The sequence below is a fragment of the Balaenoptera borealis genome (genome assembly GCF_965194805.1).
Source record: "Balaenoptera borealis genome assembly, chromosome: 7".
NCBI lineage: Eukaryota > Metazoa > Chordata > Mammalia > Artiodactyla > Balaenopteridae > Balaenoptera > Balaenoptera borealis.
This window is the reverse complement of record NC_138864.1, coordinates 84,383,971-85,359,145: the sequence shown is the minus strand read 5'-3', so window position 1 is coordinate 85,359,145 and position 975,175 is coordinate 84,383,971. Positions and strand designations below refer to the sequence as shown.

Sequence of the window (975,175 nt, the reverse complement as noted above, 5' to 3'; positions counted from 1 at the left end):
GGACACCGCCCGGGTTTTCCTCAGTCCCCGGCGTGGGCGCGCAGCCCTCCCTGCCGCCTTCTCCTCCTCCGCCGCCGAGGAGGGGCTGCAACCCGCGGAGTCATAGGAGGAGCACAGGCTGGGGGCGCTCCGGCGCGAGGAGAGAGTGAACCTTTGGCAGGCGAGGGGTGTGGGTCCCACCGGGAGCCTTGGCCGCTCCGCTGGGCCCAGCCCGGCCCTCCGAGATGGGCTCCGTCTCCTCGGCGCTGGCGCGGTCCCGCAGCGCCTCGGTGCAGTTGGGCTGGTCGCCGCCGCAGCCCGAGGCGCCACCGGCTGCTCCCGCTGCTCGCAGAGACCCTGTCGCGCTCCCCAAGACCCGGAGGCTTGGGCCAGGGCGTGGAGAGGCCGCCCTCCGGCCCGCAGCCGGGGAGGCACAGCGGGCCGCGCCGAGCTCGGAAGGGCGCGAGAAGTTAGAGAGTTCGGAACTGTCCCCGGTGCTGAAGCGTGCGGCAAGTATGTCCCGGCCCCATGTGTCCGGAAGCCCCCGCGCCGCGGGTAAGTCTCCTTCTCTTGCGTAAGGATCGCGGGGAGCTGCTCCGTGGAGACCTATGGGGGCCCTCTTTACCGTCAGGGGGAGACATGAAGGCTCTGTCTCCCAACAGGATTTCGGTTTTCTTGTCCTCTTGCCCATAACTTGCCCATAACCTCTTGCCCATAAAACTTGCCCATTAACTTTCACAGGTTAAGACTCATTTCTGACTCATGTCAATAAGGCGTTATTTCATAAGGATCATCTTTCACAGGGGTTTACAGAGAAGCTGGCAAGGCAGTTTACACCCTAAGGATCCCTTTCCCCGTCTTTGTACTGGTGTCGGCACCATGGGGAGACGTCTTCCTTGTTGTCTTGGAAAGACAAGGATAAAGGAGGTGCACCTTTCTCCCAGGGGAAGTGGGAAAAGGGCAGGAGATTCCAGCTTGTCCAAGACTTATCCATGTGTGAAGAAGGAAACCAGTATTTGAGCTAGTCTCTTCTGAAGGGACTTGGGGGTTGTGTGGCTGGGGAGGACATTTTAAGGGTAGGCAGCAAGGGAGAAGTGAAAAGAGCACATGAGATTTGGAGTCGGTGGTGGGTCTGAGTCTCCATCTCCTGCTTTCATTGTGGTCTTGGGCAGGATACCCTCCTTGTGCCTCAGTTTTATCATCTCTGACATAGGGATGATAATAATACATTTCTCACTAGGTAGCTGGAAAATCTAACCAGACACAGTGCATGCAGTAGTACTTTGAAACTGTCAAGTGCTGTGCAAATACTGAGTATGATGCCTGAACCAGATCTCTAAAACTCTTCAGCTGAAACTGAAGGGGATTGTGAAACGTTTCAATTTTTAGTTTGAGATACTCAAAGGTCCATTTCATAGGGTAAGTCCTGTTTTGTGTAAGTGGGAGGAAAAGTTCTCAGTTGGTACATGTAATTAAAAAAATCACACTAGAAAAGTTACCAAATACATCAGCTGGGCTTTTGGTCTCATACATAAATCCCCACTTCATCCCAGGCAAGGTTGTGATGCTCATTGCTATTGTCTGTTGAGTGTTCAAGAGGGATTCAGTAGATTCAGTGGGCAATATTAGTTCCCCTGAAGAGAAAGATGAGGTTAGTGGAGAGGGGGATTGGCTCACACTCTGACTCATGAGAGGTCAGTATACGTGTAACCTTATTCCCTTGAGAATTTCCTTTAAAAAAAAAAAATAGTGTGAGTTTATCTAATAGCTTTTATTTGTTCTCGTTTCACTCAAACAGCGTTTTAAAACAAAAATTAAAAGAAGATACATGTACATTATGCTTGCAAGGGGGGATTTATCATTATAAAATGTTTTTTTTTTGCATTCATAAGATATCTTGTGGTGTTAATGGAAAGAGAACCAGATTTGGAGTCAGAGTATCTGGGTCCTGCTAAGGTCTGCATCCTAGGCTAGGAGACCTACATTTTCTAAGCCTGTACTATCAGCTCTTTTAAAATGAGTACAAATAGAGTTGTGCCATCTCCTATGCCATGAAGCTGAAAGGAAATTATGGAGATAAAATTGGTTTGTGAACTATAAGTACTATACAAGTGTAAGGCATTATTAAAGTATCTGGAGACTTAATATTTTCTAATGTGTAGGATGGAAATTTCATTTTTATATAATCTTATCATAGTTACATTGGATGAAACATGGACTTTGTTTATGAAACAATTCAATACTAGATTGTGTGTGTGTGATATCAGTTGAATTACAAATATATATATGTCTGTGGAAGAATATTACCATATTTTTTCCTCATGCTTTTGATGACGTGGACAGAAGAGTTATATATTGCAGTTAATTCACACATTTGTAATTCCTGAAAACTAATTTCTAGGAATTTGCATTGAATTAATTTCTGTTCTGGATTTGATGAATACACCTTGGGAATACTTTTAACTTTAACTTTTTGATTGTACGAGAATTCCTTTTTTCCATTCCCTCCATTTTATTTCATAAAGAATATCTCAAATTAAAGATAACAGAGTTTTATGTCACCTAGGATACACAAAGTTATTCAATTGCTATATTTTGCTCTTAAAAAAAAAAGAATGGTATTTGAGCTTGAATCTTTGAAGTGTGGTGGGTTTAGATAGTTGGAATTGCAGATGAGGCTCAGTTTTATCATCTTTAAAAGTGAGGTGAGTTGCCCTTACCTGTGAATCTGGGTGGCCCTTTGTTGGACTAGATTGGATTTCTCCAGATATTGGGTCGAATAGCACAGAACTTGTGAATCTGGGAGAAAAGTAGATATGCTGCAAACTAAAACTTGTACTTTACAAACCAAACTGAATATATACATGTGTGCTATGTGCCAGATGTTATTTTATGAGATGGTGGGATGGGTCCTTTAATTATCATTTTACAGATGAAGATATCAAGGCACAGAGAGGTTAAGTAACTGGTCACACAGCTAGTAAATGACAGCCAGAATTTAAACCTTGGTAGTCTAGTTCTGGAATTATATTCTTACCTACTTCTCTATACTACTTGTCTTAAGTGCTATGGGTTTATTTCCCATTTTCTAGTCCTTTACTTTACTAGTATTTAGTAACATCCTTTGAAAGCTTTGTCTTGTCTGAGCTATACTCAGGGGAACCAAGGGAAAGTACGTTGGTCCTGGGAGGGAGATGTCAGAGTATTAAGGAAGAAACAGTTACCTTGGATATTATTGCGGTGGTAATTAAAGTGAAAAAACTTTAAGCGGAAAGACTCTGCGCAGAGTCAGGGCAGTAAGGCCAGCTGTTTCTCCTCATCTTCATTAAAGGCGTTGAGCCTCTGAGATTTATTTTACTACAGATGGTGATAATTCCCTACTCCTCTCTCATGATACTATTGTGAAGGTAAGGTATCAAAACCCAAGTGGGGACCTGGCTTATATTAAGCATGGGTGTTTTGTATGTTTGTATTTTAGAGCTTTGCGGCCCTGCTCACTGGTAGAAAGTAAGGATCAGGTTGACACATTTTCAATAAAAAGGTATCTCAGAATAAACCAATAACCAGATAAACAAAAAACCTTCCACAGCTACCTGTCTATTGTGTAATAATCAGCAGTAGATTATCTGAGGCTCCTAGCTTTTGTCAGAAATTCCCCTGTATGGGGAGAGACTTTGACATTATTGATTAAGATGGTTTTTGGTTAATAATCTGTGTATTAAAATTATTGGGGCTTTTTCAATTTTCAGTTGTTATTTCCCCCTGCCTTTTTTTTGTCCTGCTGTTTTAACGTTTGGAAAAGGTGTATCCTACAAGAGGTAGTTTCATACTGCAACCGATATTTGTCAAATGATGGTCTTGGAACATTGTCTTGCTGAATTTTTTTTTTTTTTTTGGCTACGCCTCACAGCTCGTGGGATCTTAGTTCCCTGACCAGGGACCAAACCCGGGCCCTGGCAGTGAAAGCACCGAGTCCTAACCACTGGACCACCAGGGAATTCCCTGTCTTGCTGAATTTTATTTTCTGGTTCTTGGTTTTCATCTAAATCCTCTGTGACTCCTGAAAAGATTACTGCTGTTGGGAGGAAAAGTTTTCTTCTGCCCACATAGAATTATAGTCAGGAGCCTGCAAGTTAACTGACAGTAGTTTAAGAGGAGAAAAGACAAGGTTTAATTATATTCACCTGAGGGAGTACTTAGTAATGAGTAACTTGCTGAATAGCTAGAGATAAAGGTTTATATACCAACTTGACAAAAAAAGAGAGGCTGTTTAGGCCTTCAATGGGAAAATATGAAAGGTTTTATTGGGCTTTTTGATGCTAATGGACAGCTGAATTTGTGTACTTCCCAGTGCTAAGGGTTAGTCTTTTCCCAATCTGGAAACTCCCTCAGGGTGGGGGTGGTGGTCGAGGGCAGCTGTATTTTCAGGAGGCTCTGCTTAAGTTTAGAAAGTGTTTCTTGCTGTTGCTGCTGATCAGATGTTTTCAGTTTAAAGTAAATGTCATACCACTTTGGTGGGCTATTAATCCCTTTATCACTGTTTGCCTCTAACTTCAGTCCTCTCATATGTTAGGATCGGTGGTTTTCAAATCGTGGTGTTTATCTTAATCACTCGGAGAGCTCATTTCCGAAGCCCAGGCTTGTGGGTATGAGATAGGGCTGGGGGTGTTAATTACTCTAACCAAATTTCCCAGGTGACTCAGTTACCACCAATGTTATGTCTCATAGTCACCTGGAGGCTGGACAGAACACAGGCTCCTGGGCCCCAACTCCAGAGTTTCTGATGAGTAAGTCTGGCAGGCAGTCTGAGAATTTGCATTCATAACAAGTTCCGAAATGCTGTTGATGCTGCATGCAGGTCAAGGGATCACACTTTGAAAAACACTGGTCAGTGCATAGAAACCACCTAGAAGGAACAATATTCTTAGATACATTGTGTTATAGCCATTACTGAATTCTTGATTTGGGATCTTGACAGATTTCCAAAAAGAGACTCTGGATCCTAGGCAGCTTTCATTGGCCCAGTCTCTTTGCTTCACCTGCCCAGCCCCTTAGCAACCACTATGGCTAATTTCTAAAATGACAGGATAATTATGATTCTTTACCAGTGATGCTTTTAATTTGGGATTAAATTTTTTGGAAATTTTTAGCTGAACTAAAAGGACTGATTAATATAAAAATAAAACAAAAGGTTTTATCATTTTTAAAGACCAGAGGGTGGATGGTGATGCCACTAGTGTCTTAATCTTTAACACTCACAGCATCTTCTAAGGTATTTCCCTGTTCCAAGTTAATTTAAACAGACACAAATGGCCTTCTAAAAGCTTAGGTTAGTGACAGGCAATACTGATGAGAACGGAGGTGTGATGGGCAAGTGCTGGACCCCTGTGGATTTGGCATTACCTGCAGGAACTGGCCCCACTTCCACACTGTCTTCCCGGTAGGGAGGCCAGCCCGGGTCCCAGTGCCCTATCAAGGCTGAAAAGTCTCTGAGTCACTTTTCTTTGATTCTCTTTCCTGGCAGTTGCTTGAGTCATTGCTTGCAAAGCCAGTCTCAGCTTAGGGCAGGATTGAGTAACCTGTTTAGCTCTGAGCCACCAGTGGTGTATTTGCTCCTGTTGGGTGGAGAACTTGGGGAAGGATGCTTCACAGCTGTACAGCACTTTACGGCTTGAAATCCCCTAGAGAGTCTCTTTATCTTTGATCTTCAGGACAGCTTTCTGTGGTAGGTGAGACACGTGGCCTTATTGCTGGCCTTTAATAAAGAAAGATTTAAATCAACTTTTATTTTTTATTGATGACGTGCTTTATCCTAGATCACTTGCAGTTAGTTAGACTTTCAGGTGGCCCATTGTTAATTCTTCCAGCAAGTGGGTACCAGGAAAATAGGCTCTGGAATCTTAATCCTTGGCTCTGATACATCCTGGCTATAGGAACTTGCCTTCTCTGAGCCCATTTCCTTATCTGGGAAATGGAAATGGAAACGGTATTGGTATTGACCACACCTACACAAGGTAATTTATGCAAGGAACTTAGTACATGCCTTGGGACATGATACAATTAATTAAATATTAATTACCTTTACAGATAAATAAACAATCAGAGATGTAGACTCTGTACATGTAGATGTACAGATATGGGACTCTCCCCTGGGGTCCCACAGTCCCACTGGCAGAGCTAGCGTAGAGATCTTTTGATTTCTAGTCCGGTTCTCTTTTCACAGTGTCATGGTGATTCTTCTGTGGAAATAAAACAATAACTGTAGTGAGAAAGATAGGACAGAGAAGGATGTAGAACCAGAGAAATACTGGAGACAAAGGGGAAGAAAGCAAGAAAACACAAAGCCTTTGGTGTTAGGGGGCTGGGGCCCTCGATCACCTACTTCTGAGGTAAGGACATAGATCCCACATACATATGTCACCCTTGATGTTACATTGTCTGTAATTTACTCAAACTCTTCAGCCTATGCAGTGGTGCGTGTGTGTGTGTGTGTGTGTGCGCGCGCACGCGCGCGCATGTGCGTGTGTTTCAATCTGCTTTCTAGGGGCAGGTAGTTAACACCCTATTCAGAAATATTCAATAAGACGTGTATTCCTACATTCTTCATCTATTCCTCCAACTGTTCCAATTATGTAATGCCTAATTGTGTTAAAGATTTTAAAATCAGAATAAAGGTAATTGGGAATAATTTTTCATTGGTCACAATGAGTGATGTTGAAGGTATGCCAGGGAACTTCTGCCCTTGCATGAGCGAGGAGTAAGAATCTGACGAGTCCAGTGTGCTATACCTGCCTGAGTGACAACCTAATCCTACGTCTCTGATTTGGGTGGGAGACAAAGGCTGAGGCTAGCTGATTAAGTTGTGCATATTGCTTATAATAACTGTTTTAAAAAACAGTTGGCCACATCAAAACAGCCATGTCAAAAAGAAAAAAAACAAAGACAAAAACCAAAAACAAGACAACCATGTCAAAATGGACATCAGAATGTCCCTTTGTTTCTAATGCACGGGTGTGGTGTGTTTCTTCGTAGAGAGTAACCACTTGGCCAAATCCCTCCAAGGTTATATTTTGAGTTTCCTAGTGGCGCGGGGCAGGGGATGTCTCCACCTCTCTTTCCCTTCCAGACCACACACTGAGGGCAGGGATTTCCCAGAGGCCCTTCTCACCCCTGCCCCTGAATAAATATCTAGGTCATTCCCAAGCACACTCTGAGCCTCTGCATCCCAGAAGGAGGGAGAGAGGATGGGAGGAGGGTTCTGGGAAGATCCTGTGATCTTAGATTAAGATTCTCAATGTGTCCTGTCAGCTCGGCCCAGACCCCTATTTACATATCAGCACCCATCAGCCCTGAGCGCCCTGACCCACTCCAAGGCTCCAGTGGCAGGTACATCGGGTCTCATCACACCTGAAGGCTGCAGGGGTGGTGAGGGGGTCCCATGCAGCATGCAGCCCCTCTGCACTGCTGAGGGAGGGACGGAGGAAAGCTCTCAGCCCTCCACCCACTGCCCTGGTTTTTCAGAATTCTGAGGTCCCTTCCCTAAGAACCAGCCCCTGCCCAACTCAGGGGAAAACTCTTCTTCTGCAGGGATTTTCACTCACCATGTGGCCTTGGCAATGACTAGCCTGTAGGCCAGCCAGCAAGAGTTTTTGCTTTTTCTGCCCTGTCACTTTTTCCACAGCCATACTAATTGTGGCCTCCCCAGGGAGAAGGAAAGGAGGCGTGTGCTGTCTGCTCCAGCCCTCTCCAGCTTCCAGCCTTTTGCTTTGTTATTATGTCCTGAGATTTGGGCTCCACTGGGTTGGGAAAGGGAGAGAGGATGAGAGTGCCAGGTAAGTAGGGGCCCCAGATCACTGCCTGCACCCCACGTCGCTTTTCAAGCTGTCTCATAATGAAATGACCCCCAATACAAGGTGAGTTCTCTTTTTCCCCTTTGAGGATTCCTCAAAAAATTTTTTTTAAATGGCATACTTGAACATACAGACTTCGAGGGGACTAGAAAAAAAATCACATGTATTTTTAATATTTATTTTACTTTGTTATACCTATTTAAAAATCTCAAGAGGCAGAAAATACATTAGTTTAAAATATTCCTTTTTCCACTCTTACATTTCATAAAACACTTTTTTTTTTTTGGTTTTCCTGAGACCTGATTTATTCAATAACTTAACAGATATCTGCATGTTCGTTATGTGCCCAAAACACTTTTATTTGCTCTTCTTACATGCCTTTTTATCACTAGTATTATTGTTTTTACTGAAGTCATTTTGGGATCATCTGACAGTTTTGCAGAGCACATCATCTTCACCTGTGTCTAAGCTGTTTGTATGACAGCACTTTTGGAATCTGTGAGTAATGCTGTCCTGGAACTTTTACAAGGCATGGACTGACCGAGGTTTAGCTTTCAGACATTCAGATTCACTTCTCCTCCTCCTTTCGTGAAGTCTGACCTCTAACCTGCTAGAAAGGAGAGACTTGAGAGCTCAAGTTTCAGTGAGCCCTTCTTTCCTGAGGGCTAACTTGACGTGCGTGCGTGCGTGCGCAGAGACACACACACAGACACACGCACACAATCCTTGCTCGTCAGTTGGGCATACATGGCATTAATGAATCTTCATAGCTGGAAGAGACCAAGGAGATCGTCTGGTAGCAGATAGTACCAACTTCTTTTAGTATTTTAGTATGAGTTGAAAATGGCTTTATTGTTGTTATAAAAATAATACAAACTTGTTGCAAAAATGTCAAAGAATGTAGAATAGTGCAAAGAATAAAGCAGTAACAAACTACCAGCCAAAGATAACCACTGTTAACATTTTGGTGAACATCCTTCCAAGTATCTCTTTAGGCGTGTGTGCACGCACACACACACACACATTTTACATAAATGATATCATTTTATACATGCTATTTTATAATATAATGCTTTCCATTCAATAATATTTTGTGAGCATTATTCATATCAATATAAACATCATTGTTTTTAAAGGGTGCTCTTCTGTGTATATGGTATAATTTACTTCTCACTCTCCAATTGATGGATTTTGGGGTTGTTTCCAGTTTTTTAAAAATAAATTTATTTATTTATTTATTTATTTTTGGCTGCATTGGGTCTTCCTTGCTGTGCGCGGGCTTTCTCTAATTGCAGCGAGTGGGGGCTACTCTTCGTTGCGTTGCGCGGGCTTCTCACTGCGGTGGCTTCTCTTGTTGCGGAGCACGGGCTCTAGGTGTGTGGGCTTCAGTAGTTGTGGTACGTGGGCTCTAGAGCGCAGGCTCAGTAGTTGTGGTGCACGGACTTAGTTGCTCCACGGCATGTGGTATCTTCCTGGACCAGGGCTCGAACCTGTGTCCCCTACATTGGCAGGCGGATTCTTAACCTCTGCGCCACCAGGGAAGTCTCTCCAGTTTTTTTTTCTTTGTTATCAATTTTATACACATCAGCATATACATGTCAATTCCAATCCCCCAATTCATCACACCAGCACCACCACCCCCGCTGCTTTCCCCCCTTGGTGCCCATACGTTTGTTCTCTACATCTGTGTCTCAATTTCTGCCCTGCAAACCTGTTCATCTGTACCATTTTTCTAGGTTCCACATATATGCGTTAACATACCATATTTGTTTTTCTCTTTCTGACTTACTTCACTCTGTATGACAGTCTCTAGATCCATCCACGTCTCAACAAATGACCCAATTTCATTCCTTTTTATGGCTTAGTAATATTCCATTGTAAATATGTACCACAACTTCTTTATCCATTTGTCTGTCGATGGGCATTTAGGTTGCTTCCATGACCTGGCTATTGTAAATAGTGCTGCAATGAACATTGGGGTGCATGTGTCTTTTTGAATTATGGTTTTCTCTGGATATATGCCCAGGAGTGGGATTGCTGGGTCATATGGTAATTCTATTTTTACTTTTTTAAGGAACCTCCATACTGTTCTCCATAGTGGCTGTATCAATTTACATTCCCAGCAACAGTGCAAGAGGGTTCCCTTTTCTCCACACCCTCTCCAGCATTTGTTGTTTGTAGATTTTCTGATGATGCCCATTCTAACTGGTGTGAGGTGATACCTCATTGTAGTTTTGATTTGCATTTCTCTAATAATTAGTGATGTTGAGCAGCTTTTCATGTGCTTCTTGGCCATCTGTATGTCTTCTATGCAGAAATGTCTATTTAGGTCTTCTGCCCATTTTTGGATTGGGTTGTTAGTTTTTTTTAATACTGAGCTTCATGAGCTGTTTATATATTTTGGAGATTAATCCTTTGTCCACTGATTTGTTTGCAAATATTTTCTCCCATTCTGAGGGTTGTCTTTTCGTCTTGTTTATGGTTTCCTTTGCTGTGCAAAAGCTTTTAAGTTTCATTAGGTCCCATTTATTTATTATTGTTTTTATTTCCATTACTCTAGGAGGTGGATCAAAAAAGATCTTGCTGTGATTTATGTCCAAGAGTGTTCTTCCTATGTTTTCCTCTAAGAGTTTTATAGTGTCCAGTCTTACATTTAGGTCTCAAATCCATTTTGAGTTTATTTTTGTGTATGGTGTTAGGGAGTGTTCTAATTTCATTCTTTTACATGTAGCTGTCCAGTTTTCCCAGCACCACTTATTGAAGAGACTGTCTTTTCTCCATTGTATATCCTTGCCTCCTTTGTCATAGATTAGTTGACTATAGCTGCATGGATTTATCTCTGGGCTTTCTATCCTGTTCCATTGATCTATATTTCTGTTTCTGTGCCAGTACCATATTGTCTTGATTACTGTAGCTTTGTAGTACAGTCTGAAGTCAGGGAGTCTGATTCCTCCAGCTCCGTTTTTATCCCTCAAGACTGCTTTGGCTATTCGGGGTCTTTTGTGTCTCCATTACAAATTTTAAGATTTCTTGTTCTAGTTCCATAAAAAATACCATTGATAATTTGATAGGGATTGCATTGAATCTGTAGATTGCTTTGGGTAGTATAGTCATTTTCACAGTATTGATTCTTCCAATCCAAGAACATGGTATATCTCTCCATCTGTTTGTATCATCTTTAATTTTTTTCATCAGTGTCTTATAGTTTTTTGCATACAAGTCTTTTGTCTCCCTAGGTATTTTATTCTTTTTGTTGCAGTAGTAAATGGGAGTGTTTCCTTATTTCTCTTTCAGATTTTTCATCAATAGTGTATAGGACTGCAAGAGATTTCTGTGCATTAATTTTGTATCCTGCAACTTTACCAAATTCATTGATTAGCTCTAGTCGTTTTCTGGTGGTATCTTTAGGATTGTCTATGTATAGTATCATGTCATCTGCAAACAGTGACAGTTTTACTTCTTCTTTTCCAATTTGGATTCGTTTTAGTTCTTTTTCTTCTCTGATTGCCATGGCTAGGACTTCCAAAACTATGTTGAATAATAGTGGCAAGAGTGAACATCCTTGTCTTGTTCCTGATCTTAGAGGAAATGCTTTCAGTTTTTCACCATTGAGAATGATGTTTGCTGTGGGTTTGTCGTATATGGCCTTTATTATGTTGAGGTAGGTTCCCTCTATGCCCACTTTCTGGAGAGTTTTTATCATAAATGGGTGTTGAATTTTGTCAAAAGCTTTTTCTGCATCTACTGAGATGATCATATAGTTTTCCTTCTTCAGTTTGTTAATATGGTGTATCTTTGCATATATTGAAGAATCCTTGCATCCCTGGGATAAATCTCACTTGATCATGGTGTATGATCCTTTTAATGTGTTGTTGGATTCTGTTTGCTAGTATTTTGTTGAGGATTTTTGCATCTATATTCATCAGTGATATTGGTCTGTGATTTTCTTTTTTTGTAGTATCTTTGTCTGGTTTTGGTATCAGGGTGATGGTGGCCTCATAGAATGAGTTTGGGAGTGTTCCTTCCTCTGCAATTTTTTGGAAGAGTTTGAGAAAGATGGGTGTTAGCTCTTCTCTAAATGTTTGATAGAATTCACTTGTGAAGCCATCTGGTCCTGGACTTTTGTTTGTTGGAAGATTTTTAATCACAGTTTCAATTTCATTACTTGTGATTGGTCTGTTCATACTTTCTGTTTCTTCCTGGTTCAGTCTTGGAAGGTTATACCTTTCTAAGAATCTGTCCATTTCTTCCAGGTTGTCCATTTTATTGGCATAGAGTTGCTTGTAGTAGTCTCTTAGGATGCTTTGTATTTCTGCGGTGTCTGTTGTAACTTCTCCTTTTTCATTTCTAATTTTATTGATTTGAGTCCTCTCCCTCTTTTTCTTGATGAGTCTGGCTAATGGTTTATCAATTTTGTTTATCTTCTCAAAGAACCAGCTTTTAGTTTTATTGATCTTTGCTATTGTTTTCTTTGTTTCTATTTCGTTTATTTCTGCTCTGATCTTTATGATTTCTTTCCTTCTGCTAACTGGGTTTTGTTTGTTCTTCTTTCTCTGCTTCCTTTAGGTGTAATGTTAGCTTGTTTATTTGAGTTGTTTCTTGTTTCTTGAGGTAGGCTTGTATTGCTATAAACTTCCCTCTTAGAACTGCTTTTGCTGCATCCCATAGGTTTTGGATCGTCGTGTTTTCATTGTCATTTGTCTCTAGGTATTTTCTGATTTCCTCTTTGATTCTTCAGTGATCTCTTGGTTATTTAATAACGTATTGTTTAGCCTCCATGTGTTTGTGTTTTTTATGTTTTTTTCCCTGTAATTCATTTCTAATCTCATAGCATTGTGGTGAGAAAAGATGCTTGATATGATTTCAATTTTCTTAAATTTACTGAGGCTTGATTTGTGAGCCAAGATGTGATCTATCCTGGAGAATGTTCCGTGTGCACTTGAGAAGAAAGTGTAATCTGCTGTTTTTGTATGGAATGTCCTATAAATATCAATTAAATCTATCTGGTCTGTTGTGTCATTTAAAGCTTCTGTTTCCTTATTTATTTTCATTTTGTATGATCTGTCCATTGGTGTAAGTGAGGTGTTAAAGTCCCCCACTATTATTGTGTTACTGTCGATTTCCTCTTTTATAGCTGTTAGCAGTTGCCTTATGTATTGAGGTGCTCCTATGTTGGGTGCATATATATTTATAATTGTTATATCTTCTTCTTGGATTGATCCCTTGATCATTATGTAGTGTCCTTCTTTGTCTCTTGTAACATTCTTTATTTTAAAGTCTATTTTATCTGATATGAGTATAGCTACTCCAGCTTTCTTTTGATTTCCATTTGCATGGAATATCTTTTTCCATCCCCTCACTTTCAGTCTGTATGTGTCCCTAGGTCTGAAGTGGGTCTCTTGTAGACAGCATATATATGGGTCTTGTTTTTGTATCCATTCAGCAAGCCTTTGTCTTTTGGTTGGGCATTTAATCCATTCACATTTAAGGTAATTATCGATATGTATGTTCCTATGACCATTTTCTTAACTGTTTTGGGTTTGTTTCTGTAGGTCCCTTTCTTCTCTTGTGTTTCCCACTTAGAGAAGTTCCTTTAGCATTTGTTGTAGAGCTGGTTTTGTGGTGCTGAATTGTCTTAGCTTTTGCTTGTCTGTAAAGCTTTTGATTTCTCCATCGAATCTGAATGCGATCCTTGCCAGGTAGAGTAATCTTGGTTGTAGGTTCTTCCCTTTCATCACTTTAAATATGTCATGCCACTCCCTTCTGGCTTGTAGAGTTTCTTCTGAGAAATCAGCTGTTAACCTTATGGGAGTTCCCTTGTATGTGATTTGTCATTTTTCCCTTACTGCTTTCAATAATTTTTCTTTGTCTTTAACTTTTGCCAATTTGATTACTGTGTGTCTTGGTGTGTTTCTCCTTGGGTTTATCCTGTATGGGACTCTTTGTGCTTCCTGGACTTGGGTGGCTATTTCCTTTCCCATGTTAGGGAAGTTTTCGACTATAATCTCTTCAAGTATTTTCTTGGGCCCTTTCTCTCTCTCTTCTCCTTCTGGGACCCCTGAAATGCGAATGTTGTTGCGTTTAATGTTGTCCCAGAGGTCTCTTAGGCTGCCTTCGTTTCTTTTCATTCCTTTTTCTTTATTATGTTCCAAAGCAGCAAATTCCACCATTTTGTCTTCCAGGTCACTTATCCGTTCTTCTGCCTCAGTTATTCTGCTATTGATTCCTTCTAGTGTAGTTTTCATTTCAGTTATTGTATTGTTCATCTCTGATTGTTTGTTCTTTAATTCTTCTACGTCTTTGTTAATCATTTCTTGCATCTTCTCAATCTTTGCCTCCATTCTTTTTCCGAGGTCCTGGATCATCTTCACTATCATTATTCTGAATTCTTTTTCTGGAAGGTTGCCTATCTCCACTTCATTTAGTTGTTTTTCTGGGGTTTTATGTTGTTCCTTCATCTGGTACATAGCCCTCTGCCTTTTCATTTTGTGTATCTTTCTGTGAATGTGGTTTTTGTTCCACAGGCTGCAGGATTGTAGTTCTTCTTGCTTCTGCTCAGGAAGCTCCTTGACATCAGTCTTGGCAATGATTTTTTTTGGATTTGACATCAAAAGCACAAGCAACTTTTTATTTCTTTTCCTTTGTGCTTCGTCTAGTTTCACTTGCTCACAGGGGACCATGTTCAGAGGCCTCGCATGCGGCGCTTCAGATTGTGAAACGGCAGCACTGGCACTTAAAGATGGCGGCGGCGGGCTGCCTGCGGAGCTAGTTTTCTTTATTAGAGACAATTCTGTGATAAACATCTCTGGTTTCTGAGTCATAGTTATAAAGATAAAGGCCTTCTCATCTTATCCAAGGTTATAAAGGAATTCTCCCATATTTTTCCTAGTTTTATTTTTACTTTAAAAAATTATTTTTGTTATTTTGGTAAAATATGCACAACATAAAATTCACCATTTTAATAATTTTAAAGTGTACAGTTTAGTGAGTGGCATTAAGTGCATTCACATTGTTGTTCAACCATCACCACTATCCATCCAAAGAACTTTTTTCATCTTGTCAAACTGAAACTCTGTTCCCATTGAGAAATACCTCCCCATTACCACCCTTGCCATCCCCTGGCAACCACTATTCCACTTTCTACATTCAGATTCATCTCTCTTCCCCTTTTTGTGAAACCTGAGTTTTAATCTGCTGGAAAGGAGAGACTTCAGAAGTCAAGTCTCTACAAAGTGACTATATTACCATATGTAAGTGGAATCACGTGGTATTTGTCCTTTTGTGACTGGCTTATTTCACTTATTATAATATCTTCGAGGTTCATCCATGTTGTAGCAGTGTCAGAATTTTTTCTTCTAGTATTTTTTTTAAAAAACCTTTTATTAAAAATTTAAAACATAGAGCAAAGTTGAAAGAATTTTATAGGAAACACTCCTATACCCAACATCTGGATACAACCATTAACATTTTACTATACTTGCTCTATCATGTATCTATCTATCTGTCCCTCTATTCATCCCTTCATTTATCTTATTTTTTTATTTTTTATTTTTAAAAATTATTTATTTATTTATTTATTTTTGGCTGTATTGGGTCTTCGTTTCTGTGTGAGGGCTTTTCTTTCTAGTTGTGGCAAGCGGGGGCCACTCTTCATCGCGGTGCGTGGGCCTCTCACTATCGCAGCCTCTCTTGTTGCAGAGCACAGGCTCCAGACGCGCAGGCTCAGTTGTTGTGGCTCACGGGCCTAGTTGCTCCGCGGCATGTGGGATTTTCCCAGACCAGGGCTTGAACCCGTGTCCCCTGCATTGGCAGGCAGATTCTCAAGCACTGCGCCACCAAGGAAGCCCCATTTATCTTACTTTTGCATTTAAAATTAAATTGCAGATATCAGTACACTCCTTCCTAACTAAATCCACATGCATACCACTAACTAGAGTTTGATATTTGTTGACCCTTTTTTTGTTTTGATGTAAAATCTACATATGACAAAATATGAAAATATTAACGGTATGTTTGCTGAGTTTTGAGAAACACATACACTTATGTAACCTAAACCCGTATCAAGATACAGACGCTTACCATCATCCCAGAAAGTTCCCTTATGCCCCTTTCCAGTCTCCACCCCATTCCCACCCACAGATTCACTCTTCTGACTCACTGTTCTGACTTTTCCCCACTCTACATTCATTTTTACCTCTTCTAGAATGTCCTATAAGTGGAATATCATACAGCACAAATTATTTTATGTAAACCTTCTATCATTCCACATGTTTTTGAGATTCATCTCTGTTGATGGGTGTATCAACAATTCATTTCTTTAGCTGAGTAGTATTCCATTGTATGACTATACTACAGTTATGATTTTATTTTGTTTCAATTTAATTACATTTGGAGTTTACCCTGGTGTACCATGTCAGGTAAGGGTTTATCCTAATATTTTTCCAGATGGCTCTCCATTTATCTCAATGGTATTTATTAAAATGTCCATCTTTATTCCATTGATTTGAGAGGCTAACTTTATTATACAGTAACTTCCTATATACGTTTGAGTCTATTTCTGGATTGTCTATTCCATTTCATTGTCTATTTATCAGTCAAGTTCCTGGAAGGAAACAGAATTCCACTCACATGGTTCAAATGAAGGGACTTTAATGGAAGTGTGGTCAAGGTTCAAGGAACCTGCAAGGGATGATAAAGCATCCAGAGACTAGCAGTGTTGGAAAGCCATTGCACTCCTAGGCCTGAAGGAGAAGGGAGCACAGAGAGTGTTATCAGGGTCCTGTGAGAGCTATGCAGGAGGGAGCACCCAGTAGTATGGAGGGAGCAGAGCCATTGCCTGAAAAGCAGTGAGGGATCAGGGGGGAAACACCCTGACCTTTCTACTCTCACCCTCTGATCTCCAGCCAGGACCTCCTCTTGACTGAACCCACAGGAAGCCAGAGGGCAAAGGTCCACTGATGCATGGGGAAAACCGGGGAGGGGCAGAGAAGGCAGAAAATGAAGTGTGGGTAATGGCCAGTGGAGGAAAAGCAGGAAAGTCCACCTGTCTGTTCTGTGCCAGAACCACATTATTCTAATTATTGAGGCTTTAGTAAGAGTAGTGCCTGCTCATTGCTTTCCTTCCTCAGAGATTTTCTGGCTGTTTAAATTTCCATGTGAATATTAGAATCAATTTGTCTAGTTAAAAATGAAATAGAGATAAAACTCAATTTGTTGATATTTTTGTTTGGATTAAGAAATTTGTGTATTAGCCTAGGAGGAAATTGACATCTCGATGATGCTGAATTGTCCTTTCTACGAACATGTCTTTACATTTATTCAAGTGTTTCATATATATATATATATACACACACATATGCATGCACACACATGGAGTTATTCAAAGATTCCTACTTTATTTGGCTTAAAAAATCAAGAATAGCCATTGAAGTTTGTCAAATTCCCTTTTAGTCTCTAAGGAATCAGTCTGACTTTTCTCCTTGAATCAATAAATATAAATAATCAATAGATTTCCAATATTGAACCATTTCTGCCTTTGTAGAATCAACTTTACTTGGATATGACAGATTATTGTTTTAATGTGGTATTGCATTCTGTTGGTTAATATTTTATTTAGGATTTTTGTATTGATATTCTTAAGTGACATTTGTCTTTAGTTTTTAATGTATATGAAATTTTTTTTTTTTAAGAAGAGGATTTGGCTTTCTTTTTTCTTTTTTCTTTTTAAAAAAATATTTATTTATTTATTTATTTTGGCTGCTCTGGGTCTTAGCTGCCGCATGCGGGATCTTCATTGTGGCATGAGGGCTCATAGTTGTGGCATGTGAACTCTTAGTTGTGGCATGTGAACTCTTAGTTGCGGCATGCATACGGGATCTAGTTCCCCAACCAGGGATCGAACCCGGGCCCCCTGCATTGGGAGCACAGAGTCTTACCCACTGGACCACCAGGGAAATACGTGAAATATTTATTAGATTTTGATATCGATGTAATACTCTCTTTATAAAAATAACTTAGAAGATTTCTTTTTCTTTCTAAACTCTAGACAAGTTCAGATACCACTGAAATTACCTGCTCTTTGAAAGTTTGTATAATTCTGCTGGAAACCTTGGACCTGGTGCTTTTTTGAGGGGCAATTTTTTGGATAGCTTCCTTTCTTTCTTCTCCAGAAACTGGAGCAGTTAGATATTTGGTTTCTTCTGAGAAATCTTTAGGCAAACTATGTTCTCCTAGAAAATTATCTATTCCATTCAGATTTCAAGGTGTATTTATTTAGGGCTGACTAGTTTTTTATACTTCTTTGAATTTTATTTAATGTTTAAGCAGGGTGCGCTCAGAATTCCCTACCAATTAGTAGGCTGTGCATATTCCTCCCAGTCACCCCAAGTTTCTGATTTCTAGATTCTGCAAAGTTGTCCATTTCTTCCCTCTGCATGTTATCGCTTGCACATCACCACACTGAAGACACATGGGATACTGCTCTGATTCCATCACTCCCCAAAGTACCACTGACCCAGGATTGTGGGCATAGCTGTTTACAGAAGTTTTAGGGACAGAGGAAATGGGTAACATTGAGCTTAGCACAGCAAACCGCTTAAAATCATACATTAAACTCCTCTGTTGTTTTCTTCGCCTCATCTCTTGGCCTGCCTCTTGTTGCTTTGCTCTTTTCTCTTTCCTGCCTAGTAGCATCTTCCCACCCCTCAGAATTCATCTTACCTATTATGGATAGTTTTCTAGTTCTCTCAGTCTTACTTCTCCAGTTGATATGCTGGAGCTGATCATTTCACAAGTAAACATAATAAAGCCCAGCAATGATGGCGCCCTGGGATGATGAAATTCAGATGTAACCCAACTGACAATCTCTTCCTCCCTCTGCCCAGCTGGATTTTAAATTCCAGTCACTTGTGGGGGTGAGGGAGTGTGGTGAGGTGTGGAAGTGACTCCTCTGTGATCACGTGGAGCTTTCTCAGTTTCATGTCAAGCGTTCCTGACTCCCTGTCTGAGCCAAGAAATGTCCTCATCAGGATACTGTCTGTCTTCCAGGGGGAGGATGCCACCACCCTGCCTTCCCTGGCTGGTCAGGCGCAGAGTCTGAGGCCTGTGTGATCCTGGCTCTTCCCTTCCTCTCCTGAGCTGTGCAGGGTTTTAACTGGAGCTGTGTCTCCCTGTGTCCCTGTCTCAGCCAAGAAGACCAGCAGCTTCAAGGAGCATCCCCACAGTCCCACGCACATGCACGTTATAAAGTAACTGCAAACTCTTCTGAAAAATATTGCTTTTCATTAACCTTGCAATAATGCAACTTAAGCATTTCATGCAGTTGGATTTTCTGGATTCCATTTTTTGCATATGGCGGGGTTTTATTGTAAACATCAATATGTTATGCTGAACAAGAGAAAATCTGCAGCCAGCTTTGAATAGCAAGTTTTTCTCCATCATACACTAGAAATAGAGGTCATCAATGGCATCTAGGTGAATTTGGTGTTCTTCTCCTTACTGTTCTCTCTACAGTTTGTACCTGAGTGGAGTATACTTGAGCATTTTACTTATTTTCCTCTTCCAACCTAGGAGCTCCTAGGAAAGACTTCCTTTTCTTCTCTTTAGTTTTTCAGTCTCAGTTCCTGACCCTGAGTCTGGTTCGTGGTAGGAGCTCAGGAAGCGTGGAGGAAGAATCCATAGGCAAGACCAGGGACTAAATCTCAGTGTATTGCTACGACAGGAGCCTGATGGTGCAGTGGAAAGACAGTGGGTGAAACCAGGAGGCTGCTCCTGGTTTTGCTTCCAGTTGCTTTTTGGCCTCGGTGAGATAAGACACGTAGCTTCTCTAGGCATCTATTTCTTTTCTATAAAATGAAGATAATCATACCTGTAATGTCTACCTTATGGGGTTGTTGAGTTTACCAAAGAAAATAGTAAGCATGAAAGGCACTTATAAAAGTATTCTGAGCTCCACAAGCGTGATGACTCATTTATCTAACGTGTGAGGGACAGGTGTGCATCTGATGGGTACACAGGTGTACAAATAGGCTTCTGAGTTCCATCCAATCTTTTCAGTGAAATAGGTATCCTGAAAAAGTCTTCTTACGAATTCCTAGAATAGTTAATAAAGCACAGCAAACATCTTTTTAAATGCCGAGCTGAGCTTGCAGGAAATTCAGGGAACCTCTTGGAGGCCAAAGTAGTGAGGTGGGGCTGCAGATCTCTGTAACCAGGGTTTAACCTCTCTGGGGGACAGGAGACAAGGCCTCAGGCCTGAGTTAACTAGGGGATGGGAACTGAAACCCCTGTATAAAGCTAAGGCCCTTGTGGAGGAATGTGCTAAAAGAAATTTTGCCCACCAGCAATAAGAAAAAAATAACAATATGTCATTTATTTTATCTTGGGTTTGAGTGGAGAAAAAAAAATCTCTTTTAAGTCTTTATCTCTGCAGGTTTGCTATTGCTTGAGTTTGAATTCTTGATTCCTGAGCCTGTACTCCCTGTAGGCTCTGGGACATCACAAAGTAGACTTTATAATATTCGATACGTATAAAACGCAAATATATACGTTTGTATAATATATGGTAACATACAAAATAAAGTAGACTTGGGTTGCTAGTTCCTGGGTTCCATACAAAGAAAATTTAACACTTGCTGGAGAGATGTATCCTCAATCCATGCCCCACAGGGCTCCCCCAGTCTTGCTGAAATAAATGCTCCATCTAAAATTGTAAGTACAGACTTACGAAGAAACAAGCCACCTTCAGCTGAGGTATTTTAAATGAGAGAAGCAAGATGCATAGAAACGTATTATATAGCATAATCCCATTTCTAAGAGAACAAACACTTGTCTCTCACAGACACATACTCATATATACCCCTCTCTGTGTAAACTTGCATATGATGAGATAAGCATAAATAAAGTACAAGATATGCATGAATTGTTAACATGGTGATCTGTAGGGGGTGCTGTACCAGGAAAAGGGGCAAAGGGACAAGCAAAAATGAAAAAGAGGTTTATACGGTCCTGGCTCCTTCCTTCTTCTGCCCACTCACTCTGCATCACCCTGTGCAGGATTTAGACTGGAGGGCGTGTCTCCCTGCTTCCCTGTTTCAGCCAAGAAAAACCAAACAGCTCCAAGGAGCACCCCTATGGCGCACACGGGCACAAAGAATATGTAGAGTCTTCAATGCCAGTGGACAAATAAATAACAGCTATTGAAAGTTTAAACACTAGTGTAGATGCCATAATTAACAGCCCCCATTTATTTATTCATTGCTATGTGGCAGGCACTTTCCAAATGCTTTACATGTATAACTATTCTATGAGGTAGGGACCACCACTGTGATTCCCATTTTACCCACAAGTAAAGGGAAGGACAGAGTCCAGAGAACTTGTCCAAGGTCTCAGGTCCACCTGCCTGACTGGAGGAGACAGGATCCAGACCCAGCAGTTCACTCCCCAGCCCAGGCGCTTAGTCACTGGGCTAATATGTATGTATGTATCGAAATATGGAGGATTTGATGTACTAGTGACAATTTTTTTGTGTCGGGGTGGTAATATGAGTAAGTTTTGAATTACTATTGTAATTTCATTTTTCCTTAAACTTGCTACCCTTAAAATAAAAAAAAAAAGGAGAAATGGAAAAAAGGACATCTGTCCTTTTACAGCCCTCTCCCTCACCCCCAGTACCTAACACCGTGGTTGGTACTAAATAAGAATGATTACTGCTTGCATTGTTGAATCTGTCAACATAAAATGTGATTTAGGGAGCTCCCTGCCAAAGTGTAGGGGTATAAGAAATGTTTATTGAATGGAGTCAAATTGAATCATGGAGGGCTTTCACGTTGATTGCAAATCGAATCAACGGCAAATCGAATCAACGGCAAACCGAGAAGGGCAAACTGAGCCAATATTTCTACAAATTTAGAGAGGACAGGAGTGTGATTGTTGAAAAACCTTTATGTTTCCATGCCTCAGGTTACCTTTAATGATTAAAGTGATGAGTGATTTTAGGACTAGTTTACATTTATGACATGTCTTCTTCTTTATGAGTGTCACTACTCCTCTCATTGCTGGGAACCAACATTGATTCATTCATAAGCGAGAAAGTGGTGAGGCAGATTTAAGTGCCACAGTTTTAGAGCTCAGAAAAGGGCAAAGGGACAATAGAAATTTTGGGGAAGTGGAAGTCTGCAATAGAGAGAGGTGGGAATAAATGATGCTGTAAAATCACATAGCTGTCCAGGAAGCAAGGAGTCCAGGTCTTTAGGCTTATGGTCTTTCTCCCACACCTTGGAGTTTAAATGATGTCAATTTATTAATTTAGTTGCCCTGTTATAGAACATTCCTGCTCAGTGAATTCTCTCTATGGAGGACTGAAATGCTTTCAGAAATCTGTGTGATGACCATGGAGTCAGAGTAGAAGTAGCTGATGATCTTAAAGCCGGGAGTCATGAAGCTGGGAAGGTCCCAGGCTTCCATCTCCGATTCAGGTGGGTCTGCCTGGCCACGGGATAGGGCAGGGCAGGGCACATGCCCACACATTCTTGCCCTCACTGGGGCTCCCTGTAACCCCCTTTCTAACACCTTCTTTTGTCAGCCAGGGCCTGACATGATTAACTTTCTTTACACTCTTATCCTGATGACTCACCTTGGCACCTTTCTGGGAACTCACCTCAGGGTTTAGCAATACCTGCTGACATTTATTGAACCCAGGTGCTGTGCTCACACTATACAAGTCCTATTTCTCTCCATTTCAGATAGAAAACAACAGAGGCGGGTGACGCAAGAGGGAGGAGATATGGGGATATATGTATATGTATAGCTGATTCACTTTGTTATACGGTAGAAACTAACACACCATTGTAAAGAAATTATACTCCAATAAAGATGTTAAAAAAAATTTTCAGAAAAAAAATAGACATTAAAAAAAAAAAAAAAGAAAACAACAGAGGCTCAGAGAGGGTGAGTGTGGTAGGCAGTAGAGTGGGCAGGTCAGGAGTCAGGAATGTGGAGTCAGGTAGACATGGGCCTCACTTTAGGCCATTGATGTAGCCTTTTAGTGCCTGTGTTTCCTGAGTTATTAAATGGAGATAACAGTAAGTTCATTGCATGACAGACATAAGGATAGATAGCTAATGTGTATCGAAGGGCTTAGCAGACTGCCTGATACCTAGTAAATCCCTAATAAATGAGAGATACTATTAGCACTTAATGGTATGTGCCCAAAGTCACATGCCAGCAGGGAGATGCAATCAGAATTTGAACACAGGCCCAGTTCAAGCTGAAGCCCATATTATCCCACACTCCGCTGAAACGCTGCAGATTCTCCCACAAAGGCTGGGTCACCTCTCTCAGAAGTAAGAAGGGCCACTTTAGCAGGGCTTGTCTGCTCAGCTTGGGAGCCTGAGGCTGCCTCTCCTTTTGCTTCCTTTAGGCTGGTAACCTCTGGGAGAGCTTGGGGTTGAGCACAGAAGTCTCCAGAGTGAGGAGCATGCACAGCAGGGGAGCCCAAGGCAACCTGCTGAAACATTAGAACTTTTACTTCTGTTTGTTTCCTCATCTGATTTACATTTCTATTTTCATGAGTTTTATGAAGTCATACTGTATTAGGACAGCAGAACTTACCCATACTTTATAAATAAATACATTGTGCATATCAAAATATTTTTATTGGTTTGCATATACAATCAAAACACTTTCGGACTTCCCTGATGGTCCAGTGGGTAAAACTCCACGCTCCCAAAGCAGGGGGCCCGGGTTCAATCTTTGGTCAGGGAACTAGATCCTGCATGCCTGCCGCAACTAAGAGTTCACATGCTGCAACTAAGAAGCCCGAGTGCCTCAATGAAGACCCTGCATGCTGCAACTAAGACCTGGCACAAAAAAAAAAAAAAAAAAGAATATATATATATATATATATATATATATATATACACACACATATAGATACACACACACACACATATATATATACACACACACACATATATATATATATATATATATATATATATATATACACATATATATATATATTTTAAAAAGGAAAAGGAAAAAAAGCACTTTGGAGGCCACTAGTTTAGATAATGGTCCATCAGTTAGGTCCAGTCCATGGCAATTTGCCAAGGGTAAGCAAATGGGAAGCCGGTGTTTGCTGGGAGCTTGGATGGAAGATTGATACATTTTACTCAAGAACCACTTAGGCAAAGTGAAGGTGGATTCTCAGAGTCATAGTGAAGAGCACAGGTCATCTGGGTGACTTTGGCTTGATGTGTGAAGGTGGGAGCTTGCTCAGCAGTGACCATATCAGGGACATGGAAGGGGACCTTCTGTATTATGACCCTACAAATACAAACACTATCTAACAGTATGTTCATGATTTCACTGTCTTAACATTTGTGATTTCATTTCCACTGTCTAGCTTGAGTATTTTTCAAATTCACTTGGAGCTATTCTGTGACAAACCCGTAAAACGTCAGAGCAGGAAAGAGCCTTGAATGCCTTTCTAGTTCAGCATTTTCCAGCACCACTAACTCCATGAGAAGAGAAAGGTTTCCATGGCCAAATGCATGTGAAAATTGCTGGTAAGACAAAGTTAAACAGGTTTTCTCACTGCTGGACTTCTCAGATGCTTTGTTCTAGAAATGTGCATTGTGACTCCAAGAGCAGAATCTAGCCTGAAGATTTCCCAGTATTCCCCCCTCCTTTTTTTTTTTTTTTTTTTTTTTGCATAGAGCATTTCTCCATGGGATACACTTAGGAAAAATGGATGAGGAAATTCAGATTTAGAGAAGGAGACTGATTTCCCAAAAGTCATGCCTTGAGTAAGAGGCAGATTTGGGATTAGAACTCAGGTGTCTTCATTCTCCATTCATGCAATTAAAAAATCATTCTCTGTGACAGACATTTCTGTGCCGGGTACCGTGCTATAAACCTGAGTAAGAAAGAGTGTTTTTCTGTGGAGAGCTTACACTTCTGTTGGGGAGACAGTTATAACATGGCGTGAATTTAGAGACATACGCAGCGTGCTAGGTTCCTCAGAGAAGGGAACAATGAACTTTCCAGGTTTAGAGCTCTATCTACTACATCAGGCTATTCCAGGACTTTAAAAATTAGTCTTGTTCAGTTCATATAAGGATCCCACAAAGTATTTGCATCTATTATTCCATCATTCTACATCAATGAGTTTATTTTAAGAATAGAATCCAACGTGCGGACAAGGCTTTAAGGACAAGCAGTGGTGTGTTAGAGATGGCTTGCCCTCTTGTAAGAACCCCTCGTGCACATCTCTTCCCAATTCCTCATTCAGTGACCTCATGAGGGTAGCTTGAAATCAGCCATGATGAGAGTATTTACACCACGGAAGACACTACAAATCAGGGTCCCTGTCCCAGTTGTTAAATTTTTGCCAGCATAGTGCTAAATAAGGATGTTCACTCTTTATAATAGTCAAGAATTGGATATAAATTGAACGTCCGGCAAGAGGGAATGTTAAATTATGTGCTGGTTATCTTCCGTTTTATCTTCCAAACCCACCCGCTACTCTTCTCCACCCTCCTCTAGTCTGGGTGGTGACCTTTATTGTCTGCTTTTACCTTCTGACTTCTGTTTGTGTTGGACCAATGAGAAGCACATGCAGAAAGTTGGAGGGTGGAAGAGAGTGATATCAGGTCATTTATTCCTCCAGTTCAATACCTGCGGGGTCACCGTTGGCTAGCTGTCCCTCAGCTGAAGGTCACAGCTCCTATCAAGTGATCCTGGAAATCATTCCGTGTCTGTTCATAGTGGTCTTCTCCCACCTGCCTTTTATAAAAATTTAAACAGCTCCAGAATCTTCTATTGTGTGGATGTCCCAGAGTTTATTCAACCACTCTCCCATGTATGGGCATTAGGTTGTTTCCAACATATTGCAATTACCAATAAACCTGTAATGAATAACCTTGGGCATTCATTTCGTATTGTTGTATTTTCATATTGTTGGAGGTATTATCATATTGTTGGAGGTATTATCTTCAGGGTAAGTGTCTAGAAATGAGATTGCGGAATCAAAAGCCAAACGCGTATGTAATTTATTACTAAATTCCCCTCCATAAGAGTTGTACCAGTTTGCATTCCTACCAGCAATGAATAAGAATGTCTATTTGCCCCCAGCCTTGCCAACAGAATATGCTGTCAAGCGTTTTAATTTTCGTCAGTCTGTAACGTGAGAAATGGTATGTCAGTGTAGATTTAGTTTGCATTAAAATAATTATGGATGAAGTTTAATATCTTTTTGCATGAATTATCTGTTCATGTATTTTGCTTATTTTTCTATCATGTTTCTGGTATTTCTTTCCTCAATTTTTAAGAATTAACAATAGATTAGGACATTAGCCCTTTGTGATATATGTTGCAATTTTTTTCTTTTGGCTTTGGTTTTGGTATATTTTTGTTGTGTAAAAGTATGTTTCTATGTAGTCAAATTTATTTCTCTTTTTATTTTTTGTACCTGGTTTTTGAATTATAGTTAGGAAACTTTTTCCTGCATTGAGGTTATAGAGGAATTCACCCATATTTTCATGTAGTACTTGCTTGGTTTCATTTTTTACCTTTAGATCTCTGATCTTTTTGGAGTTTTTCCTTGTCTATGGTGTGAGATACAGATCTATTTTCATCTTTTTCCAAATAGCTATCAAGTTGTCCCCAAGTCATTTATTAAAATGTCCATCTCTGCTTTAAGTGGTTTGAGATGCTACCTTTATCAAATATTAAACTTCCGTATTTACTGGGAACTATTTCTGGAATTTGTAATTTATTGTACTTGCTTGTGTGTCTATTCATGTGCTGGTGTGACATTGTTATGCCATTTTTTTTTCAGATTTTTTTCAACATTTTACTATACAATTTTCAAACATACATAAAAGTTGAAAGAATTTTACAGTGAATACCTGCTTACATACCCATTAGATTCTACCATTTCACCATACTTGCTATATCACATATCTATCCATCTATCTGTCCCTCTGTTCATTCATCAATCCATCTTATTTTCTGATGCATTTCCAGGGGAGTTGCAGGCATTATAACACTTCCCCCCAACTTCAATATGCATATCAGTTTTAATTATAGAGGCTTAGTAATATATTTTGCTATCTGGCAGGGCTAGTTCCCCCTCACACCTTTTCTTCTTTGGATTTTCCTAGCTATTCCTAGCTATTGAAAAAATGTTCTTTTTCCATATGAACATTAGACTCAATTTTTCTAGCTTTATTAAAAAAAAGGCTTGTTAGTTATTTTTATTGTGATTGCATTTATTTTTAAAATTAGAGAATTATAAAAATTTAAATATTTTAAAAATATTTAAAAGTTTATAATTAACTTTTAAAATGATATTATGTTGTTCTGTCTAAGAAGAAAGGATGTCTTTCAGTTGTTCAAGTCAGTAGTGTTTTAAAGTTTTCCTCATATAGGTTTTGCTGGGAATCTTTCTATTAGATCTCTAACAAATTTTATTATATCTCTGAGAAATAGCTCTGGTTGCTACCGGTGATCAGTATTCTGCAGAACAACTGCTTGGCGTTATGGCTCTAGCTAATTAAAATGTTTTTCCTTATACTGACCCAATATCTTTTTTCCTGTGTATTACAACTTTACCCCAGGTTTTCGTTCAGTTCGACTAGAATAACATGTAAGAACTATAATTTCCCTTCCTGGTTTGCTGGTAGGAGTTTAAGCCCATCCTAATTGGCCTCTGTGCACCTCTTCACCTCCTCTGCCACTACCTTCCACCCTCACTTTGCATCCTAGCATATGGAATCACAAATATCCCCACACGTCCCACCCCTTTTCATCCTCTGTGCCTCTCCTCCTGGCTTTGCCTGTGGTTCCTTGCCCCTTCGTCTTTCTAGTAAACTTCAATTTCTCTCTGTAAACTCAGTTGATGAGTCACCTTTTCTAAGAAGCCTTCCCTGATTTTCCACAGCACATCTACTGTCATAGCAGACTCTTCCCTATACCGTTTCGACTGCTGCTTTTATGGCATGGTGAGGTGATGTGTTTTACGTGTCTTTTTGTCCTTTGTGCGTGGTGTCTCCCCGTTCTTGTATTACTAGCATCTAGTATAGTTCCTGGCACATGGTATGTACTCAAATGTTTGTTGAATAAATGAATAGTTACAGGCCAATTTATCACCTTTTCTGTACAGCAGCCCTTCAAATAGTTGGAGATCCCTGTCATGCCTATTCTTCAGCCTCTTTTATTCAGCTCTTTTAACAGTTTCCCCTGTGATGTTCTTTCCAGATAATCCCTTACTGTTCGAAGAAACATTTAACCAGAGCCATTTCGTAGTTTTCCACAACCTTTGCCTTACTAGCAGACCATGCACCTTAATTACTAACCCCAAGGGGTCCCAATGGAGGGTCAGACAACCCAGAAGCTTTTTGTGTACTTATTTCTCAACAATTAAATTTTCCACAAACAGCCTTGTACAATGACAGCTCTATATGACGTCATTTCTGAGTCATTAGTAACCTGATTTTTTTTTTCTATCATTCTGAAGCAAAGCATAAAAGGTATGTATTTCCCAAAAATAATGAACTGTTTGTGACATTGGGAAAGTATCTCATAAAATGTGGTTAGGGGAAGACATAAAAGTGTTAATGTTCTCTTGGCAACAGTAAGACAAAAATATATGATTTGAGTGTTGGCACAAATTCAGGCAAAATACTTGGCAGGAATTCTGAAGAGGACTCCAAATTCAAGTGGTATAAGGTTACTTTTTTAAATTATATGAAGGCCAGGTCTATGCTTTCTAAAAATTCTGAGTATTTCAGGCTCCTAGTGGCTGAAGCAAGCATGCTTCCTGGAATTATTCAGGAAATAATTACTGAATAGGATGGCTGATCCCTCCTAGGGAAATGGCAATAATTTACAATTGAAACAAAGGCCAGTATTGTCGCTTTAAGTCAGAGCCTTGTAGATTAACTTAAACAATGAAAACAATTAAATGATAGACCACAGAATTTTCTTTAGATCTGCAGAGCATTAAACATACTAGATAGGTTAGAAGGAGAAGAAATCTGTAAAATATTTTAGATACTTCTTCTTTATGTTTTTTCAGATTATCTGTTTCTGCTTGAGTCAATTTCAGTAAATTGTATCTTTTTGGGGATTTGTTCATTTCAGCTAACTTGCCTAATTTGTTGCCATAAAGTTCTTTATAGTAGTCCTTATAATTCTTTTTATTTATGTAATATTGTGTAAGGACACATTGAGGGATATTTTGGTAGTGAGATTTGAAAGTTGCCTTAAGACCCAGTGGTGAGAGGCCTTGAATGGGGTGCTTAGGTACTGGGAAAGCCACAGGAATTACTGAGCGGGGGAGAGTGACAATCTCTTATGAGTTTTAAGATTAACTAAGGAATAATTTGGTTATTATACTATTATTCAAATGATCCAATCATGCGTATACATACATATATGGTTAATACAATTTTCATTACAACATAATTTATGAGAGTGAAAAATTAGAAACATCCAATTCCCATTTCCAAGAATATGTTGGATCAGGTTAATTCAACCAAACTTTCCCCTTAAAGCAATTAAAAATACTAGGCACAAAAATAATGCTGTGGCCTGGACTTCAAGACAGGAGTCAAGGAGAAATGGGCCCAACTCTAGGGAGCTGACTGGGGTCTTCCCAGAAAGCCCACTCTCAGAGACCAGGAGTGATGTCTGTGGACACCTCCAAGGTCAGGACTGGAGGTGGATGGGGGAGAAAAAAGGGTGTAAGTTGGGCTTCAAAGGGAGGGCTTTCATTTCTTTCTGTTAACTCAGACAAGGTAAAGCCTTTCTGGGCTCTCCTCAGCTTCATTTGCTTCTGACTGGTTTGTCTTTCTGCTTGCCCACCTCTTCCTTCCCACGGTGGGGTGGGGTGGGGGGGGGAGGGGGCAGAATGGGGGAGGGAGAAAAAAGTAACAATTATTGGCTACCTACTAAATATCAGGCACTATGCCAGTGTTTTACAAACATGATCTTGTTTAATCCTCATAAGCATGGTATGAGAAAGGTGTGATTATCTCCATTTTACAGATTAGGGACCTGATGCCCAGACAGAACTGACTTGTTAAAGGTTATTCAGCCTGGTTTAGGGATGGCAAATGTATGGTAGAACTAGGACTTGAATGAAGGCTGTCTGATTTAGGGGCTCATGATTTTTCTATTACCCCTGGTATGTTAATACACATATATATATATATCTTGATATATCACATTCTGACCTTTTGATAAGACAACCATGTCTTTAATTTTCTGGGTTATTCCCAATTTAAAACGTTTTGTCCTTTGGTCATCATAACTATCCTCATACTTGTTATATTCATATGCCCTGATTTTTAAAAATAGAACTGCCTGAGGGCCTGCTCTTCTTGTTTACTCCCTGTTCCAGAATTATGACTGGAAGGTCATAATCTGATCTGTTAGTGATAGATCTTTCCATGAATGACACCCATAGTTACTGTTATTTCTTAAAATATGTGTCTTTTGTTCCATCACGGAACAAACTGAACTGTGATATGTTTTGTAATTCATATAGCTGATTGCATGTTACTGTCATCCTTATAGTTCTGTCACACTTTGGATGGTTACAATTTTCTTTGTCTCTAAAGATGTTGGAACCTTGCATTATTTACTATATAGGAGAGGAAATTGTAGCCTTATAGGGAGATGTGGTAATTTTCTCTCCCTGTTACTGTATTTCTGAGAGAAAGCATCTAGTAAGAGCCAAATGCAAGCTAAGGACATAGATAGAAGTATAAATGAAACTTTCAGACCTGTGAGGGACCTTAGAATTCTTCAAATTCAAATCTGTTTTTTAAAATTGAGGGCTCAGAGAAGAGAAGGTACTTACACAAAGTCATAAAGCTAATAAATAGTGGTGCCAGAACAATGTTCCTTTACTTTCAATATAATGCTTTTTCCACCCTAACCCAAAGTAAAATGTTACAGGGTTAATTGGGCCTCTACTCTGGAGCTATGACAGCCAAATTAGGAATTATTACTGACATTTCTTAGGTTCCCCTTTGTGCTGAATGGAATAATATTGGGGGAAAAAAAGAAGATAGAACCCACAGAGCAAGAGAGAAGAGATGGCTCTAAGAGGGTGCTTCCCTGCTCTTCTCCAGGAGGAGATTTATGCCACATGAAAGGGAGGTGGGTATGCTAATCACCTGGTGGGCCTAGATAGGCTGAAATTCATACATTTCATGTAATTCCACCATTTTTAACTTCCATTGTTAGGAGAAAAGTCAGCTGCCAGTCTAATGGTTGTTTGACTACAGATAATCAGCCTTTTCATTTTGTCTGCTTTTTAAGATTTTCTCTCTATATTTAATGATTTATAGTTTGAACACAGTGTGTTTGGTATGGTATTTTTGTTGTTGTTTTCATTCTGCTTGGAATTTTCTGGTTAACCTGGGATCACTTTAAACTAATGTTTGAGTTGGGATTTTTTTATCCCCACAGGTAGTGTAGATTCCATCTCTGAATCCACGTGAGTAAAGCCTTGTGATGAAGAGTTCTTTAGGGAGATTCCCCCTCCCCGTTGTTCATACTTTAGCCAGAGACAAAGTCAAATCAGTCAGGGTATCCACTGTTTACCCATACTGTGGGAAAGATTTTTTTTTTAAAAATCTACTTCATACAATTGAGGATGGTGCTTTTTTTGGAGGTCCAATTTTTTGGTGAGAGCGCTACTTTAGCATTCCACCCCTTTTTGGTTCCAGACTTTATTTCCTGTCCTTTCATGCTCATGAGGCCAATTAAAATCAGTTCCTAAGCCAATAGAGATTGACAGATCTCTCCAGAGAGAATGCCAGTTTCAGTACTTGCTTATCTCTCTGGATTTTTGGTTTCTCATTGTTCCTAACCTCTGAGCCTTTCTATAACTCTCATGCCAGCTCAGACACGTCAATGAGAAGAGGTTTAAAAATGTTTTAGTAGCATTTTTGGTATCCCTGTGTCAGGAGTCTTTTTCCTTGACTTCCAAGTCTGTCATATTGTTGAAAATGAAAGTCAGTCTATTTATATTCAGCAGAAGAGTTTGGCTAGTACATTTGGATGTTATCTTGATATCACTCCAGTGCAACAGCCGTATGGAACTCACAATCTATTGAAGGAGGTAGTCATTAAACCATTATACACAATAAATTGATGTGAAGGATATGTTGGTCATCTATACAGGGTAAATGGGGACACAAAGACATGAACAGAGGGCCCAGGGAAGTCTTCTGGCAAAAGCTGACTTGAGCTGGGGTTTGAAAGGAAAGGGTGGAGAGATGAAGGAAAGAGTGGAGTGAGCTGAGTCAGTAAAGGCAGCGGGGGTTGTGAAATAGCATCTTTCCAACCCTACAGTCAGAGCTACTTGGTCACCCCAGTCTTTGAAACAGGTCCCAGTCTTGGTCAGTCCCATTCCCACATTCAAAAAATCATCGCCTAGACAAACATCAAGGAGCTTCTTCCCTACGTTTTCCTTTAGGAATTTTATGGTATCATGTCTTATGTTTAAGTGTTTAATTCATTTCAAGTTAACTTTTCTGAGTGGTGTAAGATAAGGGTCCTGTTTAATTTTTCTGCACGTGGTTATCCAGTTTCCCTACACCATTTGTTGAAGAGACCATTTTCTTCCCCATTGAGTATTCTTGGATCCTTTGTTAAATATTAATTGACTGTATATGTGGGGCTTCCTCCTGTATTTCTTGTTTCCTGTGCCTGCTCCTTTCTGGGGCTTGTTTGACCTTCTGGGACTTAAGCCCTGCCAAGTTCTTGCTAGTCCTCCTGGACATGGTACTGCATGTGACTACAGCCTAGCTCCCTCTCGCCACTCTCTGCTAGGCATTATGCCAGACACCCTTCATAATCTTCTCTTATTTCCTTTTCTCAAATAGTCTATGAAGGAGATTGAATTTGGATTTCAGTGGGTAGAAATAAAGTCCCCGGATGAGCTTCCCACCAGCCTCTGTGAGGGAGCACTCTTCTCCCTAGCAGATCCCAACCATGTTTGCTTGTGGCGAACCTTGAGGGAGCAGTAGACAAGCTTAAGAAGGGGAGTGGCATGGAGCTACCAGCTACCCGCTCCCTGCCCCATTATATTGGAAATATTTCAGAAGGAAGGAGATTGCAGCTCTAGCTTCTTTGGCATTTCAGAGAAGAGAAAAAAATATATACCTGCTGCTGGCTCCCAGTTATATGTCTGTGATCTAGAACTCTCTTCTGAACTCTCTGTCTGTATATTCAGCTGCTTACTTGATATCTCTGCTTAAAAATTTTAGAGGAACCTCATAAGAACAATGTGTACAAAGATAAATTCATCTTCTCTCCCGAACTTGGCTTCTCCTTCTGGACCCCTTTCTCGGTGAATGCCACCTTGATTCACACAGATGCCTAAGCCAGGAACAGGAACGTCATTCTTGGCTTCCTCTCCCCTGACAAATCCTGTAATATTCCATCTCTGCTCATCTATTTCTGTTCCATTTGCCACTTCCTCAGCCCATTTCCTCACTATCACTTATCCAGCTGGTGTCCCTGTCTCCTTGGTTCTGCTCTCTTCCAATTCATTTATCAAAACTAGCTAGAGTGATCACTCTAAAACCTTGGTACTCAAAGTGTGGTCCATGGACCAGCACCATTAGCATCACCTGGGAGCTCATTAGAAATGCAGAATCCTAGGCCCCACCCCAGATCTGCTGAATCAGAATTTGCCTTTATAAAACACCCAGATGATACATACCTAAGTACACTGGGACTTGAGAAGCATAGCTCTGAAATAAATGTCTCATGATATCTCTGCCTTGTAAAATCCCTTAAAGGCTTTCTACTGCCCTCAGGAAAATCCATACTCCTTAAATGAGCCCGTAATGTCTTTTAAGATCTAGTCCCTATGGACCTAGGCAGATACGTCTCTTTTCTTGGTACTGTGGTGACCTCTGAGCAACAGTCACTGCCCCGCTTTCAGTTCTCTGTGTCTTTTCTCCAGGATTTGCATGTGCTTTTCCCTCTGCCTGGAATATTCTTTCTCTGAAACATTTCTTCCCCAAGGAAGCCTTTGTGACCTCCCATATCTGATCTTGGTTTCCCTTCTGTGTGTTCCTATGGATTTCCCTTATCTTGCTAATTAATTCTTTTTTTAACTTTATCAAATAATATTTATACAGTACATGTACCTGTTTGCTCTGTGCTGGGATGCAAGCTGCTGAGAATACCCTGTAGGTGCTGTGTTCACCTCCGTCTCCCCCTCTAGACTTGAAGCTTAGTGTAGATGGAAGCCATGTTTATTTATTCACTTGTGATCCTGAGACCTGTAATATTCCATCTCTGCTCATCTATTTCTGTTCCATTTGCCACTTCCTCAGCCCATTTCCTCACTATCACTTATCACTAGCATAATACCTGGAACAAAATGACACTCAAAAATGCAAATCAAAACTACAATGAGGTATCACCTCACACTGGTCAGAATGGGCATCATCAAAAAATCTACAAACAATCTACAAACAAAATCTGCAAAATCTACCAACAAATCTCCTGCTGGAGAGGGTGTGGAGAAAGGGAACCCTCTTGCACTGTTGGTGGGAATGTAAATTGATACAGCCACTATGGAGGTTCCTTAAAAAACTAAAAATAGAACTACCATATGACCCAGCATTCCCACTATTGGGCATATTCCCTGAGAAAACCATAATTCAAAAAGAGACATGTACCACAATGTTCATTGCAGCACTATTTACAATAACCAGGGCATGGAAGCAACCTAAGTGTCCATTGACAGATGAATGGATAAAGAAGATGTGGCACGTATATACAATGGAATATTACTCAGCCATAAAAAGAAACGAACCTGAGTTATTTGTAGTGAGGTGGATGGACCTAGAGTCTGTCATACAGAGTGAAGTAAGTCAGAAAGAGAAAAACAAATACCATATGCTAACACAGGTATATGGAATCTAAAAAAAAAATGTTTTTGGTGAACCTAGCGGCAGGACAGGAATAAAGACGCAGACATAGAGAATGGACTTGAGGACATGGGGAGGGGGAGGGGGAAGGGTAAGCTGGGATGAAATGAGAGAGTGGCATGGACATATGTACACTACCAAATGTAAAATAGATAGCTAGTGGGAAGCAGCCGCATAGCACAGGGAAATCAGCTCGATGCTTTGTGACCACCTAGAGGGGTGGGATAGGGAGAATGGGAGGGAGGGAGACGCAAGAGGGAAGAGATATGGGGATATATGTATACATACAGCTGATTCAATTTGTTATACAGCAGAAACTAGCACAACATTGTAAAGCAATTATACTCCAATAAAGATGTTAAAAAAAAGATATAAAATAAATATATAATTAGGAAAAAAATGACACTCAATAAAAACTTGTTAAATGGATGGGGAGCCCCAGGTATATATTGATGGAATATGGAGTATGGAATATAAAGGACCTATTTGGTGAATTAAGGGGGGAGTGGTGACAAACTTTTACTCCCTTTAATCTGAGTGTGCTCAAAGAGAGGTCTATTCTCAGTCTTCTGGAGACTGGGAAATGGAGGCGATGGGAACAATTATTTCATTTTAAAGATACAGAAACTGAGGTTCAGAGAGGTTAACCAACTTGCCAAGGGTTCCACTGATTGTAAGAGTTGGAGCTGCGACTCCAACCCAGGGGTGGCTGACTCCAAAGCTGGGAACATTTTCCAGAGTCAGGACCTGAGTAAAGGTCAGTTTGGCCACTCCTGTCCTGAATGAATGAATGAGTGAATGAGTGCATACAGGCATCTGTCCATCATTCTGATAGTTATTTTAGTATGTCAGGCATTTCACATTCAAAAGGCCAACCATCTCTAACATAGAACAATCCTTTCTGGTGTTTTCCATGGACAGCAGACTCCCCCAAAGAAAACTTTCCTTTGGCCCCTACTGTGTGGGATCTGAAGCCTCTTTGCCTCTCCATAGAATGCCAAATGTAGAAGAGATCTCATTAGAATCCAGTTGGTTCCATCTCTCTTTTCATCAAGGCTCAGAGACACAGAGTGACTTACCCAAGGTAACACAGCAAATAAGTGACTGCGCTGGAGCTTAAACCTGGACCTTTGAGTAGTCCGTTCAGAGCTCTATCCACTGGACTTTGCCACCTCGTATGCAATAGGTATTCAAGAAATGCTTGTTGGTAGTCTTGTGATTGTTGCTCACTGCTGGGAGCTCTGGCAGTGTATGGAATGACTCAGGCCTCAGTCAGAGGCAAGTCCCCTGTGATTTTTAGTAAGCAAAAGAGAAGTTCATGTCCTGAGCTATGATTATCTGTTCAAATTCCTGCAATTAGTGTCAAAGATAATAACTTGATTGTTATTATTAAATGTAAATGGGGATAGTCCTGAGATGCCCCAATGCAGATGTCTGTTAATTTTGAACAGAGACATGCACTGGCTGAGGCCTTGCCTCATGACTCCGCGAGAGGTGGGGGGGTTGGGGGAGGGGAGAGAAAGAGAGAGAGAGAGAGAGAGAGATGGAGAAAATGTGTGTGTGTGTGGGGGGGGCAGACAAATAATAAACAAATACACAAATACATATATACTGTTAAGGGATAATAGGTAAGGCAGGCTGAGATGGGCAGAAAGATCGAAGGGGAGGAAGTTTTTTTTTTTTTTAATATTTATTTATTTATTTATCTTTGGCTGTGTTGGGTCTTCGCTGCTGTGCGCGGGGTTTCTCTAGTTGCAGTGAGCGGGGACCACTCCTCGCTGCGGTGCACAGGCCTCTCATTGCGGTGGCCTCTCCCAATGTGGAGCACGGGCTCCAGGCACGCGGGCCCCAGCAGTTGTGGCATGTGGGCTCAGGAGTTGTGGCTCGTGGGCTCTAGAGCGCAGCCTCAGTAGTTGTGGTGCACAGGCTTAGTTGCTCCGTGGCATGTGGGATCTTCCCGGACCAGGGCTCGAACCCGTGTCCCCTGCATTGGCAGGCGGATTCTTAACCACTGCACCACCAGGGAAGCCCTGGAGGAAGTATTTTGGATGAAGTGGTCAGGGAAAGCCTCTCTGGCTAGGAGACTTGAGAAGAGGCATGAGTAATTGAGAGAGTCGTGTGGATATTAGAGGAGAGTAGCTTTCCAGGCTGAAGAAAGAGTAACTGGGGGGGCCTGAGGTGGAAGCATGCTTGGGCATTCAGAAAACAGTCAGGAGGCCAGTGCAGCCGGAGTTGGGGGGGGAACCAGCAGGACAGTGGGGAGTGAGGTTGGAGAAGTAATTGAGGCAAGTGCACATAGACCCAGGCGAAGCCACAGTGAGGATTATAAGGGAGATGGAAGGCCATGGAGGGCAGGCAATTGAGCAGTTGAGCTGTCGGTTTCACCCAGGGTGCCTGAGTGGAGAATAGACTGGTGCGGTGGGGAAATGGGGCAACCTTTGAAGCTATTGCAGTAGTACAGGCCAGACAGAGCGGTGGCTTGAATTAGAGAAGAAGTGATGGGTGGTAAGGAGTAACCACACTCTGATGTAGTTTGAAGGCAGAGTGGATGTGGAGTAAGAAAGAGCGGAGTCAAGGATCACTCTTAACACCTTCGGTCTGAGCGACTGGAAAAATGGCGTTGCTGTATCCTATCTCCTTGGATATAAAGAAGATGGGGAGGAGAAGGGGTTGAGGGGAAAACAGTCCTGCTCTGGCCATGTTAAGCTTGAGAATAGTGGGAGACGTCTAACTGAGGTTGCCAGGAAGCTGTTCAGGGGAGAGGCTGGAACTGGAGGTGTGGAACGGGGCATGGTTAGCATGTGTGTGGGCAAGTCCCCTGGGGAGTGAGACTAAATAGAGAACTCAGCCCTGGGGCTCCCCAAAGTTGGAGGTCAGAAGGATGAGGACAGTCCTCAAAGGAGGCTGGGAAGGAATGGCCAGTGAGGAGGGAGGAAAACCAGGAGCATGGTGTCCGGAAGCCAGTGAGGTGCGTGTTTCCGGAAGGGGATAGCGATCAAACATGTCACAGGCTTCGGAGGCCCCGTGAGGTGAGGCTTGAGGCTGACCATTGATTTGGGAACACAGAGCCATTGCTGAGCTTGATAAGAGCAGCGCCAGACGAGTGGTGGGGTGAAAGTCCAGCTGGGGCAGGTTCAAGAGAGGCTGGGAAGAGAGGAGAAGAGGCGATAATTATAGACACGTCCTCTGAAGAGTGTTATTATAAAAGGGAGCAGAGAAGGGAACAGCATGTGGAAGAGCATGTAGTCAAGTGAGAGAGGGTTTTCCTTTATGATGGAAGAAATGACAGATTTGTGCACTGATGAGAATGATCCAGTAAAGGGAGGGACACTGAGAGTGCAGGAGACAGGGGGCAATGGCAGGAGCTGTGTCCTTGAGTAGACAACAGGGGACGGACCTGTGTGCCCTGGGGAGGCACTGGCCTTGCACAGCTGCTGACACCCCCAATGGAGCCCTAGGTGCTGACTGGGCACTTCCTGGGGGAGGGGCGGCAGTGGCACAGGGAGTCCAGCAGAGAATGTTGAAAGGCTCATTCCAGAGACCAACGCTAAATTCTTTTTATAGCTTCAGAGTTTTGGTCTTACATGTACAGTGAATTTGATGAACTTATTACCGGAAACCAGACAGGGCAGCCGCTAATAGCAGCTGTAGGAAGTTCTTGGCTTCCAAATTATGCAGTTGTCCATCAACAGCTCAATTAAAGCTCTCAGGCAGCAGTGGTTCGTCAGCATTAAAAAGGGTCAGAGTGAAACCCTCAGGAAAATTAATGAGATGCAAGTCCACCCGTTGGGCTTATTTTTAGATATTCTAGGCAACTCTTTAAGGGTGGAATCTTGGGCTGCTTTATGTCAACGTCGCCACGCCAGGAACTGACAATCTGAGAGGCTGGCCCTTCAAATAGCAGACAACTTCCTGCGGCTCATGGGCAAGCGTCTTACTTTTTTACCCCAAGGCACAATTTCTTTCACTTTTTATTTTCAGGAATCCTGAGTTGTAGGCAGTCTCTATTTGCCAGCCCTAATTATGGCTTATAACCTTGCAAATTGGCTGGGGTAGCTTGTGGCATCGTCCTCAAACAGGGCATTTGGGGATTTTGCTGTGGCTGAGAGCAGTTCTGTCTCTGTTTCTGAGGTTGTTTCTGTTTTTCTTCATTATTGAAAGCCCAACCTTCCCTCTTTGTCCCTTTGGTTTGCAGCCCAAGCGATCGTCTTGGTTGGTACCTCTGATCTTTCTGTCCTTAGCTCAAGGGGTCTCCACCTATGCTGTCCTAAGCGGTGTCCTGTTGTCTGGACTTGGGCTCTGTCTATCCTACCTGCCTGCAGGTCTTGCCCTATATGGCTACTGAGTTTCTGGTGGTCAGCCCCAAGATCTGACTGGCAGAGGAATGGTGCCCCAGGCCCTACCTGAGCCCAGAGGAGATCCACCTGGCTGCCTGGACCAGCCTCATACCTATATTGATACTCTATGCTGGGTCAGGGCCATGCTTGGCCTTGGGGACTCAGAGACAATTGGGACATGCCCTCAAGGGTCTGACAGTACAGTGGGGAGACGAGCCACAGCGGGGAGTCACCATCCTTCTCTCAGGGAACTGCAAGTCCTTCGGGGCTGGAGCTGAAGTGTGATGGAGCTGGAGCTGGGGAAGTAGGCGGGCCAGAGCTGGGACTTCACGCTGAGGGCAAGGGGGAGCCATTGAGGTTTTAAGAAGGTCAATGACATGTCATATTTGCATTGAGATTTGCATATCTCTCTGGCTTCTGCTGCTGCTGTGAGGAGCACAGGTTGGAGGGGACCTGAAGACCGGTGAGGAGGCTTCGCTCATCTCTGTACCTGTCTGAGCCAAGGAGGTGGCGGAGGAGATGTGGAGGCAGACATCAAAGAGAGTAAATGCACTCAGTTGGCAGGACTCCCAGCTCGGCTTCAGAACACGATGCTGCTGAAGTTCCGTGCACAAACCTGATTTCCTTCAGTCCTTATACAAACCCCTTACTCTCCCAAACGTAGGGGCTTGGCAGTGCTGTGACTTTAAATACTGTTTCCTCCTCCCAGAAATATTCTCTCTTTGAAGAGACTAGTGGAAAGGATTATCTTTCTTTGTGGATTCCTGTGACCCAGAAATTACAATCCCAGCCTATGGACCATTGAGACAAAACCGAAGAGGAAACTCATGTGCTGTTTCCACCTTTCCTTCCTCTGTTGCTGCTTTGTTTTGCTCAATGAGAGGTAGCAGCGTATAGTGTTGGAAAGCACACATTTTGTAACTGGACTGCCTGAATCCCAGCTCCACCATTTACTAGTGACTCTGGGCAAGTTACTGAACCTCCCCTGTTTCAACTTCCTCATCTCTAAAATAAGGATAATAATAGTAACCTATATCATATTGTTACTGTGAAGGTTAAGTGAAATAATACCTGTAGGGTACCTAGACTAGGGCTTGGTCGTAGTAGGACTTACTGCATCTTACCTGTTATTATTGGTGACTAGGAACGTTTGAGGACCAGAGGGCAAGGATGAAATGCTTCTCAGTGGCAAAGCGACTATAAAAAGACTCACCAAACTAGTCCTTCCCAACTGGGGTACCAAAGAGGCAGTGATGGGGCCCATAGACTATTTTAAAATAGCTAATAGAAAGTGCACATTAATCTAAGGCAAGCTTCACAGGTGCATTTTACTGCAATGCACTGTGGTTACAATGTTGATATAAACAAGGTGCTTGGGAAAACAGAGTGATGCTCAACACTGCTTTTGGTGGGAAGGGTGTGGGCAGGGAGGGAGGTTACCAGGTTCCCCGATCTCCTTTCCAGAGACTCAGCCTTACCCACTGTGACTATCTGGACCACCCTGGGGCAGCTTCCACTTTGCTCAGCTACTGAATATCCTGGGGTCATTGTCTCATCCTTTCCATTTCATTCTTAGATTGACTGGAGAGTGGAAGGGTAGGGGGAGAGGTGGCTGCAGTAGGGAACAGGGTGATTCTTACCTGGGCCCCTAAAGGGGGCCCACACTCAGGGAATGGCTACAGGAGGATCTTTGAAAAGGGGAAGGCATTGTATTTTTATGTTTATACAAAGAGATATGGGCTTAGGAGGCCCCAGCAAATGCTGATTTAGTCCACCCCGGGGTCCCTCACACCCTCCCGCACTCAGACCACTATGCCTGCTTTTAACAGCTCCCAGTCAGCAATGTTTTATTTCACTAAGCAGGCACTTATCTCTTAATACCATCAAGGCAAGGTCATTGTAATTAACAAAGGGCAGAAGTTTTTTCTTTCTTTGCTGTCCCAGTGCATGGGAAACACTAAGTTTACCAAGGAGACATTATGGTGTCTTTGCCAGTTGACCAGTGTCTTGGATTTCCTGTAGTTCTAAAGTCTGAGGGTTGGCTAGAGCCTAGGTGATCATCTGCTCCAACATTCCATCCCCGTCCTCTGACAGACCATCCATTCATTCTCCGATGGAACAGAGAATTTTTTCCATCTGAAGGTGTTTCTTAGTTCCCCTAATGTCCACTTTGTGCATGGGTCAGATCCTATTGTACAATCATCTTTCAAGATATTTTCAATGGATTTCTTCTTCTCAATGAGGAACACATCCCAGTGAAATGAAAAATGGTGGCCAAGTGAGTTATACTTTACACTCAAGAGTATCATGGGGGGGGAACTTTCCTGGTGGCGCAGTGGTTGAGACTCCATGCTCCCGATGCAGGGGGCCTGGGTTCGATCCCTGGTCAGGACACTAGATCCCACATGCGTGCTGCGACTAAAAGTTTGCCTGCTGCAACTAAGGAGCCCATGTGCCACAACTAAGGAGCCTGCCTGCCACAATTAAGACCCGGCACAACCAAATAAATAAGTAAGTGAAAAAGAAAAAAAAAGAGTATCATGGGGGAACTTGGGAAAAAATTTATATCTTAGCTTAGATGGGGCCTTTGAGAAAAGCTATCTCTAATATTTATAAAACCTTGAAGCTCCTTTAGGAAATATCTTTCATAAAGTTGCAGTGATAAGAATGACTGTAATTCAATTTCATTTTAATTCAGCTGACATATGTTGAGTACCTCCCTTTTGCCAGACCCTGGGATAAACCAGGAGGCTGCAAAGATAAATAAGGTCCCTGTCCCTGGGGAGTTCATGGTCTGCCTAGGATGCAGATGAATAAACAAATAACTATAGTACAGCACATTGGGAGATATCTTAGAAATAGGAACAAACTGCTAAGGGAACTCAGATGAGGGAGCGCCACACCTGGAGCGTTCACTCCAGGTGTGGAGAGGCAAGGAGAGCTAAGACAGGTGATGCTATTTATGATGGAACTTCCTAGATCTTGAAACATGGGGAGGAGTTGACTGGATTTGGTGGAGAAGCAGAAGCAGTGGAAGAGAACTGGTGAGGTGGAGACACCTAGTAGGAAAGGGAACAGTATTGTGACACTCTAAGGAGTGAGTGCCATGATGCCTTCTCTTTGTTTCGGTAGAAATCCTTTCACCTAGTGAGGTGCTACAGTGCATGCTTGGAGCCTGACTGCTTCTCCTGGGTGGGGTTGTGTGTTTTCTATTTACGGTAAGTCTGTGGTGAGGAATAAGGGAGGCTTGGCTTGCTTCAGGACTGGGCTGATCCCAGCAATCTTGCCTTACCTAGATTCTTTAGTTAAGCAAAAATTCAGAGCTCCCCTTTTAACTGCAAGTACAGTTTAAATGGTGGTGATTGGCTTTCACACTTAGGCCTCCCTTTACCCGACAGAGCCATCTCTGGCTTTCTGAACTTCTTTGTGGGTGAAGGAGCTGCGGTGAGTTGCCTGCGACCCTTTGAGTGCTGCAAGAGCCTCAGGGGGTTGGAAGGGCCTGAGAAAGACTTTGTAAAGAAGGTTTTAGAATTAAAAAGAAAGTCTTAAAGAGTGGTCAGGATTCTTAGACCTTGTAGAAATCTTCTAGCTCTGGGACAGCAAGTGTGTTTCCTCGTTTGTACTGTCTCTCATTGAATGGTGGTGGTTGTTTGGAAGGCTGGCTTGAGGATGCTCTGGACAAATGGGAAAGGGTCTCATGTGAGGTGAGTTGGCAACGACAGAATCCAGATCTCGTGATTCCTGGGCGGAACTTCGGGACACGTGGCGTGGCCGTTCTGAACCCATGGGGCATAGGTTCTTTCCACGCGAGGATTTTTACAACCTCATAAAAGTCAGAAAAATTCAGAGATCTCTGGGAGTCAACTAGATAACAGCATCCTGACAAATGTCATGAATGAAGAGAAGAAGAGGATTCTCCACGTAAATCTTCACTGGCCAGATATTTACATTTTATCAGAGCTCAAGGGGGTGGCCTGGGGTCTGGCGTATTTTATTCTCCTGCAATCATTTGGTAGTTAGGTCTTTTCTAAGAGATTTAGATGTCATACTAATCAGTGAGGATTACAGTCTTGTGAAGGAAAGAGGACAGGTGAATGTCAAAGGAATGAATATGCCCAAGAGTCCTGCCATTGTTGTGCATTGTTCCCTGCACTGGGGCACTCTCTCAGTAGTTTTGGTCCTTTGAGATCCGGGATTGACTTTGAAGGAGACAACATCTGACTTGTAGGATCAGAAGAGATTGTATTGATGTCATGATACTCAGTTGGGCACACTGGGAGTGAGGATACGAATGTCCCTATCTCAGCTCCAAAACGGACATTGCTAAAATAAGACTAATATGAGAAAGAGAAAAATATCTTCTTCTCTAAGATCATTTCATAGACTCCTCCAAGCTTCAGATCCTGTAACATACGAAATTTAAGCAATCTAAAAGGCAACAAAATAATACTCAGCAAATTAATTGCATGGAAAATAAAGAATGGAGGTGATACCTATAGACTAAAAGAGATTTCAGCAAGTATCAATCAAGTGCCATGTACAGACTTTAGTTGGACCCTGATTCTAACAAACTAAAAAGGAACACCGCAAGCATTTGACTTTTAGGGGACAATTTGGATATTAGAACACTGAATATTTGATGATATTAAGGAATTGTTCTTCACTTGGTTTAAGTATGGTGATGGTATTGTGGTTATATTAAAAGAGAGCGACCCTTTATGTTTTAGAGATACGTATTGTAGTATGTAAGATGAAATGATATGACATCTGGGGTTTGCTTCAAAATGATACCAGAGGAGGAGAGCTGGATGGAGGTGTATAGAGGACAAAATTGGTGGTAGATTACTGGTAGTTGGGGCTGGTCAATGAGTACATGGGAGTTCATCGTATTGTTTTGTCTACTTTTGGGTATGTCCAAAAAAGACAATACAGAGGAACGCCACAAGGCAGGACACGGTTATGTATCATGTAATTATAACATATCAGGGATATGAATACAAAGTAAGGAGCATACTGTTGTTCATAGAGTAAAGAAACTTATTGCTCGCAGAATATTATTTTTTTAAAGATTTTTTTAAATTAAATTTTTTTTGTTAAAAAGGAACCATTTTTAAAAATGGAAGCATAGTTAATTTATAATGTGTTTCAAGTGTACAGCACAGTGATTTTTATATATATATATATATATATATTCTTTTTCAGATTCTTTTCCATTATAGGTTATTATAAGATATTGAGTATAGTTTCCTGTGCTATACAGTAGGTCTCACAGAATATTCTAAACAGAGCTTTTTTGGATCCACTTTAATGAATAGAGGAGACAGCTCTAATTGACAAATGCATTCCTTAATAGATGTTATAAAGGTCAGTTTTGAAAATCCTTTGCTCTCAGTGTTCTTGGAAGACAGTTCTCTAGAGAGTACAAAAGTTAACTTTAGCCCATACGTTTCTGGGTGAATTTAATTTTGGATCTCCTCTCTGGAACAGGCAGTCCTGCTCTTTCCCCCACTCCTCCTCCCTCATCTGTGTCTTTATAGATCAAGCATATTTGCCCTGTGCCATGGTCTGCCCTACTGTCCCGAGTTCCTTAAGAGCAAGGATGTGCCTCAATCCCACTCTGTGTCCCCAGCCACAGCCCAGGGCCTGGAGCACCGTGGGGTTCAATAGAGATGAACTGAACTTAATTGAATAACATTTGGTTCAGTCTCTGAACTTTCTGCCATATCTAGAGGACTCCCAGGAGGCCACAGGTCACCCTGAGGGCTGCCTCTGTGGAGGGGCTTGGAAAAGGGGTCGTTGACATTTGAGAATGAATTTGAAGTGATCCCTGTTTGAGGAGCCGGTTCGTTGTTTCTGTGATGGTGTGACGCCCCCTGGTGGTTCGCTGTTAGAATAGCTTCTTCAAGGAGCTGTCATTCACTGCTTGGGCTGTGCGGTAGAAGAGAATTTAGAATCCTTTGTCATAAATCCAAGCTGCAACTGGCAGCTCTTGTCATTAATTGCTCTTTAATGTAGGAGTGGCCAGTATAGGTGAGCCCACCTGCATATGCCAGGCCATTGGATGGTGCAAATGGGGTGGCCACGTACAGCTCTATAATAAGAGCTTCAGGGAGTCACTGGCTTAAGGTACATCCTTTGCTGACCTCCTAGGGAGTCCTCCTACCCTAGATAAGAGAACGAAGCTGGATCTATTGCCTCCAGAAGGTCACTGTTAAAATGCACACTGACATTTTGGGTTAGGCAGAGAGGAGGAGTCTTCACATGAGTAAAGAGTAAAGTAACGCTTAACTGCGTACCTGTTGTGTGCCAGATATTGCTGTAGGCCCTTTCACATACCTTCCCATTTTAAGCTATGGCAACCACCCATTCTGATGTTCATGGGATAAAATTGATTTCAGACCCAGTCCCATTTCCCCTGTAAAGTCACTTGTAGTTCTCAGACTATGGATGCTAATATTCAGTTCAGTAAACACGGTTGCCGCACTTATAGTGTACTCCCATGAGCACAGCAGCTCAAGTGCCTTGATAAGATGTAACAATCTGTCTCAGGGTTGGACAGAGTTAAGGATGCCTCTTTTGTATGGGCAATGAATATTTTTCTTTCTTTCTTGTTTACGATAATGAATTGCCATAAACATAGCTGTTGAAAACAACATACATTTATTATCTCCCAGTTTCAGTGGGTCTGGAGGTTAGTATAGCTTAGCTGGGTCCTCTGCTGGCGAGCTCATGAGGCTGCAGTTAAGGTGTTGGCTGGACTTCATTCTCATCTGGAGAAGTATCTGCCTCTAAGCTCCTCCAGGTTGTTGGCAGAATTCATTTCCTTACAGCCCTGTAACTGAGGGCTCCAGCTTTTTGTTGGCTTTCAGCTGAAGGCTGCCTTCAGATCCTAGAGTTCACCTGCAACTCCCTGCCTGTGGGTTTCCTTGACATGCTGGCTTACTTCATTAAGCCAGCAAGGAGAATCCCTGACCTCGGGAAAAGCTCTCACCTGATTAAACCAGGCCCACCCTTGATAATCTCCCTTTCGATGAACACAAAATCAACTGATTTGGAACCTTAATTACATCTGCAGTGTCTTCACCTTTGCCATATTCTATTGGCTGGAAGCAAGTCACAGATCCCGCCCACACTGAAGGAAAGAGATTATATAGGGAATGACCACGAGGGGTCAGGGATCCATGGGGGCCATCTTAAAAATTCTGTCTACCACAGTAAGATTGTTCTTGATTCTTTTGTATTCCAGTATCACAGAAAATGCAGGTTCCATAAAGACAGACTGGCAAATAGGGTTCCACTCTTCCTTGATTCCTTAAAAAATTTCAGTACCCCTTACTACCCGGGTATTGGCTGTACTGTTCCCCCTCTTGGCAGAAGGTGGGGGGATCTTCAGTTGCCCAGGTGTTCTCAGCCTCAGGGCTGATAGTGTTTCCTTGGCTTTGGACTGAGGTCTCCCTGTCCTGTTCACCTGAGTCTGCCGGCCTGACCAGGCTACCTTACAAGATGTGTGGGTCAGTTGTGGGAAATAGGAGTGAGGACTTCAGATTCTTTTTTAAGCAACTTTATTGAGATACAATTTGAATACCATAAAATTTACCCATCTTAAGTGTACAGTTCAATGAGTTTTCATTTGTTTATACATTTAAACCAGCATCACAATCCAGTTTTAGGATACCTCCATTACCCTGAAAGTTCCCTTGAGCCTTTTGTACTCAACCTCTGCTCCCACCCCCCAGCCCCAGATAACCACTGATCTGCTGTCTGACTCTATAGTTTTGCCTTTTTTTCCCTAGAAATATTATATAAGTAGAATCATGTAATATGTGGTCTTTGGTGTCAGCTTGTTTTATCAAGCAGAATGGTTGTGAGGTTCACTTATGTTGTTGCATGTATCATTACTTTATTCTTCTTTATTACTGCATACTATTTCTTTCAGGTCTGGCTACATAACTTGTAGGCCCAGTGCAAAATGCAAATGCCAGTCCCCTTGTTCAAAAAGCAGGAAAAAGTGCCATTAACAGTGTTAAAATATAAAGCTTTTCCTTTTCTTCTTGCGGTCTCTTTCTTAGTCTGCCATGGTGCTTTTTATTTGCTCTTTGGTGTTGTGTTTAGCACGTGGATACTTACCGTGGCTCACTGTGTGCACATGGTCCTCCAGCTGCTGGGTTGCCTTTCCCACCAGCCACTGGACTAATGTGCTGTGACTTGGCTGGGGGTGTGGAAGTTGAGCCAGGCATCTCTCTTTCACATGGATCTATTGCCCCAACCCATGGGGACAGGTAACCCCCAAGGGTAGTGCAAGCTTTATGCTGGGATGTGCTGGAAACCTAGATCTGTCCCATGTCCCATTGGACTTCACTTACCAAACACAGATTCAAAGGTAAACTTACTAAGAAGTTCAAGATGGTGACCACAGAGCATGAAACCCTATGTGTGGGGTCCTTCTGAGCGTGGTTCACGTGCATCTACCCTGGCTGCTTGCCCACGAAGCTGGCCCGGATTCCACTGTTTGATACATCATTTTGTTTATCCATTCAGAAAATGATGGACATTTAAGTTGTTCTAGTTTTTAGTCATTATGAATGTTCATTTATGAGAGCCTTCGTGTAGACATGTTTTCCTTCCTCTTGAGTGGATACCTAAGAGTGTAATTGCTGGGTCATATGGAAAGTGTGGGTTTAACTTTTTGAGAAATTGTCAAATTGTTTTCCAAAGTGGCTGTAGCATTTTACATTTCCACTAGCAATGTCTGAGGGTTTCTTCCTATCCTCACCAACACTTATTATCTGTCTTTTTGATTATAGCCTTTCTGCTGGAGGAGTTGTGATGGTTTTTCATTATGGTTTTGATTTGCATTTTCACAATGACCAGTGATACTGAACATCTTTTCATGTATTTATTTGCTATCCGTATATTTTCTTTGGTGAAGTATCTATTTAAATCTTTTGCCCATTTGCTTTAACATTGGGCATTGGGCATTGCTCATTGTTTTGCCCATCCGGTTATTTGGCTTATTATTGAATTGTGAGAATTAAAAAAACGTTCTGGATACAAGTTGTTCTAGTTATATGATTTGTAAATATTTTCTCCTGGGCCGTGACTTATCTTTTCATTTTCTTAATGATGTCTTTTGAACAGCAAATGTTTTTAATTTTAATGAAGTCCAATTAATAAAAAATTTTTTTCTTTTATGGTCCATACTTTTGGTGACATCTGATTCTTTTTATTACTCTCTTCAGGGGAGAAATTGGGGGCCATGGTGAAAGACAGTCACTGCTTTCTTATTTGTTTGGGGGCGTTGAGGGACTGATTTATCTTGATTGTTTTATAGAAACACACAGAGAAAATGAACGTGATTTTTAGATGAACAGGACTTTTGCAGCCTCCCCTTGCCTTCCTCCCCATTGCAGACGTGCAGTACAATGTGTCTGGGGAGAGTCTTGTGGGGAGACTTAGAGATGATGGAGAAGAGTCATAGCCTGACAGTTCCACTCTCCACATGAAATGGGAAAACATCACATGGAAATTTCAGGCATCGTGGGATCCTCCAACCCTGCATGAGGGATTTTTCCAGAAGATCTGACCTCGTGATTATGCTGGAAGGGGAATGGTTTGAAGCTGAAGCTCTAGTTTTTCTTTTTTTCAAAATCGAAGCACCTTTCAAAGTGAATGATTAGCAGAAACCTCAGTTTTAGCTAAAACTGCAAATAGGATGATAGATGCGATACTCATAATGTAAATGGTGAAGAGACATTTTATGACTCAGGATATTTTTATATTATTAATATCTTTCAGTTAGCTTAAAAAGTATTTATTGAACACCCGTTATGTGCAGGCACTGTTCTAGGCTCCCTTTGTCTGAAAAAGGACAAAGCAAACAAAAATCCTTGCTCTTGTGGAGCTTATATTCCAGGAGGGGGAGACAGACAGTACATAAAAAGTAAGGGAAGTGACACAGTATGATAGAAGTGACAGATGTTATGGGAAAAAATAGCAGGGGATGGGGGGTGAGGGGTGCTGAAGATGTTTCATATCATATAGGGTGGTCAGGAGAGAACTCACTGAAGGGGTGCTATTTGAAGTAAGGAAGTGTTATCTGGGGAAAGAGCAAAAAAGGAAGAGGCCCCAGACGGTGCAGAAGCTCCAAGACGATGGTTTGCCCAGCGTGTTCATGGGCTGGTGTGGAGGTCTGGGTAGAAAGAGCAGGGAAGAGTGACGCAGGAGACACACCAGAGAGGAAATGGGGCCGGATAATGTCGGCCTCAAAACCCATTAAGATCTGAGCTCTTGCAGAGAGTGAACTAGATAGAACACATTTTGTGCAACTGTAATATCCAAGTTTCTTTTCCATTCAGGTGTTTAACAGTTACATTTTCCTCAAATGATTTCCCGAACAATACAAGGAGTTCAGTGCGTGACTGAATAATAGTTAACTTTTAAAAATGGCAAATGATGCTGTGTGGATAATAAAAGATAACAAGTGGATCTAAAATGTTATTATGGAGCTGCCAAAAAGATGAAAATACTGGCCTATGTACAAATGAATAAAATTTAAATATAAAAATGCATCTATTTTCTTTGAAATAGGTTTTAAATGGGTTATTAAAAATGGAGACTGGGAAATTACAAAAGATAATTTATTACAAAGCAGGCTATAAATGGGGAAGTACAATGTTACAGTGAAGTCGTAGATTTAAAAAGTGACTCACCAGAATATGCAATTATTAGGTACAAGTAAGATGAACGCTTAAAGATATTTTTACTTATACTTGAGTAATATGGAATAATATGGACAGTGATTCAGTCAGAGTATCTCCCTGTGCACTGGGGGAAGAAAGGTACAGCATGAACACACTAACTCCTTAGGGAGTGGGCTGGGCCCACCGTTGGTGGTTTGTGAACCCAGCTCACCATGTACGAGAAAGTATGCGTCTTGCAACCAGATCTATAACTCAGGTGACAACGTGACTCTTAGAAAAAGGTGTGGGCTATGTGGCTTAAAACTCAAACAAATATCAATCATTTAGACCAGAAAGTTCTCCAAGCCGAAACTGGACCTTTAAATGTAAAGAAAATATCCTGCCTCAGAGGGACTGGAGTAGACCCAGAAGTCATTCTGGTGTAAATTGACCTGTTTCTGCCTTTCCAGGTGTTCATTTTTTTGTGTTGGGTCTTCGTTTCTGTGTGAGGGCTTTCCCCAGTTGCGGCAAGCAGGGGCCACTCTTCATCGCGGTGCGCGGGCCTCTCACTATCGCGGCCTCTCCTGTTGCGGAGCACAGGCTCCAGAGCGCAGGCTCAGTAGTTGTGGCTCACGGGCCCAGCCGCTTCGCGGCATGTGGGATCTTCCCAGACCAGGGCTCAAACCCGTGTTCCCTGAACTGGCAGGCAGATTCTCAACCACTGTGCCACCAGGGAAGGCCCCGGGTGTTCATTTTTGCACAGCTTTGTCAGAAACCCATTGTTGGCGCCCTCTGGTGGCAGATTCAAGATGAGGCCTAGTGACTGGCAACACCTTGTAGTTAACATGGCCTAACAGCCCTTACTTCATGAGAAATGACTGTACCAACTCACTGCTTGTAAAATCTAGCATTTCCCTTTGTTAGTGATGCATATTCCAGAGTTTAATAAAATTACTTGAACACTGATTTGGGCTTACAAATAAAGAAGCACGTGGAATATTTCTGCATGATAATAGCTAGTACTTTTGGGGTTCTTACTATTCTGAGTGCTTCATGTTTATTAACTTATTTAAGTCATACAACAATTGTATGAGGTGCTATTATTATTATTACTTTAAACATCTTTATTGGAGTATAATTGCTTAACAGTGGTGTGTTAGTTTCTGCTTTATAACAAAGTGAATCAGCTATACATATACATATATCCCCATATCTCCTCCCTCTTACATCTCCCTCTCACCCTCCCTATCCCACCCCTCTAGGTGGTCACAAAGCACCGAGCTGATCTCCCTGTGCTATGCGGCTGCTTCCCACTAGCTATCGGTTTTACATTTGGTAGCATATATATGTCCATGCCACTCTCTCACTTCATCCCAGCTTACCCTTCCCCCTCCCCACGTCCTCAAGTCCATTCTCTAGTAGGTCTGCATCTTTATTCCCGTCCTGCCCCTAGGTTCTTCATGACCTTTTTTTTTTTTTTTTTAGATTCCATATATATGTGTTAGCATATGGTATTTGTTTTTCTCTTTCTGACTTACTTCACTCTGTATGACAGACTCTAGGTCCATCCACCTCACTACAAACAACTCAATTTCGTTTCTTTTTATGGCTGAGTAATATTCCATTGTATATATGTGCCACATCTTCTTTATCCATTCATCTGTCAGTGGACACTTAGGTTGCTTCCATGTCCTGGCTATTGTAAATAGAGCTGCAATGAACATTGTGGTACATGACTCTTTTTGAATTATGGTTTTCTCAGGGTATATGCCCAGTAGTGGGATTGCTGGGTCATATGGTAGTTCTATTTTTAGTTTTTTAAGGAACCTCCATACTGTTCTCCATAGTAGCTGTATCAATTCACATTCCCACCAACAGTGCAAGAGGGTTCCCTTTTCTCCATACCCTCTCCAGCATTTATTGTTTGTAGATTTTTTGATGATGGCCATTCTGACTGATGTGAGATGATATCTCATTGTAGTTTTGATTTGCATTTCTCTAATGATTATAATGTTGAGCATTCTTTCATGTGTTTGTTGGCAATCTGTATATCTTCTTTGAAGAAATGTCTATTTAGGTCTTCTGCCCATTTTTGGATTGGGTTGTTTGTTTTTTTGATATTGAGCTGAATGAGCTGCTTGTAAATTTTGGAGACTAATCCTCTGTCAGTTGCTTCATTTGCAAATACTTTCTCCCATTCTGAGGGTTGTCTTTTTGTCTTGTTCATGGTTTCCTTTGCTGTGCAAAAGCTTTTAAGTTTCATTAGGTCCCATTTGTTTATTTGTGTTTTTATTTCCATTTCTCTAGGAGGTGGATCAAAAAGGATCTTGCTGTGATTTATGTCATAGAGTGTTCTGCCTATGTTTTCCTCTAAGAGTTTGATAGTGTCTGGCCTTACATTTAGGTCTTGAATCCATTTTGAGTTTATTTTTGTGTATGGTGTTAGGGAGTGTTCTAATTTCATTTTTCTACATGTAGCTGTCCAGTTTTCCCAGCACCACTTATTGAAGAGGCATGAGGTGCTATTATATTCCCATTTTACAGAAGGGGAAACTGAGGTACAAAGAGGTCTCATTTGCACAAGGTCACACAGCTAGTAAGTGGGAGAGCTGGGATTTAAACTCAGGAAGTCTTCTTCCAGATTCTGTGCTCTTAATCACTACAGTATACCATCGATTATTTGGCTGGGTACACAGTTGGTTTTGTCAATGCCTGGTTCTTTAGCATTGACTGTCATTCTTCAAATACTTTGCTTTTTATTTTTATTTATTATTTATTTATTTTTATTAATTTTTTTTGGAGTATAGTTGCTTTACAGTGTTGTGTTAGTTTCTGCTGTACAGCAGAGTGAATCAACTATACATATACATATATCCCCTCTTTTTTGGATTTCCTTCCCATTTAGGCCACCATAGAGCATTCAGTAGAGTTCCCTGTGCTATACAGTAGGTTCTCATTAGTTATCTATTTTATACATAGTATCAGTAGTGTATACATGTCAATCCCAATCTCCCAGTTCATCCCCCCGCTCCCCCCGCCCTGCCTTTCCCCCTTGGTATCCATACGTTTGCTGTTCTCTATGTCTGTGTCTCTATTTCTGCTTTTCAAATAAGATCTATAACATTTTTCCAGATTCCACATATATGCATTAATATATAATATTTGCTTTTCTCTTTCTGACTTACTTCACTCTGTATGACAGTCTCTAGGTCCATCCACATCTCTACAAATAACCCAATTTCATTCCTTTTTATGGCTGAGTAGTATACCATTGTATATATGTACCACATCTTCTTTATCCATTCCTCTGTTGTTGAACTTTTAGGTTGTTTCCATGTCCTGGCTCTTGTAAAGAGTGCAGCAGTGAACATTGGGGTGCATGTGTCTTTTTGAATTATGGTTTTCTCTGGGTACTTTGCTTTTTAAAAGCAAAGCAAGGTGAAATACTTGTGTATATTTGTGCGTACACACACTTAAAATATATATTAAGTTAAATATATCATTTAAAGACAGCTATATAAAAAGGAAGATTATATATATGAAGGAAGATAAATACATCGCTTTGACTTCAAAAGTATTTGAATTTTTTTCTTTGTGGTGATGCGTATGTTCCGATAACACTTGCTGTCATTTATTAATTCAAGTTGTTCTTCAGGTTGGGGTTGAAAATGTAAAGTTTGCATGTCTTAATCTCTGTGTCTAGGTTTCTTGAGAGTAGAATTAGGATATGATTTATCTTTGAGTGCCAGTAGTGGGGAATCTATCAATACTTATTGAATGAATGAATAATGGAGTAAATATATGAGCCAAACCTTATTCAAAGGTAGTGAGTATTCATAGTATTGATAGAATAGGCTCATATGCTGTTGATGGTTCATTACTTTCCTTGCTACTTTACATGTACTAACTCAATCTACAGCAACCTTATGAGGTAGGTACTGCTCTTACTCAACATTCTATAGGTAAAGAAACTGAGGCACAGAGGTTAAATAAATTGTCCAAGCTGGTAAGTGGCAGAGCTAAGATTCAAACCGGGAAGTTTGGCTCTGGCGTCCATGAGCTCAACCACCATGCTACATGGCCTCGTGCAAACAGGCCTGAGCTGGCCTTGGCTATGATGATTGTGTTTACAGAGCTAAAGGGGTGCACCCTGCATGGCTTTTTCTGTGCTTAGTGCTTATGATGGAGAAAGTATTAGGCATGGACTCCTTTCAGCTCCGGGAAGCTCAGATTTCACACGCCTCTCCCCACCCCACAACTGAACTCACCATGCCCTTCCCCCAGTCCCTAAACTCACTCCTTTTCTCTGCTCCCTGTCTCAGCAGGTGGCAACAACAGTCTCTTGTCAGGGCTTCCTTTCTCCAAGGTTACCCCTGTCCCATCCATGCGCCACACAGCACTCCAGAGTGATTAAAAAAAAACAGACTTAAATTTTTCTAGGAGTTTTAGGTTCACAGTAAAATAGAACATAAAGTACAGAGTTCTCATATGCCCCCTCCACACAGCCGGCCTCCTGCACTGGCTTCTGCCAGGAGTGCGTTTGTTACAATTGATGAACCTATGTTGACACATTATTGCCCATGTCCATAGTTTACCTTAGGGTTCACTCTTGGAGTTGTGTGTTCTGTGGGTTTGGACAAATCTATAATGACATGTATCCACCATTACAGCAGCATACAGAGTAGTTTCACTGCCTTAAAAAGCCCCTGTGCTCTGCCTATTCATTCCGTTTTCTCCCCTAACTCGTGGTAACTGCTGATCTTTTCTTTTTCCTGTCTCCATAGTTTTGCCTTTTCCAGAATGTCACATAGTTGGATTCATACAGGATGTAGCCTTTTCAGATTGGCTTCTTTCGCTTAGAAATATGCCTTTAAGGTTCCTCCATGTCTTTTCATGGCTTGATTGCTCATTTCTTTTTAGCACTGAATAATACTCCATTGTCTGATGTATCAGTTTATTTATCAGAGTGATCTTTCAAAAACACAAATCTGATTGTAGTTCTCTCTGCTTAAAATCCTTTAATAGCTTCCCTGTGGATAAAAAAATAAACTCATTTGCATGTGTTCCAAAGTCTTCACAAAAATAGCCTTGCATTCTATCCATTACCTTCCCCATGGTACTCAGTTTTCCATCCTTAATGAACTTCTTTCTGTTCCTCAAAGTGACATATTCTCACTTACCCCAGGGCCTTTGCACATGCTGTTTCCCCCTGGCTTCACATCCTCCCCCTACTCTAGCTCTTTGTTCTCCTCCTGTCTTGTCATTCTTCAGGGTGACTTTAGCATCAGTGTAGGTGGTCCATTCAATATTCTGGACTCTCAGTTCCTTGACCTCCGGCTCCAAAGACCTTTCATTTGACCTGATTAAGCCACCCATTCGCAAAGTCATGGACAATAACTGCCCCACCTCTTAAATCTGGATTTCTGGCATCCTGCTCTCTGATCCTTCCCTCCTGTGTCTCCAGCTCACTTGTTTAAATGGGACTCCCACCCAGGCAATTCCCAGACCACAGTGCAGCCTCTACTTCTGTACCCATCCCCCTCCTCATACCCTCACTTCCCTCTCTGTGCAGCGTAGATTCTATGGCCTGGCATTTAAGCCTTCCCTTGCAAAGTCTTATAAACCTGTTGCCTCTCTCTCTCCTCTATTGTCCTTGCCTATAAAAAACCACAACCTGGTTAAAGCCAGGTTAAAGCCACTAACTCTGCCCCTGCCCCTGTGCAGCTGTGCTCTGCTGGAGAAAAGGCCATAACCACTTGTTTCAATACATAAGACCGGAGAACCCAAACGGCGGCACCACGGTTCCCCACGAACAGCCTTTAATCTTGCTCATCTTCACCCTGCCAGCCTTGACCCTGCCTCCTCCTCCAGTTATGGCCGCATCTCTGTGCTTCTGTTCAAAGCTAAGAAGTTTGAGAAGTCATGTGTCCTCACTCGCTTGATTTCCTCACCTCCTGGTCTCTCTCCTCCCTACGTTTCCATAAGGCTCCATAACTCACTATACTGGAAGGGCTTTATCAAAGCCTCCAATGCCATATCTTGCCACAGACAGTTCTGTCCTCATCTTGTTCAACCTGTTAGTAAAATGGACTACTTATTCATTTTTTTTATCCTTCAAAAACATTAAAATTGTGGTAAAATACATGTGATGCACAATTTACCATATTAACCATGTTTAAGTGCACAGTTCAGCAGTGTTGGGCACATTCACGTTGTTGGGCAGCCAGTCTCCAGCAGTCTTTTCTCTGTACTCATTAAACAACAACTCCCCATTCCTCTCTCCCTCCAGCCCCGGCAACCAGCATTCTACTTTCTGTCCCTGTGGTTTTGACTACTTTAAGTACTGCATATAAGTGGAATCATACAGTATTTGTCCTTTCGTGACTGACTTATTTCACTTAACGTAATGTCCTCAAGGTTCATGCATGTGGTAGCATGTGGCAGGATTTCCTTCTTTTTTAAGGCTGTGAAATAGTCCATTGTATGTATATAGTATATTTTCCTTATCCGTCCACCCGTTGATGGACATGTAGATTTGCCACCACCCTTTGGCTATTGTCAATAAAGCTGCTATGAACATGGGTGTACAAATATCTGTTCAAGTCCCTGCTTTCAGTTCTTTGGAGTATATACCCAGAAGTGGAATTGCTGGATCATATGGTAATTCTATATGTAATTTTTTTATGAACCTCCAAAACTCTTTTCCTTAGTGGCTGCGTCATTTTACATCCCAACCAGCAGTGTACAAGAGTTCCAATTTCTCCACATCCTTGTCAACACTTGTTATGTTCTGTTTTTTTTTTGATAGTAGCTGTCCTAATGAGTGTGAGGTGATATCTCACTGTGGTTTTGATATTAATTTTTCTAACAATTAGTGATGTTGAGTATCTTTTCATGTGCTTGTTGGCCATTTCCATATCTTCCTTGGAGAAATGTCTATTCAAGTCCTTCATCCATTTTTAAATTGGATTGTTGGGTTTGTTGTTGTTGAGTTGAATGAGAGTTCTTTATATATTCTAGGTATTAACTCCTTATCCGATATATGATTTGCAAATATCTTCTCCCATTCTTTAGGTTGTCTCCTCATTCTACTGATTGTGTCCTTTGACACACAGAAGTTTTACATTTTGATATAGTCCAGTTTATCTATTTTTTCTTTTGTTGCCTGTGCTTTTGGTGTCATATCCAAGAAATCATTGCCAATTCCATGTCATGAAGCTTTCCCCCTATGTTTTCTTCTGAGAGCTTTATAGTTTTAGCCCTTATGTCTACATTTTTGATCCATTTTGAGTTAATTTTGATATGTAGCATAAGGATCCAAATTCTTTTTTTGCATGTGGATATTTCATTTTCCCAGCGCCATTTGTTGAAAAGACTCCACTTCACTTCTCAAACACTTGCTTTTCTAGTGCTCTGTGATTCTGCATGTTCCTGCCTTGCCTCTTACCTCAGTGACTGTTCCTTCTCCATCTATTATGCTGGTTCCTCTTCTTTCTGACCTCCAAATACTGGATCTCTATAAGCTCAGTACCTGTCTCTTTCCCTTCCCTTCCCTCCCTTCCCTAGGTGATCTCATTCAATTCCATGTCTTTAAATCATGACAACCCCCAATTCTCTATCTCCATCCCAGATCCTGTATTCCGGGCTCACACATCCACTCATCTTTTTGATATCTTCATTCAGATGTATAAGAAACATCTTAACCTCACAGTATTGATTACCCCGTCAAAGTCTGCTCCTTCCTTGTTCCCACCATCTCCCACTTTGCTGATCTTTCCCAAGAAAGAATATGTATAGCAATAATCATTTTTTAACAGCAACTTTTTTTCTTTTCATTTTGCTGCACTGGTTTGGGTCTCCCAATTACCTGCTCCCATAGCATGTGTTCTTACCTACCAAAGCACTCATGACTCTAGTTTATCGTAATTATTTGTTTCTAGCAATTGGCTGTCTCCTACACTAGACTATCACCTCCAGGGGTGTGCCTGCTTTGTTAAAGATAGAATCCCCAGCCCTCAGCGTATTGTCTGGGACATAGTAGGGGCTCAATAAATACCTGTTGATTGAACGAATGAATGATCTGGCAGTGGAGTATGAGAGGTCTAGAGGTGAGGAGACTGGAGTTAGGGAACCCATTTAGGAATCTCTCTACGTAAGAGGTGATAAATATCTGAGCTAGAAAAGTCGGGGTGGAAAGGAAGAGATATAGTTAAGAATCATGAAAGCTGAATCCATGGAATATGAATGTCTGGGGATGGGGGATGAGGAGGGAGGGGTGACTCAGAACTTGTACAGAAAGTATGCTTCAGTGATGTGGCTTGGTACTTGATAAATCATGCTCACCAGAGTTGTTTAATATAATTTACTGAAACACTGTTAGCAAAGAACTATATTAGGTGGTTTCCTACTTTTCTGTAGAGAATTCTCTTCTTCTGTGTAGAAAATTTCTTTTGCTATGGAAAGTTCTTTTCTATAGGCAGTTCCTGAAAAACTGTACAAATGTTAAATGTATGAAGGCTGTATAAGGTATTTGGATGCTACAGGGGAAACTCCATTCTCCGAGAGCTAAGACACGCTTCCCAGGTTACATCTTGTCTTCTAGGTCCAATCTTGGATCACCTGGTTTTAGAACCTAATCTGTGTTCTTTAGCTTTTTTTCTTTTTCTGTCACAGATGTGCACACATCAGCTTAAGTTCAGTGAACTCCAGTTGAGAGAGTCCCTGATTCAAGCTCAAATGACAATTCCCATTTTTGTGTCAACTGTAGTAAGGTTATGAGACTTAATGTGTCTAATCACTATAGTTCCAGTCTGTCATTTTCCCATTGTCTACACCTTTATTTGACATAATAAGGGCAAAATGCAGTAAAATATTCAAATAAGTGTGTAAATAATCTCTAATGGATAGAAGTGGGGTGCTGCTAAAATTGAACTATGAGCTGTTGGCTGGCATGACAGTTTGAGCGGTTTTGCTTGTTGGGTAATATACAAAAGATCCCCCATGCTGAGGGGCACCTTTGTTAAGAAGTGCCCTGCTGTAAAAGGGTTGCGAAGAAAATGGAACTCTACTTATATTTCAGGAAATTTGCAGGTAGTTCTGTATAATGCCTTTAATTGGACTCTCCTGCTTCTATCAGAGCTAGTCTTTCTATTCACTTTGTTCGTTTCTTTGACAGGAACCTGTTATGGGCTGAACTGTGCTCCACCCCCTCCCCCCAGCTGAATTCAAATGTTGAAGTTCTAGCCCCTAGTACCTTAGAATGTGACTGTATTTGGAGATAAGGCATTTAAAGAAGTAATTACGGTAAAAGGAGGTTATATGGATGGGCCCCAATCCAATATGACTTTTAAGAAGAGGAGATTAGGACATACACACACACAGGGAAAACCATGTGAAGACCCAGGGAGGAGATGGCCATCTGCAAGCCAAAGAGAGAGGCCTCAGAAGAAACCAGTTCTGCCAACATCTTGATCTAGGACTTCTAGCCTGCAGAACTGTTTGAACATTAATTTCTGTTGTTTAAGCCTCCCAGTCTGTGGTACTTGGTTATGGCTGCCCCAGCACACTAATACAGAGCTCCTTGACCAAATGCCACCAGCCTTGCTGAGACCCCTTAGACACCCTCTCAGCCTCGCAGGGTCCTCTGGGCCTTAGAGGTGGAGAAGCATTCCCTTAGGGCCCAAGCAAGGCATAGAGGTTATGAGTGGTAGGACGACTTGCCCAGAAGCACACGCCCAGGAGGAGGCCAGATTGTAGACTTGAGTTTACTGTTCACCACCTAGCCCCCTTAAGAGATTTCGACCTGTCAATTTTTTAGTCTATTTGATAAAATGCTGGTTAAGGCATACCATTTTGAATACATCCATGTAATCACTTGCAGACAGATGCTATCCTTCTTTAGATTTCATGATAACGTTCTTAAACGTTTCACACGAATGGCCAAAATGAAAGAAGTTGTAAGGGAGAGAGCAATGATGGGGGAGGGGAGATATTACAAACCTACACTTAGATCTCTGCCAAGATGTAAAAAACACCAAAAAAGTAAAAATCAATTAAAGGTCATTTTTAAAAAGAAGAATATTTTCTTATGTTATTATAAAAGTAATAAATATTTATGGTGCAACATTTGCAAAAGGCAAAAGTTTAAAGACAGAAACATGTATCTCTCACAATCTGACCATTCAAAGATAACTCTTAGGAACAATTAAATAGCTGTCTTTCCAAAATTTTATTCTGTGCCTATGCAAACATACGTATGTATCACAAAAATGAAATTACAGTGTACACGTACAATTTTATAGCGTCTATTTTATCCGTTTGGAAATATATATATTTTTAAATTTTATTTATTTATTTATTTTTGGCTGTGTTGGGTCTTCATTGCCGCATGTGGGCTTTCTCCAGTTGCTGCGAGCCGGGGCTACTCTTCGTGATGGTGTGCAGGCTTCTCATTGCGGTGGCTTCTCTTGTTGCGGAGCACAGGCTCTAGGTGCGTGGGCTTCAGTAGTTGTGGCACGCGGGCTCAGTAGTTGTGGCTTGTGGGCTCTAGAGCGCAGGCTCAGTAGTGGCGCACGGGCTTAGTTGCTCCGTAGCATGTGGGATCTTCCCAGACCAGGGCTCGAGCCCGTGTCCCCTGCATTGGCAGGTGGATTCTTAACCACTGCACCACCAGGGAAGTCCCCGTTTGGAAATATTTTATGGACATTCTCCCAAATCATCAAATAGTCTTTGAAAACACAACTCTTTTTTTTTTTTTTTAATTTATTTATTTTATTTTTGGCTGTGTTGGGTCTTCGTTTCTGTGTGAGGGCTTTCTCTAGTTGCGGCAAGCGGGGGCCACTCTTCATCGCGGTGCACGGGCCTCTCACTGTCGCGGCCTCTCCCGTTACGGAGCACAGGCTCCAGACGCGCAGGCTCAGTAGTTGTGGCTCATGGGCTTAGTTGCTCCGCGGCATGTGGGATCTTCCCAGACCAGGGCTCGAACCCGTGTCCCCTGCATTGGCAGGCAGATTCCTAACCACTGCGCCACCAGGGAAGCCCCGAAAACACAACTCTTATGGTTACATTTTAAGTGTCCATTATACAAATATGCCACACTTTATTTAATTAATATCCTAGTATTCAGGTAAAGTAAGTTCATTTTCTTTTTTTTTTTTTACCATTTTATTTATTTATTTTTGAAGCATAAAATACATTTATTGGAAGAGTATTAGGTAGCTGACAGATTCAAAGGTGACCCTATTGAATGAGGCTCGTTGAGGAACCAAAACTGGCAATGCTTGGGCAAAATTCTGCCACTGAAATAGTCATCTTGGAACAATGCAGCTGGCTCTTCAGCCCCAGGAACTTTTCCCTGACAAGGCTTGGCTAGTATGTGGCCACTGGAAACTCACTGTGGCTCCCTTCTCCTCTTCACTAAGTTCATTTTCTAATCACAAATATGGTCAAAATGTTAGTGAAATTATGTTGAAAAAATATAGGTCAGGAAAAATTTTTAAAGGACATATTATATATTTAGTTACCCTCAAATTAAGGACTTTTATTTAGACAATTGCAATTGAAGTTATTCTTTCTCACTAATTATGTATTGTCACTGTAGGTAGTTTAGTTTTATTGAAAGAAATTTGATTAAATTATGAAATTTGGGTAAATTTACTTTTATGACTTTTATTTTGAACCTTCTTTTCATTGAATCGTTAATTGGTGGTTCATTTTATTTTTAGTGTTAGTGTGTGTACCTGAAATGGTGTCTGTTCCATGAATTCCAATTTAAGGTTCCAATGCTTTTCCTCCTTGTATTTGTCTGCTTTTCTTTCTGAAATGACAGGGCCTGGCACGTTTTTAAACATTTTCTGAAAATGTCTATGAAGCAAGTTCAAAAGACCTGAACTTTTGTCCTCATTAAGTTGTGGAGAAAATAGAGAATGTTAATGTGTTTACTTTAAAATGAGTAGAATTGCAAGATCAACTATCTGCTATGTTACTGCAACTCTCTAGCATTTGTCAAGGGCTTAATACATGGCAGGCACTTTCCTGTAAATTATTTCATTTAATTCTCACTCCAGTCTCACAATTTATGTAGAATTTCCTCCATTTTATATGAGCAGAAACTGAGTCAGAGAGGTTGAATCACTTGTCCAGAGGCACGTAGATAAGTGGTGGGCTCCAAAGCGTGTGTTTTTCTTCATCACACAGCACAGTTTTTTGATGACCAGGACACAGCTCCTCAGATCGTGTTTGGACTTCTTTAACGGGCATTCAGTGGCAAGGAGCATGCACACATAGACCAGGTGTGATGATAAAATAAACAGACTCATTTTGTGGGCGGTTATGGGAATCATCCTCATTGTTTTATAGTCACAGACTTACATTATGTACAGTATATATCCTTGTGGGTAGATGGGTGTGTACATATATACAGGTACAAAAGCCTACCTTGAAAGGGATAGAATGATGCCTTTGTAAACCTCCAAAACCAAGCCAAATCCTATAGTCAGAACACAAGTTGGCAGCCAAATGCTGTAATAACAGTCCATCAAGGTTCAGAAAATTAATATTTGAAAATAAAGAGGTTTTACTATTTATTATTGTTTTTTCATCCTCATTCTTTTAACTTGGTGCTTGGCACTGATTGGCTATGACCTTGGTTTACCTTGACTGTGCTTTTGGTTATTTATAGCAGCTGTATTGCCCCTGGCTGCCATAGGCAAACACTCTTCCGAGATGTTTTCTAGAGTCCATTTTTTTTGATGTATAACATAAATATGTTTCAGTGTAGACAGATCACAAGGTACAGGTTGATGGATTTTCATGAAATGGACTCACCCGTGTAGCTGACATCCAGATTGAGAAAAAGAACATTACCAGCATCAGAGAAACGCCCTCATACCCAGTGTTAATCACCACCACCCCCTCCCCAAAGGCTTCCACTCTCCTGACTTTTATCACCAGTTTTGCCTGTTTTTGAACTTCATGTAAGTTGATTCGTAGAAAATTTTGCATTTGGTTTCATTTTTCAATGTTATTTTGTGAGATTCATCCATGCTCTTACATGCAGTATTTGTTTATCCACTTTCATTTCTACACAGCATTACTTTGTCTGAATAAGTCACAATTTATTTTATCCATTCTCTTATGGATGGACACTTGAGTTTTCCCCCGTTTTTGGCTATTCTGAATAGTGCCCCTAAAAACATTCTCATACATATCTTCTGATACAAATACATATATGTTTCATTGGATAAATGCCTAGGAGTGGATTGCTAGGTTATGGGCTATATACATATTCAGCTTTAGTAGATGCTGCCAAACACTTTTTTCCAGAGTAGTTGTACCAATTTAAATTCCCATTCATAATATATAAGAGATTTTGCTGCTCTGGATCTTTGCCCAAAATCGATACTGTTAGTCTTTTTCATCTTAGCTATTTAGTGGGTAGGCTCATTATGGTTTTAGTCTGTGTTTCTCTAATAACTAATGAAGTCGAGCACCTTTTTGTATGTTTATTGGCAACTTGGATATCCTTTTTTTGTGAAATGCCTGTTCAGATCTCTTGCCCATTTTCTATTGGGTTGTTTATGTTTTTTTTATTGATTGCAGGAATTCTTTGTATATATATATATATATCTCTCAGATATTGTAGCAGCTAGAGGCAGCATGAAAGTCCTGGGATCCTGGAAGGTGTGGTACCGAGGGGAGAAGAACAGAAAGGAGGTTGGGGCACCTGGGTAGAACCCCATTTGCTTCTCCTTTCAGCCCTGACATGGGAAAGGTATTTTAGGCGGCGATGCCTTTAGTCCCTGGTGGCTCTGTGCTTCACCGAGGGGTAGGCTGGCCCCACCTCTTGCCTATTGATCTGGGTTTTGAAGCCCCATCGTCTGGGAATCTATACATTATTCTAAACTCACAATTTCAGATGCTCTTGTCCGGTCCCAAACTTGGGCGTCGTCTCTGTTTCCTCACCTCTCCTCCAAGCCCTCACCTCTCCAGTCCCACCAAGTCCTGGCGATTCTATGTCCAAAATATGCATCCAGTTGGATCACTGTGCCCCGCTTCTACCACCAGCACCTGGTTCAAGGCACATCGCTCTTCCCCAAGGCCAATGAGATGGCTTCCATATGGGCCTCCAACTGCCGCAGTGAACTGTTTCAAAACACAAAGTGAACCTTCCTTGAAGTTCTTTATTCTCCCTGTTATTATTCCTCATAGCCCCTTTTCTTTCCCTCATAGCGCTATCACAGTTGGTAATTACATGCTTCTTTCTGCCTTTGTTTTCATGGCTGTCTTCTCCACTGACCTGTCAATTCCATGAAGGGATCAGACCTACTTTGTACACCAGTGCAGCTCAATAGTTGTTGCATTTGAACACGAGAGATTGAATGAACACCTCATGTCAAATCTGAATCAAGTTCCCAGTGCCCCTTTCAGGTGGTTATCCAGCCTCTTCTGGATACTTCAAGGGATGGAGTTCTCACTACCCCTGAGGCCACCTGTCCTGTATTTGAAAGAAAAGCAACATACCTAACTTCAGTGTTCAAAGAGGAGGCAAGTGTGCAAGCTGAAGGAAGGCTGAGGTCCCGGTAAGACCGGAAATAGGAAAATCTTCCCAAGGCACCAGTGTCCTTGCTTAATTGTTTTAGTTGGAAAACTCCCCTTAGTCATCAGATGCAGTTCCTGGCTCTTTGGCCCTAACTTCCGTCCCACCCACAGTGTTTCTAGGGAACACAGTGCACTTCTGTTTTGGGGGCAATACAAGCTTGGGGGGCGGTGTCGATCTTGTTCCCATGCCATGCCTCTGACCTCTCCCTCTGGAACTGAGGTCCAGAGTGGAACACATCATGACCTGGGGCTCCAAAATGGGCCTCACCCATCTCTCAATGGCTCAGCTCCTTACCCGAATGTGGATTACTGAACTCACTTTCATCAAAGGTGGTGGCAGGGAGCTAGATATCCAAATGCATCCCCTGAAAGAGACAAGGCTGCAGTTTGAAATTCTGGCTGTATTGAGGCTGTGTCCCCAGTGTTTAGTTAGTCTATTAAGTAGGAATCTCACCCTATGATGATCTCAATTAATTTGACGTTTTCCCCAGTTCCCTTTAGATAGTCTGTACTGAGCACTGGGGGTTCATGAGCAATTTTAAATCCAACACAGGAAAGGTCCTCCTTGTATCCCCACAGTTCACAGCCAAGGCTAAGTCTATCCGTGTAGCTCAACAAGGCCTTGGAGCCAGAGAGAGCTGCGTTCCAGCTTGATCAAGCCACTTGTCAAGTGGGACCCCAGACATTCACTTATCTTGCTGAATCTCAATGTCCTCATCTGCAAAGTGGAGCTAATTCTTACCTCCAGGGCCATCGTGAAGATTAAGTAAGTTATGGAAGGTGTCCAGAGCTGTAGCTAGTGTGACTAGGTGTCCTGTATGAGATGATTCTTTTTCCAAACAGAGTCTCCCATCTTCTGGGAAAGATGGTCTAATACGGCTTACTGAATCCCTTCGGTTGTTCTGGGAGATAACTACATTTACTCCTGATTCTAGGACAGTATTTGCCGAATTGCTGTACTGCAAGGTACTGCCAGCCTCCTTGGCATCCTTGATGGGGAGACAAAGGCAAGGTGTAGAAGCTGATTTGAGCAAATGAGCTGGAAACAGGCCCAAACCCTGAAGCTTTTAATAATCTATCTTCAGTTCATTCCCAATTAATTCCCACCAGTTATGGGCGTAGAGGACTTTAATTCCCTCCACTCCTAGCACAGGCCTGAATAATTAGAATCCCCCAAATGCCCTACTTTATTCAGTAGTTCTGGGCATGTGCTCTTGTGAGCCTTTAGAGCAACACTGACAGTAAAGGGAAAAAGAAAAAGCGAAGACTTGGAAGAGATCTGCTGATTTTTCCTGGGTAATAGAAGTATGGATGGTTACTATTTTTGTCATCAATGTCCCACATTTTGTAAGTGATCATTTATTAGCATTATTATCAGAATCCCCTTCCCCCCAAACTTTCTGAATTAAAACACCGGGCAAGTTAATTTAAATGCTGCTGCACTTCTGAAGTAAGGGTGAGCCTATGTAAAGTGGTCGAAGCAGGGAGCAGGAGGCCCAGGGCACCTCAAGGTCATACATACTGGATTAAAAGCTCATCAGCATAAAGAGGGAACATGAATGTGATTTCTGTTGCAGAGTACAAGAGGCTTATTCCATTCATAGTAGGTGCTCAGTAAACAGTGGCTAAGGTGATGAGTGAATGATGCTCTCTTCCGTTGATCTCAGAACATTTTGCTCTCTCAATTTTCCTCAGTGAGAAATGCCTGCTTAGCTTAGATTCCCCCCAGATAGGGATACTATTTTTAAACCAACCAGCTGATAAAAATTTATTGAGTTCTTATTATGTGCCAGGTACTGGGTATGCAGTAGTGAACAAGAGAGTCATGTCCTTGCTGCCTTGGACCTCATAAGCTGGTGGAGAAGACAGAATGTGGTCAAATAAAGAAATAAGATGTGTAGATGTGTAGGTGCTGCAGAGGAAATAAACTCTTGATAGGGAAGTCAAGTAAGAGTTCCCATCTAAGGAGGTGACTTGTAAGTTGAGACCTGAAAGATTAAAGCAAGAAGGTGGGGTGGGGATGGAGAATGGGGCTGTGTTCCAGGCAGAGAGGACAACATACACAGAGCCCCTCAACTGGGACAGAGCTTCGCTTGCTCCAGGCAGCGAAGGAGACGGGTGTACCTGGAGCACAGCGAAAGACGGGGAGTGTGGTTGGCGTGAGATGAAGTGGACAGGTGGGTAGAAGCCAGATCATGCAGGCACTTGGAGGCTGTGGTTATGTGCTTGGGTTTATTCTGAATGCAGTGGGAGCCCGCCCTTCTTCCCCCAAACCTACTTCACCTGCAGTTTTTCCATTTCAGTTTTTGGCAATTCCATCTTTCCAGTTGTTCAGGTCAGAAAGTTTGGCATTATCCTTGACTCCTTTTTTCCCTCTCAGACCACACCTGCCCTGCCAGCAAATCCAGCTGCCTCCTCCTTTAAGTTATAATAGAATCTCACCACTCCTCCCCACGTCCACTCCTCCACCCTGATCCAAGCCACCATCTCTCTAGTCTGAATTATTGCAATCACTTCCCAGCAGCTTGGCTAAGAATGCTGTCACATTATCTACCTCTTGTGGTCAAAACCTTCCAATGTTTCCCCATCTCAGAGTGAAAGCAAACTTTCTTACCGTTGTACAGTCTGGCCCCTCCCTTTACCTCTTAGATCCTGGGTACAAAGCCAGTGGGTACATACCGTTCAGAATGGCCATCATCAAAAAATCTACAAACAATACATGCTGGAGAGGGTGTGGAGAAAAGGGAACTCTCCTACACTGTTGGTGGGAATGTAAATTGATACAGCCACTATGGAGAACAGTATAGGGGTTCCTTAAAAAAACTAAAAATAGAGCTACCATATGATCCAGCAATCCCACTCCTGGGCATATATCTGGAGAAAACTCTCATTTGAAAAGATACATGCACCCCAATGTTCATTGCAGCACTGTTTACAATAGCCAGGACATGGAAGAAACCTAAATGTCCATCAACAGAGGAATGGATAAAGAAGATGTGGTACATATATACAATGGCATATTACTCAGCCATAAAAAAGAACTAAATAATGCCATTTGCAGCAACATGGATGGACCTAGAGATTGTCATACTGAGTGAAGTGAGTCAGACAGAGAAAGACAAATATCATATGATATAACTTATATGTGGAATCTAAAAAAATGGTACAAATGGACTTATTTACAAAACAGAAATAGAGTCACAGATGTAGAAAACACACTTATGGTTACCAGGGGAAAGTGGGGTGGGGAGGGATAAATTGGGAGATTGGGATTGACATATACACATTACTATATATAAAATAGATAAGTAATAAGGACCTACTGTATATCACAGGGAACTCTACTCAGTACTCTGTCATGGCCTATATGGAAAAAGAATCTAAAAAAGAGTGGATATATGTATATGTATAACAGATTTACTTTGCTGTACACCTGAAACTAACACAACATTGTAAATCAACTATACTCCAATAAAAATTAAAGAAAATATTAGATATGTGGACACCTCAAAAAAAAAAAGCCAGTGGGTAAAACACTGGAGGGGGAAATCAGTGGCTATAACCATTTATTCATTCAGTCATTCCTTCAACAAATAGTTATTGAGAGCCTGCCACGTGCCAGGCACTCCTCTAGGTGCTTGGGACATGCTAGTGACAAATCAGATAAGAAGTCTCTGCCTCATGGAACTTACATAGTAAATAACTAAATTACATAATTTGTTAGAAGGAAATAAGTGTTGGGGGAAAAAGTAGTTAGGGTAAGGAGAAATCCAGAGTCTTGGGTGGGGGGAGAGTGTGGTCTTTTGAGTTTTTTAAAATTTAATTAATTAATTAATTAATTATTTTTGGGCCTGTTGGGTCTTCCTTGCTGCACACAGGCTTTCTCTAGTTGCAGTGAGTGGGGGCCACTCTTTGTTGTGGTGTGCAGGCTTCTCATTGTGGTGGCTTCTCTTGTTGTGGAGCACGGGCTCTAGGCGTGCAGGCTTCAGTAGTTGTGGTTCGCGGGCTCCAGAGAGCAGGCTCAGTAGTTGTGGCGCACGGGCTTAGTCGCTCCGCGGCATGTGGGATCTTACCGGACCAGGGCTCAAACCTGTGTCCCCTGCATTGGCAGGCGGATTCTTAACCACTGCGCCACCAGGGAGGTCCGAGAGTGTGGTTTTAAATAAGGTGGGCTTGCTGAGAAGGTGATATCTCAGCAAAGCCTTGTAGGAGTGGGGGGAGTTAGCACGGCAAGTGACAGTGGTGATGAGGTCTTCAGGAAGTGGCCATGCTGGGAGTGGAGCAGTGTCTGCTCCCTCCAGCGTGATGCAGGCTGAAGCTGCCATGGAGATTATGCTACCCACAGCCAAGGAGTGGGAGTGGTGGTCATGGTTAAGCCAAATAAGTTAGGTCAGAACAATGAGCTCTCCATGTAGCCTTGATGGCAATATATTTGTCAGATCCCTACTTCCTTTAGAATCAGATTCCCAAAGTGGATTCTGAGCAACAGTTCGCAGCAAAACGATTTCATGGGCCAAGAGTTTGGGAAATATTCCTTGGAGTTTCACAGGGAACGTCAGCATCTTAAAGGCTTTGTGGGATTCTGTGCTAAAGAAGCATGTTTAGCTCAACATTTATTAAGCTTATTTAGTCGTGGAATCCTTTTTTTTTTTTTTAATGGAACTTCTAGTTAAATTCCATAGAACTACAAACTTGGAAATAACTTACATAGACAGATTGGAGCCAACCAATCTGGGAAGATTTGATTGGGCTCTCACTAGGAGCAAAGTGCTTGCAGGAGCTGGAAAACAAAGCTAGTTGCTAGGGTGAGTGGGGTCCTCCAACCAGGAAAGTCTAGATAGTTATGAGATTAAGAATGGCTGGGAATGCATCTAGGGTCAAATAATTATTAATCAAACATTTGTTCAATGTTTCCTTCCTTGTGGCGTCTACGTGCTGAGAGTTGGCAGACTTTTTCTGTAAAGGACCAGAGAGTAAGCATTTTAGGTTTTGTGGGCCATATGGTAGTATGAAAGCAGCTATAGATAATACATTAATGAAGGAGCATGGCTGTGTTTCAATAAAACTTTGTTTATGGATAGTGAAATTTGAATTTCACATAATTTACATGTATCATAAAATATTATTTTTCTTTTTTTTCTTTTCCCAACCATTTAAAGTTGTAAAAACCATTCTTGGCTTGTATACCCTTTATTTATTTATTTATTTTTTAAAAATTATTTATGTATTTATTTTTGGCTGTGTTGGGTCTTCATTGTTGCGCGCGGGCTTTCTCTAGTTGCGGCGAGCGGGGGCTACTCTTCATTCTCTTCATTGTGGTGTACGGCCTTCTCATTGCAGTGGCTTCTCTTGTTGCAGAGCACGGGCTCTAGGCGCATGGGCTTCATCAGTTGTGGCATGCAGGCTCAGTAGTTGTGGCTCGCGGGCTCTAGAGCGCAGGCTCAGTAGTTGTGGCGCCTGAGCTTAGTTGCTCCACGGCATGTGGGATCTTCCCGGACCAGGGCTCGAACCTGTGTCCCCTGCATTTACAGGTGGATTCTTAACCAGTGTGCCACCAGGGAAGTCCCTGCATACCCTTTAAAGGCAAGTGGTGGGCCACATTTGGCCCACTGGTTTGCCAACATCATGTGCTATATGCCTTCAGGAGCTCCCAGCCTAGTGGGAGACATCTACATGGGTAATTACAGTGTGTTGTGGAAAAGGTTGTAGTGGAGGTCAGCACGGGATGCTCTGAGAGCCCAGAGGAGGCGCTGGGAGGGAGTTGGATGGGTGAGGAGGGGAGCTAACAGCGAAGGCACTCTGGATTCTCTGCTTTGTCTTCAAGACCTGGTTGGATGTTGCCTGGAGGATATGCCTGCCTGAACTCAGTGTTTCCTCTTCTGACTGGGCATTAGTGTTCACCTAGAGTCTCTTTTCTGGTGCTACTATTTTCCTTTTGCCTCCTTGACTTGTTTCTGTGGTTTTATATCCTCATTTGCCCCCAGTTTACTTTGGGGGCTTTAACTTTCGAGTACCCTCCTGGCTGCTGCAGCCTCCTAGAGATTGAGCATGTGTTCCCTCCCTCCTGAGTGCCCTCGGCCTGTCTCCCTCAGGGGTGGTATTTCCCCACACCTAGCTCTTGGCTCCCTCAGTTTCTGACACTCACTACAGGAACTTCACACAGTGGTGTGCTGGTGCCAGTGCAGATCAGCTCATGAGACCCAAACGTACACGTCTCATCCCAAATGAGTTCAGTGACGTTTGGTTGGTAGCTTGAAATCTGCTGTGGTGGAAGTATTTACCCCATAGTAATTGGCAAAGAAAACCTGCAAATACAAATCAGCACCACCCCCCGCCCCTTCCCCTCGGCTGTGGCCATTTCTGCCCTGGAGAACGGTTTTACCGGCACAGCACTCTTTATAAGCCCAGGCAAGATTATTTTTTAGGATATTATACAACCCTACTCAGCCTGGGAGAAATTTGGATCTAGGTGTAGTGTCAGTTACTCAACTGTTAAAAATGCCTGGAAGGTACCGCCGTCCTGTACCTTCCTGACACATTCCTACTAGACTCTCCCGGTTTGTGTTGGTCCCTCTTCCTTGGTGTGTTCAATCATATCACACTTTTGTGTCATCTTCTGATTCTATGTGTGTCTTTCATTCAACTGTGATCTCCTGGAATGTGGGCCTGGAGAGGCAGCCGTAGAGTAGTGATTAATTGCCAGGACTATAGAGTCAGGCTGTCTGGGTCCAAATTCTGGTTCCATCGCTTATGATCCGAGTAACCCTGAGCAAGTTGTTAAGTAACTCAGTTTACTTCATCTGTATAATTGGTCCGATTTGCAAGGACTAAATAATTTCACGTACACAAAAGCACGTAGAACAATATCTGCCCTTAGTAAGCATTCAGTGAATTCAGCTATTATTGGTAATCATTTTGTTTTCAATTCCCATCTATTGTCTGGCACATGTTGTATGGTACACACTTAATACATTTAATATGTATATTAAATACTAATTGTATGAGCAAAATTACAAATAGAGGTAGAGAAGGGAGTGATCCTTGCGGGCTGTAGTAAGGAGATTTGAACAACTGATGGGGTTTGAAATAGGGCTTGAAGGGTTGGTTGAGTGTGGATAGCTGGGGAAAGTTAATGGTTAATTCAGTTGGCACTCCAAAAGTTAGGCCATTTGGTAAATATAGAAACTGAATGTGAAAAATAATTAGCATTAAGCTGATTTCATCTCAAGTTAGTAGCAGACCTGCTATCAAAATTTCATTTCTCTCCTCCCCAGTGTCTGCTGAGGTGTTACCAAGTGTTTTGCTTTAGGAATATAATAGATTTTAATTATTGAACGATGCACTTGAAGAGAAAGCAGGAAGTCAGGAATGTTCTGTAACTCTGGAGCATCAATTTTATGCATTCTGGAGAAATTAACATAAGATGGTGACATTTCCACAGCATCCAAAAGTAATTTTACAGTGACTGAGAGATTGTGACCCCTTGACCCTTTCCATTCTCATGTGCATTGTCACTTTGCCTTTTGTGAATTATTTTTCCTTTCGGAACTCACTTGTGCTGTCTTTTGGCAAATCAAAGCCAAGCTAACTAATAATGCATGGCTCTGCCCCGTGATTGTGTTAAAAGAAAGGCTGCTTCCCCACAGAAGGGAGGGGTATTAATTTGCCTTTTTTAGGACCTGCACAGTGATTGAGGTTGACATAATTCTCTTTGAGGTTTTTATTCCTTTGTCATTGAGTAATTGTTTTTCAGCTGCTAGGAGTAGATCAGAGCAAGGGGATGAGGACTGCTGTAGACAAAGAATCAGGACTGTTGTGAAATTTATCCTTTGTCTTCCCCCCACTCCAAAATTCATAGCCTCTGGGGCAAGACAGATCTGGTTTGAATGAGGACTCTGTCACTTTGCAGTGAGTGATCTAGGACCTGTGATGCACCTTTTATTTTGAGCCTCACTTTTGTCTTCTGTAAACAGGGATTATGACACCTACCTGGCTGGAGGTGTGGGTTTCAGTGAGATGGAGCTCTGCGGTGACAGTATGAGGCAGAGCCCCAGTGGCTTAGTAGGTGCTCAAGAAATGCTTCTTTCCTCACGTTTCAAAGTTTTTTTTTCTCCCAGAAAGTGTCCTATGAATGGTAGGATTTTCCTTAAACGTATTTAAATTGACAAAGATATGTGAAAATTAACATCCAGATGAAACATCTATTGTGTGAATGTGTACAGGACTATGGGTGTACATGTTTGTGTGTGTTTGCTCTTGGAGGGCAGGCACGTGCAAGAGTGACAATATTTCTAGAACAATTACTTGCATACTACCTTCAACTCCCCCTTTTTCTTCTCTTCCATCAAGAAAGCAAATCCATTAACAAAGAGGAACAGAAAAAAGTAGCAGACAGGTCTGAAAAGGCATCGGACAAGAAAACCCCATTCCATTCTTACAAAATCTTTGCTATTTGTGACAAGCATGATACTTGAAATTCACAATACACAAGCAGTTGTCATTCTCAAAATATAGTATACACTGTGTAGTCTCAGTGACACCCCAAATTTGTGAATTTTACGGCATGTCACTACAGACAAGAGTCTGTCAGTAATCTGCCAATTAGCAGGTTGAAGATTAACTGTTTGGGAAATTATCATTTTTAAAATGATAAAATTATTAAAATGATAAAATTATTATAGAATTGACTTAAAATCACAAGTTGGCTGGGTTGTGGGCAGGGAAGCTTTGCTCTGTGTCCAAGGCCGTGGCATTCTGGAGGGTCTTTTACCCACCCTGTTCATTAGGATTTTGGGATAATAAAATGTATAATTATTATTATTTTTTTTTAAACACTTTGCTTTTTTAAATTCACTTTATTTATTTATTTATTTTTTAAATTTTATAGCTACTTTATTTATTTATTTATTTATTTTTGGCTGTGTTGGGTCTTCGGTTCGTGCGAGGGCTTTCTCTAGTTGCGGCAAGTGGGGGCCACTCTTCATCGCGGTGCGGGGACCGCTCTTCATCGCGGTGCGCGGGCCTTTCACTATCGCGGCCCCTCCCGTTGCGGGGCACAGGCTCCAGACGCGCAGGCTCAGTAGTTGTGGCTCACGGGCCCAGCTGCTCTGTGGCATGTGGGATCTTCCCAGACCAGGGCTCGAACCCGTGTCTCCTGCATTAGCAGGCAGATTCTCAACCACTGCGCCACCAGGGAAGCCCTATAATTATGTTTTATTTATCTATGCTCAGGAGGCATAAAAACTATAGAAAACAGAGAAAATTCTTTGTCATTGTAAAATACGTGCAATTAAACACCATCTTAAGAAAAATTTCTGTAGGAGTATTTTCACTTTAGAATGGACTTAACTTTCCAGCCTTCGTATTCAGAGGGGTGGCTGCGGGGAGGAAGAGAGTGCGCTAGACCTGTTGAAGACCCGTGTTCAAACCCTGACTTGCCTCTTATGAGCTCCGTGACCTTGAGCATATGACTCAACCTCTCTGAGTTTATTTTTCCACTTGAAAAATGGGAGTCATTATAACTACTCACAAAGTTGCAGCAAGTGATATTCTATACCGAAGTTTGTCCTGTGTTTCTATTCCTGTCTCCTCTGGACCTGTGCTCTCAAGATGCAGGAATATTTGCCTCCTGAAAAATGATTTGTGGGGATCATTCCAAGGGTCTGGAGGAAGCTCCTCTCACTTTTCCAACTGGTCCCTTTCCAGGGTTGGTTTGCCCATTGTCCAGATGGCTCAGTCCCTTCCTGTGCTGGCTGAAGAGATTAGGAGTCAATAGCACCCGAGGGAGTGGATGCCATCACTTGGAGAGTGAGAAGAGAAAAAGGGTCTGGAACAGAACACCAGTGTTTAGGGTGCAGAGGAGGGTCAAAGGCCAGCCAGGAGGGAGCTAGGCATGGGAGTGCAGGAAGACCCAAAGTCGAAAGTGAAGGCAGAAGAACTAGTCAACTGCAGCAGACACCCCAGAGAGGTCAGCGAGGATGGGCTCCTCTGGTTATCTTCAGGTGGCTGACGGGCATGTTTCTTTTCTTTGCGGATAGAGGCAGGAGCCAGGAGGACAACCGTGGAAGAAGAGTGGAACAGCCCGGGGGAAACCAAGGAGAAACTCGAAGATGCAGGAGAGCAAGGTCAGTCCCCCTGTGCGCAACTGACTTGGTTCAGAATCCTCCAAACACTCTTCTTTCCCCAGCTCTTGCAACAGCTTAAGGGAACACAGAAGTGACCAGTACTATCAGTTTCAATGAAATGATGGAAAAATCGGGACTCAGAGTGCTAATGCTTTTTTTCAGCCATGGAGAAGTTAGGTTTGAATCCACCTCTTCTGTACCTTAGTCCTGAGCCCTTCTCACTGAACCGGCCGCGTCTTTCGGGAGTTTCCTAAGCGTGTACCAAAGCAGCAGCGCAGCGCTTCCTGCAGGTCTCTTGGCCATGCAAAAGGCCACTATGTAGGACTCCATGCTGTCTCTCCCCATGGAAAAATAGCCAAGCAAATGTGGTCCATCTTAACATCCTCATGGCTAATCACTTCATGATTTCTTGCCTTTACTCCTGCTTCTGTGCTCACTGCCCTTCGCCCTGATCACATCTGCCAGTTAAGTCGGGGGTGGGGGAGGAGGGGGGTCCCTTCGTCCCGGTGAGAAGAGACCAGGGGCAGCCCGAAATTGTGCTAGGAGTCCTGCCAGCACACAGGCGCCCCCCAGCGGTGCTGGAGGTAAGCACAGCTGTGTGGACGGCACCCTAAGGACCTGGGCAGGGGAGGGAGAGCCTGTGTTTTCCAAATTGAGGTTCCTGGTGCTGAGGTCTGTGGCAGTTTGGGGGATGTTGGACAGAGGAACCCCGTGAGACTTTGCAGGGATTTTTCTCACACTCAGAAGGACATTTGGTTTGGACTCTAAGTATTCCCAAATTAACCTTAGGTGTGGGGTCCTCCAATCTGTTGAATGTTGACAGTCACATTGTCTCCTAGTGCCGTTTCCCTCCTTGTTTATGTGAAAATTAAGGCTTTTAAAGGAACTTTCATCTAAGAGCTCAGGGTTTTTTTAAAAAAAAGTAGTATTTTGTAGTTGATTTACAATGTTGTGTTAAGAGTTCAGGTTTTTAAAACAATTTTATAAAGTGTTGTGAAGCGTTAGAAATAACATGGGCTGTCAGAAGTTCTGGTTCTGGAACTGCGCTAACTAGTTGTTAGGACAACCTGTTTCCCTCTCTGACCCTGCCACTTCACCTATGACTTCCTACCCTTCACAGGTTACTACTGTGCACAAGTGCACTGAAATGCATAAGGTGTGAAAACAAAGTAACAATGACATGATAGCAGCAGCTGATATTTGTTGAGTGGTTACTGTGTGCTAGATACCGCTCTAAGCACCTTTCATGTGTTAAGTCATTTAGTCCTCACAGCAGTCAAATAAGGAAACTGAGGCAAAGCTCAAGGGCATACAGCCAGTAAGAGTAGCACCAGGATTTGACCGTGGCAGGTCAGCTTCAGAACTTGTGCTGTTCATCGTTGATGTTTTACTGCATTAACATGAGTGAGATAGGATGAAAATGAGTCTGGTTAGGGTGAAAATGACACCAATATTGTTATAAAAACAAACAAACAAACAAAAGACAAAAAGACCTTATCATTTTTGCTCACCTCTTTTTATCACTCTTATCTCAAAAAAAAGAGACTAGTGTGGATGTTATCTCCTCCAGGAAATTGTGGGCTGGACTAACGGCCCCATGCTGGGCTCCCCCCACCTCCTGGACATCCCTCTGTCTATTCATCATGTTCAGTTATCATTTGTTCACTTGTGGGTCAGTCCACCTAGACAGTGAGCTGCCTGAAGGCAGGGACAATGAGCCTGGCAGGTAGATTGTGGAGCTTGGACACTGGGCCTCTGGGTACTGTTGGCATTTTCTCCCCTTCCTCTCTCCCGGCCACTCCTTTGAGGCAACTAGATCTCCCTCCCATCTTCCCAGGAGAGTCCCTGTTAAGTGGTTTCCAGGGTCCATCTGGGTATCAGGGAGGCAGGTCTGCAGTCCTCTAAGGGGCTGCTGACTTTAGGTGAATCATCTTCATGACGCTTGGGTTTTCTCACTTCCCCTTGTGTAGCAGGAAGCTGAAGGTGGTCAGTGCGGCTGGGGCCTGGCCAGTATTGTGGATGGGAACCAGGACCACATAAGGTACTTGGAGGATGGGCTGGAGGAGAGGCTTGGGAGGTGGCTAAGGGCTCCTCTCCCAGGGACAGAAACCTCAAGGACAGCTCAAGGGCACAGTTCTGTTTTCCAGGTGGGAGATGCGAAAGGAATAGGGCCTACTCTGTGGGCTCTAACTAGCACCTGTCTCCTCTCTGCTTATTTATTTCTTTGGACTTGATTAAACAAGGGAGAGGTTGAAAAAGTAAGAATGGGTGGAAGGGCCCACAGATGGGAGTGTCTGGAACTTTGCACCTTCTGAGAAGATGAAGACAGGCAGCCTAGCATGGTGGATGGAGGTCTGGGGAGAAGTCAGATTGGTCTCCATTTAGATGTCACATCCACCTTGCTGCACCTGGCCTCAGTTTCTTAATGTGCAACATGGGAATTGTTGTGAGGGCTAAGATTCTTTCTGGAGATGAAAGGGTCTGTCACAGTGGTTGGACCACAGTGAGGACCTCGACAAACAGGAGTTGAAATGAGGACCCACTGAGTCTTCTCTTCTTTCAATTTAATCACTGAGTTAACACCTCATTTTTACCCTTTTTCACTTCTTTTTTTTTTTTTTTTCTTTTTTCACTTTTTTTTTTTTTTTTTTTTTTTTTTATTTATTTTTATGGCTGTGTTGGGTCTTCATTTCTGTGTGAGGGCTTTCTCTAGTTGTGGCAAGCGGGGGCCACTCTTCATCGCGGTGCGCAGGCCTCTCACTATCGCGGCCTCTCTCGTTGCGGAGCACAGGCTCCAGATGCGCAGGCTCAGTAATTGTGGCTCACGGGCCCAGTTGCTCCGTGGCATGTGGGATCTTCCCAGACCAGGGCTCGAACCCATGTCCCCTGCATTGGCAGGCAGATTCTCAACCACTGCGCCACCAGGGAAGCCCCTCACTTCTTTTTTTTATAGGTATTTTTTATAGTGGGTAATGTGAAGACTTCAGATGAAATAGATTGAGAAACTGATTGGAAATTGAATGCAAACTAAGACCACTTGACTGTTACTGAAATGAATAGCCCAGTTTGCTTTTTTTTTTTTTTTAAAGAAATTCACGTTCTTTTATTTATTTATTTATTTATATATGGCTGTGTTGGATCTTCGTTTCTGTGCTAGGGCTTTCTCTAGTTGCGGCAAGTGGGGACCACTCTTCATCGTGGTGCGCAGGCCTCTCACCATCGCGGCCTCTCTTGTTGCGGAGCACAGGCTCCAGACGCGCAGGCTCAGTAATTGTGGCTCACGGGCCCAGTTGCTCCGTGGCATGTGGGATCTTCCCAGACCAGGGCCCGAACCCGTGTCCCACGCACTGGCAGGCAGATTCTCAACCACTGCGCCACCAGGGAAGCCCTACCCTTTTTCACTTCTTATTTCCAGCAAGTGGTCTTGATTTCCAGCATACTTCAACAATTCAATTTTCTTGTGATTTGCTTCAGTTGTCACACATTTTGAGTCAATCCCATAACCGTTTGCTGAATGCAGGCCGTGTGTCAGTGACAGTGCTTTGTGGTTTGGAGGATATCTTCAAAATCACAGGGAGATTAATTAAGCCAAGAGGCAACTCATGTGAAAAGGGGAAACCAAATTGCTTCCATTCTCTCAAATGCCCTTTGTTGGCCTGAGAGGCATTTTGTTAAAAATTCAGTTGCCAAATGTATGTGTAAGAATTTATCACAATTAAAAAAATGCCTTTTGGTAACTTAAATACCTGACAAAAGCATCTCAGCATTAAATCGTTAATACTCCCACCTGCTGCCAACATAACTGCTTTCTTTTGTCATGATAATACAGACTGTCTGATTTTCTGGTAGAGTTTTTGGGCGGCAGCATAATCAACATCTGGAAAAATGTGCTTGTGATTCTGAGATTTCAGTCATCTTGTCAATGTAGACTTTGTGCTTTCCCCACCCAGGTTTTTATAATTTAAGATCGTAATTTAGAATTTCCACTACACAAGTCTACAATCTCTTTTTGCACCAGCTTGCCTTGTATGGTGAACATGCCTAATATTTTTTAAAGTACCAGTAAATAAGGTGTCACTGATAATGTGGTAGCAGGACTTTTCCATTAAGTCCTGGTATGATGGAAGAATGAAATCTCTTCTGAGAAGAGGAGCCCAAGAGTTTTTAGACAATGAATATGAATTCTCCTTTACGCAATTGGTGGTAAAGATGGACCATTTATCCTGATTCATGGAGGCTGGTTAGAGCACATCCTTGACTGAGAAGGCTGACATGTTAATTTCCATATTTCTTCTTAAAGCTACTGTCAGAACCAGAATATTCATTCAACAAGTATTTATTAACTGCCTACTCAGTGCCAAGATTGTTCTAGGTATTTGGAATACATCAGTGAACAAAACAGACATAGCCCTCATGAAGCTTACAGTCTAGGCATGGGTCATTGATCTGGCTCAGGATAATTTACTTTAATATATTTTTTAAATCATAAAATTTTTAAAACAGGACAAATACAGGAAATAATTTAGAGACCCGTGTTTGCATTGACAACTGACTTCTTATTTATTTTATTATTATTTTATTTTTTTGACTGCTCCTTGAGGCTTGCAGGATCTTAGTTCCCCGACCAGGGATTGAACCCGGGCCACAGCAGTGAAAGTGCCAAGTCCTAACCACTGGACTGCCAGGGAATTCCCAACAACTGACTTTTTAAATGTTTTTCTTTTTTTCTAATAATGGGCAGAGTAAAAAATTTGGAGGACACATAAAAGAAGAAACTAAATTCTACCAAGGTTCCTGGGTGGAAGGATAAGCCTGAACTTGTTGCCTCTGGGTAACCAGGTTACCTGTAATTCCAGCACTAAACTATAATCACTATCACCATTTTGGTGTGTTTTCTCCCTGTCTTTCTGAAGTGCATTTTTTACATAGTTGTGACCATATTGTATGCTACTTTGCTCTTTTTCTTAAATATAGTTTTTTACTCTCACTAACTCTGTTTTTCTGTGACATCTTCTCCAAAACCCCAGCATCCTTATCATTATCATCAGCAGCAGAGACCACATCCAGGACACAAAGTGTGGGTGGTGTGTGTGTGTGTGTGTGTGTGTGTGTGTGTAGCTAGCTGTGTATATCTGTGTGGGTGTGTGTTTGCTGGTGATAAGGGACATGTTTGTTATTCTGTTTGAACTGAATCACTAAGCTGGAACAAAGTCCTGGATGAATTTAGCTGCTAGTGAACAACAGATGGGAGAGAAACTCTCTATTACAAGTCATTCCCACAAATAGTTGGATCCACTCTGGTGTCAGAAATCCCCTTTTGAGCTGCCTGTCTGTTCTCTTTGGTTCCAGTGTTCTTGGTGCTCTTGATGATTCTGTTGCAAGGTTGCCACTGAGAGGAGTTACCTTCTCCAGGGATTTCAGAACCACAGTAAGAAAGATTTTCTAACTAAATCTAACACCATAATTCCATTCTTTGTTATTGGAGGGCTTGAAATGAGATGCATGCGTAAAATACTTAGCACAGAGCCTGGCACATGGTGGCTGTTAGATCCCTAAGGCCACTATGTTAGACCCCTAAGAAACCATGCTCCCTTCCCCACGTTCAAGTGCAGGTGCGTGCTGACTCTACCTTTAACAGGTATCCATCTGGGACCTGTTGCTGTGCACGTTGTAACCCTGGCTACTCTGTATTTATTCTAATCCCTATTCCCCAGAGCCTCGTCAGATATCTTGGACGTGGCAGATTTTGCTGGCCTACAGAAGATTCTTCACCGAGTTTCCCTCTGTTTTGCCCCTTGCCTCATAACATACTGACATTTTTGTATTTCTGTATATTTATGTTTTCTATTTACAGAAAGGAAAAAATCATATGTCATAAGATGATGTAATTTTCAACTACTACTAATGAATTATTCTTTTGGCTTGCTTACTAAAGCCAGAGCTATAATGTACTATTAAAATTGTCTATAATCTTAAACCTTCTGTAAGTGATAATACCAACATCAGGCCACATGAAAAAGAGGTGTTCTTTCTGGGGCAAAGCTTTAATTTATATATCATGGCGGTAGGCTTAGGTACTCTTTTCAACTTCAGACCGAAAGGTTACAGCTGTGATTTGGGGGCAGATTTTTCCCTCAGCCCTTGGCAGACAGGTGTACTATGTCTGCACCTGGTGAATTGGAAATTTGGTCAAAACGGTGAAGAGGGTAGGGTTTCAAACGGATCCACATGTTTACCAAACCCTCTTTTCTTTCCTAATTTCATTTCCTGGAGCCCCTCTTGCAGTTTGATGGGGCCATATGACTAATTTCTGGCTAATGGAATGTAGGAAGAAGGGATATGTGTTTTCTTCCAGGCTCTTGGGGGAGGTCTTTGAGGAGATGTGACCGCTGGTTGACCTGTGAGCTGGACCCAGGCAACTGGAGGCTCCCCACCACCTCCCCTGTCCTTGGCCCCTTGCCTTCTGCATTTTCAGAAGCTTCTCTACTATCTGGATGGTATATGTGACTGAACCCAGCTGAGTCCTCTATATAAACTTTTAAGATTTGGCGGGTGTGTGCAGAAACTTACTCATCTCGTGGCTGCCGAAGACAGGCCTGGTAAGAAAGTTCCCTTGTTTATTAAACCTGCCACCCACCAGTCTGGAGTGGTCTGCCTCTTTCTTCAATCTCTCCCTGCCCTCTGCATATAGGGCTTTATAATGAGCAAGAAATAAACCTTTAAGTGGTGTCAGGCCACTGAGACTTTGGATAGTTGTTATAGAAATTAGCTACACAAACTAATACAGGATTTGGCACGTGAATATTAGTTCAGTAAATACTAGTGTGTTTTTCTTTTGGTCCTCAGGAAGCACAGAATGTCAGAATCCTCTCAAGGAAATCTGAACTGAGAAGAGTTGATACGTCTAAGCAAAGTCCTTGAGAGAAAGTCAGCAGTCAAGCAGTAAAGCCAAATACATCGCCAATGGCATATGGTGGGGTTTGCGAGGAAGACAGGGCTTCGGGCCAGGACCAGATAGGAACATCATGATGGAAACAGTTTGGAAATAGACCAGGAGTATTTGGGATGAATGTTGCAAACTGGCAGTGGTTCTGATCCTTGGCTTCTCCCTAGAATCATCTGGTGAGCTTTAAAAAATACCAATGCTTAGCCTCCCATCCCCATTCAGACCAGTGAATCATAATCTGTTTTGGTGAGCCCTGATGTCTATATGATCGACTCATTCCACAGGTGATTTCAGCATGCTGTTGTTGTTGAGAACCGCTGCTGTGAACAGTATTGAAGCGTCTGTGCCTCATCTTTACTGAGCAGTGGGTACTAGTGTGAGGCATACTTGGATGACCCAAAGGTACTGAGTAATATTATGGCATGCTAAATAAAGGTCAGAGATAGTTGCAGCCAGAAGAAATTACGGCTCAAACACACCGGGACATCTATGACTTTTTTGTCCTTGGCATTCAGACCTTCCTTGAGGTGTAGAATATGATCCCTGCAGGTTCTCTGATTCCTGGGTCCTCTCAAGCTGCTTGATGGCCACTAGTATCCATTTCCCATCTTCTCCAAATTCCTTCTTATTACCTTTTTATTAGTCAGAGAAACAGAACCAACAGGATGCACCCATCCATCTATCTATCAACCTGTCTGTCTGTCTGTCTGTCTATCTTTCTATCTCTCCAGAGAGAGGTTGGTTTATTTTAAGGAGTTGGCTCATGTGATTGTAGAGGCTTGGCAAGTCCAAAATTTGCAGGGTAGATTGACAGGCTGGAGACCCAGGGAAGAGTTGCAGTTTGAGTGCAAAGGCTGTCTGTTGGTAGAATTCCTTCTTGCTAGGGGGAGGTCAGGCTTTTTTGTAGTAAGATCTTCAACTGATTGGATGAGGCTCGCCTACATTATGGAGTGTAATCAGCTTTCCTCAGAGTCCACTAATTTAAATGTTAATCTCATCGCCCCCCACCACCCCAGATATTCACAAAGCATCCAGAATGTTTGACCACAGAGCTGGGTACCATGGCCTGGCCCAATTGACATAAAATTAGCCATCACAATCCTCTTGCCCCTCACATGCACTCTCTACCTGTCAAAGTGTGCATGAAAAATGAAACATCCGAATGCCCATTCTCTGGCTTGTTCTCTGCAACTGTAGTTAGAGTCTTCTTTATACAAAGCAAATCAGATGAGCGCAATGTAGCAGATTCTGTCAAGGCCCGGTCGTCTCTGTCCCACGCTCTTACCACTCCCAATTGCTGAACTGGCATTTCTTTGCTTGAAACCTTCATCTGTCCACCAGATCTTGCTCTGCTGCCATTTCAGCAGGCCAGGAATACAGTTCATCTTCTGTTTCCACGGTTCTGCATCTGTGGATTCAGCTAACAGCATATTGAAAATATTTGAATAAAAATTCCAGAAAGTTCCTAAAAAGCAGAACTTGAATTTGCCATGCTCAGTCAACTATTTATATAGCATTTATATCATTTAAGGTATTATAAGTAATCTAGAGATGATTTAAAGTTTATAGGAGGATATGTGTAGGTTATATGCAAATGCTATACCTTTTATGTGACACTTGAGCATCTGAGGATTTTGGCATCCGAGGGGGTTTCTGGAATCAATCCCCTGCAGACAGCAGGGGGTGACTGTGCCAGGGAATTGGTGTCTTCTGGGAGCAGCACTTCACCAGTGACTGAAGGAATGCCCCGGCTCCTTCTCTCTTCTGGTTGACAACTGAGGCAGGTGCCTCACACTGGCTCCTGATGTTGTGTAGAGGATTAAGCTGCAGTTGCCCACAGAACTAGCTTGTCTTTACTGCTGCTTTCCCTACCCTTTCCCACTCCCTTCCTGATAGTCCCCATCTCCTATAAAAGCATTTCGTGCTTTCTACTTTCTATAGGGGAAAGTCCAAACTTCCCATCATGAAAACCAAGGTCCCTCATGATCTGACTCAGACTTACCTCTCCCAGTATCACCTATACTCCCCTGGACCACTCCCAGTTCCCCCCAAGATTCTGTAGGGCCTTATGAGCCAAGGTAAGGAGGTGGTTTTTTTGTTTGTTTGTTTGTTTGAACTAACTTTTAAGTGTTTATTCTGTTAGTTTATTCTAAGAGATTTAACTTTGTCCTGCGAGTTATTCTAGAGTGTTGGGGAGTCTCTGAAGTGTTTTAGGCAGAGAAAGGACAGGACTAAATTTTTGTTTAAAATGGTCATCTTGGCTGCTGGATAGACAAAGGCTTGGAGCAAGAATGTCAGCAGGTTGCAGGGTTAGGAGGCTGTTGGGACAGTTCACATGAGAGACAGTGGAGCATGGACTGGGGAGGGGGAGCATGGAGAGGGGTGGATGGATGCCAGACATTTAGGTGGTAGTTCTGTCAGGACTTAGTGGCTGTTTAGATGAGGAGGCAGAGGGGACAGTCATGACTCATAGGTTCTGATCCGATGGTAGAGTGCACGGGAGGACCATTTACAGAGATGGGGCGATTGGAGGTTAAGAGTGAGGCTTTGATGATATTCTGGAGGCATTATGGCGAGGAACCCCCAAATGCCTGAGGACTACAAGGACAGTATGGGAGCAACACTCGGCCCATGTCCACTCACCAAGCTCTGTGTTCGTCCTTGCCTGGGCTGCTTCCCCCAGGGGAAGGGGACCCTTTTCTAACTCTCACAAAGGTGCCGGGTGGCTCTTCCTAGCAGAGATCCTTGTCCTACTGAGTTTGGCCCGAGGAATGCCTTGGAACCCTTATCAGCCAGAGAAGAAATTCGAAGGAGGGTGATAAAGGTGGGCCTGGCCTGGGAAGGGGAGTATAGAAGCATTATCCCCCTTCTCCAACACCCCAAGGGAACTCTGGAGGTGGATTAGGAAGATGAAGAGTTCAGATTTGGATGAGTCGAGGTTAGGTGCCTATAAGACCTTCTGAAGAGAAAGGAGATACCCTGTTGCTTGGGGAAGTGATCTGAGCTGGAAATAGATACTTGAGGGTCATTAACAGAGCTATCAAAGTGAAGAGGATTGCTCAGCAGAGAGGGAATAGAGTGAGAAGAGGTTCCTGGATAAGAGCTTCTCTGGTTAACAACAGTAAAGGAAGTGGCTAAGAAAGCTAGAGGGAAAACCAGGAGCAGGTTGTGCCCTGGATGCCCAGAGAACAAAAGAAATCCGAAATGATGCAGCTGTGGTCCACAGAGTTAAACGCTGCCGAGAGGCTGAGAAGATGAAGGCCACAACATGTCCACTAAATGCAGTGATGCCTAGGTGACAGAAGTGTCGTGGAACAGGGAGGGGGACGGAGGCTGGTGGGTGGGAGAGTACCTGAGCATTTCCTGAGGGTGCTTTCTGAGCCAGGCCCTGTCCATGCTCCAGACTCCAGCTCTCAGGAAGCCCGTGGGTGTCTGCAGCTCAGTTGAGTGATGGAGGCTTAGAACCTCTGGCTCCATTGCTCACGGGGTGATTGATACTCTGGGGCCTTGGGCCCAGGGTGAGTGAGCTCTGAGCCTGTTCCTCTTGCCTCTGAGTATGCATTATCTCAAGCACTCTATGCAGGAAACAAGCACAAAAGGGACCTAGTGTCCTAGTGATGATGATGATGTTAAAAAATAACATATATTGATGGGAATTCCCTGGCGGTCCAGTGGTTAGGACTCCACGCTTTCACTGCTGAGGGCGTGGGTTCAATCCCTGGTAGGGGAACTAAGATCCTGCAAGCCGCATGGTGTGGCCAAATTAAAAAAAAAAAAAATACACCATATATTGAAAGTTTACTATGGGTCAGGTTCAGGGAACGTCTTTAACTTATCTCGGTATAACTCACATATTCCCTATAAGGTAGTTATCACATCTCCGTTTTACAGAAGAAAAAATCGAGACTCAGAGAGGCTAAGCAACTTGCTCAAGGTCACACAGCTAGCAAACAGAGGAGCTTTTTGTTTTATTTATTAGTTTTTTTAAAACATCTTTATTGGAGTATAATTGCTTTACAATGGTGTGTTAGTTTCTGCTGTATCACAAAGTGAATCAGCTATACGTATACATATATCCCCATATCCCCTCCCTCTTGCATCTCCCTCCCACCCTCCCTAACCCACCCCTCTAGGTGGTCACAAAGCACCAAGCTGATCTCCCTGTATTTATTAGTTTTAAATGTTGTTAACTTGTTTATTATGAGCTGGCTCCAAAGCTCATCACAGGAAGATAGAGGGTGAATGGAGAGAGGGAATGACTGAGAATGACTCTTCTGCCCCAGTCACGTCACCTGCTGGCTGTGCAGCATTGCATGTTACATCTGTGTTCTCTCCTTAATTGATCAGATGTTTTAGCGAGGGCCTACTCTGTGCCAGGCACTGCTGGGGCTGAGATGGAAGACCCATCTCTGCTACCAGCAGCTTATATCCTTGTGGGGTGACCAGCGTGCAAACAAGCAGTGTGAGTGCGGTGTGATGGTTCTAGTATGGAGATGTGGAACGGGGTCCAGGGGAGGCTTAAAGTGGAGTGGCCACCTCCCTCCAGAAGAGGCAGGCAGGAAATGCTTTCTGGAGGACCTGGGACATCAGCGGAGACTTGAAGGAGGAGGACGAGGTGTCTAGGCAAACCAGGTGGGCTGAGGGGGGAAGAATAGTCCAGGCTTGATATTCAGGATTATGAAAAAGAAATTCAAGGCCATCATTTTGGTCTCTCCACCTCCACTGCAGAGTGTCTCCAGTTCTAAAAATCTCCTAACTGCAAAGGCTACCAGAAAATTCTCCCTAAATTCTTAGAGCAAAAAAGAATTAATTTACTCTAATTTGCTCCTGATGTTATGGGGGAAGCATCGCTCAGCTAATATTTTTTGAGACATGGAAGGATTTTTTGAGACACTGAAGGCAGGTATAGAAAAACAGTCATCTCCACGGATGCACTAATGATGTGTAAACTTAGAAAAGAAGTTGAAAAATAGACAGTGGCCATTCCTATCACAAAGAAAAATTGCCTCATTGTGCAAATAGAATTCTGTAATTTTCATCAGGGCTTTCGAGTCATCTTTCTGGGAACTTTCTCTGACCCTCAAGTGTGTAGGCACTTTGCTTTTTATTCTCTCTATTTATTTAGATAGTCGCTGCCATCCCTGGGCCTAATTAATACGAGAAACAAAGAATAGGCTCTAGGGAAGCAATAGGTAGAAGCAAAATGAAACAGAGAAGGGTGTTAGTGACAGCTGAAGGGAGTCACTTCCACAGATACAGATTTTCTGAGACTGCTCTCTTATTTGGACCCCTGGTTCCAGAGACTGTTCTGGGACTTTCTCTTCTTGTAAAGTCCTCAAAGGCAGGGACTGTTTCTTGGTTAGCACAATGCCTAACACATAGTTGGCACTCAGTAATGTTAATTTAATTCCACCCTTTCTTTCTCTGTTTATTTTTTCCTTCTCTCCTTGAAAGGGAGCGTGTTTGATGGATTAGTTAGGACTCATGTTTGCAAGCAGCAGAAACTCCCTTATGCTGGGTCACTCACAAAAAGGGAATGTAGTAAAAGGTACTAGGGCATCTCATAGAATTTGGGAGGAGCTGATTTTTAGATGCAGGCTGGAACTGGGACTGGAATTTCCTGGAACTTTCTCTTCACTTCTTACAATTCCTACTCGCAGCAAAGATACTCATTAGCCTTATCTGGACTGTACTAGTTACAGCCAGAAGAACAGGGTTGCAATTCAGAAACTTCATTGCCTGTGGCCATTTCTGTGATGATGTGAATGCAAGGGGGTCCTCTCCAAAAACTGGAGTAGTTGTCAGAGAGCTGAGGATGTCCATAAGGGGTATAAACAATGCTCTTATTGGGGCAACTTGGGTTTACAATTCTTGGGCCATTGGCTGTTGGGAGAATTCCAAATGGTAGATGGCTTCCTATCTGAGAACGGTTGAAATGCATTAATGAAGTGCTGAGTAGCTGTCTTCTCTTTGGTATCACAAATAAAAAGTTATTTTCTTAGAAAACTGACTTTTTTGATAACATATGCTACACATATATATATGCTCATCTTTTTCTAGAGGTTTAAAACCAATGAACAATAAGTACTTTCCACTGACACTCTTTCTCTTACATAGAAACAGTTATAAGCCCCTTCACAAGGAGTATCAAAGGACATGATATTAGCACCTGAGTCAGAGGAGTATCCTGCCAGATTAAAACTTTTCCTTTATAGTTGTTATAGTTTGAAGGACATTATTTGATCCATGAGCTATGAACTAATTTAGGTACTGAATTCATTTCCTATTCTGCTTTCTTGGGATGAAACCAGGGTCATGCATTATCTTGGGAGAAATTAATTCTAACCTAATTAATCCTGGCTAATAACTGGATCAAACTATTATTATGTATATTGTTTCTTTCCTTCCTTCTTCCATTCATCAAGCATTTGTTGCTGTGCCTTCCTTGTTAGAATTCATTCCAGTAATTAAAAGCAGATCAATGACTTTCCAAACTTATTTTAAAGTAAATATAATAAAACTAGAAGTTATCTAAGCCTGGACAGGTGTAAGATATTTACTATAATCTAGGAATCAGCAAACATTTCCCGTAAAGGGACAGACAGCCTTTTTTGGCTTTGTAGGCCATGAAGTTTTGGGCACAACTGCTCAACTCTGCCTGTTGGTTTCAAAGCAGCCATACACAATATGTAAATAAATGAGCGTAGTTATGTTCCAATAAAACTTTATTTGTGGACACTGAAATTAGAATTTCATGCAGTTTTAATGTGTCACATGTTCTTTTGAATTTTTTTTTCAATCACTTAATCACTTCTTAGCTTGAAGACTGTACAAAAACAGGTGACAGGCTGGATCTGACCTGCAGGTCTGTTTGCTGACCCCTGCTCTAACAGTAAGAGCATAGGATTCACCCATCTGCTTGGGTATCTTGGTTTAGTTTCCTTACTTCACAGGCATTCTTAAAGGAGCATTTCTGAAAGAACAAGCAAAAGCAATGCTTCTTTTGATCTTGGTCTTGAACTCATTCTTTCTCGGCTTATGTAATGTCAGCACTCGACTTCACTTGGTTTCGTGTAAGAGCCCCACACTGAGAAGGCTGCTTTCAGACTTTGCACTTGAAGCAGTGCATTCAGTGGTTCTGTAGGTGTGCAATCTCTAAAACCAGGGAGAGAGAGAAGATTCCGGGGAGAAGCAATTTAAAAACAGTTCTAATTGTTCAGGCAAGTTATTTTTACCAGTCTTTAGGGGACAGATAAATGATCACATTGTTATTATTTTTATAGATTATATTTCAAAAAGCTTTTCTGCCAGGAGTGATTAAATACCAAGTTTTAATTTCACTCACTCAGGGAAAATTTTCCATCACATTAGGATTCTTTTTTCTTGATAACTTAACCATAGGAGACTATAACTCAGGGCTTTCAGGATCCTCATTCCAGAACTTACAGAGCCAGAAAAGAAGGCATGTGATTCTGCTGAAGGTTTGGGAAAGTGGGAGAAATACAGGGAAATGAGAACGATAAGAAACTTTTGGGGGTACTATATTTAAAATACATTATATATAATATATATAAACATTTTACGTATAAAATTTTCTTATAAAATTAATGATAACAGGGGCTTCCCTGGTGGCTCAGTGGTTAAGAATCTGCCTGCCAATGCAGGGGACACGGGTTCGAGCCCGGGTCCGGGAAGATCCCACATGCTGCGGAGCAACTAAGCCCATGAGCCACAACTACTGAGCCTGTGCTCCAGAGCCCACGAGTCACAACTGCTGAGCCCGTGTGCCACAACTACTGAAGCCTGCATGCCTAGAGCCCGTGCTCTGCAACAAGAGAAGCCACCGCAAGGAGAAGACAGTGCACCACAACGAAGAGTAGCCCCCGCTCCCTGCAACTAGAGAAAGCCCGTGCGCAGCAACGAAGACCCAATGCAGCCAAAAAAAAAAAAAATTAATGATAACAGTAATGAAAACATATTATTGCTGTGAAGAATTTTCTGCACTGTCTACATAATGAAACTTGGGAGTCACCTGGTGGTTGCAATAACTGAATGCCCACCGCATGCCTAGGTTTCACCCATTTCCTCTCCTTAATTCACATTGTAAGATGAGGAAAGCAGACTCAGGGAGGTCTAGCTTCTTGCTCAAGGTCATATAGCTGGTAAGTGGTAAGTGGTGGAGCCACATTTCAGACCCAGGTCTGTTTGTTCCTAGAGCCTTTTTCATGCTTTTGTGTTGTAACAAGTTCCAGTCTCAAGGAGTGCCTCAGGGTTTGAAGCACTCTCTTACTTCCAAGCTGGGACATGCCATTCTGTGTAACACGGGGTCTGTGACATCCATTGCCTTTTGGATCAATTAATCTTGCCATTGACCTGAGAAAACTATTAATGTGGTTCTAGGTCTTACCAGAGAGAATTTATAATTGATGTTCCAACTACATCTGACATTAAAAAAATACCCATTTCTCTAAAAATATATGGTAAATTGAAGAAGATTCAATTCCTGAGATATTCACTAACCTGGTTGCCAGTGGGCTTGAGGGTTTTATGGGTCCCCTGAAATTGCATGTGGAATACTGCACATGTGTGTATATGTGCCTTTGTTTTTGGAGAAGACTTATAATTTTAGTTAGATTCTGAAGACGTGTGGACGCACTGTTCTCTCAGAAACAACGAGGAATATACCTGATTGACTCTGTTAGTATTGACAAGTGTTTGGTAATTGTGTCAAATTCCATCATGACAAATGAGGTTAAATTAACTGTAGTCCCTTAATAACCTGAGCGTAGCACTGTCATTCCATGTACTACACTGTGTGGACTCCACCAAGGGACTCAGCTCTGGTCTCCTCATTACACGAGCTCCCCAGCCCGGGACACAGAACACTGCAGCTGTAAATCCTTAGCAATTGCTTGCTGGCTGGAGGGAATGATTTTCCCTGTACAAACCTTGCCTAACTCAGTCATTTCAGGTACTGGAAGGACCAGTGATTGATTTGATGTCATAAAGTGAAACTCCTCTGTCCAAACGCTGCCACTTTTTACCTGTAGGACCTTAGTCAAGCCCCCTTCGACCTCAGTTTCCTCTTCTGTAACAAGAGGGGTTAGCTGTAGGATTGGTTAAATTTCTGCCACCTCCACAAATTCCAGGAATCTTTACTTGGCAACACATTCCAGGAGTCTCTATTTGGCAAAACCAAATTGGAAAGCGCTTGGACAATTCGTTTGGAATCGACTAGAACTTGCACATCTTAGAGCCTCTGTGTGAAAGCGCTTAGCCACAAATATGGGTTACTTTGATAATTACCTTCTGGCCAGGGACTGCCGAGAAGTAATCTTACCGGGGTTCCAGGCTAGTTACGGAGACAGCTGCTGGGAGGAAGTGGGCGTGGCGATCTTCCCGACTTCCTTGTTTGGAGCAAACTTTGGCAGCATCTGACCGGCTTAGATGTTTGCTTTTCAATCTGTTGATGTGCTTTTTGGGAGTTCTCTTGTCCGCCAGAGAAAACATCTAGAAGAAGCCCGACGCCAAATCTTAGCCATTCCCTGGAGTCCCCAAACCCCACCAGCCTCCAGAGAGGGGAAGGCGAAGCTGAGAGAAATCAGGCGTGCCTGAAGCGTGCCGGCTTCAGCGGCTCCCAGGGAGTAGGGTGGCAAAGACAGGGATTTCGGCACCCACCCACCCACCGGCCTGCGTCCACGCGCACCGGTCCGCGTCGCCTGCCTTTCTTAGCACTCCTCTCGTGGTATCTGGAACCTGGCACTGGAGATGGAGCAGTTGCGACGCTCGCTGGTTGCGCCGTGTGCCTAGTGCGTTAGTCGACCTCGCGGTCGCGGCGCCTGCAGCCGGCGCGCTCCGCTCGCAGCGAGCGGCGGACCAGTGGGGACAGCGCGCGGCGCGCAGGAGGAGGGGACGCGGCTGAGCGCGGGGCGCCGGCGCGGGGCTGCGCGCTGCGCCGCGAGGGACCCCGGGACGCCGCCGGCCGAGCCATGACGGACGCCAGCAACAGGAAAGAGGGCTTCAAAAAATGCCGGAGTGCCACTTTCAGCATCGATGGCTACAGCTTCACCATCGGTGAGAACTTTCCGCCCTCTGTTCTACTCCCGGCTGGGGCAAACCCCCTCTCCGGTGGCGCCGAGGGTCCTCGGGGTCGGGCTGGGCCGCGAGGCGAGGCGAGGCGAGGCGTTCGCCAGGCGGGAGACCCGGGGTGCGGCAACGGGGCCGGGGAGTCGCGTGTGTGGCCCGGCCGCCTCACCGGGGTTGTCCCCGCGGTGCCCCTCCCGCCGCTCTAACCCGACATCCTGCTGAAGCTGGTTTTTAGGGTCACAGCTTTTGGAACTGCTCGATATCCTCTTTGCGATTTTAGTAACACAAGCCGGGAGAGGAGGGATAGAGACAGAGATGGAGGCAGAGAGATGGAAATACCAGGAGAGAGAGAGAGTGACAGAAAGACGGAGGCATGACAGGCACTAAGACAGAGACACAGAGACACATAGAGAGACAGAATGACAGAGACATCTAGACAGAGACATTAGTAGAAACACCTAGACAGAAGGTTAGAAATACAAAGTCGGAGATGCCAAGACAGAGACTGACTGATAGAATGTCAAAGACGTGGAGACGGTTATAGAAACAGAGAGGTAGAGGCTTTGAGAGACAGACACATAGAGATAGAGAGATTCAGAGAAAGAGACTGAAGGATAGGTTCTACAAAAATTGAAGCAAGAAGAGAAAGGGACACAAGGAGAGAGAGAGAAAGAGACAGGAAGGAGGGAGGGAGGGAGAGAGTGAAGATAAAGCAGAAAAAGAGGCACATTTAGAGAGAGAGAGAGAGAAGGCAGGGAGGGAAGGATATATCATGCTACTGAAATATTTGAGAAAAATCTGTTTGCTGTCCTCTGGACTCCTAGTGGCTCCTTTCCCAAACCCTTTACCAAGAGGGGTACCAGAGGGGGCTGGGGGTGTCTTCATGGCTATTGGAGGGAGCAGGACCACAGGGCTGACCCTCTGGAAGCTGAATTTGAAGAGCTCAGTTCTTGGTGCTTTTACTGCCCATTCCATGCTGTACACCAGCTGGTCCAGGGATTGCCTCCTCATCTTCCCAGGAGATGGGCTAAGCCAGGGTAGGTTCCTCTCTGGAATGTCAGAGTTTGGAGAATGGCAGGGCAGAGCCAGGTGTCAAGGAGCTGCTTCAGCATTTCTACTTCTTTGTGTGCTCAGGTCACTATGGCTTTAAAATCTGAACTTCACCCCAGAGCCTTTGAAAGTGAGGGGTGTATTAATGTGCTTTTTGGAAGTGTAGCAGGAATTTGCCAGGGGCAAGAAGAGGCTGATGGACGGGAGCTCATCTCTGGACCACTTTTGCTCCTTCTAACGAAGTGGCCCAAGATTTGGGGGGCATGGGCTGAACAAATATTACCAGAATGAAGTCTAAACTCCTTTGCCTGCTTCCCAAGCCTCTCCATTCTGGCTTGAACTTGCTTTTCCTGCCTCAACTGTCACTTCAAACCTGTTTCTTCCACACACTCGTGATTGTTTGCCCTTGCCCACATCCCACCCCTCAGAGCCTCTGCTCAGGCTGTTCCCTCAGCCAGGAATGCCATTTCCCCCGACTCTGCTTTGAGAAATCTTGTCTATCCTGGCTCTCACTTGCCACCTTCTCTGCTCTTCTTCCCCATCAGAAAGAATTTCTCCCTCTGCACTCCTCTCAGCCTCTTAGTCCTCTGTGAGAGCTCACACCCGGCCTTGAATCACTTATTTCAGCAACTATTCGTTGTCCTCTTGCATTACAGATTCCTTAAGGATGAGACTGTGTCTGATGTATCTTTCATAATGGTGATGGTGGGTACTTGGGAGTTTTTGTAGGAATGAATTAAAGGTTGCCAAGGTCAAAAGTGATTCATTAAAAGACCGTTAAAAAAAAAAAAAAGACCGTTGCCGTGTTAATGTTAGTTTTTTTGAATCTGATAAGGAAGCTCCCAAAAATTATTTTGAAGTTTTACCTGGCAGTTCCCTGTGAAATCTTATCTTCCAAAAAGTGTGGCTTCTAAAACGCAGGTTTACAGTGTAACCCTCCCCTCCCCTCTTTTTGCTCCCATCCTCACTAGAGGAAATGGTCTGGCACATTGGTGTGGTCTGCTAGTCAGAAGGGACCTCAAAAGTGAGCAGGTCACTTCCTGGTGAGAGAGCTGCCAGCTTGTTTCAGATCTTTGGGCATTTATTCATTCACTCCTTTCCATCTGCCCTCCTCCTTTCCTCCCTTCTTCAAAAAATGCTTATTGAATTTTACTGTATTAAAAGATACAATTTAGTACAATGCCTGCCATATGGCAAACATTCAATAAATTGTAATTGATGTAATTATTCAAGGCCCTAAGCTAATATCATGGGGAGTTTATGATGATGAATCAGACTTAGAACCCAGTGTTCAAGGAATTTGTACTCTTGGGGTGATGCAATGTGTTCATACATAACATTTTACAAAGTAGAAGCTACTAAATGCCATAAGAGACATTTTAGAAGTTTTAGGCCAATATAGACATTTTAGCAAACAGATAATCAAAAAGAAAGAAAGAAAATCACTTGTAATTTTATCACCCAATGCTAAACATTATTAATATTGTATAGACTTCCAGTACTTTTTTTGTATATACACAGTTTTTTTAACAAAATGCAGTCATAATGTTTGGTAATGTTATTTAATATCATAGTAGCTTTGTTTCAAGCTATATACAGAGTTTTTATTTTAAAAATTTTCTATTCTTGGCTATTTAGGTTGCTTTTAATTTTTGCCATAATAGACAATGAAAACAGGCTCAATCTTTGAGTACATCCATTAATACTTCTGAGAATAAATTTCTAGAAGTATGATTGCTTGGTCCAAGACTATGTATATTTTTAGGGATTTTAAAACATATTGCTCAACTACCCTCTGGAAATACCAACTTACACTCCCATCAGCAACATATCAGGTGCTCACACACGCTCATGAGACCGGACACTATAATTTTTCAAAAGCTGTTGGTTTGAGAGGTGGAAGGTAGTATCTTACTTCCACATGTTATTTCACTTCTTTTGTGAAATTGCCATTTTATGTTCTTTGTCTGTATGTTTTTCCTCTGGGGGAATTTCATCATTTATTTTTAATTTGCAAGTACAGTTGACCCTTGAACAACGTGGGTTTGAATTGCGCAGGTCCACTTACACGAGAATTTTTTTCTATAGTAAATATTACAGTACTATATGATCTGCAGTTGGCTGAATCTGCGGATGTGGAATTGGGGATATGGAGGAATCACATATAGGGAAGGCTGACAGTTAGTTATAATGCAGATTTTCAACTAACCATAACCCCTGAGTTGTTCAAGAGTCAACTGTACTCTTAATGTACATAATACATGTTAGTTATACATATAATCAATATATTAATTACACGTAATATATAATTATAATCACTATATATTAATTATACAATATACTAATCACATAATTATATAATTAATATGTATAATAATACACATATACAAACATGTACGTGTGTGTATGATTTGCAAGTGCTGTCTGTCATATATGTTACAGGGGACTTCATATTACTGCAACGTCAGTGTGTGGCAGGTAGGACTTGATTTCAGGACATACAGATATCTTGTAGCCCGTGCCCATGGTTGCCAGCTTGTCCCATGGTTTCAGCAGGGTGTAATAGGTGGACAGTCCCCCTCTTACCACGTGAGAGAAGAATCCTGAAGAGATCCTGGTGCCCAGATCACTCCCTTTCTCAAGTGTCTGACATTCTGTCATCAAGAATCACCTTCTCTTCCAGTCTGTTAATTATGCAAAATTTCCAGGTCAGAGAACTTTACTAAAGGAATTTATGTCATGGTCCTGGTGAGTCAAGAGATTCTTACCAGGGGAGGCTTATGAGGACAATGGGGGTCTTGAGGGTTCTTCAGAAGGGGAGGCGTGACCCACCCCTGTGGCAAGGTCAAGGATCACGTTTCCTTGGAGGGCTCCTGACAGAACTTCTGTCTGTTAAATGGATGTCTCTGGGATAAGAGAAGGCATCTGGCTCAGAGACTTGTGGTTCAGATTGGCAGGGAGAAGGCTTCAGCTGTGGTTCTCTGCCTGGAATGATACTCCCCAGGGGGTGTTTGGACACACATGGTACACTATTAGTAGTTGAGTTCTAAGGGGCTGGGGACAGGCTCTACAGACAGTTAGTGAGCAGAGGTCAGAGGGGTTAAATGTTCTGCAGTGTGAGGGACAGTCCTGCACAGTGAGGAATTGCCCTAAACGCCAGTGACACCCCCAGGGAGAAACCCTGTGAGGGTTCCCTCTGACATGGAAGCCTGGGGCTCCTGAGCTGGCCTATGCCCTGGCTGCAGGGACTCTGGGACACTGACGGTCAAGGCTGCACAAAGAACAGGCCCTGCCATTTGCCATGCATAGCTATGGGGCGTGGGCCAGGCACTGAGCTAGGTGCTCTACTCAGCTCATTTGACCACCTTTCACAACGACTCTGAAAGGTATGTGTCATGACCCCCATTTTAGGAGAAGAACCTCCTGAGACTCCGAGAGGAAGTAATCTGCCGGAAGTCACAAGCTAGGAAGTGGCAGAGTTGGATTCAGACCACATCTGCCCTGACTCCTCAGCCCAGGGTTTGTCCCAACCGTGCTCCCTCCCATGGTGGACTTTATTTGTGCCTGAGCCTTGGGACCAGCCCATCATCCCCATGAGGACAGGTCAGGGAGTTTGCCAAGGTCTGATGAGTGAGCACAGGCTGGGGCAAAACCAGAAAAAGATGGACCATTGTCACAGGTAGGGGAGGGCTGCTCCTGAGAGGAATATCAGGTTGAAGAAATAGGCTTGTTAATCGCCTCCCACCAGGGCCGCCTGTTCAGCACTCCCTTCATGTACCTGGGAAATGGTCTTGTGTCCTCTCTGTATGATGTTCTCAGGTCATGAAATCAGGTATGCAGTCAAGAGGTCTGGGAAACGAGACCATGAGCTTGAACACATGCCACATCCAGAAAGCACTACTGTCATCAGCCTTCGTGATTTGAGGGTCCCATCCCTAGGAAACCACTGAAGTTATGATTGTAGACAACGATTATAACTGTTAACATTAATTGAAGCCCATATGTAGAAGTTCAAGTGTAGTTTGACTGTGAACTCGCATTTGAATATGAAACGAATGGTTGTTGTGGGAGTTGCAGTATCGCTGGTTTCCAGAAGAACTTTCCTCGTCTTCAGGGGCTTGGTTATATGTTTAGGTTGTATTCAGTGGATTTGCAGATTCTTACTTTCTCCATGAGGCTGCCTGAAGTACAAGCACACACCTTTTCCCCCAAAGCGAAGTATGTGCGCAGAAAACAAAAGCACTTTTTTTTTTTTTCCAGCTGCCTGAGGGGGCCTCCCTCGATCTCCCTTGGTGCTACTCACTACTCAGTTTATAGCTGAGAAAATTGGGCTCGGGGGATCCTCATTTCCCCTTCTCCCCTCGGCGATGACCTCCAGGGTGTCAGAAGGAAGTGGGTGAAGCCATGGGCTGGGAGGATGTGAAGTTGGTGGGACGTATGGAAAAGAAGCTGCCTCCTTCGAAAATGAACCTGGTGGTGTTGTGGAAAATTCTAGGCCTGTACTGAAGAAGTGTTGCTAACAGAGGGAGGCGTTTCCTGTAGCAGCTGCCACTGGCTCCCTTGCCCCTGTGTTTCTCTCTGCAGGGTTGTCCCAGAGGAGGAAAAACAAGGGGCCCCTAGACAGCAATCAGAGGCCCAAGGGGCTAGGAGTGAGGGTTCCCTGTCCCACCCTGGGACTGCCGGGTGCTGGGAAGTCCTGCTAAGTGGGGAGGTCTGCTGGAGGTTGCTCCTTTCACAGGGGTTCTGGGTGGGCAGGGCTCCATGGGTGGCTGGGGTGATGGAGCTGCATGCACCGGGGGTGTGGCCCCTCTCCAGCCCAGGCATAGCGGCCCCTGGCCTCCCTAGGTGCATATGGCTGGGGACTTTCTCAGCCCAGACCGGTCTCAGTGCTCTCTTGGCTGAGTGTCACGTCTGCCTGCTAGTTTGTCTGGGTGGAGGCGAGACCTTTGGGCATTGTACGCCTGGTTGGGGGTGATGGTGGGTCGCAAGGAACTGAATAAGGATCCAAGGCAAACTGTCCTACTGCCACCTCCCAGTGCCCATTGCCCTAATTCCCTCCTTCTCCTCACATCCCTGGGAAGACTGGAGCAGAGTGAGGTGAGGTGGTGTGTGGACTGAGGGCTCACGCAGACTGGGACTGCAGTCTCTACTCTGGCTTTCACCTGCCCCCCTCGATCCCCCCCTCCTGCATCTGAGCCTCAGTTCCTCACATGTAAGATGCGGAGTGTGATCCTTAGTTACGGGATGTGGTGAGGATCAAGTGAAGTTACGCATGAAAAAATTGTTTGTTAACCCTGAAATGCCATTAAAATGCTTCCTGTTATTAGGGGAGACTTAAATACTGGTTAAAACTTGTGCACCCCTCTGCACAGCATTTGCACTTCAACAAAGGGAAGCTTGAGGAATGAGGCTCTCATGACGGGGTTCTGATTGTCAGCCAGCAACTGGAGTGCATAGCTTTAGGGATGTCTGTCAGCTGAGAGGGGGCATTTGTAGTGGGAAACCCTGGGCTTTGGAGTCACACAAAGACTTACTGTGCTGGTCAGGCAAGTCAGTTAGCTTCTCTGAGCCTCGGTTTCCTTCTTAGAATAAACGGGGCTAGTGACACCTTCCTCGTGCGTGAACGCGGCCTGGGGAGTGAAGTTCTATGCACAGTGCCTGCTGTCACACTGCCTGTTTGCTCAGCAACCCTTCCCTTCCCCTGAAATTATACTGACTAGAGCTGGCTCTGGCTGCGAGTAGGTGAGGGTCGGTGGTGTGATCCTGAGGGTTTGTGGGTGTGTTCTGGGGCAGGCTTAGACGTGGGTCACTACTGGTCTGTGCTGGTGCGGGCGTGGCCACCAGGAAACCCTGTACTGTATCCTGGCCCCTGACGCCAGATGGGAACAAGAGCAGAGTGGGCACTGGACACCCTCCTGCCCTCCCATGGACCGATGCACCTTCCGGGGCCACATGGTGTCCCTGGCATGTCTCCCAAGCCTCATGGACCTAGCAGAGCAATGGGCACAGTCCACCCAGGGCCATGGGGACGTTGGGGGTAGTGGGGAGAACAGCATTGCAGGAAAGAGCTTCTGAACTTGACTTGGGGATTGGCCGTGGGACACAGAAAGAAAAGGGGACCGGGATGGTGAAATTGGGCCTAATAGAGTCCAGAATATAACAAGCTCTGGGGTTAGACACTTGGGGTTCAGATTCTGAACCTCATGTTTTGCCATGATCTTGGAGAGGTGGCATGAAATGGCTAAAGTTTAGTGGTTTAAGCTGTAAAATGGACATAATACATATAGTATCTACCTTGCTGGGTTGGGCAATTAAATGAGATAATGCAAGCAGAGCTCCTAGGCATTATCTTAGTCCATTCAGGCTACCACAACAGAATACCATAGATGGGGTGGCTTAACAGAAATGTATTTCTCACAGCTCTGGAGGCTGGGAAGATTTGGTGTCTGGTGAGGGCCTGCTTCTGGTTCATAGAGGGCTGTCTTCTCACTGTGGGCTGTCCTCACATGGCAGAAGGGGTGAAGGAGCTCTCTGGGGTCTCTTTTATAAGGGTGCTAATCCCATTTCTGAGGCTCCACCCTCATGACCTAATTACCTTCCAAAGACCCCACCACCTAATACCATCACAGTGGGGATTAGGTTACAACATATGATTTTGAAGGGACACAAAATCAGTCTATAGCACTATTATTATTGGGGGTTAATAAACATTTGCTGAATATAGCACTGTAGAAGGGCCAGGGGAGCCACAGGGGAAAAAAATGCACAGTGTAGTGGAAAACATATACCAGACTCAGAATTGAAAGTTAGGGTTAGTTTCTTCCTAACTCGCTCTGTATTCCTGGGCAAGTCTCTTAACATGGGCGACAGTTTCTCCACCTGTAAGTGAGCTGGTTGGGTACAAAAATCTCTGTGGTTCCTGCCACTCCGGGAAGGGAAGGCGGTGAACTTTGAGTCCTGAAGGCCACCGTAGCCGTCCCAGAGCCGGAAGGTGCAGGGGAATGGCTAAGTTAGGCACTCTCAGGATTTCTGGTGAAAGAAATTTGCAGAGTTCAGAACAACGCAGAGGCAAATTGAATGTAGGACTAGCAAAGAGCTGAAATTATTCTTGAAGTAAGTAGACTAGATTTTGTGTACACAACTTTGTATGGTAATTCACAGTACTCACAGTGAAGTTTGATAACCGCTGAGCTCTAACCAAAGACAAGTCAATGTGTAGCTGCCTGGGCCTTCCAGCTGTTTCACCTTTGTGATATCAAATCCCAGTGAGAAATGGGGGGCTGGGTGGAGATTTCCAAGTGTTTCTGCTTGCCTGCAGGGTTAGCTCCATTCTGATGTGTTATGAAGCCTTCATGGCTTCCGTTCATGTTGCTAGATTTGTTTGTAATGAACAATAAATGTGATAATAGATAATAGTCATGGAAGCACCTAGCATGGATCCTGCTTAATAGATGTTTGCTGTATTTGAGAGGCAGTAGGTGTAGAGGTTAAGAGTATGGATTCTGGAGCTTGACTACCTTGGTTTGAATTTTGGCTTCACAGTTTATTAGCTGTGTGATCACTGTGACCTTGGACAAGCTACTTACCCATTCTGTATCTCAATGTGCTCATCTGTTAAATAGAGATAATTATATTACCTGTCTCCTAGGGTGTTGGAGGATTAAATGAGTTAATGTACATCAAGCACTCTGAACAGCACCTGGTACATAGTAAGTTCTCTATAAAATGTTATGATATTTTTCCATATTATTATTATAATATTTATACTGTATGTAGTAATAATAATAATAAAATTCTATAACAATATTATTAACATGAAGATAATAATAACCATCTCTGAGTCCTGCTTGATCAAACACCCATTTATGCTGTTCCTTGAAAAGCTGTAGGGATAACCTTAGTCTTCTGCTTTCTGTTCAAAACTGGCATTTCCTGCCAAAAGGCATTCACTTCTGTGTGTTCTTGGACACTGGCGTCCCAGTGCTGTACAGTTGTTCTTGATGAATCCGTGGTGGACCTACAAATGTTCCCATCTTCTTAACCAGTTAATCATCTTTTAGGACTTAGTGTGTCACTTGTGATGGCTTTGCAGAGTGAGTCCCTAACTGCCAGGCCCTTTTTAGGCGGTTAGCTCTCCTAGGTCAGGATGTGATGCGGAAAGGAAGGAGAGGCAGAAGACCCCGGCTCTAGATCCAGCCCTGGGGCTTCCTGTCTCTGTGACTGTGGGAAAGAGCATCAATCTTTCTGAGCCTCGGGTCCCTCATTTGTAAATGAGGCTAACACTTCCTTCTTTGTTGTGTTGTTGGGGGAATTCAGTAGGATGGGCAACGATGGAACCCAGCATACTGTAGATGCCCAGTAATCAGTAGCTGTTGGTTGTGACTATGGAGAGGCTCTGAAATCAGGGAGCGGGCAAGTCTCCCGGACCCACAGCTGCTTCCCTGGCTGGTGCTCCCCGGCCTGCCCCCTGGCTGCCACTCATAGCCCCCGACCAGCCACTTACGTTGGATGCTGGCGCGGCTGCAAGGCTGTCTTTGTTTTAGTGTAGGATTTCCCATCAGGCCAGGGATCTGGAGCCCAGACGAGTGTTTCCAGCTGGCTCTGGGTAATTGGTGCCAGCTACTCTGGGGAGAGCTGGCTGGCACTTCCTGTGCTGTTTGGCAGGCAGGCTCTGGAGTGTGGCAGCAGCTTGGCCTGAGAACCAGGCCTTCCCCAAGGGGCCCTGGGGGGTCTTGGAAGCCGAGCTGCTGGAAGTTGGTTTTTACTTGTCGGAGGGCAGTATCTGCCGGATGAAGGTCCAAACCACTCAAGACTCCATCTATGAGTATTAGTCCACTAACACTGCTGCCGAGGTTCGTTTCTCGGAGAGGAAATCACGTTAATTGATTTGCTGATTCCTGCCTTTTCGCTTTGCTTCTTCAGACAGCTGTGTTTCCTCTCTTCTTGATAACAGCATAGAGTGGCTCAGGTGTGATTCCCTGGGCTTGGAGAAGAAAGTAGGAGAAGGATCAGCTATGCTGGACTTGCATCACTACTAACTACCAGTGTTTGTTTAGCCTTTAAAAAGGGACCTCTGGGGACTTCCCTGGCAGTCCAGAGGTTAAGACTCCGAGCTTCCACTGCAGGGGGCATGGGTTCGATCCCTGGTCGGGGAACTAGGGATCGACTGCTTGGTTTTTTTGCACAAACCAGAAGTTGAATTGCTGAGCTCTGATGTTCACCATTGATGAGCTATCTGACTACAGTCTTCACCTTCCTGAATCTTGTAAGGTAGGAATAATAATATCTATATTCGATTATGCCATTTATAAAGTGCTGGCCTAGTAATGAGACCATCCCAGGTACTTATAAATCTTAATTCCTTTCCCTTCTCTATTCTCCTTCCTTAGCTCATGCCAAACCTGAAGGCATTTTGGCTGGGTTAGATGTTCACCTGTGATACAAAGTATGGGAACCCTCCAGCGCTTTGGAAACTTCATCTCTCTGAGAGGCCCCCTGGAAAAAGCTGGCATTGATTTACTCCCGACTCCTGGGCACGAGGATCCCAAATGAACACATGGGATTTAGGCAGCGAGTGGGAAAGTGGATGGATTTCTATTTTAAAGTCATTAGTTTACAATTTCCAAGAAAGGCTCATTGTGTCTAGTGACTCATCTTTCTTTAACAGTTGGAAGTTTAGATTTTCAAAATTTGTCAAGTCAGTAAGTATTGAAGGGGAATCCAGCATCTCTTAAAGAGAGAACCAACAGCACTCTGAACCGGACCAGATCCCAGCCATCTGGAGGGCCCCAGAGAAACCCAACTTTCCAACAAGATGCCTTTTCTTCTTTTCTTATCTGGGTCATTCATGAGGCTAACTGTTTAAAACTTTAAAAGTTTAAAAGACGCAGAAATTTGGCCAGTTGTGTAAGACTGTAAGCCTGATCTTGGTGACTATTCCAAGGAGGCTGTTTTTTTTTTGAATAGTGGTCTTGCACAACTTTTTTTCAGATTTATTCCTAGGTATTTGTTGTGTTCTTTTTAAAAAATTAATTAATTAATTATTTTTGGCTGCGTTGGGTCTTCGTTGCTGCGCGCCAGCTTTCTCTAGTTGCGGTGAGTGGAGGCTACTCTTCGTTGCGGTGCATGGGCTTCTCATTGCGGTGGCTTCTCGTTGCAGAGCATGGGCTCTAGGTGTGCGGGCTTCAGTAGTTGCAGCCTGCAGGCTCAGTAGTTGTGGCTCGCGGGCTCTAGAGTGCAGGCTCAGTAGTTGTGGCACATGGGCTTAGTTGCTCCGTGGCATGTGGGATCTTCCCAGACCCGGTCTCGAACCCTTGTCCCCTGCATTGGCAGGAGGATTCTTAACCACAGAGCCACCGGGGAAGTCCCCCAAGGAAGTTGTTTTCTGGAGGTCATTATGCAGTTGTTTTGTAAGCTGTTACCCCCATGTTGATGATGATAATAATAAGGTATTACCATTTGTGAAGCACTTTTCCAAACAGCAGCTCATTTGATTCTACCAATAACCCTGCAAGAGAACTATGAGCAGCTCCATTTCAAGGGGGCTTCAAGAAGTCAAAGTGACTTATTTCAAGAGCAGTGACCTAAATCCAGTTTCTGCATTTTGGAAAGCTCATGCATCTGAAGCAGAAATCGGGGAACCATCTTAATAGATTCCTTTTTCTGTGTCCCTACATCTAGTTAGTCATCAGGTCCTGTGGATTTTCTTCTCTCAGCTCTTTCCTCTTCATACTTTGCCCTCCATCTCCCCTGCCTTAGTTTAGATCCCCTTTTCTCTCCCCGAGTCTACTGCAATATTTCCAAGTGGTCTCCCCACCTCCCCAACTTGCCTCCCCTCCAAACGCCTCTCAGCACCACAGCTAGAATGTTCTTCTGGAACACACAGCTGATCCTGCTGCCCTGCAGTTTAAAACTGTCCAGTAGCTTCCCGTCGCGTGCAGGATGAAGCCCACATTCCCAAGTAAGGCTTGCAGGCCTTCTGTGATCTGGTCTTTTCTCTAGGCTCACACTTTGCAGTGTCCCTGCCTACCCGTGGATGGTAATCATTCACTTGGCCTTTCTTTATGGGGTGCCCACCACATGCTAGCTATTGTGTTAGGCAGTAGGGATACAATGTGAGTCAAACTGACCAGTCCAGTGGAGCCCACAGTGGTGTAACTGTGCTCTGATGGAATGGCTGGGGTGCTGTGCAAGTGCCCGGAAATGGCATGGAACCTAGTCTGGGGGGGGTTGGGATGGGCTCCCCTGATGAAGGGGGTGGGAGAAGGAGGTGGGGAAGCATCCAGATGGAGCGGGCAGCCCAGGCTCTGCGCCTGGAGGGTGGGTAGAGGAGGAATGTGGGTTAAGAAGAGTCCGGAAAGGTGGGCAGAGGTTCTTGTGGACCAGCTGAAGGGTTTGGTCTTTTTCGCAAGAGCAGTGGGAGGCAACTAATAGTTTTAAGCAGAAGTGACTCGATCAGATTTGTGTTCACCAATGCAGGGGCTGGCTGCACTGGGGCGAATCACTGTGTGAGTGTTTGTTGACTGGTCCTGCTGTTGTGTCATAATGGGCAACTACCGTGCACATGGCGTTCCTCCTCTGTATCTGGGCCTTCCTATACCCTTCTGAGTATTCATTCCCTCTTCGGAACAAACCAGACAAACTTTCAGGCTGCCAGAGAGGCAGGTGGTCCGTGGGGGCAGGAGGCTTTCTTCACTTTCCTAATTACTTAATTCATTTTTTAAACACAATGACGATGGGATTATTAATTTAATTTGCCTGTAAAAATGATCCATATTCATTTTGGGAACTCAGGAAAGAAAAACTCATTATCCAGAGATGACCTCTGTTAATATTTAGGTGAATCTGCTTCCATATTTTTTTTATCTTAAATTCACATAATATTCTATAGCAGTTTTATATTTAAATGGGATCATCCATGTTGTTCTGTTATCTGCATTTTAAAACTTAATTGTATGCATGGACATTTAAAATTACTCAGCTGCCTCTCTGTCTTAGTGCCTTGGCCCTCTTTTGCGCTGTTCTTGGCTTCTTCAACCTGGATACCTCACGAGCCATGTGAAACTTATCTGAGCATCTCACAATGTGGCCTGTTTGGGCAGTGCTGTCTCACCAATTATACACACACACATTTTATGTGCAAACACACACATAACCACATACACTTATTTTCTCTCTCTCTGTGATTGAGCATTTGCTGTTCGCCAGGCAGTATTCTAAGGGCTTTGAAAACACTAGCTCATTTAATTCCCCATTTTCTGATGAGGAAGCAGACACTTGCCCTGGGAAGTGAAGAGCCCAGGGCTTGAATCTGGGGCATCTGAAGCTAACATGGTTGTGTGTGAGCCTGACCATGCATGGGAGATGTCAGAAGAAGGGCCTTCTTACACCTGTGGCACACGCCTTTGGTAAAAATTCAAAGCACTTTTGGGACATCCAGCATCTCCTCTTAGCCTCCCAGTGAGAGGGTTTATGACCTTGAATGGGGGAGGCAACTGCGTATGAAGGTCTTAGGACCAGAATGTTTCTTAGAGTTTATTTCAACAGAAAGCTTGGTCAGCCACTCATTCCTTCTCTTACAAACATTTGCTAGGCGCCCTTTGACTGCCCTGCAAATATAAGGAGACATTAGACAATTTTCTCATTCTTGAAAAGTGTATGGGCTTGTGAGGAGACTGATATTAAAAAAATAACATCCATGGGCCAAGTGTTGTTTGAGGGATTTATGAAGAACGAGGATAACACAAGTGCAGGAGGGGCTCACTGCCTGCAGGAGTTTGGACCCAGTTTCTTCCTGTCTTGTCTTCCTTTTCCCTCCCCCTTCCCTTCCATTCATTCAGATTTATTCAATTTTTATTCAATTTGCATACCATAAAATTGACCCATTTAAAAAGTACAATTCGTGATTTTTAGTAAATTTACAGAGTTGCGCAATCATTACCATGTATAACTACTTCACTGTTTCCATTTTTTGGCTACTACGAATAATGCTGCTATAAACATTCACATACAAGTCTTTGTGTGCACACGTATTGTCATTTTCTTAGGTAGATTCCTAAGAGTGGAATTGCTGGGTTGTATGATAAATTAATGTTTAACTTTTGATGAACTGCCAAACTGTTTTCCAAAGTGGTCGTACCATTTTACAATTCTACCAGCTTGTATGAGAGTCCCAGTTTTAAACGAAGTTTTAAAGAGATAGGAATTAGCTATATCAGTGGTTTTCAGATACTGCAAGGGCAGGGCTGGCTGCATACGAACCAAATGGGGAGGTTGTTAAAGATTTCTGGGCCCCATGCTTCGGAGCTTCTGCTTCTGTAGTTATGGAGTGGGACCTGGGCATGTGCATTTTTAGGAAGCTGTCTAAGTAACTCTGATGTGTGGTTTTGTTTGGGAATCACTGAACTGGATGAGGTTCAGGAGGGGATGGGAAGGGGAGAGATTCTGGGAAAATTCTAGGCAGAGAAAATGGCATGTGTAAGAAGAGCATAATATGTGCTTGTAATGAATGGTTAGCAGTAGGAGTGGCCAGAGAGAGAGGCCAGTTAGGAGATTTTTGCCTTGGTCCAGTCAAGACCAATTAATTTGTTGACCTATCCATTTAGTTTTCTGTGAAAATTTTTTAGGAGAACTAACTTTTCTTGAGTACCAGGCACTAGGCTCAGAGCTTTATATTTAATTTTCAACACTCCTTTTTAAACCTTATTATTCTCAGTGTACAGGTAAGGAAACTGAGGCTTAGGAGATTAAGTAATAGGGTTGGGAATTGAAACCGGGTTTGTCTCGCTCTTTCCATTATGGCAATTTGCCCCAACTCTGTGCAGAGCACTGTGTGAACAGGGTCTTGGGATTTCATATTCATTGTAGAAGAATTCATTATGCATTTTCATATTACACTTGATTCTCCAGCTTGCTATGTGATCACTGCTATTTGCTCTTCCTTTCTGTGGGTGAGAGGTGTATTAGATTTTCTCTAATGGAAATGACAATATTTAAACATTCTAAACACCTTGAGACTTTATGTCTGCTTCACTGCAAGTCCTCTGGCTGCTGCTTCTTGCCTGGTCCCTGTTGATCCAGGTTGCATTTACTGACTGTGCCAACACTTGACCGGGATCTCTGGTGGCTGTCAGTCTGCGCTGTACAGAAGGGGGAGATTAAGCCCTCTGTGAATCAGGAGTTGGGAGTTCTGCGGTAGGGCTGTTTTCAGAGTTGGATGCATGATGAGGGGAAACTTCTAGTAATTACCGAACAGATGCTCTTAATGAGGTCTCTGCTGGATTTCCAGCTGTCAGTGAGAGCTCTGCATTGGGACAGGGACATTGCAGTCACTGGATCATTATGTGACATCACATCCTTCCCTTGTTGTCATAGCAGCATAATCATCTCACTGAGAGTGTCCCTCAGGGTGATGGCAAGCCACATCTTTTTTCATTAATGGGAATTCATGGTGCTTTCTTCCATGATGAGGAGAAAAAGAACTAGCATATTAATGCTCTTTGAAAGGAGAATAAAGCTTAATGATTTTCAACATGATATTACTTCTATTGTTGTTATTATTTTAACAATTATGCAAGTTGTACATGTTGATTGTGGAAAAATTTATAAAATAAAGATTGGCAAAGAGAACACAAAATCCTACTTATAATATCAACACGTACAGAGAATTACTGTTAACATTTTGAGAAATGTGTTTTCTGCTTGAGTTTTAACACATATGAACATTCATTATTATTTTTTCAAATATGAGACCATTATTGTATTGTTGTTTACTTTTTTCCTCCTACCTAACAGTGTGTAATTAATATCATTTCATTTCAATAGTCTTCCTCAACAGAGTTTTTAAGGTACCATGGTTTATTTAACTGGTCTCTATTGTTGGACGTTTAAGTTCTTTCTGCTTTCTTGCTGTCACAAATACTGCTCAGTGACTACCATCGTTTTTACATCTTTATAAATCCTTTTTTTTTTTTAATTTAATTTTTATTTTTGGCTGCGTTGGGTCTTCGTTGCTGTGCACGGGCTTTCTCTAATTGCGGCGAGCGGGGGCTACTCTTCGTTGTGGTGCGCGGGCTTCTCATTGCGGTGGCTTCTCTTGTTGCGGAGCACGGGCTCTAGGCACACAGGCTTCAGTAGTTGTGGCATGCGGCCTCAGTAGTTGTAGCTCGCGGGCTCTAGAGCACAGGCTCAGTAGTTGTGGCACACGGGCTTAGTTGCTCCGCGGCATGTGGGATCTTCCCGGACCAGGGCTCGAACCCGTGTCCCCTGCATTGGCAGGTGGATTCGTAACCACTGTGCCACCAGGGAAGCCCTATAAATCCTTTTTGCCTTAGGATAAATTCTTAGAAGTAAAGTTGTTGAGTAGAAAGAGTTGAATAATTTTGAAGCATTTGAAATATATATTCTACCCCCGCAGTATTGAACCAGTTTACAATTCCACACACAAGTGTGACTTTGCCTGTTGACCCTTATATTGGATCTCAACCTTTAAAAAAAGCTATAATTTGGTAGGTCAAAAAATGGCATATAACCCTTCTGTTAATTTGTTTGATTATTTGTGAATTTGAACCTTTATTTCTTACCTGTTATTTCTTTTATAAATAGCATACTTGTTTTTCTATTGGGGAGTTCTCTGATTTCTATAAACTTTTTATATATTAAGGCTATTTAAACTTTGGTGATATTTGCTGCAAATAATTTTTACCATTTGTAAATATGCCTTTTAACCCTTTTTTATGTTCAGGCTTTAAATTTAAAAATAAACCAATCAGTTTTTTTTTCCATTTTTGGTTCATATTTAGAAAAACCTTCTAAATTGAAGAGATTATGAAAATATGTATCACTGTTTTTCTTCTAGTACTTTATAGTTTTATTTTTATAAAATTTTTGATTGAAATCTTTGAATTCATCTAAAATTCATTTTGTGATGAGGTAGAGATTTAATTTTGTTTCCCCTCTATATTTATCCATTTTTCTCTGCACTGATTTAAAATATTAACTTTATAATATAATGTTACACTCACATACATACACACATTCAGGTGTCCCTTTGGAATTTCTATTCCATTCTTCTATCAGTCAGTCTTTTCCTATGCTGGTGTGATGCTCTTTAGTTATTGTAGCTTTGTGATACATTTTAATATCCAGTATGGCAAGGCTATACTCGTTCAGCTTTTTCAAAAAGTTATTGGCTATTCTTGCTTATTTTTCTTCTTGATGGACTTTAAATTTGCTAGTTTGCATTTTAAAGTCCTTAGGATTTTTGATAAGGTTGTAGTTAAGAGCATGAATTAGCAACTTCCCAGGTGGCCTAATTCTAAATAAACTTTTAAAAATATGCATGGGTGCTGAAAAATGGAGGTTATTTTCTGTTTTCATGTGTATCATTCAATATATTTATTAAATTAATTTAATTATATTGTAATTATATAATCCAGACTAATTATATAGATTAGTAATTATATTAATACTATTATTCGGGTCCTGCTATTTTTTTGGCTGCTTGACCTGAAGAAGACTACTTGTTTTTTTATAAATTTCTCGTCATATTTTCAGTTTTAGCCTTCATGTATATTTTGGTACACTGTAACTTGTTTTGTAGAATTTATGAGAATTATAAGAATTATATATTCATTATCAATTTGTTCTCTTTCAGTGTAAATGATTCTCTGGATACATACCACTTAAGTGGTGTTTACCATTTTCTTTTTTCAGTTTACAGTATCCTTTCGTGTGTGTGTGTGTGTGTGTGTGTGTGTGTGTGTGTGTGAGAATATATTTCATTATTAAAAATGCAAGTTAAACAACCTCCCCCCCACTTCCAAAAGCATTAAACTTTCCCTAAACCTACTTCTGACATCTTGGTGAACACCCTTTATTATTCTATTGGGTGTGTGTGCACATGAACACACACATTCACGATTTGCCATGGGGTCATTCTGTATACGCTGGTATGAAATCTGCATTTTTTTTCCACTTAAAATTTGTTGTAGTCATCTTTCTGTTGCAATGGACATTTAAAAAACCATTTAAAATTAAGTTCTTCTTGGTAAGAAATGTTTATATTTTTCATCAGATCAAGCAATTAGGCGTCTCATTTTTTGTCCTTTTCTTGTTTGTTTTACTGTGCTTTATGTACAATATTTTGGTTTTTTGCTCCAATCTGATAGTTTTAATTTTAAATTGGGGAGACTAATATAAATATCATTACAGTCTTTATAGTTGCTCTTATTTCTGTAACATGAACAATATTTTCTACTGAAAAAAAATCTTGCGTTCTCTTTCCTATTTTTTTTTTTGGTATATGGACTGCATTTTCTTTTATCTTTTCTAGTGTTTGGAAGACATTATATTAGTAGTTAACTTTCATTTTTCAAAAGTTTCTTTAATCAACTTTTTCAGATTGTCAGAGTCAAGTGTGAAATGGTACCTTTAGTGATAAGGTATTTGGCACACTTTTACTTGTCTTGCCCACTTCTTAGGCTATGTTGATATAACCTTGGCTTTGAAAATCCAGATGATTTTTATATTATTATTTTTAGCATTATAAAATTTTCTCTTTGAATACATTTTTAAATTTGATTTTTGAAAGCAATGTGATGGTTAATTTTATGCGTCAACTTGACTGGGCTCAGGGATGCCCAGATAGCTGGAAAAACATAATTTCTGGGTGTGTCTGTGAGGGTGTTTATGGAAAAGATTAGCTTTTGAATTGGTAGACTGAGTATAGACCACCCTTACTAGTGCTGGTGGGCATCATCCAATTTGTGGCAGATCATGGGACTTCTTGCCTCCGTGATTGTGTGAGCCAATTCCTATAATAAATCTCCTCCTATATATCTCCATATGTAGCCTATTGGTTCTGTTTCTTTGGAGAATTCAGATTAATACAAACAGCTTTATCGAGGTGTAATTTACCATAAACTTAACCTACTTTAAGAATACAACTAAATGGGCTTCCCTGGTGGAGCAGTGGTTAAGAATCTGCCTGCCAATGCAGGGGACACAGGTTTGAGCTCTGGGTGGGGAAGATCCCACATGCTGCGGAGCAGTTAAGCCCGCGCGCCACAACTACTGAGCCTGCGCTCTAGAGCCCACGAGCCACAACTACTGAAACCCATGTGCCACAACTACTGAAGCCCGGGGGCCTAGAGCCCGCGCTTCACAACAAGAGAAGCCACCGCAATGAGAAGCCCATGCACCGCAACGAAGAGTAGCCCACGCACTGCAACGAAGAGTAGCCCCTGCTCGCTGCAACTAGAGAAAGCCTGCACGCAGCAACGAAGACCCAATGCAGCCAAAAATAAATAAATAAATAAATAAATTTATAAGGAAAAAAAAAGAATACAACTAAATGATTTTTAGTAAATTTACAGAATTGTGTCACCATCACTACCATCCAATTTTAGAACATTTCCATCACCCCCCAGAGAGCTCTTATAACCATTTGTAGTACTTGAATCTGGTTTCATAGCCAGCTTTCTGCCAATTGATTATCTCTTTAACTAGTTTTACTTTTTACTGCCAGTCACTTTCGTGCCTTTCTGGAACTCTTGTCTTAATATTCAGATTGTTGGATTACAAATTCAAGAGATTTTCTAGAAGCTCCTGTGTGAGCTTAAGAGCTCACATACCTGAAAATCCCTTCCTAACATAACAAATAAATTGGTGGCATAAAATTGCTGCATGGTAACTTTTTTCTTCTTTAAAATTCTGTAAGCATTGATTCAGTATCTCCTTGAATTTAGCCTAGCATTGGGGAAATCTGGGGCCTGACTTATTTTTCATATTTTCTAGGCAAGCTGGTTTATCTGCCTGAGTACTTAAATATTTTTTTAATTAAAAAATTTATCCTTGTAATTAAATAGTTGTGCAAGCATGTGTAGTTGTGGGTTTCTCTTAATTGACATTTTTTTTTAAAACATCTTTATTGGAGTATAATTGCTTTACAATGGTGTGTTAGTTTCTGCTTTATAACAACGTGAATCAGTTATACATATACATATATCCCCATATCTCTTCCCTCTTGCGTCTCCCTCCCTCCCATCCTCCCTATCCCACCCCTCTAGGTGGTCACACAGCACCGAGCTGATCTCCTTGTGCTATGCGGCTGCTTCCCACTAGCTATCTGTTTTACATTTGGTAGTGTATATATGTCCATGCTACTCTCTCACTTTGTCCCAGCTTACCCTTCCCCCTCCCTGTGTCCTCAAGTCCGTTCTCTAGTAGGTCTGCGTCTTTATTCCTGTCTTGCCCCTAGGTTCTTCATAACCATTTTTTTTTTTGTAGATTCCATATGTATGTGTTAGCATATGGTATTTGTTTTTCTCTTTCTGACTTACTTCACTCTGTATGATAGACTCTAGGTCCATCCACCTCACAACAAATAACTCAATTTCGTTTCTTTTTATGGCTGAGTAATATTCCATTGTATATATGTGCCACATCTTCTTTATCCGTTCATCTGTCGATGGACACTTCGGTTGCTTCCATGTCCTGGCTATTGTAAATAGAGCTGCAATGAACACTATGGTACATGACTCTTTTTGAATTATGGTTTTCAGGGTATATGCCCAGTAGTGGGATTGCTGGGTTGTATCGTAGTTCTATTTTTAGTTTTTTAAGGAACCTCCATACTGTTCTCCATAGTGGCTGTATCAATTTACATTCCCACCAACAGTGCAAGAGGGTTCCCTTTTCTCCACACCCTCTCCAGCATTTATTGTTTGTGGATTTTTTGATGACCATTCTGACTGGTGTGAGATGATATCTCATTGTAGTTTTGATTTGCATTTCTCTAATGATTAATGATGTTGAGCATTCTTTCATGTGTTTGTTGGCAATCTGTATATCTTCTTTGAAGAAATGTCCATTTAGGTCTTCTGCTCATTTTTGGATTGGGTTGTTTGTTTTTTTGATATTGAGCTGCATGAGCTGCTGCTGTAAATTTTGGAGGTTAATCCTTTGTCAGTTGCTTCATTTGCAAATATTTTCTCCCATTCTGAGGGTTGTCTTTTCATCTTGTTTATGGTTTCCTTTGCTGTGCAAAAGCTCTTAAGTTTCATTAGGTCCCATTTGTTTATTTTTGTTGTTATTTCCATTTCTCTAGGAGGTGGGTCAAAAAGGATCTTGCTGTGATTTATGTCAGAGAATATTTTGCTTATGTATTCCTCTAAGAGTTTGATAGTGTCTGGCCTTGCATTTAGGTCTTTAATCCATTTTGAGTTTATTTTTGTGTATGGTGTTAGGGAGTGTTCTAATTTCATTCTTTTACATGTAGCTGTCCAGTTTTCCCAGAACCACTTATTGAAGAGGCTGTCTTTTCTCCACTGTACATGCTTGCCTCCTTTATCAAAAATAAGATGAACATATGTGCGTGGGTTTATCTCTGGGCTTTCTATCTTGTTCCATTGATCTATATTTCTCTTTTTGTGCCAGTACCATACTGTCTTGGTTACTGTAGCTTTGTAGTATAGTCTGAAGTCAGGGAACCTGATTCCTCCAGCTCCTTTTTTCTTTCTCAAGATTGCTTTGGCTATTCGGGGTCTTTTGTGTTTCCATACAAATTGTGAAATTTTTTGTTCTAGTTCTGTGAAAAATGCCATTGGTAGTTTGATAGGGATTGCTTTGAATCTGTAGATTGCTTTGGGGGCATAGTCAGTGTCACAATGTTGATATTTCCAATCCAAGAACATGGTATATCTCTCCACCTATTTGTATCATCTTTAATTTCTTTCATCAGTGTCTTATAATTTTCTGCATACATGTCTTTTGTCTCCTTGGGTAGGTTTATTCCTAGATATTTTATTCTTTTTGTTGCAATGGTAAATGGGAGTGTTTTCTTAATTTCACTTTCAGAGTTTTCATCATTAGTGTATAGGAATGCAAGAGATTTCTGTGCATTAATTTTGTATCCTGCTACTTTACCAAATTCATTGATTAGCTCTAGTAGTTTTCTGGTAGCATCTTTAGGATTCTCTATGTATAGTATCATGTCATCTGCAAACAGCGACAGCTTTACTTCTTCTTTTCCGATTTGGATTCCTTTTATTTCTTTTTCTTCTTTGATTGCCGTGGTTAAAACTTCCAAAACTATGTTGAATAATAGTGGTGAGAGTGGGCAACCTTGTCTTGTTCCTGATCTTAGTGGAAATGGTTTCAGTTTTTCACCATTGAGGACGATGTTGGCTGTGGGTTTGTCATATATGGCCTTTATTATGTTGAGGTAAGTTCCCTCTATGCCTACTTTCTGGAGGTTTTTTTGTCGTAAATGGGTGTTGAATTTTATCGAAAGCTTTCTCTGCATCTATTGAGATGATCATATGGTTTTTCTCCTTCAATTTGTTAATATGGTGTATCACATTGATTGATTTGCATCTGTTGAAGAATCCTTGCGTTCCTGGGTTAAACCCCACTTGATCATGGTGTATGATCCTTTTGATGTGCTGTTGGATTCTGTTTGCTAGTATTTTGTTGAGGATTTTTGCATCTGTGTTCATCAGTGATATTGGCCTGTAGTTTTCTTTCTTTGTGACATCTTTGTCTGGTTTTGGTATCAGGGTGATGGTAGCCTTGTAGAATGAGTTTGGGAGTGTTCCTCCCTCTGGTATATTTTGGAAGAGTTTGAGAAGGATAGGTGTTAGCTCTTCTCTAAATGTTTGGTAGAATTCGCCTGTGAAGCCATCTGGTCCTGGGCTTTTGTTTGTTGGAAGATTTTTAATCAACAGTTTCAATTTCATTACTTGTGATTGGTCTGTTCATATTTTCTATTTCTTCCTGGTTCAGTCTCGGAAGGTTGTGCTTTTCTAAGAATTTGGCCATTTCTTCCAGGTTGTCCATTTTATTGGAATATAGTTGCTTGTAGTAATCTCTCACGATCCTTTGTATTTCTGCAGTGTCAGTTGTTACTTCTCCTTTTTCATTTCTAATTCTATTGATTTGAGTCTTCTCCCTTTTTTCCTTGATGAGTCTGGCTAATGGTTTATCAATTTTGTTTATCTTCTCAAAGAACCAGCTTTTAGTTTTATTGATCTTTGCTATCATTTCCTTCATTTCTTTTTCATTTATTTCTGATCTGATCTTTATGATTTCTTTCCTTCTGCTAACTTTGGTTTTTTTTTGTTCTTCTTTCTTTAATTGCTTTAGGTGTAAGGTTAGGTTGTTTATTTGAGATTTTTCTTAAATTTACCAAGGCTTGATTTGTGACCCAAGATATGATCTATCCTGGAGAATGTTCCATGAGCACTTGAGAAGAAAGTGTATTCTATTCTTTTTGGATAGAATGTCCTATAAATACCAGTTAAGTCCATCTTGTTTAATGTATCGTTTAAAGCTTGTGTGTCCTTATTTTTTTTCATTTTGGATGATTTGTCCATTGGTGAAAGTGGGGTGTTAAAGTCCCCTACTATGATTGTGTTACTGTCAATTTCCCCTTTTATGGCTGTTGGTATTTGCCTTATGTATTGAGGTGCTCCTATGTTGGGTGCATTTATATTTACAATTGTTATATCTTCTTCTTGGATTGATCCCTTGATCATTATGTAGTGTCCTTCTTTGTCTCTTGTAATAGTCTTTGTTTTAAAGTCTATTTTGTCTAATATGAGAATTGCTCCTCCAGCTTTCTTTTGATTTCCATTTGCACGGAATATATTTTTCCATCCCCTCACTTTCAGTCTGTATGTGTCCCTAGGTCTGAAGTGGGTCTCTTGTAGACAGCATATATACAGGTCTTGTTTTTGTATCCATTCAGCCAGTCTGTGTCTTTTGGTTGGAGCATTTAATCCATTTACATTTAAGGTAATTATCAGTATGTATGTTCCTATTATCATTTTCTTAATTCTTTTGAGTTTGTTATTGTAGGTCTTTTTCTTCTCTTGTGTTTCCTGCCTAGAGAAGTTCCTTTAGCATTTGTTGTAAAACTGGTTTGGTGGTGCTGAATTCTCTTAGGTTTTGCTTGTCTGTAAAGGCTTTAATTTCTCCATCAAATCTGAATGAGATCCTTGCTTGTAGAGTAATCTTGGTTGTAGGTTTTTCTCCTTCATCACTTTAAATATGTCCTGCCACTCCCTTCTGGCTTGCAGAGTTTCTGCTGAAAGATCAGATGTTAACCTTATGCGGATTCCATTGTGTGTTATTTGTTGTTTTTCCCTTGCTGCTTTTAATATTTTTTCTTTGTATTTAATTTTTGATAGTTTGATTAATATGTGTCTTGGAGCGTTTCTCCTTGGATTTATCCTGTATGGGACTCTCTGTGATTCCTGGACTTGATTAACTATTTCCTTTCCCATATTAGAGAAGTTTTCAACTATAATCTCTTCAAATATTTTCTCAGTCCCTTTCTTTTTCTCTTCTTCTTCTGGGACCCCTATAATTCGAATGTTGGTGCGTTTAATGTTGTCCCAGAGGTCTCTGAGACTGTCCTCAATTCTTCTCATTCTTTTTCTTTATTCTGCTCTGCAGTAGTTATTTCCACTATTTTATCTTCCAGGTCACTTATCTGTTCTTCTGCCTCAGTTATTCTGCTATTGATCCCTTCTAGAGAATTTTTAATTTCATTTATTGTGTTGTTCATCACTGTTTGTTTGTTCTTTAGTTCTTCTAGGTCCTTGTTAAATGTTTCTTGTATTTTCTCCATTGTATTTCCCAGATTTTGGATCATCTTTACTATCATTATTCTGAAATCTTTTTCAGGTAGACTGCCTATTTCCTCTTCATTTGTTAGGTCTGGTGGGTTTTTGCCTTGCTCCTTCATCTGCGGTGTGTTTTTCTGTCTTCTCATATTGCTTAACTTACTGTGTTTGGGGTCTCCTTTTCGCAGGCTCCAGGTTCGTAGTTCCTGTTGTTTTTGGTGTCTGTCCCCAGTGGCCAAGGTTGGTTCAGTGGGTTGTGTAGGCTTCCTGGTGGAGGGGACTGGTCCCTGTGTTCTGGTAGATGAGGCTGAATCTTGTCTTTCTGGTGGGCAGGTCCACGTCTGGTGGTGTGTTTTGGGGTGTCTGTGGCCTTGTTATGATTTTAGGCAGCCTCTCTGCTAAAGGGTGGAGTTGTGTTCCTGTCTTGCTAGTTGTTTGGCATAGGGTGTCCAGCAGTGTAGGTTGCTGGTTGTTGAGTGGAGGTGGGTCTTGGCGTTGAGATGGAGATCTCTGGGACATTTTCGCCGTTTGATATTACATGGAGCTGGGAGGTCTCTGGTGAACCCATGTCCAGAACTTGGCTCTTCCACCTCAGAGGCACAGCCCTGACGCTTGGCTGGAGCGCCAACAGCCTGTCATCCACACGGCTCAGAATAAAAGGGAGTCAAAAAAGAAGATAGAAGAAGGTAAAATAAAATAAAATAAAGGTTATTAAAATAAAAAATAAATATTAAAAAAATTTTTTAAAACATAATAAAAAAAAGAAAGAAAGAAGAGAGCAACCAAACCAAAAAAACAAATCCACCAATGATAACAAGCGCTAACATCTATACTAAAAAAACCCAAAAAAACCAAAAAGAAACCGGACAGACAGAACCCTAGGACAAATGGTAAGAGCAAAGCTATACAGACAAAATCACACACAGAAGCATACACATACACACTCACAAAAAGAGAAAAAGGGAAAAGAAAATATATATCATTGCTCCCAAAGTCCACCTCCTCAATTTGGGATGATTCGTTGTCTATTCAGGTATTCCACAGATGCAGGGTACATCAAGTTGATTGTGGAAATTTAATCCGCTGCCCCTGAGGCTGCTGGGAGAGATTTCCCTTTCTCTTCTTTGTTCGCACAGCTCCCGGGATTCAGCTTTGGATTTGGCCCCGCCTCTGCGTGTAGGTCGCCTGAAGGCTTCTGTTCTTCGCTCAGACAGGACAGGTTAAAGGAACAGCTGATTCAGGGGCTCTGGCTCACTCAGGCCGGGGGGAGGGAGGAGTACGGATGCGGGGCGAGCCTGCGGCGGCAGAGGCCGGCGTGACGTTGCAGCAGCCTGAGGTGCACTGTGTGTTCTCCCAGGAAGTTATCCCTGGATCACGGGACCCTGGCAGGCTGCACAGGCTCCCGGGAGGGGAGGTGTGGACAGTGACCTGGGCTTGCACACAGGCTTCTTGGTGGCTGCAGCAGCAGCCTTAGCGTCCCATGCCCATCTCTGGGGTCTGTGCTCATAGCCACGGCTCGCGCCTGTCTCTGGAGCTCCATTAAGCGGCGCTCTGAATCCCCTCTCCTCGCGCACCAGGAAACAAAGAGGCAAGAAAAAGTCTCTTGCTTCTTCAGCAGCTCCAGACTTTTTCCCTGACTCCCTCCTGGCTAGCCGTGGCGCACTAGCCCCCTTCAGGCTGCGTTCAGGCAGCCAACCTCAGTCCTGTCCCTGGGATCCGACCTCCGAAGCCTGAGCCTCAGCTCCCAGCCCCCGCCCGTCCCGGCGGGTGAGCAGACAAGCCTCTCGGGCTGGTGAGTGCTGCTCGGCACCGATCCTCTGTGCGGGAATCTCTCTGCTTTGCCCTCCGCACCCCTGTTGCTGTGCTCTCCTCTGTGGCTCCGAAGCTTACCCCCTCCGCCACCCGCAGTCTCCGCCCGCGAAGGGCCTTCCTAGTGTGTGGAAACCTTTCCTCCTGCACAGCTCCCTCCCACTGGTGCAGGTCCTATCCCTATTCTTTTGTCTTTGTTTTTTTCTTTTTTCTTTTGCCCTATCCAGGTACGTGGGGAGTTTCTTGCCTTTTGGGAGGTCTGAGGTTTTCTGCCAGCGTTCAGAAGGTGTTCTGTAGGAGTTGTTCCACTTGTAGATGTATTTCTTTTTTATTTATTTATTTATTTATTTATTTATTTATTTATTTATTTATTTATTTATTTATTTATTTATGGCTGTGTTGGGTCTTCGTTTCTGTGTGAGGGCTTTCTCTAGTTGCGGCAAGTGGGGACCACTCTTCATCGCGGTGCACGGGCCTCTCACTATCGTGGCCTCTCCCGTTGCGGAGCACAGGCTCCAGACGCACAGGCTCAGCAATTGTGGCTCACGGGCTTAGTCGCTCCGCGGCATGTGGGATCTTCCCAGACCAGGGCTCGAACCCGTGTCCCCTGCATTGGCAGGCAGATTCTCAACCACTGCGCCACCAGGGAAGCCCCAGATGTATTTCTTATGTATTTGTGGGGAGGAAAGTGATCTCCACGTCTTACTCTTCCGCCATCTTGAAGCTCCCCCCCAGAAATTACCAGCCAAGTATTTATCGATCAAGTCACTATGCACCAGGGAAAGACAGAGTAAATTGCTGAGCAGGAAATCACTCTATGAAACTATCCTCCAGAGAACGTTGGACAAATTCCATTGTTTCTATCAGTGAGGAGTTGTTCCTTTTTCTTCTAGATCTTTGAAAATCAGAGTGAGAGTTTAGGTCTCAGGGTACACCTAAAAGTTGTTTTTTGACTTTCCACTTCAAACGCTGGCATTGGAGGACAAGGTTAAAATAATAATAAGGGATATGCATCCTCGGGTGGTGACACACAGGCACGGAGATATTCAAGCAGAAATTCTGGGTGACCATCTATCAAGAATGAGTTCTGGAGGCTGAAAGTCCAAGATCAAGATGCCAGCAGTGTTGATGTCTCCCGAGGCCTTCTTAGCTTGTACTCGTCATGTTGGTCATCCCTCTGTGCACGAGTCCCTGGTTTCTAATTGACTTTTAAAGGAATCCAAAGGCCCATTTGATCTGCTAATGCAGTTTCTCTTCAGGTTAGGAATGATTTCTTCTATTATATCTTTGATTATTCTTTTCCATTTGTTCTAAATTCTCCTTCAGGAAGACCCATCATCCCTATATTGACTTTCCATTCTCTGTTTTCCACAACTAGAATCACTTTAGGTTCCATGTTCTTCCCCTCTAATTCCTCTTTGATTTGACCACTGAATGGATTTCCTACAGCATCAATTCGTTTCTTTAACTGTTTCCAGTGTGTACATTACTTGTGCTATTGAATTTTTTTTTCTTGAAATCCTTCTTTCTCTTCTGCATTTGTTTTTTTTGCAATTTTAATTGCATTTTAATTTCCATCTGTTCATGTTTCTACTTTTTTTTTTTTTGCCGTATAGTCTGATCCTCTTACCGTGTTTGGGGCATGCTGGTGTGCGTCACTCTCAGTACAGTTTCCCGTTTCCATTAGGCCATTACCTGTGAGTCCTGCTCTGTGACGTGGCATCTTTTATCTCCTCTCACTGCCTGGTTCTCTGGCACTCTGAGCATGAACAAGCCACAGTTACCAGCATGCACTGCTATCAGGGCTCATCCTGATGGTACAATGCCTTCATCTAAGAGGTATGTACTGTGCTGTCATTAAGTCTCTTCTCACCCACATCAATGTCGTACTTTCTAGGATTTGTGGTTTCTGCTTACATTTGGAAGAGGTAGGGGGTGCAGTTGGGGATGAGGATAAGGCAACAGAACCTAAGACTAAGATGAAAGGGGAAGTTTGAAGCTTCTCTCTCTCTCTCTCTCGTCTTGTGGTCTTTGTTTCATTCATCAAAGCCCCTGTGTCAAGAGCTGAAGTCTCAGCAGCTGTTGTCTTAATCCAGTGTCATCTATTCTATAATCCTCATCAGTTGCTCCCAGGTTCTGGTATTGGGCTGTGATCAATTTTAGTTTTGTTATGACTTTTTTCTATGCCTTCTTTGCTGTTAATGAGAACAAAGGAGCATCTGCATTGAGGACTTGTGGCATTCTACCGTTTCGGGCCAGAAGCATCGTATTTGGTTTTCTAAGACTATTGTACAGCTTTTAAAATGCCACTTGGCAATTTGTGAAGACTTTGTAAAAGTGAGGTTTATAGAAGATTAAAAGAGATAACTATATCTGAGTAGTGTCATATGTTGCTTATTGTGGGAAAACTTGGCATGAATGCAGTTTTTAAGTGACATGGGGTGTAGGGATTTTTTTTTTTTCTTTAAGAGTGTATCTAGGAGCAGAATAGTGAACAGTTGCTTTATAGAAGCCAGGATTTTGTTCTTTCTATGCTAACCAAAGCCACATTTTCCAGTTCTTTCTTTCTCCAGTGGTGGTAGTAGTGGTAACTGGTGTTGGTTGAGTGGTTCTTGTGGACCAGGTACCATGTTAAGGCTTCATGTGTAGTAGCTCATTTAATCCACACAACAACCCTGTGAGATAGTTGTTAGTATTATTCCCACAGAAAGGTCAAACGATTTGCTTAAGATCCCAGAGCTTATAAGTGGCAGAGCCAGGGTTAGAATCCAGGCTGTCTGGCTCTGGGGCCCCAACTCCTAACCATCACATAGCACAGTCTCTCAAAATAGTTGCCTTTCCTGTAGTTACTCAGCCCTCCTCCTAGATCCTGAGGTTCCATTTAACCCCTAACTCTATCATTTAATGACTTTCTGTTCTTGCGTTAAAATGTCTCTCACTTGTGTTAACAGGAGAGCTGAAGATGATGTTTGGGATGTTTAAGCTTTTTCTCTACCATGTTTTTTGAGTCATGGGTAGATACCAGTTAATATCTACATAGGAAAAGGCACATGTTCATTTAAGTTCAGTTTATACTTGTTTTTGTCAGTTCTGATATTTCATTTCTTGTCTTTGGCTCAGTTTTCTTTGCTGTAAAATGGGGCTGGTAGTAGTATCTATTTCTTAGGGTTACAGTGAAAATTAAAGAGGTAATAAATGTAGAGTGCTTATAACTGGTACATGGTAAATGATCAATAAATCTAGCTATTATTGATAATATTAGTAGTATTATTGTAATACAGTTTTCTACTTTCATTATAGCCATTTATGCCCCAAGTAAGTGAAAATATGTTTGCATTTTCATAAACTGGATACCTTGCAGTTCATAATTAAGGTCTGCCAACTTGATGATTGTTTACCAGCAATTATAGGGTCTTACTAAGTGAGCATGAATCATGTATCATGTCATCATGTCAATGAATTTGCTGGATGTTTTTACCCAAATATACCAATTTTCTTGGACACATCAGCAGTTGTAAACATGTTAACTTAAGTTGCAAGATTAGTTGTTTTTCTAGTGGAACTCGAAATAAAGCTTTTTCTATTATTTCAATTTATTTGAGATTGCAGGGTGAGTAGCAAAACTCCTCCAGTTTGTTCCTACTGATATGTACCAATCAGTTTTTTTGGGGGGGGATCCTGTGTAACCAGTACATGACAGAGAAATACATTGGATGCTGAAGCGGATATAACACATAACCATCATCCTTAACCCCCAGTTTGAAAATTTCACATCCAACAAGATAGCATCTAGTTGATCTCATTTGCCTACTTAACAGTAAATATAAAAGTTTTCACTTTTAAATAAAATGATGATAAGTAAATACCATTATATCCATATTGGGGTTCTGTGTAAAATTCGATTTGAATAAAAGTTTTACTGTTAAAAATATTTGAGACATACTGGACGGTTCTAAGTGTCCTTCTATTCTAAAACCCTCTTAAGATTTAACGTTAAGCCTTCCTGTTGTCCCTTGGTATATGTTTGTCACTACGCAATCCTCCGTTTCCCTCTTCTATGGTGAGAATAGTGCTCACATCATGTTTTGAGATCTCTAGAAAAGAGCCAGCAGCAGGAGTTGATATTCTAAGTGTATTATTCTCCTTAGGAACCCAATGAGGTGGTGCTACTAGGAATCAGTGTTTTTAGATTTGGGGCACTTTCATATTTGACTTTTGTGTCACCACAATTATGGTGTCTACACAGTTGATTTTGTTAACAAATCAGTCGGCTTCATGCTGACTACAGACACAACTACGGCTGCAGTGCTTCCACGAATTGGTTGTACTAGCCTTTGAAGGCAAAATTCAAACTTCATCCTCTGAGTCTCAAGGATGTCCTCCTCTGATCATCACTATGCTCAGCTGTCCAGTCGACTGAGCCCTAAAGTGAATTCTGTCTTACTATCAAACAAATGCAAAGACCCAGTGGGTTTTGAAACTGAGTTCCAGTTCTCACTGTGATAACTCTGTGTCTGCTGTGGCTAAGGAAATAGTTGTGGGATGACATCTATCCTTTGCTGTAGCCCCAAAATACTTTTCAGAAGCACTGTAATTACAGGAAGTTCTTGGTTTATGTTTATACGTTGACTCAAAGCACAGGACCAAAACTTTATCAATTAATTTTTTATGAATGGTTTTGCTTTCCTCTGATATGTTTTGCAAAATATTGGCTGCCTCCTTCGCTGGTAGGAAGCAAGGCAGGCTCTACATTATCAGCCTCTGACTGGGCACCCTTTGCCCCATGTCTGTCATTGCTGCTACTGCAACTATTGTTCTTTTTTGCAACTAATATTATTTGAGTGCTGTGCTGCAAGAGTCACTCCCTGGGTAAGCTCCAAGCTGAAGTAGATTTCTCCATTGCCAGGTGTTAGGGCATTTCCTCTTTAATAACCTGCCCCCCATCTCCATTTTGAGGCTGATGCTACAGAAGTTACTGATTAATTATTCTATATCTAATATCATAGGGTTAACTAAGCATATGGTAGATGCTTAATGAACACTTGTTAAAATTATAGCATGGGCCTGTCTTTTACCAAATGTATTCTTTTACATTGTTACATTTGACATGTATGTCCAATTAGAAAACTTTTCAATTCTCAGCTTTTGTTCTCCAGCTCATCACTTAATAGTGGCCATGTGGATGTCTCAGCAGTTATCCCCTTAAATCTCATTGGCTACAACTGGGTCACATGCACATTCCTAGGCCAATCACTGGCTTAGTTGTCATTGTTCACTTAGACCAGTCATGAGTCATTCCATGGGCTGGGTCCATTGCACCCAAACATAATCAGGATTCTGTTTGCTAGTCTTTGAAGGGAGAATGGCTTTTGGTTAGACAACAGGCAACCTAACTCTGAATATTTTTCTGGTTGAAAAGTCAAAGTTTTTGCTATGTAATAAATCTCACTGCAGGCAATGAACTTTGGCCTTGAGACTCTACTGATTTGTGCAAATAAGTGTTTAGAATTTTCAGAATTTACTTAAAAATGGGAGAATTACATCTTTGTTGGTTCAGTGTGATGTAACTTAGTTTCCGAAATTTCCCTGTGAAACAGGTGGGTGTATATATGTATGATCTGGTCTGATGGGATGTTTGGAATGTTTGTGCTGGATGTGTGAGAATTTAGTCACTTCTTAGTCTGGCTGCATCCCCCAGCACAGGTCAGTCAAGCTGGGTTATGAGAGCTCCCACTAAGTCTGGATCTCACCCTGCTCCACGTGCCTCATCATTCACTCCTGGCCCTGCCGCTCTTTCGAACCCATCTGTCTAGTCTCCATCCTCTTGACTGATCACAAGGGGCAGGGAGATCTGGCTAAGTTTCAGGACGCTACATTGCTGCACTCTCCAATCTACTCACCCAAGCTAATGAGCATCTTCACTTCTCAGGCAGGGTCCCTCCCAGGCTATGTAATAAATGATGCTGCTGGGGTGAACAGGTGAGACAAAGTGGAGGCGATTTATAGGTACTTGGTGCAACTAAATCAGTGGAAGAAACAGCAGGTCTGCAGTATCCCAGAAATTCTCCAGCAAGAAAGCCCAGTTTATGTCCTCAAATTCTTCCCTTCATTGCTTCATCCTTTATTTGCAACAAAAAGCCCTCCCAGTTACCTCCCCAGATGTTCTCCGAGGTGGAGCTAGATAGACCACAGGAGGCTGCACCTCTGCCTGGCATTCATTTCATTTGCAAGCATTTTCCCCTTTGTCATTATCCTAGGCTAGAGGCCCTGTTGTCTAGTCAGGAAAGTTGGTGCAAAACCTGAGACAGGTGTGCCAGCTTCTTCCTGTTTTGCCTATTTGTCCATAAGGTCTTGTGGGACTATTAATTTTCCATATTTTCACAAGTAATTTATTTAAGTTCAACTAACTGATCTGATACCATAACTTCCTCTGATGTAATGGATTTCATTCTGATGAAAATTACCCATTTCATAGCATCATTCCTATTTCAGAAGTGATTGTGTCCCTGGATAAAAAAATTCTTATTTTTATTTATTTATTTAATTTTATTTTAACATTTTTATTGGAGTATAATTGCTTTATAATGGTGTGTTAGTTTCTGCTTTATAACAAAGTGAATCAGTTATACATATACATATATCCCCATATCTCTTCCCTCTTGTGTCTCCTTTCCTCCTACCCTCCCTATCCCACCCTTCTAGCTGGTCACAAAGCACCGAGCTGATCTCCCTGTGCTATGTGACTGCTTCCCACTAGCTATCTGTTTTACATTTGGTAGTGTATATATGTCCCTGCCACTCTCTCACTTTGTCCCAGCTTACCCTTCCTCCTCCCCGTGTCCTCAAGTCCATTCTCTAGTAGGTCTGTGTCTTTATTCCCGTCTTGCCCCTAGGTTCTTCATGACCACTTTTTTTTTTTTTTAGATTCCATGTATATGTGTTAGCATACGGTATTTGTTTTTCTCTTTCTGACTTACTTCACTCTGTATGACAGACTCTAGGTTCATCCACCTCAAAATAACTCAATTTCGTTTCTTTTTATGGCTGAGTAATATTGCATTGTATATATGTGCCACATCTTCTTTATCCATTCCTCTGTCAATGGACACTTAGGTTGCTTCCATATCCTGGCTATTGTAAATAGAGCTGCAATGAACATTGTGGTACATGACTCATTTTGAATTATGGTTTTCTCAGGGTATATGCCCAGTAGTGGAATTGCTGGGTCGTATCGTAGTTCTATTTTTAGTTTTTTAAGGAACCTCCATACTGTTCTCCATAGTGACTGTATCAATTTACATGCCCACCAACAGTGTATGAGGGTTCCCTTTTCTCCACACCCTCTCCAGCATTTATTGTTTGTAGAAAAACTTCTTATTTTTAAACGTTTTCTCTTACAAATATTTCTTTAAAAAATGGTAGCTCTTCTTGTTTATTCTAGAATATCATAGCATTCTATCCTCCTACACACTCATCCAAAGGAAGGGATGTTTACCTGGTTTAGCGCAACAATATGTACTTAGGTTAAAAAAATCTGAAAGGATACATGCACCCCAGTGTTCATTGCAGCACTGTTTACAGTAGCCAAGACATGGAAGCAACCTAAATGTCCATCGACAGGGGAGTGGATAAAGAAAATGTGGTATATATATACAATGGAATATTACTCAGCCATAAAAAAGAATGGAATAATGCCATTTGCAGCAACATGGATGGACCCAGAGATTGTCATACTGAGTGAAGTAAGTCAGACAGAGAAAGAGAAATATTGTATGATATTGCTTACATGTGGAATCTAAAAAGAAATGATACAAATGAACGTATTTACCAAATAGAAATGGACTCAAAGACTTAGAGAATGAACTTATGGTTACCGGGGCGGGGGTTGGGGGAAGGGTGGAGGGAAGGGATAGTTAGGGAGTTTGGGATTGACATGTACACACTGCTATATTTAAAAAGGATAACCAACAAGGACCTACTGTATAGCACAGGGAACTCTGCTCAATGTTATGTGGCAGCCTGGATGGGAGGGGAGTCTGGGGGAGAATGGATACGTGTATATAGATGGTTGTTGCTTTGCTGTGCATCTGAAACTATCACAACATCACTTATACTCCAATATAAAATAAAAAGTTAAAAAAAAAATTTCCTCCATGGGCACTGCCTGAAGTTGATTAGGTTGTCCAGAGGGCTGGCATTGTGGAGGGGACTTCTCAAAGGTCTCTCATTGCACGATTCATCCAAGCCCTGTTTGTACCTCTATATTGCATGTGAGGAAATGGAGACATAGAGAGCAGTTAAAGGACTTCTGCCAAATGGCAAAGCTGGATCTGAATCTGGGTCCCAGCCACTCCAAAGCCCATGCCCCTGCACCGTGCAGCCCGTGTGCCAGAGATTGTTGACTAGGATCTTGAGGGTCACGGCATCCAAGCTAGGGGTGCCTCAGTTTTCAAGGCCAGGTGGCACCTTGGCCGCTGTTCCTAACCAGCTCCTTATTTGTGGAGTTTTGAGTTTTCATGTATAAAGTTCTTTCCTCAGGTCAGGCCCCTGGAGACCAATTTCATTTTCTAAAGGCCTTTTGGGGGACCTTGATGGGCAGCGTGAGCACATTTGAAATCAGCCTGACTTCCTGAGAAGTCTTTCATCTCTTTCCTTTCTTGACTCTGCTTGTAGATGTATTCTTGCCTATTGATCCAGTGAGAAAGCCTTCTCCTTGGCCTCAGAACCTTTTGCAGATTTCTTTCTTGCTCTCTCTCCCCCACTGTTTTCTTCCTCCTTCCCTCCCTCTCTTCCTCTCTCTCTTTCAACTCAAATGCTACTTGATTATTGTAAAAAGAAAAAACGTTAGAAAATACAGTTGCACAAACAGAAAAATTAATTAAAATCACTCTAAAGTCCACCACCTGGAGATAAATACTGTTAGATTTTGTAGTGTATTATTTTAGATTTTTTACATGCAAAATTTGCATATAAAATTGTTATGTATATACTGTTTATGCTCTGCTTTTAAATATTTTTAATCGGATGGCCTCCTTTTATTGCCTAACAATATATCCTAAACACCTGTCTGTATGAATATATGTAGATCCACATCATCATTTTTAACAGGTGCACATTATTCCTACATACATTGGTTATTGTGTAAGCAAGGCCTTGCTACTCAAAGTGTGGTTTGTGGGTCAGCAGTGTTGTCTCATCAGGAAGCTTGTTAGAGATGCAGAATCTTGCTACAGCCAGGCCTGCTGGCTTGGAATCTGCAGTTTAGCACGACTCCCAGGTGATTCGTGTCACATTAATGCGTGAGGAGCAGTGGTTGAATGCAGTCTTCCTCGTGGAACATTCCAGTCTTTTAACTGTAAACAACACTGTGATGAACACATGTTTAGCAGGCATTTTTCAGGAGGTCTCTATATACTGCATTGTCACAGCTGTCATGGCAACGTGAGTTCAGCACTTTCTGGCAACTTGTGTTTTATAACTCACTGACTCTTTGAGGCCTCATGGGGAAAGAATTCACAAGATTTGAGAGGTTCTCGCCAAGTCAGGATAACTAATAATTCATCATTGGGGGTGCTAGCTGCTTCTGTGTCCTCTCTTGCCCCCTCCCTGACCGGCATCCATGCATCCCTTCATGTGCATGAGTTTGAGGATGGGGGACGAGAGGTTTAGTTCAATGCTATGAATTAGTGAAAAGCTGCATGTTATTTGAAATGTTACCTATTATCCTAAGTGCATTTAAACACTAGACTATTTCTCCCCTTCCCAGTGAAAAGCTGGGATTCAAATCATTGATATTAAAAACAACCTAACGAATTTCACTGTAGGCAATTTTTCCTCATTTTCTCCTTGAGTCTCTCTGTGGGAGAGCAGGCTCATTAGTCTCTCTTTCACATTTACTCAGTCAACAAATATTTATCATGTGCCAGCTGCCTTAACTGTCTTTAGAACAAGGCAAGGTAGAAATAAATAAATGCGGAGCCTCTACTTTTTGTTTTTTTTAACTGTAGCATTTCCTGTATCCTCCAAATGCTGTGCTTTATATGTTGTTATTCAATCCTTCCATCATTCCAAAAGGAGAGGTATCATTAGTCTCATTTTTCTAGTAAAGGAACAGGGGCTGGAGCGGTTGGTGATTGGCCCATAGCCATAGGGTCAGTATTCGGTGGGGCTAGAGTTGGAACCCAGGTCTGTCTCCACTTCCCGCCCCGCCCCTGACCCAATCTGTGCTCAGCAAGGCAGCCTCCTAAGCCTTTTGGGAAAATGTAGGGATGAATCCTCAGAAACGTCGAGACCTAACTGAATTTAAATTCCTGACATCAGGTCTTACCCTCAGCACCTCAAGGCAAAGTCTAGGAAAGAACGACCACAGCTGGGGCTCCGCGTCTGGCGCAGCCCGTGTGGCCGGGTTGGCAGCCCTGCAGGAGCCTGCTGCTTCCCCAGCTCCCTGTGACCATATCTGGTGCGCTTGCCACGTCCCCGGAGCACTGCCAGCCTCTTTCTTTACTGACGGGCACATGGTATCACTTTTAGGACAGTTGTCCTCACTAAGCCTCTCTGAGCCTCTGTTTCCACTTCTGTAAAGTGGGGAGAATAATCCCTAATTCCTAGGAGTGCTGTGACGATTAAAAATAATAATGAATGTTAAAGTGCCAAGTGCTCCGGTAGAGGAGGTATTGTGATTGCTGTTTGTGGGTGGCCCCTGCTGGATAGAGAAAGGAGACGGTGACCAGGAGAAAAAGAAGTGATTTTGGAGGGGATTTCCTCCACTGTGACATTATATCCCTTACCTGCCAAGAGTGTGAGAAGAGACTCCACTTCGGGTGGTTGAGGGTGTCATTTGCTGGGATGTTAGGGGGAGAGAGACAGAGACAGTGACAGAGAGACAGAGAGAGAGAGAGGGATTCTTCTGCAGTTTGAGGGGAAAAGGCCCTTTGGCTCCCTCTCCTCCCGGAAGCTTCCCTGCCTCCAGTGCTTGGTGGGTGCCCCCCTTCCACCTGGCTCCTGTTTCTCGACCTGTTCCTTACATGGAGGTGCCCTGGGTTTGGGTCTCAGCTCACCCTCTTTTCGCAGTACACAATCTGAGGGTTCCCATCCACTTCAAGGTTGTGCCAGAGATTCCCAGAGCTCCCTCCCCAGCCCCAAGATCTCTCTCAAACTCCTGACCCCTGCTCCCCGCCGCCCACTGGACATCTCCACCCTCGTGTCCCTAGATGCGTCCCGCTCAACTTGCCCCAAACTGAACACACTCCCGTTCTCCCTCTGCCCTTAGATGAAGTCCCCTAACCCCAGCCTGTGGTCTGGCCTCTGCATCCCTTTCTGACCCCATCTCCACACTAGGTAGGCCTTGCTCACAGAGGCTTTCCCCCTCACCGGATCTGTAACTAAGGAGAGTAACTGACCGAGGGCCACTCTGCAGTGTTTAGTGGCATTGGTGCTGAGGATGTGCCTCCCAGGGCCTCTCCCAGCCAGTGACTGAGCTGCAGGGAGACCGAGGCAGACAGGTTCCCTGAGCCGAGCCAGGGACTCCTCTGACTGCTGACTCTGGCTCCGGTACTGCCCTGCCAGGCCTCCTTTAGACTGCTCGGTGGTCTAGGATACCTCCACCCAGCCTTCTCTTCCTCTTCCCCTGGGGTCAAGCTCTTGCATTGCACAGTCAGTGGGCTCTTCCAGCCTTTCCAGCTCCCTCCCTCTCTTTACTCACAGGCATCTCATCTCACGATATTCTTGCCTGTTTAATCCCATTTTGCACTGAGGATTGAGCTAACACACTCATTCACACCCCAGGGCCTTTGCGCTTGTGGTTCCCTCTGCCTTGAATGTTCATCCTCAGGGCTAGCTCATCTCCTCATTCAGGTCTCTGCTCAAATGACATGTCCTCAGAGAGGCCTGCTCTGACCTTTGTATCTAAAGAAGAAAGAAGGCCACCCCTCACCCCTGGCCACCGACCTTATCTGTCACATCATGGATTTTAATTCCTTCACAGCCTTCTGAATTCTTTTTATTTGCCAAACTTGCCTTTGTTGCTACTCCTCTCTCTCACCCATCAATTAGAATGTAAGCTCTAAAAGGACAGGGATTTTGTCTGTCTTGTTCTCACCTGGGTTCCAGTGTAAGGAGCACTGCCTGCATATGGCAGGTTTCTCCAAAATGGTTTCTTGAATTGTTAATTTGTTCTTTTCCAAGTCTCTCTTCTGCTTCTGCTAATGGGGCCACTTGCTCACCCTACCTTTACCTTAATCAGAAAGTTGGTATTCATCCTTGATTCCTCTCCTGGAGATTTCCTCTCTTACATATTCTCAAATCCACCCTTCTCTCCATCTCTACAGCCTCTTTCTTATCTGTGTTTCTCATCAGGATGCCCTGATTGGCTAGGCTTAAATCAGGTGACCACCCCTAGAGCTGAGGAGCTTCATCAAACCTCATCAAGTGAGAGGTCTTGAGTGTGTGCCCTGCCTAGATTTGCTCATTAGCTGTTAGTAACAATGTAATTATCTGAGCCAAAGGGTAGTGAGACAGCTCAGAGTGCTGGTGAAATGAATTCCCTTCTCTCTTCTTTCTTGCTAATCTTGCCTTCTCTGAGTGGTCCAGCTATTCTGTTTTGTTAACTGCTTAAACTCATTAATACTCTTTTTTAAAAAACACTTTTTATTAAAAATTTTTTTTATTGAGGTATAATTGACATAACATTATATTAGTTCAGGTGTCCAATGTTTATGACTATTCTTAATTTTATATATCTGAATGAGTTTTTTCACAAACTGGACTATTGCCCGTTTCTTGGCAAAGTCAGCCCGGATTCCAAAGGGAAATGTAATTTGGATTAAAGAACAATAGGGGGCATTGTAGTATGAACTGGAGGAACAAAAAAGCATCTGTTCTGGCATTTTGGAAAAGCCTGCTTGAAAAGGGAGGGAGAAGTTCAGAAGGCTTCTAGGCAGGACCTTTGTTAGTGCTGGATGGTTGGTTGTTTTCTAGCTCCATGATAGGCCTAGAGAATGTGGGGTGTGGAACACTCTGGTTCATCAACGTTAGGACAGATAGGAAAAAGGATAGGATCAATGTGAGCACCGAATCCAGTGGATCCATTTGAATAATTCCTGGTGGGCTTTTGTTTTTTTAAATAAATTTATTTTATTTTATCTATTTATCTTTGGCTGCGTTGGGTCTTTGTTGCTGCACATGGGCTTTCTCTAGTTGCGGCAAGCGAGGGCTACTCTTCGTTGTGGTGCACGGGCTTCTCACTGCGGTGGCTTCTCTTATTGTGGAGCACAGGCTCTAGGCGCATGGGCTTCAGTAGCTGTAGTTGTGGCTGAGTTGTGGCTCGCGGGCTCTAGAGCGCAGGCTCAGTAGTTGTGGCACACGGGCTTAGTTGCTTTGTGGAATGTGGGATCTTCCTGGCCTAGGGATCGAACTCGTGTCCCCTGCATTGGCAGACAGATTCTTAACCACTGCGCCACCAGGGAAGTCCCTTCCTGGTGGACTTTATTGGCCATTCCTTGAGCATTGTATGTGGGCTGCACCCAGCCAGAGTCCTGGGTGGCATGGGGTGTTCCTGACTGAGGTCTCCAACCCCAGTGGACACAGTGTGATGAGACCTAACAGCTTGGATCCATTTCGGAGGGAATCAGAAACTAGCTGTGAAAGTAGTAGTGTGTCAAAGGCACAGTCTTGAGTCAGATGGACCTACATAAAAATCTCACTGCAGTCACTTGGTAGTTGTTTGACTCTGGGCATGTTAGCTAATCCCTCTGAGCCTGAGTGTGTTAATCTGTGAAAAAATAAAAACACCTACCTCATAGGGTCATTGAGATAATGTATATAAAGGGCTTGAAAATAGTAGGTGCTTGATAAATGTTGGCTTCCGTTCCTTCAAACATTATCTTTTATGACCCCTGTAGTTTGCACATTAAATCTTCAACACCTACCAGTGTTTTTGGTGTTCTCTACCTAGTGGTTCTCAATTGTTTGGAGGATAGTGATACCCTAGAGACCTCTCTGTGGGAAGTGGGAGCATTTAATCATAATTTTGCAAATATCATAGTAAAGATTGGCTCAGGCAAGAATCATCAGTGGATATGTACTAAATCTAGGGGGTTGGGTGGGGTTTTGATGAAGGATATTTGCATGGTCCTAAAGCATCTTGCAAGGGAAGAAATAAAACAATAGGGATATTGAGAAAAAAATCTGACATCCCCCTTGATCAAGTGTTCAAAATTAAAATGACTTATGAAGGACAGATGGACATCACGTGCCTCTGACTGTGAGACCCATAGAGGGAAATGTCTGTGCAGTGTTCTGGCTGAGAATGCAAACCTCAATCTAATCACAAGGAAACTTCAGACACACAAAATGAGGAACATTCTCTTATAATAAAGAAAAAGGAGATTGGCTCAAGATGGTGGACATCTCTCTCTTGTGAGAGCACCGGAATCACAACTAACTGCTGAACAGTCATCAACAGGAAGACACTGGAACTCACCAAAAAAGATACCCCACATCCAAAGACAAAGGAGAAGCTGCAATGAGACAGTAGGAGAGGCACAATCACAATAAAATCAAATCCCATAACCGCTGGGTGGGTGACTCACAAATTGGAGAAGAATTATACCACAGAAGCCCACCCACTGGCGTGAAGGTTCTGAGCCCCACATCAGGCTTCCCAACCTGGGTGTCTGGCAATGGGAGGAGGAATTCCTAGAGAATCAGACTTTGAAGGCTAGTGGGATATGATTGCAGGACTTTGACAGGACTGGGGGAAACAGAGACCCCACTCTTTGAGGGCACACACAAAGTAGTGTGTGCATCAGGACCCAGGGGGAAGGAGCAGTGACCTGATAGGAGACTGAACCAGACCTACCTGCTAGTGTTGGAGGGTCTCTACAGAGGCAGGGGGTGGCTGTGGCTCATGCAGGGACAAGGACACTGGCAGCAGAAGTTCTGGGAAGTACTCCTTGGCATGAGCTCTCCTGGAGTCCACCATTAGTCCCACTAAAGAGCCTGTAGCCTCCAATGCTGAGTCGCCTCAGGCCAAACAAACAACAGGGAGGGAACTCAGCCCCACTCCTCAGCAGACAAGCGGATTAGTTTTACTGAGTCCTGCCTACCAGAGCAACACCCAGCTCTACCACCACCACTCTCTCCCATCAGGAAGCTTGCAGAAGCCTCTTAGATAGCCTCATCCACCAGAGGGCAGAGAGCAGAAGCAAGAACTACAATCCTGCAGCCTGTGGAATGGAAACCACATTCACAGAAAGACAGACAAGATGAAAAGGCAGAGGACTGTGTACCAGATGAAGGAAAAAGATAAAACCCCAGAAAAACAACTGATTGAAGTGGAGATAGGCAATTTTCCAGAAAAAGAATTCAGAATAATGATAGAGAAGATGATCCAGGACCTCGGAAAAAGAATGGAGGCAAAGATCGAGAAGATGCAAGAAATATTTAACAAAGACCTAGAAGAATTAAAGAACAAACACCTAGAAGAATTAAAGAACAAATAAACAGAGATGAACAATATAATAACTGAAATGAAAAATACACTAGAAGGAATCAGGAGCAGAATAACTGAGGCAGAAGAAAGGATAAGTGCCCTGGAAGACAGAATGGTGGAATTCACTGCCACTGTAAAGAACAGAATAAAGAAGAAAGAATGCAAAGAAATGGAGACAGCCTAAGAGACCTCTGGGACAACATTAAGTGCACCAACATTTGCATTATAGGGGTCCCAGAAGAAGAGAGAGAGAAAGGACCCAAGAAAATATTTGAAGAAATTATAGTCGAAAACTTTCCTAACATGGGAAAGGAAATAGCCACCCAAGTCCAGGAAGCGCAGAGTCCCAGGCAGGATAGACACAAGGAGAAACACACCAAGACACATAGTAATCAAGTTGACAAAAATTAAAGACAAAGAAAAATTATTAAAAGCAACAAGGGAAAAACAACAAATAGCATACAAGGGAATTTGCATAAGGTTAACAGCTGATTTCTCAGCAGAAACTCTACAAGCCAGAAGGGAGTGGAACTACATATTTAAAGTGATGAAAGGGAAGAATCTACAACCAAGATTACTCTACCAGGCAAAGATCTCATTCAGATTCAATGAAGAAATCAAGCTTTACAGACAAGCAAAAGCTAAGAGAATTCAGCAGTACCAAACCAGCTCTACAACAAATGCTAAAGGAACTTCTCTAAGTGGGAAACACAAGAGAAGAAAAGGACCTACAGAAACAAACCCAAAACAATTAAGAAAATGGTAATAGGAACATACATATCAATAATTACCTTAAATGTGAATGGATTAAATGCCCCCACCAAAAGACAAAGGCTCACTGAATGGATACAAAAACAAGACCCATATATATGCTGTCTACAAGAGACCCACTTTAGACCTAGGGACACATACAGACTGAAAGTGAGGGGATGGAAAAAGATATTCCATGCAAATGGAAATCAAAAGAAAGCTGGTGTAGTGATACTCATATCAGATAAAATAGACTTTAAAATAAAGAATGTTACAAGAGACAAGGAAGGACACTACATAATGATCAAGGAATCAATCCAAGAAGAAGATATAACAATTGTAAATATATATGCACCCAACCTAGGAGCACCTCAATGCATAAGGCAACTGCTAACAGCTATAAAAGAGGAAATCGACAGTAACACAATAATAGTGGGGGGACTTTAACACCTCACTTACACCAATGGACAGATCAGTCAGACAGAAAATTAATAAGGAAACACAAGCTCTAAATGACACAATAGACCAGATAGATTTAATTGATATTTGTAGGACATTTCATCTGAAAACAGCAGATTAGACTTTCTTCTCAAGTGCACACAGAACGTTCTCCAGGATAGATCACATCTTGGGTCACAAATCAAGCCTCAGTAAATTTAAGAAAATTAAAATCATATCAAGCATCTTTTCTGACCACAACACTATGAGATTAGAAATCAATAACAGGGAAAAAAGCGTAAAAAACACAAACACATGGAGGCTAAACAATACGTTACTAAATAACCAAGAGACCACTGAAGAAATCAAAGAGAAAATAAAAAAGTACCTAGAGACAAAAGTACCTAGTGAAAACACGACAATCCAAAACCTATGGGATGCAGCAAAAGCAGTTCTAAGAGGGAAGTTTATAGCAATACAAGCCTACCTCAAGAGACAAGAAAAATCTCAAATAAACAAGCTAACATTACACCTAAAGGAACTAGAGAAAGAAGAACAAACAAAACCCAGAGTTAGTAGGAGGAAAGAAATCATAAAGATCAGAGCAGAAATAAATGAAATAGAAAGAAAGAAAACAATAGCAAAGATCAATAAAACTAAAAGCTGGTTCTTTGAGAAGATAAACAAAATTGATATACCTTTATCCAGACTCACCAAGAAAAAGAGGGAGAGGACTCAATAAAATTAGAAATTAAAAAGGAGAAGTTACAACAGACACTGCAGAAATACAAAGCATCCTAAGAGACTACTACAAGCAACTCTATGCCAATAAAATGGACAACCTGGAAGAAATGGACAAATTCTTAGAAAGGTATAACCTTCCAAGACTGAACCAGGAAGAAACAGAAAATATGAACAGACCAATCACAAGTAATGAAATTGAAAAATCTTCCAACAAACAGAAGTCCAGGACTAGATGGCTTCACAGGTGAATTCTATCAAACATTTAGAGAAGAGCTAACACCCATCCTTCTCAAACTCTTCCAAAAAATTGCAGAGGAAGGAACACTCCCAAACTCATTCTATGAGGCCACCATCACCCTGATACCAAAACCAGACAAAGATACTACAAAAAAAGAAAATTACAGACCAATATCACTGATGAATATGGATGCAAAAATCCTCAACAAAATACTAGCAAACAGAATCCAACAACACATCAAAAGGATCATACACCATGATCAAGTGGGATTTATCCCGGGGATGCGAGGATTCTTCAGTGTATGCAAATCAATGTGATACACCATATTAACAAATTGAAGAATAAAAACCATATGATCATCTCAATAGATGCAGGAAAAGCTTTTGATATTTATGATAAAAACTCTCCAGAAAGTGGGCATAGAGAGAACCTACCTCAACATAATAAAGGCCATGTACAGCAAACCCACAGCAAACATCATTCTCAATGGTGAGAAACTGAAAGCATTTACTCTAAGGTCAGGAACAAGATAAGGATGTCCACTCTCACCACTATTATTCAACAGTTTTGGAAGTCCTAGCCATGGCAATCAGAGAAGAAAAATAAATAAAAGGAATCCAAATCGGAAAAGAAGAAGTAAAACTGTCTCTGTTTGCAGATGACATGATACTATACATAGAGAATCCTAAAGATGCCACCAGAAAACTACTAGAGCTAATCAATGAATTTGGTAAAGTTGCAGGATACAAAATTAATGCACAGAAATCTCTTGCATTTCTATACACTAACAATGAAAGGTCAGAAAGAGAATTTAAGGAAACACTCCCATTTACCATTGCAACAAAAAGAATAAAATACCTAGGAATAAACCTACCTGAGGAGGTAAAAAACCTGTACTCAGAAAAGTATAAGACACTGATGAAAGAAATCAAAGATGACACAAACAGATGGAGACATATACCCTGTTCTTGGAAGAATCAATATTGTGAAAATGACTATACTACCCAAAGCAATCTACAGATTCAATGCAATCCCTATCAAATTACCAATGGCATTTTTTTACAGAACTAGAACAAAAAATCTATATAAATTTATATATCCACAGCTACATCCACACCCATATATACACATTACATATAAATGAACATATACATATGGAGAGAGGAGAGAGGAGAAGGGACGGCTGAGAGAGAGAGAGAGAGAGAGGGAGAGAGAGAGAAAGGAAAGCAAATGAGGTAAAATGTTAACAATAGGTGAATCTGGGTGAAGTGTTTATGGGTGTTCCTTGTACCATTTTTTGGGCAACTTTTTGCAAAATTTCTCGACATTTAAAAATAATTCATCATGCTTTTCTCACCTTCCCTGCCCCCAGAGACCTGGAGCACAAAGGATGTTGGCGTGGTGGAGATGAACAGGTGTGCATAAGGAAAACTGTCAAGGTGATTCTGATATCCTCCCAACCATGCCTGATTGAAAGGTGGGAGCTGGACTCTGCGGGAGGAATCCCACTTCACATCTTAGTTCTTTAATCACGACTCAGAGGTGGTAAAATCAACAATCATAATTTTGCAGAGTCTTGAATGAAACGGTATTTGTGATTGAGGACTAGAGGATCCAGGAAAGAAAGAGGGAATCGAGGCCGTAAGGGGCAAGGAGAGCATTTGGGTAGAAATTTTCACCCGCACACCTAGGTGTGCAAGACATATTATCTTTCTAAAAATTATTTAAAGCTTTATTCCAATCTCCTATCCCAGTTGGTTGGCAGGAAGTTCAAAGAGTCATTACGGGGGCTCCACTTCCTAGGTCCTAGGAATGAGAGTGTCACTGGTCCTCACTGGGGGGGAGTTCCACACTGGGGACCGTGGAGTTGCCTGGTCCCAGCCTGGTTCCCTGCAGGTCCCACCCTGGCTGGTGGCTTGGCTGGCTGATTCTCCACCGTGTTCAATGCACAGGGAGTCTTTGGCCAGTCTGGGCACCTGTGTGCCAGGGGTGCTGCCATGCTGGGGGACTCTTGCGGTCACTCCTGTGAGGTCTTCCCACTACCACCCTGGTGCACTGCCACATGGCAGGGTGTGGGCCACTGCTCCCCATGGGACCCCATCCCCAGTCTGGATCACTTACCATCTGGGGGATTGTCTGCCTTTCCTTCCTCAGAACCTTCAAAGTTACACAGCACCCTCTGTGCCATCCTCCCAGACTAGCTACTCACCCATCAGCATAATTTTTTCAGTGAGTTTAGGATTTTACAAAAGACAAGATGGGACCACAGACTTAGCCACCTAGTTACTTGCTTGGAATTGGGTGTGAGGTGGAGGTGGGAACCACAGAAAAAAACAAATGAATGTCAAAAAATATCTTGACATGCAACTTTTTATCTCCTATGTATACATAGTCCAATTTCAAATTTTAAAAATATTCCCATCAATACGGGCAAATCAGGGGCAGTTCTACCGGGTCTTTAGAAGCTGTTTTCTCACCAGCCACTAGGTGTCACATCTGAAAAATCTCACAGCAGCCCCAGGTGTGAACCTTCTGTTTTGGGGTCAGCACACAATTTTATAAATATTTTGGTGTTCAGAATGGAAGGCTCAGGATAACTTTAGTCCATCAGGGATTTTTTTTTTTTTTCACTAAGGACAATACTTTAAGACTGGTAGCATATTAAAAGGAAACTCTACAAAGTAGTGATATTGAACTGATGCGGAGGGAATGAATGATTTCAAAGTAGTGAATGACTTACACCCACCAAAATGTCTGTGTAGCTCTTTTGATCCCCATTGTTTTCCTGTCACGTGACTAGACACTTACTGGCAGGTTCAGTATAAAAATCACAGCTGACTTAATTTCTGGCTTCTGATCCTAGAGGCCAGAAGTGAACTCACCGCGCAGAGATGGGAACTTTCTGGCTCCTCTCGGTCCCCCAGGGGTGAGGAAGATGAGATCTCTGCCCAGAGAAAACCCATGGAGGGTTGCCCTCCACGGGCTGACCCCTCTGCCCATGAAACAAAGAATTGGGGTGGGTGGAATTTGAGGGAAAAGTGACTCATGTTTCGTCGGGACCTTCTCTGTGCCACGTGTTTTACTGATACGTCGTCCCATAATGCTTACAGCAGTCCTGAAGAGTAGAGGTAATTACGCATGCCCATTTTGCACATGGGAACACTGAGGCCCAGAAAACTGCATGGCTTTTCCAAGGTCATGTAGCTCATGAGGGGTGGAGCCAGGCTTGCCTACCTCTCCACTGCTGACTGGTTAGTTCACTTACTTTCGGTTGGACGGTGTTAAATTCAGTTACTGCCCCTCCCGTCATTACCTCCCTCCCCGACCTTGACTCTAATATTCACAGACTTCCTGCTTGGGGTCAGACACTTGAAGCCAAAGTTCCTAATCACTGAAGTCTCCTCTGGCGAGGTGACCCTCGTCAGTGAGCCTGGACACAGGAAGATCCACGTAGCACCTCTCAGGAGACTGGTTAGGCCCAGTCCTTGGGGTCTGACCACAGTTCTTGGGGAACAGCCCACTGTTTAGGTGGGACAGAGAATTTCTGGGCGCCCGTCCATGGCTGGGTGAAAGAAAGGACACACTAGGGGTTTGTTTGTGCAGTGACTCTGACAGATGTGCGGAGCGGAAGTGCCGAGAAGTCAGCCTGCAGAATAAATCGGCTCATCCTCTGTTTGGAGGCTGGAGGAGCGAGTTGGGGTGACAGGTGGCCTCTGTTGACAGTGTTCTCTATCTTTAGATTAATTGGGTCCACTTTGGCTACCTGTCTCGATATCACAGGGTGGAAATGTGACGATGTTTGCTCAAGGCGTTTCTCTGGGAGTGGATGAGGGAATAAGTAAAATCCTTCCTGAAGAGCAGTGTTTCTGCTTGTTTGTTTGTTTGTTTGTTTTGCTTTTTAAAACTTAAACCCAGTGTAGTGAGGAAACTGTGAGATTTTAAGTCAGATCAAGATTCAAGTCCCAGGAATACCTCATCCTCCCTACGAGGACACGTAGAGGTTTGAGAACTTGCCCAAGGTCCCCCTGCTGCTGAGAGGCGGAGCCCAAATTGGATGCACTTGTCCTGATTCCAAGGCAGTATCCTGTCTGGAGCAGAGACTTGTCCCGGGCCCACGAACATGAGGCATTTGTCCTGTACCTTTGGGGCACTTGTCCAGTCATGCCTACCTGTGCCAGTGCATGGGTGGAATTTAAGGATGTGCTGACGAAGGCAGAGAGGAGAAGGAAGAAAAAGGCAGGAGAGGGAAATTCTCCAGCTGGGGTCTCGCTACTGCCCCTCACCAGCCTTGGCCCTGTCATCCTCCTTGTTTAGAGTATGGGACAGCAGTTTATCAAAACTTCTTTTTGGCAGGATAAAAATGCTGGCGTCACCTCTGAGTCTGGGGCGTTGGGAAACACACACCATATGAAATGTTTAAAAATCAGGACTGTAAAAATGTCTTTTTCTCTTTGATAAACTTTTGCTGATTGCCTACCGTGTGCGATGATCCACTGAGGTCCAAACCATAGAGTGAGGTAGGGGACCTGCTGAGGACCTCCACGCTGGGCATGACGAATATGTCAGCTCCTTCAATCCCATAGTTGTTCTGAGAGGTAGATCCAGTTGTTTCCAATTCACAGGTGAGAAGACTGAGGCTCCGGGAGGGTCACTGACTTGGGTCTAGCAGCCCTTTTGAGAGCAAGAGCTGCCCCACGAAGGAGCTGATTCTTTTGGAGAATTCTTTGAGGTTATGACGAAGGATATTCTTTGGCTTCAGTAAAAAAAAATGACAGAAGGCTGCAAGCTTGGCCGGAATAAAGTTTCAGGAAGTTGACTGCCTTGCCTACTGGGTTTCCTGGAGCTTCCATGTGTGATCAAGTCCCTAAATTGAGTCACTTGCATTCACTGGCCTGGCTATTTTTTTAAAAACATGATGATTCCTCAGAGACCCCAAAATCTTTTTTTTTTTTTTTTTTTTTGGGGGGGGTTTATTTATTTATTTATTTATTTATTTTTTTGTCTGTGTTGGGTCTTCGTTTCTGTGCGAGGGCTGTCTCTAGTTGCGGCAAGTGGGGGCCACTCTTCATCGCGGTGCGCGGGCCTCTCACTATCGTGGCCTCTCTTGTTGCGGAGCACAGGCTCCAGACGCGCAGGCTCAGTAATTGTGGCTCACGGGCCTAGTTGCTCCGCGGCATGTGGGATCTTCCCAGACCAGGGCTCGAACCCGTGTGCCCTGCATTGGCAGGCCGATTCTCAACCACTGCGCCACCAGGGAAGCCCAGACCCCAAAATCTTGAATTCCCTTGGCTGGCACAGGGTGTGCTCGGCACACAAAGCTTGTTAGCTGAGAATTCGCGAAGGGCATGCCCTTGCCCTTGTCCCTCTGCACACCAGTCATCTCCGTCATGCCACGTGCAGGGGCCAAGCTCTCACGAGGGAGAAGGGAAGCACGTGGAAGATGTGTTGGTGAGAGAGTCATTGTCAGGCTTCTGTGTTTTGAATTGGCAGGTTAACAGACAAGGGCCAATATTCATACCAGATTCCGTAGAGATTCCATTTCCTCTTACAGTTTGGAATGTCTCTGATGTGCTGGACCTTGTGCTATGACATGATTTAATTTTGAGAAGTTTTTTTTTTATCCCCATTATATAGATGAAGACACATGGATTCTAAGAGGTTAGGGAACTTGCCCAAAGGCCCCAGCTGGTGGAAGGCTGAGAGCAAAGTCGAATTCAGAGGCATTTGTCCTGTACCTTTGGGGCACTTGTTCCTTCATTTGCTGCCCCTGGAAACTCTGCAGAGGGGTCTGGTGTCTTTGAGTCTGTCTGTCTGGCTCCTTGGAGATCAGCCAACTTGCCGGGCATGTAGATGGGATGGATAGCACGTAGCCTGCTGAACCTATCTCCTTGGCTGCAGGACGGCCCTGTTTAGGGCTGGTCTCTGTTTCTTGCAGATGCATTGTCAGGATGCAGTGAACGTATTTGGTTCCGCTCCCAGAGACAGAATGTGGCCAAGCAAAGTCAGAGAGTGCCAGGCAGGGCTTTTCTGGTGTCTGGTAGGCTGGGGGCAGCGCCCCCCCCCCCCCCCCCCGCCACTGGGGCTCTACTCTCGCCAGGAGCCTGTGCTGGGCTTGGGCAATTGAGATGAACGTGAACTTGAGTGCACTGTCTGGCCTGCTGCCCAAGAGACAGCCGCCACCTCTTCCATTTCACGATTGCTTAAGAATTGATAATAATAATAGTGATAATAATGATGACAACAACAATAATAAAAACACTCATAGAATGATTATGTTGCCAAGCACTGTTCTGAGCATTTTATAAATATTTACTCATTTTAATCTTCACAACAACACTTTAAAGTAGGTGCAACCATCATCTATCTCTTTTATAGATGAAGATGCCGAGGCATAGACAAGTCACATAATTTGCCCATGATCACCCAGTAAATGATGGAACTGGGATTTGAATTTAGGGAGTTGGTTTCTGACGCATCATTTAAGTATAAGTAAGTCTTCATTGAGCCTCCCTGGTCATCAAACTCTGGCTGAGAGGCTTCTCTGTGAGCTCCTGGAGGTCGGGAACCGTGTGCCTAGTCATCTCAGCAGCTGCACAAAAGCTTGATGCATAAACTGTTCTTGGTACATGTTTGTAGAACAGGGTGGTGGAAGGATGGACGGATGGACTGATGAATTGGCTAAAAGTGACAAGCAAGAAGCTGAAACTAGGAGGCTGGGTTGGAAGTAGAAAGAATGAACCATTTACTGATTTGCAGATCAGAAAACATTTTTATATACATTGTCATATTTAATCCTCACAATAGCCCACTTTAGGGGTAGAGCAGATGCTCCTGCTTCCATTTTACAGATGAGGAAACTGAGGGCAGGAGAAGTGACTTGCCCAAGGTCACACTACTGTGTATCCAGTGGTTTTCCTACTACTCCGTGGGACTAGCCAGACCCGGAGTAGGGCAGGGGTGCCAGGTGAGCCGCTGAGCACCCCTGTGGCCAGGTGAGGCTGAGTGGGCAGCAGGAATCCCTTGGCTAGGCTGGTAAAAGTGTCGGCAGAGGGAACTGGCTGCTTGTGACAGACATACAGGCCCCCTGGTGAGTTGGCTGCCATTCAGCTCATGCTTTGGAGGAAGGGGAGCTAGGATGTGGATGCCTAGGGCTTTGCCACTGGACAGCTGGCTTGGCACTCCCTCTCTTGGGCCTTCCACTCTTGTCAGCTGGCAGGACAGTCATACTGCCAGGCTCACAGTGGGAGCCCCTTATCTCTAACTCCAAATAGGAGGTCTACACTAAGCTTTCAGAAAGCTTCATTAAACAAGCTGCTTATACCTTGTACCCACTTGAGTGAAACCTTCTGGGAGATTCCGTTTGTTAAAGTTCAGATGCTTAGGTCTCTGAGGATTAACTCCTTATGTGAACCTTGCCTTACGTGAGCTAATAAAACACATAGGAAGCAGTGAGGGCAAGTCTTGTGAAATGTCTTTTGGTTTCCTTCCCGCCTCTCCTTCCCCATGTAATGACTCTGGGTCAGACTTTTGCCATCTTGCCCCCTGAAAGGTTTTCCTACTTCTAATCTCGGTCCTCCAGCCCACCTCCACAGCGGCCACAGCGCTCAGTCCAAAACACAGGTATGATTGTGTCACTTCTTTGCGTCAACGTTCCGTGTGTCTTTATTCCCCTGAAATCCTGAGGTATGTCTCAGCACAGTCTCCCAGGCCCTTCCTGTGTCTGAACTAGCCTCTGCCCCTCCTGTCCACGCATACGTACGTGTGTCTGGACACACAACAGTGCGAGCCAGTTCACTCGCAGGCTTGCCATCTCTTGTCCTGCCTGTGCTCTTGTTTCCGCCCGGGGTGTCCTTTCTCCTCTTCCCGTGGCTCCTTCAAGGCTTGTTGCCAGGCACCTTCCTCGGTGAAGCTTTTCAAATGCTTTGCTTCCTTGCAGGCAGGACAAATACACGCTCTTCTTTGGTTTCCGTAGCATTTCATAATATTTCCAGTGTTGTACTTAAAACAATGCATTTTAGTCATCTGCTTGTTCCTGGCTCCATGATATTCTCAGGGACAGGAGAGGGGGGGCCTGTTCAGCTCAGTCCCCAGTGCCCAGCACAGACTGTGGCTCCTTCTGATGAATGTTTCATGACTGGATGATGGTGAAGCCAGAGTCCAGTAGGGCTGTCCTCTGTAGCTGCGTTCTTTCTTCTCAAGAAGAGGTAAACCTCAAGGAACCCAGAGATTTGATAATATTTTAGTAAATGAAGGGGCGTGTGTGTGTGTGTGTGTGCGCGTGTGCGCGTGTGTGCGCACGAGCATGCATGCGCACAATAATTTATTTCTGAGATTCGGGCTTCAGGGCCCCAGGATTCCACTTGTATTAGTACCTTGGGAGCTTGTGGCTCTCTTGGTGTAAAATTCTAGATTCCATGTAAAAGTCTAGATTCCATTTATGGAATGCTTCTGACGTGCTAGTCACTGAAAGACAGGTTCTCCCATGCGATGCCCATGGTGACTCTAGGTGACAGGTACTGTTATGCTCATTCAGAAGATGAGGAAACTGAAACTTCCAAAATATACAAACAGCTCATGGGGCTCAATATCAAAAAAGTAAACAACCCAATTAAAGACCTAAATAGACATTTCACCAAAGAAGACATACAGATGGCCAAGGGGCACATGAAAAGCTGTTCAGCATCACTAATTACTAGAGAAATGCAAATCAAAACTACAATGAGGTATCACCTCACACCGGTCAGAATGGCCATCATCAAAAAATCTACAAACAATAAATGCTGGAGAGGGTGTGGAGAAAAGGGAACCCTTTTGCAGTGTTGGTGGGAATGTAAATTGATACAGCCACTATGGAGAACAGTATGGAGGTTCCTTAAAGAACTAAAAATAGAACTACCATACGACCCAGCGATCCCACTACTTGACATATACCCTGAGAAAACCGTAATTCAAAAGGACACATGTACCCCAATGTTCATTGCAGCACTATTTGCAATAGCTAGGACTTGCAAGCAACCTAAATGTCCAATGATAGATGAGTGGATAAAGAAGATGTGGTACATATATACAATGGAATATTACTCAGCCATAAAAGGGAACGAAATTGGGCCATTTGTAGAGATGTGGATGGACCTAGAGTCTGTCATACAGAGTGAAGTAAGCCAGAAAGAGGAAAACAAATATCATATATTAACGCAGATATGTGGAATCTAGAAAAATGGTACAGGTGAACCTTTTTGTAGGGCAGGAATAGAGACGTAGACATAGAGAATGGACGTGTGGACACAAGGTGGGAAGGGGAGGGTGGGACGAATTGGGAGATTAGATTTGACATAAATACACTACCATGTGTAAAATAGATAGTGGGAACCTGCTATATAGCACAGGGAGCTCAGCTTGGTGCCCTGTGACGACCTAGATGGGTGGGACGGGGGGGGGAATGGGAGGGAGGTCCAAGAGGGAGGGGATATATGTATACATATAGCTGATTCGCTTCATTATACAGCAGAAACTAACACAACTTTGTAAAGCAATTATACTCCAATTAAAAAAAACCCCAAAAGATGAGGAAACTGAGGCCTAGGGAAGTTAGGTAACTTGGCACAGGTCACAGAGGTAGTAAGTGGTAGCCCAGGGCTGCTCAAAATGTGGTCCACAGGCTGGGCTGCACTGACCTCACCTGGGAGCTCGGGCAAAATGCAAATTCTCAGGCCTACACCAGCCTCACTGAATCAGAAACTCTAGGGGTGAGGCCCAGGAATCTGTGTTTTAACAAACTCTCCAGGCAGCTCTGATGGACACTCAAGTTTAAGAATTTTAGGTATGCTGGCCATATTCAAACTGAGGTATACGCATCTCCGAAGCCTTCTCCTTCCCTCCCTGTGTGTGCTCTCTCAGCGAGAAAAGGGAAGAATGTGGGAAAGGACCCCTCTGGCATAGAAATAAATCTGGGCAGTTTATGTTGGTGTCTCCCATCTGAGTGGCCTTGACCCCCGTTAACTCATTAATGCTCTTAACAGCTCTGCAAGGCGATGCCAGCCACCCTGGGTTCATGCTCTGGGCTCTCACCCACCTCTGGGACCTGTTGTTATCAATGTGGGTGATTTCCACAACAGAGAGTCTTGGGTTTCATAGCTCTTCTAGGAAGAGTTTGGCAACGGGAAAAGTTTGAGTGTTTCAGTTACTTTAGAATGGCTGCTTTTGACAGACTTCTAAGAGAAAGGAAAGATGTTTCTCCAAGTCAGATTTAAGAATGTGCATTTGACTTTCTGGGGGAGCCTTTATTTCCTGAGAGAATTTCATCAGCAGGAAAGGCTGTGTTGGTAGCATAGAGTTGATTGTAGGGTCCTAGACCCCTTTCTACGGCAGTCCTTCCTAGAAGTGGACAGCTTCTCCTAGCGGGGGTCTCTGAGATGTCCTCTGCGCTCCCCTTGCTCACCTACACATGTGTGCACACACGTGCATGTACAGGCACTCAGACATGCACACACATTCACATGTGCATACACATACACACATGCCAGTGCACAGAGACATGCACATGTCTCCCCCCCACACCACACACACATTCACCCACTGTGGATGGATTTCCCTAAGTAGATGCTATTTCTGATGAATAGTAGAGAGAAAAAGTCAGGATCTTTCTCTCTTCCCCATCTGCCTAAAAAATAGCATTTATTGATTGCTTTGGGAATCTGGTGATATCACTGAAGGAAGCTGTTGGGCTTTCTGGCTACATTTTAAAGTTGGGAGGAAGGGTGAGTGTTTTTTCCTTGCTCTCTCAGGGGGCTGAGTAGAGAAAAGTTGTTCTTTCCCACCGGGCACCACCCAGAGTTTTGTACCTTCTTATAAATGTGCAGAGAACCGGAGTTTCCTGGATCTGTCAGTACCCATGAGGTCACATTAGCAAGTCAGATGTCACTGGCTTTTGCCCCAACCTGCATATCATAGGACTTCCAGCCCCCTCAGAGTCTCACTGTTGTTTCTGGAGGTATCCACGAAGGGGTGTCATGAGTACACAACCACTTTTTGGTGCTCTTTCAGCTACAACAAATAATGCCAAAAATGACCCACACTCAAATGTGGAGTCTGGTCCAGCCCAGATCCTCAGACATGCTCTGTATTGTCTCATCTCCTTGTTTCATTGGTGCACAAGGCCCTTTGTGATACCCCTGTCCTTGTCCTGCCTTATTCCTTTTCCCTTATTCCCATACATTTTCACGGTAGTGAGCTTCCTGTGGTTTCCAAATGCATCATTGCTGATCTCGCTGCCCAGGGTGGTGTTCTTAGGAGTGTCTGCTTGGGAAATTCCTTTCCCTGCTTTAAAGATCAGCCACCACCTCATCCAGGAAGGCTTCCCTGACCCACTGTCCCCTACCCTCAGAGTGGACACTCCCTCTTCCAGGTGTGTGTGTCTGTGTAGGGCATTCACCCTGCAGCATTGCCTTTTATTATTTACACATTGTCGCCCTGTGTCTGTAAGCTCAGGGTCCAGCTCAATGCCTGGCACATTGCTCGTGCCACAGCAATGTTTGTTTGAATGAAATTGAAACCATCTTTACATGAGCCCTGTGAGTGAGCCAGAGCAGAGATCATTGGCTCCGTTTTGTAGATGAGGAAACCAAGTCTCAGAGAGGCTGAGTGATGGGCACTGGGTCTTGCGGCAGATGCATGATAGAGGCGAGTCTCAGGTGCCTCCCATCTGTAAAGGCAGAGTCCTCTGCTCTTGTTCTTGAGCTGGGCTGCTTCTTGGCCCCCCCTGAACCCTTCCCTTCCCCAGCTGCATAAACTCAATTGTCTCCTTTTAAAAGTCATCAGGACCTTTTGGAAATCCATCAGCTTAAGAGAGATGAGAAAATGGTGAAAAGCACAGCCCATTATAAGCAGATTCTCTTTCTACCTCTGGGGTTTCATTCACTGCAAGGCATTTGCATGAAGAATGGCAGCTGTGTTCTCTGGAAGGCTGGGTAATGCTGATGGATCACTGTGGGGTTTCAGTAAAGGCCAGTCGGCTGTAGATGGCATAGAAAGGCTATTTACAGAAGCAGCAATAAAGATCTTGTTATAAGGTCACCAATAAGGTGGCCCTAAGAACTGTATTTAAATAAGGCTTCAGAGAGCCTGGATTTACCAGGTTTTGGGAAATGTGAATGCTACTTCTGGAGATGACCTTAAATCTCACTTAATAATGAATGTTGATGACTACTTCGTAGGTTATTGCAAGTGTTAAATATCATTCCCGCTAAGGAATATCATCTTTCACCAAGACATCTGCAAGAGCCCCAGTTGCCCCTCTGGCCCCAAAGGCATTACCCCCACACCAGCCAGAGTGATCTCTGAAACCCAATTCTGAACTTACCTTACCCAGGCTTAAAGCCTTTGATGGCTTCCCATCCACCGTGCCTCTCAAAATGTGGTCTGTGGACAAGTGCCTGCTTGTTACCGGTAAGCCCTGAGAAAGGACACACATTGAGAGCAAGCATTTAGAAGCTCTTATAGTAACTGGCAGAATCATTTTATGTCTGTTAAATCTAATAGTGAAAAAAATTGGGCTTGTATTTTCTATGTCTTTTAATTTTTATGCTATTTTATAAAAGTCTGGGACACATTTGCGCAGCACTGGCCTGCAAGGCCTGAAAGTTCTGGCGCTGTCTGCCTCCCTAGAGGTCCTCTCACACCCTCCTTTGTGCTGCAGCCACACTGACCTCCTCGCGTTCATTCTCCTTCCACGTGGAGATTTAGAGACGCTGTTCCCTCTGCTTGGAATGCCTCCTCCCTGCCTGTCTTCCCCACAGATTTAATTCCCGCTTATTCTTCAGGTCTCAGCTCACTCATCAATTTCCCAAAGAAGTCTTCTTTTTTTCTTTTTCCCTCCAGACTGGCTAGTTATATGCTCTCCTTGCACCTGGTTCTTCTTTATAATACTTTACAAAATCATCATCAAATAATTAATTGTATAACTTGTTTAAAGCCTATTTTCCGACTAGGATATTGTTCCATGAGGAAAGGGGCTGTTCCTGCTTTGCAGACTGCCCTGTAATCTTGGGATAGTGCACAGTGCCGGGCACCTAGTATATGCTCAATAAAGTTACTGAGTGAGTGAATGCAGAATCAGCTGGCAAATGTTCTTGGTACCCATTGTTTATCTGATTATATTGGCTATAATTTTAAAACAAGAGAGCAGTTGCCTAAGAGTAGGCAAGTGAGACAGGACGGGATGCAGGTGATCTGTACGTCACACGATTAGATCATCACCCCTGGAATAATTAGAATTTGCCTAAAATACTCATAATCCCTGAGTATAATAGAGAAATACAAAATGGAATCCTCCCTGGACACATTAGCCATCAGTTGGGTTTCTTTACAACCCCAGGCTGAAATCTGATTGATACAGTCCATCAGATGAGATCTCAGCTAAAAGAATTTCACTTTGGCTGGAGTGTAGAGTGGGATAAGGGAAGTGGAAAACAACATACCTGGAGAGATGACTATGACCAACCTTTGTAAGCAATCACAAGGAGCTTGGGCTTTATTTTAATAGCACGAGGGAGCTGTGAAAGTTTAAGGGGTTTGGAGTAGAGAATGGAGAATGGGGGAAGGGCAAGAGGCTATAAATATTTTTAGCTCTTTGTTATTCATGGATCTATGGTTTAGTGTGCATATCACCCTCCTCTGAGCCAGGTACGTCCTCTGTGCAGGTGCTGGGGAGAGAGCAATCCACAAGACAGGGAAGAATCTTGAGGCAGGAGTGCAGTTAGGAGACTGTTACAGTAATCCTGTGAGGGAGCATAGCGGCTAGAACAGGAAGCTAGGATCGTCCTGGTAGTGGTGGGATGGAAAGAGGCAGACAGACTAGGTAAAATTGACAGGACTTGGTAATGGATTCAATGTGGAAGGTGAGGGAAAAGGAGCGAAGGATGGTGGATGACTTAGGTGCCTGGTCTGGAAAGCTGGGTGGATGATGGTGCCTTTCCCTGAGCTGCAGCTTCCGGCTGCTTGTGCTATGCTTAGATTGGGCCAACCCAGCTTCAAATGTGCAGGCAGAGGTGGGTTGGAAGAGGACCTAAGGGGCTTAGCCTGGGTTGTTTGCCTTAGGCCTAAGCGTACTTGTCTGTGGACATGCCAGCTGCAGGTGAATGGATGCAGAAGAATATCCAGCTGTGAGGGGCTGGGGACTGCAGAGGCCGGGAGCAGAGCTAGGCTGATGGGGATTCTGCCGCCACAGTTCAAAGAATTTAGCGTTAGCTGTGTGTGTGTGTGTGTGTGTATGTGTGTTTAATCCATCATTTTCTTTATCTGCATCATGCTTCACTAAAGCTCTTGACTTAATCTAGCTTGACTTGTACAAATGTCACCATCTGGCACTAGATCGTGTGCCTTTTCAATCAAAAAGAGTGGAATGATTCCATTCAGAAATGTAAGTCCATGACTGAATGCCTTCGTGGTGTGTTATGGCCAAACTCAAACTTGTAATCAGCCTTTGGGGTATCTTTTAAGTAAAAAGCTTGTTTGGATTAACCATAAAACAGACTTCATGCAGGAAAAGTTCTCACAATCTCAGGGGCTTTACTCTGCCCTGAATCATTAAAGTAGACCCCGGGCAGCAGGATGTGCTTTTGGAAGGACTCGGGGCACGTTGCCTCCGAGATGAGTGGTAAGAAGATGTGGCTATAGTATTATCAGTCATCATCATCAAGCATTTTATCAATAGCCCTGACAGCACCAGGCAGGCAGCACAAACGTGTGGTTTAGTAGAAAGTGTATAAAGCAGGGAGTTAGAGCCTACAGCAGGATTTCTCAAAGTGTGGTCGGTGGTTATTCCACATCAGACAGAATCCACTGGGGAAGGGAGCCAGGATTCTGAGTCCATTGGTCTGAGATGGACCTAGGAAACTCCATTTTTAACATTTTGCTCCCTAGGTGATTCTGATGCAGAATCACCTGATTTGAGAATCACACCTGTAAGCCCATGTTTTTGAATCATACAGACCTTTGGCTCCAGCTCTGCTACTTATTGGCTGTGTGTGTGACCCAGGGTCACTGCTTCCTTTCACCCTCAAATGTGTCATCTGTAAAATGAGGATAGGAGCAGTGTCTACCCCATAGATGGGTGGTAGAGAGGATTCAATAAAATGCTCAGCGCAGAGCTTAGCAGGCAGTAGGTGCCCAGTAAATGGAAACCATTCAGCTCCTGCCAGGCTAGCCGACATAGGGCAGCTCCTCTGTCTTAATACAAAGCTATAGAGTTTAATAGGCTATGCATATGGTGGAGTGGTAGCATATGCACGCTTGATTTACAAAAACTTAACTGTACATGCTCATTTTCCTCTCTTTTATGTAATTTAAAATTCTCCAAATTTACAGTTTGCATGTATATGCTTTATAAACACTCTACCTAACTGCATGCATTGATCTCAGGCACTGTTTAGGATTGTATACGTAAGACCAAAGAGACTCTACTTTACAATTGATTTAAGGGATTTTCAAAGGCAATGCTTGAGCACATGTGATATTTGTCTTCTGAGCTAACTTTAGAACCTCACCCCCACGGAAGGTGTGACTCCGCTATACTTAAGACACAATGATTGACTTATTTTTGTGCCTTGATTTTTTTTTTTTTTAATCTGCAAAATTGAAACCATCTCATGGGATGTTGGGTGGATACATGAGATCGCGGTTGTGAAAGGCACTTATTTCTTAAAAAGAAAAAGTTTTAAATTAGTCCAAAGTAGAATTGACAAAAATAGTCACCAGTGTGGTGGGATGGCCCTTTATGATCAACTCCCACAAACTGATCTGGGGCATCTTTTGGCCCCTTCCCACAGCTGTGAATAGCATTTTTATTAGGCTGGTGTTCAAGGGGCCTTTCTCCTTTCCCCCAGCATCCCATGGAGGAACTGAGGGGACACCCTTATTTACAGCACTAGTGCCATTTCCCATGGTCCAAGTAAGGTGTGGACGTTATTGTTGACCAGATCCTCTAATGTGCAGTTAAATGCCCACTTCTGTGGGCCTGCATTTACCCACTGTAAGGAAAGGAGAGACCCACCGCTGGTTCTCCAAGCCATATTTTGAAGCATTTAGAAGCACCACCTTTAGTGAAATGATCTAGATTCTTTGCTTAAGAACTGTAAAACCTTAGAATCTTAGAAGGGATTTTCTGTGACATACTGGAATGTGCTTCATAGCGTCCCTGATAAGAGGTTGTCCAGACCCTGCTTGGACAATTCCAGTGATGACGGGGAATCACTTGTCCTGTTTTCGCCCAGGGTGGCCCACTTTCTTCTGAATATCTTTGACTATTGGATATTTTCTTTTCTTTATAATGTTTCATGAAACATTTAACTCCCAAGAGCTTCCATCCATTGGTACCTTAGAACCTATGTCCAGTCCCTCTTCTGCATGGCAGCCTTTCATACATTTGAAGACTGTAGACACTTCTCTTCTTGAGCATAAACAACTTTACTGCTGCTCCCACCCAGCATGTCTCCTGCCTGTTCTTTACGTATGTGCAATGCACAGAAACAAAAGGAAGCTTTTCACAACGTCTTTCTCTCCAAGTGTTTTGTTTCCCAAGTGTTGATGCCATTTTGCCCATCAGTATGGTTAGAAGTTAATAATGCTGCAACATCTGGGTCAGAGAGTATTTGCTGCAGCAGTGGGTCCTGGCATGTCTGTTTGATGAGAGGCAGTAGTGGTTATTTGTAGAGGTTGTATTTTTCTGTAGTGAATCTTACCTGTCCTTCTAGGTCTCTGCTGAGCTTACCTCCTCTGGAGGTCTCCTGTCATTCTGTCATGTCATCTGGCTTTGTATCTATGTAATTCACTGTGTAGGCATTCTTCCAGGTCCTGGGAAATCCCTTCTGGGGCTGAATCAAGCTGTTGTTTCAATTTTACATGCTGTTTTCATTGTCCATATGTTTCTCTCTTGACTCCCCTGCTAGATTATAAGCTCATTTAAGGTCAGGATTCTGGCTTGTACATGTGAGTATTTCTAGTCCATTGATTTTCATATTCTTGGTGTTCAATGACTATGATATTGATTTGAAGAGGATTTGGTCTTCCCTTCAATACTAAATTCTTTTCCTTTGGAACCTCACCTGTTGCAGTGGTTTCTGTATGGAGTCCCTCGTTGCCTATATCAAACCGCAGACCCGTGCGTCCCATTGTCACCTGAATCTCTGTATTTATACATCCCCCAGGGACCTCAAATGCAACATATACCATATTAACTAAGTATGTTTTAAACCCTCACCTGGGCCCCCCAAGCCTGTCCTGCATGGCAACATCTCTTACTTCAACTAACAGCCAGCCCTTGACCATAACCCATATAGTATATTCAGTTATTTATTGAGTTGAGGTAATCCAACTTTGGAGATGTCTGTGAAATCCATTCTCTCCTCTCCATCCCTGCTGTCATGCCTCCCTGGAGGCCCTCCCTACTACCATAGAGCTGACATTGTTTGGAGAGACAGGCAATAAATCAAAAATCCCGAGCGTGGCCAACAAGGCCCTTGGCTCTCAAGCCCTAGCCCTTGTTCCCTGCTCCATCTTATACAGCATCTCTGCTAGTCATTCCCAAACACACCACACTCATAAATGCTTCTTGGCCTTTGCACATGCTGCACTCTTTTTTTCATCTATTAACTCCTACTTCTCCTTTATAGGTTCAAGTGTCATCTCTTCTGTGGAGACTTCCTTAACTTTCCCAAGGAGGTTAGTCACTCCTTCCGGATCTCCACAGCACTAACTTTTGTACTTCTATTATTGAACCTGTAAGGTTATGATTATGATTATTTGTTTACATGACTATCTCTTCCACTGAGTGTTTCTTAACGAGCATTTTAAAAAATTAATTAATTAATTAGGCTGCATCGGGTCTTAGTTGCGGCATGCAGGATCTTCATTACGGCATGCAGGCTTCTCTCTAGTTGTGGCGTGCAGGCTCCAGAGCTCGTGGGCTCAGTAGTTGTGGCACGTGGGCTTAGTTGCTCCACGGCATGTGGGATCTTAGTTCCCCGACCAGGGATCGAACCCACGTCCCCTGCATTGGAAGGTGGATTCTTAACCACTGGACCAACAGGGAAGTCCCCACTGAGTGCTTCTTGAAGGCAGGCACTATGTTTTATTTATCTCATCAGCCTCAGCACAGTATTGTGCTTGGCACAGAGAAGTCACCCAGTTCATTTAATAAAAATTATAGCCATTGTTTATTGACCTCTTAAGTGCTGTGCATTGTGACAAGAAGTTATTAACACGAGTTATCTCATTTTGTTTTCATAGCGGTCTTCTGAGGGAGACATTATTATGAAACCCATTTACACCTGAGGAAGCTGAGGCTTTACAATGTTAACGTGCCTAAGGTCACACAGCTGGTAATTAGGAGAGCCAGGGTTGACCGCTCATCTCTTGGACTCCAGAGCCCCTTTTCTTCACAAATGTGCCTCCCTGCCTCTTGCAATAGATATTTCTTGAATGTGTCAATGACACGACTTTCCAGAAGTTATACATTTCCAGGTTTCTATACCACTGGCTCACTTTTGCCAAGTGCTGCTTCTCTGGGTTCTAAGAAGATTCCAAATACATAAACATGGAATAGTATGGCCAATAGCCAATTAGGGCTGTGTTCCCTGCAGGAGCTCTGAACATCCAGGTTTTCTTGGCATTATCTAGTTGGCTTTGGGGCAGGGAGAGTATACACCCCATCCCCTGCTCCTGCCTCTGACCTGCCTCTAAGGGGGCAAAGCCCTTCTTTCATCATGAGTTTGAGTCCATGCCTGATGCACTTGGAAGAGAACACAGGAGCACAGAATGCTCAGTGGGCTGTCATTCGCTGGTGAGCAGAGAGCAGAGGTGGGATGGGAGGGGGCGGGGGTGAGAGGGGGGAGTGGAAGGGGCTGGGCTGGACTAGGGCCAGAAAATGGCATGAGGCAGCAGAGCTCACAGAAGTGAATTCTGCTTTCTTCATAAATGGACTTAGGATTAGCTTTGTGCAACCAAGGAGCTCATTATGTTGCATAATTATTTTATAAATGCAGGGTATTTCAGGATTGGAAGGGGTCTTAGAGGTTTTGCTGTTTCAGCTAAAGAAAAGCCAAGAGAGGAGCTGTCTGTCTGTCTGCTTGGGCAAGACTGGATGGTAGTGCCAGGACAGGGTTACCACGGCTCCCACCAATTTACTTATTTACAGGGAGAAATTTAACTTTCAAGGGCACTAGCACTGTCGTGTTGAGGCCAGTGCATTTTCTCCTGGGGAGCACACATGGCAAAGGAGAGAGCGCGGCCTTTGGGTTCCCTCTAGCCTTGGCTGGATCCTGCCCTGCCACACACTGGTTGTGCAAGCTTGGCCCAGTCCAACAGCACGAGGAGAGAGGGCCTGCCTTGCACGGCTTTCCCAGGGTCCCCATGAGCTAACATGTGCAGAGCACCCAGCACTGCTCCAACGGGAGGCTGTGCTCAAAGAGATTAGCTCTTCAGTTTGACAGTTTGTGTGAAAAGCCATATGACCCTTGGAAGTGTGCTTGCTGAGATTATAGAGTTCCCATTGAAAAATATATGCTTTTAATGGCTCCTCTTGTCAAGTTGTGACCAGCTGAGGCAGCTTGCTTCCACCTGGGAGTGTCCCTGCTGTTGGGACTGTAAAAATACTGGCTGTTGTCAAGGCAGTTTCCCGAAAAGTGTTGGTGTTCTAGCGTGTAACTGACACGTTCCTTTTCTTGGGCTTCCTTTGTTGTTAGTCACCATGAATTTGATGCCATCAATTTCTGCTCTTGGTTTCTTAAAGTCATGCCTTTCCCCAAAACTCTTTGTGAACTCCATTTTTTTATGATTCTTTTTTTTTTTTAATTGAAGTATAGTTGATTTACAGTGTTGTGTTGTGAACTCTTAATAGTTTTGGAAATCCGGGTTCAGTGGTTTTCAGACACAAGCATGAGTCAGAATCATGTGGGGGAAGCCTGCTTAAAATGCAGATTCCTAGGACACCCTCCCCTCTAATTCTGATCCAGAAGGTCTGAGTGGACTTGGGAGTGTGCATTTTATCAAGCTTCTTTTGTGATTCCAACACAGGAGGTAGGGTGATGACACACTGAGAAATATTTGCCCTACTCCCGTTAACAACATTTTTACCCACGGTCTTTTAATTCATGTGATATTTTTCAGTCCATGGATTTATGGGAAAAATGGTAGGTTTTTTTTTTTTTTTATAAATTTATTTATTCAGTTATTTTTGGCTGTGTTGGGTCTTCTCCTCTGTGCGAGAGCTTTCTCTAGTTGTGGCGAGCGGGGGCCACTCTTCATCGCGGTGCGCGGGCCTCTCACTATCGCAGCCTCTCTTGTTGCGGAGCACAGGCTCCAGACACACAGGCTCAGTAGTTGTGGCTCACGGGCCCAGTCGCTCCACGGCATGTGGGATCCTCCCAGACCAGGGCTCGAACCCGTGTCCCCTGCATTGGCAGGCAGACTCCCAACCACTGCGCCACCAGGGAAGCCCAAAATGGTAGTTTTGAGGCACAGGTATAAAGTACCTATCCTCACAGTGAGGTTGGTTAATGGCCCTAGATACTCATGTGACAATCAAAGAGAAACCTTAAAATTGAGATGGTCTTCACGATGCCTTCCTTCTAAGAATATTCTCGGTTCAGCAAAATTGTCAACCTTCCCCTCTTCTAAAGTCTTGGAGCATCTTGTCTGTTCCTCTTTCATGATGCCAACATCTTTTAAAGAATCTTTGCACTCTTTCCATTAATTTGTGGGATGAAGGAGTTCAGAGTCTCCTCGCTTTTGCAGAGTCCAAATCTTTAGCTTAGGTCTGTTTGGTGGGAAGACACCCTTCCTGCATGGACTGTCTTGCAGTGTTGGTATTCCATAGAATGCTCATTGGAAAACAGTGCCCCAGGCTGAGGGAGCCAGTGATTAGGTAGAAATAGTGAACACCCACAAAGGAAAAAGAACTAAAGTGGACTCCATTTCCCACGTTCAATGTCAGGGCTCACAGACACCTGCTGTCAGAATGCTGCTTCAGTGCAGGACTGGCCCAGGTCAGGGCAGTAGGTTCTGGAATATTGAGTGTGCTCTGGAGGCCCGCTTCCACGTGTGATTTTTGGCTGCATGACTGCATGGCCTTCAACTGCACTGGAAGCTTTAAGAACCAGTCTGGGCTCTTGTCTTGTTTCTTGTTATCTAGCACTACTACTTGTGCCTCCTGCCTCTGTGCTCCTGCCTGGGGCCCCATGTGGCTACTTTTACATGTCCTTCTCCTTTCTCTTCCCCCCATCTCTGCGTGAAGGAAAAACACAGCATTCATTCATTCATTCATTCATTCCACAAACTGGGCGTGGAGGTGTTGCCTTCGCATCCTGCTTCTAGGCCTTCTCCTCCTACATCTCCATCGATGGTCAGAATGTAGAAAGAGCTCTCGGAGAGCAGGAGCGTGATGTTATCTTGTTTTTGTAGAGGAAGTGAGTCTCATAGTAGCTTTTGTAAAATTTATCTCCTTGGAAACCCACTGACACATAAATCCTCATCTTGAAGGCTTTTGAGACGTGCTTCGTTCTACAGCCAGTTCAGAAACTCTTGTGGCTAAGTGTGCTTCCTGATCAGGAACACCGATATTTTCTTGTCCTCTTACTCAGGTCTGTATGTCCCGGATTTCAGTGTTTCTTTCTGGGAAAGAAGGTGATAAAGAAAACTAGCACTGATTTAGTCCTAAGAGCTCAGTAGACTTTCTCTTCACAGCTACTCTCAAATGTGAATATCATTATCCCCTATATTTACATGGAGAGGAACTAAAACTTGGAGAAATGACTTCCCCCACGAAAGAGGCAGGATTTGAACCCAGGCCTGCTAACTCTTACCTTCAGCTGTTGATTATTAGAAGGACTTTTCCAGGCCCCACTATCACCAACTCTACCCCCAACCACACTGTTCTTGAAGACCCGACTTTCCTGCTGATCTGTGTGATGGAGGAGGACTGTTTTGTTATTTTGTTTGTTTGTTTTATTTTTGTTTTTTTCTTCCAGTTTTATTGAGGTACAATTGACATACAGTGTTTTGTTATTTCTGATGTGCAGTTTGAACGATTTTAAGTCCACCCAGAGCCAGTTCCCGTGACAGGTGGGTCAAGGAAAGTGTGACTCATTGAAAACCACAGAAGATTTCCACATTCCATTTTAAACTAGTGTCATCAGCTTCCTCCCACTCAAAAACATCACCCCAAGCTGCTGATATTTAAGGACTCAAAGGGCTAATCTGAGTGTTCCTTGTTCTCCCTGCCTTGTAAGTAGTCTGTGCACGTCAACCCAGGAAGACAGGCACTGCCTGTGCGTGGAGCCGCCCCTTACAGCATTCATATGTAAAAAGCTATTTGTCTTGGAGCCATTTCCCTAAAAATATACATCATGCATGTGTTCACTGCGCAAGAGTGTGTAGTGCCCATGTGATCCAGGCAAGCCCCACTCTCCCTCCTCCTAACTGTCCCCCCCACCTTCCCACCCCAGTCTGCCCAATAGACCATCTCTCCCTAGTTGTCCATTGGGAGTAACTCATTTGTATCAGGCACTCCAGGAAGTCAAGACTCCGGGTCATCCATCACCATCTCCTGGACACTCATCTCCATATGGCTCTTGTATCTTTTAATCGGACTAAATCTCTCTCTTCTCCCTGTTCCCTTAAACCTTCCACAGGGCCCTATGGAACCCTCAGTATCTTATCAGTAAAATCCCCTGTGTCCTCAGTCTTTTCTTTGAATGACCACTTTACCTTTTTTGCTCCAATTTAAACTGGGCTGTCTTCTGAGGACATTGCTTCCACTGGCGGTTTTATTCTCCCGTGCCCACCAGGCTCAGCGGCGTGTACGTGAACTTCTCACTCCTCATGGCCACTTCAGGCCGTTGTTCTTGCCTCCTCCTGAGAAGCCCCCAGGTCTTTTGAGGCTCCTTCCTCAGTTGGTACTGTCTACCACTCTTCCTCATTATAGTCATCTATAAACCCTCTCTAGTCATTCCTTGCAGACTTCTGTACCTGATTCACTACTCTTGTCACAGTTTTTGGTGGTTTTGAGATACCCAGTAGGTGATCCTCGATCTCTATTAATTTATTTCCTCACCTTGAATGATCTTGTCCTTTCTCAGCCACTCATTCCCTTGGGTATACCCCAGACTTTGTCGCTACCAATCATTGTACTCTCCACTCCCAACCCATAGTTTCATTAACAATATCCCACTCGTTGACTGATCCTTTCCTTCCTTCCAGATCATTCCTTCTAGAAGCCCACCTCCCAACAGTTATTCAGCCCCCTGGCAACTCCAAACTATTGAACCTACTTTCTTTTCACTGGCCATTGCCCCTGTCAGATCATCAGTTTCCTTCTTACCCATCTCATTTCCATGGGCCACCATTATAATCACTCCTTTGCCTACCGTTTCTACTTACCCTCTATTTTACTTGCCTAGCACAACCCCATAGCCAGGTAAGCCAGCAACCCTCCGCCTGCTCTCTGGCAGCTGAATGTGGCTGAGAAGAACATATAACCAGGTTGACTGTCTTGTTTAAAAATTCATGACCACGAGATGGACTTGGAGGGTATTATGCCAAGTGAAATAAGTCAGACAAAGACAAATACTGTATGATATCACTTATATATGGAATCTAAAAAATAAAACAAACTAGTGAGCATAACAAAAATGAAATAGACTCACAGATATAGAGAACAAACTAGTGGTTTACTAGTGAGGAGAGGGAAGGGGCAGGCGATAGGAGTAGGAGCTTAAGAAGTACAAACTACTATGTATGAAATAAATAAGCTACAAGGATATATAGTACAACACAGGGAATGTAGCCACTCTTTTATAATCACTATAAATGGAATATAACCTTTAAAAATTGTGAAATCACTCTGTTGTATACCTGAAACATATAATATTATACAACAGTTATACCTCAGTAAGAAAAATTCATGACCATGAATGAATCTCATATTGGATGCTTATACTTCCTGGCAAATCTTAATACCTTCTCCCACTGTGAGAGACAACTGTTTTATATACTCTCTTCTCTCCTCAAAATTTTCACTCTATCTCCTCCTCATTCTCTACTGATGACCTTGCCTCTTATTTCCCTGAGAAAATAGAAGCAATCAGAAGAGAACTTCCACATGCTCCCATTGCCACGTCTTCCACCCTCCTGCATTTGTACTCATAGACTCTGCATTTATATCCTACACCTGCTGTTTCTCCCCACGTACTCTCTCCTGGTACAGCACATGGGCTGTGTCTAAGGCCAACATCTCCACTTGTGCAGTGGACCCTGTATCCTCTCACCTTCTCAGGAACTTTGCTCACAGTAATTCTCCTCCATTTCTTCATCAATTTTTCTCTTTCCATGGGGTCATTCTCACTAGCATGCAAACATGCTCTAAAAGCTTCTGTCTTAAAAAGAAAGAAAGAAATCCTGTGTGAACATAACATTCTCCAGTGATTGCCCCATTTCTTGGATCTCCTTGGTAGAAAAATTTCTCAGCATAATTTTTATACATGCTGACTCAGTTTTCTCTTTTTTTCAATTGAAATATAGTTGACATGTAGTATTATGTTTGCTTCAGGTGAACTACATAGTGATTTGACATTTGCATTCATTATGAAGTGATAACCACGGTAAGTCTGATAACCATCTGTCCCCATACAAAGTTATTACAATATTATTGACCATATTTCTTATGCTGTATATTTCATCCCCATGGCTTATTTATTTTATAGCTGGAGGTTTATACCTCTTAATCCCCTTCACCTAATTTCTACCATTCCTGACCTCCCTCCCTTCTGGCAACCTCATGTTTGTTCTCTGCATTTATGAGATTATTTTCATTTTGTTTGTTTGTTTTGTTTTTTAGATTCCACAAATAGTGAAATCATATGGTATTTGTCTTTCTCTGTCTTATTTCACTTAGCAAAATACACTCTAGATACATCCATGTTGTCACAAATGGCAAGATTTCATTTTTTTGTTGGCTGAATAATATTCTGTTGTATATATATACCACATCTTCTTTATCTATTCATCTGTTGATGGACACTGAAGTTCCTCCCATATCTTGGCTATTGTAAATAGTGCTGCAGTGAACATTGGGGTGCATATATCTTTTCAAATTAGTGTTTTTTGTTTTCTTTGGGTAAATACCCAGAAGTGAAATTGCTGGGTCACATGGTAGTTCTATTTATAATTTTTTTTTAAACTCAAATTTTCTTTTTCTTTTCTTTTCTTTTCTTTATTTTTATTTTTGGCTGTGTCGGGTCTTCGTTGCTGCACGCAGGCTTTCTCTAGTTGTGGTGAGTGGGGGCTACTCTTTGTTGCAGTGCACGGGCATCTTATTGCGGTGGCTTCTCTTGTTGTGGAGCACGGGCTCTAGGTGCGTGGGCTTCAGTAGTTGTGGCTCACAGGCTCAGTAGTTGTGGCTCGTGGGCTCTAGAGCGCAGGCTCAATAGTTGTGGCACACGGGCTTTGTTGCTCTGTGGCATGTGGGATCTTCCCGGACCAGGGCTCAAACCCATGTCCCCTGCATTGGCAGGCTGATCCTTAACCACTGTGCCACCAGGGCAGCCCTATTTATAATTTTTTGAGGGACCCCCTTATTGTTTTCCATAGTGCCTGCACCAAGTTACATTCTCACCAACAGTGCACGAGGGTTCCCTTTTCTTCTCATCCTTGCCAATACTTGTTAGTTGTTGCCTTTTTGATGATAGCCATTCTGACAGGTATGAGGAGGTACCTTGTGGTTTTGATTTGCATTTTCCTGATGATTGGTATATCGAGCATCTTTTCATGTGCCTGTTGGCCAGGTGGTCTTCTTTGGAAAAATGTTTCTTCAGGTTCTCTACTCATTTTTTAATCAAGTTTTTTTTTTTTTTTTTTTGTTGGGTGGTATGAATTCTTTGTATATTTTGGATTAAGTCCTTATTGGATATATCATTTGCAAATACATTAAAGTCTTTAATCCATTTTGAGTTTATTTTTGTATATAATGTGATAAAGTACTCCAGTTTGATTCTTTTGCATGTTGCAAAAGTTGAGTGTCCTCAACTTTTATTGAAGAGGAAACACCATTTATTGAAGAGGCTGTCTTTTCCCCATCATATACTCTTACCTCTTTTTGGAGATTAAAAAAAAATTAATTTTTATTGGAGTATAGTTGCTTTACAATGTTGTGTTAGTTTCTGCTCTACAGCAAAGTGAATCAGTTATACATATACATGTATCCCCTCTTTTTTAGATTTCCTTCCCATTTAGGTCACCACAGAGCACTGAGTAGAGTTCCCTGTGCTATACAGAAGGTTCTCATTAGTTATTTATTTTATACATAGTAGAGTATATATGTCAATCCCAGTCTCCCAATTCTCCTTTTCATAGATTAATTGACCCTATAAGCATGAGTTTATTTCTGGGCTGTCTATTCTGTTCCATTGATCTGTGTCTGTTTTTGTGCCAGTACCATACTGTTTTGATTACTATAACTTTGTAGTAGAGTTTGAAATCAGGGAGCATGAAATCAGGGAGCTAGTTAATGCTGCTGTAACAAACAGCTCTCACATTTATTTTTATTTATTTATTTATTTAACATCTTTATTGGAGTATAATTGCTTTACAATTGTGTGTTAGTTTCTGCTTGTATAACAAAGTGAGTCAGCTATGCGTATACATATATCCCCATATCCCCTCCCTCTTGCATCTCCCTCCCACCCTCCCTAACCCACCCCTCTAGGTGGTTACAAAGCATCACAGCTCTCACATTTAAGTGGCTTAAGACAAATTGATAAACAAGTAGTCATGTTGCAAGTCCATTCATGGGCTGGCAGAGGCCCAGTCCAGGGTCCAGGCTGAGAGCATTGTTGTCAGTCACACAAAGGGAAAGAGAGATGACAGATTGCATACTGACTCAAAGGTTTCTACCTACAAGTGACACCTCTGCATACACTTGCTTGGCAGAAGCAAATCACACATACTTGCCTAGCTTAACAGGGTGGGGAAGTGCAATCCTACTGTGTACTCGGAGGAGGGGAACTCAAACATTTATGAATAGGTCTAATAACTGTCACATTTACACGTATAGTTATAGCCCTCTGTGAACCCCTTCCTGGCCTCATTTTTCCCTGTCTCTAGAGACTATCACTATGCTTAATCTGGTGATATCTCATTGTGTTAATTTTTATTTCCCTGATTATAATTGAATTTGAGCATCATTTTATATTTATTAACTATTTTGGTTTTCTCTTTGTGAGTTGCCTGTTTATATAAACGTATATAATTTTAAAAATTATATTATTTGTTGCTTTTATATTGATTTATTAGAGTTCTTTATGTATTTTGGATACTAGCACTCTGTTGGTTATTTGTTATAAATATATTCTACTCCATGGTTTATATTACCCTTTATTTATGGAATCTTTTGAAACACAGAAGTTTTAAAACACTTTGTTTACTTTTTAATCTTTTGTTTTATGGTTTGTGATTTTTGCATCTTGCTTAAGAAATCTTTTTCTACCCTGAGGAAATAATACTTTCTTTTGAAAGTTTTGCTTTTCAAATATAGGTCTTTATTCTACCTTGAGTTGAAAGTTGTACATGGTGTGAATTAGGACTTTATTTCTTCTCCAGTAAGGGTAATGAACAGTTCCAGCATCCACTAATTTATAATGCTTTTTCTCTTATATATCAAGTTTTCATATAGCAAATATTCCAGGACTCTTTATTCTGTTCCATTACTCTGTGTGTCTGCTCCGGGGCTAATTAAAACATTCTTAATGACTTCATAATTAAGTGCTAATGTCTAATAGAATGAGAATTATCCTTCTTCCCACCTCTGTTCTTCAAGATTGCTTTGGCTATTTTTGGACCATTGTTCTGCCTTAAAAATTTTTACAACAAGCTTGTCAAGTTCCATGGAAAGCCTTGGTGGAATTTTGATTTATTTGTTTAACAACAGTTATATATCACTTATTATGTGCCAGGCACTGTTCTAAATGCTTTATGAATACTTATTCAGTTAAAACGTATACTTTTATTTGGAGAGAATTGACATCTTTATGCTGTTGAGTCTTCCCATTCATGGCAAAGATCTGGCCTTCTTTAATATCTTTTAATAACTTTTTATAATTTTCTCCATAATGATCTTGATTGTTCAGCTAGATTTATTCCTTGGCACTTTGTAAATTTTTATTGCTGTTGTAGAGGATATCATTTGAAAAATTACACTTCCTAATTGTACATTGCTGGTGTAAAGGAAGCCAGTGCAAATAGATTCTTATTGTTAACCTTAAATCCAGCAACTTTGCTTAACTCTCTTGTTAATTATAATTATTTGCCTGTGAATTTTCTTGGATTTCCTAGGTGAAAATTATAACCTCTGCTGGTTAGGACTCCTGGTTGAGCAGAAGTGGTGATAACGGGCCTCTTTACTTCATTCCTGACTTTAAAGAGAATCTTTCTCATTTTTCACCACTAAGGAGAAGTTTTCTCTAGTTGTCTGGTAGGTTCTTTTTATCAGATTAAGGAAGTATCCTTATAATTTTAGTTTGCTGAGAGAGTTTTGTTTTGTTTTGTTTTGAATTTTATTTTTTAACACAGAATTTTTTCTGGTGTATGGTTCTAAATATTTTTTTTTTTTTTTTAAACAAAGGCTGTTCTTTTTTTTTTTTTAAATTTTTATTTATTTATTTATTTATTTATGGCTGTGTTGGGTCTTCGTTTCTGTGCGAGGGCTTTCTCCAGTTGCGGCAAGTGGGGGCCACTCTTCATCGCGTTGCGCGGGCCTCTCACTATCGCGGCCTCTCTTGTTGGGGAGCACAGGCTCCAGACGCGCAGGCTCAGTAATTGTGGCTCACGGGCCCAGTTGCTCCGCGGCATGTGGGATCTTCCCAGACCAGGGCTCGAACCCGTGTCCCCTGCATTGGCAGGCGGATTCTTAACCACTGCGCCACCAGGGAAGCCCCTAAATATTTTAACTTATGCTTAGATTTGTATAAGCACTGCCAGCGAGTTTATAGAACAGTTCTAGCGTCCCAAATACCTCCCTCATGCTATTCTTTAAACCCTCTCTCCAGCTCTAACGTCTGGCAACCACTAATCTCTTCTCTGTCACTATAATTTTATTCTTTTCAAGAATGATACATGATTGGAATCTTACAGTATATAACCTTTGAGACTTTTTTCATTTGGCCTAATGCCTGTGAGATTCATCCAAGTTGCAAATATCAGAAGTTTGTTGTGTGGCCGAGCAGTAACCCATTGCGTGGAGGTACCACAGTCTGTCTCTTTACTCACTGAAGGGCATATGGGTTGTTTCTGGGTTTTGATGATTATGAGTAGAGCTGCCATAAACATTTGTATATAGGTTTTTGTGTGGCCTAAATTTTCATTTCTTTAGATAAATACTTAAGTGTATGTGGAACTTTGTAAGGAGGTGCCAGGTTATTTTCCAGAGTGGCTCTACCAGTTTGCATTCTCACCATGTTTGAGAGTTTCAGTTGCTCTGCACTTTCGCTAGCACTTCATATTGTCAAAGTTTTTTATTTTAGCCATCTTATTTGTCCTAAGAAGTGTGTAGTGATATCTCATAGTGGTTTTAATTTGTACTTCTCTAATGGCTAATCATGTTGATCATCTTTTTATGTGCTTTTTAAGCCTACTGTATATATTTTTTGGTGAAGTGGCTATGTTTTTGCCCAGTTTTTAATCGTGTTTTTTCTTTTCCTACTATTGGGTTTTTTAAAAATTATGGTAAAATTTATATAACATAAAATTTACCATTTTAACCATTTTTAAGTTTATAACTTAGTGGCATTAAGTACATTCCCAATGTTGTACAACCATCACTACCATCTATTTCCAGAACTCTTTCATCAGCCCAAACAGAAATTGTACCCATTACATAATAACTCCCCATTCCCTGCTCCCTCCACTCCCTGGTAACCTCTATTCTGCTCTCTATCTCTATGAATTTGCCCATTCTGGGTATCTCATATAAGTAGAATCATACAACATTTGTCCTTTTGTGTCTGGCTTATATTACTTAGCATAATGCTTTCAAGGTATATACATGTTGTAGCATGTATCAATATCAGAATTCCATTCCTTTTTATGAATGAAAAATGTTCCACTATATGGGTGTACTACATTTTGTTTATTTATTCATCTGTTGATGGACATTTGGGTTGTTTCCATTTTTTGGCTATTGTAAATAATGCTACTGTGAACATTGGTATACAAGTATCACTTTGAATCCTGGCTTTCAGTTCTTTTGGGTATATACCTAGGAGTGGAATTGCTGGATCATCATTTTTGTTTTGTTTTTGTTTGTGTTCTTTTATTCATTTTAAAAAATTGAAGTATAGTTGATTTACGATGTTGTGTTAATTTCTGCTGTATGGCAAAGTGACTCGGTTATACATATATATATATATATATATATATATATATATATATATATATATATATATATATACATACATATTCTTTTTTCCATTATGGTTTATCTCAGGATATTGAATATAGTTTCCTGTGCTATACAGTAGGACCTTGTTGTTTATTCTGTTCTTTTATTCATGAATAAGTATTCTTTGATTTTTTTCAAAGACTCTTCCTACATCTATGGATATGGTATTTTTGTTTTCTTCTATAATTTCTTAGTATGCTAAATTATAAGATTAATAGATTCTCTAATATTATTCTTACACCTCTGTGATAAGCCGAATTTGTTTAAGCTGTATTATAAAAAACAGTTTTGCTTTCAGTTTACTAACTGGTGTTGGCTCTGGTGTTTTTTACTATTATTTCACCTATGTGCATGTTTATGTTAGTAACATGAAAATATTAAACTTTCCCATACTCTTTCAATGTATTTCTCTTTTAAATAATTATCCCCACATGCTGGCTTTAAGATTTACTTTGCCCCTGTGAAAAGGTAAGCTGGTCTTCCTACTTTATAAAAATTGGACTCTTAAGTGTAATGGAAGCATGCTAAACTAGAAGACAGCTGTGCAGAGAGAACTGTTAGTGGTCACTAGGCCCTTGTTCTAGGAGTTACATAAAAGCTTCTTCCAGCATCAGTTTGCAGGTAACTCACTAGTCTCTTCCCTCCTGGGCTGTGTGCAAGGTGTGGAACCTGGGAGCCTGGAGTCCTGGATCTTCTTCCTGCCTGGTTCCTAACTAGCTGTGTGCTGGGTCAGTGTCAGTGACTCAAGCAGAGAATGGATGGGCCAGCTTCATGGAAGATGGGCGTGACTGTGTTCAGTGATGTCTAAAATGTCATCTCGTGAATGCTGTTGAGCCAGGAAGGACCAGCTCAGTGATTTCGAGCAGGTCACGCTGGCTCCCTAAGCTTCAGTGTCCAGGGGGAGTCTCCATGGTTCTAGAGGTTTTTAAGGCCATCATGCTGTTTAGCTTACCTTGGGGATTCTTGGGCTCCACTGTCTGGGAAGGAAGCTGGGTGGGCCTTAGGGCATCTGGAAGGGGCTGTTAATGAGGCACCAACAGGAGCAGGGCTGAAAGCAGCCTCAGAAGGGTGAAGCGTTTTAATTGGCATCTTCCACGGAATAGGAAATTAAGTGCTCAGATTTCCTACCTGTGTTCTTTCTCCCTTGGCTCCTGTCATGCTGGCTGGAGCCCAGACAGAACTGAGTTGCTGCTTGGGGACCGTCACCATGGTTTTTAGGGGCTCCCAGGGAGGCCTGTGCAGAGTCTGAGTTCTCCCTTCAAGGTGGATGCCTACTGCCTTGAAAACCATTGGGGAGGGCCCGGAAGCTTCCACTTAGCAACAGTTTCCCTCCCAGGACCTGGCAGGCCTACAGAGGAATGTACTTCTTGCCTATGCTGGAGAGGCTTCTGAGCTGTGGCCCCTTCAGCTCCCCCTTCCCTCCAACCTCCTTTGTTCTTAAGCTTGGACTTTAGAAAGTTGTCTGGTAAGGGATACTCGCTAAGACCATTCACTCACTGCCTCCACCTACAAAAAAAAGTGATTCTGATGCAAGAAGTTGAGACTCTAGCCTAGATAATCTAGCTCTGATCATCTGTGGTTGTGCTTAGAACAACTTTGTATCAGGGCTGGACCTGCCTTTAGTTGCACAAGATGCAAGTCCCAGCTGTGTCATAGCTAGCTGTGTGATCTTGGGCAGCTCACTTCCCCTCTCTGGGCCTTGTATTCTTTCAATGCAGAAGGAAAGTTTTGAGGTAGATTATTGATTGTCAACATTTTTTGCAGCTGAGATGGTCTTGAGGTCTATGACTCCATCTCTGCCAGTTGAACTGTGAAGATATGGAAATGCTTGGAGTTATCCTAAGGAAGGTATAGACATCTGGGGGAAAGAGCAAGGGCTTTGGAGTCAGACATACATAGGGTCAAATCGCCACCTACCAGCAAGGTGGTGGTTATCTAGTAGAACCATTGCTGACTCATATGAGCCTTTGTGCAGATTAGAAAAAGATTTCTAAAGTCACTTTCTGCTGGAAGATTTTCATGACAAATATATAAATCTACAGTGACTATGATGTGACTTGTGCTTCCTAGAGTTGTGCAGTGCCCAACCTGGCCAGCTGTACACAACAGCTGTCTGTGTCCTTGGGCAAGTTACTCAACCTCTTTGGAACTCTGTTTGCTCATCTGGAAAAAGAAGATACGATGTCTATCTCACAGGGTAGTGGTGAGGATAGAATTGTGTGTAAAAAGCCCAGGGCTCGTATAGAGTAGTTGCTCTGGAAATATAAATTTCCCTTTTCTTTCTCGAGGCATAGTCTCCCTGGGATGTAGTCTTCAGGGCCCAAAGCACCTCCTCCTGCCAAAAGAGCAGCAGGTGGTGGCTTAGTGTTTCCAAGGTGGGTTTGGAGCTTGGAATCACATTCTGTCAGTTTGCCTCAGCTTCTGATGCTGTCTTGGGAGTTCATTCCAAGATGCCTTGGAATGTTGCCTTGGTTTGCCCCCAGCGGCAGGGCAGTTACCTGGGGCATAGAGTGGCGTCACTATTGCAAGGCAGTGGGGAGGCTCAGGAGAGCAGGGCCAGAAAGGACGAGTGGCACAGACTGCAAGGAGTTCTTGCCTGGCCTGGGGGTACCCTGGAGAGCCCTCTGCATGGGCAGGGCAAGCGAGACACACAGGCAGTTCATGCCTCGTCCTGCTCCTCCCGGCAGGTAGGGCAGAAGCACTGGTCGCCCACTGAGACAGGGGAGCTGGGGTGGAGGCTGCTGTGGCCCCTGGTTGGAGTCATGGAGCTCTCCTAACACAGAGGTGTTGGTAAGAGCACCGACTCTGGTGTTAGTTCCTCCTGCCTTTGAGTTTCAGGACTGCTACTTTTGTCCCCGCCCCCCTCCCAAGTGATATGAATCAATGAATGAGATGGTATTTGGAGGTGGGGCCTTTGAGAGGTAATTAGGTCATGAGAGTGTAGCCCCCGTGATGGAATTAGTGTCGTTATATGAAGAGGAAGAGAGCTAGCCCTCCTTTCCCCACCCCTGTCTCTCATCCACGCAAGGATACAAAAAGAAGGCAGGTGCCCTTGGACAAATTCCTTAACCTTTCTGAGCTTCAATTGCTTCACTTATAAGATGTAAATAATTATTATTCCCACCTCTAAAGAGATCAGACCCTTTAGTTTAATATTCAAGGACCGTCAGGACCCAGCCCCAACCTACCTTTTTCAGTATCATTCCTGGTACCTTGCACTCTGGCCATCTGAGATGCTCTCCCATTTCCCAAACACACAATCCACATGCACTCTCCATGCCTTTCCTTATTTTTTCCCCTCTGCAGGAAATACAGGGTTTGTCTCTTCTGGGCCTGGTGAAATCCTCCTTGTTCTTCAAAGCCCTGTTCTCTGAAGGTTCTTTAGTCCTTTCCCGTATCAGTTATCTATTGCTGAGTAACAAATTACGCTGCAGCTTAGTAGCTGAAAGCAACAATGAACACATATTTCACTCAGTTCTGTGGGTCAAGAATCTAGAATCAGATTAGCTAGGTGGGTTTTGGCTCAGGGTCTCTCATGAAGTCACATTCAAGATGTTAGCTGGGGCTGCATTCATCTGAAGCCTTGACTAGGCCTGGAGGACCTGTTTCCATATGGCCGCTCACGACTGGCAAGTTGACGTTGGCTTTTGGTGGGAGGCCTCAGCTCTTCACCATGCGGACCTCTCCACAGGGCTGCTTGAGTGTCTTCACAGCATGGCTGCCTGGTTTCCCCAGAGAAGGGATCCAAGAGAGAGCAAGGTGTGAGTAGCAATGTTTCTATGACCAGGACTTGGAAGCCATACACCATCCCTACCCCAGTATTTTGCTGGTCCCTGGTTTACTACTGACTCAGTGTGAGAAGGGAGCACACAAGGGTGTGAGCATTAGGAGGTGAGGCTCACTGGGAGCCGTCTTAGAGGCCGATATCACGTTTCCCCAACAGAATTCAGTGTTCCGGTGTTCAGCCACATTCATTTATTTACAGGGTCTTTCTGTGCTATACAGTAGATACTTGTGTGCTAGTTTTATTTATTGGATGCATTTGATCTGTTCAGGCTGCAGGCAGCTGGTAACGATGTGGTGATTTATGGTGCTGGATGTAACAGTGCTGGCAGTGCATGTCTGAGCAATGTTTAGGGTGTGTGTTTGTGTGTGTGTGTGTGGTGTGTGGTGTGTGCTTGCACTTGTGCCTGGGCACATTGGCTCTCATGAGCTCAACTTACTGCAAGGTGCTTGGAGAGAAATGGAGCAGCTCTGGTTAGTCGTGGCTGTGTGGTTGACTCGTACCCCAGATCTGAGGACCTCCTTGTTTGATTCGGGTTTTGCGCCCTGCTGGTGGCTTGGCCAGGGTGGGCAGTGATCTTCTAGGTCAGCTGTTCTATTTAATGCCTGCAGAGGGGGGTGTGTTTCCCTTGCCCTCTCTGCTTGGACCCTCCTTCTCACATGCACACCCTCTCAGCATCTATCCTCAAGTAGGTTTCAAAGTCGTGCTGGTAACTGTTCTTTCTCACAGCATGGCTGAAAGAAACCAAGGGAATTGGACATTGAATTCAATAGTGTGCATTTTCAAAACCACCCAGGGGCTTGTCAGGGAGCTCTTAGAAAGTGTGCTTGGCTGTTCCTTTTCAAGGTGGGTTACATCCTTCAACACCTTGCTTCTGGACCAGTACCATCAGCACCACCTGGGAGCTCGTTTGAGATGCAGAATCGCAGGCCCCACCCGAAACCGACTGAGACAGAATCTGCAGTTTAACAGGATCCCCAAGTGGTTTTCATGCCTGGGGAAGTCTGAGATGCAGTGTTTTGGAAGGCAACCTTCTGGAAAATTCAGTCCCTTTGGATAGCTCCTGAATGTACAACGCAGAAGAAGGTTCCCAGGCGCCTTGTGTATCTCCTGAGAATCAAGCAAAAAAAGAGACTTGGCTGAGGAGGTGGAGATTTGGCTTCGCCTGGAGATCATTGTGGAAGTGAATGTTAACCAGTGGGTTGCTGAGGCTTATTTAAAATAAAAACATCTCTCTTTTCTTTTGGCAATGATTTAAGTGATTTTACTTTTGTGGGTAAAGGGTTTGGGATATTTTTGTCAAATGAGGAGTGAATGGGGCTTGTCAGTCTGGAGAAGAGGGGGCTCAAAGGGCTGAGGCCATGATGGTTGTCATCAAATGTTGGAAGGACCCTGAAAAGGAATGGGAATCAGGCTTGTTCTGTGAGGGCAGAAGGAAGACCTTCAGAAGGATTCCATAATCATGAAGAAGACCTTGCTAAGGTTGCAGAACTAATTAGAGGTGAAGGGGGGCCTATCTCCACAGGGGCTGAGCTGCCATCTGTAGGGGCAGTCCAGGCATGAGCTGGACCTGCCCTTGTTTGGGAGGTTGCAGGGGGTCTAAGCAGGACATGTGGAGCTGGACCAGTTCCAGTCCTGTGAACTGTCGAGAAAAGAAAAGGGCTCACAGAACTGGGTTCAGTTCCAGCTTTCCCATTTACTAGACCTGATTTGGGCAAGTTATTTAACTTTTCTAAGCCTCAGTTTCCTTATCTGAAAATGGGAATAATAATACTCACCTCATGGGATGGTGTGAAAATTAAATAAAAATTATGGGTATAAAAAATTATGGGTGTAAAGTTCTTGCCAGTGCCTGGCATGAAGTAAGGCTTCATACACTACAGTGTTTTTCCTTCCTCTTCTCTGTACTTATTTCCTTTGCCTTATTTGGGTTGGACTTAATTAGTTAACAGTTTGAACAGCTGGCTTGATACTGGATTTTAATCTTGTTCATTTCTGTTTCTTGTTAACTGCTAGTGGTACTGGTTTGCTCAACTGGGGTGTTTTAATGAGGCCAGAGTAGTAAGGTGGCCCTGTATGGGCACTGCTTTGGTCACTAAGGCGTCACCCTTGTTGTGGGCCAGCAGTCCTGCAGCCCGGGGTCTGTGGTTGTCACCAGGGCGTCAGCCAGGAGGGCTGGACAGAGCCCCACAGGCTGTTACCATTGGGAAGCAGCCGGGTGCATGTCGGGTGGTGGTGCTTTGGAGTGACTGCTGACTCTGGACTGGTGTACCAGCACCTGAATTTAGAGCATGTTTAGACATATCTGCTCTTGGATAAATTCATGTGTCCATCTGCAGATGCAACACTTTTGTAGATGGGAATAGGAAAGAAGGCAGAGTTGCAGTGAGAGGCATTTTATAATGTATCAAGAGAGGAGAGAGCTCTTTTCTCTGCTTTTTACTACCCCCTCCCTCAATTAAAAGCTTTTCTTGCCTGAGAAAGGGAGAGATTTAGGGTAGGGTTGGTCCATCTCAGTCTGCTCCCAGGCCTTGAATGTACCACACTTCTCCCCCCTCCCTGGAACAGATCCCATCATCCTCTCCACCTCCCTGGCTCTCACCTGCCCTGGGTCTCCTAGAAGCCTTCTGTTCTCCTCACTCCAGACCACCACAGTCTCTACCTTCTGTGAACAAGGACCCTTCATTTGGCATTCAGCAGAGGTTAGATCATGTCATGTATTAATATTATGTTTCCCCAACTTGGGCTCGGGCTTCCTGAGGTCAGGACCTGGTAGCTTGGCCAGGTGATTTCTGCAGAAATACCAGGTACCGTAATAAATTTGTATTGCAATAACTCCAGTAATCTGTGTCAGGAAGCTCAGTGCCAGGCCTTCGGTCTCAGTGGACTCCTGCCCACCCAAGGACCAGTTGTATCCATCCTTGAGTCCAGCAAGACATGGGGAGGAAGGGGCTCAGGGAGTGAGTGCTCAGTAGAGGTTAATAGATTGTTTGATCTGAGTAACTGGAAGCCCTGGAAAGTCAGTCTGAAACCTGGCAACTTGGAAAGAGAGGCCAGGGAAAGGGAGCCAGGAAGTGATTGAAAAACGTAAAATTCACTTTTATTAATATCCCACTTTGTTACATAAAGGATTGGTGTACAGAGCAAAATAGAAATAAAATATAATTTGTGGAGTGAGGTTGGATATAGATAAATAAACAAATGTATACAATTAGGGCGAGGGAGGAAAGAAATATATTACATGAGCTTTTTCGTATGACCCCAATTCCTTCAAATTAATTTAAAAAAAACATAAAGGGCAATCTGTTTCCCAAGCTGTCTTCTCAGGTTGGCAAAGACTTATTTGATTTTCCTCTCTGTCTGTATTTCATCGCACCCTGGGTTGAATGAGCTGGCGAACCACTCTGCCCTCTGGCAGGCAAGCCTTGCCCTCTGCAAGGATTTGCCCATTATTCCAGGAGAGAAGGGCCTGGAAGGTGCACCATCCCTTCCACTCTCAAATTACCAGCACTGATGAGTCATCACTACAACTAGGTTTTATTTTCTTTTGTGCAAGAGCCTGATTCGGAGTCTATTTGACAGGCAGATGGGCCCAAAAGGTATAATGAGACAATGCCGAGCATTTCTGAATAAAGAAGTGGAGAAAGGAACAGGCTGAGGGGTGGCGAGGCCTTTTATGTCTCTGGGGCACACAGTCCAGTTGGACTGCAGAGCTCTGTTCTGTTCATGGAGCAGGAGAACAGAGTGTCTCCCTCTGTGGTGCTTCTGCCCTGAGGCTCAGTGGAGGGGAGGCAAGGGGTTCTCCTGCCAGGGCTGGGTTTCTTGGCAGTAAGGCTCGTCAAACAGTACTGATACTCACATGCTAAAAGTGTGATGGGTAGCATGCAGGTTAAGAGCACTGGCTCTGGAATAAGGTGCTACTGGATTCAGTTTCCAATCTGCCATTCACTAGTTGTTTCATCACAGGGAATTTACTTAAGTTCTCAAAGACTCAGTTTCCGTATCTGGAAAATAGGGAAATAATAGTGATAACCTCAGAGAGTTGCTGTGAAGATAAAATTAGGTAATGAACGATCAGTGCTTAGTCCGGTCCTTAGTTATATAGCAGATCTCATTTTAAGCAAGTCAAGTAATATATTTTTATATAAGTATTTAATTAATTCAGTTATCTTTGTGAATTGTCCATTTTTTTGGCCCTATTATTTTATGGTCTACGCAACCTGGCAGAGATTTTCCCACACACCCATCCTGCCTTCCCCCTCCAGCCTCTCCCCATCCCGCCCATGACAGGCTTTGGTAACGTATCACAGACACATCTTGCTAAACTCAGACTCAGCATCAGAAGGCTTCCTAACACAGTACTCTACTCGGCCATTGCCAGTCGGAGTTGTATATGTTTATGCTTAAAACATATCCTGGGGTTGTCAAGCATCAATATTTATTAAACCCAATGGGGGCAAAGGAAACCAAGTCCTTTACTTTTACCCTTGACAAACCACTACGAGGGAGTTAAAGAGATGGGGTACATTCCCTTCTCTGAGAATGCTGGACTTGGAGCCAGAAGAAATGGATGGCATTTCCAACTCTGATGCTTGGCCTTGGTCTCATCTTGGACAAGCCACTTGATCTCTTGGAATGTCAGTTTCTTCCCCTGTTAAGAGAATAGGTCTTGCCTCCTGGGAGCTGGTTTTAAGAGTTCTACTGTTTTCACGCGAAGATGAATTTGATTGTAGTTCCTATTCCCTTGTTACTGTTTTCTAACTGTGGAAGATTTAATAGGGTTAGGGAGACACCTGGTAGCTGGGGTTCTTGCGTGAATGTGGCAATGAAGCTCCTCTCTTTGTAACTAGATTCTTCCTCTTCTGGATCCTGTTATTGTGAGCCCTGGCCCCTGTGACCATCTCACAAAAGGGTCCCTCTCTGCTGACTACCTCCTGGTCTTGTGCCAGGTACGAAATCCCCAGGCAGGTGACCTCCCCCAATCTCTGTAGGCTGGTACATGGCTCTCACTGGGGCTAGAGCCATGGGGTAGAGGGTCAGGACTTAGCGTGACTTTTCTCTAGGGGTAGCTCTCTCTGGAGTACAGCTCTTATCTGCCTACCTTTCTTGGAAGGCAGAGAGGCTAAATGGAAAGAACCTGGGCTTTCGAGCCAGGCATACCTTGATTTGGAATTCTGACACACAACTTCGTGGTCTTGGAAAAGTTACCTGACTTTTCTGAGTTCCAATGCCCTGTCTATCAAATGGGAATGACAGTCTTACTCAGTGTGAAGGCAGGGACCATGACTGATTGTTCAGGGCTTTATCTGCAGTTTAGTCAATGCTTTATAAGTATTCCTGAAGGACAGAATGGATACTTTTTAAAAAAAATATTTATTGGGCTTCCCTGGTGGCACAGTGGTTAAGAATCCGCCTGCCAATGCAAGGGACACGAGTTCGATCCCTGGCCTGGGAAGATCCCACATGCCACGGAGCAACTAAGCCCGTGCGCCACAGCTACTGAGCCTGCGCCCTAGAGCTTGCGTGCCACAACTACTGAAGCCCGTGCGCCTAGAGCCCATGCTCCCCAACAAGAGAAACCACCACAATGAGAAGCCCGTGCACCTCAATGAAGAGTAGCCCCCGCTCGCCACAACTAGAGAATGCCAGTGTGCAGCAACGAAGACCCAACACAGCCAAAGATAAAAACAAATAAATAAATAAATTTCTAAAAAAAAAATTATTTATTTATTTATTTGGATGTGCCGGGTCTTAGTTGTGGCATGTGGGACCTTTGTTGCCGTGTGTGGGATCTTCATTGCAGCATGTGGGATCTTTAGTTGCAGCATGCGGGATCTAGTTCCCTGACCAGAGATCGAACCTGGGCCCCCTGCATTGGGAGTGCAGACTCTTAGCCACTGGACCACCAGCGAGTCCCCAGAATGAACACTTATAGAACATTTAAATGCTCGGTGGGTGTTCATGTCCTTGTACCATCTTCTTATTCTGCCTCCAGTTCTTGGCCCCCACCGCACTCTGCATGGTAGGAGGTTGGTCATTGATTCAATGCTGTGTGCCAGGCATTTAGGCATTAGGGATATAGTAGTTTTTTCATTGGCAGAGAATCTGTGCTTGTGTGGGGATTAGACTGTAGTGGAAGGAAAACGCAGTAAACCCAGTGAATGAAGAACAGAGCATATGAGAAGGTGGTAAGTGCTTCCAGGAGGGATCGTGCAGGGAAGGGGGATGAGGCAGAGTGAGAAGGGGGGTCGGGAGCTGCGATCTTAATAAGGTGGTCATGGAACGCCTTAATTAGAAGGTGACAGCTAGGTAAGCTGTCACTTGATCTTGGACGGAGTCTCTCCCCAGTATTCCATTCGGTTTTCCTTGCTTGGGTCTTTGCAAGTGGAAGGCAAGGTGAGGTGAGGCCAAGCATCTGTGAGCAATGCCGAGCTTCACCTTCTACAGAAACTAGGAGGGTGCCTGGAACCTCATTCCAACACTCTCTTCTCTGAAGTCCCTTGTGTGTGGTTTTCCAGCCAGCAGGCTTCCCAAAGGACCTCACCTGGAGAGGGTCCCTGGCAAGCCCCAGAGCTCGTGGTAGAGCAGCAGCCAGCCAGCCTGCCAGGCAGATTTCCTTGCAGGAAGCAAGGCTCTCCTGTGGAACTGCTTTCTCATTGTGTGTTTGCCCTGGCACCCAGCACCCCAGCTGCATTTATGCTCACCCAGGTGCCAGGGTTTTCAAAACAAGGGTGGCAGTGTTTTTGGTGCTAGTTTTGGTTACAAAGCAGTGTGTACCTGCCCATGCCACCACTATGACTGTTTGGACCACCCTCCCCATCTTTTTCTGATGGCCTGGAATGTTTGTGACTCAGTTGGGGTTGGGATGTTCATTGCTCTGAGTTAACTTCCTTTCTCAGCATCCTGTCTCACCTGCCTCTCCCCACTGGTCTCCTTTGGAGAATCTTTACTTTAAGATTTGTTTCTGGCCAGTTTTCTGGGGGGGAAACATAAAGCAAACATACCAGGGGCACACTTCATTTAGAATGCTGCTTCTCAAACATTAAGTAGCTTTCGAGGCAGTTGTTTAAATTCTAGAATCTTGTCTTCCCTTGCAGGATTCCATTTCAGTGGGTCTGGAATGGAACCAAGGAATCTGTATCATATCATCATCATCATTATCTTAAAGTCAGTTCCCTAGCTGAACACACTTGGATAAACCCAGATTGAGAGACATAGTTTACCTCCCTAACTTGCTTGTATGTCAAAGCTGAATGAAGTCGACTGTTGCAGTCCTCCCAGAGTTTAGCCCGGTGTTGAGCTCCCAGGTGGCTCTCAGTACACAGGTATTGAAGGTTAGAGGCAATGTGAGGTGAATCCTTTTATAAAGAACCCTTCACAGTGTGAAGAGTTGCCCACTAATTGATCTCCATAGTTATGTTTGCAGTCTTAACTGTTGAATTTTTCATAAAGCAGAGGCATGTCTCTGTTCAGGATTTTAATGACAAAACAATAGCATCCTGAAAAGAAGAACTGAATAGGGGTAATTATTTTTGAAGGCATCTTCCTCCCTGAATGTTGCTTTGATAAAGGTGTCTGAAGTTAACACCATTTGTTAGTGCTTCTCAGCCTTAGCTGCTCATTGGAATCATCTGGGAACTTGGAAAGTATGGATGCTTGGGTCCCGCCCGCTGAGGCCCTATTTAATTGGTCTGGGCATCAGGAGTTTTTTAAACTTCTCCAGTGATTCTTACATGTGGCCAGGACTGCAAACCACTGACCTAGAAAGTGTGGAACCCCCTGGAGAGGGGAGTAGGTGATTCATTTCTTGAGACTTATAGGGAGTCCCCTTGGACTAAAGATAGAAGGTCCCCTGGATTCTGTGATCCAAGACTGCTCTGAAATCTGAATCTAAAATATGTTTCATATAAATAAATATACATACATATATAATGACCCAAACTATATATAATAGTTAATTGTTTTCTACCCCTTTAATTAAAAACATTTGTTTCTGATTATAAGGATGGCATGTGCTTATCCAACTGTTGGGTTTATGTAGAAAAGTATAAAAAAGGCTGATAATCTCCCCAAATGCCAGCACATGGAAGAAATAACTGTTAATATATCTGGTGCACATCCTTCCACTCATTTCTCTGTGGCTAAATACACACGGCAGCCTAGATATACAATTCAACACCAATGGAATTAATAATACATATTGGTCTACGTGTTATACCCAACATGACTTTCGGTAAATCTACATAATAACTTTCCTTAAATGGCTAACTTTCCTTAAATCTACAGAATCATTTTTATGAGATCTTGCCAAATTCAAGCTCTAATTGCACTTGATAAATGGAACATCTACTTCATTGTTGAAGCTTGCTAGATATTTTTTTAAAATAAAAGGCAGACAGCAGTGTAGGAAGGCCCCTCTGCTGGTCAAGAAGCCCCCGTGTGTCTGAGCCGGCCAGCATTGTGCTGGTGGACCATCGAACATGTCGGGGCAGTTTGTGGGCTCGGAACAGAGGGGCTTAGCAAGCTTGGCCGCAACCACTCCTTGTAGTGCTGGTCTCTGTTGAGTCTTAGTTTCATTCTTTAAGACCTTTAAGAGGTCCTGTGTTCACCTGCCTTCTGGACCCACGCCAAGGGTATAGAAAGCCCACGCCAGTCAGCAAAGAGCTGCCTCCCGAACATCCAGGAGCTGGACTCACCCATAGGGGGCGTCTCAGTGGTGACCCATTGCTGGCCCATGGGTCTGGACAGTTACTCAGTTATTAAGCTGACAATCTGCATTTATATTTGAAACCTCTTGATTTTTAAATGCAGACAACTAATTGTTTAAAAATTAAAGACATTGTAGGGGCCAAGCAGAACACACCTGGGGCTTTTTATAGTCCTCTGGAAGCCAATCTGAGGGCTCTCTCTACAGAGCCATCTGTGGCACTTGGTATCAATTTCAGTCTATTTCATTCAGTTCTAAAAATATTGACTGAATGCATTATTCTGCGTGCCAGTCACTGTTTGAAAGATTGGAAACAAAAAGATGAAAAGTTATGATCCTTGTCTTGGGTGGGGTAATTTATAGTTTAGAGCAGCTGTTCTCAAAATATGGTCCCCAGACGTGCATTCTCAGTATCACCTGGAAACTTGTTAGAAATGCAGATTCTCGGGCCCCATCCCCGACCCACTGAATCAGAACTTGCATTTTAAAAAACCCTGCAATTTATTTTAACAAACCTTCCTGGTAGCTCTGGTGCCTGCGCGGGGCACCGCTGGTCTCACCGCTGAAGTTTGAGAACCACTGGTCTGCGCGGGGAGTGAGGAGCACGGGCAGAGATCTGTGGAATGCAGAAGCCGTGCTGGGAGCCAGGGGAGCTTTTCAGAAATGAATGGCTCCTCCAGAATCCTAAAGGATGAGCAGGAGTGAAGCAGTGGGGAGGGGTGTGTAGAGGGGAGGGGGCAAAGGAGCAGTAGCAAAGGGAACAGAGAGTATGTAGGGCGTGTTTGGGACTTGTCCATTTAGAGCGTGTGGCTGGGCCCTGAAGGAAGCGCTGGGAAATGCAGTGAGCTGAGAAGACTAGGCGGTGCCAGGTTTTCAGTACTAGGTCAGGTTAGCTGGATTGCGTCTTGTGGATGTTGGGACATCATGGGAGACCTTGGGGCACTGGGTCTGCATTTAGGAAAATAATGCTGGTAGCAGGGTTCGAATTCCTTCTGGGTAGAGACAACTCTCACTGGCCTAGATCTTGATTCCTGCCTCTCCTGGCGTGACTTGGATCTGGGTCAGCAATTCCCACCCTTGGATAGGGTGGCGGGAGGGGAGGAAAAAGCCTGTGGGTGAGGAAGCAGCCGTGGCTGCATGTGAAACTGTGACGGTGTTGTGACCACCCCTCCTTCTTCCCTCAGGGAAAACGTGAGCTCTCCAAGCTGAACATTTTAGTGCCTGCTGGTGTTCTCAGCAATGGCGATGGTCTTCATATTCCTACTTTAAAAGCAGCCCGTCAGTTTCTGCAGCAAACATAACCTTGCTCTATTTCTTTCTTTAGAGATCTGTAGTGTCCAAAGAGGAAACAGTTTGAACTCAAGGCCAGGAAACTCACGTCAATAGCCACCTAGGTCTTGCTCCTTTCTCCCCCCTCCCTCTCTGTCTTCCACTCTCCATTTCTCTCTCTTTCTTTCCAAAATGCTGGGGTGTGAGAGATAATGGGAGCAGGATGCAATGTCACCTCCCCCTGCTGGTTGTTTTGTATAATGTCTTGTTTGTAATATATACAAAGAGTGCAGACAGTGGGGCAGTGCAAATGACAGAAGCACGAAGTAGACTGAGATTAAATTCATTAATTTAAAAAATTATGGTAAATTTAAAAATTTTCACCCTTTTGAAAGGGTGAAAGGAATTTTTTGACTCCTTGCATTCTTTGCAAAATGATGTAATACATTTCTGAAGTAGTTACTTCTTTTGTCCTGTACTGCAAATTCTCATAGATGAGAATGATTTTAATGATGACATTAGCAATCTCCTTTATTCTGCATATGTATTGGATGTTCTTTCCTAAACTAAAATGAACAGATTTTTCCAATTGATTGCTTTGAATGTTCATTCAAGTTGATCACAAATATCTACAAAACATCCAAGGTTTATAGTCATTATGGGCATTAAAAGTGATATTTAAAGCGGATGAAACTTGTGTTTCAATTTAACAATTGATATCTTTTTTATCCATGAAGATGGTGTTCGTAAATATAGGGGATAGTAATTATGACCCTATCAAGATGATAAATTATATAGAGGCTTTTCAGAGGAGGGTGAACGACCCTGCTGAGAAGCGTTAGGGGTAAGGTTTTCTAGGGCAGCTCTCTGGACAATTTTCTCGATCCTCCTATTCGTTAGACTCTAAATTTAAATATCCTTCTTAACAGTCACCAACCTTACTATCTTCTGAAATCCCTGCCTTGCTTTGCGCCATGGATCAAGAAAATCAGACCGATGTCAGGTGGTTGGGGTGCATTTGTGTGCTGAAGGACATCCCGGTGAGAGGACGCTTAAAGCAGGAGGATGTGCACTGGCTTTGGAGCCTGGTGTGCACGGCTCTTACTCAGTGCGTGCAAGCCAGTTAACTCCTGTAAGCCCAGTAAACTAGGTATTGTTTAGGTCGTCTCCAGCTTAATTCACTATTCTAATCAGAATGATTAAGACTTTTGACCTCGTTTAGACATTGAGAGCAGCACTGGAAATATAGAAAGAGAGGGAGTGAAGTTGCTTTTATCCTCTTACAAAGACTCTCAGAAACAGCTTAATAGTGAATCATCCAGAGGATTAGCTGTAGGTTGGGCATATTCTATGGACACACGTGCCTTGCTCTTAATTGTATCTTCCATTTTTTTTTTTTTTCCAGTTGCAAATGAAGCCGGAGATAAGACTGCCAGACCACTTGCCCGCTTCTCCCGTGAGTAAATCTTGTTTCCCTCCTTTCCTGGGCTCCTTCAGAGCCTTTTTGCCTGTGTGGTTCACCCTGCCAGGTGTCAGTAAAACACTGCCAGTAAAAGAGTAATATAGGAAATGTCTTCAGTGGGTTATTACTCCATTTGAGCCCCATCACCAGTGAGTTATTCTTTGCTATTGCCTTTTCAATCCTTAGAATTGTGTTTTATCAAACCATGTTCTAGGGCTTTGCTATTCGAAGTGTGGACCTGGGAGCAGCAGAATCGACATTGCCTCGTGGCTTTTTAGAAAAGCAGAACCCCAGGCTCACCCCAGACCTACTGAATCAGGGTCTGGATTTCAACAAATCCCCAAATTCCTGTGCACAGTTGAGTTTGAGAAACACTGCACTGGAGAATCCCCTCAGAGTACCTTGCTGTGGGGTGGGCTTTTTCTGAAGAATGAGTGCAGAAGAGTCTATGAAATGCTTGTAGTTGTCAAGGTCCGTTACACGTGTGGAAGCATCGTCACCTCCCAGCGTGGACTTAAGGCCTAGCTCCACTGGCTTTTCCTCAGTTTGGTGATATTTTGAAGCTCAGATGGAATCTGTAACTGGTTCTCCTTTGGCACTGGGATGTTTGTAAGGGCCTAGGAGCTCCCCATCAATTTCACTCGACTCCTTTGTCTCCAGGTCTTCATTCCCAATGGGTGAGCAAGAGTCAAAAGCCTCTTGATGTTTTCTGTGCCAGAGTGATCAGCAAATAATACATTTGCCAAGTTAATGCATTCCCTGGGATGAAAACCCAGATCCCAATGAAGGGAGTGGAAATACCAAGGGAGATTGAGTAGGGTTGGGTGGAGATGCTCCCCAAATGGGCTGAGCATCCAGTGGAGAAATAGTGGAACTGTAAATCAAAATAGATGGATTTTTCTTTCCAGCACCATCACTACTTGCTGGCTTTCACTTAAAGTAATTTCACTTATGCTTTCCGAGCCTCAGTTTTCCCATCTGAAAAATAGGAAACTCATACCCATCTTCTCTCTTTTATAAAAAAGTTACCATCTTTTGAAGTGATGGCATGAGAGTCACTGCGTTGTTCACATAGGGCTGACCAAGTCTTGTGTGTGGGTTCTGCCAAGATAAGTCTTAACATGTAGAGTCGAAAGTATCATTTCTTTATTTCGGGGGCTTCTTCCAAATTCTGCCTTCTAGCTCTTTTGGGGGGGGGGCTTCAGAACTTTGGGATTGATTCCTAAAAACGATTTTTATAGAACTGTAATAATAGATGATAATGAAAGAGCATTAAGTGCTCACATTTTAGAAACTGTGTAATAAAACACTTGCTTCTCACAGGCCCCATTTTTCACTGCCCTCCTACCTGGAATCGTTATTTCCAAAATAAGTATTTCATCCCACAGCTCAGTGAGGATGATGAATATGCTTTTAGTTCCTGTATTTCTTCGTCTCCTGAGCAGTAGTCAGGCAAATTAATAAGCTGGGGTGGTAATCCGACCACGCTGTGCAGGCTGCACCCCCATGGGAGTTTCTGCCCTTCAGAGGCTCATCACAAGGTTTGGGAAGGGGATGGAGCCCTTTAACCGAGAAGCTAGAATGAAACCTGGAGCAGTTTGGCCCTTCACAGAGAGAAGAGGGTACCTTCTCTTGTAAACAGCTTCTACAGATTCTAAATTGTGTGACTGGGTTGGAGGGATGGTGTGTCACTTGAAAGCTCATTAGTAGGAGCTAAGTGAGGATATGAGGGAAAATAATATCTATATAGGAAAAAAGTAATTAGTGGCAAACCAATTAAATTGGGCTGATTCTGAAAAGAAAAAAAGAAAGGAAAAAAGTCTCCTGACTTAGTGCAATGTCCTGGAAAAAAGTCAGATGGCACATTAGCTACTAAATCTTTTTGTAGCAAACACTAGAGGGAAAAAATTAGGTGGTTTTTAGGAAGGGAAAAAATTCCTTAATGTAGCATTGTCTGATTGACACTCACCTCACTTCCCCACATTGAAAATGACGTTTTTCATGTGAATGAAGTGTTCAGTTTGGGAAGACTGGAAGGATTTGGATGATGGACTTTCGTTTGGAAGCTGGAAAATGAAATACTGCAGCATTCTCTAACTTTTGCACCTTGCAAGACATATGAAAGCCCTGACAGTGTTTGTGGCCCAGCATGTAATTAGGAGGAATTCAGAGTGGGAGGCAAGAACACAGGTCGGTAATGTTGTGAAAACTGGACCCTCTGGGGGTTAAGCAGAAAAGAGCTCAGGGTAGGGAGGAAGGGGCTGGCCCAGTGGCCACTCAAGTAGTCCCAAGATTTTCATCCCCTTTGGGGTTTTCACATGCTAATTCCCAGTGCCTCTGAAATATGTTCATTTCTCTGTAGATTTTGCCCCTGCTTGAATCCATATACTTTTCTTGGCTACCCTCTACTGCAATGGAAATGAGCTATGATGATTATAGTAAGAAATCCTAAAGGAGAACCAGAGGAAATAGAGTGTAGGAGTCATGAAGACATCTGGCTTTTCCAAGGGCTGGCTTCCCATCCTACCTTGGCCATCTAGTTTACCAGCCTTGCAAGCTCATTCCAGTCCGTTTCCAAAGAGGGTCGCTTCCACAATACAACCCTGTGCTTGGCTTTCTTCTCTATGTGACTGACACTACCACCCAGGACACTGTGCTTTCCTCAAAGAAATTGATTCCAAAACCTATGGGTCAAGCTTACTTCCTATGACTTTTAGACTGGAGACACTTGCTGTGCCATCAAACAGCAGTGCTGAGGTGGTGGGTGCCGTGGAGTGAGTCCTGTGAGACTCTGGATCCTATCAGGACCCTTTGCCACCCCATCTTCATCACTTTAGTCTTAGCAGTGACTTTTGATCGACTCAGCCTTAGTCAGAGCATCTACCTAACAACCACGGACACATAGAGTAACAAGGAAGTCATCCTCCTAGGAGTGGGCTGGGGAAGGAGCAGGAGGGAGGGAGGGGAGCGGTATTCAAAAGAAGTGGAGAATATTATCTTTCCCTCCAAAACCTACAGAAGAATGACAGTGTCAAGGAGAATGAAGGATTGAGAGTGACCCCGACTCTAAGGCACCGTGTGAGCCCAAAGCACGTTGGCTTTACGTCAACAGATGGTTTAGAATGGCTCCCACCATGAGGCTATCTATCCTTGGGTTGGAGTCCCTGTGTGTGGGGACCACCCCTCTCTGTGCGGTGGGTGGGGTGAGTGGGCAGAGCATCTCCCATGGGTACTGCATGCAAAGCTTTCTGACAGGCAGTGCTCACACAGCTATGCGCTGTCTCCATTTTTACAAATGAGGACAATGAGGCCGGGAGAAAACACTGAGAATCGCTCACTGCTGGAATTCTAGGTCTTCCAACTCCAAATCTTGGCTGTTCCCAGGGCACATGACTTCCTCCTTGGTCTAGGGGTTAGAGTTTGCTGATTCTGGGACTTGGGGATTGGGGGTCTTCCAGCTCAGTCATGGAGGTACTCAAGCTTTACCACAGGGCAGGCTTCAGAGATCCACGTGGCTACAGTTGGTCTCATCTGGGGCGGGAAGACTTTTCCTCCAACATGCCCTTCCACCAGCTTACTTATATCAGAAATTGCCTAAAATAAGGGAAAAACTTGATATACACATCCCCTCGGGAGTGGGAACACAGGGATTCATTCTTACTGTGGTGAAAATGATTGATAGCAGGCCTTTTAATTGTTTTCTCCAGATACCTGAAAATGTATTCTCAGTGTGTAAATAGAGGGGACAAAGGGGTTTCTTCATTTAATTGTTCACTCGCTCATTCATTTAGTTGCTCATTCAAATAGGTACTGAACACTCACCAGGGGCCTGGCTCATCCTTGTGCTGAGGATACAAATGCTGATGAAAACAAGATCCCTGCCATCCAGGAGTGTAAAGCCTGATGTGAGAAGACAGAAAAGTTAGTCCACAGTGAGGATTGTGCTGTCAGAGGGGGTCAGGAAGTGGGGGCAGAGGGAACACAGGGCAGGGCCTCTAAACAGGTTAGATCGGGTTTCCCTGGGAAGGGCATGCTTGCCTTGAGTGTTGAAGGGTGCTTTTGAGGAAGGTGTGGGAAGCGTGTCCCAGGCAGAGAGAACACATGGGCACAGAGGAGCCTCGCACGTTAGGGAAACTGGCTGGAGAGGCAGCCCGGGGTCAGGCTAAGAGGGGTCTTTGTGCTAGCCCACGGAGTGGACCCTGATTCTGGGGAAGCCTTTGAAGAGTGTCACACTTGGCCAGCGTCTCCCCCTCCTCCTGGAGCTGTAGGTGGCCTCTGGGGACCAGAGCTGTGTGGTGAAGAACTGGACCTCCCAGCCCAGCTCCAGACCCCAGTCAGGGGACGAGCTCCTGGAGCCCCCTGACACTGGGCTCCTGACATCGGGACTGTTGGGATGGAGTCAGCTGGCCCTGGGGCCGGGGTGACTCCTGCTGGTCCAGATGTCTGGGATGCTGGGAGGCTGCCCTCCAGCGCCAGCCCCAGAGAGCCCTCCTCTCTGGAGAGGTCTGTTTTATGTGCATGTCTGTCTCCCATTAGACAGTAGGCTCCTGGAGGCCAGCGGACCCCTGGTTGAGCATGTATTGACTGTGCCTAGTGCAGGAACAACTGCCTGTTGAATGAAGACTGAGTAAACTACTACCCTGCCTGCAGCTTCTCCCCACTCCTCCTTATCCTAACTTCTTAGGCAGGGTAGGCTCTCCCACTGCCAGCACACACACTCCCGGATCCCTCTGGATCCAGGCCTCCCTCAAGGGGCTCCCATATACTAACGTGAGGGTCCTCAGAAGCCACGAGGGACATGGGCTCTGGTGTCAGGCCTGGGTTTGGGTTCTGAGTCCAGGAATTCTGAATTCTGTGTGAACTTGTGCAGGTAACTTAATTACTCTAGGTAGGAATGAGTGCTAAAATGCTTAAAAACATGTGACGTGGTCACCGACCAATCAGAACAGATGTTGGCCATGGGTGATGTGAAGGAGGGTGCAGGAGGTCCTGATAGGCCAGTCACTGGATGGGGCGGGGGCAGCTGAGGTGGATATTGGCCCTGATTGCTTGGGGTAAATAATATAAAGCATAGTGTTTGCACACTGTAAGTGCTCAGTAAGTGTGGGTGATTGTCATTACGTATATTATTACCCTGAGTCATTTTCCTCTCCCCGCCCACCTCTCTCCCTCCCTCCCTTCCTCCTTTCCTCCCTCCGTTCCTCCCTCCCTTCCTTTCACATGTGTTTATTGAAGATTTTTCTCTGCTAGGCCCTGGGGACACACAGATGAGTAAGTTTGTCTTCCAAGAGCTCACAGTCTAATCAGGGAGTTGGAGAAGTAAGTGGCTCCAGTGCGGTGTGTGGAGGGAAATGCGAGAGATTGGTACGGGGGTGGTGGGAGCTAGATGGGGGAGACTTCATCTGGCCTGGGTTGGGGGTGGGTTCAAGGGAGTCTTCCTGGAGGAGACAAGCATTAGCTGAGGCTTGGGGAGTGTGTGTGGGTTAACAGGTAGAAAAGGTAGGGGAAAAAAAAAAAAAAAAGCGATACCACTCTTCAAGGAATAAAGGCCATGTGTAGTGTTCAGAGGTGGCCACAGTGTGGCAGGAAAAGCTCAGATTTGGGTGTACATCTCTACTCCAGGAGGCTTAAAAGAGTCTGCATGCAGTGCAATGGACAGAGCACCTTTTGAGAAGGGAGTGCACGGCATTGGAAGAGACTGTCCTGAGGGAGGGGTTGGCCCCAGAACTTGTGTAGCTGGGCAGCTCCATCCTGGTGTTTTGATTGCTTCCCTAATTGAGGAAGAACAGTTTCTCCCCTGAGATGAGTAATGATTGAAAAGAAAATAGTGGTGTCAAAAGCAGTAAGAAAATGGACCCTAATTAGTAATGCCTGCAAATTTGGCCTCTTTTGCTTTGGGAGGTAATAATCCAGATAGTGTTGAAAATAGATTATTCTATAAAAAAGCTGGAGTAGTTTCGGTGGATGGATGATAAAGCAAAGGGAGGTCGCCTAGTATTTTTATATTGGGTGTATGATTGGGTGAATGGTCCCCTTTCCTGGGCAGAGATGGGCAGGGGCAGGCAGGGATGTACAGCTAGGGTGGGTGCAGGGTGAGCCTAGTACCTGTTACACGGTAATGGCCATTGTGGAGCCCCAAGGCAAATTCAAATCACGTCTGACAGAGCGCTCAAGTCCAGCCAGAGATTTTTTTCTAAACTGACTGTCACAGCAAGGAGGGTTTGTCACAAGCATCGAGAACTTGAGTTGGGGGTGGATGGGTTACAGAACCAAGATGATGAGAACAAGGATAGGATAAAATGGGTGGGAGTGAGGGCTGAGAAATGCCACGAGCAGTGATGGGCTGTGGCTGCCGGCTGGGTGTTCAGCGTTCTCAGGGGTGTGTACTGTGAGCTAGAGCCATATAAAGGGCCCAGCACAGGGCAGGAAGCAGATATGGAGATTTCCTGGTTTGTCTTAAACAACTGTAACTATTTCCAAAATGTTCAGATCCTCTGTAGAGCTCTAGGTCCCACCTCAGTAGTATTCACAGACCGAGCCTCTTCATTTCCTACTTGCTCCCGCAGAAAGTTACCTTCAGCTTTGGCAGCTCTAGGGGCTTAGGGGTAGCAATGCAGCTCAGTGGTCTTCAAAGTGGGGTCCCTGGGAACTTGTTAGAGATATGAGTATTTGAGCCCTTTACCAGATCTGCTGAATCAGAAACTCCTGGGGGTGGGTCTCAGCAATATGTGTTTTAACAGACTCTAGTGGTGATTCTGATGCATGTCAGTATTTGAGAACCACTGCTGTAGTTGGAAGGACTGTGTTATGGTGGTGGCAGAGATAGAGGTAGAGGTAAAAGGCAGCATGCAGAGCAGTACAATGGTTTTATTTAGTTTATACATTACAGAATAATACAATTAGCAGTTTTCGACAGCTGCTTGTAATATGTAATTGCATACAGACATAAGACAGAGCAAATGTTTATTGTCAAAGAATAGTATATTATTATTATTTTATTTTATTTTTATTGGAGGAGTTTGTGGGGGCTGATGGAGATTATGGGAAGATGATCTAAAGGTCCCCCTAATCCTCCCTTGTGACTGGCACTGCTCTGCATCATCTCTTGAATCTAATCCTCTCTTTTCTAAGATCATCTCCTATCTGGCCCTGGCCTTTGCTACTCCACAACAAGGTCATTATAAGAACTGCTTGGTTGGCCCCTAGCTTCTTGCTTGTAGCTTCAGATCACCCTCCACACAGTAACCTGTACTGTCACGCTCTAGTTTTTGTCATGACATACTTGTGTTTCAGAACCACAGGGAGTTACTCCCTAACTTGCGTTCATCCAAGATTTATCTGCCTGACCACAAGGGTCCCACTGCTCTTTCTTACCCCCTTTCTCCATCCCTTTCATCAAATATAGTCGTTATCAGCCATGCAAATCTGCTTGGTTCAGTAAACAGATATATCAACCCATTATCTTAGATTTGAAAAATTTCAAGTTAGACTAGAACTTGAACATGATCCAGTCCAAACCTCACTACTTCCTGTAAAACTCATCCTCTTTGTGACATCCCTGTCAGGGGGTCATGAGCTCTCTGAAGGAACCTATCCAGTGATGGGAAACTCACCTTGTCTTAGTGAGGGTTGATGGCAGTGGTCATAGTGATGGACTGGAGTGTTATGTGTTTGGGGAACTGAAACCCACTCTGCTTTTCTTTTTTTGAATGCGTTTGAGCAAGTCTTTGAATACGTCCACTATATCACTTGGTCCCCAGTATGTTAGTCATTGGTCCACCAGTGGATGGCCAATGATACTATAAGTAGCTTCTAGAAACTTGTGGACAATATGTAACCCAGATGTTAGCTGGAGGCTCTTGGTCCATTGAGATCTAGTTAAATAGGCTCAAATCACTGTTGTGTGCCCTTTGGAGATTCAGAGCAGACCTCAGTGTTTCCGTGAATATCTGGGATGACTTAGTGTTCTTCTGGCCCTGATTTCCTACCCTCCCTTGATTGTGTTCCTCTGTATGCTTCTGGCTATTTTTATATCTGCTCTGACATAGACTCAGATGCAGGCCAAAGCCCCTTCCTCTTCTCTTCTTCCCGTGTAACCAGAGGCTATTGGTCAAAGCAAGACTTGACTGAAGATTAGGGAAAGAGAGATCACAATATGCAATTGTGTGCAGACAATTTAAAGTCATAGTTCTCTTCTCAACCGTTCTTTCACCCATCCCACAGCCAGTAATTTTTTTAAAGACCACGCTGCCCATGTAGCTCCTGGCCTACCACCCCTTGATCCTCCTCTATCCACCGTCCTCCATTCTTTACCCTTTATTTCCACTTCTCTTTTAGGAATTAAAAGACACTCCTCCCAGTCTCTCATGCAGAGCAGCATGACCATCATGTTAGTTGCTTTGGTATTTGCTGACACCCTTGCCTTCACCATCTCTCCTTTACTTTCAACTTATTTCTTTTCCTCCATGAAGGCCAGTTTCTTCTTCTTTAATGGGAATTGTGGTCCAACCTGTTGAGATACTAACAGATATGTAACTCCTTGCCACAAGTGTATAAGCTTACACAATTAAAAAATCTGATGAGAATTTTGTGTGTGTGTGTGTGTGTGTGTAATGTGACCCCAGGGAGGGCAGGGAAGACATGGATTGGCTGTTGTATGCCAAGCACCTCCTCCCCTCCCCTCTCAATGTATACTCCTTTGAATAAAGTTAGGATAAAGTTTCTGATTCCAGGGGCTTCCCTGGTGGCGCAGTGGTTGAGAATCTGCCTGCTAATGCGGGAGACACGGGTTCGCGCCCTGGTCTGGGAGGATCCCACATGCCGCGGAGCAACTGGGCCCGTGAGCCACAATTACTGAGCCTGCGCGTCTGGAGCCTGTGCTCCGCAACGGGAGAGGCCGCGATGGTGAGAGGCCCGCGCACCGCGATGAAGAGTGGCCCCCACTTGCCGCAACTGGAGAAAGCCCTCTCACAGAAACGAAGACCCAGCACAGCAATCAATCAATCAATCAATTAAAAAAAAAAAAAAAGTTTCTGATTCCAGTAAGAGGTGGACTAAGAAAACCTGAAAATCCTCCAATTTTTATAAGCCCGTAGGAATGCTGAGTAAAATATTTTTTTAAATGCCCTTAAATGCATAGTTAAACTTGCAATATAGAAAGGGAACTCTGCAGGTGGTAGAAATGAAAGAGGAATTTAATATCAGTACAGCAAGCTGTAAACATGCCTGCTGATTCTGCAGCTATGCTGCATGGGGGTGGTGCTGCTAGTTCCATGGGGTCTAGTAACACATGTTTTAACATCCACCTGGGGAAAGAAGTTAAGGCCTTGGCCTGTGCAGCCTGGGGAGTTGGATATGAGACTTCTGCCTGAACTTGACTCTTAAAACATATGGCAGATCGTGTTTTCCAAAAATATTTGCAGCTCTATCTCCCATCCCACATGCTCTTCTTGCAGAGTGATGTTGACAAGCCTCCCACTGAGATGTGAAGCCTATGTTCCCTCCCCTTGAATTTGGGTGGCCTATAACTGTGGCAGAATGTTGCTACGTGACTTGCAAAGGTAGATCATCAAAAGTGATGCTGCTTCCACCTGGGGCCTGTTGGGATGCTTGTTCTTGGAACACTGTCATCATGCTGTGAGGAAACAGAGAGGCCATATGGTGAGCCCACTGCTGCACCACCCATCCCAAAGTACAGGTTTGTGAGCAAAATAAATGGTTGTTGTTGTGGTTTGAAGCCACTAAGTTTGGGGTGATTTGTTATGCAGCAATAGATAACTGGAACAAAGGGCTACATACTCAGTGAAAGAGGGACCTGAAAAACAAAATACATCCATTAGCATAGGGAGATAACAAGGAAACTTGTTTGCCTCCTCTTGCTCTTGAGGAAAAGTCTCCTCTGGGCAATGGAAACTACCTGCCTGGTCCAGGTACCCTTTCAAACTAAGAAATTAGTAAAAATTGGTTCTGTGGGCTAGTAATGGCAGAATCAAATGGAAAGATGCAGTAAAATCAATTGCAAAAATATTCTGAAATATTAACCCAAGTTAATATTTTCATATTAAAATTTTCATATTTCAACCCAAGTCATAATGTATTTTCATAAAGAAAACAATGAGCACTAAATATCAGCTCACAATCAAAATTTAAAAAAAATCCACAGGGGCAGCAATCCACCAGGATGAACGAGAGTCAGTGAGCACAATGAATAGAGAATTAGAACCCTAAGACCTCGAGGTAATATATTGACAAACTGAAAGAAAACATGAACTATATATATTTAAAAATAAAGATATAAAAAGAATTGACACTCTAAGAAAGGAACAAAAAGGAAGATTTTTAAGAGAACCTGTAGAACGTCCAGAAATGTGAAAGTTAACATTAACAACAAACAAACAGACAAATAAACCCAAACACAGTTTATCCACCTGTGTTGGGTAGGAATAAAAAGGGAAATAATGAACTGGAAGATATATCTGAGGAAATTATCCAGAATGCCGCACAGGCAAACATGAAAGAATGGTTAAGCAATATGGAAGATAGAACGAGAAGGTCAAACATACATCAAATAGGAATTCTAGAATGAAAGACCAGAGAGAATATGGGAAAACTAGTAACGGAAAATCTAGTAGCTGAGAGTCCTGCAGAATTGATTAGTGATATGAATCATCAGATTGAAGAATCATACCTAGTTTCAAGCCCCAAAATAAAAATTAACCCATTGTTAGACACATAATAATGAAACTGTACAACATAAGCAATGAGAAAAAACTAAAAACAATTGGAGAGAAGAAAGATTACCTACTGTGTCTGAAACTGTAAGTTTAGTTCTTCTATATTAAAAGAACCTTGATTTTTTAGTGGGGCCTATGTCCCCATCTTTCCAAATAGAGTGCATTTCTCAGGTTCTCTTGAAGCTAGGTATGATGACATAACTAAGGTCTGGTCAATGAAGTGTAAGCAGAACTGTTGGGGCAGATTTCTGGAAACTTTCTTGAGGCTCTTGTGCTCCCTTTTTTCCTTTTCTTATTTATCCCTTCTCCACCCTGCTGCCTGGAACACAAATGTGATACTGAAAGCTCTAGCTGCCACCTTGGACCACAGGGATAATGGTCACACCAAGGGTTGGTAGTGTGGTCATAAGAAGACTTTGTGGAACAGAGCTGCTATATCAGCCATGAAATGCTTACCGCTAGATTTTAGAGAGCTTAACATAAACTTCTATCATGTTTGATATTTTCAAATTTTGAGTCTCTGTTATGCAGACATGTATAATCCTAACTAATGCATCTACCAAGAGTAATAATTAGATTGACTGCATACTTCTCAATAGCATATTTAGAAGTCAGAAGACAAACTGAATATTTGTGAAATGATGAGGGAAAAGAACTGCCAACCTGGAATACTATACTGAGAGAAATATCATTCAAGGGTGAGGCCAAAATAAAGACATTTTTCAGGCCAAGAAATTCTGAGAGAATTTATTGTATGTATACCCTTGCATAGAGAATTACTAAATGCTATATCTCAGGAAGAAGACAACTGAACCCAGAAATAAGACTAAATTATGTTTAACAATTAGTTAAAAAGAATATTGGGTTGTTTTTAGTTTTTTAAAACACAGCTTTATTGAGATATAATTCATATACCATAAGGTTTCCCTGTTAAAAGTGTACAATTCAATGGCTTTTAATGTATTTGTGGAGTTGTGCAACCATCACCATAATCTAATTTTAGAAAACTTTTGTCATTCCTGAAAGAAATCTTGTGCCCAATAGCAGTCACTTTTCATTGAGACTCCTACTCCTAGTCCTAGTATATCACAAATCTACTTTGTGTTTCTATATATTTGTCTATTCTGGCCCTTGTATATATTATAAAAGGAGTCATATAATATATGGTCTTTTGTGATTGGCTTTTTTGACTTAGCATAGTGTTTTCAAGGTTCATCCACGTCGTAGCATGTATCAGAATATCATTCCTTTAAATTGCTGAATGATATTCCATAGTATGGATATTCCACATTTTATTTTTCTTTTTATTTGAGTTGATTCCACTGTGAATAATGTTGCTATGAATATTTGTGTTCAAGTTTTTGTGTGGATGTATGTTTTCATTCAGCTTGGATGTATACCTAGGAGTGGAATTGTTAGATCATAAGGTAACACTAAGTTCAACATTTTGAGAAACTGCCCAGATCTTTTTCAAAGTGGCTAGACAATTTTATATTCCTATCACCAATATATGAGGGTTATAGTTTCTCTAAATCCTCCCTTACACTTGGTATGGTTATTCTTTAAAATTTTAAACCTAGTAGGTGTGAAGTTGTATCATATTGTGGCTTTGATTTCCATTTACCTAATTACTAATAACATTAAGCATCTTTTCATATGCTCTTTGGCCATTTGTATATCTTCTCTGGAGAGCTAGTTAGTTTTTAAGACAAAAGGCAGCATTCCATTCTCTGATTTTCTAGTTGAAGGAAGTACAATAAAATGAAAAACAGTCATCACAAGGAAGCTGCCAATTATTTGTGAATAAAAAGTGGAAGAAAACAGAGACCTCAAAAGCATCAGTTCCCACACTGGACTCATCATCTCTATACAAGTTCCTACTCCTGTGTTTCCTAACTGAATTGGTGCCATTTTATTCACTAGGCAACATCAACCAAAAACCTGGAAATCATATGTGCATCCCTCTTCTCCCTCACCAGTCACCAAATTGTACTGGATCCGTCTCGTGAATTCTGTTTCCTTCAGATCCTTTCACTCCATTCTCACTGCCACAGCTTTATTTTAGCCCCTTGTCATCTCCTACCTAATAGATTTCACTGAGCCTCCATTTTCCTCTGTGAAGTCTGTTCTCTTCCCTGCCAGAACAATCTTCCAAAAGATAAAGCTGACCATGTCATTCCTCTCCTTAAAAGCCTTCAGATGTCTGCTTCTGGGAAGATGGAGTAGACATACTTTTCCCTATCACTCTTGTTAAGTACAACTAAAAACTCTGGTCATTGTATATAAGACAAGCAAAAAACAAAAACAAACAAACAAACAAAAGACTCTGAAAGATGAAGAGAAGAAGCCAGACCAGCTAGAGATAATTGGGACCTGGGGAATGAAACAGTGGTGAATTCTCTGGATTTTCTTTTTGCCTTATACATCCCATTCTTGGAGATGGAGAAGCCAGAATCCTGGAAATGCCAACAGATCAGACAACAAAAGGCCCAGCAAAACCCTGCTCTCTGTATCCAAAGGACCAGGGAAGGGACAGTCTAGCAAGACAGGAAACGTTTAGACAATAACTAGACACTCCACTCCAACCAAATACCACAGAAAAACTGGGGCCCCATCCTCACCCATGCCAACAATGGCTGGGTAGGGAAACTGACTGTCTAGCCTCACATGACTATGAGGTGCCCTAACACCCCCACTGTGGTGGCCTTGGAGAAGGCCAAGCAGGGAGCTGGCCGGTAATGAGGTCTCTTTCCCACCATGGTATCAGTGGAGAACATGTGGGGAACATGGAGTTCCACTTCCAACTGGTAGTGAGGCATCCTTCTTCCCTGTTGAGGTGATGTCACAGGAGGACTAGTGAAGAATCAGGACTCCATAACTGCCAAATGGGACAGAGGCCAAACTCATCAGATGTCACTAGAGGTCACTTGGGGAGCTGGAATGCTCATCCTTTTCCAGCAGTAACAAATTTGCCTCCCCTCCTTAGGTGTCAAAGAAACTAGAATAGTTAAAATAATTTTGAAAAAGAAGAATAAGGTGCAAAGAATCAGTGTATTTGATTTTAAAACAATGTATAAATAAGGACTAGGTGGTGCTGGTGAAAGGATAGATCCAGGATCGATGGAACACAATAGAGAAGCCAGAAATAGATCCATACAGAATATGCCCAACTGATTTTTGACAAAAGCGTAAAAGTAATTCAATTGAGATAATATGGTCAAATGGTGTTGGAATATTTGATCATTCATAGGCAAAAATTCAAACCTCAACCTATGTTTCAAAACGTATACAAAAATGGACTTCAATGTAAAATGTAATACTGATACTATGAAACTTAGAAAAACAAAACAGGAGAAAATCTTTGGGATATAGGGCTAGGAAAGAAAGATGTTATTGAGAACATGATCTATAACAGGAAAAAAATGGATAAGTTGGACTTCATCAACATAAAACCTTTCTTCTACAAAATATTCTGTTAAGAGGTTGAAAAGACAAGCTACAGTCGGGGAGAAAATATTTGCAAGTAATGGCTGCTATCCAAGAAAGTTCTGGTATCTATAATTCTCAAAACTCAAAAGTAAAAAAGTAAACAATCCATGTAGAGTATGACCAAAAGATATGAAGAGACATTTTACCAAAGAAGGTGTACAGGTGGCAAACAAGCACTTGAAAAGATGTTCAACATCAGTAGCCATTAGGGAAATGCAAATTAAAACCACAGTGAGATACCTCTATATACCTATCAGAATGACTAAAATATGGAGAAAACCATGGTTGGAAAGGATACATGCACCCCGATGTTCATTGCAGTGCTGTTTACAATAGCCAAGACATGGAAGCAAACCTGAATGTCCATCGACAGATGAATGGATAAAGGAAATGTGGTACATATATATGCTATGGAATATTACTCAGCCATTAAACAAATGAAATAATGCCATTTGCAGCAACATGGGTGGACCTGGAGATTATCATACTAAGTGAAGTAAGTCAGACAGAGAAGGACAAATGTCATATGATATCGCTTATATGCGGAATCTAAAAAAAAAAATGATACAAATTAACTTATTTACAAAACAGAAACACTCAGAGACTTAGGGAACGAATTTATGGTTACCAGGGGGAAAGGGTCGGGGGGGGACAGATTGGGAGTTTGGGATTGACATGTACACACTACTGTATTTAAAACAGATAACCAGCAAGGACCTACTGTACAGCACAGGGAACTTGGCTCAATATTTTGTAATAACCTAAATGGGAAAAGAGTTTGAAAAAGAATGGATACTTGTATAGATATAACTGAATCACTTTGCTGTACACCTGTGACTAATACATCATTGTTAATCACCTATACTCCAATATAAAATAAAAATTAGAAAAAACAAATACATGATTTAAACATATGCAATTTATTACATGTCAGTTATACTTCAGTAAAGCTATTTAAAAAGTCTTAAGAGAAAGAAAAAAGAGTGGCTAAAATAAAAAAATAGTGATCACATCAAATCCTGGTGTGAGGATACAGAGAAACCACATCATTCACACATTGCTGGTGGTACAGCCACTCTGAAAAAGTTTGGCTGTTACTTAAAAAGCTAACATGCAACTACCATATGACCCAACAATTGCACTCCTTGGAATTTATCCCAGAGAAATGAAGTCTTACATTCACACAAAAATCTGTACATGAGATCTCACACCTATTAGGATGGCTAGATACAGGGGTTGGTCAGGATGTGGAGAAATTAGAACCTTTGTTCACTGTTGGTGGGAATGTAAGATGGTGTAGCCACTGTGGAAAACAGTTTGATGGCACCTCAAAAAATTAAAACTAGAATTACCATATGATCCAGCAATTTCCCTTCTGGATATATACCCCAAAGAATTGAAAACAAGGACTTGAAAAGATATTTGTACTCTCTTGTTCATAGCAGCATTATTCACAGCAGCCAAGAGGTAGAAGCAACCCAATTGTCCATTGATGGATGAATGAATAAACAAAATATGGTAAGTACATACAATGGAATATTATTCATTCATGAAAGCAAAGGAAATTTTGACATGTTGCAACATGAATGAACCTTGAGGACTTTATGTTAAATGAAACTAGCCAGTCACAAAAAGACAAATGCTATATGTTCTAGTTGTATGAGGTATCTAGAGTAGTCAGATACATAGAGACAGAAAGTAGAATCACAGATGCCGGGGACTCAGAGGAGGGGAGAAAATTTAGTGGGTACACAGCTTCAATTCTGCAAGGTGAAAAGAGTTCTGGAGATGATTGGTGGTGATGGTTGTACCACAGTGTGGATGTACTTCATGCCACTAAACTGTATACTTAAAAATGGTTAAGATGGTAAATTTTATGTTACGTGTATTTTAACCACAATTTAAAAAACCCTATACATGAATATTTATAAAAGCTTTATTCATAATGACCTCAAATTGGAAACAACTCAGATATATTTATCGAGTGAATGGTTAAACAGACCGTGGTTCGTTTCTACCATGGAATGCTACTCAGCAATTAAAAGAACAAACTATTGGTACGTGCAGCAACCTGGATGAATCTCCAGAGAATGATGCTGAGTGAAAAAGCCAACCCCAAAAGGTTATAAATTCCGTGTATATAGCGTTCTTGAAATGATGAAAATATAGAAACGGAGAACAGATTAGTGGTTGCCAGGAGTTAAAGAGGGAGTGAGGTGGGAGGGAAGTGGGTGTGGCTGTAAGTGGGCAACGTGAGGGATCCTGGTGGTGATGGCAGTGTTCTGCGTCTGTGTCAGCATCCTAGTTGTGATGTTGTACTATAGTGTTACAAAATGTTACCATCAGGGGAAACTGGGTAAGGGTACGAGGGATCTTCGTATTACCTGTTACAAAGTTCTTGGCATACCACGCAATGCCCTTCAAAATCTGGCCCCAGCTGACCTCTTCTGTCACGCTAATTCATCATTTAAGCCCCAGAAACATGAAAGTACTTGCCTGTCCACGCTGCTTCACTCCTCCGTGCCTTTGCACGTGTGTTTCCCTCTGCTGATCACCAAGCCAACCCATTCATCTCTCAAAACTCTGGTCAGGGGGCACCTTTTCTATAAAGCCTGGTCTGACCCCCCAGGACAAAATTATCACTCCCTCATTTGTTTGACATCTATATATTTCTACACAATTATATTATTACTTGTTTCATACTGTATTATAAATAGCTCTTTATTGACTGTTTCCCTACTAGATTTTGAGTTATTTGAAGGCAGAAACTATGCCTTGCCAGTCAGTATATATAAATGTTCAATAAATGTTTGTTTAGTTGGACTGAAAGCAGAGTGAATGGGAATGTTCCGGATCTGTAACAATTCCAGACAAGGGGAGGAATCCCACTCATTGCCTGGACAGCTCTTAGGGATCCATACTCAGTTACCTAACTAGAAAGAAGTCAGATGCATTTTAACTTACAGGACTCCCATGATTTACCAGTCACAACATCCTGTGATGCCTTCTTTTCAACAACTATTTATGGAGCACCTATTGTGTGCCAAGTACTGTGTCTACTCCCCTCCTTGGACAGGCAGGTAGGTGAAGGTGGTGCAGTGATTACTGCCATCATGTGCATTAGGCCCTGGCTGAGTCTTGGATTGAAGCACAGGGTAGACACCTATAGTCCTGTAGGCTGTGAAATGTGTGACTCCAAGGACATCATCCTACAAACTAAGCTATGAACTACTTCCTCTGCAACTGTACAGTCCTGGAGGCTCTGTTGAAATTCTCATGTTTGCAGGTGCAGTTCTTGCAACTTGTGAAAGAATTGCCTCGGTTCCAAGTCTGTAAATTTTAGCTTTAGGGAAGCTAGGTTCCCTAATATAGGGCAAGATAGGAAGGGAGGTCAAGGTGTGAAGCCAGTTAGGTGAGAAACTGAAGAAAACTCATGCATGTTACAATTAAAACACGTAGAAGAAAAGACTGACAAGAGATTCATGTTTTTAATATTGGTTTACAGCCTCAGAAGCAGATATCTTAGAAGCAGATAAAAAAAAAGTTAACCTTGGGTTTCCTGGTGGCGCAGTGGTTGAGAATCTGCCTGCCAATGCAGGGGACACGGGTTCGAGTCCTGGTCTGGGAAGATCCCACATGCCGCGGAGCAACTGGGCCCGTGAGCCACAATTACTGAGCCTGCGCGTCTGGAGCCTGTGCTCCGCAACAAGGGAGGCCGCGATAGTGAGAGGCCCGCGCACCGCGATGAAGAGCAGCCCCCGCTTGCCACAACTGGAGAAAGCCCTCGCACAGAAACGAAGACCCAACACAGCCATAAATAAATAAATAAATAGAAATGGAAAAAAAAAAAAAGTTAACCTTGAAGGACATTTTGGGTGCAGGAGTGTGAAAATGAGTAAATCACAGTCCTTTCCCTAAAGGAATTTACTGCCAACAGATGATCCGTTGTTCTTATTTTATTCCCGGCAATGGCTAGTTTGGGCCAGAATTAGAAAGAGTTCTTCTCTGTGACTAATATATTGTCCCCAAAGCCTCTGTTTTTCTGGAACTTTTGATTAAAATCTCCAAATCTCCAAGCGATTACTTTCAAACACTTATATTTTTGATCACAGTATACATATCATTTAAACATGTCTAGGATGAACGTGGCACATTCTTCCAAGTGCTCAGAGCACTTTCATATAGACTATATTACCGAATTCATTCACACCAAGTTTTTATAATAAGGTTAAAAATCAATCCTGGAACTTCCCAAAGGAATACTAGGCAGATTTACAAATGAATCATCCAGCAGATGGTAAGACTTGGGTTTTTGCATGCTTTGCAGACGTTAGCATACTTCAAGGTAGTTATGCATTGAAAAATTTTCACGATTATGGGGGAGGTGGTATCTGAATTAGCGATAGTCTAAGTTACAGAAAACTTAAAAAATACTATCTTCTAACTCTCAAGTACCCAACTTACACTAACCATTAACAGTGTTTGTCAAGTAGATTTCACTCTTAGTAGGTAAAGCTTCTCTTTTAATTAGTATACTAAATGAATGCTGTCAAATTTCTTGAAAACAGTCTCCCTTTAATCTTGTCTACATCATTACTCTGCTGAACAGACTCATTCTTTTGATGTGTGACAAAGAGTAATCGAGACATTTCCTCTTGGAATTGATGGTCTCACTGTATAGGTATCCACTGTACCAGATGAATTTCTAAATAGACTTTGAAAATTATGTAGGAGCTCTGCCCATCAGTTGGGTAAAGACAGATGCAAGGCTTTGCTTCAAAGCAGATTGGGCACTGTTCTTACTGTTCTCTTTAGGCTTGGGTTATGTGTTACTTATTGTGAAAACTAGCTGTTTGAATAGGAATGTCAGTCTTACTCTTGGTTCTTTCTGCTGAATTTATCTGGCAGCCGAGGTAGACAGTGAGTGAAACCTAGAGTGACGTACATACCTTGCCTTTCAGAAAACAACAGGCTCTGTATCAATCTTTTTGCATCCCAGAATGATTAAACTAGGGTTAAATCCAAAATAAAACTCCAAACAAAATATGAAGAACTAGGGAAATGAAACACCATCCTAAAGACTTTGGGAAAAGGTAGACTTCTGAAAAATGACCTAATATAGGAGCCAAAAGAAAAAATGTAAATGCTACTTTGCATTCTCCGTAAGAAGCAAAAAGACATAGACCCTGTGAGATAGGAGCAGAAAGCCGTTAAGAAGAAAAGCAGGTTGATTTTGAGTTGAGATGCAAAAAGGAACAGTGCACAGAAAGTAAATATGAAACATAGGAATTAAAATCCTCACTGAAATATAGAAATGGCACTGAAAAGATTTTAATCAATGATTGGAAGACACACTTGAGAAACTGTGTGTTAGACTATAGAGGAAAGTGATGAAGAATTGGAAACTCTGAGAAAGGATAGTAGGAGGTCAGAGAAGAAAGAACCAACACAAATAAATTAATCATAGATATCCTGAGACTAAAGCCACACAGTTGGAACAGAAGCAGTAATCAAAGATAAAGTTGAAGGCAGCTTGCCTGAACAGAAAAAATTAAGGTCTGAATTTGCATATTGAAAGGGCTTGTTGTGTTCCAGAAAAAAATGAAAAATCAGTAAAAGTAACCCACAGTTACATATACGCTAGCAAAATTTTTGAAATACGAAGATAAAGAAAAATGTCTGCCTACAAAGGGAAAAAACACTATCAGACTTGGTTCCTAATTCTCTTCTACAGCATATAAATAGCAGAAGATAATTGAGAAATTGTTCAGAGTTTAATGTAAATTCAATAAATCTGTCCCTAAATTGTTGTTCACGTGTATCTCATTAACCAACATATCATTCTTGGAAAGAATTATTCGAGGATATACTTAAGCCAACTGAAACATGAGTCAAAATAAATTCTGTAGAGCTGTTCTGTCCCATTAAATGTGGCTATTGGGCACTTGAAATGTGGCTAGTCCTAACTAAGATCTGTAAGTGTAAATACACATTGGGTTTTGAAAAAAATATATATATATAAAAATCTCATTAATAATTTTTATGTTGATTACTTATTTAAGTGTAATATTTTGGATTTATTGACTTAAAGAACATAATTTATTAAAATTAATTTCATTTGCTTGTCTTTAATAAATGTAGCTACAGAAAATTTAAAACTACACATGTGGCTTATATCTATTCTATTGGACAGTGCTGCTCTTGAAGATAAATTATTATGTTGAAGAACTGTTGAGCACCAAAACCAGGTAAATTTATCCTTAAGTTCAAATAGCTATTGGACATAAAGTTAGAAAACAAAATGTAATGTGAAACACAATTCTTAACAGCGGAACTTCTTAATATTAAAATAACAATTTAGAAATAAAATTCAAAAATTCACATAACATCAGTGAAAGTGAATAGAGGAATAGGAAGTCTAGGAAGACTAATTTAATCATCTCATACAGGCAAGAGTCAATGGAAACTGTGTTGTTATTGATGTTGGCAGTAAGATAATAAGAGAAAGAATAGAATAATGTATATTCTTAAATTTAAAAGTAACTATCATAGTTTTCCAATTATTACAACTACATATTATTTCAAAAGGCAAACTTAAAACAAAAAAATGATAAGCAAGAATGTTTCAGGTGAGTACAAAGGAAAAGGAGATAGCTGTGGCAGTATTAAACTTGATAAAATGCAGAACTCAAGAAATAAAGAGCGGAGTCATTTTCTACTGATAAAGGATGTAGTCGACAATGCAGATGTGATAGCTCTATACCTTGTTTTCTACACATAGAGTGAATCTTTTCTTTAAATTCAGTGCCCATGAAATAGTTACAAAAATTACCATGTGTTGGATGACAGATGACATCAATAGATTCCCCAAATCAAGATTAGATCACATAGAACATAATCTCTGACTCTATTGTTATAAAATCTAGAAAGTAAAAAGAAAAAAAAGAGTTAAAGAAGGAAGGAAAAAAGGAAGGAAGAAAGAAAAAAGGAGAATGGAAGAAAGAAAGAAGAAAAGCTTAAATTACAACAACCAAAAATACTTTAACGACTTGAAATATTTTTTCAGAAGTAGTCAACTTCTGGGTCAAAAAGGACATGAAAATTCCCATTGCAGTCTTCTTAGAAAGGATATTCAATGAGAAATTGGCATATCAAAACTGATGACATGTATCCAAAGCCATAGACACAAATGCTCTGATTTAAAAAAATAAATTATGGAAAAAAGAGGAATATAAACTTATTCAAAGTAGGGGAATGAAAATATCAATCTAAAAGCCAAAACAAGTGAATTAGAAATGAGAAAAGCAGTAGAATGTATAGATTCAAGAGCTAGCTCCTTAAGGCAATAAAAGTAACTTATGGAACGGCACTGTCCAGAAAACATTCTATGATTATAGAATGTTCTATATTGGCACTGTCCAATACAGTAGCTACTAGTCACATGTGTCTGTTAAACACTTGAAGTGTGACTGGTGCAACCGAGGAAGTAAATTTTTAATTTTATTCCATTTTTATTTTATTTTAATTTTTTAATTGAAGTATAGTTGATTTACAATGTTGTGTTAGTTTCAGTGATTCATACATAATCTGAATCACTTGCTGTACACTTGAAACTAACACATTGTAAATCAACTATACTTTAATATATATATATATATTCTTTTTCAGATTCTTTTCCATTATAGGTTATTATAAGATATTGAATACAATTTTATCCAGTTTTAATTGATCTAAATTTAAGTCACCACATATGATTAATGGCTACCATATTGGACAAAACAGCTCTAGAAAATAAACAGAGAAGAAAATAAACAAATAAAGAAATACTCAAAACTATTAATATATAGGCGAAGATTAAAGTACAAAATGCCCTAGAAATCTGTGCTAACAAAATTGAATATCTCTACAAACTGGTAATTTCTAAAGGAAAATATTGACTCCAAAAGAAATAGATACTCTGAATGCAGCAATAACAAAAGAAGACATTGAAAAATTTGTGAAATGATTACTTTGCTAAAGATACTTTGGATCCTAAGAGTTTTATAGGCAATTTTATTCAAATACCAGGGAATAGGTTATTCCCATGATGATGACTATATAAGAGATGAAACTAATGGCTTATTTCCTTTATGAATATAATATGCAAAGAGTCTTAAATAGAATTCTAGCAACGCAAATCTCTAAGTATACTACAATAACAATACAACATGACCAAATAGAACTTATTTGAGTAATGCAAGGTGGCTTCACTATTAAGAACCATTTTATAGTATAATTCAGATGTCGTATAGACATGACTTTTAAGACCTATGCATGGTTGTCTCAAATCCCCATCCCACATCAGTTTCAATCTCTAAAATTCAATCAGCAGATTTTTCAGGAGTTTCTCTAGGTTTCTTCTCATTATCTCTGGCTCTCTTTTCCTGAATCTGTTGAATTTTCCCCTACACTTTGCATCTTGCAGATGTTGATTTACTCTTTTCAGACAACAAACAAGTATGGGACACAGGCCATTCTTCATAATTTCTGAATCGTCTCCCCAATATCACTTTCACAAAGCAACCTGTGTGTGAGATCTTTACTGTTCTAGAGAGGTGGTTACATTGCATTTCCACACAGCATTCAGTTTAAACATGGATGTCAGACTTACATGTTCTTTGAAAGTTCTTCACTGATTTTTTGCCAGCTATGGTTCCAGCAGCTATATTGCTCTGCCTTCTCTCTCTCCTCTCCTTCTTTTCCCCTCTCTTTTGTTCTTGCCCTTCTCTAAATTGTGTGCATTTTGTATGAAGAATAGTTTAACTCTTTCCTTGTTGTTTCTCTGTCCCTTAATCACTCTCTGTCATAACAAGATATTTTTCCCACAAAGTTCCCTAGAGGAAACTTGATTCCATCTGGAAAATAAGTTTTTTTCCATTTTGCTACTAGTTTAACACATCAATAGGTGAGAGTGAGAGAGTGAGAGAGAGATAGAAAGATGAGAGAGAGAGAGAGAGAGAGAGAAGAAACAACACACAATCATCTCAGTAGATGGTAAAGCCGTTACCATTAAATCTTTTATTTCTTGCAGCAATAACCCAAACAACTAGCTTATCAAAGGGAATTTATAATAATGCTACAACAGAAAATTTCATAGACATTTCACAAATAGAAAATGAAGTGAAGCCAGCAAAATGATAAGGTTGCTTGCTATTGGCAATATGGTTTAAAATTCTTCTGGAAGTTTTAGCAAATGCAGTAAGACATGAAACAGAAATAAGAGGCATAACTATTTGAACAGAGAATGAAAAAGTACTATCGATGATATATATGCTTACCAAATTGAAACAAAGAAACAAGGAAAAATTCTTAGAAAGAGTAAGAGTTTAGTAAGGATCCAGACTATTAAGTAAATACACCAAATGAATACCTATTTTATATTCCACCAATAACAATTTAAAATATATAATCTAAAAATGTACTCTATTAATGAGTGACAAGCATATAAAATGCCCAGGAAACAAAGTTATTAAGAATTTCCAAGACAGAAGAACATTGAAACTTTACCGAAGGAAATTAAAGTCTGAAGTACATGGGAAGACTTTTGGTTGGTAGGCGACAGAAACTCAACACAAACTCTCTTAAGTTCAAAAGGGGATTTGCTGGAAGGATACCATAGTAGTTCACAGACTTGTAGAAGAGCTGTAGAAAACTCATAGATCTGGGAATATAAGGCATTAGAACCAGCACATGCCACTCTCATTCTTTTTTCCTCCTTTCCTTAGGCGACTGGCTTCATTTTCTCAGGCTCCTCCATGCATTGACTGGGACATGGTTGCTGGCACTAGCAATCTAAAGGGAAGGAAGTGACTTTCCTCTTTGGTTTCAGTATGAAAAATACCACAGGGAAGAACTGTGATTATCTGAGATTGGGTTGTATACCCACTCCTTGACTCATTACTGAGGCTAGGGCCATGGAATAGTATAGCTAGAAAGCCCACCAGACTCACATGGGATGAGTAATGGGGGAGGAGACATGCCCAAAATAAAGTGAGGGGGGCTGTTACAAGTAGGGAGGAAATGGTGCTTGGGTAAACAAATATGATAGATATTCCATGCTGAAAGGACATTTCATCTACCTGGATATGAACATGATATATTGTGAAGATGATAATGCTTATGAGAAATAAATTAATGAAACAATTAATTATACTTTTATTAAATACCATCTCAATATAAATTCAGAAGGGAGATTTCTCTTTAGAAATTAAAAGAAGTGATTTTAACTAAGGTTTTCTTATAGACTTAAACAAGTAAGAAAAACTGAAAGAAAGGGGGAGGTCTTGCACTATCAGATATTATAAAGTTATAATAATAATGTGATTCAGCTGTTTAAAAGGTTAATTTAACATGATAACTCAGAAATAAACCCTAACATATTTGAGAATTTAGAATATGTCATCACAAATCAAGTTGTATTCTTATATTTTGCTAGCCCCGCTGCCCCACCTCAGTGTGTATGATATCTGAAATGGAATTAAATTTTCAAATCTCTTCGAAATTGCAGGTAGCAGAATTTCTGAAAAGTTTCTAAAACCAAGGCTTAGTATCTTGAAAATAACAGAGCAGTACCTGTGTGACTCTTTTAAAGATATTCAAAACATCATTGACACTTTACGTTCTGTACCATCATTATTGTTTTATTTTAGTCAGCATAAAACTCTTCATCTGGGCTTTATTAGGTTCATTCCGGACCTCTGTACCCAAGCCCCAATTTTCCTACCCCCTGGGAATTTTAGGAGCCTTATCCTCGCAAAAATAGAGAATGCCTATGAATGCCACGTCATAGATATTTTGAGAATCGTTGAAGGTTTCCAAGGTTTTTTCTTTTTTCTTTTTTTTTTTACCTTCCTGGAGAATTAAGTCTCTTCTTTCCTTTGTAGGACTCTAACTTCTCAGCCTTCTGCCAGCATAATGCTTGTGTATTTTTTTTTTTTTAATCAGGAACCCAGGTGATAAGTCACTTGTCAGATTTCAATAGGATTACCACATCACCTTGGGCTCCTCATGCCAGCAGTTTATCAGGCTGCCACCATTAGACACGCTTCAAAATGAATCTGTAGTTATTTCGGATTTAGATTCTTCTCATCTCATTTTCTTGCCTTCTTGTCTTTTCTTAACCCATTAAACTCACCTTGCATTATTCATTTCTCCCTGCAGCCTGAACCTCCTTCTTTAAAAGAAGCTGCAAACATGCAAGAGACTACACATCAAGGTTCTCTCTAGTTGCAGATGGGGTGTATCTTACTTCTCATGTAAAAGGATGTCTTTTCATAGTAAAAAATGCAGAATATTTTGCTTGATCTATACTATGTGTGTGTTTATTTACTCATAAATAAAATACAAACAGTGTGATGTATCACCCTGAGCCCTGGATTAGGAGAATGAGAATTTGGGGTCAAAGCAATTTGTGTTTTCTAACTCTATGATCTAGGTGGTTTGATCTCTTGGAGCCTTAATGTCCTAGTGTTCAATAGTGTTTCAATAATACTTACTTTGGAGGGTTGATGTGATGATTAAATGACGTAATGCAGATGAAGGCATCATGACAATGCCCAGCACATAGCAAATACTGAACAAATGTTGGTTCATCTGAATCTGAGAGCTTGTTCTCCTGATAAGCTCAGTGATAAGGATGCTGCTACCAGAGTTCGTGACTCTGGAAAATTTATACTCAATCTGGAGTGTTCATAGAGTATACAAAAAGTTGTCTTCGTGAAGAGAAGAGAGAAGATTTATGGCAGGGACAGAGGGGGTGATAACAGGAAAGGTGAATGTAATGGGCATTTAGTGAGAGTCAGGAACAAGTCAAAGGAGAGAGGAAAGCTGGGATGGGGAGGAGAGGGGAGTGGGCAGAAGCAGATGAGATGGAGTGGGCTGAATGGAGTTGCTCATCTCCTGCACCTGAGCCACATTATTTTTGGTACCCTGAAGGCTTAGTTTATCTATGATTTCCCTCGTGGGGTTTTTGATATTATTAAGAGAGACCTGTGTGACTGTTTCCATATTTTTGCTTCTACTTAGTCAGAAACATTTCATGCCTTCAAAGTCAACTTAAAATAAATTAGAGCAGGGGAATTTTTTTTTTTTTTTTTTGTCAGAACAGACCATTCCAGTGTCCCTGGAGATTGCTCTGCCCACGTTTGTGGAGAATCAGAGGAAGAGTTCTTTCCCATTCTCTCGGATTTCAAAGAGGAGAGTGCCCAAAAGGCTCACATCAAATTGAGTTGGGATGAGCCGTGTCAGGGGGCTGTGATCCTCCTAAGGCAGGAATGAGTAGCAGATGGAATTCTGGTTGTATTCTCTAGGATCCAAAGACTGTGTGGAAACTCTATGAGTTGGGTACCTTTTGAACTCAGTGTCACTCCTGTTGGCCCCCTTTTAAAGCTCTAGCTCTACTGCGTTCTCTTTATTTCTGTCCCAGGGAGTCTCTTGATGATGTGGAAGTGGCGCCACAGTCATGCACAGTAGACCCAGAGAGCTAGGGAATTAATACCCTATGTTGTTACCCTTGTCCATGGGATGAGAGCCTGTAGATAAATGCCGTCTCTTCCATTCCTCGGGAGGATCATTCTGAGCGTGACCTACAGCTCCTCTGAAGATCTCTGACAGCAATAATATAAGAGATGGGAGGGAAGAGTTAGGATTATTTTGTTATTATAAGGTACTCAAACTACCTGTGAAGGGGTATGGTATTATTTGAAAGTGGACTTGGATTAGCTGTAAATGTATATTGTGAACTCTAGGGCAACAACTAAAAACAGTTAACAGAATAACTATAAGCAATATGCTAAGAAAGAGGAATCATGTAAGATGCTCATTTAAAACCATAAAAGGCAGAAAAACAGTGGAAGACAAAAATAAGAACAAAACAAAGGCAACAAAGAGAAAACAGTAATAAATATGGTAGCTATTAATCCAATTATATAAATAATCATTTAAATGTCACTGGTCTAAATTGACCAATGGTTTCAATGTACTGATTAAAACATGGTTAATAACCAACCATGGTGATAGCTCAACATTGCACCTGTGTGCTGGCTTTCTCTTGTTGTACCCTGATTCACTCTCTCTGTCCTCCACTCACTCCTGCTTCCTGAAATCACTTCCAAATAACCTACTTGCCACGAGCCCTTGTCTCAGGATCTACTTTCTAAAAGGAAACTAGGCCACGACCCTACATTGGAAGCAATTCAGGATGGGCTAAGAAAGGCCCCTTTCTCTGGATATGGTGGTATTCTTTGTTTCACTCTTAATATGTTTCCTGTGATATATTTTTTACTTAAAATTGTTGAAACCATTCTGTTCACCTTTTGCCTTAAAGGTTTATTTTTTAAAAAATAGTCCGTCATTGCTAATTAATTTACTCAGCAAACATCTCTTCAAGGCCTGTTGAGAACAATCATAAGTTCATACTGATAGTTCTAATTCAGATCCCAAACGACAAGAGTCTTGTTCACATTCTCCTGTTGCCTACTTGTATTTTCCTTCTCCTGAAGTGAGAACTCTGATTCCCTGCACCCTCATGACAGCTGCTCATTTGCTCTTTCCTACGATATGTATGACATAGTTTAGATTACTACTTTATGATTACTACTGACTAGAAACCTGCTAATGCAAGTTCAAGATTTCTTTGCAGTGTATATGTTTGTGTGTGTGCCCTTAGAATTGGTCTCTGAGGATGTATAGTTGGAGTACGGTATTCAAAAGATATTTAAATTAATTCTTGTTTTCCATTATGGTTATGTTACCAATTTGATATACAGTTAGATTTGATAGTTTCTGTTTGTATTCAGTTTTAGGATTTCTTTATTCCTTGCCAATTTGATCTTCTTTTCGAATATTAAAACATTTACATAGTTCAAAAGTAAAAACTATCTGCAAATGCGAAGTCTTTCTGTCATCTTTAGTGTATTCTGCCTACTCTCAACCCATCCCCCTGTAGATAACCATTTTCATAGTTTCTAGTCTGTTATTCTTGTTTGTCTTTTTGCAAAAATATGCAAAGACATTTCCCCTATCTTTTACTCCAGAGATAGCATGATACACGATCAAATACTAGATAGCATAATATACAACTCATGCATGTTGCTTTTTCCCGACTTAGAATACGTATTGGAAATCACTCCTCTTCAGTTTACAGACTTTGGGATATTAGTAGCTCATTATATATATGTAGCATAGTTAATTCAATTGACTAGTATGGTTAGGTTAATTATAGGAATTTCTCAAGGGGTGCAGCAAATATTGGTTATGGACAGCATGAGGACTTTGGTATTGCTAAAGGATAATTTTAAAAAATCGTAAGAATCCAAAGTGAATATATGTTAAAGATCTTATTTAACTCACTAATTGATGAAGAAACCAGTAAGATGTTACAACTGGTTTGAAGGAGAATCCAAAGAGCGAATATACAAATCTGTCAGGAAAGCTGAGATAAATTTTCTTATTAGATGTAAAACTGGCAAAATGCATCATATCTACAGGGCAATAATTAATTGCATTCCATGGGACAACTTTACATTTCTAAAACCAAAAATCATTCACATTACTGTTAGTTTTCTCCAATTTTCAGAACTGTGAAATAGCTACAAGATAATAGAAAATGGAGACAACTGAGATGGGTGAGCTAGACAGGATATTCACTAAACTTTTTTGTCCGTTTCAAATCTTTAACCATTTTTCTTAACAATGTTTATGGAGGGGATGGGGATGAGGGGTAGGGGAAAACAGATTTATTTTTCTGAAGACTGGCTGTAGTCTGAACCACTCAGTAGCTGCCTTGCATTATTCTGCCTCTCCAAAGTTTCTTGAGGGCAGGGATGGTGTAATAAAAGTTTCTGTATGTCTTGGAGGATCCAGCACAGAGCTCTAAAGTGCTCCACACTGTGCTAGAGTGTTGGGGGCACAATCGTAAATCCCCTTCTATTGATGGTTGGCATATATCAGTGGACTCATGCCCCAGGCATATCCACTATTTTTGTCTTCCCATTTTGTGCTGTGTTGTTCACGTACAGCAGACTGTTGTCAATAATTTACCTTCTGAAAGAGATTAAAACAGAAATAGCAAAATTCTCCTCATAATGTTTCGTGTTATGCCAGCTTCCTGGATCTCTCTCGGGTTTGTGCCTTAGGCCAGGTTATAGGTGATATGGTACTAATGAGCTGTTATAATTAGATCCTTGTGATTGGAGCCCAAGTTCTACTTAAATTACAGCTTTTATCAAGTCAGATAATGGCTGGAACACTCCAGGACAGGGCTGGGGCTTTGATATTGCCCTTCTTTAAAACATTTATTATTATTATAGTTTTAAAAAAATTATTGTTTGGGTTCAGTGAGAAGGGTAATTTATTCCCCATTTTATCCTGCTCTGAAAAATTTTCTTACCTCAGTCACGATAGAAGTGTTTGCTGAAATAGAATATTTTCATTTGAATCACGTATTCATCATCTGTGTGCTTCCTCTTCATGAATATGGAGGGGATCTTTGCTTATATTTTCTATCTTGAAATACAGCTTTTCAGAGCACGGTTCAACTGCAGGCCCACGAGCTGCTCCACCCCCAGCATTTTCTAACGGCATCACAGTCTACCTGGCTGCTTAACCAGAAACCTCAATCCATCTTGCCACTTCTCTCTTCATCGTCTACACCCAATCAGTTACCAAATCCTACTGATTCTCCTTGCTTATCTCCTAAATCCACCTGTTTCTGTCTTCATTATCACTGTGCTTTTCCAGACCCCTCATTTTCTCACGGCCAATTTGCCTTTTGGTTGATCACCCAGTTCTAGGCTCACGTACACCTCCCAACTGGAACATCCTCTGTATTGCTGGTTCCCAATATTTTTTTGAACAAAGACCTCCCCCGCCCCCCCTTAAGTTAAAAAACAAAACAAAACAAAAACCAAATCAAAGACTATCCCATGAGAGTGATTGTTCTCTGGGTTCTCAAAGGTCAAGAGAACCAGGCCATTTCCATTTTTTGAGTTTCCCAGAATATTAAAAAATGTGAGGAAATGCCAAAATAAGCTATAAAAATTGTAGTGTGTTATAACTGTTTGCATTTAACAAATTAATAATTTTAACATGAGAAAACTGTGCAGTGTAGTTAATGCCTTTCACAAGATAATTGGAGGATTTATTAAAATGTCAGTCCCTAGTACTTTATAGAGGGTGTATCATTTGGATATGGGGAACACCTTTATGTTAATATGCTGAGCACACATATAACATTTAGGAAAGCATTTGGCTACAAACAACCAAATACCTAAGAATGTAATAAGTCAGTATTCATATGTCTCACATCTAGAAATCTGGAGATGAGGGAGACCAGGGAAGCTGTTCAGCTGTGTTGTCGGGGATTCAGGTTCTTTCCACTTTTCTATTTTTCCATATGCAAGATGTAAGCTTTTGTTATAATGCTTGTCACCTCATGGTCACGAGATGGCTGCTGTAGCTCTAACACACGTTCACCTTCCAGTAAGAAGAAGAAAGAAAGCAAAGGGGAAAATAAGGAAAGGCAAAATTTAAAGGGACAAAAATGTTTTTCTCCTGTTGAGACTTTACTTTTTTATTGGGACAGAGACACTAGTCCCGGGGATTTCCACCTACATTTCATTGGCCAGAATTATAACATATGGTTAGCCATAGCAGTAAGGGAGGCTGGGAAATTGAGTATATTGTTTTCTAGCCTCTTTGGAAGAGGAAGGCAAGTAAAAAGGGAGTTGGGAATGAATGTTGAGTAAATCCTATTTATAGCTTCTGCCACAGTCATCGTCTTTTATTTTTTTTCTTCCTTTTTATATATTTTTTTTTATTGAGGTGACGTTTACTTAAAATTAACCTTAAAAAATTATTTTTATTTTTATTTTTTTAAACATCTTTATTGGAGTATAATTGCTTTACATTGTTGTGTTAGATTCTGCTGTATAACAAAGTGAATCAGCTATACATATACATATATCCCCATATCCCCTCCCTCTTGTGTCTCTCTCCTAGCCTCCCTATCCCACCCCTCTAGGTGGTCACAAAGCACGGAGCTGATCTCCCTGTGCTATGCGGCTGCTTCCCACTAGCTATCTGTTTTACATTTGGTAGTGTATATATGTAAATGCCACTCTCTCACTTTGTCCCAGCCTACCCTTACCCTATCTTCAGAACCATTTTTTTTTTTTAGATTCCATATATATGTGTTAGCATACAGTATTTGTTTTTCTCTTTCTGACTTACTTCACTCTGTATGACAGACACTGGGTCCATCCACCTCACTACAAATAACTCAATTTCGTTTCTCTTTATGGCTGAGTAATATTCCATTGTATATATGTGCCACATCTTCTTTATCCATTCATCTGTCGATGGACACTTAGGTTGCTTCCATGTCCTGGCGATTGTAAATAGTGCTGCAATGAACATTTTGGTACATGAGTCTTTTTGAATTATGGTTTTCTCAGGGTATATGCCCAGTAGTGGGATTGCTGGGTTGTATGGTAGTTCTATTTTTAGTTTTTTAAGGAACCTCCATACTGTTCTCCATAGCGGCTGCCTTCTTTTAAACTTGCCAGTGTATCTTTGTAGCTGCTGGTACAACTTCTGAAGGTGTTATTGCATGTCCATCTGGGACCCCTGATGGAGAAATAGCTTGGATCACATGACCCTTCTGATTCACTGACTGAGAAAATGAAAAACCTATTATGCATTCATTAGTGCTTTTACATAAATTTCTAGTTTATTAATCATATCTATATATACTTAAAAATTAGTCATATATATAGACTTCGTTATTTCATCTACAGATACAGTGGATTCACAGACCTCTTCATATAGCCTTGCTAGTCACCACAGGTTCACTACTCTACAGCACCCTAGTTTCCTTTCAGGAACACAGAAATGGTCATGTCACCATAACCTTGGTTAAAAATCTTTAGTTCTTTTTTGCCTACAGAAGAAATTCTAAAATGATCAGCATTTTATTCAAGGTCCTATACAACCAATCTTTGGCCTTATCTCTGGTCACTGTCCTCTCTCTCGAGCTGCTTTGTTCTGCCGCTGAGCCTTTGCACATGCTATTTGCACTGAATGCTCTTCTCTCTCTTCCCCATCTGCTGAAGATCTGTTCCTGCTTTAGACCCATATCAGACGTCACGTTCGCTGTGTGGCTTTCCCCAGGGCCCTGAGGCAGAGTGGGGGAGCTCTCCTCTGCCCCTTCTAGCACTTCTTTGTCCCTTAGTTATGGTTCATTGCCCATTTATTGTGATTGCTTATAGGCTGACTCATCCCAAGGGAACCAGTCTCATTCATCTTTCTATTTCGAGAGCCCAGAATGGAATCTGGCATATTGAGGCAATTCAAAATTTGTATGTTGAATGAGTAAATGAAAGAATGAAGGGAAATAGGCAGGGAGTTCATTGTAAGGTCTTCGCTTAGATGAGATCTAAGAAAACAGGCTGCTGCTTTTGTCTTCCTCCTAGAACCAGACCTTTGTTAACACAAAACCAGACTTTCATTAATAGGACCAGATCTTATTAAGATATGTGTTTAGGACTTTGAAAAAGCTGTCTTCCGTTTCAGGAGTTGGAGGCTCTGTTTCCTGCTCTTAATGTGCCTTAATTTTCTCTGGATTGACACAAAAGCAGTTTGGATGTGGGACACCCCCAAGGGTCATTCGTGACCATGGTCATTAAAAGAGTTGTTTTCGGACCCATGGGTGTCCTTGGTGAAGGTTCAGCGGTCCTCATGAGGTGCTCCCTTTTGTGTGTGAAGTTCTCTTGATCTTAGCTGCAGAGACAACCTTCAAGCACAACAAACTACGGTGATTTCTTCTGTTGTGGGCTGTGGATGGTTGATCACGGAGGCATCCCCACGAGCATACGAATGTGTTCTCTACCCACCGATCACATGCATGTGCATTAGCTGGCACTGCTCCTTACCCCTCCATGCCCGCCTCCTCATGCCCCATAAAGAGTCTTTGTGTGAATTATAAAAAGGTCCTCCTTCTGCACAGATGGGATAGAAAAAGCCAACCCCCTCTGGATGGACACAGCTCCATGGGTGCATGACTCAGAGACCTGACAGTATATCTGAGTGAAGATAAAGGGTTTCTTTCCTCTGGGAAGAGGAATAACCAGCACCGGCCAATGGTAACTGGGTAATGATAGTGGTCATGCCCTCAGTCTCTACCTTAAAAATATAACTTGCTCATAGACATTTAAAATAATAACTATTTTTATTATTTATTTTTAATACTTATTTGTATTTTTATAATAACTCTTAATTTTAGAACATTTTTAGATTTACAGAAAATTTGCAAAGATAGTACAAAGAGCTCCCAAATACCCCATTCCCAGTTTCCCCAATTATTAAGCTTTTATATTAGTATGGTACATTTGTCACAATTAATGAACCAATATCGATATACATTATTATTAACTAATGTACATACTTTATTCAGATTTCCTTAGTTTTTCCTAATGTCCTTTCTTAGTTTCAGGACCCCATCAGGATACCACGTTTAGTTATCATGTCTTCTTAGGCTCCTCTAGGCTGTGACAGTTTTTCAGACTTTCCTTGTTTTTTGATTACCTTGACGGTTTTGAGGAGTACTGGTCAGATGTTTTGCAGAGTGTCTGTCAGTTGGGATTTGTCTTTTCCCTATGACTAGACTGAGTGTTTTAATGGGTTTTATTATTTTTAGGTGTGGTAAAGCCAACAGATCAGGGGATGACTGCCATTGAAAAGATAGTTTGTTAGTATTCACAGATCCCAAAAGAGGGGGTACACGTCTTACCACAGAGGCCATGCTGAGAAGCATTGGGGTTGTTGTGAGGCGGAGGGAGGGAGGAACTATGGGCAAGAGTCTTTACTGTGGTTTCTGTGGGAAGGAATGGGTTCTGCCAGGTAAGCAGGCTTAGGATTGGCTAGTTGGAATAATTTTAGTGGGCTCTGGGGCATAGGGGCTGTCCCTAGATGTCTGGTACCTGTCTGGGGTTATCGGGGCAGGTGGAGAGTGGCTCAGGATGTGAAAGCTTGGTGAGGGAGGTGTTGGGGTGTGGGTGCTGGTTTGGTTGGCTGGTATCTGAAAAGCATGCCCCTTGGAGGAGGGACTCTTCCTGAGGAATGGAGGGGAGGGAGGAAGGGGGAGGTGACGGAGGCAGGAGGCCAAGGCAAGATGACTCAAGGGTATTTTCTGGTTGTCCAAACAGGGCATGTCTGGCATACGCATGTAGGGCAGATGTTAAAGTATTAAGTTTACAGAAGATAGGAACATGCTTAGTACTCTCGGGTTATATATTTTGGGGAGAAAGACCATGGAGGTAAAGTGCCATTTTCATCACATCATATCAAGGATATAACTTATCACTGTTGATATTGACCTTGATTACCTGGCTGATCAGGCCCTATTTTGTGGCACCATATCTACTCATGTCTGCCTTTAATGTTCATCTCATATGTTTGAAGTGTTTGTAGGGTAGGGTATTGGTAAACATCCAGTGTAGTTTTCCTTGAGTCTTGATCTTCCAGAAGAATGAACCTGCCTGTGGTGGGTTCTGGTTCTTAGATGGGGGGGCCCTCTTTGGGGTAGGTGTCTCCACAGAATACAGTATTGAAACTTGGGCCTTAGGCAAGATAAGTTCACAGGGGAGACTTGTGTCTGAATATCCTGCTGTTCTCTAAAATGGTAGTCCTTTGTATACTTCCAGTTGCTGAATAAATACTTCAGTAAATACCGACAACTCTGTCAGGAGTTGGAGTTGATTACCACTGAAATGAGACAGGATATATATTCATAATACTTAGCTGTGAGTTAAAATGCTCAGAGTATTAACCTATTTTTGTATATAAATTTAAAAAATCCTGGTTACTCCATAAGTTGCCTGACCAAAACCTTTTGGAGCCCTCTGATGTTGGTGGAGATCATGAAAGATATGTCAGTGTTCCTGCTCTGCTTTTGAAAATCCCGAGTTGGGCAAGGCAGGCCATTGAGTTGGTTGGTAACTCACCTTCACCCCTTTTTCCCCCTCATGCCTCAGGGTCTAAGTCGCAGAACTGTCTGTGGAACTCCCTCATCGACGGTCTCACAGGGAATGTCAAGGAGAAGCCACGGCCAACGATTGTCCATGACCCCCGGCCACCGGAGGAAATCCTAGCTGATGAATTGCCTCAGCTTGATAGCCCGGAAGCCTTGGTGAAAACGTCCTTCAGGTTTGGTGCATTGCAACTCAGTTTGTTCCTTCTTATTTGCTTGTGGAGTTATTTCAGTCCAGTTGGATGCCACGTCAGCGTGGCCAGCAAATTACCTCATTTCTCTGCACTAAGTAAATTAGAATTGATGAAGTAGTGTCGGAAGTAATGCCCGCTAAACTTCTGGCTGGATTTCCTGAAGGTAGTGAAGACCATATCAGTAGTTAAGTTGCTGTTGGTATTTAATTGGTATTGGCATGTAAATGCTGAGGCAAAGGATTTACTGACATTGGCAATTTGAGTTGGATTAATGAGTCTTTTGCGTCAAAGGAGGATGACGCAGGGAGATAAGTGCACAGGGGAAACGCACGTGGTGGGAATTAACTCAGCCCCGTGCCTTTAGAGTCCCTTGCTGGGGGAAGTTTTCTAGTTGTAAGAGAAGTGAGAGCTGCTGCCTTCTGAAATGCAGTGCGGATCTTCTTGTGTGGTTTCCCAGGTGGCTGTTGACTCTGTTCTTGTTCATCGTTTAGTCCTGCGTTTTCCCGCAAAGTTCTCTGGTGTTTTCTTTTTGTATTGTGCTCCACTTCCATCATGAGGCGTCTCCTTACCTTCTCACCTGTATTAAATAAAAATCAGTCTGGGTATGGATGCGGTACAGAAAAGTGATTCTTTTTTCTGAATGGGTCTTTCAAACTCACTTTTGAAATACGCAGTCGTACTGGTATCAGAAATTAAGATTTAATGATTTTGCCAGCCTGCCTTCCTCCCCTCCTTTCCCCCTGTTATTCTAGTTTTACTTCTTTCATTTTTCTTTCCATTATATAAGGCTTTCATACTCTCCACATGGCTAGTAGTACATGTAAGCTTCCCTTTTCTTCCCTCATAAACAAATCAGACAGGATTTGGAGTCCAGGAAATATACTTGAAAATTGTGCTCTCTTTTGCATCCAGGTGATGTGTGTAATCGCCCAGTAAAAGCCATTTCACTGTGTGAAGGTTCTTAGTGTGGACTGAGTTATAGATGAGTTCTGAAAAGGAGTGAATAAGGGTTTGGATTTCTTTATGTAATGTGACTGATGCAGTGGCGGGACCAGAATTGCAAGGCAGATGCTTTTCTTATTCCTAGTAAGGGTTTACTGCATTGTGAGGTTTAAATAAAATAAAAACCACTCCAGTAGAGAGAAATACATTCTATGAACCTGTGATTCTCTGCAAGTGACTGTGGGGGGAAGAGGGGAGGGTGAATGGGTCTCATGGTCTGTGTGTTCTCATCTCCAAGTGTCTCTGGTGGAGTCAACCCCTTCATATACTGTCTTCTGGTAATTACACCTTCCACCTCAAACCAGGTTCATCGTCTTCTTCAGTGAATAGCTAAAGAGCTGCTCCCATGAAAAGAACATATTATTTGCTAGCCCAACTCCATTACCATCATCCCTTCTCTTTGCATTCCTTCTGTGCTCTTTAACAGAGAAAAGGTACTGATGGCCATGAACTTCTTTTGATTTGCTAGTTGTATTATGTGCCAATGTCTTGGTTCCAGAAAGAGATTAAGTTCTAAGTTTGTTAAGGTCAGGATTTATTTCTGGTTCCTTGTAGCACTTGGTGTGTAGTAGGAAAAACACAGTAGGTATAAATATGCCAGTCCTATAGCAGTGGAAGCCAGAAATGTATTGGCATTTGTTGTTCATTTACTGGTCTCCTTAATACAATTCTGTGCTATCCTGGAACCATCCTTTCTTCCAAAGAAGATAGTTGATTTCAACAGCAATGTTAGACGGTAAATATTCTCTAATGCAGTTGTCCTTAATTGTGGTAGTAACGTCAGTTGTGAGATTTGTTGCAGATAACTTATTATAAGCAAAATGTGGGAACAGCTTACTTATCAAGAAATAATTTAGAGCAGAATCAAGGTTGCTCTTGTAGCAGAAGACCTAAATAGACATATCTCCAAAGAAGACATACAGATGGCCAAGAGGCACATGAAAAGCTTCTCAACATCACTAATCATTAGAGAAATGCAAATCAAAACTACAGTGAGGTATCACCTCACACCAGTTAGAATGGGCATCATCAGAAAATCTACAAACAACAAATGCTGGAGAGGGTGTGGAGAAAAGGGAACCCTCTTGCACTGTTGGTGGGAATGTAAATTGATACAGCCACTACGGAGAACAGTATGGAGGTTCCTTAAAAAACTAAAAATAGAATTACCATATGACCCAGCAATCCCACTCCTGGGCATATACCCAGAGAAAACCATAATTCAAAAAGACACATGCACCCCAATGTTCATTGCAGCACTATTTACAATAGCCAGTACATGGAAGCAACCTAAATGCCCATCGACAGACGAATGGATAAAGAAGATGTGGTACACATATACAATGAAATATTACTCAGCCATAAAAAGGAACGAAATTGCGTCATTTGTAGAGACTGTCATACAGAGTGAAGTAAGTCAGAAAGAGAAAAACATCATATATTAACGCATATATGTGGAATCTAGAAAAATGGTACAGATGAACCAGTTTGCAAGGCAGAAATAGAGACACAGATTTAGAGAACAAACATATGGACACCAAGGGGGGAAAGCAGGGGTGGTGGTGGTGGGATGAATTAGGAGGTTGGGATTGACATATATACACTAATATGTATAAAATAGATAACTAATAAGAACCTGCTGTATGAAAAATAAATAAAATAAAATTCAAAAAAAAAAAAAAAGGTCGCCCTTGTAATAATACCACTTGTTTTCTAGATGCCTTTTGGATTGCAGAGAAGGAATGAGTTATAGCTGGATATTAAATAATGTGATAGGAATATATCACAGTGTGTTCCCCTCCACCTCCCTTTTTACTCCAGGAGTGAAAAAACCTGGTAATTGCCGACTCCAATATTAGTGACTCTGGAAAATCTAGGACGACCAGTGCATTATGCTCCTAGAGTTTTAGACTTCAGGGGTGCATCCATGATCCGCGCTCTCAGTCCCTACGATAACTTCTTTAACCAAGCAGTACAGTCGTCCCTTTGCTGAGACTGAGGTGCTGGGTTCTTTTTTCTGACTCTGAAATTCAGTCTCTCAGCCACCGTGCCGTGTGTGTGTGTGTGTGTGTGTGTGTGGTGTGTGGACACACTTATACACAACCCCACACACAATTAAGGGATCCGGGCATGTGACTGTGAACATCCTGCCCTTCGCAGTTCTGCGGAGTCTTGTTTGCTGCGGGGGAACACATGGTTCTCGTGAATTGGCATCCTCTGTCCTCATAGATCCTCTGCAGGATCGTTACCACCGAGCAACAGGGGAGAAGTGATAGCTTTGCCTACTCCCTTCTCTTTCTCCTTGTTCACACTTGGAGGGCATTTGGAATTTGGGGCCACAAAATATGGTCATCATTTTTTTTTTTTTTGCTTGGGCAAGGAAATGCCTCTTTATTGGTGCTGGAGCTGTTCCTGAGGCAGTCAGACCATGGGACCCTCATTGGGACCCTTGCCCTCAGCTACTTCCATCTGTGGGAGATACTCTGTCCCAAGGGCACCTCTTCTATCAGCTTCTGTACCTGATGCAGAAGTGGGCGTGGTAGGTGGGGGTATCCTTCCGGGCAGCAGCTGGGGACGCACGTGCTGGTAGCGCTCGACAGCCACCTCCCGCTCCTCCACGCCTTTGAGCGGATTCACACAGAGTGAATAAGATCAGACTTGGGTTTTGTGGGTCCAGGTGCAGACCCTGTGGGCTCTGAAAGCTCAGGAAGCCTCTGGCATGAAAAAGTCTGCTTTCAAAACCCGAGACTTTTGAAAAGAGGAAAGTGGGAACCATAACTAGATAAAAAGGCTTGAATGTCTCGAAAGTAGACACTTCTGGGAACTGTACCCCAGGTGCCTGTTCTCCTTGTTCCTCACGGCCTGTCCCTTTGAACCTTGTTCTGCTCAGGTTTTTCTTAAAAGTGATGAGAGAATATGCTGAGCCTGAAGCTTAAGGAAGATAGACCAGTCCAGCCAGTCTGATTAGTGACCAGAATCTTAGTACTTACCACTAGAGGACCCAAGAGAACAGGAAAGGGCTGGCTGCTGAGAACCCTTTATCTCCCCAGCTTCTAGTGTGCACATTTGCAAAGGTGAGACCCAGCCCAGATTGTACTGAAAGTCAAGGAAACCAGTGTTTATTGAGCATCTGCTATGTCTAGGAACTGTATATTCGTTTGCTCACTTAATCTCCCCAAACCCTGGCAAGGTGTGTATTGCTATCCCAGTTGTGCAGGTCAGGAAACTGAGGCTCAGAGAGATCAAGTAACTTACCCAAAGCCACCCAGCAGGTGACAGAGCTAGAAATTTCAACCCAGTCCACCTGGCTCCAAAGCCTTACCTGTCCACCATGTTCTACCACCACATCACCTTGGCTTTCCTGCTTCTGGGTTTGCTGTTGGTGAAATAAGGTAGCGTGATTGGTTCTGCTAATCTGGATGTGCAATTTGGATATATACTTTGAGGCTTATCCTATGAGACTGACCCTGTTCTATTGCACTAAATCTTTTTTCTAGTCCAAACTTATGTTTTTGATCCACCTACCCCTTTCTGGTAGGAGCCCATTAAGGTAAACTTTATGTCCAATAAATTCGTTGAGGGATCTTGTTAAATGCAGACCCACATTCAGTAGGTCTGGGCTGCAGCCTGTGAATCTGTGTTTCTAACAAGCTCCCAAGTGATGTGATGGTCCAAGGACCACCCTCTGGGGAGTGAGGCATGGGCTTTGGAATACCACAGGCATGAATTCGCAAATGCTTTTCTAAACTGTGTGATTTTGAGTCATGGTTTTAATTCTCAGTTGCCTCATTTTACAAATGGAAACAGTGAAATAACAGCAGTGGCCTTGGGTCCTGTTGCTAGGATTAAGTGGGAGATGAATATGACAGCCCCTAATTCCTTCTCTCCCAGTTTTCAAAATCCTGTTTAGGAGTGGATTGATCCTCTGCACCTTGACCCCTTCTTCTGTGACTGGGCTGTGCAATGCGCCCCAGGCTGGAAATATGAGCCCAGTAGGTACTTTGTGAGCAAGGCTGGCCTGACCTCCTTGGGCAGTAGTGGAAATTCTAAAGCCATCCAGCACGTTGGCCATCTCAGTTACTTACCTTGAATTGTGTGACTCAACATAGGTTTTGATCATTTTGCATTTGGAAGAAGAGTGTGCTCACTCCCTGGAGAGTCACAGGGGGATTGATGAACTTCTCTTCCCACATAGAATGGACTTATTTGGGCTTTGGCAAAAGCGTTCCTGATTCTATACATAACTTACTAAGAATATGTTCCAGAGAGCAGAACTGCATTGGGCCAACACCCTCGGCCGCAGATGAGATTAAGTCCTTGTCAGATCCCATTTAATGGATTGCGTTTTCCACGCAGAATTAAATCGTTGAACTCATCCTCATTTTGGCTTTTGGCAGTCATTTTTCCACCAACAGCTATAGCCAGGAAGCCAGTTTCTGACTTGATTACTTTCAGGAAATGTGCAATCTGGCTGATGATATGGCTTGGTGTGGGGTAGCGTCCCCTGCAGCTTCAGACCCCACCCCGGGATGAGTCATGGGTTAAAATTCCCAATTAGCTCATGGGAAGTCTGGTCACATGTCTTTCTCTATCACCATATGTTGGTCACCCACTGGGAACTTCGGGGGGCCCCTACTTCCGTGACTTAGTGCTGTCTCCCTGGAGTTGACATTTTTCCTTTCTAGTCTTCGCTAATCCAAAGCAGTAAAGTTTTGCTCAGGTCTGTGAAGGGGAAAAATGAAAGAATGAATTCTGATTTTTTTTAAAACTCAGAAGAGTTTCTGTTGCAACTTTGCCTTCCCACAAGGGAAATATTTAGGCTTCTCTTTGCAAAGCAAGTTTTTATAGACAGGTTTTCCAATGTTGGAAATTGACAAAGCATATATCATGCAGACACCGTTCCGTTTGCATTCTTCCTGGTCCTTCCACTAGTATTTTGGGAAAGAGGGAGTTTGTCTCTGTGGTGGCCATGTGAATGCACCTCTCACATCTCTGACCACAGGGAATGTACTTGACCCATGTCCCCAGCTTCTGTGCGAGGATATTTGTTCCTGTGATGGCTCTGGCTGTGTTTCTCAAGGGCACTTTCAGCCAATGACTAAGAGTGCCAGGTATCCTAAGGGTGGCCATTCCTGGGAGACATGGGACTCCTCTGATGGTGACTTCAGCTCGAGGACTCCAAGTTCCTTGGTGAACTTTCTTTAGAACTGCACTGTGATCTAAGATGCTCCCACCCAACCTGCCGTCCTTCTCTCCTTCACTGGGAGTCAGACCTGCATCTCGCCTCTCCCTGCCTCCTCTGGCTCCTTCCCCATTTTCTCTTTCAGATGGTCCCCCTGATAAATTTCTTGCATGTCTAATCCTTCCTTGGCACCTGCTTCTCAGAAGGCCCCGGCTAACGCAGTCTCCCACCATGCTGTGATCCTCTGCTGGCCCACCACTGCCAGCTCTGTGCTGTGGGCACAGCTTCAGCTTCAAGGCTACTGGCCTAGAAATCCTGGACCAGTTTTCTGTACTTGATTTTATATTTGATGCTGCATCTTCCCCATGGGCTCTAGTGGTGGGGTGAACATGGGGCAGGCCACAATTTTTTTTAGTCTTTTGTACTTTTATTGCTCACTGGAGACTTTGCTGAAACATTGAGATTAACTAAAGAAACTACAACATGAGAAGGGAGCACTTAAAATCGTACCCCAAATATAATTGTTTCTTTTGTACAAGGGAAATGCTAAAGAATGTTGGACATTGTACTGTTGGTTTGAACACTTTGGTTGCCAGCCAGTGGACCTGTCTCCAAGGCTAACTTCCCCTTAAGAGCGTATCCTTTTTCAAACCAGACACATTCTCATCAGGCTATTGGAGAAGCCAGGGTTCTACCATAGGAATGACACTCATCTGAGGTGTCCTCAACTCCTTGGTATATGCCTAAATCAGAATAACTCGTAGCAGCACATTTTACAAAGTGTGAGTGAGTCATCCTAGGAGAATCCCACAGGGAGGAGTGGGGAGCTTCAGTACTGTCAGGTGGGGGAGAGGCTCGGATACTCCTGGAGTTTCATCTCCATCTCTCTGCCAGTGTGCAGCGTGGGTCCACCTCCTGTGCTTCCTGATGAGCAACAGGAACTTCTGTCCTTGGTCACACAGAGACCTGAAGTGTGCTAGGAGTCTCTGAAGTTCTCTCTAAATGAAGGAAGGCCTCCCATCTCTCTGTGGCAGTGCTTTGCATCCCATCGAGGTCTGGTCATGATTCTCATGTGCTTCTGGATCAGATGGTCTGGGCTTTAGCCCTTCGGTACTTTGTCCCCATGTCAACCTCATGGGCCAACTCCCCAATCACAATCCCTGGTAACTTCTGAGGTTCAACCTCAGGAGCTTGTGGGAACCTCTGGGGCCTGTCCAAACCACACAGAACCCAAGAGACAACTTGGGGAAGCTAAAACCCAGCCTCCTTCTACCTGACTCTACTGGCCACAGAGTTTACTCAGACGTGGACCTTCTGGTTTATGGGTAGATGTCCCTCTAGAAAGAGAAGAGGAAGTCTCACTCCTGCCCCGTCTGCCTCGTCTCCCTATAATCCCCCAAGTCTGAAAAGCTGGGTCTCTGGCTTCCTGCTTCTCCTACATTATATCCTCCTCTTCCCCAGGACCAGGCCTTGGGCTAAGTCTTAATGGTGGATGAGGTAAAGAGACAGATTGGCCTAACTGATATGGGACCCTACACTGGGAAATACCTCAGAAGCACCATATGTTATGCCTTAGAAACTTTCAGTGATGAATGACTTTACCTCATTGGTTTTTCTGCAGTAAAATTAAGGTTCCCTATATAAAAATAGAGCAGAACCCTTTGAAACTGTGCCCTGTGGTAATGCAAGTCTGGATATCCCTTGATTGGTGATTGGTCCCTGTCCTCAGCAGTGGGGGATCCCGGGTTATGTTATGAACCTCACGATAATGTTACCTTGTGTTTTACTGTGTAGAAATTTTTGTTCCCACTTGCATCCTTAAGGCAGGGTTTCTGCCCTTGCTAGCAGGAAAGGAGAGATTTCCTTCTTATTGAATCTTTCTAATAACAGATGCTCTCTTCCCATTCAAGTGCTCAGTGCTGGTTCTGCAGTCACATCCCATGCCCGGCATTGGAGCCACTTGAGGTGAACTAGACCAGCACATACCCTTGCCCCTGGACCTCACGTGGATCAGTGAATATGTTGAATGGCACTTGGTGTAACCATTGAAACAGGCCAGACTGGATCATGGTGGACATAAAAGGGAAGCAAAAGGAACGGTGTTAGCCAGGGTCAGGAGGCAGGAAGACACGGCATATGTTGAAGGAACTGTTGGATTTGTGTCTAAGGCATGTGAAAGTGAGACAGTATTGGAAAAGTAAAGTTGAGACCAAATATGGCAGGGCATTGTTTGCCACGAGAAGAAGGTTCACTTTTATTCCATAAGCAGAGATCTTCGGAGCTTTTGGAAATCTTTGGGGAAGCAGAAAGAAGACTGCATATTTTTTTCTAATTAAATTACAGAATTAGGATTTATATTTTCATGCCTCTGCCCTCTATACACAGAACATCAAGACTAAGGTTTTCTGCCCGGCAGCAGAGATGGAGTAATGGAGCTGGACAACAGCATGGGATTTAAAAACCTATGGAGGAAGAGCATGGACAATCTGGGGAAGACACTTGTGAATATATGTCTTCCCACATGGATTGGAACAGGGACCGTTGTTTTTTTATTACTTCTAAATGTAGTAGCAGCTAATGGTTATTGAATAGACAGCCCCATAACTGTAGTCTAGCTGCTCCCCATTTATTGATTACCGTTAAGTGCAGCAGGAGTTGAATTTGCCAAGATGAATTACCTCTAGACCCCAGAGGCCAGCTCGGTTGGGGAAGGATGGTTATTTGAACAAGAGCTGTAGACATGCTTGTCCTCCTTTGGAAGGGATGGTGATTCTGGCTCAGGTGATTCTGGCTCAGGTGATGGGGTCAAGTACTCGGAGGCAGACACATTGCAAACTGCCCGAGAGTATAACTTGTGCACACTCTGCAAAGCCAGAAACAGGAGGATGTGAATCAAATAGCAAACCTGGATTCCGGGATCCAAACCTTGATCTGTACATCAGTTTCATTCTTCGAAAATGGTCCAGATTGAGAATTAGAAAGGGGATGTATGCAGGGGGCTGAATTATATTTATTAAATTTTGTGTTTCTCTACTGTTTTGATAATTATTCTATCTTCGACCCTGTCTGGCCCTGTTGGGGCTGAGTTTCCTTGGTCATTAGGTTTCTATGGGTAGCACTGAATCAGGCTTTTGTGTCTAGCTCTAAGCCAACTGGTAGGTACCTACATTGTTTTTCAAAAAACTATTTTGACAATTTTTAAACCTTCAGAGAAGTTGTAAGACTAGTAAAATGAACAACTGTCTATCTTCCACCTAGAGTCTCTTTTGCTTGCTTGCTATCAAATCTATCATCTATTTATCTTTTTTTTTTCCCAAATCTTTTGACCTTAAGTTGTAGACATCATGACCTTTCAGCTTCAGCTTGTATCGCTTAAGAGTGAGACCATTTTCTTACACACACAGTATAATTACCAAATTCAGGAAGCTTAACTTTGATATAATACTATTATCTAATATACAGCCCACATTCAGATTTCACCAGATGTTCCAATAATGTCTTTTATGACAATCTTTTTTTCTGATCCAGAACCCGTTCCTGAAGCACACATTACATTTAGTTGTCAGTCTCCTTTAATTTGAAGCAGTTTTTTAGTCTTTCTTTGTCTTGCATGGCATTAATATTTTGAAGCAAACGGGTCACATGTTTTGTGCTGCAGAATGTTCCTCAATTTGGGATTGTCTGATCGTTGCCTTGCGATTTGATTCAGGTTATTCATGTTGACAGGAATACTATATAAGTGATGTAGATGTTGCATCCTCCATGCAGCACTGGAAGAGGGCTGTCGATCGTCCCATTACTGGTGATGTTAGCTTTGATTATTTCATTAAGGTTGTTTCCCCTAATGTGTCCCCGGTAAAGGTGCCGTTCTGCCCTTTGTAGGTAATAAGCTATCTGCAGGGAGATAACTTTGAGACGATGAAGATAATCTCTTCTTTCTTTCTTTCTTTTTTTTTTTTTTAACATCTTTATTGGAGTATAATTGCTTTACAATGGTGTGTTAGTTTCTGCTTTATAAAAAAGTGAATCAGCTATACATATACATATATCCCCATATCTCCTCCCTCTTGTGTCTCCCTCCCTCCCACCCTATCCCACCCCTCTAGGTGGTCACAAAGCACCAAGCTGATCTCCCTGTGCTATGCGGCTGCTGATAATCTCTTTCTTAACAAACTTTTATGCAGTGGTTTTAGCATCACTTGATGATTCTTGCCTGAATCAATGGTAATTTCTAACTATTATTCTTTCTCCATTTATTAAATGACATTTGACGGTAAATAAGAGCTTTCCCTTTCCTTCCTCTCTTGCTCCCTTTCTAGATTGTAGTGTCAGTATGGACTCTGGATTTTTCTTTCATCCATTGTTTTATAAGCTGTTATATCTTCATCCTACCTGGAGCCCAAGGAGGGTGTTTGTGAGAGAAAGGACACAAAGAAGGGTGGTATGGGCAGTCCTTTAGTCTAAAATGCATCAACCCTAATGGGCATAAATAAGTTTGACTTGGAATATGAAGAAGTGTATCAGCAGATCCAGGCTCTAAATAATCCCCTGTCCTGCAGGTAGGGGCTCCGTGGGGTGCTCTAATCTGGTGGAAGGCAGTATCTTGACCTGAACCTGGTGGTGCCACTGGAATTATGGGAAATTGCAGAGTGGCGAGAGTGACATGGAGTGGGTTGGGGGAGGCGTTACTTAGCCAGAGAAAGGAGTGTGAATGTATTGTCTGGACTTTTAACTGGGTCTCCAAGTCTTTTCTCCTTGCCTCTTTCTGCCATGTAGCACTGCTCCCTGCTCCCACTCCTGCTGGCCAGTGTCTGATATCTATGCCCAACCCCATGGTCTGAAGAGGTGCCTACATCTTATCACTGACGGGTATAGTGAGAATGCCTGAGCTCTGGTTTTAATCCCAGCTCCACTCCTCGCCTGCTGTGTGACCTTGAGCAGGCAGTTTAAGCTGAGCCTCAGTTTCCTCAACCGTTTAATGGGATTAAATCTTCTTTTCCTCGAGGGATACCTGGAGGAGTCAAGGGGGCTGTGCATGTGGAGCAGTGAGCACAGTGTCTGGTACCAGCAAGTGCCTTATAATAGTAGGTAACGCGATTCCGCATCAGCATCCTGCTGAGTGCTGTTGGTAGATGTACAGTTAGCTGTAGGCCCTGTGTTGTGTGAAGGAATTCACTTTATCTGGCTGTCCCTCAGGTGTGTCCCTTAGTACTGAAAAGCCACTCTGACACCAGGGGCCTTTGAGGCACCCTCTCCCTCTCTTTAGTTTCCAGCGTTTTCCTCTTAATCCTTGTCCAGTCACGTTGTGTGTAATAACAGTAGCTAACCCGACTGAAGGTGACGTGTCAAGCACTTTTCTACACGCTTTACATGCTGTCTATTCAATCTGCACAGCAATCCTGGGAGATTTTTAAATTTTTATTACTTTAAATTTACAGATGGAGAAACTGAGGCGCAAAGTTAACTTGCCAAAAGTCAGACCACCAGTTGGTAGGTGTGGGTGGGATTTAGAGCCACACATTCTGGCTCCAGAACCCACATATAACCGCTAGACCACACTTCCTCCCTGGTCTAGCATGGACGAGTGGGTCTGTGTCTTCTGGTTTGGTTGTTGGTGTGGATTTGCTTTCTAGCTAGGCTCCTGCTTCCTGCCTGCTTCCCAGTGAAGTGCCAGCATCAGCCTACTCTCTTCATTTCCTGCCATTTCCTCATGCCCAGTATGGACTCTTACTTCATCGCCTGCTGACCTGCTGTCTTGGGCTTCATTCCCTGCCTGCCCCTTCCTCCTGCAGAACATAGCTCAGCCTACAAATGGCGCTTTAGCTGCTGGGCTGGAGAACTAGAAGGCCCTTCTTAAGACTTACTGCTCTCCTGGCTGTGACCTCACACACTTGCTACCCACAGGCCTCTCCTATGAGCTTGTCACCAGCATCACCCTGCAGTCTTGCCAGAGCCCTTTGTCCCCAGCGGCCATGAACCATGGTGGTGTGTGTGTGCAATACAGGGACCTGGTAGAGGAAGGTGGTTTAGAGCTGGAGCTTGGAATCAGGCAAAGCTGAGTTTCTATCCTAATCCTGTCACTTACCACCTTGGGAAAGTTACTCAGCTTCTCCTGGCCTCAGTTTTCTTTTCTGCAAAATGGAAATAGTAATGATGGGAGGATGAGATGAGAAAGTGTATGTCAAAACGCTTAGCATAAAAACTCCTGAAATCTGAGTAAGGTCATAGGCTAGGTAATTGTACTGTGTCAATGTCAACTTCCTGGCTTTGATAACATACTGTAGTTGTGTAAGATGTTATCATTGGCAGAAACTGGGTAATGGGTATGTCGAAGCTCTCTGTCCTAGTTTTGGAACTTACTGTGTGTCTACAATCATTTCAAAAAAAGATTTAAAAAACATTTAGCATAGTCCCAAATCTCAATTAATTGTAATTTTTTAAATTATAAAATATCACCAAGAATTCAGTTACTTGGCTCAAGTTCAACTTTCTGAGGTGTGTGTATTTGTGTGTGTGTGTGTGTGTGTGTGTGTGTGTGAGACAGAGAGAGAGAAAGATCTAAGATAAAGTAGACCAGACAGTTTCTAAAATTATTTCCCTTTTCTAATGAATAATATCAGTGGCCTCAGCAGCAACCACAGGCGAATTCCCTCCATGTTGTAGTTTCATCTTCTCCCAGTTGAAAACCTTGTCTTTTACTTAGTAATCTCTCTTCTCTTCAGATTTATTATTTACCTTCTATTTCAGTGGTTCTTAATCCAGGCTTCACAGTATACTCACGAGTGATTAAACCAGCATCCCTGGGGTAGCGCCCAGAGAGCTGTATGATTTGAAAGCTTCTTTGGTTTGTGGAGTGCAGCAGGCCTGAGAACCACGGTTCTACCTGCATTGCAAGCTCTCCTTCAGCCCTTTCTCCCTTCCCTCCTTCTCCCACATCCACATTGCCTTGGTGTGTGCTGCTTCCACAGGGCGCCATTTTTCTAATGACTGTCAAGGCCTTTCCTGACCATGGTTCCCGGATACAGACGTTGCTCCCTTCTCTTGACAGTATTTATCTGGAGCGGATGTCTGGAGTTCTGGAATCATCACAGAATGAGCTCTCCCACCCCTCAAGATGCCATATGTCCATGCCATTTTAGATAACTGAAGTGTCACCAAATGTCCCTTATGTCATCTTTCTCCAAAAGCCAGTTCAACAGAATTCAGGCGATGTACATGTTTTCTTTTGGGAATGTGATAGGTGGAAGTTTTCAGAAGGCACTGACTACTTTTGCTTACAGTTTCAGTGGCTGACGTGTTTTCACCACCTTCTGGATAAACTCACTTTGCGACATTGTCTCAGTTTCTTAGTCACCAGTCCTCCTTTATTCATCTTTTACAAAATGAGATTTTGTCATAAAAATAATATACTTATCTTCTAGAACATTTGATAAAGGGTAAAAGAAAAAAATCCTGAATATAATCCCTGCTGTCATTTTGGCATCCTTCCTGAAGTCTTTATATCTATGACTTATTCTTACAGTCATAATTACAGTGTGGATACAGTTTTGTATTCTAACTTTTAAAAAAAATTTTTTTTTTACTGAATGTTTTACCTTAAGCATTTTTCCAAGTTGCCACATAATGTGCGTGTGTGTGTATGTGTGTGTGTGTGTGTGTGTGTGTGTGTGTGAATATATGTTGGACATTTAGGTTGTCTCCAGTTTTTCATTCTTTACAGGAATGCTGTGATAAAAATCCTCATGCCTCTAGATATTCCCATATTTTAAGCTGTATCCCTAAGAGTAGGTAACTAAAAGTGGAAACACTGGCTCAGAGGGCATCTTGACCCTTAATAAACTGTACCAGAAGAGGAGCCCTGGGTGCTCTTTTCAGTGGGACTTCTTCCAGCAGTTCCAATCAGTGCTGAACCCCTTAGGTTGAGTGGAATGGTGCTCATTCCTCACAACTTTGAATTGACTATTATTACTATTTTTTTTCAAGATAGCTTGTCCTTTCTTAAAGCTGTATAGTGCCAGTGCTGATGATTTTTGTGTATTTTGCTGACGTACTGCTCACGGGAATAGTATAGTCACTTTTTGATCTGCTCCTGGTAGATGTCAATATCATCCCTCTTTTATGTATGAGCAAAGGTTCAGAAGAATTAAGTGACCTGCCCAAGGGCACACAACTGAGAAAGAGCAGAACCAGGAGTTAAACCTGCACCATTTTGGCCCCAAAGCCTGTGTGCTTTCCACCCCACTCCACCCCACCCCCAATCTGGAAACAGGGCACAGAAATAGAGTCATAAATTGTTCCTGGGGGGGAGGCGTTGGAGGCAAAGGAGAGGAGAAAATATCTGCCTAGGATAGACTTCAGAAAGGTTCTTGCCCACAAGGAACCTAGAGTTTAGTGGAAGAAATATAAGTAAATCAATAATTGGGACTTCCCTGGTTGCACAGTGGTTAAGAATCCGCCTGCCAATGCAGGGGACACGGGTTCGAGCCCTGGTCCAGGAAGATCCCACATGCTGTGGAGCAACTAAGCCCGTGCACCACAACTACTGAGCCTGCACTCTAGAGCCCGGGAGCCGCAACTACTGAGCCTGTGTGCCACAACTACTGAAGCCCGCACGCCTAAAGCCCGTGCTCCACAACAAGAGAAGCCACTGCAATGAGAGGCCCGCGCACCACAGCGAAGAGTAGCCCCTGCTCGCCGCAACTAGAGAAAGCACGTGCGCAGCAACGAAGACCCAACGCAGCCATAAATAAATAAATTAATAAATTCATAAACTAATTAATTAAAAAGAGAAATTGAGTCTTTAAAAAATTACTGTGCAGTAGCCTTTGTTTTATTTATTAAAATATTAATTGCTTTATATAGTTAATATTAAATACAACAAAAATAAATGCTGTTATAGGAATAAACAGAGAAGAGCATTTTTACAAAGTTTTATTAAGATTTAATTGACATAGAAAAAAACTGCACATATTCAAATACATTTGGCATTTGTATACATGTGTGAAACTGTCACCATAATCAAGGTAATGAACACATCCATCACTCTCAGAATTTCCTTGCGCTCTTTGTAACTCCTCCTTCCAGCCCCTCCATACTAGCCCCAGTGGATCCCCAGGCAACCACTGGTTTGCTTTCTGTTGCTATAGATTATATTAATTACTTTTGCATTTTCTAAATTTTTGTATAACTGGAATCATACAGTATGTATCCCTTTAAAAAAAAGCTGGCGTTTTTCACTTAGTCTAACTATTTTAAGAGTCCTACATGTTTTTGCATTTATCAGTAGATCCTTTCCATTAATTGCTGAGTAGTATTCTGCTGTGTGGCTATACCATGATTTGTTTATCCATTCAACTGTTGTTGGACGTTGGCCTTTGCCAATTTCTGTAGTGGAAATATTCCCACCATGGCCAATTTCAAGTTACCAATGTGAAGTCACAGAATGTGGAGTTGGGAAGAGATGCAAGAAACTGTCTGCTCCATATATTCTAGGAAATTTGTCCTGGGCAGTAAATAGGCATGGAGTGGAGGGAACTGGAGCATCTCATGAATGGAGCACCTTCATCTTGGGGAGTTCTCTGTCATGCTACTTGTGAGGATAGGGCTTGTTCCGACTTACAGATAGATGGTTTGGGACTTTGCCCATATGATTACTGAGAAACACTATTGTGTTTACAAAGACTATTTGGTTTGAAGGAAGATTTATTGCTTAGGAAATAACTATTGATTTTGGGTAGGACCGAGAACTGTTTTAAGGATTTTATACATTTATAATGATTTTTAAGAATTAAAGTAAATATATGAATCCTTTTGGGGAAGAGGCTTTCTTTATACATTCCCTGCCTGGACATATTGTTGTTTTAACTTCATTTTAGATATCATGTGGAATGCAAAAGAGCTAATTTTCAAAGTTAATAGAAAAAATATAGAAAAAAGCCCTGAACTGCTCTACTTTGTCCTTCAGTATTTTATACATCTTCCTCTCTGTGAATATTAATCCATGTTTATAGGGTAACAATTTACAGTTATAGGATTGCTTTTTATTCCACATGATCCCAAAATGTTCCTCTCTGATCTCTGCATTCATCATTGAATAGCAGCAGTTACCTGGCAGAAACACCACTGAACTGTGTCCAAGGCACAGAGGAAGTCCAATCAGGAAATGTGGTCAGATGTGCCATGTAGAGGAGGTGGCTTAGAAAAGAGCAAGTTTTGAAAAGTAGGGGAATCAGGTCAGGCATGGATGTGGGAACTGCTTAGGGTTCATTCATTCATGATAAGGATTGTTGAACTCCTACCACATGCCAGGCACTGTAGTAGGCATTAGGTTTAACATGGAAACAAAATAGGCGTGGTCCCTGTCCTCGTAGAGTTTATAGCTCTAGTACATGGCAGGGAGCTAAGGACTTCCTCAAGTCTGGACTCAAAGAGGCCTTCCAAAGTGACCGTTTTTATTCTGATCAAACATCAAAGAAACCATTGGACTAAAACCTAGCTTTTCTGCCCTGAGAAATTTAGGTCCTGTGGTCACTGGGTGTTTACCCCAGAAAGGCATTTCTGGAACTTAGAGTTACCAGGCATTCTTTGAAGGTACAAGAGAATCCCTCACTTCCCTGTCCCACACTGACTAAAGCAAAACAATGTGGAGGATTTTTTTCTTGAGGATTCTATCCTGACCAAGGCCTTGGCACCTCCCTGTGGCTCCTGATCTTCAGTTTTTCTCCCTTGGGTTAGTATGGATGGGCGTTGAGTGTAGTGCAGGCTCTTAACCTGGGGTCAGGCACTAGTGGATGACTTCAGGGGGTCTGGGAATGCCTCAAAGAGGGCCTAGGGTTACATATTTATTTTTCAGGGAATCTGAACCTTTCAACTGATTGTCACGAGAATTTGTGATTCAAGAAAAGCTTCAGAACCTTCAGTGCTTTGGAAAGAGCACTGTAGGTGGCAAGAAACCTGGGTCCTTCTCTAGCCATATATCAGGCAAGTTGTTAACTCCCGGTACCTCAGTTTTATCATCTGTACAACAGGGATAAATATTTTCCCTTTCTACCCATCGGGATCATTGTGAGATCAAAGGAGATGATTGTACATGAAAGTGGTTAGAAAATGCCCAGTACCGTGGAAAATCAAGTACACTGTTGCTGCTATTACCATGGCAGATCATGGTGGGGTTAGTAGCTGGGGCAGGGGGTGCAGGACAGGGAGAGGAGTTGAATTTGGACAAGGCATCTTTCCCCATCATCAGGGAAAGGATTAGCAATCTTTCCTAGTGCCTCAGTGTCCTTAATTCACCCAAGCCCTGGGGCCTTTGCTGTGAGCTCCAATTCATCCTGGGGTGAGAAACAGGAGTCAGGAGAAGGAAGAGAAAATCTTGTGTGGATGACATACGCAGGAAGGAGCAGAACCCCACACCAAAGAGAGAACACTTAACAGAGTAAGCAAACCTTAACAAGTAAGTATGATAGAGAAATGTACTTATTTCTCCTAAATACGTTTACTCTGAGTCTGGGCCTCACCTGGGAAGACCTTTTGTTTTTGGATCCTGAGAGACCTGGGTTTGAATGGGGCCTCTGTCATACGTGACCCGGGCAAGCTGCTTAATCCCAACCCCCCCACCCCCCCCACCCCCCGCAGCACTAGTTTCCTCATGTGTAGAACAGAAATAATCATCCTTATGCTTTGGGGCTATTGTGAGGATTAAAAACAATACAGTATGTAAAGCTCAGCACAGTGCTTGATGAACTGCAAATGGTCCTGGTACTAGGAGGTGGTCAGCCAATATTGCAAATGAAGGATCCTTTCATGGTTCTTACTAAGGGCCTGGCCCTATTCTAAATGTTCCTTTAATCCTTATAATAATCTTTTGGGATAGGTACTACTAGCGTGCTCATTTGACAGATGGGAATACTGAAATGTAGTTAAATAACTTGTCCAAGATCACTTAGCTCTCAAGTGTTGGAGCTGGGTTTTGAACCTCTGTTCTGTCTGTCTCCAGAATCCAAGTGATTAATCACTGAACTATGCTTAACCCCTCAGCTGAGTTTGAATGGTTCTGCCTGTCCCTCTGGAAGCCCATCAGCAAGATGTGAGACTTTGTCTTCTTGGCAGGGATCCTTCTGCATTTTAGCCCTTGCTCATCCTTGGGATATCCTACCAAACTCGGAAGAAGGATGGTCTATTTCATAGGCAAGGCCAGAGAGAAGCCTAGGAGGTTTGGGAGTGGTCTTTGCCAGCTTTTGGCTTGCTGCGAGGGCATTTCGTATCCCAGTCTCTTTATCACTGAGAACTCAATGTGGTTGATTCTCTTAAAATAGTGTGAACAACATCTCCCAGAGCTGGGAGGTGATCAGCCAAGTGTGTAAGGCAGCCCCACACTGTTGTGGCCCAGTGGGAAGTGGATCTGCTGGAAGCCAGCCAGAGTACTTCGGGAATATGTGCAGCTCTGATGTGACAGTTGAGTGCATCTGTGGGCTGGACTCAGTTCTGCAGAGCTGTGTGACCTTGGGCATCAAGTTAGACTGTGGCCCTGCAGTTGTCACATCCTTCCAAAGGGTGATGATAGTTCTTGCTTGACTCAGTAGCTTAGACCAACAATTCAGAGAAAAGGATGATCTCCTTGATTACAAGTGGAAGCCCATTTTCTAAACAAAAAGTAGAAGAAGCTTTTCCTTTACTTGGGCTTCATTATCCATGGTGAGGGATGGGCAAGGGGTATTGAGATGTGTTTACCTGTTTGTTTAAAGGAAGCTTTTTCTTTAAAAAATATGTTTCTATTATAAATGTGATGCATGCTCATAGAAAAAGGAAGAGGGAAAATGTTACCCATTTTTCTTTCTTTTCAGATTGCTAAAATTTGATTTCCTCTATGAATATGTTTAACTTCTCTTTAATCACACAGTATCATGTTCTAAAATTTAACATTATGACCCACCCAACATTTCTCCATGTTTAAACTTTTATGAGCATCAAAAACTCTTAAATTTAGTCACTTAGTGGATGTACTGTGGTTTAGTAAACCATTTGCTGATATTTTCCAGTGTTTGCAAATGTAATATAAACAATGCTGTGAGGGACATCTTTGTGTAAATAGATGGTTGTAGATTTAGGATCATTTACTTGGGTTAGATTCTCATACCCCAGGCAGATTTGTGGAACTCCCCAGAAGCACAGTGTGGTCTGAGATAAGAGGTGCTCTGGCTGTTAATGCCTTTGATGTTCTTCTTTAGATACTGTTCTAACTCTCCTTCACTTGGCATTTTCTTATCAAACAGGTATTAACTGTAATCTCTTTGGTCTTAAAATATTTTGACTTGACTTTTGTCAAGCAACCATATCTTCCTCTAATTGACGCACAGGATCTATGTAATTTTGATATTCATATTATCTATTGATACAGGACATTGGAGAGAATCCTTTCACAGCTGTACTGAGCATTCTTTGTGCACTCTGAAGTGTTTAATTCAATTCTGCATACGTTTGTTGATCACTAAAGAGCAGCTGCCAGTGAATTTGAAGGAGTGTTAATTGGGAGTCAGAAAATGTAGGTTCAAAATTTGGCTCTGCCCTTTATTAAGTGACCTTACACACAGAGACTAAGCTTGTTCTAGTTTTGTTTTCTGCCTAAGATATGGAAATAATATCTCTCTCGGTGGGTATTCATGAAGATGAATAGATGATGACCTTAGTAAACTGTGTAGTGTTATATAAGTAAGAGGCACAATTATTGTCATACATGGAAAGTGTTCTGCTGGATACTGTGGGCGATACTAAGAGGAACCATTCATGCATTCATTTATTCAACAAACATTTATTGAGTAACTACTATGTGCAGGGCAATGACCTGAATGCTGGGCATACAGTGGTGAATAAGGCCCTGTAAACCATTGAGGAGTTTATAATCTAGTTGTATAGATAGCTGTACTGTCCAATATGGTGGCCATTTCCTACATATGGCTAGTGCCAGTGAGGAACTGAATTTTAAATTTTATTTAATTTTAAGCAATTTAAATATAAGCTTGAAAAAAGAGATCATTCAGTAACCGTTATTGGAAAACTAATGTTTTCCATTGAGAATTATGTCTGGAACAACTTGAGTATGTGAATCTACATTTTAAGCTGTACATTGTATGAAATCTAAATACAATCAAAGATTTCCAATGAAAATTTAGCCTCCTAATTGAGATATGCTGCAAGAGTAAAATCTACACTGATTTCTAAGACTTAACATGTACAAAAAAGTGAAATATTTAATTAATAATTTCAATATTGTTTATATGTTCAAATAATATTTTGGATGTTATTAGGTTAAATAAAATATATTATTAATTCACCTACTTCTTTTTACTTTCTTAAATGTGGCTACTGGAAAATTAGGCATGCAGGTTGCATTAAGTTTCTACTGGCAGCACCAATGTAAGTAGAGATGAGTGAGCCACAGTGTGAGCTCTAGTGCAGGCTGCACTGAGGTGCAAAATGCTCTGGGAATTTTGGAGGTGGAGAAGAGAAGCATTTCACCTGCGGGGGGTTCAGCAAAGCTTCTTGGAACAATGTCATCTGACTGAGCCTTGAAGGCAAGCTATATGGCTATTTTTAAGGTTAGGTTTTATTAAGGAAGAGCAAGTTCCAGTAAGAGGAAACAGCTTTCACAAAAGCATAGTGGTCAGAGGGTTTGGGGCCTGTTATTAGGAAGTATAATGGATTTTTTTTTTTTTTTTTAATGTCATCACCTTCTGCTCTGCCTTATCTGGAAGCCTCAGGGTTTTAAAGTTCTCTTATGCTGAGCTCTGCCCAGGTATCATGCAATGTCGTCCTGATCCCCCAGGGGGTGATAGAAAATATATACTCTTCCCGAAAGCACATTAGCTGGGGCATTCTGGACATAGGTCTGTAACAGAAATACAGACAGGTAGTTTCTGGGGCCGTAGTGACTTTGGGACAGTCTTGTGGTGCTCTTGTGCCAGAGTGACTTTGAGACAGGATTCTTGTGGGATCCTTAAGACCAAACCACTTGGCAGCCATCTGCCATCTGCCCTTAGGGCTGAGTATTAGCTTCTACTTTCCCCAAACTACCTATACCTCATTCCTCCTGATTTAAATGTTCTTTTTGGGCAGATGTGAGTAGCTAAAAATCTAAAAGCTAAATGTTGATCCAGTTCTCAGACTGGGAATACAGTTTTTATTTATTAATTTTTACTGCAAGTAATGAGGACCAAAACCAAGTGGAAAAATCATGGTCCTAGGAATCAGAAATCTGGAGTTTCAACCCTGCCCCTGCCACTTATCCGTTGTATGATTTGGGGCAAGTCACTCATTCTGATAAAGTTTGTGGAATGGGATCAATAATACTTGTTTCAGAATTATTGTGAAAATGAAATAAATGGAGATAAATAAAAGTGTAAAGTTGGCAAAGTGCTATAAAACCTAAGGCACTGTTTTGAGTTGTCAGTAATAATAATTCTGTAATAATTGGCAATTACAATTATAGGTATTATTAGCAATGCCCACACAATCGTTAATAATCACATAAAATCACCAACAATTATTGTTACAAATTATAATTTGACTATATTTTAAAGTACAATTAATAAGCAGTTATGAAGAAACACTCTTTTGAACCTGAGAGGAAGAACTTTGTTTAGATAGGGATCTCCATATCTGCTCCCCATCATTTGCTTTTTTTTTTCCATGTGAATGTTATAGCTGGGAGGCAAGTGAAGAGTGAAGGGGAGGAGGGATGAGAATGGTTGATTTGGAAGCTGTCAGCTAAACCTGAAGCGTCCTCTGTTGCTGTTCTCCATTCAGTAAGTAGTTACATCCTGTGCAATAGCTCTGTAGTTAGTTTCTCCTTTTCCATACTCTCCAGCTATTAGTTTGGCTCAAGTCCTTGACACCCCTCACCTTTCTACTCTAATAGCCTCCCAACTGGCCTCTTTGCCTTGAGAATCTCCTCATCTGACCCATCCTACCTTTAAAAACCTTCAGTGGCTCCCCATTTTCTACAGCATCTGTGCTCATCTGAGGCATTGGGAAACATTGTTGAATCAAAAGTCTGTGAATAACTTATTCTCTTTTTGTTTTACTCTTTAAAAACCCACTAGAGCAGGGTTCACTGTATCACTCTGTCTAGCGTGAGAGCGTAAGGGTGGAATTGGAGCTAATGCCTGGAAAAATCGCAAATAAACCCCAGATATGCCTGCAAGATGGTGCCATCCATCATTTATGTTATGGGAGAAAATAGTTGAGAAATGGTAGCCTGAAGAATAAAATCCGTGTTCCCTTGCGTATCATAAAAATGATCTATGTTAAGTCCTTATTTCGTCTTGATCCTCCCCCATTCCCCCACCTCACCACTCCTGCCATCCTTACCCGCTGTGTTATCCCCCAGCCCTACCGGTTGTGGTGACCTTTGTTTCCTACCCAGCATGTGTTCTTTCTTCTGTGGGAACAGCAGCCTCATTCCCTTTAGGGAAGCTCTGTTCCTCTACCTTCCACCCGCATGGCTTGGGTGGGGCTGACCCCACCTTCAGCCTCCTGGGTTGGCCCTGTATCTCAAGCCTGACTGGCAGAAGTACAGGATTCCTGCAACCATGGGGATTGGCTGGAGATGGGCAGGTGCCTCTAGCTGGGCCAATCAGAACCAACCTGTGGGTTTGTAGGAAGTATTGGGAGTGTGGTGCGGAGCTGGTAGGATGTGTTGGGTCCTTCCAGGGGCTGTGTTGCTGCCTGGGGAAAAGGCTGTCTGGGTATGAAGCTGACACAGAAGGTAGGAACACTGAGAGAGAAGTGGACACAGAGTCTTGGCGGCATCACTTGAGCCCCTGCATCCTCTTGAAGCTAGATAAATCTTGGTTTTATGAACCGATTTAGTGTCTGTCTGTCTGTCTTGCTTAAGTCTGTTTGAGTGGAGTTTCTGTCATCTCAAACCGAGTCCTGACCAATATACTAGACTCCTTACCATCTGCAGTCTTGGCAAGCCCATTACCATGACATGTTTTTGCTCATGGCCTGGAATGCTCCTCCCCGTCTCTCAGCCCAGCAGTGTTCTATGGATCTTTCTCCGCCCAGGTCAGGTATCCCCACTGCCTTCCCTTCCTGCCCGGGCAGAATGAGTCTCCTCTGTGAGTTCCTATAGCCCGGGGTCACACAAGTCATTACACTTTGTCTTACAGTTGCTACACGTGCATTGGAATTTCTGACCCCTTACTTATGAGATACTTACTAATTTCAGACACTTCCTTATTTAAATGTATGTCCCGAACACTTTGCATAGCTTCTGTGAATAGACAATAAATATTTTTTATCTGAATTTAGTAGAAAAAGAGAACTAATAAAAGTAAGAAATAAAGAAAGAAAAAGAAAGAGAAAAAGTGCATTTTGCCCTTTAAAATGTGAGTCTTGGTCTTGGACTGTGGATAAAGGAAGATGGGAACAACTTGTTGAATAACAAGTTAAACCTATTTAATCTCTTTTTCTGAGAACTGTTTGTACTTGACAGCTGCAAAATATTTGGTAGCCCGAAGATGGGAGGAGTTTAGCCTAGCATACGGGGATGGTAAAAAGAGAGGCTGAAGAGATGATTCTAAGTTACATTAAGTCACCGTCAGTGATACTGTGTCCTGCACAGCTGAATAACTCCTACCAGCTGATGGGATGTCAACTCTGGAATGTCTCTCAGGACTCTTTCCTTTTCATATTCCCTGGTTCAGGCCGTCCCTAACCTTGGACTACTGAAGAAGTCTTCTCACTGGGCTCCTTACCCACCTTCTTTCACACATAGTTCATCCTGTATGTTGGGTCAGAATGATCCTGTAAATCTGCCCCTGTCACACCGTTGCTTGCAAGCTTTAAGTCCCTAAGATATCTCTTTAAAGCATCACCTAGGACTTGCTATGGTAGGGCCTGAACTTTCTTTTACAGGCTCATTTTCCAGGACTCCCATTCTTCCCTGTAGTGTTCCAGCTAAAGTGAACCATATGCCATATGGTTCAACAGTCATATGTCCTGACTGTTGACCATGCCCTGCTGTTTTCTGTTTTGGTAGTTCTCTTAGGGAGATCGCTCCACCTGGAATATTCAATTCCCAACTCTGCAAGACCAATAGCTGTCATCCTTTGATGCCACAGATGAATGCCACCCCCTCCCTTGTCCGCATTTGGAACTGCCCTAGAATGTTTTAGTCATTAGGGTCATTTGTATATACATTCTGTATTAGGATAGGGTTGCCACTGTAATAAACAAGACAAGCCTCAAATCTCAGTGGCTTAACACAATAAAACTTTATTTCTCACTTGGCCACCATCCTATGCAGCTTGAACATCTCTTCTCTCTGGCAACTTCCAACTCAGAAACTCAGGAATCTGGGCATCTTCCATAATGTGGCTTTACCATCTCAGAGACCTTAGCTTCCAACGGTCTGTCTAGAGAGCAGGAGAGAAAGAGAGAGAGGATGGTGGATGGTGTGAGATGTTTTAGAGGCCAGACTGGGAAGTGGCACATGTTATTTCCATCTACATGCTGCTGGCCAGAACTGAGTCTTATGGTACCAGTCTAAAAGCAAGGGTGGCTGGGGAATGCAGTTTCCGTGTGAGCCCTGGAAGAGGAAATGGAATCGGTGAGCCTCTGGCCAGTCACTTCCAGCTTCCTACTGGAGAAATTTGTCTCATCATTTCTGCACCCTTTGGCATTTCTGAACAAAGTGCCCTAAACATATAAGGTGACAGTGAAATCGACACCCATGAGGACCTGTGTACGGGCAGGGCTGCACACATTATCTTTTGCTACTTTATTTTGCTTTCTTGCTCCTGAGCAGGGATAAAACCCTTAGTGCCTTCACTTTATACCTTCTCCCCACTTCTCCTCCCCCTTCTCCTCCTCTTTCTTCTGTCTACATTTTTCCTCCTTATTATCTAAATTTTTCCTATTCTCTTTGCCTTCTCTTAACCTACTTTAATTCTCAAAGCCAATTGCAGAAGGCGTAAGTACACACAGAGTCAGGAATGGATATGTTTGTGTTCTTGGGCAGGTAGAAAAGATGGTAACCACTCCAATTCCTTCTATTCATTTTTTTGGGGGGGAGGTGTTAAATAAACCTTTTATTTGGGAATAGTTTTAGATTTTCAGAAAAGTTGCAAAGGTGATAGAGCATCTCCATATACCCCTCACCCAGTTTCCCCTAACGTTAACATATTATATTTATGGGATACTTTTGTCAAAACTAAGAAACTAACATTAGTACAGTGCTATGAACTGAATTCCAAACTTTATTTGGATTGTGCCAATTTTTCCACCAATGTCCTTTTTCTGTTGCAGGATCCCATTCAGGGTACCACATTGCATTTGGTTTTCATGTCTCCTTAAGTCTCATCTAGTCAGTAATAGTTTCGCAGTCTTTCTTTGTTTTGGATGACCTTGACACTTTTGAGGCGAACTGGTCAGATATTGTGTAGAATGTCCCTCAATGTGGGTTTATCTGATATTTTTCATATGATTAGTCTGGGTTCTTGGGAGGAAGACCACAGAGGTGAAGTTCTGTCCCCATCACATCATATCCAGGGATAAATGATATCCACATGATATCACTCATTATAATAAACTTGATCACTTAGTTTAAGGTAGTGTTTGCTAAATTTCTCTACTGTAGTGTTACTGTTTTCTTCTTTCCATACCCTTATTCACTGGCTACCACTCACTAAGTCCAGCTCAAGGGGGAATGGGATTAAGCTCCACTTCCTGAAAGGGAGAATATCTACTTAATATTATTTGGAGCATCCTATTCTTTATGCCTCCCCATTAAATGCTTTCAAAGCCCCCATAAATAGATTAGTGCCTCAATGGCAGACATAAATCATGGCCTCAAAAACTATCTCTCTGACAACTAAATGAAGAGCCTTGCACATTCTTATCCCATAGGTAAGAGGAAGAGTCCATCCTGAGGAATCAAAACAAAGCGAGCAAATGAACCTATTAGCATCTAACCCTTCTGTGAAGTAGCACACCTTGGAGCCGGCTAATGACTGCAAAACGCTGCTTGACTCATCACCACCTCCATTACTCATGAATGCGCACACGCTCACTCTTGGGTGAAGTGGTGAGGTGCCTAAGCTTTCCGAAACTGCTCCCGTTCGTTGTGGCAGGCTAAGGTGCTGACGTATTCTGTTGGTGGGTAAGGGAAGTGGGCAGGAGGGTGCATTTTGCCGCTGTAACAGCCACAATCATGCCCTCCCTAGCTAGCTAAGAGCATCAGGGATGTCAGAGAGGAACCTTAGAATGTTTGATGGGAGGTGGAGTTTCTCGCTTCAAAGCCCCCTTTCTCAGCTGTCAGGAAAAGTGTGAAGAGAATGCTTTTGAAATAAAAATTGAAATGAATCACAGCTCTAATTGTTTTCCATTTATAATCATAGTTGGGTGAGATCATCTAGATGGATCACTTTATTCTACATGTGAGAATCTACAGATGATGTGAAAAGTAATGCAGCTGAGTGCAGGAACCAGGCCACCTTAAGACATACCTGCTAATTCACATGCTCATTGGGACATACAGTTCTGAGAGGCAAGAGCTGGAAGAGAAAGCAGAATGTGGGTTTTGGCATCAGGCACACCCAAGTTTCAATCTTTTTAAGAAAATTTGTTTTATTGAAGTATAGTTGATTTACAATGTTGTGTTAATTTCTGCTGTACAGCAAAGTGATTCAGTTATACATATATATACATTCTTTTTCATATTCTTTTCCATTATGGTTTATCACAGGATGTTGAATATAGTTCCCTGTGCTATACAGTAGGACCTTGTTGTTTATCCATTCTATATATAATAGTTTGCATCTGCTAATCCCAAGCTCCCAATCCATCCCTCCCTCACCCTCCTCCCCCTTGACAACCACAAGTCTGTTCTCTATGTCTGTGCATCTGTTTCTATTTAGTAGATAGGTTCATTTGTGTCATATTTTAGATTCCACATAAAAGTGATATCATACGGTATTTGTCTTTCTCTTTCTGACTCACTCCATTTAGTATGATAATCTCTAGGTCCATCCATGTTGCTGCAGACGGCATTATTTCATTCTTTGTTATGGCTGAGTAGTATTCCGTTGTATATATATGTACCACACCGTCTTTATCTGTTCATTTGTCATTGGACATTTAGGTTGCTTCCATGTCTTGGCTATTGTAAATAATGCTGCAATGAACATTGGGGTGCATGTATCTTTTTGAATGAGAGTTTTCTCTGGATATATGCCCAAGAGTGTGATTGCAGGATTGTACGGCAACTGAGTTTCAATCTTGACACTGCCATTTATATTAGTCAAGTAACCTTTGCAACTTTATCTCTCTTGAGCCTCAGATTTCTCAGCTGCAAAGTGGAGTTGCTGAAATTTTCTTAGGACAGTTGTTGCAAGGATTAAATGAGGAAATACCTGTTATGTACCTACCTGGTATTTAATAGATGGCAGCTGCATCAGAATGCTTTTGGTGCAAATAACAGAAAATCCAACTGAAAATGGGCAAAAGAATCAAAAGAGTATTTATGTTATTTCACATGAATAGAAGAGCAGTAGTAGGATTACTCCAAGATTGGTTGTTTCAGAGGCTCAACATTGTTATCAAAAGTCCAGGTTCTTTCCATTTTTCTGCTCTGTTGTCCTCAGCAGGATGGGTTAGTCTTCAGAGTAGCTCTCCTCACAGTCATAACATGGCTGCTGACTTCCAGGCATCACGTTCATAGATGACACCCCAGAGGAAGATGAGGTATCTCTCCCAGTGTCTTTCTTAAGGGTGAGGAAACCATTTCCAAAAGCAACCCATCCCCATTCTTCCTTTCCTAGTTGACTACTCTTCACATCTCATTGACGAGAATTACACCACAGATTTGTGTCTAAATCATGGGTCACCATAATTGGTTTAGACCAATCAGGATCCACTCCTGGGACACTGTAATTGGTTAGACCAATCAGGATCCATCCTGAGGCAAATGCTGGTCCAGCCTCCCTAATACCTGAAAAAAAATATGAATACTGTTAAGAAGGAGGAGCATCTGACTATGTCAAAACTTTTCAGGTTCAGCAAACAAGGTTATTGTGGTAATTCATGAGGATGGACATTGACCTGATTGATTAAAATGTAGATATCTCTTCCTCCCCTTTAAATTGGTTCACTCTTTAATATGGTAGGATGTCAAAGTTTGAAGGAATCTCTTTAAAGCATGTCTAAAGAATGATTACTTCCTCTTCTTAAACTCTCACCAGTATACAGGAGTCTGTCCCTGAAGCATGGATGAATGGCTTCTGGTGAACCAACCCTGGGGTTATATCTTGAGGTGATTATTTACATCAAAATTAATTGAAGTTAAATAAAGTTACAAGTTCAGTTCCTCAGTTATGCTAGGCACATTTCAAGTGCTCGATAGCCACATGTGGCTAGTACGTACTGTATTAAACAATGCCAATTATATAACATTTCCATCATTGCAGAAAGTTCTTCTGGACACCACTGCTATAGGTTATCCTCCAGACCGTTCCAGTTTTAAAATTCTGAAGAACAGACTCAGGATTACCAATGTCTATGTACAGATTTAATAATTTGATGGGTGTATTGATTGGTTGGAAAAAAAACAAAAATAATTTATGGGTCAACGTTTAGAAATTCTTACCATAAATTATTTGTCAGCTGATCCATGTGAAGCAGAATTAATGATTCTCAGTGTGCCTAAATCTATAATACGAGTTTTAATTAATTAGTATTTAATTTCTTTTGTGCTTACTCATTTATTCCTACAAACCTCAATTCTTGCATATTCTGGGAGTGATAATTTCTGACCTATTATTTTCTCTCTTGTCTTGGTCTGCCCAGTACTCTGCATTTCCCAGCTGTTAACATCTTCATCAACCAGAAGATGGGGAAAGGAGAGTATATTGAATTCAAATAGTGAAAAATTACAGCTTGTCAGTGTCTTGGGTGGAGGTTTGGTGAGAGAATATTGGTTCAAATAAGGAGTTTGGACCATCTGTTGGTTTAACTATATACTGGTATTATTACTAATAGTACCTTATATAGGCATCTCCCTTTCACATTTTTTATTTCATTTAATCTTCCTGTAAGTTATTGCATTATCCTCATTTTCATACAAGAAGAGAGACTAAATTACTATTGTGTAATGTGGTACATTAGTTGGGGTTAATGTTTTTTAATTTTATTTAATTTTATTTGAATTTGGCGTAATAAAACACACACTGAATACACACACACACATATAGCACGTGTTTCAAAAGGTTATAAAACTAGAATTTGAACACGGAACTTCTGATTCAAAATTTGGTGCTATTCATATCTGTGGCTGCTTTCTTTGTTCTTTTCTATACTTTGTACCTTTCCCCTTTGCCAGAGATAATTGACACATGGCCATGCTAAACTCTCATAGGAAGTTGTGAAATACAAAATAAAGGGACTCACTTCATAAATAATCATGAAAGAGCTTGGGGATCTTGACATGAAAGGTATGCTGAATTATAATTATATAGAGGTACATAGATTATAATAGAATTTCCTTCTTCAGTCAGAGATGTAAACACTTATGGGTTGATGCAAGCCTCTTATTCACCATAAGTAGCCATTTCTATGTACATGCTGGGATAATGTCAAAGAGAATGGAGGGTAGGAGTAGGAGATGGTGAATTGAATGGACTGACATGTCTTTTTTTCTCTAATGTATTCTCTGTTAATATTGTTTCCAGAGAGGAAACACTCTTTCAACTGATGTAGACAAAACTTGAATAATAGGTCGAGTGAACTGGATAACAAATATTGAAGTGGAAAATGGTTATTGGATCTTTTCATTATTTAATCTGATGATGAACATCCTTTGTCACCTCCCCTTCTGTTTCTTATCCAGTGGACAGAGGAGATACAACAGCTGGCAATGAATCCATCCCTCACATGGTTGATTATTCAATTTTAGGACCTTTATTTAGCTGTGGTTGCTAATCAGCTTTTTTCCAGGCAGTCTCCACATTGCTTTTTAATAATGGTGGCACCCAAGCAAAGCATGTGACAGGGATTAATTTAATTGTGTTGTCCAGAAAATGGAGCATAGGCTCTAAGGATGCGGCAGTTGTACAGCCCTTGAAGAACCAGGTGATGCTGACATTTTTCCTAATGGGGAGTGAAGTTGGAAAGTGCTGGGGCTGGAGGTGGATCTTGGTTTATTTTTAGATTGCTGTGGATTACTTGCTGTGCATCTTTGCTTGCAGCAGGAAAGCTGGTTTCTGGAAGCAAACTTCTCTTCATAATACATATTGTGTTTTGTATCTTGCAGGGTCTTTATTGAACCAGACCCTTACTCTGTAAAAACACTGTGATATTCTCATGCCCCATCACGAATTACTATAGATAGGAATAAAATGGATGAATGGATGAATGAATACATGACTCTGTGAGTAGGGGTGAACTACATAAAGAAATTGCAATGCTTTATAACTACTGAGTTTAAAAAAAGCCTCTTGGGTGTAATTGCTTCCTTCTTTTTCTACTAAGGACTGCTAAATAAACAACACCAAACTACTTCCAATTAAACAAGTGAACTTTGCATGCCTTTTCACATGAAGGCAACTAGGCAACTTTTTGGAAAAGGAGGCAGACATTTTAGATTCTCTGAGGCTCAGACACTTCCTCTGTTTAATTATGATGCAGTAGAGATTTTTTAAATTGAAATATAATTTTATACTTGTTTCAGGTGTACAACATAATGATTTGATATTTGTATATATTGTGAATGATGCAGTATAGATTTATCCTGGGAACAAAGAACTGAGCTAAAGCCTCCTCAACATGGATCAACGTTTCAGCAACTTTGGCCTGCTGTTATTGATACATGCTTGTTTTGGCCCCTCTCTCTTTGTAACTAAATAATCATTTTTATCAGAAAGAGTCCTTTGATGAGAGATAAAACCAAGAGAGAAGTAACATTGAGCACTTTGAATCAATTCATTCTTTCAACAAATATTTATTAGGCGTTTACTATGTGCTAGACACTTCTGGGCGCAGAGGAAGCAAAAACGGATGAATGAATTAAGGTTAAGTTAGCAGAGTTGACCATAGAGGGCTATCTGTGCTTCCTTCAAAATTTACTTTGAGAGGTCTCACTTCTCACCATCACTACCCCAAAAGGTCTTTTTCAAAGTATTGCCAACAACCTACAGGATTCGCTATGAGAGGAGTTCTGGTAATGTAATTTTCTCTATTGTATCACATTTCCCTTGATGCTTTAGTCTTCCTTCTAGATTGGCATGTTGGGAAGCAACACTTAAGACTCTTAATCTGCTGTGAACTCTTTTTGGGGAAGACTTTAGATCTCTGTATGCAGGTCACTGAATGGTTTTGCTTAGGAGCAAGGCATAATGAGTTTTGCAATTTAGAAGAAGTTTTCTATCATCAGAGTGAAGGATGGAAGTCCTTGCCTCTCTTCTTTGCCTTCCTTTCTTTCTTCAACCTCTTCCTGTTGCACTTTTCTCTCTATCCCTTCTTTGGGACTGCTCTTGTCTAGGTTCCTACTGATTCCCACATTGCCAAATCTGATTGCAGCTTGTTTGCCTTCATCTCATTTGGTCCATGCCAAAGGAATTAACCAATTCCTTCTTCTTAAAACACTTTTTCTCTTGGCTAATGTGACCACCACATTCTCCTGGTTTTTAAAAAATACCTCATTGGCCATTTTTTTTCTCAGTCTTCTTTACCAGCTCTTCATCCTCTATTTGACCTCTCCATCTCAGAGGATCTTAGGGCTTAGTCTTCAGCTTCTTCTCTCGGCTTACCTTTGCTGATTTTATCTGTCCCAAGTCTTTATCTTTTGTTTCAATACTTAGACTATTATGTGCCTAGGTGCGGTTTTCTTGAATGTGCTCTTAAGTCCGTACATTTTTGTTTTTTACTAACTTTGGGAAGTTTGGGCCATTTTTTTCTATTATTTTTTTTCTGGCCCAATTTCTTTCTCTTCTCCTTCTGGGATTCCAACTACCTTTATGATGGACCTTTTGAAATTTCCCACAAGTCCCTGAGGCTCTTTTAATTTTTTTCAATTTTTTTCCTTGTTCTTCAGATTAGGTGATTTCTATGACATCTACCTTCAAATTCACCGAATCTTCTTTGTCTGTCTGCCCCTACTATAAACTTAATGAAGTTAGGGTCCTTGTCTATCTTGGTCACTGCTGTGTCTTCACTATCTAGAACAATGTCTGGCAAGGAAAGAAGGTAATGTCTGTGGTCTAGAGTGATACAAGGAGAAGCTGAACTAGGGCACTGGCAATCAGGAGGAAGAGAAGATAGACCCAGTAAGGTATCTTATCATCAGTAATATTATCAGATCAGTTTGAAATCCAATTCAAGCAAATTATCCTAAGGCAGAGATTGAGTGAATTAGGTTTAAATAGATCTTATTGACTCTAATGAGGTGGCTTCATTAGGGCTCCTAAGGGTCACTAATTCATTCATGGGGGCCCAAGGCTTGGCTCTGATGTACAAATGACAGAGCATTTGCTTCTTTCTAAACATTTAAGGATTTAAAATTTTCAGTTCATCCATCCAATGAACCAATCATCTAACCAACAAATTATTACCCTTACTGAGAGTTGGATCCTGGGCCAGATCCTGAGTATACAGTGGTGATTATGTACGTACCTTATGTTATAAGACTAGTAGAGTCAGAAGTTCAAAACAGTCAGTGCCATCCAGCATGATAAAATGCTCTAAACAGGGTATGTGCCAGGGCCTGTCACTTTGAGAATGTGTATGAAGGGTTCAGGGAGCATTTTGAAAGGAGATGCTTGAGTTGTGACATTTGAAGGACAAGTAAAACTCCTCAGACATCATGGGAAAAGCTTGTGTGCAGATCCATGCAGAGAAACCATGAAGATGTCCATAACCAGTGGGAAAATTCCAGTACCCTGTGGTGGAATGTGGCAGTCTTGATTCATATAGGTTTATCCTGACTCCCTCAACTTGAAGAAACTAAGAACATGAAGCAGGGATTAGGATCCAAAATGCCCAATAAAAGCTTGCAGTAATAATGGCACATATTACCATTATTACTATAATAGGGACTGGGCAGAGATGAGCTCAGGAGTTTCTCTTGTACTTCTTTTTTTTTTTTTTTTTTAATTTTTATTTATTTATTTATTTAATTTATTTATGGCTGTGTTGGGTCTTCGTTTCTGTGCGAGGGCTTTCTCCAGTTGCGGCAAGCCGGGGCCACTCTTCATCGCGGTGCGCGGGCCTTCTCACTACCGCGGCCTCTCTTGTTGCGGAGCACAGGCTCCAGACGCGCAGGCTCAGCAATTGTGGCTCACGGGCCTTAGTCGCTCCGCAGCATGTGGGATCTTCCCAGACCAGGGCTCGAACCCGTGTCCCCTGCATTGGCAGGCAGATTCTCAACCGCTGCGCCACCAGGGAAGCCCTCTCTTGTACTTCTTGTCATCACTTGCCCAGCTGGGAGGTAGTAAGGGCAGAGGGGCTGTCATTTTCCAGGGTCTGGCTTCTCTCCTTTTCCTCAATATATCAATAATATTCATGGCGATGCCATCGAAGTACTTCATTATCTCTTGCACCACAGTTGATCAAGGAGGAGAGAGAGGCACAAGGGAATTGGCTTTCTACTGGTTAGGTTGTTGGTGAGTGCTGCAGGGCCAGAGGAGTTTGGTCATACGTAGTTAGGGAGGTAAAGGACTGTGATCGTTTTGCAGCTCAGGAACCAGGGGGTCTAATGAGGGAAATTCATCATGCTGAGATTACAGATACGAATAATGGCCGTACCAGGACAGTAATACCCAAGTATTCTAACTCCTGCTCAGGTACTTTTCCCCAGAATACCACAGGGAAGGGAGGAAGAGAGAAAGAAAGGAAGAGGGGAGAGGAGAAAAAGGGAGGAGAGGAAGAAATCCTTAATTAACATTCATATTTTGACCAAGTTTGCAATGTACTTTCCTGGTCTTAGTTACTTAGCTTCTGTACTTTGTAATAGAGAATTGTTAGTTCGCATTTCTTTCAGGAAAAAACTGTGGTATTTTTCCTTTGGAAGATAGATAGATACGTAGCTTCTGTAATGAGAGAGAGAAAGAGAGTTGTTTTGAACGTGAGTGAAAAACTGTTCCTGTAGGCTCTGCCTTTCCTATTTGCACATGTTAGCACTATTTTCTGAAAATAAGAACAAACAACAACTGGAAAGAGAAATCTCTATTAAAACTATTTAATCTAAGTAAGTGGTCAGCTTCGTTTTTGGACTTGTGTATTGGAAATATTCTTTCATTATTATTGTATGAGGTATGTTGTTTCCAGGTAATAAGGAAGAAAAAGCTTGGAAGTTCAGAATCACAATTTTATAATTCTCTAACTTTGTAAAGTACCATATAAGAGAACTTTAGGCTTAGTTATATTGGAACAATGTGTGCTCTATTTTAATCCTGAACTGAGATAACAGAGTCATTGGGAAGATTATTTCTGTCTTAACTTAGTAGACGAAGAAAAAAAATATAAGCCCATTAAAACAACTTAGGGTCTTTGAAAGCAGTAAAGAAGTTATACTATTACAAGACTGTTTTTGTGTTATTTCAAGTTAATGTGGAGTGACTTGAAGAGATTAAATGCAAAAAGCTTTGAATCTGAGGAAAACTATTTAACAGCAAGGCAATTGAAAAAGCAAGAGTGAGTTTATTAGCATTGTTTTTTTCTTTTGATAAATTGCAACTAATGTAATGCCTTGATAAAAAGAAACTTGAGAGCTACTATTATATTTTAACAAATTAAAAATAATTTGTTTTCCTGTTACTAAAGTATTACGTCACATGTGTGCTAATATACTGAATTTGGTAAGCAAGTAAGTATACATTAGATGACCCAGTAATCACACAACTGGGCATATACCCTGAGAAAACCATAATTCAAAAAGAGTCATGCACCACGATGTTCACTGCAGCACTATTTACAATAGCCAGGACATGGAAGCAACCTGAGTGTCCATCGACAGATAGATGGATAAAGAAGATATGGCACATATATACAATGGAATATTACTTAGCCATAAAAAGAAATGAAATTGAGTTACTTGTAGTGAGGTAGATGGACCTAGAGTCTGTCATACAGTGAAGTAAGTCAGAAAGAGAAAAAGAAATACTGTATGCTAACACATATATATGGAATCTAAAAAAAAAGAAATGGTTCTGAAGAACCTAGGGGTGGGACAGGAATAAAGACGCAGACATAGAGAATAGACTTGAGGACATGGGGAGAGGGAAGGGTAAGCTGGGACGAAGTGAGAGAGTGGCACTGACATATATACACTACCAAATGTAAAATAGATAGCTAGTGGGAAGCAGCTGCATAGCACAGGGAGGTCAGCTTGGTGCTTTGTGACACCTTGAGGGGTGGGATAGGGAGGGTGGGAGGGAGACGCAAGAGGGAAGGGATATGGGGATATATGTATATGTGTAGCTGATTCACTTTGGTATACAGCAGAAACTAATGCAACATTGTAAAGCAATTATACTCCAATAAAGATGTTAAAAAAAAAGAGTATACATTAGTATATTGAAATTAGTATACAAATAATAAGAAGAAAAAATTTAAAATATAATTCCAATACCCAGATATAACCATTGCAGTGTCTTTTATATAGTTTTACTGTTTTCGTATGTGTTTCTCAAGAACAACTTTATAATTTAAATTTCTAATTAAATTTTATTATAAATTATAATTATAAAGCAAATTATAATGTGTTCTTTGCACGAACACTATATCAGGGGCATCTTCCCATATCAGTAGATGTACATCTTCAATACAGTGGTCTCAACAATTTTGTTTTACTCCAGCACAACTGAGGGATTAAACACAGTATCGATAGCGGTATTCTGTCAACTCTTCTTTTAAGGGGTGAGGAGATGGGGTGGAGAGGAGGGAGGAAAAATGGTCAGTTTATGTCGAAAAAGCTCCACGTGACAAATACCTATCTGTAACATCACTTTTAATGATTGTATAAATTATAATGTTTTAAAAACAAATTCCCAATTGTTGGCCATTTAGGTTGTTTCTAATTTTTAAACATAATGTGTAATATTGTGATAAACACTCCTCCCCACCCCCATCTGATTATTTCCTTACAATAAATTTCTAGGCGTAGAATTACACTATCAAAGAGCCTTTCCTGCATTAGCAGTACCTTGATTTCAGGCCATTGCCAAATTGTTCCCAGAAGTGTCGTTCCAGTTGATACTATTGCTAGTAGTTTATGAGATTGTCCATATTCTACCATTTAGGCCAAGATCATTTAAAAAAATCGATGCCAATTTGATGACAGAAAAAAGTTATCATTGTTTCATTTACATTTTAAAACTGAATGATGAAGGTGAACATTTTTATAATTTTATAGACTATTTGAATTTCTTTTTATATGTGTTTCATAATATATATTTATCTTGTGAATTGTAAAAATTATGACATTACTCCATTTTTATGTCATTAACATGTTACAGTTTCTCCCTCGTATGTTGTTTACTTTTAATTTTATGTTGGGTGTTGACATGTAAGAATTCTTACAAAGCCAAATTTCTTAACTATTTTCTTTGTTTTTCATGCTTAGAAAAATAAATTTTCTAAGTAAAATTTCTGAATAAAATGTTCACTTTCATATCATATACACAGTTCCTTAAGCTTTAATTTAGCATATATGTATTTCAAAGTTTTTCCATTTCTATCTTTAATGTACTGGTGTTTATTTTGGTGTTTTGCATAAGATAGGTACTAAATTAATTTTTTTACCAAATTGCTGTATAGCTAATACAATATTAAAATTCTTTCTCCACCAATGTTAAATGCCACCTTTTCATATTCTAAATTCTGAAGTTTACTTCAGTTCTTTCTTGACTTCAAATTCTAAGCTGTTAATCTGCCTTATTTTTTCTGCACTAGTATCACATTATTTGACTTACTGTAGCTTTAGAAAACATCTGTTAGTTTCTGGTTGGGTAAGTTTCCTTTCATTACTGTTCTTTTCTTTTTTCCAGAAACATCTTAATCGATGTATACATTTAACCTTCCAAGAAAAAATTAGAGTATCTTTTACATACATCTCAAAATCCAATTGAGATGGCATTAAATGTATAGATTATTTGGGGGATAGTTTCCATCTGTACAATATTGAATCTTTCAGTTCAGGGATTGGTGTGCTCTCTACTTATTCTAGTCCTCTTCTGTGTTCTTCAAGAAGGTTTTATTATTTTTTTATATGGTACTTGTTACGCTATTTCTAGGTATTTTATATTTATTGTTGCTATTAGAAGATCCCCACCTTCCACATTATGTTGTCTTGATTATTGTTGATATATATAGGAAATTTTTTATACTACATTTTGTTATTTTTCTTCCAGAGTTCTTACTGGTCCTCTTTTGAGTTTTCCTGGTAGACAATCACAGCATTTGCAGATCAACCCAGAAAAGTTATCTTCTCTTATGTCTTTGATTATTACTCTTGTTTCATTAGTTCTGCTCCTTCATTAGGAGCTACTATTATATTAAAGTATAATGGTCCCTAAGTATCCACGGGAGATTGGTTTCAGGAGTCCCTGTGGATACCAAAATCCATGGATGCTCAAGTCCCTGATATAAAATAGTACAATGAATACAGGGGGCCCTCCATATCTGGAGGATTCAACTAAAGGATGAGAAACCCGAGGATATGGAGGGTTGACTGTACTTTCTCAGTGTTTTTCTTTGCATTCTGAAGAGCTCTTAATTTGGTCTTCCACATTAATCTCTATATTAGTTAGGGTTCACTACAGATACAGAACTAATAGGATGTATGTATAGATAGAAAGAGATTTTAAGGAATTGGTTCACGTGATTATGGAGGCTGACAAGTCCCAGGACCTGCATTTGCCGTGCCAGTGACCCTGGAGAGTCGATGTTATGGTTCTAGTACAAATGCTGAGAGGCTTGAGACCCAGGAAGGGTAATTTGAGTCCGAAGGCAGAAAAGAACCAATGTCCTCGCTGAAGAAAGTCAGGCAGGGGCTATTCCCTCTTACTCACCAGAGGGTCAGTTTCAGGCTGTTAACGAAAACTGGAACCTTTCCTATTAGGCTGTTGCTTTTCTGAGACTCCTCTGTCAGCTCTCAGTAGGAGCCTTAAGTGAGGCAAGCTTAGACTTGCATTTAAGACTTTGGCTTAACCTGGGGCTCTTCAGTGTCATCCTGTATGTTTCCAGTTGACAGTTTTGGCTTACTAGCTTGAGTGTTTCCAGTCTCCCTTCGTTTCTTCCAGTTTCCTGAGAATCTTCTTGAGCTTTTTGTAGACTTAGAATTTTAGTATAAACAAAGGATGTCCAAATATATCCATGGTCATTGTGAAAGGCAGGGATTCAGTGAGGGAGGGAGAAAAGAGAAAATAAAAACTGACTTTCAGTTTGCCATTGAGGCTGGTATTTTTCAGCTCCTCAGTCTCCATGCCTTGGATACCCTCTCACACATTATATGGCTTGGCATTGGTGCTACTCCCCCCATCCTGGAGGAGTCCTTATAGAAGAAATTCTGGATCAGGTCAGAAGTCAGCCATATCACCATAGTATCATAAAGAACACAGAGCAACTGCAAAATGCTTTATGACCTCAAGGTACAAGTACTGTCATGTTTTATTTTTATTTTTAAAATAAAATCAAACCTGGCTTTAAGCGCTGCTACCTATGGTGGGGGAGGAATCTAATGTTCCTTTTTATTGGGGCTCTCTTTCTTCTCTACTGAATCATGCAGGGACCTCAGCAGTTATATGTGCCTCGTGAAATGGAGGAACGAACTGGCCTGAAGTCCACAGTGGTCAGCATTATCAGTATCCTTCCATCTGCTCCTACGTGCTCCACTTGACACCTGGTCCTTCATTCTGTCAGGCTCTGCTTCTGGACTTGCATGTGAGGATGCTCACAGGATCCCTTCCTACTTGACCGTGGGGCGCTGTACAGCCCCCTCACTTCCTTCTCCCTACCCCTCACTTCCTAAAACATACTCACATGACTTCCCAGGCTCTGGGAACCCAACCCTTAGGGAGAGGACAAGTCTGTCTTCCTCTTGTTGCACCAGTGTTTTTCCTGTCCTCCTTTGGACAGTCTTTCCTAAAGTATTGTCTTGTTAACTTTTCCCTGAGGGCTACAGAAACCAGCCTTTAAGGACACAGACCCCAGTTCCCTCTTGAGTGGAGAATGCAAGAATAGCTTTTGTTCTTGCAGCTAATGAATTCACAACAACATCCTGGCCCCGCCCCCCCCCCAAATTAAAAGCATGGTACCAATTTAATTTTTCAGTAACTTACCCGATTCCAGAATTTTTTTAGACATTTAGGGGAGAAAAGGTGAGCAGTGCATTTTGAACTTTCCTTTCCACAACCTATGATAACAAATAGACCTAGCTAGACTGATCAAGAAAATAAGAGAGAAGACAAGTGGCCAATATCAGGAATGAAGGATGGGATATCATTATAGATCCTGGTACACATACATGTATTTGTGCCCCGTGTGTGCCCAGTTATGTGGTGAACTAACTGTTATAATAAACTTGAAAGACTTAAGACACAAAGAGATGAAAGAGTACTTACTATGCTGGAGTTAGAAGTCTTATGTTCCTGTTTTATCTCTGATAATAATTTTTAGCAAGTCTCTCAACTGCTATGGGTCTCTGTTTTATTATCTATAAAAGAGTGTAATAAACCTGCACTCACAGACTCTGAGACCCAAAAGGAATCACATACATGAAATCACCATACAAACTGTAAAGTTCCATTTACACATGAGATAGTTTTCTTATAGTTGTTATTACTATTAGCAGAGTTTGGTCAAATAACTCTTGGTCAAATAGTTTGGAAAGCCTAGCCAGATAAACAGCTTGAGATGAATATTTTTCTCTTGACCTTTAAAACAAAATCTCTTTGAGGGGTTGAATAGAAAGAAAAGTTGATCATGTCAAGGGGGTGAGAAATTTCAAGGCTGTTTTCCCTCTGATGGGCTTCCAGATGCATACCAAGTAACAGTTTTGATTTCTGCATTTTGCATCTGCCTACTCCCAAGAGCAGAGAAGCAGAGATTTTCACTTGCATTGCTGAGTAATAACTTGCAAATGAGAATGCTCTTTCCCGTATGGTCCAGGAAGTCAAGTGAGATGAGGAGTGCTAGCACTTCATTTTAATGTTTAGTTTATTGCCATGAAATGGGCTATAGGGTGCTGTTGATGAACTTGTCCAGAGATGTGACTGAAGCTCTGGACAGAAATAACTATGTAGCTATAAGGGGCACAAGTTTTATAATTCTGTAGTTTTATAGTCCAGAACAATAGCAAAAGAGGACCCAAATCACCTAACAGGGAATGTGGACTGAAAGGGCTTTCAGGTCCACCTCTCTTGTTCTGGCTTCCTCTCACTCTCCGGCTCCCTCAGCTCCCAGTTTTCCAAGGTTACTGCACCTTCTATGTTTCCAATAGCTCATCATCCTTCTCACCCTAGGTGGTGGAATCGGGAGAAGAAAGTACAGGTGGCAGAAAAATTCTGGCACCTTCTCTTTTGTGTTTTACCTATGTATGTGCCTGTTATGAGCAGCCCCCCTGCCATTTGGGGAGATCATCAAGGTGTTTACGTGGAATAAATCTGACAAACCCCGCCTGCTTCTTCGTTATTAGGATGCATCAGCTTTAATCAGAAGCAGCAAGGACACAGTCCTCCCATCCCCTGAGAATAGCAGGTGTATTATCTTCTGGGATTTGCTGAGCATATTAGGAGTGTCCTTTGGCAGTGAGGTAGGTACAGCTCTGTGCTAGGAAGAAAAGTATGCCAAATCTCCTATAAACTGAGTAGCATATGAGCACCCCATAGCAGACGTAGATGCAGGAATAAAAAGGGGGATGGATTGACTAAGATGATGCTTCTAAAACATCCCCTGAAGTTTCAAAGCACCCTATAGTTGCATCCCAGGGAAATGTCACATTTAAGGACAAAACTTTCTTAACTTATACTTTTGTAACGTTTCAGGGATTTTAAAGGCTTGGTCTAAGGAAACTCAATTAAAAACCCCTCATTCTCTCTTTATTTTTTATTGAAGTATATTTGATTTACAATATTATATTAGTTTCAGGTGTACAATAGAGTGATTCAATATTTTTATAGATTATTCACCATTTCATTCTCTCTTTTTAATAACCCCAATCTCCTGGGATTTCCTTACACTTTTACTTGAGCAGACCTCTTTCATCCATGCCATTTTGTCCCCACCAGCTTGGTCCCTTTGCATGATGGACTTCTGAGAAGTCACATCTTTCCACTGTGCAGAGCATTTGGGAGGTGTAGTTCTTCCCTCTGATGGCTGTTCTCTTCAGAATCTGCCCGTGCAGCTTTCATCCTTTCTCTCCTCAGAGAGTTGGGGGCAAGGAAGAAGGTAAGAGAGCAAAGAAATTGAGGAAATATGGTAAAATACCCTACATTTATAATTGTATCTTATAAAGATTAAGTTATCACACTTGTTGACCAACTATTTGGCAGATTGCCTAGACTCATAGGCTTTTTTGGCTTATCTTTCCTCATTAGGACTGTTTAGTCTCCCAGAGTTTAGAGACTGGGAGATTTACAGTGAGCTCAACTTTGCAGATCTTGGTTATAATTTTTCTTAGAAATTGTACCTCAGAGGCAACTACTGGCCAATCTCGTTTCTGAATACAGATGTGAAAAATTCTAAGAACGTTATCAAATTAAGTCTAGTAGTATAATGACCAAGTGAAGTGTAGGCCAGAAATGCAAGGATAGTTCAGTACTAGAAATGCATTATATTACAAGATAAATTGACTTTATTTTTTTATTTTTTTAAATAAATTTATTTATTTATTTATTTTTGGCTGTGTTGGGTCTTCGTTGCTGCGCGCAGGCTTTCTCTAGTTGTGGTGAGCGGGGACTACTTTTCGTTGCGGTGTGCAGGCTTCTCATTGCGGTGGCTTCTCTTGTTGTGGAGTACGGGCTCTAGGCTCATGGGCTTCAGTAGTTGTGGCATATGGGCTCAGTAGTTGTGGCTCACCGGCTCTAGAGCACAGGCCCAGTAGTTGTGGCGCACGGGCTTAGTTGCTCCGTGGCATGTGGGATCTTCCCGGACCAGGGCTCGAACCTGTGTCCCCTGCAATGGCAGGCAGATTCTTAACCACTGTGCCTCCAGGGAAGCCTGATAAATTGACTTTAAAAGGCAATATCCGTTTCTTTTCTTTTTTTCTGTTATTTAAAAAAATTGTGGTAAGAACACTTAACAAGAGATCTACCCTCTTAACAGATTTTTAAGTGTAATGTTGGCAGTATCCATTTCTAAGTTATCTCCTACAAAAGTAGAATAGAAGGATAGTTATTTTTAGAACACAAAAAATAGTAATGGAGGAAGATTTTCATTGTTAGAAATATGTATTATAAAGCTATAATGATTAAAATGCTGTGTACAGATTCAAATGTAGACAAACAGAGATGATGAAAACAGAGTAAAAAGTCCAGAAATGGACCCAAGTATATATGAGTTTTATGTGTAATAAAGAAGGTTATTTAATTGGTGGGTGAAGGTTAGCGAGGTCAATAAAATATATTGGGATTACTGGCAAAACATTTGCTAAGAATGAAGTTGGAGCACTTATGTCATTCATACAATAAGCTTCAGAAAGAAAAAAAAAATATAAAAAGAGGAAGAGGAGGGAGAGGATGAAGAAGCATGAGGAGGAGGAGGAAGAAGAGGAAGACAAGGAAAATAACCTAAGGAAGTGGGAGAAAGCGTAGAAAACATCATTTCCGAGGTGAGGAAGACTGAATGGGGGGCTCTTCAGCAGCCTGGGGTAAAGACCTGAAATTGTGGGAAGATCCATGAGAGGCCTCATAGCCACCTTGAGGGAGACACACTCTCTTTAAAACAGAGATTCCCTTATGATTCCCAGGGTGTTTAGAAAGTTTAGGTTTCTGATGACTCATCTTTTGGGAACAGAGAATCTGGTTTCGTGATTGAAGGGTAATATTATAGCCATGAAGGAGTTCAAGCAGTGTTGGAAGAAGATACCAAGATAAGGTTGGGAGCACATCAAGGAAAACCATCTTTATTTATTTTCCATTGATATTTTCTTGTAAAGTAGGCAGGCAAGTAACTTATAGGGGCTTATTACTGAATCTTGTTCTGTCTACCCTTCTGCCCCTATGCCATTCATGTGCTGACCCATAAAGGTGAGGTCCCAGCCTTTAAAGAGTGGTGGTACACCTCCCTCATTCCCAAGCTGTTCTTGTTCTCATCCTGTCTCCTTAGCTCTGACTTTTTCCCCTGCAGTTCTGATTGCTGCCTGACTGTGGTCCGAAGGTCTCCTGGCCTGAACCTCAGTCTCCCAAACAGACTTTGACTTGGGGGCTCATGGCTCCTACCACTTCTGTGGCAGAAGAACCCACCCCCCAACTGTGGTTCTACAGTCTCAGGCTAATTGGTTGTGACGAAGCCATCCTTGCCTGCTACCTCACTCCACCTCTATTCCCTGCACCACTTCCCATGATGAGAGAGGCGTTCCAGCAAGTTAAATATGACCAACACCCCACACTCATACATTTTTGTGTCTTTAAAATGCTATGAGTGTGGTCATCGTTAGAAGATTTCAGGGTCTGTAATCAAATGTACCATCTTCGGTGTCGCAGAAACATCCTTATTGTCACTTCACACCTGCCTTCTCTGCTCGAAGCTTGAAAATCTAGAGACTTGGAACTGGTCATATGTAATTTTTGAAGCTTCTGATTACATTTGCTTACATTTTTTCGAACTTCTAAGAGGTTTCGTCCTTTTGAGCCTGACTCCGAGAGGGCTCTTGAGTTTGCTGCGGGACAGAGAAGGATGGAACAGCAGCCTTGTTTTGCCACCTGGCTACAGCCCCCTTTTCTTGCTGCCGCGTGTGTGAAAGGCCTCACAACACGAGTTTAATTCGTGTCAGTTCACTCCCTCCCTTGCCTCTGCCAACAGCAGCCTCCAGCTTTGTTCACTTAACGAGAGTATGTTCGACGTGAGATGTCTTATTTCTAGCAAACGTGTAGCTGTCCTTGGAGGCGCTCTGGAGGTTTTGAGATTTCTCTGGGGAGTTGAAGGAGATTTCTAGTTTTCTTCTCAGGCAGTTAAAGTTGTCTTCTCATAAGCGGAGTTTTTACTTCCCCACCTGGTTCTGAGATTTTAAACGCAGTTGTTTGGAAAATACCACCCGTCTCTGGGGTTTAATCAGGTGGCAGGCTCTGAAAAGCTGCTGGCTTGGTGGCAGCGGTACCATCTTGAGGGACGATGACTCATTGGCATCATCATGACAGTGTGTATGGAGTGAGGTTAGTCTTTCACTTTAAATTAGGCAGAGAGAGAGGGAAAGGGCGGGGAGGGAAAGGGATGGTGACAGAAAGGACCAGGGAAGTGGGACTTGGTGAGACCACTGTGTAGCTACCGCCTTCTTTTGGTCAGTCAAGGGAAAGACCCATTCTTCCTTAGTTGTCATGGTTTCTTCAGGAGAGGCATCAGGACTTTGTAATGAAAGTGATGCTGAATTATGTATCTTACTATGTGCTGGGCACTGCTCTAAGCTCTTTATGATAGATACCATTTTGGAGAAAGTTCACGGGCTTTGAAGACAGACACACCTGGATCTATCACTTGTGTGTTGTAATTCTGGGAGAGTGACTTTTCTAAGCCTCGGTTTCCTCATCTATAGCCTTACTCTGAAGGGTAGTAAGAGAACGTGCTGTAACACTGGCCGGTGGCAGGCTCTCCATGGCAGTTTTGTTTCATGATCCTTCATTGATTCTTCTTGTCCTGGTGTGGTACACCTCATCTCAGCCCCAAACATGTCCTCATCTTGCCGCTGTGAAATATCCTTCCCTCACTTTGTGCATCACCTAGATCTGTTACTCCCCATCCATGTGATGGTCTAGTGATTTTGTTTGGCCGTCCATCCCTCTGTCCTGTGCACATTCACATGTCTGTCTTGAAAGTGAAGCCCTGCAGAGGGCAGTGGTCAGCTCTCTGCTGCTCTCTCTGTGCTGGGCCAGGCTGGGGCCAGGCAGAGCTAAATAGATCATGAAAGTGCTGTGACAACTCTCTCAGGGATTCATGAAGGTAGTGGGTGAGAATGCCTACACACTTGCCCAGCCAGAACCCACTCTCTGTGGCCTCAAGAAAGCTAATTCATGCGCATATACGAGTGTATTGGGAGGAACATGTGTACCCCTGCTGGTGAATTTGCATGCTTGATATTCAGGTATTTATTTAGAACATTGGCATGTGCCAGGCACCGTTCTAGGCACTGGGCATACCGCAGTGAACAAAATAGACACAAGTCCCTGGTCATTTTTAGCTCACATTCTATAGCTAGTAGTAAATAACTAAAACACAGAGTGTATCACATGGAGAAGGGCTATGGGAAAAAAGTCAAAAACAAAACAAAACAGGGAAAGGAGTGTGTGGAGAGTGCTGGAGTGGGGAGAGGGGTTACATTGTCAATTCCGGCCTCCCTGAGAAGGTGAATTTGAGCAGAGACCTGAGAGAGGTGAGGGAATGAGTCAGGCAGACCTGTGAGAGAGAACTTCAGGCCAAAGCAAGGGCCAGTGCAAAGGCCTGGAGGAGGGAGTTGGTTGAGGAACAGTGAGGAGGACGGCGTGTGGGCTGGAGCAGAGTGGGGAGGGTGGAGGTGGAGGACGTGAGGGGGAGGTAGGGGGACTAGAGGGTCACTAGAGATCCCTTCCATCTCTGAAATTCTGTTATTCACTGAATGAAAAATCATCTCCATTTCAGGTATATCTAAGCATGGACATTCAAGGTCCAAGCACAGAAATAGTACGTTTCATTTTGGGTTTATCAACAAACTCCACTGACCCAGGCGGGTTCTTTGTTTCAACTTGAATATGCAGTATTTTAAAAATATTAATAACTCCTTAAGAAATACATGTTTAAGCTATAAAAATCTGAAGGTACCTCAGAGGACAACCTCACTCTAAAATGAAGAAAAGATGAATCACCTGTTATCTTACCAAGCAGAGACAGCCATGGTGAAGACTTGGCTGACTAGTAAATACCAAAATCTACACTGTGTGCCCTCCAGGCTTCTTCATTTAGGGCAGTGATTCTCAACTGGGGACAGTTTTGCTACTGAGGTACATTTGGCAATGTCCGGAAACATTTTGGGTTGTCACAGCTTGGGAGTAGCTATTGGCACCTGGTGGGTGGAGTCCAGGGATGCTATTAAAAATCCTGCAACGCACAGGACAGCCCCACAACAAATTATCTGGTACAAGACGTCAATAGTTGTGAAGCTGAAAAACCCTCATTTAGACCTATTAGGTGTGCTCTCTTTACTTTTATTAAAAAACAAAAATGGAATCAAAGATATATATTATTTTGTAATCTTTTCCCTCACATAGTGATAAACATCTATCCTTGTATATAAACCCATCTCTCTGTTATTATTAGAGTCTGTGTTATCCTTTCCTTCGTATGGATGTGCTGTGACTTAAATAACCTCTTCTAAATTTTCAGCTATTTGGGTTATTTCCAGCTTTTTGTTTCTGATTTTTCTGATCATAAAAACAGTTATGAGGAGAATTCTTGTACATAAATATTTATGCATTTTGTTAAATTTTGTACCCCAGTGACTCACACTGTGCCCAGAGAAGGGTGGGAACTTGATAAATGTATCACAAGGCTGAACTTCCATCTCTCTCAATCCTCTGCTTCTACAGTATTTGTGACCAATTCCCTGCGTGTTCCTTTGGCCCAGGGTTCTTATTTTATGTAAAGTCCTGGAGTGAGGACCAGATGAATCAGAGTATGTGTGTGCCAGGGGTAAGGTTGAACTGAAGAGAAGGCACGAACATTGGAACAGTAGCATGTGGTAGCTGGAGTTCTGCACTGAGTGACTCAGATTCCATTTCAAATCTCCAAGCTCTGGCACAACCCATAGGCCTGGTTCTGTGGGCCTAGATCAGGCCAGGGAGGACCTTGGTTGATATTTGACAACGTGGAATACAGGAAAAAAACATGGCCAGGTTTTCTAAATCATGATCATTTATGCTGTGCATCCTATATGCTTATTAGAACAAGGAAGGAGCAAGTTGATACAGGTTTGGAGCCAAATGTTGGTCTTTGTCATGGTACTGGGAACATAGTAAGTGCTCAGTAAACACTTAGGGAAGGATTGGGGTTGTGTGTCTTGCATCTCTATAATTTTCTTCTGGCATCATGGCCTAGGCAAATCCTTAGAGCTTTCACTTTCTTCTGAATTGATCCTCTAATTTTCTCAGATTTTCTATTTCTGCTTATGCATATTTTCTTTTTTGCCCTATTCTGTGGAATAATTCCTCAACATATATTATGAGCTTTGATTGCATTTTAATTGTGCCCAGTTCAGGGAAATGTGTGGTATCATTCCTCTGATAATTTTTCCCTTCCGTTTTCTCTTTATCCAGAACTCTCCTCCGTGAGGTGTTGGATATTCTGCATTGTCCTCTCATTTTAAAAGATCTTTTCTAGGATTTTCCATGTCTTTGTCTTTTGCTTAACTTTATATTAGATTTTTCCAACCTTATCTTCTATCCTTTGTGTTGAATCTTTTTATTTTTTCTAACATACTTTAAATATTTTATAGCTTTCTTGTTCTCTTTCTTTTTATTTGAGTAGCATCCTATTCTTGTGTCTTGCCTGCAATATTTCCTCATATCTCTGCAGATATTAGTTATTGTTTACCTTCAGAAGTTTCTTCTCTTTCCCTCGTTGTATTGATTACCCCCTCTCACGTTTCTTTTTGTTTTTTGTTTTTGATTCTTATCATGTTGAAGGATTTTCTTGAATATATGACAGTCCTTGCCTGTCCATTCATATTTAAGAGCACTAAAAGCTGACAGCAAGCCCTGTCTACATGATTAGGCTTGTCAACTATTGGGCTTTACTGTAGGGTAACTGCGCAGGTTTCTGGCTCATCATCTCTTTTTGGGGAATCGCATCTTAATACCTAGTGGTATTTTCTCTGAAGCTCTTCCAATTCTCAAGAAAGAATTTTCCAGTCTCCCAGCCGGGCAGGAGTGGGTGGGAGATATCTGTCTGGCTGCCAGCATCCTGGGGATAAGAAGTGGGCTAAGACTTGTGTCCTCAGCCCCATCCTCATCCCTACCTTCTGCTGAACTTGACTTCTCTGGTCTCAGATTTTCCCAGTGTTCTGCAGGATGAATCAACTCACTCCTCTTTTAGATTGTAGTGTTCTCTGCTCTGGTAGCATAGCCAGACTTTATCTTTAGCCCTCCAATGATCTGTTGGAATCTTTCACCCTCTGGTACCTCCTCCATATTCTTTTTGCCCATTTTTACTCTTGTGGGGTATGGAGGGGGAGAGGCGAGATGATAAAACCCTGAACTTAATTGATTATATTTAACCAGCATTCCCTGGACCTGTGCTTTTAGCCCAAGCAACTCTCTGTTACTTGTAAGTGACCTCTGAGTTTCAGCTGGTCTAGGCAGAAACCTCTTTCTTTATTGAATAGGATGTGGTTTTATGTGGCTTGTCACATGCTCCTCAGTCACCTGGAGAAACCCCTCAGTCCTGACTTCTCTATGCGAAGCAATCCCACTGAGGCCCAGGGAAGGCTGAGAGGTCTCCAGGTATACATTGCAGAGAGCAAAACGCCTGTAATGAACCGTCTTCTCCATGGCCTGCCCTTGGCAGCAGGTGAGTGGCCAGTGGCTCTGGCAGCAGTCTCCAGGAGGCCACACCAGAAACACAGTGGCTAAATAGCAGTCGCCTCAAAAGTCATCCTTTGCCCCCTGCCTTCCTTTTGGCAGCGTGCCATGCTGTGCAAGCACTTGTCACTCCAGACCCTTCAGGAATGAGGGCAGATTTTCCTGGACAGTTGCCTCCTGCCAGATAGGAAAGGAAGGAGGGAAAGGCATTGACATTGCCTGAGGTTGGCACCATGCCAGGTGCTTTATATAGGCTTGCTTACCTCATTTTTGTAACAATCCTTTGGGAATAGGATTGCTACACTCATGTTATAGAGGAGGAAGCTGAGATTCAGGGAAGTTAAATAGCTTGCCCAAGGACATGGTCGTTAAGTGGCAGAATGGGGATTTGAACCCCAGTTTGTCAAGCTCAAAACTAGTAGACCCTCCACAGACCACTGTGGATGATGGTGAAAAAGGGGGCCTCCATTCCCAGGAGACCTCAGAGGAACCCTATTCTGTTAGGTGTGTACCCAGGAGGTGTTAAATAAATGTGGTCCAAGTGAACAAATGTGATGGAAGGACTTTCCTTTTCTAATTACTTTTAGAGCTTTAAGAATACCTGAAATGATAGATTATTGTTTAGAAGAATCCAGAAATTTAAGTGCCCAACCAACTTTCAATTGTCCTTCTTGACCAAAGAAATGTATATTGGGTATCTGAGAATACTCAAATCAAATTTTGATCATTACTTTCAAGTAATTCCCTCTGTGGAGAATTCATTATAAGAATAACTTTGTTGGTTGATGTCACATCCCTGTCCTTGAGAGGCAGGTTGATCTCCTTTTTGTGATAGTTTTTGCAAGAACATTTAAAAAAGTAACAAGGAAAAAAACATATTCGGGGGGCAGGAGGATTTGGATTTGGGTCATGTTTCTTAATTTCCAGCACTATGGTCCTATGTTTAGCCAGGGATCCCAGTGTGAGAAGTGACATCAAGTGTGACCAAAACATTCAGTTGATCCTGTCTATTGTGCCATGTGGAAATTCCATTAGTTAGAACAGGGTGATGGTGAAGCAAGTCAGTCAGTTCTTAAGGGCATGTTTGTCCAATTCTTTCTTTTTCTCCAGCACATTTGTTCAAGGGCTGGGGAGAACATAGGAACACCAGGTCTGGTCCCAGGTGGGGACGTTGGGACTAAGCTGCTCAGCAAAGAGAAAGTCAGAAGCAGGAAAACAAGTGTGTGTGTGCGTGTGTGTGTGCATTTGTACATGCTTGTGCATGTGTGTGTGGTCATCCCAGGCATTGCTTCACATACTGTTTGGAGTTTGGGGCTCACCTTTCTTATTCTGGAAAGTAGGTAGGTCATGAATGGGTCAGTCTAGATTAAAGGGGAAGGTCAATGTCTAACTCTAAACGGCATTGTATATTGCTTTAGCCAAAACTGCAGTGTTTATGTGGCTTTCTGAAAAATTCAAGTAAAACGTCATCTTTGCTTTCTCCTTAATTTAGTAGAGATTGGCAGCTCAAAGCATATGGCATGAGTGTGTAATTTAAGAGAAAGTAAATTAATATGCCACCAGGCAGGAGTTTATGGTGTTGGATGACTAATGGCAGCAACCAGAACTATGTACTTATTTTCCTATCAAACATAGCAGAATTTATACCACTTATTTCCTCAAATAAGAAATTCTTCTTTAGGAATGTCATAGTGAAACAGCCTGAAGTTTGATGGGACATCCAGAAATGTTGCCTGCCTGCCTCCCTCTCTCCTTCCCTTTCTTCCTTCTTTTTATTCTGTCCACAAAAACTCAGAGGTGGCCACATGCCACCTGCTGTGCTGGGCACCTGGGAGTGGAGTGGGGTCTGAGGGGCTGTTCCCGGGCACAGACTCGTCACCGAGGAAATAGGCATATTTTTAAAAAGTGCATCATGAGCACAACTGATAGTGGGATGTAGAAAATGGGGATGCATGATGTTTACTAAACTTACTGTAGTAATCATCTCACAGTATATACATATATCAAATCATTATTTTTTATACCTAAAACGAATGCAGTGTTGTATATCAATTATATCTCAATTAAAAAACAAAACAAACAACAAAAACCCAAACAAACAAAAAATAAAGTAGAGATGCAGAAGGTAGAACAAACTGCTTTTATGTTGGTGGTGAGAATGATGAAGGGTGGGGGCCTGAGAAGGTGAAAGTCCCAGAAGACGTCACCGAAGAGGTGACAGTTGAGTTGGGTTAAAGGAAGAGTCAGGGTAAACTGGGGGAAGTGCACCCAAGTTGTGAGGGGAGAGGAGGCAGAGCATGGACTTCTAACCAGTGGAAAGAGCATACTTGACGGCAGGTGAGTGGTACACTTGAGAAGAGGCCATGACTGTAGCCTATAAAGTGTAAGAGTCATGGGAGATGGGGAGCTGGAACAGCAAGCTTGCAGGGCCTTATTTGCCATGCTCAGGAGCTCAGGATGGATTTTGCAGACAAGAGGGATCCAGCAGACATTTTTGGGTTTTGGGTTTGGTTTTTTTTAGTCAATTAATTTAGTATTTATTTAACCATGTAATGTATAAGGACTTGTACAAAATACACAAAGTATTCCACAACTTATGAAAATGTTAGAGTTGAGAAGGACCTGAAGTATCACTCAATCTGCCGCTTTTCTTCCAGATGACAACAGAACACAGTGGAGGTGAAACACACATGAACACAGTGTTTTGCAGAATAGCACACAGATGCTGAGTATAAATTTTTAGAAGCAAAATCAGATTTCCTGATTCAGTCCAGGGTTCTTTATAAGGTCGAAGATAATGTTTTCTCCCTTTAGGTACTTTCTTCTATTGAAACCAAAGAATCTGTGAATAACTTTCTTTTGTAAAGACCTACGCCTTTTTTTTTCCGGAGGGGCGGAATTTTTTTTAAATTAATTTCTTTTAAATTAAAAATTTAATATATTTTACTTCGTTTTTTTCATGCTTATGTAGAAATATTAGTGAATCTCTTTTATCGTTCTATCCTTTTTGTATATTGTTAAGAGCCATTATTGTTGCTACAGCAATTTTTCAGAATAATTCACCCCCACAGCATTTACTTAACTATACTGTGATAAGGTATACATAATATACATTTTACCATTTAAACTCTTTAAGAGTGTACAGTTCAGTGGCATTAAGTACATTCTCATTTTTGTGCAACCATCACTGCTGTCCATCTCCAGATAGATTTTCACCTGGATCTGATTTTTCATCATCTCAAACTGAAACTCTCCCCCAACCTCTGGCACCCTCTATGAATCTCCAATATTTTTAGTGAAAAATTTCAAATACGTAGTTTAGGTAATGGAATTGTGCAGAGAACATCATATATCTACCACCTCGACTGTACAATTAACAATTGCTATATTTGCTTTCCCACAAATCTGTGCGTCTATCCATCTCTCTGTCATTCATCAATCCATGTGATTCTCCCCCCTCCACACACACACGTTATTTGTTGATGCATTTCAAAGTAGGTTGCAGACATCAGTATCCTCTCCCCTAACACTGCGGCAATGAACATCTTTTGAGTTCCACATTTGTTTATGGCAGTAAATAGATGTTTTTCATTTCAACAATGGGGGACTGACTTGTTCAGAAAAAGTGTTCTGAGCCCATTCAATAGAAGAGATATGAAGGGAATGATCTTAGGGGAAATTACTCAAAGGTCTATCGCCCTAGAAAGGCCTGAAGGATGCATGAGCAGAACAAAACAACAAAACAAAAACCTAATTGAGCAATTCTCTCCAACTTAATTAAGTAAAGGGAGGAAAATCCTTAGAATCAGATAAATCTGGATCATCGTCCCCAGATGTCCTATACATTCATTTTTCTACTCATCCTTCTACTTTGATTCATAAAGGATTTGATTGTGGCTTATAAGAACGCAAGAAAAAAAATTGAAATTAAATAAAATCCATAAACAGGGATTATATTAAGATCATTTGAATTTGAGTTTCATGGCATCTTTAACGAAGGGGCAAATACAATCATTTATATAATTCTCATTGTCCATAAGGAGAAAGGCTCTCCAAGGTCGTATAACCTTGGGCAAGTCACCTAACTTCTGTGAACCCCAGTTCTCCCATCTATAAAATGAGGGAAACAAATGCTTACCTGCCTCAGGGTGGTGGTGAGAATTATGTGGGTCAGTGTGTTTAAAGGACTTGACACACTGCCTGGCACATCAGTGCTCAGCAATTGTTAGTTCCTGTTTGCTTTCATGTCATGTTACCTTGTGACTTGTGTTCCTACTATAAAAGTGAAGTGTAAACAATGTTCATTGCAGCTCTATTTACTATAGCCAGGACATGGAAGCAGCCTAAGTGTCCATCGACAGATGAATGGATAAAGAAGACGTGGCACATATATACAATGGAATATTACTCAGCCATAAAAAGAAACGAAATTGAGGTATTTGTAGTCAGGTGGATGGACCTAGAGACTGTCATACAGAGTGAAGTAAGTCAGAAAGAGAAAAACAAATACCGTATGCTAACACATATATATGGAATCTAAAAAAAAAAAAAAAAAAAGGTTCTGAAGAACCTAGGGGCAGGACGGGAATAAAGATGCAGATGTAGAGAATGGACTTGAGGACACGGGGAGGGGGAAAGGTAAGCTGGGATGAAGGGAGGGAGTGGCATGGACATTTTTACACTACGAAATATAAAATAGATAGATAGTGGGAAGCAGCTGCATAGCACAGGGAGATCAGCTTGGTGCTTTGTGACCACCTAGAGGGGTGGGATAGGGAGGGTGGGAGGGAGATGCAAGAGGGAGGAGATATGGGGATATATGTATATGTATAGCTGATTCACTTTGTTATAAAGCAGAAGCTAACACACCATTGTAAAGCAATTATACTCCAATAAAGATGTTAAAAAAAAAAAAGAAAAAGTGAAGTGTAAAGAGCCTAGCAGAATGGGGTCTTAGTTGGAGTCTCACTAATTGAGGCTTTAGTGCTTGCGGCAACTGTTCTTCCTCTTGACCCACCCATTTCCCAGTGGCAGTCTCATTTTTTCAGGGCTGGCAGAAGTTTTCTAGGATGCTTCATTGTTTTTTCCTTTTAATACACACCAACAGGGTAGGGCTATATGATTAAAAAAAAACAAACCCATTGCTCTCAGTGTAGGATGCTTTGTTTGATGACAGAGCATTTTCTCTTTCATTTATGGTTCTCTAAGTGTTGGCATTGAAATTGGAGCCACAGTCAGCTGATCTTTGGGGTCAGTCAGGGGGCAGCCGATAAGATTGTTAAATAGTTCATTCTAGCTATTTTATTAAAGGATTCCTTCAGTTATTTAGGCATCTTGGCACTGGAGTTGGGTTGTCATTTGGCATTCCAACTTGCTGCTTGGCACTTTGGTCTTCTGACAGCCCCAAATCCCAGATTTACTCAACCTGGTTAATTTGTAGCTGTATTTAGATTTTGTGATGGTTAATTTTATGTGTCAACTTGATTGGGCTATGAGTAGTCAAAACTTTTGGCCAAATATTATTCTAGGTGTGCCTGTGAGAGCGTTTCTAGGTGAGATTAGCATTTGAACTGGTAGCCTGAGTAAAGCAGATTGCCCTCTGCAATGTGGGTGGGCCTCATCCAATCAATGGAAGACCTGAATAGAATAAAAAGGCTGAGTAAGAGGGAACTTCTCTTGTCTGACTGCATGATCAGAGACATTGTTCTTCTCTGGCCTTTAGACTGAGACTGAAACATCTGCTTTTTTGGGTTCTCAAGGCTGCTGGCTTTCAGACTAGAACTTATACCACTGGTTCAGCTGGGTCTCCAGCTTACCAACTGCAGATCTTGAGACTTCTCAGCTTCCAGTTAGCATGAGCCAATGCCTTGTAATAAACCTCTCTATCTCTGTCTCTCTATCTCTGTCTGTCTGTGTATACATGTCTCCTATTTGTTCTGTTTCTATGGAGAACCTTTACTAACACAGATTTGTCCTGTTCCAGGACATATACCAGAGCTTGGAATAGAACCATCACTTCTGTATAGATAGAGCATATGTTATTTGCATTAAGACATTATGGGATGTTTTCCATATCACAGAAAAATAATAATTTTAAATCATGTATTAATTCTTTTTTATTATGAAATGGTGTTCGTTATCTTATTGAATTCTCACAACAGCCCTACAAGTCAAGATTTGAAAATAGATGTATCTAATTCCCGAACCTGTGCTCATTCCACCATGATGAGAATTGATAAGATGTCAGGGGAAATGAACAGTTTATTCTCTTGACAGTATTTGATGCTCACTATGGCCCTAAACTGGGGATTAAAAAATTTTTGTTTCAGAGATCCTTTAACGTTTTCTGTTTAACATTCTGTTGTCTAAATTCACCCTGTATACCTCTGATGAGGGCTTTAAAGAACATCTTCCAAAACCATTAATGCTTTCTTCCTCTGGCTTTGGGTGACGTCCCTCACCTGCTCAGTGATTGAATGAGTTCACGAGGCTAGAGCTGAATTCCCAAAGTTATGCTAGGAGAGCAGCAATGCCTTAAGATGATGCACCAGAGAAGGAGGTGATGAGGATTCCCATGGTCCATTAAGTCTGGGAAACACTGCATACTGTACCCCATTTTGGAGGTTCATAATACACCTTAGCATGTTAAAGCTCTCAGATGTCCTCCGGTAAAGACACCCTCTTCATATTCTGTAACCCAGCATTTCCATAACTTATTTGACCAAAGGCCATTTTTATGGTGCCAGTTTATAATTCTTTGCAACATAATATTATGGGAAATATTGGCCTAAGCATGGGATAGGTGTTTGAACTGGCACCTGTTGAGACTGGGGAGGGGCCAGGTGTGAGGGACATTGGATTGTGCTATTCTGTAGGCACTTTACTTACGGCCTGGTTTGTTCTGGTCTTATTTGGGGTGAAGGCCTGGAGGATATACCCACATTTGCATAAGGATAGTCTGATGCATCCAGTTTCTAAAATTCAAAAAGCATAAAGAAAAGCTTCCCTAGAAGCAGTGTTCTAATTCTGCAAATTGAGTTGATGAGGAACGTCCGTGCTTGAAGCAGCATTTTGGCTATACTAGAAGTATGTAGCAAAGCTGCACATACGTTTGAGAGCCAAAGTGGGCTGTACAACTATGAGAATAGACACTCATGTCCTGCTTGGGATACCCTGACCCAGGTCAAGGCCAGTGTGATGGTGGCCAAGCTGCATACACAGCAGCAAAGGGCAGGCCAGTCCAGCTGAGGAAGTCTGCTGGGAGGGACACATCTCAGATGCCATTGTCTGGAGGGAAGAAACTGAAGATAAGGTGGGATTTCCTGTGCACCCATAGAGGGGTGCCAGATCTGCCCATCCTGGGAACACAGTCTTTGGTTGTTGTTTGACTTCAGCCTCATCAGAAATACCTCGGCTGATTTCTTTCTAAGGAGATTTTCAGTCTTTAGGCAATCTGAGCATGAAAACTGTTCTTCTTAATGAAATAACAAGATGATTCAGCAAGCATTTGTTAAATTTTTCGTATATGTTCTGGAGGAAAAATTAGCCTAGTCCTTGCCTTCAAAGGGTTTATTTAGTATAGAGGGCTAGACTGTCTTTTAAAGAACTAAGGACAATAAATGAGTGGAAAGATGCGTAATGATGAGTGAGCAGTACTAGCAAATCGTGCAAGCCAGGCTCTGGAGAATGCTCCAAGTTCTAGGTTCTAAGCAGCTGACTCTTATCCCAAGCAGCTGAATTCATTGATGTCCCCTTAGCAAGATATTGGGCCAGAGTCCTCCGGTAAATTAGTCAAGGATATAAATTACAATGACCAGAGCAAGAGATCTAGTTGACATTTTGCAGCAAACAGATGCAAAAGGGAACTGGATTTGGGGAACACACACTGGCAAGCTTGCTTTGGGAGTCAGCTGGCGGAATCGATCCCAGTAAAATGTGTAGGAAATTGGGGATTAATGTTCTGTAGCAAATTCTCACCAAGGACTCCACTCTTATAATTGCAGAAGACTGACTTTTAACTGGGTGGGAAAGAAACCTGCTTTTCTTAAAGGTGAACCCCGTAGGAGCCCATATTTACCTTGACTAAAGGTGTGTATTTATAACTCTCTCAATGATGTTTTGAAAGACTTCAGTTATTCTACTGAATTGTCTAGGTATTTGTGAAATGACTGCACTTTACATGTGCATATTTTCATTTAAAGAGGCAGCTAGGGTGCTAGGGTGACTCTCTGGTCATGGTTTGCCCTACACTTTCCTGCATTTAAAACTGAAAGTCCAGCATCCCAGGAACCCGCTCAGTCCCAGGCACATGGAGACTGTCAATCACCCTAGAGGCAGTTGTGGTGAAAGCTCTACTTTGAAGTCGGACATCTGTGCTGACTAGCTGGGTCACTTTGGGCAAGTTGCTTAACCTCTCTGAAACTTTCCTTCTCAGAAAAATGGAGAAAATTATGCTGACTTCTCAGATGTTGTGTAGATTCAGCAACACAGTGCTTTTAAAAAACACCCAGCACCGTGCCAGGCACCTAGTAGACGTGCAATAAATTTTTCCTTCCAGAAATATAGTTTGTCTATCATCTTGGCTTTTCTATTTTGGCATTTTTAAAAGCAAACCCTCAAAGGAAAAAGTGGGACACTTACCCTCTGCAAAGCCTTCAGCACTTTCTGCTTTAACCTCCTGTGGAGTATCTCCTTGGCTGAGCAGTGTGGTCTGGGAGTGAGCTCCAGATTCACTCTTGATTGTGTCCAGAGCCGATGCTCAACATTTGCCTGGCAGCCTAGCCTAGGCTAACCAGGAATGCTGGTCGGGGAGAGACAGCCCTGACTTCCCACTCTGGGTGTCAGATTCAGGTCACCCGGAAGTCAGCATCTGTCTAGAGCTCCCGGTTTCAGAAAGCTGTTTGAAAGCACCAGCGTTTCGTGGCCAGCATGGGTGTGTGTGTGTCCAGGTACTGACCTGGGGTCTAGCAGAGCAGGAGAGAAGATTTTGTAGCCTTCCACAGGAGAGAGCATTGTGCAGCCTTAGACATGAAGGGAGGGAGTAAGACAAAGGAAACGCTTTCCAAAGCTTGCTTTCCAAAACTTAAATCAAGTGAATAACATAGACTTTTAAAGGAATTCCTTCCTGCCTCTTGTCACAGGGCTACATGGAGTGACATCTCTCTTATGCAAAGAAAAAGGGAAACATCTTTGGAAACTTTAAACATCATATTATTTCTCCCAGGTTGATTCTGAGGCTTTGAGAATAAGACAGCAGGCTTTTAAGGCTTGTCTTCTTAGAATGTAGGGATGAGCCTAAACAGATGTCAGTTCTGTTGCTTGGGCCAAAAACCTTAGAGTCATCCTTAACTCCCTCTTGCACATCAGGGATATGCTTCTCTCCATCTCCACTGCTACCACCTGGCCAAGCCACCATCATCTCTTGCCTGAATAACTGGATGTGGCCTCCCGCCTGGACTCCCCACTCTTGCCCTGGCCCCTGCTACGCTCCGGCCTCGTGCCAGCGGCCAAAGACGTCTTTGCAGGCTGGAAGTCAGACTATGCTCCCACCCTGCTCTGAGTCTTGCAGCGAGTTCCCATTTCACTCCGAGTAAAGGCCAGAGTCCTTGCAGTGACTGACATGTGGCCTTTCACAGCCCCCCGTTACCTCTCCGCACCCCCTCGCGTGATTCTGTCACGCTGTAGCTCCTTGGTCCTTGAGCCACCAGGCATGCTACCACGCTGGGGCCTGGCTTGAGCTGTTCCTCTGTGCCCCTGCACAGTTCACCCCTTCACCTCCTTCAAGGTTTTGCTCAAATCTCACCTCCGGAGAGGCTGACACTCACCGCCCCGGTCAGAGCTCTAACGGGCCCCTCCCGCATACTCTCAGTCCCTCCTGCTTGTCTTCTCCTGTTTCCCACAGCACTGGCCTCCAACACTGTATATAATTTATTTGTGTTCGTGTCTTTGCTTTAGTCTCAGAGAAGATCACATCAAATGTTCATCAAGGTGCAGGGGAAAGGGGACAGACAGATCTGAGTTCAAATTCCACCTCTACCACTCATTCCCTGTCTGATTTGTGTAAGTTAATCTCTTGGAGGCTCTGTTGCCTCAGCTACAAATTAGTAATAATTAATTCACTCAAATACTCAGTAAGCACCAGCACTGTGAAAGGCACTGGGGACAGAGAGGTGAATATGAAAGACACCGTCCTTGTTGTTATACAATTATGAAGCGGATTACATGCAAAAATGCATGTCATATGCCTGGTAGAGAACTTGACATATATTTGTTGCTCATTAAGCACAGTTCCTTTTTTTTTTTTTTGAAGAACTTGAATATACTTTTAATTTTCTTCTCTTTTTAGTTCATACCATTTTCTTTTGGTGCTATGAAGAGCAAACACACACACACACACACACACGCACACACACACACACACACACACACACACACACAAAACCCATGTCATTAAGCTACAGCAGGATTTTTGGGAAAGGGGGCTGGATGAGCTCTGGGAGGGTCAAAGAGCCTCCTAAAAATATATGCAAATCATGGTATACACATTTTATTTAAATAGATAGAAACAAAGTCTGTAACTTTTATCAGATTCTCAAAGGGTGCCCTTGATCCTTCAAAGTTGAAAACATTTCCAACACCCAATGATTGGTCTGCTTTTCTGGGCTTCTCTAAACAAAGATTTGTAATGGAAACTCCAAAATGATGATTAATTCCAGGGTGGAAGATAGCTTTTGTCTAGTCTTGGTGCTAAGCTTCGTGGGTGGTGAGAGGAGAGCCTGTGTATGTCAAGGTCATTGCCTTTTGAATCCCTGGTACCACTGGAATTTAGAGGCTTGCTCCCACGCGGATGAAACCACCCCTGAGATGACTGGGATGACAGTGCAGGAAGTGTAGGCACAGGTGTTACGAATGCTTCATTAATCTAGGTTGAGTACAGATCACAGAGGGCAGAACCCCTCCAGCCCTCAGCGTAATTCTGGGCTGTGATTTTGGGAAGCCTGAGAAAAGGACCATCCCAAAGAGAGTTAAATGCAGAAGCGTTATTACTTTATTATGACTGTTATTTATGTTATTAACAATAGGGCTGCTGGCTCACTTAGCCCCATGCATTATTTTCAGCTCTGTAGCATTTAATCCCAGTTCCCATCATTTTGTCTTCATTTACGTGTATCATTCCAGGAAAACATTTTGTTTTGATTTCTTGCTTCTTGCAAGAGAAAAATTAGATGAAAGGAATGAGAGGAGTTTAAAGGCAAGAAAGTGGTACCAAGAAACTGCTTTGCCTTGCCTTAATGAAGCAAGCAAGTAAAATTTTTACTGTGGTCTTCTCTCTGCTTGGAGAGTAGGAAAAATGCTGCCAGGCTAAAGCAAAAACCGGAGTGGGTGATGGAGGAGTTTCCCGGGAGATATGGGGATATATGTATATGTATAGCTGATTCACTTTGATATAAAGCAGAAACTAACACACCATTGTAAAGCAATTATACTCCAATAAAGATGTTAAAAAAAAAATGTGGGATATATTCACAATGGAACATTACTCAGCCGTAAAGAAGAATGAAATAATGCCAATTGCAGCAACATGGATGGACCTAGAGATTATCATATTAAATGAAGCAAGTCAGACAGAGAAAGACAAATATCATATGATATGGCTTATATGTGGAATCTAAAAAATGATACAAATGAACTTATTTACAAAACAGAAATAGACTCACAGGCATAGAAAAAAACTTACAGTTATTAAAGGGGAAAGAGCAGGGGAGGGATAAATTAGGAGTTTGGTATTAAAATATATACACTACTATATATAAAATAGATAACCAACAAGGACCTACTGTATAGCACAGGCAACTATACTCAATATCTTATAATAGCCTATAATGGAAAAGAATCTAAAAAAGTATCTATCTCTATATATACACATGTATGTATATATCACTTTGCTGTACATCTGAAACTAACAGAACATTGTAAATCAACTATATTTTAATAAAAATTGAAAAAAAATGCCAAAACAGAGATTTACTCTCTTAGCAGTCCAACAGAGAGTAGCAGAGAGTGGGATAGTGGTTGCCAGGGGTGGGGGGAAAGGGGAAATGGGGAGATGCTGGTCAAAGGGTACAAAGTTTCAGCTATGCAGGATGAATAAGCTCTGGAGATGTAATGCACAGCATGGCAACTGTAGTTAATAACACTGTATTGTGTACCTGAGATTTGCCCTCAGGTGTTCTCACTGCAGGCTTCTTTTTATTCCAGCACTGCCACTGTCTGCAAGTGTGGCCTTGGGCTAGCGGTCTCTACTGTACTCATTCTTGTTTGTACAGCTGCTTAAACATGGCTTGAAGTGGTTGGTAACTGCAAAGTTCTGGTACCGTCATCAGAAGGCTTTGGGTCAGAGGGCTGTTAGTTGTTCAGACACAGAGAGTTAGCCTCCCAACTTATACAAAAACCCCGATGTCTGAGAGAACCCGTAGTGGGGCAGGTCAATGACAGCCTTCAGTTAAAATCCAGTTCTGCCCCTTACAATGTGACCTTGGGCCAGTTAAGTGTCAGTGTGAGGGTTTCATGGGATATCGTACTTGCAAAGAGAGAAGTACACACATACATACAATAGAGAGTAGCCATCATTATTACTATTATTAATTGTACTACTACTGTTACTGTTACTACTCATGTTGGGAGCAATATTTATGTCTGGGGAAAGAAGAGGGATTGGATAGGTCCTCTAGATATCATCCAGGGTTAAACCTGCCCTTTCAGTAACAGTGATGGCTTTGTCCACACGTGGCCTTTTAGAGCTGTATTTTGACCACTGCTCAATTACCCAGATAGCTGAAAAATGTCAGCCATGGGTCCCGATGCATTATTGATGTTGGCCCATTTTCTTCCAGCTGCATTGCACGCTCCTTGTCTGCCGAGAACAGGAAGGGTATTCTCTCTCTCCTGTGTCCCTTGGAGGCAGGCCAGGGTGGAATCCTGCTCCAAAATGTTACTTCCCTCCAAAGGTGAAAAGCGTGAGTCACATCTGGTCGTCCCGGTGGGTGATTATCGCGCAGCCTCTCCTCCGCGCAGCTTCTGTCCTGTACCATTTCACGGGTGATTAAAGGCAGGCCAGCGCGCTCCGCTCCGCTGGAGTGAGGTCAGAGCCCGACGATGCGAAGAGGGATTTTCCTCCGCTTTGCAAACACCGGGCGACGTCACGGAGCCTCGGGGGCGCTATCAGTTGCGGCGGTGAAAGCGCAGGCTGACGGAATATGGGTTCGGTGCGAGGGTTCGCAGCAGCTGGGACAAATGGGGCCTCCTCGCCGCTGCGGGGCTCCGGCCGCCTTTGCGACCCAAAGACAAGAAGAGCGTGGCCGAGTGTTTGCAAATGCCAGGCGGGATGGGCTCAGCCAGCGGCACGAAATGACGCGAGCCAGGTTACAGCCAGCATGCCCAGAATAATGCGTTCACGTGTACTTTTGCAGAGCAAACTCAGATAAGCTCTCAAATGTAAGCACCTGCTTAATTGGCTTAAAAAAAGAGAGAAAGAAAGTCCAGTCACTACTTTTCAGAAGTCCTTTTGCCTTGAAATATTCCGTAGCTTTTTAAGGAGTGGTTTTTGTTCCTTCTTTCCTTTTTTTCCCCCCTTTCTTTCGTGTTTTAAATGGTTTATGATGATGCATTTATTAGTCGTGGCCTCCAGGGCTAGATAGTGACCGTGGAAAGTAGGCTGTCACTGAAATTCTAATCAAAATTTATAATCAAATTGAATGGTGTAAGTCTCCCTGCCAGTATTCTGACATAAACACATTTTCATTTTAATGGGAACGTTGTTTCTAAAAGCCACAGTTACCAAATAAAACTCCCGAGGTTACCAGTAGTAAATGACCAGCCTTCTGTCAGTAAACCCTTAACCAAGTTTGGCTTTGCTATGGGAGGTGGAGAGGTTTTGAAAAGGTCATGCATTAAAATTTCCTCTCTGACCAGCTGGCTCTGGCACACACAGGCAGATAAGTCCTGCAATAAATTAATAGGAAAAGTGGTCCCAAGTCTCAGGCAATGGTAGCATCTTGAGGAATTGCGTGGAACTGATCTGGCAGAAATGGTTGGTTTCTGGTGAATTGAATCATATACTATAGAATTGGAGTACATGTATGGGAAATTATTATGAACATTAAAATTCTGATCATTAAAATTCCAACCTCCACGGCAGATGAGACTGGTTTCTGCACACGATGCAGAGGGCACTTCTGTTACGTTGTACGGATGGGTGAGGTGGGGACCGATTTTCACGCATGCTCTCTGTGCTTGGGTGGGGAAAGGGAAGTATTAAATGAAGTCTTTCTTATTTAGAGACTAATTGATTCAGAAGGCTCTGTTTGGTTTGCCCATAGTGAAAGCAGAATGGCTTCTAATTGACTTACAATTGATCTTAATTGACTTGATTGGAGGTATTTTCAAGGACTCAGCACTCTTCCCTTTCAACACTTTAGTTAAAATTCTCACGTGCCTCCTCAATCCCATTGAGGAGAGTAATTTTCATGTCTTCATTTACATTAGCCCAGGCTGTGGGGAAGTCACATAACCATATGTGTGAGGGTCCCCCTGGTTGCATGGTGGTAATGGAGGCATCTAGCACTTTTAGTCTTTTGCTAATTTGTTTTGCGTGCTAATTACTTTTAAACTGTGTCCATAAGTTTCCATTCCTCTCCATAAACCAAGTCCCACTCCCTGCTTATAGGAGTCTGTTTATTTCTTAGAAGTAGAAATGTAAGCATATATCAACTTCTGATGGGTCTGACAGTCTGTAAGTGTGAAGGATTATGGGCCAAATCAAGGTGCCTTCAGGGTCTTTTTTATTAGACTGAATCTGTCAAAAGTGTGTGGGTGGAAGGCATTCATGGTGCTGTTGTTCTTTAACTCTCCTGGGTCTTAAAAATCCTTTCACTTCTGAGAACCACAGGGACTAGAATGGACCATTTAGATGTACTCAAGGACAATTTTGAAAATACTGTCAGGAGTAGTTAATAGCCCTCATTCCCCTTGTGTGCTGAATCACACAGAAAAGTAACATTTCACTTCTCTGGAGGTACAGCTGCCAGATAATTGAAAGTTAACATTTTATGCACCAAAATGTAACCTGGGCAATGCTTTATTGCCTTTCCCTGGATAATCCCACATTGGCTTCTGGTCTTGTTGAAGGTTCATTTGTTTCCATGTCTGGGGTTTGCTCTTTGAATATAGTTTATATGGCAGGAATCATCGTGCACCATAATGAAATAAATTTTACAGTCCTTCTCTGAGAAGCCCATTTGGTCATTTGTCATTTGGTCTGTTATGCACTCGAGGGACAGTGATGGACAAGGCAGTTGTGACCTCTGTCCTCCAGGAGAGTAGTCTAGTGAATCCTGTAGTAACCCTACCAACAGGGAAATTAGTTCATCATCAGTGACGAATTAGTTCCGTATTGTCACTGTGGATTTTGAATGCTGGAGCTCATGTGTCTAGAGTCTGTCCTCAGTTCAGGTCACTTCTTGAGATCATTTAGCATCTTTGATTAAGCCAGGGGACATTCTTGCTCCTTTCCGGCCATTCTTCACATAGCAACCAGAGTGATCCTTTATGAACACACAGCTCTTGTAATCCCTAATGATTTCCCATTGCACTTCAAGTGGAAGCTGGTCTGTAAATCTGCCCTCAAGTCTCTGCTGTGGCCCTAGCCACCTGCTTCCTCCACCTAATCCCAGGCCAGTCTTCCCTTGGCCGCATCTCTCCAGTCACAACTAACTTGCCTCCTTCCAGTTCCTTGACCCCATCAAATGCTTCTTTCTGCCCCAGAATCTTTGCATTTGCTGTTCCCTTTTGTCGGAAATGCTTTTCTTCTGCTTATTACCTGGATGACTCCTTTACCTCCTTCAGGTCTTGGCTCAGATGTCACCTGCTCACGGAGGCCATCCCTGACCACCTAGGTGGAGTAAAGATGGCTGTAAAATCTGTCACTTCCACCCTCCCCTCTGCCTTGGGAGGTGGAGTTTATTTCTCCTGCCGTTGAATCAGAGCTAGTCTGTGTGGTTGTTTTAATCAGCCAAATGCAGTAGAAATGATGCTGTGCCAGTTCTGGGCCTGGCCTTTAAGATGATGGACGCTTCTACCTCCTCCCACTTAGAACGCTTGCTCTGGCAATGAACTTGCCATCTAAAGAAGTCTCAGCATGGCCATCATCAAAAAATCTACAAACAATAAATGCTGGAGAGGGTGTGGAGAAAAGGGAACCCTCTTGCACTGTTGGTGGGAATGCAAATTGATACAGCCACTATGGAAAACAGTATGGAGGTTCCTTAAAAAACTAAAAATAGAACTACCATATGACCCAGCAATCCCACTACTGGGCATAAACCCTGAGAAAACCATAATTCAAAAAGAGTCATGTACCACAATGTTCATTGCAGCTCTGTTTACAATAGCCAGGACATGGAAGCAACCTAAGTGTCCATCGACAGATGAATGGATAAAGAAGACGTGGCACATATATACAATGGAATATTACTCAGCCGTAAAAAGAAATGAAATTGAGTTATTTGTAGTGAGGTGGATGGACCTAGAGTCTGTCATACAGAGTGAAGTAAGTCAGAAAGAGAAAAACAAATACCGTATGCTAACACATATATATGGAATTTAAGAAGAAAAAATTGTTATGAAGAACCTAGGGGCAGGACAGGAATAAAGACGCAGATGTAGAGAATGGACTTGAGGACACGGGGAGGGGGAAGGGTAAGCTGGGACAAAGTGAGAGAGTGGCATGGACTTATAAATACTACCAAATGTAAAATAGATAGCTAGTGGGAAGCAGCCTCATAGCACAGGGAGATCAGCTCGGTGCTTTGTGACCACCTAGAGGGGTGGGATAGGGGGGGTGGGATAGGGAGGGTGGGAGGGAGATGCAAGAGGGAGGAGATATGGGGATGTATGTATATGTAAAGCTGATTCCCTTTGTTATAAAGCAGAAACTAACACACCATTGTAAAGCAATTATACTCCAATAAAGATGTTAAAAAAAATTAAAAAAAAATAAAGAAGTCTCAGCAAACCACATGGAGACCATGTGGACAGAGGAGAGGGGAGGGAGTGGGGGAAGGGAGAGAGAGGGAGGTGGAGGAGGGAGAGGGGGGAGAGAGAGGGAGAGAGAGGGAGAGAGAGAGAGATGTCCCTGCCAAGGCCCCAGAGATGTGAGTGAAACCATATTGGTTATTCTAGCCCCAACAGACATCGGACTGCAACTGCATGAGAGACCCCAAACAAGACCAGCAGCAGAACTGCCTGGTCAACCCACAGAATCATGAGAGATAAAAGATGGTTTTGCTGTTGTCCTAAATTTTAGCCACTGAATCTTAGAGGGTCGTTTGTTACATAGCAATAGTTGGCTGAAGTGCCCAACTTATTTATAAATAGGTCCCACCCCCAATGTTTTCTATACTGGAGAAAACAGTTTCTGTTTATTTTCTTTTCAGCACTTTTCACAGCTGATATTGATGTATTTATTGTTTTATAATCTGTTTAGCATCTGTTACCCTAATTAGACTGTTGCTCCTTGCTGCAGGCACTGGATTTTTTATTGACCACTGCATACCTACTATCACAGAGTGCCTGGCACATAATAAGCACTAAGAAAAGGTTTGTTGAATGAATGGATTTAAAAGTTTCCAGCATTTATTTGTGAGATTGTCTCCCCCCACCCCCCTAGATACAGAGACAAGCATCTGCAAATCTTTTCTGGTGGCAGTTCAAAATCAATTTTTAAAATTTCTTTTTATCTTTCTTTATAAATCATACTTGTTAGATCACAATTCTACTTTGCATCTGCTACACACCTGCTCAACAGATTTTAATGATTCCCTATCGGCAAGAGCATAAAAAGACTATGCTTTCCTATGGTAGTTCAGGCCCACCTCAGTCTGCAGATCCAGCCTTTCTCCACTGTCCCTTTCCTGGCCCCCTTACACCCGTCACTCCTGGTTATGACCTGAGCCACCACACACATTTCCACTTTCCTGGAGTCTCTCTTCCTCTATTTTCCTTCAGGAAACCTTTGCCAGTGGCCTATGGTTGTAGTGGGCATTTCTTCTTCTTATCTGTGAACAAACCCTTGAATCAAATCCTCAGGTGGAAGCAGGAGCTGTTCTTGAGACCCGGGAAGGAAGTTCAGAGATAAAGGAGCCTTGGGCCGGGGGTCTGGGGACATGGCTTCTGGTCCTGGCTTTGCCAAAATCAAGCGCTGGGCCTTGTGCATTTATCTAACCTGCTGGGGCTGCCCTTTTTTCTCAGAATTTGGAGCTTAGGTAAAGGGATAGCTAAGTTCCCTTTCAGCACTGAGGTTTTCCACATTCAAATTTGCTTTACAGTGACAGAAGAACAACGTGCTGATTTATGTGCATTTGGGTCAGAATTTGGCTGACTGTAGCATCAGCAGTTTTACGTGAACAAAATTTTCAATTTCATTAGTACAACCAAGTTAATTTTGCTGGGTTGGCAATTTTTCTGAGAGGCAGAGTGGCCACTGGGGCCAGGAGTCAGGAAAGCCTTGTGCTGTCATGTTTCCCTGCCACTAGCTGGAGGGTAGGCTATCCGGAGGGCACCGAGAGACCTCTCAGATCTCATCCACTTCCTTTCTAAACTGGGGATGAAAATAATATGTGTTTTATTCACTCTAGGGTTGTTTGGAGGGGCTAATGTGTGTAATATGGCAATGCTTTGAGAGGCCATTATCAAAAAATTATTGAAACACAATTTTTGACCTGTCTATTTATCAGGATAATAAAGTCTCTTTATATTTACCTTGGGTGCTCTGCACGCCAAGGTTCCTGTACCGTTTTCCATCTTTCCTTCCTTCATGTGCTGTTGGATAGATGAGATGGGGGAGGAACTACTGTCTCACGAGAGCCTTCAGTGTTTAAGGCACTGGTCATACGTGTTGTTGTTTTTTTTTTAATTCCTTACAGTAGTCCTCTAAGGGAGGAGTTGTATTAATTAGGATTCTCTTAGTCGTCAGTGACAGAAATTTGATTCAAGCTAGTTTAAGTGAAAAAAAAAAATGGGGGGGGCGTGGAGGAGATATTTATTTTGTTCATATAACTTAAAAGTCCATGGGTAGTTCTGGCTTCAGGCATAGCAGGATCAAGGGGCTCGAAAGACCCTTTCATATTTTTTTCTTTGTCTTTTTAGTTCTTCTGTCTGCTTTTCTCTGTTATCCCAAAGAAAAGACAAATAGACCTCCTCTCTCTTTCCCAGGGACCACATCAAATCTCCCATAAAGAACTGGTGTTGAATCTGCTTTAGTTACATGTCGCTCTCGGACCAATCACTTTGTTCAGAGATAGGAGGTGGATGCCTCTGATTGGCCAACCTAGGCCATGTTTGTTATAGTCAAATCTAGCCAGGGGCTAGACTCCAGGTTTTCCTACAGCTTTTTTGGGTCAATGAAAAGCTTGGTTAGCTCAGGTCAGGCTGTGGGTTTTGAATCAGGGCATGTGAGAGCTGGGAAAAGATCCAGAGGTCACTGAGCCCAACCCAGCCATGGCCAGAGAAGAGAAGAGAAGGGTCTTGTTCTGGGTCACAGACGATTCAGTGCTACTCCTAGTCCTTTCCTTTTCCTGTATTTACCTCCACTGGAAGGGTTACATGAACTTCTCCTGTCAGAGCAACTGAAGGATCCTTCCAGAGATAGGGGCAAAAACTGGATCACATGCAGGTTACATCAGACCACCCCTGAGCTGGGACTCCATCCTGTCTCTCCCATCTCCTCTCCCTGCCTCACTGGGCTACACTCTGGATACTTGAGCCCCATTTCACATGGGGCTGAGAATATGTCCTCTGGGCTTCGTCAGTCCACTGTCTCTTTTTGCATCTTTTTTTTTTTCCTGGTGGAGGTAGTTCCTAGTATAGAATCTGCCCCAAACTATGAAACCAAAAAGAGAAGACATCAAAGGGAAAACCAGTGTGACTGTCACCAAAGAGGCCCCTTGCTGGAAAGAAAAGCCCATGGGAGAGAAGAGCCTGTGTTGACTGTGTGTCCTGGGGGCTGGCTCACATCTGGTGTGGGCAGGAAGGAGGGGCTGCTGTGCCTGGTGGTGCTACTTCCAATGTCCTAAATGCCTCTCCAGAATTTTCCCATCAAAAGACTCTAGATGACGCCATTGCCAAATTATGAAAAATGTATCAGGGACACTGGCTTGCTTCATGGAGGTCAAAGCAAGCAGTCATAATCTTGTAGCTAGAAGATGGGTGTTCATGGGAGATAATGCTGTGCTTTTTCTGATTTTGTCTGTTTTCTTTGTCTAGCTCTTCCTTGGTAAGCTGAGGAGCTTGTTTGCATTTGGTAGTTGGATTCCTCTTATGGAACCCTGGTTATCATTTGCCCCATGGTTGTTGCATGGTCCTGAGGCAGGTTCCCTGAGCTGACCTCAGTATATGATGCATATTCAGGCAGCAGGTACCCTCCACATATGACCATGCTTCCCTCTGCCTAGAGCCACCCATAGCTCCCTATCATCTGCAGAAGAGAGCCCAAACTTCTTCCATGACCACACAGGTCTGGCTGACACTGCCAGCATTTTTCTCCTGTTCTTCTTAGTCATGCACTTATAGTCAAGCCACAAAATTGTTTGTGGATCGCTGGCCACTCCACCCCTTCTCACGCTTCTGTGTATCCTCCCATACAGTTCCCTCTTTCTAGAATCACCTGCCTCCACCCACCTTCCACCTTCAAGATCCAGTTCAGATGTTATCTCCACTACGTAGCTGCTGTAATTCCCCCGCAGTTTTCGGGACCCCTCATCTGTGCTCCTGCAGCTCCACCCTCTCTGTTATATACCTTTTAATTTGTCTTTTTATGTGTCTGCAGGGAGGAGGTATAACAAAGGGAAAAGAACTTTGTACTCTAGTCTTGGTTTAAAACCTGGCTTTGCCACTTTAGCAGTACATCTTTGCAAAATTGATCTGACCTTTGGGAGCCGCTTCTGTCTTTACTTGTAAATGGACATAATGAATTCTTCTGAAGTGTTTTGTTGAGGGTGAAAATGAACCAACCTGTGATGTGCTTTTAGCATGGTGCTTGGCACAGGGTAGTTCTCAATAGCCAGTAAGGGTAGTGGTTGTTTTTATTGCGGTTATTGTTGAATCGTGGCATTGTAGCGATGAAAGGGAACTGAGGGGTCATTCTCATGCTTGTGAAGCCTGATTCCTGCTCCCTTGTCTGATAGTCATGCAGCTTCTCCTTGAACTCTGCCATGTACAGGGAGTTCACTTTCTTTCTGATCTTCTGATACTTAATGCTGATTATGCAGAGGTTTGATAGTACTTAGGCTAAGTTACTCTTTGTCTATTTGGGGGACTATTTTATTTTATTTTTTTTCTTGAGCCAAAGGTTTTATTTATTTCTTTTGTTTTTATTTTTTATACAGTTTTAAAGGTTATACTCCACTTCACAGTTATTACAAAATATTGGCTATATTCCCTGTGTTGTACAATACATCTCTGTAGCCTATCTTACACCCAATAGTTTGCATTCCCCCTCCCCCATCCCTCTATTGCCTCTCCCCACCTCTCCCCACTGGTAACCACTAGTTTGTTCTCTATATCTGTGAGTCTGCTTCTTTTTTGTTTTATTCACTAGTTTGTTGTATTTTCTTAGATTCCACATATAAGAGAGATCATACAGTATTTGTCTTTCTCTGTGTGACTTATTTCATTTAGCATAGTGCCCTCCAAGTCCATCCATATTGCTGCAAATGGCAAAATTTCATTCTTTTTTATGGCTGAGTAGTATTCCATTGTGTATATATACATCACGTCTTTAGACATTCATCTGTTGATGGACACTTAGGTTGCTTCATACCTTGGTAGTTGTAAATAATGCTGTTACGAACATTGGGTGCCCATATCTTCTCTTTCTTTTTTTTTTGGCCGTGCTGTGCAGTTTGTGGGGTCTGAGTTCCCTAACCAAGGATCAAACCCATACCCCCTGCAGTGGAAGTGCGCAGTCCTAACCACTGGACCACCAGGGAAGTCCCCGTGCACGTATCTTTTCGAATTAGTGTTTTTGTTTTTTTTTTCTGATATATAGCGAGGAGTAGAATTGCTGGGTCATATGGTAGTTCTATTGTTAGTTTTTCGAGAAATCTCCAAAATGTTTTCCACAGTGGCTGCACCAATTTACATTCCCACAAACAGTGTACAAAGATTCCCTTTTCTCCACATCCTCGCCAACATTTGTTATTTGTGTTCTTTTTGATGATAGCCATTCTGACAGGTGTGAGGTGATATCTCATTGTGGTTTTGATGTGAATTTCCCTGATGACTAGTAATGTTGAGCATCTTTTCATGTGCCTGTTGGCCATCTGCATTTCCTCTTTGAAAAAATGTCAATTCAGTTTTTCTGCCCAGTTTTTAATCGGGTTGTTTGTTTTTTTGATGTTGAGTTGTATGAACTGTTTATATATGTTGGATATTAATCTCTTATCGGTCATATCATTTGCAAATATTTTCGCCTATTCAGTAGGTTGTCTTTTCGTTTTGTCAGTGGTTTCCTTTGCTGTGCAAAAGCTTTTAAGTTTGATTAGGTCCCATTTGTTTATTTTTGCTTTTTTTCCCTTTATTTTAGGAGACGGATCCAAAAAAATATTTCTATGATTTATGTCAAAGAGTGTTCTGCCTGTGCTTTCCTCTAGAGTTTTATAGTATCCAATCTTAAATTTAGGTCTTTAATCCATTTTGAGTTTATTTTTGTATACGGTGTTAGAGAATGTTCTAATTTCATTTTTTAACATGTAGCTGTCCAGTTTTCCCAGCACCACTTATTGAAGAGACTGTCTTTTCTCCACTGTATATTCTTGCCTCCTTTGTTTAGATTAATTGACCGTTAGTGCGTGGGTTTATTTCTGGGCTCTCTATCCTGTTCCATTGATCTCTGTGTCTATTTTTGTGCCAGTACCATACTGTTTTGATTACTGTGGCTTTGTAGTATTATGTGAAGTCAGGGAGCATGATTCCTCTAGCTCTGTTCTTCTTTCTCAAGATTGTTTTGGCTATTCAGGGACTTTTGTGTTTCCATACAAATTTTAAAATTATTTGTTCTATTTCTGTGAAAAATGCCATTGGTATTTCGATAGGGATTGCATTGAATCTGTAGATTGCCTTGGGTAATGTGGTCATTTTAACAATACTGCTTCTTCTAAACCAAGAACACAGTATATCTTTCCATCTGCTTGTGTCATCTTTAATTTCTTTCATTAGTGTCTTATAGTTTTTCAAGTACAGGTCTTTTTCCTCCTTAGGTAGGTTGATTTGGCAGACTACCTTAAATTGGCAATTATAAGTATGTATATATGTGAGTGTGTATATATATGTTATATATAATATATTTATGTATATATGCATGTCTATGTATAATTAATGATGTTTCACCATATAAGATTTTCTAAAAAGTCTTACTCAAAAAGCTGGGATAGGAAGTCACCATGGAAATTGACCTCCAAAGCAAGGTTGAGAGTGGCTTTGTGTTTTCCTAGATCTTTTGTTTCTGGGTGGATTTGTATCTAATTTTTTTTTTTTTTTTTTTTTTGCTTGCCTCTGAGCAGGATGCCAGTAGAAATTGTGGCTTGTAATGTTGCTACAACATACAAGCATACCCTGTCTGTGATAGATAAAGAGAAAATAAAATCTGAGTAACATAATAACATGGTGTATCTAAAAGCAGTAATATTTTGTTGGCGGAGAGAAGGCAAACTCTTCCTAGTGTAGTTTAGAAAGAACCCTGAATGAGAAGCAAGGAATCCTGTGGTGTTTTGTGGTACTTTGGCCTCAGTGTTCTCATCTGTGAAGTGGGAGCATTGGTCACTCAGAGATGGGATATGGAGAAGGCAGAGGTGGACTCTGACCCTGAGAACTAAGTACTCCACTGCCTCATTCAACCAGAGCAGCTCTTTCTTTACTTTTAAAATCTGAGGTAGGCATTAGAATCCCTTATAAGATGTCAATTTGAAATAAAATATTGTGTTGCTTAAGACATTCGAAGATGTCTAAATTAGATTATCTTTAAGGTTCCTCCAGCTCCAAAAACGACTATGGTTCTAAAATAAAGAAAAGTTATATCCTTATTAACTTTCTCATACGTGTTTACTTTTTAAGTTTTCTAAAATGAAACAAAATCATGTTTCACAAACTTTTTTAAAGACTATTTTTGGTTCTCCTTCTCTGATTAGCTTACTTAAAGTGAAAGACTATTCTTTTCCTTTTTCTTTCAAAATTTGCTTTTCTCTGACTTGATCAAAATCCCACTAATATGAGGAAAAGTGATAGGTATGGTGGAGGGCAGGAAGTTGAGTATCATCCTTTATCATTCCCTTCTATCCTTTCATTGTAGGCCAGCCCTTGGAGAAACCATGATGTAGTTAAAGTATGTATTCAGCAATACGCATCTGCCTTTTCAGCATTTCCTTTCCCCACTTCTCTCCAGATGACCTCATAGAATCATGAAGCTGGAACAGACATAAAAAACTTTTTGCATAAATTCTTTACTTTAAAGATGTGGAAAATGGGATCCTGTGAGAGGGACAGTTTTGTCTTGGATACAGTAATGTCATAACTCAAACTCTGGTCTTTTCCAGTTCAGTTCTCTTTCTGGTAGGTCGAGATAACCTCCTTGTGCTTCAGTTTTCTGCTATAAAATGGAGATGATAATAATAGCTTTTGCTTCATAACATTGTTGCTGGTGTTATGTGAGTGTAGAGCCCTTAGAACAGTACGGACCGGACCATAGGAAGTTTCGGATATAAGGTCGCCATTATTCTCATTACTAGCTTCCATATTCTGACAGCACGCTGCACAAGGTGCACAGTCTGATGGATACTGTATGTGCTTCCAGAAAATCCTTAAGGACTGACTTTAATGAGGTGACTTCAGCTTGTGTGGTAGGTGAGTGTGTAAGTTCTTTTCAATCAAAAAGGTCTGTCATCTCACCTTGAGGCAGGTACCTTCTCCACTGCAGTGAATGGGGCTAGCCATGCCGTCCTCATCACTCTCATCTCTAATTTCTGGAAAGTAAATGCCCACTTCCAAATGGATGAGCATTTAGGATTTAAACACTGTTTTTAAAATTTCTTTATCAAGGCCACTTGAATGGAACTTTACTTGAGCAATGGAGAAAAACTAGTTCTCACCTTTAAGTTTATCTGAATTTTGAGAAGCAGGCAAATATCTGATGGATAGAATAAGAATGCTGGGAGTGTGACTGAAAGAATCATTAACTGCCAGTGAGGGACAGTACCTTTATAGGGCAAGCTGCGTCCTGAATCTCAGGAGCCCCGAGTCCCAGGTTTGAAATGGCCCCTGGGAAGCGGTGGTGGCTGCGTCTAGAAGGGAGCTCGACCACCAGTTCCTGTGATGTCCGGGCCTCAGTCAGCTTGAGCCAGGATCTTTTCTTTCTTTTCTTTTTCTGTCTTTGGTCTTTCTTTTAATCCCACCTCTCTCTCGTCCCCTCTTAACTGCATTACCTGGATCCACTCTGCCTGAGCATTACACTTTATTGACATTGTGAATGACCTAGGGGGACGCAGATACTGAGTTGTAGCTTCGTGGAGCTGAAACTCCTCTCCAGTGTCAGCATCTGCCCAGGGACCCTTTAGGGAGTCTGTCATGAATCAGTGGAAACTCCAACCTCCTTACTTTTGTTTATATTTTCCTTTTCTCACACCATTTTGGGTAGAGAGAGAGAGAGAGAGGTGACTCCCACTAGCAAGAACATATTGGGACTTTCTAAGTGTGGTGTGTGGTTACTTTAGTCCCTGTCAATTGCTTTAATATTTCAAAATGGAACCGGCTCTCTGGCGGGCGTGGAAGTGAGCGCTGTGAATGAAAGCTCCAAGCGCAAACTCCGCGGAACCTCGCCGTGGCTGTTTGCCCCACCGGCCCCCTGGGAGGACACGGACCTCGGTTCCCTGGGATTTCCGCGCGCGGTGCCGTGCTATTCATTTTGTGCGGGCTTCGGGAGCCATCGGCGCGCCGGGCCGCCCTGGCGCGCGCGGGTCTCCGGGTGCGGGGCTGGAGCCCGGCAAGCGTGTGCCCTGCCGCCGGCGGTGCCCGGCGCGCCCCTCCCTCCGCGCCCGCGGGTGCCAGACCAGACGCCGGTCCCGGCGCGCTCGCAGAAGACTCTTCTCAGTTGTCAGTTTTCTCGCTTGTCAGCAGAGCTGCTGGTAAGTGACACAAAACAGAGAGGGGGCGGGAAGGCAGCATGGCTGGGCAGAGAACGACCGGGAGGGGGAGCCGCGGGGCCCCCCAGGGCAGGGGGCGCGGGTGGAGCCGGGGTGCACGGCCTCCGGGTCGGACCGCCCAGCCCCGCGTCGGCTCCCCCTAGACTCCCCCCCGCCTCCCCGCTCTCCCCTTCTCACGTTCTCCCTCCTCGCCGCCTCTCCTCCCCACTCGGTCCTCCCTTTCCCCCCCTGCAGTCCTTCAGCTGCCAAACTGTTCGCTTCCTTGGCTTTGTTTGAGAAAAAAAAAAAAAAAGAATCCGAATAGGTCTGAGGTGTTTTCTCCTAGATCAGGAGCACAATTCCGACCCTTGGCATTAGCCCAGCAGCATGGCTGGTTCCCGCAGCTGCCTCCGGGGGGCACGTGGGCCTGGGGTCCCCGGCCCTCCGGGCCCGCTTTAAGCCATGATTTGGGGGTCGCAGAAGGGGGAGCGCACGCAGAAAGTGACAGGCAGACGCGCGCGCCACCTGACTGGGGCTCGAGGGCAGGGCTGGGCAAAGAGGCGGGAGGGGACAGCCCAAACTCTCTCGGCCTCACTCCCCGTGATAACCTGCAGCTATGGAGTCGCCAACCAAGGAGATTGAAGAATTTGAGAGCAACTCTCTGAAATACCTGCAACCCGAACAGATCGAGAAAATCTGGCTTCGGCTCCGAGGGCTGTAAGTAGATCTGTTTACTTCTCTTGCCCTATTTCCCTCTCATCAGTATTTTACTACACAGCCACAGTCACGACTGCTCACCCCCATTCCTGCATGACCCTTAAAAATACAGCCCTAGAAGTTCCACAACCGCTTCTCTGTTAATTACAGTCACTGCTACCTTCCTTTCAACAGCGAGACTTGTCTTTCTGAGTGCTTCGGAATGCCTTGCTGTTTCCAAGTCATGCTTTCTTTGGGGAAGAGGAGATGTCCTTAGATTTCAGTTATAGTGGCTCAATATTCATGGAGATATTTCTGTTTGTTTGTTTGTCAGGGGAGAAAAGTTTGGGGACTCAGGTCACTGACTTTTGATCAAAGGAAGAGTTATTCTCTGCAGAATGCTTGCAGACACCTTGGCAGGTGGTCCAAGAACTTAACAACAGTTCAAATTCAGCATGCATTCTGGCTGTTAGATTTTCCTCTCCCTCTCCCTAGCCTACTTCAACTTCTGATATTTTCTTAGGATTCTTTCTAGCAAGAAAATAGTTACTGAAAGGAAGGACTAGTTTTGGAGAAAGTAGGGTTCAGAACCAATATTGGAGTTTCCTAGTAATATTTGAAGAGTGAAATAGGGCGTTTGCTTTCAATACAATGGCCAGAATTCTAGTTGGACTGGTGAACAGAGATCTCTGAATTTCATTCACTTCATCGGGTGCTGTCTGTTTTGGGGTACTGAGGAGAGGTGACCTGAAAATACGTGTTATTTTCTGTGAAAAGATTTCATAAACAATGAACTGCTGGTTATCCCAGTCAGGAAGCTGTAGTGACAGCTGTACGGTTACAGCTTGCTCCTCAGTTGACCAGGCAGCTCCCAAAGATACCTTCCATAACCACCAGATACTCATTTCCCAGATATTTGGCATCAAATATCTAGTGCAGATAAAAAAAAATAGGTTTTCTCCAAGTATATTCTCCAGACCTTCTGTTCCTACCAAGGGCAGTGATGGGAAAACCAGCTCCTTGGCAGTTTGTTTTGCTGCAGTTATTGTTTTTGAAAGCACACACACACACACACACACACACACACACACACACATGCACACACACCCCAAAACAAATCAGAAAGGCACTGATCTAAGTTATCTTTATCTTGGGGGAGACCACATTCCAACCAGGATATTCACAGTTTCTAAAGGGAAGCAATAAGGTAGGTGTTTCTTCAAGGTATCCCCATTTAAAGTGCAATTTATAAAAGCCCTTCCATCAATAATCAAAGTGCGTTTCATTGCCATTGATGTAAATGGGAAACCATGCCAAATAACATGACTTTTGGGTTGTCTGGCTGCTGTAAGCAGAGGCTGTAAACTTATTTGGAAATCTTGTCTTTCTGGCTGGCAGGCTCTTCCAACAGTTGAGATGCACGCAATGCAGCACCTCTTTCGGGAGAGGTGTTTACAATAAGCTCATGTTATATGTGATGAACACTCCATGTGATCATATTATGGTGCACACAGAAAGTTTGTTGCATCCACAAAATCTGGGTACAAAATATGCAATGTCAAAGTGTTGTCAAGCTGGTCTCCTTGACATCCCGGCTGGAGGGACTCGTGTGCACACACTCAGGAACTGCTTCTCTCAGGCTGCTTTACGATTCCAACCAACTCCACGGAGCTACTCAGGCTGGGGAAGAGTGTTTGGGCAAATCAGCCAGGTTGAGGTGGGAAACTTGTGCGAGAAAGCATTTAGAGCTTACAACGCACTGTCTTGTAGCTTCCTCTGTTTCATCTGTTAGGCTTCTCTCCCCAAATTGTTGTCTGCATTTTTGTTTTCAAGTCTCTCGTGTTTACCTAGCACCCTGTACCTTTGAACATAAAAGGTGTGGGTTGATTCTTTTCCAAATATGTGTTTTTGAATCCTTCTCTTTTTACCCTTCCTACTGAAACACCCTGGCCAACAGCAGTCCCAGGAGATGTGTAGCTTCACTTTCTGATTTGAAAAATGACATGTTACTATTGTTATGACTTTTTTTTTTACTACTGTTATGGTTCTTACTACCACGTTTTTTTTTTTTTTTAAACAAAACAATAGTGCTATAATAAGTTGCTAAAGACTCTGGAAACCAAAGCGCATGCTTTTTTACACAACTTGGAATAACACTTTTGCAGTTAACAAAATAGAAACCTTAGGAGATGGAAGGGTGTGTGTCTCTTTGTTCCCACAGTGGATTAACAGTAAGAGAAAGGAAGCTGTTCTTTCAACATTTTAGAAAAACTCAATAGCCACAATTGAATTTTCATACCAATTTATTACCATGACACCTGTATAGAAGGGGCTTTACAGGTGACCACAGATAGTCAGGAATTTGGTTCACCTTGTTTGAGAGCCATCTAAGTTTCAGGACTTGATCATCTCATGCCTGGACTATTTACTGGTATTGTCAGTATCTCGCCTACTTAATCTATCCTTGAATTTTTCATCTCCTCCAGTAGAATGTCAGTTCCTTAGGACAGACACTTTGTGTGTCTTGCTCACTGCTGTACCTCCAGTGCCTAGAGCAGGGTTTGGCACATAGTAGGTGCTCAATGAATAGGTGATGAAGGAAGCATAAAGACCCAAAGGTGAACTTTTCAGTATTCAAAATGAAGGTAAATGTATATCTGGGTCAGCTTATAGGCCACGTGATACTATCAACACAATATTCCATGAACTAGATGGGAGATGGATTTAATTAACATCATTACCCAGGTTGGGCACAGTAATCTAAACTGAAGCGGAAACTGGGCAAGATGTGGCAAAGCCACGACCCAGGGCAGAATCCCACTCTTACGTTTACCCAGGTTCTCTCTTCTCCTCCCCTTTTCTGCACTGGCCTGGAGTGGTCTTTACCAGCAGCAAGAGGATTGTTGCCAAAAATCTACAGTGTGGAGAATATAGGGGATGGTCCTCTCTATATTACAAGCCCCACACATCCCCCTTTCCACGCTTTCCTTTTTTCTCTAGCACGTTTCACTGTCTTAATACTATATATTTAATTTATTTATTATGCTTATTGTCTGTTTCCTCCAATTAAAATAGAAGTTCCTTGAGGAAGGAGCCTCTTTTTTTGTGTTTCCATTTTCTCAGTTGTCCCCCAAGTGCTGTTGTCCTTACTCTATCCTCTGTAGGAGTGGGTGGAATTGTTAAGAGCCCCTCCCAACGCCTGTTTTGTTAGGGAATCTTCCAGTCAGGGAAAATATGACAACTGCACTTGCTTCCTCTGATGATGAGAGGGAGCCTCACGGCTGTATGGTTTTGAGTCGTAACTTGTGCCTTGGGTCCCGACCAAGAGTTTTTCCTGTTATATGATGACAAAAGGGTGCTTCTATACTTTTTTTAAAAAAAAAAATTGAGAGCAAGAGAACAGGTTTCACTTATTTCTTGGCATTTATTGTCACAATTGTAATTAAGCTATTGTATATCTGTTTTGCCCAACTATGAGGTAATCAGTACAATAAACTTTATGCTTTTTTAACACTCTATGAAGATGATGATGCCTTTTTTGCATGATCTAAAATAGTACTATGAACATAAACGGAGGTATGGTTTATTATGTTTACTGTCTGTTTCCTCCAACTAAAATATAAGTTCCGTGAGGACATAGTTTTTTTTTTTTTTTTTGATCTGTTTTGGTTACTGGAGTATCCCCAGGTGTATGGTTATTAGGGTCACAGACTGGGATTATTGTTTCTGTCTATTCAGCAAGCTTTCCCATCCCCCTTATTATGGCAGTAGACCCTCCCCCCTGCCTCCCAGCCCTCCATGGGCTCAGGATCCAGGATCGGCCAATCATAGAATTTCACCGTTCTGGCAACAGTGGTTGGTCTCAAGTGTGGCACAGGACCCAAGCAGAAGCAGTAGAGTCTTCCACTGAGATTCTCTATTGGCTGGGGGAGAGTGCTGCTTTCTCTGCTGGGTTTTCCTGGTGGCCGCTGCTGGCTCCATTTCTCACTGCGTGGAGAAGAGCTTTCAGTGACAGGAGACAGACCAGAACTTACAGAGAAGCAGAGGGGAGAAGATGGAGTGGAAGTCCCTGGGTCTGCTCCCACAAGCCCCAGTTCCTGCAGTTGTTTCTCTGATTCTTTCTGCTGTCCCAGCTACGCGAATACGTCAGGCTGTGTTCCTGCATAGGTTACTTTGAGTTTGTTGTCTCTGAAAGTCTTCACTAATACCCCCACTGAAGTACAGAGAACTTAAGTGACTTTTCCAAAGTATACATCAAAGGCGGGGGGAAAATCCAGAGGCAAAGAAGCCCGGATCTTTGGTTTTGTATTTCTTATTTAATAAAGGCTTCTCAATCTGTATTTTCTTTCTACTCATCTGAAATTTTTAATAGGGTCATCAGTGTTCAGGCAACAGAAGTTCAGTCGGTTAACGTTTACTGAGTGTCTGTTATGTGCCGAGCACTTTGATAAACTCTGTGCAAAAGTAGGTAAGCCATAAAGCTGTAAGATATAAGGCTATAGCTAAAGAAATGAACACCCGGAAGTGTTGACTGTCGTTACAGAGGATACACGGGGAGCTACCTCTGCCTGGGAGGGCCAGAGAAGGTGTGAGCAGTGAGCTGCAGACTTACTTGGAGCGGAGTCCTTAGAGTCACAAGGAAGAAACTTGCACAGATTCCTTTCATTCATGTCAGCCTTTTGCAGAGATGTGAGGAAAACAAGGAGTCATCCAGTCAGCACAGAGTACATCAGCTCAGAATTCTGAGCTGTTTTTATGCACAACTGGAAAAGCTGTGTCTACTTACTAGGAATATAGCCTGGGTCCTAGTGCCCTTCCCTATGCTCACCTCTTACCGGTAATCCCAAAAGAGAGGGTGTGGTTGGGTCTAGTTGCTGTCATTCAACATGGAGCTATTGGACAGAAATCTCCCAGGTCACCTCAGAAGCAGTTGGCCCCTACATTGGTCCCTGGTCCATCAGCTGTCCAGGTAACAGGGTTACCTTGCCTGACAAACCAATCCTCAGAGGTCTTAGATATTTTCCTTAAAAGGTAGTTGTGAGGTATCCTCTTGCAGCTCATCTAGTGCAATATTGAGGGATAGATAAAGCTAGTGAATGGAGGTAACAGTGTACAAAGGTGCAGAGGTATGGGAGACATTGGCACATCAAGGAGGAGTGAGAGATAAAGTTGGAATAAAAGGCATGGGCCAGGTAGTGATACATGGAATTTTAAAAAATTTACTTTTTGTTTTATTCAAAACTATACATGCTCATAGTTTAAGGAGGCAGGTCTTCGAACACATTACATACACATACAAATGTGTTCCAGACACTCTCCATTCATCTTTCAGGGAATCTTTTTTTGAATGCATGTAATTTTAAGGAGTTTACATCTTGTCCCTTAAGTTCTAAGGAATTGTTAAAAGACTTTAAGCTAGAGAGTAACACAATGAGATTTGAATTTTAGGATGGCTATTCTGGAAGAAGTATGGAGGACAGATTGGAGATGAGACTTGAGGCCTGGAGATCAGTTGGAGAAGATTCTTCAGTTATGGTAGTGCCACTAAGGAGGAAAAAATAAGGGGCACATTTGACATTAGAATGGAGCAGAGAGAAAGAAGGAGAAGTTGTCTTCCAAGCTTGTTTTGTCTCAGATGTATTAGTGAGTTTGGTGCCATTTGCCTTGTTAGAGACCACGGAGAGAAGTGCAGGCTTGGATACAGCAGAATGATAAATTTGGGTTTAGACGTGCTGAACTGGAGCAGCCTCTGGAAGGTTCAAGTAGCTGGTGGTGATAGCAGCCTGGAACTATGGAGAGACCTTTGGCCTAGAGCCTCGGGTCTGAGAGTCATGGTTCTGAGTTAAAGCCTTGTGAACAGATGACCCAGGGAAGAGGGGCTTCACCTGAATCTCACTAATAAAGCAATTCCAAAAGAATAATTTTTTAAAATTGATGTTTATTTCCCCCAGATTACATATTTTAGGGTGTTAATTGGGGCCTTCCACTCTCCCATTTAATTGCAAATGTCAGATGGTTCAGCATAATTTTATTGGGCTCTTATTCTATACCGGATATTAGGAGCTTCAGAAGAGAAATGAAAGTATCAGAAGAAAAGCCCTGCTTTCAGGAAACTTAGAGTCTAGTTAGGGAGACAAGATAATTCTTTATAGAAGTGAAAAGTTATACAACAACAATAAAATTATGGGCAATAATTAACTGCTAGGTAAACGACATTGACACAATGTCCTAGGATTTAGAGAAGGAAGACATTTGTGTTTGAGGGATTGTTTTTGAGTCTTTCTTTTCCTAATAAAGGCCAGTTAAGTCTCCCTGAATTATGTTCTTAATGTATATTGAAGGGGAGAAAGAGGTGAATATCAAAAAGGGTTAAGTGGATTCTTATATTTAGAATGAAATTTTCTTTACTTGAATACTAATGTCGTATATTAGTACATCATCACTTGCTTATCAGAATTTGGTTGTGCTAGCTTATTAGCTAATTACAACTCAGTATTTAGCAGCTGTTTATTATTTTGGCTAAGTTTTACAGCGTCTGTCTGTTGGGAAGCAGCCCTAAGCAAAGAGATTTCTTCATTTCTAGCTCCATTTTCCATCTTTAATTTTCTTTGGTTCATAGAAAACTACTTTCCTTGGTTCCAGTTTCCCCATATGGAGGGAAAGTGTTCACATGACCCACTTCATAGCTTTTTGAGAGATGACAAGAAAAATAATGATTAAATGTGAGACACATAATGTAGTCTGTAACAGCTTTGAGAATGACCATCACAATTTCCCATTAGTAATACAAATGAATTCTACAACAAATAAAATACTCTATTTCTGGAGAACGTATACTGAATCCATGCAAAGTGCTATATTCTTCAGGTTTATTGGAATGTACTCTTTATTTAAAGACCTTTTGACAGCTCTTATTAAATAAAATAAACGAATATAAGAAAAATCTAGATGTTCCTAGGTTGTGAAATCATGAAAAATCTTAAGAGAATAATTCAGTCAAGAAGACATCATTCATAACTATAGGTAATGAGTTTTATTTATAAATTTGTATGAATACACGCTCGTCTATATGCAGGAATCTCATCTATCACTCATTCACTCAGCAAACATTTCTCTAGCACTTACCATGTGGCAGGCACTATGCTAGGCACCAGGGATACAGTGGGAAACAAGACAAGTGTCCCCTCCTTTAGGGAGCATTCAGTCTACAGGTAGAGGCAAATGTTAAACATCTAATTCGCCAAATAGATATTTACTGTGATGAGTGCCGCAAAGAAGTACAGGGTGCTGTGGAAACGTGTAAGAGGGGGCCCACACCAGGTCTAAGAATCAGGGACGCCTTCTCTGAAGAAGTGAGATTTAAGCTGAGATATGAAGAATAAGTAGGTGTTAGTTAAGAGTTGAGGAAGAGTCTTCTAAGGTATCCAAGGCCTGGGAAAATAGCATGTGCAAAGAGCCAAAGGGACATGACACCTCCGAGAAGACAAAAGAAGGCCAAGTGGCTGCAGCAAAAACAGTGTGGAGACAGGAGGCTCAAGGCACAGCTGGAGAGAGGGGCAGATCTTGCCTTTTCTTTTAGGCCAGGGAGCCTTAGCAATGGGAAACCACTGTAGGTCTGTGGGGATGGATTTGAGAGATTTTTAGGAGATAGACTCAACAGGATTTGGACTTGGCATGTGAGGGAGAATGTGGAATTTAGAATAACTCCCAGGTTTTTAGCTTGAATCCACAGGTACTATTTACTTAGATCAGGATCACTGAGGGGGGATCAAGTTTGCAAGTTTGGTTGTGTGTGGCAGCAGAATGAATGAGGAGTAGAAATCATGAGCTCAGTTTTGGACATACTGAATATGAGGGGCCTATAAGATGTCCCTGAGGAGACGTGAGCAGTTGGATAAGAGGGCCTGGAGATTTAAGGAAAGGTCTGTGTTGGAGATATAAGGTACAGCCCAACAAAGTAAGAAGAAAAAATTATATATATATATAAAATAATGATATAATACATATTATACATAATATATATAATGTGTGTATATATGTATATGTGAATATGTGTATTCATGTATGTGTCTGAATGATGCTAAATTAATACTCCTATAAATTTTACAAGTAGAGAGAACATAGTTTAGTGTGACCTCTCTAAATAGTCTGACAGAAGTTGCCAGAAGACTATGAGTTTACATATATTTTCTCATTGGCATTTACTTGTTCAACATTTGGGAAAGACCAGCTAGTAGTCAATCTACGTGGCTTTGCTTGGAACCCTTGTACTGACTGCTTGGTGTCATGTCCACCACAACATGGGTTTGGAGCCAAGACAGAAACCTGAGGGCTAGGCAGGGTCATTTCCAGTATTCCAGAGGCAGAAAGAGACCATGACCCAAGAAGCTAAATGGAATGAGGCCCTCATCACGGACCCTGTGGGGACTGTCAGGCATGAGCCAGGCAGTGGGGCTCGGAGCTTGGAGCCCAGCCCCCTGCAGAAGGGTCTGGTGGAGCTTGGCTGGATGGGGGCTCCCTAGACCCTGCAGGAGGCTGTCCTGTTGTCTAGGCTTGTCCAGTGGGCGCCGCCTCGCGCTGCTGCTCCCAGGGGGTCCTACGTGCGCACACCGGGCCTCCGTCTCTTGGCGCACCCACAGTTCTGCCATGGTGCTCCGCCTCCACATCAGCTCTGCCTCATTCATGGCCTCTTCCCCGGAAGCTCTTTAAGGCCTTCCAAAAATGGACCTTCCTCCCTTTTTTTCCACTCCCTTCCAAAGACCTATTGCAGGGACCCAGTATTCAATATTCTGCCAAAATACAGCTTTCCTTTCCCTTAAGGCCAGTAGAAGAGTGAGAAGCAACGTGAGGATGCATTTTGACAGAAAGTCACTATTAGACATCCAAAGAGCGTTAAATTCTGTTTATCCAGATTCCAAACAACCAAAATTCTTAAATAAGCAAGACTTTTCCTACACTCTAGAGACACTGAGTAAATCTGGTAGTGAAAGATTAGTCTTCGAAAGCTACTTCCAGGTGTGTTTTTAGGAGTAGTTCAAATTCAGATTAATATCCCACCCCTTTTTTTCCTCTACCTCTCTGAGTCTTGTCTGAGGATGACTCTAAGGGGTCTTACAATACCTTTAAATTAACTCCCCCAAAGTATTTTATATTTAGTATACTACTCTAGGTTGTTACTTGGAACCCTGTCTGCTAACTATGAGAAACTATAAACACTTTCATGAACAGGGTCCTGTGTAGCTCATTTGTGAAATATAAGGATGAATTATTGTAAATCAGGCTTCATAAATGTTTAGAACCGCCATTCTGTCTATAAAACTACTAACTGAAATTAGTCATGGTTAAAAAAATGAAAGAATTGTTCCAAGCACCCATTTCTGGGAGTCTTGGATACTTTCAATGAGCATAACTGTAGCTGAGGAGAATCTGATTCGAATGCTCAACTGATTCAGTTGACAGTGGCGCTCAAAATGGTCCCTAAGAGTGCATCTGCTAGCTGAGTGGGTTTTTTTTTTTTTCTTTTTTCTGTATTTTGGGGATCGGCCTTACTTTTGCCATATTTAAATTGTTGAAATTTACAGAGCCTATGTCCAGAGAAGAGCCTTCTATAGATGATTCTACTGTGAGAGAAGATTTTAGAGGAAATAGGAAGGACATCTGCTTTCAAGGAGCTGTTGTATTGACTTACATTCACCTGGAATTGTAAATGGCCAATAGCTGCTTTCTGCCGGGAGTAGGTTTTGATAACAAGTTGGGAGGAAGGGTGGAGGAGAGGAGGAAGGAGGTACTACTTGGGGAGATAGGAAAGGCTTAAAAACATTAGACTGGTCACTGAAGTTAAACTTGGCAGAAGATACAGTTTTTGTTCTGGCTAAATCTACATGGGGATAACAGAGTAGAGAATTCAAGCATCTCTCTGGATAATTCAATTAAAAAACCTACCCCTCCCCTAATTACAGGGAAATATCTGTGAAGAGGGAGGTTTTGTCTCAGTCCTTTGGATTTATCTCCACTCTGGCAGTGTTGTCACAGATATTAAGAAATATTTTTGTTTGCAGCCTTTCTCATTGATGTTTATAGAAACAGAAGACAGGCTCCCAGGAAGGAGGTCACAAAGATCTCTTCCATTCCCACCCACACAGTTTTATTGTACTTGTAACGCTGCAAGTGGTTGTAAATATGTGAATGGAGGGATAGGTCATTTATGCAAAAAAGTACTACTTGGACTTCTACAAGCATGACATTTACTTTCTGTTTTCTTTAACAACCTTTCCATATTTTTTCATTGGCGCCACTGATTAGCTCACTGCCCAGCTTTAAGCAGTAGATTTTAAGCTAGAGGGAAATGGTCCTTGGTTTGCTCAAAAATAATGCTCTTCAGAGGAAGATTTCAGCTTTCTTTGGGGAGGGGTCCTATTTTGGGGCCTTTTAGACAGTAATCTGAGTGCTGGAATTTTTAACCCAGGCCCAGGAGAGAAACAAGCATGAACAGGAGATTTGGATTTTTGTGTCTGGCCAGCTGTCTGCAGCTAGACGAGGGGTCTGGGGAGGGGAAGCAATGAAGACACAGCCCTGTGGGAATGTGGGCACATCCGGCGCGGGGTGGATTGACTGTGAGTTGGTGCCAGTCCAGGTGGGGCTTCCTGTGGGGTTGTTTAGTTTGAACTAAACCTTCTCCTCAAGGATTTCTCCTGTTTCCACTGCCCAGCCGGCATTAGATAGAAACACATTTGCTTCCAGAAGTGAGTTAAACATTGATCATCTTATTTACAGCTGTGTTTCGGATTAGCATTCTCTCATTTTTCTGATTTACCATGCTCAACCCCAAACCACACTCTCGAAGGCTTCCTTCATTTGAATTTGATCTCATCACTTTGGGTTAAACATATTGGAATTTTGTACTTTGGGAGTTGCTGTCCCCAAACATGATCTTCCTTTTCTAAGAGCCCTAAATGAAAGGGTGTGAATCTGTAGGACAATTTTCCCCAATAGACAACCTGGCAGAAAAATTCTGTAGAAAATTTAAGCAAAACCAACTCCCTCCTAATTATTGGGTTATTCCAAGTGAAAGTGAGTTTATATTATTTCATTATTTTTTATTTTTTGTCCTGCCTTGGATCTTTGGCCAACCAGGAAAATAGAATTGTTGCCCACATGGATTTTCATTCTGTAGCTCATCAGTTAAGAAATATTTGAGCTAGTAAGAGAAGAAAGTTTCTCATTTTCTCTAATATCTTTCTTCTCCCCGCCCCTTCCCCAAATAGTCTCCTGGAAGGTGCCAGGAAACCGCAATTTATATGTATTTTCTCATTGGCATTTACTTGTTAAAAATATGGGAAAGGCCATAAAGCAATCAGTATATATAGCTTTGCAAATCTAGGTTTTAACATGGGTATCATGGAAATGAAATCACTGGGAGAAATGAGAAGAAATGTACAAGGACCTTCCATTCTCAGCAACATCTAAAGTAGTTCATACAAATGATTTAAGACAGATTCGGTGGAAGTTTCTAGCGATATCCAGTTTTGTTCAGTCGGCACCCCATATGCCAGTAAAAAACAAAACCAGAGGATCAGAGGATCATTCAGATCCTCGATCATTTCACGGATATTTGTGGCATTTTATCTCAGTCCACTTTCCCACGAGTGAGCCGCATGTGACCTGAACTCGTGAGAACATGTACTTAACTCCCTGAGTTTTGCTGTGCACTTTTTTTTCTGAGCCTGTCCCCCAATCTCCTCTCCCTTGAGGGAACTTGAGGCCTGAGAACCAGGCTATCTGTGCATTTCCAAAGCTATCTGTGCATCGGCAGCAGTAGTGACCTCAGTAAGGAAGGATGGAGACGAGATCTGATGGGATCTGGAGCAGAGTGAGTCATTATTGCCCAGAAACCCTGGAGAACATTGCAGACAGAACTGGACTTCTCACTGTGTGTGTGGAGTTGTTGCATATTCAACTTCCCAGATCAGAAAATCTTCTTGTGCTCAACTGGGAGGTATCTTGCTGTCAACTTAGAGACCAAGCACAAGTTTTGGTTTTTCTAAGCCAGCTTGTTTGAATATTAAGCCTACTTATAAACCTCATTATTGCAGCAACCATATGGCTCTTAAAGATACTCACTTTAAAAAAGTGAAAGACTGCCAGGTGCTTCATGATATAACCTCAACGCTTAATTGACTCTCACTCACCCAGGCTATCAGGAATGATTCCCAAGTCATCTGTTTGACTTTGGAGTCTGTGAAACTTACGTGTGATTGTGGGTATGCCCAGTATTTTGCAAACTGCTAGCCATCAAAAAGCAAACAAAGCTCTTTAAAAGCATCCTGCGTCTGCCACACTGTTGTCTCTTTTTTGCTATTTCCTTGCTGTCTCTACTCTGCCCTTAGGCAGGTCCAGGTGTACTGTGGCCGGAATCACTCCTTATGCTTGCTTAGTTTCGTCCCTTCTCTCCCTAATTGGGGCCAAGAGAGGTAAAATGAAGTGCAGGGTCTTGAAGTTCAAGGTCTAGATGACACAGCCATGGACAGCTTTGGGGAACCGTTTTAAATATTGGAGGTCAATGCTCTTTGCTCTTTGATGATACTCCCGTCTCAGTAGCCACTTGTCAGAATGTGATCAGCTGGATGTAAATGGACTGAAGCCTTCCAGGGGAGATTTTTCCAGCTTATCACTTCCCCTGTTCTGTACACACGCATGCACACATAACACATACACACTATTTGATACTTCTTGGGCAATCCACGATTTCATAGAAACATTCCAGAGTTAAACAGACATTGATTTTCAGTGAAGACCAGGAGTCTTTTAATTTGCCTAATAGGTAAGTGGATGTGGTCAATCAGTAATTCTAGTTATAGCATGATATCTCTGTGCTGAGTTATAACTTCTAGAGGATGCTTAGGGATTCTGTGTAAGCAACTCACTGGGCTTCAGTTTTTAGGGAATTATCGATAAAAAGGTTTTTTCTTAAAAGATAATTTTAGATATTTCTAAGGATTATCATGGTGTCCAGTTCCTAAATATCTAATTTTACTTTCTTTTTTTCCTGCTTTCTGAGCAACGACCCAGCTTTTGACATTAGAGGAAAGTGTGTGGGTCTGCTAGGCTAACAGGGACCACTGCTGGGTGGGTGTCAGAGTGTATACAGCCTGCAGCTCCCTTGGGCATGGGGGGAGTGAGGAGAGCTGGGCAGAGTTTCAGTTCCTCTGCTTAGTAGGACTGAGATTAGCACCTGCTTTCTTTGTGGCTCAAGTGTTCTAAGATGAGGAGAACTGGGAGTATTCAATTTTTCTACTTTAGAAAACAATCTTAAACTTCTTTTTAAAACTTTTTTAATCAACGAAAGGCTTTTTTTTTTAAACAAAATTTGGAAACCTATGGAATTATAATACCGTTATTACTTATGCAGTACTATTGTTATAAATATAGTAGCTGACTCGTTCTTGAACATTTACTGGATGCCCAACACTGTGCTAAAACTTTACATTCATTATTACATTCAACTCTCACATCAACCTGTGAAGTGCGTATTATTGTTACCCAACTTTTACAGATAAGGAAACTGGTGGTTGGGAAAGTGATGTAAGTTGCCAAAGGTCACATAGCTTGTTGGACACAGTAAGTTGAAGAAGGGATTTAGCTTAAGTAAGTGATCCTAAGCACTATACTGTAATGCCTCTCTTTAAAAAACAAATGAATAGACAAACAATGCCATGTATGTATGTATGTATGTGTGTGTGTGTGTGTGTGAGTGAGTGAAGGGTAGAGGGCATTCCGGGTAGAGGGCATTCCGGGGAACAGGGTTTGCAAAGTGCTCTAGGCCTTCATCCATGCGGTTTCCTCAGCCTGGCCTCGTGAAGATGGCCTGCCTTCTGCCTCAGTGTGCAGGTGTGCTCTCTCCATCTCCCACACTGCCGAGACACCAGAGCACAGCAGCTCCTGGTCGTTCTCTGTGGTCTGAATTAGCTCAGTCTAGCTACGTGAATCTTGAGACTTGTGATGTATTGTTATAAGTTTCAAAAAATTATAAATTTAAAGTAAGTTTGAGAAACCAAAACAGAACATTTAAATACATTCCCTTTGTCTTTAAGATTATGAATCAGGGGCAAATTCTGTTGAAGTTCTTAAAAACAAAAGGCCAAGAATAAACTAGGTTCTTTTCCAGCTCATTTCCTGCGTTTGGATGGAAAGAGCCCAGTATGTTCTGTGGTTGGTTTTGTTTGTTTTTGTCGAGGGTCTAAATTTCCTCCAGGCATCCTTTGACTTCTTTGACTAATTTCCTCAATTTTCTTTGAGGGCTTCAGAGTTTGCTTTCTGTCTCAACCAGTTCAAGGTTCTGTGTCCTTAGTCAAGTTACTTAACCTCTCTGAGCCTCATTGCCATCAAGTATAAAGTGAGGTAAACCTCCTAGGGTCTGTAGGAGGTCAAAGTGAGTTAATTTATGTAACACACATGGAACAGAGGAGATGCTCAACAACTGTGACCCTCCTCCCCAGCTTGCCCCCGCCAGCCTTCTCTCATTGCATTCCTCCTGTGTGTAGAAAACCGTGACTGTGGTAGATGGCCTCACTGCTTGTAGTAACTCATCACTAAACAGAAAAAAAATGAGTAGAAAGAAAGCATTTTGATCAGTGTCTTGATAAATTCACTCATTCACGCAACAGCAGTATATTGAACAGCTGTCATTTGTCAAGCACCATGTTAGGCAAGGGAGAAACACTAGCAGATAGTGGACAAGCCGTCGATCTTGCCATCAGCGTAACAGACGAGCTCTGGCCACCATGGAACACACAAAAGGGATGATCCAGTTTGGGAGGCCCTAGAAGGTTTTCGGGAGAAAGTGATGACTCAGCTGAAAGCTGAAAGCTGAAGGATGAGTAGGACTCAAGCCTCACCATCTCGCCCAGTCAAGATGATCTGTGAGTAGGACCTTGAGTAGAGTAATTTCCGTGGATCTGTATTTTCTCTTGTGCTTTAAGTGCTGACCTTCCAGCTCCAGTGTAAGATGACACTGTTTGGGTTGGGTCTCTTTGGACATGGGGGCTGTCTGTCTAAATGGGACAAGATGGGAAGGGAGAGCTTCAGAATCTGTGAAGTCAGGAATGCATCTATGAAGGTGGGAAGTGAATGTTGGGAAGGTGAGTTGGACTGAAAATCAGATTTTTTGGTCTCTCTTTTTTGGGTCTACCAAACGCACAACCCATGTTTTGATATGTGTGGGTGGCAGCTACAAATGATGTATTTATTTTGCCAGCAGACATTTGTTGTGTACCAACCATGTGCCAGTCGATGTGCATGCCCTTGGGATAGGTACAGAGACCCATATGACAGGACCCCTGAGCTCAAGAAACTCAAAACAAGGGGAAAGGGTCCTAAACCTTTTAGAATTCCCCTTACATGGCATGCATGGTACCTGGCAAATTCAGTGCATTATGTTCTCTGAGATAATTCCTCCCATTTTATAGATGTGGAAGCTAAAGCTTGCTTTAGTGTAGAGCTTGTGTGAGTCTCGCAGCTAGAGAGGGAGAAGTTGGATTTTGAACCAGGTTTATCACATTCCAGAACCCTATTGTCTTTCCACAAGGCAATGCAACAGGTGACCCCTTCTCTCAGGTGTCATCTTTTAAAAAAAAGTATGCATTTTATTACTTTTCTTGATTAGCTCAGTACTTTTTAGCCTTAGAACCTGCTATCTGCCTCTGAATCTGGCTGGGCTGGGCTGGTTTGAGGTCATTAGGCACGCCCTTCTTACCTGCTTGCCCCACGTACTTACATATTTCTCCTTGTTGAACTCCTGCCCATCAATCAAAGCTACCTCTTTCACAAAGCTTCCTGAGCCACCACCCCTTGTCTTGGTTGTTATAATAGAACACTTTTGGTAACATGTATTAATTTCCTTTTTTAGGATTCAGATTCTTTCAGAGAGTGGATCTTAGTAGAGTTATTATGAGGATTAGTGATGTATGTTAAGTGCTTGTTACTAGTAGGTGCTGAAATTGGAAGCTATTCTTATTTTTGTTCATTTTGATGCACTCAGCGTTCCCAGCAGTGCCTTTGTATGATCCTTGGCAAATGTTGGGAGAATTCTGTGGAAGCCAATAGCAAAGGTTGTCTTCTTCTGGCCTCTGAAGATACACTCTGTTGACAGAACTAGTTGAGTTTCTGGGTAGGAACCAGGGGCATCCATGTGCCCCGACTGCCCCCTTACCTTTGGTCCTTGCACACTCTCACTGGGTTATTTTCCAGTCTTGCCAGAGACTCCTGAGCCTGGTTCATTAGACAGCAGTTCGAACGAGGGCCAAGGGCGTGGGTCACACCCACAGCTCACTGTGCTCTGTGCCTGTGGATGAAACCTCTGCCTTTGCTACTGCCTACAGCGTGTGAGCTATCACTGCTGGGGTGGGGGGGGTGGTCCAGGATGGTCAGTGCACACCCGTCACAGCTTTCGGAGGGAGTGCAAAACACTGTTTTAAGCAGTGGGATACAGTGGGGCGGCATACAAAGAATCTGCCTTCGGGGAGCTGACATTCAGGTGGGTTATCTCATTTATTTCTCACCACAAGGTCTTGAGAGAGGTGCTCTGATTATTCCCACTTTACAGATAAAGAAAGTGAGGCTCAGAGGGGTTGAATATCTGGTCCAACACTGTAGAGCTGAGTGCCACAGCCAAGATCGAACACAGGTAGTTTGCTCTCAAGCCCAAGCCCTAACCCATCTGTTAGTTGACCTTCCTCCCTACATATATGATATAATTCAAACTTGTAAATATCTCTGTATATTCTTCCTATAGATGTATATATCTGTATATGTGACTGTATGTGAATATTTTACAAATTTTTATAATTATTCTAATTATAATCATAATGCTCATTTAAAATAGAAAATATAGAAAATTCATAGAAGTAAAAATAAAAGTAATGATTCATTAACCTGCTACCCTGGGCTCATGATTATCACTCTGGTGTTTTTCCTTATAGATAAATAGGTATCAGTACCTATCAGGTCAAGATCACATTGTGGGTTCGGTGCTGCATGCTGCTTACTTCCCTTAATATGTCACACTGCCATGTATGTTTTCATTTAAACAGAGATGTCACAGGTCATAGGGATTCTGAATTTGAAACATCTGTGCCTTTTTTAAAAGCATGTGTGACATGTAGCTCTATTAGCAAATCAGTGGCTTGGCTTCCTGGTGCAGTGACTGTAATGGGAATGTCGGTGTGGAACCAAGGACAGCTGCATTGCCCTTCCTGGAGATGCTACCGGGAGATGGGTTTTCCTTTCCCAGCACTTCCTTTCCTTTAATCCCCTCCATTAAAGAGTCTTTAAAAACTCTTCTGAGGGTCTTCAGAGCCTACAAAAGCTGACACAAATATGAAAAACATTGAGATACACTGGAAAATAAACTTTTATGGCCATTTCCTCCTCAAATGCCACTGTGACCCAGGTGAGATAGCCCCAGCAGATGTGACCTCCATTTGATAGATTAAGAAGCCCTGCACCCAGTAGATTTGTCCAAGGCTAAGTGAGGACTGTAAATAGCAGAGGTGGAGTAGAACTCCAGCTGCTTGTGCTTCCTGGGGACGTGTTCTTCCAGGGGCCTGAGCCCACAGCTTAGCCAGTAGCAAGTTCCTGATTCTGCTCTCACTATTTTTGCTTCTAGACTTTCTCATTGTCCCTTTTCTCACGTCTTCCTTCTCTGAAGACCTTATGTCTGGTCTTAATGGTTTAGTTGCATGATTACACATTTACATTTTAAAAGGCAGGTCTTTAAAGGGACTTCAGTGCTAGCTGATGGGGATGATAGTAACAGTAATGACGGTACAAATAGCTAAGAGTTGTGGACCATTTAATACGTGCCAGATACAAGACACGCTTCACAGCCTCTGCCCACTTACTCCACAACAACTCCATGAACCTGGTGAATGAAGGGCTGATATATGAACCTGGATCTTGCCGTCTTTAAGGTCTGATCTCAACCCAGATGCTACAGTGCTCTCAGAGGGGAAAGAGCAGAATATCGGGGGCAGAGCCGTTGAGCTCTTGGGATGCTGTGTGTAGCTGATAAGACTATGATTCTCTGCATCCAACCACAATGTAACACAATAATCCAAAACTTTTAAGTGGGCTTCGAGACCCACAAGCCTCACAGAGAGGACTTTCTACAAAGTGTTCACCTCTGCATCCATCCCCGCTGAAGCTATCTTTTTCTAACCTACCACCTGCCGCAAACTCTTTTCTGATGTGTGTTTATGCTTCTTTTCCCACAGGAGGAAATATAAGAAAACGTCCCAGAGGTAAGAGCGTCCCTCTGAGAAAGGGGAACTGGTTGGTTGACTCCTTTGTGTCACAACTCTTCGCAAGTCTGGCTCATGGTGGATGTTCATTGTAATAAACAGTCTCTCAGATCCTTCTCAGCGAGTTGCCTGCTTTATCTTCGAGTCGCTACTGTTTCTGTAATTGAAAATTGATTGCAGGCATTTAGTGTGGCACAGTAAGTGTACACCTTCACATGAGAGTGGATCCAGTGGCTTAAAAAGCTTGTTACTGCTGAGTTATCTAGTGATTTTATTAAAACCTTGACCAGAGTGGGGCTGGGCTGAGGGCATGTGTGAAGCCCATATAGGTGGAGCAGAAAAGGTTTGCAAATGCATGTTTAGTGTTTGGATTCTCCTTTGCCTGATTTGCTGACAAAATGCTGTTGAGCTCAAAACATAGATGCAAATTCCTTTAAGGGCAGTCTTTTGATTTAACCATGGAAAGGGTAATTTAAAGTAGAATATCATCTGTCTTCACCCGCCATTACTCTGTTTTATTGAGAAGAGTTTGGAAAGCACATTCCAAAGAAATAGAGTTGCTTAGACCTTCTGTTCACCAAGCAGCAGAAGACTACAGCTCAGTCTAAAAGGCTAGTGTCTGCTTTTCATTGATTGACTTTGGTATTATGGCTTTAAACAGATTATATGAGATCAAAAATTGCTGTTGCAATTAAAATCTTCCAATAGGTCTCAACAATGGTACTTTCAGTGACGACTTTAATCTGACCTTTTCTAGTGGGTCTCATCTCATAGTAGAGGCTCCTATGTCCTATGGTTTCCAAATAAAGTCAGTAATCCAAAGTAGTGGTGTCATCATTTGATGTGCATTGTGCAGGTGCACAAATCATTGAGAGAAAATGAACTAAAACTTTAAAAGCTTCCTAGAGGTTGCTATACTTTTCTAAATATAGCGAGCTTATACAGATGGCCGAATAATTCTGTCTTGTTCAGGTTCATCAGGCTCATGGTAGTAATTGCATGTGAACCACTGAGCAGGGCGTAAATTAATCACTCAGATTAGAGGGTATAGTAGTCTTTAGTAGTAAAAGGTAATTTATCATTTTCACATGTAGTTAACTTGGGGTATGAGATGTTTCAAAGTTGCCTCAATTTTAAGGGGAGATAAATAGACAGGTAAGAGGGAGTTTCTCAAGAGAACTGCTCAAACCTGTCAGGTTTCAAATTACTGTGTCAATTTTTTGGGAAAGCATAGTTTTGCATATCTGATGTGAAAGCTGTTGCATTTTTATGTCGATGTAAAAAAAAACTGGTTTGTGTCAGCTTTATTGAAGTCTTATAAAGTGCAAATTAATAGAGGCTTGGTGTGAGCTCTTCTGCTTTTAATCACATGCATATTCTCATGTGAAATATATCCATGTCTACTAATCTGTCATTGAGTAACAAACCATCCCCACACTTATGGCTTAGAACAAGGGTTTTACTTTGCTCATGATTTTATAGGTCAGGAATTCAGGAAGGACTTGTCTGGGTGGTTTGGATCTGACCCACCTGGTGTCAGCTGGGACTGATGTGGATGGAGGATCCACTTTCAAGATTGATTCTTCACTCGCGTGTTGGGAGCTTCGGTGCTCCTTCTTTCTTTCTCTCTCTGCACATGGCTTTCATCCTCCAGAATGTCTCCAGGAGTTTGGGCTTCTACTGCATGGTGGTCTCAGGGGTGTTGCACTCTTAGCTGGCTTCCTAGGCCACGTGTTCCAAGAGAAAAGGAGTGGAAGGTGCTAGTCTCCCTGAAACTGGCTTAATGTCACTTCTTCTGTATCTTACTGGTCAAGCTATTGCAGAATCCACCCAGAGTCAAGAGAAGGGGATATAGATTACATCTCTTGATGGAAGAGTGTTAAAGAATTTGAGGCCCTTTTCATGTATCAAACCTTCAACCTTTATCAGAATGATCTTGCTTGAGACCTTTTCCAGGGATCTGTAAGTTTGGAGTATGTGGATACCTCATTTGATGAATGGTAGACACTTGTAAATATATCTTGATACCCCATCAGATGCTGGTCTCTTTGAATATATGCTTGTCTATTGGATGATTCATTTGGACTGGGAATAGCTGTGATTCCTTTTTCATGTTAGGGGCAGGTGTACTAGTGTGGACTCAGCTGGTTAGTTGAATTTTAAGTGCAGTTATTTGGCTTCAGTCAATAATTAGTCAGGTAAAGTTGGTGGCTTCATGTAGGAAAACTAAATGACACAAATGCTACATTAAAAAGCTTTAGATCTTGTAGGTTTGCTTTGGACATTAGGGGAAAAACAGCCCAGGATACAAAAATAATCTACCTTTGTTTAAACTTTTCTTGCTAAGTTTCATTTCGTTTTACTCATGTATTTATTTACCTTCTACAGCCATGTTAAAGAAAAAAAAATTGACTAGCTTTCAAAGTCATCATTATCCCACTACAACTCAACTGAGGTAGATATATTTCTTTAAATATTTCATAAAGTACTAGGCAGATTTTAGTAACCCACAAGAATATTTTTTTAACATCTTTATTGGAGTATAATTGCTTTATAATGGTGTGTTAGTTTCTGCTATATAACAAAGTGAATCAGTTATACATATACATATATCCCCATATCCCCTCCCACTTGCGTCTCCCTCCCACCCTCCCTATCCCACCCCTCTAGGTGGTCACAAAGCACGGAGCTGATCTCCCTGTGCTATGTGGCTGCTTCCCACTAGCTATCTGTTTTACATTTGGTAGTGTATATATGTAAATGCCACTCTCTCACTTTGTCCCAGCCTACCCTTACCCCTCCCCGTGTCCTCAAGTCCATTCTCTAGTAGGTCTGCATCTTTATTCCCGTCCACAAGAATATTTTGATGATAGTGATTCTACTAAGTCTCACTTTTAGTGTTAAGGGAAATGTACTCATGTCTTTCAAGATCAGAATTTCAACCGAAAGAGTGATAAGTACTCTTTACTGGGTTAGCAAGGGCACCTGTAGGTAGGAGGTAAGCTTCTCCCTGCACAACTTTATTAGATTGGGCTTTAAATAAACACAATTAAGGGGAACCATCCTTTTGCTTTCTGAATGGGGCTTGTCCACGAAGGCCAATCATTTCAAGAGATTTGCTGAAGTGGTGAAATGGTAATTTGACAGCTAGAGTGGATTACACCTGAAACCTGCTTCCCCATAAAATTCTCATCAGGTTGTTTTCAATACAGCTGCAGCTTCAAGTTATCAGGTCTGGCTTTGAGAAGTTTGTATCTTTGAGAAAGCATGCCAGACCATGTACAAAATAATCACAAATACCTATAAATAATCTACTATTCCAGGGCTGCCCCTGAAGAAAAGAATTTCTATGAGGGATGATGTTATAAGCTGAGTCTATATTAGAAGAGCTTCCAACACACACACATGCACACACACTCACTCCCTGTTTCAATGTGCTAGGGAATCTGTGAATGGTCAGCACAATTAGAGGCAGAGATACAAATAAAGACATAGCCACAAACCTGAGGAACCTCCACAGACAATTGTTCTGTTTTCATATGTGTGGGAGGTGGAAATACTTTGGTCAGGATGGCCAGGGGTTGGAGTTTTAAGGCCACCAGATAGCAAAATTCTCAGTGGCATGAAGGTTTTTGTTGATTTGTTTGTTACTAACCCTAGCTCTGTTAAGATCATTTAAGTAGAAGTTCTGGTTCTGACTCTATCTGATTTACTCATTTTATAAATCTATACATGTCTGTGAACAGTTAACTTTAGCCAAAGTTGTCTCTCTTTTTGTTGATAATCATATTAGATTGATAGTCACATGCATAGCACTTTACAAAAATCTCCCATTTTAACAAAAGTTTACTGAATACTTACTGTTGCCATACACTGAAATAAATACTGGAAATAAAAAGATACATAAAAAATAGCCTCTGTGAGGAGGTACACAGGCTTGTAGGTGTGACTATGAAAAAATTATAATAAAATTTGGTAAGTACTATAATAGATGTAAATACTGAATGTCATTGGGAACAATTAGATCTTTGGGGAGGATTCTTACATTATCGTATGGTCTTCTTTCACTAGATCACAAAAGAGAGCTGACAGTATTTTTTATTATTCATGGTGCTTGAACGTATGGGCGTATTAAAGTCTAATGGGATAGTTGAGAATTTTTTTTCTTCATGTTTTCAGTTATTTTAAACATGTATTTTTTTTTTAAAGTTATACAATTTTTATTTATTTATTTATTTATGGCTGTGTTGGGTCTTCGTTTCTGTGCGAGGGCTTTCTCTAGTTGCGGCAAGTGGGGACCAGTCTTCATCGCGGTGCGCGGGCCTTTCATTATTGCGGCCTCTCTTGTTGCGGAGCACAGGCTCCAGACGCGCAGGCTCAGTAATTGTGGCTCACGGGCCTAGTTGCTCCGCGGCATGTGGGATCTTCCCAGACCAGGGCTCGAACCCGTGTCCCCTGCATTGGCAGGCAGATTCTCAACCACTGCGCCACCAGGGAAGCCCCTAAACATGTATGTTTTGCTGATTCTTTAGGCTTTTTCTCAAAGGGGCAGATGGCTCAAAAATATTCTGGACATTAGGAGGAAGACAGCCCAGGATACAAACGTGTGGAAATAATCGATAAAGTGCGTCTTGCACATGTAGATAACAGAATGGCCTCTATCTGTTGCAAGGCATAACAAGGAGTTATTTTTTTCCCTCAAGTGTCTAATGCCTTCTTTTACTTGGATTTTTATGTGGCTCAGTAATCACATTTGATAAGCCCAATAATTGATTAAATCCAGCAAATGATTCGTTTAGTCAGGTCTGCCCATGTCATCCTTCACGAATCAGCATACTTAATGAGTCATCAGGAGAACCTCCACCTTTGCTGTTAATAATAGATTGTCGTGTGTGGGCGGGGATGGGTAGGAAGGTGAGTGGATATCACCCTTTGGCAAGACTGCCTTCCAAACACTCATATTCTTGTGTTAGCGGGTGCATCTTTTGGTGAACTGTGTCCCGTTTCATTCCGGACATATTAAGACTCATTGGTGAATCCTGAAGCTCTTTTGGCGTCACTGACATAGACTCAGTGGATGTCGTCCCCTACCTTTGTGGTAAAAAAAGACAGCCAAGTAACTTGTGGGGGAAGTTAAAGGGGTGATAGGGTATATCAACGCACATATTTGTGCATGCTTATGGATAACCAATCTTGCACACTACTACTTACTCAGTAGTATTGACATTTAGAGCCCAAGTATTAGTGGTGAAATCAGGGGCAAGAGGATCTTCTAAGAAATAAAATCCTTTAAAAAATATTTTCCTATATGTATTGGCGATGACTAAAATTCCCAAAGTAGTAGGAATGTGTGCATCAGCTATGAGAATACGTCCAGTTTACATTCCAAGTTTGCCAGCTGAGTCAGGGTGACTTTACAATGAATGGTGGCAGACAGAGTGCCAGAGAAAGGAGCAAAGTGGTCTGGTTAGGGCACAAATCACAGATGGACACTGAGAATTAGCCACAAAGGATAATGCCCAAGGCAGTTAACATGGGAAATGGCCTACAAGTACTGTGATTTCAGGTGAAACAGCCAGGGGAGAAAGGAGGGTGATGGAGGGTCCACATAGATAGTTTGGTCAGATTTCAGAGTATCAGGCAACTGCCACTCATCATCCCTTACTCACTTATTCGCCTTCTTCATAGACCAGCAGGAGTCTGGGGAGCACAGGTGCAGGCATCTAGACTCAGGGTCTGTGTAGCAGGAGTTGGGAACGAGGTATGGTGAGAGGGTGCTCAGGTGGAGTGAGTAGCTCAGGCACTGAATCCGGGTAGTATATTTAGACACTAGTAACAGGAATGACCTTGGCATTGAGCTGTCATTTTCTGAATCAAGAGGATCGTCTAGGCACAATTCAATCTTCTTTTCTTTTCCATCTTCAGGTCTGATAATTACTACCATTCTCCCACTCACCCAGGATCAACACTTTTGAGTCCTTTTATATGAGCTTCTGTTGTGTGTGTTTCTTCAACTTTGCCTTTTTGTTCTCCCCTTTCACCTGTGACACATGGGTCTCTTAACAGGTTGTGGGCTTTTCCTCCTCACTATTTTCATTCTCATCATCTTGGTCCAGTCTCATTATCCATCTCTCAGAGTCTTGAATAGCCTCCTAACCACTCTTGTTATTCTGGTTTCTTCATCTCCATTCTGCTTACCCATGTCTGATTCCTTTTCCCACAGTGTCTCTGATGGTGTCACATCTGTTTAGAAAAAAGCAGCAGTAACTCAACAGCAGCAAACCTCCACTGGCTTCATTTCAGCTAGTAAAGACTATCTTCTTGTCTGGGATTTTAAGGGTTTCTTCCTCTACCTCCATCTCAATTTTCCTGTTTGTCTCTGTTATTCTCTTTCATTCACCCTGAGTTTCAGTCAAGCTCAACTCCTTGCTGACGGTCGTATTTGCCTTGTGTTTTCTATCATCCTTTCTTCATTAACAATCTTTCCTTACATTTAGGTCTTTAACCCATTTTGAGTTTATTTTTGTGTATGGTGTTAGGAAGTGTTCTAATTTCATTCTTTTACATGTAGCTGTCCAGTCTTCCCAGCACCACTTATTGAAGAGGCTGTCTTTTTTTTTTTTGAATTTTATTTTATTTTATTTTTAATATAGCAGGTTCTTATTAGTTATCTATTTTATACATATTAGTGTATATATGTCAATCCCAGTCTCCCAGTTCATCCCACCACCACCACCCACCCCCCGCTTTCCCCCCCTTGGTGTCCGTACGTTCTCTACATCTGTGTCTCTATTTCTGCCTTGCAAACCGGTTCATCCGTACCATTTTTCTAGATTCCACATATATGCGTTAACATACAATATTTGTTTTTCTCTTTCTGACTTACTTCACTCTGTATGACAGTCTCTATGTCCATCCACGTCTCTACAAATGACCCAATTTCGTTCCTTTTTATGGCTGAGTAATATTCCATTGTATATATGTACCACATCTTCTTTATCCATTCATCTGTCAATGGGCATTTAGGTTGCTTCCATGTCCTGGCTATTGTAAATAGTGCTGCAGTGAACATTGGGGTGCATGTGTCTTTTTTTTTTTTTTTTTGGCTGTGTTGGGTCTTTGTTTCTGTGCGAGGGCTTTCTCTAGTTGTGGCGAGTGGGGTCCACTCTTCATCGCGGTGCGCAGGCCTCTCACTGTCGCGGCCTCTCTTGTTGCGGAGCATAGGCTCCAGATGCGCAGGCTCAGTAGTTGTGGCTCATGGGCCTAGTTGCTCCGCAGCATGTGGGATCTTCCCAGACCAGGGCTCGAACCCATGTCCCCTGCATTGGCAGGCAGATTCTCAACCACTGCGCCACCAGGGAAGCCCAAGGGCCTGTCTTTTTGAATTATGGTTTTCTCTGGGTATATGCCCAGGAGTGGGATTGCTGGGTCATATGGTAGTTCTAATTTTAGTTTTTTAAGGAACCTCCATACCGTTCTCCATAGTGGCTGTATCAATTTACATTCCCACCAACAGTGCAAGAGGGTTCCCTTTTCTCCACACCCTCTCCAGCATTTGTTGTTTGTAGATTTTCTGATGATGGCCATTCTGACTGGTGTGAGGTGATACCTCATTGTTGTTTTTTTTTTTTCCAAACATCTTTATTGGAGTATAATTGCTTTACAATGTTATGTTAGTTTCTGCTATATAACAAAGTGAATCAGCTGTATGTATACATATAACCCCATATCCCCTCCCCTAAGAGTATATGTTTAGAAAACCAGAATTCCAAAGAAAAGTCACGTGCACCCAAGTGTGCCCGTCAGCGCCATTTACAATACCCAAGGTGTGGAGAGATACAAAATGTCCATGGACAGATGAACAGATAAAAAAGAAGTGATATATGTACACAATAGTATATGACTCCACTGTGTCAAAGAATGAAATAATGTCATTTACAGGAATATAAATAAACATAGAGGTAATCATACTAAGTAAAGTAAGTCAGAATCAGAAAGACAAGTGTTATATGATATCACTTATAGGTGGAATCAAAAAACACACACCACTGAAATCATTGCGAAAACATAAACAGACTCAGGGACGTAAAAAACAAACATATGGCTTTCCTGGCGGCGGGGACGGAGGTGGGCCTGGCGGGTCCGGGCGGCCTCGGGGCTGGGGCCCGGGTCCCCGCCCGCCCCAGCGCCCGCCCCAGCACCCCCCGCCGGCCGAGCCCCGCGCCCCGCGCCTCCGTCCTGGGTCCCGGTGGCCGGAGGTGCGCCCGGGTCCCCGGGACAGGCGGGCTCAGAGGTCGCTTGTGTTGGGGAAGGGTGCGGCGAGGTTCCGGCGCCTCCGCGGAGCATCGCGGGTCGGGGGCTGGGGACGCCTCGGCTTGCTATGTTCTCCGCCCTTTCCCGGCTCTGAAGCCGCGTCTGTTGGCCTGTGAACCATGTACAAGAATTAGTTGGGTGCATGTCATTCTTCTTGGCATCATTGTGATTTTTTTTTTGAGTAAGGACTATGCTCCCCCAAAGCATGATGCCTTGGACATGATTAGTGTTTATTACTGTGGATTGAATTTATGAGTGTATCAGATTGGGATCCTTCATGTATTTCTACCATAGGTCAAAACTAAAGCCAGAATTACCAGGTGGAACTGCGGGTAAATAAGCTCAGATTGATAAATGATTCATACTTGCAGATCACCACGTACTCCCACATTCAGGCTCTATTTGGCCCTCACACTGGCCAGGGTGGGGACCTATGAGGTCAGCAAGCCAGATGGCATGCATGGACAGGAATCAAAAAATATGCAGTTGCTTGGATCATTGACTCTGCTTTTCTGTTTAAGTTCTTTCAATATGGGTCTCTAGCTCTGGGTGGAAACTCTGAGAGTATTTTTGCTCTACATCAGTGCTTCAATCTCTACCTCTCCTCCAGTCAAACCATTAGTCCTGGCGATGTTTAGTGCAGTGTCAGTGTATTTGTTTGTGGTGCATTATTCTGAATATTTGATAGCTGTGTGGTGTACATCATTTGACTGTTCTGTGGAGTTTTGCGAATCATTTTCTTAGATTGCCTAATAAGACCTAAGTGCTTCTTTAAGACTTCAGCAGCACTCATGCTGGGCATATCACTGTACTTCAGAAGTTAAGCCCAGACTTTCAGTTGCCCAAGTAGGCAAGTCTATAAATCCCTCCTAATTCCAGTAGCCTTCAATACTAAAGAGGCAGAATTAACTTGATCAGTTCAGTCATTGGTGAGAGCTTCCAAATTGGGGCCAAGTCCAGTGCCCAACAGCAGCTTAAGAGGCAGCTTTTGGAGTATCGGGAGACACTGGGTCCAGTAGTGTAGATCAGAGTTTCTCAACCTTGGTACTATTGGTGTTTTCATTGTAGGGACTGTCCTGTGCATTGTAGGGTGTTTTGTAACATCCCTGGCCTCTACTCACTAGATTCCAATAGCAAACCCCCTATACCTAGTTGTGGCAACCAGAAATGTCCCTTGGGGGGCAAAGTCATCTCTGGTTGAAAACCACTGGTATAGATGAAAGATTAAGAATCAGATTTGTATTCTGTCACTAGTTTAGCTTTGCAGTTTACTCCTCTCTGATCTCAGTGTCCTCATCTATAAAGGGATGAGGTTGAACACAAGAACTTCTATGGTTCCTTTTGGCTCGAGAATGATACTCTCTGATTCTAATTACTAAGGTTTTCTACAAGAAAACCCAGACCACCAAACAACATTTCCAGTGATGACAAGCACTCTATGACCTATAACTGAATCACTAGGGAGGAATAACATTGCTGATTAGCATGGAGGTCATTGGGCAGGTAACACGGTCTGGCCTCATAGTGATGGTCCTTTGGCCACCAGCCAGATTACCCATGATTTAGATACTTCTAATTTCACCTGAATAGTGTGAACTAATCATGAGAAAGACATTAAAAGGACAAATGCCAAAACATAAACTGTGGCAAAAACAGAGATCTGTCTAAAAGGCATTTTATTGATTAAATTTACTGTGTGTCTACCATGTGGCAGGGCTTCACATGCATTATCTTATTTAATCTTCACAGTGATCCTTTTACAGATGAAGAACCCAGGGAAAATAAGTAACTTGACTGATGTCACAAAGCAGAGAAATGGTTGGGCTAGGGTTTAAAGGCAGGTATTTGAGATGCTAAAAATGTCTTGTTTTTTTTCCATTCCGGTGGTTTTATAATTTTTTACAGCTGTGGAACCTCCCCGCCCCCAAATGAAGCAGCTTAAAGCTGAATAAAATCAAAAGGTCAGAAAAATATGCCTTTTGGAGTTCATTTCCCTACTCTGCCAATTTTTATTTTCTCATCAAGACATTTTACATTTGAAATTTTTCATATTTTGCCTCATCCCACAAGTTGAAGTTCTCAGGAAAATTCAATGAAGACTTAAAAAAAAAAAACCAACAAGCAATAGTGATATTTAAATAATGTGATTGAAAGGGGAAAAATACTTCACCTCTACCACCAGGTTTTTTTTCAAAATCGTCTGTTTTAGTACTTAACTGCTTAAAGTGCTTTGTAGCAATGTGATCAGTCATACATGAATGCATAACTCTTTATGCATAAAAAGTAAACAACAAAATAGAATCAGATAAAGGAAAATTTGTCCTGTATTTTTCTACCCTCTGATTTAATATGACAATGCCTTTTCAAAATTCATGAGATCACTGCTTGAATTTTTTCCCTTTGTCTCTGCACAAGTAGAATGACGCTCTGCACTGTATTGTTTATTCCCATAACTTTGAGGAGAGGGGACCTGCATGAAAATTTCTAAGCAAGCTGGAGGGAGTAGACTAAGCCGAGAATGTGCTTCGGAAGAGGCATGTCTGTAGTCTTTGCTCATCCATGAAAGAAGGGCAGAAAGTTGGGTCAAGAGCAGGAGTTGGGAGTCACCCATTTCTAGATTGAAATATGAGTACTTACCAGAACCTTCGTTTCCTGTAGGTCAGATGGAAATAATGATACTTCCTAGGGTTCTTGGGAGCCCAGAATGATATAGTACATGTGAAGCACATAGGAAGGCTTTGGTACTTGGAAAGTGCTTAGTCACTGAAGGCTCGGGGGATCCCTCAGAGAGAAACCAGCATTCAGTGGCCACTGTGCAAATGGCTTGCACTTTGAGACAGAGTAGGGTCAAGTAAGGGAACTGGTAGGAAGCAGATGGCCCTGCTCTGTAGGGGCAGAGATTGTGTCTTATTTACTGAAGAATGGAATCAGCCTTAACCAAGTGATTGGTGACCATCTTTTGGAAAGAAGGTTGGAGTAGGTGGGGTAGGGGAGCCCTATGCAAGGTCAGCAGCCACTGGGACATGGGCCTTAATTAGGAAAAAAAACTTGGAAGGGCCCAGTTGGGTGTAGTCATGGAAAATCTTTCCACAGGAAGACACTTATAGTTCATCTTCATATTCAGTTTTCTATTTTGAGGGAAAATCTATGTCCTTTAAACCATCACAGAGTGAATAGCACTATGTTTTATTGGTTGATGGCATGCCTTCTAGACCCAGCATGCCTGGCTTCTAATCCCTGCTCTACTATTTCCTAAGTATGTGACCTTTAGTAAATTCCTTAATTTCTCTAAGCCAGTGGTTCTCAAGTGGAGGCGATTTTTCCCCCAGGGGACATTTGGCAGTATTGAAGACATTTTTGGTTGTCACATCTGGGAGTGGGATATACTACTGGCATCTGGTAGATAGAGGCCCAGGATGCTGCTAAACATCCTACAATATACAGAACATCCCCCCCCCCCATAACAAAGAATTATCTGGTCCAAAATGTCAACAGTGCCAAGGTTGAGAAACCTTGCTCTAAGCCTTACTTTCTTCATCTGTACAGAGGGAATAATAATAGTACTTACCTCATAGGGCTGTTGTAAAGGTTAAATGAGAGAAAGATTAAACACATTCAGTGCACTTTCTGGCTTTTAATAAGTGTAAAGAGTATTTTTGCCATTATTATTAACATTACTATTTTGACCTATGATTCATTGTTTATGTAGCAGATTTATGAATTCTGTTTCATAGTTTATGGAGCTGACATGTAAAACTTTACAGGTGTTTAGATGCATTTAAATTTTATAAGGAAAAAATTTTGAAGTACTTTAGATCATGCATTAAAAGAGATTTTGAAGTTGTCTTGAAGGGATAATATTGTTTGGCTTCTGTATACTCTGTGCTGAAACAAATCAGAAATCATAAGTTCTACATGCTGTTATAGTCTGTTAGACCTAAAAAGCATAAAATCACAGATCTTAAAAGAAATAATTTGATATTATTGCATATTGTTACATAGACAATAAAACAGAACAAATTTACTGAGAAATCAAGTCCCATCTCTTACATGCGGGGGTAGAGAAAGTTAATTATCATAGTAATTGGAGTGAAAGCTGGTAACTACAAAGTGAGCCTCAATATAAATTGGGATGGATTCCTACTTAGTACACCAGACAACAAAAATTGATACTCATACAAGTCCAGAGCCAGTGCAACACCTCTGAAAGCTTGGCTCTATCCGGAGTCACAGGGCAAGCTCCTCTCTGCTGTGAGTTTGTGAATTGCAGTGCTCAGCTGCTAGGGGATAGGGTTGCCCTGGTTGTCTTGTCGCCCTCTGATATAAATTCAAATGGTTGACTTTTTAATAATCAGTTTCTTAATCTTTAAGGTATGTTTTATCATTTACATCATAATCAAGAGTTTCCTAGAGTTAGCACAACAATTAAATAGCTTAAGAAAAGAATGTGATGTGTGCAATGTGTACTGTGAGGTATGTAATCACCTGCTGGTATGCCAAGTCCATCATTCCAAATAATGTTGTCATGATTTTGTGATAAGTTTACTAATTCTAGTGTACTGTGTTGTTAGTAAGAGTAATATATTTGCTAGCTACCACTGCTCACTCATGACCCATTATTAAGAAAGATCGAAAATTAACCCTTTTGGTAGTGTAAACAGTGCCTGTTTGATGGGTAAACAGAAGCCTCATTCATTAGAGGTCATAGTGCTCCCCCTTGGGAATGAAGGTACTTTATAATAACAATACCAGTGACGGTGATGCTGGTGGTGATGGTGATGACGATGGTGGTGGTGGTGGTGTTGGTGGTGGCCCACGAGCACAGCTATTCATTAAGACTGTAGCTTATGCTCGTTAGATCACACTAACTTCATACTTTCACCTGTTTGCTTTACATCTGCTTTTTTCCCCTGCTGATTTCTCTGCGTTGAGAAATGTGTTCCGAGAGCATGATTTAGGGATTTGACAGATGAGGTTCTGATGAAGCCATTGTAAAGCTAAATTGCTTTTCATTTAGCACCATTATTTTGAATAGAAAGAAAATTTCCTTAAATTAGTCTCTTATGTGGAAAATGAATCACGTTTAAAGGGTACTTTTGATCTTTAAATTGGTGGGGTGGATGGTTCCTCCTCCTTGATATCAGTGACTTACTTCTGCCATTGGTTTGCATGGGACCTTGTAGGGGCATAATTACACCAGAAGTCTGTAAGCAAGACAATACAGCATTGGCACTCAGAGCATAGACTTGAGGGTCTGAGAGGCCTAAATTTAAATCTCATTTTCACCCCTCCTTAACTTTGTGATTTTTCAGCTGGTTAAACATAAATATTCTCAGGATATGGGCTACTGATAGTACCTAACTCATAAGGTTGTTGATAAGGATTAAATGAGACAATGTATGTATGGTTTGTGACCCAGTTCTAGGTATAGAGTAAGTGCCTAATAAATATTAGCTGTTAATATAATGCCCTCCCTTCCAATAAAAATTAACGGCCACAGAATGCCATTCTTCATCATAATTAAGAATGAGACCTTGCATGTCCTCTGCAAAACTTGACCTCCCTCAAGGACTTATTCTACTTGTACAGGAGATTAATTCTTCATGATCTCATGTGGCAGAGGAGTAGTTGGAATGGTGCCAGCAAATTATGGGCAGGGGGTGGGAGAAGTTGCCGCCTTTTGCTTCAGGCTGATCCACAAAGCGTGAAGATAAAGTACAGGTCTGTAGAAAGAGCCTAAAAGAAGGAATCCAGCCATTTTAGCCAGAGATTCTAGGTGTCCTCTGTTCACTGCTGCTCTCTTGGTCCCTGTATTCATTCTCAGAGAGGTCCTGCAATGCACAGGTCAATGGGCAGACACCTAACACACCCACCAGAGTTTTTAAAAAGGAAGGTCAAGTATGCAAAATGGAAGCCAGTCCACGTGGTTTGCATTGACAGTGTTATCGAGATGTTGAATGAAGAGTACATTAGAGGTGTTCAATTTTAAAAATGAGTTCTACCAAAAGTATTGAGTAAAATCAAGTTAAGCATATTTTATTTATGGATGTGGATTTTGGCCTGTCTGACTCCACTTGCGGACTCTTTATTTCACTTCATGTTTACTGAGTGTCAACTATGTGATGGTCAGGTACTGTGAGACATTCAAAAATAAAAAGAGTAAGATGTGGTTTCTACCCTTTCTACCCTACCCTTTACTGAACCCAAACCCTTCTTAGTTTGGGTTCAGTTAAGGCTTGCTGGAGGTGATGCCTGAGCTGAGACTTCAGGATGAATAAGCGAAAACAGGCAGATGTGGAAAGGTCGTGTGGGTATTTATTTAGAGGGAATAACATGAGCAGATAGTCGATTTTAATCAGTTTTGTTACCTGAGCTCCAGTCTCTGCTCTGGCTTGAGTGAGGTTTGGTATGACAGCTTAAGGCAGGGTCACTGTGCTGTGGGTATCCTTGTGGGTGAGCTTTGAGCCTTAGCTGCTGCACAGAGAAGTAGATAATCACTCCTCTAAGGGCTGCAAGCAAAGGAAAGAAGACAATTCATAAAGACTTCTCTACTTGAAAGCACACGGTGTGGCCACCTGGGCAGTGTGGACCTATTGTCTGTCAGAACGGCTCATCCCAAAGAAACTAAGAGTCACTTCAAAACAAGAATCAAAGGGCGGATTAAAAAAATCTACATCTTCCATAAGGGAGTAGAAATTAAAAGTAATGATGAGAAGTGTTCTGTCCTCTATTTTCTCAAAGAGTTTTTGTAAGGCTGGTATTTTCCTTTCTTCTGTGTCTGGTAAAATTTATTAGCCAAAACCATCTGGGCCTGCATTTCTTGTGGGAAGATGGTATTCAAGCAATTTTCAAATGATATCAGGATCACCAGGAGAGCCTGTTAAAACACAACTGGCTGAGACTGCACCCCCAAATTCTGATTCCGTAGGTCTGGAGTGGGTCCTGAGGATTTACCTTTCAAAAAGTTCCCAGGTGTACCTGATGGTGCCATTCTGGAGAACCACGCTTGGATAACCACTGCCTTAATAGGAATAGGGCTATTTGGATTTTCTGTTTCTTCTATGTCATTCTTGATAAGCTGTATTTGTCAAGAAATTTGTTCATTTCATCTGTGTTGTGATATTCATTGGTATAATGTTGCTTACCATCTTTTTAATGTCTGTAAAATCTGCAGTGATGTTCCTTCTTTCATTCCTGGTATTGGTAATTTGTGCTTTTTTCTCATTATTTCTTGATCAATCTCTCTGCTTGTTTATTACTTTTGTTAATGTTTTTAAAAACCTAACTTTTTCTATTGATTATCTGTTTTATATTTCATTGCCTTATGTTCTTATTTTGATTATTTCTTCTGTTTACCTTGGGTTTAATTTTCTAACTTCTTAAGATGAAACTTAGAGCATTGACTTTAAACTTTCATCTTTTCTAATACAAGCATCTAAGCTATGCAGTTCCCTCTGAGTTCTGTTTCTCCTCTGTACCTCCCTGGTACCTCATCCATACTTGTAGTGTTACAATTGTCAACTGGATTCTTGTTTCTCTCCATAATGGTCCCATAAACTCCTTCATAGAAAAGACCCTCCTACTCATTTTTGTCTCCCTAATAAACTCATAGGATGAGTACGTTGCAGCAGGTGGATGTGTGAAGGTATTTGATCTGGTGGCTAAATGCTTCCTCCTTTGTTCTTGTTTCTTGCATGTGTGGTTCTCAGACCACACCACTTATAGGAGGAAAAGTCATTTCTGAAGCAAGCTACGTGAGAGTAGAGCTGTCCTTGTTTTGAAAAACTGTTACAGTAGGTGTCGGCCGGCCTGGCACTCAGAGAACACTGTTCCACTGCCTAAGTTGGTTGTTGGTTGAAGTTTCTCTGAGCTTCCCCGCCTCTGGCATTTCCTTGGAGGCCAGGCTACCCTTCGTGCTCAATACCAAGTGGAGTCAAGATGAGATTTCTCTCCATTCAAGTCGGATTTCACAATTGACCAGGTGCACTGTAGCTGAAAAGTGGGGCTGCTTTTCCCATTTCCTCAGCAGCAGCTGGTATCTGTGGCTGTGAGAGGCACAAACAGCCCTCTGCTAACGTACTCCCATCCGAGGGCAGATGCGGAGCCATCCTGTTGGAATTTCTAGCTCCTGGCTCTTCAGAGACAAAAACTCTCAAGTGCATGGATTTTCTGACTTTTGGCAACTCCTTTAAAGGTAGAAGAATTAGGGTGTTCGTTTCCCAGGGGAAAATGGGAACTTCCCTGGGGGATTGAGTTTTGGGGCCCATCACTGTGCAAATCATTTACAATAAACAATTATAACAAAATATTCTTTTTTATTCTCACATTTCAAAATCTACACCAGTGGTATAGATCTCAAAACAAACAAGCTAGGCTGAGAAGAAATCAAACTTTGATTTGAAATGCTAACGACTGTGATGGTAATAATAATAATAATAGCCATAATAATACATGATAATACATGATAGTTATTATGTTCCTGGCACTGGGTTATGTGCTTTCCACATGTATCTCATTTAGTTTTTACTATAGCCTCCGAGGTAGGGACTATTATTGTCCCTATTTTATGGGTGAGAAAACGGAGTCTTAGAGAATATAACTTTCTCAAGGTAGAAAATAGTTGGGCTTGGTTTCAAATGATGTTGGTTTGGCTCTTGACCCCAAACCTTTAAGCCCTGTGCTATCCTGCCTCTGTGTTTGACTTTGGGGACATTGGGATATGGTGACAAAAGTGGGGTTATGACTTGGTGTTTGCATTAAAATTCATCATAAGTGCTGATTACAGTCATTCTGCTATAGATGATTTGTACATCTTCTTAATTCCTCTGTTTAGTTTTCCTGTGCATTTGTGACTGGGGGCTACCATGAACATACCCAGGGCAGAAAAGGAAAATAATCTTTGTAGAGAACGAGGACCTTAATGAAAACTCTGTTGAAGAAAAGGATCTCCGTGTTGTTGAGGCTTTCTTTTTTCTTCTACTGCTAAGGGAAGTCCACACGCCAGATTGGCGCCTCTGTGCCAGGCTCAAATCTGTGAAGAAAAGCACAAGTCAGCTTTTCTTCCTTTTAGTGAGATTTATGAGATGTGGCCTCTGATTGAGCTGTAATTGGGGAATGGGACGGAGGAAAGAGGAGAGTACCTAGAAGCTCCAGTCCCATCTGTCTGGCCACAGGAGGACTTGATTTCTTCCTTTGTCTGTTTATATAAGCTTATTATATGAGGAAACTGGTTTTTCCTGTTCTCTTCCCATGATTCTTCCCTTCTCTTTTCAGCAAGGGGCCGATCTGCAGGTGCTGTAAGGCAGCAAGTACCTTTCCTGCTTACTGTGACCCACAGTGAAAAACACATGAACACACACTGTGGCTCAGTGTGTGTTCATACTCATACACACACATATGCTGTCACACACACACACACACACACACACATTCTCTCTCTCTCACACTCACACGGAAATAAAAGATTTATCTTACTACCGATGACTACATCTGATATTTCCTATTCTATTCTGTTTTATTTTTATTTATTTATTTATTTTTGTAGAAGGTGAAAAATAATACACCATTTATTCACAGCTTTTAGCACAGTGCCTGGCACTGAGATGGAACTCAATTCATTTTCTTTTTTTTTAAATTAATTAATTAATTAATTATGTTGTTGAGGTATAATTGTTTTACAAAGTTGTTTTAGTTTCCACTGTACAGCAAAGTGAAGTAGAGTTCCATGTGCGATACAGCAGGGTTTTTTTTTTAACATCTTTATTGGAGTATAATTGCTTTACAATGGTGTGTTAGTTTCTGCTTTATAACAAAGTGAATCAGTTATACATATACATATGTTCCCATATCTCTTCCCTCTTGCGTCTCCCTCCCTCCCACCCTCCCTATCCCACCCCTCTAGGTGGTCACAAAGCACCGAGCTGATCTCCCTGTGCTATGCGGCTGCTTCCCACTAGCTGTCTATTTTATGTTTGGTAGTGTATATATGTCCATGCCACGCTCTCACTTTGTCACAGCTTACCCTTCCCCCTCCCCATATCCTCAAGTCCATTCTCTAGTAGGTCTGTGTCTTTATTCCCATCTTGCCCCTAGCTTCTTCATGACCTCTTTTTTTATTTTCCTTAGATTCCATATATATGTGTTAGCATACGGTATTTGTTTTTCTCTTTCTGACTTACTTCACTCTGTATGACAGACTCTAGGTCCATCCACCTCACTACAAATAACTCACTTTCGTTTCTTTTTATGGCTGAGTAATATCCATTGTATATATGTGCCACATCTTCTTTATCCATTCATCTGTTGATGGACACTTAGGTTGCTTCATGTCCTGGCTATTGTAAATAGAGCTGCAATGAACATTTTGGTACATGAGTCTTTTTGAATTATGGTTTTCTCAGGGTATATGCCCAGTAGTGGGATTGCTGGGTCATATGGTAGTTCTAGTTTTAGTTTTTTAAGGAACCTCCATACTGTTCTCCATAGTGGCTGTATCAATTTACATTCCCACCAACAGTGCAAGAGGGTTCCCTTTTCTCCACATCCTCTCTAGCATTTATTGTTTGTAGATTTTCTGATGATGGCCATTCTGACCGGTGTGAGATGATATCTCATTGTAGTTTTGATTTGCATTTCTCTAATGATTAATGATGTTGAGCATTCTTTCATGTGTTTGTTGGCAATCTTATACAGCAGGTTCTTATTAGTTATCTAATTTACACATATTAGTGTATGTATGTCAATCCTAATCTCCCAATTCATCCCACCACCACCACCCTCTGCTTTTCCCCTTCGGTGTCCATATGTTTGTTCTCTACATCTGTGTCTCTATTTCTGCCTTGCAAACCGGTTCATCTGTACCATTTTCTAGGTTCCACATATATGCGTTAATATACGATATCTGTTTTTTTTCTTTCTGACTTACTTCACTCTGTATGATGGGCTCTAGGTCCATCCACATCTCTACAAATGACCCAATTTCGTTCCTTTTTATGGCTGAATAATATTCCATTGTATATATGTACCACATCTTCTTTATCCATTTGTCTGTCGATGGGCATTTAGGTTGCTTCCATGACCTGACTATTGTAAATAGTGCTGCAATGAACATTGGGGTGCATGTTTCTTTTTGAATTATGGTTTTCTCTGGGTATACGCCCAGTAGTGGGATTGCTGGGTCATATGGTAATTCTATTTTTAGTTTTTTAAGGAAGCTCCATACTGTTCTCCATAGTGGCTGCATCAGTTTACATTGCCAGCAACAGTGCAAGAGGGTTCCCTTTTCTCCACACCCTCTCCAGCATTTGTTGTTTGTAGATTTTCTGATGATGCCCATCCTAATCGGTGTGAGGTGATAGCTCATTGTAGTTTTCATTTGCATTTCTCTAATGATTAGTGATGTTGAGCAGCTTTTCATGTGCCCCTTGGCCATCTGTATGTCTTCTTTGGAGAAATGTCTATGTAGGTCTTCTGCCCATTTTTTGATTAGGTTGTTTTCTTGATATTGAGCTGCATGAGCTGTTTATATATTTTGGAGATTAGTCCTTTGTCCGTTGATTTGTTTGCAAATATTTTCTCCCATTCTGAGGATTGTCCTTTCCTCTTGTTTATGGTTTCCTTTGCTGTGCAAAATCTTTTAAGTTTCGTTAGGTCCCATTTGTTTATTTTTGTTTTAATTTCCATTACTCTAGGAGGTGGGTCAAAAAAGATCTTGCTGTGATTTATGTCAAAGACTGTTCTTCCTACGTTTTCCTCTAAGAGTTTTATAGTGTCTGGTCTTACATTTAGGTCTATAATCCAATTTGAGTTTATTTTTGTGTATGGTGTTAGGGAGTGCTCTAATTTCATTCTTTTACATGTAGCTGTCCAGTTTTCCCAGCACCACTTATTGAAGAGGCTGTCTTTTCTCCATTGTATATCCTTGCCTCCTTTGTCATAGATGAGTTGACCATAGATGCGTGGTTTTATCTCTGGGCTTTCTATCCTGTCCCATTGATCTATATTTCTGTTTCTGCGCCAGTACCATATTGTCTTGGTTGCTGTAGCTTTGTAGTATAGTCTGAAGTCAGGGAGCCTGATTCCTCCAGCTCCGTTTTTTTCCCTCAAGATTGCTTTGGCTATTTGGGGTCTTTTGTGTCTCCATACATATTTTAAGATTTTTTGTTCTAGTTGTGTAAAAAATGTCATTGGTAATTTGATAGGGATTGCATTGAATCTGTAGATTGCTTTGGGTAGTATAGTCATTTTCACAGTATTGATTCTTCCAATCCAAGAACATGGTATATCTCTCCATCTGTTTGTGTCATCTTTGATTTCTTTCATCAGTGTCTTATAGTTTTCTGAGTACAGGTCTTTTACCTCCTTAGGTAGTTTTATTCCTAGGTATTTTATTCTTTTTGTTGCAATGATGAATGGGATTGTTTCCTTAATTTCTCTTTCTGATCTTTCATTGTTAGTGTATAGGAATGCAAGATATTTCTGTGCATTAATTTTGTATCCTGCAACTTTTCCAGATTCATTGATTAGCTGTAGTATTTTTCTGGTGGCATCTTTAGGATTCTCTATGTATAGTATCATGTCATCTGCAAACAGTGACAATCATACTTCTTCCTTTCCAGTTTGTATTCCTTTTATTTCTTTTTCTTCTCTGATTGCCATAGCTAGGACTTCAAGAGCTATGTTGAATAATAGTGGCGAGAGTGGACATCCTTGTCTTGTTCCTGATCTTAGAGGAAATGCTTTCAGTTTTTCACCTTTGAGAATGATATATGCCATGGGTTTGTCATATATGGCCTTTATTATGTTGAGGTAGGTTCCCTCTATGCCCACTTTCTGGAGAGTTTTTATTATAAATGGGTGTTGAATTTTGTCAAAAGTTTTTTCTGCATCTATTTAGATGATCACATGGTTTTTATTCTTTACTTTGTTAATATGGTGTATCACGTTGATTGATTTGTGTATATTGAAGAATCCTTGCATCCCTGGGATAAATCCCACTTGATCATGGTGAATGATCCTTTTAATGTGTTGTTGGATTCTGTTTGCTAGTATTTTGTTGAGGAGTTTTGCATCTATATTCATCAGTGATATTGGTCTGTAATCTTTTTTTTTTGTAGTATCTTTGTCTGGTTTTGGTATCAGGGTGATGGTGGCCTCATAGAATGAGTTTGGGAGTGTTCCTTCCTCTGTAATTTTTTGGAAGAGTTTGAGAAGGATGGGTGTTAGCTCTTCTCTAAATGTGTGATAGAATTCACCTGTGAAGCCATCTGGTCCTGGACTTTTGTTTGTTGGAAGATTTTTAATCACAGTTTCAATTTCATTACTTGTGATTGGTCTGTTCATATTTTTTATTTCTTCCTGGTTCAGTCTTGGAAGGTTATCCCTTTCTAAGAATTTGTCCATTTCTTCCAGGTTGTCCATTTTATTGGCATAGAGTTGCTTGTAGTAGTCTCTTAGAATGCTTTGTATTTCTGTGGTGTCTGTTGTAACTTCTCCTTTTTCATTTCTAATTTTAATGATTTGAGTCCTCTCCCTCTTTTTCTTAATGAGTCTGGCTAATGGTTTATCAATTTTGTTTATCTTCTCAAAGGACCAGCTTTTAGTTTTATTGATCTTTGCTATTGTTTTCTTTGTTTCTATTTCATTTATTTCTGCTCTGATCTTTATGATTTCTTTCCTTCTACTAACTTTGGGTTTTATTTGTTCTTCTTTCTCTAGTTCCTTTAGGTGTAAGGTTAGATTGTTTATTTGAGATTTTTCTTGTTTCTTGAAGTAGGTTTATATCACTATAAACTTCCCTCTTAGAACTGCTTTTGCTGCATCCTGTAGGTTTTGGATCATCGTGTTTTTGTTGTCATTTGTCTCTAGGTATTTTTTGATTTCCTCTTTGATTTCTTCAGTGATCACTTGGTTATTTAGTAATGTATTATTTAGCCTCCGTGTGTTTGTGTCTTCTACGTTTTTTTCCCTGTAATTGATTTCTAATCTCATAGCGTTGTGGTCAGAAAAGATACTTGATATGATTTCAGTTTTCTTAAATTTACTGAGGCTTGATTTGTGACCCAAGATGTGATCTATCCTGGAGAATGTTCCGTGTGCACTTGAGAAGAGAGTGTATTCTGTTGTTTTGGGATGGAATGTCCTATAAATATCAATTAAGTCCATCTTGTTTAATGTATCATTTAAAGCTTGGTTTTCCTTATTAATTTTCTGTCTGGATGATCTGTCCATTGGTGTAAGTGAGGTGCCAGAGTCCCCCACTATTATTGTGTTACTGTTGATTTCCCCTTTTATAGCTGTTAATATTTGCCTTATGTATTGAGGTGCTCCTATGTTGGGTGTATATGTATTTATAATTGTTATATCTTCTTCTTGGATTGATCCCTTGAGCATTATGTAGTGTCCTTCCTTGTCTCTTGTAACATTCTTTATTTTAAAGTCTATTTTATCTGTTATGAGTATTGCTACTCCAGCTTTTTGATTTGCATTTGCATGGAATATCTTTTTCCATCCCCTCACTTTCAGTCTGTATGTGTCCCTAGGTCTGAAGTGGGTCTTTTGTAGACAGCATATATATGGGTCTGCTTTTTGCATCCATTCAGTGAACTTATGTCTTTTGGTTGGAGCATTTAATCCATTCACATTTAAGGTAATTATCAATATGTATGTTCCTATGACCATTTTCTTAATTGTTTTGGGTTTGTTTTTGTAGGTCCTTTTCTTCTCTTGTGTTTCCCATTTAGAGAAGTTCCTTTAGCATTTGTTGTGGAGCTGGTTTGGTGGTGCTGAATTCTCTTAGCTTTTGCTTGTCTGTAAAGCTTTTGGTTTCTCCGTTGAATCTGAATGAGATCCTTGCTGGGTAGAGTAATCTTGGTTGTAGATTTTTCCCTTTCATCACTTTAAATATATGGTGCTACTCCCTTCTGGCTTCTAGGATTTCTGCTGAGAAATCAGCTGTTAACCTTATGGAAGTTCCCTTGTATGTTATTTGTTGTTTCTCCCTTGTTGCTTTCAATAATTTTTCTTTGTCTTTAATTTTTGTCAGTTTGATTACTGTGTCTCTTGGTGTGTTTCTCCCTCCATTTATCCTGCCTGGGACTCTCTGCAGGACTTGGGTGGCTATTTCCTTTCCCATGTTAGGGAAGTTTTTGACTACAGTCTCTTCAAATATTTTCTCTGGTCATTTCTGTCTCTCTTCTCCTTCTGTGACCCCTATAATGCAAATGTTTGTGCATTTAATGTTGTCCCAGAGGTCTCTTAGGCTGTCTTCATTTCTTTTCAGTCTTTTTTCTTTATTCTATTCTTTACGGCAACAGTGAATTCCACCATTCTGTCTTCCAGGTCACTTATCCATTCTTCTGCCTCAGTATTCTGCTATTGATTCCTTCTAGTGTATTTTTCATTTCAGTTATTGTATTGTTCATCTCTGTTTGTTTGTTCTTTAATTCTTCTAGGTCTTTGTTAAACATTTCTTGCATCTTCTTGATCTTTGCCTCCATTCTTTTTCCAAGGTCCTGGATCATCTTCACTATCATTATTCTGAATTCTTTTTCTGGAAGGTTGCCTATCTCCACTTCATTTAGTTGTTTTTCTGGGGTTTTATCTTTTTGCTTCATCTGGTACACAGCCCTCTGCCTTTTCATTTTGTCTATCTTTCTGTGAATGTGGGTTTCGTTCCACAGGCTGCGGGATTGTAGTTCTTCTTGCTTCTGATGTCTGCCCTCTGGTGGGTGAGGCTATCTAGGAGGCTTGTGCAAGTTTCCTGATGGGAGGGACTGGTGGTGGGTAGAGCTGGGTGTTGCTCTGGTGGGCAGAGCTCAGTAAAACTTTAATCTGCTTGTCTGCTAATGGGTGGGGCTGAGTTCCCTCCCTGTTGGTTGTTTGGCCTGAAGCGACCCAGCACTGGAGTGTACAGGCTGTTTGGTGGAGCTAATGGTGGACTCTGGGAGGGCTCATGCCAAGGGGTGCTTCCCAGAACTTCTGCTGCCAGTGTCCTTGTCCCTGCGGTGAGCCACAGACACCCCCTGCCTCTGCAGGAGACCCTCCAACACTAGCAGGTAGGTCTGGTTTAGTCTCCTATGGGGTCACTGCTCCTTCCCCCCTGGGTCCTGGTGTCCACACTACTTTGTGTGTGCCCTCCAAGAGTGGAGTCTCTGTTTCCCCCAGTCCTGTTGAAGTCCTGCAGTCAAATCCTACTAGCCTTCGAAGTCTGATTCTCTGGGAATTCCTCCTCTCGTTGCTGGACCCCCAGGTTGGGAAGCCTGATGTGGGGCTCAGAACCTTCACTCCAGTGGGTGGACTTCTGTGGTGTAATTGGTCTCCAGTTTGTGAGTCGCCCATCCAGCAGTTGTGGGATTTGATTTTATTGTGATTGCGCCCTTCCTACTGTCTCCTTGCGCTTCTCCTTTGTCTTTGGATGTGGGGTATCTTTTTTGGTGAGTTCCAGTGTCTTCCTGTCGATGATTGTTTAGCAGTTAGTTGTGATTCTGGTGCTCTCGCAAGAGGGAGTGAGTGCACCTCCTTCTACTCCGGCATCTTGAACCCATCTCCTCTATTCTGTTTTATTAACATACAAAATGTTGAGTGTGACCCAGCAAACTGATGTTCTTATTCACTGATGGGTGGCACACCATAATTTGAAAATTACTGATGGTGATTGGTGGGACCTGAGTATAAGAGCATAAACTGTATCCTTTTGTGGATATATTTGAATGTCCATGTCCAGCCTGAGTGCATTAATAAACCCGGGCACCATATTTTTTTTCTGTGGCTATCTCAATATCCTTTCAGGAGTCTCTAGATTTTCCTCTAACCTGAATTAGATGCAAGTCATTTGAACACCTCTCTCAGGTCTGTGGGTCAAGCCAAAGGAAGTAGCCCACAGAGAAGGAACCTGGTGGAGTTGCACAGTGAAGGCCCAGGGCCCTTGGCCTTCGCCTGCCTACATGGTGCAAGGTGGCATAAGTTATGGGAGTTGACTGTGTCTTGGGAACCACTTCTTACTCTAATAAGCCCTTGACAATCTGCATTCTTTGGGACTTCAGGGTAGATAACAGCAATAATGGAAAGCAATTTTTGTTTTTTTCCTTTGCCAAAGTACTGACGGGGGAAGGACATTTATCCCTTTAATGACAAAGGGAATTGGGCTTCTCTGATGCACAGAGTGGCATGACATGCTTGCTGCTAACATATTCCATATGCGTTCTTCACCCTGCCTTCCAGACTGTAAGTTCCTTAAAACTACTGAATGAATTCCAGGGTAGGGAAGATTAAGCTGTAATTGACTATATTTCATGGCTCGCTTCTCCCTTTTCTTTAAGCTCATTCAGCTGTGGCTGAGTCACAGAGAGACAGCAAATTCACCACAGTGCATCCCGCATCCTAAGACAGCTTTGGGAACTGACGTTTGATTCTGCTGGGATGCAATCAAGAGAGATACAGCCCCTCCCCTCTTGCTTCTCCCTGTCTGTGGGTTCTGTCCTCAGTTCACCGTGGGAGGGTCTTAGAGTTGTCAGCCGATCTCAGTTGAGGATGAGTTTTGAGAAGTCACCTTCTGGATGGATTGTGCTGGTAATAGAGCTCCTGTTTTCCAGTTCATGGCCTGGTCTTCCCCATCTCCATCTCTTTGCTTGTTAGTCCTTTGTATACCCATGCTTTGCTGCCTCATCACTCCTAGACACTCTACAAGCAGCACTTCTCAAACTTTAATGTGATCGTCTGGCAAGGTTGCTAAAATGCAAATTTTGATCTAGTAGGTCTGGGGTAGGGCCTGAGACTCTGAATTTCTAATGGATGGTGCTGGTGCCCTGGGTCCTTGGCCCTTCTGTGAATAGCAAGACTCAACAGGTTGGTGTGTAGATGGCTGAGAGGGCACTGTCTGTGTGTGTGTTTATCGTTTTCATAACGATATATATGTGACTGTGGGGTGGTAGATTTTAATCTATGAGAAGAGAATCAGGACTGATCATTCCTTCTAGGTAGAGTTGCTCTGTGCCCTCCAGTCTGATCACTTCTCTTTATGCATTCATCTTGTATTTCACATTTGCCTTTTGGGAATAAAGGTCCTGTTTCCTGGCAGTGGCTGTCTCCACACACCCTTGGCAGTGAATGGATTCACTGTGACCTCGATTCTTGCCTTGCAGTTGTGAGGAGCATGGTATGCCCAGGTGGCAGAGAGATGGGAAAACTCTCAGGGTGTGAGAAATTCTTGATAGTGACACATTAAGCCAGAAAAAAGCAGCCTAGGCTTGTTGTGAAGTTCCTGCTGATCTGAGACAGAGCCTAACAGTCAGTCGAGTGACAGCAAGTAGCTTTGTTTTCCTCTTTAAGCCCTGGGGTTTCCACTCCTCTTCAAAAAACCCCTCAATGCAGCCTGTTTTCTCCAGGACAGCACATGGCTTTTCTAACTAGTTATGGCATCCTGGATTTCTGTAACACATGCGATTATAATGCAACACACCACCACCATCAATTTAGGAGGAATCTTAAATCTTATCTGTTCTTTTGACCTTGCTGTAGCTTTGGTCCTAGAAGGAATCTTAGATGTCATCTTGTTCAGCCTCAGGTGAGGCAAAAAGCTCATATGGTGAAGGGTTGTGCCCAAAGTCATACAGCCTTGCATCTCATCTCCTGACCTCTAGGAAAGTAGAGAGCTCACTTCACAGCCTCTTGGTGTTTTTCCACCAAGCAGAGCTGCTCCTCCAATGCACACCTGTGGCTTCTGCTCTTTGGTGCCTCTGACAACGTCTGGATGCAGAGCCTCCTTGCCCACCTCCTCCCACTTTCACACCCCCTGCTATGTACATGCCCTTGGACCTTGTGGTGATGGTGGTGGGGTTTCCCTTTTTTGCCATACCACATATCCACACTGTGTCCTTACGTCTGTTTCCTGTGTCCTGCCAACTCTATTGATTCTGCTTATCCATCAAGACCCTGGTCAAATACAACTTCTTCCTTGAACCCAAGATCACGGGGCTGGGTGTCAGGAGCCCTGAGTTCTAGTCTCTACCCAAAATAAACTATGTGGCATGCACAAAATCTTTAGGCCTTTGTGCCCCAGTTCCCTCCTATGACAAAGGAACTGGACCTTGATATTTCTCTGATTTCGCGATACTACAGTTCCACACTCGTCACTCCTTTCTCAGAATAGTGGCGCTTCTCTCAACTAGACTTGAGTTTAGATTTCCAGCTCTACTGTTTATCACTGTGTGGCTTTATGCAAGTTGTTTAATCTCTGGGTCTCCATTTCATCATTGGTAAAAGATGGGGCTGTTAGGAGGATTAAATGCATAGTAAAATTATCTAATGCATATTAACACTGTTAAGATAATTTTTTTAAAAAGTAAAATTATAACTCATTCAGATGTAAAATAAATGTGTGTTAAAGATTTTCGTTGACGCATTATTTATGAGGGAACTGGGAAGAAGTTACAAGCAGTTCAGATGACAATCCAAAGAATAGACTCATTTATAGATTAGAAATGTGCAAATGGCCGGGCAAAACTTCTTCCACCATGGAGGAGGGAAGTCGACTGATTCTCCACCAGACAGAATGTATTTGCATGTCTATAGACAAGGATTATTTTGTATTATTATCAGTTATCCACAATTTACAAAGTTGTAAAATAGCTCAAAGGCTATGTGGGATGTGCCTCTTGTGGTGAGGACAGAAGCAAGAGAAAGACAAACCACTTGGTCACCTTTAAAGCTTTTGCTTCGTTGCAGTGTATGCCATGACTCACATTCCTTTGGATAAAACAAATCTTATGGCCGAATCCAACATCAGTGGATGGAGGAGTGTAGTCCTCCCGTGGAGGGAGAAGAGGTCCATATTAGCAAATGACAATAGCATCTTCAGCAGTTAGCATTTATTTTATAAATTCTTAATCAGATTTATTATAAATTCTAAATCAGGTTTATTATAAAGTTGATCAAAGATGATGAAGAGCTGTGAATCACAGTTGCAATCTTGCATCAAGCTCATCTGGTTTATTTCTCCGTTTTATTTTTATTTCATAGTATCACCAAGACCCTGATTCATACACAGATATGTAGAAGCATACTGATGAGTTCAGTTTTACATGAGAAGACTTGCAGAGATCTGAATTTTTTAAAATAAGCAATTCAGAGGAACTACTTCTCTGTATTCAAAATCCATCCACATGTTCAAATACACACACAGATATAGTGGGAGAAGCTTTATTCTTAGGTGAGCACAAACACCTAAGCCTGAGTATGGTGGGTTCTAATATATTAAATTTTGATTTTGGATAAGCACATTTGAGGGTGTGCCTTGTTGTTTTAAATTCTTTTTTTTCTCTGCAAGTAAAATATGAATACATTCTCTATAAAGAAATTAAAAGATTGCTGAGAAGGCTGAAGTGTCCAATCTCCTTTGACTCCCTGTCTGTCCCCTCGACCATCCTTCTCCCACGTTCCTCCTCAGATAGTGTAACTTTCATCAGCATGGGATGTATACATATTTTATATAATAGGTATTTTTCTGCAACTTGCTTTTTTTACTCAATGATATCTTGGAAAGTTCTATATGTCAGCTCATAAAAGTTTACCTCTTTAAAAAAATTCATAATATGGGTAATCATAATTAATTGGGTTGTCCTCCTAACGATAGGCATTTAGGTTGTTTCCGGTTCTTTGCTGGGATAAGTTATGCTGCAATGAAGTAGGAAGGCCCATTATGTGTTTATTAAGCGACAGTCTTTAAAATGCACAAATGCAATGGCTAAAACTCTGCTTTCTTGTTCTTTCAGATGTATTGGTGCATGTAATTAAGGTTCATTGCTCTGAAAACCCCTTTTATAACATTTACACGGTTTTTTAAAACCCAGGTCACATTACCTGTTTGGGTGAAAGTCATTCAGTATGAACATCCTGCTCTTAAACTCTTGATTCCTTGAATTTATTTGTATGAAATGATGTTATATCTGCCCTCCACCTCAGCTTTCTCCCCTCTGCTCCTTTCCTTTCCTCTCGCCTCTCACTGCACTTATATCCACTTTTTATGCAGGCCCCAAATAGCATTGCACATGATATTTCTTGATTTATTCTGCATCTTGAAAATCTGTAGATTATTGTTAAGACAGAACTATGTACAACATCACTATGAAACCCAAAGATAAACTTGAGATGAGAAATTCTTTGCTTTTTCAAACAGCGTGGGAAGAATATGAACTGTAAATAAAATTAATAATAATAAAAATTGAAGTTGAACTGGTTTTCACATTAAAATAGATCTTAACCTTTTTTTAAGGTTTGCATAGATTGAAGCGGTGACTTAAGTCTATTACTGCCTCCTCTGGTGAAGTCCTTGTAGCAAGAATAATGACATGTATGAAGAGGTTCAATAAGTGTATTTGAATGAATAAATTAATATTTGAGAAGGGGAAGCTTGGGACCATTTAGATTTCCACTGCAAGTCAAAATATGTGCTGTTCAATATGGTAACCACTAGCCACATGTGGCTATTGATCCCTTGAAATATGGCTGCTGCTGCCACATATTAAAATGGTAAACATTTGGCTACATTGAATTAAATAAAATATACCATTAGTATTAATTTCATTTGTTTATTTTTAAAAATGTAGGTACTAGGAAGTTTAAAATGCCGTATGTGACGGGCAGTATCTGTCTTTTGGACAGCACTGCTCTAGTTGTTAACTGGCCAGGACTGCTTTTGCATCACCCTCTTGGTTAAGGACATACTTAAATTCTAATCCTACCTTTAGTTCCTAAAGATGATTAAGTCAAAATCCCAAGAAGACTTGCTTATTCTTTCTTTCCAATTAGTTTTTGAAGATTTAATTAATGTGGTTTCAGTGTAAGACTTATTATATCATATTTTTGCTGCTCTGAAAATGTAAAGTGAAGAATTTGAGGAAATGGTAATCACTACCTTAGCCTAACAGATAAAAACAATTCCTTTTCCAAGTTTTCCTGCAGTAGTTTGTAATGCAGCTCATAGCAGTGAGGCTTATTTTGATAGAGAATCAGAGTTGTGGTTTTTGATTGATAAAAACTCCCTCCTTTAGCCTCTTTACCATTTTTTTATGGGCTCCTTTGCCTTTGCAAAGAAAACTGAAGCAGTTGCATTCATTTCTGACCTACTTGAAGTCTTATAGTTTCCCACATCTGGGAAAACCAGCATTCCTTTAGAGTGCTATAACTTAGTATCTATTCGAACACACACATAAACGCACAACACACCACTGATTTTGTATGTCAGTATTTTTGGTTTGGTTTGGCTTTGTCAGTCTCTGAAGTGTTTTTTTTTAATCAATAAGCTTTATTGTTTTAAGTCAGTTTTAGGTTCACAGCAAAAGTGAATAATGGAACGCACAGGGAGTTCCCATATACCCCTGCTCCTACGCACGTACAGCCTCCCCACTCTCAATCAAGGAACCTGCACTGACACGTCGTTATCATCCAAAGTCCGCAGTTTACATTGGGGGTCACTCTTGGAGTTGTTTTTTCTATGGATTTGGACAAATGCGTAATGACATGTATCCATTCATTACGGTATCATATAGAGTAATTTCACTGCCCCCAAAATCCTCTGTGCTCCGTCTATTCATCCATTCCTCCCCCAACCTCTGGCAGCCACTGATCTTTTTACCGTCTTCATAATTTTGTCTTTTCCATAATGTCATATAGTTGGAGTCAGACAGTGTTTAGCCTTTTCGGATTGGATTCTTTCACTTAACTAACATGCACTTAAAGTTTCCTCCATGTCCTTTCATGGCTTGATAGCTCATTTCTTTTTAGCAATGAATGCTGTTTCATCGTCTGGATGTACCACAGTTTATCCATTCACCTACTGAAGGACATTTTGCTGCTTCTAAGTTTTGGCAATTATAAATAAAGCTGCTGTAAACATCTGTTTGCAGGTTTTTGTGTGGATGAGTTTTCCATTCATTTGGGTAAATACCAAGGAGCATAATTGTAAGATGAGTATATTTAGTTTGGTAAGAAATGACCAAACTGTCTTCCAAAGTTGTTGAACCATTTTGCATTCCCACTAGCAATGAATGAGAGTTCCTGTTGCTCCACATCCTCTCCAGCATTTGGTGTTATCAGCATTCTGGATTTTGGCCGTTCTAGTAGGTGGGTAGTGGTGACAGTTGCTTTAATATGACCAGATCAGTGAGTGATTCAGTTGGAATTCTCTTGTCCCAGCAGAATGCTGTTCTTAGAGGGATGAGGTATGTTCTTGATGTTCTGAGATGGACAGTGCGTCCCTTCTGCGGTGGCTATTGAGAGAGAAGAGAAGATGGCAGACCAGAAGATGGGACACCCACATTTCACCCAGAATTGCAAGTTGTGGTGAGCTCTGCTCTATGGGTGAACATAAGTATAGCACAGGCTGTGGACCTGGCAAAGGAAAAAGTGGGAATTCTGAGTCTAAGCTGGAGGCAGCCCTTATTCTATTTGGTGCTGGGTTCATTCTGACCACAGTTTATGAATTGTACTGTTGTGTGTGTGCATGTGTGTGCACGTAGGGGAATACTGGTTACTTCAACATGCAGCTTTTGTTTTCTGAGAGCAGCTTGTGTAACCAGCTGTCGGTTGGAGGGGTCTCATTAGTGGAGCAAATTCCCAGGAAGTTATTACAAGGAAACGCACTGCCAGGGCTTGGTTGGCCTGAAAAGACACAGCTGTGTAGGTGTTCTGATCCTCCTCCTTCTGGTCAAAAAGAGACTGAAAGAGAATGTGCTCCCCTGTGAACAGAGCGCTGGAGGGGGGCCTCCACCCTGACTGTGTGACCTTTGGCTGTAAGAATGGATTGGGAACTGCATCCGTAACATGGGTGCTGAATGAGTAATTACAGGCACGCCAGTTTGAGTCAGCCAATAATTGACCTTAAGCATCCTCTCCCCACTGTGGTGAAATCTCACCCATGGCGAGCCTACCTCGTAGCTCTGCCTCAGTTCTGACGCTATTAGAATTGGCTCACCTGGAGCTGCTGTTCCCACTCTCCCAGGCACCTCCCACTTCTGCCAGGCTCCTCTGGTTGTCTGTCCCATCTTGGAAGCCTCAGCCAGCCCTGCTGGCATCAGCTACTCGTGTTCTGAGTGGAAGCAGGCGGCCGTCTCAGTGATGTCTTCACGCCATGAATACATACACGCCCCTGCTTCCTGTCTTCATGCTCCTCGGTTTCTGCTGAGTGTCCCTCCCCCACCCCCTACTGTTTTATTCCACCTCCACCTCCTCTCCACCCCCCTGGCCCCTGGCCTTGGGTTTCAGCCTGTCCTTGTGTCTGACCTCTCTCTTACACTGTCTTTTTGGTGTCTCACGTACAAATTAATGTAAAGAAGTAGGCACATTTAGAGATGGGAAAGTTTTCTGAAAAGATGGCAACGTGATACGAAGATGACTCTCATTGTGCTACCCATTTTCTGCTGTGTCTGCTTTGACCCTTGAGGTCAGCAAGGACCCAGTGACCTTGGCATATTTGCCTCTCCGTCAGCTGATCCTGGGACCATTTCCTGCTTTGCTGGTCCTTGACCTGCTCGACTGTGACATTTTAAGCCCCCTGGATGGATTCCCTCATTGGGCCGGTACTTGAAGGCATCACTTTTCTAGTGTTCTGTTTGCCATCTGCACAGGTTATAATAATTCACTGAAAGCAAAAAAAAGGTGGGGAGAGATTATATTCACTGAGAGAAGTGGAATTGCAGTTACCTTGGGAAGGAGACAGAGGTAGAGAGCTTAGGTGTTAAATGTTCAAAGCATGGCTCTTGTTAAAGTGCTATAACATTTCAGCCCCGTGGCTGAATTGTGTATGGGATTCTGTGCTTCTGAGAGCTTATAGAACTGTGACTCTGTAGTTCAGTGATTAAACTTAGGCCTACTTATAACAGATGTGCCTGGATGAAATGAGCTCTGATTTTATGTTTAATCTTTGCTGTCTCTGATGGTTGTTGAAGGAAGAAGAAATAATTCTGTCAAGAAATAAGGTCATGCAATTAGGGAATAAGGAAAGAAGAATAAAATGATAGAGAATTTTCTTTTTCTTTTGTTTTGCTTACTGGAAGAGAGTGAATACTTACTGATTCCCAAGCTGTTAGTAAATGCCATGGGTGTTTCTTTAATTTGCACAACTACCTTACAAAGTTGATGGTAGTGTCCCCATTGTATAAAGGTATACTGAAAACTTAAGACAACTTTGTAACGTTCTCCAAATCAGGTTTTCATCAATTTTAGACCTGCTAGGGTTGTTGTACATCTTCCTCCCTTTCCCCTCTCTCCCTTCTTTTCTTCAAAAAGCATTTACAGTCAGCCCTGCATATCCGTGGGTTCTGCATCCATGGATTCAACCAACCATGGATTCATCCCACAGATGCAGAACCCGAGGATACAGAGGGCCAACTGTACTACATCATGTTACATAAGGGACTTGAGCATCTGTAGGTTTGGTATCTGTGGGGGTGGGTCCTGCAATCAATCTCCCCTGGATACAGAGGGCTGCTGTATTTTGTATCTTAATCTTCTCTCAGTACTGGATTTAGTACTGTTGGAGTTCAGTAGAAGTGATCCTCTGACACATTCTGATATGAATTGACCATATATTTAAAACATTAAAAAAATTTTTTTTTTAAACAGAAGCATTCTTTTATTTATTTATTTATTTATTTATAGCTGTGTTGGGTCTTCGTTTCTGTGCGAGGGCTTTCTCTAGTTGCGGTGAGCGGGGGCCACTCTTCATCGCGGTGCGCGGTCCTCTCACTATCGCGGCCTCTCTTGTTGCGGAGCACAAGCTCCAGACACGCAGGCTTGGTAGTTGTGGCTCACGGGCCTAGTCCCTCCGCGGCATGTGGGATCTTCCCAGACCAGGGCTCGAACCCGCGTCCCCTGCATTGGCAGGCAGATTCTCAACCACTGCGCCACCAGGGAAGCCCTTAATTTTTAAATAATAATAGATTCATAGGAGGGTATGAAGAAATGTACAGGGAAGCCCTGTGCATCCATCCTCTAGCCTCCCCCAGAGTTAACATCTTACATGACTATAGCATGATATCAACAGTAAGAAATTAGCATTGGTGCAATCCTTAGAGCTTATTCAGATTTTATGCATGCGCTCATTCACGTGTGTGTGTGTAGCTCTATGCAATTTTGTCGCATGTATAACCTTGTGTAATGACCCCCACAACCAAAAGGCTGTTGTACCATTACTATGAGACTCCTTCATGTTATTCCTTTATAGCTATATTCATCTCCTCTCCTCCATCTCTCATCCCTGGCAACTACTAATCTGTTCTTCATCTTTATAGTTTTATTTAATGAGGGTTCCATAAATGGAATCATACAGTATGTATCATTTTATGACTAGCTTTTTCTCCACTCAGCACAATTTCCTTGAGGTTCATTTAAGTTGTTGTACATGACAATACTTCCTTTTTATGGCTGAGTAGCAGTTCATGGTATGGATGGACCACAGTTTGTTTAATCATTCACTCATTGTAAGATGTCTGGGTAGCTTCCAGTTTGGGACTATTACAAATAAATCGGCTCTGAACATTTGTGTACATAAAAATGAGATTAAGTTCTTCTGACGTATGTTTAAAATTTCATTTGAACTGAGGCATGAAAATAAATCGTCATGTTGTATAGGAAGTTTGACGTAGAGTGAAAACTCCATTAGAACTTGATAGTGGCTGAGGTTGTTTTTCAGCAAATATAATCTTTAACAAACATCGCTGTCAGAAGAGGTTTCCCCCGTTGTAAGCCGTATGTTAAAGCTTTCACTAATCTCACCAGCTTTTATATGATTTTGCTTTATCCATCTTACTCTAGAGTCAATATTTCTGCCAGGACCAGTTGTGCAGCAGCGTGTCCTATTTCTTAGTTCTTTAATAGAAATAACTCAGCCATAAAAGCCAACAGGAGAAGTACTTCGTTGACCCATTGGTTGGCCAGTCTTTAACGTGTACATGTAATAAATGGTGGGGAACAAACAGGCAAGCGGAAGAATAGGAACAGAGCCTTTTTTGTTGACTTTTAAATGTTAGAAAATATCAGAAATAAAAAGAAAGGCACGAATAGCAAACTCACACTGGATTTCTGTATTGGTAACAGGAAAATAACAATCTATTTCATATTGATTTCCCATATCCTTGGGATTCAAATAAAATGGCATGCAAACGTGAAATAATTAAAATTGTCATTCTTTTTTTTTTTAACATCTTTATTGGAGTATAATTGCTTTACAATGGTGTGTTAGTTTCTGCTTTATAACAAGTGAATCAGTTATACATATACATATGTTCCCATATCTCTTCCCTCTTGCATCTCCCTCCCTCCCACCCCTCTAGGTGGTCACAAAGCACAGAGCTGATCTCCCTGTACTATGCGGTTGCTTCCCACTAGCTATCTATTTTACGTTTGGTAGTGTATATATGTCCATGCCACTCTCTCACTTTGTCACATCTTACCCTTCCCCCTCCCCATATCCTCAAGTCCATTCTCGAGTAGGTCTGTGTCTTTATTCCCGTCTTGCCACTAGGTTCTTCATGACCTTTTTTTTTTTTTTCCCTTAGATTCCATATATATGTGTTAGCATACTATATTTGTTTTTCTCTTTCTAACTTACTTCACTCTGTGTAAAATTGTCATTCTTTTTTATTGTAGTACAGTTGATTTACAATGTTATGCTAGTTTCAGGTGTACAACATAGTGATTGAATATTTTTATAGATTATACTCCATTTAAAGTGATTATAAAATAATGACTACATTTCCCTGTCTTGTACAATATATTCTTGCTGCTTATTTATTTTATACATAGTAGTTTGTATCTCTTAATTCCACACCACTATCTTGCCCCTCCCTCCTTCCCTCCCCTAACTGGTAGCCACTAGTTTGTTCTTTATATCTGTGAGTCTGTTTCTGTTTTGTTTTATTAATTTGTTTTATTTTTAAGATTCCACATATAAGTGATAACACAGAATATTTGTCTTTCTCTATCTGACATTTCACTAAGCATAATACCTTCTAGGTCCATCTATGTTGCTGCAAATGGCAGAATTTCATTCTGTTTTATGGCTGAGTAATATTCCATTGTATATATAGATCACATCTTCTTCATCCGTTCATCTATTGGTGGACACTTAGGTTGCTTCCATATCTTTGCTATTGTAAATAATGCTGCTGTGAACACTGGGGTGTGTGCATCTTTTTGAATTAGTGTTTTCATTTTCTTTGGGTATATACCCAGCAGTGGACTTGTGGGATCATATGGTAGCTCTGTTTTTACTTTTTTGAGGAACCTCCATCCTGTTTTCCATAGTGGCTGCACCAATTTACATTCCCACCAATAGTGTACTAGGGTTCCCTTTTATCCATATCCTTGCCAACATTTGTTATTTGTAGAATTTTTGATGATAGCCATTTTGACAGGTACAAAGTGATATCTCATTATGGTTTTGATTTGTATTTCTCTAATAATTAGTGATATTGAGCATCTTTTCATGTGCCTCTTGGCCGTCTGTATGTCTTCTTTGGAGAAATGTCTATTTAGGTCTTCCACCCATTTTTTGATTGGGTTGTTTGTTTTTTTTGATATTGAGTTGTATGAGCTGTTTATATATTTTGGATATAAACCGCTTATCAGTCATATCATTTGCAGACATTTTCTCCCATTCAGTAGGTTGTCTTTTCATTTTGTTGATGGTTTCCTTTGCTGTGCAAAAGCTTTTAAGTTTAATTAGGTCCCATTTGTTTATTTTTGTTTTTGTTTCTTTTGTCTTACGAGACAGATCCAAAAAAATATTTCTGTGATTCATGTCAAAGAGTGTTCTGCCTATGTTCTCTTCTAAGAGTTTTATGGTTTCTGGTCTTACATTTAGGTCTTTAATCCATTTTGAGTTTATTTATTTATTTATTTATTTTATGTTTTTTTTTGTTGCATCGGGTCTTAGCTGTGGCACGCAGGATCTTCCTTGAGACATGCCAGACCTTTTGTTGCAGCGCGGGCTCAACGTTGCAGCGTGCAGGCTTCTCTCTAGTTGTGCCATGTGGGTTTTCTCTTCCCTAGTTGTGGTGCGTGGGCTCCAGAGCGCATGGGCTCTGTAGTTGTGGCATGTGGGCTTAGTTGCCCTGCAGCATGTGGGATCTTAGTTCCCTGACCAGGGATCGAACCCAGGTCCCCTGCATTGTAAGGCATATTCTTTACCACTGGACCACCAGGGAAGTCCCTTGAGTTTATTTTTTTATATGGTGTGAGAAAATGTTCTGATAAAATTTCATTCTTTTACGTGAAACTGTCCAGTTTTCCCAACACCACTTACTGAAGAGAGTGTCTTTTCTCCATTATATATTCCTGCCTCCTATGTTGTAGAACAATTGACCATGAGTGTGTGGGTTTATTTCTGGACTCTCTATTCTGCTCCATTGATCTATGTGTCTGTTTTTTTGCCAGTACTGCGCTATTTTGATTGTAGCTTTGTAGTATAGTCTAAAGTCAGGGAGTGTGATACCTCCAGCCTTGTTCTTTTTTCTCAAGATTGCTTTGGCATTCATTTTTTTAAATTCAAGTAGACCCAATTTGATGGAAGAAGGCTTTCCCAAAAGATCCCTTACAGAGAGATAGAAGTGTAATTTGCAATTGACATCAGCAGATGGATAGTAGAAGCCATATTCATATTCCTCTTTTATTAAACTTTTGTTAAAGTGCCAGGCCTAACCTAATTCATTTGTTTATTCATTTGTTCATTCATTCATTTCCTTACTCATTCAAATGGTCTCCCAAATCATTAGTAATACTTCTGCTATATCATTATAAGCCTGGATACTAAAGGAACTCCTTTCCATATTCTTTACTCCCTGAAAATACTTTATTTCTCATCCCGTGATTTCTCACATTCATGACTTCTGCTTGGATTACATTTTCCCCTTATGATCACTTGTCTGAATTCTACCTGTTCTTCAAGGCACCTCAAATGTTTTCTCTGTTGACTTGCTCCTGACCTCTCTTATCTAGAAATTACATAACTTTCTTTTGATTTTCCCCAACACTTTATCTGTAGCCCTTTAATATTTTCTACTTTGTATTATGATTATTTAGGTACATTTCACATCTTTGCTACCTACTGTTAATTGCTTGAATGCTGAATTCATGTTTGATTCTTCTTAGTATTTATTTGTTCTCTCCTTCTCTCCCTTTCCTTTCTTCCTTCCTCCTTCTTGCTCTTTCTTCTGCCTTTTCTTCCATGTCTCCCTCTATTCATTTTTTTCTCTCTTATGGGTATTCATTAAATATTTGCTTACCACCTGCTATGTGCCAGAGACTATAATAGGGGTTTGGGGTAGAGAGAATAAAAACAAATACTAGGTCCCTGGGTTAACTTGATTATATATTTAAGTTACACATTAGGAATAAAAAAAATCTGATTGGTATATTGAGAGATCAGGGACATATTAAAAGAGAGAGTATGGAATATTCCTCTTCAGAAATTTTACACAAAGGTAAATTGTTTTTTTCCTGAGAGAGGGGCATGTAAATGTAGTCTTCCTTAAATAGGACCAATTTCACTCCTAGATTCAGGATTCTGTGAGTTTAAGAAAAATTATTGTGTTCCTAAGTTTTGTTGACAGAAATCAAGAGAGTGTCCGCTGATGATACAAATTGAAAATGTCAAATAAGACATGACTGGAATTCAAATTATGTGTTAAAATAACTTTTATTGGTACATAAAATGCTTCAGCCAAGCATTTTGGAAGCTCTGAAAATGTAAAAAAGATAAGAGGAAGTAGAGAATAAGCATTTGTTTTGCTTATCACTTACCTGTATGGTATCTGATGTTGTATCTTGTCCCCTGATGGAGGTGCTTGATAAATGGTAAACAGGAACTGTGTCTATAACAGGTAGATGTGTTTTCCTCATGGCATCCTCTAACTCTTCTCTAAAAAAGTTACTGTGGAAAAAACATACACAAAACTGAGAACTTTCACTGAGTATAATTTGTTTAAAGAGAAGTCAGCAAGGTAGGGATTTCTAGGGAAATGTCTACAAAGCTGTCAGAAGTTGAGTACCCTGGATTTCAAGAAAAAAATTGTAAGGAGACTGAATAAGTCCATTTCTAAACAAAGTCTCGGGGAAATGTTCCTTTCAGTGAAGCTTGAGGAAGGCCTATGGAACGATTATTGTGGGAATCTCAAGGAGATGGGCTGAGAAAGTGCAGATTCAGGGCAGCCTTTGATGACTGGCTTCACGTGGGATAAAATGGGCAGTGAGGCTACCAGCATAACTGGATCATAGTGCAAGATAGGAAGGAATGTAGAGGGATGGATTGAGGAGCTCTTTCTAAAATTCACTTATATGTCCTCCTCCAGTGTTAGTTTTGTGGAGTTTTTCTTCTGCGGGTAATTGGCCTCTGTCCAGAGCAGAGCATTTGGCAGCAGAGAAATATAGCTGCCCCACCTGTCACTGGTCATAAGAGTTTTACCACATCGAGGGTATAGAAATTAGTGCAATGCAAAACATGGCTTTGAATTTTATGTTCCTGGCAGTCACGAGGAAAACAAACACTATAGGATCTGTACTTTGTCAGGAAGATTTTGATTTGCTCCCCAGAGTAAAATTTTAGATTTGTGTAAAATTCGTACGACACAGACTGAACCCTTTTGGGCCTTGTTTGAATACAGTCTATCCTTGTACAGATTGCCTGGATTTGAGGCTCTGGTGTGCTTTTCAGAAAATATAACTGCAATTTTACTCTAAATGTTTTTACTCTGTAAAACCAAGGATCTTTTTTTTTTTTCTGTCTTGATTTTAAAATATCTCCAAATTTCTGTGCTTTTAGATCTGTGGGATTTGTCCTAAGTGTCCAATTTTGAGAAGAGGATCTATTAAAATTTTGGTATTTTGGAAGTCCTTGTATCACTGTATGTGCTTACTATTTCAGAAAAACAAATCCAGAATTTATAAAATTAAATTACCTTCTTCGGGTTTTTGTACACAAAAAAAGGAGGAAAAAATATGGGGAATTTCTGTATGTTTGTTTTTGGTTATTGTTTTAGGTGTAATGAAAAGGTGCAGAAATTGTAAATGTGTTGGTGGATAAGCTACCTGGGAGATGTTGGTCCCCTTTTGGCTAGCACAGCTGCTCCTTGAGTTATTAGAATTTCTATGAGTGCATTCACATATAGCAAAATGATTATAGACTAACATTTGTATTGCACTTTTGAAAGGCACCCTGGTGAGCGGGACCTGGGTCTGGCTCATGGATTAGAATTTTCCTTTTAGTGCTTGCTTGTTAAAAACACAAACCTCATCAAAGCACTATCTGACTCAAAATCCTTCAGTGATTTCCCCCTTCTTGAGATAAAAGGATTTCTTCACTTGTGCTTTGAGCTACAGCCATTCTGAAATACTTGCACCCCCTAAACGTTTCTGGGTGTGTTTTACTTAGGTGTGTTTGATTTCTCCCCTTCCTCTAAAATACACAGACTGGAAGCACTCTTTGCTGGGACCTGCCTGTACTTCCTGAGTAGAAGTGTGGGTGTGGCCCTCACTAGAGGCACTTGCCACGTGGGCCTGATGTCACTTGCATTCTTTTTGTCTCCCTGCCCAACTAGGTGGTTTCATGGCAGGGGATCTGTTGGCTTCTTTATATCCCAGCAGCCAGGACAGTGCTTGGCACATAGCCTCGTTTAATATTCTTGGGACGAAAGCTCATCGAAGGGGCACGAAGGGCTAGGATGTCTGTGGGCTAAGGAAGGAAGAGCAAATCCTTCAGTGGTCAGGCCATAAGTGCCCAGGCTGACCAAGCTCACCACTGTGGTCTTTTGTGTTTGGCTTCTTTCAGTTAGCATAATGTCTTCAAGATTCATCCATGTTGTAGCATGTATCAGTATTTTATTCCTTGTTATTGCCAAATAATATTCCATCTAATGGATATATCATTATCCATTCATCAGTTGATAATGATGACTTTATCCATTCATCAGTTGATAGACATTTGGGTTGTTTCCACATATTGGCTATTATGAATAATGCTGCTATGAAAATTCCTCTGTAAGTTTTTGTGTGGACTGTTTTTAATGTTTTCATTTCTACTGAGTATATAACTAGGTGTGTATTTGCTGGGTCATGTGGTAACTCTATGTTTAACATTTTGAGAAATTTCCAAATAGTTTTCAAAAGCAGCTGTATAATATTACATTCCTATCAACAAGGAATGTGGGTTTCAACTTCTTCACATTATCAACAACACTTGTTATTATCTGTTTTTTTGGATTGTTGCCATCCTAGTGGTTGTGAAGTGGTATCTCATTGTGGTTTTGATTTGCATTTCCTTAATGGATAATTATATTGAGCATTTTTTCGTGTGCTTATTGGCCATTTGTATATTTTCTTTGGAGAAATATCTATTCAGATCCTTTGCCCATTTTTAATTGGGTTATTTGTCTTTTTAATTATTAAGTTTTAAGAGTTCTTTATATACAAGTTCCTTATCAAATATATGATTTGGAAATATTTTCTTCCATTCTGTGTGTTGTCTTTGTATTTTCTTGATGGTATTCTCTGAAGCACAAAGGCTTTCAGTTAGTCCTGTTTTTCAGTTTTTTTGTTTTGTCACTTATGTTTTTGGTGTCATATTTGAGAAAATATCTAATCCAACTTGAGATTTACTCCTATGTTTTTTACTAAGAGTTTTATAGTTTTAACTCTTACATTTAGGTCTATAATCCATTTTGAGTTGATTTTTGTGTATAATGAAAGGTAGCAGTCCAACTTCATTCTTTTGTGTGCAAATATTCAGTTGTTCCAGGATCACTTGCTGAAAAGACTTTGATTTTCTCATTCAATTCTCTTGGCATTCTTCTCAGTGTCCAGGTATTTTCGTCTTACTTGTTCTCAATGTTATTATTATTATTATTTATATAAGTAATACATGGCAGAAAGCAGTAATAATAATTAGCATTATTAAGTTTTTACTAGGTATCAGGCACTGTGCTAGGAGATCTACCATTTAGTCCTCATGATAACTCTGTGAGATAGGCACTGTTATCCCCATTTTACAGATAAGGAAGCATGGGAAAGTTAAATAACTTGAAAAAGGACACACAGCTGGTAAATGTTGGAGCCAGGATTTGGACACAGGCAGCCTGACTCTACAGCCTGTGTTCTTAACCATTATGCTTTGTCTGACTGTGTCTTGTTCTCAGTAAAAATAAAAATTTAAAACAGCCAAAATTCAATCTCCAGAGTACTAATGTTGACATTTTTATATACATCCTTCCAAACTTTGTTCAATGTAAAAAATGTTATAACAATAGGATTAGACTACATATACATTATTGAGGTGGTTTTATTCAGCTTATTGATATATTATTACTGACTTTCCTTGTCTTTAAATCTGCATCTAAAGCATCATTCTTAATGGCTGCAAACTATTCTGCCGCATGTGTGCACCATCACTGATTTAACCAATCCACTGTTGTTGGATGTTTAGGTTGCTTTCAGTTTTTCATTTCATAAACAGTGTTCTGATGCATGTATTCATTTATGTACTTTTCCACTTTTTTTTTCTTAGGATAGGGGAAAAATTCCTTTAGTGGGAATTTAAGGAGTATGAAAAATCTGTAGGGGTTTTAATACATATTGAAAACTTGTTCTCCAAGAAGTTTCCATATGCTTACCATTGATATTTTATATTTGATAGGTGACTCTGATCCTACATTGCTTTAGTGTACATCTTTTCTGTTATCAGTGAGATTGAACATGTATCAACGACTGTAATTTTTCTTTTGTGATTTACCTATTCATATTTTATTCCTATTTTCATCTAAGAGCTCTTTATATATTAAAATATATTAACCCTGTGTCCTTTTTTTGCATTCCCTTCTAGTTTATCATTGTTTTTAAAATTTTTCTCATGACTTTTTTTTTTTTAACATCTTTATTGAAGTATAATTGCTTTACAATGGTGTGTTAGTTTCTGCTTTAAAACAAAGTGAATCAGTTATACATATACATATGTTCCCATATCTCTTCCCTCTTGCATCTCCCTCCCTCCCACCCTCCCTATCCCACCCCTCTAGGTGGTCACAAAGCACCGAGCTGATCTCCCTGTGCTATGTGGCTGCTTCCCACTAGCTATCTATTTTACATCTGGTAGTGTATATATGTCCATGCCACTCTCTCACTTTGTCACATCTCACCCCTCCCCCCCCCCCCCCCATATCCTCAAGTCCATTCTCTAGTAGGTCTGTGTCTTTATTCCCATCTTGCCACTAGGTTCTTCATGTCCTTTTTTTTTTTTTTTTCCTTAGATTCCATATATATGTGTTAGCATACTGTATTTGTTTTTCTCTTTCTGACTTACTTCACTCTGTATGACAGACTCTAACTCCATCCACCTCATTACAGATACCTCCATTTCATTTCTTTTTATGGCTGAGTAATGTGGCACATATATACAATGGAATATTACTCATGACTTTTTTGATGTATAGAAAATTAAATTTCTTAGTAGTAAAATATAGTAGCAAAAATATATTAAGCCTTTCCTTTATGGCATCTTTGTATTTAAAAATAAAGTGTCAAAATACTGTTTTCAGTGTCTGGCTTCCATGAGCTGGGGCAGGATATGAGAAATAGTAATTTTCCCTTATATTTCCCCAACTTGTTTTATTTTAAACATTGGTTATCTATATTCCTTTAGCTTATAGAGAAAATAAACCATCAATTTAACCATTTGGCATTAAAATGTTAGCCGTGAGACAGGCTGGGATGGAGAACTCAGGTCTCCTGTAAATTGCATGGTATATGGTTTTCGGCAGTATTTTAACTGCCCCCTCCATGGTGTGTACTCATTTAAGTTTGCTGCTAGTGTTTAGACATGATATCTTAAAACTCAAACAACTTAATTTGTATGAGATAATGTGGACTTTCTTGGCAACATAGGTTAGAAAAATCGCATACTATCCAACTGTGAGCTTCACTCATGTGCCATCTCAGTTAGCATAACATGGAGATTTGGGATCTTCTGCCTGAGTCAACTGGTTATTCTTCAAGCAGTGGAACAATTTTCTGGTCTCCTAATCTGATTTGTGGTTAAGATGATAAGCAGATTGATTTCACACAATTGATTTAGAAAATGCATTTTTTTTCACTTTAGTCTGGTTTTCTCACATGGATGAAATACATTGCTAATTTTCTCCCAGCTCTATTTCAGATTTATTCTCTTTCAAAGGGTTTAGACAGAGGACTGGAAATGTGCCTGCCTTAAATAGAAGCTAATACTAAGTATTTTCTTTTGCAAAGCACTGTTAAACACTTTATCAGCTTTATCTCATTTAATCCTCACAATAAAAATATGCTATTTTTATGCCGGTTTTGCATAGGAGGAAACTGAGTGAGGTCAAGTTAAGCTGCCCAAGATCAAAGATCTAGGAAAAAGTTCTACAGATTCAAATCCATGTCTCCAGAGTAGGGCTGTGCAGTAGCACGTAGGGGAAAGGAGTTAGATAACAATTTTGACTTAAAGTATAGTTGAAACCTTACACGTATGGAGATAAACTTTAGTGCCTGTACGTACTAGAAACCCATTATTTTTTTTTAACTTTTATTTTTTTATCTTAAATTCTTTTTTTAATGTACCCTTTTTATCTTTTTAACATCTTTATTGGAGTATAATTGCTTTACAATAGAAATCCATTATTATTATAGGTGTTATTATATCTGTAAAAACCTACAGACTAGAGGGCCACCATTTATAAATTTTTTTTTTCAGTTTTTAAAAATTGAAGTATATAGTTGATGTACAATATTATATAAGTTAAAGGTGTAAAAGGGCCACCATTTATATTGTCATCTAAGCATTTGATTCCTCATTTTTTGGTCATTTGTTCACTAATGTTTGTTTTGCCTCTGAAAGTTATAAATATACACACTTAGAAAGCTAAGCTTTCAGCAGCATACATATAATTGAGATTTCTGTGCAGGACTGTAGACCCTGTCTTTTTCTATGAGCTTGGAAAATATGTGCTAGGAATAAATGAGTACTTTATAATCTCAGAGTTAAAAAAAAGACGTTAATATATTTCTTAGAGATTCAGTAAATAAAAGTTCTTGAAGGTGTTTGTTCCTCAACAAACCAGATCTGTAGGCATTAAAGTGTCGTTGCTTTTTCGTTATCCATTGCTGTGAAGGTGTGATCTTTTCAGTCAGATTACACCAGAGATTTTTGTTTTGGTTTGTTTTGTTGACTGTATAGGTTTTAAATGTTTTCAAACTATCTTCTTACTGGCTTGACATTTGATGCCTTTTGCATATAAATTTTCCTTACTTTATTTTCCAAAGTCTCAGCAAAGTACTTGTGTATCTTGCATTTTTACTGAATTATTGCAGTGGTTAAGGGCATCTTTCTAGGCTTGGTCTTCCAGCCACATATTATGAGGACATTAATCAGACCTGTTTTTTCTCTTTGCACAATCCCACAGACCTACCCACCAGTCTATGGGAGAGAACAGCAATCATGCATGGTTTCTTTCTTGATGGTCTAAACCGCACATGTGTAAAAAGACCTTTAAAGTTGAACATTTTGATATGTGTGTGGGGATGTGTGTGTGTATTTGTGTGTGTGTGTTTAAAACTTGAAATGTGGTTTTGCCAACTGCAGTTGAAGAAGGATTACATATGTATGAAGAGTGTTATTTTGCTGAGACTGTATCACCATTTATACCAGGGTAGGTCACAAGTCACATTTGAAAATATGATTTTAAAGAATCCGAAAAACACACTTTTGACTTTCTGCCAGTGCACCTTTGATTTAGCAAAATTCACATTAGCACTATCTGAAACACTGAAGAAAGGGGAGAAGACTCAGCTTTCTAGGTTCTAAAAATATGGACTGTATGTCTTACCTTTCACGTTAGCTTTTATAGGAGGTTAAGTAAGAATGGGTAATGTTATTATTGTTATTATTAATAATAGCTGCAAGTTATTGAGTAACTCATGTTTCACTGAGTTAGTTATCAACTGACATCTGCAATAACTGTGGAAAATAAGTATTATGAATTACCATTTTTATACTTGGACAGTATAAGGCTCAGAGATAACTTGCTTGAGGTAACAAAGCTGGAAGGAGAGCCAGGACTTGAAACAGGAGGCCATCTGAATGTGAAATACACATTTAAAAATCAGCTTTATTGAGTATAATTCACATGTAATGCACTGTACTTAAAGTACACAATATAAATTTTGACACATGCATACACCCGTGAAACCATTACCACGTTCAAGAAAGGACATATCCATCACCTCCAGAACTTTGCTCAGGACGCTTTTGAATGCCTCCCTCCAGCTCCACCCTGCCCTTCTCTCCCCATAAGCCCATTTCCAGGCAGCCAATTATCTACTTTCCAGCTCTGTAGATTATTTGCATTTTCTAGAATTTTACATATATGGATTTATACAGTGTGTGCTTTTTAAAAACTGGCTTCTTTTACTTACTGTAACTGTTTTGAGAGTCGTCCATGTCTTTGCATGCATCAGTGGTTCAGTCCTTATATTGTGAAATATTATTCCATTGTATGGATTATATGCCACAGTATTTTATTCATTCACTGTTGATGGGCATTTGAGTTGTTTGAAGCTTGGGGCTGTTACAAAGTTGTTAAGAATATTCATAGGCAAGTTTTTGTATGGACATAGACTTTTATTTCTCTAGAGTAAATACGTAAAAGTAGAATAGCTAAATCATATCATAGCCACATGTTTAAAGTTTTAAGAAACTGCCAAAGTGTTTTCCAAACTTGTGCCAGTTTACATTCCCACCAGCAGAGTATGAGAGCTCCATGTGATCCATGTCCTTGAAGCACTTTTGAAGCACTTGGTATGGCCAGTCTTTTTTTTTTTTTTTTTGTTAGTTTCTGCTTCATAACAAAGTGAATCAGGTATACATATTCATGTATCCCCGTATCTCCTCCCTCTTGCGTCTCCCTCCCACCCTCCCTATCCCACCCCTCTAGGTGGTCACAAAGCACCAAGCTGATCTCCCTGTGCTATGCAGCTGCTTCCCACTAGCTATCTATTTTACGTTTGGTAGTGTATATATGTCCATGCCACTCTCTCACTTTGTCCCAGCTTACCCTTCCCCCTCCCCATGTCCTCAAGTCCATTCTCTGGTAGGTCTGCGTCTTTATTCCTGTCCTGCCCCTAGGTTCTTCATAACCATTTTTTTTTGGCCAGTCTTTTTTTTTTTTTTTTTAATTTTTTTAAATAAATTTATTTATTTTTGGCTGTGTTGGGTCTTCGTTTCTGTGCGAGGGCTTTCTCCAGTTGCGGCGAGCGGGGGCCATTGTTCATCGCGGTGCGCGGGGCCTCTCACCATCGCGGCCTCTCTTGTTGCGGAGCACAGGCTCCAGACGCGCAGGCTCAGTTGTTGTGGCTCACGGGCTTAGTTGCTCCGCGGCATGTGGGATCTTCCCGGACCAGGGCACGAACCCGTCTCCCCTGCATTGGCAGGCGGATTCTTAACCACTGCGCCACCAGGGAAGCCCTGGCCAGTCTTTTTAATTTTAGCTGTCCTAATAGATGAGCAGTGGTATCTCATTGTCGTTTTAATTTGTATTTCTGTAACATCTTATGATGTTGAAGCTTTTTTCATGTGCTTATTTGCCACCTGAATATCTTCTTTGGTAAAATACCTGTTCCACTCTTTTGCTTGTTTTAAAAATTGTTAATTATTATTGCTTTTTGAGAGTCTTTGTATATTTTATTTTATTATTTTTTTAAAATTTATTTATTTATTTTGGCTGTGTTGGGTCTTCGTTTCTGTGCGAGGGCTTTCTCCAGTGTGGCAAGCGGGGGCCACTCTTAATCGCGGTGCGCGGGCCTCTCACTATCGCGGCCTCTCTTGTTGCAGAGCACAGGCTCCAGACGCGCAGGCTCAGTAGTTGTGGCTCACGGGCCTAGTCGCTCCGCGGCACGTGGGATCCTCCCAGACCAGGGCTCGAACCCGCGTCCCCTGCATTGGCAGGCAGACTCTCAACCACTGCGCCACCAGGGAGCCCGTCTTTGTATATTTTAGACACAATTTTTTTTATCAGATATGTGATATGAAAATATTTTCTTGCAGTCTGTGGCTTGCTTGTCATATCCTTAACACTGTTTTTTAAAGAGTAGATGGTCTTACTTTTGATGAAGGCCAGTTTATCAATTTGTTCTTTTTATGAATTGTGCTTTTGGTGTTTATTATAGGCAGAATTATGTCTCACCCCAAAAAGATATGTTGGAGTCCTAGCCTTTGTACCTCAGAATATGACCTTATTTATACCTACTAAAGATAGGGTCTTTACAGAGGTAATCAAGTTAAGATGAGTCATTAGGATGGGTGATAATCCAGTCTGACTGGTATCCTTATAAAATGGGGAAATTTGGATACAGAGACAGATACACACATAGGGAAGACGATGTAAAGAGACACAGGGTAAAGATGGCCATTTTCAAGCCGAGGAGAGAGGCCTGGAACAGATCTTTTCCTCACAGTCCTCAGAAGGAACCAACCTGTCAACATCTTGACCTCAGACTTCTAGCCTCCAAAACTATGAGACGATAAATTTCTGTTGTTTAAGTCACCCAGTTTTGTTATGCAATAACAAACTAATTCGGCATCGCAAAGATATTCGCCTGTATTTTATTTTAGAAGTTTTATAGTTCTAGGACTTATATGTAGGTCTATATACATTTTGAGTTGATTTTTGTATGTGGTGGGAGGTATGGATTGAAGCTTAATTTTTTTTTAACATCTTTATTGGAGTATAATTGCATTACAGTGTTGTGTTAGTTTCTGTTGCATAACAAAGTGAATCAGCTATATGCATACGTATATCCCCATATCCCCTCCCTCTTGTGTCGCCCTCCCACCCTCCTTATCCCACCCCTCTAGGTGGTCACAAAGCACCAAGCTGATCTCCCTGTGGAAGCAGCTGCTTCCCACTAGCTATTTATTTTACATTTGGTAGTGTATATATGTCAATGCTACTCTCTTACATCGTCCCAGCTTACCCTTCCCCCTCCCCGTGTCCTCAAGTCCATTCTCTACGTCTGTGTCTTTTTTTTTTTAAATAAATTTATTCAATTAATTTATTTGGCTGTATTGGGTCTTTGTTGCTGCGCCCATGCTTTCTCTAGTTGCGGCGAGCGGGGGCCACTCTTCGTTGTGGTGCGTGGACTTCATGGGCTTCTCATTGCAGTGGCTTCTCTTGTTGCGGAGCACAGGCTCTAGGCGCACGGGCTTCAGTAGTTGTGGCTCGTGGGCTCTAGAGCGCAGGCTCAGTAGTTGTGGCGCACGGGCTTAGTTGCTCCGCGGCATGTGAGATCTTCCGGGACAAGGGCTCGAACCCATGTCCCCTGCATCGGCAGGCGGACTCTCAACCACTGTGCCACCAGGGAAGCCCTCTATGTCTGTGTCTTTATTCCTGTCCTGCCCCTGGGTTCATCAGAACCACTGTTTTTTAGATTCCAGGTATATATGTTAGCATACGGTATTTGTTTTTCTCTTTCTGACTTACTTCACTCTGTATGACAGACTCTAGGTCCATCCACCTCACTACAAATAACTCAATTTCGTTTCTTTTTATGGCTGAGTAATATTCCATTGTATATATGTACCACATCTTCTTTATCCATTCATCTGTCGATGGACACTTAGGTTGCTTCCATGTCCTGGCTATTGTAAATAGTGTTGAAGCCTAATTTTTTGCACATGAATATCCAGTAGTTCCAGCCCCATTTGTTGAAAAGACTATCCTTTCTCCACTGAATTGCTATTACATCTTTGATTAAAATCAGTTTTCATGCATTTGTATGTCTGTTTTAAGACATTCTGTTCCATTGCTTTGTCTATCTGTATGCTAATACCAAACTAACATTATGATAAGACTTGAAAACAGGTTGCATTAGTCTTCTATCTTTCTTCTTTTTCATAGTTGCTTTGGCTATTTTAGGACCTTTATGTTTCCATATGATTTTTAGAATCAGTTTGTCCATTTCTACAAAATGTCCCTCTGTGATTTTGATTTGGATTGTGCTGAATATATAGATAAATTTGCAGAGGCTTGACATCTTAACAACATTGAGTCTTTTGACCCATAAGCATGGTCTATCTCATCATTATTTTAGGTTTTCTTTAATTTTTCTCAGCAACATTTTGTAATTTTCTGTATTCAGGTCTTGACAACCTTTTATCAGATTTATTAGTGTTTCATATTTTTGATATTATTATAAATGGTAGTACTTTTTTTAAAATTAATTTTTATTGGCGTATGGTTGCTTTACAATGTTGTGTTAGCCTTCATTGCACAACAAAATGAATCAGCCATACACATGCAGATATCCCCTCCCTTTTGGACTTCACTCCCATTTAGGTCACCACAGTGCATTAGGAAGAGTTCCCTGTGCTATACAGTATGTTCCCATCAGTTGTCTATTTTATACATAGTATCAATAATGTATATGTGTCAATCCCTGTCTCCCAGTTCCTCTCACCCCACCCCTTTCCCCCTTGGTACCCATACATTTGTTCTCTACATCTGTGTCTCTATTTCTGCTTTGCAAGTAAGATCATCTATATAAATGGTATTACTTTAAAATTTCAACTTCTGATTGTTCATTTATAGTATATATAAATACAATTGATTGTTGTATGATGATCTTGTATCCTGAAAGCTTGAAAACTGATTGATTAGTTCTAGTAGCTTTTTGGTAGATTCCATCAAGTTTTCAATATAAAAGATCATGTTGTCTGTAAATACAGTTTAACTTCTTCCCTTCCAATCTGTATGCCTTTTGTTTCTTTCTCTTGCCTTCATGCACTGGGTACAACCTCCAGAGGAATGTTGAATGGAGGTAGTGAGAGGGGACATCCTTGTCTTGTTCCTGATCTTAGGAGGAAAGTGTTCAGTCTTTTACTGTTAAGTATGATGTTAGTCAGGAGTTGCCAATTTTTTTTCTGTAAAGAGCCAAATAGTACATTTTTGGCTTTGAGGACCACATGGTCTCCATTGTAACTACTCGACTCTGACACGGTAGTACAGAAGCAGCCATATCTTCCTCACGTATATGCACTGACATTACTTTGCTGCATACTCAGGTGGGATTCTCTGCAGATCTCTGGTGTTTTCTCTTTGTGCAGTTCTTCTTTCTCAGGTAGTGTTTCCTGCACGTTCTAGCTGCCTTGGTCTCTCTGGAATCTCAAATCCCTCTCCTAACTCAGAGAGTGCATGGGCCTTCAGCTGGGTTACCCCTCCTTGCACTGAGCCCTGGAAACTTTCTCAAGGCTGTAAGCTGTGGCAGTCATAGAGCTCCCCTTGTTTGTTTCCCGAGTCTTAAATACCACTCTTCCTTACCTATTCTGTGTTGCCTTGATGTCCAGTGGAGTAGGGGATTGGGCCCATCAATCCAGACGGCACTAGGAATATCCATGGTTACCATTTTTTATGTCTAAAAACCATACATGAATTGCTATCAGAAGATTTTGTTTGTAGAAAACATGCTTCTACCACTTATCTTGGAAGTTTCCCTGAAACCTATTATTTAGTATTTTTCATATTATATTAGCTTTTACTTTTTATGACCTTCTTTTTAAAGAGAAGATCTCTAAGAAATATTAGATCTGACCATTCATTCAGCAAATATTTTTGAGCACCTGCTCTGTGCCAGATAGTGTTTTAGGGATGGAGCGTATAGAGGTGAAAATAACCAAATTGATTTTTTCAAGCTTTCATTTGAATAGCATGACACATAAAATGAAGACAGTAAATAAGTAAAATATGTGGAACCACCAGTGCTATGGAGAAAAATAAGGCTAGTTGGGACTGGTGATGATGGTGGTGGTGTTAGTGGTATTGGGGTGCAAATAAAAACAGTGAGGCAGGGTAAGGGAAAGACCTGAAGTGGGTGGTCATTATTTATATCATTAGCTATTTTGATTATTTATCTTGTGGTAAACATCCATGATGTATTCAAAATAACAATTAAAATCATTTTTCAAGCTCAGTTCTTTTCAGTAGCCTCCTTTATTCATAATCCTGATCCTAGCCAAGGGAATTAGGAATACGGCAGATCTGATTTACAATATTCTAAAAGCCACTGGGTGGAGCCTTTGTTAGGAAAAAAAAAGGTGGAGGGGGGGTGCGGAGTTCCCTGGCAGTCCAGTGGTTAGGACTCGGCACTCTCACTGCCAAGGGCCCAGGTTTAATCCCTGGTTGGGGAACTAAGATCCTGTAAGCCGCATGGCGCAGCCCAAAAAAACCCCAAAAAAACAAAAAAGTATATGTGGCAGGCCAATATGGTAGGTATGCTGAGGTGGCTCTTTGGGGGAAAGGAATTAATGGGGCATATGTGAGGGTAAAACTTGTTTCTGAGGCCACAAGGCTTAGGTACAGACAGAAGTATTGAATAGACAACGGCATACAATTAACTTTGACACAGGTTAAGTTCTAGTTTTAAAACCTCTCTGGGTCCTGATAGAGTTAATTAGGCTAATTTAATGAAAAATATGTTGCTATGGGCTTTCAAATCCTGTACTCATTAGTTTAGTCGTGGTACCTGCACTTGAATATCACCAACAATAAGGTAAACCTTGGAAGACATGGGACTTTGATTATACAAAGGACCATCATAGGAATTGGGTGGGTTTTTTAAGTAATCTTTGTACTGTTCTCCATAGTGGGTACACCAATTTACATTCCCACCAACAATGTAGGAGGGTTCCCTTTCTACATACCCTCTCCAACATTTATTATTTGCAGACTTTTTGATGATGGCCATTCTGACAAGTGTGAAGTGATACCTCATTGTGGTTCTGACTTGCATTTCTCTAATAATTAGCAGTGTTGAGCATCATTTCATGTGTCCGTGGGCCATCTGTATGTCTAATTTGTAAAAGTGTCTATTCAGGTCTTCTGCCCATTTTTTGATTGGGTTGTTTGGCTTTTTTTGAGATTGAGTTTTATGAGCTGTTTGTATATTTTGGATACTAACCTATTGTTGGTCGCATCATTTGCAAACTCATTTTGATCTACCATATGATTCAGCAATTCCACTCTTGGGTATATCTGGAAAAAACAAAAACTCAAATTCAAGAAGATATATGCAGCCCAGAGTTCATAGCAGCACTATTTACAATAGCCAAGACATGGTAGCAGCCGAAGTGCCCATCAACAGAGGATTGGCTTAAGAAGATGTGATATATATATATGTGTGTGTGTATATATATACATACATGCACACACACAATGGTATACTACTCAGTCATGACAAAGAATAAACTAGTGCCATTTGCAGCAATGTGGATGGATCTAGAGAATATTTTGCTTATTGAAATGTCAAATAGAGAAAGAAAAATACTATATGATATCACTTATATGTAGAATCTAAAAAATAATACAAATCAATGTATATACACAACAGAAACAGACTCACAGACATGGAAAACAAACTTATGTTTACCAAAGGGGAGGTCGGGGAGGGATAGTTTAAGAGTATGGGATTGACAGATACGAACTACTATATTTAAAATAGCTAAGCAACCAGGATTTACTCTATAGCACAGGGAATTATACCCAATATCTTGTGATAACCTATAATGGAATATAATCAGCAAAAAAAAAAAGAATCGTTGTGCTGTATACCTGAAATTAACACAACATTGTAAATCAACTATAGTGGGGCGGGGAGAAAGGGAGACCAGTACCACCGAAGTGTTGATGTGCCAGGCGTTGGACGCTTCATATTCTTGTCTTGCTATTTGACAGTGAAGCTGGAGTGTAGCAGAGCTGGGACTTAGACCTGCCCTGGCTCACTCCATGGATCGAGCACTTTGTGTCATGGCTGCCCCTTTTTTTCTGATTATATTTGGTGGCTCCAGGGCCCACAGCATCATCTTCTGTCTTATGTCTATTGGCCCTAAGTGCACCTCATTGCCAGTGTCAATCATGTATCTCTTCCACACCCAACCTACCCATATATGGAATTTCACCATGTTTTTGTTTCCTGCTGCGCCTCTGGGTAGAAGGAAAGCATTCCAACATTGAGCGCTTATCCTCCTATGGAAAATGTCACCAATCTCCTGTACTGCCAGCACCAACTGTAAGTGATGGGCCTGGCAGTGGAGCACAGGGCTTCTGATCCAGGACACCCATCTACTGGTGTCTGAAGGATCTGGGACCCAGGCCATGGTTTATTTCCCCTGTAAACATCCGCTACTGTAGAGGCATTTCTTTTCTTTTACTCATATCCTCCACCCCCTTGGCTTGTATAGTGTGGGAGAGGATTTTGTATTTTAAGGTGAAGAAGACAATTTTTCTAAATTGATCAGCCAAGGCAGAGAATGTTAATTCTTCTGAGAGCATCTTTCCTGTAAAGTGAAACTGCTTCACCAATTTAGCATGCCAGAAGAACAAGAGAAGAGTCATTTCAGGCAAAGAAGTAGAAATCAATTACCTGTAAAAATGTTAAAGTCCCTTTTTTAGGTGAATTTATTTATAGATTAAATAAATGAAACTCCTTACCTTTTCCTGCCTGATTGGTTTCAGTCAGAACCAGTGGAACCAAGAAAGTGATAATAGTGATATTGATCTGCAAAAAGAAAATGCCACCAAAGAAAGGCAGCAATGACATTTTAAAGAAGTGACTTTTGAAAAAAATTCTTTCTTCATGAATACTTTAAGCTATCTCCTCTTGTTGCACTGGAAAAATCTGATTTAAGTCTGGCTTGAGTATTTCAGTGTCTGCAGATCTCTTTAAAATGACCACATTCAAAGATGCCAAATCAGCAATTGGCTAGAAGCAATCCCATAAACTCTGGCTCCATGCTTAGTGGTAAAGTGTCTGTTCTGAACTACACACCTTTCAAATATACCAGCCAGTCTGGTGTAGTTCCTTGCTGGTGTGATTGGAGGAACTCCTTGTATACATTTATGGACAGGCCCGTGAGGGGTGTGGGGAGCACACAGTTAGAATTTTGGATCTGGAACTCACTAGTTGTGAGGTTTGGGTGATTTCTCAGAATCTCCACTTCCTTGTTCAGTGTGCAGGTGCTGTGTGATGAGGAGAGTAAGGCGTTGGTGGGGACTCAATAAAAAGGCCCATGTGTGGGGCAGTGGTGAGAGTTCATAAACTAAGGATTTGGATGAATCTAGTCTGATTCTCTGCACCTGCACTTCAATGTTTTAGAAGTGCTCTATATCCTAGAAAGCTCTATGAATTAGTAAAGTTTTAGTAATTGTGATAGATTGTAGGATATACACTTTCAGGCCAGGGAAGCAATGTTGTATACATTTTCAACCTCTGTAGGGGCTGGCACCAATAGGGACACATAATATGTGCCAAATAAAGAATTATTGATTAATAGAAATCAGAAGAGACCTCGTTTTTCTCTTATAACAAATGGCTGTTTGGATATATTGAGAGGTGTGTTCAGTTCTCAATAACTTGGTATTAAGGAGAATTTACCTATGATATGTGTTTGGACTCTTTTTGTGGCATGTGATTAAAAAAAAAACCCATCTTCAACTAGAATGGGAAAAAAAAGAGTTAATTAACCAATGATTTTGAGAGTCTGAGAACCTATTGGATTTAAGTGTGGCTTGATCCAGGTGCTCAGATGAAGGCATCTAGGCCCAGCGTCTCACTCTGTCTTCCCACATCCTGCTCCACAGAGGCTCTGTTCTCTGCCAGGCTTACCTGTTGCAGCGAGGGCTCACATACCTCCAGGTTCAGTCCAGCAGAAAAAAATGTTGTCTGTAGGAACTCTTACACAAATCTCAGGACTTACGTGGACTGGAGAAGCTTGGGCCACATGCCTGTTGCTTGCCAGTTCCTGTGGAAGGGAGGGGATTCAGGATGCCCACTGGCAGGTCTGGGTGAGGCATGCCCGCCTGGAGCTGGGAGTGGGTTCCTCTGAAAGCAGGTGATCTGAGAATGGGGGATGAAAGAGTGAGCTACTGCCAGAAGACAGGGAGAGGGGACACCAGGTGGCCAATATACAGCCAGCGTTCACTGCATCTGTGGACCCCTTGGTTGTCCTCTTCAGGCCTTTGTAACCCATTCCTGCTCAGGTAAAGTTTAGAGAAGGGATATTATCCTTAACGAGGTAGTGACAATTCAAAACAGTCTATTTTGTTATATGATTCCTATCTGTTTTCAGGTATCTTGGGGGTCATTTAAACAACAGAGGCTTTCCCCAAATGTCTAAACTACACTTAAGGGTCTGACATGATCTCTCTAGGGATCCAGAGATTTTGGTGCTTGGAATTGAGTTCAAGTGTTCACAATCCATCTTAGCTTTGACTTTCTGGCAAACTGAGCAATAGCTCCACGGAAGCTCCACGGAAGTGTGAACTGAATAGCCATGTTAAATTCTGGGCAAAGGGCAGTTCTTTGCATAGATGGCCCTTTCTTGTCATCCATATTTCACTTCATCAGAAAGGCCTTCCTGATTCTTAACAATACATCATTATCTGAAAATAGCTTTTGTTTTATTTTATTTATTTTTTCCTCACTAATGTTAAACTCCATAAGAGCAAAAAATTTTTTTCTATTTTGTTTTGTTCAGTAGCCATAGCACCTGGAACAGTGTATGACACATAGAAGGCACTCAGCAAACACTAAGGCATGAATGAATGGCTCCTACAAACCATTCTTCTACTGGCTCACTAGGCGCGAAGTGTCCTCTGTAAATGAGGTTGGCTGGAGTAAATACAGTAGCTGAATCCAGCTATAGCTATGTTGTTATAATGGATGGGCCGTGTAATATGGTGAAGTTATTAACTCCCAAAGTTTGTACTTTATCCGAAAGACATATTACTGGCTTTAGGCAAGGAATGAGTCTGGCCTCCATGATAGATGGGGCTTACACTTCAAGACAATAAACATTGTACTTGGGACTTTTTTATCTTGAACAATACAATTGCATATGAGGACAAGCATGATTGACTATGTAGAAATGGAATAAGGTTTGTTATTAATGCAGTCTTGGAGCTCACGGTCTCACAATCTACTTGGCGGAGATTTCTAATTCGTTACCCACAGAATTTTACCATAGTGCCTGGAAGTGAGTTAGAGTTTCCATTGTTAATTCCTCCACACATGCCTCCCTCCTCTCAGCAAGCCGTGAGAAAGAGAACTGATTCCAGCGACTGCACTTGTTAAAGGGGGTCTGCACTTCCCCATTCTAGAGAGAACCTAGAGATTGGATCTCTGTGTAGGTTTGTGGCAGGCTGGGCTCCTTGACAGATTGGATTCATTTGGTCAAATGTGTTGGCTTAAACTTTGCAGAAATGAAGTTGAATGGGCATCAAGAGAAGCTACAGGGCTGATGGTGTAGCACATTAGTAGACCTCAGAGTATAAGTTGGCTTTATTTATAGATATTGCTTTTATGGTGAACTAGCTAAAAAGACATCAACAAAATGAAAAGAAACTGAATTTCAGTTGTCAGAATATTGCTTGTAGTCATCACTCTGTGAGTCTAAATGTTTCAAAAATTTTCACTCCATTTTGACATTTTTAACGAACATATATGAGCACTTTCCAAGTACTAAGCACTAAGGATATAAATTTGAATAAGATAAATCTGTTTTGGTTTCAGAAAAACACTCAGTCTAGAAAGGAGAGACAGATCTGCACACACCTAATTTGAAAATCTATGGTAAGTAGTATGATAGAAGTCTGTGCAAAATACCATAGGAGGTGGCAAGTAATTCTTCTTGGAGTGGGGTGTGTGTGTATATATGCATGTGGTATTTATGCCCTGCCTATGGCTTTTTATCTCTAATAATAATGGAAGCAATAAATACACAACTAACATTCATTGAGTGCTTTTTATGTCAGGCGCTGTCCTAATTACTTTATACCTATTATCTCATTTAATCCTTGTAGTAGCTTCTATGGAGAAGGTATCCGGATCTTCCTCATTTTGCAAAAGAGGACACTGAGGCTCACAGAGGATCAGTAACTTGTTCAGGTTCATGAGGCAGAGCCTGTATTCATCTAGGTGACTCTTGTTACCTGTGGCCTCCCAGCACCACTGGACCCCTTGCTTCCATGCTAGTTGACAGGAGTCTCCTGGAAGTGCTCTCTGTGGATCCTAAGGGGTTGTTTCCTTCCCGTATGGGTTACTCTCTTCCTGTGTGGAATCCATCATATGTGTGTGCCTCTAAGGTGACTTTACTAACGTGATGGTTCATTTTGTGCGTCAGCCTGACTGGCTATGGAGTGCCTAGATTAAACATTGTTCTGGGTGTGTCGGTGAGGATGCTTCCAAATGAGATGAGCATTTGACATGGTAAACTCAGTAAAGTAGCTCGCCTTCCCCATTGTGTGTGGGCATCATCCAATCCATTGAGGACCTGAATAGAACAAAGGGTGGAGGAAGGAGGAATTTGCCTCTTTTTTCTTTCCCACTACTTGAGCGGGAACATCTCGCCTTATCTTCTCCTGCCTTTGGACTGAAATTTATGCCATCAGCTTCCCTGGTTCTCAGGCCTTCACACTTGGACTGAATTACACCACCGGCCTTCCAGGGTCTCCAGCTTGAGAAGAGCAGATCATCCGTAATTGCGTGAGCCAATTCCTCGTGATAAATCTCCTTTTATGTGTGTGTGTATGTATACATCCCACTGGTTCTTTTTCTCTGGAGAATCCTGACTAATACAGCTCGTGTCAGGGGAATATCTTACTACATGTGTGTGCAATGAAATGACATTGTTGGTCTGTTTTAGAAAGCTCACTTCCTAGTAGTCTGAGCTGTGGTTCTCACTGGGTTCTCAGTATTAGTCTCCAGCACTGAGTCCAATCTGTTGTGTTTGAATGTGCCCACTACTGCTGATAGAAAGTTCTGCCTGGAAGTCTTGGGGACCTGGATTTTTCTTGAGCTCCTCTCCCAACTTTTTGACTTTTGGCCATTCACATGACTCCACTGGACCTCAGTTTCCACATCTGCAAAATGGGCATAAGGATGAGTTTGCTCCCTCACCTAGGGGCTGTGGGCAGGACATTTATTCCTGTGTGTTGGTTCACTCAACTAGTCTGTGATGATGATCTCATGTGTGGGAGACACTGTGTATCCTGTGCGAGTACAGGCCTGTCCAGACAGGAGCTGTCCCCATGGAGCTCACAGCCTCACTGGGGGGATCTGATGCACATAACTGAGCTTGAGCACAGTTATTACTGTACACATAGTTATCATACAAGTAATTATACCTTACTTATTAATTATGCAATAGTTAGTGGTAGTGCAACAGGCAGCTGCCATTTACCAACAACACTTAACTATGTGTCAGGAAAATGTACTTTTATTTAGGCATTAGAATCAACTTCTGACGTGAGATTTCTTGCTTGTTTTTTAAAATCACTTAAAAATTTTAAATAGGACACGTGTGGTATAAAATTAAGATACAAAAGTGCATTAAATGAAAAGTTTGTCTCTTTTTCACTGTAGATTTCTCAGTCCTACTCTCCAAAGTAAACTCATTGTAAACTTTTTTTGTATCCTTCAAGAACTCTCATTCAGGTACTGGCAATATACTCATATCCATTCTTTCACACAGATGCGACCATATTGTGTACAATTCTACATCTTCTTTTTATACTCCATGCACTTTCTTTCTGTCTCTGCCTCTGTCTGTCTCACTACACACACACACACACACACACATAGTCACACACACACGTACACAGAGAGAGGTCAATCTCCACCTCATTACTTTTGATAGTGATTACTTCTCTTTCTCGGGGAATCAGTAGGTTAAAAAAGTCGTATCATGTGAAGGTATTCTGTAACCGTAAAAATATAAAAGAGTAAACATAACCCCTAAGAACTGGCCGGGGTCTTGGAGCTAGAGCTAAGTGGCATCATGAAAGGACTCTGGTTCTGGGGTGGCTTACCTAAGGAGGTGGAACGTGGCTCTGGGGGCAAGTGGGTGGATGTGGAGAGAGTGTTGCTGGGCAGTGCGTGTCCAGGGCTCATCTCAGGCACCTGCTCTGTGGGGAAAGCACTGATCCCCACCCCTCTGGCTGGTGGCTGAGGCTGGTGAGAGGGTGCTGTGCTGGTCAGGGTTGGCTTGGGAACTGGGTGGGACAGTGCAGCTGATGGCAGGGACCTGAGAGGGAAAGGGCTGCCATCTTGGGCCCCAGGCCTCCCAGACCACTTTCCTGGTCTGTTCCCCACGACCCCTTTCTGCATTTCTCCTCCTCCCCCCAACCCAGGCTGTCATCAACCTTCCTTGGTGAAATCCTACTCTTCCTTCAAAACCTTCCCCTGCACCTTCATAGCTCCCTTTTAAAACACTGGGAGTGTAGCAGTGGTAAGAGCTGAATTGTTCCAAGTTCTCACTACATTCCAGACACTAAGTTCTTTACATGAATTTACTCATTGAATCCTCACTACCACCCTATGAGAGACTCGTATCATCCTCATTTTATAGATGAGGAAGGCTGAGACGCAGAAAGTTCACGCATTTAATCAGTGGTGAAGCCCAGTCTCAAATTATGGCAGTCCAATGAACTGTCTGATGTAACAGCCGTAATTGCTACCATTTGGCCCTCACAATGACCTTGAATTAGGTGTGGTTATCTCCATTTTTACAGATGAGGAAATGGGAGCAAAGCAACTTGGCAAAGGCATGCAGTAGTAAGAGGCAGAACTGGGTTTTTTCCATCTGGTTCTCATGTTCTTTCCCCTCTAACTTGCTGTCTCTGCACATACACCTAGGGTACTAGAGGCCCTTGTGCCTGATGTCCTCACCGCTACTGTAGTCTTCTTCTCTCCCCCAGCAACAGCCGTGCTTGGCACTGCTCCTGGCATATAGCCGATGCTCAGTAAGTAATTGTTTCATGACCAGTCTCTCTGTTGGCTGTGTGAGGGTTCTTACCTTACCTAAACTGAAAGGCATGTCTCACTGCAATCATTTTGAAATTATAGATGGAAAAGTCAAAACCTGTGATTGCTTATTGTTGTCATGTCACCTGGAGTTCATCTGTGTGTTTTTTTTTTTTTATAGATTTATTTATTTATTTATTTTTGGCTGCATTGGGTCTTCGTTGCTGCACGCGGGCTTTCTTTTTAGTTGCAGCAAGCGGGGGCTACTCTTCTTTGCGGTGCACAGGCCTCTCATTAAGGTGGCTTCTCTGTTGCGGAGCACAGGCTCTAGGCACGTGGGCTTCAGTAGTTGTGGCAGATGGGCTCAGTAGTTGTGGCTCGCGGGCTCTAGAGCGCAGGCTCAGTAGTTGTGGCGCGTGGGCTTAGTTGCCCAGCGGCACGTGGGATTCTCCCGGACCAGGGCTCGAACCCGTGTCCCCTGCATTGGCAGGCAGATTCTTAACCACTGCACCACCAGGGAAGCCCTCATCTGTGTTCTTGCCCAAAGATGTTTTTACATCCATGTGGGAGTGCCTTTCCTTCCACATTGCTGACGTTGCATGAAATCAACAGATTTAATAATTTATCAGTGTCACATGGGGCTTGTCCTGTGAAGTGGCTTCAGGGTCCAAGAGCTGGGGAACCACAGGGATTCCTGGCGCTTCTTCCGGGTTCTGCTGTGCTCTACTGAGGGTGTTTTACACAGATCCCCTGGCCAAACCCACATACACCTGGCTGTGCAGACCCTGAGATGGGCGTTTGGATGGAGTTGTCATAAAGTGTATATCAGTTACGTTGGGTCAGTTTCCCAAGTGCAACTTGAGCATGTTGAACAAGTGATGTGCCTTTATGAAGAGCATATTTGCATTATTAATGTGCCTGCATTTTGATTCTAAGCCCTTTACTTCCTTAGGACTGTGCCACTGAAGTTTGTGCTTAGGTCTGAGAATATCTGTAAGTTCTAGCAGAGCCAAGCCTGTGTCTAATGTAACTCTGTCCCCTGGCACAGTACCTGGCACACAGTAAGCTACCATAACATAAATATTGAGTGAATTAATGGTTGTGTCTTTAGGGAGGTGAGAATGGTTCTGGGTGGGAAAGAGTTTCTCAAAACGCTGCAAGTATATCAGTTCCTCTGTTACTGAACCCTGACATTTCCTTCATGTTTCTTTACTTGCAAATGATTCGTGGTGTTTCTGACCACAGCCATTAGGAGGTGGCACAGTAACCTTGGCTGTAACATTCTTGGTGCATTGGCTTTTGGACAGAGAGTTGCTAAAATTAAACTGTTGCTTTGGCTTAGTGCTGCTGACCTGCCTTCATCATTTGAGAAAAAGTGCATATATTAGAAAATTTGCCAGGGCCCAGAATTTGCCTATGGAAATGAATTTCAGTTAATCCCACCTTTAACTAAAGAACTTCTAGCCATGTGTTAATCAAATTGTTAATTATGCTCAAAGCAGTGTATATGATGACTAAATTACCATAATTTTGCTACTAATGGTTATTTTCTGCTTCTGTCCCTTCAGTTGTATTATGGACCATATATACAATCATGTAGCATTCGTTAGTTTAACAGTTCTTTTATGAATCACTGATATAATCTTATAGTTGTACCTAGATGTGTACAAGCGTAATTAATGATGATAATCCAGTGTATTACGTTTATTTTCCTGTTGCTGGAATTAATTGAAATAATATACATGCAAAGGCCTAGCACAGAGTCAGACATATGGTAGAGGATTGCTAAGTATTTAGTCATCTATCTAATATGCATACATCCATTTTCCCATCTGGTGGTAGTGCTATTAAAATATTTTTTAGCAGCCATATAGAAGCATTTTATTTTTTGTTGTTTTTTTAAAGTAGGTGGCATTTATTCTTAAATATTCCAAGTTCAAATTATTGCTGCAGAGATCTATGATACAGAGTTCTAGAATCCCAATTCATTACTGTCTAAGCATTTGACTAGTTTACGATATATATTTTCTCTGAGACAAAGAATTAGCTTTGTCTGTAATCATGCCTATAGTCAGCCCTCTATGTGGAGGTAGGATGGCCCACTATCTGGGTGAGACAGTCCAAAAGATGTTAATCCCACCACTTGGCAGTGAGTCCTGCAACAACTCTCTGATTGTGGTCGAGACCATTGTCAATCTAAGAGACAGACCAGCCACCATTTCTTCGGGTTCTCTGTTGTTGAGTCTGTCTAACAATTTATTTAGACTGTTGTAATATCTACACTTTGAGTGGAATGTCTTCAAGGGCCTTAGGTCTCTGACTTTTGTTCCATTCATACAAAGACCTGAATCTAACCATTGTGAGTGGGGGCAAGAGATGGGAGATGGAACCAATATTTTGTACATCTGCTATTCAGGTACTATGTAAGATCCTTTGCCTGTGTTATCTCATTTAATCCTCATGACAACCTTAAGAGGGAGGTACCATCACCTCCATTTTAGAGATGAGGAATCAGAAGTCTCATGTGCTTATGTAGCTTGACCAATGTTCTAGTTACTAATTTGAACTCAGGTTTGTCTACTGCAGAACCCATACTCCAAAGTTCTATGCTGACTTGCTTCATGCAGCACTGTTTGTTGTTATTTAATGTTTTGTTAATACTTGTCAACCTATCAATTCATTCTCTACATTTTCATGCAGTAAATTTCTCCTGAATTCTGTGCCAGAAAGACTGATCTTTCTATAAGCTGATGATGCTCCTTTTTATTAGATCATGAGGGTTATTTCACTTCTCAGAGTTTCTTTTTGCTTGACTGGAGAGCCAAATTGAGTGCTCAGTTGTAACAATTCTCATCTCTGATTTCTGGTACTATTATCTCCCCCTTTCTATCTAGAATTTTCTGTCGATCTTTTTCTCTTATTTTAACTTGCCTCTTAAGCTTCCAAATCATTTCTTAAAGTATAAATTATAAAATCATCATAGTATTTTTCAAACATTTAAACAGCTTTACTCATCTTAGAAATCAGCTTAAAAATGTTCAACAAATAGGGAGATACTGGATCCATTTAAGCAATAGCTTTATATCTTGTCTTTTCATGCACAAACGTGCGCACGAGCAGATCCATGTGCACGCACACACACTATTAGTGGGACATGCCGTTTGAGTCTCCTGCCCATGGAGACTTGCATCTGTCTGTCTTGTGTGGCATTGGTTTCACTGACCCTATTCTCTGGTCACCTGATCTGACCAACCACACAGTGTAGCTAAAGGTCATCCATCCAGAGGACACTCCCTCTCACTCCTCTAACTCCCTCGTATTAAAGCTGTTTAAAAGAGGCAATTTCTGAGTATTTGAAGACTTTACAGTAGATCTATGACCTTGAAATTTAGTTTTGGACATTATCTTGGTTGATCTTTAAGTCTTTCAGGCTATAAATTACTACTCTAGCCTGGGGGCTGCGGCTGGAGTGGAGCATGAGCAGGTGAGGTCCTGGTCCTCCCAGGCAACGACAAGTCTGTATAGTAATCATGGTGGTTCTTCATTGTTCAACATTTAACGTTGCCAGCTTCTCTCTCCAGCTTGGGTTTCATACGCAGTCAATGCATAGAGGAGTGTGTGAGTGTGTGTGTGTGTGTGTGTGTGTGTGTGTGTGTGTGTGTGTGTCCTGAAGCATAAAGAGGCAGATGGTTCTGAAGGCTGGCACAAAGTGGGAACTTCCTGCTGAACAGCTCTCCCTCTTGGGGTAATGCCGGCTGCCCAATAAACCTATGTTTTCTGGCACCTAAACCCATTGCCAAGGATCCTTCCTCTGCATAGGCAACCTGCACCTCAAGTAACATGAACAAGCACAAAGGCCTTTGTTTGGCCTGAATGCTGATGACAATTTAGAATTGATGCTTTTTGTTTCTTTGTTTTGGTCCTTGAATTTGGTGCTTTCTGCTAGGAGACCAGTTGGCCTATCAGCTATAAGCAGCACTCCCTCTGTATAGATATCAACTCTATGAGATTCTTTGGGGAATTTAAGAGTTGAGTAGATAATCAGTTCTTGCTCCCAAGAAGCTTGTGAGCCAAACAATTTTTCCAATGCCCAAATCTAAGGGAGTTAGGAAAAAAAAACACCCTTTGCTGCAAAATTTGGCATGCAATATGATAATTACATTGTAATTTAAAAAATGGTTTACTATTAAATAGATTTAGTTGCAGAGTTGGAAAAATGCTGAAGAAATATTCTCTACTATAGAACAGGGCTTCTGGGCATTGGAGGTGTGGTGGAGAATGAGTCGCTGCAGATGGGTGTGTAAGTCTGTATTTCGGGTCCTCAAAAGTTGCAGAATGGACTATCTTGTCCGTTAAGTATTTTACAAAATAGACCTCCGACCAAGAGGGGCCTCGCTGGCTCTCTTCCTTCCCCTTATCTTTTCACTATAATTTTAGGAGGACCTTGCTCAGTAAGTATACCTGTAATTACAGGCATTACAGGGGGGTACTCAGGGGAAAGAAAAAGCTTCTTTTTTGAATAAGGAAAAATATCCAAAATAGTATCTAGAAACAAGAATAACCATGAAATGAGCAAAGATCATCTAGGATTATTTGGGCTTCTCTCCAGGATGGTCCTGTTTAGGATACAGGATGGAAAACATTTCTAGAAAGCGTTATCATGGTCCAGTCAGTCCTGACAACGTGGGTTTTTGTTCCATGGGTGAAGACCCATATCATTACAGACTAGCTCTTGCGACATTTTGAGTGGGACCTGGGATTTTGCTGTAATCATTGGTAAATAAGCATTTGCTAGCCCCTCTACTGCTGTCGTTTTACAAACCAGTTAAGAATGATGGCTAAACAGATTCTGACAAGAATCAGTTACTCTTCCTATATTCGCATAAAGCTATGAACCTTAGGTTGAATTCACTTCCTTCGTAGATGTTCTTTTACCTTCTGAGGATCCTGAAGTTCCCTGTTGCCCAGTTTTTGGACCTGTGAAACTGAATGGCTAAAGGAGAGTGGGAAAATGGTCATTAGGTTCCTTCCGATTGTGATGATCTATCAAGAACTCACTTTTTATCGCCTGCTGTAGTTCAAAGAATGCCATACATTTCATAATCTCATTTGAATTTGGCAACCTTGAGGTGGACAGGGAAGATTTTACAGTTTGCCCTTATTAGGTGAGAAAACTGAGAGAGAGAGGTCAGGAGGTCATCCAGCTCATTGATAGTAAACCTGCTATAAATCAGTTTTTTATTCCAAGTTCAGTGCTATTTCCATTAAGCACATTAGCTCTCAAAACTAGTTGTACTTTCTGTTCTTTAATGCTTTGATTTTGAATATCTTAAAAATATTTATTCTTTTGATGACAAAGGTAGTTTAGATAATATTAATTACATATCCAGATGAGAAAACTAAGGCATAAGGAAATTTGGGGGCTTACTCAAGGTCATAAAATGAAATTAGAGGCAGAGCCTCAGAGAATTTGGCCTTTTCTACCGCACATTGCGATTGTTGTTTGCCTTTGTGTCCTGCCTCCTCTGGCTTGAAGCACTTGCTGCTACTTGAGATATTGAAGAAATACAGGAAAAGGGGACTTGGGTATCTGACACGGACTGTGATTCAGCAACATTATGGAATTTCCATTTTCTAGTTTCTCTGCCTTGGAGGTTAATGATTTATTCTGTCTTCTACATAGGGCGATTGAGAAGGGGGTTGTATGCTTTTTTACATAAATATTGTCCAAAAAGGGAAAATGCAGGACTGTTACATTTGGCCAGCAACAAAAGAGTTTTTTAGTTTTGTTTATTTTTAAGAGATCACTTTTATCCATCATTTTCTTTTTACTGATAAGGAAAGAGACTAAGAGAGGTGAAAAGACTTGTTAAGCTTACAAACTTTAACACCAGGACTCAAACCTTCTCATTTTCTGTTCTATTCACTTTTTACTCTATTACATCTTTTTGCATATGTTGGCATGCAAACTATTTGTTATTTAATAATATTTCCTACAGTTTTGTAAGATTTTATGAGACTTCTCCCTCCAAAATTTCTTCCTTCAATTTCCCATATCCAAAGCTTTTATATCTATAAACGATTTTGTTGTGTAATAGGAAAAAAATAGACTTATAAAGGGTATCCATTCATCCTCCTGATTTCTAGTCGATCACTTAGGAGATTTGAAAATATATTCCTCGCATCCCTATGTTTCTCTTTCTTGTTCTTCCCAAGTTCCAGTTCTGAATGCCTGCCAACCAGGCCCTCCAGCACTCTGCGTTTGCCCTCCTCCCCTCATTTCTAGCTCAAACTGTGATCCTTTGTGTATGTTAGAATGCTTTGCATACCCCAGAATACTCTTAAATCAGCCAACTCAAGTATTAGCCTGGAAAACAGCAATTATTTATTGGGTTAAACATTCATATTGAATGATCACGAATGATCATGTTCTAGTTCAGACAGAGAGTAATGCCACAGCTATTCTCTCTATGTCAGACATAGCTGAGGCATATTCACAGCATGGTTTTATAGTATCTCAGTGTGAAACCACTTAAATATTAACCAGTATGTATTGGCAAGTATTGGAAGACACCAAAAGCATAATTATTTTTTTTTAGATTCCATATATATGTGTTAGCATATGGTATTTGCTTTTCTCTTTCTGACTTATTTCACTCTGTATGACAGACTCTAGGTCCATCCATCTCACTACAAATAACTCAGTTTCGTTTCTTTTTATATCTGAGTCATATTCCATTGTATATATGTGCCACATCTTCTTTTTCCATTCATCTGTCAGTGGACACTTAGGTTGCTTCCATATCCTGGCTATTGTAAATAGTGCTGCAATGAACATTGTGGTACATGACTCTTTTTGAATTATGGTTTTCTCAGGATATATGCCCAGTAGTGGGATTGCTGGGTCATATGGTAGTTCTAGTCTTAGTTTTTTAAGGAACCTCCATCCCTTTTAAGAAATGTTCCCAGAGCAACTGGCATAAACTAATCAGAGTTTAAGTATTATAGACAATACACTACATAGGTGCTGCTTGTATGGTGTGAAGATTAGAGATCAAAACTTCATTATCTTCTGTATAAAATGCCACTGTAGAATGGAAAACAATAAAACTTCAACTGCTTGTAATTGATATTTATATAGTGTCTTTCTCCCAAGATCTGGACAAGCCATCATTATCTGTCGTTTCTGTGTGGCAGTGAACAATAAGGGTTCAGCATATGTTTGCTGAAAAAAGTCAAGCTTACTAATATTGGTGCCATGATATTTAGAAACTATGTTATTTACACAGCTATAATGTAGCCATTTACTCTGTTCTGCTCTCAAGCCATTGAAACTGAGCTCCCCCAATGACTCTGAGCACGGCTGCAGACACCCCTTACTTAAGGTGCTGGACTTCTTAGATGTACCCTTCTCTCTGCACCCCTCCTCAGACCTTCCCAGCCTGTGATGCAAAATGAATCACATCGAGGGAATTCAAATTTTCCTGGCTGGCCTTGCTACTGAGGAGGTATTACCACCTCCCTGCTCCCCAACGAAGTCTTCCCCAGTTGTTTGGGAGTTCCAAGGGGTGTCTCAGATGGGATCATGAGAAGTCCTTTCATGGTTTTCCTCTGTGAACCCTTTCTTCCCTGATGTCCAAATTGCTTGGAACCCCAGGTACTAGTGCCTCACTCATCCTTGCCCCTGTGGCTGGTGTCCTCTTTAGGAAAATGGCTTTCCCTGGACCGGTATAGATTTCTGTTTCTCCTAAAAGTGCAAACTCTGTGATAGTCCAATGATGTTGTGGTCCCTTGGGTGTCACTGAGCTGAAGTCACGGGTGTTCCGTGCATACACGAGAGGGGTTTCTCTTCTGCATTTTCTCACACCCTGGATATCCTTGTGAAGATACTCCTACAGCCTCTGACTACATTCCTCCTCTCAAATGGGCTCATGCCTGGTGTGTGGGGCACCCACTGGGGGACACATACTCTTTACAGGTCATTCTCTTTATACTCACCCCTGACTCCAAAGCCTTTTTCAGGCCTTGCAAATCAACTCATGGAAACAGATGTCTCCAGGCTGCCTCCCTACCCCTTTTCCAGATTAACCCAGAGATCTGGAACCAACTAGCAACCCTATAACATATTATCAGCCATGACAATGGCTTTGTGACTGTTAGAAGAAACAGTGTGATTCATACTGCAGAGGCTCAGGGGCAGAATGGTGAGCAAGAATTTACAGGCTGTATCAGTGGAAAAGGAAGCACGCTGTTCAGTAGATTGCTTCGAGCTGGTGCAAAAATAAACCAGTATTTACTGAGTTCTTACCATTCACTGGACCATGTACTTAGTATTGATATTTACTAACTTCATACACACAGGTACATATGCACACAATGCATGCACACACATATATATGCACATAAACACATATATGCATGCATTTCGTTGAATTTTTTTTTTCAGTCCTACAATGGAGGTCATTTTCTCTGTACGCTAGGACAGGTGACAGGTTCAGAAAGCAGAGGAAGGAAAGGAAGGGAGCCAGTACGTACTGAGTGCTGCTCTGCGCCAGGCATCGTGGAGGTGTAGTGCATATGTTACGTTACTTAGTCCTCATAGCTATTCCCATTTTGCCGGTACAGATATAAAGACACAGAGAATGTAATTTGTCAATGGCCACAAAGTTAGTAACTGATAAATCTGAGATTCCGACCCTGGTCAGAATCAAGACAAGAGCCGTGGAGACCTCATTTAGCTCTGTACCCACTACCCATTTCCAACTTTTGCCTCCGAGGCCCTAACGTTATTTAACTTCATCAGAACCAGGGCTCAAAGCCTCTGAATTTGACCATTGCCCATATTTTCTCCATGCAGGTGTTTGATTTGGTGACCAGATGCTATAGTTTAACAGACTTTTTAAAAAGAAATTGAAGTATAGTTGATGTACACTATTATTTTCAGACGTACAGCATAGTGTTTCAGTATTTTTGCAGATTAGCGTAATAGACTTTTGAGGGCTAGCCTGGAAACCTCAGCACTATTAAATATCATTTCTATAGGAAAATGCATGTCACATTCCAATTAAACAACTTACAAATAAACTTTGAATATGTAATAGATATTCAAACATATATATGTAATAAACTTTGAAAATTTGTTAGTTGGCTATACATAGCATTAAATGAGTTAAATTTATTAGAAAAAAAGAGAACTGTCTTCTTCAGCGTCCATCAACCCTCTTTCGTGGTCACGTGTGAGGACTTTAGGAGCCAGGATGGAGGCAGCTCAGAGTTGCTGGTAAAAGTCATGTAGGAGGCTCCCTGATATGAGAAGAAAATTCTTGTGGTTTAAACATGAAATAAATAGTAAGATCACAATGATGTATTGAACTTTTAAGTGTACTTCTCATTTAAATGAGTTTTTCCCCTACATCTTGCTGCTCGAAGGGAATCTCCAGTAGAGGAACAATTTAATTTTGAAGCTGAATTAAGTTCAGTAGTCAGACTCAGCAAAGCAGAAAATTTCTCTTTACACATATAGAATTCAAGTAAAGTTGTATTAATTTCAGTTGAAGAAAGCATCTTTTGGCTATTGCCACCGTGACTGATATTGTTTCCATAATTCTCAAAATCAACCAGATATTGAGGGTGTTTTTTAATCTGTCTAATTCCACTTAGCACTAGGGACTTGGTTTAGTGGCCCCTTCTTCTGGGAAGTCCTCTCTCATCCCTGCCCACCAGCCAACTGGAAGACGCCCTCCTGTGTGCTCCCACATGGCCCTGCACTAACACCCATCTTGTTCCCAGACCACACGCACTGTAGTGGTCTTTCTGTTCCTCTGGGCCCCCACCAGACTGCAGGCTCATTGTCGGAGGGGCTGCTTCAGATCCACCCCTTCCCTGTGCCCCGCACTGTGTCTAACCCTCCATAAGCGGTTACTGAATAATCAAATCAGTGAATGGCTAAATGATTCCCATTTTTTTCTAGTTGGGGAAAGCAAAGCTCAGACAGGATAATTGACTGTGATTGTATAAGTAAGTGATGGAGAAAGTGCCTGCCCAGAAGAAGGCTAAAGACAAAGACACAGCTGGTGTCTGGAGTTATCATAGGCAGAGAGACCAAAGACAGTTCACCCATCAGGGGCCAACTACGGCTGTAATGAGCAACATTGATGGGGTCTCGTTAAAGCAAAAAGGGAGAAAGTAAATTTTCTCTGGGAAACACTGAAGAGACGCTGAAGAGACACTGAAGAGACAGAGACACTGAAGAGACACTGAAGTATAAGAATGTATAAAGTGTTTGGAAAACTGCTTGACCAAAGATGGAAGCTTTTTTATATCTCTATCTCTATCCCTATATCTGTATTTGTATCTGTATCATCTATCTACATGTATATATGTCAAAATGGAAGAGGAAAAGTTGATTTAACAAGAAAATTTCAGTGTACGGTGTGTATGTGGATACAGAAGATATAATGTATGTATGTAATATATAAAAACCTGCTATGCATATTTATGGAAATGTTCTTGGTTTCCTGGTGATTTATGATTGACAGTACCCACCTGGCTAGAGCTTACAGCAACAGCACACATTTATTGAGTATGTGTCTGGCACTGAACTAGTTACTGGCGTGGGAGGAGATATAAAAATTAGGACTATTTTATCGTTGATCTTAAGGAGTTATTAGCCAGAGAAAGAGGATTTGACCTGAATACAAATGAAAATAAAGCAGAATGAGGAAAAATACCATAAGTAGAATCCAAAATAATACAATTTTAAAAAACATAGAGGCCCAAATGTGGAAGAAACTGTATGCAGTTAGAAAATTTGTTAAAAGATGGTTCTCGAAGCATGGGCAAAATTTCAATAGGTGAAGGTGGAATGGAGAGAAGGCAGGTAAGGTGAAGTCTGTCGTCTTATGAGTTGTTGTGATTGTTTATTTGAATTACATGGACATATTTAAAATAGACTTACAGATGTTGGCATTGTTACTTATCAGTCCTGGTTCTGGCTGGAAACCAATGGCGCATCTAAGGGTTTAACTCAGGGCCGTTTAATGAAGGTACTCTTTACAGACATGTGGGCAGAGTTAACAGAACCGAAAGGAATGGTAAGGCACCCAGGGACTGGCAATAGCAGGAAGCTGTCACTGCCTGGGCCTGATGGGGCAGGGGGAGGCTGGAGATAGCTCAGAGCTGTGTGAACAGTGGCAGTTCCACCTGTCACTGTTGGAACAATAGTGATCTCGGGATAGGTCCTGTCATAAGTACTCCAGCTTCCTTCTCTTTCCACTCTCTGATCTTCTACTGGTGCCTCCAACAGAAACTCAACAGGGAGTGGAGGGCCAGAGTGATGCACAGGCCATGGGAGTCACCCCCATAGGAGCTGGCAGAGGATAACCAGCACAGATACATAGTATTTTCTGCGGATTCCAGCTTTAAACTGAAAGTTCATTAGAGAACTGTTTGCATCAGAGAACTCAGAAAAATAGCTCCATATTGGGTATCACTCAAAGAGATTTTATTACTGAAGCTACCAGAAATAACCTCTTTTAAGTCTACTTTGTATGCTAATGAAGCTATAACATGGTTCTCCAGGGGAAAAATTGTAATTATGCTTCAATAAGTTAGTTTTATTAGGGAAGGGGATATTTTGTTATCCAAGACCCTGCCCCTTCATTTCATCCTGGTACTTTGCAGAGGTGGGACTGAGAGAACAAAGCCCTGCAAGGAGACTGTAGCTGGAGACATTTTCTTGGTTTCAAAGCTCTTTCTTTTCCCTTTAGGCCAGGTGTGGTTTTCTCTTTAGGCAATATAAGAAGTTCCAGATCCTCTGTAGTATCTTCCAGTGCTCCTGAGAAGGGATTGAGGAAGGATTTAACTTAGAGATGTTCTGAAAGAGTGAGATGGATGCAAGATGAGCTCAGCTGGGTGGACCCACTCTGTCCTGGTTCCTCAGCCCACTGGGAATAAGTGCTTTCAATTGCACATCTCTTTGTTTTCTTTTCTTAGTCTCCTCAAGAATCCTTAGTGCATTAAGAGCTGGTTGTTTCTTTAGCAGGGATTTCCTGATAAACAGTTTAAAGGTCCCTTTTTAAAAAAACACTCCACTAAATAAATAAATACATGAATGAATAAATAAAGAAAGAAAATATTAGCTTAATCCTAGTCCAAACAAGAATGCTTTTTTCCACTCAGCTGTTTAAGGCACAGATTCAATGAAATTTAAATCGTCCTGACTCTTATATTCCTCTGATTTAATCAGTGTTGATATTAAATTATATAAGTTTGGATTTTTGTCTTGAAACAGATGTATTTCCCCTTCCCTCTTTCCTTCCTTCCTTCCTCCCTTCCTCCCTCCCTCCCTTCCTCCCTTCCTCCCTCCCTCCCTCCCTCCCTTCCTTCCTCCCTTCCTTCCATTTTTCTTTTGGAAAATGGAAGCTTGAGTAAGTGTTGCAATAATTAATCTTCATCAACCTTTCATCCCCCCAGTTAGTTCCTAGGGCTGCTGCAACAAATTGCCACAAACTTGGTGGTTTCAAACAATAGGAATTTATTCCCTCACAGTTCTGTTGGCTGGAAGTCCAGAATCAAGGTGTTGGTGGGCCATGCTCCCTCTGATAACTCTAGGGAAGAATCTTTCCTTGACTCTTCCAGCTTCTGGTGACTCCACATCTCTTGGTTTGGGGGCTGCATGGCCCCAATCTCTTGTCTCAATTTTCACTCTGTGTCCTGTCATCTTCTTATAGGGACAGCAGTCATCAGATTTAGGGGAAACCCTATTCCAGTATGCTCTCACCTTAATCCTTAACTAATTACATCTGCAAGGACCTGTTTCCAAATAAGATCACTGTAATGGGTTGAATAATGTCCCCCCAAAATTCATGTCCACCTGGAACCTCAGGATGTGCCTTTATTTGGAAATAGAGTCTTTGCACATGTAATTAGTTAAATTAACATGAGGTCATATTGGATTAGTGTGGACCTAAATCCAATGACTGGTGTCTTTATAAGAAGGGCAGAGGACCCAGAGAGAAGAAGGCATGTGAAGTAGGAGGAAGAGATTGGAATAATGCAGCCACAAGCCAAGGAACATGAAGGATTGTTGGGGGCCACTAGAAGCTAGGAAGGGAAAAGGAAGGATTCTTCTCAAGTCTGCAGAGAGAGCATGGCCCTGCCAAAACCTAGATTTTGGCATTCGGGAGTCCGGAATTGTGAGAGAATAAATTTCTGCTGTTTTAAACCACCGAGTTTGTGGTCATTTGTTATGTGGTCCTAGGAAACTAACAATCACGCTCCGGTTTTCCAGGTCAGCATGAATTTGCCGAACCCTATTCAATCCACCATACCTCCTTCGCCTACTCCTCTTCTTTGCCACTTTTCAAACATTTACTGAGCATCTACTCTTGCCAGGCACTGTGCCGAGTGAAAACCTCCCCAAAATAAAATAAACACAGGTCCTGCCTTCCAGGAGCTCCCAGTCTGGTGAGGGGGAGAAAAACACCACCTGGAGGATACTATTATGATATACTGCTCCAAGTGCTATGGTACGGTTGAAGGCAGAGTGGTGTGGAAGAATGCAGGGATGCCATTACGTCAGGAGTGTGTGTGCGCGTGCGCAGGCATGCGCTGCACACGTGTATTAGGGAAGACTTCTTGGAAGAAGTGACACTGTATGTGGTAAACTAGCCCGTAGTTTATGACCAGGTCTGGCTTTGGAAAAGACCAGGAATGAGAGTTATAACATATGGAACTTATTTGGGAAGTAATTCTTAGCTATGACTAAGAGCCTGTGCTCAAATGCCTGGGAAAGTTGAAAAGAAAATGTTTGCAAAATAAGTATCTCTTGTTTGCTAAATTGTAGGACTTAGATAACTTTTGGGTACTCATGGACTTCTGTATTTCTGTATTAAAGCTCTGAAGTTTTCTCTTTTTTTAAAAAAAAAAAGAAGTGACATTGTAACCAACATCCAAATTGAAATCGGAAGAATGAACCCTCATTTCAGGAAACCAGGAAGCCAGAACAGTGTGTGCATTGAAGGGGTCAGAGAGAGCCACTGGTAGAGGACATGTCCGGGCTTGGCTGGGGTCACACTCTGCTTATGCCGGTTTGGGGGTCTAGTGCAGGTGCCCTAATTCCAAAGCTGTCCTGCTGGTGAAGAGGGAGATCCTGGGCAGCACCTGTAGCTGGGGCAGGGCAGGGGCAGGCAGGGGCTGACAGGCTTAGTCTGAGTGAGGAAAAGGGTGTCTTAGGACATCTTGAGTTATAGGGAAGAAAGGGAGCTGTCCCAGGTAGGAAGAGCAACACTTTGCATTAGCGACTATTCACCCAGCTTAATTCAGAAACACCTTCATATAAATGAGCTTTTTATTTGGCTCTTAGGACTGCTTACTGTGAGGGGAGTTGGCCAGTGTTGTTCTACCTGTTACACAAATGAGGCACTAAAGGAAAGCACAGAGCAAGAACTTGAGTTTATTTTATATTTTATTTTATTTTACATTACTTTGTTCTGTTTTCTAAATTGAAGTTCAAAACTCTTTTCTCTTGGAGATAAGAATTCTTGTTTTCTGAGAAACCATTTCTTTGGGTTCAGTTATAAATTTGATTTATCTGATTATATAAACAACACTGCTATTTAAAGAATGTGACCTAAGACCCTTCAGTGCAGTGGTCCCCAACCTTTTTGTCACCAGGGACCAGTTTCATGGAAGGCAATTTTTCCACCGATGGGGTTGTGGGGGTTGGTTCAGGTGGTAATGTGAGTGAGGGGGAGCGAGGGGGAGAGAGGGGGAGAGAGGGGGAGCGATGGGGAGAGAGGGGGAGCGATGGGGAGGGAGGGGGAGCGAGGGGGAGCGATGGGGAGCGAGGGGGAGAGAGGGGGAGAGGGGGAGAGGGGGAGCGGGGGGAGAGGGGGAGAGAGGGGGAGGGAGGGGGAGCCATGGGGAGAGAGGGGGAGCGATGGGGAGGGAGGGGGAGCCATGGGGAGAGAGGGGGAGCGATGGGGAGGGAGGGGGAGCGAGGGGGAGCGAGGGGGAGAGAGGGGGAGAGGGGGAGAGAGGGGGAGCGGGGGGAGAGGGGGAGAGAGGGGGAGCGGGGGAGAGAGGGGGAGAGGGGGAGAGAGGGGGAGGGAGGGGGAGCCATGGGGAGAGAGGGGGAGCGATGGGGAGGGAGGGGGAGAGAGGGGGAGCGATGGGGAGCGAGGGGGAGAGAGGGGGAGCGATGGGGAGCGAGGGGGAGAGAGGGGGAGAGGGGGAGAGAGGGGGAGCGGGGGGAGAGGGGGAGAGAGGGGGAGGGAGGGGGAGCCATGGGGAGAGAGGGGGAGCGATGGGGAGGGAGGGGGAGCGAGGGGGAGCGATGGGGAGCGAGGGGGAGAGGGGGGGAGAGGGGGAGAGAGGGGGAGGGAGGGGGAGCCATGGGGAGAGAGGGGGAGCGATGGGGAGGGAGGGGGAGCGAGGGGGAGAGAGGGGGAGAGGGGGGGAGAGGGGGAGAGAGGGGGAGGGAGGGGGAGCCATGGGGAGAGAGGGGGAGTGATGGGGAGCGAGGGGGAGAGAGGAGGAGAGGGGGAGAGCGGGGGAGCAGGGGGAGCGGGGGGAGAGGGGGAGGGAGGGGGAGCCATGGGGAGAGAGGGGGAGTGATGGGGAGGGAGGGGGAGAGAGGGGGAGAGGGGGAGAGAGGGGGAGCGATGGGGAGCGAGGGGGAGCGAGGGGGAGAGAGGGGGAGAGGGGGAGAGAGGGGGAGGGAGGGGGAGCCATGGGGAGAGAGGGGGAGCGATGGGGAGGGAGGGGGAGCGAGGGGGAGGTATGGGGAGCGAGGGGGAGAGGGGGAGAGGGGGAGAGAGGGGGAGAGGGGGGGAGAGGGGGCAGAGGGGAGGGGAGAGGGGGAGCGAGGGGGAGAGGGGGCAGAGGGGAGGGGAGAGGGGGAGCGAGGGGGAGAACGAGGGGGAGAGAGGGGCAGCGACAGATGAAGCTTCGCTTGCTCGCCCACCACTCACCTCCTGCTGTGCAGCCGGGTTCCTAACAGGCCCCAGACCTGTACTGGTCCACAGCCCGGGGGTTGGGGACCCCTGCTTTTTAGTGCTTTGGTGGAGCGAAGGAGAATCATGGGGAAGCTCATCCCTTCCCTTCCCTGTGAGGATGTGGTATTTTATTTCATGACCGTTATGGTACTGATTGACTCTCTCAGCCCTTCTCCCTGGACTGATAAATCTTTCCTCAGAAGAGAAATTATACACTCATGGCTTGATGGTTCTCAACAGCAGTCCCCCAGTGCTTTTCCTTTAAGCGTCAATTTTTAATCATCATTTCCCTACACTTCTCCTCTAGTATTTTGAAGCAAGGATCATCTTTCTTTCAGAGGAGCTGAGGAATGAACCTGGGCTAAGGAGTTTAATGTACAGCTGCTCTGAAGGACGATGTCTTGTTAACTTCCTGGCTTTCCTGTCTGAGGCTTCCATATTGCAATTTGTTGATTTACTGGAATTTCTGAGACAGAAAATGAGTTTGTATTCCTCATGACAAGTTCCATTTATGTGAGCATTTAATTCAGCAGTCAGTGTTTTTAGAAACTGAGGTTATAGAGAATCCCCAAACTGAATCAATTTTTAAAAGATCATTGCACCAGAGGTGACCTTTCTCAGGAGTTATTTCCCAGAACTCTCCGTCCAGACTGGCGAATCCCTAAATCTTCTTGGCAGGACCAGCTGCATAATTTGTGCGACCCAGTGCAAAATGAAAACATGGGGCCCCTTGTTCAAAAATTATTAAGAATTTCAAGACGACGACACCAGAGCATTAAATCAAGTGCAGCGGCTGATGAATCCTGGCAGGCTTCCAGGATGATGACCCAGGATGAGAGAGTAGAGTGGAGGGTACACGTGGGGTGGGATCCGTTAAAGATGCTGAAGTCTGGCCAGAAGGCACAAGCAAAGAATAAGGCAAAAAAAGACAGGAAAATAAAGGGGTGGGGAAAGACAGTCAAAAGGGAAGGAGGAGGAAGAGTGAGTGAAAGATGGTACCAGAGAGAAGGAGAGGCAAAGGGCTAGATGGTCTGGACGCAGTTTGCCACTGATGTTGCCTCGAACTTGTTGTGCTTGTTTTTCTCTTTCCCTAGGATCCTCACACCATCTTCTAACCTGAGCATCACTTTCTCTTCATGAAGAGTCAGTGCAGAGTTCTGCTTCTCATGCAGACGTTCCTGAATTCCCTGGCTGAGTGTGGGAGAGCAAGATACTTTCAAGGCTTTGCTGATAACTCAGTATTTGCAATTTGACTTTCAGCTTTGCTAGACCTCTCCTCTTTTCCACCTTCCCACCCTCACACTGTGTTGCATCCTGAGTGCGTGTCTGCTGGAAGGCTTAGGGCGTCTCCAGCCTGGAAGGACGATTCTGGAAAACAGAGCCTGGACAGAGATCATTCTTTTTTTTCCATAGCAACCAGAACCTACCTTGGTTATAGTTCTAATCAATTGACTGGAAACTCCATCAGGTCAGGCTGTGTGTCAGGGTTTTTCATTGCTCTGTTTCCAGGGTCTAGCACTGGGCCACGTACTTAGTAGGCATTAAATTATATATCTGTTTAATGCATGAGTAAACACTCCAGATGATTACTGTTGGCTTACTCATATATTTACACTCTAGGCTTTGAGTTATTTCCTGTAGCAGTGACTACAGGCATACCTTGTTTTATTGTGCTTCCCAGATAATGTGTTTTTTACAAATTGAAGGTTTGTGGCAACCCTGCATCGAGCAAGTCTATCAGTGCCATTTTTCCTACAGCATTTGCTCACGTTGTGTCTCTGTCACATTTTGGTAATTCTCAAAATATTTCACATTTTTCATTATTTTTACATTTGGTATGGTGATCTGTGATCAGTGATCTTTGATGTTACTACTGTAAATCACTGAAGGCCCAGATGATGGTTAGCATTTTTTAGCAATAAGTATTTTTTAGTTAAGGCATGTACATTGTTTTTTTAGACATAATGCTACTGTACATTTAACAGACTACAGTATAAGGTAAACATAACTTTTACATACACTGGGAAACCAAAAAATTCAGTCTTGCTTTATTGTAACATTCGCTTTATTGCAGTGGTCTAGAACCAAACCTGCAATATCTCAGAGGTATGCCTGTGTATTTTATTTCTCTCCAAGTTCCCAGTGAAGGAATGTATGAATGATTCACTCATTGATAAGGGCCACCATAATATGAGAGGGAAATAGCCCAACTGTGTGGAAGAAATGCATTTTCCTCATTGTGGGTGAAAGTATTGCCCCAGAGATACAGCAAGGCGGAAGGTGGTGTTGGGGTGGGGAAGTGCTTCTAAAACAGTGATTCTCACCCTTGCTGCACACTGGGATCACCTAGGGAGTGTGTGAGATCCTCAGTGCCCAGGCCGCACCCCAGAAGGCTTAAATAAGAAGCTCAGGCATCAGGATTGTTTAAGGTAATGCAAACATGAAGTCAAATTTGGGACCCACCGGTGTTGACAATGACTCTGATCTCTCCCAGGGAGGGGTAGGCTTCAGCTTCATGACCAGGGTGTCCTAAAGTTTGGCTGACAACACATGCAAAACGCTGTCACGATGCCTGGTGTTCACTAACCCACCTGCGTATTGTTTATTTTACTGAATGTATACCAGGGGTCCTTTTATGGATACTCTCCTTTTCCTCTTGCTTTGTTCTATAGATGTTATCTCCTTGCTACAGATAAAACAACAAAGCTCAGAAAGCTTTGCCCAAGGTTTCCCAGCTGGGTGGTGCCCCAGATCTGTCTATTCCAAAGTCACTGGTCTTTCTAAGACAAATACTGCCTTTCAAAAGTTGGTAATCCTCAATTAATGTTTTTACAGAGGGTTTCAGGTAACTTAGTTTTTAAAGCCTTGTGTATGCCCTGAATACCTTCTTCACCTACATTTGGTTGGGTTGGCCACTTATTGGAGATTCATCTGCTTGTTGAAGGTTCGTTTGCAAAGGATAAGCAGGACTCTTCTTATCCTTTCTTTACAATGTCCTATATAGTTCGGTCACTCGTTCTATGTAGTTTGGTCACTAATTTCTAAAATGACTTTCTGTGTGGTTTGGTCACTTAATTCCTGCCAGTGTTATTATTTCTTTAGAACTGACTATAGCTAGCTGGGATGGCCATATGCTTGTGGCTGCAGGTTGCCTAAAAGGAGCAGGCAAAAATAGAAAGACAAAAGTGGAAAAGAAATGCTGGAATACAAGGGATGGTAGTGGACCTGAGAGATGAGGTGGGAGAGAAGGAAGAGGTCAGGGCGTGAGGTGTGTGGAGAATGAAGTTTGCCACCTGGAGTAACTCAGAGGTTCTTGGCACCTTTGCCAAGAGTTACTCTTTTTTTTTTCCTGCTTAGTTGGTTTTACAAGCAAAATATGTAAGGTGTTGGAATTATAAATCCCAGGGTTTCCTGGTGTTTACATTAACTCTCATGTTTAGTGAAAAGGATAAAGAGGCATTTGCATCACTCTTTGGGATGTGAAAGTTCTGTATAGCAGTAGCAGTGTTCTTCCCTGTAAACTATGGCACTTTTTTAAGATTTTTTGATGTGGACCATTTTTAAAGTCTTTTATTGAATTTGTTAAAATATTGCTTCTATTTTATGTTTTGGTTTTTTGGCCCCGAGGCATGTGGGAATCTTAGTTCCCCAACCAGGGATCAAACCCACACCCCCTGCATTGGAAGGCAAAGTCTTAAACCACTGGTCCGCCAGGGAAGTCCCAACCATGGCACTTTTTGATTCTCATTTCACTTTTTCAGGAGCACTTGTTTCACTTTCTAATGACAAAATGTTTTGGGTTATCAGCCGTGATAGTAAAGGGAATTCACATTTCAATGCATTTGCTTTTGTGCCGGATTTTCTGTGTGTGTTAAGGAGTCATCCATCAACTGGTCTTAAGTAAAGGCTCTTTTTGTATCTCTCTCCTGGGTTATTCCTCCCCAACCCCTTTCCTGTCTTATTTCCTTCCTCTTTCACAGAAGCTTTCATGAGACTCTTTTTGATCATTCATTGTTTTGGGAAATTTGAGTTCACTAAGGAGTGTGCAGGCATTAGAATGTTCATCGTCCCTATCTCTGAGTCTGTGTAATGAGGAGCAATTGGGAGATGTTTCTGTCATTGCTTAGCCCCGGGGCAATTTGTTCTCTGACTTAAAGGGTGTGACAAGGACAGTTACATGAAGAGGGGGATGGGCTTAGACTATTTTAATTGCTGTTCTAGTACATGTCAGTATGACATGATCTGCAAAAGGAAATTTCTCTAAAGAATTTAACCCTATGCCAGTCACGTTTTGTCATTCAGGAGAGGTATGAAGCAATGTGGATTTCCAGTTTCTCACGTGGTAGATTTTATGTAAAAATTTTGGGGGGGATGGGGCCATACGTGGAGAGACGAAGTAACTGGTTTGTCTGAATATGCCCCAAATTTATGCAAATTTCTCAAAGTTCATGTTTCAAAAAATTTCTTATGAATTATTTCTTTTTCTATTTTACTTTTTTATTTCCAACTTTTGATTTTGAATTTTTTCCAAACATAAAGGAAAGTTAAAAGAGTAATGTAATGAACACCCTTACACCTACCACCTAGATTCAACAATTATTATAGTGAGTTGGATCTTGACTCCAATTAGGCAATTTTTGTGTGTGTGTTATTCACAGGCCCCTTTCAAAATCTATTGGTTTTGGCTTGTCACTAAGAATTTTCCAAACTAAGAGGAACCCATTGACTTCTGCCTGTATGCAAGAAAAAAAAAAAAAGAAAAAAGCATAGAACCTTCTATAATAATATCTTTAATGACAGGAAGTTGTTACACCTATTGGTTCCAATTAAGTATTCTTAGTTTTTTGAATTTTGTTTATCTTTATCCTTTCACCTTCTTTTATATAGACTACCGAGAGTAGACTGTTATGCCTAGCTGAAAAGAGAGGTTGACATTAAATTCCTGGTTTGTATCTGACAATCAGATGAATATCATAGAGAACTGTTTTTCATTCTTTTGAATTCATACTGATGTGCTTGTTGAGAGAAATGTCTGAACAGCAGGAACCTCACTGGGACTTCTGCTGGCAGCCACCTGTGACTAAATGGCTGCCAGATCTGGGGGCAAGTTGAGAGCCCTTCCCTGGGTTGCCTTTGGTTCCTTGGCAGAGACGCTTAATCTCCACATAACTCTGTTTGGATGTTTACACATGGAAAGAACAGTGCTCTACTCTGCACTTCAGGTAGAACATCAGACCCGATAGTGAGTGAATTGTGTTGTGCAGCTTAGAAGAGGGTTATCTAAGGTAATCTAATAGGCTATTTTTAAGGCACTGACGAATGGTATGATAGATTGGAGAATGGCTGTTTGAGTAGAGCACCTGGAACAAAGTCTCACACGTGAAATGTGCTCAGAAAAGGTTCTATTCCCACTTGCCAGGCATCAAGTTCATCTGTAAGATATGGAACTTTCTTTTTTCTATCTCGTATTTAACTTTCAGATATAACACTTTCTAAATTGCTTCAATGCCATGAAAAGATATAATATATGCAGGTAACACTTTCCCAGTTATCTCCTCTTTTCTTTTATGTGTTTTGACACATACAACTGTATGTATTGCTATATAAGTATCATCTCCTTAAGCTAAGAAAGTAGGCATGGCTGTCTAGAAAAAGTGCTTGTAGGCAGACATAAGTTTTAAAACTAAAGCAGTGATTAAAATTTTGTCATTTGAGGTAGTGGGGAAACTGTAGATCATGGTTTGTAAGGTCTTTATTCTTGAGTAAAAATTTTATTGATCAAAATCCAGAGAGAAAACTTGCTTTAGACTGATGGATCTATTGGAACATTTGAGCAAAGATTTTTTTGTTAGCAAAGAATTTTATAATTAAAATATATGAAATGGGCTAAAGACAAGTGATATGCTATAATGTTAAATTTACTTAGAACTTGGTCTACCAAATCTCAATTATCTATAAATTCTTAAGTATATAAATGCACAAAAACAGAACTTAAGATTTAAATTTTTTTTGCTATACTTTTACACAGTTGATATTATAATGCCAATAGTCTTGGCTGTAGTCTAACATAACTTTCTATTATAGGGTTGAGATGCTAGATGAGGACAAAGTGGTGTATAGTTGCAAAAATAACTTAAAACTTAGTATTTTGGGCATTTAGTGGTTTTATAGAGTAAGAGAAAAGACTTTAAGAATTAAAGTCTTAAGCGTCAAGTGGCAGGTAGAATAATGACCCTGCCCTCCACCTCGCCCCCCCCAACTAAAGTTGTCCACATCCTGACCCTTGAAATCTGTGAATATGTTACCTTTGGTGGCAAAAAGGACTTTGTAGGTGTGATTAAGTTAAGCATCTTGAGCTGGGAAGATTATTCTGGATTATCCGAGTGAGCCCAATGTAGTTGTAAGGCTACTCATAAGAGGGGGGCAGGAGTGCCAGAGATCAAGAGAGACTGAAAATGCCACACTGGCTGGCTTTAAGAGGAAGGAAAGGGCCATTAAACCATGGAACGCAGGTGGTCTCTAGAAGATAGAAAAGGCAAGGAAATAGAGCCACCAGAAGGAACTCAACACTGCTGATGTCTTGTTTTTAGCCCAGTGAAACCCATTTTAGATTTCTGACCTCCAGAACTGCAATATACGATTTGTGTTGTTTTAAGCCACTGAGTTTAGTCAGGAAGCAGGTTGGTCATAGGTATAAATGTGTTTTTGATCAAGAAGGTGAAACCAGTTTGTGGCTCATTTCCTAGAGTAGTAAACCAAAGATCTTATAAAATATAGAAAAAAATTGGTAATCCTGCTACCCAGGATTTACTGAAGCCCTTGGAATTCATCAGTTAGGAGGTGTTCGGCAAATTCAAAGTACTTTTATCAAGATTGGTCATCATAATTATATTAGTAGGTGGAAATTAAGCCATAATTTAAATCATTCTGCATAGGATAAAGCTTTAATTTCTATATTTCTTAAAATTAAATATTATTTCTAAAAAATAATGACTTCCTGAAATCTTAATCCCCGATACTTATGGACTCACTTTTTATTTGTGACTCACCTGAAACCTTGTGATGAAGTGGATCTGCACAGCTTTATGCTGGGGTACCAGCAGAACGCTAGATTGAATTGCTAGAAGAAGCCATCATCTGGCTGGAAGGCTCATCATTTGCAGAGCAGAGGAGAGCTGACAGCCGCAGGGTGCCTCCTTCCTGAAGTCTGAGCAAGTGTGAAGAAGGCTACTTTTTGCTAAAGGAGCTCATTCCTGGAACACTTACGTAGGCCTCTATCTCCCCATGGTGATTAATATGTTATTTCTCCCCTACTGTCAGGGTAAGATGAGTATTTTGAGGTCTTATGGTTTGAGAAGGTTGGTCCTGTCACCTGTCAAGAAGATGGAGACCAGCGTCTACTATAGCTGTTGACCTGTAGCAAAATAACCGTACTTGGGTCCAAACAATCCTGCCGCTTCTGTTTCTCCTGTCTAGGACTTGGAGTAATAATTATGTATTTTTCTAGGAATTTTCACATGGAGATCTCAAAGCAAAGCCTGCAAAATATGGATAATCCACCATCCGTCTACCTCATCTGAAAGAGCTTAGCTCAATCCTTCAGCCCCAGGGTTTAGATGTCTTACTCTGGCTCATCCTTTGCTCTGAACCACCTGGCCTTCTTAGCAAGCACGCACTTCTTTCATTCTGACCCAGCTTCCCAAAAAGACCAGTTTGGTCTGCCTGAATGTCAGCTTACCGCTTCCTAATTTGACACTCATCTTCCAAACATCTGTACTCAATTTAAGAGTCTTCTGGAACGTACATTCTCTAAGTGCCGATCAGTTAACGTAATAACTTCGTGAGGTTTGGAGGGCAGAATTGGCTACTCCTGTGCCCAGCTTCCATCTGTAGGAGATCAGACTTGGGGCATCGCCACAGAGAGAAGGCCGCAACGCATGTTGAAGATATCCGGGCAGGGTCATGTGGTGGTTAAGAGTATGAACTTTGGAATTGGACAGGCTGGGTTTGAACCCTGGCTCTGTAAATACCAGCTCTGTAGTCTCAGGCAGTTGAATTAACTTCTCTACATCTCAGTGTCTTCATCTCTAAAGTGGGGATGATGATGATTCTACCTCACTGAGCTCTAGGGAGAATTAAAGGGAAAATACCAGGAAAGATTCAACCCAAGGACTGGCCCATAGTAAGCAGGCAATTTGGATCATTGTTGTTTTAAGTCAGGATTGAGTCTTTATCACTGTTATTGTTCTAACTTTATGTTAAGTGAGTTTATATTGGGTTTATTTATTAACTTATTTAGTAGCTGTTAAGCAACTATTGTGTTTAACCCATTGGGGCCCCAGGGGTTGATTAGACAGACAAGTTCCTTGCTCTCAAGGCAGTCATGTTTTAGTGTATAGACAGAAAATCAACACATGAAGCAAATGAGACAAAATCAGATTGGGCTAAGTGTTATGATGGAAGTAAATAGTGTCATATGATAGAGAGCAACTAGGGTCAGATGCAGTTTTTACACGTCCATGGGGAAAGGGTAATCAAGGTAGTGATCTGGGGTAGGCACATTCTAGGCAGAGCTACAGTAAAATGCAAAGCCCCTGAGATGGAAAAGAACTTGGAATTTTCTGACAATAGAAAGAAGGCTAATGAATCTAGAGCAGTGGTTCTCAAATTCTGTTTTTCTGAATCATTTGGAGGGCTTGTCGAAACACAACTTTCTGGGCCTCAAACCCAGAGTCTGTGATTCAGCAGATCTGAAATGGGGTCTGAGAATCTGATTTTCTAAAAAGGTCTCAGGTAATGTTGATGCTGCTGATTTTGGGACCACACCTTGGCTGGTGAGTGGTAGATGATGCTAAAGAGGAAGGTAGAGGCCAGGACATGAGGGCCATGGGCCCATGAGAAGGGATTTGCTTGTTATTCCAAGTACAAAGGGAAGCCTTTGATAAGTGTTAATCTGGGGCATGATACAATTTGATATGTTTTCAAAGCTTCACTCTGCTTTGAGGGAGACTGGTTAGGAGGCTACCAGACTTGTCCCTATGAGGGACTGTAGTGACATGGTCCAGATGGTGGCAGAGGGGTGCACAGGTTCAACAAGCACTTTGGAGGTAGACCCTCCAGTGGTTGCTGGTAGTTTGGATATGGCTAGAGGAAAAGGTACTAAGTAAGGATGACTTAGTCAATATTGAATATTTAATGGAGACCCCATATCTGCTTAGATATGTTCATCTTTCATTCTTTTACATACTTATTATGAATTTAATGATCACTGACTGTGAATCTTTTATTAATTCTGAGATTAAGGGCCCAATAGCATTCTTCTTATGCTCCACTGTAATAAACATTCCACCTTCTGGACTGGTGCTTTTGCCCTTTCATTTGTCATTTGTTCAACAGATGTTTGAATTGGTTGTTGAATGAATAAATTTCTTCTTCCCTAAACTAGATTGCATACAGAGATCCCATAATTTTTCACCTACTGTAGGAACATGCAATTACATATTATGTGATTTCCCAGGTTGTATGTTAATTCTTTACATGCTAAAATGTTATTTTCCTTTGAAGGAAACCTGCTTATAGCCCATATATATTTCCCTGCCTTCTTACACAGTGTTCTAAGCAGAATTGAGTATTCTCTTGATGGCTCATGGCCTGATGATGGACATTGTCTATTGGAATAAGCTCTACAGACTTGTGGCTTTAAAAGCAGATGGAGATGCTATGGGAGGTGAGACTGGCTGCATCAGTCTCAGTTGTGATGCTCTTTTGGTTGGTCACCTCTGGGTCAAACACGGAGGAGAGTGTAAGTCAGTGATGTGGTTCTTAGCACATCTGGTTTTCAATAATGGTAATTATTGACCCAGCAGCCTAAATAAGGAAATAGAAGTGAAATGACATCTGTAAATAGTGGAACTATTCCTTATAATAAACTGTGAGGTGTAGGTACAGCTCCATTTTACAGATGAGAAAGTTATGTGCTTGTCTTAGTTCAGGCTGCTGTAATGAAGTACTATAGACTGAGTAGCTTATGAACGACAAAAATTTATTTCTTGCCCTTCTGGAGTCTGGAAGTCTGAGACCAGGGTACCCGCATGGTTGGGTTCTGACGAAAACCCTCTTCTGGGATGCATATTACCAGCTTCTCATCGTGGCCTCACATGGTGGGCAGCAGAGAGAGTGAACTCACTCTCTGGCCTCTTCTTATAAGGGCACCCTCAGGACCTAATTACCTTCCAGAGGCGCCACCTGTTAATACCATTACACTGGGGATTAGATTTCAGCAAACTCCGTAACAGTGCTCCTTGGGGAGGTTAAGTAACTTGGATATAACTAGTAAGTGGTGGAGTAGGGTTTGAACTCAGGTCCCTGACTTCAAAGTTTGTCCTTACTACTGTACGTGAGAGGGTTTTCCTTGTTGTTGTTGTTGTTTTAAGCCATTTTTTTTATTGCTGCTGACATAGTTCTTTGACTTGTGTACTGCAAGCAGAATATAAACTTTATTCTTTCGGCTCCCTTCCACAGTGGATCACCTTCTTTTTAGCCTCAGTACATCTTGCTCATTATCTTTTTAGGTCTGAGGAGGAAAGGAGTGGTGCTACATGGATATTTTGATAGAATTGTGAGTGTCTTTGTCATCTGTAAGGAAGAAGTCTTTATAGACAGTGACTTAGCGGGTGCTTTGAGGGTACACAAGAAGAAATGGCCAATTCTACCAAGAGAGTCAGGAAAGCTTCCAGAATAGGGATTAGATTGAGCTGTGTCTTCTACCCCCATTCCGTGTTTGACAGGCAGCTGCAGTGAGGAAGACTCAAAGGCGGAAGGCGAAGGAGCAAGGTGAGCAGATACATGGGGATGTAAAACGCCTCGGATTTTATGGGAACTGTGGGTTGTTCAGCAGACAGAAGATAAGCGGAATGGTGGGTCAGAGGGTTGGGGGAACACGGGCAGTAAAAAAGATACGCAGGAGACTTATCATTAAGGATCTTACGTGCTTTCATGAATTTGGCAATCCCATTACTTTTTTTTCAAAATATCCCGGCACTAAGACCTGTGGTTTGCAGTTGGACTTCACCTGTGTCTGACAATACCGATAAGACTTACTGTAACACCACATGTGTTTGTAGCACTTTCTTGCCATTATCATTTCATTTGGTCCCTAGAACAGGTCTGTGAGGTAGAAAAGGCTAGTACTGTCTACAGCATCCCCCCATATCCAGAAGATGACACCAAGGCCCAGGGAGGGGAAGGGACTTCTGTTCAGTTACACAGCCTGCAGGAGGGGGCAGCAGGGTGGGGCTGGAGCTAGGATTTTGGTTGTCATCTTGTCCTGACCCAGTAGGTTCATTTGGTGTGCCCTCTTCTTCATCTCCCTAGAGCTCTGTAATATTGGAGTCTTCTGAAGTGGAGGGTCTAAGGGTGTGTTAGTCAGCTCGGGCTGCCATAACAAAATACCACACAGACTAGGTGGCTTACACAAAAGAAAGTTATTTTCTCACGGTTCTGGGGGCTGGAAATCCAAGATCAAGATGCTGGCAAGTTTGGTTTCCTCTGAGGCTTCTCTCCTTGGCTTGTAGATGGCCATCCTTTTGCGGTTTCTTCTCAATGCCTTCCCTCTGTGCAAGGCACCCTGGTGTCTCTCTGTATGTCCTAATTTCCTCTTCTTATAAGGACACCAGTCAGATTGGATAAGGGCCTGCCCTAACCGCCTCATTTTAACTTAATTGCCTCTTTAAAGACCTTCTCTCCAAATACAGTCACATTCTGAGGCACTGGGGGTTGGAACTTCAACCTACGAATTTTGAGGGGACACAATTCAGCCCATGACAGAGGGGTATCATGTGTGTCATGCACACTTTGACAAACCCTGGACTACATACACTGCATCCTCATCAGTGAGGAGATGCTCTGCATAAGGACCGGTAGGAGGGGAACATCAGCTTTAAAAGTGTTACTTTCTCATTTCCTGCTCTTGCCGTGAAGTGATTCAACCTAACTTCCCTTTGGTCTTGCTCATCACCTGTTCTTCCTCCCCTTCCCTCTTTTCCAGCTTAGGGAGCTGGAAGCTCAGCGTATGACTCTGCTGTTAATTAGCTCTGTGACATTGGCTTGGAAGCATCACCTTTGTGGACCTGAGTTTCTTTAGCTTTAGAAAGGAAGGGGCTGAATGAACTCCGTGCTCTATACTTTTCCTTCCAAATGGAAACAATTCCATGATTTTGTTGACATCTCCATGCCAGCTTTGCTCTTTTCTCCTCATGTTTTGGCTTGGTACCATTGTTTAACTTTATCTGCTGTTATTTCCAATATGTAAATGACTTCTGTGAAAAAGATGTGGGAAAAGTTGACAGGTGCATCTTAAGTCACTCATATAGCACTCAGATGAGGGTACAGCATTTGTTAAAATGTTCATACTGACGATAGTGAACATTTGTTGAGTAATTGCTCTCTGCCAGGTATGGTTCCTCCTGTAGTGGCTGATTGCCGTGGGTCTGGCACGGGGAGTGCAGAGGTAGACAGGAGGTGGAGCTCTGATAGCAGAGGTGTCAAGCACAGGCTGGGTTCTCTGAGTGTGTGCAAACCAGGTAGGGTCTGATGGGTATAGGATGCCCATGACATTTGGTGTGGAACAATGAGCGATGCTTTGATGTGGAACACATTAATTAGATGGCAAAGTGAGCTAAGTTTTGAGACATCCAGGTGGACTCATTCATTCATTCGTCCATTCAATTGTTCATTTATCCATTTATCAAGTATTTATTTTTTCCTGCTATGTGCTAGGCAGTAACCCAAGAGCTAAATAGGGGTTGGCAGCTGGAAAGATGAATGTAAATACAGAAGCATCCTGACAAAAAGGATGAATAGGTCTGGATGAATAGAGTGTGCACGGAAGGAGGCCCAGATGATGAGGAAGTGTGGCTTAGGTGGCCTCATTCTTCATGGGCCCATCTGACTCCAAAATATTCTGATGGCATATCTCTCTAATAGGAAGGAATTTTAATTTAAGCATAACTTAATCCACAGTGGAATACCCTAGCATCTGGGGCAAAACCCGGCAGCTGTGTGGTCGTGTGGTGCAGTGTACAGGGCAGGGAGTTGGTAAAAGTTATGTATCCAGCTGACATTGCAGCTGGGAATTAAGAGTGGCAGAACATACTTATTGAAAGTGGCAAGCTGCCAGGTTCTCAGAGCTCATACTCTGTGCCTGCCTTGCCAGCTTGTTGATGACCAGCAATTGTCAAGACCACTCTTTTATTGCTCCATTCCAAAATGGGAAATTTTCAATGATTCACTAATAATGTGAGGTCACTTATAAAATTGCTTCAAATCATCAAAACTGATTACAGTCATGTGAAACACTATGGCACATTACTTTGAATGTTTCATCTAATGTGCCTAAGCTTCACACAGCAAAACTGCACCAAAACAAAAGCTATAAAAAGATCTGCAGAAACAGCAAAAAGGAAACACTGAAGCAAACACAAATTTGAGTCTTTGAAAACATACACTACGCCTCTTTTGGATATTGCATCCAATATCCCTTGAGCTTGGAGTGTACAAATAAATGCCCATATAGTTACTCTTTAACTAAGTAATTACATGCTTATTCATGCCCTGTGGGTTGATTAGCAATTACACATGGAATTGCTAGGGAAAAGAATGAGACCTGCTGAAGTGGTTTCTGTCAAGTGGTAACTGAACATGGTTGAAAATGATTGTTTGCAAAATGACTCTGGTGGTTATTTCGATAATGATGGTTTCCAGAACTTGAAGTTTGTGATAAACAGTTTTCAGAAGGACCTGAGAAAAACTGTGCTGGCTACAGCTGGGGAGTCTTTCTCAAGATTCTATCAAGAGTCTTGGTCTTCCTTTTTCTCAGAGTAAAGTCATATCGACATTTCACAGAAAGAAAGTTGGATTGTAGTTGGTGCTATGTGTGGGACTGGGTTTGGACCAACCTGTGTAATTGTGGTAGGGCTTTTGGAATGAGACAGAGAATGTTTCCAATATCATCAAGTCACCAAATGGGTTTTTCTGTAATTGCTAGTTATACTCTAACAATGCTCCTCTCCCTTCTAAGAATGGTTATTTAATAATATTTGGTCGTTTATAAACTTCTGCTGTACTGTAAATTACCATTGGCAATGAATCTTAGCGGTAGCTGGGTCCCTCACTTACTAACATGAATTTTGAGTTTGGGTATCACAAAGGGTTTGGCAGGGAGCAGACTCCAACTCAGATGGTTCAAGAGATTTTTAAGGAAGTGGCTACTTGCAAGCATGGGCACAGGGTAAGGGTATTTGTGTTCCCAGAGACTAGTAACAATGGGAAGCTGTTACTACCCTTAGTTCTGAAGGCACAAGGAGAAGAACTAGCATTACAGGAAGCCAGTGAGAGACAGGAGCTGGAGTCTCGGAGGGCCACAGACAGTGCCAGAAAATGTAGCTCACTGGAAGAAGACAGTGGGAGGAGATTCCTCAACTTCTCTCCTCCTGACCTGACCTCTAGTTAGCGGCTCCCGTTGGTCTTGTCCAACCAGAAGCCTGCCAGTAAGGGGGCTCTGGGGTAATGTATCTTTAGGAGGACGTCTCAGGTCATAGAACAGGGCAGAGGAGGCAGGAGGATGATCCAGAGTGGAGGTGAAAGCAAACAGAAGAATCCACGCAGATCCTAGTAATACTGGCTGCCATCTGTCGTGTTCTTGCTATATGCCAGGCACTGTGCAAACTGCTGTTTATCCACAATCGGCATAGTGGTCCTAGACCCTCATAGTGCTCTGTATCCATAATTCTCAGTGACTGTAGACCCTCATAGTACTCTATATACATAATTCTCATAGTGAGGCTCAGACTAGTTATAGCATAAGTGAGGCATATACACACAGGCTTGGGAACATGAAACTAGGGTTTGAATATCAGCTCTGCTGTTTACTAGCAAAAAAAAAGTTTTCTCCCCATTTTATTAATGAAGAAACTAAGCCTCAGTGTGATTATGTAACTCTCTCAAGATCACACAGCTAGTAAGAACATATATGAAGAACAAAACACCGTAGTTCTTTACTGAGAGAAGCTCTGAATAAATTGGCAAATATTCCATGTTTTTGAATGGGAAGACTTCAACTTTTAAGACAGAAATCATTTTATCACTCAATAAGTGTCTAAGTGCATAACAACAAACAAACAACCCAGCAAATGTATGCTACACAATATAACCTTGCGACGCAGCATGGCATTTGGTCTCAAATATCTGTAAAATAGGCTTCACAACTGTTTTCCTTTCCTTCTTTCTTTTTTTTAAAGTTTTACCACGAGGATTAAATAAGATAGTATTTGTATGCTTAATAGGGTGTCTGACATACAGTAATTGATCAATTGATCAATAAATATAGGCAGTTATACTTTTTTTAACATCTTTATTGGAGTATAATTGCTTTACAATGGTGTGTTAGTTTTCACAAAGTGAATCAGCTATACATATACATATATCCCCATATCTCCTCCCTCTTGTGTCTCCTTCCCACCCTCCCTATCCCACCCCTCTAGGTGGTCACAAAGCACTGAGCTGATCTCCCTGTGCTATGCGGCTCCTTCCCACTAGCTATCTATTTTACATTTGGTAGTGTATATATGTCCATGCCACTCTCTCACTTCGTCCCAGCTTACCCTTCCCCGCCCCCCACCCCGCCGTGTCCTCAAGTCCATTCTCTATGTCTGTGGCTTTATTCCTGTCCTGCCCCTAGGTTCTTCTAACCATTTTTTTAGATTCCATGTATATGTGTTAGCATATGGTATTTGTTTTTCTCTTTCTGACTTACTTCACTCTGTATGACAGACTCTAGGTCCATCCACCTCACTACAAATAACTCAATTTCATTTCTTTTTATGGCTGAGTAATATTCCATTGTATATATGTGCTACATCTTCTTTATCCATTCATCTGTCAGTGGACACTTAGGTTGCTTCCATGTCCTGGCTATTGTAAATAGTGCTGCAATGAACATTGTGGTACATGACTCTTTTTGAATTATGGTTTTCTCAGGGTATATGCCCAATAGTGGGATTGCTGGGTCATATGGTAGTTCTAGTTTTAGTTTTTTAAGGAACCTCCAGACTGTTCTCCATAGTGGCTGTATTAATTTACATTCCCACCAACAGCGCAAGAGGGTTCCCTTTTCTCCACACCCTCTCCAGCATTTATTGTTTGTAGATTTTTTGATGTTGACCATTCTTGATGTTGACTGGTGTGAGGTGATATCTCATTGTAGTTTTGATTTGCATTTCTCTAATGATTAGTGATGTTGAGCATTCTTTCATGTGTTTGTTGGCAATCTGTATATCTTCTTTGGAGAAATGTCTATTTAGGCCTTCTGCCCATTTTTGGATTGGGTTGTTTGTTTTTTTGATATTGAGCTGCTTGTAAATTTTGGAGATTAATCCTTTGTCAGTTGCTTTGTTTGCAAATATTTTCTCCCATTCTGATGGTTGTCTTTTCATCTTGTTTATGGTTTCCTTTGCTGTGCAAAAGCTTTTAAGTTTCAATAGGTCCCATTTGTTTATTTTTGTTTTTATTTCCACTTCTGTAGGAGGTGGGTCAAAAAGGATCTTGCTGTGATTTATATCATAGAGTGTTCTGCCTGTGTTTTCCTCTAAGAGTTTGATAGTGTCTGGCCTTACATTTAGAAGATAAAAGACCTATATGCAGAAAACTATAAGACACTGATGAAAGAAGTTAAAGACGATACAAACAGATGGAGAGATATACCATGTTCTTGGATTGGAAGAATCAACATTGTGAAAATGACTATACTACCCAAAGCAATCTACAGATTCAGTGCAATCCCTATCAAACTACCAACGGCATTTTTCACAGCACTAGAACAAAAAATTTCACAATTCGTTTGGAAACACAAAGACCCCGAATAGTCAAAGCAATCTTGAGAAAGATAAATGGAGCTGGAGGAATCAGGCTCCCTGACTTCAGACTATACTACAAAGCTACAGTAATCAAGACAGTATGGTACTGGCACAAAAACAGAAATATAGATCAATGGAACAGGATAGAAAGCCCAGAGATAAACCCACACACATATGGTCAGCTTATCTTTGATAAAGAGGCAAGAATATACAATGGAGAAAAGACAGCCTCTTCAAAGAGTGGTGCTGGGAAAACTGGACAGCTGCATGTAAAAGAATGAAATTAGAACACTTCCTAACACCATACACAAAAATGAACTCAAGATGGATCAAAGGCCCTTCTTGTCTGTGTCACATGGTTTGGCTCTAGCATGGATGCAAGGTAATTTACCCTGCAGATGTTTGCATAAGAAAACATTGTACAACATTAACTTTAGAACAGTTTGTAAACCAGAGAGGCTTTTTATTTAATCGCTGCAGTATATTCAAGGTTTAGAACTCCTCAGCGAGTGGAAAGCCAACTCACTGGCATATCTAGCATCCCATGTGGGGCCAACTGGAGAGCCTTGGCTAGAAACTGTGCTTTTAATAAAACCCAGTTGATTTTCAGTCATTTATCATATGAATGGAAACTTGTTAAAAAATATATAGCACTTCAGGTCTTGGTTGCTGCGCAGTGACGTGATAGAGATGATGTTTTCTACTTGCCCTGTCCTCAGCCTCTGCCACTGCCACCGGTGACCAAAGCCACACCTGAGAAGTGAACTGCTGAGAAAATGCATGTTTGCTAAGCTACTCAGGAAGGGAACACCAGTGTAGGTAATGCTGCCTGAAAACTAATGTAGCCAGTGTTTCCCATTTTAAGAAAACGACAGTGCTAATAGCAAAAGGAAGAATTCTCTTGTTATATCTTACAGAGGACCAATCTAAATGTGCCAGTGATGGCACAGCTCCCAGATACTGAGTCATTTCCTACTGTCCTCTTGCTATGCACCTTGACTGTTAGAACCCAGTGCATCAGTGAGAGTTAGGTGGTTTGTTCTGTCCATACAAGAAATGGACTACCTAGATTCTACTGTCTGTAGCTGTTTTCAGGGACCACATAGAAAGACACTTTTGAATGACAGAATTGGGTGATGCCAGGGTTACAGGAAGAGGTTTATATTTGTGTCTGAGCCACAGGTTAGTTAATGTCCACAGTAAAAGAACAAATGAAAAACTGACACGTTACCTTATGCTTGAAATGCCAAATATTTGGTTGCATAAAACTTCTTATGTCAGCGTCAGAGGAGTTAACTGACTTGGCTGTTAATGAAATGAAATGTAAGACTGGGGAAAATCATATACATTTTAAAACTTCTATTTTAGGGACTTCCCTGGTGGCGCAGTGGTTAAGAGTCCGCCTGCCAATGCAGGGGACACAGGTTCAATCCCTAGTCCTGGAAGATCCCACATCCCGCGGAGCAAATAGGCCCGTGCGCCACAACTACTGAGCCTGTGTTCTAGAGCCCACGTGCCACAACTACTGAGCCCGCACGCAGAGCCCGTGCTCCACAACAAGAGAAGCCACTGCAAGCCTGCGCACCGCAACGAAGAGTAGCCCCCGCTCACCACAACTAGAGAAAGCCTGCGTGCAGCAACGAAGACCCAAAGCAGCCAAAAATAAATTTAAAAAAAAAAGAAGCTTTAAAAAAAGAAACAAAACTTCTATGTTAATAGCACTATGGTTTTAATACAGAACATTTTTTTTGCCTCCTTAAACAGGATTATTAATGAGTTTTCCAATTTTTATTCCTTATAGTGCACATATTAGCCAATTTTGCCTCTGGCACTGGCATACGTTTAGATTATGATCTCTTTGTAGAGAAATAGGTGGGCTTAGGAAGAATATTTGTACTACAGGAGAAAAATCTCTTCTGCATAATTGGACATGTCAGTTTATAAAAGGGTAGCAGAAACCTGTACAAATATAAATTGGTTTCATTGTTTATCTGCCCATGATTTTGACTGATTGATTTTCAATTTTCTGTTTGTGGATATTTTGAAAAACTCTTATAGTTGTGATGAAGGTTAGGAATTTTGGTTTGGTTGTTGAGTCTTCGATTCTTGGAAAACAAGTGAGTTTGATTTTAGTTTGGATTTTTGCTTGATTAACTCATTCTGAATGTTCTTTTCCCTGGGTGGCTGCAGGTGACGTGGATCAGTAAGTAAATTAGAAGCAAATTTCAAGGCAAGATTCCTGAAAGGGCAAGTGTGAGGTGACTCACACATTGACCCTGTGGTGAGAAAGAGAGAAACTTATTAATTACAAATCACTTCCATTCAAACCCCATTTAAGAAATTTTCACCTAGCTTAACTTATCTCTGCCTACTGAGAGATTTAAATAGCACATTCTCCCTGACAAGAAGGTTCGTGCACACATGTGGAAGTTCATTTTATTTGTAAATCTGTTATTGATCACACTATGACCATACATTTAACTCTGTGTTTTAAATATTAAAACATTAAAAGTGTAAATATTAAAAGTTTAAAAATGTTTCATCTTTCATGACTTGCCCTCCAAGTCAAATTGATCATCTTCACCTTTAACTTGGGAAAGTATAAGCAGAGACAGACTTTTGAACTAATTCACATGGGGACAGTTCCTTAAGCCTTCAAATTCACATCTAAAGTAGGAAGAAGGGTTTTCTCCCTCCTTGAGCAGGGCCCTTCTGCTTGTTTGCGTATGGGCACTTCCATATATATCTGAGTTGCAGCCTTCTTTTTTTTTCTTTTTTTTTTTAAACCAGAATCCTCTCAGTAATGTTCAAAGAAATAGATCAGTCAGAAGGGGCTTTCCCTACTGTAATAGATTGTCTGACTGGATGTTCAGTCAGACAGTCTATGTTCAAAAAAAAAAAAAAAAAAAGGCAGACACTTGCTGAAGCCACATTCAGTGCCAGGACAGAAGGCTCCACGGGTCCCCATCACATCCCCCAATTTAGGTCCTCTTATTAATCCCATTTTACTGCTGGGGAAACTGAACCTCAGTAAGGATGTGACTGGGTCACGGTTACTCAGCGCGAATCAGGTCATGATTTCCCCAGAGCCCTCAACATTGTCTGTATTGCCTCTAAAGGAAGATGGTTCAGACAGAAGAGGAGCTCTGTCCACAGTGAGCTTCTGGCACCAGAGTGCCATGTAGCCCCGTGAGTGGGACTCGCTTGGCTGTTACCTGGTAAATCAGTATGTTCCCTCAGTGACCACGGGCAAGTCACTTCATCTCCTGGGGCCTCAGTTTCCTTACTTTTAAAATGACACAGTTGGACAGAATGCCATCTGGGCTTGATAATATTCTTTAAGTGTCCAAGTATGTACTTGCATAGGTTAAATGTCCAGTCTGGAGTACTTCAATTACTTATTGAGAGTGGGGGATTTTTTCCATTTTAAGACAGTTAATCAGTATAAACTTCATACTGCCCCCACTCCATTTTGGGCACAAGGAAATTTGTTTTTGAACCTACTCTCTGGAAATTGCCTTCTGAAGGCCACACTTTTTGACTGCTCTGTTGGACTAGCTCACATTTAACTGATGGTTTCAGCATGTGGTTTTGATTTGAGGGTGAGTAGTTTTACCAGTGAGGGTGAAACTTTAGCCCTATTTCCTTAACTGCCAGAATAAGGAGGAGGAAAACATCTGAAATGGGTATCCATGAATGTGTCCTGTTTCAGCGAGAAGGATTTAATGAAATGGGCCTAGTCAATATCAGTTTGACAAATGAATGAGCAGCCACATCAAATTGTACATAACATAATCCAAATTGGGGGTGGGGAAGACTGTCAGGATAAACCTGCGTCGGATCACATGCGGCTGCTTCCAGATGTGCTTCTCATCTGTTACGTCAAACAAGATTCCTTAGTACCAGAACTATTGCCAAGTCTGTTGGGTGATGATTCAAAGTTGAAGAAAGATATGTATGAGACTGTTTGGGGACTAAGTGAAAAGTTATCTCTTCACATATTGAGATGAGAGAATGAAATGTCAAAAGAGAGATAAAATGTGTTATTGTCCTTTTACAAAGGAAGAAACTGAGGCTCGGCAAAAGTAAATAATTTGCCCATGGTTACCCAGAATCAGCTGTTAAACTTACATCTATACACTACACTACAACTCTATTTTAATCACTTCCATCACATAGTAGTAGTGTAGTATGGTAAGCCAAGCTGCTACGGATGAATGGAGAAAATAACAGATAGATAACTATTTCAGTAAGCCAGAGGGACAAATTCTTGGCAATCCACGCTACATAAAAGCCAGGAATAGATCAGGGAATCAAATTGTTAGTTATAGAGCAATAGACTCATTAAAAGACACGTCAAAATGAAAAGTTGTTTAATAGATAGAAAACTGAAATAGCAAATTAGGCCAGTTAGGGTAAAGCTAGCTGCATAACAAACACCAGACTGTCGGTGCCTCAGTGTTACTGAACTTTACTTCTTGCTCTCATGTTCCTGGTCAAGTGGGTGACCACCCATCTAATCAGTGATTTGGGTACGTGGGCTCTTTCTGTTCTTTGTGCAGTCTGTGAAACCTCTGCATTCGGCAGAGAGTGGGGAAAAAGAGTGAAGATAGGGCAGTTGCTCCTTAATATTCCTGGTCCTAAAGTGACATACATCGCTATCACTCAAGAACTAGTCCCGTGGCCTCCTCACCTCGGTACAAGGGGGGTTGGGAAATATAGCCCCTGACTGTGCAGCCACTTCCCAGAAACAACTCTACACTATGGAAGAGGCAGCATGAGTCTTTGGGAGATCATCAGCCACTTGGCTACACAAATGGGCCTTCTAGACCTCACCTAAATGAGTCCCACTTACTTGTCACAGCAGAGGATTGAATTGGAGAATATATTTGGGAAAGGGGCAGCGTGGTGCTTAACTTCAAATGGCGACATTTCCAGTCATCACAATTTAAAATATTCCCATCAAAATATTGTGCACCAAGGTCCTAAGATACCCTATTTCTGTAGCTCTACTTCTCCTGTTTTGTTGTTGTTTTTTTCTTAACATTTTACAAACTCAAAAGAACAGGACTTACTGCCTTTTTTTTTTTTCTTTCTTTTTTCTATTTTTTTCATGCAAGAGATCATGAAATGGTTTCTGAGTTGTAGCTCTCTAAACACAGAGGCTTGCTAAGAGTGTTTTTAATGGCATCATCTGTGACACTTTCTACAGCTCTTCTGATGTGTCAAAATGCATTTCTCTTAGCATGAAACTCCTGTGTCAGAGTAGCTGGCAGGATGAATAGATATTTTCTCTGGAGAGACTGGTTTGAAATGAAAGCGAAATCTGAGCTTATTGAGAAATCTAGCAAAGAGTCTTCCTAGTGAAGGTGTTCTTATATAGAGCTGTCAAGTACCCTGATTGTTACCAGTTTCCAGTTTTGGCTCTTATACTTTCAGTAATTTTGCTGAGAATCTGTCGATATCAAACTTACACAGTGGGGCAAATTGTTTTCCATTTACTTGGAGACTAAAGAGTCAGAACCTCCCTCTTCACTCCCAAGGTTCCCCCTCTGCCTTCAGAATGGAGTGTGGGGTCCCTTAGCTATGGAAATGGGATATAAATGGTGGAGTCCATTAAGCCGAGTTATGGGTAGAACCTCCTGCGGTTACTAATTGAATCAGTGCAGTTGCAAATCTGTGTTCTTGTAGGCCTGAACAGCTTTAGGCATGTTGGTCAAAGATGCAGTTAGTAAACATGCAGTTAATTTTGAAATACCTTTTAATCTGCTGTTTTAAATGGCTGCCAGTTAATACCAGCTTTCTGGCTGTGACAGTAAATATACATATTTATTATCAATTCAACCACATGATATTTTTTGAATATCTATCATATGAAAGCATGCAGGGCACACTATTGGAAATACTAAGAATAATGAGCAAACATAATCTCCAAATTCGAGGTATTTATGGTTCATCCATGTTGCTAGATAGATGCATGTTAATAATACCAGCTGTGGCATTTGTCCTAGGGCCAAGAGAGTGAAACAAATGGAATTCTTAGACGACTTTGGAGGAGGGAGCGAACTTGGACGGCTAGGATTGTTATGTCAAGGGAGATACCGTGGGGAATGGTATTCTTCCTTGAATTTTGATTAATATAAATGACTTAAGTTTATTTAACTTTTTGATTGACTGTTTATTGATTTTCCTCAAAACGAACGCATTCACATGCAGCGTCACATTTGTATTGTTTCAGCTGTTTGTAAATGTGAAGAGCAGGTATTATTGGTCTGTTTTCCAGATGTGGAAATTGAAGCACAGAAAGTCATAGCAGGCGCCCCACCAGAGATCCAGAGTGTGTGAAATCCAGGACTAAACCAGAAGTAGTATTTTTTCTATGAGACCTTTGTACCTCCCTATATAATAAACTTTTGCTAAAAATAAATAGTTCCCTAGTAGAGGTACCTTCTTATACCTAAGTTGGTAGAAAATTTATGCTTGAGTAAGCAGGGAAAGATAGTAGATAAAGCTTGAGTGTTGGAAATAAAGGGGTTAGAATATTCACTCTGCCATTTACTAGTTATATGATCCTGGGGGAGTTACTTAACCTCTCTGAGTCTCAGTTCTCACTTCTGTAAATACTTGGATTTGTTGAGAGGATTTGCAAAACAATATAAGGGAAACAGCACAGTGCCTAGCAAGCAGTAGGCACTCACTGACTAGTACTTCTTAGTTTATTTTTAAAGTATTTTTTCCAGTTTTATTGAGATATAATTGACATACATCTCTGTATAAGGTATACAGCCTAATGGTTCGACTTACACGTAGTGTGACATGATTACTGCAATAAGTTTAGGTCGATCCATCATCTTGTATAGGCATAGTAAAAGAAAAAGCAAAAAGAGCAAAAATTGTTTTTCCTTGTGGTGACAAATCTTAGGATTTACTGTCTTAACAACTTTCATATATAACATACAGCAGTGTTCATTATATTTGTCTTGTTGTACATTACATCTGCAGTACTTATTTATCTTATAACTGGAAGTTTGTACCTTTTGACCACCTTCCTCCAATTTCCTCCCTCCTACCCCTGCCCTTGGATAACCACAAATCTGATCTCTTTTCCTGTGAGCTGGTTGCTTTTTTAAAAGATTCCACATGTAAGTGAGAAAATACAGTAGTATATGTAGCTTGAAATCAGGAAGTGCATTATATTCCAAATAGTGTATGGATTTCATAATAGTGGTAGGGCAAGCGGAACTGTAAGTTGGTGTCTCCTTGTGGAAGATCAAAGGGAGGGTGGGAAAGGTTAGTGCACCAACCTTTCCATGGAAGGCACAGAGAGAGAGAGAGAGAGAGGCCAGACTAGCTCTCTCACACACGTGGTTTAGGCTTAGCTACCATTGGGATCAGATATTAGGCCAAGTAAAACAGAACTATTCTCCATGGAGAAGACCCATGAGGGTATGCTGGATAAAAGGCCCTGCCAACTTGTGGTTAGCTATGAGGGGGAAGTCTCAGCCTACTGAGTGATGCCCACAGTTGGGAAGAAAAACTGAGAATTGTGCAGTAGCAAGTGAAATAACTGTTAGTTTCACCATTTCTCCTTTGCCTCATTGCTCAGACTTACTGGCTACAAATAAATGTTGATAGCAACCTCCAGTGAGAAAGAGCAAACTTGGGGAGGGAAAGACAGCTTAACTGAGGGCCGAAAAGTTTAGGAGCTAGTGGCTGAACTACCACATGTAGTTGGTAGGTTCCAAATCACTTAATAGGTTTGGAATCTACTTTTCTTTGAATCTATTCATGAATACTTTCTGGGTCAGATGGCTCTTACATTAATAGGAATAATAGCTAAACTCCTGGGACGTTATCATGCAGTTAGGGTACTCTGTACCTTGGTGAAGATACTGAAATTTCTAATCTTCTTTAATTCTATTTCAAGTTGAGGTCTTTATTCTTTTTTAATATGTAGCATTTACATGAGATTAGAGTCTCTGGGTAATGTCCACTGTGGATTGATCTTGTGGGGTGTCACAAGTAATTTGTTATTAATAGGAAAACAGTAAAGTTTGTGAATGATTCACTTAAATTAATAAGTGGACTCAAAGCTATTCCTGTAACTCTTACTTTCCTTCAAATATACTTTTCATGAGTGAGAGAGAAAGGGAGTGGAGTGATAACAGGAACATACTTAGAACATACAAGAACATATGTGTGTGCATGCTTAAACTCACACTCACATGTACTGAAAGTCTCTGCCAAAGAGATCCCTTATCTGACATGTGGTTAGCAATTATGGCAATAACAATTTATTAGTTCTATTCTGCTCTGCATATTTTTAGGGTGTTAGGGAAATTGGGGTGAGCTATGAGAGTATGCTTCAATTTAGTGTTGACATTGGGGTGGGCTATACAAGTGTGTTTCACGTTATCAAAATTAGGATGGGCTGTGAGAATGTGTTTCACGTGTTTTATATTGATTAATGGTCAGCCCTTAAAAAGACCTCTGTTTTTATGTCACACTCTCTCGGACCCCTTGGGAGACCTTTGCATGCAGTGCTGATTGATCGCAGTGCCAGAGAGATTTATAAATATTTAAACGGGAATTTCAATTTTTTAACTTGCAGAAGGATAGCTTAAGGACTAGGTTAGTTAACTGTTACCAAAATAAAGCAAGAGAAATGGGCAAGAAACACTGTCTGCTCTAGTATAGAGCTTTTCTTTATTAAGTGAGAATAGAAAGACATGTACATTTTTTTAATGTGGTAGCTGAAAAATTATACTTTCAAGCTTATGAAGCCTTCAGACCTCACTAGAGAGGGTCTTTGAAGACACAGGAAAGTCAAACACCAGTTAATCAGGAAAAAAGAAACTAAACTAGCAACTGTTTGTGATAACAGTTGGCTGCTTTCTTGAGCTCTCCGTATGCCTGAGTATATAGTTCATTTATGATCAGGCATCTTTGGAGAACAAAGTGCTCCTTGTAACATAATTTTCTAGGTTACCCCTTTACGTCAAATTAAGAGATAAAAATGCTTTATTTCGGGTGAAAATTCCTGTAAAATATTGAAAGTTCTCAATCCAGAGGACAGTGAACCCAGTTCAACCTTTTAATGCATATTAATGACTTCATTTCTTCTATTCTAGATTGTAAGATATATCATTACTGAATTTCATTAAAGGAAAGAAATACTACTATGTTAAAGGAACACATCAGTTCCAAGACTGATTTCAATTTCAGAAACACTAAAAAGTGAAAACGTAGAGGAAAATGATAGTAATTAAGACCAAACTGGATAGAGCTATTGAAAATAGTTCATCAGTGTAAAAGACCCCAGACTTCGTTGTTTGAGCAATTTTGTTTGCTCATTGTAGGTTTTCTCATGCCCGGTAAAACCTCCCACTGGAGACAGCATGTCAGCCTACTGCTTTTGCCCACCCCTTAAGTTTGCAATTTCTAATATGCTTGGGAGTGGTGAACCAGTGGTTACACAGTTAGGGCTATCTGTAAGATTAGGGACCTTCCAGAAAACTGCACAAATTTGGGGGCTCTCTTTTTGCTGTGCTCCAGCTTGGGGCTTGTCATGGATCTTAGCTGCCAGATTTGTGATTGCTACTAAACTGTGATCTGTAGCTTTAACAAAATATCCCTCACCTAGATGATCAGGAAAGAGTACTAGGTGTTAGGATGATAATTAAAAAAAATAAAAAACCCAAACATAAAAATGTCCCCCTCCCCAAACAGATACGTCCCTCCCCCCAAAAGTATAAGTAATACTAAAACATCCAGGACATGGAAAAGTAAGGAAAGAAAGTTGGGAGAAGGAAAAAAGTCTGGAGAAGATGTCAAGAAGTGGTAATTTTGAACATCACTTTATTTTATGCTTAAAATCACAAGAATATGATTCACAACCTTCATGGAGCTAAGTGAATGTAAAGGAATGAATCATTTCCAAATGATATTAATAAAATAAAATTCAACTATCACTTTAAATAATTGTTTTTAAACTTCAGATGATATTTTTTCAGCCAGTATCTAGACTGTTGTATTAAAAGTAAACCGAACTATACTTGTGCAGAGTTTATCATTTACAGCTCCTTTTCCTGGTTGCCAATCAACTAAGATATCTATGTTTACCGAGTAAGAGAGTTCCTATTAGTCAGGTCCAAAGTATACATAACTGTATTGATAAGGGAGGAACTCTCAAATGAGTCCCTAAAAGTGACATCTCTAGGGGAATTGGAATGTATTTTTATATGAGTGTTTGAAAAGATGTCAGCTAGTTGCCTGGTGAGCTGGGTTGTTAAAAAGTCCCAGAGAGAAGTTGTGGTTGAGGACTAGCAATGTTTCAGGAGCTGTACCAGTGGGCAGGACCTCACGGCTGATCTGGTTAGTATTGGGGTTTAGTCTCCCAATCTTTGACATGATCCTGAAAATAGAGGTAAATCTCTTAACATTGTTTGTCACATTTTACCATAGTCACCTGTGCCTCTGACTGCGTTTTCTTTCAACTAGTAATATAGCTAGAGTGGACCTCTCCAGGTAAATATACCTAGTATCTGGACTTGACCTCTCCTTAAGAGTATGTGTTGAACTGATGCATTATATCTTATCTCTGCAACTACATTTTAAGTTCCTTGAGGTACTTACTACCGTTTATCTCCTACAATGACTTGATTATAATAGATGTTCAATCAATATTTTGAGTGAATGCTGAATTAATTTTCTAAAAGCTACTTCAGGACAAGGGACTATGAGAACATTTATCATTGGTGACCCTGACTATATGAAGATCACTGACACAGATCAGTAAAATGATATTTGGAGTTCTTTGCTTAGCAGCGGGGAATGATTGGAGGCTTTTCCCCTGTGGTGAATGGAGAACTGTGAAGGCCTGGCTGACTTTGGAGGTGTGCAGTGATGCCTTTGGAAGTGAAAAAGATGCTGCCTAACTTGGCCTCAAAGGCCTGCCAGTTGTTAAAGGTTAATTTTTTTTTTTCTTTAATAGAGGTAAATCATGGCTCTCATTCAGGTATAACATGGACATATGTTGTAATGGTTAATTTTATGTGTCAACTTGGCGAGACCATGGGACCCAGATATTTGATCAAACATTATTTAGATGTTTCTGTGAAGGTACTTTTCTTAAATGAGATTAACACTTAAATCAGTAGACTTTGAATACAGCAGATTACCCTTCATTCTGTGGGTGAGCCTTATCCAGTCAGTATATCCAATCAGTTGAAGGCCTTAAAAGAAAATATACTGACTTCCTGGAGGAAGAGGAAATTCTTCCAACAGACTGCCTTCAGCCTCAAGCTACAATATTAACTCTTTCCTGGGTCTCCAGCCTGCTGGCCTACCCTGCAGAGTTTGGACTTACCAGAGTCTACAGAAGCCAGTTCCTTAAAATCAGTCTCTCAGGCTCTCTCATCTCTATCTACAGATATAGATTATATATATATATTCTCCCTAGACATATCATATATATATAGTATATACAGTAGTCTGTCCCTCCTTATCTGTGGGAGATATGTTCCACTACCTCCAGTGGATGCCTGAAACCTCGAATAGTACCAAATCCTATATATACTATGTTTTTTCCTATACTGATGGGTAGGTAGTGTACACAGGTAGTGGATGAAGGTAATTCACGTCCTGGGTGCGATGGAGAAGGATGGCTCAAGCTTTCATCATGCTACTTAGAATGGCACACAGTTTAAAACTGATGAATTGTTTATTTCTGGAATTTTCCATTTAATATTTTTGGACTGTGTTTGACTGGATAACTAAAACTGCAGAAATCATGGATGGGGGGGGACTACTGTGTAGTATATCTATACATCTCTATATATCTAATGATAATTTTAAAACCCTAAATATACTATATATATATATATCTACTATTGGTTCTGTTTCTCTGGAGAACCCTGACTAATATACATGCCAAATATTTTATTTAACTCACTTATTAATGAGGGAACTAGTAAGATGTTACAACTGGTTCAAAGGAGAACTCAAAGTACCAACACTTTGATAAACAAAGAATGATTTAAGAATAACTACATTTACAGGTAATCTGGGCCTTGGAAAATGTTAACATCGGTCAAGAGATTTGAGAGATTTTATTTTTAAGCAAATTCCATTTGTGAGAGTGAGTGTGAATGTATGTTGTTGAAACAGATTTAGTGACTGAATAGAACTGTTCACTAAATTTCCTTAGAACTATATCTCTTCAAACATTGCTGATATGGCCGCTAGGGCTATCTCACTTGAAGGAATTTAAAACTTCCACAACCTGAAATTTGATTCTTCCATATTTAGGCAACCAAATCTATTTGGCATTACTAGAACTTAGTATAACATTTATAGAGCTAAAGAGTGCACCTATTTAGATGGTTTAGGGATGGAGGATTATGATTCTTCTGTTAAAAACTTTTCCTACATCATTTGATAAAATGGTGGATTTCTATACTCAGTTATACATAAATGGCAAATCTTAAAGTAAAAGCAATAAAATGGTAAAATAGTAAGCTAGTCAAATTCTTGTGTTATGAAAATAATTCACAAAGAACCAGACAAAAGCCTGTACTAAATATTAAAGAAGGGCAATTTATTATAGCTGTAAATACAGATAATGACCACTTTATTAATTTTCTATTGTTGCTGTAACAAATTACCACAAATTTAGTGGGTTGAAACAACACAACCATTTTCTTGCTGACCGTTGGCCAGGGGTGGTTCTCACCTTCTGGAGGTTACCCACATTCCTTGGCTTGTGGTTCGTTTCCTATCTTCAAAGCCAGCAATGGTGGGTTGAGTCTCTCTCATGCTTCAAATTTCTCCTGCCTCTTCTTCCGCCTCATCTTGCTACTGCAGCGGGGAAAGGTTCTCAGCTTTCAAAGACTCATTTGATTAGATTTGATCCTCCTGGATAACCCAGGACACACTCTCCATTCTAAGGTTCATAACCTTAATCATATCTGCATTCTTTCTTTGCTGTGTATTCAGAGGTTCTGGGAATTAACATGTGGATATCTTTGGGGGACCATTATTCTGCCAGGTCCTAGCCATGTTGTGAATCATGTGCCACGTACTTGTTGACCCTGATGTAGGGGAATGCTTGAGCACGATAGTGATGGGGAGAGAAAATCAGCAAGAGCAGAGTAAGATGAGGAAGTCTCAAAAGAATTTGAAAGTGGTAAAGGATGTCTTTTGATGGGTCTTGTTTTGGTGGTTTGAAAAGTGGGGTTTGGCCTAAGTGAAGTTTAAATACAAGGTAAGAAGGAACTCATTTTAGTTGAGGCAAAGCCATTGGTCTGGGGACGGGAGGGCAGGGAACTGTGCTGAGAGTAATGGGCAGCTTCTGTTGGAGAGCTCTACTTGACCACAGGATGACTGGGGTTGGGGTCCCACTGTGAGGATGGGGGGAGATTTAACAAATATGAATTTTGTCCTACTTGATGTTTATTTGATGAGATTCTGATATTCTTTGTTTTTTATCTACTCTCCATATCATTAAGAAATAGTATCTTAGAGATTCCACTATAGTTTTTCTGAACTTACTGTTCTTTCACTGGTAGGGATTCAATAAAATCCTCTAACAGTTTTGATCTGAAATTCTGATCCTATTCCAATGAAATATGTAGTTTCCCATTCCTTGAGAGGAAGCCCTCATCACATGCCTCTGGAAAGAAGACCTCTGTGTGTACAGAAATTCTGGGGAGAGTTAGTTAAATACCTTGGAAACCCCTATTATTTAGGGGTTTATATTAATGGTAATTGATGTTTATGAGGCTACTATTGGTGGACTTGCTCTTACCTTAAGATTTGAGTACTAATTTTAGATTGACAGACAATGAGGACTCTGATATCTCCAGGTGTATTACCCTGGGTTAGGCAAATCAGTTTATTTATCTATTTCATAAAAAAAATAGAAAATGAATCAACAATCAATATATCTCTTTGTTGAATGAGACTTCCCTTGGAACAAATTCCCTGAAGTGGCTCCTACAGGTTTCTGATCCCCCGTTGTCTGGTGAGCAGTGACTGCAGGACAGAGGTCAAACCTCATGTGTTCCGAGCCTCACTGGGCTAGACTTCATATATGCTTTTGATGTTGGGAGATAGATTATAGGCATATGGCTCTTAATTGTTACCTCACATGGAACTAATCCAGCAGCACTTGCTCTGCATTTATAGCTCTTCCACGTGCACCCTGTACCCTGGAGCTCAAAGTTTTCCAAACTGCCAAAGGACAAGGTCTTTTTTAAGGGAAGCCTAACCAGGAGGCACTCCTAGCATAGGAAATTTGCATGCTTTCAGGCGTTGGGAATTTCTTTTATACTGTGGATGTGTTCTTGGACACCTCAGCTACTACAGTTATTTATTCTCCACCAATCACGGCCATTTGTGTTTTTTGTTTTTTTTTTTCTAAAGTGCTTTTTTGTTGTTGTTATCACATTTTATTCTTTTTTTTTTAATTAATTAATTTATATATTTTATGGCTATGTTGGGTCTTCGTTTCTGTGCGAGGGCTTTCTCTAGTTGTGGCAAGTGGGGGCCACTCTTCATCGCGGTGCGCGGGCCTCTCACTATCGCGGCCTCTCTTGTTGCGGAGCACAGGCTCCAGACGCGCAGGCTCCGTAATTGTGGCTCATGGGCCCATTTGCTCCGTGGCATGTGGGATCATCCCAGACCAGGGCTCGAACCCATCTGCCCTGCATTGGCAGGCGGATTCTCAACCACTGAGCCACCAGGGAAGCCCTGTGTTTTTGAATATTGTGGACACCTCACTTCTAAAATAGCCCACATAGTAGCATTTTTTTTTTCTTGTATACATGTGTCTTTATTTTTTTATTTTTTGTAACAGCTTTACTGAGATACGGTTCCATGGGTTTATGCATATGTCTAAACTCAACAAATTGTATACATTAAAAATGTGTAGTTTTTGTATATCAACAACAATAACTATTTTTAAAAGCATCTTAGTGACAGGAACAAGATTGTTAGACTTATCAGCGGAAAAAAATTTCTTCAGTGAATGAAGAAATATTTTGTTATTGCATGTGAGGATCAGCTCTACTGGATGAAATGTAAATGAGGACAATATAGATTGTGTTTGCTTTTTATATTTGAACATATCCTAAGGATAGCAATTGACCATAATGATAGATCTAATCTAGGCGAGACTATGCTTTCTTATTACTGCCTCTAGGCAGTAACTATCACTTGCCTCTAGAAATAAGTGGCTTCCAAGAAGAATGATCTCAAGTTACTATCTCAGATCCTTCTAATATTTTGCATTGCTGCTTACTTGTACAGCATCATTTATTACCTATGAGACAAAGTGCAGCACACATCCATTTTAATACCCCTTGGATCAATTTCAATCCATGTCATTTCTAGGGTGTATTTCTTCTGGGAATTCAAATGGCTTTGGCATCATTTTGCCAGGTTCATAAATTATTGAGGGTCTTAACTTAAAAAATGTACCCTTTTCTTGGGCAACACTGGCAGCATGAGGGAATTGGGTTATGATAAAAGGCTAGTTTAAGGGCATAAGTTGGGAGCTAGCAACCCTTAAACTGATAACTGTTCCTGGAGAAGTTTGGAGGGGGTCATGATTCAGATTGACACAAAACACAATGCTTGATACAGCTTATGATTTCCCTCCTGAGCTTTGAAATGAGGTATCCGTGGACTCTTCCACTTGAGTCTGTATCACACCAGGCTCTTATTAGCGTGGTTTCCTCAGGCTGCTCTTGAAGGGAAAAAATGGGCTTTTTTCTTTATTCTTAGGAAGATGTTTAGTTACTGTCTTTAGAGGTGAATGTAAAAAGAAAACCCAGAAAGGTTATCTACCTCCCCTCTATGTATTCACATGAGTAGATATCTGTTTCACAGATATATACCGGATTCTCAGCTGGAAGAATATTCCTTGTTTCATGCATCTTTGCATTTTTAATTTTAAGTATCAACATCATTTTTATCAAATAAGACCACTCAAAATACCACTAAATTGTGATTAACAGTTTTCAAGGCACTTTCATACATCATCTTATTTGGCCAACATTGGAACCCTGAGAGGCTCACATCATCGTAAGATTACAAATGACAAAGTCCTTGATGTCAGAAGGTAAGGGATATGCCCAGGTCACTGGGTTAAAGAGCAGTAGAGATAAAATTAGAAACCAGGTTCCCTGACAACTTTAGTCCAATGCTCTTTTCTCAAAATGTCTGAAAGATTTCGATTAGGGATGACTAACGGGAGGAGGATGTTGGGAGCGCAACAAAATCCTTGATATTTACATATTAATTTAGAGTACTGACATTATTTGGTACCTCCTCCCTGGATCTGTCAAGATCTCAGGAGCAGATATGATACCCTTTGATTCAATTCTGGGAGCAAGGAGTGGGGCCGTTATTAAGGAGAATAAAGGTTACTTGAACACAAGCACTTTGATACCATGATTGTTGATCTGATAACCCAGATGGCTACTAAGTGAATAATAGGTGGTATATGCTAGACGAAGTGATGATTCATGTCCTGGGCTGGACGAAGCAGGATGGGGTGAGATTTCATCATGCTACTCAGAATGGCGCATAATTTAAAACTTATGAATTGTTTATCTGGAATTTTCCATTTAATATTTTCAGATCACATTTGACTGCGGGTAACTGAAACTGTGGAAAGTGAAACCGTGAATAAATGGTGGGGGGGACCACTGTGTTCATCTTTAACAGCCCTTCCATTAGAGAGTGTGTTGTTTCTAAAAGCACACTGTTTGGAGAGACTAATGATCGGTTCTTTGAGAAAGGGTAGGCATACTTTTCACTACTTGACAGATGAAAAGCTCAAGGACCAGAGAGCACAGATACAGACCTGGGAGAAGGACAGTGGTTTGCAGACTTTTATTTCTAAACTCCCTTCCTAGAATCCAATGTCCAGTTTCCCAGACAAACATACCCCTGGGAGTAGCTACATCCTGCCCAGGCAGGTGGGTCTGCTTGGTGCATTCTAGGATGAGCACTTCCCCAGAGTAAAGACATTGCTTTGAAAAATTGGGCCTCCCACTTACAGGACCACAGTCATGCCATCAGGGCTCTGTTCTTCTTCCCTTCCTGTAAGAGCTAGTGACGTTGTCCAGGGGTTTTTTCTCTTCCCCCACTCTGCTTGTTGTATTCCACATCTTCCTCTTTCTTAGATTCATTCCTTTTACTAATCTTTAATTCTTTGAGAGATGGTCTGTGGAGATACATTCTCTGAATTCTGGAATGTCTGAAAAATATCTTTTTTTGCCTTTCTATTTGAATGTTATTTTGATGGGGTTCCAATTCAAAATAATATCTTGTTTATATTCAAAAAGAGTTGTCCTTTCTCTCTTAGCACCCGATGTTGGCAATAAGAAATTTGATGTCAATTTGTACCTTTGTAGGCTATCTGTTTCTTCTCTTTTTAAGTTTGTATTATTCTCTTCCTCGCTAACTTTGATGTTCTAAAATTTCACCACAGTATACAATGTGTGGTTTAATTCATCCTGCTTGGCACTTGATGAGCCCTTTCAAGTTGAGTCTTGAGTTTTTACCTCTGGGATTTTTTTTTCCTTTAAAATTCTTTCACTTCTTCCTTTGTTTTTTCTCCTTTTGAACACTATTATTACATATATTGAAATATCTTGCTTGATCCTCCACGTCTTTTAACTTTTCTTTCATATTTAGGAACTCTATATTTTTTTGTTCTGCATTCTGGGAGAGTTCCTTGACTTGTTCTTTCAGTTTCCCAAGTTTCTATTCAGTTGAATACCATCTACTTTTTAGTCCCTCATTTGGTTTTCTTCCAGTGATTAAAATTTTAATTTAAAAGATCTCTAGTTAATCTATTTATGGATATAATATCAAATCCCATCTCTTGAAATAAGTAAATATATTTATTCTAAGTTTATCTTCTCTTTGCTCTATTTCCTCAGGTGTTAGTTCTGTTGAGTTTGGCATGAGTTTCCTAAAACATTTGATGATTCTTATTCATCTCTTTGTCTTTGTACTTGAAAATCCCTGTTTTCCCTACCATACTGTATTTCCAGTTAATGTGGAGAGGATTAGGATATTCTCTGGGAGATGTTTGCTGGTAACTTGTCTTTTGGGTATCAGCAAATTGCTGCCTTTCCTAGTTTTCAGTAACTACTCTGCCTCTATGACCCTAGCTCCACATCCACTGATTTAGCTAGTGGTCAGTGTCCCTGCTGTCTGTTGCTTAGCACAAGAGAGACAGTAGTGAGGGGTTAAGTGGCAAGAAACTACAAATCTAGTTTCCTAGTAGATCACTCTGATGAATACCCCAGGGGCTTCTTCTATATCCTGCCTCAGTTGACCTTGAGTTTGGCTTTCCCCAAACATTTCTACTTTATAAGCAGTTTTTGCCTCTCTGGGTTTTGGGGTGTGGTTTCTTTCTGGTTTTGCTTCTGAGTCGAGCTGATCCTGCCTGTTTCTGATCTTTCCTTAAACTCTTTGCTTCATCATGGAACCCTTTCTTTGTTTGCAAGGATGTTTCACACGTTTAAAAATACATTTTTAGTTATTTCGCGGGGTTTTAGGTGGGAGATAGGGAAGATTTATGTGCTCAGTCGGTCATCAACCTCCCCCTCCCATTTTTCTCATGCATGGGAGAAACAGACTTTTAAAAATTTCTCTTTGATTGGTTACATCACACGTTGTAACATCAGTGAGAAATCTCATTAGAGCTAGAGGCTTATCAGAGTGTAGCAGAGCAAACTCTTTTGAGGTGGGAAGTGGTAGAGGGTCCTCTGAGGTAGCAGGATAAATGTCTGACAGCAGTGTTCCTCAGTCTCACCCTCTAGTACAGAGGTTGGCAAACGTTTTCTGTAAAGGGCCATATAGCAAATATTTTAAGCTTTATGAGCCATATAGTCTTGTTGCAGCTACTCAACTCTGCTGTTGTGGTGTGAAAGCAGCCATAGACAGTATACAAATGAGTTAGTGTAGCTGTGTTCAAATAAAACTTAATTTTCAAAAACAGTCCTGTGGGCTAGATTTGACTCAAGCCATAGTTTGCCAGCTCCTGCTGATTCAATTTGGGGTCTAGAGTATTATTTAGAATATAAAGTATTTCTCAGACCAGAATTTTAGGAGAAAGTTGATCCATCAGGTAGATCCCATGTATAGAATTTCAATATCAACATAATTTTTAAAATGTCATTTATCATTCTGTTTTTGCCTTGAATTATCTTCAGAGTTAAAGAACACTTATTATTATTGGAGAGCTTAAAAAAGGTTGTGGTCTGGGTCATGTCTGAAAATATTCTGATGCAGAATTTATGGATGTTAGAGAAAGCCCTCTCATAAATACTGTTATGAGTTTCTGAAATGAAGAAGGAAGAGCCTCCTTCATGTTCCATGAATAACCTTGGTGTAGGGAGATGAGTGGGTATCAGCTGATGGTGATGTAGAAATGGTGGTGATGTAAATCTGCTGATAACTCAAAAGACTTTGATAGGACCAGTGAAGAAGATGAGAAGCTACTTTGGAGGAAGCTACTTGAGCAAGAAAATAGCTTCCCTATACTGCAGAGGAGTTTGTGTAACTGCCTGGCTCTTCACTTTATTTTTACAGAATGGAAAGACATGCCTGAGGTGATGTAGGTGAATCAGGACTTGGAGTGAGGGCTCTGGTTTCCCAGTTTGTTGTCTGTTTCATGACATGTAATATCAATAGATGCCAAGAGATAGCTTTAGAGAAAAAAGTCAGAAAATTGTTCAAGAAGATGAATTCCAAACCCCCTTTGGCTGTGGTTTCTTTTCTATCAAACGATAAGAATGAAATCATGGTTCTCAGCCCTGACTTTGTATTAAAATCACCTGGACGTTTTAAAAATAATTTCTGTACACAGATTTAACCTGAATCAAATGAATCAGTCTCTCCAGGTGGGTCTGGGCATCGGTATTTTTTTTTTTTTTTAAACATCTTTATTGAAGTATAATTGCTTCACAATGGTGTGTTAGTTTCTGCTTTATAACAAAGTGAATCAGCTATACATATACATATATCCCCATATCTCCTCCCTCCCGCATCTCCCTCCCTCCCACCCTCCTCATCCCACCCCCCCAGGAGGTCACAAAGCACCGAGCTGATCTCCCTGTGCTATGCGGCTGCTTCCCACTAGCTATCTATTTTACATTTGGTAGTGTATATATGTCCATGACAGTCTCTCACCCTGTCACATCTCAACTCTCTCCCTCCCCATATCCTCAAGTCCATTCTCTAGTAGGTCTGTGTCTTTATTCCCATCTTGCCACTAGGTTCTTCATGACCTTTTTTTTTTTTTTCCTTAGATTCCATATATATGTGTTAGCATACTGTATTTGTTTTTCTCTTTCTGACTTACTTCACTCTGTATGACAGACTCTAACTCCATCTACCTCATTACAAATACCTCCATTTCATTTCTTTTTATGGCTGGTAATATTCCATTGTATATATGTGCCACATCTTCTTTATCCATTCATCTGATGATGGACATTTAGGTTGCTTCCATGTCCTGGCTATTGTAAATAGAGCTGCAATGAACATTTTGGTACATGACTCTTTTTGAATTATGGTTTTCTCAGGGTATATGGGCATCGGTATTTTTTAAGTTCCCCAGGCAATTCTAATGTACAGCCAGAGCTGGATACCATTGGTCTGACATTTCTCCCATTTACATCCCCCAGTTTAGGGGGAATATCCTAGTTTCACAGTTTCTGTTTTGCACATCTCTGTGATGATGGGTGACTCATCCTTTCTCCAGGCTGTGGATGGCCAAACATGTTTCCTCTTTATGAATTTCAGTTGGTTCTAATTGGAGTCTTCTTTGGGCATTGCTGATACTTTTTATCTTTCTAGATGACTTCTTTTCATTCTGCATTGACCTTTGTCATGTACTGTCTTGTGTCTTCCCTCTTCTTTCCTTTCTATTATTTTGATCAGTTTCTGTCTTATTTTATTAGTCCATTCGGTATAGAAGAGATAAAATGATTTTCTTTCCTGAGCATCGCCTGATGAGTTAAGCAGAGTGAGAACTGTTCTTGCATGTCCTGAAGCTGCTCTTTGAAATCTTTTTTTACATTCCTCATCCCCTCCCCCAACACCAATTCTTTCCCCCTTAAAAATCCCTTGCTTTTCTCAACTCTTAGATGTATTTCTTATTTGTCTCATGTAAGATGCTTATCAATGTCTCTTCTCTGTTTTCTGGCATTATGGCAAAATAGTAATATCATTAAATATTAAAGAAGATCATATAACTCAATATTAAAAACAAAGCAAGGGTTTACCCTTAACAGTAATTTTTCCTTTATTTTTTTTATTTGTTTATTTATTTTTGGCTGCAATGGGTCTTCGTTGCTGCGCGCAGGCTTTCTTTAGTTGTGGTGAGTGGGGGCTACTCTTGGTTGCAGTGCGTGGGCTTCTCATTGTGGTGGCTTCTCTTGTTGCAGAGCGCAGGCTCTAGGCACGCAGGCTTCAGTAGTTGTGGCGCACAGGTTTAGTTGCTCTGGGGCATGGGGGATCTTCCTGGACCAGGGCTTGAACCCGTGTCCCCTGCATTGGCAGGCGGATTCTTAACCACTGAGCCACCAGGGAAGCCCTAATTTTTCCTTTTAACTCCTGTCAAACTCTGTCAACTTTATGAATATCAACCTTGAAAGCTCAGTGAGTCTGTCTACTCATTGTCCACCCAGGTCAGTTACACATAGGTTAATAACCATGTAAATGATTTAGCTCCTTTCTTTACTCTCTGTATGTGTATGTCTTGAAAAAATAAAAAACAGTCTAACCACCTAAATAGTTTTGTCCCCGTAATGCTAGAGCAATAATTTTAAATTAAGTATTTTGCTGGTGCTTGGGCTTGTTTAATTTGGACTCTCTTAAAGGTCTTGGATAATGTGTCTGAATTTTTCTGTGCGATCCTTAGAACATACCACTAGGAGCTAAAAATACTTTGGTGTTGGTAGTGGTGTTGCTGAGGGCTTGACAATGATGCTGTATCCTCAGTGCACTATAAGCACAATTAAGATTAGAAATATACCATTTGCCTTTGTGCCACTGGGACCTGTAAGGTAAACCACTCATTCAATTTTTCATTCTACCAAAAATTTAAATTATTAAATACTTATATGTGCTAGGAACTAATCATGATGTATGAAGATTTTAATAAAACTTTACAGTAAACTTTTGTCAATGGTTTTGGCATTAGTGAGGGAGAGGCACATAATTATAGCACTGAACACATGATTAAAAGGGAGGTATTCTAAGAGTAAATATTATATTAGGTATAAAGGGCTTTTTACCACTAAAATTGATACTGGCTTTAAGCTGTTTGGTCTGTTGATCCCCACTTTATCCAGTTGGCCTGCTCTTTTTTGAGATATTTTGCAAGACAAAAGCCACAAAGAAACTATTTGGGATTACCAAAATTTGTGAATAGTTTTGGAAATTGCAAATTCTAGACCTCTACAAACCAATTTAAAATGTGTTAGATGCCTATTGATTTTTTTTCAGGACACTAGATTAATAACCATTATTGAATCAGAAATGGATCCATCTTCCAAAATGACATTCTTGCAAGAATTTCAAAGTCGCTTGCAAGACCTATAATAGGTGTTAGATTGTATCTACACAATATGAAATGTGTGGTGAGTAATTAGCCAGAGGGCTCAATCAATATAGATTTCTAATCTGGATGATTAAGGATAAAAAAGGGCTTTTTCTTCATCATGAGGGGCTTTTTAAAAATGAGTACGAAACACCTAAGTAAAGCAGTTTTTTTCTTCCAGTTGTATGGAGATATAATTGATATACAGCACTATATAAGTTCAAGGTGTACATACATCATGAAATGATTATCACCGTAAGTTTAGTGAGCATTCATCATCTCATATAGATACAAAAAAAAGAAACAGAAAATTTTTTCTTGTGATGAGAACTCTTAGGATTTACTTTCTTGACAACTTACATATATAACACATAGCAGTGTTAATTATATTTATCATGTTGTACATTATATCCATAGTACTTATTTATCTTATAACTGGAAGTTTGTACCTTTTGACCCACTTCATCTAATTCCCCCTCCACCTACCTCCTGACTCTTGTAACCACAAATCTGATCTCTTTTTCAATGAGTTTGTTTTTGAAGTATAATTGACCTGCAACACTGTGTTAGTTCCTATTACATAACATAGTGATTTGGTATTTCTATACATTTCAAAATGATCACCACAGTAAGTCTAGTTACAATATGTCACCAAAAATATTACATAGTTATTGACTATATTCCCCACACTGTACATTTCATACCCATGAATCATTTACTTTGCAGCTGGGAGTTTGTACCTCTTAATCTCCATCACCTCCTTCTTTCTTCCCCCACCCACTTCCCATCTGGCAACTACCTGTTTGTTCTCCATATCTATAACTATTTCTGATTAGTTATGTTTGTTCATTTGTTTTTTTTTCTTAAAAATTATACAGTATTTGTCTTTCTCTTTATGATTTATTTCACTTAGTGTAACACCCTCTAAGTCTATCCATGGTCTTGCAAATGGCAAGATTTCATTTTTATGGCTGAGTAATACTCCATTTTATATTTACATATACCACGTTTTCTGTATCCCTTCATCTATTGATGGGCACTTGGGTTGCTTCTGTACCTTGGCTATTGTAAATAATGGTGCAGTGACGTAGGGGTGTATATATCTTTTCTAACTAGTGTTTTTGTTTTCTTTGATTAAATAGCCAGGAGTGGAATTGCTAGATCATATGGTGGTTCTATTTTTAATTTTTTGATAAGTCTCATACTGTTTGCCACAGTGGCTGCATCAATTTACATTCCCACCAACAGTTCACAATGGTTCCCTTTTCTCCACATCCTTGCCAGCACTTCTTATTTGTTGTCTTTTTGATAATAGCCATTCTGACAAGTGTGAGGTGATATCTCATTGTGGTTTTGATTTGCATTTCCTTGATGATTAGTGATGTTGAGCATCTTTTCATGGGCTTGTTGGCCATCTGTATGTCTTCTTTGGGAATATGTCTATTTAGATCCTCTGTCCATTTAAAAAAATCAGGTTGTTTGGGGGTTTTTTTAATGTTGGATTGTATGAGTTCTTTGTATATTTTAGGTATTAACCCCTTATCAGATATATAATTTGCAAAGGTCTTCTCCCATTTAGGAGGTGGCCTTTTCATTTTGTTGGTAGTTTTCCTCACTGTGCAGGAGCTAAAGTTTGATATACTTTCATTTGTTTATTAAGACCAATGTCAGGGAGAGTACTGCCTATATTTTCTGCCAAAGTTTTATGGTTTTAGGTCTTACATTTAAGTTTTTAATTCATTTTGTATTTATTTTTGTGTGTGGTGTGAGAGAGTAGTCCAGTTTGCTTCTTTTGCTTGTAGCTGTCCAGTTTTCCCAACACTATTTATTGAAGATTGTCATGGATTAATTACCCATGTAAGTGTTGGTTTATTTCTGGGCTCTCTATTCTGTTCCATTCGTCTGTGTGTTTGTTTTTGTGCCAGTACCACACTGTTTTGATGACTGTAACTTTGTAGTATAATTTGAAATCAAGGAGCATGATACCTCCAGCTTTGTTCTTCTTTCTCAAGATTGTTTTGGCTATTGTTTGGTCTTTTGTGTTTCCATACAAATTTTAGGCTTCTTTGTTCTAGTTCTGTGAAAAATGCCCTTGGTATTTTGATAGAGATTGCATTGAATCTGTAGTTTGCCTTGCGTATTACAGTCATTTCGACAATATTGATTCTTCCGATTCATGAACATGCTGTATCTTCTCATCTCTTTGTTTTGTTTTCAGTTTCTTTCATAAGTGTCTTATAGTTTTTAGAGTACAAGTCTTTTACCTACTTAGATTTATTCCTAGATATTTTATTCTTTTTGATAAAATGGTAAATGGGGTTATTTCCTTAATTTCTCTTTCTGATAGTTCATTGTTGGTGTATTGAAATGCAACAGATTTCTGTATATTTATTTTGTCTCCTGAAACTTTACCAAATTCATTGATGACCTCTAGTAGTTTTTTGGTAGTGTCTTGAGGATTTTCTATGTATATACCATGTCATCTGCAAACAGTGACAGTTTTAATTCTCCCTTTTCAATTTAGATTCTTTAATTTCTTTTTGTTCTCTGATTGCTGTGACTAGGACTTCCAAAACAATGTTGAATAAAAGTGGTGAGAGTGAGCACCCTTGTCTTGTTCCTGATCTTAGAGGAAATGCTTTCAGCTTTTCACCATTGAGTATGGGCTTATCATATATGGCCTTTATTATGTTGATGTATATTCCCTCTAATCCCACTTTCTGGAGAATTTTTATCATAAATGGATGTTGAATTTTGTCAAAAGCTTTTTCTGCATTTATTGAGATAATCATATGATCTTTATTCTTCAATTTGTTAATGTGGTGTATCACATTGTTTGATTTGTGAATAGTGAACAATCTTTGCTTACACGGGATACATCCCACTTGATCATAGTGTGTGATCTTCTTAATGTATTGTTGAATTAGGTTTGCTGATATTTTGTTGAAGATTTTTGCATCTATGTTTATCAGTGATATTGACCTGTAATTTTCTTTTTTTGTGATATCTTTGTCTGGTTTTGGTGTCAGGGTGATGCTGGCCTCATAGAATGAGTTTAGAAGCATTCTTTCCTCCACAACTTTTTGGAATAGTTTGAGAAGGATAGGTGTTAACTATTCTCTAAATGTTTGGTAGAATTCACCTGTAAAGGCATCCCGCCTTGGACTCTTGTTTTGGGGGGATGTTGTCTTATTATTGATTCAGTTTCATTACTGGTAACTGGTCTGTTCATATTTTCTATTTCTTCCTGGTTCAGTCTTGGGAGATTGTACATCTATAGGAATCTGTCTGTTTCTTCTAGGTTGTTCATCTTATTGGTGTGTAATTGTTTGTAGTAACTTCTTATGATCCTTTGTATTTCTGTGATGTTGATTATAATTTCTGCTTTTTCATTTCTGATTTTATTGATTTGGGCCCCCCTCTCTTTTTTTCTCTATGAGTCTGGCTAAAGGTTTATCAATTTTGTTTATCTTTTCAAAGATCCAGTTCTTAGTTTGATCTTTTCTATTTTTTAGTCTCTATTTTATTTATTTCTAGTCCTATCTTTATGATTAATTTCCTTCTACTAATGTTGGGTTTTGTTTGTTTTTCTTTTTCTGGTTCCTTTAGATGTAAGTTAGGTTGTTTATTGGAGATTTTTCTTGTTTCCTGAGGTAGACTTGTATCACTATAGACTTCCCTCTTAGAACTGCTTTTGCTGCATCCCATAGATTTTGGATTGTTGTGTTTTCATTTTCATTTTTCTCCAGGTATTTGTTTTTTTATTTCTTCGTGATTGATTGGTTGTTTAGTAGCCTATTGTTTAGCCTCCACGTGTTTGTGTTTTTTGCATTTTTTTCTTATAGTTGATTTCTAGTCTCATAGCATTGTGGTCAGAAAATTTGCTTGTTATGATTTCAGTTTTCTTGAATTTACTCAGACTTGTTTTGTGCCCTAGCATGTGATCTGTCCTAGAAAATGTTCCATGTGCACTTGAAAAGAATGTGTATTCTGCTGTTTTTAGGTGGAATGTTCTATATATATCAATAAAGTTTACACCATTGTAAAGCAATTATACTCCAATAAAGATGTTAAAAAAAGAAAGTTCAACTGGTCTAATGTGTCATTTAAGGCCAGTGTTTCTTTATTGAATTTCTGTCTGGATAATCTGTCCATTGATGTAAGTGGGGTGTTAAAATCCCCTACTATTATTATGTTACTGTCAGTTTCTCCCTTTATGTCTGTTAATATATGCTTTATATATTTAGGTGCTCCTATGTTGGGTGCATATGTATTTATAATTGTTGTATCTTCATCTTGGATTGATCCCCTGATTATTATGTAATATCCTTCTTTGTCTCTTGATACTATTTTTGTTTTTTTACAGTCTGTTTTGTCTGATATAAGTATTGCTACCTGAGCTTTCTTTTTATTTCCATTTTCATGGAATATCTTTTCCCATACCCTCACTTTCAGTCTGTGTATGCCTTTAGATGTGAAGTAAGTCTCTCATAGGCAGTATATATATGGGTCTTGTTTTTATATGCATGCAGCCACTCTTTGTCTTTTGATTGGAACATTTAGTCCATTTACATTTAAAATAATTATTGATAGTTGTCTACTTATTGCCATTTTGTTAATTGTTTTGGGGTTGTTTTTGTAGTTCTCTTTTGTTCATTTCTTCTTCTTTTGTTCTCTTCCCTTAAGATTTGATGACCATCTTTAGTGTTATGTTTGGATTCCTTTCTTTTTTCTGTGTGTATGTGTCTATTATAGATCTTTGGTTTGTGGTTACCATGAGGTTTATATATAGTAATCTCTCTCTATATATAGGTGATTATTTTAAGATGCTGATCTCTTAGTTCAAACGCATTTTAACAACCCTGCATTTTTAATCCTCTCTCCCCAATGTTCACTAATTTTGACATCATATTTTACATCTTTTTGTTTTGTGTATGTCTTAACTACTTATTGCAGATATAGATGATTTTTACTATTTTTGTCTTTTAACCTATATATATTTGCCTTTACCAATGAGCTTTTTCCTTTCATAATTTTCATGTTTCTAGTTGCAGCCTTTACTTTTTCAGTTAAAGTAGTCCCTTTAACATTTCTTGTGAAGCTAGTTTTGTGTAAAGTGGTTCTGTCTTGTGTGGAATGGAATTATAGTGCCATGGGTGTGGTTTGTTAGAGCATATTGTTGAGTTTCCTTTCTGAGTACTTTTTCTTCAAAATTTCTAGGAAAGAAATCTTAACTTTTTGTCGGAATTAGCAGAAACAATCCTTCTAATTAGTTTTTTGGAGCATTAGCATTAACATAATTTGGATGTGGTGAAACTTGTTAGTGTCTATCCCAACACATGCAGTGAGTTTTATGGGCCATTTCTAACTAATAAAAGCTATTTGTCAAGTATATAACTATATGTGATTTAGTCTTTAGGTCTTTAAAGCTGTTTATGCAAATATACTTAGTTTTTAATTTGAAAAAAATGGATCTTTTTCAGACCACATGTCTCAAGTTTTGGTCTGCAGTACATGGTCACTGTAGAAGTAGATAATTGGAAATAATTGAAACCTGGATAGAGGTTGCTGCTTATATCAAATGGGAGGTATTCTCTCCTATGTTGCCTTACAGGAAATGCAGTGAATCCTTATCCCTCTATCAAAATGTGAGAAGTGGGAATAATAGGCCTTATTGGCCCTACCTCTCCCCAGCCCATGAAAATGTAGTGAGCATTGCAGAAGTGCTGATACTGCTAGAATTGTCTTTCTTCCCTACTAGTTGTCCCATGCAGGTGTTTGCACTGATAAATAGGATACCCCAGAGCCAATTAGGCTTTAGTGCAAAGGATCCCAGAACCCTATTCTTGGGACTACCATAGCATTTTATTTATACTGCTCTTAGCACATGTGTCTTAACTTTAATTCATTTTATTTGTTCCTGACCAGATTTTAAACACCTTGAGACAAGAGACTAAGTCGTATTTGTCATTATATTTGTGTCCAAGGCCTAGTACTGGGCCTGCCACAGAGTGGATGCTTGTGAATAAATAAATGAATAAATGAATGTGCCCTTGTATCATTGGAATCTTTCTCTGACCTTGACACTGCTGTTTTTTTATTTGTCCCAAGAGCTGATTTATAGGTTTTCCTTTCAGGGATGTGAACTTCAGTGTGAAAAGCAAGAGCCAGAGGAGAATGAACTTGTGCCCTGAAATCAGCGAGAGGGAAGTTCTGTAATAGAGTGAAGTGTGGGCCTGGGGCATGGGACAGATCTGAAATAACTGACTTGATTTGTTAAGGAACTGGAGAACACCCAGGGCCCAGGGTTGTCAGTATTGATTTCAATTAAATGAAGGAGTTTGTGTCAATATATGAAACTTTTTATTTCTTTCCATCTACCAAGGATGCTTTCTCTTCACTATTCAATGTCTTGACATTTTAGAATTTATAGATCCATGTATTGAGGATAGCTTTATCTGCTGGCTCTTATTAAAGAAGGCACTTGAGTTTTTGTTGCCTTTGTCGTAAGGGAAGATTATATGATAAGACAAATCCATTAACTTGACCTTTTAATCCTTACATGTGTGTTCCAGAAATGAGATTTTTAGTTTAAAAATACAGTATTATCATTGTATTTTGAAAATGAAATTGGGCATAATCACTCACTTTCTTCCATTTTTTTTCCTGACATCAAGTGTTTGTATTATTGGAAAGAGAATTCAGTATTTGAGGACCTTGTTTCTTGTAGAATCAGACCTTCATGGTCTTCTGGCCCACAGTGATCCTCCAGAGAATGGAAGTCAAGCCTGTCCATCAGTCACCTAAGAACAACAAGTGCTAAAAATGACTTAGCAAAAGTTCTGGTCACACATGGGCCCTTAAGAGAATGGTGGCATAAGAAAAAATTACTCTTCCTCATCTGTATTACAAAATTAGATAACTTTTGAGTATGAGTCAAACAGTTTTACTGTATGAAACCAACTGGCATCAGCTCATATAAGCTAATTTGAATTTTTATATTGGGTTGTGCTAATTGAATTTGCTGGAGATGATTACGTCACAGATTTTCTGCAATACTTCAAAGAGGTTGTGCTGTGAACCTAAACTAGTTACAATGCAAAGCACGTTACAAAGAAATAGGTGCCACTGGAATAAATGACAGAGATGACATTAATTATTTTGTTGTTATCTGAATTATACCTACCAATAAAAATGTTGTTAATGAACTAAGGCTAAGAGTCTTAGAGATCTATACCAAAAACATTTGATTATAGAAGGTGCATTGTGAAAAATTGAATCATTTTTGAAATTGGTATAATTCTTACAGCAGAGATGTGCATCAAATATAGCATCCGTTTTCATGCTCTGAAAAGCTGCTCTTAAATCAGGGGAGTCCTACATTTGATGGTGTCTTAGTGTTGTGGCAACCAGAAGACATAAGGATATGGAGACTCCTGGTAGAGACCTGGGAGGTAGTGCTTAGCCTTCTTGAAACAACTCTTTCTTCCCATACCATGGAAAACCATAAAATGATGCAGCACATGTTTAATTGCCTTGAAAAAGTAAAATTCATTCTTTGGGTGCTATTCATTTGTGTCATCCTCAAACTGCTACATGCTTTTTTAACATAATGGGTTCTATTGGCTGCGCTGGGCATAAAAACCTGTTATTTAGATGGTAAGTTTCTTCTAATACGATAATTGTTGTTAGAAGGCAAAAGCCTCCTCAGTTCTGGAAAATGAATTAGAAACTGTTCTTCAATGACAGCATTCACTGTAGCATCACATTCAGAAATAAATACTTGGGCGTTTATCCCTATCCATGTTTTAATTGTTTTAATAAATTGAAAATGCTTTATTGATAGATTTACTGTTTTATCCAATGAAGGAGAAAAACATCTAGTGAACTACTCAGATTTTCCATTTTCTAATGTGGCTATTTCTTTCAGAGGTTAGTTTCTAAAATGTCCATATGTTGGCATTCACTTTCAACATATGTATCCAGCGTACTCATATTCCACAAACATTTATTGAGTGACTGCTTGGTTCTAGGATCTGAGTTAGGGGCTCTCACATGCTTCAGTTTATCTAATTCTCATGACAATGCCATATGTAGGCTTGACCATTAGCATTGTAAATCTTCCAGTAGGAAAATATTTTATATCACAGCCCAGTGAATGACTCACTGAGAAAGAAAAACCATTTGCGGACCCGCAGTTGAAAAATGCATGAACGTCAGGCTGTATATGTGTGTGTATAATCCTGTGTGTGTACATGCACATACAGGCATGTGTGTAGGGTAGATACAGTGTTTTCTAGTCATCCACCATGACGGTAAAACATAATATTCTGTTTACAAGCTGTAACATGTAATAACAGGAATACTTGTGTCTTACATTATAGCCAGTTTGAGAAGAATGGCAGCCTTGTATGGGGGTGGGCTGGAGTGGGCAGGAAGAGAGAGAGATTTGAGACATGGGGCACAGAATGTACACATATGCACACATGGATATCAGTGTTCAGGGTGCTGACAGACACAACTTGCACCTTTGCCAAACCTCTATACATTTATTGAATACTATTTTTTCTTGAAAATATACATCCCTTAGGTATAAAATATTTGAACACTAAGCAAAATTATGCAAACGCATGGTTCTTTGAAATCGCTTTTTTCATTTTCAGTGAAAATGATGTCTACTTTAGAAAGTGGTGCTGTGGCTTAAACATTTACTTTTTTTTTTAATATATAAATTTATTTATTTATTTTTGGCTGAGTTGGGTCTTTGTTGCTGTGCGTGGGCTTTCTCTAGTTGCGGCGAGCGGGGGCTACTCTTCGTTGCAGTGCACGAGCTTCTCATTGCAGAGGCTTCTCTTGTTGCGGCGCACGGGCTCTAGGTGTGCGGGCTTCAGCAGTTGTGTCTCGCAGGCTCTAGAGCGCAGGCTCAGAAGTTGTGGCACACGGGCCTAGTTGCTCCGCGGCATGTGGGATCCTCCCGGATCAGGGCTCGAACCCGTGTCCCCTGCATCGGCAGTCAGACTCCCAACCACTGCGCCACCAGGGAAGCCCCACATTTACTTTTTAATTATGAAATATTTAATACATCTGTACATCGTTAAAAAAAAAATGGAGTCACGGTGATGGAAATTGAGTTTCCCTTCCACCCAAAAGCACCCCACTCCCCAGAGATTGTCAGTGGTTTCTTGTCTATTGTACCAAAAGTCGACCATGTAATTAAGTGCACATACAAATACGAATATAAATAATTTAAAAATGTAAATGAAAGACTGTTTACATGATCATCTTTTCTTTTTTTCCTTTTCCTCTTCTCCTTCCCCTCCTCCCCTCCCCCTCCCCCTCCTCCTCATTCTTCTTCTTCCTCCTTCTTGTCCCCCTCCTCCTCTTTCTCCTTCTCCTTCTTCTTCCCCAAGCATCTTGTACAGATTTTCCTCATTCTTTTTAGACTGTGTGGAATTTTACTGTATGGATGACCCAGTGTCTTAACTAGTACCTCACACATGATATACACTTGGTAAATATTTGTTGACTTAATAACTTTAGTAATTTATTTAACTGCCCCTCCCACTGATGGAGAGGGGTATCTGACTGATATGAGACATATTCAAGGGAAAAATAAAAACTAATAACGAGGTTCAAGTCAGCATTACAAACCTTTATCTCTTGGAGTCTACTCAATGTTGCCCCTATTTAAAGAAATTCTTCAACTCTGATCTTGGTAGTAATGAATTTCACACACACATATAAAGACATGTCCGTGCCTAAAGAGCTGCTTCAAGTATATGGAATAGATTTTTTTTTTAATAAATTTATTTATTTTATTTATTTATTTTTGGCTGCGTTGGGTCTTCATTGCTGCACACGGGCTTTCTCTAGTTGCGGTAAGCAGGGGCTACTCTTCGTTGCGGTGCGAGGGCTTCTCATTGTGGTGGCTTCTCTTGTTGCAGAGCACGGGCTCTAGGTGCACAGGCTTCAGTAGTTGTGGCTCGCCGGCTCTAGAGCGCAGGCTCAGTAGTTGTGGCACACGGGCTTTGTTGCTCCACGGCACGTGGGATCTTCCCGGACCAGGGCTCAAACCCGTGTCCCCTGCATTGGCAGGCAGATTCTTAACCACTGAGCCACCAGGGAAGCCCTGGGGTAGATTTTCTACCAGATAATTTCTATAAATCTGACCGATTGAGCCATGTATTTGGGAATTTTACATTGATGTCTGAGTTGTCTGCTCTTTCTGCTCTGCTGTAAAAGCTCCTTGATTACTGTAGTTAGGTTGGGTTTGATTGAACACTGAAGTTCTATCTTCTTTTCACATCTCAGAAAGGTATAGTTCTTACTTAGATCCATGATATATCACCTTTCACTCATTCATTTGTCTCCCATCTTTAATATATTTTGGCATTAGGTGGAATGTACATCAGCTGACTTGGTAGATGTAATCTGAACAAATTATACTTCAAAAAAAATGGACTTGAGGACATGGGGAGGGGTAAGGGTAAGCTGGGACGAAGTGAGAGAGTGGCATGGACATATATACACTATCAAATGTAAAATAGATAGCTAGTGGGAAGCAGCCGCATAGCACAGGGGGATCAGCTCAGTGCTTTGTGACCACCTAGAGGGGTGGGATAGGGAGGGTGGGAGGGAGACGCAAGATGGAGGAGATATGGGGATATATGTATATGTATAGCTGATTCACTTTGTTATATAGCAGAAACTAACACAACATTGTAAAGCAATTATACTCCAATAAAGATGTGAAGAAAAAAAGTGTACTATTGGCATGTAAGAGTTACAGTAGTCTAAGACTCTTCTCATTCTTTGCTGATGGTCCTTTGTTTGAACTTCACTCTTTTGGATCCTAAAATTATTTTAATAACAGGAACATATTGTCTCCATAGGCACCAACATTTTCCCCCTGAGGAAAGTGCAATGCTTGTACTTTCCAGTTAGTTCTAGCAGCAGAGCAGAGCATGGACCGCTGCCCATTTCCTTGAATGGGGAAGGTGTCAGAGTAAACACTGCTGCAGTGTCCTCCTTCTGAACTCTGCCAGTATATAAAAGCGGGGTCCCCAAAAGGAAGGAGCAGCTGCTGGATCAGTGGAGGAAATGAAAGACTCTTTACATAAACCAGGTGCCTGTGGCTCTCATTGATTTGTTGATCAAAGCTGTCTGAAACGCTGCAAGGCAGGGATTTATCAGTGCCAGTCATGTGCCTGCAGGCGACAAGCGAGTCCTTTAGGTTCCTTAGGTTGGATTCCAAAGCTGATCCCATGGGAGAAATGGGAAATGCTTGTCAGCTCAGAGGAATCTTCTATTCAACTTTGCTGCAAATTAAAATGGGTGCTTTTACTTATTTGGGCAGAGACCCTGTATTACCCTTTTCTATTGAAAGTACCCAAAACAAATAGTGCTCGCCAAGATTATAGGAACCCTCACATTTGGATTTTAAAACTCAGGTTTCTTGGGACCCTGTGCAATAGAAAAAAAATTCACCTTAGGTAGTTGGGACTATTACACTTGCTACTGGAGAATACCTTGGTGTAAGCACTGGACTTGGGTGGACCTCACCCTGGCTTTGCTGTGACCAAATCCTACTTCTAATCTCATGCAAGTTTCTAACTTTTCAGTGTTTAAGCTTCCTGCAAGTATACTGTGAGACACAGACAAATATAGTTGACATAGAATATTTTCATTTATTCATAGGCAGTGTGTCATTTAAATTTTATAGAATATGAAATTGAAGATGACACAAACAGATGGAAAGATATACTGTGTTCATGGATTGGAAGAATTAATATTGTTGAAATGACCATACTACTCAAGGCAATATACAGATTCAGTGCAATCCCTATCAAAATACCAAAGGTATTTTTCACAGAACTAGAGCAAATAATTTTAAAATTTGTATGCAAACACAGAAGACCCTGAATAGCCAAAACAATCTCAAGAAAGAAGAACAGAGCTAGAGGAATCATGCTCCCTGACTTCAGACTATACTACAATGCTATAGTAATTAAAACAGTATGGTACCGGCACAAAAACAGACACGTAGATCAATGGAACAGAACAGAGAGTCTAGAAATAAACCCATGCACTTTTGATCAATTAATCTATGACAAAGGAGGCAAGAATATACAACGGGGAAAAGACAGTCTCTTCAATAAGTGGTGCTGGGAACGTTCATTGCAGCATTATTCACAATAGCCAAGACATGGACACAACCTAAGTGTCCATCAATGAATGAATGGATAAAGAAGATGTATAGGTATAGATATATACAGAATAGAATAGTATTCAGCCATAAAAAGAAGGAAATCATGCCCTGTGCAATGATATGGATGAACCCAAAGGACACTATGCTAAAGGAAATAAGCCAGACAAAGAAAGAAAAATTCTGTATGATCTAACTTACATGTAGAATCTTAAAAAAGTCAAACTCATAAAAACAGAGTAGAATGGGGGCTGCCAAGGGTTGGGCAGTGGGTGAAATGGGGAGATGTTGGTCAAAGGATAAAATCTTTCAATTATAAGATGAACTTTCCCAGAACTTTCTGGGAATCTAATGTATGGCATGGTGACTGTAGTTAATAATATTGTACTGTATTGTATACTAGAAATTTGCTAAGAAAGTAGATCTTAAGTGTTTGCACTGCCCCCAAAAAGATAACTACGTGAGGTAATGGAGATGGATATGTTAATTAGGTTGACTGTAGTAATTATTTTACAATGTATATGTATCATCACATTGTACACTTTAAATATATATAATTTTATTTGTCAGTTTTACCTCAGTAAAGCTGGGGGTGGGGAATAAGTGGTGCTGGGAAAACTGTACAGCTACATGTAAAAGAATGAAATTAGAACATTCTCTAACACCATATACAAAAATAAACCCCCGGCTTCCCTGGTGGCGCAGTGGTTGAGAATCTGCCTGCCAATGCAGGGGACATGGGTTCGAGCCCTGGTCTGGGAAGATCCCTCATGCCACGGGGCAACTGGGCCCGTGAGCCACAACTACTGAGCCTGCGCGTCTGGAGCCTGTGCTCCGCAACAAGAGAGGCCGCGATAGTGAGAGGCCTGCGCACCGCGATGAAGAGTGGCCCCTGCTCGCCGCAACTAGAGAAAGCCCTCGCACAGAAAAACGAAGACCCAACACAGCCTAAATAAATAAATAAATAAATAAATAAATAAATAAATAAATAACAAGTAAACTCCAAATGGATTAAAGACCTAAATGTAAGATTGGAAACTATAAAACTCCTAGAAGAGAACATAGACGGAATACTCTTTGACATAAATTGTAGCAATATTTTTTTGGATCTGTCTTTTGAAGCAAAGTAAATAAAAGCAAAAATAAACAAATGAGGCCTAATTAAATGTAAAATCTTTTGTGTAGCAAAGGAATCCATCGACAAAATGAAAACACAACCTAATATATGGGAGAAAATATTTGCAAATATTTGCAATAAGGGGTTAATATCCAACATATATAAACAGTTCATACAACTCACCATCAAGAAAATTAACAACCCGATTTAAAAATGCGCAGAAGGCCTGAATAGACATTTTTCCAAAGAAGACATACAGATGGCCAACAGGCACATGAAAAGGTGCTCAACATTTTTAATCATCAGAGAAATGAAAATTAAAATCACAATGAAATATCACCTCACACCTGTTAGAATAGCTGTCATCAAAAAGACCACAAATAACAAATGTTGGCGAGGATGTGGAGAAAAGGGAGCCCTAGTACACTATTGGTGGGAATGTAAATTGGTGCAATCACTGTGGAAAACAGTATGGAGGCTTCTCAAAAAGCTAAAAGTAGAACTACCATATGCCAGAAATTCTACTCCTGGGTATATATCTGAAAAAACTGAAAACACTAATTTGAAAAGACACATGTGCCCCAATGTTCATAGCAACATTATTTACAATTGCTAAGATATGGAAGCAACCTAAGTGTCCATCAAGATATGAATGGATAAAGAAGATGTGGTGTGTGTATGTATATATATATATATATATATATATATATATATATATATATATATTATATATATATATAATATATATATATATATATATATATATACACATACATACATACACACACACACAATGGAATACTACTCAACCATAAAAAGAATGAAATTTTGACATTTGCAACAACATGGATGGGCTTGGAGTATATTATGTTAAGTGAAATAAGTCAAACAGAGAAAGACAAATACTGTATGATATCACTCATGTGGAATCTAAAAACTACAACAAATTAGTGAATTTAACAGAAAAGAAACAGACTCACAGATACAGAGGACAAACCAGTGGTTACCAATGGGGAGAGGGGCAAGATAGGGGTAGGGGATTAAGAGGCACAAATTACTATGTATAAAATAAATAAGCTACAAGGATATATTATATAACACAGGGAATATAGCCAATAGTTTATAATAACTATAAATGGAGTATAACCCTAAAAATTGTGAATCATTATGTTGTACACCTGAAACATATAATATTATACATCAACTATACGTGAATAAAACGATTTTTTTAAACTAAAAAAGTTTTTATTGAGTGCTAGCTGGCCTCTTCCATATTACTTCCATTTTACTCAATGATTAATCATCAAATAAATTTTGCCTTCTACTCACCCTGAACCAGTGGTTCTCAACTCTGGCTGCTCCTCAGAATCACCTGGGGAGCTTTTAAAAATGCCGATGCCTTGGGACCCTTCCTCCACCTCCCCTCATCCCCCAATAGATTCCAATTTAACTAGGCTGGCTGGGACCTGGACACTCATGATTTTAAAAAGTCCTCTACTCTACCTAATGCACTGTGGTAACCTAAATGGGAGGGAAGTCCAAAAGGGAGGGCCTACCTGCATGTGTGTGGCTGATTCATTCTTTTGTGCAGTGGAGGCTAACACAACAGTGTGAAGCAACCATATGCCAATCAAAATTAAAAAAAAAAAAGTCCTCCAAATAATGCTAACACGCAGCCACTGTGCCTGAATCCTACTGTGTGGCTCAGGTGAGAAGCAGCTCAATCCAAAATCAGAAGGACGTTTTAGAGCATCTGCCACTGGAATTACTGATTTGTGGGCTCCCATTTAAAATCCCTGTAGCTTTCTCTGTTTAGAGGATCTTATTAATGCATGTTGCTTTGATCTCCCTACTGTGCTTGAGCATCAGCTGCTCTGAGTACTGCCCCCCATATTTCTCTGCCCAAGTCGATTCAGCATATGCCATTGGTCTATGTTTAGTTATAGCTTCCCAAATGTACACTCCAGATATGATGAAAATGCACCCAAGCTGACAGAAACGTCTTTATGTAGAGAGAGATAGGAAGAAAAAAAAAAAAGGACAGAGGCTTTCAATTCTGGAATAGTGGACCCACTTTCCCAATTACATTGTCTTTTACATCCTTTCAACGACTTTTGTAATGAATTTTTTTTTTTTAAAGAAGCATTTTTTTTTTAAAGGTTTGCATTTTTTTTTTTAATTTATTTATTTATGGCTGTGTTGGGTCTTCGTTTCTGCGCGAGGGCTTTCTCCATTTGCGGCAAGCGGGGGCCACTCTTCATCGCGGTGCGCAGGCCTCTCACTATCGCGGCCTCTCTTGTTGCGGAGCACAGGCTCCAGACGCGCAGGCTCAGTAGTTGTGGCTCACGGGCCCAGTTGCTCTGCGGCATGTGGGATCCTCCCAGACCAGGGCTCGAACCCGTGTTCCCTGCATTGGCAGGCAGACTCTCAACCACTGCGCCACCAGGGAAGCCCCTGTAATGAATTTTTTAAAAATAAAACTCATTTTTGACTCCACACTTTTATCTTGAAGATTAATATCCTTTTTCCCCTTTTGCTTATAAACCACTGAGTGAATAATTGTATTTGCTTCTTCAGCTGTTTCTCTGAGCATAGCTGTCATCTATACAATTGTAAAAATGTTCCATAAACAGGATGCAGTTCATACATTTTGTCCACCCACATCACTTTTGTTATATCCTCATTTGCTTCAAATACCCAAATGTAATTTGGTTAACTGTAAGAGAAAGATATGCCAGGGAAGTTTTATGACAGCCTGTGCTTAGATTAAAGGCTTTGGAATAACATTTTACCTCTGGAATATGCTGCTTAAAGAAAGTAAACATTTATACTCATTCAGAAAAATAGGCATACAGAAAAGTTAGTAGGATTACAGCCTCCAGCTTGACACTTTCAGAATACAAATTCAGAATTAAAACTCTATAAAATCTGTATCACTATGCAAATGATGGAGAAAAAAGACTATTAAATTATAAGAAAATCTGGCTCTAATTTCAGAAAGCATTCTTGCTTGGGGCAATGAGATTTTATATTTTAAAAGCTCAATTCCATTGGTGTTTCCAGAGCATTTCCCTAAGATTGTTAACAAGTCTACCCAAAATAATCTGAAGTATTTATAAGAGGGGCCAAGGACATTGTACAGTAAAGTATTTAAAGAAAACTTAAATATTATCAATGTAGCTTCTCTTTTCATTCTTCATGCTATGTATGGAATATCACAGCATACTAAGGTAGTATAATAATGAAGTTAAGAGGTGAACTTTGTAGGCTGACAGGATTCAGACTGTAGTTCTACCACTTATCATCTGTGCAACTTTGGCAAATTATTTATTGACCTTTCTTAATTCCAATTTTCTCACCTATACAATTGGTAATTAATAATATGTATCTCATATGGTTGTAAGGATTAAATGAGTTAATGTACATCAAACACTTGGCATAGTGGCTGAAACAAAACAAATGTTCAAAGGAGTTATTTAAATTGTTAAATATTATAATTATTAATAATAGAAGCAGTATTGAGTCTGTTGATTCCAATTTCACAAAGAAAAAAATAAAAATCAGACTCCAGAGCAAGATGGTGACACAGGAGGCTCCTGGAGTTCCCTCCTCCCGTGGACTCACCAAATATACAGCTACACATGGATCAAGTCCCTCTAAGAGAAATCCAGAAACTAGTCGTGTGATTCCTACCCATCAGGAAACAGAGAATACCCACATCAAATCGGGTAGTAAAGGCTGAGACATGCTCTCGCCATAAACCCCACTAATGGCATAGCACATGAAATTGAGAGGGAATTCCCAACTCCCAAAGCATTTGGACCACACATCTAGCACCCCAACTTTTAAGGCTACTACCAGAAGGGCAGGCCCCCAAATCACATAGCTCTGAAAGTCAGTGGGGCTTGCATTCATGAGTCCCACAGGACTATAGCAAACAAAGAAGCAGTTGTTAAATGGACATATAGCACAGTGGCTATACACCTGAGCTCAGTGCAGAGGGAGGAGATAAAAATGCCCATCTCCCAGATTCTCCCTGGAAGGGGTTTGACTGCATAATTTCCCAGCTGCTGCCTGAGGGTCTGCCTCCTGATCAGCCTGCATCTAGGTGCTGACTGTAATCCTCCCCTTTGGGGTACTGATGAGTCTTAGCACACCCTCAACTACTGCAAGCCACTTGGACAATCACAAAGGTTTGAGAGGCAAATAGGGGCTCAGGCTGTGCTGGTTGATGAGGTTTATCTACTACACAAGACTACACAATCTGTCAAAACTGGGAGAGGTGGCTATCTTATCTAATGCACAGAAATCAACACAGAGAGTCAAGGAAAATGAAGAAATGGGAATGAGTTCCAAACAAAAGAATGAGATAAATCTCCAGGAATCTAGCTTAATGAGACAGAGCTAAGTGATTTATAGAATAGAGTTCAAACTAATGGTAATAAAGCTGCTTACTGAGGTCAGGACAGCAATGCATGAACAAAGTGAGAAATGCAACAAAGACATAGAAAATATTTAAAAATACCAAGCAGAAATTGAAGAGATGGATACAATACTTGAACTGAAAAACTGAATTGAGAGGTTCAACAGCGGACAAGATCAAGTGGAAGAAAAGAAGTGTTCTCTTATCATGTAATCTTTCCTTCATCAACCTCACTGTTTTTACTTCCAATATGACCATACTGTATTTAGGGTTGTATGAGTTATCCCCTGACCCCATGACTCAACTACTTCTGTTGTCCTGAGCATTCATTCCTATTTTAAATATCTTAATAAGATACTAATAATTATCCAGATACTCAAATTTGAACTTTGGAATTTATCTGTAAGTCCCAGCCTAATATAATTTATTCATAGCAGTGCTGCTGATGATTATTATTTGCATATAACCTGACTCATGGAAACAGAGGATCAGGAAAGAAGAAAAGGAATGCCATTCACTTTATTTTATCTTAGTCTGTTCCACATTAGAAGTTGGTTATCTTGAGCCAAATAGATTTAGATTGGAGTGGTATACTGTGTCTACTACAGTGGAGACTTCTGGCAAAATATGGCAGATTAAATACTTGGGTTTACCTCTGCTCCTTTATAAAACTCTTCCATGTGACAGTAAAGCAATGAAGAAGGCATAAATGTACAAGAACAGAAGGGGAGAGGAAATGACAGAAGAAAAGAGATATCAATAAAAAATTGAAAGCTGGGAATTGCCTGAAAAATATGAAAGTTAGTGGTCACTGTCTTAGCAGACTGGACACAGCAGAAAAGCCTTCAGAAAGAGAAGGTGACAAGAAGCAAGCCCCTTTGTGTTGAATAACAACAGAAAGACTCAGGACCTGGGGGCTGAGGAAGCTCAAATGATGGTTCACAGTCTTCTCAGGGACAGTTGGACCCCCAAGTCCCCTCTGCAACATGCCCAGCTAAGCAACTCTCTTCTTTTTACTCTGGGATGAAGAGAAGTCACTTGGGTTTTCATGAGTCTACAGAGCTGACCTGGGCATGCATGCATGATATATATATATACAAAAATGAATAATGCTTTGCCTCAGAGTTGGCAGTTTGATGCAAATTTTGTTTGTCATGGGATATTCCATTTTCAAAACTCTGAAGCCAGAAGGGGAGAAAATTGTGACACAAAATGTCCCTGTCGTGCTTAACTTGAGGCCAGGACACTGGAACTACAGGTGAGGTGGGGGAGTCTGATTCATATTTTATTAATACCGCTCATTGAAATCGAAAATGAACACATTTAAAAAATCAGTAGCTATTCATGGATCTGTTTGATACAATAAATCAGTAAATGAATTTATATTCTAATTAAGGAGGTCTAATCACCTTGACCTCTTGTAAATCTCCTGGGGCTGGTATTGGAAAGGCCTTCAGTACTAAATATCTTTGACGGTCTTTGATATATGGGGTGTGGGTAGCACTCAGTATTATTTACTATTGTATTATTATTTCCACAGGGTTTAAATCAGGGCAGTGATTTGAATCTAAACTATTCAATACAGCATTTCTAAGAGAAGCTTTCCTAGTGCATAGGTATAGATTTTTTTTTAAATTTATTTATTTATTTTTGGCTGTGTTGGGTCTTCATTTCTGTGCGAGGGCTTTCTCTAGTTGCGGCAAGCGAGGGCTACTCTTCATCGCGGTGCGCGGGCCTCTCACTGTCGCGGCCTCTCTTGTTGCAGAGCACAGGCTCCCGACGCGCAGGCTCAGTAATTGTGGCTCACAGGCTTAGTTGCTCTGTGGCATGTGGGATCTTCCCAGACCAGGGCTCGAACCCGTGTCCCCTGCATTGGCAGGCAGATTCTCAACCACTGCACCACCAGGGAAGCCCCAGAGGTATAGATATTTTTAACAGGTCTTTTGGCAAGGCAAGTTGATTATCAGACATCATGATTGAAGATTAGTATCATACTGAAGAGTATGGTTACTTGGAAGAAACACAGAGAGTTATGACGAGTAGATCGATAGCTTGCCAGGTCCTTAATGTAGGTTTAGTATACTAATTCAGGTAAAAATAATATTATTGATTGATTGTTATGGTTTTTCATGTGTTTCTTGTTAGGTTTGGTTTTTTCACTCAGTTGCTATATGAAAAAGCAACTTACCCAAACCCAGTATCAAGGCAGTTAATGTCATTAAGCAAAATATTTATTTGGCAGGCTTATTCGTAGAGCTGAAAAATTAGAACTACTCTACAAAGGCTTGGTTTTGGCAGTCTAATGAACCAAAATGCTCAGAGACTCATAGGTCTGACTTACTTATATTTAGATTGACATTAATTCGCTTTAAAAAGCAACGCCCATCTGTGATTGTTGTGTTGGTAAAAGGTCATGAAATCTTGAATATGCCTCAAAAACCTTAAAATGAAATTGATGACTATAAAAATCTTCTTTTTCTTTAAAATGATCCCTGGAATCTTAGATCAGAAAATCTAACATAGCATATCTTCTATTTGTAAAAAGAGAATTATCCCCGCGAAAACAAATTCTCTGTTAATCTTGTGGTATTTGAGATGAAACCTGGGTCAGGATTGGGGCCAGTTACTTCTCCACCCGTGGCTGAATAGAAGAGATGCCTTTCCCATGCAGGAGAACTGCCTTACTTGGAGCTGCTGGGCCTTCCTAGGGGCCATTTAACGTTTCTGTTCATAACTGGTAGTTGGGATTCTTCTCTATGTAGGTTGTAAAGTATATACTTTCAGTGCAGGGATTGGCAGCCAGATAATATCGCACCTCTCTCAGCATCAAATCAATACATTTCCCTTCACCGACCGAGTGTTGGGGAAAACTGGTCCAGTGGCTTCTAGAAAGGGATATGAATAAATGGGACATAAGCTGATATTATCATTACAGGTGATATAATGGAACAGTCCCTCAATATCATGCTTCACACTTACCACAATTTGATATGAAGGAATGTTTTGTTTGTATAAACTCTCTCTCCCTCCTCCCCCAAACTGTTAGCTCCATGAGGCAATGCTTTTTTTTTTTTTTTAATAAATTTATTTATTTATTTATTTATGGCTGTGTTGGGTCTTCGTTTCTGTGTGAGGGCTTTCTCTAGTTGTGGCGAGCAGGGGCCACTCTTCATCGCGGTGTGCGGGCCTCTCACTATCGCGGCCTCTGTTGTTGCGGAGCACAGGCTCCAGACGCGCAGGCTCAGTAGTTGTGGCTCACAGGCCTAGCTGCTCCACGGCATGTGGTATCTTCCCAGACCAGGGCTCGAACCCGTGTCCCCTGCATTGGCAGGCAGATTCTCAACCACTGCGCCACAGGGAAGGCAATGCTTTTTGTCTGTTTGGTTTACTGTAGTCTCCTTATACCTAATATAGAGTCTGACACAGGACTGCACAATAAATATATGAATGAATGAACAATGCCTAAACTACCCTATGCCATGTCCTTGCCTACAGAGAAGTAAATTTACATAAGACAAGGTTGGAGTAAATGCATTAGGTCTCATATCACGAGAACAGTATGGTGTGAAGATGGTGTGTGGAACTAGCAGTGTGGGCTTATGAGTATCCTGCATTCTTGGCTATTTTGGTGACTTTATGTCCTTAAGTAGGTACTTGGATTTCTATGGTCATACTTTCTACAGCTATATGATAGATATAGTATTTCTAGATAGCTTTGTAAAGTACTCAGTAATTCAGTTTTACTTGAAAGCACTTATTGCCTGAGATATGCAAATCACCCTTTAGGTCTGAGGAGTTTTAAGAATGAAAGAGACAGTCTGTATCTTCAGAGATCCTACAGCTCACTGTAGGAAGTCAATCATAACTGTAATAATAAAGTCAATCGTAACTGTAATAATAATACTAACACTTATAGAGCATGTATTATCTTCCAGGCTCTACTGTAAGTTTCTGCGTTTTATATATTTATAAAACTTATAAAGTATATACATTTAATATACTTATAACATATATAAATTTAATCTTCATAGTATCCTCTGTGGTGGATACTAGCATTATTTCTCTTTTACAGATAAGGACCAAGGCATAGAGAAGTTAGTATAGACATTTAACGCTAAGCATTCCTGGAGAATAATTCCATGGATTCAATGAAATATGAAAGATAAGTGGATACCATTAATCCCCCATAATGCATAAGTAGCATCAGTCTAGGCCAATTTTGTTAATATCAAAACTGGAGGTAGGATAGGTTTTCATGGTGAGGTAACTCAGCTGCAGGCAGCAGGCATATCGGGCAGGCAGGGATCTTTAGGAAGATACAGCAATATCCACCCAAGACCTAGATGGAAGGACTGTAACAGCAGCTGAGCCTTGAATACTGGAAACACTGGAGAGCAAGGCCTGGGTCTGGGGCTGCTGGGCAGCATCTGGGTTGGGCTATTGTGACAGAGATTGGGACATGAAAGCACAACTGTCGTTGGGTCAGGTAGGGTCTTATTGAAGGACACAGGCTCAGAACCTACAGGTCAGTGCATACACAGGAATACGGCTGACTTCCGATTAGATTCTTTGGGAACCTTAAGTCCCACCTCGGCTAGTAAATGGATTGGTTCTAGAAGGCTAATAGAATGAGTGAATATTTGAATGAATGAATGAATGAATGGGCATCGTCTTGGTGAGGCTGAGTAAATAGAACTAAATGAATTACACATATTTAGGGACAGACAGACAGATGCATCATTGTCACGTAAGTGGTTTTTCTGTGATAATGGATTTATCCTTGAGCAAACCCTCTCGTAGCTTCAGAGGAATAGTGACTGTATTTCGTAACTTGAGTCTTGTCTTCCAAACTGTTTTAAAATGGACAGGAATCTTTGCTATTATAGATGCTAAAAGGCAGCATTTATAATAGAAGAAAAAACTTGAAGTAACCATGAAGTTATATTTGTCTATGTAGCATGAACATCTTTTACCAAAGTTGTTATTGAGGTAATGTCTTTTTATTTATTTGATAGCTTAATATTCAACCTTTGTGATGATTGAAGAAGACATCTGGTAATGGGGGAAAGAAAGGAATCAGTTTGCTTTATCCGTGTATCCTTGCCTCAAAACATGTATTTAGAGTGGGTTGACTATAGGTAAAGTGAGAGGTATTATGTTAGGTATACTATTTGCTTTCACTAGATTCCTCTTATTATCAAGCCAGTGTAAGCATCCCTATTTAATACACAAAGAAAAAGCAAGGCGTGTATTGACATTTGGATGTAGATGGATCAAGTTGGATATAGAATTGCTAAATTCTTCCCTGAACTCCTTGTCATAAAGCTTTCCCTTCCAGCCCATGCTTATTCTCACACATGTAATCAGAACTATTACATTTGTTTTGATGTGATAGGTTTTTCCCAATGATGATCTCTACATTCTCTAAAGTTGACTGTATTTTAATTAAGTTCTTGGCCTTTGATTTCTTTTATAGTTGTTTTGGAGAATTTGTGTAATTGATTTATACTTGGTACAGAACCAACTTTGAATCTGACCTGTAAATCAGATTGGAGCTGCTTAAAAATCATCTGAGTGATTCTGAGACAATCTGTGTTATGTTTATGTGAATTTATTTTAGCTAGTATATGCTTTTTTTTTGCCTTGGACCGAATTCAGACTCACTGTATGGAGTGTCAGTGAGAAGGAATGAAGATAATTGCTGGTTTAAAAGTATAGCTGTTGGACGTAGAGAATGGACTTGAGGACACGGGGAGGGGGAAGGATAAGCTGGGACGAAGTGAGAGAGTGGCATGGACATATATACACTACCAAATGTAAAATAGCTAGTGGGAAGCAGCCTCATGGCACAAGGAGATCAGCTCCTTGCTTTGTGACCACCTAGAGGGGTGGGATAGGGAGGGGGGGAGGGAGACGCAAGAGGGAGGAGATATGGGGATATATGTATATGTATATGTATAGCTGATTCACTTTGTTATACAGCAGAAACTAACACAACGTTGTCAAGAAATTATACTCCAATAAAGATGTTAAAAATGTATATATAGCTGTTGTAGATTGAACTGGCATACAACCCTGAGATGTAGGCGGAAGGTAGCAAGCTGAAGGGAGATTAATGAAGTGGACTGTGCAGGTTCTTTTTGAAAAACTCTCCTCTTTGTGCTCATTTGCATGGCAAACCAGCATGCAAATGCTGCTCAATAGCCACAGCTGAACTGGTCTTATGAGGCTAGGATTGGAGAACTCCGTGTAAGGATGAATACTGGTTAGCGCTTGGTCCTTCAAAAGGGGTGCTGATGCCAGCACCCCTTTGGAAATTACTCCAGACTATTCTTGTTTTGGCCCCAGACCACAAATCCCAGACTTGATTTGACCATTTGGGTTGCCTTTAAACCTCAAATCAGCCCACTGCTTGCCCTATTCATTCTGGGGTCTTTTGTCTGCTATTTCTCTGTTCATCCACAGTCGCATCTCTGATTTGACACCTGCTGCATCACTCCTGCCCTTCTGACTCCAGACTTTGGCTTTGTCTTTCTGGCCCAACGTTAATTGTTACCTTTAGCCTCCCTCCTTCTACATGACCCAAAGTGGCCACCACTTATTATTCAGGGTGCTTTTTTCCCCAGTCCACTGCCTTATAAAATGGCGCTGGACACAGCTGCTGCAAAGCATTGGCTTGTACCCTGGGGATTGCTTTTCTTTTAAGCAGCATTGAAATTTCACTGAAAGATTTTCGTTGAACATTCATGTGATTGACTATGTACAACATAGAGAGGTAAAGTGAAAGTGAAAATAGGGTTTATGAATTTTAGAGAGTGTGGGATAAAGTATAGCCCCAAGTGTATGAATCCTTTAATTATGAAGATGATATTGAACACTTACCACCACCCCTTTTCAGGGGAGAAATCTGAGGTCCAGGATGTTTGTGTCCTTGAATTTATGTGGTAAATCAATAGAGCTGGGAAGACATCTTGGGTCCTGGGCCCTAATGTGTCTTGATCACCAAATCTACAAGTTGATATATGAAACACTTGGTCTAGCCAACTACTTGGGGTCATGAAGATAAAAATAAGTCCAACTATGTCAGCAAACATTGGAGTACTAATCTATGAAACAAATCATCCTCAGTAATTACCTGTTAAACATGTTCCTGTGTGCAAAAAAGAAAATGTATTTTCCATATAATTTCTGGCCCACTAACTGTTGTCCTTCTTAAAAACAGCCCTATTGGATGCATCCTGCTGTTTTAAAGGGAACTAACTTCCTGTCTCAAAGGCCAAAATATTTTTTTATTATCTATGTTTTAATATACTGTGATATGAAAATAGTACTTCCTCTCCCCCAATATATTTCATTTTAGAAATACATGTTTACCCAAATAGAAAGATATCTGTATGCCAAGTCAAAATATTCTGAATATTTCTGGTAATAACAGTGTGGCTATAAGACCATAAGATTAACTAGATTTGAGGTAGAGTTCTTTTTCCTTGTCTATTGTTTCAGAATTAATAGGTTTTATTGATTTTTATCCTCCTTTTTATCATGGTGACTTTGTATAGATAACTTTTGGTCTGTTAACATTACTTCTATCTCTGTAGAGTAACCCTTTGCTCCCTGGAAATTAATGGATTTAACATTTGATTAAAAGAAAACTAACCCGTTGAATTTAATACCACCTGCCTTCACAGGGAAAGCAGAGAAGATAAAAGCTCCTGTGACACCTTGGGTAGAAGGACGTGGAATGGTGGTCTTGAGGAGGAGAACAAAGGAATGAAACTAATTTGCTTCCTCAGGCGGCATAGATAACAGGTCTTTATCTTTAAAAGAAGAAGGAATCTCAGTGGCTGGATTGAGATACAGGCACAAGAGTTTTCACTTGTATTACTTAGTTGATTTGAGGGAAAGTTATTTATCTTTTCTTAGCTTCAGTTTTCCCATCTGTAAAAGGAGCATAATAAAAGTGTAGATGGTTACAAATGCATAGATGGTTGTGAAAGTTTTCCGTGACATGAGCACATCTGGCTCGTAGGAGGTGAAAGTGATTTATTATTTACTATTTTAGAGGGAACCAAGGGGCGGCATCCCTGGCTACACACCTCACCGGTGGGAGGAAGTTCCAGGGTGTGTCAGGGAAGCTGCTGCAGGAATGGTGTTAGGGAGATTAACGGCAGGTGCTACCTTCTTTGGAGATGAGCTCGCAGGATGAGGTTTGCTTCCTCAGTTAAGACAACTCATATAAAATACTGTAGTCAATGTGGATGGCTCTGAGGGCCAGCTTAGAGGTTATATGGTTACTTGGCGCCTTGAGACTGTCCTATTTCTGGGGTTACCCACCAGGCAGAAGGGCCCAGGTAGCACCATAAATACCATATGGGCCACTCTCTATTTTCAAAGATTAAGTTTCTGTAAAGTATATAGATATTAATATTGAAACAGCCCAACCATTATTTAATTTTTATGATTCAGAAGGCACTTTATGATTTAAAGTCATTGTTTTATCTCTCTCTCTATATCTATTATAATAACAGGCACATGCCATTGTGTAATATATCAGATATTCCGAAGTGATGGTTCATAAAAAACTGGTAATTTTACCATTACTAGCATTTTATGAGTTCGTATGTATATGTGTATAAACTAAATCTCAAATGATAGCCAAAGTCTGTTATCCTGCTCTGAATATATGTAAGCAATTTGCTTACATATTTTTGCTGATTTTAGATTTAGTATTTTGATGTGAGTATTCTATTCAAAAATTAGGCTGATTGGGCTTCCCTGGTGACGCAGTGGTTAAGAATCCGCCTGCCAATTCAGGGAACACGGGTTCGAGCCCTGGTCCGGGAAGATCCCACATGCCACGGAGCAACTAAGCCCGTGTGCCACAACTACTGAGCCTGTGCTCTAGAGCCCGCGAGCCACAACTACTGAGCCTGTGTGCCACAACTACTGAAGCCCGTGCGCCTAGAGCCCGTGCTCTGCAACAAGAGAAGCCACCACATCGAGAAGCCCGCGCACCACAACGAAGAGCAGCCCCTGCTCGCTGCAACTAGAGAAAGCCCCGCGTGCAGCAATGAACCCAACACAGCCATAAATAAATAAATAAATAAAAATTAGGCTGACAAATTGGAAACCAGACTGTCAAGCTAAGCAGAAAGTGCACCTCAATTGTTTTTTGCGTTGGGTCACTGATAATCACAGATACTTCTCTGGTGTTTGCATGGGCCAGGCACTTTACTCTTCCAAGTGTTTTACTCACTTATTTTTCACAACAACTGCATGAAACAAGGGCTGTTATTTCCCCCTTTGACAGAGGAGTAAACTGAGGCAAAGAAGATCCATTAGCTCAAGCTCACACGGTTGCTAAGCGCTGGAGCTGGGATTGAAACCCAGGCTCTAGAAGCCACGCCCTCAGCCGCCCATGTAATGCCTCTCAGCTTACGGGCTCCTGAGGCGAAATGGGTTCTCTCATCAGATCATATTATGACCAAATCATATGCTTTATTTGCCGGGGTTTCATCATCCTACCAACTTTTGAAAAGCCTTTGCTTGGTTTCCTCATCTTCTGGGGTGTGGTGTAGAGCTGGTACAGGCAGCACCAAGGGAGCAGGGGAGGCTCCACCAAGATTGTTCCTGCCCACAAAAGGCAGGTAGAGGGACAGGGGAGCAAGTGCTGTCAGCGCTTCCAGAGTGGCTCTTCCAAACTGAAAGTGGAAACTAAGTGAACAGAAATGGGACATGGCAAGAGGATGGAAAGAAATCTACCCGGAGGATTGTGCAAAGCTAAAAAGGAGGAGGGCAGTAAGGGTAAAAATAAAAGAAGAAATCAGAGAAAAGGACCATCTTAAGGGGGAAATGTTAAGCTAAAGGGTGTTCCTGATTTCTGCAGAGGACCCAACTTATTTCTGGCTGCAGTGCGAGTCAACCTGGGCATGTCTTCATTTTTAGGGAAGAATATATATTGCATAGGGACTAAGCATACTCTAGAGCAGTGATTTTTAATCAGAAGCAGTTTTTGTCCCTCAGGGGACATTTGCAAATGTCTAGAGACATTTTTGGTTGTTACAACTTGGAGACAGGTGCTACTGTCATCTAGTGGGTAGAGGCCAGAGATACTGTTAAACATCCGACAATGTATAGGCAGCCCTCTATAACAAAGAATTATCTAGCCTACAATGTTAATGGTGCCGATTTTGAGAAACCCTACTCTAGAGCTAGACTTCCTGGTTTCAAGTACTGGCTTTGCCACTTACTATTTGTGTGACTGGGGAAAAGAGTCTGCCTCTTTGCCTCAGTTTCCTCATCTGTAAAATGGGATGATGGTAAGACCCTATTTCATATAAAATAAATAAAGGTACACCTTCATTTTATGGAAGACAAAGCAGTGCCAACAGGGAGATCAGCTCGGTGCTTTGTGACCACCGAGAGGGGTGGGATAGGGAGGGTGGGAGGGAGGGAGATGCAAGAGGGAAGAGATACGGGGATATGTGTATATGTATAGCTGATTCACTTTGTTATAAAGTAGAAACTAACACACCATTGTAAAGCAATTATACTCCAATAAAGATGTTTTTAAAAAAACACACACACAAAAAAAGCAGTGCCAAATAAGTCATGATATTCTTTTTTTTTTTATCATCTATCTATTTTACGTTTGGTAGTGTGTATATGTCCATGCCACTCTCTCACTTTGTCACATCTTACCCTTCCCCCTCCCCAAATCCTCAAGTCCATTCTCTAGTAGGTCTGTGTCTTTATTCCCATCTTGCCACTAGATTCTTCATGACATTTTTTTTCCCTTAGATTCCATATATATGTGTTAGCATACTGTATTTGTTTTTCTCTTCCTGACTTACTTCACTCTGTATGACAGACTCTAACTCCATCCACCTCACTACAAATAACTCAATTTCGTTTCTTTTTATGGCTGAGTAAAATTCCATTGTATATATGTGCCACATCTTCTTTATCCATTCATCTGTCGATGGACGCTTAGGTTGCTTCCATGTCCTGGCTATTGTAAATAGAGCTGCAATGAACATTGTGGTACGTGACTCTTTTTGAATTACGGTTTTCTCAGGGTTTATGCCCAGCAGTGGGATTGCTGGGTCGTATAAGTCATGATATTCTACGGACTGTACAATGCATCTCTACTTCAGGGATAATAAATGTGAAAATAAACAAATAAATATCTTAGAATTGATAACATATGGTATGACCTGTTTAATAGGTTTTTGGAAAGATTAAATGGATGTGTTTTCTTAGTTCTTGGCGTGCACGGTGCTATATAAGTTTTAGGGGCAATGGGAATGAAGAAGGGAGGTTTCCTTTTCCTTCTTCCCCCTCAGTTCCCTGTTTGGTGTTAATGAACCTAGGAGAGCCAGTGCCCCGGGACTTTATCTATAACAGAGCATATATTCTGGATCCTGGTTAACAGCTCCAAGTGCAACAAAATAAAAGAGCAAACTATGAAGCCCTAGAGAGTCCAGGCAGTTGATGGTCCCAGGTGTGATAGGAAGGGTGGCTGCAGTCATTCCTCAGATGAGAGGGCATGGAGCCTTATTTAGAGAGTCTGGTGGCATGTTTATGGTACTAGAGGATATTCAAGGAGCTGTGTTTTCCTCTGACAATGATTTGACTAAGTCACTGATAACCAATGTGTAGAAATAACCATGGTGGCCAAAGCCATTTATTTACCTAGTTATAATTGGATACTGACATCTGAGTAACCATCTAAGAGAATTTAGGTTACATTTTAAAGAAGTTTTCTGTCTTTGGCTCGTTTTCCTATTTCTCAGTGATGATAACCACATTTTTATATTTTAGTGGTTATTCCATTAGGATTCTGGGTGAGAGAGTTATACAATTTGTGGGTGCAAAATACTGTCTTAAAATGGGAAATTCATGTGGAACTTCTGAAGAATGAAAAGCTCTCAAGCAACTGTTTTATCAGGAGCTATAGTTTCTGTGCTAAACTTTTGCATCCTTTCTACCCCAAACATTGCAGTGAAGAATCTGAGAGAGAAATTTAGCACAAGAGAACTGCCAGCCAAATCAACTCATTCATTCACTCAGTTACTCATTCAGTTGTTTATTCACTTATAGGACATTTGTTAAGCACCTACCATGTGTTCGTCGCTGGAGTTATAAAGATGAGTAAGAGTTCAGGGTCTTTATTAAAAAATCCACATAGCTGTATCTTGTTCTTTTTTAAATTTTATTTTTCTTTAAAATGGTGATAGGAACTCCTGCTGTTGCTAAGTTTTAAATTGCTTCCAAACCCTGTTTGCTTCTTGAGTAGAGGCTGATAAATTAACTATAATCACTACAACTCTGCTATGTAAGAGTGCAAAAGAGTAATTGTATCACAGGAAAATGGAGGCAGTAGGAGATGTATATTAAGAGAGTTATTGCAAGGAACAGGATTACTCAGTTCTGGGGGCTGGCTAGGTAAGTCCAAAATCTACAAGGAGGGCAGCCTGGAACTCTCAGACACAGCTGAAGCTGATGTCCATAGGCAGAATTTATTTTTATTCTGGGAAGCCTCAGTTCTGCTTTTAAGGTTTTCAAACTATCTAATGTAATTTACTTTATTAAGTCAACTGATTATAGACTTTAATCACATTTACAAAGTACCTAGATCAGTGTTTGATTGAAAAATTAGGGACTAGCCTAGCCAAGTTGACACATCAAAGAGACCTTCACGGTAATGTTTGAAAGAAATTTGTTTTAAATTGTATATTTAAATGAATAAGTAATAGCCAGAGTATATCCATCCACTATTAATTTTCTAATGATACTTTGACATTATTACATTATTTGAGCTGTATTTATAAAGCATCAGTTAATTGATAGAGTCAATGAAATGAAAAAAAAGATGCCTTTTTGCATCAGTTTGATCAGTTTATAAATTAAGGTTTAAAATGTATAACTAGTTGTGTCAGCATTTTGAGGACAGTCTCTGGCTGCTAATATTTCTCTTCTTCACTTCAGTTCATTCACTGGATGGCAGTGTTCGTAATACTGGGCATGGTCTTTGGGATCTAATTTTAACTTGGGAAATTTACAAATCAAAATTTAAGATTATTCTATCTCAAACTCGAGAAGCTAAATAAGAATATGATCATGGTGTTTAGTTTATTTTAGTATGTCTTATTCATTTGTTTAGTCATTTGTTAAATCATCCAATCTATATTATTTGTTGAATAATGATTTAAAACACAGGCTCTGGAGTCAGATGCCATCACTTTCTAGGGGTATGACCTCGGCAGAGTTAAACTAAACCTTTTTTTTTTTCATTGTGAAATAGGAATAATAATATTAGCTACTTCATAGATTTGTTTTGAGAACTAAATGAGGTTATCCTGCAAAGTCAGAGTAGTTACTTCTTCAGGTCATGGAACTGACTTTCAGTCTTTGTATGTCTTGGCACGGCACAGAGACTGACAAAAGTCATACAAACTGACCATTGCAACACACTGTGATGTACCCATTGGTGGTGGATGTCCAGAGTGTGGTGGAAACACATTGGAATGAGAATCCCTGCGTACTCTGACTGCACAGGGACGTTTGGGCCCTCCACTTGCCACACAGAGAGCGAACCTTAGCACCACCTTCAAAACTTGGCATTGAGATTAGTGACATGATAAAAGAGGAACTGTTTCATCAAGAAGCAACAGTTAAAGAAAACGATATTGAATCTTTGCATGGAAAGTCAGGTCCATTACCTCAAGAACTAAATTTAAAGATCCTAAAGAAATTTCTAGGTTGTAGAGTAATATTATGAAATGACTGAATATCACTTTCTTAGGGATTTACCTACTGAGAGTTGTCAAATGACATCAAGATTATACAATAGGTGTCCTGTAATTAAATCATTGTGTGGTTACTGGCTTCATTTTAACTTCGTCCTTAAATTATTGTTTTACATCTTTCTCTCTTCCCTACCCCCCTTTTCCCCTTGCACTCGTCTATTTTTTTTCCATAAGGTTTTATTTTGCTCTAGTTATTTGGCTGTATATAAATACTTCTTACTTGTAGGAGTAATTTTCACCTGTTCCCCAGTGATTTCTGATGTTGAAAGTAAATGACTCTGTCAAGTATATTTTCAAAGAACTTCCACGCAGAGACGTTAACTCACTTTATGAATGCCTTCGTGTAAGAGATATTTTCCAGCTATGTATAATAAATCTGCTTATATCTTTGGGATATTTTTTCACATTCACAGATTTTATTGTTTTCTATTAGATTAATTGTTACCCTAAAATAAATTGCCTGCCAATGAGTTGCAATACATTAACTTTCAATGAAGAATGAAATGAAAGGGAGACATCATAAAATTATAAATAGATGTGTAAATGGCATTATTCTAACAACAGGAGACTTAACATAGTCTAGTTTGTGGGACATGTGATTACATTCCCATCGTTGTTCACAGGCTGAACAGCCTCACAACAGTTCATATAACCCTTTTCGTTAGGCTCGTGTTCCATAAAATGGGACTCAAACACCTGCTTCCCATTAAGTTTTACAGGTTCAAATTTATTAAATACCTTTTATGCTTGCCGACTTTTCTCGGTGCTAGTCTCTGTATAGAAGGAGTTATGAGTCACAGTCAGCCCTATCTATGGAGGCCTGTATGGTTTGGGAAGGGAAGAATTGTGCACAGGAATGCAGATGAGGCTAGATTCCCATATAATATTACTTGGATGCCACTTTTCTTGCTCTTTACTTCCTTGGAAAAGGATATTTATCTTGCTTTTACCTGTAGGCTCAGAACTTCTCACTCTCTGAGGTTATTTTTGACTACACACACACACACACACTCATGACATTCATGACATATCTTTTAGGAGGTGGTTGGCTCACTCTCAAAATCTATTCTTGCTCTTCAGTTTAGCCCTCTTTCTTTCTTTTAAAATTCTGCCTTGCCTCATAGTTATTTATATACCTAGCAGAGTACCTAGCACAAAGTATGCACACACAGCAGCTACTGAGGGTTTAAAAGCACTGTGCTAAACTCTCTACATAAGTTATTTTATGTAATTATCACCTAACCTATGATGTAGATACTCTTATCATCCCTATTTTACCAAAGAAGAAATGGAAATATTGGGAGTTTGAAAAACCTTCTTCAAGGTTATACAACTAGTAAATGGAAAAGCTAGGCTTTGGATCAGAAGGCTTTATACTCCGAATACCACATTCTGGACTGCTGGGCTGTCCCTTCTCTTGTTCACTCACTGGTGCATGAGTCAATGCTCGTCTCCAACACTCAACTGGAAGCTTCTTGCATCTTTTCTCTCTATAGCCTATGTGGCACCTGCCATGGACTTGGCAGCAACAAATACTGTTGACTCAACAGTACACTTGGCCAAGGGCATGGCGATTTCTGAGCTACACATCTTCCTATATCAAGACCAACCAAAAGAAAGTGCATTTCACTGTACAGCTAATATATTTAAAGCAAAAGCAAAGACAGGATTCACAGATTGATTGCCATCCGAGTATAAACTTATACTGTAATATAAAAAGTTAACATGCTCTTAGGAATTATTAAGAGAAGTTGATATTTGAGAGATAATAACTAATTAGAAACTCTTGATGCTAACACTTTGAAAAGAGCCTGAAGAAACTAGAAGATTTGTGTAAGAATGAGTGAGATGATTAAGGCTGTTAAATGTGGTATTTGTGAAGAAATGACTTCAGAATATTTAACATAAAGAGAAGAAGGTTATGGTTACATAATGACTTCAAATATAAGAAGATTTAAAAAGAAACTGATAGTGATCCATTTTGTAGTCAATTTACACCCAAGAGAAAATGTACTTAAAGTAAAATGTTTGGTTTCACATTTATTATTCATCCAACATAATTTACTTAATGTCCACTGTGATCAACCACAAAGCCTTTAAAAGAAGATAAAAATTTGTTCACATTAAGTTATATAGTTGCAACTGTCCGTTGAAGTGGCAAAATGTTTCCTGACTGAAGTGTAGACGGAAGTTATTTTACAGATCCTTGCATAGGATAATTTTGCAAGAAAAGGCACAACCTTTTCAATAGACATTTTTTTAAACATCTTTATTGGAGTATAATTGCTTTACAATGATGTGTTAGTTTCTGCTTTATAGCAAAATTAATCAGCTATATATATATACATATATCCCCATATCTCCTCCCTCTTGCGTCTGCCTCCCACCCTCCCTATCCCACACCTCTAGGTGGTCACAGAGCACTGAGCTGATCTCCCTGTTCTATGCGGCTGCTTCCCACTAGCTATCTGTTTTACGTTTGGTAGTGTATATATGTCCACGCCACTCCCTCACTTCATCCCAGCTTAACCTTCCCCCTCCCTGTGTACGCAAGTCCATTCTCTAAGTCTGCATCTTTATTCCTGTCCTGCCCCTAGGTTCTTCAGAAGCACTTTTTTTTTTTTTTTAGATTCCATATATATGTATTAGCATATGGTACTTGTTTTTCTATTTCTGACTTACTTCACTCTGTATGACAGACTCTAGGTCCATCCACCTCACTACAAATAACTCCGTTTCGTTTCTTTTCATGGCTGAGTGATATTCCATTGTATATATGTGCCACATCTTCTTTATACATTCATCTGTTGATGGACACAGGTTGCTTCCATGTCCTGGCTATTGTAAATAGAGCTGCAATGAACATTGTGGTACATGACTCATTTTGAATTATGGTTTTCTCAGGGTATATGCCCAGTAGTGAGATTTCTGGGTCGTATGGTAGTTCTATTTTTAGTGTTTTAAGGAACCTCCATACTGTTCTCCATAGTGGCTGTATCAATTCACATTCCTACCAACAGTGCAAGAGGGTTCCCTTTTCTCCACACTTTATCCAGCATTTATTGTTTGTAGATATTTTGATGATAGCCATTCTGACTGGTGTGAGGTGATACCTCATTGTAGTTTTGATTTGCATTTCTCTAATGATTAGTGATGTTGAGCATTCTTTCATGTGTTTGTTGGCAATCTGTATATCTTCTTTGGAGAAATGTCTATTATAGTATCCTGTCATCTGCAAACAGTGACAGCTTTATTTTTTTTCTGATTTGGATTCCTTTTATTTCTTTTTCTTCTCTGATTGCTGTGGCTAACACTTCCAAAACTATGTTGAATAATAGTGGTGAGAGTGGACAACCTTGTCTTCTTCCAGATCTTAGAGGAAATGGTTTCAGTTTTTCACCATTGAGAGCGATGTTGGTTGTGGTTTTGTCATATATGGCCCTTACTATGGTGAGGTAAGTTCCCTCTATGCCTACTTTCAGGAGGGTTTTTATCATAAATGGGTGCTGAATTTTGTCAAAAGCTTTTTCTGCATCTATTGAGATGATCATATGGCTTTTGTCCTTCAATTTTTAATATGGTTTATCACAGTGATGGATTTGCATATATTGAACAATCATTGCATTCCTGAGATAAACCCCACTTGATCATGGTGTATGATCCTTTTAATGTGCTGATGGATTCTGCTTGCTAGTATTTTGTTGAGGATTTTTACATCTATGTTCATCAGTGATATTGGCCTGTAGTTTTCTTTTTTTGTGACATCTTTGTCTGGTTTTGGTTTCAGGGTGATGGTGGCCTCGTAGAATGAGTTTGGGAGTGTTACTCCCTCTGCTATATTTTGGAAGAGTTTGAGAAGGATAGGTGTTAGCTCTTCTCTAAATGTTTGATAGAATTCGCCTGTGAAGCCATCTGGTCCTGGGCTTTTGTTTGTTGGAAGATTTTTAATCACAGTTTCAATTTCAGTGCTTGTGATTGGTCTGTTTATATTTTCTATTTCTTCCTGGTTCAGCGTTGGAAGGTTGTGCTTTTCTAAGAATTTGTCCATTTCTTCCAGGTTGTCCATTTTATTGGCATATAGTTGCTTGTAGTAATCTCTCATGATCCTTTGTATTTCTGCAGCGTCAGTTGTTACTTCTCCTTTTTCATTTCTAATTCTATTGATTTGAGTCTTCTCGCTTTTTTTCCTGATGAGTCTAGTGAATGGTTTATCAATTTTGTTTATCTTCTCAGAGAACCAGCTTTTAGTTTTTTTGATCTTTGCTATTGTTTCCTTCATTTCTTTTTCCTTTATTTCTGATCTGATCTTTATGATTTCTTTCCTTCTGCTAACTTTGGGGGTTTTTTGTTCTTCTTTCTCTAATTGCTTTAGGTGTAATGTTAGGTTGTTTATTTGAGATGTTTCTTGTTTCTTGAGGTAGGATTGTATTGTTATAAACTTCCCTCTTAGAACTGCTTTTGCTGCATCCCATAGGTTTTGGGTCATCGTGTTTTCGTTGTCATTTGTTTCTAGGTATTTTTTGATTTCCTCTTTGATTTCTTCAGTGACCTCTTGGTTATTTAGTAGTGTATTGTTTAGCTTCCATGTGTTTGTATTTTTTACAGATTTCTTCCTGTGATTGATATCTAGTCTCATAGTGTTGTGATCAGAAAAGATACTTGATACGATTTCAATTTTCTTAAATTTACCGAGGCTTGATATGTGACCCAAGATATGATCTATCCTGGAGAATGTTTCATGAGCACTTGAGAAGGAAGTGTATTCTTTTGTTTTTGGATGGAATATCCTATAAATATCAATTAAGTCCATCTTGTTTAATGTATCATTTAAAGCTTGTGTTTCCTTATTTATTTTCATTTTGGATAATCTGTCCATTGGTGAAAGTGGAGTGTTAAAGTCCCCTACTATGATTGTGTTACTGTCGATTTCCCCTTTTATGGCTGTTAGCATTTGCCTTATGTATTGAGGTCCTCCTATGTTGGATGCAGAAATGTTTATAATTGATATATCTTCTTCTTGGATTGATCCCTTGATCATTACATAGTGTCCTTCTTTGTCTCTTGTAATAGTCTTTATTTTAAAGTCTATTTTGTCTGATATGAGAATTGCTCCTCCAGCTTTCTTTTGATTTCCATTTGCATGGAATATCTTTTTCCATCCCCTCACTTTCCGTCTGTATGTGTCCCTAGGTCTGAAGTGGGTCTCTTGTAGAAAGCATATATATGGTCTTGTTTTTGTATGCATTCAGCTGGTCTGTGTCTTTTGGTTGGACCATTTAATCCATTTACATTTAAGGTAGTTATCAGTATGTATGTTCCTACTACCATTTTCTTAATTGTTTTGGGTTTGTTATTGTAGGTCTTTTCCTTCTCTTGTGTTTCCTGCTTAGAGAATTTCCTTTAGCATTTGTTGTAAAGCTGGTTTGGTGGTGCTGAATTCTCTTAACTTTTGCTTGTCTGTAAAGGTTTTAATTTCTCTGTCAAATGTGAATGAGATCCTTGCTGGGTGGAGTAATCTTGGTTGTAGATTTTTCTCTTTCATCACTTTAAATATGTCCTGCCACTCCCTTCTGGCTTGCAGAGTTTCTGCTGAAAGATCAGCTGTTAACCTTATGTGGATTCCCTTCTATGTTATTTGTTGTTTTTCCCTTGCTGCTTTTAATATTTTTTCTTTGTATTTAATTTTTGATAATTTGATTAACATGTGTCTTGGCGTGTTTCTCCTTGAATTTATCCTGTATGGGACCCTCTGCACCTCCTGGACTTGATTGACCGCCTCCCCTCCCATATTAGGGAAGTTTTCAACTATAATCCCTTCAAATATTTTCTCAGTCCCTTTCTTTTTCTCTTCTTCTTCTGGGACCCCTATAATTTGAACGTTGGTGCATTTAATGTTGTCCCAGAGGTCTCTGAGACTGTCCTCAATTCTTTTCATTCTTTTTTCTTTATTCTGCTCTGTGGTAGTTATTTCCACTATTTTATCTTCCAGGTCACTTATCCGTTCTTCTGCCTCAGTTATTCTGCTGTTGATTCCTTCTGTAGAATTTTTAATTTCATTTATTGTGTTGGTCATCTCTGTTTGTTTGCTCTTTAGTTCTTCTAGATCCTTGTTAAACGTTTCTTGTATTTTCTCCCTACTATTTCCAAGATTTTGTATCACCTTTACTATCATTACTCTGAATTCTTTTTCAGGTAGACTGCCTAGTTCCTCTTCATTTGTTTGGTCTGTTGGGTTTTTACTTTGCTCCTTCATCTGCTGTGTATTTCTCTGTCTTCTCATTTTGCTTAACTTTCTGTGTTTGTGGTCTCCTTTTCTCAGGCTGCAGGTTCATATTTCCATTTGTTTTTGGTGTCTGCCTCCAGTGGCTCAGGTTGGTTCAGTGGGTTGTGTAGGCTTCCTGGTGGAGGAGACTGGTGACTGTGTTCTGGTGGATGAGGCTGGATCTTGTCTTTCTGGTGGGCAGGACTGCGTCCAGTGGTGTGTTTTGGGGTGTCTGACCTTATTGTGATTTTAGGCAGCCTCTTTGTTATGGGTGGGGTTGTGTTCCTGTCTTGCTAGTTGTTTCACATAGGGTGTCCAGCACCGTAGCTTCCTGGTCGTTGAGTGGAGCTGGATCTTAGTGTTAAGATGGAGATCTCTGGGAGAGCTTTCGCCATTTGATATTACATGGAGCTGGGAGGTCTGGTGGACCTATGTCCTGAACTTGGCTATCCCACCTTAGAGGCACAAGCCTGACACCCGGCTGGAGCACCAAGTCCTTCTCAGCCACACAGCTAACATGGGAAAGGAAATAGTCACCCAAGTCCAGGAAGCACAGAGAGTCCCATTCAGGACAAACCCTCTTTTCTTTTCTTTTGTGCTTCATCTGGTTTCACTTGCTCATAGGGAGCCATGGGCAGAGGCCTCACACCAGCCCTTCAGACCAGAGTTCCTGGTGCAGAACCGCTCTGCCGACACCTCAGCTCAAGACCGTGTGCAGAAGTGCCATGCACAGGGCGAGGCGATTCAAGATGGTGGCAGTGGGCTGTGTGCCTCAATTGACATTTTCATCTCTAAACTTTTTCTTAAAATAGGTGGCATAATATTTTATCTTAATTCAGTTTTTTTCCAGGCAGTCAAGGTAACAAAGTCCAAGTCTACTGATATCTGATTATATATTATAGTGACCATACTTAGTTAATCTGTAAAAATAGGGATGTTCTCTCTTATTTGGATGTCTGGAACCAAATAGAACATTGTCAACTTGTGACCTATTTGCTTTTGTCTCCTTGGGTCTAGAATAATGTGTAGCACATTAACAGTCTTCAAATGTTTATTAAATTAAATGGAAGCAATCATTTGATATCTTGCAGTGAACTCACACCATTAGGCTACGAGCAATATGAGACCAAGATCCATGTCAGATTCCTCTGTTGTTCTCCACAGTGTCTCACATAGTATCTAGCCTACAGTAAGTTATGTTCATTTAATATATAAAAGAATAAATTTTTTTAGGGACTTCCCAGGTGGCGCACTGGTTAAGAATCCGCCTGCCAATGCGGGGGACACGGGTTCGAGCCCTTTTCCGGGAAGATCCCACATGCCATGGAGCAACTAAGCCCATGCACCACAACTACTGAGCCTGCGCTCTAGAGCCTGCAAGCCACAACTACTGAGCCCACACGCCTAGAGCCCATGCTCTGCAACAAAGAGTAGACCCCACTCGCCGCAACTAGAGAAAGCCCGCACACAGCAATGAAGACCCAGCGCAGCCAAAAATAAAAATAAAATTAATTAATTAATTTTAAAAAAAGAATAAATTTTTTAAAAATTCAGCATAGTTTTTACCAAGTTTTTCCATTAAATAATAATTAGGTAATATATTCAACTACTAATTAAGGTGCTCCTAGTTTATGATGATAAAAATCATCTCATCAACAAATATGGTCAGTAGACAGATCATCCAAATCACTTCCATAAGCCATTTAAAATTATAGATGCGTACCATAGAGGATGGGATGCATCATTTACTGTTAAAATATTAATTTTACCCACTTCAATTGAGATAGGAGGTCTTTATTGATTTGGTCCTTTCTCAGAAGAATGATGGGAAGTCAGTGAATGCTGGAAAAAATTCTTATTCTTAGCCATTTCTGTAGTGGGTTGAAGTAGTATTTAGCAGTGATCAATAGGAGAATAATTATATGTAAAATCTGCTTGATTCATATTTATGTGTCTGGACACACTGGATTTAGTTTAGTTTTTTTTTCTTTTTTAAAGTGAGTGGAGATATGATATCTCCATTCAGGAGACAAAACTAACAAGTGTCATAGGACCCTAAATTTAAAAGAAATTTGTTTAATCATAAATAGATTTTTATTTTTTGCTTTCAGTGATTTTGCTTGCAAATTTCATGTTGTAAGAGCAATGTCTCGAAATCCAGATTCCTTGTTACCCCCAATGAGAAATGCTAGTCTCCCACTGAGATGTGTTTGAATCCATTTTGCTCCTAAATGTTATCTTTTAAATAATTTGAACTAAAAACAATCTATGCATGATTTTGTCAAAGTTTCATTAGAATGATTAGTTCACTAAAGTTTAAAGTTGTTTCTCTTTGCTTTTTCATTTTGTTCTGTGCTTCTCTTTGGTGCATATCAAACCAAGAGATGAAATGATTTATTTTCTATTGCCTAGTCCTGGGTCAATTCAGGTTGAATTCAGCTTCTGCCCTGTGGGTTGGTGTGTAGCTGGAAGGACAAGCATTTTCCAAAAGACTATACATAAAGCCCTCTATGTTCTTGTGTACTGAGAAGGTTGCTCATGAAATTGAGAAAATTCCCACTCTGTTTGAATTTTCTCATGAGCATAAGTTCACTGCTCTACTTAAGTATAAATAGGAAAACCAAGATTGTGGGTCAAAAAAGTTTAAGAGGGAAATGATCACTTTCTCTCTTGTCTCAATCTTGTTTTTCTCAAAGATAGACATAACCAAAGAAGAGCTGATTATTACATAAGCATTAATGCCTGCCTTTTGATTAAAGTTGTAAATGTAATTTCCTTGACATCCCATGAGCAAATGTAAAACGTGATTAGATTGTAATAATAAATGAGTTTGGCCAATTCTTTTCCTGTTTGACTCAGGCTGCTGTCTTTGGAGAAATCTCCCTTAAGGAAGCAGTCTTCCCACTTCATACTTTGACTTTGAAGCTTTGGCAGAAGAATGGACTATCCTGATATTTAAATTCTTACAATTATTACGTGATATATAGACTGACTAGAGTATCTAGTGCTCAAAGATTTGCATGTTTTACAATGAATATTAATGCAGAAATTGACCTAAGAATCTGGCCTTGTGGTATTTGAGTGCCATTTACAATTCGCTGGGGTACTGATGTATGAAAAGTTGGATTGTTAGAATTTCTTACCAGTTGAATTAATTTATTTTATCAGCAGTGTCGGTAAGATTCAATATCTTTTTCTTGTATTTCATGGCATATTTGTGAAAACAGAAATCTCTGGACTCTAGCACCTAGCAGGAAATAAAATACAATTTATTAAAAATTTTAATCATTGCGTATTTCTTCAGATATTTTTCTGTGCTCTAGGGAAAGATTTATTTTGGTATTTTAAAACAATTTATTTGTAGCATCCTATGACCCCAATATTTGCAAGAGCTTTATTTCCTTTCAAAAAGTTCTTTTTTCTTGAAAACAAATTAAATATTTTTGTTAGAAATGGAATGGTTTTATAAAAATTACTGATCACTATTAGTGCCTTCATTCCTTGTTAATGATTACATCCTTAAGAAAGGTTAGTATAGCTTTGACCTTATTACACATTAGTGCATTAAGTTTATTTGTTCAAATAAAACATGAGATTATAAAATATTATAATATGTAACAGAAAAAAAAGTAGCACTCTGATTCTAGAATTGTCATACTTGTTTGGTATTTTCAGCATTTGGTTTGGGAAGGCAAGAAAGGTCTCATATGGATTCTGTAAAGTAATTGATAAGTATGTATACGTACCCATTTCACTTATGTTATGAGCATCTTTCAATGTTGATAAATATTATAAATAATTATACTGTATGTTCTATAGTTTTAAATTTCATGTTTTATAATTATAATACATAATAATAAAAATTGAAGATTCCCCACTGTATGGCATTGCAATAATATAGTTAATCAATTCTTATTAGTGGAAACTTTTTTGTTTCCCATCTTTGCTGCTATAAGGAGTACACTGATAAACTTCTTTACAGATGAATATTTCTGAATTTTCTTATTTATTTTTAATAGGTTGAATAAGTAGAAGGGAAATTGTTAAATCAAAGGATACCATATTTTTCAAATTCTGACAAACCTCACACAATTACTCGAGAAGCTCATAATAATTTTATAGACCTACCGGTGACTTACGAGAGCAACGATTTCCCCCATGCTTCTCTGCACTGAGTTTTATTATTGTTTAATATTCTAGCCAATTTAATAAGTAAAATGGAATCTCAGTGAAATTTTAATTGCACTTCTCAGGTTCAGCGGTTTTTCTAGGCTTGTTTATATTGATACTTTATCTTTTGTGAATTATTTTTGTACATTTTCTTTGCATGTTCTCCATAAAAAGCATGTTTGTGTTTTTCATTGATTTAAAAAAATCTTTTAGAAATAATCCTTTCTTATAATATGTTGTAAATAGATTTTTCTCATTTCATGATACAACTTTAAACCTTTTGCAATGATAAGTTTTTAGTTGTTTGTTTGGTCTGTTGGTCTATTACTATCATGTTTGCAAACTTTGATGCCATGCTTAGAAAAGCGTACTCCCACTCCCAAAGTATACAAATATACACCTTACACTTACTTTGAGTATTTGGATGTGTTCATTTTTCTACATTTAAATCTTTAGTCAGTTGGGAAAATATTTTGGTGTAAGGTGCAAAATATTCGCCTATCTTAATTCTTTTTATACTTGCTTAGCCAATTTTTTATATACTACTTATTCAATAATTCAAACTTTTTTTTACTATTATGAAATAAATTTATCATGTATATTGTTACTATATAACTTAGTATTTTTTTCCTTGAAATTCTATTCTACTCTATCAAACTGTTTTTTCTGTATTGACAATACTGCCACGTTGTCTTTATTTTTTAACTTTATATTTTGATATCTTGTGGGGATAAAATATAAAGTTACTTTTCTTTTGAGTTCTTTTTTATTTGAAATGGCTATTTCTAAAAGGTTAAAAGTTGACTATTTTAAAAAGTTTAATCTTCTACTTTTTAAATTTATTTTTTATTTATTTTTGGCTGTGTTGGGTCTTCGTTGCTGTGTGCGGGCTTTCTCTAGTTGCAGCAAGCAGGGGCTACTCTTCGTTTCGGTGCATGAGCTTCTCATTCTGGTGGCTTCTCTTGTTGCGGAGCATGGGCTCTAGGTGCACGGGCTTCAGTAGTTATAGAACATGGGCTCAGCAGTTGTGACTCGCAGGCTCTAGAGCGCAGGCTCAGTAGTTGTGGCGCACGGGCTTAGTTGCTCTGCAGCATGTGGGATGTGGGATCTTCCCAGACCAGGGCTCAAACCCGTGTCCCCTGCATTAGCAGGCGGATTCTCAACCACTGCACCACCAGGGAAGCCCTAAGCTTCTACATTAATTATAGAGTAAGTTCTCAAATTCTATAACAAATTAATAGTTTATAATGTAATACAAGAAGAAATTTATTTCTGTAAAATAGTAACCTTTCCCATCCAGAAATACGATATGGATTTCAATTTATTCAATATTCATTTGATATCTGCAGTAGAATTTTTGTAGTTTTCTTCCCATGGAACCAGGGTATTTCTTTTTGTATTTATTTTTAGATATTACTTATTTTTAGTTTCTGTTTGAATTTCTTTTTAGCATTTATGAAAAAGATCTTGTAGATTTTTTCTTCTGACTTACTAATTTGGTACATAATATTAATAGGTTTTAGAATATTGAACCACCTTTTGTAATGTCAGTCTCAAGAACTTATTAAACAATGGGGCTGCTGGAAAAGTTTAATTTTTAGATATTTAAAGCTGAAAATTAGACTCTGAAACAGGAAATTCTAAGGTACTCAGGATTTCAATAGAGCTCCATAGGCAGCACTCCTATTGTGTTGTGATATATCTGCAATATATGGATACATATTATATATAATATATATTATATAACATATAGATATATATATATTTATGTTTATATGTCACTGTGTTTTTGCCTCTTTCACATAAATCTTACCTTGAATGTTGAACACATAGTACATTCTTGACAGATGTTTTATTCCCAGTTATTAAATATATACTTACCATGTTTTTATAGTAAATTTTAGCTTACTGTGAATAAAAAGGATGAACTTTCTATAACTTTATCTTTTGGTGGTACTTTCACAACTTCCAGTAAAGGATAGTATATTATAGTAAAGAAATAACCAGGAAGAGAAAGCTAATGATTGATACCCAATCCTTTTTCTTGTTTTCCAGAAGATATAACCTTAAGAATGGCATATTTCAGATAAGAAAGAAAAAGCATGTGATAAGAGAATTTTCTGCTTTGGTGTGTGACTAATGATGCAACAGATGTTTAATACAAATGAGTTGATAAATAGTGTGATGAGAAAGAAATGGAAATCAATTTGAAATGTACATATAGTTATTTTTGGTATATAGTGTGTGTATAAATGAAACAAGTGTTCAATGTGTAGAAGGTTGCAGTTATGCTGAATTAGTAAGTTCTAAAGATCTGCTTATAACGTAGTGCCTAGAGTTAATATGGTATTGTGTACTTCAGAATCCGTTAAGAGGGTAGATGTTAATTGTTCTTACCACTTAAAACAAAACAAAAAGAAATAAAAACACAGGGACATAAGGAAACTCTAGGAGATGTTGGATCTGTTACCTTGATGTGGTGGTTCTCATGTGTTTGCCTATGTTCAAACAAATCATATGCATTAAATAGTGCAGTTCTTTGTATATCAGTTATACATCAATAAAGCTGTTAAAAAGAAGATAAACAAACAAAAAAAACCCTCCAATTAATTATGTAAGTAGAGAGTATCTGTGATCTGCTGCAGATTTTTCTTTTTCTGTTTTATAGCTTATTTCATCCTGTGGGTTTTTTTTTTTTTTTAATTGAAGAGACATATAGCCAGTGGCATTGCTTTTATCCAATAAGAATGGACAACTAAACTTGTTTTTCTTGGAGCAGGGTTTCTTGGCATTATTGACATTTCAGGCCAGATGAGACGTGGTTGTGGGGGACTTTCCTGTGCTTTATGGGATGTTTAGCAGCATCCCGGGCGTCTAATATCCTAGATGCCAGTTACACCCTCCTGTTACAACCAGAATGTCTCCAGACACTGCTGAATTTTCCTATGGGGACAAAATCTCCCCCGCTTGAGAACCACTGCCTGAGGACGAGGCAGTAAGAGTCAGTCTAATCTGATGGAAGCCTTTGGGCAAAAGGAAATAGGTAATAGATTAATCTGCTTCCTTTCACTTATTGAGGGAAACACAGACATGTCCATTCTAAGGATTTTCATGTTTGTCCTCACCCCTTCCTCCTCTGCTCCATCCTTCTTTGCACCCCCTTTCTTTCTCTTTTACCTCCCTCTTTCAACCTGCCTCTTTTTCTTCTTTTGGTCCCAGCGTCCTTCTCACACATGAACTAAATTCTGTGATACTTTTTTTGTTTTAACACTTTTGTTAATAACTGGACGTTTAGGGATCTTCTGGGGCTTGCAATATCAGTTGCTACTTCTTGACGCACTGTTATCTACAGTCAAGACTGACTGGGTATAAATGGGACATCTGTGCTCTTGGTAAGGACTAGAGCCGAAAGCAATGCTACACTAAAGGCACTCTGGCAGGAGGCTAGACTGCAGAAGTGATGGAAAGCTTCAGACTTGCCGGGCAGAGAAGCAGGGAGGAAGCAGTAAAGAAGATGACTTCTTTACTGTCCTATATTAGAAACATAAATAACTTGCTTCACTTAAAATCTAGCTGGGATGGCAAAGAAAGGAAAACTACAGTATTTGTAGAAGAGGCTCTGTGCCCCTTGTATGGACTGGACCTGCTTTTGTGGAAGAGAGCTTCAAAGATAACAGTAACGGTCTATTTCTTAAGACAGCTGTAGCCATATGGGTTTTTCATTTTATTATTATTCAAACCACGTATATACATTACCTAGACTTTTGATGTATAGTATATTAAAATGTATACTTATTAATATATAGTTATTTAACATAAAAAAAATCTAGTTGGGATGGAGGGAGCCATTCCAGTTAAAGATGGTCAACTTAGCTCAAGCTTTTTATTTTTCTGCTGTCTAAAATTTCCATTGAAAATCCAAAGAATACAAAAATGAGACAAAATATATATCTATGCAAATATATTTCCATTGCCTTTCAAACAGTCTTAACAGGTATTTGTGACGATCTGGAGAAATGAGCATGCTCATGTTCTGCTGGTGGAAAAGAGGGGATTGCTATAGATTTTTTTAGTGGGGAGTTTAGCGATAAGCAACTAAAAGTTAGAAATATTTTTTTCCTTCAATCCTGAATATTGGACTTCCAAATTTTGTCCTAATAAAAGAGAAGTGCACAAAAAATACAGTTATAAAATTTTTATATAAATATATTATAGTTTGCAATAGCAAAAATTAGGAACAACCTGAATGGCCTACATCAGTGGGCCTATGGGATAAATTATGATGTATATTTAGTGGCAAATTTTGTTGTTATTAAAATTATGTTGGAGAAAAATACTTAATAACATGGAAAGAGATTTATAATATATTAAATATAAAAGGATTATACCAAATAATATGTGTAGGGAAGATTAAAAAAATCATTAAAAAATCTATCTGTGGATGTGTGATAAAATAGTAATAATTATTATCTATAGGTGGGACAATTTTTTTTAAATTTATTTATTTATTTATTTATTTATTTATTATTTATGGCTGTGTTGGGTCTTCGTTTCCGTGTGAGGACTTTCTCCAGTTGCGACGAGCGGGGGCCACTCTTCATCGCGGTGCGCGGGCCTCTCACTGTCGCGGCCTCTCCCGTTGCGGAGCACAGGCTCCAGACGCGCAGGCTCAGCAGTTGTGGCTCACGGGCCCAGTCGCTCCGCGGCACGTGGGATCTTCCCAGGCCAGGGCTCGAACCCGTGTCCCCTGCATTAGCAGGCAGACTCTCAACCACTGCGCCACCAGGGAAGCCCTAGGTGGGACAATTTGATGTGATTTTTATTTTCTCTTATTTGCTAGTAGGTATTTTATAAATTTTCTAATGATCATGCAATTGTTTTAAATTTTGTTTTAAAACAAAGGTTTGTAAAGTTTAAGAAAATCTAGTGGGGGACTTAACAGGGAAATGCCAATGACAAGTGTGTTTGTCATTTGTGAAATACTTAATTTCATTTGGAATATTTTCTGGTACGTTTTGAAGAATACACACTAAAGAAAACTTTATTTTTATCTCGCATTTTTACATGTGTTATAGTAAAAACAAAACAAAGCAAAGTCTCAGTTACTTAGAAGAATGTTAGGAAACGTGTTAAATAAAACCTGAGAAAACTTACACGCCAGTGGTGTAGTTGAGAATGTTCTATGGTAATAAATAACTTACTGGTTTTCTGACTACTGGAAAGGAAAGAAGTAAAAAATTAATACATATCACGTTATTTATAGTCTTGCCCAGAAATTCTTCTACCCCAAAGCATGTGAATATGGAAGAATATATAGGTTAGGGCGACCCTGTGCTTAATTTGGCACAGTATTCCAATCTGGAGCAGTACACTTGAGAATTGGCAGTCATAACTATATGCCCTTTGTCCTTGTAAATTATGTTAACTGGTCATCAGTGTCCAGAGAGAGAAAGAAAAATATTAGGGAATAATTAGATTCAGGGACAAAGGGAAAGAATTTTAAAAAATATTCTTCCATCACTGCAGAGGTAAAAATGAAATACATCAAAATATCTGAGAAAGCCTGTCATTTAACTTACCTGAGAATGCCTGTCATTTAACTTGCGAGATCATCGGTTAAACATGTAATAATGCGACAAAATTGTATAAGAGAGAAAACTGAAGTGGATGGAATGTTGGTAAAATAGAAAACTGGCTTCAGGGTTAGTTGAATGGTGATTTTCTGTTTTGCATCCATGAATGTATAATCTTGCATGTTTTCTACTCTTTATCTTTTTATCTCATTATATAGTAGAACTTTCAATGCATAAAACTGTCTTATTTTAAATTTATAATCATCATTTCATCTCAGGTTTTCCAGATCTGTTGACTTTAACGCATGTGCACATTCAGGGAAGTAGGGCTCATTGGCAGTGCTCCCCGAATCCCATGCAATAGAACATTTAAGTGCTGGGGGATGTACAAAGAAAAACACAAGCCTCCTTTGTCAAATCCAGCAGGGAAATGCTGTACCCAATAGCCTTACCTAGGAGAGTATGAGTGAACATCAATGGAAAAAGCTCTGAGAAGGCAAAGACCAAGCAAACGTTACTTAACTTTGTTTCATCTGGGTTTCCCAAACTTTTGCAACCGGGAAGCCTTTCATTAGCAAAGCCTACTAATATCCCGTGGGTCAAGTGTTCTACGGAACTCAGCTTAGAAAGCACTGGTCAAGACTATTCAAACTGTAACAAGGCAGTTTAATTATTCAGGTTATTTGTCTGAAAATATTACCTCCCATGCTGCAAGGTCAGAATTATCAGCACGATTATGTCATTTCACACTCTGGTCTCAAGTCTGGCCTGGGTTTCTATGTTTTTAAAAAAGCTCCCTGGGAAATTAGAATGCAGTGTTGGCTTTGGGAATCATTGCACTAGAATCAATTTAGATTAATGCTAATATTATTACCAATATTACTATTCTTATTACTATGATAGTAATAGTAATAGTACTATTAATTCTTTAGAACTCTTCTCTTCTTACCTCATTATCATTGCCTACTGACTAGCTGCCCTGGAGGCAAATATACCACAAAAATGCAAAAGAAAGGATTCTGGAGAGTATATTCAACAAGGTCCAGTTAGCTGCTCTCATTGTTAAATGACAGTGGTCGACAGTGATGGGAACAAATTCTTACCACGTAGATGACAAGAGCTAGTATGAAGCCCCTAAGAAGAAGGAAATTATTTTTGGTAATAAAATCAAGTAGTTTGGTGACCCAACTTCCCCTGCCTTCCCCACTTCTGTCCATTCTCTGTGCAGGTCCCAATTCCATCCCACTCCACTCTCCTCCCTGTGGTCCAGGAGCAGACATCCTCCTGCCTCCCTGCAGAAGCCTCAGTATAACACTGGTGCCCCAAACACCCGCTCATCTAGCATCTGGACATTTTGGCTGGTCTTGGGCACCCAGGCAGCCTTTTTGAAGGAATCTTAACAGATGGTTAACATGTTTGTGTCTTTGTATTTATCCCTATGAAATGATCCCATGGCTTTGCTCCAGTGATAGGTTAACTGTTTGAAATGACCAATAGAGAGAATCACGCTGCAAAGTAGCCTAGTTCTGTCCATTTGCTCTTTATTTTTTAAACTTTTTAATTTTTATACAATTTTAAATGTTACTTTCTATTTACAATTATTGCAAAATAATTGCAAAACAGTAGTTTCTTCTCTAAATCTGTGAGTCTGCTTCTTTTATGTTATAGTCACAGTTTGTTGTATTTTTTAGATCCACATAGAAGTTATATATAGTATTTGTCTTTCTCTAAGTGACTTATTTCAGTTAGCATAATGCCCTCTAAGTCCATCGATGTTGCTACAGATGGCAAAATTTTGTTCTTTTTTATGGCTGAGTAGTATTCAATTGTGTATATATACCACATCTTCTTTATGCACTCATCTACTGATGGACACTTACGTTACTTCCATGTCTTGGCTATTGTAAATAGTGCTGTGGACATTGGGGTGCATGTATCTTTTTGAATTATTGTTTTTGTTTTTCTTGGATATATACCCAGGAGTGGAATTGCTGGACCATATGGTAGTTCTATTTTTAGATTTTTGAGAAACCTCCATAGTGTTGTCCACTGTGGCTGCACCAATTTACATTTCCACCAACAGTGCACAAGGGTTCCCTTTTCTCCACATCCTCACCAACATTTGTTATTTGTAGACTTTTTGAAGATAGCCATTCTGACAGGTGTGAGGTGGTATCTTATTGTGGTTTTTTTTGCATTTCCCTGATGATTAGTGATGTTGAGCATCTTTTTATGTGCCTGTTGGCCATCTGCATTTCCTCTTTGAAAAAACATCTATTCAGTTCTTCTGCCCATTTTTTAATTGGGTTGTTTGTTTTTTTGTTTTGTTTCATTTTGTTGAGGTTGAGTTGTATGCAACATTTGCTATTTACTACTGAGATTCAGGTAGGATAAACAACCAAAAATCACTACAAGAGCTGCCATATTTACTCATGTTTCTGTCCTTTTCAGAATCTCTTCCCTTCCTTACAGACCACATTTTGGGGTGAAGGAAACTTGATATTTTTTAATCATCCTTTTTCTTTCCTCCCCTTATGTTCTTCTCTGTTTGAAGCAGTGACTACCACTGCCCATAGGACGCCATCTTGAGTGGGTGGTACCCCCCTTGCTTGCCTCCCCCCTCCCTGTGAGTATATGTTTATTGTTCTTCCACTCCCTCTGGAGGGTGACCAAGGCTGTTGGTTGGCAGATGCACTGTTGATGCTCTAGGGAGACATGAGCAGTGTACTTGACTCATATTCACCTCCTTCTTCAGTGGGACCAAAGCTATTATATTCCCAAATCCGAAGGGAAGACGTTCAGGAAATACCTTGGAAATAATGTCATATCTTTCCCCTCATATACACCCTTTCTTGTAATATCTCTTTTAAAATACTCTTTACTCCTAAGGAGGGAGTAGAGGGTCCAGTGAACTTTTGCACTGATTGCTTTCAACTTTGGGTTTCTTGGTGTTCTTTAGAAATTGAAGCCAACAAGTTCAAACTTTGTGAGTTCTTCCATGATGCCCAGTGCACAGTCTATTCTAAGACTTACTAAGTTATATGGAATTTATCTGTTTGTGTCTGTCTCTCCTACTAGACTGTGCCCTCAAGATGCACAGAACCAGCGCAGTAGCAGAGATATTATGGGAATCCATAAAGTATTTGTTAAATTAAGCTGTTGAACCTCATTGTCATGTCGCAGCCTTGTCCTACCACGACCAGGAGTAATTTCCCTCTTCTCTGGGCTGCAATAATGTTTGGTTATAGTTCTGCCACCGAATTTGCCATAGAGGTTTCCGGTTGTCTTTGCATTTGCCTCTCGCACCAGGTATGAGTGCCTAGGGAGCAGGCATGACATCCTATCAGCTCTGCTTCCTGTGTACCCTGCCTGCCACTGAGGAGCTGATTGATGCTGTGAATGTAGCAGGGCCAGTCATTTCTTCACAGTGCACTCGAGATGTGCAAAGTAATGGAGGGTTCTTTACTTCCTGTGTGTGATCTGATCTTCCTGAGCCCTACCTCCTGGGTCTGGGTCAGTAGTGGGATGGTGTGTGTGTGTGTGTGTCTGTGTGTGTGAGAGAGAGAGAGAGAGAGAGAGAAAGTGAGAGAGAGAGAGAGGGGTAACGGTGGAAAGAGAGAAACTAATTATAATCCATTTCATGAAACTCCAACCAATATAATAATTTAAGCAATCTTTTTAAGTAACTCATTTTTTGAAAAATTTAAATATTGAATACTTAAGACTTTCAGATTTCCTTATTCCTCTCCCTATGGCTGTCCAGGGCAGCACAGATCCATGTGTTCTTGTGTCATCCTCTGGTGTCTCTTGTCCACTTGGTCACTTCAAGTCTTGGTGACAACTCTAGCCAAAGTCTGTGCCTGTGTTCTTCCCCACCCACTTGGCCCTGCTCAGCTCCTATGACACTGTGATCCTGCTGAGGTCTGGCTGTAGCTCCCACCCGGTCCCTGGCTTGGGGGGAATGTCCCTGGGGCTCTCAGCCATGGTGGCGTCACCTCTGCCAGTCAGCACTAGCGGCTGTTGCCCACATCCTGCTGCAGGGCACAAGGGACCTCTGACACCTTCCTCCTCCCTGCTCGGGAGCCGGGAGAGACTTGAGGGATCTAAACTGTGACTTCCCTCTAACTATCATATAGTAGCTGCTTTTACTATGATGGCGCCATCCTGGGTTGGTGTGAGGATGTCCTGGGAGTCACTTGGGAGGTCATCCCCTGCTGAGTCCCAAACAGGAAGAGGGACTGAATGCCTCAGCTCTCAGCTTCCCCCGACCCAACCAACAACGTCCAGACCAGGACCTACTGACCTCAGAGAATCCTCTTTACCTGGACTCCTCTTTTCACCACACCCTGGGGCTCATCCTGGTGGGAGTGGATGTTGACAGCAGGGGGGACAAGGGCGGGTGACAACACAAGATACACTTTTCAGTTCCATACAAATGAATTCAGGTGGTGGAAATCCTTACACTAGGAGGAACTAGGGTTTTAAGTGAGGGAAGTTTAGTAGGTGGGTCACCTAGGCCACAAATTTTAGCTTTTCACTTCCTATTCCAATGGTGCCTTTGGAATGGCATTCAGGAAAATGGGAGGGTGTGGAGGCTAAGAGAACAAGGGAAGGAAGAGATCTGCCCCTGGTCCACAGCCAGCAGTGGTAAATAGCTCAAAGCCTAAAGGCACACACAGAAGTGGCCTGGGCTGTTCATTGAGCCATTATGTGTGACTGTAACTTTTAAAGACCAGTCCCAACTCTAGTAAAGATGCTCCCATTGTTCTTATTTCACACCAGTGTGGGACCAGGCTCCACGGGGAGACCCATAATCAGGTGTCACACCTACTCTGGGTGGTTTTAGGCTCTGCTGGGTTGTGGGCAGAGCAGGTGCCGTCTCTATTGTGATGCTAGGTCAGAGACTTACCTACCAAGCCCCAGTTGTTTGTGTTTGTAGCCTGATCAGGAGAAAGGAAAGCTCCCTCTTTAGAAACACTCGATAGCATAGGTGTGAACACACCTCTCCATCGAGATTTGGCAAGTCTCCTGTAAGTTTCTAAAGAGTCAATATCAAGTGTTGAATATTATGTGATTCCCTCAGTGTCTTTTGTTTCTTTAATAGAGAATCATCCAATGAAACTGTTTCTTCCTCTTCCTAGTCCCTGAGACAGTCTAAAGCTCAACAAAGCTCTTGTGAAAAAAATTCTTCTTTTTTACATTCAATAAATAGAACATATTACGACACCATGTAGGTTCAAGTGTCATTAAAAAAAAAAAATCTTACAGAGTATGTGCCGAGACTTAGGAGGTTTAAAAAATGCTAAATGAGGAAGTTCTAGTTCAGTGGAGGCTCACACTGCTCCTGAGGGGAAAACTCCAAAGCATTCGACAGTTGTTTAAACGGCAAAGATTACCATCAAGAACAGTGAGGAATAGTTTACTTGGGGCAAGTGGAGTGCTTTATCCATATTGATCCATCAATATTTGCTATGATTACTGCTAATTCCTTTGTAAATCAACTCTTCTTGTAAATTCTGACAGAAAATAGCTAACAGGGGACGAGTTTGGTTCCTAAACAGTTATGGGAGTTGGGTCCTGTATTATTAGCATTTACCTCATTTAGTTACCTGAGCTGCCTCAAGCTTGTGATTCTAACCACAGAGAGAGGGGGTGCTATTTTAATAAAAGGGAAAGTGAAACAAGTCCCAGCCTTCATCTGCAAAGAGAGGGAAGCAATGCTGGTGAGTGAGATGGTAATGTCTGAATAAAAAGTCTCCCCAACTCTTCTTTTTCTATGAATGTGTAGCAAAATAATGAAGTTTCAGCTTTGGACACATTCAGTTATCAGAATTTGCTAGAGCAGACAGACAATGCATGATAAAAACTAATGATAATGATAACAAACACTACAGGTCCAGAACCCTACCTTCATCCTACCCCAAAGCTATTGCAAAATGATTTATGGTTTGCAGGAAATTGAATGGCAATTTGGTTGCAAACAAATGTCAAATGTTAATAATATGCAAATTGTTTTCCTGTTTGATTGGAAATGACCATACAATGCACCACAATCACCACGGTGACAGGCTCTTTTGCACCCCTGCTTACTCACCCCACGTCATCAGCCTCATACCTAGCCCTGAATTTCCTCCTATACAAATCCTTCATGGCCACCCTGTATGATGAAATTAACCTCGGAATAAAACGAACTTCTAAGGATGGACTGAAAAGGAGGAGGGAAAATGCAAGAAGGGGGAGGGCCTCATACCTTAGAGGGCCCAAGGGATCGTGGCCAGCAAAGGTGGAATCAGTGACCTGTTAGTCAAGTCACTGGGGTTCCTCCTCCCTCATCTTGTTCCTGTGCTGACCATGTGCTAGCATCTCTGTGGATCCTGAGAACCTCAAGCATGAAATCTTGAGTCTTTCTCTGGTTCTCAGCAAGCTCCAAACATCACTGGTGGGAAACCCTCCTTGGGTCCTCAAAGCCATCAGACACGGGCAACAGCTCACCCGTGAACGTTTCTCCTTCCTCGCTACTGTGGCTGAAGCCAAGCAGGAGCATCTGGGAGACAGATACTAAATGGGCCGCATGAACACAGTCATGAAACCAGCCAGGGTGAGGACAACTCAAGTCCAGCCTATTATCATCAATATTCCATGAGCTAGAGGACTGCGTCTCTTTTTCTAAATTAAGCTTTTTATTTTGAGGTAATAGTAGATTCACATTACTATAAGAAATAATAACAAAGAGATTCCCATGTACCCTTTACCCAGTTTTCCCAGTGGAAACGTCTTGCAAAACCACGCTACAACCAGGATATTGACATTAGCACAATCTACCGATCTTCTTCAGATTCCCTAGTTTTATTGTACTCCTGGGCGTGTGTGTGTGTGTGTGTGTGTGTGTGTTTAGTTTTATACCATTTTATTATGTGTGTTGGTTTGTGCATCCATTGCTACAGCCAAGATATGGAATTATGCCACCACCACAAGATTCCCTTTTTTACGACCATCTTCATTCCACGCTCCTCTCTCTCTAACCCCTGGCAACCATTAACCTGTCCTTCATTTCATAATTCTGTCATTTCAAGAATGTTATGTAAATGGAGTCATATAGTATTCAACCTTTTGGGATTGGCCTTTTTCATTCAGGATCATTCCCTTGAGAACTATCTCATTTTTATTAGAAAGATTAGGAGGTTATCTCATAATTAGGATAATTATGTCTCTCAGTTTAATGGATTATAAAGTAAACAAGCCACTTTATTTATTTTTTTATTTTTAACGTCATCTTTATTGGAGCATAATTGCTTTACAATGTTGTGTTAGTTTCTGCTGTATAACAAAGTGAATAAGCTATACGTATACATATATCCCCATATCTCCTCCCTCTTGCGTCTCCCTCCCATCCTCCCTATCCCACCCCTCTAGATGGTCACAAAGCACCGAGCTGATCTCCCTTTGCTATGCGGTTGCTTCCCACTAGCTATCTATTTTACATTTGGTAGTGTATATATGTCCATGCCACTCTTGCACTTCATCCCAGATTACCTGTCCCCCTCCCCGTGTCCTCAAGTCCATTCTCTACACCTGCATCTTTATTCCTATCCTGCCTCTAGGTTCTTCAGAACAATTTTTTTTCTTTTTTTTTAGATCCATATATATGTGTTAGCATACGGTATTTGTTTTTCTCTTTCTGACTTACTTCACTCTGTATGACAGTCTCTAGGTCCATCCACCTGACTACAAATAACTCAATTTCGTTTCTTTTTATGGCTGAGTAATATTCCATGGTATATATGTGCCACATCTTCTTTATTCATTCATCTGTCAATGGACACTTAGGTTGTTTCCATGTCCTGGCTATTGTAAATAGAGCTGCAATGAACATTGTGGTACATGACTCTTTTTGAATTATGGTTTTCTCAGGGTATATGCCCAGTAGTGGGATTGCTGGGTCGTATGGTAGTTCTATTTTTAGTTTTTTAAGGAAAATCCACACTGTTCTCCATAGTGGCTGTATCAATTTACATTCCCACCAACAGTGCAAGAGGGTTCCCTTTTCTCCACACCCTCTCCAGCATTTATTGTTTGTAGATTTTTTGATGATAGCCATTCTGACTGGTGTGAGGTGATACCTCATTGTAGTTTTGATTTGCATTTCTCTAATGATTAGTGATGTTGAGCATCCTTTAATGTGTGTGTTGGCAATCTGTATATCTTCTTTGGAGAAATGTCTATTTAGGTCTTCTGCCCATTTTTGGATTGGGTTGTTTGTTTTTTTGATATTGAGCTGCATTAGCTGCTTGTATATTTTGGAGATTAATCCTTTGTCCATTGCTTCGTTTGCAAATATTTTCTCCCATTCTGATGGTTGTCTTTTCATCTTGTTTATGGTTTCCTTTGCTGTGCAAAAGATTTAAGTTTCATTAGGTCCCATTTGTTTATTTTTGTTTTATTTCCATTTCTCTGGGAGGTGGGTCAGAAAGGATCTTGCTGTGATTTATGTCATAGAGTGTTCTGCCTATGTTTTCCTCTAAGAGTTTGATAGTGTCTGGCCTTACATTTAGGTCTTTAATCCATTTTGAGTTTATTTTTGTGTATGGTGTTAGGGAGTGTTCTAATTTCATTCTTTTACATGTAGCTGTCCAGTTTTCCCAGCACCACTTATTGAAGAGGCTGTCTTTTCTCCATTGTATATTCTTGCCGCCTTTATCAAAAATAAGCTGACCATATGTGCGTGGGTTTATCTCTGGGCTTTCTATCCTGTTCCATTGTTCTATATTTCTGTTTTTGTGCCAGTACCATACTATCTTGATTACTGTAGCCTTGTAGTATAGCCTGCAGTCCGGGAGCCTGATTCCTCCAGCTCCATTTTTCTTTCTCAAGATGGTTTTGGCTATTCGGGGTCTTTTGTGTTTCCATACAAATTGTGAAATTTTTTGTTCTGGTTCTGTGAAAAAATGCCATTGGTAGTTTGATAGGGATTGCATTGAATCTGTAGATTAGTATAGTCATTTTCACAATGTTGATTCTTCCAATCCAAGAACGTGGTATACCTCTACATCTATTTGTATCATCTTTAATTTCTTTCATCAGTGTCTTATAGTTTTCTGCATACAGGTTTTCTGTCTCCTTAGTAGGTTTATTCTTAGGTATTTTATTCTTTTTGTTGCAGTGGTAAATGGGAGTGTTTCCTTAATTTGACTTTCAGATTTTTCATCATTAGTGTATAGGAATGCAAGAGATTTCTGTGCATTAATTTTGTATCCTGCTACTTTACCAAATTCATTGATTAGCTCTAGTAGTTTTCTGGTAGCATCTTTAGGATTCTCTACGTATAGTATCATGTCATCTGCAAACAGTGACACCTTTACTTCTTCTTTTCCAATTTGGATTCCTTTTATTTCCTTTTCTTCTCTGATTGCTGTGGCTAAAAATTCCAAAACTATGTTGAATAATAGTGGTGAGAGTGGGCAACATTGTCTTGTTCCTGATCTCAGTAGAAATGGTTTCAATTTTTCACCATTGAGAACAATGTTGACTGTGGGTTTGTCATATATGGCCTTTATTATGTTGAGGTAGTTTCCCTCTATGTGTACTTTCTGGAGGGTTTTTATCATAAATGGGTGTTGAATTTTGTCAAAAGCTTTTTCTGCATCTACTGAGATGATCATAAGGTTTTTATCCTTCAGTTTGTTAATATGGTGTATCACATTGATTGATTTGCATATATTGAAGAATCCTTGCATTCCTGGAATAAACCCCACTTGATCATGGTGTATGATCCTTTTAATGTGCTGTTGAATTCTGTTTGCTAGTATTTTGTTGAGGGTTTTTGCATCTATGTTCATCAGTGATATTGGCCTGTAGTTTTCTTTTGTGACATTTTTGTCTGGTTTTGGTATCAGGGTGATTGTGGCCTCGGAGAATGAGTTCGGGAGTGTTCCTCCCTCTACTATATTTTGGAAGAGTTTGAGAAGGATAGGTGTTAGCTCTTCTCTAAACATTTGATAGAATTCCCCTGTGAAGCCACCTGGTCCTGGGCTTTTGTTTGTTGGAAGATTTTTAATCACAGTTTCAATTTCAGTGCTTGTGATTGGTCTATTTATATCTTCCGGTTCTTCCTGGTTCAGTCTCGGAAGGTTGTGCTTTTCTAAGAATTTGTCCATTTCTTCCAGGTTGTCCATTTTATTGGAATATAGCTGCTTGTGGTAATCTCTCATGATCCTTTGTATTTCTCAGTGTCAGTTGTTACTTCCTTTTCATTTCTAATTCTGTTGATTTGAACAGAATCTTCCTTTTTTTTCCTGATGAATCTGGCGAATGGTTTATCAATTTTGTTTATCTTCTCAGAGAACCATCTTTTAGTTTTTTTGATCTTTGCTATTGTTTCCTTCATTTCTTTTTCCTTTATTTCTGATCTGATCTTTATGATTTCTTTCCTTCTGCTAACTTTGGGGGTTTTTTGTTCTTCTTTCTCTAATTGCTTTAGGTGTAATGTTAGGTTGTTTATTTGAGATGTTTCTTGTTTCGTGAGGGAGGATTGTATTGCTATAAACTTCGCTCTTAGAACTGATTTTGCTGCATCCCATAGGTTTTGGGTCGTCGTGTTTTCATTGTCATTTGTTTCTAGGTATTTTTTTATTTCCTCTTTGACTTCTTCAATGATCTCTTGGTTATTAAGTAGTGTATTGTTTAGCCTCCATGTGTTTGTATTTTTTACAGTTTTTTTCCTGTAATTGGTATCTAGTCTCATAGCATTGTGGTTGGAAAAGATACTTGATACGATTTCAATTTTCTTTAATTTACCAAGACTTGATTTGTGACCCAAGATATGGTCTATCCTGGAGAATGTTCCATGAGCACTTGAGAAGAAAGTGTATTCTGTTGTTTTTGGATGGAATGTCCTATAGATATCAATTAAATCCATCTTGTTTAATGTATCATGTAAAGCTTGTGTTTCCTTATTTATTTTCATTTTGTATGATCTGTCCATTGGTGAAAGTGGGGTGTACTATGTTTGTGTTACTGTCCATTTCCCCTTTTATGGGTGTTAGCATTTGCCTTATGTATTGAGGTGCTCCTATGTTGGGTGCATAAATATTTACAATTTTTGTATCTTCTTCTTGGATTGATCCCTTGATCATTATGTAGTGTCCTTCTTTGTCTCTTGTAATAGTCTTTATTTTAAAGTCTATTGTAAAAAAAAAAAAAGTCTATTGTGTCTGATATGAGAATTGCTCCTCCAGCTTTCTTTTGATTTCCATTTGCATGGAATATCTTTTTCCATCCCTCACTTTCAGTCTGTATGTGTCCCTAGGTCTGAAGTGGGTCCCTTGTAGACAGTATATATACAGGTCTTGTTTTTGTATCTATTCAGCTGGTCTATGTCTTTTGGTTGGAGCATTTAATCCATTTACATTTAAGGTAGGTATCAATATGTATGATCTTATTACCATTTTCTTCATTGTTTTGGGTTTGTTATTGTAGGTCTTTTCCTTCTCTTATGTTTCCTGCCTAGAGAAGTTCCTTTAGCATTTGTTGTAAAGCTGGTTTGGTGGTGCTGAATTCTCTTAGCTTTTGCTTGTCTGTAAAGGTTTTAATTTCTCCGTCAAATCTGAATGAGATCCTTGCTGGATACGGTAATCTTGGTTGTAGGTTCTTCCCTTTCATCATTTTAAATATGTCCTGCCGCTCCCTTCTGGCTTGCAGAGTTTCTGCTGAAAGATTAGCTGTTAACCTTATGGGGATTCCCTTGTATGTTATTTGTTGCTTTTCCCTTGCTGCTTTAATATTTTTTCTTTGTATTTAATTTTTGATAGTTTGATTAATATGTGTCTCGGTGTGTTTCTCTTTGTGTTTATCCTGTATGGGACTCTCTGCACTTCCTGGACTTGATTGAGTATTTCCTTTCCCATGTTAGGGAAGTTTCCGACTATAATCTCTTCAAATATTTTCTCAGACCCTTTCTTTTCCTCTTCTTCTTCTGGGACCCCTGTAATTTGAATGTTGGTACATTTATTGTTGTCCCAGAGGTCTCTGAGATTGTCCTCAATTCTTTTCATTCTTTTTCTTTATTCTGCTCCCTGGCACTTATTTCCACCATTTTATCTTCCAGGTCACTTATCCGTTCTTCTGCCTCAGTTATTCTGCTATTGATTCCTTCTAGAGTATTTTTAATTTCAGTAATTGTACTGTTCATCACTGTTTTGGTCTTTAGTTCTTATAGATCCTTGTTAAATACTTCTTGTATTTTCTCCATCCTGTTTCCGAGATTTTTGATCATTTTGCTATCATTACTCTGAATTATTTTTCAGGTATGTTGCCTATTTTGTCTTCATTTATTAGGTCTTTAAGGTTTTTACCTTGCTCCTTCGTCTGTAACATATTTTTTTGTCATTTCTTTTTTTTTTCTCTTTGTTGGATGGGGCTGTATTCCTGTCTTACTGGTTGTTTGGCCTGAGGCCTCCAGCACTGGAACTTGCCAGCAGTTGGATAGAGCTGGATATTGGTTTTGAGATTAGGACCTCTGGGAGACCTCACTCCGATTAGTATTCCCTGGGGTCTGAGGTTCTCTGTTAGTCCAGTGGTTTAGACTTGGATCTCCCACCACTGGAGCTCGGGCCCGACCTCTGGCCTGGGAACCAAGATCCTGCAAGCTGCGTGGTGCAGCAAAAAAAAAAAGAAAGAAAGAAAGAAAAAAAGGAGCAGTAAAATATCAAAGAATAAAAAACAAAATAAAATTAGAAAGATAAAAAAATTAGAAGAAACAAAAATATAATTGAAACAACTGTAACAAGGTAAAATAAAACCATAACAGAAAAAAGAAGAAAAAAAGGGGGGGGGGGTGCCGGGGGAACAAGCCAAAAGGAGAGAGCTATAAGAAAGTATAAAGAATAAAATAAAATTAGGAAAATAAAAAATATATTAGGAAAAATAAAAATATAAATGAATCAACAACAATGAATCAGCAAGGTAAAACAGAACCCCAAGTAAAAGAGGAAAAAAGGAAAAAAAAAAGCCTTGGCTATGTGGGTGGAGTTTAGGCAGGGGCGGAACTTAGGCAGAGGCGGAGTTTAGGGATGGGTGGGACCTAGGCTGGTGGGGGGTGACGTTTGAGCATGGGGCGGGCTCTAGGCTTAGGACCCATGCAGCCAGAAAAGGTCTTGGGGTCGCGATCTGTGCAGGGCAACGTTCTAGCATGGAGTGGGGCCTCTGCGTAGGACCTGCAGGGAAGGGGAGAGGCAGCACGTCCAAAGGAGGGCCTCTGGAGTGTGGGGTTCCAGAGTTTGGTGGTAGGGCCCTGAGTGAGGGTGTGTGGGCGGGGTTTAGGCCCAGTGCATTGGAGGGGGGTCTCCGAGTGTAGAGGTCAGGCCCTGGTGGGGGTGTGGGGGGGGGGGCTTGGGCTCTGCACGGCAGGAAGGAGGCTCTGAGGGCAGAAGATCAGGCCTGGGAGCCCAACAGGCTTCCCGGTGCCTAAGTGGACAGGGAAAGCACTGGCTGCATTCCCTTCCATTCCTTCGTGTCCCTCCCCCCATCTCCCCCAGGGTCTCCCCTGTCCCCGCTGGACCCCTAACCGTGGGTGGGTCCCACTGGGTGTAGGAACTCCTCCTCTCCCCCAGCTGCCCCTCAGGGGTGCTGGTCCTAGAGGTCTGGCCTTTACTTTTGCTCCCCCTCCCCCTTCCCTCTGTTGCACTCCCTCAGGACCCGCATGGCTGGAAGGGGCCTCGGTGGGCAGAGGATCAGGCCTGGGATCTCAGCAGGTTCCTGGGCACCCAAGTGGGCAGGGGAAACCTGGCCATACTCCCTTTTGATCCTCTGCCCTCCCAGTGCTTCCCCAATTTCCCCCTTGGGGCATGGGATCCCTTCCCCTCCCCCAGCCGCCCCTCAGGGGCACCAGTCCTGTCCCACCTCCACTTCTCCTCCCCCTTCAGCCCCCCTCACCCCATGTCCTACTCAGTCACTGGGGGTTCCTCCCATCCCCTTAGGTGTCCGTGGTCCCCACCGGTGCCTGGTAGATGCCCTAGTTGTGTGGAGACACGAATTCTGCATCCTCCTAGTCTGCCATCTTGACTCCGCCTCCTGTCCTGTAATTCTTTTCTTATAATGTCCCTGTTTGGTTTTGGAATCAAGAGTATGTTGACCCTGTGAAATTAGTTGGAATATGTTTCTGCTTTTGCTTTTCTCTGGAAGACTGTGCTATTTCCTCTATAGAATGCTTAGATGAATTCATTGATAAAGTGATTTAGCACTACAGTTTTCTTTGTGGGAAAATAATAAACTATGGATTCAATTTCTTCAATAGATACAGAAATATTCATATTTTATCTTTTTCTTATGTCCATTTTGATAAATTAAGTTTTCATGGAATTTTCCCATTTCATCTAAATTTTTAAATGTATCTGCAAAAGAGTATTTATGATATTCTTTATTACAGATCTGTAGGATCTATAGTAATATTTTTTTATTCTTGATATTGTTTATTTGTGCCTTTTCTCTTTTTTCTTGATCAGTCTTGCTTGGCTTTTTATTTTATTAAGCTTTTCAAAGATACAGCTTTTGGCTTTGTTGATTATTTCTGTTGTTAAGTTTGTTTTCTACTTAAGTTTTGTTTTTGTGTTTATTTTTTGCTATCTTTTACTTTCTTTGGATTAATTTGTTCTTTTTAAAATTTCTTGAGGTGGATAATGAAATCACTTATTTTCAGATATTTAAATTTGTCCGTTTAATGCTCTACATTCCCTCTAAGCACTACTTTACTTGAATGCCACAAGTTCTGATATGTCATATTTTAGTTAACATTTAAAATTATTTTCTGTTTTAATCTTTGACCCATGGTTATTTAGAAGTGTATTCCTAAATTTCCAAGCATTTGGAATATTTATAGACATTTTTTGTTATTGATTTCAAGCTGAGTTCCACTGTTGTCAGCGAACATTATCTGTATGATTTCAATTATTTGAAATTTGTTGAGGCTTTTGCTATGACCCAGCATAATGTCAGTTTTGATAACTGTTACATGTGTACTTGAAGAGAATGTTTTATTCTGCAACTGGGTGTAGTGTTCACTGGGTGTAGTGTTCAGTGCATGTTCAGTTACGTCAGTTTTATTAATGATGTTATTTAAAATCTTCTATAACCTTACTGATTTTTTTTTTACTAGTTAATAGCTTATATAGAGAGGTATATAAAAATAGAGATATGAACCTAGGTGCCGAATTTTTTTTCTTAAGTGAAAAAGTAATTAGAGGCCAATAATTTATTTAAATCTCTTTGTACGTCTGCCTTAAGGATGTGTAATTGAGAACTGAAAAAGCAAAATTTGTTTACTTATGGCATTGACAGGGGGTAAAATTTACATAACTGGGCTATTCTTGCCAGTCATTATTTTTGTTGGTATTCTTGTTTTTGGTTTGGAGGTCACTAAATCAGGAAACCACATACCTAAAACAAGTCCTTTCCTAGAAATTACTAAAAGCAGTGATCCACACTGCTTAACCATATTCCTGCAACACCTTATCAAAGTGCTATCACAGGAGAAATGATATTCGTACTCCACTGTTCAGGGTACCAGACAAGCCAAATTACAACAAAAATATAGAATCTCCCCACTCACCAAGGACCTGCACTCCTCTACTCTATTGCTAGATTGATCTTTCTAAATTGCCAATCTTATCACACCACCTCCCACCCCATTTAAAAATTCTCCAGGGACTCCCCGTTATCTCCAGGAGAAAATGAAATTTCTTTAGCTTGGCCTGCTAAGCCCACCAGGGTCTGACTCCGGCCTTGTTCTGAAGTTTTATCTCTTCATGTCCCCTGAGTTCCAGCCACCATGGGATTCCTTGAATGGATCACCGTCTTCCAAGTGCACCATTTCTCTATCCCACCTTTCTTGCCTGGATGATGCCTGTGTGGCCTCAGTTCAGCTCTGATGTCACCTCTTCTAGGGAGGGCCTTGTTACCTGGAGATTCCTCTCCTGTGTGCTTTCTTAGCACCCTTGTCACGCTCTGCCATCACGCTTGCTGTACTCGCACGGTAGGTGCTGATTAGCTGTCTGTCTTGCCTAATTGAGAGGAGGCACTACATTGTCCCCCTTTGTATTCCTGGAGCCTATCACAGTATCTGCATTCAGAGAGCGGTCAGTCAATGTTGAAGGGATGTTTCAAGTACCACAATGTTAATTATAGAAACAAACAGATCGCCAGAAAAATATTCAGATGGCATCACTGGGTGATGTTAAAACATAAGCCTGAAATCCCATTTGGAGGAGTTGTTTCAGTTTACTTTCTATGGCATTTAGGTAAGTGGCAGGGAGGGGAGTGACAGAGGAAACAGGTGTGTGTAAATACACAGAAACGCCTTTGCCTTACAAATACACGGATGTGATGAACTGAGATGGTGATTTTTTTTATTCAAATGAGTTTTTAGGACACATGATTCATTGGGACATGTACGGGAAGTGCTGTAAAGGATCCAGTTCCCTTTGACATTCTTTCAAACTAACAAAGTCTGTCTGAGACAACAGCCGTTGGCGGCCACGCTGGCATTTTAGGAGCTGCTTATCCATTCTCAGGAGGAATAACCTTGGGCAGAATGGACAGATGTAAGAAAGTTTGTTTCATGACTCTTTATTCCAATTTATTTTTGCTTGTTCTTTTCTGATTTCATTCCAGCTCAGCAAATGTATGTGCTCTCAAGGCATGGTGTTGAAGGGTTTTGGGGGCCTCACTTGAGTAGGGAATAATGCCGAGTCCATTGTAGGGCAGTTTTCTAAGTTAAGAAGTTGAGTCCAAAGGTCGCTTCCTAATAAAGTCAACCCCGTTGGTCCTAGAAATTATCTTTGTGGAAAAAAAGAAGACTTTGTCTCTTCCACTCCAACAACCTTTCAAGCTCCAAAATACAGTGTGTGGGCCTTGCCTCACTTAGTTTCTCTCTTCCAACACTTTTCTACATCCCAAATAATGACATAGTCTCCAAGCAACTCAGCATCCATCCAGGACTTGCTCCAGACCTGAGGGCACTAGGAACCGAAGTGATGCAGCATTTTATCATATGCCTTGTAGCAAAGAAGCCTAGAGAAAGCAAAGAGTTTATGTGGAGAAATGAAAGATTCGTGTAAAGATGCAAGGGCTCATCCACAATGAAATTATACACTCTCTTCAGAGAAAGACATCTTGCCAAAGTTTGAAAGTGTAAGCTATTCCTAAAACGGTGTTGCGCTTCTATACTGGAACTATTATCTGGCAGCCACAGTGACAGAAATGGATGGAGTGCTGGAAACTATGAACATTCACTCAGAAGAGAAACTCTATTATTATTTTTGTTGTATTATATGTTTCCCTTCTCCCTCCCTCCCTCCCTCCCTTCCTTTAGGTGCCCAGACCAAAAATCCTTTTGAATAGTATTAAAAAGCTAGATGTACAGACTGCAACTTACCGTGGGACTTGTCCTTGGGGACATTGGCCTTTTAGGTAAATGAATTCACATAGAAAAACATCCAGACAATCTTTACTAGGAAAACAAAGGAAGGCATCTGAGCCTTCCTGCTTAGCTAGTCATCTCCAAGTTTAACAAAAATACTTTGCAGTATGGGTATGAAGGATCTTGGCTATTTTTAGACAACCCTTCTTAAGATGGATTGAGATCTAGGGCAAACCTGCACTCTGATGGCTTGAGATCTAGGGCAAACCTGTACTAGGGAAGGGTGCCTCCTTATTCCCAAAACTTTAGGACATTTTTCAGTTTTTGAGACTAGTTGGTGACTAGTGGTGAAAGGCTAATTTGAAACTCTTCTGCCCACAAAGCAGCAATTTTACCAAGAGGTAGATGGTAGGTGGCAGAGTCAGGTGAGGGTCAAGGCAGGATGTTCCAAGAAGGATAAAGGATTGGAGGAGAGGGGCCAGTGGAGCAGCACCCACCTGAGTGATACCCTAGAACTCAACAATATTTGAAAATAGGGACATCTGGAATTTCCTAGGGTTTGTGTGGCAGCTACATAAAGCAGAAAGCTGGCAGCTGTGTGGACAGGGACAGCTGTAGCTTATACCTGTGACAGGTGCTAGTCCAAATAGGAGCTGGGTATATAGAAAGTTGGTCGCTTTTTTTAAAAAAAAGTTCTTATAGTCTTTTTATTGTCATGTTTTGTTTCTTTTTCATTTCTTCTTCTCTCTCAATATGTTCACTTTTATTACATTCTGATTTCAGCTTTCACCTTTGTTTCACAGATCTGTTTTCTTGAATTTTATGGAACGCAAAGCAGATGCTCCCTAAAATTTACTTGTGTTTCCTTTAGTGAATCTTCTTTTGAAAAGTGAGTCCTTCCTCTGCATTTTGAAGACTATTCTCCACTTTCTCTATTGCTGAATCTTTCTGTAGATATATTTTTTTCCTGTTTAGTTGTCCTTGAATAAAGAGAGGTGAATGTTGCTGGGTGTTTTCCACAAACTCTGTGCATGTGTTGTCCTAGGCTACCTTCATGTCTGCCAGGGTGTTGGTGGATCTTCTGCTCATCTCATTAACTAGAGAGATGGGAGTAGATGTGAATTTCTAGTATGTCTTATGCATCCCGAAAGTACTTTATTCTGTGTCATTTCATCTCTGGCTTTGTCGAAGCCACTGGGCTAGGGGTTTGCTTCTGTTTACAGCTTTCTGTTAGGTCAGACTTTTGCACTGGATACATAAATGTGGCCATGCCTAATGTCTGTCAGGCACTACTGGTGACTACATCTGGGGGAGGCCTCACACTGCTGATTTTCTGCTAATTATGGCATAAAGTCTGGGACTTTCTGGGGGAGATGATTTTCAGTGCTGCTGATCTGAACTGCTGAGTGGGAGTCCAAGTGATGCTTTCCCCGAGAGCACTACTCCTGCTCTGGCCTAGGGTCCTGGATGACATATTGCAGGATGATGTGAGGCTCTTCACGACTCAGTTCCCCCAATATTGTGCTTTCCCTGGAGTGGGAATTGTTAATAGTAATGGCTATAAAGTGATATTCCATATAATGTTCTTAATAATTTCAATTTTTTTCTGAATGATTATAATTAGTTTTTAGTCCATAAAAGTGACATAGGAAGCATTTACACTAGGAATAGGAGCTTGTCTTAGGAAAAGAAGATGTATCAGTCATTTTCATGTGCAGTTGTCCTTGTATAGTTAGCATTATATTTCATCTACCACTCATTTTTAATCTTTTTAAACTACTTTTCCATGTTGTTAAGGTTGGCTTTGTTAAATCTTGGTCATGAGTCAATTTATTTATTTATTTATTTATTTTTAACATCTTTATTAGAGTATAATTGCTTTACAATGGTGTGTTAGTTTGTGCTTTATAACAAAGTGAATCAGTTATACATATACATATATCCCCATAGCTCCTCCCTCTTGCGTCTCCCTCCCACCCTCCCTATCCCACCCCTCTAGGTGGTCACAAAGCACTGAGCTGATCTCCCTGTGCTATGCGGCTGCTTCCCACTAGCTATCTATTTTATGTTTGGTAGTGTATATATGTCCATGGCACTGTCTCACTTTGTCCCAGCTTACCCTTCCCCCTCCCTGTATCTTCAAGTCCATTCTCTAGTAGTTCTGCATCTTTATTCCCGTCTTGCCCCCAGGTTCTTCTGATCTTTTTTTTCTTTTTTTCTTTTTTTTCAGATTCCATATATATGTGTTAACATACGGTATTTGTTTTTCTCTTTCTGACTTACTTCACTCTGTATGACAGTCTCTAGGTCCAGCCACCTCACTACAAATAACTCACTTTCGTTCCTTTTTATGGCTGAGTAATATTCCATTGTATATATGTGCCACATCTTCTTTATCCATTCATCTGTTGATGGACACTTAGGTTGCTTCCATGTCCTGGCTATTGTAAATAGAGCTGCAATGAACATTTTGGTACATGACTCTTTTTGAACTATGGTTTTCTCAGGGTATATGCCCAGTAGTGGGATTGCTGGGTCATATGGTAGTTCTATTTTTAGTTTTTAAAGGAAAATCCACATTGTTCTCCATAGTGGCTGTATCAATTTACATTCCCACCAACAGTGCAAGAGGGTTCCCTTTTCTCCACACCCTCTCCAGCATTTATTGTTTCTAGATTTTTTGATGATGGCCATTCTGACTGGTGTGAGGTGATATCTCATTGTAGTTTTGATTTGCATTCCTCTAATGATTAATGATGTGGAGCATTCTTTCATGTGTTTGTTGGCAATCTGTATATCTTCTTTGGAGAAATGTCTATTTAGGTCTTCTGCCCATTTTTGGATTGGGTTTTTTGTTTTTTTGATATTGAGCTGCATGAGTTGCTTGTATGTTTTGGAGATTAATCCTTTGTCAGTTGCTTCGTTTGCAAATATTTTCTCCCATTCTGATGGTTGTCTTTTCGTCTTGTTTATGGTTTCCTTTGCTGTGCAAAAGATTTAAGTTTCATTAGGTCCCATTTGTTTATTTTTGTTTTTATTTCCATTTCTCTGGGAGGTGGGTCAAAAGGATCTTGCTGTGATTTATGTCAGACAGTGTTCTGCCTACGTTTTCCTCTAAGAGTTTGATAGTGTCTGGCCTTACATTTAGGTCTTTAATCCATTTTGAGTTTATTTTTGTGTATGGTGTTAGGGAGTGTTCTAATTTCATTTTTCTACATGTAGCTGTCCAGTTTTCCCAGCACCACTTATTGAAGAGGCTGTCTTTCCTCCACTGTATATTCTTGGCTCCTTTATCAAAATAAGGTGACCATATGTGCGTGGGTTTATCGCTGGGCTTTCTGTCCTGTTCCATTGATCTATATTTCTGTTTTTGTGCCAGTACCACATTGTCTTGATTACTGTAGTTTGTAGTATAGTCTGAAGTCAGGGAGCCTGATTCCTCCAGCTCCATTTTTCTTTCTCAAGATTGCTTTGGCTATTCGGGGTCTTTTGCGTTTCCATACAAATTGTGAAATTTTTTGTTCTGGTTCTGTGTAAAAATGCCATTGGTAGTTTGATAGGGATTGCATTGAATCTTTAGATTGCTTTGGGTAGTAGAGTCATTTTCACAATGTTGATTCTTCCAATCCAGGAACATGGTATATCTCTCCATCTATTTGTATCATCTTTAATGTCTTTCATCAGTGTCATATAATTTTCTGCATACAGGTCTTTTGTCTCCTTAGGTAGGTTTATTCCTAGATATCTTATTCTTTTTGTTGCAGTGGTAAATGGGAGTGATTTCTTAATTTCACTTTCAGATTTTTCATCATTAGTGTATAGGAATGCAAGAGATTTCTGTGCATTAACTTTGTATCCTGCTACTTTACCACATTCATTGATTACCTCTAGTAGTTTTCTGGTAGCATCTTTAGGATTCTCTATGTATAGTATCATGTCATCTGCAAACAGTGACAGCTTTACTTCTTCTTTTCCGATTTGGATTCCTTTTATTTCGTTTTCTTCTTTGATTGCTGTGGCTAAAAATTCCAAAACTATGTTGAATAATAGTGGTGACAGTGGGCAACCGTGTCTTGTTCCTGATCTTAGTGGAAATGGTTTCAGTTTTTCACCATTGAGGACGATGTTGGCTGTGGGTTTGTCATATATGGCCTTTATTATGTTGAGGAAAGTTCCCTCTATGCCTACTTTCTGGAGGGTTTTTATCATAAATGGGTGCTGAATTTTGTCAAAAGCTTTCTCTGCATCTGTTGAGATGATGATGTGGTTTTTCTCTTTCAATTTGTTAATATGGTGTATCACATTGATTGATGTGCGTATATTGAAGAATCCTTGCATTCCTGAGATAAACCCCACTTGATCATAGTGTATGATCATTTTAATGTGCTGTTGGATTCTGTTTGCTAATATTTTGTTGAGGATTTTTGCATCTATGTTCATCAGTGATATTGGCCTGTAGTTTTCTTTTTTTGTGACATCTTTGTCTGGTTTTGGTATCAGGGTGATGGTGGCCTCATAGAATGAGTTTGGGAGTGTTCCTCCCTCTGCTATATTTTGGGAGAATTTCAGAAGGATAGGTGTTAGCTCTTCTCTAAATGTTTGATAGAATTCCCCTGTGAAGCCATCTGGTCCTGGGCTTTTGTTTGTTGGAAGATTTTTAATCACAGTTTCAATTTCAGTGCTTGTGATTGGTCTGTTCATATTTTCTATTTCTTCCTGGTTCAGCGTTGGAAGGTTATGCATTTCTAAGAATTTGTCCATTTCTTCCAGGTTGTCCATTTTATTGGCATATAGTTGTTTGTAGTAATCTCTCATGATCCTTTGTATTTCTGCAGTGTCAGTTGTTACCTCTCCTTTTTCATTTCTAATTCTATTGATTTGAGTCTTCTCCCTGTTTTTCTTGATAAGTCTGGCGAATGGTTTATCAATTTTGTTTATCTTCTCAAAGAACCAGTTTTTAGTTTTATTGACCTTTGCTATCATTTCCTTCATTTCTTTTTCCTTTATTTCTGATCTGATCTTTATGATTTCTTTCCTTCTGCTAACTTTGGGGGTTTTTTGTTCTTCTTTCTCTAATTACTTTAGGTGTAAGGTTAGGTTGTTTATTTGTGTTGTTTCTTGTTTCTTAAGGTAGGCTTGTATAGCTAGAAACTTCCCTCTTAGAACTGCTTTTGCTGCATCCCATAGGTTTTGGGTCGTTGTGTTTTCATTGTCATTTGTTTTAGGTATTTTTTTATTTCCTCTTTGATTTCTTCAGTGATCTCTTGGCTATTATGTAGTGTGTTGTTTAGCCTCCATGTGTTTGTATTTCTTAGAGATTTTTTCCTGTAATTGATATCTAGTCTCATAGTGTTGTGGTCGGAAAAGATACTTGATACGATTTCAATTTTCTTAAATTTACCAAGGCTTGATTTATGACCCAAGATATGATCTATCCTGGAGAATGTTCCATGAGCACTTGAGAAGAATGTGTATTCTGTTGTTTTTGGATGGAATGTCCTATAAATATCAGTGAAGTCCATCTTGTTTAATGTATCATTTAAAGCTTGTGTTTCCTTATTTATTTTCATTTTGGATGATGTGTCCATTGGTGAAAGTGGGGTGTTAAAGTCTCCTACTATGATTGTGTTACTGTTGATTTCCCCTTTTATGGCTGTTAGCATTTGCCTTATGTATTGAGGTGCTCCTATGTTGGGTGCATAAATATTTACAATTGTTATATCTTCTTCTTGGATCAATCCCTTGATCATTATGTAGTGTCCTTCTTTGTCTCTTGTAATATTCTTTATTTTGAAGTCTATTTTGTCTGATATGAGAATTGCTCCTCCAGCTTTCTTTTGATTTCCATTTGCATGGAATATCTTCTTCCATCCCCTCACTTTCAGTCTGTATGTGTTCCTAGGTCTGAAGTGGGTCTCTTGTAGACAGCATATATACAGGTCTTGTTTTTGTATCCATTCAGCCAGTCTATGTCTTTTGGTTGGAGCATTTAATCCATTTACATTTAAGGTAATTATCGATATGTATGTTCCTATTACCATTTTCTTAATTGGTTTGGGTTTATTATTGTAGGTCTTTCCCTTCTCTTGTGTTTCCTGCCTAGAGAAGTTCCTTTAGCATTTGTTGTAAAGCTGGTTTGGTGGTGCTGAATTCTCTTAACTTTTGCTTGTCTGTAAAGCTTTTAATTTCTCTGTCAAATCTGAATGAGATCCTTGCTGGGTAGAGTAATCTTGGTTGTAGTTTTTTCTCTTTCATCAGTTTAAATATGTCCTGCCACTCCCTTCTGGCTTGCAGAGTTTCTCCTGAAAGATCAGCTGTTAACCTTATGGGGATTCCCTTATGTGTTATTTGTTGTTTTTCCCTTGCTGCTTTTAATATTTGTTCTTTGTATTTAATATTTGATATTTTGATTAATATGTGTCTTGGCGTGTTTCTCCTTGGATTTATCCTGTATGGGACTCTCTGTGCTTCCTGGGCTTGATTAACTATTTCCTTTCCCATATTAGGGAAGTTTTCAACTACAATCTATTCAAATATTTTCTCAGTCCCTTTTTCTCTTCTTCTTCTGGGACCCCTATAATTCGAATGTTGGTGCGTTTAATGTTGTCTCAGAGGTCTCTGAGACTGTCCCCAATTCTTTTCATTCTTTTTTCTTTATTCTGCTCAGCAGTAGTTATTTCCACTATTTTATCTTCCAGGTCACTTATCCTTTCTTCTGCCTCAGTTATTCTGCTATTGATTCCTTCTAGTGAATTTTTAATTTCATTTATTGTGTTGTTCATCTCTGTTTGCTCTTTAGTTCTTCTAGGTCCTTGTTAAACGTTTCTTGTATTTTCTCCATTCTATTTCCCAGATTTTGGATCATCTTTACTATCATTATTCTGAATTCTTTTTCAGGTATACTGGCTATTTGCTCTTCATTTGTTTGGTTTGGTGGGTTTTTGCCTTGCTCCTTCCTCTGCTGTGTGTTTCTCATTTTGCTTAACTTACTGTGTATGGGGTCTCCTTTTCGCAGGCTGCAGGTTCGTAGTTTCTGTTGTTTTTGGTGTCTGTCCCTAGTAGCTATGGTTGGTTCAGTGTGTTGTGTAGGCTTCCTGGTGGAGGGGACTAGTGCCTGTATTCTGGTGGATGAGGCTGGATCTTGTCTTTCTGGTGGGCAGGTCCACGTCTGGTGGTGTGTTTTGGGGTGTCTGTGGCCTTATTATGATCTTAGGCAGCCTCTGTGCTAATGGATGGGTTTGTGTTCCTGTCTTGCTAGTTGTTTGACATAGGGTGTCCTGTACTGTAGCTTGCTGGTCATTGAGTGGAGCTGGGTCTTGGCGTTGAGATGGAGAGCTCTGGGAGATTTTCACCATTTGATATTATGTGGAGCTGGGAGGTCTCTTGTGGACCGGTGTCCTGAACTTGGCTCTCCCACCTCAGTGGCACAGCCCTGATGCCTGGCTGGAACACTAAGAACCTGTCCTCCACACAGCTCAGAATAAAAGGGAGAAAAAAAGAAAGAAAGAAAGAAGAAGATAAAATAAAATAAAGTAAAATAAAATAAAATAAAGTTATTAAAATAAAAAATAATTATTAAGAAAAAAAATTTTTTTAAGTAATAAAAAAAAAAAAATGGACAGAACCCTAGGACAAATGGTAAAAGCAAAGCTATACAGACAAAATCACACACAGAAGCATACACATACACACTCACAAAAAGAGAAAAAGGCAAAAATATATATATGTTGTTGCTCCCAAAGTCCACCTCCTCAATTTGGGATGATTCGTTGTCTATTCAGGTATTCCACAGATGCAGGTACATCAAGTTGATTGTGGAGATTTAATCCGCTGCTCCTGAGGCTGCTGGGAGAGATTTCCCTTTCTCTTCTTTGTTCGCACAGCTCCCGGGGTTCAGCTTTGGATTTGGACCCGCCTCTGCGTGTAGGTCGCCTGAGGGCGTCTGTTCTTCGCTCAGTCAGAACGGGGTTAAAGGAGCAGCTGCTTCGGGGGCTCTGGCTCACTCAGGCCGGGGGGAGGGAGCGGTACGGAGGAGGCAGGGCGAGCCTGCGCGGCAGAGGCCGGCGTGACGTTGCAGCAGCCTGAGGTGCGCCATGCGTTCTCCCGGGGAAGTTGTCCCCGGATCACGGGAGCCTGGCCGTGGCGGGCTGCACAGGCTCCCGGGAGGGGAGGTGTGGAGAGTGACCTGTGCTCGCACACAGGCTTCTTGGTGGCGGAAGCAGCAGCCTTAGCATCTCCTGCCCGTCTCTGGGGTCCGCCCTGATAGCCGCGGCTCGCACCCGTCTCTGGAGCTCCTTTAAGCAGCGCTCTCAATCCCCTCTCCTCGCGCTCCAGGAAACAAAGAGGCAAGAAAAAGTCTCGACTCTTCTGCAGCTCCAGACTTTTTCCCGGACTCCCTCCCGACTAGCTGTGGCGCACTAGCCCCTTCAGGCTGTGTTCATGCCGCCAACCCCAGTCCTCTCCCTGGGATCCGACCGAAGCCCGAGCCTCAGCTCCCAGCCCCCGCCCTCCCGGGCGGGTGAGCAGACAAGCCTCTCGGGCTGGTGAGTGCTGCTTGGCGCCGATCCTCCGTGCGGGAACCTCTCCGCTTTGCCCTCTGCACCCCTGTGGCTGCGCTCTCCTCCGTGGCTCCGAAGCTTCCCCCGCTCCGCCCCCCGCAGTCTCCGCCCGCGAAGGGGCTTCCTAGTGTGTGGAAACCCTTCCTCCTTCACAGCTCCCTCCCACTGGTGCAGGTCCTGTCCCTATTCTTTGTCTCTGTTTTTTCTTTTCTCTTTTACCCTACCCAGGTATGTGGGGAGTTTCTTGCCTTTTGGGAGGTCTGAGGTCTTCTGCCAGCGTTCAGTAGGTGTTCTGTAGGAGTTGTTCCACATGTAGATGTATTTCTGATGTATTTGTGGGGAGGAAGGTGATCTCTGCGTCTTACTCTTCCACCATCTTGAAGCTCCTCTGGTCACGAGTCAATTTAATTGGAGATCCATGAATCTATCCTCCTTGAAAGATCACTGTCCTAGAGTTGGCCTTAAAGTTTTTTTGTTTTTGTTCTTATTTTCTGGAAAAGCATATTAATGATGAAATTTTGAGCTTGTCCACAAATGAGAATGTATTTGTTGGCTTCACATATACATGGCAGTCCTACTATACATAGGTAGATATAGATATCTTGAATTATACCATATTTTTTTCAAAAACTGGTATTGTTATTAAATTGCTTTTTGATATTTGGCATGGTTGAAGTCTTATGGCCAGCTTGAATTTTTGTTACTTTGTAAGTAATATATTTTTTTCTCAACAATTTTTGCCTTTTGTTTTTTTATTCTTGGAGTTAAAAAATTACAACTGCATATGTTGGATTTCTTTTTCTGGTTTTATTTGATCCCTTTTCATCTACTTATAAAGGTTTTTCTTCAGTCTAGGAAAACTTATTTGATTAAAGCTGCTTCTATTTGTTTATTTCTTATTTCCCTCTTGTAGGAAGAGAGAATTATCTGGTTCTTACTTCCGTTAGTTTTGTAGTTTCCCTCATCATTTTTTATGTTTTGTCTTCTCCTCTTAGGTTTTGAGAGCTGAGATGTGTCCTATTAGGGATTCATGTCAATTCCTGGTAGAATCTTTAAGCCCCAAATCAAGGGAGAAAATTTTTAGAAAGTTTAAACTTACCCTCATTTTTCCTTGCCAGTGGAGAGTCAAAACAGGCTGGGGGTAGTTGGGCTCCTGGAGGTGAGAGTCAGAATTGGAGGCAGACTTAGCCAGGAATGTGTTTTGCTAAAGAGCTTCCATTTCTTATTTGGAATAACTCTCAGGGCTTGCCTCTGCAGTCTTCCCATTGTTTGGCAGGCTGGCTGTCCACTGTGTGTGAGGGACTGATAAACCCTTCCATGCCAACTCCCTGTCTCGCACTGCCTTTGAAACCAGAACACTTCCTAATGCTGCTAATGGGATCCACAGGCTAACCCTCACCTCCAAGCCTGCAGAGGCCTCTGCTGATTTCCTTTGCATATTTCCCTTTTGCATGTTGGAGATTCACAAGTCAGATAGCCACGACCCTCAATCTAATTTCCTCTGTATTTTACATCACTGAAATTCCTGGGAATTTATTTTGTATGGCTGACCCTCTTGCCTACTTTTTAAGGGTGATCCTGAGTTTTTCCTCTTTCTTTATTGTTGATCATTTTCATGTAGATCTGGAGGGGAGTAGTTTATGCCTTGCAGAGAAGTTGACCTGTGCTCTCTTATAAATGCAAATCCGAGGATATTTTGAAGTCAGGAAAGTGGGAGCAGCCTTGGGAAATGGAGACTTGATAATAATCTTAAGTATCCTGATAGCATGTTTCTCATCTGGTTACCTTTGATGACCAAGGTCACTGAATAACAACAATGACAATAATGATAACAAATGCCTTTTAAAAAACAACGGGGAAATGAGGGAAGTTGGTCAGAGTACAGACTTACAGTTGTAAGAGAAATGAATTCTGGGGACCTAATATACAACCTGGTGGTTATAGTTAGTAAGTACTGGTTTTAAGTATTGTATACAAAAGTTGCTAGAATAGTAAATCCTAAATGTTCTCACCAGAAAAAGAAATTAAATTTATGAGGTGTTGGCTGTATTAACTAGCCTTACTGTGGTAGTCATTTTGCAACATATATGTGTAGCAAATCATCATGTTGTGTAAGGACACAATGTTATATATCAATTATATTCAGTAAAGCTGAAAAAAATTACCAATCGTAGGTCACATGGTTGATGTGACTACATCAATAGCAATTTGATTGAATCTTTATTTCAACCTAGGAAATTTGGTGGTTGCTTCTTCATTTTATAGCTGACATTCAGCTATTGCCTGGGATTGCATAGCTAATACTCCGTGATGTACAATTCAAACCCAAGGTTGTCCTCAAAGTTTCTGTTCTTTGCTGCCTGTCAAAGAGCCTGAAGAGTTGTCCAATCTCCATATCTCTGTGGTATTTACAGTGTTCCCAGTTGCTGGTCTTTGATAATCTGTTGGCATTTTATTGCTCTCATATGTACTGAGTCCTTCTCTGTGGGGATAGTGTTCATATACATAAGAGGAGAGCATGTTTTATTGTTTCTCTTATACTGTCTGGAACTCTTGACTAGCAGTGGGAAAGGTCTTGTCCTCAGTACCTTGGTTTGTCATCCATCCTCCTTAAAAAAAAACAAAAAACAAAAACCAAAAAAAAAAACTAGGGTATTTATCTGCTCCTAGAGGAATTCTTCCTGTCCAGTAAAACAGTTTGCCTTCATGTATTCCTTATGCAGCCCTCTGTGGTTATTTTGGTGGTCTAAGTCTCCTCACCTGTCTTGGAACATGTGTGGGCCATGGGACTGCTATTCTCTATGGTCACAGCTGAACAAAGTACCTGCAATATAGCAGGATCTCAAGCAGTGTTTGGTGATGTTGTTGCTGGTCATGCTTTACTACATCCAGTTAGAACCAAAAAAATACGAAAATCAGAAGAGAAGCAAAATCACTGATAATTTAGGAAACTCTTAGCAAGATAAAAGGTAGTTAGAAAGTGTTGGGGGCTGTCAGTGCCTGGTAGATGAGAATATTTTTGTTCTTGATTTAGAGTGGAAAAAATGTGTGCATTTATTTTATAACTTGCTTCTTTGAGAAATACTGGTCAGTTCCATCATTAGATTTGTATTTTCCTTTCAGATATATCGGGATAAATAAAAACATTTAATGGCTATAAACTGTGTCCCTCTAATTGTAGGATTATCTTTGGTTTCCTCTAATTGTTTTTCCTCTATTCTAATTGAATCATGTCTTTTCCCCCCAGGTTACGGTCTTTGGTCAAGCAATTAGAGAGAGGGGAGGCTTCAGTGGTAGATCTTAAGAAGAATTTGGAATATGCAGCCACAGTGCTTGAATCCGTATACATTGATGAAACCAGGTAAGCTAAAATGACAAGAAGTTGATGTGGTAATATAAATTTTCTGTTATATGGCTTTTCTGAAATGTCCCCCATGGCATGCAGGAGGTAGCATTCAAATGATTGGTCTTGGAGCTTTAGTTTTCACAAACAAATGGGGTAGATTTGGACATCACATATCCTCTGTACATGCTCATTTATAAAAAGGAGCTAAGAACTTATCTCTCACATGCCCATTATGACAGTGAAGTAAGAAAATGTAAGAGGAAAAAAAGTGATTTTAAAACATCTTACCAGATTTTTAATCAAATGTAGAATTCGACTGGAATTATTGCATATTATTCATCTCAGCCTAAAAATTATGTTCATGTTTTAATTTACATTATCTATCTGTAAATGGAAGCTCCTGAAGAGATGGAGAAGCATTTGTTCTCTTAAACACCCAGTATTCCTCCCTTAATCCTTAGGTATGTTATTGATTTACTTAGCAGACCCTCTCCACTTGAATTATCCATAAATACTAAAGCACTTACGGTTACTATTGTAAAATGAATATGAAAGTAACAAAATTGCTTTTCTTTAGAAAAATGTGGAAATGGTAAACATGAAAGGCTTTTCTTCTTTTTTCTACTTCAGACAAGCTTCTCTGTTAGTATTTGTGTTGTATTACTTTTCTATGCCAAATTCTAATCCAAAAGGATTTCCCAGTAATCTTAAGAATCGTGTGGCTTGGTTTTCGGTGATATGCTTGGTTCCTAATTTAAGGAAATTTGATACCGTAGTTTTTTCCCAAATGTTACATTTTTCTCCCCTACCCCCCAATTGATGGGTCTAAAGGGAAAAAAAACAAAACAGAACTTTCCATTGACACCTGTTTTTACTGCTTATTTTTAGTAGGGCTTAGTATAAGTATAAAATACAACATTCAAAGTTTTATTGTAATTTATTACTACTTATATTCTGTTCTAGCCTGACCTATGAACACATTTGAAAAATCTGCTGAGCACACCTGACAGATGACTTAAATCACTGTGCTCAAATAAAGAACTGCATTGTTTTGGAAATTTTGCTTAAATTTAGACATTTAAGTTTCTGTAATGTCCTAACAAACTAGAGAGAATAGCAGTTGATATTATTTGGGTTCATTACTTCAGAGGACTGGGTTGATGTGATTTGGGTAATACTTTGCAAAGTCTTTCTTTTTCTTTTTTAAAATTTATTTTTATTGAGATGTAATTGACATGTAACATTGTATAAATTTAAGGTGTACAATGTGTTGACTTGATATATTTACATATGACAATATGATTACCACCATAACGTTAACTAACACCTCCTAATTATTATTTTTTGTGGTGGGAACTATTAAGATCTAGGCTCTTAGTAAGTGTGAAGTTTATAATGCAGTATTGTTGTCTATAGTTTTTAAGTGCCATTATTTTTAAAACAAAATAATGCCACATGGCCATCTATGAAATAAACCTCCCGGTGAATGCATTTTTAAATGGAAGGTTTAGATTCCATTCAAATTCCACAAACCATCTAGGAATAAAGATACTGGGTGCTCCTGAGTGCAATGTGTCTGGGACCTACAAAGCCTGAGACAAAGTATATTTGACTTTCTCTGATTCCTTTGTTCCTTTGTCCAGCCTGAAAAACTGATGGTGGGCTTTCACAAGCCTTGCCAGTAAGGTGCTGGATTTTTTTGTGGCCCATTTATTTTGGTTTCTTTGCACCTGTGTATGCAGGTGGGGTGGAGAGAAGGAACAGCTGCTTTGAACAGAGAGCTCTAACTTCAGATTTAATCTGTGTCCTGGTTCTGTTTCTTGGGTTCAGGAGACTCCTGGATACGGAGGATGAGCTCAGTGACATTCAGTCAGATGCGGTGCCTTCTGAGGTCCGAGACTGGCTGGCCTCCACCTTTACACGGCAGATGGGTATGATACTCAGAAGGAGCGAGGAGAAGCCGCGGTTCAAGAGCATCGTCCACGCAGTGCAAGCTGGGATATTTGTGGAGAGGTAAAGATGGCTGTCATTCAGTGACCAAAGCAGCAAAAGAGACACCAGTTTCTAATAACCGAAGGCTTTGCTTTGATGTCGTTTTGGTATCTTTATACATGCTGAAAACTCTAGGTGGAAACAGACAGTCTTGAATGAGAGATGGCAAAAACGTATCTCCGCAGCATCATTAGGACGAGCTTTTGCCTTTGCTTTGAATTCTTTTTGTTAATGTTAACTAGAGAAGGTTTAGTTTGAGTTGAGTCTCTAATTTTTAAAGAAGGACGTCTCATCCATCATCATGTGACACATATAGATGATGTCTACATTTGGAACAGGTCAGGGATGCTTTGTTGAGGGTACTGAGCCAGGGAGGAGTCCATTCAAGGTGTTTGAGTTGCCCATGACACTTTCCAATTTTGTAAGTCACTTTGCTCTCTGAAATTAAATTGCCCCCCTTCCCCAGAAATGGATTCCAGAAATCGATTTATTCTTCCTACAACCCTTATCACACAATTACACGTTTTAGAAATGCCATGGTCAGCTCGAAGTTCTCTCTAGTTTTTGACAGTTCTAAAGAACAAGCTCTTCTAGATGGGTTGCCCATAAGAGTTCTTTTTCAGGTTAAAGTACTACATTACATACTGTCTGTGCTATACTATAATTCACTTCCAGCAGAAGAGGAGACCCATTTTAATAATTTAATTTCCAATTTGGGGCACATAGACTTAATTTTTTTTATTTCCAATGCTGTACATGTTTGGGATTGCTTTAATTTCATTTCATAGGCCACTTGAATGACTATGAAAAAGGTTATAAAAGAAATTTTAGGCTCCGTGGGTCCATCAGATGACATGACTTCTTGTTAATTGTCAGTACTGGTATAAGTCTGTGGCCTGCTAATTCTTCTTTGTAAGACATAATATTGCATTTTTCCCTTCTGACTTTGCCAGAATGTATAGACGAACATCAAACATGGTTGGACTGAGCTACCCACCAGCTGTTATTGAAGCATTAAAGGTAATACCAATGAAAAGGTCTTATAATGTTCAAGGTACCTTATAAAAAGTACAGTTAAATTTCTTGTTAGAAAATAAGAAATTTTCATTTACAATTCTATTTACAGTTTTCCTAGTCATTCCTGACTTTTTGCCTTCATTATGTTTTTGCTATTCATTCTAACAGTATCACTATCTTTTCAGCCTTTGTACTGCCAAATTTTTAAAAAATCGAACTCTGTGTGGATTTCATTTCTTTCTACTCTCTTGGAGTGGTTTAGTGATCTGTATAGTGATCTGGCATTATGAGACTCAGTCTGACTTTGGCTGTAGGAGAGCAAATTTGTACTGGTTATAAATATTCAACATTAAGAGGATCTTTGGTGATTATAATTCTACCATTATCTGCTTACCTGCTCTATATCCATTTTATAGATGAAGAAACTAAGACTCAGTGAGACTAAAAAAAAAAAAAAGACACAGAGACAGAACTGAGGTTTGATACCAGAGTTCCAGGCACATAGTAAGCTAAGCTCTCAGTAACATATTACTGCATGAAAGTATGTCCCCCAGAGCCCTTGTCCTCTTCATATATCCTACTGTTTTCCCAAGTCGCTCACTGAGCCCAGAAGTTCCATGGGAAGTCACACAGATGCTTGAGTTTAAAGGGGCTAAATCCTGCAAGATGACTCCCAATCAGACAAGCTCTTGGAATTGTATAGAGTATCTCTAAGAGCCCCCAAGTAGATGTAGTCCTGTAGAAGTGTGTTCATTCAGACCCATTGGTCTAAGGATATCCCAGCTGTGCTGAAGCTGAGTTGACTTCTGGATTTGAAGGAGGGGCCGTGCTAAGGTTCAGGATCACAGAGCTGGTTGACATTGCCTGGCGTCTACACAGGGAGTTGTGTCAACTTGCTCAGGGGCATCCCAGCATTCCGACTCTTCTTAAAGCTATTTTAGTCTTTCTCTGAAACCTGAAAAGTGTATTCCTGACGAAATTTTCAGAAGATAATTTAAATTCTCTTTTCACAGAATCAGAGGTGGGAGTGCTTCTTGATCAATTTAATGTCAAGAGAGGGCCCTTGAGGGTCATTTTGATTTTATATTTCATAGTCCCTTTCTCTTGACTCAGAGACATTCACTAGCTGAATTTGGGAGACCCTATATATTCAGATCCTCAGTTCTCCATTTTATGTTTCTTCTTAAGTCATCTAGGACAGCAGTCCCCAAACTTTTTGACACCAGGGACTGGTTTCATGGAAGACATTTTTACACGGACGGGGGGTGGGGTGGGGAGGGTGGTTCAGGTGGTAATGCGAGCGATGGGGAGCGATGGGGAGCAATGGGGAGGGATGGGGAGCGGCAGATGGAACTTCGCTCGCTCGCCCGCTGCTGAACTCCTGCTGTGCGGCCCAGTTCCTAACAGGCCACAGACTGGTACCGGTCAGAGGCTGGGGGGTTGGAGACCCCTGATCTAGGACAGGTAGGGTGCTCAGGAGGGAAACAGCAAGAAGACACATGTTTTCTCTCCCTCCTCTTCAACCCCCACTCTAATGCCCAATAAATCATGGTGTAATTTACAGCAACGTTTCCCATTTAATCTGTGAAATCACTTCATGAGATCTGATGTTTCATAACACCCACTATGAAGTTGCATTGATTTTCATAATTGAACCCGAAACATTCAGTGAAAATCTTGGGAACATTAAAAGCATCTTTTATCCTTAATTTCTTCCTTTATCATGAACATAAATACAGGTGATTATACCAGTACTAAGAAATTTATGAAAATATTTCTTCCAAATTGGAGCATCTTTTGTATGCAGAATAATTGAAGAAATGTGGAACAACCTGTGATGTGCATGAATTGTTGTTTTATGCTTAGGGAAAAGTAATTCTCAGAGGCACACATGTTGGCTTTCTGAGGGGAACGTTACCTTGATGATTCAGACAAAAAGTAAATAATAACTCTCTGAATTGCTATCCTTCTCCACACTATTGCTGATATGTACAGAAGGCTAAAGCTGTTGTTTCTCTTGGTTGTATGCTCTGTTTACTGCAGAAGTTCAAGACCTTTTTACAATGTAATATTTTTCTGCATCTCTAGACTCCAGTTTTATTTTCAGTGGATTGGAGGTGAATTGGAGATATGACGTAGATTCTTTTTTTACGTAGTGCCTGTTAGAAAAAGGTTATTTTCACTCCACTGCCAGCAATTTATATGGAATCACTATTGTTTTCTTCTATTACAGAAAATTTCCCCAAAGCCTGAGAGAATACAAGTCAATAAAATAATCATCGTGCTACTGTCATGTTTACCTTTGTGATTAATGTAAGAACATGGCATAAAATAACATTTAAGTAAAGAGAATACTTAACCACCACCAATTCCTAAATTTTAAATATGTTGCAGTTTTGTTCTTTTTATTTGTTTCCATGCAATGAATACTTATTTCTAATTTGGGGTGTTTTATCTCTAACCTTCTAAGGTGGTGTTATTGGAAATGTAGAATTGTGCTGTTCTTTAGAAGGGCATCTGTTGTGTGACTCAGGAAGAGACACTCTGGACAGACTCCAGGTTTAAAATGGGAGGAAATGAGGAGGTTCAGGCTTTCTTCACTTTAGACTAGTAGGAAATTCATGCAGTGTTTCCACAGGAATGGTGCTTGGGCCAAATTTGCTAAGAAAGGAAGAATGGTTTAAGGTGCTTGTTAAAATGCAGATTCCAGGCCACAAGCCAGGATTCTGCAGAGCCCTCCACCAGAGAATCGACATTTTTTTCTGAGTACCCCAGGTGGTTCTAAAGAACACTGAAATTTGAGAATCACAGCTAAGACTTCCCAAAAATGAGGGGCTGGAGTGAATGTCTATCTCACTGTCTATATTTACTCATCCTTCTGTTTCTCTAAGACTTAATATTCAGAATAAATCTTGACTTTTTACTATGATAATCTCTTGATTTCCAGTGTTAGAGAGCTTTTCTCTTTTTCATTCATTCCAGTGAAGAGGATTAAAAATTGTCAGATATGACAAAGGGTTTTCCTATCTACTGAGTTGTCAGTGGACTTTTCTTTAGGACTATTGGCTAGACAGTGGCTGTCATGACAATGTCAATTACAGTAGCCAAGGTGAAGCTTTAGGTCTTGGATTAATCTTAAATGACCCCACTGTCTATGGCCTAGGCCCTATTGGGGTATTTAGGGCGTGAGGCTTGGGTCACAGCATGTATTCATTGAGTTTACAATGTCATCTGTCAGTAATGGTATCACTAAGGGGTTTCAGTGGGGTTATTACCTTGTTCTGCTACCAGTTGGCATTAGACACTTCATTTCATCTCTCTGAGGTTGCCATCTGTGAAACTGGGGAAAGTGATACCCGTTTCTAGAGTTGTGAGGGTTTGCAAATGTGTATCAACACTTCCCACTGTGCCTGGCACAGAAAATGTCCTTAATACTTGTAGCTATTTCTTTAGTTATTATAGTGGAGGAGAAATTATTGAAGGCTGAGGTGAGGTTACCACTAAGTGTGAATTGAAAAAATTTATTTGAAACCCTTTTGGAAATGTTTGGTTTCACCTATATACAATTTGGTTTTCCTGTGCCCTGGCATCCATGAGAGAGACTGTTCATGGTCTTGGGGTGATCTTGATGGTTGGGATATTTGGAGAGGGACAGGATTGGGATGGATAGATGATGTTGGAATGCAGTGAGGGCTGAGGTGGGAGTCACTGGATCCAGCAGTTCCTGAGAGCCAAGGTCTCTTCCAGGGGACCATCTGACACCTAGCCTGGACTCAATGTGGTCTCATATGGCTCCTTATTGTCACACTCATGGCAGCACACTTTCCTTAACCACTGAAAGGGAGACTCTTGGTATACTGAGAAACCAAATGCCTATTGCTTTCATTATTGCTTAAACACACCTTTGTTCATAACACCCACAAGTAGCTAGTTATAAGTCAAAGACACATCAGACAATGTTTACCTATATTTTGGAGTCGCTCTTTATGGACAAATAAGGCTTTGAACCTCAGGAGCGGTGTGTGTGGAGTGTGTTCAGCTTAGCTCTTCGTTTTACTTTTCCAGTAAAGTGACTTACAGACTTGAGGGCTCAGTCCCCAGATCAGTGACTCCAGAAGTGGTAGCATTTTTCCATCCCATGAAATGAGGGCTCTCTCCTTGCTTTCAGCTCAGCAGTTTGGATTGTTGAGGTGACACATTATTTTGTGATCTATATCATGCATGTTTCTGAACATTTTTAAGTGGGTTAGCATTCTCAATGGTGGACTAAGAGGAAGTCAGTAGATAGTATCATGGGGCTTGGGAGACGTTTAGAGTAGGGAACCCCCTAGGTTATTGTGAAATCAATTAAAATTTTGGAACTCGGCAGAGATAGTAGAAGGTTAATGGAAAGAGCCTTAGTTTAGGCATCAGTTGAACATGTGTTCGTGTTTTGTCCTTAGCACTTGCTTGCCATGGGTCTTAGGGAAATTAGGTGACTTCTCAGTTTTCTCATCTGTAAGATGTGACTGATCATACCTACCCCTTAGAGTTGTCTTCAGGAAAGATTACATGTTTATCACTGATCAGAATGCCTAGCATATGGTAGGTACCCAATAAATTATAGCTATTGTTATTACTAATAAAACTATTGAATATTTTATCAGTAAATGCTATGTAGGACTGCCATATTGGAAACAGTTTGAGAGTGGAAAGGGTATTAGAGTCTTAGGCTGTGAATACCCAGGTGAGTGCTGTGGGCTAACTCCAAAGTAGGGAGATTAGTAGCTGTGTAAGTGGCTACCAACCAATGAATTATTTCTCTCCATCCTCTCCTGTAGGATGTGGACAAGTGGTCCTTTGATGTCTTTTCCCTCAATGAAGCCAGCGGGGATCATGCACTGAAATTCATTTTCTATGAATTACTCACACGCTATGATCTGATCAGCCGTTTCAAGGTCAGTGTCTAATTGAAAAAAAAAAAACTGCACACATTTGTCCATCCTTGCATGATTTAGGGGCTAAGACCAAGAGAATCCTTTTAATGTAGACTGAAAACTCTCTGGGGTAACTTGGGAAGCATCATCTGGACAGCCACTGCCATGAACTCCTCTGTGGTGGGAACTTTTCATTACTCCCTTGTCTGGTGGGCTCATCAGCAGGGGAGAGGCTGGAGCTGCCCATTTAGATCCCAGTCGTCCTAGAGGTATGGCTGGAAGCCTGAACCAGCAGAGCTCCCCCGCTGGCTCTGCCCACAGATCTCATTTCAGCGAGACTTCGTGTGCTAATGACCACCACCAGCAAGGAGACAGGAATGGAGACAGAGTGCACATCTGTTATCTCCAAAAACTTCTCTTTCGGCCACTTGGCTCAAATTCACACAGATATTCTCAGTTATCATCTGTGACAGATCATTGGTATTTCCCAGCCATTCATGCTTCAAATTAATTCTTCACCTTTAAGTAAAGAGCATGAATCGATTCCAGTGTTCCACCTCCTCAGCCTTCTAATTCCACAGACTCTGGAGGTGGGGTCTGGTTCTCCAGGGAACTTGAGCATCATCTGCTGGCGTCTGTCATATCATGCCAATTACATTCCTCTCATCATATGGATGAGTCTCCGGAAAATGCAGGTCTTTTTCTGTATAACATATTGATTTCTCTGGGCAGCATGATTCTTTATCACTTTCCTAAGGACTGCACATTTTGGGATATCTTTCTTACATAGCCATAAGCACTTTATGGCAATGGTCCTTAATTTCTTTTGCATCAGAAACCTGCTTGGGGCTTCCCTGGTAGCGCAGTGGTTGAGAATCTGCCTGCTAATGCAGGGGACACGGGTTCGAGCCCTGGTCTGGGAAGATCCCACATGCCGCGGAGCAACTGGGCCCGTGCGCCACAATTACTGAGCCTGCGCGTCTGGAGCCTGTGCTCCACAACAAGAGAGGCCACGATAGTGAGAGGCCCGCGCACCGCGATGAAGAGTGGCCCCCGCTTGCCACAACTAGAGAAAGCCCACGCACAGAAACGAAGACCCAACATAGCCATAAATAAATTAAAATAAATAAATTAAAATCAAGGTGTTGAAAACTTCAAGGAAGAATCCACTAAAAAAAAAAAAAAAAAAAAGAAACCTGCTTGAAGATCCGATGGCTCCTCAAGACCCCAGAAGAAAGTTCCCGTGCACATGCACACACCTTTACCTAGCATTTCAGTGGCTCATAGATCTCCAAAGAACAGCCCAAAGAACCGAGGTTCATTGGATCTTCATTTTTTAAAATGATAATGAATTAATCTCTCACATCTAAAAGGCTATATTTAAATTTTAAAAATCCACAAATAGTAAATATGGAACAATGTGCCCAAGGAAGAACATAGTATGGATTCTCATGAAGCACTCTAGTAGTATTTTCCTCATTTTTTCTTATGAATGTGATTTCTAGTCTCCTGGAACATACACTCTCTCCTTTTCCCCCAGTCTTGTAATTGATAATTTACCCCAAACCAAGGAATTGATCCAGAAAACTACACAATGAATGTTTTCCGAGTCTCCTTATTTTGTACAGGCATTCTGCACTTGCTTACTTTCTGCCAAATAGGAAACGAAGGTGTGTGTGTTATACATACTTGAGACAGGAAGCGGCTAGGATAACTGGAAGTATTTTTCCAAATTGCAAGGCACCAATAATAAATTGCCAAGTAATAAACACAAGAACGCAGCTTGTTTCTGTTATAGAACAGACTATCACTTGTGTTTTGGTTTTTTTTTCTCACCTGTCCAGTGTACACATTACTCCTTCTAAAGGGTGGGGTTTTCAGAAGGCGGCAGCTTGTGTTTGTTTGCAATCATTTTATAGCTTAAGATCTTTGTGTACTTATGTTTTCCCACAAGTAAATGAGATGCCGCATAGTATGTGTTCATTTATTTCTCAGGAAATAAAGACTTGAGCCTTTGCCTGAGAAATAAATGAGCATGTACCTTTTTGCCCTCAATGTCCTTGAGATGATCCTGTGTCATTACCCTGGGCCTCTGAACTGGAAAACAAAGAACAATTTGCAGGGTGGACCAGGGACGTCCTGTTAGATTTTCAAATTATCCAATACTTTGTTCAGTGTCTTTTATTAACTTAGAGAAGTTCTAATGTCCTCATATGATATCTTACGCCTTCAGAAAGAGGCAGCTAGAGTACCTTAGACTTTTGCATCGTCACTCAAAGCTGCTAAATCACTAGCTAATTAACCTTGCCGCTCTCTTTCAGATCCCCATTTCTGCACTTGTCTCATTTGTGGAGGCCCTGGAAGTAGGATACAGCAAGCACAAAAACCCTTACCACAATTTGATGCACGCTGCCGACGTTACACAGACTGTGCATTACCTCCTCTATAAGACAGGAGTAGCAGTAAGTACAGATAGAAACTCTTAGATTACACAAAACATGTGATAATGATTTTTTTTTAATTGGAGGCTGTTTCTATTCTGATGAGGTTGAACCCACAAGAAGTGCATTGTTTCATGGACTTCCTGTTCCCCAATAATTATCTAACCAATCATGGAAAGTCTTGGGGTTCCTTACTGCCTTTGAATTTTTCTCCATCTTGGACTTGATGAAAGAAATATCTGGTAGTGCCTTGTATCCTTACTAGGCTATGGCCAAATTAAGTATAATTTCTATAACTAAATATGTATTTCCAGATATGGAGAGTGGTACTATTAATCTCTTGCTATGGTCAGTTACAATGATATCCATGCATATTGAAATCGTATTGAGTATACTTGGGAACCATGCTGTACACAGTTAGCTTTTGGTTTAAACCAGTAGATCTTTTTCACAAGGACTCTGTTTATTCTCATCTTATTTATGTGCATTTGATTTTTTTGAACCTAAGGATTAGTCTTTACCTCTAACCATTTGGAATTTTCTTGCTTGTTTTGAACGTTTTAGCTCTTTAGATATTTTTGAATCTCTTTTCTATAATTCATTGCATTAACAGACCCACTCAACTTGGTTATCTGTGCCTTTGCCCTCTTTACCTTAATATAAGCCATTCATTTTAAATGTATAGCTGTTAGTGACAAACAGCTAGGTCTCTATAGTAAATAGAGGCTGTGGCTTTTTACTTTGAAATCTTCTGAATTGACATGGAGATAGACATTTTTTGGGGGTGTGGTTATTAACTAACCCATAAACCCAGTACACATTTGTTATCTTTTTCTGCTAGGGCGTGTTGAGAGGCTTGGTCTAATATCTCATATTAAATATGGAATAAAGTGGGAGGAGTGTGGGCTCTAGAGCTAGATATAGTTGCATATAAATCCTTGCATAATTACTTATTAGATTTTGTGACCTATGATAAATAGCTTGAATCTCTGAGTCAGGATTTCCTCATTTCTAAAATAGTGAAAAATATTCTGTCTGTAAGAAGTACTGTGATGGTTAGGAATAAAGTATCAAAAGTATGAAGTGCTCTGTCTCATAAAGGAAGCTCAACAGTTAGAAATTGTTGTTATTAAAGATTTCCCCCAAACCTCTCAGCAGTTTTCATTTTTTCCTTACTGTAAAGCTGATTTCTTAAAAATATTGCTTAAAGAGATGCTTTTTAAATTTTGGAAACACTACATAGGAAACCTGTTTAAGATGATAGTTTTTGCCCAAAATTTAGAGCAAACGTCATAGTTAATGGTGGTTCAATAAAAGCATGGAGCAAAACAGGGATGCTGATATTAATATTGCTAGTGAGCATTTTTCTGGAGCTCTCAGTCAGTGCAATATGGTATCTACAAAAGTTGAAGAAGCATCCTATGAAAATAATTTGATCATCTCCTTTAAAAAAACAACAAAAAAAGCCAACTGTAAATTATTAGATCATATAAAAGGCCTCAATAAGATATGGATAAAATACCTGTCTTATACACTGGAAATTAACAAGTATAGTAGAAAAACATACATTCCCAACAGTTATTAAAAAAATCTATAAATTACCCATGAAGAACTTCAAAATTAATGAAAAGGAGACTGTAAAACTAAATTAAGGGTACAAAAATAACGTTTAAATAAGTGAAGAAATACACCATGTTTTTAGTGGAAAGCCTCAGTATTAAATAGATGTCAATTTTCCTCAAACGAATGTTTATAGATTCAAAGCAATACCAATAAAAATTCCAGTAGGATTTAACATGAAACATGATAAGCTGAGTCTAAAATTTATGTAAAATAGATATTTAACAACCTTAGAAAAAACAGTTTTGAAAAAGACAATGTGTGTGGTGGGGTAGTTCTTACTCTACTAGATGTTAAAATATCTGCTGAAGCTATAGTAATAAAAACAGTGTGGCATTTGTGCAAAAATAGACAAATATATCAATGGAATTGATTGGAATTGTAAAAACTGAACCCAAATATTTATTGAGCACTTTTTATGTGCCAGGTACTTCTTTACAGGATGAAGATACATTGGTGCTCTTACAGAGCGTGCATTCTAGTGAGAGGTTACAGATGGAAGACAAATGAAAAAGTAAACAAGAAAATATCCCTAGTGTTCTGCAGAGTATTAAAATAGGGCACCCGCATAGGGAAAACTGGGAGTTTTATTAGATAGTCAGGAAAGACATCTTTACAGAAGTAATGTTTAATCTGAGACAGTTGTGATTTTAGGCTTGAGCCATGCTAAGAACTGAAGAAGTTATGCCAGCGGAATTAGTGCAGGATTAGTACAACATCCCTCATGACTAGAGGGAGTCAAAATGTACAAAATATACACTTTCATTTATAAAATAAATAAGCCATGGGGATGTAATGTACAGTATGGTGACTATAGTTAATAATACTGTACTGTGGATTTGAAAGTTGTGTAGAGAGTAGATCTTAAAAGTTCTCATCACAAGAAAAAAATTCTATAACTATGTGTGGTGTGGAGACTTACTGTGGTGATCATCTTGCAATATGTACAAATATTGAATCACTGTGTTGTACATCTGAAACTGATGTAATGTTGTATGTCAGTTATACCTCAACTGAAAAAAAAAAAGTCCCTCATGAGAGAACAGCTTTGCTACATTCAAGGAGCAGTAATAAGGCAAGCACATGAGGGGGACAGAGGTGCAAGATAAAGTTGGAGGAGAAAACGGGAGTCAGACCAAGTCAGCTTTGTAGGCCTGGGTAATGAGTTCCAGTGTTATTCTAAGTACAGTGTGAGGCAACTAAAGGGTTTTGACAATGGAATGAGATGATCTGATAAAGACTAGACAAGGATTACCATGGAGGGTGGATCTTGAGGCGGCTTGTTAGAAGAGATACTGGTGAGATAATGGTAGTTTGGACTAGGAGGGACATTGCTGGGATATAGAGACCAAAAGTTCTGTCTCTGAGGTAGAGTTAAAAGAATTGGGTGGTGAATAGGATTTGGAACACTAAGGAGAGGAATCAAGAGGACATATTAGATTTTTGGTTTGATAAACAGGGTTGATGAGAGAACCTGGTAGCAAAGCAAGCTTTAGGGGAAGGGAAGTCAAGAGTTTTGATTCAGACATGTTGAGTTTAAGATCCTTATTAGGTAGCATTGTGGAGATGTCAAGCAGGAAGAAAACTAAGGAGTCTAGAGTTCTGGAGAAGGGTCAGGGATGGACATAGAGATTAAGCATTCAGGGGCATATCAATATTATTTAAGAACATGGAACTAGATGACGTGATATAAAGAGAGGGCATAAATAGAAAAGTAGAGGGGCTCTGAAGTGAGTCTTGGAGCAGTTCTAAAGTTTAAAATGAGGGTAAAGAATGAGGGCCAACAATAATAACTAAAAAAGTATGGCCAGTAACATTGGACAAAACGCAAGAGAGTGTGGGGTTATGGACACCAGGGAAAGAAAGTGCTCCAAAAAAAACTGTGACTTATGAGGGACATGCTGAAAGGTCTAGTGGGATGAGGACAGAGAAGTGACCACTGCCTTTGGTAACATGGAAGTTATTGGTGCCCTTGTCATGACCAGTCCCAGTGGTTTGTTGGTGATGGAACAGGGACTGGAGTATAAGGACAGAATCACAGGTGAGAGGGTGAGGACACGTCTATAGAAAACAATATTAGAGGGAAAATTACTCAGTTCAAAAAATGTTTTGGGGACAGTTCATTTGGAAAAAAACATACTGTTTTTGTCCTACTTGAAATCATTCACCAAATATCAGACAAATGAATTAAAGATGTGAGCATAAAAATTTGATTATATTAGAAGAAAATATGAGGATATGTGTATAGCCTTGAAAAAGGAAATCCTTAAATAAGCCTCAAAACATGAGTTATATAACAAAATATTGATTATTTTGAGTACATGGAAATTAAAACCTTCTGTAGAATAAAAAACATCACCATAATGAAGTAAGTACTTGAGGAAAATACATAGAGAGCAAGGATTAAGATCCAGATTATATAAATAAATCAACAAGAAAATGGCACAAATTCCATGGAAAAATAGGAGGAAACACATTGACAGAGTTAAGATTCTCCTATCGTAAAGTCTCTGTCATGGGCTGAATTTTGTTCCCCCTCCCTCAAATTTATGTGGTGAAGTCCTAATCTCCTGTGCCTCAGAATGTGACTGTATTTGGAGATAAGAGACTTTAAAGAGATAATTCAGGTAAAATAAGGTCATATGGGTGGGCCCTAAACCAATATGATTGGTGTCCTTATAAGAAGAAGGGATTAGGACACAGACCTGCATGTGTACTGAGGAAAGACCTTGTGAGGATACAGAGAAAAGGTGGCCCTCTGCAAGCTGGGAAGTGAGCTGTCACCACAAACCAACCCTCCTAAAACCTTGATCTTGGACTACTAGCCTCCAGAACTCTGAGAAAATAAATTTCTGTTGTTTAAGCTGCCTAGTCTGTGTCGTTTTGTTATGGCAGTTCTAGCAAACTAATACAGTAGCAGAGCCAGGATTTGGTTTCAGTCTGACTTCTAAGGCCATGTATTTAAATATTTAGCCATGCTTCTGCAATGCTGGTGGCAAAAAAGAACCCCTTATATTCTTACACCTCAGTATCCTCATGTGGTACTTTAAAATACTGTGGTGAGGATCAAAATGGATGTGAAAATATACTTTGAAATCATCTGTTTGACATATCTTTAGTTAATACCTACTGTGTACAGTGTACTATGGAGATATAAAGGTGAATCATACACAGCCTTTTTACCCCCTAGAAAATCTCTCAAGTCTTTATACTAATGCAAGTTATCATTACATAGATGTTATATCATAGCAGCCAATGATCATGATGTACTGCATACTATTCTTAAATGAGCTCATTTGCCATTTGCCGTTGAATTTTCATTATCAATTCAGGCCGTATTCAGAATAATTCTTAAATATAGAAACTACTTCCCACCCACTCTCCCTTGGAAACGCAGCTCAAAACAAGCTTCTTTCATTGCAAGCTGACGAAAACAGTAGGAAGCATTCTGATGAATGGAGAACATATTGTTACGCTAACCTTTCATTACAAACCAAGCTAGGGGAGATCATTTCAGCTTTATAAACTGTAAGACACGTAGGGAATGAAAATATCCCATTGATAAAGTGATGCCTGGGCTTCAACATCAACAGTATTACTCATTGTAATCTGTTTATATTACTCATTATTGCTTAGCTAAGATGCCTAGGAGATGCTTGAATCTTTTCATAATGATTTTGCTCACGTCTAAGAGAAAATCCTTGAACAGAATTAGATTGAAGAGTTGTTGATTGAATAGATATGAATCAGACTCTGAGCTCCAGTCTGCTTTTGAGTTAGGTCAAAAGATTCCAGACTCCAAACCTGTCCTCTGGCCCTTTCATTGCTTTTATCAGGCAAGGTGCTGTTAATTTTCCCTTTGCTTATTTTTTTTTAGAAGGGAGAAGCTGTGTATCTTATTCTTTTGATCATATATGACATCATTGTATTTACAAGGGAAACACTAAGGACATCTTTCTAAATGGCATCTTGGTGCTAAGTAATTTTATAAAGGTTGTGGTCAGTAGAATTTTGGCCCCCATGATCTTTGCCCTCTGATGTCATACTTGTGAATAGGTTACATTAGATGGCAAAAGGGATTCTGCAGATACAGAAGGCTGCTAATCAGAGGGCCTTAAACTAGGGAGATTATGCTGGATTCTCCAGGTGGGCCCAGTGTAATCACATGAGTCCTTAAAAGTCAAGAGATGTGACAGAAGAAGGGTGAGCAGGACTCAATCAGCTGTTGCTTGAAGATGGAGGACCCAAGTGGAAAGCATGAGAAGGAAAGGAATTCTGCCAGTACCCTGAATGATGAAGCGGATTTTCCACAGAGCTTCCGGGAGGAACACAGCCTGCCAACACCTTGGTTTCAGCCTTGTGAGGTCGTCACCAGAAAATCCAGCCTCACGGTGCTGGCTTCTGACCGACAGAACCGTGTGCCAGTAAATGGGAGTGTGTGCCTTACATTTATGGTAATCTGTTAAGGGAGCAATAGAAAACCAATAGGAGTTGGAAACAGATTACTAAAGAAACTCTATCATTTACCTGTCAAAGTCAGAACTTGCTAATAATGTCTCCACTAGCAATGGGGAATTATCCGTGTCTTTTCCTTCAGGTTTTCACTGCCCTCCACGTGTCCCCCCCAACCCACATACATGCACAGCTTGCTCTCCTGAGTCATATACAGCAGAATTCAAAGTCTACCTTTACCAGTTGTCAAGGTATCCCTGTCATTGAATTAGTTGTGACACTCATATTTTGTAGGTAGGGAAATTCTGGACAGGATCTGTGACTTGTACTTGTCACAGTTTGATAAATCTTGAATAAAATTCTCGCAGGACTTAGATTTCTGACATTTTATGGATTGTCATAAAACCTTCGGGGTTCATAGTAATAATGAATTTGGAAAAGGCAAGGAAATCTGAGCTATATTAAAATATTAAACCCCATTTCCCTCAAAATAGCTTCTCCCACTTTCTCTGTTTCTATTAATCCTGCCATCTAATGCCACCCACCATTTTTTCTTTTCGCTCAGGTTAGGAATGTCACGGTCATCTTGAATGCATTGTTTTCTTTGACTGCAACCTCTTCCTGCCCCTCTGCATTCAGTGAACTGCTCAGTTGTAAGGATTCTACCTCCATACTGTCTGTACATTCTATAAGGACTTTCCAATCCAAAAGTTCAGCTCTTATTTCTTTCCTTTGTGCTCTCTGCTCTTCTTTCTCCCTTTCAGTGGCATGCCGACCATATTACTCTCTTGCATGTAAACTTCACTGCCTAATGAACCTGGTTTGTGTTCCTTTGGCTTTTAATGCCTGTCATCATAGGGCCCTAATGAACCCTCACTCCTGCTCCGCTAAAGGGAATCATTTCCTTACTGGTGATGAATCAGCTTTTGCCACTGGGACTTGCTTCATTGTTCATTCTGAAAATGCCCAATTCCATTCTTGCTCAGTCCAATCTTCATTATGGTTTTATTGTTTGTTGTATGTTCATTTAATCGTTTGTTGGTTTTGGTTTGTTAGAAGTAACACTTAAGATAGGATTTCGTCAGTATATTTGGATAAGGACAGGAGTTACACTGCTGTTTGTGAGAACAGTGATTATGTAGTTACTTAGACACTTTCTGCTGGCTGGGCTGATGCTCTGTGATTCAGATTTATTTAGATGGTACACTGTCTCCCATTCATGATCTTATTTTAACATGTTAAATTAACTTGGCATGAACTTGGAGAAAGAGATACATTGGTACGTGGGAGTGGGTAGAGAGAGTTGGGGCAGATGGGTGGGGACAGGGTGTTGGGGAAGAAAAGAAAGACATTGCCAAACTGAGAAAAGTACATATGAATGGAAAATATCAAGAAAATTTGTAATATAAAATCATGCCTATGTAATTTTATGAAGAATTGAGTAAACACATGAACAATGACCCAAAGGAAACGTGACTTAAAAATTATAAGTAAGAATTCTGGAGTCAGAGGGTGTGGCTTGTCTCAGGACTAGCTCTGAGACCTTGGGTAAGTTACTGAACCTCTCCCAGCCTCAGTTTTCTCATCTATGAAATGTGGATGACAGAGTACCTACCTTTATGGAGTTGTACGTATTGTATGAGTTTCTATGTATAAATAAGCCGACACAAAGTGAGCTCCCATAAGTGTTAACCCTGATGAGGATGATGCCCTTTGCTGCTTTCAGAAGAGTTTTTCAGTTTTCTTGCAATCTACACTTATTTACCCATCTCTTTTTTATTTAATTCTGTTGATTTTTCATCTTATTCTGTTTTCTCCTTGTGTCTTTCTGCTTCTAGTAGTACATCAATTTGTATTTTGCGACGTATTATCAAGGACTCCAAAACGTTTCCTGACATTTCATGCTGGATTCTGCTAGAAATCATTTTTGTTTGTTTGTTTTTGTTTTACATTTTCATAACATTTTAACACTTAATAGAAACTATGTACAATAATTTTTTTATTGTATCTTACATAAGATAGCCACTACAGAAATTTACATAGGTAAGAAGTAAGATGGATGGTTAGGGAGGGCCCAGTCCTGTGAGCTATTTTCTCAGAGGCTATAGGTCAGAGTTCATTGAGGAGAGGGGCTCCAGATTACCCAGTTAGGTGAGAGGTGAGGAAAGGCTAAAACACAGGCTGCTAGACAGAGTTATCCAGCCATTGGGTCCATCAATATCCCAAGACTTGGGAAATAGCATTACAAAAATCTCTCTCCCCTTAAGTAAGCACAGTCCCAAATACTGTCAATCCCAGCAGCTCTGACAGGAATCACCTATCTCTCTCTTCCTTGCCTAGAGTGGGAAGACATCCACAACTTTTAGACACTATTGGTCCCTTCCCCCAACATTTGGTTTGACTGTAGCACTTGATAACCCAGAAGAAAAACAAGGTAGTCTGGGTTGTCCTTTAGTGAGAGACGGTCAGAAATACCTGTTTAAAGAATTTGAAATACAAATCCTCCAAAGTCAGCTGGTTCCCAAAACAAACTATCAACTGACAGAAGTGGGTTCTGGCTTCCCATTTGCAGTAGCCACTCTACTTTGAGGCAATGGCACAGAGGCTTTCTCAGAATGGAAATCACTTTTCTAAATGTAGTTTTTTTCCTGAGTTATTTCTGTGCTCATTCTTTCCTTAACTATGAAGTCTTTTTTTCATAGGTTGTATGTAGTTTATTTATTTTTCCCTTAGCCATCTTCAAAGAAGGCAATAATTTCAGTAAGTTTCTTAGATGAAGATGAAAATTAGTAGTTAATGGGAAAAAAGTTAAAGTGAGAATTATTAAAAATTGACCTGTTCAGTTTTAAATCATTTTGTTAACTTAAATCAAATAAATATATTTTATTCACTAATCTTTAATTCAGAACCCAGGATGCTTTCTGAATTCTTCCAATTTAGGTACTCATGTTTGTCTTGCATTACCCCTGCTCCTGTCTAAGACTTCTAGTTTCATTTCTTTAAAAGGAAATGGGAACTTAAAGATTCTCATGAAGAAAACTGAGTGCAGAATCTCCCTAAATTTTTACAGTTGTCTTCTACTGTTTCCCAGTTGTCACACCTATTATGGTACGAGTTCTTTTAGTGACTGTGCAAAGCATTGAACTTCTATGGACATAACTTTTTGTATTCACATTTTATTGGTTTAGGTTATATTTTATTACATAATTAGAATAATAACTGCAATTTGTCAAAATTGGGTTTGGGATAAACCACACTGAAACTTGGAATCATTAACTCAACTAGTACAAAAGTAAGCAGGGATACCAAAGGGTGAGCTGAGAGTATGGAAGCTCCATCCTGTGGGCATCGAGCAGTGTGGTTTACAGAAGGGAGGGGAGGCATCAGTGAATCCATAGAGTCTCTGACATGGAAGTCGGTTGAGGGAGCTTCAAACACAGCCGTGGTTCTCAAACTCCAGCGTGTATCAGAATGATCTGGATGGCTTGGTAAAACACAGATTGGTGTGCTGCAACCCAGAGTTTCTGATCCAGTGGGACTGGGGTGGGGTTTTGCATTTCTAACAACTTTCCAGGTGATAGTAACTCTGCGGTTCCAGGGAACACAGTTTGAGGACCACTAAGCTACAGCCAGTTTTGGTGATGTGGATGGGGACAGGTCTCTTCAAACATCAGCATGTACAAGGCAGAAGACCAGATGTTATCTTTCCATCTGTCTCTACCTATCCTCCTTCTAGTGGATAAGCATTACGTTTTCTGTTACTCTTAGTTTTTGGTATTGTGTTGAAGCAAATTCTTTTTTTTCTCTGTCTACTTAGGAACTTCATTTGGAATTTGGGAGACGATGCAATGAGGGCTGTTAAAGTTTTCATGTTCATTGTTTTTTGCTTCTTTGAAAAAATAAAATAAAAACTACTAGTTAGCTCTTTCAACTGTGCTGGGCATGCTGTTTTCAAATCACACATCTTCCAGTCTTCCTACAGAAGGAAAAAAAACCATTTCTGTCTGTCAGAAAATGTGTGTTTGGCAATAGCTTGCCAGCTGCAGAGAGGAAAGGCAGCAATGTGGGTGTGTTGTCAGCAAGCTGAAGACTTTGTCTGAGAAGGAGACAGATTATCTGATTGCTCTGTAATCTCCCTTTCAGAACTGGCTGACAGAGCTGGAGATCTTTGCTATAATCTTCTCAGCTGCCATCCATGACTATGAGCACACCGGAACCACCAACAATTTCCACATTCAGACCCGGTGAGGATGTTGAAACGTTTGGAGAAGAGGCAAGAGGGGGCAGGGATGGAGTGTTGAATTCAGAGAGGTGCAGTCACCTTTCTTTCGCATGGTGGCTCTATTTTGAGTTTCTGAAAAACTGAAATTATAAACAAGAGATTAGCCCAGTCAGCTTCAATCAAAACTTAAAGAAGCCATTTGCTCCTAATTCTCCTATGTTATTTACATTAAATATGGATATCCTTTTCTTCTCTATTATAATGCTAGCTATTTATGTATGTATGTACTATGCGTACTCTACCCATTTCTAATAGGAGGTGGAACAGTTTCCATAAAGGTGCAGATACCGTGTAGACTAAATCACTGAGGACGGGCAAGGATTGGAGTGAGTCTGTTGACATTAACAATGGCAGAGCCCTCTTACCCTCTTACCTCTGGAACTCTGGTGATGCTCTTCTCATCCTCCCTGATTTCATCTCTGCTCTGTTCAGTGCATATGTTACTCCCTCGCACAGGGCTTGGGGAGCTAGGTTGTCTTATGTAGGCCACTTTGCACCCTCCGTAAGGAACTTCACTGGTAGACACAAACCTCTGCGGGGGTATTAAATACAGGTCCAGTTGCCTCCCTCTGAACCTCTTGACTATAACAGGCATCACTAATTGATTTTGGTATTTTTTTTCTTAACGAGCTGCAGATTTATCCTTAGTATTCCTCTCAGCACAGAATTCCAGGCAAGCAGTACAGTCAGCTGTCATTTCCATTTAGGATGAAACCTTATCTGCCTTCTCCGGGTCTAAGAACTTAGCTTCTCTTAAGACAATGATGTGGAACTGGAGAGACTCTGATGGTAGGATTAATTGGGTCTTGAGGTAGGAATCAAAAGAAGCTAGAATTGGAAAAAGGTGGTAAGACACAGAGAAAGAATGTAGCGGGGAGGGTTGAGAGTTTAAGGCTAAATAAATACTTGCTGATTTCACTTGAAAAAAGCAGGTGCGCACTCCAGATAGATTTGTGTTCATTAAGTCATTCCACACATTATTTAACGAAGCCAACACTTAATTATGGGGTACACGAAAGAAGACGATATCGACAACATCGTCTGATCTCTGCTCAGAAGGGGATTTCAGCAGAATGGAAGCGGACAAAAGGACCTAAGCCACATGCTTCATCTTCTGCCTCCTGCTTCCTCACAGAGTAGTTTTGGCTGCTGTGAAGCAGCCTTCTGTAGTTCTGTTGCAAGGTCTTTGAATACAGGGATTCCACAGAGCATCTCTGTTTAATGGATATCTGCCAGTGGAACCTTTGCTCTGAGGAAGAGACAGCCGTGAATAGCACCTGCTGAAGGAAGAGAGGTGGGTGGAACAAAGTTGTACATGGATCTTGGCTGGAGACCAGTGTCAAAAGTAGTCACAACTCAGGGGAAAATGGCTTAATTACAGGAGTTGGAAAATAGCTTAATGTCACAAAATACATCAGTTGGTGCCTTACTTACTCAACGGATATAAGATTAGATCCTTCACCTCGGGATTTGCTTGTTTTGTGTTAACGTTCAATGGAATGGAAAAATGCCAGAGGGTTCACTTGAGCTTGCTTTGGAATGAAATTTAAACATTCGCCTTCTTTAAACTGAATTTTATCCAAAGCATCTCAGCCTGTGAGATCCCTGTTTAGGAAACTAAATCTGTGACCTGGTTCTTTGCCCTTTGATGGACAGACTGTTAAGCCTAACACTTTAAAGGTATGCTAAATATATCCCAAAGTTTGGCCAATGACAGGTGGAAGTTATCTTGGGGAGAAATGGCTCAACTGTCAGAAGACATTGCCTTCATCCCAACGCTGCCACTTAGCCACTGTGGGGCTCTGTGAACTCTCACTTTATATCTCTGGGATTTAACCTCCTTGATGAGAAACGAATAAGCTCTAACAATCTAAGGTTTCATTAAATTAAATATATTAAAATAGTATACTGCCCTATGTTTGGTGTCATTCAGCTGTTTGAGAAAGCGACTAACAATTGTCATATAACCCTTTCTCAATTTCCCACGTATGGCTTCTGCATGGCAAAATTTTAAGGTCAAGCTACTAACAGAAGAACTTGAAAACTGTACCTGCCACGCGGTATGTGTTCAGAGAATTACAACTAAAATAAATACATTCCCTCATTGAATAAAATAAAAAGTCATTCCAGAAAATATAAGGACGTTTGACCTGACCCACATTTTTTAAATAATCACCTTTGCCACTACTGCAGGTAATTGCGATCTGCTTATAGAATAGTTTTCAGAGAGTTCTCAAGTTGGATATCACATGTGAAATAACATCCACATATTGACATTAAAATACTCTATGTACATCTATTGATAATTTGTAGTGTTGGTGTTAGCTTTTTGGTCGATATAAATGGCATGGGGGCAAAGTTAATTGCTAAAATAGGATAAAGAGATGGTGTATTCTACCTGCAGGAGAGTTACCTGAAAAATCTGAGCTGTTCAACATCCTAAATTATTTTGCTTGGCTTTCCTCTCAGGTCTGACCCAGCGATTCTGTACAACGATAGGTCTGTTTTGGAAAATCACCATTTAAGTGCAGCCTATCGCCTTCTACAGGAGGATGAGGAAATGAATATTTTGATTAACCTCTCAAAGGATGACTGGAGGTAAGGAGGAGCCAAGAGAGAGATTAGGAGGCCAGGAAAGGAACTGTGAGGAGAGACGGAGTATGCATCTTTTGAAGAAATAATACTCTGTTTGAAATTGTTATTGCTGTTTCTTTCTTTCTCTGTCTCTCTTCTCTTTCTTGACACAGATACTCAAATATATTGTAGGCACCTTGGGAATATTTGCTGTTGGTTACCTTAGGAAACTTGTGTTCTTTTTATCTTACCTTCTTAAACCTAAATTTCATCAATTAACTTTTTTTTCACCTTATATTTGATTGGACTTCTTAAAAAAAATCTTTCAAAATTTGCTAAGGAAATTGACGCTTTAAAATAATCATGGGCACTTAATTCTGTTCCCTAAGTGGCACTATGTGTCTTTGAACTTGGGCACACCTGAGTTTGAATGTGAACACAATCATTTACTAGCTGTATGATTTTTAGGAAGTTACTCAACCCCTTTACACCTTTTTAAAATTTAATTTCTAGAAAATAGATAATAACATTTAGCTTGTAATTTAGTTAGGGTAATAATACATGATATAATCCATTTAAAATGCTTAGCACAGTTTGTGACACATATAGCAAGCCTGCAGATCCTTGTAGCCTGCAGATCCGTAATATAGGTGAAGGTGTTTCAAAGCTTGTAGGCAAAATCATTTAAATGCTTAAAAACTTCTGAATCTACTGTGATGCAAATAATACTTATATTTTAATTAAATGATCAGCTGTTTATTGAGTATCTCTGTACCATTATGCAAGGATTCAGAGAAATAAGCCATTCTGAACAACAAATCTGAAACTGATTTTCAGTAAGAGTTGACTATTAGTTTCCATGCAACTCTAGTTCATTAAAACAGAGAGGAATATTTGGCTTGAATTTTATTGGAAAATGTTAGATTTAAGCAGCATCTAAAAAATGCAGAGCATTTCAGTTAATCAATGCAAATCTTGTAGAAAAAGGAGCCCTCTATCCAATTTAAATGTTTGTAAAAGTATAATAAAAGATTTGAATATGGCAGAGAACAGCTTTACACATATTCAGATATATCCCTTTGATCCCAGAGGAAGGAGAGAGAGAGGGAAAATTGGGTAGAAGCATCCTAGATCTCCATGCATCCTTAAAAAAGTTCAGCAAGGCTGTCGGGAAATTCTTGAGCCAAAGTTGACCATCAGAGGAGTCCCATGTCTCCCAGGAAGGGATGCCTCAGTCATTGGCTTGGAGCAGCCCATGGGAAGCATGGTCTTGGGCAAAAATGGCAATAGTTTTCAGAATGTAGTAGCTGAGGCCCATAGCCAATTAAATTCCTGTAGTTGGAGGTCTGTGTGGTATGTTCTCAATGGCCACTGTCCCATAGTAATTAAAATATGATATTAAATGGCTGTATAATACTCCGTCTATGGAAGTCCCATAATTACTTTTATTTTGAGTGTGTGAGTATGGGTGTGTTTGTGTGTTTTGGTTATTATAAAGAATCCTGTGATGAACATCTCTTTAATGTATTTTTATGTGTAGAATTAATGGATCAAAGAATGTTTGTTGTTTTAAGGCTCTTGTTGAACTTTGTCAGATTGCTTTCAGGTAATGCACTGATATTGCTGGCCTGTGGGATTTGTGAGCACATGGAATTTATGGCTGGAGGGGCATAATTGCCTCTTAATCTATTTTGAAAGCATAGATATACCACCTCTGTTATCTGTATTTTTGTTAAGGGTTTTCTATTTCTGCTTAACTATACATTTGTCAAAATTTAGCTTAGATTACTTGTGTTTCCACTCTGCTATGATCATAAGCCTCGTTCATTGTTCAGTCTGCTGCTGTGTTAGTGAGGCTGTTTTCAGCAATATCTAAACCCAGAATCATTGCAACAGACCAGAGTATATCAGTTCACACTGGAATACACTGATATTCACCAGTGCAACCATCCTAATTATGTATCATTAGCTCTGCGTTCTTATTGGTGGGTATTTGTGAAGTACTAGTTGTGAATAATTTGAATACTACCTCTGACCAAAGCAAGTTGTAAAACTGAGTGATCCAGCAAAACTTAAGTGAATTTAATATAAAAAAAGTCAAACTAGTTACTTGAAAAATATAGTTTAATGAGACCTGTTTATGTACTAGCCTTATATATTTGTGTTTTTTATTCAGCACTATCTTTACTATCTCAAAGAGAGAGTGAAATATAATTGATTTAGAATCATGGAACATCTCAGGTACAGGAACATTCTGATTCAGTGGAAGCTTTATAATTATAGCCCATAGTGCCATGCTTTTTTGTTACTCCTGTTTTTGAGGATTCTGTAGGTTAAGAAAAGATTGTAGTTGATGTAACTTAAGTTACATAGATTTAGTGTTCTATTATATTTTTGTTTAAGGACAGTTTTAAAAATATTGTTTTATTATTTTATCATATTTTATTAATGTTGAGATACATTGCTCTAAGACAGTGGTATTATCTCACAAATAAAATATTAACTTATTATTAAGGGCTCTCAGTTAAGCCCATTAACCCAAAGACAACATATGTTTAGTATCCTGTGTCTTTCTAGGAAAGCAATTTAATATCTGATAGATTCTATTTGGATACATAAGTACATTAGACTTTTTGGACCTTTATAAATGAATGTATTACCAGGTATTTACTACATTTCAAAGTGGAAAAATATGGAATTCCACTTTGGGCAGGCCAAATCAGCTACTGATAAAGCAATTCTCCTGCAAATAAAGCTATAAACTATGGACAAAATACAAAGACACAAATAAACACAACCTCCAATGACATGAGAGCTGTAGAGAGTAAACAAAGTCAGACAAATTTTGGAGATGTGTTAAAATTTGGAGAATCTGACAGGATGAGGTGAGTGTGACATTTTGTGTCTTTACTCTGAAGGCAGTCTCAGTCAAGGCAACACTAGATGGATAAAGCTATATTTATACAAAAACCTCCACTGTGTTTCTGGCTAGAGAAACCAGTGTAGGAACTACCAGAGCTGCTAGCAAGTGAATTAGAACTCCAGAAAAGAGATTGCCAAATAAGGGGAAACTTAAATTCTGTGACAGTCTCAATGACAATACAGAGAGCAGGAAAATGTGACTTGTTTGCAAGGGAAAAGACAATCAATAGATGCAATCTCCAAGATGAACTATTGTTGGAATTATCAGGCAAGAACTTTTAAAGCAGTTATTATATTTATTCTCAGTGAGGTAAAGGAAAATATGCCTGTAATAAATAAAATACAGTAAAATTTAACCAGTGAAATGACAATATAAGCAAGAGCACACAGAAATTTTAGAACTGAAAAAATAAAATATCTATATTGAAAATTCACTGTATTGGCTTAGTAGCAAGTTGGAGAGGACAGAAGAAAGAATTCAGTGAGCTTGAAAAGATCAATCCGAATTATCCATATTGAAGAAGTAGGAGAAAAAAAAGATTTTTAAAAATGAGCAGTTTTAGGGACCTATGGGACAATTTCAGGTGGTCAAACATAGGGACAACTACAGTCTCAGAAAGAGAGGAGAGAGAGAGAATGAGACACAAGAAATATTTGAAGAAATAATGGCTGAAAACTTTCCAAACATGGTGAATGAGATAAATTTATAGATTCAAGAAACTCAGCAAACTTAAACAGGATAAATTCAAAGAAAAACATACCTGCATGCATATTATAGTCAAACTGCTAAGAGTCAAAGATAAAATTAGAGAAAAATGACACATTACATTCAAGGGAACAATTTGATTTATTTTGGACTTTTCATCAGAAACCGTGGAGGCCAGAAGGCAATGGAATAATGTCTTTAAAGTGTTAAAAGAAACAACAACAAAAAAGTTGACACAGAATGCTATGTCCCATGAAAATATCCTTTAAAAGTAAAGATGACATAACATTATTTTCAGATGATGGAAAACTACAGAAATTTGTCACCAACAGAGCTGCATTTTAAGAAATGCTAAAGAGCCACATGATGACAGTATATCTCTTAATTTATTTAGGTCCTCTTTAATCAGCAGTGTTCTGTAGTTTTCAGTGAACAGGAGTTATACTTGCTTTTTAAAGTTACTACTAAGTATTTTATATTTTGTGCTATTGTAAAACAAATTATTTTATTTATTTTCCAATGGTTTGCTGCTAGTCTGTGTGTGTGTATGTTTATGTATAGATATATATCTATATATCTATATCTATATCTCCTTCCAAGGCATTCAATGGGGAAAGGAAAAGCTTTTCAACAAATGGTGTTGGAACAAATGGATATCAATATGAAAAAAACCTTTTATCTTTACCTCACGTCATACTCAAAATTTACCTTGAAAAAAACCTTTTATCCTTACCTCACGTCATACTCAAAATTTACCTTGAAATTGATCATAGACCAAATATAAAAGATTAAAATGGTAAGACTTCCAGAGGAAAACAAAGTCCTTGGGGTAGTTGTAGTCCTTGGGGTAGTCCTTGGGGTAGTTGGAGGTTTCTCAGATAGGACCCCTAAAAGCATGAAGCATTAAAAAAATTGTATTAAAGTTTAGATTAACATACACACACTATTATATATAAAATAGATAACCAACAAGGACCTGCTGTATAGCACAGGGAACTCTACTCAGTATTCTGCAGTAACCTATATGGGTAAAGAATCTGAAAAAGAATGAATATATGAATAAGTATAACTGAATCACTTTGCTGTACACCTGAAACTAACACGACATTGTAAATCAACTATACTCCAATAAAATTTTTTAAAATTGTATTAAAATTTAAAACTTTTGCTCTTTGAAAGACACTGTTAAAAAAAAAAAAAGCAAGGTAGGAAGTAAGAGAAGTTATTCACAACACATATCTTACATAGGATTTGTATCCAGAATGTACAGCGTACTTCTACCGCTCAATAAGAAGAACACAGACAACTCAATTTTAAAAAGGGTAAGGTCCATGAATAGACATTTTTGCAAAGAAGACATACAGATGGCCAGCAAGCACATGGAAAGATGCTCAACATCGCTAATCATCAGAGATGCAAGTCAAAACCACAATGAGATATCACCTCACACCTGTCAGAATGCCTATTATCAAAAAGACCACAAATAACAAGTCTTGGGGAGGATGTGGAGAAAGGGAATCTTTGTACACTGTTTGTGGGAATGTAAATCGGTGCTGCCACTGTGGAACACTGTATGGAGGTTCCTCAAAAAACTAAAAATAGAACTACCATATGACCCAGCAATTCCACTCCTGTGTATATATCCAAAGAAAATGAAAACACTAATTAGAGAAGATACATTCTTCCCAATGTTCATAGCAACATTATTTATAATAGCCAAAATATGGAAGCAACTTAAGTGTGTATCAACAGACAAATGGATAAAGAAGATGTGGTATATGTATATAATACTACTCAGACATGAAAAAGAATGAAATCTTGCCATTTGCGACAACATGGATGGACCTGGAGGGTCTTATGTGTAGTGAAATAAGTCAGACAGAGAAAGACAAATACTGTATGATATCACTTATATGATAGAGGTAGGAGATTAAGAAGTACAAGCTACTATGTATAAAATAAATAAGCTACAAGACTATATTGTACAACATAGGGAATATGGCCAATATTTTATAATAGCTTTAAATGGAATAAAAATTTTGAATCCTTATGTTTTACACCTAAAACTAATATAATACTGTAAATCAATCATAGCTCAATTAAAAAAAAGGGGGAAGGGTCTGAAAGAGGCATTTCCCTAAATAAAGATATACAAATGGCCTATAAGTACATGAAAAAGTGCCTGACATCATTAGTCATCAAAGAAACACAAATGAAAAACACTGAGATACCACAACATATCCCTTAGAATGGCTGAGATATAGAAAATCTGGAACTTTCATACACTGATTGTCAAAACGTAAAGTGATACAAACCACTCTGAAAATTTTTGGTAGTTTTTTTTATAAAGTTAAACACTCATCTATCTTATAAACAAGCCTTTCTACTCCTAGGTATTTACTCAAAAGAAATGAAAACATATCTACACAGTGACTAGTACATAAACACTCATAGTTTTATTCATAAGGGCTCCAAACTAGAATCAAATAACCCAAATGTCCATCAGCTGGTGAATGGATAAATTAACTGTGGTGTCCTCATATGATGGAATACCATTCAGTAGTAAAAACAAATGAACTATTGATGAACAACTATGTGGATGAATTGCAAATCATTATGCTGAGTAAAGAAGGCTAGAAAAATAAGAGTACATTTTGTATTTTATATGTGTGTGTGTGTGTAGGCAGATACATATAAGTGTGTATACCTAGTGTCTAGTTTAACATATATGTGCATGTACCTATGTACTCTCTATATGTGTATATACACATGCACATATATATCTGCTTTATGCCTCTCTAGTTTGCATTTTCTAGTTATATATATGTATGAGTACACACACGCACACACACACATATAATAAAACCAGAAAGACATAAAGCAAACTATCTAGACATAAAGCAGATCAAATGTTGCCTGGGGCCTGTGGGTAGAGGAAGAGGTGAGCTGCAAAGAGGTTTGAGGGAGATGGAAATGTTCAGAACCACGACTATGATGGTCCTTCCAAAAGTTTTACTCAACTGTTAAAACTCATTGAAATGTGCAACTTTTAGGGAAGAGTTTATTCTATGCGAATTCTACTTCAATGAAGTTCTTAGAATAAAAAGATCAGTGTTTGGCAGGGCTTCAGGAGCAAGAGGAATGAATAGGTGGAGCACAGGGGACTTTAGGGTGTTGAAACTATTCTGTCTGATACTGTTAATGGTGGGAACATGCGAGTATGCATTTGCCAAACCTCATAGAACTGTGCAATATGAGAGTGGACCCTCAGGTAAACTATGGACTGGAGTGAATGTGAGGTATCGATATTGGTTATCATTTGTAACACATGTACTGCATTAATGTAAGAGGTTAATATTGGGGGAAACTGCAGTGGGGGAGAGGGTATATGGGAGGGTATACTATCTTCCCAAGTTTTCTGTAAACCTAAAACTGCTCTAAAAAAGTCTATTAAAAAAAAGTGAAATACCTATATCCAACATGTACTATGGATTATCAGTCCCCCTCCTAGGATTAATTTCAAATTAATTTTTTCTTAAAACCTGAATTCAGTAGAGAAAGGAATGCTTTACTACACTTTCAGTTTCTTTGGAATTTTTCCTGTGAGTTACTTTTCCAAATGATATGTGCATTCCACATATCATATTCCTTATAAATGATATCCTTAATCTTTAACCTTCATTTATTCCTCATAAAAATGTCCGCCTAAAACACTCAAGTTAGATTCGAAATGTCACAACCAATTAACTGATTTTGGTTAGAAACGGCAAAGAATAAACTAATTTTTCTTTCCATTTTTCACTTCTATCCTTTTTTCTCCATGGGGTGTCCCTGGAAGGGAGTTTCGGACCTTGGTAATTGAGATGGTGATGGCTACGGATATGTCCTGTCATTTCCAGCAAATCAAAGCGATGAAGACTGCTCTGCAGCAGCCAGAAGCGTGAGTAGGCCTGTGACATCATGTGTTTTCATAGGTGTTTGACCTCGTCCTTGTCCATGTCACTGTACCTTTAAAGTTTATCTCCTTCAATATGACTTTATTGAGTGATCTCATAAAATAATGATGCTTGGAGGAGAAACCATGAGAATTGTACCTGTCACAGATAAATTCTCATTAGGGTTGAAATAACAATTTGCCCCAGCAACAATCTGCCCCAATTAGAATTTAAAATATTTCCGTCAGAAACGAAATTATCGAAGATCCACTCAATGCAGAGGCAACAAATAAAGGTCAGTGAGTGACTCTTGGATTCTTGTTGTCTTTTTAATGATGGCAGTCATTCCAGAAATGGTTTTGAGTCAGTTTTTGAGGTGTCCAGTTCAATAAACATGGAGACCTTGCTGATGAAAATCCCAGTTGTAGGATGAATTGATGATTTTCCCCTAGTTCAGCTGCAGTGGGGTTTGAGATGGGAGAATGGAAGGGATTTTATTTTTTTATTTTTTATTTATTTTTTTTTTAATTTTTAATTTTATTTTATTTATTTTTTTATACAGCAGGTTCTTATTAGTCATCCATTTTATACACATCAGTGTATACATGTCAATCCCAATTGCACAATTCATCCCACCACGACCACCCCCCGCCGCTTTCCCCCCTTGGTGTCCATACGTTTGTTCTCTACATCTGTGTCTCTATTTCTGCCCTGCAAACCGATTCATCTGTACCATTTTTCTAGGTTCCACATATATGCGTTAATATACGATATTTGTTTTTCTCTTTCTGACTTACTTCACTCTGTATGACAGTCTCTAGATCCATCCACGTCTCTACAAATGACCCAATCTCGTTCCTTTTTATGGCTGAGTAATATTCCATTGTATATATGTACCGCATCTTCCTTATCCATTCGTCTGTCGACGGGCATCTAGGTTGCTTTCATGACCTGGCTATTGTAAATAGTGCTGCAATGAACACTGGGGTGCATGTGTCTTTTTGAATTATGGTTTTCTCTGGGTATATGCCCAGTAGTGGGATTGCTGGGTCATATGGTAGTTCTATTTTTAGTTTTTTAAGGAAAATCCACACTGTTCTCCATAGTGGCTGTATCAATTTGCATTCCCACCAACAGTGCAAGAGGGTTCCCTTTTCTCCACACCCTCTCCAGCATTTGTTGTTTGTAGATTTTCTGATGATGCCCATCCTAATCGGTGTGAGGTGATAGCTCATTGTAGTTTTGATTTGCATTTCTCTAATAATTAGTGATGTTGAGCAGCTTTTCATGTGCTTCTTGGCCATCTGTATGTCTTCTTTGGAGAAATGTCCATTTAGGTCTTCTGCCCATTTTTGGACTGGGTTGTTTCTTTTTTTAATATTGAGCTGCGTGAGCTGTTTATATATTTTGGAGGTTAATCCTTTGTCCGTTGATTCGTTTGCAAATATTTTCTCCCATTCTGAGGGTTGTCTTTTCTTCTTGTTTATGGTTTCCTTTACTGTGAAAAAGCTTTGAAGTTTCATTAGGTTCCATTTGTTTATTTTTGTTTTTATTTCCATTACTCTAGGAGGTGGATCAAAAAAGATCTTGCTGTGATTTATGTCAAAGAGTGTTCTGAAAGGGATTTTAAAAAATGGTGATTTGTTAAAAACTCTTATTGAGGTTCTGTAAGTTTGGTCATCATGTGTTTGGATCCTTTGGGTTTACAGAATTGAAAAGCCGAAAGCATTATCCCTGATGTTGCACACGGCAGACATTAGCCATCCAGCAAAAGCCTGGGAGCTCCACCATCGCTGGACGATGTCACTCCTGGAGGAGTTCTTCAGACAGGTACCTTGTTGCTCTGCTAACCACGCCCCCACTCCTGTCATCCATGGACATATCCTGAATTTTATATTTCAGCAACATTGTGATAAAGACTATTGCAATTACAGTCATCTTCTTTGTGGAGGGAGAGTTCACAGCTTTTTTTTTTTTGGTCTTCTGGTCATGTGATATTTGAATCTCACCTAAATTCTGATTCTCGGAATGTTATGGTATTTCTATCCTATGCCAAAAAAAGAAAACATTTCCTTGTGGCAGTCTTTTGTCAAAATGTCATCTAAGGAATGCTTTTAATTTTTTGGGGTGGGGGGTTGGTGACCAAATGGCAGTCGCTTTAACTTGCTTCTCTGTTATAATTGGCTGGGTTGTTCCTTTCTAGCAGACAAACCCATGTTGTCAAATTCCAAAGCCGGGTGCGGCAATTTGAGGTCAAGAAATCACTAGAAGCTACTGTTCTAATTATATTTAAACTTAGTACATCCTAAGACACAGGTTGTGTTTTCTACAAGAATAGTGAGAGTCTTTAATGAGGATACATTGCTTTAAATTTTTTTTAAAAAAAGGTGCATAGAAGTAGAGAAATAAAAAGGTAAATAAATGCGTAGCCCAAGGCTGCTGTCTTCTCAAACCCAGACTTGTGTGCTAAGCTCATCTCAAGAAGAGCTGCCATTAAATAACTGCTTCGAGATGTGAAGTCCTGAGGTTGAAGGCAAGATGACATGTAGATTGTGGGACCTGAATTACAGTTAATTCAGATTAATACAGTTAATTCATTAATTCTTGTTAATTTACTGAGGGAGGTTACAGTACGGATTCAGAGACCTCTGAGATTCCATAAAACACTACATATTAACACCAGTCTCAACTTTGTCCTGTAAACTGACAAGAGGTGTACTCTTTCGCTGGTTACTCAGATTTTTGGAAGCAAATTACTCTTATGATTACTCTTTTTCTTATGATTCTAGTTTGAATCGAGAAATTATAGAAGGCATTTCTGTGTTTGTTTTTTTCCTTCTGAAGCTGCACACAATATCCAGTAACAAAGTGGGACTAGAGTTAACAGAATATTAGGCAAAGTTCAGAAGGCCCTTTATTGGAATTTTTATTCCAACTGGTTTGTGGTCTGGAACTAATGAAATCACTCCTGTGGTTCCCAGTGGTCTCATCTGTGATTTGTTTTTTAGAAGGTGGGAGGATTTAAAGGAAGGTTGGACCAGATTTTTTCCTTAGTGTCCTTCCCACATTAAATGTTCTACAATTCCTTCATTCTGTCCAAGGGTGCACATCAACACGTGCACACACGTGTGCCCCCTTAAGCTGTTCTATGAATACGCCAGCAGGTACCTTATTCAGCATATGGCTGTTTCCCTTACATGGCCACTGCTTGGCCTCACAGAGTAGTTCTCAAGGGGAACCCAAGGGCGTGAGAGGAACTAGAGCTGTACAGGTGTGGCCATGCTGTATACACAAGAATGACTGCAAAATCATCCTTAATCGAGGGCTAATTTTGAGCCATTTTTCCACAAGTTACTTTTCTAATATTAATGAAAGAATTTTCTCCAAATCTCCACTTCCCTTATCATATGCTTTTTTTGATTATTGCTTTTGTAATAATACTCCCTATAACTAGGAATATTTAATCTATAGCCAGAGGTAAATCATCACTAACTCATATAAGTTTGAGGTATTGAAGTGATTCCATTTTTTAATTGTGAGAGAGTGAATATGAGAAATTACTTAAATATGTGAACATTTTTTCCCATTAAAGAAAAGCTTGTTTGCACAAACATAAGCTTGAATTGAAAGAAAATGTACCAGAGGCAATGTGAAAATAAGCATATTGAATTTCTTGCCAATTGGGAATGGAATGTTATCTCACTGGACTGGAACTATTTTTTAACAATTATGATTCAGTAAATTATTTTTATTGACTTAATATTTTAACCCAGATGCCATAAGCCATGGTAAGTAACCCATGTAGGAGAAATGTTGCCTGAGTTCTTAACTATAGATTTTAAATTGGACAGTTCAAATGGGAAATCTCAATGGGACTGTAGAATCTTTGAAAAAATTACATTTAGAAGTTGGGTTATATTTCAAAATAAGGGCATAGCCTCAGTGCTGATAGACCAGACCTTCTATGCTTTGCTAAAAGAGTAAGTTACATCTTCAGTTTTACAACCATTTTTTACAAAATCCAAGCCACTGTCTCAAGTCTTTTACAATGAAATATTGACTTTAAGGAAGTATAAGTTTGCCTCTTTGGTGAATACATTTTGAGATTCATTTCCTTAGTATTGCTGTATATTTTTCAAACATCTCCTACAATTCTTTTGATTTCCTCTGTGTTTGTGGTTGTTTCCCCACTTTTGTTTATTTCCTATATCAGTGTTTTTTTCCTTTCTTCTGTATGAAATTAGCTAATCATTTGATTATTTGCTAATCTTTAGCTAATCTTTTTTATTTTATGATGTCAGTTACTGTTTTCATTTTTATTAATTCATTTCTTCTGCTTGAGTTTATTTTGTTCTTTTGCTAATTCCCTGAGTTGGATGCTCAATTCAATTATTTTCGTTCTGCCTGTTTGATGTTAGAAAATATAAGGCTAGGAGTTTGTGTTATCATGAATCTCGTAGGTTCTAATATGCAGTGTGTTCGCAATCCTTCTTTTCTAAATATTCTGTAATTTGGGTTTTGATTTCTCTATTGCCCAAAAGTTGCTTCAGATGGAGATGTTTGTTTATGTAATTTTCCAGTGGTAGTTTCCTTTACTTTCTACTTTTGTAATTAATTTGTGGCTTATTGAAATTTGATCAAAGGATTTTTTTCATTGTTTGGATCTTACTGTGAAACTCATTTGTCACCTACTATATAATCAATTTTTGTGAATGTTCATGGCTCGTGGAAAGTAGGTTTATTTTCTACTTGCAGGGTATAAAAATCAAAGAACACCAAGCACATCCACCTTATTAATTATGTCATTTAAGTATTTTATATATTATTTTAAAAAATTTGATCTATCATGGGCTGACAGGTGTTTCTATTATTTTCATTTTCTATGTGGTATAGTTTTTGCTTCATGCATGTCAATTCTGTGTTATTTGTGTTCTTGGATATTCATAATTGTTAGATTTTCATAGTTTACTGTACGTTTATCATTATAAAGCCCGCTTCTTTGTCTTATCTAATGCTTTTACCTAGAATTCAAATTCGGCTCATTTTAAGAAGAGACTCTTGGCTTTGCACAACTTTCTACTTTAACCTTTTCAGAGACGCTTTGATTTGGGTGTGTCTTTTAAACACTGTATATAATTGAGGTTTTTTTATGAGTCAATCTAAGATTCTTTTATTATTTGAAATCAGCCATATTAACATCTATTGAAATGACAGGCATCTTTGCTCTTAGGTGCTGTCATATTTTATATTATGATTTCTGTTTGTGTGGCTTCTTTTTAAATCTTTCACTATATTGGTGGTACCATCTGCTTTGTTATGTTTTTATTTCTTCTGATGACTTGGAAGTTTTATATTATGTTCTAGTGGCTAAGTTGATAATGAAAACTTTACATCCTCTATTTATTTAGATAGTATCTATTGCCTCCCTGCAATAGTAAACTTCTACCTCCTCTTGCTGCTTCCCCAACACCTCGTTGTAACTTGCTTAATTCTTGTAGTCTGTACCTTTGTTATTTAAATAGAGCTCTATTCCTTTATATATCAGGTTTAAATGGTATATTTGCACCCCCATTTTTAACGCATAAGAAGGACAGCACTTATTCATAACTCCCAACACCTTTCCCATTTTCCTTTCGTAATATAACTAATTCATTGTTACTGTTTGTTGGCTATATTATTTCTAAATTCTTAATATTTTCTAAGTGAGCATTCTATCTCGTGTACTATATGCTGTTTACAAAAAACACACCCAAAACAATGTGACCCAGAAAAGTGGAAAATAAACAAATTTGGCAAAGGCATAATTCTCCAGTTGTTCTTGTCCTGGCTCTACTCAGTGCTGGCACTTTGGCCATGGTTGACCCATTCATCTATTAGTTGGTCAAAGTTGTTCCTTGAGTGGTTTCTTCTAGAAGTGCTATAAACCACTTTTTTGTGTGTTTGCAAGTTTTTCTACTGCTGTTATAGTTGGGTCACAGTTTGCTTGGGTAAGACTTTTTTTGAATCAAACCTTCTTTCCCTGAAGTCCTTTTTAGATTTTGTTCAAATGTCTTCCACTTATGAATGTTGTTATGGAGAGGTTGGAGGCCACGCTAGAATTATTTCCACGTCTAGGTGATATATCTTTTTGCTTATGTGCCCTAAGGATAATTTCTTTACCTTTGAAGCCCAGGGACATTACTAGGATATATTTCAATAATGATTGTTCTATTATAGCTTTTCTTGGGACCTGGCGTGCTCTTTTTCTGTATAGATTCAAGTTACATTCATTAAATCTTTAATGATTTCCTTTTCCATTTGTTATTATTTGTTTCCTTCTTTAGGAAAAGGAGTTATTCATATGTTGCCTCTCTTGTTTTTCTTCCATGTCTGTTATTTTCCTTTAAATCTTCTTTAACTCTCTGATCAGTGGTAGTTTTTTCAGTCCTGAACTCATGTCCCTTAATGTGTTTTTATCCAGAATAACTCTCCTTTGTGTGGCTTCCAACACAATCTTCATTTATATGATGGTTCTGTTTTTCTTTTCCATATCTTCCCTGAGCTCTGCTAGCTCCTGGTTCCCTAAGCCCTGGTTCTTGATAATTTCAGGAGTTTCTTTCTGATCATGGCAGGATGTTTGGTCATCACTTGGTGGCACTGTTTTTTCTGGTGAATGTTCCCTATCTGTTATTTTTATTTTTCTGTTCCTTTATTAATTTTTTTTCTTTCATGTGAAATATCTTTTCATAAGTTTTTTTTTTTTCTCCTGGTAGTGGTGATAGTGCTGCCTCCTCTTTCTCCCCCCCTCTTTCTCCCCCCCCCTTCTCCTCCCCCTCTTCTCATTCTCCTCCCTTCTTCCTTCTTCTTCTTCTTCATTTTATTATTATTTACTATCTTTGAGTGAAATGCATTATTTTTTGACCAACTATTTGCAGGAGATATGTGCCAGGGAGAAACTGGAACAGCAATATTCTAAGTTCCATGGTTTATAATGAGGCTTCTATGACATGGGGTGTGTGTGTGTGTGTGTGTGTGTGTGTGTGTTAGCCTTTACTTCTTCCTGGTTGGCAGTAGGCAACAGTTGTAGGACTGCTCACAGTTCAGTCTCTGTCACCCACCCACTCTCTTGCCATGCTTGTGTGTTTTCTCATTCAACATTTTCTTCTCTACTATTCCTTGGAGCTAAATAGGGTGCAGAGTAGCTCCTCACACCAGCGCTAACTCTTTCTCTGGTTTTCCCATGTAATGGATGTGGGGTACTTTTCCTATCTGAGTGAACTTTGGAAACCTCTATTCTTCAAGCTTTATCTGAGGTCTGCAGCCATAGGCCTCTTCTCTGGGCATCTTACCTCACCCCTCCCGGATATTCACAGCATTTTGCAGCCATTCCTCACGTAGTTTTGATTTGAGATTACAGATTTCTCCTAATATTCATTTGTGTTTCTGTTGTTTGTCATTCTCCTCTTTTGAGAAGATAATTTCTGAGAGGGAAGAGCAAAGATGTCTTTACTATGCTTATCTTAAATCCAAAAATCATAATAATTTTCTCATACCTCATATTTGTAACTTCTTCCTCTGGGAAAGAAGAATGTATATTGCTTCATTTTGTTCAACTTGATGCTTTTGTTGCCTCCCTAATCAAATACCTTTTCTTCAGTCTACCTGGAAACACTTGCTTGAGATGTCTAACAGTCTTTTGAAGCTCTTGCATTGAGAGATGCCGTCTGCCCTGTGAACTTCCAATACAGAAAGAACCTTTGTTTCTCTTAATTGGTTTGCTGCTTACAGATAGCAGCTGTAACAAACAAATGCCCACATGTATAACAGTACACATAAAATGGAATTTTATCACCCACTCATGTAAAGTACTGACAAGTGTTTCTTGATTGGCAGATGGTTTACAATAAGCAGTGATTTTAGATCCAGACTCTACCATCTACATGGCTTCCATGGTGCTTATCTACATCAAGCCAGCAAAAGAAGGGAGGACATAGAAACATAGGCATAGGTGATTTTATAGGCCAGAACTGTGGTGGAAATACATCCCCTCTCCTCCTGTTTTATTATCTAGCACAAACTGGCACAGATTCTGGGAATCGTAGTCTAGCTGTGTGGACAGGAAATGGAGGTTGGTGGTGGTTTGTGAACAACTAACTGCCTAATTGCTCTCCCAGCTTGCTTGTGATAAATGTCCAAGTGACCAAAGGAACTTGAGTGTTTCTAACCAAATTCATCTTTTCATTCATTCAACTAACATTCATTGTGTTCCTTTTGTAGATCGATTCTGTGACCGTATCAGTCAGTTATCTTAACCCCTACCACAAGAATGATAGTTATTTATTTTTCTGCACTGTCTTGGAAGAAAAAAAAATGAGTTCCTTTAAAAAAAAATCATTTGTGCTGACTGAGACTTTCCCCCTTTTTTGAAAATATGGACCTCTTTAACAAAGAGGAAGGTGTATGAATAATTCCACAAGGGCCAGTAGTTAAAGAGTTGTACAATATTGTATCAGTCAAGCTGGATTCGCCTGTAGAAGTACATTCTTCTGTATTACTTTCCGTGTATATTTTCCAATTTATAAATGTATCTGTCCTCCAGAGGGAATTCAGGGACCACTATCTTAAAATAGGTTTTTAGTAGTTGGTAGTAATAGTTAATTAAATCCAAAAGGTGTAAGTGATGTGTGTATGTGGGTATGGACAAGTCCATGGGATAAGAAGTTGCTTAATATCATGCACTTTTTCAGTAATAAAATCCAAATTAATGCATACATCTTAATAGTCAAGTGGTTAGTGTTCTTCTAAGCCACACCCATTAAAATGCACCAACAAAACAACTTATATCCCTGCTTCATAGGGAATAAGAGTGGGTTTTATTTGTGTTAGCTGCGCTAGCCCACTAAACCAGCTACACAACAACAATTTATGTTATAAATCCTCTTCCTTCTCGTCACACTGCCCAAGTAGAAATAGCTTTGGAGTAAGTTATTTTCATCATGCCACTTGAGAGATAGAGCAGCCCTCAGCAAGGCGTACTCAGAAACAGAGGGACCATTGTGTCCCATGGGCTGTTCATACAGGAAAGAGTACAGAAGGAACTAAGCCACTTCAGGACTGTTCCTGAGACCCTTGGGTGTCCCCAGAGCCAATTGTGACCCCCACTATTCAGCTTCCTCAGGCGCCCATTCCTTTTCCTTCTTTTCAATAGATCTTAAATGTGCATGTGAACTAGCATCCTTTCTCTTTGGTAACATGCCTTAGAAAGAAAAAGCATTCAGTTTTTGAACTTTGGTTGTCGAATTAGGTTATTACTCTTTATTTACTATAGGTTCATTGGCGATATTTATTATAATCAGAGTGTAACAATTAGATGTAACAAGTTCACTAAAAGTTTCTCAGATCACTTAGATGGTAGAAATATCTACTGGGAAACAATAATTGTTATTTTAATTTATTTATATACATTTTCTCACTTAATCTTCATTGTTACTTGATGACATAGGGATTATTATCCCACATTTGAATTGAATGTGTGGGACTTCCCTGGTGGTGCAGTGGTTAAGAATCCGCCTGCCAATGCAGGGGACACGGGTTCGAGCCCTGGTCCGGGAAGATCCCACATGCCGCGACGCAACTAAGCCCATGCGCCACAACTACTGAGCCTGCGCTCTAGAACCCGCCAGCCACAATTACTGAAGCCTTCGCACCATAACTACTGAAGCCTGTGTGCCTAGAGCCCGTGCTCTGCCACAAGAGAAGCCACCATGGCGAGAAGTCCGTGCACTGCAACAAAGAGTAGCCCCCGCTCGCCACAACTAGAGAAAGACTATGAGCAGCAACGAAGACCCAACACAGCCAAAAATAAATAAATAAATTTATTAAAAAAAAATTGAAATGTGGAGAGAGAATATAAACTTCCTATGATCACACAGGTGGCGGGAGCAAGGCCAGATCCAAGCCCAAGTCATTAACCTGGGCAGATTCTTTTCTGTTAAATTGAATCAGCACAACTTTGCGGCTCTCAGAAGGGTGACACATTTTCCCTTTCCTCTGGGCGTGTGACTGAAGTATTGCGCTCTGGTTCAGAACGGTTTTTAAAAATCATCTCCATCATTATTTAGACTTTCCATAGCACTTGCTTATTATAGTCTTGCTTTTTGGTGAGATTGAGAACATATTGGCCAGAGAATCATGTTTTATTATTGTCTAACTTGATAAACACAAGCAATTATTTACTCCGCTTCTTTTTCGTTCCACTTTTCATCATCATTGAGCCCTGCAGTGAAGACCCCAGAAGCACTTATTCCAGTTGTGTATGGCTTTAGGTAGCACTTGGAGAATGAGTCCAAATCAGTCCAGTTAGAATTGGTGTCCTAGACACTCCCCACAACTGGGAGGGGTTTGCTGGCTCAAGAAAGGCTGCAGGTCAGCCCAGGGCAACTGGAGAACATACAAGAATTCTGACTGCTGTGCTGGCTCTAGGCCACAGGACGTGTTGCTTTTCTTATTTTCCTTGGGGGACCTATTGCTGTCTGACGAGGCTTTCTGTACAACAGCATGCACCTTTGCAGTTGGATGGAATGATTGGACCCCAGAGGGCTTCAGCCTCTTGGTGTCTTTTATGCAGAGGAGCAGGGCCCAAAAGGACATATTACATAATGTAATTGGAATAATTAAAATAAAGACCAGTGGCCTTTGTGGCAGCTGAAGTTGTGAAATAAAATCTGGGCAGCTCAGCCTGTTGTTAATTTACTTTGACCTCCTGTTTTTCTAGGGCGATAGAGAAGCAGAGCTGGGGCTGCCTTTTTCTCCTCTGTGTGACCGAAAGTCCACCATGGTTGCCCAGTCACAAGTAGGTACGTGTTTGCCAATCCATTGGATGGAACGAGAAACCAGAGAGGAGTGTCTGGAAGTAAGCTCAGGTGCTCCCGGTGATTCTTCAGCTGGGAACCTGGCTCCATTCCGCTTGCTGTGCTCATGGCTTTGGCTGGTTGGGCTGATGGAGCAGCTCTCCCCATCCTTCTCCCTGGAGTGTAGCTGGTTCCCAGGAAGATTAGACAGTGACACTCTGCTGTCTCCATCATTCCCTGCCAAGAGAAAAAGGGACCTTAACACTAAGGCAATGACAAGAATTAGCGGTGGGAAGCCCATTGTATTTCAGTCTCTCCATTCTGCATGCAATACCAGAAGTTTCCTCAGCGATGCTTCCTCTGGCCCTGTTTCCAGGACAGCACCATTTCCTGGATGACCCTACTTCCAGGAATGGCTCTTTAAAAATGTTTCCTTCCCCTTCCTTCTTTCCTCCCTTCCTTCCTCCTCTCTCCCTCCGTCCCCCCTCCCTTCCTTCCTTCCTTTAAAAAAAAATTTAGCACCTTTTTTTTTTTTTTTGGTAAAGATAACTTTTACATTGCTAATAACCATAATATATGGGCATTACAGAATTCTTCAGGTGTGAGGGAGGGTACCAGTGCCATACATAAATTAAATGTCATCAGTGATCTCCACCTTGGAAGAGTCTGAAATCATTCAAAAAATAAGTTCAACAAAGATTTATTGATTTTTTTCTACTTGTGTTTTGGGGGCTTATTAATTTTTTTTCATATTAATATATTGAGTTCCTGTTAGGTGTAGGGCACTGCTAGGCACTGTAACAGATGTTATAAAAAAACAAAGACAAATTATACATGGTGTCTGCTCCCAAAGACATTGAACCAGTATTGGGTGGTAGGCAAGAGGTTGAGAAAACAAAATCTATTAGATTGTTACAATGCTAAGGTAGAGATTGTACGTGGTACAGTGAGATACAGAACAGAGCTTGTGAACATTAGACCCAGAAAGACTTGTTTAAAGGTAATATTTGAGTTGAGTCCTAGGAGATAAGTAGGCAGTGTCTAGGCAAATGGTGATATGTGTTAGAGGTGGATAGGGGTGGGTGGAAGAAAATTGCAGACAAGGATCAACATATACTAAACAAGGAAATTTAAAACAGTATAGTATTGTCGGGGAATTAATTACAAATAGTTCCATTTGGCTGGAGCAGTAGGTAGGGAGTAGGATGTGGTGAGGGACATGTTTGGAGAGAAAATCAGGTCCAGATTAGGAATACCGTGTGCTTATACTTTCCTGTAGGAAATGAGGGCACAGCTAAAGAATTTTAAGTAAGGTTAAAACTATATATAAATTGATGTTTTAGAGTAAGAATCAGCAAACTATAGCCTGTGGGCCAAATCTGGCCAACTGCTTGGTCTTGTGAATAAAGATTTATTACAACACAGTTAAGCTCATTCATTTGCATATTGTCTATGGCTGCTTTTGCACTACAGTGGCAGAGTTAAGCAGTTGTATGACAAACTCCTTTGCTTAGGTTTTGTATATGGCCCACAAAACCTAAAATATTACTCTCTGGCCCTTGACAGAAAAGGTTTGCCAATCCCTGCTTTAGAAAGATTTCTCTATCAGTAGTATGGAGGATTAATTGGGAGGGTTTTGAGTAAGACTAGAGACAAGAGCTCCAGCTGGTGCTTCCTGCAATGTTACAGGGAGGAGATGTTGAGTATCAGAGCTAAGGCAATACAGGAGAGAGGTAGCATATAAAACATTAAGCATTCAGCTGGATGCAAGGCTAAGATAAAGGCAGCAATCTAGATTAAGTGGTTGAGGCATGTCCCATTTACAAGGATTGGAGGGAAAGCTGATGAGTTAGTTTGGGTTTGGACATGTTGAATGAATTTAACCTGTGAGAAAAAAAAGGTGAAAATACTGTCATCAAACACTTCAATTTCAGCTTAAAATTATACGGCAATTAACTGCAATTCAAATTTGGCTATCAGTGTTTATCAGGACACTACTGGTATTTGCTTGGGACAATTCTTGTCTTGCCAATTACATTACAGGATTTTTAGCATCCTTCACTGCTGGGCATTAAATGCCAGTATCACTTCCACCTTGGTCATGGTAAAAACCAAATAAGCATTTGTATATTTCCAAACACTATATTTCCTTTGACTGGTATTTAGTTTCATGTGGCTGTGTAATGAGTTATCACCCTTAATTCCACATTCTGTATTTTCTCCTGATGTGTCACAGAACACTTGGGTATTTTTGAACTGTTGAGACAGTAAGTCTAGCCCAGCATCAACTATCTCCCCAGCATGGTGATCTCTCAAAGGTATAGTTCCAGATCTGACCCTTCTCCTAGTTTCCAACCCTGTTTCTTCCAATTCTTTTGACCCTCTTCCATCTGGATAGGTCCCTGGTACCTCAAGTCAGCAAATCTAAGACCAAGCCCACCATCTTCCTCCCCAGTCACGTTCTCCCCCATTGTCCCTGTTCTCTCTGCCTTCCTGTTGGAAGTCTCTGACAGATCCCACCTAGAGGCAGGACCACCTCCCGCTGTGCATGTATCTGTGCCTCCATCACACTCTCACCTTAAAATGGCACTGGATCTCGCCTTCCTTACCTTGCCTTTGAGCTATTGCAACAGCTTCTAAAATGAGTTTCCCAGCCTCAGCCCCTATTGCTCTCTCCCTTCCCATCCATCTTGCCAGATTAACTTTCCCAAATAACATCAGAAAAAAATCTTATTACAATGCTGCCCAGACATCTCAAGGGGCTCCTAGTGCCTATCTAAATCCTAACCTTTAGCCTGATACTTAAGAAGCTTCCTCCTGAGCTGATAATGACCTGCCTCCCCAGGCTTTCCCTTTCTGGCTTCAAAAGAATCCCTACGCCCCAGTCATTCTCCAGACACAGCCTGCACTTTTCCCCATCCTTGTCACTTTGCTTATTTCACCCCCTGCATCTAGAATGAATACCCTTAAGGGCTCAGCTCAAACATCACAACCTCCATGATGCTGTTTGCAGCCTTCTCGGTGGGAGGGAAAATATCCTCCCTCCCTTACCTTCCCAGGGGCCTTTATTTGGGCTTCTCCTTTAGCCCTTTCCATTTTTGTGCTCATTTAATTCCTCCTATAAGCTTCCAAGGGCAGGCAGGTTGTGTTACACATCTTAAGTCTTTTATGCAGCACCTATTACATCGTTTTTTTACATAGTAGATGTTGAACTTGCATTTTTAAGCACTTTATTGAACTATCTCCTAAAAAGTTATAGGAAGGTTATGTAGGAGAAATGGAACTGACTCATGATATTCAAAACAAGGAATATATTAAATGATTAAGACCAACCTGTTCTCTCCTAATCTGATCTGGCGCTCCTGTGAAGATGAATTTTAAAAGAAAGATACAACCCATCAGTTGGCATGGGAACATATGGAAAGGCCCAAGTTAATATGCAGTTCCTCTGAAGTTTTGCTGTTTCTCTTCAGGCTTCATTGATTTCATTGTGGAACCCACCTTCACTGTGCTCACGGACATGACAGAAAAGATCTTGAGTCCACTAATTGATGAAACCTCTCAAACTGGTGGGACAGGACAGAGACGTTCAAGGTCAGTGCTGAATCTTGAAAGCTGAGGGTCAGGGTGGCCTGTCCATGGGGATAGACTTCTTCTGGAAGGGATGGGGGTGGTACTTCATTATTATGTTCATCCTACCTCCTCCTTATAAAAGATAAAAGGAGGACTCAAAGTTGTACTCTCTGTACTCTCCAGGCTGGCCTGTAAGGGGGTGACCAGGGTCTAGGTGATGACCAGCAGGTTCCCAGTACCAACCCCCCACCCCGCATTCTCTCTTTTGGCGGCTTTGCTCACAACCGCATCAGTCACTGCACTTTACCTGCTGTGCCCAGAGAGTCCTTGCTCCCCATACTCCAAAAGGAAAGTACCACTGATCAGAGTTACCACAAGAAATGAAACTGACTTTCATTTCTAGGTTCAGGAAGAAAATAGAAAAAAACTGAAATTTTACATCACCTTCTGCCACAACTTCACTATATTGAGGGTAGTTTAGTAGTCAAAGAGCACAGCCTCTGGAGTCACAATCCTGGATTAAACATCCTGATTCCATTACTTATTAGCTGTGCCATCTCAAGCAAGTTGCCTCAGTTTCCCCATCTGAGAAAGCATGGATTATACTCATAGGTTACTGGGAGGATTAAATGAATTATTTAATCTCCGTAAAGCCCTTATAACAGGGTCCAGCACAGAGGAAGTGTCAGCTACAATAAAGCTAATGCTCAGTCTTTACTAGTAGTATTACCAGTAGTACAACTTTCCCCTTCTCCTCGTCCATGCAAAACCTTGGGCTTTGTCATAAAGGAGAGAAATGTAATGAAGAAAAAGAAGAAAAGAGCAAGAGAAGGAGTAAATAGGAGGAAGAAAGGCAAGAAGAATATTAGGACAGTGGGACCCCAGGGATGCTTAAGGTGGAGGGACCCAGTCAAGGCTGCTAACAAGGAGGACAGAAGCCCCCTGCCCGAGTCCCACAGCTCCACAGCTCTGCCGGCGCTGGGCTGAGACCTGCCCTACTTATCTAATCAATCTTGGTTGTCATTCAGTGGATTTGCATTTGTGTCAGTCACTACTGTAGCTACCTGGAAGTGTGTGATACTTTAAAGTTTCCCAGAAGGATGGCACTTTCTATATTATAATATTATATATATTACTGTATTCCCTACGTTTAAAGCTGAAAATGATATCATCTTTAAAAAGGTCTCCTGCATGACCGATCTCCCACAATCTCCATGCTGTCTGTGCCTCTCCACCTTCCCCAGGAACATAAGGAAATCACCTTACTCTGGCCTTGGGGATCCTGGGATCAGAGGATCTTGACTTCAGGGGGAGGGAGAGCTGGAAAGAAAGAGGACCAAGTGACTGGGTAACTTGGAAAAGTGGTCAGTGTGGAGGCAGGTGGGTGAACTGTGGAACCAAGTAGAAGTCAAATTTAAATGCATTAATTTCCGAAAGTCAAAGGCAGAGAATTCTTGTGTGGGGAAACTAGTCATATGGAAAAAGAACATCTGAAATATGGGGACTGTGGGGACGATCAATAGTCATGAGGCTGAAATCTTGGGGGTTTTTTTTCCTGCTGAATATGGAGACTTTCCCAGCTGTTGAATATGGAAAATAGGAATTACAAAGCTCAGGCCCCAGGAATTTCACGACAGTAACTTGCTGAGTGTTAACCACTCTTCTCTTAGGCTTGTTTATCAGCACACATTTTCCAAACACTAACCCTCCTCTTCCGTATGGTTTTTTTTTTTTTGAATTTTTGAATTTTATTTTATTTATTTTTTTATACAGCAGGTTCTTATTAGTTATCTATTTTATACATATTAGTGTATGTATGTCAATCCCAATCTCCCAATTCTTCCGTATGATTTTTTTTGTCCTCCAGTTTGAACAACATCAGTTTGGCAGATGCAAAGCGATCAGGTGTCAAGAGCTCTGGCTCAGAAGGAAGTGCCCCAATCAACAATTCGGTCATCCCTGTTGACTGTAAGAGTTTTAAAACCACTTGGACTGAGGTGGTGCACATCAATCGGGAGAGATGGAGGGCCAAGGTGCCCAAAGGTAACGTGCTGCTGGGGAATATTATCCAAACCACTCAGACCCGCTTACAAAGCAAGGCACTGCCACCCCTGATTTATAGGTGTTGCAAATGAAGCACAAACTCAGGATATAAATTCAAATTGCTGAATGTTAGGATCGACCATCTTTTGATCTTCATCATATCTAACACTCAGTGCACGAGAGAATGAGGCTGACCACCAAGCTTCCCGACAGCGTGACCTTTGTGCTATATGACCAGAATCTTCTCGAAATGAAGATTCTACAGAGAATGGGTGTTGCTATTTCTTGGTTTCTGCTAGGCCATTTTGTCATTCTTATTTCGTGTCATGCGGCACATTTTTGAGGCCTTTATTCCTTCTTTTATCTAAATGAAGCCTGGCCAGTAGTCACCTCAGCCATTATGTTGGGATAGAAGGGGCTTTAATCCCCTTACATGCATTTTTATCCTACATGTTCTCAATTTCCCTTCAGCCATTACTCAGGCTAACCTTCTAAGATGAAGGTAATGTGCAGGTTAACAGAAATTTGAAGACAGAAAAGTCATCACTCTTGGTACTAGAAACAAACAAACAAAAAACCCTGAAATCCATTCTTTGAAAGCTGAAATTCATTTGCTCATATGCATGTTTGTGTTTATTGAGCATGTGCTACATGATTCGTACATACTACATGCTCATGCTATAGTCTAGGTAGGAACACATCCCTGAGGTAAGTCTTAGGAAGCTGTGATGCCTGATTCCAGAGAGGGCACAGTCGTGGATGGCTCTAGAGCTCAGCAGGGAGACTGATCTCAATGGGGTTTGTGGAGGTGAGCCTTCAATAACAGTCAGTTTTTGCCAACGTCTATTGAATGCCTACCGTATGCCAGGCTCTGTACTCTGTGTTATTCACAGAGGTGAATAACAGACATCCTTATCCTCAAAGCTCGCAGTCTCCTGGGTAGGGACAGGGAGGCATTTGTACAGAGTTTCTTTCAAAGTAAAAACGGGAGTTCAGTTGAAGCCTTGCACTCATTGCCAGCACCTACTGGCCCCGAGCCCCAGACACTCATTATAGGCAAGGAAAGTTTTATCTCCGGTCACAGCATCCCACACTTTTATCCACCCAGTGTCTGCACAAGTGAGAAGAAGAGTAGGAGTAGACAGGCACAGCACATTCTGGCAGTCTTGGTCCTCAAACATTGGGGGCAGGGGGCTACTTCTAGTGTGGAAGAGATGAGACCTCACTGCTGGAGTTATGCAAAGGCCAACATTGTGTCCTGTCCAAGTGGCTGCTCAGTGCAGGTGGGGCAAAGGGTTTATCTTTACGACTCTTTGAAGGCATAATTGGGCCCTTAGCATCTGGGGACAGAGGTTGCATCCTGAGCTCTGGAGGGAGCCAACGGCTCTTCCATATTTTAGGTGTGGCCTCTCACAGTCTATTCAGATGCTTTAAACATTGAAAGCCTCCCTGTTGGCAGGCAGTGCAAGCAGCAATGGTAGCTACTGCATCATTTCAAAGAAGCACTCTCAATCAATTACACTCATTAACACTTGAAAATTCAGTTCCTGACAACACGCAATTGAAAGTGGTACTTCAAAATAATTTGTTTACAGTTATCTGGCTTACTAAAATTACCTTCTGAAACTAATCACCTGGGGGAGCATTAGACAGTTTCTTTTCTAGGAGAAAATTAGCCCTTTAAAAAGAACAGATAAATAAGCACTAAGAGTTTTTAAATATGTGAGGTATGCTGATAGAGATAGTCTTAAGCTAACTTGTCCCTAACCTCGGTTGGGGTGCTCGAGAAGGCATCTTGTAGCTAGGATTTGAAGGATGCCTGGGGTTGAGCCATGAATTTGGAAAGGGAGAACAAGGAAAAAGGGGTAGACAAAGGCACACATATATTTCGTGGGAGGATAGTTTGGGTATCAAAGCAAAAGTTAGTTGGGGAAAGAGAGAATTGAATCCCTACTTGCCCTGTGCTCTTTGGCAAATTCAGGCAGAGTCTTTGAGAAAAATTCCCTTTGGGGGATGATAATAGACATCACAGAGTTGATGAAAAGAACAGAAATTAAATATGTAAAGCACTGAAAACACAGCCTGCACATGTTTAGTGCCCGATAAGTAGTAGCTGTTATTTTGAAAAACTGGAAAAGAAAGTTAGAAGTCTGAATGCAAAGTTAAGAAGGTGGTGGTCAAAATACCAACCTATAATTAATATTTTATAACATTTTCAGCTTCCCAGTAATGCCGTTGGCTGGTTGGCTGGTGTTAAGAAATTCAGTTTGCATCTGTTTTTCCATTGGAGATTGGTTTGTGCTATACTATTCCAGGCTGTTTTGCTCATGATTCTTTTTTACCAGAAAACCCCAATTTCAGCAAAGGCTGCCCTGCATGGGGCACTTGAATGTATGTTGTTATTAAATTGATCAGAAATGGAATTGGATCTAAAGTCTTAGTTTTATTAATCAACCTGATTTACAAAAGCTAGCTAGGCCAGAACGCATAGTTGTTAGGAAAGATTGAATCAGTATTTTTTTTTTTACAGCTCTTAGGGCTGAAAATCATTATTCCCAAACAAAGATATGTAGGTATAACAATTTGCAAGTCTGATAAATATTGATCAGTTTCCATTCAGGATTTAATACTTTTTAAACATTTTTTTCTGGTGTAGGAATAGTAGGTGTTTAGGTTACCATGCTGAAATATAAACAAAATATATAAAGAAGAAAATAAAAATCACTCTCCAGCCAAAACAATAAATTTCAATTTACTGTTGAAATTCTGATGTAATTCTTTTTAATTTGATTTTCTATGCATATTTATAAGTAAAAATTTCCCCTTAAGTTGAGATTATAGAGTAATATAGTGTTTTCCGCCTCCATTTCTATTTTGCAGATTTTATTCTGATACTGAATATTCTTAGAAAATATGATGTAAATGGCTACATTGTTCGGAATACCATAGTTGAACCATTTCTCTGTTACTGAGCATTTTGGTTTCCAGTTCTTCATTATTGTATATAACATTGTTATGAACATACAAGTTCAGCAGTCTTTGAGCCTACATCTGATTATTTAGGGTAAATTTCTAGATATGGAATTCCTCTGTCAAAGTAGATGAAAAATTCTAAAGCTCTTGATGTATATTATCAAATTTCTTTCTGGAAAGTTTTTTTTTTAAACCGTGTTCTCTTTCAGTAGAAGTATAGTGAGCGTGCCATTTCCCTATATTTTCCCCCTTTATTTTTCTCATTGGGATGTTTATATTTTTATTACTGATTAATAATAACTTTTTATATATTAAGAATAGTAATTCTTCAGTTGACAAACTGTCTTGCAGTTTCTGCCCTACCTCTGTCCAGTTAGTTAGTTTGTCATATATTATACCTTTTAACTTTGTTTATGTTTTTTAAAAATATATCCTATTTTTATTTTACTACAGATTATCTTCATATTTTTTATTGAATTATGTCTCTATCAATGTAAATATGAAATAGTATATAATGATACTCCTTTGCAAGTGCTGAGAAGTTTATTGAATTTTTAAAAATTTCCTCCATTGTCACTCAGTTTTTATTGAAACAAAAGATTTTCAACCTAGGCGATTGTAAGTAAATAGCTATTTTACAATTAACTTATTCTTTAATATTATTTTAAAAATTTGCATCATGTTTTATATCTAGCTTAACAATTATTTTTATTTAACACTATGATGTACTAGTTTTACTGACATCATTAACATATTTTCCTCATTCTGAGATTTTTTTGTTTTTTGGCCCCGCTGCTCAGCTTGCAGAGTCTTAGTTCCCCAACCAGAGATTGAACCTGCTTCCTCGGCAGTGAAAGTGCAGAGTCCTAACCACTGGACTGCCAGGGAATTCCCTCATTCTGAGTTTTTAATGTTGATTGAATTTTTCTGTCAGCTGAAGCACTTTTTGCTAAAATTTTTAGAAAGGTCCAACGGGAACATCCTCTGAGTCCTGAATTGGCTAGGAGTATCTTTCTGTTGTTCTTGTATATAATCAAAAGTTGACTATTCAAAATTCACATAGTGTCTTGGTTGTCTTTATTAAGTTAGTTTCTCTCCTTTTCTTTCTTTCTCTCTCTGTTTGTAGGTGGTTTAGGTAGGCATTTCAGAGAATTATATTAAGGAATAATTAGCCCAATATCATTTTTAACCAAGAGCCTATAGTATCATTATTCAGAAAGGCAAATTAAATGAAGAAATCAATGTATTTCTTCAAGACTGCACAGACATTCAGTGTGGGATAGAACCAGCTCTCAGGAGGAATGTAATTTATAGATCATGAGGGCTGTGCTCTACCTTAAGTCTTTAGCTCCTTGCTTTTGGCCATTTTCATAATGATCACATCACTACAGATGGTGTGAAATGGAAAGCAGAAGGAAATGAGATTGAACTACAGTGTTTGCTTTCTACTGGTCTAAGAGCCTAGGAGTTCCATGGATGTTAAATCTAAAACCTGAAAAGTTAATTCTTTGTATATATGTCATCTCTGGAACTGTTACCATATACAAATTAATTGTTCTATCACCTACTTTGTCTCATAGTAGGAAAGATTTTATGTATATTAATATTTCACCCTGAAAATATAAGGGGATTGGATTACAGTGGAACAGCTGTTCCTTCTGTCAATTTATTTCCTCTTTTCTTATTTATGTGTCTGCTTGTTTTTGTCTACTTATTTTGAGTAGTAGCACTGGATGCTGATGGCTGATCACACTAATATCAGATATTTCAGAGATACAAAGAAGAGATGGAGTAGAGTAGAGAAGTTGTAGAACATTTCAGAGCCATCCACTGGAACATGATTGCTGCAGAGGAAGGAATCATGTCAGATCTGATTATGATGTCATAAGAGCTACCATTCACTAATTTAAACATTAATTGCCTGCTGTCAACAGTAGTTGAGCCCAAACAGACTTGTTTCTGAAATGTATCCCCCACAGTTTTTTGGGGGGTTTTTTTTGCTAGATTTTCCATAGAAAATTGGTCTGACTCAGTTGTCAAATGAATTTTTCTTGCTCAGATAATATGTTGCGCTCTTGTAGCAAAGCAGAATTTAATACCTTCAGCTTTCATCAGAATTACTTTTAACTTGGGGATATTTTGAATGTTGAAAGTTTGCAGTAGATTCAGTGGGGATTCTGTGAGAGGATTATACATTATTTTACCTGATATCTGAGTATAAATGAATTCTCTTCGCCCTTGGCCCTCTTTCCCTCTCTGTGTAGTAAGTACAGTCATCTTTTTACTTACCTATATTCAAATACAGTCAAATGGCTAATTTTTTTCAGGATAGGACTTTAGGGTGTGTATAGTTCCTGTATTTTATACTGGTCTGGATTGCTGATGATGGAATATGAGTCAGGTTCATTGGCAGATAGGGTGAATCACACCCTCTGTGTACATTTCATTTAGTCAACAAATACTCCATGAACATCTGCTAGGTGCCAGGCGTTATACCAACCACTGGGAATTCAGTGATGGAGATGACATTTGACCTTTGTCCTCGGGGCATTACAGAAGGATAAGAGAAAGTCTGGACGAACATTCTAGGGAGCCTTCTGTGGGCCTGCAGCCTACTGAGAATGCCATCTCCCTATCTTCTGCAAGGGCATTCTTTTACTCTTTAGTTGTACCTTTCTGTAGGAGTCAGAAGACATATTATAGTATATATGCACATAATTATGCAATTTTGTTAAGAAATTTTTCCTTACCTTTTCACTGTAAATTATAAATACATCCTGTTGGGAAGTAGAATATCATGAAATATTGAATGGCAAACATTTAAAGTTTAAATCAGTGCTTATCAATCCTTATTGCGTGTTAGACTCATCTGGAGAGCATTAAAAATATCCTATTCTTGCCTCTCTCCCTCCAGAGTCTGATTTAATTTGTCAGGGGTGAGGCCAGGGTATTGGTTTGAATGGGTGGTTGGATGAATCAATGAAAAGATGAATGAAAACTTCATAATATATTAAGGAGGACATCTGAGCCAGGCAAATGTAAGGGCAGGAAGAGTAAAATGAAGCCAGAGGTCATAGACAGGCACAAAATACGCCATAAAGCCCGGCGAACGTGTGAACCTGGAACCAAATCTGGGCTTTGTGCTCTTTAGCTGCTGAAACAAAGGGAAACGTGATCACATGCATAACCACTCTGGTGCCCATTAGATTAAAATCTCACTTGTCAACTATGAAAGCCAGCTGTTTTCAGGACCAGGGCTAACCAAGGGAAGTAAAGAAGACCCCTGGTAATGAGGTGTGGGACATTTGTAACACATCTAGAGAAAAAAATGCAATAATGCTTTTCATAGTGGAGGTTGGAAGCCCTTTTGAGTGAATTGAATGCTAGACGGTGAGTCGGCAGACCTTAAGGGAGGACTGGTTTCTGTTAGGTGCCTTCCATTGGTCTCTGTAGGTTACTTCCTACAATCCAGCTCCACTTCATTGCCTCCAAGGCTCTGCATGATCTCAACCTTGCATGACCTTGGTCACTTGACCACATCATCTGTCACTAACCCCTTACTAAATTTGCTTTAGCCATACTGGCTAACTCATTGTCCCTGGAACATACCAAGCTCATTCCAGTCTTACGGCCTTACACTTTTTATTTCCTCTGCCTGGAATGCTCTTTTTTCTTGATTATTGCATGGTCAGCAATTCATCATTCAAGATTTGGTCAAATGTCACCTACTTCTCCTCCTTACCTAATGCCACCTCCTTCCTTTATGCTGATCGTGTTCCATCATATTACTCTGCTTTACTTTTTTGTAAAATTCTTTTCACCATCTGAAATTATCCTAGTGATTTGTTTGCTTAATTATGGTATTTTCTACTCCATATGTCTTCTTGCTTGCTGCTGTATTCCCAGTGCCTAAAACAGTACTTGACACTGTAGCTGCTCAATAAATATTAGTTGAATGAATGTATCCATTTTTTTCATGAATCCTTGACCATAGGCAATTACATTATGTTTTTGATTAAACACAGAGCCAGACCCTTTCACAGTCAACCAAATTGGAAATAAGGCCGACATCCTCTCATTAAAGAGGAAGACACAGACCATCATCCCTGGCCAAACTAAAGGCCACCTCTCATCCTGTGGACAGTTTGAAGACCATGTTTTTTTGGGAGGCCTAATTACCCTCCTCCTACTTTTAAATTCACAGACAGTGGCCTGCAACAGTATTATTCTAGTGGTGGTTATTTTCCCTGTATTTTGGTTTTGTAATCAGTTTTTTTATGTTTAAACTCCAGTTCCTAAGCAAATCTACATGAAACTTCAGTTTTTACTGGGCTGTGGGAGAGTTTTGTAATGTCTCTGAGCCTCAATTCCACATTTGTAAAATAGGGTTACAACAATAGTCGCTGCCATATAAGGTTGAGAATGAGAGGAAGTAATCCTTGGAAAGCACTTAGTATAATACCTGGCATAGAGGACACATTCAAGAGAACTTATTGATGGTAATATTAATATTAATAATGCCAATTACAGTATTGGTTTATTAATTATTATTATCCTTATTATTACTTTCTCCCCATCCCCTTCTTCTAAACCCACTGTTTTCAGAAATAACATCACCATGAACAGATTTTATTGGTTTCCTGAATATACATACCAAACTGACTTGAATTAGCCAAAATTATACCTCAAACACACAATAAACACCTTAGGTCATTTTAATGCATTAATTCCCAATGCAAATTCTTGCTTTTGTTCAAAGAGGCAATTCTCCTAATGGCATGACCTCTTTTTATCTTTTCTCCACCTTTCCTGGCTTGTCCTGGGGATGCAGAGGAGAAGGCCAAGAAGGAAGCAGAAGAAAAGGCTCGCCTGGCCGCAGAGGAGAAGCAAAAGGAAATGGAAGCCAAAAGCCAGGCTGAAGAAGGTGCATCTGGTAAAGCCGAGAAAAAGGCATCTGGGGAAGCTAAGAATCAAGTCAACGGAACAGGAACAGACAAAAGTGACAGCCCTCGTGGGCAAAACTCCAAAGCTGAGAAGTCATCAGGAGAAAAGCAACAGAATGGTGAGTAGGATTGCGCTGGTGAAAGGCTCTTTTCAGGGCGCTAATGATGTGATGGATGGACGCTGGCAAAGAACTGCCCCTGTGAGGACAGGTCACAGAGCAGGGCCGCCCTGGCCATCCAGCTGCTGCTGATCATACCTCCCTAGGCTGTGGATCCTATTAGGATCCCATCCAAAGCAGCCAGAAGCTTGCTTAGGCCATGCTCTCTGGGGAGATTTATATCTTTTGGGCCCTTTCCAGCTGGGTAGTTCTGGAGACTCTGGCCAGCGCCTGCCTACCAGCAGGGGAAATCCCTATTAGCAATCCCAGCACATTCCTGAGTGCTTAGCGCAGGAATGGATGAATGGAAAGGCAGTCTTCCGTAGGTACCATCCCCCTGGCAGGGCCGGCACTCATGTCTGCCTAAGGTCTATTTCCAGAGTATTGTGTGTATATCTGTAGGTGAACAAGTGTTTACATTAGGATGACCAGTCGTCCCAGTTAGCCTGGGAATGAGCGGTTTCCTGGGATTCAGGGCTTTCAGTAGTAAAACCAGAAAAGTTCCAGACAGACCAGGATGAGCTGGTCACCGTCGTGTGCATACAGTTGATGATTTCTTATACTTAGTGCAACAAATATTTATTGGTTAACAACTCCATGCCAAGCACTGCTCTTGGCACTGAGAATTTAGAAATGAAAAGGCCACAAGAAGTCCACAATCTCCTAGGGGATATGGACACCCTCAGAATTAATTCTGAGCCGGTAACAGTAGTGGCATGGCAGATAAAATACCCAAGGGCCGTGTGCAGAAAAGAGGAGCTTTGTTGGGTCTGGGGATTGCAAAATGTAGTAAATGTCAAAGAAAGCTTCAAGAAGAGGTGATGTCTAAGCTGCGTTTCAAATGCTGAAATTTGGGGGGACACAGGGACTTCTCAGCCAGAGAGAATACGATGAGCTAATGCATAGGGGCATGGAATTGCTTACCTTGTTTAGGGAAGAGCAGGAAGTTCAGAGTCACTGGAGCGTTCAAGTGCCAGGTTGTGGCATGGTCCTTTGGCAGTCAGACAGACCTGGATTCAAGTCACAGCTGTGCCTCTCACTTCTTGCTGGCCTTGGCCAGGTTACTTAACCTTCCATTGTCTCTGTAAAATGTGCATAATAATAACTGCTCACAGCCTGGGCCACTTGTGAGCTTCCAATAATAATAATGGTAGCAAAAGCAACAATGACAATAAAACAACTAGCATTTATTGATTATACACCAGATGCTGTTTAAAATTCTCTCTTGGGAATTTCCTGGTGGTTCAGTGGTTAGGACTCAGCGCTTCCACTGCAGAGGGCCCGGGTTCGATCCCTGGTTGGGGAACTAAGATCCGGCAAGCCACGTGGAGCAGCCAAAAAATAAATAAAAAATAAAAGACCATCCTTTAAAAAGAATAAAAATAAATAAATAAATAGATAAATAAATTCTCTCTTTACATACACTCTCTCACCTGCCTGGTAGGTCCAGGTGATCTCCTCTGAACCATGGTCTAGCTATTATGCTACACAGCCCAAGTAAATGAGAAATATGTAGAAAGTGTTTAGCATGACACTCTCCAATTATTTTTGCAATTGACATATATAACATGTAGAACAGAAAACAATGTTTTAATACATGTAATAATGATAAGGGCTCATGTCAGGACTTCCCTGGTGGCGCAGTGGTTAAGAATCCGCCTGCCAACGCAGGGGACACGAGTTCGATCCCTGCTCCCGGAAGATCCCACATGCCGTGGAGCAACTACTCCTGTGTGCCGGCAACTACTGAGCCTGCACTCTAGAGCCTGTGAACCACAGTTACTGAGCCCACGTGCCACAACTCCTGAAGCCCTCGTGCCTAGAGCCCGTGCTTCGCAACAAGAGAAGCCACCGCAGTGAGAAGCCCGCGCACCGCAACGAAGAGTAGCCCCCGCTCACTGCAACTAGAGAAAGCCCGCGCACAGCAACGAAGACCCAAAGCAACCAAATGAATAAATTAAATAAATAAATAAAATGAAAAGGTGTTTTTTAAAAAAAAAGCTCATGTCATGTTCCAAGGGCTTTGCCTAAATTCCTTCAGGTAAGCCCCATGAACACCCCAGGAGGCAGGGAAGGCCATCATCCGACTTGCCCAGCCCCTCAGCAGCCAGGTTCTGGAGACAGCTCGTAACCAGTTTGCTTTGTATTCAAGTGCATCATAGGTGAGAAAATATGTTCAATTCAATAAGAATTTCTAATACAGCTGTTGGAGTTTTAGAGAGCAATGCAAAACACCCCTGTCTTCCCCTACTGAGGGTGGAACCAACTGAGAGGGAGATACCAGAATCAGAAAGTGATCACAATGTTAGCTCCACTGCAACTGGAGCTGAACTGGAAAACACAGACTTGATCTGCTGAGCACATGGGCTTCTGCACACATCTGCCCTGAACTGGGCATGGCCCATGGGACACTGGCAGAGCAGGTGGGTTCGGGCCTCGCCCCTCACCCCCCACTCCACACCTAAGCAGGCTGCTTCTGCAGTAACAGAAAAGGTGTGTGTCTCGTGGAAAACGCATCTCAGAGGGGGACTGGGGGCTGGAGAAACGGGTGGCTGGGCTGAGTTGTGCATACTCAACTCTTCCTTCTAGATGAGTCTCTCCTTCCCAGAGGGGGAATATGTAAGGACTGGTGAGAAAGGCAAGATGTGTTTCTTCCCTACTTTTTTTCTGTTAGGGAAGTGGGTTTAAAATGTCTTTCCCTTAATAAAAACAGCCATTATTATGTCAGTAACATTTATGGAATGCTTAGTATGTGCCGGACACTGTATGTGGGATTTTACATACATTAAATCATTTAAAACTCCTAACAACTGTATGAGGTAGATATACTCATTTCCATTTTGCAGATGAGGAAACCGAGACTCAGAAAGGTTAAATCACTTGCTTAAGGCCAAGCAAACATTAAGTATAGATTTCAGGTCAAATAGGAATCTGTGAGTCCAAATTCTGTTTTCCTTAACCAGCATGCCCTTATTTGCGAGGTTCGGTGCTGTTGGTGAGAGTAGGAAATAGGAGGAATATTGAGACCCAGCTACTGTCCACAAGAAGCTTATGATCTATTTATTCCAGGGGTTGACACACTCTTTCTATAAAGGACCAGACAGTAAATTTTATGCTTTGCAGCCATACAGTTTCTTTTGCAACTACTTAGCACTCTTGTTTTAGCACAAAAGCAGCCACAGATAACATGTAAACAAGTGACCATGGCTATGTTGCAATAAAACTTTATTTATGAAAATTTAAATTTTCACATGTCATTAAATATCCTTCTCTTTTTTTCAACCATTTAATAATATTAAAAACTGTTTTCAGGTTGTGGGACCTATATGACCAGGCATTGGGGCCACGTTTGGCTCATGGGCCATAGTTTGCCAACCCCTGGTCTGGTCAGGGAGAGAAACCAAAGAATACAAACATGCTGGTGACAAAGGAGGTTATACATTCTACGAGACAGGTATAAACAAATACCAGAGAGGGCAGAGGTGGCAATCATTGATTTTGAAGATGGTTAGGGGGAGTGCCTGAAAGAAAACAGGAGCCTGAGCCTTCAGCTAGGCTGGATTGACTCACAACTGAATTCATTTCCCAAAGTAAGCAGTAGTCTACCACTTCCCTTAAAAATTAAGTATTAAATGAGAGGTGGGAAAAGAAATCAATTTTGAGCAATAATAATAAAGGCTAATGGTGGTTCGGGACTTGGTTGCAGCAGCCTAATTAAAATGATTTATAACTGCACAGAAAGGCTCTTTTGTTTCCCCCCGTTTATTGAATAGCAGCTCACATCAGCCGTTAGTCCATATTCAACCCATGGGAGATGACCTAATGGATTCTGTTCAAGGAACATCATCAAACAAACATGTGTCCCTTTCCCGGCACCCTTCTTTGTGGTCGCTCAAGATACTTCCAGGATGGAGCTGAAGGATATTGGCTAATTGTGGTTCTAGACGTTTGGTCCTCTACCAGCGATCATGGGAACCCCTAAGCTTTGGTCTCCATCAAGGTACTTTCCCCTTTAGCCTCCCCAGCCCTGACTGAGGAGGAGACAGGCTTCCACAGGCTGCTGGCTGACATCCAGCACATCAGACTGCTCCTGCTGACTTCTGGAAGACATCCTGGCCTTGCGGCAGCTGTGGGTAAAGCTCCAGTCCAGGGCAACCCTGAAACCTTAAAGTATTGTGCATTAGAGGTGCGAAGTCTCATTGAGGAAAGAAAGACCATTTTTCTGTAGGGAATTAGTTTGACTACAAGGCTCAGGATCATCCTTGAGCTCATTTCTGGCATCCTTAAAACAGGGAAAAGCCAGTGTTGGAACCGTTCCACGGGGTTTCCAAAGGAATCCATCTATTTTGGCCATTGGTGGTGGTGGTAATGTGCAATGACCATGTGCTTCACTCAGACTCCTCCTGCTTGCACTGTGGCCAGAGTTGACTCCCCTTCCCTCAAGCTTAAAATTTGTCAAATTCCATGAAAACTACTTATTTTGTAGAATGTAACCTAAAACGGTCTTGAATTATCCTTGGGTAACCATTTCTATATAAATCTATAGGCCAAAGGCATTTAAAAATGGCAACAGTAAATGGAAGTCTGAAATCTAGAACTTAAGCTTCATAGGGAAGTTGCAAAATACAGTACTTGAGAGCTTGGCCTCTAGAATCAGACCTCTCTGTGTATGTTACGGTAAATTATTTTATCTGTGCTTTAGGTTCCAGAGCCATAAAATGGAGATGATTCTGTGAGTTTTTGCTTAAGACTATTTAATATTTAAGCAAAATCACTTTGTGGAAAGATCAGTTGGTCATTTGTCAGATCAATGGCTTAAACCAGATCTAAAGTAGCCAACAGGAGCAGTTTTGCTATAGCAGCAGACACTCTTGCAAAGTTTGGGGCAGAGATGCAGCCTGAGTGTGTGAAACACATTCAGGAGTGTGTGAAACACATTCACACATTCAGATGAGTGTGTGAAACACATTCCACTGCACTCAACACAGCTGGCCTGACCAGCGTGTGACAGAGTGTCCGCAGTGAAGTCAAGGAAAAACTCAAACTTGGAAAACATCCTCAGTCATTTGGTGACTTTGTTATTCAGCAAATTGATCACTTAGTGAATTAATCTTTGATGAATTTGTCTACTTTCAATAATAGTACCTTCATAATGGGGTTGCTATGAGAATTTAATGAAATGATGCATGTGAAGCATTTAGCACACTGCCTGGCACAAAGAAAGTAGAAAAGATAAATGTACCCTTCCTGCCTTGGGCCCTGCTCCCCGCTTCCTGGCTGCAATAATTATTAGGGTCTTTTTGCTTTATTAATGCCAGTAATTGAGTAATAATCTATTCTTGGGTTTATGCAGGCTAAAAAGAAAGCCGCCATCAGTAAGATTTGTAAGAAAAATATCCAAAACTTGAGAATAAATCTGAGAGAAGAAATACCATGTCCTTTCAATGTCACACTGGCATATTGTCAAAAAGACCTGCCCAAGGATTATTTAACTGTCTTAGGCAGGGGTCAGCAAACTTTTTCTGTGTAGGCCCAGATAATAAATATTCCTGGCTTTGCATGTCTCTGTTGCAACTATTCAACTCTACCATTGCAGCAGGAAAGCAACTACAGACGTTATATAAATGAATGGATGTGGTTATGTTCCAGTAAAACTTTATTTCCAAAAATGATAACAAGCCAGGTTGGCCCACGGGCAATAAATTGCTGACCCCTTGTTTTAGAAGAACACAACTATGTTTAACTTTGTCATTTACTATTTGCTCAAGCCTAGGTACTGTGAAGTTATGTACTAACGTGTAGATTTTTGACTACTAGAGGAGATAACCCCAACAGTTATAGTTTTATTGCCCTGTAGGACATAACCAGTTTCATCTCTAACCTAGCAATCTTATTTTAACATATTTCTAAAATACCTAGAAATATCCATTTCCTTAAATGCTCTTGGAACCATCCTTACTGTCTTCCTGGTTCCTTCATAAATGAATTAAATAAATTTTTGACACGTGTTCACTCTACACTGGTGTGCATAGTGTTTTTTAACTTTTACATATTACATTTCAACAAGCTCATTAATTAAAGTACCATTTACAGCTCTGTTTTAGAATAACAGCTGTTATTGAGTGACGTGCCAGATAGCACATTCAGTACCTTGAATGCATTTATCCTTATATTATGTCTATAAAGTAGGTATTATTATCACCATTTTGCAGATAAGGAAAAGCACATAGAAGTTAAATAGTAGCTATTAATTGATATAACTTACAGTAACCCAGGTTTTTCCTCACTCCACAGCCTAATAGTAAAGCTGAACTGCCTTCCTTGGAAAATAAACACCATTGACTTAAGTACAATCCTGTTTAACATGAACTTTCAGTCTTAATTTCCAGATCATAATCCAATTTCCAGGACCTAATCCAGTTTCCTGATATTTACACTCAGACATGTAACCCCTCACGACTAAAATTATGTGGTTTTTTTTTTTCTTTTTTTACCTTCACAGATTTAAAGATATTTATAACTTCCCTGTTAGCTTTATACATGTACTGTTTGTCATGTTTATTACTTTCAGGTGACTTGAAAGATGGTAAAAATAAGACAGACAAGAAGGATCAATCCAATGTCAGAAATGATTCAAAGAAAACAGATGGTAAGAGCATAATTCCCATTATATTTTTCCATAAATTGTGCAATTTAATGCAAGCTTGTTAGATTTACACATAAAGTTGCAATTGTGTGAAATTGCTAATATAGTCTTATACCCTGAAAAAAGCATTCACTATATTTAAAGAGTACTATTATCCCTTTTTCAATAATTTACAAATTATTGTTGTATCTTTTCCCTTCCACCACACTTTCTCCATCACAAATGAGTTCTATACTCTTTCTTTTCCCACTTGCCATTTTTCATTTTAAACTTTATGAAAAGTTGATTCTGGGCTTGCTGATTATAATGGAATGGAATATAAGTCTTTGTGAATTATGCAGCGTAAATGGGAAATGTTCCATGTTTTCAGTTTTCAATTTTTTATACCTTTAATGAGTTATTATTTTTGGAAAAAACAAAAACAGAAATCTGTTCAGTGTTATCAGTATGCTGGGAGGCCCACATACTGGAGAATGTACATAGCTGTAGAATACAGTTTGGTCAGCAAGAGTACGTCTTAAAGGCAAGCTTTGGATGACAATCCCAGACCAGTTAGAATGAACCTACATTATAATGGGCTTCATGAGCACTGCTTTTACTTTCCATAAATAGCATTCCATTCTTTATAAAATCTGAAAGCTCAAATTATATTGCCCTCCAAACTTTGGACCATCAGATTGAGAAAACAACTCTCACCTTTTATATAATCCTCCTGTTTCAATTTTAACATAGGCTTATTCCTAGTTATCCCCCCATACATATAAATGATATTAAACTAAAAATGAAAGTTTTAGGAAGTGGTTTTTGTTAGGGTCTCAGACTCTTTGAACCATACCTCCCTGCAGACATTGTATTAGATACTATGCTATTCTTTGAGTAGTTTGGTTAGTCAGAGAAGAACAAATGCAGGGTAATCAGGTTGAGGAGTAAGAAGAAATTTGAATACAACTCATGCATCTGTTAAAAAGAAAGAATTGCCTTTAGTTTTCCTCTCTAAGCCATTGTGATATGTTCTCTTTACCCATATGCATGAAATCAGTTCTTTCTTTGAAGATCATTCAAATAATTCACCCCAGGTGTCTTATCACATAATATCTGCGGAACACACACATCCAATTTTTTTACCAAATTGTTTATGCAAATGGAAACCACTTGCTTAATACATACCCTCCTTGAATAATTGTGACTAAGACATGAATTACATGGAGATAAAATAGGATTCAGAATGGCAGTCTCTTAGCCAGACTCTGTTATGGGTAAGGTTTGTTCAAGTACCAGACATCATTAGACCCAAGTCAAGGTAACACAAGCCAGAATATGTACAGTAGAGGAGAATGGTGTTAGTTATAAACCCAGCACCTGGACACCTGACCCATCCTATATCCAGTGACTGACCCATCTGAATTCCTACAGCATAAAAGCCCAGAATAAACCAATTCCCAGATCTTTAACATGGGGGCTTGAATCTTGTTGCATGTTTGTATTGTGCTATAAATAACTGTTGTAATGTATTCATGTGAGCATTGTAGGTTAAATTTTTTATTTATTTATTTTTTAATATTTTATTTATTTGTAGGTTAAATTTTATCACCTTCATTACGCCCTTTTATTTTACCTGTGTCCTTTTTAACTGAATTATCACCAGTATTTTAAATAATTAAACTTTTTTTTTTTGGCGGGGAGAAGTAATGAAATAGATATTTTGTTCTATTGTACAAATAAGCATAAAGCTTGATTATTTAATGAACAGGATTCTTGATCCCATAGGGCAGTGAACAGGATGCAGTAAATAAAGAAGGGCCATTTTCTGATATCTATCCTTTTTCCCTCCGTAACTCCAACCTTCCACTGATTCAAATTGGGTCTGGTGTGTCCATATACTTGTAAGTCTGGGCATGAACAACTTTGTATTTTAATTTCATTGATGGGCTAACACGATGTCAGTCATTATCATTGCTTTGGTGTCATCAGGACTTAGATCATTGGGCTTTAGTTACTTGTGTTATCTTAGCCCCAAATCTCATCAGGACTAAAGCTATTTCTTGGTGGCATGAAGTGGAAAAGAATTTGATCAGCTTCATATACCCCTTCTCCATTGGTCATTAAAACTGTCTACTTTAGAAAAATTTTTAAATGATATGCATATCAGTAGATATATTGATTTTTAGAAACTATCTAGTAACAAACAGATGTATTTTGAACATTTCTTTTTAATGGATCTTACTACATCTGATGACCAGAGGGAGTCAATTTAACTATTTTTAATGCTCCTACCCTTAATCCAACCCCTGGGAACCAGCTCTAATTTTTGAAAGGGAGTATCCAAGCACAGTTCAGTGCCCAGTGTGATCAAACCCACTATGTTTTGAAGTTTAATATTGTATGCATTCAGAGAGAAACTCAATGGAAACTAGACTACAGTTGGCTATTCCCAAACTCCAATGAGCTGAGTCACACACAGAGAGAAGGAGCATGTGCTGAAAGGGTAAATTACATCCTGGTAAAATGAACACATTGCAGTTGTACATTATCTCTGTCAGGCTACTAAAGTACTGTTTAGTACCCTGCAGCACTAATTTTCTAACTGACTTCAAAGAATGAATGCTCTTTGAAAATACCTTGTTTCTTAGGGAGAAATGTACTAACATAAAAAGATCTAGGTTTCTGAGCCAAGATTCTCTCAGGGGCTAAGCTTTTACACTGTCATTGGGAGACTTGTGGGGTGCCATATGAATGAATTATTTTCAGTGTGTTTTTAGTCATGTTTGAAACAGCATAGCTATAATTTTTATAGTTGCCCAGAAATATGAATTTGCCCTTAATTTTACTTGACTACATTAACAGAGATATAAGAGATAGCCACTGTTTGTGTCTCTCAAATGATTCTCTATAATTAGGCCCTGCAAGGTTATTTACCAAGTCCCAGGGAGGGAGTTCAGCAGGAATTTTTCCTTTATTGAATGTTCTGGGAATTGGAATGTTTAAAGATGTCGGTTCATGAAATGTAAGTCAGTTGTGAAGAGTGGAAATAGTGGACAAAATACAATCCATGGACATCTGCTTCTGCAAAGAGGGCTACCAAGAATTAGGTTTACCCTTCCACCTGAAACAATTTTTTTAAAAAGACAACATATGTGGAAGAATGGTTTTTCAAGGAATGAAGACATCAAGAAATATTGGGCATCAAGAAATGAAGACAGTGCTCTCTAAGAGACAAGAAACAAATGAAGTAAGCCTGACGATTGCCTCAGCTTACTGCATTAAGAGGGTTTCCAGGCAGACCTGATGGATTCCTTGAGTTGAGGAGTTGACTAAGGATCCAAGGATACCAAGGCAGCTATAATTAATGGGATAAAACACCAGAGAGGATAGAACTGAAGAGAGACAGAACTCTAGAAATCTGAAGAGTATTCATCAGAGTACAAATTGACTCTCAATGAGGAAACCACCTGAGACCAGGAAAGAACCATTCAAGAGGTTTAGAAGGAACAGTCCTGATGTTCACACTTCACACAGAGCAATAAAAGTGCCTATTCCTACTAGCCAGACTAGAATACCTCATAATTTAAAGGGAATTGGAATTTAAAGGGAATTGGGTAGAATATTCATAATTGTCTTGCCTTAGAAGGGGAATAATTAGCTGTAGGCTAAATGTTGCTTTAGGCTCACCTAACAAATCTTAAAATCAAGATATAAGAGGATCAAAGTGTTTCCAAGTAACTGCATCCCAGGATAAAGCGTGTGTGTGTGTGTGTGTGTGTGTGTGTGTGTGTACACACTCCCAGCAAGCTAAAATTCACAATATCTAACATCCAATCAAAAATTACTGGACATGCAAAGAAGGAAGAAAACACTACCAGTAATAAGAGGAAAATAACAACCAATTGAAATCAACCCAGAACTGAAACAGATGTTAGAATTAGCAGACAAGAGCATTAAAGTAGTTCTTACAGTTCTTACAACTGTAGCCCATATGTTTAAGTAGAGACATGAAAGATATAAAAGAGATCAAATGTCTAGAGATGAAAACTACAGTGTCTGATATGAAAAATATACTGGATGGTATTAACTAAATAATATTGTATGGGATTAATGATAAACACCCTGGATATGATTAGACATTTTGGAAGAAAAGAGTAGTGAGAATTAGCAATAGAAACTATCTGAAATGAAGCACAGAAAACAAGAATAGAAATTGTAAAGAGCATCAGTAAGTTGTAAGACACCTTCAAACAGCCTAATGTATGTGTAATTGGAGTTCCTAAAGTAAAGAAGAGAGAAAAGAGGAAAGACTATTTGATGAAGTAATGGCTAAAATTTTGCCAAATGATGAAAACTATTAAGTCCATAGACTTAAGAAGCTCAGTAAAACACAAGCACAAGGAATATAAAGAAAATTACACCAAAAGCATATTATAATCAAATTACTCCAAACCAGTAATGAAGAGAAAAAATTTAAAAACAGCTAGAGAAAAAAAAAGATACATATGGAGATATGAACAAAGATAAGGATAACAGTAGATATCTCATCAGAAACAATGCAAGTGAGAAAACAGTGGAGCAACATCTTTAAAGTGCTAAGGGGAAAAATTCAACCAAGAATTCTATAGCCAACAGCAATATCTTTCAGATATAAAAACTGAAAGAATTCATTACTGGTAGACCTACACTACAAAAAATGTTAAAGAACAGCAGAAGGATAGATATGCCAGACGGAAATATGGATCCACACAAAGAAATGAGGAGCACTAAAAATGGTAACTAGATGGATAAATATACAATATTTTTTCTTATCATTTAAATATCTTGACTATTTAAATAATTGACTATTTGAACAAAATAATAATATATTACTGAGTTTATAGCATATATAAAACTAAAATATATGACAACAATAGCATAAAAGTGAGAAGGGGAGAAATGTAAATATGCTATTGTAAAGTTCTAATATCATACATGAAGTGATATAATATCAATTGAAGGTATTGGGTTGGCCAAAAAGTTTGTTCGGGCTTTTGGCCAACCCAATAGACTGAGATAAATTAAGAGCATGTACTATAAACTCTAAAGCAATTACTAAAATAACAAGATAATGACATATAGCTAATAAGCCAAAAGAGAGAAAATGGAATCATAAGAATAATTAATCCAAAAAAGGTAGAAAAAGAATAAGAAGAGAACAAAGAATAGATGAGACAAATAGGAAACAAATAGCAAGAATATAGACTTAACACTAAGCATATCAGTTATCACATTAAATGTAAATGGTCTAAACAGCCCAAATAAAAGGCAGAAATTTTCAGATTGTAAGACCCAAGTATATTCTGCCTTTATATTAAAAGACACAAAAACCCAAAAATAAAAGGATGGAAATTGGTATGCCAAGCTAACAGTAATCAAAAGAAAGCTTGCATGATTATATTACTATCTGATAAAGTAGATTTCATAGCAAACACTGTCACCAGAGAAAGGAGGTTCATTTCATGATAAAGTCTATTTATCAAGAGGATATAATAATCCTGTACATTTATGTACCAAAATGCATGAAATGAAGTGTAAAAAAATTTTAATACACAATTCTATTTGGAAGCACTGACATCCCTCTCTCAATCATCGATAGGCTAAGTATATATGAAATCAGCAGGAAAAGAAGACTTGAATGACATTATCAACCAACTTGACTTAATTGGCCTTCCCAGAACACCCACAGTATGAGAATACATACTCTTTTCAAGTGCACATAGGACATTTATAAATATAGATTACATTTTGGGATGTAAAACAAGTCCCAATAAATGTAAAATGATTCAAGTCATACAAAGAATGTTCACAGGTCACAATGGAATTACATTGTCATAGGATGTTCATATTGTTTTATTTTCTTTTTAATAGCTATAGAATTTATAGTGATGTTGTCTTTATCATTTTTTATATTGGTGATTTGTGTATTCTCTCTTTTTTTCCTGACCAGTCTGGCTAGAGGTTAATACATTTTATTAATCATTGTCATTAATATTTTCCATTGTTTTTCTGTTTCTATTTCATTGATTCTGATCTGATCTGTATTATTTCCTCTCTTCTGCTTGCTTTTGGGTTTGGTTTGCCTTATTTTTCTAGTTTCTTAAAGTGGAAGTTAATGTCATTGATTTGAGATATTTTTCCTTTTCTAATATAGGCCTTTAATGCTGTATATTTCCCTCTAAATACTATTTTAGTAACATGCCACAAACTCTGATTTGTTGCATTTTTATTCACATTCATTTCAAAATATTTTCTAATTTTTATTTTAATTTCTACATTGATCTAAGGATTATTTAGAAATATATTTTTAGTTTCCAAATATTTGGGGATTTTCCAGAGATAGTTGAAATTTAAGTTCTTTCTAAATTGATCTATAGATTGCATGCAATCCCAATTAAAATCCTAGCAGGCTTTTTGGGTAGAAATTGACATGCTGGTTTTAAAATGTATATGGAAATGCAAATCACTCAGAATAGACAAAGCAACTTGGGAAAAGAAGGAAAAAATTGAAGGACTAAACAGGTAGGCCTGATTTCAAGACTTATAAAGCTATAATAATCAAGGCAGTATAGTATTGGCATCGAGATAGACAAATGGGTCAGTGAAGTAGAACAGAGGGTCTAGAAATAGATCCACATGTATATGGACTTCTTATTTTTGACATTGTCAGATGAAGGAATTCCACATTGACAGTAAATGAAGGGTGGATTATGCTGTAGAAGACTTGTTGACACTAAAATGAATACTTGTGACCAATGTGTGGTTTTGATTGCCAGTTTACTGTGAAATATATCCTTCATGTACACTGGAATGCTCACATCTACTGGCCAGTCAGCGGTTTCTTTCTCCCGAAGGAAAACCTACTTGGGAAGCCAAATCATATCAGAAAGGTGCCTGCTAAGCTGAGAATGTAGAGAGAGTTAGTTGATGAATTGTGACTTCAAGGTAGAATATCCTGAAATGTCTGTCTCTACCATTGGGATGGATCTAACAAGAAAAGTGAATAGGGACCATCTTGTGTACCCTAGATACTGACAGTGCAAGAGGCAGCCCTCCATGGCACCCCTTTTACATCTAGTCTCCTTTTGGATCTCACATTCAGTATCAGATATGTTGATATCTTGGGGTAGATTCTCATTCTTGTTCATTTTCAGTCATCCTTGATGGCATGTCTGGACCTTGATCTTGATGAAACTTCTTTGTTTTTAAGGCAACGGTCCTCAAACTTTTTCTCTCTTATTTTCTTTTCCTAACATATTATCATAAGCTTTGCATACCTCCCAAAATTATGCCCAGATCATGAACTCTGGTGGGTAAAATAGGCCAAAGATGGTGAACAGTTCTGGGAACACTAGCTGGTACCCTGTCCTTTTCTCTCATACCCAAGGCGGTGCTACTATGACAATAACCTTGAGTCCTTTCTAGTTTACTTTAAAAATTAAACCTGTAAGACTGTAGGGCTTAACTGTTTTTAGCAATGATTGATTTGCAACGCACTTCACCGTTGATTATGCCACTGATGTCAACACTACTGTCTTGAGGTAGTTTCTACAAATAGTTAATCCCACCCTTTGGATTTTTTACTTGCTTCCTTCTCAGAGGATAACATTATTTCTTAGTTCTGGGAAGATATCTCACTGTAACCTTCTATGCATTGACAAAAGTAGGTCTATTTCTTTAATGAAGGAATTGCCTTCCACATGAGAATCTAGGATCCTTATGGGTTATTTTTCATGAGTGTACAGGGACCAAACATCTGGAGTGTCCTGGGTCCCAATTAAGATAAGTCATCATAACAACACATGTTCTGATTAATATCCCATTTCCCTTAGCCATTTGTCCATGAAAACTCTTGTGACCCATTTACTTAACATATTTATATGTATCAACACATGGAGCATCAATAGTAAGTACATGCTGTGGTTTAGCAAGAAAGAGGCATGAAATATTTGCTTTTAAAAACATTTTATGCCTTATTTTCTCAAGTAGTGTGATAACCCAAGTGTCTTAACCCTCCACTGCCATGTCCCTGTCAAAGGAAAACAACAAAAAGTTGATAAATGTATGAGAGAAGTGCAGTATTGTTTTTAGATGCCTGTTATTCTATGCATCTAGATAAGATCCCCTAATTAGATTCTAAAAGGTTTTGTTGCTTAAAATTTTTGATTTATATACTTCAGTGCCATTTTCTAATTGATTTTTGAAGCCATGCTGTAGGTTGACCCAACAAGAGTTGTGAATGCAACAATACTGAAACCCAATATAATTTTTTTGGTTGGATTTTGGGGAAAACTATTAACCAATCCATTATACGTGGATTGGAAGTGGTCAAATGGGGTGAACTCAGAAAATCTCTTTGTTCCTTTTTGCTGTGGATGATACACTTGAGAGCATGGAGGTACAGAAGCCGTTGACATCCACATGGTTCTAGCATTGATGAGTCACAGTGAATCAGAACAGTTAGCTCTTTCGGTTACTATCATCCATTTCAAACCAATGTGTTTTTAGTATAGTTTTAGGTTCAGTGAATATCCTTGTGCTTTTTAAGGAGGGTGTATAATACATAGCCTCATGATGGATTATAAAGGAACAAGATGACATGCAACTATTATTATCCTCCTGTAGGTTTTGTGTTATTGAAATTCACATTTGTAGTATCAAACAGCAACTGAAATTGTGTGTGTGTATATACATATATATGTATGTATGTATATTGTGTATATATATATGTATTGTGTGTGTAGATATGTATATATACATATATATAATACAATGTAAGATTGGTGAGTTTAAAATAATTAAATTGTGTTCTACTAAAGAAAACTTCTAGGGTCAATTCATGCTTTTCACATAGCTGTTTAGATTCCAGTCTCTTACCAAATAACTACATAGTAGAAATGTCACATAAAAGTATATTGTGTACTCTTTGTTAAAGGCGAAATTAATATTTTTAAACAACTTTTCCCTTGCAATTATTGGTGTATAAGCTTTCATTGTTTCACTCTATCTTCTAGACATTTTGTTACACTCTTAACGCACCATTGTATTTTTAAAGGAACCTGGTTTGACAGAGAGGATTACAATTTTGGAACTACTGGGGAAATGTGATTTGTCTTTTTTTTCTTAATACTGATGTTCAGGATTAAAAATAACTTTTTAGTATCCATGAAATAAATATTTATCTGTTCTCCCCCTAGAAAAATTGTATTTTGTCAGATTCTTTGCAAGTGATTGGAGAAACACAAGTAACAATACATTTGTCAAAAGAAACTCTATTAACATTATAAAAAAATTCTTTAAAATAACAGCTGCCTTTGAAATATGTGCCAAAACCAGGAGCTAGAGATGTCTCCATTGTTAATGCCATTTTTTTTCTAGTCGCCCACAAGCTAGGAGAGCTGTTAAAAATGCAATGTCAAGCAAGTATTGAAGCTTCTTCTTTGTGTTTATTCTTAGCCTTTTCCACCAAAGGACAGCCTGATCTCCATGTGATGATACCTGTATTTCATAAGTATTAGCCCTCTACAATATATGCCATTTTTATTCTATACCCTGGAGCCGCAGTGAAAACATGAGAATAAATGTTTCTTTTTTTCTTTCATTCATTTTGAATCTTTTATTGTTTTTCCTGAACTAATAAAATGGAGAAAAACACGAAGAGCAGTCAGAATGTTTCAGACCTAATATCCCAGCCTCACTTAACTTTCTCTGAAGGACTTCCTTAATCTCTGGTTTCTTGTTGGCTTCAAAAGTAGCAGATTCAAAGACTGATCAGAAACAAAACTCTTGCGTGCAGACAACTCTACCCTTACCTGAACCAGAGGAGTGGTATGCGCTGTTGATGCCTGACTTTTACTTACCTCTTAAGAGTGGGTCAGGTCCTAGGGCACTTGGAGAGTTGAGTGTTTTGTTTCCTTCCGTGTCAAAGTACTAGGTTCTTAATACAGAGAAGAATGGCAGTAAAATACCTTTGGACAATGTGGGACAGAAGAATGGAGACATTCACATATTTTAAGTTTGGAAAGAAAAACCATGCTACGTAAAGGAAGAGAGAAGCCAGCAAAGTTAAAGAATAAAAGTTAACAGGATCATTATTCTCAGTGATAGCACAGATGCCAAGGATCAAAAGAAAAGATCAAGAAAAATCACAAAGGTTGAACCTAAGAACTACTGTCCTTTGTACAGTACTTATTCTTATTCTTTATATTTGGATCCAGTGGGCAAATTTTAGGAAATGATGGCATAAGCAAGGTTTCAGGAAGTTATATTCCTACAAATTTATCTATCTATCATCTATTTATTCTGTCCATCCATCATCCATCCATTCATCCGTCCAACCATCCACCCATCTTAGCAGGGCTATAGCATTGGTATTATATGCAGTAAAATTAATATAGAATAATCCTGATATAATCATATCCTCTATCATTTGGGGCAAGGAGAAAGCATGGATGCATATGTTGGGGTATTTGGTGGTAACCATTTAAAATACCTATCTTGCACTTATGACCTAGAAAAGTGAAAACAATGCCTGGGTAAATCTTAACAGCTATCTCTAAGACAATGTTTGTTTGTTTGTTTTTAGTATTTCCTCATTATTAAGAAACAAAACCAAACCAGGACCTGCTTATAAGCCCCACAGAAATCCTACTACTAGACATTTAAAATTGGGTTTGGTTTTACCACATTTATTCTTCCCCGGGTTTTTTGTTTGTTTGTTTTTTGTTTTTTTGCTGTTTAGCCTTTTACAACTCTTTCTGTTGCTTACAGTATCACTTTGTTGTTTTGGTAGAAAGTTGACTCCATAGAGAGGCAGCTCTGAAAGGGTTTCTGGTAGACTTGAAAATCTGGTTTAAATCCCAGCTCTGTGCTCATCCAAGTCAGCTTACTTTTGAGCTTGGGTGATAGTTGAATCAGGCTGTAAAAAAAAGCAAGCCCAAGAAAATGAAAAATAAAAGTGTTTACAGATGTTTTTAAAACCCAGTGCCAGATTCTATGAGGCCTGCCTCACAGATGGTCAGCTTGTGATCTAGTAATAAACATTATGATTGCTAAACACACTTTTAGAGTCAAATCAAACTTGAACTTTAAGCCTCTTTTTAAAACAACTATCTTTAAACCAAATGGTTTTCTGTAACATCTCCACTTACCTTCAGGAGTAGCCTGAGAAGGGAGGAATAAGGCCACATTGTTGTAAGTCTCCATCTCCTATTTTCTAAATGAAGTTGCTGAAACATTCTTTGCTATTCATTCCCTTAGAGTAAATACATTTCTGTGAATTCATACACCACACACTTCAGGCTTCAGAGCCCCCATGGCTGCCCCTCTATGAGATGTGAGAAGTCTTTCATCCAGTGGTGGGTGAGGAGGTAGCACTTATTTAGATATTTTCTTGAATTTTCTCAAGTTGGGTGAAGATATTTTCCATTTCAGTTCATCAATCACTCTTAAAAAGATGAGGGAGTTTAACCACTTTTTGGGGCCTCCAAAAAGCCAGCATACACTTACAATCAATGGAATTCAAAGCAGCTGTAACAAAAATAGTCGTGTAAATCGGATCAATACAGAGTGACTTCTCACACTTTGTTTTTAGATCCTCATTTTTATATACTTTGTAGTCTTACCCAATTTTTGTTTTAAATGCTTATGTAATTTTAGTTTACATTGAAAATATATACATGAAACCAAAACACAACAGAGCAAGTCTATGGCATTTGAAGTTTAGGAGAGGAAGTGTGGAGTGAGGAGATTTACAAACCATGTCAAAGCCACCTGGATGGCAGGTGCTCTTTCTCTGGGAGCTTAGTCCCACAAAGAGCCATGCACAGTGGGGCTATTTCTTCATAAGGAGTATACATTTTTGACATATCATAATTTGCTGTTGAATAAATTGTAAAATCAATGTACTTATGATTTCCTTTTTATGTCACACTATGAAAGTCAGGATTAGGAAAAGGTTGGAGAGAGACTTCCTATTCATCATTACACCTTTATCTGTCCCATCCACCTCATGCTTATTCAACTCACTTCCTTTCAATGAAAAACTAATGATTTGTTGAGCATATGCTGTGTGTCAGGTATTGTACTACATTCAAGAGGGGTTATAAAGATACATAAGATATTTTCCCTGCCCTCAAGGAGTCTACGGTCTGAGGTAGAGTATCTTCCTGCAGGTAGATATGATACTAGCCACCATAGGGGTGAGTGCCCTAAGAGGAAATTTTTTAGAGAAAGCATGTGTTTGGGAAGGCTGGGAACAGTCACACAGGTCACAGACCCAGCTGCAGAGTGTCTGCCTCTTGTTCTTTTATGTTGGTCGTATTTAATGACAGTGAACACAGGCACGGCTTAAACATACAGGCTGCCTTTATTTACCCCTTTTCGCCACTCCTTGACCAACTCCTTTCCTCTGTCCCTTGACCAGAAGGCCAAGGAGGGGAGGGTAGAGATCTGTAGCCGGCCACTCCACCATTTCACCCGTAAGCAATGACTAGCAAGGGAGGAAGACCTCCTCTCAGGGGCCTTTGGGTTCCATTCACACACCCTGGATGTACCTCTTCCATCTCTGGGACACAGCAGTCTGGACAGCGGGCCTCTGCTAACCCAGGCTGTATGACACAGGAGGTACATCACTTTCCTTGTTGGCAAATTGGAGCTCACTGGGTGTAACAGTGATCCTTGTCAGCCATCTCCAGCTATCTGTCCTCACTTCCTTCCGACCAATCTATCATTTAGTAAAAGATTAAACCTAACCTTATATCATCATAACAATAGATTGGGTTTTATATGTGAGGGCCTGGGGACATCTCTTAAGGTGATTAATACTATAATGACCATCTAAAAGGAGTCTCATTACATATGACCCCAAATTGATAATGGCAGGGCCAGAGCACTAAGGGGCCCTGTCTTGCAATTCTCTTGTGGCCCAAACTACATAGAGACAATCAGAAACAATGGAAAATTTCTAATCCATGATTTCAGCGTTTGTTTCGCCTCTTTCCCTCCCTGGCAAGTTCCAGTGAGGCAACTGGCAACTTCCCTCACCGATTCCTACTAGAATCAGAGTAAAGTGATGGGCCAGAAGTTTTTCTTTTTTCTGTTATTTCTCCCAAATGGGTGAAGGTGCTAATGGAGAGTAAACACACACAAGACCAGAATGAAGAAAGAGGAACCGCAGGAGGTCTGGATCAGTGACCCCTGAAAATTTGAGAGTTGACCGTAATTACAATAGATCAGAAAGGGCTCTCCTGTCTCCCAACTGGTTTGTACCTAATTTCGACCCAGTCTTATTTAGGAGAGTATCTTAGTCTTTAAAGTTGAATGGAACATTTCCTTGTCCTCTAATGACTCCTAACATTTCTGGACATGATGATGTTATCCTCTTTAAAGTCTCCTATCCCTCTGGAACCTTGCGTAGGAGGGAATCCTCTCTCACTCTGAGGCATGCTGACTTGGAGAGCACACAGCACTTAGGGGAAGCAACCATAATAATTTTTGTTTGTTTGCTTTTTAAAAATCCTGTCCAAGTCTGTTGAGGTTACATGTTATCGAATAGGCCAGGTGAAAAAAAAATCCAAGATTGTTTATTTCCATTAATGAGTCCTGTTTCAATCTTTGTCTTCTTCCACCACCTCACTCTAGGCTCCGTAGAGACTTCAGGTGATTTATCCATTTGCACAGTGATTTCACTTGGGGCAGTTGGGGCGCATCTTGCTTTGAATCTTTTTGGGAAGCATTTGTTAAGCATATGCTGTGTGTCAGGCATTGTACTACATGCAAAAAGAGTTATAAAGATAAGATATTTTCCCTGCCTTCAAGGAGTCTATGGTCTGGGGCAGAACATCTTCCTGCAGATAGCTATGAATCCTGATAGAGGAACGTTGCTTTGGTATGGAAATGATTGGGATTAGATGAATCCAATTTCTTCCAATCCCGCTGACCCCTGAGGCAAATTGACCAGATCAGATCTGGCAGTCAGTGTCATCCTGATTGCAAAATAAGGCATCTTAAAACCCATACTGCATGAACCAAATATTTGATGCTTTAGTTTAAAGCAACTATTAAGGCTTCCAATGTAACCAGTGTTTAAAATTCTCCACTGAGATTTCCCCTTTATGAATAGAAGGATTGTGTTACAAAGGAGACAGCAGTGACTAGCATTGAAATGTGTAATTGATCCCTCTTTTTTTTTGTCCCTCAGATTTTCTTCTCAGACCTGGAGGGTGGAGAAGGGGGGGAAAGGCAGCATTGACACTTTTCTTTTTCTTTTTCTTTTTTTCAGATTCAGAAGAGTAAAACACACTTCATAGACAATAAGAGAGGCTGCCAATGTCTTGCATCATTTTAGCTGAGCTTCTTCATTCTCTTCTCCTTCCACAAAGACCTGTATCTGGGGAAGGTGTACAACTTTCAAAAACAAGCCCCACCCCTGCACTTGGCCTTCTCTCATGCCATCTCCTCCCAGGAGATGACTTTCTGGGAGCCGGTGTGAGGTCTTAGAACTCTGGGGGAATCCCCCCAGCCCAAGCAAACAACACAACTTCCGATTTTTGCACAAACAGAAACAACACATGAAGGGACTTCCTCAAAATCCTTTGCTAATGCCCTGGCTTTCAAGGCACCTGTCTGGCCTGATGGGAACGGACATCCTGGAAATGCTGAGAGAGGCCTGAGAAAGCCACACACACAGGAATTGCCACTGTATTTCTTTATGTGTTGTTATTTTTGCACTGGTTGCTGATGGTGGATGCAACCAAGCTGGCCTTCATCACAGCTAAGATGATGGTTTCAGTCTCTGGTTGTTCCTTTCCTGAGTCAGGAACATTCTTTCTCTCCAGTTTTCTTTCAGACTTAGAAATTGTTCCCATGCTTTTCTTTCCATTTATATAATATGAAATTCTTTCCGTTTTATAAAAAAGGAGATTTTCCTCTTCTTTATTTGATGCTTAATTTACCTGTGCATTCATTAATACAAACCTGAATGTTTCAGCTCATGACCATATTGTTCAGGTGGGAAACCCAGTGTTTTCATTGAGTAGCATCCGTGACTAAGTGGTTACTGAAATTTTTACCACTGGCTGGTCCTCTTCTTTTGAATATTTATGGTTTGACCTAATTGCTCTTCTTTCTATTCAGGGAAGTGCTAAGGGAATTAGTATCAGGGAGATATGTCCAATAATTTTTTTTCATTTTAATGAGCCTTTAGAAGTACCAGATAGGAGATGATTAATAGCACGAATCAAAAATAAGAATAGTGGATGTCGCAGGGAAAGAGACGAAAAATACAGCCCCCTGAAACCAAATCAAGAATGGGATCCAGTGGAGTGCAAGTCAAGGAATTTTGTGGATCTAAATGGTGTGATTTGAATGAAACTGATTCTTCAAATGGAGTTGTGGTTCACAGAGGAATCTTTGAGTCCTTCCTAAGGGTAAATCGGAAGAGGAGTACAAATAGGAAGAGAGAGAGAGCTGGACGGTAGGCTTAACTGTATTCCTCGTTGCAGATTTAATTTCCACATTGAAAACACAAAAACAAACATTTAAAAAATCCTCTCAGTACTAAGGCAAAATGTTGGTATTTCTTCAGACAGAAAGGAGACTGTGTATGTAATCTACCAGGCCTTTTGTCTCACTGAAATATTCCCCAACAGAAAGATCTGGAGAACTCTGTGGTGTGGAATGCACAGTCGTGTACTGATATTCGAGCAGGGTTCTTAGATCAGATTTCCATTTTGCTTGGTAATAACACGGATTTTTCTGTTGCTCCTCCTGTTTTCCTAACAGTGACCACAGTAAGTGATGTGGTCACAAATTCAAAACAGGAGTTTAGCAGGTCAAGTAAATGAGTACAGCAAGCTATAATATCAGAATGATTGCGATAAATGGCAATTCATCTTGGGCCTGGGTATCAGAGAGGCAGTGAGGAGCAGTAGGGGGGAAGTGGGGAGGGCATCCACTGCCCCAAGGGGGCAGTGGTTGGCAGCTACGGGATCAGTGCTATGTGGGAATGAGGGTCCTAGATACCTAAGACTTTATGTAAACCCCCTCCAAAGTTTTTAATATTGGCAACTAATTCAGAAACTTACACAGTGCTGGCCAAAGAAAACATGCCTATGGACTGCATTCAATGCATGGGACATCGATTTGCAAACTATGCTCTTTGAGGTGGTTTTAAATAGAAGTGAAATACAACCAGTGCATGTCAGTTCTTGACCTTGGAACCTGAACTTTTGACCTCACTTCAATTCTGTATCTTTCTATGTAGAGCTTTGCAACCAATCAAAATAGAAAGGTGCAGCTTCCCTTTTATACTCAATCAAGACTAAACAATATTTGAAAAAGAAATAGGAATATAGCCATTTTTTCTAGCACCAATAAAGATGTAAATGTTTTACATTTGCTTTAAGTCATTAATTTAGCTGGAAAAAGGTGGGAAGAGAATTTTATTCAGGATAGCACTCTGCTTGGAACTCAGCGTGGAAAAACAGAAGCACTATGTGACTCTTATTTTTAAATCCTTAGAAAGTGTTTTGAAGGGACATTGAGTAAAAAAGCAAAATTATCTATTTTTTTAAATAAAAAACAATGTATTACTGTGCTATAAATTGATACTGGAGCTGGTAAGACAACAGTATTGACTGGAAGAACAGTATTTCCAGAGCTCTAGCTCACTTGCTGTGGTCTTTCCATTCTCCTGAAACAGCTTCCTCCAAGTTGAGAAGCGAAGTGGAAGACACCTTCTTCCATTGCACGGATTGTGACATCTTACTCTGTATTCCATTGTCACTTAAAAAGCAAAGGCTTACACACCTGAGTTAAGAATTAACTGGTATGTGGGGAAAGTACTAGGGATATTCCCACCATTGACAAACCACCAGTTCTACATGTCCCTGGGTAGAAAGTGACAAATGGAGTTAGCCCTTGAGTTTGGGTCCCCATGTCACCAACTAGCTCTACAGCCAAGTTTTGTGGATGCAGTATGTTTTGCTGCCATAATGACCGAACCATAGGCAGGTCTTTGTTCCAGCTTTTATTCACGCCCACCTTTCTTAGGTTATGAGCCCTAGTTGTTTATGGCAGCAGGCAAGAGACTCATTTCTAACCCATTAAATTCAAATGGCTTTTCTTCCTATGTCCATTTCATTCCTGGAGCTTTTAAAAAGCCTTGAAAACATCTGACAGGATCCCATTAAGGACCTGATATACTTAAACAATAAAATGATATCTAGACATCTGAGAGCCAAAGAACAATCTAGTGCACCTGTTCATTTCGTTTGCAGAATTAAAGCCATTATATTATATTTTCCACCTGATGTGATGCCTCTAGTAAATATGAAAAATAGAAAGTAAAGAGCAATATTATCACAGGATGTGAGACAGCAAATAAAAAGATGGAGACCAATTTTGTAATCCATATTTTAGGAGTAAGGATGCTGGTCTTTTAATATCACTTCTGTCATGGATCAATTTTCTTTAGATAGGTAGATAGGAAGAATATGTAATGTGTTTTCTTCTATTCTTAACCTTTGAGCAGAGACTTACATGGTAGAAATGACTTCATAACATTCCCCATGGAGTAAGGAGGAAAACAAAAGAATAAAGGCACAAAATCTTTTTCTCATAATGAGATGGAGAAGGTTCTGAGATTAAAACCTATGTATGTAACATTATGTCCCCCATAAAGGGGATTTAGGAAATAAACTTCATTCTGATTGCAAGATTCCCACACATCCCAACAGGATTTGCACCACTGGCCCACCACAGTGCCTGGCATACAGTCAGCGTTCAGGAAACACATGCAGAACTGTCCAGCTGAATTCCACTAGCCACCTGTGAGTGCAAAGTTCAAGTTTACCTGAAAATGCACTCAACGTCTTCTGTCAAGTGTATTGCTAAAGGCTTATCTTCTAAGTAGGTGCAGACATACCCTAGTGACACAAATAGCTTATTATAAGGGACAGGAAATTGCAAGTAGTATGGGGGAAATTATCAGAGCCAAGTTTATGAAACAAAATTAAAACTTCTCTATGGTTTTTGGGTTTAAGGAAAACAAACAAATGAAAAAACAAAAACAAACAAACCAAAACAGGATTTATGTGAAAATTCACTTCCAAAAGGGGTGATGACACCATTACCAGTGGATTTATTTATAATCCAAGTTGTAACATTTAAAATCCAAAATAGACTTTCTTGAAGCGAGTAAAAGCATCTATATGTGCAGCATGGGGAATCAGTGCTCTGCCAATATTATGGTCGGTATAGTACTGAACCACAGCAAAGTTGGTTGTTAAAGAAATAACGTTGCAATAAGGATGTTATATTGGCTCTTCTTTGTGAATAAATGGAAAGTAATATTTGTAATTCATTGATAGTGATCCATGATTAAAGGCCTCATCATTTAGAACGTGAACTTGAAAAAATTGTAATGAGCAGCACAATATTTGTATAAAATATCCCTCTGAGAACCAAGAGACACATTATCTGCCAAGACCAGATGTCAGTTGTTAAGGTTTCCTCTCATCAAACACACTGGTGGGCACAGAGATGACGGCAGAATTAGAATGGTAACAGAGCCTGTAGGACATTAGACAGGGTTCATCTGATAAGTGAATTTGGGTCCAGGGAAGTTTAGAAAATGGGGAGAAGTCCTCTGGATGTTTTCATTGGACATTTTCAAAAGCCTGGATGCTCCTCCAGGAAATCTGCAATAAACAACGATTGTTTCATCAAAAGAATATCTTGTTTTTACATTGAACAAGAGTGGGGTGCAGTGGGAGACCCGGACTGAAAGATTCATGAAAGGCAATTTAAACACTATTAAGTCCTGATTATGTTAACTAATGCCCCTCCACCTCATCCATTTTTTTCTTTAAAATATTGGCAGACATATTTGAAATGAATTGACATTTATTCTGGCTTCTGTTCTCAAGCAGAAATGGATTGCCACTGACAATGGCTGGCTTCACTAAATGAACTTGAACCCAGCCTAGATAGCCATCCACTGAACCAAGGGGTGGTGTGTGGGCCCTTCACCTCACTCAGGGCACACTTAGCCTCCACTGGGGAGATCTCACCATCTCTGGGGCTTAATGCTTGCTGTAGTAGGCCAGTCATTGCCATCTTGCAGGCTGTCAGCTTTGGTCAGTTTCAGTCATGTTTGCCGAACCTCACCCATGTATCTTCATGGAAGCTGGCTTTTGGACAACAGAAGCATTTCTCTGTCAGGTTACCGTGCAGGAGAACTCATTTAAAATAAAGCCCATTAAAACCCAATGGCTATGGAATAGCTTTTCAATAGATTGCCCTGGAGGCATACCCTTGTACAGTTTTTGCTCCGCTGTGGTGATCTATCTTGGGGTAGGTATTTGTGTACTAGTGTCCTTGTCTTTGAGTGGATATATGTGTGATGGTACAGAATATAGTCGTACACCAATATACATAGATTTATAGTAAAAATCTACAGCCATAGGTATTGTCCAGTAACTGATTCTAGAGATAGAACTGTATACATTTTCCTTTTTTCTTGCTTTGATGATATTTTTATAAAATTTTATATGCTGTAAAAAATTTTTAAAAATATTTGCTATTTTCATTTGTAGAGCTCGGTTAGGTTTTTATCAACTCTGGTGCCCGCTGTACAGCCAGATTCCTCCCTCCACCTAATCTAAGCATTCTCTCGCTTTTTCATACTTTTTCTCTCACCTTATTTTCTTCTCTCATTTTTATACCTTTTGCAAATTCCTTCTTTCGCCTCTGTCCAGGCAAGCCATTCTGCTTGCAGTATCTTTTTAGCACATGGAAACACAAAATAATGGAAAAAACAAAATTGTCTTGTTCCAGTGTGATCCACATGAGGAAAGGTTGTGGGCCAGGGATGGGGTATGGGTAGATGGGGAGGAGGGAATAGTTTGGGGAAAGGAAGCAGGAAAAAGGAAATCCTCATGGGATATCCATTACCCAAAGCAAGGTGACTCACTTTGAGCCTAATATAATGCTCTTATTATCTCTTCTCAGTCTACGGCACAATTTTTGTACAAGGTTTTTCTCCTTAGGATATTAAGCCCTCACCATGGGTCTCTAGACCTTTCCTTACTAGGGCACTGGCCACCAACTCAGCTCATCTCCTCAGCCTGAGATTTTGCTGCTGTTCAGCTGAATTTCGGGGAGATGTCTGGATTAAAATCAAGAATGTTTGACAAGACTCAAAAGAGGGAGGCAAGCAGAATCCAAACCCCAAACCTCAATCCAAATCATGCCGAATAAATAGTTCTCTTCAGGAATAAGGAAGGGATTTCTAGATATGTTCTGAGAAAGCTCTTCCAAAAGGGAAGATGATGAAATGGACTTTGTCTGTATTTTATGGCAGTGATAGAATGTACTTCCATGATGTGAAATATGTTTTTAGCAGATAAAATGCAGGTTGCAATTTGCAAGAGAATGGCCATCCATTTTAAGAAAAGTGTTTTGTTCCCTGTGATGCTGATTTGTACTAAAAGAAACTATTCAAATGCCATAGCCTCACATCTCTAAATGCAAAAATAAATCATAGGGATTCATGTAAAACGGAATATGCTAAACTGTTCTCAATAAATTATGTGTTTATTGTAAACCTTTATTGCACAGATGAGGCTGACAGTCCCTCAATGTATAATTTTCCCCCAGCATCTAGTAATGAATAAGTACTTGTATGTTTTTCTGATTACCAAATAAAAACAATGAGTTAACCTCTCTATTGGAATTTGAAAAATGAAAAGGCTGTTTTTCTTTACTTTAATGTTTTTCATTGTTGTCCATGTTCTGTCCCAGATATGAGGCTGTCCAGACTCACTCAACCATCTGTCTCTTTTGTATTCTTCCAAGTGCCAAGTAATATCCAGGTACCAAGTGCTTTTGCCTGTACACTGAAGATATACACAGTGTATCACGTCTCATATAATCTTTTTTTGAGGGATGAGTGGATGGGCTATCAGAAGCTCCTTGGAGGCATAAGAAATGTCAGTGTTCCAGGAATTAGGCTGGCTTCCATATGTTCAGTTTTCTTCTGGGTACCACGATACGGTTTTACATTTCTACGATGCTAGTTTTTGAATTCCAAACATTTTTTCCTTTTCCTTCTCCCTCAGGTAGAAAGGGCTACCTGGCAATATTTTCTTTCTCTCCAGCTACAAACATAGGGAGTCTGACTAGGGACTAGTCATTACCCCTATTTGTGAGCATACATACATGGTTTAATATAGTGAATGGCGTCCAGCCTTCAAACCAGCCACTAAGAGGCACCCCTAGTGGTGATGGTGCATATTACACAAGTACCACCCCCTTACCTGGACCACCTCTGTATGTTGTTCCTCTGCAGTAACTCCGCTGGGTTATTACTGACTAAAGAGGCTGGGATGTTCCTCCCAAGCGGCCATGCATTGAAACACTTTTTTTTCAATTTCTTTTTTTTCCTGAGAGCAAAAAACAGAACTTATTTTGAAAAATATAGAGAAGTATAATAAAATCACTTGTAATACCCCATTCAGTGTCAGTTCTTTACTTCCCAATGGTCTTTTGTTATGTTTTTGTGTGTGTGTGTGTGTGTTTTCTTGGCTGTGTTGGGTCTTCGTTTCTGTGCTAGGGCTTTCTCTAGTTGCGGCAAGCGGGGGCCACTCTTCATCGCGGTGCACGGGCCTCTCACTGTCGCGGCCTCTCTTGTTGCAGAGCACAGGCTCCAGACGCGCAGGCTCGGTAGTTGTGGCTCACAGGCCCAGCTGCTCCGCGGCATGTGGCATCTTCCCAGATCAGGGCTCAAACCCGTGTCCCCTGCATTAGCAGGCAGATTCTCAACCACTGCGCCACCAGGGAAGCCCTTGCTATGTGTTTTTACACAGTACAATATATTTAATTTTGTATTATGGTTTGTTCTCATAACATTGGATTGTAAGCATTACCCATTTAAAAAAACTCTTTACTAATATAATTTCAATTGCAACATAATTTTTAATTTTGTGGCTCTAGTGAAGTTTAATTAACTACCTGTCTGCTGTTGGACAATTAAGTTATATGCTTTTATTTTCTGAAGTTGTAAATAACAGCAGCAGGGCTCTTTGTACATAGGGCTTTGTCGCGTTTCTGAATATCTCCATTGGAAGAATTCTTAGAATACTGGGTCAAAGGTCGTGGACCTTTTTTCAGACTCCTCATTCGTATACCCAATCCCAAGGCATATTCAGATATTAAAAAGGCCATATTTAAATAGCATATAACGTTGCATGTCTGAATAGCTCTTATGTTTTTGATCATTGTTCTTTGTGATGAATAGAGATCAGGTCACACAAAAGAAAGCATGGTATTCATGTATTGTGGAGGAGAAATGTTATCAAACACTGACTATGCTGCTGTAGCTTATACACTGTTGGAAAACAACTCTTAGGAAAGTACAGGAGGTGGGCTTGAAGCCCTCCAAACTTTCAGAGATTCCACAGCCCTCAGCAGAATGTGGACTTCTCTTGATGCCCTTTTGTCAAGGCTGCAAAGGGGCAAAGATAACAATTCATTTAGCTCGTTTTTCTCTGCCACCCTCTAAATGGAACACAGAGAAAATGTTGGTGGATGTGCTCAGCAACGGCTATCAAATGTTGTGGGTATCGTAAAGGCAGACACTGCAATAGGCTAAAAGAAAGAGAGTGAAAATGCACAGTAGGCTGACAGACACTTTTCCTACTTTAGTCCTTCAGCACCCACTTCTGCCTTGGGACCTGCTTGTGTTGTAACAACATTGCTATCGTCGGACCGTTACTAACGATGACGCTATGTCTCAAGGGCTTTTAAATCACCTTTACCGGCAGGCTTGGGCCTGGCCCTGCTAATCTTACTTTGCAGAGGGAAATTACCTGAGGTCGAGTTGCCAGTCATTGGGTTTAGTGCTAACCTCCTGTCCTGAGTCTTAGGTGTGTATTTGCCCCAAGACAGGCAGGCTTGGTTGTCACTTTCATCACTGTCCTCTTCTCCAGACTCCTGGCGAATTGGATGTGTTGCCCTTTAGCCGAACCAACCAAGGACATTAATTTGAAATATCTGAAAGCTATTCGTTTGTCAAAAGATACTTCCAGTCACACAAGCTGTGGTGTTGACATCTCTGCCCCGAGCTGACTGATTGGGTTGTTTACTCCTTGAACATTCACATGCTCTGGGTCAAGGACAATGTAATGCATGACCTTAAAATGCTTCTCTCCCAAAGATGACATATTAGCTACTGTACACACACACACACACACACACACACACACACACCCTTTCTTTGGAATATAAACTAATAACACACACTCTATCGCACTTCAGTTTGCTAAGTTCTCTCACTTGGTCCTCACAATGACATCCTGAAATCGATGTTTTTAAATTTTTATAGATGAGGAAAATGGAACTTAGCACAATGTCAGTACTGATGTAGTTGTTTATTCATGTTTTTATTTTCCTTACCTCATTTACAAAATATTTCAGAAGTCTGAAATCACATAAATGTAACCAATTTGCTTTTAAAAAATGAAGACTGCAGAATAAAACCAGAGGCAGGAAGTCAAGCTAGTGTAGATTGAGTCAAACAGGGCAAACGTTAGTGTACAGTCAGTCATGCAGGCTGAATAGGCCTCCCCAGTTCTCAGCATTAGATCATAAATTGGGTCTGAGTTTCCGGGAAACCTAAATAAAAATGAAAAGAAACCATTTACAAGATTCACATCATTCATGAGGATAAAGCACGCCAGTTCCTCAGATGAAAGAACGCTTCCCTTACAGCTGAAAGAAATGTCTTCCACAGGTATTACTGGGTACACTGCTTCTCACTCCTGGCTGCAGGACAGGCTCACCCGGGCCCCATCCCAGATCAGTGAAACAGCATGTCTAGGGGGAGGCCCAGGTATCAGCATATTTTCTTTAGAACTCCCCAGACCATCCTAATGTGGAGCCAGGATTGAAAAGCACTGACAGAGTGAATTCTGAGTCACTCACGGAGCAGTATCCCAGGTAGATTTCTACAATAAATCCCAGAGTGAGGTCTGTGTGTCCACCAGCCTGGAGCAGTAGGGGTCAGTTTGAAAGCTGATCTGGACTTGGATCTTCCAGCTCAATTTCTGATGTGTTCCCTGGGAATGGGAGCAAGGGAGGGTGAAGGGTTTTAGAAAATGAAACTTAGATAAGCTGAGTATTATTCCCACGAACGGAACTTTGAGTAAAGTGATAGGTTATTTGGTGGCTATGGAGTGGAAAATGATTTCAGGGACACAACCTGACTTAACAGGGAGCACATGGGAGGCTGACTCAGAGCCTAACCACCCCCAATGGTCCATGGGGCCGCCTGATGGTCTGGAGAAATTGCCAACAGGTTTATTTTATGCGTCTCTGCCTGCTACCTGTTTGTGACTCATGATTAGGAGAGGTGCACGTGGTTTCTCCCTTTTCCTGATACATTGGGCATTTCGTCAAGCATACAGAGAAAATAACCGCATTGGTAGAGGGCTTGCAGCTCTGCTTTTCCACTGACCCACGGCCCCCAGAGTTTTCTGTCTCATTCACTATCTGCAAAGGAGACACCAAGGGAATGAAAAGCTGCCCCAAGAAAAAGCCATCAAGCTTCAGACTTTGGGAAGCTCATGATAGGTCATTTTTTAAAAATTTATTTATTTTATTTTTATTTATTTTTGGCTGCGTTGGGTCTTCATTGCTGCACGCGGGCTTTTCTTTAGTTCCAGTAAGCGGGGCTACTCTTCGTTGCCGTGCACGGGCTTCTCATTGTGGTGGCTTCTCTTGCTGCAGAGCACGGGCTCTAGAGTGCAGGCTCAGTAGTGGTGGCGCACGGGCTTAGATGCTCCACGGCATATGGGATCTTCCCGGCCCAAACGTCGAACCCGTGTCCCTTGCATTGGAAGGTGGAGTCTTAACCAGTGCGCTACAAGGGAAGTCCCTTGATAGGTGACTTTAACTGCACCAAGCATTTCTATGAAATAACCTGGCGATAGTGAATATTTCTACAAGTAACACCATTAAAAGCTTGTCATCATTCAGTGCTTTGCAGGTTTTTAAGTGCTCATTTAGGTCACATTACATTTGATCTCTCAGCTTCATGAGGGTATCCGTGGAAAGCAGAGTGCCCTATTTTCCAGCAGTTAAAGAAAGAAATTTCTATCACATAAGGTTTTCCAAGCCTCTCTGAAGATCAGAATCAGCTGGGACACTTGTGAAAGATCCACGCCCCTCCAGAAATGCTGGCTCACTAGTGCTTGGCTGGGCTAGGGAATCTGGGTTTCTTTCCTTTTTGTTAATAATCCCAGGTAGTTCTCATGTGTAGGCAAATTTAGGAAGACGGCACCTGAAGGAAACCTGGATAACAGATTGGTCAAGAAATAGCAAGAGTCATTGGGAAGAGTTTCTCTAGGTTTAAACTCTGAGGGATCTTAGCTTAAATTTTGGCCCCCAACATTCAGTAACTTTGTGAAAATTACTTACACTTTGTCTCCAAATTCCATAAATTAGGAATCATTCTATCATCAGAGAGTTAGTATCAGAAAAGATAACTAACGTACGTTTAATTGTCCATTACTAATACGGTGCCCAGAACATGGTAGCTGCCTGATATGTGACAGTGACTCATGCTAATGCCCAAGTGGCCAAATGCAAGTCACAGCTCTGAATAAAAAACCCTGAACTCTGCCTCCTTCCTAAAGTAATGGTTCTCAACGGAGGGCAATTTTGTTCCTAGGGGACATTTGTCAGTGTCTGGAGGACATTTTTGATTATCACGACGGTGGGGGGCTTGGTGGGGGGGGTGGTGAGGAGGGGGTTTGCTGCTGACACCTAGCGGTAGAGGCCAGGAATGCTGCTAAACATCCTACCATGCACAGGACAGCAAAGAATGATGTGACAAAATATCAGTGTGCGTCTGTTGAGAGAAACCCTATCTGAAAGGGACAGTGAGACAAGTGAGACAAGTGAAACATCCCGTGAGTGGAGGGATAAACACTTTGAGTCATTGGCTTCCCCACCGTGGAGGCGGATCCAGTGGGACACAGGTTCTTTCTGGTGGGTCAGGAATGGCTATGGATCTGCACCCTGGTAGTGCCCTTGATCGGGGCTGGCTTGTTACACACTCAGGTCCACCATTCTTCCTGTAGGATGCAGTGTGAGTGGCACCCCCTGGAGCTGTGCAGTGAGGCAGCCCTGGCCCGGACCCCACTTATCACTTTGGATAAATCTTTTTACCTCTAGTATCTGAGCACCCCATTTGATGGATGATCATTAGACTCACCTGGGGAACCTGTTGACCTGCAAACTTGTGGCTCCATTCCCTGGAGGTTCCCCTTCAGTGGGTCAGCAAATGACCCTGGAAGCCATATTTATAAAAATCACCCAACTCTTACATTCAGGGCATCTACAAGATCTGGAAAATGAAGACCTAAAGTTCTGCCAGATATCACTTCTCTCACCTCGTGCAAATTAACAGTTGTTGTGGGTCTGAGGTGTTTGGATTAATTTCGTGTTCTCTATTTTTACTATTATTACTACTACTACTAACACTATTAATGGTACTTCCACTGCTAATAATAATAATAATGATAATAATAATAATAATAATTAACAGTAACACAGAATGTCAAGGGTAATACCCTGTTCTTTAAGACTAAAATGGAACAGTCTCAAACACCATCCCTAGTGTATACCTTCACATCTCACCAGGTATTCCGGGGTAGGGAAAGCTTATCCCTCGCCTGGACCCCAAGCTCCTGCTTCGTCTGATGTCGAGATCAGTCAGTGTGTCTTCTTGTTATCTTTACCCATGACTACGTTCACTCAGACTAGCACAACCTCCACTCACACCAGGCCTCTGCATGGAAAGTAGACTTTACAAAAAGTTTGCGTAGGTTCAGGGGACTTGTGACAAATAACTTGATGTTAAATCATGCCTATCCTCTGCCTGAGAATTCTCTCTGCTTTTCTGCCAGCTCAGACTCCAGGCATTTGTCATGTTGCTGGATTCTGGCCTTCAGCCCTCTTTTGCCCCACTCTGTATGGCCAAATAAACAAAGAAATGAATGAATAAACAAATAATATTTGCATTTATAGATAAAATATATATGTATATATGTGTATGTGCATTTTATGTGTATACATATATTTATGTATAAAATAATATATACGTGTATGTGTGTATAAACATATATTATATGTATACAAACATACACACACACACACACACACATATATGTAAATGTTCTTTTGCAGAACAACTCACCTCGCTTCCTTTATTTCTTGCCAGAACACTTGGACGTAGTTGTTGTCATTTCCCTCGTTTTGCAGATGAAGACTTCATCTTCACAGCTCTTCAGAGGTTCCAGAGAAATCAAGTTTGTTGCTTGAGGTCCAATAGGGAGTAAGGGCTATAGGGACAAAGCAGAGACAAACCCCTGACTTCTCACTTCTAAATCCAGAACTTTCCCTTCCACAGCAGCAGTTCTCCACTCTGGATGCACATTAACATCACCTGGGGTGGGCTTTGAAAATCCGGATGCCAGAGCTCCAGCCCAGTACAATGAACACAGAATCTCTGGGTGTGGCGCTCAGGTAACTGCATATTTAGAACGCTTCCCTGGTGATCCTAAAGTGCACGCCTGCTCAGACCAGTCTGGAGACCGAGAACCATCACACACACAGAGGTAAAGGCTGTGCTCCTGGCTTTTCTGGACCATGGACTATGCCCTGCTTTGCTCCCACACCCTCACCCACCCTTCTTCTCAGTGTTGTCTTCAGACCCAAACTTTTGGATCATTTGATAACATTGCACGTGAGCATTTACCGGTCTGAAAAGTCTGTCCACAATCCTATTCTTTCTCATCCTCTCTTTCCTCTTTACAGGCACAAAGAAGCTTTCTCATGGCTCACCAGCCCCAAGCACTAGCTCCACGAGTTGCCTTACCTTGCCAGGTGGGTAAATATCGTTGCTTCATAATCTTAGTTGATCACAGACAGCAGAAAGGACCCGTTTCTCAGGAGTTGAGTTTAGCAGTTGATAAGTGGGGAATCTGGCCTCTTGTGTATCCTGTTGACCCCATGTTATCAGAGGGCTTTGTCTCTGTCATCCACATTTGTAAGGTTCTCCCAAGAATGCACATAACATATTCATAGTTGTTTCACAATCTTTCCTGCTCACTGATGGAAAGAGTAGAATCTTGATCTTCCTTAAGGTTCATCGGGACATGCTGTGCAAGTATTTCTTTGAGAGGCAGATGGCACAGGGGGAAGAATGAATTTTTGGTGAGAGAGAGAGACTTGGGTTCAAATCTCAGCTTTGCCTTGTTCACACTGTGCAGGCTCACTACAGTTATTCAGCTTCTTGGAGCTTCTGTTTTCTCATCTGTCTGCATGATAATAAGAATTAGAAATAATACTCATCAATTTAACATAGTACTGACTCATAGAGGGTGCTCATAGCGAGTATCTACTACTGAGAAATAAGGAGGTCTTGGACGATCTGTACTGGATCCTATCTAACATTTACTAGAAAATTTTAAGCATTCATGACAATCCTGTGTAATCACTATTTAATATGAGAGGCACCTATTGGTCACTCTGTCTTCATGCATAGGCTTACATTCTCTATGCAAATTTGATTCCAAGTAAAACTTGGAAAAACACATTTATTTGGAGGGAAGGAGAGATTATAAAAGGTAAATATGGACATTGTAGAAAAATCAAAAAATAATACAAATTAAAAGAAGGAAAGATGTTGCCAAAATGCTACCACTCAGAGCTAATCAAGATTACCTCTCCTTCCAGTGTTTCTTAAATACCTTGTTTTTTTTTTCTAGATTGAGATTATACTCTCCATGGAGTTTTGTTTCCTCCCTTTTAAAATTTACTATTACATTATGAGTTTTCCCCCATGTTATTAAATATTTTAAAAATATTTCAGCGATTGACTAACATTTCATATGATTATACAACAATTTATTTATATACAGCATCCATGGGAATTGGTTTCAGGACTACCCACAAATACCAGAATCCATGGATGCTCAAGTCACCCGCAGTTAACCCTCCATATCTGCAGGTTCCACATCTGTAGATACAAGGGGCCGACTGTATTCATTAATAATCTGGCATTTATATAGCTTGCCTTTTTTTTTATCATTAATAACTTTACATTCTTGTACATAAGTCTTCTTCTGAGTCTGTAAATATGGATTTAAGACAGATTCCTGTAGGTACAATTACTGACTCAAAGAGTATGTACATACTTAGGTTCTTGACCCATTATTGTCAAAGTGATTTCCAGAAAAGTAATATTATTTTATACTTTTAGCAATGAGTTTGCCATTTCACTTTGCTCTTGCTACTGCTGACATTGATACTTCACTAATTTGATAAGAAAAATTATATTCATATTTTGTTTGCATTTAGTTTATCTTTAAAAAAATCTGTTTTCTAATGTTAATTTATCTTTTACATTGTTTCTTTTGGGAATTTCCATATTTCATCCATTCAAAGAGAGATAGTGACTTGCATTTTAGCTACTCTGAAATAGGAATGTTTTGCAAGCAATGGGGTGTTATAATTGAATTAACAGCATTTTTTCCTTGGTTGTACATGAAATAATAATTCACTTTATAATCAGCCGCATCTTGGATTAGATGAAATATAATCTATGTCCATCTGCTTTTTCAGCCTCAACTTCTGCAGTGTCCCTACCCCAGTCCAACAGCTGGACTCAGTGTCCACTGAGTAGCCCCTGAACTTATTTGCCTCTCACTCTGCCTAGAAGGGTCTTTACCCTTTTCTCCCCTGGTTAATTTCTCTTTGCAGTCTCTCCAAACTTTCTAGGTAGAATTAATGCTGATGTATAATTATTTGCGTATAAGTCCTTTAACCATTGATCAGTGGCTTTTTCAAGGGTAGGGACTGTCTCATTCTTTTTTGTCCCAGTGAGGTGCTGCTGAGGTGACAAGCACATATTGTGTGCTCATAAATGTTTATGAGGCTGGGTGCCCTGGTGTGTGAGTGAGCATTATCCAATTTAATTTATGACTAGATAGAAAACAGCCGTCCTCAGAAGAAGGCTCATCTTGGAAATTGGATTTGTATCAACTATACTAACTTACAGCTATACAACTATAACTATACAACTATACTGACTGTTTTTTAGTACTGAGTAGACTGCTCTGTAGTCTCTGGAAGCCCATTTCATCTTGTTCCTGTTTGTAGTTTTGTGCTCTTAGGATTATAGTCATTATGAGGAAAACAGCTCTAAACCCAACAACTTCAGTGTGTAGTGATGGTGTTTGCTCTTCTTTGTAAAGTCATAACATTCCTGGGTCAGGTGGGACCTCTGACATACTGGACATCTGCACGAACGTGCAGACCTGACCTGGTTCCCACCTGCTATGCTGGGAACCTGTTGCTGGCCTGCTGGGATTCTAAGACCTCTGAGTCAGAGTCTCAGCCACCCTGTCTTTGGCTTTAGTTTCGCAGTCTAAAGTGGTCCCAAATTGGGTGTCAGGATCTGAGTTCCAACCACTCGAAAGCCTGTGGAGGTGGAGTGGGTAGTTCTTAAAACACTTGACATAATAAACCATGCTTTGTTTAGCAGACGCCCTCCACGTCACTCATAACGACAGCCAGCCCGCTGTTTCTCCTTGTGACCTCACGAATGCCACACGTTACCTCCCACAGTGCACATGCTTCTACCACAAACTCTTGGTGCAGGCTGTCAAGCAACTTAAAATATCATGTTTTAGGATACTCGAAGAGCCAAATGGAGGAATAAAAATCCTTTAAAACCAATAAAGGAGAATTATGCTGAAGCCAAACAAGAACAGAGATATGCAAAAGAAGCAATCCAAAATCTGAAATGTTAAAAAGCAAACAAACATATAGTCATTGGAATTTTTTAAAAACAAAGAAAAACACAGTTGGTGGTATGAAATCAAGGTAGAACACAGCTGAAAAGAGAATTAATGTTGGAAGATAGTCCTTAGGACTTTATACCAAACACATTGTACAGATAGAACCATATAAAAAAAGAAAAGAAAGAGCTTGAACCATAAAACTCTTAGAAGAAAACATCCTTATGACCTTGAATTAGACAACAGTTTCTTAGATATGATACTGAAAGCCCAAGCTGCCAAAGAAAAATTAATAATACAACTTCATCAAAATTAAAAACGTTCCATTATCAAGAAAACTAAAGGAAAATCCATGGAATGAAAGAAAATATTTGCAAACCATAAATCTGATAAGGATTTAGTATCCAGAATATGTAAAGGATTCTTATAACTCAACAATAAAAAGACAAATAAAACAATTAAAAAGTGGGCAAAAGATTTGAAGAAACATTTCTCCAAAGAAGATAGGCAAATGGAACGTGAAAAGATGCTCAGCATCATTAGTCATTAGGGAAATGCAAATCAAAACCACAGTGAGATGCCACTTCACATGCACTAGAAAGGCAAGAATAAAAAGATGGATAATAACAAGTGTTGACAATGATGTGGAAACATTAGTACCACCATATATTGCTGATGGGAATGTAAATGGTGCAACTACTTTGGAAAACAGTTTGGCAGTTCCTTAAAATGTTAATCATAGAGTGACCATAACACCCAGCAGTTCCACTCCTAGGTATGTTCTCAAGAGAACTGAAAACATATGTTCACACAAAAACTTGTCCACAAATATTCATAGCAACATTACTCATAATAGCCAAAAACTGGAGACAACCTAAATGCCCATCAACTGATGAATATATAAACAAAATGTGGTATATCCATACAATAGATTATTATTTGACCGTACTAAAGGAAGAAAGTACTGATACGTTCTACAACATGAATGGACCTTGAAAACATTTTGCCAAGTGAAAGAAGCCAGACACAAATGGCCACATATTGTATGATTCCATTTATGTGAAATATGCAGAATAGACAAATCTATAGAGACAGAACGTAGACTAGTGGTTACTAGAGCCTGGGGAGGGAGAAGAATGGAGAGTGAATTCTCATGGGTATGGGATTTTTTTTTATTGGTGAAGAAAATGTTTTGTAAACTGTCACTGTTTGCCAATGACATGATACTATACATAGAAAATCCTAAAGATGCCACCGGAAAACTACTAGAACTAATCAATGAATTTGGTAAGGTTGCAGGATACAAAATTAATGCACAGAAATCTCTTGCATTTTTATACACTAACAATGAAAGATCAGAAAGAGAAATTAAGGAAACAATCCCATTTACCATTGCAACAAAAAGAATAAAATACCTAGGAATAAACCTACCTAAGGAGACAAAAGCCCTGTATGCAGAAAACTATAAAACACTGATGAAAGAAATAAAAGATGACATATACAGATGGAGAGATATACCATGCTCCTGGATTGGAAGAATCACCATTGTGAAAATGACTATACTACCCAAAGCAATCTACAGGTTCAATGCAATCTCTATCAAATTACCAAAGGCATTTTTCACAGAACTAGAACAAAAATTTTTACAATTTGTATGGAAACACAAAAGACCCCAAATAGCCAAAGCAATCTTGAGAAAGAAAAACAGAGCTGGAGGAATCAGGCTCCCTGACTTCGGACTATACTACAAAGCTACAGTAGTCAAGACAGTATGGTACTGGCACAAAATGTAGGTGACACCTATGGTCACCTTATCTTTGAGGCAAGAATATTCAATGGAGAAAAGACAGCCTCTTCAATAGGTGGTGCTGGGAAAACTGGACAGCTACATGTAAAAGAATGAAATTAGAACACTCCCTAACACCATATACAAAAATAAATTCAAAATGGATTAAAGACCTAAACATAAGGCCAGACACTATAAAACTCTTAGAGGAAAACATAGGCAGAACATTCTATGACATAAATCACAGCAAGATCCTTTTTGACCCACCTCCTAGAGAAATGGAAATAAAAACAAAAATAAATAAATGGGACCTAATGAAACTCAAAAGCTTTCCCACAGCAAAGGAAACCATAAATAAGGTGAAAAGACAACCCTCAGAATGAAAGAAAATATTTACAAACAAAGCAACTAACAAAGGATTAATCTCCAAAATATACAAGCAGATTATGCAGCACAATATCAAAAAAACAAACAACCCAATCCAAAAATAGGCAGAAGACCTAAATAGACATTTCTCCCAAGTAGACATACAGATGGCCAATAAACACATGAAAAGATGCTCAACATCACTAATCATTAGAGAAATGCAAATCAAAACCACAATGAGGTATCACCTCATACCAGTCAGAATGGCCATCATCAAAAAATCTAGAAACAATAAATGCTGGAGAGGGTGTGGAGAAAAGGGAACCTTCCTGCACTGTTGGTGGGAATGTAAATTGATACACCCACTATGGAGAACAGTATGGAGGTTCCTTAAAAAACTAAAAATAGAACTAACTACCATACAACCCAGCAATCCCACTACTGGGCATATACCATGAGAAAACCATAATTCAAAAAGATACATGTGGACTTCCTTGGTGGCGCAGTGGTTAAGAATCCACCTGCCAATGCAGGGGACATTGGTTCGAGCCCTGGTCCAGGAAGATCCCGCATGCCACAGAGCAACTAAGCCTGTGAGCCACAACTACTGAGTCCACGCACCGCAACCACTGAAGCCCGCATGCCTAGAGCTTGTGCTCTGCAATAAGAGAAGCCACCACAATGAGAAGCCTGTGCACTGCAACGAAGAGTAGCCCCCACTCACCACAACTAGAGAAAGCCCGCACACAGCAACGAAGGCCCAATGCAGCCAAAAATAAAATATAAATAAATAAATTTATATCAAAAAAAATGGTCAACTTAAAAAAAAAAAAATACATGTACCACACTGTTCATTGCAGCACTATATACAATAGCCAGGACATGGAAGCAACCTAAATGTCTATCAACAGATGAATGGATAAAGAAGATGTGGCACATATATACAATGGAATATTACTCAGCCATAAAAAGAAACGAAATTGAGTTACTTGTAGTGAGGTGGATGGACCTAGAGTCTGTCATACAGAGTGAAGTAAGTCAGAAAGAGAGAAACAAATACCGTATGCTAACACATGTATGGAAACTAAAAAAGCTGTACTGATGAACCTAGGGGCAAGGCAGGAATAAAGACACAGACGTAGAGATGGACTTGAGGACACAGGGGTGGAAGGGAAAGCTGGGATGAAGTGAGAGAGTAGCATGGACATATAAACACTACCTAATGTAAAATTGATGGCTAGTGGGAAGCTGCTGCATAGCACAGGGAGATCAGCTCGGTGCTGTGTGACCACCTAGAGGGGTGGTATGGGGGGGGGTGGGAGGGAGGCTCAAGAGGGAGGGGATATGGGGATATATGTACACATATAGCTGATTCACTTTGTTGTACAGCAGAAACTGACACAACATTGTGAAGCAATTATACTCCAATAAAGATGTGAAAAAAAAAAATGTTTTGTAATTAAATATTGGTGATGATTGCACAACCTTGTGAATAAAATAAAAAGCACTGAACTGTACACTTCAAATGGTGAATTATATGGTATGTGAACTATATCTCAATTTAAAAAATGAAAGAGCATGGAAGATAGATAAACAGCTCTAAAGGCTCAAATTCCTAGACAGTAAATGCACCTCACTTGCCATACCTAAGTAATACCAAACACATACCGAAATGCATTGTGTGAGATTGTTCCAATTATGTCAAGAGTGAGAAAATATTAAATGCTATAAGAAGCTGGTTATGTTCAAGGGAGCCGCAAGCAGGTTGCCTGTAATAAAATGACAACCAACTGACAGCAAAATTTGCATTAACAACAGTAGATGCCAAAAGACAATGAAGATATATCTTTCATAGGCTGAGGGAAAATAAAGCATTATATAATAGCTAAAATAGCTAAATTATTAGTTATGAATGAAGGCAAAGTAAAAACATTTTAGGTTTACAGTGACATAATTTAGCACTCCAGACTTCACTAAAAGAAGTATAAGGGATATACCTCAAGAAGAAGAAAAGTGAACCCAGAAGCAAAGTGTGAGAGACAGGAATTAATGGTGAGCACACAAGTAAATAAAGCATGTTGGTAAATGTGACTAACTAGTCACCATAAAAATAATGTCCATATTTTTTGCGTTAAAATAGGAAACAGAAGCTATAGATGGAAGAGGGGATATTTAAGAGGGAGTTAAGGAATGCTAAGATCTATTCTGTCTTTGGGCAGAGCTTTGTAATTTTGTAACTCTTTTTGTAACACAAAGGATCATCAGTAAAATAATAGAAATATAACCTATAGCATCTAAGTCAGCAAATGAACAACAACAAAGAAAAGGAATACAGAAAATGTATCTACTTGATAGAAGGCAGAAAGGAAAAAAAAAGAAGCAAGGAATAAAGAATGATTATAAAATTAGAGAGTAGAATCAAGTCCAAAACCAAAACAAAATTAGATAGTAGAATCAAGTCCAAAACTATCAGTAATAAGAATAATTGCAAATGGCTCAAACTCTGCTCTTAAAATACAGAAATTTGGATAAGAAAAACAAAATCCAGCCCTGTCCTGCTTTTAAAAGACACACTTTTAAGAAAAACTCCCAGAAAGTCTGCTAATGTATGGCAAAAGAAATTCCATGCAAAATATAAAGCTAGTTCTTTGAAAAACATCATCCATTTTAACATCTGTACATTATCCTATTATATAAATGTGCCACAGGATATTTAATCATTTTTCTGTTGATGGTGGTTTTCCATTTTTTTGCTTTTGCAAACAATGCTCAACATAATGTTGGGCAAGAAAAGCAAGTTTCAATAAGATTTAAACCATCTAACACAATTTGTATTATCTTTTAAAACAAGCAAAAAAAAAGTGGATATTTTATGGTTGCATAGAAATGCAATAATTGAATGACTATATGCACAGGAATAATAAACATCAAATTCTGGATTTTTTTGGGGGGGGGGAAGGGAAGGGTATATTAGGTACTTAAATTCTACCTTGATATTTAATCTCTTTAAACAAATTTTTGAACAAATATGCAAAGTGTTAAGATCTGCTTAAACTGTATTGAGAGAGTACCTGGGTATTTGTTATATTATTAATTATAGTTTCTGTTTGCTCAAATATTATATATTAAAGAATTTCCTAAGTGAAAAATCTGTGACTGTCTTCCAAGACAGTTTTGTTTGTCACATGTGTCAGTCCTGAAGCCACCAGAGACCACTTCATTAAAGAACTGCTTGTGTGGTTTCCAAAATTATCAAAGCTTTCTCCTGAAACGCCAGCACCAGGAAACTGCTCTGAGGACATCACCTTGATTCCTTGCACGTCCATAGCAAAGTGACTCTTATATGGTAAAGTAATAGCACCTGCAGACAATTTTTTTCTAGTGCCAACTTCAAGTGTGCCCCATGAGGTTTGTGAACGCAGTCAAGCTCATGGGCGGGCCGTAAATGATGGAGAGCTGAGCAAATGTTGGCTCTCGCTGGAGGAGTGGCCCAGAGCTCCACTTCCAGTCATGACTGCTAACGATGGAGACTAGTCAGTGGCTTCTGAGCAGATGTCCCCGGCGCCTCGGTCACGTCACTTTCCCGAAGTGATCGTTAGATGGAAAGGTACAGTACCGTAGTCATTCGCTGATGCAGATAGCTGATTGCTCCTGTGTGTGCAGCTTCTGGCTTGCACAGTAGTGTTGGCAATAGATACAGCTCTGCTTCTAATCTCCGTTGCCTGATGTAGAAAGAGTTGGTGTGTTGAGATGCCAGCTGGCTTGCAATGACATTTTTTGTGTGTCCTGTTCTAGGGGACTACGGATAAAACATCCATCCAGAGGATTCCTCAGAAGAGAACTGACCAGCCCCGAGGTCTGAAGACATTTTAGGAAGCTTATGTTGCTTTTACAAAAACAAAATATTATGTTACTGAGTTACTGAAGTTACTGAGTGATTAACTTCAAAAATGGTAACTTCTGATCTTCCTAATACAGGTTTTTAACAGTAGATACTTTGGTACGTATTGCACATCTATCAAATATCAGGGACAATGCTAGGTTCTTCACACGTATTATCTCATTTAATCTTCACAACAACCCTCTAAGGAAGGTACTGTTATCTCCATTTCACAAATTAGGAAACTGAGGCATACTCAGATAAATAGCTTGCCCAAAGTTAGCAGGTGGCAAGCCTGTACTCTTTGCTCGAGTTTCATTGTCAGGGGTAAAGACTGATGTCAAACAGTCCACACTGGAACAGCCTTTCTTTCACAGTTGTACTCTGCCTGGGGTAGAGTACAATTATGCATGTACCGATTTCAGGCACAACGGTGGGGTGTGGAGGGATCCTGCATTGTCTTAATTTTAAGTAAAGATTCCCATGAGTGGTCTCTTTGCAATTGCCTTTTATCTTGAGTTCAGTTTAAGGGATGCCAGTTGTCATTCTTACTATGGACTAGAGCAAAACACATTTGTTATGCGTGATTTAGCACTTCAGAGCTCTAGAACCCTAAAGAAATTTAACTTTACAGGCTTCTTCTGGCAGAGGTCATAGTTGGTGTGAGCGAAGGACAGAGCTACTGATTTGGCCTTACACTCCCCATCTTCAGATGCACACGTGGAAAAATGCACACACTGATGAAAAAAATCGAACAAAAGACTTAGCTTGCGTAATCTCCCAAATATTTTTCTCCTTTGAAAGAGCATGCCTCATGTTCTTTGTGCTTGCCAGGAGAAACAAAACGAAAACAAAGAACTCAATTGAAGATGATCATCTCCTTGAGGGAGGACTTTCTTATTCTTTTTTATTAATTAAATAATATTTTTATTAAATTAAATGATTAATCATTAAATCATAAGGTTGCAGGGCATTTAATAGCTAGCAGTTGTTTGAAAAAGAAAAGAGCTTATTTTCCAGCCTTACCTAATTGCTCCTACTCTTTCACCTGTTTGTCAGAGAGACTTGAAAACTGTGCCTCAGCCTCTCCAGACGGTAGTAAGACCTGAGTTGAGGTTATACCTTTGGTGTAAAACAAAAGTGCTCAGGCCTCAAATTTGAAACTTCAAAGGAAAGGAACTTGCCGACATTCTTCTTTGAGCAAACACGGGCAGCAAATCTAGGTATCAAGGCATTGCTGATGCAAGGGAGAAATATTAGGTCTTGTAGATTCTAGTCAACTGTGTCAGCTGGTGTGTATTCTAAGTGATTGCCCTCTTCTTTAGTAAATGAGAGATTTATGAAGGTTACTGAGTATGATGCTGAGTAGTTTACTCATTCATTAAATATTTTTCAGCACCAGCTGTTATCAGTACTGGGATTAAATTCTGGGGATGCAAATGTGTATAACACCCTGTCCCATCCTAATGAAGTTTATAGCCAGGATCAGTGATCTATAGGGTGAAGCATAAGGAAGAGGTATCTCAAAGACCAGGGAATCAGTGGTTCAAGAATGGCTTCCAATGAAGGTGACTCAAAGAATTACTATGGCTCAGCATAATTAATGCAAAGAGTCTTAAGAATCAAAAGTCATTTGTTTGTCATTTTCCTAATTACGTCAAGATTAGAGTTCAGGGACTGAAACTCCTTCCATCCTGGTTGGGTGTCTAAGCCATACTTCCCATCTGGGGGTTCCAGCACTCTATACTCATGGTTAGGAATAGCCAAAGCCTCCGTATTTGATAAATAGTTTAGAATGTGGGATAGATGTTTCTGCTTTGCTTAAAATGGCACTGAGTTTCAGCAAACTGTTTCCCTTAGGTAGCTGAATGAAAAAAAAAAAAAACATATATATATATATATATATATTTTTTTTCCCCCCACAAATGCCCATTTTGGATAATTAGCCTTTTGTGAATCACAGTGGTGTGTTCTCTGCCAAATAGTCACAAATAAATTCATTAAGTTAATCTCTTTGTTGTGTGCTGAGGTCTTCCATGTGGTAAAATCCATTTGTACGGGGAATGACATGACTTTTCTACACTATAATAAGAAATCCACCAGGCAGGCCACCATTAAAAGGCTCCTGGTGATGACCTTTCATCTCTTGTGCTGTGTAATGATGGTAGCCACATACCAAGCACCTACGACATACTGGTACTCCGCGAGGTTGCAAGGTACCATATGTACATTATCTCAGCTATAGCCCCTTTAAAATCCTCACAACAACCATGCAAAGAAGTTACCATTTTCCCCATTTTACAGAAAAAAACAAAAACAAACCCAAACCCCTGAATCCCAAAACAGATTATCTCCTTAGGATCTCACAGCTGGTAATAGCTTAATCCAGTTCTGTGACACCCCAAACCCCGCTTCTCTCACAATACCACACCACCTCTCCCAAAAGTAGATCTTCGTGGATTTGATTCTTGTCACAGATCTTAGCATATGGCCAAGGGATGGCCACTCCTGTGTGCAATGACCAGACCCTGTCAGCTGCCCCAAGCATCCCTCGAAACTTAAGGAGAAGCCGACATACTCTCAAAACAAACTCGGCACCTAAGCCAGTGGTTCTCAACCTGGCTACGAGTTAGAACCACTGGGCGTTACAAACATACTTGCTTGGGCTTCACCTTAAAATAACAGATTACTTTCAAGACTCCTGGAGGTGGGGCTTAGGAATCAGTAAATTTGAAGCTTTCCAGGTGATCAGATGGGCATCCAGGGTTGAGAAATGCAGGTGGAAGCAAACAGCTTCAGGTTGGATGAAGGGCAACAAAACTATGTGGTTTATTTTTTTCCCTGTGGCCATGTATTCCTCTGGGGACCTGGAAATGCTGGTCAGGTGATCTTTCCACACTAGGGAGTGGTTTGGTTCAGGCAGTGTCAACTGGCCTTTTTCTGGATACCTTCTCAGACAGCAAGCTTCCTGTCTCCTGTGCTCTTTGCTCTGTGAGCTTCAGATATGGAACCAGTAGATTAGTTAGTATTCTCATTTTCTTGAGGAAGAGTCCTCGGAGAACCAGAGTCTTTTCTAATGTAGATGCTGGGTTTAAGTATTCTAGTTTTAATATAAACTACACCTTGAAGAGTTTAAGAATAGACCCTCACCTTAGACAGCACTACATCTAATGTGCATGGTTTAAGAGTAATTTTCTGGCTGGGTTCATGGTGCTAGATTGTATTTCTGCGAAAGGAAGGAACACCTATCAGCGTGGCCTTCGTGTAATGCTTTCATGTCTTGAGGAGACAAAGGAATTCCCTAGGTGGGAAAGTATTCTGCTGCTGAGTTTTCCTGGCAATTGCAAATCTTCCAGATAGTTCCTGAAATGTAGGATCTTCCTCTGAGGAAAGGGATGGGAACTGATGCTGGGTGAACACCTGCTATGGGTCAGCTCTGTGCTGGCTGTTTCTCATACGTTGGTTTCTTGTCATTCTCACTCAGGCCTCTGCAGTGAGTGTTACTATCTCTGTTTTTTTCTTTTTATGGGAAACTGAAATTACGTGTCCCAGTCATACGGGGACAGAGAAAGAACTGAATCTGACTCCCTTCCAAGGATGGGCGGGGGGTGACTACAAATGAGATAATGGATATAAAGACACTGAACGGTGCAGAAGACAGGCCATGGTACTGGGCTCCTTAAACAGCAAAGCCCCGGGTTCACGAAAAGTTGTTATACTTCACTTTCATTTTTAAAACTGTTTGCTGGGAAGCCTAGATATTGAACAAGGACCAAGTCTCCTGTTCTGGTTGAAACAAATTAACATCTTCCACTTGCCCTTTAAGGAAAAGACCAGCTATGAAAACCAATTCAGCCAAACTGCTAATTTTAAAGGGTGTGTTTCTTCCTTGGGGACTGGGATGAACCCGTCTTGATTCCACTCTCTGTGGAGCTGTTGTTAACAGTGAGAGGAGTCTTCTGGCTGATTGCGTGTCTTCCCATGAGCTTATCTTCAGAGCGCAGTTAATTCATACCAAATGTGCTAGCGTGGCTGCCTCAATCAGAAACAGGTATAAGTCAGGCTTGGAATTCCAGATGCTCTGAGAAGATGTCCCAGAAAGAAGCTAGAAGGAGTCCAGAGAGAAGACAAATCCAGAGGGCGAAACTGATGTCAGGCCGATTCTCTGAATAGGGCAGAAGGAGCGAGCAGCACCCTTTCCACCAGCCCCAGATCGGCACAGCCAGGGATGGTGGTGCCTATCCCAGAGTCTTTCCAGAGCTCCGTTGGCTCAGGGTTTAGTCCCCCCTTACCCACCAGCAGTTCCCCTGGACATGGTCACTGTCACTACAATAATAATAAAATAATAAAAGTTGCCCTTAACTGAGGCCTTCTTTATGCCAGACACTGTGTTTCACATGGTTCATGTGCCCGTCTCGCTGAGTCCTCCCAAGAAGCCCTGTTAAGTGTGTAACATTGCTATTCAGAGGGGAAAAGTGACACTTAGAGAGGGGAAGTGTTTGCCTAAGACTAAACAGCTGGGGGAGGTGAAGGAGGCTTTAAAACCAGGTCTCTGCGACTTCACAGCGCCCACTCTTGCTCTCACGCCTTAGTCAGACACCAGGAACATCTTCTTTGGTCTTACTCTTTGCTTTTCCAAGTGCTCAATATATTTAGAAAAGATCGCTGACTCTAAGTGTTGGCTCTTCTTGTTGCAGATTTCCTCACAATCCTCAGGTGATAGCATCAAAGTTGTTTTTTCCAACAAAAAGAACATTTTTTTCTTCATTTCTCAGAGCTTTTGTCTTCATGGTAGACCCAACAGGAAGAACAAACTATGTGGGTAGGAGAGAAAAAAAAAAAGCCTAATTTTGAAGACCACAAGTAACTTTAACTGATGCATAAAGGACTCCTCGCCAGCCAGGCAGTTTGTTGTGATCAAACTATAGCAGGAGCCCTGGCTAGCTCTTTACAGTTTATAGAACACTTGCAGTGTGTGCAAAATATTATCACTGTTGTTCCCTTTGTGAAGATAAGGAAGGGGAAGATTGGCGAGACTGAAACAGTAGTTTGCAAACTCCGGCACAGTGGAATTACCTGAAGAGCTTTAGAAACTCCTGAGGCCTCAGCCTAACCCCACACAGATTCTGCTTTCATGGGTCTGGAGTTCCCAGGATTTTTCAGAGCTCCTCAGGTGGTTCTCATATGCAGTGAGGGGTGAGAACCACCAAGTTAAAAATTTCACCCAAGACCCTGGGGCTCCCCTGACTTGATTGCTTGTCTCCGGTGCTTAGACTTCTGGAACACCTGTTCCATCCCAAACCCACGTAGGTGAGGGAAGAGACAAAAGCAGCTATTTAAGAGACCTGTTAGTCACGATTTTTATGCAATTCCTTCCTGAGCCATTACCACACCAATTGTATTAAGGGGGAATGATTTGCTTTTGCTTTGGGGAAATATGATTATGGCTACTAACAATGGTATTCAAGAATCCCATATATCACAGATATATACTCAAATTATTGATAGTATAAATTAATTACTATTTTAACTTATTATGGTAGTTATTAAAACTTACTCTGAACTTTGGTCTCGGGTTATTTTAAATATGTGAGGTCTGAGGCTAGACCAGTTGGATGTGAACCCAGAATCCAGACTTCCTGCAATGCTAGCTGTGTGAACTTTGGCAAGTTACTTAAGCTCAGTTTCCTCACTCAAACTTTGGCAAGTTTAAAAGCCTCAGTTTCCTCACTCAAAAAGGGGGTGATAATAGTGCTTGCCTGTTGAATTGTAGTGAAGATTAAAGGCTGGTTCACATTAAATTCTTAGCATTGTGCCTAGTACACGATGTATGTCAGATATTATCGTTATTTTACCATCACGGATCCTGAAATGAAAAGCACAGGCTCAGTTCTTATGTCATTTTATCCTCGTGGAACGGATGTTGACATGTCACTCCCTTGCAATTCAAGACTCATGGATGATTTGGGGGCAATTTTATAAGGACTTTGCATCAAATTTCAGACAGATATCAATAGACACTATTTTAGAAACGGAATGTATGGCAATGGGATTTTGTTCTTCATGTAAAACAACATTTATGAGGCAATAAATGATTTTTTTTATCTTGTTAGTGGATGTGTTGTGTTGTGTGTGTGTGTGTGTGTGTGTGTGTAAATGCAGTTAGAAAATGTCTACATGTGGAAATGTTTTTTCCAAAGGTCATGTTATGGCATTATCTTTGAAAGAGAAGAAAACACATGCCCAATACTTTTTTTTTTTTTTAAAGGTGCCAATATTAGAATTTATTCAGAAGCTAAGAGTAAACCAAGTTTCTGCCTTTGGAGGCAGTCCTCTGCAGCAGAGATTCAGAAATTTGTCCAGTTGCTGCTGCTGTGCAGTGACCTTGCAAGATCACACTGAAGCCGTGGGGGACTGAAGACGCAGAATTGGGTTCTAATGCAGATCACGGTTTACCGCACAGGAATTAGGCTGCACGTAGATTAGACGAGCACTAGTGACCATTCCTTCTGCCTGCTCTCAGTGCAAACAACAGGGCATACCGAATTAATAAGATACAACATGTTATGACATGATAACGACAGTGATAATGAATTAATCCAGTCTTTCCGAAAGTGTGACCTGCTCCTGATAAAGGGGGCGCCTTGGCCTAATCAAAATGAGAAAACCACATGCTGTTGGCTGTTCTTAGGGATTCATAATACACGTCGCCATCATTTAGGTCTCTGAGAAGTCCTGCCATGAACATACTAGTTTAACTTTAACCCAGTTACATTTGATATATGAATACATCGCAGTGTATTTTCTGAAGAAGAATAAGTCTATGCATTATTTTCCTATGGGAAAAAAAAGTAGCCACCAAGCAAAGGGGCCTCAGAGAGAGAGAATAAAAAGTTGGTGATGGCAGATGAAAGGGCGGAAGTCATAGACACCTTTGGGAGAAATTGCGTTTATGAAAAAGATAAGATTGAAACAAATGAGGATTAAACCTCCTAAAAGAGCGTTAACGTCTATGAAAAACAAACATTGTAATTGTATAATAAAGGATGATGATGTGTCAGTTTTTGTCTTGAACTTTTCTTTTCCTAAGCACATTTGAAAGTAATATAGATAATGACTTTCCCAAGTTCAGGTTCTGTGCAGAGATACATGCCTTTGTCAAATCTTCATTAGCCAATGAGATCGTTTTCTCCAAGTAAATTGCTCTAGGAGACAAGAGCAGACTTTGTGAACGTGTCCCCAAGAGGAAAAGGGTCCAACTTGTTGATAATCAAGCATATGAAGGGGAGGGGATTCTGTTCCCAATTTGGTTCTCCTCTGCTTGGGGCGGGGAGGGGCTTGGGTTGAGGGAGCAGAAGAGGATTGTAACGCTACTGCCTGGGTTCAGCTGTGGGAGGTACCCAGTCATCGGAAGGGAAAGGGCCAGACCTCCTTCCAGAAATATCTCAGGAATCCCCAAAAGATAAATGAAAGAGTCCTTAAGTGGCCACAGCACCAACCCGGAAGAAAGGCCCCATTAAATTCAAAATTGGGCCCTCATCCCAGGTGCTGCTGTTTTGCCCTGTCATCATTTTATGTTCCCCTGTAGAGGGGAAAGGCAGTCAATGCGTACAAACAGCACTGTGTGAATTTTTCTTTATTCCCACATTTTGAGTGAGGGTGACAGCAGGCATATAAGTATTTCCACAATCTCGGTGGGGAGCCGATCTCTATCAGCGGATTCAACTCTATTTGCAGCGACTCCAGTGGCAAGGAGAGCTTTCGTTCTGACAATCAGAATTCTAGCAAACGGTAAATGTTTCTCCATGCTGAGAAGTAGGAAATTCAATAATACTTTGGCTGGGTTCATGCTGAGTAGTGAAAATAGAATGAATATGGAGAGAGGCTGTGACTTAAAGAGCAGTAAATCAGCTAGCCCAGAAGTGTGGGACAATCAGCTTTTAATTCGAAGCCCTCACCTGTTTCTACTCCATTCTCCAGGGCAACGGGACTGTTTTTATATTTGTTCCTAGAGTGTTTTGTGCTGCAATCCCTTGTTTACCCCAAGAAACAGAATTAAACATTCTGAGATCTTTTTTTAAAAAAAAAAATCTACATATGCATTATTATGGCACTATAGGACCATTTGCTGAAAATCTTAACTTATGTGTTAGCCTAACTCCAAAGGCAAAGTAGGTGTGGATAGTGTGGAGCTTGTAGTAATAGCATTACTTATTATGATTGATGGAACACTTTTTCTTCTGTAAGCAAGTCACAGGTTTCAGAGGGGGTTACTGGAATGGAAGCCCCATGAGGGTAGAGGTTTCTGCCTGTTTTGTTCATTGTTGTATCAGCAGGACACACAGTTAAGTGCTTTAAGAAGTCGGTGAATGAATATTGATCTCTAGGCTGTGAAAAGTATACTCAGCTATGAGTGCTCTGAAAGGTCTCGGACTAAAGTGCAGAGTAAATTCAGTTTTCCTGACTTTCCATCATGTATAGTTTTGTAGAATAGCTTTGATACTTGATTCTATGGAAGAAATTTTTAGTAGTGTGTTTCTTTTTAAAAAGTTACATCACTAAAACTTGATCATCATAGAAAAAATAGAAAGTGTAAACAATTAAAAAGAAATAAAATTGCCATGTTTATACTACTCAGAGATAATCACTGCTATGGTTTAAATGTATGTTCTCCCAGATTTTCCTATGCACACATTTATATGTTTTTATAATATTAAGATTAGACATATATATGCTTTTTTTCATTCAGCAGTACTACATCCTAATAGGTGCGTAGTATATATCATTGTTGTTTTAATTTTCAATTCCCGAGTGACAAAAATTGTTGAGCATCTTTGCCTATGCTTTTTGGCCATATGTATATCTTCTTTGGCTAGGAGTCTGTTCAGATCTTTGCATATATTTAAATTGGGTTGTTTGTTTCCTTTTGTTGAATTTTAAGCGTTAGTTCCATATTTTGGGTACAAGACCTTTATACACGTGCTTTGCAAATATTTTCTCAGTGATGTGCTTCTTATTAGCACTCCAGGATTGCGTGCCACTTTGCAACCCTAAAAGCTTACATACAGTGCTAAGTGCTGCTTAATGAGATGGCTGTGCTCACCTGTGTTTGCTTTGCTATTTCCCAAAGTGTCGCCACTGCTCCCTCTCACTTCCTTAACCCCATCCATTCATTGTCAAAGAACCTTTGTATTCTGGGGTCATCACTGTCTATCTCTAGGAATTTTTTTTTCCTAGGCATTTGTCTTTATTTATTTTAAGTGAATGACCAAGGTGATGATGTGCTTATTCATCTATTTGCAATAAGATTTCTAGTGAGAGTTTTACCCTGTTTGTTTCCTGGTTTTAAAGAAAACAAACAGGTCTGGGGGCCAGGAAGTCGCCCGCAGGATTTAGGAGCGCTGTGTAGTTGGTGAGGCTAACCGTTGTCTGTCTTCCTTTGCATGGCCTGCAGTCATCAAGCCTCCTCTGCGTCATTTTAAATGCCCTGCTTATGCATCTAGCTCCTACGCACCTTCGGTCCCAAAGAAAACTGACGAGCATCCTGCAAGGTACAAGATGCTGGATCAGAGGATCAAAATGAAAAAGATTCAGAACATCTCACATAACTGGAACAGAAAATAAATCAAGGGGAAGAGTGAGTGAAGGAGAGGCCCACCCATCTGCCTCTGGGTACTAACCAGCCACAGTGGGATATGTCTCCAGAACAAGGCCTTCAGGGCTGGTGCTATCATTGTTGACTCCCCCAAGGCACGGTGAAACCTATATGTGAGTTTCCCCTTTGCTGTTCTGTTATAGAGCCATCAGTCACAGGATTTGGAAGTCCATGCAGCCTCTAGCAGCAAACCAGTAAGAGGGTTGTCTCATGCGGCTTTTATTGGTATAGATCTTTCAAAGTCTAAATTGGACCCAAGTTAAAATGATGCTACCCGTTCAGAAAAAAATGAAATTCTTCCCATTGACACTTTTTTCATCCCTGGAAATTGACTTGCCCCAATGAGAATATCGGTTTAATAATAATCATTGTATTTAAGAAATGCACTTCTAAAAACATCTTTTCCAATTTTTAATACAAATATTTACAATTCAAGTAAACATGGAACTTTCAAAGTCGATGCACTCCCAACAAAAGTTGTACTTCTGAATGGAACTATCTTAGAGGGAAAGGAGAACTGATGAATTGTATTCATATGTACTTCTGAACTTAGGCTTCATAAAGCAGATCCAAGTTAAAAATAAAGACCGTTGTCTTCGGTTCTCATTGTATGGCTCATGCCTGATAGCCTCGCCGTACCTTTAAGAACATGAGAGTTTACGGGAGATGGATTTTGGCTCTGCTTTTCTCCGATCTTTCCTCTTCACTCACAATAGACAATGCCAGAAGTCAATGGGATGCCTGTACCTCAGGGACTCCCGGTTTGAGATTCACCCAGGAAATGTCTATTTAGTCTTATGGTCCTGGTTCAGGAGAGTATAAAATGCTGAAGCTAATTTGAATTCCTTATTGGCGGATTTTTCTCCATAAGTTTGGAGGTGACTGTAAGTTAAATTTCAGGTCATCTTCCCAACAGACCACATATCCGAGTCCCTTTGGGAGCCCAATTGCTCTCACAGCTGTTGGCGGGATAGAGGTCTATAACTTACCTCTCTTCATGGTGGCATTTTTTAGCCTTTCCGTATCTCTCCCTAGAGTTTTTACTTTGGGACTAAATTCACAGAAATGGTAAGAAAAGTTTCAAGGTCAGAAATAGCTTTTGATCCCTTCAGAAATGGTCTGGTGCGGTGGAAAACTTCAGGTTTGTTGTCTGTCAGGTCTGATCTCCGAGCCTGTCCTGTCTATATAACTAGTTACAGGTCCTCAGCCTAAATGGCATAACCTTTAAAAGGCTCAGTTTGCTTGACTAGAAAATGGGCTTCATAATCCCCACTCTTGCCTTTTGTGATGAAGATTAGGGATAACATAGGTTTTGTTTGCTATGGCTGAGCCTGGAGAGTCATAGGTACACCGCAGAGGTAGCCGTGAGCATCTCACCGCTGGGAAAACTCTCTGGGACGCCCCTCAAAGAGGGGACTGTACCCTGAGCCACAGCCTTTGGGGTCTGATTGTAAAGGGCGTAGCATCTTCTCTTCTCATTCTCTACATTCATTTCCAATAAACCACAGTTTTGCAAGTTGAGTCAGCACCAGAGTTTAGTGCCCATCAGGCTATTGAGCAATTTATTTATAATGTGCTTTACAATGGTATTTCAGGGAAATTTAATTGCTATACAGAAAGGAAAATCACTGTGACTTTTCATTAAGGAAGCAATTAATTCTTAGCTCCTTGCTTGGTGCCTGAGCAAGAGGACCCTTCTGCAGGCTGGTAGAGTCTAATCCACCTGAATTAGGTTAACTCGACAGGTAATTTCTACCTGTTTGTATACAGATGCCTTAGTGCTTGCTGCACAGTCATTTGGCCACACAATGAGACTGTCCATGGGGTAGTGGTCTCCAGTGGATCAACCCACAAATGATGGTCCTCACCTGTCCCTCAATATCTTCAGTCTTAGGTATTGAGATTGTAGCTGTGCTTTCTTGACTGTGCTCCTTGGCATTGGAAGCCATGATCCTGAGGAAGAAAGTTGGCTCCTTCTGTATTCTTTTATCCCAAGCTGTTACTCTTCAGTCTTTGCGAATCTTTTAATTGAGCAAATGTACAAGTATTGAAATTCTGCATTGCTTGTAAAATGCCTACCATGTTTTTTTGCATGATGGGTTGTATGGACAGGCCAGATTATATTCTTATAGCAAATAAAGTGATGCTTTTAAAGAACTTTCTTGTATATGAGTCATCTTTTTCTTCTGCAGAATTCTGGGATTCATAGGAAAAGAGTTAGATTTCCCTTATGCTTGGCACTGTTCAGTCCTGAATATCTTGTCAAGATGAATAGTCTAACTTACCCTTTTCAGCTTGCTTCCTGGTTGTATAGGCGATAGCTTTTTTTAAAAAAAATAAAACCCTCCTCCTCCCTACACCACAAGCCCAATAAGTTAATTTGTTGAGTAATAATAGCAGCTAGTTCATAGGTAAACATCTGTGTTATCAACTCAGTTTATATCATTTCAGACTAAGGTGTATAGCTTAGTCTGAAATCTCAGTGGATTCAGAAAAAGGAATATATGTTTGAAGATTAAAGTGCCATTATACTTTTCTTAAAAAAAAAAAAAAGCGACTTTGCTGTTCATATGTGTCTCTGTTTTATCTTTGGATTCAAAATTCCTAGAGAAGAAAAGAATACAGCTCTAGCCCTTAGAGCCTCACCCTTAAAAGTAGGTAGTCTGCCTAAGCCATTCTGCCCCACAAACATTTACCCATGGAGGGCCCATATGACCCAGAGTTGTGGACACAAATATCAGGGTGTGAACTCATCATTTCCTAAAATGCCTTGGGTGATGTTGCATTAGACAACACAGTTGTGTTTCCAGTAAACAATCTCCCATCTGAAGAGAATTTTTATGTTAGCAAGCCAAATGAAATGTGTGTCACCCAAGGGGCATCATGCATGGCTCATTTCTGGAAATGAGGTTGAAACCATGATGAGCTGGTGGCACAAGGATCTGGATAAGGCACACACTTAAAAATTATATTTATTTATTCAATTTGATGGAATCAAGGTATGGATCCAACTAGATCCACTCACTTCTTATGCTGCACTGCCCCCTGGTGTCTCTTAGAGGCATGAAATGTTTGCTGAGTTCCCTGGGATCTTTTTTTTTTTTTTTCCTTTATAAGAGGAAGTTTTATTGTTAATGATGATAGTTTTTAGCTGGATGAATCTTGGAATTTAAAAGGGCAAGTGGCTGTGGAGAAAACCATTCTCATTCTCATAACAGTGCTGCTGCGTTGCTGAATCGGTTTACTCTGCTAGCAAACACAGGTCCTTGAAGAGTCCTATGGTTTAAAAATAATAATAATACACACATGAACACACTAAGAAATCTTAATCTATGGAGAAAATAAAATAAAATTGGGGGACATATTGGGAGACAAATTGCAGAAGTCCTGGTAAATGTAATAGTGACAGAATGCTAAATAAAAGACAATACCTGTGACATTTAAAATATGGAAATAACCTATTTACAGCATCATTTAATTAATTAATCACCATTTAATTACAGTACCATTACTTTATTATCCCTAGTTGGCTCATATGCTCACACAATCTCCGTTTCTGAACCCTTTCCTTTTCACCTGTCTCTCCTGGAGAAGCTGTAAAAGTTAACATTCAATTGCCCAGTTTTCTTACACGTAGGGGCGGCCACGTGACACAGTTTCAGCTAATGAGCTAGAAGCTGCCTTCTCCAGTTCTCCTTCTTGCCTGGAATAGAGACTTTAGCCTGGATGTGCAGCAGCCCTCTTGGGTCTGTGAGGTGGTGATGAGCATGGAAATAAAGTCCAACATACTGCATGTAAATGGAGCAGAAAGCTAGAAAGGGCCCATGGCTCTGATTATATCACCCAACTGCTATACCGTCCCTGGACCGACTCCTTGAGACTTACTGTTGTGTGAGAAAAATAAACTTATATTTCTTTGAGTAACTGTTATTATTTCTCTTGCTACCTCTGAAGCCTATTCCTGAGTAAAAGACCTTGCTGCAGTCATTGGTATCTTAAGGAACAGGAAATCTTTGAGAAAGAAGCCTAAGAGATCTCGTAGATAATTATACAGCATGAGCAGAAAGTTGCCACTGAGTTAGGAGACCAAGTACTTGAGGATGGGGTCCAGCAGGTGGAGACATCCATAGGGATACGCGGTGAGGTAAGGTATGTATGTATGTTTTCGCGGGTCGGGGGTGAGACCAGGAGGGGCACCAGGTGTTTCTCCAAAGGGGACAAACACATTTTGAGCACTGCCTATGAGAAGGCTTCTACAGAGCAGACTTTCACATGTTAGACCATTATATTCTTATCGCGTCATGAGTAGGAATGACCATCCCTGTTCTACACAGGAGAAAACAGAGGCTCAGAGGATCCAGTGCCCTGCCTGAGGCCACACGACTGGCGACAGCTGAAGCTTGTGGTTCAACCCCGGCCTGAGCCCAAAGCCCTGGCTTCACTCCCTCCCCAGGGAACCGATGGGTTTGATGTCCTCCTGGCCCTCTGAGGGCCTCTTTTTTTTTTTTTTTTTTGAATCAGAAGCTATTTATTTTTAAGTTAATAGTACAAAATAGTACAAGGCCTGAGGGCCTCTTTTGAAGTGCTTGGTGCTGTGGAAATTACTCCCCTTTAGGGTGCCCTTTCAGAAACGCCTCCTCGCCTAGCCACGTGTCTTTTCAGGCAACACCTGTTTGAGATGAGATTATGTTTGTCCCTGCTTTTCCTTACTCCTTCTCAACTACACAATCCCTCCTCCTGGCCTGCTTGGCTGAGCTGCTGGAAGGAGGTATGAAGGGATAACCCCCAGGACCAACCGCATCATCTGGGGCATGGCTTCATGGCCTGCCACCATGGCCTTGGCTTCATGGTGGTGGCAGGGAGGTGGTGGAGCATAGATGGGGGCTAGGGAGAGAAACTCCAGCCCATTGAGAAAGCAAACAAATGTCTATGGAGCATCTACTCTGTTACTATGTTTTTCAGGCTTTGTAATATCTTACTTGACCTACATTACAGTCCTCTGATGCAACCAAGGCTTAAATCACATGTTCATTCCTCTCATTAATGATGACCAAAATCAGAGTATTTCAGAATGGTTGTGGCAGAAGAAATAGACATGAGTTTAGGCTTTAGACTCACTATAGTACATCTCAGTTCTTTGGAGTGGGGTAACATTTCATACGTGAGAGAATGAATTCAGACTACTGTTTTGGGGAGTTCAGTTTGAACTACTGAAAAGCTAAATGCTTGATACTAGGTTTCAACAGGAATAGTTTTATTGTATGTGAAGACAAAGAGACCAAACTAGGTTAATGGTAGTGGTGTTCATTTATTTTTTTCCTGCAGCAATGGCTAGAGTTAGAGAAGCTGTTACAATGAACAAATGGTTTGCAATGAGAATGTTAACTGCATTAAATGGCCACTTCTAAAATACTTCGAGGCTGACCTGGTTTGGCCTTAGCCTCCCGTGTCCTTTCACACCGTTGTCACACTCTACCGTTGGAATGTTACCTGGCTTCTCTTTCTTGCATACACACACACACACACACACACACACACACACACACACACACACAGATTTTTTGTGCCTCTATAATATTAACTCTATTACGTTTTTATCTCTGATAAAAAAAATTCACAAAGCAAAAAATAAACCTCAGTCTTGTCTAAAGGATCACAAAAATCTGAATATTGCAAATCAATGTTTGCTGAGTATTAAAGGCACTAACAATAGACAGGAAACTGCAATGTGACAATTTTTCCAGCAGGTGGCGATGCTGTGTAGGAAGAAAAGCTACCCTCAGGCTAGAGGAGAATGGAGGCTGGCTGGGGACAACCATCAGCAAACACTAATTGAACATTTCTCGCTTCCAGGCACTGCCCTAGGTGTGCAGTGAATCCAATAGGAGTGAGGCAGTGTCCCTCAGCTTTGGGAGCTCACAGCCTTAGGGGAGAATGTGTCCTTGTTTGTCAGGCAAGGTCATTCATTCATGCTGCTTGGAAAAGAACTTAAAAACAAACCCCACACCTTGTGCATTGTTGGTAGGAATGTAAAATGGTGAAAAACAGTAAGGTGGCTTCTCAAAAAATTAAAAACAGAATTACCATATTATCCAGCAATTCCACTTCTGGGTATATACCTAAAAGAATCAAAAGCAGGGTCTGGAAGAGATATTTGTACACCGTGTTCATAGTACCACTAATCACAATAGCTAAAATGTGGAAACAGCCCAAGTGTCTATAGATGGATGAATGCATAAACAAAATGTGGTATATTATACAATGGACTATTTATTATTCAGCCTTAAAAAGGAGGAGAATTCTGATACGTGCTAAAACATGGATGAAGCTTGAGGGCATTGCGCTGAGTGAAATAAGCCATTCACAAAAGACAAATACTGTGTGAGTCCACTTTTATGAAGTACTTGGAGTAGTTGAATTCATAGAGACAGAAAGTAGAATGGTGGTTGCCAGGAGCTGGAGGGAGGGGAGTTAGTGTTTAGTTACAGAGTTTCAGTTTTACAAGATGAAAAGCGTTCTGGGTATAGATGGTTATACAGTATGAATATATTTAGCACCATTGAACTGTACACTTAAACATGGTTAAGATGGTCAATGCTATGTTATGTGTACTTTACCACATACACACCACCACCCCCGACGCAAATTCTTCTCTGCCTGTTAGCCTGTCTGCAGTGTTTCCCCATATTGTCGGGACACAGCGAAATCCCTAAGGCAAACCTACACACATTTCCAGGCTGCACCCCTTGGTTCAAGACCTGGAAAGAGAGAGTGTGTTTACGTTTGCTTGGCTATCGTAGTAGGTGTGGTCATCAATCCAATGGCTGAATATGAAATTCGATTTCTCCCTCCCACAGTTGTAACCTTTCAAAGGTGTAGAAAAAGAAGACAGTCACCTGCCCTAGAGCCGCAGACCCAGGAAGCAAAAAGAAACCATAGTTTATTGTTCTACTCTGGGCCAGGCATTCTACTTTGTAAGCGTTATCTCGTTTAACCTTTATTTAATCACCTCAAAGAGACAGGATCCGCCATCATTCTCCCTTGGCAAGTAAGGAAATTGTGGCTCAAAGTTCACAATGTTACCCAAGATCCATAGCTAGTAAGCGTCAGGGGGGCAGGATCTGAATTCTGACTGCTCAGATGGATGCTCTCTGTGTGTTCTGATGAGGAGATAACAGGCATGGGCCGTTTGCTTATACTGCCCTTATGATGCTAAAATGCAGTGCTTTTCACATGTGAATCAAGTGTTAAGGATCACGGGGTCCCTTGTAAAAAATGAAATTCTGACTTGGCTTCGGCAGGGGATTCTGCATTTCTAATGAGCTCTTAGGGGATACCAAAGGTGCTGGTATCACTCTGAGTAGCAAGACTTTAATTTGCAGAGGTTCCCAAACTTTCTCATTGTCTCAGCAGCTTTTTCTCAGGACTTTGGTTCAAAAGAAATTCCTATTCTGTTTTTTAAGTTGTTAGTTCCAAACAACTTACTAAGTGTTATGTTCTAACAGCTTAGTAGCCATTAAACAATGAAGTATATGTCAATTGAAGAAAAGTATAATGTTTTTATTTTATTCTTGAATAAGCACAATTACTTACTAGTAGTGAGGCTGGAGATAGATGGGCCCCAGGCTGAGCAGCTAGAGTTTGTCCTCTGTGGACAGATACTCCAAAATAGCAGGAGGGGGGAGAAGCCGTGCCCTGCCTCGGTAAGAGATAGAAGACCACATATTCCTCATTCTCAAAGTCCTGGAGACCTTCCCAGCTACACACGTGCAGAAAGGTTCCTTGAAGGTCAAAAGAGAGGAGGCGCCACCGCATAGTAGAAGATGTCAGCCTACCCATAGGCTTCTTTGCTAGAATCCATCTTGGCTAAGAGACACACACGTACACATGGGAGGACCCTGAGATATACCAAATATGGACTCAGAACCAGGCAAAGCAAGATGACTTGTCGAAAGGAAACCCTAAAGAAATGCGCCATAAAAGTGATTCAAACTACCACGAGGGCGCGACTCTCTCTCTGAGCCCACCTGCACGTCTATCCACATGTACCCTTTCTCCGCCTAATAAACACTTTACTTGTTTCACTACTTTCCGTCTCTATGTGGAAATTCATTTCTACACAGTTGATGGGCCAGGTCCTCGTCACTGGCCACTGGTCCCTGGTAGTCTGGGGGCTAGGATTCAGCGCTCTCACGGCCACAGCCTGACTTCGATTTTTGGCTGGGGAACCAAAATCCTGCTTCAAGCCCCTGCCGGCAGAGGCCACCCGAGAACAGTAGGATATATGCATACCCCGCCCCTGCACAGTTTCTCAAACCTTGGAATCAGCTTGGACGCCACCACCCTCCTTTCCTGTTCCGTATTGATCTTTTATGATACTTGCTGCTTAGGACAGCAATTGTCAAAAATCCAGCTTACAAAAGCTATGACATCCTCAAAAGAAATTCAGTGCATATTGAAACTGTGAACTACCTGGAACTCACATTTCACACAGAGGCTGACAGATATCAAGTATTGCTGGATTTCCCTCTGAAATTTAAAAGATCCCGAGGCACCCCAGACTTCCTCGGTGCACAGTTTGGGAACCGTGGCTTTAAAGCACTCTGGCTTGTGTTAGAGAACAGCTGTGTGGAGACGCAGACTAGGAACCAAGAGACCCTTTCACTAAATTACTCTGTGACCTCAGCAGGTTGCCAAGGTCTTGAGGCCCTTTTCTGACTCGAGAGGGGACCATGTGAACTGACCTTTAACATTCAGATATAATATCTGTGATTCTAATGATCTGTACACATGTCTCAACTCCCCAATAAGATTAAGCTCTTAGAGGGCGGGGGCTGAGTCTTATTCAGCATCAAATCCCACAGCACCTTCCTCATAGTAGTTGTTCAGTAAAGACTTGTGTGATAAATGCCTTTCGAAAACATCTTAATCAGTTTCCAGGACTATGGGGATGGCATGGGGTGGAGGGAGATTTTATTAATTCTTTAATATCCAAAACATTTTTATGTATGATAGAAGCATTTTAGTGGCCAGTGTTTTAGCAGTAATTTTAAAAGGATACATGCATAGGGGAGACATTTGTACCATGGAATTCCAGAAGGGCAGGAACAGAAATAGCAATCGAGGAGAACTCAATGCAAAAGCCAGGACTCCAGTTCTAGAACACCTGCTGACTACCTGTGAGGATTTAAGCAAGTGACTTGATTCTCTGTACCTCAGTCTCTTTATCTGTTTAATCTGAATCATAACAGCTACTCTCTGCCTATAGGGTAATTAAGACTATTTTAAAAGGTGCCGCGTGTGACTGTGCTTGGTGAGTTAGGCATCCTTGTCGTCCCATCACAGTGGGATCCCACCCCTCTCACCATCCCTGCCACAGAGGGGTGACTACAACTGTCCACTATGTCCAGCAAATGACAGCAACTTCCAGAAGCCATAACCAAGAGTAGAGATCCCTGCCCAGCATCACTACTTGAATTATGGGGCTCAGATGTGACCCAGGTAATCGGAGAAGAGCCGAAAGGAGAAGACAAAGAGTCTCTCAACCTCTGTCCTTGTGAGAGGTGACAAATGAGGCATCATAAGTCAATTTATTTCATAAATATTTATGTGTCCTTTGAGACAAACTCTTTCATCTTCATCTAAGGAATAAAAGAAAATGGACATCAGCAGAATGCCAATCATTCTTATTCTTTCCTTGGGACAAATCAAGCTATGGAATGGCTTTCCCTTAAAAATGGAAATTCCAAGCTCAGAACCTGATACTTTTCCCTAAAACGATAGAACCATCTTCCAATCTCACCTCAGTATCAAGATGAATCACTTTTTCCACCCATCTAAGCCATCCTCCTGTCCCCTAATTGATGAGACCTCAGGGCTCTACTAACCCTCTCTTTTGAGAATCAGATCCAAGAACATCCACCAATTAATCCACAAGGTGTCCCTTGGGTTTACAGTTCATCATTATTGATTTTAGCCATATTAACTATTAAACCTAAAATAGACCAAACACATTTTGTGGGAATGAAGAACTCTCTGTGTGTGGGTATATTCATCAGAGTTATTCAGAGAAACAGAACCAATAACACACACACACACAATGAGAAAGAGAGAGCGAGAGAGAGAGAGAGAGAGAGAGAGAGAGAGAGAGAGAGAGGTTTTGAGGAATTAGCTCATGCAGTTGTGGGGTTTGGCAAGTCTGAAACCTGTAGGGCAGGCTGGAAGCCTGGAAACTCAGACAGAATTTCTGTTTTGCAGTCTTGAGTCCAAATTTCTTCCTCTTTGGGAAATCTCTGTCTTTGTTCTCAAGTCCATCAACTATTAGATGAGGCCCAATGCTTTACTCAAAAGTCTACTGATTTAAATTAATCGCATCTAAAAATTACATCACAGCAATATCTAGACTGGTGTTTGACGAAACCACTGAATTTGTTAGCCTACCCAAGTTGACAACATAAAATCAAGCATCAGAATTGGTGTCCAAAAAATGACTGAGTCCATCCAAAACAGCCTAAAATTGGCTGTTTATTGTAATTCAACTGGTACCACCATAAGATGAATAAAACCATGCGGGAGTAGAGACTCAGGATGGACAAACTTTCCCAGGTAAATGTCTTGGGAAAATGAAACACCAAAGTTCCTCCTCCAACAGCCCATGTCTGGGTTTCCTGGCCCTACACAGTGAACGGGAACATCTGGGTGGTTGTGGAAACATCTGCACAGGTGTGTTCACTGCAAGGCAATCAATCTCTGGGTTGATGTACCCTTTTCAACAATAGTTCCTCCTCCACTGGGGCGAGTCCTTTCTGAGTAACTCTCTGCTTTATCAGATCCAGAGGAGGGGTGGAGCTCTGGGAAAATAAACAATGCAAAATCGTCACTCAGGGAAAGTAATGTCCTCCTACCCATCTCTCCCCTCTCCCTCGGCCAGAACGTGAATCAGATCAGCCTGGTGGCAAGAGGTTAACGTGTTGGAAGGTTGGCCCATGCCTGGAGTATTGTGAAAAAGGTATTCCTAGAAATATTTTGCCTGCTTATTAAAATGTATCATTCCCTCCCTCCCACCCCCCAAATGATGTTGTGCTTAGTTGTATTAGGAGGTGATTTCTAGCCAGTGATTGGCTGGAGCTTCTGAAAGGAGCTAAACTAACTCACCCGTTGATCCTCAGGCTCCCTTTCCATCCTTAGGGTCCTGCAGGTTTCCGTGAGCTTGGCTTGCTCAGCGGTGGTTCCTGATTCCCTTACCTGCCTCCCTCAGGGACCAACTCCCAATCCACACCCACCCCCACCCCCATGCAGTGAAACACAAACCACAGTGTCACCCCTTCCTGTAATGCCCACTCCACGGCTGACTGTTGATGGGACGATGAAGGTCCACGTCCTGTGCATGGCCTACAAGGCCCTCTAAGGTCTGCCTCACTGTAATTTTCTCATCTTATTTTCCCTAATCTCCTTGCATTTTCTGATCTAGTCATTAGATCTTCTGACCTACCAGGAGATTTTGGGTCTCCTTTACTTGTTGCTTCCTTCTCCCCTCTGCAGTGTCATTTTCTTTTTTTGTCCATCCTTCATATTCTTTTTTTGCCCGGTGAAGGGGCTGAGGAGGAAGTAGAGTGAAGGGAGCAGAACTGAGATTGGAGATCAGTGATCCTGAATTGTTTTGATTGAGCTGAAAGGATGACATCAGTGTGTGTGTGTGTGTGTGTGTGCATGTGTGTATGTGTTGAATGTGCACTTTGTGCAGCACAGTATCTGTTGGTGAACCACCTAAATGATGTAAACAAGATCTCAGACACCAAGAGGATAGTGATGGGAAAGAGAAGTGAACTAAGTTTGAATTAATGTCTAGGGAACCAGAGGCTTCCAATGCATGATCTCAATTACTTGTCACATCAACCTGGAAAGGCGGTATAACCGAACAGTTTTTACAGATGAAGACATTGAAGCTAAGAGAGGTTCAGTAACTTGCCACGGAGGCATAGCTAGCAAACAACTGAGCTGTTAGTGGTACCCCATGGGTCTGGTTCCAAAGCTCCTCATTGTACCACACATCCTTCTCAGATGTGTATTTGTGTTCTCAAATTATGTTTGCATGCTCTCTATACAGAATTGTCCTGAGGACAGTTTAAAATTTTTTGCATCCCAAAGGTGACTCAATCAGTAAAACCTGTCTTATGTAGCTATTATGGATCCCGGATTATAGGGAGAAGATCTTTCGAGATCCTTTTTTGAGCCCAAGCATCCTTCACTTGCCAGATCGTGTTTTCCTTACTGGACTGAGCTTAAGATTTGGACCTGGCCTCCCGCCAACAATCTGGGTGGGAATTATCTGGGTGGTAGCCCTCCCTTTCTCTAATACCCTTGGTGTGAGCCATTCTTCCCCAATGGAAACAGTTGTGTCACCTACTGGGTGCTTTAGATTCAAAATCCGCAGGTATTGCTGAGATGAAATTTACTGCTATTGTTCAATTTTAAAAGTATCATGCAACAGAGAAAATCTTCAAAAATGCAAAACATATCATACTCTTTTCTCTCACTGGTTCCTCACCAAGTGTCTACCCTGTGAAGACTTGTGGTGTATCAGGAGTTGAGTTTTTATGAAATTTGTCATTCCTGCCAGAGCAAATCCTTCGAGAAGGAACAAATGGAATTCATTCAACCCAAGGTAACCCCAGACAAGGCCTGTCAAGTGGTTCTCTGGGCCGGGGCAGCTGTTTCCCAGAAAGGCCCACATGGAAGATTACCTGTCCAGTGGAATGAAGACAGAAAATTAACTTTTGTCCCTCCTTCTTGCCAGGATGAGGACTAGAAAATTTCACAAGTGTTTTTACATTTAATCCTCACAAAAACCTAACAAAATCTACATGTATCATTTTTTTTTGCCAATGAGGAAGCAAGACTCCAAGGAGGTAAAGATGCAGGTCTAAGGTCAAGTCCCAAGTCAGTGATGTGGAGCCTGAAACCAAACCAAGTCCAGCTGATCACAAGGTACAAAACTCAGGTTCTAGGCAGAAAGATTTATCCCCACAGGAGGTGGAATAGATTCTTATGCTTCCACCCTGCTTTGCTTTCATTCAGGTGTCCTTAGGTCTGAAATACTCCCTCCTTTCCATTCTTTTGCAAAGCAAGCCCAAATTTCACCTCCTCTGTGAATTCTCCTAAGACCTCCCTGGCAACACTGAGCATCTCCTGCCCCACAGCCCTTCTGGGCTCCCGGACTGACATTTGTTCAGCACTGGACATAGTGGGTCATCGGTATTTGCTGGTGGTTCCCTCCAGGACGGTGTGAGCTCAGGGAAGCCTGGGACTGTGTCTGATTCTAGCTCTGAACCTCAGTGCTCAGAAGGCAGTGTATGACCCATAAACACCTGAGGAATGAGAGAATACATTCATAAATGAATTAACATAAATTCCAGAACTTCAGAACAGAAAATTGACTACAAGGACTGTGAAATAACTTCCAAAACAAGACAGTCAAAAACAGTACCAGATAAAACAAATGCTGCATCTCTCATACTTTGGGGATTTGGTTGGCCTAGAATGACCCTTATTAGCAAATGGGAGAAACAGGCTGGTGGCCTGTGGGCTGACGGGTTGTGCCTTGGGAGATCTGATTGTCTTCACCCCAAAGAGAAGTGCTGGCTTATTTTCTTTCCTGGAGGACAGGTGGCAGCTCCAGGCTCCCCTGGGCCCCATGTCCTCCATCAGACTGCTTGGATGGTTGATTCTATTTCCAACCACAGCCTCCTGAAGTAGACAGTTTAACATTCCAAACCTGCATTGCCCAATACAGTAGCCACTACCCACATGTGACTATTTAAATTCTTCAAAATTAAGTAAAATTAAACATTGAGTTCCATAGTTCATTAGCCACATTTCAAGTACTCAGTTGGCACAAGGTGCCTACCATATTGGACAGCACCTAGAACATTTCCATCATTACAGGGAGTTCTATGGTCAGCGCTGTTCCAAATAATTTGGTGTTGTTTCCTAATTTCAGCACCATAATAAATGAGCCCTGTAGCTGGGATCCTATCATCTCTGAATGACAAACATAAATCTTTGTTCTAGAATTCTCTTTCTGTTGATTTCTTCCTCTACTTCTCTCAATCAGGGTTGAGATTGAAATGAAATGGACCCCAGAATGTTCTGCCTCTTGACAAGCCATTGTGTGCTTGGCTTTGGTTGGAAAGAACATTTGGGGTCGAGATTTATATGCATACACTCATATACACATACAAGCATTCTACTGGGGATTTGGTGATGGAGCCTGTGTTTTTAAACCTCTTGGGAGAAACCAAGAATACTCTTTTCTCTCTAAGATTAATATCTCATAGACTGATAGAAATTTTTTTCAGAGTCAGGGTTTGGTAAAATCAGGCATTGATTCTCTGGAACTCCACTACACCTGAAATAATGCTTTTAAAGTACTGAAAAAAAAAATATTTGTACTGTTGGCAAATGTACATTGCTCTGTCACCAAATACCCAAATGCAGAAGAAAATAAAGGCTTCCTTTCTGTTTTGGGTCATTAGGGCAAAGCCCTAGGAGGGGATTTATAACTACACAGTTACAAATTATGAATGCGCATTTGTTCAAGAACTACACCCTGTTGATTTGCTATTTAGTTTTTTTATTGCTGGCTTTTTGCTTTGCTCTGTAGGAGAGCGACTGCAGATTTGGCTGCTGCTCAGACTGAGGAATCGCCAGGGACGTTGCTCCTATTCAGAAATACACAGGGTATATCAAAGACGGAGCTTGCAGACGTGCATATTAAAACCCATACATTACCCACACAATGAAAACCCTCATCCCACCGGACACGGGAAGCTTGGGGCTGAGTGTGAACAGAGGCCTCTCATGCTGGAGGCAGCTGAAGGAATGCTTGGCCTCCTTAATTATCTAGTTACAGGTCTTCTGACCCTGCCTGGCAAAGTCCTAGTGTTTCCTTAAAGGCCACCAAAGGAGGTGATGGGAGGAGGAGGGAAGGAGGGGGTGATCATGGGGCTTCCTACCGTACTCCTACTCAGTTCTTCAGATTCGATGTGTTCTACATACTAGCCTTCTCAGTATGATTTCCCTTCAACAAAAGGATCCCCCAAACACTGGATAATGGAAGCAAGAAGCTTTCCTATGGGATTAAGGGGCTTAGGGAGGAGTGGGATTGGTCATGGTACTTGTTTTCTTTCTGGGTAGAAGCCTTAGAGCAATGGGTATTTGCTGGTATGCCTCAAGCCTTTCCTATGTGTGATGGCTCATTTCAATGAATGTGTGGGATTCATTTTTGTTCCAGCTACTGCCTTTCAGATGGAACACAGAGCCATGTGGTCATGCAATGGGATGGGGAGGGAAGGTAACGTGTGGCTGGGGAAAGGATGGAGGGATCAAGGAAAGAGCTATGTTTCCCGGGACAAGTGAGAACTCAATACCAAGAAATTATAATAGCATTGACCAGGGCAGTAAAGAGCTGTATCAGTCACTCAGCATTGAAGGACAACCTGATCAACACTACAAGAACTCTGGGAAGACTTCTTTTTTGAATTTCCTGAAATGGGTACTCTTATGTTATTAATATTCACCTTTTAATTCCAGCAATCATCCTGCTAAAAAATCTGGTTAATGAAATTGTGTGGTGAATATATACTATTTGAGAACCACTGCAAAAAAAGTGTGAAGGAAACAGGTGGCCAGACTTGCTCAGACTCATAGCAGCTCCCTTTCCCTCATAGTACAGGCAGACAGCTGTTTCTTGCCTTCTAAGGGCAGATTTATCAAGGAGTTAATAAAGCTTAAACTCCAGGGCCCCTCACTAGCATGTGCCCTCTTGAGTTCTGGGGGTAGTTGGGAACCACAGAGTGTTCAGGGAGGAGGGAAAGCCAGGGTGTCATCAGAAAATATTTCTGGTAAGTTGCTAAAGAAATCGCAGAAGAAAAGCACCCAGATATTCAAGATTCCAGAACCTGGATCTACCATTGGGCTCAACGTCTCCCCCATCCCACATCCTCCCCACCCCGTCTCCAGGTTTCACACACCTTTCAAACTCCTGTCTCTTAACCTGACTTTGTCTGTATCACTGCTGCTGTTTGGCGGCCCCGTGCTGGTAACTGAGGGTCAGTTTGGTATAAAGGCTCTAGTTATATAACCCCAGGAGGGGCACAACCTTGACTCTACTTATACTAGAGGATGTTTCAGACACTTTCCCCCTAAGGCCATCCCAGGACCCATGACAAGCCCGTAAGAACTACCTTGGGTGCCCGGCAGCTAGGAGCTGCAGAAGGTTGTACACAGCGGTCATTCCTCCACACCCAGCAGCCAGGATCACAGCACTCATGAGTTCGGTGGCCTGAGTTTCCATCCTGGTTTCTCCTCCAAGTCAGTTTCCTTGGCTATTTAGTTTTCTTACAATTGCTTTCCAGGATCAAACGAGACGATAGAGGAAAAAGATTGAACAAATGCAAGGGCTGACAGCACGCTATTCTTTTCATGAAGGGCATTATTTAAGTAGTGATTAAACAATACATTTTAAATATAGATTATACATGATTTGATGGCTAAATATTGTTGCCTAGCGCTAACACATAATTGTAAGGTGTGAGGATCTGTGGTTCGCTGTTTTTATGCAACTCTCAAAATTCCCATTTGGCACCAGATTGGAAGAGTGAGGTTGGTTCAGAGGAGCTCATTTATCTTCCATTTTCTGCTGCTTCTTCTCAGCAAGTCTCCTGAAGACGAGGAATCTCATCTTCTTGGAAGGACCTGCTACTGTAGGTTAAGAAATACCTATCCTTTCTTCTTGAGAAAAATAATGGTATCTTGGATTTTTCCAGGGCAGACCCCATTTCAAATACTACATTGTTTTCCCTGTAAATACACTTATCTGTGGAGAGTCTCCTGCCCTGATTTTTGGGGGTCAGGGATTACGGTCATTATTGTGTTCTGAACTTCTGTGAAGATGATACCTTAACGCCAGTTCAAAGGCAATCCTGTGTCCAGGAGACCAGGAGGAGGAGAGTTTCAGTCCATCTATTTTCTCTGCATTCATTCACTGCCTTGGGGAGTTTTCTGAGTAAGTCTTCCACACTTAGAAATTACAAGTGACAAGGGAGCCTCATTTACATAAGATGACAGAGACTCTACACAATCTATCATGTAACTAGGAAGAGTAAGTGCTCGATCAACCTATTTTCACAACCATATGTCATCTAAGTCTATCCTTGTTTTAAGAAAACAATGTGGACAACACAGACGTAGGAGGCCTGCAATTCATTTAATTGCATTTAAAAGGAAACGCTGCTTGAGTCCTTTCCCAGCATGGGCTCCGGCCTCTCCAGGTGATAATTAAGCATTAGAAGCTGGCCGTGTGATCTCAGGCAGCAGCTTTTAAGGAGGATCTGGATTTAAATGAAGCCACCAGTGCTACGTGCAGCTCAGAGTCTCATGTCTAGCGTCTCCTCCTCTCAGGCAGCCTGGGCTTGGGGTAGATGCCTTCAGAATGAACAGATGGCCAACCGATTTGCCAGTTCTGTTGGGATGCCTTTAGTTGGGGCCTTCTTTCTGAATGGGCTACCATGTAATGATCTTTAGTTTCTTAATATGATGATTATTTAGTTGGAGGGAAGTTATTCACAATGTATTGAAAACTACTTTAATCCGAATGTAATCCTAATCATTAAACCTCTAATTTACCTGCCTAGAAAAGGGCTACATGCATCAAGGCAGGTGAGGGAGATTTGGCTTCAATCCAAATCGCCCAGTTCCAGCGTTGGTTAGATATTCTGACTGGCTTTGTCCCTCACCATTTCTGTGAGTGCTTCTTTGAGGCTGGGAGGATTACAAAGACCATCTTCCTGGAAAGAGGAAGGCTGGTCTTTCAGTTAAGGCTATGCAAGTGACTCCCTACTTGAAGTATTTCTTCATAGGCTCTGATTCAAGTCCACATAATTGCTACTGATTTAATACCCAGGCAATGGGGGTTTGGCAATAGAAAAGGCACAGTCCTCACTCTGAAAATGTCTTAAAATTATCCTGTTACAGACGAATAAGGCTTTTAAGCTTACTACATCCTTTGCCTTATATTATCTCATTTGATTCTCAGACTATGAAGGCAAAGTGGGGATTATTATCCTCATTTTCAAGATTAAGAGACAGGCTGAGAGAAATCCAGGGACTTGCTCAGTGTTGCACAGTTGGGGCAAGAACCCAAGACCTTCGTCTCTTCAACAGCCAGTCTACTTTCCACCCCACCCCAGAAGTCAGAAATGAGGAGAGCTTTTCTGAGCACCTGTGAGTTTATTGGGCACAACCGGTGGGCATGGCTGCAGGTACCCCGTGCTTGTACGGCAAAGCTGATAGAACAAGAGTTAATCTGTGTTTTCTTACTAAGGATCCCTGGGTGGTGATGTAATCCTCTTATCCACATACGTGTAATTGCATTTGGCTTCTTAAAGACTTTATGGTGGCCTATTTCACCACTTATGCTTCAACCAGCAGCCTGGCCACAATCTTGCTCCCCTCTTCCCAAAGCTGTGATTGGGGCCACCGCTAGTAAAAGTGGAGTACTGGGATCAAAGAGGGAGAGATCATTAGGGGCACAAAGTATGGGTCTTCACCAGGGGTTCCAGACTCAAACGTGAAGGCTGGAGGGTGAAGTCAGTGGGTGAAATACGCCAGGTGGGGTAGATGGAGAGCTGGAGAATGTATATTTCTCCTAAAAGGGTATCTGGTGCTCAGTGCCCGCTGATGGTCGCCACGCTTCTAAATCAGGCTCAGGTTGCCAGACCTTGAGATGGTTTCTCAAGAGAATCTGGAAATCTGGGATTTTATGTAAATTCTCCTGATTAGATTATTAAATATTAATGGTTGATTCAAACATTTGTAAACCTCTGTGGGTCAAAAACAAACAAAACAATCCTTGAGTCTCTTTTGCAACCTCTTCTCTTTATAAGTGTAATAAAGGGTATTTATAAGTGTAAAATAGGGTATTTTTAGGAGAAATGCACCCGGACATAGCGATGCATCTTATTACCAGAAGCATCTTTATTACCAGCAGGGTCCTGTATCTTTTCCACATTTGTGAGAAGGACAGAAAGGCAGAAGGGATTAACAAATTATTGGAGTCAGGGTGTATACGGAGCTTCCAAATTATCACTTAGGCAGCATCTGTTTGAATATCCACCTTTATACCTTTGAACGACAGCTTTCGTTTTTCCCCATGTCCATCACCTGATAGATGATGAGGCCCTCGTGCAAAACCTTCTCATGGCACTCACAGACTGCAGGCTGGGGCAGGGGTCATACATAGACTCCTGCTCACTAGCTAATGCCACATCTTTCCCTCACATCCAAGAAAGCACATTGGGGTCTAAATAAGTGAGATTGCTAAAAGTATAGGTATGGCCTTCCATTGATCTTAATTAAGTTTTTAAAAAGTAAATTCATCACAAACATTGGTATTATACCTATCATTAGTAATGGTCGTTTGTGACACAACTCACAAAATTTCAGGAAAAAATGGTTAAGAAACATTTAAAAAAATAAATAGGGTATATTGCTAAGCTTCCCAGATAGACTGGCACCCTCTATCTGCAGTGTTTTCAGTCAAGGCATAGTTAGTTGGGTTGACTCCCCCAGCTCACATATTCACTTTTAGGGTATCAGTTACAAGGATCTTAGCTAGGTATGTCACAAGAGACACTTGGACTCTTGAGAAAGGATGAAAGAGATAAAAGACCATGTTCTCCAAAGCAATCAGTGAGTCAGAACCCAAACATTCTCATTTCCCTAACTGGCAACAGGGAGTCCCAACTTGAACTAGTATTTGGATGATGTGAAGTCAAGTCTCGCCCAGCAGCATAAGCCAAGAAATAAAGGATTCCCATGTTATCCACGCTCTTTGCTCCACGAATTGTTCCAGAAGAGGCAGACGCTGAGCACTAAAGCTTTCCCTGTTATCTCCCAAGTTAGGATGATCTGCTTCCTTTCCACTGCATCAGAAAATGAAAACTCAAGAAGTGGGAATAGAAACCAGATTCAAAAAAGAAGAGGAAGACAAAGAGGTGACTGGCAATCTGATATAGTATGCCTCCTGGGGAAAATGTGTCTGGATCTTAAAGGCAGACTATGACAAAATGAGAGCAGAAACAAGTCTATTTTTTCTAGGTCGCCTTAGGGAACCAATCTAACCTATTTACAGGTGGTCTTAGGGGAAATATCTTTAAATAGCTATTTGTCACCATCTTTTTCATCATCTTCCATGATCACTTTGGGTCTCTCGTCCCTGAGCAGTGTCACACCTGCAAAACAAAGCACAGATCTGCAATTAAGTGCCTCTAATTAAAATATTAGACGACCTTACAGCATAGACAGTACACAGGAGCATGGCAATGCAGAAACGTTTTAATGTCTGCAAAGCTAACTGCTAAAGGTGCCAACAGAGAGAGAGGGAGCTGAGGGGCCTTATTTAGCCTTCCCAGAGGATCTGTGGCTCAGTGAAAACACCATTATGGTTATAAAAGATGCTCAACCTAGGAGTCAGAGGCAACTTTCACTCCCTTCTCTACGTTCTACATTTAAGCTTACAGCAGTAGGATGGCAAGCATATGGATTTTGGAGTCTAACTGCTTCGGACTCATTCAGCACTTAATCTGTGTTGGGCCAGATAACACCTTCAGACCTAAGTTTTCTTGTACGTAAAATGAGGGCATTAATATTTATATAAAGGGTTATTGTGACAACTAAATGAGAAGTATGTAATAATTCTTAGCACAGTGCTACAGCCATGAGCAACTTAGTTCTTCCTTTCCTTTCACAACTTACTAGTTTGTTTTCCCTTTGAAAAGAACTGGTAAGCCTCATGAAGTCAAACTAAACATATTTTACTAACATCTGGGGGAAATATTGAGCTGAGACTCTGAACATGCTGCTTCTGAATGTCAGTGCTGGTAGATGATAAATTTTATGTGGTTTAGAGCAAAACGAGAAAATAAGGAAAATGCAGTGAATTTTTTTCATACAGCTATATGGCTACAATTTAAAAAACTGTCCTTTATTTTGAGATGACTCTTTTTCTTATTTTGGGGATTAAAATATCCTTTCTTTTACGAAATTTTAGGGGTGTTAGATGGTTGTCTTGTCAGTCTCCTTACTAGGCAAAATTCGAAGTTGCTATCCCTATGTTAGGCTCACAATATCTTGTTTTTAAAAGTCTACTAGTCTGTGGAATTCAGAAGCCTGAGCACCATTTTCTGGACTGATCAGCCCAGAAAAAACCATCCAAGGAGGGCTGGATGGTTCTGCTCATCCTGTGAATTGTGAAATCGGTTGTTCTAACAAAAGGAAAGGGAGCTGTGGTTCAGGGCCAGTCCTCCATGGTTTCTGTCATCCCACTCCGGTCAGTCAGCTTTGTTTTCCCACCGCTGCCTTGAATCACTCCCCACCCTTCTCAGAATTAGAGACCTTTCTGTGCATGAAGCATTTCATAAAGATCTAAACTCGAGGGAGGAAAGCTGTGCACCATAAGGGGCCTTTCTACAACACTGGGCTCCATTCAACAGTGGCAAATTGATGAAAACTATGTGTTGATCTTCATGACTATTCATTTGATTCAGTCCCTAGTTTGTTCATATGGGTTCTTTACCAATTAGCTGATATTTATTGGAGGAGAAAAACAATTTCAAGAGTCTAGCTGAAAATAAGGCTTTTGCATAAATCACTTATGAAACAGAGTGGGAGATATTTTCTCTTATACCAGTTGCACAGAGGTTTGGATTTTAATTTAGAATTAAGGCTATCTTGATAGAAGAACATAGAGTTACCTCCAAGCATACCATCCTTCCTTCCTTGATATTTCTTCACATTACACCAAATTTGGGTGGATTCAATGTGGACAGGAGCCTTTAAATTCCCAGATCCTAGTCAATTTTCTGGTTATTTTAAGTATCCTTGACACTTAGTTGTACAAGCATCTGGGCCAAAAAAAAAAAAAAAAAAAATCCTGGGATTTCAGGGAAGGGAGGAAGCTGTTAAATCATCAAGGTCAGCCCTTCCCAAAGTGGGCTAGGTTTTCCACAGGGACACAGGAGATACTTTCAAGTGGAAGGTGAACTAGAATTTATATTAGTATAATTAAGCATTCATTTTAATGTCTTATAATGAAAAAATATATGGTAGATTATCAAAATCTTGATTTCATGGATATCATTGCTCAGGATGAGGCTTAAATCAGTAGCATCTATATGTCATCACTGTGTGCTTATCCTTCATGCTTCATATCATGGCTTTGGTCATTTGAAGATGAATGAGATTCGACAAACACTAGTCTATCTGATTTAACCCAGTCCTGACCCTCACATTTTCCTGTATAAGCAGAGGTGTATTATTGGAGAAATGAGCTCTAGAGCCAGAAAGCTTTCCCTTCATTGGCCACTGAACTTGGAGCAGGTCACTTAACCTGTCTGAGCCTCAGTTTATTCGTCTGTAAAACTGGAGGAAACATAATTTGTATCTCCCACAGGGGGTGATCCTGCCAAGATAGATTTAGCCCAACATTCTTTTATGCTTCAATCACACCTTACATGAACCTCTGTTAAAGAACTTTACACATTGTAGGAATCATTGGACAAGACATCCGTCTCCTTACCAAACTATGAGATTCTCAAAGGATATTCTAACATCTAGCACAAGACTTGGAATATAGTAGGGATTTAGAAAAATGCCACTTCTTTCCCTTCCACTCTCTATGTAGAGGAGTTTAGGGCACTTGGTTGCTTCTTAGAGCTTGATGTGTTTTTAAGGCCAAAGCTGTTAGCCCAAGGTCTCTAAAGGGTCAGTTAGCCCTGCAGCAAGCTGTTTTAGGCCATGATCCGAGCCAGAGCACCATCTAAAGCCAGTCACCTGCATTACAGATGTGTGCAGATCTAAGGCAGCCAGGGCTAAGACACCACCGCTCTTGGTAAACCACACCAGAGAGAACGCTCTATTCCCGGCAGGACAGAAGAGGTGTCACTTTCAAAGGACACATCAGGCTCCTTTCTACAAGTACCATATTGAGCTTTGATCTCCAAGTGTTCACAGCTCATGGGCCAATTTTTCAGGAAGCTTCTCTTCAATGCTTGCAGCCTCATTATTCATTACTTCCTCCAGTTCCTTTTGCCACAGGCCTCAACTGAAGACTTCGCTTCCTCTTAAGCAGGTCTCGGCTACACAGAACTGACCAATCCCAAACCAGCGCTCCCTGCCCTGCGGTTCCTTGGCCCTGGCAACTGTGGGTCACATGGAGAGCAAAGCTTGGGCTGGCAAGGAAGCCCGAGATGGCTCCTCACTGCTCAGAGGAGTTGTCTGATGGCTGGAAGCTGTCACAGAAGCTCATTAACCTCAGGGAATGAGGGTAGTTAGCTAGAGATTTAAAGAAGAGACTGAATCCCTGTCCAGCCTTCACTTGCCAAGGGCTAATGAGAGGCGATGTCTCCGGAGTGCATTTTCCTGTGAGTTCCTCTCAAGACCCTTATTAGAACCAGTGTGTCTCTCTGAACATCTGCTGAAGGCTCTATTCTTATCAGCTTAACTAGCATTTCGATTACTGCCAAATCTTTAGATACTAAAAGGCTCTTCAAAAATAAAGTACTTCAGCTAATATGCTAATGAAAGCTAGAATCATAGAACACTATCTATAATTGCAAATACTTGCAACCCAAAGATTTGCTGATTCAATGAATTCCGCAATGTATACAGGCCACTGCTCCAACTCTTGTGTACTTTGCACTGTTTGATAAACATTTTTTATTTGTCCGGGAAGCTGCTCTCTTAGGATGTCGATACTGGGACGTAAGCAGCCTCCATTCCCAGAGAAATAGAGCTGAACAGTTTAGGAAGTTCCTTGAATCAGCAGGGCTCTATGGAGTGGTAAAACACTGTGACTAGAAAAATTCTCACCTTTAAGAAATGGTTTAACTTACCTCAAAGAATATAAGGTTCTTGAGGACACGGGGAGGGGGAAGGGTAAGCTGGGACGAAGTGAGAGAGTGGCATGGACATATAAACACTACCAAATGTAAAATAGATAGCTAGTGGGAAGCAGCCGCATAGCACAGGGAGATCAGCTGGGTGCTTTGTGACCACCTGGAGGGGTGGGATAGGGAGGGTGGGAGGGAGACGCAAGAGGGAGGGGATACGGGGATATATGTTTATGTATAGCTGATTCACTTTGTTATAAAGGAGAAACTAACACACTACTGTAAAGCAATTATACTCCAATAAAGATGTTAAAAAAAAAAAGAATATAAGTTTGAAAAGAGGATAGAGGTGAACTCACATTTATTGAGGACTTTCAATAAGCCAGGAAGTGTGTTAGGTGCTTTATATACTTTAATTAATTGTGTTAACAACCTTGGGAGACAGATTTTATGGTTCTTCTTTCAGAGATGGATGAAATGAAGGAGGCTCTTATAGTCTGTTTCCCAAGGTCACAAAGCTAGAATGCAGCAGAACCAGAGATCAAACCTACACCTGTCTGACTCCAAAGCCCATGTTCAGTGCTGTGTACTAAGGTAACTCTGACCGTCAGTATTTTTGTTCCTCTACTAAGTCTTCCCCTAGAAGGACTTCAGTAAAAACAAATATAAGAATGAGCAGAAAATAATCAGTCTCCTAATGGAGAACTTGAAACTGCTAAATCATGATTGCCAAATGGAATATCTAATGAACAGATACTTATTGAGCGCGGCTATATAGGAGGCACTGGACCAGATATCAAGGTGAATACCAGCAACACAGGGCAATCCCAGGCCAATTCTCATGACTTCATCGAAAAAGTCTTTGATGTAAGTTAATTTAAATAACAGCTACAACAACAGCAACAAAAACAATAAGGACAATACCAAAAGAGAGGGCAAAGTCTTGGTATTTGCATGCCCAGCTCTAATACAGAGTTAGTTCAGAATAAAAAATATTCATTTTGGCCTTGGAGGGGTCTTTTGGCAGAGACTTTAAGCTGGCTGAATCTTAAAAGGTGACTAGAATTTGGACAGAGGCAGAGCTTGGAGGAAATGTGTGATGGGTTGAAGGATCGGTATAGGTAGGGATGCATGTAACCTATGAGAAACATGGCCGAGGCAGGTTCAGACCCTCCCAACTGGTCCTTGGTCCATTTCTCCAGACAAGTGTCTCCTCATGCTCCATTCCGCCTTGCCTGGCTCTTCTCAGAGGTCAGTAAACCTGTCTGATCCCCTGACTGTCTTTTCATGATGTGTTCTGAGTCGTCTTTCAATTTTGTTGTTAGATGCAATAATGGGAAAACACAGTTTTATAATAATGACTAAATCTCATCTCCTCCAAGTGTCCCTTCTGGATTGCTAAAATGCTACCAGTCCAAACCATAGCATGGTGCAATGAAAAACCGCTCACAGATGAGACAGACCTGGACGGGAGCCCCAGCTCTGTCATGTAATAGTGTTTGAACGTGAGCATAATTTGATCCATTCATCAATCATTCTAATCATCCCATCATCAATTAGGCAATCAGCCATCCATCTATCAATTTCATCAACAGAAGACTTTAGAGTAGCTAAGTTACTTAAATTCTCTCTCAATTTTTTTAACTGTAAAGTGAGATAATAGTTATTGTGTTATTCAGTTGATTTTTGAAAATCCACAAGACATCTAAACTCAGTAGCTAACATTAAGTAGGGTTTCAGTAAACATTAGCACATTTTCTCTTCCGCCATTCTCCCACCCCCAACTACCTATATAAAACAAACACGCACTCCGTCTTATACTCTAACCGTGATTGTATATGTCTTTCTCCCCAATCTGTACATAAAATTCTCAGGGACTAGACTATACCTCACACGCTGGCTGCCCTGCCCTATAACGTGGTGTTGTGCACATAGTTCAGCAAGATTTTTTGGTTTGATTTGACACATATTAGGAGAGCTATCATTATTTCTGCAGCTCTCTTTCTCTCCCTTTCACCCTTTCTCTTCTTTTGAGGATTTGGTAAGTATATCCAGGTGTCTTGGGAGACTCAGCTGTCAGCCATAGAATGCAAGATTCCTGGAAGACTGGGGAGGAGGGTATTTAAACCCACTGACATTTCTATTTCATTGGCTCAGTGAATTCGACCAGTTCTGCTGAAGCACGAGTTATGCTCTGATCCTCACCCAGCTCCAAGTCAGCCCCACGGGAGCGGCCAATGAAGGAAAACCTGAAAGGCAGCAGTAAATGCTACTCCTCCCCTGGGCACTTCTTTGAGACACAGATTTCTGGACCAGGACAAAGGCCATGCCTCTGACACCTCCAGATGGTAAGGCTCTTGACCTGTTTCCATCACCCCCTGAAAATGCCCTGCACCAGCTCTTTTACCTGCTGCAAAGGGGGACACATGCAGGGCAGGTGTGTCTTTTCTCCTTGGCTTTTTCTGTTCCAGGTCAGTATTATGAAGAGCTGGACTCATTTTGCCTTTTGGATGTCTCTCTTGGACATCGTATCTTTTAATTAAATGTTCTGAAAGCACACCTGCATAATTAGGGGAACAGAGGGAGAAACAGGGTCAAATACATGCATCCATATTTGCACATACACCTGGTGATGGTAGTCAATAGACCTTTTCAAACATCTTAATAAAAGCAGTTTCTTTAAAATAAGAATTAGTATTTATTGAGGCTACACTAGAGAACATCGTTTGTGCAAAGGATTTTACATGCCTGATTTCATTTTAGCCTCACAAAACCCTGAGCAATTTAATATTACTACCACCGTCCACTCGCTGAGGAAAGTGAGGCAAAGACATGTGCCTGAGGAATGGAGCCCAGGTCCGTCTGCTGCCAAAGTCCACCCCCATTAGAGCAATGGGGCCTTTGCTGTTCCATAAGCCACGGGCTACACTCTTCACTGACTTAATTAGTCCTCTACTTCCCCCTACCTGCCTACTCTCCTCTCTTCTCTGCGTGACAGTTTTCTCCATCTGTAGAATGGAGAAAACTCTCTGAAAACAGCCTCCGCTATAAAAGTATCCACACTGAGCTCCCAGGGTCCTTATCTGAGGACCTCCGTTATGATGTTACTTCTTGCTGTGTATTTCAGCTGTTTATGTGTTTCTCTTATTTCTTATAAAACTGAAAGTTCCTTTTCAGAACGCTCTGTGTTCTATTTGTTTTGTATCCCCCCGAGTGGGTTGTGAATAGAGAGGACGTTAAATAAACGGCCTGGAGGGAAGGGGTAAAGGAAATAAGACGAAACAAAACGTTTGGAAACAAGAGAGTGTCACGTGTCACATGCACGGTTGTTATAGAGACTCGTTAGCTGTTCACCAGACTGTTTCGCTCTTCTGGGCACACAGCTGGGCTGCATTTCTCGGCCTCCCTTGCAGTCGGGTGAGGGTTGTGATGGAAGGAAGTGTGTGTGCCACTTGTAGGCTTGCCAGTCCTCCACTCTGTCTGCCCTGGGCCTGCTGGATGCCTACGGTGACTTTAGAAGCCGTGTACTGATGATGTCCATCGACTCGAGTCCCCGCGGGACAGTTTGGAGCACAGCCTGCCTCCCCCGCCCCCAACTTCCACTGATGAGGGAAAAGTAAACTTGTATTGCGTTATCCACTAATATTTTGGACCATATATATATATATATATATATATATGTTATAGTGGCTGGCCTTATCATAACTAAGACAAATGTAGAGATTGTAACAGTGATTTAAAAACATCCAAATATTTAAGGAAAAAACTGTAAGACCAATGTGATCTAGAGGCAAGCAGTTCCCTTTTACAGATGTGCAAACTGACCTCATTGTCCATTACCTGGTATGAAAGGTGGGATGTGCAGGGCCGGTGTATCTTTTCTCCTTGGTTTTTTCTGGTCTGACTCAACATTCAGGGTGACTTGTACATTTTTCCCTTTTCTTGGCTTCTTTTTGAGATCACAGTCCTTAATAAACTGGTCTGAAAGGTCATCTGATTTTGACAAGACGCAAAGAAAAAAAGAATATTACATAAGAGTCCAGTCACGGACTGGTTGGATTCCTATTATACCTGATGATAGGAGTAGAAGTCGTTTGGTCTGAAAAAGAAAAGTATTTATTTATTGTGGCCTCTTCTACAGCGGACTTTACATCTATAAATCATGTAATAAAACTAGAATTCTGTAAAATTCCAAATGGAGAGAGCTTAAATGGGATGGATAATCAAGGCAAAGAGGAATTTTAAAATATAGTTAAGCAAGGCACAGAGTGGGTTTAAGTTACATTTCTGATGGGACAACAGGTGCCAAATGCTCCTTCCCAATTTCCTTTGCTCAAGCCTTATTCTCTTTGGAGAGCCCAAGGGCCAGTACGGCGTCTTGTGCTCTCTTTGGTCTTGTAGTTGGGTTCTCGGTCTGTTCCTCACTGCCTTCATTTCTATGACTGGCCAAGTCACACCAGTGATTCACGCTTACACTTCAGCATTGGTCTTTTCAAAAAATTTTTATTTTATATTGGAGTATAGTTGATTTACAATGTTGTGTTAGTTTCAGATGTCCAGCAAAGTGATTCAGTTATACATATACATATATCTATTCTTTTTCAGATTCTTTCCCCATATAGGTTATTACAGAGTAGTGAGTAGAGTTCCCTGTGCTATACAGTAGTAGGTCCTTGTTGATTATCTATTTTATATATAGTAGTGTGTATATCAGCATTGGTCTTTACCCTGCCCCCTGGCTTTGCAATTCTCCTATTTGCCCATCCTAACCCCAGGTCCTCACATCTTCTTATTCATCTCTTTATTTTCCTCAGTCCCCTGCATTACCTCACCAGAGCTTTTGAAGCCTGGATTCTACATCATGTCCATCAGATGTCATTGTATGTAATTAATCCGATCTGATCACCCCTTGCCCATTAAAGTATTCTCTCTGTTCCATTTTACTCCTCTGTGCTTTGGTTTATGTTGCTGTCCTTTGAGCGCCTCTGTCACTGTTCTAGCATTTGTTCATTCCGTAATGATTTATCTCCTGCTCTAGATGGAGCCTTCTTGGAGATTAAAGATTATATATCCTTTTGACAATTTTATTCTTATTTGCCTCTCCCACCAATAAATGCTTGCTGAATGGATAAATAAGTAGAGTTAGACTGATCTAAGTTCAAATCCTGACTCAGTTTCTTGTTAGTTCTGAGAACTTGGGCCATAATTTCTTTTTTTTTCCTTTTTTGTTGGGGAGGGGCTTCATTTCTAGGAACTTTAATATTCTCTCAAATTTTAAGATGAGGATAATATTAAATCAGTGTGTGTGTGTGTGTGAGAGAGTGAGAGAAAGAAGAGAGAGAAAGAGAGAGAAAGGGAGAGAGAGAGAGAACTAAATTTGTTAATGATGGTAAAACATTTGATATATTTCAGATCCTCAAAAAATGTTCACTCTGGCCATTGCTTACCCCCAATACTTTCTCCAAGGCTCAGAGGAAAGCCAAACCCTCCCACTCCCACCCCATCATTGTCTTTTCTTATTAACCCGAGTCCTGGGTGTCCTTTCTCATTTTCTAAGTATCCACAGCATTTTTACTCATGCTAACACCTTTAAAGGGTGATCTAATGATTACTTATACATATCTTCTTGGCCATCTTTTATGACAGGTGTCTTGTGTTTTATCTCCTTAGCAACAATGACTAAATATTTGTTGAATGTATGCTTGAATGAATGAACTCAAACATATTATGGATAAGGAGCTATCCCGTTAGGATTCAAAGAAGCTGCAAGGCAGTGAAGCTATTTGTCTTCTCTGGAAACTCACTATGGCCTGGATACTGTCTGGCTAGATTTACAACTATGAATGATGTTGGGGAAATTCAGAGAGTAATTGGATTTTTTTAATCCTTCCCTCCCTCCCTCCCTCCATTCCTTCCTTCCTTTTTTCCTTCCTCCCTTTTGTCTTTCCTCTCTTTCTCTTTCTTTTGTTTATGAAAATATTCAGGTCACTTTCTTTAAAATATTGTGGATTAAATGTGCCATACCTTTTCACTTCACTTTTGTGGGTCTAGACGTAACCTGTGTCATTCATTCATTTATTTATTCAACAAATATTGATTAAACCTCTACTGTATATGCCGGCATTGGCTAGGACTAAAAAGAAAAGTAGGAAATGGACCTTGCTTCCAAGTTACTTATGGTCTATTGGATGTTATATCTGGATGATCCTTTGTTTTAGAAAACCCAATACGTGTGAGGAACCAACTATCAGAAATATTTAGTAACTGTATCATTATGCCTGCCTCATCAGATCATAATACATAACCAAAAAATCAAACAGCATCATTCTTCAGCCATATTTAGTAGTAATAAATATTTCCTTTTATCTAGGAGATTTTAATAATTTCATCCAATCATCTCAATAAGCATTTATTGAAATTGTCCTATGTGTAAGGCATTGGACTATATGATTTTATGTTTACATGCATGCAAAAAAAGGAGATGAGAAGGGGGCTTTATTGAGTACTACTTATGTACTAGGTGATTTCACCTCATTTTAGTGTGTGGGATGGACCAACACCTTTTCTGATTCGTCAATGTCTGTGTTTTACCAGCTGTTAAATATTCACACCATCCTGAATATATTATCTCATTTAGTTCTTACACCATGCCCACGAGGAGAGGTACAATTATCCCTAACTTGCAGATGAGGAAACTGAGGTTTAGAAGGCCAGCTAAAAGGCTGAAGATTCCACTGCTGGCAGGTTATGGCATCAGGATTAAACCCAGGCTCTTGAGTCTATGTATCTTAATGCCGGGTGGAAAATGTAATTTTAAAAATTTATTACCACAGAGCACAGTTCATTTCCCCCCATATTATACATACCGTAGACATTTGTTGAATGCATTAAAGTGGCTCAGAATGGGTGCTGCCTGGCTGTGGGGTCTCTGGAAGTACAGGCTGGCTGTGGACCAGTCATGCGTCACCATTCAACCCCAAGAAGCGATTCAGGGCACCGTACAAAAGCAAGACATTTCCTTCAATTTTGACTTTTACTTCAATTGCCTTTTTTCCTATTTTTGGAGAAATCCTGAATATAAAATATCTTGATGGTAAATGGGGAGAGGGGAGGCAAGGGGAGTCATAACCAGGCGAGGCATAAACAAAGGCTATGAATATGCAAAAGGCCCATCCATCAAAAGTCTGAGTGTCTCATTTTTAGAAATGGGTAGAGGCAGAAACGTTTCTGGTATTTTCATTACAAAGGTTATGCAAAAAGTCAGTTCTGGAAAGGAAACAGATTGACAATAAACAGAAAAAGGCTATTTAAAATTCTGTCCTGATAGGCAAAGAGAGATATTTGAAATATTTTATTGGCACTGCACATGGGGTGTAAGTGTGCCGGGAAGTACTGGAAACAAGCTATAATGTCACATTCCATTTATTGCCTCAAAAATGCTCTGCCTGGGACTCTGTCAGACCCAAAAAAGAGGACAATGCCTTTCCCCTCTTTTTTTAATTCTAATGAACTTCTCTGCAGTGCTTCAGCTAATATTTACATGGCAGACCCCACAGACCCATGGCTATCTGCCCGTCCATCTGGTGTTGGCTGTCATCAGAAGTCACAAACTATCAGGTTTCAGGGGGCCTCCCTCTGACTTGCTTGCAAACTGAATGGCAGAGATGTTCCCTTCCTGACTTTCACCATTGACATTAACACTGGAGCATTTACCTAAGTGGCCACAACGAGGGTCACGCTTGTCCAGTCTGTCTTCTGAGAGCTCCAGTGGCTGCATTTGCTCAGTGGACATCATCAAAGGAGGACCCGTGTGTGGATTTCTTCTCCAGCACCACAGAAGTATAGAAACAAGTCCATTAGTACCTCTTCTGTTTATTCACTCACTTATTAAATAAGTATATCTACTGAGCACTTACTACTATGTTCTCAATTCAATCCTATAGTTAAAGTCTGCTTCTTCTACTTAGCTACTAGAAGCTCTAAAGTTAAGATTTAAGCCAAAATAAATGAATCACACACACACACACACACACACACACACACACACGGATTATCAGTAATTGTCATGTATCAAATGTTCAATATTTGCTGTCTTTCAGAAGCACTGTGGGAGTTTCAAGAATGAACACTTGTAAAGTCTGAATTAGAAAAGAGTTAGCTGGGAGTTACAGAAAATCTTGATTAAACCTTGCCTGTATTTTTTTCTGTTGAGTTCTGCAAAGTGAGATTATGCCTACTTCACAGGTGAGGAAACTGAGGATCAGAACATTTAATTAATTTATTTAGTCACACAACTATTAAATAGCCAAGCTTGGATCCATCTCCATTTCTGAAGACTTCCACTAGAGACCCAAGACTCTTAATACAGTGGTTCCTTTGAATCGAAGTTGAACCAGGCTTCTGGTTTTCTACAATTACATGCTTATAACTATGAAGTAATGAGACTTCTTCCCTATCCATATTATAACAGTCGTAGAGATGTGGTAGGAAAAAATCTAGGTCTTGAAATGGATCTTTATTATTTTCTCCCTAGAGATTTCTGATGTTATAGCAAATCTGTTTCCTCTTCCTCCTCCCCCCATCGCCCATTTTTCCTAAACCGCAAATCCATTGAATTTTTCAGAGCTATTAGTTGTAGCCATTGTCCAGAAGGAGTAGAAATTCAGAATGGACATGTGTCAGGTCTGAATGAGAAATGCATTAGTTGAGATTTATAGGAAGTCTTCATTAGAGTCTGCCTATATTCTGTTTCTTTTAGGTAATTTATTACTCATGTCCTACCATAGCAAGAATGGTTGGAGAGGAATAAGATTAAAATGACCCAACTGATCCTTTTTTCTTGAGATTCTTGGATCACTGGCATGCAGAGGAACACACAGATCAATTGTGTTAACATTTCAAGCTCACAGCGTTAGTTCAACTCAGTTGTCTTCTGAGGAATAAGCCAGTGTTCTCTGGGAAGGCTAGAGGGCCTCTCCTCCTACAAGCTGAGATCATTGTGTAGCAGATGGAGCCATTAACGGATTACTTGAGGCAGCTTTTAGTGTCATTCTGAGCAGACTGACTTCACTGAGTGACTTCAGCAGAAATCAATTCAGACCATTGTTTTTAGTGTTTGTATAGAGACTGCCAACTCCCTGGGACCATAAGGAAGTATGCTGTTAACTTGGGTGGCCGGGCCCCTACCTGCTCGCGTGAAGAGGAAAGCTATGGGACCATCATTCAGGATGAGTGGGCTCAGTGTTGGGGTCTGGAGGCAAAGTCATTCAGATACGGCCTGTGTACCTACTCAGTCTTTCATCTCTTTGGGCAGAAAGTCATGGGCCCTGTCATAGACTTTGTGCTCAACATCACCCCATGCAGGAACTAGTTAAAATATTCATTCTCTAGAAGAAGAAACTGAGACTCAAAGAGCTTAAAATGACCTACAATTAGTTACATACTTAGAGTCAGAGTCATCATTTGAACTCAGGCCTCTTACCTTCTACTCTAGGTCCTCTCTGGCAGGAGTACCCCTCTCCTTCTCTCCAACCTAATGTAAGCTGTTTTTTGTACTTGGATCATATGGCTGCTCCTATGTGCTCAATAGCTGGTTTATTTAATTTGAATCTGAGCTTTCAAGTCAAATAGATCTAGGTTAAATTTCAGCCCTTTACCTAAAAGCAGTAAGACTTTGATGAAGTGGCTAAATCGTCATGATGTAGTGAGGGTAGATGGAGCCCAAGTGCAATATAATCGTTTTTGCCCTTTCTACCTACAGTCTATTGCTGCTGTGGTAGAATTTGCCAAGGCGAGCGTCTTCCTGGTGCACCCACAGACTGGTACCCGGGGACATATGGTCCTCTCTGCCCCCATTCTTAGCCTCAGTTTTCTTATCTGTAAAATAGACTTAATAGTAACTATCCCAGAGTTACTATGACGATTAAATAGTAGCTATGTGCTTTGCACATTGTAGGTATTGAGTAAATGTCAGTCATGTAACATTGTCTATACCTTACTAGATAGCTGGCTAATGAAGACCAGCTGAGGAACTGAACAATTCTAAAAATCATTGACTCTTTCATTTTCATCTAGATGCTGACCTATGGGACGGCCAGCCACCATCTGAGCAAATTGGCTTTCACAGTACTGGACTTGAGAGAAAGGAGGCTGCCCTTGAGAGACGAACTGTGCAAGTGTCAGAAGTCCACGGACAAGGTAAGGGTACCTGGTGATTAGTCACAAAACTGACACATGCCTCCTCCCCAAGGTAGCACCTAGTGTCTATGGGGGACACATCACTATTTTAAATCAGTGTGAGGGAAAGAATGATGGTAAGCCTCTGTTTACTAGGAGGCTGAGAGATGATTGTCACATATGGGATTTTACTTTACAAAAATACCCCATGCTGGGCAGGGATGCGTTTTGCCCGTGGGATTAGAAGCTGCTTTTACTATGGATGATGTCACTACAGTCTTCTTGGCAGAAAACCTTCACACAAAGAAAGGAATGAGTACAGGCGGAGAGAGGCATTTGGAGTTTAACATCACCTTATTAATGATCGTCATTTTATCTGCCTGTTGAATCTTAGTATAAGATGACCCCGTCTCCCTGCCCCCTCTGCATTTCTACCCTCAGTGAGAAAGGGTGCTCAGGATAATTGAGCCACTCACTGTAAGTCAGGAGCTAGTCTAATTCTTGAACTAGGAAATGGAATATTTCTACTTCGTATTCCTGCCTCTGCCCATGCATTTCTCTCTTTAATTCAGTCTCCACCCCAAGCACAACATATGGATGTTGCTTTTGTCATATGCTGCCCAGGGAATGTTTCATCATCTCCCTCAGCAGCTCGCTGTAATATGGGAAATTTCTGAAGCATCAGCTCTTTCTTTCGTACCTAAACACCTGGTACCCTGGGTCTTCAGATTCCAACCAAAGGGCTAGGGACTGAAGAGATGCTTTGGGGGTATTTTGTAAACTGTTTTCTAGTCAAAGATTTGTGGTCCTTTAGCATTCATTCTCTTGCCGTTTATTGGTTCAGTGTGGTCTCTGAATTTGAATACTCACACAGGGACGACTAAGACCGCCACTGTGACTGTCAGTACTGGCCCTCCCAACCTCTCCTGAAAAGCCTGGGGCCACGTGTATGGTGGAAATCACGATATTTTTATTATGTAACACCTCCAGAGGAGTCTCAGGAAGCTCCACCATCACAGGCATTACTTCTGTAGGAAAAATATGAATATTCACACTAAATCACATAAATAAAGCCTACCAAATGAATTTATGTTGAACCTAACAACAACAAAAACTTGTGGTTTTCAGATTTTTCCATTAGAGAAGAAAGAGCTGTGGGTCTGTATTACTCTTCTCATTGTTGTTTGAGAGAATGTGGGTGTTTTGTTGTAGCATGTACAAGAGACCAGGTGATGGCATTTCAGGGGCTTGAGGAGGTTTTCAGGATCCTGACGCTAAACTCTTGCAATTCCTCTTGGTAATTCTTACATTCCTTTTCTCAGAGAGACACTTGTAAACACAAATACCACTGAGAGAGGAGATACATTAACTGATGTCACAACACACAGGGGTTATTAATGACAAAGGTCTCTTTCTCTTTTGAGAGCAGGAGAGGAAAGGTCCAGGGAGCTGGGTGCCAGGGAAGGGAGCTGGCTAAGTTGCAGGGCAGGAACGCCAGAGCAGCCTGCTGAAGCCGAGGGCACCTTTGAGGGAGCCTGTCTCCACTAGCTCAGAGCTGGTTCCTATTTCAGGAGGATAGCAGTGCTATTTCTGCAGCTAAAAAAGATTGGTCAGTTCACTTTAAGGTCAGAAGCTGCTCTGGGCATTTTGTCCTTTCTCTTAACACCGACTAGATTTCTCAGTTGTGTGTTAGAATATGTAGTTTAATTCATAGAAAATTCCTCACTGACTGTAAGCATATGGTGCTGTGAGGTGATATAAGGTAGAAACAAATGCTTGGTTGCTTGTCCCACTCTCTAGCTGGGTGAACTTGGGAAAGTTATATGTCCTCTTGGAAACTTAGTTTCCACATCTGTGAAATGGGCACGATAGTGGCTCTTCTCCAGGGTTGTTGAGAGTATTAACAGTACAATGTGTGTCAAGCTCCCAGCCCAGATCCCGGCACATGCTACCATTTTAAGAATGTCAGTTGCTTTCTGTGCTCTTTCAGTCCTCTGCTTGGAATTACAACATGTACATTTAATTGAACCACTGGAACCATTTCCTTGTCCCATCTCTGGCCTTTTCTGAAGCTAATGATGAGATAAGAACAATCCAAGGTACAAACCAACTGCAGGACACCCATTTCCAGGCCTTGGGAACATGGTAATACTGATTCTCAGGAGCAAGCTGACACTTAGCCGAGTCATGTGGTATTCTAAAGAATTTCCCCAAATTAGTCAGGCCTGGATTTACTTGATGGAATAAAAAGTTAGAAGTTTATTTCCACAGCCCAATGTGGTGTCTGGTTAAAGCAGCCTCTGGTTATGTAAAAATCCATATCTTTTGTCAAATCTTTTTTTAACCTGAGGACTGAATTCAGGTTAAAAGTACCACGCTTTGAAATCAAATTTGTTCATTTAGAAGGCCTAAATTTGCAGTATTCCTCGAGGAGTGACTCTTCCTCAAAGTAGGACAGAGAGAGGTTTTTTTTGATTAGGACACTCCTCAGCCTTGGAAGGTAAGCCTCCCTACACTGCTGTGTGAATACGCAGATATTCCTGTGTTCATTATGAAACTTCGCAATTTAATTTGCGGGGACTCTGGTTCTTACAGAACTCAGGAGTCCACCTCCCTCGGAAAAAATGACTTGCAAGGGGTAACTTTCCCAGCTCCCCATCTAATTCCGGCTTAGTCTCACTCCAGAAAGCACCGCCATCTCCCACGCCCCCTGTACCACCAGCTGCAGCCTTCTTTGTCCCAGCAACCACAAAAGAGCTGTAACTTATTGGAAGCTTGCTTTTCTCACCATAAAAGTTCTCAGAGTAAAAAAAATCCGAAGCACTTACCAGTCAGTGCAGGTGCTGAGATGAGAAGGCAAGTGATGGGGAGGAAGTGTTTCCTCCCTGACGCTGGGCCGGCTCCTCAGTGGCAGCGGCTGCTGCTGCCCGGCTTCAGCTCCTCTTATCAAGGGACCAGCGGCCGCTGTTGCCATGGGGATGCTCTGTTTCTCAGGCGCCAGGGCAAGGGGGATGGAGAGGGAAAGAGGACTCATCTCGCGGCCACGGCTCCCTACCGTGATAATTGTCCGTTACAAAAGCAATGCACAGAGTAGTGCTTTGAGGGCCTGGTGAGCAAGGCTGGAGTAGTCCAGACGAACGAGCTAAGTCCTTTAATCCCCATAACAACCTTATGCAGTAGGAGTTTTTTTGGCCTGGCTTTGCAAATATGGAAGTTTAGGCACAGAGAGATTAAGTGACTTGCCCCAAAGGTGCCACAGCTAATTCTGACCCTCAGATCCATTTGAATTTAAATGCAGAGTACTCTCACTCACCACTGTTGCCTCTTCGAGTAGTATCCTGATGAGAAGACGAATGATCGATTGATCGTAGCAATCGCTGACATTTACATAAGGCTTCCCACATGCCAGGCACTCCTCTTTACACATATCAACTCTTCAACCCTCATAACAGCTTTGCAAGATAAGCTGCTGTCATCATGCCCGTCCCACTGATGTGAAATCTGGGGCCCGAGTTCTCACTGCTAGTAAATGGTGAGGCTAGGGTTTGAACTGGGCATTGAATGTTAGAGGCCATGCTCTTAACCACTTTACAGTCCTGCTCATCAGTGAGAGCGTTTTAGAAAGAGAGAAAACCTAACAAAGAATGCAGCCCTCACCATATAGGTGGGGTATGGAGGGCAGGAAAAATTTGCTCCTTCAAAGGAACTCAACCAAATGTTCTAGTATTAGGAATCCACATGCACTCCAAGAAAGGCTTAGGGTCAAAGGGTATTTAAGCAAGTTGTGTGGGAGGTGACATGCTGTCGGATGGAGAAGAAGGGTCTATGTTTACCGTTCGCTCACTGGAGGAAGTGTCCTGTGTTGATTGGAGGAACAGAAGTTTGTAGGCACTGGTTTGGGCATCAGGGGAGCAGGGAGGTCAGTCTGGGAGATCAGGTAGGGATCAGCATGGGCTGGAAGGACTTGAGATCCCTGAGGGTAGTCAGGAGGTTACCCACCAATACTGCCCAAGAAACGGGTTCTCCCAGAAGAGGTCTGAGTGCTTTCCATGCATGTTGTTTTCTTTCCTTGCTGAAGATGCAGGCTGTGCGGGTCCTAAGAAGCTCCTCATGGGCCTCGACTACCAGTTAGTTCCCAGTATTGAGTTGGTCGATGCCTCCTTGACATTTGCCAGCATCTCAGTAATAGAGCAAGAACTCATAAGTTCATCCTGAGGTTGACCCCAAGGGTTAGAATTTCTTCAAATGTCGTGGTAGTGAATCAGTAGAGAGTAGGCTTCCCTGTTTGATCCACCTTGTCTTGGTCCTTATTGGAAGCTCTAGGACAGAGATGAAGGCTGCCAAAAGGTAATGCTCCTGGCCAGGAAGGGAAACGCGTGCATGCTGAGGCAAAGTCCCTAAAAGCAGCTCTCAGTTCCAAACGGCCTGCTGTACCCTCTTACCAGCAGCCTTGTTGGCCAACAGGTTAGCAACATCTTCATCTCCAAACTTAAGTGGAAAGAATATACTTTCTTCCTAGACTTCTCAATTCTTTTTTAAAATTAAACCTTTTTTTTTTTTTTTTGGATAATTGTAGACTCACATGCAGTTATAAAAAATAATACAGAGAAATCACCTGTAGCCCTTAAGTAATTCCTTCAGTGTTACCATCTTGCAAAACTAGAGTACAATATCTCAACCAGTGTATTGATAGGGATACAGTCAAGATACCGAGCAGAGTCCCATCATCGCAAGCCTGCCTCACGTTAGCCCTTCCTCCCCCCACACCCCGCACCTCACTCTTCCCGCCCTTACCCACTCCTTAACCACAGCAATCACTAGCCTGCTCTCTACTTCTATAATTTCGTCATTTCAAAAATGTTATGTAGCTGGAACTGTACAGTATGTAACTTTCTGAGTTTTATTTTTGTTTGTTTTTAACTCAGCATGGTTCCTGGTGATTCATCCAAGTTTTTTCATGTAGCAATAATTTGTTCCTTTTCATCACTGGGTAGCGTTCCACGGTATGCACCAAAGTTTAACCATTCACCTGTTGTAGGACATCGGGATTGTACCTGGTGTTTGGCTATTACAAATAAATCTGTTATGAAAATTGATGTACAGGCTTTTGTGTGAACATAAATATTCATTTATCTGGAATAAAGCCCAGGAGTGAAATTCCTGGCTCATATGGCAATTGCAAGTTTAATTTTATAAGAAACAGACAAACTGTTTTCCAGAGTGGCTACACCATTTCATATTTCCACCAGCCATTTATGAGTGATTCAGTTTTTCCACATACTTGTCAGCATTCGGTGTTTAATTTTTTAAAAGTCATTCTCACAGGTGTGTAGCATTATCTCATTACGGTTTTGCTTGCATTCCCCTGTTGAGTAATGATGTTTCCATGTGCTTGTTTGCCATCTGTATGTTTCTTTGGTGAAATGTGTCTTCATGTCTTTCACCCACTTTTCTAATTAGATTGTTTGCTTTTTTTTTTTACTGTTGAGTTTTGAAAATTATATATTCTAGATACTAATCCTTCTTTATCAGAAATACATTTTTGCAAATGTTTTCTCCCAGTCTATAGCTTATCTTTTCAAACTCTTAGCAGTCTTTTGTAGAGCAAAAGTTTAAAATTTTTATCGTCTCATGTATCGTTAACTTTAAAACATAAAAAGTTGAGATTATTTCTGGGGGCCTTCAGAGAAGCTGAACAGTGTTAGGAATTTTAAAACACTCTTTTGTCACAATTTCCCAAGTTCAAAGGGAACATTTTCAAAGAGAGAAGAGAGTATGAATTCTTTATTTCCCCTTTGGATAGACATGTACTTCTCCGAAGTTCAGGTTGTTGTGGTGGTGTTTTTTCCAGGGCTTTCTATGGGCACTTTAATTGATTATGCCCAACCCCCCTTTTAAGACAGATGTAAACAGCAACTGAGATGGCAGATGGTAATGTAAATGTATACCTCAGAGAGTTCTAAATAACAGCCACATATGTGCAGTGTTGAAGTCATGGACCCTTGGCCTACAGTGTTCCCAGTGTAAGAGCAAGGAGCCATTGTGTACGTGACATGATTTGTAGGTCCAGGAGCCCTCTGATGTGTGGCTGAATTGGCTTCCGGCTTCATTCCTGATGGATGCCTAATGGTAACTAGCTTTAAATGAACATACTTTCATTTTAATCACAAATATTCAATCTTTATGAATAAGAATGATCACAGGGATACACATTTACAGACAATTTATTTCAGTCAATAACCTATAAAATGTGCACTTGAAATATCTGCCTTCCAAAATCAATCTAAGGCAGTTTCTGTGTTGATGGGTGATGGGGCTCCAGCTTTTCAATTAAGAAAGAGAGAGCGAGAAAGAGAGAGAGCACTGAATATTTGTAGGCTGGTTCTTATCCCAGAGATCTTGCTGGATCACTTTGGTTATTTCCTTCAACACTCAGAGAGGAGAATTACGGTTTCAGATCAATATCTTCTGGTAAATAAGTGTCTCTGTTTTGCTTTGGGAAGCTTTGAAAACAATTTTAGCTCTTTATAACAGAGGACTGTTTGACTTTATCAATAAGAAATTCTGATATCATTTATTCACATCTAATTGAAATAAAAATATAGAATACATTTAACCTTCCAGAAATTGTCAAACACTTAATAAGTGCTTATGGAAATAAGAAGTAATATTAATTCACTTCAGATAATTGTAGATTCACATGTAATTATAAGAAATAATACAGAGAGATAGAACCCTTTCTCTATTGTGCTCAATTTCCCCCAGTGGTGACATTTTTTAGGACTATAGCACAATATCACAATCGGATATTGATATCCATACAATTCACCTATCTTATTCTGATTTCTCCTGCTGTGCGTGTGTGTATTGTTTCATACAATTTTATCACCTGTGTAGGTTAGTGTATCTACCACCACTGTCAAGGTGCTGAACATTTCCACCACCAGAAGGATCCCTCATGTTGTTCTCTTATTTATTTATTTGTTTATTTGTTTATTTATTTATTTATTTATTTTTATTTTTGGTTGTGTTGGGTCTTTGCTGCGTGCAGGCTTTCTCTAGTTGCAGAGAGCAGGGGCTACTCTTCGTTGCGGTGCGCAGGCTTCTCATTGCGGTGGCTTCTCTTGTTGCAGAGCACAGTCTCTACGCTCGCAGGCTTCAGTAGTTGTGGCACGTGGCTCAGTAGTAGTGGCTCGCGGACTCTAGAACGCAGGCTCAGTAGTTGTGGTGCACGAGCTTAGTTGCTCCGTGGCATGTGAGATCTTCCTGGACCAGGGCTCAAACCCGTGTCCCATGCGTTGGCAGGCGGATTCTTAAGCACTGTGCCACCAGGGAAGTCCCCATGTTGTTCTTTTATAATCACACCCACTTCCCCACCTCCCACTCCTGTTTTCTTTGCCCCATCATAACCTCTGGCCCTCTGGCAGTCACTAATCTATTCTCCATTTCTATAATTTTGTCATTTCCAAGATGTTATGTAAATGGGATTATATAGCATGTGACCTTTTCCACTCAGCATAATTCTCTGGAGATTGTTGCCTGTATGTTCTTTTTTCTTGCCAAGAAGTATTCTATGGTATGGCTATACCCCAGCTCGCCTAACCATTCACCTGTTGAAGGATATTTGGGCTACTTTCAGTTGTCATTTATTACAAATAAAGCTGCTATGTACATTTATATACAGGCTTTTGTGTGAGCATAAGTTTTCATTTCTCTGGGATAAATGCCAAGGGGTACAATTGCTGTTCTGTATGGCATTTGAATGTCTAATTTTTTTATATGCAACACCTTTTATTCCAATCACCTCTCAAAACAGGTTTCAATATGGTGACAACTAAGAGAACACATACACAGGAACGAGACAGTGGGTTGTTTAATTTTATAAAAAATTACCAACCTATCTTCTAGAGTGGTTATATAGCTTACGTTCCTGCTAGCAATGTGTGAGTGACCTAGTTTCTCTGCATCCTCACCAGCATTTGATGTTGTCACTATTTTTTATTTTAGCTATCCTAATAAGTTTGCAGTGATATCTCACTGAAGTCTTAGTTTGCATTTCGCTGATGGCTAATGATGTTGAACATCTTTTCATGTACTTAGTTTGCTATCTTTATATCCTCTTCAGTGAAGCGCCTCTTCATGTCTTTTGCTCATTGTCTAATTAGATTGTCCAATTTTTACTGTTAAGTTTTGAGAGTTATTTATATATTCTAGATATTAGTCTTTTGTTGGATATGTGGTTTGAAAAGTTATTCTCATAGTATGTAACTTACCTTTTCATCTTCTTCACATGGGTTTTACAGAACAAAATTTTTAAATTTCATGAATCTTATTTAATAGAGATTCTCCATTGAAACCATCTGGGCATAGACATTTCTTTTGAGAGCTTTCAAATTACAAATTCAATTTCTTTACTGGTTCTAGGTCTACACAGATGACCTATTTCCTGTGGGTTTAATTTTGGTAGTTGCTGGTTTTCAAGGATTGGTCCATTTCTTCTATGTTATTGAATTATGAGCATAAAGTTGTTTCCTTATTATCTTTTAAGTGGCTACAGGATACATAGTAATATCCCTTATTTCATTCTTGATATTGGTGATTTGTATCTTCTCTCTCTCTTTTGTAAGTCTTGCTAGTGGTTTATCAATTTTACTGATTTTTTTCCCAAAGAACCAGCTTTTTGTTTCATTGATTTTTCTCTATTGTTTTCCTATTTTCAGTTTCATTGATTTCTGCTCTTATCTGTATTATTTCCTTTTTTCTGCTTGCTTTGGATTTATTTTGTCCTTCTTGTATTAGTTTCTTGAGGTAGGAAATTAGGTTATTCATTTGAGACCTTTCTTCATTTCTAATGTAAGCATTAATGACATAAGTTCCCCTCTCAGAATTGCTTTAACTGCATCCCACATATTTTGATGTGTTGTATTTTCATTTTCATTTAATTCTAGGTATTTTCAAATTTCCTTTGAGACTTCCTTTTGACACATGTGTTAGGTACAGCAGATACAATAGTGAATAAAATACAGTGTCAAAGTCCTTTGCATGGAATATGGCAGGGGCAGATGGCCAAGGACAGTCAAATTTTGAAAGTTGGAAGATTGCAGCAACTATTTACCTACCCTTCTGAAAAAGAACAAAAAATTACAATCTTTCTGGAGGGACAGTGTTATATCAAGAACTGTCAAATTTTAAATGAAACTTTGAATTATTCCTGATATTTTGGCCTCAATGATAACATCTACCCAGGAATGTGGGTGACTTGCCTTTAAATGGCATGGGTGTCCCTACTTTGTGATGTCAGCTGACCTGCCTGAGTGTCTCAGGGGATGCGCCACTCACCTGTCAGGACCTGGCATTGCAGCTTTCCTACGGTGCTTGACTGGATATTTGATCTGCGATACATCCTTGTTTTCCACACATACCTCATCTTTTATCTCACCTTCATCTCTACCTTGATTTTCTCTCATTTCCTACAGCTGATTCAATTCCAAGGCTTGCCCCACCTACATGCATTTCTATCTAGTTTCCAGATCCTGGCCTATAATGGTTTGTCTTAGCCAGTAGAGATCTAGAACCATGAGGTCCTTGAGCATCATTCTCACCAAAGGGGCCATAGTCCCACCGGCCTCAAGTGCATTTTTGACCCAGAGAGTCACAATCACACTGACTGATCTTGAGCACCATTCTGATCCAAACAGCCATAGTCACCCTGACCTAACTACCTTTTATTAAGTTCCCACTTCAGTCTAAATATGTTCTGGTGAATTCTCCTCACAACCCATCAGGTATATGTTATTTTATGTTACAGGTTTAAAACTTGATTTTCAGAAACCTAGGTCACTTGTCAATGCTGAATAGCTGCTAAAGAGCAAGGGAGTGGTTTGAACCCACATCTATCTTCTCCAGAGTCAATGTTCTTCCCTTTATCTTGCTCTGTAATGCATGTGACACTTTCCCCAGTTGTCTCTGCATTGGTGGTCTTCCCATGCTTCATGCTCTTCTATTGTCTTGCATCAATGAAGCAGACATATCCGACCCATCCTTTGCTCCCTCATGAAAACCAAGCTGATTTTATTCTTTTTGAGTAACATGCTCTCAAAGCTGGACATCTGGCTACTGTATAAAATGGTGATCACCACTCAGCAGAATAGCAAGGGAGCCATGTGGCTTTTCTTCGGTTACTAATCCAAAGCTTTGCTTGAATATTAATTCTATCATGGCTTCTCTGATGCCCTATTAAGTAAGTGTACTAAAGATGAGAAACATGCTGAAAATATGCTGACTAATGCAGCTCTAAGTCATTAAGGGCACCCAAATGTTCTCTGGTCACTGGTTACCTCTCCAGCATGCGAGTTTGAATAATGGACTGTGGAGAATGAATTCATTGCCCTTTCCCATGTATGCTTCCTTCTAGCTAAGCTATTAGAATTTTCCAAATCTGAGACTTGCCTGGATTCTGAGAAATCTCCACCAGAGGCAACACAATAAGGGAACTGAGCCTAACCCCCACTGCGTCACCAAAGCCTATCAAATGTTACTATAAGCGTTCATATAAGGCTGCCTTGTTGGAGGAAACCAGCGAGGGAATTGATGTGAGCTACCAGATGGTAATAGTGGCAGACACGACACATTGTTTATGCGGGCTTCTAAACACAGAGGGAGCAAGCACATATATTTTCCCAAAAGGCACATAGAATTTTAAGGTATATGCAATGTAGTTTAAAGCTTTTGTTGCTCAGAGAGAAGTAGTTAAATGAGGGGTTATCACGTTTGAATTGTGCTATGAAAATATTAATAAGTAAGTTCATTAACTTTCTATGAGCATAAAAAGTGTTGACTAAGGTTTTTATGATATGGAAAAAAATCTTTTAAAGTTTTAGGACTTTGCCTCTTTGGTTTCAACTGCATGAAAAATGACGCACAATTTAGGAATATGTGAAAGCAAATTTTAAACTCAGCATGTGTTTAAAACAGCGGCTATAACTTCTGCACTTGATTTCAAGGAAATTACATGCCTCATATTACTACACGCATAAAGCCCAGTGGGAAACTCTCTTGCCTTTTGCCAGAGAGAAGGTCAGCTCCCCGGTTTCTGGCAGGGCCTCCATGCAGAATTTTGGCTTCTCCTCCTGTCTGTCTAGTACACCCTGGCCTGGAAGTGGCAGCTCTAGAATGCCTACATAGGAGCAGCCTTGGGGTGCACTCTGGTTGGAAGGGGAGGTTAGAGGCTCTGCCTCAAAGCTGCATTTGCAAAGCAAGCACATCGTTATTACTAGATTGTATATTCATTTGTGTTTGGATTGGTGGTACACACTATGCGGAGGCTAAGTCTACCAGCCCTTGTCTTTGCCAGTGCTTCCAGAAGAGTTTTTCTTACATTCCCATCACAATCCAGGAAGTTGAAATGATACCAATTGCCTTTAAGGTCAATTTTGAACATCTATATCTAGAATCAAGGCTCACTTGATCTGATCTTTTCTTACCTCTCCAACCTGGTCATCCACTACTGCCTAAATGATTTCCTCTCTGTTCTCTACACATTCTTGTCTCAAGCATATAATATACTGGAAAAGAAAGCACAAGGTTTGAAATCATAGAGAACTGGGGTTAAATCTGTATCATGTCTAGTTACACTCTGGGTGATCACAGAAAATTTAATCTCTGAGACCTCATTTTCCCACCTATAAATGGTGATAGTAATACTTGTCTTATACAGTTCAGATAAGTATTTAGAGCGATAATACCATAAAAGTATCTGATACAGTGCCTTGGCTCAGAGCTGTCACCTAAGAAATACTCATCCTCTTCCATTGTCCTTTGCTTCATTTTTTAAATTCTCCCAACCCCATAAATGATAAAATCAAATTTAATTGTGTCAAATAAGAACCTCCTGGATCAACTTAGACAAAATCTGTATTCGGAGGGTCAGTAGAACTTGGAAAATCATGTATGAGAACAACTAGTAAGAGGTAATAGCTCTATGACCATTCAAACTATGTTCATTAAAATCAAATCTGGGGAGAGACTTCTGCTACTAGTTAGAATATAGAAAATTGCAAGATCCTCACAATGAGTACAAGCAAGATAAACCACAAAAATCACAGTTTAAAAAAAAAAACCAATCGGAGAGTTGAGGATACATAGAAAGCTAAATGAGCTAAAAGTCAGAGAAAGTGACTATTTTTTCCAGGATAAAATAGGCTTATGACTGCCTTTATTGTGAGGTAAGGGAAGAAAAAGAATTCATTGTAGATAAAGATAAAAAATAATCTTAATGGCTGGGTATGAGCTGGAATATGGATTAAAATCCTCAAGAACCCTGGCCAGAGTGAATCTACACCTACTTGCTATTACTTTTCTAAGGGTTTTCGTTGAGTGCAAGAAGTTAGGTAGTATGCTGAGGCTGGGGCAAAGCAGGAGGGCTGGAGGAAGGCAGAGATATCCTCCTCGAGACTCTTAGTGCCTTCTGCAAGTTAAGTGTAGTGGTCCATTCCACTGAAAACTGCATGCAGGGCCGGAGAACTAAAGGAGATTCCCCTCGAGGCATTTCATGTCTTCACTGAATGCAGGGCAGGAACCCATTGAATGCAAGGATTAGAGAAGAAAGCCAAGGGAAATCACTCCAAGGCACTCTGGACCATCACTAAGTACACTTTAGAGATGGTCAAAGGCTAGAATCTGGGCAACAGGATGGAGAAAGATCTCCCAGAAATGCACAGAAGAGGGACTAAAGAGCAAAGAGAAGTCCTCAATGATCAAAAAGCTGAAAGCAGGGCTGTCAAGCAGAGAAAGATACCCTATGGTGCTGAAAGCTGCAGCTGGATAGTGAATCTTAAAGAGATCTTGAAATCCCTAATATATGGAGTCCAAGCCCTGCTGAAGGGAAAGTCCGTATCCCACCCTGAAAATATTTGGAGCCAGTGGTGAAGTGAATCTAATGAAAGCTATAACAAAACCCCAACCCAGCTTAACTTCAGATTAGACTTATTCAGGCTCTCATGCTAGTGCCTGACAGAAGAATCAAAGTGCCCTTTTCTGGGGGTAAATATTATTCACCTCAGTCTCTACAGTTCTTTTGCCCATGTCTGCATACAATAAAACATTCTGAGACATGCAAAGAAGCAAAAAAAAAAAAATGATCTGTGGAAATGGTAACTGTGAATACGCATAAAATACTTTTATTTTTCTCATTTCTTAATTTTTAAATGATAATTGGATGCTGAAAGCAAAAAATATTAACAATTTATTGTGGAGATTATAGACAATATAAGACAACAAAAGTTGGAAGGGAGGTAAAGGGAAGCATACTGTTGAAAGATTCTTAAGTTATATGTAAAGTGACATAATATCACTTGAAGCTAGACTGTAATATGTTAAAGTTGCATACCATAAGCCATACATAGAACAACAACTTAAAAAAGAAAACACATTAGTATGTCTAATAAATCAAGAGTGGTGATAAGATGGAATCCTAAGAAATACTTGATTAATTCAAAAGAAGACAGGAATTGAGGGAAAATGGAACAAAGAACATATGGCATAGAAAATATTAAGATTGTAGAAGTAAAACAAACAATATCTGTGATTACAGTAAATGTGATGGAATGAATATTAAAATTAAAAGACAGAGATTGTCCAATTGCATAAGAAAGAAAAGCCAAACTATATACTATTTATAAGATACAGACTTTAAGTATAAAGATACAAATAGGATAAAAGCAAGAAAATGGGAAAAATATGTCAGGCAAATAGTTTAAGAAGGCTCGAGTTACAATATAAATATCAGACAAAGTAGACTTCAGGATAAGAAACATTACCAGAGATAAAGAGGGACATTTCATAATAACAAAAGGGTCAATTAATCAAGAATGCATATAAATCATTAGTGTATAGGTACATAATAACAGAGTATAATAAAACAATAACTGACAGAACTAAAGGAAGAAATAGAGAAGTTCACAGTTATAGTTAAAGATTTTAACACTCCTCGCAGTAATTGATAGTACATGTAGAAAAACAATCAGTAGCAATATAGAAGATTTGAGTAACAATATCAACCAAATTAAATTAACTGATATTGCAGAACATTCAACTCAACAACACATCGTTTTCGAGGGCATATGGAAAGTTACCAATATAGATCATATGCTGGACCACACATACACACACACACACACACACACACACACACACACACACACACACACTCTCTCTCTCTCTCTCAATTTTTAAGGACTGAAATAATACAGAGTATATTTTCTGGCCTCAGCGGAATAAAATTAGACATAAAAAAACAGAATGTTTGGAAACTCCTCAAGCAGTTGATAGTTAAGACATACTTCAAAATTTTCCATTAATCAAGAAGTAAGAATCAAGGAAATTATTTTTAATTGAACGATAATAAAAATACAACTATCAAAATTTGCAGGGTGTCATTAAAGCAATGTTTAGAGGACAAAAATTACCAAAATGGATTCAAGAAAAAATAGAAAATCTGAATAGATCTTCATTTATAAGGAAATTTAATTATAATTAAAATCTTGCACAAAGAAAACTGCCAGCTCAGATGGCTTCACTGTTAAATTTACCAACATTTAAGATGGAAATAATACCGAGTTTACATAAAATCTTTCAGAAAATAGAGAGAAGGGAACACTTCCCCCAAAATTCTATAGGGCCAACGTAATTTTCATACCCAAACCAGGCAAGGATATTGCAAGAAAACTATCAACTGATATCCCTCATGAATGTAAAACTCAAAATAAAATCTTTATGAATATGAGAAAAATCAAATCCAGTAATACATAAAAAGGATGATACATCATAACCGACTAAATTTTATGTCAAGAATTCAAGTTTAATTTTATATTCAAAAATTAATAAATGTAATTTACTACATTACCAGAATAAAGAAGAAAATATGTATTATCATCTCATTAGATACAGAAATAGCATTTAACAAAATTCAAAATCCATTCATGGTTAAAAAAACGGTACAGGGTAAAAGGCCAGTACAACTGAGTTATATTTCTGTAATAGGAATGCACATTTGGGAAATAAAATTAGAAATACCATTTACATAGAATCAAATAATGTGAAATAATTTGAGGTGAATTTAACAAAATATGTGCAAGACTTCTATGCTGAAATCTTCAAAGCATTGCTGAGAGAAATTAAATAAGTCCTAAATAAGTGGACGCTTCTAGCATGTTCATGGATTGGATGACAGTATTGTTAAGAAGTCCATTTTCACTATTTATCTAAAGATTTACCTAAAGGCAAGTCTCATCAAAATTTCAAAATTTGAATAGCAAAAGCAATCTTGAAAAAGAACAAAGTTGGAGGACTCACACTGCCTGATTTCAAGACTTACTATAAAGCTACCATAATCAAGGCAGTGTTATATTGACATAAAGTGGGGTTTCACACCTTGGCACTACTGATATTTTGGGCTAGATGATTCTTTTTTGTGAAGGTTGTCCTGTACACTGTAGAGTGTTAAGCAGTATCTGTGGTCGCTATTCGCTAGATGCCAATAGCAGCCCCCTCTAGGAGTTGTAACAAACAAAATATGTCTCCAACCATTGCCAAATACACCCCCTCAGGGGTGGGGCAAAATCACCTTGGTTGAGGACCACTGGTATAGAGATAGTAGAGATAGATAAACTGATCAATGAAACAGATCAGAGAGACCTACACTTATATCATTAGTTGATTTTTGCCAAAGTTGCCAAAGCAATTCAATCGGGAAAGAAAAGTCTTTTCAGCAAATAATGCTGGAACAACTGGCTATTTACACAGAAAAAAAGCAAACTTTGATCTCTACCTCACACCACACAAAAGCATTAATTTATGATGTATCATAGATCTAAACAAAAAATGCTTAATCAATAAAGATCCTAGAAGAAAACCAAATAGTTCCTTCCATAAACTTGAGGCAGAGAAATATTTTCTAGAAAAGATCCAAAAAGTATTAGCCATAAAATCGGTATTTGATAAACCATACTTCATCCAAAGTAAAATCTTTTGCTCATCAAAAGATAACATCAAGATGGGACTTCCCTGGTGGCACAGTGGTTAAGAATCCGCCTGCCAGTGCAGGGGACACAGGTTCGAGCCCTGGTTCAGGAAGATCCCACATGCCGCAGAGCAACTAAGCCCGTGTGCCACAACTACTGAGCCTGTGCTCTGGAGTCTGCGAGCTACAACTACTGAGCCCATGTGCCACACTACGGAAGCCCACGCGCCTAGAGCCCGTGCTCCACAACAAGAGAAGCCACTTCAGTGAGAAGCCTGCGCACTGCAACGAAGAGTAGCCCTTGCTCGCCGCAACTAGAGAAAGCCTGCACACAGCAACAAAGACCCAACACAGCCAAAAATAAATAAATAAAAATAAATAAATTTATAAAAAAAAAAAAATCAAGAAAATGAACAGGCAGACCACTAACTTGGAAAATATATTTACAAGATTTACCTATGACAAAGGACTCATATCCAGACAATAAAAAGATCTTCTATAAATCAATAAAATGACAAATAACTCAATAAAATTGGGCAAAGGATTTGAGTAGAACCTTTACCAAAAAAGGTAGGCAAATGGCTAATGAGTATATAAAAATGTACTCAACAATGAAATATCACTACACATATTAGAATGGCTAAAATTTAAAAAAAAGACGAATGACAGAGTTGGCAATGAGGGGGGGCCAATGGAATGCTCATATACTATTGGTGGGAGTAGAAAAATAAAGCATCCATCTTGGAGAATATTTGCTAGTTTCTCATTAAGTTAAATGCTCATCTATCCTTTGACTGTAGAATTCCATTTCTAAATATTTACCTAAAAAGCAAAACTAAAACAAGAATTTTCAAGCAGAAAAAAAATTTCAAACTAGAAACAACCCAAATGTCCATCAACAGGAAAATGGATGAAAAAAATTGTGGCATCCTTACACAGTGGAATGCTATATACTACAATGAAAAGGAATAAACAACTATAACACCAACAATGTAAATGAATCTCAAAACATTTTGTTGAGTGAAAAATCCAGATAATTATTGCATGATTATATTTACATGAAATTCAAGAACAGAAAAATATAATTTAATGTGAAAAAAATCAGAAGAGTAGTTGCTTGTGCTAGATAGTTAACTAAAAATAGGCACAAGGGAACTTTCTTGGAGTGATGTAAATATTTCTACATCATATTTGGGAAGAGATTCCTAGAAGTGGCATAATTAAATTAAGGGGAGAAAACGTATGTCATTGTGTACTTTTATATTCACACTGATAGTGTTAAGAGACTGTCTGTTTTCTAATAGCCAATAACAGAATAGTTGTCAAACTTAACAGATTTTGCCAAAATGGTATCTCAATATATTTCTAATTTATTTCATTTAAGTGAGGTTGAAGATTCTTTCATGTGGTTACGAGCCAACTGCATTTCTTTTCTGTGAACAATCCATTCATGTATCTGATCTTTTTCTCAATAGCTCTTATATGTTAGAGTTATTTCTTTGTCTATGATAGAAGTTACACATACTTTTCCCAAGCTTGCTATTTATTTTAAAATTTCCTTCATATTTTGCTATGCAGAAATTTTTTAAAAGTTATATAGTCAAATATATCATGTTTCCCTATTGCATCTGGAATTTATATCATAGAAAAGATTTCTCCACTTCCACATTACAGGGGAATTCGACCATGTTTTCTACTATTTTTATGCTTTCATTTTCTGACATTTAAGCATCCAATTCATTTAGAAACTGGTATATCCTAAAAGAAACGGATTCAATTTCGTCTTTTTCCATATGACTATCTAGTTATTTCACTTATTTAAAAGTCCACTCCCTCCCTTCACTCTGTATTTTGAGATGTCACTTTTATCGTATTCTAAATTTCTATTTGCTTTTGGGTCTATTTCTGCACTTTCTATTCTGTTCCATTGGTCTGTTCTGTCTATTCAGGCACTAATACCACACTGATTTAATAATAGAGGACTTATAATATGCTATAATATATGGTAAGACTATTCCCTTCTCTCATTGCTTTTATTTGTCAGGGATTTTCTGGCTATCTTTGCTTCAAACCTACTTATTTTTTTTGTCCGTCAGGACTGTTTTATAGTTTTTCTCACACAGCTTTTGAATATTCCTTGTTAAGTTTGTGCCGAGGTTTGTGACATTATCTTATTTTTCCTATTGTAAATGGGACCTTTTCTTTCATTATGTTTTCTAGCTAGTTTTTGTTTATACATATGAGAGCTATGATTTTTACACATTGATTTTATAATCTGCTATTTTATTAAACTCTTGTGGTTTTTAGCAGTTTTTTCATGATTCTTTGCATTTCCCATATATATATAACTATCTCATCTATAATTAGAGATAGTTCTACCTCTTTCCTTTCATGCATCTCTGTTTTCTCTTTATTAATAGCATTGGCTGATACAATATGATAACAATGCTTAAGAGTTGAGGAGACACTGGGCATTGTTGTTCCTGACTAGAGGGAAAGTCTAGAAGTTTTCCAATATGTAGGGTACTATACTGGCTATTGGGTTGAGTTATTAAGAAGGTATCCATTAATTCTTTTATTATCTAGTTTTTAAAATAAGATGGCTTCTGAATTTTATCAAATACCACTTCTGCATCTATGGAGGTAAAAATATAATCTTTCTCCTTATTTTTATTAGTATGCTGAATTAATTTTAAAGCCTTTCTAATATTCAACAAATGTTACATTCCTGGGGGGGCACTTAGTATATATTATTTTTCATTGTGCCATTGAATTCTATTTGCTAATAGTTTAAGATTTTTGTATTGATGTTCATAAGTGAGAATAGTTGTATAGTTTTCTTTTTGGTGTAATCTTTTTCAAATTTTGGTGTCAATCTACTCTCTTTGCAAACTAAATTTGGAAGGTTTTTTTTTTTTTTTTACTGTGCTCTGGAGTAGTTTAAGTATTATTTGATTTGTAAAAAGTTTGGTAGAATTTCCCTGAAACTTCCTGGTCCTGGTGCTTATTTTGTTGGGAATCCATAAAACTATTTTCTCTGTATCTTCTATGGTAATTGTCCTGTTTAGACTTTCTGTCTCTGCTGTGTTTAATTTTGCTTCTACATTTTCCTACAAAATTATTCATTTTAATTTGTTTCCAAATTTATATACAGAGTTGTGCAAAATTAGGGTAACATTAAAAATCATTTTCCAGTTGAAAGCTGAAGCATGTGATAACTGGATGGGATGCTGGGACCACAGGCATAAACTGCCCTGGATAATGTGGGACTAATGGTCAGTCACCCTCTGCAAAGTTGTTTCTTATGATTTGTTAAAAGTCGCTGATTGAGGTTATTTCTCCTTCATCATTTCCCTATCTTGTCTTTTTTTCCCCTTTAATTAGTTGGCTTATGGTTTGTCTATTTCATTTATCTTATTAAAAGAAACAACTTTTGTATTCATCAAATTCTAGTATTTTTCTGTTTTTTAACTCATTAAATTCTGCTTTTGTCTTATTAGTTCCTTTGGCTTTATTTTGGTTTACTTTATTCTTTTTTCTAGTTTTTGGAGTTGGTAGTTAGTATACACACACATTTGTATATGTATGTGCACTCATTAGTGCCTTATCACAGCTTCTGATGTGTAATATTTTCATTTTTGCTATTTTTAAGAAATTCTGTAATTTTGTTTTGTATTTCCCTCTTGACCTAGGAGTTGTTTAATAGTATGTGTGTGAGTACATTTCTTAAAACTATTATGATTTAAAGTTTACCTAGTTTTATTCCACTGGAGTCAGGGAATGCTCCTTGCACTATTTCTATCTTTGGGAATTTACTGAGGTTTTCTTTGTGTCCTAAGAAACTGTGGCCAGTTTTCCTGAATGTTCCACATGCACTTGAAAAGAAAACATATTTTCTGTTGTCAGTTTTCAGAGTTTGCTCTGGATGTGTCTCGGACTCTGGTTCACAGTATCTATTTCCACCCTTTTTCTCTGACCGTTCCTGACAGCCCTGGGCTCTGCTGCACTGGTTGTCTCTGGTGCTCTGCCCTTGGCTTCTCTGCCACTGCCCTGTGGAGCATCTACTGGAGCCTTCTCAGCCGCTCCGGTGCACATGCAAACCTGAAAGCGTTGTGGTATTAACAAGGCATTAATATCTTCTGAGGCAACTCTGGGAGATGGTAACCAGTGGTTAAATACTCTCTTCCATGTCTCAGGTAGTAGGTTCTGAGATATATTGAACATGGCTCTTCAGATGGATACCTCATACCTGTTTCGTTTTGATGTAGATGTTATCAGTGGGTTTTGCTTTTGCTATCCTGTTGCCCTGTCTGGTCTTCTTTTTTTTTTTTAATGGGTAATTTAGTGAGATTACACTTCCACTGCTGACATTTTCCCACCATTTTTCTTTATAAATTTAGCATGTTTGTATCCTTAACCAGTATATTGTTTTTGTGTGTTTGTGAAACTTACATAAGTGTGATTATAATGCTGCAATTTGCCTTTTTAAAAAAATATTTTTGAGATCCACTTGTGATGTATGTAGTTGTGGGTATCAATTAAGGACCAGTCAGGAAAACAAACAGCACTCTGGGTACATACAAAAGAAATTTAATACAGGGCAGTGGTTCCATGGAGAATGAAAGATCGGAGAAGTCAGATAGAGGATGATGAAGCAAGCTAGCCATTAGCAACAGCACAAAGGCACTGCTACCACTAGGGCTGAAAGCACATAGGAGGTAGTCTAACCAGAGACCTAGCTGGGCCATCTGATGTGACCTAGAACCACAGCAGGAACTGGATTCATAGAGAAGGAATTGTCTGGTGGAGAATGGCAGAGATGTGGCCTACACTGGAAGAAATCCACAAAAGCAGAGAAAAAAAGGGAGAAATACCCTGGATTCTCCCTTCTTCCAACTCCTCAGTGTTCAGGCTGTGTGTCTGATTGTCCAGGATGCATATCTAACCAGAAGTCAGTTGGCAAGGGAACCCAGAAAATGTAGTTTACATGAGAAGGATAAGGAATAGATCTGAATAGATCTGAGAGCAAACAAATGAGGATTAGCTGTGGTTCGTTCATTTTTCACTGCTGTATAGTATTCCTTTGAGTGAGTATCCCAGGGTTCATTTGTCTATTCTACTACTTATAAACATTGAATTATTTCTGATTTTTTCCTATAGAAGTAATGCTCCCAGAAACTTTCTTTATTCTTATCTCCTGATGCATATGTACAAGATTTTCCCAAAGATTTACTCCTGGCAGCTGAATATCTGTGGTAGAGTATGTCCATGTTGAATTATTCTAGGTAATACCAGACTCTTCCAAAGTGGCTGTAGCAGAATATATTCTTATTAGGGGTGTTTCAGAATTGTGTTTTTTCCATATCCTGATATAATTTTGTATTATCTGCTTTTTAAAAATAATTACCAATCCGATAGGTATAGAATTTTGTCTTGTTGTTTTAATTTGGATTTTGTTGATTGCCAGTGAGGTAAAATACAGTTTCATGTGTTTATGGGATATTAGCCCTTCCTCTTGTTTGTGTACTTTACCATATTTTAAATCCTCCTCCTTTCTATTATTGATTCATGTTAGTTAAAAAAAAAATCTATTTCAGATTCTAATACGTACTAAGTATATGTGTAGCAAATATCATCAACTATTTTGTGAATTTTTTCCTCTACTTATCGTGTCTTTTGTTGAACAGAAGTTAAATGTGAATTACTTTGGTTTATGGATGTTCAATATGTGTTCTGTTTAAGAAATGCTTTCCCACAAAAAAGGCCATAAGGATATTTTCTAATATTAGAAAATATATTTTGTAATATGCTAGGGTTGAATGCGGGCAACATAATCTAGGTATTTTAATGGAGAGGAGTTCAAAAGAGGGAGTTCTAACAAAATCTAGAGGCAGTATCAAAATGAAATCTATGATCTAGGATGAAAAAGCCGTAATCACAAAGCTGCCATGGCCACCAAATCAAGCACGTCTTGTCTGCTCTGAAGCTGGTGACTGAAGGCTGGAACAGAGCCCAGCTACTGCTACCATCGCAACTGCCCGTCACGTCAGGTGGGCAGGATGCTTGCTGCATTTTCCATGGTCTTGCTTGAAGCAGAAAACAGCCTAAAGCAGCAGGTGGGTGGCCTTGGCCTCATTGCCACCTTCTAAATCTCATGTGAGCACACCTATTTGATGAAACCTAATTTGTATCCTGGGCCTTAGCTACTGGGAGTTTGAGAAATGTCTTTTTTTTTTTTTAAAGATTTCTGCAGTGTAGGGATACACATCAGAAAAAAGTGGAAATGGATTCTGAGCATCGGTCGACCGCATCTCACACCTCCGCTAAAACTTTCCCAGCTCTGCCTTCCCATTTAAGTCCTTAATTCATCTGGTTTTATGCTGTCAGGAAGGAATCTTATTTTACTGTATTTTTTTCCACATGGATAACTGACTGTCCAAATACTATTTCTTGAAAAGGTTGTTGTTACTCCGCTGATATGAGATGCTGTTTTCATCATAAGTGCAGTTTCTGCATACTTATGGGTTTGTTTTGGGGTTCTTTATTCTGTTTTTTTGGTCAGTTTTTCCATCTCTGTAACACCACATTGTACTGATTAATATATCTTTATATTTTTCTTGATATCTAGCAATATTCCCCTGATCTTGATCTTCTGCAGAAGTGTTTTAGATCTTCTTTGGGTTTTTGCTTTTTTTTTTCATTCTAACATTTTATTATGTAAATTTCCAAACATAAAAAGTTGAAAGCATTTTACAGGGAATAAACATATAACTACAACCCAGGTTTTATCATTAACAATTTTTTTTTAAGATTTATTTATTTATGGCTGTGTTGGGTCTTCGTTTCTCTGCGAGGGCTTTCTCTAGTTGTGGCAAGCGGAGGCCACTCTTCATCGTGGTGCGCGGGCCTCTCACTATCGCGGCCTCTCTTGTTGCGGAGCACAGGCTCCAGACGCGCAGGCTCAGTAATTGTGGCTCACGGGCCCAGTTGCTCCGCGGCATGTGGGATCCCCCCAGACCAGGGCTCGAACCCGTGTCCCCTGCATTGGCAGGCAAATTCTCAACCACTGCGCCACCAGGGAAGCCCCCCTATCATTAACATTTTACTATACTTGCTTGTTGTATAGCTATCCATCTACTCATCCCTCTAACTTTTATTTTTGATGTATTTCAAAGTATGTTGTAGACAATAACAACCAAAACTGATGAATGATGGAAAAAAATCAAAACAGTGATTGCTTCTGTAGGCTGGGGCAGGGCTGACTAGGAAAGAACATGAGGGAACTTCTGAAATGATTGTGATATTCATTATCTTGATATTATCTTGAAAATATCTTGAGTTGCACAGGTGTACCCATTTGTCAAAAGTTGTTGAATGGTATATTTAAGATTGGTACATTTCATGATATGTTTAAAGGAAAAAGACTGTGAACACAGCTCTTGTGAATGAGATGCATACTCCTACAACAATTAGTTCTGGATTTTCTTCTAACTGCCCACAATGGTGTTTACTCCCTGCCCTTCCCAGACATCAGACTCTTACCTTTTAAAGCTCTGTGAGGCACTTCATAAGCTGAGAGTGTAATTAAAAATTCAGAGCCTGATATTATTATTTAATCAACACCAAAACTACTGGTGGGAATGTATTGATTGGCAATGAATGGAGTTTTAAAATAAGTGATGTTGAGGCAACAATGTATCAGTTTGAAGAGAAAGAAAACTAGTCTCCTGCCACCCAGCTTACACCAACATAAATTCCAAATACATTAAATGTTTAAAAAGTACAAACATTAGAAGAAAATGCTGGTGAATATTTTATAATATTTGAATGTGAAAAATCTTTCCAAGCTAACTAAAGCAGAGGCTATGAAAATTAAGAGTTTATATAAAATTTTAAAACTGATGTAACATGAAAACATTAAAAACTCACAATCAATTTGCAACATTTATGCCAAAGATTGAATCTCCTTACCCTATAAAGAGTTCTTACATATCAAAGAGAAAGAGATATTTTCCCCTCCCCAAAGACTGAATATACAAACGAACAACGTACATTAGAAATAAAAAAAGAACTCTGACCCACAGTCTCTGCAGCAATCAGCACCAAATGGCTGTAAGTTGATAATTTCTTTCAGCTTTCCTAATTTTTGCCCCCGTTCCAACTCAGGACCAACCAGAGAAAGTTAACTATTCTCCCCAAACCAATCATATGAACTAGCTCCCTTCCAGTTAGTTCATTTCCAGCTTCCCCATGCCAACAACTTTCAACCACGGCATTCTTGAAGCCTTCCATTCATTTCACTATAAAGCTTTCCCACTCCCCTGCTTGCCCTAGAGTCGGCCAAACACAAGCACTGCTAGCTGACTCCACTGGTACAGCAAGGTCTGAAATGAATAGTCTCTGCTTGTTCTCAGTTGAGAGCTCTTCACTTACTTCCGCACTCCCAAACATGTGCAAAGAATATGAATAGGCAATTAAAAACCAAAAATGAAAAAAAAAAAATAAAAGAAAAAAAGTCAGAAGTATATGTAAATACGTTTGATCTCACTAATATTCAGATAAATGCAAACCAGATTCATTTTATCAGATTGGGAGAGTTAAATGAATGATAATGATTTGGGAAGAGTATGGAATAAGGGTCATTGTTGGTGAGTTTACCTTTATGTTGAAAGTGGGATAGTTTGGCAATATGTATCTAAAGCTTTAAAAATGTTCACATTTTGATCCTGAAATCCCACTTTTATTAATTTAATCTACCAAAACTGTCTGACTTGTGTACAAAGATATCTTTTCATTGTTAATAAAAAGGAAACATGAGAAGCTATCTATGTGTCAACATGGGGAATTAGCAGTATTGGAAAACAATTATAATAGGCTGTGATGCAGTCATGAAACAATGTTCATGTTTGCAATTGTGTAATTTTTTGAAAGATCATACAATGTATTTCCCTTCTTGGTAAAGTTTACCTCCTGCCCCTTTGCCAAGCAGTTTTTTTGACATGAACACTTGGTCCTGAGTCTGAGGCTTCTGGCCCCAGGAGAGGGGAGGACTGATAAAGCTTAGAACATAGAAGTCATAGCTCAGCTTTGAGCATTTTAAAGTCCCTATCAAGAGAAAAAACATAAAAACAGGGCTTTAGGAAAGAAAAATAATAATTTTCTAGAAAATTCCAAATTTTTTCACAAATCAAGGATCAGTCCTCGGACCAGGAAAAAATGGAGGTTATGATAAAAGGAACATTCTTATCACACAAGCACAAAAACCCTTGTGGAGTCAGGGGTAGGAGAAGCTAAGAAAGAGATAAAAGGGGGGAAATATTTTAGTTTTAGTGTGGGTTTTGTGCCCTACTTCTGTGTGCTGCTAGATCTCTGGGATTCTCTGACAGAGGTATGGGAATCCCAGAGCGAAGGGGAGTTATAGCATGCTTCCTATCTGAGTTTCTGGCTGAGCATCTCTGTGTCTGTCCCATGGCTATATGGGGTGGGCATAATAGAAATGCCAGCATGGTGGACTTAGGTGGAGAGAGGGTCTGAGACAGGGTCCCATGATTCCCCACAGCCTGGGCACGATGTTGAGGAGAGCTAGATATTCCAGTGGGCCCCAGTCTGGCGATGAGGGTGGTGGTGTGGAGTGGGGAATGCACAGCAGATAGCTGACTGTTGAGAGCCAGTGGACCTGTGAGGCTATCACCATGGCTCATGGCAATGAGTGACCAGTGAGGTACAATGAGATTTTGTAACAGAGGTGGTTGGATAGTCTCATAGCAGTTTATAGACAGGGCTTGAGCCTGAACTTCTAAAGTTACCTGTGAGTCTACTTTAAAGCATAACTTGAATTTTCTAGAATCTAAGCTGTAATGGGACAACAGTTACCAGTTAGAGAGATTAGGAGCAAAACAAATATCACAGGGAGATATGCAGGATCGTAAAGGAGAGAACATGGAAGAAAATTGCACTGAAGCAGGGGCAGGTTTAGAATTGATAAACAGCCTCTGAAATGATCGTTACAATCACCAGTGCATGGTATGGCTCAATTTTATGGAGAAGTGGGCATGTGGTATATGAATGTTTGGAGCAGGCTGAAAGACAAGGTGTCAAATTACTCAGACTTTCAAGGTTGATTGGCTCCTGACATAGAAATATCTGGGTCAAGTGAAAGAGATACCTTGGGACCTGTCACGGGCTGGGAGGAGGGCTGGAGGAGTCCCAGATGAGAGTTACACATTCCAAGGTTGAGCACAGTTCTCTGCTGAGCAAACCTCTTCTGTGAGAAAAACTGATGAATTTGAAAGGATGGGGGCTGGAGAAAAGAAGGGGCGTTTTTAGGCTTTTATGCTTTTATTTTTAAATTATATTTGCTAATCAAAACGTCTGTAGGCTGCAATTTAGCCCTGGGGAAAGTGCCCATTGAAAATTGTGTTGAATAGCAGACCTCAAATCTCATTATGTGAGTAATGGTCTAACAAAGCCTGCCTATTCTTTACCACCCACTTGAGCTTGCACGAGGGAAACAACCCCTAAGGCAAGAAGAGGAGTCTAATGCAAACGCTGTTTTTCTACAGATGCCTTATTGTTCCTTTGCCAAAGGAGACTAGTTTGTTTGTGATGTAGGAAAATCATTTGGCTGCTGTGAGCTAGAAAATTGGTGTGGAAAGAGTTGTCATGGACAAATTAAGTGGCCTATGTTTTACTTTGACAGTGCTATTTGGAGTGAAAAGCAGGTTTCCATACTAAATTGGGATAATACCTTCTTTAAAAGGATTAATTATATAAGAGTTTAAATTTTTCATTATTAATAGATTGCTCTCTTGTGAGCAGTGACCGTATAGCTTGTTTGAGGTACTAAAGGTTAACAGTGGGTCAAGTATTCTGGATAGTAGTCTTTTTCTGGGGCAACTCATGAAAATTGTTCTGCTAAATATAAAGTGACCTTGCTGTTTATGATAAAGAGAAAGGAAAGGAAGGGAAGGGAAGGGAAGGGAAGGAATCTGACATTTCTGAGTGTTGCTCAAACTGCTATGATAGGTCCCGGCAGGTCTGCCTGCTTCCTTTCACTCCCCCTGAGTCAATAACCCACAAGGTAGCCAGACTAACCTTCTTAGTATGTTTTACATCCTGTCACTATCCTACTTCAAACTCTTTGATGGCTTTTCATTACATTCAAAACAAAATTCAGAAAGATCCTACCATGGCTTGAGACCCTTCTGACCTGGTCCCTGCTTCTCGCTCCTTGACTGGCTCCAGCCTTACTTTCTCTCTGTCCCCTAAATAGCGCAAATTCATTCCCAGCCGAGGTGGTGTACTTGCTGTTGCCTCCTTGGAAACACTGCCTCAGGTGTTCATGATTACTTTGTTTTTATTTATTTATTTTGCTTTGCTACCTTTTTAACACTTCATTGAGTTATAATTTACATATAGTTAAAGTGAACAATTTAATGGTTGTTAGTATATTTACAGAATTGTGCAACCATCGCCATAATTTCAGAATATTTTCATCACCCCAAAAGAAATTTCGTACCCGTTAGCAGTCACTTTCATTCCCCCTCCCCTGCCACCTCGTTCTCCAGCACTAGACAACCACTAATCTACGTTCTGTCTCTATAGATTTGACAATTCTGGACATTTTATATATACAAGATCATGTTGTAAAATATATGGTCTTTTGTGACTGGCTTCTTTCACTTAGTGTGATGTTTTTGAGGTTTATCCTTGTTGCAGCATGTATCAGTACTTCATTCTCGTATTGTTTTATTTATTGATTACATAAATGCACTTACTTGAAATTTCATTGTTTCTGCATATTTGTTTACTAGTCCACTGTCTATTCTAAAGGGCACCTATACTCCCACTCAAGAAGCCCTTTCATTTGATGTATATAGATAAACATACTCAGCAATCTCAGGGGGGTGAGTAGGTGGAGAAGTGAAGATCTGACAAATCATTTATCTCTGTGGAGGACTCAGGCAAATGTGAGCAAGCTCAGATGAGAATCCTTCCCCACCTCCTCCACTATTGTAGCTAGGGAAAAAACCTGAAGGTTAGGGGAAAAAAAAACACTTGGATAGGATGCCCCTTGTTTGTAGTTGTTAGGACCTTCTTTGTCATGCTGGGTGGGGGTGGGGGGGGGGGGTTGCTCACCCAACCCAGGTGAGGGTCATTTGACTCTTTGGTAGAAAGTACATAGAAAGTATGCTTGCTGAACTTATATCGATTAGGGCCATGGGATTTAACAACTCTCTACAGTTAGATGTAAATTTATCAGAATCTGATAAAATACAAATTATTTTATATCCAATAACAAATTCAAATAATATTTATCCAGTAGAGGGACTTCCCTGGTGGTCCAGTGGTTAAGACTTTGCCTTCCAATGCAGGGGGTGGATGTTCAATCCCTGGTCGGGGAGCTAAGATCCCACATGCCTCGGGGCCAAAAACCAAAACATAAAGCAGGAGCAATATTGTAACAAATTCAATAAACACTTTAAAAATGGTCCACATCAAAAAAAAAAAAAATTTATCCAGTAGAGAAAATAACCCCCCAAAATATGATTTATTGCTCTGTAAGACATTACCAGTCTTTTACTTAAAGTAGAAATTTTATCAAGTATTTATTTGTCTTACACTTATTATATAAACAAATCTTTCTCGTGTTACTCTTTATTGTTTTTTGTTTTTTTTGGCTTCACTGGGTGGCATGCAGGATCTTAGTTCCCCAACCAGGGATCGAACCCACACCCCCTGCAGTGGAAGCACAGATTCTTAACCACTGGACCACCAGGGAAATCCTTGTGTTATGCTTTAAATAAACTCTGTCATCTTACTAGTTCCCTCCTTAATGAGTTCAACAAAACTTCAACAAATTTTCATTATGTATTTGAATGTAATGTCTTTTTTCTATAATCTTTTGGAAAAAGACACACTTCACACAATTAACTTAAGACTGTAGTTTGTATGGATACGTTTGATTGCACTAAGAGAAAATCAAGTTTGGCATACAGACCTGATTTGGTTCTTTGGAAAGACACTAACTGCTTTTTAAAGTAAGGTTATTAAGGTATAATTTACATACAGTAAATTCACCATTGTATGGTGTGCAATTCTATGAATTTTGACAAATACATTGTCACATTCCATCACTACAAGTCAAGATAATAGAACATTTCCATCACCCCAAAATTCCCCACTTAGCCCTTTTGGTAGTCAATGCCCAGCTTTCAATCTAGCCCCTGATAACCACTGGTCAGTTTTCTCTCCCTATAGTTTTGCCTTTTCTATAATGTTGTATGACTGGAATCATAGAGTATATAACTTTTTCAGTCTGGCTTCTTTCAGAAGCATAATGTGTTTGAGATTCACTCATGTTCCTTTTTATCGCTGAGTGATATTCCATTGTATATATTTATAGTAATTTGCTTTTCCATTTACCAATTGATGGACATTTGGCTTTTTTTTTCTAGTTTAGAGAGATTATTAATAAAGCTGCTATAAACATTAATGTGTAGGCTTTTGTTTGTATATTTGTTTTCATTTCTCTTGGGTAAATACCTAAAAGTAGTAATTTCTGGGTTGTATCATAAGTGTATGTTTAATGTTCAAAAAACTGCTACACTGTTTTCAAAGTGGCTGTACTAGTTTGCATTCCCATCAGGAATGCATGAGATTTTCAGTCACTCTGCATCCTTTCCAGTACTTGGTAGAGTCAGTTTATTATTAGTATCATTGTTATTATTATTAACACCATTCTAATAGGTGTGCTGTAGTATGTCATGTGGTTTTAATTTTTTCATTGCAGTTTGAATTTGTCTTTCTCAATAGTCTTTTTTTCATGTGCTTATTTGCATCCATATGTTATTTCACTGAGGTATCTGTTTAAATATTACGTCTTTTTGAAAAATTAGGCTGTTTGTTTTCTTATTATAGAGTGATGACAGTGCTTTATATATACTGGATACCAGTTCTTTATCAGATATGTGTTTTCTAAGTATTTTCTCCCAGTCTATGGCATGTCTTTTCATTTTCTTCTTATTCCTCTTCTTTTTATTTGTTTATTTTAAAATTTTATTTTAGTTGGGTGCTAGTATTATTCTCTTTTTTAAAAAATAAACGTTATCTTTAGAAACATTTTAGATTTGCAGAAAAATTGTGAAGATAGTACAGAAAGTTCCTATATGCCAGAACCCAGTTTCCCCTATTATTAACAGCTTACGTTAGCATGGTATATTTCTTTTTTTTTTTTTTTTTTTTAATTTTAACATCTTTATTGGAGTATAATTGCTTTACAGTGGTGTGTTAGTTTCTGCTTTATAACAAAGTGAATCAGTTATACATATACATATGTCCCCATATCTCTTCCCTCTTGCATCTCCCTCCCTCCCACCCTCCCTATCCCACCCCTCTAGGTGGTCACAAAGCACCGAGCTGATCTCCCTGTGCTATGTGGCTGCTTCCCACTAGCTATCTATTTTACGTTTGGTAGTGTATATATGTCCATGCCACGCTCTCACTTTGTCACAGCTTACCCTTCCCCCTCCCTGTATCCTCAAGTCCATTCTCTAGTAGGTCTGTGTCTTTATTCCCGTCTTGCCCCTAGGTTCTTCATGACCTTTTTTTTTTTCTTCTTAGATTCCATATATATGTGGCATACGGCATAAAACAAGGGTTTGCATACGGTATTTGTTTATCTCTTTCTGACTTACTTCACTCTGTATGACAGACTCCAAGTCCATCCACCTCACTACAAATAACTCCATTTCGTTTCTTTTTATGGATGAGTAATATTCCATTGTATATATGTGCCACATCTTCTTTATCTATTCATCTGTTGATGGACACATAGGTTGCTTCCATATCCTGGCTATTGTAAATAGAGCTCCAATGAACATTTTGGTGCATGACTCTTTTTGAATTATGGTTTTCTCAGGGTATATGCCCAGTAGTGGGATAGCTGGGTCGTATGGTAGTTCTATTTGTAGATTTTTAAGGAACCTCCATACTGTTCTCCATAGTGGCTGTATCAATTTACATTCCCACCAACAGTGCAAGAGGGTTCCCTTTTCTCCACACCCTCTCCAGCATTTATTGTTTCTAGATTTTTTGATGATGGCCATTCTGACCGGTGTGAGATGATATCTCATTGTAGTTTTGATTTGCATTTCTCTAATGATTAATGATGTTGAGCATTCTTTCATGTGTTTGTTGGCAATCTGTATATCTTCTCTGGAGAAATGTCTATTTAGGTCTTCTGCCCATTTTTGGATTGGGTTGTTTGTTTTTTTGATATTGAACTGCATGAGCTGCTTGTAAATTTTGGAGATCAATCCTTTGTCAGTTGCTTCATTTGCAAATATTTTCTCCCATTCTGAGGGTTGTCTTTTGGTCTTGTTTATGGTTTCCTTCTAATTTCATAGCATGGTATATTTCTTAAAATTAATGAACCAATGTTGATACATGATTATTAACTGAAGTCCATACTTTATTCAAATTTCCTTAACGTTTACCTGATGTTCCTTTTCTGTTCCAGCATTCCATCCGGTATACCATGTTTACGCAGTCATCATATTTCCATAGGCTCCTTTTGGCTGTGATAGTTTCTGAGACTTTGTTTTGATATTCTTGACAGTTTTGAGAAACATTGATCATACATTTTGTAGAATCTCCTTAAACCGGCATTTTTCTGATGTTTTCCTCATGATTAGATTGGGGTTATAGGTAGAAGGAAGACCATAGAAGTAAACTGTCATTTCCATCACATCATTTAAGGTTACACAATACCAACTTGCCTTATCACTGTTGAAGTTGATCTTGATCACTTGGCTGGGGCAGAGTTTGTCCAGTTTTTCCACTGTAGAGTTATGTATTTTCCCTCCTTTCTGTACTGTGCTATTTGGAAAGATTTTATTATGCACAGTCCATACTTGAGCCCGGGGGAATTACAGTCCACCTCTTTGAGGATGGAGTATCTACAGACATTATTTGAAACTCTTCTGCATGGGAGATTTGTCTCTTCTCCCCATGTACTTACATTTTAATCATCCACTTATATCAATGAGGACTCATGGAAATTTAGTTCATACCTTGAATTATAATCCAAGATGACTTTATTTTGTTGCTTAAATCGTTCCATCTTTTGCCATTGAGAGCTCTTACACTTGGTTCCTGTGTCCCTTTGACATAACCCCTACTGGATTGTTTTTGAACACTTACTTCTTTTCTGGCATTACAAGTTGAGCCAGGCTAAGCTTGTATATTTCCTGCCCCAGTCCTAGAATCAGCCATTTTTCCAAGCAGTCCTATTTTCTTTTATTGGAGGGTGATGTTAGAAACTAAGGTCTAAGTGCTAGGTGTGATTGTTGCTACTGCAGTGTCCTTACTTCTTAGTCTGTTCAGCTGATAGGGCAAGAAAATATGTATATTTTCATGTACATTTGTGAGGTATATTAATTGGTAGTTTTTCTCTTGGAATAGCTTTTTAAAGTTTTGACATCAGTTTATAAAATCAATACATAAACATTAATAGCCTTCAATATATATAAACAAAAATAATTTTTCTCCCAAGCTGTCTTTTCTCCCAAGACATTCCTGTCTCTCCTTGGGGTGAGGTGGGAGGTTCTCTCTCCTTGAATTTCAAGTTACTTGGTTGCCCTGTGATCTCAGCTGTATGATAGATTTACAAAAATTATGATTTTTATCTAGCTTTCCTCATTGTTCATTAAGAGTGATCCAATGTTATACAGTCTAAGAAGAAAGGGATCTCTCAAAAGTTAATCTATAATGTAGTTAGTTATTTTTGAATTCAGACATTTCATAGGAAAATGAGCCACAAGCCAGGGAATAAATTCCTCCACATCACATTCTCTACTGCATGCACAAGACTAGAGCAGAGGTCTGCAGGATTTGGGGGAACACCAGGGTACAGGTCAAGACTGAATAATGCAGACTTGGAGGGGAGAGAGGATCCTTAGGTGATATCAACATCTGTAAGTAAGATATGTGATTTCTTGAAAAAAGGTATTGCAAATTCTCATGAAGAAGGTTTGAATGTGGCTCTGTGTGAGAAAAAATCAAAGCCTGAGGGCAGGTGGGCAAGGATACCACCTGGAAGGCATCCAACGAAGGGACCTTCTAAGAAGTGCCTAACTTGTGAGGTGCTTCTCCTTTGGACTAGAAGAAAAGTCAAATTCAGCATACATGTTATAATTATTTTCCTACAAATGTAATTCCCTATAGATTACTTATACTAGTAGTTCTCAACCCTGTGTACCTATTAAAATTACTTGAAGCACTTTTGTAAAATGCCAGTGCCCAGGCCCCATCCTATACCAATTATATAAAAATTTTTGTGGGGACTTCCCTGGCAGTCCAGTGGTTAAGCCTCTGCACTTCCACTGTAGGGGATGCGTGTTCGATCCCTGGTCAGTGAACTAAGATCCCACATGCTGATTGGTGCGGCCAAAAAAAAAAAAAAATTCTGTGTTTTTTCCTAGGCAATGGCAACTTTTTGAAAATTCTTAGGTTATTTTAATAGGCCTCCAGATTTGAGAATCACTGACCTAGATGAGTTACTATAATCTGAAAATCTCATATAGGCATGGGATTCAAAAGTAAAGGAAACCTGTCCATATGAAATCCTGATTTAAAGGAGGCCCTTGGGAGGAAGTAGCTTTACAATAAGGTAATGAATTCCATGTGCTGGTGAAGCAAGCAGGGGCCTAGGGTAGAGGAGAAATCTTTGAGGTGGATTATATAATTTGGATCCAGGTTTGTGATTCTCCAACCAAGAGGCAACTCCTCTAATTTAAAAGGAGATGAAACCCTGAAGTAAGAGGAAGAACACTGTTACTTGGGTTGCATTACCCTCATTAAAGACTTGCCGTGTTGTCCTAATATTTTTTTCTCAATTTCCCCGCTGTCTGGTACAAATGATGATCCCAGGCCCAGAAACCCTGCTGTTAATAGGGAATTTTTGAAAAGTATAAATAAATAACATAGACAGGTTGTTAGCTATATGTTTTTTCCTCCCCAAACCAAAAATTCCTTGACGGATTGGACTGTGTCTCATCTTTGTTTATCCAATGTTTATTAGTGTTGATATATTGATTAGTTAATTAGCTAATTACTTTTCTTGTCTATTCACTCATCAACTTCTTTTATGAACTGATATCATGCCAGGCAGTGTTTTAGACCTGGAGATAAGATATGGAAAGGTGACAGACAAGTCTCTTCCTTATGAAGCTTACATTCTAATAAGGGAGATAGCCACTAAACAAATAAAGTAATAAAAATCCAGGTAATAAATGCCATGAAGAAAACAAAGAGGATAAGTGGATAGAGAATATACAGAGATGTGTGTAGGAAGAAGCTCTATTTTGGGTAGGGTTGTCATGGGAAAACTTTCTGTAGAGTTTGCATTTGAGCAGAGATTTAAATGAGAAGGTACCAGCCATATGAATGTATGGGGAAAGCGGACTAGCAAATGCAAAGAGGGAACAGCAAGGGAAATGCCCTTGAAGTGAGAATGACCTTAATGTGTTCAGGAATTAGCAAAAAGATCCATGAAGTTGGATCATAGTGAGAGAGGCAGAGAGTGGTATGAAATGAGGTCATAAAGGTATGCAGGGCTGGGTCATGTAGAGCTTTGTAGATATTGGTAAGGAGTTAGGGATTTAATTATAAATATACTGAAAGCCACTGGAGATTGTTATGCAGAGAAGCAATCCATCTGATTTATGTTTTTAAAAGACGACTCTGGTTATTCGATGGTAAGTGGATAACTTCAAGAAGGAATTAGATATTATTATGATGTTCCATTATGAGAATAAATGTCTTGGTTAGGTGAGGTAAATTGAGTGTTCCAAGACCCAGAATGGAAAAATATTCCATTCAACCATATCTCTTGGATACCATCATGATCTAAAAGGTCTCAATTAGTCTCTTTGAAAGGAAAAGTTCCTTTGAGAGACAATTCCTGTTGGATGATGTCCCATGTTATTGGCAAGAGTTTATAAAACATCTTTCCTTCAAACCATCTCAGACATGGTAATCCAGGAGGATTCAGGTACTGCATCTTAATTGATGTCATCATAAACAGTTGCATCTGGTTGCTGCAGAGCCAGACACATGAGTCTTTATTCCATACCTATGGTAACTGGAACATCATTTTCTATTATGTTCTATTTTGTTCTGACAGACAAATGATTAATTAGCACAATCAGCATCTCTCCTTGAAAAGGGCCATGGATCAGCGTGTTCCCCTCCATCATGTCATTGAATCAGGGCCCACACACCTGTTTCCACTTCCTTTAAACAAACACCTGTCCAATAACCAACACAAAGCAATATTAAATCTCAACCTGCCTTGTGCATAAGTACATCTTTCAACTTGACCTAATCAATGCTGAAAGCTAGGAAAACATGGGTCTCAGAGAAGACTGCTGCCTGATCCTCACATGTAATCAGAGCGTCTGCAGCTCTGGCCCCACTCATGACTACTTTGCGGAGTGATTCTGAAATCAGACCAGCCTAGGATCATACCTGGTTTTCCAGTTGTGTGACACTGAGCGATTCAGTTAACCCCTGTTAAGTCTCTATTTCCTCATCTTTAAAATGGGGTTAATGACGTTTATCACAAATGTCTGTCGTTTTTCTATATGTAAGTCATGCAAGTAAAAGGCTTAGCACAGTATTTAGCACATAGTAAAGCAAGTGTTAGCATTTTTTACTATAATAAGATAATATTAAAAACAATTAGGTTGAAAAATTTCAGTTCTGGTTAAGATAGGGTAAATGCATGCCACCTTCTCTTTTCCACTGATTACAACTAAAAGTCCTGGACAGAATATATGAAGCAACTATCTGAGGACTCTGAAAAGTATACAACAGCAAGTTAACTGGGGAGGAGAAAAAAGCCACAAAGAGCAACACCTATGAAGATGAGTTCCTGCTTCTTCTTTCCTCCCATACTTACAGGCATAGATTCTAGGACTGCTTGAATCTTGAGACTGTACAACAGGTGCTAACAGAAAAAGTTGCATGAAAAGTCCTCTCTCTTGGGCCAGAGGGCTGGGAATGGGGCCCCTGGGAAAGAAAGATTTTTTTACCCCTCTAAGCCCTACTTCAGTAATGAGGTGGCATTCCCATGGCAGTGGGAATTGCAGCAGCAGTGGAGGTGCCATCATGGGTAGCAGCTACAGCAGCAGGATTTCTGCAGGCTCCTTTCTCTTGCTACTTTGCCCTGAGGTAGATCCAGTTTCAGGAAGTTCATTATAGTACATGGATGATAAAACCATGGTTTTCTAGGCAGAGCCATGAAAAGGAGTCCATAGGAGTCAGAGAATGTGGGGGGGATTCATAAGGAGGAGGTAGCAGGAGAAAGGGACCCTTTAAACCTGCGTGTAACGTATTGGGCTCATCATGAGTTGTGCATGTATAGAACTTGATCATAAGCAACATAGCAAAGCCTTTGAGAACTAAACTACAGTGTAGACCACCACCCTGGTCTCAGACTGAACCTGGATGGTACATGCACAGGTAGGCTGGATAGTACAGAAAGGCTATGAAAACTGAATTGACAATAGAGCTACAGCCTGCAGGTGGGTCAGGACTGTGGTCTGAACCTAACTAGGTTAACTGCCTACTAAAGAAAACAAACAAAAAATAACACGCCTCAGAAATTTTTTAACAGATCCTGTATTCTCATAGCATAATATTAAAATGTCCAGGATACAATCCAAAATTATTTGACATACCAAGCACCAGGAAAATGTTAACAATCTTCAAGGGAAAAAGTAATCAACAAACGCAAACTCCAAAATGACCCAGATGTAGGAATTATCAAATATTTAAAAACACCTTTTATAGTGAAGATTCATGCAGTAAGGGTGAACATTCTCAAAATGAACGAAAAGAAATAGAAGGTATGCCAAAGAACCAAGTGGAAACCTTTTTTAATTTTTTTTTTTTTTTTTTGTCTGTGTTGGGTCTTCGTTTCTGTGCAAGGGCTTTCTCTAGATGTGGAGAGTGGGGGCCACTCTTCATCGCGGTGCGCGGGCCTCTCACTATCGCGGCCTCTCTTGTTGCGGAGCACAGGCTCCAGACGCGCAGGCTCAGTAGTTGTGGCTCACGGGCCCAGTTGCTCCACGGCATGTGGGATCTTCCCAGACCAGGGCTCAAACCCGTGTCCCCTGCATTGGCAGGCAGATTCTCAACCACTGCACCACCAGGGAAGCCCCCAAGTGGAAACTTTTGAACTGATAGATACAATAACAGAACTAGAAAGTCCACTGGAGCACCTCAAAAGCAGAATAGAGATGAGAAAAAAAAGAACCAATGAGCTTGAAGGTCGATCAATAAAAATTATCCAATCGGGAAAACACAGAAGAAAAAAAAAATGTTTGGTAAAAAATGAACGGATCCTCAAATAACTGTGGTACAATATCATAAGTTCTTATATACTGTGATTACAGTCCAGGAAGGAGAGGAGAAATAAATTGGTGCAGAAACATATGTGAAGAAATAATGGCTAAAAAATTTCCAAATTTAGTAAAGGCCATATATTTGCAAATGCAAGTTCAGCAAACTTCAAATAGAATAAACTCAAAGAAAACCTGCTCTTACTCATCATAATCAAAGTGCAAAAAACCAAAACAAAGCAAGAAATCTTGAAAAGACCATAGAAAAACAATACATTAAAAAAGGATCAATGACCCAAATGATGGCAGATTTCTCTTCAGAAACCATGGAGACAAAACAGAAAACAAAAACAATAACAAAACACCAGTGGAATAACATTTTTTAAGTGCTGAAAGAAAAATACTGTCAATGCAGATTTTCATGCCCAGTGCAAACAGCACTCAGTAATTTAGGTCTGAGATCAGGTCTGGTACTTAAAATAATTTTTTTTTCACCAAATGTTCCTACTATGTTCTAGGTATAGTTCTCAGTACAAGTGATTCCAGAAAGATCAATACTCAGCTATGCCATCAAGAAACTTACTCTGAAGTCCAAGATAAGGTGGAAATTGAGCAGTTAAGTGCCATGTAAACACTGGAGTTAAGGATGAAGTCCATATAAGGTACTCTGGTGACACAAAGGAGGAGGTAGTTGTTTCTATTCAGGTAAAAAGAAGGAACCAGGCATAGTTTCAAGAGGAGATTATGTTTGACTTGAATATTCAAAGGTATATCCCAATGGGTAGAGAAATTAGTGCAGTATAGTAGATATTCTATAACAGGGAGAAACATGAATACAACCTGCAGTGGTTTGTTGGTATATTTGGGCAACTTTAAGTTTTTTAGTTATTATAGCACATATACCTCTGAACACTTATTTTTCACTTTCACCAAATTTCCAACTTCCAGTTCCTACAGCACATTGATTGAGGGCTGGATCCAATTCTTCTTGCACACAGAGCAATCTGATAATACTGGAGAATTAATGCTCCAGGGGCAGCTTTCAACCAATGACTGATGGGAGTTGATGAATAAATACCCCAGCTCCCATATCCCTTGGACAGGATAACTCTGAAGCACTGGGGTCTCAGATTTCCCCAGAGGAATTAAGTCCTGTTTGTCCACTCTTGTTAACTTGCTTGACAATACATATATTATTGATTTTCATCCATTCCCTCTCCTACTTCCCCACTTGCCTTAGTAGTGTTTTTAGGGATAACTTCTCAAACAAACTATTTGAACTTGTATCCTTGTTTCAGGATCTAACTCTGAGATAACTCAAACTAAAAGAGTTTCACAGATTAGGTTTCCAAGGAAGCAGATTCTGAAATGGAGATTTAGAATTTATTAAGAGGTACTCTTGTAATTAACATCTGTGAGATAAGAAAGCAGGATTGGACAGAGGGAGGAGTTGGGCTGTAGTTACAACAGAAGTCTCAGGTAACCCCATGGAGAGCTCTGAAGCTGGAGTGACTCTTGAGAGTTGTCCCAAGTTGAGGTGAGGGGGCTTGGCTTACATTCCTTCATATCAACCAGTCATTAGATGCACGTTTAATCTTAATTACCTCCTGTAACATCCTATCTCCAAATACAGTCACACTGGGGGTTAGGGCTTCAAGATATGAATTTTGGGGGATACAATTCATCTTATAATGTGTGTCTCTATGAAGAGAGTGTTATATGATGTAGTGCACTATGACTTTACATAGACATATGTATAAGTATGCCTCACCTTGAGCATAAGTGAAGAGAAATCCCTAAACCTTGTTTTATACAAAGCAAGGCAGTACTCCTTAATTTATTTCAATAAGCATTTATAGAGAACTCACTACGAGCAAGATACTGTTATCAGATGTGAAAGATACAAAAGTGAATAAGATTAAGTTAGAAGTTCTTACTGTAATTTTAAATGACTTGAATATTTTACAAAAGGACACGCAAAATATTCTTGCAAACTAAAGCTTTTCAGAATGCAGACCACTCAACCAGAAGAAAGGAAACCTATTACCTTTCTAAATTTCAAAGAGCATCCCTATTTAAATAAAGAGTTTTCAGGGGAAGCAAATGTATGATTCATTGCTCTACAGTTATTCAGATTAAATGAATAGTAGAGAGTTGTTTTCTGAAACAAAATACCAGAGCATACACATAAAGTGACCAAGTGCCAGACAAATATCCTACTCTACCACTTGTATACCCAGCTCTGAAGCCTCCACTGTGGACTGAAGAAGCAGCAGAGGGGTTGGTGGAGGTTGAGGCTGTAGAGAACAGATAAGTGGTAAGACTGGGCAGGAATGAGAGTTGAACAGGGCAGGGAACCTCCCCCTGTAACTCATCAATGTTATGCACTCATTAAAGCAATGGGAAGTTCGCAAGATTCAACAGTTTTCAACAGTTCAAGAAAACTGTCAGTGGATAATAAAAAATAAAAGTAAATTTTATTTTATTCATAGGAATTGCTAACAGAGCAATGCAGTTGACAAATGCCTACCCATTTCCATAGAAGAATACAGATGGTCCAATGTAGAAACATGTAACTTTTTTTGAATGGGTAAATACTTGGCTTTTGGGAAAGAAAGTGCTGGACACCTATTATATTACTTAAGTCCTAGAAATTATATACTTATAAAATATCCCAAAATATTTATTTTAAAAAAGAAAAATACAGATGTTCTATGACTCTGGCACACTGTCATTAGCAAATAAGCAATTACTGAATGATAATGGGAATGAAGAAAATGTAGGTGCATTTAGGAAGTAGGTGCATTTCTTTTACTTCCATTTTCCTGGTGAATGAATTCAGAGAAGGACTGGCTCTGGCTGTTAGAGTGGATTACCAACATTGGATAGCACTGAACTCTTGAAGTACCCAAATGGGAAAAGTCTTCAATTTGATTCTAATGATTAGAAATCATTCGTGACATGGAAGTCTCTTTCTTTACATAATTGGGTTAACTCAGAGAGGGAGCATCTCATACTAAACTTCTGGTCTACTAATGTTTGAAAATTAGACTATTAGAACCTGAGTCTTGGGTTAGAGAAAGGTGCTACCAATATTTTGGCTTCTGTTCACATTCTCTCATTTTCAAGAAAGACAATTTGACATCATTTCAAATAATCTACAGTCCCTACAAATTATGGCTGTTCTTTGTTGTTCAAATTAAAATTTGAAATTAGATATGCAACCCACCATCTCACAATAAAACATTTTGAAACTTTTCTTCTCAAAAAAACTTTTATCCTTTAATCTCTGCACAAATGTCCTATTTTATGACCTCTGTTATACCACAGAAATTATTTCTCAACAAGAAGAAACAGTTATATTAGACCAGATTTTCAAGTCATTAGGACATATTCTGATTTTATTTTTTCTACTTTAGCAAAATTATTTTCTTTTGAAGGAAAGATGATTCTGGACCTGCAGACAAAAATGCATATATAAGGGAATATCTGTTAAACAAAACCTAATGGGATTTTGTGGAAATGTTTTCCTGTGGACTGAAAGATGGATATCCTTATATAAATCTACATAGCCTATGCATATGCTGTGGTTCAGAGCAACCTTCAAGGTTTTATCCTTTTGTCTCAATCGTGAAACCTGGGTCTTCACTCATGCATAACGAAACCAAGGAAAATATATAACCCGAGTTTCCAAGTATTGTTTCTCAACTCAATTTTCTCTATTCACACCTTTGGCTTTGAATATTGAAATGAAATCTGGATGGGATAAAATTAGTACAGGAAGGGACCCCTGTCCTTTGATGTAAAAGAGGTTAAATTGTTCCCTTGTCAACTTCTAAATTTGAAAATGATCAGGTGGTGTGATTTTTATTTTTTTTCTTCTTTTTCATTGAAATGGAATGACTCTAACCCCGAGCTGGGTTTCACAATTAAAAGGTTTTCTATGTTATTAACTTTGTACAAATATTTATTGCAATGATCTCTGATTTCAGACATGTGGTCTGGATTTTCCTGAATAAAGTCAACTTGGATAGGTTAACTTTGAAAAAAAGAGAATGCAGCATCTTGGAACTTGAAGACAGAACAATGAGATTCCCCAGAAAATCATTCAGGGACTACAAAGGAACTCTTGCCATTATTCTTGGGCAATGGGACAAGCAGTAGTAAGCTAAGAGTTGCTAGGATGGTAGGTTCCTGAGGAGTCTTTGCGGAAGAAGTCATCTCTTTACATGAAAGCAACTCAGAACCTGCCTTTGACTGCAAGAGTCATTTGTCATTAACATAGTACAGTGCTTTTCAAACTTTTATATAGAATGAGATTTTTTTAAAGGAAAATCTCTGCTAAAGCTAAATTGATAATGCAGACAGAAGCAGCGTTACTTTGGTTGATTTGGACCTATCAGTGGGCTCCACATAAGCCCCAAGGCTTGGCAGAGCCATAATGGTGAACCACTGGCAAAACATGGAATCAGAGAGTCAACTCAATCCCTTACTAGTTGTTGGAACTTAAGCAATTTATAGTCTTTTTGAGCATGTGTGTGCACATGCATGCGTGCATGTGTGTGTATTAATTTTTGCCTCTCAGGATTGTTGTGAAGATAAGTGATAATGCACAGAAAGTGCTTAGCCCAGTACCTTGCATGTAAGTAAATATTCAAAAATGGCCACTACTCTTATTATCATCATCATCATCATCATCATTATAATGAGCCATACTCTGTATGGAATCATACGGGAACCATGTTCCAGGCTTGCTCTAAAGGGCTATATATGCATTAAGCCTTGTAATGTACAGGTGATGACACTGAGGCTTAGAAAGGTTAAGTAGTTTATCCAACACAGATAGTGGAGTTGGATTTAAGCTTCTGGATTTAACTCTAGAGCTTGAGTCCTTAACTGCAGTGTACAGTTGCTTCTCATTAATAATACAGCACAGGACTCAGTGTGTACCTGTGGAGATCATTCTCTCCATCTTAGCTTTCTCCTATTCAAATGGGGAATACTTCCCTTAGCACTGAGAGGCTCAAATGAGGGAAAGTCTGTCGTGTCACACGCAAAAGACTTCTATTTTTATATGGCAACTTATATGGTCAGTTCCTTTTATGCAGTTTGATTATATGAAATAACAACCATCAAATCTTCATTTGCATCTGTTTTGTGTGGAAGCAACTCAGGTCAAAAACAGGTCTGAACTTTATCAACACTCCAAACTCCAAAATGGAACTTATTTAGCTTTAAGCTAGGTTCTCAGAAAAAAAAAAGTTTTCCATGTCTAATGAACAGTTTTGCTGTGGGCTGCTTTTGAGAATAAGAGATTGTCATACAAGTACTTGGCATGGGGCATTGTGTATCACACAGAAATAAAAAGATAGATACTGAGTGAGATGTGGAAGCAAGTCTTCCAGCTGAAACTATCTTGTGGAGAGTAGAAAATGCTGGACGGGAATTCTGGAGAGAGCTGGGAACTGGGCTTCTAGAGTGAGTGTGTATATTGAGAAAGATGGTGTGGAGAGAGAAAAAGAAGAGAATTGAGGACAGAAGAGGGATGTCCACACTCCAAGGAAGTATAGTCAACAGAGGAAACTGCAGGGTGGTCTGAAGGGTGGGAGGGCTCCCATGAAGCCAAAGGGTTTCCGAAGAGCAAGGAGGATGAAGAAGGGAAATAAGCTATGAGATGGGTTCTAGTAATGGGTAGTTTCAAAAGAAATAGCTTCTTAGTTTCCTTGCTGGAAAGTAACCATCACTGGCCCATCTTATATAAATTATGCACTTCCCTCAAGGAGTTACTTTTCCATGAAGTTTTTCTGACTGTTCCATTCTTCATGCATTCCCCCCTCCTGAGAAATCCTGTAGCACTTAGAGACCGCCCGTGCACTCAGCCCTGGTGTACACCACCCCGCATTTCACTGGCAAATGGGGGTGGAGGGCTCACAAGCCTACCCAGCTGGATGGAAGCAACTTGACAGCTTTGCTTCTCCCTTCAGGGATTACACCAACTGCCTTGTAACGGGAGCTCCTGCACAGCTGTAAGCCCCCAGTGGTACCTTCTCCACAAGGCAGTCAGCGTGATTTTTAAATGTAAAGCAGATCACAGGACAACCCTGCTTAAAACCTACAATGGCTTTCCGTCACACTTGGGAAAAACTTAGGCTCTCGGACTCCAGCCTACAGTTATCCCAAAGCCCCACCTCTCAGACTTCCACTCCCCCATCACTCACCCACGCAGCAATGCTGGCTGTTTCTGTCTCAGAGCCTTTACACTTCCCATTCCTTCTGCTTTAAATGTTCTTTCCCCAGAATTTCACATGGCTTCCTCTTCCTCACCATTCGCGTCTCACCCAAATAGCTTCCTTTCGCAAGGCCGACCACTCTGATGAATGTGGTAAGCTTTTCACCCCACATCACTCTCTACAGTATCATCACACGGTCTTCGCCATGGTGAGGAACTGACGTGATCTTATTTACTTGTTTGTTGGTGCGGTGGTTGTTTCTCACTCTTCATCCGAAGCTTTGTGAGTAGGAGTTCTGTCTCGTTCACAGCTCTGTCTCCAGCACAAGAGGAGCTGCTGACACCTAGTGGGTGCTTCTTCAATAAGTCTGGCTTGACGACCAACTCAAGGCTTTTGGACAGTCTGCTACCTCTGAGGCCTGGATCTTCCTTCCTCCTTCAGGCCCTTCTGATACCCTGATCTAAATCAGACTCCCTGTTATTCTCTCTTTCATAAAACCCTGTTATTTCCTTCAAAGCCCTTTTCACAGTTTTCAAATTCATACCTATTTATGTGTTTACATTCTGTCTCCCCCAACAGACTGTAAGTTTCAGCAGGGCAAAGACTGTACACCATATATACCTTGAGGGATATATATTATATACATCTTGGCCACTGCACCCTATGCCTGGCACATAGTAGGTGCTCACTTATTCTGTATCGAATGAGTATTAAAATATTCCTCCCAGGTTTAACCATAGAGTAGAATATTAAAAAAAATAGCTGAGGAAGGATTGATACATACTTCTCCTTAGGGAAAAATTAGATATTCTTGCTCTGGCTAGAATGTGCTTTTACATTTTGTAGAAAGGTCAACAAACCTGCCCTGACCTAGAGGAAGACATCTGTATCCTTTTCTCCAATAGGACAATTTGACAGAGAGGCTGGATCTGATTCTGCCCAGGCTGGAGGAGACATCCTGGTGCTACTCCCCAAGGTGGATGGAGGAAAGGCAGCCCCAGGGGCCATGGAGGGGTGGATCTTAGCACATGAAGTCTGGCCATTCTTTTCTTTGGTCCAGTTATACTGATGCAGATTTGTGTAGTGTTCAGGTGGTTCCCCTGTGAGAAGCTCAAGCTGCTAAAAGGAAAACAAGGACAAAAAGTGTGGACAAGTTCCCATATTTACACCAAGCAGCTAACTCAGACTTGTGGGAAAGGCACTGATGGGTGTGAGTTCTCTAGACTGGGCTCTGTGCGATGGCAACAGATGCTGGCAGTGACTTAGCCCATATTAGGTCAAAAGCTGTGTTTCTTGTTCTCATTCTGAAAATGGGCTACTAATAATTATCTCTTGTTTACAGGGCAGAGGAAAAGATGGGCACGAGGGTTAGGTGACCCAAGTTCTAGTCCTGAATCACCATCAGCTAGCTGTGTGGCCTTGAGCAAACCAATGTGCTTTTCTGGGCTTCAATTTCTTTATACTTAAAATGATACCTAATCTTAGAATCTGGAATGACTGTACAATCAGGTTTCTCACTTAACGCACCCCTGCTACGATGGGCAGGATCTAGTGAAACCCCACACCCCATCGCCAGTACCAATAGCATTCCTTCTCGAATTTGCTGAGCCTGGTCTCCTAGTTGAAACTCTAGCTCCTCCAACTCCTGCTGCAGGGCTTCGCGTAAAGTTTGCAGTTGTTCAGCCTCCTCCCTGCAGATAAATAATAGAAAACCACCAAATTTCACAAGCACCTCCAGGTGCAATCTTCCATTGTCCCTCTCAAAATGTAGGTCACTCCTTTGACGGGTCTTAAAAGAGAAAGTCACCATCTTTATATGTATCAGTTGCAGGCATAGGTTTATTACGAGGGCAGGTTTCCTTTTTTCTTTTTTTTTTAAACAACTCTGTTGCAGAATAATTTACATACCATAAAGTTTACCTATTCTAAGAGTACAATTCAATGATTGTTAGTAAATCTGCCAAGTGTGTAACTACCACCGCCATTCAGTTTTGGAACACTTCCATCTCACCAGTAAGAAACCTTGTGCTCCTTTATAAATTAATCCCGATTCCTACTCCCAGCCCCAGGCAATGACTAATCCACTTTTGGGACAAATACTTTTAATCTATGTGAAAATAGTGCAGATTTCCAAAACTCTAACAACCCCCAATGTCCGCATTTGCGTGAGCCCCATTCACATTGATTAAAGATATCCTGCTGGCGAGACCCCTCTTCCCAGCAGCTGCCAATTTTCTGACCTCAAATAGCCCTGGCCTTGAAGAATAAGTGTTGCTATCCAGCAAATGGCTCTCACAGACTCCCACTGAGAAAGTAAGAATGGGAACAGGAAAGCAAAGGGAAAGTTGGCCAATTTCTCATTAGCCCTGCTCCCTGGTGCTCATCTGTCCTGCCCTGATTACCTTTTCTTGCTCCAGGTGTGTGGGCTGGTACTTGCTTGTATGGCTCCCTTAGATAATTATCTTTTCTCCTCTGACATGTCCCTGGAAAAGGGTGCCTGTTGTTCTCTAAGGTGCTGCTCAATTTCTTCTAAATGCTTCCGGAAACTCTGGCATACCGTCTTCATTGTTTCCATCTCATGGACTGTTCACTGAGAACAATTAGAAAGAGCTGAGAAGGAAGGTCTTTCTGAATCACTGCAAGAGTTCACCACAGTGGCACCTGCCTTCCCACCCAGGCTTCCCTGTTCGCAACGCAGCCCTGCGGCTAATGTGTCAGAAAGAGAATAGGGAAAGCCCAGCCTTTGGCTTCGTCAAGCAACTAGAGGCAGTATGTGGCTGGGACAGGAGGACAGCCATTGTTGGATGGCCCTTGGCGACATTATGTCCCAGAGACAAGAAAGGCGCTCTGGAAGACTAGGGGGAGGTAGGGTGCAAGGATGTAGACAGGAGAGGAGGAGGGAAGGGCTAGAATAGTGCGAGCCTGTGCTTAGAATTGTTGAGTTTTGTTTAATCTTGTTTAACTTTGGTGCTGAGTACTGCCTCACTCTGAATCTCAACAACACTGAACACGTTTGTTCGGATGGTATGTGTTTGATTAGAGAAAGGCTGCTTAGAATCATTTTTATTAGTCTTGGCTTTGCTTAACCGCAGTCTCTGGTGGTTGAAATCTGTAGGATCAGCCCCACCAGTGAACAAGCCCATTCAGAGTGAGGTAGGCATAGATTAGGCATCCCATCCTCCACGGACTGGAATCTCAAACTGAACTCTCTGTCCTCCCAATCCTGCTTCCCATTGTTCCTGATGTGAATCATTCTTTAAATCTTACTTTCTCTGTACGACAATGCTGTTGCCTTGGTTTCCTTATTTAAATATCTTCTTGCAGCCACCAAGCCTGGTCTATTTGTCAGGCACTCTGCTGGTTTGCTGAGTTCTTACCAGCTATCCTCTTTGTTTTCTAGCCCTGGTTGGATCATGCTTTGAATAGATCCATGATCCAGAACCCCAGAATCTCTACCCATCTGACTTTGAGTGATATTAATGCTAGCTGGACCCTAATGCTAGATCTACCGGGTCCTCCATTTTAAACCCCTCCCTGATGAGTGTGTAGTGTCTGGTCGTTGCCTACTCACTATCTCTCCCTCCTGTATTCATAATAACAGAATTCTAATATCTTAGGGGCACTGAGCATCTAACTAAAACCCTACATTTCCTAGTATCCCTTGCTGATAGGATGGCAATGAGATGGAAGTGGAGATGGTGGAGTGGGGCTTCTGGGAAATGCTTTAAAGGAAAAATTTCAATGGCAGGCCACTTTTAACCTTTTTTTCTTCTTCCTCATTCAGTGGAGACCAATCTTTCAGCTATGTTAATTCCTCCCACCCCTTTTTCTAGGAAGTCCCAGATTTCTTACCTTTCACCCCCAAACCACATGGCCATGCTCTTAGCAACCAGATGACTATTTTTACTGGTATTGTCATAATGGAAATACTGTCCTAAGAGTGATATTTTGATATTGAAACGCTCCATCATTTTGCTTTGAGAGTTCGGTTTTGATGCTATCCTCATTTTTATACATGAACAACATTTTACAGAGCAAAACTCTCCAATTATTGTTGCTTCGGTGTAAGTGCATTTGAACCAGTTAGAGGAGTATTTGAAGGTTATTGATGTCGGCAAGAGTGCTTGAAAGGTGACTACAGTTATGGTTCTTAAAACTAGAAAAGATCATACAGACCATGGAGGACTTCTTTTTATAGATAAGTGTTCTGACACAAATAGTTAACTAACTTGTCGGAGATCAAAATATGGTAGATTTCAAACCCAATTCTCCTGATTCATTTCTTTTCTTCTCAAGATCTAGCTGAGTCACAGCGGGGAATACAGTGTAGCTAGTCATACGGAGAAGTTATTTGTCCCTAAGGAATGAGCCGATTGGTCTTAGTAGATTCTTACAAGGTGACCAAGTTCTAGGGACAGTGAGGGCAGGGCCATGAAAATATGGTGCTCAAGTAGGCTGAACGTTATAAACATTGAATTTTATGCTTCATCTAGATATTTTGGGGTAACCCTTTGTGATTGGAAGGCATGAGGGCTGGGATTTAGGAATAACTGACAGTGTATAGCTCCCTGTGAAGGGAGCGATGTGGAAGATTCTGATATGCTGCCATCTCCCGGTCATTTGGAAACACTGAAACTATCAATACATTTCTGCTTTAGAACAGATACAGAAGTTTCAGAAAAAAGGAAACCTTAGGCAAGCAAACAAAAACGGAGACTGTTCTGAACTCTTTTTTTTCCAATATAAGGGCTAGGTTATAACTCAAATACAATGCAAGGTCTACTCTACTGACCCAACCTGGGCCTTAAAACAAACTTTATCTTCAACAGTAAGAGCAACAATATTGACCCTTCACTTTTGAATTGGCTCATATTACTTTTTAAAATTTGTATGATTTTCTTTTTCTTTGAATCTAAATCATAAACATTATAGATGGATCTTCTAATATCCAAAACTCTTATTTCATATACATCTCATTTTCTTTTCTGGAAAGATTTTATTTCGAATTAACAAATTATTGTGAAGAAATCACTTATTTATAAGAAATTAATCATATCAGCAAACCATTATCATAGATAACCCACGAGAGCACACCCTCTCTGTGACTTTCTTCTGAAGTTTTAAACACAGTTTTGGTTTTTTATACTTTATTATTTTAAACAAAATATAAAACCAAATATGGTTTAATTTATATTTCCTTATAAAATTTATCTTAAAAATGTAAATTAGAAATATAATATTTTTTTCAGGATATGTTAGATCAATAATCTGGTTTTCAACATGGAAATTGGAGTACCTAACTGTAGGATTTAATATTTTTCCCCTTATAGCCTCTTAAAATGTCACCTTCTCCAGCTGTCTTTCATCCCTAACATTTTCCTACATGAACTATATATATGGTCAAGTAAATGTTTATTCCCTTAGAGCTGAGTTTTTCAACTTTGACATTGTTGACATTTTAGGTCAGATAATCCTTTGTTGTGAGGGGATGTCCTATGTATTGTAGGATGTTTAGCACCATCTCTGACCTCCACCCACTAAATGCCAGTAGCACCTACCCCAGTTATGACAACCGAACATGTCTCCAAACATTGCCAAATGTCACCACGGGTGGGGTAAAATTATCCCCAATTGAAAACCACTGCATTTACAATCTCTCAACTAACATCAATGATGATGATGACTCCTACTATTCTCCAGGATTTGAACCCTGGTCTTTTTACTCCAAAGGACCCCAGCTATACATTAGCTTTTGTTCTTTTCTCCCACTGAAACTTAGCAGAATATTATACCTAGAATTGATCTCAACACCTTCTTTTACTAGTTCAACCCTTATTTTATCTTTCATATAATCGCTTTCTATATTTATATTACATTTATATAGATTTCTATATCTTGAAGGACCATGTAGTAATTTACCTTATCTTTCAAATAATCACTTTCTCATGTTACTATTACACTTAAATAGATTCAGATATTTTAAAGTTGGACACATCTTTGGAGTGGATTGTCCAAGAATTTGGTGTCAGCTAAGTTTGAATGTGACTCTGGACTTAGGAGTTGTGGGATGTTGGAAAATTAAACTCTCTCAGTTCTTGCTTCCTCGTCTGTAAAAGAGGGAGGACTTGGCACATTTATGGCATGGATGAAAATGGGGGTTATTTGGCACAGCATAAATAAAGTGCTTGGTATAGCACTCAGTAAGTATTTGTGGAATTAACAGAATGGGAAGGTAACACAGAAGGCACCAAATAGGCACCCAGGAAATTATAGTTGCCCTTCATTCTCCTTTGAACAGCTATAGTCCTACGTTATATGTGCTACCTCGTTTTCCCACCCTGTCTATACATGTAGTTTCATGTTTAATACTCTTAATTTTTTAAATCAATGGCTAGCTTTGATAGCCTACATTATTTCTGACCTTGAGAATTGCTGAAGAGGGTTCATTGGAAGGACTCACTAAATGCTTGTGTATTTACCAGGAGCTGAACAGGGTTGGGGGTCCTTCAGTCCTCAGTAACCTCAATGTTCACTTTTAAACAAGCTTAGCAAAGGAAGACCAAAAGTTCCTCTATTTGACATGAGAAGTCTTATATTTAAGACCTGAACAATAATAAAATAGTAACAAAAATTGTAACCACACAATGAGCATTTTCTAGGGCTTTCTATGTGCCGGGCACTGTGCTGAGCGTCTGAGTGTGTTGAGTGCCTTGCAAGTTTTCTCTCATTTAATCTGAAAACGATGCTGCATCGATGACATGAATAGTCTCCCTATTTTACAAAACAGGAACTAGGCTCAGAGAGATGAAATGGCTTGTGCGAGATTATACAGCTAAGTGAATATCAGACAGAATTTTCAGTTAGACTGAACTGAAGAGGAGGTACAGATGCATTGATGCTTAGAACCTTACATATGAACGTACTGTTCTATACCCCTCTGTAAAATGGGGGTGGATAATAAAATTTGCCTTCCTTCCTTCATAAGGTGATCAGAAGTATCAAATAAGAAGAAATTTGTGAGAATATATTGTAAATAATAAAGCAGTCTACAAATATTAGTCATGATTTGAAATGGAAAGGTATGTCCCAAGAGCTCACATTCGGAAGGGAAGGCTGAACTTTACCCCTGAGGTATTTATTGTTGCTGCCTCTGCTTCCCCATCTTTGCAGAGGTAAATACTGACAGAACACAGTTCCCTCACTGTGGAGTCCTGAAGGACTTTCAAAGTCTTCAGGAACTGGGCTTCCAGATGGTTATGTGAGCATGAGCAGTGCCTACAGGCTGAAGACACAGAGCTGGGCCTTTGCCTCGCCACGTGGCAGGGGAGATGGCGGTGACAGCAGCCACCACGGTGGGCAGGCACAGCTTGGCAGGTGCCCCCTGGGTAGAGACCAGGGAAACATGTGTCTGCAGAGGCAGATATGGTGAGGGGCTGGGCCTTGTTACCTGGAGCTGAACAGCAACGCCAGGGCCTAGGCACACATGTGTTGTTAAGTCTGAACAGAAACATCATTGAACCGTCTTTTTTTTTTTTTAATTTTTATTTATTTATTTATTTATTTATTTATTTATTTACTTATTTATTTATGGCTGTGTTGGGTCTTCGTTTCTGTGCGAGGGCTTTCTCTAGTTGCGGCAAGCGGGGGCCACTCTTCATCGCGGTGCGCGGGCCTCTCACTGTCGCGGCCTCTCTTGTTGCGGAGCACAGGCTCCAGACGCGCAGGCTCAGTAGTTGTGGCTCACGGGCCCAGTTGCTCCTCCCAGACCAGGGCTCAAACCCGTGTCCCCTGCATTGGCAGGCAGATTCTCAACCACTGCGCCACCAGGGAAGCCCTCATTGAACTGTCTTGCTTCTGTTCCCAGTCCTGGTTCTGCCGTGGTAACAGGGTCACACGTAGTGCATTCTGAAGTTGCTTCTCTAGAATCCATTCCCAAGACCACAGCACTCTGAGCAGCTGTTGCCAGTTTGGAGAACATCTGGATTGTCACGGACTTGGAGCTAACAGCGTTTACCTTAGCATCTGGAGGAAGGTTTCCCATCTCAGATTCTGCCCTAGGTGGTATTTGACCCAAAGCACTACACCTTGGCCTCACTTGGGGAGTATCGCCAGCCACTTAATCTAGATGGGGAATAGACTTTCCAGATGTTTGGACAAGGTCGCCTGTGTAGGGCATGGCTTCACTGGGCTTGGGGACGTGCTGTGGGACACTTTTTTTGCATCAGTAAGGCGTTGTTAATATCAGGACAGAGTTTACCGCCTTCTGTTCCTCTTGGGGCCTCCGAGTCAACATGAAAGGACTTGTCTTGAGCACAATCAATTCCAGGTGACCTCTGAGACTCACAGTGGTGGCTTTGCACATATACTGCCCCCGCTCGCTCAGGCCTCAGGAACCCATCCTTCACTTCTGTGATGTGCATCACCATGAGACCCAGAGGGCAATCATTTGGAGGTAACCGTGCCTACAGTGGCCTAATTTTCAGTCTGGGGCACAGGCGGATGCTGCCACAGATGGCTGTTTTTCCTTGGGGGTTCTCCCCTAGGGGTGGTCTTATCAAGGGCCAGATCTTGGGTCAACAGCTCTGGGGGCCCGTCCATGGCCTCAGACTGAGACTCTTTCTCTACCACAGAGGTTGAGGCTTTTTCTTCCAAGACACTCCAGTCTTGACTTGAAAAAGATGTCCTCACTATGCTCTTGGAATCAGACTCCTGTGACTCTTGCTGACAGTCCTGGGATGACTGTAAGCTGTGGCTCTGATTCCTTGGCTTTCTATATCCATTCTCAGCAGGACTCTGGTAGCTTGACAAGCAGGATATCTGTGGGAGAAATGGGAATAAAGGCAAATGGGTCAGAAAGGTGGGGGAGGTACTAGGTTTAAGAAATGCTGTGTCTTCCTTTTTTTTTATCATTATCATTGACTTAGGAATCAGGAGACAAGGGTTACAAACTCAGGTTTGTGTAAGTTTACTCCTTTACCTGGGACCTTCTTTCTACGAGACTCAGTTTCCTTCCTTAGAAAAATCAAAAGAAAATAAAAAGGAAACGAACACTGAGCTTTCTGTACTTGTCCACTGTGACTCCATTGTCCCCCATCTCTTGGGTGCCTATGGCGTGTCTTCTAAGCATTGGTTGCACTTTCCAACTGTGGTGACGCACTTTCATCTTATCTTTCCTTCTGTTCCTATTCCGATCCTCAAGGGGCCCTCTACCTGCAGGGGTGGTGGTTCCTCCAGGAACCCGCTGCTGTCAGCCTGGCAGCTGTTTGCTCTGTCACCATGGCACCTGCAGAAAGATAAAGAGGCCTGGGGTCAGTAAAGTGAAAACAGACCGCCAGCAGGACTGGGGTCAAACACTCTTTGTGTCTGACACACTACAGATCCTCAGTAGATGTCCACTGTGTGGAAGTATAAGTGAATAAGGGAATTTCAAGGATTTTTTTCTCAGTTATAAGAGGGTCCATGTAAAATTGAGTCACTGGTTTCCTGTTACAAGGAGTAAAACATGAAACAAAGGAAGAGGAATTAACATCTCTTAAAACTAAATAACAATCTGATTGTGAGATGCATCTTCACTAAGGGGAAGAAAATCCAGAAGGAAATGCATATGCCTTAAATGCCACACTGAAAAAACAATAAACACCACAATTTATATATCTGTGTATATGTATTGCAATGGACAGAATGTTATATTCCCCTTCCACCATGCTATGTAAACATTAGGAGACCCAAAGATTCAACAGAAGGGTTGAAACTTGCTGAAGATGGACGAAACAGACTTTGCAACCTCTCACTTTTTCTATATTTGTTTTCGTGCAAGATTTGTGCCACAAGCTGTGAAGGACTCCCAGTACATCATTATTCTTTAAAATTTCCAGATAATGTCTAAGCAATTACTATTCTGGAATATAAGCTTCATATAAAACGGTTGCTCTTCCCTTTCTTATAACTCTGGAATGAAATTATACATTAGAGCACTAGAACAAAATTATAGGTTAAAGCCCATTCATTCGTATGCTGGTAGGTTCAAGTCAATCTGGTCCAAATGAAAATAAACAACCACAAACATAAAGGGTCCCTAAAAAGTAGAGAGAGTGATTTCCTCTAAAAGGGATATAGTTATTATAACTGTTACCTTTAGTTAACTGTACTTTGTAAAGCACAAAAAACCAAAAACGAACAAAAATAACCTCTGAAACTCATTTAAGTGAATTTGTGAAGAAACCAGATTGTGAAAACTTCTCTTTGATGGTGAGATCAAATGGTGGAATTGGGCATATTTCTCTCAGGAGTAGAGCCTTATTTATCTTGTGTTTTAGAAGCCAAATACATGTATCTGAATCATTTTGAGCAAGTCACCAAGAAAATGTGGTCCAATTTACAGATGGTTTCGTTTCTTCCGGAGGCTAAAAATCTTTCCTGCTTATAAACCACCTTTTTGACAACTCGATAATAAACTCTCAAAATTGGGTTTGCAAATTCTTTTTTTTAAAAAATTAATTAATTAATTAATTTTGGGCTGCATTGGGTCTTCGTTGCTGTGCGCAGGCTTTCTCTAGTTGCGGTGAGCAGGGGCTACTTTTCTTTGCGGTGCGCAGACTTATTGTGGTGGCTTCTCTTGTTTTGGAGCACGGGCTCTAGAGCGCAGGCTCAGTAGTTGTGGCACATGGGCTTAGTTGCTCTGTGGTATGTGGGATCTTCCCAGACCAGGGCTCGAATCCGTGTCCCCTGCATTGGCAGGCGAATTCTTAATCACTGCGCCACCAGGGAAGTCCCGGGTTTGCAAATTCTGACTATTCTCTTAGGGTTGTAGGAATTACATGATACAAAGGATGAGAAATCGCCTAGTCCAGGATGGCTATGATAGATGATTAAGCAAATAGACAAATACAAATGTGCATCGTTTAGCACTCCCACACCCTCACACCTAATATGTAATATGAAGGTTGGCATGACTTAGGGGAAGATGATATGGCCTCTGGCAAGAGTAATGGACTTAGTACCTGCACCCCCAGGCCAACCCACCCCAGTTCCTGAAACTATCAAGGCCAAGACAGGTAGAACTTCAGAAGCCTCATCACCTCCAATAGGATTTTGTCTCTGCACTTAATATGCACAAGGAGCCATAGCTCTTCCTTACTCCACTAGATTGGGGCCTTGACTTACCCCTACCAGTCCCTTTCCCCTAGCTAGATCTTATTATTCAAACCCTTGCCTACTGGGTGGATCCTGTACCAAACCACCACGAATCCCCTCGTGAGTTTGTCACGCCCCTTAGACTGCTGATTCCCCCACTCTGCCAATCCCGTAGCTCGGGGGGTTAATCTCTCTATAATGTATGCTACTAAGATCCAGTTTGCTCCCATAGCTGAGTCATCTAGAAAATCTGGGGCCAAGTCTGCTGGGTTAAGATTCTGACTCTCCTACTTACTAGTTGTGTGGTCTTGGGCATGCCACTTACACTCTCTGAGTCTGTTTCCTCATGGGGAAAAGAATAAATATGCTGATGATGTTGTTTGTGGGGTTGTGAAGAGGATAATATCCAATAATATATACGTGAAGAATTTATGTACATGGAAAAGATGATGTAATTATATATACATTTTTCCTGCAGAACATCATCTTAATATTATATCTATCAGAATTCAATCATTACTAATGTTATTAAATATCATTAATGTGTCGTTATTAATATTAATATTTATTAGAAATTACCTTTTCCAGCACAGGACTGTCCTCACAGAGTTAAGATTTTACCCTCCCAATTAGGTAGACCCTGCCCTGGGAAGGTTTGCTTCGCCATCTCACGGGTGTGAAACATTTCTGCCTGGGAGGAGAGCGATGCTGCAGGCACTTTGTCCAAATAGTCACCAGGTGGCAGCATTACACCAACCACAGCACAGAGGAGTCAGGGCCCTGACAAGAGTCTCTGGAATGGCTTAAAGCAGTAAGAGAAGTCAACCTGAATGGTTGCTTTTCTGAGCTGAGTTAGTGGTAAAAGCTCTGACTCCTAAGTGGGAAATTTTTACTTAATGTAGTCTGAGTTCCTAGAGGCTCAGGAAAAAAAAAAAAGCGTGTGGAATTGAAACATAAATGAGGGGAGGGAGAAAAAGAAAAGGAATCTTTAAGGGTGTGATGTATGCTGGAGTTGTGCAGAACAAAAGAAATGGTTCAACCTTAGGCTGTTTGGGGTTCCCATCTTCACTGAGCTATTCTACTCTACCTCTTTGCCAAGTTCTTCTCTCTTCCATCCTCCAATGGCAGAAAATTCTGTGACAGCTCCGTGGTGAAGTTACATCTCAGGGGCAAATTATCTTCGAATTGGACTGGACATTACAGATTATGCAAACTCAAATGCCTTCAGGAGCTGGGCAGGTCGCATAGATATGTGAAGCAGCAAGATTCAAGACAGTAGGGAGCCATGTGAATAGTTTGGACTCCAGAGTGTGTGTTCCCCCCAAAGGCATTTAAAAAAATTCATTTGTAGAACAAACAAAACCTCTCTATGGGTCAGTCAGTCCCCCATGTTGTAAGCCTGCATGGTGCATCCTACCATCCAGGGCAGGAGTACCTTCCAGAACATTCCTTATAGATGGTCATCTAGCTGGTGCTTGCCCACTTGTGGTGACAGAGACCTACTCTTGTGTACTCAGAGGGTATCATACTTTTTAGAAAATGCCTTTTTATATTGAGCCAAACCTACTTTAGCACTTTCCATCTGTTGCTCATAGCTCACTCCGTGGAGTAATACTGGACGTGTCTAACCCATTTTCCTCCGGACAGCTCTCTTATACTCTCCAGGCCTTTTCTCCTCACCTTAAATCTCCCCAGATCCCCTTAAATCAGCCCTCAGAGGGCAGGGTCTCCAGGCCATTTGTGTTTTGTATTTTGGAATAAGCACTTACTTAATGTTTGCTGTAAAACCGGGTGCCCAGAATTAGATTCCGTGATTGAGACATGGTCTTACCAGCATGGAGTGGAGCAGGGCGCCCTTTTTCCTTCTTCTTGATATTTCTCTTCTGTACACACAGTCTAAGGTTAGTCTAGTCAGAAGCTGTGTTTGCAGTGTTGGGTTGTACTGAGATCAGTCTCTATTTTGTATTCTCACAAAATTGACCTAGCTAGTTTGGGACCATGTTTTCATCCAGTCAAGGATGATTTTTGACCTTCATTCTGAAAGCTATTTGTGTCATCTATGGCTTTGAAACACATTCTTGCTGTGGGCCAAGTCACAGTTAATATTCTGAAGAGAACAGGCCGTGAGACAGAGCCGGGCAGGTTGCTCTACTGCAAACCCCCATTCTTCCACTTGACGCATGTTCACTGGCCCTGCAGGGCCCTGCACTGCTCCAGAAACTCCATGGACACAGCAACAAAAGTACCTGGCCTCACACAGCTTATATTTTATCTTGACTGAATTCTAGAACTCAAGAAAGGCTGACAATATTCGTGATTGTGGCAGGTACACCTGAAGAGATTTAATTTTTTCTTCTATGCCAGCAGGCTGGAAGCAGAGGAGCTTCTATCCCATAAAGATTTCTACATAAGGAGTTGATAACTTCCATTAGCACCCTGCTGACATTTTTGTTTCAATCTCTTTCTTACAACCTGGAAATCCTTACTTTTCCTTTTTCCTTTTTCCTCCTACTCCCCTCCCTCTCCCTCACCTCCTCCCTCTTTTTTTTGTTTATTGCTCCAGGTTTAGCAATTTCTCCTTTGTTCTTTAGTCAGAATAATCTTCCTTCATCATTACAAAAAAAAATAGCTGCTTCTCTAAAATCAGCTTCTTTTTGGCTTAATACCATTAGTTATTTTTTAGCATTGGAGAAGTAATACATAGCAGTGAAAAAAATTTGGAAAGTGAAAAAACATAAAAAAGAAAATAAAAATTACATATAATCTAACCATACAGGAAAGTTACTATAATATATATCTACTTCAATCCAGTACATTTTCTTTGTGCACATGTATATGTATGTTTTATAAAATAATCATCCTAACATACACAGTATATATTCTGCTTCTTTTCACATAATATATTGTGAATTTTTCTCTATAAAAAATTCCTTGTAATTTGTGTGTGTGTTCATATGTGTGTATTTGTAAGCACATGAATTTCTTTTTCAGATTTTGGTATGATGATTGTGCCACTTGTATAAAAAAATAACTAGATAGGTTTCTCTTTTCTTTTTTTTTCCTATGCTCTCAAGCAGTGTAGAAAGCTTAGGTAGTATCACGTCCTTAAACTTTTTAAAGTGCTCAGCCATAAAACCACTGATCATGGTGCATCTTAAAAGATGAAATTCTTTGACAACTTTTAATTTCTACAATAGTTATTGACATTTTGGACTCCTGTTTCTTGAATTAATGGAAATACTTTCTTTTTCTTACTTATTTTCTAATGTTGTCAGTCAAATAAATCATTTGTTTTCATTCTACAGTCTCTAAAAAGAGCAAAGACTAAGTTTCTGCCTCTTGTCATAGCTTTGGCTTTATTTCATAAATTTTTGTATGTACTTTTTTTTTCTTGAATTCTACTCTAATAATAATAATGTTGGAATTCCTGCTTTCTTTTTGTTTACTTTAGCACACTTTTTGGTATATTTTTGCCCATTCATTTTTAACTTTTCTATGATTCTTTATTTTAAATGTCGTTAAATTATTTTAATGACCTTTGAGTCTTTTCCTTTGTTAGATCCATTTATTATATCTATAACCATTTTCATAAAATATGAGCTTGGTCCTATTGTTCGTAATTTTATGTTATCTACTTTTATAATTGTGATTGATGTAGTAAGCATATGGCATACTTGATGCAAATCTTCTCTCTCTCTTTTTTTTTAAATAGGCATCACTAACAGTCCATGCTGGTCTTTTCTGCTGAGCTGAGATTCAGCCTCAGAATATTTATCAGTTCAACATTACTGAAGGCTAATACTAATCAATGAGAATTGGGACATAGTTATAATCTATCTGCTATTCTTGTTGTATTAATAAAGACCATAACTTCACATTTAAGCTGACCTGATTTCGAACTGCATCATAAATAGCTATCTCAGAGACTTAATCGAGGATTAAAGGAGATAATGTAAAACACTTAGCCTAGTGCCTGGCACTCAATATTTGTTAGTATCATTAATATGATTAATTTTCAATGATTATTCTTTTGCCAGGTGGACTATATTTTCTTAGGTTGCTTTTTTCCTCTGGTAATTCATAAGGCATACAGTGTGTTTTTAAATTTAATTAGTGGTAACTTAAAAAGTTCAAACATATTTCACACTGCGATTTTCAACATCAAGAATTATACATGTCTATTGACTGCCTAATTAATCAGTATTTGTTGATAATTTTATTTTCTTCTGCATTCAGCTTTCTTTGATATGATCTAGGATTTTAGATCTAGAATGTTGTTAAATTATTTTTTTCATGTGCCTTCTTTTTAAGAATTTTCATGACATTTGGATTACGTCTGTATAATTTACACTTCCTTCTACTTTGCCTTGCTCGTCCTCTTAAACAGGATTTCCTCATTCAGTAGGCTGGTGTACATCTTTGAGAAAGAAAGTGTGGGTACTCTACTTCCTGAGAGTTTGCTTATCTGAAATGTTGCTTCACAATTATATGACAACTTAAAAAGGTATAAAATTCTTGAGTTGCAAAATATCTACTTTAAAATGAAACTGATGTGCTCTTATCCTCTGGTTTCTGCTGAGAGGTGAGTGTGAAAAACCTTCTCTATTGGTCTCATGGTCTGACCATATTTTAAAATATACATAATTCACATTGCTTCCTCTGGCATCTTTTCATATCATTTTTTTTTAGAAGCTGTCATGTAACACACTACCTAAACAATAGTTGAAAAGGACATTTTAGAGTAATCAGAGGGAGTGACTTATGTTTCTGTGCTCCCTCCTCCCCCCACAAGCTATGTTTCTACCCATAAGGAGTAGAGGCCAGTGCGCCTGGAGCAAAGTGGCATAAAGTAATCAGGGGATCCATCATGAAGAACCTTGGAATGAAACAAAGTAATTTTAATCAATTAAATTATTTCTGAAACAGAACATTTATATGACTCTATAGAGATTATATTGTTTCAATACACATATCTTCTTTGTGTACATAGATACTTATTTATTAGATATTCTTGAGAAAAAAAGAAGGGGTACAGAGCCAATTTTGAATTGTAAACCTGCATTCATCATTCGGGAAGAACGTAATGAAAAATTTTCATTTGGAACCAGTGCTTATCTCATATTTGAAAATAGGAGAATAGAAGTTTCTAGGACTAAATGAACAACGTCGCCATGACCATTTGAGACAATAGGTGGATTACAAATTTTGTGATACCAATTTCTTTGAAGTTTTAATTTCTGTACTGATTCAACTACCATAGTTTTGAAGACCACGGGTCCAAATGTTTTTTCTCTTGCGAAGCTGTCTGGGAGCAACATTATCCTTGCTTGACTTAACCAGCTGACGGGCAGCTGATTATGCCAACTGCTCAGACAGCAAGAGGCAACAGTCCGTTTACATGGTAGCCTACTTCATCAAAAGTAACAATTTAAGTATCCAAACTGGATCTATTTTTCTTACAATTATAAGTAAAAACTGTTTATTAAAAACACAATTCTTAAAAATGTAATAATCCAGGATGAAAAAGGAAAAAAAAGTTTGGAGACACCAAGCTGGAGAACTAAAATTTTCATCAAGAATCAGGCTTATGATTTTCATCTACCTACATTCTAGGGGACAGATGTAGGACTGGTGGCCGCATCGGGGGCAAAGGGGAAACTCTCAGGGAAGCCACTTGTGTGTTGGTTAGTCTCCATTTGCCCTTCCTTACTTTCACTGCCGCTACTCCAGTCATTTTTTGCCCTGTCTTTCCTCCAGGTTTTCACTTGTGTTCAGTCAATGGGAGGCACTGGTAGAGACTGAAGGGCAGGAGAAAGAACACTGAGTACTTACTTACCACCACTTCCTTCGGGGTACTATTTGAAAATAGCTGCACTCCCTTACGGTGAGATCTCCAGGTAGTGTTTTCCTTCTAAAGCTTCCACTTTTACCAGGCTCCAGTAACATGATTCTTTCCCACTGTTTTTTCAGACCTAGGAGTGGTAATGGCTTTCTGCTCTTCCTAGCCTAGCGGTGCTTCCTCATCTCTTATTGGTTCCTTGAATTCAGCCCATCTCAGTAAATAGTTCCTTTTCAAACCTCTCTTCAGTTAAACTTTTTTGAATGATATTGCTTTTCTGTCTGAGTGAAACATCCAGGACAATCAATCACCCAGAAAACTAAAAATGCTTTGCCATGGCTAATCTAGTATTCTCATAGCATTGTATCTTTTTATTGTATTTAAAAATTTTTTAAATATTTATTTATCTGGCCATGCTGTGTGTGCGATCTTATTTCCCTGACCAGGGATCAAACCTGGGCCCTCAGCAGTGAGAGCACAGAGCCCTAACCACTGGGCCGCCAGGGAATTCCCAGTAACTTTAAATTTTAATCCTAATTAATCTCCATTTTTTTTTTTTTTCAAAAAAAAGGAGGCTTGGGTTTTTAGGGACCTTAACCCACTGAAGCTTGTTGGAAAGATGGACACAGGATTGAGACCCTGCCCTCCATATCTGTCATATTTAATCCCTTTCACCTCTTTGCCTTGTTCATTTTGATTTTTCTCTAAAGAATGTCTTTCATGTCACTTTTTTTTTTTGCACTACCAGTGTTATTTTTTACTACTTCAAAATCATTTTAAATTCTGGTAAAAATTATTTTATATATTCTCATTCATTTACTTGACAACTATATTACTGATTGGCTACTCTGTGCCAGGCATTGGATGAATAATGGAGTCATTATTACAGACCTGATGCACAGTCCAGGCTTTGAGGAACTTGTCTAGTCGACAGGGCACAGATTATGGGTAAAATAGATGGTAAAGAAAAATGCTAAAAGTGCCTTTTAATTTAATTTGATAGCAATAAAAAATACCCCAGAAGATCTTTTTCAACATATGTTTTAGAAACACATAAGTTATAAGACATGCCTCCTAAGCAATGAAATAAAATAATTTTAAAGCTGATGACTAGCCACCATCTAGAAAAAAGCTTGCTATATTTATTTATTCATTTCCAGAAATATTTATCTATTGAGTGCTTACTGTGAGTTAGGCAGTGTTCTAGATTCAGGGGATACAATGGTGAATAAGATTGTGTCTCTCCTCGGCAGAAGTTCAGTCAAATGTCCTGAGAATGAACTCTGAGGATGTTGGTAGCCCTTACAAAGAGTAAAATAGCCTTATAACAGAGTCTTTGTACACTTTAAAAACTAAGTCCTTTTATCTGGGGCTCCAGCAGCACTGGCTCCTCTTTAAAGCATGGTTTCACTGACATGTGTAAACTATTTGGATTCAAATGCTAAAAACTACTCAGAAGAGAAATCCTGAATACCTACTACAGGGGGAAAAATCAAGTGAAGATGTTGTATGCAGTTTTGTGATATTCATGATAGCAAAGGGAAGCATGATAACAAATGAGAAATATAATCACGGATCTATAAATAGTGAAACGCAAACACAAGTATATTAGAAAAACTTATTTCTACCTAGTAGCACCAGATAAGTGATGGCAATTGAAGTATGATTAATGGTAGTGCTCAGAACGAGGTTACACACCCAAACTTAAAGCATGATTGTGGTCACAAGGTGGCCTATTTCAAATTGACTTTTCAAAAGGAATTATATATCTGGCTTAATTTCAAACAAGCAATTTTAATATCTTTTGTCACACAAAGTATATTCCATTGCTTTATGTGATGTTATCATTCTTTTTTCTGGTCTTTGCTCTTACAAAAGGAAAACCAGAAGATGCACAGCAGTAACAGATTTTGAGGCTGAATTCTTTTTTTCTTAGAAGGATGTGTTTTTGCCAAGTTTGCAACCCACTTGAACTTCTGTTTGTTCTTTGATTTTAGAATAAACTTGGGTTCCTTTTAACATTGGGAAAATTACAGATTTTGCCATAGATAAAGAAGTCTAACAAAGTTCACTCAAGATTTTTATCATCAGCAAGTATCTGTAGATAAAGAACCTTCTTAATACAATCATTGTAGCTGAATCTGAAATATAGTGTCTTAATTTAAGGTGAAACCATTTTATTTTCAATTAAACATTCATAAAATAACTTTGTAAAGGAAATATTTTTTAAAAGACATTCTAAGAAAAGCTTACTCTAATTTTTAACTGTTTGAAGAAGAGCTTGCTTTATTTAAAAAACTACTAGATCATTTGTTTCCCCAACAAACATGAGTGTTTGCTCTGTGCTAGGCACTGAGGTAAATTCTGGGGATTGAAAAGAAATCAGACATTATTCATGCCATCAAAATGCTATTACCTGCTTAAATTTACCTTTACACATATCGTTTAAACAAAGAATAATTTGGGAACATGTTACACAGAGAACTGGTTAATCATAAAATAATCAGAATTGAAGATTCAGAACTGAGAGTCTTGGGTCTCGATTTGTCACTAATCATCACTGGCGTTGGAACAAGTCACTAACCTTGTGGGCCTTTCTTTCCTCATATGTAAAGTATGAGGGTTGGCCTAGAAATGGAGTCAGTAAGCCTTCCATTTTATAATGACAACAATTTGATTGCCTGAAATAACCATAACCTCATGCCCACCCCTAAATGTCTGAGCATGCATATTGGCTCAACATGGTCCACCAAAGCCTACCAAGACATGGAGAGGGTAACTTGCATGTATTTATAGACAAAGAAAAGGAGGGAAGACTAAATCTATTTTTAAAAATAAATAAATTATTATGGTTAATATATACATATTACAGGTAACATGGGCATATTTTAGAAATTATAAGAAGACGAAGGTGAACAGGGAGTCAGAGAGGAGAGCAGAGAGGATTTCCTCTCTCAGACATACTACAAGGTGGTGAGCAATCAGGTTTCACAGAGTGAATCCTGAAAGGCTTTGTGTTACCCACTCCCTCATGACACATGTGATAAAACATTTTATCTGCTTTGGCTTCTAATGAAATGCAACCTGCACCAGCAAAACTCATTTTATAATAAAGTTACATCCCGATAGGTTATTTGCAGCACAGAATTTGGGCAGGGCATTCCAACTGGAGTCAGAGAAATCTGGGTTTCGTCTTGATGCCAACACTTGCCAGTTGGGTGAACTTGAGCAAGTTACTTAACTTTTATGAGTCTTGGTTTCCTCATTCACAAATTAGAAATAACTGTAGGTAAGTCTTTATACTCAACTATAATTATGGGGTACTATGTTGTAACCAAATTAAGGAAGGGAAGTTTCTGAAATCTGCCTTTGGCCTTTCTTGACTCCCTTTTACTTTCTTGGCTCAAAGCCTTTTCTAACATCATCTCTACCTTCTCCAAGGAAAAAGGAGGACCCCACTTAGAAGCATTTTGTCTTGGAATTAGGCTATGGATCAGCGAAGAAACAAATATTTGTGAAACTTGGGTACAGCGAGTTGGCAAGACCCAGGTGCCTCTAGCAGTGTTGTGTATCAGAAGCAAAGGGCATGAGAGGGATCCCCCCAAAGAATAACATAAACTTGTCTTCCTTCCATTTCCCCATAAACGGCCCTATTATTTGTTATGGGATACTGGTCATACTGGGGAGAGGGGCAAATTGGGTGGTGATTGGAGAGATACACATAAAACAGAAAAGTTCTTACATTTGGGGAAATGGTTCCACCTTTGGTCTGGATACAGACTTCAGAGTCCTTGCTCCCATAACACTAATGGGTACCAAGAAGGCATATGAGTCCTAAGGGTCTGCGAGCCAGCTGGCTTCTGTCTTCTCCAGGATTCCTTAGGATCCCAGGGAGGCCACAACTACCAGGAACTGTCAGAAGAGCATGTACAATTTCTCTAACAACAGTAAATATGGTGCTTCTGAAATTATTTCCCCACCATTTCCCTTGCTACAAATAGAAAAGGAGCTTTATTTTCTTTCCCTACAGTGATTTTTGTTAGAAGTAAATTTAAGCACTTTTCTTCTGAAGTTAAATATTCTTTTCTGAAATTCAAATATTTTATCTTCGCTCTGTCAACCAAGTTTACTGAATTTATTTTAGGTCCCTAAAGTACTGTGGGAGCAGGAATAGGGCACAAACATAAACCAGAAAATTACAATAGAATATGGTGATTTTTTTCCTTAGAAGATGGGACATTGAATTATTTGTAAGGTAAGGGACTTGTCTAAAGAGTGACTGTTAATGGAGACCAATCAGAATATGTTTCCTCTGAAATAAGTTCGTCTAAACTATGTTCTTTCCACTTACAGTGAAGTTTTCTTCACAAAAAGCAAGACGATTTTGATTTTATACTGATACACATTTTCTTTTAAGTAAACTGTTGGAGATATTTGGTTATATCTCAATGCCCCTCTTGTGTAACTTAGAAATGCTTAATATTGCATGGAGGTATGGTACCTTGGCACTCTGAAACTTAAGGCTAATTTTATTGTAGGTTATCAATGAAATACTTGCTATTGAGAAACTCCTTTATGTAAATCATCCTCTCTGCACAGGTCTATCACTTTTTAATTGTTGGTGTTGTCTCCATTCTAATTAGAGCAGTGCTTCAAATCTACTGAGGTTATAGGAGTAATAATAGGATTTTCCCTTCTCTAGGCTTTTCTTCCTGAAGGATGCCAAGTGCTTTAAAAATTGAATAAGTTGATAGACAAATTATACTGGGATGAGCACACCTACCAAGGATGTGCAGCCATCTCCAGGGTAGCTCCCTGTAGCTGTTTACTACCTCCCAGTGGTGCCTAGGAGCAGTTGATTAAAAAGGAAAGAAGAATGCCACTTGGAATATAAGCAACAGGGGGTTTGAGGAAGAGCAGATATAATTATCTAGATTGGAATGTGACCAGGACAACCACACCATATATGCAAACTACTAAGATTAAAATAATTCCTTTTATTGATGGAGTAATCAGATTTGGAAAGGCAAAAAGTAGGCAGGAGAGGTTTGGGAGTCTGACAGTTGTTTGAAAGACAAGCTAGTGTTTTTACGCTGCCAACATATGCATTTTAGAAACCTTTTTGGTCTTGTGTTTTTTGTCTTATTCACTTGTACTAATCCTCAGGCTGTTTCTTGCTTTGGGCACAGAGGAAATCAGAAAAAATCCATTGAAAACTACTCTCCCAGCTATCTAAGGAATCTACTGTGTGATTTAAGGCACTAGCTATTTTCAAAGCTGAAATAACAGATAGTGCCTGTGGAATCAGAGAAGATGAAAAATTGGACCTTTGTCAGTGTGTGGAAGGGGTGTGTTAAAAAGTGTATTACCTCCTTCTGTCCCTAGTCCCACTCCACACTCCCCTACTGTTTTTCCTGGGAACACTTCCTAATAAATCACTTTAACACGAACCTTTTACCAAGGGCTGTTTCTGGGGACCACAGTCTAAGATAAATGGTAGAGATGATTCATAAATGAACTCTAGAACATAATGTTAAAAAAATCTAATTATTGAAAGTCCAATATACGTAAATATTCATCACAGGCCCTGAAGGGCTAATCATAAATAGAATAAATGAAAAAGAAGTAAATTAACAATAATTTACATTAAAAAAACCAAGAAAGAGCCACAATTGAAAACCATGATCAATTCAAGGTAATGTTACTAATATGTTGATAACAAACCATAATTCTTGAAAACTGTAAAAATTCCAAAAATTTACATGTTTGTATGTACAGTAGGCATCTTATAACGTTGTCAAAGCATTGTGTAGCGGCCTGACCTCTTTATAGAAAACTGAATTAGAATTCTCAGTAAACTCTCATGTACCACTTGAATGAGCCCTTAATTAGTCACTTAGTATGTTACTAGTAATAGTCTGGATCATATTTGAAAATGAAAGTCTGTGTAATTACACATACTTCCCTTTTAAGAATCAATGAAAAGACTTCCATTTTTAAATCAGTTAATGTCTCATTTTTCTTAAGAGAGTACTAAGGACTATCTATTGATAATCACTTATCATGTCTTCATATCCTTGTCCATAGAAATGACAGAAGAGGATTTACAAATGACTTTCAAGATGAATCCACAGTAATAACTACAGTACTAATAGCCACTATTTATTGCTCACCACTACTGTTTGTGATGTTCTGTACACACTGTTTCTGATCCTTACAACTGCCAAGTTGGGTAGATTTCATCAGGCCCATCATAAAAAATGGGAACATTGGGGTTTGCGGGCCTCAAATAACTTACCATAGGTCACACAAACAATGTGACCTGACCTTATGTTCATGCTTTTTCCATTAAAGCACACATATCGAATCTTTGGTATTTCACCAGTCAGTCCTGTATCTATGTCCAAAGAAGAAAGGAGAAAATATTGGCATTTATTTTCTAAGGGCTAAATTCTGGATTATGGTAATTTCTATAGTTTTGTTAATCAATATATACTTTCCAGAAGCCACTCTTATGCTCCTTAAGGAAATTAATATAAAATTAAGCTGAACTAAGTAACATTCTCAAGCTTACAGCTTAGAGTTTAAAAAGAAATATCTGTTTAGTCTCTTGGCTGATGGTGATACAAAACATCAGCAGTGGACCTGAAGTGAGGTCCAGTGTTTATTCCTGCCATTCTACTTCAGGGAATAAGAAACAACATTCCAGTGTTCCTTGTGATTTGAAAGTATAAATGGAATTTCTGAGTCAGGAGTTTTCTCAGTGGTTGTTTCTGAAATAGCTTTCAAAAACAACGAGCAATGAATATTCTAAAATCAGATGACAAGGGTGTCCAATCCCTTCTCCTCAGAGAATCTTTCCTAACCATCTAATAAAATATAACTCCCTGTGCCAGGACATTCTATACTCCATTACTCCATTTTATTTTTTCATAACCTTTAAAAACATCTAAGATTACCTTATTAGTTAATTAATTAATTATATAAATGTATATTTATTGAACACCCATTATGTATCAGGATCTGGGTATGTCCTAAGGAACTGGGCATACAGTATTGTACAAAACAGAGAAAATAACTCTATTCATGAGATGTGTACACCTATTAATTGTATGTCATCTCTTCCTTTTGTGGAGACTTTGTTATTTATAGCTCTGGACACATAATAGGTACTCAATAAATATTTGTTAAATTACTAGAAAAAGTATAAATCTGCAAACTTGCAAGCAGTTATTTTTTAAAATAAGTTATTGAGCTAAAGTTGAGTCTCTCTTCCCTTCCATACCCTGCTCCCCATCAAAAACAAAGATAACTAGCCCTGGTCTTCTCTTATAAAGCATAATTTTATTGGAAATATTTATGAACTGACCTCTCCATCTCCCTTACTTTAGATGCTTAAGAAAATATTGGAGGTTATGTAGGTATTTTAAGCATTGGATAGTTTGGACTAAATAACAATCTGAAAGTCCATGGTACCTGGAGTCGAGGACACTGGATGGTATAACGAAGAGGTCTCTAAATTTTAATACAGATGACCTGAATCCAACTTCCAACCTTGGTGCATACTAATTGGTTGTTTTGTGGCAAGTCACTTAACTTCTCTGAGCCAAAGTTTAGCATCTGAAAAATGGGGATAAGCCTGACTGCTTAAGCTACTATACTGGTGACTGTAAGGAAAAAACTTATAAGCTAGAAAAATATGAAGCTCTTATTAATGGCAAGAATAACACAAATGTAACTTAATGTCATGAGAAGCCACCTCTCGAATTCAGGAAGGTTCAGAATGCTGTCGGGTATACAACATAAATATAAACATAACCACTGAATCTAGCTTTACACGGAAACAAAACAGACTGCTGATCATATGGGGATTTAAAAGAAGGATGGTCTTAACCAAGAATATCTTTCCTTCTGGTGTGTCTTACTACCTGATATTCTACTAGCAGAAATGTTTCAATCCATTGTTACTGAATAATAAAAAAAATGTAGACTCTGGACTAAAATGGTAGAATGAACACATAAAATCTTTTTCTTTGCAAATATCTTGCTAAAACTGTAGTAAAGAAATTTGTTCATATAGTAGCATCTTGGACATGGAATTGTTAAACCATCTTTGAGAAATGTACACCAGGACTTGTTCATTAGGTTGGCATCAGAGGGGCAGAAGGAAGTATAAAAGGGAGGGAAGTATGTGGATGTGTTCCTATCTATATTTTGATGATAACCATTGATGTGTGTGCATCTCTTAGCTGTATTATAGGAATATATTGTTAAGTAATTCAAGGGAAACATACCTCCTTGCTAATACTTTAATAGTTTAGATCGGATAATGAATCCTCTTTAAAAAAAAAAAGAAATTTGTTTTATTACAAAGACATAAAAGGAGAGAAGTACTTCTGGAATAATGGAAAAATAGCCTGCCAAACCCCATTTCTACATAAAAGCAACAAGAACACTGGCAAAAATTGTCAAAATTAACTTTTTCAGAACTCTAGAAATTAACTCAAGGCTTGCAACAACCTAAGGAGCATTTATTCAAGGGGGAAAAAAAAAAGCTGGATATAAATAAGAACAGTGAACTTCGTGTCATTTTAACTTACCCTAATCCCATCATCCTTTCCCCAGCTCTGCATTAGCCTTGAAAACCAGCAGCCTTGGAACAACAATAGCTGTGAAAATCAGAAGACTTAGCAGTGAGTGGTAGAAGCAGAAAAAGTGTGAACCTCCCAGAAAAGCCCATCCCTGGAGAACTGTCACTAGTTGACCTGGCTGGCAGCTCTCTGGCAAAACCCCATTCACTAAGCTTGTCTTTATTTGATCTGACTCACAGGTCCTTAAGTGAGGAAAGCCACATCTTCAGGGTATTTGTCAAAAACAACCAATGATGGTTGTTTAACATTGCAGCTACCTGAGATGGCGATACCACTTGGGGCAAACATGAAGCTGACTAATACCCACAGAAGACTTTGAAAAGCTCCAATATATTCCTATGGATCTAGAAGGTTGTACACATGTGCAAGGTTGTGTGCATGACAGGAAAGATCTGAGAAGACCCCAATCTTTCACCTCTGGCTGACCTTGAGGCTCTGAACAAGGAGGAAGTGAAGACTAGGCTGAGTTGTATATAGTTGGAGCATTGAAGCTGTGCTCCAATGTATGCACCGAAACCATCAGCAGTGTGTGGGAGACTTATTTGTTCAAGGTACTTAAAAAAAAATCTGCCCAATCATTAACTGACCACTAAGCTATCTGAGTAGAGACTTCAGTGACTGCACATGACAAAGAAGACAGACTTCACAGAATTAATCCAGGGAAGTCACTTTAAAACAAACCAACCAACCAGAAACAACAACAAACTATCATAACAATAAACCATAGGGAAACTCAATAAGATTAACAGTTAACTTCCCATCAGAGACCATGAAGACCAGAGGCTGTGGGATGACATTGTCAAAGCACTGAAAGAGAAAAGAATGCCAACCGAGAAATTCTATATTCAGCAAAACTGTCCTTCAAAAATAAAAGACAATTTAAGACATTCCCAGATAAACAAAATTGAGAGAATTTATCACTAGCAGACCTGCCCAATGATAAAAACTAATGGAAGTCCTTCAAGTTGAAGTGAAAAAACACCAGAGGGTTGGTGATGCTAAGATATCCTAAAGTGACAACTGTGCATCAGGCATTAAGCGCCACCATCTTGTTGATTAGAAAGGCACACTAAGAGCAGAGTTTTGTTTTCTGATTATATATCTTTTTAATCTAATGAAATCACTGGAGGATGTTCTCTGAAAAAAAAAGGGGTACCCAAAGAAATAAATGAGTTCTAGGAAAAGGATAATCCAACCCGAAAAGATGTAGGAAAAAGAAGGTGAAGGAAAATCCCTGAGGATGACAGTTTCATAGCAGGCTTAGAAATCATTCTATCCAGAGAAAAAAAAAGGATGGAAATTACTATAAGAGTAGATGCCAAGAGTAAATTGAAATTATTAGATTTGTTAGTTTACCAGGAGTAAAAATTTATTTTATGAAAAAATATATTGAGAAGGTATTGGAAAGTGTAGGAAGAGCTGGTAACGTACATAAAAGAAAATAAAAAGAAAAAAATGCCTTGCCCAAAACATCTTGGTCCATTCTTCTATTCAATATCTCCATGTAAACTTTCAATTTCTCTGATAAAATCCCAGTTGATATATTATTTGATATTAATGTTTGAAAATAATAGTCTGATGGGCATAAAATTCTTTTATTCTTCTAAATTCAAAGCTTTTTATAATTATCAAGTCAGGTCAGCAGAAGTCCATACTACTGCACTACATTATCTTTGCAAAAATTTATTTAAGTGACGTTGATTTTATCTAAGCCTTTAGAGCCTGGCCATCATAAGTTTCTCCATCTCTCTCTTTCTCTAGCTCTCTCTTTCTCTCTCATATCATTGCTCTATGAAGACATTTAGATAGGGGCTTGATTTTGCCTTTTTATCAAAGGCAGGAATACAGCTCCTGAGAAATCTTTGTTGTCTCATTCATCCATTGAAGAAATACTTTCTGAGTTTCGAATAGGTGTCAGATCCCCCACTAGATTACCAAGGTATGCATGTCAGTGTCTTTGGACTGCTAGGAAATCACAATTTATTCACTTTATCGTTAACAAAGAGCAAATACTGGTTTTTGAAATAGTCATATTTTTCAGGAGGCAAGAATTTATACTAATAATATTACCTATTAATACAATAAGAACAATAATGATAGAAACAGAGCTTTGAATTTCCCTGTAGACTCTGCATATTTTTAAAAGAAAGTCATTTAATGAAAATAGAATATTTACAAGTTCATATCATGTTATATTTTATAAAATAAATTTTAAATCCTATTGGTTAGTGCATCAGACCATGACCAAGGTTAAACCTGTGCAACTGCCATGCAGGTGGGCAAATTGCACATGCTGAAGGAAATAGACCATGTCAGATATCATCCTTGAAGTCTGTGTGGGCACCAGAAGCAGACTACAGTTGGCAGCAGCAGAAACCAATCAAATTCTCAGCTGCTCTGGCTCTGAGCCACTCTCTAACCTCTCTTCCCAGGGAGAAGAACCAGCCTCACCTCTGGTTTCAACTTTCCCAGGGAAGACTAAGAGGGGAAAATGCCAACTCTCTTTCCAAAGTGAGGAGAACAGCCAGAATAAGATCAGATATGGAAGGAAAAGCCCTAATATTCAAAGCCTCTTCTAGTACCAGTTTCCTTTTCACTTGCTCAGACTTTTCTAGAGCCTTGTGCTTACCATACAGGATAATGTTTGCTACACAAGACAAGTACTGGGATATTTCTTCCAGCAGATTCCTGAAAAGAAGGTGGGAAGCTATGATTTTCCCCTTGCACTCCCCTAAGCCATCGATCTTCACATCAACTTCATACTACCTGGGACTTTTGGCAAAACACAAACTCCCTTATTAATGGCCTAGTTTCTTGATGCAATATTCACCTTGAATGGTTTTATACTAGCACTTGGCCAGTAATTAAAGGAACCTAGAAAGGAGTGGGGGAAAAGTGGTGGGGCTGAGCTGGGGCAAGAATAGGGGATAAATCATGTGATAAAAAACATCTGAAACACGTTCTCTTTACCTTCCCTTTCTTCCTCTTTGGTGGCTTCTATCAACCACCTTGGCCTCACCCTTCATTCCTTCCATAATCACCTCTCCAGGCTCAAAAAAGGGCCTGTGAGAGACTGATTTTCTAATCCTCTTCCAAAACAACCTGTTAGGCTAAAACAAAATAAAGGATTCCTGGTTTCATATCTGATACAAGCTATCCTCTGAACAAACCCTGAAACACATCTCTTGTTAAACAAAAAAATAATTTTTATAAGGGGCATAGAAGAGCATGCTCTTGTTTATTTTCATCTAGCATAGTTCTGTGGGGATTTATATAATGATAATAATAACTGTTATTATTATTAAGCCTGAATTTAAATAAACTGAACCCCTAGTTAAATCATAAACTTTGGTTTGCTCCCCCTTTTTTGGTGTGGTTCATTTCAACCATATTAATATACTTTGATTTTAATATTCCCTTAGAAGTACAACAGTGTTTTCTCTGTTGAATTATAAATCTAATTCTACCTACATTTTAATATTAGGGTGGTATCTTGACTATTCTAACATAACATTAAAATTTTTGTTAGGGAAATAGAGGAATGTTTTGGCAAGAATAAAAGTTTTTGGATCAGACAGATCTGTGAATCCTAGCTCAGTCACTCAATAGCTGGGTTACCTGGATCCAATTATTTATCCTCGCTTAGCCTCAGTTTCCTCTTCTGTAAAATGGGGGTAAAATCCACTAATTCCTGTGGTTGTTTTAAGGATGAGTTAAGAATGTAAGGTGCTGTGTGTGATGCCTGGCTTACAGAATACTCAGTACAGGTTTATCCCCATTCTTTAAGCCCATTTCCCGTGCTAAGAGCTCCACGGATGTGATGCCAACCCCTAATCAAGACATGGCTGCAAAGATGTACGCAAAGAATCCGTAAAAGAAATATCAATTTAGTTAGAGACATATGCTTTGCACCAGCTAATTATAATTCAAGGCAAACTGTGTTCAGGCCTATGGTAAAGGCATATCAAAATTTATGGGAACACTGAAGAAGGGGTACTCCAGGGAAGAGGGTTCTTGGAGGAGATGATAGAAGAGGCAATAGCTGAACTGAGACCTTGAGGATGGATGACTTTTGGCATGTAGAAAAAGATACTGGAAGTGGATTCCATGAAAAGGGAGCAAGGCAACTACAAAGATGTAAAAGTGGGAAGTGCTGAGGGATGCAGAGCAACCCAAATATGTGCAGTTTGGGCTGTGGGAAAGGAAGTGAGACTGTCAGGATGTACTGAGGCCAGAATGGGAAAGACCTTGAATTCAATCCTAAGGATATATCCAAGTATAGACAATTAGGAGAAATGAAATTTAAAAAACAATCATGAACGAACACTAGAGCATTCCTATGGAAGTAAAAGCTCCCAAACAAGTGTAGGGTTATAGCTATAGAACTTAGCATCAAGCAACTGCCCCTTTTATTCGATAGTGGATAATACCAGCCTTCATGCTATTGGAACATACTCAGTCAATTAAGAAAAGCACTGATTGCCGGTTGCAAAATATCCCCATGGTGCCAAAATGTCTGTGGAGTGGGTGGGGAGGGGGAGGGAAGGTGTGATAATTAAAAGAATTGTTACTTGCAATGTCACAGGAGCCAATGTGTTAACTCTGCCTGCTGGAAGCTAGACTGCTCCCAGCTGCCACGGGGAGGGAGGATGTGGCTTGATCCCTGGCACCACTCGTTGGGACAAGATGAATCACAAATGTGTTAATAGTGAGGTTCCATGGCATAATGTGCCAGATGGAGGTGGTTACATCTCTGATTGATTGCCTCCTGGCCAAGACAGGGGTTTTCCAGAAGGCGAACGTCTCCAAATTGGTGTTGGAGCTCTAGGGATCAGCAGGTCTTTATTTTGGTCAACATGGACCTGACATTCTTGACTTTATGAAGTGTGGCTTCCCCAAGACACAGGCAGCCAGAAACAGTACGTGGATGAGGAAAGATGTGATGAAGGTGTGATATATGGAGGAAAGTTTTGCGCTGGACTAAGCGTGGCTGTTAGTGAATCTGTGTATGCACTGGAAATAAGGGGCTGGAGTGGGGGTGAGGAGATGCACTAGACACCCTGCCCGTGAACGAATTCAGTAACTAGAGAGAGGAAAGGAAAGAAAAAGAAGAGGAAGAACAGGGAGGAAATGCTTCCCAGCCTCAGACACCAAATCCCCACAGCAGATGAAGCCGCATGCCAGGCTGAGGCCACCAGGCAGAACTACAGAGCAGAGTAATGCTGGGTGACCTTCCCGCCTGTTCCATTCCTTTCCATTCACCCCAACTATAACCACCCAGCCCTTTGTTGTTGTTGATTTTTCTCCCCAATGCAAGCTTCTGACTATAAACAGTCAACTACAAGGGCAATAACTGTGGCATCCTACCGGGAGCTAACGCAGCCTCTCGTGCAGGCGCTGGGTCCTAATACAGGACAGTGAATAAAGCTTCATTACAGAACAATGGAGTTAGCTGCCAGAGCCTACAGATTTGAATAAACAACAAATAAGCAACATCTGCTCCAGCATATGTGTATGGTAAAAAAAAAAGTCACAAAATAAAAGAATTTGTAAATGCCAAAAGCAACACGAAACTGGCAGTGCTACTGTAGAGTGAATTTTTAATTGCACATGCAAAGAGGCAGGCTGTGGGTATTAGTCTCACATATGTCTTGTTGCTGCCAACCTGGGAGTATAGATGAATTTAATTAAATAAGGATTATCCCTTCTCCCCAGTACAATTACTTATTTATAACAATGATAAAATTGCCTAATAAAAATTGTAATATCTCAAAAACAAGCCTAGAAAACACCCTGCTTTCTGTGTAAGTCGTTCAGGGCTGTTTGAGTTTGAGTGTGTCTTTTAAAATTAAGTCTTTGCCTACTGCCAACGAAGAAAACAACAAACAGTAACCCTTATCATAAAGCCCGCTGCAGTTAAACAGCCAAAGATGGTATTATGGAGAAATATAAAGAAGACACAGAGCAGCATGGGAATTGGCTTTCGTGGGGTGTGCAGAAAATTAAGCAATTGGACTCAAATTGAGGCCAGGCGACTGAGCCAAGGGACAGAGCCACTGAGACCTGTGCTCCACCAGTGTGTTGGTCCCAATCTGTCTTGTGAACAGGCAGTCTCAAGTGATCAGTTCCCTTCATTCTGGCTACCCTTTTCCCTGGGCACTAATTCCCCCAAAACAAATAACACTACCTAGGCCAAGCAAACAACCAAAGAGGTGGGCACTCCTGCCCCTCTTCTCATTGCCAATGGAGTCCATTTTTACCTTCAAGTTAGCAAATCACACCATCGGGGAGGTCAGTGGTAATAATCCAGGTATGAAGCCATAAACACCAAAGTAGATTCATGTGTAGGAGGTTATTATAGAAATCAGTATCTTCTGAGTCTCATGATCTAAGTTTGTTTTATATTTGAGCAATGTTGTTGTTTCAATAGACCTTCTGCACTAGGGTTTAAGGCAAGCGCGAAGAGCTCGTCACCACAGGGATTCTGTCAATGCCAATTTAGAAGGCAACAAGAAACAAAAGACAGTCAGGGGCTCTGAGATGTGTGGTCATGGGCAACCACACAATCTCTGTACATCAGTTGCCTCATCTGTGCAATGGGAATAATGATAGAATCCACCTACAAGGGAGGATTCAATGAATTAATAGATGGAAAGTGTCTGGAAGTGTGCCTGACACAGAGCACTCAGATATTGCCAAGAAGTTAAAATGATGCTTTATCAAGGCACTTGAATCTGTACTTGGCTCTTTCCGGGATGTTAGCAGCTTTCAATTCATCTTCTGCTTTTTCCTCTTGACACTTACCACAATTGTACATTAATAATTAATTAGTTTCTCCTGAATCTTGTATGCTCCAAGAGACTAGGCTCTGTTCGGCTTCCATCTGTAACCCCAGCACCTAGAACAGGTTCTTGTATGTATAAGTGCTCATTGAATATTTGTTGAATGAATTAATTCAGTATGGAAGGAGGACAAGATCCTGGCTTGAATTTTGGTCCTTCCCTTGGCCAGCTGTGTAAACTTAGTCAAGTTAATTTATTGATGTCTTATCTCTAAAGAGGAAAGAATAGTGTGATCATTACATTAAGTAATATAATTAAAACTGCTTGGGACACTACAAATCTGTGTATTGATGTAAATTGTTAATTAACAAGGAAATGCTCCTTCATAATAATTGTAATTGATTGGAGTATAAAGTTCAGCAACAGATTTCACATATATTCTGATAAACCAACTTTCTGAGAGACGTTGCTGAAATGTGTGTAAAAGTGAAGTAAATTGTCTACATTACTTAGTACTAAATGCAACATGAATAAAATGAAGGAGCAATTCACAGATTTGAAAGGTATGTACAAATTGGATAAATTCCTAATTTACAAATATTGAAATCTATGACAGTAAAACCATTAAAAAAAACCATGCACTACATTTTAAGCTAGTCATTATACTCTGCCCATAAGGCACTGTTGCAACATTAAATCACTACTGATGAATTAGAATTGGGAACTCTTTTGGCTAAGACAAGAGAAGCCCAGAAGGCGACATGACCAATGTGGGGAGGCAACATGTATGTATGGGATTCCCTGATGGGTCAGGCACTGTGCTAGGCTTACTGGGTGACTAGGACAAGATTCCTACCCCTAAAAGGAACACAGTTTGGCACAAGAGAGCCAGGTTACAGTTTTTCCAGTAAGTCCTGTGGAGGTGTCATTCACCAAGGGCAATAATAGCAAAAGGAAGCGGGTATAGGTAGAGAAAATAAAGGAGGAAGAATAGCAGGGACTACGGAATTTGTCTGCCTAACAAAGGAAATAGGCCATTTTTGGTGTTTTCTAAATTCGAATACCAGCCTCTTTGAAATAACAAAGAAAGAAGAAGAGAGAGGAAGAGGGAGAGGGAGAGGGAGAGAAAGAGAAGGGGAGGGGAGGGAAGAGAAAGGAAGGGAAGGGAAAAATTGAGAGAGAATAAACGATTCTAGTTTAGTGGTAACTAAACTCTCTAGGAAGAAGACCAACCAGGAGATAGGATATAAAAGTTATCTCTTCAAAGTTCTCTAAGTCCCCAAATATATTCAAATTGTAAAAATTAACATTTAGGATTATCTTCATTGAATGATTATTCTGTGTAGACAAATTAGAAAATACAGATAAGCAAAAGGAGGAAAAACCAGATGTAATTCTATCCTCTGGAGATTGCCATTGTTAATACTGTGATCTCTCCCTCTTTCTCTCTCTTGATTGATCAAAGGATTGATTTTTGTTGTTGTTGTTGGAGCGCTAAGGGTTAGAAACTTGTTTCAAACATTTTCATTTGTATTGTATAAAATGTAAGAAGGGGAAAGACAAAATATTACCTGAAACTCATCACCATGAGATGGTCACCAAACTATTACCTGTAGTTTATCTCATATGTAATTTTTATGTGTATTATATAGATTAAATATGTAATTTTATATAAGCAAATTCAGATATTTTTCTGTAGGAACATGAGTTTTATTTTGACTTGTTTTTATCTCCTAACTCTAAGTCTTTAACCACTGTGGCGTAAAATACCAGTTGTGTTCTCATTAATCACTGCATGATATGCAGCATTATTTATTTAAACAATCTTTTATGTTGGATATCTAGGCTAGTACTGATTTTTTTAAAATTTAATTTCTTTGATTGTTTTTATTTTTATTTTTCACACCTCTTTTATAACTGTTTTAGGATAACTTTCTAGAGGGTGCGCACAGCTCAGAAGGTAAACCATTTGCAATATTTCTGATACATGTTGTTATATTGCCTTTGGAAAACAATGTGTATCCTTGACAACATTAGATTATATGATTTCTTAACCCTCCATCAATTTAGTAACTCATTTGTCTATTTTAGTGTAACTTAAATTTATATTTCTTAGATTACTACTGAGGTTGAAATTTGCTTCATTTACATTATTTTGTTGAGTAAAATTCCTACTGATGCCTTTGGTTTTTGTTAAATTTTCTCACATTGGGAAATATTTCAAACACTAGAGGGTATAGAAAAATAAAACAACAAATACCTATTCCTTGAAACCTTCCACCAGCTCTGTTAAAGCGCAACATTTAGCCATAGTTACTTCAGTTTTTTTTTTTTAAAGGAAACACCACAGATACAGTAGAAGCCCTCGGTTTATCTTGTCCTGATACCATTTCCTCAGTCCTTTCCTTCCTTCCCAGTTAACCAGGATCCTGAATTTGGTGTTTACATTTTTCCTTGCATATTTTTTTGCTTTTACTTTAATATGCATTAATACAGAGCAAATGTTGCTAATATTTGTGATATTTTCCCTAGTGGATAAATTAACTTGTTTATTATCACTGTTGTGTATTATTCTACTGTATGACTATATTATAATATCTTTAACGTTTCTGTTATTGATTTGATTGCCCTTAGGTTGTTTTAAGTTTTTCATTATTTCAGTGTTGCAAAAAAAATATTCTTATACCTCCATTCTTCTGCATATATGTGAATATCTCTCTAGGGCATATACTAAAAATGGAATGGCCGAATCAAAGAGTCTGTGTATCTTAAACTTTACTAGATTTTGCTAAACTGCTTTGAAACTGCTTTACAAAATGGTTGTACCAATTTATAATCTCACCAGTAGTGTAAGAGTTCTCCCCTTTCTCTATAGGCTTACTGGCATTTGGTAGTATCAAAATATAAAAATTTTGCCAATATTTTGGGTTTTAAATAGTATCTTATTTAAATTTACCTCCTTCTGATTATAATGGGATGAAGCATTTTTTCTTCTTTATTGGCCAACTTTTCTGTGAATTGTATATTTATATGTTTTGTCCATTTTTGTTTAGTCATTTGCCTTTTTTCTATTTTCCTATCAGAATTTTTACTGAAGTTGTGTTGTACTTCTAGATTAATTGGTGAAAATTTAATTTTCAATAAATATACTGAGTCTTCATTTAGATATATTCTGAGGTACTTTTATAGGTTTATTGTTTTTGTTGAAATTCTGAAAGAAATCCTTTTTTTTTTTTTCTGTTAATGTCTTCGTTTGGTTATTGCTGATGCATGGAAATATACTGATTTTTGCATTTTGCTCTAGAATTCAACAAGCTTGCTAAACCTTATCATTCTACTAATATGTCTATCAATTCTCTTGAGACTTCTATGTAGACAGTCACCTTGCCTGCAAAGGTGAACAGTTTTTAAGTTTATACACTTCATACTTTCATGGTGTTGTCATTCTGCTTTGACTTTTAGTTCAATGTTGAATAAAAGCAATGTTAGCAGGTTTTGTTCCTGGCTAATGGAATTTCTTTAAGGTTTCTTTGCTAGGATTGATATTTGCTGTCAAGATTTGATAGATGCCCTTAGATTAAGAAACTTCCCTTCCATTGCAAAGAGTTTTTATTTCTTTGTTTTGATATTTAACCATTAATTACTTTTGCATTTTGTTATTTTCTTTTCTGCATATTTTGAGATTATTAAATGTTTTTTGAACTGTTAATGGATATGTTTTAAGTGATTTTACTGATGATGGTCCATCTTTAAATTTATGGGAAAACACTATTGCTCGTTAGATGTTTGATATGCAATAAATTTTATGTAGTTAAAAAATCATAATCCTCTCTTCTTTATGATGAAAATATACTTCCAGTTTGTCATTTACCTTTTTATTCTTTATGGTTGTTTTCACATGTAGGTTTTCAATTTTAGGTAGAAAAAAAATCTATTAATTTGTTGTATTTTAAGTAAAGCTTTTAAAATCATTATTTCAAATGATATAAATATTCATCTATATTTACTTCTAGCCCTTTTGTAACTTGCTTTTTTTTTTTTTGCATTCAGTTGTCTATCTTAAATGTCATTTATCTGAAATTTCTGTTGATAGAGTGATATGTTTCATAAACATATACATCTTTTTCATAATCTATCAAGTCAATGTATCATTTATTTCCTTTCATAATTTATCATGGTAGTCAATGATAAATTATATCAATTATATTTTTCAATTGTTGAAACATGGAAATCTTGGAATAAAAGTGAGTTATCCAAGGATTAGTACTCTTTTATATTTTACTTTATTTAAGTCACCATTATTTAATTAAAATATTTTGTGTCTATATTCATAAGTGAAATTTATCAATTTTGTGAACCATTTTAGTAACATTTTGATATCAGGATTTTAAAAACCTGTATGGAACTGGAAAGATTGATAAATGCTTACATTATCTGAAAAAATTTATATAGAAAAAGCAATTGCTTCTCAAAACATTGAAAGAATCTGGTCACATAATTTTTTTTTTTTGGTCGTTGTTGGTCACTGCTACTCTCAGAGGCAGTTTTTTTTTTTTTTTTTTTTTAAACATCTTTATTGGAGTATAATTGCTTTACAATGGTGTGTTAGTTTCTGCTTTATAACAAAGTGAATCAGCTATACATATACATATATCCCCATATCTCCTCCCTCTTGCGTCTCCCTCCCACCCTCCTTATCCCACCCCTCTAGGTGGTCACAAAGCACCGAGCTGGTCTCCCTGTGCTATGCAGCTTCTTACCACTAGCTATCTATTTTACATTTGGTAGTATATATAAGTCCATGCCACTCTCAGAGGCAGTTTTTGATAAACTTAATTTTTGCTTCTTTCTCCCTCTATGGTGTTAACTTACTTACCTATATTTTTTGTTAATTTTATATATATGCATACATAAATATAGGTAAATAATACCAATATATAATTTACTGATATAAATATTTATTTTTCTAAAATATCATCCATGTTAATTATCTCTGGTTTTAATCCCACTAGTAGTACTGGTGTTTCTTCATAATTTAAAAATGGGTTTGCATATTACACAATTTATTTTTTGTATCAGTGACCATGTATCTTTCCTCTAATTTTATTTTGATTACTTAATTCTGTCTGTATGCATTTTTCTCTTTTATTTTTTGACAGTGTTGTCTTTTTCTTTTTTGTTTTTCATTTTTTTCCCCCAAAAATGAAAACTAGTACTTGGATTTTACTTATCAAGTCACTTGTTTTCTGCTTCCCACATTATTCATTTCTACTTGTCTATTAATCCCTATCTTCTAATTATGTTTACTTTATTGTTTTTATGATTATTTCTTGAGACGTGCTTAATTTTAGTTTTTACTTATTTGATTGTGAAAGCAATTAAGGCTATGAATTTGCCTCAGATCAGTGCCTCTGTTCCAATTCTCCAGCTTTATATGAAATGTTCTCCATCATTATTCAAATGATCTGAATTTATAGTGTTAACTTTGCATTTTCTGCACTTTTCTATAAGATGGAGGACTCAGTCCCCAAGTCTTGGATTTGGTATTTTGCTTTGTTTGGAGGAGGAAAGTGTCTCTTATATTTTTTTTATTGAATTCAAACATTACTGCATTTATATCTATGGCAAAGTGGCCTATACATTATGTGTGAGCGTGTGTGTGTGTATAAGATATAAATGAAATAATCTTTGCATACAGTTTGTTAGATATTTTAATAAATATTCCAAGAACACCAGCAAAGAATACTTATTTCAATAGTCTTCTATTAAAGGCATATTATCAATTATAATATTAATATCTTTTCTATCATATTTTATTATTTCATGCTTGACCTGTAAAAGATGAGAGGAATAATAAAATCTCCCAATTTGAGTGGAGATGTTGGTCAAAGGGTACAAAGTTGCAGTTATTCAGGATGAGTAAGTCTAGTGATCTAAGGTACAGCATGATGACTATAGTTGGTAATACTGTACTGAATATTAGAAATTTGCTGAGAGAGATTTTGGGTTCATTCATTACACACACACAAAAAGTTAACTATGTGAAGAGATGACATGTTAATTAGCTTGAGTAGTCATCATCATAGTAATTATTTCACTGTGTATATGTACATCAAATTATCACATTGTACACCTTAACATATATAATTTTTATTAAAACAAAATCTCCCATTTTCATTGTGTCAATTTCCTATAGTATCACAGAGTTTCTTTTGCTAAGTAGTGTTATGAAAATAACATATACACATGGTAACATAATAAAAGATGCCAATTAATTAAAAACATGTGAGTTTCCCTTCTGTTAAGGTACTGCCATTAACAGTCCCTTATACATTCTTTCAGAAGCATCCTGCACATACTTTCCTCCCTCAATAGAAATATACTCTTTCAACACAAAGAGGTATGTACATAGACTCTTTTGCACGTATCTTTTTTCCCCTCCTTTAGCAGCTGTATATCTCATAGAGACCTTTCCGTATCAACATATAAATATCTGCCTCATTTAAAAAAATAGATTTTAATGTCAGAATAGATGAATAGATTTTAACGTCAGAATGTACAATAATTATTTGAAGCAAACATATTTTTGGCACTTAGGCTGCCTCTAGTTGCTTGTTATTATAAACATTTTTATAGTAAAAAATCCTTGCGTGTACATTTGAGTCTATTGATAGGTCAAGTTTCAGAACTATAATAGTTGCACTAAAGTTACATACATTTAAAATTGTGCAACATCAACAGATTATACTCCAAATAATTATGACAACTTAGCTTCCAACCAACACTGGGTGTTTGTTTTAAATTTTTATTATCACTGGGTATTATATAAATCTTTAAATATTTGCTAATATGGTAGGTGAAACACATGTTATCATTATTGTTTACATTTGTATTTCTTTAGTTACAGGAGACATTGATCATGTTTTACCATTTTTATGGAGCTTGTATATTTCTTCCCCGGACTTTGTATCTATTTCCTTTCCTCATTAATCTAATAAGGTTTTGTTGTTGTTCTAATTGATTTCTAGAGGCTTTTTACAAATTCATAAAATCAGCCTTTATATATTAGATGTTAATTATTTGGTATGTAATGATTCATAATTTTAAAATCTTAAATGTGCTTTATAATTTTGATTAAATTTTTAAAGTCTTCTTTTTAATTTTTTTTTACCTGGAAGTATACTTTATTAGATTTTAATATGATAAACCCTGATTAGTTTTTGTCTTTATTTCTCTTTTATCCTATTTCCAACTTTTCACAGTAGTTTGTTATATAGAATTTAAGCAAATTGTTATTGTAAATTTTATTTTTATCCCATGTTACTTTGTAATATTTTGTTTCAAAAAATTTGACAATAATTAACTTTGTATGTTTAGTTGGTTTTTACTTGAGTTCACTTTTTCCATACCCTATTTGAATTATTCTAGAGTACTTTTTTTTTTTTTTTTCTTGCAGGATCTTAGTTTCCTGACCAGGGATTGAACCTAGGTAGTGACAGCTTGGAGTCCTAACCACTGGACTACCAGGGAATTCCCAGGACTATGTTATTTTGAGTAACATCTTAATCAGTCAGGACATTGTCCTAGAAGGGTAGTGAAGGGAATACTTCATGAATCTTCCTTTGAGAATGACTTTAAGCTGCCCTTGCATACAGAAAAAATATGAATGGGTATAAAATCATTAGTTCACATTTTCCCACTTCTAAATTATGTGTCCATCAGTTTACTCCCACCTGCCATTTACTGTTCCTAATGACATGTTGGAACGTTTTCACTTGTAAGTAGTCTGTACTTTTCTGTCTGGAAATTTATGGATTACCCCTTTCCCCACCTTATCATTGTATCTCATACATTTTACTGTGATATTTAGGTGTTCTCATTTCCTTCATGTACCTAGACTTAATGAAAACTATTTTTGTTGCAATATTTATTTATTTATAAAAGGTAAGATTTAGCTAATTTACACTGCTACTGCACTTCCTTTGTCCTTAAATTTCTATCATCTATCTATTATCTGTCATCTATCTGAACATTTCTTACTTTTGCAGTCTATCAGGTTTAATCATTATCTTGCCAACCTTCTATCTAAGGTAAAGACATTAGTGTACTGTGCTGAATGCTTTCTGTTTGCTCCTCCAGATCTAGTCTCCTTTCTCCTCTACTCTATGTGTCCCTTATTGACCATATCAATGAGCTTCCTTGATCTCCGGCATCATCTTGGGTTTGGCCGCTGGAGATTGGAGGATAGCGAGAGAGGGAGTTTCGAGTATTTATTTTCCCACCTGCCTCCCTGCTGGGTCATCCACAGCTTGGCTGCCTCACTCTACAAAAAGCCACAGCTTTCCGTACAGCTGTTCACCCCCCGGTTTCAGCCACTACTCCTTCCCCTGCCCCTGCAGTCCTAAGAGTGGTAATTTCTCCCTAATATTTCCAAACCTAGGATTTGGCACCATTCATTGCTGGGTTTAAGCTTGCTCATATGTTTATGGAAACTACTTCTCAGTCACCCAGGTTGGGTGCGATCTGTTTTCTTTTTGGATGAAAGTCCCTGTTCTTTCCTCCACCTTTCTTCCAACTTTTCATCTACCACTTCCCAACAGCTATAATTCTACCTTCAAAATGTTTATGTGACCAGAATTAAGTCTCTGTGTTTGCCTATTTGTTGATTCTCAAAGCTGAAAACCAATCAACAGTGTTCACATTGTTATAGCTGTGTCAATATGATTCAATGCAGAGTCTGTAGTTTGGTCAGGTGGCATTTCCTTTTCTTTATGCCCATTGCCATCAAATGGTATTAGATACCATTAATTTTAAGATTTCTATTATTTATGTACCACTAAAAAAGGAAAAAACCCTCTGCCAATTAAATTATGACCTGCCATCAATTGTAAGATGTATCTTGATTTCAAGGAAAAATTGTTCATCTTATAATTGATGAAATACAGTGGTCAACTCTTCCCTTGCCCTCCTTGACTTGTTCTTGAGCAGTTCTCAGCCTGGAGTCACAATCCATTTCACAGCCTGCATTATTTTTCTCATTCACCAACCACATGTCTTCCAACTGCAGAGGAGTCATTTCAAAGTTGTATGGTATAGTATTTAAGAGTACAGACTCTGGTGCTAGATGACCTGAATTTGAAACCTGGAACCACTTTCTACTATCTGTGAGGCCATGGAAAGTTACTTAACCTCTCTGTGCTTCAGTTTCTTCATCTAATAATTAGAAAAAATAATAGTGCCTAACTCAATGGTTTATTTTGAGGATTAAAAGGTGTAATGCACGTGAAGTACCCAGAACATGTGACGTACCCGTCACACTGTGACTGTCCTTGTTAAATATAATGAAATTGCTCTGTGAGTGGTCTCCTTTAAATGCCCCTTACTGCTTGGGTCTCAAAGTAGCATCCCCAGTCCTCCTCCAAGTGGCAGAAGGGCACACAACAGGGCATTTCTGTTCCCCAATTAAATACCTTCAACATTCTTTTCTTTCTCTCTGCAACTTGTCCCCTCTTTAAATACACAATGAGCTCAAGAGTTGTGGAACTGAGTCCTACAATTTCCTTAGAAAAGTTGCATATATGGATTTGTCACATGTTGACTTTGTATCTGATATCTTTTTAAGAACCTCAGTCAAAACTAAGATGGGAGGAGTCCAACTCTAACCACCTGTTACGACTATGTAATATACTCCTTGGATCTGTCTTCCTTGACATTTTGTTTATTATATCCATTTCATTTTTCTACTTGATTCTTAAATAATTTCTCACACATGTCTCCTACTTTTTAAATTCAGTTATTTTTCTGCAGTATTCAATCTGTCACTTACTGCCTTCATTGTACATTTTTGAATTATAATTTTTCTATTAGCTTTTTGCTATACCTCTGTGATTTTTTTAACTTTTTTTTATACAGCAGGTTCTTATTAGTTATCTATTTTATACACATCAGTGTATACATGTCAATCCCTATCTCCCAATTCATCCCACCATCCCCACCCACCCCTGCTGCTTTCCCCCCTTGGTGTCCATACGTTTGTTCTCTACATCTATGTATCTATTCCTACCTTGCAAACTGGTTCATCTGTACTATTTTTCTGGATTCCACATATATGCATTAATATCCGATTTTTATTTTTCTCTTTCTGACTTACTTCATTCTGTATGACAGTCTCTAGATCCATCCACATCTCTACAACTGACCCAGTTTCGTTGCTTTTTATGGCTGAGTAATATTCCATTGTATATATGTACCACATCTTCTTTATCCATTTGTCTGTCGATGGGCATTGAGGTTGCTTCCATGACCTGGCTATTGTAAATAGTGCTGCAATGAACATTGGGGTGCATGTGTCTTTCTGAATTACGGTTTTCTCTGGATATATGCCCAGTAGTGGGATTACTGGATCATATGTAATTCTATTTTCAGTTTTTTAAGGAACCTCCATACTGTTCTCCATAGTGGCTGTATCGATTTACATTCCCACCAACAGTGCAAGAGGTTTCCCTTTTCTTCACACCCTCTCCAGCATTTGTTGTTTGTAGATTTTCTAATGATGCCCATTCTAATCGGTGTGAGGTGATAGCTCATTGTAGTTTTGATTTGCATTTCTCTAATAATTAGTGATGTTGAGCAGCTTTTCATGTGCCTCTCGGCCATCTGTATGTCTTCTTTGGAGAAACGTCTATTTAGGTCTTCTGCCCATTTTTTTTTTTTAACATCTTTATTGGAGTATAATTGCTTTACAATTGTGTGTTAGTTTCTGCTTTATAACAAAGTGAATCATTTATACATATACATATATCCCCATATCTCCTCCCTCTTGCGTGTCCCTCCCACCCTCCCTATCCCACCTCTCTAGGTGGTCACAAAGCACTGAGCTGATCTCCCTGTGCTATGCGGCTGCTTCCCACTAGCTATCTATTGATTTTTTAATGGTTGCTTTAAATCCTCAAAATTTCACAGTGTACTTTATTTTCTTTTTTTAAATTTTATTTATTTATTTATTTTTATTTTTATTTTTTGGCTGCATTGGGTCTTCGTTGCTGCACATGGGCTTTCTCTAGTTGCGGCGAGCGGGGGCTTCTCTTGTTGCGGAGCATGGGCTCTAGGTGCGCGGGCTTCAGTAGTTGTGGCACGCAAGCTCAGTAGTTGTGGCTCGCGGGCTCTAAAGCGCAAGCTCAGTAGTTGTGGCTCACGGGCTTAGTTGCTCCGCGGCATGTGGGATCTTCCTGGACCAGGGATCGAACCTGTGTCCCCTGCATTGGCAGGTGGATTCTTAACCACTGTGCCACCAGGGAAGTCCCTCGTGGTGTACTTTAATATTGTACCATTTCACATAAGATGTAAAAACTTTGAGCTATATTGATCCATTTACCAACCTCCCCTTCCTCCATCCTGAAAATGTCATATGTATTACATTTGTGTATGGTATAAACATCACAGTTCACTGTCTATCATTAGTCTGAAGAGCTTCCTTTAGCATTGTAAGTGCACTGTAGAACTATACTAACGAGTTATGGTCATAATTTCCAAATGAATCTAAGTTAACTCTCAGATTAGTCAAGGCATACCTTTCCTGTCACTATAATATCAGCAAACACAGAAAAATTACCACAGTATCTAGCAGTTCACAATTAGAGGCTATTCCAAGAAATGCCCACCAATTAAAGAATGACTACAAAGAATCATTTGGAATCCTCAGAAATGAATATTTTCAGTGAGATGAGAATTGTTATATGTTTCCTTCTTATATTTATATTCCCTCGTCATTCCAGTGATAATGTTTCAATGATAAAGGGAGGATGGTGCATTTGTGGCCTTGGGTCCCCATCTTTCATAAGAAGAAATTTTGCTCAAATTCATTTAGGGAAATGCTTAAATACACTTTTTCTGCTAATATTCAGAGTATTGTGCTTGAGTAGATGAAATAAGTCTTTAAAATATCTTTAAGTTTTAAAGGCATTTGAAGTGTTCATCACATACCTTCATCTATTTGTATGTATATATGTGGCTTAAAACTACAATTCATTATTACTTCCATGGTTCTGTGGATTGATTCAGTTTAGCTATGTGGCTGTTGCTTGGATTCTGTCAGGCAGTTGCAGTCTGATGGCATCTGGGCTAGAGTCATTTGAAAGTTTGACCGAACTGGGTAACTAAGATGGTTTATTCACAGGTGAGCTCATTCAAAGCTGTCCCACCAGAGTGATACCCACGTGTTGCACTTTTCACACAGAATGAGCTAGGGCTAGGTTTCCAGAAGGAATGTTCCAAGAGCAGGTATCTCAAGAAACAGGAAGCAGCCAGGTGGGTTAAAGGATAAGCTTGAAAGTGGCACAACATCATTTCTGCCATATCCTATTGGTCAAACAGTCCATGTGCTTTCATCTTTTGAGTGAAGTCATCTTTTGAACTTTGTGTAAACATTCATTCATTCATATGTGTATATATTTAATATGTACATATATAATTCATATATATGTGATCTATTCATATATATCAATCAAAGTAATGATTTTCCCTTTCCCTATTAATCAAACTAGTTTTACTTATTTTTTGTCAGTCCTATTTTTTCTTGGGTTAACAACACTGTTGTTGAAAGTAATAAAATCACATTTGCTTTACTATAATTCAGATTTTCTCCATTAGGCTAACCTTTACCCATCTTAATTTGTCCTATGAATTTGAGATTAAATGTAAATTAGTGCTTTTGCCTAACTTCCCAAATCATTTTTTGGAATGACTGGGGAGACTTACATGGTATCAGCAGACCTCTTAATTGAATGTCAAGGAAGGCAATTCCTATTGGCAGGGGGACCTCCAGCTTCACTGAGAAGCGCTCAATTAGATGGAAAACAGATGCTTATTTTTGTCTTATAAACCTCAGTGCAGGTTAGTGGTAATTACTTCGAAGAGCAGGATAACAATTTATGTAATCAGCAGGACCCTATAATTACTAATGCATAATTTCTAAACAGCGTTTAGCAAAATGAGGCCCATACATACACTTTGTAATGAAAAAAATGTGTTTGACACCACACTAAATTAAATTTTAAATTTGCATATTTTCTTCTAGGAAACACGCGAGCTTCATCTGCTTTATTTTGCTTAACTAACCCCTGTCTACTTTTAGCTCTTTTATAGGATCATGGAAATGCTGAATCACAATGATGGCTGAATGGCAGTGTAAGAACCAGTAGTGTAGAAAGACTTCCTTCTCTGTTTTCTAGGGTAATATAACACCAGTCTAAGAGATGATTTGGAATGTTACATTTAGGCAACTTGTTTCCACTGTGAGATTAATATGATGGTCATAGAATCACTTAATTTAGTTTATAAGTGCCAGCAGAGAACTTAAAAATTATCTGTACTTATCTCTTCATTACAGACGGAAAAACTGAGGTCCAGTAAAATATGACTTGTGCAACAGCAAGCAGTTGGCAGTAGGAGTAAGAAAGTATTCACTCAGTTAGTCCCAGGTCTGTGTAAAATCCATTTCATTAGCCTATTTGGGCCATATAGAGTTTTTGTTAGACAATAACACATACTACATTAGCCCCAGGGATACTGGACATTTCTGTATTAAGTATTTTGAAATTTACATGTACATATGCCTTGCTAGCAGGTGTTTAATAATAGTAGGTTGAAGTCGTAGTAATAGTAGGTATAGCATCTCCTGAAGATAATTTAAGTTCTACATATTAAGAAAATTGAGCACTAGTTATTGACATTTTCTTTGTGAAAGACCATTTATGAAATTGTACACCTTGATGAATTCTTACCTACAGTTCCTGAGGTCATGTCAAGAGGATTACCAGCCTCTTCTTCAAAGCTCTGGACCTGAGACACCAAAATGCATCAGTCTCATTAGAAATGCTTTCATAATAAATTCACTTCATTTATTTAATCAACATATAATGAATACCTACTGGCTACTGCCAAGAGGATTAAACATGATTTCTGAACTCAGAGAGCTAACAGTCTGCGGCAGGCAGGTGGTATGTACAAGGCACTCATAACTAAGATTCAAAGAACTAAGGGAGTTAAGAAGAGGGAAAGGGAAAGATCACTTCTGGGTGGAAGGAATAGAGGCCCTGCCTGGAAAATGTGGCATTTGAACTAAACTTAAATAATATTATTGCTATTAACCTAGAAATATTTTTTTTGTTCCTAAAGAGCTTTAACTATATTTGGAGCAAGCAAGTTATTTCCCATATTTAATTTTAGCTCTCTAAGGGATTTATTTACAACTTGGTAAATTTGTGGAGAGCAATTCAGGAAATTTCATAACTCAGTTGCTATATAAAGCTTAGAAAGCTCAAAGAAAATTTGATTTTCAAATTGAGAGAGTAGAATTTATTTTAAAAATTCTTCTAAGAAATTAATGAATATTACCCTATTAATGAGAATAAAATTATTGTTAAAACAAAATAATAATTATTTCTTTAAAAATAATAACAGCTTTCTATAGAAACTTGATAAACATAAAAAGTTAAAGAAGGTAAGAAAATGGTTACTGTTATTATTTTGGAGTATGTCTTTGCAGGTTTTCTTTTAATACATTAATTCTGGACATAGTAACGTAGTCAAATTTTCACTCAAAATTTGGAGGGACCTTTTTTCCCCACATCATAAAATTTCTTTGAAAATACCATCTTCAATGAGTGCACAATAGGCCATATTCTGAAGGTACATTAATTTACTTAATGATTCTCCTAATGTTGGAAAGTTTTCTAAATTTTGCGAATAGAAATGATGCTGAGATGAGTATCTTTGTACATAAATCTATTTCTACATGTCATATTATTTATTTCGGATTCATGTCTGAATACTGAAGGCTGAGTCAAAGGATGAAAACATTTTAAACATTGTGGTACATATGGCCAAAAATTACCTTTAACCCAGGAATAAACAGAGGACTATGAGGATATATAGCTCAGCAATGTAAGAAGAAATATTTATTCCCTCTTTTTAATCCTTCATCTCTCTTTTCACAGAAGGTACTTTATACTTGTAATTGATTAGACATACTTCTTAACATTATTTTTACTGGTTTTGTAACTCAAACCAGTGTGCACCATATAAATTTTTCAGTATAATACGTAAATTTTTTCTCTGTGACCATTATCCTGGAGAAAAATCCACTTAGCGCAATGTAAAGTACCTATTCATCTATTAAAAAAAAGAACAAAAACAAAAAATTCCCAATAATGTAAAATGGAAACCAGGTGTATTCCTGGGTTATTCCACCTGGGCCAAACTTATTAATAAAAAAAAAAAAAAGAAATAATTATAACGTTTGAAACACTTCTCACCTAAACAAGATGCTGACTGGCATTGTTTAATAATATGGGCAACATTCTTACATAGGAGTTCCAGAGAGCAGGATCCTTGTATGTAAGCGAGAGGGAAGGTTAAAGATGTTATATTGTAGATACAAAGAAGCATCCTAAGAGAGTCTACAATTACAGAAGTTTCATAAGTATTAAATTCTCATAATATATTTGGGAATTAAAAAAAGAAAGGAACAGACTCAGTTTAACTCAGTAAAATTAAACACAAAAATGTTGATTTTTGCATTAAAAATCTATGTACAACTTGGTTGGAATCATAATTTTGAGAAGTGAGCCAAATATTACCATATTCAGCCTTTAGTAGGACTTTAGGGAAAGCATCATAGAGTGATCTGGAGGCAGAATTTGGCCAATCAGAGTTGAAATTCTGATAGGTAGATATTTAAGTACATTGGCTTATGTTTCAACTGCCATGAAAATCTGCCAATTTCACACATCGTTTTCATTTCTTGTATTTTAAAATTTGCCATTAAAAAATGACTATTAAATCTGGCATTAGCTCCTGTTTAAGCTACAACCTACCCAAGTTTCATTTACTCATACATTGGTATTAAGTGAAAGAAATATTTTTCTCCCAGTCTGTGTGATGAAGATTTAATATTTTAAATATACATTTTTAAGAAAACAAAATTCGGGACTTCCCTGGTGGTGCAGTGGTTAAGAATCTGCCTGCCAATTCTGGGGAAATGGGTTCGAGATCTCGTCTGGGAAGATCCCACATGCCGCGGAGCAACTAAGCCCGTGCGCCGCAACTACTGAGCCTGTGCTCTAGAGCCCGCGAGCCACAACTACTGAGGCCCCCGCGCCTAGAACCCGTGCTCCGCAACAAGAGAAGCCACCACAATGAGAAGCCCGTGCCCACAATGAAGAGCAGCCCCCACTCGCTGCAACTAAAGCCCGCGCGCAGCAACAAAAACTCAATGCAGCCAAAAATAAATACATAAGTAAATAAATTTATTTAAAAAAAAGAAAATTCAAATAGTGAGTTTTTTTTTTTTAAAGAAATTCACGTTCTTGTATTTATTTATTTATTTATTTATTTATTTATTTATGACTGTGTTGAGTCTTCGTTTCTGTGCGAGGGCTTTCTCTAGTTGCGGCAAGTGGGGACCACTCTTCATCGCGGTGCGCGGGCCTCTCACCATCGCGGCCCCTCCTGTTGCGGAGCACAGGCTCCAGACGCGCAGGCTCAGTAGTTGTGGCTCACGGGCCCAGTCGCTCCGCGGCATGCGGGATCTTCCCAGACCAGGGCTCGAACCCGTGTCCCCTGCATTGGCAGGCAGATTCCCAACCACTGCGCCACCAGGGAAGCCCAAATAGTGAGTTTTTAAATATCATTTTGAAGGCTCTCTCTGCCTTATATATACATATAGCCTCTTACACAAATCTGGGCAAATATTAAAGAAACACCACAAACAAAGTTGGCTTCAAAGTTCAACAGAATATTTTGTTTTTATATGGAAGCCACTCACAGACTAAATTAATATTATCAAATACTTCTAATATTAATTTACTCGTTTATGAATATTTACCAAGTTCCCACTATGTGCCACAAAACGTGAGGTTTTTATTTTTATTTTATTTTTATTTTTGGTGTCTGAGTGTGTTCTCCCTTACCACACCTATATATACTAATACGTATTGCTTTTCCTTGAATAATTGTCATATAAGAGTATTTGAAAGTTTGCCATGCAAGGACTAACATTCTCTTCTTAGTTCTTTATGTTGAATATGATGATATTTATCTCTCCCTGTACTCTCACATATAGACGACATACAAGGAACTTTGTTCTCCTCTAAGTCAGTATAGTTTGATGCAGAAGAAGCTTAGTAAGGGGACAGTGGAGTCTAATGAGGCTTGTCAACAGGCTGGCATTTGGTGAAATTTCCTGTTTGGATCCTAGGAGATAGACAGCAGACTGAATAATGACTTGCAGATTGTCTTGATAGTCTTTATAGTAATTTAACTATTAGTTTGGTAATTAAATAATTTTTACAAGATTGAATAAAAGAAAATACTCTTTTTTAGTGCCACCTGCGATTGTATTCAAATCACGGCACTTGACCAAAGCTCTGTTTTTTTCTCCATTTATAATTTTTATTCATTTTTATGCTACTGTTTTAAAGTCAGATTAATATTTTAAGGTTCTTAATTTCTGACATAAGACATATGCATACAAAAACATATACACATAGATATTAGGATCATTAACAGCTATACATTTTGAGGCAATTTTTATCTCTTTGTGGGATGGGGAGACCTACCAATAGGCATTCTTAGACTTCTTTTAAAGTTATTGTTAAGCTTTAACATCCTACGATTTCCTTGATTGTCTCAGCCCCCTGGCTGATTAAGAACCCCTTTTCTTACTCCCCAGATATCCAAACTTGTCTCTTTAGTGACATGAAAGTCTATCAGCAGAGCTGTCACTCTCCCTACCATGTTATTGGTTTTTGTGCTTATCCCTGCCACTACACTGTGGTTCCCCTGAGGGCAGAGTCTGTGTCCCAGAGCCTCACATGTAGTGGGCTCACATGTAGAGTGTCTCACCTGTAGAGGGCTCGAAAGAGAGTGGCCTGACCTTGGGATTGGCATATAAATATCCTACCCGACTTCTAAACAATTTACATGAAAAGGGGGAAAAAGCCTTGCTCTTCTATACTTTCTTTGTAATTAAAGAATAAAGAGATGAGTGAAAATGTGTATACATTTTTTTAAAAGACTTTGAAGTACAGTTGGGTGTGCCATCTAAATGACAATGAAAATTAGCATGTGTGAATGAAGGTGGGATGAAGAGGCAAAGAATATGTGTGAAATGGAGGTCAAGCTATGTGAGTATCACTAAATCCCAAAGCAAGCAAACAAATAAAATGCTATCAAACCCAAGTCCCTACTTTTTTTGTCCAAGGCCCTGCATTAGGTGTTGCAGGGGAAATATTCCCAAGACATATTCCCTTGAGGATAAAATCTAATCCTCAAGGAGCTGACAGTCCAGCGGGGGAGGTGTTATCAACACACACACACAATCTTTACTGTAACAAGCTCTCCCTGCCAAGGCTACGAGAATACAGAGGAAGAGTGGTGGGCTAGCTTCACTTAGCGGGAAGTAGTTGAACTGACCCTCAAAGAGGTGAAACATGAAAAGTTAGAGAGTAGATGAAAGTATACTGAGATGCATAATAAAACATTGAGGAAAAGCAAAGTGAAAAACAACCTGTGGATTCAGTTGTGAGCAAAAAAAGGAAAAGAAATGGGAGAAAGCAAAGGCTGGCTTCATACTAGTTTAGTTCTGACTGAAGTAACTAGAATGACCTTAAATGTCCTAGATTAAACAGAAGTTTGGAATGATAAGATGTAATGCTGAAGGGTTGAAAGATAAAGGGGTTAAATGAGGGGTGGAAGGCAAAAGATGCCTTGGTGGGAGTTACTTCCCTTAGAAGTTGAGTACACTGACCTCTTCCATTTCGAAGGAGTCTGGTGCTTTGCCTGCAAGACAAGACAAGCTCTTGAGTTTGTTAGTCTGAAGTGAGTTCTCCTTTTGAGTTCTGTCCTTGACTGACCCCTCAGACACACAGGAAGGCGGAGCCTGCTTGGCCAGCATGGATGAGTGAGGCCACTGCTTGCTCAGAAGAGCTTGTGGAGGATCACAAGGTGTCAAGTCATCACAGGCTTGAAGAGACCAGTGCTCTGCTGAAAGAGACAAATGACTTTGGTCGTGTTTGTTTGTCATGGCAACTCTGCTCCACACCCTGCTTCTGCAGAGACGATGGAAAATTTGTTTCTCATCTTCAATGACTGTGATGCTCCCAGCCTATCATCCCTTCTAGTGTTCTGCTTTGAACCATTCCCAAAAAGTTCACCCATTCTTCTTCGATGCTCCTTGGCTTCACTCACTGAAGTTCTTTGCACACTTTTTCCTTCATCTTCCTCTTCAGCTTTGTTCTGCAGGATGCTGACATCATTCAGCAAAGATGAGAAAGCACTGGCCACATGATCCAATATTTCCAGCTGTTAGAAATGGCCTGAACCATACAAGGAACACACAATTTTTAGTTTCAACGAAACTGCATTCATGTAGTAAAAACTGAAGAGATTTGTTAACACTTGTGATTTTCAAGATGGGAAGGACTTTAAGTTTCTGAAACTCAAGTTTTCCTTAGTGTGTGCCATTGATTATTATGGAGGAGATTCCCCTACGTAACAAGGTATCACTGTATTATAGGGAAAGAGAATGCCTTTTATATTTAGTTGAATATGCGTAACTATATAGATTCATATAGTTTTTATGTGTTAATCTATAAAAACTGTAGGCAAGGATGAATCTTGAGATTAATGTCATGTGTTAAAGTAAATGTCAGAGAGTGAACCCAGCTCTTTCATAGGAAGTGAGCTTGGAGATTCTTCCATAGCTTGAGGCAGTCACCATCCTCATCATCACCTCCATCATATCCATCTATACCCTTCACCTGAGAGTGTGGAAAGATCATGACATATAGAATCAGAAGGCCTGGATCCAAATCCCAGATCAACCAGTCACTGAAAGTGTGACCACAAAGTAAATGAATTAATAGATTCATGGTACTTAATCCTGTGCCTGGCACATAGTAAATGGTCAGTTTCTTCATCTGGAGAATGAGGTAATAATACCAGTCTTATATATCTCTCACATCTGTTGTGAAAAGCACAATGCTATATAAATATCAGTTAAAATAAATGTGCACGACTCAGGAAGGGAATGTATTGTCTTCAGTCTTCCAAGAGAAGATAGTCATTAATGTGAAAACCCATTTACCTTTCTAAACAAACCAGCTCCTCAACTTGTCTTTCTGAACCACCTGGCCTCACTCATTCGGGCAATATGCAAGAATTGGCTTATTTAGTATGTGGGAGAGATCTAATGTAGCAAGGGCTATTTTGGGGATGCACTGCTACTTTGAAAAAATTGTATAAAATATTTTTGGTATCTCCAGACAGTAAAACCACAGTAATGGAAACAGAACATTTTGCTTTTATTACACAGCCTTCTCTCAACCCCAGTGATAGCATGAAGGGTTGCATAGCTCATCAACGGCCAAAGGCCCATTGGTGTGGAAGGATGATGTCCTCTGTTCTGTTGTTTGCATCATCATAGCAATGCTAAAGACTCCTCCATGAGCAAATCATGGTGCCTACCTGTTTCCTTCACCTGAAAGTGGCAGATACTGACCATTCATAATTCTACTCCAAAAAAATGTGATGGGCGTCTTATGGAGGACTGTGATATTCTGTCAAGACCTAGAGGAACTCTTGGGTTCCAGATGTTTTCAGAAATATTCTGATTACACTTCCCCCTTAAATTTAGTTGTAAGCTCAAGAGCATGATTGAATCATAATTCCACTTTTACGATTGTCTTAGTATCCTTTCTATAGCAGATTTTAAAAAAATTTATTTATTTATTTATTTATGGCTGTGTTGGGTCTTCGTTTCTGTGCTAGGGCTTTCTCTAGTTGTGGCAAGCGGGGGCCACTCTTCATCGCGGTGCGCGGGCCTCTCTTGTTGCGGAGCACAGGCTCCAGACGCGCAGGCTCAGTAATTGTGGCTCATGGGCCCAGCTGCTCCGCGGCATGTGGGATCTTCCCAGACCAGGGCTCGAACCCGTGTCCCCTGCATTGGCAGGCAGATTCTCAACCACTGCGCCACCAGGGAAGCCCTATAGCAGAGTTTTATACTTAGACTAATACAAAACCTATCAATTTAATTGGTTCAGGCAATTCAGAGAACATAATAGTGTGAAGTGTTGGATGGGGCGTTTTGTTTGTTTGTTTTGCTTTGAGGTACACTGAACAATGAACCAACTGATTCTCATCCCTTCAAGTTGGAACATTTTGTACTGACTTTGAAGGAGACATACTTTTCCATTCTGTCTATGGGACAACCAACTAATTTTACTATTGCTTGTTTTACATTTGACTTTCTCAGTTTTCTCGAGTTGAAAGTGTACTGTAAGTGTTGAGTGAGAACAGTTACCGTGCTCTATTAGTACAGTTTTAAGTGGTGGAAATAAGAAGGGGCCAGCAGTCACAGGATCAGGGGCCAACTCCTGGTTTCCCTATAATCCATGTGTCAATGTCATCTGTGAAATGTTTACTTCACAGATCTGCTCAATCACGCCTCAAATATTGGTAAGTGTTATTATTCTCCCCAAATAAATAATTGATCAGAGATTTTGCATCTCTGTGGGGCTTGGAGGAGGAGACAACAAAGAATGGTATTAATTTCTTCTAAAGGTAAAGAAACATTACATTGCAACACCTTCAGTTTTGCATACTCTTTTTAAAAAATGTCATTGCTGAGATTTCTGAGACCCATTTCACCCCTATGAAAGCAGGGGAAACAGAAACTGAAATGAAAAATCTAAGTAAAACCTCTGTTCCTGATATTTGTTTGAGAGAAACACTTCATCTCACTTGACTTTCCTTTCAGTGAATTTATTTATTTAGAAGAATTTATTTAACAGAATTTTGGCATGTTCCCCAGTCCAGAATTCTGCAAACTCTATTCCACGGAGGAGATGTTCTTTAATGCTCCTCTAAGAGAGGTTCTGTCCTGAACTGATTTTGAAAACGCTGCATTGCATCCCCTCTAGGAGACTGAGAGGGCACCTCAGCATATTAAACAAAGCCTGCAGTAAAAAAACCTGTTTAACTGTAAGCCATCTTTCTCCCAAATTATTTGAGCACAGTACACATACTCCAAGAATATCCTCAGTAGTGTCCTAGAGAAAAGTATTCCATTGACCATCAGTTGGAGAAAAACTGCAGCATGCATGAGAACTATAAGATTTAAGCACAGTTAATCCACGAATCTGAAGATATGACAGATTTATAACTACCAATTACAGCTTGGGGTGGAAATAAGCAGTGTTCTAAGCCTCACAGATGAGGAAATTAAGGTTTCACTTAGTGACTCATGATAAGCCTTGCCAGATCCTGGTTTCTCTGACCTCTGGGTATGTGGCTATGGTATGTATTAGTGCCGTTCACCAGTATTGTCTTCCTTCTGGGCATGTGGTAGGATTGCATGTTGTCACCCCTTTGGAGTGAAGTGTGGCCACATGATTTATTTTGGACAATGAAATCTGAGCACACTTGATATGTGTAAGTTCTGAGCAGGAGGCTTTAAGACCCAAGTATGGTTCTCTATTTCCACCTTTTCCCTGTCATTACTATCAGTGATGTTCCAGATAGTTGAGCCAAGTCCATGGATAAGGAAAACATCATGGAACAGATCTTTCTTCCTCCCAAAATATACACCAATCCGCAGTGGACATGGAGAGTGATCGTGACATAAACCTGTTTCTGTTTGAAGCCACTGAGATATTGGCGTTGATTGCTACTGCACAGATCTCCTGGCCCATCCCTCCTAATACTGTGGCTCATCTGACTGCTCATTGTCATTGCTGAGATTCTGACGCCATGTGGTCCTCACTTACTGTACAAGTTAGTGTTCTCAATGTCCATTCGCTGTTTTTGAGCTTCAAGAAAAACACGGATGTTGATTCCTCTGGCTGCTGAGCCACAACCCAGGAATCTGGCTGGGATTCGTGTGTAGATGTCTGGCTCGTCAGCACCAAACCCCAGATCCAAGAGAATCTCCACTGGATCTTTTTCCCAAAATTCCAGCCATTCAGGAATGCTGCAGTAAAAATATGAATATCTTTATCCAGTAACAGTTCAACCAAAAGCCATTTTTTTTCCCTAGTCACCTCACCCACCCAATCTTCCAGAAATTGAGTAAAGGAGGAATCTGAATAGACAAACAGATGGTGCATTTACTAGAGCTCATATATACTTCCTAAAAGGACAGTCCTTCACCCCCGCTCAGGGACTGCTTGCCTGTACTTTAAAATGAGTTTATTTAACAGGTTTTCCATTTCACAACAGGCAGATGTTAAATTAGATATGGCAGGGAGATTGTGGGACAAAAACCAGAGGCAGTGAAGTGATAACCACAAAAAATGGTAGTTGATGGCAATATGAAACAGAAGAAAAAAAAACAACCCTAAAAACAGTAGACTAAAAAAAAGAATATTTAAAAAGAGTATCAGTCTGGGGCATCCCCAGTCATGCAGATTTGTTGAGGATATCACTAAATGGAGACTACAGGACTAACGTTCACAAATAATGACTTTTAAGTCCCTAGGTGAGGTTAAAATATGTTCTGTATTTTTTTGGACTTGGCTGAGAAACAAGAAGTACTTTTTTCAACTTGTTTTATTCGGTGCTGGCACTTAAAATGATACCCTTCAGTTATGTGGACATTATATTTATATATACCAGCTCACTTCCTCCTCACTGACTACCCATTTACACAAATATTTATTGAACGTCTGTCATGTTCTAGGCTCTCTGGTAGGCACCCAAGGCACAAAAAAGAACAAAAATAATATAGTCCTGCTTTCTAATGGCTCACATTCTCACGGCCAAGAATATAATTATTGATTTGATTTGTCATTAAAAATACTTTCAATATTATTTACTTTTTAAAATCTATATTTAATCAGGTAAGAAAGACATAAAATACACTCACCTTGTTAAAAATTGTAATGTCCTACATAAGCGTCTCTCTCCCCTTGGCCATTACCCCTACAAATCCTGACTGCCTTCCTACTGAATTTATGTGTATCCTTCCAGACATTTTTTTTTATGTAGTTACACATATGCTTTATAGTTTTCACTTGTTGGCTTTATAAGCAGTAACATATTCTATGTATCTTTCTGCATCTTGATTTTTTTCCTCTTAAAATATGACTTAAAGATCATTGTAAGTTAGTATAGTTATCTCTACCTATTCCTTTTATCACTGTATAGAATTCCATAAAATGGGTGGGCCAATAGTTTAACGGGCCAATAGTTTAACTGGCCATTTCCCCATTGACAGATATTTAGTCCACCTTCACTGAACCTTTTACATCGTTCTTGCAAGTTGGGGTTCCGAAATCCTTTATTCATTCTCTCATCCATCCATTCAACAAGTATTTCTCAAGTGCCTATTTGTAATTTCATGAACTCCATCATTGAAGAGAATGATTTTTCTGGATGAAAAGTGCCTGGAAATCACATACCTTTGTGGTATACTTGCAGCAGAATGGCAAGAGTTGAAACTGGTCCCTCTGGAGAGAGTGGGAGTTTCTAAAAACTGATGCAGAGATCTGCAGTCGGGGGTGGGGGTGGGGGAAATACCAACGATGAGATGTGTTGATTTAGATAGTCCCCTGGGAGGTCATTGTGACTCTTTCCCTTCCAGAGCAAACATTTGCATTTCCTCTTTTTTTCTAGTAATCTCCTAATGGCCACACCTTTGAAGAAGAGAGAGTGTGCAGCAGAGGAACTGCCCCTCTCTTCAAGAGCGTTGCGTTACAGAAGGTGTAAGAATCTAAGTGTTAGGTGCCCGCAAGTGCTCATTATAAAGGTGACAGAATGTCTCACTTTGGACAGATGGCAAATCATTGGGGAACCTTTCAGGAATACAGCTTTGCTAGGCACCAACTTTCAGGAAAAAGTTAAAATTATGTGATGAAAGAGGTAGAGCAAGCAACCACTGAAGCGACTCTGCATGAATTCTCATAATGGTGGAGGGTTTCATACTGCATAGTTAACACTCTCTAAGTGCCGTCTCCTGTGGTCATCCATATGCAATGCTAACAAACTCCTTTCTTATGGCAAAGGCAAACACGAGCGTCTCTCTCTCCAAATAGGCCTGCGATGCAAGTCATTTGAAAGGGTTTCCAAACGGAATGGAACCCTGTTATAATATAGTTCACTTTTATATGGCTCAGATATACCATAACATATCTAGCTTCATCAATAGAACAGCAAGTGGGCACAAAATTGGAATTTATCAAAGAATACAATGTTGATATCAGTTCTCCCAAGGAGACCAAGTTATCTTACATGGGCTCCTGAATTTGCCTTAGCCTGGTCCACATTTGGTAAGAAGAGCTGGGCCCCGCCTCTTCTTTGTTTAATTGCTTCTCTGTATTAAGGCCGGGAAAGTGCACATTTCTGAATAATAAAGATTCTGTTTTAGCAGATGACTGAGCTGGCCGAGAGCCTTGGAAGGCAGGAAGAAGATACCTTTCACTTACTGCCTCCCCTCAGTTTGCATTAGGTTTGCCATAATTTTTGTTTCACTCTGTGTTTGAGATTCACACTTTATTTTACAATGTTCAGCAGAGCTACCCAGAAACTGCCCTGACCTTGGATCCAGGAGAATCCATGTTCAGTCACAGTTCTAATCAAGCTGTAGGAGCGTGGGTGAGTCACTGACCTTGACTTGTCATTTTCCTCTTCAACAAAACGAGTTGCCTGAGGGATTTCTGTGGTCCCCACGCCTCTATGATTCTGTGAGTAGCAGAAACATCTAATCTTCTAAGAGGGAAAAACTATGCCAAAGTAGCATTTTAGGTGTGAATCGGTAGGAGGTAGAGGGATACAGTGTTGAACGTTTGGTTTTCGACAAGTTTGAATTATCCGGAGAAGGCAAGAGTGACTAGAGCGTGGGAAGCAGAGTTCCCAAGCCCCAAAAGCACACTGTCTGTTCTGGTGGTTCTTACATTAGAGTGGGCCTCAGAATATTTGAAGGGCTTACAAAAACGTAGATTTCTGATCCCTACGTCCAGATTTTCTGATGTGATGTGACTGGGGTGAGGCTTGGGAACCTGCAGTTCTACTAAGTTGCCAGGTGATGTTCCTGCTGCTGTTGGGACCCCTTTGGGACCTAGTCTCTCTCCTCATATTAGGGACACTCAGAATGCTTTCTACCTAACAGTGGAAACCGTAGGCATTCTTGTCCAGCAAATAGCGTGATAATAACGGACAATATGGAAACACGGTTGTAACTACTTTATGAACAGGTCCTCATGACTAGCTGAATTTTAGTAGAATACCATTTACGCAGATGCTTTAATTAAACTCCTAACATTGGAAACTGTAGGCATTCTTGTCCAGCAAATAGCATGATAATAACGGACAATATGGAAACACGGATGTAACTACTTTATGAACAGGTCCTCATGAATAGCTGAATTTTAGTAGAATACCATTTACGCAGATGCTTTAATTAAACTCCTAACATTGGAAACTGTAGGCATTCTTGTCCAGCAAATAGCGTGATAATAACGGACAATATGAAAATAATGAATGTAACTACTTTATGAACAGGTCCTCATGAATAGCTGAATTTTAGTAGAATACCATTTATGCGGATGCTTTAATTAAACTCCCCGCAAGCCAGCATTTGCTGAGGTAATTTGCGCACTCTTTTATGACAATTAAAGAACCTCTATCTCTCTCGAGGCTGGTACAAATGGTTTAGGCACTGTGGCTAAACCAGTGACAAGATCCCAAGACCCATGGCATTATAAAGAGACCTCCTCACTTCCACTTCATTTATGAAAGACGTGGCTGTAAAATCCTGCAGTGAAATAACAGTGACTCTGTCACCTACCTCGTGTAGTCTTTCACAGTCATTTGAACCATTCCTTGTTCATGAAAAGGAACTGCAACAAAAAAGAGGAGATGAGCTTAATTTCCTTTTTTTCTAAAGGAAGATTTTCTCACCTTCAAACGAACCAACATGGCACTGATTTCCATATCCAAACTGTATTGGCCTGAGATACAAGGCATCTCTGTAGTGAACAAGACAGAATGTAATTAATGACTAAACTGTGTGACAAGCACTTGAAGAAATGTGGTACTTGCTCAGTGAAGGGGGAAGTCAGTGGCAAATGAAGTAGTCAGCAAAGATTTCATGGAGGATACAGTACTTGTCTTGGATTTTTAAGAATGGGGAGAATTTGATAGATGGAAAAGAGGTGTCGTCATGAAAGAAGAGTGTCTATAGCAAGTGCCAAGCACAGTGATAGGGCTAGGCTGATTAGATCACAAGGCATTTTGGAATACTCTCTCCTGGTACAAAAGGTTGAGGAGCAAGGATGGGGACAGGCAAAAGAATACATGAAGAACCCAGCATTCACGGACCAGTTTCCATTAATTTGTATCACCTAATCCTTACAACAGTCTTATAATTTAGGACCTATTCTTATTCTTCAGATAAGGAAACTGAGACTCACAGAAGCTGAGTAATGAGCCCATGACCACACAGTCAGAAGTAGCAGATCCAGGAATTTATCATTACATTTATTATTGATTTATTTAGCATTAAGTTTGTGTGAGGCAGTCTGCTAAGCATGTTACATGCACAATCTGTTTATCCGTGAAATAGGTATCATTCATCCCCACTTAAGAGAGAAGTAAACTGAGGCTCAGAGTAAATAAACTTCCCATGGCCAGTAGGATGCCACAGCTTATTTTTATTTGTTGCTGTTGTTTCTTTTCAAGACACTACGCTGTCAACAGATTGTCTTGTTGCTTATTTGAAAGCCGGAAAGAAGAGTTTATTATGTATGTGTTAGGACATGGAAAACCATAAAAAGTTTTTGAGCAAACAAGTAAATGTGAGAAGGACGATGTTGAAAGTCCATTTGCCTGGTTAGTGGTGCTGAGGACAGAATAGAAGAGCTACATATTGGATGTCAGAGAGGCCTATTCAGGGGCCGAAGCAGTACTCAGAACCTTGTGTTGTGAGGTAACGCTGCGGCAGACATCTGCAGAAGGAAGTGTTCAGAAGACAGGCAGTTCCTCAGAAGTCCCCCACTCCATCCCCAGGGCTTCCAATTTCCTCTCACTGTGGCTCTCCTGGGCGCAAATGTGTGACATGTATCAAACTGGAAGTATTACCACCCAGCACTTCTATGAGAATGTGAAGTTCTTCACCATAAGAAATATAACACAGGTTGGGAGAGATTTTGGAAAAACAAGCTTAAATGATCGAAACATATATAAAAAAGGAAAGTAATAAAGGGCTCTTCAGTCTGGAGCCAGAGTTCCTCTCTGGGTAGGGGGTCTCTGAATAGATCTCAAGGTATCTGGGAACTTGTCTCTTAATACCAAATTTTGAGGGTGAAGATAAGAATACTCATAGTTTTCAGCTGTTTTTTTTAAGGCTCAGTGACCCTGCCAAATGGAAAAGGGCAACTGGTCTAGAAAGATAAAGACTAGAGGTATATTACTGAGGCGTGAGCAAATAGTGGATTCTTAATTAAGTCCGAAATACATAACTACAATGTTAAAAGGTAATGAGAAAACAGATACAGTAAGTTCTGCCCTACAAAACAAATGGAATTCTGTCACCACAAGAGCTATATAGGGTGAAAAATATTAATCTATGATAAAGGTTTAAAAATAAAGTATATATATCTCCATGCTACCACTCTCAATCTCACTCTCATAGCAGACATCATTAATCAATTACATCACTTTCTCATAGAGCCTAGATAGGCTCTCAAAATTGTCAGGAATTGAATGAGATGAAGCTTTTATGCCATCCTTTGTGTAGAGTAAACTTCATGAGTGGCTTTTTTTTTTTTTTGAATAAACAAACTTCATCCTTTGTTTAGAATAAACTATGAGTTTAGAATAAACTGCTTCATAGAACATTATAGAGAGCCACTACCAAGGATGGAATATCAAGGTGAATGACCATTATTATGATACAAATGTGACATTTATTAAATGTGCTATGTGGTATCTGGTGACAGTTATTCATGTAAGTTAAAATATCTGACTTAAACTTATGCACCAATTTAGAAATGAGCTTAGAATCCAAACTCCAGTCTTTTGCCCATTACATCAGTAGTTCTAAAACTATGGGTTTTAATGAGGAATTCTTTTGCAAATTTCTAGTAATTTAAATAGATAAAAGGAGTGCTGTTCTGGGCAGAGTGGTCTCCCATTTAGCTCTTCCTTCACTCTGTCAGTCACCTCCACAATCCAGTTTGAAAAACATCATCTATTCAACACCAAATCTCTCACCTAGGCAGGCATTGCTAATCCACTGCAGCACTCTTGCTCACTGAACTCAGTCTCAAAGTTTCTCAAATCATAAAGCCAATGCCAATTGATTAAAGTTGTCACATGGGAGAAAGCCTATTTGCCACTTTATTAATCATGTTATAGATGCAAGCACAGTATAATTTTTTGGCAGTCATGTTGTAATGACTTGATGAATTAAATAATAGGTTGCCCAAAATGGAAGGTTTAAATAAATATTTATCATTTTCAGCAATTTTTTGTCTATTTCTCCCTGCCCCCACCATCTCCATCTATTGCTTTGCATGTATCTCACAAAGGCAGGCTCCATTTGTGCTTAGTTAGCTCATCCAGAGAATTCTGGAATTTCTGAGCAGCTCTTGCATAAAATACTCCGGGGTTCTAGGACATTTGGCTTCATATTCTGCCAGTACCGCCACTCTTGCCACTGCCTCAGTCTTTTCTGGTTGTCTGCTATCGCTCTGGGTTTCCTAGAACATGTGAACGGATGTATACGTCCAGGCCAGGGGTCTGGCATTGTGGCCAGAGTGAATTGCTCAAACTGTCAGAGAGGAAATGAACCATTTTCAGATATTGATGAAAAGAGTTAGCACAGCCTTGTTGAGTTTTCAAAAACCCTAGCCCCACAGAAAATCTAAGTCATCCATAAAATTCCACATCCCTTCACTCAGGGCTTCTTCATGAGATTCTAGTGCCCACACAGATCTAGTAGCCACATTCCACGGATCACACCCCGCAGCTCTGCTGTCCAGGTTCAGGAGCAATCTGGTTGCCAGGAAACCAAGGGCAGCCCCAAAGGGGAAAAGAAGCCCCTGAAGGAAACATATTTTCTAAGGAACGTGCAAAGTGGACCTGGCTAGTTCACCGTGGCGTTGTTTTCTGTTCCGATGACACACATGAAAGCCTTACACAGTTTTAGCATCAGCAGGCCCCGTAAGGCCCAGCCGTCGCTGACAGCTAGGGGCTGGGCAGGATGTTTGACCCCCCTCACCTGAATCTCGCCCTCACTGATATACAGATATAGCTTTTACATCTTTTGTTAGACTCTTTATACTCTTTCTTTTTGATCTTGTTTAAAATGACACAAACGTCTATCTCTATCCAATATATTCAGACACATAGGCTTCTCTGCTGCCAAGCTTAGATTCTGGAGAAAATGTAGCCAGGGAAAATCGATATAATTTTTTAAACTCACAAGACAAGCCTGATTTTTAAAATTGTAATATAATTATCAAAAATTAATTAGCTTCACTGCTTCATTTCCATTTTTCACTCCCTGGACACCCTGAGTCCTGGGAGACCAAGGGGCATTTTCAGCGTTACTACGTGTTCACTTCCTGATGACTGTGGAAACAGGAACTGGCCTTCCCAGTGTTGGACGCTGACAGTTGAGTCTTGCACAGGACAGTGTGAATCTATTATTCCTTGCCTGTTTGAGGATTTTTGGTTTTACTTTAGCTTTTTTTTTTTTTCCACTTTGTTAATTTGTAAGGTAAACTTCCTGGAACCTGAGGACAAGCTGGTCAGGGTCAGGCCCTTGCTTCTTTGCCTGTTTTCAATAATGAACCTGAAGCTGGTAGCCCGGTTCTCAGCAGCATTGGTATTCCTAAGCTTTTGTTAAAACCCAGAAGATCCAGCAGCCCTGGCTCAGGTCTCTTCAGGGCAACATCTGCTGGAGGTGATGCGCTCTGCAATTCTCTGCAGTCTGCCTGCCTGCCAGGCTCACAGAAGCATTTAAGTCTGTGACCTCTGATCAGGGCACAAATTTGACACCTAGGGAATGCCATCATGGGACAAACAAACTGCTCCTGTTACCCCGGATTTCCCCAAGCTTCTGCAGGTAGAAGGTGGGACCCTTACAGATGCACCTGTGTTCACCACATAAGCCTGCCTGCTAAGCCTCCTCAAATCCACACTGGCTTCTCTGGGTGCTTGGCTCTGATATTTTCTCCATTTCTTTGTCCTTCCAAGATAGCACTCTTATTAGGTTTTTAAAGCCAGATTTTACTCTCTAAAAGCATTGAGGGAACAAAGAAAGAGAGAAAAAATTAAAGTCCTCCTATCCTCAAGTTTCCTAAGGGTTGGTCTGAAGGAAAATTAAAGTGAGAAAAAAAAAAATTCCCTGCTCTACTCAATACATCCCATTGCATGGGTTAAAACGGCAGTTCTGATTCCCTTTTAGATACTTGAGTCCACAGCCACCCTCCCTACTGTTAGGTGGACTTCTGCCATCTGAAGCAGCAGACACTGCACTTAACCCTGCAAAATGTATTACTGGAGAAGATGTAGTGAGATATGCAGAAGGCACTAATTAGCACCTTTATTGGCTTGGAAAGCATTTTTTATTTTGGTTTTCCTAAGCATTTCTGACTGATTCATGGAAGACATTTGGTTCTTTGGAATATCGTCCAATAGACTAATCAAATTGCATTTTCACAGGGCTCTAAAATAATAGCATTCTGCAGCTTTCTGTATATTTAACTCCTGCATGACCAAGACACTTAGTAGAGGCAGTCAGCAGGGTTTATTTGTCTCAGTTGGCAATTTATTAAACTATATTCTTACAAAAAAAAGAGACTCTGACATTCTCCCTGACCCTCATGCTCAGAACTTTAAAGCCAGTTGTGATGCTTTGCTCTTGTTAACCCAGATAGCTGTTTATTTTCCAGATGCTGTGGACTCTTCTTCTCTATTCCTCTGCTGACACCCAGCCCAAGCCCTCATCACCCCAAGCCTGAGGTCATAATAGCTTCTTCCCAAAGGGTGTACCTTCTTCCCATTGCCAGGATAAACACTGGAATCTGTCATCTCTCTTCTTAGAAACCATTCATAACTCATTACAATAGAGATGGCAAATGTGAAACACACCTGCTTCAATTCCCCAATGCTGCACCTGTGGAGTTATTACTTATTATTCATGACCCTCTATTCAGGTGAACAAAGATATGGCTTCACAGTTCTACTCAACACAGACCCCAGCTGTAACTACCCATCCTTTGGCTGGAACTTGAGATGACACTTCTTTGCCATCCCTGTCCTAAGACGTCAAGCGTGATTCCCTCTTTCTGGATTTTAAGGCATTTATAACCTGACCACACCCTATTTAACAGAAACATGTCTCCCTTTGCTCCTTAGCATGAAACCTTTTCTCTAGTCTTATCACCCTACATGCTTTCCTGAACATATTCAGTTTGCTTCTCACTCTGTGCCTTTATTCAAGCTCCTATTGCTTACAGGAAATGACATCAACTTGCTTTGTCTCTTTGTTTTTTCAAAACCATATCTCTCTTTGATTGACTAGCTCAAGTCTCACCTTTTTTTGAAGATTGCCTAATCTGACTAAATCATGTTTATTATGGACCAGTTTTACTAAGATCTTTTTGTTGACTAGCTTTAGGGAAATCAGATGTGTTAGAGATGATTCTTGCCTCAGTGGCCTTTACAATTTTGTTAATGAGGCCGATCATATACTAATAATTTGAGGCAGCACAGACCAAGTGTCATATGGGTAGAACCCATGATGGATGTCACTGATGTTCAGAAGAGAGACTGAGTCTCTTAGTGCAGGTGTCAGGAAGGGCCTTACAGAGAATATGGGACTTGGGTAAAGTCTCAAAAGAAGGGCAAGAGGTAAACGGAAAAGGAAAGACTTTAAGACAGGAGGAACTGGATGAAGAAAGAGAAAGAACTAGGTATAATGAGAGGAGATAAGACTAGACAGTCTTGTAGAAAATTGTAACAGGTTATATTCACATTGTAATGGTCCTGGAAAGTCAGAGTGACATACTTTGAGAGCAGGAGTCATATATTCTACATCTTTGCATTCTCCACCTTGCATAGTTCTCTGCTTTGAATGTTTTCATTTGATAAACATTATGTTCATATTATAAACATTCTTATAATATAGACAAATTTAGAACTTGATCTTGTAAGTTCTTATTATTTAATAATTAAAAAAAATTAATTTATTGATTGATTGATTTTTGGCTGCGTTGGGTCTTCGTTGCTGTGCGCGGGCTTTCTCTAATTGTGGCGAGCGGGGGCTACTCTTGATTGCGGTACTTGGGCTTCTCATTGCGGTGGCTTCTCTTGTTGTGGAGCATGGGCTCTAGGTGCGCGGGCTTCAGTAGTTGTGGCATGTGGGCTAAGTAGTTGTGGCTCGCGGGCTCTAGAGCGCAGGCTCAGTAGTTGTGACGTACTGGCTTAGTTGCTCCGTGGCATGTGGGATCTTCCTGGACCAGGACTTGAACCCATGTCCCCTGCATTGGCAGGCAGATTGTTAACCACTGTGCTACCAGGGAAGTCCCCGAAAGGGGTAAGTTTACTCTTCAGGGACCTCTCTGAGAATCAGAGAAGAAATGTCTAAATATTAAAAAGGACAAATGAATTAACCACCCATCAAGTAATCAATGGCACCAAGCAGAACTTTGATAGAAACTGTCTTTTTGCTGTAGGAGATCGTTCTAGTCTTTTCACTCGCAGTTATGCGTGGATGTGTTGTTGCACAAGCACACATGATATAAACCCACATGTTGACACATGCACTCCATGTATGCGTCTGCCCTTGCAGTATCAGGATGGTATGCTCCACAGTCAGGCAGAGCCGATGTTGGATTTGTTCTCTGGTGGTGGGAATGGGTTTGCCACAGTCCAGCTCCTCTCTCCAGGCTTTCTTATACACAATTTTAATATGAAACCTGGGATTAGGAATGAGTCAGCAGCCTGAGAAGAGGAAATTTAACATCCATGACCATGATCCCTTTAGTACCACCGCTGACCCCAAAGAGGCTCTGAATGTCCTATTGTGTTTGTGATTATAGGAAGGTCTGTGGATCCTTATTGAGCTCAAACCAAGAATCAAACTTGTTTGCTTGTGAAGTTGGTGACCAAGAGGAGTTAATCTGCACCCAGTGGTGGTGGTTCTTGGAAAGGGAAAAGAGAAAGAAATTGAACGAGGCCCATGAGGCTCTTTCCTGTCATGTGCCCTGAGCAGACGGTGTCCTGGAGATACATCAAAAGGAGACTGTCAGACCACTCAGCTAAGATACCCTAATGTTTGTCAGAAGACAGGGCAGAAGGTGAGAAACCTTTGTGAAGTACATTAGTGAGACTCGGGATTCAAGCCGTATGGGCAGTTGTCCAACTTTTTACAGTTATTGATGTTCATATGGAAGGAAGGAGCAAGGGAAGTTATTTTTCAAAAAGGGAGAAGCCCAAATGATTTCTATTGGTAAATAATCCTGGGTAAGCGATGTTTCAGTGGAAGAGACCTCAAAGCCCCAGGAGGCAAGGTCCCAGAGCGGAGACCCAGGCTCTGCCAATGGCTCTGGGAAGCCAGGGGAAGGTGTCACGACCACCTCAGTACTGCTTGGCCACTGGATCATTCCCATCATTCCCATCAGCCAATACACCTTGCCTCAATAACTCGCATTCCCGGAAGAGAATATCTTTTGTCTCCACCTCTCCTCCAGCTGTCATTTTAATTCACTGCTCCCTTTTACCTCATAACTCCTCCAAATACTTTTCTGTTTCTACTTCTTCTATTCCCATTTTCACTTGAAAGCAGTACTATCAGGCTTTCTCCTCCACTGTTCCTCTGAAATAGCTCTTTTCAAGGTCACCAATGACCTAATTGCCAAACCTAATGGTCAATTCTCATTCCTCATCATGTATGACACATTAACAACAGTTGACAGTGTTGATCACTCCCTCCTTGATACCCTAACTTCACTCATCTTCCAGACACTTTTCTCTTGGTCTTCTTTTTACTTCATGACCTACTCCTTCTCCTCCTCCCTTGCTGGTTTTTCCATATCTTCCTGACTTCTTCTCTGTCTCTGTGCACTTGCTTGGTGATCTTATTTGGACTTCTGGCTTATCATCATCTATATGCCAACTCGACCCAAACATTTATCTATTCCCAGACTTTCCACTGAACTCTAGATTTGTATTTCCAATTCGTACTAATGTATACCTATTTACTAGTATCTGCTTGGGTATCTATTAGGTATTTGAGCCATAGCATGCCTAAAATTGCATCTCTTACCGCCAGCCTGACCCTTCATGTTCTTCCCATCCCAATAAATAACCATGCATCTTCCCAGATGCTTGTGCAAAATCCACTACATTCATGCTTGACTTCTCTCTCTCTCTCTTTCATACCCTACATCCATGAGCATATCCTGTCCTGCCTATATTCCAGATATATTCAGAATCTAGCACTTCTCTCTGCAACAACTGCTACTGCCCTGGTCTATGCCCCCATCTTCGCTCCTCTGAATTATTTCCTTAGCCTCCTAACTGGGCTCCCTGCTTCAAAATTTTCCCCAGCAGAGTTTATTTTCCAAGTAGCAGCCAGAGCTGTCCTGTTAAAAAGAACCAAGACTATGCCACTCCTTTGTATAAAACATGTTAAAAGTTCACTTTTCCCTCAGAATAAAAGTCAAAGTACTTACAGGGATACATATAGCCCTAAATTATTTGGCCTCTGAATAATTCTTGAACTCATAGCTCTTTACTGTATCCCTTGCTCATTTAGCTGCAACCATTCAGGCCTCCTTGCTGTTCTTGGAATACAGAGGGTACATTCCCACCCCAGGGCCTTTGCACATGCTGTGTCATTTGCATGGAGCAGCTCATCCTACAGATAAGCAAATGTCAGATAACTTCACTTCTTTCAGGTAGCTGCTGAAAGGTAACCTTATCTAAAATACCTTCCCTGGCCATCTATACTCCTGGCATATTACATATTTATTTGTTTATTGTGTCTATCTCCACTGCATCTTTCTTCTTTGCTATTTCCAATCTTAATGGAGTGTCTAGTTTGGAGGAGGCATTCTATACATATTTGTTAAATAACTGAAGAATGGAATAAAAGGGAATTTGTCAGAAGTGTTATGTGCTTATGGACAAGGAAATGAAGTCGATAGCATGTTTGTTCTCTAGTCTCCAGACTAAGTCTAAGGCTCAAGGAGAGATATGGGCTGCAGGAAGAAGCTGAAAGTTTATTTCCATCATGAGTTTTGTGTGACACAGAACACTAGTCATGCTGCCTAGATCCCTACATGCAGTATAATAGAAAAGAGTGTTTCTACAAATTCTGCAAGAACTAGAGCACTATAAGGACTCAAAGGCAGTACCCAGAGGAGCACAAGAAAAACTAATGCTCAGGGAGGAGCTTCAAGATGGCGGAAGAGTAAGACGCGGAGATCACCTTCCTCCCCACAAATACATCAGAAATACATCTACATGTGGAACAACTCCTACAGAACACCTACTGAATGCTGGCAGAAGACCTCAGGCCTCCCAAAAGGTGCGCGAGGAGAGGGGATTCAGAGCGCCACTTAAAAGAGCTCCAGAGACGGGCGCCAGCCGCAGCTATCAGCGCGGACCCCAGAGACGGGCAGGAGACGCTAAGGCTGCTGCTGCCACCACCAAGAAGCCTGTGTGCGAGCACAGGTCACTGTCCACACCGCCCCTCCCGGGAGCCGGTGCAGCCCACCACTGCCAAGGTCCCGTGATCCAGGGACAACTTCCCCGGGACAATACACGGCGCGCCTCGGGCTGGTGCAATGTCACGCCAGCCTCTGCCGCCACAGGCTCGCCCAGCATCCATGCCCCTCCCTCCCCCGGCCTGAGTGAGCCAGAGCCCCCGAAGCAGCTGCTCCTTTAACCCCGTTCTGTCTGGGCGGGGAACAGACTCCCTCAGGCGACCTACACGCAGAGGCGGGTCCAAATCCAAAGCTGAACCCCGGGAGCTGTGTGAACAAAGAAGAGAAAGGGAAATTTCTCCCAGCAGCCTCAGGAGCAGCGGATTAAATCTCCACAATCAACTTGATGTACCCTGCGTCTGTGGAATACCTGAATAGAAAACGGAATCATCCCAAATTGAGGAGGTGGACTTTGGGGGCAACGATATACATATTTTTTTCCTTTTTCTCTTTTTGTGAGTGTGTATGTGTATGCATCTGTGTGTGATTTTGTCTGTAGAGCTTTGCTTTTACCATTTGTCCTAGGGTTCTGTCTGTCCATTTTTAAAAATTTTTTTATTACTTAAAAAATATTTTTTCTTAATAATAATTTTTTAATAACTTTATTTTATTTTATTTTATTTTATCTTCTTCTTTCGCGCTTTTTTTTCTCCCTTTCATTGTGAGCCGTGTGAAGGTCAGGCTCTTGGTGCTCCAGCCAGGTGTCAGGGCTGTGCCACTGAGGTGGGAGAGCCCAGTTCAGGACACTGGTCCACAAGAGACCTCCCAGCTCCATGTAATATCAAATGGTGAAAATCTCCCAGAGATCTCCATCTCAACGCCAAGACCCAGCTCCACTCAACGACCAGCAAGCTACAGTGCTGGACACCCTATGCCAAACAACTAGCAAGACAGGAACACAACCCCACCCATTAGGCCAGAGGCTGCCTAAAATCATAATAAGGCCACAGACACCCCAAAACACACCACCGGACGTGGACCTGCCCACCAGAAAGACGAGATCCAGCCTCATCCACCAGAACACAGGCACTAGTCCCCTCCACCAGGAAGCCTAAACAACCCACTGAACCAACCTTAGCAAGTGGGGACAGACACCAAAAACAACGGAAACTACGAACCTGCAGCCTGCGAAAAGGAGACCCCAAACACAGTAAGTTAAGCAAAATGAGAAGACAGAGAAACACACAGCAGATGAAGGAGCAAGGCAAAACCCACCAGACCTAACAAATGAAGAGGAAATAGGCACTCTACCTGAAAAAGAATTCAGAATAATGATAGTAAAGATGATCCAAAACCTTGGAAATAGAATGGAGAAAATAAAAGAAACGTTTAACAAGGGACTCGAAGAACTAAAGAGCAAACAAACAGTGATGAACAACACAATAAATGAAATCAAAAATTCTCTAGAAGGGATCAATAGCAGAATAACTGAGGCAGAAGAATGGATAAGTGACCTGGAAGATAAAATAGTGGAAATAACTACTGCAGAGCAGAATAAAGAAAAAAGATTGAAAAAAATTGAAGACAGTCTCAGAGACCTCTGGGACAACATTAAACGCACCAACATTCGAATTATAGGGGTCCCAGAAGAAGAAGAGAAAAAGAAAGGGACTGAGAAAACATCTGAAGAGATTATAGTTGAAAACTTCCCTAATATGGGAAAGGAAATAGTTAATCAAGTCCAGGAAGCACAGAGAGTCCCATACAGGATAAATCCAAGGAGAAACAAGCCAAGACACATATTAATCAAACTATCAAAAATTAAATACAAAGAACAAATATTAAAAGCAGCAAGGGAAAAACAAAAAATAACACATAAGGGAATCCCCATAAGGTTAACAGCTGATCTTTCAGCAGAAACTCTGCAAGCCAGAAGGGAGTGGCAGGACATATTTAAAGTGATGAAGGAAAAAAACCTACAAGGATCTCATTCAGATTTGACGGAGAAATTAAAACCTTTACAGACAAGCAAAAGCTAAGAGAATTCAGCACCACCAAACCAGCTTTACAACAAATGCTAAAGGAACTTCTCTAGGCAGGAAACACAAGAGAAGGAAAAGACCTACAATAATAAACCCAAAACAATTAAGAAAATGGTAATAGGAGCATACATATCGATAATTACCTTAAATGTAAATGGATTAAGGGCTCCAAACAAAAGACATAGATTGGCTGAATGGATACAAAAACAACACCTGTATATATGCTGTCTACAAGAGACCCACTTCAGACCTAGGGACACATACAGACTGAAAGTGAGGGGATGGAAAAAGATATTCCATGCAAAAGGAAATCAAAAGAAAGCAGGAGTAGCAATTCTCATATCAGACAAAATAGACTTTAAAATAAAGGCTATTACAAGAGACAAAGAAGGACACTACATAATGAACAAGGGATCAATCCAAGAAGAAGATATAACAATTGTAAATATTTATGCACCCAACATAGGAGCACCTCAATACATAAGGCAAATACTAACAGCTATAAAAGGGGAAATCGACAGTAACACAATCATGGTAGGGGACTTTTAACACCCCACTTTCACCAATGGACAGATCATCCAAAATGAAAATAAATAAGGAAACACAAGTTTTAAATGATACATTAAACAAGATGGACTTAATTGATATTTATAGGACATTCCACCCATAAACAACAGAATACACATTCTTCTCAAGTGCTCATGGAACATTCTTCAGGATAGATCATATCTTGGGTCACAAATCAAGGCTTGGTAAATTTAAGAAAACTGAAATTGTATCAAGCATCTTTTCCAACAACAACACTATGAGACTAGATATCAATTACAGAAAAAAATCTGTAAGAAATACAAACACATGGAAGCTAAACAACACATTACTTAATAACCAAGAGATCACTGAAGAAATCAAAGAGGAAGTTAAAAAATACCTAGAAACAAATGACAATGAAAACATGATGACCCAAAAACCTATGGGATGCAGCAAAAGCAGTTCTAAGAGGGAAGTTTATAGCTATACAATCCTACCTTAAGAAACAAGAAACATCTCAAATAAACAAGCTAACCTTACACCTAAAGCAATTAGAGAAAGAAGAACAAAAAAACCCCAAAGTTAGCAGAAGGAAAGAAATCATAAAGATCAGATCAGAAATAAATGAAAAAGAAATGAAGGAAACGATAGCAAAGGTCAATAAAACTAAAAGCTGGTTCTTTGAGAAGATAAACAAAATTGATAAACCATTATCCAGACTTATCAAGAAAAAAAGGGAGAAGACTCAAATCAATAGAATTAGAAATGAAAAAGGAGAAGTAACAACTGACAGAACAACTGCAGAAATACAAAGGATCATGAGAGATTACGACAAGCAACGATATGCCAATAAGATGGACAACCTGGAAGAAATGGACAAATTCTTAGAAATGCACAACCTTCTGAGACTGAACCAGGAAGAAATAGAAAATAAGAACAGACCAATCTAAAGCACTGAAACTGAAACTGTGATTAAAAATCTTCCAGGACCAGGTGGATTCACAGGCGAATTCTATCAAACATTTAGAGAAGAGCTAATGCCTAGCCTTATCAAACTCTGCCAAAATATAGCAGAGGGAGGAACACTCCCAAACTCATTCTACGAGGCCACCATCACTCCATCACCAAAACCAGACAAAGATGTCATGAAGAAAGAAAACTACAGGCCAATATCACGGACGAACATAGATGCAAAAATCCTCAACAAAATACTAGCAAACAGAATCCAACAGCACACTAAAAGGATCATACACCATGATCAAGTGGGGTTTAGCCCAGGAATGCACGGATTCTTCAATATACGCAAATCAATCAACGTGATACATCATATTAACAAATTGAAGGAGAAAAACCATATTATCATCTCAATAGATGCACAGAAAGCTTTCGACAAAATTCAACACCCATTTATGATAAAAACCTTCCAGAAAGTAGGCATAGAGGGAACTTTCCTCAACATAGTAAAGGCCATATATGACAAACCCACAGCAAACATCATCCTCAATGGTGAAAAACTGAAGCCATTTCCACTAAGATCAGGAACAAGACAAGGTTGCCCACTCTCACTACTATTATTCAACATAGTTTTGGAAGTTTTGGCCACACCAATCAGAGAAGAAAAAGAAATAAAAGGAATACAAATTGGAAAAGAAGAAGTAAAGCTGTCACTGTTTGCAGATGACATGATACTATATGTAGAGAATCCTAAAGATGCTACCAGAAAACTACTAGAGCTAATCAATGAATTTGGTAAAGTAGCAGGATACAAAATTAATGCACAGAAATCTCTTGCATTCCTATATACTAATGATGAAAAATCTGAAAGTGAAATTAAGAAAACATTCCCATTAACCATTGTAACAAAAAGAATAAAATATCTAGGAATAAACCTACTTAAGGAGACAAAAGACCTGTATGCAGAAAATTGTAAGACATTGATGAAAGAAATTAAAGGTGATATAAATAGATGGAGAGATATACCATGTTCTTGAATTGGAAGAATCAACATTGTGAAAATGACTATACTACCCAAAGCAATGTACAGATTCAATGCAATCCCTATCAAATTACCACTGGCATTTTTCACAGAACTAGAACAAAAAATCTCACAATTGGTATGGAAACACAAAAGACCCTGAATACCCAAAGCAATCTTGAGAAAGAAAAATGTAGCTGGAGGAATCAGGCTCCCTGACTTCAGGCTATACTACAAAGCTACAGTTATCAAGACAGTATGGTACTGGCACAAAAACAGAAATATAGATCAATGGAACAGGATAGAAAGCCCAGAGAGAAACCCAAGCACATATGGTCACCTTATCTTTGATAAAGGAGGCAAGAATATACAGTGGAGAAAAGACAGCCTCTTCAATAAGTGGTGCTGGGAAAACTGGACAGCTACATGTAAAAGAATGAAATTAGAACACTCCCTAACACCATACAGAAAAATAAACTCAAAATGGATTAAAGACCTAAATGTAAGACGGGGCACTGTAAATCTCTTAGAGGAAAACATAGGCAGAACACTCAAAGACATAAATCACCCCAAGATCCTTTTTGACCCACCTCCTAGAGAAATGGAAATAAAAACAAAAATAATCAAATGGGACCTAATGAAACTTAAAAGCTTTTGCACAGCAAAGGCAACCAGAAACAAGACGAAAAGACAACCCTCAGAGTGGGAGAAAATATTTGCAAATGAAGCAACTGACAAAGGATTAATCTCCAAAATTTACAAGCAGCTCATGCAGCTCAATATGAAAAAAACAAACAACCCAATCCAAAAATGGGCAGAAGACCTATATAGACATTTCTCTAGAGAAGATATACACATTGCCAACAAACACATGAAAGAATGCTCAACATCATTAATCATTAGAGAAATGCAAATCAAAACTACAATGAGGTATCATCTCACACCAGTCAGAATGGCCATCATCAAACGGCGTGGAGAAAAGGGAACCCTCTTGCACTGCTGGCGGGAATGTAAATTGATACAGCCACTATGGAGAACAGTATGGAGGGTCCATAAAAAACTAAAAATAGAACTACCGTACAACCCAGCAATCCCACTGCTGGGCATATACCCTGAGAAAACCATAATTCAAAAAGAGTCATGTACCAAAATGTTCATTGCAGCTCTATTTACAATAGCCAGGACATGGAAGCAACCTAAGTGTCCATCGACAGATGAATGGATAAAGAAGATGTGGCACATATATACAATGGAATATTACTCAGCCATAAAAAGGAACGAAACTGAGTTATTTGTAGTGAGGTGGATGGACCTAGAGAGTGTCATTCAGAGTGAAGTAAGTCAGAAAGAGAAAAACAAATATCATATGTTAACACATATATATGGAATCTAAAAAAAAAAAAAAAAAAGGTCATGAAGAACCTAGGAGCAAGATGGGAATAAAGATGCAAACCTACTAGAGAATGGACTTGAGGATACGGGGAGGGGGAAGGGTAAGCTGGGAGAAAGTGAGACAGTGACATGGACATATATACACCACCAAACATAAAATAGCTAGCTAGTGGGAAGCAGCCACATAGCACAGGGAGATTAACTCCGTGCTTTGTGACCATCTAGAGGGGTGGGATTAGGGAGGGTGGGAGGCAGGGAGATGCAAGAGGGAAGAGATATGCGGATATATGTATATGCATAACTGATTCACTTTGTTATAAAGCAGAAACTAACACACCATTGTAAAGCAATTATACTCCAATAAAGATGTTAAAAAAAAAAAAGAAAACCCAAAAAAGAAAAACTGATGCTCAGGGAGTGATGAAATATGAATTGTCCATATGTTGACACCCAGGGGAATCTGTTGGAGTAGAAGCAGTGACAGTGGAAATCAACTCATTCATGAAAACGTCTGAGGCATCTTCTGATGAATCCCAGAAATACTTATGGGCGATGCTTTGCAATAGACCCTGTGTCACCAGGATGGAGGCAATAATCTATCAAATTTGGGGTACTAATTTCATTATAATTTAATTTTTACCCACAAACTTGTGAAACCTGAGGCAAATTTGAGTTATAGGAGTTATTTATAGGTTAATTTCAGAATAGCTTTATATGTCTTCCTCTACAATTATTTTTTTTTCTATACTAAAAGCAAACTATTTAATTTTTTTTTTCTTTTTAAATTTTGTTTAAATTTAATTTATTTTTTTATACAGCAGGTTCTTATTAGTCATCCGTTTTATACACATCAGTGTATACATGTCAATCCCAATCGCACAATTCATCACATCACCACCTCCACCCCCACCGCTTTTCCCCCTTGGTGTCCATACATTTTTTCTCTACTTCTGTGTCTCAATTTCTGCTCTGCAAACCGGTTCATCTGTACCATTTTCTAGGTTCCACATATATGCATTAATATACAATATTTGTTTTTCTCTTTCTGACTTACTTCACTCTGTATGACAGACTCTAGATGCATCCACGTCTCTACAAATGACCCAATTTCATTCCTTTTTATAGCTGAGTAATATTCCATTGTATATATGTACCACATCTTTATCCATTCGTCTGTCGATGGGTATTTAGGTTGCTTCCATGACCTGGCTATCGTAAATAGTGCTGCAATGAACATTGGGGTGCATGTGTCTTTTTGAATTATGGTTTTCTCTGGGTATATGCCCAGTAGTGGGATTGCTGGGTCATATGGTAATTCTATTTTTAGTTTTTTAAGGAACCTCCATACTGTTCTCCATAGTGGCTGTATCAATTTACATTCCCACCAGCAGTGCAAGAGGGTTCCCTTTTCTCCACACCCTCTCCAGCATTTGTTGTTTGTAGATTTTCTGATGATGCCCATCCTAATCGGTGTGAGGTGATAGCTCATTGTAGTTTTCATTTGCATTTCTCTAACAATTAGTGATGTTGAGCATCTTTTCCTGTGCCTCTTGGCCATCTGTATGTCTTCTTTGGAGAAATATCTATTTAGGTCTTCTGCCCATTTTTGGATTGGGTTGTTTGTTGTTTTAATATTGAGCTGCATGAGCTGTTTATATATTTTGGAGATTAATTCTTTGTCCATTGATTTATTCGCAAACACTTTCTCCCATTCTGAGGGTTGTCTTTTCGTCTTGTTTATGGTTTCCTTTGCTGTGCAAAAGCTTTAAAGTTTCATTAGGTCCCATTTGTTTATTTTTGTTTTTATTTCCATTACTCTAGGAGATGGATCAAAAAATATCTTGCTGTGATTTATGTCAGAGAGTGTTCTTCCTATGTTTTCCTCTAAGAGTTTTACAGTGCCTCGTCTTACATTTAGGTCTCTAATCCGTTTTGAGTTTATTTTTCTGTATGGTGTTCAGGAGCGTTCTAATTTCATTCTTTTACATGTAGCTGTCCAATTTTCCCAGCACCACTTATTGAAGAGACTGTCTTTTCTCCATTGTATATCCTTGCCTCCTTTGTCATAAATTAGTTGACCATAGTTGCGTGGGTTTATCTCTGGGCTTTCTATACTGTTCCATTGATCTATATTTCTGGTTTTGTGCCAGTACCATATTGTATTGATTACTGTAGCTTTGTAGTATAGTCTGAAGTCAGGGAGTCTGATTCCTCCAGCTCCGTTTTTTTCCCTCAAGACTGCTGGGCTATTTGGGGTCTTTTGTGTCTCCATACATTTTAAGAATTTTTGTTCTAGTTCTGTAAAAAATGCCTTTGGTAATTTGATAGGGATTGCATTGAATTTGTTGATTGCTTTGGGTAGAACAGTCATTTTCACAATATTGATTCTTCCAATCCAAGAACATGGTATATCTCTCTATCTGCTTGTATCCTCTTTAATTTCTTTCATCAGTGTCTTACAATTTTCTGCATACAGGTCTTTTGTCTCCCTAGGTAGGTTTATTCCTAGGTATTTTATTCTTTTTGTTGCAATGGTAAATGAGAATGTTTCCTTAATTTCTCTTTCAGGTTTTTCATCATTAGTGTATAGGAATGCAAGAGATTTCTGTGCATTAATTTTGTATCCTGCAACTTTACCAAATTCATTGATTAGCTCTAGTAGTTTTCTGGTGGCATCTTTAGGATTCTCTATGTATAGTATCATGTCATCTGTAAACAGTGACAGTTTTACTTCTTTTCCAATTTGTATTCCTTTTATTTCTTTTTCTTCTCTGATTGCTGCAGCTAGGACTTTTTAAACTATGTTGAATAATAGTGCTGAGAGTGGGCATCCTTGTCTTCTTCCTGATCTTAGAGGAAATGGTTTCAGTTTTTCACCATTGAAAATGATGTTTGCTGTGGATTTGTCAGATATGGCCTATATTATGTTGAGGTAGGTTCCCTCTATGCCCACTTTCTGGAGAGTTTTTATCATAAATGGGTGTTGAATTTTGTCAAAAGCTTTTTCTGCATCTATTGAGATGATCATATGGTTTTTATTCTTCAGTTTAATATGATGTATCACATTGATTGTTTTGCATATATTGAAGAATCCTTGCATCCCTGGGATAAATCCCACTTGATCATGGTGTATGATCCTTTTAGTGTGTTGTGGGATTCTGTTTGCTAGTATTTTGTTGAGGATTTTTGCACGTATATTCATCAGTAATATTGGTCTGTGATTTTCTTTTTTTGTAGTATCTTTGTCTGATTTTGGCATCAGGGTGATGGTGGCCTCATAGAATGAGTTTGGGAGTATTCCTTCCTCTGCAATTTTTTGGAATAGTTTGAGAAGAATGGGTGTTAGCTCTTCTCTAAATGTTTGATAGAATTCACCTGTGAAGCCATGTGGTCCTGGACTTTTGTTTGTTGGAAGATTTTTAATCACAGTTTCAATTTCATTACTTGTGATTGGTCTGTTCATATTTTCTATTTCTTCCTGGTTCAGTCTTGGAAGCTTATACCTTTCTAAGAATTTGTCCATTTCTTCCAGGTTGTCTATTTTATTGGCATAGTGTTGCTTGTCATAGTCTCTTAGGATGCTTTGTACTTCTACTTCTGTGGTGTCTGTTGTAACTTCTCCTTTCTCATTTCTAATTTTATTGATTTGAGTCCTCTCCCTCTCTTTCTTGATCAGTCTGGCTAATGTTTTATCCATTTTGTTTATGTTCTCAAAGAACCAGCTTTTAGTTTTATTGATCTTTGCTATTGTTTTCTTTGTTTCTATTTCATTTATTTCTGCTCTGATCTTGATGATTTCTTTCCTTCTGCTAACTCTGGGTTTTGTTTGTTCTTCTTTCTCTAGTTCCTTTAGGTGTAACGTTAGATTGTTTATTTGAGATTTTTCTTATTTCTTGAGGTAGGCTTGTATAGCTATAAATTTCCCTCTAAGAACTGCTTTTGCTGCATCTCATAGGTTTTGGATTGTCATGTTTACATTGTCATTTGTCTCTAGGTATTTTTTGATTTCCTCTGATTTCTTCAGTGATCTCTTGGTTATTTAGTAAAGTATTGTTTAGCCTCCATGTATTTGTGTTCTTCCCGTTTTTTTTCCCTGTAATTCATTTCTAATCTCATAGCGTTTTGGTCAGAAAAGATGCTTGATATGATTTCAATTTTCTTAAATTTACTGAGGCTTGATTTGTGACCCAAGATGTGATCTATCCTGGAGAATGTTCCATGAGCACTTGAGAAGAAGTATAATCTGCTGTTTTTGGGTGGAATGTCCTATAAATATCAATTAAATCTATCTGGTCCATTGTGTCATTTAATGCTTGTGTTTCCTTATTAATTTTCTGTTTGGATGATCTGTACATTGGTGTAAGTGAGGTATTAAAGCCCCCCACTATTACTGTGTTACTGTCGATTTCCTCTTTTAGAGCTGTTAGCAGTTGCGTTATGTATTGAGGTGCTCCTATGTTGGGTGCATATATATTTATAATTGTTATATCTTCCTCTTGGATTGATCCCTTAATCATTATGTAGTGTCCTTCCTTGTCTCTTGTACCATTCTTTATTTTAAAGTCTATTTATCTGATATGAGAATTGCTACTCCAGCTTTCTTTTGATTTCCATTTGCATGGAATATCTTTTTCCATCCCCTCACTTTCAGTCTGTATGTGTCCCTAGGTCTGAAGTGGGTTTCTTGTAGACAGCATATATATGGGTCTTGTTTTTGTATCCATTCAGCAAGCCTGTGTCTTTTGGTTGGAGCATTTAATCCATTCACATTTAAGGTAATTATCGATATGTATGTTCCTATGACCATTTTCTTAATTGTTGTGGGTTTGTTTTTGTAGGTCCTTTTCTTCTCTTGTGTTTCCCACTTAGAGAAGTTCCTTTAGCATTTGTTGTAGAGCTGGTTTGGTGGTGCTGAATTCTCTTAGCTTTTGCTTGTCTGTAAAGCTTTTGATTTCTCCATCGAATCTGAATGAGATCCTTGCTGGGTAGAGTAATCTTGGTTGTAGGTTCTTCCCTTTCATCCCTTTAAGTATATCATGCCACTCCCTTCTGGCTTGTAGAGTTTCTGCTGAGAAATCAGCTGTTAACCTTATGGGAGTTCCCTTGTATGTTATTTGTCGTTTTTCCCCTGCTGCTTTCAATAATTTTTCTTTGTCTTTAATTTTTGCCAATTTGATTACTATGTGTCTTGGCGTGTTTTTCCTTGGGTTTATCCTGTATGGGACTCTGTGCGCTTCCGGGACTTGGGTGGCTATTTCCTTTTCCACGTTAGGGAAGTTTTCGACTATAATTTCTTCAAATATTTTCTCGGGTCCTTTCTCTCTCTCTTCTCGTTCTGGGACCCCTATAACGTGAATGTTGTTGTGTTCAATGTTGTCCCAGAGGTCTCTTAGGCTGTCTTCATTTCTTTTCATTCTTTTTTCTTTATTCTGTTCTGCAGCAGTGAATTCCACCATTCTGTCTTACAGGTCACCTATCCGTTCTTCTGCCTCAGTTATTCTGGTATTGATTCCTTCTAGTGTATTTTTCATTTCAGTTATTGTATTGTTCATCCTCGTTTGTTTGTTCTTTAATTCTTCTAGATCTTTGTTAAACATTTCTTGCATCTTCTCGATCTTTGCCTCCATTCTTTTTCCGAGGTCCTGGATCATCTTCACTATCGTTGTTCTGAATTCTCTTTCTGGAAGATTGCCTATCTCCATTTCATTTAGTTGTTTTTCTGGGTTTTATCTTGTTCCTTCATCTGGTACATAGCCCTCTGCCTTTTCATCTTGTCTATCTTTCTGTGAATGTGGTTTTTGTTCCACAGGCTTCAGGATTGTAGTTCTTCTTGCTTCTGCTGTCTGCCCTCTCTACAATTATTTTTAATTAATAATATTTAAATCTTCTTTATGTACCTCAAGTGTAAATGAAATAAGGTTTTATCAATACAAAAAAACCCTTAAATGGAAGTGTCCCTTTTTGCCATCCAAGCTTGGCTCACAGAAATAAGGAAAAGCTAGGGATAAAATTAATGGCCATGGATTTACACCAGTATGCAGTATATTGGTTTCTGGTAAAAAGAGCATGAACTTTGAAATCAAACAGAATTCAAATCATGTGTCCACCTCTTTGGCTTTATGTGGTTTTAGGTAAATCTCTTAACTTTACTGAGTCTCTGTTTCTTCAATATTTAATGCGGTTATTCAATCACCTTGTTTGAGAAATACTTCATAATATTTTTAAAATATGCAACAGGCACTCAATATATGATAATTACTAATTATTACTAATTATAATTTTGAGACTGAAATGTATAGGGATCAGAAGCCTAGTGAACCTCAGGAAAAAAAACAATAACCATGGAATTTTCCAACTCTTAAGCGCTAGTATCTCACTCATGTCAATTTTCCAAGAGTTTAGTTTCTTATAATTTAAAATTTCTGGAGTTAAGGTAGAATGGGCTTCTTATGACTTTCTAGAAAACTAATTTGATGCATCTTTTTTATTTTAAGATCCAGATGTGGCCATTTTGCATTTCTAATGATACTTGACTGACATTAAAAAAATTAGCGTTGTCCTACTTCAAAACATTTAAATTCAAGAGAACTGAGTTGTGGCCGTAAACGCTGGTGCACAAGAGTCAGAAGACCTGGAGGGAGAAGTAGATGCCAGTGAACTGACCCACATTGTTCATGCTTTGACTTTTCTAGCAGGGACACTGATGCAGAGCTTTCCTCCCAGGATACTTCCAGGAGTGTCCATGCATAACACGGATAGTAAATTATACTATAGTCCTCTAGAGAGGAAACGTGGCTGTAGAGTCAGAGAGACCCATGTTCAAATCTCAACTCACTTATCTACTAAGTGGGTTACTTTGGGCAAGTTACTTAACCTTTCTGAGTCTCATTTTCCTCTTTGCAAAAGTTAATAATGATAATATCCACCTCAGAAGATGGTTCTGGTAAATGAGATAATATACATAAAAAGTACCTAGGCTGTGTGCCCTCCACATGTACTAATTTCATTCCCTTCTGGGAGCTCTACCTAGCATAATGGTGGTGAACAAGATACGCCAAGCAGATTCCAGTTTAATAAAAATTAGACTTAAAAAAAAATAGACTTTAGGTAGCTGCAGAGCAGTATGAAAGCCAAAAAAATCACCATTAGAAGCCAAGACCTGACCTTGGCCATCTCAAAACATAGAAGGAAATCAGCAATAGGGCCACTGAAGCCTTATTCCACCTCTTCATTTTATTTGAGGTCTACTAGAGGTACCTCCATGGGAGGTACTGGGTCACCTGGAAGATGAGCAGTCACTTGGATCTTGTTACTACTTTAATGTATAAAGCCTAAGAATGATCACTGAGGGAAACCAGCCTCAGAGTGATTTCTACTTGTAGTCAGTTGAATAGTATCCCCCTCAAATTTCATTTCAGTATCTGAAATTTCATATCAGAATGTATCCTTTATCTGGAAATAGGTTCTCTGCAGATACAATTAGTAAAGGTGAGGTCATACTGGATAAGGGTGAGCCTTAAATCCTAAAGCCAATGACTGGAATCCTTAAGAGAATAGAGAAGACTCACAGAGAAAAGACAGCCATGTGAAAACAGAGGCAGAGCATGCAATGATGTAGCTACTAGTCAAGGAATGCCAGGGTTTGATGGGAACCACAAGAAAGAGGCCAGGAAGGATTCTTCCCTTAGAACCTTCAGAGAGAGAATAACCTTGCTGACACTTTGATTTCAGACTTTCAGCCTTCACAACTGTGAGAAAACCAATTTCTGTTTTAAGCCACCAAGTTTGTGGTAATGGTTATGGCTTACCTAGGAACGAATGCACCACTCCGTCATACTGAGATTGTGGGGGTTTTTACAGGATTTTCCCTCCAGCAGAAACTACTTTTCTTTCTCTTCTTCAGTTCCTTTTTGTCTCACCACAGTTTTCTCTCTGACACACCCCTCATGACCTTCAGGTCTCCAGTTTCTGCTACTACTGTTATAGTTTCCACTTCCTGGTGCGGTCCTTGGCTTCCCTAAACTCAGGGTGCCTTGAGCTCATTGCAGCAAAACCAGCACACAGAGGGGCTGAGAGAATCCCCAGCCACAGGTCCCTCCACCCACCTCAAACCAGCTGTAACTAAAAATCGTGGCACTTGACCACCCAGATTCTCCACCTGCAAACACACATGAACACCAGCCTTGCTACCACACAGGTTACTGAGTTTAAAATATGATAGATGAGGAAGGGCCTTGTAAAAGTGAAGGCTCAATTAAACTTGTAAGAGGCTATTCCATTATTATTAAAAACTTCGCTAAAGACAAAGGACCTGGCAAATAGAAACTGTGCATGTCTGATCTCAGAGTCATCTTGTTACCCTTCTTTCCTCCAACTCTTCACCTCACGCTTTTACTTCATTGACTTGATTCAAAGGAGGAAGGGCCATGATTTGTCTTAATTTCTGGGAAGTGAAGCTTTTAATATAGTTACTGACAACCCCAGAACTGGTGCCAGGCCTCCTACTATAACCTGGGCAAGATGAATTATCAGAGGGATATGAAATGCTGGCTATATTTCTTAACTTCCTGCCTTTTCATGAGAATAAACTGTCAGGAACAAAGGTACTTAAATTCAATTTATTGGCAAACATCTTCAGAGATTTTTGGCATCATGGAACTTTTATATTTAAAAAAAATAAAGAAGCTTGGCAAAGGAGGATATTTGAACGATATACCTAGATTTTTAAAGTAAAAATTCCTAAATTTAAACTGGTTTGTAGCCAATGGTCAATCTTAATTTAAGTGGCAGCGAAGGAAGTGAAATAATTAAAACCAGCCAAGTAAGTAGCAATTAGACTAATAATTTTCCCTCTAATCATTAAACTCCTTATTTATGTCATTTTTTACATGCATTATTTATGGCATTACATCAATTTTAAAACACACTGTTTTCACATTTTAACATCTATGAAATCAGGATGTGTCTAGTAGTCAATGTCACCTGCTATAAGGCCTAGTTATAATTGATAGGGATGACAAGGATGGTTGTTTTATTTTCCTATTGGAGTGGTACTTAAAATGTGGGTGCATTTTATGATTGAGGAGTCTTACATTCTATGAAATACCGTATTTGATTTAATGAGGATGTAAACTGTGAGACCTGTAGTTAAATTTCTTTTTCTTCTTGTAATGTTCTTATCAAATCTCAATGTAACAAGTGTGATACATTTTCTGCCTCGGAAATACATATTTGTACTGTTTGCTATAGAATTCAGTCATTTGTTGTTTCTGAGAACAAATGCATCATTAGAAAGAGAGGATATAATTTTAAGACTGAAGAATAGAAAGAAACTAGATTTAGAAATAAAAGTACAATACAGTGTGAGGAAAAATTAGACAATTTCATTTTCATTTCCATAATTACATCCTTGCAAAACGTCTTCACAGACCCAGAGAGTTTTCTGCTAGAGTCTGAGCTAATGATATGGCAAGAGTCCTTGTTTCTAGCCCCCAACCTGCTGCTGGATAACTCCTATCCTTTCTGAGCTTGCCTTAAATATTAAAGAAAGTGATTGAGCAGAATGGTTTCTGAGATTTTTTTTTTTCCATTTCTAGGAACCTCTGATAATTCTCATTTTTAAAAGATTTATTCACACAAACATTTTAATACATCTCCTACTCAGGTCCACAAAGCATAACTGCTTCTGGGTTCTCTGGTCTTACCAATGTGGCTGATGACTGGCTGAAGGTTTTCATTTACAGAGACACTATAAGGAAACAAAAGTATTGTGAGTCAAACAATGTGTGTAAATAAATTATGCTAAATTGCTCCTTAATTAAACAGAGTTATGCAGTTAGGCTTTATTACAAGAGGACTTTTGGAAACCAATGAACAGCTGGGGGCTGAAATAATATTATTCTATTTTGTACTTTTAAACTGATATATAACTTTTGCAATAACAGAGTAATCCTTCAAACACCCAGTTAAAATGAAAATCCCTACATGTCACACCTGTCCCAGAAGGATTACCCATAATGTTTTCATGGATCTTTGCAAGAAGGATGCGTAAGGGCATAAAGAAACACTTACAAGAATCCAGAGTCCAGCCAGTGCGGAATACTTTCTTGTTTGGAATCTTCTACTAATGAGAAACAGACCAGTCAGTCAAAGCAGAACCAGCTAAAGTGATCCCACCCCGTTATTCAGCCACCACCCAATAGGTCTGTTTCCTAGTATTTAGTCACATGTTTCTATAAGCATATTCATTTTTTCCCCAAGGCAAAACTTCTGGTTTTCCATAATCAGTTTTTCCTGAAAATGAAGTGTAAACTTGCCAGAAGACTAACTTAAAAAAAGAGAGAGAGAGAAAAAAATGTGAAAAGGAAAAAAATAAATCACCAAAGAGCAAGAGATGTTAGAATAATTTTTAAATTACCTGGTGTGAATACAAAGGGTGAAAAAGCATAGGAGACTTTTGCCTTTCTCTTGTTGGATATAAATCACATGGAGCCTCTCCTTACTGAATCACATTTACATAAGGCAGCTAGCCAGTGATGTTCATTTGCAAGGAGTTCTCTGCCAGGTTAGAAACCAAATTTGCATTCATTCCAGGGGCAAATTGCACTACAGTCCCAGAATTGCCAAAGGCACCCTGTGTTAAAAAGGCACCCGGTCTTTTAAGGTGGATCTTTATCACTGGCTCAACAAATAGTCAACAGGAAAAAAGGAAAGGATATAAAAGTAGTTTTCCTGTAAATATTTGTTTCCATTCTGGTTGGTTACAGGTTACTCTGGGCTTATTTTCTTTGACTTTATCCTACGAAGCAGTGAGGTACCTGAATTACCCCCTCACAAGGTGTCTGGTGAACCAAAGAGGCCAAGTAGACATGGGAGTTGCTTAGTCTTCAACTGAGATACTGTGAAGGGATAGAATAAATTGGTGGTGGGCAAAGAAGAAAAGCCATCAAACAGTTACATCATAAAAAATCAAACAAACAAAAAATCATAGTGAAGGGAGAAATGTTTTCTTACTTATTACTCTTTAAACAATTAAAATTATTATCAACACCTTGTGCAAGACCCAGCAAATAAGAGCCTTTCAATAAAATGTTTGATGTCCTACAAGAAGCTTCGTGTCTCTGGCATGGGCTCCACATAGCTTTATGATCCTGGGGACTTAGGATGAGGGGATCTTGGAGTGGAAAGGAAGCAGAGTTCATTCGTTAGTTGGTCTGTTTCCATCAAGAAGGTCTGTGTTTTAGGTGTCTGTAGGAGAAGTCAGATATGCCCATTTCATAGAAGTTTCTGGTATCATGCCAGGAATACTGGTATCTTCAAAGTCAAGTCTTTGTTCCAAAATCATTTGCCCCCAGCCCCAAGCCCCCATATCCCTCACCACTCACAGTAGGTTGGATTCAAATAGCCCTGAGGGCCCGTTCTCACCCAGCATGGGGGTGGTGAGACTGTGGCTCTCCTCCTCAGAGCCAGGGGGCAGCTGCTCATCCAGGGGAGCCCATGTCCTCTTGGTGGACCTCAGGATGTCTCTCCTGCTCTTTTCCTGGTCTCCTTGAGACTTCTCCGCCATCTTTAAGAGAGTAATTCAACAAGCTAATTAAAAAAACACACACAAACAGATTAGACACAAAGAGCTCAGCTTTCAGGCTTGGTTCAGTGAGAGGGAGAGGACGACAGGATTCACAATTCAATGAGTGGGCCCAGCTTTACAATTTTTGGGAGCCTGGCTCACCTACCCAAGCAAGGTCCCTGTCTCAATGAGATAATTGTTTCTTTCTCAATGGAGAGGCAGCTGGAGACCAAGGACTAATGTGGTCTCACCCTTCACCAGGCCACATCCACACTCTGGATGATTCAATCTGGTGGTCTGGGATGTGGATGGCAAGCAAAGAAATTGGACTGGAGGACCTACCCAGCCAAGGAGAAAGTTTAAAAGCATTGATTAACATAATAAGTATCCTTCAAATTCATCCAACAGTTACATCTATAACAATATGTTTAGAGACCCGAAATGTAAAAAATGAGGGCTTTGGCTGAGTCTCATCTCTGCAATTTATTGTGTGGCCTTGAATAAATTATATAACCTCTCTGCATTCCCTTATTTTTAATTGGGGATCAATTGCACTGAATTTTAATAACTGTTAACCTCAGCAGAAGAATACTTATTATGTGCTAGATTCTACGCTGAATTCTATAATCCATTATTTAATTTAATTGTCAATGAAGGAAGTAATCTAATTGTTTTTTTAAATGAATTTATTTATTTATTTTTGGCTGCATTGGGTCTTTGTTGCTGCGTGGGCTTTCTCTAGTTGCCACGAGCAGGGGCTACTCTTCGTTGCGGTGCGCGGGCTTCTCATTGTGGTGGCTTCCCTTGTGGAGCACGGGCTCTAGGTGTGCAGGCTTCAGAAGTTGCGGCACGTGGGCTCAGTAGTTGTAGCTCACGGACCCTAGAGCACAGGCTCAGTAGTTGTGGCGCACGGGCTTAGTTGTTCCGCAGCATGTGGGATCTTCCCGGACCAGGGCTCAAACCCATGTCCCCTGCATTGGCAGGCAGATTCTTAACCACTGCACCACCAGGGAAGTCCGGAAGTAATCTAATTGTCACAATTTTGTAGTAAATCTAAGAGCAGTGGGGTTAAATTGCTTACCCAAAGTCACACAACAACCAGGATTCAAACCCAGGCTCTGGACTCTAAGCATGTTCCCATGACAATTAATCTGCACTATCTGCCCTGTAAGATGGTTGGAACAACTGGGATATTAATAAATACATTATTTACATGGCACAAGAAATACAGACTGTCCCCATCATCTCATTTGACCTTTATTAATATAGTTGTGAGGCTCACAGAGTAAGAAAGGAGACAGAAGTTTAGAGAAGCTGTGTAAATTGTGTAAACTTCCCAGACTATCAGCACATAGAGAACAAAGGCCTCCTTCTTATTAGTTGATGTGTCAGTATTTGACTGAATTCTCAGCATATAGTAGGTGCTAAATAAATATGTACAGAACTAAAGTAGCAAAACTAGAGTTCAAAACCACTAAACCGTGACTGAATTCTTTCCATGGCATCTACTTGAAATTGCATTAGTTTATTCTTCCAAGTTTAGAGAAATGACTTAATAGTCAAATACCTACTTCAGCAGCATGTCTTGCATCCCTAAACTTATGCATAATTACTGATCACATGACATGTAGACAATCATTTCTAATCAGCATTTTAACAAGTCAAGTTGTTCAGATTTATTATAAACGTTTGAATATTTTCATTTAATTACAGATGAGCATTCCAGGTGCAACTGGCTATAAGGGTCTTCCTATATGATTTGTATATTAAAATTCTGTCATTCAGTTGAAGTATAAATATACAATTACTGTTGCAATAACAAATTACTGCAAAAATTAATTATGATGACTGTTAATTTTATGTTTAAAAAAGCAATTATTAAGAAATCTCAATTAATTAAAATTTAAGGCAAAGGGTGGATAGTTAATATCTATACTAATGGTAGGTCTTTTAGCCAGCTAACTTTAGAAAGTTAACTTTAGGAATATCTTCTGGGAGCAAATAAATGTTTATAAAAATTTCTATGATAACATAAGACAAAAATCATACAAAGATGATTATATTTCTAAAATTTACAGAATTATTTCATATGCTAGAATTCATAACATGGTAAAATAAAGTTTAGAAACTACATTTAATTTTTAGCTGTTTAATTTTTGAATAAAAAAAAAGTTCTCTTTGGTAATGCCTTGTATCTTGTATGTGTGAATTATAATAAAAGCATCAACTCTGACAGTACAAAATCTCACGAGGAGGAAACCTCCAAAACCATGCTCAACAACATTCATTAAATATCAGACTCCATAAAGGATCAGGGCTTGAAGGAAAGAATAATGTATTACAAAAAAATAAGATTCCCCCAGTAATCTTGCTCCTCCACTGACCTCAGCTGAAAGTCAGTTTCTGTTTAGCACAAAGATTTTGTTTTGTAGTGGGAGCAAGGGCTGTCAAGCAGTTCAGTCCTCAAATTGCTGCTTCTGTACATAATGTTGAATTTTCACCTAGCTACCACTTTTTCAAACACAACACTGTAAAAGTCATCCAGATTTTAGATAAAGGTGCTGCTTTATTCATATATCCCCAAACTTCCATTCTACAATGGCATGTGTGACCTCAGCCACCAGCCTTGCACAGCCAGTGAGGATACGCTCCCTGCCTGCTCAGTTGTACTTGGCTTTAGAGCAGGAAAAAGCTTGCCAAGGAAAGTGGGAACCCTTGCTAAAGCAAGGGTCAGGGACAGGTTTGTAAAGAAAAACTCGTTTGTTCCCTCTGTTATAGTGGATGCCTTCCCAGTTAGTAAACAAATCTGCTTCTGGAAATGTATTCTCTGATGCTTGAATGACCTTGCTTTGGCATCCACTGGCTTGACCCACAGACAGTCCTTTGGAAAGGGACACAGATCAGGTGGCAGGCCCAAATAGTCCAGTGGACTGACAGGGCAGAAGTTATGGCATGTGGCCTCTGCTGACTCCTCTAGTTAACCCCTCCCCAGGACCACTTGGAACCTAAGTCTTGCCAACTCTGACTTGGCCCAAAGTGATTCCTCATTCTGGATTGCGTTGTCTCCTGTGCCTGAGAGGCCCTTCTCTCTCTTCAGTTCCCTTGTATTATGATTACTATGTCATTAATCGTTATGTGTATAAAGAACTGCCATTAACACGGGAAATTTCTTATATTATCTAGTTTAACTGAAAAAAACAAGAGGATGTGAAACTATATACGCATCAAGAACTCAATTTTGCAAGAACAAAACAAAACAAGACCAAAACCAATGTACTGAAGAGACAAAAAGTAACGTACTGAAATGTTATCAGAGTTTCAAAATTTTTTAAGTAGTCAAAATGAGAAAAAATTAGCTTTGTTACATTAATATTACATCACATTTTCTTTCACTTGAGCAAATTCAACCATACATAATACTCAGAGCAGTGATAATGATTACATCTTTGTCCTCTGGAATTATTTAACTTTTTGCACCTCTACGCAAACAGGTTGTCTTGCCAAATTGGTAGTTCATACTGCAGAATAGAGACTGTGCTTTATTTACCTCTGTATTTCTCATAGATCCCAGCACAGCATTTTAGTTGGTTACTTGGTTACTTGGGAAAGGAACGTGCAGTTGGCTTAGCTAGTATTCTTGGTTGGTATGTGGTTAAAAGAGCAAGTGTTTTCAGATCAGATAACTACAGATTTTAATCAGCTCTGCTGCTTTTCTGACATCTCCTTGGGGAAATTTTCAAATTCCTCTGATAATTTGTTTCCTCATCTCTATAATGAGTATGAAATAGTAACTTCATAGGGTTGTTGGGAAAATTTAATGAAAAATGTATATAGAACAATCAATACCCATATTGGTCAGTTTTTTGTTTTTTCTTTTTTCTTCTCTTCTTTATGTTGCCTCTTGTCATTGTTCTGGCAAGAACTGTCAAGTAAAGAAGATGAATCAACAACCAATCCAATCGTTCTTCTCATAGGAGATAAATTTGACACTTATTTTGTAGCTAACTCATGTCATCTTGAGATTACTTAGTTTGGATAATTGAGAAGTAGATATATTTGGGGAGTATGAGAATAAAATAATTCTGTGACCATGAGAATGCAGATTTCCCTGAGACTAGTTAGAGGTTCATATCAGAGTTTGGAAATTCCCTTAACTATGGACTTAATTTCAAGGTTATAATTACAGGCTGTAGCTCTAGCCTTGGCCATCGCTTCTGAATGAGCCCTGTGGTCAAGAAGAGAACTTCATAATGAGAGAACAGCTCCAAGGCATTCTGGGTCCACAAGAGATCTCTATGTCTCCTTCTGGATTCTTGTTATCACAGCCTTTGTTCAAGCCTTTGTAAGATCTCACATAGTATCCAGGCTTGCCTTTCTCCCCTCCATCTTCCATATGTAATGCCTTCCCTAGTAGCAGGATTTAAGAGAAGTCTACACAGAGCCTTGGGCTCCAGGAAGACCTGTCCCTTTTCCAGCTGTAATGCCATTCATAGACGTTTGAAAAGGAAGCCCCCAGAGCTCCTTATATTCTCAAAAAGATAATTACCATGAGCCTCAGTACCACTCACCTCTCTTCACAAACTAAGAGATCAGTACTGAGAGGCTGACACTCAAAGAGAACTGATTTACACTTCTTGCCCTAGGAGACCACAGGATTAATCCCATCATGCCCTAGAGCCATGCTCATATGGCAGTGCATGTTGCCTCATCTGGCCCAATCTCCCACCCTTTCAGGACTCTCCTAACCCTTGTGCCCTCTGGAATTCATGGATTGGAACCCACCAAATCCCCTTTATCTGAAGCTCTTCACTGAATGTCCCTTCAATTCTTTCTCTAATTGAAACCTGGACACAGCTTCCTTTGTCACTGTCTCAAGTTGTGGCTTTTTCTTTTTTGCCCATTGAATTAGGAACATAGTCTTGAAGATGGTGTAAATTTCCTTCATGTTCTTCATTGCTGCTTTCAGATCTTGTTTCCTCTGTCCTTTGAAGAACATGCTATCAGACTATGTAGGACATCAACATCTAGGAAACATTTGCCCCATTTACTGAAACTTTTAAGATGGTATTTCTGTTATCTTTCTGGAAGATTTCGTTATCAATCTAGATGACTTATCAACATCTGAGCACTCAGTTTAATAATCTGTCCACTTTTCATATCTGGAGAAAACCACAATTCGAAAAGATAATGCACTCCAATGTTCACTGCAGCACTATTTACAATAGCCAAGACATGGAAGCAACCTAAATGTTCATCGACAGATGAATGGATAAAGAAGATGTGGTGTATATGCATACAATGGAATACTACTCAGCCATAAAAAAAGAATGAAATAATGCCATTTGCAGCAACATGGATGGACCTAGAGATTATCATACTAAGTGAAGTAAGCCAGACAAAGACAAATATCATGTGATATCACTTATATGGGGAATCCAAAAAAAAAAAAAGATAGAAGTAAACTTATATGCAAAACAGAAATAGACCTACAGACACAGAAGACAAACTTATGGTTACCAAAGGGGAAAGGAGGGGAGGGATAAATTAGGAGTTTGGGATTAAACATATACACTACTATATATAGAATAGATAACCACCAAGGACCTACTGTATAGCATAGGGAACTATACTCACAATTTTGTAATAACCTATAAGGGAAAAGAATCTGAAAAAAAATACATATATATATTATATATATATGCATGTATAACTGAATCACTTTGCAGTACACCTGAAACTAACAATATTGTAAATCAACTATACTCCAATTAAAAAAAAATCTGCCCACTCTCAACAATCCTTCACTCTACTTGATTCTCATACTTCAACATTGTAAATGAACATCTTTTTAAATCCCAATTTCAAGCATCCCCTGTCACCTCTATTCTGCTCACATCTTTGCCCGGGCACAATTACCAGGTCATTCCCTTCAGCTTACAACATGGTATAACGTTTCCCATCTTAAAATAATCCTCCATTGACCGTTTCAATCTCTCCTACTCTACGTTGCTATTCAATCGACGGTGATTCCCAAATTCACGTTTCCAAATCTGGTCCATAGCTTCAGAATAAGGTTCCTGAGACCCAGAATGGGGTATTCCCAGTTACGTGACATCTCCACTTAGATACTTATAGACATCTTTAACTTAATATGTACTGCACTGAATTCTTTGTTCTTTCCTTGACTTCCACATGACCCTCCCACATACCTGCATCTATTACAGTGTCCATCTCGATAAATAGCACCACTGTTCAAGTAGTTGCTCAGGCCAAGAACTTGTGAGTCTTCCTTGATTCCTCTGTTCCTTTCACATAGCACATCAAGCCATTAAACTGAGAGAGAGAGGCAGAAGGACACACAGACAGACAAAGGAGCCCTTGCAATATATCTCAGACCAACCACCTTCACTGGTATCAACCTGATGTGAATCAGAACTTGTAGTTTCACGTGAATCATAGCAAAGATTACCATCCACACCTCCCATTCTCTTAATAACCCACTCAAATCAGCATAAAAATGGTCAACTATCAGTTCTTATCATTTTAGAATTTTCAGCAGCATTTGATATAGCTGACCCCTTCCTCTTAATGGAAACAATCTTTTCATTTGTTTTTTAATACCACAATTTCCCAGATTTCCTCCTATCTCACTCAAAGCTTTTTTTTTTTCCAAGCTCTTTTGCTGGTTTTCTCCTTTCCAACCTCTAAATTTTGAATGGTCTATACCACAGTCCTCAGCCCTCTCTTATCCTCTCTATCTACATGCTCTCCCTACATGAGTGCGGCTTTAACTGTTACTAATTCCATAGTTCAGTGTAAATCACTATTGAAGTATTTTTACATTGTTTTATAAGTCTGCTTAATGTCTGTTTAACAACTCTGCTTAACCATCTCTGTTCTTCAGGACAGAGATCTTAGCTCTCACATCATAATTATGTGGAAAAGATAATGTATGTTTGTTGAATGAATGAATGAATGCCAACAAGGGATTGAGAATATCAAAGAAAATCTGGTTATGAAATCATTAAGAATGGTTTGGTATTTAGCAGTTAAACAACTTATCAGAAGGTGCAACTTGCCAGGAATAGGTATACAGAATCAGGGAATAGTGCATTGTGGATCTGAATTTTAAAAGTGATAAGATTTTATATATATATTCATATATACACACACACATGCATGTATATATATAACATCACCATTTTGAAGCAGAATTTTCTGTCATCACTTGATGTCCACTTCTGCCATTTTGACCAAAACTATCTGAGTAGATACCTTTTTCTACTCTTCTCTTATGAGCCTCCCAACAGCTAACAAGCAGATGAAAGATATTAATTCATCACCAGGGAAACAAAAGTTTTAATTAATCAACAAATAGTTAATTGGTATATGACATTGGGCATGTAGTTTCAAGTTGTCTTGGGATGTAATTTCTTCTTGCATGATATGAGAGAATTGGATGAGATGAGATAATTCTATAAGTTGATTATTCCATTTCTAGCCTCCACACAGACTGTTTAAAATTTGACCAATGGAGCTCATATTTAAAAAATATTTTAAAGCTATATTCATCAAAACTATAAAAGTGAGAAGAATAAAACATTGTTCCTATTACTCACAAGTTTGGAAGACCACTCAAAAACTCAAGCAACAAGCCCAAGCCAGGAATGCCCTTCTGCTCTTCCTACCTATCCAAGTATCAAAGTCCCACAAATACTTGTAAATGTTCCCAAATGATTCAGTGAAGTAGAGGCAGAGCCTGGGGAATAGAGTGTTCTGTCATCACTCTGCTGGGAGGAACAAGCAGTCTGTGATGACTTGTTCTGTGGGTGGTTTCCTCCCACCAGGAAATATGTGAAGGGTGTTCACTCCTGCCATTTAGGAGCAAGCTGGATCTAAAGACAAGGCAGTTGTGCCCAAGTTGGAACCCAAAGTCAGTTCTCTTGCACTTGGAGTTTTCCTCTTTTGCTGGGGAAAATAAGCAAAAGATTATTATTTCAAGAACCTTATATACAGCTTCCTGGAAACTTGAAATGACTCTGAGGCTGGTAAAGTTGGATCGAATGATCCATCTACTGCTAGCTCTGTTCCAATCCCTTTCCAGCTTTAAAGAGATTTTTATTTCTCAATGATGCCCTCCTTTGTCATCATTTCTACTCTTGTCTTCTAAACATTTGCTTTGCTTCATGCTAGGGAAGGAGGATGAAAGGATGTGGGGGCATCTATGCACTACTTTTGGTCTCCCATTTCAACCTCATTGCAGCCTAGGTTCCTTCATGTACTTCATATTCTGGATACACAGAACTACTTGTTCCCAAATGTGCCCTCCTCTCTGATCCCACTGGGTACAGATCCTTCTATAGTGCTGCCCCTTCTCCTTACTGGATACCATCTCATTGAGTTCAAACAGAACTTATTCTGTAGAACTTTTTCTCCTTATCACTCTCCAATCCCACCCCAGCCTACTTCCGGAACTCACAGCAAACTGTGTGACCCCTTATTGTAGCACTCTTCACACTCAAGTTAAGTAGTTTATTTACATTTCTGCCTTTCCCACTCAACTAAATGGACTTGTTGGGGACAAGGACCATGACTTACTCATTTTTGTATCCATGATACTTAGTCTAGGACATGGATAATAATAGGTGATTAGCAATAACTGCTTAATGAATGTATAATTACTTCTGACCCTGGACTCTGTCTTTGCTCAAAATTGTGGGAATTGTGAGTTATTCATCTTTGTAGTCTTCATCATTTCAGGCAAGGTACTGTACACCTGTAGTTGCTCATAAAAGCACATGGTATAAATGACCCTATAAGTTAAATAAATTCAATAATGATATCTACTAATTCAACTCAGTTCAATATTTTACTGTCTACTGTGTACAAAGAAACTTTGAGGAGCTTACAGTATAAGAAACAGCATTTATTAACTACATATTGTGAAGCAGAATATGCATTTTAAAAGAAGTACAATACAACTGTTCTCAAAAGTTAAAAGAGGAAAACGTTCTTTTAGGGGCATAAGTAAAGGCCTCTTGGAAGCGAAAGTATTCATTCTGGATCTTGAAGATGGGATAATGGGTAGGCAAGCATTCTAGACAAGGGGTTCAAAATACATGTAAGCAATGATAGCATAAATTTTACCAAAGGGCTATTAACCGGTGACTTTGCAACAATTAAACAGATGTTCTTCAGTGTTAACTTACTGAAATCTTGTGTCATCTTATCTGATGGTGTGATGATTAATTTTATGTGTTCACTTCACTGGGCCACAGGGTGCCCAAATAGCTGGCTAATTATTATTTCTGGGTGTGTCTGTGAGGGTGTTTCCAGAAGAGATTAGCATTTGACTCAGTAGATTGAGTAATGCAGATTGTTCTCCCCACTGTGGATGAGTATCATTCAATCTGTTGAGGGCCTGAACAGAAGAAAAAGGTGAAGGGAAAATTCTTTTTCTCTGCCTGATTGAGTTGGGACATGAGTCTCCTCCTGCTTGGGAAGTCGGATTTACACTATTGATGCTCCTGGTTCTCAAGTTTCGGACTCAGACGGGAACCTCACCACCAGCTTTCCTGGGTCTCCAGCTGGCAGATGACATATCATGGAACTTCTCAAGTTCTGTTATTGTGTGAGGCAATTCCTTATAATAAATCTCTCGATAGATAGATAGACACATAGATAGGTAGGTAGAGATATTTCTTTCTCTGCATATATCTATGTCTGTATCTATCTACGTATCTATGTATCTATGTATCTATGTTCTGTTTCATTTCTCTGGAGAAGCTGACCAATGCAGACGTTTATTTCTCTTTTTTTTAAATCTTTTATTTATTAAAAACATTTTTTAACAGATCTTTATTGGAGTATAATTGCTTCACAATACTGTGTTATTCTGTTGTACAACAAAGTGAATCAGCCATATAGTTGGGCTCTATCACACTTTCCTTCCATCTAATAACTTTCCGTGCTTTCCTAATAACCTTTGCAAATGACTGGTCCAGCAATTTGCTTTAAGATCTTCAGGTGCATACATCTCAAGTTTAAAAATACACTGTTACACAATAAAAATTGCATTATATTTCAGTTCAATAGGAAACTAACACGATGGTAAAGATCTTAATTCACAAAGAAATAGCTGATAGTGAAGAGAAGAGATCAAGATTTAAGCCAACTCCTGTGTCTAAATCCGCTTTCCTCCTAGACTTCCTACAGAGGCAAATTCTAGCAGTGTTCTTCACTCCTTTGGTATGAGAGGTGTCATCATTCTTCCTTTCCCACTGTGATCATAACCATAAAATCTCAGGGAATGTAGCAAAGGGAATAGATCTTATTCATTATAAATGATCTTAAGAAACTGTCATGATATTACAGCTTTGTACCCACTGACTGTTGGGAAGACAAACTCTTCCTGGATAAAATCTGCATATGCAGAAATAAGTTATGTATGCATTGTTAAAAAGATTCCTGCATTAAGGCAGGAAGACTTTGTACTATTTCTTACAACCAACAGTATGTGAATCTACAATTATTTCTAAATTAAATATTAATTAAAAAACAAAAAATAAAACAAAAGAAAAACAGAGTCCTAAACAATTCATCAAAATAAATTTCAATAGTGTTAATGATTTAATGTGAAAAAATGAAATACAAATGGTCCTAGAATAAAATATTGTGAACATTTTTTCTAATCTTGAGGTGGTAAAAGCCTGGAGAGAAATGACACCAAAGGCAATGAAAGGAAATCATGATGGATTTAACCAGATAAAATTTTCAAATTTACTGTGGCAAAAATAGTAAACATGTCAAAATGTTTAAAAAAATGTGAAAATATTTGCAGTATATGTGACATTAAAAGTTTTCATATCCTTAATGTATGACATGCAATTACAAATCAAAAAGAAAAAGATACATGGAAGTAGAAGCAGTGTAATGATCAGGCAATTCAAAAATAGAAAATCTATGAATGACTAAAAAATGTAAATGTAAGGTCTTATTATTATTTAAGAAAAGGAAAACTAAAAAGAGAATGAGTTACCATATTAGATTTTCAGATAGAAATTCATTAGCATGAGAATAGCTGACTCATTATGATTATTTTTGACTATTGCTTTCTCCTTTTAAGGTTTGAGTCCCAGTATTAAATCATTTCTAACATATTATAATAAGACTGATAATTAGGTGATCTTTTTTTTTTTTTTTTAGGTGATCTTTTGATGGAACTTTTAAAGGTTTGAAAGGTTTATAGTGAGAAAAATGCATACTCTTTTTTTCCTTACAATTCTTCAATTTTCATCCCTGAATCAAATTGCCTGGCTTATCAACTAAAAAATACAGGGTGTTCTGTTACATTTAAATTTCAGTTCAAAAATAAATAGTTTAGCATAAGTATGGGTCATACATTATTTGGGACCTATTTATACCAAAAAAAATTGCTGTCTATTTAAAATTCAAATGTAACTGGGTGTCTTGTATTTATCTGGCAAGCCTATCCTTGAATCAGCTTTCTCTACTCTTGCAAAAGAAGTTTTCACTTCTACAGCAGTTTCCACCTGTACCAGAAAGCCCACATGGCCTGAGCACATCAAGCTCAGTTTTCATATTTAGTGAATTAACTGATTAGTTAAAAGCCAAAGAGTTTAACTCTTTTACTTCATCTTAATGAATTAGACTTCCTTCAGATAGTAAGGGGAAAGTGACACAAATGATCCAAGATACAAACAATAGATACAAAAGGAAGGAAATATAACATCTTAAAAACATTGCCTGAAATAATATTCACGACATAGAAGAAAGAAGCTAACCATTCTGAGCCTAGAGCATTCCCATCCCCTGTGTTGTAGACCTTTCTGTGTTAATGGCAGCCACCCAGGCAGTCACAGGGATGCTGAAATCATCCAGGCCAGAACCCATGACAATTAGATTTCTTACCTTATTGCTAATAGTCTCTCTTCCCAGGAGTCACTCCGTCACACAGCTGCAGGTAAAAAAAAAGTTTCAGAACATGCCACAGCTGCCCTTTCATTCCAACTGAGAGAAAATGAGAACAGAGAACTAATATCCCCTCCCCCACAGGCTGGAAACAAACAAACAAACGATAAAAGTTACTCTACCAGAAGAAAGGAATCTCAGCAGAGAAGTGGCCCTTGTAGTTAGTTTGCTGTAGTTGTTCTCAAAAAGTGTTTGTAGTAGTCTTGGATGCTTTCCTGTCTCCTTGAGCATCACAGCTGCTAACATTAAAAAGCCTTTGTGACAGAACTGTGACCTAGGTTTTTATTTGTGCCTATTTAAAAGTTAGTCATAGAAGGCCAGGACAGTCTGCTTGCAAAGATCCGTGGTCAAGTTGGGGAGAAAAATATGTAGTGACTCCCTTTACCCTCCCCTTTAAGGAAAGAAAGCAGCAAGAAAGTACTAGTTAGAAATAGCAGAAGTTATTAGTAAGAAGTCCTGGACTCAGAGGAATGCGTGGAGAATGGATACAATGTTTCCAGTTGTGTTTTTATTTCTATGAATCCTCTTGCTGTCCCTTTAATGCCCTCTGACCTGTTGGCAGTAGCATCAGGTCTGAATGCAAGACTGGAAAGCACTTCGCTGAGGAAGTAAAGCAAACTTGTCTTCATTTGGTTACCATGGTTATGGTACTGTGTGGTACCAACCTGATGATTTGCATTGCAAACCATCACTGGAAATGAGGACAGTGGAACTTGATATTCCAGGTGGAGAGGTTCAATTCACAGGAACTTCTATTGGAAAGTTCAGAGCAAACAGAACATAAATATACACACATACTCCCAAACCCATAAAGAAGAGGACCAAACTGTAAGGGCTAACAGTCAGTCTTATCCTCCATGGAATTTCAGTATCTATGAAGTATTTTAGTTGAAAGATCAGACAATTTCATTTTAGAAAGGTAAATAAGCACATTATTGGCCTCATTTTAAAAAATTAAATTTCACAGTCACATTCAGCGTGCATTCTTGTGAAAGACATAATGCTAAAGCACTCCCTAAAAATTATTCTATCCTGAGTCATGCATGCCAACAAATAGTCTTCATTTTGAAAAGCTGCATTAGCAGAGTTTGAAATGATGGAAAAGACTGTGTGCATTTCAACTTATATTTAACTTCAAACAAACAGGAACCCCAATATATAAAAGGAGAGTGCTGAGGTTGTCTTCAAGAGGAATGAGGGGAAAGGGCCTCATCAAATCTTCCCTCTCCCTCTATGACAACTAGTGAGGTTCCTCTGCAGAGCTCCTAATATTAGTGGGCAGAATCCGAATAGCCCTATAAACTGGCCTGAAACCTATCCTGGGAGAAACTCTTGTCTCTTAGGCTTCTCTCACCTCTTCACCACCAGGTTCTAAGACCCTTACTCTCGGAAGCCCAGGAGTCTCTCGAGGCCTGAGATAACACCACAGCCACCTTTTCCTCCTGTGGCATCTACAACCCACTCAGCCCTAGGAAGAGCAGAACCTTTGTCTTGGACAAAGGCTAACTGGCAAAGCATACTTGAACTGAAGTATCACATGCAGAACTACACTTGGAAAATGGAGTCCATATATTAACAGTTTTCATTTTAATAAAAGTGATTTTTTAATACAAATAGACATTCAATTGCAGCCACAAAGAAATCCTCAACTAGCCATATTTTAGTTGCCTATTAGTTATATATGTATTATTTATGTAGATCATTTATTGGGAAGTTACAGTACACAATGCATTGAAATCTGCGTTAGAAATTAGGAGAATAGGACCCTATCTTAACCCAGTTCCTACTAGAATGGTCTTGGGAAAATCAATTCCTCTTCAGAGACATAGTTAATTCAGAAAAATAATGTGTACATCACTGAATTTTTAAAAAAGCTCTCTGCGTGAAAATTAAAGATATCATATTGTATCAAAGTCTGTGAAACAAGGGAAATTGATAGCTAATGCATTGTTATTCTATGAACAGTCTTCCAAATAAAACACCTTCCTTCTAGTTCTGTTCCCTAGCATGCAGAATAATTTCTTCCTTAGTAATAAAGAAATACTTAAAGTTGAATTAGTTCACTGTCTAAGGGAGAGGCAATAAAGTAAATCAAAGTGACAATAGAGTTGCTAAGTTTTGGGGGGTAAAAGGAGAGGGTTCTATGGAATCTCATAGTTTGAGCCCTCAGCCCAGGTTTGAGGGTTTGGAAAAAGCATCCTGGAAAATATGGAGTCTAAGCTTGATCCTAAGTGAGAACAGAAGTTAGTCAAGGAGGTGAAGAAGAAGGGAAATAAGCTAAAGGGAGTGCTCCAATTAGTAGGGAGATGAGGGTAGGGCAAAAATGAGACTGGAAAAATGAATCCATGTATTTTCCATATTTTCAATAAGTATATCATTCTCATAACCTTGATCTCTTTGGAAATCCTGTAATAAATGGCAGGGATAAGGAAAATGAGACCCAGAAAAACTAAGTGATTTGAGAATATCACAAAATGAATTTTTGGTATATTAGGCCCTGGAATTAGGGTCTCAGGAATCCCTTTCCTAATGCTTCCACCATTAATGGGTCATCCTGAGAAAACACGTTAAAAGAAGAGGCACAGTTTAATGTCTTTCCAATTAACGGAGTTTACTTGTAGTTCCATTTGTCTGGGGGTAGCCTTCTTAAGAATGCCCGTAAGTAAACGTAAGCTCCTATCCTCTGCATGGGGTGGGGAGAAGGAGGGCGACCCAGGCAGAGGGAACAGCATGTGCAAAGGTCTGGGGGCCAGAGAGAGAATGGTGCACTTGAAGAATTGCAAGAGTCTAAGTATGGCTACTGCATAATATATGAAAAGTCAATGTCAAGTGATATAGCTGGTGAGAAAAGGAGTAAGCAGATCATAAAGGCTTTGCATTTCATTAAGAGATTTGAACTTTATTCTGAGGGTAGTGAGAAGTGACATGATCAGATTTATATGCTAAAAAGATCCTCTTGCTTTAATATGGAGAATTCAATGAGTGGAAGGAACATGACTAAAGACAGGAGGCTGGGGACCAGGTGAGATGCAATAGTGACTGCAGCCATAGCTCCACAGTTTGAGATAAAGACATGAGTTACTTTAGAACCATGTGTGAGAAAAAATCAGCAGGTCTTATTAACTGATCCACTCTGTGGGGGAAGACAGTGGTCAAAGATTTTTCTCAAGTATAGGTTTATAAAGGGATCTAGTGCGTTTTGTTTGCAAATACAGAGTTTGGGGTTCCCATGGAAACACCAAGGGGAAGTATCAGTATGCAGTTTGGATACATGAGTCTAGTGTTCAGTAATGAAGTCTGGGTTTACATGCATGTCCAGTAACAAAATAGCTTCTAATTGAAGCCAAGGTGACAGGTGAGTTCACTACAGGAAGGACTGTGGAGTGAGAGTAGGTCCTAGACCAAGATGGAGAACAAGATGAAGGGAAGAATTAAGAGTGCCAAAATCAGAAGCAGGCTTGTAAGCTCTGGAGAACTGAAACCTTTGATCTACATGAGAAGCCAAGCTACAATCATCAGGCAGCTTGATGAATCTAGAATAGAGTCAATTGTATTGTTGAAATGTCTAATGGGTTCAAACTATCAGAAGGAGACACAACAGACAGTTGATACTTTTGATTCAAAGTTTCTCAAACCTAAAAGTGCATGGAAGTCCCTAGTGCTAGAGATTTTAGTCAGTAGGTCTGGGGTGGGATGAGAAAATATGCATTGTTATTGGTAAGTTCTCCAAAGCAACTCTGATGTAGCGTGTCCCAAGGGAAGAATTTCAGAATCATTGTTTCTGGTTAGTGCATCCTTTCTCCTGATTGGCCAGTTTTGCTTCTTGACATTGTTCTTCTACACACAAATACCTTCTATTATTAAGCTTTTAAAAGATATATTGATTGTTGAGCTATACATGGAGCTTGTGTTTTCTAGTACATTTCCAGCTCATTGGGAACGTTCCCACTTTTACTCTTCTCACTTTTACCCTGTGAAAACTTCACTTACAGAGAACATGTGAATGATGATGGTGGTGGTGGTTTTTAACGATCAGAGGCAGAGCCTGGGGGAGGGAGACAGACCTTCAGCCTCCCTAGAATCTCATCAGACCCACATTCTTTAGTAAGATCAAATGAATCAAATGAAGTGTTTTCCAAATAGCTCTTAATGTCCAGTAGATGGACATTAAGATGGTGTTTCACTTTAGTAAGACCTTTAATGATGCTTATTACTGTTTTTTACCCCTTTGAGTTAGATTTGTCATATCATGCGTGCTCAATAAATATTTGGGTATTCATTCTTATCACAATAAGTCCTGCTAGGTCAATTTAATCTTTCTACAGTAACGATCCAAATCAAATGCTGCCTCCACCGGGAATGGGACTCCCCTATTTTACTCTCATTTTGCTTATGCTTGTCACGGAGCACTTACCATGTTGTGCCTGCTATTAGACCACTGATTCTTAAATGGAATTTATTTTGTCCCCAAGGGGACCTTTGCCAATGTCTGAAGACATTTTTGGTTGTCACAGTGGGATGGATGATGCTACTAGTGTCTCACGGGTAGAGGCCAAGGATAGTGTTAAGCATGCTACAATACACAGAGCACCCCCCCATCACAAAGAACTTTTCAGTCCCAAATATCAAGAGCACTGAGATTGAAAAAAACTCTGTATTAGACAAAGGAAAGACATAAATTGCTTAGGACTTAGAGCCACAGGTGCTTAGTTCCAGCTCTGGCTGCAATGTTTACTACCTGTGAGACAATGGGCAGGTCTCCATTTCTGAATCTGAGTATTCTCATCAGTAAAATGTAGATACTTATTTTACAGATGCTCCTCTCACAGAAATATTGTAGGGTTCATGGCAATAATGCATAAAAATGGCCTGTAAACTTAATACAATCATCATTGGATGCTTTGAGATTGTATGTATAATGATGACTATAATAATAATAATTATGCAGGGAGTTTGGATATATAGGTCTAGAGCTCAGTAATGAAATCTAGGCCGGATTTCAAATTTAACTAGACTCTTACTCATTTTAATTTCATCTCAATGAGTATTTATTGAGCAGGATCTCTGGGCTGGCATTCTTCTAGGTACTATAGATATAAAAATGAGACATTCTCCTTGAATTAAGGGCTCTTTTTTAGGATGGAGATGATAGAAGACATAAACAAAAATTATAATATCATGTAAAATAGCCTAAGATAACAGAGGATAGGTGAATGAAGTATTTTTAGAAAAATGGCAATTCAAGATATATTTTAAAAGTTTATGGGTTGCATTATTACTGGCAACAAAAAAACTTTCTTTACTATCTCTCTTTACTGATCCCCACGGGGAAAAATATACATTCTAATGACTTAGATTACCCACTCTACAGTGTAGATGAAAATCAGTAAGGAACTGAAACTGCTTTTTAACAATGAATATGTTAAATCTGACCATACAGAAAAGTAACAAAATGGAGGCAGCTCTCTAGTCTTTAATCCTAAAATGGGACCACGAGCCATGACTCAAAACAGTGGCGTATGCTGTGCATTGCTCATTGCTCTAACTGAGGCATAAAATGCTCTCAGAATGCAAACTAATGGTATTTGGGGAATGCAAACTAATGGTATACTTGAAGTTTTCTAGAACACACCAGGCAGCTGGACACTATTCCCAGTTATCTTGCTCATAGGAAATAAATAACTGCTCAGTAAATATCCGATAAACTGAACGGGATTACTTGACAGTAATAGAGGAAGTGGGCACTGATTTTGCCCCTTTCTCTACAAAGCCCCACAATGTTTGGTTGGAAGAGAGAGTACCAAATACCCAGGGATATCTCATTGAAAAGAGTGAGTGGACTCATCTTGTCTCTACACTGTCTTGGGTACTCAACAATTTCAGCATAACTGAATAGTTGATATATTACTAACATGTACTTCTTACACTGTCCATTGTCATATTCCCTTCGTGGATCTCCTAACCTAGAATGTACTCAGTATTGCCTAGGCTAATAGCTCCAAGCCATTTTAATCCAAAGGGCTACTCAGTGGTTCAAGAAGAACCAACACCCTTACAACTACCATTTACATCAACAAACCTCATAGAGTTAATAAGTAAAAAACCCTACTATTCCACACCATGAACACAGTGAATATGGCACAGTTGGACAGCACCTAAGATCTCTAAAGGATGCAGTCCAAGAGAATCTCTTCCATTTTTGTGAACTTTACCTTCAGGAAACCCAACAGGTCCTCACAGTGAGGATGCAAGAAAGACTCTCATGGCTCTGGGAGCAGTAGGGGAAGAGTAATCATTGTGAAATATGCTCAGATCCTTCTCCATAACAAAGGCCTGTTCTCCAAGAGAAAATATTTTGCCAGAACCTTACCCCAGTTGTGGAAAAGCATTCCTCCTACTCTAGACCACTTTAGATTTCTTGTCTCACCTAAGAAAAACCATAGTCAATAGGGGTCAGGGCTTCAAGGAAATAGATTGGGAATGCTGCTGCCAGGTATGGCAATAGGGGTAGGAAGGAAGAAGCTATACTATTGGAGAAACACTTGTGAAAGTCTCAGCCCCAACACAGAGACCCACTAAAACACTGAGATCTAATCAGAAGATTGCAGAATGTATCCTCTCCCCCACATTCTACTAACATAGCAACAGAGTTCTGATATAATCATAGTGGATTACAACTTAAAAATCTACAATCTCTCTCTCTCTTTCTCCCTCTCCTCTCTTCTCTCTCTCTGAGGAGTACTTGGGGAAAATCAAAGTCAAGATGGGAGACAAAAAACGAGGACACTAGAGGAATTTGAAAGCCTCTGGCATCTATAGCCACAGCTAACATTAAATACAGCCCAATCTCTGGTCAAATAACATAAATTCTTACCCTAAAGGCTATTTCCTTCAGTTCTTATTACCTGATACAACATGTATTTACTTTCAACAAAAAATTACAAGGGAAGAAAAAACACAGTCTAAAGAGGTAAAACAATTATCAGAACCAAAATCAACCATGATACAGATGTTGGAATTATCAGATAAGAAATGTAAAATAACTATGATTAATATGTTAAGGGCCTAATGGAAAAAGTATATAGCATGCAAGGAAAGATGGGTAATATAAGCAGAGAGATGGAAACTCTAAGAAAAAATCTAAAGGAAAGTCTAGAAATCAAAAATGCTATAACAAAAATGAAGAATACATTTGATGTACTCATCAGTAGACTCACACAGCCATGAAAAGAATCAGTGACCTTAAAAATAGGTCAGTAGAAACTTCCCAAACTGAAAATCAAATGAAATAATGACAGACTCCACAGATTTAGGACATTTAGAAAGCACTAAGTAGGATAAATACTAGAAAACCATAACTAGGCATATTATTTTCAAATTATAGAAAACCAAAAACAAAGAGAAAAGTTTGCAAGAAGCTGGGGGGCTTGGGGAGATGCACTTATAAAGAAACAAGGATAAGAATTACACTGGACTTCTCACCAGCCATAAAAGCAAGAAGAGAGTGAAGTAAAATATTTCAAACATTGAATGAAAACCTCCCATCAAATTAGAATTTTATAACCAATGAAATTATCCTTCAAATGTGAGGAAGAAATAAACGTATTCTCAGAAACACAAAAATTAAGAGAATCACTAGCAGGACTACCCTACAAGATATGTTAAAATTTTTTCTTCAGGTAGAAGGAAAATGAAACAGGTCAGAAATTTAGATCTACAAAAGAAAGGAGAAACATTGAAGAAGGAATATATACATGTAAAATAAAATTTTTTATTTTTCCTATTCTTAATTTGTGTAAACTATAACTGCTTGCAGTAATAGTAGTAGCAACGTTTTGGATGATTAAAGTATATGAATAAGTGAAATAAAATATAATATCACAAGGATGGGAGAGAGGAAGTGGGAATACCCCATTATAAGTTACCTGCATTACATGAGAGGTGGCATAATGTTATTTAAAGGTGACTTTAGTTAAAAATGAGTAGTGTAAACTCTAAGGAAACCACTAAGTATGTTTTAAAATAAGTATACAACAGGCTAAAAGAGAAAATAGAATAGAGTCATATAAAATGCTCAATAAAACCGGAGGAAGCAGAAAAAAAAGAGGGGGAAAAAAGAAACAAAGAACAAATGCAACAAATAGAAAACAATTACAGACATAGTAGGAATAGCATAGAGACATTATGCCAATTATATCAATAATCACTTTAAATGTGAATGCTCAAAATACAGCAATTGAAAGAGATTGTCAGAGATTGTCAGAGTGGGTTAAAAAACAACCACCCCCAATTTGTAGATGTTATCTACAAGAAATCCATTTTAAATATAAACACTCAGATTAAAAGTAAAAGGGATGGAGAAAGATACACCACACTAATCAAAAGAAAGCTGGATTAGCTATATTCACTTCAGACAAAGCAGACTTTAGAACAAGGAAGATTATCAGGGGTAAATATCGGCATTATGTAATGATAAAGGTATAAATTCTCCAGAAGACATAACAATTCTAAATATGTATGTGTAACAGAGAACAAATCTGACTCCATATTGGCTCAATTCCTTTAGTTCTAACTTTGTGCTCTGTTGCCTGTGCTTAGTCATGATGGCTCTGTGCCTTTCTCTCTCCAAACAGTAAAACAATGTTGCCTATAGCCTGAAATATACATAATAACCCTTTCTCAAGGCTCTGCCTCCCAGGCTTGACCTTTAAAGGCATAACACTTTTCATTCATATAGAGATAAAAAGTTGCAGAACAGAAAATAGCATTTGTCTTTTTGAAGGTTTATAGGAACATTGTGATCAGACCTATGTGTACAGCTGTAAGAACAAAGAATTATCACATCCCCTCCAGAGTCTGGCTGGCACCAAGATGTCTGAAACAACCAGCCACTCCCTCTCCTCTTTTAGTATAAAAGAAGCCTCACTTCTAACTCAGGTGAGATGGTTCACTAGTCCACCACTTGAATAAAATCGCTGTCCTTTGCCCCAACAACTTGTCTCTTGATTTATTGGCCTGTCATGCAGTGAGCAGTAGAGCTTGGACCAGGTAACATATGCACTTAACACAAGAGCATAAACATACACGAGGTGAAAATTGATATAACTGAAAGGAGAAATAGGCAAATCCACTATTGTAGTTGGAGACTTCACCACCCCTCTTTCAGTAACTGATAACACAAAGCAGGCAGAAAATCAGTGAGGATACTGATGACCTGAACAGCACTATTAACCAACTTGATCCTGTTGAAATGTATAGAAAATTTCACTCAACTATAGGAGAATACATATTCTTCTCAAGCTCACATAGAACATTCAACAAAGTTGACCACATTCCGGGTCATAAAACGTACCTTAATAAATTTATAAGAGTAGAAATCACATAAAGTGTGTTTTCATGCCACAATAGAATCAAACTAGAAATCAGTAACAGAAACATAACTATAAAATTTCAAAATATTTGAAGATTAAACAACACAATTCTAAATAACACCTGGGTTAAAGAAGAAATCTTAGGTTTAAAAATATTTTGAACTAAATGAAAATGAAAATACAACTTACCACAATTATCAAAATTTGTAAGACGCAGCAAAAGCAGTGCTTAGACGGAAATTTATAGTATTAAATACATATTTTAGAAAATAATAAAGATCTAAAATCTATAATCTAAGCAACATAAGCTTAAAGCAAGCAGAAGAAAAGAAATAACAAAAATAAGAGCAAAAATCAATGAAATTGAAAAACAGGAAAACAATAGAGAAAAATCAACGAAACCAAAACCTGGTTATTTGAAAAGATCAATAAAAGGGATGACTCTTTAGCCAGGCTAAGTAAAAATAAAAGGGAAAAGAAACAATGTGAGAGCCAGGTTTCTCACAGTTGGAGTGGAAATTTACAAATAAACAAGGGGAAGAGGCTAGAACAACCCAGGTGGTAATGGATTAGAGTTGAGGACAACAGTATTAACTCATGGTTAGCTTAATATACACACAGATGGTTACATATGGAAATATTTAGGCATATGTTTATATAGATGAGTTAGCATACACATTATATTTCCTCCCTCTGTCAGCTGAGAGGGCCTAGAAGCAAAACACCCAGTAGTAATAAGCATGTATAGTACCCAGATCTTGGTTTCTAATATATCATTCTCCTGTAAAAGGAACCAATGCACCTTGAGAGATTGTTGAACTATAAATGATAAACTCATAACATCTTAAAGTAAGGAAGTGCTAAACACGCACACACACACACACACACACACACACACACACACACAATGATGTGGTATGTCAAAGAGATACAAAAGCCAGCTGAAAAAGCTCCTAATGGCCCAAGCTGGTACAATTTGAGCACACAATACATAAAGCAGTATTGGATTATAACCCAAAATTTAAAATAAATACCCACGAGTCCATAATCATATAAATAAGTGATTTATATAAACAAATAACTGTGGGAGAATAGACAAATCTCCTGTGCAGAAGAATTCCAAATAATTTATTTAGATACTACACTTTCTAACTTCTTACTCCTTGAGTGTGGGCTTAGCATAGTGACTCTCTTCCAAATAATAAAGTATGGAAAGGTGGGAGGGAGTAACTTTACAGATAAGAAACCTGACAAACAATACCTGAACCAGGTGATCAAGGTTAACATCAACAGTCATGTCATGTTGATAGTTTGCACCCTTGATACCATGCGATGAGAATGCTATTTTACCTCTGTGACCTTCCTCCCTCACACCCATAACTCCAGTCTGATTATAAGAAAAACACCAGACAAATCCCAGTTGAAGGACACTCTACAAAATATTTGATCAGTATTCTTCAAAAATGTCAAGGTTACCAAAAACAAGGAAAGTCTCAGAAACTATAATGGTTAAGAGGAACCTAAGAAGATGTGAAAACTAAATGTAATGTGGTGTCTTGGATGGCATCATGGAACAGAAAAAGAACAGTAGGTAAAAACTAAGGAAACAAAGGTACAGACTGTAGTTAATAATGATGTATCAATATTGATTTATTAATTGTAATAAATTACCATACTAATGTAAGATGTTAATAATAGAGGAAAGTGGATATGGGGAACTCTGTACTATCTTTGCAATTTTTCTGTAAATCTTAAACTATTCAAAAATTTGTAAAAATTATTTATTTGGCAGTTGGACAAGATGGTATTTAGTATATTTATTCTAACTCTGATATTCAGTGATTTTAAAATATTTGTGATTTGCTAAGTAACAAATAGCAGCAGCATGTATGTATATATATATATATATATATATATATATATATACATTAAAATTATACATATATTGAGAGAGACTAGAAATATATACATCTATGCATGCTTGTGTGTATATATCTATGTAGATGTAATATTACTATATTAGGATATATAAGACAATGTTAAGAATAGTTATCTCTGGATGATATGATTATGGACAATTTTTACTTTCTTCATTTTATTGACAGTATTTTAAAAACAATTGACTAAGTACACAATTATTTTTGTAAAATAAAAACAAGTCAGTAAAAGTTTTTATTTTAAAAATCAATGAGTATCCATGATGAGTGATGCCCGTCTGGACTATGTGCCCCTCCTCCAAGCCTAACCAATTCTTCATGCTTACTTCTATCATTGTATTTACAAAATAAATTATATATGTACGTTATTTGTCTGTCTTCCTTCCTAGATTATAAAATTCTTAAGGACAAAAAAAATCTGTCACTTCTGCATCACTACTGCCTAGTACAGAGCCCAGTATGTTGTGCATTTAGGGGCACAAGCAGAGGGCAATGCAATGTGAAATCTTGGGCAAGCAACTGAAGTAACTAATCCAGTTTTCTCATACATAAAATGAGAAATCTGGGCTACTTCCATCTCTGGGGTTCCTTCCAGATTTAAGATTCAACATTCTCTGCCTGTCTCAATGAATTAGGCATAATTTCACAAAATAAGAACTCCAGGGAAATTATGTGACTTGCCCAACTTCTTCTTTTGCATCTTCTGGAGGATGATGGAAGATTGAGATTCAGGAAATGTCTGCTCCGTGGGAATTGGTTCAGAAAGCCTTTTTCTGTAGGTTTTAAATAATTTATTATTTGCAGTTAAATTTGTCCTTGAAAATTTACAAAGTTTTGAGCAAATCAGAGTGGTTAAACTATGGAAGGATTAAACACAAGGATAATTATTTCATTAAGACCTTACTGAAATTATTCTTTAAAAAATTTCTGCAATATGCAGAAAATACTCTGTGTGATAAAGTGAACATATTGCTACATGTGTGTCATTCTGATTACGCTGTTTTTTCCTTGGGCCTGAGATTAAGGAAGAATGATGAAAAAGGACAAGTCACCATCCATACATCTTGAAGTCAAACTCTTGAGACCCTTCCACCATCAGTGGTTCTGCCATCTCTTAATCAGCAACATTTTCCAGTTTTCCTATTCTCCTATTCCCCACTGACACTGATCCCTTGAAACATCAAGTTCACCTAGAAGAGCCTATTACAATTTGTTTTAGTTTTCTATCGAGCTGCAACAAAGTACTACAAATTTAGTAGCTTAAGACAACACAAATTATATTATAGTTCTAGAGGTCAGAAATCCAAAATTCATCTCACTGGACTAAATTAAGGGGTTAGCAAGTCTGCACTCCTTTCTGAGGGCTCTTGGGAAGAATCCATTTCCTGCCTTTTCCAGCTTCTAGAGGCTGCCCACGTTCTTCAGATCCTGGCCCCTCCTCCAGCTTCAATACCAGCAGTACAACCTAGTCCAATCTCTCGGACATTGATATTCTACTCCTGCTATCACATCTCCTTTTCCGACTCTGACTCTCCTCCCTCTCTCCAATAAGGACACTTACAGTCACGCTGGGCCCACCCAGATAATCCAGGATAGTCTCCCCATCTCAAGATCCTTAATTTATTCATATCTACAAAGTCCCTTTTGATATGTAAGGTAGCATATCGACATCTTTGGTATGGGGGCCATGTTTCTGTCTACCATGTATCTGTCTTTCTCTCAATATCCAACAGAGTGGACACCTCTATTTTCATGGCAATCTCTGAGTTAGGCACTTTTTGGTACCAGTCACATCTTGTCACAGAGAAGTCACTACTTTGCCAGTTCTATAAGATGACCCTTTTAGAAAGTGTAAATGGATATGTGAGGCTCTAATTAAAGCATGCAATACTTTTCTATTCAGACAAAATTTGTTTTTTCTTAAGAGTACAGCTTTGGTGAGATAGACTCAGATTTAAATCTGGGCTATATCATCAATTATCTGTGTCACTTAGAATAAACTGCTTTCTTTTTCTGAGTTTGCCATCTCTAATTCAGCCACATTTTCTACCACCTAATTAAAGACCCCATCATCCCTGAGATTTTTTCTTTAACGTGAGATTTGAAGGATATACAGGGTGTCTTAAATTATACAGTAACAGTCATAATTGAGCTTCATAGACTTATTAGAAATAAATGAGTAGAAAATAAATAAGATCTTATAATTTGGGTGGGCTTTTTACTTGAAACATCTAAGGTTTGATATATTCATTCTCTTCTCTGAAAATATTTTCAATATCTATTCTCTAGAACCTATAAACACATGCCAAAAAATCTTAGAAAAACCACCTAAGTGTGTAACAAGACACCCAAGTGATGAAGTATTATGCAGATTATAAGATACGATGTTTATAAAAAGAGTTTTATTTTTAATCTCCTGGTCCCTTCCTCTCCTAGCCCAACCCTTGTGTCTCTGTGATTCTCTGAAACTTGTCCAAGTTGCTCTGCATGCCCTATGGTTCTGGGAGTCCAGCTCCTTTTTCCTTTTTAAAAAATTAAACTAAGTTCCCAAATGTACCCTCCTTCCTTCCCCAGTGCCCCTCTTTAATAAAATTATATTAAATCTGCTAAAAGTTCAATGTTTAACTAGAAACCTAGTATATTATTAGCAACATAACTTATTCAGGATGACTCAAAATATATAGACTATTTCTTTTCCTAGCACAATATCAATGGCATCTTCAAACATGACAGAGAAAATCATTAGTCCTACCTGTAAAGACTGTCACACCTTGATCATATTCTTGGGATCTGTGCCCTGCTTCCTTCATTCTCTTTTCTCATTCTCTCATTTACATTCCCACCTTCAGTCATTCTTTATTTAAAAATGTATCAGTCTGGCTCATTGCAAACATTTTAAACAATACATATTAAACAATATAATGTGTAAAAAATGAAGTGAGAAATTTTTCCCACCTTCTCAATCTTGTGAGGTAATTATTGTAAAAAGTGTTGCCAATCATTGTCCTCCATAATTTTTCACTTATGAACACCTGCTGGACATCATACCATGTCCAAGCACGTAGATCTGACTTATTTTTGGTGGCCACATAGCAGTCATTGAATGGACATACCATGATTTGTTTCTCTCTAATGCTCTCTTTATTGTTGCTGCAGAAAGCAGGATGTGTCCCTTGTTGCATTCATCACTCCATGTAATTTTCAGTGGAGAAATACCAAAAAATAATGAAAAAAGCCGTCCTTAAAAATATCTTTCCCCCCGAAATTTCTCACTTCTGGATCTTTTGCCTTGGAGGAGTCTGGGGAGTGGTCTGGTAAAGTTATTATTTAGCTGCACATTATCAAACATGAATAGACAATTACTAGAGCCCAATTCCCCCTCTCTTACCAGTTCCTTAGTGATAGTGATTGAAATGGGCCATTCTCATGTCAGAACCAGAAGTGAGAGGGAGTCCTGTGCTGACTTAATAAACATATCAGCCGAAAATACAATTGTTTTTATTCTACAGGGGGGCAGACAGACAGACACATATATATGTGTATATATATAAACATATATATAGCAAAACTGTATTTATATATGTTGATATATAAATATATATCTTTAAATATGTTCTCTTGTCTAATTGGAACATTCAATTTCATTAGTATTTAGTATGTTTCATTAATTAACAACTGATTTTAAAGATGAGGTACTAAAATGCCGTTCTGATTATGGCATTTTGAACCTTCTTCTGAATGACATCCTCACGCAGAAATATCACTATCTGGAAACCAGAAATGGAGCATCATGTTTATAAGCAGTTCTTACCTCCTGGACTTCCTCTCTCTCTCTGTCTCTCTCTCCCCCTCTCTCTCTGTCTCTCTCTCTCCCCGCCACACACACCCCTCTCCTTCCCTGGAATTAGCTATCTCTCATGACCACACATTTATCTGTCAATTCTCAGCTGCAACTCTAGATTATCATTTTGATTTGCACCCATCCACAGAGAATTACTTCTCCTTCTTCTGTCTCTTTCCCAGTGAACTCTTCAACCCCCTCATCATCAATGGCATTTAACATCATTCTATTTGTTTCTAACAGCTGCAGTCCCCTCAGTTTCACCTGCATTCAACTCAAGTCTGTTGGCTTAGTTTCAGTCAAAAGATTCTTACAAATAGGAAGGAGAAAGGAAGCTGATTTCCTGTGTCTCTCCTTTTAATGATCAGGGAGAGCAATTAGGTTGCTATGGCACAAAGAAAAGGTCCTGATAAACAGTCTTACCTCCTCCAGTTGGAGTGAAGCTCAGGGACAAGCAAAGTTCATCCCCTAAAGAAGCTGACTGTCATAGTCCCATCCACCGGCCCCATCCACCTGCAACAAAAGCTTCACTGCTGAACTGTCTGAAAGTTGTATACGTGGACAGTTCCTGCAGGAAACAGTGCCGCATTTGCCTAATATTGCATAACATTTTCATAATCCATGCCCATTTGTCATAAGAAAAAACCTGTTTTCCTGATATTTTATATCAGGAAGCATTTGAAACAGGGGAGTGAGACAGTGAGTCTCCTTCACACAAATGAACCAGACTAGAGGAGACTTCTTGCATTCCTTGGTCCCACAAGATTTTTGGAGGTCCACTTTGTGCCAGACCACGGGCTAGGAAAAGGAAATGCGAACATGAACAAATCATTCTCCTCTCCCCCAAGAAGCTTGTAGCCATTTGAGGGCCATAGCCAGTAACTCCCAGGGAGGAACAGTGAGGGCAAAGAGGGAGAGGGCACGTACTATCTAATGGAAATTTGGGAAGGCTTCACCAAGGACATAATGCATGCCATGAGTTTTGAAGCATGAGTAGGAGCTTCCCTGATGAACAAAGACTGAACTAGGCTTGAAGCTGTGGGGAGGATGCATATACAAAGGCACAAAATTATTGAATGGATGATACCTTTGGGGAACTGCAAATTGTCTGCATGGCTGAAACACAGAGTATGTGGTAGCAAAGGGGAGAAATGAGGCTGAAGAAGAAGGAAGCCTCACCTGGTGGGCTGACTTATGACTTAGAAAACTGTGAATTTAGCTAATTATAATGATTCTACACTTTAGTGTCTGAACTTAGCATATTATTTGTAATTGTGAGAGAGAAGCATTGAAGGCAAGAGTTCAATATATATTTAGTTACTCAGTATACTCAGAAAATGAGTAATTTGTTTGGGCAAATGACCTAGTTTGAATTAGGGCACTGAATACCAACTTCCAAATAATTAGAATAATTAAAGTACATTAAATATTAAAGCTGTCACTAGTTCATAGGAATATTCCTTTGACACTTCAGAAGGATCTTCAAGGCTTTAGAAAGGGTCGGGACTGTGATAGCATGAGTAGCACTCCGTGTGAGGGCCAAGGTGATTGCCCCCAAGATCTGCTGGGGAGGAGGTGAGCGTAGTGTTCTCCTATTCTAAAAATCACTTGCATTGAGAGTATTTTTACACTTTTGTGTTCTGTGAAGCCTCCTGACAGATTGAATTTGGGTCAGCATAATAAATGAAGCACTGCACTAATAATGTTAATACAAACAAATAATCAGAATAAACCACATTTACCCACATGATCTAACAAACATATGGTCTTGTGGTTGAAACTTGGCAAGTTAATTGTCATAAGAACTCTGAAAGGAAGGTGGAATGAATTGGTAATTTTATCCCTACGCCAGACCTCCGTTCTTGATATTTCCCTGTTCCCACAGACCGGCAAACCCTCGAAATAGCAAGCACATTCTATTGTTAACATTTCTTCCTCTGTGAAATCGAATTAATGATTATAATTTGCTCCATTAATATTGGCTTTACAGCTTCATTAAGTGCTTTCACATGTATTATTTTACTTTGTTTCTAAAGATTTGTTGGATACCCAGGGCAGGAAAGTTGTTGTTTTTTATTGTTTTTTTTTTCCCCCTCCTATATTTAACATGTAAGAAGCTAAGACTCAGAAAGGTGACTTGCTTTGTCCAAGGTCACATGACCTGAGCCACAATGCTTGCTTCTATCTCCAAGTCTGAATACCCTTTTGCAATCATACTGCCTCGAGGACATTTCCTTAAAAGGGAGTTGCGCACGGTTAGTAACTTGTACTGTTTGGACGGTCTCCAGGAACTCCTGACCGTTTTCCAGAGCTCCCAAGTGATTTTGGATGGCACAGTGTCCATCCTCCCTAGCTGCCTTCAATGTCCTGACCAGGATATCGCCCCATAAAAATTGGCTTGTTCCCTTCCACCTTGTCTTTGACCTCTCTTGTACTCACCTGGCTTTCCCAGGTTCTGTCTCCCGCCTCTACTTGGACTCTCTCTCTCTGTCTAGCATCTTAGAGTTTCACATCTCTTTTGAATGCCTGACTGTCCTCAATTTATTTCTTTTATCAATACTGCTCTTTTATTGTTTCTATGAGGACTCAGGACTGCAGATGATAAAACAAGTACTGTCTCAATTTTATGTCTGTCCCAGTTCCATGCTCAGCATCTCAGACTTCCAATTACCTGTCAGGGAGGATGAGTCACTGAGGGGTACAGGCACAAAATTAACTGCCCCCAGAGAACAAGGGCTGGGTGAAAGCCTCCTCCATTCCTCACCAGAACCAAAATAAGCATTCTGGGACAGGTCAGTCCAAAAGGGTTACTTACTCAAGATAGATTGGGTGGATGGCATAAGAATATAAATTTGGTCAAGAGGAAACCAAGGCCATGTCTAGAAATCTAATGCAGAAGTTCAAGTCTGAGGATCAATGAGTTTTCAAGACTAAGATTCTGAGGAATGAGGGAGTCCTATGGTAGAGGTGAGATTTGCTACTACAAGAACCAGGTATGTTGGATAGGAGATGTTTAAGCAACAAGGATTAATTTGATTTTGGCTTTGGGATTAGTTACAGGATGCAGGCATGAATACAGAGGGGCAAAGTCTTAACAAAATACACAGATCCATGAATAGCCATCTGCAAGATAAAGACAGCAAGCAGAAAAAGGAAAGGATTTGCAAGAGAGAAAAGGTGACAGGCAGTGGAAAGAAGGATGACAAAGAGTAACAGAGTCTGATTTAATAAACCAGAGCTTCATAGGGCTCCAGTCCCTTTCCAGCACTGTCTACCTCTAATACGAGACATAAATAGAAACCTCCAGCTACATGGAGCTAGTCAAATCTCCCCAGACCCTCAACTTTATCTTCCTCCATGACTTTGCATATGCCTTCCCTTCTCCCTGACATCCTCCTGGTTAGTCCACTTGAAAAACACCTAAGCACTTATCAGGGCTTGACTTACGGATGATCTCCTTTATAAACCTCTCCTTGATGCCTTACTCACCAATTTATTTAAGCACTGTTTGTGTTCCCAACATTGTTCTAATGAAAACCTCACATTAACCCTATGGTATAGATGCTAATGTTATTCCCATTTTGCAGATAGATCATCTAAGATAGATCTAAATCATCTAAGAGTAAATTACGGACATGATACCTCTTTATCCCTAAAGATTTCAGTGTTTAATGTCTAAAAGCAAGAGCAAACTCCTAGATACTACTATATAGTGTTCAAAATCAGGAAATTAATGTTGATAGAATATTATTGTCTAATCTATAGACCTTATTCAGCATTCACCAATTTCGTTGCCCATAGTGTCTTTTATAACAAAAGATATAGATAACAAAAGATGGATCATGAGCTGCATTCAGTTGTGATGTCTTTTTATTCTCCTTTAATCTGGAACATTCCTAAGTCTTTTGAATACAATGACAGCAACATTTTGAAGCATTATCTTGCAGAATATTCCTCAATTTGGGTTTGTCTAATGTTTCCCTATGATTAGATTCAGGCTATGTAGTTTTGCAGAAATAACACTAAAGTGATTCTGTGTTCTGTGTTCTTCTCAGTGTATCATATCAAGAGTCATATGAAGTCAATTTGTCCCATTACTGGTAATGTTAACTTTGATAATTTGGTTAAGGTGGTGTCTTGCCAGATAGGGAGTCATTTTAAATTTTTCTCTGGCTTATTAATATTCCTTTATCCAGTATAGGCTGTTCAAGTTGCTCTCTTCCTCTTAATGCGGTTTGATCCTCAGCTATCTTTCTGTTTTTCCCTCTGAGTTCACATTCCCTTGGATATAGTGGACATCTCAGCTGGTGATATGAACCTGTAGGAAAGCACTGAAGCCTATATCCTTCCTTATGTCCACAGGAGTTTAAATAGTAGGTGTGGATAAAGGAATCCCCCTCAGACAGGAGAGCCTCTGGAGCCACATTCATGTCTGTGTGCTGGCTCTGCTCTTTTACAATAGCCCTTTCACTCATTTGTCATCACCTAACCAACCTCTTGGGGTGGGGGAGCTTGGTTATTAAGGAATAAAAGTCCAATTACTGAATGATCCAGTTGTCATGTATCTGTTGGTACTGGCTCTGACTGTGGTCTTCTCCAGCCCTGCCCTGACTAGGTATCCCCTAGCCTCCCTGGGCTGGCTGCTGATATTGACTTTCAGAAATAATAGGGTGGGTAGCAGTCTGCTCAGGGTAATGTGGGGAGAAAAAAAGAGCACATGTAAAATCCCTTCCCTACCCAGTCACTCATCTGTGGTGCTTGTCCTTCTGTTGTCTAGGAATGTCTTGTGTTTTATGTAGGTTGGTTGGGGCTATCTTTGTTTTCCTTTATCATCTGTGGTAGCTCCAGGGTTGGATCTCAGAAAGGGGGCCACAGGCCATGTTAGCTTTTCATCTTGTCTAGTGTTTTTATGAGGATTAAATGAAATAACTATACAAAAGCATCAGGAGGACAGTATGTCACCGGTAAATGTCACCACACTAGGATTATTATATGATTATTATTATTGTTCTCATTAATTATAACTTTTTCATTTCTCATCATAATAAATATTCTCATAAACATATATTAAGCCTCTTCTACACCTTAGACTCCATTCTGGATGAAAAGCTATAAAATGTATTCCACACAGACCTTGCTCTGTAGGTGACACACACTACTGAGTATTTTCAATGTGCACAGCAAGGGGGGCACTTGTCCACATGGGAGAGAGAGGGTGTTCATAAAGCCTCAGAAAGGAAAGAGCTTATAAAATCCCTGTGAGTTTTCCAATAGCTCTTACTACGTTTGGCAGAGACATAGTCATGGACATCAGTCTCAAGGAAATGCAGGGCCAGAGAGCCCGATGGACACTCAAAGTTTCACTGATGTTCGGCTTAAGGATAACACATTGTGATATGTTGGGAAGAGCGCTGTAAAAAGAGGCTGTTCCAGGGCTTTCATTATCATAGAATTTTACTTGTGAAAGGTTTTCCCATATGCAACAGGCTTTCTTTCTCTCCTTTCCTGCTCCTACCAAACTGGAATGAATTTGCAACCTTTGCACAGAACAGTAGTGTTGAGTAAAATATTTCTTTACAACTTAATAAATGTAAACCACTCTGCAAATATCCTCCTGGGTCTGTTGACATAGCAGGAGTGGCAGTAAACCTCCTAGCTAAAATGTATTAAGACATTTCTGGATTCCCTTATCCCTTCTAGTTGTTTTAGGAACAAAACTTTAGGCAACCTGACCCTTTTCATGGAAGTAGAGCTGGAGGCACAGAGCTGATTATGAAGATCATATATGCAGGATTAGGGAAATGAAGGCTTTCTGACCTTCAGTCCCAGGAAATATGACCTCATAGTACTCTCCCTCTCCACTCTCCAAATATTTTTTCCATGACTATGGCCATGGGAACATCAACTCTCCCTACCACAATATGTAACCTAATTTTATGACAATGTTTCCCACGACCAAACAAGTGATACATGGTGAAGCTGGAGTGCAAACCTAGGTCTTTATTACTCCAAAGCTGAGAGACTTTCCATGATGTGCTAGGTGTTTAACATGTTTTGCTTCACACAGGTCCACACCAGGCCCACAGCTTATCTTCCTTTAACTATCTGAAGCCCAGACTAAAGGGACCATATTTCTTCAATCAATAATCAAGACAAAATTACACCTCTATGCATAATGAGATAGAATGTTTAAAACAAAGAAGGTTCTGGAAAAATCTAGTAAGCATGGTCACCACACTCCTTGCTCTTGGGCTCCAACGTTTTCTGTAAATATTTACTAAATGTCTGCTCTCTTCCTTAGTCTCTGTTAGAAGATAAGTGAGTTCAAAATATGAGCAATTAGAGCCAGCCATAGGCAAAAATTGTGGTTTTCACTTCCTGCTTTAGGAGTTCCAGCACCCATCTTACCAAGTCCTAGCAAAGGGGCCCAGAAACAGGACCTGCACTATAATTCAAACCCAACTTAAGGTATTCTTTTTCACTCTATGAGTCACTAAGTATTACGGTTCAACAAGGCCAAATCTCTAGAACTTTCAAGAGCAGGGATGTATCAGCATTGTGCTCAAGAGAAGTTTAAGAATCAAATACGTTTTTCTGTTTTGAAAAACTCAGTGGAATTATTCCCTTTAGGCTTCTCAAGCTATGGAGCAACACACCAAGACCACAGCACAAAGCTGATGGACACCTGAGCCATGGAAGGAAGCAAAGTCATCCCAAACCAGTGGGCCTGAGCACAGCAAAGTGGTCCTCAGTGGCACTGTCAGGTCCCACAGGCCTGTGACCCACATGGCTGGCATCTCCACTGTGCAGGGCTTGGAGAAAAGCCAGGAATCAGGGCCTGAACTTCTGGGAAAATTCTACAGTCTTCATAGGATTGGCTTTTCAAATAAAGCAAAGAACAATAAATAATTCAGATAAGCTTGTTAAAAGTAGGCCAAGGAGGGGGAACAAAGGAGATTGGTGATATGTATTTCCCTTATTAGTGAAGGCTCACCCTCTGGGGCAGGCAAGGAATGTTCATAAGAGGTGTGGTAGGTGACAGAGCACATATACAACTTGGCAAATGTTTTCTGTTTCTCTCATTCTCTATAGGACACTTTAGGCTTGTTTGGAGTCAAATTTCCTCTCAGGTTTGTAAAATAGTTTACATTTCTTACAAAAGCAATTTGATCTGAAGGGTGAGGTACCACTTGGTAATAAAAGCTACTAAGAAAAAAATTCAATCTTCTTTAAATTTCATAACTGACCTTTCCTTAAGCTGGTAATATGACATCCTCTTTAATACCTATCCATATCTGACACTAAAACAAACAAAAATGGTCATCTTCCAAAGACTTCCAACATTTAGCACTTTAGCTGGAAGCCAAAATCCAAAAACTCAACCTGGTTTATTTGGAAATTTTGCTCTTAATTTGCTAATGCTTTCATAGATTAACCATTTGTTATTAAGTTCTAGTATTATTGCATTAGGCCAGAGATCAAGACATTGAGGCCTGTACTATTGCTTTTTTGGAATTTTTGATGCTGTCTATATGCATTAGCTCATATAGATTGATTTGTGTACATGTTTTATGGGCACTGATATTTTAGATCCTCAGTTTTGTAAGAATGTAAGTGTGGGATTATATATACATATAAAATCATCTTATTAATTATATTATTCACTTCATATATAATCTTGCTTATCATTTTATATATATAAAATATTAAATTATATATCTACAATATATAAAATATTTTGCATGTCAGTTCTACTCTCTTCCAATGTAAACTTTAATGGTACTATTAAGTCTTTTAAGATTCCTTGGAATGCTATAGTATCTCAGTTAAATATATAAATATATATAATATATATACATATATGTATATTGTGCATTTGTTCTGACAAAGAATTGTGTAAACAGGCCAGCAAGTACTCAGAATCACTCCTTTTATATTATGACTTCTTCATTCTTGAGCTCTTGAGCTCTGAAGTTTGCTTTACTTCCTAGCTAATTGGAGTGGATCTGCAAATAACTTTATTAGGTAGGGTATGTACGTCATTGGTATATTTTATGAGCTTCTGTTTATCAGAAAATACATTTATATTGCCTTCTCACAATTGTCTGAGTCTAAAATTCTTGGGTCTAAAACTCTTCATTGAGAGAGAAAAAACATTGCTTTATTGTATACTGACATTTAAGGTTATAAATGAGAAACTGAGCTAAATTAATGTTTGTTTCTTTGCAGAAAACCTGTTTTTCTTACTTGGATCATAATTGATTTTTATCTTTATCCTAGTTGTTTGTCTTTATCCAAATGTCTACATGTATGTGTCATTTCTTTGACTTCACATGGGATTTGCAGAAAATGTTCTATTATTATAAATTTATGTCTTTTCTACTTTGTCCAGGGTTTCATTCAGAAATAATACTTATTTGCAAGTTGGCCACCTATGTTTGCCCTTAGCATTTATAATCTTTTTTCCCCAGCATTGTACTCTTCTTTTTGTATATTGTCTCTTCATTCTGGAAGAATTTTACAAACTTGTCATTTATATCACTGATAATTCTTTTACACATCAGTTCTACTCTGTTCCAATGTAAGCTTTAATGCTGCTATTGTCTTTTAAGATTCCTTGAAATTCTATATTATTTCATTTAAGTCTATTTTCATCCCACACTCCAGACTTTTAATCTCAATGTGCTCTCTTAATGGCTGTGTCTGCTCATGTTTCACATAGTATATGTCTTTTTGTTCTGTACTGAATATTCCAAATCTCTTCTCCCAATTTTCTTTGGGATCATGAATAGATGATTTGTAGAAATAACTTCCTTTTCTGGTTTTCTCCAGCAGTACACCAAATGTCCTATTTGGAGGTTATTTTCTATCATAGTCCCCATGTTGTTTCCTTACTATTATTGTCTATCCTTAAAGTAAGGTGAGATCTAGTAATTCCCCATATTTATTTTCAGACAGGACGAAAGGATAGGCCTTTTCTTGTTCAGATTCCACTTGCTGATTTCCCTTCTCAAATCTAAAATGTGAGGGCAGGTTAATGGGCACATCGTCCAGATCCATGACCAGTCTCTAGGAAGCTTTTAAATAATGTCTAATTTTCCTGCCTTGGGTCTCTCATGCTATGAACCCAAACAATAGGTGAAAACTGACCATGCCAAGCTTGTTGTGCTCTGTAAGTTTTTCCTTCCTCAGCCTTGGGCTTCACTGTTTTCTTCATAGGATGGAATTTTCCAGAATGCACTCTACCCAACCCTGCTCTCTACATCTCATAGTTGAGTTCTAAGATTTATAGTCTCTGCCTGAGATTTTAAAAAGTGGGAGGGAAGGACTGGGGGATAAACGCATTCCCAATCTGGTGGGTACAGGTCCTGGTTCTTAAGTCTACAGGAGATGATATAGAAGGAAGACAACATCTATTATTTCTTTAATGATACTGTTTCATGACATTGAACCAGGTCATGACACAAACTGATGGTTTTCTTCCTAAAATAATTGCATTTGTGTTTTATTGACAAGGCATTCCAAATCCTGATATGTTGTCTATAAATTTCAGTTTCTAATGCTTTGGATTTCCTCTTATTCTACTTCTTCATGAGTATTTTAGAAGACTCTTGGAGAGCCTATATTGGGGGCTACTTGCCAAGCAGCATTCTGAACAAGAATGCCATAATGATCAATCTTTAGTAACGCTTATGTAAAGATGGTTAAAATCGTCAAGTCATGGGGCATTACTCTGTTAGCAACCTTAAATATCATCTAGTATAGTCTTATCTATCTGAGATATGGAACCGTGGTAGAAGAACTTACACCCAACCAGACTCTTCAAAATCTGCAATTCCATCAGAGGAGATCTTAAAATTTTCCTATCAGCCTCTCTCTCCACCTGTAGGTCAGGGGTATATATGCAGTGGCTCAGAGAAGCTGGGCCCTAATTGCCCTGCCAACTTTCCCTAAGAGAAGCTGGTACATTCTGTCATGTCCCAGACTTTAGCATCATCTGTCCACACCAGGAAATGGATTCATCTTTACCTTCCTTTCTTCCTCCCACCCTTGCCTATTCCCACCACTCCCAGCAAAACATGCTAATCCCTGACAAAATTACTTCCCGTTAAATTCCCATTTGCAATATTCATATGACAGTGGGTAAGAAGAAAATTTGGGGCAATCGTTGAGCCTACTTGTAGGGAAAAGCAAGTGAAGTGACAGAACTTATCTGTATTCACCTGCTCCCTCTTCCTAATTAGGCATGGTCATAGGACTCAGGCTCTCTCTCTCTCTCTCTCTCTCTCTCTCTCTCTCTCTCTCTGGTTCTCTTATGCACACACACACACATACAACACACACATGTGCACAACACACATACACACAAAGAGAGTATTAATGATTGTCTGTCCCTACCATGACTTTGATTTTATCCTAAGAGCAGAATAAACCAGGGTTTCACAAATTATAATCCAAGGTCCATGGAATGTTAACATATATTACATGGAAACAAAGAACAACCACCTGAACAGCAACAACAATGAATGGTGGTAGGGAGAGGCTTGGTGGTCAAATACCTTTGGGAAATGCTGATCAAGCACAAACAGTTCTCGTAGCAGGAATTCTTAGGATGTCTACTGAGTTCATGTGCTCGCTGAGAATATCCACATTCAGTGTGGAATAAGCAGTGTTTCCCACCTTATTGAATCATGATTATCTCACAGGGATCAAAGCTTTTACCCAGAGAAAGTTTTAGAAGTAATAAGCTAAATACCTTCCCCAGTCTTCCCCAAACCTTCCAGATATGGGGATTCTGGAATTACAAAGACCTGTATTTAAAACCAGATTCTAGGACTTCCCTGGTGGTGCAGTGGTTAAGAATCTGCCTGCTAATACAGGGGACACGGGTTCGAGCCCTGGTCCGGGAAGATCCCACATGCCGCAGAGCAACTAAGCCCCTGTGCCACAACTACTGAGCCTGCGCTCTAGAGCCCACGAGCCACAACTACTGAGCCTGTGTGCCACAACTACTGAAGCCCGTGCACTTAGAGCCCGTGCTCCACAACAAGAGAAGCCACCGCAATGAGAAGCCCGTGCACTGCAATGAAGAGTAGCCCCCTCTCGCCACAACTAGAGAAAGCCTGCGTGCAGCAAGGAAGATCCAACACAGCCAAAAATAAATAAAATAAATTTATAAAACAAACAAAAAAACCCAAAACAGATTCTGCTACTTGTTATGTGGCCTCTGTTAAGTTGGTAAACCATTCTGAGCTTTGGTTTCATTTTCTATAGGAATTTAAATAATAATATGTGTTTCACTGCATTATTTAGAGGATTAAATAATAATTCCACCCAAATGCCTAGCAGAGTGTCTGTCTCCTTTTTCCTGAAGATGCACTGCTCATAAAACATTTTCAAGTATGGTAATGAACATGGTTAGACCCTACCCAAAATGCATAGATCTCCAACAAGTGGCTAGTCACTGAGGAAAATCTCCCATGCTCCCTCAAACCTCTATGAGGTTGCCAAGGTGCCCAAACACTTCACATACTATACGTTTGTGTTAAAGCACTGAAGGCACTGCTAAAATATAGGGGTCCCTGGGAAGCCAATAATAGCATTTAGAACTACTGTGTGAGTCAGCTTCTCAGATTAACATTTACTAACCAACTAGGCCCCTAAAAAGAGCAGTGGCTGAGAGATACTATGTGCAAGGACCAACATTAGGGGGACAGATTTTGAATACCTGATCTACAACTCACTGGGTGGGGATAGGACTGAATGATGTGTGAATCTCTTAGCATAATACCTAGTACGTTGCAGGAACTTGATTGGAAAAGCATGCATGTATGTATGTATTATTATTACTAACTCATTAATTGAGCAGTTTCTCTGTGCCAGGCACTGGGGATATAATTCTTGCTCTCATTATGTGGATGTGTTCACTGAGAAGCCCATGCACAGTTTAAATAACATTAAATCATCCAAGCCACTTTAATCCACTCCCTACCATCCAGTGGTTAAATCCACTCCAAATGTTCACCTGACAGTCACCTGGGTTCTGCTGGACATGTGAATGGAAACGGGGAGCTCTCTGTTTTCCAAGGCAGCTGATTCCAATTTCAGAGTCTCTGGTAGTAGATCACCTCTCTCAGTGAATCCAGGTCTCCCACACTGCCGATTTTACTTCACAAGAATAACTTCCATGCACATTTCAAATAACCTTGACCCACATTAAAATCATAGCCAGCATCTTTTCCCCCTTTCTTTTAGAAACAGTAAGTCATAGCTAAAACATTCCTCTTTACCTGCCATTCCTTTTGCCTGGTACTGCTAGTGACCCCTGCCCTTCTTTTGTTTCAAATAGAGCTGATGCTACAATATCTGACATGATTAACTACGATGCCTCCTCGAAGGCTTGATTAACTGCAAAGTCCACTTGCCCTCCTGAGCAGCAAGGACTCCCTTTCCGTTGTCACCACGGGATGCAGCCCTGGCAGACCGGGCAGTTTATGCTCACATCAGCGGTGAGGTCCACTTCCCCTGGGGACAGGTGGCTGTTTATTGCTGTTGAGCAGAAGGAGAGCTGTTTGTCCTTGGCTTCATCTGGGTCCCCATGGCCTACATCAAAAGGAGCCACAGAATTTCTATTTCCCGCTTAGTGAGAGCACTGGAAAGTGAAGGTAGGGGAGATGATACCATGCTAAAGATACTGGATTATTCTTTCTTTTATACTTGGAGGGGACAGACTCAAGTCCTCACTTATTCAAGATAAATTTTATGTCAAGACAGATGTGAGTCAATGCTCTGCTTCAGCTCCTATCTTCTGCTTCTCTACTCTCAGACTCAACGCCTGCTGAAAGTCAAGGACTCACTTCATCAAGTCCCTTTTCCCTCCCTCATTCCTCTTCATTTTTTCTAACAATGAGAGGGCAAACCATGGGGTTGGCTGAGTGAGCAAATGAGATTTAGGAGGACTGAAGAATTTCCGGTCTCATTCTCAATGTTATTATCTCACAGGGCAAACTCTAGCATTAGTGACTGCGCTCAAATTCTGGTTTCGCCCTTTGCTAATGGTGCGATTTGGGGCAAGTTAGTTCTCAAACAACTCTAGAAGACGTGTTAAATAAATTATTTAGGAGAAGAGAAAACTGTGACTCAGAGTGAAGTGACTTAACCTAAAATCAAAAGATAAATGTGTTCTAAGGCAATGTCTTAAACTTAAGGCTGAGTCCAAAATCCATGTCTTTGTTACTTGCTCGAGCTCCCTGATCAACTAAAAGATGCTGAATGAATCCATGCCAGTTGCTAGATAAAGACTATTCCAGATTTCGCATTCATGGATTTCCCTTGTCAGTGACAGGTTTTGCCTGTACAGTTGTTTGTCCTTTTCAGTGATACTGATATAGGAAACAGCTCCCAAGGGGACTGAGTTTGAGACAAACCTCCATTTTGCCTCAACTCAGTTAAACTCTTTGAGCCTCAACTTTCTTATTAAAGAAACAAGAAAGTAGTACCTGTCTTATGTGTTAGTGTCACGATTAAAAGATGATGACTATGAAAGTACTTTTTAATCCCTAAAGCACTTTATATAAGTGTAAGGGATTTCTAGCATTGTTGTCATTGCCATGACGCATCCAGGACTCTGGGGGCAGGGGTTTCTGTGCATCAACATGAGCTCCCCTTTTGCCAAAATGATAAGGAATGCGTAGAGGAAATGGTAGAGTCCCCACTTCCAGATGTGAATAGAAAATGAGTGGTCTTGGTTCTTCCTGACACTTTGTCATGTAAAAGCTATTTCTGTTGCAATGTGCAAAGAACAACGAGGGGACAAAGAATCTTTGAGGCAATGTCATTAATGAACATTCCCCAACCCCTGGCAGGAGTGGGCAGCCTGAGTTCTTCAGAAGGGGAAAATTTGACTAGCAATTCGGCCAGAGGTCAGGAGCAAAGATATTTCTGCCAATAGAGTTAAAGCTCAGGTATTCTTTTGATGGCATCTTTAATCATATTACCTCTTCCTCAATTACTCTACCATCATTATTCATTCTGCAGGTACTAAACAATGATTTATTATGCTCTAAGCCCTCGAGATAGAGCAGTGGACAAAACCAAAAAGGACCCTCACTTCATGGAACGGACCTTCCAGTAGGGGGAAGAGGAACAATAAGTAACCAAGCAAATAAATGGTAAGATAATTCTAGGTGGTGGTAAGTGTTATAAAGAAAATGCAAGGTGATGGAGTTGAAAAGGATTGGTGAAAGTTCCTTTAGACTGGGTGGTAAGGAAAGCCATTCTGAGGGGATAGAAATGACATAACAAGAAGCCAGGTGAACTGGTGGTTCTCCATTTGCCCCCATCCATGCTCTGCTTTTCTCTATTCTGACTCCCTTCCCAGCTTATTTCCAATGGGATTTAGCCAATGAGACACCAGAGGGCAGGAGGAGGGAGAGTAAGTAAATCTTTCCTTGCTTAGAGCCTGAGCCTTATCAGACAGGTGGAGACTGTGGTCCTCTACAATGGCAGCTCTCCTGGGGTGGCCCCCTCCCTGGTTCCAGCTCCAGCAGGGCCCCAGTAACATGGTTCCTCCCACCCCAGCCCCAGTTCTTCTGGCCTTAGAGGTAGCAATGGCTTCTCAGTACTGGTACCGTCTAGGTTTCCCACCTTTCCTGGTTGTCTCCTTAACCCAATCCACAGTACAGTCCCTCAACCAAAAAATTTGGGATGGACTCTGTTTCTTGCTGGAATCTGAAACAACACACCTTGCGAAGATGCAGGGACAGACCATTCCAGGCAGAGGGAACGTCATTATTTTATGGACAAAATGAAGAGGACGTTATCAATAATTAACCTTTCTGTGATTTTTTTTTTTTTTTATAGATTAGGAAGTGTTTTCACATGTATAATCTCATTTAAATCCCATGACGACATAGACAGTTTGGGCAGCTATTACTCCCATTTTACAAACAAGGAACGGGAAGCTCTAAGAAGTAAATGACTTGCCAAAGGGCGACATGAATGGTCATTACTAGAGCCTAACCTCGAACGAGGTTTCTGGCTCCAAGTCTAGGCTTCTCCACTTCCACCCCTGTCACCTAGCAGGCAGGTGGAAAAGAGAATCCAGGGACATTTCCCAGGGACCAGCTTACCAGCTTCAGTAGCAGCTCACAAAATCCGTCACACTCAGCAAATAGCCAACTAGAATCTTTAATTCAGCCATAGAGTCCCATGAAGTGCAAAAATCCCCCCAAGGTAAAAAGTGACAAAGGTAATCATCAAATCTTATTAAAGGGAAAGCCATGTGATTAAATCTTACAAGTTGATACTTTTGTTTCAGAGAACATATATTCTCCACCTTACTCAAAACATTACTTTTCCCTAAATATATGTAAGTAGTCACAAATAATCTACCTTAAAGGAACTGAAGAAGATGGATGTTTATTAGAATCATTCGATGGAAAAATGTATTAATAGAATTATTTTGAAGATCAAATAACTAGTGTATACCTAATGTGTCTTGGAGTTGAGAATTTTGTATAAATGGTTCTCAAAATGGGCACATTTATAGTCATAACACCACCTGTATGAGCAATATAGTATAGATCTAGGATTAACAGTAGAATTTATTCTTAAAAGTAGAGCAAGCCACAGAAAAATCCAATTTCCAGCAGTAGATCATTCGTTCCAAGACTCCTACAAGCCACCTTCCTCATTAACTTACCATTTGCAGTTTAAGATATCTACATGCACCTCTGTGACACACCAATAGTTAGTCCTCTGGGGGTTTCTAAGCCAGATTGAACATCTGGATTTGCAGCGAATCCTAAAGATCACCAGATGCAGTGTGGTAGAAGGAGATGGATAGATGGGCACATGACAATAGACAGCCACCAAGACAAACTGCTCCTGCTGGCCCGGGCCAGCTCTGAAAGCTTACACACATTAAGACCACATGGATATCTGCTGAAGGATGAATTGTTATATGGCTTTGGAAAAAGTCAGCGTTTCCATTTCTTTCTCTCTCACTTGGCATTTTGGAGCCTGCTGTCAGGATTCACACCGATTTTTGGCTTGGTTTTAGAGGCTTTTTTTCCTCTTACTACAGTTGAGTTTAAAGAAAAACAGCACAAAGAAATTGTTAAGAAGAAAGGAAATCATGCTCCAGATGGTTCTGAAGAACTCTAAACTGACCCAGAGCCCAAGAAAAGGCCTTTCATTTATAGAACATTGAGGAAAATGATATTCCTTTTATTTGGTCATAAAAGCAACAACTGAAAATGCCCTGAGCACCCATAAGAATGCACTCCAGCATGTGTGCCTTTGTGTGTCTGTGTGTGCATCTGTGTGAGTATCTATGAGGATACGGTATGTATATGTCCAAACTAGAGACTCATAGAAGCTATGGGGAATATTCACTTATGAACTTCCAATTCTCTAACAGCTGCTATGATAAAGGACATCTCCAAAAAATTGAGAAATGGTCAAATTCAGTTTTCCAATGGTAGAAAGTTTCTGACAAACCCACTTTGGGAAACATGGACTTTCCCTCACTGTATTTAAAATACATGAAGGGAGATGAAGTCCTGCACAAGGTGGGAGTGTGGAAAGGGACGGGCCCTGGAGGAGGTCAAGAGTCTGGGAGGCTGCAGTTGTAATGTCTTTTTAGTTACAGATCACAGAAACTGTACTCAAACAAGCTTAGGCAAAACAATAAATAAAAAGGGTTTATTAGAAGGTTTCTAGGGTAATGAAGGAACCAGGGCAGTGTAAAGGGTCAGAGACTGGGACCTGTGACTGATACTATTCCAACTTTCTGTCCATCTATCTTTTATGTCAGACTGCCTCTTTTGGACCCTATTCACTCCAATGCACACAAGTTTTCTCCTTGAGGTGGAGAATGTAGTCACAGGCAGTTGGAGTCCAGTCACAAAAGACACATACTGTTTCCTGTTGGTTCTAGATACAGTAAACCTCAGAAAGGTAACCTGATGAGTTCGGCTTTCATCACACATTCTTCTCTTGACCCATCACTGAGTCCAAGCAGATTATGCCTGCCCAGCCTGATTCCCCAAGATCAGAGTTTGTACAAAAATAAGCAACAGTGCAGGGAGGAGCGGTCATGGAGGATGGTGGTGGACGTGCCCTACACAGATGGGAAACAATGTCCCACACAGCAGCTAACAGAGGCTTACCAGGTTGAGTCGGATCGTGTTACTCACACTTAATATCCCAAATAATATATAATTCAAAGATGGGGTACAAGCTTTAAAGTTGGGGACAGACTTCTCATTGCATTTAGAGCGGAGTGCAAACAGCTCACGATGGCTGACAGATGCTATAGGATGTGGCATGCCACCTCTCAACCTCACCTCGTGTCCCTCTGTCCAATCACACTGCTCTACTTTCAGGTCCTGCTCTACTTTCAGGGAAAGAGGGCTCTTTCCCTCCTTTGGATTTAGTGCATTTTATTCCTTCTTCCTATAAATGTTTTTCCCTTGCTATTTGCATGGTTAAGACCTTGTCGTACTTCAGAGCTCCTGTCCTCAGAGAGGGCTTCACTGAACACCCTGTTTAAGGAAGCTTTGCTCTCTAATTCATCAGAGCACTTTGTTTAGCTTTTATGGTACGCCACCTGTTTGTAACTGATACATTTATTTGTCTGTGTAATTGTTCATCTGGTCTCTGTTCTGGACTGTAAGCTAGGTAAAGGTAGGTACCATGTCTGATTCTTTCATCACTATATTCCCACATCTGTAAATGTGCCCCACCCATAGTAGGGGCTCATAAGTATTCGCTGAATGAATGGATAGATGGATGGATACAATGCCCAGATGAATGCAGCAGCAAGTGAGGAATAAAAAGGGAAAATGAAATACAACCTGAAAGGTAGGAAAGGGATACAAAGAGTGGATCCTGGTCGGCTGTGCAGGACCCACACAGGGCTGCTATGCTCAGAACACCAGGGGGCGCCATTTGCATAGACTACAATAATGCTGGAACCACCCCCGCCCCCCGGAGTTAGTGGTTTCTAGATCACATCTACCCAGTTTGGTACATCTCCTTGTTAGGAACAAATAAACCAATTCTAGAAAACCACAGATCTTTTGAGCTGTCTCAGACTTGAGGTCAGTGATTCTTAAATTATCTGTGATGAAGGACCAGTTTTGTAAAATAATTTCGAAACTTTTGTAAACGACAATAAAAATGAATTGCTAAAAAAGAAAATTAAAAAACCTATAAGACATGCAAAATAAAAGCCCAAATTTGTAAATAGACTGAGCATAAAATCACTGTCCAATTACTATAAAAATATATAAACACTTTTAACTTCTGTACTTATCTCACTGTAGACTAACAATGGTTTACAGATCAACACTGGTCTGTGAGCCACACTCAGGGCATCGCTGCTTTAGAGAAAACTCAAGTCAGAGTGAAAGACCAGCCAGCAGGCTAGGTGGCTGCTAACACCCTGCATTGAGTCCTCACAGTTATCCTGTCAGAAGGGCAGGATGAAGAGAGTGAGGTGAGTTGTGCAAGTGCAGGGGAGATACCATTTTTATTAGATTCTGAAATTGCATTCATCATGGATTTTTTGCATTAATTTTGATTTTTAAAAATATTATATTAAAATAATATTTTCTTGATTCCTGAGTTTTTTGGTGTCCCCTTAAATTTTGCATCCAAAGTGAATCCCTCATTCACCTCTCCCTAGTCCTGGCCCTGAGGAAGGGCCTAATATTTGCTATTAATTTACTATCATAGATTAATTACTATTAATTAATCTATGTGAATAAGTGGCTGAGACCTGAACACAGGTCTAACCTTTCCATTGCACTACACTACTGCCCATGCTGAGCATCTACCATTCACTAATGCATTCACTCATTCATTTATTCACTAGCAATGCCAACAGAGATTAAGTGTGTGCTACGTGTGTAGCTGGAAATGAGTAAGTTCCCAGCAGTAAGCAGGGGCCAGGTAATACATGACCTTGAATGTGAAGTTGAGGAGTATGGATTTTATCTGGAGTTACTGGGACATTCTAGAAGTGACATGGTCAGATTAAATATTTAGAAGGTTCACTCTGAATGCAGTGGGGTGACTTGGCAGACAGGAGTGAGCAGAACTGGAGAGAGGTATCCAGTTAATGGAAGGATACGGCAATCCAGGGAAAAGAAGAAAAAGAAGGCAAAGATGCTGGCCACATTCGGAAAAACTCCTACCGTTGGCATTTTGAGGGTTAAAGGAAAAAAACAAAATCACCCCTGCTACCACCAGGCTATGCTCTATCATGCTCCCTGGGATAAGGAAAGACATAACATAGGTCTACCGGAGAAACCAAGCAATATAAAACTGTGCATGGGGGATGGGGAGGGATAAGGAATAAAACACAAGGATAAGTGAGAATCCGGAGAGAGGCAAACGGGTGCAAGGAGACATGGAAATACAAGAAACTGGTAAAGGAGAGAGCAGAAGGCAGGCAGCATCTGCGTGCTCAAGGACAGGAGGAAGGGGGAAGGCGGGAGTAGGCGGAAACAGCAGTCAGATTCTCAGCAGCACTAAAATTGTCCCTGCCACTTGGCAGGAGTCAGTTCAGATGTCCCAGATCCAAGAGCCAGGGCCTTTTCCTCATTCATATAACACAAGGAGCAAATTAGTGAGATTCATGGACCAAAAGATCCCTTGGCAAATATTGGTTCTATCCTTGGGGGTGTTTTAAGCCCTCAAAGCACTGTTTATCGAAGTGATGACAATGGCAATGAATTATTTCTGCCAGAATGAACTATAAGAAATTTAGTCTGGCTGATTAAAAGAAAGTTTATAAAGCACAGTTCAAACATGCACGATGCCTTTTAGGAAAAATTAATTTAACATTTAAATTAATACATAATTGATACTGTGATTCAATCTTTAGAGACCCTAAAGAGCACTCTTTCATTATTGACCATTTTTATAATGAAAAAGAGAGACCCCTGATACTGTGGACAACTTTACAATCCTCTATGCTTTTTCACTCAAATTATGCATTCATTTTTGCATTTGCTTTGCACATTCATTATGCAATTGTTGATTCTTTCAACAATTCTATAAAGTATAAAGGGCAGGAATTATTATTCCTATTTTGCAGAAGTGAAGACTGAGGCCCAGAGTGGTGCAGAGATTTGCCCAAGGTCACACATATGCCAAGTGTTAGAGCTGACCCTGTAACCCAGCTCTCTTGACTAATAGAACTCTTTCTACTCATTTCTATTATTCCACTCTAAACAGCCTATGTTGTGTGGCTTTTCTGGAAGTGCAACATGATGATCATTCCATCATCTTCTCCCAAAGATCTACTGAAGGACAATTGTGAAGGAGGATCACATACTTCCTAAAGGAGGCAACTGCAGAGACTTGGGCCTGGAGTCAAAAGGTTTAGACACTCCCACACTGCAACTTACCACCCCTATGACCTTGGGCAAGACATTAAGCCTTGAAAGTCTCAGTTTCCTTAGCTGAAAAATGGCTGCCGTAGTCCCTATTTTACTAGATTGTTGTAAAGCGTTATGTCCAGTAGAAAAGAGAGGGGTAAAGGGATGGGACACAGGTCGAGCAAATGAGATTGGAGGAAAAAAAGAGGAAGAACCCCAGGGTATTTAGGGTCCATAAGGAGAAGCAGACCTGGCAAGGACGTATGAGTGGAGAAGAGGGCATACAGAAATAAATTAGAAATTAGCACGAGTCCTGTAAACATCTGGAAGACAGAAGAAAGCTCACTCCTTGAGTACCTGCTGTGTGCCAAGCACTGCTAGACACTTTGGGGCATATCATTTATTCAATGACTGGTTTTGACCACTTACTATGAGCTGAGCACTGGTGCTCAGAGCCAGACTGCATGGCCCTGGAGGCTCACCTTCTCTCCTCTAGTGGTCCAGCAAGGAGAGTTAGCTCCCTGGGACAGGGACCAGAGCAGACATTCATGGAGCTCTGAGGTTCCGCCTTTCTAATGAGGACACATCTACCAGGAAGCTTCTACTGTTACGTGGTCGCCCCCTTCCCACCGTTATAAATATGTAGAATTTCAGAGGAGTGGAAGATTTCTCTCTACCAGAGCTGTTTTAATGGTGTGCCTGACCTGGATACCTTTCTCTGGAATAATAAACTTTGGAGGATCATGTACACTCTATTCCCCATCTGCTGGTAATATTTTCCCCAAACGCTCCAGTCTATATTTATATTACACGATAATAGTGGCATGTGTGCCAATGCCTTTTTTGCAGAACACAAAGATTCTATTCTCAAGAAGCTAACATTCCTGTGGACAAGACAGACAATGAACAATTAAATAAGATAATACTCTGTCATGGGCTCCATCCAACTTTACCATAACTGCTCAGGTTTGAATCCCTGCAGGCGATCTGTGACTCTCATCCAACTACGGCTGATACACTCCCCTGGGTGCTCTCGGCTACTCTTGTGGCTTCGACCATCATCCACAACTACTCTTGTGGCTTCAACTGTCATTCCCTAGACCTTTATCCCCAGCTTAGGTCTCTCTTCTGAGTACCAGACTCTTCCTTTCAGCGGCTTCCCTGCCGTCTCCACACGCATGCCAGAGGCGCTGCAAACTCCTCCTTCTCCATTTTCAGTCTTCACTGATCCTGCCGCCCAGGCTGAGAATCAATCAGTCTCAATCTTTCCCTCACCCTTTCTTCCTACAACCAATCTGTCACCATGCCCTGTCAAGTCTTGCATTTCTGGCCTCTTAATCTCTCTCCTCACACCCTCTCTGACTTAGCTTCCACACTAAAATCTGAGCTCATGCTCACAATAGTCTGTTGACTGGTTCTCTCCTGCAATTACCCCTCCCTCTAGAACTCTCTCAACCCTGCACCACTGTGATCTTCCTAGAGTAGACATTTAAGCAGATTACTCTCCAATTTCCAAAAGCTTGTAGGGAAAGGACCAAACTTCCAAGTATGGCTTGGCTCTTTCTCTCCCACCTTCCCCCCCCACCCCCCCACTTTGACTCCTTTCCCTGGAAATGGCCTATGCTCTGGCCACACTAAATTTCTCACCAATTTCCAAACATAACTTGCCATCTTGAGACTATTTAAATCTGCAAACCCTTCCTAGAATGCCGTTCCTCTCATCAACCTGCAGAACCCCAACCCTCTACCAAGACCCAGCCTCAGGCCACATACATTTCAAATGTCTTCCCAACTTCCCCTAGCTAGAGAGGGTCTGGGCTCTCAAAACCCTTCGAAAGATTTATCTTAATATGTCTTCTTTATATGCCTAATTTTCCACTAGAATGTGAACCCCTTAAAGAGCTCTTTGTATTCTTAGTGCCTAGAAATTGATACATAATAATATAATAATTATATTAATAAAATAACAATAAATAATGATAATACCTATCATTACATAGTGCTTACTGTGTTCCCAGCAGCAAATTTGTGTATGCGAATATATGCACACATATGCATGTATATTCAAATAACCTTCAAAAGAAACTTTGAACTAATGCTATCATTAGTTCCATTTTACAGATGAAGAGACTGAGGCAAATGTGTTAACTGACTAGGCAAATATCACACAGCTAGTATGTGGCAAAACTGAGCTTCGAACTCAGGACCAGAGTCCTTGGTCATTACCACTAAGCTTTACTGCCTCTCACAGGGCATTCTGCACATTTTGGATATGGCTGGCCGACTGAATGAATGATTAAAACGCAAGGCAAAAGGTAGTGAGAATGATAAGAATGGTTAAAACCAAGAGACCAAGACCTATGATGCAATCTAACAAAGGCACCGAGGCAGATGACACTACAGTGTTTGCCTTGTGGAGAAGACGGTGAGGACAGAGGGCATGCTGTAGACAACAGGAACAGCATAAGCAGACAAGACTCTGGAGAGATCGCAGTGCTTTTAGGAGAACAGTACAGAGCCGAGAGTGGCTGCAGAACTCCAGAGCAATATTGAATCCAAGTGAATGAAATGTTTCCCTTGGAAGTAAAAGTATTTTCATTGCGTGGTACTTTTCTCAGGCCTGCACAGGACGTTCTGGGCCTGAGGCACTTTTGCCTTTGTGGGCCCCCTCCTTCATAAACTGTATTAAAAATTATAATTTACAGCTACATTGGTGTAAAGATGAACTTGTTAATATGATATATTAAAATATTTCATTTGATCTAAAAGTTTACTTTTTCCTTTGGATGTTAAAATAAATTAAAAATAGGCCCTATGAAAAATCTGAAAGAGAAATTAAGGAAACACTCCCATTTACCATTGCAACAAAAAGAATAAAATACTTAGGAATAAACCTACCTAAGGAGACAGAAGACCTGTATGCAGAAAACTATAAGACACTGATGAAAGAAATGAAAGATGTTGCTCCGCAACAAGAGAAGCCACTGCAGTGAGAAGCCTGCGCACCGCAGTGAAGAGTGGTCTCCGCTCGCCGCAACTAGAGAAAGCCCACGTGCAGCAACCGAGACCCAACGCAGCCAAAAATAAATTAATTAATTAATTAAAAAAAAAAGAACCTAGGGGCAGGACAGGAATAAAGACACAGACCTACTAGAGAATGGACTTGAGGACACGGGGAGGGGGAAGGGTAAGCTGGGACGAAGTGAGAGAGTGGCATGGACATATACACTACCAAATGTAAAACAGATAGCTAGTGGGAAGCAGCCGCATAGCACAGGGAGATCAGCTTGGTGCTTTGTGACCACCTACAGGGGTGGGATAGGGAGGGTGGGAGGGAGACGCAAGAGGGAGGAGATATGGGGATATATGTATACGTATAGCTGATTCACTTTGTTTCAGCAGAAACTAACACAACACTGTAAAGCAATTATACTCCAGTAAAGATGTTAAAAAAAAAAATTAGGCCCTGAAGTCCTGTGTACTTTACATACCATACCTTCTGTGCCTAATGAATAAATTGGCCCTGACTTCTCTCTTAATTGTTTAAGTCTACAGCCCTCAAATGTTCTCTCAGGGATGAATGGAGGATGACTCTGACAGGGTTAGTTCTCAAAGATCATTGTTTATTATCAATTTCCTTACTTGCAAAGTGAGAGAAATAGTCTCTATCATCTCTGAGGGGGCTTCTGACTAAAAATTAATGTGCTATCTGTTGTTTTTGAGGTGTTTAACAGCTCACAAATATACTTCAAGTTTATCAACCAATTTGATTCCACAAGTTCCCACTATTCGTATAAGGAAACTGAGGCTGCCTGGTTTCACAGTTCATACATGGTGGAGGGTGAGGCAAGCCTAAGTCTTCTAACTCCCATGCACTGCTCACATTAGTGGTGTGTTCCAGGAAGTAACCCCTGGGGTAAAAGAGAGGCTTAGATCCATGTGTGGTTTACACAGTTATGTACGATAGGTCATGAACTTGGAGCTGGCCACATGGTGTAGTAGAAATTGTCCTGGGCTTGAAGTTAGAGACATGGGTTCTTGTCTTGGCTTCACCATTTCCTAATCAGGTGCCCTTGGGCATGGTATTTAATCACTCTGAACATCAATTCTTGTATTAGTCAGCTCAGGCTGCCATATCAAGACACCACAGACTGGATGGCTTAAACAACAGAAATTCATTTCTCATAGTTCTGGAGGCTGGAAGTCCTGTATCAAGGTATCAACCAATTTAGTTCCTGATGAGAGCTCTCTTTCTAGCTTGCGGATGGCTGCCATCTTGAAGTGCATTCACATGGTCTTTCTCTGAGCACTGCACACAGAGAGAGAGGTTTACCTCTTCCTCTTCTTGTAAGGCCACTAATCCATCATGAAGGCTCTACTATCATGACCTCATCTAATCCTAATTATCTCCCAAATGTCCCATCTTCAAATACCCTCACATTGGAGAGGTAGGGCTTCAACATATGAATTTTGAAGGGACATGATTCAGTCCATAATGTTTTTCTAATCCAAGAAGTGGGCATAATAGAATACTTGGGAGAATAAACTACAATTCAATAAGAAACGATATATATATATATATGCTACTTTCATAAAGACAGGATATTTGGCTTTAAAAGGTTTAGAGTCTTAGATTTTGTCTTTGTTCCTTTTTCTGTGGCTTAGCAGGTAACTGAACTCTGGTACTGACTCCTCATCTGGTCCTCTTCCAGATCAAACGCAGAATTATCGGTCAATACAAGGGGTCCAGTCTGTTCAAACACACACACGTTTTACTTTCCAGTACCTACAGTATTTTGGGCACTGGGCTGGCCCCAAGCAGGGCAGGAAAAGGAGACAGAGGTGCACAGCCACACAGTAAGACTGGTGTCTAGTCCAATGGTGTTTAGTTTAAACGGAACACAGGTTTGATAAGAAATATGTGGCCAAAATAGCATAGGATGCTAGGAGACAAAACAGAAATGAGGAGGAAGGAAGTTGAGAAGAAAAGCTGAAAATCTTCCCGCTTTCCTTGGGGCTGGTCAGCTCTCCCCTTCTTGCTTCTGCACCCACAAAAAGAAAAATATAGAATAAAACCTCTTAACAGGCAAAGAAATATTTGTTTGTATAATTTCCTATTAAAACTAAAAGTTGGCCTGATTCTAGTCAGCTGAACATTTTCCACCCTCTCCCTTACCCCATGTTGGCCAGGCTAATAAGAAAAGCACTGTACTGAGGAAGTTTGGGCATGAATTTTATCACTCCCTGAACAGTTCTGAACAATAGAAGGGGAGGCATTACTACGAAGTTTTAAAACTCATACTACTTTGAAATTATCGCGTAGGAATTGTCACAGGGGAACGCAGTAAGACTGAGATTTCTTCTTGTTTTACACCACAGGACTGAAAAGGGAGTTGAAGGAGATTAATTACATTCCCTGCTAATCAATGCAAAGACATATTTTCTGCTCCTCCATCTCATAATTTTTATTTCATCTAGTTTGGGCTTTTTTAGGGTTGCCAGATGTCCCAGTTTCAGTGGGACAATCCTGCATTTTGAAGGTACGTCCCATCTGCTCTTGAAAATATTTCTGCTCACTGCTCTCTCGTGGACTGCAGGGTTTTTAGAGCTGCCAGCCAGAGTACGGCTGCTGGAGAGAAGATGATAAATTATTGTAACACTATAAAAAAAATCACTCACATCCAGCACCACCCCACCTTAGCAATGCTGTGAATTAATTCTGCAGGAATCTTTGTCATGAAAGGTGAATCTCCAAGTCTCCAGATGGGAATGTGAAGCTCTTTCCACACTGGCTTTGAGAAGACAGAAGAAGCAGGCAGGGCAGGAAAGCACGCATGGACTGATTCTTGGATTTGCTGTCAGAACACCTGGCTCTGCCATTTTCCACAAGAGTGACTTCGGTCCAATTGGTTAAAAGAACAAACTGTTCTTTGAGCACCTACTGTCTACCTGACTTGATGCTAGGCACTTTTGATAAAGTAGCTGATTAATTTCTATAATAATGTTGGATAGTATAGGTTTTATCCCCATTTTATAGACAAGGATATTGATGCTCAGATCCACTGAATCCAGAACTCCACGGTACCAAACCCCACTCTTTTCACTACAGATGACTCACTTTCTTTATCTATTAAGCAGGAATAATAATAATCTATACCTTGTAAGATATGAAACAGAAGTTGATGAATAGATTCTCTAAAGATCTCTTTCAGGGCTGCTATAATGGGGATGAGGGAAATTGTCAGTTGAGGTTCCATCTGTGGAAGGTTTTAAAAGGACAAGTTCCACTGAGCAAACATTCTTAGTGCTGGTCTAAGTGTTTTTTAACTTGACTTCAGATTAGACATCAAGGATGGCACTGTCAGAGAGAAGCTAAGTGATCTTAGGGCCATGGAACCAAATTATCTTCTTCCTTTGTATTCTTGCATTCCTCACTTCTCCTAGCTGAGGCCTTGAAACTGATGCTTCAATTCAGCTGTCATTTCAATAGGGCCACTCATTACATTATGAACAGCCATCTTATAGAGAGTGAGTTTATCATATTTATTTTAACAGAACAAGGCCCTAACAGCAGAGGCCAGGCTGGGCAAACACTGTTGGTAGCACTGAGGCAATGTCTGGGAGAGACATTGCAGAGGAAACCCTGCCACCAAGAGGCAAGTGAGAATGTTCTGGTATCCTGTGGGAAAGGCACTGAATGATTTCATTAATACACATTGCCTAGTTTTCATCACACCAGTAGCTTGATGTTTCTTCCAGGCCCATAGCTTTGATATTGTTATGCCTCAGTGGAAAAGCCTCAATGGAAAGAGAGTCGATAATCTGTAATGTGGGTCTTTGTCAGTGTATCGAAGTAACAAATGTGCAAGTGGTGGAGAGATCCTAAAATACTGCTAGCACGTCAGCTGTCATCACTTTGGATGTTTTGCTGGCAGCAAGTCACATGGCCTACTCATCTTCTTGTTTTCCTCCTGCCCTTTGCAAAGACATTTTCTTCCAGTAATGACGAAAATTGTTTTCTTAGATTTGAGTTCCGTGCACTCTTACCCTTCCCACCTCTTTCTGTCCTTTATTGGGGGTTAGGAGTTTTTATCTTATAAACTGTAGAAGTGCTTCAGTGGGTCAATAAACCCCTCGCAATTTTTCAAAAGTGTGTATATATGTGTTCATTCCATCAGATTCTCAAAGGGATCCATGACATCAAAATAATTAAGATCTAATGCAGTAAAATATCCCTTTTTCTGGGGTTACAGGGCCACACATAGCAATCTGAATGGGTGGTAGGGACACCAGCCAGTGTTCTACCTGGGGAGAAAAGAGTTATTTCTCATCCAAATTACCTACATTACCACAAGCAAGTTACTTTAGCTCCAAATTCTTCCGTTTTCTCAGCTGTACAATGGGCTCAATGAATCTCTCACCGACTCCATAGCCTCTTGCTGTCCCTGCCTCTGCGGCTCCAGGCACACAGATTTTCTACCAGTTCTGAATACTCCACACCTTGTCACATCTTGGTTTCTGTATTCTGACCTCTAACCATTCTCCTATCACACTGTACAGTAACTACCTACTTACATGCCAGCATCCCCTCTGTCTGCATCATCCTAGGGAGGGGTAGCCCTGGCTTATTCATTTACCACCAGTGTCAGGCAGTGGGAATGAAGGAAGGAATTCATAAAGTTGTTGTGAGATTCAGCTTGTTTGAACTCCCACGCACTCCACCTCCTTGCATAGAGAGAAAGGAGAAATTAGCTCTGCTGGCCTGAGTTTCCAAGGGCATAGACAGTAGGGTGTGTAGACAACCTAACTGCCTTCCAGCTTTCAGTGTCCAAAGAGTGGCTTATTTAAAATACAGATTCCTAGGCACCGCCCGCAAAGATTCCGATCTCATTTGGGATGGAGTACCTGAAAGTAGTGCACCCGGGCGGTCCAGCGAGGCTTGGTTCGTCAGGGTAGCTGGGGACCGGACATCAGCGGACTGAGAGATAACTGCAGCCTCTTTTCCTGAGATCAGAAACAGGTCTGAAGAGCTGAGGAACCACTGTATTTCCCTGATTGTCCTCTGGGTGGCGCTGTGCAGAAGCTTCAGCGAGATGAAGCTCTTGAAAACTCATTCTTCAGGGCTGGCCCCCAGGTGGTGCTTCTGCTTGTTGGCTCAGGATTGCCAACGCCAGGAATTTATATGCGGTGATATCCGGCAAGTATGAGGTTCTCATCCAGGTTTCTCTGCTCATCCTGACTTGGGGAGAGAGCACTGTTTCCAAGACAGGAAGATGTGTTTGGGTCCCAGGGGTGCTTGTCACTTCTCACAAAAAGCAATGAGCTCAGAATGGCTGGGAGCTTCAGTTACTTCACTAGTTACTTTCCTCCTTCACTGTGAGTTTTAATTACAGAGGTAATGCATGTGTTTGTAGATGATTTCAAAAAGAGCGTATAAACAAAAATAATTTTTAAAAGTCACCTGAAATCACAGCACCCACAAATAACCACTGTTAACATTTAGTTCATATCCTTAAAAGGATACTGTTTGGTAACCTGCTTTTTCTAACTTAACGATATAAGAAGAACATTTTCCAGGCTAGTAACTACATTTAAACTATTTTTAAAAGTTGCCCAGTATTATAGTATTTCATTTATAGATGGACCATGGTTTATTTAACCAATTCCATACTGTGAGACAATAAAGTTTCTCTCTCTCTCTCTCTTTCCTTCTTCCATCCTTCCCTTCCACTCTCCCTTTTTTGGCTTTTATGACCAACTCTGCCATCCGAATTTTACAGTTACCCAGTTGCCTCTTCAGATGCTTGTCCAATAATTTCCTAAAGTATAAATTCGGAAATAGAATATCTGGGACAAAGGATACATAATTACAGTTTGCAGTTCTGGCTGCTTTCTGGAAAAGTAGTCCATTTTACTCACACCGCCAGTGAATGAGAGGGAACAGGGACTTCTGAAGGGATACTCTAAAGTCTTTGACAATTTGTCCTGCTGTTAGTTTGGCAGCATTTGGTGATAAATTAGCTTACCAGCCCTTTATTCCTGGGAGGCAGAGAATCGGGCTGTAGAATACTTGGGAGCCTGAAATTTACTGAAACTACCTTAGAATTAGTGCAAGAGAAGAAATATGGGCAAGGTGGTGGTGACACTGTATGGAGGGCAAGGTGGTGGTGACACTGCATGGAGTGGCTAACGTAAATTCAGTGTCAGTTCCACTCATCTTCTCTCTCTCTTTTGGACAATGATAGTGGCTGTCTTTTCTTCCTATCACACTGAATTTCCCGGATATGGGGAGTGGGAGAATGGCTGGGACTGCATGCTTTGCCCCAGGGTAGGTGACCCAACAACATCCACAGGCGAAAATATTGGAATCTGCTCCATCCCAGAAGGAGTGAGAGGGAGAATAGCCTTGCCATGGCCAGAGTTAAAATTCTATGTGGCCATGAAGTTAGGATGGAAGAAACCCACATGATAACACTTAACATCGAAAGTCATAGGTGTGAACTAGCCAAAGACCAAGAAGTAAAAAGAGGTAGGAAAGTTGCCAAAGGATACAACAATCCAAGTTGGATACAGAGTCCAGAACCTAAAGCCACAAGGCCAGGAGCAAGGACAGGTGGTTGGAGGGCCTGGGCACAGTCTTGGGTGTCTTGTTTCTTCGAGTTTGTTTTTACCACCCCACATGGTCATGGCTCTTGGATGGATAACATGCAGCCTCTATGCATACAAACTCACAAGCCCTCTGCCCTAAGGTCCAAGGGCAGAACAACCTGGCAGATACAGCCAGATCTTCCAAGTGCACAATGTTTATGGTCATTATTAAATGGCCAAGCAGCAGAACTGAGCTTTGGCAGCCAGGGTGGAGGGGGTGAGTATTTCACAGATTTAGGCAAAAACTATTAAGGAAGAAGTGTCCCTGGCTAGGGATGCAGAGAAGCTGTGTGCAAACACCTCTGTCCCATTTCTGCAGCTCAGCTACTCTACAACTGGCTGCAGGATGACCACAGAGAGTCAGAGATTTGCCCTAATAGCCAGAGGTCTGGCAGGCATTTTACCAGTGTGCCAGGGATGAGATAGGGCTGGGTGTGGGTAGGGAGAGACCATACTGTTGTATGCTCCTGACTTGTCTACCATATGAATATATTTGTTTCATGATTAAAAGAAAAACTAATTAAATCTGTTTTCCAAATTCTTTTCAAAGAATTTTGCATGCTGTAACAATATAAAGTAAAAAGAAAGCAGAAAATAAAATTGTCTATGGTATAATTTCAATGCAGCAAAAATGTTTATACATTTACATAGAAAAGGTGTTAGAATGAAATAAAGCAATATTTTGACAATATGGGGGAAATGTGGAACTTCGATCTATTTTATCACCTTATATTGGTCGTTCTCTGTCATTGATTATAAGTCTCCAGTTTAAGAAAGCAAGAAGCAGCCATTCCTGTACTACCCTCCAGCCTGTGATAAGAACCAGGTAGAGCCCAGGCAGGAGTGTTAGTGGGATTCAGGAAATGAAAGAAGAGGGCACCGGGTGAAGCAAAGTCTCATCCTTAGCCAAAATGCAGCTTTTCCTCATTTCCTATTTTTGCTTCATCTGCTTTCCTCTATGATATTTTTAACTTGTTAAACTGTCTGTGCCCTTTCATAATCAAGGTAGCTGTCAGTCAATTAACTAGTTGATTACAATGAGACAGGTATAGCAAAAAATGCCAGCAGGAATATAATGATTATACTTAGGTTAATTGAAAAGTAAACTGTGAATAGTTCTTATCCCATGATACAGATTCAGCTATGTTCATGTAATCCGTGTTTGTAATTCACTAGTTAAAAGACACCTCCAAGTATCATTAGAAAGAGATATTGAAACTGGGGGCACCCAACTGTGTGATGAGAGGCAGCTAGGATGGAGCAGTAAAGATCACGTATGATGAGGAATGAATGGTATGGGGTTTGGTCCCAGCACCCAACCATTCTTGCCAAATTGCCAGCTATGTGACCTGGGGTAAGTCACATACACTCTCTGAGCCTCAGTTTTCTCAATTGTTAAGTCGCAATGTAATACCTATCCACCAGGTTAGTAAAATTTATACAAAACAAGTGCTAGAGGACCCAGCATCAAGAAGAGAGCTGCCATTTTCTGCCCCCGCTACCCACCATATCTTCTCAACCCCAAAACCAGTTAAGATTATTCCTAAGAAGATGCTGTCTGTCCAAGTGGAGATCCCTAGCCCAGAGGCTTGAAATGTGAGCCATTCTTGCCCTCCTTCATGGCCTCTACCTGCTCCTAAGTCTAGATTTCTCTCCATGGAATTCACTGTGAATTAGTCTCCCCGTTCCCAGCCTGAAGTTTTAGCTTTGCTAAGTATCATATCTGTTCCTTTATTAGCCCAGGGTGGGTGCCAAGACAGGCATATCTTTCAGAAATTTGGAGTGCCTTTTAGAAGAAATTAATTGGAGCTCAGAAATACCATCACTTAATGTGAATATTTTCTGTATTTGACAATAGTAAAAAGTAGTGAAGCTACTGTTGCTCTTAAATATATATGTTCCATGAACTCTGAATTTCCAAAGATTAATTTGTCTGGTTTGAATAACAATGTCCAATAACTAGTCTTTTAGCAACTTTTTTTTTTCTATGAAAAATGAGAATTTTCTGCCTGACCATCAATCTACATCAGACAAGCTTTTTCAATTCCCTTTTTTCCCCAGAACCTTCAGCCTCTAGAAAGTTCTAAATCTATTTGATAAGCACCTGAAACTTTAATGTCCCTATGAGCTACAGTTCTCTAAGTTAATGTTTGGTATAACAATTCACAAAGCAACCCTTGGCAGTTCCATTTGCCTACAGACATGCTAAGAGCTGGCCTTACCTACTGGTCACAACGTGTGAAGACAGTTTTCCAACTAGAACTGGCCATTTGAATAACGATGACATTGATAACAGCAGTGCAGCAACAGGCATTTTATCACCAGATCAAATATTGGGTTGGCCAAAACGTTCGTTCGTTTGTTTCCATAAGGTGGCTCTAGTAGCACCTAGTTGTCTTTAACTTCATTTAAAATAATTTTGTTAGATTGTATGTGACAGCTGTCATATCAGCGTGCATTTAACAAAAGACATCAAAATTGGTGAATTTTTGTGTAGCCATTTTAATATTGAAGATGGAAGGAAAAAAAGTAACATTTTCAGCCTATTATGCTATATTATTTCAAGAAAGGTAAAAATGCAACTGAAACACAAAAAAAGATTTGTGCAGTGTATGGAGAAGGTGCTGTGAATGATAGAACATGTCAAAAGTGGTTTGCGAAGTTTCGTGCTGGAGATTTCTCACTGGACGATGCTCCACGGTTGGGTAGACCAGTTGAAGTTGATAGCGATCAAATTGAGACATTAATTGAGAACAATCAATGTTATACCACGTGGGAGATAGCTGACATACTCAAAATATCCAAATCAAGCGTTGAAAATCATTTGCACCACTTTGGTTATGTTAATCACTTTGATGTTTGCGTTCCACATAAGTTAAGCGAAAAATACCTTCTTGACCGTATTTCCACATGCGATTCTCTACATAAACGTAATGAAAACGGTCTGTTTTTAAAACAAATTGTGATTGATAGGTGATGAAAAGTGGATACTGTACAATAATGTGGAACAGAAGAGATCGTGGGGCAAGTGAAATAAACCACCACCCACCACACCAAAGTCAGGTCTTCATCCAAAGGAGGTGATGTTGTGTATATGGTGGGAATGGAAGGGTGGCCTCAATTATGAGCTCCTTCTGGAAAACCAAACGATTAATTCCAACAAGTACTGCTCCCAGTTAGACCAACTGAAAGCAGCATCCGATGGAAAGCGTCCAGAATCAGTCAACAGAAAATGCATAATCTTCCATCAGGATAACGCAAGACTGCATGTTTCCTTGGTGACCAGGCAAAAACTGTTACAGCTTGGCTGGGAAGTTCTGAATCATCTGCCGTATTCACCAGACATTGCACCTTTGGATTTCCATTTATTTCGGTCTTTACAAAATTCTCTTAATGGAAAAAATTTCAATTCCCTGGAAGACTGTAAAAGGCACTTGGAACAGTTCTTTGCTCAAAAAGATAAAAAGTTTTGGGAAGATGGAATTATGAAGTTGCCTGAAAAATGGCAGAAAGTAGTGGAACAAAAGGATGAATACGTCGTTCAATAAAGTTCTTGGTGAGAATGAAAAGTGTGTCTTTTATTTTTACTTAAAAGATGAAGGCACTTTTTGGCCAACCCAATACATTTTAAAAAACAATAGAGGCCGAGCATTCAAGAAATCTCTTGCAATTATGAAGACAGAGTTAGACTCCCCATCACCACTTTCTCCCACATTCAGTTTCTATAGGCAATTCCTCTTTAGCAATCATTGTCAACTCCACTCAGAAGTGGAGAATAACCCAAAACACTTAGATTGTTTTAAGGCCCTAGTATACTAAAAAGAGATAAAGAAGTGTCAAAACAGGGTCACCAAAATGATGCTATTTTTAAAATATTTACTTTTAACAAATTAATGTTTTATACCAGAAATACTTACAGTGTAATGCAATCATGCCGTTCACAAGCGTCTGGTAGTAAGAAAAATAATAACAGCTTACATTTATTGAGTGCTTACTATATGCTGCTCAAAGCACTTTTCATATCTTACATCATTTAATTTTCCAACAACCTGATGAGGTATGTTCCATTATCGTTATTTCAAAGAAAGAAATTGGGGCACAGAAATGTTCAGTAGCTTGCCCGAGGTGAAAGGGAATAGAGACATTTACAGTTTTTGGATGTCTTCTTTCCAATCCTGCTAGTGTACTTCCAAGACTGTGTGTGTTGCCTCAGTTAGACTCAGGGACAGAAGTCTAAATCTGAGAACTTTGTGAACGTGAGACCTCTGGTCATCTGCAGTAATCAGGAGGACGCTTCCCACTAACTGCGGGACCTCAGCACAGTGCTCACCAGGCATGGCCTCACAGGGGCCATATTCTGACTACACGCTTCCTTCTGGCTGAGTCTCAGCTTAGACCCAGGGTTAGTCTTCCTCTGGAAGGCAATGAATACTCCGCAAATCTCCTGTCTTCTTAAAGTAGGAATGAAGCCCACTTGCTCAGCGATTTCCCTAGCTTCATATATCACTCCCAGACTGAGACTTGGAGCAGGGCCAGAAGTGCAGGGCCATCACCTTTGCTGCCCTGGCTTTGTTCTCAGCCCCTGGAGAGAATGGGCTCTTCCTGGACACCTCCAATACACCTCAAGCATCCTCAGCAGAGTGAATGAGCAGATGGAGGATCGTATGGCTTGATTCTTTACGTCTTTGAAGAAGAGAAGGAGTGACAGAGTGAGAGACAGGGCATCAGCAAAGTGTGCATTTTCACTATCATTATCCCATCCACTTCTCAATCCACCCTAGTCTGGCTTCTGTCCCCTGAGCAGCTCTTTTAGTGGTACTGGTGGCCTCTATATTACTTAATCTAACAGGTACTGTTCTGTTTTCTTCTTTATTACACCTGCTAGTACTTTTTGGCACCACTGACCATTTCATCTTCATAAGATCATCTCTTCTCTTGGAGTCTCTTCGTCTCAATTCAGTGCAGGTTTTCCTCCCACCTCTGTGGCCCCCCCCCCCTACATTCTCAGTCACACAAGCAGGCTTATCCATTCTGCAAGGATTAGCCACTGGCCTCTTCTTCTCTCTTCTATTTTTCTTTTCTTAATTAATGCCCAAGACTTCAATCACTAGTTATAAACAGGTGACTTTCAAATTCACCTCTCCAGATCAGATATTTCCTTTGATTTCCAAATGCATGTATCCAAAATGATTACTTATTAATAAGCTCCTTTAAATATCTCAGAGGCACTTTGGATTAAACTTTTCATGTGCTTCTGAAATCAAACTTATGATCTTCCCACCATGAATCTGGTCCTTTTTCAGTGCTTTCTTTGCCAGTGAATGGCCAGAATTTACCACGTTCCTTCTCTTTCCAAGGTGCTTGGCACATGATTCTCCCTCTTCCACATGAATGTATATTATATAAATATATATTGATGCATGCATAAACACATGTATGCATGTATACAAACTGGCAAATATGTAAAAATGAACCATTTATCACTTGCTAAATTTCAGTCTTGACCATTTTCATTTATGTACTGAAGGCAATAAAAATCACTTATTAGAAAAAGAATAAACTTGGTGTTAAATTCTGCACAAGTGAAATATTTAACTCAGTGCACATTACAATTCTTTCCATTGTAGTTATTGTAATTACAGCCTAAATTGTAATCTGCAGTTGCAAACGACTGGTTGAGTCTTTTTTTCTATTTCTTGTTTCCCCACTTAGTGGACAGCTGTTTACATTGATGTTTTTCTGGTGGAATCATACCCATAATTTCACTGCTGCCACAGGTCGGCTATCGGTCTATTTCTTAATCTAAAAACAAAGATTGGAAGGAACTGTATATACTGGTTTATTTCAGTTTAGGGATAAGCATGTGATAAAGTGTCTCCAAAGGCCCCACTTCTCACTTTCATCCAGATGTAAGCCTCAAGTGCAACTTCATCTTTCGAAATATTTTAAAAATATTAATTCCCATCTACTTCCACCATCTGTACCCAGGACCAGCTACATAATTTGCAAGGCCTAGTGCAAAATGAAAATGCAGAGTCCTTTGTTAAAAACTTAAGAATTTCAAGATGATGAAAGCCATGCATTAAATGAAGTTTGGGGCCCTTCCAAGCATTGGGCATAGGTCATACACCCATCACTTGAGAAGAATGTGTATTATGTCATTGGGTACAATGTTCTGTATGTGTCTGTTAGATCTAGCTGATTTATTATGTTGTATATGTCCACTATTTCCTTATTTATCTTCTGTTTGGTTATTCTAGCCATTATTGAGAATGTATATTGAAGTCTACAACTATTACTGTAGCCCTGTATTTTTCCCTTCAATTCTGTCATTTTTTGCTTCATGTATTTTGATGGTCTTTTATTAGGTACATAAATGTTTATAATTGGTATATCTTCTTGCTGTATTGACCCTTTTATTAATATATAATGTCCTTCTTTGTCTCTTGTAAACTTTTTAATTTTAAGTCTACTTTATCTGATATTAGTATAGCCACCTCTGCTCTCTTTTGATTACTACTTGCATAGAATATCTTTTTCCATGTGCTCACGTTCAATCTATTTGTGTCTCTTATAAATAGATTTAGTTGGATCATTGTCTTTTGACTGAACAGTTTAATCCATTTACATTTAAAGTAAGTACTGATAAGAAGAGACTTCTGTCATTTGGCTGTTTGTTTTCTATGTGCCTTATAGCTTTTCTGTCCCGCATTTCCTGCATGTCATCTTCTTTTGTGTATAGTTGACTTTCTGTAGTGAAATGTTTATATTTCTTCTTCATTTCCTTTTTGTATATTCTATATCTATTTTCTTTGCTGTTACCATGGGTATTACATTTAACATCCTAAAGTTATAACACTGTAATTTGAATTTAAACCAACCTAATTTCAATAACATGTAAAAACTCTGCTCTTTTACAGCCCTATCCCCATCTTTTTTGATTTTTGATATCACAAAATTACCTTTATACACTGTGTGCCCTAAAACATAAACTGATAATTATTTTAAATTCACTGATCTCTTAAATCACACAGGGAACAAAAAGTGGAGTTACAAACCATTGTTACAATAATACTAGCTTCTATAATTGTCCATATTTTTACCTTTATTGATATCTCTATTTCTTCATACAGCTTTGAGATATTGTCTAATGTCCTTTCATTTTACCCTGCAGGAGTCTCTTGAGCATTCTTTCAGTAACGGACTTCCTCAGCTTTTGTTTTTATGGGGAGTCTTAATTTCCCCCACACTTTTGTAGGACAGTTTTGCTAGATGTAGGATTCTGGGTGATACAGTGGGTTTTTTTTGTTTTGTTTTGTTTTGGTTTGGTTTTTTTTTACTTTTAGCACTTTGAATATATATGCCCATTGCCTTTTTGCTTCCAAAGTTTCTGATGAGAAATCTGCTGATATTCTTATTAAGGATCCCGTGTGTGACGAGTTTTTTTCTCTCTTGCTGCTTTCAAGATTCTCTCTCTCCTTGACTTTTGAAAATTTGATTGTACTGTGTCTTAGTGTGAGTCTCTTTTGAGTTCACCTTATTTGGAGTTCATTGAGCTATTTGGATGTTTATATTCATGTATTTTATCAAATTTGGGGAGTTTTGAGCCATTATTTCTTCAAATATGCTCTCTTCTTCTTTCTCTTTTTCTTACTTCTTAGACTCCCACAATGCATATGTTTGTCTGCTTAATGGTGTCCCACAGGCACCTTGGGCTTTGTTCACTTTTTCCAATCTTTTTTATTTTTTGTTCCTTAGACTTGATAATTTCCATTGTCCTCTCTTCAAGCTCACTGATTCTCTCTTCTGCCCTCTTAAGTCTGTCTTTGAATCCCTCTAGTGAATTTTTCATTTTAGTTATTGTACTTTTCAACTTCAGAATTTCAATTTTATTTGCTTATAAGTTTTCTGTCTCTTTATTGATATTTCCATTCTGTTTATTCATAATTTTCTTGCTTTATCCACATCTTTCTTGGTTCTTTGAGCATCTTTAAGACAGCTGCTTTAAAGTCTTTGTCTGTTAGATCAACCATCAGGTCTTTTTCAGGGACAATTTCTGCCGATTTTTTTCTTCCTTTGAATGAGCCATACTTTCCCCTTTCTTTCTATGCCTTGAGATTTGTTGTTTTTATTGAGAACTGGACATTTGAATCTAATAATGTGGTAACTCTGGAAATTAGATTCTTCCCCTTCTCCAGAGTTTGCTGTTTCTTGTAATTGTATTTGTTTATTGTTTTTGTAAATTGTTGTAGGCTGTCTCTGTACCAAGGATCAAGGATCAGCCTGAGGTGTAAACGTAATGTCGTCTCAGGTTTTTTCTGAGGCTTAGACTTTCCCTGGACATGTGTGGTCACTTTCTAATTTTCCACATATGTGTATTTGTTTTAAATATCCTAGTCTTTAATGTCTGACTTCTAGAAGGGGAAATGAGAAAAAATAAAGGGGAGGGGGGAAAGGGCACTAACCTTTTAAATCCCCTAAAAAATCACTTCAGTCAGAGAAGGAGGGGCTCACAACAATGAGGACAGCCATGTTACTGCAACAAAAGAGGCTGCCTATCTCTCGGCCTGAGCCCCTGAGATCAGAAGCAGCAATCAGTGATCAGAATACAGACCCCTGATACTCGGAGAACAGGGTCCTTTTTCCCCACCCTGGCTACTGCAAACTGTGTGTAGGCTGCTTCAGGAACATATGCACAGCAGCCTGCCATGGGGGTGAGGGTGGAGGGTGCGTAGCTGCTACTGTACTAAGAGCTGAAGTTGACTGGAATTAACTGCAATTTGCCTACCAAGGCTTCCCCTGGAAGTTGCAAACCTTCAATAGACTCCAGAGTTCTGAAAGGGTTATATCTGATGGATTCTGCCAGTGAAATTGTTGTCTAGTTGGAGAGACAGATTCCCAGTACTTCCTACTCTGCCATCTTCCCAGAATACTCTCTCCAGCCAGATAGCTTTTTAAATTTTTTTTTAACTTTTGATGAAAGCCCACATACCAGCTTTTGAAAAAATAATGGAGGAGATAAGCAAATGTGCTAAAGAGGCATCAAAGTTCAGTGGAAAGAACAAGAGACCAAGAATAAAAAAACTAGATTTGTAGTCTTGTTTTAGCCTCTAAAGCAGCACTATCCAACAGAAATATAATGTGAGCCACATATGTAATTACATTTTTAGCAGCCACATTAAAACAAAGTACAAAGAGACAGGTAAAATTAATTTTAATAGATTTTATTTAATTCAATATATCCAAAACATTATTTCAACATAAAATCAATATAAAATATATTGATGAAATATTTGTATTTTTTAATAACAAAGTCTCTGAAATTTGATGTGTATTTTACACTTACAGCACCTCTTGATTTAGATGTTAAATTTTCCTCAGAAATAATTGATCTGTATTTAGATTCCATAAAGTTCACAGTTAAAAAGTAGATTAACATAGCCAAGTTGCTTTGACATAGTGAAAATGTTCCAATAACTGAACCAAACAGCAGTTTTTAAATTTAAATTAATTAAAATAAAATAAAATTTAATATTCGATTATTTTAGTTTCTCTAGTCACATTTCAAGTGCCCAATAGCGATGTGTGGCTAATGTTGACCAGATAGGACAGCACAGATTTAGAGTGTAACCTTAGAGAAGTCAGTTACCACCTTGAAAATCAGATTTACCATGTGGATCATGAAATGATTGGACTAGTTTATTTCTTATGTCACTTGGGGTTCTATCACTTAGCAATTCAAAATGAAATAAAAAACAGAATTATGGAGCACCTCAGAATCTTCACTTCACATCCTTGAACAATTTCTAGGCTGATTTCCACATCTATGTGTTTTAGACATTTCTGAGGGTATTTCAAAACCTTAGTATGCTAATTGTAAGTGAATAGACCCCCACAATTTTTTTTAATTTGCTAAATTAACCTTGAAGTTATACTATCATATTCTTCAAATGCCTTTGCTTTTTTTGTTATATATTTAAGTGTTTGCTCCTAAATTTTTGGAAATCTTCGGGGTGGCTGTGCCAGAATCAGTAAGGCCTGGGAACATAACACAACCCACCGCCAACTGCTTCCCTCTATCATTATTCATCTGCTCAAGGATGATTCCTTTCCATCTCCACATGAGCTTGTTTTCTACTTCACCTACCTGTCCATACGAGTTAAAGTTAACTTCTAATTTTCTATATTATCTAGGAAGCCAAGAAAGTAAGTTGAGAACTGCATGTGCGCTTCTTTCATTTTAGATAACTGCAGGCAATAACATTCTACATATGGATCGTACTTTATAAATTTCAAAAATTTTTATATAAATAATCTCACTTGAACAGTCAACATACATGTCAATATGAATGAAAGGAAAAGAGGAATTTAAAATCATGTAGCCAATAAATAGAAACACCTGTATTACAAAAATAGTGTTCTAAGTCTTAGTCGAGTGCTCTTCTAACACATCATTTTGAATCTCCCATATCAGGTTTCTGCTGGAGCTAACATGACACTAATTACACTTAGTACATACAATAAACCCCCAACTTAGGCACTTTTCTTAGGTGCTCAGGATGTTCTACCATTCACAGAGCAGCCTCATAGAAAAGTAGGATATTATTCTGCTTTTTCAGATGTCAGGCTTCTAGCAAGTTTCTCCAACTCTCTAGAACACAGTTCTGAATTCAAAATCAAGAATAAATAAACCAAAATTATTCCATTACTTGATACTGAGTAATAGGTGATTAATTGGGTTGTCAGTTGCCACTGTTTCCAAGGAGATGTTACTTGAAATTTCCATCGTGCAAAACAACAGGGAATCATTTTCTAACTCAGATTCCAAATAAGAAGGTCGCTCTTTCCTCCCAATGGATGCTTTTCCCTCAAGAAAAAACAACCAAAAGAAAAAACACATGGGAAGGAACAGGGCACAGAAGTACAATCAAGGACAACAAATGGTCCTTGATGAGCACAAGGAACAGGATGAAATGAGGTTCACCAAAGGTCATGGAGTGAGCCTCTTAGTGAGGAGCCCAGGCTTTCAGCATACCTACAAATACGTGATACAATAAGTCAACAGAGAAATAACAACAATGTCATCTCATTGACACAGTCATTCGAGGGAACATAGACTTAGAAAATTCAGTTTAACGAGATAGAGAGCTACAACTTCTCCCACCATCTCAGGGCAAAGACGGACACTAAACTTACATTAATAATAATTGCCTTGAAGCAAGAAAGGGACATTAAGAAAAAACTGATCATTATAATAAAATTAACAATATAAATGGTGATGATGATGATGACGACACCAATGACAGTGAAATGCTGATTTACTTTCTTTGTTTTGCTTACTTGCAGTTAGTGAACTAAGACACGCCTGAGAGAGAAGGTCTAGGGCAGATCATCATAATTAATCTGGCCTAGACAACAGGCCAAATCCTTGCTCTTATTCTTCCATGGTTAACTGGCTCATCTTCAGACTGGGCTTTCCTAGCCATTTGAGGGGAAAGATAGAGAGGACTTGAGATTCAGAAGCTTAGCAGAAAGGGGGCAAAGGAAGTTGTGCTGGTCTCTTTATTCTAGGCCAGAGTCTTCTGCGTGGCCCAGTCTAACTTCCCAGAGGAATACATTGTGATTTCAGTTCCTAATAAGTCTCTAAACAATATAATTAATACCCAATACAAATCCCAGCTTGCATTGGGGTGTCTCCTTTCCTGGCCTTGTCCTTGGTGCAGATGGTATACTTGGGAGCAGTGCTCTGGCAGAACAGACCTGGGTGATGGGTTCATGGGACCTCTTATGAACCTCCAGCAGACAAAGGCAGTATATGTACAAGAGACTAGAATGTGGGCACCAGGCTCCCACATTGTGGCAGGTACAACTGGCATTAGGAGAGCCCTCCAGTGCCCTGCTTCTAAGCCATCATCCCTAGATCTCTAGGATCCCCTCAAGAACCACTCAGGAAAAGGGCAGGGAAGCTGTGTATTCAAGGCTGTGGGCTGATGATCCTTATTCCAACCAGAATAGCTCTCCATTAACAACTTTACACACTGTTGTCCATGTAAATAAGATTTCATTTGAAAACAGGATTCAGTAGCATAAAACAAACAAACAAAAGGTCTGCAAACCACCACTTTAATGTTTATACCCCCAATGGCAAACTGCATCAACCATATCTTTTTATTTTCTGTATTCTGATGCTTTGCCATCTAAGGCCTTGTTGGCCCTGGATAGACTGCACCACACAGGGTTAGCCAATTCCTAGAGACAGAGACAGGAAACAAGTCAGCCAGTGGCATGCCTTTCCTATGCAAGCCAACCAATACCTCCAATTGGAGTCTTTACTAGGTTTTCAGATTCCAGCCTACTACCATTCCCCTGCCCTAATCACCCCAGGGACAGGTACCAAACCACTAGGTACAGCCCCTATGCCTCAGAGCCTGCTGAAATTATTCAAACAAGCCAATCCCAAACTTGTTTACCCTTGCCTTGCCTCTTCCTTCCCACAGAAACCACAAGAAAGGCTCTTGCCCACACTTCCCCACCTCTCACCTCCTGTCCAACCCTGTGCTTCTCCATGTGGCCCTGCACGGCACACCAGGCTTCCTGTTTCTAGGGAATTGTATAAACTTCTTAACTTCATGACAGTCGTTTCTGTGTCTACATGTCTTACCAGACTCGATTAAACTAAGTCCCAGCTACCCTTAAAACACAAAATACAGCTCCAGATCTTGCAAGCAACATCCCATGTATTGTAAGCAGAATCTGGTGTTAGCAAGAATAGGAATTTGTAGCGAGACTGAGAACAGCTTGCCCGGGAACCCTGAGCAGCTCTGCAGTTGCATTCTTGGTGGGTAACTTCCCACAGCAGGGGGCACAGCTAGTGTGGGGGCTTATTTCTAGCATCAGAGCAGGCTCCCCTCCTACCACCAGAGTTCTGACATGCAGGTTTGGACCTTTTGGATTGAAAGAGTCAGACACAGGTGGGTGGCCTGGTGCTAGCTAGAATAGGCTATTTTTCCTTTCTTCTGTCCCTCAGCCATTGTTGAGGCTGATGTGCCTCTGTAGGTTAAAAAGGGATGTTTCTGTTGCAATTAGAATAATGCGGGTTACACAGGCAAAGGAACTTAAACATGGCACAAGAGATGTTTGGGGATGGGGCAAATGACAAAGGACATAATGTCTTCCTCCTCTGTGTTCTGCTCTCCCATTAGAATTAGAGGCTGTGTCATGGACAGAGAGGATGAGGCTCAACAGTGCTGATATTGCATCGTTGGACCACATTGCTCTTTGATGCATAATATATTTTCTATTGAATTCAAAAGAAAAATGTAACTGATTATAATTCAAAATTGGGAAAAATGCAGTTGAATTTTAAGATCTGATTAATTGTAAATCCTCTGATTCGGGGTAAATTTTATTAACTTCCAGTACAAATCTATTTCAATGCTGGAAGAAGCATTTAAAAAACAATGGTAAAGGCTTTGGGAGTTGAACTGTCTACCCTATAGGCCCCAGTGGATACTGGGAATAAAGGTGAGGATTTGGAAGAAGGGAAGCAGATTTTCTAAGGATGCTTGATGGATTTCCTCTCCTTAGGAGGATGGCTGCATCTCTGTTTGGCCATAGGTCCGAACAATAAGATCATTCAGAGTGAGGAAAGAATAAAAAGTGGAGAAATGCTATCAACTACAGAGGTTCAAGGCTCCTCTTGGCTCCATTCTGCCCCCTTTCTACCCCATCACTAGAAGAGTAAGGTCGAAATAGAAGTGAGGACATTTTATAAGGTCACAGTTCTGGGGATACTCACTGGGATAAGCAAAGGGGATAAATGTCTGTAATGTGATTTATAATAAGAAATATATATATTTGGTCTTAGTCTCCCACTTTCTGGCACAACTCCTAAAACACTTGGCATTTCCTAACCATTAAGAGCAATGAGAGAATCTTTTGCTATATTTGGTCTTCTGTCCTTTGTTCCTGAAATACCTCCAGAGCTGTAAAGGTAAAAGGAGCATCTCATTATTCATAACAAGCCCCTTTCAACCACACCTGATTTTGTGTTAATGAGGAGAATTTTGGAAAGCTCCAAAAGGATGGGGGCTGGTTGCCTGTAGAATCAATCATGTGATTAGAAGGTTGGAATTTCTGGTCCCATCCTCACCCCTACCTGTGGGAAGGGACATGGGATGGAGACTGAGTTCAATCACCAATGGCCAATGATTTAATCAATCTTGCCTATGTAATGAAGTCTCCATAAAAACCCAAAAGGACAAGGTTCAGAGAGCATCCACATCGGTGAACAAGTGGAGGTGGCACACCATGGAATCTCCATGCCTTTCCCACATACCTTGCCCTATGCATCTCTTCCATCTGGCTGTTCCTTTATAATAATCCAGTCATCTAGCTAGAATCATGCTTTCCTGAATTCTGTGAGCCACTCTATTAAATTAATCAAATCTGAGGAGGGGATGTGGGAACCTCTGATTTAGAGCCAGCTGGTCAGAAGCACAGGTGACAACCTGGACTTGTGACTGGCATCTGAGGTTGGCCAGAGAAGGCAGAATTGTGGGACTGAGCCGTTAACCTATGGGATATGGAGTTATCTCTGGGTAGATAGTTTCAGAATTAAGTTAAATTGCAGGACACCCAGCTGACATCACAGAATTGCCTGGTGTGAAAAACAACAACAACCACCACCACAACAAAAACTACTACACATTTGGTTGCCAGAGTACAGAAGTGTTTGTAGTGTAAAGGAAAACAGTTGAGCTTTTTCCTTTATAAGTCTGATCCCACACAAGAATTGAACTCTGATCATCTGTCTCACTGCCATCTCTTTGCTCTTCTCATGGAGGTAAGATGACCCCAGGAAGCAGCTCTGCCCTAAGCCAGCCTGGGATGGGCAGCCAGATGAATTGTGCTCTAGACATCGACACAAATAACATTGCACTCTCACTTCATCCTGTTGACTTGCCTGTCTTCCTTAGGACTGGACTTTCCTCAGCATGGGGTGGTGCAGTCATTAGGTCTACTTTGGTTCTTAGTGACTCAAACTCAACTTACATGAACTGAGTATAAAGGGAAGTTCAATGATCATGAAGGCAGACCACAGGTCTTAGGGCCGATAGCTCCAGATGCTCAAATGCCACCAGAAGTTCACTCCATGTTATCTCTTCTCCTTAACTTGACTCCCTTACAGAATCTTAGGCTATGTCTGGTAACCTGGCCACCAATAGCCCCCAGGCTCATGACATCCAAATTTGCTACTGGAAGAAAGTTTTGAACCTCCTAGGTCAGTGAGAGCACCTTGAAAATACTCTGATTGCAGCAGCTGAACCAGGCATCTAGCCTCGGTCAGGTCACATTTTGGACAGGAAGAGGGGTCACATGAGACCCAGAAGCACCCGTCAAGGTCACACTGTAACTCTGGAGCAGGGAAATGAGCATTTACCAGAGGAAGTGTATTTGTGTGTTTGGGTTAGAGGAGGGAAAAACAGAGCCTCTTCCTTCCTATGTAGGGAAAAACCCAGTTCTTCCCTGCTGTGAGTTTCTTCCCTGAGTCTCCTTTACCTTCACACGGAACACTTCACTTCCGACACTCCTGGTCACCAAATGTGTGGAGAGTTTTCCCAACAACAACAAGCAGTTCTCAGACACCAGCTGAGTGTCTTAAATTTAACTCAATCTACAATACACACAGGAAAATAGCAGTAGATCTCACAGGTAAGAGCTCAGTCCCGCAAGACTGCCTTGCCGCACCTCACTTCAGATGCTACACAGCTCAGGTTATCACCCATGCTTCTGACTGACCGGCTGTAGACCAAAGCTTCTATCAACCCCCTCCTCAAGTTCAATTAACTAGAGCGGCTCACAGAACTCAGGAAAGCACTTATTTACATTTACCAGTTTATTAAAAGATATGATATGAGGTCTGGGAGGATCCCAAGCACAGGTGCTCCTGTCCCTGTGGAGTTCGGGTACATCACCCACCTGATGTGGATGAGTTCACCCACCTGGAAGCTCTCGGAACCCCATTATTTGAGGATTTTTATACTTCCTCAGGTAGGCATGAGAAATTATTAATCCCATTCCTAGCCCCTCACAACTCTCTGGAGGGTGAGGAGTGGGGGAGAAAATTCCAAGCTCCTCGTCATGGCTTGGTCTTTCTGGTGACCAGCCCCCATCCAGAAGCCCATCTGGAGTTGCCTCAATAGAACAAAAGACGCTCCTAGTGCTCTTACCACTTAGGAATCTGCAGAGGTTTTAAGAGTCCTGTGTCAGGGATGAGGTCAAAGACAAATATGAGAGCAAGAGATGCTCTTAGTGTTCTCATCACGTAGGAAATTACAAGGGTTTTAGGAGCTCTGTGTCAGGAACTGGGGGCAGAGACCATTATAAATATTTTATATTATCTCCCACAAGGGTTCTCAAATAGGGATGGTTTTGCCTCACCCTAACCCCCAGAGGACATTTGACAATATCCGGATACATTTACACCTGGTGTGTGTGGAGGGTGCAACTGGCATCTAGTCTGTCAAGGTCACTGATGCTGATATACATCCTACAACATAAAGAAGAGGCCCCAGGACTTCCCTGGTGGCGCAGTGGTTAAGAATCTGCTGCCAATGCAGGGGACACGGGTTCGATCCCTGGTCCGGGAAGATCCCACATGCCGCAGAGCAGCTAAGCCCGTGCACCACAGCTACTGAAGCCCTAGTGCCTAGAGCCTGTGAGAAGCCCGCACGCAGCAACGAAGACCCCACGCAAAATATAAATAACAAAAATAAATAACAAATAAATAAATAAATAAATATATTAAAAAAACGAGAAAAAGAAGAGGCCCCCACAGCAAAGAAGTATCAGTCCAAAAGGTCAATAGTAGCAAGGTTGAGAAACCCTGTGCTAAAGAGTAGGGAAATGGTGGGGAAAATCTTGTATTACTAGAAGGGGCAGAAATGTTGAGCTGATTTGACAGTAGAAGTCCCTGCAAATGGTAAGCTATGGAGGCTGGGATTCAAGCCTGGGAATAAAGGACAAGCGGCCAGGGGTCACCTGATCTACTCTGGTTCTCATGTTTTACCTGCCTGAGTTTGGGCAGGAATCTGCTGCATGGTCCAGCCTAGTTGGCAAGCACTTCATTCTTTTGAGGAGGCAAAGCCTCACATTATTAAAGGCTTTCTCTAAGCTTTGTTCTTGTACTTTCAGTTCTCAGAACCACATCAGCGGCTGAGTATGCTGGGAGCAGGGCTACCTCTGCTTACAAAGTGTGCTCACCCAATGCCCTCTCGTGTTCTCCCTCACAAGGAACTCTGCACCTCACTGCATTAGCCTTACTCTCAGCCTTGTGCCTCTGTGTAGGCTTGTCCCTTTTCTTCTGACTGCCTTGCTACTCTTTACCCTTCAAGGCTTAGTTTATGGGTCACTCCCCCAGGAAGACTTCCATGAACCACACTCACTCCCTCCCAGAGGAGATGCCCCACACCTGTGCGCCTATGGCATTCTAGGCTCACCTTCACCAAAGCAAGCATCACATACTACACCAGAGTGACATTTTTGATCTCATGTCTCCAAAATTCAGCAGTCTCCTTGAGCTAAGTGACTATTTCAGGTCCTCTGGATCTCCAGCACCTAGGACAGTGCCTCCCATGGTGATTGTGACTTTACCTGCCCAAAGTATAAATGATCTCTAAAGGCTCCTTACTACCTCAAGATTTTGGACAACTTACAAGTTGGAAAAGTCAGAGGTCAAAGTAGATCTTTAATCTATTTCTGTGCAATAAAAATGAAAAAATTTCCTATAAAAGAACCAGAATGGCAATAAAAGGAAGGGGCAGTCCCTATCTTTGTCCTACCTAGATAGGCCTCAATCCAAAATGTCAGCCTGAAAACCTCTTTTTCCTGAGGATGTGTTAAGAGCTCTTGTTTTCAACCTGGCACTGAAACAGTTAAAGCTGCACCATTTGTTGTGTGAGGTTTTGATTCTGCTGACTTTATTTCAAGCAATCAAAAATATCTAATTTGCATTCACATTCACATCAGTGGCCCATATGTTAGCCCTGCTTAAAAGCTATAGGCTTGCATTCATTATGAAAGACTTGGCTCCCCTTCCTTATCTTTTCACTTGAAAATTATTGAGATACTGTTGCTACAAAGGGTTATATTTAGCTAAGACACAGCGTTTCCGTGTGCGTATGTGTCTCTGCCCATGTCTGTGTGTCTGAAAGGGATTTGATATTTGCATCTTCCTCCAAAATATCTGATAACTTTCAAAATGGGAAAAGGAAGAGCCGTCTCCTTCTCTAGCCATTTCATATGTGACAGCACTGCCTCCTACCTAAGGCATCATTAAAATACGGCGTTGCAATATGTCAGTGCACATGACTCTAGACCACACACTGAGCCCTGATGAGCAGACCCCTCTGGAGAGCTGCAGTGAGGAATTCAGTTCCTTGAGAAGGAGCCCAACCAGGATTTGCTCCCGGGATTCAATCACATTTCAATTAGATTCAACTCACCAGTGGGAAGGTCTTGCCTGTGTCTTCTTTCATTTATCAAAAATTTACTATGTGATAAGCACTCTTCTATGTAAAGTCACAGAGATTTGTAATGAAGGGTTTCTGCGATCAAGGAATTTATAGGGAGCAAGGACAGAGGAGGGCGAGCATTCCAACAATTATGACACTGTTGGAAACATGCTAGAGTACTGGTATGTGCAAAGTGCTCAGGTTGCACTCCAAGGAGATGATGGGTTCTTCCTGGAGAGCTGGAGCAGCAGGCAGGATGAGGTGGGAAGGGAGGTGGTCCCAGAGATGGACACATTTAATCTGGACATTCATGAGGAACTCACGGTTGTGGAAAAGCAGAGAAAGGACAGAACAGCAGGAGCAAGAGTAAGGTGTGAGTTCAGAAAGCACCTTTATTCCATTCCCTGGCAGATTCTGATGCCATGAACACCCCGCCCCCGATGGGGCATAGATAAAAGACATAATGGCTTGGGTGTGTACAACCAATTACAGTAGTTTCTTTCTTCTCTAGAAGGATACATGAGCAAATGGTAGAGTGGTTGCCTAATGGGAAGAAAACCAGGGGACTAAGGACAGAAGTCAGGAGAAGTCTATATCTTTTTTACTTGCTTGGATCTTTTTGCTGTTCTGTGTATGGCATTGCTATTTAAAGGAAAATTAGAAAAATATTTCAAAAGTTTTATTATTAGAGAGGCTAATCAGAGAAGATGTACCATGACATCAAGTTTAAAAGATCAAATAAAGTGAAGGGATTCAATAGCATGTATGTATAGTCAATATTTTAACTATTGGTAGCAACAACTCCCTCCCAACAACTCTGAACTGATGGAGATTCCCCCATCCCCACCCCGAGAGTTGGAACACTTGGTTGAGGAGCCCAGGGCTCTGCTCTGGCTGAAGTAAAGAGCAAGAAATGCCAGTCAATTTGCCAGCTATGCTCAGATTGCCTTAGAATCCTGGCTTTACCATTTACAGTATGACCTTGGTAAGTCACTTAGCTTCTTCCTGCCTCACTTTCCTCATCTGTAAAATGGAGATGATAGTATTATTTCATAGGGTTGCTGTATGAAGCAAATTCGATTAGTGTAAGTAGTAGTAGTAGCAATAGAAGTAGTAGTAGTAGTACTAAGTGATACTTCCCACAGCCCTTGCTCAGGAAAACACCCCTGGGCTGCTATTTGCATTGGAATGGGCACTAAGATTGAACAAGAGATTAGGCATGGGAAGTGACCTATATATGGACTGGGGATGGACAAAAGACCTGTGTGGCCTGGTTCTAAATGATGATATCTATTAATTACACATGTTCTTTTCAAATCTGAACAGAATTACAAATGAAAGTTGCAGTGACAGAAGGGCAACTTCATCTCACGTCTTACAGATGAATCAGAGGAGTCAAGAGAAAGTAGAGAGCAGAGGGTAAAGCAGATGCCCAGAGAAAAGCAGAGAGAGAGAGAGAGAGAGCGCCAAGTGTAAACTTGCAGCCTCTATGAAAGGTAGCCCAGGGTCCTGTCCACTTTCCAGTTCTCAGTTCCAGTCCCCAGGAGTTCTGGCTGTACTTTGGTTTCTGCCCTTTCATTTCAGTAAGTGTGCTTTGTGTGACTTTAAACTAAATGTCCCCATTTTGAAGCTACATTGAGGGATTCTCTGTTCTAGTCATCTAAAACATTCCAAATACGAATTAGTTGCAGGCATGTCTTACTCCACCTCTAAACTGTAGACTGTGAACAACTTTAAGAGCTAAATCACTTTTTTTACTTATAAACTATTTCAAACATAATAAAAAATAGAAATAATTAATGTGAATCTGTGAACCCAATAATTAGTTTTAATAATTATTTGATTAAATAGTTTTGCCATGTTTGCCTCATAATTTTTTAAAAGAAATAAAACATTTCAGTACAGGTGAAACCCCTAGGATACTCATCCTCAATTCTATTCCCCACCCTCAAAAATAGCCACTATCTTGAATTTGGTATTTATCATTCACATAGGACTGGTAATATATACATATATATACACACACATATACAAAATATTCATATATACATATCACATATATGTGATATGTATTATATAAATACGCTAAAATTTACAAAATGATATAATTCTGCTACTTCAATATATTATGTTTTTGAAAGTTATCCATGTAGATATACAACTCAATTTCATTGCATGACTAAATCATAATTTGTTATGTTGATCATTTGGGTTTTTCTCAGATTTTTTGCTGTTATAGGCAATGTTTCAATGAACATTCTTGCACATATAATCTCACAGACACACTGAAACCTTCTCTAGGATAATTGCTTAAAGGAGGACATTGAGTCCTACCATCCATGAACATGGTATAAATGTCTTTTTTTTTTAAAGATCTTTCGTGTCCTGCAGAAGTATTTTATCATTTTTGTAAGGATTTTTCACATTGTGACATGAATGGGCTACTGAAAACAATTCAAACCCCTCTCCTTTCTTGCTTTCCTGTGTCTTGGAGGAAACCAAAAATGCTTGACTACCCAGACTCTCTTATCTAAGAGATGAGAAACATTTAGAAGTGTTGAAAACAGGGATGGCAGATCTGACTTAGATTTTTAAAGGGTTATTCTAGATGCTGTGTTGAGAATAGACTGTATGTAGGGGACAAGGCATAGAACAGGCAGAATAATACTTCAGAGGCTTTAGCAATAATCCAGAGCAGAGCTAATGCTGTGGACCAGGGTAGTAGTAATATAGGTGGTGAGAAGTAGTCAGATATATCTCAATATATTTTGAAGATAGATCTGATAGGATTGGCTTATTGGCTTGTTGGATGAGGAGTGTGAGCATATTAAAGGAGACAGTGACAGATGCCAAGGTTTATGTCTTGAGTAAATGGAAGGATGGAGTCATAATTTACTAGGATGGGGAAAACTCTAAGGAGAGCCAGTTGGGGGTGTGTGTGGAATTTAGTAGTTTTGTTTTGGACATATTGTTTGAGATGTGTCTTAGACGTCTAAGTAGAGAAGTAGAAAATTGGGTTTATAAGGTCTAAAACTGAGAGAACAGATCTATGATGGAGATGCAAATTTGAGATTCATAAACGTATGACTGGTATTTATAGCCATCATGATGAAATAATCAGTCAGGGCCTGAGTGTAGACAGAGAAGAAAGAAGTTCCAGGATTAAGTGCTGGTACACCCTGCCTTATTAAGAGATTGAGGAGATGTGGAAGAACCAGCAAGGAAACTTAGAATTGGCCAGTGAGGTGGGAGGAAAGGCAAGGGAGTAGTGTGTCCTAGAGGTAAAGTGAAGAAAGTATCTCCAGGAAGAGAGACTGATTGTGTCAAAAGCTGTTACTGGCACAAGTACAATGAGAATGGAGAATAGACCATTGGATTTGGCAATGAGGAAGTTACTAGTGGGGTTGACCTGAGCAGTTTTGGTGGAGTGGTGTTGGCAAAAGTCTGATTTAAATGAATTCAAGAAAAAACAAGAGGTGAGAAATTGGAGAGAGTGAGTAGAGACAACTCTTTTAAGGTGTTTTGTTGAAAAGGTTAGCAGATAAATGTCCTGATAGTGGAAAAGGCATGTGAGTTCAAGAGAGAATTCTTTTTGATGTGGCAGAACTCAGAGCACATTTATATGCCAATGAAGATGACCCAGGAGAGAGTCCAGAGAGTGGGAGATGATGATAAAGATACTACAGAGGGGAGTGGGGATGATTACTGGAGCAGAGATAGAGGGATGGAATCTAGGCTTCAAACAGAGTGGTTAGCTTTAGTTGGAAGCATGAGCAGAAGAAGCAGCATGAGAGGTAGGTAATACAGGCACTGATGGAGATAGGTGAGGAGGTGTGAGAGAGGTGAAATTTCTCTTTTAATTGTTTCTATTTTCTCTGTGGAATAGGAAGAAGGTCAGCAATTAAGAACATGAAGGATGATGATAGGTTAGAGTTTTGAGGAATGAGCACACCTCTTGGCTTCGATAATTGACCTAAAATGAATTACCCACCCTCTTCTTTTAATCTGATAAGCCTTTGGAAATGGAAGGCCAAAGTGAACCAAGAAGAATGTTCTTATTTTCTGACATGACCTGTGGTTTAGGATGTTGGAAAGGTTAAACCAACTTCTACATTAATTGAGAAGAACTGTTTTATTCTCATAGGCTATTCCCCATAACCCATCATTCATCCTCTTTCCAAAGGTTTCACTCTCACGCCTCTGTAACCCATCTCTTACCCTGAAGTCATTTTTTTTTAAACACATATAATCATTTTATTCCCCATATTTGTTGGATGTTGAACATCTCTTCACCTCCTATACTATTCAATTTAGACACATTTTCTAGTAGGAGCTTTATCCCCTCCAACTATTGTCTCTTGTCTATACTGCCATCAAATTAGTCATCTAAGTATACTGTAATTAACTGTTTGCATATCTATCTCACTCACTAAATGTTGAAATCTTAGAACAGGGGTCATCAAACTTTTTCTGTAAAGGGCAAGATAGTAAATATTCTAGGCTTTGTGGGCCATAAAGTCTCTGCCATAACTACTCAGCTCTGCTGTTGCAGTGGAAAAGCAGCCATAGACAGTACCTTGAAAATGGGCACGGCTGTGTTCCAATAAAACTTTGTTTATCAACACTGAAATTTGAATTTCATATATTCTTCTTTTGATTTTTTTCCCAACTCTTTAAATATGTGAAAACAATCCTTAGCTCACAGGCTGTACAAAAACAGTGAGCTCGATTTGGTCCACAGGTCATAATTTGCCAACTCCCGTACTGGAAGCCTGTGATTATATCTTTTCAGCTTTGCATCTCTATTTCCCATCCTAGTGCCTGATGCAGTATATGCTCATTAAACTTTATCAAATAAATGAATAAAGAGAAGAAAGGGAAAGGGCAATAGGAGAAAATAAGCATGTCTGTTCTCTCCATGCACATGGTTTAGGGCCCAGGGCTTTTAGCTGTGGGGTTATCAGAATATGAACAGAGCATATTCAGAGCCTAGCCAGCATCTTCTAGGGTTCTCTTCTCAGCAGGGCCAATAGAATCACTGAAGACAGTTCAGAATCAGGTTAGCATTCTCAAAGGAGTCAAAACAAAAAGGCAATGGCAGCTTGCAGACGTGAGCTGGATGGGGAGAGAGGGGAGCCAGGGGAGCTGAACCTGAGCGGGCTCAGAGCAGCCCAATGAAAGGTGGAGTCTGGGAGGTTAATCTGCTGCAGCAGCAGCTGCTACCGCCTTGACTTCTTTCCTACAGCTGCAGGCAAGGGTGTCCTGAGTCCTTGAGAGAACAACTTGGGAGATGAGACTTATGTGAGATGACAGGAAGACTCATTGTAACAGAGGGATGGGATAGAGTAGGAAAAAAAAAGTGAGATGGCTGACATAGCGCCAGATTGACAGGAGTTTTATAAACCAGGCAGAGGGTGTTAGACATGAAATATGATCAGAGAGTTAGAGCCACGAAAGTTTTTTTGTCGGGGGAAGATAAGATTTAAGAAAGTTTGTTGCCATTTATAGGCTTGGGAGAGAGAGAAGTAAAAGAAAGTTAGGAGTTTCTTGAATGAATTCAGGTGTGACATGATGAAGGTTGGCAAGGGAAATGAGGAAATATGGCGGTTTTAAGAGAAACTTCAAAGGAACAACCATTAAGACTCTGCATACCCTTAGTGTGTGGAGATAGATAAAACAAAGATAATACAAAGATTTTATGCATAGCTGACTGAAAAATACGTAGTTCCTTTCTCAAAAGAAACAAGGGATAGAGAAGGGGAGGGGAACATATTTGAGACTCAAGTTTTACTTTTTGCCAGTAGAGTTTGAGATGGCCATAATAAATTCAAATTTCAGCCTGATACCCATCAGGCTGAAAGTTAGACTTGAGCTTGAGAGATGTGTAGTGGTGTACTGATAAATGTTTAACAATTGGCTCTCCATCTGTCAGGCTAAAAGTTAGAATTCAGCTTGAGAGATATGTAGTGGTATATAATAATATACCACTGATAAATGTTTAACAATTGGCTCTCCAGGAATAAAACACTCTGATATTGTATTTGCCAATTTCTGAGGTGTAAATGCTCCTGCCATGATGATTTTAAGCTATCAATCTGATGTTACTGAATGCAGAGTTGGAAAGAGCTGCCACTGTTGCCCAGTGGGAGCTGACCCCAGCATGCCCCTGGAAGACAGCAAGGATGGAGTCTTAAAAATCAAAGAAAAAAACAGAACTGGGTGAACCTTAGAAATCTTGGGGGGATTCCCTGGTGGCACAGTGGTTAAGAATCCGCCTGTCAATGCAGGGGACATGGGTTCGAGCCCTGGTCCGGGAAGATCCCACGTGCCACAGAGCAACTAAGCTCATGCGCCACAACTACTGAGCCTGCGCTCTAGAGCCTGTGAGCCACAACTACTGAGCCCACAAGCCACAACTACTGAAGCCCACGTGCCTAGAGCCTGTGCTCCTCAACAAGAGAAGCCACCACACTGAGAAGCCTGTGCACTGCAACAAAGAGTAGCCCCCACTCGCCACGACTAGACAAAGCCCACACACAGCAACAAAGACCCAATGCAGCCGAAAATAAATGATAATAAATAAAATAAATATTTACAAAAAAAAAAAGAAATCTTGGGCTGAGTCCCTCATTTTACAGAGATGAAATTGAAATTAGAAATAGGACACAGAGCAAAGCTGAACTCTTTTTTTTTAGATTTTTATTTATTTTTGGCTCCACTGGGTCTTCATTGCTGCACACAGGCTTTTCTGTAGTTGCAGCGAGCGGGGGCTACTCTTCGTTGCAGTGCGCTGGTTTCTCCTTGCGGTGGCTTCTCTTGTTGCAGAGCACAGGCTCTAGGGATGCAGGCTTCAGTAGTTGTGGCTCGTGGGCTCAGTAGTTGTGGCTCACAGGCTCTAGAGCGCAGGCTCAGTAGTTGTGGCGCACGGGCTTAGTTGCTCCGCGGCATGTGGGATCTTCCTGGACCAGGGCTCGAACCCATGTCCCCTGCATTGGCAGGTGGATTCTTATCCACTGCACGACCAGGGAAGTCCAAGCTGAACTCTTGAAAGTAGTAGTAGGATGGTTTAGAGATAGAAGAGCAAAGTATAATGGGTGTAGTCTTTATCTACATAGACACAGCATGGTGCTATAAAAACACCCAATTTGAAGATTAAGAAAATTATGGCATCTACAGTAAGAGAAATATAATTCCCCATGATTTTTATAGAGAAAAGAATAATTCTCATAGAGTTGGCCGCAATTTTCTATTCTAGATCCTGATTTGCCTATTGTCTGTTTTCTTTAGCTACCGGAACAAATTACTTCAGATGCTAAGGCTCTAAGTTTGCAGGCACATTCAATTTCACTTATTCCTATAAGATAGCAAAAGAAGAAAATGATCCCTGTGGGTGTTTACCTGGGCATCCTAAAGAGAAGGCTACAAACCCACTATCTCTCAGATTCCACTGAGATCATTGGAACATCCAGGAGCATGGTGGGAATTCATCTGTTGTCTTTGGAGTGGTGAGGGTGCGTCATCTTCTTGGTTCCTCACCATGACTCATAAAACCTTACTTATAAGGAGACTGCCCTAGGAACACTGTTATCACACCCGCCACTCCATTTGGTATAGCTTATCTGCTGAGAGAAGTAAGGGGCCCCTTAGAATGCAGGGGTTACAGGTCTTATCAAATCCTCAAGTTCAAGGGAAGTTCAATAAGTATTTTTCTTTTGATACCCTGAACTTCGACGATGTGACAGTTCTTAATAGTCTCACCACATTGAGTATACCCAGCTGTGGTCTTAGGAAAACATAAGCTGGTTCAACTTTATGGTGTGTTGTGGAATTTTCCCCCAAAAGTCTCATTCAAATGTTGCTTCAGCCTCCCTTCTTATCTTAAGGTTTCTTAATCAACTGAGGTCCTGTGAGAACTTAATTTCATGGAGAGGGGAGGATCCTCCTATGTGGAAATATTCTACAGATTTCTTTCAATTTTATGGAAATGAAGAAAATCATGTTTCTCTTTAAGACTTTGAACTAGGTGAGATCAGACCCTATAGACTGCTGATAGATCTCAGAAGCCAATACTGATATTGACTTCAGAAAGTTACAAGGCTATTTGAAAATTTTAAACACTACAATGAACACATGGTTCGCCAGGCTCACTTTGATCTTGTGGAGAAAAATGTTCATAGGGAAACATTTGCTGGCTTGCATGCAAATACTTATGAGTGTAAACTAGATCTCTAAACCACTTGTAACTCACTCATTTTCCGACTGGGTGACCCCCCTCAATTGCTCAATCAGCTAAGAGTCAACTTATTAGTTACTTATTAGTTACAGTTTACTTCTGTAATCCAAATTAAACTGGCCCTGTGGCCTTCAGGCTCATTTCATCACACACAAAATACACACACTCGCACAAACACACATACACCATTTTGACAAAAGCTTTAAAGGGTAATATAACTCTTTTCTAGAGGTTTTCTCAGAATTGGGTAGTATGTCAAGGGAGGAATTATATTATATTTGATATATCCAAATTTTATAAAAAAGCTTCTTAACTGCATGGTAGGTTTCCCAGCCTCCTTTCTTTCTTAAACTCCCACTGTCAACTCTTTCTCCTCTCCTTTCTCCCATGTTGGTCCTCTGGCCTCCTTTCTGTTCATTTTCTTCTCTGTCTGCTATGGTCTGAATGTTTGTTCCCCCCACAATTCACATGTTAGAATCCTACTGCCTAACATAACGGTGTTAGGAGGTGGGTTCTTTGGGCGGTGATTAGGTCATGAGTGTGGAGCCCTCATGAATGGGATTAGTACCCTTATAAAAGAGACTCCACAGAGCTCCCTTGCCCCTTCCACCAGTGAAGACACAGCAGGAAGTCTGGGACCTTGAAGAGAGCCCTCACCCAACCATGCTGGCACTCTGATCTTGGACTTCCAGCCTCCAGAACTGTGAAAAACAAATTTCTGTTGTTTATAAGCCATCCAGTCTGTGATATTTTGTTATAGCAGCCCAAATGGACGAAGACAGTGACCATCTTTTTTGTTAAGGAAAGCAATCTGGTCCTTCCTTAAATCCTCTCAAAATCTTCTTCATATAAAGCCCATGTGAAAGAAAATGTGGTAAATATTTTTACTTTAATTTTCTGTCCTGTTATAAAAATACTTTGTCATGATTGTTATGCAAATAAATAGTTTGCTTTTACACCAAATCACTGATGTAATCTGTAAGTTGTGACTGTTGCCACTGTTCCTTCTCCTCATTTCTTTTTTCCCACAGAATGAATCTTCCATGTTTCTTAGGAGAGAGGAGAGTAGAATCACTCTGCTATCTGTGGGCTCTTGTCTACAGGCCATTCGGGTGTCTACACTGAGGATAGATAATCCTGATCTCACTGAAAACCAGAGCTTCCCTTTCTCAATTTGTTCCTAATACCACCCACTCCCTTTCTTCCGAGTGAAAACATAGTCTGTTTTCAGAAATACACTAGTGTATTTCCCACTGTGGGCCATGACTCACTGTAGATCATGAAATCATGTTAGTAGGTCACACTGGCTTTTTTTTTTTTTTTAATGAAATACGGTAGAAAAAAATAAAACATCTGAATGAGGTCAATAGGAAGGGTGAGTATAGTTTTATGAAATATTCAGTTATAACTAAAGCAAAACATATTTCTTACTGTGAATAAGTCAAAAATGTTTGAAAGTTTGAAAGCCACTACTTTAAGTAATGTTTTATTTGAGAGTTCAAAGATTGTTACAAACTCTGCAGAGTAGACTGGGGTGGGGGAATTAGGCATGATCCTGCTCTGGCTCTTGTGTGCCCTGTACCAAAACTGCCCCCAGTGTCTTTGGGGCAGGGGGTTCTCAAATATCCTCTCTCCAGGCTATCCATTAGGCTGTGGGCTCGCCCTGGCTCCAGTAGGAGGGTGGCAGAGCCTTTGGGAGGTTTGTATAAGGATGACTGACTCTGGTCTTTGAGTACACTCTGATGGGGTAGAAGGTAGCAGCGTTCAGCTGCATTCAGAGCAACTCTGCCCGGCCACTCAATACCTGGGGGTGGTGTACACACAGCACAGTCCCCAGAGTCATCTGGACTGCGCCCCCTTGAGGATCACACTATAGCATCACTGGGGACCAGAGACAAAGCCAGGCGTGCCTGCCCACTGCCTCTGGCTGGCCTTCCCTGCGTCCTGGACATCTGGGGACAGTGAGGACCTATGATGAGAGGGAGCCACTGCAGTCTTGCCCACTGTCTCACCAGTAGTGCTGTCCTCTTGACTTCTGTACAAGGCAGTGGCAGCCACACCAGGGCTTTTTGCCCTCCTTGCTGACCTCCAGGGTCAACAGTAGCATTCCCCATAGTCACTTTCAGTTTGGTAAAGGAAAGTGGCCAGCCCTGTGAGCCAAGAGGTGACACCAGGAAAAGTCCCAGGTAGTAAGGACTCCTGACAAAATGGAACAAGGATGCTCGATCCAAGTTCAGGAAAAGGTACCAGGGATGCCCAAGTGCAAAGGGATCCCAAGGTAGGTATGTGACCAGTAGTGACTTGACCTCTTCCAGTCAGCCTAGTTTCTCTGAAGTGGGCTGGGGAGTCCCGTGAGTCTCTTGAAGAGGCACCAGGAGTTGCTGGCAAAAACAGGAAACAACCCACTGCCTGACCTCTCCTCCCACCTCTGCTTGTGAGGCAAACCGCGAGTGCTTCTTTATCGACCGAGGTTCCACAGATTCTCCTCCAGGTATCAGCACAGAATACCAGCTGCCCCAGCGATATGGTGGGTACCCCCATGAGAATCCCTCGTGCTTTTAGCTCTCACCCAGTCCAAAGTCCAAAAACTCCTCCTTAATGGCCAAAAGGAGGCAAGAGAAGACCCCTGCCTCAGCCAGCTGTGCCACCCCCTAATGGACCAAGTCTGTCAGGAACTAGCATGTCTAGGTTGCTCTGGTCCAGAGGCAGTCCCATCTAACACTCTGTGGGACATTCTGACTGAGACTGCAGAGGGAGTAAATATCTCAAGCACAGGCCATTACAAATTCAAAGGGGACCCCCAGTTATAAGTTATATCAGAGTCCATGCCATTTCACCGACTCCTATTTTGACCTTTTGAGGAATCCATTAACAGTCTGTTTCTGATTCCAAATTTCCTAAACCAGAAATCTTACTTGGGTCAGATCCTGTGGCATTTGCGTGCCAACAAATCACTCCAATTGCCCCTCCCTCCCACCCCCAGTAGTTGGGAACAAATCCAAAACAGAACATCTAAGGTATGGGGAACCCAAACATCCACCATACTGAAGGATACCCATTAAGGTGCATCCTGCAGAACTAGAAGTTTTTTGAAAATCACCCCTTGACCCCAAAACATTTAATCTTCCTATGTAATAAAGCCTGGCCCCAATACCAGCTGGCAGACGGGGAATGTTGGCCCCTTCAATGGGTCTCTAAATTGCAACATCATCTTACAACTGGACCTGCTATGGCAGAGACAAAAAAATGGGACAAAGTTCCCTAGATCCAGTTTTTTTTATGGCCTTATATCAGAACAAAGGCCTTCAAAAGGGATGTGAGCTCTCCTCCACTGAGGTAGTACCAGTCCCTGAACCTCCCCCCAGGACCTTCTTGATCTCCTTCCTAACCCTCCTCCTATTGCTCCCTCCCTACCCCTTTCCTTCATATGTCCCAGTTTGGGCCACAGGCCCGAGGGGCCCCCTCCATACCAGCCAGAACCTAACCTACAGAACCCAGTCCAGCATTTTAATCCTACCACTCTGCTACCTACAGAAATGGGGCCCCTGGAAATAGAAACCTATTCCAGTTGCTCCGACCCAGGAGAGAGTGAAAAAGGCTGGTGGGATATGCAGTAACCTCCCAGACCCAAGTCATAGAAGCAAGAAGCCTACCCCCAGGGACTTCTTTCCTAAAGGCAGAGCTGACAGCCCTCACCCAAGCCTTAGCTTAGGACAGGGAAGATCTTAAATGTTTACAAAGATTCCTGATAATCATATACTATCCTATACACATGGGACTATTTGGGAGGAAAGAGGTACACTTACTGCAAAGAATAAACAGGTGAAACGTGGCTTGAGCATATTGAACTTCTTAGAAGCAGTACAGTTTAAAAAAAATTATGGCAGTGATTCATCGTAGGGGTCACCAAAAGGGGGATGCAGAGGTAATAAAGGGAAACAACAAAGTGGATGCAACTGCCAAAAGGGTGGCCCTGGAACCAGTAACTTGGTCACTACCCCTCAAACCTCAAAAGCTAAATCCATCCAATTATTCCCTAATCTACACAGAGGAAAAATTAGACAAAGCTGGAAAATGGGGCTTCAGTAGAGATCTAGAAGATCATGCATGGCTGGTTAATGAACATGGGCAATACTTCTTTCCCCAAACTGCAGCTTATCAAGCTATCCGGGAGGCTCATCAAGGAATTCACTATAGAGGGGGGAGCCCTATATATTGGTGAGTTGAGGTCATGGTAACTCCTGGAATGAAAGTATAATCAGTTGAAGAGTTGAGATATGTTCCATTTGCACAATGAACAACCCCAAATCCAGACCCCCCAAGGGGCTCCCAGATAAGGCCCATTCAGACCAGAGGGACATATGATGGAGAAGATTGGCAGATTGATTTCACCGTCAGGTCGAGAGTACCGGGCAATTTCAGGTATTTCTTAGTGCTAGTGGACACATTTTCTGGGTGTATAGGAGCCTTCCTTGCTAGAACTGAAATGGCAGCTGAAGCGGCTAAGGCATTACTAAAAGAAATAATCCCCAGGTTTGGGCTCCCAGGATCGTACAAAGCGATAATGGTCCAGCATTTGTGCCCCAAGTGACAAAAGGGATAATGAGTGCCTTGGGCATAAAATGGACCTTGCACTCAGTCTGGAGACCCCAATTGCTGGGGAAAGTAGAGAGATCCAATTGGACGTTGAAACGGGCCTTAGCCAAGCTGGGTCAGGAAACTGAAGAAAACTGGATTCAGTTGCTTCTGATTGCCCTGCTCCACATGCAGTCAGTCCCAAGAGATAAGTTAAAGTTGTGTGCATTTGAACTCACGTATGCAGACCCATTCTCCAAGCCTGAGAGAAGAGACGCCTTAACCCCCCTGAAACAGAACAACTCGAGAATGCCCTCCAGGTAGGAGAGTCCATGAAAGCTCTCATGGAATATGATAACCAGGTGCTGTCCACACCCACCGACCTGGCCCTACACCTCTTCTGGCCAGGATACTGGGTGCACCTAAAAACCTGGAAAACCAGCAGCCCAAAAGATCAGCTCACTTCTAAGTGGAATGGACCCCACCTGGTGACCCAAACCACTCATCCTGTCCTGAAGTTGCAGGCGATCACTCCGTGGACACATCACACGCGAGAGAAGAGGGCCCCCAAGCCCCAAACTCTGGAGAGACAACCTGAGGCAACGGCCCCCTTGACTAATCATATGAACGTCTGTCTGACTTGAAGCTTCTCTTCTGAAAAACCAGCATGCGATCAGGGATATTCAGGCCACGGCACTGAGCCTCAGCCTCAGGGCACACTTTTGCCTACAGGCAAAAGACCTAGATACCTTCATTTTTAGGAAAATCTGACATGTGCCCATTGTTCTCTTGCTGATATTTGGGCCATGTACCTTAAATTGTCTGGTGTCCTTTGTCTCCTAAAGGTTAGACAAATGGTGGTCACTCGGGGATATGAACAGTGAGGGCTGAGACCTGGGGACAACCACACACATCCAAACGCAGCTGGGGAGAATCTCCGCTCCTCTGCTGGCGTTATGACGACACCCGAACTCAGCAGAAAGTATCAATAGTTGCAGAAGATGGACCATCAGCCCTCAGCGCCCCTCATGAATGAGGAGCAGGACAAAAGAAAGGGATTTGTGAGCAGCAAAGCCCATTAACAATTCCCAGGAAATAAAAACAGAATCTGCGTAATAAAATAAAGTCTGACCTTTTTTTTCTTTTCCTTTGTGCTTGGTCTAGTTCCACTTGCTCAAAGGGTGCCGTGTGCAGAGGCCTTGCAACAAACACGTAGGACTAGAGTTCCCAGCGCAGATTCACCGCACCGACACTTCAGCTCGGCGACCGTGTAGAGAAGCGCCGCGCGCGGCACTCAACTCAAGATGGCGGCTGCGAGCCGCGTGCGGAAGTGCTGCTCCCAGAACTGCGATCTGAGCCTGAGCAGCACAGCTGCGCCTGCTCCGCTAGACGACTGACCCCGCCCCGCTGACAGAACGCTATAAAGCAGCCCCGCCCACAGCCTCTCGGGGAGAGCGTGTGCTCCAGAGCCTGTGCTCGTACCTCTCCAGTCTCTGGTCAAAGAACGAAGCTTTCCTTTGCTTCTGAACTGAACTCGGTCTTGTTCTGTTGGCTTGAATGACACCAGACAGGAGGACCCCGGTTGGGGCTTGACTCGAAGGGGCAGGGAACAAAAACATTTGATGAAGGGCTTCGAGTTCTAGTTATTGCCTGAAAACCACCAATTAACACATTCTGGTAAGACCAAGAAACTTCCAGTGTCAAAAATTGCAGAATGGGGGCTTCCCTGGCGACACAGTGGTTAAGAATCCACCTGCCAATGCAGGGGACACGGGTTCGAGCCCTGGTCCAGGAAGATCCCACATGCTGCGGAGCGACTAAGCCAGTGCGCCACAACTAATGAGCCTGCGCTCTGGAGCCCGCGTGCCACAACTACTGAAGCCCGTGTGCCTAGAGCCCGTGCTCCACAACAAGAGAAGCCACAGCAATGAGAAGCCCGCGCACTGCAATGAAGAGTAGTCCTCGCTCCCCGCAGCCAGCGTGCAGCAACAAAGACCCAACGCAGCCAAAAATAAATAAAAATAAATAAATTTATAAAAAGTTGCGGAATGGGTATCAGTAACTTAGAAAGAAAAAGATCAGAACCAAAAGTGGCATGCTCTTTCAAAGAAATGCACATAACCAGCATTCTTGATGATACAGAAAATGACGCTGATGGAAAAGCATAGACATCAACAACACTGGGCAGAAAACTGACTCAGAAGACTCCAACTCTGAAATTTCATTTTATTTTGCTTGAATTTTCCTGTGGTGTATACCAAAAAGAAAGATATATGATTTTAGAAATAAGTCAATAAGTCTAAAAGAGCTACTTCAGTATATAAAATAAAAATTCCAACTGGATAAGAGTATTTTATCATAGTTTGTTAAGCAGTTTTTGTTTTTTCTTAGCGGTACAGAAAAAAAGGTTCATCTTACCTCCAATGGCATCTTAAATTGATGAAACATGGAATTACATTTTGAACCCCACTTCCTCACGTGTGACATGTCCAAGGTCACCAAGTATGATTAACCCAGAACCATAATCCACCCTTCCTAATTCTTGGCTTACTTCATCCCCTTCTATATATGAGTGCTTGTGCTAAGTCACCAGGCCCTTAGAGGCAGACTCTGTTTTTTGTTAGAATCCAGCAAAGTGTCTGACATGTAATACCATTCAATTAGTATTTGTTTTTTGAATAAAGGAATGGATGAATAACACTATGGACATTTAAGCATTCAAAGTGATATGTTTTTTTTGCTTTCTGAGAAATGATGACCGGTAAGTACCAAACGCAATTTCAGAAGTAAGCTATCTCCCTTCTTCCACAACAATGGAATGATTTCAAAATGCAGGTTAAGAGGCAGAGCAACTCACCTTTCGTGAAGACATCATGGTTTCATGCCATTTGAATAGTAAGAATGAAGAAGAAAAAATATCCATTCTTCACCAAATCCATCTAAATTTAATTAGCAAAGCTAAAAGAAAGGAACTTTATTTGTGAAGGATTATTATTCCTTTCCACATGGAGGAATGCATTTTTTCCTTTAATTTGTGCATGGAATCTCTAAAGATAACAGGATGTACAACCCCAGATCTAGATAAATTCAAGCCAGTACCCAAGACACTCTCTGAGACTTTCAGGAGGCTCATCAGTGATGGAAATATGTCACTTTTGCCTAAGGCGATGTCATTGCTCAAGGGAAAGCAAAGCACAAGTGTGAGGTCAAGGGAGTTGTATACACAGAACACCCACAGGCATTTAAGAGATTTCTTCAAAGAAAATGTAGGGAGAACTATGAGTGAAAGTATGCAAATTGCCTCGAAAATGAGATGAGAAAGTCTTTGAGAACTATGTGAAGCCCTTGATAAACCCAACGCTCCAATGCCTCATTTACATGCCAATTAATTAGAGAACCCTTCTAAGGAAGACAGAAAACTTGGATTAAAAACAAAATTGCAGCAGCACTTGGGCCCTAACCTGTAAATAATCAGTAAGATGTCTGATGGACCAACATTATGCAGAAGAGATTTTGGCTTTAGATTTGGGGAAAATCTCTTTTATGGAAGTAGAGAAAAATTGATGAAACATGGAATTACATTTTGAACCCCATTTCTGCAAGTCATCAATTGAGGAAAATAGAACACCCAACTCAAGAGGAAAATAGAACCAAGAGGAAGATAGAAAACTCAGGAAAAGACAGTTGGTCAAGGCCTAGCTTCCTACCAAAAGTAGTCAGCTTACCATTCACTTAACCAAATTTGATAACTGTTTTGTTCTTGAGTCCTGATGTGGGAGTGGGGAACAATTTTTACCCCTCTATTATACCTTGTTTCCCAAATGGCTGAATCATCACTAAGGTGAAAGTAAGAGACTGATAAGGGAGGAGGAGGGGAGGGAGAAGAACAATAGTTTACTGGTCTACAATAATGAAATGACCTCAGAAAGACTCCACAACTCAGCAGCAACATCTAGTCAACACTATTGGAGCTCATATTTCAAGTCCCAAACTGCTACCTCACTGACTTCTGATAGAATAGAGCCCTGGGCAGAGTTCAAGGAGAAACAGCCTGCAGCAATTCATCCACTTCCATTGGTATGAACCAATAGAAAAAGTAATCAGAAAATCCAAGCCCAGTCCTGGCTCTGCCTCCAACTAAACATAAGACGCTGGAGTACCAGTTCACATCGCTGGGTCTCAGTTTCTTCATATTTAAAGTGGAGATGCATGAGTAGATTACAAGACCTTACAGATCCATCATGCTATAGGTCACTCCTGCTCTCAAGAAATTCAATTTTAGGCAGTAAAAAGAAATTATAAATACAAATCTAAATGGCAAATTAGAAATTAATGAGTTCTAAAGGGGAGGAATAAATAAGTGCTATAAGTGTGCAATGGAAGAAGAAATACTTCAGGGAGGAGGTTCAAGTGAAATTTCACGTCCTGAGCATCATTTAGAATGAGCAGAACTTGAACTTTTATAGAATTAAGGAAAAGCATTTCAGGCAGAAGATAATAGCAAGAGCAATTCTGGAGAAGGGAGAGATTCCTGTGGAAAATAGGAAGGAGAAGCGGGAAAAGGGAGTAAGAAGGAAGGAGAAAACTATGATTTATTAATTTCCTCCTGTGTAATAAATTCTATGTTATGAATGTTAAACGTGTTAATCACTTAATCCATAGAACCATAACAAGTGTCTATTATTAGGCTTCCATTATAAATGAAGAAATTAATGCTCAGAAAGTTTAATAATATGCCTGGAGTCATATAACAAGTAAATATGAAAGTAATGATATGAACTCATGTCTGCCCAGCTTCAAGGATGAGTTGGAAGCTGAGCAGAGTCTTTAAGAGCACCCAGGAATTGGATGGGTTGAGAGGGGATAGGAATTAGCCTCATGACTAAGATCTTGATGTTGGTAATATATTGATTCTGAGATGGTGAGTCACGGAGTTGGGGCTCACTGGAGAAGGATCATGTCTGCCTTGCCATGACATCCACCCATGACAGCATCACAAGTCCCCAGTGGGTCCCATCACATGAGGGCATGTGGGATGTGAGGTGGGGGAGAATGTCCCAATGTAGAAACAATACATTTCTGCATACACACTGTGCTTTTTCACATGTCAGTGGTGCTTGTATTTTTCACCTCACTTCTTCCTGACTACCCTGGGAGACAGTACAGGAACCTGTTACAATTCCTTTGATGAAGGAGAGTCTTTGTGTCTGGCCTAGACCACTGGTGTAGTTAGTGACAGAGTTGGAAATGCTCAGGTCACCTCTCTTCTCCCTCTTTTTCCATTCTCTCTGATATCCTCTCATGTGCATCTACTCTTTCAAATTTGTATGGTATTTAGATTATAAAAGTCATTTATATACAGCATTCCACTAAATGCAGTCCTCCCAACAATTTATTCCCATTTTGCAGGTGAGAAAACTGAAGTTTAGAAAGGCTAATCACAGAACAAGTGATAAATGATGCAGAAGACTCTCTATGAGGAGCTATGAAAGTGGCACAGATGATTTCTTTCCTTGGGAGTTTGAAAGGCAGAGGAACATGGGATCATAGGTAAAGCTAAAACTCTTGGCTGGCAGCTCTCTTCAAATATTTGAAGGCTGTCATAGATAAAAGAAGTTAGATTTGCTCACTTTTTCATCTCTAAAAGGAACAATAAGAACCAGTTGATTTGATAAGAGTGAGACAGATTTCAACTCAATTTAAGGAAGAATTTTTTTCAATGTTTTCTGCTTGTAGAGGAAATACATGATGATGGGGGAAAATTTTAAAAAAAACAAAGAAAAGTATAATAACTGTTCATAATAGTATAATCTAAAGGTTATATTAACATTTTAGCATATTTCTTTCCAGCATTTTTCAGCATTTTTCAGCATTTTCCAGCATGAGTATGTATGATTAAATAAGAGATCATACTGTACATAAAATTTTGTATGCTATTTTTTCACTCAACATTATATCATCTCATAAGCATTTTCTTCAGCTCATTAAAAGCTCTTCATGAACATAATTTAATGGATGCATAAGATTCAATTGTATGGCTATATCACAATTTATTTAACTAATGTCTTATTTTTGGACATTTATGTTTTACATAATTTTTGGTTATTATGAAAGAATGCTTCAATGAAAATATCTTGTGCATAAATCTTGTTCCATAGTTTTGTTTTTAGAATTTTATAGTCTAGAGTTTTAGAAGTTGAATTACTTAATAAAAAGTGTGATTATCTTTAAGACATTGATACATATTGCCATTTTCCCTCTGTGAAATTTATACTAATTAACCTCTGCATACTCACTTTTTTCTCTTGATATTCAAGACTCTACATGCTTCTGTTTGTATTTTCCTCCTTCACTGACTATTCCTTCTCAATCCATTTGGCTGACTTTTCTCTTCTGATTGGCCCCTAAATGCTGGAGGGTCACAGGGCTCTCTCTGACCCTCCCTTCTCTTCACTACTAATGTATATTTCCCTACATGAATTAAAACAGTCCCTTGGTTTTGAAAAGCATATAAAACTCCCCAATTTATATCTCCACAATGACCTTTCCCTACAAATTGAACCTAGTATATTTAATTACTCATATGACACCTGCACTTGGACATATAATAAATATCTCAAACACATGCCCAAACTCTTGATTTTCCTCCCAACCCATCCCAACCTGCTTTTCCACACGCCTTTCCCATTTCAGTAAATGGAAATCCCATCCACTCAGCTGTTCACGATGAGCATTGCCCTGGACTCTTCTCTCTCCTTTACCCACCAAATCCAACCCACCAGTAAGTCCTATCAACCCTCTCTCCAAAACCTATCCTGATGTGATTCTCTCTGATCCCATTTCTCTAACCTGTGAGAGTGACCTTCTTAGTAGGACAAGAAACACTGCTTGGAGTAAGACAGCTGGGATTTGAAGTGCCTGGTGCTTATGGAAGTTATTTGGGCATCTTGGATTCCATGAGAAATTTTATCCCTTCCTGCCAGGGGAAGGAAGCCATCAGTCCCATGTGAAGCATGTTTTGGGACAGCCCCTCCTGTCCAGGGTGGTTCCAATTAATTCATTGCCCAGGTAACCCCAAGTGAGCATCCAGAGTCATTTTTTAGCACTCCTGCTTATCAAACTATGTCAAAGAATGGTGAGGAGGCCAATGGTTTTGGAGCAGGAACAATAAGGGGGAGAGTAGTAGGAGATGAAGACAAAATGATAGGAGGGATGGAGGAGACCCTGTCGAGCTTGTAAGCCATTGTAAAGATTCTGTGCCCACATATGCTGCCTTTCCTCTTGTCACTATGCATAACAGATCCATGATATTCTCTAAGCCTTCTCACAAATGTCTTCAATCTCTCCTACATAGTCATCTTTCTCTCTCTCTCTGCTAGATCATGCAAACATGTGATTATTTTCTGATTTTCAAAATCCCTCCTTAACTCCAGATCCCCTGTCTCTACCTGACTCCATGTAGAGAAACTCTCACTACCCCTGCTTTCTGTCCTCCGGTGAAGTTTGCATGAGATAGGGCTGCTGGATTTAACAAAATCAACAAAATACAGCACACCCAATTAGAATTTCAGATAAACAAGGAATAATAACAGAAGTATGTCCTAATATTGCACTTATACTAAGAAGAAATTCATTGTTTATCTGTAATTCACATTTAACTGAGTGTCCTTTATTTTTTCTGGAAACCCTACATGGGAGTCACTGAGGAGACTGAAGGGTAGAGAAGAAAAAGGGGGGACTGCATCCCCTACCACCCATCCCTGCAGGGCCCCAGTGTAGCCATTTCTGGGGTCCACTACCTGAGCCTGTAGCTCCTGTCAAGTTGCCCTTCTCCCAGGTCTAGAGCTCCCACTGTTTCTGTGACAGCTCCCTGCCCTGCCCCTTTAGGCCCAGAGGGGTAAGAGCTTCCTGCTCTTGCTAATCCCTGGGTGCCTCACGTCCCTGTGGTTCCATGATCCCTGCCCATACCTGTCTTCTTCTTTCTTCGGTTTCCCACGTTGAGTACACTGACAGTTTTCTACTTTTTTTCTCCCTCACTTGAATGTTTCTTCCTGAGGGCTATGATGGTGTCTGATTTGTGTACTGCACCTGGTGCTAGCACACACTCTAAGTATTTGTTGACTAATTGATTGAATTCAATTCCTTTCTTCACATATATTTACTGGGTGAGTGGTTCTCCTAGTGTGATGCTTGGACCTTGGCTAATGTAAGAAACATCATCTGGAAACTTGTTAGAACTACAGATTCTCTGGTCCACCCTGGGCCTATTGGATCAGAGACTCTGGAGGTGGCCTGGTCATTCTGATGTCTGCTAAATTTGAGAACCACTGGGCTAACAAATGGGGATATAGTAGTGAACAAAAATGACAAGGTCCCCAGACTCATGGTAATTATCAATACAGCAGACACATCTGCACACATTCAGCTTAACAAGTGACATAACTAGCTAACAGACAGCGTCTGAATACATTCTACCTGTTTACGCCTGTGAATGGTTGCCCATATGATTCACAGTCTGGGCTTGTCCTCTGTTTGAAATCCCTGGAAACTTCCAACAGGCCCTTTGTGAACCTGACCTGAACATAAACTGAACTTTGCCAGTTTAGAGATCTCTAGCTGAATTCTCTACTTCAAACTACATTTAGGGCTAGCCTACATGGGAGGCAGGAGATTTGGCAGAAAATAAAGGAAAGACTGCAGAATTGTCTCATGATCTTGCACTACTTTCAAATATCCTACCTGATATTAAAAAGCAAAAGCAAAAACCTGAATCTAGTACAAAACCTGTTTATAATTATACAAACCTAAAAACTCCATTTTACATGTAAACGTAAGGTATTTTTACATCCTTTATTATGCTCTGTGTTTTCCAGGAATGGCAACTATTATGCAAATTGAGGGCATACTTTGTTTTGTTCTTGTCTCAAGTATTGCTCATCATTTCCAAAAATCCTAACACCAATGGATGTCTAAGTTGTCAATACAGCATATCTATATCAGTCACGTTTGTGGCTGTCATATTTACTGTGATTCTACAAACGGGGGAAACAGTGGACTACATTATGTCTTGTAGCACAGTGCATCTAAAACTCAACAGTCACCTGGGGACTCTGCCTTGCTAATGAGCTCCCAGTTGGTATTGATGCTGCTGGCCCATGGACCACACTTTGGGGAGTGAGGTTCGAAGGTAACTGTGCCCCACCACTTGCATATTGGAATGTATATGATTTTATTATTAACTCTTTTCATACCTCTTTTATATTATAATTAGGACATCGTATCAATTAAGTATATAGTTAAATTTAATTCTCTATGGATTTTATTTCACAACAATACAGGGAGCAATACAAAATGGGGTGCAAAGTCTGATAGAGTTGAGAATATTGGTCTAAGTACTTCAAGGTCATCCCATATGCTGGCCACATGAGTAATTTAGGGATAAAAAGGCTAAGCCAATCTCTCCATGGGAACTGTCCTGGAAGGATAGGTTCAGGAATAGGCATATCCCAATTTAAAACAAGAAAACTCATAAAAAGCTTTTCTGGGGATTTTTGGGAGAGAAGTTTCCTCATTCTTTTGAGTGGATCCAGGAAGCATCCTTCTCTCTTCCTCTGGACATTGCAAAGCGAGGACCCAAGGTCTGATGCTGCAGGAGCCGTCTCACTGCCCGCTGGAAGACAAAGCTAGCATGGCAGGAGAGGGGAGAGACAAGAGAAGCGCAGACAAAATCCATAGCCTCTGGATTAATTCGACTATGGGGCCCACCTACTTTTGTTTCAGTGTGACAGGTGAGCCAATAAATGTTCTTTTGTTTAAGTCATTTGGAGGTGAGTTTTCTGTGTCATTGAGACACCAAAGGGTAGTGTCAATGAGATGGAAACCAAGGGAGTTATCTGACTTGGAGATGTGAATTTGAGACACAGCAACACAAAGATGGTTTTTAAATCCACATGATAGAATGAACTCATTTGAGGAACAACAATCGCTAGAGAGCAGAAGAGGCTCAGGACTCAAATCCAAGGAACCACAAACTTGAGACTCTGGATAGAGGGTGATAGGAGCCAGCAAGGGCCAGGAGGGTCAGTGGACTGATTGCTACTGACAGCAAGGAAGACTGGCACAAGTGCACTTGCTTCCCTAAGCTCTTGCCAACATAGTGCAATGTTTGGTTTCATTTTTCCCCACTACTGTTTATAACATCTTCCCCAGACTCAAAACTTGCCAAAGCTCTCATGCAAATGGGAATTGTTTTCATGTAAAAAGCGATTAATATGCATGAAATGGATTATTTTAGTGTTTGAATTGTATCCCCCCGAAACACATTTTAAAACTCTACAAAGCAGTGTGAATACAAATTCCTTTTTCTTTCTCTCACATGGGGAAAGTCCTTGCTTAAAAAAAGAATGCATGCAGTACTATGAATTTACTATGTGTACAGAGTGTTTGCTCCTTTTCAGTCTACCAGTATGGAAAGGTGATTGGCCAAAATGAGATTCGTGGGCCAGGACCCAGAATGGTGAGGCCATGGTGAGCTTAAGGAGTCTTCTCTATACTTCTTCAGGAGCATGGAAAAGTGGGGTCATGAACAACAGCGAAGGTGAGAACCTCAATTGCTAGGGAGATGGTGCAAGGCAAAAGCCTTGGGAAATGTTGATTTTTTCTTATTAAGTCAACCTTTATATGGACTATCCTAAACAGAACTGCCCTGTTTAACATTTGTTGGTATTAGAAAAATCACCTTTAAAAGGAGTATATCTTTAACAGGTCACTGTCTCATGGAGACTTGGTACACTTCACCTGGACTATATCATCCCGTCTTGTGCCCTGACATTTCATCTGGGGGCCCCATTCAGTCCTTAGTGATGGAACCATGATGCCCTTTGCCATCTGGTGTGGTGTCTTCCATGCTGCTTCCTTCCCCACTTGCTCCAAACACATGCCTTCAACCCCCAACATTCCATCACAAAAATGTTATGTACCTTCTATCATGTCTCATTCAACCAAATAGATTTCCAATAGTACACACAGAGCAGCTCACATTTCCTTTGAATGATAGCAATTCATTCCAGAAAAGAGCTAGTCTTCATATCAGACACCTCACTGAAACTGCTTCCCCTTAACTTTCTGCGTTATTTTTTTTCCAAGCAGCAATTGCAAACTTGTGATCTTCCTGAATTTGGTTGGCATTCATGTTTTATTTGTTCTATAAGTTATTTTTTAAAAGATCTATTTTAAATCATAGGACATTTCAACATAAAAATCCAGGCTACTGGTTTCTCTTGCAAATTCACAAGACCTGGGAACCTTGGGCTCAATTCCCACATGGTGACAATTGGACCTCACCATAGTCCTCACCATTCCCTACTGCCTCCATGACCTAAGGTCACACAATATATGCCATTTATCATTATACTTATGCTATTTCTCTTCTTTTAGTAGAGAAATATTTCTCTGTACCTGGGTCTCCATCAAAAATGATGGACCACATATGTAATGAAAAATTCTCTTTCTCTGTAAAAGTAAAAATTATTCCAATGTGTTTTAAAGAAAATGCAACTCCACTTCACTTGTTTTTTAATTACCTCAGTGTCCATTTGAATTGGAAACCCCAGTGTATAAGACACTGACTTTCAGCACTATCTCTGATTATTACAAAAGAAGCCATAATATTCCTCAAAAGAAAACATTTCATTAGCTTAAATAATAAATATATTATTCAACACCTTTTCAAAGGATGGGTAGAAACAAGGTTAGGGAGTCATGAAATCAAACAATATTATTCAGGACTATCCCTGGTATAGCTCAGAACCAAGGCTTTCTGAGAACAGGTGATCTTTCATTGCTCTACAGCTGCATATCCAAATTTACTTGTAATTTGAATTCTGAAGATATAAGAAATGTGACTACTTACTCTTATGCAGAAAAGAAATTTTACTCCTACAAAATATTCTAATGCAATGGGAATGGATTTCTTTTTAAAATAATGAATCTAAACCTTTACCTATATTTAAAGTGATATTTTCTAAATTGAGAAAAGCTTGAACTTTTTAAAGGTGATAAACATATTTGGTTTTAATTTCTTTGCCATTCACAGACTTCAGTTTCAAAGAAAAAAACTGAGAAAAGAAAAAAATAAAAAGCAATTGCTGTGTTTCATTGCAAATTTTAATAGCAATTCTTCTATTCAAAACTTATTTGAATTGAGATTATGAAGAACACATTACTTAGTAATGGTGGCATGTGACAGTTATCTCTCTAAAAGAATGATTTCATTCAGGCACATGCTTTCCATTAAATATTTGTTTGTATATAGTTCCTTTCAGTCTCCTCAAACCTCTTTTAGGAGAAGGAGGTTGAATCAATTCTAGGAAATGATATATTGTAACTTCTTTCTCAGTGGAGATCAAAGGAAGGAAAGAAGGAAGGAAACTAAGATTTGAGTTTCCATGAAATGGAAGGAATTCTGTTACATAGTCTCATTTAACTAATTTAACCCTTTCAACTCAGTGAACAACCATGTGAAGTAAATATTATCCTGGCTTTTTTATATGAAGAAAAACTTTACCCTCTAACACACAGCTAATAATCAGAGACAAGATTCAATTCCAAGGTCATGTGGATTTCAAACTCTCTACTTTCCACTTCATAGACATAAGAGGCTTAAAGAGAAAAGTTGAAACCAGCCTTCCAATACAATGAACTTGGACATGAAAAATAATGACAGAAAGAAATGGAGATGCAGATTGAGGCACATAAGGAAGAAAAGGCAATAAATTCCATCCATGATTTATCTTTTTTTACGTAAAAAAAAATTCTGTGTTGTTTAAAATATTTACTCTCTAATTTTTATTTGGATCTTAAAGTAGAAAGTTTCTAAAAGAACCTGGTCTGATAAAAGATCCCAACAGGGGGAATTTCAGGGGATTGGTAGTAGAAATGAAATGAGGCAGGACCCTATGGCCCTCGCCCCCGCCCCATGTCCTCCGCCTGCCTTTTGCCTGTGGAAAAACTTTAGCCAAAGAATAAGTTTAATCAGAGAAGTGAGAAAATGCAAAAACAAAGGAAAACCGTCTAGCAAGACCAAATAATAATAGTTCAGTCATTAAGCATAGTCAAGGACCTTTAGTTCCTTCTCGAGGGCTGTAGATAATATTCTGGGCCATCTCCTGTGAGCTGTCTTATAGATACTGAAACCTCCACCGGGTGGAAGAAGTTAACTACATGATGACCAGGCTGTAGCCACGACATAAGCTGCCACAATTCCAAGAATTGGCCTCAGGGAAATGGGAACAAACCGACCCTGGAACCGAAGACTAACTGTACCTAAAACAGTCAAGATGACTCTGGTCAGACCACCGATGACCAATTTCAAGATGCCTGTCAGAGCTGACTGTGCAGTTTCTGCGTGTAGCCCCCTCCCTCCGTCTATAAAAGCTCTTGCCCCCTGATTGTCAGTGGGGGGAGTCGGCCTTTGGACAGGCGTCCACCCTCTCCCCCGCTTGCCGGCATCCAAAACAAAGCAAACTTTCCTTTCCACCAACCTGGCCTCTTTATTGGCTTTTGAGCGGCGAGCAACCAGACCCCCCTTTTGGTTACAGAAACAGTTTTGAAAAGATAACCTCAAGAGCTCTGGCTGGATGTTGGCCTGGCCTGGCGCCTCCCCTACCTCAGAAGAGTCAAGGTAAGACTGGGAGGGCAAAATTCTCCATAAAACTGGTCAAAGGGACCATTTCTCTCTCTTCTTGTAAAGGAGTGGTTCTCAACCTTGCCTGCGTTTTGGAACCACCTGGGAAACTTTAGAAAATTTTTGAAGCCCTGCCCCAAGAAATTTTGATTTAATCGAGCTGGGATGTGGCTTGAACTAGGGGTTTTTAAAAGCCCCCCAGGAGATTGTAATGTTCCTCCAGGTTTGAACCCTCTATCAGAAAGGAAGAATATCCTCACTACCTGTCTGGTTCTCCTTAGCCAGAAAAGCCCGTGTCCTGGCCATGGAAGGTGGCTGAAAGTAAATCACACCCAAGAATACCTTTGTTTCCCAGCTGTACCTGAAGCTACAGAAAACTTGTGAACCGTCATCGGTGAGTTGGGCCTACTGTGGGCATCTATCTCCCCTCTGGGGAGCCCTGGAGTTTGATTGTGCTGTCTTCTCGTCTGGGGTGAAGAGCTGGGCGTCTCAGAGTGTGGTCCTGAACCCAGCAGCATCAACCTTGCCTGGGAACTGGTTAGAGAAGCAGAGTCTCAGGCCCTGCCCAGACCTATCGAATGAAAACCTGCATTTTAACAAGACCCCAGGTGATTCCGATACACATTAAAGTTTGAAAAGCATTGTTGGAATAGAAATAAGATATATTTGTTTATTTGTAAATTATTTAAGGTTAGCTATAAAACCTATATTCATTAATGCAACACATTCAGAATAAACATTTAAAAATCAAGACAGGAAAAACTGTCAATTGGAAGAGGATATTAAGAAAAGGAACAAAAAATAGTAATAGATAATTAAATCATAAGGAACTTGTCAGTTAAATTGTTAAGCACAAATTTGAATCTAAGTTTCCTAGACTCCAAAGAGAAAAATATAGAGTTCATATTGCCCAAGGAAGGAAGCAACTATTTTTTATGGGACTTCATGAGAGGCACTAAGTGATCTGGTGTTAAATATCTTTAATAAGCACCACATTTGAAGTCAAAGAGATTCTGCACATGCCACCGTCTAGTGTCTTAACATGAACAAGTTACCTATCACCAACTATTATCTTAGTTTCATTATCGCTAACATAGGAATAACACTTTCAATCTTACAAGATTGTTTTGAGGACTAATTACAGATAGTACATGATATGTCCTTGGGGTCAGAGTAAATTCATACCTTGTTTTTGATCCAGATAAAGTGACTATCCAGTTATCATTGATGAATATTTAGGTTGCTTCCATACATTTGTGGTAAATATATGCAATGGACTATTACTCAGCCATAAAAAAGAATGAAATTTTCCCATTTGCAACAATACTGATAGACCTGGAGGCTATTATGCTCAATGAATTAAGTCAGACAGAGAAAGACAGATACTGTATATTATCATTTATATGTGGAATCTAAAAAATAAACAAACAAATGAATATAACTAAACATAAAAAGACTCATAAATACAGAGAACAAACAGTGATTACCTGTGGGGAGAGAGAAGGGAGGAGGGGCAAGATAGGGTTACAGGGATTAAGAGGTACAAACAACTGTGTATAAAATAAATAAGCTACAAGGGTATATTGTACAACATAGGGAATATAGCCAATATTTTATAATAATTTTAAACGGAGTATAATCTATAAAAATATTGAATCACTATGTTGTATACCTGAAACTAATATAATATTGTAAATCAACTATACTTCAATTTAAAGAAAGAAATATAAAAAAATAAAGTGACTATCTCACTATCTAATCGCACCTTTCTAATTTTGAAAAATAAAGGTGCGAATCTTATCCTATCAGATATCAAGCTTTGTTTAAATCTATAATGATTAAAAGAATATTGTATTGGTTCAGAGATGAAGGTATAAATTAACGGACTTCTAGAGTGGTCAAAAATAGACCCATAAGTATATCAACACTTGAAATATAAAGCAGGATGCATCACAAGTCAGGATAAAATGTTCCATTTCATAAGTGACAGTGTGGCATGTGAAAATCCTATCTCACACATTATATAAAAATAAATTTCAGTTTAATTTAAAAATTAAATATGACAATGTGAGAAGTTAGAAAAAAAACTCCCTTTAATAGAAAAATGGCTAAATTAAAATATATGAATATAATGTAAAATTATATATGTATACATATATATACACACATAGGGAGAGAGAGAGAGAAATTAAAACAAATGAACTAGATCTAGTTCTGCATTAAATGGATTAACTTTAAAAAGTTAATTTTGGGTTAAACTGAAGGACACATAGAGTATGATAATATTTATTTAAGTTTTAAACACATCTATACTTTATATCATTTATGGGCTCACAGTTACATTCATGTAACCATGAATGAGAAGGTTCACACCACCTATGGAAGAGTAGGAAGGAGGAAAGAGAGAGGAAGGGAAGGTAACAAAAATGGAATCAAAATAGACTTTAGCTGTTTAAGTAATTTTTTTGTTTTTAATCTACAGGTTACATGGTAAGTTGGAGGCCAAAGTATTTTTTCATAAATCAATTTATCTGGAAGCTGTTATGTTTCTCTGAAGTAATTTAAAGGTTTGGTTCCTTATATCATTTATAATGCTATTGTGACATCACAGCATTGTATCATGACTAAGCTTACTGACTTTGGGTATCCTTCTGGCTTTGCCACTTTCTAGCAATGTGACCTTAGGTAAGTCACTTAACCATTCTCTACCTCATTTCCTCATCTGGAAAGTGGAGAAAACAATAGACCTACCTCCTAGGGTGTTGTGAGGGCAGTTAGTACACATAAAAGCACTTAGAATCGTACTGGCAAATACCACTAAATAAATCACTATAGTATTCACCATCACTGAGATTTTCATTTAAAAGGAAGTTACTGAAGCATCTTAGTACCTAGCCTCACTGTGCACTCCACAGTCCAAGGATCAGGAATTCAAGCCCTAGAGGAAGGGGACTGATAAGAGCAGAGAGGAACCTCTTCAGCCCCAGATGTTGGCTGACATTTGGGCAAAAGCCCCAAGCCTAGTGGGGACCCGGCAGGCTGGGCCAGGAAAGGAGGTGGAACTCCCCCCGGATGAGGAGCTGTGGGGGAAGGATTATTGTTCAGGGAAGATTGCCACCTGGAAGGGACACAGGCCCCCAAGTGTCATCCCTGACATGACAGATATCAGCTCTACTGGTAACAAGATCAATTTCAGGCCACCCTGGATGGTGGCTCTGGGGTTTTGCTCTATTTTCTGCCTTTTCTATGGAGCTGGGCTATGCTTTGTTCCAGAGATGGGGGCCCAGTTTTAGACAAAGCTCTGAAAGTGACAGAATAACACTGTGGATAAAAATCATATACCATGGTGCCAGACAGGCACAAGTGTGAATCTAAGCCCTGCCATTTTCTAATGAATGGTTTTTTAAATTGTTGCTGTGAAGACTAAATGAGATAATCTACGGAAAGGCCTTGGCCTTGTATTTGGCCTGTGGAAGTGATCATAGCTAGTGGGCTAGCTGTTATCACTATTACTATTAAGACAATCTGACGATGATGATGATGATGAGATGAGATGAGATGATGAATGTGATGTTGGAGAAGACCAAGGGAGGGAAACAAGGATGAGACTATCCTCTGTGATGGAAAAAGAGGTAAAGATTTAACCAATATTTTAATCAAGTAAAATGAACCCCCAAAAGAAAAAATTATACTTAAATTGAAATGGGACACTGCTAGTTCATCTTGCACAACTCATCTCTTTCAGACACAGGAGTCTCATGTTTCTAAATTGGTTTACAGGGCACATTTCTTCCCACAATCATTTAAAACCCTGGTTAGCCATAATAGGATAAAAGCCCACATTAGGCTGCACTCAGAAAACGGAACTTAAAACTCAAGGAACAAAGATTTAAATAACAGAGCTGACATCAGAGAGTTACATTCCCACACCTTTGGCAGCGTGTGCAGATCTTTGACATTTCACCAAAGCTAAATGTTCTGTCTCTAGAACCTGACTTGTTCTTCACTATTTTTATTGTGTTGCAGCTTAAAAAAAAAAAAAGCCAATTAAGTTAAACTAAACTGTTGCACAATCAGCTTCTATAATTACCAGCAATGATTTATGATAGGTTCAAGCAAACAGAGGGTTTGAATTTTCTTTTTTTTTTTTTTGCCTGAGTTGAAGTTTCTTTTTGTAGAAACAATTATCATGGCAGTGCTTCCCAGCAAAGGGAAAAGGTAGCCTGAAGCCATTGCATATTTCATTTTCAGTCCAGCAGTTTTAGAGTTCTTGCTTTTCCCAGTGACTATTCAGTGGGAGGAAAGACAACCATAGGCCCTGGGTAAAGCATGGTCTCTCACAAAGCAGGCAGCGAGGCCACCAGACGCTGGGCAAAAGGAACGCTGTCCTCATCCAGGGCAGCTCCCAGCTTCCCACGCACATTCATCCACAGGATGGAGTAATGACAGGATTGGGATCACATATCACAACCAAATTAATGCAGTCGCTCTCCAGCAACAGACGTCATGATGCACAAGGATACAGATCTAAAGTTAGATTTAGTAACAATCAATAAATGGCAAAGACATGAAACAGCTAGTTGGTAGGTGGCACAAGGAATGCGTCTGGGGTTAAACCACTGTTCCATCACCTACTGGTTGAGCAAGTAACGTAATCTTATTAATTCTCAGTTTTCTCATGAGTAAAATAGGGTTGCTGGTAACATTTAGCTCAGAGAGCTGCTTTGAAGATTAGATAAGCTAATAATGGGTTCGATCATTTATTCAACAAATATTTATCAAGCAGTTACTATGTCTCCAACACTGTCCTAAGTGTTGGGGATACGAGAATGAACGAAACAAACAAAACCATCCAAAGGAGCTTAGAGGAAAATTGTCTAGCACATAACAGGCACATGTAAGATGTGAGCCATGATTTTTATGTTTGTATTATTTTATTGTTACATGTGGGATTCGTTTTTGTCATTGTTAGCTATTATATTTTATATTCATAATGATATGATATTATTCCTGCATCACCCATGGGAAAACTGAAGTTCAGAGAACCTAAGTAATTTATACAAGGTCATAGGACTAGTATGTTAGAATAAAGTTTCAAACCTAAGTTTATGGGACCTATGTCTGTCTTCTACCTAAACTCAGAGCACAGTTTGAGGCCTCTCATGTGGGATCAGGCCATGGATTCAGCACTGCGTTTGCCTCTCAATCACAGCATGATCTTAAATCTTCATTATACCCGGTGATCAGTAGCTGAATGTTGCGGGCATTGTCCTTTTCCCGGAGAGGAAATAAGGATGGCGGGTAGAAATGAAGAAAAGGTAAGATTCAGTTAATCATGAGGAAGAACTTTTCAACAATTAAAGTGATTAGACTTTGGTATGGGTTATGATACAGGGTACCATAAGAGGTGAATTCCTTGTCTTCAAATAGAAGTGAAAAAACATTGAACGTCCATGTGGCCTGGGGGATTTAAATATCCATTAGGGAGTTGGTCCCTAGTTCCTACTTCCCCAATCTGAGAATCTCTCAAAGAGCTTGATAAAAATACAGATTCTGTGGACTCCCTCCCAGATTTTTAGAGTATCTAGGATATTTGGTATGTAGCTCAGATAGCTGTCTTAAAAATTAGATAAACTAATAATGTATTCACTTACTCATTTAACAAGTATTTATTGAACAGTTACTGTGTGCCAGGCCCTGTCCTGAAAGCTGGGGATACAACAATGAACAAAGTAAGCAAAGTGCTCAACTAAAAGAGCCTAGAGGAAAATCATCTAGCACCATGCTCAGCACATAATAAGCCTGTGATAAATGTTAGCTATCATTTTTATAATTGTGTTATTTTACTATGCAGACTCATGGGACATCCCTGGTCTTCCAGGGTAGCCTGTCCTTAGATAGGCTGAACTGAAGGATTGGCTCTGAGATGTGACCATTTCAGGTCTCAGGAATGGTATCTTGCACAAACACTGCACAACCATTTCCTAACTGATTATTGAATTTGCCACGAGTGTTGATTCATCTGCAGCACTGAATTGTTGATGAGCAGAAGACGAAAGGATGAACTGGCAGCTTTCTGCAAGTACCACAAGCTCCTTCTAGACTGTAGACTCCTGGAGGGCAGACTCCACATTTATTTCTGCTCTACCCCCATAGTTACCTTGTACAAAATTGGTTATCAACGGGAGTTTATTTACAGAATGGATAAATAAATAAATAAGGGCAGCATTTTCTAACTTGCCTGATCATAAGGGTCACTCAGAACACTTCTCTCTCTTTTTTTTTTTTAATAATTAACTAATTTAGTTTTGGCTGTGTTGGGTCTTTGTTGCTGTGCGGGCTTTCTCTAGTTGTGGTGAGCAGGGGCTACTCTTCGTTGCAGTGCGCGGGCTTCTCATTGCGGTGGCTTCTCTTGCTGCGGAGCACGGGCTCTAGGCGCATGGGCTTCAGTAGCTGCGGTGTGTGGGCTCAGTAGTTGTGGCTCACGGGCTCTAGAGCACAGGCTCAGTGGTTGTGGCGCACGGGCTTAGTTGCTCCACGGCATGTGGGATCTTCCCGGACCAGGGCTCGAACCCGTGTCCCCTGCATTGGCAGGTGGATTCTTAACCACTGCGCCACCAGGGAAGTCCCGCAGAACACTTCTTAACGTATGGATTCTCTTTACCCACCCCAGGCTGACCAAGTCAGAATTTCTAGTGACTGGTTTCTGGGAATCGATATCTTTAACAACCCACCTCCCCCAGTGGCTGTGACGTCAAGAAGGTGAGGGGTACACTGATATAGACTAGTCTTCTAGTCTTCCCTGGTTGAGACTTTCTCCTGGCTCAGGGGACTCTCAGTTGGTTGAACATCAGGGATACTGGTCTGGAGATGAATTCCCATGCTTGGTTTTCCCCAGTTCATTTCTGAAACACGTGGAGGCTGGGGGTGGCAGTGGCTTATGCTGGAAGGCACTTGAGGTTAATTCACCTCACTCTTCTGCCTCCTTCTCCCCTGTGCTCAGCACCTATTTTGGAAGAATTTCCAAAGAGGTTTCCTAAGTGCTCATTTTAAGGAGGGAAGAAAAGCTACAAGAAATGCACTTTTTTTTGCTTGCTGAAATCAAAACCTGTGTTTTCTTCTTCTCCCGCTGATTAGAATCTCAGCATTCCACTAAGACAATCTCCAAAAAAGGAAAAGCAAATTAACAGGGCTGTTTCTGAGGATATGAAATACTTTACAATTAAATAAGGTACGGTCGGGCTCGGGGCTGATCACTGGTGATGGGTAGGTTTCTGTGAGGCTGCAAATGAATTCAGCATGGGACAGCGTTCCAAATGGCTCCTACAAGCTTTCCCTTTATTATTTTTATTTGGTTATGTGCTGACTCTCATCCAGAATTGCACTTAATGCCCTAGTCTGAAGTTGTTGAAATGGCCCCCCATGGCATAGTGTGACAGTGAAAGGATATTGCCTTTGGAAGCTGCTAATGGTCCATGAAAAGGAAACAGCAGCAAGCAGGAAAGCAATGCTCCAAAATAATGTCAGATAAAAATATTCACATCTTCACTTTCATGACCATTTATTGGGAGAGAGGTGTGATCACAGGGAAGGCAACGATTTCCAAAACAGGCAAAGGTAGAAAGAATGCAGCCATCCAAGGTTAAAAATATACCCACATTCATACGTATATTTTTCTCCAGTTCATAATTAAAAGATGGAATCTACATTTGGAAACCTAATTGAGCTCCAGACTCTAAACACAGAAGGGAAAGCGCTCTGGAGCTATAATGGTACAAATGGCGGGCAGATATGGGCAGGGTTGTTAACTCATCTATCTAACCAGTCTGCATGGGCACTCACTATGTGCCAGGCCATGTGTTAGGAGCTGGGATACGGAAGTGAGTAAGACAGGTCCCTGGCCAGAAGGAGCCCACTGTTGGCAGGGAAGAGAGACATAACACACCTCTTATGGTAACATGACAAGTCAAAACGAGGTGCTGGAGGAGCCCAGAACATTCAGGGTTCAGGGAGGAGCTGGCATTGGAGTCCATACACTGCCAAGAGTAGGTGAAGAGAGCTGTTGGGTGGGCGGAGGGGGGAGTGGAAAGAATGTTCCAGGCAGAGGGAAAGTTAAGTGCAAAGGCACAGCATGGATAAGGGGTTGATGAGTTGGAAGAATGTTGAGAGGCTGAGTGTGGAGGAAAGAAGGGGTGCTCGTGGAAAGAAGGTCCAGGTAAAGCTAAGGAGAGGTGTGGGTGTTGGGCATCAGGAAGGTTCAGAGAGGCCTGGCCAGACACCATAAAGGACTGACGGGCTCCTAGTGACCGACTAACCCCTCACTATTGACAAGGGACCTCACATACTCTCCCTGTATACTTAGGGAGTGTTTGGCTCTCAATGTCTTGAGTGAGAGTGGGAGAAAAAGCATTACTACATATTTATATTAATTAATGAAATTCATTCAGATCCCTTCCCTCCTGTTTCCACTTCACCTGTGCATGATTTGTATGATTTATGTACGTTATGTAGTACGGATATTTTGGTAAAGGTTACAAAGGCCTTCTGGCATCAATTCAGGAATGCCATGGTTTAGTCAAGATCAACGGATAGAGAGCTGGAAGAGCTGGGCCTTAGTCTTAGCTCTACTACTAATTACCTGTGTAACTTGGTCACACTGATTGCCTTCCTTTTCTGGATTCAGCCTCCTCACCTGTGAAATGGGTTGGGGTGTGTGACTGTCGAGATGCTGTCCAGCTTGGACACTGAGGAATTCTATGACCATCCTTGGCTGCCTTGCAAGCAAGAGCGACTCTGAACTCAGCAGTGCTACTTCGAGGTTTTCTGGGAAGGGTAGTCAAGGAGGCAGATGTTAGTAAAGACAGAGGCCCGGGACCCAAAGCCACAAACCAGGCAGAGGTCTCATGTCTACTCTTTGCCTTCCCCATCCCAGAAGCCAGAATTTCTGCAAACCAATCTTTATTCCAAATTCCATACCCACAGACATGGACCCTATGACCTCATGAAGGCAAAACAGGAGAATAATAATAGCTAACACTTATTAAGTTCTTACCATGTGCCAAACATTGTGCTAAAATATGCCCACTACACAAATGAGAAGACTTCAGTTTGGAGAGTTGTAACTTGCCCAGGGTATCACAGCTGCAAACTGACAGAATCAGCATTTGGACCCAGGGTGCCTGGTGCATTGGTGCACTTGACTCCATGCAGTATAGCAAGATTTGCCCAGCTCACTCAGAACTACCATAACCATCAGGTATCAGAGTCTATTAAGAAGGCGAGAATCAGTTAATTAACAATTTATTAAAACTATTATGATGCATTTGGTACAGGGCTGAGGGCCAAGAGAGTAGTAGAAGTATGAAATGTGGTATCTGATTCCCAGGAACTATCTATAATAAAAAGAGCAAACACATAGAGTGCTTACGAGATGAAAGACATTATTCTAAATGCTTTACATGTATTAATTTATGAAATCCTCACAGTAACTCTATGAGAGAAATGCTATTATTTCCCAATTTTTGCAGATGAGGAAACTAAGAGGTTAATAACTTGCTCAAAGTCACATAGCTAATAAGTGGCAAAGTTGGGAGTCACACCCAGGCCAGTTGGCTCCAGAGGCCATACTTTTAACTATGCTGTACTGCCTATACGTTCGCAGTTCAGCTCAAATTGGCAAACGTTTTGAGCCACGTGACCAGGGACCTATGCTGACAATCCGCAGGCAGTACCCCGGGCACTGTGGGTGGAGAAAAGCCATGGAGTAGCTGTGAGCACTGCTGGGCAGCATACAATGGAAAGGGAGAATGCGTGAAGGTCATAAGAGGAGGGAGAATAAACTTTTTTCCAGTTCTGAAGAGATAACAATATACATTAAATGAATCAATAAACAGAAGTAATCAAGGAAAAGTACACACAGGTATTCATGTGCACACAGTTCAGATGGTTGAAAGCACAAAAGCCTTTATGGTCTTTAGTGGGTGAGCATCAGTAAATATAAAAATGCCTTTCAAATTAAATTTAAATGTAAACTCTACTCAGGGTCGGAGTCTCTCCAGGTTGCCATAATAAAGCACCGTAGACTGGGCAGCTTAAAAAACAGAAATTTATTTCTCACATTTTTGAAGGCTAGACGTGCAAGATCCAGGTGCTGGCCAATTCCACCGCTGGCAAGGGCTCTGTTCCTGGCTTTCAGTTGGCCACCTTCTTGCTATGTCTTTACATGGCCTCTCCTCTATACTCGCAGAAGGAGAGAAAGTGATATGCCTCTTCCTCTTCTTGTAAGGACACAAGTCCTATTGGATTAAGGCCCTATCTTTTTGTCCTCATTTAACCTTAATTATTGAATACCTCCCAAGGACCCATTCTCCAAGTACAATCACATTGCAGGTTAGAGCTTCAATATAGACTTTTTTTTAAAGTCTTTATTGAATTTGTTACAATATTGCTTCTGATTTATGTTTTTTAGTTTTTTGGCAGTGAGGCATGTAGGATCTTAGCTCCCCGACCAGGGATCGAACCCACAACCCCTGCACTGGAAGGTGAAGTCTTAACCACTGGACTGTCAGGGAAGTCCCCCAACATAGACTTTTGAGGGGAACACAATTCGGCCCACAACGCTCAGTTTGGCTCTCCTTTGTTGAAAAGTGTGGGAAAAATTACTTTGTAACTGTCTACATTACACGTTGCCTAGAAATAAAAGATTTGATTTTCCAATGTAACTATAATGTGGCAGTTTTCAACCTTGAGTATTTTTTCATCTTCTTTCTTCCCCATATAACAACAATAATAATAAAATAATAATAATAACATTTAGGAGAAAAACATATTACCCTAAGAGACAGCCATGTTTACTGTGCAGTGATTTCCCAACAGAAATTAATTCCAAGCAAATTTACATTCTACATTTAAAGAAGATATAAATAATTCATATTTTCATATCATCAGCACTGTGCGTTTCCTACACCAGGGTACCTGTAATATTTTCAGTTTATCTGCTCTAAATTTTGGTTCCATAGCTCATTATCACATTGTTTGTGCTTCTGTTCCAAGGTGGTAATTTAATAGTCTTCCATAGAATTATGTTCAATTAAAATATATTCAGTTTTACCATTCAAAACCTTTTTGGTTTTTAATTTAATTGCTGTAGGCTTCATGTTTATGTACCATTGACATGCTTTATTTGCTCATTGCACTCACACAAATACCAAACCTGCTAAGTAAATGAAATCCTTGACAGCTACGGGTGTGCCTAAGTGTCTTCCTCCTCCATACCACGTGACTCATTCATGCCAGCCTCTTAGAAGGAACTGACTCAGCAAAATTTTCTTTCTAGCATCTTCAACATTTTGATTCCACAGTCTCTTTAATAGTCTGCACAGTGTAGAAAACTGAGTAGAATTCTTTTTTACCAACTCCTGTTGCTTTTTTGAAAAGCCCATGTAGCCTATTTATATTTTGCACTGCTACATTCAGCATGGGTCTGCATATTACATATTCATGGCATATATCTAGATAGATTTACAAGCAAGAACCCAGGGAATTCCAAGCTGTAAACTGCAGAAACCTCACTGTTTTTTTCACAAAAGTTTGCAAATTATAGATCGTGGTTTTTGTCAGGGAAGCTGTCTAAACGTTGCAAAACCATTCTATCTACCACCTACAATACTTACACTGGAAAGAGGATATGACATGCCTCAAGCAATAAGAATGTCAAACAGGGGGTATAAAAGGTAAGATGGAGAATTTTAAGTCAAATCTCACCTACTGCACCTAAGAAATGATGAAATTTTAGTACTATCCACCAGTAGTCTATGTTTCAAATAATTCCAGCAGAAGTAATACACTGGGATTTTGGGGAGGCAAGCAGGTCACTTACCTTGTTCTTTGCCGGCTGGTAAAGCCACTAACATTACTGCAAGGTCTCTAAGAGAACAACACAAGAGACACCTCAGAGAAGACTGCTGACTGAGGATTTTTCCTATTATAGTAGAAATACTCTAATCACCTCTGAGCTCCTTGGATTCTGTCCACCCCTGTTGATAGGTAAAGATGGGTGAGGAAAATGGAGGTCAGATGTGTAGTAGGACAATTCTAGGGAAACAGCTGAAAGTCGAAGGAAGAATGTGATGGTGGCTGTGACCCCATGACTTGGGAACAAGAGATGCACCTACCTGTTTACTGAAGGCAGCAAAACCCACAGCCCTGGCCTCCTTGACACTCCCATACCTCATTATTAACGCAGTGATATCCTGGCTCTTTGCTTCAATTGCTTGAGCAAGGGTGAGTCCCTCTCCATGGAATGCTTGGATCAAGTTGCTCTCAAGTACTAAAGAAGTCCTCTGGTTCTTGCTAAGTTGCCATTTTATTTGAAATGATCAAGAGCCCACAATTTACAGGGATATAAATACAGACCTTTGAAACTAAGGGCATGGGTAGGCTTAAGGCACTTTAATAATTCCATTTTCTTAATCCAAAAAGGAAAATGACTGTAATTAGGCTGAGATGTCTGCCAACTTTCAGCCCAGAGGGACTATTTTGGCCAAGATATAAACCCCTGAGAATACAGACTCATAATGGACGTATCAAATCACACCTAACTATGGCAGAACAAGTAGCTGCTTTGTAATGCTATCACTCAGTGATCATGCCTTATGTTAGCATTTTAATTAAAATAAAGAATACTTCTTCCTTTTTACTGTCTATCACCCTCTTCTCAGATATTATTACCAGATAAGATATTTAGATTAGCAAAAAAATCTGTAAAATACAAAAGTGGAAATGAAACATCAACTTCATCATGCCCCCACTCACAAGATACCTTCATCAAGACAGACTGGGAGGCAACAAACATAAGTAAAGTGAGCCTTAAGAAAGACTCAAGTTTTGGTGTATTCATGCCTGGGTCTATTTAGTGTGAACCTCACATTCACTATGGATATAGGACGTTTAATTTTTAGGGAAGTTGAGTATAGTTTAATTAGTTATAGTTGCAGAGCACTAACTGGAACCTTAATGACTTGAGAGAATGAATTCACCTCCCAAAGAGCCTAACCTCCTCTCAGGGAAAATTTATCCAGAGGGAAGATCAAAATGATTATTAAATGAAGTTACACAGTTGCAGTCAAAAACTGCAGCTATGCCACAAATTTCATATCCTATCCAATGGAGACATCAAAAGCAAAGTGGCACCTGGCTTACAGCTCCACATCCACCTTAGATGAAAGCTCATGACACCAGCCAAGCTTAACCTGAAAAGTAATCACATCTTGGTATCTAGGGGTAATTGACATGGGTGATAAGCAGAGTGTTATTAAAAATATTTATCATCCAGACATGACAGATGCTGGCCACGAACAAATTCAATGGTCATAGTGGAGGGTTCTGGCTGAACATCAGCCTCTGTTATACAGAAGGTGGAATGAGGTAAGAGGAATCTACCCAGGCATTGGTAAATGAGACTTTACGAAACCATAGGAGACCATGATTTAAAAAAAAAAAAAAAGGGCTTCCCTGGTGGCGCAGTGGTTGGGAATCTGCCTGCCAATGCAGGGGACGCGGGTTCGAGCCCTGGTCTGGGAAGATCCCACATGCCACGGAGCAACTGGGCCCGTGAGCCGCAATTACTGAGCCTGCGCGTCTGGAGCCTGTGCTCGGCAACGAGAGGCCGCGATAGTGAGAGGCCCGCGCACCGCGATGAAGAGTGGCCCCCACTTGCCACAACTAGAGAAAGCCCTGGCACAGAAACGAAGACCCAACACAGCCATACATACATACATACATACATAAAAAGAATGTAAGCAGACAAGAATAGCATTTAAAAAATTAAAAAAATTAAAAAATTAAGAAAAAAAACAAAAACATGGTGTTTATTTAAAAAAAAAAAAAAAAAAAAAAAGAAGGAAAAAAATGTTCGTGTCTCTCCCCACCAATCTGCTCCCTGACTTGGAGATGTGGGACCTACATCTGTGAAAGGATGAGACATCCATTCATCATCTATACTTCTTGAAGTACTCTGGAAGGTGGCTGGAGGATGGACCCTGATCTCTTCCCTGTCTCAATCTCCCCACATCCATATGGGTGCTGAAAATTGCAAGGGAGAAAAAGAACCTGAGGGAGGGCTGATGGTGGTACATTTCATTCTGGGAAATGTCCCTCGGAAAAAAGCAATTAAGTCAGAGACATAAGCAAGAAGAAATCTAGGAATAGCAATTTTGAAAAAAGAGGAAGTTGAAGGACTCATATTTACTGATTTCAGAATCTATTATAAAACCCTAGAAATTGAGATAATATGATAATGGTAACAATAGACATATAGACATATTCCATAACAATGAAATAGAACTGAGAATCCAGAAATGAACCCTCCCACTTATGGTCAATTGATTTTCAACAAATGTGCCGGACAATGCAATTGGGAAAGATTAGTTTTTTCAACAAATGATGGATGCTAGTACAGCTGAATATCCACATGCAAAAGAATGAATTTGGACCCCTCCCTAATACCATACACAAAAATTAACTCAGAATGGATTATAGGCCTCCATGTAAGAGCTAAAACTATAAAACTAAAAGGAGAACAAGGAATCAAATCTTCATCGCCTTGGGTTAGGCAATGGTTTCCTAGTTACAATACCACATGCTTAAGTGACAGAACAAAAAAGACAAAGTGAACTTCATCAAAATTATAAACTTTTGTGCATCGAATGACATCATCAAGAAATTGAAAAGACAACAGAATAGGATAAAATATCTGCAAATTATACATCTGACAAGAGACTTGTATCCAAAATATATACAGCTCTCTTACAACTCAACAACAAAAAGACAATCCAATCAAAAATGGGCAAAGGCTCTGAATAGACATTGCTCCAAAGAAGAGATACAAATGTCCAATAAACACTTAAAAAGACACTCAACATTATTAATCATTAAGGAAATACAACAGAAAACTACAATGATATTCTACTTCGTACCTGTTTAGATGGCTATAATAAAAACAACAGGCAAGAGAAAGCGTTGACAAGGATGTGAAGGAATTGAAACTCTCATATTCTGCTGATAGGAATGTGAAATGGTACAGGCACTTTGCAAAGCAGTTTGACAGTTTCTCAAAAATTTAAACATAGAGTCACCCTAATAGCCAATAATTCCACTCCTAGGTATATACCCAAGGGAAATGAAAATATATGTCCAAACGAAACTTGCACATGAAGGTTCATAGAAGCATTATTCATAATAGCCCCAAAGCAGACACAACTCAAATATTCATCAACAGTACGGTAATTGTATGGAATAAACAAGATGTGGTATATCCAAACAACGGAATACTACTCAGCAACTAAAGGAATGAAGTACTTATACAAACTACAACATGGATAAACCTTGAAAGCATTCGCTAGATGAAAGAAACCAGTGACAAAAGGCCATGTATTGTAAGATTCCATTTTTGTGAAATGTCTAGAATAGGAAAATCCATAGGGGTAGAGAGTAGGTTCATGGTTGCCAGGGGCCAGGAGGAGAGCGGAATGAGGCATGACTGCTAATGTGAATGGAGTTTCCCTTGGATCATGAACATGTTTTAAAATAGATTGTAGTGTTGGATGCACAAATCCATGAATATGCTAAAAAATCACTATACTATTCACCTTAAATGGGTGAATTTTATGGTGTGTAAAATATATCTCAATAAAGCTTTAATAAATAAATACAGGATTTTGAGTGCGAAAGTTTATGATCCAAGGCAAAGCTGGGTTTTCACAAGTGAAAGCATTGAAATATAGTTTCGATTTAAAAAACGTATTATTTTAAAAATATTATTTGGTGATATATTTCAACCAACCGAGGAAGAGATCTAAAAAAGGGGAAATTGGCAAGACTATAGCTACCTATCCAATATCAATTTTCCCTCTCTAATTTACTAATAGAATCCCAATTGTGTTAGAGTTGGCATTGTGTCCACCTAGAAGCCTGGCAGTTGGGCAGACACAGGTACATGACCAATGACATGTAGGCAGAGTGTGCTGGTTGTTTCTGTGAAAGTATTGCTCTCCTGATATATGCACAGTCTTCTTTCTTCTTAGAACACTTCTTCCTATTTCTTGCCCCTAATGCAGTCATCTTGCTAGCAACAGGAAAAAGACCACAGTCCAGGGATGGCACAAGTGGGTAGCCAGTGATATTATGAAGTTGCTGTTCCATCCCTGATTGCCCTACCTTTAGACTTCTTGCTACATGAAAGAAATGAAATAGCTATCTTGTTTAAGCAACTGTTACATGTTGCTGAATTCAATCTCTAGCCAACAAAGGCTATGAAGTACTGGGTTTAAACATTGCAAACAGTTAAGTTAGAAATAAGTCTAAAGAACATTTAAAAATCTGGCTAAAATCAATGAAAATATCAAACATTATTCTTCAAAGAGAAAAAAATATAAAGAAAGAGCTAATAATGTAATGCATTATTACATATTTCCTTCTAGAGTCATGAACATGTTCTAAAATAGATTGTGGTGATGGGTGTACAACTTGTGAATATACTAAAACCCAATACACTGCATAATAAAGTATATTATATTCTAGATCTAAATATCAAATATTAATATAGGTCAGGTAACGGGTGTGATTAAGTATAAGAAAAGGGAAAGTTGGGAATTAATAACTACTTCTCTTAAATAATGGAATATTAAAGATATCATTCCATCTTGAATCTTATCATAAGAGAAACATAGGTTAAAATTTCTTTTCAACAAACATTAAGTTAACTACTAGTAGAAATTTAAAAAGAAGGGAAAAGAAAAAAGTAAAGAAATTATCTTCTGTAAAAAACTAAAATATTTTTTTAAAGGGGAAGCATAATGAGAGGATTAAAATCAATTACAAGAATAAATTTAAAAGTCATTTCAGATTGGGTAAAAAAATCATATTTTATTTCCAATAGTTATATTGTAGCAGACAATAGCTTGTTGGTTAATCAATCAGATACTTCCAACTTATTCCTCCTCTGCACCCTCTACTACAGACTCTAGACCAGATGAATACTCACTTTCAGCCTCCCTTGCAGCTAAGGGTGGTCATGTGATCAGTTTTAGTTAATGATATGGAAGTATAGGGTATCTGGGAAAGTTTTTGCTTTTCAGATTAAAGGAACTGACATAGCTGGTGCCACCCTTACCCTTCCTTCCTGAATTGGGAAAGTTATGATGTCTAGAGCTGCAGTATCCATCCAGCAACCAGGAGGCAACAAAGTAACATGCTAAAGATGCATAGCATTATGAAAGCTATTTCCCTATTTGAAAATGCAAAACAAAACAAAATCGAAAAGCAAAAGGGATTATACCTACTTGTTTAAGCTATGGTTAGTTCTGATTTCTGACCTACAGCTAAAAGCTCTCCTAGCTGATATTTACAATATACATAAAATAAAATGACAGAAAAAGTTCTAAGTAATACATTGTGTGAAAACAAGCAATAGTATTAACACAAAAGAACATGTTCTGGGCCTTCCCTGGTGGCACAGTGGTTGAGAATCTGCCTGCCTATGCAGGGGACACGGGTTCGAGCCCTGGTCTGGGAAGATCCCACATGCCGCGGAGCAACTAGGCCCGTGAGCCACAACTACTGAGCCTGCGCGTCTGGAGCCTGTGCTCTGCAACAGGAGAGGCCACAATAGTGAGAGGCCCGTGCACCGCGATGAAGAGTGGGCCCCGCTTGCCACAACTAGAGAAAGCCCTCGCACAGAAATGAAGACCCAACACAGCCAAAAATAAAAATAAATAAATTAATTAATTAAAAAAAAAAAAAGAACATGTTCCTATGTTAATACAAGACAATATGAATGAAGGAAAAAAGTTTGAATAAAGAGGGTCTTATTACACGGATAAAGGATAAATGTTACAGTGGTGATACAATAAATAAAAGCAACAAATAAAAGTTTATTGAAATATGGAAAAAATTGAAATCAATAGAAAAACATTTTATAGAAACATAGTAGTGGTAAGATTTTTTAAAACCTCTATCTGAATAGAATAAAAAATAAGATTCATAGAATTAATAAATGAATACAACAACTGTTTCTTTGCAAAGACCAATGAAATAGGCAATTCTAAAGTGGATAAAAATGACAAGAAAGAAAAAACACAAATATGCAACATCTAGAATTAGAATATAGAATATAGACGAGAATGTGACAACTATAAGTGAATACTGGCTGTAACTCTTTAAAACTAAATTTGAAGATACAGATAAAATGAATAATTTTCTAGGGAAGTGTAAATTACCAAAATCTAACTGAAGAAGAGGAAGAAAATTTGAATATATTAATAATCATGGACAAAATTGAAAATATATTTCAAAACTTTCTTAGCCCAGATTGTTTTATATGCAGGACTGTAGACCCTGTGAAAAAACAGATAAATTTTATGTAATTCCAGGGCATAGCAAGAGATGGAAATTTCTCAAATGATGTTAGTAAGTTAGCAAAACCTTGATACTTAAAACATGGTTTTAAAATAGAGTTCCACAAAACTGAAGGTAAATATCACTTGCTAATGTAGATACCAAAAAAACTAAATAACATGTTAAAAAATATGAGCATCTACACCATGGCCAAGAAATAGTTCAGCCAGAAACTTAGGAACGATTTCACATTTTGAAATTAATGTAATTCGTGGTATTAATAGACAAACAAGAAAAAGCATATAATCATCTTGGAAATGCTGAAAATATGCAATCTTGTTTTAAAAAGAAAAAATAAAATCAAATACATTCATAAGTAAATGAGATAAAGGAGAACGCTTTCCACACATGGCAAAATTCTAGAGTATGAATGGTAAATGGTCTTCTCTGTCTGCTCATTCCTACCAGATGATGGTAGCTATGGGGGTAGCTATGGGGGTACAAGTGTAGTGTATCAACAGAGTCCAAATTCTGTGGAAAGAGTTCTGAGATTGACTCCCATTTTATATTATTAGTGCAGGGCTGGGGAGAGGCAGCACATTTTTCATGAGTGCCATGAAATCAAGAATAAGACCAAAATGTTCACTTTCATATTAATATTCAACATTTTCTGAAAGTTTTAGCAAGAACAAAATAACAGTTCTTAGAAAGGAGGGGCGGGAGGAAATGTTACCATAATTTCTAACGCTGCTGCTTAGCTTGAGTTGAATCAGGACCATGCTAAGTGAAGATCACCATTATGGCAGTTCATATAGCAGGGGGATGTGGTGACAATGACAGCTTGAACCTGAGCCTGAGAGGTGAGGCAGCCACATAGCACAGGGAGAAGACCACTGGTAACGGGCAGAAGGGGGAACCCCACTCTGTCCTTTCTCCATGCTTGCCTCCACTTTGAGAGTGGAGCACCTCCAGCACCAATCTGGCCCCAAAGTGTCTCTATTGGAGTGTAATTCTAAGGAATTACAGATTTAGGAGACATGAGACATCTCCAAAAAATAATGAGGCAATTTATTGTTACAGGAAGAACAAGAGCCAGGAAGGCAGGAGTCCTGGATTCTGGCCCTGCCTTTGCTGTATAATCTTGCGAGTATCAGTTGACTTTTGTGGTCATCACCTGCAACATAAGGCATCTTAAAAAAAAAAAAATCTTTAACCCATCTTCTTTTCTACTATAGAATTACATTCTTTACTGGCAGAAATAAATGCACTTTCTAGTGAACTGAACCTAGACACTGTTCATACCAAAGATCGTCAAATTATTATTATAATCACATTGTCTTTGAGAAAATAAAAGTAGGACAACGATCTTGATCTCAGCTTTTGCTAAATAAAGACTGTTCATGTAATCTGGCCTAAAATGTGTTGAACATTAAGTTATTACCTGAATTGAGTTCTATCTGGCAACTGGTTTAATCAACTGTTTTACAATTTGTCAAACATTTATGCCAGTTAATTTGGTTGTCTGACAATGGGAAATTTGCTTGTAAAGACTGTGATTATTACATGAATGGCATCACCCTTCCCACTCCTAAATTAAATATCACAAATTTGAACAGTAACGCCCATTCTGCCTATAAATGAACAAACAAATAGGTAAATAAATATCCTTAATTTTCAGGAGGAAAGGAAAAAAATGTAGGATAAAAAGCAAGTGTCCTTAACTTTCAGGAGGAAAGGAAAAAAAATGTGTTTCCCGGGCTTCCCTGGTGGCGCAGTGGTTGAGAGTCTGCCTGCCGGTGCAGGGGACACGGGTTCGAGCCCTGGTCCGGGAGGATCCCACATGCCGCGGAGCAACTGAGCCCGTGTGCCACAACTGCTGAGCCTGCGCGTCTGGAGCCTGTGCTCCCCAACAAGAGTGGCCGCGATAGTAAGAGGCCCGCCCACCGCGATGAGGAGTGGCTCCCACTTGCCGCAACTAGAGAAAGCCCTCGCACAGAGACGAAGACCCAACACAGCCAAAAATAGATAAATAAATAAATAAAATTAAAAAAAAAAATGTGTTTCCCTCGTCAGCCCCTCTCAATTACTATATCATAATCAGGAGGTAGTATTTTCACAATCATTTTTGGATGGGTGAACTTTGTAATTATTTATATGACCTATTTTTAAATACACTCCTAAAAGCACTGCATGCACAAACAAACTGATTTTTGACATCACTCATTCTAGTTTTGTAAGAATTTCAAAAGATACCTTGAGAAGGCAGAAAACCTTGGAATGAAAGAAAGCTAAGGGATAATAATATTTCTAGTTCACCTTAAGTAGGAGTTTGTTGTGTTCAAGTTGATGCTCTAAATAAAAAGAGTGGTTAAGAATGCAGACTTGGGGGAGCCAGTAGCTGGTCAGAATTGCCTGGCAGGGTTTTCTGTAGTTTCTTACTTGGTGTTGGTGAACCATTTCTGGGGTGGCCCTCATCTTTGTTTGGTTAGACGGCACCTCATCTGGGACCGGCTAACATTCATATCTGCAATATTTGTCTACTCCTGTGCCTGACCCACGAACCTGTGAGCCTCTGGAGGTCAGGGATTGAATCTGGTTCTGTTGGATCCTAGGGGGGGCTAGCACAATTCCTACCACTCATCTGATTCTTAATAAAAGTTGGTGGGGGAGAAAAAAAAAAGAATGCAGACTTGGGAAACAAAATTCAGCCCTGACACTTATTAGCCTTCCTATGCCTCCATTTCCTCATTTGCCAAGTGACAAAAATAGCATTACCTTATGGGGCTGTATTAGTAAGGTAATATATAAAGCACTTAGAGCAGTGCCTAGCCCACAAATGTGAGCTGCTATTTTTATGTGTACTATCTCATTTCATCCTCACAACATCTCTAAAATGTAGCCATGAGGTTCTTCCACAGTTGAGGAAAGCTTAAAGGTTCAATGATCACCAGAGGCCACACTGCTGGGGAGACCTGAGATTCCAACCCAGGCAGTTCTTTCTAGAACCTGTGCTCTTAGGCACTGCACTTGGCTGTCTCCTGTGATGTCCTCCAAGTACAGTCATCAGACTTAGGGGTTACAGGTAGAGACTGTAGAAATGAGGTCTTAATACTAAGACCATAGAAAAAGACAGTTGTGGAAATTTCCCAAACGTGTCTGCCTGGGAAATGAGGTCACAAACCTTCCTTTATAACTAACCAGCCATCTTCCCGGGCATGCACAGTTCAACCAGAATTTATTAAGCAAAGTCTTTGTGCCAGAACCTGGATGGATGTTGACATTAATAAAAAGAGAAAAAGATAGAGAACCTGCCCTGAGAGAGCTCAATCGGAATAGAAGAGATAGATATGAAAAGAAAATCAAAACCACAATGAGGTATCACTTCACAACGGTCAGAATGGCCATCATCAAAAAATCTACAAACAATAAATGCTGGAGAGGGTGTGGAGAAAAGGGAACCCTCTTGTACTGTTGGTGGGAATGTAAATTAATACAGCCATTATGGAGAACAGTATGGAGGTTCCTTAAAAAACTAAAAATAAAACTACCATATGACCCAGCAACCCCACTACTGGGCATATACCCTGAGAAAACCATAATTCAAAAAGAGACATGTACCACAATGTTCATTGCAGCTCTATATACAATAGCCAGGACATGGAAGCAACCTAAGTGTCCATTGACAGATGAATGGATAAAGAAGATGTGGCACATATATACAATGGAATATTTCTCAGCCATAAAAAGAAACAAAATTGAGTTATTTGTAGTGAGGTGGATGGACCTAGAGTCTGTCATACAGAGTGAAGTTAAGTCAGAAAGAGAAAAACAAATACCGTATGCTAACACATATATATGGAATCTAAAAAAAAAAAACAAAAGGTTCTGAAGAACCTAAAGGCAGGACAGGAATAAAGACGCAGACGTAGAGAATGGACTTGAGGACACGGGGAGGAGGAAGGGTAAGCTGGGACGAAGTGAGAGAGTGGCATGGACATATATACACTACCAAATGTAAAATAGATAGCTAGTGGGAAGCAGTCGCATAGCACAGGGAGATCAGCTTGGTGCTTTGTGACCACCTAGAGGGGTGGGATAGGGAGGGTGGGAGGGAGACGCAAGAGAGAGGGGATATGGGGATATATGTATACGTATAGCTGATTCACTTTGTTATAAAGCAGAAACTAACACACCATTGTAAAGCAATTATACTCCAATAAAGATGTTAAAAAAAAAAAGAAAAACAAAAACTATAACACCACATAATAAGCTCTATAGTAAAAATATGTATGATGAGCAATTGTTGCGTAGACTGGAAGTTGGGGAAGATCTTGGAGAGGAATGGCATTTGGACTGAGTTTGAACAACGTGGCTCTGAGGCATGAAGATGTCCACGTGCTTATATCCATGTGGCAGTGATGCTGCAGAGGGTGGTGAATGGATTAGCTGAAAAATGAGGCTAAAGGAGGAGACAGGGACCAGGATTGAGGGGTTATAAATGCAAGAGTCAGAACTTTATTTCTGACGCAATGAAGAGGTATTTGAAATTGCTATTGTTTAAGACAGGGAAATAAAATGGAAGAGACTTGTATTTTAAAATAAAAATAAAACAAACAAATCTGTGGCTGCAGTGAGGACTGAAAGGAAGAGACTGGAGGCGAGGAGAAGGGTTTGGGAAACAATCTCACCTAGCAGTGAGGAAAACCTCTGTTCTCCCTTCTAGAATCTTTCCTGAGGACTCTGCTGAGATGAAGGACAGCAGATGACCAACTGCCTCCATGAGGTCCAGCGACGACTTGCCTCCCTCCCTGAGGGCTTGGGTGGAGTCAGGATGAAGAAACTAGCCCTTCCCCCGTGGCATTCCACGTTTCTTTGAGGCCTCACTTCTGTTTACAGCCATCGTGGGAGGGAGCAGGGGTCAGAGCAGAAGTGTTAGTACTTTGTTTAACCTCAGATATATATGAGAAGCCATTTTCAGATTTCATTCAATTTTAAATTCCTTAGATTAAACTCTCCACATTTCTTTAACTTTTCCTCAGAAGTCTGGATTTGAAGTTTTTAATTTTATAATTCGCCTCTAAACTGCTAACAAGTTTTCCAATTCTTCTATATTTAGAAGTTCGAGAGCAGAGAGAATCGCTTAGGGTAAGATGATAAAGACAACCATCATATGTACAGCTTATAAGCAACAAATGGCGTAGAAACCAAAAAACAATTATATTTATAAGGTGACTTATGAATACATGTATTTTACTACTGTATTCCATTACTTAAAGTTGGCAGGACAATGCAGCTTTTAGAACAGAAGTAAGGCATTTAGGCCAAAGAGAAAGTAGTAAATATCTCATTAATTATTTATCACTTTGATCTGGAGAAATTTTTAAAAAGTCAAGTAACTGAGCTAGCATGTTTGTGTTCTATGAGAATTTTAGGTATTTGTGAAGAGAAAATGAAAACCCTATATTATGAAGATGATGAGCCTATATAGTTTTTCAATATGAAATCAATAGGTCCCTCAAAGTGAAGGTCAGCATTAATGGGAAAATGGGGCTAGGAGCTAAGCATACTAGTGAAGAGTTAGGAAGAGTATGAATGATTTGGAAGGAGGAGATTTATAGTGAGGAAGAGTAGGAGGAAGAAAAAGTTTTGTCTTGTCTGCTCCTTGTATCTACCACTACTCTTCCTCAAAGGACTATTTCCCTTACATCCTCCTTTAGGTCCACTGAAGGGGTTGATGAGAGCAGAGCTCTGTGCCACAGCTTATGAGTTTCCTGACAAAATGGCTGTCTCTGCAGTGACAGTACCTTGGCATCATATAAAGCAAGATGCCCGGTTCTGTCAGAATGGAGATATCCTTCTCTTGGCCTTTATTTCAGAATCACCATTGTGAGGGACCTCTAGCTACCTCTCTGGATCTCCCACATCTCAATACCGGTTTCTTTTTTCTTTCTTTTATTTTTAATGCTCAATATCTGTTTCCTGCCAATATCCTCTCTTCCTCATCCCAGTTCTACTCCAAGGAAGATGAATCCCAGATCACTAGAGATAATCGGATCTTCCGCACTTTGCATGTATATCTCCTTGCCCCACAATTTATCACATTATCGCATGATAGATCAGAGAGAGCTGATCCAAAAGGATTGACACATGCAGAAATCATCCATGAAAGTTCTCATGAATTTTTACAACATAAGAAAATGAATGAGGTTATGAGCTCAAACTATTATTTTGTATTGTTCTGCTCTATTTCATTGTTTCCATTCCGTTTCATGGCCAACAACCACACCTCAACCCTGTAACAAACCATCTTGCCCAAACCATCTCCTTTGGCCACAATACCAGGACTTAGAGTAAATCAGCACAGAACCTCCCCTCATCTAGAAAAATAACTCGGCACAAACCCTTGAGGCAGGAGCATCTATTATCTTGTTTGAAAAGACATTCCTTTCTTATGAGTACCCAACATAAACGTTGTTTAAGAGTTATATTTGAAAACACTGAAATGGAGGTCAAGCGTTTCATTTTCTAGAGCCAAACACAGTGCCCTGGCATATGATACCTATTCAAAGAATGGTTACCGAATGCCTAAGGGATAGTCATAGAGCTGCTACATAACTTTTAGAATATTTCCATTGGTACAACTTGTGCCTGTCAATTCCTTTGAGAAAGACCATGAAATTGATGTGATTTCAAATGTTCAAATAAAAGGGTTTACTTATATATGACAGTCCCTCCTGCCCTACCTCCCTCCCTTTTTTCCTTCCTCTTGTTACCTTCTTGCTCTCATTCTTTATTCATGTGTTACTTTATAAATTTTTAATAAATAAAAAGCTACTAATTTAGAAATATAATGTGTACTTAATCTCATACTGGATTTGAAAACAAGAGTTCCCAGTTTTCTTAAAATGTTCCTTTTGGTTGTTATTATAGATACACCAAATTTCACCTTCCTGGTAAAGACACTGCTGAAGTCATCTGCACAGCTGTTAGCATAACTAACATCGTGTTGGGCCCTTAAAGTTTTTCCTGTCCTTCTGCTGACCCTATCCAGGTCTATACTGTACAGCAAATTACTTCTCTGTCATCCAGGGCTTTGTAGTTAATAGATATTGTTTAATAATCATTAGGATCAGGCAGCCTCTACGCTCTGTTAGTCCCAAAATAATGATCATCCACAAGACTAGTTACCCATTCCTAAATCTTGACTTAGGAATGCATGTCTTGTTTCCAAGTAACTACCCCCAGGCCCTAGGTTAACTATAAAATTGTCCTAATGGCCCCTCAGGATTGCAGAGTGCAGCTGCAAATGCTTCTGGATTGTTGTCTGCCTGATCTAGATCCCACCCTATGAGTAAGTTACCCTATAATAAACTGATCCATTGATTATATAGAGCTGCCTGCCTTATTTTTGGTCTCAAAATGCCTGCTCAGTTTGGTGGGTGCTTTTCATTCCCTCGTTCTCCAACATCATTTAGTATTAAAAATACCAAGGATCGTTTTTTAAAAATATGTTCAACATTTTAACTTACAGAAATTTCATTAAAAGTGAAAAATTTGAAAAGCATTTTGGGAAACACAATGAAAAAATAAATAAGAGTTAGGATGATTTTCAAATCTTCCTCAGCAGGGGACAGAAGTGAACAGTTGATATACAAATCTGCTTATATTGACGCCATTAGACCTGCAAAGACATCATTTTAAGAGCAAATAGTGGGAGATAAAATAAACAGAAGTGAAAGCTGGAGGAAAAAAAAAGTATTAAGGGAGAACCAAGAACATCTGGATGGAGAGGTTCAAGGAGCAAGTCTGAGGAGTAGGAGAGAAAAGGGTGTCAAGTGTGAAAGCCATATTCCACATTCTATACACTACAAAGGTTGGGCAAAATTCAACTAATAATAAATCCAAAGAAATGACATGTGGTTAATCATACTCCAAGAATGGCATAAATGATACATAGACAAATATAGAGAAGGAAGAAAGTAGATGGCAAGCCAACTAGAGAGGAACTAGAGCTTGATGTCTGGAATGAAGAGCTCTGTGGGGTATCACCGAGGATGCAAAGATAACCTGGGTGGCATAGCCAGATCAGCCTGGAAAGAGCACATTTTTTTTGGCTCCGCCCTCCCCCATTTCTTGGTGGATACTTGAGCATTGCCTCAGATACCTCCACACTGGTTGTGAGGATGGGTCCTTCTGGCGAGTCCATGCATGAGTCATACCTATTTCCTCCTGCTCAAGCAGCAGTGGGATGTCTGCTGTGACTGGGCCTCAAAGCTCCTCAAGCGAGGTGTCCCTCAAAGCCTCCCCCAGCTCATCATCAAGCCCATGATTCGTGCCATCACTCAGACCAAGTGTGAACAGTGCCCTACAGCTCCTTGTGCCACATGTGATACACGGGCTGCAACACAATGCTGACTTCTGCTTGCAGCATCTTAATGCCCCTGGTTCCACTTTTGACTTGTTCTTATTGCACTGCTCTTCTTGAGACTTAGGCAGAAGTCATGAGGCTTGGGCTACAGTACGTCCCGTGTGATGGACACCACACTGCAGCCAGAGTCACCCCTTGGACAATAATCTCAAACCTACCCCCAACATCTCTCCTCCGTTGGTGTAAACTCCTCCTGGGAGGACCTCTGCACAGACCCTCCTGGTAAGTCTCTGAATAGTAATGACTTCTGGATTTCGACTTCTCTGTGCCAGCACCGGATTTTACATGAGTTTTCTTAGTCAATCAATGATTCTTTGGGATGGAAATCATCCCCCACATTACACTTGAGGAAAACTGAGGCTCAGAGAATTAAATGCCTCACCCAACATTTGTCAGCCAGTTTATTAGAGTCAAGATTTATGCTCGAGTGTTCTGCTCTCCAAGAATAAAACTCTTCACAGGTAGACAAAATTCGTTCAGGGTTAATGCAGCTCAGACAGGGGTTCCCATGTACTTGGGGCAAGATTCAGGGCTGTCTCTTGCCTAGGTTTAAAGCCACTACATTCCTTTAAACTGAATATCCAAGGAAGAGGACATGATAAAATAATTTATTCTGCCTCAAAGCTTATGGAATCCCTTAACAACTATTGATTCCTACAAACTAGTCTCAATCACGTTAGATAGGAGAGGTAAAATGGCTTCAGGCTAACAAAAATTTTGTATGAAGTAAAAAGAAATGGTGTTTTTCAAGGCTGAAAAATCCCAAAGATCTGCATTAACACAGTGCAAGCGTACCTGCAATATGTAATTTAACAGAGTAATAGTGTACAATCATAACAGAAATGTTTCTTTAAATATTTCAGTTTTACAAGACAATTAGTGACAAAGAACACAGCCATAGGAAATTAGGTGTCATTGTTTGATGCTGCCGTATGGAGTGGAAACGTTGTAAATTTTAATTCCAAGACCCAAATGATTCTAAGTAAGACAGCAGAGAACAGTCATTCTACCTGATGTTCAGAAGCAACTAGACAACTGTAGGAGTGTATCTGAGTTTGTAAGAAACTGAAAATGACAATCAAAACATGTGCAAATGTTTGTCTTATATGTATAGAGGGAAAAAACCTGGCTGTGCAGATTCTAGGTATAAACTGGCAGGGCCAGACATAGGGAAATAATAAAATCAATCTATCGTGTTCCCTTCCCTGGGCTCTCTTTCCTTCCCAGCCCCCATGCCCATGATATTCTCACTCAGGAAGTTCTGTTCTTAGCTGTTCACAAAGCCCTGACTAAAATGTCTTTCAGGAACATACCTCAATATGTGGAATTCTAGGTACTGTTAGAGGCAATGTGGGAACCATTTCACACACATCAATTTTTGTTCTTCCTTTTACTAGTTCATTTATTCTATTTCTTTGGATTTACATTTAGTTCATTTATTTACAACATTTCTTAACTTCTAATGTAAATATTCAATTCTGTATCAAAATGAGTCATGACAGAAAACAATACATTCAAATGAGTCAGCTGACAAGAGCTTAATAAAGGAATTATATGCAAGTTGTGGACAGAGTTAAGGAGTCTATTTCACATAGTGAAGTCTGAAGTTCATCTATATGTCTGTTTATCCTACAGCAGCATGCCCTTGGGAAGCTTTAAATCCAACTTCCCATTCTCAGTCTTCCATGTCATTCTGATCTCATAGCTTTGTTCCAACTTATTTTTACCTATCCTACACCCCACTTAGTGATTATTGTTACGGTTTTGCTTTTACAGTCATTTTTTCTTTAGGTTTACCTCTTTTGTTTCTCATGATTTCATTCTTCTTCTGGATCTCTCTGGGTGCAATTTCCTTCTTTTTACAGTTCAGCCTTTAGTATTCCTTTCCTTGAGTGGCAAACTGAGCCGTTTACTAAAATTATTATTGTTTTGTCCTCACTCTGGAATGATAGCTTTTATGTTGATTTCTCAGCACTGAGTTTCCTCACCATGGTTTTGGTACACTTGGGATTCCTCACTGCAGTGGTGCAGGCACAGGCTCTCAAGTTTTTGTGGCTGTTTTCCTTCTCTCTCAGAGCGAACTTTTTTGCTGCTTCACCAGACTAGCACATGGAGATTTTCCAGATGATGAAGACTTTGATGCTGGAAGCTTTATATGTGGAGCTCTGGTCTTTCTTCCCTGCCCTGGATGTGCTGTAGCCCTATGTAGACATTCAAACTCCAGTCTCCCGCCTCAAGATCCTCTATTATGAAAAAATCCATGGGTTGCTCCAGTTCAGCTTTCTTTTATACTCATGCTTTGTTTCTCTTTTCATTTTTACTACTTCCCTTTTTCATTCAGTAACTTGCATGTTCATTAATGTTCACTGCCATATAGTATTTCATTATATGAATATGCCACATTTTATTTATCTAGTCTCCTCTTAATGGACATTTTGGCTCAAAATTATGTCCTTTTGGACATGTGCTCTGTGTACATACATAAAAGTTTCTCTAGAATATACACCGAGAATTGAAACTACTGGATCATAAAGTATGCACATCCTCATCCTTACTAGATTTTGCTGTTTTGTCTTTCAAAGTAGTTGTGCAGTTTGACAATCCTATGAGCAGTATGTGAGAGTTTCTTTAATCCTACATCCTTGCCAATAGTTTGTATCCTGTTTTTTTTGACTTTTTGCCAAATGGACAGGTATGAAATCTATGTTCTTATTTGCATTTATCCTGATAACTCAAGAGGTTGAGGATCTTTTCCCTTGTTTCTCTGCTCTTTCATTTCTTTACTCATTGTTCTACTTTTAAATTTTCTTCTTATTGATTTGTAAATGTCATATATTCTGGATGCTAATGCTGTATTGGTTATACAAGTTAGAAATATCTCTCCAGTCTGTGGGTTGTCTTCCCAGAATTTTTTTTTTTTTTTGCCTTTTGATGAAAAGAAAATTTCAATTTTAATGTTGTTAAAATTGTCTCTTTTCCTTCTGGTCGTGCATTTTTTTGAGGCTTGATTAAGAATTTTTTTCCTACTCCAACTTCATAAAACGTCATCCTATATTTTCTTCTAAATGTTTAACATTTTGCTTCTTGCATTTAATTTTTAAAACCATCTTTATGTTTGATATGAGGAAGGAATCCAATTTTATCTTTTACTCTATGGGTAATCATCAGACTCTTCTTGGTAAGAATTAGGATTGATTTTTGTGAATGGCCCATTGAGGAAAAATGGGCTTACATTGGGTAACCCTCAGCAATTCGTTACAAGCAGCAAGATTTGGAGCAAAAGCTTTTTAAAGATTACTTTAAAACTACTCAAGTTTTGCTCTACTATTGAGCCTTTGTCTGAACTTCTTTCCTTAAGACAAAGAGATAAGTAGTCTTTCACTCTGCAACCCAACACTGAATTTTTCTACTTTAGCAATTATTTCTTTTTCCTGGGAATATCTGTGTCCACATCTATTTCCTCCACTAACCTGTGGGGCCTTGAGGTTTGGTCCAGTGCCTTCTGATCTTTGCATCCCTGGTGCCTGATATGTAATAGACACTAAACGTTTGGCAGATTAATGAATTAATGAGCATTTTTGGATCACTCAGAGGGGAGTTTGGATGAGCCCCAGCCAGCTTGCTTAATGTTGGATGGAATCCTGTTTGCTCTTCTCATTCCTATGTCTAAAAATTGGGGAAGAGAAAGATATTCTAAGCTATGCAATAATTAGTTCTAGAAGTGTCTTGTCCTAGGCTTTTGTGAATTAATTTGGGAAGCAGCACAATGCCCCATTTACTTTCATTTTACTTTTAAAGAGAGGCAGAGAAACATCATGCATACAAAAAGCTGCATTAGGCTGAACCCAGCTCCAAGTGGTTAAAGAGTTACAATCCAATCCCGTGCACATGATTCTGATCTTTTTTCATTTGTTTTATCTCAATAATTATTTGTTTCATACCTCAGTTTTTTTACCTGCCTCAACACATTTGAACTCTGTAAAATTCTCCTTTGCACATGAATTAGTGTGAAATTTATTACCATACTCTTTCCACTTATTAAAAGGGATGTACTTTACAAATATGACTGTAGTGCAAATTTATTATTTACATCCCGAGCCTTAGCCTTCATAACTGCTTAATATGGAAAAGGTGTTTCGTTTTCCGATGGAGTCCAGCTGCATCACTGGCATCAAACTTGTAATTGCCTCTTTGGGATTTAAAACCATTATAGTTGTGCTTTTATGTTCTCTTTTGTTTTGCTTGAATCACTTTTTCAGGTCTATGAAGTACAGCTGGCACAATAAAAGTTTGATCAATGCATAACCAATGCAGTGTATATTTCTTCCAGAAATATAAAACCCAGGTGAAAAATGTTAATCTATGAAAATTATCTCTGTCAGCTACTTATTCTTGGAATTTAAATGGGTTTCAATCTTGAGGTAAGATCTGAGCTTGGATTTCTGTGTTAAAGTTTTCTGAGTTTGCCAATGTTGTACACTGATGTGTATGTTAGGGGCTGCAGGATATAGAGTTTCTATTATTGAAAAAACAGATCATTTTATTGTCTCTAAAATACTCTATATTTATTTATTGATTTTAACATCTTTATTGGAATATAATTGCTTTACAATGGTGTGTTAATTTCTGCTGTATAACAAAGTGAGTCAGCTATACATAAACATATATCCCCATATCCCCTCCCTCTTGCGTCTCCCTCCCACCCTCCCTATCCCACCCCTCTAGGTGGTCACAAAGCACCGAGCTGATCTCCCTGTGCTATGTGGCTGCTTCCCACTAGCTATCTGTTTTACATTTGGTAGTGTATATATGTCCATGCCACTCTCTCACTTCGTCCCAGCCTACACTTCCCGCTCCCCATGTCCTCAAGTCCATTCGCTATGTCTGCGTCTTTATTCCTGTCCTGCCCCTAGGTTCTTCAGAAACTGTTTTTTTTGTTTTTAGATTCCATATATATGTGTTAGCATACGGTATTTGTTTTTCTCTTTCTGACTTAACTTCACTCTGTATGACAGTCTCTAGGTCCATCCACCTCACTACAAGTAACTCAATTTCGTTTCTTTTTATGGCTGAGTAATAGTCCATTGTATATATGTGCCACATCTTCTTTATCCATTCATCTGTCGATGGACACTTAGGTTGCTTCCATGTCCTGGCTATTGTAAATAGAACTGCAATGAACATTGTGGTACATGACTCTTTTTGAATTATGGTTTTCTCAGGGTATATGCCCGGTAGTGGGATTGCTGGGTCGTATGGTAGTTCTATTTTTAGTTTTTTAAGGAACCTCCATACTGTTCTCCATAGTGGCTGTATCAATTTACATTCCCACCAACAGTGCAAGAGGGTTCCCTTTTCTTCACACCCTCTCCAGCATTTATTGTTTGTAGATTTTTTGATGATGGCCATTCTGACTGGTGTGAGGTGATATGTCATTGTAGTTTTGATTTGCATTTCTCTAATTATTAGTGATGTTGAGCATCCTTTCATATGTTTGTGGGCAATCTGCAAAATACTCTAGACTGGTTAAATAATGTACACTTGGATTGTCTTAAATATTCTCTTGATTAGAAAATGGGGACAATAAAATGAAATATTTTGTTTTTAATTTTTTTAGGGGGACAAATTATCACAAACCCAAACTTTAAAAACTATAAACATTATGGTTATAAAGAAATATATTTCAAAAACCCTGGCAATTTAAAACTGACTACTAGCATTTCTTTTATTTTTTGGAGACAAAGTTCCGAGAATGACCAGTTTCACTTGAAGGTGATATTATGATTTCAAAACGGTGTGATTGTCTCTAATTTCTAAGTGCAAGCAGGGTTAATCATGGACAGATGTTCATCATCAACTCTAAATTTCTTTGTTCTTGTCCATTAAAATTAGCTATATTTTGAAGGAAACACAAAGCTGTGTCCATGGCTCCTCCTTGAAAAAAATACCCTTTATACTTTATAGAGAAAATATGGCAGTGATAGCCACTGCCTCAAAAGCTCTGGATCCACCATTTCTACCACTTGGGATCAACCTGGACTGTAACACAGATGTCTCTGTCTTATTTGTCCCCAGACTTTCCTGCCTACGCATTTTCTCCCCCCGCAGGGCACGAATGTTTACCTGGATTCTTTGCTCCTCCTCTTTATCCTAAATCTGATCCTTGTAAAGAATTGATATTAGTCAACTCCTCAGAAGTATAAATTAAAATCACCCTTCTATTTTTTCCCTGACATCTTAAGTCTAGAATTTGTTATTGTGGAATGAAATGCTTTATCCCTAGATAAGTATACTTAAGCAGGAGCCCCGGAGAGCAGGGAGAGTGAGGCCATTCCAGTTTCCACAACGTTTAGGCAGCCATGAGGTCTGCCTGGTGGCCGGATTGGGACCCAGGGAAGGACAATGGGGCACTAAACTTGGGTGTAAAATTTAAGGTGGCACACACACACACAAAAACCTCTCAGTAATCAGTAATCAAGGTAAATATTTTAGTACAAAATTTCAGAAATAAATTTTTGGTATTTTGTTCATCCCAGATGATGATGTACCTCTTAAAATTGAGCCTGAGGTGAATGATTCAGCCTAGAACTGGTCTTTCTTGGTCATTCTATTCCAAACTTCATCTACAGAAACTATTTCTGCCTAGTATCTGCCTGATACCTTGGGCATCAGGGATAGTCTGAACTAAGCTCTCCCCGTGGAAGGTAGATAATTAGCTCATTACATGGACTCTGAGAAGAGAGTTCACTGTCACAGCGTGCCTGGCACAAAAAATAACAAATGTTCAATAAATATTTTGAAATAGGATTGAATGAGTGAGTCAGCACATATTTGGTATTATTAGTGCACCAATGAAGAGGAGACTATTTAAATGTGCTCATTAAATGAAGGCTACTTCCGCGTGTGTCAGCTACCCCTCTGGAAAGCAACTTAAGTAACAATAAACCTTAATACAAAATGCTCTGTTTTAAGTCACCACAATATAAATTAGACATGCAGCTGGTAGCATAAATATAATACATTTTTTTTAAAAAAAAAGGTCTTCAATTTCTTATACAAGGCAAATATAATAAGCAAGTTATTTTAGTAACCATATTCCTATTTAATCTTGGGATGAACTAGGATAATTTTACTTTTTTGGTGAGAAAAGGCACTTTTTTGATGGCAAATTAAATTGTAGGCCTATTGATTTTTAAACCTATGGAATTATAAGAACTTAGCTTTGGGATAACTTATTCAACCAAAATCAGGTCCATTTTCCTCTGTGCCTTGACAAATATGTCAAATCTTATTGTACTGAATATTAAGGAGGTAATGTCTGTGTCAGTTAATTAGTTCATTGGAGCACAAACATATTTGTTATAGATAGCCAATCAAGTCCCATTCTCTATAATAAAGAGTATCAGATCATTTAAAACAGTGAAAAACCCAAGAATCACTTACATAGCATTTGCTTAAACTTCCAAGTTTTTACATATTTAAATATGCACAGGTCTGGTGCTCTTGGAATTCAGTTTAAATAAAACAGCTAAAACACATGGTGAAGACCCAGTCGGGAAGAGTTGGGAATTATATCACTTCCTTTTCTTACCTGTGTCTAGAACTTTCACCCACCTCTCTGTGCCATGCTAGAGTTTGACCAAATCACCTTTTAGAAAGAGGCAGGCTTCTTTGATTTTATTTGTGGTTCAGTGGAGAACATTCAAAATCATTGAGCAGAGATGAATATGAAGGGAGGACCAGGCGGAGGTGCTGAGGCAGGTAAAGGCAGCGGGAGCGTTTCCAGCTGAGACACAGACCTGGGGTGCAGTGTCGCAGCCTTTGGAGTCTGGTTGGAATCACAGAAATGTGTGGGGACTGAAGTGGGCTGAAAAGGCGGGGGAAGCACGATCATGTAAGGTCTAAGTTTTCATCTTGTTCTGAAAAATATGGCGCTACCGAAAGATTTTAAACAGAGGGGTGACATATACGACTAGATTTGCATTTTGTAAGGATCCGTTTAGGGGCAGGAGGAGTTTGGATTGGAGCAGGGACAGGACTGGAAGCCAGCGGAGAGGCAGACACTGGTACAGTGAAGGTTATGATAATTTGACAGCTGAGAATGGTTTGAACTAAGATAGAGGCTCTGAGGACGGAAAAGAGAGCACAGAGCTTAGAGACTGTAAATACTTTCACTAAAAATACCTTTTGCTGTTTGCAAGCTCCAAAGGAAGTAAGCTAAACAAGAGATGGCAAATGATCAGATTTTGGTAAACTCTCTGGAAAATTTCACTAAGAATTTGAAGCAGTTCACCTCAGATAAATTGGGGTATAGATAATCCTAAGTAGAAATATAAACGTGTGCAGTCCAGGTATAGTCAGGCCCCAATGAGTAAGCACATTGGTCATTATTCACTACAGTGAGGCTATGTGTGTGCTCTGGCCACCAACTTAAAACTCTGCTCTGCTGGTGGATCCACAACATATTCCACTGGATAAAAAGAAAAATTTTTTAATCTCTTTTGACTATTTCAAGTTACTATTTATTTAACACAGATTTATGTATTTAGGTTTGGAAAAGTGTTACTTTGTGGAATGTAGTAATAATTACATTAAAAAGCTTTTACACACATGCACATGAATGTACTGCCAGGCACATTCTGTGCGTGTTTTACATGATGGTGAAGGTTTTCAGCCTATTGGTGTTTCTACTGATTATCTCAAAAATATCCAGGATCCTGCGGATCCTGCTATGGGGTCAGCAAAGAGAAACCCCATGGCTACATTCATTCATTAACAAGTGCCAGTTGAGGAGAGTCTAAGCAGCTAGAGGCTCTAGCTTAGCAGCTAGAGCTGAATGGCTCCCAAAAGATTCATCGGTGGGTGGCCCCTTTCTCACACTCCCTCCTCCCCGAAAACACAGTGGTCCCCAGGGGAGGTAGCTCTTCTTTGTTAGTGGACATACACTCTCCCTGTGCCAACAGGCAGCCGAGCTCTGTTTCCAAAACTCTGCCTTGCATCAGGCACAATCATAATAATGATAATATATATAACATATATTATAATAATGATATATGTGTATTATATGTAATATACATATATATCATTGAGCACCATAGATATTAGGCCCTTGCATATGTATCAAATGATTGGCAGGTCATATATACGTTTATATCATTGAAACCATAGCCCAGGCACCTGTATCACATCCTTTGGCTCGTGTTCGATATCAGTGATAGCTCACCTGATTTTGGACTCACTCACCTTAAGTGGCGCCATGTGTCTCCATCTTCTGTCCCAGAGCCTTCTCCACTCTGTGAGACAGTGCATCACCCTCAGAGGCAACCCTCAACCTACGTGGGATGGGAGGCAGTGGGTAAAGGAGGCAGCCTTTCCAGATACTTGTGGACACTTCTGGGAGTGCACTCTGTACCCTTCTGAGGAGGTCTCACTGGAACCAGGACCCTGTAGTCCTCAGCAACCCCTCCATAACGTCCCCTTGTATTGGCTTTTCCTTGTTCCTGTCACACTCTCCCAACCCTCACTCCTGCTTCCCGTGATCCACGCTCCCCAGATAAACAGCTGTACCCAAGTCCTTACCTTGGACTTTGTTTTTGGAGTAATTCCAACTAAAGCAAAAGCAATGGCCGGCACACAGTAGGTCCTCAACAAATGTAATCTCTTGACCCCTTCTTCCCATGGTAAAAATGAGAATTCAGAGGCTCAGGGGCACTGAGTAACTTGCTGGAGACGACACAGCCTGAAACCAGCAGAGAATTCAAGTCAAAGCTTCTTCCTAGTGGTTTCTGTCTTAGAAGCTGGCTTTTGCTCTGTCCAGAGCAAACCAATGAGGACCCCTAGTGGCATGAACAGCATGGACATACAGCAACCAAAGGCCATGCCTTTAAACAGCCTGACACCATTCAGAAAAGGGGTGTGAAGACAGAATCCGCACCGGGATTCCTAGGAGAAGTTCAGCCTAGCAGGTTACACACAGGCTTCAAACCATCAAGGGTGGTTCCACAACCATGGGAGCTGCCCCAAAGATGACATGTCTCTTTCCTGTAGAGGAAAAATGAGCATCTTATTCCCAGGTTTCCAAAGGAGGTTTCTCTCTCTGGATCTTAAACCTCATTTTATTGGGTTGGATAGTTTCTAACCTTTCCTGTATTTGCTAATTACTTTATTCATCTATTTCTGAAGTAAGGGAGACTCCTATCCTCCAGATGGAGCATCAGTGAGAGAGGGAGAGCAGGGGACAGGGTCTACATCAAAACTGGGGCAGATTATTGGGCTTTAGTGGAGGATGCACCCCTCCTAGTGTTGGAGCGTTTTCTCACCAGGCTGGGCACAGATGCCCACCAGCCTCCTACACTGCAGCAAATTCGAGGAGCAGGAGTCTTATTCCTGCTCCTTTCTGAAGCCCTTGCAGCCTACAAGCATTCATTCCAGAGATGTCTGGTGGGTGTCTGTCTTCGACATGTGCACGCACTTCAGCCCCCATGAAGCCAGCCGGACTGTTCCATGTCCTATTCTAACAAGGTTTCTTTATTGGGCATGTCCTGTGCCAACTGTGTCACCCTCTACTCTGGGAAGCTTGGGTATATGGAGTCACTGTTCTGGGTGGACTCAATCAAGAGCTATGGGAGGTTGTTCGGTGGTGAGGAAGCAGATAGAGCAGATGGAGACCCAGTGGCAGAGCACAAACCCGAGAATAGACGTAATGGGTGCCAAACCAGCCTGGGACACGAGGGGGAGTAAGAAGGAGGCGGAATTTGGCTTTACTGGTCTTTTTAGCCCAGTTGGTGAAGCCACCCCCTCTCCTTTACCTGCTCCTTTCGAAGGGTACAGCGCAAGTATCAGGAGTCCAGGATCCCCCTAAATGCAGGGCAATCTCCCCAAGTCTTCCTCCCCAGGGACTGCCTGCTTGTAAGCAGGACTGATTACAGACAGATAACATGGGGGAAGTGTAAAACAAAATAAGCTAAGTGCAAAGGGCAGATATGAAACAGATTTTTTCCAGGGCTCCAACTGTGGTAGATATTATAAGCAGAACAGATTTCATATGGAAGACATTGACAAGGAATAAACATAGCACCCAAAGCTAGCGTTTTCAAGGATTTGCTTCTTTGAATGTAAGTGTTTAAAGAAAAAAAATCACATACTTATCAAACAATAGGCAGCAAAATCTCTCCCCCCAAATGGCAAAGGCAGATCAAACCTAGGTATGGGTTACCTGTATTTGCAAGACTTGCTTCAAAAATCCCATTTCAATTTGCTATGAAAGCATGTGCTGCCCTAGCTTTCTAATCTATGTTGAACGCTCAAAGGTTAAAGAGACTTGGCTGAATTTGTCTTAAGATATACCCTTTGTTCTGATTCAATCATTTATTTGAATTTAATATTTTAAAGGACACTTCAAACAGACTTCACAAAGCCCTGTTACCATCAGGACCATATTTATTATTTAATATTTAACTGGGGAGATTTGTCAAAACCCTTAAGAATTAATGGTTACAAACTTGTGGAGTTAAAAGGTTTGTAGAGGAAACCATTCTCAAACAACAGGGGGACAATCCCCTTGTAGGCTGAGCCCCCGCAGACCCGGCCACCACCATAATGTGAATAAAATTTGTGATCTAGTGACATGTTGAACCCATCTCTCCAGAAAAAGCAGGAAGTGTAATTGCCTTTAAATAAATATTCTAATGTGCTTAACTTCTGAATTGTAAAGCTCAGCTTGTGCCTTAAGAAAGGAGGTGAGAGTGAGAGCAAAGCAACTTGAAAGGAAATTGTAAACAAACTGTTATTTCAGGTCTTCTACAAAGACACAGAGAGAGTCCCAGAAGTCAGGATCAATCCAACCACATTAAAATGTACCTTTGCCTAAAAGATCTTCAGACTTGGGGAAAAATGTTTTTTGATCTTCAGGATCCATAGATGGTATCTATAGCTTTATGATGCCAAATATCAAGAAGAAAATTCAAAGCCTGAATATCTTTATACAGGTGAGTGGGTCATATTTTAGAGATGACAGATCATAGTGATTATTGAATTGTTCATTCAGATATTCCTGTGTCCTATAGACCAACAAGGCTGTCGGGTGGAATTTGTCATAGCTTTCGATGTCTTTACAGGGGTTCAATAATCTTGATTAACTGCCCCAACTATGCAAACTTCCTAAAAATAAAAATAGGTGAGGCTCTGTCAGCTACAGGCCAAGAATGTCACAGAATACATGTCAGGCATAATGCTGACCAGGTCCAGATTGAGGAATGGAATACCCAAGCTGCAATTTCTGGCTATAAAAGGATGCACTTAAGAAGGTTAATCATCAGAGCCTCGCAAACACCCCCAGACTGACAAGAGTAGGGCTGTGGTAAAGGGTGGCCCATGGGAGCAAATCTCAATTTTATGAATAATGCCACAAAGTAGTGCAGTTTACAGGCCACATGCCTCTGTCTTAGCTTATACTTGGCCAGTTGAAGGGCTAAGCCAATCTGGAGTAGCTGTAAATGACACGTATAGAAACCATGATGGCCTAGGGGGCTGTCTCCCACCTCCAGTATGGAGTAGCCAGAATCTCTAGGCAAGAGTGAGTGAAACAGCGGCCTCAAAACAGTGAAAAGACAGCCCCTGCCAGTGGCTTCAGAAAGTGTGAATGGGACTGACAATGGGTGTCATTCTGCAGCCTGGACCACACACGGTAGGCCAGGTACTAAGTGACACAGAGAAAAAAGCCACGGGCTCCAGAATGCAGAATTGCTTCTGGCTGTATTTCTTACTCTGTCTTCTCAAGCATCTGGAACCTTTATCTGCCAAAATAAAACTGCAGAAAATATAAACTGTTTTTATTTCTTTTTGTCTAGAACTAAAATACATGTGAACAGGGATCTATAAAATTGCCAGTGAAGCCATCATAATACTTAAAATAAACAAACATCTATATCTGCTCCTACTCCCAAAGGTGAAGATTCACCAGACATATGAAAAGATTCACTTGACCAAAAGAAGCAACAGAACCAAATTCCCAAAATGATATAGGTTTATGACAAGAAATTTTAAAAACTGTGTATTTGAAGCTGTGTATTAAGTATACATGACAATACATACTGTTGTAAATTCAGTATCTTTCAGAGTTGCATCTCTGCAAAGAAAAAAAAATCTGCTTCCAAAAGAGAATGCTGTCAGACAAAAAACAGGTTTTTCAAATATAAAGTACTAGTGAAGTGGTGAATAGCAGAAAATGGAATCTGTGAATTGGAACACTAGAGCTTCACCCAGAGAGCTCAGTGTAAGACGATAAATACACAGCAAGCAACAAGTGGAAAGATAAGTGACACAGATGATCGATCCACAAGATGTAGTATGAGTATGATGAGAGAATAAAGAAAATAGAAATATGCAGGAGACATAATTATTTACGATTGAAATAACAACAGAAAGATTTCTGTGATAAAAAAAATGCTAAATGAACCTGGAGTTCATGGGTCCAGTACAAAAGGTAATGAAGAAAGGCACACACACATACACACACACACAAACTCTAGTTATGGTTTTCTATTTGAAAGACAAAGAAATAATATATATATATTTAGGCATGAGTAATTTTTTTAAAAAAAGGTAATCAGATTAGAACTCAAAGCCAGAAAATAATTGGGGTGAATATGTAAAGAAATTTTAAGAATAACAAAAACAGATTGCATGCCATTTATGTTTGAAGGCAAGAGAAACATTTTTTTCCTGATAAGCAAGGGCTATATATATGTTTATCACCCATATGCTTTTTCTGAAAAATGTCCTCAAAAAAGTATTTCAGTTCATTGAGAAAGTAACAAAATAAAGCATTTAAATATTATATATGTAAAATGTTGTTTAAAAGAAATGGCAGTGAGCAATGAAGGCAGTAAAGTTCAGTTAACAGCTAAACAATTGCTAATATGATTATAAACAATGCAAATATCAAACATAATTCTTGAAAGAAGAGATACAAATTGTATTTCAAGAAATGAATATAAAAGCCCCAAATTATTTAAAGTCAACTGAGCATAGGAGATGGGAGGAGACAATAAAAGCAGAAATATCTACTCTGGGAGGAAAGCTAAGATGGGGAAATTAGCAGAAACTGATTAAACCCTAACGCTGATAAAGATGGATTCAAATATTTTCAATAAAAAGATAATGACTATTTGAGAACAATAAGTTTAGAAATCTCAAACCACTACTTGAAAGAAATGTAAGCAACAAAGATAACAAAGGAAAAGGGAAGATCGACAACAAAATAGGATGACATATAAATATAAAAAAGATTGAACTGCAAACAATTCAAAATATCCCATAACATGGGACTAGTTGAATAAATTACGGAATATCCATGCCCACAACTGAATACTCTGCAGTCATAAAAATGACGTGCACTTTGAAAAACTGACACCAGTAAGTACAGATATGCACACACATGTGCACACACACACACACACACACCCCCCAATATGGGGAGACTGACTCCACTTTTGTTAGACAGATACAAGGTGACACTCAAAGTATTTATCAATCTATACAGTACTGATTCTTTTTTTTTTCCACTGAAGTAAAATTGCTTTACAATGTTGTGTTAGTTTCTGCTATACAATGAAGTGAATCAGCTATATATACACCTATATCCCCTCTCTCTTGGACCTCCCTCTCACCACCCCCCTCATCCCACCCATCTAGGTCGTCACAGAGCACCGTTATACAGCACTGATTCTGACCAATCAGAATAAGCCTTAAACAAGTGATCCAGCTGCAGCATCAGTGCAAACCCCAGGAATGTTAGAGATATATCCATAGAGAAGTATGAATGTATATAGACACTAACAGTTCTAGATGTAGCTATACATAAAAATCAGGAAGGGTAGAGCCCTAAATATTTACAGTGGTCATCTTTGGATTGTAAGATTAAGGGTGATTTTTATTTTTCTTTATGCTAAACCATGAATATAAAATAATAGTTTTAAAAGGGCAAGGATTTTAAATTGCTTTTTCTAGAAAGCTAATGCATTCCTTCTCATATGCTGTGGCACATATTTTCAGAAGAGGTGGCTACAGTGTGTGTGTACAGAACACAAAGTTCCTTACCATAAGCCAGTTGGTCATTCTGGGACATGAAGTGTTCAACCTCAGTTCACTGGCATCATCCTTTAACTACAGCTGATTGCTAAAAAACGTGAGGCCAAAAACAAAACTCAATAACTTCTTATCTAAAACATGGGTTAGGAAAAATAATCCATTGAAAAAATATCTTTTTTCCTAAAAACTATGACTCAAATATAAAACACATCTAGTATGTGGCATAGGGTTTTTAATTTAATTATCTGAAGAAACATATTTTTTTTCCATTTCACCTTCATAAAGCATTTATTAATAGCATTTATTTTTTTCTTTCAGATGGAATTTTGAAGGTTCAGTTCTCCAGATTTGGGCCATCCCCTTTCACATTCTTAAAATCTGCATCATGATTCACTTTTATGGGACTAATTAGGTTCTAAGATACTGCGCTCAGGCTCTCACATTAAATAAATAATTAGCCCAGCTCTCCCCTTTGGGCCCTGTAGAGCACAGCTATATGCCCTGCAGAGTGGAAGGGTTTGAATTCTCCCATGCACATAAACTCACTCGGTAAGGTGGCTCACTGGCTTTTCTGAAGGCTGTTCTGAGATCAGCAGGTTGAAGGCTTCTGCTGAAGAATTGTTAATCATCCAGCGTAAGCCACGAAACAATCGAAAGTCTGTCTCATCTTTGAGAAAGTAATCTCCAAATTGTGTTCGTATCAAAATAGAAAATAAGAGAAGTGAGCTGTGCTGGGGAAGATGAGGCTTTTACAAGCATGGGAAACACTTTGGCTCCACCAGTCAACCAACAAGCAGTTGTTGTGTACAGACTATCGGGCAACATTGTCCTTGCTGACAGGGTATATACAAAGCAATAAGTTATTTACAGTTTATTAACATACATGGAAATACAATAAGAAGGAAAAGGCATTTCAGAGAGAGGATGAGATTGGTTTCAAGTAAGTTGTGCTGGAAATGAACACAGATCATTTAAGAGTGACTTTTAAGTACTCTGTCAGTGATTTAAAACATGGCACTAGGCACCCAGCCAGACAGCCACCTACTAGTGGCAGTTGAAACTTTGAGAAGAGATTGAACTCAGGGAGGAAAGTTTAAAGAGAGAAGAGGAGGGGATAAAGTAGGAGCCCTGGAATCATGCATGGAAAGAAGAGACAGGAAGGAGGCCCACTGCTCAGCAAACAATGGAAGTATGATGCAGAAAGGCAGCGAGGATTTGTGCATTCTCTAGGCTAATCAAATGCGTGCATCATCTGTCCAACCACCTCCTCTGCTGGCAGCTCTCTAGGTCCTGGACCTTGGTTACACCTTCCCCTTTGGTGCCCTGCAATCTAATTGGTCATCTACCTTGGCTCCTTCCTGTTCCCTTTTCTCCATCCCTGCTTCTCTTCACCAGTTCCTACCTCCCTCATTTAGTCCCTTGGTTTGTATTCTCATTTGCTATCACTCACACATCTTACTTTCTCCTGTTCTGTACCTTGGGCACGTGACTAATTTGGGAGAATGAAGTTAATATTAGCCTTGTTTTTGTTAAATGCTTTACATATACAGACATTTCTGAAGCCTTAGAAAACCTTCCAGAGCGCTTGCAAAATATTTCTATGAACTGAAACAATGTGAAGGCTTAGCACGAGAGGCCACCATGGCACAAAAACCAGAGAAAACAGGGTAGGAAAAGCAAAATGGGTTCTTATTGATGACTAACATTGGCACAGCCCTATACACATTGCTTTTACAATTGTGGTCTCCTTTTACCCTCAACATAAAGCCATGAGGTGGTGAAAAAAATAATAATGTCGATACTGAGAATAAGAATAACAAACAACAATACTAAGGACTTTTCACTAATTATCTCAGTTACTCCTCACAGCCACGTATGAGAAAGGGAGCACTGTTATCTCCACTTTGTCGATGAGAAAACTGAGGAATTGAGATTTCGAGTAGTATGTATCCTTTGATCCAGCAGTTCTATTTTCAGGTATCATCCTGCAGATCTACCTCCATATGGGCAAAGTGTTGTATGTACAAGAATATTAATTGCAGCCTTATTTGTAGTAGTTGAAAATTGGAAACAACCGAAAGGTCCATCAATTGGTGGCTAATACAAGTAAATTACTGTACTCTCATACAATGTGAAACATTCACGCTTAAAAAGTACAAGGTAGGGCTTCCCTGGTGGCGCAGTGGTTGGGAATCCGCCTGCCAGTGCAGGGAACACGGGTTCAAGCCCTGGTCTGGGAAGATCCCACATGCCACGGAGCAGCTAAGCCCGTGCGCCACAACTACTGAGCCTGCGCTCTAGAGCCTGCGAGCCCAACTACTGAAGCCCATGCTCCTGCAGCCCGTGCTCTACAACGAGAGAAGCCACCGCAATGAGAAGCCCGCGCACCGCAACGAGGAGTGGCCCCCACTCGCCACAGCTGGAGAAAGCCCGCGCGCAGCAACGAAGACCAAAAATAAAGAAATAAAATAAATAAATTTATATACAAAAAAAAGTACAAGGTAGTTTAAGAGTAAGATGCAGAAGAGGGTCATGGTATGCTATCATTCGTGTGTGGGGAAATACACACACACACAAGTACAGAGACTATCACTGAAGCACACACAGGAATTAGTTGTTGCCACTGGGGAAGGGACAGAGAGGCTAGGGGTCAGGGCAGGAGACTAACTTTTTATTGAATATCTTGTACACTTTTTGAATTTTGTACCATGTACATGTATCCTCCATTCCAACTCTTTAAAAACATTTCAAAAGTAAATAATTTTTATAAATAATAAAAAGTACAGTCACATAGAGAGCAACCGAGGGGGTGGGGACTGGGTGCTGAGCCGCAAAGCCCCGGGTGCTGACGGCAAAGGCCCGGCATCCACCACGGCGCTGATGAGGAATCCACCACCCCTGTTTTCACAGATGAAGAAACTGACACCATGAGCTTAAACGGCTTGCCCAAGATTACAAAACCACTAATGGGTGAGCCAGGGCTTGAATGCCAGTTGCCCAGCTGTAATGATGGCAGTTTCCTTTTTATTGCTCAATCATCAAATCCCACATGGAGAAGGCACAATAGAGAGGAAAGAGCATGGGGAATTAAAATAGAAATTTCTTTCTGAGAAGAAGGAAATGAAGGGACATTTAACACATGAGGATTTAAATCTTAACCACCATGGCTCCCTCCTCGCATCTCCTAATCAGTGAGTATCACTTGGCACCCACCCAATAATAAAGGCAAGACTGTACATGAATAGGTTATTGTCACCTTAAATAGACTTGAGGTTCTTGAAGGCTGCAGCCATTCACTCATTCATTCATTCACTCATTCAGCAAATACTTATTGAATGTTCTATCTGGGCAAAGAGCAGACGCAGCCTCTTATCCTCAGAGAATTCAAAGGCTAATTGGGCTAATTGGGAGAGACTGTTTCTCATATGTCACTCTATCCGCCAAGATGGGTCGTTAGAAACATAGTAAGTCACCAAAAAGAATTTACTAAATAAATAAGTCTGGATGAGCACAATATCCCTCCTAAACATTGTGAAAGATAGTTTCCTCTCCTAAGAGCTCCTCCTCACCTTGTCCTGAACCCCCTTCCCCATGATACAGTCCTTCACTGAGTCTCTAAACCGGAATGATAAAACTTTTCATTCAAGGGCATGGAAATCAAGATGGTAACTTTGGCTTAAAACAACAATAACAACAAAAACTCTGAAAATATTGGATCCCAAGCTATAGTGTTTCAGCAAAGAAATGTGATTCCCTTTCTATATTCTCATTTTATTTTTAAGTGTTTTGCTGCAAACTGGGTGAACTGTCGAGCTCCATGTCACAGCCTGCAGCACAGCAAACTGGCGTTTTCTGAAGCCCTTAATGTGATAATTAAATTGCTAACAGGCACCTTAGTGATGGCATTTGCTGAAGATGTGAAAGCCCTCTCACAATCGCACCTTTCTGGAGGGGACTAGTCAGTGGGAGCATAGTGATCAACTCAGGGTGTCTTTTTTTTTATATATTTTCTTCCATGAGTACATTAAATTTTTATGTGGAGTGAAATGGGACAGGACTTGTTTCCCTTCCACTGCACAATGATTTATTACCCAAAAAAGACCGCAGAACTAATTAGCAGAGTAATTAATTAATATAAATTTGCATATTTGCATTTGCAATTAGTGCAGCCGACTGATTAGTCTGAAAATGAGAAGTTTGACTCATTAGATGTTAGTGTCTGCTGGACCAGAAAGCGGCTGCCAGATGAGGCGGAAAAGGGTGGAATAAGCATGTGTGTTTCTTTTGTTAGAAGAACGGAGAATATGCTCAAATATCTGGGGCCAGACATCAGGGTTCGCAATTTTTTTAAAAAAAGTAGTAAATTATTTGCTTCCATTTCTGCTACTCAATGTTCCTTGCCCTTTTGCCTACAGCAAGTTATTCCAACCAACCCTGGAAGTCAATGTGTCCCTCAGACCGGGCTCCTCCTATTCCCCAAAGGCAAAGGGGTCTCTGTTGTTTGTGGGTGAGTGGGAAATCTGTCCTGGTTTGATGTCCCAGGAATTTGACTCCTGCACTCAATTCAGTGGTTCTGTCAAAACAGTTCTCTAGTGCTGATGAGGACCCTCAGGGGACTGCGAGCGTTCACTACCTTCCCTTCAGGGGATTCTGACTGCCTTCTCTTTGTTCCTCCAGCTGATAGCTGAGCTCAAGGCTCTCCTAATCTAGTTGACTGAGTGAATCCATTTTTGCAGAATGACACGGGGCAAATAAACTATAAACATACGCACAGACACGTAGACACACAGACTTCAAATAACAGACATTAAGCACCCATAGTAAAATGAGGGACCTGCTCAAAATTTCCAGGGAGGTTGGGGAATCAGGGTGAATAAGAAATAGCATCTTGATTTGACTTCACTAAATATATTTTCAGGGTAAGGATGCACATTGCAATAGGAGAGAGCCTGACTTAGTATGAACGCTTTTTTTTAGTAAGAAGGGATACATTTAGTCTCAAATCAAACCAAAAGGTAAATAAAAAATTATTTCATTTGTTTTCTTAACATTCTTTCTAAAACTGAAATGAATTGTATATACTCTCCTTGGTGTTCGTATACCTTTTACAGATGCCAAAAGACATTTCTGAAAATATGTCGCTTTAGCTCAATCCTACAGATTCTTTGTAGATGAAAATTACCATTGAGCTTTGTTAATTTATTAGATAACTTTCTAAACCACACAACTAGTGATGTTGTGGGTCAAATCCTGTCCTCAGGAGCTGGAGAGATTCTAGAGAGGAAATATACATGCATATTACATCAGAGTTGTACTTTTATTCGTCCCATCTCTTTCTTTTGCATTATATTTTCCAGGTTCAAATAACATCCGATACCTCCCCCACCCCAAACCCTAAGCCAGGGCCTCTGCCTTGTACATTCCAGGGGACAGCCATCCCATAGTGGCCCTACTCGTCCTTCAAAGCTCCCTCAGACCTCACCTCCCCAACTCTGCCCACACAGCAATTTCCTTGCTACATCTTTTGTCCTCCAAAGCACCTGGGCCTTGCCCCTGACACACTGCTTGCCAGAGAGTATTCCAACCATTTCTTTATACCTTCGCCTCACTTCTTAGACTGATCAATTTTTTGACATAGCTGTCTTATACTTGCATCTTTGTATCCCAGAGCCTGGCATACTACCTGGTACATAGTAAAAAATAAATAAATGCTTGTTAAATCACTGCATGGATGAATTAATGAAGGCATTTATGGTTTGATTATAGAATACATTCATCAAGGGATTTGCCTACAATGTAAAAAAGCAGCTCCAAAACATATGCAAGGACATAAGTAACTTGAAATGCAGTCAAGTAAAACAAAAGAAAATAAAAATGACCGGTGGATCAGTACAGTTCCCAGTTCAAACTTTTACTTGGGGTCTGTACTTCATTTGTCTTGGTTTTTCCCTCTCTCAGTGCTTAAAGGAAAACCTCTGGTGCTTAACTGTTGGGCATTTTACCAAAAAAATTACTGATTTTTCACATATAAGTTCAAAATAAAGACTTAAACAAGTAGCTTGAATATTATTTTCAACCATAACCTAAAGGTAACATATGACCAGTAGTCCTAAAGAATTGGAGCTGGTGAGTAGGATTAAAAACAAATGTAAAAAATTTAGTGGTGAGGCAAAGGCTTAATGTGGTATTTGAATCTACAATGAAAGGAAACAAGTTTATTTTGATCAGTTATCAAATATTTTTTTTGTTTGTGTGTATGTTTTGCTGTCAGTTATACAGTCTTTCCTGGTAGACCCTAATCAGGTCTTTTTCAACAATGTACTCTCCTGTCCCCAGGGCAGGCATCTAGCACAATGGCTGTAATATGCGGGCACTTGATCAAGGCAAAATAGACCTTAATAAGATCACGTGGAACTTAACTAGATATTACTTCATAACATCTATACAGATGTCACCATAGATCCTAAGATACATTGAGAGCAAATTCTTGGTTATAAACTTCTTCTTTGCCTACAAATTTTATACACAAATACTATACTGGTAGTCACTCAGTCACTTATGTATTTGTTGGTCTGAGTGTTTTAAATTTATTCTCCACTCACCTCCAAGATTTGAGGTAGCAATTGAGCTGAACATTTTTATATCCTTTGTAGAGCAATTTGCCATTTAGAAAGATTCCTTGTTTCCTAACAGTGCCATAATACATATGATGAAATATATCTTTATATTTGTTTCTATAAACTGCATGGTTTATTTTCCGGAAATGTACCACAGATATATTGAGAGGATACCAGCAACGATAATGGATGGCAATACCTTCTGTCTTTATCACTGGAATAGAGGGAAAATCAAGTCATATCTCAGAAAATGTACGGTAGGAATTGCTATAATTGTCGGTTCCATATTTGCTCGCTGAGAAAACGAGTAGTGATTTTTATACTTGTTGGAAAACATAAATTAAGATTTGCTTATCCATTTAGCCATCTCCAAATGAGACATGAAAATACAGACTCATGTACGACTACAGTCCAAACATGGCATTTCTTCTGTACTAAGACTTTGGTTTTTTGTTTTTGTGATTTAATTTCCTATTCAGACAGTGACCAGAAACAAAAGAGGTTTCGTTGTGAGGGTTGGTCTTTATATGAGAAAGTTACAACCCAAAGGGACAAACAGCTCTGGTAATGGCAGAAACTTTTTTGTGTCCTGCTAACTTAAACTGATTTTTGTAAAGAATCGTGCTAGATCACTAGTCCATTAGGTGAATTAAACACTTTGGCTATTTTAGTAAAACACATTGCAGGCTTTTAACATTGTTTTTTTGAAAAGGGAGACACTTATGCCCCATGCAGGGCCCAAGTCTTCAGCAACTGCACTTCTCTGTGGGTATTGCCTCCCTGGAATACTCACTGACAGGCAGGCTCCTTCTGACCACCGACCTCTAACATTTCAAATAGTATTTTGTGAATTCATCCTCTCTCTTTCACAAACTATAAGGTTTAATAGCGATTAACACTAGACCACAACACTTTCAAATTAACGATAGCCCTGCCAGTTCTAATTGGTATTCTAATTAGCCCAACCGATTCAACTAATTAAGAACATTAAACTTTTTAACAAAGGCTAGCTTGCTTTGTGTGTTGTAAAATGGAATCTAAGAGGGGTGGAGATGGTGGGGGCCAAGGGGGGTAAGAACAAGCTTGGATTTCCATTACAGATCCGGAGCAGGGGGGATGGGCTGATGTCCCCTTTGATGGGGGGAAGGGTCACAGCAGCCTTGGTATTCAAGAAGGGTGAGAACAGGTTCATGCAGCGATGGTACCCTGAGACTTCTCATCAGTGGTATTAAGGGCAAACCAGCTCTGTGGTGGTTCACAATGAAGTGGAACCATAAACCATCCAGCTTTATACACAGTGTGACCTTTGTTACAATGAAGAAGACTGGGGCTGTGCAACTGAATCTCTGCAATTTCAAAATGTGTTTAATTGAAATCTCCTATTTTCAAAAGCACTCTGTGCTCTGGTAAACTTGGCAATGGAGCAGGAAGAGCAGTACAGGCTATCCTGGGGGCTGCCCGGATTTACAGTGAAAATCAAAATCCTAGTGTCAGACTTGACTCCCCTATTTTGCTCACATTCCATATCCAATTTGTTAGTAGATTCTGTGAGCTCTTCCTTTAAAATAGATCCAAATTCTGGTGACCTCTCTCACTTCCTATACAGAACTCCTTTTATCCCAGCCACCAGGGCCAAAATGTAAGGGGATGCTTACCCCTAGGGTGGTACACCAGCGCTCACGTGACCCTAAGGGTGAGTGCCTCCTTCAGCTTAGAATCCCAGGTGCCCCACTCACTTCCCCTCCATCACAGCCCTGCACCCCCCATGTCTATCACCTGACACCTGCCATACTTTCGCCCTCTTAAAGCCTCTTCGCTAGCAGCAGCTCAAGGCCCTCCAATGACTGACTGCCTATCACACTTGAGAAAGTCTGAAATCCTCACCAAGGCTTACCAGGCCCTACGTGGTCCACAACTAGATGCCTCTTTGGCAATCTCTCATATTTTTCTCTTCCTTGGTCACTACATTCCTGGCATGAGGGCTTCCGGGGGTGAACCAAGTTTGGGGTGGTGGTCCACCCCAGGTGCAGGCCAGAGGGGTACACTGTCTGCAGAGAATTTTAAAGGTTTAAAATACTGACATAGTCTATCTGCTTTCTATAATCTCCATTTTACTAGCAATTCTAAACCATGCCAGTGAAAATACTCTCTGCAAGAAACAATCTCTTGTTCTTCTAAGTCTGTGCTGTCCAATATAGTAGCTATTGAGCCCTTAAAATGTGACTGGAGTAACTGGGAAACTAAATTGTTCATGTTTAAATTTTAATTTAAAGTTAATTAACTTAAAATTTAAAACTTCAACTACCAGAAAACTTTTAAGAATGTTTTCTAACAACTTGTGAATCTATTTTTCAACTGTAAATTTTATGAAATCTGAATACAGATCAAATATTTCTGATGAAAATTTAGCATACAAAAGGAGATATGCTGTAATGTAAAATATACACCAGATTTCTAACAGCCCAAAAATAAAGAATGTAAAACACCTCATTAATGAATTTTTATATTGAATACCAGTTGAAATGGTAATAGTTTGGTTATATTGGAAGAATTCAAATATCTTATTAAAATTAATTTCATCTGTTTCTTTTTGCCTTTTTTTTTTTAAACTATGGATACCAGAAAATTTTAAATGACTTGTGTGGTTCACATTATCTTTCTATTGGAAAGTGCTGGTCTAAGTTCCAAACCAGGATATGCAAATTTCTGCCTGTAGGCAAAATTCAGTCCACCACCTATTTTTGCACAGGCCAAGAGCTAAGAATGGTTTTGCCTTTTAAAATAGTTGAAAACTATCAAAAGAAGAACCAATATTCCACAACATGTAAAAACTGTATGAAATTCAAATTTCATAAATGGAGTTTTATTGGAACACAGACACACCCATTTGTTTATATATTGCATAAGGCTGCTTTCACATTACGATAGTAAAAGAGACCCTATGACCTGCAAAAAAAGCCTTTAAATTTTTACTGCTTGGCCTTTGAGAGAAAAGTTTCTCCACCTCTGTTCTAAAGAATTGGTTCAGTTGTTCTTGAGTTTAAATATATGTTCAAAAGGGATGTAAATTCAGAAAACTCCTAGTTACATAGTTGGCCCCTGACACACACACACAGAGCTACAAGCCAGTCATGAAGATACTAAGAAAAAAAGGCACAGATACTTTACAGGATTATTGTGACAATTAGACAACGGAATAAAGTACCCAATAGGGCCTAGCACTTAGTAAGCACCAAATGAATGCCCTTGAACCCAAAAACAGTCTCCAGAGGGGCTTATCACAGACTTCCCTGGCGGTCCAGTGGTTAAGACTTCACGTGCTTCCACTGCAGGGGGCACAGGTTCGATCTCTGGTCAGGGAACTAAGAACCCATAAGCCGTGTGGCCAAAAAAAAAAAAAAACAAACAAACACAAACATACACACACACACACACACACACACACACACACACACACAAAGGGGCTTATCACAGTCCAAGAGAAGAGACCGACAGGTAAGCAGGCAGTTACAATTCTTTGTGCAAGTGTACCAGTCCAGGTACTTATAAGGAGGCATCTAACATAGTCTGGGGAAAGGTATCAATTAATGAGCCCTCAGACTGACTTCGGTATTAATAAGGGACCACTTTTGCAATATAATCATCACTCATCTCCAGTTCTGAAATTTCAGTGCATTAAAGTTCGTCAGTACTCTTAGTGGTAAGTGACAGAAACTTAAACCAGAATTTTTAAAGTGAACTTATTGTTTACATAACTAAAATTCTGGGGTAGTCTTGCTTCAGGCATGGCTTGATCCAGGTGTTCAAAAAATGCCATTAGGGATCTGCTCCTCACCATGTCTTGGCATCTCTCCCTCTGTGAGTGCATTTTTCTCCATCAGCCTCTCCTCAGGAGTGGCCAAGATGGCACTAGCAGCTCCAGGCTGACATTCTTCCAGCTCAGCAGCCTCAGTGGAAAAAAAAGTTCCTTTTTCCAACAGTTCCATCAAAAACCTGGGGCTGACTCTCATTGGGCGTACTTGGGCCCCATGCTGATCCCCAAGCAAGCACTCCATCCAGGGAATGGAATTGTTGACTGGCCCCTGGGTCTAACCTATCTCCAGAGGTGGAGTTAGGACCACAAAAAGCATACGGACTGAAGAGGGCTCATCTGCCAAAGAAAAGAAGAGTATTTTGCCAAAATATAAAGAAATGACTCTTGGCACTCAGAAACAGATGGCCACTACAAGTAAGCAAAAATTCAAAAAAATAAATCAACAGTGGTCCAGAAACTTAAGAAAATAACTAAAGCTGTGATTTGTTAAATAAGAACAGCCTCTTTTGCATTATTCAGAAGTTATGATTAACCAAGTAACTGTTTTCATATGGAGAAAGAAAAAACATATAGCAGATAAATTACCAGATAAAATATGTTTGGCCACAATTATTTTTTAGAATTTGCCTTTCTTAAAACAAACACTCATCTGAAATAAGTATAATTCTAATGACAAATAGATTATCTTACATTTTTCACTTCCATTTGAAGTATTCTTAAAGAATGATTCTAGATTTTGTGCCAGCTATTTCCAAGAAATCATATTTATTCATTGGGGTGTATGTATGTATCTATGTAATATGTATGTAGCTCTGTGTTTGAGTTGTAAAACAGAAATAAATGAAGAAAATGTTTCCCTTTTTAAACTATGTTTTAAAGTAAATAATGATAGAGCATAATTTTTCATCACCATTTGCCAGGCCAGGGTTAGGGGCGTGTGAGTGAGCACTCACCCCAGAACAAAATTTAAGGGGGTGCCTGTTATGGAGTAAGTGTCTACACCCCCCAAAGATTGTAGCTGAAGCCCTAACTCCCAATGAGATGGTTTTTGGAGATGGGGCCTTTGGGATGTAAATAGGGTTAGATTAAGTCATGAGGTTGTGTCCCTCAGGATAGGATTAGTGACCTTATGACATGAGGAAGAGATCTCCCTCTCTCTCCCTCTCTCCCTGTCTCCTTCACTCTTCCAGTATGTGCAACAAAGAAAGGTCATGTGAGGGCACAGTGAGAAGGTGGCTGTCTGCAGGCCAGGAAGAGAGCCCTTCTTCACTAGAAACTGAATTTACTGGCACATTGATCTTGGACTTCCAGCTTCCAGAACTGTGAGAAGTAAATTTCTGTTGTTTAAGCTACCCAGTCTTGGTTTCTTTGTTATAGCAGCCTGAGCAGACTAAGATAGTATCAAAATCAATATAAATAACACAAGGTTTTTAAAATTCAAAATTAATGCAAAAATCCACAATAAATAAAATATCAAAATTCTACGTCTTCTGGGGCCCAATCTAGTTACCTTGCTTCTGCTTATGACTTCTTGGTAACTATGAAGATAGTTTTGATTATTAGCCTTTGAAAATTCTTTCTGGGGTTTCCTGGGTGAAGACTCTCAGTGTCTTGACACTGAGGATGGTGCTCCCACAGGGCTGACTTTCATGGGTGTGCCACCTGAGCGGGCACTCACTCAGAAAGACCCTGCACTCAGAAGGGCCCCATGCTTGGTTTAATGATCTATTGTTGCCATCTTGAAATTCTTAATAATTTCCGAACTAGGGTCCCTGCATCCTCAATGGATTCTCAGCCCCACTAATTATGTGGCTGGCCCTGTACACCTGCTTTAGGTGCCCTTCATCCAACAATAAGATAAAATTCATGATAAAGAAGATGTGGTACATATATACAACGGAATACTCAGCTATAAAAAAGAATGAAATAATGCCATTTGCAGCAACATGGATGAACTTAAAGATTATCATATTAAATGAAGTAAGTCAGAAAGAGAAAGACAAATACCATATGATATCACTTAAATGTGGAATTTCAAATACGACAGAAAAGAACATGTCTATGAAACAGAAACAGATTCACAGACATAGAGAACAGACTTGTGGTTGCCAAGTCTGAGGGGATGTAGGGAGGGAAGGATTGGGAGTTTGAGATTAGCAGATGTGCACTATTATATATAGAATGGACAAACAACAAGGTCCTACTGTATAGCACAGGGAACTACATTTGATATTCCATAATAGACCATAAAGGAAAATAATATATATATATATATATATATATATATATATATATATATATATGAATCACTTTGCTGTACAGCAGAAATTAACACAACATTGTAAATCAACTATACTCTAGCTCTAACTAAACCTACCCCAGTCACAAAGGGAGACTGTAAAACACTTGAGATAAAAGAGAAAGCTGGATTTCACCCTGCAATGTACAACTCATCACAGAAGCCAGTAAGAGCAAAAAAGGAAAGGAAAGTAAATCAGTGAGGCAGGTTCAAAATACCCATCACACTCATCATAAATAAAAGCATATTGGCCCTTGCCAGGATACTATGTGTAGCCCATCAGAAATTTCAGTTCTGCAAGATACTCCAGGAAGAAAGGAAGTCACTCATAGTGGTCTAACAAATTTGGGACATGCTCCCCTGCTCTTGGAAAGTCATAATGTGATTGGGCATATGGAAGAAATCAAGAGAGCCCACTTGAAAGAAAATACCTTAGACCATGCAACTCTTTTCATTGCGATTCCCATTAACAGTCTACAGAGCATTCTTTGGAAAACACTTTATTAGTGCATAGCATGTTAATCAGAAAGTGTATTTTACGAGGAAAAAGCAACTTGGGGTTCCAAGAATAAAGGAAGCATATAGAGTTGCCAGGTAAAATATAGGACGCCCAGTTAAATCTGAATTTCAGAAAGACAATGAATACTTTTTAGTATGTTTGTCCCATACATAAATATGTCTGAAATTCAAATTCAACTAGGTGTCCTGCATTTTTATTTGCTAAATCTGGCAGTCTTAGTAGTATACCCATTCTGCTATGTCCTCCAACCAGGTGTATTTCATATGGAGAGTGGGTGGCTTATGAAAACTGGAAGTTGAAGGAAATAAAAGAGGCAGACACTTCTAAAAGGTATTCCTAAGGTCCTTGTAGGTTAGTGGGTAACTCCCAAAGCACAGAGATTCTCAACCATGTGGAGGTTTAAAAAGTGCTGTTGGCAAGGCCCTATCTCCAATGACAGGTGGATAGGTCGATTTATCCATTAAGCACAGTACACAAGAATAAAAAATATAAACATATATATGTTTATATATATTATTGTATATATAAACATATATATAATTATTCATATAATAATACAATCCATCTTGGATTATACTTCTTATATAGCAACACAATCACCAAGTATAATCACCAAAGTCTCCTGAGGAATAGTTAAAAACCAAGTTCTCAAAGACCTCACAAGTTACATTTCAAAATTTCCTTTTCAATCTACTCTTTCCTATTGTAGAAAAATTATCATTCTTCCAGGTAAGAATGTTAATTTCATCCACATTTCCAATGGGCTATTATGTTTTTATTGCCATCACTACCAAAAATGTCTAGGATCATTTCAAACCTGAAAGAGACAGACTTCTTCTATGGAGTCGTATAAATCAGGGGTCCCCAACCCCCGGGCCATGGACTGGTATCAGTCCGAGGCCTGTTAGGAACCGGGCCGCACAGCAGGAGGTGAGCCATGGGCGAGCAAGCAAAGTTTCACCTGCCGCTCCCCATTGCTCCCCATCACTCGCATTGCCGCCTGAACCATTCCCCCCCACCCCGACTCCGTCCATGGAAGAATTGTCTTCCACGAAACCGGTCCCTGGTGCCAAAAAGGTTGGGGACCACTGTTATAAATGACTCTTACCCCCCACTACTTTAGGGATGTGTCTACATGAGTCTAAATGCCCCTAAAGACCAGGAGTCTTTTAAGGACAGGCACCGTATTCTATTGGTTTATCATGCTAGACATTCAATAATCGCAGCTGTTAAGTACATGCCATCTTTAGGTGTCCTGTCTGGTCTTTAATTCCAAATACGTAATATATTCACTTACTTCTGTTTCATTTTCTCCACTGATTCTCTCTCAGCCCCCTCCCAACATGGATTGTTTGTAAGAGACATGCTAATCTGGAAGGATTTTTGCTTTGGAGAAGAGGATCGTTATTAATATCGTGGATTTCCCATTCCTTATCAGTCCACCAAACGTATGCGCTGCCTCAGCAGCCAAGTAACCAGCAGGGCCAGATGGAGCATGACGGAGGACGGTCCCTTCCATTCTTTTTTATATCAATATCTCCCAAAAAAAGTAACGGGGAAAAGTAGAGCTGGCGTACTGCAAGTTATCATCGCCACTAACAAGCCAAACTTACATCCTGTGAATGGTAGAAAATCCAGCCTGGGGAATGCTTAATCTTTGAATCAAAGGGATAATGATATATTTCCTGCAGAAAATGACACTGGCCAATAAGAGAATTCAAAGCCATGTGCCACAGTCTTAGACTGGATCTTGTACCAGTATTGGTGGCCAAAATGAACTGCAAACTGCTTAGTGAAATAGTTACTCTAGCTTTTGAAAGAAATAATTAGCACTGCAGCAGCCTTTTTGGATTAAAAAAAAAATAGGAAGGAGATATCTGGGTTCAATCTTCACACGTAGGCTGAATAAAATTACTGATCATTTTTGCCACCTTAGAGCCTCATGCTTTCCAAAGGAGATTTTCCTGCTTAAGGAATTATATAATCTACCATTTAACTTACAGTATGTGAGGCATGAAGCTCTCTGTCACTGACTTATTACCTCATTGCTTAGCCATGGCGTTAATGAAGAAAAGATTACAGCTTTGATTGACAGATGGGCCTCATTGCTCTAAGGTGAGCAGCCAAATGTGCTATGACTACAATTGATCGATTGTAGTCATTCATCAATTGCCTCATTGCTCTAAGGAGAGCAGTCAAATGTGCTATGACTACAATTGATCAATTCAATTCTACTATCAATATTGATTGAGTCCCTACTAAGTACAAATCAGCGTGTTGTGTGACGTAGGGACCGCAAAACAGAATGAAACAAACAGAAATCCGAGACAGTTTTTGTCCTCACGATCTAGCTGGGGAGACAGATGCATTCACAAATAGCTCCACTACAAAGTAAATTATGCTACACACAATAATAGAACCACAAAGTGTAGTGGGAAATCAGAGGAGAAAGATTAATTCCAACCCATGAGGATGTGAATGGATCGCCATGAATTTATTACCACCCCAGGAACAACAACTTACCACATATGTTATAATAACAGTGGGTTCGGATTGCTATTTTAAAACACAAATGAAAAATATACTGTAATTAGATGAGATTTGCCAGCCAAACAGAGCAAACCAACCAGAAGTCTAAAATACAAAAAGACAAATAATGATTTGGGCTTTTTCATTTTGTGTAGGATTAGTTCGCTGCTTATTCTATTGCTATAGGTGTAAACAATGATTTTTTTTTTAGCGTGATCTAGGGGTTATAAGTTCTACCTGCATATGGCAGATCTCGGGACAAATACATGTGGTCTCTTGGGGGGTGACTGGATTGTGCCTGTGTGTGTTTGAATCCGTGGCATTAGCAAAGTTAGCCTTTTAATCTAATGCTTTAGTTTCCAAAGTCATCTCATGGCCTTATATCTGCAAGCATGTAAACATTAGGACTAAAAACGCTTTCAGTCTGTTTATCGTCTGGGTTTGTAGTGTATTCCTTCCATCAAAGCCACTAAGAAATTCTAAAGTAGGTGGAGACAAAGTGCAAAGTCTTCAGTGTTTCTATAAGAAAGAAATGGAGTATTCATAGCAGAGAAGCTCAAGTCCCTTAAACATTTGCAGCCTGGCTCAACCTTCCCTCAGATGGTATTTGTCTTTAACATTTTGCTATATTTCCTGGCCCAAGGAGCTAAATTTGTAAGCAAAAGGATATAACATTTTCAAAATAATTGATTTCATTGACAACATAATATGTGCTCTCCACCTATAACCCGAATGCTTGGAAAACCAGAGGACATTGCCATAGACGTGAGCCTTTCCTTCACAAAGAGTTGAGGAATTATTTCACATAAATGCCTTATTTTTAACCTCCCCCTATTTTTATTTTAAAATAATCCAGCAAATAATAATGCAAGGCTTACTATGTGCCAGCTAATATTATAGTCATGTATATCCAACAACCTGTGAGATAAGAATATATTTATCCCCATTTGACGGATGGAAAACCTGAAGCATAGGACCTTACTTAGAGTCAACCAGCAAGAAAGTGTTAGAACCAGGGGTTCTGGTTCCCGATACCACATACCGATCTGCTTATGTACTTATGCTTTAGCTACTATACTGGTCTGCTTATGTATATAATCCTCTCAGCTGTTGTAAGAATTATATAGCATATGCAGAAAAGCTGGTACAAAGAAAGTATTAAAATATTAGTCAATATTAACATGATTAAATGTTAGTCAATAATTTAGCCTTCATGTTTTAAAACTTAAAATCAACTAAAGTACTCTTTAAGTGCAAGTATTCTGAAATATGTCCTTGGTAAACCTTCTGCATAATCTTAAATTTGCACTATCTTCCTAAAGGATATTACATAAACAAAGCAAATATTCATTTGTTTGATACTCTATGCCATAGTCTGCCCCTCATGCATCTCAATGCTTTAAGTTTGTTAGTTTCATTTCCTAAACAGGATTCTTGAGTCATTGAAGGAGAGGATTGTATCTTCTACTGTCTTTCTCCAGTATCACAGTGGCTTGTCGCATAGGAATCACTCAATAAATACTTGTAGATTGGTAACAGACTCCATAGCTTTGGGATAATGTTATTGATCTTGTGTAATGATCTTAGAAAATGTGTGACTATCATGTAGGTAATTACTAAAGATTAACTCTTTCTAAATGTCCTATTCCGAATTCCTCTTAAAATTACACATGCAGAATACATGTATGCATTTCTGTTGGATATATACCTAGGAATGGACTACACCTAACGTATATATGTTTACTAAATTATCTGTATTAGGATAACACTACTTATAATAGCCCCAAACTGGAAATTATCCAAACACCTGTCAACAACAGAATGGAGAAACAAATTATGATATAGTCATACAATTGAATATTATACAGCAATGAGAATGAACATTCTACAGTTACGTGCAACAACATGGATAAACTGCACAAACAAAATGCTGAGATAAAGAAATCAGATCCCCCAAAAGTATATACTGAATGATTCCATTTATATAATATACAAAATGAACAAAACCAAGCAATGCTGTTAGAATTCAGGATAGTGCTCTCTCTTGGGGAAAAGTGTTGGGTATCTGGAAGGGGCAGGAAGGAGGCTTCTGGTAATGTTCTGTTTCTTGATCACAATCTTATTACACAGATGTGTTCAATTTGTCAAAATTAATTGAGCTGTGTACTTATTGTCATGTGTGCTTTTCAGTCTTTATTATACTTCAAATGAAAATAATTCTCCAAATACTTGCAAACTCAAATGTTTTCTTCATTCCCTACCAACAAACTCTCTTATCATAGTAAGCTCACTCTGCTTTTAATTAGAATATTGTGGACATATTTTGTGTGTTAATTCAACTCTAACTTCCTTGAGAGGTGGGGCTCTTTGTTGTTTATCTTTATTTTTCCTAATAATATCTAGAGTGGTAACACACAAATGTAAGTGTTTTGTTGAAGGAATGAAAAAGAATGAAAGAATAAATGAACAACTCAACCCTCAACTACTCCAGACAAACAGAAGCTCAGTCATGACGACTGTAATCATTGTTACAGGATTATGTCATACATGGCAGTCTACTGATCTACCTGTCTATGCACATGGCTCTAAAAGACAAATGTATAGTAAAAACCCTTAAGTCACCAGATATATTAATAGGATAATTCTTCATTTTGTGAATAGATTCATGGTTCAGTTTTTCTACTTCATCTAATATTTATTATTTATTCAGGATTTATTTTGTACTAGAAACAGTTCTAGGCAGTTCATTGACATTTGATCATTTAATACTTAAATCAGTAAAGTGTGAGTTGTTAAGAAACTAGGATTTGGATTCAGACAGACTTATGTCCAAATCGTGATTCTCCCACTTAAAAACTGAGCAGTTGTGGGTACGTTAATTCTCTGAGCCGTGTAGTTTCATGGAGTCTACAACGGAGATAGTCACGTCTACCTTATTGCAAGGTTCCCATGAGACAATGTACAGTTGACCCTTGAACAACACAGTTGGAATTGCATGGGTACACTTACAAAATTTTTCAATAGTAAATATCATAGTACTACACCATCCACCGTTGATTGAACCCAAGGATGCGGAACCATGGATATGAAGGAATTGTGTGTGTGGAAGGCCAACTATAAGTTATACATGGACTTTCGACTGTGAAGAGGGTTGGTACCCCTATCACCCACCCCCAAATTATTCAAGGGTCAACTGTAAATGAGGCATTTAGCCTGGTGCTTGGCGGATTACACGTGAAAGAGTACTGTTCATTATCATCAGGACCAGAGGTTAAGGAAATTTCCCACATCTAATCCACGCCCATCCATCAGTAAGTTCTGCTGACTGTATCTCCAAAATATATTTCCAGGCCTCCTCTCTCCATTTCCATTACCACCACTCTAATCCAGGCCACAGCCAGGCCCCTCTTGTTCTGTCCACTCTCACAGGCTTTGTAAATCTCTCCCTGTTTCTTCTTTTCTTCTCTCCAAAGCATCCAGAATGATCCTTTCAAACCTTAAATTGCCTTAAACCCTCAATGTCTTTCTTTGAAATAAATTCCAAATACTTCACCAATTCACAATCTCATATGGTCTGGTCCTTACTCTCACTGTGCTCTGACCCTTCTGGTCCTCCCAGAACGTTAGACATTCCACATGTACTCTTGCTTCTGTTGCTCTTCCTTCACAGCTCAGCATAAAAGATGACTCAGAAAAAGGTTCCCATGTAATCCAGCAGATCTTCCCATGATTCTCTGTAGCCAGCAACATGTAAATTTCACATTTCTATGTTTACCTGTTCATTGCCTGCCCACCGTTTAGACTGTAAACTTCCCAACAATTTTGCCATGGCTGTTCTACACGCCATTGAATAGCCACCACTAACCCAGTGCCTGGAACAAATATCTTCATTCAACAAGTATGTACTTATGGCCTTTCATGAGCAGGCACTAGAACTGCAGATTAATACACACATTAAATAAGTACATGTATTGTGTTAGCAAGTGATAATCCCTACTGAGAAAAGCAAAACTGGTGGAAGGTGGATAGAGAGGGATAGATGGGGGTAGGGGTACAGTGTAAACTAGGGTGGTCAAAGGGGACCTCCCTGATAGGAGCATTTGAGCAGAGACGAAGAATGTGAGAATAAACCATGGAAGGAGATTCCAAGTAGGACTAAGTGCAACTATCCTGAGGTAGGAGCGTGCCTGAGAGTGTGAGGAAGAGCCGAGGGCCAGTGCGGCTGGAGCTGAGTGAGTGAAGGGGAGAGTGGTAGAAGGTGAGATCAGAAAGGCCAGAGGAAGCCTCTGGGCCTCTGTTAAGTTTAGGTTTTGACTGAGGGAGAGGGGAAGCCATTGAAGGTTTCCGAGCATAGAGGAACACAATCTGATTCATGTTTTAACCAGATGCTCAGGATGCTGAATTGAGGACTGTGTACGGAATGTAAGGAGCCAAGAGTGAAAGCCCAGGTGCCATTTAGGCCAGGTGAAAGATGAAGGCAGTCTGGACCAGGGTAGGAGTAGTGGAATTGCCAGAAAGTGGTCAGATCCTGGATATAGTTTTAAGATAGTACTGAGAGAATCTGCAGACATTTGGTTCTAGTGTGTGAAAAAGCGGAGTCAAGAATTACTCCAAAAGAGATTCAGTAAACCTTTGTTGAATGGATGAATAAATGAATGAGTGAATGAATGAATGAATGACACATAGCTATTAAACAGCAGGATGAGACTTAAAGCAAGGTTAGTTGGTCATCAAAATTCTTGTTGTGATTCTCAACTTTTTAAGAATCTGAAAGAAAGCCTTTCTTTAGAAAAATGTACGTATGTACATATATGCCAAATTTGTACATAATCTTAGGAAGCTCCAGAACCTCTTAAAATCCATCCAGGAATCCCTTGTGTGAAGAGAGTCTGCATGTCATCATACAAGCAACTAATATAAAACTTGATTTTCAAGATGCGGTTTGCATAAATTTTTGCAAAAAAAAATCTCCTTATAAAGTACCCACTCCAATCTTACAAAATGGATTCATGTAACAGGAAAAAGACAAACTGCACTTCTGTTTTCTATGTTTATAAGTAACGATTACAACACTGGAATATAGCAATAATTTTGAATTCAGCAGCATAAAAAATAGTAATCAGTGACAATAAATCGTTCTTAATATTTGTAAAAGCCTAAAGGAAACTACATTTTCTTACAGTAAGATCACAAAAGTTAATAAAACACCATTTCTTTACTAATGGCTGGAAGTATAATAACTCAGTCCAATAATACTGGTTTTCTCATACTGGTAGAAGTTTTCACTGGCAGATTCAGGTGACCTTATTTGATAACAAATTAGAAAATGAATTTAATAAATGTGGTTTGGTGAGTAAAATAAAAAGTATGCTTCACGGAAGAAAAATGAGAAAGGTATTTCTGGAAAGGACTGCAGTGCTGTTTTGTGCAAAGACTAAAGTCAAAGACTGAATGTTGCAGCGTTTTGTGAGTGGCATAAACAACCATATATTTTAAAATTGCATAATAATAGTACAATTCACTCTAGTCTTCACTCTGAAAGAAATCTAAAAAACAATCCAAATGTTGCTTTATTTCCAGATTATCTATTTAGTCTAAGTAAGCCTCGTGTAATACACATAAACAAAATATTAAGACATCTAGTTTAAATTATATTTTTAAGCCCTCTAAAGTTTCAAGGGAAATTAGGTTGTTTTGTGTTTTGTCTTACAAGTTAAATACCTTTATTTAAACCCCAAGGGCTGTTTTCCAAAGTGGGATGCTCTGCCACAGCCTTAAAACTCTTTCAAGGCAATGCGGATCACAGAGTTAAAACTCTAGGGATTAACACTGGGCTGGTTCACAGGCTTCCAGGCTGCCCTGAAGCATTTGTCTAAAAGCTTTAAAAAAAAAAAAAAAAAAAAAAAAAAAAGGCAATAGAGAAAATTGTCCAAAATCTATCTCAGGAAGTACCCTACTTCTGGGGAAAAAAACTCTGGTCTTGAGATTTTGCTGCCTGATCCTGCCCAGATCTACATTCTACTGCCTTATACCCTTGGAGAGCTGAGAAAAATGCCTGTCATGTTCCAAACTGATCTCTTAAGTAATAAGGGGATTGTGAAAAAGAGAGTCAACAGAATTCCCATTTGCTAAGACACAGGTACCAACTGGATGACCTAAAAATAACAACACTTGAGTCTTAATTTAGACTTTACGCCTCTGTTGCCTTGCAACTGAGTCAAATTATACCTAAATTTTCTCTGGGTCATTTTTATAAGTGAAATATGAACATTCACCCAGTGAAAGCAAGACAGAGGCAGGCAGATAGACATTGGGCAATTTTTAAAAATCTATTAAAAAATGTCATGGCCTCAGAAGCAAAGAACATATCAGTTCAATTAATATTAAATTGAGTTATAGATGTAAACTTTGGTGTGCAGTGGATTGCCGTAAAATGAGAAATGGTGATGATACACTCCCTATACTCCGAGTATTTGTCTATAACTCACAATGTATTTCTGTTTGGAGTACTGGTGTTAACATGCTTTCTTAGCAGAGAGTAGAACAGCCGTTATGGTGTATGTTATGAATGCATATTAACAGCACAGACATTTGCATATCTGGAACTACAGTAGAAAATGCATAACGAAATTTCTTTTGAAAGACTATTGTACAAACACACTGAATCCTTGCTAAATCTTGACATAACAACTTTTTGTTTCCTCCCTTTAAAAAAAAAAAAACTAAGACATTCAAACAATAGATTAATACTCAGAAAACCTCAACACAGATTCTATACTCCCCCTCGCCACATCACTACCACCACCAAAGGGTTTTATTTCATGTTCAAAGGCAGAAATAGAACAGCCCCAAATGTTTTCATGGAAAAGCTGTTTCTCATTTGTCTGCACATCGCAAAGATAAAATATAAAATCTATCCTTGGGATGAGCTACATCGGTGATAATTTTCTACTAATGTGTCACTTTATCTGTTCCTTGGATTTTGATTTTCATGTCTGTGATGCCTGTAATACAATGCAGCTCCTGGAGACTTTGCAAGTTTAGAATATGGTGCAATATGCAACATTCATGACAGGGCTGGCTGCTTTGTGGCTTGTGACTCTGATACTCATGCTCCTTTACATTTAAAAAGTAAACCATTCGTGAGAACAAACAAAATTCTGCACCTGGTCTTCCTATAGATATTCTCTGTGCTGATATAAAAAGTGTGTGTAGTTTTTGAACCAAAAGCTATATGAAATACACTTAATGCACCCATTACCAGGACTATCCCCTTAAACAACAAATTTGAAATGCCTTTGGTGTGTCTCATTTTTTAAAAAACATGAGCTAGGCCAACCTACCCCCCTATTTTAAGTTATGAGTTTATAGCCTTATTTTTATTTTAAATTTGCATTTTTTTTACCAGACCACTGAGAGAAAAAAAATGACCCTCCTTTACTTAGCATGATTCTTCTTTTTGCCAACTTCCCCATCTTTTCTCGAACAGTCCAGGCAAAGTCAGGTAACTTTGTGGGGAGACGGAAATGAGTGGGGTATGACAGGAGAAAAATTGCATTTAGCTTGAGTCCCCCGATGCCAATTTGGAACCAAAGTGCATTAAAGCAGCAGAATTTTAAACCTTTCAAAACTGGGATTTATAAGGGGAATGCTAACACAGATTCAACAGTTACAACTCTGCCAGGGATGACTTTAATACCAAAAGCATACTGTCTCACTTTATAGAAGGAGATTACTCAGTTGTCAAACAACAAAGGTTGTGTTTGTCTATTTTTAAACTTTTATTTTTTTTTAAAGCGCCCTTTTAACTTTAGTGACAGGCAATCCTGAAATAAAATGTCCTTTTATTTCAGGGGTAGGGGGCTGGTGGTGGCAGGGGAGTAGAGAAAAGGAGAAGGCGAGGTTTGCCTCTGGCTTCACAGTTCGTTTTATCTATAAGGCTTTGCCAGCTTTGCTTAATTGTTTGTACCCTGCTTTTGTTAAGAAACCAAAAGGGAAAAGTGGAAGAAAAAGATAAATATGAAATAAATCTGACAGAGAAAAACAACTGGACACTGATACAGGGATGAGAAGATATTTAAAATAATTTTGATCTAGAGGGGGAAAAATGTGAGGGGATGATTTTTAGGAGAAAGAAAAAAATCTGAAAGCTCCAAAAAATAGGAAAGCTAACCTTTGACTAAAATACTCAGCAAAATGCTAGGGAAAGACAAAAACCTAAGTGATAATTTTTATGTTCATTGTATATGATATGAAATGAAATGAGAAGGAACAGGCCAGTGAAGGCTGTAAAGAGAGGGCAATAAGAGAGTGAAGTTGTGACTTTGGGTAGAGGACATAAGAATGTAGTTTGAAATCTTTCACAGTGGACTTGCAGTTGTCTCTGCATTTTACAGAGATATACAAAGAATCTCTCTGAAAAGTTGTTGAAAGATACCAGCAAGTGTAGAAAGGGGAGCATCTGAGGATGTCTTTCACAGACCCCAGATGGAGAAACTGTTCTTTTATTCCAAATTCTTAAGAAGCACAGAAGTCTTACATGTCAATAAGAGAACACACAGACACACACCCATAAGTTACATGCCATGAAAGGAAATAAGGAGACCTTTGTTGATCCCTGTTCGCTTACACAAATCTTGGTTTGGTTAAGCATCTCAAGACCATTTTCCTGATTTCAGCTCCTTTTCACGGCTTTCTTTCCCTGGGTACCCAGGTGCACAAATGGGATGGTGATCTTTATAAAACATCAACAACAACAACAACAAAAAACCTCTCGCTCACACAAAAGCCCACCTTGTAAATGAAGGGAATATTAACGACTACCTAATAGTTGCACCGTTGGCAGGGCGAAACTGAATACTAACACAGCTCTTTCTACAGATTGCCAGTGAAGCCGAAGCAGCTCGAGGAGAAACGCACCTACTCTATGTGAAAGGCTGGTGCAGATTTTTTTCCTATCAGTCTAACCTTCTGTGTTGATGCATGAATGCTGGTACCCACTTACAGGGATGCCAGATGATCAGTGCAGAATGAAGGTCCCAAGAGAGAGGATCACATGGTTCTCTCTGCCCTGTGACGTCACTAGCAGATGGCATGGGTACCAGCTCTGGCAGTTGGCATCAATGTCACTTTTTAGAGATCAATGAGATAGTGCAGATACACACAGATCTAGAGACTCCAGGAGACGATGCGACACTCAGCCTGAAAAGATGTGGAAGATCCAAAATGAAAACTGATTATTGAATGAAATTAAAACCTAAGGTAATATAAATAAAGATATACTTCAATTGATGCTGGCTTTGCATGCAAGTATTTAAAGATACAGTGTCACTGTCTTATAGTATTTATATGGTCTTTTGTCATCTATAACTTCTTATCATATTTCATTCTTATGATGTAATTATCACATACTTTCACGGCTATTATGTAACTGCAAGTATGTGGACATTATTAAGAGTTTGTGTGTGTGTGTTTGTGTGTGTGTGTGTTTGTGTGTGTGTGTGTGTGTTGAGGGAGCTGGAGGTTGTTAAATTAAAAAGTCTCTGTTTTAACATGCCTAGTTGTTTGAAGACTTTAGATGAAAATACTTGCTGCTTCGCCAAACGAAAGCCAAAATTGCATTTGAAACACAAATTATTTTCCCCTTTCATTCGGGATTCTGAATACACGTGCACAATTGCAGTCAGAATCCTTGGACCGTTCCTGTCAGATATTAGCTAGAGGGAGACTTCTGTGGCTCGTAGAACAAAAACACTACGAGAGTGTTTTTTGTCAGGATGATTTGAACAGCAGTAAACAGACAATTACACTGAGAAAAATTTAAAACAGAAAAGCAGTCTCAATATTTTTCTTGACTTAAAATAATGCCAGTGATTTTAAAAATTTATTTATAGAGTTTATCCCAAATTAGCCTAATCCTCCCCCTCGCTTCTTTTGGTGAAGGTTGGGAAAAGAGTGCTCTTTTACATGTTTCTTTACGGATCAGAAAGAAAGCAGTTTTTAAATTGGCTCTGATTAATCTTTTCTTCAAATTGGTGTATTTCAACAGCCACTTATCTAAATTCACAGTTATATAATACAGCAAATAAAGTTAAGGCTTATTTTCTTTCTAAAAAATAAATCTCCACAAATTTGTCAGCTAATGGAGAGGTAGCATTTCTTATTTTAAAAACTGGTGCCTCTTCTCATTTTGCACTCAGGGGAATTGGAATTAATGAAATTCTGCATTGCTATATCATGTTTTGCATTTGTTTGAATTTCACTGTCCTTTTCGTGTATTAAAAATCAGTTTAAAATCAAAGAGAAATGGAGGTGGTGGTGGTATTACAATAAATACTTCCTGTTTTATTTTCTTTTGATAATTTGGTATAAATTAATCCTATTGCATGTGTCATTGTTTTCTTTAATAATTAGTAGGCTGCACAAACTCAAAAATTTTATTTAATGTAAAAATCAGTCTTTTTCTCATGTTTTTGTATTCTTATGATTAAGTCATTGAATATGCTTTAAGTGTATAAACTTTAAAAATGAAAACACTTTAAATATTGTGCTGGCATTTTTTCAGGTAATTTAAGATTAGAGAACCATGTTAACACTACCGTTTGATGAGTCAGTTGTAATGCCAGAATCCCAGATGTGCAGAAAGTTTTCTAGAGAATGCGAGGACCAGAAGCAAATTAAGAAACCAGAAAGCTTTTCCAAACAGATTGTCCTTCGAGGAAAGAGCATCAAAAGGGCCCCTGGAGAAGAGACTGAGAAAGAAGAAGAGGAGGAAGACAGGGAAGAGGAAGATGAAAATGGGTTGCCCAGAAGGAGGGGTCTTAGGAAAAAAAAGACGACCAAGCTCCGACTGGAGAGGGTCAAGTTCAGGAGACAGGAAGCTAACGCGCGCGAGAGGAACAGGATGCACGGCCTCAACGACGCCCTGGACAATTTAAGAAAAGTGGTCCCCTGTTATTCTAAAACCCAAAAACTGTCCAAAATAGAAACTTTACGACTGGCCAAAAACTACATCTGGGCACTTTCTGAAATTCTGAGAATCGGCAAGAGACCTGATCTGCTCACGTTCGTCCAAAACTTATGCAAAGGTCTTTCCCAGCCAACTACAAACTTGGTGGCAGGCTGCTTGCAGCTCAATGCCAGGAGTTTCCTGATGGGTCAGGGTGGGGAGGCGGCACACCACACAAGGTCACCCTACTCTACCTTCTACCCGCCCTACCACAGCCCTGAGCTCACCCCTCCCCCAGGGCATGGAACTCTTGATAATTCCAAGTCCATGAAACCCTACAATTATTGCAGTGCGTATGAATCCTTCTATGAAAGCACTTCCCCTGAGTGTGCCAGCCCTCAGTTTGAGGGTCCCTTAAGTCCTCCCCCAATTAACTATAATGGGATATTTTCCCTGAAGCAAGAAGAAACCTTGGACTATGGCAAAAATTACAATTACGGCATGCATTACTGTGCAGTGCCACCCAGGGGTCCCCTTGGGCAGGGTGCCATGTTCAGGTTGCCCACCGACAGCCACTTCCCTTACGACTTACATCTGCGCAGCCAATCTCTCACCATGCAAGATGAATTAAATGCAGTTTTTCATAATTAATGAGGAAAATGAAAATAAACAGTGGTCATTCACCTCCCCCTTCTAATTAAGACAAAGCAGATGCTTGTGGGCTGAGTAATAGGCGCAACTCTAGCTAAGGTGTTTACTAGTTTCTGGAGTGTGTTTCAACTATTGTGAGAATTTTCTATGTAATAATAAATCTCTTTTCCTATGAGAACTTCTTTTCCTTTCCTTTTGTCTGTAAAGCACTGTGATTCTGTTTCTACTGGAAGGATATTTTTTTCATGTTTTATTTTCTTTTAAATTCACTTAATTTGTTTGAACAAGGTATCTAAGAATATACTGTTGAATAAAGACATGCACACAGCATAATTCAGTGTCTACTTCAGTTGTACAGTAATTATAAAAATGCATGTTATTAAAAATCAGATGAATAAAATGATGTGTTTATAATTATTAGGAATTTATATACAATGTATCTCTGAAAAATTGAACATTTTAAATATCGAGAATAACACTAAGCTGACAATGATATTGGAAGATGCATTTGAGGGTGTACAACAGTATAAAAAGCTATGCAATTTTCTTTTTATTAAGGACGAGTCTAAATGCATTCGATCGGTAACCATTCCTCTTCAAGGATTTGCAGATGGGGCAACATGATATTTGGGTAGGTGGTGTCATAATTTTGGAATACTTATATCAATCCTAAAGAAAAAATTTTCAGCACTTGTTTTGTATTGTTCAGAAATTATCTGTACAGGTTTGTTATCACAATGTATAATTGTGGTTTTCCACCCACATTTTTAAAGCAATTAAACATAGATATTTCCACTCGTAAAGGACATCTATTAGCTGTGATATTTTTGCATGATACTTATTATTTCCTGGTACACAGCTGGTTTCTGTCTCCAACACTCCCTTCTCCCCATTTCAGACATAGTTCTGGATTTCAAAACCGGGCGAGATAAAACAAATTTCTTAAACAAAATGGCCAAAGTGCTTACAAGAATTTTTTTTTTTTTTTTTTTTTTAAGTATCTTAAATGAAAGAAGAGGCGCCCATGGGGGTTAAACATCCTGGGGAAACAATGATAAATCCTGGTAACCTTCAGCTCGCGCCGAAATTCGGTGGCAAATTTCCAGCAAACACCAGAGTGGATGTTAAAACTGGAAGGTTTTACTCCGTGCCGTTTAAATAAGTCTGGCCGATTAGAGGCTAAATTCTGTGTGAGTATAAGTTTAAACCCTACTTGAATAGCGCAAAGGAGCTCACCCTCTTAAGCAGAACTGAGACCCTTCTAAAATAAAAATCAAGGTGGCAGTGACCTCACTCCAGATGCCCTCGTGCGCAGGTTGCCTCCAGGGGGAAGATGGGGACAGCTGCGAAGCCTGGTGAGGCCAGTAGAAATGGGTCCACCGATGGCGGGACCGCGCGGTGCTGGGTGGGCCGAGGCAGGGGGTCCGCGCTCCACGGCTGCGCCCACGCTGCCCACTTGTGCGCCCCGCGGGCATCGACTGAGCGGGCGCAGGCCCGACGGCGCCTCGCGGAGGGCGCGGGGAGGAGGTGGAGGCGGCTTCCCGTCGCCTGCAGTCAGCCGGGCTCAGGGACACGGGCTGCACTGCCCGGGTCCCGCCCGCAGTGGGCGCCCTGGGGCCCGGGGGCCGCGGCTCTTGCTCCGGCCTTGCAGGCCGGGGAAGACACTTCACCGCGGGGGGAGCGGGCGCGCCCGGCAGACCCTGCCCCGAACTGGGGAGGAGGCGACCTCTTGGTGGCCAGGCCCCGAGGGGCGGGAAAGGGGTCGCCCCATCACCCGTACTGCCTGCCACGATGGGGGACGCGCGGCGGCGGCAGCTTCAGTTTGCCCAAGTTCGGCTAAGAGCTGCGCCGTCCTGCCCCTCCGCGCCTGGCGGGGCTTCTTGAGCCGAGGCCGAGAGACTCAGCGTCCCCCGTCCCTCAGCTCCCTCTGCCTTAAGCGCCCGGCCCTGTGGCGCGCGCGGCCGCCGTGCTCCGAGGGGCAAGGGTGCCAGCAGCTGCTGGCGCGGGACTCGGTGGGTGACGGACGCGCCCTTCTAAGCGGGTGTGTTAACACCTGCCCGTTCACACCCCGCGAGGGCCGGGGCGAAGGAGTCGGGAAGGAGGAGGCAGTGTGCCCTCCAGGGATAGAGAGAAGTCTGCCTTAGGTAGAGAGCCGCCTGTCCCCTGTCTGTCGCCGACGCGGGAGTGACTCGTGGTTGCTTCGTCGAATCCGCGCACAACACCTGCCCTCCCTGGGATTGTGTCCAGGATTGCCCAGCCTCGTTAAGGCCCTCACCCTGTCTGAGCAAAGAGCTCACCCTGTCTGAGCAAAGAGCATGAAAGTGAGGAAGCATCTGGAACTAGAAGAATCTGTTGTGTTTGGTTTTAAAAAAAAAGAAAAGAAAATTAAGGCAGTTCTGTTTGGTCATTAGCAGAATGGGTGCGGTGTTCCCACACCCTTGCTCCAAGGTGACCCACACTGCGCCTGCTCAGTGTCTTGCTGGTCCAGACAATCTTTGAACACCGCATAGTCTTTCGAGGGTCACAAACTCATGTTGGAACTAGAGATTGCAACAGGAGCTGCATTCTCCTGTCTCCCTTCTGGCAATATGGGAGAGCTGCGAAGAAAAGCAGCTGGCTGAATGTCTGGGGAAGAAGCAAACGTTCAGAAGAAGCATCTCATCTCAGAGCTTTGTTTGTAAGGAATTCAAGCAAGAGTGGGATTTTTAGGCATAGACCCTAGAGATAATGAAATTTCTTCCATAATTTGGATGCACAAATCTGATGTGTGCTCTCTCCTTCAGTGGACTGATAGAATCAGGGTGTGTGGGACTGATCCCTGTGGCTTAATTATCCTTCAGATCCCACTGATGACCTCTGGCATGGGAATCACCCAGCTGCCACCTTTACACTCACCAAGGACAGAGTGTCAGTTCTCTTCCCCAACAGGGCCCTCCATGTTCCTGGTTGACTGCAACGCTGAGAAATCATATGAACTGTTCATTCATATACCAACATCACAGATGCAATGCATTACAGAATCCTACCTCTTAAGGTATCACTCCAATGGAAGAGGAAATGGTATAGAATAGAGAGTGCAACTGAGGATCAGGAAGGCTTGGAGTCGGACAGATTTGGGTCAAAATCTGCCTCACTGCTAACCTCTTATTGCAGCCTCAGTGAGATAGTACACAGCACCCAGAAGGCTTGAGGTCAGGACACCTTAACTCCTTGCTCTCTTCCTGACCCCATGCTTCCTTTACCTCCCAGCATGAGAGGATGAGAGGTATTTCTATTTTCTGAACCCTTTTAATAATTAATGTCTTTCAAATTGATTAAGCATCTCTTCTTTTGAGCTGAGTTATGTGAATCTCATATTTAATCTCAGGATTAGTGTGTGTGTATATATATATTATGTAAGTGGCCTCAACAAAATAAAGATGTATTTCACGCTCATTTAAAAGAAGTGGTAGATAAAGTAGGACTTGTATATTTGTCCAAAGGCACCAGAGGCCTAGGTTCCTTCTACCTTTCTATTCCTCTAACCTTAATATGGGGCTTCCATTCTCAAGTTCACCTCATGGCCCAAGATGGCTGCTGGAGTTCTAGCCATTGTGTCCTCATTCCAATGAAGAAGAAGGAAAGGGGATGGCAAAAGAATGTCCCACCCACCTGATCAGACCCCTTTAGAGAATATTTATGAAAGCCCCACCCCATGACTTATACTTACATCTCACTGACCACTTCTAGATTTCAGAGAAGCTGTAAAATATATCCTTTTTATCAGAGTATATTGCCACCTGGAATAAATTCAGGTCCTGAATAAGAAAGAGGGAGAAAATGGATGTTGGTTAGGCACCTAGCAATCTCTGCCATGCCTCTCCTTCTAAACTCTGAAGCCTCAAGAGCTTTGGCCTCACCTTATACACTGTGAGGACCACTTCAGCAGTCTGCCTTGCACATCATAGGTGTTCAATATAGTTTTAAATTATTTTAAAATTCCTCATAACAGTTCTGGAGGGAAATGTTCCAGGGCATGTCTTCCATCTGTGTGCTCATGAGATACACTGCATATCAAACTTCAACCGGACCATTTCTGCAGTACAACCATCCTTCACTGATGCCCCTCAAGGGGTTGTCTTGATCACACTGATTTTTGTCTCCTCACACTGCACTGCTTCTGGCCTCCAAGATGACACTTTTGTGCCGCCCATGGCATCACCTGCCTTAGAGAGTTCAGTCTGCCAGATAAGAGACTGTCTTAGCTTATTTTCTTTTTAGTAGTGATCCCCATCCCTTCCCAGCTGTATGTGGCCAGGTTTGCTTACCTCTTTCCAAGACCAATGCCTTTAACTCTGCTATCCACCAATTCCTTCTTCTCTCTGAGATCTTATACTTTTCCCAAGTATTCTTTTTTCTGTTTCTACTATCTTTTTCCTCTTTGACTACATACATGCATGCTACCAAATGGTCTCTTTGGCTCCCCCAGCTTATAGATTCTACGTAGGTTTGTTCTTAAGTCCAGTCCTCCTTCTTCCCATGCAAAATGCAAGACCTCAAGCCTCTCACTTTCTGTATTTTGAAGGCATGGAAGGAAAGGATTTCATCTACCAATCCTGGTGCCACCTGTGCCTTTTCTCAGTCATGTCCCCATGCCCAGGTTGCCCATGCCAATGCCACCTCCAATGAAGCATCGTGTGGCTATGTTCTACTCTGTGGCCCACCTGGTGGCACTGGTCCACCTTTGACCTCCACCAAATGTCTTCTGGGCATGTGTGCTCCCCCTTGAAACTGCTTTCTCTCTCTCATCACCTCTCTGCGGGTCTCTGGCTTATAAGGAAAAACATGTTCATATTTTGAACAGGGCAGAATGCTCGAGCTCCTGATAAGGGTCTCTTGCTTTAATCACCCAGCCCTCTTGGTCCCAGGGCACTCAGCCACCCAGGGAGCTGGGTCAGGGTAGGTTCAAGCATGGCCTCCTGTTTTCTCAAAGCTACTGCAGCTTGTCTCCCCTTGGACCTGTTACTGAGTTGTCTTCGATGCATCTGAGACGTTCTGTATGTGTGGGGTATCCTCCCTTTCCAACAGGGACCCTATCTATTAATCAGGCTTCCAGTGGAAACCCAAAGTAGGACAAGGTTCAGGTTCTTCCTCTGAGTAACGCTATACTAGGAGCATAGGAAGGGGAGGGTCTATACCCTGCCCCCTCATACTAAAGTATATAACATGATGCTCTAACCTAGGCAGAGACCCAGCCATGTATATAAGACTTTCTTCCCAAATTGGAGACCCAAACCAAAACAACAACAAAACACCCTTCTTCACTCTAAAGCCCCATCTAGACTTTTGCTCCCTTCCCTTCCTAAGCAAAGTTCTTCGATAGGTACTTGACAAGGAATGTCTCACCTTCTTTAGCACCTGCTCTCTTTAATCTGCTGTAGTCCTTCCTCCACCTCTACCATCTGAGGCTGCATATGTTTTAATATTTACTCCCGAGATACTGTTTTAACAAAGCACACTGATGTTTCAAAAGAAAGACCTCTGCCCCAGCTGACAGGAAGCAGCCGGTGTCTCAGCAGTCCGAGCACTGGCCCCAGTGCGCAGGCGCATGCCGCTGGGGCACCTGCAGGAGGGGAAGGGGCAGCGGGAGGAAAAGGTGTGGCTCCACCTGCTGGTTGGGGGTGTGGGTTATGTGGCAAGGAAGGAGGCAGACGTCCCGGGCTGGTGGCAGGGAGGGGGGGGAGGGAGGGAGGGAGATAAATAAATAAATAGATAGATAGGTAGGTAGATAAATAGGAAAAAGGGGAAAAAAGTGTGTAAAAACCACTGATAGAAAGAATTGGGATATCAGGTTGGAAAAGTTGACTAGAGATCTCATCTCATACAAGGCCCTGGGTACCAGGTAGGGGGATACGGAAGATCATCCAAGGGTGTTAGGTCTGAGGGCCCAACTTTGTTCAGTTATGTCCATCAGCTTTATGCCCCTAGGCAAGTAACACGACCTTGCAGGTTCTTAGTTTCTGGTAAAATAAGGATCATACAAAGTATCATGGTTTCTTGATGTCGAATGACTGTTATTCAATCCCTATTCTCTTTGCTGTCTCTCTGGCTGCCCCTGCCCTCCCAAACTATCGTGGATTTCCTCACACTTTTTAAACTATTCTTCTGTCTGCTTTACAAGCCCTCCCTTCTCTTACCTTTCCTCAGCCCTTTGCACCTCTTCCTTGTCTTGCAGAGCCCATTTCTCCTCCTCCTGTCCCCTCTATATGAAAACTACCAGATCTGCACTTCAGCCCACCAAACATCTTCACCTGGATATCCCATTGTCCTCTAAAACTCAACATGTGAAACACTTTCCAAAACACTACCCCCTCCTTCCAGCCTTATCTAGAACATTTCTGAAACTTCTCGTGAATAAACTCTCTGAGCCTTCTCTGGTTAAATGAGCATGAATGTGAAAAGCATTTTGTAAAAAAATTAAAAAAAAAAAAGTATTAAATGTTTCTCATATTTCCTTCTTTTTCTGGCCATTGCCCTTGAAGTTAGTCTCCAGGTTCTGTTGATTTCCCCTTATCCCTTCACATCTTGACTAATTTACTGTCCTCCAAGCTAATCACCCCTGTTCCACCCTCCCTCCTTCCAGCTAATTTCCCAAGGCCGGATTAATCTTCCCAAACTACTCCAACACACCAATCCCTTGGAGTAACACCTTTCACAGTTCTCATTTACTATCTGATAAATGATAAAATTTTTCATTTGTGTAAATTCTCCATATTAAAAATAAAAACAACTGCTGACATCATATAGGACTTTAGAATTTACAAAACACTTTTCACATATTCACCATATTTACTCCTAGGAACTTATCATGGAAAAGTTGGAAAAGTTGACTAGAGGTCTCACACAAGGCCCTGGGTGCCAGGTAAGGGGTAATAATTCCCATGATTCTTATTTTACTGGAAACAGAATCAGCAAAGTCATGTCACTTGCCCCTGGGCACAGAGCTAATGGACATAGGTGGACAAAGCCAGTTCTCAGATTTTTGCCCCTTGGTTGGGCACCCAAGGCCTTATGTATGGGATGTCTAGTCCACTTTTCCAACCTGATATCCTGTTTCATTATATAAATGGTCCTCACCCACTTTTCTAAAAAAGCATCAGTACACTTTGTTCAAATGATTTCTCGGGAGCTAGTGTGCACATGAAAATGTTTCTGGCCTTGGTAAAGACAGGTGTGGTGAGCCAAGACCAAGACACCCCCATCCCTGCCCTAGCTCCTGAGATATCTATGAGGAGCAAGGGTAGACAACTTCTACTCTACGGAAATACATCCCTGCTTAAGCCTGTTTACTGCATGTCCATCCTCCTTTGTGTCTTGCATTGCTCCACCTGTTTGAGATGTCTTCATTTCTATTCTTTACCATTTCAAATTCATGTGTCCTTCAAGGCCACCTCCTACATGAAGCCTCCCAGGTCCCTCTAGGCTAAAGTGACGTCATGCTGCTCTGAAGTCACAGCCCTATTGTTTCAATCACATAATTGTCAACTAAATTTTCACTGTCTAGATATTATGTTATATTCAAAATCTTATTTAGGCCATACATTGCTATTTAAGGTAGAGATTTGACTAGCTTGTACACCCTATGTGAGCAGGGGCAATGTTTAATCCTCTTTGTGTGCCTACGGGGCACGCGCTCATTAAGTTCTTGATTCATTGATTGTAATTAGGGCTAGAAGCTCTAGTTTGATTACAGGATAACCTCAATTCAAAGGCAAAGCAGCACAGACCTTTCATATCCAACAACTGACACTGAGCAACCGCATAAGATTCAGATTTTCACCTTTAACGTGAGAATAATAACACATATTTCATAGGGTTGTGAAGATAAAATGCGATCATTTATGAAAAGTGATTAGCCCACTTCCTGATTCAAAGTAAGCAAGCAGCTGATGAAACCAGATATTATTTCTATTACTAATATGGTATAAATGTATTAACTCCTGCTAAATCTGAACAGTATGAATATTTTTCTAAGTGCAGGTTTGATCGAGGTTACACACTGTGATACAAATTTAGTCTAGTGAACTTAATCAATATATTTTTAATAGAATGAAAAATAGAGTCCCTCACACATAGTAAAAGGAAGCACTAGTTCATCTGAAACTTTGCTTCAGCTACACACACACACACACACACACACACACACACATACACACACACGGTACTATATATTTTACGACATCAAATGTCAAAAATGTTGGAAAGCCCCTGATCTGGAAGATATCTATGGTGGAATAAATGTATGAAAAAGCCAGAGAACCCAAGCTCTGTATACACCTACACCCAATCTTGTGAACTGTATTACATCTTATGTCAGACCCCATCACACCAGAAAGGTGAGAATTCCCTGTATTCTCACCTGCCAATTTCCAGGGATGACTTTTATAATGTGACAGGAATTGCCAGGGTGCCACATCAGGGACCTTATTTCTCTCCAGAGTTTGAAAAAGGCAGTACTGCAATGAGAACTCTGAGGGAAAGATGGTAAAGAACCAGGATCCTTTTAACGTCAGGAAAGGGAGGAGGACCCCAGTAAGTTCAGAGACTTTATATTGGAGTATAGCGTAAGAACCAAAAAAGGCTTAAAGGACCCATCATAATTGCCTGCAAGAATCCAGTCACGTCCTAGATTTGGAGGTCAGGATTCCCATGTTTTGCTCAGCAACAGAATCACCCACGGATTGTTTTTTGGAATACCAGTTCTCAGTTTCCATCTCCACCTACTGATCCTTTGCTACTTCATTACCTGGTCCACATACTTTCCTGGAATGCCAACGCCAGAGGTATTTCACATCACTAAACAATGAACACAATCTTTGGGGTGACAGATAAAGGCAAAGGAAAGAAAAACTGAAATATCTTTTCAGCTCTCAGCAAGATAGTTGGATACAGACAATGGAAAAGAGGAGGAATTCCTGGTGCCATTAGTGTTTTTGTTAAAGAAGAAAGTAAAGTCACAACATGAGTCACGCTGGCCTTTGTGCAGCAGCCTTGGTCAGGAATATCACAGGTGTGTGATCTGCTGAGACACAAGGGCTGTTTTTCTTTCCAGCCTTTGAGCAGTCAGCACTCCCGACAAAAAGTTGGATAAACATGTAGAAGACCTGAGATATGTCATTAGAGAGCAATGATTCCCAACTATTTTGGCATTCTTCCTGGTACACTTTTGAAATACATCCACTCTCAAATCCCCCTTGCTGAACATGCCGTATCTATTTCTTCTCAAAATATAATGGAAGTAAAATTAGTCATGAAGGATTTTTGTGTGTGTGTGTTAAGACATGACTCGAGATAACAGGGGACATCCTGGTGGATCCTGACCTGGGACTGTCACTCTTCTTTTGTGGTGGAAGAATCCAGACTTGCTGTAACCCTGGGAACATTAAATAAGATTTCCTCATGGTAGTGTCTTAAAAGCAGTGCCATGGAGTCGCAATTAGGATGGTGGGCTTGTCATAATGGAAAAATTGGTCTTTGTGCATGTTCTCCAAGACCCTCTCCCAGACTTGGAAAATAAAAGAGATATCCCCCAACGACTTTTTAAAATTATATCCTCTACTGCATCTGGAGACTTGCAAATTCCCATTGGGTGACTATGCAAGGGGGTCCCATGTCACATCACAGAGGATCTAGACAGGAATGTAGACTGGCCAGCACCCCTGGAGAACTGGAATTGTGGGCAAAAAGGAATATGTACCAGATCCTCACTTTCCTAGTTGGATATTTCAGGGCTCTATAGACATATATTTCAATTAGTTTGTGACACAATGGCCAATGGAAAGAGGAATGGAAATATTACCAACCTGCCTTACAAAACACTAGGGCAATAATTTGGCAATTGCTCTGTGCCTTCAAAAACACCTCAAAATAATGGGTCTTGGTCTTCACCTTTCCTGTCCCAACAGAAAGGAAAAGTGGAGGATTCAATGAGAAGAGTTGTTCACCCAACAATTATTTATTGTGTCCCTACTCTGATGAGTCCTTCACTGTGCTGGGCAGTGAGGATAGAGTGACATAGGAGGAGACAAGCTCCCCGATCTCCTGGAGTTTCTGGTATAGTGAGGATGCCCATGTGTCCTTCACCCAGGTAAGAGGCTGTTCAGAAGAGCCACCCTGCGCCACGTGCTGCGAAGAGGGTGCCGGGAAGAGGGTGGACACAGTGGTGAGCAGGCTAGGCGTGGTTCCTGCTCTCTTGGATCGTGAATAATCAAGGCCAAAAGAACACCCATTCATTCAACAAATATCTATTACTAAACTGCTATTCTTCAGAAACTCCATTAGGTGTGAAGACATAAAAATGAAAAAGACACTACTCTCCAAGTACAGGGAGTCCAAGACAGAAGAAAGATATTTAGATAAATATAAATTAGTAAATCAAAAACTTTAGTGGAGAGGACACAAATGGTTCAGTTATGTTTAAAAGGTTCAATGGCAGCTCTCTAAGTCTGGAGTTGGGGAGACATGTCTGAGCTGCAGTTGTAGACTTGGAGGTATGAATGGACTCACACCCAGAGTGTGGGGTGTGAACAGAAAAGAAGAGTAAGACCAGAGGGCTGATAGTTAATATTACTCCAAGTACAGCCCCCTCCGGTGTTAAATATTCTACAGGATAAGTTCTCTGTATTTGCAGTTATTACCCCAGATTCCTCTCAAAATTACTGCAGGACATGTAGCATAACTGTACCAAACCAGGCCTTTGATTTCTGGATAGGATTATTAAGGACCATGCAGACAAATTAAAACATGGTTCCTAATTACAAGATATTGGAACAATATTGCTCTAAAGTTTTTTAAAGTTCTTTGTTGTAAAGTTCTGTGTCACGAAATCAGATGGTAACAAGAAAAGGCCAAAACTGACCACTCTACACCTTTCTATCATTTAAGCTGAACAATCAATTTAGGAAGTGACTGGAGTGATTTTTTTTAAACCTCTCTCACCATCTTTATTTGCAATTGTGAGAGCCATAACAATTACTTGATAGCATTTAGGGGAAGATTTAATTAGATATTGTATATAAATTACTCAGCATGTCTGGCACATAGTGAGTACTCAATAAGTATTATTATTTTTTTTGAATTTTATTTTGTTTATTTTTTATACAACAGATTCTTATTAGTTATCTATTTTATACATATTAGTGTATATATGTCAATCCCAATCTCCCAATTCATCCCAGCACCACCAACACCCCCCCCAGTAATATTATTATTATTTGTGAAGTGGTTGAACATTTTTGATGGTAAAATTCCAATTACTCACAGGCAGATTACCCAATAGCAATATTTTTCAAGTACCGGCTAGTTTTCTCTTTTCTGTCTCCTCCATTCATCGCCAGTCTGTGTTACTCAGGGAAGGCCAACTAATTTTAATATCTGATATCGAATATAATTAGGAAGAAAAATCTGTAGCCAAAACAATACATTTTTAAACTCACATATAAACATTTGTTATATGATTTGCGAGTGTAGATTTTCCATACCACTATTCGCTATTGTCAGAAGTCTCCTTTGACATGGAGCCTAAGAACACAGGGGAGAAATAGGCCATCTGACTTAGCTGTGACCCTGCTCCACACCCACAATAATAGAGCTGAGAATACTTCCCACGGAAGAGAAAGGAAATGAATATTAATGAATTTATTGAAACTATTACATGACCATGACCATGTTATACTTCTTTACGTTGTTTCATCTTATATATTCCTCCCAAAAGTGCAGGGAGATGAGTCTGGTATGAGAATTTCATTTTCCAGACAAAGATTGAGGTTCAGAGCAGTGAAGCAACTTGTCCAAGTGATAAATGGTGGACCTGGAACTCAGCCAGATCTGCCTGACCTGCAGCCTCACAATCTTCGCATGAACCTCGTTCTCTCCCAGAGAATTACAGCAGCTCAATTTAATGAGGCTTCTTCGAGGCAGGTCTCAACCTACACACTTCACGTGTACTTTCTCATTTAATCCTCCCAACGACCTGGGGGGCATATCCTATTATTAACCCCCTAAGGAAACTGAGACGCAAAAACTAGCCCCGGGTCACACAGTTAAGAAGCGCTGGGATGAAAATTCAATCCAAGGGAACCCACACTCTCCGCCACCAAACTAAGACATTTAAGACAACCAACCATAATCTTCAAAGCTGTGCACTGACATGAAAGCATGATTAGTTTCAATCTGGCAGGGGAGAGGAAAATGATAAGCTATATGATAAAGACAAATCGCCTATAAAATAGGGGAAAAAATACTTGCAACAATTCAGTTCCCACCTGGCTGTACCAGGAGGGTAACTGTTACTGAGTAGTAATACAGCCATTGCTTATCAACACAGGTGTCCAGCTGGACCAAAATCGTTTTCTCTCTAAAAATTTGGTGTTAGGGGAAATAGAAAATTAACTCTTAAACTTTCAAAATGATAATCTAGCATTACTTAAAAGTCTACAAATTTGTTCCTAAATGTATTTAAATCTTACCAGCGAACATGATGCTTGGTTATTAAAAAGTAATTCCAGAGAAATTAGCTTGCAGCAACAAAATTAATATAATTCATTTATTACTTGCAGCCACAAATCAAGATGTTGTTAACACTGCTACACACAATTTAATGTGCACAGTAAGTTTCCATATGGCTTCAATTTTAGGTTTCTGGTCACTCCATTGAATCATTTACGGAAGAGCCCAGCATGTTGAGTCGGAGGGCACTTGACCTAACCAGTGTGAAGCTCTGACTTTCAAACTATGTAATTAGAGGTTTGGTTTATTTCTTATTTTTATCGTATTAAACAAATATGTTTTAAAATATATAGGCTTATTATTACATAGACATTTAGTGATGGAGAAAAACCAAAAGCACCCAGTCTCCAATGCTAGCCGATGCTCATCTATTTTTCCTGGTTCCCCACTTCCTTTTTCTTTTTACTGTTTTTCCTTAGAAGATGAAGGACAAGGAATACACACACACACACACACACACACACACACACACACACACACACACACACACCTAGCTGATTTAAGAATGCTGAGCTAAAAGAGTTGTTCAGAGTTTAAACTTTCTTCTTCATGATCCTGCCAGAATGATATGTCATCTGGGTTTCACAGCTAGATTTCATGCCTCCATTAAAAGGAGTTCAAGTTCCCTAATGAATGAGATACACAACTTGCATCATGCTCGATGAGAAACAAATATTTTAATTGAACTTCATGTCTCAGGCCTAAAAGAAGAACAATCAGCCTAAAGAGTAGGGAATATGTCTCTCACCTGTATTTTCCTTTAGTGTTTCGTTTTCTTGGGAACTTGTGTCTCCACAGAGCCCCTCAGGGTATTTTGTGTGGGCAACTGCTTTTCTTCCTTAGTCATTCCCACCATGAAGCCTGGTTGTCAGATCAGACAGATCAACCACTTTTCTTCCAGAATTTGTCCTGGAAAGGATCTCTTCATCCATCGTGATGAAGTCTCTGCTTTAGTCACTCCAATTCATTCTGTAAGTCTTGCCAAATTCTTTTTACTGCCACTTTCAAAAGTTAAACTGACAAGAGAAACCTATGATTCAGAAAAAAAAATTAGTGACAGAGATTTCTCAACTTTATATTTGGCAATTGCACATTTTTGCTTCTGTTATTTACAGGAGGGGTGGGTGATAGAGGGGGGAGGAAGACAGGAGCTGAGAATACAAGAAGGCAATATGCTTTGGCTCTGATTCATACCAAACAACGATGCTCTCACCAGAAAGGGGAGCAAGGTTACATGAGGGAAACGACCCCAAAGGGTTTCTATTCTCAAACTGATGCAAAGGTGCGCATCTTTGTAAAAGACTTATGGGTTTTGATCCTAAGCTAGAAAAAGTGGAGAAATTAGAAAAGAAACATTCTATAAAGATCAGTGAAGAAAATTAGAAACACAACATTGATAACTGTTAACGACTAGTGAAACAGGAACCAAACTATATCCAAGAGTTTATTTCAAAGCTTGTTCTAACAGTGATGCTTTCCTTCTGAATGATACCTTTAAGCATTATTTTACATGGATTATCACAACAAACTTTTTGACATGTTGCAGTAAATAAATGTAATTACTAGTCTTGGATATGGAAAAGCAGAGAAATAGGTGACTCACCAAAACTCACACTGTTAGCAAGGAGCAGAGTTTAAATTAGACCCAAGTCTTTCAAAAACCAGTTCAACAGTCCTTCCATAGTATTGCTCAGAAAGTCCTGGTAATGTCTCAGTTTCATTGTTTTAGTAAAGTAATGGCAAAATCTTGCTTTAAGGATGAGACAAGTATGACTTGTGTATTTCCAGCAAAGAGTGTACTATAATATTATTTGTGTTTTGTGACTTTTAAGAATTGACTATATTTCCTTGGACGTTTCACTGCAAGCCTAAATATTTAAGATGTTTGCAAACATTATAAATCTGTCTATCAATTTGAATACAGACTCCAGACCATGGAAAATGCTGTACCCTTGTAGGAGACCTGAGGAGCCACTGACAGGTTTGGGAGACTTATTATTGGAGCTGGGAAAAGACACCGGTTAAGAAAACCTTAGAAGAAAGAAAATATGAGAAAGAAAATCTGAATCATGGATTCCCTTTGTCTTCCCCAATCTTAACATGTGTTACCCATCTCTCTCTTGACTTTCTGAGATGTTTACTCCATCACCTGGTCATATTGTATTTATTCACTTTGTGAACTTTAAGAATTCTATGTTCAAGTGGCCCTCCAAATCCGAGGGTTTGGCATCTGTGGGTTCAACCAACTGTGGATCAAAAATATTTGGAAAAAAATTCCAGAATATTCCAAAATGCGAAACTTGAATTTGCAGTGCACATTTACATAGCATTTACATTGTATTAGGCATTAGACATAATCTAGAAATGATATAAAATATACAGGAGGATGTGCATAAGTTGTATGCAAATACTACACCATTTTATGTAAGGGTCTTGAGTATCCACGGGTTTTGGTATCTGCAGGGGTCTTAGAACCAATCACCTGCAGATGCCGAGGGACCACTGTATATCCACGTAAAGGCATATGCTCTATCAAATCGTAAATCCTGGTCATATTGTTGACCTACACAGCACTCATTACAGCACTCAACACAGTGTCCTGCATACAGCAGGTGCTCAATAAATGTTTGTTTAACTGAATCCATTTATATTGTATGCACAAAGTACTCTATGTGTTTACCAAGTGCTAATCCTGTCCTAAAAGATGAGAATAGTATCAGTTTTTTAAAAATGTTTAATTCCCTTTGTTTATTTTTTATACACCTTTATTGGAGTAAAATTGCTTTACAATGTTGTATTCGTTTCTGCTGTACAACAAAGTGAATCAGCTGTATGCATACATACAACCCCATATCCCCTCCCTCTTGAGCCTCCCTCCCACCCTCCCTATCCCACACCTCTAGGTCATCACAAAGCACCGAGCTGATCTCCCTGTGCTATGCAGCAGCTTCCCACTAGCTATCCATTTTACATTTGGTAGTGTATATATGTCAATGCTACTCTCTCACTACATCCCAGCCTTCCCCTCCCCGCCGTGTCCTCAAGTCCATTCTCAACATCTGCATCTTTATTCCTGCCCTACCGCTAGGTTCATCAGTACCATTTTTCTAGATTCCATACATATGTGTTAGCATACAGTATTTGTTTTTCTCTTTCTGACTTATTTCACTCTGTATGACAGACTCTAGGTCCATCCACCTCACTACAAATAACTCATTTTCGTTCCTTTTTATGGCTGAGTAATATTCCATTGTATATATGTGCCACATCTTCTTTATCCATTCATATATCGATGGACATTTAGGTTGTTTCCATGTCCTGGCTATTGTAAATAGTGTTGCAATGAACACTGTGGTACATGTGTCTTTTTGAATTACGGTTTTCTCAGGGTATATGCCCAGTAGTGGGATTGCTGGGTCATATGGTAGTTCTATTTTTAGTTTTTTAAGGAACCTCCATACTGTTCTCCATAGTGGCTGTATCAATTTACATTCCCACCAACAGTGCAAGAGGGTTCCCTTTCCTCCACACCCTCTCCAGCATTTATTGTTTGTAGATTTTCTGATGATGCCCATTCTGACCGGTGTGAGGTGATACCTCATTGTGGTTTTGATTTGCATTTCTCTAATAATTAGTGATGTTGAGCATCTTTTCATGTGCTTCTTGGCCATCTGTATGTCTTCTTTGGAGAAATGTCTATTTAGGTCTTCCACCCATTTTTGGATTGGGTTTGTTTTTATGAGAGAATAATATCAGTTTGAAATGCTAATTTCTTGCCTGGTTTCTGAATACTGAGCACCCAGGCCACCATGTGGAACCTGACATAGAGACAGGCAAAAAGGCACCCCACCACCTAAATAAAAGACAACAGTATTTTGTGTGTATGATTTTCTCCAGGGGACCCCCCCCCCAAAAAAGTAGAATACCTTTTAATGTCTTTTAATAAGTTTAGAAAAAGAAGGCAGTGCCACTTTAAGAAACCACATATGTCAAAAGATTGGTCAGAGGTCAGGCTATAAAACTACAAGATTAGTACGAAGTACTAGTGAGTACACTTTCCTGGTTGGTTGTTAATGGAAGGAAAGACTCAGCTTCAAAGGGTGGAAAGCTAGGCAGGAAAATAATGAGGTGGAGGGAAATTACTCCCCTCTGATTGGAAAAGGATCATTAGGAGGGAATCACACTGAGGAGCCCTAGTGGGGCGCTGATCTCTCCCTTCCAGCTTTTCCTAAGCAATGTGGGGCAGAACACCATGTGGACCTGAGAGCTGAACAAAACGCCAGGGCCACTTCCTCTTTTCGCAGGGAGTGCTGGCCTGATCGTCCTGAAGCTTGGATGTTCAGGACAGCCTCTTAGAATTTAAAACTTCTGTCCAAGTCTGGACACAGAGGGACACAGAATCGGGGTTAGGTTAGGAGGGGACCCACGGCAGGTACTTGACAACAGTTGATGAGTAAGGAGAAGGTATCTGATTGTATATGATTATATTCCTAATAATGTGTCCTGATTCTATCATTCTCTAAGTGTTATACAACACAAATAACAGTGCTTAGAATTTTAAAGAGCTGTGTAATGAAAACTCACCATCCTGCTTAGTGTTACTGTTTCTCTCTTCCCAAAGAGAATAATTTTCTTTCATCCAAGAATGATTTCTTTTTACTAATATTACAGATACTGGCTATGTGATCATGAGCATACTGAGTGCCTGACCCCACCAATCCAAAATGGTCTTAGGCTGTGAGATCTATGCTTTGCTCCATCCCTCAGGAGTGGTATGAGGGTCATGTTGCTTATTAGTCTCAGCCATGGTGACAAGGCACCTATCATATGAGCAGCAAGATGTGCTTCTACTTGCTCAAGCCCCGAAGTATGTGTCCTGCTTTGTCAGGGCATTTTTCCAGGAGCTGGAACAGCATGTGTTGTGCCTTCTCTGTCCCACAGGCCTGGGTAAGACAGGCAGGTGGGAACCGGGGGCCCTTTGCTGCAGGTGCTTGCACCTGGACAAACATCTCCTTTAGCAACAAAATACAAAGACACTATAAAGGACTAAAAATAATTGTGAGCATATGCAGTTGGGGCAAATTATGAACAAGATACAGAAAGACCAAACACCCAGCAAAAGTAGGGTGTCTGGAGCAAAAGCAGGGTACTGCACATGCACCCTGCACACAGCACCACCAAGGGGGTGGGCAGACCACCTAAGCCACCCCTCCTGCCCGACCCCTGGACCCACCCCTACCCTCACCCCATATAAGGGACCAGCTCACACCGCCCCCCTCGGGGAGCAAGCAAGGGCACCTGCTACTTGTTTTCGCTCCCCCGTGCTGCAGCACAAATCCCTTAAAGCCTTGCCTGAACTTCTTGTCTGGCCTCTTACCAGTTTCTATTGATTAAGGAGGCCAGGAACTCTGGGGGGTAACATTGGGATCTTGGGAATCCTGAATGTTACTGCCTAAGTCCCTTCAACTCTTCCCAGATTCCAAAGATATAGCAGACTGATGGCCTAGTGCACTTTCTTGACACACCAAAAAGAGTTCCCAAATGGAATGTCCAGATTAGGCTTTTAAAGTTTTGTTTGCATGTTTTGACATTTGACAAGTTTTTCATTATTAGTTTTGATAATACAAGGATTGCACATTCATTGTAAAACTTTTAAGTTATAAATCTAGCTAACAAAGTATTAAATAAAATATGTCCTATCCTCCTCTTTTGACAAATGTGCCTGTATAATGAATGGGAAAGCCTAGTTCAAATGGAGAATAATCTGACTTCTTGGAATTTCTCCTTGGACCCTGGCAGTGTGGGGAAAGACAGCCTTTAGGTGCTAGCCTGCCCTCATTTTCTTCCCACCCATGACTCCCCTTGGCCATCACTTGAGGCTGAGAAAGCATGGTTCACTATGCAAGGACTGGCCCAGCAGGTCAGCAGCTGAGGAAACCAGCCCAGAATACATTTGGGAAAGGAATTCTGGGCCCTGGGTACCTGGATCTTGGTCCAGAGTGTGTGCAAAGACTCAGGATGAACATCTGCCTCTGCCCCTCTGCCCCTCTGCCTCTCTCTCTCTCACATGACCTCTCCTTATAGATGAAATTTTGGGGATCTGGCTAAGGAAAGCTGAGTTGGGGATAAATTTAGTCTGGGGTTGTGGTCCTCAGTCATTCAATACTATTGCTGGCTCTTTAGGTGCAGGAATGGCTTTCTGGAATAGTCCTACTACCCAAGTAGGCTGAGTTAACCCTCAAGGTCCTGTACCATAGAGTGTGTCTTATAGTACATTGTGCTAATGGGGGGAAAATATGAAGCCATAAGCTAGTAGTGGGAAATTCTTCCAATTATCAGATATGTGTAATCATAAGTGGAACATTCAGTCTCATCCAGGACTGGCCAAATGGAGTTCTCTCCTGTCAGGAATGCATCTGATAAGGCAGCATATCCAAGTATAAATGGACCATACATTTCCCCCTTTTTTTGATGCAATAACACATTTGATAGAGCTAAAAAAGTACCATTTTAACTGGCATTTGTAAAGCCATTTTGGAAAGTTCAATAAAACAAGTGTGAAATTACAAAATCTTGATTTGAACATATGTGAAGTATATCGTCTTTGTTAATAATTAAATTGATTTGTAAACACACACACACACACACACACACTTTGGATAAAAATGATGGGCCATTAAACAAAAGTGATATTGTGATCAACTGCGGTAGATGAAAGACTGGCTTCGCTTTCTACTCTATTAAAAATTGTATTACCAAATTGTTGCTATATGAAGGGTAGATCAACCATTATGCAGAAAAAAAATAATGTAGGGGGGGAAAATGTATTTGTAAGTTGTCAGCCAGTTAACTATTAAAAATATTTTGTGCGTGTGTCTATATTTTTGGATTTCTTAATGTTTGTAGTATTTTCCAGCTTTTAAAAAATCTCTAATGTGTTGTGATTCCTTTGCTCACCTTAATTAAATACTCATTTTGGACCTAATTTTGTGTTTTTGCACTTTGCATTATTTGTGTTAAAAGTCTTCTGCCCCACCTCCACCCCAATCATATAAACTCCAGGTTCCCCAAACCTAGGTCTGCCTCTGGGTTCAGGGATGGAACAGATGAGCAAAGGTGGGCAGTCTCAAGCCATGCAGGAGGGATTTAGGTCCAGAAAGGCAGTAACAAGCAGAGAGTTTAAACGGATAGGAAAGGTATTCTTTAAATCAGATTAGAAGGTATGAACACTGAGTAAAAGCCAATATATTCAGACTAATAGAAGGGAAAAGTCAATATAAACTAAGAAAATATTTGACTGACAGGTAGTTTAATGGAAACGTGCTTTATTTTTTTTCAAGTCCATAAATGAGCTGAATTAATTCAAATAAAATATTTGGGTATACATATCCTTAAGTTAATCAGATACAATTCATTTAATATTTAGGGCCACTTATTGTATTTACATATAAATATTTAATATACAGTCCGACAATTCTAAACAAAAATTGTCTTGTTCTTTTAAAGCAAGGGGTTACACGAACATGGACTGTGGATTTACCCCATGCAGATGCAAATCCTGGATCCCTTGCTTACCATCTATGTGACCTTGGGCAGGTGACTTTCTCTGGCCCTCACTTTTTTCCCTTGGATATTTCACCTAACAGTAGCACTTGCCTCATGGTATTGATGTGAGGATTAAATGAGATAATACATGCAAAATGTTAAAAACAGTGCCTGACCCAGAATAAGTGCTGAATTCATGTTACCTCTATCCTGTTAATCAAATACCTTCCTTATAGACCATGATAAAAATTAATTTCAAACAAGCCAGGATGAGTTATTACAAAACCCGAATCAGATGGTAGCCAAATAGGTTTGGCTGAACAATTTGTTTCATCTCTGGCCCAGTCACACTGTGGCAGAGACTTTGACAGATCATGCAGCGTTAGGCTGATGGGAGAACATGGTAAGAAGGAGGTTAAATTAGTCATGAGTGTAGCAAGTGATTGATATCATCTGTAACCCTCTGGATTTCTCTGCATTGCCATGCTGACCAATTTAAAGCACAGCATTTATTCTCTCAGTCAGATGTTTGAATTCTAGATTTATACCGAGTGACTTCATCCATCTGACAAAATGTAGAGAAGAATTACGAAAACAGAATAAATCTTTAAGTGGTTAATTGCCATGGCAATAAAACTGAAATAGATTCATCATGTGATTATAGTATAAGATTCCAGGTACTATAACTGATATTCACAAATATATATTTAAGAATTTTCTGCTCAAATGTAACTCTACTGCAGATTAGCAAGTTGTAATGGGAAAATATTAGCATTTCTCCTCTTTATCTTTAAAACACATTCCTTCCCTTGAAAAATTAGCTTTGGGCCTACGATAATGATGTTTTAGAAAAAGAAACAATAAATCCTGGCATTAAGCAAAAGGCTCAGTATTTTTCAACCATAGACTCAGTGACGGTCTAGAGAATAACATGTGATGTTCATTGCACAAAGATTTCTTAAAAAGACTATTAGCACCATAAGCTTTCGTGGTTTTTTTAATAACATTTTCCTACTAAAATACAAAAGAAATTAATAGATATAATTTAAACCATATTCAAAAATAAAGAGAGAAGAATTGGGTAGTTCTTAATGTGCCTCATACCTCATAATGGGCTTAGATTAAAAAGTAGCATTTTCTTCAATGATGAGTCAGGAAATGTGGAACGGATAGGCAGGTCCACAGTTACATATCCTAATTAAAATACAGACCCCTAGTATTTTATGTGATTAACGCTGTTTCATTAAACATGTGTTTTCAAGCCACAAGTGTGGACAGTGCTACAGTTAAATTCTGTTTTGTTAAGTTACAGGTATAGTTATAATTGAGCCAGAAATAAGTACTATTAAAAAAGAGAGAGAGAGACTTCTAGTTCTAGAAAGCTGAGGACACGTCATATGACCACTCTCTCCCCAAATTCCCTTAAACTGCAGGAAGAAGATAAAAAATTAAATACACAGCAACACTCAAAAGCTGGACAGTATAGTACCAAAAGATCAGAGCAAAGAAAATTTTCTCTAATATGTAACAGAAAAAGGGAAAATGCAACTGAAAAAGCTACAACCACTTCAAATGAAAGAGAATTCTCTGTGTCCAGGTGAGTTTCCCCAACAGAAACTCTAATAATTCCAAACCCAGAAGCAGCGGAGGCTAGAAGGAAGACAAGAGAGACTGGCTAGTTAATGAATTAAGTGGCAATAAAAAGTTGGGGCAATTCCATAATCTCATGCTTCTGGATTTGGCATTTGGCTATGGATGAAATTCTGAGTCCTCTGTGACTTCAGAATTCTGATAAGAGAGACTTAACAATTGGTATGGGGCTCTAGAAGCACACAGCATTCTAACAAATGTATGGTCACTAAGAAATTGGTCTTCATAACCCAGAAGAAAAACCACCCATAGACCTGAAAAGAAAGCCTGACCTGCCCTATATGTCTTCTTCCTCCCTCCAGCCAGCAGAAGTAGGGCTTTCCAAATCAGAACACAAATTCATGGGCAGATAGGAAGTTTCAGCTGAGCAGAGGAAATAACGCTTCCTAATAACATTGTTTAAATTAGATCCTCATCTATAATATGAACAGACCACAAAGAATCACCAAACATCCAAGAAAAACTCCAGCATGCAATAGACACAGTATTTAGCAAACAAAAGAACTATATCCAGAGAACACAGAATCAATGCTGAAAACAAAAGAAAATTTTAAGTACGTTATTCTCCAAGAGATTTGTAAAGCTATCACATTTATAAATTTAAAAAGAAATAGTAGGCTGCTATAAAAAAAAAAAAAAAAGCAGTGAGAGCTCTTATCAGTTAAAGCAGATTGCTAAGAAAAAATCAGTAGATGATCTGAAGTGTAGAATGTACACACTGAACGTGAAAACAGAACTCTAGAACAATGTTCAAGGGGTGTTAGTCACCTCTTCTATTAGGAAAAAAAATAGCGTAGAAGAGCATGGGACATGTTCGGGGCAGGGAGTCATTTAGTTTGGCTACCAGGTAGTTATGAGCAACAGGAGTGGTGGGAGATCCTGCAGAAAGTGGGGATTAGGAGATCGCCAGGGAGAAACTAAGGTTGTCCCAGGGCTGGCGAAGAGTCAGGCAACAGAGGGAGTAGGTCCAAGGCAGCTGACTGGTTAAGCCTCAGCTGCCTTTATCTTCCTCTCACTGTGATAAGAGCTAATCCCAGGAGAGCCTACAGAAACAACATCTGGCTGGATATTCTGAGTGTAGGAGCAAGAACAAACCCTTCTCTAGCAGCCGCAGTTCTCTGCAGGCAAGGGGCTAAGGATCCGGGGAGGCTGCCTGACCCACGTTGGAAGGAATGTCCCGATCTTGAGCTCAGTAACGGCTAGAGTAAGAAGCTAATTAGCCACGGGCGAGGGCATCTACCTGTCTTCTAAAGGAATCCCACTGTATGGTATTCCTGCTTCCGGGAACAAACATCCTACCCAAGCCAGACTTTAAAATAAACAAATTTTTTTAAAGTTAGATTGAAACAGTGTTTTGGTGAGGGACATTTATCCTAGGATAGAGCTGTGTAGACAATAGAGATGTCATTTACACTTGTGTCATTGGTGAACACGGTAACAGTGCTGTGCTGGTAAGTGTTTAACAACAGGCTCTGCAGGAACAAGCCTAGATGGTAGCATCTGCCAATTTTGTATCGTAAATACCCCTACCGTGGCCGATTTCAAGCTATCTGAGCAATGCCCTTGCATATGGTATTGGGAAGAGATGCCCAGCCAAACCCAGTGAACCATTGCATGCAGATCACTCCCATGTTGACACTGGACCTTCCAACACAAGCCCTGTGACTTGCAGTGATTTTTCTGACTCTTCGTGAACCATCAAAAAAAAAAATCAGACACTCAAAAATTATTTATCTTTCACTCTTTTGAAAATCAGCCAGCTCCTTGTCCTCATACTTTGAAATTTACTTGCTTAGTACCTTTTACCAGTGGAATGGAACTCGTTTAAACAGATATTTAGGTGAGAATATACAATAGATGTCTAAGAGAATGATGCATAGAAAGCCAGTTCAGAAACCTATTAAAATGACACAAAACAGGCGGAAGAAATCTCCCTCTGCCTCTAAAAAGCCGGAGACAAATTTGGACTCTCTTCCACTATTTTCCCAGGGCTAGAAAGAAAGTAACTAGTTCATAAATTCCATCAGGAGCTTGGGGAGTTTTGATGTAATGAGTTTTACAGTTTCAGAGGAGAATGCTTTGCTAATAATTATGTAACAGTAATTAAATCTGAAAAAGGCTGTACTCTAACGATGTTGATTTATTGCAGCTCCTACAAAGTACTCCTCAAGAGTACATTGGCGTGTGCGCTGCCTCCCTCCAGTTTTCTTTAAATTCTCACAGAGCACTGGGTCACAGATGGTCTGAGCTGCTATATTTTCCCTATTAAATTCCTAATAATCTTTTTCTGAGGCTGAGTCATGGAAGCCTGGGGATTTCTCATTTTAATTAGAAGGTTTAAGGAGCTAACTCTGTTTGAAATTTTCTCCTAGGAGAGATGGGTGCAGGTGATCCCATTCAGAAGAATGACACAGTACCATGGCCAGGACACATTTCCATATTAGATTGCAGCTTGCTTGGCTCAGCTCCTCTTTCTGAGGTTGATGATGTATTGTCTGAAACTGAAGAATAAGCTTTGGAGAATAGGGTTATTTGGGAATTTTTCTTTTGGGGGACATATTTTGGCATTTGGTTCCCATCCCTACTTTGCATATAGAGCAATGATTCAGGGACATGAAGTATTTGTTATTCCAAAAGAAGTTTATAAATCATATCAACCTGAGCCAAAGTCACCAGGGAACAGATTTGGAGACCATTTGTCCATCTTCATTCCTGTAGTTTTCTCCCTTTGGCCCCCTCAGACCTAATTTCTAAATCTTCCAAGTTTGAAGACAAGCTCATATTAAATACCATCTTTCCTGTTTAATTTTACTAGCAAAAGACTATAAAAATGTGCATGAACAGGCAGGAAAAGCTATTTAAAATAACATGTATAATGGACTGAGCATTCAGAGAGTAGCATTCAGGATGAGGCATATAGCTGAAATCAGATGATCTTTTGGAATTTACCAATGAGTTTGATTGTTTGTAGAAAGCCTATTGTGTAAGACAAAGTGTGTGGAGCTGGGCACAGTTCCCTTGATATTATAAATGTACAAAAAAGAAAATGTTTCTTCTAAGACAGTTGTTCAAGTTTTGCCTGCCCCGATCGCAAAGCTGGTTTCTCTGCTTTTGTAAAATAATGAGCACCTCATGCCTTGCATGTGGCACCATCCAGAGAAGAAGTCAAACTAAAGTGTCGCTACCTTTGTAGCCCCCCTGTAGTTTTCATATGTGCATATGTTCCAGAGCTGGCAGCAAATGCATTTTATAAAACTAAAACGTATCAGCAGAACAAGTGCATCATTGAAAAAATAGATTTTTGTAAATGTAGAATGCTGGCCTTTTAGTTAATTGAGACCACGAAAAAGATTTTTTCTCCCTTTTACATCAAAATGATATTCTCCTTTCGGTCTGTATTATTGAATTCTCTGGCCCCTTCAGATTCAGCTAATTGAATTATTTCAAGGTTTGAGAAGTATCCTGACTCAGTTATTAGTAATCCCCAGCAATTACTTTTGTGGTTTCATTTTTTTCATAGCAATTCATTTGGTTTCTCAGGACAGGTCCTAGTCTTTATAGCCATAATTTTAAATGTAAGCATATTTATATTTTGTACCTATGGAAAATAAAATACAAAAAATATACCTATATATATACATATATATTTTCCACTGTTAGGATATGTCATTTGCCATGTGTTATAATCAAAAGTAAATCAAGAAAGGAAACAATAGTTTCCACACTAAATTCTGGGTGACATCAGAAGGTTTAAAAAACAAAGACATGGGCAGCTTGAGAATATTATACTGAAAAAAAATTTTTGAAGGCATATAAGGATTTTTAATCTGTAAGAATAAATTTTCTCTCAGATACCTCTGGGCCAAGCTGATGTTTCTAGAATGTGCTGGCGACAGCCATATGCTTAGTGAGTCCGTTCTTGAAATGTGTGGACGAGGTGGCTGAGAGCTGCCAGACTGCCCTATGTGAGCAGGTTGGCCTGCATGATGGGTGTGGGTAACACTGTAATAATAAGGCAAACGACACCCAGCACCGTCGCTGTGTGAGAGACACAACCACGTTCACTTCAAAGTCAGGGTTTAGGAGAGGAGACAATCTTTTCATACCTCATTCGTAACATGGCTGGATAGGAAAGGAAACTCTGTATGAAATAGACAAATAAAAATGTATGTGGATACATGGCACTGGAGGGAATTTCAAGTTATATATGTTTATTCAAGCTCCTAATGACCAAAATCTTTCATTGGAAATTCCAGATCTCCATGCACCAGACCTAACCTAATGTAGGAAGCATGCTATCTGAGCATTTGGTCGGGGAAAGAGTTAAGGGCATGATG

The 975,175-nt window shown here is 40.3% G+C and overlaps 4 protein-coding genes and 1 long non-coding RNA gene across 18 annotated transcripts; 3 read left to right on the top strand and 2 right to left on the bottom strand.

Annotated features, from left to right (window-relative positions):
• Positions 1-210: 210 nt before the first annotated feature.
• PDE1C (phosphodiesterase 1C) lies at positions 211-613,818 on the top strand. 11 transcript variants are annotated; one of them, XM_082399447.1, is made up of 21 exons: positions 211-492; positions 74,450-74,536; positions 181,361-181,411; positions 216,708-216,879; positions 311,021-311,047; positions 504,520-504,633; positions 506,449-506,631; positions 507,564-507,630; positions 512,448-512,564; positions 514,865-515,005; positions 525,200-525,300; positions 527,808-527,936; positions 535,379-535,480; positions 537,185-537,305; positions 546,229-546,310; positions 549,778-549,898; positions 551,745-551,920; positions 559,725-559,955; positions 566,566-566,643; positions 594,544-594,612; positions 613,017-613,818. In XM_082399447.1, exons 1-21 carry the CDS (start codon positions 225-227, stop codon positions 613,184-613,186), a joined length of 2,607 nt encoding a protein of 868 aa, XP_082255573.1. In that variant the 5' UTR covers positions 211-224; the 3' UTR covers positions 613,187-613,818. The 11 variants fall into 11 exon arrangements, with proteins under 11 accessions (XP_082255573.1, XP_082255568.1, XP_082255574.1 ...); XM_082399442.1 differs by having other exon boundaries at positions 211-534; XM_082399448.1 differs by lacking the exon at positions 613,017-613,818 and adding an exon at positions 603,478-610,622 and having other exon boundaries at positions 211-534.
• On the top strand, positions 140,983-168,755 carry LOC309632224. Its single transcript, XR_014246795.1, has 3 exons — positions 140,983-155,901; positions 156,216-164,346; positions 164,690-168,755. It is a non-coding gene; the product is annotated as an uncharacterized lncRNA (long non-coding RNA).
• Positions 613,819-632,232: 18,414 nt separating the features above from the next.
• On the bottom strand, positions 632,233-652,814 carry PPP1R17 (protein phosphatase 1 regulatory subunit 17). Of its 3 annotated transcripts, XM_082400534.1 has the most exons (5): positions 650,170-652,814; positions 644,879-644,985; positions 641,006-641,158; positions 639,573-639,725; positions 632,233-633,508 (listed from the first exon to the last, which is right to left on the bottom strand). In XM_082400534.1, exons 2-5 carry the CDS (start codon positions 644,958-644,960, stop codon positions 633,438-633,440), a joined length of 459 nt encoding a protein of 152 aa, XP_082256660.1. In that variant the 5' UTR covers positions 644,961-644,985; positions 650,170-652,814; the 3' UTR covers positions 632,233-633,437. The 3 variants fall into 3 exon arrangements, with proteins under 3 accessions (XP_082256660.1, XP_082256661.1, XP_082256662.1); XM_082400535.1 differs by lacking the exon at positions 650,170-652,814 and having other exon boundaries at positions 644,879-650,148; XM_082400536.1 differs by lacking the exons at positions 644,879-644,985; positions 650,170-652,814 and adding an exon at positions 644,032-644,770.
• A 28,147-nt stretch (positions 652,815-680,961) lies between these two features.
• ITPRID1 (ITPR interacting domain containing 1) lies at positions 680,962-798,567 on the bottom strand. The gene is given in 22 exon segments (XM_082399498.1): positions 680,962-692,115; positions 692,576-692,687; positions 693,459-693,579; positions 698,177-698,492; positions 698,823-698,828; positions 698,831-699,112; positions 699,116-699,211; positions 699,213-699,441; positions 699,443-699,468; positions 699,472-699,813; positions 700,207-700,264; positions 737,167-737,234; positions 742,204-742,484; positions 742,487-742,766; positions 742,770-742,777; positions 746,228-746,430; positions 747,860-747,946; positions 750,244-750,295; positions 775,759-775,802; positions 776,126-776,174; positions 777,479-777,620; positions 789,552-798,567. Coding segments are annotated over 21 exon segments (3,051 nt in total). The 5' UTR covers positions 789,552-798,567; the 3' UTR covers positions 680,962-691,866.
• NEUROD6 (neuronal differentiation 6) lies at positions 751,035-950,501 on the top strand. 2 transcript variants are annotated; one of them, XM_082399476.1, is made up of 2 exons: positions 751,035-751,048; positions 930,207-950,501. In XM_082399476.1, exon 2 carries the CDS (start codon positions 948,084-948,086, stop codon positions 949,095-949,097), a length of 1,014 nt encoding a protein of 337 aa, XP_082255602.1. In that variant the 5' UTR covers positions 751,035-751,048; positions 930,207-948,083; the 3' UTR covers positions 949,098-950,501. The 2 variants fall into 2 exon arrangements, with proteins under 2 accessions (XP_082255602.1, XP_082255601.1); XM_082399475.1 differs by lacking the exon at positions 751,035-751,048 and having other exon boundaries at positions 905,776-946,759; positions 948,063-950,501.
• The last annotated feature ends 24,674 nt before the right edge of the window (positions 950,502-975,175 follow it).

What these genes read in the sequence shown, in the direction of transcription:
- NEUROD6 (XM_082399476.1), top strand. Translation starts at nt 948,084, where the DNA reads ATGTTAACACTACCGTTTGATGAGTCAGTTGTAATGCCAGAATCCCAG.
- PDE1C (XM_082399442.1), top strand. Translation starts at nt 225, where the DNA reads ATGGGCTCCGTCTCCTCGGCGCTGGCGCGGTCCCGCAGCGCCTCGGTG. An exon ending in CGGAAGCCCCCGCGCCGCGG is followed by an intron (nt 535 to 74,449) that starts GTAAGTCTCCTT and finishes CTTTGCGGATAG; the next exon opens with AGGCAGGAGCCAGGAGGACA. An exon ending in GAGGGCCAAGGTGCCCAAAG is followed by an intron (nt 551,921 to 559,724) that starts GTAACGTGCTGC and finishes CTGGGGATGCAG; the next exon opens with AGGAGAAGGCCAAGAAGGAA.
- PPP1R17 (XM_082400534.1), bottom strand. Translation starts at nt 644,960, where the DNA reads ATGATGTCCACTGAGCAAATGCAGCCACTGGAGCTCTCAGAAGACAGA. An exon ending in CCCTCGTTGTGGCCACTTAG is followed by an intron (nt 641,159 to 644,878) that starts GTAAATGCTCCA and finishes TGTCAAAATCAG; the next exon opens with ATGACCTTTCAGACCAGTTT. An exon ending in TGTGTCCCCCTTTGCAGCAG is followed by an intron (nt 633,509 to 639,572) that starts GTAAAAGAGCTG and finishes TTTGTTTTGCAG; the next exon opens with GTGTGACACTGCTCAGGGAC.